The sequence below is a fragment of the Erinaceus europaeus genome, chromosome 6, assembly GCF_950295315.1.
Source record: "Erinaceus europaeus chromosome 6, mEriEur2.1, whole genome shotgun sequence".
Lineage (NCBI taxonomy): Eukaryota > Metazoa > Chordata > Mammalia > Eulipotyphla > Erinaceidae > Erinaceus > Erinaceus europaeus.
In genome coordinates, this window is record NC_080167.1 from 29,209,360 (window position 1) to 30,189,082 (window position 979,723).

Sequence of the window (979,723 nt, forward strand, 5' to 3'; positions counted from 1 at the left end):
ACCATACATGACCTCACTGTGATTTATTCCATTAATGCTATTTACAAATAACTTATCTTAGATACTGACAGGACTATTTGCCTCTGACCTACCTGATCTAAGATTATAGTTGAGTTAGTATTTAAAAAAAATGTTACTAGAAATCCTTTTACAAATTAAGTCCTGTGTTAGAATTCAGTTTACAAATCTGAAATATTAAGTGCTTAGATTAAAAGAATATATACTCAAAACTGAAATGTATGTGTTTAAAGAACTTGAGACATTCAATCTATATTCCCCTGACTATAATTATGAATAAATAAGACTATAATTATAAGACTATAATTGATGAATAAATAGTGCTTTATAATACTATAATAGTAGCATAGATTAAAACCATTCCTACCACCAAAGACCTGTGTCCCTACCTACATCCTACAGTGGAACTGAAAATCTACCCTCCCTTGTTACCCCAGCCAAAGTATTTTACTTTGGTGCGATGCTCCAAACTCATAATTTCTGCTTTGTTTTTCCCTTTCTCAACTTCTGTTTATGAGTGGGATTATCCCATACATATCTCTTTCTGGCTTATCTCACTTAACCTAATTCCTTCTAGCTATATCCATTATTCTTAATAGCTAAGTAGTATTTCATTGTATATACCACAACTTTCTCAGCCACTCATCTGTTCTTGGACACCTGGGTTGGTTCCAGGTTTTGAGTATTACAAATTGTGCTGCTATGAACATACGTGTACACATATCTTTTTGGATAAGTGTGTTTGGTTCTTTGGGACATAAACCTAGGAGAGGAATTACTGGGTCATAAGGAAGGGCCATTTCTAGCACTGTAATGGTTCTTCAGACTGCTTGGACCAAGTAACATTCCCACCAGCAGAAGAGTTCCTTTCTCCCCACAATCTCTCCAACATTTGTTGTTGCTGTCATTCTCACAGGGGTATAATGGTATCTCATTGTTGTCTTTATTTGCATTTCTTTACAGAAGCCAGTCACCCTATGTAGTCTGTCTCAGGAGTGACAGTTGGAGCTGTTGTTCTAATGTGATATCATTGCCACTGCTTTTGGAAGATGAAAGTATCTCTTATGGTCAAATTGAAGTGAGGAATAGATTAAACAGCTACACACACACACACACACACACACACACACACACACACACACACATGCAAAACCAAACTCTTCTCACAAAACAAAACACAAAACACCTACAAATACAACAAAAACAAAGATTAATCAAACAGGAGAAAAAACAGCCAACAGAAGGCACGCACATTGAGAAGCAGGAAAGGAATTAACAGACTAAAAGAAAATATATGTTCATAATGCATTGGTGATTAAGATTTGTCTGATTGCTTCAGGGGGCAGACCTACTAGCCTGACAAATTGCTTGGGACTGCCTGTAGTTCAGATCCAAATTGAAGTAGGGAATAGATGCCAGAAACAGCTATACATATAATTTTAAACTAAAAACCTGCAAATCAATAAAAGAAACAAAAACCAGCCAAACAACCCCCCCAAACAAAGCAAAAGCAAACAACTACAAAAAGCAACAAATGAACATAAACTAAAAAGACAGAAAAAAAAAAAACAGAAAAAGAAAAAGAGCAGCCAAAAGAGGGACTACATACAGAGAAACTGAGAAGGTATTGACAGGTTAATAGAATATATATATTCATTGTCGGATTGTTTCAGAGGGCAGACTGGTCAGATTGTGAGTTTGTTTGGGATTATCTGTAGCTCAGATCCAGTCAGGCAGGGTCACATGAATCCCCTCTGCATTCTGACAAAAGGTTCAGCCTTGGAATCTTGCCTGAGTAGTCTGACTTGGCTGGGGGGTGGGGGGTGGAGGGCACACTTTGTCTCTGGATACTCCCACTTCCCAAAGAGCCTACCTCTGGCTTGGGGGATGGGTTTGCTTGGTACAGTGGAAGACTCATCCCTCAGCTCTCCTTTGTCCATTTCAGCATTCTTTTGCCAATTCATAATTAAATGACAATATTTCACTGTGGTTTCTCTTTGTTCCCTCCTTTATAACTTTCTCTCCCCCTGCCTGGAAATCCTCCTCGCACTTAGAATTTCTAGGATTTGTAAGGGTTTTTTGAGGAGAGTCAACCTAAGTGCTGTCTTCATGCTGCCATCTTGACTCCACCGCTTCCCATAACTTTTTTACCCAGTCATCTGTCAAAGGACATTTTGGTTGATTCCATATTTTGGCTATTGTAAATAAAGCAGTTATGAACATGGGGGTACATATATATCTTTGAATTCGTGTTTTATCTCTTTTGGATAGATGCCTAGGAGTAGAATTGCTGGATCATAATATTTCCATTTGTATTTGTTTAAGGATTCTCCATGTTTTCCAAAGTGGTTGTGCCAGTTTGCATTCCCTCCAGCAATGTAATAGAGTTTCTCTCCACATCCTTTTCAGCACTTATCCTCTCCTGTTTTATTGATGAAGGCCATTCTCACAGGTGTGAGGTGGTATCTCAATGTGATTTTAATTTGCATACTTCTTGTGATGCATGAATTGGAGCAATTCTGTATATGTCTGTAGGCCATGTGTATCTCTTAGAGAACTGTTTATTCATATCTTCTGCTCACAAATTTATGGGTTGTTACTGTTCTTTTGTTGTTGTTGAGCTGTAATTGTTCTTTCTAGATCTTTGATATCAAACACATGTCTGAAGAATAGTGTGGAAATATACTTTCTCAGTTGTTGCTTTTCTGTTGTTCTCAGTTGTTGTTTGTCCTTCTGGAGTTTTCTTTTGATGTGCAGAAGCTTTTTAAGTTGATATAGTCCCATTTGTTCACTCTTTTTTTTTCCTTGCCCATGGGGTGAAGTCTCCAAGTATATATTTCGTGTTTGTCATAAAATATTTCACCAACATATTATTCTATGTATTTTATACTTTCAGGTCTAATATTCAGATCTTTATAATCACTTTTGAGCTAATTTTGGTGTAAGGCGTTAATTGATGATCTAATTTCATTTTTCCACATGTAGTTGTCCAATTCTCCCAAGACCACTTTTTAAAGAGACCTTTTTCCCATTGGGCAGTTTGTCCCTTTTGTCATATGTAAGGTGCCTATACTTGCGTGGTTTATGTTCTGGGTTCTCTGTCCTATTCCACTGGTCCATATGCCAATTTTTATTCCAATATCAAACGGTTTTGACTACTACTGCTTTGTAGTATAACCCGAAGTTGGGTATTCTGATGCCTGGCTTTCTTTTTTCAGCTCAGTAGTGCTTTTGTATTCATGATTTTTCCAAGTTACATATGAATTTTTGAGTAAGTTTTTCAATTTCCTTGAAATACATCATAGGGATTTTAATAGAGACTGCACTGAATCTATAGATTGATTTGAACAGCCATTTTAATGACATGAGAAATACCACAGATATGTAGGAATTGATTTTGTAACCTGCAACTTTACTTAATTTATTGATGATTTTCAGTGGGGTTTTTTTGGTAGTTTCTGGGGTCCTCTATGTATATCATCAACATATCATCTGCAAATGATGATAGTTTAACTTCATCCTTTCCAATTTGGATTCATTTGATATCTCTGTCTTGCCTGGTGCAATGGCAAGGACTTATATGACTATGTTGAATAGAAGTGGTGAGAAAGAACATCCTTGCCTAGTTCCTTATTTTAGGGAGGAAAACTTTCAATTTTTCCTCAGTGAAAATGATGATAGCTATGGGTCTGTCGTATACAGCCTTTATTATGTTGAAGAATTTTCCTGCCACTCCTAATTTCTTCAGAGCCTTTATCAGAAATTGAGGTTGGACCTTGACAAGTGCTTTTTCTGCATCAATTGATAAAATCATGTGATTTTTTTCTTTCTTTTTATTGAATTAGTGTTTTACATCCGTTCCATCCGTTCCACCCCAGTTCCATGGCTGCCAGTTCTTAGCAACATCGCCGCGCCAGATATTCGTCGGGATGCGGCATCATCTAAGTTCATTTCCGACGTCTACGCTCGACCGGACCTGCCAATATACGCGGATATCTTCGCCCACCCTGTCCAACGCTTGACGTCTCGTCACCCAATCTGGTCCCCTATGCCTACACTGAACTTCTCTGTTCCAGACTCTTGGAAACAGAGCTGGCAGTCAGCTGAGGTAAAGAACAAACACCTCATCACAGACCCCTGCAAGCGTCAACCTGGCTTTGATCTAGCACGTTATGGTTGGGCCCTCCTCAATCGCTATCGAACAGGCCATGGCTGGTGCGCTGCTATGTTCCATCGCTGGGGGGCCAGAGATGACCCGAACTGCCCCTGCGGCTACAGACAGACTATGACCCACATAGTCAACGACTGCCACCTCTCCAGATTCAAAGGAGGTCTCAAAACTTTACATCAGGCTCAACCTGACGCTGTTGACTGGCTACAGAAGAAGGGCAAATGCTAGAAGAAGAAGTGTTTTACATTGATTGACTTGTGGATGCTGAACAATCCTTGTTTCCTAAGGATGAATCCCACAGGGTCTTGGTGGATTATTCTCTTAATGTGTTGTTGGATTTGATTAGCCAAAATTTTTTAGCATCTTTGCATCAATGTTCATCAGGGACATAGGTCTGTAATTTTTTTTGGGGGGTGGAGTCATTTTCTGCTTGGGGAATCAGGGTGATGTTAGCCTCATAGAATCTCTTTGGGAGTATTCCCTCTACTTTTATTTCTGGAAGAGTTTGAGGAGGACGGATGTTCTCCTTTGAATGTTTTATAAAATTTATTAGTAGAGCCATCTGGAACCAACTTTTGTTCTTGGGAGGCTTTTGATTACTGTTTCAATTTCTTTACTAGGGATTGGCCTTTTAAGTTTATCTACTCCCTCTTGTATCAAGGTTGGCAGTTGGTATGACTAAGAATGTGTCCATGGTCTTCTAGATTGTCAAATTTACTTCCATACAGATGTCCGTAACTGCCTTACATGACCCTTCATATCTCTACCTCATCTGTTGTAATATTTTCTCTTTTATTTCTGAGCAATTTTACAATCCGTGCTCTCTCTCTTTCTCTCTCTGTGTAGCTAGTAGTTTATTTGATTTATCCTTTCAGACCACCAGCTCTTGGTCTTATTAATCTTCCTTGTGGTCCATTTTGTATTTCAATGATTTCTGCTTTGATTTTAACTATTTCCTGTTTCCTGATAAATGTTGGGTCTCTTTGTTGCTGTTTCTGGTTAGTTCAGTTAGGTCATTAGGTGGTTTACTTGTGATTTATCTTCTTTATTAATGTGGGCAAGTATTGCTATGTACCTCTCTCTGGACTGCTTGGTGCATCATAGAGTTATTTTAATAGATGGTCATTGCTATTGAGGCAATTTTAATGTATTTTTCTTGATCTCTTCAATGATCCATGTATTGTTCAGAAGCATGTTGTTTAGTTGCCAGTTTGGGGTAGTTTTTTTTTTCCTTTAGAGGTTGATTTCTAATTACATGCTATCATAATCTGTTAAGATACATTTTACAATTTCAATATTTACGTATTGTTCAGTCTGTCTTTGTGTCCCAACATATGGTTGATCCTTTTGAATGTTCTACATGTACTAGAGAAGAATGTGCATTCATTTATTTTGGGATGGAAAATTCTCTATATATCTATTAGGTTCATTTTGGCTCTGATTTAAGACCACTATTTCCATTAATAATTTTCTGTCCAGATGACCTGTCCCTTGCTGTGAGTGGAATTTTAATATCTTCTACTATTGGAGGTCTGGTGGTAGTACAGCAGGTTAAGCACACGTGGCACAAAGCACAAGGACTGGCATAAGGATCCAGGTTCGAGCCCCCAGCTCCCCACCTGCAGGGGAGTCACTTCACAGGTAGTGAAGCAGGTGTGCAGGTGTCTATCTCTCTCTCCCCTTCTCTGTCTTCCCCTCCTATCTCCATTTCTCTCTGTCCTATCCAACAACGAATGACATCAACAACAATAATAACCACAACAAGGCTACAACAACAAGGGCAACAAAAAGGGAAAATGTGGCCTCCAGGAGCAGTGGATTCATGGTGCAGGCACTGAGCCCCAGCAATAACCCTGGAGGCAGAAAAAAAAAGATCTCCTAATATTATTACGTTGCTGTCAATGTTCCCTTTAAGTTCAATAGTATTTGTTTTATATATTTGGGTGTACTTGAGTTTGGGGCATATATATTTATAATGTTCTGTCTTTTTTTATTTATTAATCCTTTGACTATTATATAGTATAGGTAAGAATTCAATGTCCCATCCCCTACATCAGAAGCTTTTCTATTATTTATCCCTCTGGGAATATGGACCAAAATCCTTTATGGTGTATAGGAATTGGAAATTCTGGTTTCTATAATTGCTTTTCCACTGGACATGGATGTTGGCAGGTCAATTCATACCCCCAGCCTATTTCTATCTTTCCCTAGTGGGGTAAGGTGCTGGAAAGGTGAGATTCTGGGATACACTGGTGAGGTTTTCAAGGAAGTCAGGATGGAATCATAGTGGCATCTGGAACTTGCTGGTTGAATATGCAGTAAAGTAGGAACCTTGGGGTATAAGGTCCTATCTAGGAAGTCTATTTTAAGAATGTCCCTGGGTGAAGCCAAGATGGCTTGGAGCTGCAGCTGCCTTGAGCTCCTAGAAGCACCAGCTTGCAAACCGGAATTCTCTGGATAGAGTAGGATACTGGGCTGTCTGTGGGAGGGTGAACACGGGCTTGTCAGAGTGACACCAAAATACAGTTCCATAACTCACTCTTGGGCTGACAAATGGAGGCCAAGGGGACAAAGGAAAATCTTTTGATTATTTCTATACTCAACCCCCACCCCAGAACCAGCCCCCAGGGACTGGGCAGTCGCTTCTAGCAGGCTTCCTGCTGAGCTATTTTCTTTACCAAGATTCCTGTCTCACCAGGGGTGTAATTCCAAGCCTCTTCCTTTTTGTTTAACTTCTCTATCTTCTTTTAAGTGGCTGGAGCTCCATTTGAGTGATAAAATACCTGACCAATCCAAGCCACATCCTTGCCTCAGAAAGACTACCAGGAGGGTTTTTTTTTTTTTTTTTTTTTTGGATACTTCTTACAATTGGCTGTCTTTGCTCAGGCTGCCTGCAGCCAATCCGGAGCAGTCTAAGCTGCAGACTGACTGTCAGAGGTTTTTTACTCTATTTTATTTTATTTTATTTTATTTTATTTTATTTTATTATTATATACACATGTCCCTTTTCCATCACCTTCAGGTTGACCAAAATTAACATTGTTTTTTCCATTTCTAGGTAACTGGGTGTCCTATCTATTGTGAGAGGAACTTGTTTCTCTCTACCTCTCCCCTCCACTCTTTTTCCCTCCTCCTAGCTAATTAGGAAAAAAAAAAGTCCCTAAGAGCCTATGTCTTTTTTTTTTTAACTTATGTCTTAATAATTTTTGCTAGAGTTTGATTACTGACATGGGGTTTGCCCAGAAATATGTCTAGGAAGATGGTGTCAGAGTTTAGAGTATAACTGGAAGCAGGATTAGGGCAGAGAGTTGCTCACAAACTTGAAGATATATAAATTAACTGTTTACATAAATGATCTAACCTGGGGCTTGTATCTACCACAAGAGCCTGTATAACCTCTAAGTCTGTCAATCTGAGCTTGCAGTTCATAGTCACAACTGGGAACATTCCAGGCTGTACTCATTTCAGATCCAGTCTTCCTCAAGTGGCAGAATAAGATGATCCAGCCTCCCTTCAGAGAGTAGGGACGTCCCTACTGCTGCTATTTCTTTTTTTTTTTTCCTCCAAGGTTATTGCTGGGCTCGGTGCCTGCACCATGAATTCACCGCACCTGGAGGCCATTTTCCCCCCTTTTTGCTGCCCTTGTTGTTGTAGCTTTGTTGTTATTATTATTATTGCCATTGTTGATGTTGTTTGTTGTTGGATAGGATGGAGAGAAATGGAGAGAGGAAGGGAAGACAGAGAGGGGGAGAGAAAGATAGACACCTGCAGACTTGCTTCACCGCCTGTGAAGCGACTCCCCTGCGCTGGTCCCTGAGCTTTGCGCCACATGCGCTTAACCCACTGCGCCACTGCCCGACCCCCTATTGCTGCTATTTCATAGTGAGGGTATGGCCTGAAGGAACTATATATATGAAGAGAGAGAGAGGGAGGGAGTGTGAGAGATATTATATTCCTTCCTTCTCTTCCTTTCTAAGTCACATTGACACCTATTACTACTTCTGAGTGTTCTTTTTTCCTGTTCTTTCTTATAAAGGAAACAGTTCCTGGACCCTCTGGTATTTTCCAGATTTTCTTTCCTTTCTATGATGGTAAATAAATGAGATTCCTGGTGACAAATTATTTGAGTTCTGGTGGAATTGAAATTTGGAGCCTTTTGACTTTTTCTCCTATTATTTACCCTTCTAGGAGTATAGACCAAAAGTTCTTTTTGGCTTGCAGAAAATGGGAGTTTTGTCTTCTAAAACTGCTTCTCTGCTGGACATAGATATTGGCAGGCTGATCCATACCCATACCCTCAGCCCAGGAAGATTTTTTTTTATTAGTGATAGTGTTACAAGATTACAAAATTACAGGGGGATAGTTCCACATCACACCTACAATCAGTCTTGTGCTCTCCCCCTCCTTCTCCCTACATACACACAGGTGACCAAGATAGCATCGTGAAGTCTTAGAAACAATTTTTGAGAATTCGGGTGTAGCACAGCGGGTTAAGTGCATGTGGTGTGAAGCACAAGGACCGGCGTAAGGATCCTGGTTCGAGCCCCCAGCTCCCCACCTGCAGGGGAGTTGCTTCACAGGAAGTGAAGCAAGTGTGCAGGTGTCTATTTTTCTCTTCCCCTCTCTGTCTTCCCCTCCTTTCTCCATTTCTCTCTGCTATATCCAACAACGACGATAACAATAATAACTACAACAATAAAACAACAAGGACAACAAAAGGGAAAATAAATGTAAAAAATAAAAAAATAAAAATTTGCAGTTTGGCCATGATGTTTTGTTCTTTGACAGAAAAATGGATAGAACTTGATGTGATTATGCTTAGTGAAGTAAGTAAAGAGGTAATAAGACAACTACCAGATGGTTTTGCTCATATGTGGGAAAAAATGTTTTATATTTCAGTACTGTCCATGGGAAAAGATATGGTTAGGTTCTAGGCAGTGATTTGCTGCTGCTTCTGCTGTTTGTCTCAGAGAGGTCCTTGCAATGTCTTCTTATGGAGAATGAAAGATGAGAAGTGAGGACACAGCCCCTCCACCAGCTGGGCCTCCAGTCAACCTTAACCCACAGCCCAAGAACTGAAAGAAGGTATCCCTAAATGCAGTAAGGTTCTAGGGATCTGCAGGAGGGGCACTTCTGTGTGTTCTTTGTTGGAGAGGATAGTTCAGTAGGTTACTCCCTTCAAAGACACCCCCGTGTATCTCTGCACACCTGCTGCATGCTGACCACTCACCTGAATGGCTCCTACTTCTCTGCCATCAGGTAGGACACACCTGTCTGCTAGATTCCCAACCTCCTCTGGCCCTGCTCCCTTCCTTACACCAGGCCTGGACCCTGGGGTGGCCAGCTCCATGCTTGATATTTCTGTTCCTGAAGTTGCCTCTTTCTTCTGTGTATGTATCCAGAGACATCCTCAGAAGTGGGACATGAGGCCCTTTGGAATCTAGATCCCTGTCATTATTACTGCAGAAGCTGAATCTGCACACCTCATGGTTCCCTGCACCTCCAAAACAGTCTGTTCTGGTGTGTTTACTGGGAAGCTTTCTAGAACTTCTGTCACTTCTGCAATAACTTCTGCAGTCATTTCTAGCCTTTGCACCAGAGCTCATCTGCAGGCCTGGCTCTACTTCTGACTTTGAGATGATCCTCAACACCACCACTCCACTTTCTGAATGCTCCTCATAGGTTCCCTCTTTGGCTCCAGTGGAAGCTTACTTCCAACTACCCAACCTTTTCAGACACCCCCTAGACCAATGACAGCATTAGTCATAATCATTACCAGCCTTCCTATGCCAAGGTCCTATTACCCACTCCAACTCCTATTAACTTTCAACTTACTTTCAACCCATATCTGGGCCACTAGAGGGCAGCATCATGGAACAACTATCAATAATGGTTCTCGCCAGAATAGAAAATTAGCAATGCCAGTCCAAGCCAGATCATTCTAGGTAAGTCAGCCTTAGGTAGCACCTCACCAATAATTTTTATAGCTCCATTACCTTTTCCAGTTCCACCTCAAGTACTCCAATATCGAGTCCACCTTTACTGTCACATTAGCTGTACTTCTCTCTATACAGTCACTGCCTCTTCCGTCAAGAGAGATGGTAAGAGATCTGAGCAGTAAGAATTGTAAAGAAATGATTCCCCAAGCATCATACTCTTCACTTCTGAAGAAGCTTGAACTCAACACCCCTGGACCCAATCAAACAGAACACCACCACAGTGACCATGGCACCCAACACCAAGAATCACTCTATATTTTCAGGCATTACTATCCTTGCTTTAAGTCTCAACCTGCTTTAAGGCCTCCCCCCTCCCAACCAGTAAGAGACTCTTCATGGTAGATTTCAGGAGTATGTCTTGACCCAGCCTTGAAACCCCAGCAGTCCCACCTCTCAGGTGGGCACAGCCTACAGTGATATGTTTTCCATATAAGTGGCCCAAGGCTCAGCTAGATACAAAAATACGAGACTGTCAACCAAGTAAATTTCCTCCAGTTTGGATCCTTTTAAAGAGTTGAAAGTCACAGAGAAACAGATTAACTGGGAACAAGCCAATGTCTACTTTGTTCCCAGGCTGGAGTGTGTATCTCCTATTTTGATGGGAAATTCTGACCTCTGTGAGCCTGGAGTAAAGATTCCCAGAACTGCATATTCCTATTCCACCACCTGTAATCTACCTCACCAAAGGTGGGTGTTTTCAGGCCATTTCTGATGCCAGGGCCCAGGCTTCAGGATGATTGGCAAGAAGGGACTATTGGCTGAGCCCCTCCAGTCTTACGAGTGGGCTACTTGAAGCTCGATTTACTTTCTGCATTTCCTCACAGAGTCTATTGGTCTTCCTCATAATATAGTAACCTCAATTATACTGGAGGTTAATATAATAAGCTTCACTTCTTTGTGAAAATCTCCTTTGTCTGTGCTTTATAGATGAACAAAGGAAAAGTACTGACCAGAGTAAATGATGACACAGAGGATCCAAACCTTGCTGTTGAAAGTTTCCCACAGCCCATCTAGATGAGTGTGGAGGTGACATGACTGAAGTTCCACAAGGGCTGATAATTGACTATTAAAAGTGTGCTCAGAGTGGAAAAGATGAAAGTCCAGGATAAAATGGGCTCAGGGAGGCATAAAGAGGGATGCATAAGTTTGTCTAAATTGTTGCTTCTCACCCTCCCCTCTGACCTGGAGGGTCCTGGATGATTCAAGTTATACCAGGAGTCCACCTTATGGTTGTTTAGTACTTACTCACACAGCACTTTCTCTTTTGGATTTATGTTGTCAAGACTGTTAGGCTAATTGCTTGAATAACCTCAGAGAGGCTAGGTTAGCCATCAAAGCTATGGTGCCAGACTGAACAGTGAACAATGAGATAAAACTATTTTTGTGGCTCCATAAGTCTCTCAGTGAACACCATCAATCAGCATGGTTTCATTCTAGATATATTTGTGAGAAATTTGTGATGTGTATCTCAGAAATTTGAGTTATTCTGCTTAAAATAGCGGAAGCTTAGGAGCCTATATGACCTTTGCTTCCCTGTAGATCCGAGCTCACATTCTGTGGTCATGAGTAGGAACATTCCAAGCTGCCCCAATTTCAGGACCCATCTTCCTCAGGTGTAGCATGGACTATGTTGTCCAGCATCCCTTCAGAGGATGGAACATTCTCTACCATTGTTGATCCAAGTTGAGGGCAAGGTCCTATGAGGACCCACAAAAGGGTCTGTTTTGTTGTTCCTAATATAGATGACCAGTAACAATGGAGAGATGAATTTATTTGAGGTCTAAGCCCATCATGTCTCATCTGCATATCAGATTTCAGGCTCAGGGGGAAAAAAAAACTAGTATAGCCACAGGCCCCTTGGAATATAACTAAAATATGCCTACTAGCTATCTACAAAATGGAGATGCCACCCCTCCAACTCTTCATCTGCACTACTCCAGCCTTTGGGTTCATGATTAGTCAACAACTTCTTTGGCTTTATATGTTAACTCTCTTTTCAGCCACCAAGTTTCAGATGTTAGCAGGATGCCAACCAGACTTCCCTGAACAGACGACCCCACCAATGTGTCCTGGAGCTCAGATTCCCTAGAACCCCATCCCACTAGGGAAAAAGAAAGGCAGGCTGGGAGTATGGATCGACCTGTCAACACCCATGTTCAGCGGGGAAGCAATTTCAGAAGCAAGACCTTCCACCTTCTGCATCCCACAATGACCTTGGGCCCATACTCCCAGAGGGTTAAAGAATAGGAAAGCTATCAGGGGAGGGGATGGTATACAGAGTTCTGGTGGTAGGAACTGTGTGGAGTTGTACCCCTCTTATCCTATGGTTTTGCCGGTGTTTCCTTTTTATAAATAAAATAAAATAAAACAGCAGAAGGATGACCAAACTATAGATTTTTTTTTTTCCAAAATAAAGGGTGGAAGAAAATATGCACAAAACTAGACTTCAACTCATTCGTCATTACAACACAAGTTATTGCAGAGATTTGAAATTTTTGGGGGGGGCAGTGAAAAAGAGAAGGGGGTATATGCAGATGGTATCAGAGAATAGGGATACTGAAGCAAACTATAGTTAAGAGTAATTGGAGAGAAAGGACCAAGGAGCATAATGAGACCACAGCTCACTGGACCAGAAGCCAGGACTGGAAACTACCTCAGGAACCTATATCTGGTAGGAAAAGTCATGTTGCAATGGAAAAACTACTGCAGGCTCCACTGAGTCCCCAAGGGCTGCAAGTTGTCTCCCATCACTCACCAGGATCTCTGAGAAAACATAAAAGCCTCCTGGTTTCTTGCAGAGAAAATGCAGGCAACCACTCTGAAATGTACACAGAGTGATCTGGTTTCCTTTTCACAAAAGTGGGAAACTTTTCCCAGGTAGCTTGATCATCTTGGATTATCTGAGATCATAAATGACTTTGGGGAAAGAAACCCTTCACATTTAGTCCTTCTCACCTTCTCCATGAGAAGCTCAACTTGGGATAAAAGGCCTCCCCCACCTACTCTGCCAAGATTTCTAATGTTTGACATGTCATGAGCTAGTTAGTCTTAGGAGGTCTGACAAAAGAAATTCCAGAAGATACTGGAGATGCTAATAAAAACATCAGGAAGCAGAAGCAGGAAGACCCAGTTTGGGGTGTGCACACAATCTCTGAAATACCCCTATGCCTTAGAGAACCCATAAGATAAACAACATTCTGGCCACACAGGTACAGGGGAACTCTTACTTCCTATAAAGTGACTCAATTCACACAGAACCCCATATCCATAACTGACTTCCATTGCTCACCCTTCCATCCCCGCACTAAGAGTGAAAGTCTGATAGTGGATATTCTGCATGAGAACGGTGGATACCTAGTGGTGGAAGCCCTTGTAACCCCTATTTACACACTAGTGAACATCAGAGGTATATGAGGTAGGGGGCAGTCTGGCTGCTGTTTATGAAGACTCTGTCTTTAAGGGGTTGTTGCTCAAGTCAAAACTATCCACTCAGGAAAATAATGCAAATCTCCATTTCATCTGCTGGGAAATTGTGCAGATGCAGTCACATCTGCCATGTTGTCCCCTCAGGCTATTGCTAGTTCCCGCAAGTGTTGGGATATTCTTGGAGCACCTGGTCAGCCATGTTGTGCCCTCAGGGCATTGTCAATTCCCCAGGATAGTTGGGAGTGCTTTAATTACTCCTCCCCCTTCCCATTCCCATGAGAGCTATTCCCATAAGAGCTATTCCACCACTTGCTCACTTGCCTGTTTTTCACATAGTTGAACGGAAGGGTGCAGTGCGTAGCAGGAGGCAGCCATTTTGGCTAGCTCCACGTGGCCGAACTGCTGCACTCTCACCCAACTCTGAGGTGCCCGCATGAATAAAGAATTGTGTTCCCTCTCCGCTCCAGATCTCCTCTCTCTCTCCTCTGAATCACAGCCCGACATTCATCCTTGAGTCTGCATACAGATTTCAATCCTTGCAAATTCTTGAGATGTTCTCCACATTGTCTTCTCAAAATGGTGGACTGTTCATTGCTGCCACTCTGGCAGCACTGTGGAAGAGTGGTCAGAAATCTGTTATCTTGTCACAGAGAGGCTTTTATCATTGAAGTTTCAGAATGAGCAATGGGAAGAACAAGAAGCCAAACCCACTTCCTTTACTATTTCAAAATTCTGTCACTTCTTCACCCACTGGAGCTCCCTCTGTACCAGACAGGATTACTACCAAATCCCACATTCTGACCCAGCAACCTGGGTCTCCCTCCCTCCTCATGTAGGGCCTCCCTGCTCCTTTCCACAAGAGAGTGAATATGTGTGTTCTTTAGTACTTGCACTGGGAGAGCAGTACTGGCCAGCTACTCCAAAGAGAAAAAATTTTACTTCTTCCCCTGAATGTCTCCATGTGGGGAGGTGAAAACCCACCCTATGGGACTATCCTAGATAACATTCTCGACTGTTTAACTTTCTATACCCAAGCCACCCACATCCAGTCTTTATATACAGTGCATTAGTATGATTTTAAGACTTAACTATATATTAAAAAGATTCAGTTTGTGTTTTGAGAAACTTTGAGACATACAATTGATTTCCCCCTCTCATATTAATTAACTACTGATTTATATGTCTACATTTTGCTAGGAGTGTACATAAACACCATTCCCACCACCAAAGGACTGTGACCCATCCCTCCCGCCCACTCCCACCCCCCACTGGCCCAGGAAGCTACATGTCTACCCCTCACCACTGGGTTTTTACTTTGGTGCCCTACTCTCTCAAAAGCCTAGACCAAGTAGATTAGAAGCATCCAATAGCACAGCTATATACAAGATACTGGGTACTGTACAGCAAACCATAACAAAGAGACTTTTCAAAGTTAACCCAATTAACAAATAATGTGATGATAATATTAACTATCGATTGTCTTTTTGAACCCTAAGACAGCAGGAACCTCACATCTTCACTATAGAGCCCCTACTTCCCCCAGTCCTGGAACCCTTGGATAGGGCCCACTTTCCCGTATGCTTCTCCCAATCCAAACCAAATAATATTGCATCCGCCGATCACAACCTAACCAAAGCAACGATTGCCACCTCAACATGCTTTACCTCAGACTGTGTCCAGAGACTTCACGTGTGGAATGACAACCCTTCAACTTCATTACTCGGGTGAGACCTTTCCTTTTATAGTACACTCTAATTTCATCTCAGGTAGTTCACTTTCTAACAAAGTCCCATAATCTAGATATAAACCAGTTTCTATGAGAGAGAGCTTATGTGCACACGTATCCATAAACTACTGCAAAATATATACCTGAAAGCAGAAGTACACTAGAGTTTGCAGTGAGTACCTCCCTAACACTTCCTCTCCACTATTCCAAGCTTGGGATCCATGATTGCTCAACAAATTGTTTGGCTTCATATGTTAACTCTCTTTTCAATCACCAGGTTCCAGATGCCATCAGGATGCTGGCTAGGCTTCCCTGGATTGAAGACCCTACCAATGTGTCCTGGAGCTCAGCTTCCCCAGAGACACACCCTACTAGGGAAAGAGAGAGGCAGACTGGGAGTATGGACCGACCAGTCAACGCCCATGTTCAGCGCGGAAGCAATTACAGAAGCCAGACCTTCTACCTTCTGCAACCCTCAACGACCCTGGGTCCATGCTCCCAGAGGGCTAGAGAATGGGAAAGGTACCATGGGAGGGGGTGGGTTATGGGGATTGGGTGGTGGGAATTGTGTAGAGTTGTACCCCTCCTACCTTATGTTTTTGTTCACTAATCCTTTCTTAAATAAAAAATTAAAAAAAAAAAGACTTAACTAGTGGTGTGGTTACTTTTATGATTTTTATTAACTTGACTTTTTTTTAGTATTTCACATTGTATTTTTAATTTCTCATTTAGACAGGTACCTCACATGTGAAGGCTAATTATTTACTCAGTAAGCAAGAGTTTTTTTAAAAAAATTCAGAGATGTAAGGTTTTTCTTAAAAATGTGGGAATGTCCTAGCATCCAGATTCCTCCACATTGGAGAAAACTAGAAGGCATGTGTAAGATAAAGGCTTACTTGCTCTAGGATAGAAAAGCATGACCTTTATGGTCCAGGAATAAATGGTGCTGTAGATGCAGCTCTTATGTAAAAAATCTAGGTGACTGATGAATCCATTAAGAGTTGGAGACTGTCTTTTTAGCCAGATGGAGCAAGTAGACAACCAGTATGGATGAAGATAAACTGATCATCATCATAAATTGGATCTGATTGTCATTTGTATAATATTGAATCCAGCAAGAGCAAGCAGAATGTACTCTTTCAAACTCACATGGAACACTCAAAAGCATATAACATGTTGTATGCTCACAAAGCAATACCTCAACAAATTAACTGCAAAAGAAACCAACGTATTTTCTCACTTGTTAAAAATTTCAAGGAACTTTGGAAACAGCAAGAGAAAACCAGCTCATCACAAAGACAGGAACTTCTATATGACTGTCAGTGCATTTACTAGAAAAGCCTTGGAACAGAAGAGTAGGAGAATATATTCAAAACATTGACCAGAAGAGGAAAAAAAACAACGAAAAACACCTGTAAGCCACAAATGTTATGCCTAGTAAAAAGACTTTTTTTTCTTTTTTTAACCTGCACTGCTCAGCTCTAATTTATGGTGGTGTAGGGGATTGTATTTGGGATTTTGGAACCTCAGGCATGAGAGTCTCTTTGCATAACCATTATGCTTTCTACCCCTCTCCCCATCCCCACCTCAGGCATTAAGAAAAAACAAAAGCAACCATGAGACCTGTCTTACACTACACATGGTATGCAAGTAAGTCGGTAAGTCCTGCACTTTTCTATATTCATGCTTCAATTTTTTTTTAACTCAACCAAAAACATCTGTGTTTTTCTCATTACTTCTCCCAGGCATTTTCTGAGTCTTAAATCGATTTCCTAGAACCCATTTCCCCCCCTCCCATTTAGTAGAATGAGACAGGCCTATTTTAATCTTGATGCTCTTCACAAAGCACAATGATGCATTCATGTGGCATTGGAACATTTAAAAAATACATATTGCAGGTGTTTACTGTGACCTCCATAACAGCATTATAAGATTCCATGCCTTTTGAAAGTGCTAGAACACTTGTGTATTACAACACCCATATATGCAAAATGCAAGTTCCTTTCCCCAGGAATCACAGCATTTGTTCTGCTTTATGACACATGGTGATTTCATAGATTCACCTGTTTAAAGTCCTCTAAAACTCACAGTGAGATCTTTCAGGGTTATTATGTCTTCCCCTAACTGTCTTTGCTCTTCAAAACAAAGTCTGCGAGAAACAACTCCTTTGTAGGTAACTATTTCACTTTTTGTATATTAAAAACAGAAATAAATGGTGCAATTTTCTTACCCAGGAGACAGAGAAGAACAGTACATACACACCCAGTAGAGTGCATGCCTTGTTCTGCGAGGTCCTGGGTTTGAGCCATGACAGTAGCAAGCACCATGACACCCAGGGAGACCTATGAATGGTATAGTGTGGTGCCATAGTATCACTCCTGTGTGGCTCTTCCTCTCCTCTGTCTTAAAAATAATAAAACAGCTAGGCTAATGAGGCTGCTCAGAGTTAAATATAAAACTATAAGTTCAAATGCAATTCTATTTGTCATGTATCACTTTTAAAAGTACCAAGGAGGAGCTTCAGTAGACAGAGCACAGAACTTGCATGAGCGAGGTTCTGGGTTTCTTAACACCGAATATATTATAACAAAGCAGTACTCTGGCCTTTCCCTTTCCCACAAATCTTCTAAACAGAAGATCTATAAAGTTTTATTCAATATAAATTCTAAGTGACAAAGAAGCAGAGCAGATAGGTAGGTAGGTGACATACATCGAGTGTACCCTATTTCTAAGAGTTCCTCAAGTCCAGTTTCTTTTTTTTTTTTTTTTGCTGGGGCTTGGTGCCCACATGATGAATCCACCATTCCCAGTTTGCATTTTCAACATTTTTTCTTTCTTTTAAAAAAATTTTTTTTTTTATTTAAGAAAGGATTAATTAACAAAACCATAGGGTAGGAGGGGTACAACTCCACACAATTCCCGCCACCCAATCTCCATAACCCACCCCCTCCCCTGATAGCTTTCCCATTCTCTATCCCTTTGGGAGCATGGACCCAGGGTCATTGAGGGTTGCAGAAGGTAGAAGGTTTGGCTTCTGTAATTGCTTCCCCGAACATTTTATCTTTCTATTTTCATTTGATAAGGCAGAGAAAAAGAGAGGAGTGGTATATAGAGAGGGAGAAAGACACCTGCAGACCTACTTTACTGTTTCTAAAGTGTACCCCCTGCAGGAGGGGAGTGGGGGCTCAAACCTAGGTCTTTTCACATGGTGATATATGTCTTTACCAGGATATACCACTGTTCAACCCCCAAGCCCAAGTAATTTCTAATTAGTACCAGCACCCCACCATTCAGGGATAAGCCTCACTATGGGAGACTAAAGACTTAAGTTTCCCATAGTGAATAGTCCCAGGTCACAGTCAGTAAGATCACAATATAAATCTGAATCTGAGTTTGGCCCCTCACAAACTACCCTTTTGCTTCTCCCTCTTGAAAACACAGAACATAGTAAGTTTATTCTCCACTGTTTTGGGAATCTTAAGAAAATAATGACTGGGGGAGAGTACATTTCCAGGAGGTGCTGGACAAGCCTTAAGCTACTTCTGGATCTTTGGAGAAACTCCTGTATTTCTCCTTTCCTAGGATGTGAGCTGGGGCAGGGGTGATGAAGTAGCTAGTAAATTTGCATCTCCACAGACAAAGAACAATTGATGTCATAGTCCCCTAGGTTGGAGCAGACACCTATGCAGACTGAGAAGGGTGTGACCTGCTGGCTGAGAACTTTTCTTTCAGTCAGGTCACATGTGTGTATTTTTTCCTTTCCTCAGAAGTACTTCCTTCTCATCTCTGCTTTTCTTTGTATTTGATACACCTTCTTTCCTACCCATTGTTCCCAATATATAGGACATGTTTCACATCTCAGGCCCAAGTGCACACACCTTTATCTCCCTTTTCTGCAAATATAAACTGGTGACTTGAGCAGGTGGTTAATCTACTCTATGCCTTCATTTCTCCATTTGCAAAACAAGGAAAACCACTGTACTTCCTTCCCACTGCTATTTTGAGGATGAAATATAGACTAATGTGTGAAGAAGTTAGCTATTTAGTAGTTGGCATAACTGATGTGTTAGTCACTGTATTTGTCATGATCATCACTACCACTAGTTACTATCACCATCAATCATTACCATAATCATAAGAGTCAGGCGTCTCTTATGTGAGTATGTATCAATCTTATGTATGTATCAACCTTATGTGAGTATGTATCAACCTGCCCATGTTCAGCCGGGAAGCAATTACAGAAGCCATACCTTCCACTTTCTGCACCCCATAATGATCCTGGGTTTATACTCCCAGAGGGATAAAGAATAGGAAAGCTCTCAGGGGAGATGGGATATGGAGCTCTGGTGGTGGGAATTGTGTGGAGTTGTACCCCTCTTAGCCTATGGTTTTGTCAGTGTTTCTTTTTTATAAATAAAAATTTTAAACAGAGAGAGATAGACAGTACCCATGAAGACACCACCCAGAAGGCCATTCAGAACCCTTCATTGCTATACCTAGAGCTGAACCAGTTTGGTTTATTAATCTTTACACCCTAGGGAAACTATAGTGCATCAGATTAATAGGCCATTGGAGTATACACGAAATGATTTAGAAGTGGGTGTGATTGGATGTTGTCAGAAAGCAGGGACAGTGTATGAGGGGAGGGCTAAGCAAAGAATAGAGTTGTAATTGCTGAGATGGCAACCACTCATCCCTTAGGTAATACAGATGTCCAACTGTTAGGGGCAAGTTAAGAGTAGGAGAAGGCCCTGGGGAAGGGACTGTGATATGATCCTATGCCAGCAATACATCTTGAAACAGCCAATTCCTGCTGGCTGAAGGCATACCATGAAGACCAATAGTACTCACTTTGGTCTGTTAACAGTTTATAAAAGAATTTGACCCTGGAAAGCTGGGTTCACTGTCTTTAATGCCCTTTACATATCTATGCATGCACCTTGCTTACATTCCTCTCTCTAAATGAAGTTTGTTTTCCTGATTCACAGTGTCTGATTCTTTGTGGTGACTACTATGATGAGCACAGTGCTTTGAGATCCATGGGGGCTTCTGTAAAAGTTGTTAACATTCCACTGGACCTGTGGATCCACTTCTTCCATAATACAAGTAAAGATGTATGGGAGAAACCATATGATTATATTTTAAGACCAGAATATCATACTTTATAACCTGTATACTAACCAGAGTAGAGTATCCAAAAGCATTGCCAATAGACAGAAAATATTAATAGCAATACAATAGAGAAAAAGCAATGAAATAGAAGATTACATTGTTCAGTTGGTAAAACTGAATCCTTCTATATCTATCAGCTTTATTAAGGTGGCCCACCCCCATTCAAAATAAAAACATTTATATTCAATAGGTTTTGGGGTCATCTGGCAATATAATAATGTTAACTGGCATGAAAAAAAATCATTATCTATTAAAGAGCTAGAGGAATAACAATTATATAAAACAAGTAAGGTTTACTTTCTGGTGGGATGGGTGCCATGAGGATGCTAGAGCACCAGATACAGGTTGGGGGACCCCAGCAGGGTAAGTGTGGTGCATCTCACAACAAATCTTTTTCCCTCAGAGTGGATAATTCATACTAGAGTCTAATGGTACAGATACATCCTCTCTAGCTTGGGTGACCTGTTTTTCTCACTGCCCACCTCCATCCCTGAACTGCCCTCATGCCTTCCTGAAGGGTCTATGAGGCACCTTGGCAACAGGTCAAACAGTTGTCTTTCTCCTGTGGTAAGTTGGCATTTAGGAGAGTTCCTTCCTTAACTCTGTCCTGCACATACTTGACCTCACTTTGTGTACCCTTTGTGGTGAATCACAACTTGAGTGATTCCTAGCTCAGTGGCATGATCTTCAAGAGGATGGAAAGCCATTTAAGGCTGTTCTTTGTCCTTTGAAGGAATTAGTAGGCAGCAGGGCCCAAGATCCTATAGACCCCTCTGGGTTTACCTCTTCCCTTCTCCTGATCTCTTATCAGAGGAAACCAGTGGCACCTGTAAGTCACTCAGATGTTTCACAGCTTAGCAGCTCTAGTGAGTCAAGTGACTGTTGAGGTTATGAGCAGAGAACCTCCCCCCTTCCACCATCCCCCATCTATGAAGGTGTACCCTAAGCTCCTTTTTCAAATAGTTTTAAGTGTCCATAAGTGCAGAAGAAGTATCCATAAAGTGTTCCCAGGGACCAAACCCTAAAAATACTGCTCAGTTCTTATTTGTGTCTTGGAAAAAATGTCAGGCTGCAAACTCAGCAATATGAGCAAATATTTATTATGCAGAAGCAGAAGGGAGAAAAGTCAAAAAGCAAGCAGGCACAGAAATAAGCTCTGTACCTTTACCCTCCCTTATCTCTTCCTTCTTGGTTCTCAGTGGTTGGTTTAAATATATATAGGCTGGGCCACTTATAATTTTTCATTTGTGTAATATTGAATAAGCATCTTTAACTATTTGCAGTAGACCAGTCTCTTGGGTGACCCTTACATCAGCTGAATGCTCTCCACATCAACTTGTCCATTCTACGATGTGGACCTCCCCTCCATCTTGGGGCTGTCTCTTTTACTATCTGTTACAACAGAGGCAGGACAATAACCCCGCCAGTTTTGCAGAGCTAAGAGAATGGTCAGGGAAGGGACTCCCAGAGAACTGAAGGTACAGAGTCTACTTTAGGTGCCTGGGGGAGTGTGTGAAATCATCTCCTCTTTCTTACCCAAGCTTGGGTCCCTACAGAGAAGCTTCCTCAGTGACAGCATAGAAGCCAGCACCAACAAAAGATGTCAGGTCTCTGGGATCTCACTCAAGATCTTGCATCAAAAGGAATGCCAACCAGTCAGCCCCTTCAGCTCCACTCAAGGTTTCCTGACTTTATAGAGGAAATAGGGACTGCCACACACTATTCCTGAATGCCATGGACGCCCACCAAGAGGGTAGTCCAGGGGCCCCAGGATTATCACCCACCATGGGCTGGCATCCAAGGTGGCCTAGTGGAAGAAACAGCCAGAAAATGATGTCGTTGACATGATAGCTGTGTCCACTAGCTTTGTCCATCATATCCATGTTCACCAAATAATAAGAACAAGAAGAACCACTCAGACCCCAGCAACACAAGATCACTCTGCTGCAATCTAGGCTGGGGGGTGGGATGGGGGTGGGAGACTCTAAGACTGCCTGCCACCATGCTGAGCTGGATTTCTAGATCACTACTAAAGACCTGGGCAGGGATAAGAGGATAACTGTTCAGAACATCAGCCATGTACTGTAGGGCAGCACTGATGTCAACCTGGGCTGCAGGCATATGGTATACCTGTTGTCCCCACCCTGCCCAGCTGACTTAGGTCCTATTTCAAGCCCAACATCAGGATGGGTTACCTTGTTTGCCTGGACCCTAAGTCCCCTTGCTCCCTTTCCACCACCAGACCTGAACTCTGTAGTGACCACCATTGTGCTTGACATTTCTGCTCTTGCAACACACACCCCTTGCTATTCATGCCCATCTGTAATCTCCCCCTGAACTGGGAGACAGGAAACACTTCCCCATTTATAGTCCCTGTAACAGCTGCAGCAAATGGTGGGTCTGACTTCCCAGGTGCCTCGTCTACCTCGGGATGGAGTCCCCCACTGCCATGTGGGTGGATGGGTCTGTTTCCCTGCAGAACCCCCCTCCTTCTTGTGTGTCCTCTCCCTTCCCTCCACACACTTTCCCATAGCTTCTATGTGAGGCCATCCCTCCAGCAGCTTACTTGCTAGCTTGGATGGCTCCCAGACCTACTTAGACTCAAGAGATTTCCCCTCCCATGGACACCATGGCCTTTAGACCCTCTCATAGGTGGTCTCTTCTGAAGTGGAAGCTCATTCCCATCTGCTTAGACCTAGCAGATACCCTTCAGTGACAGAAGATCCACAGCCACCTGCACAAGCCTGTGTTCTCTCACACTATCCCACCATTAAACCTGTCCAATGATACTGCATAGACTCCTCAGTTGCTTCTCATGGACTGCAGTTCAAGCACCCACCTCTGATGGTGTTCCTGAGGCAGAAAACTACTGACCCCTCACCTCTACACCAGGGCTGTCAGCCTTGGACAGGTCTGCACCAACAGTATGAGGTTTCTCGCCCCCAATTTCCACCTTGGACAAGCCTGCTAGTACCAACCCAACCTTTGCTGCTATCCCAGCTGTGCTCCTGTCCTCGCCTCCCTGTCCCTCTCCTTCTCCAGTGTGTTCAACAGTGAGACTAGCGCAATGCAGCCAGCACCATCCTGTGGTACTGAGTAACTGTCACCCTATACACTGATTAGGCCACTAACTCTGCCACCACCAACCCAGCAGGGGTCCCTCCCTCCACTCTAGACCCACCAGCCCTGGGCAGCACTTCATTGGCAGTCTCCTGGGGTTTCTCACCCCCAACTCCCACAGCATGGGTGCCCGTGCCAGCAGTCAGCTTCACTGTCTCTTGCCCCCATTCTGTCCTGTGGCACTGCCACTGCCTCTGGTTGAGCAGTTGCCACCTCCATGTTTAGCACAGAGTTGGCATGATCATAGTCACCAGCACATGTTTGTACTGAGGCTCTGTCCCCTAATCCCACCTGTAAGCTGGCCTAACAACCCTGTGGCCACCACCCAGCTCCTATCTGGGGTTCATCTTTGACTATAACAAGGGGCACCGAACATTGAAGATGATGTTCTGCGAAAGGGAAAACAGTCACCCTCAAAACCCAGTTAGTGTCCTGACTTCCATTCCAGGTCAGCTCACTATGGCAGTATTACAAGAGCAGTCTCCTGGGGCTTTTTGCCCCAGCTTTCATATTAGATGCCCTTGTGAGCAGCCAGTTCACATTGAGGGTCACCTCAATCCTATTCTTTTGTGACACAACAGCTACTTCTAGTTGGACAGTTGCCACCTCCATGCCTAGCACTGTTGGCCTATGCTGAGACTGGCATAGGCAACAGCTATTCAACATCAGGTCAGCAAAAGTGCAGGTAAAATAAAGAATCAGAGGGGTGGGGTAGACAGCAGTTTGGGGGCTGGTAGGGGTAGCAGCAATGTTTCCCAGTTCTCAAAGCAGAGAAAACATCCCAGATAGTAATTTCATTAGAAACATTCAGGATTCCAGAAGGGCAAGTCCCCTAGCACCTCACTCTGTTCAGTGGAAACCTGAGGCTGAAAACACATTTCTCCCCCACCTAAAACCAGATTACCCACACAGTGACTAGGGAGCCAAATACAAAAAAAAAAAAAAAAAGTTTGCAGGTAGTACTACCACTGTCTTAAGTCTCATCCCTGGTAGCACACACCACCCTCCTCAAGTCTGAAGCCCCTTCAGACCAATGACCCTTTTCCTTTCCCATTTACTCCCCATTAATCATTGTAAATTGTTAGCCTAATAAATTTGTTAAATATCTCCTGTGTCTGTGCTTTGTAAACTAATTATGAAAAAGCACTACTCAAGACTGGTGACACAGGGAAGCCAGATCTTGAAAACTTCCTACAGCCCAGCTAGTGGGGTGTGGGGGTGCAAATGACTCGATACACGCTAGGACTGACACTTGAATGATAAAAGGTGTGTTAATAAAAAAGTGCAAAAGATGAAAGCCCAGGATAAAATCGGCCTAAAGAGGCATAAAGAGGCCTAAGGAGGCATAAAGAGGAACAAAACATGTCTGTTTGACTGGGAGTATGGATCGACCAGTCAACGCCCATGTTCAGTTGGGAAGCAATTACAGAAGCCAGACCTTCCACCCTCTGCAACCCACAACGACCCTGGATCCATACTCCCAGAGAGAGAATGGGAAGGCTATCAGGGGAGGGGGTGGGATGTGGAGATTGGGTTATGGGAATTGTGCAGAATTGTACCCCTCTTATTCTATGGTTTGTAATGTCTCCTTTCTTAAATAAATAAAAAAATTTAAAAAAGAAAAAAAAGTCACCTAAAAAAAAAACTTGTCTGAATTGCTGCATCTCACTCTCCCCTCTGACCTGGAGGGTCCTGCATTATCCATGTTATACCAGGAGTTCACCCTCTGCTTGTTTAGTCTTCCCTAGTGGAGCAGTTTCTCTACGTTTTTCAAGACTCTTAGGCAATTCACCTACACACACCTCTCAGAGCATAGAGTGGTATCTAAGTTCCTGGTACAGGCTGAGCAAGTAAAGGAAATGCACTTATATTCCATATTCAAAATGAAATATATTAGGGTTTGACATAGTCTTTAGCAATTGTTTCCTTAAAAAAAAAAGTCAAAAGATGTGTCAGGTTCAGTCTTCTATTTTTTAAAAAGTATGGAAGAAAACTGTTACAGGTCATACTGAGCTCAACTCATCAGGTCTTAATTTAAAGAAAGGATTAAATGATTTCTACTGTGTGGTCCAACATGCTTGGGCCTCAAGGTCAACACTCTCAACCATTTTTAAAAATACACATCATTTCAGAACTCTCAAAATCCTTTTTTTAAAAATTTTATTTTATCCATTAGCTAATGTGGTATGGGGTGTGAGGTGAAAGGGAAAGGCTCAAGACAAACTACAGCTATAAAAATTAGAGAGAAAAGGCGAAAACAGAGGCCATAGCCCACTGGACCAGAACCCAGAAGCAGAGTCATAGCTGGAGCATGGATCTAGTAGGAAAATTCACATTGTAAGTGAGGGTGGGGTGGAGTTGGGGACCTGCTGGGCAGGTGTGTTTCCTCCAACTGACCACCAGAGTCTCAGGGGGAAGCAGAGAACAGCTTCCTGGTTCTCATACAGGAAGGACAGGCAATCCAACACACAGTATTCTGTTCTTTAAAAAAGAAGGGGGGGACTATTGTGCCAGAGCCTAGCCATCTTGGACTCTCCAAAGCAGAGCTGGCCTGGAGAAGAAAAATCCCTCGTAGATACCCCTTTCATCTTCACAAGGAGGGGTGTGGCTCCAGCAGCTCCCCATTCCCGTTTGCCCTGGGGTTGGGGGGTACAGTGAGTAGTCTGGTCACAGTCAGAGAGTCACTACAAGAGTCACTAGGACAAACATGCTTTTTCTTCCTCCACATGTCACAGATTGACCTGAAAATTGCTTAGTCCAAGAGGAATAACAGCCTGGAAGGAAGTACCCTGACTTAGAGCCACGAGAATCTGTTTTGCCAGGAAAAAAAAAAAAAACAACGAAGTTATGGAGACCCCAGCAGCTTCCTGGGGAGGATGGGAAGGGCCCCACTCATAGCCCACTTGTAATCTCTGGTCTGCCAGAGGGGTAGGATAACAAATATAGAGTGAGCCTGGAGGCTAAATGGGCACGAGGTATGACTGGTAAGCTAGGCTCTGTGGCAGTCTTTCTACCTTGCTTCTCCTCAACCCTGGGCTGCAGGAGAAGATCTGGAGACCTCCGTTTGTGGGCGTGTATCAGAAGTGGTTAGTCATTTTTGAGTGCAGAGCATATTTGCAGCTGAGGTGCCAGGAGCTCCACCCATTGGGTCCCCTGCCATCTTCCAGAGACCTTGGTTTCTCTGGAGAACATGGGGTGTCATATCCTTCACAACCACCTTGCCTGGATTCCTAGTGGCGGATATGTTAGGAAGTCAGTCCAGGAAGGTCTGAGAAGGGAAATTTCTGGACATGGGTGACATCTGGAACTACAGACAGGAAGGTCCAGTGTTGGGTGCACAGATTCCCCGAATCGCAGAAACTCTCGGGGTGGGCTAATTTCACCTGTGGGAAAGTGTCTTGGCCACTCCCTTCCTTCAGGGAGAACAATATTCCTTTTGAGAACTGACGCCTTTTTATTTTTATTTTTTTAACAGGACTATCTTCAAGTCCACATGACAGTAATTTAAACAGAAGCATATGAGTAGAAAGAGGGAGTAGGAGAGAGAACTTCCCTGCCCCAAATCCTGGGGAGATGGGAGGCAGAGGGGCCTGTGACTGTAAAGAAGCAGAGCCCACTCAGTCCACTGCCCCCACTAGGGCCTCTACCGACCTGCCACCTTACCCACAGGATGCACCCCGGAGTTCAGCCTGATTCCCACAGACCACCCTCGGGCCCTGTCAGAGTGGGAGTCCCAGCTGAAGGTCAGGTCTTCCTCTTGGGAGAGAGGGGTCCCTGTGAGCCCCCGGCTGCCAGAGTCAGAGGTCGAGAGGGCGTGGAGCTCACAGTCCCATCACATTTCATGTGTGATGCTTGTTGCTTCAGCTGCCTCCTGGGGCTTCTTGTCCGTTAATCTGTTGTCGCCCTGAAGGTCTCCTGCTAGGACCTTGGCTGAGACGGTTTTCACTCCAAGTCCAGGCCAGACCACGGGGCGATAGAGGACCCCCTCCTCCCGGCTGGGACCCTGTCCCTTGCTCCCTGGGCACAGGTGATCTGCCTTCATACCCTGTGCTTTGTGCCCCCTGAGATCAGAGATTTAGACTTCTGGTACACTATTTGTGCCGTTCAAACCGGCGTTAATCTGCGTGGTTCAGTGGTAAGGAAAGCTCACACACTACTGTTTTCATTTTTCTCATGTGATTCTTTTTCACGTGGATCTTGGCAGTACTGCAATACTACCTTGCTGCAGCTGCCCCCACCCCACCCCGACACACAGCAGACCGGCTGAGCCGTTATGGGGGATGGGACTTCCGTTATTGCCCTGCAGCCAGAGCAGCTGTGCGAGCTGCAGTTTTTGCACAGGGAATCAGAAATGCCTTGACTGATGAACAGGCAATGGCAGATTGGGGGACCGACCCCACAAGCCCCCAACGCCCTTCCTGTGACACGTGCTGTCACCATCCTGAATCTGTTACCCAAGCAGGTTTAGGACAAAGGTCCATTATTTTCCTAGATTGGTTTACTGAAACCTCTGCTCCAGCATAAGAGAGACTAATGAAGTGCGCAGCTAGTCTAAGTTCGGTTGACTGAAGCAGTGACGGTTAGGGCTCAGCCTTTAATGGGAGTTTGCTCACGGCACTACTTGAAACTGTCCAATCAGGAAGGAGCAGTTGCACACGTCCCTGTTTTGGCCCTGGACACATGCCTTCCCGGTGCTGCCCATGGGTCAGCCTGCACACAGCCCTCTTCCAAATGGTCACCCCGGTAATCAGAGCTGCCAGAGGTCGGTCCCTTACCCAGAGATACCAGGGGCTTTATCCTCAAAAATTCCAGGAGTTGCTGGAGAGTAGGCTAAGTCCAATTCATCAGCGAGATAAAAAAATATTTGCCACTCCTTCTTCCATCTGGCTGACCCTGCTGAATCAAGAGCTCAGGGGCCTCATGGAGCCCACGCACGTGCAGGAGGCTGAGTCTCCTGGGGCTGGAGCAAGAATGAGTGGGGTCCTTATGGCCCTGCACAGGGCATGGATGTGTGCTCTGTTAACACTTGCACTAGGAGATCAGTTGCTCCAAATTTGGAATGTTCACCCTTGTTCCTTCCCAGAAAAGGCACTACTTGGTGTTAGCCTTTCTTTCAGGATGAGGACTACATTAGACCCCCTCTGTAAGGTAACCTCATTGGTGTCCAATCTAACCATAATGTTCCCCTTAATTATACTTCACAGTTGCACAGAAGTATGCTTTTGAAAGCATTAGTTGAATCTTTGGCTTTATTTTTATGACTAATAATGAACTTATTTTTTATTTTTTATTTATAAAAAGGAAACACTGACAAAAACTATAGGATAACAGAGATACAACTCCACACAATTCCCACCTCTAGAACTCCGTATCCCATCAAGACCCTCTCCTGATAGCTTCTATTCTTCATCCCTCTGGGAGTATGGGCCCAGAGTCGTTATGGGGTGCAGAAGGTGAAAGCTCTGGCTTGTAATTGCTTCCCCACTGAACCTGGACATTGGCAGGTGGATCCATACTCCCAAGCTATCTCTCTTCTTCCTTAATGGGGTGGGGCTCTGGGAAAGCAGGGTTCCAGGACATATTGGTGGGGTCTTCTGCCCAGGGAAGTCCAGTTAGCATCATGTTAGCATCTGGCACCTGGTGGCTGAAAATAGTTAACATTTACTAATTTATATTTACTAATCATGAACCTAAAAGCTGGAATAGTTCATATAAAGAATTGGGAGATCTCTGTTTTGTAGACAGTTAGTAGGCCTATTTTAGTTATATTCCAACGAGCCCACGATCCAAGGCTTATAAACACTTCATCTGCACTATTCCAGCCTTTGGGCCCATAATTGGTCAACAAATTGTTTGGCTTTATATGTTAACTCTCTTTTCAGCCACTGGGCTCCAGATGCCAGCATGATCCCACCAGGCTTCCTTGGACAGATGACCCCACCAATGTGTCCTGGAGCTCCACTTCCCCAGAGACCCACCATATTAGGGAAAAAGAGAGGCAGACTGGGTGTATGGATCAACCAGTCAACGCCCATGGGGGAAGCAATTACAGAAGCCGGACCTTCCACCTTCTGCAACCCACAACGACCCTAGGTCCATACTCCCAGAGGGACAGAGAATGGGAAAGCTATCAGGGGAGGGGATTGGATATGGCGATCTGGTGGTAGGAACTGTGTGGAGCTGTAAAATCAAATAAAAAAAATTGATCTCACAACTCTCTCCCACTAAGCTCTCTAATCATAGAAGATTTACTCTTCTACACACTATCCACAAATCTGTTTTCCTCTGAGAACATGATCCCTGTGCTCTCTCCAAAGTCCTAGTCACTATTCTGTGCTAGTGATTAAATGCAGACTTTCTATTTGGGGAAATGTTTGTTTTCTTGACAGCATTATTTTTCTTTCTTTTTTGGAATATTGTTTGATTTTCATGAGAATACATTCCTCTTGGTTTTATTTTTTGTTTGTTATGTTTTATTTTTCCTTTTCTGCATACTGCTGCTCAAGAACTGAATGTGTATGCCCCTTCTATTTATTTGATTCTTAAACTGTGTTTCTCTTGTTTGTTTTGTTATTTTCATGTTTTTTATTATGGGTTTTATTATGGGGTGCAATTATTGGCACATGGGTTGTTTCTCATCTCATCATCATAGGTATCTTCAAAACAATCTCACTCTCAAAATATGCCTATCACCATGTACTAAGACCTAAAAGTCCCTGTCTCAAAACCAATGTGCATAAGGTTGAGTCCTGAATCAGTTCTTCTGGACTACAGCTTGCTTTTTAAAGTCTAATAAATTGATATAATTACCAAAGTTGGGATGAAATTTATTTCCCTCACAGATTTTGAAGTTTTTGTGGGAGGAACTTTATTTTGCATTTTAAATCTTTTACAGTACTGCAAATTATATTTCATATAAAAAATAACCAATAGACAAAAAGTTTTACGTGAATCATTCCTAAGCTAGCATATGGGGTCAAATAAGAGGAAGTCTAAGTTAACCATTTCCAGTTAGTAGCTATGTGACTTTAGACATGTTATTTTACTGTTCTGATAATTCACTGGGTTGCTGTATTTATTGTTATTTTGATTTATGATTGACACAATTCATTTCATTCGTTCTTTATTTCTTTTGTTATTTCCAAGCCATTACCACCCCAGGCAGAGTCTTTTTAAATTTATTATTATTATTACCACTAGGGTTATTCATAGCCTGCACTATGAATCAACTAATCCCGGTGACCATTTCTTCCTTTTATTCTTTTAAATTCCTTTTTATTTGATAAGACAGAAATTGAGAGGGCAGGGGGGAATAGAGCTCTGGAGAAAAAGGGACAGATATCTTTATACCTGCTTCACCACTTCACTCTTCCCCTCATCAGGTAGGCAGTGAAGGTTTAAACTCATGCCTTTGTGCATAGTAATGTGTGCCTTCAACCAGGTGTTGACCCCTTTAGGCAGACTTTTTTCAGATAGAGAAGAGAGACACCACAGCACTGAAGCACTTCCCAATGTCATAATTCCAATGTATACTGAGCGTTCAAACCTGTGTCACATGAATATCAAAGTAGGAGCCCTTCCAGGTAAGTTATCTTGCCAACCCATAAAACAATTCATAAGGTTGGTGAAGAAAACTTATAAAGTTAAGATGCCCAAAACAGTTGGTTTTTAATAACTACTAGTTTCATTTCCTAACAATTGCCTTTCCTAATATACTTCCTCTCATCAACTTATAAGTAATATCCATAAAAATTGAGAGGAGACTTGAGGGCTGTGGCAATAATAAAACCTGTTAAAGCATAGAACTGATGTACCTGAAGCCCTAGAGGTACCAAGTTTAATTTCTGGATTCACAATAAACCAGATATAAACTTGCTCTGCCGTTTATCTTATGAAAATAAATAAATACATCTTTAACAACAACAAAGAAAATTCTCAAACATGCCAAGAAACATTTCTGGGTGATACCTATCTTAGGGATGGTGTGGGTATGAATATTAAATAACATAACAAAACAAATTATCTAAGTGAGGCCTGACATGTAGCAAATGTTCTCTTAAATATAATCCCTCCAAAGAACTTAACCTAAAGGTTGAAGGAATTCATTACCATTAAACCAGCCCTAAAGATACACAAAGGGGTCTTTAGGGAAAATACTGCGTGATCTCACTCATGTGAGGTAAATAGGGAAGCAAAGTCAATGAGAACAAGTAGTAGGCCCAATGGACTTTAGTGATAAGATACTGGCATTTCAGTGTTACTTAATAGTACATTTTGAAGAGAGGTGTCATCATTTTTTTTTGGTTTTTAGAAATTTTTAAAAAATTTTTTATTTACAAAAAGCAAATATTGACTAAACCATAGGATAAGAGGGGTACAACTCCACACAATTCCCACCACCATCCCCTCCCCAGATAGCTTTCCTATTCTTTAACCCTCTGGGAGTATGGATCTAACTTCATTGTGAGATGCAGGTTGAAGGTCTGGCTTCTGTAATTGCTTCCCCACTGAACATGGTCATTGACAGGTCAACTCATACTCCCATCATGTCTCCCTCTTTCCCTAGTGGGGAAGGGCTATGGGGAAGCAAAGCTCCAGGACACATTGGTGGGGCTGTTTGTCCAGGGATGTCTGGTTGGCATCTTGCTAGCATCTGGAGCCTGGTGGTTGACAAGAGAGTTAACATACAAAGCCAAACAAATTGTTGACCAATCATGGACCTAAAGGATGAAACAGTGCAGATGAAGAGTTGGGGGTTACTCCATTTTGTAGATAGCTAGTAGGCATATTTTAGTTATATTCCAAAGGAACTGTGGCCATACTAGTTTTTTTTTTTCTTTTACTTTTTTCCCCTGAGCCTGATATCTGACATGCTGGTGGATCCAAGTTATTGTCTGGGAAGACGATGTCATGGTTTGAAAAAAGGACCAGAAAGCTGGATAAGGGAAAAGAGTAGCTCCCTAATATGGGGAAGGGGTATAAATATTGTTGACTGTAAACCCCACTGATTTAATGTGATATGAGGCCTATAATCAGCTTAGGAGGCTATGTGACCTCTGCATCCCTCTAGATCTAAGCTCACATTCTGTAGTCATGAGTAGGAACATTCAGGCTGCCCCAATATCAACCCATCTTCCTCAGGTGTGGCATAGAGTATGTTGTCCATCCTCCCTTTGGAGGATAGAACATTCTCTAACATTGTTGATCCAAGTTGAGGGCAAGGTCCTATGGGGGCCCACAAAAGGGCCTATTTTGTTGTTCCTGATAGAGATGACCAGTAACAATGGAGAGAGGGATTTATTGGAGGTGTAGGCCCATCATGTCTGTTTGGAAATCTCAGGACTCCCCGACTAGGGCCCCAGCTGATGGGGTGGCCTGATATTGACTAAAGAGTCATAGTTAAAGTATGCCAATCTCTTGTCCTTATTCAACTTTTGCAGTCCTTGCTTTGCTAAGGTCATCATTTTTTTAAGTAACCTTTAAGAAATCCCTTTCCACACCTATGGACATCTAATCTTTGATAAGGGGGCCCAAAGTATGAAATGGAAGAAGGAGGCTATCTTCAATAAATGGTGCTGGGAAAACTGGGTTATAACATGCAGAAGAATGAAATTGAACCACCTTATCTCACCAGAAACAAAAATCAACTCCAAATGGATCAAAGACCTGGAGGGCAGACCGGAAACTATCAAATATTTAGAGGAAAACATTGGTGAAACACTTTCCCACCTAAACCTCAAGGACATCTTTGATGAAACAAACCCAATTGCAAGGAAGACTAAAGCAGAAACAAACCAATGGGACTACATCAAATTAAAAAGCTTCTGCACAAAGAAACTATCACACAAACAAAGAGACCCCTCACAGAATGGGTGAAGATCTTCACATGCCAAACATCAGACATGAGACTAATCACCAAAATATACAAAGAACTCAGCAAACTTAGCACCAAAAAAAAAGCAAATGACCTCATCCAAAAATGGGAAGAGGATATGAACAAGACATTCATCTAAGAGGAGATCCAAAAGGCTAACAAAACATGAAAAACTGTTCCAGGTCGCTGATTGTCAGAGAAATGCAAATAAAGACAACATTGAGATACCACCTCACTCCTGTGAGAATGGCATACATCAAAAAGGACAACAGCAACAAGTGTTGGAGAGGCTGTGGAGACAGAGGAACCCTTCTACACTGCTGGTGGTAATGTAAACTAGTAAAGCCTCTCTGGAGAGCAGTCTGAAGAACTCTCACAAGGCTAGACATAGACCTTCCATATGACCCAGTAATTCCTCTACTGGGGATATATCCCAAAGTTCTAATGCCCAACCAAAAATATATGCGTACATCTATGTTCATAGGTGCTCAATTCATAATAGTTAAAACCTGGAAGGAACCCAGGTGCCCAATAGCAGATAAGTGGCTGAGAAAGCTGTGGTACATATACACAATGGAATAGTATGCAGCTATTAAGAACAATGAGCCCACCTTATCTGACCCATCTTGGACAGAGCTAGAAGGAATTATGTTAAGTGAGCTAAGTCAGAAAGATAAAGATGAGTATGGGATGTCCCCACTCATCAACAGAAGTTGAAAAAAAAGAACAGAAAAGGAAACTAAAAGCAGGATCTGATTAAATCAAGAGCAGGGCATCAATGTAAAAACACTGTGGTGAAGGGGAGGGTGGTCATTGGGCTTCTGGGCGCAGCGGGGGTGGGGGGTAGGGTTGGTGGGGGTGGGGGTGGATGGGACACAGTCTTTTGGTTCTGGGAGTGGTGTTTATGTACAATCCTATTAAAGTGTAAACATATAAACCACTATTTAATTAATATGAGAGGGGAAAAATTGATCATATCATAGAAATGATCATATCATTGATCATATCATAAAAATTGATCATAGAACTTCTTAAAACACAGACTGAGTCCTTTTAATACACAGGCTGAGTCTTTGATATGCAGACTCTCTCAAAAGCCTAGACCAGGGAGAACAGAAGCAACCAGTAGCACAGCTATATATAAGATGCTGGGTATTATTCCCCAAACCATAACAAAAGGACTTTCCAAAGTTAAGCCTATCACCAAATAATGTGACGATAACAATAACTATCCATTGTCTTCTTGAACCCTAAGACTACAGGAACCTCACATTTCCACTATAGAGCCTATATTTCCCCCAGTCCTGGAACCTTAGGGTGAAGCCCACTTTCCTGCATGCTACTCTCAATTCAAATCAAATAATACTGCATCCGCGGATGGCAACCTAATCAATGCAAGAGTGCCACCCCAACATGATTCATTTCAGACTGTGTCCAGAGACTTCAGGTGTGTAATGACAACCCTTCAGCTTCATCACTTGGGTGAGACCTTTCCTTTCATAGTATTCACTAATTCCATCCCAGGTGGTCCACTCCCCAATAAAGTCCCCAAACCTAGATATAGTCCAGGTCCCCTGAGATAGAGCATAGCTCCACACGTGCCCATAAACTAGGGGAAAAATACATACCTGAAAGCAGAAGTACACAAGAGCCTGCAGGGAATACCCCCCAACACTTCATCTGCACTATCCCAGTCTTTAGGTCCATGATTGTTCAACAATTTTTTTGGCTTTGTATGTTAACTCTCTTTTCAGCCACCAGGTTCCGGATGCCAGCAAGATGCCGACCAGACTTCCCTGGACAGACGACCCCATCAATGTGTACTGGAGCTCCCCTTCCTCAGAGCCCCACCCTACTAGGGAAAGAGAGAGGCAGACTGGGAATATGGATCGACCAGTCAACGCCCATGTTCAGCGGGGAAGCAATTACAGAAGCCAGACCTTCCACCTTATGCAACCCACAACGACCCTGGATCCATACTCCCAGAGAGATAGAGAATGGGAAGGCTATCAGGGGAGGGGATGGGATATGGAGATCGGGTTATGGGAATTGTGCGGAATTGTACCCCTCTTATTCTATGGTTTTGTTAATGTCTCCTTTCTTAAATAAAAAAAATAAAATAAAAGGTACTGGGGGAAGAAAAAAAGAAATCCCCTTAAAAACAAAAACTTTGCTTATTCTATTCATCAATGTTTCCCAAATACCTAGAATTACTCTGGCTGCATTAGATAAAATCAAAACATATATGATAATAAAATAAATGCTAGTTCTAGGGCTAGGTGTAGTGGTGCACTGGGCACAGTTCAACATACTACCATCATGAGGACTTAAGATCCCTTGGTCCCCATCTGCAGAGGGGCAACTTCTATGCTGCTTAGCACTGCCCAGTGCTCCAGGTTATCTCTCTTTCTTCCTTTCCCTCTCTGCTACTCTGCCATTATCAGGATAAGACAAAAAAGGTCACCAGGAGTGTTGAAATCATCATATAGGCATCAAACCCTAGTGATAATCTTGGTGACAAAAACTGTTTAATATTTTTTAATTAATATAAATGCTAGTCTCTTGCTGTCATTTCTATTATTTCACTCATTGTGGACAAAACTTTAAGAAGTGTCTGGTCCCTCATATATTTTGCTTGACTTGTTGCATATGTCAGCTCATTTTTGCCAGATACAATAAATAATACAAAATTTATATGAGTCCTGCTTAAAGTTCTGAAAAAACTGCTTAATGACAAAACATAGAAATCCATATGAGAGAAAAAGTTAGATATTGTGTGATATGTAGCTAAACTGTAAAGGGGGAAGGGATAAGAAAAAATATTGAGACTCAGCAACATTGCAAAAAATTGCTGTTGCAAAAATAGAAAGAAATGCTATATTGTCACACTGCAGATGAAGAGGTAGAGAGGAAGAGGGAGGGAAAGAAAATTAGAAACAGCAGGGACTGAGCTAGAATTGGCACCAGTACAGATAGTGAGGTGGAAGCAAGCACTGGAACAGGATTAGGCTATCTGAACACCATGTGACTATAGTCAGGACAAATGGGCAGAGTTGATTTTAACAATGAAAAGAAATAAAAGAGGACACTAGAGGAACTTGTAATGGCAGCAAGATTAAAATTAGAAAAAAAAATGTGTAGTTTAAGACCACTGGTTCATGCATTCTCTTTTTTTTTTTTAGTGATTTAATAATGATTGACAAGACTGTGGGATAAGAGGGGTACAATTCTATACAGTTCCCACAACCAGAGTTCTGTATCCCATCTCCTTCATTGGAAATTTCCCTATTCTTTATCCCTCTGGGAGTATGGACCAAAGATCTTTATGGGGAATAGAAAGTGGAAGGTCTGGTTCTGTAATTGTTTCTCCACTGCATACATGTGTTGACAGGTCAATCCATACTCTCAGCCTGTTTCTATCTTTCCCTGGTGGGGCAGGGCTCTGGGTAAGTGCCAGGTCACATCTGTGAGGTCTTCTGCCCAGGAAAGTCAGTTTGGCATTACAGTAGCAACTGCAACTTGGTGGCTGAAAAGCACATTAAGATATAAAGCAGAGAATGGAACAGTCCCTACCATTGATGATGCTCTTGTGGGGCCTCTATAGGACCTTTGCCCTCAATGTAGAATAACAGTAGTAGAAATTGGCTGGGTCAGCATGCTGCTATTTGAGGAAGACTGGTCCTGAAATAAGTGAAGCCTAGAATGTTCCTAGATGTGATCATGGAATGTGAGCTCATACAGAAAGGGATGCAGAGGCTACACAGGCTTCTGTAATAAATATGAATAGACATGGGCCCAGTGTCATATTAATGAGGTGTACAGTTAACAGTATTTACATACTTTTCCCACATTTGGGAGTTTCTCTGTCCTGATGCAGCTTTCTAGTCCCATTCTTAACCCTGATACCATCTTCCCAAACAATATTCTTAGCCTACCTGCATGTTAGCTGTAATGCCTAGGCAAAAATTAGTAGTGTCATGGGCCCCTTGGAATATATAATATAATTATATATAAAATAGACTTCCTAGCTTCTTCCATAATGAAGACACAAAATTTTATTTGTTATACTCTTACCTTTGGGTTGCTGATTACTAAACAATTTATACTGCTTTTTAGCCACTATGTTGCAGTTGTTACCATGACACCAACCTGACTTCTCTGGGCAGACAACCTCACCTATGTGTCCTGGTACCCCACCTCTCCAGAGCCGTACTCCACTAGGGAAAGATAGAAACAGGCTGGGGGTATGGATCAACCTGTCAACACCCATGTCCAGTGGAGAAACAATTACAGAAGCCTGACCTTCCACTTTCTAATCCCCATAAAGTTCTTTGGTCCATACTCCCAGAGGGATAAAGAATAGTGAAATCTGTGAGGGGCAGAGGGGATATATAATCCTAGTGATGTGAATAATTGAATTGTATGGAATTGTGTCCTTCTTATACCACAATCTTATTGACCATTATATCACTAATAATAAAAAAGCAAGGTTCTTAAAACAAATCTTATTCTGTATAGAAATGTATTTTAGTTTCTCTTTTTGAATAATGTATATTATACACAGTATAACATCATATCAACACTGTGCTATTGTGGGGTTAGCTTTGCCAGTAAGGGCTCTGGAAGCTGTTCTTTTCTACCTCATTTGCCTCTTTCATATCAGTCTCTTAGCAGTACCCAAGGACTGTCTCAGTGCACTTATTAGTAGATAGCACATAGTTCTCAACTTGGGTAGCAGGGTGCCCTTGGCCATGAACTATACACAGGTGACCTAGCAAATTTTTAGCAATGTGGAAAATCTACTTTTGCCATATGTGGTTATACTTTTACACTTTTATTAAATTTAAACTATATATGAACAGTTGGCTTTTAACTGATGAAACGTGACAAGAAAAAAATTGCCATATTTCTGGATTATGAGACCATTTTTCCTGGTTAAGTATATAAAAATGGCAGTCAGTCAAAGATTCTTCTAAGACTCTGAGTGACATAGTGGACCAAAGGGATGGAACTGGAATGGTAGATGCTTTCATAGAAGGCAGAACTCATTTAAGATTGCCCAAGATATTGTATGCAATTATTGAAAAATTTGCATTGAGATTTGATTTTTACTTGTGCCACCAAAAACTTATAATGTGAAAAATATGCCTATGTAAAACTGGGAGACTACAGAGTAGAAATGTTCTCCCTCTAACAAAAGGACTTTTCAAAGTTACCCAATTACCAAATAATGTGATGATAACATTAACTACCCATTGTCTTTTTGAACCCTAAGACAGCAGGAACCTCACATCTCCACTAGAAAGCCTATATTTCCCCCAGTCCTGGAACCTTAGGATAGGGCCCACTTTCCTGCCTCTCCCAATCCATATCAAATAATATTGCATCAGCCGATCGCAACCTAGTCAACGCAACGATTGCCACCTCAACATGCTTCAGCTCAGACTGTGTCCAGAGACTTCAGGTGTGGAATGACAACCCTTCAGCTTCATTACTCGGGTGAGACCTTTCCTTTCATAGCATTCTCTAATTCCAGCCCAGGGGGATCACTTTCTAACAAAGTCCCAAAACCTAGATAAAGACCAGATTCTGTGAGAGAGAGCAGATGTTCACACGTATCCATAAACTACTGCAAAATATATACCTGAAAGCAGAAGTACACTAGAGTTTGCAGTGAGTGCCCCCCAACACTTCCTCTCCACTATACCAACCTTTGGGTCCATGATTGCTCAACAATTTGTTTGGCTTTGTATGTTAACTCTCTTTTCAGCAACCAGGTTCCAGATGCCATCAGGATGCCGGCCAGGCTTCCCTGGAATGAAGACCCCACCAATGTGTCCTGGAGCTCCGCTTCCCCAGAGACCCACCCTACTAGGGAAAGAGAGAGGCAGACTGGGAGTATGGACCGACCAGTCAACATCATGTTCAGCGGGGAAGCAATTACAGAAGCCAGACCTTCCACCTTGTGCAACCCACAATGACCCTGGGTCCATGCTCCCAGAGGGATAGAGAATGGGAAAGCTATAAGGGGAGGGGATGGGATATGAAGATTGGGTGGTGGGAATTGTGTGGAGTTGTACTCCTCCTACCCTATGGTTTTGTTAATTTATCCTTTCTTAAATAAAAAATAAATTAAAAAAAAGAAATGTTTTCCCTTACCTTCTATATATATATATATATATATATATATATATATATATATATATATATATATTAATTTATTCCCTTTTGTTGCCATTGTTATTGTTATTGCTGCTGTCGTTTGATAGGACAGAGAGAAATGGGGAGAGGAGGGAAGACAGAGAGGAGGAGAGAAAGATAAGACACCTGCAGACCTGCTTCACTGCTTGTGAAGTGACTCCCCTGCAGGTGGGGAGCCAGGGGCTTGAACCAGGATCCTCACGCTGTTCCTTGCGCTTTGCACCGTGTGTGTTTAACCCGCTGCATTGCCACCCGACTCCTTCTCCCTTACCTTTTGTGTGTGGTTTTATTAGAGCTGTAAGCAAAGTAATATTGAAAGGGTTTCAAATGAAACAAAGAGAGGGGATTATATCTTCTTAACCCTGCTTTATTGCTAACCTGTGAAGAATCCTTAAAAACACCCTTACTTCTGATTCTCATTATAGTTTAGAAAACTGAAGCTGTCTGATAGCACCTATATTAGATAGTGAGATACTTGGAAGACTGTCTTCAGCAAACAATTTCATGTTTTGTTTCACACTCAGTTTTGATGCAATCAGATTTTAGTTAATACTTGGAAAATGCATCACTATGCAGAAAAGTTTTGATATGCTGAATTCAAATTTAGAATTTCACTGGGAATATCCAAATAAACTAAATGAAATGGTAAATACTATATTGCTTCAACTTTAGTTTTTTAATAATATTTTGTTTCTAAACTATTAAATATTGAACACAGCCAAACATGACCATGTACACACTTCTGAAGATACAGCCCAGAGCACTGCCTTCCTTAATTAGTAATATCAGTATTTCTTATAACTCCTCAGCATAAGAGGCATTGGCAAAGAACCACAAAATGCACAAGTAGTGACACACATGTAGTTCTACTCTCTAAATTTTGAATGACAGATAATTTTATGATAATCTTCCAATGCAGCATTGTGCAAATTTAAAATGATTTTTTTATTGTTGCTATTTTTTTCAAGGCTGGATTGGTGTCTGCCTGTATGATGAATCTACCACTCCAGTTGGCCATTTTTCCACCTTCTCTATCCTCCCTTCCCCTTCCTTCATCCATTGAGAGGGGAGGGGAAAAGAGAGAGAGGTAGACAGACACACCAGTAGCACTGATTCATTCATTGCTCATTAAGCCTCCCCACTGCTGGGTTAGGGTTGGGGGGAGGGGCTTAACTCCTGGTTCTTGCACATGGTAGCATGCACATCTACATGTACAGCACCACTTGTTCCCCCTAAAATAAACTCATTTCTAAAAAAGAGGTAGTTCTAGGAAGATTCTAGGATTCACCTCCTCCCAGACATATATATACAAGTATATAGTTCTATATGGAACAGTTCTCCCTATAAAAGATTTGAAAATTGACTTGTACTAGGAGGAAAAGGGATCACACCAAAATCAGTAAGAGAAGAGACTATATTTCACCAAGCAGGACAACCATCCCAATGTGATTGTCTGCAACTGTGAAAAATCTCAGAAATAAGGGTTCCTCCCAAAGGGGAGAAGGAGCTAAACCCCCTACCAATAACTCCAATTCTTTTTTTTAAATTTCTTTATCTTTATTTATTTATTAGAAGAGCCAGAAATTGAGAGGGGGGAAGGGGAGATGGAAAGAGGGAGAGACAGAGACACCTGCAGCCCTACTCCACCACTCATGAAACTTTCCCCTTGCAGGTGGGGACCAGGGGCTTGAACCCGTATCCTTGTGCACTGTAATGTGTGTGCTCAACCAGGTGCACCACTGCCTGGCCCCAGTAACTCCAATTCTTGCACCAAAATAGGTGCTCCTGTTACGATTTCCCTCAGTATTTAGCTTTGAAAACCAAAACGGCTTGAGACCCAACAAACACTGTCTTCTTGGGTCTCAAAATGTAAGGGAACACTGTATTTGCTTTTAAAGGGAAAGCACACACTCACCTGAAGGTGCAGCACAAAGGTGGCAATTTAAAAAGCACTGGTGTCATACATGTGACACTCATTAGTTAATCTCAAAGCATCTGCTAGGGGACAAGATTGTGTTGGGACTTTCTCCAAGGACAGAGGCCACTGGTGGATTCATTCTATGTTTTTCTATCATCTTATGAGAAACTGGCAAATACTATAACTGCATACCCCTTATCTTGTGAGAGTGGGAATGTCCCTCACCCTTCTGTGTTGGTTCACTGAATGAAACTGGGCAACCACAAACCCCACACTGACCCTCTGCAGCTCTGCTCAAGGCAGACTAGCAGCTTGTCCCTCCACGTACCAACCTGCTCTGCAGAACTGAAGGCAGAGGGACTCTTCATGAATGTATGCTGGGGGACATTATCTTTACCTTAACTGGTACTTCCCAGAAAGATTATGTAATTATCTAAAACGTCAATTCTTGCTTTCAACTCCATGCCCATGGACTCTCTGAAGCCATCTCCAGATTTGACCTGCTGTAATAGAATCTGCCTGCAGCTGACCCTGTAAGAGAAATTTCTGATCTCTGCTAATGCTGCAATTGTACTGGTCTCTAGAAACTCACCTTATGTTTCATAATTATCCTACCTTTTACTGCCAGTTGAATTATATACTTATTATGCTGGCTCCCCTAATAAATCACACTTTAATTTTCCGTGATTGATTTGCACCATAAATGAAACCTCGACATCTATATGAGGATTAGCACAAGATCTGAACAACTTATTACAATAGCACAGCTGTACTGTGTTACCTCCTACTTTCCCATCATGCCTACAAAAAAACCTCACTTCACTTCTATTTTTCTATTTTTTTTTCCATCTGGGTTACTACTAGGGTTTGAGGTCTACATGACTCCACTGCTCCTGGTGAAGATTTTTTATTTTTATTTTTTCCTTTTTGAGACAGAGAAATAGGGATTGGACTCCCATACAAGTGGAAACCAAGGATTTGACTCTGTTTAACTGTGTTCTCTACCAAAAGTGTAATGGCCCAGCTTCCCTACTTCAACTCTTTGGCATAACTCACTTTTCCCTCAAAATCAAGGGGAACATTAGCCCCTCAGCTAATAACAGAAGGCAAGTCCAGGAATGACACCTGCCCTTACATTTAACATGTTAGTGTACAAAGACAAAACTTATGCCACTATTTGTACCTCACCAGTTTTTTTCCTTGCATTTTATAAAATATATTGACATTCTCCTAGATACTTCAGTATTCCTTCAGTTTTTATTCTTCAGCACCTTTGTATTCTACCAAGTTTTTGTGTTCACTCTTAATTTTCTAGACCTGATCATGTCCATAATGTATGTTTCTAGTCTCTTCAGTATTTCACTGCTTAACCATCTACGTACTCTAGCTAAGAATAGTTCTCCACTGTGGAGACCTGCTCAACATGGAATACTGAGAGAAATATACTTATGCAGTAGCATAACCCGAGTTCAGAAGATAGAACAGCATGTGAAAAAATCAAACCAAATTCTGCTGATGGTTAACCACAGAAAATGGCATCAGTGCCGAGAGAATTGAGATCACTCCTTATGGTTTTGTTGTCATGAGACTAGATGATATTTTATATAGTAAAGAAAGGTCCTGATATAAGTCAGGGGTAAAGGGTTTGAAGGCTAATGCGTGAGTATACAGCTGGCAATGGTGTGCTTAGGATTACATGTAGCAGACAGTAAAGAGGTCATTTAGTAAACTCCCAAAAGTAGGGGGTTCTGATAGGTTTCCTACTGCAAGCCCCCCCCCCCTTTATTTGATAGAGGTGGAGAGGGAGAGAGAGTAAAAGATATTCGAGAACTGAAGATTCCTTCAATGAACATTCCTTCAACGTAGTGGTGGGGCTGGGCTTGACCCTGGGTCCCATCCATGGTAAAGCAGCACACTAAACAAGTGAGCTATTTCACTGGCCCTCAAGGCACTGACTTTTAACATCTGGAGAATCATTTCCTGGAGATGAGACTCAGCAGTTCCTGAGCATCTGTGATCACACAGGGTCTTTCTAAAATAAAAATACTATTATTGTGGCAAACTTCAACTCTCTAGACAACTTTTTTCAAAAGAGAGATAGAGAAAGGGAAAGATATCACAACACTGGAACTCTTCTCCTCCCTTACTCCCATCCCTACTGTGCTGAGTCTAGGTCTTGTTCATGGCAAAGCAAGTACACTATCCGGTGAGTTATTTTGCCAACTATTTAACCTTTTTTTTTTTTTGCCTCCATGGTTACTGTTGGGGCTCTGGGCATGCACTATAAATCCACTGCTACTGGAGGCCATTATTTTTCATTTTGCTGCCCTTGTTGCTATTGTTGCCATTGATATTGTTGTTAGATAGGACACAGAGAAATCAAGAGAGGAGGGGAGACAGAGAAGGGAACAGAAAGACACTTGCAGACCTGCTTCACTACTTGTGAAGCGACCCCCCCCATACCGGTGGGGAGCCAGGGGTTTGAACCAGGATCTTTACACCGGTCCTTGGTCCTTGCACCTTACGCCACATGCGCTTAACCTGCTATGCTACCACCCGACCCCCTATTTAACCTTCTTAAGTAATGTCCTATAGTACAGTGATGTACACATCACTGTCTTTACATTGTATCAAGGGATTCATACATATTAACTACACAGAGGAAAAACTTTCTTGATAATGCACAAGATTGCAACCAGCTATAATTTTTATTTAACTTACAAATTTTAAAATTCTCAGATTAATTTGACAATATGTTCCTTTGGGGGCATCTATGTTAACATTCTGTGCTTTAGTACTAGGTGGCTGCAGTTTTTAAAACAAAATCCCTCAACCATTTTCACAAATCATAATCTTCACTATCTTTTTTTTTTATCACCAGAGAAATGCTTACAAGCACTAGAGGTCTGATATCATATAATTATAAATCGTTAGAAATATTTATTCTAGGATAATGCTATAATACATTCTTAAATGTATTATTCACCATATTTTACTGCAGCAAGTCTTGATTAATTAGTATAAAGAGAAATGAAATAAAAATATCTACAATCTTAGGTTGAGGATATGCTGCACTTGGTGACCTACACTGTATATACAGGGTATAAACTTATGCATTCTATGTATATACACAGTTAATATTTTCCTCTTTGTTATAAATAGTAGGCTTAACTTAGATTCTACAAAAATAATAATTTTGAATGGACACATGCAAACCAGTACACATAAACTTATTTATAAAACCATCTCTATCCTTTTTTTAAAATATAAATGTTGTTATTTAGCCATTAGCTAAATGATTTAAATGCAAATCCCCAAGTCCCCAATCAAAAGTATAAAATTTGCTTTTACCCACTGCACCAAACTGCTTCATCTAATAGTAAAATCTAGATCATTTTTTTGCATATGAATTACAGGTACAAATCCCATTTCCTCAGATAGTAGACAGTCCTCCAAACTAAACATTTCCTTTGTTTTTCAAACATTGCAAACAATACATACTTGTTAAAATATTATATTTGCTTTTACATTCTCCTAAAAATGGACAAAATGAAAGCCTCCTTCTCATGGCCCTGACCTTGGTGGTCAAGAACAATATAGCAAAGCTTAATGGTTCACAGAGCCATCGGAGTAGTCAGACGATGGAGCGGCAACGAACGGCTCATTCTGCTTCTGATCCTCCTTAGTGCCTGTGGCTTGGTCTGTGATGGAAGAGAAGGACAGCTGGTCGTGCTCTATGATATGCACTTGATCAACATCCTTGTCTTTCTTCACATAGAACATTTTTCTGAATTTTTTTAGCTCATGGAGTTCACAGAATGTTTCCAGAACTACCAACATGGCAATAAGGCCAAGCAGCAGGTAACCTGTGGAAAAAAAAATGACAATGTCTAAGTGTACTTTATTCATAAATCAGTCAAGTAATGAACAAAAAGTCTATGAATGGATGTACTAATAGTCACACTTCCTTCTTCCCTTTCCTTTTTTTCTGCCACCAAGATTATCAGTGGGGCACTGTGCCTGCCCAATTCCATCATTGAGAGTGTTTTTTTTTCCTTTGTATTTGTTTATTGAGACAGAGAGAGAAAGAGAGAGAGAGAGACCTGTAGCACCACTCCAATGCTTGTAAAATTTCCCTCAACCCCAGATTGGAGGCAGGAGGTTGACCCTGGGTCACTGCACATGATAATGTGTGCACGGTCACTCACCCCCACCTTTTAAATTATTTGTGTCATGACAGAAATCAAAACAATGTTTGCTCATATGTAGTACTAGGGGTTGAAGCCAGGGCTTCATACATGCAAAACATGTGCTCTACAATTGAGCCAGCTCCAAAGCCACAATAATTTCTTGGAAAGTTTTGAATTTGAAGAATGACGGTGTGGAGGGTAGACAGCATAATGGTTATGTAAACAGACTCTCATGCCTGAGGCTCCAAAGTCCCAGGTTCAAGTCCTCACACCACCATAAGCCAGAGCTGAACAGTGCTCTGGTAAAAAAAAAAATAAACAATTTGTTTGGCTTTGTATGTTAACTCTCTTTTCAGTCACCAGGTTCCAGATGCCATCAGGATGCCGGCCAGGCTTCCCTAGACTGAAGACCCCACCAATGTGTCCTGGAGCTCCGCTTCCCCAGAGACCCACCCTACTAGGGAAAGAGAGAGGCAGACTGGGAGTATGGACCGACCAGTCAACATCATGTTCAGCGGGGAAGCAATTACAGAAGCCAGACCTTCTACCTTCTGCAACCCACAATGACCCTGGGTCCATGCTCCCAGAGGAATAGAGAAAGGGAAAGCTGTCAGGGGAGGGGATGGGAAATGGAAATTGGGTGGTGGGAATTGTATGGAATTATACCCCTCCTACCCTATGGTTTTGTTAATTAATCCTTTCTTAAATAAAAATAAACTATATATCTATATCTATCTATCTATATATATATATAAAAGAATTTCTTGAACATATTAAAAGAAACACCAAAAGTTTTTAACACTGTTAAATACATAGCAAGCAAGGGTAATGTTTGAGGAGGTTTCTTTTTTTAATGTCTTTTGTAAATTTTATTTATTTATTAATTGAATAGAGACAGAAGTCAAGAAGTCACGGGTTAAGCGCAGGTGGCGCAAAGCGCAAGGACCAGCGTAAGGATCCTGGTTCCAGCCCCCAGCTCCCCACCTGCAGGAGAGTAGCTTCACAAGTGGTGAAGCAGGTCTGCAGGTGTCTATCTTTTTCTTCCCCTCTCTGTGTTCCCCTCCTCTCTCCATTTCTCTCTGTCCTATCCAACAAAGACGACATCAATAATAACTACAACAATAAAACAACAAGGGCAACAAAAGGGGACAAATAAATATTTTTTAAAAAGCTGCTTTGTACAATTTCTACTGAGATTCTGCAGCAATTTTTTTTCTCTGCATTGCAAATTAAGTCTTCTATTATGTGTTTTTTTTAACAGTCATTTCACTGAATTATTCTATAGCTTCTTACTCCAAAATAACCCAATGATAAAGGTGTTATTCTTTGAAATCTATAATGGGAAGAAAGTACTTATAAGACAAGTTAATTTCAACATGTTTAAAATTCATTTCCAGAAGAGAAAAAATACCATGGTTAGGAACAGAAAAGTTAAACTCTAAGAATAACAAAATCCCAATTTCCTGTTCTAGTAGTAAAATTCTAAGGAAGATATTCAGAAAATAAATAACAAAGTTGGAGAGGCCTGCTGGTGATGCACCTTTACTGAGTGCATGTTATAATACTCAAGGACCCAGGTTACAGTCATGGGTCCCACCTGCAGGAGGAAAGCTTCGTGACTAGTGAAGCAGTGTTGTGGGTATTTCTCTGTCTCTCTCCCTCTCTCTCACCACTTTCCCTCTCGATTTATGGGTATTTCTATCAAATAAATAAATAAAGGTATAAAAAATTTAAAAGCTGGAATTTTCAGCATAATAGCAATTTTATGACTATATCAGGAATGCAAAGTGACATAGTTCTAGCATGTTATAATTTGGTTATTAGGTTCTGACTTTAATATATGACATTTTAGATATAGCAATGAAAATATTAGATTAAAAAATCCCTCCCTTTACACATTAGTTAAACTCCTGAGCACTCATAGAAATTGTCAGGAAATTTAAGGCGAAAGTATAGAATGTTATCCTATTCATAAACTAATATACCTTTGAAACATTCATTTACTTCATTTAGTCCATTCATTATGTAAATTAAACTCATGATTCATATTGTAAAGGATTGAAATATAAAGACTTTGTACTGTAAGAAAAAAGTGAGGAAGTCAAAATGTTGAGTGAATTTATGAGAAAACAATTCAGAAAGAAGTAGAGCTAGCAAATATAAATAAAAAATTAAACTTCCCTAAATCCTGAAGAAATTAACACAGTAACTTTTTACCTAATACATTAGATCAAAGTTAAGAATGTCTATTTGCTCTGTCAAATGTGCAAACAAAATCAATATATAACAGTTGGCTTACACCACTTCAAGAATGCTAAAAATGCTCAGAGAATTCTGGTGATGGTATAAACTTGTAATGTTACTTGTTGGCAACATTTCTTGATGAGCATAGGAAAAAGTATAAATATGTAAAAGTACTTTTACTGAGTACTCAACAATAGAAACATCTTAAACTGTGGACTAACCACCTGCTAAAACACTGTATAGACATTAACAATATTTATGGCAACTAGAGGGAATGTGAAACCATCCTGGTAACCATCTGTAAATATTGACTGAGCTTGTATGGTGTCCAGGTATTGTTTACAGCATTGTGTGCTCAAGAGTGAAGTCTTTGTTCATTGCTGGGACCATGGTTGAATGAAAATACAGAGTTTAACTAAATGCTTTGTCAAGACTATAAGAAAGGGCCAATAAAGAGCATTTGACTGCCTAAGTGTCTGATTTCCTAGAAAACTTGAGTATGAGCCAAGTCTTGAAAAATTCTTAGGAGCAAGAAACCAAACTTAAGTACATTATGATGTAATTCTATGCATCTCAAAAAGCAGGAAAGAGCTAAATAAAAAATAAGTAGTTTCTTAAAAAGGGATTGCTATTTTTCTGTTATACTGAAACCCTAAATAATGATTTGAAATTATAAATATCTAAATAACAACCTAGAGTTTTATGCTCTTGTCCATACAAAATTCTGGAAATGGCCAACATATTTTAACTTCTTTGAGAAAAAACAGACAAATGAAATATAAGTAGACATTTAAAATTTTTTTCTTTATAAATATATTTTATTGTTTATTTTATTTATTAATGGATAGAGACAGAGAAATTGAGAGGGGAGGGGGTGACAGAGAGGGAGAGAAACAGAGAGATACCTGTAGCACTGCTTCAACATTTGTGAAGCTTTCCCCTTGCAGGTGAGGACCAGGGGCTTGAACCTGGGTCCTTGCACACTGTAGTGTGTATACTTAACCAGTTGTGTCATGCCTGGCTCCACCCCTTTTAAATATTTGCAGGTAAATGAAAGAATATGACTGATAGTAGCAAGCTGCCTTTTAGCTCTAGTTTTCTTGAACTTAAAGTATTTAATAAAGTAGAACAATTATTTTTTCTTATGTAAAAGTTGTCAAAAATATTCTACATGGTACATCTTTACAATGCCTGTTATACTATTATTATGAAATTGATCAGTAATTATAAGGTGCTTGGAGAAAATCTCAGTAATAAGATTTTCCAAATATGTTGAAGGGATATGATGAAATCATGGTGGAATAAAAGCCATAAAACTGAAAATTTATCAGTAAGAATAAATTAAGACTTTTATGAATGATTTATCATGAGTACGTGAAGTAGAACCTGGAAAGGCAAAACAGACCAAGGAAGCAATTTATACTGGATACTCACATGTGATCCCAATCTTATAGAGCTCTCTGAATTTCTGATTATAGCCTTCTCCAGGAACGTAATCCCCTAGGCCAATTGTGCTTAGGGAAATAAAACAAAAATAAAAGGATTCTAGGAAGTTCCAGTCATCTTCTAGGACAGAGAAGACAGCCGCTGGGATGAAAAAGAAGCAGGACACGGTGACAAACCCAAGGAGAACAGCATGGACGATGGCCACCACCTGCTTGGAGAAGCCCCAGCGGAGGTGGAAGTAGAGGACAGGCCTGCGGGTGATGTGGATGGTGACACGTTGGACCACTGCCGTCAGGAACAGGAGGGTGAAGGGAATGCCGATGACCGAGTAGATGATGCAGAAAGCCTTACCCCCATCTGACAAGGGCACTGTATGGCCATATCCTGCAAGGAGATGGAACTAATGAGGTGAAGGAGAAGAGAGGAAATGTTTTTAAATAACACATTTTTGCTGTCCCTTCCCCCTCAAGTCCAGGAGCAGAGCCAGACTTTAGGTCTAAAACTGTAATACAAGGCTCTATCAGAATTCTATTTGCAGTAGGTTCACCACTGGATGCCATACATTTAAAGTCCAGCACTCTTACAAAATTTACCAGTTACTCCCAACTCAGATTTGTTATTGTGCAGAAGTAGTGCTAAAGAGCACCACACGGTTACATATATCAGGAAAATCCTATTACAAGACAATTATGTCAACAGGCTGAGCTATCTCCTATTCCACCACAACAGTTCTCATTACTACCTAAATACCAGTCTGTACTCATGTCCAAAACAAACTACTTCTTATATGGTATTTTACTGGGTATTTGATAAGTAAGAATGTGAGATTAGAGCTAGGATAATAAGGAATTATTCTGTACTCTACATTCTAGCCTATGGGTACAGAATGAAGGCAGACATCTCTATAGACTGAGTAAATATATACATCAAAAAAGGAGAAGGAAAAGGCAAACTTTAAGGACACCTAAGTTACAAGATTTAGCTTTAAAAAATTATTTGTCCAATTGTCTCATTAAATGGCATATTGAGAAAGCTTTGCTAGTTTCCTTCCTTGTTTCTTCCAACTCTATAAATTTCATAAAACATTTTTTTTTTTTTTTTTTTTTATTTATTTAAATTTTTAATTTAAGAAAGGATTAGTGAACAAAGGCATAAGGTAGGAGGGGTACAACTCCACACAATTCCCACCACCCAATCCCCATAACCCACCCTCTCCCATGATAGCCTTCCCATTCTCTAGCCCTCTGGGAGCATGGACCCAGGGTCGTTGAGGGTTGCAGAAGGTAGAAGGTCTGGCTTCTGTAATTGCTTCCCTGCTGAACATGGGTGTTGACTGGTCGGTCCATACTCCCAGTCTGCCTCTCTCTTTCCCTAGTCAGGTGTGTCTCTGGGGAAGCTGAGCTCCAGGACACATTGGTGGGGTCCTCAATCCAGGGAAGCCTAGCCAGCATCCTGGTGGCATCTGGAACCTGGTGATTGAAAAGAGAGTTAACATACAAAGCCAATCAATTTGTTGAGCAAACATGGATCCCAAGATTGGAATAGTGGAGAGGAAGTGTTGGGGAGGTACTCACTGCAAACTCTAGTGTAATGCTGCTTTCAGGTATATATTTTGCAGTAGTTTATGGATACGTGTGCACATACGCTCTCTCTCACAGAAACTGGTATATGTCTAGGTTGTGGGACTTTGTTAGAAAGTGAACTACCTGAGATGAAATTAGAGTGTACTATAAAAGGAAAGGTCTCACCCGAGTAATGAAGCTGAAGGGTTGTCACTCCACACGTGAAGTCTCTGGATACACTCTGAGGTGAAGCATGTTGAGATGGCAATCGTTGCTTTGGTTAGGTTGTGATCGGCGGATGCAATATTATTTGGTATGGAATGGGAGAAGCATACGGGAAAGTGAGCCCTATCCAAGGGTGCCAGGACTGGGGGAAGTAGGGGCTCTATAGTGAAGATGTGAGGTTCCTGCTGTCTTAGGGTTCAAAAAGACAATCAATAGTTAATATTACCCACACATTATTTGTTAATTGGGTTAACTTTGAAAAGTCCCTTTGTTATGGTTTGCTGTACAGTACCCAGTATCTTGTATATAGCTGTGCTATTGGAAGCTTCTAATCTACTTGGTCTAGGCTTTTGAGAGAGTCCGCATATCAAATACGTAGCCTATCTATTAAAAAGATTCAGTTTGTCTTTTGAGAACCTTTGAGACATACAATTGATTTCCCCCTCTCATATTAATTAACTACTGATTTATATGACTACATTTTGCTAGGAGTGTACATAAACACCATTCCCATCACCAAAGGACCGTGACCCATCCCTCCCTAAGTTACAAGATTTAGCTTTAAAAAATTATTTGTCCAATTGTCTCATTAAATGGCATATTGAGAAAGCTTTGCTAGTTTCCTTCCTTGTTTCTTCCAACTCTATAAATTTCATAAAACATTTTTAAAAATTCATTACAGTGGCTTGGGAGGTGATGTAGTGGCTTCAAACACCTTGCTCCTTCCTGTCACTTGGGAGTTTCCGTTTGTCTGTTCTTCCAGAGGTGTTTCCTGGTGGTGACATAAAATAGGATCTTGCTTTTTTTTTTTTTTTTTTTTTTGCTTCCAGCCCCTGGGGCTTGGTGATGACACTTCAAGTCTACCACTCCTGGGGGCCACTTTTCTCCTGTTTTTCCCTTCCATTTTATTTAATAAGACAGAGAGAAATTGAGAGGGAAGGTGGAAACAAATAGATGCCTGCAGACCTCCTTCACCACTCATGAAACATGCCCACTGCTGGTGGAGAGCTGGGGGTTCATATCCACATCCTTGTGTGCGTCCTTGCACATAGTACTATGTATGCTTAACCAGCTGTATCACTGCCCAGCCTTGATGAATCTTGCTTTTCTTTTCTTTTTTTTTCCTTTGAAATTGAAAGCATTTTTATTGAACCAACTGAGTTTCTAAGTAGTATATCCAGGATATTTGTAATGCCTAATAGTTCTAAATGATAGTTAAGTTTATAGTTAAGTTTATTCCAAATGAACAAATGTTTGTTCTATAATTTTTGTATAGAGTCTGGAAAGAATTTCTTAAAGTTATAAAGATCTGCTAACATCACCACAGCTCTAAAAATTTATTTCCAAATTCTTTCACTAACATTCATTCTGAGATTTAACATTTAAAACCATGTACTCCCCTACCTCTAATTCACTAGTGTGTGGATTAATCAATCAATTTGTGTAAATAGTATTTAAAATGTAAAAGGAAAGTCATATAACTATTATTTTATTTATATTATTTAAATTCTAGTTAATTAGGAATAAGCCCAAATTTACTCCCTATGATATAAATGAACACTAATTTTAACACTTTACTCTAGAGCATGATATTCCCTGTTCTATTTCTAGCCCACCTATTGGCCAGAATTTGGAAAAAATACAGAATCTGTTGGGCAGCTGTGGCTGGGACTTCTCTGGTTCTATACAGAAGAATTTGATTTTAAAGAACACGTTATTAGCATCAGGAGAAAAAGTCTCCTTACAACTTTTAAGAAACAGTGGACCTCAAAATATATTGTTATTGAAGGTACAATCAAAAGGTTATCCTTAAGTTGAATAGTATATATAGTTTGAACAACAGGGTTTTGTTTAGTTGCTTCTTTCAGGCTGCCCACTATCACCATTACTATTCAACATAGTGTTGGAAGTTCTTGCCATAGCAATCAGGCAGGAGCAAGGAGTTAAAGGCATACAGATTGGAAGAGAAGAAGTCAAACTCTCCTTATCTGCAGATGACATGATAGTATACATGGAAAAACCTAAGGAATCCAGCAAGAAGCTTTTGGAAATCATCAGGCAATACAGTAATGTGTCAGGCTATAAAATTAACATAGAATCTTGCTTTTCTAACTCAGTCAGTCACTCTGATTCTTTTAATTAGTAAATTTAGACCATTTTGATTTAGGGTAACTATTAAAATAAGTGGTTTACTTGTAGCCATTCTGATTTATGTCTGAAGTTGTTTTTTTGCTTTTGTTGATTCTTTTCCTGTTTCTTTCTACTTATTGCATTGTGTAGTTTTCTTTTTTTAAATAATTTTTTTATATTTATTTTCCCTTGTGTTGCCCTTTTTTACTGTTGTTGTAGTTATTATTGTTGCGTGGTTTTCTATGCTAATTTCACTGCATATCTACTTCCTATTCATCTCTGTACTATATTTTGTTTTGTGGTTACCATGTGTGCCGTACCTAACTTACAATATCTATATCTAAAACTATTTATTTTAGGTTGGCTTTGAGTTGCCATTTGATTGTGCTGCTTATGTTACCCTACAGGAAATCTCAGTAATCCACTGAAATTGTATTGAAATTTGTATATCAAGTGGTCTGGGAGGTGGGGCAGTGGATAAAGTATCAGATTCTCAAGCATGAGGTCCTGAGCTCAATCCCCGGCAACACACGTACCAGAGTGATGTCTGGTTCTTTCTCTTTCCTCCTATGTTTCTCATTAATAAATAAATAAATAAAATCTTTTTAAAAAAAAGAAACCTGTATATCAACACATATCCATGTGTTCTTTCTGTGGAGTGCTTAAAGCTTAAACTATCAAAAGGGTTAACTAAGCTGTTTTGAGCATCAGTTCCTTAATCCATTTGGCCTTCATATATCCAATTGATCCTGGAATGCCACAATAATTCCAGCACTGTTAAAGACAGAACTGTCCAAGATGTGGATTCTGACTGAAAAGCATGCTGAATAATGTTCATGCACTAAAAGAAAGCAGGAAAAAAATGGAATGAGAATACTTGATAAAAAACAGAGCTAGTAACAGAAGATGAGGGTCAATCAGAGCTACAGTTTAAGCTAGGTATTAGGGGAGAATGGTCTAATAGTCAGCAATAGTGTGGAAATGGAGATTGGAAATACAATTTACTTAACCACAGCAAAGCCAACAGGAAAGCAGTTCACAAATTTGGTTTTGAGCCTGTGACTAAAAGCACTGACAACAGTGCTCAACAGAAGGTAAGGAATGGATTTAACTCTGGCAGGACTTTTGTAAAAACATGTAAGATTAGCTGAATCAGTCAATGGAAAAGTCCTTTAAGTTCTTGAGTTTATTAATGTTTTGCAGAAACATAATTTTTACAGATTATCTTTATTAAAAGTATAGTACAGGGAGTCGGCCAGTAGTGCTGAGAGTTAAGCGCAGGTGGCACAGCACAAGGACTAGCATAAGGATCCTGATTTGATCCCCTAGCTCCCTACCTGCAGGGGAGTCACTTCGCAGAGGTGAAGGAAGTCCGCAGGTCTCTATGTTTCTCTCTCCCTCTCTGTCTTCCTCTCCCCTCTCCATTTCCCTCTGACCTATCTAACGACGACATCAATAACAACAACAATAATTACAATAATAAAAAAACAAGGGCATCCCCAATAAAGTCCCCAACCTAGATATAGTCCAGGTCCCCTGAGATAAAGCATAGGTTCACACGTGCCCATAAACTAGGGGAAAAATATATACCTGAAAGCAGAAGTACACAAGAGCATGCAGGGAATACCCCCAACACTTCATCTGCACTATTACAGTCTTTAGGTCCATGATTGTTCAACAATTTGTTTGGCTCTGTATGTTAACTCTCTTTTCAGCCACCAAGTTGCGGATGCTGACCAGACTTCCCTGAACAGAGGACCCCATCAATGTGTACTGGAGCGCCACTTCCTCAGAGCCCCACCCTACTAGGGAAAGAGAGAGGCAGACTGGGAGTATGTCAATGCCCATGTTCAGTGGGGAAGCAATTACAGAAGCCAGACCTTCCACCCTCTGCAAACCACAATGACCCTGGATCCATACTCCCAGAGAGATAGAGAATGGAAAGGCTATCAGGGGAGGGGGTGGGATGTGGAGATCGGGTTATGGGAATTGTGCGGAATTGTACCCCTCTTATTCTATGGTTTTGTTAATGTTTCCTTTCTTAAATGAATAAACAAGGGCAGCAAAAGGGAAAAAATAAATAAAAATAAATAAAATAAAAAGTATAGTATAGCTATTCTCATATAGTCTACCCTTTTTTGTACACCTATTCTAATAAATTACATGATTTTCATTTTAGTGGGGAGAAAAATAAATTTCTAGGCTTAAAGTGTAACTTTCGTTCTTAGATGATGATAGTTCTTCTTAATAGATTACTAACTGAATTTCTTATTTACTAAAATGTTTGCTCCAAGTAACAGAGATAATTACATGACTCTAGGAGCTCTCTTTGCAGTAATGCATTTTTATGCCAGTAATATGTTCCCACTAAGACATTAAAAATAATCAACAGGTAAATCGATCCTTACTGAAATCCAGCTTCTTCTCTTGATGTTTACATAAATGTTTTTTTGCTAAACATAAGTAAAATGCAAAACTTAGATCTCATTTGTATTCTCAGTTCTTTCAGTGTAGGCTATTTTAGGAAAGACATCCCCTGGCTTTACAAATGAATTCTACAAAATCTTCAAGAAACAGTTAATACCTCTAATTTTAAAGCTCTTGCAAAAGATTGAAGACACAGGAATATTCCCTTCCACCTTCTATGAAGCCAACATCATCCTGATACCAAAAGCAAATAGGGACACAACAAAAAAGCAAATGCTACCATGACACCAACCTGACTTCCCTGGGCAGATGACTTCACCAATGTGTCCTGGAGCTCCACCTCTCCAGAGCCCTGCCCCACTAGGGAAAGAGAGAAACAGGCTAGGAGTATGGATCAACATGCCAAGGTCCATGTTCAGCAGAGAAGCAATTACAAATGCCATACCTTCTACCTTCTGCACCCCATAATCATCCTGGGTCCATGCTTTCAGAAGGACAAAGAATAGTAAACCTTTCAAGGGATGGGATGGGATACAGAGCTCTGGTGGTGGGAACTGTGTGGAACTGTACCCCTTCTATCCTATGGTCTTGTCAATATTTCCATTTCATAAGTAATAGAAAGAAATGCACTTAAAACTATATATATATTAGAGACCAATATCTCTGATGAATCTAGATGCTAAAATATTGAACAAGGTCACAGACAATGCGATACAGCAATATATTAAAAGCTTGTTTATCATGACCAAGTGGGATTTATCCCAGGAATGCAAGGCTGGTTTAATATAGTAAGTCAATGTCATTCACCACATCAATAAAAGCAAAACCAAAAACCACATAATTATCTCAATAGATGCAAGAAAGCTTTTGACAAAATCCAACACCCATTCATGCTCAAAACACTACACAATGGGAACAGACAGAAAATTCTTTAAGATAGTGGAGTCCATACACAGCAAACCTACAGCCAACATCATATTCAATGGACAGAAGCTGAAAGCATTCCCCCTCAGATCAGGGACTAGACAGGGCTGTCCACTATCACCATTACTCTTCAACATAGTATATGAAGTTCTCACCATAGCAATCAGGTAAGAGAAAGGAATCAAAGGAATACAGATTGGAAGGGAAGAAATCAAGCTTTCAATATTTGCAGATGATACGATAGTATATGCATATACAGATACTCCAGTGAAAAACTCCTGAAAATCACTAGGAAAAATCGCAGTCAGTCTACAAAATTAATGACAAAAATCAGTAGCATTCCTTTAGGCAACACCAAGTCTGAAGAAAACAACATTCAGAAATTACTCCAATTCACTATCACAGCAAAATCAATAAAATATCTAGGAATAAATCTGTACAAAGATGTGAAAGACTTATATGCTGAAAACTATGAGTTGCTATTCAAGGAAGTAATACAAAGAAATGGAAAGATATCCTATGCTCATGGTTGAAAGGATTAGTATCATAAAAATGAATATTTTACCCAGATCCATGTACAAATTTAATGTGATTCTCATCAAAGTTCATCAAGCCTCTTTAAGAGAATAGAACAAAAATTACAGTCATTTATATGGAACCAGAAAACACCTAGAATTGCCAAAACAATCTTGAGGAAAAGAAACAGAAATGGAGACATCAAACTCCCAGATTTCAAACTATATTATAAAGCCATCATCATCAAAACAGCCTGGTACTGGAACAAAAATAGATAACACAGACCAGTAGAACAGAATTGAAAGCCCAGAACTAAACCCCCATACCTATGGACACCTAATCTTTGATAAGGGGCCCAAACTATTAAATGGAGGAAAGAGGGTCTTTTCAATAAATGGTACTGGGGAAACTGGGTTGAAACATGAAGAATGAAACTGAACCACTTTATCTTACCAGAAACAAAAGTCAACTCCAAATGGATCAAGGACCTGGATATTAGATCAGAAACTAACAAATACTTAGAGGAAAATATTGGCAGAACACTTTCTCATCTAAACCTCAAGAGCATATTTGATGACATAACTCAATTCACAGAAGACTAAAACAAAAACAAATCAATGGGACTATATCAAATTGAAAAGCTTCTGCAAAGCAAAAGAAACCATCACCTAAATGAAAAGACCCCTCACAGAATGGGAAAAGATATTTATGTCATATATCAGACAAGAGGCTACTAACCAAAATACATAAAGTGCTCACCAAACTCAGCATCAAAAAGGCAAATGACCCAATTCAAAAATGGGGAGAAGATATGAATAGAATATTTACTACAGAACAGATCTAAAAGGCTGACAAATATATGAAAAATGCTCTAGGTTGCTGATTGTCAGAGAAATGCATATAAAGACAACAATGAGAATGTCATACATAAAAAAAATGACATAGCAAAAAATGCTGGAAAGATTGTGGGGACAAAGGAACCCTCCGGCACTGCTGGTGGGAATCTAAATTGGTCCAACCCCTGTGGAGAATAGTCTGCAGAACCCTCACAAGGATAGAAATGGACATTCCATATGACCCAATAATTCCTCTCCTAGGGATATATCCTAAGGAGTCAAGCATACCCATCCCAAAAGATATGTGTACACCTATGTTCACAGCAACACAATCCATAATAGCCAAAATCTGGAAGTAACCCAGGAGCCCAACAACAGATGAATGGCTGAGAAAGTTGTGGTATATATACATAAGGAATATTACTCAGCTATTAAGAATAATGAACCCACTGTCTCTGACCCACCTTGGATGGAGCTAGAAGGAATTATATTAAGTGAGGCACCCACTCAAACAGAAGTTGAGACAGAAGAACAGACAGGGAAAATCAAAGTAGAATTTGACTGAGTTTGGCATATTTCACCAAAGTAAAAAGCTCTGGGTGGAAATTGAGGGTAGATTTTCAGATTTACAATAGGGGTTGGGGGTAGGGACACAGACCTTTGGTGGTGGGAATGGTATTAATATACACATTCATTAACTTATAATTTTATAAATCACTATTTAATCAATATAAGGGGAAAATAGAAAGTTACAGACTTTTTGATGCATAGACCCCAGTTCAGTTCTGAGTACATATTCCTTCACTCTAAGCAACTTAAGGTTTCAAATTGGTAACCTGATGGAAGTCTAACAGTGGGCTTATGTTGTTTATTTATTTCTTTTTATTGTTGATGTTGTTGTTGTTGGATAGGGCAGAGAGAAATGGAGAGAGGAGGGGAAGACAGAGAGGGGGAGAGAAAGACAAACACCTGCAGACCTGCTTCATGGCTTGTGAAGCAATTCCCCTGCAGGTGGGGAGCCAGGGGCTTGAACTGGGATCCTTACGCTGGTCCTTGCGTTTGGTGCCACCTGCGTTTAACCCGCTGTGCTACCGCCCGACTCCCATGTTGTTTATACATATCTAAAAATGAATATTTATAGGGGGTCGGGCGGTGGCGCAGTGGGTTAAGTACATGTGGCGTAAAGCGCAGGGACCGGCATAAGGATCCCGATTAGAGCCCCCGCTCCCCACCTGCGGGGGGAGTCGCTTCACAGGCAGTGAAGCAGGTCTGCAGGTGTCTATCTTTCTCTCCTCCTCTCTGTCCTATCCAACAACGAACAACATCAACAATGACAATAATAATAACCACAACAAGGGCAACAAAAAGGGGGGGAAATGGCCTCCAGGAGCGGTGGATTCATGGTGCAGGCACCGAGCCCAGCAATAACCCTGGAGGGGAAAAAAAAAAGACTATTTATTTGAAATATTAACTCACCTATAGTCTTAGACTAGGGAGACCAAAAGCAAATGGCTCTGTCACTATATAAGATACAGCTCTATGTAAATAGCATTAGATGGCAGAAATCATGGTAAGGTTTTGTATAATACAGAAAATCCTAACCATGGGATTTTCAAAGTCAATCAAATTTCCAAATAACTTGGTTATAATAATAACTATCTACTGCCTTATTAAACCCTAAGACAGCAGGAACCTTTCCCATTCTCTACAAAACCCGTATTTCCCCTAGTCCTGGAAGCTCTGGGACATGGCTTGTCTTCCTATACACTTCTCTTGACCCATCCATACAAATTGATACTACATTTGCTGAGCTCAGCCAAATCAATGCAAGCAGTACCACCTTAACATGTTTCATTCTGGACTGTGTTCACAGACAACTGGCCTGCACTGTCAACCCTTCAGCTCCAGTACTCTGGTGAAACAGTTCCTAGCTTATAAGACTCCTTAATTCCATATTGGGCCATGCACTTCCTAAAAAAGCCACAGAACCTAGATACAGACAGGGCCCATGAGATAGAATACATGTATCCATAAGTTAAGGGAAAATATATACCTTAATGTAAAAGTGCATAAGAGTTTGCAGTGATTCACTAAGTGCAGCAAGCAAATAAAAAGACCTAAAAAAGACAACATAAAGTACTTAATCAAATAGTTTCTACTTATACCTAGATACCCTCCTCACCTACTTCCTATTTCACTTCCCTCAATCAGTCCAAGGCTAACCTTGTCAGACAAGGTAAGGACTACAAAAGCTGGATAAGGGCAAGACTCTACTAATGGCTCTTTTGGCCACTATCACAGGCCACCCCATCATCCAGGGTACTGTTCAGGGAATCCTGGGATTCCCATATAGACATGAGGGGCATAGACCTCTAACAAATCCCTCTCTCCACTATCACTGGTCATCTCCATCAGGAACAAAATAGTGGACCCTCTTGTGGGCCTCTATAGGACCTTGCCCTCAATGTGGTTCAACACTGGTAGGCACTGCCCCATTCTCTGAAGGAAGGCTGGGTCAACATACTCTGCCACTTGAGGAAGACAGGTCCTGGAATGAGTGCAGCCTAGAATGTTCCCAGCTATGACTACAGAATGTGAGCTCAGACCTACAGGAATGCAGAGGTTACATGGGCTCCTGTGATGAATATGGGCCCCAGATCAAATTTATGGGGTTTATAAATATTTATAAACATTTATACAATATTTATATACAATATTTATAAACATTTCCCATATTTGGGAGATAATCTCTGCCCTAATCAAGCTTTCTAGTCCTATTTCCAACTCTGATACCATCTTCCCAGACAATACCTTTAGCCCACCTGCATGTTAGCTGTCAGGCTCAGGCAAAAATTAGTAAAGTCATGGGCCCCTTGGAATATACCTAAAATATGGGCAGGAGAAACAGCCCAGTGGCAGGGTACTCGCCCGTGAAGCCCTAGGAATATACCTAAAATAGACCTACTAGTCTTTTCCAAAACAGAGACCCCAAATCTAATCTGCTATAGTCTTACCTTTAGATTCCTGATTATTAAGCAATTTGTTCTGCTTTCTATTGGAATGAGACCATGTTGCAGATGCATGCCACCTTCTTATTCTATTGCCTTCTTAAACCCTATGACAGCAGGAACCCTCCCCATTCTCTATAAAACATGTTTCTCCCAGTCCTGGATACTGCATCTGCTGATCTCAACCTAATCAATGCAACAGTACCACCTTGACATGATTCACTTCAGATTGTGTCCAGAGATGCCAGGCTTGGGAAGTCAACCCTTCAGTTCCATTCTGCCACCAAGTTGCAGATGTTACCATGAGGCCATCCTGACTTCCATGGACAGAGGACCTCACCAACGTGTCCTCTCCAGAGCCCTGCCCAACTAGGGAAAGAGACAGGCTAGGAGTATGGATCAACCTGCCAACACCTGTGTTCAACAGAGAGGCAATTACAGAAGCCAGACTTTCTACCTTCTTTCTGCACCCCATAATAATCCTAGAAAATCTTTAAGGGGAGGGGACAGGATATGGAACTCTTATGGTGGGAATTGTGTGTAATTGTACCTCTCTTATGTTATGGTCTTGTTGATATTTTTAGTTTATAAATAATAATTTAAAAAAGAAGATTCCATGTCAAATACCTGTAACTATTAGAAATATTGACAGCAGGGGAAAAAAAAGGAAAAAAAAGAAAGCAATAGAAGAGTGAACAGGTCTACCTTCTCCTAAGGCACTAATATTTTAAACTAGGCTTTTTGAGCTATTAACCAAAGCACTATTTCTCTATCTGCCATTTCCCTCAGGTTTGCCTGAAGGTTTGACATAATTATCCAACAGCCATCACTATCATGAGGTTTAAAAGTCATTATTTTGTAAGTTTCCCAATGATGTTGCTTGTAGAACAGAGTTTTATAAATTCATGCTGTAGGCATTTTCCCCTGGGCATGGATGCTGAAGCAGATAACTCGTGATCTCGACTATTCTTTCCTTGGGAAAAGCTGGGCACCTTGAAAGACAGGCTCAAATGCTGGATGACAAGAAGATGTCACATCATTCCCTTGATGCAGATTTCCTCCCCCCCCCCACATCCACAGATAATAAATAATAGTTTTTGGAATATAGTTCTTGGCACAAAGCGTAACTCCAGACTATAGGCTATGGTATTCCTAAACTCTTATACTGAGACAAATCTGCTCTAAATCAAGCCAGACCACTCCTCCTTTTATAGAGGCTCAAAACAGTGATGCTCGAGCTTCTGGTGACCTTTGGAGGAAAACAAAGATGTCCATTTCATTGTGTTGGGAAAATATGTAGCCCTCTGGTGCCAGAAGTTCTGAGTATAAACATTTATTTTCCATTAAACTTAACTGATACTGAGGCTCTTGAAAATTGAGAACGAAGGAAATAAAAAAGTTCTTTGCATTATCATACTTGTAAACTAAAGGAACTGCTAGGGAAATAGGTCTAGTAAACTGATTTCCTAAATTTGAATCCTGTTAATGGGTTCTTTTAAAAAATTTTTGTTTTAATCTTTATTTATTTGCTGGATAGAGACAGTCAGAAATTGAGAGAGAAGGGGGTAATAGAAAGGGAGAGAGATAGACAGACACCTGCAGCACTGCTTCACCGCTTGTGAAGCTTTCCCCCTGCAGGTGGGGGCCAGGGGCTCAAACTTGGGTCCTTGCTCACTGTAACATGTGAGCTCAACCATGTAATATGTGAGCTCAACCACGCGTGCACCACCACCTGGCCCCTAGACATCTTTTGTTGTTGTTTTTTTTAAGAGAGAAATGGAGAGAGAACGGGAAGACAAAGACATCTGCAGGCCTGCTTCACCACCTGTGAAGCGACTCCCCTGTAGGTGGGGAGCCGGGACTCGAACCCAGATCCTTACACCAGTCCTTGCATTTTGCACCACATGCGCTTAACCTGCTGCACTACCGCCCGACTCCTGTTAATGGGTTCTTATTACAACTGTGAACCTCCTTGCCTAGTGGAGTTGTAAGAATTACATAAAATCATCTGTGTAAAGCAATTAGCACAAATGGTGCTACATAGAAGTACAATGCAGGTAAACTCGTTTTACTAGTGCCAGAGTTTCAGAGTTGGAGAGTTAGAGAGGGTTCCTGAGTTCCTGAGTTACAGAGTAAGAGAGAGTTCCACAGTTGGAGAGTTGAAGAGTTCCAGAGTTCTGGAGTTGGAGAGGGACAGAGTGAGAGAGAGTGCTTGCGCCGCCGCAAAGAGACAGCAGAGTTCTGTTTGGTGATTAGTTTGGTTTAGTTTATGAATCGTTGTTCCTGAATAAAGAAATACAGCTTCCCTGCCCAGCCTTATGTCTCTGGTCGTCTCTGTTGCCCGCCCGTGAAGCTATCCCAGCCAGCAAGAGCCTCCGAAAATTTTAACAACAAATGGCGCCCACGTGGACCTGACCTGCGCATCTCTCAGATAAGTAAAGACAATTTGGCAGCCCGCAGGAGGCCGACGCCAGCACACAAGAGCCCCAAGAGCCCGACGCCAGCACACAAGAGGCTGACGCCAGCACGTTAGAGCCCGATGCCAACAAGCTGGAGCCCGATGCCAGCACGCTGGAGCCCGATGCCAACACGCTGGAGCCCGATGCCAGCACGCAGGCCAGCCCACAGGAGCCGGCTCTCCACCGCGTGGCGCAGGGCACTGGACGCGGGATCCCTCCACGCTGCTCGGCCACTGCGAGCAGGGCAGCAGACATGGCAGGGCCATGGGGCAGGGCCGCGGTGGCCTATCATGGCCGCCACCCCTGGGCACCTAGGCCCACGCCTTCTACAAAACTGGCCTGCCTGCCCTCTTGCTATAAATTCTGGAACGATTCCGGACCTCCCGGACCCCCAGGCTCCCTGCCGAAACTGGGCACACGAGATCTCCAGCTGCCTGTCCAGTCTGAAGGCAGACAAGCTGGAGTACGCAGAGATTCGTGCAGAGATCGCAACCTGCAATTCCTAGAAGTGAAGCTGCGTGGGAAGCCACCTCCGGATGGTGAACCCTCCCCCCAACAACTAAGACAATATAGATTTAAATTCGTGTTTAAAATGACATGTTTTCGTAACAAAGGTTTCTCTCCTTGTGTATTAATGACCATGTTTATGTGTATGTTTAAAGTTTGGTAAACAGTAACTTTAAGGCTAAATTCTTACTAGTCAAAGTTAAATGAAAAAGGTTTTCAACGTAATTCTCATAAAGATAAAATTAACTTACATTTAAAGTCTGAGGTAAAAATTAGTTAACAATCAATATATTTTAACTAAGTTGGTCTAAACAAAAGGTTAAATAGACTTGTTGATATGTAAAACTCTCCATTACCTTCTCTATTAGAAATGGTAGATCACACAACGGCTATGCTAATTATTCTCATGCCTGAGGTTTCCTTTCCTGACTCCATCTTGAATGGGTGTAACAAAAGGTTAAAAAGACGTTGTTGCTATGTAAAAGTCTCAAATTCCTTCTCTATTAGAAATATGCTAATAACAAGTTTTGTTTCATAGTAAGTAAACTGCAGCCAGCTGCCTTTGGGACTCTAGGCCGTTCCCCACCCCCATGCAAATGTCCGTCGAGAAAGTACGCCCCCCAGAGGCAAGAAATGTTTTTTTTAAGCTGATAAAGTTTTGCACACTGGTTCTTGTTACTTGCTTACATGTTTCTCCATGTTTGTGCCAGTTTCTTTTTTAAAAATGCCTGTATGATATATGTTTCTGTTCACCCCACACCCTTGATACTATAGTCATTTAGTTAAAAAGAAAAGGGGGAATTGTCGTATGCTTTACATTGGTTTGTTCTAGCCCTCCCCCGCAAAGAGAATTGGATCAGTCCAGTTAGTTTTCATGGGCCCGCTTGGCCCCGCCCCTAGGAACCCCGCCAGAGTTTCAGGGTTCCTGAGTTAGATAGTTCGGGAGTTAGAGGGTTCCAGAGTTCGAGAGTAAGAGAGAGTGCTTGCGCCGCCGCAAAGAGACAGCAGAGTTCTGTTTGGTGATTAGTTTGGTTTAGTTTATGAATCGTTGTTCCTGAATAAAGAAATACAGATTCCCCGCCCAGCCCTTGTCTCCTCGTCTCTGTTACCCGCCCGTGAAGCCAACCCGGCCAGCTAGAGCCGCCGAAATTTTAACAACATTATAGAATTTATTGGAATAGCTATCTGGACCTGGGCTTTTATTCTTGGGAAGACTTGATTAATGTTTCAAAGTCTGTACTAGTAATTGGCCTAATCATTCTATCTACTTCCTTTTGGGTAAAGTTTGGTGGTTGGCATGACTAAGAATGTGCCCTTTTCCCTAGGTTGTCCATTTTATTTGCATATAGATGTTCATAATATTCTCATATTATCTTTAACATCTATGCACCATCAGTTGCAATTTTGCTAATTTTCTTTTTTTTTAATTTTAAAATATTCTTTTTTTAAAATTTTATTATCTTTATTTATTGGATAGAAACAGCCAGAACTCAAGAGGGTAGGGGATATAGAGAGGGAGAAAGGGAGACACCTGCAGCACTGCTTCACCACTTGCAAAGCTTTCCCCCTGTAGGTGGGAACCAGGGGCTCGAACCTGGGTGCTTGAGCACTGTAACATGTGTGCTCAAACAGGTGTGCCACCACCCGGACCCCTTTTATTTTTTCTTGGTTAGTGCTGATTGTGGTTATACTGTATTCAAAATATCTTTTACATCCTTAAACTCTGTTTGGAATTCTTTCAAGCTCCCCAACTCCTTATAAAATATTTGGTCTTTTTTTTTCCTTCATGTTTTTAACTTTTTCTTGAACTCTGACTGGGGCTCTTTTGTATTTCGTATTCCTTAGCAAAATATTCTCTCAGATCTTGAATATGATTCTCCTTGTTATGCTAAGATTCTTGGATTGACCTCATAGTGGATTTTTTATATGCTTTCTCTGATACATCCTTCAGTTCCATAAATTCCTAGAGATCCCTTGTTTCTTTTATTTTTTCTGTTCTTTTTCACTTTCTATTTATTTATTTTTTTATTTAAGGAGACATTAACAAAACCATAGGGTAGGAGGGGTACAACTCTACTCAATTCCCACCACCCGATCTCCATATCCCATCCCCTCCCCTGATAGCTTTCCCATTCTCTATCCCTCCGGGATTATGGACCCAGGGCCTTTGTTTCTTTTCTTCCTGTAAGGCCTGTAATATCTATAGCTGATTTTTTGAAATTACTCAACTGCTTCTTTATTTAGAGGGCTATCTTTAGTTGAACCAGCAGGTGGTGCTGTCGCTATGGGAGTTAGTGCGATCTACTGGCAATGACAGTTTCTTTTATGTCTAGCTTCCTCAGGCCAGATAGGCATCTTAGCTATAGTTTGACAGGTTTCTTAAATTCATTTGTTGTTGACTGTTTTGGAGAGCAACTGCATGTCTGCTTTTAATCCATGCTCATGTCTCTGAAGTCCTTCTGAACGTAAACTCTTGCTCAAAATATCAAGTGAATGATCTTGTCGATACATATTCTCTCTCTGGACCAGTGTGATAGCTTACCTAGTAGCATACCTTCTTTTTTTTTTAATTATTTATTTTCCCTTTTGTTGCCCTTGCTGTTTTTTTATTGTTGTTGTAGTTATTACTGTTGTTGTTACTGATGTTGCTGGTGTTGGATGGGAAAGAGAGAAATGGAGAGAGGAGGGGAAGACAGAGAGGGGGAGAGGAAGATAGACACCTGCAGACCTACTTCACTACTTGTGAAGAAACTCCCCTGCAGGTGGGGAGCCAAGCAGGGGGGCTCAAACCAGTAGCATACCTTCTTTGTTATGCATGCAGCCCAGGTTCAAGCCCAGCTCCCATGGTATACAGGAAGTCTCAGTACAGTAGTGTATTACTCTGTCTCTCTGTCTAAAAAAAGCTGGCCCAGGCTAATGAAGTTCATTTGCCTATAGAAAAACGACCACAGAAAAATCAAAACAAAAGGTACACATCTTTCAGAATGATCAGACTATTTCTAGATGTACTAATTAGAAGTTGCATGCTCTCCTCTGTTCTCTGCACACATTTGAATTTTATTTCCTTTTTTTTCCTTTTATATCTTTATCCTCATTGGTTCTTAAAGCAGAATCTAATAGCAATTAAAGACCTAACCAAAGAACACAAGGGACAATATGATATGCAAAGACTTTGTGGCTATATCTGAGACAACACTAATGACCCTTTACCAAAAAGTTCCAATGGCTACATCCAAGTTCTTAATCCCTTTATCATAAGGTGACCCAATGTAGGGGCTATTGATCATGGTCATATTAATGAGAATATATCACTAAATTCTAGTGATTAAAGGTAACTGAGAACCATAGGCCCTTCTCCCATATTTCTTTAAGAGGTAGTAAATTATAATGAAAATAGGTACAAAAGTATGAACAAAATCTATTATAAACTCAGAGAAATTCAAAATCTCTTCCTGATTTGTGTATATCACACATCAGCACAGGGCTAATTTCAAAAATATAAAAAGAGCCCACAAAACTCATCAATAGAAAGAAAACATTAAAAGATGGGGAAAGATCCAAATAGACTTTTCACCAAAGAGATATTCAGATGGCCAAGAGATAATATGAAAAAAAAATGCTTAAAGTCCTGGATTATCAGCCAAATGCAAATCAAGACAACAATAAGACAGCACTTCAGACCTGTGAGTGTAAAATATTAAAAAGGACTGAAACAGACAGTGCTGGCAGACTTTCAGGGCAGAGCTAATGCTGACCTAGGAAAGAAGAGTCACAAATAATTTGAGAGACTGGAGACTCTTTTTAAAAATGCAAATATCAGAGCTATAGCAGTCTTTGAAGAAGAGGAGAGGGGCAATAGACAAAGAAATCACAGCATAAAATTTTCCAAATCTGGGATATGGTCAGGATGTAGGATTTAGGAAGCAGAGAGCTCCCCCAAACTCCTAAATTTAGATACATTTATACCAAAATACATCATTGTGAAACTATCAAATGTAAAAGACAAAGAAAATAAATGCAAGCTGCCAGGGAAAAGATAAGTGACTTATCAGATTTATCTGACTTGCTTCAGGCTTCAGCAGGAAGCATGGAGGCCAGCAGAGAGAAGGATAACATATTCAAGGTGTTACAGGACAATAAAAGTTACACATATTTTGCCCTACAAGACTATCATTCAAATATGAAGAAGAGATAAAAATAAAGTAACAGGGGAGTCCAGCGGTAGTGCAGCGGATTAAGCGCACGTGGCGCAAAGCGCAAGAACCAGCGGAAGGATCCCGGTTCGAACCCCCGGCTCCCCACCGGCAGGGGAGTCACTTCACAGGCGATGAAGCAGGTCTACAGGTGTCTGTCTTTCTCTCCTCCTCTCTGTCTTCCCCTCCTCTCTCCATTTCTCTCTGTTCTATCCAACAAGGACGGCACCAATAATAACTACAACAACAATGAAAAACAACAAGGACAACAGAAAGGGAAAAGTAAATATTAAAAAAAAATTTTTTTAAATAAAAATAATAAATAATAAAGTAACAGAGACCTGTGGACATCGCTCGCTGTCTGTCCAGGTCATCACATGAGTATGAGCCCTGCTCTTCTCTATCAATCAGTCTATTTATCTATCTATCATCTATCTCTTTCTCTGTCTGTCTTTCTCTTTCTCTTGGCCTAAGGTGAATGTTCTTAATTTTCCCGAATAAAGTTTAAAATTCCTGAAAATTAAAAAAAAAAAAAACAGTAACAGAAATACAAAAATATCAGGCTCCATAATACTATACAAAACTCTTCTGTTCCTCTGCAACTCACAGACAGTGCAAATACAGTCTCACCTCCTGGCCAACAACAGAAACAAACATAGATGTATACAACTAAGGAAATGCTGGTTCTGGAAAATCAAGGTGTTGGTCAGACACTAATGCTACAGATCCACAGGAGATATCAGAGAAAGAATCTAGGAAATATATTTTCATGATATTGGAAGAAATATAAAACTCCCCAGTTAATATGGAGAAATAGATAAGAATGAAATACAAGACTTCAAAGATTCACTTAATTGAAAAATTGGAAAACATAAAAGCAGAGTTCCAAGGGGCCTGGGCCACAGTGTAACCAGTAGAGCATATATGTTACCATGTGCAAGAAGCTGGGTACAAGGCCCTGGTCATCATTATTTTCTGTCTCTATAAAAAAAAAGACAGGAAGGAGACAAAAGGGGGGAGGTAGCTGCTGGGAACTGTGAGTTTGTCCTGCAGGCACTGCATCCCAGCAATAACCCTGGTGACAATTAAAAAAAAAACAACTAAAAAATATGATAGAAAATAAAGGATATATTAAATGCACTGCACTCTCAAATAGCAATTCAAGAAGTAGGCTTATCCATGCAGAAGAAAGAATATCAGCTACAGAAAATGAAATGACTGCTCTCTTTGATTTGAAATAGAAGGAAAAGGTTTAGAAAAAATAAAGGTCTTTGAAAGATTAGTCTCCATTAGAAAAGCATGTATCAAGCTGGGAGTATGGGCTGACCTGTGAACGCCCCTGGCGCATATTTTCTAGATTCTTTCTCTGATATCTCCTGTGGATCTGTAGCATTAGTGTCTGACCAACACCTTGATTTTCCAGAACCAGCATTTCCTTAATTTATCGCCCAGAGGGATAAAGAACAGGAAAGCTATCAGGGGAGGGGATGAGTACAGAGTTCTGGTGGTGGAAATTGTACCCCTTATCCTACGGTTTTTGTCAGTGTTTCCTTTTTATAAATAAAAAATTTAAAAAGCATGTATCAGAACTATAATAGTCTCAGAAGGAGAGGAGAAAAAAAAGGAAGCAAAGACCATATTCAAAAAAATAACTGCAGAAAAAAATTTCAAAATCTGGGGTACAGTCAGAATGTAGATGTTCAAGCAGAGGGAATTCCCAATTCTTAGTCTCAGGTAGACATATACCATAAAATATCATTGTTAAACTATCAGAACTCTGGGATTAAGAAAAAAAAATTGCCATCTGCCAGGTTAAAGAAGCAATAAGGCAGTACAGTCAGACTTGCACCATATTTTTCAGCAGGAAATGTGAGTTAAAATTCATTTTGCAGCACTGTGTATTGTATTTCATTCATTCTGTAGCAACTTTTTTCTAGTTTGCTTTCTTCACATATTGGAGATCATTGCTATCTTTCTTTTCTTTTTTAAATTTTTTATTTATAAAAAGTAAACACAGACAAAACCGTAGGATAAGAGGGGTACAACTCCACACAATTCCCACTATCAGAACTCCATATCCCATCCCCTCCCCTGATAGCTTCTTTTAATACATAGTATCCTGCCTAGTCTTATGTAGTCAACATTTGTATTATTTACACTGGAATGAGAATGTTTTTCTGCCATAAACTATTCTAAGAATGATTTGAGGGGATGAGTGGGAGACAGATTACCCAGAAGAGCATTTATTTTACCATCTGTGAAAACCTGTCTTTGAACCCTAGTACTACAAGGAAATACACTAGAAGGAAGGCTCTAGAGGAACTTTATGTATGGTAAATTAGTACATGGTATCTCTATTGTCCCTGTATAGAACAGGACTTGAATTCATCCTCTAACTTCGCTGATTTTTTTCTTTTTTTTTTTTGTTTCCCCTTTTTTCCCCCTTCCTCTTCCTTCTCCTCCTCCTCCTCCTCCTCCTTTTGTTTGTTTTCCACAGGATCACTTTTCAGCTTTGGCCTTTGATGGTGCTTGAGATTGAAACTGAGAGACCCACGAGCTTCAAGCATCAATGTCTTTGCATAACAATAGTGCTACTTCCCACCTCATATGTTCACTTAAAAAATGTAAGGAAGGGGTGGATATAAAATCAAGGAGTTTTATCCTTCAGTTTGTGTATGTGTGTGTGTTTATAGTTTTCATCTGTTACCAAATGACTTGAATCTCTCTGAAAGACAAGTAACACAGAGTCGCTTATATGTGGCTTCGCAAAGATAATATAGCCCTTCATGCGATAATAAAGGAACATATATAGTCAGGTCCACTTAAGTTGAAAACCAAACATCTCACTGATTAATATTACTTTTAGACATTTAAGCACTTGGTCAGGTACACAAAGGAACATCAATTCTTAGAGGGTTTCAGATAACAACTTCCCTGGTATATATAAATTTCTAATTAGGGAACTTTAAATGTTAATTCTCTGCCTTAGAATACAAATTAATTAACAGAAATACTATCACACTATCTGCAGATTCCCTCTATTATCCAAAAGTAGATTATTCCTATTCAGTATGATTTGGTAGGTTATTGGAAGGACTGGGGAATATTAAATACCTTTTTCATATAAAGATGACAGTGTTCTAAGAAGACTACCCTCCCCCCCAAAAAAAATAATCTGTCAAGTTATATGAAATGGCCTTCTCCTTTGATTCCAGAGAATAGGAGCAGAATTACTTTTTACCAGAAGAAATACACTACACTACTTTAGTATTTTACTATTTTAAGCACTGAGAATTGGGGAACCACACACAAACAGAAACCTAGGTTAAAAAAAAAAACACCCTCCTACAACCCACCCACACCCACCAACCAATCTACCTTTGAGTAGCCCCAAGGGGGTAAAGTGGGACAGGAAAAACATGAGGAACAGCTTGTGCAGTTTAGACATGTCCACAGCAAATCCCCAGGGTAAGAGAGCAGCCCCACTCCCTGGGCATTCCCTTACTTCCTAAAGGAGGCCCCACTTCAGCAGTTAGTTATGAAATTCTTTTAGTATATCTTTCAAAATTTTTTTTCCCATCAAGGTCATCTTCTGTATGGATATACGTCATGTTGCAGAAATTTGCTAATAGAATATTCTAGGAAAAAAATAACAAGGTGGGGGAGTTGTGTGGGACAGCTAAAACAAGAATAGCAAGATTAGGAGTATTGACAGCTGGCTTGTGGGTATGTGAAGTATTTGTTATACAATTTTTCTCTAACTTTGTTTGTGTTTGAAAATAACCTGTAATAAAAGAGAAAAAAATCTGAGGCTAGAAATGTGGATATAAGAGCAAAGTGTTTCATCTATACAACCTCTAGCCCGAAGTCCTAGATTAGATGTTTTTACTTCAACTTCTATACAGTCAATACTGGAAGTACACCTTCCCATATAAAACAAAGATGAACTATAACACAGAAGTGACACTTACAAATACAAAAAAAAAAGTACAGCCAGTGTGACTTCTTAACTTAAAACCCTCCAAATCTGCAATGATCCCTTAATCTCTTCAAATATTCAAATTAGAACATACTGTTCTTTGAGGGCATAAACTCCCTAGTCAGAGGCAATCCAGAAGTACAGGGACTGATGATTAGAGTGAAGTAAATTAGGAGAGTTTATCAATCATGTTTGGGGACTTAAAACAAATCACCTGTGCTCCTGCACAGCATGGGACAGAATTTTTGAGACATGAATGCTTACTGAGGTCAGAAATGTCAAGAAGTACCTGAGAGAACAGAGATACTGCTACACCAGGCCAGAACACGTTCCCCAGTGTGTGCCTGGGGTAAGGATATTACTACACAGGAAAAGAGAATGGTAACAGGTGTGGGTGTGGCTTAGAAAGGAAGTGAAAGTGGAGCTTGCATGTTTATAAGCTAGACCTATGGGAATGCCTTGCTCTCTGCCTAGATGAGCCTGGCATGTGAGTAAGGTCTCTCAGATTCTCTCTCTTTCTCTTGGCCCACATGCTACTCCAACATGTGAGTGTTCTCAATTTTTCTGAATAAAGTTTAAAATTCCTGAAAATCATGCTTTCTCCTCAATTCTTTGTTGAGATTATGTATGATGAACCTTTAAATATGTGGGGAATGATCTTGGATCAAAGTACATTGCCCATGGATGCTACCAAAGCCAGTTTCCTGGGCTTACCAATCTGTCTCTGATGTGCAGTGTTCCACAAAAGGTGATTTTTCTACAGCTATAGGAACTGTAATCCTCTATATTTTCCCAAATAGATGCTGATTTCCTAGGATGGTTTGTTATCATCTCAGAAAACTCACAGGTGGACAAGGATTCTTTTGAGAGTTGGGAATAGGATGGAAGATTTATAGCCAAGATCCCAAAGGCAAAATAGCCTTTCAATTCATTGCAGTAATTCTTAATCAGTTCCAAGTGGAATAGAAGTGGGTAGAATAGAGGAGGGAAAAGATGGCTATGGTAGGAAAGCTGGAAAGGGAAATAATTCTTCCATCTACCATATTGACTTAAGTATCTTCTTCCCAAGGTACCTTGAAATACTTTGCTTTCCATGAGGCAGCTGCTTCATGATTAATGCAAGTATACACCAAGAGCCCCAGTTTGGGAATAATTTCCTCTTCTCTCATCATCAGTGTTAAATCTTGGCTGAGGCTTTTGTGCCCCTCCTGCTATCCTGGGTATCACATCTTCTGCTGGCTTTTCTCCTATACTGCCCATCCCACCCACCCAACTCCCAAATGAGTGCTAACTGCAAAAGATTGAACCTCAGTGAACCCTGATGCCCATTCTCTTCATGGCCTGTTCTTGCTCTTGGCTGGATCAAAAAGAACAGGATGTTCTTAAAGCAGACCTTCCCTTCACACATGCTTGATCTCGAGCATGCTTTCTCCTGTATTTTTCTGAACTATCTCCAAGCCTTCTCAGGCATGAATCTCTGATCTGTTCCCTGAACACCTGGAACAAATTTCTTTGATAGCCCTGGGAAGCAAAGAGAACCCTTTCTCTTTGCCAGTTCTTTCTTTCTTTCTTTCTTTTTTTTTTTTTTAGCAGAGGTTCACAAAGCTACACATTTAAGCCAGTAGCAGTCACTTAATACACACCTGGAGAACTGCTCGAAGCAGACTGATATGGGAAAAACATCTGTTTAAATAACCCCAATCACAAGTATCTGCAGTTGAGTGGCCATCTTGAAAAGCTAAGGGATTAGTATGAAAATGTAAATGGCAAAAAATGAAAGGACACAGGGCTGGGTGGTCAGCTAGGGACATCCATACTGAGTAGCTAGGCTAAAAGGAGGCAGATTACATAGCCACCTCCACATCAAGTTAAGAAACTATAAATTAAAAATTCTGTCTACTGCAGCTGGAAGAGCTCTTAATTAATTGATATCGGCAATTTATTTATGACCAGTATGCATTGATTTTTTTAAATTTTTTTTTTTTTACATTTCTCTAAATTGTACTTGATTGCTGGAATTCTGTCTTATTCATTTCCCTTGCTCCGGAGCACAGCATCTTGGATGTAGTCAGCTGATACTGGCTTCCCTCACTATCTGAAAATACTACTGGGTATGATTTAGGGTGGGAATGCTACTACCATTAACTTTTGTGTGTATGGGGAGGGAGCATTTCCATCCCCAAATCATACTCAGTAGTAATGCAATCATACTCAGTAGTAATACTCTCCTTTTAAATAGTAGGGTACAAGACTATGAACTCTGAGGTCACTACTGAGAATGCAATCTTGAGAGTATGTTATAGGACAACATATGCCAGATGTGATCTTTATTCTCAACAATCTTCCAGGAAAGTTCCTTTTTTGGGAACCATTACTACGATACCTGCATAAGAAATGAAAACTATGTGAACACTGTTGCCAAATTTTCATCATGGGGAAATTAGTTCATATAACAAAAACAATTTTTCATTACCAACTCACTGTTAACACTAGCTATAACAATTAATTATTTTAGAGCTGTTTCATTTCTCAATGAAGATGAAATTAGAAAAATAATGAGCCTGTCGAATTCAAGCTAATTACTAGTTCACAAGTAAAGCTAGTCTTCCTGACAGTCCCTGAGAGTTCAGTAATAAGAATTTCAATTTACTCCTTTATGACTCACCTTTATGACTCACTAGGAATAAATCAGTCTCAAAGTTAAGCCTACATCAATGCTGTAAAAAAGTTATTTTTTCCAAGTATTTCCAGTTTCAGAGCCACTTGGGTCACAAAATTTCTACATTATCAGAGCAGTCAATTTCTGATTTATTAAAATATCAGCCAAAATGCTGAACTCTTCAAACTAGCATCATGTGGTCTTCTCTCACAGTTATTTTCAAAATCTTTCTGTTAGGATAGTAGGGTACTTGAATTATCTCTCTTTAAACACACAGTCCTCTCTAAGTTCTCAATTAAGTGTCCCAGGGCAGTGGCCAGGGGCTCTAACCCGGTTATTGTATATAGTAGTGTGTGTTCTATCAGGTGAGCCATCTCCCAGACCACAACAGTGTCTAATCTTCAGTTTGTCTCTTTTCTTTCCTTTTTTAAAAATATATATCTTAATGTTTTTATTATTTTATTTATAGAACAGAGACAGCCAGACATCAAGAGAGAAGAGAGAGCTAGAAAGGGAAAGAGACAGAGACAACTACAGACCTCCTGAACCACTCATGAAGCTTTCCCCCTGCATGTGGGGACCAGGGACTCAAACCCAGGTCTTTGTGGTAATGTGTGTGCTCAGCCAGGTGTACCACTACTGACTCCCACTCTTTCTCTTCTCTACCCAGCCAAAAATCTACAATTAGCAGCTGTATAAAGAATGAGCCAGAAGCAAGCACCCCACAGAGAATCTCTGAGAGGCAAGATAATTCCACCTGCCATTCCTGTAAGAAGGAAATCTGAAAAACAGTTTTACACTAAGTTTTTCAGAAACTTAAACAAACATGCAAATAAGCAAGTCCATTAGATGACTGACTGCCATTAAGTTAAGAAAAAAAAAAAAGCAAAATAAAAAGCTTATAAAGCATGATTCTCAGGCAGGCAAAATAGCTCACTTGAATAGTGCGTTGCTTTGCAAAGTGCATGACCCAGGTTAAAGTCCAGTGTCCACCACACTGAAAGAAAAGCAGCATCACCAACACCATCACCACCCTCTACCCATCCTTACTTACCCCATCAATTCCCAAATGTTAATCAGAAAGTTTTAGAAAAAAAAATGTTTTTTTTTTTTTTTTAAGTTCAGGCACTTCAATTCTCTTTAACTCTCTTGGCCTTTCTCTTGTCTTAAGTGGAAAAAAAAAGTATTGAGGGAGTCGGGCTGTAGCGCAGCGGGTTAAGCGCAGGTGGCGCAAAGCACAAGGACCAGCATAAGGATCCCGGTTCGAACCCCGGCTCCCCACCTGCAGGGGAGTCGCTTCACAGGCGGTGAAGCAGGTCTGCAGGTGTCTATCTTTCTCTCCCCCTCTCTGTCTTCCCCTCCTCTCTCTGTTTCTCTCTGTCCTATCCAACAATGACATCAACAACAATAATAACTACAACAATAAAACAACAAGGGCAACAAAAGGGAATAAATAAATAAAAAAAAATAAAAGTATTGATTCTCTCCCCTAGACTATTAATGGGAAAAGATGATCGATTCTTTGAGTTATCAGATTGACCTACTTTAAATGTTCTCCACAGATAAATTAAAGGGAAGGTTGGTGACAGAAAGAAAGTTATCTTTAGTGAGTGATATGGATTCAACTATGCAACACAAAAGCTATTAACTGATGAAGTCATCTCCTTTACCTCATCTTGGATGAAATTTGAAGGAATCATGTTAAATGAGATATGCCAAAAAGAGAAGGATGAATACCAGATGATCTCATTCACAGGCAGAACTTAAAAAAAAAAAGGACAGAAAGGGAAAACACAGTGTAAAACTTGGACCTGGTTTGGTATACTGTACCAAAGCCAATGACTCTGGGGAAGTAGGGATGAAGGTGGGGTTTTGGAGTCCTGGTGCATAATGGCGGAAAAGGACATAAGTTGAAGGTGAGAGTGTTTTCCAGACACCTATCTAGGGGAGATGAGAAATTGTACCTTCGCCTTTGTGTCAATAACTGTACTGTAAACCATTAGCCAACCAAGAACATTATAAAAGAAATAAAAGCTGGAAAAATGATCATTCTTAGACCTCCCCCTAAAAGGAGTAATATAGTGTGTTTGTGCTATTCAGGTCTCAGTGCTCTCTGCGCTACACCTATCATGTCCTTGTATATACTTATAGATGCAACTGCTTCTTCAAAGACATAGGTAGCCAGAACCATGTTCCTCTTGTCTCATTTAGTTATGGAAACAAAGAAAATATTTCTTTTTTAATTTTATGTATTTTAATGAGAGTGAGACCGAGAGAGAGGGAGAGAAAAAGAGACCAGAGAACTGCTTAGCAATGGCTTGTGGTGGTGCTGGGGATTGAACCTGGGACCTCAGAGTCTCAGGCATGATAGTTGTTTGCATAACCATTATGCTATCTCCCCAGCCACATTTCATTTTATTAAAAGCAACAATAGCTGATGTTTATTGAGTTAACATTCATTAAGCACTTTAGTAAATTAACTCATACAATACAAAGAGCAGCCCTTGAGGTTGAAGCTATTACATTTACTTATCGATGGATGAGAAAGTTGGCATGCTCAATGTCACACAGTAAATAGACTTTGAACCTAGGTAAAAAGAGAACATTTTGAAATTGCAAAGTCTTGCATAACTTAGGGTCCAGATAAATAATCTAAAATGCACTCAGAGAGAAAGAGGCACTGGACCTATGTCTGCTTTGCCATGTATGCAAACTAGATTTGAATCTATTCCCCACCACATTGGGGGAAGTTTCAATGCTGTGTTCTTTCCTTTTCTCCTCTCTCTCTCTAGTTGACAGTCATGGACAGTGATGTCCCTGCTAGAAACAAAACAGGTGGATAGCACTTTGTCAGATCTTAGACCTGCTCTAGTATCACAAGCATGCATGGCACATATAACTTCTTTTGATGTTTCAGATAGATAATATGGGTGGCAAAGTATGGGGACAAAGCATGTAAAAACTTTGGTCAGGGGAGAACTAATTATTTTCAGCCTATGTTTTATTTTCCCAATAAGCTAGTAGTTATCTTTTGCATTGTGGGCAATTACCTCAAAGTAATAGGAAAAATTTATCTTAAACTTCTGGGGACATACTACCTCAGAGCCAAACAGAGGGAAAAACTGCCTGAGAGAATCATGTGAATTCTTCCTTTATCAATTCTTTATCAATTCTTCCTTTGTCTGGAAAATATTATTTTCTGGCATGAAATACTGCAGAGCTGATGTCCCCTTTCCACAGACCGGCATCTGCGTAAAGGGTACCAGGAAGCATTTACTCTCAAAGAGGCAAGAAGGCAGTGGTGACTAACCTCATAATCCCCACTGCAGTCTTCAGGATCTGTCAACACTTACAAAACTGCTGCAGAGCTAAATTTATTCTGCAGTAGTCTGTTTTAGAGGACATTTTCTATTACATTAGACTGCCATTTCCTGAAGTGACAGTTTCTTCTTTTTGGGATACAAAACATCAAAAAATAGAGAGAATAATTAGTTTTTCTTATTTTCCTAGCCTGCAAACACTTCTCTCAGGATCAGGAAAAACTGTCATATGCACATGTGAAACAGAGATACATGGGGGTGGGGGAGTAACAGAAAAACAATAATTTACAATTACTTTCTTTTTTTCTTGTTACTCTTTTTAAAAAAAATTTATTTATAAAAAGGAAACATTGACAAAACCTTATGATAAGAGGGGTACAACGCCACACAATTCCTACCAACAAAAATCCATATCCCATCCCATCACCTGATAGCTTTACTATTCTTTATCCCTCTGGGAGTATGGACCCAAGGTCACTGTGGGATGCAGAAGGTGGAAGGGCTGGCTTATGTAATTCCTTCTCTATTAGAAATATGCTAATAACAAGTTTCATAGTAAGTAAACTGCAGCCAGCTGCCTTTGGGACTCTAGGCCGTTCCCCACCCCCATGCAAATGTCCGTCGAGAAAGTACGCCCCCCAGAGGCAAGAAATGTTTTTTTTAAGCTGATAAAGTTTTGCACACTGGTTCTTGTTACTTGCTTACATGTTTCTCCATGTTTGTGCCAGTTTCTTTTTTAAAAATGCCTGTATGATATATGTTTCTGTTCACCCCACACCCTTGATACTATAGTCATTTAGTTAAAAAGAAAAGGGGGGAATTGTCATATGCTTTACATTGGTTTGTTCTAGCCCTCCCCCGCCAAGAGAATTAGATCAGTCCAGTTAATTTCGCGGGCCCGCTTGGCCCCGCCCCAAGGAACCCCGGGAGAGGGTTCCTGAGTTCTAGAGTGCCAGAGTTTCAGAGGGTTCCAGAGTTACAGAGTAAGAGAGAGTTCCACAGTGGAAGAGTTTCAGAGTTAGAGAGTTTCTGAGTTGCAGAGAGAGAGTGCTTGCGCCGCCGCAAAGAGACAGCAGAGTTCTGTTTGGTGATTAGTTTGTCTTAGTTTATGAATCGTGGTTCCTGAATAAAGAAATACAGATTCCCTGCCCAGCCGTTGTCTCCGCGTCTCTGTTACCCGCCCGTGAAGCTGACCCGCACGGCAAGAGCCTACGAATTTTAACAACAAGTATGTTGTCCAGCCTCGCTTCAAAGGATGGAACATTCTCTACAGTTGTTGATCCAATTAAGGGCAAGGTCCTATGGAGGCCCAAAAAGGGGTCTATTGCTTTGTTTCTAATATACATGACCGGTAAAAATACAGAGTAGGATTTATTCATGGTCTAGGCCCTTGATTTCCAAACATGTCTGTTTGGGAATCTCAGGACTCCCAGACTAGGGCTCCAGTTGATGGGGTGGCCTGATAGTGATTAAAGAGTCATCATTAAAGTATGTCAGTCTCTTGCCCTTATTCAGCTTTTGCAGTCCTTGCTTTGATAAGGATAGCTTGGGAGTGAGTGAGGGAAGTATAATAGGAAATAGGTGAGGAGGGTAGCTAAGTCTAAATAGACACTATTTCATTATGAACTTTATACTAACTCACTGCAGACTATTGTATACTTTTGCTTTCAGGTATATATTTTGCCCTAATTTATGGATACATGTGAACATATGCCCTATCTCATGGGACCTGCTCCTAGGACATTCTCATTTATAGAGAAACACAGAGGGAAAGGCAACAAAGTTTCTCCATCAGTGCCATAGCTCTGTCTATGTGGTTCTATGGCTCAAAACTGGGTCACACTGGATGGCAAGACACTCGCTCAACCCAATGAGTTATCTCTCTGGCTCACCCTCACTTTTAAACATCTCAAATCAGACATTATATGACTTTGCTTTATCATTTATGCCATTGGAACTTATAGAGATAACTACACAAAGCAGTATTTTACTTTTTAAATCCATTCTCCCTTGGAATAAACAACATGGCAAGAAAAAAAAAAATCCTTATAACAGAGGGTCCTTATCAGCCAGGAGAGGGAGAGATGATCCTGTTTTTCCTTTTCCAAAGAAACTTTGTTCATCTCTGCAGCTTGCATGATGATAAATACAAAAAATAATAGTATCAAACTACACATCATTCTCTTCCCTAACTGCCACTGGCATCTCAGCTATTAAAGGCTATAAATATTGAGTTTAAATTCACCCAATAAGTATGATAATCTAAAATATAAAATGAGTTTCTTGTTCTTTGGTTGATTGACTTGGATTCCCATTTTAGTAGAAAAGTTCCCCCACTGATATTACATCCAAACTATTTCAATAAAAAAGAAAAAAAATTTAGCTATGTAGTCGTGGCCGAGTAGTTAAGGCGATGGACTAGAAAAAAGAAAGAAATTATGATGTACATTTATAGCAATGGAAATCTCATTACACCCAGGAAAATACACCACTCAGAAAGGTCCTACTGAACTTCTGTGTAAATGCAAAGCCTAGGTTTCTGGAGGTGTTTCACCAGAATAACAGTTGTACATGTCACTCCTCTGATGAAGTAGTTAAAGCAATAAAAAATAACCTGAGCATTTGCCAGATTACAGCTAGGATTTCTTCAGAATCCCATTAAAGCATGGGTGTGTGCAGGCATGTGTGGTCAGTGGACAGAAAAGGGTTAGGGAGAAATTCTCAGGACTTAAGAAGTCATGCTTATAGTGGCAACTGGTACCATTTTGGTAGTTACGTAACACAGCACATTGTTGGAGGAATAAAGGAAGGGAATTCCTAGGTACTTAGCCTATAAATTCAAAGGCAACAGAATACTGAACAGCCCACAAGAATCACCATGGAACCAACTAGTATAGGAACAGCAACAAGACCAAAAAATCAACAGCAAGGGGGAAATAGTCAAGATCAGAGCAGAAATTAATGAAACAGAAACCAAAAACATGATCCAAACAGTTATTAAAAAAAAAGTTATTCACTGGCTAAGCCCACAAAAAGGAAAAGAGAGAAAACCTGATAAAAAAAAACAGGAGGGAGTCGGGCTGTAGCACAGCAGGTTAAGCGCAGGTGGCGCAAAGCACAAAGACCAGCATGAGGATCCTGGTTCGAGCCCTGACTCCCCACCTGCAGGGGAGTCGCTTCACAAGCGGTGAAGTAGGTCTGCAGGTGTCTATCTTTCTCTCCACCTCTCTTTCTTCCCCACCTCTCTCCATTTCTCTCTGTCCTATCCAACAACTACGCCAGTAATAATAACTACAACAATAAAACAACAAGGGCAACAAAAGGGAATAAACAAATAAAATAAATATTTAAAAAAAAAACAGGAATTAAACATGAAATTACGATCAATAATGGGGTGATGCAAAAGAATCATGTGTGATATTATTAACATCTATATGCAAATAAATTGAAGAACCAGGATAAGATAGATGCATTCCAAGAATCATGCCACCTGCCAAGCTTAACCCAAATGAGAGTAGATAGAGTGGGCCAATCACTAATGTACAAATTAAATCAATAATCAAAAATATTCCCAAGAATAAAAGCCCTAGTTCAGATGGCTTTACTTACGGAAGATCTAAGCCTGTTTATGCTCAAATTCTTCCACAAAATTAAAGAGGGGGAATCACTTCCAAACACATTTTATGAGGTTAGTATCATTCTGATCTCTAAAGCAAGAAAGGACTCGAGCAAAAAAGGGGGGGAGGGAGAGAGAGAACTATATACCAATATCCCTGATGAAACACTGATGCAAAAATGTTCAACAAGATCTTGGCAAATTGCATCCAACAACATAATAAGAGAACAATTCATCAAGATGAATTGGGATTTATCCCTAGGAAACAGGGATGGCTTAACCTCTGCAAGTCATTTAATATAGCCCACCATATCATCAAAAAGAAGCATAAAAAAATCACATGGTTATATCAATTGGTGCAGAAAGGGTATTTGACAAGATCCAACAGCTATTTATGATAAAGACCCTCTAGAAATTTGAGGTAGAAGACAATTATCTTAACATAATAAAGACCATTTATGACAAACCTTCAGATAACATCATTCTCCATGGGGAAAAGCTGAAAGCTTTCCACCTAAAACTGGGAACTAGATAGGGTGCCCATTATGACACTATTATTCAACATAGTCCTCCTCAACTCTAAAATCAAGCAAGAAAGAGATACCAAAGGTATACAGATTGGAAAAGAAGAAATCAAACTATCACTATTTGCTGAGGATATGATAATATCCTAGAAAAACCCAAAAACTCTAACCAAATATATATATATACTGGCAATACTTGAAAGATTGAAAGAATAAACATTAACTTATTCAAAAATTGTCTGGAACCATCACATACATACACACACACACACAGCCAAAGTAATTCTGAGAAAAAAAATGGAAGTATCTCACTCCCCAACTTCAGTTTATAGTATGATGTAATAGAAATTTTAAAGAGTATGGTACTTGAATAAAAATGAATACATTTAGATAAGTGGAATAGAACAGAGAGCCTGAAATGAGACACATATATACAGCCACCTAATACATGACAAGGAGCAAAAATGATTCAATGAGTGTAAAGCAGGTTTCTTCAACAAATGGTGCTGTGAAAATTAAAAGTCACACGTAGGAAAGTGAAACTAGACTATTTCTTATCACCATATACCAAACTCAAATTATAATGGATCAAAGACTTGTATATTAGACCAAAAACTCTAAAATGTATAAAAGAAAATACTGGTGAAACATTGCAGGATCTTCACCTCAAACATTTATTTGGAGACAACCTCAGGGGCATGGGAAATGAAAAGAAGTAAATAAATGAGATTATATGAAACTAAAAGTCTTCTACACATTGAATGCAAATTATACAAAGATAACGAGACAACCCAGTAAGTGGGAGAAGATATTTGCACATCACGTATCTGACAAGTAACTGGGAGGTAGGGACACAGAACTCTGGTAGTGGTTGTGGTAATGGATTATAACCTATAATCTTACAATCCTGTATCCCACTATTAACCAAAAGTTAAAATAGTAACTAATTATAATTCGCTGCAAAATGATAATTAAACTGAAAATGCTGAGAGGCTAGCATAAAATAAACTGTAAACATAGATACAAGTTTTTAAAAGCCTCTTGCTTCAAATTTTTACATCGTCAATTGAGAAGAGTCAACAGGAAAGACTTCTCAAAAGAAACTACTCTCAGACTTCTCACTATCTACCTCCTGCTTCCCATCCCTATCCTCTTCTCTCTCTTTTACTGTTATGCTTTTTCAATTTTAGTTCAAATACAGGTTCACAGCAAAACAGTAGACAAGTACAGGAAATTCTCATAAGCATTTACTCCTCAGCTGCCCAGCCTCTCCCACCACCACCATCCCCAACCAGAGTGAGACATTTATTATAACTAAAGAGTCTCCATGGATACCTTATCACCACCCTAATTTACATGATGTACTTTAATGTAGTACATTCTATGGGTTTGTGCAAATGTTGAAAATACATTGATGGTAAGCAACAGGAATTATGGACTATGTATGTAATTAGCATATGCTGACATCATGACCTATAGTAGAGGATATAAACTCACAAGGGATTGTGGATACAGGAAAGCATATTACTGAACTGGCCTTTTTCCTTTTTTCACCTCTCCCCTCTAGCCTCTTCACTCCTGGGACTGAACAAGGCCTTTTTTTCCTAAGACCCGCATACCATGGAGATGAAAGCCAGTGAACATTTAAGACTCGTGGCTCCTGCTATATATCTAGCTAGACTTTTCTCTCCTGAATATATTTTCTCAGTCATTATGTATTTAACCTGCTGTGTTCTGGTAAATCCCAAATAAAAAGCTCAGCTTTTTGTGCCTTTTTTTTTCATTTTTTTCAATAATAACATCTATGCATCATTCTAATACCATGAAGGAGAGATGCACTGCTCTATGTCTTCTGTGCTTTTTCTATTCCTCCTTCTTGCCCTCAACCCCTGAACTTTCACTTCCTCCAGTTTTACTTTTTTCCCAAAAGTCATATATAGAATCATGTAGTATGTAGTCTGTTCAGTTAGTGATGTACTTAATTTTAAAGCTTATTCATTTTTTTGCGGCTTGCTAGCTAATTTCCTTTCAACAGTGAATAATATCCCTTTAGAAACACTGCAACTCTTTTATTTATTCAGATATTGTAGGAGCCTCTCCTTTTTTAAAATATTTATTTCCTTTTGTTGCCCTTGTTGTTTTATTGTTGTAGTTATTGATGTTGTTGTTGTTGGATAGGACAAAGAGAAATGGAAAGAGGCGGGGAAGACCGAGAAGGGGCGAGAAAGATAGACACCTGCAGGCCTGCTTCACTGCTTGTGAAGTGACTCCCGTACAGGTGGGGAGCAGGGGTTCGAACCTGGATCTTTATGCTGGTCCTTGTGCTTTGTCATTTTCTTTTTAAATTCAATTTATATTATGCTTCCTCCTTACCAGCCTACTGACTTTACTGTTGCTAAATCCAATGGTCACTTTCAACCCTCTCTTATGCTGACTTTCACAAACTGTTAGTAATAAAATATTAAATTGGTCCTTGAAAAAGAAAAAATAGTATGGTATCACCTATTTCAGCTATTGTGAAAATTCCTCTTTTTTCCCTTTCCTTCCTTCCTTCCTTTCAATGTGATACTTTGAAATGAACTGAGGCCTGAATACATGCAATGATATACATGGAATAGCCTCCCAGGACCAAAGTTTTTGTCATAAATACAGCAGGGCAGAGAAGGGGGAGAGAGTGAAACATACTGAGATGGGGTAAGAAACTCCAAAGTACTGCTCCTTTGGAGTTCCTTTGGGTGCTGTCCACAGTGCTCTCGTAAGACACTGGGAAAACAAAAGTCTTATACATGGCAAGATGCAAACTAATCTATTTCTTTGTCCCAGAATCACATTTAAACAATTTAGAGCAGTGTTAGGTTTACAACAAAATTGAGAGGAAAGTACAGAGTGTTCTCATAAATGTCATGAGCCCAAAAAGCAGTTTCCCTTATTATGAATGCCCCACCAAACAGCTGATGACACTACTCTGACTCATCATTACCCAAATTCATCTTTAATATTTAGGATTCATTCTTCTGTTGTGCAATCTATGGATATGAACAAATGTATAACATACTGTCTATATTGCATTTATATGATAAATAGTATACCCACCATCATAATATCATATAAACTGTTTTCAGTGTCCCAAGAACTTCTACACTCTATTTATCCCTCTCCCTTTACTACTTCAAAAAAATTCTTTTGTAGAATTAACCTAAACAATTGGTAGCATGCACTGAAGAATTGCTTATATTTAAACCTTCTTATTTTGGATTTGGGCCAAGGGGAAGAAGACTGAATTACTAGTGAGGATTATATCAATTTAATTTTGGAAAGAAATATATTTTCTTTCAATTTAAAATGTTTCATATGGGCAGGCTGACCACTCCAGACTCAACTGCCTCAGTGGGACACAGGGCAAATCAAAACTTAATTATGCATTTGTTCCCAAAAGATTATCTTGAATTTCTTTCAACTCTTCATTAAGTGATTGACCATCAGCTTAAGTACAATGTTACTAGCAGAGAATTTTCTCAGTAACTCTTGCTGCCAAAGATGAGCCTAACCTGCTTAATAAAGCTAAAGTAACCATATGCAGGGTATTGAATGGTCATAACCATCCATCCCATGAAAACTACTTTTACTTATTACTCTAAGATCAGAGCTTACTGACTCTTTCAAGAAGCCTCCTATGCCTTTCAAATACTTGGGTTAAGTCTCCCACTCCCATTTCCTAACTGCTTCTGTGAATCCGTATTCAGTCATTCACAATCAATAGTCTTCACTGAAATGACATACTGAGCCTCTGTAAAGGTCAATGAGCTAGTAGACCTGGGAAGGCAGATTTCAAAACATTTCGAGGACTAGAGTAGAGTCTCCTCACTGTTCAACTTCAAAGGAAAACTCTGCTTAACAGATGGGAAGTTCCCCCAAACAGAGAGCTGAACTGCAAAAGAACCTCATAAAAAGAAAAGTTAAGAGGACAAAGCAGGCAAAAGTACTAATCAGGAAGGTGCACACTGAGATCTTTTTAAGAAGAGGTATAAGCCCTAGGGAAAATCAGAGTGACTAGGCCACCAAGATCAGTGCAGTCAAAGCAAAAGTACCCAATTAAATGGAGCTCAAAGAAGTCATGTGATCTGGATCTTATTTTTTAAAAAATCTCACCAGTGAATAGTAGACAACCCACTACCAGGAGAGCTAGGAGAGTATCTCTGAAAGATCTTCACAAGGACTGTTGGTAACTTAAAAGATAAAATAAAATCCAGGGTTGGTAAGGTTATGAAAACAGCAACAACAACAAGTGGACCTTTGAGTCCCTTAACTGACTTTCCCATTATATTTAATTAAAATTATTTGATAACAGCAAGTAACCTTGTTTTTTGTACACTATAAATTATTAGCTTTTATTATTTTTTTTAGTTATATTTAGGGGAAAATGTAAAGAACAGGGTAACTATGCTCATGTAAAGGCAAATTAGTACAGAACATGTGAAAGGAGTCATTAACTTAGGGAGCAGTTTTGATGGGAATGAAGAAAACATTCATTAAATTGACTGGATATGTACTGAGTATTAACCCATGCTAAGAAAGTCCTCAATCAAATGTCACATTCTCACCTAGCAGGTTTACAACATATGTTTTCCTTCTCAAAATACATAGCAACACACTTGTAAAAGGAGAATGTGAGAGAGCCCATTTTATCATTGTTTCTTGGACAGATGCTGTCTGGTTGGTGCTAATGAAGGTCAAGGCTCCTTTCCTAGGTGGAAGAAGAGCTATGATCTTCTGAAAGAGATACGCTATCCTGTAAAGACTAGGAGAGTGGTTCCCTATGTACCTCAGCACCATTCAAAGGGGTCAAATGAGAAGACCATCTTTTCTTTACCTGATGACATAGCTATTTTTACCTTGTAAATGCAAAATGGAAAATTACCTGCTGGGGAAAGGTAGAACCTAGGGATTTAATGAGCGCAAGCATAGCAGCATAATATGGAAAGATCGTGAAGATGTCTCTTTAGGAATAGAGAACTAGATTCTAGCCCAGCCTCTATTTTACAAGTAAGGAAATGAATATAGAGGTTGGAACCCTCATAAACAAATAAATTGCCTCACTGTGAACTCCAATACACGAAACCCTTTGAAACATGCAAATGAGAAGATGGGAGACTTTACTGCAGTTTTATAGAAAGAACTGTGACTTTAAAATCATTATGTATACAAAAAAGAAGAAATTCAATTCAACTCATAGTAAGCTCACCCACTGCGTACTCTTCATCAAGGTTTTAGGGCATATACTAGAGTTAATCTTGACTGCTTTTAAGCTGATAGCTGTTGGGCTTAACATCCTATACTTGAAGAAGAAAAGCATAATTAGGTGGTCATGATTAAAACCTTTGCCTTAGAACAGTAATTCTCATCCTTTAACCCAAGAGATAAACAAACATGAGAAACAAAGATTAGAAAGCACATTCTCATGGGAATACTCTGATGTTGTAGAACCCTACTATTTGGTAACAACTGGAAGACTATGATAACAAGTAACTATCAGAATTTCTAAGAGATAAATAAGTGGTGGTATTTAAGATGCACAGTGTTTTTTGTCTTTTTCTTTTTCAAGAAAAGAGAATATAAGTAAGTGTGACATTATTATGAGGAAAAACATTCATCCTCCTTTGTTTTTTAGTGTTTGACTGTTGCTATGGTTTTTCTGTAAACAGGACTTCATTCTGAATGGACTTTTTTCAGTTAGAAAGAGATAGTGAAAGAGAGAGGTAAAGATACTATAGCACTGAAGTCTCCTCCAGTATGGTAGAGGCCAGGCTCCAACCTACACTGTATATATAACAAAACAGGCACATTCCCAGGTGGCAAGTCTTCTTGAAAATGTCAAAGCATTACCTCATATGTTATCATTTTCCATAGCTATTTTACAGCTCAGAGAGTATATATGACAGGAGATCAGGAGTAGGATAGTAAATATGACACTGTGATTAATCAGAGTGAATTTTCAAAGGTCAGGTTTACCTAGTTGGAACTTGAAGATATCAAGATGGCTGATCTTAAGAAAGTTAAAAACTCTAGGGGCCAGGTGGTGGCACGCCTGGTTAAGTGCACACATTACAGTACACAAGGACCCCTGTTCAATTCTCTGGTCCCACCTGCAGGGGGCAAGCTTCACAACTGGTGAAGCTGTGCTGCAGTTGTGCCTCTTTTTCTCTATCTATTACCCCTCTCAATTTCTCTGTCTCTGTCCAATAATAAATTAATTAAAAAGTTATCTGAAATTCTGTTAAACTATGTTTCCATCCCAAACGTTTTCACATACCAGTGTATCTCTTTAAACCTGCCTATGAACTGTGGAAATTCAGTGGTTAAAAGAAAAACTATTCATATGTGGGTTCAATATGGAACTCACTTCCTAAGTTTACAACTTTCAAAAAGGGTATCAAGAAGGAAATATTGACTGTATAAGTGTGGTTGTGTGATTAAAAGAAAATCACCTAATGATCTCACTCACAGTTGGAATTTAAATAAAGGTGTTAAGGGGAACCATATTAAACTTGGAATGAGTATGTTATATTGTGCCAAATCAAAAAACTTTGGGGGAGGAGGGAAAGGAACAGGATAGAGGGAGACTGGGGTACTGGTGCATGATGGTAGAAAGGGATCTAGGTTGGAGGAGAGTGTTTTCATGGGGAAATAAGAAGTTGAATCTATGTGCCAACAATCTAAACCATTAATGCCCCCACCCCATAAAGTGGGGGAGGGGAGAAAGTCATATCAAATAAGGAAAGTAGAGTGTTTATAAATGTAAAGCATTTATGAATTTTTATGCAGCTGCCATCCCAGCTCCCTCGTAAAGTAGCACCAATCAGCAAATTGGCTGGCCTTGAGCAAAAATGAAACGTTACAAGATTAAAAAGAAACCAGGCAGTCTGAGTTTAATGAACTGATATGGAACATTTACTAAATGTAAGGAACTGAATTTCAAATAGCTGCGTTTTGAAGACAAAAATTTCACAAAGGTACAGCTCAGTCACTTATTAGACTGAGGTTGATTTTTTTTTTTAAATATGCCTAAAAGAAATTCACTCAAAGCTAATTATTAGTGCACAAACCATTTGTGGAATGGGCTAATGTATTTAGAATGTTTCAAAACTATAAATGCCCAGCTGTAACCAATAGATATAAAAATTACAAGCAACATGGACTGCCACACCCTTGAGAGCTTATTAATGTTATGACTGAATCCATGAGAATTCTGGATAGAAATCCAATTTTAGATAACCTACATGTGACAGAGGGAAGGAGCACAGAACTAGGGGTGTTTCCTTCTATATTCACTAAGACATACATATCCTACTATATATATAGCAACTACTTGTCTATTGGACCGGACCTAATGGAGGACGGAGAATAATCTTTTTCGCCCTACTATGATCTGGTTTCATTATTTCAATTCAAGGCGCCTGTGTTTGAATGACTACCAGAGCCTCAGAAGTAAGATGCCCAATTGTAGTGTTCTCTGGTTAAGTCAGCCTACATTCATATTGTCACAGTGCAGGTTCAGTCTACACTAGGTCCTTCTTGCCTATAAATGCAAACTCTGATCCCCACACTCCAATTTCTTTATGCCTCTTTTCAGTCAGCAGGTAGGTAACTGAGGCTGGTGATCTCATACTCTCTCTCCAAGACCAGACTTACTTCCTCTTCTGAGTAACTGTGCTGAGTAATATTTCTTTCCTTTAAAGTCCTCTCTGTCTTCAGCATCATCTGACCTAAACTTACTCTGCTTGCTTACTCACCTCAAGTCACCTCCTGCATGAGGCCTGTCTGAACATGTCAGCTCAAATTGAGATCCTACAACTTTTCCAAAATCCTACACACTTCAATTTTAGGAAGTTACATTCTCTACCACTGTCCAGGAGTTTTAGTTATGCAGATGGACTGAAGGTTTTTTGAGGCAAGTGATTATACCTGTTTTTTTGTTTGTTTGTTTTAGAAACTTTAAATTAATATTGATTTACAGTATCAGATTTTAGGAGCAGTGTTTCAGTGCCACTCCTTATTTCTTTATACCAATTTGTATGTGTCCTCGCATGTTGGTGCAGAGTAATACTCAGAAGATACTCCAAAGACCTGGCACCAAAGAAAACAGACTGAAAGAGGATTGCATTCAGCCCTTATATTTTTAGGTGAAACAACTAAGCACTACAGAAATTATCAATAGATTTTGTTGATGATGACTTAGCCAAGGAAAACTGAGGCCACTCAGTCCCTAGATCAATGCTTTCATATTTTTCTTTCACTGGCTATATTTTTCAGTTTGCTGAAGAACACTTCTATGGCACTTTTACTTTGTTTATGTACGGTTATTCAGTATACCTGAAAACAAAAATTCTCCCTGAAGATTCACCATTCTCATTTGTCACTAAGGCTGTACTTTTTAAATATTAACTCAGTCTCATATCACTGGCAAGTGTACTTTATTCCATTCCCTGGGCTGTTGCGGGCAGAGTCATCACTCTAGGAGGTTATGTGGAAACACTGCTCTGAGTTGGTCAGTGTGGGAGATAGAGACACTGAAGGACAGACCAAGAGAACAGCCCTGCTAACAGTGCCAGGGCAGGAGATAACGCAAATCAGCATAAAACACAGTTGAGTGAAACAAGAAAGGAAATCCCCATGCACAGGTTTAGATATCAAATAATTATTTTTAGCTTAATTCATCTGAATCTTTACAAATGACAAGTGCAAGTTGGCTTGGGTTGCATTCCATAAACTACCACCAGAAGTTTGTATTTTAGCTTTGTCCTTTCTTTCCATCTCTGTTGGTTCAAATTTTAAACATAAGTCTTGTGGAGGCAGAGGAGCAGAAGGTGGGTGCAGCAGATGACAGATTGCTTGTCCGCACAGCATCTCTCTTCCCTGCTGTTTGTGGGTGTGAAAGTATAGGGTTCCTGCTGAGCAGTGCATCTGTGCAGGCTGGCTGTGGGTGAGAGGCTGTTTTACTGTGACAACTCTGTCACAGCACTGGGTGGCAGGCAGGTTATGATGTGGGGGCTTCTTTCCATGTTCAGAACTTCTCAGTGAGGCTGACATGGAGGCAGCTTTTCCAGCTGCTTTAATTAACTTGATCCACCTAACCACTAACCACAGTCTTTAAATAATTGAAAGCTTTGGTAACCAGCGTTCAAACATTTGAAGAATTTCGCTTATAGGAAAATTTTTAACTTTTTAATTCTAGTTTCAAATATTCTGCTTTCTCTCCTCTTACTCATAAGCTGGAGAGATTAAAAATGCAATAACTGAGAAAAAGGGCATGCATACTTACAAGATCACTAAAGACAATGGGGAAGTCATATTATTTGAACAAACCATTTCAAATAGTAAATTAGGTAATTTAAAAACATAAAAATCATTGAGGTGTTCTTCAGAGGAGTCACATGATTATGTTCCTATCTGTTATAAGTTGTCGATGTTTACTTGAAACAGCTGTATTTGTAAAAAATCTCTGCAGGGAAAAAAGTCACGCTTTTCTTAATGCCTAAAAAGAGAATCATCATCAATAACAGAAAACAATGTAGCTTAATTCGTTAATGTGATGCTTAGTGTAGACATACTGAATATATGTATTTATTACTATTCTTCAGACTACATGTGATATGAATTTTACATATAAGTACATTCTGTTATATGCCATATGTATATCAATCTATAATAAATATAAATATGTACACTACAGTATATGTAAATATCATATTATATATCAGACTATTTTCTTGTTAAATTTAAGAAAATATAAATCAAATCTTCCTTCTGCTTTCCCCCACTCTATTATTTATTTCTTAGCCTAGACTATTAAGATGTTTAAACTACTATAAAATGTATTCATCAAATGGCATCTCAACTCAGATGACTTACATTCTCATTCTTTTTTTTTTAAGATTTTATTTATTAATGAGAAAGATAGGAGAAGAGAAAGAACCAGACATCACTCTGGTACATGTGCTGCTGGGGACTGAACTCAGGACCTCAAGCTTGAGAACCCAGTGCTTTATCCACTTCACCACCTCCCGGACCATACATTCTCATTCTTAAATAACTTCCCTCTTCTCTAGTTATGGGCATTCTATTTTGCCTTTAAAGTCAAATTCAGATATAACCCCTTGAAAACCTTCTTTAAACTCTATAGTTAGATAAATGATACAAGTGATGTAACTAAAATTATGGCCCAATGTACAGAAGGAAGTACTGTTACACTGTGAGCACAGACCTAGTGACAGCAGCACTATGGTAAGTATATGCCTCCTGGTCTCTCAAATTCAGCATGGCCATGACTGAGTTGTGAAGACCTTCCTCCTTACCTTTCCTGTATCCTCTCTGCTAGAGATTCAGACCAGAAATCCTCACGTCACTGTTGACTATGCTTTCTCTCACATGTCACACTCAATCTACCAGCAAATCCTGTTAGTTTTACTACTACTGATATGGACCAGAAATCTAAGTACATCTCAGCACCTGCTAACACCATTTGCTCTTAGTGCCAACAAGCCTTTATTCAGTATCCTTCTGCCTATTTTTTAATTTTATATTTATATATTTATTTTCCCTTTTGTTGCCCTTGTTTTTTCATCGCTGTTATTGATGTCATCATTGTTAGGTAGGACAGAGAGAAATGGAGAGAGGAGGGGAAGACAGAGAGTGGGAGAGTAAAACAGAAACCTGCAGACCTGCTTCACTGCCTATGAAGCGACTCCCCTGCAGGTGGGGAGCCAGGGGCTCAAATTGGGATCCTTATGCAGGTCCTTGCGCTTTGCATCATGTGCGCTTAACCCACTGCGCTACCCGACTCCCCTCCTGCCTATGTTTTAACCTTCATGACCCTATACCAGCCAGACCAGGCTTGTTAGAAAAATTGGTCAAATTATATCACCCCTTCAACTTCCGGTGCCTTCCCGCTCAGAGAAAAGCCAGATGCTGTTCAGTGGACTAGATACAACATGCTTCACCATCGGCTTCTTCCCCTTCTCCACTAACAGTGGCTCTCTAGCTGTACCTCCAATATGAGAGTTTGTTCTAAAATAGTTACCCAGAGGGGTATATCCTGCACTCCCCCCTCTAAAATGCCATCATTTCAGTAAGGCCAATTTTTATTTCCTTACTAAACACAGAAATCCAAGAACCCGCTGCATCCTAATATACATTCCCTACTTCCTTGGCTCCATTTACTATAGGATGCTTCTCCCTAGTAGTGTATCCCTTGGTAATAATGCATTGTGCATACTACTTAGTTATCCTGTTCACATGATTTACACAGAAGGACATATTCAGGAAGGAACAACCCCTAAGTGCTGAGAGCAGTGCTTGGAGAAACCAAAAGCTCAAGATTTACTTGCTGAAGATTCCATGCCTCTCTTCAGATATGTGTTTTTATATGAATAACTACAAAAGTCATTTTAAATATCTGTGTCTCTGTTTCCTAATCAAAACAATATAAATTTTATCTAAAATTCTCATGAAAATGAGAACTTTAACACTTTGCCCACTGTGAAGATGATGACAGTCTTGGAACTGTGAAGAAATATGCCTTAAACTGGACTTCTTGAGGACCTCCAGAGTAATAGAGATGCAAAAGATACATATATAAAGAAATAATTTCACAACAAGATAGTAATAATACTACAGAATGAAATATTCCAATATATGATAATATACAAGATTATGGACACTAAGAGGCTGATGTTTGAGTAAGAGAAAGAGCAGAATGATATGGGGTATAAGTTTGGGAAACAATATCCCCCAGACATGCATAGGCCTAACTCAATATGCTCCTGGGTTGCTCACTTTCCAGAGATACAAGCAAGTCTCTTTCTTCCCCACTTCATTGTTTATTTAGATTAAGATTCTGTCAGCCTATGTTATACACTAGCAATGAAACAATGTCTGGATAAACCTCAAGAAACTCCATAAAATTGAATGGAATGGTAGCTAAGCCATCAACTTTAATAAACAGTTTAACTGGGGAGCCAGAGACGACCCGAACTGCCCCTGCGGCTACAGACAGACTATGACCCACATAGTCAACGCCTGCCACCTCTCCAGATTCAAAGGAGGTCTCGAAACTTTACATCAGGCTCAACGTGACGCTGTTGACTGGCTACGGAAGAAGGGCAAACGCTAGAAGAAGAAGAACTGGGTCGCAATACTTACTACCCTAAGCATTATCAAGAGATGGCAGTATATTCAGAACTTCCAAGTTCTATTTCCAAAGTTTAATCCACTGACCACACTCTTGTGAAATGGAAGTTTGTATTCTTTTTAAATATATTTATTATATTTATTTATTTATTTATGAGAGTGGGGAGAAGAAGAAAAAGAATGAGAGAAGGAACATGAACATACTCTGGCAACTGCAGTATCAGACACTAAATTCAGGACCTTATATTTGAGTACAATACTTTTACTCACTGCACCACCTCCCAAACTACAAACCAGCTTTCATTTTATTATCTTTATTTATTTATTGGATAGAGACAGCCAGAAATTGAGAGGAAGAGGCAGAGAGAGAGAGAGAAAGAGAGCGAGACAGGCAGACAGAACTGCAGCACTGCTTCACCACTTGTGAAGCTTTCCCCTTGCAGGTGAGGACTGGGGACTTGAACCCAGGTTCTTGCACACTGTAACACATTCGCTCCATCAGGTGCTCCACTACTCAGCCCCAACAAGCCAGCTTTTAATTTTCAATCTGCTTTTATTTCTTTCTATGATCTGACCCACCAGTCATGGTTACATGGCTCTTGTCTCCTCTACCTAAAGCGCATCACCAATAAATGAATCTACAAATAATTCAGAGAGCACAACTGTACTACACAAGAAAAGTCAACCTTAGCCTGAGGAGCAAAGGCAAACTGCTAGAATCTGATCTAGGATTAGACATATAACAGATTAAAAAGTACTGTCAGTGTTTAACATAGCTTAACCCACGTCTTTCATATAGGAACTGATTCGGTTTTACAGTTCAGAGAAGGTAGGCATAAGCCAGAGATTTAACTCAATGAGAACCCAAGTTTACTCAGAAAGAGAAAGCAAGAGTAAAAACTAGAGATGTCCAGTGGATAGAGTACAGGACTTCCATGTCTGAGATCCAGAGTTTGATCCATAAAACAGCATATTCATGTATGTTCTTATCTGTTTGTTTTTCTCTCTCTCACACACACTCTCCCTCTCATAAAATAAACAAATCTCAAGAAAAATATATAAACTATAATAAGGATAGAGCTATAAGTGCAGATATTACATAAACACAGATATTAAATAACAGGTAGGCTGCCCTGATGGAGTGACTCATACAGACAGCCTCAATACTGTCCTATCAATAGTATTCACCTTATAGATCCAAGGCCTTCCTCAGCCCCACTCCTACCTCCTCCTTTGGACTTTGGGTTGGAGGCTCAACCTTGCAAAGGCAAAAATTCTAAGACAAAGAATTGACCCAGAATGAACAAAGAAAGAGCACAACCTGAATCCAGGAGATATAAGCATCACAGGAATTCAGGAGATACTCCCAAAGAGTCCTACTTTTCACAAAGTGATGGCCCTTATCTCCTGATAAGGAGCAGTAAAGGTCAACATGACTCAGTCAACAGAGCAGTTGAACACTTCAGAATTTCACAGATGTGACTACAACTGTCAAATAAACATGATTCAGTAATAAAATACAGCACAGTACAACTCTGACTATGCCAAAGAGTGTCCAACACAGATGGTATACCTGAAGCCAACTTGTAGTCAGTTGGACCACATGAGCAAAATTACCATTGCCATAGGTTTTTCAAAAGAGCCAACAACCAGCAATGTCACATACTCCACCCTTCCAGTACTCCTCTACTCTACAGATAATAGATCCTCCCCTCTACAATCCACAACAGCAACTGAAGGATCAGTGCTGTGGAACAATGGGTCCTGAAAAGCACCAGATTTCCTACCAGGTTCCTGGTACACTCAAACAATAGATGACTGTGTTCTCAATAAACTTAGTTATGTCATAAAGGCAAACATATAATTTCATTCAAGTTAGTCACTTATAATAATTATCAGGCTGTTCCAGGTACAATAAAATAGGTACAGATTCCCACACCTATGGACATCTAATCTTTGATAAGGGGGCCCAAAGTATTAAATGGAGGAAGGAGGCTCTCTTCAATAACTGGTGCTGGGAAAACTGGGCTGAAACATGCAGAAGAATGAAACTGAACCAACTTATCTCACCAGAAACAAAAATCAACTCAAATGGATCAAGGACCTGGATGTTAGACCAGAAACTATCAAATATTCAGAGGAAAACATTGGTGGAACACTTTCCCACCTAAACCTCAAGGACATCTTTGATGAAACAAACCCAATTGCAAGGAAGACTAAAGCAGAAACAAACCAATGGGACTACATCAAATTGAAAAGCTTCTGCACAAAGAAACTATGACACAAACAAAGAGACCCCTCACAGAATGGGAGAAGATCTTCACATGCCATACATCAGACATGAGACTAATCACCAAAATATACAAAGAGCTCAGCAAACTTAGCACCAAAAAAAGCAAATGACCACATCCAAAAATGGGCAAAGGATATGAACAAAAAATTCACTTCAGAGGAGATCCAAAAGGCTAACAAATATATGAAAAACTGTTCCAAGTCGCTGATTGTCAGAGAAATGCAAATAAAGACAACATTGAGATACCACCTCACTCCTGTGAGAATATCATATATCAAAAAGGACATTAGCAACAAATGCTGGAGAGGCTGTGGGGACAGAGGAACCGTTCCTTCTACACTGCTGGTGGGAATGTAAATTGGTCCAGCCTCTCTGGAGAGCAGTCTGGAGAACTCTCACAAGGCTAGACATAGACCTTCCATATGACCGAGTAATTCCTCTCCTGGGGATATACCCCAAGGACTCCATAACACCCAACCAAAAAGAGGTGTGTACTCCTATGTTCACAGCAGCACAATTCATAATAGCTAAAACCTGGAAGCAACCCAGGTGCCCAACAACAGATGAGTGGCTGAGAAAGCTGTGGTACATACAAACAATGGAATACTATGCAGCTATCAAGAACAATGAACCCACCTTCTCTGACCCATCTTGGACAGAGCTAGAAGGAATTATGTTAAGTGAGCTAAGTCAGAAAGATGAGTATGGGATGATCCCACTCATCAACAGAAGTTGAAAAAGAAGATCAGAAAGGGAAATTAAAAGCAGGATCTGACTAAATTGAGAGTAGGGCACCAAAGTAAAAACCCTGTGGTGACGGGGAAGGTAGACATTCGGCTTCCCGGGGTGGCAGAGTGGTGGGGGTAGGTGGGTGGGATGGGAAACAGTCTTTCGGTGGTGGAAATGGTGTTTATGTACACTCCTGTAAGTGTAGTCATATAAATCACTAATTAATATGAGAGGGGAAAATTGATTGTATGTCTCAAACTTTTTAAAATACAGACTGAGTCTTTTTAATACATAGGCTCAGTCTTTGATATGTTGAGTCTCTCAAAAGCCTAGACCAGGGAGAACAGAAGCAACCGGTGGCACAGCTATATACAAGATTTTGGGTATTGTACAGCAAATCCTAACAAAAGGACTGTTAACCCAATTACCAAATAATGTGATGATAACAATAACTATCTATTGTCTTCTTGAACCCTAAGACAGCAGGAACCTCACATTTCCATTATAGAGTCTATATTTCCCCCAGTCCTGGAGCCTTAGGGTGGGGTGCACTTTCCTGCATGCTTCTCTCAATTCATATCAAATAATATTGCATCCACTGATCACAACCTAATCAATGCAACGAATGCCACCCCAGCATGCTTCACCTCAGACTGTGTCCAGAGACTTCAGGTGTGGAATGACAACGCTTCAGCTTCATTACTCAGGTGAGATCTTTCCTTTCATAGTATTCTCTAATTCCATCCCGTTCACTTTCTAACAAAGTCCCAAAACCTAGATATACACCAGGTTCCATGGTATAGAGCATATGTTCACAGGTATCCATAAACTAGGGCAAAATATATACCTGAAAGCAGAAGTACACTAGAGTTTGCAGTGAGTACCCCCACCCCCAACACTTCTTCTTCACTATTCCAACCTTTGGGTCCATGACTTCAACAATTTGTTTGGCTTTTTATGTTAACTCTCTTTTCAGCCACCAGGTTCCAGGTGCCATCATGATGCCAACCAGGCTTCCCTGGACTGAAGACCCCACCAATATGTCCTGGAGCTCTACTTCCCCAGAGCCCCACCCTACTAAGGAAAGAGAGAAGCAGACTGGGACTATGGACCGACTAGTCAACACCCATGTTCAGTGATGAAGCAATTACAGAAGCCAGACCTTCCACCTTCTGCAACCCACAACTACCCTGGGTCCATACTCCCATTGGGATAGAGAATGGGAAAGCTATCAGGGGAGGGGATGGGATATGGAGATCAGGTGGTGGGAATTATGTGGAGTTGTACCCCTCCTATCCTACGGTTTTGTTAATGTCTCCTTTCTTAAATAAAAAACATTTTAAAAAAATAGGTACAGATAACAGAATTTGTTGCTTTAGGCAAAAAAAACTTCAAAATATTGGAAAGCATATGTTTTATAGACATGTATGTGTTTTTTTACACAATATAAACTTAGATAATTGGTTGCAAATATGTCCAGAATTGATTACACATATCTGTTTTCTTAAATAGAAAGATGGCACTGTCTTTCTTCTGATAATTCAGTATGTTCTGGACACACTGTGTTATAAAATGATGATGACCTATTTGAGTATGTAAAATTATTGTCTACAATTATAGACTTACAAATTCTGTCTCTTATGCTCCTATATTTGTTTTGTTCTTATACAACAACAACAAAAATATCTGAAACATTTTTATATTTGTTTGCCAGGGCTGCCACAACAAAACACCATAGACTGTGTGGCGTAACCAATAAAAATCTATTTTCTCACAGCTCTAGAGGTTAGAAGTGCAAGATCTAGGTGTCAGCACATTTGGTTTCTTCTGAGGCCTCATTCTTTTGCTTGCCGATGGCAACTTTTTCCCTGTGTCCTCATTTAACTTGATCTTTAAAAGCTGTTTTATACACACATACACACACACACTCCACCTCCACAAATATGGATATATATGAAAATATATGAATTTAAGAAAAATACAATTCAGTCCCTAAAGTTGACAACCAGACACTAGGTAAACCTGAAGTTATTAAATGAAACATATTTGGATTTAAATCAAAACCATGTTATTTCTTTTTTTAATTTTTCTATTATCTTTATTGGGTAGTGACAACCAGAAATCTAGAGGGGAAAGGGGAAATAAAGAGCAAGAGAGAAAGACACCTACAGCACTGCTTCACCATTTACAAAGCTTTTACCCTGCAGATGAGGACTGGGGGCTTGAACCTGGCCCATATGCATTGTAACATGTTTGCTCAACCAGGTGTGCCACCAGCCAGCCTCAAAAATATTTTATTTCTATTTTGTGCCCAATACAGAAAAGTGACTCAAGCTAAACATCTATCTGTGCATCTGTAAAGTGAGACTACTGACACCTTGACTTACGTTTATCTATAGTTCAGCTTTTCTTTTATCTGTTAGGATTGTAAACCTGATGATAAAATATGTATCAATCAAAGGCAATACAAATTCAAAACTAAGACCAAAAGTTCTTCTGTGAGTCAAAGAGCACAAACTGGAGTTTGTACACATGGAGTTACAGATGTCTCTTCTGGCCAGTAGTCTGCCAGCTTGTTTTTGGTGAATTTCTTTTCTCCTTATCATTCCTGATCCAGATAAAATATATTATTTATTGCATATTTTAGATAAGGCAATCTCAATATATCACCAGTTTAAAAAAAATAAATTTGAGCCCTATAATAAAACTTCAAGATAAGCAATCAATTATTTTGGAAGCAGTTGGAGATGGTAGTGGGTATAAATGTTGAATACCATGTTTAAAAAATAGCACACATAAGGGAGTCGGGCGGTAGTGCAGCGGGTTAAGCTCATGTGACACAAAGCACAGGGACTGGCAAAAGGACCCCGGTTCTGGGGGGCTCCCCACCTGCAAGGGAGTCACTTCACAAGTGGTGAAGCAGGTCTGCAGGTGTCTATCTTTCTCCTTCTCTGTCTTCCCGTCCTCTCTCCATTTCTCTCTGTCCTATCCAACAACAATGACATCAGTAACAACAACAATGATAACTACAACAATAAAACAAGGGCAACAAAAGGGAATAAATTAATCTTTTAAAAAGTAGCACAAATAAGTTTGAGAGATTATATTGTCCTACAGAATGTTTTCCAAAAGGAAGTAAAGCACTTAGAACTCTTTGGCTTAGAATTGCTTCCAAGAATTACTCTAAATCAGGGGCCAGCAAACTTTCTCTGCAAAAAAAAAAAAAAGTAAGTAATTTGGGTTTTACAGTCATATGATTTCTACCACAACTATTCAGTTTTACCACTGTAACTGGAAAGTAGCCACAAATGACATGGAAAGAAATGGGTGTGTCTGTGTACCAGTAACTTTTTATGAGCACTGAAATTATTATTTTCATAAAACTTTAATGTGTCTGGAAATATTATTTTCTTTTTAAATGTTTTCTTCAGTCATTTGAAAATATATAAACCAGTTTCACCTGAAGAGGCACAAAAACATGTTAGATGTGGACCAGCAGCTATGGTTTGGTCTAGTTTTATTCTAGTCTAAATACTAAACAGATAAGTGTTGTTGGTGTGGTCCAGGAAGTGAAGACAGTAAATAAATATTGGACTCTCATGCATGAAGTTCTGAGATCGATCTATGGCATAACATATGCCAGAGTGACACTCTGGTTCTCTGTCTCATGATTTTATTTTATCTTATTAATGTGTTGCTAGAATAGCATACTCTGAAAACTAAGGCTTCCTTATCCTTGTTCCACTTTCTCTTATCCCACTTTTCTCTTTGAGAACTACCAGTGTTGCAGTAGTTCCCTACCTGATTACTCAAGGGTCATTGTAAAAATAGCCACATTAAGTTCCTTGACAGAGCATTTCACAAAAGAATTCTAAAGCATCTCTTCTTAAAGAGGGATAAAGCAACATCCTGACAAAAGGCTCCATGCCTATAAATAACAGAAACAGAGACTGAACATGAAGAACCCATATTTTCAAAGCAGCAAGTGGTAGCAACAGCTTTATATTCATATGCATACAAAAAGTGCTGGCTTTTCAACCAAATATTCATCACAATGATATACCCTTGCTTAAAGGGATTTTTTTTTTTTAAAAGCTTATAATGAAATGGTACCCATGACAAGCTGCTATTAAGAGTAAACAAGAATGTTCAAAATTTTAAATTACTAAAGAATCTGTTGTAGAAATTGTTTCTTACTCTAAGTGTTGACTATATATTATGTCCTTAATCCTTAAAAAATGTAGAATTAACTTGTTGCTAATAATAATAATAGGCTCAAAATGAAGTAGTTTCATTGTTTCCCCAACCAAAATTTAACATCTAGAATAACTGCAATCTCAGACTCTCTCAAGGTATGACTTTAACACTATCTGTCTGGAGATTTCTGGTCAGTTCAAGTAAAATTATTGGCATAAAGTTTATTTTCCTAAGGAAAGATGACTGATTTTTTTTTCCTCTCTGCTAATTAACTTGATTATAACAACTGTAAAGAGTTTCCAATTTGTAAAAGTCCTGGCAAGGCCCTTCTATTTGCTAGATGAAAGTGCTGCCCAAGATAAACTGTTTTCTAAGGTCATAGAGATTCCCAGATTCATATGGATACATTTGGTGAGAAATCCTAGCTCTTTAATTTTTATTCATCTCTTCCCTCTAGAACCAGTAAATGTTTATTATAATCTCTTTTCCATTCTCTTGTGATTCCCATGTAGATACTGTTGTTGCTAATTTAGAGTTCTTAGAACAGAGAAGAAAATAATGCTGATTTGCCAATCCAATTTTCTTCCAAATAGACTGCAAAAAAAGTTTGTTTAATCCTTTACAAAAAACCAAAGCTTTCTGTACTTTCTGAGAAGTTCTGACATAAGAGCCTTCATGTCCATTTATAACAATGATGACAGAAAGAGCATCTTTGTGATATCCATCATTATCATTCCATAAAGGGCAGAGATGAAATGTAGTTTGACAGGGATACCTTTATTTTATCTCAGTGATTTACCATCAAAAATGCTGTTTGTTAAAAAATTAAAAAATAGCCACATATCTAACATCTACCTAAAAGAAAGGAGCCACAATTCCAATTTGCTTGAGTTGCCTTATGCTTTCTCAGTAGTATTTTTTCTAGTACTGAAGTACAATTACTCTAAAAATTGTCTTACTTTCTGCCAAACTAGTGTTTTGGTTCTATATGTCTGGCTACACAATAGGTCAGTAAGCCCCAAGAGTGTCTTTGATTTAGATTATAATTATAAAGTCTAGAATTCTATTTGAATTCATAAATTCTATTTTATCAATGACAAGCCACTGACTTGCTAATTTTACAAACTAAGAGGCACCTTTTTCCTCTAGTTTGTCCTTAAATGCCCCTTGTACTGATTTCCTAAATGAACTCTTGTTTTACATGAATACAGACTTTCTTAGGAACTACAATGCAATCTGAATACTAATAACATGACTATCCTTTTTTTTCTTTATAGGAACTGCAGTTTTTTTCAAGTTTAAAAAAGGGGAGGGGAGGGGAGAGAACCTGGGGGAAAACTGTTCAATATGTAAACGACTCTTTTTGGCATTTAACTATGGTGAAATTATACAGGGGCAGTTCAGAGATGGAAAACCCCACCCAAGCAGAACAAACATCACCTTTTCCTCAGCTTGGATTTACTCCAGCCCTAGCCTTAAATACCATCAGAGACTGTGTAAGGTAGACAGCATAATGTTTATGCTAAAGACTTTCATGGCAGAGGCACTAAATCCCAGATTCAATCACTTGAACCACCACAATCCAGAGCTCAGCAGTAAATAAATAAATGCCATTACATGGAAGTGCTAAAAGTTATGTTCACTCTTGACAACAACTGTAAACCCATTGTAATTCTTCTGTAGCCTAGTGGAAACACTCCTGCAGAAAATTAATTCTTGCAGAGAATGAATTTAGTACATACTAAAAAAGAAAGTCTGGTGACCTTTAAGATGATCTGAAGAACACAAAACGGTATAAACAATGGAAACAGTACTTGTCCAAATAACATGAAAGAGAAACGTTGGCAAAATTGAAAAGAAAATAATAAATCTGTAAATTCATATATTAGTAATTAATTAGTAATTAATCACAGACTTTTTGAAGCTTTTTTTTCTTTACAAGATCTACTTGAATTACATACTCATTGCCAAATAAATGACAAAATGAGTTTAGCCCAAGGGATTATAAACTAATCCTGAGAGGTAAAAAGGTGGTGTAGTTAAGGGAGAGTTGGAGTAAAACTAAGTTAATTCACCTGCAAAAATGTTGGAGGGAAGGAGGTAGTCAAGTTGAGTATCCCTGGAGTGAAATTACACAGCCCCATCCCAAGACCACGGAGTTGCCTAACTAGAAAGTGTATGGTCTTATGCCAGCCAAAGTAGATCATTCGAATATCTGATCTACTTGTATAAAAGACAGGACTGCACTGAAAGCCCTTTGAGAAACTTTCCAGCGTCCAGATTTATCTCCAGGCAAGGGTATTTGCCTTACTGAGTCAGGGCTGGGAAATTCATCCATCTTTACTAGCACACTGAAGGCGCCTTGGGACTTGGGTTTGACCCTTTCTACGAAGGGCGCCTCTCCATTCACTAGTGCCCTTACAGATGAACAATGCGGGGAAGAGTCGCCAAGAAGTTGATGAGCGGCCTCGTGCAACCCAAAGTTGGAAAAACTGCTGAATCAGGGTGCCCCCATTTTGCAAAATCATAGGCAACCCTATGCTCTCTCCTCGCCTTGCCTTCCCTAAAAAGAAACCCGACCGGCCTGTCCTCTCAGAGGTCACCTGCAAAGAGCAGAGTGATGTCACTCGGTAACCCCTAAAGCCGTCTCCGAGGCAGAAAACAGCCGAAATATCTGTGCATCATGAAAAGAGCAGGCACCCTCCAGAAGGTGACCCTTTTAAAGGCATGACGGAGAAGTTCTGTAACCTCGGCCCAATCGGACCCGGTTAGGAGGAAGGTGAGCGCACTCGGAGCACTGGGTAGTTTCCACCGGCCCCTAACCTCCCCGAGCAGGGGCCAGGATGGGCGGTTCGAACCGCACAGTCTGGTAGAGAACATCATTGATTAATTAATTAACATTATTAATTAACATAATTAATTAATTAATCAGTTAATTGTATGAAGACGCTACAGTCACCCACGCCAAAGGGCTAGGAACCATTTCCCACGAGTTGAGCACAGCAATGTTCTAGGCACATCTGAGGCCACCTCGCCGGCTTCCGGAGCAGCTGCGCGAGGGTCGGGTCGGGTCGGGTCGGGTCGGGCCTTGCAGGAGCTGCCGACGGCGCGGGGGGACGGGGGAGCGGCACGCGGGCCGCCGGCGGGCCTCCTACCTGTGGTAGAGAGCACGGTGCTGGCGAAGAAGAGCGCCGAGGTGAAGTCCCAATTCCAGTTGCCCGACGCGTTGCTGAGCACAGACACGCCGTAGTTGCTGGCCTCCAGCACCCGGCCCAGGAACTGCTCGAGCTGCTGCTCGGACAGACACTCGTGCTCCTCCAGGAAGCGACGCTTCAGCTTGCGCAGCTCCTGGCGCAGCAGGTCCTCGTAGGGCAGCTCCACTGACGAGAAGACCACGGCGCCGAAGACCAGATAGAGCAGGTAGCCGAGCACCAGGAAGCCGAAGCACCAGGCCGAGCGGTGCCGCTCCACCAGGCGCACGCACGAGCTGCCGGCCAGGGACTGCAGCATCTTCTCCCGCCGCCGCTGCCGCCGCCGCCCAGGCCCCACGCCGCAGACCGGCCGGAGCCCGGCAGCCGCCGCCGCCCCCTCCTGCCCAGCAGCCGCCTCCGCCGGGCGCGCACCCGCCCGTCCCGCTCCTCCGCCCGCGCGCTCTGCCCGCGATTGGCTCAGCCCAGAAAGGCTTCTTCTTTTCCTGTTTCCTCGCAATATAAAAAGCCCAGATGATGTGGCGCTGACGTGGTTGCCGGCTCAGGTAACAAGAGAGTCGACGGAAACTGCGCGGCAAAGTTGGCCTGTACATGGGCCTGGCAGCGGCCCAGGAAGACGCTCCGCCCTTCCCGCGGGCAGGAGGGTGGGCTGGGGCTTGGAGAGGCAGCTCTTGGCTTGCTGCTTGGCCAAGCCCCCCCCCCCCCCCCCAGGGGCAAGTACACCTGTTTCCCATCATTTTCTTTTTCCTTTTCCCTTAATCCAAGACTGCTAGAAAATAGCAAGCACTGGAATACTTTCCTTCCGTTTTGTTGGCTTGAGGAGTGAGCAATCTGGTGCCTTTGGTGGTGCTTCTGACAAAGAGTTGGAAGGCATCTTAGAACATGTAAGTCGCTGCTCAACTCCTTATAAAAAGAACCTGAGATTAAAGAGAGTTTTGAAAAAGCAACATTTCTGAATTTACATTCCTTAAGCCATGTGGAGAGATGTCCTAAGTGGAGAAAATGTGAAACAAACCAAAATACATCAACTTCTGGAAGACACTGAGCTTTCCCCCCAAGTGTTGCTTCTTTTTAAAGTGATACAATTGTTGAAGAGGGTCACTAAATCACCTTACTATTCCTTAGAGTAAAAATCGCTGCACCCTGCTTGGAAAATCAGTCTTACTGCCTTTCTAAAGGGAGGCTTGGTCATCCTACTCTGCCATTGGAGGAGGACTGATCCTGTGATGTGTACATATTGGAATGTTCCCAGCTATGATCATGGACTGTGAGCTCAGCCTGAGGTTATACAGGCTCCTGTATAATATATATTTTAACATATATATGTATATATATATATTTAAAAAGGAAGTCCTACAATTTATTTCAAGAACTGAAATTTGGGTACTATGATTCCATAGTGTGTCCTAAGAAATATATAGTCAAAGACTTATAGACAAGGCTATTTATCAACAATATGTATTATGAGATTGGAAACAGAGTTGGCAGTTAGCTGAGGTAAAGAACAAACACCTCATCACAGACCCCTGCAAGCGTCAACCTGGCTTTGACCTAGCACGTTATGATTGGGCCCTCCTCAATCGCTATCGAACAGGCCATGGCCGGTGCGCCACTATGTTCCATCGCTGGGGAGCCAGAGACACCCGAACTGCCCCTGCGGCTACAGACAGACTATAACCCACATAGTCAACGACTGTCACCTCTCCAGATTCAAAGGAGGTCTCGAAACTTTACATCAGGCTCAACCTGACACTGTTGATTGGCTACGGAAGAAGGGCAAACGCTAGAAGAAGAATTATAGAAGATTATATCTTACACATATATTAATGATATGTGTGAACATATGTATATGAAATTATGAAAGATTAAGATCAACCTAAATGTTAGGAATCAGAAGAATGGTTAAATAAATTATGGTTTTACAGAGGGTGGGGCTATGGCATGATAGCAGACTGGGTTAAGTGCACTTAGTGTGAAGAGCAAGGGCCCATGCCAGGATCCTGGTTTGAGCCCCCGGCTCCCCACTTGCAGGTCGGGGGGGTCATTTCACAAGCAGTGAAACAGGTCTGTAGGTGTCTTATCTTTCTCTGCCCCTCTCTATATCTCTCTCCTCCCTAAATTTCATTCTGTTTTATCCAATAAAAATAAAAATTAGAAAAAATTGCCACCGAGAGTAGTAAATCTGTAGTGCCAGCACTAAGCCCTAATGTTAACCCTGGAGTCTATATATATATATATATATATATAGAGAGAGAGAGAGAGAGAGAGAGAGAGAGATGGAAAGAGAGAGAGAATTTTAAGGGTAAATGCTGAATAAAATGAAGAATATTGAAATAAACAGCCTTATGAATGGAATATATACAATCATGAGTACAGAATTAAAAAAATATATATATATTTTAAAAATATAATATACCTGCATGTATATGGATTGCATGGAAATAAAACCATCTTCTTGTTTTGTCATTGTACATGATTGAGTTGTCTGGTTTTATATTTTTCTACAGTGAACATTTTTGCAATCAAGAAAAACATAAAAGTTAAAGTAAATTGTACAATCATTTACCACAATCCCTGGCTACCCATCATAGTTCTTTTAAAGTATGTTGTGTATATTTAGCAATCACAGAAATGTCTAACATACCAACAGTGATTTTTTTTACTTTCCGTAATGAATTCACTTCCTTCTTCTCTGAACTTCAAAGGAAATGCTTCATTTCTTTCCTTTCATCTTAGCCATGAAGAAAGCATTTCCTAATTTTATTTATTTATTTATTCTCTTTTGTTGCACTTGTTTTATTGTTGTTTTTATTATTGTTGTCCTCATTGGATAGGACAGAGAGAAATGGAGAGAGGAGGGGAAGACAGAGAGGGTGAGAAAAAGACACCTGCAGACCTGCCTCACTGCTTGTGAAGCAACTACCCTGCAGGTGGGGAGCTAGGGGCTCGAACTGGGATCCTTAACACTGGTCCTTGAGCTTTGTGCCACCTGCGCTTAACCCGCTGTGCTACTGCCCGACTCCTGCATTTCCTAATTTTTTAAGGTGAATTCTCAAATCCAGTGCTCAGTCCCTCCATCTCTGGAAGCCTCCACTCTTTAGTCAGTCCCCTAAGCTTCCAGAATGTGAAACCTTCCTTCCTTTTTCTTTAAGAGATCACTTCAAGGACCTGTGAAATAGCTGACTTGGACAAAATGCTGTTTTGTTATGTGCATCACCCAGGTTTGAGGCCAGCTCTCACTGCATAGATGGAAATTTAGGTGCTGTGGTCTGTTTTAGTTTCTCTACTTTTCTTCCTCTTCAGGTGCTGGAGGTGGGGGAGGGAAGTGGAACACATAATGTACAAAGGCCAAGGTTCAGTCCCCCTCTCCATCTCTACCTGCAGGAAGAAACTTCACAAGTGGTTAAGTACTCTCCCTATCTCCCCCTTCCATCACAGTTTTTCTCTTTCTCTATTCAATAAATGAATAAAGAAGTTAAAGTACAATCAACTTCACTGTCCTACAATGTCTTCTTTTTCCTTTTAAGATGGAAATAGAGAAGAGAGAGTGAGGGACCACAGTACGGAACTTCCTTCAATTTGGTAGGACCAGTCTTGAACTTGGGTCTCCCACATGGCAAAGCAACACACTATCCAATCCTGTACCTATACTTCTTCATCCTTGCAAGTTTGACATATTTTCTTTTATTCCTGAGGTCATTTCCTCAAGGAAATCTCATAGTTCTCTTGTGACAGCTCCTGGTACCTTTTCTCTCACTTGACTGTTATTCAACTCTTACTGCCCCATTGTCTCTGCTATCAATGCTTTGGACAGTCCCTGCTCTGTCTCCCTCTACAATGTAGTGCCTGTCCTCCAAGGCCTGGTTTAAATGACATTCTCATCCATAATACCTTTGAATCCTTGAGGGGATACAACTTCTTTCTTCTCTCAAAACATACACACACACACACACACACACATCTTTTTGAATGCCAGGCACAGTTTGAAAGGTGCATGTCATTAGCAACAAGTAAAGGTGGAACTTTACTATCATGCACTCAAATATGCATATACAGATACATTTACATCAGCTTTAAAACTAGCTGCCAATTCTTTGACTCTTATAAAAGTGTCCCTTGTCTTTGCAACTGGATGGACTTGCAACTGTTTCAATCAATAGTACATCAGAAATGACACATGGTGACTCCTAGAGTAGATTATGGAAAGGCAGCAGAATTTGACCACATTCACTGGAATACCCCTCTCATAAAACCCTAAACCACCATATAAGTTATCTTTATGATTGGGAGTGCACCATGCCAAGTGCACACATTCACAAAGACTTGGGTTTAAGCTCCTATGTCCTCATCTATGAGGGAAAGCTTCTAGAGTAGTGGAGCAGTGAGATATATATGCCTCTCTGTTTCTATCTAAAAAAAAGGGAGGGGGTTGAAGAGCACCAGGAGTGGTGGAGTCTCAAGTGCATACATGGAGCTTCAGCAATAACTTTGATGGCAAAAAATTTTAAAAGATTTCTTTCTAATTAAACTGAGGTATCAAGGTAGTTTGTCATGTTAGAAAGGTTACATGTATGTGTGTTCAGTAACAGTTTTAGCGAAGTCAGTCTTCTGGCCATTTCAATAAGGCACCAGGCATGAATCACTCAGTCTTTAGCTCTCTAGACCAAGCCATTCATCCACTGAATATCACCAAGGGACCTCTGTCAGTACTCCTGGAACAAAAGACCCTCCCAGATGAAGGAAGCCTGAATTGTGCAGTCTAAATCACCTCAGCCCCAAGTTTGGAAGGACCTTTGTATGCAGTCATAAATAACTAGAATACTGCATGTGAACTGTATTAGACTTTTAAAATTATCACCAAAGTTTTTTTCAAATGATTGTGATCTCTCCCATATTTCACTCTTCTGAGATTGTGCTTTAGTTCCTTTAATGAGTAGGAAAGAGGTACAGAGAGAAAAATATACAGAGAGAGTCAGGAAACAGAGTATTGTTCATCTATGACTTAGAGTAGTATAGGTGATTGAGCGTGAGACTTTAGAGCCTTAGTCATGAAAGAAACCACATACTTTAAAACTAGGTACATTGAGGCTATAGATAGAAACTGAAAATAGCATATATGTGGTTTGATAGGAAGCTAGATCCTCTCTTGCAGGGTAAAATCTGTTGAGTACAGCCTAGAACGGAGATTGAAGAGGCTGTGGAGGCACGAGGACTTTTGTAGTTCTGGCACTCAGAATTGATGGGAAGCACCTAAATTGAAGTTGGTTATCTTCCTTGTTCTATCTAATCCACTGCTTTGGAAAATTTCACTAGCCTTGAAAGAAAATGGTAATTTTTGCCAACTAGTTTTTCTTCTATTGAAACGTTTGTGCCACATAATTTCTATGTGTAGAAATGAATAGCAACTTCACATTTGTCCTTTTTCAAGAAACCTTATGTACTATAGCTAATATGTCTGACACCCTAATCCCTCCCCCAGCCAGTCACATATCAACCCAAGTATTTCTCGGGGGAAAAATAAATGTGAGTATGGAAGAAATTTCAGAGAAGAATGCAGAAATTCATATGTGGTTCATAAATGAAAAGGAATATGAAGAAAGTAGCAGAGGTCATAGGTTACCAGGCCAGGACGGACTGTATCCTGTATCAATACTTGGTATAATTTAAAGGCAAGTGACCAAGCTTTGTAAAAAGCAAACTTTACATTTGGCACAGGGCCTTGGAAGTTAATCTGACATACAGATAACAACATAAATGATCACTATTCTACTATGTGATAAGTAGTCATAAATGACTCAATTATCTCAATGGGTTAAAGTGATGAGAGTAATTTTTCTTCCTTTTTTCTACATGTATATTTTTAGTGGGGGGGATTAATCGTTTACAGTAAATACAGTTGTTGGTACGTATGTAAACTTTCTCAATTTTCTGTAAAACATTCACCTCATCCCTAGTTCTTCCTCCACCATTTTATACCAGGACCTGAACACCACCCCCCACCCATAGTACTTTACTTTAGTGCAATACTCCAAACCCAGTGCTGGTTCTGCTTTGTGTTTCCCTTTTTGTTCTTATTTCTCAATTTCTGTTTATGAGTGAGATCATCCCATATTCATCCTTCTCTTTCTGACTTATTTCACTTAACATGATTCCTTCAAGCTCCAGCCAAGATAATGTGAAGAAGGTGAATTCACCATTTCTAATAGCTGAGTAGTATTCCATTATGTATATATACCACAACATTTTCAGCCACTCATCTGTTGTTGGATACCTAGGTTGCTTCCAGGTTTTGTTGTTGCAAAAAAAATTGTGCTGCTATGAACATAGATATACACAGATCTTTTTGGATGGATGTTCTTAATTCCTTAATTCCCCATGGGGAATTGCAGTGTCGTAGGACATATACATTTCTAACCTTCTGAGAATTCTCCAGATTGCTTTCCACAAAGGATTGGACCATTTCCATTCCCACTAGCAATGCAAGAGAGATCCTTTTCCCCTATAACCTCTTCAGCATTTGTTGTTGATATCTTTTCTGATGTATGATATTCTCATAGAAGTAAGGTGGAATCTTATTAATGTATTCATTTGCATTTATTTTTGTCATGGTAATCCTATGGGAAAGTTCATCTGGCATATTGATCTGTAGTTTTCTGTTTGGCTAACTCTGCTTTTGGTATAAAGATGATGTTCATTGGCTTCATAGAAGGTGGGAGGGCATATGTCTTTGATAGTTTGGAAGAGCTTGTAAAGTAGAGCTGTTAGATCTTCCTTGAAGGCTTTGTAGAAATCATTTGTGAAGCTGTCCAGGCCTGCACTGTTGTTGTTGGGAAGTCTTTTGATGACTGCTTCCATTTCATTGGTTGTAGTTGGTTTATTCATATTTTCTAAGTCTCCCTGGCTCAGTCTTGGGAGGATATATGCTTCAAAGAACTTAACTACTTCTTCCAGATTCTCTAGTTTGGTGAGATACAGTTCTTAATAAAAACCTTGCATGATAAAAAAAAAAGTAATATTTATAAACAAAGTTTGGGAAACATAATCAACAAGCAGCAAGTATTTGGGTTTTTTTATTTTTATTTTATTTACTGAGTAGAGGCAGCCAGAAATTGAGAGGGAAGGGGGTGATAGAGAGGGAGAGGCAGAGAAACACCTGCAACACTGCTTCACCACTTGCAAAGAATTCCCCCTGCAGGTGGGGACTGGGTGCTCAAACCTGGGTCCTTGTGCACTGTAATATATGTGCTCAACCAGCTGTGCCAACACCCAGCCCCCCAAAATATTAGTATTTGTACATTCTTTTCTGGGTTCACACCCAAAAAAATGAAATTGGGAATTTGAAGGAGTATTTGTACTTCACAAAGTAGCATCATTTAAGTAAACAATTAGTGGAAACCACTCAAGTGTTCATCTATTAGTGACCTGAGAAACAATGTAGTATATACTTGCAGTGGAACATTCTCAACCATATGAATTGTAAGGCTGACAGGACAGCTACTTGGATAGTATGCTGCTTTGCCATATGAGTGACCTAGGTTTGAGCCTTGCCCCCATCTAATTGGAGGAAGTAGTGTGGTCTCTCTCTCTCTCTCTCTCTCTCTCTTTCTGCCTCTATTTCTCTCTAAAGCAAAACAAAAATACAAAACAAAAACTGAATTCTGATGCATGATACAATATTAATGTATTTAAAGGATATTATGCAGAATGAAATAACCCAAAAGCCAAAGGACAGGTACTATATGACTCCACTCCTATGAGATACCAGAAGTCTAATTCTTAGAGACATATGACAGAATGAATTGAGTGGACTGGGTAATAGTGCAGCCAGCAGAGTGTACATGTTATCATATGCCAGTGGCCATGTTCAAGCCCTTAATTCCTACATGCAGGGAGGGGAAGCTTTACTAACAGAGATACAGGTATCCAGGTGTCTCTTCTTGTCTGTCTCTCTCTCTCTGTGTCTCCCCCCACACACACCTTTTTTTCCCTCCAAGGTTATTGCTGGGGCTTGGTGCCTGCACTATAAATCCACAGCTCCTGAGGGCCATCTTTTTTCCATTGTTGTTGTTGTTGCTGTTATTGTTATTGTTGTATAGAACAGTGAGAAATTGAGAAAGAAAGGGAAGACAGTGGGGGGGATAGATATTTGCAGACCTGCTTCACCACTTGCAAAGTGACCCCCCTGTAGGTGGGAAGCTGGGGGCTTGAACTGGGATCATTGAGCCAGCCCTTCCCCTTTGTGCTATGTTGGCTTAACCCAGTGTACTACTGCCCAGCCTCCTTCCGTTTCCCTTTCTAGTCTCTGCTTCTCAGCATCTGTCAAAAAGAAAGAAAAGAAAGCATTTGGTAGATACAAAAATCATCTTTACAAAATGAAAAAAAAGTACTGGGAATTCATGGTGATGGTCACACTACAATATAAATGGTTAAGGTGGTAGATGTTGTATTGTGTGTATTTTATAGCATTATATTTTTTAAAGTTGTCATTTGGGTTGACAATAGGAACATAGGCAATAAGAATGAATTAGGGACATTTTGTTAGCCAAAGGCTTCCAAACTGCATGGTGGGTGTGAGCCCTTGAAAAGGTCAATCCTTAGGGCCAGGCACCTGGCTAAGTGTACACATTACAGTGCACAGGATCCAGGTTCAAACCCCCGGTCCCCACCTGCAGGAGGAATGATCCACAAGTGATGAAGCAGGGATGTAGGTGTCTCTCTGTCTCTCTCTCTCTTTGTCTTCCTCTCTCCCCTCAATTTCTCGCTATCTCTATAGAAAAAATACAATAATTAAACAGAAAGAAAAGGTAGACCCTTGACTTCCAGAGAATGTTGGGTGGTCCAGGTAGGACATAGCACAAAGGGTCTCTGGGACCTGGTACACACTCAGATGAGAAGCACTTTAATGTGACCAGTTTGGAAAGGCAACTAGGAGCAGTGAAAGAAGTTGATTAGACATTATCCCCGAAACAAGAAAATTTAGGATGATTCTGGGGCTTCATGCAGAGATTAAAAATATGTGAATTTATTTTAGTTGATATCTAAATGGTGCTGCTAAGGTTGTGACATAAGGTATAAACATTTCAAATTACAAAGCATGTGACCTGACCATCAGTGGAATGGTCAAGTCATCACCTTATGAGCTGTCTATTGACAGCTTATTAATTGTTGAATACTTATTCAAGCTGAAGGGAAACTGTCACAAATTAGGTAGAAGAGAGGGCATTCTGGCTTGTCCCATTATGTTTCATTGCAAGTTTGAGATATACAGTCAGAATGTTTATAATGTCAAAAGTATAAGGAGAAAAAAAAGTGAAACAGGAAGCTATTTTTTTTATTTCAGAAAGGATTAATTAACAAAACCATAGGGTAGGAGGGTTACAACTCCACACAATTCCCACCACCCAATCTCCATATCCCACCCCCTCCCCTGATAACTTTCCCACTCTCTATCCCTCTGGGAGCATGGACCCAGGGTCACTGGGTTGTAGAAGGTGGAAGGTCTGGCTTCTGTAATTATTTTAAGGTGCCTCTGAAAAATGCTGGATTCTGGGGGTTGCCCAAATGAAGTTCCATTTTCCAGGTGTCTGCTGAGAGAGCAGACTCATCTTTGTCAAGGGTATAGCCACCACCCTCCCCCCCACACACACACACACACAAAACCCCTGATCTTACTGAGGCAGGAAAAGTTCCTCCTTTGAGAAGTTCTGATCAGGCTAGACTTCTAGAATGGGCCTGGGGGCTGAGCATCAAATGAATGATGATTCCTATTCATGTTATCTTTCCCCTGTGAGACTGGGACAGACTGTTCACACCTGACCGGAGTGGCTTTCCTATTTTTTCTGCCTTCATCTCTCTCTTAGCCATGCCTCTCAATCCCAATTTGAGAATGACAAGCATGATGAACCCCTGCATGCCTTTTATTTAAAACATCCTTCATGGGTCTAAGAGATAAGGAAGGCATGAAAGAGAGAATCTTGTTTTGTTTTGCTTTGTTTTATTTCTGGAAGCTAGAAAGATTGGTAACAAAGATCAAATGAAAGGGGGAGAAAGGAAAGCTTAATTTAATAAAATTAACAGAGGAACTGAAAATTTATATGCTGACATCCACTGCTTTGTCAATGCATATTTGGAAGATCTTTCCCACTCCTATTGTCCATTTCTTTCCTCCACCTTCCCCAGTGCCTAAGTGTTCCAGTGCTGATATCAACTAGGAATAGAAATGCCCATGGTGGTTACCCTACTGTTCACTCAACTGCCCATCCTCTCCAAAACTAGATGTATCTCAGTACATTGTAGTGGCCTCACCAGGGCTAGTTACATCATGATTTCAAACCAACTACAAAGTGTATGTAAATAGGAGATAGAGGTAGATGGGAACAACAGTTCTAATGGTAGATGAGAGAGAGAGAGAGAAGAAAGATTGGGCACTATCTCTGCCTCATGGAATCACCTATCAGTGCTTCTGTGTTCCACTACCATTTTGATAAATAACCACTGAGTGGCAAGTTCATTGGCAACACAAGTCAATGCACTTTATGAAGTGTGTATTTGTACGTGGTACAGACTGCCATATGACATCCAGGGAACTTTCTAGCAAAGAGGATTTTTATGCTGAAGGTCAACATTTTATTATTTATTTATTTATTTTCAGATCCAAGCACTGCACTACTCCTCATCCTGCTAACCTCTAGGGCCCAGATGCCAAATCAAATGTGTAAACAGTCCACTCCAAACACTTGTAATTTTTTTATACTTGTACCTCATCTATATCCAAGAATGGTTAAGTTTCCACACTCTTAAACATTTCTGTATTCAAAGACCCATTTAATCACACTTTATGCTACATTCTTTAACTGTTGAAACACAAAACTTCCTCTCTTTCCTATGAGTCTGAGTGAGTAGAACTCTAAGAAATACCTCCACCTTCATTAATTTTATGTTATCTTGCTGAAAATTCCAGATAGACTCAGCATAAAGAGTAACTGCTAGACAGTAAGATGAATTCTGGACTGTCCTCTAGAAATTTAAAACTATCCCTAAAATGAGATCTAGTATACACAGAGCTTTGATATTGAGTTTTGCCAAATAAAGAGGGCCTTATGAATATGGTAGGCTTCCTATAAATCTGAACTAACTAAACTCAGCCTACAAAGGTTCAAGATGAATCATGAGTAATTGAACTACCTACTAAAACAAGACTTAATTATCAATGCTCCAAAATTCTCTACATGTTTTTTTAATTTTTATCATCCAATAAAAATTAAGAAATTAAACAAAGGTATAGGTAACTGTGAAGTCTGCTTATGAATAAAGCAGTCAATAAAAACTAAATTTACAATCTTTTAGACATTTGACATTAGTGTAGTAAAAGATTTTAAAATAACTATTATAAAAATGTTAAAAAGAATTAAGGGAGAATAGGATCTTACTGACCGAATAAGAATTCTCATTAGACCATTGGAAAGTATATGAAAGAAACAAGTAGAGATATTATAACTGAGAAACACAATCTCTGAAGCAAAACACTGACTGAATGTTGGTAATTTAAATGGCAGAATTGATGATAAAGTTGAGCATAGAATTTTTGTGATCTGAAGAAGAGAGAGGAAAAAACTGATGAAAAGTAATTTGTGTGAAGACTTAAACTCCTGTGAGATGATTTAAAATGATTTACGATGTATGTAATAGGAACTTAGAAGGAAAAGAAAATTTGGAAGAAAAAATGATCAGGAAAATATTGGCTAAAAACTTCACAAATCTGAAAAACAGTGTTGTATTACAAATTCAGAAATCTCTGGCAACTCACAGAAATATAAACACAAAGAGAATAAACTATGTACACATTACAATTATTTTAAAATAAAGACAAAATCTTCACTCCCCTACTGGGGCTTTTTATCAAAGAGAGAAAGAGAGCTATATATAGAGAGAGTCACCAACAATGCCTTCCCTAATGCTATGGGAACCAAAGGCTCACTTTCCAGGTGACCTACTTCTCTAACTCTAAAGATAAAACTGTGAAAGCAGCAAAGGATAAAATATATACAAGGTGTGTGGAGGTCAATAAAGGATATCAGATACAAAGGAACACTTAAAATATGATACATTTTTTGGCCAGGTGATGGTGCACCTCATCGAGTGGACAAATTACAAGTGCACAAGTACCTAAGTTCAAGCCTCCATTTCTTACCTGCAAGGGAGAAGCTTCGTAAGTGGTGTCACTTTTGGAGAACACCTAAGCTGGAACACATAAACAAGCTGGATCATTGTTTTCCCTTACCTGAAAAAGAAGAGGAAAAAGGAAAAACATCTGGAAGTTGTAATAGGTATAGTAATGGTTTAGAAAGAAAGTGAAACTGAGGCCTTAAAAATGCATAAAAATGGTCCCCAAGGAACAGGACTGTGGTGCACCCAGTTGAATGCACACACCTGCAGGGGGTACTCTTCACCATTGGTGAAGCAGGTTTGTGGGTGTCTATCTTTCTCCCTCTTTATCTCCCCCTTTCCTCTCAAATTCTGTCTGATCAAATAAAATGAAAAGGGGGTGGTGGGATGCCACCCAGAGTGGTAGGTTCGTAGCGCTGACACTGAGCCACCATGGTAGCCCTTGGTGGTCATCAAAACAAAAAATAAAAAGATAAAACTGGGTTTGAGAGTCATAATACTGCCTTTTTGCTCTGTACATGCATTCACTTTTCCAGAGTAAAAGCTTCAAATGCTTGAAATTATGCTCCTCTCTCCATTTTTTTTTAATTGAGTTCGCATGATGTACAAGACATTGTACGGATCACATTTAGGCTTCATTTCCCCTGAAACACTGATAAGACAAGACAAGAGTCACTTCCTTGGAGACTTAGGTACTAGCTTCCTGATGTGATAATAACATGACACTTTTTTTTTAAGAAAACTTTTTAAAAATATAATACTTTACTTGGAAAAAGACAAATTGAAAGAGAAGAAAATATAGAAAGAGGGAGGAAGGGGGGAGGGAGGGAGAGGTAGATAGATGAGAGAGAGAGAGAGAGAAAGAGAGAGAGAGACTTACTGCTTCATTGTTCATGAAGTGTCCCCCTACAGGTGGGAACTAGGAACTTAAACCCAGGTCTTGAAGTATGCTCTATAGCAGGTGTGCCATCACCCAGGCCCTTGATAATTACTCTTTAAAAGCTCTGAAATCATTAAGAATTGAAGAAGTGTTATAGATTAGAAAGATTCATAAAATAGGAAAAAACAAAAACAGCATAGCTTGAATTGGATCCTGGAAAAAAAGTTTTTCTGTTGGTGGAAAACCAGTGAAATCCAAATCGAATCTATAGTCTGATTGATGCTATTAATTAAACATGATGGCAATGGTAATTTATTTTAATCACAATAATAATTTATGGTCACATAAGCTATAAACTTCAGAGGAAGCAGAATTAAGAATATACAGAAATTTTCTCCATTATATTTGCACCTTTCCTGTAAGCCTAAAATTAGTTCAAAAGTAAAAATAAAAAAGACACAGGAAATATCACACATCAAGAATACAGAGTAATGGGACTATCAAAATTTTGGTGGAGATGTGAAATGTTATAATCACTTTGGCAAATATTTTGGTACTTTCTCATAAGTAAGGTGAACTATAATATGATTCAGCTATTTTGGAGTAGAGCCAAGAGAAATGAAAAGTCAACCATAGCAGATAATGTTGTATTATATAATTGAAAATTGCTGACACTATAATTTAAATGCAAGAAAAGGTAAGTATATAAGAAAATAGATTAACTAACTAGGTGAGAGGGTATCTCACATCTTATGTTTATCAATTTTAATCTATAAAGTTTATAATTTTATTTTAGTATAAGTATTGCAAAGTTAACACATGTGTTTATCAATTAAAATTGAATAAATAAACGCGAGTGCCACCTCAGCATGCTTCACTTCAGACTGTGTCCAGAGACTTCAGGTGTGGAATGACAGCCCTTCAGCTTCATTACTTGGGTGAGACCTTTCTTTTCATAGTATTCTCTAATTCCATTCCAGGTGGTTCACTTCCTAACAAAGTCCCAAAACCTAGATATAGACCAGGTCCCCTGAGATAGAGCATATGTTCACAGTTATCCATAAACTAGGGCAAAATATAACCTGAAAGCAAAAGTATGCAGTGAGTACGCCCTAACACTTCATCTACACTATTCCAGCCTTCAGGTCCATATTTTTTCAACAATTTGTTTTGCTTTGTATGTTAACTCTCTTTTCAGCCACCAAGTTCCAGATGGCAGCATGATGCTGACCAGACTTCCCCGGACTGACGACCCCACCAATATGTCCTGGAGCTCCACTTCCCCAGAGACCCACCCTACTAGGGAAAGAGAGAGGCAGAATTGGAGTATGGATTGACCAGTCAACACCTATGTTCAGCGGGGAAGCAATTACAGAAGCCAGACCTTCCACCTTCTGCAACCCACGATGACCTTGGGTCCATACTCTTAGAGGGATAAAGAGTAGGAAAGCAATCAGGGTAAGGGATGGGATATGGAGATCTGGTGGTGGAAATTGTGTGGAATTGTACCCCTCCTATCCTACGGTTTTGTTAATGTCACCTTTTTTTTTAAAATAGATAAATTTAAAAAATTGAAAAATAAATGAGAAAGAGCTATGAGGGGAAAAAAAGTCGCCTATTCACCCATAAGGTTGTTCTCAGATGTTTTAATATCTTTACTCATAATTCAATTTGTTTAAGTCATATAAATTCCCCAATAATAAAACAGAATAATGCCTTGATACACACTATATGGAGACATTGATGAATCTAAAGGCAATATACTGTGTGAAGAAACCAAATACAATGGTCCAGAAGGTGGTGCAGTGTAAAGTATGGGACTCTCAGGCATGACTGAGTTTGATCCCCAGTGGCACATGTACCAGAGTGATGTCTCCTCTCTCTCTCCTTCTCCTTCTCCCTCTCCCTCTCCCTCCCTGTCTCTCTCTTTAATAAATAAAATTTGTAAAAAAAAAAAAAAAGCCAAATACAAAATAACGTGCTGTATTATTTCAGAAATATAAAATTTTAGGAGGTAAAATTAATCCATAGTTCTAGTCTCAGCTCAGTGCTTGCGTCCGTTGGAAGAGACATTGACTGGAAAGAGGCATAAGAACTTTGAGAGGGGGCATGGTGCACACCTGGTTGAGCACATATGACCTGGGTTCAAGCCCCCAGTCCACATCTGCAGGAGGAAAGCTTCCCAAGTGGTGAAGCAGTCTTTCTCGCTCTCTGTCTGTCTCTGTCTGTCTGTCTCTCTCTCCTTTTCAATTTCTGGCTATCTGTATTCAATAAATAAATAAAGATAATAAAAATATTAAAAAACTGGGGAGACAGGAAATATTTTATATCTTGATTAGAATGGCGATACACACATTTGCAAAAAGTTATTGATACACACATTTGCAAAAGCTATGTACTGTATACTTAAAATGTACAAAGTTGCTTGGGTATCAGAACAGCTGAAACTCAGCAATGAGTAGTCCTGACTGCAGTTAACCTGACCACCATGCAATGTTTTCTGCTTCTGCTTACCTCACCTCCCCACTGCCTCCCATCTATGCCACTGTGAAAATATGGTCACTTCCTACTTGAAAAGTGTCACAGCAAACCAAATACTATTTTTGCCCTGTCTTTTTGTCTATTTCCTGACTGTAGAGTACATACTATTCAGGTTTACTCTAGAATGGTCGTTATTAAATTTCAGAGGATTTCTTCTCTGAACAACTTCACTTTTATTTAATGCTTTAAAATCTGTAGCGCATTTCCACATAGATCATTCATATGATACATTCAGTAATTTCATCAGAGTAACTTTGGAGGTAGGCAAGAAACTTTTTTCTAACATTTATAGACAAGTAAATTAAGAATTTGGGAAGTATTTTCCCAAGCACATCTTTCTTCAGTGCTCTTTTGATGTCTAAGAAAGGCCTGTTCCTTGAATTGTAAAGTCACAGAGGGTACATATATAAGGCATAAGGCTCTTCTGAAGCATGTTAAACAATGATTGCGATGTACATAGTGACATATTTAAAAATAAAAACTAAAAGTTTGGTAATATTAGCTTTCTGTCACTATTATTTTCAAGAATTTTTAAATCACTTAATATTTTTTCCACATAGATGGAAGTGACAGATAATCAATAATGAGAATGAATAATTGAAAAAAATAAGATAGAAACAATGAGCATGTCTGGACTCTATTTCAGAAATCAGTCCAGGACTGGGTGGTGGCGCACCTGGTTGAGCACACTTTACAGTGCACAAAGGCCCGGGTTTCAGTCCCTGCTCCTTCCCTGCAAGGGGAAAGCTTTGCGAGTAGTAAAGCAGGGCTACAGGTGTCTCTGTCTCTCTCCCTTCCTATCACCTCCTTCTCTCTCAATTTCCGGCTGTCTCTATCTAATAAATAAATAAAGATTTTTTAAAAAGGGGGAAAAAAGTCTTAAGAAAATAAATCAGTTCATGAAAAGTGAGAGTTGATGGACCTCTGTCAGTGATTCTAAAATCACTAAGAGACCTTAGAAGTCACCTTCTTCTCATTCTCTTAGGTCTTCTAAGGTCTCAGACTTTTTTCAATACAGAGTTTAACTGGCAGAAAACTTCTTGAATGAGATTAAAATACTATTGAAACAACTGTTAACTTCCACCACTGTGAACCCTTTAATTAAGTTACTTACACAAGTCAATCCAGGCAATAGTGATCAGTAATTTGAAAACTACTGATAAAGGGAACTCATAACATAATATATAAAATGGTTAAAACAACAAGAAGAAATATTGGAGAATCGAACCAGGACAAGAGTCCAGCTAAAAGTCCTCCAGAGGGTGAAGCACAAAATAACGAGTTCAACAACCAAACATTAGCTAAGGAAATAATAACAGGAGTGAGTAAAGAATTTGAAAAAATTGTAATCAGAAATACAGGAACAACAAATGAGACTATGGAAGAAAATACTAATTATCTCATGGTTATCAGAGAACTGAAAGCTGAAATCGCTGAGCTAAGAACACAACTAGCTGAACAAGCTAAAACAGTATCAGAACAGGGCAACAAAATAGATGAACTCCAGAAAACAGTAGAGGGCAGAGAGAATAGAATCAATGAGGCTGAAGGCAGAATTAGCAAGATCGAGGATGAATTAGAGACAACTAAAAAAGAAGTAAGAGATCTCAAAAAGAGATTAATAGATGCTGAAAACAACAACAGAGTCCTATGGGATGACTTCAAAAGAAACAATATACGCATTATTGGCATACCAGAGGAAGAAAGAGAAGGAGAGGAAGAAAGCATTTTCCAGGCCATAATAGCTGAAAACTTCCCTAGTCTAGACAACATCAAAGACATAAAGATTCAGGAAGCCCAGAAGGTCCCAAACAGAATTAACCCAGACCTAAAGACACCAGGACATATCATACTTAGAATGGAAAAGAATAGGATAAAGAAAGGATCCTGAAGGCTGCAAGAGAAAAACAGAGTCACCTACAATGGAAAACCCATAAGATTAGTAGCAGACTTCTCATTACAAACACTACAGGCCAGAAGAGAATGGCAAGATATCTATGGAGTGCTCAATGAGAAAGACTTTCAACCAAGAATACTATATCCTGCTAGACTGTCATTCAGACTAGATGGAGGCATCAAAACCTTTTCAGACAAGCAACAGTTGAAGGAATCAACTATCACCAAGCCTGCCCTGAAAGAAATTCTGAAAGGTCTCCTATAAACAATCAGACCACCACAAATAGGACATATATCAAAACACTCTAAAACTCTACAAGAATGGCATTAAAATATCTTCAATCTTTGATATCAATAAATGTCAATGGCCTGAATTCACCTATTAAAAGACACAGAGTAGGAAGATGGATCAGAAAACACAACCCAACAATATGCTGTCTATAGGAAACCCACCTAACTCAACAAGACAAACACAGACTTAAAGTGAAAGGTTGGAAAACTATCATACAAGCCAATGGCCCACAAAAAAGGGCAGGAACAGCTATTCTCATATCTGACACGTTAGACTTTAAAATAGATAAATAAAAAAGATAGGAATGGACACTACTTAATGCTCAGAGGATCAGTCAATCAAGAGGACTTAACAATTATTAACATCTATGCACCCAATGAAAAACCATCTAAATACATCAAACATCTACTGAAAGAGCTACAGCAATATATTAACAGCAACACAATCATAGTAGGGGACCTCAACACCTCACTCTCTGAACTTGACAGATCATCCAGGCAGAAAATCAATAAAGACATAAGGGAGCTAAATGAAGAGATAGATAAACTAGAACTATTGGACATTTTCAGAGTCATTCATCCCAAGAAACTGGAATACACATTTTACTCAAATCCACATGGGTCATTCTCAAGGATAGACCATATATTAGGCCACAAAGACAGCATCAGCCAATTCAAGAGCATTGAAATCATCCCAAGCATCTTCTCAGACCACAGTGGAATTAAACTAACACTTAACAATCAACAAAAGATTAGTAACAGTCCCAAAATGTGGAAGCTCAACAGTACACTTCTTAACAACTTCTGGGTCAAAGAGGAAATCAAGGAAGAAATCAAAATGTTTCGAGACTTCAATGAAAATGAAGACACAAGCTATCAAAATATTTGTGACACAGCTAAAGCAGTACTAAGAGGGAAGTTCATAGCTATACAAGCACACATTAAGAAAGAAGAAAAAGCACAAATGAACAGCCTGATTGCACATCTTAAAGACCTAGAAGAAGAACAAAGCAACCCTAAAGCAACCAGAAGGACAGAAATCACTAAAGTTAGGGCAGAAATAAATAACATTGAGAATAAGAAAACCATACAAAAGTAAATGTTGGTTCTTCGAAAGAGTAAACAAAATTGACAAACCTTTAGCCAGACTCACAAAACAAAAAAGAAGAAGACCCAAATAAATCGGATAGTAAATTAAAGAGGAGATATCACAACAGACACCACAGAAATTCAACATATCATGCGAGGCTTCTATGAACAACTATATGCCACCAAGCTAGAGAACCTGGAAGAAATGGACGATTTCCTAGATACCTACCAACTTCCAAAACTAAGTAAAGAGGAAGTGGATAACATAAACAAGCCCATCACAGCTAATGAAATTGAAACAGTTATCAAAAATCTCTCCCAAAATAAAAGTCCTGGACCAAATTGTTTTACAAATGAATTCTACAAAACCTTCAAAGAAGAACTAATACCTCTACTTTTAAAAGTCTTCCAGAAGATTGAAGACACTGGAATACTCCCTGCCAGCTTCTATGAAGCCAACATCACTCTGATACCAAAAATAGACAGGGACACAACCAAAAAAGAAAACTACAGACCAATATCTCTGATGAACATAGATGCGAAAATATTGAACAAAATTCTAGCCAACCAGATACAGCAGTATATCAAAAGGATTGTTCATCATGACCAAGTGGGGTTTATCCCAGGCATGCGAGGTTGGTTTAATATACATAAATCAATCAATGTGATCCACCACATCAACAAAAGCAAGACCAAAAACCACATGGTCATATCAATAGATGCAGAGAAAGTCTTTGACAAAATACAACATCCCTTTATGATCAAAACACTACAAAAAATGGGAATAGATGGAAAATTTCTGAAGATAGTGGAGTCTATATATAGCAAACCTACAGCCAACATCATACTCAATGGTGAAAAACTGGAAGCATTTCCACTCAGATCAGGTACTAGGCAGGGCTGCCCAGTATCACCATTACTATTCAACATAATGTTGGAAGTTCTTGCCATAGCAATCAGGCAGGAGCAAGGAATTAAAGGGATACAGATTGGAAGAGAAGAAGTCAAACTCTGCTTATTTGCAGATGAGATGATAGTATACATGAAAAAACCTAAGGAATCAAGCAAGAAGCTTTTGGAAATCATCAGGCAATACAGTAAGATGTCAGGCTATAAAATTAACATTCAAAAGTCAGTGGCATTCCTCTATGCAAACACTAAATTAGAAGAAATTGAAATCCAGAAATCAATTCCTTTTACTATAGCAACAAAACCAATAAAATATCTAAGAGTAAATCTAACCAAAGAAGTAAAAGACTTGTATACTGAAAATTATGAGTCACTACTCAAGGAAATTGAAAAAGACACAAAGAAGTCGAAAGATATTCCATGTTCATGGGTTGGAAGAATTAACATAATCAAAATGAATATATTACCCAGAGCCATCTACAAATTTAATGCTATCCCCATCAAGATCCCAAGCACATTTTTTAGGAGAATAGAACAAATGCTACAAATGTTTATCTGCAATCAGAAAAGACCTAGAATTGCCAAAACAATCTTGAGAAAAAGAAAAGAACCAGAGGCATCACACTCCCAGATTTCAAACTGTATTATAGGGCCATTGTCATCAAAACTGCTTGGTACTGGAACATGAATAGAAAGACTGACCAGTGGAATAGAATTGAGAGCCCAGAAATGAGGCCCCATACCTATGGACCTCTAATCTTTGACAAAGGTGCCCAGACTATTAAATAGGGAAAGCAGAGTCTCTTCAACAAGTGGTGTTGGAAACAATGGGTTGAAACATGCAGAAGAATGAAACTGAATCACTGTATTTCACCAAATACAAAAGTGAATTCCAAGTGGATCAAGGACTTGGATGTTAGACCACAAACTATCAAATACTTAGAGGAAAATATTGGCAGAATTCTTTTCCGCATAAATTTTAAAGACATTTTCAATGAAAGGAATCCAATTACAAAGAAGACTAAGGCAAGTATAAACCTAAGGGACTACATGAAATTAAAAAGCTTCTTCACAGCAAAAGAAACCACTACCCAAACAAAGAGACCCCTCACAGAATGGGAGAAGATCTTTACATGCCATACATCAGATAAGAGTTTAATAACCAACATATATAAAGAGCTTGCCAGACTCAACAACAAGACAACAAATAATCCCATCCAAAAATGGGGGGGAGGGCTTGGACAGAATATTCACCACAGAAGAGATCCAAAAGGCCGAGAAACACATGAAAAAATGCTCCAAGTCTCTGATTATCAGAGAAATGCAAATAAAGACAACAATGAGATATTACTTCATTCCTGTGAGAATATCATACATCAGAAAAGGTAACAGCGGCAAATGCTGTGAGAATGTCATACATCAGAAAAGGTAACAGAGGGTGTGGGGTCAAAGGAACACTCCTACACTGCTGGTGGGAATGTCAATTGGTCCAACCTCTGTGGAGAACAGTCTGGAGAACTCTCAGAAGGCTAGAATTGGACCTACCCTATGACCCTGCAATTCCTCTCCTGGGGATATATCCTAAGGAACCCAACACATCCATCCAAAAAGATCTGTGTACACATATGTTCTTGGCAGCACAATTTGTAATAGCCAAAACCTGGAAGCAACCCAGGTGTCCAACAACAGATGAGTGGCTGAGCAAGTTGTGGTATATATACACAATGGAATACTACTCAGCTGTAAAAAATGGTGACTTCACCATTTTCAGCCAATCTTGGATGGACCTTGAAAAATTCATGTTAAGTTAAATAAGTCAGAAACAGAAGGATGAATATGGGATGATCTCACTCTCAGGCAGATGTTGAAAAACAAGATCAGAAACGAAAACACAAGTAGAACCTGAAATGTAATTGGCATATCTCACCAAAGTAAAAGACAATGGGGTGGGTGGGTGGGGAGAATACAGGTCCATGAAGGATGATAAATGACATAGTGGGGGTTGTATTGTTAAATGGGAAACTGGGGAATGTTATGCATGTACAAACTATAGTATTTACTGTTGAATGTAAAACATTAATTCCCCAATAAAGAAGTAAATTAAAAAAAAGAAAACTTCTTGAATGAAAAACTCTTAAAGTTGGTACTTCAATATTTGCAAATTAGAGGACAGAATTTGCAGTCATTTTTAATTTTATCTGAGCAGTACAGAATTTAAAGTAAAAAGTACTCATGCTTTTACCAAAGCATAAATCTTAAAACTTTGACTTTTCACTCAGGTTTTTGAGTATTTTAAACTCTAAACTGTTCAATTTAATCATACAAAATCATTGGTTTTGTCTGTAAAGATGGTAGCTAAATACAACAGTATTCAGTTATATTTATCTAAGGAGAAGAATACTAGCATTCCACAATATGTACCCCTTTGTAGAGGTTTTTCTTTTTTCTTTGTAATAGGTAACTCTTTAGGAATCCACACTTAAACTTTGAGTGACACTAGTAAGCCCCCCAGAGCATACTCTTCCAGACATTCTGAGAGAAATGAGACAGGAAAAGACTTAAATACTCAAAGACCCTTTCCAACTAATTCTTTTTTGTTGTTGTTGCTGAGGCTTCACTACTGCAGGCCATCTTTTTCCAAATAGAGAGAGAGAGAAGGAAAGAAGGAAAGATCCTACACAACTACAACATCCCCCAATGAGTGTGGTAGAGGCTGGACTGGAATCATCTATATAGTAGAGCAGATATTCTTTTCAAAGTGATGGATTTTGCCAGCGCAAAAGGCCTCATATTGGGTGAAATAAGCCAGAAGAGTAAATGCTAGATGATCTCACAGAAGAAATCTAAGAAACAAAGTGAAGCGAAATATAGGGTGGACTGCAATAGGCTGGTGAAAATGGTGACGGGTGGAGGGTGAGATGTACTGATTTACAATGTGGGAAAATGTGAAAGTGAATCTTGTGACAATAAACCTATAAATGAACATTTAATCAATAAAACTAAAGTTGAGAATAAATAGATGAATAAAAACAAAAAGAAAAATAGCAACCATACATTTTTATTTTTCTACAAACTTAATAGATATCTCATATAGTTGCTTATGGATTTATTACCTCAATAAGTGTTGATAGTATTGTTAGTAGTGTTTATTTTTGTCTTTTTTTATCTCATAGTAATGTGCATTCAAGTTTTCTATCAGATTTGAAAGTTTTTGACAATGGATTAGGCGTTTTCTCTCTATGTAAATATATTCAAGAGCTTTAACTTCTTTATATGTTCAAACTGATCTTCCTCCATTTACTGACTGCTCCTGATTTATCACTATTCTCTCCTCTTCCCCCTACCCTCTTTCTTATTTATTTGTTTTTACACGGGGAATTTACACAGGCCATATTTTTTCTTTTTCTTTTTTATTGATTTAATAATGATCAAAAAGATCAATAGGATAAGAGGGTACAACTCCACACAATTCCCACATCCCATCTCCTCCACTGGAAGCTTTCCTATTCTTTATCCCTCTGGGAGCATGAACCCAGGATTATTATGGGGTAAAGAAGGTGGAAGGTCTGGCTTCTGTAATTGCTTCTCCACTGTACATGGGCATTGGCAGGTCAACCCATAATTCCAGTTGAGCTTTCTTGAATGGTCAACTTTTCCCTTTTTATCTTTGCCCAATCTTATTTGTTTGTATCTGCATCAATAGTGGTTATATACTTGAATGTGTAGAATTCTGACAAACACATAGCAGAAGCCACATTATTCTTGTGTCCAGCAGTAAACAACACTTTTTTTTTCTAATATATGGCAGACACTCATCTCTTCTGACTAGAAGCATGTGGCATTGCATAACTTTAAAGACCTGGAACAACTCAGGCAGTGAGTCTATATGGTCAGAGAGGTCCTCTAGGACCAAATGGAGCATGCAGAGTAGAAACTTGATAGGGTAAGACTAGGACCCAGAACTTTTGTGATGAGGAGCCTTTGTTTTGGACCTTTTACTGAGGGGGAAGAGAATTTAGACAATACTTGAGGTGGAAGTCAGGCCCCTTAGTTCCTTTTCCTAGAGAGAAAGAAAAGGAGGAACACTGGGAAATAGTTATACATGTAGGCATGGTTTAGAAAGAGAAGGGGATTCGTAGTGCAGCGGGTTAAGCACACGTGGTGCAAAGCGCAAGGACCAGCATAAGGATCCCAGTTGGAACCCTGGTTCCCCACCTGCAGGGGAGTCACTCCACAGGCGGTGAAGCAGGTCTGCAGGTGTCTTTCTTTCCCACTCTCTGTCTTCCCCTCCTCTCTCCATTTCTCTCTGTCCTATCCAACAATGATGACATCAGTAACAACAACAATAATAAATTCTCAAAGATTCTGAGAGAATTCATGGTACTGGGTGTATTCCCCAGGCTTTTCTTGCTATTCCTGATATTCTAGTATGAGAAAGAGAGAGAAAATAGGAGTGTATGGGAATCAGATTGAAAGCAAATTGTTACCTTTCCAGAAATCCTAGTGGACTTATTGTTTTGTCTGCATCTCACAGTTTTGTCTATATCTCACTTTTCTAAAGCTGAGCTGTTCAATATTTCAAAAAAGTAGTTAATTTCCAGGTTTAGACATCTGTGCTGAGGGTGGATGAGAGATTAACTAGCTTCTTTTTTTCCTTTAAAATTCTTACTCCTGTGCAAGGACTCAGGTTCAAGGTCTGGCTCCCCACTTGTAGGGTGGGGCAGGAGTGCATCATAAGCATTAAAGCAGGTCTGCAGGTATCTGTATTTCTTTTCCACTTTCTACCTCCAACTTCTCTCCCTCTCTCTCTCTGTCTATCTCCCCCTCTCTCTACCTGCAGACCTCTTTTACCATCTGGGAAGCCACCTGCTCCCTGCAGATGGGGAGCCGGTGGCTCAAACCTGGATCCTTGTGCAGGTCCTTGTGCTTCATACCATGTATGCTTAACCCTGTGTGCCACCAACAGGTCTCTCTCTTTCCATTCTCAATTTCTCTCTGTCCTGTCAAATAAAGTAAAAAGAAAAGAAGGAAGGGGGAGGGGAAAGGCTGCAGGAAGCAGCGGATTCATAGTTCTAGCACCGAGCCTCAGCTATGACCCTGCTGGCAATAAAAACAAATAAATAAATAATATCCATTAATAAATATTCTTGGTCTTGATTAAGAACATGAGTCAAATGTTTCTGCCTTAGAAAATACGTTCAATTTCTGAGACAGTTGCATTGTGTTTAAACAATATATATACACATATTTTTTAAAATATTTATTTATTTCCTTTTTGTTGCCCTTGTTTTTTTATTGTTGCTGTAGTTAACATTGTGGTTGTTACTGATGTTGTCGTTATTAGATAGGACAGAGAGAAAAGGAGATAGGAGGGGGAGACAGAGACAGGGAGAGAAAGATAGACACCTGCAGACCTGCATCACCACTGGTGAAGAAACTTCCCTGTAGGTGGGGAGCCAGGGGCTCAACCAGGAACCTTATGCCGGTCCTTGTGCTTTCCGCCATGTGCACTTAATCAGCTGCACTACCGCCCTACTCCCAAACAAAATATATTTAATATTTAGTCAGTCTTTTTAATCAAAATCTTTTTATGAAGATCAAAATAGTTATTTATACTATTTAAATATTCTACATTGTATTTATGTCATTTGGTAGTCTGAGAAAGGTATGAACAACTTTCCTATGGTGGCTGTGCATTTACAATTTCTCTTTCTTCATATCAGATTTTTAAAATATTTATTTATTTATTCCCTTTTGTTGCCCTTGCTTTTTATTGTTGTAGTTATTATTGATGTCATCGTTGTTGGATAGGACAGAGAGAAATGGAGACAGGAGGGGAAGACAAAGATGGGGAGAGAAAGATAGACACCTGCAGACCTGCTTCACCGTCTGTGAAGTGACTCCTCTGCAGGTGGGGAGCCAGGGGCTTGAACTGGGATCCTTAAGCTGGTCCTTGTGCTTAACTCCATGAGCACTTAACTTGCTGCACTACCACCCAACTCCCCTCATATCAGATGTTAACACAGATAGTAAGGTTGCCGTGTTCATACATGCTTATGATTCTTATTTTCTTAAGGCACAAATATCCTTCTTCATAATCAAAGTTGCTGACATATTTTGGTTCTGTGAACATAAAGATTACTCTCTGTTTCAATCATACCCCTCTTTTCCCATGATCTTCTTGGTCATTATTAAATCACAAAAAAGAAAAGAATAGAATTATTCTCTTAAGAATAATTCTTAAGAGATTAGTTTCTGTTTCTTTCTTGCTCCTACTCTTCCTGGTGTATCTTGTTTTGCCACTATAGGCCTACCTTTGTCAGCCAACAATTGAAAGACATTTTTTTCTTTATAACATCACCCATGCCATAGACATCCCTTACGACCCCCAAAGACAAATGATTTTTGAGAAGGCCCACCAAACACCTAGGCCCAATTAAGTAAAGATAAAAGGGGGATATATCCCCCCAATATTCAGTTGTCTAAGGCACCAACTACATTAAAACTCTTTTAATATGTATGTAAAATCGAACCAGATGCCCTGCTAACCACGGGAAGATTTGTTTATTTTTCTTTCACAGGAATACCCGGAGACCCATTTGGACCCTTGTCCTCTGACATCGTCCACAAGATGGCATGACTGCAGCGCACCCTCTGAATCCCATGATGTGACCTGACATGATCTGAAGAACCTGATTCACAGACTCCAAGGACAGAACTTTCTTATTGCCTTTCTCTAGCCCATTGGTGTCTGCCCTTCCTGCTTCTCCTTCACCTGTCAGATTTTGGAAGTTCCAGCTATCTATCTACAGAGAAACAAAGTTCCAGTGGCTGTCCTCCCCCATCAAGATAGACATGTGGCATTTCTTCCCCTGGTTATTGGCATTGGACTGACACTTCTATTGGACTTGCTGATACACCTTTGGATACTCCATTTACACTGCTGGACTTCTTGAGGACTGACTGTAGCAGTCCATGGACCTTGCAACCAGATGTCTCTGGACTTTGCAACACCACATCACCCCTCTCTCCCCTCGGCCTATCAGGCCTCCACTCCTCCGACAATCTGGCAGCACCCCCTTTCTGCCCATCAGGCAGTCCCTCTCTGCCTACCAGGCCTCCCTTCTGTCTCATACTGTCCCTTGCTACTCTTACTTATCACTCCCTGTCTTATTCCAGTTCTTTTAAAAATGCCTGCACAATATCATCTAGGTTTCTACCCAACAGGTTTCTGTTCACCCCTACACTACTCTTCCTCTGTCAGAGATGGAGTCTTTTACAGACATTGAACTATTTAAATATGGCTGTTGGAAAGAGGGAGATGTCAGTAAATTGTGAGGATGTTTTTGAGCTTGGCAGGGCTTGAACCTGAGGAGTGTGTCAATCCTGTTAGTCTCTCTCTCTACTGAGAGTTTGAGCAAGGAGGGACAGTAGAAAACCCAAAGGTGTGCCTCATCCTATCAGACTCCCGCCTCACAAAGCACCCACATTCCTGATACTATGCCCATTAGATAAAAAGAAAGGGGGAGATGTTGGACCTTAAAGCCAGCCCCCCTGCTCTGCTTACATAATTAGTGTTTTGCCTGAAAGATCCCAACCACCATGTTATCCCCTCAGGGTATTGCTAATTCAGTTAAAACCATTGCAACAGTTGCTAATGATGATTCCACCTTCCCAACATGCCTTTTGCCTCTCTCCACCCCCTTTCCTAGGCAATCCCGTCTTGACTTGCCACTTTGGGAATTCTCCCATAAAAGCCTCTCCTGCTTCTGCTTTCATTCTCTTTGCTCTTTTCTCTTTCATGACCTGACCCGGAGAAGGGTTGGTGGGCATAGTGGGAGGAGGCCATTTTGCTAGCTCCATGTGGCCTGCACTGCCGGAATAGCCTGAGGGTGCTTCTTCCCAAGCAAGTGCTCTCTGGGTTGGAGAGAACTCCTCTGGAGGCAACTTAGGCTGCTGCATGGGAGAGGAATCAGGAACTCGTGCTGGGCTAGCATCACAGGAGAGAGACTCTGGGACTCCAAGTATGGTTAATCAGAAGAGCACCTGTATTTATACTTGCCAAGTAGGGTGGAAACAGGATGTGATGTAGAGAGGGTGAAGCAAAAAGAGAGTGGTGGAAAACAGGGTGTGACTAGGAGAGGAGGCGGAGAAAAAAGAGAGTGTGAACCGGTGGGGATTAAACCAATGCCCTGCAGGCAGGGAGGTTCTTAGGTAACAGTGGTTATGTAAATAGACCACAGCATTAAGCAGGGGAAAGCTGGCATAATGCCCAACACTGAACACCCAATTCTGGGGCTCCCGAATGAATAAAGATTTGCATATCTGCTCTGCCACGAGTTCCTGCTCTCTTCTCTCTCTGCTGCAATGCAACCCTACACTACATCTTACCTGGCTCATACTGGGATGGCTACTATATCCCCTACTGCAGCATTGCTTTTTCATCTTCAAGAGATGCTCAGCACCCTCATGCTTCTCGGGTCCTGAAATCAGGGCATCTTGGGACGTTCCTACTCATGATCACAGAATGTGAGCTCAGATCTACAGGGATGCAGAAGTCAAATAGGCTCCTACGCTGAATATGGGCCTCAAATCACATCAAATTGATGGGATTTACAGCCAACAATATTTGTACACCTTTCCCATTTTAGAGAGCTACTCTCTTCCCTGATCCAGCTTTTCTGGTCCTTTTTCCAGCCATGACATCATCTCCCCAGACAATAATTAAGATCCACCTGCATATCAGATTCCAGGCTCAGGGGAAATAAATATCTCGTATAGCCACAGGCCCTTTGGAATATAACTAAAATATGCCTACCAGCTATATACAAAATGGAGACCCCCCCCCAACCCTTCATCTGCACTATTCCAGCCTTTAGGTTCATGATTAGTCAACAACTTCTTTTTTTTAATTATTTTTTATATTTATTTTATTTTTTTTCCCTTTTGTTGCCCTTGTTGTTTTATTTTTGTAGTTATTATTGTTGTTGTTGTTGTTGGATAGAACAGAGAGAAATGGAGAGAGGGAGGGGAAGACAGAGAGGAGGAGAGAAAGATAGACACCTGCAGACCTGCTTCATCGCCTGTGAAGCGACTCCCCTACAGGTGGGGAGCCAGGGTTTGAACCGGAATCCTTATGCCGGTCTTTGTGCTTTGCGCCACATGCACTTAGCCCGCTGTACTACAGCCCGACTCCCTTGTCAACAACTTCTTTGGCTTTATATGTTGACTCTCTTTTCAGCCACCAGGTTCCAGATGCTTCTATGATGCCAAACAGACTTCCCTGGACAGATAACCCCATCAATGTGTCCTGGATCTCCGATTTCCCAGAGCCTCACTCCCACTAGGGAAAGAGTGAGGCAGGCTGGGAGTATGGATTGACCTGTCAATACCCATGTTCAGCAGGGAAGCAAGCCAGACCTTCTACCTTCTGCATCCAATAATGACCCTGGGTCCATACTCACAGAGGGATAAATAGGAAAACTATCAGGGTAGGGGATGAGATGCAGAGTTCTGATGGTGAGAATTGTGTGGAGTTGTACCCTGTTGGTATACTTCTAATTCTGCTTCTAAGACCTTCTGTTTTGATCATCATAGGTTAGGTTTGCTTGCATTGCTTAATGCTGTGGTCTATTTACATAATCATTGTTTTGTTTGAGACCTGCACTGGTTTAATCCCCACTGGCTCGAGCTCTTTTTCCACTCTGCCCCCTCTCCTTGTCAATCCTGTTTTCCACCTTTTAATCCCCACTGGTTCGAGTGCTTTTTCCTTCTCCCCACCCCCTATCCTACATACTTCCTCTTCCTGACACTTCTGCCTCAGGAGATAAAAAGGACAGGATTTTCTAATGAATAGAGATTTGATAGATTGCACTGCATTCCTGCTCATCAATAAAGACTGAACTGTATTCCCAGCTCAGCCATGAGTCCCTGGTCATATCTCTTCCTCCTGCTAAGCTAGCATTTGGCGCCCGAACAGTGGCCAGCATATGGTGCACCAATGTGCGACCTAACCTGCCATTCCCCATATAAGTATATGCTGCTTGGCTACCTGTCTGCCATGGATTACCTTCCTGCCTGTGAAGAGGTTTCCCAAAACCTCTACTATTTTTTCATGAGACAGTTTATCTGTCTCTGGAACATTTTGCTCCGGTCCACACTTTGGTTCCTTATGACTTTGATCATAGAGCTTGGGAGATGCACAGAGATTTCCCCTGGGACTTTCTGGACTCCCTATTTCATGTTACCTGTGGATAAGGACTACTCTAACTTGAAGAGCATTCTACAGGACCCTGGCAGTCCCCAAGAATGGAGGCATGTGGCTAGTTCTACCCTCCTGTTTCGATTCTTTCTTCGATGGGAAGACGTTTTTAAAATGGGTGCCTGCAGCGATCCCACAGGAACTGTCAGAAGCACCCTAAATGGAATTTTGAGGGGCTTTTTGGACTAGGACTCCCTCCGGGGACTCATTATGTGACATAGTGAGATCTAAATAATCTGGTTCAAGGTGAAAAGAACAAAAACTACCTACTGCTTTTCTCTTGCTTAACCCTGTTGTTCTCTCTGAATTTCTTAAGTTTTCTGTCTGCTTTCAGTTGCATTTCATAAGAGAGTGATTTTAATGACTGAATTTTTGTATGACTCATTTTGCTCTGCGTATTCTGAAATTTAATTGACTTTACCAAAAAAAAAAAAAAATGCTGGACACAGCCATGATTTCTAGAGACATCCAGAAACAGTCCAAAAATTGTTTTTTTTCTCTTTTGATTTTTTTTTACATCTTAGTATAAATGTGAAACGTTTAATCCTGAAAACTGTGTGAGTATGGGTAGGGGAGATAGCACAATGGTTATGCTAATGATTCTCATGCTTGAGGCTTCTAACCATGGTTCTTTTGTTTACCTTTCCATATCTTATTGAGCTTAAACTGTATAAACAATCTTAAAATCATACTAGAAAGGACTTCCAAAATTATAAAGGCACTTAAACCAATTATAATCGAGTTATCAATTATAGTAAACTTCTAATCTGCCACAAGTTTTGTTTTACAAGTAAGTGAATTACAGCTGTCATCTTCACATGAAAAAGCATCTGCTTATATGGAATCCCTGGAAATCCATTTGGACCCCTGTCCTCTGACATTGCCCACAAGATGGCATGACTACAACGCACCCCCCAAAACCAATGATGTGACCTGGCATGACCTGAAGAAACTGATTCACAGACTCCAAAGCTCACTCTCGACAGAAAAGCAGAATTACAGTGGTTGACCTTCCCCATAGAGACAGACATGCAGCATTTTATCCCCTGGCATTTCTTCCGTGGTCATATGCTTTAGACTGATGTTTCTATCAGACGTACTGGTACACCTCTTGGACACTTTACACAACTTTACAGCAGCTTCCCTTTATGCAGCTGGGTTTCTCAAAGACTGACTGCAGCAGTCCATGGACTTTGCAGGCAGCTGCCTTGGGACTCTATAGGTCATGCCCCCTAGCCTGCAGGCCCTACCCCCAGGGGCAGGAAAGCCCCCTCCTTACTAGGTCCTGCCTCCAGAAGCAGGAAATGCCCTTTGAGGCATGAAATGCCCCCCAGAGGCAAGAGATGCCCACAGAGGCAGGAAACGCCCTTTCACCTGATAGGCCCTGCCTTTTGAGTCAGGAAATGCCCCCTCAGGCCTCCCCTTGGCATCACACTGGTTCTTGCTGCTCTCCTCCTTGTTCCTCCCTGTCTTGTGCCAATTCTTTTGAAAACACCTACACAATATAGGTTTCTGTTGACCCCACACTCCTGATACTATGGCCATTAGTTAAAAAGAAAGGGGGAAATGTTGGTATCCTTCTAATTCTGCTTCTAAGACCTTCTGTTTTGATCATCATAGGTTAGGTTTGCTTGCATTGCTTAACGCTGTGGTCTGTTTACATAATCATTGTTTTGTCTGAGACCTGCACTGGTTTAATCCCCACTGGCTCGAGCTCTTTTTCCACTCTGCCCCCTCTCCTAGTCACATCCTGTTTTCTATCATTTAATCCCCACTGGTTCAAGCGCTTTTTCCTTCTCCCCACCCCCTATCCTACATACTTCCTCTTCCTGACACTTCTGCCTCAGGAGATATAAAGGACAGGATTTTCTAATGAATGGAGATTGATTGATTGCACTGCATCTCTGCTCATCAATAAAGATTGAACAGTGAGTCCCTGGTCGTCTGTCTCCCACTAAAGAAGCTAACCCAACATTTGGTGCCCGAACAGGGACCGGCAGTACAACTCTTAGCTTAAGGTTTTGTCAATGTTTCCTTTTTATAAATAAATTTTTAAAAAGAATATATCTAGTTTGGTATTCAGTGGGAATTTTCTATTTTGAGTTTTATTTTAAGATCTGGTAAAATTTCTCCTATTTTAGTCATAATGTCCTTCTCCATTATCTTCCTGAAAACATTATCAATTAAATATAAGAGTTCCTGAAAAAATCAGCTTGGCCTCTGATCTTTCTAAATTTTTTTTTAGAAATTGAGAAGGGAGGGGGGTGAACTGAGAAGGAAGGAGACAGAGAGATACCTGCAGCCCTGCTTCAGCACTCATGAAGTTTTCCCTGCAGATAGGGACCAGGGGCTTGAACCTAGGGCCTTGCACACTATAATGTGTACACTTAATCAGGTGTGCCACATGTCCCCTTTTTAGTATAATTTAAAATGTAACAATACCTTTCAACATTGTGTAATAAAAAAATACAATTCTGCCTAGAAATTCTAAGATACGGATGGTATCTTGACAGTTGTATTATTTTACAGAATAGTTTCCAATAGATTACATATATCCTGGAATAAAAATGATCCTTGGTTTATTCTCTGGAGCAGTGAAAGAAGCAGTGTGCTTCACATTGCTGTTTTATTAATTTTTTTCTATCATGTTTTTTAGTTTATGTTTTCAAAGATTTCCTTTTCTTTTATTCTGAATATTAAACTTCAACATTAAAAATTAATGTCTTAAATATTTTACACTTTCCCACTATCCTTTTTGCATTGTTCCCTTATTGTTTAATGGTTAAAAATACCTATTTTTAAAATTCTTGCTGAGTGACAGAGTGATTGTTTTCATTTAATTACATTGTGTTTCCTGTATGCCTGATGATGTCCACTTTGTTTCCATTTCCTTCTCCATCTCGTCCTGATCTTCCTGCATCTCTCCTTTCTTCTTACTTTTTCTTACCAGAGTTTTGATCGTGGTACTGAGATTGAATCAGAGACTCAGGCATTAATGTCTTTTTGTATAAACACTATGCTAAACCCCAGCCTCTAGAGTACATTTCAAATACTTATTTTTTAAGTTTAAAAAAATATTTTATTTATTTATTCCCTTTTATTTCCCTTGTTGTCTTATTGTTGTAGTTATTATTTTTGATGATGATGTCATTGTTGTTGGATAGGACAGAGAGAAACGGGGAGAGGAGGGAAAGACAAAGAGAGGGAGAGAAAGATAGACACCTGCAGACCTGCTTCACCACTTGTGAAGTGACTCCCCTGCAGGTGGGGAGACAGGGGCTTCAACCAGGATCATTACACAGGTCCTTGAGCTTTGTGCCACGTGAGCTTAACCCCGTGTGCTACCACCCGACTCCCTCAAATACTTATTTGGCTTTTATTTTTCATACTGTGACTTCTTCATTTATGCCTGATAGACATTTATCTATTTATTAAATGACAAATTTCTGGGATGATGTGTATGAGCTGCATGAAATTCCCCAGTCTTCCCTGTGATGTAAAATGTTCATTGGGGACTGCATTTGGGTATGAGCATTGCTTGTTTAATTTCTTTTTTTTTTTTTTTTAATTTTTTATTTAAGAAAGGATTAGTGAACAAAAGCATAAGGTAGAAGGGGTACAACTCCACACAATTCTCAACACCCAATCCCCATAACCCACCCCCTCCCATGGTAGCTTTCCCATTCTCTATCCCTCTGGGAGCATGGACCCAGGGTCGTTGAGGGTTGCAGAAGGTAGAAGGTCTGGCTTCTGTAATTGCTTCCCCGCTGAACATGGGCGTTGACTGGTCGGTCCATACCCCCAGTCTGCCTCTCTCTTTCCCTAGTAGGGTGTGACTCTGGGGAAGCTGAGTTCCAGGACACATTGGTGGGGTCTTCAATCCAGGGAAGCCTAGCCAGCATCCTGGTGGCATCTGGAACCTGGTGATTGAAAAGAGAGTTAACATATGAAACCAAACAATTTGTTGAGCAATCATGGATCCCAAGCTTGGAATAGTGGAGAGGAAGTGTTAGGGAGGTACTCACTGCAAACTCTAGTGTAGTCCTGCTTTCAGGTATATATTTTGCAGTAGTTTATGGATACGTGTGCACATAAGCTCTCTCTCACAGAAACTGGTGTATATCTAGGTTATGGGACTTTGTTGGAAAGTGAACTACCTGAGATGAAATTAGAGTGTACTATTAAAGGAAAGGTCTCACCCGAGTAATGAAGCTGAAGGGTTGTCATTCCACACGTAAAGTCTCTTGATACATTCTGAGGTGAAGCATGTTGAGGTAGCAATCGTTGCTTTGGTAAGGTTGTGAGTTTAATTTCTTTTGAAGGCAAATAGACAAGGGTCATTTACATAGTTAATAGTTCTTTTTTAAAAAGCCAAAAAGTGAAGGGAAATTTTACTTTGAGAACCAAATTGATCTACATTGTAAGTTTTAGCTTTTGTTGCTTAATTTGCATAATATAAAGGTCTTATGCATGAGAACACATTGAGGTGGGATTCTTTTTACTCAGTAAGAGTGAAAGCAAATCTATTATTAGTAAGATGTCCAATAATATGATTAAACATACAGAATTTCATTCCTCTCTTTTATGATATTACAGTTCTGGTATAAAAACTAACTCAGGGACATATAGTACATTCTTGTTTTATCGACTATTCCCTAGAGCCGAGCTTGCCAAATCTTACTATGATTGGCATCACACAGACATCTTGTTAAAATGTATGCCATAGAGGGGCCTGACATGCTGCATTTCTAAAAATCAAGAGCTACAGATAGTGAAAATACTGTGAATTATAAGATATACTTTTCCGGACATTTTTTCCTTTCATTTTATTGATATGACAGAGAAAAATTGAGAGGGGAGGGCATATAGAGAGGACTAGAGAAAAGAGAGATATCTATGGCCCTGATACACTGCTTATAAAGCGTCTTCTCTGCTGGTGGGGACAAGAGCTTGAACTTGTGTCCTTATGCATGGTAATGGGTGCATTCAATTGGGTATACCACTGCCTGGCCCCTGAAAGATATTAAAAATATTTTATTTCTTGGATAGAGACAGAGAAATCAATAGGGGAAAGAAAGATAGGGAGAAAACCAGAAAGACACCTGAAGCACTGCTTTGACACTGCAGAAGTGTTTCCCCCTGCATTCAGAGACTGGGGGCTTGAACCCTGATCCTTGCATATGGTGACATGTGTGTTCAACCAGGTGCACCACAGCCCAGCCTTTGAAAGATACCATTAAACATCAAAGACCAGAATAATTTGTACTGCTAAAACTATATTAAATCATATATTCTAACACAAGAGAAAAATGATTGAATAAAAAAAAAGTAGACTCTTAACATTTTCAGGCCCAAACCTTTTTTTTTTTTTTGTGAGGAAGTTATATTTAATTATTTTTTTTTTCTGATTAAATGGTTTCAGGCACATTTCTACCAGGCCTCAACAACTTTCTACCTCAACACCAAGATTTTTTTTTCTTTTTTACTTTTTTTTATGCTAGGTGTGGCACAAACTGATTGGTTACAAACAAGATTCCATCAACGTGCTGATGATGTCAAAATGTAAGAGCAAGCTGGCTACAGTCAGAGCCCACCAAGGTTTCTACTGAAATGCGAAAGTGAGAGTTCATCACTCATAGTGGTTTTGTCTCTTTCATTCTTTTGCCTGTGTTTTTTTCATTTCAATGCCAGGGATCAAAGTCATTGGGTCCACATGCTTTAGAGTCCAACACTATTCACTGTGAAAATTTCTGAGCTACAAGATACTATATTTAATTTTTTTTATTTTTAAATTTCTTTATTGGAGGATTAATTTTTTACATTTGACAGTAAATATAATAGTTTGTACATGCATAACATTTCTCAGTTTTCCACATAACAATAAAGTCCCCACTAGGTCTTCAAAGTTTCATTAGGGTTTTATTCCATTGTAGAATAGCTCAAAATTAAAAAAAAAACACCAACATCATTCAAATCATCTAACTTAGGTGTGGATGAGGGTCTGGGTATAATTTATTGGTGAACTATGTAAGTGAAGAGATATGTTATCTACCCCCCTATACTGAACATATAGCATAGGATGAAAATTATAAACATTTTAGCTGAATTAGTGGGACAATAGATAGTGAGTAGGAATCTAGTCCATGAAAAAGCCAAATGTTATATTTTTCTGGATTTTCAAAATCTGAGAATAAACTTCACAGCACATTGTTACATGCTGTTCCATCCTTTAGACTCTTTACGCCACCTTCTAGGACCTTAGCTCCACCCTCTATATTATAAACTCAGTAATGAAATGTAGCTGTTGTTTGCATCCAGTTTGTTTCCATGTCGCTCTGTTTCCTACCAGCACAATTTTAGAACACCAATAATCTTTTATTTTATATTACCTATTTTTCTTATTATCCAGACTGAAAGAATTTCTGCAGATACATTTTTCTCAGGAATTTTATTAATCTTGCATTGATTTCATGGGGATTCACTCAGATTTCCACAAATACTTTTGAAATAAGTCCTATATTTTTGGCTTCTACTAAAATTACTGAAGTATAATCCCATAAATTCTTTAGCACTCTAGTTTGAGTAAATCTGTAAGGTGCATCCTTGATCTCTTGAAAAGAGTATATGTGATCTCTTGATCCTTTTGTTGGTTTTGTGATAGGTGTGCTGTCAGCAACACACTCAGTCTTTTCTCTGATACACTTAAATATTTCTGATGTGCAAAATCTGTCACCGTTTTAAAAAGCTGGGGATTTAAAAAAAAAAATTCTCAGCGGGAGTCGGGCTGTAGCGCAGCGGGTTAAGCGCAGGTGGCGCAAAGCACAAGGACCGGCATAAGGATCCTGGTTCAAACCCTGGCTCCCCACCTGCAGGGGAGTCGCTTCACAGGTGGTGAAGCAGGTCTGCAGGTGTCTATCTTTCTCTCCTCCTCTCTGTCTTCCCCTTCTCTCCCCATTTCTCTCTGTCCTATCCAACAACGACAACAACAATAATAACTACAACAGTAAAACAACAAGGGCAAAAAAAGGGAATAAATAAATGAAATAAATATAAAAAAATCTCTCAGCATTACTTCCTATTTGTTGAGCAAGTCTTCTCTTGATTTATGTAGTTTTTGCATTTTATTCAAGTGGAAAAATAAAGTAGACTGTTCTTTCAAAATCTTGCTTTGAAATCACTGAGTTGCATATTCAAGTTGATCACATTCTCTGCTTCTCATGTATAGAAAACAATTCTCCTAAGATGTCTGCCTTTGTAAGAATTTCCTTCTTTTTTTTTTAGTTTTTTAAATACTTATTTATTATTTATTCCCTTTTGTTGCCCTTGTCATTTTATTGTTGTAGTTATGATTGATGTTGTTGTTGGATAGGACAGAGAGAAATGGAGAGAGTAGAGGAAGATAGAGGGGACAAGAGAAAGATAGACACCTGTAGACCTGCTTCACAGCTTGTGAAGCGACTCCCCTGCAGGTGGGGAGCCGGGGCTCGAACCGGGATCCTTATGCAGATCCTTGCATTTGTGCCACCTGTGCTTAACCCACTGCACTACTGCCCAACTCCCAAGAATTTCCTACTTTTTTAGAAGACAGGTGAGAAGAAAATATGGTAGTAGGATAAAAGCCATGCAGAGGAAGTAACTGTGCTTATGGTGTATTTTTTCTATTTTAGGTTTTAGAACTTTTTTAGTAGTTTTTTCACTCTTATGTAGACAAAAACAAACAAAACAACCAGAAAGTGAAAAGCAATTCACATAAAACAATAATGAATGAAACTGACTTTATTACAAATCAGTAATATAATCACATTGAAAATGATGGGGAAGAAAAAGACTTAGCCTGTATAATTTTTGGAAACAATATCTTAGCTGGTTATTGTAAGGGTAAACAAAGGAATAACTGGGGGTCGGGCGGTGGCGCAGTGGGTTAAGCGCATGTGGCACAAAGCGCAGGAACCGGCGTAAGGATCCTGGTTCGAGCCTCCGGCTCCCCACCTGCAGGGGAGTCGCTTCACAGGCGGAGAAGCAGGTCTGCAGGTGTCTATCTTTCTCTCCCCTTCTCTGTCTTCCCCTCCTCTCTCCATTTCTCTCTGTTCTATCCAACAACGAATTGCCACAACAAGGGCAATAATAATAACCACAACGACAACGAAGCTACAACAAGGGCAACAAACGGGGGGAAAAAAATGGCCTACAGGAGCGGTGGATTCATGGTGCAGGCACCAAGCCCAGCAATAACCCTGGAGGAGGAAAAAAAAAAAAAGAAAGGAATAACTATGTATAGATATTGTACTCTAGTTAGGAAATCTTATTCTCACAGGGTTATTGTGTCCTATGTAGGTGTGGAAATGAGACATTATAGCCATAGTTTGGATTTCAAAAGAGAATGATATATTAATATAAATACATGTTAAGGGTATTAAAAAAAGTTTTAGAAAGATGGCTTGTAGAAATAGGAGGCAGCAAATACAAGGTAGTCAAACATCAAATCAGGTTACTTACAACTTCCACTGTTCCTAGCTGGGGAACCCCAGTTTGAAAACAGCTGGATGGAGTCCTGATTGAGAGTCTTGGCAGATTGTCTCCTCTCCAAAGGTGAAGCTTCCACCAGCCAAACCTAGCAGAGTAAATTTATATACTTAAGTAAATAATTTTTGTTTTTACTTTGTTACTGTGGCATGTTCTTTTTCCCAGAAAGACCTGTTTTTCTTCAAAGTTAATAATTACTAGATAATACAATAACTGTAAGTTGTTTCTTATGCAGTTCCTGTGTCAGAGGGCAAGGTATGCTAGAGTGGCTCATTTGAAAAACAGGTCTTTCTGGTACTGTTCAGTAAGATAAATTAATGTTTCTTGTACAAGTGGCTATTTCCCTGATTGGAATATCTCAAGTTATGGAATATCTTAAGACTAGTGAAGATCAGAATCAAGCAAAACTGTAAGACTTGTGAGAACTATGGGAAGTGGGAGGGTTGGGATACAGAGCTCTGGTGGTGGGTGTGGTGTGGACCTATACACTGTAATCTTACAATCACAACCTACTACTAATCACAAATTAAAAATTAAATTAAAAAAAAGAATAGTAGAATATCTGAAGCTGTCAAAAATAAATAAATAAAATAAATCATGTAAGACTTGTAAAAGCCTCAGTAGAAGCCAAAAGTAGAAGTGGAATTATCTAGAACTGTGAGGTATCCTTTTGTCAAATGGAGTGATTCTCCATGATTTACATAATAAACAGTTAAATTTTTAAGAACTTTATACCAGCAGAAACACTGCCAGCTGGATTGAAAGGGACAGAAAAAGTAAGATGGGGACAGGTGGTAGAGCATCTGATTAAGCACACACACCATAGTATACAACGACCTGGGTTCAAGCACTTGGTCCTCAGCTACAGGGGAAAGGTTCATGAGTGATGAAATAGAGCTGCAGGTATTTGTCACTCTATCTCCCCTTCCCCTATCAATTTCAGTCTCTATTAAATAATAAATAAATAAAGACAATAAGATGAAAGGAAGCCATTGAACTGTAATATTATAGACAATAGATAGGCTGAAAAACTAGTCAACCAAGGTCCAAGTTGATCTGCCATGAGATCTCTTTCTCTTGTTGAAAATAATTTCAGAGCTGAGTAAAATCTTTAAAGTTTGCTGTCATAGTTATAAGATCAGACTAAAGGAAAACAATTAGCATAGTTGTAAGAGAGTACAATTAAAGACATGCAAGAAGAGAGAGTAGGGATGAAACAGTAAGAAAGGGGAAATTAGCCAGACAAAGGTAAGGGTTGAATCATTCAGCTTAATGGCTTTCATCAATAGTAGACTCTGAGTAATAATTGTTGTTCTATTACAACACCACCAGCATTCAAGTATTATGATTCAAACACACAGTTAAAACTTCTCTCTGCCCTCTTGCCTATCCCAGGAACATAGAGCAGAGTGATAAATATTTCAGTCCCTTAGAGCAGCAATTTTCAAATTTTCCATTAGGTACTACAGTTTCCAGAAATAATAATAGTTGCAGCTAATGTTTACATAGTTCTTACCCTGTGTAAGTCCTTGCCTAAATATTTCACACATTTTATTTTAGTTACTTGTCAAAACATCCCTAAAGAACGGTGGTTTCATTGTTGTCACCACTATGTAAAAATGAAAAAATGAGAAAGAGAAATTATGGTCCAGAAGTTAGTAAACTGTAAAATTGGGGTCTCATACCAATAACCTGACTTTAATTTACTATTCTATACTGCCTTGTTAGGCTCATACTTTTTTTTTAATTGAATGTGGTTTCTGTGCTCACTCTTCAGTTCTCAAAAAGGTCAATTAACTCGAAAGGCAAGTGCTGATGCATGAAGAATTAGTTTATTTTTAGGCATCAGTGGCCTGAGAAGATGGCAGGCTAATGTCTCAAAAACAATCATACTTTCAGCCCAATGTCTGAGGGTGGTGTAGGGAAGGAATAAGAACAATGGGTCAGTGAAAGAATGGAATACAGTCACACAGCTGCCCAGCTGGCTTTCATGATTTGATCAATCACCAGGGCTGCTTTGCCAAATACATCACCAGGTAAGGGCTGTTTGTTCCCTGCAAACCTTTGAGAGATGTTGTTAAGCATCCTCTGTAGGACAGCCTCTAAAATCTCTAGGGTGGGGCTCATTGCATCATTTTCTTTTATTTATCCTTGTCCATTCAGGAGGACCATAATGCGTCTGCAAGAGCCAAGTATCAGTAACAACAGAAAGAGAACAAGAGATCATGGGAGACCAACTGGGACCTTCTACACTCTATTTATTTTCTAATGACTATACACTCATAGTTTAACATGTATTAGCAGTTGACTAGTTTTTCAGTATCTACTGTCTATAATATTTCAGAAGTTCAATGGTTGTAGGAAACTGAGAACCCACCCCACTGAGGGTTCTTGCTGTCTTAGGGTTTAAGAAGGCAATAGATAGTTATTATTATAACCAAGTTATTTGGAAATTTGGTTTACTTTGAAAATCCTATTGTTAGGATTTTCTGTATCATAGGAGACCTTACCATAATTTATGTTTTTTCATACTATTCACATATAGTCACATATATCTAATATAGTGTCACAGCCTGTTGCTTCTGGTCTCTCTAGTCTAAGATTATAGGCGACTTAATATTTCAAAGAAAATATCATTATTAAAATGTATTAACATTTTAAGCTCACTGTTAAAATTCAAGCATGTTACCAACTTGAAACTTTACGTGTTTTGTCGCTTTGTGGAGGCAGGATGCGGAAGAGAGAGGCTATCCAAGTGGAGAGGGAACACAATCCTTTATTCATGCGGACACCTCAGGGTTGGGTCAGAGCACAGTGGTTTGGGCCACGTGGAGCTAGCCAAAAATGGCAGGCCCCCGCTATGCGCACCACCCTTCCTTCACCCAGGTAAAAAACCAGGCAGGGGGAGGGGGCGGAAGTAGGAGGGCTTTTTTACAGGGCAGCAGCCAGGAGTGATCTGTCGGGACAGTATTGCTTGGGAGAGGCACTTCGAATGTCCCAGCTCTCCTGGGAATTGGCACTAGCCTGAGGGGCCAGCTTGGCAGATGTGACTGCATCTGCATAATTCCCCAGCAGTGCTTAGAGGAATATATACTCAGAACTGGGGTATATGCGTCAAAAGTTTCAGACATTCAATCTGTTTTCCCCTATCATAGTGATTAAGTAATGATTTATAAAAAAATGGAGACCCCCAAATCTCATCTGTTATTTTCTTACCTTTAGATTCCTGATTATTAAACAATTTGTTCTTCTTTATATCTTAATGCTTTTCCGGACATCAAGTTACAGATGCTGCCATGATGCCAACCTGAATTCCCTGGGCAGATGACATAACCAATGTACACTGGAACCCCACCTTTCTGGAGCTCTGCACTACTAGAGAAAGATAGAAATAGGCTGGGAGTATAGATTGACCTCTCAACACCCTTGTTCGGTGGAAAAGCAAATACAGAAGACAGATTTTCCATCTTCTGCATAATGATCCTAGGTTCATGTTCCCAGAGAGATAAGAACAGAAAGGCTTTCAAGGGAAGGAATGTGATACAGAACTCTGGTGATGGGAATTGTGTGGAATTGTACCACTCTTATCCTATGTTTTTTATTTTATAAATAAAAATTTTAATAAAGTGGCTATAGAGAAAATTGCTTTTCTTCTGAGGTTTGCAATCCCACATGAATGCATATTAAAACTTGTCATCCCATCTTATTTTCCTACAGGACACAATTCAAAAAGAATACATGTTGTATTTACTCTTTTTTTTTAGGATAGCCTGCTCTTTTATAAGAACAAACCCACCCCCCAACATACTACCATCCAAATTTGCTTTTGTTTTGTAGTTGGAGTTGTACTAGAGGAGATTTTCTTTTTACACAAATATTAAAACTTGCATGTTTTCTGGATTTCAGAATAATTCTGTGTGCATGAAGTGCAAATAAAAATAATGTTCTTAAATAAAAAAAAATAATAATGTTGGGGATGAAAAGTACCATCTTAAGATTGCACCATTGGCTTGTCTTTCAGCAATCTTCTCTTGACCCATACCAACTGATACTGCACCTGCTGATCTCAACCTAATCAATGCAACCAGTACCATCTTGACATGATTCACTTTGAATTGTTCCCACAGATAACAGGCCTGCAATGTCAACCCTTTAGCTCCAGTGCTGAGACTGTTGCTAGCTCATAGGACTCCTTAATTCCATTTCAGGAGGTGCACTTCCTAACAAAGCCAGAGCAGCTAGATATGGACCAGGGCCCAAAAGGCAGAGAACATGTGCACATGTATTCATAAATTAGGGAAAAATATATACCTTAAAACAAAAGTACACATAAATTTGTAGTGAGCAAGTAGAAAGAGCTAAAAAAGACACCATGAAGTATTTAATCAAATAGTTTCTACTTAGACTTAAATACTCTCCTCACCAATTTTCTATTTCACGTCCCTCAATCACTTCAAAACTAACCTTGTCAAAGTAAGGACTATAAAAGCTGGATAAGAGCAAGTGGCCAGCATACCTTAATGATGGTTCTGTTGGTTACTACCCAGCCACCCCATCTCCCAGGGAGTCAGTTCTGGGATTCTCACACAAACGTAATTGGCTAAGACATCTAACAGATTCCTCTCTCCACTTTCACTGGCCATCTCCATCAGAAACAACATAATGGACCCCTTTGTGGACCCTTACAGGATCTTGCCCTCAATGTGGATCAATAATGATAGGGACTACCTACTTTTCTGAAGGAAGGTTGGACCAAAATCCTCTACCACTTGAGGAAGATGGATCTGGCAATGGGTGCAGCCTAGAATGTTCCTAGCCACGACCATAGAATGTGAGCTTAGTCCCACAGGAATGCAGAAGTTACACAGGCTCTTGCTCAGAATATAGGCCCCAGATCAAATTGGTGGGGTTTACAGTTAACAATAGTTATATACTTTTCCCATATTTGGGAGCTACTCTCTGCCTGGATCCAGCTTTCTTGTCCTATTTCCAAATCTGGCACCATCTCCCAGATAATACATTTGGTCCACCTGCATATTAGCTGTTGGGCTCAGGCAAAACTTAGTAAAGTCATGGGCCCCTTGGAATGTACCTAAAATAGATCTACTAGCTTTTTCCAAAATGGAGACCCCAAATCTCATCTGTTATATTTTTGCCTTTAGGTTCCTGAATATTAAGCAATTTATTCTTTATATCTTAATGCTTTTTCAGTCACCAAGTGTCAGATGCTACCATGATGCCAACCTGACCTCCCCAGGCAGAAGACATCACCACTATACCCTGGAACCCCACCTCTCTGGAGCCCTGAACCAGATAGAAACAGGCTGAGAGTATGGATTTACCTGATAACACCCATGTTCAGTGGGAAAACAATTACAGATGCCAGACCTTCCACCTTCTATACCCCATAATGATCCTGGGTCCAAGCTCCCAGAGAGATAAAGAATAGGAAGGCTTTCAAGGAGGGGATGGAAAAACAACTCTGTTGGTGGGAAAAGTGTAGAATTCTATACCTTTTATCCTATAGTCTTATTGATATTTTTTACTTTACAAATAATTTTTTAAAAATATTACACCATAGTGACATAATTAAAAAAATTTAAATAATTTTTTTGTATTTAAATGGTAGTAAGATTTGAATAGTGACCTAAAGTTTTGTTGTTTTTCCAGGCATTGTCTTTCTTTTTGTTAATTTGTTTTTGGTTGTTTATTTTATTTATTTTATAATGAATGACAAGTTCATTGCACAAGAGTGGTACAATTTCACACAATTCCCACCACCAGACTTTTTCATCCCATCCCCTCTATTGGAAGCTTACCTATTCTTTATCTCTCTGGGAGTATGGACCCAGGATAATTATGGAGTTCAGAAGGTGAGAGACCTGGCTTCTATAATTGCTTCTCCACTGTACGTGGATGTTGACAGGTTGATCTATACTCCTAGCCTCTTTCTATCTTTCCCTAGTGAGGCAGGGCTCGGGGGAGGTGGGGTTCCAGTATAGATTGGTGAGGTCTTCTGCCCAGGAAAATCAGGTTGGCTTCATCCACAGTTTGGTGGCAGAAAAGCATTAAAATATTAAGCAGAAATATTGTTTAATAATCAGGAACCTAAAGTCAAGAATATAGCAGATAAGATTCAGGTTCTCCATTTTGGAAAAAGTTAGGAAGTCTATTTTAGGTATATTTCAAGATGCCTATGTCTTTATTAATTCTTGCACGAGCCCAACAGCTAACATGCTGGTGGGATAATGGTTTTGTGTGGGGAGATGGTGTCAGAGTTGGGAATGAGACTAAAAAGATGATACATGTCTTTCCTTACAGTGTACAGAAGTAGTTATACTCCAAGGAGAAAAACAACAACAGCAAAAACAACAAAAATGGGAAGACAGTAACAAGTTCTAATCACCATGGTTACCCAGTAGAACGCATATGGGAAAATAGAGAAGTACCATAGAGTAATTCTTTTATTTATTTATTTATTTTTTATTTAAGAAAGGATAAATTAACAAAACCATAGGGTAGAAGGGGTACAACTCCACACAATTCCCACCACCCAATCTCTATATCCCATCCCCTCCCCTGATAGCTTTCCTATTCTCTATCCCTCTGGGAGCATGGACCCAGGGTTGTGGGTTGCAGAAGGTGGAAGGTCTGGCTTCTATAATTGCTTCCCCACTGAACGTGGACATTGACTGGTCGGTCCATACTCCCAGTCTGCCTCTCTCTTTCCCTAGTAGGATGTATCTCTGGGGAAGCGGAGCTCCAGGACACATTGGTGGGGTCTTCAGTCCAGGGAAGCCTGGCTGGCATCCTGATGGCATCTGGAACCTGGTGGCTGAAAAGAGAGTTAACATACAAAACCAAACAAAACAAAGTCTAAACTCATTCAGTTAGTCAGTAGGGTTTTTTTTTTTTTAATCTCTTGGAAGTAACAGTAGTTTGAAGTATGGTGTTGAATAAAAATAAAAACAAAAAATTTTCCTCCTCATAAAAACTTGCCCTACAGTTGATGAAATTTTCAATTTATTTGCAATTTTTATTTCAATTAATTAATATAACTATGTTTTGTGTCTGCAAAATTATCTAATCTTAAAGGAGAAGATTTTGCATCATTCATCTTCTTATTTCCAATTTTTAATGTTGATTTTAATGTACGGTACATATTTAGTGAAGGCATTTTGATGAAAATTTGTATTTATCAAAAAAAAACTATGATGATTTCTGAGCAAGTATCATATTTCTCAGGCACTATAATAGTACTATGAAAAATTGAAAGTTTTCTATGGCTTTTAAAGTTGTTAATAATATATTAATAACTATTATCAAATACTAGCAAATCTTTGAATTATGGTCATTATTATTTATTGTCTAAATTTATCATTCTTTTAAGAAACTTTATCAAGCTAGAAACCACAGACTGGAAGTAACATGAGGGTACTTCCAGGAGGCATGGCCATGGAGAAACAGGGAACAAACAATCTCCCCCAAAACAACAAATATCTACAACTATTGAACTGAACAAGACTCACCATTATAGCTAAGATATCAGCATAAGCATGATAGCCTCAGTGGGGGTATAATAGATTTAGTTCTTCAAGTTCTCTGTCTAGACCATACCTTTGAGTATACATATTTTCTTTAAGTATTTAATGTTTTAATGTGTAAGATGATCAAATTATGACACTGGGCTTAAATTGTTCAAGGGGGCTCTAAAAATGTATTTGTATATATAGTATTTTAAATATTTAAGTTACCTACAACCTTAGGCCAGATAGATCAAAACCATTTGGCCCTGTCAGTATCTAAGATGCAATGATTATCAGATATCCCTAAAGGGCACAAAGCATAGTGAGGTCAAGTATATTATGGTAGATCCTAATCATTGGATTTTCATAGAAAAACAAACCCCCAACTAACTTTGTTATAATAATAAACTACTGATATTTTGAGCTCTTTCTTTTTTGTTGTTGTTGTTGAGTTTATTTATTTATTTATTTTATTTATAAAGAGGAAACATTGACAAAACCATAGAACAAGTGGGGTACAAATTCACACAATTCCCACTACTAGACTCTGCATCTCATCCCTTCCCTTGATAGCTGTCCTATTATTTTTTAAATTATTTTTATTTATGAAAATGAAACATTGACTAAACTATAGGATAAGAGGGGAACAACTCCACACATTCCCACTACCAGAACTCCATATCCCATCCCTTCCCCTGATAGCTTTCCTATTCTTTAACCCTCTGGGAGTATGGACCCAAGGTCATTGTGGGATGCAGAAGGTGGAAGGTCTGGCTTCTGTAATTGCTTCCCCACTGAACATGGGCATTAGCAGGTCTATCCATACTCCCAGCCTGCCTCTCTCTTTCCCTAGTGGGGTGGGGCTCTGGAGAATCAGAGCTCCAGGACACATTGGTGGGGGTTTTCTGTCCAGGAAAGTCTGGTTGGCATCATGTTAACATCTGGAACCTGGTTGTTGAAAAAAGAGTTAATGTATAAAGCCAAAGAGCAGGAGAGATGCTCCAGTTAATTCTCTTTTCCCCTTTTTCTTTCATTAGTTAGTTAATTAATTAAGTAAAAAAAAAAATCAGTTACTCTCGAATCATGAAGATAGATCATCTGAATAGTGTGACTGCCTTGTCATACATGTGAACTAGATTCAAGCCTGACCCTTCACCACACTGGAGGAAGTTTCAGTACCTGATATATTTCCCCTGTTTCTTTGTCTGTCTGTCTCTCTTTTTAGTTGAAAAAAAATCAACTTGGAGTGGTGAAGCGCCTTAGGAAAACAATAGTAAAACATTCACTCTCCACCTGTGATGCTGCGCTAATCCTCACCTTCACTTCACTTCATCTCACCTTACCAATGCTGGAGTACTAAAATGACTATATTGTAGAGTGTAGTCTTTGGTTTTATGTTTACTACACCTGGGGAATTAACTAGAATGATAAAAATTAGTCACATCAGTGTTTGCTGTAACATGCACATCTTCATATAGGATTTACTTTGTCAGCTCAGTAGTTTGAGTAGCATTTCTCCCTCATACAGACAAGTGGTGTGATTTTTCTCAAACAGTCAAGTTTATTTAGTAACTGATAGTCTGTAAGGAGCTGGTTGTTTCCTGAGCAAGAGACAAGATAGATAAAAGACAAAGCACCAGCATATACCAAAGCTCAGATATAATAATTTGAAGAATTTTAAATAGCTCTAGTGAACTGGAGCTAATGTTGTGTATAGGAATAGGAAGGAATGGGAGGCAGGGTTATAGAGTAGCAGAAGCTTCCTTATGCACGCCTCAGTCAACTAGGTATAGCTTAGAGGATCACCTGAGAACGTAACAAGACAAAACTGGGATTACTTTGGAAATCCCCAAGTCACGGATGAGTACAAACACGTATGGCTCATGGACAGAGAGAGGCCTAAGGTGAGATTCCTGGTGTTAACAGCCTGTATCATCTCTGGAGCTGCTGGTAACACTCCAGCAGTTTTCCAGTTGAGGTACCACCTCTGATCTGAGTTTTATTAACAAAAAGACTAGGTCCAGGAGGAAAGGATTCCCTAAGGCTCACCAAATGTAGCTCTGAGTCTCCCTTCATTGCTACTGCTCCTTAGAGGCTGAAGCAGTGTGTGTGTGTGTGTGGGGGGGGGGGGGGGGTTGTGCTGACATCAGAGGCAGAGAACTGACCAGGAGACTCAGGAGACCTACACCCCAGTGGTCTTGAAGTGAGGCTGTATAGTGGGAGCCTTTCTACATTATTCTTCTGATGAATTGTGAGACATGGTGAGTAATTGCCTCAGAAACAACAGAGTACAGATGGGACTTGATAAGAAACTCACAGGACCAAGGAGTGCTGCCAGGCTTTGCTCTGGCTGCTGGTAGAGCAGCCAAATTGGGCCTGTGGCTGTGGACCCTCAGGACATAATAGTCTCTTTGCATAACCACTGTTCTATCTATCTCCTACCCTATTTTATCTCTTGATGAAGAGTAAATAATTAAGCTAAAAATATATTTATAGTTAAAAAGTGCCATAGTCTGCAGAGAAGATAAAGAACATTAGAGGGTTTAACAGCCACTGTGCTTCACATCAGGGGTTGAGATAACATTGAAGCAACTTTTAATTTCCAAAATTGTGTACTTTTTAAGTAACTTACTTAGACACAAAGTCAATCCAGGCAAGTGTGATTAGTGAACTGAAAAGTAATAAAAGAGGGATCTCATAGCACACCATATACAAAGGTTAAACCAAGAAGAAATATTGGAGAAGTGAACCAAAACAAAAGCCCAGATAAAAGACACCCAAAATAGAAGTGCATAAGAATGAGGACAACATCCAAACACTAATTGAGACATTAGTCATAGAAGTGAGGAAAACTTTTGAAAGTAATATTATCAGAAGTGAAGGAATAGCAAATGAGACTCTGAAAGAAAACACCATCTCAATGTAATTAGAGAGCTGAAAGCTGAAATAGCTGGGCTAAGAGCACAACTAGCTGAACAAGCTAATACGGTATTGGAACAGGGTAACAAAATAGTTGAGCTACAGAAAACAACAGAAAGGAGAAAGAACAGAATAAGTGAGACAGAATGCAGGATTAGCAATATCTAGGAAGAATTAGAGAAAACTAAGAAATAAGAGATCTCAAAAAGAGATTAAGAGATAGTAAAAACAATGAAAGAGACATATGGGATGACTTCAAAAGAAGTACTATATCTATCATTGTATTACCAGAGAAAGAAAGAGAGGGAGGGGAAGAAAACATTCTACAGGACATAGTAGCTGAGAACTTCCTTAGTCTAGACAACATAAAAGACACAAAGGCTCAAGAAGCTGAGAGGGTCCCAAATAGAATTAAACCAGACTTAAAAACACCAAAAAGCACAATATTTAGAATGAAAAGGACTGAGGATAAATAAAGAATTCTGAAGTCTGCAAGAGTAAAACAAAGAGTCACTTATAGAGGAAAACCCATAAGATTAGCAGCAGATTTCTCCATCTAAACACTAATGGCAGAAGAGAATTACAAGATATATATTGAGTGCTCAGTGAGAAAGGCATTTAGCCAAGACTATTATATCCTGCTAGACAGTCATTCAGACTAGATGGAGGCATAAAACCTTTCTCTGTCTTTCCCTAGTAGGGTGTGTCTCTGGGGAAGCTGAGCTCCAGGACACGTTGGTGGGGTCTTCAATCCAGGGAAGCCTAGCCAGCATCCTGGTGGCATCTGGAACCTGGTGATTGAAAAGAGAGTTAACATATGAAGCCAAACCCCTCCTACCTTATGCTTTTGTTCACTAATCCTTTCTTAAATAAAAAATTTAAAAAAAACAAAACTTTCTCTGACAAGCAACAGTTGAAGGAATCCACTATCAACAAGCCTGCCCTGCAAGAGGTTCTGAAACATGCCATATATCAGAACACTCTAAATGTTTAGAATAGTTTCATTAAAATATCTTCAATATAATATCAATAAATGTCAATTACCTGAATTCACCTACTAAAAGGCACAGAGTAGGAAGATGAATTAGAAAATACAACCCAACCATATGTTGTCTGCCAGAATACCACCTAACTCAACAGGACAAAGATTCAAAGTGAAAGAATGGAAAACCACCACATAAGCAAATGGACCAAAAAGGGGCAGGAACAGCTATTCTTATATCAGACAAGATAGTCCTTAAAATAAATAAAGTTTTTAAAAAGATAAGGATGGACATTACTTAATAGAGGATTAGTCAATCAAGAGGACTTAACAATTATTAACATCTATACATCCAATGAAAGTCCACCTAAATACATCCAACATTTATTAAGAGTTTTCAAAGTTAACCCAATTAACAAATAATGTGATGATAACATTAACTGTCGATTGTCTTTTTGAACCCTAAGACAGCAGGAACCTCACATCTCCACTATAGAGCCCCTACTTCCCCCAGTCCTGGAACCCTTGGATAGGGCCCACTTTCCCGTATGCATCTCCCAATCCAAACCAAATAATATTGCATCCGCCGATCACAACCTAACCAACGCAACGATTGCCACCTCAACATGCTTCACCTCAGACTGTGTCCAGAGACTTCACGTGTGGAATGACAACCCTTCAGCTTCATTACTCGGGTGAGACCTTTCCTTTTATAGTACACTCTAATTTCATCTCAGGTAGTTCACTTTCTAACAAAGTCCCATAACCTAGATATACACCAGTTTCTGTGAGAGAGAGCTTATGTGCACACGTATCCATAAACTACTGCAAAATATATACCTGAAAGCAGAAGTACACTAGAGTTTGCAGTGAATACCTCCCTAACACTTCCTCTCCACTATTCCAAGCTTTGGGTCCATGATTGCTCAACAAATTGTTTGGCTTCGTATGTTAACTCTCTTTCCAATCACCAGGTTCCAGATGCCACCAGGATGCTGGCCAGGCTTCCCTGGACTGAAGACCCCACCAATGTGTCCTGGAACTCAGCTTCCCCAGAGACACACCTTACTAGGGAAAGAGAGAGGCAGACTGGGAGTATGGACCGACCAGTCAACACCCATGTTCAGCGGGGAAGCAATTACAGAAGCCAGACCTTCTACCTTCTGCAACCCTCAATGACCCTGGGTCCATGCTCCCAGAGGGCTAGAGAATGGGAAAGCTATCATGGGAGGGGGTGGGTTATGGAGATTGGGTGGTGGGAATTGTGTGGAGTAGTACCCCTCCTACCTTATGTTTTTGTTCATTAATCCTTTCTTAAATAAAAAATTAAAAAAAAGAGTTACATCAATATATTAAAAGCAACACAGTAATAGTAGTGGATTACAAGACTCAACTCTCTCAACTTGACAGATCATCTAGGTAGAAAATCAAGAAAGGAGGGAGCTAAGTGAGGAGATAGATAAAACTAGAACTATTGGACATTTTTGTAGGCATTCACCCCAAGAACTGTAATAAACATTCTATTCAAGTCCATATGGTACGTTCTCTAGAATAGAATATTAGGGCACAAAAACAGTGTCAACAAATTCAAGAGCATTGAAATCATCCCAAGCATCTTCTCAGACCACAGTAGAATTAAATTAATTCTAACAACAAAGAAAAAATAGTGAAAGTCCCAAAATATGGAAACTTAACTATACACTACTTAATAATTATTGAGTCAAAGAGGAAATTAAGGAAGAAATCAAAATGTTTTGACAAAGAATAGGATGGAGTAAGGATTGATATAAGGACAGACCAATAGTAAAATTAGGCAATGCAGAGATTATGGTCTTGGAGATAACACAGAAAGAGTTTATTCTGTGTTTTAGGGAGCCATTAGCAAGCATTAAGTAGGTGAGGGACATTTGGAATAAGGAGGCACTGATAACTTGAGGTGGTAAAGAACTATATATAGCTCCTTTGCTGCAAACAGTAATTTCAAACATTTTAAAAATATACCTTTTTCAGGTCTTTTGTCTACATTTTTATTGGATTATTGAGTTGTATGTTTTCTTTATATATGCTTGATAGCAAACCTTTTCCAGATGCATGATATAAAAATATTTTCTCTCAATTACTGAGTTACCTTCATTGTGGAATTTTCTGTGCATAGAAACATATAAATTTGCTTTAGCTTCATTTGTACATTCTTTAGTTTCCATTAAGAATTGGGTCAGATGGGGGTCGGACGGTAACACAGCAGGTTAAGCGCACGTGGTGCAAAACACAAGGACCAGCATAAGGATCCTGGTTTGACCCCCTGGCTCCCCACCTACAGGGGAGTTGCTTCACAAGTGGTGAAGCAACTGGTCTGTAGGTGTCTATCTTTCTCTCCCTTTCTCTGTCTTCCCCTCCTCTCTCCATTTCTCTCTCTCCTATCCAACAACAATAACTACAACAATAAAACAGCAAGGACAACAAAAGGGAATAAATAAAAATATAAATAGTAAAAAAGTAAAAAGAATTGGGTTAGATCTCTAAATATGTCTTTGATGTTAAGTTCCTGAAGTGTTTCACCTGTATTTTCTTCATGTTTATTTATTTCATTTTTGAGGTCTACTATACAGATAATTAAGCCATTTTAGTTCATTTTTGTTGTGTGATGTTAATTGATGATCTAGTTTCTTTTTTCACCATGTAACTGTCCAGTTTTCCCAAAGCCATTTGCTGGAGAAGTTATCTCCAGTAACACAAATAGTCACTCTCAATTTGCCATCTGTAGAAATTCAATTTTTGTGAATTTAGCTAAAGAGAATCATATTTATACCTAAGTAGTATTTTAAAAGATGTAATTCATTGTAATATTTTTCTTACAGTTGTATGAAAAAAATGTACTGAAGAAAATAATTCAAGGGCCTGGTGGTGGTGCACCTGGTTGATCACATAGGTTATAATGCACAAGGACCAGGGTTCGAGCACCCAGCCCCACCAGCAGAGGGAAAGCTTTGTGAGTGGTGCAGCAATGCTGCAGGTGTCACTCTGTCTCTCTTCCTTTCTATCTTCTCCTAGTTTCTCAATTTCTGACTGTCTTTATTCAATAAGTAAATAGATATAATAAAAAATAAATTCATCCACTGAAAAACTCTGAATAATTAATTTTTTCTTTACTCCTTGACTGTAAGAAATCTAATTCATTTCTAAGTCTAAGTCATTTCAGCACATTAAAAACATAAATAAAAAAAAACTATTAAGGGAGTTGGGTGGTAGCACAGCGGGTTAAGTACACGTGGTGTAAAATGCAAGGACTGGCATAAGGATTGATTAGAGCCCCCTGCTCCCCACCTGCAGGGCAGTAGCTTCACAGGGGGTGAAGCAGGTCTGCAGGTGTCTATCTTTCTCTCCCTCTCTCTGTCTTCCCCTCGTATCTCCATTTCTTTCTGTCCTATCCAACAACAACAACATCAATAATAACTACAACAATAAAACAACAAGGACAACAAAAGGGAATAAATAAATAAATATTTTTTAAAAACTTTAAATATATGGCCAGATAATCTTCAAGAAAGTTGTCAAGGCCACTGAAGGGTAAAAGATTATCTTTTTAGCAAAAGACCCTTGAAATACTGGATATTCACATGCAAGACTTGAACATGAAGACCTCAAATTTTATCTGCTATACTTTTACCTTTAGGATCCTGATTAGTAAACAAATTATTCTGTTTTATGTCTTAATGCTTTCCATCTTCTGCATCCCATAGAGATCTTTGGTCCATACTCCCTGAGGTATAAAGAATAGGAAAGCTTCTAGTGTAGGGGGTGGGATATAGAACTCAATGCCCATGTTCAGTGGGGAAGCAATTACAGAAGCCTTCCACCTTCTGCACCTCATAATGACCTTGGTCCATACTCCCATGGAGTTAAAAAACAGGAAAGTTTTCAGGGGGGTTATGGGATGTGGACCTCAGGTGGTAGGAACTGTACCCCTCTTATCCTATGGTTTTGTCAGTGTTTCCATTTTATAAATAAATAACTTTTCTAAAAAAGTGACTGTGTCTTATACATTTTCCACTTAATATTCCTTGTAGAATATTACTGATAGTGAATTCCTTTTTATCTCTTGTACTTAATACTCTGCTTTTTATTTTTATTTTTATTTATTGAATAGAGACATCCAGAAATCAAGAGAAGAGGGGGAGATGGACAGGAAGAAAGACAGAGAGAACAGATGTAGAATTGCTTCACCACTCATGAAAAGTTTCTTCTGGCAAATAGAGAGCAGGGGCTTGAATCTAGGTCCTTGTGCATTGCAACATGTGTGCTTAGCCAGGTGTACCACCACTTGACCCCCTAATACTCTGTCTTTATCTTTGATCTTTTCCATTTTAATTATTATGTGCCTTGGTGGTCTTGGGTTTGGCTTTTTTTTTTTTTGGAGGATATCTGAGAGTCATTTGAATCTGTGAGTCTTTTGTAATTTAGGGAAACTTTCAGCTAGTATTTCTTTTTTAATTTCTTTTTTAATTAATTCTCTTTATATACTGTGTAGCAATAGCCAGAAAGCAAGGGAGAAGGAGGTAATAGAGAGGAAGAAAGAGAGAGACCTGTAACACTGCTTTACCACTCACAAAGCTTTCCCCCTGCAGTTGGGGGCCAGGGGACTTGAATCCAGTTCCTTCCTTATTGCAATGTGCCTCAACCAGGTGCACCACCACCTGAACTCAGCCAGTATTTCTTCAAATAAGGACTCTTTCCTTTCTCTTTTTGGCACTTTTATAAAGCAAATATTGGTCCACTTTAGATTGTCCATCATTAACTGTGTTATTTTGTCTTTGTTTTAGCTGTTTTTTCTCCTGCTCTTTTTTAAAGGTTGATTCACTTCCACTGACTTATTTTCCTGTTCATTACTTTGATATTTTGTTTTTATTTTTTTAATTATCTTTGTTTATTTATTGAGTAGAGACAGCCAGACATTGAGAGGGAAGGGGGTGATAGAGACAGAGAAAGAGAGACACTTGCAGCACTGCTTTACCACTTGCAAAGTCTTCCCCCTGCAGGTGGGAGCCAGGGGCTCAATCCTGGGTCCTTGCTCATTATAACACTTGCACTCAACTAGGCACCACTATGCGGCCCCAATATTTTACTTTTGTTTTTCTGCTAGTGGACCCCTCTACTGAATTTTTTAAATTTTCATTTACTAAATTCTCTATTTCTCTTATTTCTGCTATTTCATTTATACTTTATTTGAATTTGTTGATGTTTTCTTCTATGGAGCTTTTTATTTCAATGAACATCATTCAAGATTATTTGAAATCTTTTTTTAGGACGTTCATATAGTTTTCTTGAATTTGGAACTTATCTCAAATTGCTGATAGTCCATGGTCACAGCTGAGAATTTTCTAGCTTGCATTCATTTCAGGATCAGTCTTCCACAACTGACAGAGTAGGATGACCCAGATTCCCTTTGGAGTGTGGGACAATACCTACCATTGCTGCTTTATAGTGAGGACATGGTCCTGGAAAGGATCACTAGAGGGCTTTTGATGATGTTCCTGATAGACGTGACCAGTGATGGTGGAGAGAAGAATCTATTAGAAGTCTAGGCTCCAAACCTCACCTGTAGGGGGTTGCTTCAAGGACAATGAAGCAGGTCTGCAGGAGTCTGTCTTTCAATCCCCCTTTCTGTCTCTTCTCCTTTCTCAATTTCTCTCTGTCCTATCCAACAACAACAACAACATTAATGACAACAACAATAATAAAAGGAACAAGGACAAAAAAAATGACCTCCAGGAGCAGTGGATTCATAGTGCAGGTACTGAGCCCCAGCAATAACCCTGCAGGCAAAAGAAAAAACAGAAGTCTAGGCTTGTGGAGAGTGATCCAACTTTCTCTCTACGTTTTCTTTTTTCTGGCTTTATTTGTTAAATTCCACCTATAAGTGAGATCAAATGGTATTTTGTCTCTTTTCAAGTTATCTCATTGAATGTAAGGCCTTGTATGTAATTCCATACAAGATGAAGCAAAGGAGATAACTTTATCATTTTTTAAAAGCAAAGTATATATACTACAATTTACCAACTCATCTGTCATTGGATATCCAAGTTGCTGTGCTAAGAATAGTTTTAATATGGTTTGGTTTCTCACATTAATGAATTCACATTAAATCTTTAGTCTCTAGTCCAGCATAATCTAACAGAACTGTTGAGGTGCTGGAGATATTATTTTTCTGTGATATTCAAGACATTAGCCACATATGACTATTAAGTACTTGAAATGTATAGAGTAGAAATAAGAAATTGAATTTTAATTGAAAAGAAATAAGAAAACTTAAGCAGCCACATATAACTATCACCCAATGCATTGGAAAACTTAGTTCTTCTACAAGTTTACCTACTCACTTCTAATTTTTTTCATTTCTGTCTATTATAAGACACCAAACATATTCAGATCCAAAAGAGAGTAACTTACTCTAATAATAATCTTGGGTCACAATTCAATGACACAGATCACAGAGCTGAGTTATAAATATAATTATTGATTAATTTGATTATGATGTGCATGAAATACCATGAATCACTAAAATAGAGTCAGGAGATATAATTCTGGTCTTACCACAAGCAATCTAGGTGACTTTGGGAAAGGTTATCAATTTATTGAATCATGATCATGGAATCAGAAATTATTAACTGGTCTCCAAATAATTTATATCAGATTTTATATTCTCAGAGAAAGGGTACGTTAAAGAAAGAGACATTTTTTAAATATGTATTTTTTATTTTATTTAAACCAGAGTACTGCTCAGCTCTGGTTTATGGTGGTGTGTGGAACTGAGCCTGGGACCTTGGAGCCTTAGGAAGAAAAATCTCTTTGCATAACCATTATTATATTTCCCCCACCCAAAAGAGACTTATTTTAAGGACTTATCTCACACCAAGTTGGCCCACATTATTGTGAGACTGGTACATTCAAAATCTGAAAAACTGACTAACAGAATGGAGACAAAGGGAAATGTTGATGTTAGAATTCCATTTTCTTTGGAGGAACTCAGTCCTTTAGCTGATTGAATGAGGGAGTATACGTTACTGAAAGTTTATTAACTTAAATTAAATCCTAAAAGATATATCCTCAGAAAAACATCTAACCTAAAAATACCTGGGTACCTTGGTCCATTCTAAGGTAAACCACCATATCAATAATATAGTTCAATGATCAAAAAGTCAAGTAAGTAACCCTCTGCAAGGATGCGCCTTCATTGTCAACTCAGTAAATCTAACCCAAATATAACTTTTATCATTAATTGAGAAGAGCTGCTAATCTCTCTCAGGTTTGCATTTCAAATACACTTGAATGGAAGAAAAATATATATTGAACAAGATGATAGCTTGTTTGGAATATCTTTGAGAGTACATTCTAAAGAAGGTTTCTATTATGTAAAACAAGAAATTTTCACCTTTTTTCAATTTATTTTGATATTAGTCCTAGTGGAGTCAGATCCCACCTGAAGAATTTCTTCTACATTGTTCAACATTCTGTTTACCAAATTCTGTATTCCCTAAAAGTGGATTTTCTTGAGTTGACAATGAAGGAGCATCCTTACAAAGGGCTAGCATTCTAAACCAATTATCTTTTTGGGATGGGTGAGAAGAATGTTGAATATGATGTATTGAAAGAATATAATCAGGAACAATGTGTAAAGATGCTGAATGAAAACTAGAAAAACAGAAGAAAACAGAAAATAATAGGTGGTATGATAATTAGAAATTAGAGAAGAAGACAGTAGAAAAATATGATTAGAAATAGTTGACTGACTGAGTCAGTATAATAAAATATTATTAGAGTTATGAATAGACATTATTGTTAACCTTTTTATCAAATTGCTTCCTAAATGACCTAAGTATATCCTGAGTCCACCCAATTTCTTACTTTCCATATGCCTTTACCTTGAGGTAACCCTGGGACTCTAAGTACCTCACAATTCCTTTGGTTCAAGGAAAAAAAGAAGAGGAAAGAAAGATAGAGGAGGCAGAGCCAAGATGACGACTTGGAGGCAGCTGCTAGTGTGAGCTCTGACAACAACTGCTGGAAAAGGTAGGAAACCTGGTGGACAGAGAACAGTGAATAAGGGGTGTTAGATGTAACACTAAGGAGGTGACTAGAGCTCAGCTTTGTTAGAAAATAGAGAAAAAAGAAAGGAAATTTTTTTATTATTTCTGAAGTGCACCCCTCCACCCCCCAAAATCAGACACCTGGAGGCTGGAGAGCTGCTACTAGCAGGATCCCTGCTGAGCTTTTTTCTTTACCAAGGTTCCTGGCTCACCAGGGGTGTCATTCCAACCTTTTTCCTTTATGATTCCCTTTGTTTTTTTTTATCCTTCTAAGTGGATCAAGCCCAATTGGAGTGACAAATATCTGACCAATCAGAGCCTCACCCCATTGGGAAAAGACTACCTGTAGGTTTTTTTTTTTTTTTTTTTTTAACAATTGGTTGCCCTTGCTTAGGGTGCCCAAGCTAATCAGGAGCCATCCAAGGTGCAGACTAACTGTTAGGGTTTTTTTTTTTTTCACTCTGTTCTGTTTTATTATTACTATTATATATAACTGTGTCCTTTCCCCCCCCCCTTGAGGTTGACCAAAATTAACTCTTAGTGTATTTTCCATTGCTAGGTGACTGAATGTCCTATCCATTATGAGAGGAACTTGTTTCAGCCTACCTACCTCCTCTATCCACTCTCCCCCTTCTCCCTCCTCCTAGCTAATTAAATTTTTTTTTAAAAACTCTTTCCTTTTACTGCTCTTTTTTCTTCTCTTTTTTTCTTGTCTTCCTTTCTTCCTTTCTCCTTCTTCTGCTTTCTGAATTCACTAATACTTGTTTTTGAATTATTTTAGGGAAGAAATCTGACTCAGAGTGGAATATCTTTGTGTGTGCCTCTTCTCTACTTCCCTTTCTACTCTTGCTACCCCTATAATTTACAGTGGACACTAGATTTGCATAATTGTCTATTTTTGCTATCCCTTTTTTCCTTTATTTTTCTCTTTCATTTGGATTTTGTGGCTATTTTTTCTTGGACTGGAGGCATTTTTTTTTTTTTTTTCCTCCTCCAGGGTTATTGCTGGGCTCGGTGCCTGCACCATGAATCCACCGCTCCTGGAGGCCATTTTTCCCCCTTTTTGTTGCCCTAGTTGTTGCAGCCTCGTTGCGGTTATTATTGCCGTTGTTGACGTTGCTTTTGTTGTTGGATAGGACAGAGAGAAATGGAGAGAGGAGGGGAAGACAGAGAAGGGGAGAGAAAGATAGACACCTGCAGACCTGCTTCACCGCCTGTGAAGCGACTCCCCTGCAGGTGGGGAGCCGGGGGCTGGAACCGGGATCCTTACGCCGGTCTCTGCGCTTTGCGCCACGTGCGCTTAACCCACTGCGCCACCGCCCAACTTCCGGACTGGAGGCATTTTTAGGCTAACTGGTATTGGTTAAATGCTTCAATCCTTGTTTCAGTTGCTATTGTAATTTCCAAGGTTGGTGATCGCATTTCTCATAAAGGTATTTAGTATAGTGTGGCTTGTACTCAAAACACAACAACTGAGAAACAACAGAACATAAAAATAAAAAACACGTCAATAAAAAAAATGGTTAAACCAGAGCAAATAAAACTTCTACTACAATGAATGAAGACAAGAGCCCAGAAGAAAGTACAAATCAGTCAGAAATAACCATAGATAAGAAAACTATGCAAGCAACAGTAAACTTAATAATCACAGAAATGAAGACAACTATGAAGGAAAAGGCTAGCAGAATTAGGGAAACAACAGATGACACCCTCAAGGAAAACACTAGCTACCATGAGGTAATTGGAGAACTGAGAGCTGAAATAGCTGAACTGAAGAAAGAAGCTGAAGGAAGGGACACCAGACTAGCCAAAGCAGAAAACAGAATTAGCCAAACAGAGGATGAGCTAGAGAAAACTAAGAAAGAGGTAAAAGAGCTCAAAAAGAGATTGAGAGACACTGCAAACAACAACAGAGACATAAGGGATGATCTCAAAAAAAGTAACATTTATATAATTGGCCTGCCAGAGGAAGAAAGAGAGGAAGGGGAAGTAAAAATTCTAGAGGAAATAATAGAAGAAAACTTCCCAGACCTGAACAACAGAAAGGACATTAAGATTCAAGAGGCCTAGAGAGTCCCAAACAGAAACAACCCAGACCTGATGACATCAAGAGACATCATAGTTACAAAGTAAGGATAAAGAAAGGATCCTAAATGCTACAAGAGAAAAATAAAAAGTTACCTACAGAGAAAAACACAAAAGACCATCAACAGACTTCTCCACTCAAACTATAAAATACAGAAGAGAATAGCAAGGTAGCTATCAAGCCCTGCATGAAAAAGGGTTTCAACCAAGGATAATATACCCTGCTAGACTTTCATTCAAACTGGATGGAGGAATCAAAAACTTCTTAGACAGAAAACAGTTAAAGAAGGCAACCATCACCAAGCCTTCCCTGAAAGATGTTCTAAAAGACTTCTTATAAACAAGAACATCACTATAATACTAGCAATATAGCAGAGCAAATAAAAATTGTTGAATAATGGTACTACAATACATTAAATCCATAATGTCAATAAATGTCAATGGCTTAAACTCACCCATCAAAAGGAGCAGAGTGGGAGGATGGATCAGAAAACATAACCCAAGCATATGCTGCTTGCAAGAATCCCATCTGACCCAACAAGATAAACACAAACATAAAGTGAAAGGATGGAGAAATATCATACAGGCTAATGGACCACAAAAAAAGACAGGAACAGCCATTCTCATCTCTGACACAATAGATTTTAAATTAAGTAAAGTAATAAAAGTTAGGTAAGGCCATTATATAATGATTAGAGGATCAATCAGCCAAGAAGACTTAACAATTAACATCTATGCACCCAATGAGAGACCATCTAGATACATCAAACTCCTAATGAAAGAAATACAAAAATACATCAATAGCAATACAATAATAGTGGGAGACTTTAACACCCCACTCTCACACTTAGACAGATCTATGAAGCAAAGAATCAACAAAGAAACAAGAGAATTAAATGAAGATATGGACATACTAGACCTCCTGGACATTTTCAGAGTTCTTCACCCCCAAAAACTGGAATACACATTCTTTTAAATCCACACAACACATAGTCAAAGGTAGATCACATGTTAGGCCATAAAGACAGCATCAATAAATTCAAGAGCATTGAAATGATCCCAAGTATCTTCTCAGACCATAGTGCAGTAAAGATAACATTTAACAACAAACAGAAAATTACTAAAAGACACAGAATTTGGAAACTAAACAACATACTGCTTAAGTATCACTGGGTCAGAGAGACACTCAAGCAAGAAATTCAAATGTTCCTGGAAACAAATGAAAATGAAGACACAAGCTATCAAAATATTTGGGACACAGCTAAAGCAGTATTGAGAGGGAAACTCATAGCCATACAATCACATATTAAACAACAAGAAAAAGTTCAAATAAACTACCTTACTTCACACCTTAGGGACTTAGAGAAAGAGGAACAAAGGAGCCCTAAAGCAACCAGAAGGACAGAAATCACTAAAATTAGAGCAGAAATAAACAACATCAAAAATAAGAGAACCATACAAAAGATCAATGAAGGCAAATGTTGGTTCTTTGAAAAATTAAACAAGAATGACAAACCCCTAGCCACACTCATTAAAAAAATGGAGAAGACTCAAATTAATAGAATTGTAGGTGATAGAGAAATATCACAGCTGACACCACAGAAATCCAGAAAATCATGTGAAACTTCTATGAAGAACTATACGCCACCAAGCTAGAAAATCTGGAAGAAATAGAAGAATGCCTAGAAACATATGCCATTCCAAAACTGAACCAAGAAGAACTAAAAAACCTAAAAATACCAATCATAGAGATAAAAATTGAAACCGTTATTAAGAATCTCCCCAACAACAAAAGTCCTGGACCAGATGGCTTCACAAATGAATTCTACAAAACCTTCAGGAAACATTTAATACCCATACTTCTAAAGCTTTTCCATAAGATCAATGAAACAGGAACACTACCTTCTACCTTCTCTGAAGCCAACATCACCTTGATACCAAAGGCAGATAGGGACACAGAAAAAAAAGGAAAACTGCAGACCAATATCTCTGATGAACATAGATGCCAAAATATTAAACAAGATCTTGGCCAACCAGATACAGCAGTATATCAAAAACATAGTTCATCACAACCAAGTGGGATTTATCCCAGGAATGCAAGGCTGGTTCAGCATATGTAAGTCAATCAATGTCATTCACCATATCAATAAAAGCAAAGCCAAAAATCACATGATTATCTCAATAGATGCAGAGAAATCCTTTAACAAAATCAAACACCCATTCATGCTCAAAACTCTACAAAAAATGGGAACGGATGGGAAATTCTTCAAGATAGTGGAATCCATATATAGCAAACCTACAGCCAACATCAGACTCAATGGACAGAAGCTGAAAGCATTCCCTATGAGATCGGAGACTAGATAGTGTCCATTATCACCATTGCTCTTCAATGTAGCCCTGGAAGTTCTTGCCATAGCAATCAGGCAAGAGAAAGATATCAAAGGAATACAGATTGTAAGGGAAGAAGTCAAGCTCTCACTCTTTGCAGATGATATGATAGTATACATAGAAAAACCTAAAGAATCCAGCAGAAAATTACTGGAAGTTATTAGGCAATATAGCAAGGTGTCAGGCTACAAAATCAATGTACAAAAATCAGTGGCATTTCTTTATGCAAATACTAAACCTGAAGAAGAAAACATCCAGAAATCACTCCTATTTACTGTTGCAGAAAAATCAATAAAATAAATAGGAATAAAGCTGACCAAAGAAATGAAAGACTTGCATACTGAAAATTATGAGTCACTATCCAAGGAAATAGAAACTGATACCAAGAAATGGAAAGACATCCTATGCTCATGGATTGGAAGAGTAAATATCATCAAAATGAATATTCTCCCCAGAGTCATATACAAATTTAATGCAATACCCATCAAAGTTCCACCAAGCTTCTTTAAAAGAATAGAACAAACACTACAGTCATTTATCTGGAACCAGAAAACACCTAGAATTGCCAAAACCATCTTGAGGAAAAGAAACAGAACTGTAGGCATCATACTCCCAGATCTCAAACTATATTATAAGGCCATCATCCTCAAAACAGCCTGGTACAGGAACAAAAAGAGGCACATAGACCAGTGGAATAGAATTGAAAGCCCAGAACTAAACCCCCACACCTATGGACATCTAACTTTGATAAGGGGGCCCAAAGGATTAAATGGAAGAAGGAGGCTCTCTTCAATAACTGGTGCTGGGAAAACTGGGTTGAAACATGCAGAAAAATGAAATTGAGCCACCTTATCACACCAGAAACAAAAATCAACTCCAAAAGGATCAAGGACCTGGATGTTAGAACAGAAACTATCAAATACTTAGAGGGATACATTGATGAAACACTTTCCTACCTAAACCTCAAGGACATCTTTGATGAAACAAACCCAATTGCAAGGAAGACTAAAGCAGAAACAAACCAATGGGACTACATCAAATTGAAAAGCTTCTGCACAGCCAAAGAAACTATCACACCAACAAAACGACCCCTCATAGAATGGGAGAAGATCTTCATATGCCATACATCAGATAAGAGACTAATAACCAAAATATTCAAAGGGCTCAGCAAACTTAGCACCAGAAAAGCAAATGAACCCATCCAAAAATGGGCAGAGGATATGAACAAAACATTCACCTCAGAGGAGATCCAAAAGGCTAACAAACATATGAAAAACTGCTCCAGGTTGCTGATTGTCAGAGAAATGCAAATAAAGACAAGATTGAGATACCACCTCAGTCCTGTGAGAATGGCATACATCAAAAAGGACAGCAGCAACAAAGGGTGGAAAGGTTGTGGGGACAGAGGAACCCTTCTGCACTGCTGGTGGGAATGTAAATTGGTCCAACATCTCTGGAGAGCAGTCTGGAAAACTCTCACAAGGCTAGACATGGACCTTTCATATCTCCCAGTTATTCCTCTCCTGGGATAAACCCCAAGGACACCATAACACCCAACCAAAAATATATGTGTATACCTATGTTCATAGCAGCACAATTCATAATAGCTAAAACCTGGAAGCAACCCAGGTGCTCAACACCAGATGAGTGGCTGAGAAAGCTGTGGTATATATACACAATGGAGCTATTAAGAACAATAAACCCACCTTCTCTGACCCATCTTGGATGGAGCTAGAAGCAATTATATTAAGTGAGCTAAGACAGAAAGATAAAGATGAGTATGGGATGATCCCACTCAACAGAAGTTGAGAAAGAAGAACAGAAAGGGGAACTAAAAGCAGAGTAGGGCACCAAAGTAAAAGCCTGTGTTGAGGTGGAGGGTGGACATTCGGCTTCCCGGGCCGGCTGGGGAAGGGGGTGGTGTGTGGAATGGGACACAGTCTTTTGGTGGTGGGAATGGTGTTTATGTACGCTCCTATTGAATTGTAGTCATATAAATCACTATTTAATTAATATGAGAGGGGGAAAATTGATTGTATGTCTTGAACTTTTTAAAACACAGACTGACTCTTCTTAATACATAGGCTGAGTCTTGATATGTTGACTCTCCCAAAAGCCTAGACCTGGAAGAACAGAAGAAACCGGTGGCACACCTATCTACAAGATGCTGGGTATTATGCAGCAAATCCTAACAAGGGAACGTTTCAAAGTTAACCCAATTACCAAATAATGTGATGATAACAATAACTATACATTGTCTTCTTGAACCCTAAGACAGCAGGAACCTCACATTTCCACTATAGAGCCTATATTTCCCCCAGTCCTGGAAACTTAGGGTGGGGTGCACTTTCCTGCATGGTTCTCTCAATTCATATCAAATAATATTGCATTCGCTGATCGCAACCTAATCAACGCAACGAGTGCTACTTCAGCATTCTTCACTTCAGACTGTGTCCAGAGACTTCAGGTGTGGAATGACAACCCTTCAGCTTCATTACTCAGGTGAGACCTTTCCTTCCATAGTATTCTCTAATTCCATCCCAGGTGGTTCACTTCCAAACAAAGTCCTCTGAGACAGAGCATATGTTCACAGTTATCCATAAACTAGGGCAAAATATATACCTGAAAGCAGAAGTACACAAGAGTCTGCAGTAAGTACCCCCCAACACTTCATCTGCACTATTCCAGCCTTTAGGTCCATAATTGTTCAACAATTTGTTTGGCTTTGTATGTTAACTCTCTTTTCAGCAACCAGGTTCCAGAGGCCAGCATGATGCCAACCAGACTTCCCTGACAGAAGACCCCACCAATGTGTCCTGGAGCTCCACTTTCCCATAGACCCACCCTACTAGGGAAAGAGATAGGCAGACTGAGAGTATGGATTGACCAGTGTACGCCCATGTTCAGCAGGGAAGCAACTAAAGAAGCCAGACCTTTCACCTTCTACAACCCACAATGACCTTGGATCCATACCCCCAGAGGGACAGACAATGGGAAAGCTATTAGGGTAGGAGAGGCGATATAGAGATCTGGTGGTGGGAATTGTGTGGAGTTGTATCCCTCCTATCCTACGGTTTTGTTAATGTCTCCTTTTTTAAATAAATAAATAAATTTTAAAAAAGGAAGTTAAATAATTTTAAAAAGCCCTAATATAGAAATGAATACTGACTTAATCAGTCTTCCCAGGCTCATTTATCTCTGCTGTAACATTTTAGGAGTGAGTCAGATCATCTTCAAAGTTCTCTTCATCTGTAATTTTTGTTTTGACACAAGATAATATTGGCATGTAGTGGGTGGTTCACAGAAATGCTCAAGAATGCAAAAACAAGTGAGATCACCACAGAGGGAGCTCTCATTCTTAACTTTGTAAGAAATCTCTATATTTTGCAAGACCTCTACCTGATCCTGAATATGATCCCTGGTCCTGAATATGACAGAAGCACGGTTGGAGCTTTTCTTGGTTGCCAACTAGTTCGGTTCTTATATGTTCTCATCTTTGTATAAGCACTTCCTTTTCTCACATTTCCAGGACCCCATCCTAGATCAAGTCTATCTGGTTCTGTTGCAACAAGGCCAAAGACTTGGGGCAGGACTCGAGTGGGCTTTGGAAGCCCAATGAATAATGATGGAGGAGAATTCAAATTGATGTGGGATTGGTTTATGGACACCTACATGGAAAGATGAGAAACTATACCCATGTGGCCATAATTGGCTTACTAATCATTATTTTCCTAAAAAAAATTATAAAATGTTTTTAAAAATCTGCTTCATGTTTCTTAGATTGTCTAACCTTTGAAGAATTAAGCAGAGGAAAGGATGATTTGTTTTCAATCCCACAGTAATTTTCTTCTTTTTCTCAGTATCACCATCATCATTATATTATGATTATGATTATTATTATCATTATTATTATTATGCTTCCAGGATTGTTCCTAGGGCTCAATGCTGGCATTACAAATCTACTTTTCCTTGTAGCTCCCCGCCCCCCGAATTGGATAGAACAGAGAGTAATTGAGAGGGGTGGGGGAGGTAGAGAAGGAGAATGTGTGTGGGTATGTAGGCTTCAGGTGAATTTCATAAATTACTTCTTTGAAGTGATCACTGATAGACTTGCTGTCCTCAAGAATTTAGGTGTGAAATTATTAAGTGGTCCTAACTGTCTATATGATAGATATTTCCATTCCCTGATGAAAGTTGTGTTTCTTAAGACTTGTTACAAGATATTAAAGAAAACAAACTTAAACTACCTGGAATATCCTTTGTATTTGAGAGTGTAAGGTGTAGAAGTGTGAGTGCTTGTATTTATGGCTTAGGTGGAGTGCACTGGCTAAGAGGAAGGAATGTAGTATGATTAACTTGGTTTCTAAAAAGACTAGACTTTCATTATCTTCAGGATTACCAGTGAAAATTAAATCCTAATTTAAGTTTACTTCAGTAAAATCTCAGTTAAATGTACATTTATTTAATAATTTGTGAAGGGAATACCATTTCTTTTGTGTATTTAGTGACCATTTTATTTTCTCTTTTTATGAATCATATGTTCAAATAATTTTTTTATCTTACCTTTTTCTGATTGATCTGATCAGAGAAAGTTATGTTGGTATGCAAAAGGAGTAGGGAAAAAAAAGTCCAAATACCAGTAATGTCTACTGTTGTTAAATGGAGACTTTCCCCCTCTTTTGATATCAAGAGTATTTAGTAGGCAATGATTATTATTTGTAAACTCTTCATCTTCTTTATATGCATACATATCTTTTTAAAGGCTAAATAAATCTCCTTTCAGTTTTGCAGTTCAGGAATGTCCTTAAAGCCTTCTGTTGAAAATGCAAACAACCCAGGTTTAGTACCCCACACTACAATAAACCAGAGCTGAGCTGTGCTTTGGTATAATAACATAAAAAAGAAGAAAAAATGCATACATCAAGGAAGAGAGTGCCTTTAACTTCCAGTTACTGTTGAAAGTCAATGTAAAACCTGGCCTCAAACCCTATGGCCACTTTATGATACCAAGAGTTTTAATTTTCCTTCAGACAATGGCAATTAACTAAAGCAGATACTTCTCCTAATTAGTAGGTGCATGCTGTTTTGTTTTTTTTGGGTTTCATTTATTTATGAGAAATATAGGAGGAGAGAGAAAGAACCAGACATCACTCTGGCACATGTGCTGCTGGGGATCTAACCTGGGACCTCATGCTTGATAATCAAAAGCTTTACCACTGCGCCACCTCCCGGACCACAGTAGGTACATGTTTTACACTGTGTTGTCAAATACTTTTATAAGGGGGCAGCTTATGGCAAAACCAGAAGCCTCTGTGTGATTGGTGGGTAATACATATCAAAGGTGGGAGTTGTCTCTTTATCTGTAGTCTATTTAACATATTATCTGTTATCTGTATTGTTAGGTTTATGCGGCAGTAAAGTGTTAAGAGTTACAAGGCATAAAATAAGTGAAGCGGTGTAGTCCTTTCAGCCTGGGCATCAGTATTATTCCAATTCTGGTTAAAGATGTTTGATGTAGGTGGGGGTAAGTTCCTGTGTGGGTGAGGGGTTTACTCTTCCATTTTCAGCAAGATAAACTATTCCCATAAGATTAGGGAATCAGATCTCAGCAGGCCCTTTGAAAAATAACTAAAATATACCTACTAGCTATCTACATAATGGAAGACTCCTCATCTGCACTATTCCAGCCTTCAGGTCCATAATAGTTCAATAGTTTGTTTGGCTTTGTATGTTAACTCTCTTTTCAGCCACCAGGTTCCAGAGGCCAGCAGGATGCTGACCAGACTTCCCTGGACTGACGACCCCACCAATATGTCCTGGAGCTCCACTTCCCCAGAGACCCACCCTACTAGGGAAAGAGAGAGGCAGACTGGGAGTATGGATCTACCAGTCAGCGCCCATCTTCAGTGGGGAAACAACTACAGAAGCCAGACCTTCCACCTTCTGCATCCCACAATGACCTTGGGTCCATACTCCCAGAGGGATAGAGAATGGGAAAGCTATTAGGGGAGGGGATGGGATACTGAGATCTGGTGGTTGGAACTGTGTGGAGTTGTACCTCTCTTATCCTATGGCTTTGTTAATGTCTCCTTTTTTAAATAAATAAAAAATAATTCACAAGTTGTGGGGAGGGAGAAAGATGCAAGTAGTAGTTTTATTTGTTTGTTTTTTGGGGGGAGCACTATTGTGAAGAATATGCATTCAAAACAGTATAGTTATTCACTTTATGTTAGATATTTACTAAAATCCTACTTCTTCCATTTACAAACTTTGACTAGTCTCTGGATTATTCCCATTGTTTGAGGCCAAACAATACTCACACTGCAGAATTAACATGATGTCTGACAGGACAAAGCTGATGAAGAAGCAGTCTACAAATGACCAGCCTCAACTTGTGTGTCCTCCTCAAGAAAGTATGAAAAATAAGTGAAATAATTAAACTATTACCTGTGTGATGAAAGGCCAGTTGTGGTTTGTTGTTTGGTTGTCAGACAGAAGGTTTTGTTTCCTTCTGCTAGAGTGGAATAGGAGTAAATTCCGTGAACCAGAGAAAAAACAGCAGAGCTATTCTATCAACAGATGCTGGATCAATATTTATAACTGCAATTTTAAAGTCATTTTCTTCCTACTGTAATTATCCCTATGTGTATTATTATAAAAATTACGAAGAAATGGATAGTATAATATTTAAATATTATTAACAAAGGAAAACACTATAATGTATCTTTAAGTATCAATCTCATTGTAGTTCTCTAAAGACGAATTGTGTTTGCGGCTATTCTATATTGCATATGTTCAGTAAGGGTACAGAAAGTGTAGGTTGAATATCTAAATTCTGCCACTGTCTTATTTCTTCTTGGGGATCAAACTCAATAGGCAGGCAGGAGCCATTTTGGTGGGACCCATTTTGTCAGTGAAAATGCAATCTCTTTAAAATAATCTAAGTTTAACACTTTAAGTAGAAAACAATGGTTCTTCCCAATACATGGTGCTCAATTTTCTTCTAAGTTTATTTTTCATAATATAAACCTTACTTTTCACTGTTTTCCCTGTGGGAAACTTATGGAAGATTTTACTCATCACTGCATTTTATCCTATAGTATCCTAATAGCACACAAGAGTGATTGTTAATCTTTTTGTCTTAAATATATCCAGTTCAAAAACATGTGTTGACCTGGTATTATATTCAACAGCTTGTGCCATGATGGAGTCTGTAAGGATGACTCAGACATAGTTCATACTCACTAGATCAAGCATCTTTTCTTTTCTTCTCTTTTTTCTTTCCTTTCTCTTTCTTATAAATTATCTTTATTTATTTACTGTAAAGAGACAGAAATTGAGAGTATGGGGAAGGTAGAGAGGGAGAGACAGAAACACACCTTTGCCACTCGCAAAGCTTTCCCCCTGCAGGTGGGGACTGGGGGCTCAAACCTGGATCCTTGTGCACTGTAACATGTACACCCAACCAACCAAGTGTGGCACCACCCAGCCCCCCTTTTCTTCTCTTCTCTCCTCTTCTCTTCTCTTCTCTTCTCTCCTCTTCTCTTCTCTTCTCTTCTCTTCTCTTCTCTTCTCTTCTCTTGTTTCTTTTCTTTTCTTTTCTCTTCTTTTTCTCTTCTCTCTTCTCTCCTCTCCTCTTTTCTTTTCCTTTCTTGTCTTATTTTTACTGTCACCAGGTTTACTGTAGCTCCCAAAGGGAATTTTTGCTTTTGTTTTTTCCTCTTTTCTTTTTTATGTATTAAATAAGATAGAGAGAAGTTGAGAAGGGTGTGTGAGACAGAGATGGAGAGAGAAAGAGTGACAGCTGTAGACCAGATCCACCTCTTATGAAGCATCCTTCTTACAGGTGGGGAGCAGTGGCTCAAACCCCAGTCCTTGAGCATGTGCATTCAAGTAGGTATGCCACTACTTGATCTTCTCAAATGTCCTTTTAGGAGGAAGATTGAATTAATCACAAGTAATGGGGAGAGGGAAATGTGGAAGACTTTGAGTTAAATCTAAAGGATAGATACTTAAGACAGGAAACCTGTTCTACACTGAAAGAGGAGAGTGAACAAGACCAATGAGTGAAAAGTGTTAACAATGATTCAATGTAAGCCATTTTATAAATATTGTCTATGTTTTCTTCATATTCTGTCTTTTCATTTTAGTGAATGGTACATAAAGCGATAAGGCTGGAGAAATATATTTGAGGACAAAGGCCATTTGTTATGCTTTCAAATCATAATCTATAGCACATGAAACTGGGCAGAGAACCGGTGAATAAATGGAAACCTTCAACTAGTCATACCAAACAGATAGAAAAATGCTGTAAACATCGATACAATTATATGATTCAATGCAAATGTAAATTCTTTTCATTATCATTCTTTTGTTCCCATGTAAGATTGTTCTTGAATACCTTTTTTTCCTTGTCTTCACCTTCTCTTTTTTATAAAAAGGAAACACTGACAAAACCATAAGATAAGAGGGGTACAACTCTACACAGTTCCTACCACCAGAACTCCATATCCCATCCCCTCCCTTGATAGCTTGAAGTTCTTGAAGACTTTTATAGAGATTTTTGCACTAGCCTGGCTTTGTCAACACACACACATACACACAGTATTAGGCTGTGAGACTTCTCTCCTTTTGCACAAAATAAGGTCATATGTGTAAGAGTTAGTATTTATATTAAGATGTTCTTAATATAAAAGTCTCTTCTGTCATAGGACAGGGGAGAATATGAAGAATATCTTTGTGGCTTGACTAGAGGAGCTAAGTTTTTTATTTATTTATTTATCAGATAGAGATTGAGCAGAGTGGGGAAGATAGCTAAGAACAGAGACAGAGAGACACCTGAAGCACTGCTTCACCACTTGCAAAACTTCTTCCCAGGTTTGGAATGGGAGCTTGAACCTTGATCCTTGCACATTGTAGCATGTGTGTTCAACCAGATATGCTACCACCTGGCCCCTGAAAAGTTTTTTTCAGTTGGATGAGACTGAAAAGAGGAAGTAAATAAAATCATTCTTTTAATAGAACTAAATTTCTCACTGTTCTGACAGAGAAATTTTAATTATTTCTCAATCTGTAGTTACCAAGCTCAGATGTAATATGTTATTATTACTGAAAAGTCACAAGTTATTTTCTGGTGATTCATGGTGAATCATAATTATATGAGCTAGGATAAAAAACAAAGTTACTCTAGACTTAAGAATAACAAATTAACCTATCTTTTTCTCTTACTTGTTCTATAGGAAAATATATTCCATATTTGTCTTCTTTTTATTGGTTCATATTCAGCTAGAATGATCAATGGATCGGTAAATGTCTAATTTTCTCATTTGGCTAAAATCTCAAAGTGGGTAGACTTTAGCCTTCTAGGCACAAGAATGCACACAACTTAATAATGTCACAGCCAAATATGATACAAGTATATTCCATTACAAGAAGTGAATAATGTGACATTTATCTCTTTTCAATTATTTTTATTTTAAAATATTTCATTTATTGAGATTATTTCTCAGTGAAAGAAAGATACTGGCATACGAGTGAGAGAGGGAGTGGGGGGTGGAGAGGATATGACCAGTGTACTGCACAGCTCTGCTGGTGCTGGGGATAGAACCTGGGAGCTCAGAGCCTCAGGCATGGAAGGCTTTTGATTAACCATTATGCTGTCTCCCCAGGCCTTTTCAATAATTTATAAAGAACAATCCCTTTTTAAAATCATAACCCAAAGAATGGGAAAGTAATTTAGTGTTAGGACACAGGATCTGCATGACTGAGGGCCCAGAGGGCCCAGATTTAATCCCCTGTACTGCCATGTGACAGGGCTGAGCAGTGTTTCGCTCTCTCATAAAAATAAATAAATCAGTCAGGGAAGGGATAGAAAGCATAATAGTTATGCAAAGAGATTTTCATGCCTGAGGCTTTAAGATCCCAGGTTCAATACTCAGCACCACTATAAACTAGAGCTGAGTAGTGCTCTGGTAAAAAATTTTAAAAAATTTAAAATTAAATATATATATATATATATTAAAGTTTTAAAAAAATAAATAAGTCTTGGGGTGACATAATGGTGCACTTGGTGGAACACACACAGTGCACGAGGACCTGGATTAAAGCCTCTAGTCCCCATCTGTAAAGGGAAAGCTTCACAAGCACTGAAATAGTGTAGCCAATGTCTTTCTCCTTATCTTTTTCTACCTACCCCTTTCCTCTCAATTTATCTCTGTCTCTATCCAAAATAAATAAATGAAACTTTTTAAAAATAAATAATTTTTAATTTTTTGAATAATTATTTAAGTAGATATTACTATGACAGAAATGACATAATTAAGAATAACATTCTCCCATTTTCACTCACCTTAGGCAAAGAGGATGAGAAAATTCTTGAAGATTTATTATTAAGTCGTACTCCATCCCTCTCATTTAGGAGTATCTGATAGCTGGATAGAAAGGAGTTACTCCTCAGAATGTTCCTACTGATGACCACAGAGTGCAAGTTCTGACCTACAAGGATGTAGAGGTTACATAGGCTCCTGTGCTAATATGGGCCCCAGATCAAATTGATGGGGTTTATAGACTTTTTCCATATATGGGAGCTTCTCTTTTCCCTGATCCAGCTTTCTAGCCCTTTCTCCAACCATGACATCATCTCCCCAGGAAATAACTTGGATCCATCTGCATATCAGATGTCAGGCTCAGGCAAAAACTAATGTACTCATGGGCCCCTTGGAATATACCTAAAATAGAACTACTAGCTATTTCCCAAACAAAGACCCCAAATCTTCATCTGCAATATTCTAGCCTTTAAGTTCATGATTAATCAGCAATTTGTATGGCTTTATATGTTAATCTTTTTCAGCCACCAGGTTCAAGATGCTACCATGATGCCAACCAGACTTCCCTGGGTAGACTACCTCACCAATGTGTCCTGGAGCTCCACTTCCTCAGAGCCCTGCCCCATTAGGGAAAGAGAGAGACAGGCTAGGAGTATGGATTGACCTGTGAACACCTATGTTCTGTGGGGAAGCAATTACAGAAGCCAGACCTTCCACCTTCTGCACTCCATGGTGACCCTGGGTCCATACACCCAGAGGGAAAAGATAGGAAAAAGATAGGAAAGCTATCAGGGGAGGGGATGGGATACAGAACTTTGGTGGTGGGAATCGTACCCCTCATCCTATGGTCTTGTCAGTGTTTCCATTTTATAAATAAATACATTTTTAAAAAAAGAAAGGAGTTGCTCAATGTTGCACTGAATATTTTCTAGAACTGAACTGGAGGTGGTGAGTAGATGTGCTGATATGGACTGAGAAAGAAAAAGAGAGATAAGAGATGGCAAGAAGTTTGGGCAAGAATTTTTAACATGTTGCCAGTGAAGGGGATGAGAAATAGAGTGCTAAGAGAGGTGGGCAGATATGCTCCTATTTTGAATATGTGGGGAAAGTTGATCTACTTAATGGCAGACTAAAGAAGGTGGTAGTTAAAGGTACAAAGTCCCTGGGAGCAGCACAGCAAGAAAGAAGCTGGTGAGCAGAGAATTTGGAGGATATAGGTCAGGTGGAATTTGAAGGTCAGACTCCAGCACCTCTTCCTTAGAAACAAAGAGACAAATAGCTTGCTGAGTAGACAAGAACAGAAATAAAACCGAGGACACGCAAGGTCAGTACTGAAAATAAATAATCATCAGCCAGGTCTGAATCTATGTCCCAGAAGTCAGTCTCAGGGTATTGGGAGGACATTAGGAGCTGCTGGGTGATGCCAAATGCCCAGAGACCCAGGTGCTCAGTCACAGTCTATGTAAGTATACAGAAGCTAAATCGATCTAAGAGGTAGGGTCTTGGAAGACAGAAGTTAAAACAAAGAAACAACTGCAGGAAACTGCTTCTGGGAAAGAAAAAAAAAGGTGTTTTCCTTTCATGGAACTAGAATTTGTTTTATAAGAACTGTACTTAGCGGTGCCAAGCAGTGGCACACCTCGTTAAATGCTCATATTACAGAGAGTAAGAATGCAGGTTCAAGCCCCTGGTCCCCATCTGCAGGGGGAAAACTTCGTAAGTGGTGAAGCAGTGCTGCAGGTATTTCTGTCTTTCTCTCTCTCTAGCTTCCCTTGCTCTCTCAATTTCTCTTTGTTTCTATCCAATAAGAAATAAGTAAAAGTACTAAAATAAAAGAAGAAAGCATGTTTAAAAAAAAGAAAAACAGAAAATATTAAAAGAAAAAAAAACTACAAAAAACAAACAAACCACAACTGTACTTACTGAGCATTTACTTGGCAGAACTGCCCATGAATTAAGCACTAAAATTAACTCATTTTCACCAGTCAAGAAGCTTGGGCCCAGAGGGGTTGAGTTATTTACTAAGCTCATGGTGATAGGCAGTGTTGGGGAGACCCAAGGCTGGTCTGAAATCTCAAGATTTCCCAAGCCCTACCTCCTGGTGCTGCCAAGGTGGTTAAACTAGATTTATTAAATTGAGTGGGGTTTTCAACAGAAAGACAAGAACAGGAATAAGGAAAATCATCTATAAACAATCAGCTTCCAGAAGTTAAATAAGCCCCAGCAGTGATGTATGTTACTTTGTGGGAGGTTTCTTCCTTCATATGTGTAGACAGAGTTTGTTTTAAAATTTCAGTTTTGGGCTGGGCAGTTCCACATGTTACCATGGTCAAGGACCTGGGTTCAAGCCCCTGCTCCCCACCTGCAAAGGGGGTCAGTTCATGATGGATGAAGCAGGTCTGTAGGCATCTTTGTTTCTCCCTCTCTTCCCCTCTCCTTTAAATTTCTCTCTGTCCTATAAAATAAAATAGAAGGAGGAGGGGAAAAAAAGGGTTGGGGAAATGGCTGCCTGGAGCAATGGATTCACAGTGCCAGCACCGAATCCCACCTATAACTCTGGAGGCAATAAAAATTAAACGTAAATTTTATGAATATGTATATATAGTGAGGTCAGTGTCTTAGAGCCAGATTGACAGGGACGGCAGGCAGAATTAGTTACTTACAATTACAATTAACAAGGGAAAGAGACCTGACAAACCATGGAGGGAGGCAGAAGCATAATAATAAGGAGGCAGAAGGAGGAACCGTGGCAAAAACATTTTGTTGTAGATCTTTTAAAATTTCATTTTGTTTTGTTTACTTATTTTACCAGAGTACTGCTCAGTCCTGGCTTATAGTGGGTATTGAGTTTGGAACCTTTGGTACCTCATACATGAAATTCTGCTGCATAGCTTTTTTTCAGGAAGAATCAGGAAGACACAGCAAGCCAACTCTGGACTAGCTAGTTTTAGTACTTACAGGATACTCTGGTTTTCTGATATTTGGTGCTAGAGTGATAAAAACTAACAGATGGTGATTGAGAATAAGAATCTCACTGAGGAGGTAGTTGGGGTATAGACTCTGAAATGTTTGAATTTGAAACGCATGTTAAAAAGTGGTTTACTCTCTAGAATTGGTTAACCCTGGGAAGGGCAGTCCCTTCAGGTTCAGCAAACTTCTAAATATAAAATCATAAGAACCACAGCAAAAAAAAAAAAAAAAAAAAGCATGGTTCATATTAAGTAGCCTAACACTACTGGCCTCTCACTCAGAGTAAATCAGTAACATATTAATGGGGAAATGGGCATTATTTTCATTCCTTTCTTGGATAAGGACATGATATCACTGGGAAAATATTACTATCCAACAGTAGTGTGGGAAACTTAGCCACAAGAAGTCTTGACCCAGTGTTAGTGATAGGAGTGATCCAGCACTTGCTATAACTTCTAAGTGGGGAAATACTGTCCAACTCTGCAGTTAAAGATTAGGAAGTCCTTAGCTTGCAAATCCAAGTTGTATTCATGAACACCATTTTATGCAGCATGAATTTGCTAGATTTTTTTTCATTGGTTCATAAATCTGCTGAGAAATAGATGCACAAAATTTACAATGTTCTTGGGAATTTATAAAGGTAAAAACTTCAATAGGAGAGTACATTTTTAATATGAATATCAGTCAGTAAAATGACTAGACAACTATTCTTTCCAAGTGGCAAAGAAAAGTGGGTGATTTAAAGAATGTTGCCAGCCATTAAACATTTTTGTCAGGTTTTGGCTTAGCACCTTTTCTTTATGAACATGTGTCATATTTATCTGTGAAGCATAACTTTCTAGAAGTTCCATTTTTGTGAGTGAAGCAACCTCCCTACCAGCCAGGCTGACCACATCCTGACCTGCTAGAGAGACCAAACTGCCTACTAGGCTGACCATGCTATAGGATGACCACCAGCTTCCGGACCTGCCAGAGAGACCAGACTGACCAACCTGTTTAAGAGGACATCATTGACAAGTCCTTACCCGTGCCATTATAGTTCATAGGAGAGGTACCAGGGAATTAGGATTGTATGTGTATTGAATAAAGTGTTGTTTTTATTACATGTCAAATGTAACATTTTTGTTACATGTCAATTAACCTGACGGAGTTCAATACTAGCACAAAATAGGGTGTCTCACCAAAGACTATTCACCAAAGAGTGGTTCTCAATTTTCTGGATCCTTCTTCTTCCTTTAAGTCAGTTATCTTACATCAGACAATGACAATTATAAATCCTGAAGCCTTTCTCATTATTCTCCCTAGGCAATCTACAGAGTCTTCTGAAACTGAACTCAGTTTTGCCTTATTTTTTAAAGAATTATATTTATTTATTTATTAGATATGGAGAGACAGGGAGACACCTGCAGCCCTGCTTCACCACTCTTGAAGCACCCCCCCTGCAGGTGGAGATCAAGGGCTTGAATCCGGGTCCTTACACACTGTAATGTGTGCACTCAACAAAGTTTTGCCTTTTCTTTTTTCTTTATATGTATTTATTTATTTTCCCTTTTGTTGCCCTTATTTTTTTTTATTGTTGTTGTAGTTATTGTTGTTATTAATGTTGTCTTTGTTAGATAAGTCAGAGAGAAATGGAGAGAGGAGGGGAAGACAGAGAGGGGGAGGGAAAGGTAAGACACCTGCAGACCTGCTTCACCACCTGTGAACCAACTCTCCTGCAGGTGGGGAGCTGGGGGCTGGAGCCTGAATTCTTAGATAGCTCCTTGTGCTTCTCGCCAAGTGCACTTAACCCGCTGTGCTACCACCCTGCTCCCCAGTTTTGCCTTTTCTAATTAGCCAAATGCTACTGCAAAATAATGGATTTTTCAGATTGGATCAATAAAAAAAGAGGTGGTCAAAAGAAAGTTAGCCAGTTCATACACTACATTTTAAAAATCATAAATCAATAAATTAACCTAGTTTAAGACAGATTTATTCACAATTCAATACATATTTGGTATACTTCTGGATAAATTCTGACAAATGAAACCTATATAAAATAACGCTTAGAATTTTGTCTGTCACATGCTGTAATTCCAGGATGCCCACTTATAGAAAGTTCCTCTTCAGAGTTTTTTTTAATATTTATTTATTCCCTTTGTTTTTTATTTTTTATTTATTTATTTTTTAATTTAAGAAAGGATAAATTAACAAAACCATAGGGTAGGAGGGGTATAACTCCACACAATTCCCACCACCCAATCTCCATATCCCAACCCCTCCCCAAATGGATAGATGGATAGAGATGGCTTTCCCACTCTCTATCCATCTGGGAGCATGGACCCAGGGTCATTGTGGGTTGTAGAAGGTGGAAGGTCTGGCTTCCGTAATTGCTTCCCCACTGAAGATGGGCGTTGACTGGTCTGTCCATACTCCCAGTCTGCCTCTCTCTTTCCTTAGTAGGGTGGGTCTCTGGGGAAGCGGAGCTCCAGAACACATTGGTGGGGTCTTCAGTCCCGGGAAGCCTGGCCGGCATCCCGATGACAACTGGAACCAGGTGACTGAAAAGAGAGTTAACATACAAAGCCAAACAAATTGTTGAGCAATCATGGACCCAAAGCTTGGAATAGTGGAGAGGAAGTGTTAGGGGGATACTCACTGCAAACTCTAGTGTACTGCTTTCAGGTATATATTTTGCAGTAATTTATGGATACGTGTGAACATATGCTGTCTCTCATAGAAACTGTTGTATATCTAGGTTTTGGGACTTTGTTAGAAAGTGATCCACCTGGGAGGAATTAGAGTATACTATGAAAGGAAAGGTCTCACCCGAGTAATGAAGCTGAAGGGCTGTCATTCCACACGTGAAGACTCTGGACACAGTCTAAGGTGAAGCATGTTAAGGTGGCAATAGTTGCATTGATTAGGTTGTGATCGGCAGATGCAATATTATTTGATATGGATTGGGAGAGGCATATGGGAAAGTGGGCCCTGTCCAAGGGTTCCAGGACTGGGGGAATTAGAGGCTTTATATTGGAGATGTGAGGTTCCTGCTGTCTTAGGGTTCAAAAAGACTATCGATAGTTAATGTTATCATCACATTATTTGGTAATTGGGTTAACTTTGAAAAATCCTTTTGTTAGGTTTGCTGTACAGTACCGAGTATCTTGTATATAGCTGTGCTATTCATTGCTTCTGATCTACTTGGTCTAGGCTTTTGAGAGAGTCCGCATATCAAATACACAGCCTATATATTAAAAAGACTCAGTCTGTGTTTTAAAAAACTTCGAGACATACAATTAATTTCCCCCTCTCATATTAATTAACTAGTGATTCATATGACTACATTTTACTAGGAGTGTACATAAACACCATTCCCACCACCAAAAGATTGTGACCCATCCTTCCCACCCGCCCTCACCCCCCACTGGCCCAGGAAGCTGCATGTCTACCCCTCACCAAAGGGTTTTTACTGTGGTACCCTATTTACAACTTGGTCAGGTCCTGATTTTAGTTTCCCTTTCAGATCATCTTACTCAACTTCTGTTGATGAGTGGGATCATCCCATACTCATCTTTATCTTTCTGACTTTGCTCACTTAACATAATTCCTTCTAGCTCTGTCCAAGATGGGTCAGAGAAGGTGGGTTCATTGTTCTTGATAGCTGCATAGTATTCCATTGTGTATATATACCAAAGTTTCTCAGCCACTCATCTGTTGTTCGGGACCTTGGTTGCTTCCAGGTTTTAGCTATTATGAATTGTGCTGCTATGAACATAGGAGTACACATCTCTTTTTGGTTGGGTGTTATGGAGTCCTTGGGGTATAACCCCAGGAGAGGAATTACTGGATCATATGGAGGGTCCTTGTCTAGCCTTCTGAGAATTTTCCAGACTGCTCTCCACAGAGGCTGCACCAATATACATTCCCACCTGCGCAAAAGGATTCCTCTGTCCCCACAACCTCTCCAGCATTTGTTGCTGCTGTCCTTTTTGATGTATGCCATTCTTACAGGAGTGAGGTGGTATATTAGTGTTGTCTTAATTTGCATTTCTCTGGCAATCAGTGACCTAAAGCAGTTGTTCATATGTTTGTTAGCCTTTTGGATCTCCTCTGAGGTGAATGTTTTGTTCATATCCTCTGCCCATTTTTGGATGGGGTCATTTGCTTTTTTGGTGCTAAGTTTGCTGAGCTCTTTATATATTTTGGTGATTAGTTTCTTGTCTGATATATGGCATGTGAAGATCTTCCCCCATTCTGTGAGGGGTCTCTTCGTTTGTTTAATAGTTTCTTTGTATGTGCAAAAGCTTTTCAATTTGATGTAGTCCCATTGGTTTGTTTCTGCTTTAGTCTCCCTTGCAATTGGATTTGATTCATCAAAGATGTCCTTGAGGTGTAGGTGGGAAACTGTTTTACCAATGTTTTCCTCTAAGTATTTGATTGTTTCTGGTCTGACATCCAGGTCTTTGATCCATTTGGAGTTGATTTTTGTTTCTGGTGAGATAAAGTGGTTCAGTTTCATTCTTCTGCATATTACAACCCAGTTTTCCCAGCACCATTTTTTGAAGAGAGCCTCCTTCTACAATTTAATCCTTTGGGCCCCCTTATCAAAGTTAGATGTCCATAGGTATTTTTATTTCTGGACTTTCAATTCTGTTCCACTGGTCTGTGAGCCTCTTTTTGTTCTAGTACCATGCCTTTTTGATGATGATGGCTTTATAATATAGTTTAAGGTCTGGGAGTGTGATGCCTCCATTTCTGTTTCTTTTCCTCAAGATGGTTTTGGCAATTCTAGGTGTTTTCAGGTTCCAGATAAATGATTGTAGTGTTTGTTCTATTCTCTTAAAGAAGCCTGGTGGTACTTTGATGGGTATTGCATTAAATTTGTATATGGCTCTGGGGAGAATATTCATTTTGATGATATTTATTCTTCCAATCTGTGAGCATGGGATATCTTTCCATTTCTTGGTATCAGTTTCTATTTCCTTGGGTATCAACTCATAGTTTTCAGTATACAAGTCTTTCACTTCTTTGGTCAATTTTATTCCTAGGTATTTTATTGATTTTGCTGAAACAGTAAAAGGGAATGATTTCTGGATGTCTTCTTCTTCAGATTTAGTGTTTGCATAAAGAAATGCCACTGATTTTTGTACATTGATTTTGTAGTCTGATACCTTGCTATATTGCCTAATAACTTCCAGTAATTTTCTGCTGGATTCTTTAGGTTTTTCTATGTATACTATCATATCGTCTGCAAAGAGTGAGAGCTTGACTTCTTCCCTTCCAATCTGTATTCCTTTGACTTCTTTCTCTTGCCTGATTGCTATGGCAAGAACTTCCAATACTATGTTGAAGAGTAATGGTGACAGTGGACAGTCCTGTCTAATCTCTGATCTGAGGGGGAATGCTTTCAGCTTCTGTTCATTGAGTATGATGTAGTAGGTTTGCTATATATGTACTCCACTATGTTGAGGAATTTCCCATCTATTCCCATTTTTTGTAGAGTTTTGAGCATGAATGGGTGTTGGATTTTGTCAAAGGCTTTCTCTGCATCTATTGAGATAATCATGTGGTTTTTCGCTTTGCTTTTATTAATGTGGTGAATGACATTGATTGACTTACGGATGTTGAACCAGCCTTGCATTCCTGGGATGAAGCCCACTTGGTCGTGATGAACAACCTTTTTGATATGCTGCTGTATTCGGTTGGCCAAGATCTTGTTTAATATTTTGGCATCTATGTTTATCAGAGATATTGGTCTGTAGTTTTCCTTTTTTGTTCTGTCCCTATCAGCTTTTGGTATCAGGGTGATGTTGGCTTCATAGAAGGTGGAAGGGAGTATTCCTGTTTCTTCAGTCTTATGGAAACCTTAAGAAATATAGGTACTAAGTGTTTCCTGAAAGTTTTGTAGAATTCATTTGTGCAGCCATCTGGTCCAGGACTTTTGTTGTTGGGGAGATTCTTAATAACAGCTTCAATTTCTTTGTCTGTGATTGGTGCATTTAGATTTTGTAGTTCTTCTTGGTTCAGTTTTGGAAGGGCATATGTTTCAAGGAATTGTTCCATTTCTTCCACATTCTCTAGCTTGGTGGCGTATAGTTTTTCATAGAAGTTTCGCAGGATTCTCTGGATTTCTGTGGTGTCAGTTGTGATATCTCCTCCATTGTTTACAATTCTATTAATTTGATTCTTCTCTCTTTTTTGTTTGGTGAGTCTGGCTAGGGGTTTGTCAATTTTGTTTAATGTTTCAAAGAACCAACATTTGGCTTCATTGATCTTTTGTATGGTTCTCTTATTTTCGATGTTGTTTATTTCTGCTCTAATTTTAGTGATTTCTGTCCTTCTGGTTGCTTTAGGGTCCCTTTGTTCCTCTTCCTCTAAGTCCTGGAGGTGTGCAGTAAGGTCATTCATTTGAGCTTTTTCTTGGTGTTTAATATGTGATTGTATGGCTATAAGTTTCCGTCTCAGTACTGCTTTAGCTGTGTCCCAAATATTTTGAGCTTGTGTCTTCATTTTCATTTGTTTCCAGGAACATTTGAATTTCCTCCTTGAGTGGGTCTCTAAGCCAGTGGTTCTTAAGGAGTATGTTGTTTAATTTCCAAATTCTGTGACTTTTGATAATTTTCTGTTTGTTGTTAAATGTTAGTTTTACTTCACTGTGGTCTGAGAAGATACTTGGGATGATTTTGATGTTCTTGAATTTATTTATGCTGTCTTTGTGGCCTAACATGTGGTCTGTCCTTGAGTATGTGTTATGTGGATTTGAAAAGAAGGTGTATTCCAGTTTTTAGCATGAAAGACTCTGAAAATGTCCAAGAGGTCTAGTCTGTCAATCTCTTCATTCAATTCTCTTGTATCCTTGTTGGTTCTCTGCTTTGTTGATCTGTCTAAGTGTGAGAGTGGGTATTGAAGTCTCCCACTATTATTGTATTACTATTAATGTATTTTTGAAATTCTTTCAGTAAGTGCTTGACATATTTAGATGGTCCCTCATTGGGTGCATAGATGTTAATAATTGTTAAGTCTTCTGGGCTGATTGATCCTCTGATCATTATGCAATGTCCTTGCCTATCTTTTATTACTTTATTTAATTTAAAATCTATTGTGTCTGAGATGAGAATGGCTGTTCCTGCCCTTTTTTGTGGTCTGTTATCCCGTATGATAATTTTCCATCCTTTCACTTTAAGTCTGTGTTTATCTTGTTGTGACATATGGGATTCTTGCAAGCAGCATATGGTTGGGTTGTTTTCTGATGCATCCCCCCACTCCGTGCCTTTTGATTGGTGAGTTTAAGCCACTGACATTTATTGATATTATGGATTTAATGTATTGTAGTGCCATTGTTCAAAATAAATTTTTGTTTTCTTTGATATGTTGCAAGTATTATAGTGATGTTCTTGTTTATAAGTGGTCTTTTAGAACCACTTTCAGGGCTGGTTTGGTGATGGTTACTTCCTTTAACTGTTGTTTGTCTAAGAAGGTTTTGATCCCTCCATCTAGTTTGAATGAAAGCCTAGCAGGGTATATTATCCTTGGTTGAAACCCTTTTTCATTCAGGGCTCAATAGATATCTTGACATTCTCTTCTGGCTTTTAAAGTTTGAGTGGAGAAGTCTGCAGATAATCTTATGGGTTTTCCCCTGTATGTGACTTTCTGTTTCTCTCTTGCAGCCTTTAGGATCCTTTCTTTATACTTACTCCTTCTCATTGTGACTATGATGTGTCTTGGTGTCTTCAGGTCTGGGTTGATTCTGTTTGGTACTCTCTGGACCTCTTGAATCTTCATGTCCTTTCTGTTATTCAGGCCTGAGAAGTTTTCTTCTATTATTTCCTCTAGAATGTTTGCTTCCCCTTCCTCTCTTTCTTTCTCTGGCAGGCCAATTATACGAATGTTACTTCTTTTGAGATCATCCCATATGTCTCTGTTGTTGTTTGCAGTGTCTCTCAATCTCTTTTTGAGCTCTTTCACCTCTTAGTTTTCTCTAACTTGTCCTCTGTCTGACTAATTCTGTTTTCTGCTTCTGTTAGTCTGCTTTCCCTTCCCACAGATTCTTTCTTTATTACAGTTATTTCAACTTTCATTTCTCTAATTGCCTCAATATAATCAGTATTTTCCTTGGGGGTCTCAACTTTTGTTTCCCTAATACTGCCATTCCTTTCCTCCAATGTTGTTTTCATTTCTGTGATTAATAAGTTTATTATTGCTTGCATACTTTTCTTATCTATGGTTACTTCTGGCTGATTTGTAGTTTCTTCTGGGCTCTCGTCTTCATTCATTAGAGTAGCAGTTTTATTAGTTTTTGATCTACCCATTTTTTTATTTATGTGTTTCTTATTTTTATGCTCTGTTGTTCCTCAATTCTTGTGTCTTGAGTACAAGCAACACTGTACTAAATACCTTTATGACAAATGCACTCACCAACCTCAGGAATTGCAATAACAACTGAAGCAAGTATTGAAGCAGTTTAATTACTACCAGTTAACCAAAAAATGTCTCCAGTCCGTGAAAAAATAGCAACCAAGTCCAAGTGAAGAATGGAAAATGAAGGGATAGCAAGAATAGACAGTTATGCAAATCTACTATGCACTGTATATTCGAGGGGTAACAAGAGGAGAAAGGGAAGTAGAGCAGAGATACACCCATAGAGAGTCCACTCTGAGTCAGATTTCTTCCCCAAAATAATTCACGTATTCAGAAAGGCAAAGAAGAAGGAAGAACTGTATGACAAAATTAAAAAAAGAGAGAGAGAAACAAGAGAGAGAAGAGAAAAGATAAGAAAAAGAGCTGTAATTAAAGAGCAGTGAAAGGAAAGTTTTTTTTAATTGATTACTTTATTTTTTATTATTTTTTATTTTTATTTTTTTAATTAGCTAGGAGGAGGAAGGGGAGAATCTGTAGAGGAAGTAGGAGTAACAAGACAAGTTCCCCTCACAATAGATAAGATGCCCTCTACTCTAGAAATGAAAGATACCCTAAGAGTTAATTCTGATCAACCTAAGGGATGGAAAGATATATGCCTTTATATAATATTAATAATAAAATAGAGCAGGGTAAAGCACCCTGTCCCAGAGTGCCTCAAGCCTCTTGAGCAGAGGCATCTGATTGTTAAGAAAGAAAAAAAAAATAACCCTCAGGACTAGACAAGGATAGCAGGAATAGACAGTTATGCAAATCTGCTATCCACTGTATATTCTATGGGTAGCTAAAGGAAGAAGGGAAGCTGAGCAGAGATACTCGCAGAGAGAGTCCACTCTGAGTCAGATTTCTTCCCCTAAATAATTCCCAAACGTGTGTTAGTGAATTCAGAAAGCTGTAGGATTAAAGACGAAAGGATGACAAGAATGAGAAAAAAAATTAAAAAAAGAAAGAGAGAAAAAAGAAAAATATAAGAAAAAGAACAGTAATAAAAAGCGGTAAAAGGAAAGAGTTATTTATTTATTTATTTATTTTTAATTATTTAATTAGCTAGGGGGGTTGCGGGAGGGGAGCTGCTTGTGCAGAGGCAGCTGGTTGGCTACTTAGAAAGAAAAAAGGCCAGAGGTTTCAGAAGGGAATAGACTTAGAATGAATGATACTCCCTCGTGGGACAGGAATCTTGGTAAAGAAAGAAGCTCAGCAGGGGAGCCTGCTAGGAGCTTGTCCCCAGGGACTGGTTATGGGGGGGGAGGGGGAGGAGGTGTGCTTTGGGAATAATAATTTCAAAGAAAAAAATTTTTCCCCCTTTCTTTCTACTCTATTTTTTAACCCAAATTAAGTTATAGTCACCTCCTTGGTGACTGGCCTACTAAAGGCAGAAAATCCTTCTGTTTCCAGGAGATGTGGTCAGAGCTCAGGCCACTAGCAGCTTCTCAGTCCGCCATCTTCCAGGAACCCCCTCCTCTTCAGATTTCTACTAGCTTATTTTAGCTCAGCTTTTTCTAGGATTTAATATACATAAAATCAAAAGAATATGTATGGCTGTTTTCATTAAATATTATTTTAGACTGACTCATGCTATTGTGTTAATTAATAATTTATTCCTTTTTATTTCTGAGTAATGTGTCATTGTAGGAACATACTGTACTCATTTACTCATTTTCTCCTAAAATATTATGTAAGTATGTCCTCTATTAGATGCAAGGTGCTATGAGAATTCACACACACATATCTTTTGTAGATGTGCTTACTCAGATTCCTCAGAAGAATAGTTGAATCAATCTATAATAGAGTAAATAAATGATGACATGATAAGAAACTGCCAACAAATTTGTAAAAAAATGGGTGTAGAATTTTATATTACCACCATCAACTGGAGACTTTAAGTTGTTCCTCATCTTTCCAACTTAGTTTTGTCAATCTTTTACATTTTTTTTTGTTATTTGATGTGTACAAAGTGGAGTCTCATTGAAAGTATCAGTTTATATCTTTGAAGAAAATAATATCTGTGTCATTTTATTATTTTTATACATTTATTTTGTATTGAGTATCTATGTGCATGATTTCACTATTTTTTCCTTTTGAGTTTAGGTAGAGATAGAAAGAGAAAGAGAGAGAGAGGATGATAGATAAAGCACCAATCCAGCATTCATGATTTCCCCTGGTGATTTGAACTTGGGGTCCTGGAAAATGACAGATTGTGTGTTATACCCCTTCTTTACATCTTTTATGAGAATAAATGATGTTGAGAATCTCTTCTTGTATGTATAGAGACTTACATTTTCTTTTGTGAAGTGACTTTTAAGATAAAAAAATAATCTATTTATTATTGGATAAAGACAGAGAAATTGAGAGGGATGGAGGAGATAGAGAGGGAGATAGACAGAGAGACACTTGAAACCCTGCTTCACCACTCATGATGCTTTCTCCCTGCAGGTGGGGACCAGAGGCTTGAATCTGGGTCTTTGCACACTATAGTGTGCACACTTAACCAGGTATACCACCGCCTGGCCCCAAAAGAAGAGAATCTGAAGGATACCTGAAGAAGTCAAGCCATTTGTTTTCTCTCATCTAGAGGGAAGAAAAAGAAGGACACTGGAGGAAGTAGTAATTATGGGATAGATGTCTGGATGAGAAAGAAGGAAGAAGGTGGGGCTTTACAACGTCTTACCTGGAGGTCAGGGTCAACAGATATGTCAGGTTATTTAACAGACCAATGAGAAATTTTCACTGTGAATGGAAACCATGAAAGGTTCCTTTAGGATAAACTTGGTTATAGATAGAACTTAAGAAACAAGAGCAGAAAAAGGAAAACACAAAGTAAAGCTTGGACTAGGTGTAGTATATTGCATTAAAGCAAAGGAAGGGAGGGGAAGAAGGAGGTGGAGAGGGCGTGTGGGTCCTGGTACAAGGTGGTGGAAAAGGGCCAAGCTGGAGCTGAGAGTGTTTTGTAGGTACCTAAGTGGGGAGATGAGAAATTGTACCCATGTGTCAACTATCGTACTGTAAACCATTAACCAACCCAATACAATAATAAAAAAAGTTTACTTTTTATTATGTAAGTTTAAATCTGTAATCACTTTAAAAAATTTAGTATCTTTTTCAAAATTGTATGTCTTAGCTTTGAGAGAAAGGCTTGGAGAAGGTAATCAATAGAAAATGTATCCAACATATGAATAACTCCATAATAAATCTCAAGTTGTTCTGTAGCCTAACAATTCCAGAGCTTGAACCAAACCAATCCTGAAAGTATTTTTGAACAGAACTCATTCTAAAAATGCAAGAGTCTATTTATTTTGATTGTACACCTTTGTCTATAAACCTTCCACATGAACTATGAATGGCTCCCCAGGCTCTGCTGCTAGCTTTGTAAAGAGAAAAAGAAATTGACAGTTGTCTACTCCCTGCCTTTCCTGGGTATACAGTCAACAATGCTACAGGATTCTTAGCATCAGACCTGAATTCTGAAACCATTTTCTCCTTCTATCATTGGAAAAGTCAGAAAAACAATAAAAATCAAGCATCTCACTTCTACCCCCTAGGAAATGCCTAGAGGAGGGTGATCGGATGAATGAAAGACTTTGATTACCAGTAGGACCAGTTTTAAAACAATGTGGTTAGTTAACTTTGCCCTTGGGGCTTCCTGCTCTTGTTCTTATTCCTAGTTTATATACACCTGGAACTTAATAGTGCCCCACTGTAAGTGCACAGAAGATTCTGCTTTTCTTTTTTTTTTAAAGACATTGACCATAGGTTAAATTCACTGTGCTGTTTGTGAAGAAGAAGAGTGCATTTCAGTAGTTACCTCTGCAGTGACAGAAATCTAGTCCATATAAATAACTTTGTAACCATGATCTGCTTCTATTCATTTCTGTCCCTAAATTTTAGGGCACAACAAGCTATAAATTACTCCCTGAAAAATTGATTAACTGACCTGATTTTGTGCCATGAAAGTGGAGTGCATTAATTAAAAAGAATTACGTTTTATCATTTATAACTGCTGGGAATACCAGGAAGTCATGCAGAATATAATCCACTCAAGTGTCAACTGTTTTTCTATCATGGAAGCCCATGGAAGGGAACTGGGAAGTGGCCCCAGTTAATTCCCACTGTACAACTATTTGAGATTCACACCTTCTTTTGTTTCCTATTTGTCTTGCTTCTTCAAAGCAATGAAGGAGGATGTGAGAGCAATCTGGTTATGACATTTGTTACCCCTAGTCCCCTGGGTTGACTTCACTGATCTGGCTGCCTATGCTGGTGTCCCATTTCTCCTTCACGCATCCATGTGCGTCCCTCCTGAAGCTGAAATCTTCCTCAAATAGGACAACCTTCTCCGAATAGAGACAGACCAGTCTTGAGGGTATACTAGTAGCTGCACTCCCCTGCTAGAAATTCCAGACAAACTCTCAAGGTAATGAAAGACAGTAAAAACGTATAAGTTTTGTTTTAGGAGTAGATTCACAGAACGGCCATCATGATCCAGGATCCTGGAAGATTGGCTTTAATACCTTCCTGCCAAACTTCTTCTGCTGAAACCCACCTTTTAATTTTCTTGTCTTTCTTCTACCTGAATAAATGTTCTTTGAGACTAGGGAGCAGAGAGCTTGTGTTGAACACTACTCTTGCTTCTATTTCTACTTTCAAGAAGCAATAAGTGAAACTTTCTTTCATACAAAAGCTGGAGGGATAGTTTGGCTTTCTGTAGTGAACAGTGAACACATATTCAGTTTCAGTTTCTTCTAGAAGAATACCCTAAGTACCATGAGTGGGCCAAAGTTAAAGATACTGTCATTCTCTGAGAACTTTAGTGAGGTGTCAATAATATAGAATTAAATCCTGTGATGGCTGGTGAGGGGGTTCTAAGCTAGAGCTCATCTTTTCTTTCTCATTACATATTTACTTTGATTTGTATCCAGGAAGGCAATGTAAGTTCAAGACTAAGAGCCAATCGATAGAATCAATAATTATTGCAAACTTATTTTAATTTTTAATTATTTATTTATAAAAACGAAAAATAGGCAAAACCATAGGTTAAGAGGGGATACAACTCCACACAATTCCCACCACCAGATCTCCATATCCCATACCCTCCCCTGATAGCTTTCCTATTCTTTAACCCTCTGGGAGTATGGACCCAAGGACATTATGGGATGTAGAAGGTGGAAGGTCTGGCTTCTGTAATCGCTTCCCTGCTGAACATGGGCGTTTACAGGTCAATCCATACTCCCAGCCTGCTTCTCTCTTTCCCTAGTAGGGTAGGGCTGTGGAGGAGCAGAGCTGGCTCCAGGACACATTGGTGGGTTGTCTGTCCAGGGAAGTCTGGTTGGCATCATGCTAGCATCTGGAACCTGGTGGCTGAAAAGAGAGTTAACATACAAAGCCAAAAAAATTGTTGAACAATCATGAACCTAAAGGCTGGGATAGTGCAGATGAAGAGTTGAGGGGGTCTTCCATTTTGTAGATAGCTAGTATCTACAAAAATTTTTTTTAAATATTTTAGTTATATTCTAAAGGGCCTATGGCTATATGGGGAGATGTCATGGCTGGAAAAGGAATAGAAAGCTGGATCAGGGAAGAGAGTAGCTCTCTAGTATGGGAAAACCATCTATTTGATTTGGTCTGGGGCCCATATTCAGCTTAGGAGCCTATGTGACCTCTGCATCCCTGTAGATCTGAGCTCACATTCTGTGGTCATGAGTAAGAACATGCCAAGCTGCCCCAATATCGACCTATCTTCCTCAAGTGTAGCATAGAGTATGTTGGCCAGCCTCCCTTCAGAGGTTGGAACATTATCTACCATTGTTGATCCAAGTTGAGGGCAAGGGGGCCCACAAAGGGGTCTATTTTGTTGTTCCTGATAGAGATGACCTGTAACAATGGAGAGAGGGATTTATTTGAGGTCTAGGCCCATCATGTCTGTTTGTGAATCTCAGGACTCCCTGACTAGGGCCCCAGTTGATGGAGTGGCCTGATAGTGACTAAAGAGTCATCATTAAAGTATGCCAGTCTCTTGCCCTTATTCAGCTTTTGCAGTCCTTGCTTTGATAAGGTTAGCTTTGGAGTAAGTGAGAGAACTGTAATAGGAAGTAGGTGAGGAAATACTATTTCATTATGAACTTTATACTGACTCACTGCAGACTATTGTGTACTTTTGCTTTCAGGTATATATTTTGCCCTAATTTATGGATACATGTGAACATATGCTCTATCTCACGGGACCTGGTCTATATCTAGGTTTTGGGACTTTGTTAAGTAGTGAACCATCTGTAATGGAATTAGAGAGTCCTATGAAAGGAATGGTCTCACCTGTGTAATGAGGCTGAAGTGTTGACATTCCAAGCCTGATGTCTCTGGACAGTCTGAAGTGAATCATGCCGAGGTTGTACTCCTTGCAGTGATTAGGTTGGGCTCAGCAGATGCAATATCATTTGGTATGAATTGAGAGAAGCATGCAGAGAAGTGAGCCCCACCCCAGAAGTTCCAGGACTGGGGGAAATATAGGCTCTATAGAGGAAGCAGGAGGTTCCTGCTGTCTTAGAGTTTAAGAAGGCAATAGATAGTTAGTGCTATAATCACATTATTTGACAGTTGGGTTAATTTTGAAAATCCCTTTGTTAGGATTTCCTGTAACATACACAACATCACCATAATGTATGTCCTTTGACATTATTTGTATATAGCTGTGAAAAAATTTTTAATGCCAGTGGACTTGGGTCTGATCTTTCCAAAAGATTTGAGTTTTAGTGTTCCAGGGTTTTTATAGGATTTTGGCAGAATACAAACAAAACAAGCAAACAGGAAGCAGTTTACAAAAACAAATATCAGGCAGTCAGCTCTCTCTGATTATAATTACAGTCAGGCACATTCTGATTTCTATGTAAGGCAGTTATTTATTTATTTATTTTTTACTTATCTGTTACGTACCAGATAAAGTTCCTTCTGACCTTCCTCTTCTCTCTCTTTTGTCTTCATATTCTTTCTTGATCCCTCCTACTGCCCCCTCCTCATTAGTATTTCCTTATTTCCAATAAGCTGGATGTCTAACATTACTTGTCACCAATACCACATCACAAAATGAAAAGAAACAGTAAAACAACGCAACTTCAAAGGATTTTAAGATGTGAATGTCAACAAAGAAACTGCCCTGTTGGGAGTTGGGTGGTAGCACAGTGGGTTAAGTGCAAATGGTTCAACTTGCAAGTACTGGTGTGAGGAACCTGGTTCCAGCCCCTGGCTCCCCACCTGCAGGGGAGTCGCTTCACCAGTGGTGTCTCTCTTTCTCTTCCCCTCTCTGTCTTCCCCTCCTCTCTCCATTTCTCTCTGTCATATCCAACAACGACATCAATAAAACAACAAAGGCAACAAAAGGGAATAAATATTTTTTTTAAAAAACTTAAAAAAAATAGAAAGAAACTGCCCTGTTCACCGATAGGAGATAGAAGATCACAGTATATGGGATGATGCTTTTAACACAGGGTGGGAGTTGAGTTTGTAGAAGAATTAGCACGAGCTTGGAAGCAAGGCAGCATAGCTTACAGCACCATGATAAATTTATCTTAGATATTTTTGCCATTACAATTATTTAACTAATCAGCTGCCTATTTAAATGGTAATGCTGAGGGACAAGGAGTAACTGGAGGGTTCAGTAGTACCACACAGAAAATAGGAGTGGTTACATGTGTGGCTTGGAAAAGAGGAGGTGGGGCTAGGATTTTAAAGTAAGACCCCTGGTTTTGCAAAGGCTCTGTCTGCTCTCTCTCTGCCAGGACCACCATGTAAGTCTTGACTTGGTCCTTTTTACACACACACACACACACACACACACACACACACACACACACCTCTCTTTCTTTCTTTCTCTCTTTCTTTTTCTCCCATGTCCTAACATGTATGTGAATGGTCTCAGTTTTACCAAATAAAGTTTAAAGTAGCTGAAAATCATGCTCTCTCCTCAATTCTTTGTTGAGATAATATGTGATGAGCTTTTTAAGGTTGGTACAATGAATGCTGTCCTCTCCTTTCCCCCATAACAATAACAGATGGGGGCTTTGTATATGTTCCTTTTCTCTATGTTAGAATAACTAGTTGTGACAACTTAAAGAACCTTTTTTAAAATTTATTTATTCCCTTTTGTTGTTTTTTTATTGTTGTTGTAGTCATTATTGTTGTTATTGATGTCGTTTTGTTGGATAGGACAGAGAGAAATGGAGAGAGGAGGGTAATACAGAGAGGGAGAGAGAAAGATTAAACACCTGCAGACCTGCTTCACCGTCTGTGAAGTGACTCCCCTGTAGGTAAGGAGCCAGGGGCTTGAATTGGGATCCTTGAGCCTGTCCTTGTGCTTTGCGCCATGTATGCTTAACTCTCTGTGTTACTGCCCAACCCCCCAAATTTTTTTTTAAGATGCCTCCAATTCCATCAAAGACTTGCCATTACAATTTAATCTCACCTGGCAGGACAATAGAATGTCACCATCTGCCAATCCTTATAAGAAAATCTGAAAAATTAAAAAAAATGCACTAAGATATATATATATATATATATATATATATATATATATAGAGAGAGAGAGAGAGAGAGAGAGAGAGAAATTGTAAACTAGTTTAAATAAAGGACAATTATTGTACTTAAGCCAACCCTAATTATAATTATCAAACAGGTAAATATTAAAAGCTTGACTTTGACCTGGCCTCCACTAGGAAACCCAGATATATTTCTTTCTTAACTTTGTTAATGTCTCCTTTTTAAAATACATAAATAAAACAAAATAAAAAAAGAAAGAATAACAAGAGAATACTATGATAGATATGCAGTTTATAAGTTCTTTCTTTATTGAGTTCTGAGTTAGGATTCTCATAAAAGTGAAGCTAGAATGGTAAAGCTTGGGCGACAGACTTCCCCAGTGGCCTTAGAAAGCATCCAAAAGGCCTTTTGTGCATATGTTCCCTTCTTTTATATAAACCCCCTCTTTTTTGTTTCCAGGGTTATCTCTAGGGCTCGGTGCCTTCACCATGTATCCACTGCTTCTGGCAGCCATCTTTTTCCATTTTATTGTGTAGAACAGAGAGAAATTGACAGAGGAGGAAAAGATAGAGAGGGTGAGAGAAAGACACTTGCTGATCTGCTTCACTGCTTGTGAAGTGACCTAAGCCCCCCCACACACACACACACCTCCCCAGCAGGTAGGGAGCTGAGGGTTCAAACTGGGATCCTTGTTCAGGTTCTTGAGCTTTGTACTATGTGCAAAGGTCTCCTATATACACCTTTAATTTTTTATCAAGGTCAAATAAAAATGGATTAAATACCTGGATGGTAGGCCAGAAACTCTAAAATTTATAGAAGAAAATGTTGGTGAAACTTTTCAGGACCTTCACATCAAAGATATATTTAGAGACTCAACTTCCTGGGCATGGAAAATGAAAATGAGTAAATAAATAGGTTTACATGAAAGTAAAAAGCTTCTGCACATCAAAAGCAAACTACACATGGATAACCAGGCAACCCAGTAAAGGTGAGAAGATATTTTTTACATCACACATTCTATTAGCAACTGATATCAAATATCTATACAGTCTTCGTAAAGATCTGCAAAAAGAAATAAAAATAACCCAATAAAAATATTGGCCAAAGAACAAAACAGACAATCTTCTAAATAAGAGATACACATGGCCCGCAGGCCTATGAAGAAATGTTCTACTTCACTTATCATTAGAGAAATGCAAATTAAAATTACACTGAGGTACCATCTCACACCTGAGAGAATGGATTACATCAACAAATTAGAAAATGTTGGTGAGGTTGTGGGGGAAAAGAGACTTTGCTACACTACTAGTGAAAATGCAAACTGATTCAGCCTCTTTGGAAGACTGTATACAAAATCCTCAAATAAATAAAAATGGAATTACCTTATGGTTCAGCAATAACACTCTTAGATATTTATGCAAATGACACTAAAACTAATTCAAAGGGACATATACATCCTTATATTCATAACTAAAGTTTTTTTTCTTATCAATAGTTACGTGTTTGTTGTTTTCTTTTTTATCTTTATTTTAGGATATTGTCATTTTTAGACTCTTGTTTCAAAAGCTCAGATTGTGGATGTGATGTGAACTCCTATCAGGCAAATTTCTTCTGTTTAGCTTAAAGTGTACCTCTGGCCTATCCCTGAGCAGGGAAAAGCTGCCAAGTTACCCTGCCTTTTCCTTTTCTCCAAGATGAAATGTAATATCATTTCTGGAATTAAATAGAATTCTTTTCTTTTTGCTCCATGCAATGATAGCATTTTATTTAAGTCTCAAAGTTCTCTGAGACAATTACTACTATTTTACAACTGTACTAACAACATATAAGGTTTCATATGTTCTACCTCTTTGCCAATATTTGATATTAGCAGTCTTAGTTGTTTTAGCTGTTTTGTTACTGAGTAGATTGGTGCATTCCATTTGAAATCTACTGTACCTAAGACTTGTATTGTAGTAAAAATAATATTGATAGGCACTGTTAAATATAATCACCACCTTGTGTGTGTGTTGGGGGGGTCGGTAAAGAAAAGAACTATGTTCAGAGTTGGGGATACTTTTTTTGGTAGGAGAAAAGTCAAGGCCAGGTGCTTTGTAGCTTTCCTCAACACAGGTTAGGATTATAAGCTAAACAGAATTTTGCACAACTATTCATATTCTAACTGAGGTAACAAAACACTTAGTTTTGAAGTCATTTGTTCACATCTGTATGAGAAAATATTAGTATGTCTCCTAAATAGCATATATTACATATTACTCTCAGACAGTAGACCCATTCTAGGTGAGAGGATATGGAAGAATAAATAGCAGTAAATAAGTAAAATAATAGAAATAGAAGCTTCACCTAACATCTGTTTTGAGGACTTTCAGGGCCTTTTATGTGAGTAGGGGCTGGAAGTAGAAAATAAACAAATAAATAACACCTGAGTAAAATTTTCTTATTTTATTTTTTTATATTTATTTTTCCCTTTTGTTGCCCTTTTTATTGTTGTTGTAGTTATTATTGTTGTTGTAGTTGATGTCGTTCTTAGATAGGACAAATAGAAATGGAGAGAGGAGGGGAAGACATAGAGGGGGAGAGAAAGATAGACACCTGCAGACCTGCTTCACCGCCTGTGAAGGGACTCCCCTGCAGCTGGGGAGCTGCGGTCTTGAACCGGGATCCTTATGCCAGTCCTTCAGCTTTGCTCCACGTGCACATAGCCCGATGAGCTACCGCCTGACTCCCTTGAGTGAAATTCTTTAACAAATCTTCATAGGTCAACTCAAGGCTGAATGGAAAACAGGTGACAGTTCTCCCTTTTTTACCCAACTTTCCTTGCAAATTGCTAGTCAGGAGGCTAGCAATTCTGAGAGATAGTAGACACTTGTCTCCAAAACAAAAGCCATCTCAGCATCTTAGGCAGTGATCAGATTATGTTTATTATTATTATTTTCCTTTTCGCAAAAGTCCTGCTCAGCTCTGGTTTATGGTGCTGTACACTGAAACTAAGACCTCAAAATTTCAGACACAGAAGTCTAATAGCTTGTTCAACAATTTGTTTGGTTTTGTGTGTTAACTCTCTTTTCAGCAACCAGGTTCCGGATGCCAGCAATATGCTGACCAGACTTCCTTGGACAGATGACCCCATCAATGTGTACTGGAGCTCCACTTCCTCAGAGCCCCACCCTACTAGGGAAAGAGATAGGCAGACTGGCAATATGGATCGACCAGTCACCGCCCATGTTCAGCGGGGAAGCAATTACAGAAGCCAGACCTTCCACCCTCTGCAACCCACAATGACCCTGGATCCATACTCCCAGAGAGATAGAGAATGGGAAGGCTATCAGGGGAGGGGGTGGGGTATGGAGATCAGGTTATGGGAATTGTGCAGAATTGTACCCCTCTCATTCTATGGTTTTGTTAATGTCTCCTTTCTTAAATAAAAAAAAAGAATTATATTAAAGACTCCCCTCCCCACATTGAAAATACCACAAATTTAAAAGGAAACTATTACAGCAATTGAGAATATATTTGTACATCACATATCTGACAAAGGGTTGATATTCAAAATAAGTAAAAATTGTAACAAAAAAACTGAGCAACATATAAACAAAGTGGGTCTAGTATCTGAATAGGCATTTCCAAAGAAGAGGCCCACAGACAGTTGAAAAGCTATCACTTAATAGGAGACTGCAAATTAAAAGCATAGTGAGACTGACGCAGTTTGGGTGGGACTCAGGGGTAGAGAACATAATGGTTATGCAAAGAGAATTTCATACCTGAGGCTCTGAAGTCCCATGTTCAATCCCCTGTACCATCATAAGCTAGAGCTGAGTAGTACTCTGGTAATAAACAGTTTGGGTGGGAGTTCAAAGTGTGTGACTTCCATGGACAATGAAACAAGATTCCTTAGAAAATACGGAAGTAATTTCAATTCTGCAATACCAACCCTAGGCATTCATTAGGATACAAAGACACCAATTTGAAAACACTATTTACAACAGCTGAAATAGGGCTCATTCTTTGAAATTAAGGTTAAAAATAAAGTCAGGTTAGTGAAAGAGCTCACTTAGTGTGCAGCTTTGTCATATAATCAAGTCCTGGTTCCCACTGTGTTGAGGGACACTTTGGTGTTCTGATCTCTTTCACTCTCTCCTTGCCTGTCTCTATCTAAAAAAAAAAAAAAAAGATGATCATGATAATAATAATAATAATCTTAGACATAAAAAATAACTACAGGAAATAGTTCAGAAAGATTCCTTGTGTTCTTTATCCAATTTCCTCCAAGGGAAACATTTAGCATTGGTTAGTTACACCTGCTATACTACTAGTAGTGATAGAGTCAAAATAGGAAACATTTTCATCATCATATGAATGCCATCAATTTACCTTTTCTTCTCTCTTTTTTTTTTTGCCTCCAGGGTTATTGCTGGGGCTTGGTGCCTGCACTATGAATCCACTGCTCCTGGAGGCCATTTTGTTGCTCTTGTTGTTGCCGTTTTTATTATTGTTGCCATAAATGTTGTTGGATAGGACAGAGAGAAATCGAGAGAGGAGGGGAGACAGAGTAGGGGAAAGATAAGACACCCTGCAGACATGTTTCACCGCTTGTGAAGCCACCCCCCCCCCCCCCCCGCAAGTGGTGAGCCAGGGCTCTAAACACCATCCTTATGCTGATCTTTGCACTTCCAGCCATGTGCACTTAACCTGTTGGGCTACCACCCGATCCCCTCAATTTAACTTTTCTAGGCGCATTTATTTTAATTGCACTACAATTGCCCTCCTACAACTCTCATACTGCTAGTATGATCTTTCTTTCTTTCTTTTTAAATATTGATTTAACAATAATGGACAAGACCATAGGCTAAGAGGGGTACAATTCCACACAATTCACACCACCAGAGTTCCACATCCCATCCCCTCCATTGGAAGGTGACTTACTCTTTTTCCCTCTGGGAGCATGAACCCATGATCATTATGGAGTGTAGAAGTTGGGAGGTCTGGCTTCTGTAATTGATTCTCTGCTGGACATGAGCGTTGTAAAGTGGATCCATACTCCTAGCCTGTTTCTGTCTTTTCCTAGTGGGGCAGGGCTCTGGAGAAGTGGGGCTCCAGGACACACTGGTGAGGTCATCTGCCCAGGGAAGACAGGTTGACATCATAGTAGCACCTGCAACTTGGTGACTGAAAATCATTAAGTTATAAAGAAGAACAAATTCTTAAATAATCAATAACCTAAAGGTAAGAATCTAGCAGATGAGATTTGGGGTCTCCATTTTGGAAAAAGCCAGGAAATCTAGTTTAGGTATATACTAAGGGGCCCACAACTTTAATAATTTTTTTAAATTTTTTATTTAAGAAAGGATTAATTAACAAAACCATAAGGTAGGAGGGATACAACTCCACACAATTCCCACCACCCAATCTCCATATCCCACCCCCTCCCCTAATAGCTTTTCCATTCTCTATCCCTCTGGGAGCATGGACCCAGGGTCATTGAGGGTTGCAGAAGGTAGAAGGTCTGGCTTCTGTAATTGCTTCCCCACTGAACATGGGCGTTGACTGGTCGGTCCATACTCCCAGTCTGCCTCTCTCTTTCCCTAGTAGGGTGTGTCTCTGGGGAAGCTGAGCTCCAGGACACATTGGTGGGGTCTTCAATCCAGGGAATCCTGGCCAGCATCCTAGTGGCATCTGGATCCTGGTGATTGAAAAGAGGGTTAACATACGAAGCCAAACAAATTGTTGAGCAATCATGGACCCAAAGCTTGGAATAGTGGAGAGGAAGTGTTAGGGAGGTAGTCACTGCAAACTCTAGTGTACTACTGCTTACAGGTATATATTTTGCAGTAGTTTACGGATACGTGTGAACATAAGCTCTCTCTCACAGAAACTGGTGTATATCTAGGTTATGGGACTTTGTTAGAAAGTGAACCACCTGAGATGAAATTAGAGTGTACTATAAAAGGAAAGGTCTCACCCGAGTAATGAAGCTGAAGGGTTGTCATTCCACACGTGAAGTCTCTGGACACAGTCTGAGGTAAAGCATGTTGAGGTGGCAATCGTTGCGTTGGTTAGGTTGTGATCGGCGGATGCAATATTATTTGGTATGGATTAGGAGAGGCATACAGGAAAGTGGGCCCTATCCAAGGGTTCCAGGACTGGAGGAAGTAGGGGCTCTATAGTGGAGATGTGAGGTTCCTGCTGTCTTAGGGTTCAAAAAGACAATCGATAGTTAATGTTATCATCACATTATTTGGTAATTGGGTTAACTTTGAAAAGTCCTTTTGTTAGGGTTTGCTGTACAGTATCCAGTATCTTGTATATAGCTGTGCTATTGGATGCTTCTAATCTACTTGGTCTAGGCTTTTGAGAGAGTCCGCATATCAAATACACAGCCTATATATTAAAAAGATTCAGTTTGTGTTTTGAGAAACTTTGAGACATACAATTGATTTTCCCCCTCTCATATTAATTAACTACTGATTTATATGTCTACATTTTGCTAGGAGTGTACATAAACACCATTCCCACCACCAAAAGACTGTGACCCATCCCTCCCATCCCTCCCACCCACTCCCACCCCCCCACTGGCGCAGGAAGCTGCATGTCTACCCCGCACCACAGGGTTTTTACTTTGGTGCCCTACTTACAATTTGATCAGGTCCTGCTTTTAGTTTCCCTTTCAGATCGTCTAACTCAACTTCTGTTGATGAGTGGGATCATCCCATACTCATCTTTATCTTTCTGACTTAGTTCACTTAACATAATTCCTTCTAGCTCTGTCCAAGATGGGTCAGAGAAGGTGGGTTCATTGTTCTTGATAGCTGCATAGTATTCCATTGTGTATATATACCAAAGCTTTCTCGGCCACTCATCTGTTGTTGGGCACTTGGGTTGCTTCCAGTTTTAGCTATTATGAATTGTGCCGCTATGAACATAGGAGTACACACACACCTCTTTTTGGTTGGGTGTTATGGAGTCCTTGGGGTATAACCCCAGGAGAGGAATTACTGGATCATATGGAAGGTCCATGTCTAGCCTTCTGAGAGTTTTCCAGACTGCTCTCCACAGAGGCTGTACCAATTTACATTCCCACCAGCAATGCAGAAGCGTTCCTCTGTCCCCACAACCTCTCCAGCATTTGTTGCTGCTGTCCTTTTTGATGTATGCCATTCTTACAGGAGTGATGTGGTATCTCAATGTTGTCTTTATTTGCATTTCTCTGACAATCAGTGACTTAGAGCAGTTTTTCATATGTTTGTTAGCCTTTTGGATCTCCTCTGTAGTGAATGTTTTGTTCATATCCTCTCCCCATTTTTCGATGGGGTTATTTGCTTTTTGGGTGCTAAGTTTGCTGAGCACTTTATGTATTTTGGTGATTAGTTTCTTGTCTGATGTAAGGCATGTGAAGATCTTCTCCCATTCTGTGAGGGGTCTCTCTGTTTGTTTAATAGTTTCTTTGGATGTGCAGAAGCTTTTCAATTTGATGTAGTCCCATTGGTTTGTTTCTGCTTTAGTCTCCCTTGCAATTGGGTTTGATTCATCAAAGATGTCCTTGAGGTGTAGGTGGGAAAGTGTTTTACCAATGTTTTCCTCTAAGTATTTGATTGTTTCTGGTCTGACATCCAGGTCTTTGATCCATTTGGAGTTGATTTTTGTTTCTGGTGAGATAAAGTGGTTCAATTTCATTCTTCTGCATGTTACAACCCAGTTTTCCCAGCACCATTTATTGAAGAGAGCCTCCTTTTTCCATTTAATCCTTTGGGCCCCTTTATCAAAGATTAGATGCCCATAGGTGTTGGGATAACTTTAATAATTTTTGCCTGAACCTAACAGCTAACATGCAGGTGGGCTAAAGGTATTGTTTGAGGAGATGGTATTAGAGCTGGGAGTAGTACTAGAAAGCTAGATCAGGGAAGACAGTACCTCCCAATATGGGAAAAGTATATAAATACCATTAACTGCAAACCCCATCGATCTGCCCTAAGGCCCATGTATATTCATATTTAGCACAGAAGCCTGTGTAACCTCTGCACCCTGTAGGTCTGAATTCACATTCCATGGTCATACCTAGGAACATTCTTGGCTGCACTTTTTCCAGGATCTGTCTTCTTTGAGTAGCAGAGCATGTTGACCCAGCCTCCCCTGAAAGAGTGGGGCAGTCCCTACCATTGTTGTTCCACATTGAGGACAAGGTCCTGTATGTTGTTGAGGTGGTCTGGTGTCAGGCTGCACCGCAGAGAAGAGAGCGGACGTCCAGAGCAAATGGGTACACAAATCTTTATTATAGGATGGGGGGGAGGTTTTGTTCAGACCACTTGGAGCCAGCCGGCAATGGCCGACCACGGGGAGGGGGGGGGGGAAGCAGGGAGCGAGACCTCAGAGAGGGAGAGCCGAGAGCCCAGAGAGAGAGAGAGGGGAGGGGTGAGGGGGCTTTTTATTGGGCGACAACCAGGGGTGCCGTGTAGGGCCAGGATTGGTTGAAAGGGGGCACTCTAGGATTTAGCGAGGCATAGAAAACCTGGGGGCGGAGCCAGGATTGGTTGATAGGGGGCTCTCTAGGATTTAGCGGGGCATAGAAAAACCTGGGGGCGGAGACTGCATCAGAATAAGTCCTCAGCAACACCTGTAGAGATCTATGAGAGGGCTTATGATGAAGTTCCTGATGGAAGTGACCAATGATGGTGGAGACAGGGGTCTGTTAGAGGTTTAGGCCCATCATAGCTATGTTGGAATTCAAAGATTCCCTAACTAGGACCCCAGATGATGGGGTGGCCTAGTGACTGAAAAAGCCATCATTAAAGTATGTTGATCTCTTGCCCTTATCCAGTTTTTGTAGTCCTTATTTTATCTGACAAGGTTAACCTTAGAGTGATTGAGAGGGGTGAAATAGGAAGTAGGTGAGGAGGATATAAACTATTTGATTAAGTACTTTATGTTGTCTTTTTTTTTTTTTTTTTTGGCCTGCTTGCTGCATTTATTGAGTCACTGAAACTACTGTGCACTTTTACTCTAAGGTATATATTTTCTTCTAACTTATGGATACATGTGCTGTATTTCATGTACCCTGATCTATATCTAGGTCCTGTGGTTTTTGTTAGGAAGTGCACCACCTGAAATGGAATTAAAGAATCTTATGAGCTTGGAAAGGGCTCTCTAGAGTACTAGAGCTGAAGGGTTGACATCACATACCTGGCATCTCTGGACACAATCCGAAGTGAAACATGCCAGGATGGTACTGGTTGCATTTGGTTGAGATCAGCAGATGCAGTATCAAATGGTATGAATACAGGGATGCATGAAGGAAAATGAGCCATGGCCCAAAGGATCCAGAACTGGGAGAAATATGGGTTTTACAGAAAATAGGAAGTTCCTGCTTTCTTAGAGTTTAAGAAGGCAATAGGTAGTTATTGCTACAACCAAGTTATTTAGGAATTTGATTTATTTTGAAAACCCCATGGTTAGGATTTACTCTACCATACAAGACCTTACCATGATTTATGTAACTTAATGCTATTTACAAATAACTATATTTTATATACTGACAAGACCAGTTGCTTCTGATCTCCCTGGTCTAAGATTATAGGTGTTTTAATATTTCAAAAGAGGTCATTACAAGAAATGTATTAACAATTTAAACCCACTATTAAAATTCAATCAGGTTACTAATTTGAAACCTTAAGTCCTTAGGTTGAAGGAATATAAACTTAGAACTGAGGTCTACATAAAAAAGTTCAAGATATTCAATCTATTTTTCATCTCTTATATTGATTAAATAGTGATTTATAAGACTGTAAGTTAATAGTATATATTAACACCATTCCAGCCACCAAAGGTCTGTGTCCCTAAACCCATCCCCCAAAGTGAAGCTGAAAACATACTCTCACTCTCCATGCAGATATATATATATTTTTACTTTAGTGAAATACTCCGAACACAGTCAAATTCTGTTTTGCATTATGTACCTTTCTGTTCTTTCTCAAATTTTGTTTATGAATTTTGTTTATTTCATACTTGTTTTCTTCTTTCTGACTTATCTCACTTAACATAATTCCTTCTATTCCCATCCAGGATGGATCAGAGAAGGTGGACTGATTATTCTTAATAGCTGAGTAGTATTCCATTGTGTGTATATACCACAACTTTTTCAGCCACTCCTCTGTTGTTGGGCACCTGGGTCGATTCCAGGTTTTGGCTATTATGAATTGTGCTGCTATGAACATAGGTAGGTATGCACATATCTTTTTGGACGGGTGGGCTGGACTCCTTAGTATATATCCCTAGGAGAGGAATTACTGGGTCATACAGAAGGTCCATTTCTATCCTTGTGAAGGTTCTCCAGACTGTTCTCTACAGGAGTTGGGCCAGTTTACATTCCCACCAGCAGTGCATAAAGGATCCTTTATTCCAATAGTGGCCATTTCTATAATTTTGTCATTTCAAGAACATAATACAATTGAATAATATAGTATATAGTCTTTTGAGTTTTTTCCCCTCAACATAATTACCTATAAATTTATCCAAATGTGTCAATAGATATTCCTTTTCTTTTTTATATTTTATTTATTTATTTATTTATTTATTTAGGATGGGGCAATTAGTGATAGGGGGCTTGAATCAAGGTCCCTAAACACTGTATGTACACAATCAGGTATGCTACCACATGGTTCTTGTATTCTCCTTTTTTTGTTTTTGGCTTGTATATCCTGATTCGGATGCATCAGTTTGTTATACATTCTCCCAATGATACCCACCATCAACACTATCACCACCATTACTACCTAGCTTTTGACTATTTCTAATAAAACTATGATTTAAATATGTTTGTAAGTTTTTAATGTTCCTTGACTTAATTTCTCTAATATAAATGCCAAAGATATATGGTATTTACATGATTAGTATAGTAATTTTACATTTACAATTTAGAAACAGCATTATTAAAAGAAAATGGAGGTATCACAATTACTGACTTCAATAGTAGTTAAATAGTAGTTAAAACAATGTAGTATTGGAACAAAAATGGACATATGCACCAATGGAACAAGATAGAGCCCAAAACTAAACCCACATATGTATAGGCACATTATCTATGATAGAGGGGCCAAAACTGCCCAATGGCGGAAAATGGTTTTTTTTTAGTAAATGGTGTTGGGTGAATTGGACAACCACATGTGTAAAAATGAAACTACACCACCACCTAATGCCATGCATGAAAATTAACTCAGAGTGAATCAAAGATCTGGATATTAGACCTTGGACTATAAAATACATAGAAGTGAAATATTTCAGGACCTTAACATTAAAGATATATTTGGAGGCTCCACTCTCATGGGGAAGGGAAACAAGAATGAACAAATGGGACTATATCAAACTAATAAGCTTCTACACATTAAAAGAAAATTCTGTAAGGATAAACAGGAAGCACAGAAAATGGGAAAAGGTATTTGCACACTGTATTTCAGGCAAGCAGTTGATATCAAACACCTATTAAGAACTCATACTGCTCAAAAAAGAAAAAGAAAAAGAATGGCCTAATAAAGAAGTGGGGAGAAGATATGAATAGACAGTTCTCTAAAGAAGAGATACACATGGCCCACAGACATATTCAGAAATTCTCCAACTCATTCATCGTTAGAGACATGCAAATTAAAACCAAACTGAGATTCCACCTCACATCTATAAGAATGTGCTCATTCAATAAAACAAAAGCAGATAATTGGAAGTGCAAATTGGTGCAGCCATTTTGGAGAATAATACAGAGAATGTTTAAACAAATAACAATTTCACTCCTAACCATTTACTGAAAAGATATAATAACTCTGATTCAAGGGGATATATGCACCCCCATCTTCATAGCAGCTTTATTCACAAGAGCAACAACTTGGAAAGAACCAAAATGCCCTTTGACAGATGACAGGATAAAAAAAGTTATGGGACATTTACTCAACAGAATATATTACTCAGCAATAAAAACTCATGATACTGTGTACTTTGGAATAAAGTGGATGGACCTGTAGAAAATAATGCTTCCTGAAGAAGCAAGGAGGTTAAGGACAACTAAAGAACAGTTCCACTCATATGAGAAATGTAGAAAATTGAACATATGTATGTGGAAGAACTACAGTGGTTATCTATGGGGTTGGGAATGGTGACACAGACCTTAGTAATGGGAATAGTGAAAAATAAAGACTATACTGTAAATCATTAACTCCTTAATAAGTAGAAAAAAGAAAGTGAGAAGGGGAGGGAGAGAAGGAGAGAGGGAGGAAGAAGGGAGAGAGAGAGAAAGAGAGAGAGAATAGAAAAAGAAACCACTATTTTTTTTTAGAGTGGCTGTATTCTAGAAAGATACATGCTATTCAGTCTGTCTTCATTCTAATCAGCATCTGGTGTTGTCACTGTCTAAATTTTAGTCAGTATGAAAAGTATGCCATGACAATACAGTTTTATTTTACTTTGCATGTTATTACTGACTAATGATACTGAATATCTTTACTTGATTTGCCATCTGTATATTCTCTTCAATGAAATGCCTATGTTTTTGTGGTTTCATTGGATTACTTTTATTGTTGGGTTTTTAAGAAGTAAGTGCATATTTTAGATACTAGCAGTATGATTTCTAAAATATTTTCTCCCATATTTTACCAGAATAAAATCATTTTCAGGGCAAAAGTTTTAAATTTTAAACAAGTAAATGTACCAATCTTTCCATGATTTTGGTGTTAATTATTATAATTCTTTGAGTTCAGTTCTTAATAATAGCCTTCTTTTTCTAAGAATTGTTATACTTTTTTGTATTTATACTTACATTTTATATTTACATATAAAAGTATATAATTCATTTAAAGTTTAGTTTTGAATAAGATATAAGACTTAAGGTCTTTCATTTGACTGTTTTTTGCCTGTAGATATTTAATTACTCAACCATTACATGTTGAATGAGAATCTTCCACTGAACTGCTTTTAGTTGAGTATGTCCACTGAGTTTTTGTATGTTACTGTATTTCTCAGTCCTAAAATTTTAATTTGGTAAACATCTATTATTTGTTGAGATTCTTATCTCTTCATTAGTTTTAAAGCACAATTAAAATGGCTTTTTGAATAGATTTGTTGGAACCATAGGGGACTCCAGGTGAAGTCATATGACTATAGACAGCATAGGACACAAGATCATGGGGAGAGAGTAAATCAGCAGACAGGCTCAGGGAGAATAAATTTATTATGGTTTAGTCAAATGAATGATGAGATGGACAGATTAGAGGTGGAGACCCAGACCCAAATTTTGTTGAAATCAGAGATATGTAGGAATAAACATGAAGAATTAAAAAAATATGGAAAGAAATGGAATCCAAATAGTTTAGTAGACATCCTTAAGAATGGTGGCATGGAACCCAGGTGCCCAACAGCAGATGAGTAGCTGAGAAAGCTGTGGTACATATACACAATGGAATACTATCTCTCAAAAGCCTAGACCAGGGAGAACAGAAGCAACTGGTGGCACAGCTATATACAAGATGTTGGGTATTGTACAGCAAACCCTAACAAAGGGACTTTTCAAAGTTAACCCAATTACCAAATAATGTGATGATAACAAGAAGTATTCATTGTCTTCTTGAATTCCAAGACATCAGGAACCTCACATTTCCACTATAGAGCCTATATTTCCCCCAGTCCTGGAACCTTAAGGTGGGGCCCACTTTCCTGCATGCTTCTCTCAATTCATATCAAATAATATTGCATTCGCTGATCGCAACCTAATCAACGCAATGAGTGCCACCCCAGCATGCTTCACTTCAGACTGTGTCCAGAGACTTCAGGTGTGGAATGACAACCCTTCAGCATCATCACTTGGGTGAAACCTTTCCTTTCATAGTATTCTCTAATTCCATTCCAGGTGTTCCACTCCCCAATAAATTCCCCAATCCTAGATATAGTCCAGGTCCCCTGAGATAGAGCGTATGTTCACACATGCCCATAAACCAGGGAAAAATACATACCTGAAAGCAGAAGTACACAAGAGTCTGCAGGGAGTACCCCCCCCCCAACACTTCATCTGCACTATTCCAGCCTTTAGGTTCATGATCATTCAACAATTTATTTGGCTTTGTAAGCTAACTCTCTTTTCAGCCACCAGGTTCCGGATGCTAGCATGATGCTGACCAGACTTCCCTGGACTGATGACCCCACCAATGTGTCCTGGAGCTCTGCTTCCCCACAGCCCCACCCTACTAGGGAAAGAGAGAGGCAGACTGGGAGTATGGATCAACCAGTCAATGCCCATGTTCATGGGGGAAGCAATTACAGAAGCCAGACCTACCACTTTCTGCAACCCACAACGACCCTGGGCCCATACTACCAGAGAGATAGAGAACAGGAAAGCTGTCAGGGGAGGGGATGGGATATGGAGATCCGGTTGTGGGAATTGTGTGGAGCTGTACCCCTCTTATCCTTTGGTTTTGTTAATGTCTGCTTTCTTTAATAAATAAATAAATAGAAAGAATGGTGGCATGGTTATATTAAACTGGAGTCAGGGTAAAGGCACTTGAGAAGAAGTTCATCATTTATATACCTTTGATAGAGTCTTTTAAAGTACAAATTCCATGGGAGTCGGGCTGTAGCACAGCGGGTTAAGCACAGGTGGCGCAAAGCACAAGGACTGGCATAAGGATCCCGGTTTGAACCCCGGCTCCCCACCTGCAGGGGAGTCCCTTCACAGGCGGTGAAGCAGGTCTGCAGGTGTCTATCTTTCTCTCCTCCTCTCTGTCTTCCCCTCCTCTCTCCATTTCTCTCTGTCCTATCCAACAACGACAACAACAATAATAACTACAACAATAAAACAACAAGGGCAACAAAAGGGAATAAATAAACTAAATACATTTTTTAAAAAGTACAAATTCCACTAGCTCTTAAGGATTACATTCCTTTAGAGTAACTTAAACCTTTTTCTATTTCATCTAATTCAGTTAGCAGGTATGAGGACAGAGCTTTTTCCATTTTCTTAGTCAATTCCTAGGTCTATAGGGACAGAAGTTTCCTCTCTCTCTCCCTCTCCCTCTCCCTCTCCCTCTCCCTCTCCCTCTCCCTCTCCCTCTCCCTCTCCCTCTCCCTTTCTCTCTCTCTCCCCTTTGTTGGTGGGATTAATGATTTATAGTCAACAGTAAAAAACAGTAGTTGGTACATATATAACATTTCTTAGTCTTCTAAATAACATTCTAAAAACCCACCTAGGTCCTCCACGACCATCATGTTCCAGAACCTGAAAACTACCACCTCCCTCCTCACCCCATTCCAAAGTCCTTCACTTTGGTGCAATAAGCCAAATCCAGTCTGAGTTCTGCTTTGTATTTTCCATTCTGTTCTTATTTTTCAACTTCTGTCTGTGACAGGGATCATCCCATATTCATCTTTCTCTTTTTGGATTATCTCAGTTAACATGATTCCTTCAAACGCCATATAAGATGAGGTGAAGAAGGTGAATTCACCATTTTTAATAGCTCAGTAGTATTCCAGCTACTCATCTGTTGTTGGACACCTAAGTTGCTTCCATATTTTGGCTATTACAAATTGTGCTGCTATGAACATAGGTATAAACAGATGTTTTTGAATTAGTGTGTTTTGTTCCTTAGGATATATCCCAAGAAGAGGAATTGCAGGGTCATAGGGTATGTACATTTCCAGCCTCCTGAGAATTCTCCCCACTTTTGGATGAGATCCTTTGTTTCTGTTTGTTTCTTTTTTCTATTTTGTTGCTGAATTTGGTGAGCTCTTTATGTATTTTGTTTATTAGCCTCTTGTGTAATGCGTGGCATGTAAAAAAGTCTTCCATTTTGTATGGAATCTCTCTTTTTTTCCCTTTTTTTGGATGGTGGTTTTAGTTTTCCTTCAATTTGGATTTGTATTATTGATCATGCCTATGAAATTTATATGGGAAAAAAGTTCTGCCAGTATTTTCCTCTATTTGATTCTTGTCTAACATGCAAGTCTTTAATCCATTTGGAATTTACTTTTGTGTCTGGTGGAATGTAGTGGTTCAGTTTCATTCTTCTGCATTCAACCCATTTTTTCCAACACTATTTGTTGAAGAGACTCTCCTTTCCCCATTTAATAGTCTGGGCACCTTTGTCAAAGATTATATGTCCATAGGTGTGGGGGATTACTTTTTGACTCTCAATTCTATTCTATTGGTCAGTGTGTCTATTTTTGTTTCAGTACCAGACAGTTTTAATTAAAATTCTAGGTATTTTGTCATTCCAGATAAACATTTGTAGCTTTACTCCATTCTTCTAAAAAAAAAAAAAAAAGGGTGGGACCTTGATGGGAATTGCATTAAGATTGTGTGTAACCTAGGCAGAATATTTATTGTGATTATGTTAATTCCTCCAACCCATGAACATGGAAAATCTTTCTACTTCTTTTTGTCTTTTTCTATTTCCTTGAATAGTGACTTGTATTTTTTCAGTGTACAAGTTTTTCACTTATTTTGTTAGGTTTATTCCTAGATATATTATTGTTTTTGATGCTATAGTGAAAGGGATTTCCAGATTTCTTCTTCTTCTGATATAGTGTTTGCATAGAGGAATGTCACTGACTTTTGTATGTTAATTTTGTAGCCTGACACATTACTACATTGTCTGATAATTTCCAAAAGCTTCCTGCTGGATTCTTTAGGTTTTTCTATGTATACTATCATATCACCTGAAAATAGTGAGAGTTTGACTTCTTCCCTTCTAGTCAGTATCCCTTTAATTCTTTGTTCTTGCCTGATTGCTATGGCAGGGACTTGCAACACTATGTTGAATAGTAACGATGATAGGAGGCAGACCTGTCTAGTACCTGATCTGAGGTGGATACTTTCAGTTTCTCAACAGTGAGATTGACGTTGGTTGTAGGTTTGCTGAATATGGACTCTACTATTCTGAGGAATTTTCCATACCCCCACCTTTTTTATGCAGTGTTTTGATCATGAAGGGATACTAAATTTTGTCAAAGGCTTTCTGTGCATCTATTGAGATAATCATGTGGTTTTTGTTTTTTTATTGCCACGATGTATCACATTGACAGATATATGTGTATTAAACCAACCTTGCATTCCTGGGATAAATCCCACTTGGTTGTAATGAACAAGCTTTTTAATATACTGCTGTATCCAGCTGGCTAGAATTTTGTTCAGTATTTCAGCATCTATGTTCATCAGAGATACTGTTTTGTAGGTTTCTTTTTTTGTTGTGCCTCTGTCTGTTTTGTTATCAGGGTAATGTTGGCTTCATTGGTAATGTATCTTCAATCTTTTGGAAGGGTTTCAAAAGTAGACATATTAACTCTTCCTTGAAGGTTTTATAGAATTCATTTGTGAAACCATCTGGTCCAGGACTTTTATTGTTGGGAAAGTTTTTGAGGTGTTTCAGTTTCTTTTGCTGTGTTTAGCCTGTTCTTATATTTCAGTTCTGCTTTGGTTAATTTTGGAAGTTTGTACATATCTAGGAACGTGTCCATTTCTTCCAGGTTCTCTATCATGGTGGCATATGGTGGCATGGTGGCAAGGTTCATAGAAGCCTTGCAGGATATGTTGGATTTCTGTATTTCTGTGGTGTCTGTTGTGACAAGTCCTCTTTCATTTACAATCCTATTTATTTGAGTCCTTTTTCTTTTTCTTTTTTTCCTAAGTGAAGCTGGCCAAGGGTTTGTCAATTTTTTTTATTCTTTCAATGAACCAACATTAAGTTTCATTGATCTTTTGTATGGTTCTCTTATCTTAGATGTAGTTTATTTCTGCCCTAATTTTAGTTATTTCATTTCTTTGGCTTGATTTAGGGTCCTTTTGTTCTTTTTCTTCTAAGACTGTAAAATCAGGTTTTTTACTTGAATTTTTTCTTGTTTCCTAATGTATGCTTGCATAGCTATGATTTTCCCTCTCAGTATTACCATTGTTGTGTCCCAAATATTTTTTTTATCTCATGTCTTCATTGTCATTTTATTCTCAAAACATTTTAATTTCTTCCTTAATTTTTTCTTTGATTCAGTAGTTGTTCAGTAGTGTACTATTGAATTTCCAATTTTTTTTACTTTTACTAATTTGTTGTTAAATGTTAGTTTAATTCCACTGTCATCTGAGAAAATGCGTGGGATGATTTCAATGCTTTTCAATTGTTGACACTGTCTTTGTAGCCTAACATATGGTATATCCCTGAGAATGTCCCATGTGTACTTGAATAGAATGTGAATTGCAGTTTCTTGGGAGTGAATGACACTGAAAATGTCTAATAATTCTAATTTATCTATATCTTCATTTAATCCTCTTGTTCCATTATTAATTATCTATTTAGATGATATGTCAAGCTGAGAAAGGAGTTTTGATATCTCCTACTATTACTTTTATTACTATTGCTGTTGATATGTTGGTGTAGTTCTTTTAATAGATGTTTGATATATTTAGATGGCTTCCCCTTGTATGTTAAGAATTGTTAAGTGCTCTTGATTAACTGATCCTCTGAACACTAAGTAATGGCCATCCCTATCATATTATTTTATTCATTTTAAAGTATATTGAGTCAGATATAAGAATAGCTATTACTGGGAGTCGGGTGGTAGTGCAACAGGTTAAGTGCACGTGGCACAAAGTGCAAGGACTGGAGTAAGGATCCCAGAGCCCTGGCTCCCCACCTGCAGGGGAGTCACTTCACAGGAGGTGAAGCAGGTCTGCAGGTGTCTATCTTTCTCTCTCCCTCTCTTTCTCCCACTCTTATCTCCATGTTTTTTTCTGTCCTATCCAAAAATGATGACATCAGTAATAACAACAATAATAACTACAACAATAAAAAACAACATGGGTAACAAAAGAGAAAATAAATAAGTTTTAAAATGTTTTTAAAAATAGCTATTCCTTGGGAGTCGGGCTGTAGCGCAGGGGGTTAAGCGCAGGTGGCACAAAGCACAAGGACCGGCATAAGGATCCGGGTTCGAACCCCGGCTCCCCACCTGCAGGGGAGTCGCTTCACAGGCGGTGAAGCAGGTCTGCAGGTGTCTATCTTTCTCTCCTCCTCTCTGTCTTCCCCTCCTCTCTCCATTTCTCTCTGTCCTATCCAACAATGACAACAACAACAATAATAATAATTACAACAATAAAACAACAAGGGCAACAAAAGGGAATAAATAAATAAATAAATAAAAGAAAAAAATAGCTATTCCTGCCCCCCCACTTTTTTGGGGGGGGTCTGGTTCATTATCTTGTATGACAGTTTTCCATTCTTTCACTTTTAGTTTGTCTTGTTGAGTTAGGTGAGTTTCCTGCAGACACCACATGGTTGTATTGTTTTTTTCTGATTCATCTTCCTACTCTGTGCCTTTTAATAGGTGAATTCAGGCCATTGACATTTACTGATATTATAGATTGAAGATATTCCAATGTCATTATTCTAAACTCTTTGAGTGTTATGATATATGGCATGTTTTTGGTCATGTTGTGATTGTTTATAGGAGACCTTTCAGAACTTTTTTCAGGGTAGGCTTGGTGATAGTTGATTCCTTCAACTGTTACTTGTCTGACAAGGATTTTATGCCTCCATCTAGTCTGAATGACAGTCTAGCAGGTGAAAGCCTTTCTCACCATTATCTTTTGACCTTTAGAGTTCCTGTGGAGAAATATACTGATAATCTTAGAGTTTTCCTCTGTATGTGACTCTTTGTTTTTTTCTTGCAGTCTTTAGAATCCTTTTTTAAAAAAATTGTTATTCCTTTTCATTATAAATATGATGTGTTTGTTGTCTCTAGGTCTAGGTTATTTTTGTTTGGGACTCTGGGCTTCTTGAGTCTATGTCCTTTCTATTATTTAGAGTGAAGAGGTTCTCTACTTTTATCTCCTGTAGATTGTTTTCTTCTTCTTCCTCTATTTCTTCCTCTGTCAAGCCAGTAATGCAAATCTTAATTCTTTTGAAGTTATCCCATATATTTATGTTGTTCTTTTCAGTGTTTCTTATTTTCTTTTAAAGCTCTCTTACTTTTTCTTAGTTTTCTCTAATTCATCCTCAGACTTGCTAATTCTGTTTTCTGCCTCAGTTATTCTCTTCTAGTTCCCCTCAGTGGTGTTCTGTATTACAACTACTCTTTTCCCTGCTCAGCTTATTATTATTATTATTATTATTATTGTATTACTTTGTTCAGCTAGTTATGTTCTTAACTCAGCTATTGAACTTTCAGCTCTCTAATTACCTCAAGATAGCTAATGTTTCTTTCAGTCTCATTTCTTGTTTCCCCATTTCTGATGATAATACCTTCAAAAGCTCTCCTCACTCCTGTGATTATTCCATTGATCTGTTTTTAGATGTTGTTTGCTTTTAGCTTGTTGGGATTTTTTTTTTTTTTTGGTCTTCTTTTTTGGTTCATTTCTGCAATCTTTCTTTTTCAATTTTATCATTATACTTGGTTGTCATTTGAAATTTGTGTCCTGGCTGTTGCTGTTTACTTATTATTTATGTTCAGTTGGTTACTGGATCTCTGAAACTGGTCACCTTTACTGTGTTTCAGGATTGGGTGGAGCTGTTAGTCTAATATTGACACAGCTGATTTTGGAAAATTGTAGTAGTATCTTCTGTTCAAATTGAACAGTAAAGTGGATGATTGGAACAACAAGATAGTGCCTTCTTATGCTGAGTACAACTTCTACAGGCTTAAAGTGTCCTTTCCTCACTACTTTTAAATTCACTGATCACATTTTCCTGGATTGTCTTGTGTCTAAATTACTTAATAGCTCACAGTTATGTATATATTTTTTTGGTAAGTTTTGTACTCTTTTTGTTTTACCTCAATCCCTGAGGTGAAGCAGTGGCTGTTAGTCCCTTGCTATACTGCCAGCAATTTGATTGTGATTTTTCATTTTTGCCTCCAGGGTTATCACTGGCTTGGTGCCTGCAATGGGAATCCACTGTTCCTGGGGGCACAGTGTTATTGTTATTGTTATTGTTGTTGCTGCTGCTGCTATTGTAGTATAGGACAGAGAGAAATTGAGAGAGGTGGGGAGTCAGAGGGGGAGAGAAAGATAGACACCTGCACACCTGATTCGCTGCTTATGATGAGACACCCTTGCAGGTGGGGAGCCTGGGACTCAAAACCCAGTACACTATTGCCCAGCCCCCAATTTGATGGTGATGTATCTTCTCTGTGGGCTGTGAGAGCTTGAACCAATCAGAGTGCTTTTTGACTATATTTAGATTTTTAACTTAATCACGCACTCATGATTAAGTGATAAAACAAAGATAAGGGAAGAAAGAGAAGGTAAGAATGATAAGAGAGATAACAGAGAAAATAAAATAAAATAGAAACTTAGAAATATTTTGGTCTTACAAATTGGGGTTGGACCCAAAAATTCTCTCTATATTATATAGTCACTAAATCTAGATTCTGCCTAGCACTGGATTGATAGCCAGTGATGTGGAAGAGATGAGCTCCAATGAAATACTGGAATGCTATCCTTGGTCTTCTCCCACCTCTGGCAAAGTGGCTGCTTTACTTTCAGTTCAGTGCCAGCCTTTACCAAGTATGGATTCTTGAATTACAATAATCTCTTCTTTACTCCTTTTCTAACCCCTGGCCACAGTCTCTACTCTTCTGTGGCTTATTGAGTTTCTCAAGAAGTCCTGGTTGTATTTTGTTGAGTTTCCAGGTGATTTTTCATTGTTTTTCTTAGTTTATCGGGATTGTGATGTGAAAAGGCTTCTACTCCATAGCAATGTCTTCAGGTCACAGCTGTAAATTTTTTTTAACAACTGTTTTTGTTTTACCTCGATCCCTTAGGTGAAGCTTGGTAGCTGTTAATCCTTTGTTTGGGGACAGAATGTTCTGTATCAGGACCTTGTAGTTGTTACTGCTACTATGTTGCTGCTACTGGTGGTGAAGAAATGGTGTTCTTTTAGTGCATTCTTCTGGTAATTAAGGTTCCAGTTCTGTACCTGGAGAGGTCAAAATCTCAGGCCTAAATTTTTTAAGTCAGCTAATGTTTTTTGAAATGCTTTTTTTCTTGTTCTTTTTCTTTTTTTGGTCAGCCTGGCAAAAGTCACATTTAAAAATTTGTGCCACAGCGTTTTATAATGGATACTTTACAACTTTACTCAGTTAATTTTTTAATTAATTAATTAATTAATTAATTTTCCCTTTTGTTGCCCTTGATTTGTTTTTTATTGTTGTAGTTATTGTTGTTGTTACTGATGTCATCATTGTTAGATAGGCCAGAGAGAAACGGAGATAGGAGGGGAAGACAGACAGAGGGAGAGAAAGATAGACACCTGCAGACCTGCTTCACCACCTGTGAAGTGATTCCCCTGCAGGTGGGGAGCCAGGGGCTCCCAGAATCCTTACTCAAGTCCTTGCGCTTCTTGCTATGTTTGCTTAACCTGCTGCGCTACTGCCGAACTCCCTCAGTTAATTTTAATAATTCTTTTATCTAGGAATTGGCAGCTGTTGATTGTCCTTTGAAGATCTTCAAGTCTCTTGGCATCGTGACATTTGGGGTACATATAATATAATATTGTATCTTATTTATACCTTATGTTTTATTGACTCCCTATACCACCCTGGCAAGAGGAGAGGTTAGAGGACTGCCTAATTAATTCAAGATTGGGGTGCATGTCTAGACTCCTTGTCCTTCTTTTCACTGAAACCTGAGAGAGTAGTAGTCTCTTTTATCTCACAGCATTACAGACACAAGGTGACCCTATCTGATATTATGTAATAAAGTTATTCACTATTTGCAGAAAATATGTTGGTCTAGTTCCAAGATATAGGGCAGCTATCAGAGACACATTTATTTTTGTTTTGGGTACAGAACATGGCATAATCTCAGTAATGTTCCATCACTAGTTTAGAATGCATACCCTTTGTCCCCCTTGAACTGTTATGAATACTTTTTAGATAGTAACACATTCCATGTTATAAGTTCTACCATTCTGTTAGGCCCCGTGTGTAGTACTTCACAGAAAGTACAGTCCCTCCCATAGAATATAGCATAATTTTTTTGCTTTGGTGAAGCTATCATATTTAATATTTTAATTTTTACAAAAGATTCTACATTATGTATGCAAACTACACAGACACTGTTTAGACACTAGTGGGCATACCTCATCTTTATACACCATGTGAACGTGAATGATGTTATCTACTGTGAGCACATGTAGTTTTATCCTTAGCTTGTGCTGCTTTAAATTATATATTTGTAATAATTACAGTGTCTATTTATGAAAAGTATGTTGGGAAATGTTTAGAGAAAAACCCAGAATCTGAAACTTGTCTATAACATTTTAAAATAACCACATATGTAAACTCAAAGAATGTAGAAAATATAAAATGTTAACTAATATAACTTTTATATATCTATATATGCATAAAATAAGAGGGATATGCATGCTAATAAGTCTGTAGTGATGGGTAAGAATATGGATACACAGTAGTTATTTCCCAAGTTCTTTTCCAATTTAATTCCATGTTTCTTCACTTCTTATGAATACTACTGAGAAGACAACATACATTTTGTGTTACTTATATATTTATCTGCAGACTCTTTGAGGGCTAGAACCATCTTTTATTTATACTGAAGCATTAGGGAGTCCACATAGGGTTTAGTAGATAATTCAGTTAGTGATTCGGCTAGCACTAGCTAGTCATGCTTTGCCACCTGGTGGCCATAGCCTTAAATTACAGAATCTTCTTTATTATTATTATCTTTATTTATTGGATAGAGACAGTCAGAAATTGAGCGGAAGGGAGAGACAGAGAGGGAAAGAGACAGAGAGACACCTGCAACCCGGCTTTACCACTCGCAAAGCTTTCCCCCTGCAGGTGGGAACCAGAGGCTCGAACCTGGCTCCTTGAGCAATGCAACATGTGCTCTCAACCAGGTGTGCCACTACCCGGCCCCCAGAATCTTCTTTTAAAAGTTCTGTAACTTGGGATACATTTGGAAACCTTGCCATACACTGATGACTTTGTGACAGTAGCTATGGGAAGGAAAGGTGTAGAAGACACTAGTAGTTGTATTGTCTTAAAATCTTAGTCTTTGCTCAGACACCGCCTAAAAGAAACTGAAAAGGAATATATTTTAAGACGTTAACAAAAAGGTTATCTTTTTAAAAACTTATAAAGTGCATTTTAAACATTTAAAATGTCTTATAAAGTTGTAAGTTTTAGTATGTGTTTATGCGACATAATATTTGATTAAATATATTTTAAAAATTGAGTTGTTATTTTAATTATGTCCAATAAACTATATAGACCATATAGCCATTGAATTTTCAGTAGTTATAATATTCTTTACATACATGAACATATCTGTATGTATTTTTTAAACTTGAAAATCATTTTTGAGATTTCCTTGAGATGGTTTTATGTGCTGCAAAATGAGGATTCCAATGATGAAAGCTTTTTTTATACTAGTTTAGTAGTTTTTTTTACAAAATGTGAAGATTTCCAAATTATAACTTCCCATCCACATATAGTGTATGTAAGTTACCACAAACTCCACCAAAGGTCTGTGTCTCCCCACAAAATTACCCATCATCTCCTTAGTTTTAACAAATTCTGAGACAGTTTGCTTACCACTTATTTTGTAAGTTAATTTACTTTAGTCATGTATCTTCCACATATGAGTGAAATCACTTATTAATCTTCTTTTAACTTGTAGTTCACTAGGCATAAATGACACAGCCTTGGGAGTAGCATAACGGGTTAAGCGCTCATGGTGTGAAGCTCAAGGACTGGCATGAGGATATTGGTTTGAGCTCCCAGCTCCTCACTTGCAAAAGGGTCACTTCACAAGCATTGAGGCACGGCTGCAGGTGTTTATCTGTCTCTTCCCCACTCTGTCTCCCCTTCTCTCTCGATTTCTCTCTGTCCTATCCAACAACAACAACAACATCAATAGCAACAGTAATAATAATGACAACAACAAGGGCAACAAAATGGGAAAAAGAAATAGCCTTCAGGAGCAGTGGATTTGTGGTGCAAGCACTAAGTCCCAGCAATAACTCTGGAGACAAAAAAAAAACCCAAAAACCAAACAACAGCCTCATCCTTTTCTATTGCAGCTAAGCTAAACATTTCATTGAATAAATAACCCATAACTACTGAACTACTATATCCAATCATTTTGTTCTTGTGCATTTAGGTTGTTTCCATACTTCAGCTGTTGTAAATAGTGTTTGGATAGATGCCTGGGATGCCTGGGAGTAGTATGGCTAGACTATAAAGTATTTTCATATTTATTTGCTTAGGGACTCTGAAAACTAGGTGAAAGTTTCTGACTCCCCTCAATATTAATTCTTCTCTTCATTGTTACTAATAGAATCCTAGTTTGAGAGAGAGAGAGAGAGAGAGAGAGAGAGAGAGAGTGTGTGTGTGTGTGGTGATAGTGAGCACATTTAAAATATTTATGTTGTCTTGCACTGTAACCCAAATTTTGCCAACAAAATCTAAGCTTTATGTGCTAGGGAAAGAGGACTGCCTTTAGAACACATTTTTAAAAAGTAAAATTAAACCAATTCATCTACATCTCCCTATTCCATTATGTTCTTCCCTCTTTCCTAGACATGCAAACAACCTAAGGAGTTGTAGTAGTCCCTTAAAACCAGCAGAACAGAAGTCACATGATCATGATGGAGAAGCAGATTTCTTGAAGGAACTTGGATGTTTGCTGACCACCTTGGGAGTCTTCACCAGACTCAAGCTACCTTCAGCAAGATTTTCCTCCTCCTCTTCCTTCCAGTTATTGCTGGGTCTTGGTGCAGGTACTATGAATCCACTGCTTCTGGAGATCTTCCCCCCCCCCACCACCAATTTTGTTGGATAGGAAAGAAAGAAATTGAGAGAGGAGGGGGAGTTAGAGAAGACAAGAGAAAGATAGACACCAGCAGACCTGCTTCACCATTCCTGAAGCATACACTCTGCAGTTGGGGTGTGGGGGATCGAACCCTGATTCTTGTGCTGGTCCTTGCACTTAGTACTATGTGTACTTAACCGGTGCAACACCGCCCAGCCCCCTTATTTTCTTTAATATGGAAGAATGTCCAGATGGAGATAACCTTAGCCAGTTGCCAGGGTCCTGAGATTAGACGTATCTCACGGTGAAGAGAAAGTACCACAGCTAGTCACCATACAGTTGACCAGAAGAGGTCAGGTGGGAACACACATTGATCATATTCCTAGCTAGGACAGTGTCAACTGTGTGCCCACTCCCCATGTCAAGCCTCCAAGAGTATTTATTAAGGTACAAGTAACATGTACATCACATAGACACATAGACAAACACCAGAACACATTTCTTTCTCTTTTTTACTAGTGATTTAATAATGACTGACGAGATTATGGGATAAGAGGGATACAATTCCTACCACCATAATTCCATATCCCACCTCCTCCACTGGAAGGTTCTATATTCTTCTTCTTCCCCTTCTTCTTCTTCCCCTTCTTCTTCTTCCCATTCTCCTTCTCCTTCTCCTTCTCCTTCTCCTTCTCCTCCTCCTTCTTCTTCTCCTTCTTCTTCTTCTTCTTCTTCTTCTTCTTCTTCTTCTTCTTCTTCTTCTTCTTCTTCTTCTCCTTCTCCTTCTCCTTCTTCCCCTTCCCCTTCCCCTTCCCCTTCCCCTTCCCCTTCTCCTTCTCCTCCTTCTCCTTCTTCCCCTTCCCCCTTCCCCCTTCCCCCTTCCCCCTTCCCCCTTCCCCCCTTCCCCTTCCCCTTCCCCTTCCCCTTCCCCTTCCCCTTCCCCTTCCCCTTCCCCTTCCCCTTCCCCTTCCCCTTCCCCTTCCCCTTCCCCTTCTCCTTCTCCTTCTCCTTCTCCTTCTCCTTCTCCTTCTCCTTCTCCTTCTCCTTCTTCTTCTTCTTCTTCTTCTTCTTCTTCTTCTTCTTCTTCTTCTTCTTCCTCTTCTTCTTTTGCCTCTTGGGTTATTGCTGGGGCTTGGTGCCTGTACTATATGAATCAACTGCTTTTGGAGGCCATTTTTTCCCCATTGTTGTTGCTGTTGTTGCTGTATAGGACAGAGAGAATTTGAGCAAAGAGAGGAAGACAGAGAAGGAGAGAGAAAGATAAATACATGCAGACCTGCTTCACTACTTGTGAAGCAACTCCCTTGCAGATCGGTTCCCTATTCTTTATCCCTCTGGGGTAAATTTATTGGGAGTACATACCAAAAATCTTTATGGGGAGGTCTGGCTTCTATAGCTACTTGTCCACTGGACATGGACACTGACAGGTCGATCCATACCACCAGCCTATTTCTATCTTTCCCTAGTGGAATAGGGCTCCAAGGAGGTCAGGTTGCAGGACTCAATGGTGAAGTCCTCTGCCCAGGGAAGTCAGGTTGGCATCATAGTAGCAACTGCAACTTGGTAGCTGAAAAGCAGAACAATTTGTTTAATAATCAAGAACATAAAAGTAAGAATATAGCAGATGATATTTGGGGTCTTTATGTTGGAAGGAGCTAGGAAGTTTATTTTAGATGTATTCCAAAGGGTCTTGACTACTAATTTTTGTCTGAGCGCAATAGCTAATGCACAGTTGGGCTGAAAGTATTGTCTGGAAAGATGGTGCCAGAGTTGGGAACAGGAAAAGAAAGCTGGGTAATGGCAGAGAGTAGCTCCCAAATATGGGAAAAGTTATATAAATATTGTTAACTGTTAGCCCTATCTATCTGGCCTAGGGCCCATGCAGAATACATTTCTAAGGGAGAAAATATCAGGGTAAGGGTGATTAAAATTGTCATTATCCAAATATCATGATGTCAGGTACATTTTCTTGATGCCATAAGATATCCCATGCACAATCTCCACACACTTAGGGCAGCAGCCATGCATCGAAATTAATAGTGACTGAATGTGGCAATCCAACTCTCTGCTGCCTGTGGGCAGAAATCTCTGAAATATCCAGACTTTGCCTTAGACCAGGATTTTTGTGATAATGGTACAGAGCCTGAAATACAGGCCTTGTTGTATAAATTAGTCAAAAGAATGTACTTTGTAGACAAATAACATATTTTTTCAAATAGAGATGCAAAGGTAACAGTAGACTTTCTAATAACAAGTATTAGGAAGTCTGGGATCAGAAAATTCCTTCAATATAACAAATCCTAACTGAAACAAAGAATTCTTGTCTTATCCATCTATACATTGGGGGAAATGCACAATATTTTGGCTCATATATCTTGCTAAATGCTCTAGGAGCAACTAATCTACTGTCACACAATTGTATTCACACACTAATATAGACATTAGCTTTTTTTTTCTTGTCGTTGTTATTGTTGCCATTGATGTTGTTGTTGGATAGGACAGAGAGAAATTGAGAGAGGAGGGGAGACAAAGAGGGGAAGAGAAAGCTAGACACCTGCAGACCTGCTTCACTGCTTGTGAAGGGACGCCCCTGTAGGTGGGGTGGGGAGCCAGGGGCTAGAACTCAGATCCTTATGCCAGTCCCTGCATTTCACACCATGTGCACTTAACCCACTGTGCTGCTGCCCAACCCCCCTGACATTAGCTTTTCTGATAAGATTGTTTATGAAATAAGTCTGTCAAACACTAACTAAAATATTATAAGCTGTTTGTAGGCATCACATCTTCATAATTTTTAGTTCTGGAAATAGTAGACCAAATGAAAAAGTATAAAGAGTAAAAAATCAACCCTAACATTTTTACTTAATAATAAGGAGTTATAATAAATAATGGAAAATTATTTGTGAAAAACTATAAATTCAATTCTAACTTTCATGAAGTGATTATAAATTACAGTATTAAGCACTATGGAAGTAAGACACAGTGTAGTATAATGTTTTAGTAACTAGGGAAACATTACCTGAAATGAGAATGGCGATTTGGGATTTGGGATGCAATACATTGATGAAAATGTCAGCAAACTTCATATACTGCTATCCCAGATGATAAATTGCCTGAAAAATTTGAAATGAATCACAGTTATTCACTGAGGAAATGGCTAAAAGTGTTAGCAGAAATCTCATAAAAAATGACACAAAATAACACTCCAGACATACAAGGAAAATTATTTTTCTAGTCATGTTAGGTGCAGTCTATCATATAAACCTTTTAACAGTTCAAAACATAGATGTGGATAGTATCTTTACCTCATTTAATGGACAAAGTAACTAAGATGCAGAAATTAAGCAACTTGTCTAATTAAGGGTAAGTGATAAATAATAAGCAAAGTCAAAGTATAGGTTAGAGAGATGTTCACTAGTAGGACACCTGCCTTGCCATGTGCAAGGTTTCGGTTCTAGTACCAGTACCACATGAGAGGTGATACGATACCAGGGGAAGCTCCAGGACTGTTGTTTTTCTCTCTTTCACTGTCTCTGAACAAAAAAGGGCCTCCAGAGTCTTTCATGTACAAGGTCCAGATGCTACAAAAACAAACAAAAAAATCCTAAGTAGTCAGTTTCACTGATAGTATGGTCAAGTTGCCTTTTATTACCAGAATGAGGATTACAAACACTGGACATAACTGGATATATATGCTTTGGAGAGTAAACAAAACCAGTTTTTAGAGAAAATTTAATACTTGGAGGAAGGAAAAGGCATGGCATTAATTTTCCATTTTCTATGACTTTTAGTTTAATGGCAGGCTACAGATATAAATATATAAGAAAACTGGAGCTAAGATAAACAGCCCACAGTCTTTCTGGGGTAAAAATCAGAAACATGGGGCTGGGTGGTGATGCTCCTCGTTGAGTGTATAATATCATTGTGCATAAGGACCTGAGTTCTAGCCCCCGATCCCCATCTGCAAGGGAGAAGCTTCGTGAATGGTGAAGTAGGGCTACAAGTTCCTCTCTCTCTCTCTCTCTCTCTCTCTCCCTCCCTCTCTCTCTCTCTCTTCTTCCTTGTCTTCTTCCCTCTCAACTTATTTCTGCCTCTACACAAAATAAGTAAATAAATAAACATTTTTTAAAAACAAAAACAGGGAGTCGGGTGTAGTGCAGCGAGTTAAATGCACGTGGCGGGAAGCACAAGGACCGGCGTAAGGATCCTGGTTCGAGCCCCCGGCTCCCCACCTGCAGGGAAGTAACTTCATAGGCGGTGAAGCAGGTCTGCAGGTGTCTCTCTTTCTCTCCCCCGCTCTGTCTTCCCCTCCTCTCTCCATTTCTCTCTGTTCTATCTAACAACAATGATATCAATAACAACAACAACTACCACAACAATAAAAAAACAACAAGGGCAACAAAAGGGAAATATATATATATGCAAAGAGACATAATTCAGGACACTTGGATCTACCATAAGTGAAGAGAAAATCCTAGAAAGAGCAGTGACAAAGATAGTCAAATATATACATAAAATTTTTGTAAGATTCAGAACCCTGCATATACATGCAACTGAGCAGGCATTGAGTTCTAACATTAAAGAGAAAACACCTGAACTGAAAACTGGGTTTTCAGTTACTGGTTGAGTTTCATAAAGTGAATTGCCTATTTAGACAACACAACACTCAGTGGAGGAATATAACAGAATATAGTGCTACATGACATAAAATTATAGCATTAAGGATGCAATTCAAAAGCATTTTACATGTAAAGAATTATGAAAATTTACCCAAACTTAAGAGAATTAGCCTCATTTAAAATTGGAATATGCTCCTTGATAACTATGTGACCTTGTTGTCTACTACACACAAAGCAAAGGCATAGAATAGTAAAGCAGTACAGCACTTTAAAGTTTTCCTGAGTGACTAATAGCTTTATAATCCATCACTTTCCATTGCTATTTTGTCTACTTAAATACAAGTTTAACTGCTAGGTCAACCACTTGATAAAGAACATAGGCTGCTCCTATATAATAAATTTTGATAAAGGCCAATATCATGAAACTCCCTTTGATGGACATAGTAGAAAAATTACAGACCTCTGCTCTGAAGCAGAGAAGGGGAGAATTATTGCCATGAATCTAAATTACATTATACCTAATACTGAGAAAGCAAAACATTTGTTGGTAATGTTTAATTATACAATTATAATACATGGTTGACCATCCCTCTACATTCAATACCTAGATTTCCAAAGTTCTAGTACACTTTCATGAGAAAGTTAAAGAAGCAAAGAATTTTAACTTTTTATCTGATGGTCTCATAGTTTATATAAATCAAAGGAAAAGCAACTGTGAACCTAGTCCAGGTTATTATTATTCTTGTCAATTCTTGATTTTGGGTCAGAAATAACAACAACATGGACAGAACTATAGAGGAGAGAAATCATTAGCACCTCCTATGATCTGTTGGCCAACTTAAAATGAGTTCATGGCCACCTTTCTTTGCTAATAAGGCCTTTGAGAAATAAACAATTAACACCGTGACTCTTTTCTGTTTTTCTCTACCTTCTTACCTACTTTTATGTAATAGCAGTTAAATTTACCCATTATCTTATTTTATTGTGATCAAGACAGAATCACAATAGAACTAGTGGAGGGTACAAACTGGCTTTTTAGCGTAGAAGTAGGGTTGACTGACATTCGAGTACAGCAGTTTGGTGTGCCTTTCAATTGCCTCAGCTTGAGGAGGTGATGTATTAATTTATGATTTTTGTGTAATAATTTTATGTTAGGCAGCAACATCTTTAGATATATAAGAACAAAGATGTGTGTTTGGAGAGGTAGAAGGTCAATATGTATGATTTTAAGAGAAATGTTGGAGTGATTTCCTGACTTGAAAAAAATCTTCACCTTTCTTAGAAAAAAATAAGTCATATAAGATACTAGAGAAAATTCTCTAGTACATGGCTAGTTCAGATCTAGAGGAGGGAGAATTTGACATGTTCAGGGAACAACAGCCAAAAGACTAGAGCGGATGCAGTAGAGTGAGCAAAGAGTGGTGTATTAGTTTTTTTTTGTTTTTGTTTTTTAACTAGAGCACTGCTTAGCTCTAGCTTATGGTGGTGTGGGGGATTGAACCTGGGACCTCAGAACCTCAAGATTGATAGTCTCTTTGCAAAACCATTATGCTCTTTATTCCAGCCCAAGAATGGTGTATTAAGGTATGAATTCAAACAAATTGCTGAAATCAGACCATGCCAGACCTAAGGGTTCAAGTAAAGTCTTTGTCTTTTTAAATTAAGGCAAACCATACAAGAATCAAGAACAGAAGAACAACATCATCTGACTTAAGTTTTCAGAAGATGGTTGTCTTCAGAGAAACTTCTCATCAGTCTATGTAGGTAGAGAGAACCACTCCATCTCACCCTCCAGCACAAAGATCTAAGATTTTTCATAACTTACTCATTATTTATGCCATACCAGAACAGAGTTCATCTCTAGGGACCACAATATTTGTGAATTTTCCATAAATTTTCAGATTTCTAGGAGAGGGAATCTGACACTATTCCATCAGGTTCAGGGATTCAAAGTGCCATAGGAAGGCATGGCTGCTACAGGTCCACCCACAAGTGTCAGGGTTAATTTCCAACCAGGAGGACTGCAGCAAGTCAGGAAAGATATTTCATATGAATGTTTGATGCATAGGGACTGATGTATAGGAAGAAATAACAGAGTCAGAATATGAGACAGATAAAAAAAGAATCCCTGGGGTGGGGAATGGTAGTATATTAAATGAAGATGGTATAAATTGAAATTAAGAGAAATAGTCAATCATTGATATATTCTGAAAGTAGATCTTCCAGGCTTGGTAATAGATTGACAAGTGGTAAAAGGGAAAGGAAAAAAATCAAAGATGATTTTAAAGTGTCTGACTCTCTCCTTAGCTACCCAGGGGGGAGGGAACCCAGAGGGAGCCCTCAGTCTGACTTGAATCAATGTGTGGATAATGATTCCTTTAACTAAGATGGGGAGTGTGTTAGCCAAAATTCAGATAAGAAAAAATTGTAAGTTATTTTGTAGAGTTATTTTGTAGATAATTGTAGAGTTATTTTGTACATGCAATTTATTGTTAAAAATAGTTTTAAGGAGCCAAAAAGCCAAAATGAGTACTAAGTTATCAGTCAGGTTTAGACCCGAGGAACCAGCTACTACTTCTGAGACCGGGAGAACAAAGAGAAGAGGTTGGAATTATCAGTATTTAGAAGACTGAAAAGAGGGTTCATGAAGCTGAAAGATGTGAAGGGGGTGCAGCTTAGTTGCTGCTGAGTCATCATTAAATATGCCAGTCTCTTGTCCTTATTCAGCTTTTGCAGTCCTGGCTTTGATAAACTGAGCTTTGGAGTGAATGAGGGAAGTGTAATAGAAAGTAGGTGAGGAGGGTATCTAAGTCTAAGTAGACACTATTTTATTATGAACTTTATACTGACTTAATGCAGACTATTATGTACTTTTGCTTTCAGGTATATATTTAGCCATAATTCATGGATACATTTGAACATATGCTCTATCTTACGGGACCTGTTCTATATCTAGGTTTTGGGGCTTTGTTAGGAAGTGAACCACCTGGAATGGAATTATAGAGTCCTATGAAAGGAAAGGTCTCACCCGAGTAATGAGGCTGAAAAGTTGACATTCCATGCCTGACGTCTCTGGACACAGTCTGAAGTGAAGCATGTTGAGGTAGTAGTACTCACTGCGTTGATTAGGCTGGGATTAGCAGATGCAGTATCATTTGGTATGACTTGAGAGAAGCATGCAGGAAAGTGAGCCCCACTCTAGAGGTTCCAGGACTGGGGGAAATATAGGCTCTATAGAGGAAGCAGGAGGTTCCTGCTTTCTTAGGGTTTAAGAAGGCAATAGATAGTTATTGCTATAATCACATTATTTGGCAATTGGGTTAACTTTGAAAATCCCTTTGTTAGGATTTGCTGTATCATACACAACATCATAATTTATGTCCTTTGACATTATTTGTATATAGTTGTGCCACTGGTTGCTTCTGTTCTCCCTTGTCTAAACTTTTAAGAGAGTCAACATATCAAAGACTCAGCATATGTATTAAAAAGACCCAGTTTGTGCTTTAAAAAGTTTGAGACATTCAATCAATTTTTCCCCTCTCATATTTAACCTTAACCATTTTGGCTACTATGTGATTTGGTGATCTTAATATTGGATTCATTTTCTTTAGAACTCTTTGAAATTTTATACTCATAGATATGTATGGGACTAGAAAAAGACCTTTGCCAGTTGGTTCATACCTGTGGCATTTAAAATTGTTTTAGTATAGTCCTACATTTACTCTAAGACTGAAACATCTGGAGAAAAATGGGTTGCACCGAACTTCATATTTCCAGTTGGAAAAACCCTAAAATTAATGATGTTTCTGCTAAACTAAACAATATGTTCATCTTGAGTCACATAGAGCTACTGAAATTAATTAAGGAGCTATAGCCACTGATATTGTTCATCAGGAACAGAGCCAATATCGAGAGGAAACCAGGTAATCTGACTAAAAAAAGTAATCTAAGGACAGAGTTCAGAGGACTAGAAGAAAAAATCAGTTCCCACATGTCCAGACAAATTTACTATAGCAAGGTTGTATTAGAATCCTTTTCTGTAAGATTGAATTCATATAGCACAGGAGTCTCAACCCCAAATCTGGGAAACACATTTATTCCTGTGCTATTTATGGAGGGAAAAACTGTCATGCTTGAGTAAGAAGATAGTTTTTGAGCCAGAGAGATAACTCAGTGTTAGAACATAGAGTTGGCATGACTGAGGTTCCAGAGGTCCCCAGTTTAATCCCTGGTATGAACATATTCCAGAATCCAGCTGTTCTCTCTCTCTTTCTCTCAAATATTTTTAAAAGAAGATCACTTTCTGATTTCATCTCTCTATTCCTTTATTGAAGCTACAAGTAAGTTTACTTATTTTCTTATGAAGATAAAATTATTTTAAAAAGCTGAAAGCTTTTAAAAATAAAAATTACTGTGGTCCGGGAGGTGGCGCAGTGGCTAAGGTACTAGACTCTCAAGCATGGGGTCCTGAGTTCGATCCCCAGCAGCACATGTACCAGAGTGATGGCTGATTCTTTCTCTCCTCCTATCTTTCTCATGAATAAATAAATAAATTCTTTTTAAAAAATAAAATTAAATAAATAAAAATTACTTATACTACATATATGACTATAATTAGCATAGTGTGACAATGTCATGTTGTCTGTGCTGATCTAAGCATGGGTGAACAGTAGTTCCCTAGACTTTTTTTGTCTTCTTCCTTTCTACATTTGACCTGTGCTCCTTCATTCTGTCTGATATTACACAGCTACTTCGTATGGTGGTGCTGGGGACTGAACTTGGGAACTCTGACGTCTCAATTATGCAAATCTGTGCTTTCACATATTGAGCTATCTTTTAGCTCTTAAATGTTTCTTATAACTAAAATTACAAAACATACACTCAAGTTCCAACACACACACACACACATCATTGCTGACTCTTAACTGGCCTATAATGGTCTAGAAGTAGGTAATTATCTAGTGATGAATTATTATTATTATTATTACTATTAACAAAACCTTTGCAGTATCACCAAAGATATTTTAGTGTCAACTTAACTTTTTGGAGTTGAAGAACAACTTACTGCTCAATTTATTCTTCCCCATTCTAGACTGAGCAAGTTTTTTTTATATATATTATTTATAACCTTCCCACTGTTATATACTAAATGTGTATTTGAGAGCCAGAGAATGGTTCACCTGGTTAAATGTACATTTTTTTTATATAAAAAGGAGACATTGACAAAAACCATAGGATAATAGGGGTATAACTCCACACAATTCTCACCGCCAGCTCTCCATATCCCATCTTCACTCCTGATAGCTTTCCCATTCTTTATCCTTCTGGGAGTATGGACTCAAGGTCATTGTGGGATACAGAAGGTGGAAGGTCTGGCTTCTGTAATTGCTTCCCCACTGAACCTGGGTGTTAACTGGTCGATCCATACTCCCTGCTTGCCTCTCTCTTTCCGTAGTAGGGTGGGGCTCTGGGGAAGTGGAGCTCCAGGACACATTGGTGGGGTCATCTGTCCAGGGATGTCTGGTCAGCATCATGCTAGCATCTGGAACCTGGTGGCTGAAAAGAAATTTGACATACAAAGCCAAACAAGTTGTTGAACAATCATCAACTTAAAGGCTGGAATAGTGCAGATGAAGGGTTGTGGGGTCCTCCATTTTGTAGATAGCTAATAAGCATATTTTAGTTATATTCCAAAGGGCCTGTGGCTATACTAGTTCTTTTTTTTTTTTTTTTTTTGCCTGAACCTAAAATCTGATATGCAGGTGGATCCAAGTAATTGTCTAAGGAGATTATGTCATGGCTAGAAAAAAGACAGAAATCTGGATCAGTAAAGAGAGTAGCTCCCTAATATGGGAAAGGGGTATACATATGGTTAACTGTAAACCCCACTAATTTGATTTGGTCTGGGGCCCATATTCAGCTTAGGAGCTTATGTGACCTCTGCATCCCTATACATCTGAGCTCACATTCTGTAGTCATGAGTAGGAACATTCCTAGCTGTCCCGTTACTGACCCGTTTTCCTCAGGTGTAGCATAGAGTATGTTGTCCATACTCCAAAGGGAGGATGGAGAGACTGAGCAAGTTTTTAAATAGATAGTGTGACTATAAATATAAAAGATATCATTGCTACTATTTCACACTTTATTAATTGTGACAGGGATTTATGCCATTGAAAGGAGAACTTTAGAGAATCTAGTTATTGGCAAGCATTACCTACTCTTCTATCTGCCCTGACCTACCAATGAAGATTGCAAATTCCTTTACCGGTGCATTATATAATACTTCGAGAAAATTTTTCTCTTGTTGTTACTGTATGCAGCATTGTGAGATAAAAGATGAAGATTCTGCAAAGGTTTTTTTTTTTTTTTGCCTTTTTATTGATTTAATAGTGATTAACAAGATTGTAGGATAAGAGGGGTACAATTCCCACCATTGGAAATTTCCTTGTTCTTTTTCTCTCTGGGAATATGGGCCTAGGATCATTATGGGATGCAGAAGATGGAAGGTCTGGCTTCTGTAATTGCTTCTCCACTGGACATGAGCATTGGCAAGTCAATCCATATTCCCATCCTGTTTCTATATTTCCCTAGTGGGGTAGGGTTCTGGAGAGATGGGACTCCAGGACACATTGGTGAGGTCATCTGCCCAGGAAAGTCAGGTTGGTGTCATTGTAGCATCTGCAACTTGGTGGCTGAAAAGTGTTAATATATAAAGCAGAACAAATTGTTTTATAATCTGGAACCTAGATGTAAGAGTGTAACAGCTGAGATTTGGGTTTTCCATGTTGGGAAAATTTAGGAAGTTTATTTTAGGCATATTCCAAGGGACCTATGACTACTAATTTTTTCAGGTAGGCTGAAAGTATTGTCTAGGGAGATGGTGTCGGAGCTGGAAAAAGGGAAACAGGACTAGAAAGTTGGATCAGAGTAGAGAGTATCTCCCAAATATGGGAAAAGTATATAAATATTATTAATTGTAAATTCCATCGATCTGATCTGGGCCCATGTCTATTCATATTTAGCACAGAAGCCTGAGTACCTCTGTATCCCTGTAGGTCTGAGCTCACATTCCTTGGTCATTACTAGGAACATTCTAGGCTGCACTCATTTAAGGACCTGTCTTCCTCAAGTGGCAGAGTATGTTGATCCAGAATACTGCTGGCTTCTGGTGGGACTGGGGTTTAAACATGAACCTTGGTGCCTCATATATAGCCACTACACTATATAGCCACTCTGCAAGCATGAGAATTCTGTATCTTTGCCAACATACAGTGCTGATACAGAATTTAATTTTAAAGAGTTTAGCTAATTAAATCACTAATTGATGTGAGAGAACTCTTAATGAGTAAAAAACTTTGGATCAGGGAATTCAACAGCATTTTATGATGTTTTTAATTTGAGCAGTTTACAACTACCAGCACACTCATTACAATAAAATAAATCCTGGTAGAAAGATACAGTGTGCCTATGTTTTCATGAAGAAAATAATGGTGCCTAATAGTCATTTTAGTTGTGGCAATGCTCTTTAAGTAAGTTGCTATTTTCATTTTGAAGACTTATTGATCTTAAATACAAATTAGTAATTGATAATACAATGAAGAGATTTTTATCATTAAAGAAGTTCTGGATGCAAATAAGTAAGAATTTCTTATAGGAAAAATGTCTCTAATTTGATTTTAATATGTCTGCCTGGGCAAAGGAAATAACCCATTATGTGAATTAATGCAAATGAAAAAAAACTCAAAATTGAATCTGTGACAAAAAATATAATTTGTGGCCAGGGAATATATTAGGAATTACACAGGGCAGTGAAATGTATAAATTAGTGGTTTTCACAAAAACAGCATAATGTTACGGGGGAAATGTCAGAATACAACTGTGCATACCATATGCTTTCATTCATTGAATGTTCTAGAAGAGATAGTAAGACTAGTAGTCTCTGAGTTTGTGAGTAAGGTGGATATTGGCCTAGAATTATGATTATGAAAGAACTTTTAGTGTAATACAAATATTCTATATCCTAATTCTGGTGGTTGCTGTATAAGTATATATATATATATTTGTCAGAATTCATCGAAGTGTACTCTTAAATGGAATTATTTTATCAACCTATACAACAATAAAGATTATGAAAAAAATCAATATCATGAAAAATATGAAGACTTTGGGGTATTCTGACAGACATTATTGTTGTCAATGACAGCGTGATGAGATTCACATATGGATGTCTGTCCAAAATTGACCTGGTTCAGCAAATCTTGGTTCTAAATTGAAAGTGCTCCCATTTGTACTATGTTGCTGAACATAGCTCTTCACTTGAAGCACTAGCCAAAACAGACTGCCTCACAATACAGAGACTATGTAAGTCAAACAAGAAACTTTGGAGAATCCCAGTTTTCCATGTGAAATCCAAGTTTCCATGGAATTGTTTTGTTGTAGTTTCATACTTCATCCTTTTGTTCTGGTTCCAGGACACTATGTTACTAGGGAATGAGCAATACTTTGCACTTTCTTTGTGTCTCAGTTGATGTATGAAATAGTTAAAATAACTGTTTCAAGGAGTCTTCTCCCCACTTCTGTCTCTATCTGATAGAAAATAAGAAAGTTGAATTCTATTGTTAATAAGATAGTAATGACATATTATTATGAAATGTTTCTTTTTTAATTGTTATTTATAAAAAGGAAACACTGACATAAACCATAGAATAAGAGGGGTACAACTACACACAATTCCCACCACCAGAACTCTGTATCACATTCCCTCCCTTGATAGCTTTCCTATTCTTTATCCCTTTGGGAGTATGGACCCAGAGTCATTAATGGGGTGCAGAAGGTGGAAGGTCTGGCTTCTGTAATTGCTTCCCTGATGAACATGGGCGTTGACAGGTCGATCCATACTCCCAGCGTGTTCCTCTCTTTCTCTAGTGGTGCAGGGTTCTGGGGAAGCAGGGCTCCAGGACACATTGGTGGGGTCATCTACCCAGGGAAGTCCAGTTGGCATCATGTTAGCATCTGGAACCTGGTGGTTGAAAAAAGAGTTAACATATAAAGTTAAAAAAAAAAAGTTGACTAATCATGAACCTAAAGACAGAGAAAGTATATATGAAGGGTTGGGGTGTCTCCGTTTTGTAGATAGCTAGTAGCCCCATTTTAGTTATATTCCAAAGAGCCCATGACTATAACAGTTTTTTTTTTCCTGAGCCTGACATCTGATATGCAGGGGGATCTAAGTTATTGTCAGGGGAGATGATGTCATGGTTAGATTTCTTCTAGCATTTCCTTTATATCACTTTCTTGCTCCAGAATCTCATCCAGAACACTATAGCATGTTTAGTATTTTAATTGCTTGGGATCCCCTTGACTGTGACAAGTTCTCAGACTTTTCTTGTTTTTAATGATGGTGACAGCTATAAGGACTGGCCAGATATATTGTAGGTTACTTCTCCACTAGCATTGTGATTTCAGGGAAAAGAAGACCACCGAAGCAAAGGGCTATTTTCATCGTACCTGTCTAGAGCAAGGCTTTGTGATTTCAGTGTGACTTATTACTATAAGGTTGCCATGAATATTCTGAGATTGGTGTTGTGCTTGCAGTCCTCACTATGAAGTTACCCTTTAGCCATCCCACCCCCCTTTAATACTCTCTTTGGAAGGATGTCACTATGCATACATATAACATGCCAGGTACAGAAGATAATGGTTCTTACTATGTATTGTTTTGGTTTATCTGAATACTCAACAGATCAATTTAAATATTTTGCCAAAATGTTACACATTTTTCCCAGAACTTAAAAAATAAATCTTATTTTTTGTCCAGAGTACTGATATTTCTGGCTTATGGGGATGCCAGGGGTTGAATCTTAGACCATTGGTGCTTCAAAAATAAAAGTTTGCTGTGTAAAATGACATTAAGAGTCAGGACTTATGCTACTTACATAAGATCAAATTATCTTTGGAAACAACTTGAAAATTATCATAGGAAATATGTTCATTTTTTCATCATTTGTTTTAACATAGACTGATAAGTATTTATATTTTTAGTTATAACCCATACTATTTTATTGCTTGTCCTGCTCAAATAGTTCTAGCTTTGGCCATTGTGAGATTATTCAATTGGCTTCCAACTTCTTTTGATATATTCCTACGTATATGGGTCTTTTTAAAAGAAATTTAAGCATGATATTGATAGTTTTCACTATAGTGTATAAGTTCACTCACTAGTAACAATTTGTTAAATTGTGGGACTTGTCTAGGTTTTGTTGTTGATCTGACATTGCTGAGAATGAGTAAATTGAAAAATACTATGAATAATCTACTTTTAATAATAATAACTCTCGAGCCCCCGGCTCCCCACCTGCAGGGGAGTCGCTTCACGGGCGGTGAAGCAGGTCTGCAGTTGTCTATCTTTCTCTCCCCTCTCTCTCTGTCTTCCCCTCCTCTCTCCATTTCTCTCTGTCCTATCCAACAACAAAGCAACGTCAACAATGGCAATAATAACCGCAACGAGGCTGCAACAACTAGGGCAACAAAAAGGGGGAAAATGGCCTCCAGGAGCGGTGGATTCATGGTGCAGGCACCGAGCCCAGCAATAACCCTGGAGGAAAAAAAAAAAGAATTAATAATAATAACTCCTTTTTCATATCTTAAATGATTTGAAGAAACCATATTAAGCAAGATAAATTAGGAGGACAACTACCAAATGATTTCATTTATAAATGGTACTTAAGAAGCAAAGGAGAGAGAGAGAAAGGAGGAGGAGGAAGAGGAAGAGGAGAAGGAGAAGAAAGGGGAGTAAAGTCTGGACCGGGTGGGGTATATTCCAACAAAGCAAATGACTCTGGACTAGGAGGAGCTCGAAGGGGATTGTTAGATACCCAGTTTACAATGGTAAAGAAGGACTTGGTGGTGGTTGTGTGCAGGCACTTATCACAGGGAGATAAGAAATTGTATCCTTCTGTGAACAAATGGGAAATAAAACATATTTACCACAATGGAATTATAAAATAGAAGAGATTGGGTGGTGGCACACCTATAGAGCACACACATTATCATGCACAAGAACCCAGGTTCAAGCCCCCAGGTCCCACCAGCAGGGGAAAATTACATGAGCAGTGAAGTAGTGCTGCAAGTTATTGGTTTTCTCTATCCCTCTCCATTAATTCTTCTTCTCTCTCATTTTCTGTTGATGTCTATCAAAAAAAGGGAAATAATGTGGGTACCTGGAGCAGTGGATTCACTGTGCAGGCACAAACCTCAGTAGTAATCCTTGTGGCAAAAGAAGGAAGAGGAGAATGAGGAGGGGATGGGGGAGCAGCAGAGGGAGGAGTAGGAGGAATGCAAAGAAAAGAATGATAAAAATGATTAAACAAAATTAATTTCTTTCAGAATTTCCTATATGTTATACTTATACTTTATAAAGATCTATGATAATATATGAAATAGCAAACAAATATATTTTTATACAGGGAATGAAATAATAAAGATCATATTTGAGAAAAAGGGAAATATGTTTTGAAGGGGAAAAAATTTAAATGTTCATTACTTTAAATAAGAAAGAAGATTTAATTAAAAAAGACATAGTGAAACAAGTTCTTTGGACTGGAAACTACTTCTATTTATTTTGATCCAACATTGCAATTTAATTTAAAGTCAATTTATTTTTGCCTAGAAGAGAAATCAAAGAAGCTGTACATTTACCACCCAGGAGTCTAAACAAAGACTAAGACTGCTAAATCATTGAAATGAAACAAATTTCTAGTCAGGCCAAAGTTTGAATCTGTTTGATTGCAAGAAAATTTCCCATGCTTAGTTTTCTGGCTTTCAGTGAAAAGAAAAGGAAAATTAATTGTATGTCTCAAAGTTTTTCAAAACACAGACTTAGTCTTTTTAATATATAGGCTGTGTATTTGATATGCGGACTCTTTCAAAAGCCTAGACCAAGTAGATTAGAAGTATCCAATAGCACAGCTATATACAAGATACTGGATACTGTACAGCAAACCCTAACAAAAGGACTTTTCAAAGTTAACCCAATTACCAAATAATGTGATGATAACATTAACTATCGATCATCTTTTTGAACCCTAAGACAGCAGGAACCTCACATCTCCACTATAGAGCCCCTAATTCCCCCAGTCCTGGAACCCTTGGACAGGGCCCAGTTTCCCGTATGCCTCTCCCAATCCATACCAAATAATATTGCATCCGCCGATCACAACCTAACCAATGCAACGATTGCCACCTCAACATGCTTCACCTCAGACTGTGTCCAGAGACTTCACATGTGGAATGACAACCCTTCAGCTTCATTACTCGGGTGAGACCTTTCCTTTTATAGTACACTCTAATTTCATCTCAGGTGGTTCACTTTCTAACAAAGTCCCATAACCTAGATATACACCAGTTTCTGTGAGAGAGAGCTTATGTTCACACGTATCCGTAAACTACTGCAAAATATATACCTGAAAGCAGAAGTACACTAGAGTTTGCAGTGAGTACCTCCCTAACACTTCCTCTCCACTATTCCAAGCTTTGGGCCCATGATTGCTCAACAATTTGTTTGGCCTCGTATGTTAACTCTCTTTTCAATCACCAGGTTCCAGATGCCACCAGGATGCTGGCCAGGCTCCCCTGGATTGAAGACCCCACCAATGTGTCCTGGAGCTCCGCTTCCCCAGAGACACACCCTACTAGGGAAAGAGAGAGGCAGACTGGGAGTATGGACCGACCAGTCAACATCATGTTCAGCGGGGAAGCAATTACAGAAGCCAGACCTTCTACCTTCTGCAACCCTCAATGACCCTGGGTCCATGCTCCCAGAGGGCTAGAGAATGGGAAAGCTATCAGGGGAGGGGGTGGGTTATGGAGATTGGGTGGTGGGAGTTGTGTGGAGTTGTACCCCTCTTACCTTATGGTTTTGTTAATTAATCCTTTCTTAAGTATAAAAAAAAATAAGAAGAATAGGAAAGCTGATCCAAGTTAAGGGCAAGGTCCTATAGGGGCCCACAAAAGGGTCTATTCTGTTGTAGCCCTTCCCCACTAGAGAAAGAGAGAGAGACAGGCTGGGAGTGTAACTCAACCTGTCTATGCCCATGTTCAGTGGGGAAGCAATTACAGAAGCCAGACCTTCAACCTTCTGCATCGCACAATGACCTTGGGTCCATACTCCCAGAGGGTTAAAGAATAGGAAAGCTATCAGGGGAGGGTATGGGATACAGAGTTCTGCTGGTGGGAATTGTGCCAAGCTGTATGCCTCTTATTCTATGGTTTTGTCAATGTTTCCTTTTTATTAATAAAAAAATTTAAAAAAAAGAATAGGAAAGTTATCAGGGGATGGGATGGGATATGGAGCTCTGATGGTGGGAATTGTACCCCTCTTATCCCATGGTCTTGTCAGTGTTTTCACTTTATAAATAAATAAATTTTAAAAAATACCAACAAAAAAGAAATTTTCCCATGCTGTGTTTTCTTGCCTTCAGTGAAAAGAAAAAGAAATTAAAAGTATCAGAACACTGTCAATTTGTTTTATCATTCACAAAATGTGAAAATACTTCAACTCTTCAGAGCAGTAATAAAATATAGTAAAGACAGACATCAGATAATGGTTGTTCTTACTGTTAATGATTTTTAATGTAACTGAAATTTCAATAAACTATATCTTCCCCTGAATCTTATCCATTGCCCTTCACATTAAGATCCTCAGTATGGTTCTTAATATTCTTTTTTTTAAATATTCTACTGGGGGATTAATGGTTTACAGCAAATATAATTGTTGATACACATGTAACATTTCTCAGTTTTCTGCAAAATACTCTCACTCCCAGCCCAGGTTTTCCTCTACCATCATATACTAGGACCTGAAAGTCCCTCCCTCTATAGTTCTTTGCTTTGGTGCAATAGGCATTTAATATTTAATGCAGTAGTTTGATAGCTGAGTTTTCAAAAGAAAAAGAAGCTTAAATGAAATATTTTGACATATTTATAAAGACATAATGCATAGTGTTATTCATATAAATGAGTTTTGTGACAAAGCACTACAAGATAATAAAGGAAAGTTGAGGAATAAAGATAGAACAATAATCAAAAGGATAAATATGAGACAAATTTAGAGAATCTAACATATGATTCTAGCTTTTTGAATGTGAAGAATAGATAAATTTATTTTTATTTATTTATTTTTCTTTTTTTCTTTTTGCCTCCAGAGTTATTGCTAGGGCTCTGTACCTGCACTACTAATCCACTGCTTCTGGAGGACATTTTCCCCATTTTGTTGCCCTTTTTGTCCTTCTTGTTGTTGCTGCTGGATAGGACAGAGAGAAATTGAGAGCGGAGGGGAAGACAGAGAGGGAGAGAGAAAGATGGACACCTGCAGACCAGCTTCACCTCCTGTGAAACAAACCACCTGCAGGTGGGGAGCCAGGATCTCGAACAGGTTACTGATGCAGGTCCTTGCGCTTTCCACCATGTGCGCTTAACACGCTGTGATACCACCAGGTCCAGAGAAAAGATATATTTCAAACATAATGGAGGGAATAGGGACACAGAGCTCTGGTGGTGGGAACAGTGTGGAATTATACACCTGTTATCTTATAATTATGTAAATCAATATTAAATCACTAATAATATTAAAAAATTAAAGATAGGGGGTCGGGCGGTGGCGCAGTGGGTTAAGCGCATGTGGCGCAAAGCGCAGGAACCGGAGTAAGAATCCCGGTTCGAGCCCCCGGCTCCCCAGCTGCAGGGGAATCGCTTCACAGGCGGTGAAGCAGGTCTGCAGGTGTCGATCTTTCTCTCCCTTTCTCTGTCTTCCCCTCCTCTCTCCATTTCTCTCTGTCCTATCCAACAACGAATTGTGTCAACAAGGGCAATAATAATAACCACAACGAAGCTACAACAAGGGCAACAAAAGAGGGGAAAAAAAATGGCCTCCAGGAGCGGTGGATTCATGGTGCAGGCACCGAGCCCAGCAATAACCCTGGAGGAGGGGAAAAAAAAAATTAAAGACAAACACTGATTTCTGGAAAAATTAGAATTAATAATTAAACAACTGCATTGTGATCCATTAGAAAAGCAAATTTCTCTGGACTCTAAGATGCTTCATAATGACTGTATTTGCTGTTGGGCTGAGGAAAAATAGAGCTGTATCAAGGCTACGATGCAACCTGATTTCAATAAAACATTTCACAAAAGCCATCTGTCAAATTTTGAGTGAGAATATAGAAAAATATTTATTGTTTAAATATGCCATGGGTTAAAGGGAACTTTGTCTAATGACCTTTTACCAGTAGATAAGACAATTTTGTAGACATCTTTCTTGATTCTGTACCCTTTACTATTTTTTATTTTTGACTGAATACAAAGCAAAATTGCAGCAGTGCAAAAATGACCCTTTCCCCCCACATCCTCACCAATATTTTTGTTAGTGTCTTTTGTAATATAAGATATCCTCGTAAGTATAAAATGGTTTCTCATTGTCTTTATTTGAACTTATCTAATAAACAATGATTTTGAGGACCTTCTCATGTTATCTGTTGGCCCTCTGGATCACTTCCTCAGTGACATTTTTGCCCCTGTTTTCCCACCCCGTTCCCAAGGGGATTAGTTTGGTTTTTTTTAGATGTGTCTGTGTGTATGTTAAATTTACTGAGCTCTTTTCTGTATATTGGTTATTTGTCTTTTGTCTGATGTATGTTGACTACACAAGAGTTTTTAAGTGGTCATATAATAGGTCTTACTTATACCTTTTAATTATAACAGCCATTGTGTCCTTGCAATTTCTAGAATTTTGCATTGAAATGCTCTGATGTAACTTTCTGAGTATCATTTAGTATTATCATTGTGTATCTAATACCAGTCAATAAGATTTTGGTAATTCCGAATAAAATCCACTTAAAAATTTGACTGTTAATATAGTGACATGAAAATAAGCCTCAAGAGTTAAGAGAGAGGCTGTGAAATGCTAATTTGTATTGATGGAGAAATAATCATCCTATAGTAAAATCAAGGAAACACTCAAGAATCATAATCACGATTTGGGTTTAGAGACAAGGGTAGATTCAGGGGCTGTTCCACCGGAATCAGAGCATCAAGGTCTTTTAAAGCATTAAAAGGGGAGGGAGAAGGGGATAGTGGCATATCTGGTTGAGCACACACATTACCATGCACATGGAAGCGATGTTGCAGGTGTCTCTCTGTCTCTCTCCTTCTCTATTTCCCTTCCCCTCTCAGTTTCTGTTTGTCCTATCAAATTAAGTTTTAAAAATAAAGAATCAAATGAGAGTGGCCTAAATTTTGAATCATTTGAAATTTTGAGATTAATTGACTGGAGACTTCAAATAGAAAATTTATGTTTGGAGTCTTTTGTAACAGTCAGTAGATTATTTCTTTCCTAGTTATCAATGACAAGAGAACAGGGTGTAACTATTCATTCACATTAACAAGGAGAAATCAATGAGTACGTGGTGTTCTTTCTTAGTCACTGATAGGGAGATGATTCATGCTGCTGAGTTTCCTTACCTTTTCACCTACATGTCTCATCATGTTAGTTGGACAAATAAGATGGAATTTGTTTGATTTAAAGTAATTTCCATATTTTCATCAGAAACCAAGATTAAGCATTTGTTTTACTCATCTCTGAGTTTTCTCACTACAATTTAAAAGAAGAAAATTAATAAGCTGTGTTGATGTTACTATCTTTTTTTTTCATTAAGGTTATTACTGCATGACTCCCCACCTTCCTGGATGTTATTTGTTTTCTAAGTTTATTGACACTGAAATCCAAGAGGAATGTTTTATTAATTTTATTTTTTTAATTTTTTAAATATTTATTTTCCCTTTTGTTGCCCTTGTTTTTATTGTTGTTGTGATTATTATTGCCTATTGCCGTTGCCATCACTGTCGTCTTCAGATAAGACAGAGAGAATTGGAGAGAGGAGGGGTAGATAGAGTGGGAGAGAAAGACACCTGCAGACCTGTTTCACAGCCTGTGAAGCGACAACTCCCCTGTAGGTGGGGAGCTGGGGGCTTTAACCGGAATCTTTATGCTGGTCCTGGCGCTTTGTGCCACATGCACATAACCCGCTGCACTACCTCCTGACTCCCATTAATTTTATTTTTTTAATTATAACAATATATGGACAACGTTGATATAAAATTGGCACGTAACATAGCAGTTTTAGTTGTACAACATAATCATTTGGTACATATATAATAAGAAATCACAATAATTCTATTTAGCATTTATTACCACATACAGCTACACTTTTTTGTCATGAGAATTTTTTAAGATTTGCTTTTTGAACAACTTTCAAATAAATTATATAGTATTATATAAATTATATAGATATCTGTAGTTGCCATGCCATATTTTACACCCATAGAACTTTTTTTTAAAAGCTGGAAGCCTGTACTTTTTTATCTTTTCACTAGTTAGACTTACCCTCACAGGACCACCTCTGGTAAACAATTGTTTTCTGTATCTATGAGTTTGATAAGATTTTTTTGTTTGTTTTAGAATATATATATATATATATATATATATATATATATATATATATATATATGACTTGTAAGGCATTTGTGATTCTCCTTCAGGTTTGTCCTTATTTCTCTCACTTAGCACAGTTCCATTTAAGTCCACCCACTTTGTCCAAATTGCAAGATCTCTTTTAGAATGATTTTACTTACAGAAATTAACTTGGGTTAATTTGTGCTTGAAGAAATTACTTAAATTCAGTGATATTTGATTCTGAAAAAAATGTTTTCTTTCCCACAGCTAATTTTATTAATTTTTTAATTATCATCTTTGCCTTTATTTTTATCCTTAAGAATCCACTTTAGTTACTGTACTTTTATTTGTTTGTTATTTATGTACTTATTTAGTACTCTGTGGTTTTAACACTCCAGGCTGACTTTGTCAGATAGAAAGATAGACAGGTGGAGGGAAAGACTCTGCAATACTGTGGCTTCTTCCAGTGCAGTGGGGGGTTGGGCTCAAGCCTGGATGATGTTCATGACAAAGCCAGAACACTATCCAAGTGAGCTATCATGTTGGCCTAGTTATTGTATCTTTTTGAGAAATGTATTTTAAAAGACAGAAGTACTCCATTAATGATATTATTGTGTGTGTGTGTGTGTGTGTGTAGGGAATGAGAAGCTTGTATCTAGGAAAATATACTTATTTTTGTTCCGTTATTTTTGTACATTTTAGAGTTTCAAGGTATATGGTGAGAAGTTGTTTTGATTTTCCAACAAACCCATTACTTTTGGTTAATATTCAGCTCACTGTTTTCATTTCTGCAAGGCAAGCATGTTGGCCAGATATAAGAAATTTATCTTTTTTGGTTCTATCCTAAAACCTTTATTCATCCATATTAATTTCCCTGCCTGCTTGGGAATAGCTATAAGCTCTTTTCTTCAGAAGCACCTTAACATCTGCTCAATTTCTGAGAGAGACAGAGGGAGGGAGGGAAGGAGATAGAGGGGGGGAGGGAGGGAGAGAGAGAGAGAGGGAGAGAGAGAGGGAGAGAGAGGAAGAGAGAGAGAGAGAGGGAGGGAGAGAGAGAAGGAGAGAGAGAGAGAGAGAGAGAGAAAGAGAGAGAATTGCTACCATACAACCCTGAAGGGCTAAGATATTGGCACCATACAGCGGTCAAGACAAGACCAGTTCATATGTATAGAAAGTGTCCTGTTTTGATAAAGAATTCACAGAAGCTAGACATTATCTCACTGGTAGTCAATCATCCTTAGAATAGAGGTCTTCTCAAATTCTCTCACTTGTATCTGAATCTGGCCATTTTACTCTCTGCAATGTCACCTTCTACCATCAAATGATGTTACAAGTTTATGTATAACCCTGATTTCTCAAATGACAGTGTCACTGATCTGTAAGTGATGGTTTTGGACCCAAGAAAAAGAAGAGATAAACAAGAGATTGCTTACTCATTTCATATGTGGTTCTTACCTAGAACCTGAAGTCATTTTTATTGAATCTCTGATATAGACTAGTTATGTTATCTTAAAAAGTTGTTTCCAGGTGCATCTTATTCCACCAGCTGACACAATATATCATGAAAAGCCAACCTAAGGTGGTTTAAGCACTTTTCTCACTTCACTTTCTGGAAGAACCATAGCTATGGGGGCAACAAAAAGAACCTAAGTCATTTTGAGTATAAATTACCTCTCAGGGATGTCTTCATTTAAATTTTCTCCTAATTAAGTTGCATTTTGACTACTAGTGATGTTATGTCACTGATGAAAGAATCAGCGAAGTTTTCTTTTTCCTTCTGAAATCTATAAATTACTGATATTTTTCAAAATATGACATTAGACTTGCATTGGCTCACTTAATAAGGTTGCCCACTCAAACTGTGTTCTTCAATTGAGTAGAAAAATGAAAGTTGGCACTTTTAACAATAACAAAGACTAGGATCAATACATTCATTTGTGTACCAGCCTCTAAAATCAATATTTGCTTGCTAGAGTTTCTCATTCTACTAAAAATTAAACCTATTTACTTTTGTTTGTTTCTTCTTCAACTTTTATCTACACTTTAGCAAGAATATCTAGCTTTCCTGCAATCCCCTCTATGACATCACTAAGAAGATGGACCATGCGCCTTCAGCTGAACCATGATATTATGGGCCAATCCAAAATATAATATCAGTACTTAATCTTTGATAATGCAATGTGTGCCTTACTGTGGCTACAATATCCTCGTCTTTATACTTCAGGAAAATTTCCATTAGGTAATGAAAGGGTTATCTAAGATATCAAGCATACTGACAGGCATTATAAGGGGATTACTATTAGAACATTAAGTCTTTATGTCTTTAACAACCCCTCTTCTTTCCAAGCACATAGTGACTTGAAAAGAAACGTGTGTGCTTGCACATACAGGCTCCAACAAACATATGTATATATACATGCATGCTTAGAAGACATTATGGCAGGCTGGAAGGAGGCTCAGTTCTCTAGTAGTAAACAAACAATAAAACCTTGACCTGCTAACCACTATTTCCTGTCACTTATGGCTATGCAAAAAGTTTTGTCTTTAGCTAGGAAAAGGAGAGTCTGGTGAAGGGAAATCTGGTGTGTTTAGAGTTGGGGGTTGTGGGTACAAGGCCAGTTATGAAGATGAGACTGCAACTGTTCTCACTCTTGAACTGAGTTCCAGCTACTATATTTAGAAAAAGATGAGCCAAGAGTTGAGCTAATTTTTTTATGGGCGATTTTCGGAAATTCTGGGCAAGCAGTGACAAAAGCTAATGGTGCATTACTATTTTTATTACCATTATTATTATACATAATTTATTTAAGACTCATAGGTAGAGAAGCTTTGGAGCCTATAAAGTACTGGATGGAATGGGAAGAGGAGATTTCTCCCAAGAAAGAGACTAGAATTTATAGTCCTGGGTACAATATCAAGACTTCTTCTCTTGAGAAACTGAATGGCCCCTTGTAGAATAAAAGTCTCCAACTACTGCCATTTAACATTCCCCTAGTGAAAATTTCAGCTCACTGCCCTATCATCCTACAGAAGTACATGAGCTGAGAAACCCTACCAAACACGATTTTCAACCAGAGGAAAAAAGATAAATTTATTTTATTTTTAATTTATACTTGTATAAATACAAGTAGTGATTAAAAAATAAAGTCCAGACAACAAACGTAGTAAACCTCACAACTTTCAGTGTGTGGTATTTAATTCTTTTGGATTTTTATTAAATCTAAGCTACCAGTTCTTTCTGCATCAACTGCCTCCTGTGTCCTGGAAAAGTACAGGAGCAAACGGTAGGGTCTACAAGTTGGTCTGGGCTGGTCTTTAGCTAGTGTTTTTGATTTGCAACTTGTTCTAGTTTTATGACTGCATGTCTGGGAAGATGGTGTCAAAGTTGAGACTGAGACTAGAAAACTTGATTAGGACAGAGAATAGTTCCCAAATTGGAAGAAAGTATATAAATACAAATAACAGTTTACCCCATCAATGTGACCAAGGGCCCATATATATTCATATTTGTTACAAGAGCCTGTGTAACCTCTAAGATCTTATCAATCTGAGCTTGCAGTCCATGGTCACAGCTGGGAACATCCTTAGTTGCACTCACTTCAGAAGCAGTCTTCGAGTGGCAGACTAGGATGACCCAGCCTCCCCAAACTAGTTCTAGGTTCATGCAGTCTGGCCTCAAGTTAGGGAGGAAATAGACCCAAGATTTTAGTGGGGTGTAAGTTAACCTCAAGTTTTACTGCATTTACTTGCTTGATTATTCCAATAAAGGCTGTCATAGGGACAATAATTTTCCTTTAATTGATAAACGTTTTTGCCAGTATATCTTTTGACCAATTGTATTCAGTATTTCATCAAAAGATTATCAAGGAGTAAGAGTAATGTCGATGCTGTCAGAAGAGGTTAGGAGCTATATCTTACTTTATTTTGTGTAGTTAGTTTAGTAGATAGAGTAATTCAGGATAGTGAAGTAGTGGGTAGACAAGGAGCTAGGCCAAGTAGTAAATATTTGACTAGACAAATTATGATGCCTTCTTTAGGCTTTTTGAATTGCTTGCTGAGCTTATTAGGCCTAAATTTAGTCACAGAAAACTATTAAGCACTTTTACTTTAAGGTATATAGTTTCCCCTAACTTGTGGATACATGTATACATGTAGCCACTCTCCTACACCCTAGCCTATATCCAGGGTCTGTAACTTTGTTAGAGAGTGCTTGTAATTTTAAAAATAAAAGAACTCAGCTGTGGCAAGGCTGTGAATGGGTTTAAACAATCAGTGACTTATTAGGGTGGTACAATAGTACAGGACATATATTTTATGTATGGCAAAATAAGCAGTTATTGGCACGGGTAAGAATAAGCTAGGCCCATAAGTCTATTAGTTAATTATCAATAGTTCAGTCCCATGTGTTCAATTTCTCTGGTCAGAAGCATAATGGCAGGTCTTGAGAAGATAAACCAGGATTCACGTGAGCAGGAGAAGCCTAGGCCCAAAAGGGGGTGAGAATAGATCAGACCCATGAGAAAGGTTAATTGGCAAGATTTAAACATGTGTGAACCCCAGGAGAAGAAGCCGTGGCAGGGGCAGTCATCTAAGAAAGCTGGGAGTTGGGAAAGAGCAGTCCAGAAACAGGGATCAGGCAGTGTGCAGCAACAGAAAGCCCTCTTCTGCCTGGCGTGTGCTTAAGTTCTATCCTGACATCAGTTATATGCTGATTACATCACAATGGAGTGTGTCATTAGAAATTGAACTAGGTAGTCCCAAGTGTTAGGAAAGGTCTCACCAGACTGTTGGATTTGAAAGGTTGACATCTCAGTTTTCTTATCTCTGGATACAATCTGAAGCAAAAAGGCAGTGGCAGCATAACATGGCATGGTGGGCGCTGGTTGATTTAGTTAAGGTTATGACTTCCATTTTTAGTATTTAATATGTTTTCAGAAATTCACTTTATTTTTTAGGTTATTCTAAGAACTAGAAAATTTTTCATTTTCTGAAGAAAGGTTTAAAGTCCTTTCTTTCTTGAACATAAGTAATTTTGGGATCAGAGCATACAGAATCTTATCAACACAGTGTGTGGTAACCAGGTGCACACTGGTAAAAATCATCAGGGAATGAAGTCAGTCTTCAGTGGCAAATGTGGCTTCTCAGTGTATGCAATGGTGAGAGGAGTGTGGAGAAGAACACCATATTTGGGGGATGGAATTCAAGTGTTTTTGTCTGAAGAGCAAGTATAGCAAGGCAAATTCAGGTATTTGGGTTATTTGGTTAGTAAAATGAGAAAAAAAAATTAACCAATTTTATCTTCCTAATTTGAGAATTTTTTAATGGTGGTAAATACTAAGTACAAAAGTGATTTTTTTTTAAGACTGAACAAAGGAGTCATAACAAATGACATGAGTCTAGAACTTTAAATTTCTTCTTATATCTCCTTACATTTTACAAGACCTATTATAGATAAACACTTTGTCATTGGATTATGACTTTTCTTTCCTACCAAAACCACTCTATGCCTGCTATAAGAATCCAAGAGTCTCTATTCTGTGTAGGAAGAGTCTAGAACACATTTGTGTCAGAGTCCATGATGTAGTATCAGGACTGACTCACTGTATATGTAGTTAAGTATAAATTTTCAAGGTGTTTATTCATAAGGACCCATACTTGGTGTAGTGATCTAATATCCACCATCATTTAGAAATATATTTTCACTTTTTGATATTTCTAAGTGAAGTCAATAGGACAACAGAGTAAGTGGAAAAAGGAAATAAATATTGCCTTAATTCTTTGTCCTCTGACTTATGCAGAGTATCCATGATACCCTGTGAACTCAGAATTCCTGTGTATCCAAGATGAGTGGGAGGTTGGTGAGACTGAAAGTGAATATAAAGTAACTTTGTTAGCATGTGAGTTAGTAAAGGCTGTAACAGTTCGGAGACGTCATGTTTTCTGCTGAAATAAGAACCTTTTCTGAACATAAGAAGATGACACAGGCATTCTAAAAAAATACTAATGACAAATAAACTCAATCTTCTTGTGTTGTGACTTCACTTTTTTTTTTTTGGTATCATTTTTGTTCAGTGGTTAATGGTTTCCTGGAGCTTGGTGCTGGCATTACAAATTCACTGTTCTTGGTAGCTGTAGATTATCTCTGTTTCTTCATTGAGCCTGTTGTCAGCACATTTCAGGATGTTCAGAGGCAGGAATGATTCACATTGTAACTGTTGTTTTAGTTTTGCTGAGAGAACAAAGGTCTGCCTGTGTTTTCTGTAGCCCTGTGTTCTTGGTACAAGAGCACTACACTATGTGCAGGAGAGAACTGCACCTTTACATTGTCCTTGTCTCCTTACCTATGATTCCTATGCCTCTTTTTCCCTGTCTTTGACTTTGTCTATAAAATTATTTTTTTAGTTCATGTAATTAGAATAGTTGCAGTTTTGTTGCCTCAGTTTCACAGAGAGCAATCCTGGAGATTCTAGGCAGTTTCCATCTTGGATAGTCTTCCCAAATTCCACTTTTAACTATGTATGCTGAAAATGAGAGGGATAGGACAAATTATCTTCCCTTTCATTTTTGTTCTATCTTATTTGTCAGTAAACAAAAAGAGGAGAGTGGTGAAACAATGTTGCAAGTGTCTTTCTGTCTCCCTCTCTATCATGCCTTAACTAGTTGAGTAGGACTTTTTTTTTTTTTTTGTCACCAGTTCAGTGGGCAGGGGGTGGGGAGGGGAGGCTACCTCTTTGTACAGATACAAGTGTTCCCACTGGGCATATTTTTATAGGAGAGGAGAGTTATAGTGGAAAAGATAAAGGGAGAGAGAAGGGGCTACATCTCTTCCACCCTTCTTTTCTGTAGGTAGGTGTGTGGTCTACTGAGTGCACTTGCACTCAACCCCCAGTTGAGTAAGTTTTGCACATTCCATTGTTCTGACCAAATATATAAGTATACATTAGCTATAAACTGTCATTATAAGTATAATTTTATTTTATTTTTATTTAAACCCAGCATAAAAGTTACAAAGAAAGAGAAGGATGAATATGGGACGAACTCACTCATTGACAGAAGTTGAAAATAACTACCCTGGGCAGATGTCCTTGGATGCCACCTCCCCAAAGATATACCTCACAAAGTTATATGGATCAACCTGCCAATACCCATGTCCAGCTGAGAAGGAATTACAGAAGCCAAACCTCTGACCTTTTGCACCCAAAGTGATCTTTGGTCCATACTCTCAGCGGGATAAAGAGTAGGGAAGCTTCTGATGGAGGGAACAGGATATGGTACTCTGTAGGAACTGCATGAATTGTATCCTTTTTTGTTAAATTTCTTTATTGGGGAATTAATGTTTTACATTCTACAGTAAATACAATAGTTTGTACATGCATAACATATCCCAGTTTTCCATATAACAATACAACCCCCACTGTGTCCTCTGTCATCCTTTTTAGACCTGTATTCAACCCCCCACCCAACCCAGAGTCTTTCACTTTGGTATAATATGCCAATTCCAGTTCACATTCTACTTGTGTTTTCTCTTCTGATCTTGTTTTTCAACTTCTGCTTGAGAGTGAGATCATCCCATCCTTCTGTTTCTGATTTATTTCACTTAACATGATTGCTTCAAGCTCCGTCCAAGATGAGCTGAAAATGGTGAAGTCACCATTTTTAATAGCTGGGTAGTATTCCATTGAGTATATATACCACAACTTGCTCAGTCACTGTTCTGTTGTTGGACACCTGGGTTGCTTGCAGGTTTTGGCTACTACAAATTGTGCTGCTAAGAAAATATGTGTACATAGATCTTTTTGGATGGGTGTGTTGGGTTCCTTAGGATATATTCTCAGGAGAGGAATTGTAGTATCATAGGGTAGGTCCATTTCTAGCCTTCTGAGAGTTCTCCAGAGTATTTTCCACAGAGAATGGACCAATTTACATTCCCATCAGCAGTACAAGAGGGTTCCTTTGACCCAACAACCTCTCCAGCATTTGTTGCTGTCACCTTTTCTGATATCTGACATTCTCACAGGAGTGAAGTGGTATCTCATTGTTGTCTTTATTTGCATTTCTCTGACAATCAAAGACTTGGAGCATTTTTTCATGTGTTTCTCAGCCTTTTGGATCTCTTCTGTGGTGAATGTTCTGTCCATGTCCTCTCCCCATTTTTGGATGGGGTTATTTGATTTCTTGTTGTTGAGATTTGCAAGGTATTTATATATTTTGGTTATTAGCCTCTTGTTTGATGTATGGCATGTAAAGATCTTCTCCCATTCTGTGAGGGGTCTCTTGGTTTGGGTAGTGGTTTCTTTTGCTATGCAGAAGCTTTTTAATTTGATGTAGTCCCATAGGTTTATACTTGCCTTAGTCTTCTTTGTAATTGGATTCATTTCATTGAAGATGTCTTTAAAATTTGTTCAGAAAAGAGTTCTGCCAATATTTTCCTCTATGTATCTGATAGTTTCTGGTCTAACATTCAAGTCCCTGACCTACTTGGAATTCACTTTTGTATTTGGTGAAATATAGTGGTTTAGTTTCATTCTTCTGCATGTTTAAACCCATTTTTACCAACAAGATTTGTTGAAGAGACTCTGCTTTCACCATTAAATAATATAGGAAGCTTTGTTAAAGATTAGATGTCTATGGGTGTGGGGGTTTACTTCTGGGCTCTCAATTCTATTCCACTGGTCAGTGTGCCTATTCATATTTCAGTACCAAGAAGTTCTGATGACAATGGCCCTATCATACAATTTGAGATCTGAGAGTGTGATGCCTCCAGTTCTTCTTTCTTCTCAAGGTTGTTTTGGCAATTCTAGGTCTTTTCTGGTTCCAGATAAACATTTTTATCATTTGTTTTATTCTCCTAAAAAATGTGGTAGGGATCTTGATAGGGATAGCATTAAATTTGTATATATTGATTTTAATGATATTAATTTTTCCAACCCATGAACATGAAATATCTTTTCACTTCTTTGTGTCTTTTTCAATTTCCTTGGGTAGTGACTCATAATTTTCAGTATACAAGTCTTTAACTTCTTTGGTTAGGTTTATTCCTAGGTATTTTGTTGTTTTTGTTGCTGTAGTAAAAGGAATTGATTTTATCTTCTTCGAACTTAGTGTTTGCACAGAGGAATGCCACTGACTGTTGAGTGTTAATTTTGTAGCCTGACACATTACTGTATTGCCTGATGATTTCCAAAAGATTCTTGCTGGATTCCTTAGGTTTTTCTGTGTATACTATCATGTCATCTGCAAATAGGGAGAGTTTGACTTATTCTCTTCCAATTTGTATCCCTTTGATTCCTTGATTCTGCCTGATTATTATGGCAAGAACTTCCAACACTTTGTTGAATAATAATGGTGATAGTGGGTAGCCCTGTCTAGTACCTGATCTGAGTGGAAATGCTTCCAGTTTTTCACCACTGAGTATGATGTTGGCTGTAGGTTTGCTATATGTAGACTCCACTATCATCAGGAATTTTCCATCTATTCCCATTTTTTGTAGTGTTTTGATCCTAAAGGGATGTTGTATTTTGTCAAAGGCTTTTTCTGCATCTATTGATAGGAACATGTGGTTTTTGGTCTTGCTTTTATTTATGTGGTGGATCACGTTGATTGGTTTATGTATATTAAACCAACCTTGCATCCCTGAGATAAACCCCACTTGGTCATGATGAACAATCTTTTGAATATACTGCTGTATCCGGTTGGCTAGAAATTTGTTCAATATTTTAGCATATATGTTCATCAGTGATATTGGTCTGTAGTTTTGTTTTTTCGGTTGTGTCCCAGTATGCTTTTGGTATCAGAGTGATGTTTGCTTCTTAGAAGATGGAATGCAGTATTCCAATGTCTTCAATCTTCTGGAAGTCTTTAAAAGTAGAGGTATTAGTTCTTCTTTGAAGGTTTTGTAGAATTCATTTGTAAAACCATCTTGTTTAGGACTTTTATTTTTGAGAAGTCCATAAGGCTAGCAGCAGACTTATCCACACAAACACTACAGGCCATAAGAGAACGGTAAGATATCTATCGAGTGCTCAATGAGAAAGGCTTTCAACCAAGAGTACTGTATCTTGCTAGACTATTGTTCAGACTAGATGGAGGCATAAAACCTTCTCAGACAAGCAACAGTTGAAAGAATCAATTATCACCAAGTCTGGCCTGAAAGAAGTTCTGAAAGTTCTCCTATAAACAGTCAGACCACCATAAATATGGCACATATTAGAATACTCTAGAAATGTACAAGAATGATGTTAAAATATCTTCAATCTTTGATATCAATGAATATCAATGGCCTGAATTTATCTATTAAAAGGAACAGGGTAAGATGATGGATAAGAAAACACAACCAAATAATAGGCTGTCTACAGGAAACTCACCTAACTCAACAAGACAAACACAGACTCAAAGCGAAAGGATAGAAAACTAACATACAAGCCAATGGCCCACAAAAAAGGACAGCTATTCTCATATGCTCTAAGGGAACCTGGACTATATCTAGGTTTGGGGACTTTATTGGGGAGTGGACCACCTGGGATGGAATTAGAGAATACTATGAAAGGAAAGGTCTCACCCGAGTGATGAAGCTGAAGGGTTGTCATTCCACACCTGAAGTCTCTGGTCACAGTATGAAGTGAAGCATGTTGGGGTGGCACTCGTTGCATTGATTAGGTTGTGATCCGCGGATGCAATATTATTTGATTTGAATTGAGAGCAGCAAACAGAAAAATGGGCCCCACCCTAAGGTTCCAGGACTGGGGGAAATATAGGCTCTATAGTGAAAATGTGAGGTTCCTGTTGTCTTAGGGTTCAAGAAGACAATGGATAGTTATTGTTATTGTCACATTATTTGGTGATTGGGTTAACTTTGGAAAGTCCCTTTGTTAGGGTTTGGGGTATAATACCCAGCATCTTGTATATAGCTGTGCTACTGGTTGCTTCTGTTCTCCCTGGTCTAGGCTTTTGAGAGAATCAACATATCAAAGACAGCCTATGTATTAGAAAAAAATTTTTTTAACCAGAGCATTGCTCAGCTATGACTTTGGTGGTATGGGGGATTGAACTTGGAACTTTGGAGCTTCAGGCATGAGATTCCCTTTGCATAACAATTATGCTATCTACCCCTACCTGGTTCCTACTTTTCAGCAAATTCTGTTTAGAGTTGTTATTTTATGTTCTTTAGTGCTGCATAGGTCTCTGAATTCTTGGATTTTTATCTAGATATTTAATTTTTTTGTTGTTTTCAGAATAGGTTTTCTGAAATCTACCTCTAGCATTTTTTCCAAATCTGTTCTCAGTGATAGCTGCCATCTGAATTCTTTTAGATTTATGCATTTAAACATGGTTTTTATAATTGAGCCCATGGGTGGTGCTGTGACTGTTAATAAACTACCTTACTGCACACCTTAAGGACTTAAGAGGAAGAGGAACAAAGGAACCCTAAAGCAGCCTGAAGGATGGAAATCATTAAAATTAGAGCAGAAGTAAACAACATAGAAAATAAGAGAGCCATACAAAAGATCAATGAAGCCAAATGTTTGTTCTTTCAAACATTAAACAAGATTGACAAACTCCTAGTCAGACTCACTAAAAAAAATACAGAAGACCCAAATAAATAGAATTGTAAATGATAGAGGAGATATCACAACTGACACCACAGAAATCCAGAAAATCATGTGAAACTTCTACGAAGAACTATACACCACCAAGCTACAGAAGCTGAAAGAAATAGAATTCCTAGAAACATATGCCCTTCCAAAACTGAACCAAGGAGAACTACAAAACCTAAATGCACCAATCACAGACAAAAAAAAATCAAAAAGTTATTAAGAATCTTCCCAACAACAAAAGTCCTGGACCAGATGGTTTCACAAACGAATTCTACAAAACTTTCAGAAAATAGTTAATACTTATACTTCTAAAGCTTTTCCACAAGATCGAAGAAACAGGAACACTCCCTTCCACCTTCTATGAAGCCAACATCACCCTGGTACCAAAAGCAGATAGGGACACAACAAAAAAAGGAAAACTACAGACCAGTATCTCTGATGAACATAGATGCCAAAATATTAAACAAGATCCTGGCCAACCAGATACAACAGTATATCAAAAAGATTGTTCATCGCGACCAAGTGGGATTTATCCCAGGAATGTAAGTCTGGTTCACTATATATATGTCAATTGATGTCATTCACCACATCCATAAAAGCAAAACCAAAAACCACATGATCATCTCAATAGATGCAGAGAAAGCATTTGATAAAACCCAACATGCATTCATGCTCAGAACATTAAAAAAAAAAAATCAAAGTAGATGGGAAATGCCTCAAGAGAGTGGAATCTATATATAATAAACATACAGCCAACATCATACTCAATGGACAGAAGCTGAAAGAATTCTCCCTCAGATCAGAGACTAGACAGTCCACTATCACTATTACTCTTCAACATAGTATTGGAAGTTCTTGCCATAGCAATCAGGCAAGAGAAAAGAATCAAAGTAATACAAATTGGAAGGGAAGAAGTCAAGCTCTCACTATTTGCAGATGATATGATAGTATATATAGAAAAACCTAAAGAATCCAGCAGAAAACTACTGGAAGTTATTAGGCAATATAACAAAGTGTCAGCCTACAAAATCAATGTACAAAAACTCAGTGGCATTTCTTTATACAAACACTAAATCCAAAGAAGAGAATATCCAAATATCACTCCCATTCATGGTTGCAGCAAAATCAATAAAATACCTAAGAATAAACCTGATCAAAGAAGTGAAAGACTTGTATACTGAAAACTAAGAGTCACTATTCAAATAGAGAATGATACCAAGAAATGGAAAAACATCCTATACTCATGGATTGGAAGGATTAATATCATCAAACTGAATATCTTCCACATAGCCACAAATTTAATGTGCTGCCCATCAAATTTCCACCAATATTTAAAAGAATAGAACAAGCAACAAATGTTGGAGAGGCTGTGGGGACAGAGGAACCCTTCTGCACTGCTGGTGGGAATATAAATTGTTCCAGCCTCTGTGGAGAGTAGTCTGGAGAACTCTCACAAGGCTAGATATGAACCTTCCATATGACACAGTAATTCCTCTCCTGGGTATATACCCCAAGGATTCCATAATGCCCAATCAAAAAGATGTGTGTACATCTATGTTCATAGCAGCACAATTCATAATAGCTAAAACCTGGAAGGAACCCAGGTGCCCAACAACATATGATTGGCTGAGAAAGCTGTGGTATATATACACAATGGAATACTATGCCGCTGTTAAGAACAATGAACCCACCTTCTCTGACCCATCTTGGACAGAGCTAGAAGGAATTATGTTAAGTGAACTAAGTCAGAAAGATAAAGATTAGTATGGGATGATACCACTCATCAACAAAGTTGAGAGAGAACAGGGAAACTAAAAGCAGGATCTGATTAAACGAGAATAGGACACCAAAGTAAAAACCTTGTGGCGAGGTGGAGGGTGGACATTCAGCTTCCTTGGGCGGCAGGGAGGGGTTGGGGGTGGATGGGTGGGATGGGACACAGTCTTTTGGTGGTGAATAGACTTTTGGCTCCTGAATAGACTTTGCATACTTGGGGTTCACAGCTCCTAGTAGACATATAACTCTTTTATGTCTATCCCAAGTATATTTAGCTATCACTTTCCCAGGATCTTTTTTTTCCCTTCAAATCTCGTTTATCATAAAGATAAACCTCAATCCCCACAATGGAATTGTCGGTAGGATTTCTGGTAGTGAGCACGGGCTCCAGGACCTCCAAACTTCTTGGATTCGCAGTGGCGGGAGTCAGCTACCAGCAGGATCTTTCTACTGTTCACAGTTATAAGAAATAGGATACCAAGTAACTTTTCTCTTCACTTTCCTGTCAGAACCTGCATTCAGGAAGGAAAGGTAGAGCTTTATGGTTTTCTCTGGTACACAGGCGCTGATCACCTATCATGCTCCAGATTCAAGCACTTTCCACTCATGTTTGACAAACTCTAGATAGAATATGGTTGTGTTTTAGAAAGACACATTGACCACAGTAAAATGGATCACATTTAAAATACAATCCTGCTTCCAACCAGGAGGGCACATGAAAAATGCAGGTCCACAGCTGTTGCAATTCCATAAGAGATCACTCCCTGAAGGAAACTTTACATGTAAAGTTCTCTCAAAGCTTTCAGGAGGCCAGCAAAACTTGGTCAAACCAAGAAGCTAACCTTTGCCACCCAGGTGATAGAGATAAAAGCAGAATTTTAATGGAGGGAATGAAAAAAGTGTGACATTAGTAACTGCTCTTGTTTTACTTGCTGTGCAAATTAAATACAGGACATCAAATTAGCCAAGGCACTTAGCCTTACCAGTGGATCTAACACAATCATGACAAATTAGTTCCTGCAGAAAGAAGCTTCACATAAATATAATATAATCATGCTCTGAATATATATATATGTGTATATACATATATATGTATGTATTCAGAGCACTGCTTAGCTCTGGTTTATGGCGGTGTGGGGGGTTGAATCTGGGGCCCTTGGTGTTTCAGGCATGAAAGTTATTTTGCATAATTATGCTATTTCCCCAGTCCTCTCTAGAAATTTTAATGCATACCAAATAGTTTAAAACTAAAAAATTTCAATAATTTATTCTGAATACCAGGTACTTGTTGGGACTATGTGCTAGCCTGATAGAGTTTAGGGAGAACCACCCCTGTCCTTGGATGGAGGTCTGAGAAGATAACCTCTTGGTAAGTCTCTCTCAACCGAGGTGAGCATAAGGGGGGAAACTCAGACTTGGTTCTTTCCTTCTTGACTCTCAGGCCCACAGAAACCCTAATACTTCCCTCCATTAACTGCAGGCCACATGGCTGCAGATTCACTTATTCAAAGTCACCTTCTGATCACAGAAGAACACACCTTATCACACACTTCACCACACACCTCAGACCCCAGACAAAAGAAATTCCAAACTATATGGCTCTTTGATATCCATCTTCTCTCTGTCTCACCCTACGGGTTTAACCCCTATGCTTCTCTCAAACACCTTTGGATAATGAAGTTGCTTGTGTCATGGAGAATAACTGTCTTGTATCTCATCAATTCCTGTCATACCAGCCCCCTACCTTAGGGGCATGCCGACCTTTAAGAAACCTGTAATTTCTGACATATTTCAGTAATATTCCCTTCGTTTGTTTTTCTATTTAACTCATGTCCACCTTGCTAATAAAAGAGTTCTGAGTTCTGAGTTAACACGTGAAGAGCTCCCTGGTGTCTTTTACTTCGTGTCACCCCTGTCGTGAGTGAGAAAGAACCAGTCTGTTACCTTTCCCCTGGAGACCACCCCAAACCAGAGAGAGAGAGACCCCAACAGGTACTATGATACATACTTCACATGCACTAGGATAATCTAACATGTAAAATGGACAGCCATTTTACATGTTAGAAAGTAAAAGCTTTAAGTTTTATATGCTGCCCAAAATAAGCAAGAAAGTAATAAGCTTGAATTTGAATCCAGAAAACATAGTTTTATCGTTCTGTTCCACCTCCAGGGACATCATTTCAGATACCCTGCCTTTGAAGCCACCATTCCACTGCCAGGCATTCTTGATTCTTTGAGGATTGTTTCCCTCTTAATCTCCTGGAATTAAGACTTCAGATGCCCTAAATAGTAAATAGTTCACCCTTGAACTCATGGAAGGATCTGTATACACATATGAAATTATAAAATTCAATGTATAGGGTTAGGGAGATGGCATAATGATTATACAAAAAGACTTTCATGCCTGAGACAATGAGATTCAAACTCAATACCACCATAAGCCAGAGTGAACCTGTGCTCTGGTAAGTAAACACTAAAATAAAGTTCAGTTTATATTGAACACACAGATAACACAATGAACTGTTACTTACATATATAATAAAATGTAAATGGAATACAACTTACTTTTCTAAAACAAAGTCTCACTCTGGATACCTTGGTTTTAAAATGTTATCAATGATTCCCTTCAGGTTCAGAATTTGGGAGTTTCCCCAAGGAAACTTGGCCAAGGTTCCCACATTCCAAGTGACAGCTAATATTTTCAGACACTTCTCTCACTGTGTCTGTCACTCCCAAACACTGGGGTTGGAGGTATGGCTCCCTCAATCTGCATCAGGTTTTATGTCTCTGGACTTCATAAGTCCAGAGACTTTTTCTTTCTTTCTTTCTTTCTTTCTTTCTTTCTTTCTTTCTTTCTTTCTTTCTTTCTTTCTTCCTTCCTTCCTTCCTTCCTTCCTTCCTTCCTTCCTTTCTTCCTTTCTTTCTTTCTTCTCCTCTTCTTCTTTTTCTTTCTTCTCCTTCTTCCTTTAGACTGAATTGTGTGGGCTGTGTCTGCAAAACCCCACCACCTCCTTGGCAGCTGGAGGCAATGGTGGGACGGACCAAGCGAGGTCCAGGGAGGTACCCGAGGACCAGGGATGGGCGCGCAGAGGAAGACAGGAACCTCAGGGAGTGCTTCAGAGAGACAACTCAATTTTATTGGGGTGAGAATAGGCTTATATATGGTTTAGAAAAAGAAGAAAAGGGACAAAAAAAAGGGGGGAGAGAGGACCAATAGAGGAAGATCAGTCCAAATAAGGAATATTGGGGAGAGGTCCTTTACTGGAATGCTGAACAAGGTGGTTAGTAAAGGAATTTATGGTCAGGCTGGTCCTGGTGAGTGGGGCTAATCTTATCTCTGGCCAGGGGCCTCTTTTATTGTGGGGCAGTGATCCCATAAGCCCAAGGGGGAAGTGCCTGCCGACCTCTTTGCAGAGGAAACCTGGGATTCAACACCTTCAAGGCCTGGGGTTGCTTAGGGACCATTCCTCACCGAATTGTTTTTATTTTTATGATTGAGTTGTAAGAGTTTTTAATGTATTTTGGATATAAATCTGTTTTACTGGTGATTTAATAATGATTGACAAGATTGTGGGATAAGAGTGATACAATTCCATACAATTCCCACCACCAGAGTTCTGTATCCCATCCCCTCCACTAGAAATTTTCCTATTCTTTATCCCTCTGGGAGCACAGACCTAAAATATTTATGAAGTGCAGAAGGAAGAAGATTTAGCTTCTATAATTGCTTCTCTGCTGGATATGGGCATTGGCAGATTGATCCATACCCCCAGCTGTACAGGCGTTTTCTTTTCTCTGTTTGGACCACCTTTCCCAGTTTTCTTCCAGCCCTTTTCTCTGTCTCCTGATGCCAAAATACATCTTAAATTACTTCAAAACTCATATATCCTTCAAGATCCAGCTTAAAGACTCACTTTACCATAAATCTTTTACTTTCTTATCTAGTCTGATCTATCCTTGTAGCCAAGGTTTGAGGGATTGTGTCTTAGCAAACACAACTAATGCCTGTAAAAACAAACCAAAAAATTAACTAGGATGATAACATACTTTCATACTCTGAATTTAAATTTTTTCATAACTGTCATTTTAATATGAAGTATAATTAGTCTTTAATCAAAAGTAGTTAAATAAATGTAATTCAATGCTATATGTACAGAACACCCTTGAATTTTCCACACCAGATCTTTTCTCCCTCTTTCTCCCCCCCCCCACCACGCCCACTCCACCCCCTGTTAATAGCTTAAATCTGAACCTATGTGAGCTTGAAAATTCTGAGGGCATATCAGCCACCTAGTTTTCTGCATACTGTTTCAGAATCTGAGATAAAGTTAGAAAAGAATGTAAAATGGGATCACTTCCAATAGTTTCAAATTCAGCTGAATCATGAAGTGTGATACTGTCTTCTTGACCTTGCTGCTTGGAAGTAACTCATAATACACTGTGATTGTGAAGGCCCCAACTACCTGGAAACCAATATTGCAAAGCATGTGATTTGAACAATGTCTCTCTCACAAAAAATCAAGGACTAGTATCAATTTTTTTTTTATTTATTTGTACCACTGGAGTTGGTGTATTGCACCAAAGTAAGACTCTGGGGTGGGTGGGAGTTAGGGTTCAGGTCCTGGAACTTGATGGCAGAGGACCCAGTGGGAGTTGTATTGTTATGTGGAAAACTGGTAATCTTATGCATGTACAAGCTATTGTATTTATTGCTGACTGTAAAACATTAATCATCCAGTAAATTAAAAAAACCTGTTATCAAAAAATTCATTTATGCCAAAAGAGAGAAAAAAATGAAGATACATAGGTAGAGATACAATCAAAATTACCACTTACCTAGATTTATATTCTGAGAGTAGCTACATCAGTGGCAGAATCCTGTACTTGAATAAATAAGCAAAAAGATCACATTTGTAGTATTCATGTGCATCTTGATTAAGCAAATTAAAAGCATTTTAGTTACTATGGAATTAAAACACGAGAGAGGAACTTATAACAAAGATCACTAAGAATCTTCAGATATTGAAAGAAGAACTTCAGTCAGAACTCCAGGGATCAAAAGACACTTTAACTGAAATCCACTCCCAGGTAGAAGACTTAGGAAGTAGATCCACACATTAAGAAGAAATAATCTCCAGTCTATAAGATACAGTCAGCCCATTCTTTCAATTCAAAGGTGAGGGAGAGGAATGGTTCAGAAAGATTGAAGCAATTATCTATGAAATTGTAGACTCCATAAAAGGATCAAATATAAGAGTAATAGGTATATCTGAAGAGGAAGACAAGGCCAAAGGCCTTGTCTAATACTATAACTGAGCTGAAGAAAGAAGTGGAGGGAAGGGAAAGCAGGCTAACAGAAGCAGAAAACAGAATTAGGCAGACAGAGGATGAGCTAGAGAACACTAAGAAAGAGGTAAAAGAGCTCAACAAGAGATTGAGAGACACTGAAAACAACAGAGACATATTGGATGATCTCAAAAGAAGTAACATTCATATAATTGGCCTACTAGGGGAAGAAAGGAAGGGGAAGTAAACATCTTACAGGAAATAATAGAAGAAAACATCCCAACCCTAAACAGAAAGGACTGCAATAATAAATATCATCCAAATGAATATTCTCCCCAGAGCCATATACAAATTTAATGTGATACCCATCAAAGTTCCACGAAGCTTCTTTAAGAGAATAGAACAAAAACTACAATCATTTATCTGGAACAATTAAACACCTAGAATTGTCAAAACAATTTTGAGGAAAAGAGGCCTGGCAGTGGCATATCTGATAGAGCACACATGTTCCTCTACACCAGGACCCAGATTCAACCTGGCCCTCACCTGGTCCTCCCCTGAAATTTCACCAAAATAAATAAAGTATTGTTTAAAAAAAAAACAATGACAAAAACAGTCATCCTGTCCCTATCTTTGCCTGCTGGTGCAGGGCTCTGGAGAGGTGGGGTTCCACTGTATATTGGTAAGGTCGTCTGTCTGGGCAAGTCAGGTTGATGTCATGGTAGCATCTGCAACTTGGTGTTTGGAACATGTATTCCTTTGCTTCCTCCTTTCTTGTGGGACTCAGTTCAGTAGTTCTTGAAAGATGGGGTTGATTGTGGAAATTTCCTTTAGTTCTTGAATATTTGAGAATACCTATATTTCTCCCTCATATTTAAAGGACAATTTTGGAGGATACAATATTTGTGGCTGGAATTCCCTCTCCTTTAGAGCTTTGAATATGTCATTCCACTCTATCCTTGCCTCTAGAGTTTGTGAAGAGAAATCTGATGAAAGTCTTACAGTTCTGCCTTTGTATGTAACTTCTTTCCTTTCTCTAGCAGCCAGAATTTTTTTTCCTTTTTGTTGACTTTTGATAGTTTTACAATAATGTGCCTTGGCATTGGTATTTTGTATTTATAAATTTGGGTGATGATCATTCTGCCTCTTTAATGAGACTATTCTGATGGTTTGCTCTAAAAATGGTACAACTCCACACAATTCCCAACACCCAATCCCCATAACCCACCCCCTCCCATGGTAGCTTTCCCATTCTCTATCCCTCTGGGAGCATGGACCCAGGGTCGTTGAGGGTTGCAGAAGGTAGAAGGTCTGGCTTCTGTAATTGCTTCCCCGCTGAACATGGGCGTTGACTGGTCGGTCCATACCCCCAGTCTGCCTCTCTCTTTCCCTAGTAGGGTGTGACTCTGGGGAAGCTGAGCTCCAGGACACATTGGTGGGGTCTTCAATCCAGGGAAGCCTAGCCAGCATCCTGGTGGCATCTGGAACCTGGTGATTGAAAAGAGAGTTAACATATGAAGCCAAACAATTTGTTGAGCAATCATGGATCCCAATCTTGGAATAGTGGAGAGGAAGTGTTAGGGAGGTACTCACTGCAAACTCTAGTGTAGTCCTGCTTTCAGGTATATATTTTGCAGTAGTTTATGGATACGTGTGCACATAAGCTCTCTCTCACAGAAACTGGTGTATATCTAGGTTATGGGACTTTGTTAGAAAGTGAACTACCTGAGATGAAATTAGAGTGTACTATTAAAGGAAAGGTCTCACCCGAGTAATGAAGTTGAAGGGTTGTCATTCCACACGTGAGGTCTCTGGATACATTCTGAGGTGAAGAATGTTGAGGTAGCAATCGTTGCTTTGGTTAGGTTGTGATCGGCAGATGCAATGTTATTTGGTTTGGATTGGGAGATGCATACGGGAAAGTGGGCCCTATCCAAGGGTTCCAGGACTGGGGGAAGTAGGGGCTCTATAGTGAAGATGTGAGGGTCCTGCTGTCTTAGGGTTCAAAAAGACAATCAATAGTTAATATTATCATCACATTATTTGTTAATTGGGTTAACTTTGAAAAGTCCCTTTGTTATGGTTTGCTGGACAGTACCCAGTATCTTGTATATAGCTGTGCTATTGGAAGCTTCTAATCTACTTGGTCCAGGCTTTTGAGAGAGTCCGCATATCAAATACATAGCCTATATATTAAAAAGATTCAGTTTGTCTATTGAGAAACTTTGAGACATACAATTGATTTCCCCCTCTCATATTAATTAACTACTGATTTATATGTCTACATTTTGCTAGGAGTGTACATAAACACCATTCCCACCACCAAAGGACTGTGACCCATCCCTCCCGCCCACTCCCACCCCCCCACTGGCGCAGGAAGCTACATGCCTACCCCTCACCACTGGGTTTTTACTTTGGTGCCCTACTTACAATTTGATCAGGTCCTGCTTTTAGTTTCCCTTTCAGATCTTCTTAGTCAGCTTCTGTTGATGAGTGGGATCATCCCATACTCATCTTTATCTTTCTGACTTAGTTCACTTAACATAATACCTTCTAGCTCTGTCCAAGATGGGTCAGAGAAGGTGGGTTCATTGTTCTTGATAGCTGCATAGTATTCCATTGTGTATATATACCACAGCTTTCTCAGCCACTCATCTGGTGTTGGGCACCTGGGTTGCTTCCAGGTTTTAGCTATTATGAATTGTGCTGCTATGAACATAGGAGTACACACTTCTTTTTGGTTGGGTGTTATGGAGTCCTTGGGGTATAACCCCAGGAGAGGAATTATTGGGTCATATGGAAGGTCATGTCTAGCCTTCTGAGAGTTTTCCAGACTGCTCTCCACAAAGGCTGTACCAATTTACATTCCCACCAGCAATGTAAAAGGGTTCCTCTGTCCCCACATCCTCTCCAGCATTTGTTGCTGCTGTCCTTTTTGATGTATGCCATTCTTACAGGAGTGAGGTGGTATCTTAGTGTTGTCTTGATTTGCATTTCTCTGATAATCAGTGACCTAGAGCAGTTTTTCATATATTTGTTAGCCTTTTGGATCTCCTCTGTGGTGAGTGTTTTGTTCATTTCCTCTGCCCATTTTTGGATGGGGTCATTTGCTTTTTTGGTGCTAAGTTTGCTGAGCTCTTTATATATTTTGGTGATTAGTTTCTTGTCTGATGTCTGGCATGTGAAGATCTTCTCCCATTCTGTGAGGGGTCTCTCTGTTTGTTTAATAGTTTCTTTGGCTGTGCAGAAGCTTTTCAGTTTGATGTAGTCCCATTGTTTGTTTCTGCTTTGGTCTTCCTTGCAATTGGGTTTGATTCATCAAAGATGTCCTTGAGGTGTATGTAGGAAAGTGTTTTACCAATGTTTTCCTCTAAGTATTTGATTGTTTCTGGTCTGACATCTAGGTCTTTGATCCATTTGGAGTTGATTTTTGTTTCTGTTGAGATAAAGTGGTTCAATTTCATTCTTCTGCATGTTTCAACCCAGTTTTCCCAGCACCATTTATTGAAGAGAGCCTCCTTTTTCCATTTAATCCTTTGGGCCCCCTTATCAAAGATTAGATGCCCATAGGTGTTGGGATTTACTTCTGGGCTTTCAATTCTGTTCCACTGGTCTGTATGCCTATTTTTGTTCCAGTACCATGCTGTTTTGACGATGATGGCTTTATAATATAGTTTAAGGTCTGGGAGTGTGATGCCTCCGTTTCTGTTTCTTTTCCTTAAGATGTTTTTGGCAATTCTAGGTGTTTTCAGGTTCCAGATAAATGATTGTAGTGTTTGTTCTATTCTCTTAAAGAAGCCTGGTGGAACTTTGATGGGTATTGCATTAAATTTGTATATGGCTCTGGGGAGAATATTCATTTTGATGATATTTATTCTTCCAATCCATGAGCATGGGATATCTTTCCATTTCTTGGTATCAGTTTCTATCTCCTTGAGTAGCGACTCATAGTTTTCGTATACAAGTATTTCACTTCTTTGGTCAACTTTATTCCTAGGTATTTGATTGATTTTGCTGAAACAGTAAATGGGAGTGATTTCTGGATGTCTTCTTCTTCAGATTTAGTGTTTGCATAAAGAAATGCCACTGATTTTTGTACATTGATTTTGTAACCTGATACCTTGCTATATTGCCTAACAACTTCCAGTAATTTTCTACTGTATTCTTTAGGTCTTTCTATGTATACTATCATATCATCTGCAAATAGTGAGAGCTTGACTTCTTCCCTTCCAATCTGTATCCCTTTGATTTCTTTCTCTTGCCTGATTGCTATGGCAAGAACTTCCAATACTATGTTGAAGAGTAACGGTGACAGTGGACAGCCCTGTCTAGTCCCCGATCTGAGGGGGGAATGCTTTCAGCTTCTCTCCATTGAGTATAATGTTGGCTGTAGGTTTGCTATATATAGACTCCACTATCTTGAGGAATTTCCCATCTATTCCCATTTTTTGTAGAGTTTTGAGCATGAATGGGTGTTGGATTTTGTCAAAGGCTTTCTCTGCATCTATTGAGATAATAATGTGGTTTTTGGCTTTGCTTTTATTGATGTGATAAATGACATTGATTGATTTATGGATGTTGAACCAGCCTTGCATTCCTGGGATGAATCCCACTTGGTCATGATGAACAATCTTTTTGATGTGTTGCTGTATCCGGTTGGCCAAGATCTTGTTTAATATTTTGGCATCTATGTTCATCAGAGATATTGGTCTGTAGTTTTCCTTTTTTGTTCTGTCCCTATCAGCTTTTGGTATCAGGGTGATGTTGGCTTCATAAAAGGTGGAAGGGAGTATTCCTGTTTCTTCAATCTTATGGAATAGCTTAAGAAGTATGGGTATTAACTGTTTCCTGAAAGTTTTGTAGAATTCATTTGTGAAGCCATCTGGTCCAGGAATTTTGTTGTTGGGGAGATTCTTAATAACGGTTTCAATTTCTTTGTCTGTGATTGGTGCATTTAGATTTTGTAGTTCTTCTTGGTTCAGTTTTGGAAGTGCATAGGTTTCTAGGAATTGTTCCATTTCTTCCAGATTCTCTAGCTTGGTGGCATATAGTTCTTTATAGAAGTTTCGCAGAATTCTCTGGATTTCTGTGGTGTCAGTTGTGATATCTCCTGCATCGTTTACAATTCTATTAATTTGAGTCTTCTCTCTTTTTTGTTTGGTGAGTCTGGCTAGGGGTTTGTCAATTTTGTTTAATCTTTCAAAGAACCAACATTTGGCTTCATTGATCTTTTGTATGGTTCTTTTATTTTCTATGTTGTTTATTTCTGCTCTAACTTTAGTGATTTCTGTCCTTCTGGTTGCTTTAGGATTCCTTTGTTCCTCATCCTCTAAGTCCTTGAGGTGTGTAGTAAGGTCGTTCATTTGGGCTTCTTCTTGGTGTTTAATATGTGATTGTATGGCTATAAGTTTCCCTCTCCGTACTGCTTTCACTGTGTCCCAAATATTTTGATAGGTTGTGTCTTCATTTTCATTAGTTTCCAGGAACATTTGAATTTCCTGCTTGAGTGAGTCTCTGACCCAGTGGTTCTTAAGGAGCATGTTGTTTAGTTTCCAAATTCTATGTCTTTTAATAATCTTCCGTTTGTTGTTAAAAATTAGTTTTACTCCACTGTGGTCTGAGAAGATACTTGGGATGATTTCAATGCTCTTGAATTTATTGATGCTGTCTTTGTGGCCTAACATGTGGTCTATCCTTGAGTATGTGTTGTGTGGATTTGAAAAGAAGGTGTATTCCAGTTTTTTGGGGTGGAGGAGTATGAAAATGTCCAAGAGGTCTAGTCTGTCAATCTCTTCATTCAATTCTCTTGTATCCTTGTTGGTTCTCTGCTTTGTTGATCTGTCTAAGTGTGAGAGTGGGGTATTGAAGTCTCCCACTATTATTGTATTACTATTGATGTATTTTTGAAATTCTTTCAATAGGTGTTTAATGTATTTAGATGGTCCCTCGTTGGGTGCATAGATGTTAATAATTGTTAAGTCTTCTTGGCTGATTGATCCTCTAATCATTATGTAATGTCCTTGCCTATCTTTTATTACTTTATTTAATTTAAAATCTATCGTGTCTGAGATGAGAATGGCTGTTCCTGCCCTTTTTTGTGGACCGTTAGCCTGTATGATAGTTTTCCATCCTTTCACTTTAAGTCTGTGTTTATCTTGTTGTGACAGATGGGATTCTTGCAAGCAGCATATGGTTGGGTTATGTTTTCTGATCCATCCCCCCACCCTGTGCCTTTTGATGGGTGAGTTTAAGCCATTGACATTTATTGATATTATGGATTTAATGTATTGTAGTGCCATTGTTTTAAAAAACAATTTGTTTACTCTGATATATTACAAGTATTATAGTGATGTTATTGTTTATAAGAGGTCTTTTAGTACCTCTTTCAGGGCCGGCTTGGTGATAGTTGCCTCCTTTAACTGTTGTTTGTCTAAGAAGGTTTTGATCCCTCCATCTAGCTTGAATGAAAGTCTAGCAGGATATATTATCCTTGGTTGAAACCCTTTTTCATTCAGGGCTCGATAGATATCTTGCCACTCCCTTCTGGATTTTAGAGTTTGAGTTGAGAAATCTGCAGAAAGTCTTATGGGTTTTCCCCTGTATGTGACTTTTTGTTTCTCTCTTGCAGCCTTTAGGATCCTTTCTTTATCCTTACTTCTTCTCATTGTGGCTATGATGTGTCTTGGTGTTTTCAGGTCTGGGTTGATTCTGTTTGGTACTCTCTGGGCTTCTTGCACCTTGATATCCTTTCTGTTATTCAGGTCTGGGAAATTTTCTTGTATTATTTCCTCTAGAATGTTTGCTTCCCCTTCCTCTCTTTCTTCCTCTGGCAGGCCAATTATACGAATGTTACTTCTTTTGAGATCATCCCATATGTCTCTGTTGTTGTTTTCAGTGTCTCTCAATCTCTTTTTAAGCTCTTTCACCTCTTTCTTAGTTTTCTCTAACTCATCCTCTGTCTGGCTAATTCTGTTTTCTGCTTCTGTTAGTCTGCTTTCCCTTGCCTCAGCTTCTTTCTTCATTACAGCTATTTCAGCTTTCAGTTCTCTAATTGTCTCAAGATAATCAGTATTTTCCTTGGGTGTCTCAACTGTTGTTTCCCTAATACTGCCATTCCTTTCCTCCAATGTTGTTTTCATTTCTGTGATTAATAAGTTTATTATTGCTTGCATACTTTTCTTATCTATGGTTACTTCTGACTGATTTGTGGTTTCTTCTGGGCTCTTGTCTTCATTCATTGGGGTAGCAGTTTTATTTGTTTTTAATCTACCCATTTGTTTTATTTATGTGTTTCTCTCTCTCTTTTTTTTTTAATGCTCTGTTGTTCCTCAGTTGTTGTGTTTTGAGCACAAGTAACACTGTACTAAATACCTTTATGACAATTGCACTCACCAACCTCCGGAATAACAGTAGCAACTGAAATAAGTATTGAAGGAGTTTAATCGTTACCAGTTAGCCAACAAATTTCTCCAGTCCATGAAAAAATAGTAACCAAATCCCAGTGGAGAAAGAGAAAAGAAAGAGAGGATAGCAAGAATAGACAGTTATGCAAATCTACTATCCAGTGTATATTCTAGGGGTAACAAGAGTGTAAAGGGAACTAGAGCAGAGATACACACATAGAGAGTCCACTCTGGGTCAGATTTCTTCCCCAAAGTAATTCACAAATTCAGAAAGGCAAAGAAGAAAGAAGTGTATGACAAGATAAAAAAAAAAAAAGAGATAGAGAGAGATAAGAGAGAGAAAAGGGAGAAGATAAGAAGAAGGGTTGTAATTAAAGAGCAGTGCGAGGAACTTCCCAAATGTGTATCAGTGAGTTTAAAAAAAAAAAAAAAAAACCCTGTTTGGTGGTATGGGGTATCCTGCTAGTAGCTGGTCCCAGGCACTTCTTATGGGGGGGGGCAGCGGGAAGGATGTATGCTTGAAAATTAAAAGGAAGAAAAAAGAATTTTTTTCCCCTATTCTAATTCTTAACCCAAATTAAGTTATAGACACCTCCTTGGTGTCACCGCTATGGCCCCTTATTGGCTGGCCTGCTAAAGGCAGAAAATCCTATTGTTTACACGAGATGTGTCCGGAGCTCCAAGGCTAGCCGCTTCTCAGTCCGCCATCTTCCGGGAAACCCCCCCCTCCAGACTTTTTTAAAGGATTTCTCAAAAATGAAAACTAGCTCCAAATCCTTTGATCCAATGAGAGCTATACTCAAGAAGTCTTTGGATCCGCTCTCAGGGTCGCGGTGGACCCTGGAGACTCCCAAGAGGAAGCCCCCGAGCTAAAGTGCTCTCTCCGGGTCCTCTGCCCGCCGCGCTCTGCAACCGGTGGAGGAGCCGCCTTCCTGGGCGGGCGGAGGACAATGCCCGGCGCACTCGCCTTGCCCGGCGCCCTGGGAATTCTGGAGCCCCGCAAGTCCGTGTCACCTTTACTCTAATTCTTAACCCAAATTAAATTGTACTCACTTTTTTTGGTGTCACCCCTTATTGACTGGCCTGCTAAAGGCAGAAAATCCTACCGTTGCCGACGATGCGATCAGAGCGCTCGCTGTTAGCGACTTCTCAGTCCGCCATCTTCCTCTCCCCTCCGGAAAAGTTTTGAAATGACACCCCAGGTGAGCCAGGAATCTTGGTAAAGAAAATAGCTCAGCAGGAAGCCTGCTAGGAGCAGTTGTCCAGTCCCTGGAGGCTGGTTCTGGGGTGTGGGGGAGGGGTGAGCTTCAGAAATAATCAAAAGATTTCCTTTCTTTTTCCCCTGGCCTCCGTTTTCTAACTCAAGAGTGGTGTCACCCTTAGGACCCCTTATTCACCCTCCCATTGATGGCCCAGTATCCTACCCTATCCAGAGAATCCGAGGTCACAGCTGAGGCTTGCTGGAGCTCGCGCAGCAGCCGCTTCCAAGTCATCATCTTGGCTCTGCCCCTGAGGTCCCTCTCTCTTTACTTTTCAATCCACTGATCACTCTAGCCTGGATTGACTTGTGTCTAAGTAAAGTACTTAAAGAATTTACAGTTGTGGAAATTAACAGTTGTTTCAATGTTATCTCAGTCCCTGAGATAACAGCCCAATGGCTATTAAAACCTCTTTTCTTCTTTTTTAATTTTTATTCTTTTTCTACAGGGGTAGGTTATTGTATCATGAGGGCTTTTTACCTATAAGTATAGTTGTTTGTTTTTTTTTAGCTTAATCACTCATTCTTGACTGAGGGATAAAGCAGGGTGTGGGAGAGATAGCACAGTGGTCATGCAAAGAGACTCCCCTGCCCCAAGGCCCCAAGTATCGAAATCCCAGGGTTCAATTCAGCTTCTCTGCTGTTAGCCAGAACCAAGACAGGCAGCACTACTTGGCCCTGAGAGTTCCTAAGCAAGTTCCAAATATACTGAGTGTTAATACTTTCATTTAAGTCACTGGTCATGATGAATGCACTTAAAACAAATTTCAAACATATTTATCTGCTAATTATATTGTCTCTGTAATTTATAGGTCTGTTTATATTCGTTATTTTTTCTTCTAGTGATGAGTTGTACTTTACTATTTTATAGGAGATGTATTATACTTTTTTAATTGGATGATGCCATTTTATATTTTATATTGATGAATGCCTAATTTTGTTAAATTTCTTTGAAGATACTAAAAGATTTTATGTATTTCTTTAGGGGAAGATTTTTATATCTATCATAAAATGTGTAATTTCTTTCAATATTAATATAATGATAATGAATCAGGTCTAAAGCAAACAATTTCTTTTTATTCAGTTTGGTCAATTTAATTTAAAAGTTTTCTGAGATTATAAGTTTGTTTTTGGTGAAAAAAAAACTGCAATAACTATCACATATGTGTGAATAAGGATTTTCTAAATTCAATCTGTCTAAAAATAACCACTGGAATAATTGTGTGCATAATATTGGTGGTTTAAAATAACAACAGTCATTCCTTATTCCAACTTAAAATTCTGCTAAATACTTATTTATCCATTTGTTTATTTTGCTCATATGTGGTGCCAGGGGTTTATGTAGGACTTTGTGCACAAGAATTCAATGTTCTCCATGCTCAGTCACTTCCCCAATTGCAAAATTTTATTTTTTACCATGCTCTTAGATTCTTATGGCTGGCTCACTGGACAGTTTTCAAACTATAAAGTGTTAATATAATCTTAATTTTTGCTATTACTCTGTTAATGAGGTAGAAGCAAATTATTTTCTGAGGTATCTCTGTACTGTTCTTTCAATTTAGGTGCTACTAGACTTTGAAGATAAAATAATCTGCTGCTGGGGTGTATGTGTTCATGAATATTTGCAGATGTAATGTAATGCAGTGAGTAATGATGTGTGCTATGTGAGTATAAATATGTCCTCTGTGTTCCATACAATATTGTCTGTTGTTTGTAATCATCTATGTGCTGTGCCTGTAGGTATGTTTCATTTAAGCTTGTGTGAGTGTATACAATGGTGTTGTATGCTCTAATGGTGTCTAGTAAAAGACACAGTATATGATCAGTTTATACTCAGGAAGAAATTAGGGAACATATTGCTGAATAAATACTTGTACATGCGTTGCTGAATGCAGCGGGAGAATTGTTTTCAGACAGCGTTCAATGGTGATAAAATATTTAAAAAAATTCTTTATCTTTGTTTATTGGATAGAGACAATCACAAGTTGAGAGGGAAGAGGGGAGAGAGAGAGAGAGGGAGAGGGAGAGGGAGAGGGAGAGGGAGACATACAGAGAGGGAGAGAGAGAGAGAGAGAGAGACTGCAGACCTGCTTCACCACTCATGAAGCTTTCCCCCTGTAAGTGGGGATGAGGGCTTGAACCCAGGTCACTGCACACTGTAACACTTGCTCAATGAGATGCACTACCATATGGCCCCATGAAACATGTTCTACGACAGATATTTTTGTCTCAGCACTTCTTAGGTTGAATATAGACATTTGAAGATGTGACCTAGCTTAACTATAAAACTCCTTTATTTCCTTGGATTTGCTGTATAAAAAAGTTCACTTTACAGTAGGGATTTGTACTGAAGTGCCTCTCCTCTCTGACCCTCTTTCTATTTCTCATACTCTATGGAGAGAGAGGGGGGAGATAGAGAGATGACTGCTGAAAGTGGAAGAATTATACAGGTGTGGAGCACCAGTGAGGCCCTTAGGGGAAAATAAAATAAAATACAAATAAAAGTTGAGCATGCCACATAAAAATAAGTATACTTCATAAAATTATATTGTTCCCTCTATGTAACCACCACTGTACAATAATTTTCTTTTGCTTCCTTTATCTTCCCTACAACATCCCAATCACATCCATTTCTTTTTATTTTATTTTATTCTATTCTAGAAGTGTGGATTTCACTTCAGTTTTTCAAATCAAGCTATGGTGATTTTCTTTTATCCACACACCTAGTGCCATCTAGTGTATAAAAAGCAGGAAATTGAATACAAACAATTACAAACAGGATGGTTTGAACTCGGCTGATAATAAATAGATTGGAGAAACAATTATTACTAAACTCCTACTAAAGTATTCTTTGTACTGTGGTAAAAATTCAACACACACAAAAAAATCATAAGACATAATATTTTTCTAGTTTTTACTTACAGCTTGCACATAATCGTGAATAATGTATATAATCAAGCTTAAGCTTTTTAAAAAACACCTTTCTTATAAGTTTCTTTTTCCAAATAAAGAACATCTTTTCCTACATACCTATGTAGTAAATTGGATACATATATCAGTAGAAACTATTTAACAACTAAGTTAAAATATTTTGGGGGAAAATCCATTGACATTTTCCCACCCAGAATAATAAAGCTCTTGGATCCTTGTTAGCAGTGCATTTGTACCGTCACTATGATAACCTCTAGAACTGTCTTCTGATATTAAACAAATAGAGCTGGATTAGAATAACACCAGGAGGGGGTCGGGTGGTGGCGCACCTGCTTGAGTCCATGTATTACAATGTGCAAGGACCCGGGTTCGAGCCCCCGGTCCCCACCTGCAGGGGGAAAGCTTTACAAGTGGTGAAGCAGGGCTGCAGGTGTCTCTCTGTCTCTCTCCCTCTCTATGACACCCCTCCCTCTTGATTTCTGGTTGTCTCTATCCAAAATAAATAATAATATATATTTTTTTAAATAATAACACCAGGAGTGAGATGACTTCATCAGCATACTTCCAGAGTGTGTTGGAGTGGCAACAGGAAAAAATTTTATTCAGTCTATCTGGGATGACATAATGATGAAATAAAATATTAGTTCCCTATTCAATATTTTTAGGGATGGGAAAATTCATATCTGGGTTGCCATTAAATTGTGTCTTTACACTTTAGACAAAATGGAACAGAGGGAGCATGGAAGTGTGCTTTGGTAAGATTCTTTTGGCACAGCTCTCTTGGGATTTTGTAGTATGGAAGATCTCAGTGGGGCTGCTTCTATGAATAAAGCTGATGAATATCCACTTTCACTTAAGGAAGGTAATTAGTGTTCATTGCTCCAAGGAGTAGGTTGATTCAAAGACAACATTAGCCTGAAGTTTAGTGATGGATCAGGGAAAGCACTGGAATTGCTTTTATAACACACAAATATATCTTCCTTGTAGATACCACCCCTACTGCTGCCCCGTGTCCACTCTACCCCAAAGTGTTCTCTTTACATTCCTCTTCTGAGCCATTTAGTTTCATTGATTCAGATGACTCCAGAATCTCTCAGTTGCATCCACTGTCTCATATTCCAGTTTTACCTGTCAGTCAGATTTCTGGAATTTCCCATAACTCACAAATGGAATCTTTGCTCAACTGAAAAAAAAAAATTCTCAATTTACCTAAGGACTGCTTCACCTCACATTATTTCACCACTTTCTTTTAAATAGTTTTTTTTTTAATTAAAGGATTATTGTGTACATACTGTAGGTCTGAAATCCATAGACTAACAGTATGTACATGTGAATCCCCTTTGACCTAATTAACACTTCCCACTAGTTGGCTCATCTCTTCCTTTCTGTTAATTAATACTGTTTGAGTCCAAAAGGTTGTTTTATTTCATTCATTTCATTGGTAGTATCCGTGTGTGTGTGTGTGTGTGTGTGTGTGTGTGTGTGTGTGTGTACCACTTCTTTTCTTGTTCATCAATTAATGGATAGTTCAGTTGTATCCATATTTTGGGAGTGCATATAACTTTTTAAAAAATATTTTTATTATCTTTATTTATGTATTGGGTAGAGACAGCCAGAAATAGGGAGGGTGGGAGAGGTAGAGAGGGAATGAGAAAGAGACACCTGCAGCTCTGCTTTAACACTTGTGAAGCTTGCCCCCTGCAGATGGGTACCAGGGGCTTGAACTCAGGTCCTTTCGCACTGCAATGTGTGCACTGAACCAGGTGCACCACCATCTGCCCCGCATATAACTTTTCATACAACACAAACATATACATATACACATACACATACATATACATATATCCCTAAGTGGAATAACTGGATCATGGTAATTGCTAATTTGTTGGAGAATTTTCATAGTTTTCTATAATGACTACATCAGTCTACAGTCCCCCTCTAACACTGTACAAGGGATCACTTCTCTTCATATCCTCATTACACTGTTACATTTCTTGCTTCTGGCCCCAAATCTCCCATTTCGGCCCTAGCTGATTCCTACCCATCTTTGTCCTCAGTGTTTCCCAATTTAGAAATTTTAAATCTTCCTTGTGTTATTCCTTTCTTTTTTACTCCTCATATAAAATCTAGTAAAATGCACTCAGTAAATGAGCTCTAGCCTTTATATTTTACAAACCACTTATATTAAATATTTGGAAATGTGGCCTAGAAGGCGATGTGGTAGAATTCTGGAGTTACAATTGTGAAGTTTTGGGTTTGATCCTCAGCATCACATATGCCAGAGTGCAGCTCTAGTCTCATCTCTTTCTCTCAGTCAGCCTTTCTCTTGTGAAATAAAGAATACAGATCTTTGTTAAAAAATAAAAGTATTTTGTACTATAATCCAACTTATTATGGATCAAATTGATTATCTCCAAAATGTATGCACCAAAGGTCTAACTGCCAATATCTTTGAATGTAATTATATTTGTACATATTATCTTTATAAAGAGATCAAATGAAAATGAATCATTATCATGGGTTCTAACCCAGTATGATTGATGTTGTTATTTGAAGAAGAAATTGAACAACTAACCTGTATAGAAGTAATGACCATATGATAGATCACACAGGAAACAGGTCTATAAGCTACAGAGAGAGGCCTCAGAATAAACTAAAGCTGCAAACATTTTGCTTTAGGAATTCTGCCTTAAATTTGAGTTACAACATCAGGTCTTCCCTGCATCTTCCGTCTACCAAAATACCTAAAAGAATTCAAATATGCCAGCCCTAGTAACCAGGCAAGGTAATTCTTTAAAGCAGTCTCCTGTACTTCCAGAAGCATAGCCATGGAATATTAAAAGTTGCATGGTTGCACCTTCTAGAAAAGGCAATGAAAGTCATCTGAAACCTCACCAAATTATGGTTGGGACTTCTGAAGAAACACATCTAGGCACAGGTGAGTGCAGACTCTCACAAGTAAATGGCTAGTGGGTAGAAAAAAAGAGGTGTTATTAAAGAAGCCATGCATACCAGCAATAAGCACCATCTTAGGTAACTATGCAGTGGAATACATTGCTGGCTGTAGGAGGTGGGGAACTTCTCTGATATGAGGATGTTGAATTGTTCACAAAGACTTAATGTGTCAGGGAAAAAAACTGGCTGAGAACTGGTCTGTACTTACCCCGAAGGCAGACTATATGGTAGGGTAAACAGACTCCTGCAGCTTGCTGGAAAAGCAAGTTCTTATTGGTCTCCCTAAGCTTCACTTTCTTCATCTGTGAAGCAATAGTTATCAAATAGCAGTGGATGGTTGTTGGTATGCTTCTAAATCCTGCTTATAAAACCTTCTGTTTTGGGAGTCGGGTAGTAGCTCAGTGGGTTAAGCGCACGTGGGGCAAAGCGCAAGGACCGGGGGAGTCGCCTCACAGACGGTGAAGCAGGTCTGCAGGTGTCTGTCTTTCTCTCTGTCTTCCTCTCCTCTCTCCATTTCTCTCTGTCCTGTCCAACAACAATGACGACAATAATAACTACAACAATAAAACAAAAAGGGAATAAGTAAATAAATATTAAGAAAAACTGAAAAAAAAAAACCTTGTTTTGATCATCACATTAGGTTCACTTGTATTACTTACGATGTATTCTATTTACATAACCACTGTTAACTAAGCACCCCCCTGCCTCTGGGACATTGGTTTAATCCTCACTGGTTTGCACTTTTCCCTTCTCCCCGCCCCCTATACTACGTACTTCCTTGTTCCTGACTCTTCTGCCTCAGGAGAGATACAGGACAGAATTTTGTGATTAGAAGAAATTAGATTGTTGAACCGCATCCCCGCTTGTCAATAAAGAGATACTGCTTCCCAGCTCAGCCACGAGTCCCTGGTCATCTCTCTCCCGCCCGCAAGGCTATTCTGGCAGATGATATAAATAAATTTCTATGTTGCTATTGTAGAATGAAACATCAGGGGGCATCTTTAACTTCTAGATACAGGTCTAATTTCTAAGGAGGCTGAGGGAAGAAAAAAATTAGGGTGGGCCTAAGCCAAGAATTTTATTTGGACCAATCTATGTTGGGATGCCTTGTAGATGGGATGTAAGACAAGTAAGCAAAATACAATCACACATGCAAATATGTTGGCTACAAAACACCAAATTCAACATTCTATGTGTTTTGAGAAAAAAGTGCTTTGTCACTTCAGTATGAGTTGATAGTTGGGACTCAGTATCACATATGACAACTGCTAGAACAAAAATCTCTTAAGAAGTAATAAGAAAGTTGTTAGAGTCAATGTTAGTAGAAGTGTAGAGGTTGTGACTAAGTTCAAAGACAACAGAAGAGGACAAGAAATTGCTGTATATTTAGATTAATGAAAATAAGTCATAGGTGATTGTGGGGGGGGGGAGAAGAGACCAGGAATTTGTGGCGGTTCAGGAATGCAAATCTTTAGTCACTTGGGTGCCTCAGAGTTGGGTGAGAACACAGTGGTTCGGGCCACGTGGAGCTAGCAAAATGGATTTCCTGCTATGTGCAGCAGCCCTTCTCTGGGTCAGGTTGCTGAGAAGAAAAGGGGAGCAAGAGAGAGAAAGGCGGAAGCAGGAGGGCTTTTATGGGAGAAATTCCAGAAGAGGCAAGTCAGGATGAGATTGGCTAGGAAAGGGGGTGGAGAGAACAAGGCACTCTGGGAAGGTAGAAAGCTTCCGTAGCAATTGTTGCTAGGGTTTCAGCTCTCATGGGAATGGGCGATACCCTGAGGGGGCAACGTGATGGATATCTATAAATGAAACTTGCATGGAAATATAATGTTTTGTGGGCCCTGCCAATGTTCTACCACATCTGCACAATATGCCAACAGGTGATAGTATTTCCAAGGCAAAAATTTGTGAGAAAGAAAAAAAAATGCAAGCCTGGAGCAAGTGATAAGAACACTGAAGTGTTTAGAGCCAGCCATAAATAGTTTGATAAATTTAAGAAAAGAACTGGTATTCTTAGTGTGATGAGGCATGTAGAGGCACCTGTATTAAAGCAGCTGGGAAAACCTTGTTAGTATTTAGGGAATAATAGAGGTTGAGGCAAAAGAAAGAAAGAAGGAAAGAAAGAAAGACATTCAAGTCCAACAACAAGAAAACAAAACAAAAAATAAACCAATGAGACTACATCAGCTAGAAAATATGAACAGTAGGGAGTCGGGCAGTAGCGCAGCAGGTTAAGCGCACATGGCACGAAGCGCAAAGACCAGCATAAGGATCCCGGTTCTAGCTCCGGCACCCCACCTGCAGGGGAGTTGCTTCAAAGGCAGTGAAGTAGGTCTGCAGGTGTCTTTCTTTCCCCTCTCTGTCTTCTCCTCCTCTCTCCATTTCTCTCTGTCCTATCTAACATCAATACCAACAATAACTATTAAAAAAAAAGAAAATATGCACAGTAAAAGAAAGATCACCAGAAGTTTATATGCCATGCATCAGATAAAGGGCTAATAAAAACAATAAAAAATAAAAACTAACTACACTCTTAAAAATGGGGAGAAGTTATGGGCAGAATCTTCACTAAAAAGAGATCTAGATTGCTAACAAACATGAAAAAAATGCTCAATGCCACTGACTAGAAAAATACAAATAAAGACAATAAAGATGATGAGATACCACTTCACACCTGTGAGAACATCATATATTAGAAAGGACAGAAACAAGTGTTGGTGAGAATATATGGAGAATATATATCCACATTGACAGTGGAAACGCAAATTGGTTCAACCTCGATGGAAAAGTTTGGGTATAGCTCAGAAAACTAGAGATAGACCTGTCCTGTCATCTGTCAATCTCTCTCCTGGATCTACCCAAAGGATACAGAAGCACCCATCCAAAGAGATGTACATACACCTATGTTCACAGCAGCACAATCTGTAACAGCTGAATCTTGGAAGCAACCCAGATATGTCCAATGACAGATGAGGGAATAAAGAAGCTGTGGTACACACACATACTGAAATATTATTCAGCTGTTAAAAATGAAGTCTTCTTTGTCTCATGGTTGGATTCCAATGGAATCATGTTAAGTGAGCTAAGCCAAAGGACAAAGACAAAACCCAGATCACCTCTCTTACAGATTAGATATAAGAAATAAGGAAAGAAGGGCCTGGGTAATGGCACATTTGGTAGAGTGCACTTATTACTTGTACTAAGACAAAGGTTAAATCCTTGCTCCCCATCTGCAGGGAGAAAGCTTTACAAACAGTGAAGAAGTGTTTCAGTTGTCTCTGCCTCTCTCAATTTTTCTGTCTCTATCAAATAAATTAAAAATATTGTTAAAGCCCACCTGCATGTTAGTGTCAGGTTCAGACAAAAATTAGTAAAGTCATGGGCCCCTTGGAACATACCTAAAATAAACTTCCGAATTTCTTCCAACTCAAGACCTCTATATAAAAGTAAAGTACTTCGGAGGAAAAGAGGATAGGAGTGAGAGAGGAGGGATTTAAGGAGCCTAACACTTGATGGCAGTGGGAGTGATGTGCAGATACCTATCATGGGAAGAAGAAGAATCGTCCCCATGTGTCAATAACTGTACTATAAACTATTATCCTCCCCATCTACCGAATGATTTAGAATAAAAAGATAATATTTAATCTCATGACTCAGTTAATGACCTTCAATTAAAAAATTTAGGTCATAGAGCATTAAAAATTTTTGCTAACATACTTTTCCTTTTTCAATACAAATAAACCATTACAAACCAGTCATACTTATCAGGAGTTCAAAGCCACTGACCACATAGATAAACTGTAAAAAAAAAAAGTTTATTAAAAAAATAGACAACATATGTAAACATCATCATTCACAAGGATTCTTGACACAGAATCAGACATCATCTTTAAATCTGCAGTGGGAGCACCTTACTTGATGACTAACAGTGATCAGCTTAATTTATTTCAGTGTGCTATATAAGTCTATGAAAATAAATAGATTCTGACAAGTATGTTAATACAGAAAAATCACAAATGTACAACAATTTCAGCAAAAAGATAACTACCTATAGTGACATGTAAAGTTGAATCTATTTTACAAATACTTTTAAAATAACTTTATTCATCAGAATGTGGAACTGACTAAAATGAAACTAAGTAGGATAAAGGGGCAACACAGACCTACCATTCTCTACCCTGTACAAAACACACATACATTTTGGTAGAAGCAAAACTGATAACATAGTTTTTCTACCTCTCTCATGTATTATTCTAGGCACATATTTCCGTGACTTATGCTGGAAGTTTCATGCCCAAGTGTGACTGAATACAAAGTAGCTAGTCATAATTTCCAATAAAATAAAATTTTGATAAACCTAAATTTACTTCAACAATAACCTCAAAACAAAGCCAAATCATAGAATGAGACTTTGCTGCAAGAAATCTTCCTTAGGGTAAAACATACTTATGTTAATATAATACTTTCATACTTTCTTTCTCATCTGCATTAGTATACTTGTTGGTGACTTAAAATATTTTAAAACTGCAAAATAATATCACTTCCCTTTTCTCCATGATAGACATTTTATTTCATCTGATTTAAATTACATTGCTGTTATTTGCTATTCATTGTAGCTTAGCCAAAGTAAAATCTTAAAGGAACCACTTAGTAATATGGAGTTTCGATTGTTAGAACATTTTAATATTTCTTATCTGTCATATGAATAACCACATTCTGTTGATATAAAGGGTACATGATAGATTTGACAAAGGAACCTAAGGAAAACTTCTCAAGCTCCTGAATCTGTCATTACTGTAGCTTAATAACTTTGCAGTCTATTTGTATCATGAGTACAATTCATAAGCTACTGTAAATCATTTGAAGAGACTTAAGTCTCCTACCCAGATACATTTTATAGACAATATCTGAAAATAATCATCTTATGTGTCTTTTCTATCATATCACTATATCTCAGCAGGTGTCTATTATCTATTCACAATGCAATAAAATGTGAAATATCTACATTTAAATTCTAACAGTACTGCTGTTTCTTGTCAGTATTGCTCTCTAAATATCCTAGGGATTTTCATGATAATTATTTAAATACACATTTAAATAAAGACAACACACTTAAAGGAAAACATATGGACCAATCATACATGTACCACCATTTTTTAAAGGTCTTCTAGATTAAAAAGTTTTGCATTTCTGGATACCAAAGTAAATGGCTACTAAAGAATGAAGAATCCTTTTTACATAAGAACCTTAAGAAGGATATATCTCAGATATATACAGCATGGCCTTGGAAAAATGTTAGTGACTGATACTTAAAAATTCTACTAAAGAGTTCAAATATATAAAGTTGTTATAAATTAGATTAAAAATTTTATAGGTTGCATTCAATAAAATTTCCCTAAAAAATATTGCATAATTTAGATGAGAACTGAATATACTTGTGCATTAGAGGCCTACTGTTGAATTTAGGAAGTTTAAGCAGAACTCTGTACTCATCAAAATTTTTAAATAGACAGCTTCTTGGTATTATCACATTCTTTTTTTTTTGCAGCAAAACTTTAAAAAAATGAAAAAGTAAATCTAACAAAAGGAAGAAAGAAAACAATACAAAGAAAACAGAAAGAGTCAACTGATAAGAATGTAAACAAGGAAAAAGAGAAAAATCACTAGGATTGTGCTTAAGGTAATGCCACGCAATATTTTACATAGTTGTACCTATCTTCTTTTAAAATTTTGTGTATTTCAAGTTGTAAGGTAAGAATCCAGTGAGGAAAACAACCAATCTAGTTTCCTAAAAGCAATAACGAACTCACAATTTCTTGAGAGGTCATAGACATCTATGACTGTTAAGTAACACAGCTACAGCTTTTGAAAACACAGCAGCATAAAACAAGGGAGACAGTGTTTTGATTTGTTCATCTTACAAGAAAGAAAAAAAAAATGCTTGAACAATAGAAGGCACTTAAGACAGAAACCCTTTCTCCAGGTCATATATAGATGGGCGGCTAGTCCTGCTCTTCATCCCACATAGGGGCACTGTGCTGTCCTTGTTCTGGTCTTCTATGTCAGTGTCCAGTAAGGAAAGCACATGGGATTTAGTTCTCTCATTAGCACTGAAGGAACAGTCAGGACTGAGTCTTAGACCACCAACTACAGGACCAGCCTGTAAGGTCTGAGGCTCTCTTCTCTGTGGGAAGGCCTGAGGAGAATCTACTCTTCCTCTCAGGGAGGGAGGGCAAAGTGAAGGCACAATCTTGACAACTCTTTGCTTTTCAGGCAGGACCCCAACTGGAAGGTGACTGTGAGGACCACATGACGAGTGGGGCATTTCCCAAACCTGCTCAGGTGGCAGTTCAGAGGCTCCAGATATGGCTGAAACCTTAGCTGCACCAGCTGTTGGAGAAAGCAAAGACCATGTGCAATTAGAGAAACAGTGACTGCTAAAATAATAATTGTCAAGAAAATTCACTATGTTGACAATCTACTAGGTAATCACAATACAGCAAGATTCAAAACAAAACGAAAAACAACAAAAATAAACCCTAAACATAAAACTTTTAAAACTGGGGAAGGGGAGAGGGAGAGATGGTTCTATACCAGATAGAGAGCACTTATAACTACACACAGCACAGACCCCACCTAGAGAAGGAAGACAGCATAATGATTTTGTGAAAGGCTTTCATGCCTGAGACTCTGGGGTTCAAGGTTCAATCCCTGGTATTACTACATGTCAGAGTCAAGCAGTCCTCTGGTATAAAAAACAAAAATAGCTACCATGATGCCAATCAGACTTTCCTGGGCAGACGATCCCACCAATGTGTCTTGGAGCTCCGCTTTCCCAGAGCCCTGCCCCACTAGGGAAAGAGAGAGACAGGCTGGGAGTACGGACCTCTCAATGCCCACGTCCGGCGGGGAGGCAATTACAGAAGCCAGACCTTCCACCTTCTGTACCCCATAATGAATCTGGGTCCAGTATAATTCCATAGGGATAAAGAATAAGAAAGCTATCAGGGGAGGGGGATGGGATATGGAGCTCAGGTGGTAGAAATTGTATCTCTCTTATCCTCTGGTTTTGTCAGTGCTTTCATTTTACAAATAAATTAATTAATTAAAAACAATAGCAAAATTAAAAATAGAATAAACATTAGACATGTTTCCTTTTAATAAATATGTACTGAAATAGCCAAGGTATCTTGGAGTCAGCAGTGATGTGTGTGTTGATCTCAAACAAATATTCTCCATCATTTTGTAGCTAGCATTTTGTGGGGAGAGAAGTCAGTGGAATTATCATCATAGCAAATAGATGAGTGACTGCTATTATTACCTTTAAATAGTGCCAATTTGAAAATGAATTAAACTGAAATAAAACTAGGACTTTAGTAAACTATGGTTCATATGTTTAAACTTCACTTTCACGTTATAGTTAAAGAAGCAGGCTTTTACATATTACCCACCCCCTTTCTTTTTTTCTGAGGAATTGATTTACCCCCACTCTAGAAAATAAGTATTGTTTTATAATTAAGATAAAAGTGGTATTATTGTGCTTGGGTTTCTCCTTGTATAGTTACAAATAACTAAAATACTATTGCATTACAAAAGGGCAATAAACCAATTTATCTAAAGATATAAAAATAATCTGAAAAAGTCACATCTATACATAGTACTTAGAGAGAGGCAAAGAATAAAAGTAATTTTATTCTAGGTAGCATTTTTACAATATAAACATTTTTCAAATACATGGCCTCAATACTCAAGATATACATATAAGGTAGTTGTACTTCATATACTCAGGAAATAACAGTCTATTTCTATATCTAGTCTTCCAGTTGACTTTTACACCTGGTGTACTCAATGTTAGCATAAATAGAGCAGTAAAGTAAGGGGTCGAAGACAAGCATAAGGGGGGTTCTGCCCAGTTCTTATGCTTGCCACTGGTTTCTCTAACAGTAGGGACCTGGGGCAGTTACTCTCTACTTACTCTGTTTTAATATGCTATAACATAGTTTAGCTATTGAAATTGAATGAAACTTTTCCAGAATCCAAATCATAAAATCAATCATTGTAGAGTAGGGGGCCAGGCAGAGACACACCCAGTCAAGTGCACAAGTTACAATGTGAAAGGACCAGGGTTCAAGCTCTTAGTCTCCACCTGCAGGGCTTCCTGAACAGTGAAACAGTGCTGCAGGTTATCTCTCTGCTTCTCTCACTCTCTGTCTCCCCATTCCCTCTCAATTCCTCTCTCTATTCAATAGATAAATAAAACAACAAATAGACTAGAGTCTAAATTCAGTGACTTATATGAGCAGTGGAAAAATTATAAATGTAATGATTATAAATAAGAAGTAGATATCTAATTTTTCACCCTACTTCCTACAGTAGTACTTGGTATTTTCATACAACTAGAACAACCTACCTAGGGTCTGGAAAGCATGCCCATCAGACATGGTTCGTCTGTGGCTTGCTATTCTTCTTTTAGAAGCATAAGGCACATTCCCTTCTGCTTGCACTAGGCAAGGAGGATTCAGTTCTTTCCATATATTAAGATGAGTCTCCAGTGTTACAGAGGATGGCTCCTGACTACTTCCTCCAATGTCAGTGCAAAGGTCTAAAGTAGGTAACTTGGAGTCAGAAATGATGTGTGTGTTGCTCTCAAACAAATCTTCTCCATCATTTTGTAGCAAGCACTTTGTGGAGAGAGAAGGCATGGAAAGAAGACTCGTGGCATTTGAAGGAAGCAAAGGTGAACTGCTGGACCCCTCATGTGTGGACAGTGATCTTGTGGGAAGACCAGCATTACTGCAAGACTTGGAAGTCCACTGGAAGATTCCCTCACGCTTCCTCCTTTCTTCTTTGGGTGATAGTTCTACCGTAGGCTGTGCTTTCTTGAGCTCTCTGATATCCAGTCCCAAAGCTACTGATGCCAGTAGCATGGTACAGCTATACAAAGCAGATTCTGTTTTCTTTCTCTGGGGGGATCTGCTAAGACTATTTGTAGGGGTGACCTGAGGAGTCCCAGAGGAAGGACTCACAGGGGTTCCTGTCTCCCAGCTTTCAGGTTCGCCTGGATTCTCTCTCTGACCATCTTTCCAAAGAGGTAGATCAATATAGGCTTGGCTGGACAATTTTATTTGCTTTGGTTTTCTGTGTTCTAATCCTTCAGGGGAAAGTTTTGGTTCTTCACAAGCACCTAAATGAAGATATAAGTACATTTAAGATATTATCATTCTATAGTAAAATTAATTTAAATTATATTACCCAAAAGATTAGTTTAGTAAATGGTTATTCTAAATGGAAACAGTGTCCTTTCAATTTAGCAAATATTTAGTGACTATGACCTCAAGCAAAGAGGATTCACTTCGAAATTCCTGCATTGTATCAGGCAAATAAATTGTCTGTTGTTTCCTACCTTTTAAGGTAAGGGTTCTTCATTGGTACAGAAAGTAGAAATTACTGAAAAATAAAGCTATACACACACACACACACACACACACACACACACACACACACACACACACACACACACACACACAATATGCACTAGATACATAGGAAGACTATGTTCTCATGTTCTCATCTAATCATGCCAGGTTCCAATTTCTGACCTTACCAGTTAGTGTAATAACTGCTACAATAGGGAACGAGAGTGACAGACTGGGAGTATGAATTGACCTGCCAACGCCTATGTTCAGTGAAGAAGCAATTACAGAAGCCAGACTTTCCACCTTCTGTGTCCCATAATGACCTTGGATCCATACTCCCAGAGGGATAAAGAATAGGAAAACTATCAGGGGAGGAGAGGGGATATGGAGTTCTGGTGGTGGGAAGTGTGTGGAGTTGGACCCCTCTTATCCTATGGTTTTTGTCAGTATTTCCTTTTTATAAATAAAAATTTAAAAAAAGAAAGGAGAAGTAGATTAAAAAGAAAGAACTGTTAGGCAACAATAGATCAGGTCCTTAAAGTAGGCTGTGGATCAACAGCATCTGCATCATCTCTAATCTTGGAAAACTATTAATTGTGGTTCACTCCAGACTATGTAATTCACAACTTTAGGGAGCATTGCTTACATTTGGTAGTAACCACAATGGAAGATTCTCCAATGAGGTTACAGATTTCTAAAATGTAACAAAATTCTACCAGCCAAAAAATAAAATAAAATAAACCAAGTTGCAATTATTACTATTTAGGTGCTTATTAGTGAGTGAATGATTGACATCACAGTTTCCTTAACCTGGTGTTCAAAACCATCCACAGAGAGCTTATAACCATTCTCCCAGCATTGCATCCTAGCACTGAAATGTGCTCTATAATCGCTATAAGCTGGGTGCCAGATGTACTTTCTAAAATATCATACATGCTCTTCTTCCCATCAGTGTCTTTTCTTCAGGGCATCTTCTTCATCTCTGCACCTTCCTTTCACTTTCTAACACTAGTATTATAAAGTACTAGGCTCATATGTATTTCTCATGATAACTAGGAATAAGAAAATTGGTCATGAAAAGCTGAGTATAGATAGCATGGATAACTAAATTTAACACATTTACACGCTGTCTTGCTAAAGAATCGTGAATTTGGCTATACTAGTAAATGACAATCTTAAATTGTCAAATACCATCAAGATTAAATTTCTTTTCCTTGGTAATGATAATTCTTAAAGGTTCAAGGATTTCCATATCTTTTTTTTTTAATTTTAACATCTTCATATTTACTAGAGATACTGAATATTGAAAATTGTAATAAACTTAAAGGTTTTAATACTCTCTAAGTAGTTTTCTATAGTTAACTGAAACATTTTCAAGATTTCAACCTCCAAGAGGCAGCAATATAGCCAGGAGACCACCTTTTAAACAGCAACATTTCTTGGTGCCTATATTTTCATATTTACTCTCTCCTACTAAATTAATTTGTCCTATATAATTATAAAGCTACTTTTAAAAAATAAAGCATGAGTTATGAGTTTCTAAACAATAAGTGATGTGGAGCCTCCTTGATTTCTGAGACAAAAACTTTAAATTTTGAACTAAATTAAAAGTATCAGCAGTATGACTACTTGCTAATGTTCCCAATGCTGTTTGATCAGTCACATGAGCATCTTAAAATAAAGCTTCTAGGAAGCTGAAATGCTGACTTTAACTGAACTGAATTCTATTTCCTAGCAAACATTTACCTGGATGGTCTGCAAATAATGAAGCCAACGGCATGGTTTTCTGGTGTTTTATTAAGAGAGTTGACCAAGGACTATTGCCATCTGAGAGAGGTCTTACTCTACAAAAGAAAGATATTTACTTTGATACAGAACCATTTGACATATAAGTTAGGTTTTATTGGAAACATGCCAACAATATTTCTAATGTAGGAAAGAGATCACAATTGTACTGTTTTAAAGAGCTAATAAAGTACAAACAAAACCTTAAAAATATGACAATGTAATCAGATAATTTTAAACTGATTAATCAAATAATAACTAATTTAATATAAATTCATCCTGAAAATTAATATTCAGATATTTTCATAATCTAATCACTTTTCAAAAATTACATCTGGCCCATGAAAATTTTTAAAAGGCACTGCTATTTGTCACATAATACAGTGGAATATCATTAGCTATCATACACATACCTTTCTTTGCAATCAGTTTTTTCTTTCATCTGAATTGAATTTGGTCCCCATGTACAACCTTTTTTCTTAAAATTCCTTTTCACATCTTCAAATTCTTCTTGTCGATAGACTGTGTTCCTGCCCCAAGTTTTATTGCTTTCATCTGAAGTCACTAAACAGAAGTCATTAACCATTTTTAGTATAAAGTCAAACGAATAAAATCAGTTACAAAACTACTTTATACAAGCAATAAAAACAACAAAAACTGATTTTATTCACTTCAATGATGACAAATTTCTTTCCTTAGTCATAAAAATATATTCAAATGTGAGGTAAGCTAGCAGCAAACTGATTATTTATGTACTTATCTAATAGCCCACAATATCTATTATTTCAATTTTTGGAATAACAAAGAGCCAAAGCAAACATTTCACTTTGGGGGACTGGGCAGTGGTGCACCCAGGTAAACACACCTAGTACTAAGCACAAGGACCAGTGTAAGGATCTGGGTTCAAGCCCCTGGCGAAGCAGGTCTGCAGGTATCTTTCTCTCCCCCTCTCTACCTTCCCCCCTTTCTTTCAATTTCTCTCTGTCCTATTCAATGAAATGGAAAAAATGGCTGCCAGGAGCAGAGAATTTGTAGTGCTGGCACAAAGCTCCAGCATCCTGAAAGCAAAAAACAAACAAACAAACAAACAAAAACATCTCAAACTTAGTTTCTTAATTTTTTAAAATTTTTTTATTAATCTTTATTTATTGGATAGAGACAGCCAGAAATCGAGAGGGTAGGGGAGAGAGAGAGGGAGAGAGAGAGAAAGAGAGACACCTGTAGCCCTGCTTCACCACTTGTAAAGTTTTCCCTCTGCAGGTGGGGACCGGGCACTCGAACCCAGGTCCTTGAGCACTGTAACATGTGCACTCAACCAGGTACGCCATCACCCAGTCCCAGTTTCTTAATTTTTATAGGCAAATTGTTTCAATATCTAATCACTACTATGCATCTTAATACATTTCTTTTGTACCATTATGATGTTGTATTTCACATGAAGTTTCTTCCTCAGTTGTATTAAGATACATTTGATATATATGACTATGTAGGCTTAATATATGATAACAATGGTTTGATTTAGGTAAATTTATAAATTATTACCTCCATCAGTTTATTTAGTATCCACTATCCCAAATAGATTCAATAAAAAGGAAAAGTAGATTTTTTTCTTTGTCATGAAAAGCCCTAGGGTTTTCTCAAGTTTGCTCATATTTACTTCTCTCTTTTCTTTTTTCAGAGGAAATATGCTAAACAACACCTACAATTCAAAGTGAAAATAAGTCCATTCTCTTGAATTATATAAACATAGAAATATAACTGAAGCCACTTTAGAGAGGCAAAATCTATACTATGAATATATGCTATTGCTATATGTGATAGACATTAAATAGTGAGAGACCTTAAGGACACAAAAAATTTGAGAGTAAGAATAATAAAAATGAAGATCATAACTGTAGCCAGCACTTACAGAGCTCTTAACATGTGCCAAGCATCAGTTCAAGTGCCTAGTACATTTGATCCTTTTAAACTGCTCTCAGTTGACAGGAATGGAATCTGTGTTGAGTTCAGGTCATTGCGCATGTGTGCCAATCCAGAATGTCCAACAACAAGAATTAACTCCAATGCTAATTATGAACTTTGGGTGACAATGATGTGTCAACATGCTTATCATTATACTGACCTCTGTGGTACTTGATATTGAAAGAAGGGGAGACTATGTGAAAGGGGTATGAAACTATATGGAAAACTGTACCTTTCCCTCAACTTTTCTGTGAATCTAAAAGTGCTATATAAAATTAAATATTAGTGGAGGAAAAGAAGACTATGAAGATAGCAAGGAGAGGGCAGTGAAACAGTTGTATAAAAACATAGGTATTATGATTTCTACTTCTTTTGTTCCTTCATCAGAGCTGTGAGACAAGTTTTGTTTAAATCATTTTTTGTTTATTTAATGAAGTCTCTATTTTGTTTATGAAAAATTCTTTCTCCAAAAGACAAATTAGTTTTAATAAAATTATAGTAAGCTGCTGAGAGTATATGATTTTTAGACTATTATAAAATAATTGAGATTATTTCTCTTAACTATCTCCCATATAAACAGATTGGCATACTATAAGTTAAAAAGAAAAAAATGCTCTGCTTGTTCAAAATGTTTCACTATTAATTAAACAAATAAATAGATAAACTGATGTCAAACCAAAGTAGAGAAAACATTTCAGAATTAGCTTTCTCCAAACAAGAATGGTAAGCAACAGAGAACAGAGTTTGGTGGGAAGAGAAGATGTAAATTAAATAATACTATAACTGAGGCCAATTACTACTTAGAATATGTCTATATCTTCTTTTGTTTAATTTACTATTTTTGAGGTTTACTTAAGACTCAGTTTTGAAAACAATCAATAGTTTTTATTTCATCCTACTATACTATGTGAAACTTTCACAATATAAAGGTGCAGGGCAAATTCACTGTATGTATTTTTTCTACCAAGCTGAACGTACACTGTAATAACAAACAAGCAACCAGCTCTACAAGGTATTTTGACATATTAGTTTGGCTAAACGTAAAGCTAGTTTAAGTTAAAGCAGAAGAAATATTTTTTCTTTACAAAAAAATAAAATGATTTTGTTTTTCAAAGTTTTCAGAAATAATAATGATATAGTTGCTATGCCATTTTTTTCTTTATTGGGGGAATTAAAGGTTTACAGTCCATAGTAAAATAGCATAGACTGTACATGTACAACATTTCTCAGTTTTGCGCGTAACAATTCAACCCCCTCTGCCATCATGTTCCAGGACCTGAAACCTATCTCCCCATCCCAATGTCTTTTACTTTGGTGCAATACACCAAACTCAGTCCAAGTTCTGCTTGTGTTTTCCCTCCTGTTCTTATTTTTCAACTTCTGTCTATGAGTGGAATCATTCCATATTTATCCTTCTCTTTCTGGCTTATCTTAACACGATTCCTTTAAGCTCCATCCAAGATGAGGTGAAAGTGAAATCACCATTTTAAATAGCTGAGTAGTATTCTACTGGACACCTGGGTTGCGTCCAGGTTTTGGCTATTACAAACTGTGCTGCCATGAACATGGGTGTACGCACCTCTTTTTGGAAGAGTGTGCTTGATTCCTTAGGATATATCCTCAGGAGAGAAATTGCTGGGTCATAGAATAAGTCCATTTCAGAAGGCTACTTCTGAAAATCCTCCTAACTGCTCTCCACTGCTCCGGTGGGACCAATTTACGTTCCCACCAGAGTGCAGGACAGTTCCTCTGTCCCCACAACCTACCCAGCATTTGTTTCTGCTACCTTTTCTAATATGTGACATTCTTACAGAAGTGAAGTGCGTATCTTACTAATGTCTCCATTTGCATTTCTTTGACAATCAATGACTTGGAGCATTTTATTATGTTTTCTGGCCTTTTGGATCTCTTCTTTGGTGAAGATTTTGTTCATATCCCCTCCCCATTTTTGGATGTAATCATTTTTTGTTGTTGTTGTTGTTGCCGAGTTTGGTGAGCTCTATATATTTTGGTTATTATCCCCCTGTGTAATGTATGGCATATAAAAATCTTCTCCCATTCTGTAAAGGGTCTCTTTGGGTGGTGGTTTCTTTTGCTGTGCATAAGCTTTTTAATTTGATGTAGTTCCATTGGTTTATTTTTGTCCTAGTCTTTGTAATTGGATTTGTATCACTGAAGATGCCTTTCTGGATTTCTTCTGCTACCTTAGTGCTTGCATAGAGGAATGCCACTGACTTTTGTATGTTAATTTTTTAGCCTGACACCTTCCCATATTGCCTGATAATTTGCAAAAGCTTCCTGCTGGATTATTTAGGTTTTTCTATGTATACTATCATGTCATCTGCAAATAGTAGGAGTTGGACTCCTCTTCCAATCTGTATCCCTTTAATTCTTTTCTCCTCCCTAATTGCTATGGCAAGAACTTCCAACACTATGTTGAATAGTAATGGTGACTGATAGTGGGCAGCCCTGTCTAGTACCTGATCTGATAGAGAATGCTTCAATTTTTCAGCACTAAATATAATTTTGGCTGCATTTATGCTATATATGGACTCTAGTATCTTGAGGAATTTTCCATCTACTACCCTTTTTGTAGTGTTTTGATCATAAAGCGATGTTGGATTTTGTCAATGGCTTTCTGTTTCTATTGACAAAATTATGTGGTTATTGGTTTTTCAGGAGAACCATGTGAAAAGGTTTCTACTCCATAGCCACATCTCTGGACCATGGGGAAGGTAGATTCTATCCTGAGTTACCTGAATGATTCTGTGCCCCTGATGCCATATAGGGCTTCTCTGCTGCTATTGCAGCCTCTGAGGGGCAACAACAATGGAGACTCACAGTTGTAAATTGATGAGCTTTAGTTGATTTTTTTAAAGCTTATTTATTTATTCCCTTTTTGCTGCCCTTGTTGTTTTATTGTAGTTATTATTGTTGTCTGTCTTCATTGTTGGATAGGACAGAGAGAAATGGAGAGAGGAGGGTAAGACAGAGAGAGGGAGAGAAAAAGAGACACCTGCAGACCTGCTTCACCACCTGTGAAGTGACTCCCCTGCAGGTGGGGAGCCGAGAACTTGAACAGGGATCCTTACACTGGTCCTTATGCTTTGTGCACCGTGCATTTAATCCGCTGCACAACCACCCAACTCCCAAGCTTTAGGTGATTTTCTCCTCTTCAACAAGTCCTTTTGTTGCTAAAAACTCATACCGGAAGTGGTGCTTCAGCAGGCAAACTCCCAGACTGGCACTAGATGCTCATAAGTATGGCCTTTTAGCCCCAGGAATTCCTGCCCCTCCGCCCTCCAGCCCATTTCTGTACACTAGCTAAACGTGTTCTGACTCACCCATGCCTTTGTGGATTTTTGAAGAGATCCTCGTCTTATCTTGTTGAATTCTCAGGTGATTCTAGTTGCTTTTCCTAGTCGATCAGGGAGGGCAAAATGGAGCTGTTGCTACTCCATAGCCATGCCTCCAGAATGCTATGCTAATTTTTAACCCAAGTACTTAACACAATACCTCAATATATGTTTTATTTTCTAGTTTGTGGACTAGTCACATCAGTATTGAGTCTAAAAGTCATTTATGACAAGAGTTAGAAAATGAAATTGAATACTAGAAGAACAAAGTTTGCTTTCCAAGTAGTTGTGATACCTATTAAGTGTCACATGCTTATTAATAACTAGCTATATAAACATGAATTCCAATCCACATCAATTAACGACAGAAATCAACAGAGGACAGAGCTTACACTGTATAGCTCGGAGTCGGGGAATCACTGTGGGGCTACTGGGTGGGCTGGAACCACTGCTGTTCAAACTTCTTCGTTTGTCCAAATTGGGAGAAGCCTGCACAGTTATTTTGTGCTGAAAATCTGTTGGAGATGGGAAAAAGTAAGAATTGAGAGCTTATAGTTTTATTTTCATAGTCACTTCTTAAGCACACAACAATAAAAGCAAACATTGCTGGGCCATAAGAATAAGTCTGTTTCTTATCATCTAGGGATCAAATTAATAAAAATAATTTAGTCTATGATAGTTTAGCTGGACATACACCCAAAGAAAAATTAAATATTGCTCAATGCTTCTAGAATTTACAATATTCTGGCAGTGAGGGGGGTATTTCATTTAGTTTAACACAGTTAAAAACAAAATTCAAATAGGAGGCCTCAGATTTAAATGATTCCTTTTTCTGTCACTAACAAACTAAGGAACTTCTAAGATAATCTCTATAATTGTACAGTGGGAATTACAAATATCTCGTAAGTTTGCTGAACTGATTAAAATAGAAAATGTAGGTTATGACAGGATATAGCAATACTACCTCCCTAATACATTCCTAAACTTAGCACACTGGTACATGATCATCCATTCTTATTCAAACCTTCATAAAAATACTAAGGTCAGGGAGTCGGGTGGTAGCGCAGAGGGTTAAGCGCATGTGGCGCAAAGTGCAAGGACCGGAATAATGATCCCAGTTCGAGCACCTGGCTCCCCACCTGCAGGGGAGTTGCTCCACAGGCGGTGAAGCAGGTCTGCAGGTGTCTATCTTTCTCTCCCCCTCTCTGTCTTCCCCTCCTCTCTCCATTTCTCTCTGTCCTATCTAACAACGATGGCATCAATAACAAAAAAAATAACTACAATAACAATAAGACAACAAGGGCAACAAAAAGGGAAAATAAATAAATAAAATTAAAAAAATACTAAGGTCTGTTTCTCTGGTGTTTATGCCAATTTTCTGCATCATGTAAAGCTTATATTAAATAAAAGTATATGCTTTTTCTCTTTAAAAGTAGTTTTTATTATCATTACTTATTTATTAGATAGAAACAGCCAGAAATTGAGAGGGGAGGGAGAGACAGAGAAGAAGAAAGACAGAGAGACACCCACAGCCCTGCTTCACCACTTGTGAAGCTTTGCCTGCAGGTAGGAGCCAGGGGCTTGAACCCATGTCTTTGAGCATGGTAACATGTGTACTCAACCATGTTTTTTCTCTATTGATCTAATTTTTCAATTTAATTCCCAGATCAAGTAAAGGACCCCAAGAGGGCTAAGAGAAATCATTACAAATTAAAGTGTTTTGTGGCCATGGCACTCTACAATATATGGTAGTTGTCTTGACAGAGAATAACAGAAATATAATGTAGAAGTAGCAATAATAATACTAGAAGAGGAAAATAGGCCAATTTTGTAAACAGAAGGAAATTACTGAAAGTGTAGGCATAGATAAAAGAAACTACTGGGTGTCCTTTTGGTACAATACTAAGTTTAACCTTTGATTTCTATTGACTGGACTATTTTTATAACTTGGCAAGAGCAAAGGTTAATGTGCAGAATTTCTCTGGTGATGACGTGAATAATTTCTGTCTAGCAAAAAAGACAATCCCAAAGGTTACGGTTTATTGCCATACTGGACATTAACCAGGTTTGTGTTTAACCAAGCAATCTAATCCTAACATTCCTTTATTAAACTGCTCATAAACACTTAGTACTTCAAATTCTCTTTTGAACTGATTGTAACTGGCTTTCTCCTTAAGAATGCATTAAATAAAATCTTTGGCACATGTTTACAGGAAGCTACATTTTACTTTAAAAATTGTATATTAACCTCCTCACTTACTTCCCATTCCACTTCCCTCAATCACTCCAGGCTAACCTTGTCAGCCAAGATAAGGACTACAAAAGCTGGGTAAGGGCAAGAGACTGGCATATTTTAATGATGACTCTTTTGGTTACTCCAGGCCACCCCATCATCCAGGATCCTTGTCAGGGAATCTTGGGTTTCCCACATTAACATGTTGGGCCTAGACATCTAACAAATCCCACTTTCCACTGTCACTGGTCATCTCCATCAGGTACAACATAGTGAACCCTTTTGTGGGACTCTACAGGACCTTGCCCTTAATGTGGGTCAACACTGGTAGGGACTGCCCCATTCTCCAAAGTGAGGTTGGGTCAACGTACTATGCCACTCAAGGAAGACAGGTCCTGCAATCAGTACAGCCTAGAATGTTCCTAGCTATGTGAGCTCAGACCTATAGGGAAGCAGAGGTTGAACAAGCTGTTGTGCTTAATATGGTTCTCAGATCAAATTGATGGCATTTACAGTTAATGATATTTGTATACTTTTCCCTTATTTGGGAGCTACTCTCTTCCCTGATCCAGATTTCTAGTCCTATTCCCAACTCTGACACCATCTTCCCAGACAATACCTTCAGCCCACTTGCATGTTAGCTGTCAGGCTCAGGCAAAAATTAGTAAAGTTATGGGCCCCTTGGATTATACCTAAAATAGACATACTAGCCTTTTCCAAAATGAAGACCCCAAATCTCATGTGCTATAGTCTTAACTTTAGATTACTGACTATTAAACAATTCTGCTTTTTATCTTAATGGTTTTCCAGCCACCAAGTCGTAGATGCTACCATGAGGTCAACCTGACTTCACTGGACAGATGACCTCACCAATGTACCCTGGAACCCCACCTCTCCAGACCTCAGTTGGGAAAGAGAGAGAGAGAAGCTGGGAGTACGGATCAACCAGCCAACACCCATGTCCAGTGGTGAAGCAACTATAGAAGCCAGACTTTCCATCATCTGCACCCCATAATGATCCTGGGTCCATGCTCCCAGAGGAATAAAGCCTAAAAAGAACAGGTAAGCTTCCAATGGAAGGGATGAGATAAAAAACTCTAGTGGTGGGAATGGTGCGGGGTTGTGTGCCCTCTTAATAATGATCCTGTCGATCATTATTAAATAAAACATTAAATTTTAAATAACTAATGAACATCTTACAATTAAAATGAAGAGGAGTTTAATGACATATTCATTTATTCACAATAGAAATTTTTGTTTCAGGCGTAGCACAGTGGGTTAAGCGCAGGTGGCGCAAGGCGCAAGGACTGGCATAAGGATCCTGGTTTGAGCCACTAACTCCCCACCTGCAGGGGAGTCGCTTCACAGGCGGTGAAGCAAGTCTGCAGGTGTCTTCCCCCCTGCCCCCGTCTTCTCCTCCTAGCTCCATTTTCTCTCTGTCCTATCCAACAACAAAGACAACAATAAAACAACAAGGGCAACAAAAGGGAATAAATAAATATTAAAAAAAAGAAAATTTTGTTTCCTTGATATTGTCTTCTTTCTAGTCCTTACAGTCAAACACAAAATATCTTGTAAGCTCTAAGATGTATGTTATTCTGATAGTTAAACTTGAGACATTTATACTCAGAGGTATGGAGTGGGGAAACATAAATTTGAACCCCAAATTATTACTTATCAAACACATGAATTTTGGGAAATCAACCTCCTTTCAATTCAGTACCTCTATTTACAAAAATATGAGAAAAGCATTATGCCTATCTAGAAAATATTAAGTACAAGGACATGAGAAAAACACTCCTGACCAGCGCTCAGGGCCTAATAAATACTGAATACACATTAGTAATTCTTTTTGTTCTCTTTATCTACACTGCCACTAGCATTTCAGGCTGAGAAGGCTGCAGTTCCCCAAGTAGTTCCTTTCCTGCTTTTAACATTTGGTGTGTCTTAATTTATTAGGCTTTACATTTTCTTTGCCTTATTCTTGATGTTTTAAGGAAACAACCCTAATTTTAAATACACATGATACAAAAGAAGAAATATAATGTGGTGACAGTATAAAAATACCTGTGGTCATTCCTCCTTTTTCTGAAAATTTCAAGAAATTCCAATACATAATTTAGGATCATAAAAAACAGTCCATGTGGATGGACTGCCTGCTTTACAAAACATACACTCAGATTTGAGCCTGTTCCCTAGAGCACTGGAGAAAGCTATGGTGCTGTGGTACCTTCTGTCTTTGTATCTGAAAAAGTTAGCCTAGAGTAGTGAAGCCTCAAATGATGACAAAAGAAAAAGTATAATTTGAAAAAAAAAATTTTTGTGTTCTATTATATTGTTTTATTTTTGTAATAAGCATCTATTTTCCTTATGTGGTTGTTACCCTGTGAAGGATTGTCAGCTGCAAATTTGAGTTAGAGAACATCTGAGTTACCAAAACATGTCACCAAAGCTATAAACAGCCATAAGATTGAATGTTTCCATTAGTAATTGTGAAGGGCAAAACTGTAATAATTTGAAAACTATGTTCAATGACAAATTTTTGAAAAATCTTAGGCACAAATATTAGGGGCCAGTTTGAACTAGTTTCAACTATGTTCTGAGCGATTACTGAAGATCTTTCTAAAGTTCTTCATAGCAATTCAGAATTCAGTATGTTGGTAGTATTAACAGATTCGGTAACTCGAATAGTTTTGGTTTTTTTTTTCTCTTGACTACCTGACTATCACCACTGTCACCAGGGCTTTGTTGGGGCTTCCTGGCTGTGTCATCCTAGCACTCCCAGTGACTTTTTTTCATTATTATTTTTTTTTATTTTGAATATATATATGGAGAGAGAGAGAGAGAGAGAGAGAGAGAGAGATCTGCAGCACTATTTCCATTTCATTGTGAATCTTGCTCCCTGCAAGTGGGAACTGAGGGCATAAGAAAGGGTCCTTGCTTAACCAGATGCTCTACCACCCAACCCTTTTTTCTTTTTTTCCTTTTCCCTATACAGAAATTGAGACAGAGAGGGAAAGAAAGACATTGAGAGGAGAAACATCACAGTACCAGTCCACTGCTGGCAAAGCTTGTGCATGGTGTTCTAATAGGGTGATCAGGATCTCAAATCTAGGTCCTAGAGCACAATAAACAGTTGGCACTACTGAATTAGCTATCTCCTAACCCTAAAATAATTTTAAATTGTTTTTCACTTATTTATTAATGAGAGAGAAAAATATAAAGCATTACTCTGTAACATGGGATACTGGGGAACAAACTTAGGATGTTAGGCTTTTGAGTCCAATGCTTTACTCTATTGCAACACCTCCAGGTTGTCCTCCCCCAAAAGACTGTGTGGTATATTTCACCAAAGCAAAGGACTCTGGGGAAGGAGGGAGGGAGAAGGATGAGAGGACATTTGGGATCTTGTTGTGTCTCCTAGACACCAATGAAGAGGAAATGAGAGGCTATGCCTATGTATTAAAGTCTACACTGTAAAATTAGAAAATAAAGGAATTTGATAGAAAATAATACTACTGATTTCAGATAAATTTCTGGAATTTAAGGGACAAGTAGTTACTTTCTCTTATATTAAGCATAATTCCTTAAGGAAAAAAAAAGTATTCTTTTAGTTGTCATTCTTCCCTTCAGATCTTGAACGCATGTTCTACTCAGGAGATTGTGCAAGCAAATTATGCATGTGTGCTTGTGATCATGTACTTGGATTATAACAGATTATGTTTTAACTAGACTATTTTATTAAATGCCACAAGATAAATAGACATTTAATTAAAAGATCCCTCTAGCTTCAAAAAAACAGAATAATACAAATTTAGCAAAATAGGCAAATATTTGTCTGTCTAGAATAATAAATGTAAGGGATTAACCAAGCACACTTAAAAAGAAAAAACAAAAAACAAAAATGACAAGTTTGCCCTCAGGAATCCTGAGATACTCAACTATTCTGCTACAGAAGATAAAGAATCACTGGAATGATTAACTTCCTCCTATTTATTTCCAATCAGGTTTTTATTAGTTACCTGCCTCCAAAGTTTTCCAATAGAATCAGTGAGTATTAATTATGGTAACATAGTCACAACACAGAAGAATGATGACATAACTGAGAAAGAAAACTCACATTGAGTGTTTCTGAATTCAATTATCTATACTTCAAAGCAGACCACTCATGACAAATAAAATAGGCTGTTTTAAATAATTTCTAAACAGAAGAGAATCCAGTCACAGGACCTCCAGCTTATACATCAGTTAAAGGCAGCATCAGAAGATAATTTGAAAAATAACCTATTTTTTCCTCAGAATGAGCAGGGTGAATATGGGATGATCTCACTCACAGACAGAAGTTGAGAAATAAGGAAAGGGGGAACACAAAGCAGAACTTAAACTGGTTTTGATGTATTGTGCCAAAGCAAAGGACTCTGGAAGTTAATGGGGCTGTCAGGTCCTGGTGCATGATGGTGGAGGAAGACCTAGGCTGGGGATGAAAGTGTTTTTCAGAAAATTGAGAAATTTTACACATGTATCAACAACTGTATTTAATGTAATCCCTCCAATAAAAGAAACAAAAAAAGGGCTAATAGTTCAGTCTTACATTATCAAACCAAATACTGAATAATGTACATAGCACGCACTCATGACTACCACATGCCAGAAACTGGACTTTTATGACAAACAACAGTTTGAGACAGAGCTTCCAAATATTTTGTATTGTTTTTATAAGACAATATTGTAGATTCTTATAGAAGCAGATTTTACTGTTCAAAACTATCACAGTTCACTGTTATGCTGGTTCAATGCAATCAGCTAAATGTGAACCCTAATTTCAAAAATAATAAATCAGTGTGAAAACATACTGAGTAAAACATTCAATATGCCAGGCCAGGGCGGTAGTTCATTTATATACAGTATGCCTTGACTAGCTAGAATCTGGGTTCAATAACCTGCACCAAGTTGGACCAGCAAGGCAAACTCCAAAGATGGTGGAGTGAAACTTTGCTCCTTTGTAACTTACAACATGCTTTCTCACACTAAAAATAGAGGGGAAAAAAGGGGGGATGATTCATTGATAATGTACATGCTTGAGACCCTGAGTCTATCTTCAGTATCTCCCGTAATATATTAAATATATTATATATGTTTAGTAATATATTTAATATATTATATAAATAATATATAATATAAATATAATATATAAAATATAATATTACTATCTCCAGTAATATATTAAAACAGACACATACAAACACAAAACAAATATAAATAAGTATTCAGCTTGCAGTGAATGAATACACCACTTACCCTGTTTCATATGTGAAAACTTACTAAGTCATATATTACAGTCATGAACTGAAGCAAGCAATCTAAGATGCTTATTCCTTTAATGTTTATAATTCTTATTTCCCAGCTCTGGTAAAATAATTATAGGAATGAAAGATCAAAATCTTATGAAACCTGAGAACAAAATCATACCTGAAGGTAAACTGATTCTATGTCCATCTTTGAGTTTTAAACGACTTCGCTTAAACTTCCCCTTCCTCTTCTTTACTTTTGGCTTTTCTTGGTTTAACTGGAATATCATAATATTCAGCTCACGCTCCAGCACATCAATCTCGCGTTCTGCAAGCTGCTGTTCACGACGCTTCAGCAGTTCCTCCTGAGACTTCTGCTGAAGGGCTGCTCTCGTTAACTCCTCTTCTCGTGATCGAAGTTCCTGAGGCAAACATAATCAAAACAACCAACATAAACAAACAACCAAGTTAGTCTTCCTGATATTCCACTACCTGGTCATTCAAATTCTCACAGGACAGACCTTCTTGCAGTTAAAAGAAGCTAAAATTTTAGAACATTACTGATGTAAATGAAAACCAAAGTGTTTGCACATACTTCAGTTTGTTCTTTCAGTTCTACAGTGCTAAAAATGGTTATCATAAAACTTTAAAGCTGGTTTTAATAATTCCCTCTCTCTCATTTTTATAATCATGTGACATATAAAATGTACAAAAACTTACAGCAAAACAGTGCAAATGTAAAAGGTCCATTTTAAGGTAAAAGTCTAAAGTTAAAGTTTGACTAAAGAAGGGGTAATTATTCTAGTTACAAAGGGCTACAGTTCATATTTCTTAACTTAGGGACTTCCACAGGGCATTTAGGAATTTGCTTACAGATTTAAAATACCTTGGTAGAGATTAAATGGGAAAAAATTAAGCTAGCAGTTTGCTGAAGGCCGGTCAGAAATTAAAATAGACATAGACATAGCTTGCCAGGTAGGGCACATGCCTTGACATGTATGCAGCCAAGGATCATATCCTGGCACCACATGGAAGGTCCTGCAACACCAGATGAAGCTCCAGGCCTCTGGTGTCTTTTTCTCTAGCTGAATGTAAAAGTGTTCTGGAGCAGTGAAATCATATATGCATAAAGTCACAACTCCAGAAAGAGGGGGAGGGGGAAGCTGGGAGGGGGAGGGAGCAGAGACAGAGAGAGGTGCATATGGTGCAAAGCACAAGGGCTAAGGATCTAAGGATCCTGGTTTGAGCTCCCAGCTCCCCACCTGCAGGGGAGTCACTTCACAGGCGGTGAAGCAGGTCTGCAGGTGTCTTTCTCTCCCCCTCTCTATCTTCCCCTCCTACCTCCATTTCTCTCTGTCCTATCCAACAACGACAACAAGAATAACTACAATAAAACAAAAAGGGCAACAAAAGGGAATAAATAAATAAATATTTAAAAAAACATTAAATGTTATAGGAACATACTTATTATACAAAGAATTTTTCAGGATACCACAGATTTAGGTAAAGCACCTCATGAATTAGCTAATAAACATCCATCTGACATGGTAGTGATTGAAATCTAACATCCTCTTGATTTAGAATTTTTGATCTAAGAAATAGAATGCTTTTGTTTTATTCCTTTAGAGAAAAATTATTCAACTGTAAAATTGAGAACTCTAAAGTTCTTCCTTTTTATGGATGTACCTCTGATTTCCTATAAAGCTTTAAAATCACTTTATCATTTCAATTTTTCTGTAGGACGCTGTGTTCTTTACCCAAACCGTAATTTTCCTTTTACTGCTGAACAGTTCTCTCCTAGACTACCCTACCACTAAATCAAAGTAACAACTGGAAATCATGACATTTGCAAACTTTTATTTTCATTGTTTCAAATTTAATCTTAGATTATGGTGAATGTTTGTGAAAACAAATCTCATAGCTTTGTGCACTGTACAAATAATTTATCATTTTTAAAAAAGCTAGTCATAGTTTACATAAGCCCCATGAAGAAAATTAGTAAATCTGACCCATGGAACTGAAATGTCAAATCTACTGATCTCTTGGGACTTCTTACACAGGGTTCAAAGAGTAAGTGAAGGCTATCAGTCAATTATAACTGGACATTAACAGAAATAAATGCATCCTTACACAACTAAACATGTTATTACTAGAGACAGAGTATCTATAAAACAGTATTAATTTATTTACTCAGCTCAAATTCACCCTGAATTAACAGCAATTAAAAAAAATGGACTGGCATTCACCCTTGAAGCATTCTTCAAATTTATTCTCTAACATCACTATCTGCTTTTTTGCTAAGATAGTTTGGAGTTTTAAATGACTAGTTTTAAAATACCAATTTTTCAGTGGTGTGGAGACCAATTTAATTTTAGTGACATAAAATATATGAGAGATAAGGCTTATCAAGTTCAATTAGACTAGTTCAATTGTTTACTATTTCTACAGTAACTGAGTAAGAAACCATTTTTTAATTCCAGGTCCTATGCTAAAATATGAAGTCCCCTTGCAATGAACCTAAGTAAAAAAAAATTGTCTATGATTTTATAAGAGAAAAGTAAATAAGATAAAAAAATACAGCTAAAGGATTCTTTTCTGTGTTAAACTTTAAAACATTCAAAGAGGGGGAAAAAAGGTTTGGGGTATTAGCACCCCTTCTGAATACCCTGTACTCATAAAGAACACAACAAATTCTTCTGGTAGCTGAGATTACTAAGTTATAACATTGTTTAATTGCCCAGCACAGACCATTCTACTAATGACAAATCCAGATTCCTGGCAGTAGATGTTAATCATTAATGTGGCATGCCTTCATATAGTGATTCAAAGACAGGGGTACATACCTAACACACAAAAAGACAGACACACAGAGATAAGAAGCCAGGAATTTGGTAAGGAACTAGTATCTATGGAGGTTACAGTTTACTGAATAACAAAGGACACAGCCATGTTACTGACCATTAATCCCAAACCTGATGCCTCCTATCTCAGTAACCAGTGAAGAAGAAAGTGAGATAGAGCACATACACTGCTTCTTACCCAATCAAGAAAAAGTTGCAATTAGAAATCTTTGAGTAGCACATGTATTAAAATTTCCTTACTTGTAAATCAATCTACAAATGTTGATTTTCAAGTTGCACATGAAATCCATATGTAAAAGAAATTCAAAGGCAACTACTATATTATACAGAGTGCTTTCCTGTTCCCTAAAGTCCCTGATGGCTTTACTCTTAAAGATCTACTTTTAGAACTTCTGAAACCAATTTGGGTAAATGTTTAATAAGATATTTTATCATTTTTTGATAGAGAAGCTTTCTGAGTCAACAAAATGTATTTGAGAAACACATCAATAATATTACTGGCAGTAATCCTTTCAAATAACTTCAAGATTTAAACAGTAATTCAGTCAGTCATTTTCAAGCATTACTGCTCAGAGCCAGGCTTCCCAAGAGCCTTGGCTAGGGAATAGTGGTAGTTGCCAGGACCTGCTTTCCCCTCCACCCTTCAATCAAAGTCACTGCTTCCCATTGTTCTGAGGCTAACAATTAACACTCACTTAGCACCTAACTTTAAGCCACAAGTACTGTTCTGAACATTTTCTGTATATTATTCATTCAAGCCATAACATCATCCCTGAGAAAGAGTGCATGGTTGTGATGTTTAATGGGAAAAGCAAAGAAAACACTCAGCAAATGGCAAAGTCCCAGTTCTAATCAGGCTGTCTGGCTTGCTCTTAACCACACTTTTCTAGACTGCTATGGATTTTTGGCATTCAACTAAAAATTCAATTAAAAAAGGAAGGGGGGATACCCTTTTTTTATTTTTTTACTTTTAAAAATCTGCTTCAATTTACTTGAATTCCTTGAGGGAAGGAAGTGGAACAGCAGGAGAAAACCAAAGTGTGGATTCAGAGACCAAATTTTAATCCCTGGGAAATTATTCATCATATACCGCTTCTGAACTTTGAAACAATATGAAATACATTTCCTCCCTCAACTACTTTGAAAGACCTTCCAAAATTTAAGGGAAACTCCTGCATTCACCATCCATTTCTGTTCCATTTTATTCACTGTCACCTTCTGTTTTCCTAGGCATTTTTCTTAGGAGGCTTTTAAGACCTGATGCCCCAAATCACATGTGACACTGTGGCTGTGTTCTAAACACTAAAGTATAACTCTATGTACTTACTTGCCAGTGTCAAAGTCTAAGATTACACTTGTCTGTTTTAATATATTTAGACTTACAAATTGAAAAACCTTAGGAAGATCATTGAAAACCTATAGGTTTACTACTTGAAAAAGTAACTTTAGGGGAAAAAATAACATTAGAATTAGCATTTTTTTAAACTTTTACTTTTGATTACTTAAAAAATGTTTAGAATAGACTACAATTGGAAAAAATAACAATTGCCTATCTACTTACCATTGATAATTAGAAGATGCTAATTTGTTACTCCATCTTTTTCAGATTTCTACATGGTCATACTCTAATCCTATCTTTTTTCCTCTACAGATCTGCTGTTCTATAGTTGACTTGTACTTTTTCCTGTTTATACCTTCAGTCTTTTCTGTCGATAAGAATAGTATTACTTCATGTGTTATATGAATTTACATAAATGGTATGTAATGTGTTTTTCTGCAGTTCCCCTTTTTAACCCAATAGTATGTTTAGGATTTATCCATATTGAAATATGCAGTTAAAGCTTATTCATTTTTAACTTCCATATGTTTTTCCACTATACAAATATTAATAGTTTAGGCAATTATTCATTTATAGGCAAATATTGCCAATTCCCACTATTGGAAACAATGCATAAATATACTATGTTAATCTCCTTGTACATATGTGTCAGAATTTCTCAAGAGTATATGAGATGTTAAACAAAAAAGCTGCATACCACTTGTATAGCATAAGACCCATAACAGAATTAATAACATTTATATATTTTAAAATTCCCTTTTCACTCAACATAGTAATAATAACAATGACTATAGCTGTTAATATTTCTCACCTATTAGAACACACACCAGGAGCATATTAAGAAACATTAGTGAGATAATTTAATGCATAGTACTTTGTTCCAAGTACTTTTAAAAATGCTGTGGGTGAAAGTGACTAAGAATGAAATAATATAGCTTAGGGACTTATTATCTAGCAAAATAGGCAGATGAAGAAGGATTAAAGAAGCAAATGATAAAGTCTGATCTGGTGCCAGTGGTGATAAAAAAAAAAGGGCAGGATATTATGACACAGATTGCTGGGCTAGCTTCGTGGGAGCTTATTCCTGGCTATGTGCTCTCTGGGTTGGAGAGAACTCCACCGGAGCCAACCCGGGCTACTGCTTACTCAGTGATGCAGGAGAGAGACCAGGAACTCATGGTGGAGCAGGAACGCATTGCAATGCCTTTACTCATCAAAGACAATGTATATATATATATATATATATATATATATATATATATATATATATATATATATATATATATATATATCTTTAACCAGAAGTGGCAAGTGGGAAAAGGAAATGGCTAGGAGAGGAGGTGAGAAAAGAATGCGAAGGTAGAAAGCTTCCATAGCAACTGTTGTGAAGGTTCTAACCAGTGAGATTAACCAATACCCTGCAGGCAGGGCAGGCCTCAGGCAAAACAATGATTATGTAAATAGACCACAGCATCAGAGCAGGGGGGCTGCCTGAGAACAGATTATCTGGCAGAGTAGAGTATAGAAAGGAAGAATGGAGAGTGTAGGAGGCAGCAAATGTAGGAGGGGAAAAGCTAGGAAGGGGGAGTATTCCTTACAGAGGAAAGGATTTAGACAAGGTCAAGAATATGGCATCATGGACATGAAAGGAATTCAGGATGATGGAAACAAAATGAGGCTAAGTATACTAGGAAAAATGAAGTTAATAAGGGAAATAGCCACTGGACCAAAATTACTCAAATTTGCATTTAGAGAGGCTACTGCAAGTGGTGAGGGTGTAAGTTAAAGAAGCAAGGCTAGATGCAGAGTAACCAGGTAGGATGCTACAGCAGGGACACAGCTGATAGTACAGACAACAGGAATTAGGGGGTGAATTACCTCTGATGGTCTTTGTCTCCTATCAGAAAGGAGACCATCTGAAATATCTTCAAAAACCTAAACTGGCACCTAAGAGAACAGTAATGCCATTAACAAAAAGAAAAGAAAAAAATAATAACAGAGAAAGAAAGAAAGAAAGAAGGAAAGATGAAAGAAGGAAGGAAAGAAGAAAGAAGGAAGGAGGGTACATAGAGGAGAAAAGAAGTAATGAGTAGGTGATGGTAACTGTAAATAACTGTTTTAATATTTGGTTTGAAAATGTTGCCAAGAAAGTGCAAGCTTCTTTTTAAAACTTGTCAACAATGTCCAAGTGGTGAAGCCTCAGTAATGACAAAAAAATAAATAAATAAATAAACCACTATTATATTCATTGCATGTACCACAGGATTTACTACACTAATGAACTATATACTCCAGATGTCTAGAATAAACCATGCTTTATCAAAATTTTAAAGTATTATAAAATATCTTTAAAAACTTAGTAATGTCATTATAGTACAGAACCATGCCTTGAACCTGCTAATTTGTTTATTGCCAGCCAGGAAATGACTATGCTAAATGAAATGACTTCCCAACTAGGTTGTGTTCCAATTAGAGTTGTTTTTTTTTTTTCCTTCAGCAATAACCCTCGGTTCCTGCACTATGAATCCACTGCTCCTGGAGGCCATTTTTCCCATTTTGTTGCCCTTGTTGTTACTGTTGCCATTGCTGTTAATGTTGGATAGGACAAAGAGAAATCAAGAGAGGAGGGGAAGACAGAGAGGGAGAGAGAAAGATAGACACCTGAAGACCTGTTTCACCACCAGCGAAAAGACACCACCCCCCACCCCACACCCCACCCCCACTGCAGGTGGGGAGCTGGAGGCTGGAACCAGGATTCTTATGCTGGTCCTTGCCCTTCAAGCCATGTGCATTTAACCCTCTGTGCTACCACTCAGCCCCCTGGGGGGGGGGTGAACTTCAACTTAAAATTCAACTTAAGGTTGAATTTTATTTTATTTTTTTTTTAAAGATTTACTTCTTTTTTTAAAAAAAACTTTTATTTATTGGATAGTGACAACCAGAATCAAGAGGGTAGGGAATGATAGGGAGGGAGCAGAGAGACACCTACACCTTCACTAGTCACAAAGCTTTTCCCTTGCGAGTGGGAACAGGGGGCTCGAACCTGAGTCCTTGGGCATTGTAACATGTGTGCTCAACCAGATGAGCACCACCTGGCCCCTATTTTTAATTTTCTTAAGGCTGAATTAAGTTTTTTTTTTTTAATACATAGACAAGGGAACCAGGTGGTGGCATATCTTACAGAGCAAAAATGTCACAATGTATAAGGACCCAGGTTCAAGCCCCTGGTTCCCACTGAATGGTGGAAGTTACACAAGTAGTGAAGCAGTGCTGCAGGTGTCTCACTTTCTCTCTCCCTCTGCCATCCCTATCAATTTCCCTGTGTCCGAAAAAATTATTCAGTGAACTGAGTTCAGGACAGATGCCTGAGGCTCTAAGTCCAATCCCCAGAACCATATATATACTCATAGCTATATATATATATATATATATATATTCAGTTTTATTCATTCTATTAAAAAGTTGATGGACAGGGTAATGATGTACCCGGTAAAATGTATGCAGTTATTATGCATGTGGACCTGGGCATTCAAGTACCAGGTCTCCACCTGAGGGGGTGGAGATAGAATGGTGTTCTATTTTTCTCCCTCCCCCCTTTTTTTTCTCTGTATTTCAATCAGAATAAAGGAAAGAAAAAAAATGACTGCTGGGAGCAGTGGAATCATGCAGTCACTGAACTCTAGCAATAATCCTGGTAGCAAAAAAGTTCAGAAATCAAACATTTTCCCTGTTTCTCCAGCAAAGCAGTACCTTGGAGATAAAGGGGGGGAGTATGAAAAAGGCAAGGGCACTAGCACCAAACAGGCTTTAAAAAGCATAAGTAAAAATTGTTAGACAATATCTTTGAGACAGTGATTGTTGATTATAGAATATTATATGATATATCAAGGAGTTCTGGTAATCTTTATAGGTAATAATTAATAGAAAGCTATTTCAAAAACACTCATGTTATAGATGCATTACTAAAGTAAAGTACTTAATAGTAAAACAGTCTAAGTCTAGAACTTAATATAAAATCTCCTGGTTTAGAAAATGATAATGGGGAAAGAAATGAACAAAATGACAAAAACTGACAGTAAATGAAGCTAATTAATTCATACAGTGGGATTACCAAGGAATTCCCTTTTTAAAAAACATAGAAAAATGCCCCTAGTAAAAGGTTACTTTCTCCTAATAACATGTCAAGTATCGTTCTATTTTTGTTATAATGAGAAAGCAAGAATCAATATTATCTGAAAACATTTTAGACATTAGTTCCTTTAGATCCCTAGCTCTCATTTTTGGAATGTTCTTAGCTATGACTATAGTATGCAGTTAAGAATATTTCTCTCACCTTTTCTTTAGTTCTCAGTTCATCAAACATTTGTTGAATTTCCAGTTTCCAATCATCTTGCATGGAATGAAAAGATTCTTGGGGCATTTCAGTCATAACTGCCCCTTCAATAGCCATCAGTTGTTCCAGAATTGCAGCAAATGATGGACGAATATGAGGGTCCTGTTGCCAGCATTCTAAAATAAACACAAGTCACTTTAACTCCATTTCTCAGCAAAGTTCAAATTATCCAGACCATGCTGATAGCGCCTGCTAAAGATTTTAAGAACCTTCTGATAATAATTTTGAAAGTTTTATTTTATAGACTCATGTCTGTGACATACACAGTTACTATTAGATAAAACTTGCCTTACCACATAACATTATGTGTTCATGTGTTTTCCATGAATGACCACAGACTGTGTTAAAATGCCCTGGTCAGATAAAGAAATTCTATTAACTCAAGCCAAGGAAACTAGAGTCTGAAATAATCATAAGAGAATGTATAAAAATAAGATAAGGATGAAGTAAGATAACTGGTTTCTTATTAAAAAAAATCACTATTTTTAAAAAACAAAGATCAGGGCAGAGGGTAGATAGCATAATGGTTATGCAAACAGACTCTCATGACTGAGGCCCCAAAGTCCCAGGTTCAATCCCCTGCACAGCCATAAATCAGAGCTGAACAGTGCTCTGTTAAAAAAAAAAAAAAAGTCCATAATTGTTCAACAATTTGTTTATTTTTGTGTTAACTCTCTTTTCAGCAACCAGGTTCCAGAGGCCAGCAGGATGCCGACCAGACTTCCCTGGACTGATGACCCCACCAATGTGTCCTGGAGCTCCGCTTCCCCAGAGACCCACCTTACTAGGGAAAGAGAGGCAGACTGGGAGTATGGATCTAACAGTCAACGCCCATGTTCAGCAGGGAAGCAATTACAGAAGTCAGACCTTCCACCTTCTGCAACCCACAACAACCCTGGGTCCATGCTCCCAGAGAGATACAGAATGGGAAAGCTATCAGGAGAGGGGATAGGATATGGAGATCGGGTGGTGGGAATTGTGTGGAGTAGTACCCCTCCTATCCTATGGTTTTATTAATGTCTCCTCTCTTAAATAAATAATTAAATAATAACAAAAAAGAGACGGGGCCATGTGGTGGCGCACCTGGTTGAGCGCACATGTTACAATGCTCAAGGACCCAGGTTCGAGCCCCCAGCCCCCACCTGCAGCGGGAAAGTTTCAGAAGTGGTGAAGCAGTGCTCCAGATGTCTCTCTGTCTCTCACACTCTCCCTTCTTTCCCTCTCAATTTCTGACTGTCTCTATCCAATAAACAAATAAAGATAATAAAAAAATAAAACCACTTAAAAAAAGCCTGTAAAAAATTAAAGACAAAAAACAGCACAGATAAGATCATGACAAAATCATGCTGTTTAAAACTGTTTTTAACAGTATAAGTTATTAGGCAGAATTTAAACCAGCAGATCTAGAGCCAATTTAATACTACATTTGAACTCTTAATAGTGCAGTTGATGAAAACTTGATCACTATGCAACTGAATTTTATACATCAATGCATAAGTCCATCAAATCCCTGCTTTATATCTGGGGCCAAAGACAAGATTTCTACTTCTTAATATAATGATGTCAGGTAGTGGCACAGCCAATTAAGTGCACAAGAACCTGGGTTCAAGCACCTGGTTCCCACTTGCAAGGTGGAAGCTTCACAAGAACTAAAACAGTACTGCAGGTCTGTCTGTCTGTCTGTCTGTCTCACTCTCTCTGTCTCCCTCCCTTTCTCTCTTTTTCTGTCCAATAAAATAAAATACTTTTTAAAAAGTTTACTTACTTAAAATTATTTGGAAATTAAAATGAAAGATATTGATATTTTGATTAAAATATGAATTAGCAAGTCCCTTTGTCCTCAGACACAAACAAATACAGATGTACAAATACCTTTCATGAGCTTGGCAAAAGGCTCAGGGCAAGTGGATGGAATGGGCAAAGTGAGTTTATTGACTGCTACTCCATAAGCCACAGCAAGACCATCAATACCACGATATGGAACTTCTCCTGTGAGCAGTTCCCACAGCAGCACCCCATAGCTGGAATGAAAATGTTCATGAGGTTAAATAGGTTAAAGGGTATCTTTCCAGACACAAATGGCCTACTATCCATCACCAGCACCTTCCTCCAGCTTCTAACAAAATTTTTCATCTTCCAGTACATCCCACAAATGGTCATTATTCCAAGGAAAAGGCTACACTCTTCAGTTAATATCTCTTACACACTCAAATGCACCCCTTTCCAGAAACTGTGCATTAGTAATTCACAGGAATTCAACTTACTTAATGAATACACAATCTTATGAACAGTATTAAATAGGTCATGCTTTTAAGAACAATGTGATTGTTTTAATGTTTCTTCTTCCATTTTTTTTTCTTCCACATGTAGATATAATCTCCTAAAGATTGTGAGGACAAGATTCTAGCCCTACAGGAATATCAGACTAAACACCACAGGACTGAGCTAGAATGACACTTAATAACTATTTTGAAATAGTTTTTGGAGATGTTCATCTTTCTTCCCTTTACATTTCTTATTTTATTTTACTTTATTATTGCCACCACAGTTATTGGCAGGGGTCAGTGCCTATACATACTATGTAGTATATAAGGAATCCACAGCTCCTGGCAGCCTTTTTTTCCCTTTTTTTTTTAATTGATAGAACAGAGAGAATTAAGAGGGAGAGGAGAGAGGAGAGAGGCAGAGACACTTGAAATATTTCTTTCACCACTCATGAAGCTTCCTTTCTGTAGGTAGGGAGCTGGGGCTTGAACCCAGGTTTTTGCGCCTGTAACCAGGTGCACCACCACCTGTCCCTTCTTCTCTTAGATGTATTACTGTTTCCACCACATTACTTAGTAGTAATGGAGAGAGGGGAGGAAATGTGGGATCTCTCTTACTTGCTGAAAAGCCACAACATAATTTTTTGTAGTGAAATAAGTTGAAGTGAAATGAGTGCTCAAGGAAAAAATAATAATAATAACACTGAAGCAGCCAGTCAACAGTCCTACAGTCAGTAGAAGTGATGAAAGCTCACTGCTGCTTTAGTTTTTCAAAGGCAAAAAGAATTACAAACAAAAATGAGAAAATACACATTAGAAAATTTTCTAAATAACTTTATTTTTAAATGGAAACAATTGTCAGCAACACTATATACCAAGGTTGATCAGTTTCCTAGTCATTTTGTATATCTATATCTTAAAATTTAAATATAAAAGAAAAATACTATGAAGGACTAATACAAATATTACTATATATTCATATCAGATTTTAAGGTCTTCATTCAAAGTAGTACAGATGTTTTAAGTTTTGGAAGTATCACAGATTAGTTGCCATGTCTCTGCTCAGCACCTATAACACCTGATACTAAGATACTGAACAAAATCTACCCGACTAGATACAACATTACATTAAAAAGACTGTACATCATGACAAAGTGGGATTTATTCCAGGTTCAATATGTGTAAATCAATAAGCAAAACAACCAAAGGCAAACCAAGAACCACATAATTATAAAAATAAATGCAGAAGAAACCTTTGACAATATCCAGCATCTTTCATTTCATGATCAAAACCATTACTATTCAACAGTCTGGGAAGTACTAGCCATATCAACTAGGCAAGAGAAAGGAATTAAAGGAATGTAGATTGGAAGAGAAGAGGTAAAACTGCCACTATGTTCAGGTGATACATATATCTATAGAGGATACATAGTATACACATAAAACACTAAAAATTCCAGCAGGAAACTCCTGGATATTATTAAGTCAGTATAGTAAAGTGGCAGGTTACCAAATTAATGTATAAAAAAGTCAGTGGCATTTCTCTATGAAAACATTAACTCGGAAGAAGGAATTCAGAAATCAGTTCCCTTTATGATTACAGCAAAAAGAATAAAATATTTAGGGATAAAAAAAGATGCAAAATACTTGTGTGTTGAACATTATGAGTCCCTATTCAAGGAAATGGGGAAAAAAAAAACACAAAGAAGTGGAGATATACCACATTCCTGGAATGGAAGAATTAACATTGTCAAAATGACCATATTCGCCCCAGAGTCATATATAGATTCAATGCCATCTCAAACATGTTGTCACTGAATTTCTTTAAGAGAATAGAACAAAATCTACAAAAGTTTATCTGCAATCATAAAATACCTAGGATCACCAAGACAATCTTGGGAAAAAAAGGGGAAAAAAATGGAAGCATTAGACTTCTAGATCTCAAACTATATCATAAGAGTGTTGTAATCAAGGATTCCTAGTACTGTCCCAAAATAGACATACTGAGCAGCATAATAGAATTGAAAGCCTAGAAATAAGCCCACACATCTACAAATATCTGATTGATGATAAGGGAGGTGGGGGAGGCAAAAACATTAAATAGAATAAGATGAGTCACTTCAACAAATGGTGTTGGGAAGATTGGGTTAAAAAATGAAACTGAACCAATATGCTTCACCATGAACAAAAGTAAACTTCAAATAGATAAAAGATTTGGATGTTAAAGCAGAAATCATCAAATATTTAGAGGAAAACATTGGCAGGACTCTTTGATGACTCAAATCCAGTAACAAGGAAAATAAAAATAAACCAATAGAGATTCCACTTCACACCTGCGAGAATGGACATCAACAAAACAGGAAATGATTGGTGTTGGCAAGGTTGTGGAGAAAAGGTGTTGGTATGCTTCTAATTCTGCTTTCAAAAACCCCTTCTGTTTCATTTGGTTTAATCCCCCCTGCATTCTATTTACATAACACTGTATTCTATTTACATAACCTCTGTTAACAAGCACCACCCTCCCTCCAGGGCATTGGTGGTTCAGTGGTAGAATTCTTGCCTGCTCCGCCCCCTCTCCTTGTCATACCCTGATTTTCACCAGTCACTTTTCTCTCCACCCTCTCTGCGTTGCATACTGTTCCCACCCTACTGGGCTAGTATATTTATAAGGACAAGATTGTTTGTAGTTTTTAGTTTAGCATAGCTTGGTATAGATTGCGCTGCGTTCTGCATGAATAAAGAGATACTGCGTACAACCCAGCCATGAGTCCCGGGTCGTCTGTTACCCGCCCGTGAAGCCAGCCCGGCGAAAACAACAGATAGGAATGTAACTGGTGAAGCTCTTTTAGAAAACGATATGGAAGTCTTTAAACAAAAATGAAAATAATGTATGATGCAGCAACACCACTTGAGCATTTACCCAAAGGATACATAAACACTTATCTAAAGGGACATATTCATATCAGCATTATTCATAGTGGTCAAAAAGTAGAAGCAGCCTGAGTTCCCATCAACAGATGACTGACCAAAGAAGCTATGTGACATACATCCCACCAAATATTATTCAGCAGTCAAATACACAGACACAGACACACACACACACACACCACACACTTTGTCCTTTGGGACAAAAATAGATGAAACTGGAGGTGAGTATGCTTAGTAAAATAACTAAAGAAATAAAGGATTCACACAGATAGGGAGTCTAGAGAACTGATAGACATGAGCTTGCCCCCCTCCAAAAAAAGGAGAAATGCAAACTGTTTAATAAACAGGAACCATGAAATAGGAATAGAGCAGATGAAAGTAGGGACATTACAGTGAAAGGAAGCGAGGCTATTTATAAGAATGTTCCTAGGAGCCAAGTCTTTGGTCACTCACTGCACAGACAGACTCAAGCACAATGGAAAGACAGAAGAAAGCACCTATAATGATGGACCAGGACAGTAGCTTGGAAAAAAAAAAAAAACTTGATAGGCTCCTCCCTAAAATGAAGAAAATAAAATAGTTATGGGACAACATTCACATAGTAAAGGTACAAGAATAAGAGAGAAGGGCTGGGGAAGCAGCATAGCAATTATGCCAAAAGACTCATACTTGAGGCTCTGAGGTCCCAGGTTCACTCCCCAGTACCACCATAAGTCAGTGCTCAGCTATGCTCTGGAAAAAGTAGGAACAAGAGAAAGAGAAAGAGACAGAATTCACATTGAAGAAGTTTTAGCTAAGAATTTCCCTAAAGTAAGTAATTTCCCAGATCTAGGAAAGTTGAAAAGCTCTGAATCATCTAAGCCTAACTTCCCCAAGGCATGTAATAATTACATTGGTAAAGAGAGGGTTCTAAAGGTTGCTAGAGAAAAACAAAGAGGGTCACCTATAATGAAAATCCCAAATGACTATCAATTGATTTCCCAAAAGAAACTCTAAAGGCTAAAAAATATTGTCAAGAGGGAGTCGGGCTGTAGCGCAGCAGGTTAAGCGCAGGTGGCGCAAAGCACAAGGACCAGCATAAGGATCCCGGTTCGAACCCCGGCTCCCCACCTGCAGGGGAGTCGCTTCACAGGCGGTGAAGCAGGTCTGCAGGTGTCTATCTTTCTCTCCTCCTCTCTGTCTTCGCCTCCTCTCTCCATTTCTCTCTGTCCTATCCAACAACGACAACAACAATAATAACTACAACAATAAAACAACAAGGGCAACAAAAGGGAATAAATAAAATATATATATATATATATTGTCAAGAAGTATTCAAACTTTTGAATAGAAAATGACTTCACCCAAGAATACTTTGTCCTGTTTGGTTTTAAATCAGGTTAGAAGAAAAAAAATAATAAAGTAAAATGAAAAAGAAAAATAAAGAAAGCTTTTCAGATAAGCAAAAGCTAAAGGAAAAATTCTTTACCTCTAAATAAGACCTACCTATAAACCCCACCTGGAGTGGAACAGTGCTGCAGGTGTCTCTCTTTCTCTCACCCTTTTCTTCTGAATTCTCACCCTTTCCCTCTATATTTCTGTCTCTAGCCAATAAAATAAAAATAAATAAAACACTTAAAAGGTGAAAAAAACTAAATAAAAAATTACAGAGATTTATATAACATTTAAAAATGGTGGTAATGATAAAATTGCTGTGTAAATTAAAGGTTAAGGGGCCAGGTAGTGGTGCACCTGGTTGAGCGTACGTTACAGTGCTCAAGGACCCAGGCTCGAGGCCCCAGTCCCCACCTACAGGGGGAAAGTTTCCAAGTGGTGAAGCAGTGCTTCATGTGTCTCTCTGTCTCTCTTCCTCTCTATCCCTCCATTCCCTCTTGATTTCTGACTCTCTCTATCCAATAAATAAATAAGAATTAAAAAAAAAGAAATTAAAGGTTAATATGTATATGTTACCCTACTAGTACTGTATAAGGAAGAAGGAGAGGAAGAGAGAATTATCAATATACTAGTAAATACACTTGAAATTACACTAGGAATTAGCCCATAGCACTACACACAGTAAAACAATGTTCCTTGAATAAACTTATTTTTATGAGGATATTAAAAAAAGGAGTTTCTAAAGCAAAGACATGTGCTTTCATCACCCTTACATAATCTGAGATTAGCAAATTTTTACTGATGCATTCTGGAGATATGTGAGAATATTTGGCTACTGAACATTAAAATGCCTCTAGAAGTCAAGAATTTCTAGTGTCCTTGAACTTCATGCCTTTTTTCTTCCCATCCATATTACCTTCAACTGCCAACTTTTACTACTAGTAGTATTTCTCCTCTCTCTTCTAATAAGCTGCTTTTACTCAAAGTCAGATAATCAAGCTTGCAAAATAAGAACTAGAAATAAATTAAATGGGGGGCTGAGGAGGCAGCACAGTAGTAGTGAGCAAGACTTGCATACAAGAAGCTTCAGGTTTAATTCCTGGAACAACTAATAATCAGAATTGAGCATTGCTCTGATGGGGGTGGCAAGGGAGAGAGAAGAGAGAAATAACTGGATTCATTTGAAGATCCATAGTATGGGTGGTTTTTTTAGTTTGGAGATTTTGTTTGTTTGCTAGTTTGTTTTTACTTATTTTGTGATTCTTCTCTATGCTTAATGTTAGATGAGGATGCATGAAACACAAACATACACATATAGTAAAATATTCATATTGTTTATAATCATAGGTTATAAAATAAGCACACAAAATTAAATGGCTAAAGTCTTAAGTAATATTATTTTGAGCAGGGCCATGGGAATACTCCCCAGCAGTTTCTATGATGCCATAGAACAAGGAAAGAGACAATAACAAATAAAGAACACTACAGGATGATGTCCCTGATGAACAAAGATGCTAAAATACTGAACAAAATACTAATAAACCAGATTCAACAGTACATAAATAGATTGTACACTGGGGGCCGAGAGATAGTGTACCAGGTTAAGCGTACATGGCATGAAGCACAAGGACTGGTGTAAGTATTCCAGTTCAAGCCCCGGCTCCCCACCTGCAGGGGTCTTGCTTCATAAGTGGTGAAGCAGGTCTGTAGGTGTCTTTCTCTTCTCTTCTGTCTTCCCCTCCTCTCTAGATTGCTCTCTGTCCTATCCAAGAACAACAGCAATAACAATAATGACAACAATAATACCAATAGCAACAAAATAGAAAAACAAATGGCCTCCAGGAGCAGTGGATGCATAGTCCAGGTACTGAGCACCCAGCAATAACCCTAGAGGCAGAAAGAAAAAAAAAAGATTGCACATCTTAACTAAGAGGAATTTACCCCAGGGGTGAATGTGTCATTCAAAATATGTTATTCCTGGTCCTGGAACAGGATGGCAGAGGATCTAGGTGGGGGTTGTATTGATATGTAAAAAACTGAGAAAGTCATACATGTACAAACTATTATATTTACTGTAGACTGTAAAGCACTAATCCCCTAATAAAGAAATTTTTTAAATGTGAAAAATAAAGAATAAATCATAAAAATAACTCATTCTGTACTTTTTAGAGCAGGAGAAAAAATTTTTTTTGCCATATTCACCAATTTCAACTTCAAATCTGAAGCATATTCAACACAGTTTCTGTCCACTGTCTGAGTCCTCTTTCAGGTCATGACACATTGTCGTAGCTTTCCCGATATCTCACTGTAATGTAAACTATTCACCTAGTAAGAGTCAAAGGTATCAACAGACATCATTGACCAACTCTGGTAAATGCTAGAAGAAGAAGAATTGACCAACTCTCCTGCTAAAGGATCTCACTCCTGAAGAATTAACAAAAATAAATAAATAAGTTTAATTCACCACATCAACAAAAAGAAAATTTTGAAAATCATACAATTACTTCTATAGATACAGAGAATGCTCTTGACAAGATAAAACACACATGTATGAATAAATTGTTATGAAGTGGTAGTGACAGAAAATTCCTCAAGCTAGTGAAGCCTATACACAAAAAACCCACAGCCAACATCAGACATCAGACATAATGACAAGTAGTGGAAAGCTTTCCCTCTTTGGATATATGAAGAGAAAGCTGTCTACTGTCATTGTCAAAATTCAAAACAGTCTTGGAAGTCCTAAACATGGTAACTGATATTATATATAGAAAATGTATATTTTCGGGCAGGGGTAGATAGCATAATAGTTATGCAAAGAGACTCTCCTGCCTGAGGCTCCAAAGTCCCAGGTTCAATCCCCTGCACCACCATAAACCAGAGCTGATTAGTGCTCTGGTAAAAAAAAAAAAATGTATATTTTCAAAAGACAGTTCCTGTTCATGGAAATGATTAGGTGAGATAGTACAGAGGCAGATTACAAAATTAATATTAGCAATGCAACCAGTGTACCCATGCCACATTTCACTTCAGATTATATCCAGAGACATCAAGCCTAAAATGTCAACCCTCAAATTCCGATAATCTGGTGAGACCTCTCCTAACACATGATACTAACTAGTTCCATTACAAATGGTACATTCCCTAACAGTGGCAGGCCCAATATCATACCGTCCCTTCATCCGGTGCCCTCATCAGGAAATCCTTCAATTCTCATATAGATGTGATGAGTCTAGACTTCTAATAGATCCTTCTCCCTGCCATCAATGGTCACTTCCAGCAGGAATGTCATCATAAGCCCTCTGTGGGCTTTCCCAGGACCTTGCCCTCACCATCAAGCAGCAATTGTAGGGACTGTTCCACTCTCTGAAGAGAGGTTGGGTTATCCTGCCCTGCCACTCAAAGGAGACTGGTCCTGAAATGAGTGCAGCCTACAATTTTCCCTGCTGTAGCCAAAAACTGCGAGCTCAGACCAATAGGGACTCAGAGATTACATAGGCTCTTGTGCTAAATATACAGGCTCTGGGTCAGGTGAAAAGGGTAAACAGTTAATTTTATTCATAGATATCTTTAAAAAATGGGAGCTACTCTATGCCCTAATCCAATTCCCTAGCCCTTTTCTCCAATCTGACACCATCTTCTCAGACACTATTTTTATCCAACTCCATGTTAGCTATCAAACTCAAGCAAAAACTACAATAGTTGTGGGTCCCTAGGAACATGCTTAGAATGAACATGCTAGCTTCTTTCCACCATAAGATGCCTATTTTCATCTGCTCTACTCCTATATTTTCTCTCCTGTTTATTAATCATTTTATCCTATTTTGTATCTTGCTGCCTTTCAGCCACCAAGTTGAAGATGCTACTATGAAGCCATCCTGACTTCCCTGGCCTGAAAACCTCACCAATGTATCTTGGAACCTTACTGTTCCAGAGCCCTGCCCCCCTACAGACATATAAAAACAGTCTGGGGGTGTGGATCCACCAGCCAATGCTCGTGCTCAGCTGAGAAGCAATTATAGAACCAGAACTCCCATCTTCTGCACACCAAAAATAATTTTGATCAATACTCCCAGTGGGTGAAAAATGATAGGGGGATGACCAGAGTGCTCTGAATTTCAACTCCACCAGGAACTGATGAGAGAGAAAAAGAAAAAGGGAGGGGCATTTGGATGTAGTATTAGGTGTATGTCTGATTTGGAAAGGAAGAGAAGATGGGACCTTAAAAAAAAGGGTGGGGGGAAAGACAACAATGAGATAACACTTCAATCTGTGAGATTATCATACATCAGAAAGGCAGTAGCAAAAAATGCTAGAGACGTTGTGGGCCAAAGGAACCCTCCTGCACTGCTGGTGGGAATATAAATTAGTCCAACCTCTGTGGAGAACAGTCTGGAGAACTCTCAGAAGGCTAGAAGTGAACCTACCCTATGACCCAGCAATTCCTCTCGTGGGGATATATCCCAACAAATCAAACATAACCATCCAAAAAGACTTGTGTATACCTATGTTCATAGTAGCACAATTTGTAATAGCCAAAACCTGGAAGCAATTCAGGTATTCAACAACAGATGAGTGGCTGAGTAAGTTGTGGTCTATATACACGAGTAATACTACACAGCTATTAAAAATGATGAATTCGGGAGTTGGGCTGTAGCGCAGCGGGTTAAGCACAGGTGGCGCTAAGCTCAAGGACCGGCATCAGGATCCCGGTTCGAGCCCTCGGCTCCCCACCTGCAGGCAGGTCCCTTCACAGGCGGTGAAGCAGGTCTGCAGGTGTCTGTCTTTCTCTCCCCCTCTCTGTTTTCCCCTCCTCTCTCCATTTCTCTCTGTCCTATCCAACAACGACATCAATAATAATTCCAACAATAAAACAACAAGTGCAACAAAAGGGAATAAATAAATAAAATAAAAAATAAAAAAAAATGATGAATTCACCTCCTTCACCTCATCTTGGATGGAGCTTGAAGGAATCATGTTAAGTGAGATAAGTCAGAAAGAGAAGGATGAATATGGGATGATTTCATTCATAGATGAAAAACAAGATCAGAAGGGAAAATATTAGCAGAACTTGGACTGGAGTAGGTATATTGCACCAAAGTACAAGACTCTGGGAAGTGGGGGGGGGGGGCTTTTCTGGTCCTGGAACATGACAGCAGAGGGGGACCTAGTAGGGGTGGAATTGTTATGTGGAAAACAATGAAATGTCACACATGTATAAACTATTGTATTTTACTGTTGACTGTAAACCATTAATCCTCCAATAAAGAAATTTTTAAAAGAGGGGGAGGGTAATTTATACAAATATAGACAGATAGTTATAGAAATAATAGCCCATATCTACAGCCTTGGGAAAATTGCTCTAGCTTACAATGGAAGGACTGGGGATCCAGAACTCTGGTTGTGGGGATAGTGTGGAGTTGTACCCCTGTTATCTTGTAATTTTGTAAATCACTATTAAGTCACTTATAAAAAATTAAAAAAAAAAAGAGTTACAGACCCTATATGTAGACCCGGGCCTAAGGGACAAGACACATGTGCACATGAATCCATAAATTAGGGTAAATTATATACCTCAAAGTAAAAGTGTTCAATAATCTCATTTGGGTAGACAGACTCAATAAATCCGGCAAGCAAGTAGAAAGACCTAAAGAAGATACCATAAAATAATTACCAAATATTTATTACTTGGGTCTAGACACTCTCCTCTCTTACACCCTACTTCACTTCCCTCAGTCATTTTAAGTCTAATGTCGTCAGATAAAGTAAAGACTACAAAAGCTGGATAAGGGCAAAAGAATGGGTCACTTAACTTATGGCCTTTCTGGTCAATTCCAGGCCTCCACATCATTTGGGGCTCTAGTCAGAGAATCCATGGATTCCCACATATGATGTGGGAATAGATCCCTCTTTCTACCATCATTGGCCACTTGCATCAGGATTGTCATCATAACACCAGGCCTGTGGGCATCTCCAGGACCTTTCACTCAGTGTAGAGCAGCAATGGTAGGGACTGCCCCACTCTCCAAAGGGATGCTGGGTCAACTTACTATGGCACTAGAGGAAGACTGGTGCTGAAATGAGCGCAGCCTAGCTATAACCACGGACTGTGAACTCAAACTGACAGGGATTCAGAGGTTACACAGGCTCCTAGGCTAAATATAAATAGATACGGGCCCTAGGTCAGATTGATGGGATTATCAGTCAATGGTATTTATATACTACTTTCCTCATATTTGGGAGCTACTTTCTGCCCTAATCCAGCTTTCTAATCCTATTCTCAACTCTGATACCACCTTCCTAGATAATACTTTCAGTCTATCTGCATTTAGCTGTCAGGCTTGGGCAAAAATTAGTATAGTCATGGACCCTGAGGAACCTGAGTCTAAAATAGACCCTGAGTCTAAAATAGACTCCTAGCTTCTTCCCTAATTTCATCTGCTCTATTCCTACCATTGGGCTCCTGTTTATTAAACAATTTGTCCTGTTTTATATCTGTCTTTCAGCCACCAAGTTGCAGAAGCTACTATGAAGCCATCCAGACTTCCCTAGGCAGACAACCTCACCAAAGTGTCTCGAACCTCACCTCTCCAGAGCCCTACCCCCCTAGAAAAAGATAGAAACAGACTGAGGTCATAGATTTATCTGTCAATGTCCATGTTCAGTGGAGAAGCAATTACAGAATCCAGACCTCTCACCTTCCGCACTCCATAAAGGTCTTTGGTCCATACTCCCAGAGGGATAAAGAATCGGAAAGTTTCCAAATGGAAAGGATGGGACCCGGAACTTTGGTGGTGGGAACTGTATGATATTGTACCCCTGTTATCTTACAATCTTTTTAATCATTTTTAAATCACCAACAATAAATTTAAAGATTATTATTTTTAAAATATGTGGCAATTCTTTATGTCAATAGTAAATAGAAGAAGAAATTCAGAAATAATCCCACTTACATTTACAGTAAAAAGAACTAAATATCTATAAATAAACTTAAGAAGGTAAAAGACTTGTACACAGAAAACCAAGTCACTATTAAAGGACCTAGAAAAATATATAGAATCAGAAAGATAGGCCATGCTCTTTAACTGTAAAAATTAGCATCAATAAAATGACCATCCTACCTAGTGCAACATACTGATTCAGTGTAATCACAAGAAAAGTCCCACTGAATTTCTATAAGGGAATGGAACAAAATACACATACACATGGAACCAAAAGATGCTTAGAATCACTGAGAAAACACTAAGAAAAATGAACAAGAATGACAGCATCACACTGCTGGATCTCCAACCGAAATACAGGGCTATAGGAATCTAAAAACTGTGTGGTAGGGCCAGGCAGTAGTGTGCCCAGTTGAACACACATATCACCAAGTATATGGAGCCAAATTCAAGCCCCCAGTTCCCACCTACATGGGGAAAGCTTCATGAACAGTGAAGTAAATGCTACAGGCCTCACCTCTCAGTTTCTCTCTGTTCTATAAAATGGAGGGGGGAAAAGATGACAATTAATGGTGATCATGAATGTAGAAAACAGATCTGGTTTTGTCAGATCAGATATGGACATTTCCTCTTTCAGTTCTAGTTTCCCCTTAGGGAAAGGGGAAAAAGAATCAAAGAAAGAATAAAAAAGATAAAAGTATATGTGAAATTTTAATCACAGTGAGATAGCCCATCACTATTCAAATGTTTATAATTAAAAAGTCAGATACCAGGAGTTGGGCGGTAGCACAGCAGGTTAAGCACAGGTGGAGCAAAGAGCAAGGACCTGTGTAAGGATCCCAGTTCGAGCCCCTGGCTCCCCACCTGAAAGGGAGTCGCTTCACAGGAGGTGAAGCAGGTCTGCAGGTGTCTTTCTCTCCCCCTCTCTGTCTTCCCCTCCTCTTTCCATTTCTCTTTGTCCTATCCAACAATGACGACAACAATAATAACTACAACAATAAAACAACAAGGGCAACAAAAGGGAATAAATATTTTTTTTTAAAAATCAGATACTGAGTATTGGTAAGAATGCAAATAAATTACAATCTTTATACATATTTGGTAGGAATTAAAACTAGTGCTACTTCTTTAGAAACTAGTCCAACTAGTACAATGTTCCTTAACCATTTACTTATAACATTACCATTTGATCCAGAAATTTCATTCCTAGCTACATATTCCTGACAACTGAAAATATGTCACAAAAACTGGTTCATGGATATTTTTGAGCTATTTTTCAGAATAGCACCAAAGTAGAAACAGCCCAAAGGCCTATTAACTGATAAATACAATATAGCATATATAAAGGGATAGTTAGTACCTACCAGAATATAAGAATAAAATGCTAACAACTTTAATAGCACGAAGCTTAAAAAAGCATGCCAACCTAAATAAGTCAAAAAAGGACTCCATGATTCCTTCTATATAAAATGTCAAGAATGGGGCCAGGTGGTGACGCACCTGGCAGAGTGCAAATGTTACAGTGCGCAAGGACCCAGGTTCGAGCCACCAGTCCCCACCTATAGGGGGAAAGTTTTGCAAATGGTAAAGCAGTGCTGCAGGTGTCTCTCTGTCTCTATCTCTGCCTTCCCTCTCAATTTCTGGCTGTTTCTATCCAATATGTAAAGTTAAAAAATAATAAAATAAAATAAAGTGTAAAAAAACAAGCAAATCTAAAGATAAAAAATATAGGTTAGCTATTGCCATGGACTAGAAGGAATGAATGATGGGGAATGAAGATATTCTAAAACTGGTTCTGGTGATAGATAATTCTATCAGTATACTAAAAATAATTGAAATTCTACATATTAAATGATGAATGATGTGTGATCTATGAACTGTATTTCATAGATAAAGCTGTTAAAAACAACAGAAAGAAAACCCTAGAATTTTACTATTGGCCACACAAGATTTTCTGAGAATTAAATATAATTTAGTTTAAGTTCTTGCTGTACTGTAACTATTAAAACAGTGATTTTTCTTTGTTTTTGTGACACTGACAGTGCCTTCACAGCTTGTTAAGACAAAGCTGCCTAAAAAATTCAGCTAACATAGGGATACCAGTTGAGTCTAGCTCTCTATCCTCCAGCTTTAATCATTAGATTATGCAATCTATATAAAGGAGCTAGTCTGTTTTTTCCCCTTAAATTCCTTTTTTCCATGCTAAAATTTTGTCTGTGAATCATAAGGAATCAAACTTTTGCTCAAAGCATAAACTTTTATTTACTAACGGTCTTACAAAAAGCATTGCTTTGTTCAAATTATAACAAGTTTTAACTTCTGATTAAACAAGAAAGTTCTATCAAGTGAATGCTACATGGTAACTAAAACTTTTAAGTTTACCTTTTCTGTTATGTTTACACATCTCTTGATCACAACCATAAAACCTTTTTCAAAATGGTTACATGCTACTACTCTCAATGCTCAGAATCATTGAATATTTTGGGCTGGTCAACACGAATCAAAGCAAGTAGCCTTTGCCAACACGAAAAAGAAAAAGAGCTTACCTCCAGATATCACTTCCCTTAGAAAACAAAGACGACTTAATTACTTCTGGGGCCATCCAGGCATAGGTACCTGCAGTACTCATTTTGGTGGTCCTATGCCATTCTCTAGCTAATCCAAAATCCGTAATCTTCAATGTTTTGTTGTAAATGTCATCATGTTCTATCTTCTCAAGCAGCAAAACTTAAAAGAAGAAAGCCAAAGGTTGGGTGTATTCACAGTTTTGAAAATTTCAATCACAACTTTTCTTTCACTTAAAAAACAACTCTTACCACAACTGAAAGAGTAAATGAGAATTATCTGTATTTTACAATTTTCTCTAACATCACTATATCATAACTTTTAGTGGGTCATTTGTACCTGAAGCTATAGGTTAAAAGCCAAAACAAACAAGCAAAGAAACAAAACAAAACAAAAAATCTTTAAGATTTTTTTTTCCTAGGGACAAAAAACATTTACTGAGATATCAAATGTAGGATCAGAAGTTTATCTGTTGGGAATAAGTAAATATATGTTGCTTTTTCTAATTAGTCAGGTCCTACAAATGCAGAATGATTTTCTCCTAAATAAATAAAGACTATCTCAAACAGTGACATATTGTAATAAATTATTATCAAACATTGCATATATAAAATGCATATAAATATCTTAACTCATGAAGATATTTTACATTAGCACTGTACTGAAGTTTTTGCTACAAATCATCTTTGCTACTGTTTTTCATTTAAAACCCTCTTAGTAAGTAGTGATATTCATCACACTACATAATTATAGCACATTTTATTGTCTATATTCATTATACTGTGCATTAGGTCTTATTTACTAACCACTAGAAATATCTGTCCTGTACCAGAGGCTCCAAAATCCCAGGTTCAATCCCCTGTACCACCATAAGCCAGAGCTAAGCAGTGCTCTGTTTAAAATATATATATATATCTGCCCTTAAATAGCATTAGTCCTATCCTTCATACCCTGACCCCTGGTAATTCTTTCCCTCTCATTTTACAGGTTTCATAGTTTTTGGTTCCACATAGGAAATTTACAGTACTGTCTTTCTCAGTGACCTATGAAACTTTGTGTAACATGCAAAATACTGCTTCTCACTTTTAGAATGTCTATTGTCAAAAAAATAACCAATGCCTCTGAGGATGAGGTGAATATTATACCTTACATATTGTTAGTGAGAATGTTAACTGGTTAAAAAAATGAAAAACAACATGGAGGATCTCAAAAATTCAAAGATCTAATATATATACAGTGATTTCACTTCTAGGTGTAGAAAGAAATGATTAGAAGATTTTAAAAAGATATACACAACCCCATGTTCACTGTAGTATTAATAACATCTATGATATAGAAATAACCTTACAAGAGTATCAACGGATGAATAAATAACAATAACATATTTGCCAAATAGTATTCAGCCATAAGAAAGTAGGGTTTTCTGCTATTGTGACAATATGAATGGAACCTCAATCTTACATTTATTTCAAAATGATAGATCAGGCTTAAAGTACTAGGTTAAATTATACAGTTACCAGGAAACAATGTCAAAAATCAGACCATGTTTCCAACTCTTAGCACTATCCTACATAATGAAGAAGAAGGAAGGGGGATAAAAAATCCACTTCTGTTTGAACAATATTATTCACTGAGAAGACAGCATTACTATACAAAGAAAGGACTGTCATGCCTTAGCCCTGAGGTCCCAGGCCCTAGGTTCAATTCTTGACAGTACCATAAACCAAATCTGAGCAGTGCTTTGCTCTCTCTCTCTCTCTCTCTCTCTCTGTTTACTAAACTCTCTCTACCCTTATTAAAACAAATAAATGTTAAAAATGCAATGATCTGTTATTCTATATCTGTTTTTACTATCCATCTATAATGTTCAACTTATATAGAAAAAAAATCTTCCAAGCTATTTTATAAAACAGTGATTATTTATCTTCAAAATCACTCATTATTTGTCTTAATTTTGTCAGTTACCTTTATATCTAAGTATTTATAGCCCCAAACTATGTACAGATAACATAATCTCAGGAACTGTTTCTTACGAGTTTCACCTACATCTTCCACTATCATCTAATACACATCCTATATGTAACTTATTCAGTGGCACAGTTTTTATTAATAGTAATTATTGTTGGTTCTAATCAGAGTGTTACCTACCACTTAGTGACTGCTATGTAGAAATTCTACATATCTAATATCTTATTTGATCCACACATCATTCTATATCATACCTCCAGTTTATATTACCAAATATTAGTTGTAATCATAAATATAGATTTTTTTTCCTTTTTTTTGGATATAGCAGAAAGAAACTGAGAGGGAAGGGGAAGGCAGAGAAGGAGAGAATCCTTATGCTTCCATTCTGCAGGTGGGGATCAGGAACTTGAACCCGACTTCTTGAGCACTGTAATGTGTACACTCAGTCAAGTGTGCCATCACCTGGCCCCAGTCTACAACTCTTGAGCCAGGTTTCATTCCTATCTGCAAAACTATTTCTCCAACTTTTTGTTACCAATAAAGCTATAGGGTATGAAAAAGGTTGTGGGGAAAGACTATCAAAAAGGCCATTCTGTATAGCACTTAGATTAATTTTTGAATTGTTCTTCCCTTCCCTCTAGATGAAAGTATATTAAGTTCTCCTGTTTTCTCTTGAAGATAAAGAAAAATTTCTAATCTTTAAATCCCTATATATTTAAACTACAGAAGCAAAATCTGAATCAGATAAGCCACTCCACAAGCTGTATTGTCTTTTCTCCTCATAATACTAACTTCACTTTTTAAAATTTTTTAATATTTATTTATTTATTTTCCCTTTTGTTGCCCTTATTGTCTTTTATTGTTGTAGTTATTATTGTTGTTGTTGTCATCGTTGTTGGATAGGACAGAGAGAAATGGAGAGAGGAGGGGAAGACAGAGAGGTGGAGAGAAAGATAGACACCTGCAGACCTGCTTCACTGCTTGTGAAGCCACTCCCCCGCAGATGGGGAGCAGGGGTCTTGAACTGGGATCCTTACACCGGTCCTTGCGCTTTGTACCATGTGCACTAACCCACTGCGCTACCGCCAGACTCCCCTAAATTCACTTTTAAAGAATGATTATTTTATCATCAAAAAAGACACCAAATTAATAGTCAAATGATTTAGTTTTACAAAACTTTGTTTTCCAAGGCACTTTTATGTGCCTTCATTATTATACATATCCAAATAGGTCAATTAAAGCAGGCATTCCCCTTGGTCAGCAATGGATAAAAAAAAGGTAGCTCTAAAATAAGTTAAAACTTACTAGAAGTTTTGTATTAATAGTTTTAGAACACCTCCCCCTCTCCTCAGTTGGAAAGTTTCCATAGGAGCTAAGTACCTTTGGCTTTGAACTAACAGAAAACAAGTTAAAATAACACTCTGAATGTCGAACTTTTAAGAGTACCATGAAAGGCCCATTGTTTTGGATTCTATTGCAGAGGTGTTCAGTGGAATTCCTGAAATTCCATATCTTTTGGGCAAAGTGATCGAAACCAAAAATAGCCAATATCCAAACATGTGAAAACTGGGCACCTGGCCAGGTTTCAGCCTAAGGACACAAGGCTGGTGGAACTTCCGCTTCCTGCTATTCACAGGGAAGAGGTAAGTGCGATAGCTAACCACCAGAAATTACAATGTATAATCCAGACAAATAAACTTTTTTGGCCATAGAAATAGAAAATTCTTATTAGTAACCTAGCAACAGAATTTTTGAGCCCTCTTTTGTGTGACTTCAGTGAAGATTTTTGACCCTTGTTAGCTCTATTCTTTAAAAATCAGTCTTTACAACTTTGTATTTAGTCCACTTATTCATCCATGAGGCACTTGTTTTTCTGGGCTCCTTTGAAGTTTCACATTAGTATTTAAGAATTACAATATATTGTGCATTTTTAAAGAGAAATCACAACATTTTCATTCCGTTTTCTCAACATTTATGAGTTATTTGTGTCTGAATTCCACTTGAATGAACTGGGTTAGTTTCAACAAATCCTTAACTAGGAATATATTATTTTTTAAAATGCTATGAAAAAACAAGTTTAGAAAAGAGGCCATGTGATCAGCAGGGGGAGAGCTAAGCCTGTTAGAGCACCAACTTACATACCTGAGGCCCAAAGGCAGCAGGTTCAGTCCTAGCACTGCTTTATATCAGAGCTGAGCAGTTCTCTCTCTGGTCTCTTTTCTCATCTCATAACAAATAAATATAAATTTAAGGGAGTTGGGCGGTAACACAGTGGGTTAAGCACACATGGTGCAAAGCAAGGACCCGCATAAGAATCTTGGTTTGAGCCCTGGCTCCCCACCTGCAGGGGAGTCACTTCACAAGTGGTGAAGCAGGTCTGCAGGTGTTTATCTTTCTCTCCTCCTCTCTGTCTTCCCTCCTCTCTCCATTTCTCTCTGTCCTAGCCAACAACAATGACATCAGTAACAACAACAATAATAAACACAACAATAAAGCAACATGAACAAAAGGGAATAAATTTAAAAATATATATAAATTTTAAAAAGAAAGAAGGAAGGAAGAAAGAAAGGGTAGGAGGAAGGAAGGGAGAGAGGGAAGAGAAAAGCAGCAATATTCAGTTCTTAAAATCTTCAGAATGAACCCTGTATTCTAAAAATTCAGGGAACTAAAATCTTACTTATAAAAAAGCCATGAAACTGTATCTTTTTATCTCATTGTTTCTTTGCACTTGTATTGAATGCCTTCCCCCTTCCATTGAAAAATACACTAGCTACTCCATGTTCAATTATCAAGGCTAGAACACTGGATTCTTACTGTAGCAATAAATGTGAAATCATATATAAGTTAGCTAAACTTCAAGGGAGAGAGAGAGTCTCTAATATTACAAGACTATAAATAACATCTACTCTTATCTGACACAAGTTCTGTGCATTTCTAATCCACTTAAGATATGACATTTCTGGATGTGAGGGTGATCTGGCTGCGATATCTGTCACCCCACTGACCGCCTGGGTTGATTTGGCTGATCTGGCTGGCTAGGTGGGTGTCCCCTTCCTCCCTTACGGCTCCATGTGTGTCCTTCCCGTAGCTGTGTGCTGAGTCGAAGAGGATGACCTTCCCCGAATAGAGATGGACTGGTCTTCAGAAGAGGGTGAACAAGTAGCTGCGCTCCCCTACTAGAACCTCCAAACAAGCTCTCAAGATGTGATATTTCCAATTCATTTAAATATGGTACGATCTTTATTTATTTATTTATTTTCCCTTTTGTTGCCCTTGTTTTTTTTTTACTGTTTTTGTAGTTGTTGTTGTTATTGATGTCGTCATTGTTACATAAGACAGAGAGAAATGGGGAAGAAAGAAAGGGAGAGAAAGGTAGAAACCTTTAGACCTGCTTTACTACCTGTGAAGCGACTCCCCTGCAGGTGGGGAGCGGGGGCTCAAACCAGGATCCTTATGCTGGTCCTTGTGCTTAGCGCCATGTGCACTTAGCCAGCTGTGCTACTGCCCGACTCTCTAAATATGGTACTATCATATCTGTTAGTATCTTTCTAATTTGTCAGTAACCAGGAGGGAGAATTTCTAGGCAATTAATCTGATTCTATTGCACATCAACTTGCATTTTTATAAGTTCACTACATTTCTATTAAATGAGTGAACAAGTAAATTTTGTAGGAATAGGACTGAGTATGAAAAAGATGAATCATAAGCTTTTTTATGTGAAGTCAACTGTTAATTACAGAAAATCAACTTTGTCCTGCTAAATTAGCATTAGAAAATTAAGGCACAAGGGGTCAAGGAGTAGTTCACCTGGCACGATGTGATATGCATGGGCCAAGTCCAAACACAGGGACTATACAATAGTGCAGTAACACTGATGGAAGTTCTAGGGCTATACTATTTGTCTGTCTGTATCATCTATCATTTCTATCTATAGTAGAAAAAAAGTATGAAAAAAGTCAACACATGTGAAGTCTTGTCTGATATCTACTGCAAAATAAATACATCACATTAGCTATTTGTACAGTGATACACCAGCAGCACTGGATGTGTACTAAATTGACCACTCTTTCCTAAGATCCATTTTTTACTTGCTATCTGCCAAGTTATCACACCATCTCCTGTGATAGACTCTTGAAGACACAACCTAAACATAAACTGATAGCTGTTCATTTTTTATGTATTTAGAAACAATTTGAGTACTGTTAGTCTCCTAGTTTGAGTGTGAACATACAAGTCTTCTGTAACTTTTTAAGAGAAGACTTTATTATTAGTCTTGTCTACATCATACAGTGCAATCTGTCATGTACTTATTCACATGGCTTCATCCATTCATAAAGTTCCATATACATTCATATACTCATTATTCATATATTTATTCATCATTCTTTTCATGTTTCTCTTCCTGATTCCTTTTTAAAATATGCCTACTGACTTGCTTATTAATAAGATTCTTATTATACTTATTAATAAGAAGGGGGGAGAGAGAACCAGAGCATCATTCAAGACTTTATGCTTGAGAGTCTAAGACTTTCTCCACTGTGCCACTTCCTAGAAGGCTTCCTGATTCCTCTTTTATCTTTCTCCCTGACTTCTAATTACTAAAGACCTCCAGAACTCAGTTCTTGGATTGCAGGTCTTTTCTATCTAAACTATTTGATGTAATAATTTGCAGAAAATATGAAACAAAAAAAATATTAAATTCACATAAAGCCAGTAACATCCTAGTGCACACAAGGTAGTACCACAAATGAAATGCAATGTATTTTGTTTCGTTTTTTCCAATAGCTTAAAGAACATGCTAAAAGTGAACTCTGGTAGTGAAATAGTTACAATAGCGATCTAACACTTCATGCCTTCTCCTTGACCCTCAAGTTATCAACCACAGTTACAAGCAGACCTGCCAAAGCATGCAGATGGCAACACTCCTACAGAGAACAAAGCTCACAACTGTTTCCTCATCCTGCTGACTGGCTCTAATCAAGTAAGTTAGTCAAATAAAAAAAGACCCCCACCCAATCAAGATGAATAAATATATGACACATGGCACTGTGTTATTCAGACAGACTAATAATAAAGTCTTCTGTTAAAAAGTTACAGAAGACTTGTATACTAACACACAAACTAGGAGACTTACAATACTTACATTGTTTCTAAATATATAAAAAATGAATAGTCACCAGTTTACGTTTAGATTGTATGTTAAGAGTCCATCTAGTTCACCAGTTTACGTTTAGATTGTGTGTTAGAGTCCATCTAGTACTTTAACATATACCAGGAGTCATTAAACATTTGGCCTAAGGACCAAAACTGGTCTACTGCCTATTTTATAAAGTTTTATTAGAGCACAGACATATTCATTTTTTTTTCTACATTTCATATTAGAATGCATCAAACACAGAGTTGGATGGTCACAATAGAGACCTTAGGGATTGTTAGACCAAGCATATCTATTATCTGGACCTTTACAGGAAAAGCATGTCAAGCCCAAATGGTTGTATCTCACTTCATTCTCTCATCACTCTATTCAGAAAGCCAGTCATTCTCAAGCCCACAGCTGCAGAGCAATGGAGCTAGAGCTCCGACTTCAGACACCAAAATCTCACTCTTCCCCAATGTCAAGGAGACAAATGCTTAGAGATGTTGCTTTTCTTGGTCGCAAAGTCCATAAGCAAATACATTTACTCTCCCCAGATGGCTCCTATAACCAATTACCTAGCATCATCAGTTAAATGGATTAGCTAATACTTAAGTGGATTTTGGATATGCTCTAGACATGTAAGACTCCACTATCACCTCAGAAAAATATTAAGAAGAAACATCTGGGGGCTGAGCAGTAGTGATTTGAGTTAAGCATACATAGTATGCATACATACTAATTGCAAGAATTGTTGCAAAGAACTGGTTTCCAGCCCTTACTCCCCACCTGCAGGGGGACCATTTCACAAGCGGTGAAGCAAATCTGCAGGTGTCTATATTTCTCTCTCCCTCTCTATCTGCCCTCCCCTTTATCCTATATTCCTTTTATCTCTATATCCTATCAAATAAAATGGAAAAAGAAAAAAAAAAGGAAAAGGAAAAAAAAAACTGGTCACCAGGAAGGAACAGCAGATTCCTAGTGCCAATACCTAGCACCAGTGATAGACTTGGAAGCAAAAAAAAAAAAAAAAAAAAAAAAAGAAGACAGAAGAGAGAATAAAAAATTCATAAATCCAGAGCTTTGAATATTTGAAAATGTTTTTAAAATATATTCTATTTTGGTGCCGGGAGGTAGTGCAGTGGGTTGAATGCACATGGTGTGCAAGGATCCGCATAAGGATCCCAGTTCAAGCCCCCAGCTCCCCACCTGCAGGGGGATTGCTTTGCAAGTGGTGAAGCAGGTCTGCAGGTGTCTGTCTTTCTCTTCTCCTCTCTGTCTTCTCCTCCTCTCTCGATTTCTCTCTGTCCTACCCAACAACAACAGCTATAACAACAATAACAGCCACAACAAAGACAACAAAATGGAAAAAAATAGGCTCCAGGAACAGTGGATTCATAGTGCTGGCACTGATAACCCTGGAGGCAAAAAGAAAACAAAAAGGAGGAGGAGAAGGAGGAGGACGGGAAGAAGAAAGAAGAAGAAGGAGAAGAGGAAGAGAAAGAGAAAGAGGAAGAGGAAGAGGAAGAGGAAGAGGAAGAAGAAGGAAGAGGAGAAGAAGGAAAATATACTGTTTCTTCAAAAGCTCAGATGGACAACTGATGGACAGAATTGGATTTGTATTAAAGCAAGTGAGTAAAAGTGTCAGTGACAGAATCTAGATGGTAGCATGTAAGTGTTTACCTAAAGTTTCTTTAATTCTAATTATTCCAAGATTTTTTAAAAATTAGTAAAAAAAATTCTTATTTGTTCCCACCTAGGGTCAATGAATTAGAATATTCAAAATTGATATCCAAGAGTGAGGCAGAGAATCTTATTTTTAAAATAATTTATGTATTTACTTTTTAATGAAAAAGAAGAAGAAGAAGAAGAAAAAAGCCATCACTCTGGGACATGATGCCAGGGATAGAACTTAGAATCTCACACTTGAAAGTCCAATGCCCCATGCATTATGCCACCTGCCTAGTCACAAACAGAATTATTTTTTTAAATTCATGAAGACTTTCTGATACTAGATTTTTAGGAACAACAGCTATAAAATATGATCTAGCGGGAGTCGGGCGGCAGCGCAGCAGTTAAGCGAAGGTGGCGCAAAGCACAAGGACCAGTGTAAGGATCCCGGTTCAAGTCCCCAGCTCCCCACTTGCAGGTGCATCGCTTCACAAGCGGTGAAGCAGGTCTGCAGGTGTCTGTCTTTCTCTTCTCCTCTCTGTCTTCCCCTCCTCTATCCATTTCTCTCTGTCCTACCCAACAACAAAAACATCAATAACAACAACAATAATAATTACAACAATTAAAAAAACAAAAAAGGGAAATGAATAAATAAATATAAAAAAATGGGTTCTAGCAATGGGATCACAGGAGGTCCAGGAATCCTTAGTAATCTCTAATGTGACAACTGATAAACTGCATTCAATGTCTTCTGCGCTGTTTGACATTAAAGTGAGTTTCAAAAATGCAAAGCAATACTGCTCTTTTCACTAAATTTGTTTTGGAAAATCAAGAGTTCTCTTCCACTACAAATGTTAAGTTGGGACCAGATGGCATAGAGTAAAGCATACATATTACCATGTGCAAGGCCTAGGGTTCAAGCCCCTAACCACCAGCTGTAGGAGAGAAGCTTCATAAACGGTGAAGCAGGTCTGCAGGTGTCTTTCTCTCCCCCTCTGTCTTCCCCTCCTCTCTCCATTTCTCTCTGTCCTATCCAACAACAATGACAACAATAATAACTACAACAATAAAACAACAAGGGCAACAAAAAGGGAATAAATACGTAAATAAATATTTAAAAATAAACCCTTTAAAATAGGTTAAGGTTTATTTAAAAACATAATATAAATAAATAACACAGTTGGTAAATGATAAAAATCAATATTCGAACCAGGTCAGGGCAATGTCAAGAGCAATGCTCCTTACAGTAGCTGCACTACTCTAAAAATGTTCAACTCTTAAGTGCTAGGGTGAGCAAATAGGGCTTACAAAATGACTCTCAAAAAATAGATAAAGGAGATGACCCCTCTCCTCTTCCCTTTAGTGCTTTACTCTACATCATAACCAAGACAAAAGCAATCAGATGTACAAAGTGGGTAAGAAATGTGCAGTGTTCAGAGTTAAATAACTCCACTTCCCCATTACTATAAGAAAATGACTAGTGTACTAAGATATATATATATATATATGTGTGTGTGTATGTATACATATATGTGTGTGAATATATATATACATATATATGCATTAAAATGGTGAAAGAAGATATGATGAACATTTCATTTGTGATTACTGTTCTGAAAATATAACCTTTAGCTAATTTTGGGCAAAGCTGATCAGTTTTCAGTCACCACTGGGACTTCTGGACAGAGTTCCCTAAGGTCTTTGGAAGAAGAAGGTGCTATGGCATCAAGTTACATTTCTGGAGTAAAATCTCTTGTCTAAGATAAAAAAAAAAAAGTGTTCTTTTTTTTTTTTTATCTAATAAAAACATAATAGGTTCTTTAAATTACTTTTTTTTTTTTTGGCCTCCAGGGTTATAGCTGGGGCTTAGTGCCTGCACTATGAATCACTGCTCCTACAGGCCAATTTTTCCCATTTTTGTTGCCCTTGTTATTATTATTATTGCTGTTGGATAGAACATAGAGAATCGAGAGAGGAGGGGAAGACATAGAAAGGGAAAGAAAGACAGACACCTACAAACCTGCTTCATTGCTTGGGAGGTGACCCCTCCTGCAGGTGGGGACCTGGGGGCTCGAACTGGGATTGTTACTCTGGTCCATGCACTTCATGCCATGTGTGCTTAACCCGTTGCACTACCGTCCAGCCCCTCTTTAAATTACTTTTATAAGCAACTTGCCTTTTTGGAGATAACATTCACTATCACATTCCCAAGTGTTTTTGTTATTTACATGAGAAAAACTTAAAATATTAAAATTACTAGGCCTGACTTCCATCATATTGAAGTAAGCTTTGGTCCTGTAGTCTCCCTCTCTTTACTAAAGAAAAATAGACTGCTTTTGTATTTTGCTTTAGTATGCGCTCTAAAATGAACATCATTAACAAATGCCTATTTATAGACTTTAATTTTTTAAAAGTTTTTTATATTTATTTATTTATTCCCTTTTGTTGTCCTTGTTTTATTGTTGTTATTATTGATGTCATTGTTGTTGGATAGGGCAGAGAGAAATGGAGAGGAGGGGAAGAGAAAGATAGATACCTGCAGACCTGTTTCAATGCTTGTGAAGCAACTCCCCTGCAGGTGGGGAGCCGGGGGCTCGAACCGGGATCCTTACACTTGTCCTTGCGCTTTGAGCCACCTGTGCTTAACCCGCTGCACTACTACCCCAACTCCCTATTTATAGACTTTATATGTTACTATAGGTCAAGATGTAGATAATAATTATTCCCAGAAGACTAAAAAGGTCAGGATACAACGATAACTTATCACTTAAGTAAAGAATATCAAAGTAATCAATTCTCAAAATTTGTAGTTCAGCTTCTCCTGGAGTATTTATTTCCTATTTAAGAGAAACAGAAGAAAAAAAAAAAAAAGAAAGCAGAGGAGCAAGAGAAACAGTTCACTAGGTAGCATGTTTACGCCACCATACATGTTATGTGGTACAGGTTTACGCCACCATGTTTACGCCACCATACATGTTTATGCCATGTTTACACCACCATACATGCTATGTGGTACAGGTTGAAACAGGTGCCAGAGTAGAGGCAAACTCCAGTGTTATGATGTCCCTCTTTCTGTTTGTCTCAGCTCCTCCCATTCTCCTCTCTCTCTCTGTATGTGTATATATATGTGTGTGTGTGTGTGTAAATATATGTATATGTAGTAGATGTATATATCTGAATAAAATGAGTGGTAAAATTATATATGTACAAGCCTCAGCTCCACAAAGAAAAAATACATATTTTTTAAAAGGTCTACTATAGTATGCAGTATTAATAAAAAACAAAAAACCATGGTTTAGAAGTTTAAATCTTTCAACCTGAATTATACACAATAAGCAAAATAATTAGACTGAATTCTAATAATTCAAACCCTAGTCAGCAATTCACATATGCAAACCTTCTTGAAAACTACCTCCACCTGTTATCACCACATTCAGCCAAGCCAAAGCCTTTTCTGTCTTAAGACAGTAACAACCTTCACTAAGGTCAACTGCAGTCCACTGTCCACAACTGTGAGGGCAAACTTGTAAACACAGAAATATATCAGATAGCACTGCATGTCTGCACAGAATGCTTGAAGAAGCCAGACAGAAAGCATTCAGAGTGGAGCCTCTACAAGGATCACAATCTCCACTCTATCTCTCTCAGCCTTCCAGTCTTGTTCCCTCTTTAAGTGAGGCTCATTTCAACTTCATCTTGCCTTTCCCTGAAAAACTGCTTGGATCATTCCTCCTCAGTCAATCTCTGTGTCAACCCCCCTTTGTCCTCTGCTCCATCACTCTCTAGCCCACAACACGTGGCACTTTCAAATATTTATATTAAAATATTTACTCCATGACTACCATCTATCCATCTTTCCTATTAAACTGTTGACAACTGGTTTGCCACTGAGTTTCTGCACAACTGAGCAATAAGGGTAAGAACTCAAGATATACTAAATAAATGAGTTATAGTTCAGGAGGATTTCTGTCTCTTCTCTGATTACATATAAAATGGGCAGTTTTCACAATTACCCAAATTTGTCTTTAATTGTTCTCAAGTTGCATGTGTAGTTATAGCAAAATGTCTTCTATTTACTTTGTATTCCAGGACTTAGCAAAATTTTAAGATAAATCAAAATTAAAACATGCAGAACTGGTCTAACATTCAGTCTCTAACTCACTTTTAGAAAAGGGCCAAATTTGCTTGTACCACTACAGCTTATCAGCTCTTATTCAGCATATGCACTGTCTCAAACAATTTGACAAAATGCAAAATAACCCACTGGAAAAGAGGCAAGAAAATCTGTCAAGAGCATTATCTTCTTCTGACCAACTTAGCCATTTATTGTAAACAACAATTTCCACTAACTTGGTTCCAAACAGTTGTATACTGGCTCTTTGTTACATGAGTAGACTACTGATGAAAATAAAATTCAATATTTATTTTTAAAAGCTTGTTTACATTATCATTAACTTACTACCACCATTAGCAAATAACTAATAAAGTCAAAGAAAACATACTGTAATAGGCTATCTGCTATACTCAAGAGTCTGAACAAGAATTTTATCATATAACAGCATTCCAAGGAATCTGCATTTATTAAGTAATACCAAGAGAATCAGGATAAGGTATTGTGCTAGACACTGGGATTTGCACATTTAGGGCCTATTCAAAGTGTCCACAATTCTGTAATTAGATTAGTATAATAAAGGTTATATGGTAACAAATATTTGGCTAGGCTACTGACCTAGGCAATTAAGTCTGTTTAAAAGTACAACAATTTAAAGCAAAGGCAACTTTGCCTGACAATTATAGAAGTTAAAATGCTCCAGGAAGTTTGGCAATTCATTCAGAGGCTGAAAAGTGTTTCAAAATCTAAATTAAGGCATATAATCACCTTCAACTACATAATTTCTACCATATATATACACAGGAGTCAATTTTCCACTCTACGAGTTTTTCTGGTGTCAATAAGAACTGCTTAACCGGGAGTCGGGCTGTAGCGCAGTGGGTTAAGCGCAGGTGGCGCAAAGCACAAGGACCGGCATAGGGATCCCGGTTCGAACCCGGGTCCCCACCTGCAGGGGAGTCGCTTCACAGGCGATGAAGCAGGTCTACAGGTGTCTATCTTTCTCTCCTCCTCTCTGTCTTCCCCTCCTCTCTCCATTTCTCTCTGTCCTATCCAACAACAATAATAACTACAACAATAAAACAAGGGCAACAAAAGGGAATAAATAAATAAAATAAATATTTTTTAAAAAAACTGCTTAACCATAGCTATTATTCCAGGAACATGTTATTTCTTTTTAGTATTTAACAGTATTAGTTCTTTTAATTTTTTTTTCAATTTAGGGGCCAGGCAGTGGTGCATCTGGTTAAGTGCACACATTACAGTGTACTAGGACCGGGGTTCAAGCTCCTGGTCCCCACCTTTAAGTGGAAAGCTTCACAAATGGTGATGCAGGGTTGGAGATGTCTTTGTCTTTTTCCCTCTCCATATCCCCCCTCCCCATCTCAATTTCTCTCTGTCTCTATCCAATATTAATAATAAAATATCTTTTAAAAGTTTTTCAACTTATATTTTAAAAGTTTAAATTGAACCTCAGGTTTCCATTCCTCCTATACTTTTATGAACACTAACAAACATACTCTACCTTCTAAATAGGCCACATGAAACTCTGACATACCTACAACCCAACAAATAGATGAAACACAATGCAGAACGAACAGTTATTGGCTCTTGAACTGTTTCTGGTCTAAGGACCAACCTAACAGAAACTGTTTACCTGTGTAGGTGATTTAACATCATGCAACAGAGCAATTTTTAAGAATGCCAAGTTCATATGTATCACAGAACTGCTACTACTACCATGAGACAAAGTAAGTGAAGATTCTTGAGGCTCTCAGGTACCAGGTTCAATCCCCTTGCATCACCATATGCTAGAACTGAACAGTGCTCTGGCAATAAATAAATAAATAAATAAATAACCACCCACCACTAGTGATGAAATTGGGGGCAGCACAGCAGCAAGTGTCAGAAAATCAAACCTGAAGTGAAGTATCCAATACTCATATGTTAGCTATGAACATTCAAATTATAACTTCCATAATAAAATGCCAGAATTCTCCAAAAAAAAAAAACCAAAAAACTGAAGGATTTAAGACTAGAGGAAAAAATCCATACAAGTATAAATAGATCTTTTTTGCCTCTGTCACTCTTCTTTCTGAAAACTCCTGGAAAGACTATGTTTCCTTTTGAATTAGCTCCTGTCCTAGCAGGTTTTACAAAGTTGAAAGACTTGCCGCTAGCGGGTAGGCCCATGCCAGTTGTGGGCACATCTTTCAAGCATTTCATCTCACTCTAGAATATGAAATGATCTTCACCAGTGAAGAAACAACGTTAACAATAATGAATCCTCTTAGCTCTTTCATCCTGTGAAATTTAATAGGATTTGTATATAGGTAACTTGTCAACTATTTACTGGAACCTGGAAAATACACCCAGATATATAAACAAAACAGATCTTCAGGATCTCAAGTACCTTTGCAAGGACAGGGAATATGCTTTTAACACCAAAGTGCATAATGATATAAACTGGTATTTCCTGACCTAACAATCAAGCAACTGAACCAATAAGAAAATCATATCTGATATACTGAAACATTTGAATGAAGATTTTATGGAAACGTCAAAATACAAGAAGTCATAATTAATGTAAGAGAGCAGGTATCTGATAACAGCACCTGCAAAGCAGGACAGTGAGCTTGATGAAGGCCACCAGGCGCTGGTCCCTTGTTCCTTACATCTGAAGAATAAACCATTTACTGTAGGCTCCCCACCTGCAGGGGGTTCCTTTCACAGGCGGTGAAGCAAGTCTGCAGATGTCTATCTTTCTCTTCCCCTCTCTGTCTTCCCCTCCTCTCTCGATTTCTCTCTGTCCAACAACAATGACAGCAATAATAACAACAACAATGATAAACAACAAGGGCAACAAAAAGAAAAAAAATTAAAAATTAAGTTGTTAAGAAAAACATTTACTGGAACTCGGTTGGTAGCGCCACGGGTTAAGCACATGTGGCTCAAAGTGTAAGGGCCTGCATAAGGATCCCGGTTCGAGCCCCCGACTCCCCACCTGCAGGGGAGTCATTTCACAGGCGGTGAAGCAGGTCTGCAGGTGTCTCTTTTTCTCTCCCCCTCTCTGTCTTGCCCTCCTCTCTCCATTTCTCTCTGTCCTATCCAACAACAACGACATCAATAACAATAATAATAACTACAACAAGAGCAACAAAGGGGAATAAATAAATAAAATAAATATTAAAAAAACATTTACTGTACCCAAAAAGCCAGCAGTACAGTGAGGTTTCCATCAGATACAATTATTTCACTACTGCTTAGTTTGTGCCTTATTAAAAAAAAATGTTTTTTTAAAAGAGCCAAAGTGTGTCCCCTGTCCCAAAGCAAGTCTTTGGCTGGACCTCTGAGTTCAGAAAGGCCCACACAGGCACTACTGGCACCCAGAGGAGACCCCCGCCTCCTTAAAACAAAAACTGTGCTCCTGGGGCCGGCCCACGGGTGGGCTGTTAAGACGCGGTTGCATTCTCTTCCCCAACACTCAGATAAATGCCCAGGTCACTTACTGTTGCTGGACTTGAGGTCCCGGTGCAGGATGGACACCACCGCCTCCTCGTGCAGGTACAGCATGCCCCGGGCGATCTGCACGGCCCAGTTGACCAGCACGTGTGGGGGGATGCGGCGCGTGTGGCGCGGGCCTGGCGCGCGCGGGTCCGGGGCTGAGTTGCCTGCGGCCAGCGCGCGGTTGAGCGCTCCCCCGCGGGCGAACTCCAGCACCAGGCAGAGGTGCGGCTGCTGCAGGCACACGCCGCGCAGCTCGATGATGTTGGGGTGCCGCAGCATGGCGAACAGTTGCGCCTCCCGCCGCACACTCTCGGCCGCCGCCGCCGCGTCCTGCTCCGGGTCCCGGCGCGCCGCCTTCACGGCCACCTCCTGGCCCTGCCAAGTGGCGCGGTACACTTGTCCGAAGCCGCCCGCACCGATGAGCTCCTTGAGTTCCAGCCGCTCGAAGTCGACGTGCACAGGCGAGCCGGGCCTTGGCGGCGGCCCTGAAGGCGGCAGCGCGGGGCAAGCGGCAGGGCGGCACGGCGCCACGTAGTTGGCGGGGAAGATACCGAGGCGCCGCTGCACCTGGCCGGCCCACCAGCCCTCGTCCCCGGACACGGCGGCGTCCTGGGATAGCACCTCCACCAGCTGGCCGCGCCGCAGGCTCAGCTCGTCCTCCCCGCGCGCCTCGTAGTCGTACAGGGCGGCCCACAGCCCCGCTCCTGCCGAAGCGGCCGAGCCCCCGGAGGAGGAGGACGAAGAAGACACGGAGTCCGCGGAGGCGCCCCGGGCCGGGCTCACCGGCCTGTCAGCCGCACCCCCGTCGCCCAGCCAGGCCATGGAGGGCGGCCGCGAGGGCTCGGGCGGAGCGGTGGGCTCAGCCTCCCGGGCGGCCGGGTGCGCACATCGTCCGGCTGAGTAGCAGCCCGCTCCCCTGGAAAGGAGGAGGACGAGTGGCGGCTGCGCGGCGGTGGGATGGGTGGGGTCGGGGGTCACCGCTCTGCTTCCCCGGGGCTCGGGCTTCAGTCCCCGTTCTTCCTCGGCTGCCTGCGCTGCTGCAGCTGGCCCCGCGCTCGCGGGCGTTGTGGCACCATGGTGGCGCGCAAACCTTGCGGGCTGCGGGCCGCACACTCTGCCTAGTAGCTTTCAGGACCCGCCTCCTCCCGGACCCGATCAGCCCCGCCCGCCAACCTTAGTACCCGCCCACTGCGGGGGCCAGCCCTGACCCCCCCAGCGGGGGGCCGCCCCTGCCATGGCGCTCCTGGGCTTGGGTGCGCCGCACCCACGTGGCCCGGAAGGCGGGGCCAGCGGAGGGCTGAGTTTAGTTTTAGGAAAGATTATGTTAAGTCCTGCCTAAGGTTTGGGGTTCACTGTTTTCTAGAAGTCGGTGACTGCAGGTGTAGGAAACCTAGTTCTTTAAGTCCACATGACCGTGGGCCAGAATTGTGGTGAAAGCCACAGAGCATCCACGAACAGGTCTCAGAACCTGATTCCAGATCCAAGCTGCAGCATTTGAAATCACAGTGAAACAGTGAAGTTATCAAAGCCATGCACATATGCAGGCCCAATCCCGGAAACTCACTCCTTGTGACTTGATAATCGTGTGTTTATCTTTACTCAAATGAGAGAAGTCATTAGCTACAACTAGGTGCTAGAACCCCAGCACTTGCATATTCCTCAAAAGGGCGAAGTGAGCATGGATTGTACTCAGAAAGTCTAGACTGCTACTCTGCTGATTGTTTAGTTACCTGTGTGCATTGTGGATGCCTCCATTTGCTGACTGTGGAGTGCTAGGTAACCTTTACAGCAAGAAATGAAGTTTTCCTATTTGCTGGCAACACTATTTCTAGTCTAAGGACAGAAAGGAATTGAGGGTTTTCATAAATGAACATGCTTTCTTCTCTGTTATTGTCTTTTTTATTATTATTAATGAAAAATTCCAGAGCCAGCAAAATAGCTCATCTATATGGTGTGCCCCTTTCATGTGTACCAGGTTCCATCCTGGAAAAAGCCTTGGTGTTGTGGTTCTATCTGTCTTTCTGTCTAATAATGTGAGTAGGAGAAGTGAAGTCCCGGTGACGAAAAACAAACGAATAAAAGGATCAGAAAGAAAGAAAAAAGAAAATCTTTGAAGGTGTACTGGTGAAGATGACCTTGCAAGGGAATAAAATCTTCAGTTTTTATGAAATCGGCTGCCAATATGACAGCAAAAAATGCAGCAGAAATGGCAGTAGTGCCCAGCTCAACCCAGGATCGAGGGCTTTTCCCTCTTCACTCCACTTTCTATCCACTCCCTTGGTCAGCCCCATTTAGTTTCTGCCATGATCAGGCCTGCCATGAACAGGCCTGCACAGACATGGATCTCCTCTATATTAATAGAGCTGTGGGTAGAATGCCTCCAGGTGTATGATTACATCTAATTTAACTAATATTTTCTGAGCTCTTACTCTATGTAGAACATAGTACTAAGGAATAGAAATTACAAAGCCCTTGTTCCAGACCATGATAAGAGTGAATAAAAAGCCACAACAGGAGAATAAATCAAATACCTGGTTCAAAGTGAAGGGACATTTTATTATGCCTAGGGTAACTGGGGACTGCTTTGTGGTGTGTCATTTGAGCTGAGTTTGACTAGGTTTGATGAAAAAAAAGAGAAGAAAGTCATTACAGACTGTAAGCTAAAGCATAAGATAAGTAATGTGCTGAAAGAACTGCTAGAATTTAAAAGTTTCTGGGGCTCAGTGGCAACATAGCTGGTTAAGCATACACATTGTAGCATGCAAAGACCTGAATTCAGGCCTTTAGTGCCTACCTTCTTCTTCTAGCGTTTGCCCTTCTTCCTTAGCCAGTCAACAGCATCAGGTTGAAAGCTGTCAGGAGCTGCTTGTTGCTGGCTTTGAAAGTGACTGGGATCCATGTGGATTCAGTCGGCTAGGAAGGATCGTCAGTTTCCCCAATGAATGGGTACTCACGGGATGCACCACGAGAAGGTCGATCCAATGCATCCCAAAGGTGCCTACCTTCTGGGGAAAAGCTTCACAACTGGTGAAGCAATGCTACAGATCTCTCTCTCTCTCTCTCTCTTTCTCCTCTCCCCTTTCTCTCTTGACTTCTCTATTGCTATCCAAAATAGATTAAAAAAAAATTAAATACACTTAACATTTTTAAAAAAGGAATTTAAGAAGTTTCTGTGGCAGGAGATGAGGCAAGAAAGAAATCCCAATTACAACTATTCTAGAGAAATGAGTGTCCCATAGTAAAGAATCTTCCTAAAACATGAGTTCTTTACCACTAATGAAGAGAAAGATTATTGTGGTTTTGTGAGGACAGGATACATAACATTATTTAATTATATAATACATTAACTTATCAATTTCTTTTTTAAAATTTTTTTACTATATTTATTTTCCTTTTTGTTGCCCTTGTTTTTATTGTTGCTATTGTTATTGATGTTAAATATCATAAAGACGATATTAGCAAACAGATAAATAAAAAATTTGACTATGGCAAAATGAGAAACAGGGAAGCTAGTGAGAAGCCACTGTGATAATAAATTTGAGACTTTAGAAAGACTTGAACTTTGGCATAAACACTAGGAGTTAAAGAGACAAGTGTCAAAGTAAATATACTTTGAATGAGAAGGACCCTTTTATCCAAAACTCAATGGTCCACATAAATTCTTGAATTTAGACTAATACTGATACTCCCAGTTGGACATAATCAAGTCGTTAATATTTCTGCCCTGAAATATAAAAATTTTCTCACCAAGTGGGATAAACTCCACAAATAGTTTCATGTGATTTCAAGTTTTGTTTTGCTGCCAAATGAGTTTTGGTACCATTTTAAAAGTTTTCAGAGGTCTTAAAAAGTTACAATTGTGCCTAAGAATATTGGAGAAGTGTTCAAAATAATCACTGGCTTTACTTTTTTCTCCTACTTTTTAATTTAGCCCTTTAATTTGAGAGGGCAGAGATAAATTGAGAGAGAAGAGGATAATAGAGAGGCAGAGAGAAAGAGAGACAACTGCAGCCCTGCTCCACCACTTGTGAATCTTTCCCCCCATAGATGGAGACAAGGGGTTTGAACCTGGGTCCTTGTGCATGGTAATGTGTGCATTCTACCAGGTGTACCACCCCCAGCTCCCCTCTGGGTTTTCTAACTTAAACAAGCAGGTATATGGTAATGTTAACCTAGAAAATAGCCTTAGGGAAAAGATTGTTTGGGGTCATGGTAAGTTTGTGATAATTTGAAGGTAACTAATTAGTTATGCACTCAAAATGAGGGAAAATCTGGAGCACATAAAGAACATAAGCAGAGGAAATTGACTTTTGGTTATGATTTTCTAAACTGACACCTTGCAGTGAAGAGCACTGTTCAGGGTCATGTACAACACAGAGAAACCCAGTGTTTACCTTTGAATTAGAAACTTTATCTTCAGCTGTGTGATAGTTTCATTCACCTTTGCGTACTTCTAATGCCCTTCAAGGATTCGCCTGCCCAGAATCAGTCTTTAAATCCAGAGCTATCCGTCTACAGGCCTGCTTTACTTAGCTAAACTTGAGCCCTCCTTGACTCACACACCTGATACTAAGAGGAGTATCAAATGGCTCTAACTCCCTATCCCGCCATTCAGAGACTCGTTTTGTGAACCCTCTGTGAACCCCAAAGTAGTGTGATCTCCTCGTACTTTTTCCCAAAGGATTTCTGAGCAGGAAACTGTTCCAGTAGGCAGTAGGTCTAGGCTAAATTATGTCAACCTTCATCATTTCTTACCTTGGTGTCCTTTTTCACCTACCCTCTCAAATTGTGCAGTTCAGAAAGTAACTTAGGAGTCATACATCAGTCAGAAATGTGCGTTGTGATCACTCTGCTTACTCAGTCTAGACCAGCACTTTCCACCAGGAAAATAATAACACGGGGGGGGGGGTGGCTCACCCTGTTAAACTCACATATTATTACCAAGTGCTAGGACCCCAGTTGGAGTCCATGCTTTCCACCTGAAAGCGGACTTCAAGAGCAGTGAAGCAGGTCTGCAGGTGTCTGTCTTTCCCTCCATCTCTCTAGCTCCTTGTCCTCTCTCAGTTTTTCTCTGTCCTGTCTAAGAAGGAAAAAAAGGAGTAAGAAAGAAAGGAAGGAAAGAAGGAAGGATGAACGAACTAGACAGAGTGCTTCCTTTTTTAGATTTTTAAAGATTTTTAAAATTTATTTATTGGATAGAGACAGCCAGAAATTGAGGGGAAAGGAGGAAGATAGAGAACCACCATAAACTAGTGCTGAGCAGTGCTCTGGTTAAAATAGTTGGAATATCTATATAGCTCAACAAACCAATATTTTCCAAAAACCAGTATCTTTTTTGTGTGTCACACTAGAACTTTGTACCTGCATAATTCCACTACTCCTAGCAGGCATTTCTTTTCTTTTTCTTTTTCTACTTAAGATAGAGACAGAGGGAAAAAAAGAGAGAAGGAAAGACACTACAGTACCTGCTGTGCATGGTGCTCTTCCATGTGGGGTCAGAAACTCAAATTCAGTTCCTCAGGCATGATAAGGTGTACATGTTGCAGTATGAACTATCTCTTAGCACCCCCTCCCATACCTTCTTAATATCACAGAAATTATAAATGGATACAAGACCACTCAAAGTAGTTTATAAAAATGAACATTAACAAAGGTCTAAAATTCTTATTTTTTTCTTTTCTTTGTTTCTTTCTTTTTTTTTTTAACCAGAGCACTGTTCAGCTCTGGATTATGGTGGTGCAGGGGGTTGAACCTGGGATTTTGGAGCCTCAAGCATGAGAGTCTTTTTGCATAACCATTATGCTATCTATCCTCCGTTTAGGTTACAAATTCTAAGGATGAAGAGACAGCATAGTGGCTATATAAAGGGCATGGTACCTGTGATTTGGAGAATCCAGGTTCAACCCCTGGTACTACCATAATTTAGAATTGAATGGTGCTCTGATAGAAAAGAGAAAGAAAAGAAAGAAAGAAAGAAAGAAAGAAAGAAAGAAAGAAAGAGGAAGGAAGGAAGGAAGGAAGGAAGGAAGGAAGGAAGGAAGGAAGGAAAGAAGGAAGGAAAAAAGAAACAGTTTCAAATGCTGTACTACAATTTGTTTTTAAAAAGACCACTAGGGAGTCAGGCAGTAGCTCAGCGGGTTAAGCGCACATGACTTGAAGCTCAAGGACCAGGCCAATGATCCCAGCTGGAGCCCCTAGCTCCCCACCTGCAGGGGAGTCCCTTCACAGGCAGTGAAGCCTGTCTGCAGTTGTCTTTCTCTTCCCCTTTCTGTCTTCCTGTCCTCTCTCCATTTCTCTCTGTCCTATCCAACAATGACATCAATAACAACAACAATAATAACTACAACAATAAAAAAGGGAAAATAAATAAATAAAAATTTAAAAATATATTTAAAAAACACTATTCTTGATGTTTAAAGAGTATGAAAGAATATTCATGCCTACCTGGAAAGTATATTAGAAGTATTTTTAGCTTAGAAAATATTAGTGGCTGAGTCAATTAAAGAAATGCAAATAAAGGGAGTCTGGCATAGCGCTGCGGGTTAAGCGCACATGGCGCAAAGTGCAAGGACCTGTGTAAGGATCCCGGTTCGAGCCTGGCTCCCCACCTGCAGGGGAGTTGCTTCACAAGCTGTGAAGCAGGTCTGCAGGTGTCTGTCTTTCTCTCTCCCTTTCTGTCATCCTCTCCTCTTTTCATTTCTCTCTGTCCTATCCAACAATAATAACTACAACAATAACACAATAAGGGCAACAAAAAGGAATACATAAATATTTAAAGAAAAAGAATTGCAAATAAAAATTGTAAGGAGCTATCACCACATACCTATTAAAATGGCTATCATTAAAAAAAAAAATACTGCCGATCCCAACCGAATCAACACAAGTACCACCTCGGCATGCTTCACTTCAGACTGTGTACAGAGACTTCAGGTGTGGAATGACAGCCCTTCAGTTTCATTACTCGGGTGAGTCCTTTCCTTTCATAATATTCTCTTAATTCCATTCCAGGCGGTTCACTTCCTAACGAAGTCCCAAAACCTAGATATAGAACAGGTCCCGTGAGATAGAGCATATGTTCACATGTATCCATAAACTAGGGCAAAATATATACCTGAAAGCAAAAGTACACAGGAGTCTGCAGTGAGTACCTCCCCAACACTTCATCTGTGCTATTCCAGCTTTTAGGTCCATGATTGCTCAACAATTTGTTTGGCTTTGTATTTTAACTCTCTTTTCAGCCACCAGGTTCCAGATGCTAGCATGATGCTAACCAGACTTCCCTGGACAGATGACCCCATCAATGTGTCCTGGAGCTCCACTTCCCCAGAGCCCCAACCTACTAGGGAAAGAGAGAGGCAGGCTGGGAGTATGGATCGACCAGTCAAAGCCCATGTTCAGCGGGGAAGCAATTACAGAAGCCAGACCTTCCACCTTCTGCAACCCACAATGACCTTGGGTCCATACTCCCAGAGGGATGAAGAATAGGAAAGCTATTAGGGGAGGGGATGGGATACAGAGATATGGTGGTGGGAATTGTGTGGAGTTGTACCCCTCTTATCCTACGGTTTTATTAATGTCTCCTTTTTTAAATAAATAAATTTTAAAAATACCACAAAAACAAACAAACAAAAAATAGTCACCAGACAGTGGCACAACTGGTTGAGCACACCTGGTTGAGCGCACGTGTGCAGTGCATAAGAACTTAGGTTTGAGCCCCTGGTCCCCACCTTCATGGGGAAAGTTTTGTGAGTGGTGAAGCAGGGCTCCAGGTGTCTCTCTGTTTCTAATCTTCTCTTTCTTCCTCTTCCCTCTTGGTTTCTGGCTGTCTCTATTCAATCAATCAGTAACCCTGGAAGCAAAGTAGATGAGTTTGGGGTCTCCATTTGGAAAAAGCTAGTAGGGCTTATGTTAGTTATATTCCAAGAGGCCCATGACTTTACTAATTTTTGCCCGAGTACGAGAGCTCACTTACAGGTGGACCAGAGTTATTGTCTGGAGTGATGGTGTCAGAGTTGGAAATAGGACTAGAAATCTGGATCAGGGTAGAGAATGGCTCCTAAATATGGGAAAAGTATTTAAGTATCATTTTATGGTGTCTTTTTTTTAGGTCTTTCTACTTGTTTGCTGTTTTGGGTGCACTTTTGCTTTAAGGTGTTTACCCCTATCTTATGCATACAGGTATACATGTGTTATGTTTCATGGGCCTTGATATATATCTAGATTCTCTGACTTTGTTGCGAGGTGCACCATCTGATATGGAATTGAGGATTCCTATGAGCTAGGAACAGTCTGGGGTGCAGAAGGTGAAAGGTCTGACTTCTGTGATTGCTTCTCCTCTGAACAGGGAGGGGTGTTGGAAGGTCTATCCATACTTCCAGTCTGACTCTATCTTTCCCTAGTGGGGCAGGGCTGTAGAGAGGTGGGGTTCCAGGGTACATTGGTGAGGTCCTCTGTCTGGGGAAGCTGGGTTGGCATTGTGGTAGCATCTGCAACTTGGTAGCTGAAAAACATAAATCATGGTAAGGTCTTATATGATACAACAAATCCTAACCATGAGATTTTTCAAAGTAAATCAAATTCCCTAATAACTTGGTTACAATAATAACAACTATCTATTGCCTTCTTAAACTCCAAGACAGCAGGAAACCTCTCCATTCTCTATAAAACCCATATTTCTCCCAGTCCTGGAAACTCTAGGGCATAGCTTGTCTTCCTGCATGCTTTACTCAACCCATACCATTTGATAGTGCATCTATTGAGCTCAACCAAATCAATGCACCAGTATCACCTCAACACATTTCCCTTCAGATTGTATCCAGAGACAACAGACATGGAATGTCAACCCTTCTGCTCCAGCATTCTGGTGAAAGCTTTCAAGGGAGGGGATGGGATATGGGACACTGGTGGTAGAAATTGTTTGGAATTGTACCCCTCCTATCCTGTGGTCTTGTCTATATTCTTTATTTTATAAATAAATAACAATTAAAAAAGACAAAAAGTGTTAGTGAAAGCCCAATGTATCACTTCTATAATGTAGTTGAATAAACATAGTGTAGTGTAAGTAAAAAGCACTATGAAGTTTTTTTGAATGTGTTTGGTGATAAATTAGCCTTTCTTTTTCTCATGAATGTGCTTTACTGGCTTTAGTAAGTCTATACATATGAGTTAAGTGAAAAACCAAAGTAATATGATGATAATGATTTTAAGAATGGAACTTAACATGTATTGACATATACTATTGTATGTGTTGAAACTATTAATCTTATCTGTGTACCAGGTTACACTTTATTCTGAAAGCTTCAAATAATTTTCAATATTAGAATAATCCTAATTTTTAGAACTTCTGTAACTTTACTGAATAGGACTAGAACCTTGCTACTCATAGTTAAAGTTAGATATTACAGAATTTTTTTCTATAATGGACAATGAATTACTTCATCAAATAATACAATGTAAAAGTCTGAGTAGTTTCAGAATGTCAAGGTCTTGTTTGAATCCTTGAAGTAAGCTTATGACCTTGAACCTGAGATAGAAAAGTTGCCATTTCACTTTGAATTGCCGATTTTGTACTTTCTGTACTATCAAAATTAGCTGTCTTTATTTATAATTTACTGGACTCTATTCAAGTATGAGTAATTCTTTATAACTTGCTAGAGATATTAAGTAGAGGACACAGAGGATAAAAAGATGGTTTAAAAAAAGAATGTCACCCCCCTAAAATCATAACGAATACATTCTAAAACAATGACTGTATTCTTGATATGTTTATTTTTTATTATGTAGCAACTTGCTAACTGTAAGCTAGATAATAAGTTAATGTTACTTGGAAGATTATCTTGGACTCCTAGATCATTTGTAAGTTTCCTTTCTTCTTTTTTCTTTCTTTCTTCCTTTCTTCCTTTCTCTTTGTCTTTTTTAAAAGACATATTGAGCTTTTCCTTAAAATCTAGAATTTGTAAAACACATACAAATACAAAGAATTTTAATATACTCCCTACCATGAAAAATTAATGAGATAATAAAACCATTAACTCTTTTTAAATTCTTTGAAGGAAAGGACTAAAAACATTAAGCACTTTTGTCACTGTTTTAAGCACATGCTAATTCTTCACTGATGTGTACAGTTTAGGTTTCCTTCATGAGAGAGCTCTTTTTCCCCAGACTTTTCACATAGCTGCAGATTTCCTCAGAACTTTTCATTTAATCCAGCTAATATTTCTTCCATTGATACCCAAGTGCGGGGCAATCCAGTGTTAACTATCCTGCTTCATTGCATTCCTGCTGCTGCCATTTCTCATTCTTCAAATCTCTCATTTTATTATCTGTAAAATTTCCCATGGTTGGTACAAGCCATAACATCTGCATCACAATGTAGATATCTCTGTTTTATTGGTACTATCTTGTAGGACTGTTTTTATATTTATTTATTTTCCCTTTTGTTGCCTTTTTTTTTATTGTTGTTGTAGTTATGATTGTTATTGTTATTGATGTTGTCATTGTCAGGACAGAGAGAAATGGAGAGAGGAGGGGAAGACAGAGGGGGGAGAGAAAGACACCTGCAGACCTGCTTCACCACCTGTGAAGTGACTCCTCTGCAGGTGGGGAGCTTGGGGCTCAAAGCGGGGTCCTTACTCCTTGTGCTTTGTGTCACCTGTGCTTAACCCGCTGTGCTACTGCCCCACTCCCAGTAGGACTGTTTTTAATAGCCCGCAGAAGCTAATGAACATGAATTATTTAGAAAAATACCACGTGCTATAAAAATGCAGTTAATTATGGTTGCTACTTAGTTCCAGGCTTGAAATCATTCGGTGAATTAGTCTGTTGGACTTTGACAAGAAGTACACTACCATCACTTGTACAGAGGAAAAGGTTTATATACATACTATACAATATTTTCATTTCATTTTCATTTTCATTTCATTTTCCTTAAAGGAGGCATTTTCTTCCTCTAATCACTACAACTCCGACTGCCTCAGGACTAGTTTTCCCCTTTGCCTCATGACTTGAAATCCTTGGGACTGGGAGATGGGGCTGCAGATCAGGTGATTATCTTCAGGTGAGTTAGCTCATGACTGATCTGTGATCTTCACCAAAGGGTTGTGAGTGGCCACAAATGCAGTTATCTCCAATTTCTCCCTAAAACAATTTAGCCCCTTCTTATTCTGCTACAAAATCATTTAAATTCTTGCTTTTCTTTTCTGAAGTCAGTTGTTAAAAATGAGTACTTTAAGAAGAAAAACTGATAATATGAATCACTGTCAGGAGCATTTTCTTATCTGATAATGTTCTTGGGCAATCTGGTTTTCTTTAACAGTATGAATGCCATTAAAGGGGTCAGGTGGTGGCACACCTAGTTAAGTGCATATGTTACAGTGTGTTACTGGGATTCAAGCCCCTGGTCCCCGCTTGCAGAAGGAAAGCTTCACGAATAGTGAAGCAATGCTGTGGTTCTCTCTTTCTCTCTCCCTCTCTATCTTCCTCTTCCCTCTTGACTTCTAGCTGTCTCTATCCTGTAAATAAAGATAATTAAGAAAAAAAAGAATACCATTAAAAGCCTTCAGTATAACTCTCAAATATTTGAGTTAGTATCTTGAAAAAACACTGACAGAGCCAGGTGGTTGTGCAACCAGCTGAGCACACATGTTAAAGGACCCTGGTTCAAGTCCCTAGACCCTTCCTGAGTGGTGAAGCAGAACTGCAGGAGTCTATCCTTCTTTCTTCCACCTCAGTTTCTATATCTACCTACTTACTTTATTAAGTATTAAAAAGTAAAATGTTGACAATTGCAGTATAATTCAACAGAGAACTTCTAAGTCTTAGATGTTACTTATACTCAATGTTGATTCTCCTAAATATTAACTTGATGCTAGCCCCTCTATTTGGTTTCTTTAGGGACACCAATTTTAGAAAAGGGTAAGGGAAATTTATTTTGCTTTACCGGAAAATTATTTTTAAAAGTTACTGATATAATCACCCATAGACTAAGCAAGCTCACTGACTTCACAAAATATGAATAAACTAATCAGGTGAAAGTATAATGGTCTTTCTCCCTTTCTACCTTCTTTACTCTCAGTTTATCTCTATCTATACTATAAATATGTTGTGTATATTTATTTATATATATATAACTTATTTTATAACTATATCTATCTATATATATATATGGTTACTTTGTGAGCAAGTTTTTTGAATATCAAATTCATCCTTTGTTTAAAGGCTTGCTTATGTAATACCTTTTATGCAGTGTTTTACTGTATTTCAAGCAGTGTTATGATGCCACCTAGTGATGCCAGTGAGTAAAGGCCTCTTTGCTTGTCTGCCTTTTCCCTTGTCCTTCACCCCTACTTTTTCTTCCTTCAAATAATTGATGCTTTCTACTTCAAACTTAACTGTTTGTTAAGTAAAAAGAACCAGAATATTTTATATTACATGTACATGCCTATAATGTACTTCTAAGCTTCTTTCCACCCTAAGATTCCTATTCTTATCTGTTCTACTCCTACTTTTTGCTTCCTATTCATTAATCACTTTGTCTCACTTTGTGTCTTGCCATCTTTCAGTCACCAAGTTGCAGACCCTATCATGATTCCTTCTTGACTTTGCTGAGCAGATCACCTCACCAATGTGTCTTGAAACCTCACTGCTTCAGAGCCCAGCCCTAGCAGGGAAAGGCAGAAATAGACTGGAGGGTATGGATGAACCTGCCAATGCCCATGTCCATAACAGGTTGGATTGTCTTGAATTTGATCTTTAACCTTAATTCTAATGCCAAGATATGTATAAAAACCCATTTTCTAGAACTTTCTTATCTGCCTTTGGAGTGTGCCCATAAATACATCACTATTACTACAACTTCAACAACAGGGTATTTTGTAATTGGATTTAATAAACATTGTTCCTTTGTTTTTCATGTACCATGTCACTTCTCTTATTTCACTGTGGAATAAAATGAATAAAATAAACTGACTAAAGGTCATATACAAAGTGTTATGAGCAGGGCCAGGTGATAGTGCAATGGGTTAACACACTTGGCACAAAATGCAAGGAGGTGGCACAAGAATCCTGGTTTTAAAACCCAGGCTTTCCATCTGCAGGGGTGTTGCTTCACAGGTGGTGAAGCAGGTCTGCAGGTGTCTATCTTTCTCTCCCTCCCTCTGTCTTCCCCTCCTCTCTCCATTTCTCACTGTCCTGTCCAACAACAAAAGCAATAACAACATGAGCAACAACAGCAAAAGCAATAACAACAGGAGCAACTCTGAAGTTGTTTCTGAGTCAACACACAATAATGTTGTACAAGATTGATCTTTCTTTCTTTCTTTCTTTCTTTCTTTCTTTCTTTCTTTCTTTCTTTCTTTCTTTTCTAATTCTGCCAGGATTGTCACTGGGGCTTGGTGCCTGTACAACAAATATACCACTCTTCACAGCCATTTTCCTCTTTTTCTTTTTTCAGAGACGAATTGAGAGGGATGGGCACAGAGAGGAAGAGAAAAAGAGACATCTGTAACACTGTCATCACTCATGGAGTTACCCCTCCTCAGGTAAAGCAAGGGGCTTGAACCCAGATGTTTCTGAATGGTCACATGTGCACTCTACAGGCTGTACCACCACCCAACCCATTTATGCATGTATGTATGATGGAGTTGGAGTTCAGAGCCCTCTGATCATCCTTTTTATCTCTTTGTCTAATATATTCACACTGTTTTTTATTTTTAGTAAACACTTTACTTTCTAAGCATATTTATTATAGAATAGTTTAAAGGAAAATTATAAGAGTTGCATTTGTTCATATTCTCACCAACAGTATAACAAAATTCAAGGTGCCCCTATATCTACATTCAAAGCAGTAATGTGGTGCTGGATTGCAAATATGTTATTAGTTATTGGTTAAGATGAATGACTGGATTTCTTTCATTATGACTCTGTGAAAAATGTAGAGACAGGTGACAGGAGATAGCTTACCCACCAGACTGCATATAATACCATGCATAAAGTCCTGGTTTTGAGACCTAGCAAAACACAGGTACACCATGGACAGTACCATGGATGGTGGGGTGGTTTATGATATCTCTAATCTGGATTTGTCTCTCCATCTCTCCCTTATCTCTTTCCCGCAAATTAATAAAGAATAGAACATTGTGTAGGCAAACATGGTATTAACATTACCATGCAAGCACAGGGCCTTGAGTCCTTCAAGGTCTCAAAAGTCTAAACTTGTCAGATAAAGTAAGATTTACAAAAGCTGCATAAGGGCAAGAGACTGGCACACATTAATGGTGACATTTTTGGTCACTACTAAGCCACCCCATCATCTGGGACCTCAGTCAGGGAATCCTTGGATTCCCACATAGATATGATGGGCCTAGACCTCTAACAGATCCCTCTCCCCATCACTGGTCACTTCCATTGGGAAGGACCATCTTCTTCTTCTAGCGTTTGCCAGGAAGGACTATCATTATAAACCCTCTTGTGGACCTTGCCTTCAATGTAGAATAGCAATGATGGGAGTTGCCCCATTCTCCAAAGGGAGGCTTGGTCAATTTACTATGCTACTTGAGAAAGACTAATCCTGAAATGAGTGCAGCCTAGAATGTTCCTAGCTATAGCTATGAACTTAGAACTCAGACTGACAGGATACAGAGCCTCCTGTGCTAAATATGAGTAGATATGTATGGGCCCTAGGTCAGATGGATGGGGTTTAAATTTAATGGTATTTATATGCTTTCCTCATTGTTGTTAAAATTTCCGGGGCTCTTGCCGGGCCGGCTAGCTTCACGGTGGTGAACAGAGACGCGGAGACAATGGCTGGGCAGGGAAGCTGTATTTCTTTATTCAGGAACAACGATTCACAAACTAAGACAAACTAATCACCAAATAGAACTCTGCTGTCTCTTTGCGGCGGCGCAAGCACTCTTTCTTTTACTCTGGAACTCAGGAACCCTCTCCCTTACTCTCGAACTCAGAAACTCTCGCACCCTCGCACTCTCGAACTCCGGAACTCAGGAACTCTGTCACTGGGGAACTCAGGAACTCTCGGACTCCGGAACCCTCTCCCAGGGTCCCTTGGGGCGGGGCCAAGCAGGCCCGCGAAATTAACAGGACTCATCCAATTCTCTTGGAGGGGGAGGGCTAGAACAAGCCAATGTAAAGCATACGACAATTCCCCCTTTTCTTTTTAACTAAATGACTATAGTATCAAGGGTGTGGGGTGAACAGAAACATATATAACCAAAACCAGCATGTTGCCAAGGGAAGGCCTGAGGGGGCCATATCTGAAAAAAAAAACATTTCTTGCCTCTGGGGGGCTACTTGCCTCGACGGGCATTTGCATGGGGGCGCTGAACGGCCTAGGGTCCCAAAGGCAGCTGGCTGCAACTTACTTACTATGAAACAAAACTTGTTATTAGCATATCTACTGCACGATCTAACATTTCTAATAGAGAAGGAATTTGAGACTTTTACATATCAACAACGTCTTTTAACCTTTTGTTACACCCATTCAAGATGGAGACACACCCTAGGTGTGGGCCGGAGAGGAAACCTCAGGCATGAGAATAATTAGCATAGCCATTGTGCGATCTACCATTTCTAATAGAGAAGGTAGTGTTTTACATATCAACAAGTCTATTTAACCTTTTGTTTAGACCAACTTAGTTGAAATATATTGATTGTTAACTAATTTTTACCTCAGACTTTAAATGTAAGTTAATTTTTATCTTTATGAGAATTATATTGAAAACCTTTTTTATTTAACTTTGACTAGTAAGAATTTAGCCTTAAAGCTACTGTTTACCGAACTTTAAACATACACATAAACATGGTCATTAATACACAAGGAGAGAAACCTTTGTTACGAAGACATGTCATTTTAAACACGAATTTAAATCTATATTGTCTTAGTTGTTGGGGGGGGGTTCACCATCCGGAGGTGGCTTCCCGCGCAGCTCCACTTCTAGGAATTGCAGGTTGCGATCTCTGCACAAATCTCTGCGTACTCCAGCTTGTCTGTCTTCAGACCGGACCGGCGGCTGGAGATCTCGTGTGCCCAGTTTTGGCAGGGAGCCCGGGAGTCCGGGAGGCCCGGGATGGTTCCAGAATTTATAGAAAGAGGGCAGGCAGGCCATCTTTGTAGAAGGCGTGAGCCTAGGTGCCCAGGGGTGGCGGCCATGATAGAACGCCGCGGCCCTGCCCCATGGCCCTGCCATGTCTGCTGCCCTGTTCGCAGTGGCCGAGCAGCGTGGAGGGATCACGCGTCCAGTGCCCTGCACCACGCGGTGGAGAGCCGGCTCCTGTGGGCTGGCCTCAGGCTCCAGCATGTTGGCATCGGGCTCCAGCATGTTGGCCTCAGGCTCCAGCATGTTGGCATCGGGCTCCAGCATGTTGGCATCGGGCTCTAGCGTGCTGGCATTGGGCTCTTGCATGGTGGCGTAGGCCTCCTGCGGGCTGCAGGGCTGCGGGGTTGCTGGCGCGGTGCGCGGGGTTGTCTGGGCGCAGCCGGCTGGCTGGCTGTTTAACCAGGTGGAAACAGCAGCTCCGCGCCTCGCCTCCCGCCCGCTGGCTCTTCCCGCTGGCTGTTCTGAGTTCCCTCGAGCGAGTGGAAACCACAGAGTGGTCCAGAGATAAATGTTCCAGAAACAGCAAAACAGTCTCGTGAAGAAAGAGCAGAGGCCTTTGGAGATCTCTTCACAAGCAGAAGAGAAGGCCATCGTGCATAGGTAGCCAAATTGTCTTTACTTATCTGAGAGATGCGCAGGTCAGCCCCACGTTGGGCGCCATTTGTTGTTAAAATTTCCGGGGCTCTTGCCGGGCCGGCTAGCTTCACGGTGGTGAACAGAGACGCGGAGACAACGGCTGGGCAGGGAAGCTGTATTTCTTTATTCAGGAACAACGATTCACAAACTAAGACAAACTAATCACCAAACAGAACTCTGCTGTCTCTTTGCGGCGGCGCAAGCACTCTTTCTTTTACTCTGGAACTCAGGAACCCTCTCCCTTACTCTCGAACTCAGAAACTCTCGCACCCTCGCACTCTCGAACTCCGGAACTCAGGAACTCTGTCACTGGGGAACTCAGGAACTCTCGGACTCCGGAACCCTCTCCCAGGGTCCCTTGGGGCGGGGCCAAGCAGGCCTGCGAAATTAACAGGACTCATCTAATTCTCTTGGAGGGGGAGGGCTAGAACAAGCCAATGTAAAGCATACGACACCTCATATTTCTGAGCTACTCTCTGTCCTAATTCAACTCTCTAGGCCTGTTCTCAACTCTGACACCATCTTCTCAGACTATACTTTTAGTCTACCTGCATGTTAGCTATTGGGCTCAAGTGAAAATTACTAAAATCATGGCTCCCTTGGAACATATCTAATATAGATTTCCTAGCTTCTTCCAACACAAAGCCCCCTAATTTCATCTGCTCTGTTCTTAACTTTGATTTCCTGTTTATTATACAATTTTTCCTGCTTTATATCTTACTGCCTTTCAGCCACCAATTTGCAAATGGTACCATGATGCCATCCTGACCTCCCTGGACAGATGACCTCACCAATGTATCCTGAACCTCACATCTCCAGAGCCTTGCCCCACTAGAAATGGTAGAAACAGGCAGGGGTTATGGATTGACTTGCCAACATACATGTTCAGTGTAGAAGTAATTGTAGGAGCCAGAAGTCCCATCTCATGCACCCCATAAAAAATTGTGGTCCATACTCCTAGAGGGATAAGGAATAGAGAACCTTCCAATGGAGAGGATGGGACACAGAACTTTGGTAGCAGAAACCATGTAGAATTCTACTCCTGTTATCTTACAATTTGTTAATTGTTTTAAAATCTCTAATAACAAAAGAAATAAACAATATTACATTGCTGTTACCACATACTATTGCAAATAAATACTAAGTCACCAATAAAATTTTAACAAAAAAGAAACAAACAACCCTAGAAAAACAAAGCTATGTTTTTTTTTTCTTTTTTTAAATTTATTTTTTATTTAAGAAAGGATAAATTAACAAAACCATAGGGTAGAAAGGGTACAACTCCACACAATTCCCACTACCCAATCTCCATTTCCCATCCCCTCCCCTGATAGCTTTCCCATTCTCTATCCCTCTGGGAGCATGGACCCAGGGTCCTTCTGGGTTGCACAAGGTGGAAGGTCTGGCTTCTGTAATTGCTTCCCCACTGAACATGGGCGTTGACTGGTCCATCCATACTCACAGTCTGCCTCTCTCTTTCCCTAGTAGGGTGGGTATCTGGGGAAGCAGACACAATGGTGGGGTCTTCAGTCCCGGGAAGCCTGGCTGGCATCCTGATGGCATCTGGAACCTGGTGACTGAAAAGAGAGTTAACATACAAAGCCAAACAAATTGTTGAGCAATCATGGACGCAAAGGTTGGAATAGTGGAGAGGAAGTGTTGGGGGGGGGGTACTCGCTGCAAACTTTAGTGTAATTCTGCTTTCAGGTGTATCTTTTGCACTTGTTTATGGATACATGGATATGTGTGAACATATGCTTTCTCTCAAAGAACCTGATGTATATCTAGGTTTTGGAACTTTGTTAGAAAGTGATCCACCTGGGATGGAATTAGAGAATGCTATGAAAGGAAAGGTCTCACCCGAGTAATGAAGCTGAAGGGTTGTCATTCCACACCTAAAGTCTCTGGACACAGGCTGAGCTGAAGCATGTTGAGGTGGCCATCGTTGCGTTGATTAGGTTGCGATTGACTGATGCAATATTATTTGATATGGATTGGGAGAGGCATGTGGGAAAGTGGGCCCTATCCTAAGGTTCCAGGACTGGGAAAAATAGAGACTCTATAGTGGAGATGTGAGGTTCCTACTGTCTTAGGGTTCAGACAGACATTGGATAGTTAATGTTATCATCACATTATTTGGTAATTGGGTTAACTTTGAAAAGTCCTTTTGTTAGGGTTTGCTGTATAGTTCCCAATATCTTGTAAATAGCTGTGCCACTGGTTGCCTCTGATCTGCTTGGTCTAGACTTTTGAGGGAGTCTGCATATTAAATGCACAGCCTATATATTAAGAAGACTCAGTCTGTGTTTTAAAAAACTTCGAGACATACAATTAATTTTTTCCCTCTTATATTAATTAATTAGTGATTTATATAACTACACTTTACTAGGAGTGTACATAACACCATTCCCACCACCAAAAAACTGTGTCCCATCCCACCCACCCACCCCCACCCCCCACCAGCCCAGGAAGCCACATGTCTACCCCTCACCACAGGGTTTTTACTTTGATGCCCTACTTTCAATTTAGTCAGATCCTGCTTTTAGTTTCCCTTTCAGATCTTCTTTCTCAACTTCTTTTGATGAGTGGGATCATTCCATACTCATCTTTTTCTTTCTGATGTAGCTCACTTAACATAATTCCTTCTAGCTGTGTCCAACAAGGGTCAGAAAAGGTGGGTTGATTGTTCTTGACAGCTGTATAGTATTCCATTGTGTATATATACCACAGCTTTCTCAGCCACTCATCTGTTGTTGGGCACCTGGATTGCTTCCAGGTTTTAGCTATTATGAATTGTGCTGCTATGAACATAGGAGTACACACCTCTTTTTGGTTGGGTGTTATGGAGTCCTTGGAGTATATCCCCAGGAAAGGAATTACTGCATCATATGGAAGGCCCATGTCTAGCCTTCTGAGAGTTTTCCAGACTGCTCTCCACAGAGGCTGTACCAATTTACATTCCCACCAGCAATGTAAAAGGGTTCCTCTGTCCCCACATCCTCTCCAGCGTTTGTTGCTGCTGTCCTTTTTGATGTATGCCATTCTTACAGGAGTGAGGTGGTATCTTAGTGTTGTCTTGATTTGCATTTCTCTGATAATCAGTGACCTAGAGCAGTTTTTCATATGTTTGTTAGCCTTTTGGATCTCCTCTGTGGTGAGTGTTTTGTTCATTTCCTCTGCCCATTTTTGGATGGGGTCATTTGCTTTTTTGCGGCTAAGTATGCTGAGCTCTTTATATATTTTGGTGATTAGTTTCTTGTCTGATGTCTGGCATGTGAACATCTTCTCCCATTCTGTGAGGGGTCTCTCTGTTTGTTTAATAGTTTCTTTGGATGTGCAGAAGCTTTTCAATTTGATGTAGTCCCATTGGTTTGTTTCTGCTTTAGTCTTTCTTGCAATTGGGTTTATTTCATTAAAGATATCCTTGAGGTGTAGGTTGGAAAGTGTTTTACCAATGTTTTCCTCTAGGTATTTGATTGTTTCTCATCTAACATGCAGGTCGTTGATCCATCTGGAGTTGATTTTTGTTTCTGGTGAGATAAAGTCGTTCAGTTTCATTCTTCTGCATGTTACAACCCAGTTTTCCCAGCACTATTTATTGAAGAGAGCCTCCTTCTTCCATTTAATACTTTGGGCCCCCTTATCAAAGATTAGATGTCCATAGGTGTGGGGACTTATTTCTGGGCTTTCAATTCTGTTCCACTAGTCTGTGTGCCTATTTTTGTTCCAGTACCAGGCTGTTTTGATGATGATGGCCTTATAATATAGTTTGAGATCTGGGAGTGTGATGCCTCCATTTCTGTTTCTTTTCCTCAAGATGGTTTTGGCAATTCTAGGTGTTTTCATGTTCCAGATAAATGATTATAGTGTTTGTTCTAGTCTCTTAAAGAAGCTTGGTGGAACTTTGATGGGTATTGCATTAAATTTGTATATGGCTCTGGGGAGAATATTCATTTTGATGATATTTATTCTTCCAATCCGTGAGCATGGGATGTATTTCCAGTTTCTGTGAGAGACAGCATATGTTCACACGTATCCATAAACTACTGCAAAATATATACCTGAAAGCAGAAGTACACTAGAGTTTGCAGTGAGTACCCCCCTAACACTTCCTCTCCACTATTCCAAGCTTTGGGTCCATGATTGCTCAACAATTTGTTTGACTTTGTATGTTAACTCTCTTTTCAGTCACCAGGTTCCAGATGTCATCAGGATGCCGGCCAGGCTTCCCTGGACTGAAGACCCCACCAATGTGTCCTGGAGCTCCGCTTCCCCAGAGACCCACCCTACTAGAGAAAGAGAGAGGCAGACTGGGAGTATGGACCTACCAGTTAACGCCCATGTTCAGCGGGGAAGTAATTACAGAAGCCAGACCTTCCACCTTCTACAACCTACAATGACCCTGGGTCCATGCTCCCAGAGGGATAGAGAATGGGAAAGCTATCAGGGGAGGGGTGGGAAATGGAAATTGGGTGGTGGGAATTGTGTGGAGTTGTACCCCTCCTACCCTATGGTTTTGTTAATTAATCCTTTCTTAAATAAAAAAATTTATTTAAGGAGACATTAACAAAATCATCTATCTCCTGGAACCTGGTTTTGGGACTTTGTTAGGAGGTGAACTACCTGGGATGGAATTAAAGAATACTATGAAAGGAAAGGTCTCACTTGAGTGATGAAGCTGAAGGGTTGTCTTCCCACACCAGAAGTCTCTGGACACAGTCTGAAGTGAAGCATGCTGGGGCGGCACTCTGCGTTGATTAGGTTGCCATCAGCAGATGCAATATTATTTAATAAGAATTGGGAGAAGCATACGGGAAAGTGGGCCCTACCCCAGGGTCCCAGGACTGGGGGAAGTTTAGGCTCTATAGTGGAAATGTGAGGTTCCTGCTGTCTTAGGGTTCAAGAAGACAATGGGTAATTATTGTTATCACATTATTTGGTATTTGGGTTAACTTTGAAAAGTCCCTTTGTTACAATTTTTCCCCCTCTCATATTAATTAAATAATGATTTATATGACTACAATTTAATAGGTGTCTACATAAACACCATTCCCACCACCTAAAGATTGTGTCCAATCCCACCCACCCCCCCACCCGCTCCCACCCCTCCACCGGCCCACGAAACTGCATGTCCACCCTCCCCCTCACCACAGGGTTTTTACTTTGGTGCCCTACTTTCAATTTAGTCAGATCCTGCAAAGCTATGTTTTTAATGTAGAGACTACTTGTCTATAGAGACTGTATGTCTCAAATGCAAGATTCTATAAATGAGAAGCAGGATTTCTCTGATTTCTATACTTCTTTGTACTTCATTATTAAGGATTAGTCTTCCTTCAAACTATTTATGCTATTCATTATTCACTTATAATATAAGTGTATTATATATAATACACTTATATTGTATTATTCCTACAGTATAAGACGCAATAAATTTTGCATTATCATAAATTGCTAAAGAAAAAAATGCCTTTTACTCTACTCCATATGTCACCTAATGTGTGCTTCTGTCTACTGTATAATTTAGCCTCAATTAAAAACATATTGTTTTATATTTCTGATATCTTTTTTTTTCTTCCTCTTGGGTTATTGCTGGGCTCGGTGCCTGCACCATGAATCCACCGCTCCTGGAGGCCATTTTTCCCCCTTTTTGTTGCCCTAGTTGTTTCAGCCTAGTTGCAGTTATTATTGCCATTGTTGATGTTGCTTTGTTGTTGGATAGGACAGAGAGAAATGGAGAGAGGAGGGGAAGACAGAGAGAGGGGAGAGAAAGATAGACACCTGCAGACCTGCTTCACTGCCTGTGAAGCCATTCCCCTGCAGGTGGGGGCCGGGGGCTCAAACCGGGATCCTTATGCTGGTCCCTGCCCTTTGCGCCACGTGCGCTTAACCCACTGCGCCACTGCCCGACCCCCTTCTGATATCTTTAAAAAGAATTTAAGGTCTTACAACTTTCAAGTTATAATATGGAAAATTGTAATGACACATAATCTAAAAAAACAATTCCAGAAGTGTGACTTAAAAATGATTTGTATGAGGTCTGGCCAAACAGATCACTTGGATAGATTGCTACTTTGCCATGTAATAGACCCCAGTTTAAGCCTAGCCCCCATTTCGTTGAAAAAAGCTTCAGTGCTGTTGTCTTTTTCACTCTTTCTGCCTTTGTGTATATATCTAAATTAAACTAGAATAAATATATGAATTTGTAAGCCGAAAATGTAAAGTACAAATATATTTTATATTAATTATAAACAGAGAAATATCTCAATTATAATATAAAGACTACAAAATTAATATAAATCTGTGTCTTAAACCTAGAACATAACGATAAACGAAAAATAATCCAAATAATCCAAATACTAACCCTCAAATTAGGCGGTATGACTGTATTAACATGAAACAAATTTTAATTTAAAGTAAAAAAGACAATAGAAGAATATTATTATAAAATATTTAGTTCATCAGGATGAAATATACATTTTAATGAATGTACTTCATAGTGTGATATACACACACACACACACACACACACACACATGATAGCTTGGTAGAGTGATAGCTTGGTAGAGCATAGGGGAGCTCTCCCATCCTTGGATGGAGGTCTGGATAGACACCCCACTTGTAAGTCTCTCTCGTCATAGAGGTGAGCCAAGAGGGAAAAAGTCTCCCAGAATAAGCTTGCCTTGTTAGTCTCTCAGGCCCACAGAGACCTCAGTACTTCTCTCCATTAACTGCAGGCCACATGGCCGCCTACTTTAAGATTCACTTACTCAAAGTTCACAGAGGAGAACACACCTTATCACACACTCCTTGCAGTGCCCTTTGATGTCCTTAATTTGCTTATCTTCTCTCTATCTTGCCTTAACTGGTTCAACCCCTCTCCTCCCCTCTAACGCCTTTGGGTAATTAAATGCCTGCATCAGGAGACTAATTATCTTGACCTTTATGTATCTGCATCAATTCTTGTCATACCAGCCCCCTACCATAGGGGCAAGCTGACCTTTAAGAAACCTGTAATTTCTGACATATTTGAATAATGTTCCTTGTTTGGTTTTCTATTTAAACCTTTGCCCACCTGCTAATAAATGAGACCTGAGATCTGAGCACGCTGCAGGTATCCCCGGTGTCTTTAATTCATGTTGTCCCTTGCATGAGCGAGAAAGAACCAGTCCTTTACCTTTCTCCTGGAGATCACCCTGCCAGAAATCCAACATATATATATATAGTCTGATATATGTTATTTCCCAATATGTGATTTCTCAGTTCAAGAATACATATTACAAATTGTTTTGATTATTTGAAATTTATTTAAGTTTGATTTTATGGTGAGGAATGTGGTCCATTTTGGATTTTTTTTTATAATTTTTATTTATAAAAAATAAACACTGACAAAAACCATAGGATAAGAGGGGTATAACTCCACACAATTCCACCACCAGAAATCCATATCCCATCCCTCCCCTCATAACTTTCCTATTATTTATCCTTCTGGGAGCATTGACCAAAGGACATTATGGGGCGCAGAAGGTGGAAAGTCTGGCTTCTGTAATTGCTTCCCTGCTGAACATGGGCATTGACAGGTCAATCCATACTCCCACCTGTCTCTCTCTTTCCCTGGTTATATGGGGCTTCGGGAGGCGGGGATCCAGGATATATTGGTGGGGTTATCTTCCCAAGGAAGTCTGATCGGCATCATGGTAGCATCTGGAACCTGGTGGCTGAGAGAAAAGTTAACATATAAAGCCAAAGAAATTTTTGACTAGTCATGAACCTAAAGGCTGGAATAGTGCAGATGAAGATTTGGGGTTTCCGTTTTGTAGATAGTTAGTAGGCATATTTTAGTTATATTCCAAAGGGCCCATGACAATGCTGTTTTTGCTTTTTTCCTGAGCCTGACATCTGATATGCAGGTGGACCCAAGTTATTGTCTGGGGAGATGATGTCATGGATGGAAAAAGGGCTAGAAAGCTGGAGCAGGGAAGAAAGTAGCTCCCAAATATGGGAAAGATGTATAAAAAGTGTTGACTGTAAACCTCATCGATCTGATATGATCTTGGGCCCATATTCAGCTTAGGAGCCTATGTAACCTCTGCATCCCTATAGATCTGAGCTCACATTCTGTGGTCATGAATAGGAATGTTCCAAGCTGCCCCAATTTCAGGACCCATCTTCCTCAGGTGTAGCATAGATTATGTTGTCCAGCCTCCCTTTGGAGGATAGAACATTCTCTACTGTTGATCCATGTTGAAGGCAAGGTCCTATGTGGGCCCATAGAGGGGTCTGTTGTGTTGTTCTTGATAGAGATACCCAGTAACAATGGAGAGAGGGATTTATTCAAGGACTAGGCCCATCATTTCTGTTTGGGAATCTCAGTATTCCCCAGCTGGGGCCCCAGCTGATGGGATGGCCTGGTAGTGACTAAAGAGTCATCATTAAAGTATGACAGTCTCTTGCCCTTATTCAGCTTTTGCAGTCCTTGCTTTGATAAGGTTAGCTTTGGAGTGACTGAGGGAAGTGTAATAGGAAGTAGTGAGGATGAAGGTGGATGCTTATCTTCACTGGGAAGGGGTGGGGGAGGATGGAATGGGATAGTTTTTTGGTGGTGGGAATGGTGTTTATGTACACTACTATTAACATGTAGTCATATAAATCAGTATTTAATTAACATGATAGGGGAAAAATTGATTGAATGTTTCAATGCACAGACTTTTAAATGCACAGACCATAGGCAGAGTCTTTGAAATGTTGACTCTCTTAAAAGCTTAGACCGGAGAGAAGCAACCAGTGGCATAAGACATAACTATATAGAAATAATGTCAAAGGACATAAATTTTGGTGATTTTGTGTATGATACAACAAACCCTAACAAAGGGATTTTCAAAGTTAACCCAATTGCCAAATAATTTGATTACAGCAATAACTATCTATTGCCTTCTTAAACCCTAAGATAGCAGGAACATCCCACTTCCTCGATAGAGCATAGATTTTCCCTAGTCCTAGAACCTATAGGGTGGGGCTCACTTCCCTGCATGCTTCTCTCAATTCATACCAAAATGATACTGCATCTGCTGATCTCAACCTAATCAATGCAAGGAGTACCACCTCAGCAGGCTTCACTTCAGACTGTGAGAGACATCAAGTGTGGAATGTCAACCCTTCAGCCTCATTACTTGGGTGAAACCTTTCCTTTCATAGGATTCTCTAGTTCCATTTAAGTTAGGTCACTTGCTAACAAAGTTTCAAAACCTAGATATAGACCAGGTCCCATGAGATAGGGCATATGTTCACATGCATCCATAAATTAGGGCAAAATATATTCCTGAAAACAAAAATGTGCAATAGCCTGCAGTGAGTCAGTATATTCAGCAAGCAAGTAGAAAGACCTAAAAAGATACCATAAAGTTCATAAGGAAGTATTTTTTAAGTGGTGTGTGAGGTATGTTTGTATTTGATAGAAATGCACACACTTCTATCAGTAACTAATAGAAAAGTATACAAAGGGGCTTAGGTGTTGGTACACTTGGTTGAGGACATATGTTCCCATGTGCAAAGACCCAAGTTCAAGGCCCCCATTCCCACCTGCAAAGCTTCACTAGTGGTGAAGCAGTGGTCAGGTGTCTCTCTCTCCCTCTCCTTCTTCCCTTTTCAACTCTGTCTCTAGCAAATAAATAAATATAAAATATATATTAAAAATATAATCATAGAAAGGAAAGGTAAACAAAGACATTAGTAATTGTATATAATGTAAAAACTTATCTTTCATCATTTGCTGTAGGTAAATCACACAGAAGTTAAAGTTTACCTGTATACTATACTAGTCATTCTTTATTCAGAGCTCTAGACTATTTTGATATGCCTGCTCTTTGGCATGAACATATTTATTCTCTACAGGAGAAATCTTATCTGTGTCCATTTAGAACTGCATTTAACAGGATAAAGTAGCAAATGAAGCCTTGGGAAATCAAACACATTAAAAATTTACTACTCTCTAAAGCTTTCTTACCCATCATACCCAACTCCTTAAGTTGTGGTGACTGACATAGCTGAATCACTGACTTCACTCTAGATCTTTATTTTATCCATATCAGGTACTGCTCGAAGTTAATATGGCAAGCAATTCCCACCAAATGAAGTCCACTATACCTTTGACATGAAGGCATGATGTTCTAGTTCCCATACTATTTTATTACTTCAACTCTAAACAATTCCAGTGCCATTTCTATTTTTACATTACTGCTTTCATCCCTACATGATTGTATCATAGCCCACACAAGGTGCCAATAAATAGTGTGTACAAATTCTACATGAGAAACTGTAAATTATTACTGAGTTATCTTAATAAAGTGAGAGAGAGATGTCTCTAATGAATAGAAAGATTCCTTACTGGGGACTTCTGGGAGGTGTGGTCATAGAGTAACAGGGAAAAGAACCAATTTCCTCCCAGACAACAAATGTCTACAACATTGTGTTGGGGACTGGGCCCACTGTCCGTGAAGTCCAGGCCATTGTTTTCATGAGAGTCTGAGTGGTTAGACCTCAGACCCTCCCCCCTCCAGGTTGACATATGGCAGGATTTATGACTGTTGGACCCCTGGATATGGGCACCTTTCCATACATGCCACTCCCCCCATTTTTAAACAAAGACCATAAATTACTGTGTATGGATAACTTGAAAACTTCCAGCAAGCATCCTGATTGCTCAGCTGCCTCCCTTCCCCCCCACCCTAAAGTGCCTGCAATTTACCTCCAGAGAAATACATTGTGAAGCTTGTGATCACACCCTGTATGGTAACCTATTACTTGTGATCAAATAGTCTGTAGGTCAAAATGTGACTATGCATTGTTTTGCTCTGAGTTTGGATTGGATTTTCTCAACCTTCCCCCCAAGCTATGGGTATACTTGCTTTTACTCCCACAGTAAACGAGATGACCCCTTGAGGCTCTCCCAGAGCTAACTGTTTTATTTGTTTCTCCACGCACTTTGCCCTGGCCACACAGAGCTACCCCAGAACTCCCAGGGGGCCACTCTGACCCTTTGCCAGGGGGGCAGGGGACCTGGAGTGAGCCCCCACCATTGAATTTAACAAAGCTTACCAACTATAGGTGAGACAGCCTCAGAAGCACCTCAGCCTCAGGTGGATATTTGTGTGAGTGGTTGGGGGTGAGAACGGACATGGAACTGAAGCAAAACACAAATAATTTAGAACTGATACAGAGCACAGAGCATTTTCTCTCAATACACAGCAAGTAGTCATGGCAACACACAATACTGGTGGTGAGAAAAGGGAACTTATGGCCATTTAATGCATGACATCAAGGGTGTTAGTCTACTGAATTACAGGCAAGGACTCACCAAAAAAGCAGAAAGCATTTGTGACCAAAAGAAGTCTGATCTGTCACCAAAACATAATTGTCATTTTCAGCAGCTGGTGGTGGCTACCTAGTAAGTTGAGCCCAGCTATAGCCGAATAGTGAACTCCTGAGGCTTGGTTGCTGATTGAAATCATACAGAGAAACCATATTCATGTACCACACAGAGCACAGAACAGATCAAGGAAACAACAAAAAAACCGTAATACAATCTCCCACCCCTCCACTATAAACAAAGTGAAGCCCAGAGACCACAACAATATCACCACCTGCTGGCCAGCAATAACCCGCTTAATAAATGCATAAACATAAATACTGAAGAAGCAAATGACAAAACACTCCAAATCAGACAGAAATGAAACAGAAGGATTCTAAGAAAATAAAGACATGGAGGTAATATCAGAGAGAAAGGCTACAGTAAGTTCATTATGAGGACCTATCAAATGGAGAACATATTTGCACACCATATTTTAGACAAGCAGCTGATATCAAACATCTATAAAGAACTTATACAGCTCAACAAAAACAAATGAACAACTCAATAAAAAAGTGGGTACAAGATATGAATAGATAATTCTCTAAAGAAGAGATACACATGGCCCACAGGCATGCAGAAACACTCCAGTTCACTCTTTACCAGAGAAATGAAAATTAAACCACACTGAGGTACCACCTTGCACCTGAGAGAATGACCTTCATAAGTAAAACAGAGGATAAGTGTTGAAAAGGATGTGGAGAGAGAAGTACTTTATTACACTTGTGGTGGGAATGCACTGGTACAACTACTATGGAGAATAGTATGAAGAATCCTTAAACAAATACAAATGGAAATATCTCACGATCTAGAAATTCCATTCCTAGGCATTTACCCAAAAGGGATAACAAGACTAATTCAAAAGGATATATGCATCCCCATGTTTGTAGCTGCATTACTCACAATAGCCAAAATATGGAAGAAACCAAAATACCCTTGAGCAGATGACTGGATAAAAAAAAAGCTATGGATATATACTCAATGAAGCACTACTCAGTAATAAAAAATAAGATATTGAGTCCTTTGGGATAAAATGGATGGAACTGGAGATTATGCCTAATGAAGTAAATAAGGAGTTAAAGGACAACTACATAATGGTTTCACTCATATGTGGAAGTTAGAGAATTTAACACAATAAATTGAAACAAATCAAAACTGCATTGAGATATGCACATGGCAAAGCAGCACAGTATACAAGTGAACTATTTTACTGGCCTCAAATTTACATTTAATATGAATGCATTTGGCTTTTCCACCATTTTTTTCTGATCTGTAATCACACATTCCAGTGTGGCTTCCAGGTAGATAGGTTAATAAAAGGGATAGGTAAGAAACCTGGTGAAGAGAATGCCAGATATTAATGTATGCTTTTGCCTGTCATTGCTTTTATGTGGATTCTTTTGTAGCAAGCAAAAATCTTCATGCTCTGTCTTTTTCCATATTGCCCCAGCTAAGGCTTTATCTTCTGATGCCAACACTTGGCTTCTCATTTCCAACAATAATACTTTTTCTTATTATTTCTTCAGTCCTAGGAGTGTTGCTTCTGCTACCTGACAACTCCAATCCCTGGGCTGTTCATCATCTCTTGTTTACTTCTCACAGAAATAATCTCTGTTTAAAATCCAGAGTTGATATGGTGTCCGGCTGTATTTTAGCGGGTTAAGCACACATGGTGCAGAATTCCAGGACCGGCTTAAGGATCCCGGTTCAAGCACCTGGCTCCCCACCTGCAGGACGATCACTTCACAAGTCATGAAGCAGGTCTGCAGGTGTCTATCTTTCTCTCGTCATCTCTGTCTTCCCCTCCTTTCTCCATTTCTCTCTGTCCTATCTGGCAACAACAACATCAGTAGCAACAACAATAATAATCACAACAATGATAAAAAACAACAAGGGCAACAAAAATGGAAAATAAATTTAAAAATATTTTTTAAAAATCCAGCATTGTTCTTAAAAAAAGGTCTTAATTTATATAAGGAGTTAAGGTGAAGACATAAAAACTCATTAGAAAGTCACTACAGTAGTTGAGAGAAATCCTGAGGACTTTACTTGAAGCAGTGGTAGAAGGGATAAAGAAAACATATCTAACTAGTAATCAATTAGAGATAAAATTGGATGACAAGTAGCTAGGAAAATAACTGGCATTTTGATTTTCATTCATGAGGTCTCTGGTTAGATTACCTACAGTACATATATGAGGGTGATACTCTATTTTCTCTCTCTCCATCTCTTTGCCTTGTGTGAAAATGTCTCTAAAATGTAGTAAGTTAAAACAACTCTCTAAAAACCAAACACTTAAAAATTGGCAGACTTATGAGATTCATTCAATATGGCCATCAGAGAATCAGATGATGGAGAGAAGGAATATGAGATATTTTCCAGATTTTAAATAATTTGGTGGCTTGCAGATGCAAAATCAGAAATTATAATGGGAGATATAGCATAAGGAAGAAGCCAATGAATACACGTAATTGAGTACATGTTTGATCATTTTGAGTAGCTGGGATTTCAGGACACCTAGGTAGATATAAATATGAAGTTCAGAAGAGAGGATAAGATTGTATATAAATATCTCATAATTACCAACATATGCAGAATAGTCTATTAAATAATAGTAGATTAAGAATACCCATGGAAAAACTGAACAATGGAGGGAAAAATAGCTTCATTCTCCATATCCAACCCATTCAAAAGGAACATTCTATATCTGCAATTAGATCTATTTCCACGACCTTTAAGGAAGCACTTCTTCTGGCTTGCCCTACTTCTTTATTGTACATTGATAATGTAGTTAAATGTGTACTGACTTCATTCATGAAACTGATGTGGTATAAGGTTTTCTTTTTCCCCTTTTTATGGTATATGTTTTTTCAGTCTTTCTGCTGGGCACTTAGCACTGTTAACTATGTCCTTCTTAATGTATTCTTTCCTCATATAGGTAGTTGGAGGTAACAGACTCACCTTGGTCTCCTGATGGGCTATATTCTCTTCTACTTGTGCCTTTGATAATAGTTGTCCTGTTCCTTTAGTCTGTATTATTTTCCTGGAGACTGGCATTCCATGGGACTACATGCTGATTTCTCTCAATTATGTCTCCATACCTATTTCAGACACTTTTCCTAGCTGAACTTCATAACAGTTGCCTTCCTGCTCTCATTTCCAAAGACAATAGGCAACTCAAGTCCACTGTAGTCAGTTTTCTCCAAGCTATGTAACTTGATTAGATTTGTAGTATGGTCATTACAGCCCTACATGGAAAGCCACTCTATTCTTGTACCCTTATTAAGTACACTTAATCTCCCAGGCTCATACTCTCTGCTGGTCTAGCATTTGTCACTACACTATTGTTCATAAGAGCATTTATTATTATTTAGTTGCCTAGGATGAGACCAAAACAACTTCTATGACCTAAAAAATCAACAAAATTGATGACTTGTATGCTTTTCTTTTTCTTTTTCTTTCTCTTTTTTTTTTTTTTTTTGCCTAGGAAAATAATACTTAATTTTAATTCCCAGTTCTATGGTTCTCATTGGTGTCACCCCTCCTTAATAGATTTGGATAAAAGTCTCCTCTTCATTGCCTCCACTGTTACAAATACTGCTATATATCTTTTCTCAATCTTGAAAGTTCCACAGAGTGAAATGTGAAGCTGATTTATATACATGGAGGACAAGGAGAAACCAAAGATAGAAACAGAATTGAGATTGGTTTCTGGCACTTTTAATAAGCAGAGGAACTTACCTTTCTTTGTCTTGAATAGTTATAAAACAAATAGATCTATTTATTCACCAAAATTTAGGAGTTGATATAAAGATCTTAGTCCCAATGGTGTTCATGACACAAGGGTCAATCAATGATCATGCTCTTTTGATGACCTCAATCAACAGTATGCACACACACAATCTTACAGAACAGTTTTTTCTTTTTAAATTTTTAAAATTATATTTATTTTTATTTACTGGATAAAGACAGCCAGAAATCAAGAGGGAAGGGGGTGATAGAAAAGGAGAGACAGAGAGAGAGACACCTGCAACAATGCTTCACCTCTTGCAAAGCATTCCCCCGAAGGTGGGGACCAGGGACTCGAACCTGGTTCCTTGTGCACTGTAACATGTGTGCTCAACCAGGTGCTCCATCACCTGGCCTGGAACATTTTATTATAAGTCTTTGTAGATTTTTCTCTTCTCATAGTATGTGGACCTCTTAATTATAGGAATTATATTTAATTTATATTTTTTCTGAGTTTTTAGCAAAATACTTTGCATACAGAAGGTACCAAGTAAATATTTGATGAACAAGGCAGAAATGAACTAGGACCTTCTCAGTGAAGAACAAATATGTTGTATAACCAATATTCCTCGTTTTGTTCACATGAAAGTCACTTTAGTATGAATATTTCTTGTGAAGTTTGTCTATTGATTTATTGACAGAAAGGCAGAAAGAAACACACACAGAGATAGTGAGAGAAGAGAAATAAGAGATAGGGATAGAGATAGATAGATAGTCATGTTTTGGACATGGTTATTCTAACACTTGTTCTTCACCAAAGGCCCTAACTCATACAGGATAGGTTTGTCCTACTCATTAATGATGAAGACAAGTTTTTTTTTTAATCTCTTCCTTCCCCCAAACTTATTTTCTTAAAGATACGAAGCTTATTTTCTTTATGTGACTAGTGATAAGGGGTTCCTTTATTCATTCTGAAGATTTCATTTCTTTCATATCCAAAACTTGTTTTCAGAAGAGAAACTGAAGTTCATATACTATAAATTATAATACATATAAAAGTTTAAAGGTTAGTTCAACAGTACCTCGTAATGAGTCTTCCTTTCTGAGTGGTATAGAATAAATTAAACTAATGTTCTAAATAGCTGATTGATTCCCAACTTATGTTCTGGCAAATATGTAAAAGGACAAGTATTATAACTGAAGCTCTTAAACTTCTCCAGGAATGTGATCTTTATTTTCTAAGTTAGACAAGAAAGAAGAAAAATAAAGACCACAGCTATAAAGCACTAGTAGAGCTTCATAGAACCTAGAAATTTGGAGTCATCAGTTAATCAAGGAGAATGGAGTTAGTTAGCCAATGCTCAGGGGAAGAATATATATTGACTATCATATGACCAGATCTTGAGTTAGGTAAATGTTTTGGTCCAGTTGGTAAAAAATAAAAAGGGAAATCAATACATTCTGATTTGTCTCTCCTTCTCTCTCTTGTTTTTTGATTTTTTAAATTGATTTAATAATGTTTGACAATACCATAGGATAAGAGAGGTACAATTCCACACAGTCCTCACTGTTCTGTATCCCATCCTCTCCATTGAAAGCTTTCCTATTCTTTATCCCTTTGAGAGTATGGACCCAGGGTCATTATGGGGTACAAAAGGTGGAAGGTCTGGCTTCTGTAATTGCTTCTCTCTGGACATGGGCTTTGGCAGGTTGATCTATACTCCTAGCTTGTTTCTATCTTTTCTTAGTGGGGTAGGGCTCTGTCTCTCTCTTTATACCAATTTGAAGGATCTAGGAGATATCCAGGTGTGGGGAAAATGAACCTGGTCAGACCTTCCTGCCTCAGACCATCAGGTTTCTTGCCTGGGAACACAGTTGCCTGGACAGATAAGCAGGCAGTAAACATGTTCTGTGGCCCTGGGACCAAGCCAGATAGTGTGTATGTCAGTAGTTAGCCTCCTAGCAAGAAGCCACTTGTATTTTACTTCTTCTCTCAACCCCCTACCCCTCCAATATATATATGAGGGCAAGGAGATATGAAAATCTGGTAGTGGGAATTGTATTGTAACCCTCAAGCCACCATTTTGTCAGTCATCATTAGGAGAAAGAGAGAGAGAGACAAAGAGAGAGAGAAAGAGAGAGAGAGAGAGGGAGAGATATGGAGAGAGAGAGAGGAGAGGAGAGAAAGGAAAAGCTCCTGGAAAACTGGGAGAGACATAAGAGACATAAGAGAGTTTGGGGTCTCTGAGGACTTGAGAGACCTTTAGAGAACTTTGGAGACCTTGAGAGGGGTGCTGGTGCAGCTGAGATGTCCAGATACTTACCCAAAGAGCAGTTGCTGCAAATGCCCTAAGAACTGACCAGCACTTCTGACCTAGAGAGCAGCTGCCCAGATACACAGCTGGCCCTGAAGTTGAGGCCTGAGGGTGCTGTCTGAGACAACTGCAGATCTGAATGGCACCTAGTCCCTGAAAGCTAACCCGAGGGCAGTGGGGTGGGAGTGGAGTAGAGTCCAGCAGCGGCTAGATGAGTTGCACTAAAGGGATTGAACAGAGGGGAGCTGAGCTGAGATGGCTCTCTGCCAGAATTAAGGTCTCCCTCTGCTTCGCCATCAGTGCCTCCCTATTTTCCTCCTAGCCCCCGCCATCAGCGCCACCCCTGCATCCCTGCTCGGAATTAACTAGCAGTTTTCTCCTACACGAGCACCAGGCAAAAAGGTTGGCTGCAAAGAGAGGGTTGAGGTAAAAGAAACATGTGTAGAGAGGACTCAGGAGGCTTGCAGACTGCGGGTGCTGGGCGGAGCTTGCAGAGCATCCACTGAGCTGCTGCTTCCTAGCATCATGGGAAAATCCTTCCTCTCTCGGACATGGCGTCCACCTGCCCAGCGGCTGCTGCAGCCTGCTACGGCGCCAGGGTTCTCGGGGCAAGGCAGACTAGCAATTCCAGCTTCTGCCGTGGCGTGGAAGGAGGTGGAGGGGGTGGAGGTGGCTTCAGCGGTGGCAACGCTGCCAGAAGCCTCCGGAATTAAAAGTGAGAGCGACTGGGGACCCTGCTGTGGCGGGCAGCCTTCAGGGAGCTCGCCAGCCCCGGGGAGCTGCCGCTATGGTGTCCCAGGTGCTTCAGTTGCTCCGGCAGGGAGTATGGGCTGCGCTCACCGGAGGCTGGTACCACGACCCAGAGCAGAGCAAGTTCACAAACAGTTGCCACCTCTACCTGTGGCTGTTCCTGCTACTGCTGCCCCTGGCCCTACACCTTGTGAGTGGAGAAACCAGGGGGTGGGGGTGGAGGTGGAGGTGAGGGAGCTGGGAATTGATAAAGCAATAGAAAGGCCTGCTTGTCTGCTTCATGATGGTAAGTACTTAGCATGGATTCTTAAACAGTGGGTTGGAAAAGGTCTTCAAAAAACTTGGCACAGGAAGTATTGGGAAAGGGAGAGAAGACCTCACTGGTATATAAAGAAATAGAAAAGACTAATTTAGGGACTCTGGGCCTCATTAAGAATTGATTTTGGCTGTTAGGATGAGTCAGACTCTGCTAGTCATTGAAGAATGTTGAACTTATTTTGTAGGCAAACCATCTTCATTGTTAGCTGGGGATAATGCTTGATGTAATATACTGTGCTTGGTAGCCAGATGCAAAATAAAATGTTAAAAGCAAAACTTTCAATCCATTTTCTCCCCTCCCCTTGTTCTTTGAGCAGGTAGGTTCAGCTATCAATTACTTAACTAACAATTTGCATACTATTATGTTAAAAGATCTGAAGATAACAATGGGAAAATCTTATTGTATGATAAAGTGAAACAACATTTAGTGGGGTCTCTCACTTTAGGTAGGAGTATGTATGGCAAGTGAATGGTTGCTAAATAACTACATGGATAGACTTAGGCAAATTAAATATATTCTTCTTATTCCTCTTCCTCCTCCCCTCTTCCTTCTCCACTTGCTCCTCCTCCTTCTTTTGCCTCCAGGGTTATTGCTGGGGCTCGTGCCTGCACTATGAACCCACTGCTCCTGGGGGCCATTTTTCCCAATTTGTTGCCCTTGTTGTTACCTTTGTTGTTGTCATTATTATTATTCTTGTCATTGCTGTTGTTGCTGTTGTTGGATAGGACAGAGAAATGGAGATAGGAGGGGACACAGAGATGGGGAGAGAAAGAGAGACATCTGCAGACCTGCTTCATCGCCTGTGAAGGGACCCCAGCCCCCGCAAGTGGGAAGCAGGGGTTCAAACTGGGATCCTTATGCCAGTCCTTGTGCTTGATGCCTCGTGTGTTTAACCTGCTGCACTACCACCTGGACCCCAATATATCTTTCTTTAAATATAATTTGTTCTTGGTCTCCACCTCAGAGATCTTCATTGAGTTTGCAAAGCTGATAGATTCTCAACTTGAATATTAGCAGGCTAGTAAATGGTTTGACTCTCTTTTACTCTCTTTCTGGCAATCTTGTCATAACTGACATTGAAGTCATATTGACTAGGTTAAATTTTAGATTCACCTCTTAAATGCTCTCTGCATTGGGGAAAGCTACTTATCTAGTTTTTACTTTTCTTTTTTTCTTTCTTTACATAAAAAAGGAGACATAAATAAAACCATAGGACAGGAAGGGTACAACTCCACAAAATTCCCACCACCAGAACTCCATATCCCATCCCCTCCCCTGATAGTTTTCCTATTCTTTATCCCTCTGTGAGTATGGACCCAAGGTCATTATGGATTGCAGAAGGTGGAAGGTCTGACATCTGTAATTGCTTCCCCAATGAACATGGGCATTGACTGGTAGATCCATACTCCCAGTCTGCCTCTCTCTTTCCCTAGTAGGGTGGGGCTCTGGGGAAGTGGAGCTCCAGGACACATTGGTGAGGTTGTCTATTCAGGGAAGTCTGGTCGGCATCATGCTGGCATCTGGAACCTGCTGGGTGAAGAGAGTTAACATACAAAGCCAAACAAATTGTTGAACCATTATGGACCTAAAGGCTAGAATAGTGGAGATGAAGTGTTGGGGGGTACTCACTGCAGACTCCTGTGTACTTTTGCTTTCAGGTATATATTTTGCCCTAGTTTATGGATATGTGTGAACATATGCTCTATCTCATGGGACCTGGTTTATATCTAGTTTTTGGGATTTTGTTAGGAAGTGAACCGCCTGGAATGGAATTACAGAATACTATGAAAGGAAAGGTCTCACCCGAGTGATGAAGCTGAAGGGTTGTCATTCCACACCTGAAGTCTCTGTACACAGTCTGAAGTGAAGAATGCTGAGGTGGCATTCGTTGCGTTGATTAGGTTGGGACTGGTGGGTGCAATATTATTTGGTATGAATTGAGAGAAGCATGCAGGAAAGTGTGCCCCACCCTAAGGTTCCAGGACTGGGGGAAAATATAGGCTCTATAGTGGAAATGTGAGGTTCCTGCTGTCTTAGGGTTCAAGAAGACAATAGATAGCTATTGTTATCATCACATTATTTGGTAATTGGGTTAACTTTGAAAAGTCCCTTTGTTAGGATTTGCTGTATAATACCCAACATCTTGTATATAGCTGTGCCACTGGTTGCTTCTGTTCTCCCTGGTTTAGGCTTTTGAGAGAGTCAACATATCAAAGACTCAGCCTATGTATTAAAAAGACTCAGTCTGTGCTTTAAAAAGTTCGAGACGTACAATCAATTTTTCCCATCTCATTAATTAAATAGTGATTTATATGACTACACTTTAATAGGAGTGTACATAAACACCATTCCCACCACCAAAGACTGTGTCCCATCCCACCCACCCACCCCCAGCCCCCATGCGCCCCGGGAAGCCAAATGTCCACCCTCACCCTCACCACAGGGTTTTTACTTTGGTGCTCTATAGTTTACAATTTTCTTATCTTTAATAGTAGAAAATATTTCTACTACACACACACACACACACACACACACACACACACACACACACACACAATATGGTTTACACTGTTATTTTGGAACTTAGTGAGTAAAGTTACCCATGACTTATGATTGAATTCAGGTATGGCTTAAATTTTTGTTTTGCTACTTAGCAGTTGTTTGACCTGAGGTTTTGAGCTATCTGGACTTTAGCTATCTTATCCTTAAAATAGATACAATAATGACCATTTCAAGAAAAAATAAAATTTCAATAAAAAACATTTAATGCAGGTAGTGATCCATTGAAGCTCTACAATGAATGTAAATTTCTTTCTTTTATGATGTTCAATATTTTTTCTTAGTTCAATACATTATCTTTGCATTGAATTAAAGGGACAGCATAACAGAATAATGTGGAACCCAAGTTTGCTTTAATCTTGCTTCTTCTACTTACTAGTTATGTGAGTTTGAGCAAGATTCAACTTCCTGGTTTGTGAAACATGGATAATAGTACCTCATTTTAGGGTGAGTATGAGTGAAGTACTTTTTAGTATCTGTCACACATTAAGAACTAGGCTGCCCTACTCCTCCTTTTTCTATTATTTAATTTCTATTATTTATTTTCTATTATTTAATTGTGGAAACTTCTCCATCCTTCAAAGCTCAGTAGAGTGGTCATCTCTAGTTAAACTTCACTGATTCCATTAAACTAAAATTAATTTTTATTCTCTCTTATCCTATCGTTTTGGATTTAAGGTTAGTTAATATAACACATTTATTTAATTATATATTTATTACTATTTACCACAAAGTTATTATTGGTGGTCCATACCTGCACAATGCCACTGTTCCTGATAACCATTTTTTTTCATTCTTTCTTTCTTCCTTTTTGACAAAGAGTGAGAGACAGAAAAAGATAGAGAGGAAGTGAGATACTGAGGGAAGGGGAGACATCTGCAGCATCATTCTACCACTTGTGAAGCTTCCCCCTTACAGGTGGGGGCCTGGGGCTTGAACCCAGAATCTTGAGCATGGTAACTAGAGCACTCTACCAAGTATATCATCACACAGATCTCCAACATAACATATTTTTCATTCAAACTTGTGTTTAATTTTTGGAACATATATTTTATCTCAGCACTTATATCATGAGTTTTTTGAGGACATGGATTTTGGTTTTGTTGATTCATCTTAATTTCCTTGTTATACAGTGTCCTGCTTGTTGATAATAAAATCAACCTGCATATCTCTTTGTTCTGGCCACTGTGTCTATATACATTTAACTTCTAATTCCATTAATCAGCAACAATCACATCAATATATATATATATTAATATTTATTTATTTATTCCCTTTTGCTGCCCTTGTTGTTTTATTGTTGTAGTTATTATTGATGTCATTGTTGGATCGGGCAGAGAAATAGAGCGAGGAGTGGAAGATAGAGAGGGGGAGAGAAAGGCAGATACCTACAGACCTGCTTCACCGCCTGTGAAGCGACTCCCCTGCAGGTGGGGAGCCGAGGGCTCGAACTGGGAACCTTATGGTCCTTGCGCCAAAGAGCTTAACCTTGCACCATGTGCGCTTAACCCACTGCGCTACTGCCTGACTCCCAGTCACATCAATATTTAATGTATGTTCCTACAGATATTTTCTCCGTGTGTGCTCAGTTTTTCATTTTCAGTTTACCTTTTAAGTTGAAATAGGTACACAGTCAGAATCCTTAATTCCTGCAAATTATGCTTTATTATATATCTTTATTTCTACCCTTCTATTTATAAATATTCCATAGTTAAAGTTCTCGTTAAAGCTATTTTAAAATAAATTTTGGCAAAATTTCAATCATGGAAGAAATGAAAGTTGATACCTTCACTGATTTTACTCATGGGCTAGAGAGATAGCATAATGAAGTTCCAAAGTCCCAGGCTCAATCTTCCATAACACCAAAAGCCAGAGCTAAACGGTGCTGTGTATCTTTCTCTCTGTTTCTCTCTCTCATTAGGATAAAAAATAGGGCCTGCTGGTTGAGCGCACATGTTACAATGTGCAAGGACCCAGGCTCTAGTCCCCAGTTCCCACCTGCAGGGGGAAAGCTTCACGAGTGGTGAAGCAGTGCTGCAGTTGTCTATCTGTCTCTCTTCCTCTCTATCCCTCCCCCTTCCCTCTTGATTTATGGCTGTCTCTATCCAATAAATAATTAAAGATAATAAAAAATGAAAAATAAAAAATAATTTCATGCAGAAATCTCCCAGAACCAACACTGTAATTTTATATTTAGGGGGAGATAAAAGTGGGGAGGAGAAAAAATAGAGAGAGTATATATTGGGGAGATAGTATAATGGTTATGCAGAAGACTTTCATGCCTTAGGCTCAAATTCCCAAATTTAAGCTCCAGCACCACCATAAACCTGAGCTGAGCAGTTCTCTGGTCTTTCCCTCTGTGTCTCTCTCATTAAAATAGGAGAGGGACGGGGAGGACAGATAGGATAGACACTATAGCACCAATTCATCATCCTTGAAACTTCCTCGGTTCTGTCCTTGGTATTCCCATGTAGTGTGGATCTTGAACTCGGGGCCTAGCCCTTGGTAAAGTACATATTCTAATGGGTGAGCCATCTTCTGGCTCTGTGATTAAATATTTTATCATAAGTTATTGAATGAAATTTAATTCCAAATCTTAATTTAGTTCGATCTGGTTGATTATATGGAATTTTAAATTATGCATCCTAATGCTACTTTTACTTGGTTTTGTATTGCTTTGGCTACCACTTTTTCTGTCTACTTGTATAGCATAAAATGCTATTGTGTGAATTCTGGATAGGTGCTCTCTACAAAAGCGTACCTTTTCCCTTTTTGAGTTCAGACTTTGAGACTGAGTTTTGGCTAGTATTTCAACTTGTCATTTAGAGACTTTTGGCAGGAGACCTGCCCAGGTCTACTTGATTGTTTAGTTACTTTGTTGGACTATTTGGTATATTGCTATCCCTAAAATGTTACCTCTCATTCTAGTCACTCCTAACATTTATATTCAGTTTCTTTGTGTGAAAGACTTCCTGCTAGTGATTAATATTGGTCTTTAGTTTCCTGTCCCCTTTGACCCCAAAACCTTGCTATTTAATTTTTGTATCTCTGGAGACTATGTATTTTCTTACTGAGATGCATAAATCTTTGTACTTTTTCTACAATTCCTGAAATTCTTTTCTCCTGTCCTCACCATTTTTTCTGCCCTTACCTACCTGAAACACTGTGGGGTTTGAGGATTGTATATTGGGATGTTTAAAAAAATTCTTCCAAAAAAAAAAAACAACCATTCTTCCCTGGGTGCTGGGCTCTGGGCATCCTAATGATGTTTCTGTGTTTGAGCTTGGTGCATCCATGCAGCCGTCTTTCACATCTTTTGTTCCAGATAACTGTTTGGACTGTGTGTCCAAAGGGCTTGCCTCTGAGAGGATTTTCTTCTCCTGATGGAGTTCTTTTATTAGGGCTATTTGATCTTCCTCAGGGCATTCTAAGCTAGTTGTTTTTCCAACTTATCCCATAACACTCCCCCTGCTCATTCTTAGGTATAGCCATTTAGACATGTGCCTATCTGTGGGTAGTTTTCTTTTTTCGATCTCTGGTGAAAGAACTAGCACCTGCCTTGTCCTGTTATGCTCTCTATTTGGAGCTCCGTCCAAAAATAGCACTATCTCTCCTTCCTTTTCCTTTCTGTTCTAGTATTGCAAGTTTATGACTAATTTTCTGGTGATTAAATTTATGTCTCTCAGCCCACCTCCACTTTTCTTAGAGTTTTTAATTTTGAAAATCTTTCTCTACTAGGGGAAAGAGAGAGGCAGACTGGGAGTATGGACCGACCAGTCAACGTCCATGTTCAGCGGGGAAGCAATTACAGAAGCCAGACCTTCCACCTTCTGCAACCCACAAGGACCCTGGGTCCATGCTCCCAGAGGGATAGAGAATGGGAAAACTATCAGGGGAGGGGATGGGATATGGAGATTGGGTGGTGGGAATTGTGTGGAGTTGTACCCCTCGTACCCTATGGTTTTGTTAATTTATCCTTTCTTAAATTAAAAAAAAAATCTTTCTCGACGGGTGACTATATTTGGATGTTGCTCTCTTCAGATACAATGCAGTTTTTCTTTCAATTGAAATGTCCTAAGCTGGAGTGTTAGCTCACTGGGTATGCCATGTGCCTTGTCATATGCACATCCCTGGTTTGAGCCTTAGCACCACATGAGAGGTGCTGTGCTGATGGAAGCTTTGGTGCTGTGATGTCTCTCCCATTCTCTGTCTCTATCTGAATGAGAAATTAATGTGATTTGGAGTGGTAAAATCACACAGGTTTGAGATTCTGTCTCAAACACACACACACACACACACACACACACCATTTCTTTAATATTCTTAGTTTGTTGAGACTTTCTTTACTTCACCATTTAGTTTTGGCCCTTTTGTCATCTATTTGGCAGCTGTAAATGTATGGGCTCATTTCTGGGTATTGTCTTGTAGTATGAACTGGAGTTAGAGAACATGATACCTCCATTTCCCTCTTTTTTGTTTTGACATACTATGGCTACTTTTTTTTGTGGTTCCACAAAAAATTTTGGGCAAGTTGTTCAATTTCCTTGAATAATGTCATGGAATCTTAATAGAGATTGCATTGAAATTGTAGATTGATTTTGGTAGAGTGGACATTTTAATACTGTTTAGTCTTCCAATTCAGGGACAAGGTTTCTTGGTGGTGAAACCTGGCATATACTAGCACTGCAAGACCCAGTGGCAGGTTGATACATACCCCCAGCCTGTCTCTTTTTCTAGTAGGATAAGGGTCTGGACATTCAGGAACAGTAGGAACTTGTACCCATCTCATGTGCCAATAACTGTACTGCAAACTATGATCACCTCCACCCAATAAATGACAAAAGAATTTTAGAAATTAAGTCCAGGGCTTTCTATAAAGGAAGAAGAGATTATATAATAAAAACAGCTTTTCTTAAAACAGCAGTTAAAACTTTAAGACAATTCAGTACAAAAGCAAAGTTACACAGAAAAAATTTGTAGGCTTAATGGATCACAGTACAGTTGTTGACACATGAGAAAAAAATTCTCATCTCACCATAATAGGTTTTACAAAACACTCTACCCCCCAATGAATGTCTTTTTTTTACCTTCACATACCCCCAAAACCCAAAACCCTACCCTCCTTTCCCAGAGCCTTTTGCTTTGGTACAATACAGCAGAACTAGTCAAAGTTTAATTTTGTATTTCCACTCTCTGTTCTTACTTCTGAAGTTCTACCTATGAGTGAAATCATTGCATAGTCATCTTTCCTTTTTTGGCTTCTATCACTTAACATGATTTTTTTCAAGCTTCATCCTAGATGAGATGAAGAAGATGACTTCATCATTTTTAAAATCTGAGTAGCATTTTATTGTGTATATATATACCACAACTTTCTTAGCTATTCATCGGGACTTCTAGGTTGCTTCCAAGTTTAAGCTATTATAAAGTTTGCTGCTATGAACAGAAATATGCATAGATCTCTTTAGATGGCTGTGTTTGTTCTTTTAGGATATATCCCCATGAGAGGAATTGCTGGGTCATGGGGTAGGTCTATAACTAGCATTCTGAGAGTTCTTCAGACTGCTCTTTACAGGGTTGGACCAATATATTGAGTTGTTGGAAAAGTTGTGACACATTTTATTGCATAGAAGAAGACAATAAAATACATCACGACTTTTCTTTTTAATATATATTTATTTATTCCCTTTTGTTGTCCTTATTGTTTTATTGTTGTAGTTATTATTGATTGTCATTGTTGTTGGATAGGATAGAGAGAAATGGAGAGAGGAGGGGAATACAGAGAGGGGGAGAGAAAGATAGACACCTGCAGACCTGCTTCACCACGTGTGAAGTGACTCCCCTGAAGGTGGGGATCCGGGGGCTCGAACCAGGATCCTTATGCCGGTCCTTGTGCTTTGCAACATGTGTGCTTAACCCGCTTGCTACCTCCAGACTCCCAACATCACAACTTTTCTAACGACCCAATACAGTCCCACCAGTAGTGTAGAAGGATTCCCATCACTCCCACAACCTCTCCAACATTTGCTGTTACTGCCTTTTTTGATGGATGACGTCCTCACAGAAGTGAAGTTATATTATATTATTGTCTTTTTTAAAACCAGAGCACTGCTCAGCTCTGGCTTATGGTGGTGCTGGGGACTGAACCTGGGGCCCTGGAGCATAATCATTATTTTCTCTACCTCTCCCCTCACTGTTGTCTTTATTTGCATTTCTCTGATCATCATTGACTTTGAACAAAGTTCTGATTTTTACCCATCTGATCTGATTCCTGATGTGGTGCATAGGTTGGTATAAGTCTAACAATAGACTATAAACTAGTGACACTGTGTATTCCTTTATCAAGCCAGATTCCATTAATGGAAATCATAATTTGATTATCATTTTTGTTTAAATCACCATTCCGTGGGACCAGGATGGAATTCAAATCACAGACACACCATTGAAATTCCTACAAACTTGGGGTAGGGGTCAGCCTCCCTTGACTTTAAACTTCCCTCTAAATGGAATGCTGGCACTCTGCTTCCTACAAGAAAGAACAGTCTTTACCAGCTGTCTTCCTTTTTTCACCTCTCTTTGCCTCTTGAATCCCACAGCAATCTGGCTGCTGCTTCCCAACACTTAACATAAGTGTTCTTGTCAATATCTCTAAGGACAAAAAATTAATACGATTTTCTGTTTTCAGTGGCACTTGAAACAGTGGCTCATTTTTCAAAATGTTCTCCTTTTTCTGCTTCCATGACCCATACTTCCTTGCCTTACTATCCCTCCTCCTCCTTCTCTTTCTTTTTTTCGCCTCAAGGATTATCACTGGGACTCGGTACTGTTCATGGTGGCCATTTATTTCTTACTTTATTGAATAGAACAGAAAAAATTGAGAGGAGAGGGGAAGATATAGAGGAGGAGTGAAAGATAGACACCTACAGATCTGCTTCACCATCTGTGAAGCAACTCCCCCTCCCCTTAAAGTGGGGAGCCAGAGGCTCTAACTGGGATCCTTGCATGGGTCCTTGCACTTTGCTCTATGTGGGCTTAACCCAGTGTGCCTCTGCCTGCCCCCCACCCAATCTCTTCTTCTATGTTTGATAATAGTGATTCTTGGATCTGACAGCTGAGCTCTCTTCCATCTTTCCATATAATCATCTCTCAGGGGAGTCAGGTGGTAGCACATGTGGCGCAAAGTGCAAGGACCAGCATAAGAATCCCAGTTCGAGCCCCCGGCTCCCCACTTATAGGGGAGTTGCTTCACAAGTAGTGAAGCAGGTCTGCAGGTGTCTCTCTTTCTCTCCCCCTCTGTCTTCCCCTCCTCTCTCCATTTCTCTCTGGCCTATCAATGAAGACATCATCATCAACAACAATAATAATTACAACAACAATAAAAAACAAGGGCAACAAAAGGAAAAATAAATAAATATTTAAAAAAATCATCTTACAGGCATCCCCTTAGCAGGAAATATATCTATCTTGATGATCTGGAAACTCTAGCTTAACATGTGGGTTATATCTCTATCTTAAAACTGTTTTTTTTAATTATTTTTATTTATTTATTTATTTTTGGATAGAGACAGAGAGAATTGAGAGAGAAGGAGGAGATAGATAGATAGAGAGAGAGAGAGAGAGAGGAAGAGAGAGAGAGACACCTGCAGACCTGCTTCACCACCTGTGAAGCAGCTCCCCTGCAGGTGGGAAGCCGGGAGCTCAAACTGGGATCCTAACTGGTCCCTGCGCTTTGTGCCACATGTGCTTAACCCACTGTGCTACCGCCCGACTCCCAAACTATCTTTAAACTGTTTTTAACCATTTTATATATTTATTACATAGAGGCAGAGAGAGATTGATAGGGAAGGTGGGAATGGGCTTTAAACCAGAATCTTGCACATTATAGCATATTTGCTCTGTTTGGTGAGTCATTGCTCAGTACCCTGAAATCTTATTTTTTAATATTTATTTTATTTATTTATTCCCTTTTGTTGCCCTTGTTGTTTTATTGTTGTAGTTATTATTGTTGTCGTTGTTGGATAGGACAGAGAGAAATGGAGAGAGGAGGGGAAGACAGAGAGGAGGAGAGAAAGATAGACACCTGCAGACCTGCTTCACCGCAGGTCTGAAGCGACTCCCCTGCAGGTGGGGAGCCGGGGTTCGAACCCGGATCCTTATGCCGGTCCTTGTGCTTTGCGCCACCTGCGCTTAACCTGCTGCGCTACAGCCCGACTCCCCCCTGAAATCTTTTAAACTCCTCAAACCTTTATCCAATTATGTACTCAATACTCAACACTTCCACCTTGATATGTAAAAAAAAATTCGATTTTCAATTGGAATAAATTTGGCATGTAACACTATTTAACTTTAAGTGTACAACATAATGTTATACATTGACATATTGTAATGATTGTTGTCATAATTAACATCTCCATCACTTGCATAATTATCCTTTCTTTTTAACAGGTAGAATCAAGTTCTATTTTTTAGGTTTGATGATCATAACATATTTTTGCTGCCTATCATCATTATACTGTACTTTAGATTTATAGAATGAATTTACTACTTGTTGCAAGTTTTTAATTTTAAACATCTGTCCTATTCTTCCAATGCCTATTTCCTATTAGTCACCTTTTTCTCTTTTTTTCAAATTTGGTTATTGTATATTTCACATGAAATCAGTAATATCTTATTTGTTTTTTTCTGTCAGACTTTTCTTCATTTAGCACACATGCTTAAAGCCTATACTTCTTGACACAGGATAGCCTTTTGAACTTATTTTATTGAGTATCTGGGTTGCTTCCAAGTTTGGGCTATTATAAACTATGTTGTTATGAATATGGGTGTACTCAGATCTCTTTATATAGGCTTTTTTATTTCCTTTGGATAAATCCCCAGGAAAGAAATTGCTGGGTCATAGTGCAGGTCTATTTCTGCTGTTCTCAGAAATGTCTAGACTATTTCTTACAAGGGTTGGGTCAATTCAGCAGTGTGGAAGGGTTCTTTTTTCCTTACAACTTCACCAACATTTGTCGGTACTGTTGTTTCTAACATATGGCATTCTCACAGGTGTAAAGGTTTGCATTTCTTTGTTAATAAGAGAGTTAGAACAGTTTTTTAAAAAAATGTCTGTTGGCCTGTTGGATTTTTTTCTTTGGTAAAGATTCTGCCCATGCCCTCACTTCATTTCTTAATGAAGTTTTTTCTTTCCTTTTCTTTTTTTTCTTGAGTTTAGTGAGCTCTTTATATATTTTGGTTAGTTGCCCCTCCCTTTTTTGACAATTACAAAAAACAACTTTCTTTTAATTTAGGTAAACTTCAAAGCATCGTGAATTTAGCTTATAAGAGTCCATGTGGGGATTAGCTAAATTTATCATCTTTAAGCTCAATCATATAAAACTCATATAAAGGCAACAAATATATTACTCATTAACATTTCAAATGTGTTTAAAAAGATGAAATTACTTTGTTAGTCACAGTGTTGATTGCCAGAGTTGGAGAGACACTTTCAGAAATAATATACTTCATTCTCAAAGAACCTGAATCTATGCTGTATGGAGCTGAGGCCCGTTCTATAGGTCGTGCTCTCTTCTTTAGCCGAGTAGGCAGCACATTTTCTTTTGGATTGATGTCTACTGACCAATAGGACTCCTTTTCAGGGTCATCCTTGGATCGAGGCAGTTTAAGGAAACATTTGTTCAGTGACTAATTATGTCATATGAAATTCTTCCAACCACTACCAGCCTCTCTATAATGTGGAGAATTGTCACAAATCCACTGGTAAATCTCACTTAGAGTCATTTTCTTTTTGGGTGAGCTATTAATTGCAAATGTAGTGAGACTGGTATAACTGTATGGTTGTTTCCTATCTTTGTGCTGGACGTTTTCCTGGCCCAGAGTCATTTTTGGGTCAAGAAGTGCATTCTTCTTGGAAATTCCTGTTCCATGTGCATTTTGTGTAGTATCAGAATTTTGGATGCTGCTCTAATAGTTGTGTTAACCAGTCCCTATGTTATGTCCCTCCAGTTCAGTTGTCATCCTAAATTCCTATAGAGAAAGCCAGAGCCCAGTTCTTCTAATGCCCAACCTATCATTGTCCTACCATAACTCATCTTAATACAGTTACAGATGGACAATTCTGTCTATACAAACTTATCTGGCCACAAAGAGAATCTCAGGCTGCATAGGACAGCCAGGCTGAGCCTCCGGTCACTGCATGAATCTCTGCCCACTGGGAAAGGTACCATCTTTTTGGATACCTGGGCTGTTCTAGTTGTAGAATTGGATGGACTGCCAGATCTGTGAAGTAGAAGGTTACAGAGCCAATATCTACCCAACATGATATTTAAGGGTTCTTCATGGTGAGATGAATACTCTGGCATGAAACAGAATCATACCAACATACTTTGATGGTTATATATTTATAAAAAAGTAGTGTGAATGTTATTTTTGACAAAGAATATTCTTATTTATTAGGCCATCTATTATGAAGTCTATTTTGAAAATTTAATTTTTTAAAAATGTTTTCAACATCTCTTTAAAATATTTATCTAGTTTATCTGATATGATAGAGAGAAATTAAGATGAGAGAGGGAGACTTGGAGAAAGAGAGAGAGAGAGAGAGGGAGAGAGGGAGAGAGGGAGAGAGAGAAGAGAGAGAGAGAGAGAGAGAGAGGGAATCACCTGCAGCATTATTTCACCATACATGCAACTTTTCTCCTTCAGGTGGGGCCAGAGTCTTGGACCTGGGTTCTTGAGCATGGCAAGTGTGTGCTTTATCAGCTGTACCACTGTCTAGCTTTTTTTTTTTTTTTTTAAAGTTTTATTTATTTATGAGAAAAGAGGAGAGAGAAGGAACCAGACATCACTCTGGCATATGTGCTGCTGGATATAGAACTCAGGACCTCATGCTTTAGAGTCCAAAGCTTTATCACTGCACCACCTCCTAGACCACCACTGCCTAGCTTTTAAGCTTAATGTTTTAAGTATGAAAATTCAATTAAAATTAACACATCAACAGACTAGTTTTAGATTTCTGTGCCTTCTTTTAAGTATGTCTAGAATATCATTGAATGTTTTCTTTGCACTTTAAAACACTTTAACATTTGATACTGTTGTCTTCTGAGATGGCTCAACTGTGGATGTAGCTAAAAAGGGCAAACAGGTGATTTGTTTTTATTGTTGTCACATAATTTTGTTTGCACTCTTACTTTTCCAACATACCTTTAGCTGTCATTTATGTCCCATTACATTACTTTATTTTCTCTGCTAGTCTTCATTATCCCCTTTTGATATGGGCTGGGAATACAAATTTATTAGGTTGATCATATGTCACTTAAATGAATTATGCACTGTTGTATCTTTAACTTAAAAGGGGTTTGTGGGAGCTGTGGCATGTGAAAGGATTCACAGCGGGGAGCTGGGGACAGGTTTAAACAATACAAGGTTTATTAGTGTGAAACGGGTAAAAGGCAAAATAAACAATCATCATCAGGGGTTAAGAGTACACTAGGTCCATAAAGTCTGAGTATAGTTATGAAAGGTTTAGTCCCATAAGATAAACAATTATCAGCTGAGGTATAGGTTGCTCATGGCTGTAGATGGGTCTAAAAGTTTACAGGTTAGCAGATTAGCAGAGCCACATGTGTTCAGTTCCCAGGAGAAGTAGCCATGGCGGATACTTGGAGCATCTCTGCCAAGATGCCTCTGACCAGGAGAAGATGCAGCAGCCAAAGAGAGCTACCTGCTCCAAGTCTGTGCTTTTTAAAAAAAATTTTAAATTTAATTTTTTAAAAAGGAAACACTGACAAAACCATAGGATAAGAGGGGTACAACTCCACACAATTCCCACCACCAGAACTCCATATCCCATCCCCTCCCTTGATATCCTATTCTTTATAGGAAATAAATACTCTGGGAGTATGGACCCAAGGTCATTGTGGGATGCAGAAGGTCGAAGGTCTGGCTTCTGTAATTGCTTCCCCGCTGAACATGGTCATTGAAAGGTGGATCCATAGTCCCAGCCTGCCTCTCTCTTTCCCTAGTAGGGTGGGGCTCTGGAGAATAGGAACTCCAGGACACATTGGTGGGGTTGTCTGTCCAGGGAAGTCTGGTTGGCAGTATGCTAGCATCTGGAATCTGGTGGCTGAAAAGAGAGTTAACATACAAAGCCAAACAAGTTGTTGACTAAAAAATCATGAACCTAAAGACTAGAGTAGTGAGGATGAAGAGTTGGGGGGTCTCCGTTTTGTAGATAGCTAGTAGGCATATTTTAGCTATATTCCAAAGGACCTGTGGCTATACTAGTTTTTTTTCCCCCCTGAGCCTGAAATCTGATATGCAGGTGGATCAAAGTTATTGTCTGAGGATATAATGTCATGGCTGGAAAAAGGACCAGAAAGCTGGATCAGGGAAGAGAGTAGCTCCCTAATATGGGAAAGGGGTATAAATATTGTTGACTGTAAATCCCATTGATTTGATGTGATCTGGGGTCCATATTCATCTTAGAAGCCTATGTGACCTCTGTATCCCTATAGATCTGAGTTCACATTCTGTGGCCATCAGTAGGAACGTTCCATGCTGCCCCAATGTCAGGACCCATCTTCCTCAGGTATAGCATAGAGTATGTTGTCCAGTCTGTCCGTGCTTTTTATACATTCCCTTCTCTGAAACACCTCCTCAGGCTGACATCATTTGTATGCTAATAGCCTTAAACTCCTTCCTGTTGGGGTCACAACAATGCCCAGAAATCTTCTGGTGGCCTGGATAGTAGCCAGCGGGTTAATTGCACATGGCACAAAGTTCAAGGATCAGTGTAAGGATCCCAGTTCTCCCCACCCGCAGGAGGGTCGCTTCACAAGCGGTGAAGCAGGTCTATAGGTGTCTATCTTTCGGCGTCTCCCCCTCTCTGTCTTGCCCTCGTATCTCGATTTCTTTCTGTGCTATCCAACAACAATAACATTAACAATGATAACAAAATAGAAAAAAAAAAAGACCTACAGGAGCAGTGGATTAGTAGTGCAGGCACTGAGCTTCAGTGATTTACCCTGGAGGCAAAAAAATAAAAAAATCAAAAAATTTGGAACCTGCCAACAGACAGTTGAGTCTTCTAGTTAAATACATGTCAATAAGTAGTGCCTCTTTTATGAATCACTTGATGGAGATTAAGAATCAAGCAGAACGAGTTGGGTGGTAGCTCAGCAGGTTAAGCACACATGGCACGAAGCACAAGGAGTGGCGTAAAGATCCTGGTTCAAGCCCCTGGCTCCCCACATGCAAGGCGGTCGCTTCACAGGCGGTGGAGCAGGTCTGCAGGTGTCTATCTTTCTCTCCCCCTCTGTCTTGCCCTCGTATCTCGATTTCTCTCTATTTCTCTCTATCCTATCTAACAATGACGGCATCAATAACAACAACAATAATTACAACAACAGTAAAAAAAACAAGGGCAACAAAAGGGAAAATAAAAAAAGAATCAAGCAGAGTGATAGTTGAATATCCCTTTTAGTATAATTGAAGCAGATAATTGAGACTGTGACTTATATTTGTTTGTAGGTAGATTACCTAGTTGTGGCTTGGTTAGCTTCAATGAGTTTGTTTGTTTTTTTTCCCTCCAGGGTTATTGCTGGGCTCAGTGCCTGCACCATGAATCCACTGCTCCTGGAGGCCATCTCTTCCCCCTTTCCGTTGCTCTTGTTGTTGCAGCCTCGTTATGGTCATCATTATTGCCACTGTTGATGTTGCTCGTTGTTGGATAGGACAGAGAAAAATGGAGAGAGGAGGGGAAGACAGAGAGGGGGAGAGAAAGATAGACACCCGCAGACCTGCTTCACCACCTGTGATGGGAGTCCCCTGCAGGTGGGGAGCCAGGGGCTCAAACCCGGGATTCTTACGCCGGTCCCTGTGCTTTGCACCACATGCGCTTAACCCACTGCACCACCGCCCGACCCCCAGCTTCAATGAGTTTTATTCCTCTCAGACTTGGGAATCCTACCTGTAAGTCAAATGAGATCTTAGGTGTACTTAGAACAAGAAAAAGTAACTTTTCTAAAAAAGAGAAAAGCAGTGCAATTCTTTCTCCTCAAGTATTACAACCATGAAAAATATGTAGTTAATAAAATTTAAAATCTTGCCTAATGTATGTATGCTCAATATATATAGTCCAAAAGTACCATCATATTTTATAGCATTATCCTCTGAGTAAAATATTTTTTTATTTATTTTCTCTTCTTTAGGCTTTTCCTCCAAATGCCACCACTGTATTTTTTTACTGTATTTCAGTAACTGTATTCTTCACAGTAATTAAATTGGTTAGTTACCGTTTACACCTCATGTTTGATAAAGGAGAAGTAATTCAGCAGAAGCCCTCCAAAAAGAAAGAAAAACCAAATAAAGGCAAAGAAGTCAACAGTGAATGCATAACTAATCACAAAAATACAAGGTAATGCTAATAATTAAGGTATAAGTTTATAATTGAAATGTTTTAATTTTCATTAAAATGCACAAAATGTACACTAAAATTAGTATATACATAAGCATAAGATATATATTGAAAATCACGCTTTTAAAAAAAAACATTTCATATACTTTAGTGAGAGAGATCAGAGCACTGCTCCACTTTTGGTATGTTACAGCAGTTAGGGGAACTGAACCCGAGACCTAAGACATGCAAAATTTTACTTAGCTATTTCATTGGCTCAAGATAGTTTAGTTTAGTTCTAGAATTATTGTATGGGCTTTATCTTGTCATGCATGCCCGTATAGTTTAAAAATGGACATAGTTTGTAAATGTAAAAGTAATACATTGTCTAGAATTGAAATATTAAGATTACTTATTTATTTTGTATCACTAGGTAGTGTCACTGTTTTGCAATACCTTTTTTTTTTCAGACATAGACATATATACGAACAGAAAAACAGAGATACCAAAATATCAAAACTTCCCCAAAAGCTACTATAGTGCTCCCTATGGAGGGCAATTTTTGAGAAAGCATCTTTGCCGCTATTAGTGCCCTATTTTCAGATGAAATAAGAAAGTTATTTACTTCTCTTTTCTTTTCTTTCTTTATTTTTACTTTTTTTTCATTAGTAATTTAATAATGATCAACAAGATTGTGGGATAAGAGGAATACAATTCCATACAATTCCCACTACCAGGGTTCTATATTCCATCCCCTCCATTGGAAGCTTCCCTATTCTTTATCTCTCCGGGAGTATGGACCAAAGATCTTTATGGGCTACAGAAGGTGGGAAGTTTGGCTTCAATAGTTGCTCTCCCCTGGGCATGGGCATTGACAGGTTGATCCATACCCCAGCCTGTGTCCATCCTTCCTTAGTGGGGTAAGGTCCTATAGAAGCCCATAAAAAATTTATGATGTTGTTCCTGATGGAGATGATCAGTGATGCTGTAGAGAGGGATCTGTTAGAGGTCCAAGCTCACTATATCTGTGTAGAAATCCCAGAATTCCCTGACTAGGGCTCTGGATGATGGGGTGGCCTAGTAGTGACCAAAAAAAGCCAACATAAAAGTGTGCTGTTCTCTTGCCTCTATCCAGCCTCTGTAGTCCCTACCCTGTCTGACAGGGCTAGGCTTAGAGTGATAGAGGGAAGTGAAAAAGGAAGTAGGTGAGGAGGGTTTCTACATCTAAGTAGAAAATAGCTGATTAAGGACTTTATATTGACTTATTTAGGTCTTTATAATTGCTTGCTGCACTTATTGAGTCACTGTAGACTATTGCTTTTTTATAGACTTTTACTTTAAGGCATATATTTTCCCCTACCTCATGGTATACATGTGCATGTATGCCCATTGTCGTGTGGATTAATCTATATCTAATTTCTCTGCTACCCAGAATGGAATGTAGGAGTCCTATGAGCCAGGAAAGTTCTCACCTGAGTATTGGAGCTGGAGGGTTGACATACTAGGCCTGGCTTCTCTGGACACAGTTCAAAGTGAAACATGTCAAGGAGGCACTGGTTGCATTGATTTGGTTGAGATCAGTAGGTGTAGTAAAAGAAATTATTATACAAAAAAAGAGACTCCACACAAAATGGGAGAAGATCTTTACATGCCATACATCAGACAAGCGGCTAATAAACAAAATATATAAAGAGCTCACCAAACATATCAACAAAAAAAACAAATGACCCAGTTCAAAAGTGGGGAGAGGGTATGAAAAGAATATTCACTACAAAAGAGATAAAAAAGATGAACAAACATAAGAAAAATTACTCTAAGTCACTGACTTTCATAGAAATGCAAATAACACCTCACCCCTGTGAGAATGTCATACATCAGAAATGATAGCAGAGCAACAAATGCTGGCGAGGTTGGGGGGACAAAGGAATCCTCCTGAACTGCTGATGGGAATGTAAATTAGTCCAGGCCTTGTGGAAAGCAATCTGGAGAACCCTCACAAGGCTAGAAATGGACCTTCCATAGGACCCAGTAATTACTCTACTAGGGATATATCCTAAGGACTCCATAACACCCAAGCAAAAAGATATGTGTTCACCTATGCTCATAGCAGCACAATTTGTAGTAGCCAAAACCTGGAAGCAACCCAAGTGTCCAACAACATATGAGAGCCTGAGTAAGTTTTTGTATATATACACAACATAATACTATTCAGATATTAAGAATAATGAATCTACTTTCTTTGACTCATCTTGAATGGAGCTAGAAAAAAATTATGTTAAGTGAGATAAGCCAGAAAGAGAAAGACAAGTATGGGGTGATCCCACTTATAAACAGAAGTTGAGAAAGAAGAACACAAAAGGAAACACAAAGCAGAATTTGACTGAGTTTGGAGTATTGCACCAAAGTAAAAAACTTGGGTGAGGGAATAGTGGATTTTCACTATAAGGGGCTGGGGATAGGGAACACAGACCCTGGGTGGCAAGAATAGTGTTAATATATAATCCTATTAATTTATAGTCTTATAAATCACTGGTTAGTCAATATCAGAGGGGAAAAATAGATTTTTAATGCATAGACTTCAATTCTGTGTATATATCCCTTCAATCTAAGCACCTAAAGTTTCAAATTAGTAAACTGATTAGATTTCGACACTAGGCTCAAATTGTTAATACATTTATAATAATAACTTTTTTGGAAATATTTAATTACCTGTAATCTTAGAACAGGGAGACCAGAAGCAACCGGTCTTATCAGTGTATAAGATATAGTTATTTGTAAATAGCATTAAATGACGTAAATCATGGTAAGGTCTCAGAAAGATATTTCTTATATTAAAGTTATATTTATCATTGTCTTTTAACAATAAAGTTTATACACAATTAAATTGACAGAATGGAATTTTGCTTTTGGAGTACTACCAAAAGTCAGATTCTGTTTGGTGATATTAATGTTTTTCACTTCTGTTGTACTAGCAATAATGGGAAGAGTAATAACAGCAAAAAGGAAGAGGCCAATCAAAATCTCTCTACACCTCCAGTCCAATCCAGTTCCAGAGGGCAAAGTGTACATTCTCATCGTTCTTCTGGACTACTGGTAAGTGTTTTTTGTTTGTTTTACTCATACTGTTGTAGTATCAATTCATCCTATAATTAGAATGTGTAGTGGCAGTTATAGTAGTTTATATGCATTAAAAGATAAGTACCTATATGCTAGACATCTTTGAATTAATAAAAACTACATTAATATATGTTTCCTTTTCTAAAGTATATTTTACTGTACAGTAATTAAAATTTATTAGCATGAGATATTGTGAGAGAAAAGGAAAACCAGATGATCACTCTGGCACTTTTATAGTATGTATAATCTACCCTTCTGGCCCAGAACACTCTACTCCTCTTTAGTGGGGGGTGGAGGGGAATCCTATAGGTCACCTTTATTCCAGGTTGACTTTATTAGGTTCAAGTTATTATAATCTATATACTTCATTATTCTATCTCATTTTTACTTTTTATTTATAAGGCTATATTTTAGTCATTGTATATTTGTCTTACACACCTACACACACTTTTATTCATTTATATTCTTGTTTTACTATAATCTTAACTAGGTTAGGCACTGTATTGTCTCTTTTACACACACTACCAGAAAAATAGTGTTTGCCTCTCAGTATCTGCCTGGAAATGGGCAGTGACATGAACCACATAATGATTTTTTTGTTCTTTCATTAATTTAGGAATTACCAGAACAGGAAACAGTGGAAGATCTCAAAGGTAGAGTATTCATCATCATCATTAATATTTTATTTCATTATCCTTAGTGAAGAAAAAGAGTAATTTTCTCAGAGTGCTAGAAAGTTAATTGAAAATAAAAACTACTTTTCTGATTGCATATTTATATTTTCATCTCATTTCTTTTTTATGTAGAAACATGTTTATTGACTTTACCATATGTTAACAAAATATTAAATGAGTGAAATTGCAGGTTAAAAATATATATCTCAAAAAACACCTTTAAAAAAATAGGAAGAAGTAAGAACACTTATATACACAAATGAAAGTCTGAAAGAATAGTAACTGGTTATAGCTTTGAGATTATAGACCAGACTAGCCTGCTTTTTTTTTTCATTTTGCTTATATGTATTTTTTTCATAATACTATAGTGAGAAAGAATTGTCTCTGTTACAAAATGGAATAAAAGTGTTGGCACTGCATGAAGAATAGGACTATGGATCTCATACTGTTTATTTTTAATTTTATTTTTATTAGTGATTTACAAAATCAAAAAAATAATAGGGGTATACTTCCACACCATTCCCACCACCAGAGTTATGTTTCCCCACCCCCCTTCAACAGAAACAGCACTAGTTCTCCCAGGGTCACAGAAATGGGCTGATTTTTTAATCTATATCTGTCTGTCTCTATTTTCTCTCTCTTTATCTCTCACTCCATATATATGCATACTTTTGCCCATTTTTCGATAGCCCGGCCTTCACTTTTTTTCTAGGTCACACCTATACCTACTACTACTTTCAAGTGTCCTTTCTTTTTTTCTCATCCCTCTTAGATAACAAGGCAGTGCCTTATTTCCTCTGGTGTTTACCAGTTTCTTTTCTCTTCCAGTAACAGTATAAAAACAAATATTTCTGCTGACAGATGTTTCTGGTCCCTATGGAATTGGAGTGCAAAGCCCTATGGTCATCTTCCCCTAAAATTTCTCCCCTCTGGGTGTATAGACCAAGTTCTTTTTGGGCTGCAGAACAAAGAAACTCTGACTTCTGTAATTGCTTCTTCATTGGATATGGATGTTGGCTAGTTGATCTATACCCGTAGCCTGTCTCTACTTTTGCCTAGTAGGATAGAGCTGTGTAGAGGTGAGGTTCTGGGATGCACTGGTAAGGTCATCTGCCCAGGGAGGTGAGGATAAAATCATAGTAGTATTTGCAACTTGGTAGCTTAAAGGCAGTTAGATATAAAGCAAGACAAAATGTTTAATAAACAGAAACCAAAGAGTAGAAATATAACATATAAGAGTAAAGACTCAGTGGTAGAAAAAAAACTATGCTATTATAGCTATGTTCCTAGGGGGCCATGACATTAATAATCTTTGGCTGAGCTTGATAGCTAACATGGAGATGAACTGGTAATGTTGTCAGAGTTGAGAGTAGAACTAGGAAGCAAGGTTAGGTGAGAGAGTGATTCCAAACTTGAAAATATATATATAAATACAATCAACTGTTTACTGCATTGATCTGATCTGAGGCCCATGTATATTCTTTTTTAAAAAAAATTATAGTTGGGAGTCGGGCTGTAGCGCAGCAGGTTAAGCGCAGGTGTCGCAAAGCACAAGGACCGGCATAAGGATCCCGGTTTGAACCCCGGCTCCCCACCTGCAGGGGAGTCGCTTCACAGGCGGTGAAGCAGGTCTGCAGGTGTCTATCTTTCTCTCCTCCTCTCTGTCTTCCCCTCCTCTCTCCATTTCTCTCTGTCCTATCCAACAGCGACAACAACAATAATAACTACAACAATAAAACAACAAGGGCAACAAAAGGGAATAAATAAATAAAATAAATATTTAAAAAAATTATAGTTATAAAAAGGAAACATTGACAAAAATATAGGATAAGAGGGGTACAACTCCACACAGTTCCGAGCACCAGAACTCCTCTGAACTCCTGGTAGCTTTCCTATTCTTTAACCCTCTGGGAGTATGGACCCAGGGTCATTATGGGGTGCAGAAGGTGGACAGTCTGGCTTCTGTAACTGCTTCCCCACTGAACATGGACAGTGACTGCCTGCCTCTCTCTTTCCCTGGTTGGGCGGGGCTCCTGGGGCGGGGATCCAGGACACATTGGTGGGGTCATCTGCCCAGGGAAGTCTGGTTGGCATCACAGTAGCATCTGGAACCTGGTGGCTGAAAGAAGAGTTAACATATAAAGCCAAACAAATTTTTGACTAGTCATGAACCTAAAGGCTGGAATAGTGCAGATGAAGATTTGGGGTTCTCCGTTTTGTAGATAGTTAGTAGGCATATTTTAGTTATATTCCAAAGGGCCCATGACTATGCTGTTTTTGTTTTTTTCCTGAGCCTGACATCTGGTATGCAGGTGGACCCAAGTTATTGTCTGGGGAGATCATATCATGGCTGGAAAAAGGACCAGAAAGCTGGAGCTGGAAAGAGAGTAGCTCCCAAATATGGAAAAGGTGCATAAATAGTGTTGACTGTAAACCTCATCAATTTGATGTGATCTTGGGCCCATATTCAGCTTAAGAGCCTATGTAACCTCTGCATCCCTGTAGGTCTAAGTTCACATTCTGTGGTCATGAGTAGGAACGTTCCAAGCTACCCCAATTTCAGGACCCATCTTCCTCAGGTGGTAGATAGAGTATGTTATCCAGCCTCCCTTCGGTGGATGGAGCATTCTCTACTGCTGTTGCTCCATATTGATGGCAAGGTCCTATGGGGGCCCTCATAGGGGTCTATTGTGTTGTTCCTGTTAGAGATGACCAATAATAATGGAGAGATGGATCTGTTCAAGGTCTAGGCCCATCATGTCTGTTTGGAAATCTCATGACTCCCGACTCGGGCTCCAGCTGATGAGTTGACCTGATAACTGAAAAGTCATCATTAAAGTATGCCTGTGTCTTTTGCAGTCTTTTCTTTGTTAAGGTTAGCTTTGGAGTGATTGGCATATTCATTTTTAGCAGGACCTATAAAACCTCTGAGTCCCTGTCAGCCTGAGTTCACAGTCCATTGTCATAGCTTCTAGGCTGCACTCATAACTTTTACTCAAGTAGAGAGCAACGTGACACCGCCTCCCTTCAGAAAGTTGGGCAGTCCTTACTACTGCTAATTTATTGTGATGGTAAGGTCCTAGAAAGGCCTATAAAAGAGCTTATAGTGATATTCCTGGTGGAAGTGATCAGTGATGGTAGAGAGCAGCATAATTTATCTTTGAAAACTCAATGTAAAATTTACTGTAATATACTTGACTTTATCATCCTTTATGAAATTTAAGAAAATGTATTAGACATGGATATGACCAGATTATTTCAATATCTGGCCATAGTTGTTAGTAACTTATGTATTTTAGGGGGAAAAAAAGATCTGCTTAAACAATGCAAGCCCGGCATCAGAATTCAATTAGCTTACAAATATTAAACATTATTTAGACTAAAATAAAATAAGTAAGTAAATATACTCAGAAATAAAATTTAGGTAAATAATTTGAAGTGTTAAAATCTCCCCATATACTGAATTAATAGCTATTAATAGAATTATAAGATAATAATTACTGTGCAGAATATTATTGATTGAGTGATCACCATAAGGCTAGTGGAGAGAGAAATAAAAGATTATCTGAAGATTTCAAGCTTCAGTGAGATAGGCAATGGCAAAGAGTTAGTAAACAAATATAAGAAAGTTGGCTAAAGAACAAAGCTCACATTTAGCCACCATCATAAATACAGTATTATTTATAAGTACAATTTAAAATGTCTTAGAAATATGTAAATTGCATCAGAAGTGTCAAGTTATTATTTCAGGTCAAGATGTCATTGTGGCCAAGTGATGGCTTACCTGCACATGTTAAAAATGTGCCAGGACCAAGGTTTGAGCCCCTGGCCCCCAACTGCAGGGGGAAAGCTTTAGGAGTGGTGAAGCAGTGTTGTGGATGTCTCTGTCTTTCTCCCTCTCTATCACCCCTTTCCCTCTTGATTTCTGGATGTCTCTATCCAATAAATAAAGATAATAATAATAAAAAAGAGATGTCTCTAAATACATAGACAGTCTTCAGTTGAGTATTTTCCATGTCAATCCTTACAGATTCTCATGGTAACCCTAATAGATTGGTCTTCTTGGCTCCATTTTGCAGAGGAGATGGAAGACCAGAGTATTGGGGCCTTTTTATTCCCCCTCAGTGGATATTTAACAATATCTGAAGGCACTTTTTTTTTGTCATGACTGAAGGTAGAGTTGCCATAAATATCAGCTAAGTGTTCGAAGTGAAGGATGCTGCTAAATTTACTGCAATGTACAGGGAAGGGAGCTACCACACCAAAGAAGTATCTGGTCCAAAGTGTCAGTAGAGCCAAAGTTGAAAAATCTTGGTTTAGATTAAATAATGTACTTAAGGGAATGTAAGAACAGTCAGAGACTTTTCTGATTACAAGGTCTAAATATGTTGTCTAAACCAAGATAAATCAGTAGTTGCTAAAGCCTAGACTATTTTGCTTTAATCTTTCCCTTTCCTTTTCTCTTCCCTCCCTTCCTTCCTCTCTTCTCCCCTCTCTTCCTTCCTTCCTTCCTTCCTTCCTTCCTTCCTTCCTTCCTTCCTTCCTTCCTTCCTACATATTCTCTCTCTCACACACTCTCTCTCTCTCTCTCTCTCTCTCTCTTCATTGCTAGAGAACAAATTCAAGATCTTGCCCATGTACAATATTACTGAGCAGCCTCTCTGGCCCAGTAGAGAGGGAAAAAAAACTGCACATGCACACACACAGTAGCAGTGACCTTAAAGGAATTCTCAGTTATCCATGGTGTACTTGGTGCTCTCTTGTAGGTATGCTCTTTACTGATCAGTTACCTCTCAGGTTCTGAATTATTTTACCTTTTAATTTTATTAATTTTTAAATAATTTATTGATTTTATTTTGAGAGAGATAGAGAAGCTAGAGCACTGCTCTGCTCTGGCTTATAATGGCGCTGGGGATTGAATCTGGGACTTTCAGAGCTTTTAAAACATGAAAGTCTTTTCAGGATCATTATGCTGTCTTCCCAGCCCTTAATGTTATTTGTATAAGGTAAAATTAGTTTATAAGACTGTCCATGTTTTAGGGGTCTAATTTCACTTATCATCAACAAATGTATTACCATACTACATGCCCAAAGCAAGGTGTCATATACCCCTTAATCTTCTCCTCTCTCTATTCTGCATATGAATCTCAGAGGTTGCTTCTGTTTAACTTTGTTTCTTAAAATTCCACATTTTATTGAGATCATCTGTTGTTTTTCCTTTTACTTTGGCTCAGTTTGCTTAGTATAACTTCCTCCAGATCCATTAATATCATAACAAAAAGAAAGATTTCAACCTTTCTCATATCTACATAGTATTATATTATGTGTATATACTATATCTTCATCTACTCATCTGCTATTGGCCACTTGGGTTGTTTCCACGCCTTGACTATCATGAATAATGCTGCAGTGAACTTAAATTACCATTTATCTTTTCAGATTGGGATTTCTGAGTCAAATGATAGTTTTTTTTTTTTTTTAAGTAATTTGAGAAATACCCAAACTCTTTTCCATGGAGACTGTTCCATGGGGACAATTTTCAACCCTATCCTACCCATAGTGTAAAAGTTTTTTTTCCCCATTACCTTTCCACTGTTTGCTGTTTCTGGCCTTATTTACTAGGCTGTTCTCACAGGTGTAAGGTTGTTTGTGATTTTGGTTTGCATCTATTTGATAATGAGTGCTATAGAGCTTTTTTTTAAAAAAATTATTTATTTATTCCTTTATGTTGCCCTTGTTGTTTTATTATTGTAATTAGTATTGTTGTCATCTGTTGTTTTCGACGGGTTAGGTTGTTTTCGCCGGGCTGGCTTCACGGGCGGGTAACAGACGACCAGGGACTCATAGTTGAGCTGTAGGCAGTATCTCTTTATTCATGCAGGACTCAGCACAATCTAAGCCGAGCTAAGCTAAACTCAAGGTAAAGTACTCTAAAACTCACAATGCTGTCTTTATATATACTTGCCAAGTAGGGTGGAAACAGGGTGTGACATAGAGAGGGTGGAGAGAAAAGTGACTGGTGACAATCAGAGTGTGACAAGGGGGGGGGTGGAGCAAAAACATATCATGAAACAGTGGGGATTGAACCAATGCCCTGGAGGGAGGTGCTTGTTAACAGCGGTTATATAAATAGAATGAAGTGGTTATGTAAATAGAATAGTGTTAAGCAGGGGGGATTTAAACCAAATGAAACAGAAGGGGTCTCATGCATCCCAAAAAAGGTGTGCCTCTTATCAGTCTCCCTGCCTCACAAAGTGCCCCGCACTCCTGATACTATGGCAAAAAGTTAAAAAGAAAGGGGGAGATGTTGGGTAGTTGCCATCTCCCCCTGGCTTCTGCTTAACCATATGCCTATATAGGGATTTTACTGATCCAAAGCTTTGGTCTATTTACATAAATCACTTTTACATAAAGCACTCCAGGGCATTGGTGGTTCTATGATAGGATTCTCTCCTGCTCCACCCCCTCCTTGTCACACACTGATCCCTTCTTTGTCACACTCTGATTTTCACCAGTCACTTTTCTCTCCACCCTCTCTATATCACATCCTGTTTCCACCCTACTTGGAGAGTATAAAAACAGCTGCTCTTCTGATTAAAGACACTTGGAAATTGCTTTCCGGCTCCGAGAGTTCCAGAGTGTATCTCCTGCGGAAGTTGGTGCAGCACGAGTTCCTGATCCCTCTCCCACACAGCAGCCTAGATCAGCTCCAGTTGAGTTCTCTCCAACCCAGAGAGCACTAGCTCGGGAAGAAGTACCCTCAGGCTATCCCGGCAGTCATCATTGTTGGCTAGAACAGAGAGATATATATATATATATATATATATATATATATATATATATATATAGAGAGAGAGAGAGAGAGAGAGAGAGAGAGAGAGAATGAGAGAGAGAGAGAGAGAGAGAGAGAGACCTGCTGCCCTGTTTCACCACTTGCGGAGCTTTCTCCTTCAGGTGGGGACCAGGGCCTTGAACCTGGGTTCTTGTGCTCTATAATGTGTGCACTTAACCAAGTGTGCCACTGCCTGGCCCCAGGTGTCTTTTTTATTTTAATGATATCTTTTTTGCTGTGCAGAAACCATTAAGTTTGATGTTATCCCATGTGCTTATTATTGCTTTTGTATCTCTTGCCATTAGAATAGTCTTTAAAGACATCCCTCAAGTCAGCATCAGGGAGAGTTTTGCCTATTTATTCTTCAGTGTACTTTATGACTTTGGGTATAATCTCCTCCAAGTCTTTAATCCATTTTAAATTATCTTTGGTGAATGGTATGATTATTTTGGAGGAGTAAATTCTAATATAATTAATTTCTTTTTTAAATAGATACAGAGATAAATTGAGAGGAAAGGGTGAAATACTGGGCTGTTGGAAAAGTCTTGATGTGTTTTTGAGTAGAAAAATATAAAAAATACACACTGATTTTTCAGATAACCCAACAGAGAGGGAGAAGGAGAGGGAGAGGGAGAGAGAGAGAGAAAAAGAAAGAGAGAGATCTGCAGCACTGCCTCACCTCTGAAGATGTTTTCCCCCCGTAGGTGAAGAGCAAGGGCTTGAACTTTTGGTCTTAGTGTTTGGTAGTGTATGCACTCTATCATGGTGTCAGCACCCAGCCTTATGTCTATTTTTATACTACTATACTATATTGGCTTACTTCAGTGCATGCTTTAGAATTTTTCAATGTATATGTTGTATATGTTGTCATGTCATCTGCAAATAGTGATGGTTTTATTTCCTTTCCTATTTGTGTCACTCTTGTTTCTTTTCCTGGTTTGTTGTTCCTGGTTTGTTGAGTGTTTTCCTTCCTTTTCCCTTTCATTGACTCCTTGTTTCCTTCTTTCAAAATCAACCTTTCCCTCCCTTCTTTATTTACCAGAGTCAGTGCTGGAGATTGAATGTGGGACTTCTTGCATGCTATGCTATCACCCCAATCTAAAGCTCTCAATTTTCTCGACTGAGTATGTTAGAGTACTGGATTTGTCATACATAGCCTTTATTATGTTGAGATACATAATCTTAAGAGTATATTGAAATTTGTCAAAAGCCTTTTTGCATCTATTGATATAATTATGTTATTTTAATTTTATTATTATTGTCATGTGTTACATTTATTTATCTGTGTATGTTGAGCCACTCTTGAATCACTGAGTAAATCCCACCTGACCATGAGGTTTGAAATATATGTTGTTGAATTTAGATTGTTGAGATTTTTGTCAAGAATTTTTGAATTTATATTCATTAAGCATATTGAACTGTAGTTTTATTTTTTATGATGTCCCTGTCTGCATTTGGTATTAGGGTAATATTGACCTCATAAAAAGTATTTAGCTGATCTCTCTCTTTCTCCTTTTTCGTCTCCTCTCTCTGTCTCATGTGAAACCTTCTAATGTGTAATAAAGAAAATAAATGACAAATGAATCTCTTTAAAATAAAGCTTCCAGGAAGCCAACTCAATTTGTAAAGCTTTGCATTAGCATACTAGAGGTCTCCTGTAAAAGTCCCAGCACTTTATGCACCAGAGTGGGTTCTCTCCTTCTCCCTCTCCCTCTCCTTTTTCTCCCTCTCTCCTCCCCTTCCCTCCCCTTCCCCACTCCCTTCTCCCCCTCCCATCTTATTAGAAAATAGGTTATCTTTGAAGGTTTGGTAGACCTCACTAGTAAAAATATCTGGTCCTGGGTTTTTGGTTTAGGGGACAGTATAGATTACTCTTTTAATTTCCTAGGTTGTAATCTGATCTTTGCAGGCTTTGTATTCATGTTTCAGTCTTAGAAAATTATATAAGTTTGAGAATTAGTTTGTTTCATATAGGTTCTTTAACTTTGTAATGTAAAGTTCCTTATAGTACCTTCTATAAAGATTTCAAGAATAGGTTAATAATGGAGATAATATTTTGAAAGTCAACATTCTATAATATTTGGTAGTGGTAAATTTTTTAGATCTGTCATTGTTAAATCGTATCCTAGGACATTATTCATCCCTTTCTATTGTTAACAAAATTATTGTTTATTTCAGATGTCATTCTGTCAGATGACCAGCCTGTAGCACCAGTGTCAACTACCTCACCTGGTATCAAAACAGAAAGCTTACCTGTTTCTAAAGTATGTATGCCAGAAACCATAACCACATCTACAATACCAATAAAACCATGTTTGACAGCAACTATAGTCAAAGGAAAGGAACAAGAAGGCAAAGGGAAGCCACCTTTCCGCCATAGATCAGAGGGTGGCTTAGTAGACAGAGAAGTCTTGAAGAAACTGCCATATTTGTCTTTGTCTCAGTATGACTTGCTAGAAACAGATGTTTCTCTACAGCCTTGGGGGAGTGAGAACTCAGTACTGATTCCAGAACCTGTGAATTATGCCCAGGACTCCATGAGGCAACAGTTACAAAGCAAGTCACCACTAGACAGCCTGAGCAGCAGCTGCCCTCAGTGTAACACCATTATTGCCAAACCTGTGAACGAGTTGGTGAATGCTTCCCAGCAGGTGGACACCTCCTTGAATCAAGAAGTTGACTACTCAGATAGTGAGGTAGCGGTTACTCTTATCGATACTTCTCAGCCTGGAGACCCTCTGAGTTTGCATGAACCTATTAAAATTGTTATCACAATGAGCAGTAGCCCAAACTCCATGACAGATTTGGAAAGCTCACTCCACTTTAAAGTGATTGGCACTGAGAGATCTGGTCTAAAGTCTGATACTGAGCTAACCAAATCAGGGATGACCATTCAGCAGAACAATGAGCAGATAAGAATTCCTGTCATCACCTTGGAGCTATCTGAGGATGAGAGAAGAGACATCAGCTGTCCTGAAGGCAATGGAAGTGAAAGGACTCCAGAGAGACTGAGGGTGGAGGCATCCTCCAATCAGTGTTCTGGTTATGAATCTGGGGAGGTAGGAAATGCTCCAAAGAACAACAGCCTTTTGCAAAGAGACCACAGTGAAACAACACACCCACTCACATCTACTGCAGTCTCTGAGTCTGAGGGAGGAAACGAAGGACAGACTAATCTTGATCCATCATCTTGTAAAACCAGTCATGAAAAAAGACATGCTCGTGTCCTTAGTGTAGATAGTGGAACAGATGTCTTCCTGAGCAAGAATTCCACAGAAATTAGTAATGATAAAGAAAAAATAATACCTACTTCCAAGTCTGACCTAGAAGCTAAGGAAGGACAAATACCAAATGAGTCCAACTTCTTGGAATTTGTCTCCCTATTAGAATCAATCAATACTTCCAAGGTAGTGGTACCCAACCAAAAGAATGGCTTAGTGGAACAGAACAAAGAAAATGGATCTCCCAGAGGTAAGATTCCATGTCAATTCTGCATTGGTTATACAAAGGGAACATATTCTTTTTGTTATTTACTTTCTGTGATTTGATTTTGCAAATAGTGGGACAACTGTTGAACATTTGCTGCTTAATTTTGTTAATGCTATTTGCCTAATGTACCAATATTAACTATGTGATATGCATATGTTAAAACTGGTTTATTCCATCAGGTTATTTAAAGCATATAAATATAATTTTGGTTACACTAAGATGGCAATAATATTTGCTTTCAAAGAAATAAACTGAGATGTTTACTGTAGTGACATATCTCTTTCTTGATAGAGTTGAGAAGGCTAACTACTGAGCACATTTGTATTAAGCTAATCCTTTTTTTTTTTTTTTTTTTGCTAAAGCCTATATTCTGAAAACATTTTGTTGGGGAAGTATGGTTTATAAACAGCTATTGGTACATGGGTACAACTTCTCATCTTCCTGTAGTAGGGATCTATGTACCATTCCCATCACTCATCCAAATTTCTTTTTCATTTTTTAAAATTTATTATTTTTTCCTTTGTGTTGCCCTTGTTGTTTATCATTGTTATTATTATTGTTGTTATTATTGCTGTCATTGTTGTTGGGTAAGACAGAGAGAAATGGAGAGAGGAGGGGAAGACAGAGAGGGGGAGAGAAAGATAGACACCTGCAGACCTGCTTCACATGTGAAGCGACTGCCCTGCAGATGGGGAGCCGGGGGCTCCAACCAAGATCCTTATTCTGGTCCTTGTGCTTCACACCATGTGTGTTTAAGCTGTTGCACCACTGCCCCGCTCCCACCAAATCTCTTTATCCAAGATCATGTACTGGGTACCTGACACTCTCTCTCCACCATGCTTCCCCGTCTCCCACAGAACTTACTTTGCTATAACACATCATGCTCAGTTCTAGTTTCACCTGTGTTTTCCCTTTCTTGTTTCTTCGTTTCCAACTATTATTGGGATTCTGCATTATTTGCTCTCCTTCTTCTGGCTTATCTCACTTAGCAGGATTCTTTCACTTTCCATTAAAGATGAAATGAGATAATTTCATTTTTTTATTGCCAAGTGGCATTCAATTATATATATATATAACTAGAGTAGCCATTCATCTGCTGTTGAGCACATGGTTTGTTTCCAAGTTTGACTATTACAAATTGTGCTGTTATGAACATAGATGTACATATATGTCTTTGAACTGCTGTATTTTTATTCTTTGAGTAGATCCCTAGGAAAAGGACTGCTGGATCATAGGGTAGATCTATTTCTAATATTCTGAGAAATCTTCAGACTTTTTCCATAGGGGTTGAACCAATTTACATTTGCATCAGCAGTCTGGAAATGTTCTATTTTCCCCACATCCTCACCAACAGTTGTTTTTGTTCTTTCTAATATGTAACATTTTCACAGGTATGAAGTGCTATTTCACTGTTGTCTTTATTTGCATTTCTCTGGTAATCAGTGACTGAGCATTATTTTTTTCTCATATGTCTGTTGGTCTGGATCTCTTCTTTGGTGAAGACTCTGTCCATGTCCTTGCCTCATTTTAATGGTCTAGTTTTCCTTTCTTTTTTTTTTCTTTTTTTTTTTTAAATTTTTTATTTAGTTTTCCTTTCTTTTCTTTTCTTTTCTTTTCTCTTCTTTTCTTTTTCTTTTGTTGATGCTGCTTAATATAGTGAACTCTTTATACTCTGCTTATTAGTCCTGTGTCAGTATAATGGCTAAGCATGACTTTTTTTTTCTTTTCTCTAATTTTATATTACATATCAAATATATCCCCAACCTTTACCACCCTCTCCTTTTCTCTGTACCCCCACTGTTTCATCAAGTTCCTTTGCTTTAGTCATTTGTACTTCACATATGAGCAGAACCATGTAGTAGTTGTCTTTTACCTCTTTACTTAATTCACTTAGTCATAATAACCTCCAATTCCACCCATCTTAGGTTGGAAGGAGGAGCACAGAACTTTGGTATGGGATGTGGTGACTTACGTGAAACAAGTAGGGGTATGAAAATTCTCCTGAAACTTGATAATTCTGTAAAATAATGTTAAAACACTTATAACAAACAGTAATGAATAACATTATTTTTATAACATAGGGGGAAAAGGATTCCATATGTTGGGGCTGGCATAATAACTGACTTTGTTAGTGTATTACTTTGCCATGTACATGACCCATGTTCTAGATTGGCCCTCACCAAATTGCAAGAAGCTTCAGTTCTGTAGTTTCTTTCCCTCTCTTTCTTTTTGCTTCTCTGTGTTTATATATATGAAAAAGAAAATCTGGAGTGATGATACCTAGCTTTGACCATATAAAGAAAAAATAAAAAGACTCGTAATAATGACACTTCAAATGCACCCATTTAAGAGACTAAAGTACAATAAAGATAAATAATTACATACACATAGAGTATGAATATTTAGAACTGTCAAAATGTGCCTTTATGATTCCTGTTGTTACCAGAGAAGTGCTCAGCTTTGGCTTATTGCAGTGGTCCTAGGGATTGAACCTTGGTCATGAGAGCTCAAGCATGTATATCTTCCATATTAGCACAGACTTTCTAAAAAATTTTACATGACATGATCATTGACTGAAGCTATTTGTTACATCACTTTCTATAAATATGGTTTTTTTGGAAAACTGTGAAAACTTCTCTTGACAAATTGTCAAATAAAATACATTGTAATATCAAAAAATTCTAATGGTAGCTTCACAGATGTGCTGGGAATGTTTATCTTTGGGATTCACACAGAAGTCAGTAATGTTTCTCAAATTACTTGAGGTCTAAGAAGACTTCATTATATACAGATGATATGTGGACTTTACCCCAGGGAAAGTGTATAACTTTACTCTTTTGAGTGCCTATACAGATTTTGGTGATCTTTCTAAATAACTAGTCTCAAAATAATCAATTTAACCCTTACCTTGAAAACTTAGAGAATAAATGAGGATGAAAAATTGATGATTTTAAACTAGTGATTTTAAAGGAAAATTTTTTCATCTGATGCTCTGAGAATAATTTAAGAGAGAAAAGAGTTCAGGCCATGGCTAGCTCTGCATAAGTTGGTGCTGTGCATTGAACCTTAGGTCTTTGGGGCCCTTAATCCTGTAAACTAGTGGTCTAACAGGCAGAGCTATCTCCCCAAGCCTGATCACAGATCCAAATAATCTCACTGGGTAATCTATAGCTAAACAAACCAGTGGTCACTGAGTTATTTAAAAATGTCCCCAGTTCTTTCTATAAATTAGTATTTGTAGATGTCTGAATAAAATCTCTTCAACCAAAAAATGTACTTTTGCTTTTTTTTTTTTAATTTTTTATTTAAGAAAGGATTAATGAACAAAAACATAAGGTAGGAGGGGTACAACTCCACACAATTCCCACCACCCAACTCCATAACCCCCCCCCCCCCATGATAGCTTTCCCATTCTCTAGCCCTCTGGGAGCATGGACCCAGGGTCGTTGAGGGTTGCAGAAGGTATAAGGTCTGGCTTCTGTAATTGCTTCCCCGCTGAACATGGGTGTTGACTGGTCGGTCCATACTCCCAGTCTGCCTCTCTCTTTCCCTAGTAAGGTGTGTCTCTGGGAAGCTGAGCTCCAGGACACATTGGTGGGGTCTTCAATCCAGGGAAGCCTGGCCAGCATCCTGGTGGCATCTGGAACCTGGTGATTGAAAAGAGAGTTAACATACGAAGCCAAACAATTTGTTGAGCAATCATGGATCCCAAGCTTGGAATAGTGGAGAGGAAGTGTTAGGGAGATACTCACAGCAAACTCTAGTGTACTTCTGCTTTCAGGTTAGAAGGAATTATGTTAAGTGAACTAAGTCAGAAAGATAAAGATGAGTATGGGATGATCCCACTCATCAACAGAAGTTGATTAAGAAGATCTGAAAGGGATACTTTTGCTTTTTACTTATAGTCAGGTAGGTACTTCAATAATTAGTAAAGTGATCATTTACTTAATTACATTTTGAATTCATTTTATGTATAAAACAGATTCATTTCAATTTTATTAAATTATTTCCAAGTTGCCGGCCAGGCTTCCCTGGACTGAAGACCCCACCAATGTGTCCTGGAGCTCCACTTCCCCAGAGACCCACCCTACTAGGGAAAGAGAGAGGCAGACTGGGAGTATGGACAGGGAAAGAGAGAGGCAGACTGGGAGTATGGACCGACCAGTCAATGCCCATGTTCAGCAGGGAAGCAATTACAGAAGCCAGACCTTCTACCTTCTGCAACCCACAATGACCCTGTGTCCATGCTCCCAGAGGGATAGAGAATGGGAAAGCTATCAGGGGAGGGGGTGGGATATGGAGATTGGGTGGTGGGAATTGTGTAGAATTGTACCCCTCCTACCCTATGGTTTTGTTAATTAATCCTTTCTTAAAAAAAAAAGAAAAGAATTATTTCCAAGTGTTATATTAACACATATAGCAATGTATTTTCAGATAACCATTTCCAAGAAAAAAAGGAGGAAATTCTGGAAAGTGAAAAACCCACTGGGCAAAATTGCAAGCAAAGAAAACAAGACATGCAAAGTCATGACCATACTAGTGTCAGCCCTGTACTCACTGAACCTGCCAAGATCACCACACTGTAAGGATGACTTCTTTAGTTTCTTGGCTATTCATAGCATGAGATAGCCTCATTACCAGCAACTTCTTTTAATGCATTGTTAAGGACAAGGAAGAGTTTCTAATAGTTTTTGAAACTTTTATATATGTTAAGTTTTCAGGGCAATAGACAAAGACAAATAATCTACAGGGTAACTTCTCAACAAGATAGTTCTGTCTTGCAAGTCATCAGTGGGCCTGAAACATCTGTGCAAGATGAAATATCTGTGGATGCTATGCATGTCTTCATCGATGACCATGGTGAGTATTTAGAACTCTATCTTAAAGCGGAAGAAAGGGTCAAGCTGGCACCTTTATCATGATCCACATGATCTGTTAATCTAGGACTAGACTTTGGAACAGAAAGATAGTTCTGCATTTGTTTATATATACTATTTTTAGCATCCTTGCACATAGAATGCCCCATAATGTTCTATTATATTTCAAATATCAGTTCTAAGGTTAAGTTCTTAGAAAAACTACTCCTAGGTATCCTGTTTTGACATGGTTTCTTTTCCTTTTTGATAATATTATAGTTGTGTATAGTTAATTATTTACTGATTTATCATATTTTTGCTTAATAAATTCCCCCAATCACAACAGTGAACTTTAGAAAGGGAATGCCTAGTTCCTAGTAAATAGTTATTATACTATTGCATATGGTTGAATTTGGACCTTGGTATATTTTTAATTCTTTGTTACAAATAGGCTTTAAAATACTTTAAACAGAGTGGTGATATAGTTCAGGACTTTGGTTTGTAAGGGTTCTGGTGTGAGCCCCTACCACTGATGTCACACTGTCATTTTCAGAACTAAGCAGTGCTCTAGATCCTGTCACTCATACAAATAAATAAATGGGCCAGAGAAACAATTCACTTGGGTAGTGTGCTGCATTGCTATGTGCACAACCATATTTCCAAACCCAGCACCCAACACTTTGGACTGTGGTCCTGTGGTCTCACTCTTTGCTTGACTCTCTGCTTTATCTGTCTAAAAAAAAAGAAAGGAAAAGAAAAAAGTCTTTACTGAAAATGGAGAGTCAGAAATTTAAAGTTCTCTAAATAAGATATTTGGTCCTAATTTTTCTAGAATCGATCCTGGTTTACATTACCTAATGTTTGCTATTTGGCTAAAAAAAATCTAGGCTTGGATAGCACATATGTTTACTTTCTCTATAGATGTGTTACTAGTATGTAGTTTTAGGTACTTTTGCTTTTATAGGAATTCAAAGAGACATTAACATTATGAAGCACTTAAATGAAAACCTGCAGAGAGGCTATAGCTATCTTTATTAATGCTTCTCCTGATGAGATGAACCTTCAAGTTTGGGCTCAGCTTCCCAATTTATGTCCACGTTGTTCATACTAAGTAAGGTTAATTATGTTTCTGTGCCACCTGAAGAGGGTATTCCTAAGAATTCTTCCAGGCAAGTACAGAATGAACTGTTTTTTTTTAAATGTTTTTTATTCCCCTTTTGTTGCCCCTTTTTTTTATCGCTGTAGTTATTATTGTTGTTGTTACTGATGTCGTCATTGTTGGATAGGGCAGAGAGAAATGGAGAGAGAAGGGGAAGACAGAGAGGGGAGAGAAAGATAGACACCTGAAGACCTGCTTCACCACTTGTGAAGCGACCCTCTGCAGGTAGGGAGCCAGGGGCTTGAACTGGATTTCTTAGTGCTGGTCCTTAATGCTTTGTGCTACCTGCGCTTAATCCACTGTGCTATCGCCTGACTCCCTGAACTGTTTTTTTACACCTCCATAACCTGAACCTTTTTAGCAGAGTTATTTCAGCAAGTTAATTCTATCTCTTCCTTTTCCTCATTACCAGACTGACACTCCAGTCTGTGTGCTATACTACCCTGCACATTTGTAAATTCAGAGGTGCAGATGCTACTCATATAGTCTACCAGTCAGAAACACAGGCCTAGTAAGCCTCCCCTTTTTTTGTTCATGAAACAATTATTCAAACCAAAAGATAAACTATATCCAATTACATCATAAGAATACCAAAGCATGAATAGGATATACACAAAATAAAGAGAATAAGCAATAACTGAAGAATTTAATCTTGTGTATGCATATTAACATGTCAATCTTTTGTTTTCAAAAATTAAAAAAATATTTGTTTATTTGTTTTCATTTAGAGATACAGAGAGGAAGGAGAAGAAATGGGGAGAAAGTGGAAAGAGGATGGGGGAGAGAGAATGAGAGGAAGAGTGAGAAAGGGAGAGCCAGAGAGAGAGAAAGAGAAAGCTAAGAAGAGAGAGAGAGAAGGCAAGAGAGGAATGGCAGATCATTGTCCAGCTCTGGCTTAAGTTGATACTAGGGATTGAACCTGGGGCCTAAGGTATGAAAGTCTCTTACATAACCAATATGCTGTTTCTGCAGCATTCAAGATTTTTCATGTGCTACACATTCAATACTAAATTAATGAATGGATTTACTTTGCCCAAGAGTTTTATTAAAATATTCCAAAAATCAGTTCCCTCTACCTTGATAAAAGCTGAAAATTTGAAATAATTATGCAAAAATTGTTTTGTCATATTCTTTCTTGAAATTTTATAGGGGAAATTAGATCCTGTTACTTGAAATCTGGGAATCAGAAAGAAGGCCCTTTGCAGCAACAGCCATCAAATTGTGACAGTTTGTTTAATGCTAGGTAAGTAGAGTTCTGTTTTCAAGTTTGGGAGCTGTTGCATTGCTGGAGGAGATATAATTTACTCTGACTATAAATGAAATGAGGATCCTGGTGGAAGATGAACGTGTTGATATGTCTATAGGTGTCAAAGCATATGATATGTGTAAAAGAAAATCTGACATTGTGGAGTAGAACTATTTTCATAAAATTCACTTCTAAAAATTAATATAACAAGAAAATAAAATAGAGAGGAACTTTTTGTAGATAGTAATCCTCCCTTCTGAAAAGATGGTGATATAACTCAAGAACATGCTATTAAATTTATCCCAGGGAATGAACTTGAAATGAAGGTAGTTATCTTTTGTGCTAGTGAAGGCAAAACCTTTTATCTTTAAACTTTTCTATTTACTTTCAGCATGCATTGATAATCTTAAAAGTTATGTTAACAAAATTGACATTAAAATTAGCTGAATATATGGAACATACAGAGATTAATAATGGAACTGGACATGCTATAAATCTTAATGGCACACTGAGTTCATACATCTTGGGGTCAAGATTCTGGAAATAAGTCATATGTATGTGCTTTTACTTTAGTAAATGCATAAGTAAAATGTTCATGTACATTTCTTTGGAAATATACATATATACATATATATAGTTTTTATATATACATATAGAGCATATATGTATATATGGGAAGTTTTTATGATGTAACTTGAATTATTTTGACTTCATGTCTAGAGAGTTTAAATATAGTAATAAGAACCCTAACTATAAACAAGGGCAGCAAAAGGGAAAAATAGCTTCCAGGAGCAGCCAATTCATAGTGCAGGCAACAAGTCCTAGTGATAACCCTGGAGGGAAAAAAAAAGAACCCTAACTAAAGATTCTGTGGTACCATGCTTCTTTTCAAGATCAAAATTTCCTTATCAGGTGCATATGAGAAAAGAATAGTGTGTGCATGTGTGCATATACATGCATGTGCCTGTGTGGGGCCAGTAAATCTCCTGTGTGCCTAGACTCAAACTTGTGCTAATCATTGCATTTGGTCTTTAGTTGGACTTCTCTTATGTGGCAGTCTTTTAGGGTGTTCTTATATCTGTCATTGCTCCCTCTCATGTGCTTAGGAAAGCTGGTGTCTTCTATTCTGGTAGACCTGATATATTTCATAGGTGACCAACTAGACCTCACCTGAAGCAGCCTGCATATGCTCAAAACCACTCCCATGGAGAAATCAATGCATTCTTTGCCCCCTAAAGTCTTCTACTCTTTTTCTTTTAAGTACCAGTGCACCAATTATTTAGAAAACCAAGTCTCCTCTGAATCCCTATCAGGCTGAGCTCACAATTCATGGTCACACATGAGAACATTCTAGGCTGCTCTTATTTTAGGACTAGTTTTCTTTAAGTGTTAGCATAGGATAACCCAGCCTCCCTTTGGAGAGTAGGGGTAGTCCCTACCACTGCTACATTATAGGGAGGACTTGTTCCTGGAGAGGCTCACTAGAGGTTTTATGCTGATGTTCTTGATGAAAGTGATAGTGATGGTGAAGAGAGGGATCTACTATAGGTCTAGGTCCATTTTATCTATGTGGGAATCCAAGGATTCCATAACTAGGGCCCCAAGTGATGGGGTGGTCTGGTATTGATCAAAGAGATCATTATTAAGTAAGCCATACTCTTACCTTTATCCAGTTATTTTAGTCCCATCTTTATCTGATGAGATTAGACTTTCTCCCAGTTACCAAAGCACTAACTGTCATCTGTTGTATATAACTACTATTAGGTTTATGGAATCTGTCTTCTTTAGGCCTCTCTACTAGATTTCAAAACTTCTTAGGTCTAAGTCTAATCAGTTAGAGAATTTATGATGCCTTCTTTATGCTCTTTTACTAGAATCCCAGGCTTATTAGGTGTAAGTCTAATCACAGAGGGCTATTAAGCATTTTTACTTTGAGGCATATGATTGCCTCTTGCTCATAGACATATGTACACCAATACCCAGTATACTAGGCCTGTATCTAGTATCTGTAACTTTGTTAGATAACACACCACTTGAAATGGAACTAGGTAATCCCATTTGTTAAGAAAGATCTCACCAGATTATGGGAGTTGAGAGGTTGACATTTCAGGTTTGGTATCTCTGGTGACAATCTGCAGTAACAAGTCAGTAGTAGCATATGGCAGTGCAGCACTGGCAGACTTGATTTAGTTGAGGTCAACAGAGGCAGTATGAAGGTAAAGGGTCAGAGAAAAGAGGTATCAGGAAATATGGGCAGAGTCCAAGAAGTTCCAGAACTAGGAGAAATAAAAATAATAAAGAGATTGTATCCCTCCTATCCTATGGTTTACTCCATGTTTCCTTTTTTCCCTTTTTATAAATAAAAATTAGGAAAAAAATAATAAAGAGAGTGGGAAGCATTCCTTCTAGTCTTAGAGTTTAAAATAGCAGTGGTTAATAATTGTAACCAAGTTATTTAGGATTTTTTTTTCTATGAAAATCTAGAGGTTAAGAACTATAATAATGGGAGTTGGGCGGTAGCACCACTGGTTAAGTGCACTTGGGGCAAAGCTCAAGGACCGGTGTAAGGATCGGGGTTTAGCCCCGGCTCCCCACCTACAGGGGAGTCACTTCACAAGTGTTGAAGCAGGTCTGCAGGTGTCTTTCTCTCCCCCTCTCTGTCTTCCCCTCCTCACTCAATTTCTCTCTGTTTTATCCAACAACGATGGCATCAATAACAATACTAACTACAACAATAAAACAAGGGAAACAAAAGGGAATAAATAAATATTAAAAGAACTATAATAAAAAAGGACTATAATAATATACTTGATGTCAATATGCTTTCTGCTCTTTAAAGGTATCTATTAATCACCATACCTTAGATACTGACAGGGCCAAATAGTTTTGATCTATCTGGCCTAAGGTTGTAGGTAACTTAGATACTTAAAAAATTATATATAGTAATATATATTAATGCTCCTTGAACAATTTAAGCCCAGTGTCAGTATTTGATCATCGTGCACATTTGAGACATTATATTCGTAGCCTAATGAAAATATTTATACTCAAACCTATGATCTAGGCAGTTAGCGAACTTGAAGTATTAAATCTATTGCCCCTGACATAGCATATCTAAAAAAGTACTTTTTTAAAAAAAATGATTTAATCATGATTGATAAGATCGTAGGATAAGAAAGGTACAATTCCATACTATTCCCACCAACAGAGTTCCATATCTCATCCTCTTCATTGGAAGTTTCCCTATTCTTTATCACCCTGGGAGTATGGTCCAAAGATCCTTACAGGGTACAGAAAATGGGAGGTCTGGCTTCTGTAATTGCTTCTCTACTGAACTGCATGTTGACAAGTCAGTCCATAGTCCCATGCGGTTTCTGTCTTTCCCCAGTGGGCCTGGGCTCTAGAGAGGTGGGGTTTTTTCATGTTTTTAGTTTCTAAGAGAATTTTACCTAAAGCTCATTTATGAATATTTCCTTAGTGAACTATTCTTTCAACTCTTGAATATGCTTCTCCATACTATGCTTACCGTCTTGGAGAGTTCTCATAATGATATTACTGTAGCTTGATATCAATTCTATTTCTGTATTTTCTTAAAGTCTTTCTGTTTTCATTACTATTTAATTTGGTGATTTGCTAGGTTTTTTTTTCCTGCAATATTTTGGTTTATGCATTTATTGTGCTCATTATTACTGGCCAGCAGGTGGTGTTATTGCTCTGGACTTCACTTTATATATTGCATGGTGGAGGGATACAGGTTAGTTTTAGGCTTATTTTTGTTGTTTGCTTGAGCCATTTTGTGCTCACTGTGGTAGGTGTATATTGTTTTTCTCTATGATTTCAATTTGAAACCAAACCTCAGGGGTTTGCTGCTGGGCTGCAGCTTTGTTCAGAGAAGCAGGGCTAACTTTATCTTTTAGCCACCTTCAGCTGCCGCAAATTACCTTTATTTTTTTGGCAACAGACCAGACTTTTTTTTTTTTAAAGCTTGATTTCTTATTAGTTATTTATTAATGATTAACAAGTTTGTAAGGTAACAGGCATACAATTCCACACAGTTCCCACCACCAGAGTTCCATGTCCACTCCCCATCCACTGGAATCTTCCTTATTCTTTATCCCTCTGGGAGTATGGACCAAAATTCTTTATGGGCTGCAGAAGATAGAAGGTTTGGCTTCTGTTATTGCTTCTCTGACAGACATGGATGTTGACAGGTTGATCCATACCCCCAAGCTGTTCCTATGTTTCCATAGTGGTATAGAGCTCTGGAGAGGTGAGATACCAGGACATATTGGTGAAGTCAACTGTCCTGGGAAGTCAGGATGGCATTATGGTAGTGTCTGTAACTTATTGGCTGAAGGGCTAGAAAGCTGGATTGGGGCAGAAAGTAGCTCCCAAATATGAGGAAAGTATATGAATACCATTAATTGTAAAGCTCATTGATCTGACCTAGGACCTATTCATATTTAGCACAGGAGCCTGTACAACCTCTCTCTCCATGTCAGTCTGAGCTTGCAGTCCATGGTCACTAGAAACATTCTAGGCTGCACTTATTTCAGGACCAGTCTTCCTCAGTGGCATAGTAGGCTGACCCAGCCTCCCTTCGGAGAGTGAGGTGGTCTCTACCATGGCTACTCTACAGTGAAGGCAAGGTCCTGGAGATGCCCACAATAGACCATCTTCTTTTTAAAATTTTTAAAAAATATTTTTTTATTTTATCCCTTTTGTAGCCCTTTTTTTTTATTATTGTAGTCATTATTGTTCTATTGATATCATCATTGTTAGACAGGACAAAGAGAAATAGAGAGAGGAGGGAAAGAAAGAGGGGGAGAGAAAGATAGACACCTGTAGACCTGCTTCACCACCTGTAGACCTGCTTCACCACCTGTGAAGCGGCTCTCCTGCAGGTGGGGAGCTGGGGCTTGAACTGGGATCCTTATGCAGGTCCTTTTGCTTTGTGCCACATGCACTTAACCCACTGCTCTACCACCTGACTCCTGACAATCTTCTTTTGGTCATAAATGCTCCCTGCTTTTTTAGTTTGTCCTTGCTGATAATTCAGTGGGCTAATTCCGCTGAGGTCATACATTCCCTTCTCTCACTGCAAAAACTTGTGTTGCTTTGACTACTGCTGTGCCTAGAGGGAAAACGGCTCCATGCTCTGTGGTAGGTCTAAATTCTTTGTGTTTGTCTTTAGTCCCATATTCCCTTCTCACTGTTACCACATGCAGAAGCACCTACCTGAAGCTGTGGTCTTTCTTCAGATGTCTCAGCTGTAGTTGCTGAATTTTTTAAAGATTGATATTTCTAGATATTTGCTATTTGGGGGAAGAGTCTGATCTGGTTGCTTTTACTCCATGGCCATGCTTCCTTGAATTCCCTAAATTCTTTATGCAAATGGAGACCAAAAAAGAGAAGGAAGCTTGCTATTCACACCTTTCCTTTAACCTCTAGAACATTTTGTTACAGCGGCTTGTTGAATTTAATCATCTAAGATGGCAGCCATCCCAGACAAAATAATTAATTATATGAGAACATAGAACATGTCTGTTGTGGGCCTCTCCAGTACCTTGCCTTCACTGTAGAACAGCCATGGTAGGGACTTACACTTACCTAGTCTCCAAAAGGAGGCAGGGTCAACCTACTATACTACTTGAAGAAGACTGGTTTTGAAGTGAATGCAGCCTAGAATATTCCTAGTTGTGACCATGGCCTGAAAGCTCAGACTGATAGGGACAGAGAGGTTACACAGACTCCCATGCTAAACAACGTAACATGATAAATATGTCATGTTATGCTGCAGTAGTCATATATAAGCCAAATTTAGAATGAATACTAGTTTCTCATTTTACTGCAAAACAAAGTAGTTACAAGACTATTTATTTAGTACTGTTTTTTTGTTTGTTTTCTCTGAAACTATACCACTCTAGTTTGATGTTTTCAGATAGAGAGAAAGGGAAAAGGAGAGAGAGAGAGAGAGAGAGAGAGAGAAAGATCACAGTGCCAAAGCTTCCTTCAGTGAGATAGAGACCAGGCTTAAACCTGGTTTGTATACATAGCAAAGCAGCACACTATTTGAGTGAGCTATTTTGCCAGCCCTACAAGACTTAAATTTTCCTGCATACATGTACTTCAGTTTTCCCTTCTGTATGCAATTTAACTGCATTGTTTGAATTTCAGTTAGAATAAAGCCACATATTCAGAGCCTTAAAAATTATGGAAAATAGTATGTAGAATTCTTAAATATATGAATGGAAATATCTTATGATCCACCAATTCCACTCCTAAGCATTGATCCAAAAGATGTGAAAACACTAATTTAAAGGGATATATTCACCCTCATTTTCATAGCTGCATTATTCATAATATCCAAAAAATGGAAGCAAACAAAATTTCCTCCAACAGATCATTAGATAAAAAGTTATAGGAGGTATACTTAGTAGAGTACTACTCAGAATAAAAAAGATGGTATTATGTCTGTTGGGATAAAATGGTTGGAAATGGAGGAGACTATGCTTAGTGAAGTAAGTAATGTGGTAAAGGACAACTATCCACTCATATGTGATTCCATTCATATGTAGAATGTAGAGAATTAAGTCCATGAACTTAAAAAAGCAACTAATATATAAGACTTTGGAGGCTAGCTCCATGGAATCCAAAGGAGGGGAGGGAAATGAAAACACTCAGATGAAAGTAACCTTGGAAACACCCAGGGAATGGCCAGGAATGGGATGCTGAACACATTTCTAAAGATATATATATATATATAGATATATAGATATAGATATAGATATAGATATAGATATATAGATATATAGATATATAGATATATAGATATATAGATAGATATATAGATATATAGATATAGATATCAAATCTTGGCAAACCTCCCCATGAATTTGGATCCTTCACCCAATTATATAATTATTTTCCTGTTAAATATGAGATACTCTCTCATTCTCTAATCTCTTTTACACATGACCTTAGAGATCTTATAAGTTTCAGCACATAGAACACTGAGAATTTCTTCAGAAAGCTGTTTCAGTAGCACATATACCATGACACACAGCACATGGAGATTTTGCCTCTGACAGCTGCACAGTTGTGCCACGGAGGATTTGCCTATGAGGTTTGTCGCAGAAAAGCTTTCCCACCATTTTTCTTCTTGGGTTAGTATGACCTGTCTCCTACATAAGACTGTGAAAAACTATAGTGTTTGAGGATGTGAGGTTAGGGGTTTGGTGGTGGGAACAAGGTGAAACTATACCCCTATTATCTTATAATCTTATAAATTATTATTAAATCAATAAGCCAAAGGGGAAAATATTTAATACTTCAAGTTCTTGAACTGCCTATATTTTAGTTCTGAGCATATATATATATATATATATATATATATTTCTTAATAATGTTTCAAATTTGTAAGCTGATTGAATTCTGACACTGGTCTTAAATTGTTAAAGCAGTTCTGAACATTTTTTTTAATATCTGTTACCTACAGTATCATGTTAGATCAGAATCATTTGGTTTTTTCATTTGGTCCAAGATATTCTTATAAATAGATGTTTTGAAATTACATTAATCATGGTAATTTCAAGTATATTATGATAAATTTTAACCATTAGGTTTTAAGTGAAAATAAGCTCCTTACTAACTTATCATAATAACAATTAACTATTGCCATTTTAATTCCTATATAAGAATATCCCCAGCTGTGGCCACAAAATGTGAGTTTAGACTGACAAGGACGTAGATGTTATAAGGCTCCTGCACTAAATATAAACAATATATATGGGCTTCGGGTCACATTGATGTGGTAAACAGTTAATTGTATGTATATATTTCTTTCAACTTTGGGAACCATTCTCTGTCCTGATCTGGCTTTCAAGTTCTATTCTCATTTCTTACAACATCTGCCTGACAGTATTTCTAGTCCATCTCCATGTTAGCTGTCAGGTTCAAGCAAAGATTACTAAAGTCCTGGGCTCCTAGGAACATACCTAAAATAGATAAGTTATAAGTTATAGTTTTTTTCCACCTCAGGGTATTTATTTTAATCTGCTCTATCCCTACTCTTTTGTTCCTGCTTATTAAACATTTTGTGTTGCTTTATATCTTACTGCCTTTCAACCACCAAGTTGCAGATCTCCCTAGGCAGTTGACTTCCCCAACATGTCCCAGAACCTCACCTCTCCAGAGCCCTATCCTACTAGAGAAAGATAGAGACAGACTGGGGTTATGGATCTTCTAGCCATTGTCCATGTCCAGCAGATAGGCAATTATAGAAGCCTGCATCCCAAAATAATTTTGGTTCATAATCCCAAAGGGAGAAATGTTAAGGAAAGATGCCTAGAGGGCTCTGACCTTAATTCCACAGTGACCTAAAGTGTTTGTCACCAGGAATCATTTTTATAACATCCCTGAAAAGGAAGCAAATCTGAAAAACACCAGAAGAGGTCAGACACTGTTTCTCTTATATCAGAGATAAGAGGAAAAATGAAGGATACTTGGAAGTAGTAATAGATGCAAGTATGTCCTAGAAAGGAAGCAAAGACAGGACAGTAGATATGACTATATATACACATTCAACCCATATTTGTGATCTTGGAAGGACTCTCAGGTGATGGGAATAGTGTGGAAGTATACCCCTATTTTCTTATAATTTTATAAATCATTAATAAAAATGTTAAAATATAAAATAAATAAAAAACAGAAAGGGAGATATTTCAATGAGCAGAACACACATTTTATATTACCATTTATGAATCCTCAGGTTGAACCTTGACACCACATAAGAGTGCCATGGTGACTTGAGGAAGCTATATGGATGTTGAAATAGTGCTGTTGTATCCTTCACTCTCCCTATTCTTCTACCTCTATGTATACTTAAAATAAAAACAAAATAAAAATAAAAAGCACTCTGGATTGGTGGCATTGCATATATATATGGAACTGTAACTAGAAAACAACAATAACAACAAGCAAACAAAAATCAGCACCATCACTGCAAGAAAACCCCAAACAGCTAAAATCATACAGTGTATAAAAGAGAATTAGAGGATTGCTTATAATGTTTCCAATATATCTCCCTTTTTTGGACCGTGCCTCGCAGAGAGCTAGTCTTTGTACTGAGTTTTATCCAATGTTGGTTTCCATTCCATAGTAGAATTCTGTCTGTCCTCTTTAACTTGCCCTCTATTTCTAGAGTTACCTATGTTTATGATTACTGCAATGATTGTACTTGTAGTAAAAGTATTTTTGCAAGGTTATGTTTTGGCATACTACTCCGGTGTGAGTGCTTATTCTGAACATCACAAGAAATCATATGACTTAACGAAGCATCTCAGAGTATTATTCCCTTATAATACAGTGATTTCATGCAGCTAGAATAGTTAGACTCCTTTGATTATGAGAGTAATCAAAGTCAAACAGGCTTCATGCAAATAAAAATTCTGGGGCTCTTTAATGGAGGCATGTTGGGTAGATGTACTCAAAGATATGATTTATGTTTTCTCCAATAGTCTCCTGATATATATCTGCTACATATAGGGTCTCTCCTCAGTGTTTCAGTCTGTACCCAGTCCTTTATGTGAGAACAATTTATTCTGGGTACTAGAAGAAGAAGAAAAAGAAGAAGAAGCAGGATTTACTTTCCCAGGTATCTGTCTGGACCTATTTTCTGTCCCACAAGTCCAATCTAGGGGCCTGGGCAGACCACACAGTTTGCAAATCTCAGTTAGGTTTTTCCCTGGAACACTGGTGAATTCCTTGCAAACAGTTTTGCTGCTCCTTCAGTCACAGGTTTCGCACCCAGAAATTCCCCAGCTTCCTGAAGTGGGCAGTATGCTCTATGACATTACTGTCTACCTACACACATGGTTTCTTTATTATTGGGAATCTCTCCCTCTCCCCATTTCTACCCACTAGCCACTCATGCCTGCATCTACTTGTTGCTGAATCTCTCCCTCTCCCCATTTCTACCCACTAGCCACTCATGCCTGCATCTACTTGTTGCTGAATCTCTCCCTCTCCCCATTTCTACCCACTAGCCACTCATGCCTGCATCTATATGTTGCTAAATGCATTTCCTCAGAAGTTCTAGTTATGATTTCTTGAGATTCCAGATAATTTTTCCTTGACTTTTCTAGTTCTTTGAGGGAGTGACTGTACAACCGTTGACTCCTTGACTACATTTCTGGAAGACCACTCTCTAAAACTCTCTTCTCTGTTTTTGACACAACTCTTTTTAAAATTTATTTAAAAATTATTATTCCTTAGTCATTGGATAGAGACAAAAATGGAGAGGAGATGGGAATGTAGAGAGGGAGAGAAAGAGAGGCATCTATCTACATACCAGCTTCACGACTCACTCATTTCTCATGTAGGTAGAGACTGGGAATTTGAGTCCTGGAGCTATACCACCACATAGCCCCTTGACACAACTCTCAAACACCACATGCTGATGGTCAGAAGACAGCTGTCACAGTCCCATACACTATTTAATCTCTCACTCAAGACAGTTGGGGGCAATATACTCCTTTACCACAAATCCCAATATTTCTCTTGGTTCTGATTGGGTCACCTACCCCAAACTTAATCACTAAGCATAGCTAACTACTTACACACATCAAAAATATATTGAGAAGTTATTCAGAAGGAAATTTGGAGAAAACTGAATAGATGCCAGAGAGTGAAAATCAACCATTAACCTGTAAGGTAAAATGGTAAAATGAATTACCAAGCATCCTTAGAAACAAACATGATCAAGTTCGTAAAAGCAACTTTCTCTTTATAGAAAAACATTAATGTCCTTAGTAATCTGTAGTACTTCTTGAATATTCTGATACACAAGGTCTCACATGTCTACTTCCAAGTCCTTGTACTGCCTGCTCTGTCCTCAAGAAAATTTCACAGGGCACTGGTTCAATGAGAGGGTGATACCTCTTTTCTTGTGCTTCAGAGAAAAATTACTTTTAGGATTATCATTTTATGTGTTGGCTGTTACTGAAAAGTATTCATGTTCTTTGTACTGACTACTGTCTGAAATAAGTTAATTCTCTAGAGGGAACTTTGTAATGGGGCGTTGTAGTGATGCAGTGGCCCACTAGGCATAGGGCATGTATAGTGCTTCTTTTTGATGCATGAGCACAAAATTCTAGACACTTCACTTAACAAAATTGAAACTGTTCCCTAGAAAGTTCTGGAAAAGCATTTGAGAGCTGACATCTGTTTAATACATGCTAAGGAAAATGGCTCAGTTCTTCATAGAGTCAGATGATCTGGCTTTAAATTGCTATCTGACAGGCATATGGTGGTTATTTCATCATTTCCAAACTCCTCCTCAGATTCAGAGATGTTGAAACTATACCTCCCATTTAATATAGGTTAATTTAAAAAACATTTAAAAATATATATTTAACTTTGGTGGAAGCTCAGGGTATAGTGATATCTTGGGTATCTTTGAGGATATTTTTGTTTTGAAAGAAAAATAAGATAAAAAAAAGCCTAACTTATTTTACTCCATGCATTAGAGCATGTTAGCGTTCATGCACATATTTGTGCATATCAAAGAGAGTACCATCTATAATTTTTGTGATCTTTATTTGTATATCTTCATTTTTATTTTTTAAAATTTTTATTTATAAAAAGGAAACATTGAGAAAACCATAGGATAAGAGGGGTACAGCTTTGCACAGTTCCTACCACCAGACCTCCGTATACCATCCCCTCCCCTGATAGCTTTCCTATTCTTTAAATCTCTAGGAGTATGGACCCAAGAACATTGTGGGATGCAGAAGGTTGAAGGTCTGGCTTCTATAATTGCTTCCCTGCTGAACATGGGCGTTGAAAGGTCCATCCATACTCCCAGCTTGTCTCTCTCTTTCCCTAGTGGGGAAGGGCTCTGGAGAAGTGGAGCTACAAGGCACATTGGTGGGCTTGTGTGTCCAGGGAAGTCTGGTTACATTCTGCTAGCATCTGGAACCTGGTGGCTGAAAAGAGAGTGAACATACACAGCCAAACAAATTGTTGAACAATCTTGGGCCTACAGGCTGGAATAGTGCAGATGAAGTGTTGGGGTGTCCTCCATTTTGTAGATAGCTAGTAGGCATATTTTAATTGCATTTCAAAGGGCCTGTAGCTATACTAGTTTTTTTTTTTTTTTTTTTTGCCTGAGCCTGAAATTTGATATGCAGGTGAGGGTGTGTATGATACAGCAAATCCTAACAAAGGGAATTTTCAAAGTTAAGCCATTGCCAAACAATGTGATTATTGCAATAACTATTGTCTTCTTAAAACCTATGACAACAGGAATCTCCCACTTCCTCTATAGCGCCTGTGTTTCTCCCAATCCTGGAACCTCTGGGGTGGGGCTCACTTCCCTGCATGCTTTTCTCAAGTCAGGCCAAATGATATTGCATCCACCGATTCCAACCTAATCAATGGAAGGTGTACCATCGCAGCATGCTTCACCTCAGACTGTGTACAGAGACGTCAGGCATGGATTGACAACCCTTCACCCTCATCACTCGGGTGAGACCTTTTTCTTTCATGGTATTCTCTAATTCCATTCTAGGAGGTTCACTTCCTAACTAAGTCCCCAAACCTAGATATAGGCCAGGTCCCATAAGATAGAGCATATGTTCATATGTATCCATAAATTAGGGCAAAATATATACCTGAAAGCAAAAATACACAATTGCCAGGCTAGCGTGAGGGTGTTTCTTCCCAGGCATGTGCTCTCTGGGTTGGAGAGAACTCGACCGGAGCCAACCTCGGCTTCTGCTTACTCAGCGACGTGGGAGAGAGACCAGGAACTCTTGGTGGAGTGGGAAGGCAATGCATATTTATTGATCAGAGACAATGCTTTTATATATTTTGAACCGGAAGTGGCAAGTTGGAAAAGGAAATAGCTACGAAAGGGGGTGGAGAAAAGGAAAGAGTGGGAAGGTAGAAAGCTCCTGTAGCAACGATTGCTAAGGTTTTAACTGGCAGGATTAATGTACCCTGGAGGCAGAGTGGGTCTCAAGGTAGAAAGAAGATAGATCAGGCAAAAGAATGATTATGTAAATAAACCATAGTGTCATGGAGCAGAGGGGCTTCCTGACATCTCCCCCTTTCTTTTTATCTAATGGCCATAGTATCAGGAAGGCAGGGTGCTTTGTGAGGCAGGGAGTCTGATAGGATGAGGCACACCTTTGGGGTTACTACTGTCCTTCTTTGCTCAACCTTTCGGTAGAGAGACTAACACGATAAACGCACCCCTCAGGTTCAAGCCCTGCCAAGCTCAACCACATCCTCACAATTTCCTGGTATCTCCCTCTTTCTAATGGCCATGTTTAAATGGGTGAATGTCTGTAAAAGACTCCATTTCTGTCAGAGGAATAGCAGTGTAGGGGTGAATAGCAGTATAGGGGTATAGGGATGAAACCTGTATCATGCAGGCATTTTTAAAAGAACTGAAATATGACAGGGAGCGATAAGAGTAGCAAGGGACAGCATGAGACTGAATAGAGGCCTGGTAGGTGGAGAGGGGCTGCCTAATGGGTAGAAGAGGGGGGCTGCCTGATAGGCAGAGGAGTGGGAACCTGATAGGCTGAGGGGTGATCTGGAATTGGAAAGTCCCTAGACAGCTGGCTTCAAAGTCCATGGACTGCTACAGTCATTCCTTGAGAAGACCAGTAAAGGGAGTGTCCAAAGGTGTACCAGCAAGTCTTATAGAAGCGTCAGTCCAATGCCAATGACCAGGGAAAGAAATGCCACAAGAGAGTGAGCTGGAACTGCCAAAATGTGACAGGTGAAGCAGAAGCAAGAAGGGCAGACAGTGATGGGCGAGAGAAAGGCAGTAAGAAAGTTCTGTCCTTGGAGTCTGTGAATCATGTTCTTTAGATCATGTCAGGTCACATCATTGGTTTTGGGGGGCCGCTGTAGTCATGGCATCTTATGGGTATGTCAGAGGATAGGGGTCCAAATGGATTTCCGGGGATTCGTTTATGAGAATCGTGTTGAAAACTCTTTCATTTAACTCTGCCTGGTAAGAATGTAGCTTCAAAGTTACACTTTTAACCTTAAAGTTAATGTTTATCAAACTTCAAACAGACACATAAACATGTAGTCTTTAACACACAGGAGGAGAAAAATTTTTGTTGTGAAGACATATCATGTCCCATGTCAAACACAAATTTAGATCTGTACTGTCTTATATGAACCATTTCCATCCACACAGTTTAAGACTAAACGTTCACATTTATTCCAAGACTTAAAAAATCTAAAGAGGAAAATACAGATTTTTAGAACGTTTCTGGACATCTCCAGAAACCATGGCTGCATCCAGCATTTTTATATAAAGTCAATTAAGTTTCAGAGTACTCTGAGCAAAATGGGTTGTGCAAAAATTTGGTCATTTAACTCACTCACTCACAAAACACAACTGAAAACAGAGGGGGTAGACAGCAAGCTTAAGATATTCAGAGAGAACGAGGGGGGATTACAAAATCAGAGTGACACTCTGGGGCTTCTTTTGGATGCCGGGCTGAGGGCTATCCTGTTTCCAGCAAAAGTGAAAGGTGTGTACCGTTTTTATGAAACTTAGATCAATAATCTTTCCTCCAATGAAAACCTTTCTGGCATCTAGGACAAGGCGTTCGGGGCTTCCAGGATTCTGGCTGGGGGTGGAAGTTAGCCTAGGAAAGGCACACTCACTTTACCAAAGGCCATGACCGCCACACTAAAAGCAGCCTTTTTTCTCTTTATCTAAAGTGGCAGCAAAGTCTTCTGTATGGCTAAAGCTTGATTGGCTTTAAAAGATAACTCTTGAGTCGCCACTATCCAGGTGTCTGGATGTTCGTTTTTAAGAATGAGGCATGCCTGACAGAAGTCAGGATGTATGCCATCCCAGACAATAGAATTCAGGAGGAGAAAGCGGGCGTCAGGATCAGAAATCTTTCTCTCCAAACCTGACTGGACCCTAGTAATGAATTTAGCTAGGGATTCATCAGGTTCTTGGCGAAGGGAGAGAATGGGAGCTGAGGCCGCTCCTGCGGTGGGTGTTAACCGCTCCCACGCTTGTAACGCAGAGGTGTACCTGATCAAAAAGACCAGGGAGGAAATTCCCGTCTGTTTGCTGAAGTCCTGTCTCCCAGTGTCCCACCCCAAGAAGGGCCTCAAAATCCCATTTAGGCTGCTTCTGACTGTTCCTGCAGGCATTTGTCTCAGAAAAATGCTTCCCATTGAAGGAAGAGTGGGCCTGGGAGCGTAGCATGAGTTTCGTCCCTCCAGTCTTGGGGGGGGGGTAATTAAGGTTCTAGAGAAGGCCTTGTAAAATGCATCTGGTCCATAGAACATGAACTCTGTCCTCCTTAATTGCCTGACAAATTTCTTGGAGATCTGTGGAGGAATACAGGTACCACACCTTAGGTCTCTGTCTATTGGGGGTAACGTTTAGCAGAATGTGTGGACTTGCTCTGGAGGAAAAGCTCCATCACGAAGCCAGCAAAGATATTTTGTGTCTGATAGTGGCATAGCAGCGGGGGATGGAGCCACAGAAGTGGTGGTGGTAGCTGGAGATGTGTCGCCTAAAGTGGGAGCCTCTGGGTGAAATGCAGAGGGCTTAGGGTGATTCAGTATTGGGGCAGGCTTTGCTTTCTCTAGAAAGCATGTATAGTTCTGGGTAAGCAGAATGACCATCTCCTTTAACTCTTGGATCGCAGCCTCAAGGTCCTTTAGACTGGCACCATTTCCTGAATTAGAGTTGCCCTTGGTCCTTTTGGGAGGGGGGCCTGCATATCTCCTAAAAGCTGCTACCATGGTCAAGAGGAGCCAAAGTGTGGCCCAGAGCAAAATGTCCCAGAGACAGAAAACCTGTTTAGCAAAAAAAGAGTAAAGGATTTGGGATTCATCTTGATAAGGAGGAAGGTCACCCATGACAGAAGGGTCTCAGGAAAATAAGAAGAGGGAAAAATAGAATCACAGTGCCTTCATAAAACTCAAGGCTGTAGAGAGCCAAAGCTGATACTTATCTGGGGCACCATCGTATGTCTGCTGCTTGTGTGTGAAGCCAGGGGGTAGGTTCCTGTTCAGGCACCAGATGCTGGGCTAGCCTGAGGGTATTTCTTTCTGGGCACGTGCTCTCTGGGTTGGAGAGAACTCGACCAGAGCCAACTTGGGCTGCTGCTTACTCAGCGACATAGGAGAGAGACCAGGAACTCTTGTCAGAGCAGGAACACAATGCATCCTTATTGATCAGAGACAATGCTTTTATATATTTTGAACAGGAAGTGGCAAGTTGGAAAAGGAAATGGCTAGGAAAGGGGGTGGAGAAAAGGAAAGAGCAGAAAGGTAGAAAGCTTCCATAGCAATGGTTGCTAGGGTTTTAACTTGTGGGATTAATGTACCCTGGAGGCGGGGTGGGTCTTGATGTAGAAAGAAGATAGATCAGGCAAAACAATGATTATGTAAATAGACCATAGTGTCAGCTATGGAGGATGAAGCAGGGGGGATGCCTGACACGCAATAGTCTGTAGTGAGTCAGTATCAAATTCATAATGAAATAGTGTCCACTTAGATACCCTCCTCACCTACTTGCTATTACAGTTCTCTCACTCTCTCCAAAGCTAACCTTATCAAAGCAAGGACTGCAAAAGGTGAATAAGGGCAAGAGATGACTCTTTAGTCACTATCAGGCCATTCCACCAGCTAGGGCCCTAATCCGGGAGTCCTGAGATTCCCAAACAGACTTGATGGGCGTAGAACTCAAATAAATCCCTCTCTCCATTGTTACCGGCCATTTCTATCAGGAACAACAAAATAGACCCCTTTGTGGGCCTCTATAGGACCTTGCCCTCAATTTGGATCAACAATGGTAGTGAGTGTTCCTTCCTCCAAAGCGAGGATGGACAACATACTCTATGCTACTCCTGAGGAAGATGGGTCGATACTGTGGCAACTTGGAATGTTCCTACTCATGACCACAGAATGTGAGCTCAGATCTACAGGGATGTAGAGGTCACATAGACTCCTAAGCTAATTATGGGCCCCAGATCACATCAAATTGATGGAGTGTACAGTAATATTTATACCCCTTTCCTATATTAAGGAGCTACTCTCTTTCCTGATCCAGCTTTCTGGTCCTTTTCCCAGCTATGACATCATCTCCCTAGACAATAATTAGGATCTTTTTTAAAATTTTTATTTATAAAAAGGAAACACTGACAAAAACCATAGGATAAGAGGGGTACATCTTCACACAATTCTCACCACCAGAATTCTATATCCCATCCCCTCCCCTGACAGCTTTCCTATTCTTTGTCCTTCTGGGAGTATGGACTCAGGTTCATTATGGGGTGCAGAAGATGGAAGGTCTGGCTTCTGTAATTGCTTCCCTGCTGAACATGGCCGTTGGTCGATCCATACTTCCAGCCTGTCTCTCTCCCTAGTGGGGCAGGGCTCTGGGGAAGTGGGGCTCCAGGACACATTTTGGGGTCGTCTGCCCTGAGGAGTCCAGTTGGCATCATGCTAGCATCTGGAACCTGGTGGCTGAAAATAGAGTTAACATATAAAGACAAACAAATTATTGACTAATCATGAACTTAAAGGTTGGAATAAAGAATGACATCATATCAATATATAACTCAGTAAGTGTGTAATGTTAGTAAGACAATTAATAATTTAAAAAATCTTTGTTTTTTTAAATTATCTTTATTTATTCATTGAATAGAGACAGCCATAAATTGAGAGGGCAGGGGGAGATAGAGAGGAAGAGAGAGAGAGAGGGAGAGAGAGAGAGAGAGAGAGAGAGAGAGAGAGGCTTGCATCACAGCTTTACACTTGTAAAGCTTACCCCCTGCAGGTGGGACGAGTGCCTCAAACCTAGGCACATGAAACATTGTAATATGTGCACTCAGTCAGGTATACCTAGCCCTAGGTCAGGACTTTATAGGTTGGGAATGCCAAGACACTCATATCTAGCAAAGTGCCATAAGTCTTTCTGTGTGAAAGTCTTTCTGTGTAGTATTGCGACACTTGTACTTAAAGGATATATTTACCTGTAATGGTTCTGGTATCAGTAACTACTACTTATGAAATATGTATTATGAACTGTGTTATGTATTAAATTATATAATTTGTTCTGTACAACAAAAAACAAGAAAGTTGCATATCACCATTTTGCAGAAAAGGAGACTATACATCAAGTAATGTGTGTGTGTGTGTGTGTGTATGTGTAGTTAGGTAGTTGGTGCCTCATGCATGTGAAATTTCACTGCTATATACCACTTTTTTTACTCATTTAGAGAGATAATATAATTCATTGAGGTGGGCTTAATATTGGATGGAAGAAAACATCTATGGCTCCTATAAGACTTTAGAGAGCATTTATCCTTTCTCAGTGGGTTGTTGGATTTATCTTTAGTAGACTTGTGCCAATTCAGTAAGCCTGAAATGACCAGATATTTTCTTTTTAAAAAATATTTTATCTTTAATTTTTTAATGAAAGAGATGCAGAGAAGAATACACAGAGAGTTAAGACCAGAGCACTGCTCAGCTCTGGTTTATGGTAGTTGTGGGGATTGAAACTGGGAGCTCAAAGCTTCAGGCATGAAAATGTTATTGTATAAATGCTATTCTGTCTCCCTTCCCTACTTATTTTCTGTTAGAAGGTAGATACCTATATTTATTTGTAAAAGCAATTCTACTTAAACTATTTTGTTCAATGTTGCCAATTTAATTCATACGCCACAAGTAGTATATGTGTGGTTTCTTGTAGCCTGCAGGCTACCCATTGTTTATTCCTACCCTGAGGTCTAGGGCTTCACCTTGTGCTCTGTGGTGCCTCTGTGTTTTTTTTTTTTTATTAACATGCGATATTAAGATGCACATATATGGCCTTGCTATCTGAGTAGGTATGCAGGGAGGCTACTTCAAGCTCACCCAACAACCCTGTCCCTTACCTCTTCATTCTGTAAAGGCTGTATTAGGTGATCTGCAGACTTCCTCTCTCAAGCATCTTCTTTACCAATAGTACCCTTCTGTACTCATTTCTACCTCTGGGAGAAATACTGCAGTTTTTAGTGGTGGGAATGAGCACATAGAACTCTAATGGTGGGGAGCAGTGTGGAAATTATACCCCTGTTATCTTACAATTTTTTAAATAAATCTTAAATAACTTATAATAAAAATAAATTAAAAAAGAGTAATTAGACCTATCTGTTCAGAGAAACAACCCCATGAATATGAGGTTACAAAGCAACATTAACAAACAATTTCTGCACCTTGTGATGTTTGTAAGGACAAAGAGTCAGAAACAATAGATGCTTATTTAATCAATATATTTTAATACAAACTGGAATTCTTTTTTCTAATAGAGAAAATGTGTGGGATAAAGACTGCAAAATTACTCTCTTTAAACCATCCCGGGTAGAAATCAGAGATAGACACTCAAATTAGTTTTCCAGCATTATATTTATTCAATGTCTATATGAAAGGTGGCTGTGGTGAAAAATCTGACAGAGATTTAGTATCTTGCAGTATGAAAAAGAGATCTAAGTTCCATTGATCTAAGTTCTAATTACAGTACTAACATCTACTCTTTGTTTGACACTGAGCAGTCCACTGAATCCTAAGCATTCGGTTTCTAATTTGTAAATAGATAGGCATAATGTTAGCAATTAATTCATGGGTATCTTTAAACATTAAATATAAAAATATACACAGTACTTAGGATAGTTCTGACCACAGATGATGCTGAGTAAATGCTAACTATTGTTATTAGCCCCACACAGACAGAGTAGGACAGTAGATGATATATAAGAAGAGACTGACTTTAGGCCATGTGGAAAATTTTCCTGTAGCATTTTTATGAGATTTTAAGGTGGTTAAGTGTTTTACTTTTTCTATATCAACCTCCACTTTGACCTCTGTGACAATTTTAGATACTTGAATATTAGACCCCTGACTTTTAGTTCTCCCATCACCATAATCATAAGCTTAGCTTTTGAACTTGGAAGGATTCCTGGTTGTACTGTTTCTAAGCCATGGAAGACAGGCATTTTCCTGTAAGGCAACTTGAATGGCTGGGATTGTCTCCAACTAGGCCATTAAACCACTCCTCCTTATTATTGGCAAGAAAGCTATTCCTCTTGCCATTGTTAAGCCTAGTTGCCATGTGACAGTTTTATATCCCTGACTCCCACATATGAATAGGGAATTGTTTGCAATTTAACTTACATGTTTCTTTGGGGAATCCTGAAGGATATTAGGAGAGGAAACAGTTTTCTTTTTGGCCCCACTGTTATTATAGGAACCAATATATTTCTCATTAATGGCCAAAAAATATGAGAACATTTTCCAGTTGTATAATAGCTGTCCTTAAAGCAAGTACCTTTGGTGACTTTTTTTTCCTGATATAGTTCTGATTTCCCTGAAAACTGGAATAAGAAAAATATTGTTTGAATTGCAATATTTAAAATTGCACTTAGGACAACATTTAGTGGGAAAATTCATTTAAGTATCTTTTAAAAAAAATTAGACTACAAGATTTCCCAATATTAACATGAGCTGCTCCACTTAGAAAGTTGAAGTTACTGGGCCAGAAAAATAGCTCACTTAGATAGCATGCTGCTTTGCCATGAGTTCCCCTCCCCCCCCAGGTTTGAACCTGGTCCTGACTGCATTGGAAGAAGCCTCTGTGCTGTGTTTTGTTTTCTCTTCTTTCTCTCCCTGCCTTTCTGTGTCTTTTTAAAATCTATTTGAAAAATTTACTCTGGAGCAGTGAAACCCTAGTAATGACAAAAAAAAAAAATTGGAGTTACTCTTCTGTCTAGAATACTGAGTTTGAAAAAGGCTATCTACAACAAATTTAATTGAGGGTAAAGAAGCTGCTTAGGAAGCTGAAATGTGTTTTCTGTCCAAAGAATTTATTGTGAAATGGACTTTTGCTATTTACCCTGCAGGTCTTATCATTATGGCTTGAGAGTTTTTATTTTTGTTCAACAAATATTTACATTTCTTATATCTATAAATTCTTTCAAGTAACATAGTAAAGCTTTCTTCTGTAAAATTTATATACTTTGCCCTAATTTATGGATACATGTGAACATATGCTCTATCTCAAGGGACTTGGTCTATATCTAGGTTTTGGGACTTTGTTAGGAAGTGGACCACCTGGAATGGAATTAGAGAATCCTATGAAAGGAAAAGTCTCACCTGTGTAATGAGGCTGAAGGGCTGGTATTCCATGCCTGACATCTGGTTCCAGATGCTAGCATGATGCCAAACAGATTTCCCTGGACAGACAACCCCACCAATGTGTCCTGGAGCTCCGATTCCACAGAACCCTGTCCCACTAGGGAAAGAGAGAGGCAGGCTGGGAGTATGGATAGACTTGTTAATGTCCATGTTTATTGGGGAAGCAATTACGGAAGCCAGACCTTCCACCTTCTGCATCCCACAATACCTTGGGTCCATACTCCCAGAGCATTAAAGAACAGGAAAGCTGGTGGTCGGGCAGTAGCATAGTGGGTTAAGAGCATGTGGTGCAACACGCAAGGATGGGTGTGAGAATCCCAGTTCCAGCTGGAGGCTGCCCACCTGCAGGGGAGCTGCTGCAATGAAGCAGGTCTGCAGGTGTCTTTCTCTCCCCATCTCTGTCTTCCCCACCTGTCTCCATTTCTCTCTGTCCTATCCAGCAACAGCATCAATAACAATGATAATAATAACCACAACAAAGGTAAAACAACCAGGGTAACAAAAGGGAAAAAATGGCCTCCAGGAGCAGTGGATTCATGGTGCAGGCACTGAGCCCCAGCAATAACCCTGGAGGCAAAAAAAAAAAAAAAAAAAAAAAAAAGAATAGGAAAACTATCAGGGGATGGGATGGGATCTGGAGTTCTGGTGGTGGGAATTATGTGGAGTTGTATCCCTCTTATCCAATGGTTTTGTCAGTGTTTCCTTTTTATAAGTAAAATAAATTATATACTTAAGTATTAATCTTTCCCAGTATCATAAATAATCTAATGATAATATAATTTTTTTCACTGCAATCTAGTGTAAAAGTAAAGTATTACTTGCATTTTCGAGTATCTGTTATTCAGAAAATTGACAAAGGAATCTATTGAATTGAAACTCATTCAAGAGGCTATTAGCCTACAGAATTTTTATTGGGAATTTTTGTACCTTAGCTTGTCTTTAAAAATAAAAAGAAGAAAGGAAGAAAGCAAGAGAGAGAAGACTGAGTAATAATGTACTTACCTGTATTATTTTATTTTTGGCTTTTACATACTTTATAAATCATTATAGTACTTGCTGAGACAGATATTATTTTTGAAAGCTGCCCTAAATCTTTAAGTCCAATGTGTACTATACAGTACAGTTAGACTAAAGTCCTGCATTAATCTTTATTGTCTCCTCAGATAAATCACATTTTTGTTGATATTACCAATAAACCTTTCTGCCTCTTACCCCAGTAAAACCCCATTATTGGGCTCATCTCTCAGGAAAACTCTTTAAAGACACAGTACTTGTGTACCTGACTTCTATTGAAGAGAGGGCCTAAAGGAGTGAAAAATATTCATCTCTTTCAAGAATCTTACATTATTCAGATTAAATAGTACTTCTGATTTGAAGTAGTTGAGCCATAATGTGGGGGCACTGAAGTTAAATCAATTCTGTCTTCAAAATGAGGATCCCCCAGTAGTAGATTTGCTCAGTTCTGTGTTTGTTATACATAAGTATAATTGAAAATCACATCTCTCAAATATTTCAGAGCAAGAGATAGCTGTATTTCTCTGTTAACTTGTAAAATACAATTTTGTATTTACTGATTTAAATTTTTAAACAGCGATCATATAGAAGTGGAAGTGACCTGGAAGAACCAGGGGTTTGCCTTTGAAGAATGTATTCCATATTTCTACACCCTTTCATGTTATTCAGTTGTTAACACTCTGATTTTTATACTATAAGCTCAATGGGGAAAGATTAAATTTATCCACTTTTCCACCTCTCGTGCCAGGAAAGATTAAATTTTCACACAGGTACAGTCATAAGAATGGAAGGCTTATAAGGTAGATTCTAGAAAGATTTTTCTGTGGTCCGGGAGGTGGCGCGGTGGCTACAGAACTAGACTCTCAAGCATGAGATCCTGAGTTCAGTCCCCGGCAGCACATGTACCAGAGTGAAGTCTGGCTCTTTCTCTCTTTGCTCCAATCTTTATCATTAATAAAATAAATAAAATATTAAAAAAAAAAAAAAAAGATTTTTCTGAGGCACCTCTTCTAAATTCCTAGAACTCCTGCTGCAAAGTGACATTTTCTGTGCTTTGTTTGCAGACTCCACTGCCACATGGTGGCAGTCAAATCCCATGATGAAGACCCAGTTGCTCTCAGACTTGCTTTTCCTCAAACGTACAAAAGGAATTTTTGCTGTCAAATAAAAGAAGGGTTGTTTGCACACTTTAAAACAAGACTCTCTATTAAAAATTCTAAAAAAAAAACCCAAACCCCCCAAACAGGTGATATATATTTATTGAAAGATAGTGCTGCTTTATTTAAATAGGCTACAACTTGAACATGTTGCTATGGTTTTTATATCTAGGTTTCTTCTCTGTGTGGCTTATTCCATTGTCCCTTTGGTGAGACTATGAAACAAGGAAGGACAAACAGGGGAAGAGAGATCCTCTTTTTCATGCTGGCAGGCTATGGATTTTGATTGTGAAAAATGAAGAATTTCAGGAATTTTCTCCACATCAATCAGAAATTGTGAAAATAGCACATACAGTTCAATTATGAGTTACTTTTTAGAAGCTTTGATGAGTGAAAATGAGAGTATGTTATGGTAGAATACTGTCACAATCATTTTGAGGTCCAAAACTGTCCATACAGAAGTGTATTGTTTTGACCAATAGTAGTTTCTATAAACTTTATACTTCGCTATTGTCTGATATTTTATATAGCTTTCACAGTTAACTGCTTCTCTGCTATTGCTCTGATTCAATCTAATTTACAGAGATTTTTAAAAAAATTATTATTCATGTCATAACCCTGAACTAGACCAATTTTTCAGAGATTGGCCAGAGAAGAACACAATCAAGATCATATGAATACTTCCATCACACACACACACACACACACACACACACACACACACTTCTAAATTTTAAACATAATAATCAAATAGGCACAGATTATGTTTAAGATGTAGAAAAAACTATACGTGTGTGTATGTGTATAATGTAAATACTTTAGATACTGTTGTAAATAGAATTCATATCTATATGTTTATAAACAATAGTAGGGAATTAGGAGATAGAAAGATAAAAAAACTAGTCCAAGACTATATAATGAGATATGAGATTAGAAACCAGAAGATGATTACTGTACTACCTGCATTCTCTCTCTTTGGTCTAATTAATTAATTAACTAATTAATTAACTTTTGTCACCAGGATTATCACTGGAGCTTTACACCAACATTATTCCTTCATCTCTAGGTTTGTTTTTTTTTTAAGTATATTGAGAAACAAAGAGGGGAAGAGAGATATAGTGGAAGAGGAGAAGGAAAGATACTACATTCTTACTACTCTATCACTTAATGTGGTGGCAAGAAACTCAAACCCAGGACTCAGGTGAGCCATCTTCTGGCTCCCTTTACTGGCATTCTTTTTGAAAATTATTATTTAAACTATTTTTTATATTTATTTATTTATTTTCCCTTTTTGTTGTCCTAGTTTTCTTTTATTATTGTTATTGATGTCATAGTTGTTGGATAGGACAGAGAGAAATGGAGAGAGGAGGGGAAGACAGAGAGAAGGAGAGAAAGATAGACATCTGTAGACCTGCTTCACCTCCTGTGAAGCAACTCTCCTATAGGTGGGGAGCTGGGGGCTCGAACCGGGATCCTTAGGCTGGTCCTTGCACTTCGCTCCATGTGTACTTAACCTGTTGCACTACTGCCCGACTCCCCACTGGCATTCTTGAAGCAGTTTGGACTGTAAGGATCAAAAGGCCTAAATTCAAAATGTATAAAACAATGAGAAGATGTATTATTTCAGGAAAAAAGGGATCATATGGTATAATCTATTAAATGATAGCTAATTCAGATGCTTAATTTTGTCAGGAATCTAGTTTCTTTTTCTCAACTCCACTTTTCTTAGACTTGTCCTTGATGATGACAAGGATTGCTGTTTGATTTCCAAACATCAATATCTCTTACTTACATAGTAACTGAAAATCGAGGAAAACAGTCTTTTGCTTCTGTTACCTCTAAAGATATAGAAAACACCAATGAACCCTCTTATCTCCCATCTATACCCAGCCCTATGACTTCATAGAATACTGTTATAGCTTCTTCTAGAACCAGGAACCGTCCAGGCTTAGTGGAGTTACCCTGATGAGTCTAGAATGACCAGGGTTTATCCATGGGACTCAGAAGAAACCTAAACCTAGTCTTTATTCTGAAGTACAGTCTTGGATTGTTATAAACAATTTAAATATTAAAAGGAATTCTGCTAAAAGTAAATGTAGGGCAGCAACCAAGATCATCTCTTCAAAAGTTATCAGTACCCTATTTTTTGTTTTAAAAAAATGCAGATGTAGAGTGGGTAAGACAGCTAGCTAAGTGATCATATGAAATACTTGAATAGTGTGATTGCTTTGTCATGCACATGTTTTAGATTTGAACCTTGCCCTCACTGCAAGGAAGGAAAGCTTCAGTGTTGTGGTGTCTTTTTCTCTCTGCTTTTCTACTTCTGTCTGTATTTCTGTCGGGGAAAAAAAGTCATCCTGGAGTGGTGAAGACTCAGGATGACAAACAAACAAACAAGCAGATGGAGATGTATGTTGTACATTTTGCTTTCTGGATCAAAGGGAAAATGTCAAGTTCAGTACAAAATAAAAAGTTCTGTTAAGGCTGGGTGGTGTTGCACCTGGTTGAGTTCACATGTTGCAATGTGCAAGGAGCTGGCTTTAAGCCCCTGGTCCCCACCTGCAGGGGGAAAGCTTTTGTGAGTGGTGAGTCTTTCTGTCTCTTTCCTTCATTTATCCCCCTTCCTCTTGATTTCTCACTGTCTCTGACTAATAAATAAAGATAAAAAACCAAAGATAATAAGAAAGAGTCCTATTATCTTCAGTTCTGTCAATTTATGTGTTTGTAGATAAAAGATTTAGTCATACCATTACTAATTTAGCAATGCTTCCTTCTTTAATTGTCCAAGACTTATCTTTTGCTTAATGTGTGCATTTTTTTCTTCTAATTTGGAATGGTAGGGGAGGGTGTGAGGAGGAGAAGAAAATGATAGTAGAGGGGATTCCTTCTTTGTACAAAAGAAGCATTTACTGAGCTCTAGGAGTTAAGTGATCACTGTTTCTTTCTTATTTTACTTTGGGAACAATGCAGTCCACTATTTATTATATTTACAAAACATGAGACTAAAAGCTACTGTTATGCTTCCACCTTTATTAAATATATTGACACTAAAGTTGTAATTTGTAGAACATCAGGCTTTCAGAGACCTTCCCTATGACACAATGCAACCTTTAATAACTTGAATACTTTGGCTGTATGCATGGTGGTTGCCTTTCTGCTTGAAGGTAGCTTCATAGACACAATTTGCAATAGTCAACTCTATAACTTTAGTTCAAATGCATTATCTACTATTTGTATAGCAGAGGCCTAGTGTTCTTTTGTTAATGTTTAGTTAATAGATGGTTTCCTGAATGTGTAGGCAACCAGAGTCTGTGTTTTATCCATCCTCAGAGAGAGGCAGATAAGTTCCTCCAGCACCACAACTTCTGAGAGTCAAGATCCTTCTTCTGGAGACCCTGCAGTCAGTGCCCTTCAACAACAACTGTTATTAATGGTGGCTCGAAGGACCCAGTCAGAAATCCCAGGGGTAAGTTCCAGCATCACTGTTTGTGAATGTTCAAAACATGTTTCTGGGTTGGATCATCTAACAAAATTACTGAATGAGATTTTATTAGCTGTATGTGAAAGAACGTTTCATTTAGAAAATAGGAACCTTATATATATATATAAACAGGACTGCCACTGTTTATTTTTCCAAATACACTACACAGTTATTTATTTTGATATGTGTATAAATATCACAGGAGTTTGCTTGATTAGAATGCCTATTTCCCCCAGTGGAGAATATCTGGTATCTCAGTGTTGTCTTTATTTGCATTTTTCTGATAATTAGTGATCCGGAGCAATTTTTCATATATTTGTTAGCCTTTCAGATCTCTTTTGTAGTGAATATTCTGTTCATATCCTGCGCCCATTTTTGGAAGGGATCATTGGCTTTTTTGTTGTTGTTGTTGTTGTTGCTAAGTTTAATGAGCTCTTTAGCTATTTTGGTTATTAATCTCTTGTATGATGTATGGAATGTGAAAATCTTCTCCCATTCTGTGAGGGGTCTCTCTGTTTGGGTGATGGTTTCTTTTGCTATGCAGAAGCTTTTCAATTTGATGTAGTCTCATTAATTTGTTTTTGTTTTAGTCTTCCTTGTAATTGGGTTTGTATCATCAAAGATGTCCTGGAGGTTTAGGAGAGAAAGTTGTCCACCAATGTTTATTGAAGAGAGCCTCCTTCCTCCATTTAATTCTTTAGGCCCCCTTATCAAAGATTAGATGTCCATAGGTGTGGGGGTTTAGTTCTGGGCTTTCAATTTTGTTTCACTGGACTGTGTACCTTTTTCTTTTCTTCCCAGTACCAGGCTGTTTGATTATGAGGCCTTATCATATATTTTGATGTCTGGGATTGTGATTCCTCAACTTCTGTTTCTTTTCTTTAAGGTTGTTCTTGGTGATTTCAGATGTTTTCTGGTTCTAGATGAATAGTTGTAATTTTTGTTCTATTCTCTTAAAGAAGCTTGGTGGAATTTTGATGGGTATACATTGAATTTATATATGGCTCTGGGTAGTATATTCATTTTGATGGTATTAACTCTTCCAATTCATGAGCATGGAATGTCTTTCCATTTCTTGGTATCATTTCCATTTCTTGGACTCATAGTTTTCAGTATACAAGTCTTCCACTTCTTTGGTCAGGTTTATTCCTAACTATTTTATTGATTTTGCTGTGACTGTGAGTGGGAGTGATTTCTGGATGTCCTCTTCTTCATACTTAGTGTTTGCATAAAGAAATGCCACTGATTGATCTTGTAGCATGACAACTTGCTCTATTGCTAATGATTTCCAATAGCTTTCTGCTAGATTCTTTAGTTTTCTCTATGTATACTATCATATCATCTGCAAATAGTGAGTGACTTTTCCCCTTCCAGTCTGTATTCCTTTGATTCCTTCCTCTTGCCTGATTGCTATGGAGAGAACTTTCAACACTATGTTGAAAAGTAATGATGATAATGGACAGCCTGTGTAGTCCCCGATCTGAGGGGGAATGCTTTTAGCTTCTGTCCATTGAGTATGATGTTGGCTGTAGGTTTGCTATATATGGACTCCACTATCTTGAAGAATTTCCCATCTATTCCTATTTTTTGTAGTGTTTTGAGCATGAATGTGTGTTGGGTTTTGTCAAAGGCATTTTCTGCATCTATTGAAATAATCATGTGGTTTTTGGTTGTGCTTTTATTGATGTGGTGAATGACATTGATTGATTTACGTATATTGAACCAGCCTTGCATACCTGGGATAAATCCCACTTCATCATGATGAACAATCTTTTTGATATACTGCTGTATCTGGTTGGCTAGGATTTTGTTCAATATTTTAGCATCCATGTTCATCAGAGATATTGGTCTGTAATTTTCCTTTTTTGTTGTATCCCTATCTGCTTTTGGTATCAGGGTGATGTTGGCTCCATAGAAGGTGGAGGGGAGTGTTCCTGTTTCTTCGATCTTTTGGAAGAGCTTTAAAAGTATAGGTATTGGGAGTCAAGCGGTAGTGCAGCGGGTTAAGCACAGGTGGCGCAAAGAGCAAAGACCAGCACAAGGACCCCGGTTTGAGCCCTCAGCTCCCCACCTGCAGGGGAGTCGCTTCACAGGTGGTGAAGCATGTCTGCAGGTGTCTGTCTTTCTCTCCCCCTCTCTGTCTTCCCCTCCCCTCTCCATATTCTCTGTCCTATCCAACAATGACAACATCAATAACAGTAATAATTATAACAACAAAGCAAGAAGGGCAACAAAAGGAAATGAATTAATGAATAAATAAATATTTTTAAAAATATAATAAAAGTACAGGTATTAACTTTCCTGAAGGTTATGTAGACTTCATTTGTAAAGCCATCTAATAATAGGTTTTTGTTGTTGGGAAGATTTTTAATAATTATTTTGATTTCTTTGTCTAGGACTGGTCTATCTAGGTTTTGTAGTTCTTTCTGATTCAGTTTTATAAGGGTAAATGTTTCTAGAAATTCTTCCATTTCTTTCAGATTCTCTAGCTTGGTGGTGTATAATTGTTCATAGAAGTTTCACATCAATTTTTGGATTTTTGTGGTGTCTGTTATGACATCTCCTCTATCATATGTATTTCTATTTATTTGACTCTTCTCTCTTTTTTTAAGTGAGTCTGGCTAAGGGTTTTCCAATTTTGTTTTAATTTTTCAAAGAACCAACATTTGGCTTCATTGATCTTTTGTATGGTTCTCTTATTTTCAATGTTGTTTATTTCTGCTCTAATTTTAGTGATTTCAGTTCTTATGGTTGCTGTAGAGTGCCTTTGTTCCTCTTCTTCTAAGTCCTTATTATGTGCAGTAAGGTCATTTATTTGAGCTCTTTCTTGTTCTCTAATGTGTGCTTGTATGGCTATGAGTTTCCCTCTAAGTACTACTTTAGCTGTGTCCCAAATATTTTGATAGCTTGTGTCTTCATTTTCATTTGTTTCCAGGAAAATTTGAATTTCTTGCTTGAGTGCCTCTTTGATCCAGCATTTATTAAGCAGTATGTTGTTGAGTTTCCAAATTTTGTGACTTTTAGTAATTTTCTGTCTGTTATTGATTGTTGGCTTTACTCCACTGTGGTCTATAAAGATGCATGGGATGATTTTAATGCTCTTGAATTTGTTGATACTGTCTTTGTGGCCTAATCTGTGGTTTAACCTTGAGGATGTGCTGTGTAGATTTGAAAAGAATGTGTATTCTAGTTTTTTGGCATGAAGAACTCTGAAAATATCCAGGAGGTCTAGTCTCTCCATCTCTTCATTTAATTCTCTTGTTTCTTTGTTGATTCTCTGCTTTGTTGATCTGTCTAAGTGTGAGAATGGGTTGTTGAAGTCTCCTACTATTACCGTATTATTACTGATGTATTTTTGTAGTTCTTTCAGTAGGTGTTTGATGTATTTAGATGGTCCCTCATTAGGTGCATAGATGTTAATAATTATTAAATCTTGGTTGAGTGATCCTCTGGTCATTATGTGATGACGTTGTCTATCTTTTATTACTTTATTTAATTTAAAGGCTATTGTATTGTGTCAGAGATGAGAATGACTGTCCCTGTTTTTTTTTCTTTTCTTCTTCTCTTCTCTTCTCTTCTCTTCTCTTCTCTTCTCTTCTCTTCTCTTCTCTTCTCTTCTCTTCTTTGCCCACTAGCCTGTGTGATAGTTTTCCATCCTTTCACTTTAAGTCTGTGTTTCTCTTGTTGGGTCAGGTGGGATTCTTGCAAGTAGCATATGGTTGAGTTGTGTTTTCTGATCCATCCTCCCACTTTGTGCCTTTTAATGGGTCCATTTAAGCCATTGACATTTATTGATATTATGGGTTTAAGATATTGCAGTGTCATTATTCAACAATGTTTTATTTGCTCTGATATATGGCAAGTATTTTGGTGATATTTCTTGTTTATAGGAGGTCTTTTAGAACCACTTTCAGGGCAGTCTTGGTGATGGTTGCCTCCTTTAACTGTTGCTTGTCTGAAACAGGTTTTTGTCCCTCCATTTAGTCTGAATGATAGTCTAACAGTGTATATTTTCCTTGATTGAAACCCTTTTTCACTGAGGGCTCGATAGATATCTTCCCATTCTCTTCTAGCTTTTAGAGTTTGAGTGGAGAAGTCTGTTGATAGTCTTATGGGTTTCTCCCTGTATGAAAACCTTATGGATTTTTCTCTTACAGCCTTTAGGATCCTTTCTTTATCCTTGCCTCTTTTCATTGTAACTGTCATGTGTCTTCATGTCTTCAGGTCTCAGTTGATTCTATTTGGGACTCTCTGTGCCTCTTGCCTCTTCATGTCCTTTCTGTTGTTTAGGGCTGGGAAGTTTTCTTCTGTTATTTCTTGTAGAATGTTTTCTTCCCCTTCCTCTCTTTCTTCCTCTGATAGGGCAATTATGTGAATTTTACTTCTTTTGAGATCATCCCGTATGTCTCTGTTGTTGTTTTCAGTGTCTCTCAATCTCTTTAACTCTTTTACCTCTTTATTAATTTTCTCTCACTCATCCTGTCTGACTACTTCTGTTTTCTGTTTCTGTTAATCTGCTTTGCATTTCCTCAGCTTCTTCCTTCAGTTCAGCTACTTTTTTTTTTAGCTTGCTTCCTTATAATACTAGATCAGCTATGTCAGCTTTCAGTTCTCTAATTACCTCGAGGTAGCTAGTATTTTCCTTTAGGGTGTGATCAGTTGTTTCCCTATTTCTGATAGCCTTTTCCTCAATAACTGTCTTCATTTCAGTGATGTTGTTTGGATAATTTCCTTATTTATAATTGCTTCTGAGTAATGTGGAAACTCTGGGCTCCTGTCCTGATTCATTGTGGTAGAAGTTTTATTTTCTCTCAATTTATTTTTTTTTAATTGATGGGCTTGTATATATATATTTTTTCTTTTTTTAATATTTATTTAAGAAAGGATTAATTAACAAAACCATAGGGTAGGAGGGGTACAACTCCACACAATTCCCACCACGCAATCTCCATATCCCACCCCCTCCCCCACCAGCTTTCCCATTCTCCATCCCTCTGGGAGCATGGATCAAGGGTCATTGTCGGTTGCAGAAGGTAGAAGGTCTGGCTTCTGTAATTGCTTCCCCGCTGAACATGGGCGTCGACTGGTCGGTCCATACTCCCAGTCTGCCTCTCTCTTTCCCTAGTAGGGTGTGTCTCTGGGGAAGCTGAACTCCAGGACACATTGGTGGGGTCTTCAATCCAGGGAAGCCTGGCCAGCATCCTGATGGCATCTGGAACCTGGTGACTAAAAAGAGAGTTAACATATGAAGCCAAACAAATTGTTGAGCAATCATGGACCCAAAGCTTGGAACAGTGGAGAGGAAGTGTTAGGGAGGTACTCACTGCAAACTCTAGTGTACTTCTGCTTTCAGGTATATATTTTGCAGTAGTTTACGGATACGTGTGAACATATGCTCTCTCTCACAGAAACTGGTGTATATCTAGGTTTTGGGAAATTAGAGTATACTATGAAAGGAAAGGTCTCACCCGAGTAATGAAGCTGAAGGGTTGTCATTCCACACGTGAAGTATCTGGACACAGTCTGAAGTGAAGCATGTTGAGGTGGCAATCGTTGCATTGGTTAGGTTGTGATCGGCGTATGCAATATTATTTGATATGAATTGGGAGAGGCATGTGGGAAAGTGGGCCCTATCCAAGGGTTCCAGGACTGGGGGAAGTAGAGGCTCTATAGTGTAGATGTGAGGTTCCTGCTGTCTTAGGGTTCAAAAAGACAATCGATAGTTAATGTTATCATCACATTATTTGGCAATTGGGTTAACTTTGAAAAGTCCTTTTGTTAGGGTTTGCTGTACAGTACCCAGTATCTTGTATATAGCTGTGCTATTGGTTGCTTCTGATCTACTTGGTCTAGGCTTTTGAGAGAGTCTGCACAGCCTATATATTAAAAAGATTCAGTCTGTGTTTTAAAAAACTTCGAGACATACAATTAATTTTCCCCCTCTCATATTAATTAACTAGTGATTTATATTACTACATTTTACTAGGAATGTACATAAACACCATTCCCACCACCAAAAGACTGTGCCCCATCCCTCTCACCCACTCCCACCCCCCACTGGCCCAGGAAGCTGCATGTCTACCCCTCACCACAGGGTTTTTACTTTGGTGTCCTAGGGCTTGTATATTTCTGTCCTGTTATTTTTCAGTTGTGGTGTTGTGTGAATACAAGCCATGCAAAACTAAAAACTTTTCACAAATGAAGTCACAAACCTCAGAAAGTACAATATCATCTGAAGCATAGATTGATATAGTTCATCTAAAATCATTTATCAAAGCAACACCTGCACTCCAAAAGCAAAACCAAAACAAAATGAAAAGAAAAAAGACAAAGCAAGAATAGACAATTATGCAACTAGACTATAAATTCTAGATTTAGTGGGAAGAGAAAAGAATGGAGAAAAGACATACACACTCACAGACACATGCACACACACACACACAGACACAGATAGATAGATAGATAGATAGATAGACAGACAGACAGACAGATAGACAGAAAGAAAGAGTCCACTCTGAGTCAGACTTCTTTCACAAGGTAATTCACAAAAGAGTGCCAGTGAATACAGAAAGAAAAAGAAAAGAAAAGAAAAAAACAGTGAAAGGATCCTTTTTGGATCAGCTTGGAGAAAAGAGAGAGAGAGAAAAACAAGTTCCTCCCACAATGCATAGCACATGCAGTCACTTATCAATGGAAAAAGCAACAATAGTTAATTTTGGTCAACCTGGAGAAGAGGGAAAACAGACAAACCTAAATAATAATAACAATAAAGTAAAGTAAAATAAAATAAAAAATAAAAGTTAGTCTGCAGATTAGACCTCTCCAGATTGGCTGCACACAGATTTGTCCCCTTCCTAAGCCAACCAAAAACAAGCAATTACAAGAAGCAGCTATCAAAGAAACTCAAAAGGTAGATGAAGAAAGACAACTAATTGGGGTTAGGCAGTGGCGTACTCAGTTGAGTGCACATGTTGCAATGCATAAGAACCCAGGTTCAAGCCCCTGGTTCCCACCTGCAGGGCAGAAGCTTTGCAAGTGTTGAAGCAAGGTTGCAGGTGTCTCTCTGTCTCTTTCCCTCTCTGTCTCCCCCTTCCTCTCAATTTCTGTCTCTATACAATAAATAAATAAAGATAATTTTAAAAAATTAAAAAAAAAAAAAAGACAGCTAATCTAACCCAGGCAATGCTGAGGCTCTTATTGATAAGTTTTTCACTCAGACAGAGCTTTAGCCTCCTTCAAAAAAAAAAAGGCTTTACTTGGGAACATATCCCCTCTCCTTTGGATGACACCCTTGCTGAGCCAGGAATTTGATAAAGAAATTAGCTCCACAGGAAGCCTGCCAGGAGTGGCTGGTGTGGGGGTTGGCCTTGAGGCAGCAGTAGGGTGTGGGGGAATAGTGCAAAAAGAAATAGCCAAACCAAAACCAGTGCTGAATCCCTGTTTCCTTTGTCCTTTTTGGCCTCTGTTTTCTATCCGAAGGGTGGATGGATTATAGGACTCTTTTTTGGTGCTACCCTAACCACCTCTGCTCTTCTCCTCCACCACTGGCCCTCAAATCCTACCCTCAACTGAGATTCCCAGGTTGAAAGCAGCTTCCTTGCAGAGCTCACACCAGGTGTTGTCTCCAAGTTGCCATCTGGGCTCTATTTTTTTCCCTTTTGTTGCTCTTTGTCATTGCTGCTGTGTTGTTTTATAGGACAGAGATAAATCAAGAGAGGAGGGGAAGACAGGGAAAGAAAGACAGCTACCTGAAGAACTGCTTCACTGCTTGTGAAGGGGCACCCCTGCAGTTGGGGATCCTAAGGCTCCAATCAGGATCCTTAGGCCTGTCCTTGTGCTTTGCTCCATGTGCTCTTAACCTGCTGCAGCCCCAAAAGGCAACTAATTTCATGAAGAAAAGCTAACGGTGATAATGACACTCATCTTTATTAATAATGAGAGGGTGGAAATTAAATAAAATAAAAGTTAAATATTTTTTCCTTAACAGATTAGCAAAACATTAAAACTATTTAACCTTATTAATTGTTGGTAAGAATATGGAACAATGCATCATTTATATGCATGTATTTATATATATGTATATACATGCATTTATATGTAAACTTATAGAACCAATTTTGAAATTCTTTTAAAAAGAATGTTATCGGGAGTCAGGCGGTAGCGCAGTGGGTGGGAGTCAGGCAGTAGCACAGTGGGTTAAGCGCATGTGGCGCCAAGCGCAAAGACTGGTGTAAGGATCCCGGTTCAAGCCCCCAACTCCCTACCCTTCCTCTTTCCATTTCTCTCTGTCCTATCTAACAGCGACGACATCAATAACAATAATAACTACAACAACAATGAAAAACAACAAGGGCAACAAAAGGGAAAAAAAAAATGTTATGTAGTAAAGTCAACAATCTCATAATTAATCCCATTTGTGGTAATTCTGTCCATTTCTTGGGAAATCTAAATATTTTATTTCTTAGCAAAGTAGAATATTTAGTGTATTTGAATGCTTACATTCCTAGCAACTCCAGTTGTAGGTATACATACCAGAAGGGCAACAAAAGGGAATAAGTAAATATTTTAAATAAATAAATAAATAATAATGAATAATGAATAAATAATAAATACATATTTTTTAAACATTTTAAAAAAGAATGCAAATCTTTTATGTTATAACTGAAATATCTCCCTGCTCCCCTGATGGAACTTCTATACTAATAGTGCTATATTTTCCTTATGTTTAGTGATAGTTGAATAGCTATTCAATGAATTATTTTTCTTTACACTTTCTACACATTTAAACTAAATATGCATTTGAAGTATTTAATAAATGCTGTATTTAATAAAACCATTTTCAAAAGCATAGATGTACCTAATGTTGTTGTTCATTTTCCTTTTCTTAGAGTACCTAATTCTATGAAACACGCTGGTTTATATTTCAGAATTTGAACATCTGCTTTTTGTTTTTTTAAATGACCATATATACTTGGAAAAATAATGTATCAATATATAAATCTTTTCTCTGTTGTTTCTTTTGCTATCAAAAGCATCTGAGTCAGGATCTGGAAGAATCATCATGTTCTTCAGCACAAGAAAAATTTAACCGAGAGCAGTTTTACAAATTTATCATTTTCCCTGGCAAGTGGATTAAAGTCTGGTATGATCGTCTTACCTTGTTGACATTACTTGATCGGTAAGCCACCAAGCATACAAATGTACAGATGAAAGACATAATAGAGACATAACTGTGTGCACTTGCATGCTTATAAAGAGAAAATTACTTTTATTAAATTTTATTAAATTTATAATTTAATAAAATTTATAATTTTAATAATTTAATAATTATAATATTATAATTTTATTAAATTTATAAAAATTTATTAAATATTAATTTTATTAATTAAAATAGTACATAAATGAACTGGGGCATGGGGGGGCGGAGGTAGGTGGTTGGGATGGAACACAGTCTTTTGGTGGTGGGAATGGTGTTTATGTACACTAAAAAAAAAAAGAAGAAGAACAGGGTAACATGGTTTAGATTTAAGGTCAGCTTTGGGAACAATACTGAGAATTGTTCTATTCATAGCTTGTCACATTTTTGTAAGAAAGTGAAATACTCTCAACCTGGGCTGAAGGAAACAGGAAAGGAGGGCAAATGATTGCTAGTTTTTAATACCTCTGTTTCTCACTCCTGTCTGATATGCAATAATTTTAATGCTAGTTTTTCCCTAAATATCTTCACTTTTTTTTTTCACTGTTTTTCAAGATAGTAGAGACTGGAAAGAAGATTATTTGTTGGTAAGGGAAAGAATTAGGAAGGTTAATTATTTCCATTCTTTTCTATCTGGAGATGTACAAAGTCAAGATGATCTTCACATGTATAGTTGACTAAGGTTTGCTTTGAAAATTCAAGATGCTGTTCCTAACATTGTCATCAGCAAATGCTGAGCTTCACAGTTAAATATGCCAGCCAGGAGAATGCTGCTTTGCTGTTAGTTGGTCCCCTAGTGACTACTTGTTACAGTAATGTCTTAAATGGTGTGATCACATACTAAAAAACTATAGTCATGCAAAATTACAATAGTATATTTCAGGACCCACAAGTCAGAATGGAGTTATAATGGCTTTGCTAACAACATTATATTACCCAAGAGGAACACACTTAAGATGAACATTTCATACTTAACTAAAATAATCCAAGATAATGCATTCCCTTAGATGAGGCAATAGTTTTGAAATATTATTTTTTTCTGTTAAAAAGGAATTACTGAAGCTATACATATTGCATAACCATTCATCATAAAAACAAATATTTCTTTAGATTTCTAGATTTATTCTTTTAAAATCCATTGACAAAAGTTAACTGAAAATTCAGTTGAGGTCTAAAAAAGATGACCACAATGATTAATGCATTTTTTAAGTTTATGGTTTAAATTTTTTATATTAACTTTATTGGATAGAGACAGCCAGGAATCAAAAGAGAAGGGCATGATATGGAGAGAGGCACAGAGACACCTGCAACACTGCTTTACCATTTGCAAAGCTTTCCCCTTGCAGGTGGGGACCTGAGGCTTGAACCTGGGTCATTGTACATTGTAATGTGCACTTAGCCCGGTGGTCACCACCTGGCCCCAAGTTTATGGTCTATAGCTTTAATTACTAAGGTCACAATGCGTTTTCAGTTTTTTTTTGTTTTTTTGAAGAGTGACCTAGAGACCACTTCCTTGTCTTTCAACTGTCTTGGGGAACTCTAGCTCTGGACATACCCCAGAGGGACAGGGGCAAATCTGCTTACTCACAATGTCATTTTAGAATATCTCTGAAACCATTTTGGGCCTCAGTTTTTTATTTATTAAATAGAAGGAATAAGCTATACCACTGCAAGTGTGTGAGGATTAAATCAGTCTGTTAGACAATAGTTGCGATTATTATCATTCTCTGAACCCAGAACTTAGAGAAAAGAAATAATCAAATAAACTAAAAATAAAGTAACCAAAGTAATTATTGTCAAATACAAGTCCTAAAATTTTGGCCCTTAGAAGAACTATTACCCTTCATTTGGAGCCCATATGAGCTTTCTTTCTTCCATCTGCAATCAGTTTAGAGATTTTCCAGTTTACTGTCAATTAAGAGAGAAGGAAGGTACTACAACAAAGAAACAAACTCCCAGATGACGGCAAAAATGGAAGAAGGAGAAGAAGAAGGAGGAGGAGGAGGAGAAGAGGAAGAAGGAGAAGGAGAAAAAGCATTGACCTAGAAAAATGAAGCAGCTTGAAACTTTTGCAAAGAACTCATAATTCCCAAATAGCACTGTGGGTCAGAATCTGTAAAAAAAAAAAGCTTTGTAAAAATAGTTTCTGAAGTATGAAATGTATCTGCAGTATGATGGCCTTCAGTATAATGTAGTGCTGTATTCTGGCATACTTCATCGGTACAGCTTCTTAATCAGGCAGGGTCTTTAATGGCCACAAGGAGCAGCGGATTCACTAAACAAATAAGTAATGAAATACTATATTATATATTGAAGTCATTTTAGCAAAAACTCTTAAGAATTGGAGTCCTTTTTATTGGTTAATACTTGACTGTACATTAACATTCAACCACTGAGTTCTTTATGGTTCACTCTGTAGTGCATCTTAAATCACATGCTTTTCCCAATTGCCCTCCTTGTCACATCCACAGACCTCCAATATATATGCTGGTCGGCAGCCACGGGGTTAAGCACACATGGCGAAGGCGCAAGGACCAGAGTATGGATCCTGGTTCCAGCCCCTGGTTCTGCCCCACCTGCAATGGGGCAGGGGGAAGGGGAGTGGTGTCAGGGGTGGAGGTTGGGGTGGGGGGGAGGAAGGGTTGTGGGGGGGTGTGGAGAGGGGTGGCAGCAGTGGGTAGGGGTTCCCTTCACAAGCGGTGAAGCAGGTGTCTTTCTCTCTCCTCATCTATCACTTTCTCTGTCCTATCCAACAACAACAACAATAACGACAACAATACAATAGTGACAACAATAACAACAAAATAAAAAAAAATGGCCACCAGGAGCAGTGAATTCATAGTGCAGGCACTGAGCCCCAGCAATAACCCTGGAGGCAAAAAAACAAATATCAGTGAACCAACATTGGCACATTTTAATTGAAAGTTCATAGACTTATTATTTATTTATTTTTTAACCATTCTTTAAAATTTTTTTTATCTTTATTTATTTGTTGGATAGAGACAGTTGGAAATTGAGAGGGAAGGAGTGATAGAGAGGGAGAGAGACAGACACCTGCAGCACTGCTTCACCACTTGTGAAGATTTTCCCCTGCAGGTGGGGGTCGGGGGCTCGAACCTGGGTCTTTGCTCACTGTAACATGTGCGCTCAACCAGGTGCGCCACTACGTGGACATGACTTATTATTTGTGCCATATATTCTGTGGGTTTGGCCAAATTCAAGATGATTTGTATCCATTATGATCAAACCATGTTTTTTTCTTCTCTCAAGCCTTAACTTCTGGTAAACACCTATCTTTTTAAAAAAATTTTTTAATATTTATTTATTTATTTTCCTTTTGTTGCCTTTGTTTTTTTATTGTTATAATTGATGTAGTCATTTTTAGATAGGATAGAGAGAAATGGAGAGAGGAGGGGAAAACAGAGAAAGGGAGAGAAAGATAGACACCTGCAGACCTGCTTCACGCCTGTGAAGCGACTCCCCTGCAAGTGGGGAGCCGGGGCTCTAACCTGGATCCTTATGCCAGTCCTTGCGCTTCGCGCCACTTGTGCTTAACCCACTGTCTACCGCCAGACTCCCAACACCTATCTTTTAACTGTCTACAGTAATGCTTTTCCCATTATGTTATTAAATTAGAATATGTTGCATTTACATATTGACTTCTTTTACTTAGTATTATTCAATTTAGGATCCTCCACGTAATTTCATGACTTGATAGCTCACTTCTTTTCAGTACTTCTCCAGTTTTAGCAGTTTTGAATAAAGTTTCTGTATGCATTTAATGCAGTTTTTTTTTTTTTGGTGCAATTTTTTTTTTTTTTTTTGTGGTGTTAACAATCTTCCAGTACCATTGGCTTGGTCATTTTGCAGCATCAACTAAATTATCATCCCAGTCCATGACACTCTTCCTATTCCCTCTAAATTCTGTTTACTCTCTCCTTTCTAACAGTCCTTTCTGTTTCACTTGCTTCTTATACTTAAGTTCCATGATCTAATCTTCAGTTCTTTTATATCAGTATCCTAGAACTCTCTTACCATGTCCTTTTACACAACTATTAACAACAACCCATCCTGGATGAGCCCATTTCTCCACCACACACTTATAAGGAGTCCTTCGAGATTAAACTGCCCAGGAGGACCCTGGCCATAATACCTCAAGTCCTCAACACCACACAGTCTCTCCTGGCTTCTGAAACTGAGCAATAAATGCTGGTTATGAAGATGGTATCTAGAAGTGATTCCCTGCTTCATCCTGGTGTTAGTGCATCTCCTCCCAACATTTTAAAGAAACCAGTAAAGTGTATTGCACCACTGTGCATTGTAACTAATAGTTTTCTCAGTAAATGCAGGTTAGTGACTAAGGAGACCCAATGGAATTATATTTCAATTATTTTTAAAAATATAGGTTATATATAGAGTTGATGTTAGAAGTATTCAGGAATTCTATTTTTTAAATGACAGAATTAACTTTATATTTTATTTTACTTTGTGTAGAACCGAAAATGTCAGAGAAAATGTGCTAGCGGTTTTACTCATTGTTCTGGTTTCCCTGCTTGGATTTCTGACATTGAACCGAGGCTTTTGCAAAGACATGCAAGTGCTCCTCTTCTGCCTTGTTATGGCCAGCTGCCAGTATTCCCTGTTAAAGGCAAGAACACAGTTAATTCTTATCATCACTAATATATCCCTGAAATCATGAGGTGATGACATAGACCTTTCTGATTTGTGTTCTAGAGTATTCAGCCTGACCCCGCTTCACCAATTCATGTAAGTGTCAAGTGACAAGCAAGTAACTTGTTTCGTTTCTGTGTAGAAGGGAATGACTAAAACCTATTCCAAAGGCAAAATATTCTTCAATATACATACTGTTGTATAGAAAAATTAAATAGATAATGGTCAATTTCAGGTTTGGTTTGAGAGCATGGTATCGCAACATTGGAAGAATGTAAGGATGTGGCTGAGAAATATGTGAAGGATCTTTTGTGTCCCCCTGCACTCTTATCAGAAAGAGAAAAAAAAAAGAAAAGTTGTAGCCTGGTAGGGTAAGCAACAGACTCTGTATTCAGACTGCTTGCATTTATTTCTTGGTTTCTCCGTTTGAATAAGCAAGTTATGTGTACTTCATGTGCCTTATAGAAATACATTAATCTGTATAATGTGCTTATACCTGGCACATAGAGATCGCATAACAAAAGGGAATTATCATAGTTAGTAATGTCTGTTACGTGATGATAAATCATTATTCTTTTTATATAAAGTTACTCTCTTCCTATGCTTCATTTTCAAGCATACTGCTTGTCCTCATAACTCTAGACTAGTTAGTAACCAAGACTTTGGTCTTAGCAATACCAAACTATTAATGTTCAGGCCTCAGCAACCTCTTATGTGCAGTTTCTTCTGACTGGCTACACCTTTCTCTGTGGAGTCTTTAGGGATAGATTTAGTGCTCACAGATAAATGGACCACATGCCTTTGCACTGAGACCATTTCTTATGAATATTCCAGCTTTTTAAAAAACCTTTCCTTTGTTATGTGCTCCTGTGGGTTCCTGGAAAACATTTACAGTGAAATAAATCTTGATCTTCCCTTTATTGTGCTATAAAAGACGTCATATCCAGGATTTAGGGCTGCTTTTAAACCTGTGGTAATTCATAGTAATTTTAAAAAGCTTATAATTGGATGATCACATGCCATGCATTACTATCTTGTTAAATTCCTGTTTCCCATAATTGGTTTACATATAATATAGCTTTTTTTTTTTTATCTCAGACTGTGAATGTCAAGATAAGTAGAAGAAGCATAATTAGGGTATTAAGATGTATTGTTATGATTATCATCAGAAATCTTGGTTAGTGTGAGTAGAGATGTACAGCTCAGAAATGTTTTGTTCAAGTCTATCTTGCCACATTATCATCTTCCTATTTCAGTAAGTCCTCTTTCTAGGAGCTGAACTTTAATTTCACAATTTTAATGTCATTCATTGTCACTTTTTTCGTGGTGGCTTGGGGGAGGGGTGTTATATGAATTAAATATTCATTTCCTGCATGTACTTTTCACAAGTAACACAGAGCATGCCAAGAAGGGTGGATGACAAGTGTAGATGCAGAATCTCTGCCTGAAGTGTATTTTGACATTTCTCGATTTTGGGATTGTTTTGTCTTTAGTAGTCCTGTTCCTAGAGCACTAGATGTGAGCAATAATGTATAGTTATATAGTAAGAAATTATTCCATATTGTCATAGTGAGATGTTACCAATCAAGCTATATTTTTATTGTAGTTATTGTTATTAATGTCCTACTTGTTGGATAGGACAGAGAGAAATGGAGAGAGGATGAGAAGACAGAGGGGGGAGAGAAAGACACCTGCAGCCCTGCTTCACTGCCTGTGAATCCCCTGTAGGTGGGGAGCTGGGGGCTCTAACTGGGATCCTTATGCTGGTCATTGCACTTTGTGCCACATGCGCTTAACCCACTGCGCCACTGCCTGACTCCCTCAATCAGGTTATCTCTATTGAAGTAATTAAATAACATGCCAATTTCAAGTAGATTGCTGCCTGATTTGAGTTGGTATTTCTCTACCAGTTCTAGTATGAAAAGAAACAGGGTAGCTTCAAAATACTTCCTTTTTGTATTCTGACTGAGCCATGTTGGCATTTAGAAGAAGGCTGATTTATTATTTCAAATTATAGATGAGGAAATCTCCAAAATAATATGGTCAAGAGAATGAACCAAGTCCTAGAACACAGCTGTTTCTCAAGTCTAACACTGTCGTTAGCCCAAACTATGCTTCATTTATTGGGGGTTGTCAAGTGAACCAAAGTAATGTTCAAAATGAGATTAGTTTGAACATTAGAAAGAGAAGCTATTTCTTGTTTTTAGAATGACATTTCTTCTTTTTTAATATTTATTTATTATTGGATAGAAACAAAGAGAAATTGAGAGAGGAGAAAGAGATAGAGAGGAAAAGAAACACTTGTAGCCCTGCTTCACCAGTCATGAAGCTTTCCTCCTGAAGGTAGCGGGTTGAACCTAGATCCTTATACACTGTAATGTGAGTGCTTAACTAAGCACTCCATTGCCTGGCCCTAACTTTTTTGTATGTATGTATGTATGTATGTATGTATGTATGTATGTATGTATGTGTGTATGTATTTTTCCCTTTTAAAAAATGTATTAGTGATTTAATATTGATTTACAAAATTACATGACAACAGGGGTGTAAATCCATTTCATTCCCATCACCAGGATTCTGAATCTTCAGTAGCCCCACTACAAGCCACCACATGGGCTAGTCGTCATCTCTAAAACTGTCTGTCTATATTTATATGTAATTGCCCCATTTTTCTTCCTGATCCAATCCTCTCTACCCCTCCAAGTCACTCATGATCATTACAACCTCCATATGTCCCTTTCCTTTTCCTCCTCTCTGGATGCTGATGAAGCTGGAATTCAAAGCCCTCCTAACACTATTCCCCCACTGGGAGTATGGACCAAGGTTGTTTTATGGGGTGCAGAAGGTAGGAGTTCTGGCTTCTGTAATTTCTTTTCTGCTGGACCTGGTCATTGACAGTTCGATCCATACCCCCAGCCTATTTTTGTCCTTTTCCAGTGGGCCAACCTGGCCCTGACTTTTCTTCTTTGTTTCCTTCTAGCAGCACAGATGTGGCAAGCATTGAATAAATTTTTAGGGTCAGAAAAATTTAGAAAATAGCAAAATAAAGATAACTTTTTTTCATAACAGCTTCAGATACATACTCAAATTATTATAAAAATATTTAATAGTTATGGTATCATAGATCTGAATCTTAAAAAAAATTGGGCTGTCAGAAAAGTCATCTATTTTTTTCTCTGTTTTTCTATACAAAAATATTGCATGACTTTTCTGACAGCCCAATACATTAGACTGTAAAAGAAAGCAGATTCAGGACTATTTAAACATTTGAAAGTTAGGGTGGATACTGGAAGCAATCTGAATATCAGATACTAGTGAGAGAATAATGGAAAACAGGATACCAATTAACTTACAAAGGTGAATACATAGCGCTAATAGTGACTACTAATGATGACCTAGAAAACAAAAGGTCAATGGGATATCTGAGAGGCAGGAAAAAAACCAACTAGGATCATCTATAAATAATTTATGTTATGGACAATTTCCAAATGAGCTGGTGTAGCTGGGCAGCACTAAGGAATATGCATTTTAATACCACCCTCACCCCCATTGGCAGTGAAGGGGATCTCAGATCACACATAATAAATATTGGGGTGCCTAGAAGCATTCAAGCTTCAGGATTCAAATCTACGCTCTCTGTGTGCAAACTATGGCATCTTGGGCAAATTGCTTTCTGAATCTCAAGCTTTTCATCTATAGGAAAGTAATAAAATAGAAATGGGAAAAGATTAAACAAGATAATATGCATCAGCACTGGTCAGAATGGTGAATAGTGCTGGGGTCAGTATGGTCAACATGGTCATGAGGGGAAGTGAAAGGGAACCTTACATTTACCTCATAAATATAAATAAAAGCTATTCTCATGCTTAATTAAAAAAAAAAAGGTTAAGGGTAGGAATAGATGGCATAATAGTTATACAAAGAGACTGTCATGCCTGAGGCTCCAGGTTCAATCCCCTGCACTACTATAAGCCAGAACTGAATAGTGCTCTGATGAAGAAAGAAAAAAAGAAAGAAAGAAAGAGGGAGGGAGGGAGGAAGGAAGGAAGAAGGGAAGGAAAAAGAAAATTGGATCTGGTGGCTCTACAATGATATCTTGAACTGGTTCAAGGCCAAACATTTGCAATTTCTAGAAATCATTATTTTTAACCTTTCAGTTAAGGAAGAATTAGGGCAAGTGGGGGAAAGTTATTTAGTTATACTTTCTAAACAGTGGTACTTATAGAAAATGTTTCATGTGTTTGTGCATTTACATACTAAATGGCCATCAATAACAGTCAATCTATTATTCTATACACTTGATAAGAAATGAATTAAGGTGTAACTTACGTTTTAGTTTCATTATTTTTTTCATTGCAGAGAAAGTATTCCCATACCTATTAATTTGTGACCTAGTTGAATCCAAAAGGAAATTTCATAGAAGTGCAAATATTCCTCCTAGACTGAGTCTGGACTCAGGACCAAACACAGCCAGCCCCCATGGATAGCCTGTGTTTTCTTTCCTATTAAAAGATAGTCTCAAAATAGAACTATTTCCATTATAGAAGCAATGGCAATTTAAATTGCATTTCTAAATATAACATGTTCAAGGAAATCACTTAAAATACATCCAAAACCATATCACTTTAATGTTTAGAATTTATACTCAAAATAGTTATTGAATTGCAAAGAATATTCTCTCTTAATTCATTTTGGTTATTTTTTGAAATGTAATTTGTGCAATAAATTTTTAATGACTTTTGCCCTGGAAAATTGATAATGTATCTTTTTCTAATTTTCTATCTATTCCAAGAGAAGGACAAGCAATGTTTCTATTTCTTCTGTAAGAATATTTTGTTAACTAAGATGAGACATCTTAAATTTTGGGTTCTCCTTAGAGAAATGAATATATATTATACTAATATATATATATGTTAATCTGCTACACTAAGCAATTGTATAAAATTTCTAAGGTATTATTTTATATATATATTGTCTTGCTGTCTAAGTCACAAGGAATTGAAGCCCACATATTATAATTCTATTTCTTATTAATAATGTAACTCAAAGTAGACCCTGTAGAACAAATAAATTCTTAAGTTAGTTTTTTATTTGAAATAAATGATATAAATTGAAATTTTACTGTGTGAAAGTATTGAATTAGGTCTAGAGTTTCTCCAAGGTTTATACATTTTCACATAAATTTTGCTAAGTCAGATGTGTAACAAGATTTTTTATGCTGATTTGACACCAGTTTTGTTTTTCTTTTCTTGAAATCTTTGTGCCTATGAATTACTGTAAATAAGAGGTGTTCTGTGGTTAAGTTGTATGATATGGTATAATTTACTGATCTTTGATATTTAATCTTAAAAAGTATTTAGAAAATGTGTTTATTTTTCTAGGGTCACAACCAAATCATAACATATAGCAGACCAGTCTATTTTTGTGTGCTGTGTGGCCTTATTTTGCTTCTTGATACAGGGGCCAAAGCCAGGCACCCTCCCACTTACATTGTCTATGGCCTGAAGCTCTTCTCTTCAGGGTCCCTCCAATCAGCTAGGGATCTATTAATAGGTAAGTCAATTTGGGTGCTGTGGAGAGAAAATAGAAGACTTTCAGGAAACTGGAGCCTCAAATTGTTCAACAGTGTAATGATTCTAAGGGTCTGAAGAGTTTCATGAGTAAGAATTGGTTGCACTATAATATCTGACAACCTTGAGGTATTAGTGGTAATTCTTGAAATGGGGATAGTTTTTCTTTTCTCTTTTTCTGAGATTTTTTTATTAGTGATTTATTAATGTTTGACAAAATTGTGGGATAAGAGAGGTACAATTCCATACATTCCCACCACCCTAGTTCCATATCCCATCCCCTCCATTGGAAGCTTTCCCATTCTCTATTCCTCTGGAGTATGGACCAGAGGTCTTTATGGGGTGCAGAAGGTGGTAGCTCTGGCTTCTGTAATTGCTTCTCTGCTGGACATGGCCATTGGCAGGCCAATCCATAGCCCCAGCCTATCTTTCCCTAGTGGGGTAGGACTCTGGGGAGGTAGGTTTCCAGGACACATTGGTGAGGTCTTCTGCCCAGGGAAGTAGGGTTAGCATCATGGTAGCATCTACCATATAGATATAAAGAAGAAGAAATTATTTAATAATCAGATACCTACAGGTAAGAATACAATGTGAAGTATGGGGTTTTCATGTTAGATGAAGCCAGGAAGTCTATTTTAGGTAGATTTCCAGGGGCCAGTGACTACTAATTTTTGCTTGAGCCTGGTAGCTAACATGCAGGTGGGCTAAGAGTATTGTCAAGGAAGATGATGTCAGAGTTGAGAATGGGACTAGAAAGCACTCTTTGCCTTGATTCTTTCCTTTTCTTTTTTGCCTCCAGGGTTATTGCTGGGGTTTGGTTCCAGCACTATGAATCTACTTCTTGCGGCCATTTTTTTTTTCATTTTATTGGATAGGACAGAAAGAAATTGAGAGAAGAGGGGAAATAGAGAAAGACAGACAACTGCATATCTACTTCGTCATCTCATGTGGAGTGTCCCCCCAGCAGATGGGGAGCCCAGGGCTTGAACCTGATCCTTGCATGCATCCTTGTGCTTAGTACTATGTGTGCTTAATCAGGTGCACCAGGCCCCCATGAAGATAGTTTTTCTGTGGAGAGGAAATAGCATCCCCATCTTTATGACACAGCTGCTCTGGTTAATCATAAATGGGCGTGGTTTAGTTCAGGTAGAGTTCTGCATCTGATGGTTACCTAGTCTTCCACTGGTACATTTTGATTCCTTTAATGTCTTGGCAGTTTTTGCTGTAAAATACTCTGTTTACACAGGTGACCTAGTTTTATAATATTGAGGAAAATTCAGTTGTGGGGCAAATGTGACACAAAGCTAGTAACTAACAGTTCATTCCCTCTATACCTAACCAACTACAAACTCACATCCTCAGCAGCTCCCTTCCTATCACATCATTTAAAAGGTTGAGGAGCTTAATATCAAAGGTTTAGGGATCATGATTCATAGAGTCTGTGAACTCAAATAGGAAACAGAAACCTGTTAGAAATAAAAACAACTGACCCCATGATTAGTCTCTTAGCCTTTAGGACCGTAACCATACAAAAATAGTAATGTACCTTCAAGAGTACAACTCTTGGACATAAGTGGAGCTTTTGTAATCAGCTATTCATTTTATTTTTCTTGTTGATTACTTTAGGAAGGGGAGATAGTACAGGAATTGTGGCATTTAGCTTTTCTCACTGAACTTCATCTTTCTTCATTAAAGCTCCTCTTTAATACATATTTTGGTGTTTTCATCAATGACAAAAATAGTGATAAATAGTTTAGCAAATCAAATAAATCATTTCTGGGATTTAACAAAAAAAAAAAAGGAAAATAGAACAAAAGCAGTCCATATGGAAAGTGTGTTGAACATTCTAATTTGCACTGAATAGAAAGAGATTGTAGAAAAAAAATTAGAACATTTGCTAGATAATGGTTATAGAAACAAATACGATTTCCTGATTTTTTGAACAAGACAAAGGTAAGTAAAAGTCATTTATTTATTCTTTATGGATTCTCTTTAACTTCAGAATTCTTAAAAAACTACAAAAGAGCACCTGATAGGGAGTCAGGCAGTAGTGCAGCCGGTTAAGCGCAAGGACTGGCGTAAGGATCCCAGTTCGAGCCCCTGGGTCCCAAACTGCAGGGGGTCGCTTCACAAGTGGTGAAGCAAGTCTGCATGGGTCTGTCTTTCTCTCCCCCTTTTGTCTTCTCTTCATTTCTCTCTGTCCTATCCAACAATAACAACATCAATAACTACAACAATAAAACAGCAAGGATAACAAAAGGGAATAAATAAATAGATATTAATAAAAGGGCACTTGATAACAGAACAGTGAAAGGAGGTATGTACAGTGGAAGGAGGCAAGGAATTTGGAGGCTGGAACTGACAAAAGAAAGAAGAAAGGGGAGGAAATACTTTTTCTTATACATTGGACAGTGTGTGAATTAAGAAATAGAAACACTGAGGGTAATATTATAATATTTATTTTCTTCCTATGATCCTTCATATGAATACATAATATTCTTCTCTATATTTCAATCATTATAATGCAAAAATCTTAACTTTTATGACTAGGAATAGGATAAAATTCCTCTTAGTTATCATTCCTGTCTCTGGATACAGTCATAAGTGAAACATGTCCAGGTGGTACTGGTTGCATTGATTTAGCTGAGATCAGCAAATGCTGTATCTGACCCTGGGTTGGCAATGTAGACTAGACTAGGATAGGATAGGATGGATAGGATAGGATAGGATAGGATAGGATAGGATAGGATAGGATAGGACAGGACAGGACAGGACAGGACAGGACAGGACAGGACAGGACAGGACAGGGCAATTTTCCATGCTGAGGTTTGAGTTCCAAATTAAAGAACTGCTGTTATCTTGGAATGCTAAGTTAAAACAAAAATTTCTATTTGTTTATTTCTTTTTAATTTATTTATGTTTATTTAAAGGAAAATTATAAAAAGGAATTATTAAAACTTAAAAAATTTTAATAATTTATAAAATTTATAAAAAGGAAAAATTGAAAAAAACATAGGATAAGAGGGGTACAACTCCACAAAATTCCCACCACCAGAACACCATATCCCATCCCCTTCCCTGATACCTTTCCTATTCTTTATCCCTCTGGGAGTATGGACCCAAGGTCATTGTGGGATGCAGAAAGTGGAAAGTCTGACTTCTGTAATTGCTTCCCCATTGAACATGGGCATTGACAGGTCGATCCATACTCCCAGCCTGTCTCTCTCTTTCCCTAGTGGGTAAGGGATCTGGGGAAGCGGAGCTCCAGGACACATTGGTGGGGTTGTCTGTCCAGGGAAATCTGTTTGGCATCATGCTAGCATCTGGAACCTGGTGGCTGAAAAGAGAGTTAATATACAAAGCCAAACAAATTGTTGAACAATCATGAACCTAAAGGCTAGAATAGTGCAGATGAAGAGTTGGGGTAGGTGGGTCCTCCATTTTGTAGATAGTTAGGAGGCATATTTTAGCTATATTTGAAAGGGCCTGTGGCTATACTAGTGTTTTTTGTTTTGTTTTTTTTTCTTCTCCTGAGCCTGAAATCTGATATGCAGGTGGACCCTAGTAATGGCTGGAAAAGGACCAGAGAGCTGGATCAGGGAAGACAGTAGCTCTCTAATATGGGAAAGGGGTATAAATATTGTTTACTGTAATCCCCATCTATTTGATTTGGTGTGGGGTCCATATTGAGCTTAGGAGCCTATGAGACCTCTGCATCCCTGTAGATCTTGAGCTCACATTCTGTGGTCATGAGTAGGATCATTCCAAGTTGCCCCAATATCGACCCATCTTCCTCAGGTGTAGTAGAGAGTATGTTGTTCAACTTTTGTTCAGAGGATGGAACATTCTCTATCATTGTTGATCCAAGTTGAGGGCAAGGTCCTATGGGGCCCACAAATGGGGTCTATTTTGTTGTTCCTGATAGAGATGACTGGTAATAATGGAGAGAAGGATTTATTTGAGGTCTAGGCCAGTCAGTCTGTTTGGGAATCTCAGGACTTCCCGAATAGGGCCCCAGCTGATGGAGTGGCCTGATAATGACTAAAGAGTCATCATTAAAGTATGCCAGCCTCTTGCCCTTATGCAGCATTTGCAGTCCTTGCTTTGCTAAGGTTAGCTTTGGAGTGAGTGAGAGAACAGTAATAGGAAGTAGGTGAGGAGGGTATTTAAGTCTAGTTAGATACTATTTCATTAGGAACTTTATACTGACTCACTGCAGACTATTGTGTACTTTTGCTTTCAGGTATATATTTTGTTCTAATTTATGGATACGTGAGAACATATGCTCTATCTCAGGGGACCTGGTCTATATCTAGGTTTTGGGACTTTGTTAGGAAGTGAACCACCTGGAATGGAATGGAACCACCATGAATGGAAAGGTCTCACCTGAGTAATGAGGGTGAAGGGTTGACATTTCATGCCAGATGTCTCTGGACACAGTCTGAACTGAAGCATGCTGAGGTGATACTCATTACGTTGATTAGGTTGGGATTGGTGGATGAAATATCATCTGGTATGAATTGAGAGAAGCATGCAGGGAAGTGAGCCCCCCCCCTACAGGTTCCAGCACTGGGGGAAATATAGGCTCCATAGAGAACATGGGAGGTCCCTGCTGTCTTAGGGTTAAGAAGACAATAGATAGTTATTGCTATAATCACATTATTTGGCAATTGCATTAACTTTGACATATCCCTTTGTTAGGATTTGCTTTATAATAAACAACATCTCCATAATTTATGTCCTTTGAGATTATTTGTATATAGCTGTGCCACCGGTTGCTTCTGTTCTCCCTGGTCTAGGCTTTTAAGAGAGTCAACATATCAAAGACTCAGCCTATGTATTATAAAGACTCAATCTGTCTTTAAGAAGTTTGAGACATACATTCAATTTTTCCCATCTCATATTAATTAAATAGTGATTTATATGACTACAAATTAATATGAGTGTACATAAACACCATTCTCACCTCCAAAAGATTGTGTTCCACCCATCCCTGGTCCCCCCCTACCCCTCGCCGCCCTGGGAAGCTGAACATCCACCCTCAACTTCAACCCAGGGTTTTTACTTTGGTGCCCTACTCCAGATTCAGTCAAATCCTGCTTTTAGTTTCCCTTTCTATTCTTCTTTCTCAACTTCTGTTTATGAGTGGGATCATTCCATACTCATGTTTATCTTTCTGACTTAGCTCACCTAACATAGTTCCTTCTAGCTCCATCCAAGATGGGTCAGATGTGTTATTTTAAAAAATATTTTATTAATTTTTGAAGAGAGAGATAGAGAGAAGATACAGAGACAGAGAGACCAGAGCACAGATCCTCTGTGGCTTATGCTTGCTCTAGACATTCAATCTAGGACTTCGTAGCCTCAAGCATCAAGGCCTCCCAAACACTATCTATTTATTTATTTATTTATTTTCTTCCCTACACATCATCCTTCTTCCTGCTTGGGTTATCAGTGGGGTTTGTTATCTCCACTGTTCTTGGTAGCCATATTTTTTTCTTTTTTATGATAGAGAGTGAGCATAGTATTTAACTATTTCTTAGTTAAATACTATGCTCTCTTGCTCTTCTGTGATTTTGACATTCTGCTTGACTCTTCACTTGACATTAAGATTATAGTAGAATCTCAGCAACTCAAGTGACTGAGGTAACAGAAGTCCAAAGTGAGGTGCTTTCTTGGCTCCATCTCTTGTCCCTTTTCCCTGTAGGAAGAAATCCTCCTAACTGCTGTTCTTAGATTTTTGCATGTTCTTGTAGTTTCCTGATCTTATTTTCCTATCCCCATCTTTTCCATATTTCTGTCTGCTCTCTAAAACATCATCCTAGAGATTTCTTCTCAATCCTGGGCCACCTGCATTCAATTTCTTGAACCTCTTTTTCTGAAGAAGCTCCTTTTTTCTTCCCCAAGAACAGTTTCAACTCACCTTACAGAATCTCCTTATGGGTGACAGGAATTCAGTACTGTCTGTAGGATTCCAAGGTGGGCTTCACAGGCTGGAAGGGAGGGAAACAGGCTTGTGCCAGAAAACTTGGTGACAGTAACTGTACACTCACTATCTATTCTGTCTGTTCACTTTTAGCGTTTTTATATTGTTTCCCTGCAATTTCCCTCCTTGGACTCTTCCCACAGATCAACACTTTCTGCATCTATCTTTTAGAACAAATTGATATGCTGTTTTTTGGAGGTTCTGGTAAGTAATTTACTTCTTATTTGTTTTCTAGAGTTCCAATAAGGGCTAAGTAGTCCTAGTCATGGAATGAAAGCTGGACCTGTTAGGTTTACCTTGTCCCAAACATTTAAACGACTTGGAATTTAAAATCAGTCAGGTTGTTATTCAACCAAATTGAAGGTGGTCTATCTGGCCTTTGAGAGTAAAGACATAAAGCAGTAAAATAAACAAACAACAATAAATAGAAAGAGCTCTCTGAGCTGTCAAATAAGTTTTAAAATTTATCCTTTGGGAAGACGGTTTCTATGTAGAAATGTGTGAATTGCTATATGGATATGGTTGTAAATCTGTGACATTGCACGTGTTATGTCCATGTACATGGACCTGATTTCAAACTTCCCAGTACCCACCAGCAGGGGGAATGCTTCAAGAGTGTTTATGTGAAGCAGTGTTGCAAGTTTCTTTCTCCCTTTCTACCTCATCTTCCCCTTTCAATTTGTCTCTGTCCTATCAAAAATAAAAGAAGAAAATATTTTTAAAACTTTAAAAAATAAATACTTAAAAATTAATTTAATACTTGGAGAGTTTCTTATATATATATTAATTACTTCATTACAAGTATTATTAGTGATTTGGCATTGATCTGCAGAGTTATAAGATTTTGGAGGAATAATTTCATGCTGATTTCACCACCAATATTACTGTGCCCACGATCCTTTAGGAACCACCATAATTTTCACAAAGTCTAAAAAATGTCTGGGTACTAATCTTATAAAATTTTGTTTGCATTGGTTATATGCCCATGTATGAGTGAAACAGTCCAATAGTTGTTTATACTTTGCCTCTTTATTTACTTCACTTAGCATAATCAATTCTAGTTTTGGCAGAGTAATATTCCACTGTATGTGCACTCTAACTTTTTTAAAAAAGGATTTGTACTTATTTTTAATATTTCATTTTTTTATTCATTTATTGGATAAGACAGAGAAACTGGATGGAAGGGGAAGATACAGAGAAACCTATACAACTGCTTTACTGTTAGTGAGTCTTTCCTTTATCCAATTACCTGTCAATGGACAATTAGGGTGATTCCATATTTGGGCTACTGTGAATATTACACTTAATGAACATATGGGTGCATATATCCTTTTTATATCAGTGTTTTCATATCATTTGGATTTATGCCTTTGGATGTTATTGCTGGATCATAATATGTCTCTATTTTCATTTGAGGTCTTCCCATACTGTTTTCCATAGGAACTGTACCAGTTTGCATTCTCACAAACAATGTAACAGAATTTCTTTTTTTCCCACATCCTTTCCAATACTTCTTAGTTCTAATCTTTTTTATTATTATTATTATTTTATTATTATTTTTATTTTTATTTAAGAAAGGATTAATTAACAAAACCATAGGGTAGGAGGGGTACAACTCCACACAATTCCCACCGCCCAATCTCCATATCCCACCCCCTCCCCAGTAGCTTTCCCATTCTCTATCCCACTGGGAGCATGGACCCAGGGTCATTGAGGGTTGCAGAAGGTAGAAGGTCTGGCTTCTGTAATTGCTTCCCTGCTGAACATGGGCGTTGACTGGTCGGTCCATACTCCCAGTCTGCCTCTCTCTTTCCCTAGTAGGGTGGGTCTCTGGGGAAGCTGAGCTCCAGGACATATTGGTGGGGTCTTCAATCCAGGGAAGCCTGGCCGGCATCCTGATGACACTTGGAACCTGGTGGCTGAAAAGAGAGTTAACATACAAAGCCAAACAAATTGTTGAGCAATCATGGACCCAAAGCTTGTAATAGTGGAGAGGAAGTGTTAGGGAGGGTACTCACTGAAAACTCTAGTGTACTTCTGCTTTCTTACTTTGGTGCCATACTCCAAACTCAGTCAATTTCTGCTTTGCGTTTCTACTTCTTTTTTTTTTTTTACATGCATAACATTCCCCAGATTCCCATTTAACAATACAACCCCCACTATTTCATTCATCATTTTTCATGGACCTGTATTCTCCCCACCCACCTACCCACCCCAGAGTCTTTTTGATGTCTGTCACCCCCTCTGGTGTGGTGTGTATACCACTGTGACCTTAACTTGCATTTCTCTGACAATAGTTGATATGGAGCATTTCTCATAAGTTGTCTTCTTTGGAGAAATATCTACTATATATTTTCCTCACTTTGTATTGAGTTTCTTACTTTAGGTTGCTGAGCTAAGTATTTGCTTTTGATATCAGTCCTTTGTCAAATACGACATATTACTGCTTAATTTTAAATCTTATTTCCACCAAGTGGAAATAAATTCTCCAATCTTATAGGATTGCTATAAGGATTAAATGTAGTCATATGCATAGATGTGTTAGAGGTTAGTATGTGATTATTGTCATCACTTCTCTCTCTGTCACACATTCACAAGTGTGTGTGTTTGTGTGTGTGTGTGTGTACCTTCATGCTCACCTGAAAGTTGCTGACCCTACTCCTGTATATTTTGATCTATCATATATTTATATAGCTCTGTCCTTCTCTGTTTCTATCTCCAACTGTATATCTCTGCCTCAGTCTCCCCCCTTTTTTTTTGAAAATATAGTGACAGTGTGAAAATTACTACCCATTATCTTTTCAGAAAAGTGACTTTTATTTGTTTACTTTATAGTTGTCATCAAAGTTATCTCTGGCCTTACAATATGCCTGTACAATGAATTTGCCACTTTCAGCTTCCATTGTTTCTTTTTTCCTTCCTTCTTTTCTCACTTTTTTTTCAATTTTTTTATTTTCCCTTTTGTTGCCCTTGTTTTTTTTTTATTGTTGTAGTTATTATTGTTGTTATTGATGTCATAGTTGTTAGGACAGAGAGAAATGGAGAAAAGAGGGGAATACAGAAAGGGAAAGAAAGATAGACACCTGCAGACCTGCTTCACCACCTGTGAAGCAACCTCCCTACAGGTGGGGGAGCCGGGGGCTTGAACTGGGATCCTTTCACTGGTCCTTTGGAGAATGGAGAGGAAGATAAAGATAGAGAGAGACACTTGCAGCACTGCTTCACTGCTTCACTGCTTCACTGCTTGTGAAGCTTCCTGCCTGCAGTTGGGGACCAGAGGCTTTAACATGGGTCATTGTGGGTTATAATATGTTGAAACTTAACTTAAAGGGTGGCTTAGACTGTGTTGTAACTTTAATTTAAAAAGGTACATTAGGGCTGCAGCACTCTTAAGGGATTCATAGCGGGGAGCTGAGAACAGGTTTAAACAATAGAGACTTTATTTGGGTGAAACAGGTAAAAGACAAATATTTATCTAGGTGCTGCAAATAAGTGGCTCCATTTATGGTAAAGCAAAAGAGAGGTTTATTAAGGTAGTATGAAAGCATAGGACATAAATTTTAGATACACAAAAATAAGCAATTATCATCAGGGGTTGAGTACAGTACGCTAGGCCCATAAAGTCTGTGTTTAGTTATCAAAAGTTCATTCCCATAAGATAAATAATTATCAGCTGAGGTATAGATTGCTCATGGCTGTGGAGGGTCTTAAAGAGTTTACCTGCTAGCTCCCAGGAGAAGTAGTCATGGCGGATACCTGGAGCACTTCTGTTGAGATGCTTCTGACAAGAAGCACCAGCCACAGAGACCAAGCTGCTCCAAGTCAGTACTTTTATACATTCCCTTGTGTGTCCCTGCCTCAGGCTGACTTCATTTGTATGATAATTGTCCCAGACTACCTTTGGGGTCACAACAATAACACATGCACTCTACTAAATATGCCACTGCCTGGCTCAATCAGTGTTTTAGGGGTAATCAAAGAAGTATTTCTACTTCCATGCTGACATGTCCAAATAGTTTAAGAATGATGCAAAGGCTCTTCTAAAGTGGCTTTCTCCTGAATTCTCAGTTAACTGGTTATTCTTTATCTGTGCTATATATTACTGATCATGATGACTTATTTTTTACTCTTTTGATAAACATTTTATATAAAACAATCCCTCATTCTTAGCCTTTAGAGCATTTGTTGATTTTTAAAAATGACCACTTTAGATATACTGTTACATTTATGTTCCAGCTGTTTCTGGGATGACATCAGCCATTTACAGTGTAGCCCGGAGTATGATGACTGCTGCCCTGCTCCATGTATTCTGCTTCACTGCAGTGAAGGTAAGTTCTCTCACAGTCATTCAGTATGAATGTTTTTATCAAGTACATGTTTTCTTAAATTCCATAATAGATCGGAAAATCAGGAGTAGTAGGACCTGGTGGTGAAGTATCAGTGATATTAGAAGATTTACTTACATCCCAGCCCTCCCTCTGCAGGGGTCTCTGAGGCATAACTAGTGAATGAAAATTAGAGACTTCTGCTTCTGCTTCAGGTTTTGGGTATCAGAAGTCATTTGTTTCCTTTTTTTTTTTCTTTCTTTTCCTTTTTTTTTAAACCAGAGCACTGTTCAGTTCTGGCTGATGGTGGTGCTGAACCTGGGGACTGACCCTGGGAATTTGGAACCTCAGGCATGAGTCACTTTACATAACCATTATACTATCTGCCCCCATACCATTCAAAAGTCAGAAGAGGAATAACACAACATAAAGTTGTATGGACAAAGAACAGGAGAAACAGAGCAATAAAAGCTTAGAATTCTGAAAATAGATGGACTTTACTTACCCAAATGAAGTAAACTGAAACCTAGTCTAGTAGCAAGGGAATATGATAATGAAAAAAATGATTAACACAAAAGGATAAACATTAATTTAGAAAAAATAAAAAGGATAAATAACAGTTTTAACTATAATGGATATAATGGATGACTAAGGGTGGTAACCCTATTACTACATCTAAATGTCCCTCCCTGTTTTCTCCTCTCTCTGTGGGGCCTGATGGAGCTGGAGTTCAGAGCCCTCTTACCCTCTCCCTTCTATCACTTCTCCCCCACTGGGCGTATGGATCAAGATTCTTTTTGGGGTGCAGAAGGTAGGAGTTCTGGCTTCTGTAATTGCTTCTCCACTGGACTTGGATGATGACAGGCTGGGGCAAACACTCCCAGCCGGTCTCTATCTTTCCCTAGTGGGGTAGAGCTTAGCGAGGTGAGGTTTGAGGACACATTTGTGACGTCATCTACCCAGAGAAGTTAGGATGGGATCATGGTGTCTGAAAGGTGGTGTCTGGAAGGTGGCAGGAAATAAAGTGAGACAAAATAGTTAACAGGAGCTAAAAAGTAGGAACAGAGCAAATTAGATTAGGGGTTTTAGGGTGCACTGGAGAGGTCTTAATCCTCTCTTCCAAATTAAAAAAAATCAGTAAATAATATCTAAAATTGTAGAAAAAAACATCATAATGGCATAGTAAACACATTAGTCTGAAAATAAAGAAGTTACTAGATGATGAAAAAGATGAGTGCTATTCCCTTCAAGAAGCAGGAATTGGACAAGGAAATGGTATCCTGGGAGATTGCTGCTGTTCATTTCTAATGCTTCATAATAACAGTATCTGTAAATTTCTAAAAGAAGTAATATAAATCATGTTGACAGGGACATCTTCAATCAGTAAAAAAAATTATTATGCATTATATGTGCTTGGGAATGAATCCAGAATGCCCTACCACTAAACCAGCTTCTTGTCCTAATTTTACTATGTATTATTTCATAGAGAAAATAGGAGGCACAGAGAGATGAGAGAGAGAGAGAGAAATATGCCAAGACATGGCTTCATTATATATGGAGTTTCCTAGGTGCTATTCATGGTGCTGCCTTGTGTTGTGTTGTTGGTTATAAATAAGGTCCTCATAGTATTTTTTTTATTGAAAGTAGGGTTATTGCTGGGGTTTAGGGCCAGCATTACAAATCCATGACTTCTGGTGGCCATTTTTAGATTTTTTTCCTTTCATATTTGATAAGACAGACATAAATAGAAGGAAGAGGCAGAGACTGAGAAGGAGAAAAATACATAAACACCTGCAGAGCTGCTTCACCATTTGCGAATTTCCCGTGCCATTGGGGAGTGGGGGCTTTAACCCTGGTCCCTGCTCTTACTAATATCTTTACTCAACTAGGTGCACAACCACCCAGCCCCCAGGAAAAAGAAGCTTTATTTTTTATTTATAAAATAAAAGATAAATAGTACCAACAAAACCATAGGATAAGAGGGGTAAATTCCACACATTTCCCATACCAGAGTTCTGTATCCCATCCCCTCCACTGGAAGCTTTCCTATTTTTTATCTCTCTAGGACTATGGACAGAAAGTGGAAGGTCTGGGAAACAGAAGCTTTAACTGGGGGTTTTGTAATACTGAGTGATATTACTTACATGTGATATAAGCGATATATAATATGTGCTATATTACTTATATGTGATTTAAATATATATATGTGTGTGTGTGTGCATGCGTGTGTGTGTGTTTTAAGTGAACATATCCTAGAAAACATCCCTAAGTGGCTCCTTAGAGATATATTTTCTTATAAAAGTATGCCTTTTGTCTTCTACTTTAATATTCATTGTTTTCATTAATATATATATTTGCATATGTATATATGCAAACAGACAAAGTAAAATGAAAATAAACCTTTAAATGCTGACTACTGACCTGAGATTACAAAAGCGGGAGAGGATAGTGGATTGAAGGTGGTGAGGGTGTTAAGTGGACTGTATTTGTGGGATATTGGCACATTGGTGGCAGACATAGTGTTGTAACACATATGTCAAAGAGGTATGAAATCTTTTTTTTTGTACTTTTTAAAAAAATAATTTATTTTTTAAAATATTTTATTTATTTATTCCATTTTTTTGCCCTTGTTGTTTTATTGTTGTAGTTATTATTGTTGTTGTTGTTGTTGGATAGGACAGAGAGAAATGGAGAGAGGAGGGGAAGATAGAGAGGAGGAGAGAAAGATAGACACCTGCAGACCTGCTTCAACAGGAGCCGGGGTTCAAACCGGGATCCTTATGCCGGTCCTTGTGCTTTGCGCCACCTGCGCTTAACCTGCTGTGCTACAGCCCGACTCCCGAGGTATGAAATCTTAAAGTATATACAATCTTGTAAACCAATGTTACCTCAATAAAACAATTCCATACTGAAAGATAAATAGACTTTCAGACAAATAATGGAGGGCCCATAGGATTTAAATGTGTGTATGTATGTGTGTGTTTTAAGTGAATATGTCCTAGAAAACATCCCTAAGTGGTTCCTTAGAGAAATATTTCATTTTAAAAGTATGCCTTTTGTCTACTTCTTTAATATTCATAGTTTTCATTAATAATCCAGAGCATCCAATTGACTGTCAGTTCACAATCTTGTTTTTGTTTTGACCTCAATAGTATTTAAAGTACATTTAGATCAAACATTTAAAAATAGGTCATTGTATGTAAAACATAGTTCTTTTACTTCTTTAAGTAATTCAAAGCTCTGGCTGCACATAGTTCACATTTCCACGTAGTAACAACCTGATGAAGCTGATAGGGAGTAACAGCTACCCCAGATTCACAGATCTCATCGTCCACACATCTGCTATATCTGACCCATATTATGTGTTTATGTCTTCTCCCTTCCTAGGTGGACATTACATTTTCTGATCCTAGTCTTTTAGTTAAGTTGGAATTAAACTAGATGCAGTCAGAAATTTTTAAGGCTTTTGGCATAATTTCCCCTGAAGTACCTCAGGTCTAAATACAGGGAGAGGAAAAAACAAAATAATGGAAAATAGATTTGCACTTAACTAGGTGCACTACTGCCCACCCCTAGATGTATTTCTAAAGAAGTTGCATGCACTGAAACACCTAACACAAGTGTTGAAGGCTTCATGTACCAATTCAAATAGTATTAGAAGTAATGTACAGTTTTGAGAGTGCTGAATATTTTTTCTTGCAAAGTACTTAAAAGCTTTGGTAACAAATGAAGAATCTGATACTGAAAAAGACAACATAAGGAATGGAGAGCCAAATGAGCACTGGAGCACAGGATTTGACTTTGTGAGTCCCTAGAGGTCCTAGATTTAATCCCCATATTGTCATTTGCTATAGAGGAGACAGGAGCTCTGGTTTCTGTCTCATAAGAATAGACTATCCACTTTCTTCATCTCATCTTGGGTAAATCTTGAAGGAATCATGTTAAGTGAGAGAAGTCAAAAAGAGAAGGATGAATATGGGATGATCTCACTCATAGACAGAAGTTGAAAACTATTACTATGAAGCCAACCTGGGCAGAAGACCTCACCAGTGTGTCCTAGAATACTATATCTCCAGTGTCCTTCCCCAGTAAGGAACGGTAGAAACAGGCTGAGGGTATGGATCAACTTGTCAGTGCCCATGCCCAACAGAGAAATAATTACAGAAGTTAGACCTCCCATCTTCTGTACTCCATAGAGATCTTTGGTCCATATACCCAGAGGGATAAAGAATAGGGAAGCTTTCAATGGAGGGAAGTGGGATATGGAACTCTGCTGGATATTAACTCTGTAAAATTCAGTGTCTATTATATCTTGTAAACTTACTATATGTGCTTGGCAAATTGGTGAAGGGGTCCTTAGGAAAAAAGAAAATCTTATCCATCTTCGGTTATCAGACCTTGAGCTATTATACCGCTTATTGTTGAATGATGTTTTTGTTTATGCCTTTTATTCTTTATTCCTTTATATTTCTGGAATTGTTTTTTTTTCTTTTATTTTCTGCATTATGACAGATTGATGAGCCCTTGTGAACATTTTCAGTGAGTCAGCTGCCTTGTGAGATACAAATTTTTTGTGCAGATGATATGCATTTATGTCCTTGATTTTCATTATTCTCACTAGAGAGTAGATTGAAGGAGGTATGAAAGCATTTCTCTTCTGTAATGATAATTAGGGAAACATTTTATTTTCTTATTTCATGTTCTCTTTGACTCATCCAATATGGTAACAAATAGCATATATATGAACCCCTTTCTTGACTTAAATACTTGACAGTGATATATAGTAACAACTAGAAAATTTGCTCCCCAGAGAAATTACTCAGTGGTTAATTAGCTAGGTTCTTTACATGTCTGGATAAACCACAATTTCTATTTTTTTATTATCCCTTACAAAGAGCTTCTATTTTATTTATGGCAAGGGGATTCAGGCGTTGAGGCACATTATAATAATTTAATGTTTCACAAGCATCAAGAGCTGCTTGTGAGAGAGTCTTCCCCCATGTTCATCTAAGTACTAATCAGTTGCTGTTGAAACAATGACATTTTCCATGCATTTAGGATTTAAAATTTAACTGAGGTATAAAACAAGCTCAGTCCTAGAATAGTTAGTACTAAAATAAACCTTACATGTCTACTAGCCTCACTTACTCATTTTATTGCTTAAAATGAAGAAATGAAGCTAAAGAAATTGGCATGTTCAATGTCACACATAAAAGATTCCAGATATTGCGTATTTTTACTCTAATTTCTGTGTCACCCTCCCTTGGAATTATGAAATATATTTTTCTAGTAAATATGATAATTCACAGACATAAAGTAACTTGCAGATCTGTGACACTTTCATTTTTCAGAACATTTTCAAGTGTTTTTTATTTGTCCTTTGTTATAACATAGGGAATATAATAGTATTTGTGTATTCTAATAGCTAATTTGAAGCATAGAGTGCTTAACTTGTTTGCCTGAGGGCTCATGGATAAATTGCATTGTGTTTTTTCATATTGTAAAATGAATTTTAGTAATACCTGCATTATATAAATGTTGTCATAAGCAAATTAAAATAAATTTATAATGTATGTAGTATTTAGCTCAAGGCATCTCATAAAATGATATGGTGAACAAAATTCTAGAATTTCCCAAGGCTCCTGTCCTATTGCATGCCTCTTTAGATTTTCAACCCCCAAGTGTAGACATAACCTGTGAGTATTCTGGGATGCCACTCCTATGACTAGACTACATTATCTGGCAAAAGGGAAGGGTTTGTGCAGATTTAACTGAGGTGTCTGAATCAGTTAACTTTAAGTTAACCAAAGAAGAGATTATCAGTATGTGCCAGATGTATGCCACAAACCCTTTAAAGAGGGTTTTAAGACCAAAAACAGAGAAAGTAGCAGAAACTACCTTTGGCTTTGAAGAAGTAAAGAGTTATGTTGTGAAATTGTCTGTGGGAAAGGCAAGAACCTGGGGGTTACCTCTCAGAGCTAGAGTGGGTTACAATAAATAGGCAGAAAGAAAATGAGTTCAGTTCGATTGGTTAAAGAACTGCATTTGGCTCAACACTAGTGAATTTGGAAAAGGACTCTCAAGTCTATGGTAAAACTACAGTACTGGTCAACACTTTTTTTTGCCTGATCAAATGCTGAGCAGAAGATCCAGCCACACCATGCTCAGATTCTTGACCCATGAACATTGTGAAGTCATGTAGTTATAATGCCTAAGCTACTAAGTTTCTATTTTTTATTTTATTTTTTAAATGTTTTTTTCATTTGTTTTTTAAAAGGAAACATTGACAAAACCGTAGGATAAGAGGGGTAGAACTACACACATTTCCCATCACCAGAACTCCATATCCTATCTGCTCTGCTGATAGCTTTCCTATTCTTTATCCCTCGGGAGTTTGGACCCAAGGTCATTGTGGGATGCAGAAGGTGGATGGTCTGGCTTCTGTAATTGCTTCCCCACTGAACATGGGTGTTGACAGGTCGATCCATACTCCCAGCCTGCTTCTCTCTTTCCCTAGCAGGGGGAAGGGGGCACTGGGGAAGAGGAGCTTCAGGACACACTGGTGGGATATCTGGTTAGCATCCTGCTAGCATCTGGAACCTGGTGGCTAAAAAGAGAGTTAACATACAAAGCCAAACAAATTGATGATCAGTCATGAACTTAAAGGCTAGAATAGTGCAGATGAAGAGTTGGGGGGTACTCCATTTTATAGATAGCTAGTAGGCCTATTTGAGTTATATTCCAAAGGGCCTGTGGCTAAACTAGTTTTTTTTTTTTTTCCCTGAGCCTGAAATCTGATATACAGGTGGATCTAAGTTATTTTCTGGGGAGATGATATCAAGGCTGGAAAAGGACCAGAAAGCTGGATCAGGGAAAAGAGTAGCTCTTTAATATGGGAAAGGGTTATAAATATTGTTGTCTGTAAGCCCCATCTATTTGATTTGGTGTGGGGTCCATATTGAGCTTAGGAGCCTATGAGACCTCTGCATCCCTGTAGATCTTGAGCTCACATTCTGTGGTCATGAGTAGGAACATTCCAAGTTGCCCCACTATCGACCCATCTTCCTCAGGTGTAGCACAGAGTATGTTGTTCAACTTTTGTTCAGAGGATGGAACATTCTCTATCATTGTTGATCCAAGTTGAGGGCAAGGTCCTATGGGGCCCACAAATGGGGTCTATTTTGTTGTTCCTGATAGAGATGACTGGTAATAATGGAGAGAAGGATTTATTTGAGGTCTAGGCCCATCATGTCTGTTCAGGAATCTCAGGACTCTCCGAATAGGGCCCCAACTGATGGAGTGGCCTGATAATGACTAAAGAGTCATCATTAAAGTATGCCAGCCTCTTGCCCTTATGCAGCTTTTGCAGTCCTTGCTTTGCTAAGGTTAGCTTTGGAGTGAGTGAGAGTACAGTAATAGGAAGTAGGTGAGGAGGGAATCTAAGTCTAATTAGATACTATTTCATTAGGAACTTTATACTGACTCACTGCAGACTATTGTGTACTTTTGCTTTCAGGTATATATTTTGCTCTAATTTATGGATATGTGAGAACATATGCTCTATCTCAGGGGACCTGGTCTATATCTAGGTTTTGGGACTTTGTTAGGAAGTGAATCACCTGGAATGGAATTAGAGAATCCTGTGAAAGGAAAGGTCTCACCCAAGGAATGAGGGTGAAACATCGACATTCCATGCCTGATGTCTCTGGACACAATCTGAAGTGAAGCATGCTGAGGTGGTACTTGTTGCATTCATTAGGTTGAGATCAGCAGATTTTTAAAAAAATTTTTTTATTTAAGAAAGGATTAATTAACAAAACCATAGGGTAGGAGGGGTACAACTCCACACAGTGACCACCACCCAATCTCCATATCCCACCCCCTCCCCTGATAGCTTTCCCATTCTCTATCCCTCTGGGAGCATGGACCCAGGGTCATTGAGGGTTGCAGAAGGTAGAAGGTCTGGCTTCTGTAATTGCTTCCCCGCTGAACATGGGCGTTGACTGGTCGGTCCATACTCCCAGTCCAGCAGATTTTTTTTATATTTATAATTTTATTTTTTTAATTGTTCCCCTTTTGTTGCCCTTGTTGTTTATCACTGTTGTTGTTATTGTTATTATTGCTGTATAGGACAGAGAGAAATGGAGAGAGGAGGGGGAAGACAGAGAGGGTGAGAGAAAGATAAACACCTGCAGACCTGCTTCACTGCCTGTGAAGTGACCTCCGTGCAGGTAGGGAGCCTGGGCGCTCAAACTGGGATCCTTATGTCAGTCCTTGCACTTCATGCCATGTGTGCTTAACTTGCTGTGCCACCGCCCAGCTCCCCCACTGAGTTTTTATTATTATTATTTTTGACAAAAATTAGTAACTGCCCACATGATTACCATTTCCTCCATTTCCACATCAAGAATTACACATAATCAGGTCTCTATTAAAAAATATAAAATATTCCATAATAAATAAAATAAAAGCTTCTGTTTAATCATGTTTGAGATGAGCAATACTTACTGTTAAGGTGTGATGTTCTGTAAATGTGAAGATACATAAAGTGACTAGTCAAATCATTTCTAAGTACACAGCAACTATTATTATTATTTTCTTTATTTTATATTTTATCTTTTATTGGGGGGATAATAGTTTACACTACAGTTGTCTATACATGGACAATTTCACAGTTTTGTGTTACAGGTATCTGGAAAATAATCTTAGCCCCATCTTCAGCATTCACCCTTCCATGTCTCTCTCTTCTTTGCTTTTTCCAGAGTCCCTTGCTTTGGCGCAGTATACCATCCCCTGACCAAAGTTCACACTGTGTTCTTTCTTTTTAATCCTGTTTCCTTAATTCTATGTATATATACAGTATTCACCCATCTCTTTCTAACTCATCCTACCAACATTTTTCCTTCAGGTTCCATTGAATGTGAGGCTAAGATTGGAATTAGAGTTTCTAGTCTTAATATTTATGTCTTTGTTCACCAGCATTGGTCATATAACTGTCTATTCTGACTTCAGCTTTCCTATTTGTTTTTTCTTTTATTGTTATTGCTTGTTTTTCCAGTTCTGTCTGAACACTGATCACCTCACTTAGAGCTGGAGTTCCTTTTCTGCTTTTCATGTAGGATTCCTTTTAGTAATTTATGCAAGGCAAGATTGGTGCTGGTGAATTCCTTTAGTTTCTGTTTAAAAAATTCAACTTTTAAATTGATAAACTTTTAATTTCTCCATCATACTTGAGGATAATTTGGTATGATAGTGTTAATCGCTGCCAAGTCATCGTTAAATACTGTGAATATGTCATTCTCCTCTCATCTTGCTTCTAGGGTTTATAATGAGAAAACTGATTAGAGTCTATTAGCTCTACTTCTGTATGTCAGATTCTTCCTTCCCCTACCAGTCTTCAATATTTTTTCCATGTCCTTGATTTTGGATAGTTTTACCATGACTTGTGGTGTGGGCCATTATGGTTTCAGAAGTTTGAGTGTTCAGCTTCTCAGATGTCTCTATTTTGAAAAATGCCCAAGTGTGGAAAAATGTTCTATGATTTATTTACATATGTTGTTTGCCCCTTTCCCCTCTTCATCTTCAGATATCCCAATAATGCTCACATTCTTTTTTTTTCTTTTTCTTATGGGGTCTGCTGTTTCACAGAAAATTTCTTCATTTTTTCCCATGAACTCTTCTCTAACAGCTTTATACTCAGAGATTGTACTGGTTTCATCTTTTAGTTCTAATATTATTTTTTATTTATTTATAAAATAGAAATATTGACAAGACTATAGCATAAGAGGGGTACATTTCCACACAGTTCCCACCCCCAGAGCTCCATATCCAGCTCCCTTGATAGCTTTATTATTCTTTATCCCTCTGGGAGTATGGACCCAGGATCATTGTGGGGTGCAGAACGTGGGAAGTCTCACTTCTGTAATTGCTTCTCTGCTGAACATGGGCATTAGCAGGTTGATCCATACTCCCAGCCTATATCTCTCTTTCCTTAGTGGGGCCAGGCTCTGAGGAGGTAGGTTCCAAGACACATGATGAGGTCCCATGCCCAAGGAAGTTAGGTCGGCATCATGGTATCATCTGGAAGCTGGTGGCTGAATAAAAGAGTTAAGGTATAATGCTGAATCTGATATTCTATACTCAAGCTGATTTATTCAACTTATTAGGCCTTAACTTACATAAGCCTTAACTCTATCCAGAATGTCTTTCATATCCTGTATCTCTGTTCTTTGTGTATTTTGTGTCTCTTGGTGAAATGAACTCCTGGGCCCTGTATTTATGTCTGTCTTTTATGGTGGGAGCCATGAATTGTCTTCATAATAAGCTTTCTGAATTCAAACTCAAACATCTTTTTCACCAAATCTTTGTGAATTATAACAGTTGTATTTTCTTCCATGTTTTGGTTAAGCACGGTTTCTGCCATTCAGCCAGCAGGTAGTTCTGTGGCCATGTTGTTTATATATTGTGGTGGAGGCAGAGGGGTGAGTCCTTAGTATTACCTTGGGTAGTTTTTGATAGCATAAGTTCTTATTATCTTACTATTGTGTTGCAGGTTGTATTCTGTCTGGCTTATGGCAGCTCCTTCCCATAGTCTAGGCAGGCTGCACAGTTTTAGTTTCCAACTAGATTTTCAGATCCTAGATGCATGCCTATGGAATGGTGTAACCTGCTCACTGCTAACTGATAGCTCCTGGTTCAAGCTGTTTTTGTCTTGAAAATTCCTACTGTGCCCCTTACCATACATACCTGCACCTTACCTGTTGCTCAGTGAATTTTTCCAAAAGTTCCAGTGGAAATGTTAGATTCTGAGTGGTTTTTTAAAATTGTTTTATTTAGTTGTTCCCAGGAGTGATCTATTGATCTATTGCTACTTAATGACCACACTCCCCAGAAGTCCTCAGCTGTTTGTGCATACTTTTTCTCACTCCCCTTTAACCGGAACTCCTAAAACCGTTGTATTGATCATTGTATCTTGTAAAAATCTCTAGTGTTTGTTATCTTATAAAAGGTCTTATAAGGACTTTGGTATTGAATAAATACAGGTAATTGAGAAATCTATGAGAAAGAATGTGGATGTTAGTGCTTTTTAAAAAGTACACATTTGTGAGTGAGTGTGTTTTTGTTGTTACCTATGCAGATAGGTTTGAATGCTGAGGTTGTCTGCCCAGGGAAGTCAGGTTGATATTATGGTAGCAACTGCCTATATGTTTTTCTTGTTAATAGTTTCATCTCTCCCATTCTTATTTGTGAAAGTAAAATATTATCTTGATTAATTATCTATGTATTTTCCCAAATACAAAAGAATATGCCATCCGGAAAATCTGCTTTTGGTAAACAGTGAAGTCTGGTTGTCATATGTATTAATATGACCATTCATTTGTTTACTGAACAGAATTTGACTACCTATGATGAATTAGACTCAGAGCTAGGCATTGAGGTTACTATTTAAACAAGGATTTAAATACAGAATGACGACTGCTACAGGTACATACCCACAAGTGTTGCTTACATGATAACTTATAGGTATGTGGGAAATGAGGACAGAATACACAGTACAACGACTGGGCGACAGAGTTGATCTAATTAAATGTCTCGAACATTAGTGGCACAGAATTCCTTTTTACTTAAAGACAGGGTTTTATCAAAACAGATCCAGAAATATATCAGGACATATCAGAATCAAAGTGATATGATCTAGTTCTTATTTTAGATATGTGAAAACCAAAATCTCAAAAATACCCATATATTTAATTGGAATGAGAAAAAAATGTCTTAGTGTTTCATTAAAATGTAAGTTTCTGTCTGATGTCAATGATATAACAAAGTGAAAAATTTGGTCTGTTTACATTTTCTTTGTAACTAAACCCTCAGCTAGTCTGTCATGTACATTCTATCAGAGAGATGTCAAAAATCTCAAAAAAAAAAAATGCTGAAACTAAGATTTTTTTCAGAGACTACTTTATTTTATTTTAAAAGGTATTTTATTTATTTTAATGAAAGAGATACAGAGAGAGATCAGAACACTGCTTATCGCTGGCTGATCATGACACTAGATTTAACTTGCTAACTCAGAGAATAAGGCATAAATGTCTTTTGCATAATCATTATGCTGTCTCTCCAGTCCTAGAGAGTGCTTTATTTTTTTCTTTATAAAAAGGAAACATTGACAAAACCATAGGATAACAAGGATACAACTCCACACAGTTCCCACCACCAGAACTCCTTATCCCATCCCCTCCCTTGATAGCTTTCCTATTCTTTTTTTTTTTAATTTTTTATTTAAGAAAGGATTAATGAACAAAAACATAAGGTAGGAGGGGTACAACTCCACACAATTCCCACCACCCAATCCCCATAACCCGCTCCCTCCCATGATAGCTTTCCCATTCTCTAGCCCTCTGGGAGCATGGACCCAGGGTCGTTGAGGGTTGCAGAAGGTAGAAGGTCTGGCTTCTGTAATTGCTTCCCCGCTGAACATGGGCGTTGACTGGTCAGTCCATACTCCCAGTCTGCCTCTCTCTTTCCCTAGTAAGGTGTGTCTCTGGGAAAGCTGAGCTCCAGGACACATTGGTGGGGTCTTCAATCCAGGGAAGCCTGGCCAGCATCCTGGTGGCATCTGAAACCTGGTGATTAAAAAGAGAGTTAACAAATTAAGCCAATTTGTTGAGCAATCATGGATCCCAAGCTTGGAATAGTGGAGAGGAAGTGTTAGGGAGGTACTCACTGCAAACTCTAGTGTACTTCTGCTTTCAGGTATATATTTTGCAGTAGTTTATGGATACGTGTGCACATAAGCTCTCTCTCACAGAAACTGGTATATATCTAGGTTATGGGACTTTGTTAGAAAGTGAACTGCCTGAGATGAAATTAGAGTGTACTATAAAAGGAAAGGTCTCACCCGAGTAATGAAGCTGAAGGGTTGTCATTCCACACGTGAAGTCTCTGGATACAGTCTGAGGTGAAGCATGTTGAGGTGGCAATCATTGCTTTGGTTAGGTTGTGATCGGTGGATGCAATATTATTTGGTTTGGATTGGGAGATGCATATGGGAAAGTGGGCCCTATCCAAGGGTTCCAGGACTGGGGGAAGTAGGGGCTCTATAGTGGAGATGTGAGGTTCCTGCTGTCTTAGGGTTCAAAAAGACAATCGATAGTTAATATTATCATCACATTATTTGTTAATTGGGTTAACTTTGAAAAGTCCCTTTGTTATGGTTTGCTGTACAGTATCCAGTATCTTGTATATAGCTGTGCTATTGGATGCTTCTAATCTACTTGGTCTAGGCTTTTGAGAGAGTCCACATATCAAATACATAGCCTATATATTAAAAAGATTCAGTTAGTCTTTTGAGAAACTTTGAGACATACAATTTATTTCCCCCCTCTCATATTAATTAACTACTGATTTATATGTCTACATTTTGCTAGGAGTGTACATAAACATATTCCCACCACCAAATGACTGTGACCCATCCCTCCTGCTCCCTCCCACCCCCCAATGGCCCAAGAAGCTGCATGTGTACCCCTCACCACTGGGTTTTTACTTTGGTGCCCTACTTACAATTTGATCAGGTCCTGCTTTTAGTTTCCCTTTCAGATCTTCTTACTCAACTTCTGTTGATGAGTGGGATCATCCCATACTCATCTTTATCTTTCTGACTTAGTTCACTTAACATAATTCCTTCTAGCTCTATCCAAGATGGGTCAGAGAAGGTGGGTTCAATGTTTTTGATAGCTGCATAGTATTCCATTGTGTATATATACCACAGCTTTCTCAGCCACTCATCTGTTCTTGGGCACCTGGGTTGCTTCGAGGTTTTAGCTATTATGAATTGTGCTGCTATGAACATAGGAGTACACACCTCTTTTTGGTTGGGTGTTATGGAGTCCTTGGAGAAACAGTTAATACCCATACTTTTGAAGCTATTCCATAAGATTGAAGAAACAGGAATACTCCCTTCCACCTTTTTATGAAGCCAACATCACCCTGATACCAAAAGCTGATAGGGACAGAACAAAAAAGGAAAACTACAGACCAATATCTCTGATGAACATAGATGCCAAAATATTAAACAAGATCTTGGCCAACCAGATACAGCAACACATCAAAAAGATTGTTCATCATGACCAAGTGGGATTCATCCCAGGAATGCAAGGCTGGTTCAACATCCATAAGTCAATCAATGTCATTCACCACATCAATAAAAGCAAAAAACCACATGATTATCTCAATAGATGCAGAGAAAGCCTTTGACAAAATCCAACACCCATTCATGCTCAAAACCCTACAAAAAAAGGTAATATATGGGAAATTCCTCAAGATAGTAGAATCAATATATAGCAAACCAACAGCCAACATCATACTCAAAGGACAGAAGCTGAAAGCATTCCCCCTCAGATCGGGGACTAGACAGGGCTGTCCACTGTCACCATTACTCTTCAACATAGTATTGGAAGTTCTTGCCATAGCAATCAGGCAAGAGAAAGAAATCAAAGGGATAAAGGGAAGAAGTCAAGCTCTCACTATTTGCAGATGATATGATAGTATACATAGAAAGACCTAAAGAATCCAGTAGAAAATTATTGGAAGTTATTAGGCAATATAGCAAGGTATCAGGGTACAAAATCAATGTACAAAAATCAGTGGCATTTCTTTATGCAAACACTAAATCTGAAGAAGAAGACATCCAGAATTCACTCCCATTTACTGTTTCAGCAAAATCAATCAAATACCTAGGAATAAAGTTGACCAAAGAAGTGTAAGGCTTTCCTATTCTTTAACTCTCTGAGAGTATGGACCCAAGGTCATTCTGGGATGCAGAAGGTTAGAGGGTCTTGCTTCTGTAATTGCTTCTCCAATGAACATGACCATTGACAAGTTGATCCATACTCCCAACCTGCCTCTTTCTTTCCCTAGTGGGATGGGGCTCTGGGGAAGTGGAGCTCCAGGACACATTGGTAGAGTTGTCTGTCCAGGGAAGTCTGGTTGGCATCATGGTAGCATCTGGAACCTGGTGGCTGAAAAGAGAGTTAGCATACAAAGCCAAACAAACTGATGATCAATCATGAACCTAAAGGCTAGAATAGTGCAGATGAAGGGTTGTGGGGCAGGATCTCCATTTTGTAGATAGCTAGTAGGAATATTTTAGTTATATTCCAAAGGGCCTGTGTGGATTCAAGCTATTATCTGGGAAGATGATGTCATGGCTGGAAAAAGGACTGGAAAGCTGGATCAGGGAAGAGAGTAGCTTCCTAATCTGGGAAAAGGGTATAAATATTGTTGACTGTAAACCCCAGCTATTAGATGTGATCTGGGGCCCATATTCAGCTTAGGAGCCTATGTGACCACTGCATCCCTGTAGATCTGAGCTCACATTCTGTGGTCATGAGTAGGAACATTCCAAGTTTCCCTGATATCTACCCATCTTCCTCAGGTGTAGCATAGAGTGTGTTGTCCAGCCTCCCTTTGGAGGATGGAACATTCTCTACAGTTGTTGAACCAAGTTGAGGGCAAGGTCCTATGGGGGGCCCATAAATGGGGTATATTTTGTTGTTCCTGATAGAGATGACTGGTAACAATGGAGAGAGGGATTAATTTGAGGTCTAGGCCTATCATGTCTGTTTGGGAATCTCAGGAATCTCCTAATAGGGCCCCTGCTGATAGTGACTAAAGAGTCATCTTTAAAGTATGCCAGTCTCTTGCTTTTTATACAAAGCTATAGTTCTCTATACATTTCCATCAAGGAAATTTACATATGCAAATGAAATTTACAACAATTTGGAGAATTTTATTTTTTTTATTTTTATTTTTTTGCTATTTTTTATTTTTATTTAAGAAAGGATTAATTAACAAAACCATAAGGTAGGAGGGGTACAACTCCACACAATTCCCACCACCCAATCTCCATAACCCACTCCCTCCCATGATAGCTTTCCCATTCTCTATCCCTCTGGGAGCATGGACCCATGGTCATTGAGGGTTGCAGAAGATAGAAGGTCTGGCTTCTTTAATTGCTTCCCCGCTGAACATGGGCGTCGACTGGTCGGTACATACTCCCAGTCTACCTCTCTCTTTCCCTAGTAGGGTGTGTCTCTGGGGAAGCTGAGCTCCAGGACACATTGGTGGGGTCTTCAATCCAGGGAAGCCTGGCCAGCATCCTGGTGGCATCTGGAACCTGGTGATTGAAAAGAGAGTTAACATACGAGGCCAAACAAATTGTTGAGCAATCATGGGCCCAAAGCTTGGAATAGTGGAGAGGAAGTGTTAGGGAGGTACTCACTGCAAACTCTAGTGTACTTCTGCTTTCAGGTATATATTTTGTAGTAGTTTATGGATACGTGTGAACATATGCTCTCTCTCACAGAAACTGGTGTATATCTAGGTTATGGGACTTTGTTAGAAAGTGAACCACCTGAGATGAAATTAGAGTGTACTATAAAAGGAAAGGTCTCACCCGAGTAATGAAGCTGAAGGGTTGTCATTCCACATGTGAAGTTTTTTTTTTTTTTGTCTTTCAAACTATTTTTTCTTTTTGTCTTTCAAACTATTTCAAAACCTGTGGGAGTTTTATGAAGTCAGTACTCATTAATACATATCATTCTCATTTAGGAGCCCATGAAATATGTATCAAAGAAATCAGAGGAAGTAAGTTTTGAAGCAAGATGTCACATTATTTCAAAAATTTTTGAGAAATGAATCCATGAGAACTGAACTTAGTTTTCTAGATAAAATGCACAGTGCATTGATCATTTCTTTCAAAATTCTCTTTAACTTTGTTGTTCCTGCTTTCCTCAAACATCAATATTTTGTTCCTTATCCTTAAATAAAAATTTAAATTAAAACACCCTCAAATAAAAAAAAATTCCCCTTAATTACAGTTCTGACTTGACAATATCATTTCTTCCTCAAATTTTGCTCCTTTGTGTCCCTAATGCTGGAATTGCCTCTTCAGTCACTACTGAGGAGAAAGGAATACAAAAAATGGGGCAAAGACAGTTTGTTTTGTTAGAACAACTGATCTAAATACTATTAAAATTCTCAATGGTTGTAATATATATGTTTTATTGTATGTGTTTTATATGTTTATAGTATGTGTCAATTGTAGAGCTGTTAAAACCATATTTCTTGAAATATTATAAGTGACCTTAAGGATGGCCTTTCTCTAAGAGAAGTTATTTCTATAGATTTCTTTCATCATTCTTCTATACCACATACATATAGTACCTTACAGGAACCATTATGCAAATGTGATTCTGACATTATCATGTTGTGATATTATTATTTCAAGTGTACAAACCGAACTGAGAAATATCATTGGTAGTTTTCAGTTAGTATTTGAAGCTGATGGTCATCCCCACTAATTTGTGCCCTATATTAGTAAAAACAAAATGTTTATATTCATACATATGATTTATTTTAAGCATAACCAACAGCTTCAGGATAAATTGTGAGCCAGGAAGAAATGCAGTGTAGCCTCAAGGAGAGGAATGAATATTTCCTCCAATAATGTGAAAGTTAATTGATACCAGAACGGCATAGTCAGTCTTGCAAGGAGAAGATGAAGGAGGGCAAAGAGACCATATTTTATGCCTTATGTTTTGCATGTTTTCTTTTACTTTTTAAAAATTTATTTATAAAATGGATATATTGACAAGACCATAGGATAAGAGAGGTATAATTCCATATAATTGCCACCACTAGAGTTCCGCATCCCATCCCTTCCTTTGAAAGCTTTCCTATTTTTTATACCTCTGGAAGCATGGACCTAGGATCATTAATTGGTGCAGAAGGTTGGGCATTGGCAGATTGATCCATACTCCCAGCCTGTCTCTTTCACTAGTGGGACAGGGCTCTGGAGAGATTGGGTTCCAGGAAACTTTGCTGATGTCATCTGCCCAGGGAAGTCAGGTTGATATTATCGTAGCATCGGCAACTTGGTGGCTGGAAAAGGACTGAGATATAAAGCAGAACAAATTGTTAAATAATCAGGAACCTATGGCAAGAATATAACAGCTGAGATTTGAGGTCTCCATATTGGAAAAAAGCTAGTGGGTCTATTTTAGGTATCTTCCAAAGGGCTTATGACTTTACTAGTTTTTGCTTGAGCCCAATAGTAAACATGCAGAGGGACCCAAGGTATTGTCTGGGGAGATGGTGTCAGAGTTGGGAATAGGATTAGAAAGCTAGATCGGCTTTTGGAAGAGAACATATCAAAAGAAAGCTAGATCGGGGCCGGGTGGTGGTGCACCTGGTTGAGTGCACATGTTACAGTGAGCAAGGTCCCAGGTTTGAGCCTTGAGTACCCACCTGCAAGGGGAAAGCTTTGCAAGTGGTGAAGCAGGGTTGCAGGTCTCTCTCCCTTCCTACCACCCCCTTCCCTCTCGATTTCTGGCAGTCTCTATCCAACAAATAAGTAAATATTTTAAAAAATATATATAAAAAAAAGAAAGCTGGATCAGGGAAGAGAGTATCTCTCAAATATGGGGAAAGTATATAAATATTATTAACTATAAACCCTATTTGATCTGGAGCCCTTTTTTTGTTGCAGGAGCCTATATAACCTCTGCATCCCAATAGGTCTGAGCTCTCATTCTGTGGTCATGACTAGGAACATTCTAGGCAGCACTAATTTCAGGACCCATCTTCCTCGAGTGGTAGAGTATGTTGTCCCAACCTCCTTTTGGAGAATGGGGCTTTCCTAATCATTGTTGATCCTCATAGAGGGCAAGGTACTATAAGGGCCCACCGAGGTTATCCTGTGGTTTTGTTAATGTCTCCTTTTTAAAATAAATTTAAAAAAATTAAAAACAACAACAACAACAAAAATCCCTATAGTACCTTGCCCTCTATGAGGATCAACAATGGTTAGGACAGCCCCATTCTCTGAAAGGATGTTGGGACAACATACTCTACAACTATGTTGTTACTTATGGAAATGACCAGTGACAGTGGAGACAGATCTGTTAGAGGTCTAGGCCCATCATGTCTGTGTGGGAATCCCAGGATTCTCTGACTAGAGCACTGGATGGTCGGGTGACCTGGTAGTAAACAAAGGAGCCATCATTAAAGTATGCTGGTCTCTTGCCCTCATCCAGCTTTTGTAGTCCTTACTTTGTCTGACAAAGTTAGCTTTGGGGTGATTGAGGGACATGTAATAGGAGGCAGATGAGGAGGGTATCTAGGTCTAAGTAGAACCTATTTCATTAGGTACTTTACGGTATCTTTTTGAGTCTTTCTGCTTGCTTGCTTCATTTATTGATTCATTGCAAACTGTTGTGCACTTTTGCTTTCAGGTATATATTTTCTCCCAACTTGTGGATATATGTCCTACTTCATGGGCCCTGGTCTATATTTAGGTTTTGAGGTTTTGTTAAGAAGTGTACCACCCGAATTGGAATTAAACAGTAATGCAGCTGAAGGGTTGATGTTCTATGCCTGCTGTCTCTGGATACAGTCTGAAGTGAATCATGCCAAATGTGGTACTGGTTGCATTGATTAGGATTGAATCAGCAGATGCAGTATCAATTGGTATGAATTGGGAGAAGCATGCAGGACACTGAGCCCCCTAGAGGTTCCAGGACTGGGAGAAATATGAGCTCTCTAGAGAAAGGGGATGGTTTCTGCTGTCTTAGGGCTTAAGAAGGCAGTAGATAGTTATTGTTCTAACCAAAATATTTAGCAATTAGGTTAACTTTGAAAATCCCATTGTTAGGATTTGCTGTATCATACAAGAACTCACCATGCTATTTACATATACCTGTATCTTATAAAGTGATGCCACCAGTTGCTTCTGTTCATCTTGTCTAAGATTATAGGTGATCTAATATTTCAAAGAAAAAGTCATTATTAGAAAATTATCATCTTAATCCCACTATTACAATTCAATCTGATTGCCAATTTTAAGTCTTAAGTGCTTAGACTGAAGGAATATATACTCAGAACTGGGGTCTATGCATCAAAAAGTTTGAGACATTCAATCCATTTCCCCCCTCTCATATTGATTAAATAGTGATTTGTAAAACTATAAGTTAATAGGAGTGTATATGAACACCATTCCTGCTGCCAAGAAGTCTATGTCCTTCTCCTATTCTCCCTATAGTGAAGCTGAAAGTCTACCCTCACACTCTACCCAGAGACTTTATTTTTCGTTTTTTGTTTGTTTTTAATATTTTTAATTTGTTTGAAAAAGGAGACATTAACAAAACCATAGAATAAGAGGGGTACAACTCCACACAATTCCCACCACCAAAACTCTGTATTCTATCCCCTCCCCTGATAGCTTTCCTATTCTTTAACCCCCTGGGAGTATGGACCCAAGGTCATTGTGGGATGCAGAAGGTAGAGGGTCTGTCTGGCTTCTGTAATTGCTTTCCCGCTGAACATGGGCATTAACAAGTTGATCCATACTCCCAGCCTGCCTCTCTCTTTCTCTAGTAGGGTGGGTGTCTGGGAATGTGGGGCTCCAGGACACATTGATGGAGTTGTCTGTCCAGGGAAGTCTGGTTGGCATCATGGTAGCATCTGGAACCTGGTGGCTGAAAAGAGAGTTAACATATAAAGCCAAACAAGTTGTTGACTAATCATGAATCTAAAACCTGGAGTAGTAGAGATGAAGAGTTGGGGTGGGGGATCTCTATTTTGTAAATAGATAGTAGGCATATTTTAGTTATATTCCAAAGGGCCTGTGTCTACCTTTTTTCTTTTTTTGTCCCTGCACCTGAAATCTGATATGCAGGTGGATCCAAGTTATTGTCTGGGGAGATGATGTCATGGCTGGAAAAAGGACTGGAAAGCTGGATCAGGAAAGAGAGTACCTCCCAAATATGGGAAAGGTTTATAAATATTGTTGACTGTAAACCCCTTCAATCTGATGTGATATGGGGCCCATATTCAGCTTAGGAGCCTATGTGACCTCTGCATCCCTGTAGATCTGAGCTCACATTCTGTGGTCATTAGTAGGAACGTTCCAAGCTGCCCCAATATCAGGACCCATCTTCCTCAGGTGTAGCATGGAGTATGTTGTCCAGCCTCCCTTCGGAGGATGGAACATTCTCTACTGTTGTTGATCCAAGTTGAGGGCAAGGTCCTATGGGGGGCCCACAAAGGGGTCTATTTTGTTGCTCCTGATAGAGATAACTGGTAACAATGGAGAGAGGGATTTATTTGATGTCTAGGCCCATCATGTCTGTTTGGGAATCTCAGGACTCCCTAAATAAGTCCCCAGCTGATGGGGTGGCCTTATAGTGACTAAAGAGTCATCATTAAAGTATGCCAGTTCTCTTGCCTTTATTCAGCTTTTGTAGTCCTTGCTCTGATAAGAATAGCTTGGGAGTGAATGAGGGAAGTATAATAGGAAATTGGTGAGGAGGTTATCCAAGTCTAAGTAGACACTATTTCATTATGAACTTCATACTAACTCACTGCAGACTATTATGTACTTCTGCTTTCAGGTATATATTTTGCCTTAATTTATGCATACATGTGAACGTATGCCCTATCATGGGTCCTGTTCCATATCTAGGTATTGATTTTTCTGAACTTGGACAGATTCTATAAAATGCAGATTACCAGTAATGTTGTTGGCTGTCTACTAAAAATAGCCTCAACTCCAAATTCTTAACTTTATTCATTTTGTTAGTGCACACACATACACAGATATAGATACATGTAGATATATTGAAATATAAATAGACATAAAATGTTTTTATCTTGCTATCTATAGAAAAATAATATATAAAATAGATTTATTAAGGAGGTAAAACTATACAGTGTGTCAAAATTTGCAAATCCATGTAATTCTGAAGAGAGTTTATTTTAAATTTGGAAGAATTTCATAGTTGATATGCTTTCACCCTTTCAAATTGTTGATAAGGTAAATAGATAGGAAGATTAGAAAAGATTAACTGAAGGTGGCAAGACAGGAACAAAACATGTATTTTCATGCTCTGTATACTCCACTGTTCCAAATGCACATACTGTCAACTGAGTGAAGTATATAGACATATTACTACTTTTCTTAAAATGTTTTGGTTTGTTTTGATTAATAGCTATAAATTAGAAGCATTTTATAGCAAGTAATTTTGACTTTCTGCAAAATTTGTCTTTTCCTTAGGAACCATGGAGCACACAGCACATCCCAGCACTGTTTTCTGCCTTTTGTGGTCTCTTGGTTGCACTTTCCTATCACCTGAGCAGGCAGAGCAGTGATCCCTCGGTGCTTCTGTGAGTAATATGTACACACAATGGCTAAGCACAAACAGCTTTCTTATGGAACTATTATACTGGTATGACACTTATAGCTGTAGTACATGTAAATACAGTGATGATAAACATACTACTAGAAAAACACAATAATAGCACACAGTAGTAATATTGGGAGTTACAACACACAGCTGTTACACACACAACTGGAAAACACATGACTCCTACGGAAGCATCAGTGTGCAGGACCCTCTTCAGTGATTATGTTTTAGACATTTTTGTTTTGAGTCTTTCTTCATTTTCAAGAGAAAGAGAAAGTGTGAGAGTGAGTGAGTGAGTGTGTGTAGGGGGTGGGGAAAAGGTGGAGGGAGATGCCAAAGTACTGTTTAGCTCTGTAACATATGGTGGTATCAGAGATCACATACAGGGCTTCAAGCATACAAGACTTGTGCCCTGATGCTGAGATATCCCTCTGACCCGATGTGGACTCTCTTGCTATTAATTTTACTGGTTAACAGATGAGGTTGATAAAAAGGTAGAACTTACTAGAAAGAAGTGAAATCCAGCAGTCCATTTCCAGTGAGCATTTAGTCTTTGCTTTGGTGCTTTTGAAATTAAAGGTCAATACCAGGAACAGATGGTTGTTAGTGTCCAAGCACCATTTTCAGCTATCTCTTGAATAATGAAGCTCCCTTTATCTTATGTGAAAAACTATAACAAGTATCCTCTCTGGGTCCATAAATTGATATCAATGCCTTTATTCTTCACTAGTTATCCTGGGGAGACTAGATTGCTGACGACTTTTAAAGGAATTTTTTTTTATTTGCTATTTTTCCCAGATAGAACTTATAACATTCTGGATTTAAAGTGAAATTCATGCCAAAGTTCTAAAAGTATTTAATATTTATAGTCACTTGAAAGAAATGCATCTTCCAATTTCCCCTCTAATAGTGTATTTTAAATCTTTGATAATATATACTTTGGAACTGAAATTTCATCATGTAATGCCAAAACTTCATATATCAGTTAATCAATCACAACCAGGTATCAATTATCACATTTAATTTATTTCAACTAATTGAATATTACCCCAGGATAACCATAACTGTTAGGAGTCAGAGAAACTATAATTTTGTACTGTCAGTTACAAAAAAAAAACTTAAAGCATGCAAAAAATGGGGAGAAGTTAAGCATAGTTATCACAACTTTTTTTTTTGCCTCCATGGTTATCCCTGGAGCTGGGTTCTGGCACTACAAATCCACTGCTCCTGGTGGCCATTTTTCATTTTTATTGGATAGGACAGAGATAAATTAAGAGGAGTGGGAAAGATAGAGAGTTGGAGAGAATGATAGATACCAACAGACCTGCTTCACTGCTTATGAAGTGAACTCCATCCAGGTGGGGACTCAGAGGGCTCGAACCAGCATCCTTGTGTGCTCCCTGTACTTTGTACTATGTATGCTTAACCCAGTACGCTACCACCTGGCCTCCATCACAACTTTTTGTGTCAAGTATTTTATTGGAATGTTAAGTTTTGTGGGTCTCTTTTTTTTTTTTTTTTTGTGAAGGTAAGGCACTGAAGGGCTAGCAGTAATAGTGAGTCTCTATGAGTTTAGTTTATTATTAACAGGTAGGATAATGACAACCTCTTAAACTGTTGACAGCTTTAAGTAGGATGGATTTTGAAAATCTAAACTCTACCTTTATGGTTACCTTTTTTATGAAAGAGTGCATATACTTGTCATATGTGAATATGGACTCCCAGGTAAAGCTGTTACTTCAGAAACTGTAATGATCATATTTTTTTAAAGATGTATTTATTATGAGAATGAGAAAGAAGGGGGGTTGAGACAGAGGACCAGAGCACTGCTTGGTTCTAGCTTAAGGTGATGCTAGGGATAGAACCTACAGCCTCTTAAACCTCAACTGTGAAAGTTGGTGCTTTAACATGGCCCTAGCTTTTAAATACATATTTTATGTAAGATCTCTGTGTTTTTCCTCTTTCAGATCTTTCATTCAGTGCAGTTTGTTTCCTAAAGTTTTGCATAAAGATCTGGAAGAGCTGGCTGCAGACCCTCTCCCAAAGAAGATGAAAGATTCAGTGGTGAGTGTTTTATGTTGTATGATGGGTATTTGACATGACTTGGAAATTGTCATCAAAGTCTTGGTTCTCAGTGCCACTGTAACTAGAAGGAGATGAGAACAGTTAGTGTAGGAGGAGATGTCTGCCCCATGCTGACTTAAATGTTGCATAGAAGGACCAAGGAGCTGCTTACAAAGGGAAGATCCATTAGAGTTTTTCAAAATGCAAAGACTATACAAATATTTTATGATGCCATTTCATTATTTCCCAGGAAAAAAAAATGGCACAGGATGATTTCAAATTTGTGTTGACTGGATATAAATTTCTTGGTGTTAGTTTTTTTTTTAATCGAGGGGATTAATGCTTTACAGGTCATTCATTGGTGTATGAGTACAATTTCACTATGCACCAGGACTCTACAATTCTCTTCTACCCCTCCATCCCCCTCTTTCCTCAAAGTCCTTTTCTTTGATGCAATACACCATGCCCAGTCCTTGTTTCATTTGTATTCTCCCTTCCTTTCCCTATTTATTATGTCCCGCTTATAAGTGGAATCATATGGCATGCATTTTTTTCTCTTTTTGGATTTCCTCACTTAACATAATATCTTCTAGTTTCATTTAAGATGACACACGGGAGACAACTTAATCATTTTTAACAGCTGAGTAGTATTCAATTGTATGTATATATATATCAGAATTTTTCTTAGCCATTCTCCTGTTGTTGGACATTTGGGTTGGTTTCAGATTTTAGCAATTACAGATTGTGCTGCTATGAACATAGGTATATGTAGATCTCTTCTGATAGGTACTTTTATTTCCCTTGGATAAATCTCTAGGAGAGAACTTGCTGGGCTATAGGTTTTGTCTATTTCTAGTGTTCTAAGAAATCTCTAGACTGTTTTCCACAAAGGCTGGACCAAAGTACACTCCCAGCAGAAGTGTCCCTTTCTTCCCATATTCTCTCCAACATTTGTTGTTAATTTTCCTGGTGTAAAGTGGTATTTTAAAAAAATATGTATTTATTTTCCCTTTTGTTGCCTTTGTTTTATTGTTGTAGATATTGTTGTTGTTATTGATGTTATTGGATAGGACAGAGAGAAATGAAGAGAGGAGGGGAAGAGAGGGGGGGGAGAGAAAGAGAGAAAGGGAGACCTGTTTCACTGCCTGTGAAGTGGCTCCCCTGCAGGTGGGGAGCTGGGGGCTCGAACCAGGATCTTTAGCCGGTCCTTGTGCTTTGCACCACATGTGCTTAACCCGCTGCACTACTGCCCTTATGGCATTACTTTGTAAGATACAACTATATATAAATAGCATAAAATGACATAAATTATGGTGAGGTCTTGTATGATACAGCAAATTCTAACAATGGGATTTTCAAAGTTAACCCAATTGCCAAATGATTTGGTTATAGCTATAACTTCTTAAACTCTTAAGACAGCAGGAATCTTCCCCTTTCTCTATAGAACCCATTTTTCTCCCAGTCCTGAAACTTCTAGGGTGAGGCTCACTTCCTCCATGCTTCTTCCAATTCATACCTACTGATACTACAACTGCTGACCCCAACCTAATCAATGCAGCGGGTACCATGCTCAGCATGCTTCACTTTGGACTGTGTCCAGAGAATCCGGTGTAGAATGTCAACTCTTCAGCTTCATTACACTGATGAGACCATTCCTAGCTTGTAGGACTCCTTAACTCCATTTCGAATGACACACTTCTTAACAAAACCTCAAAACCTAGATATAGTTTCCTAGCTTTTCTATAGGGTCAGAGCATTTAGTGCTACATAAAATTCTAACATGGATTTAAAATGTTCAATGTACTATGAGGTCACATATGTAAGTTAAACATAAATAAATTCAGAAATAGAATAAGGAACAAATAATATTACCAGTATTAATATAATTACTTATGAATTATTAACATTATTGAATTGTTAAATTTAGAAGTTCTTATTACTAAATATTTTGAAACATAAAATGATAGTGTTACACACAATATCTAAGATAACAAAAATGACCTTAGAAATAGAGTGAAAATATGATCCAGCATAATAGCAACAAGATATATGAACTGCAGTATGAATAATTTTAACAAGTTTTGTTAACAAGAAAATGAATTAAGTATATTAAAATGTAAATGAAGTTGTGGCACGTTAGTGATAAGCATTCATAACCTGATTTCAGATAGAAAGATTGATATTTCTAAACTACTGATTTTTCTCATAAATTTATAAAACATTTTTCTAATTTTGTTTATAATAAAATTCTAGAAACTTTTTAGTAAATCTTTTCTAATAAATTTACTGTAAATAATGTTTTCTACTAAATTTGTAGGCTTAATATAGTTAGAACAGTTTCAAAAGAACTTATATTTACAAATTGGTAGAATAATTTTGAAGTTGAAAGAATAACAATGAGTAAAAGTTTTAAAGAAATAAGAAAAGGAGAAACTTAGTCCTTTGAGATTTAAGAGCACATTATAAAGATTGAATAATAAAGATGCACATTAGAAAATAGGTCAGTAACACAGGAAGGAAGGAAATTATTTATAGGAATGTATTACATGAAAATTGACTATCACAGTCAACAATTGATTGTTCATTGTCTAGTACTGAGTTAACTATTTAACAGTGGGAGAAAAAATAGAATTTTATGTACTGACCCTTCATTGAACATCAATATAGAGAGGGAGAGAAAATGATAAGTGACAGAAAATGAAATTTCTCCACATCCGATATTATGGCAGGTTAAATACTATTATAAACTCTAGTGACTAAAACGGAAGATTCTGAATAAAGTACAAAAAGTTTTAAATATAACAAAATATAAAAAAATTATATAAAAATAATAAATTTAGTGTACAGAGGAACCTGGACGCTACAGAGCAAGGTTCCCTAGGTCACAGGGTTTTTTTTTTTAATGTTTTTATATTTATTTATTTTCCCTTTTGTTGCCCTTATTGCTTTTTATTATTGTTGTAGTTATTGTTGTTTTTATTGATGTTGTCGTTGCTAGATAGGACAGGGAGAAATGGAGAGAGGAGGGGAAGACACTGCAGACCTACTTCACCGAGAGAAAGTTGCTTGTGAAGCAACTCCCCTGCAGGTGGGGAGCTGGGAGCTCGAACTGGTATCCTTAAGTCGGTCCTTGAGCTTCTTCTCCCCATCCCTTCTTTTCTTTTTCTCTTCTCTTTATATTATCGAAGGGGATGGGATGCTCAACTTTGGTTGTGGAAATTGTGTGGAATTATGCCCCTCTTATACAATGAACTTGTCATTCATAATTAAATCCATAAAAAAATAACTTTTGAAAAAAAGAAATAATAGTCAACCCATATCTGTGACCTTGTGAGAACTACTACAGTTTTTATTGTTGGGAATGGAGACACACAACTCTGGTAGTGGGAACGGCATGGAATTGTATCTCTATTATTTTGTAAATCACTAATAAAAATGAAATTATAAAAATTAAAAAATAAATAAAATATTGTTTCAAATACAAAAATAAAAAGACAAGGAGTGGGAGTCGGGCAGCGGGTTAAGTGCACGTGGCACAGAGCGCAAGGACCAGCGTAAGGATCCCGGCTCCCACCTGCAGGGGAGTCACTTCACAGGCGGTGAAGTAGGTCTGCAGGTGTCTGTCTTTCTCTCCTCCTCTCTGTCTTCCCCTCCTCTCTCCATTTCTCTCTGTCCTATCCAACAACGACGACATCAGTAACAACAACAGTAACTACAACAATAAAACAACAAGGGGAATAAATAAAATAAATAAGTATTTAAAAAAAAAAGACAAGGAGTAAGAGAGGAGGGTAAGAGAGAAAAATACACCTACAATACTTCTCTATGGCTCCTGAAGTTTCCTCTCCAGTTAGGGACTGGATGCTTGAACCAAGATCCTCACACATGATAATGTGTGCCCTTTACCCTTTATGCTATACCTGGCCTAGGTCTCAGTTTTCATCCCTTAAGCTTTTGCAAATAAAAATTAAAGCCATTTCTGCAAGGACCAACTGCTTATCCAGCTGGGACACTAAAGACCCAGTCTCTAGGTGAGAATAACCATCTTCCTTCTTGCCAGGAAGTTGCAAACAGACTCACCTTAGTGTTAAGCATGAAAGCAAGCATAAAAGCTACCTTGACATGTTATAAATTTCTATAAATTTTCATTCCATGTTCTAAAATATGGGTGGCACAGAATCCCTCAATTTATAAATAGCTTAATGGACCCCAAAATATAAGCACATTATAGCAAACACAAGTATGAATCCTCTCTTAAAATAATATTTCTTCCTAGACCTGCCAGTGTTTCCCAACTAATTTTCTATGGAGAAATGAACAACTTTCAATTAAAAAGAACAAAAGCCCTCAAAATTACACAAGGAAACAGAAAATCACTAGGAAAAAAAAAACTTCAAATGCTACAGATACTGGAACTATAAGAAACATTTTAAAATTTTGCTTTCCATTTTTAAAAAGTAAAATACTTAGGAATATATAAACAATAGAAAATATTTTAAATTACCCATTTCAAATAGGAAGTGACCTCAAATAGAAAGTCCAGTTTGCAAGAAAAAAATATAGGAAGTGGCAGATACAATGGTAAACTATAACTGTAAATATGAGTGTATTATCATATGGTTGACTTAAAGAACACAAAGTGGAATACATGACTACAGTAATATACAGTTTAAGTGGGATAAAAATGGAGCTCCAGACTTGAAATTCCTTAGTAATGTCCAGGAAGAGTGAATGTTCTGATTTTAATTTTAGATTGTGTTCAGCATACATGGTAGAACATTTTGTTTAGCAGACTGGAAGATAGTAGATAAAGCACTGAACTCTCAAAGGTAAGGTTACAAGTTCAGTTTCTTGCATTACATGTATGAGAAAGATACTCTGTTTCTCTTTCTCTCCTCTTATCTTTCCCATTAATAAATAAATAAATCGCTTTTTCCTTTATTGGGGGATTAATGTTTTACATTTGACAGTAAATACAATAGTTTTTCAAATACAATAATTTTTGTGTATTTGGTGACAGTAAATACAATAGTTTTTCAAATACAATAATTTTTGTGTATTTGGTGAACTTTTTGTATGTTTTGGTTATTAGCCTTTGCCTCATGAATGTCATATCTTGTCCCATTTTGCAGGGCATCTCTTTTTGGGGTGGTGATTTCTTTTGCTTTGAAGAAGCTTTTCAATTGAATTTAGTGTAATTTCTTTATTTTTGTTTTTGTCTGCCTTGTGTCACTGAAGATGTCTATAAAATTTAGATGAGGAAGAACTCTGCCAATGTTTTCATTTAAGGATTTTATAGTTTCTGATTGAACATCCAAGTTATTGATCCATTTGCAGTTTACTTTTATGTGTGATAAAATGTAGTGGTTCAGTTCCATTCTTCTGATTATTTCAACCTGATTTTTCCCAACACCGTGTATTGAACAGATTCCCCTTTTTTTATTTAATAGTTTGGGCACTAATCAAAAATGAGATGCCCATAGATGTGGGGGGTTTATTTTGGTATTTCAGTTCAATTCCACAAGTGTGTCTGTTTTTGCTCCAGTATCAGAATTTTTATTACAATGACCTTATAATATAGTTTGAGATCTGTAGGAATGATGCCTCAGCTCTGTTCTTCTTTCTCAAGATTGCTTTGATAAGTCTGGGTCTTTATTTTCTGGGTCCATATACACATTTACAGCTTTTTTCCTATTCTCTTGAAAAAAACTGGTGGGACCTTGATGGGGATTACATTAAATTTAGATATGAAAAAAGTTCCAAGACATTAATTGTCAGAGAAATGCAAATAACGAGGAGATACCACTTCACCCCGTGAGAATGCATCAGAAACAACAAATACTGGAGAGGTTGTAGGGACAAAGGAACACTCCTGCACCACTAATGGGAATATAAATTGGTCCAGAGCCTATAGAGAGCTATTTGGAGAACTCTCACAAAACTAGAAATGAACCTGTCCTGTGACCTTTCAGTTTCTCTCCTCGTGATATCTTACTCTTATCTTTAGGATAAGAATCAATCACACTCATCCAAAAAGATATGTGTATACCTGTGTTCATAGCAGCACCATTTGTTATAGCCTAAACCTGGAAGCAACCTAAGTCTCTAAAAATAGATGAGTGACTAAAAACGTGTGGTTATATACATAATGAAACACCACTTAGCTATTAAGAATGTTGAATTCACCTCCTTTACCTCATCTTGGATGTAGCTTAAGGGAATCATGTTATGTGAGATAAACCAGAATGAATATGGGATGATCTCGCTCATGGACAGAAACTGAGAAATAAGAATAGAAAGAGGAAACACAAAATAGAATTTGACTGGGCTCAGTGTATTGCAGTAAAGTAAAGGACTCTGAGAGTGGGAGACTTTCAGGTCCTGCTGCATGGTGGTGGAGGAGGACCTAGGATGGGAGTGAGAGTTTTTTGCAGAAAACAGAAATTTTACATATGTACCATCAACTGTATGTATTGTAAACCATTAATTCTCATAATGAAAAATAAATTAATTAATTAAAATATATTTTAAAAGGAGAAAAATTTGTGCAATTATGATAGGAAATAGAGAATGTAACTTCTGATTCTTTTAAAAAGGGAAATGATATGTTAAAAAATAGAAGTAACAAATTTTAATAACACTCTCACAATAAAAAGTCCATCCCAACTGGATTATAAATCTGAATGTAAGATGACAAAAGTTGGAGATGCTTATAGTTATAATAAAGAAAATTATTTTATGATACTAGATAGAAATGATTCTTATTATATGAGATAGAATTTTCACATTAAAATTTTTATTGCACGGTTAATTATTCACAGCATAGTTCCAGTTCCACATGATGAGTGTCTACAAAATATTCTTATTCCCCTTCCCAACCTAGAGCCCCAATCCTCTCATCACCTAATATTATTTAAATATGAAAATGCTGATCTATATAAAATAGCATCAAGATACATTAAAATGTTACAATGGGAAACAAATTTAAACTATGTACCTGGAAAATCACAAGTGTTAAAAGGAATATAAAATTTCTTTAGATCATTAAAAAACATCAAGATGAATCAGTAAGAAACCAGAAATCTCTTGAGTGCACATGATACAATGTGCAAGGGCCCAGGTTCAAGACAGTTGGTCTCTACCCACAAGGGGAAAGCTTTGCCAGAGGTGAAGCACTTTTTCATGTGTCTATCTGTGTTTCTCCCTCTCTTACCCCCTTCCCGCTCCATTTCTGGCTGTCTCTATACAATAAATAAATTTAAAAAACATTTTTACTTAAAAAAAACAGAAATCTCTATTTAAAATGGGATAACACATATACTTTAGAGAAATGAAATAAGTTACCCAAAATTAAATACACATGCAATCTAATTAATAATCAGGAACTCCAAACTAAAAGCATATTAATTTACCATTTGGCATCTTCCATACAGACAAAACATTAAAAGTTCAATAATACTAAGTTTTGATAGAAATTGTAATCAAGTGATCTATAGTATTATAAATCTTGGAAGCATCTTGGAATCATAAATTTGAAAATACATGTATGTAGTGCAATCAGTAATTTTACTCTTAGATACTGACCTGGAATATTTGTGCTAGAATACGCATATGATGACATGATACCATTCATTCATAAATGTCTCAAATATGAAGCCAGTCAAACATGAGAAGTCCAGCAATAGTAAAATAGGTAATGTATAGCAAAAAAATAAATAAATAAACGTACATGAGCTACATGTGGCATGGCATGGGTGAATTAACAAGGTAACATGATATAAAGGAAGCAAGATATAAATTGATTCCACCTACAGTAAATTTCTATCTATTAGATTAAAAAAATTGCCATCTGGACTTCCTTGGACAGACAACCCCACCAATGTGTCCTGGAGCCCTGCTTCCCAGGAGCCGCCCCATTAGGGAAGAGACAGGCTGGGAGTATGGATCGATCTGTCAATGCCTATGTTTAGCAGGGAAGTAATTACAGAAGCGAGACCTCCCACCTTCTGTACCCCATAATGACCCTGGCCCATACTCCCAGAGGAAAGCTATCAGGGGAAGGGAAGGGATACAGAGTTCAATTGGTGGGAATTGTGTGGAGTTGTACCTCTCTTATCCTATGGTTTTTGTCAGTGTTTCCTTTTTAAATTTTTTATATTTATTTTAATTTATTCTCTCTTGTTGCCCTTGTTGTTTTATTGTTGCAGTTATTATTGTTGTCATTGTTGTTGGATAGGACAGAGTGAAATGGAGAGAGGAGGGGAAGACAGAGAGGGGGAGAGAAAGATAGACACCTGCAGACCTGTTTCACCGCTTGTGAAGTGACACACCTGCAGGTGGGGAGCCAGGACTTGAACCAGGATCCTTATGCTGGTCCTTGTGCTTAGCGCCACCTGCGCTTAACCCACTGCGCTACAGCCCGACTCCCCAGTGTTTCCTTTTATAAATAAAAATAAAAAAAAAAATAAGTACATACTGGTGAAGTCATGATTCATCCAGATAAGCACATGTTATCATGCACAAGAACCTAGCATCAAGCCCCAGATCCCTACCTGCTGGGGAAGCTTCATGAGAAGTGGAGTAGTGCTGCAAGTATCTTTCCTACCTGTCTCTCTCCCCTCTGCATTTCTCATTCTCTGTCTCTCGCTCTTTCTGAAAAATAATGGCTACTAGGAATAGTGGAGTTTTTCAAACACCACATAAGAGCAATAACCCTGGTGGCAAGGTAAATAGTGAAATAAACAAGCTATTAATAAACTATTGATAAATTATTAATATGAATAAACTATTAAACTACTTAGAATGGCATGCACAAATAGCAAGATCATTTTTATAAAGCAAGAAAAAAGTAACATGTAGTGTTTGAACTGTGTTTAACATCTTCTAAGTAAATAAATACAAATTAATATATTTTTTGTGTGGTTGAGTTGTGGTGAACTTAGTAGAGCACACGTATTACTATGCACAAGGACCGAGGTTGAAGCCCCTGGGGGGAGGAAGCTTCACAAGTGGTGAAGCAATGCTACGAGTGCCTCTCACTGTATCTCTTCCTTTCTCTCATTTTAAAAATTTATTTATTTATTTATTTATTTATTTATTTATTTATTTATGATAAGATTCGGGAGGAGGGATAGAGAAAACTGGACTGGGACATGTTCTGCTGAAGATTGAACTCCAGACCTCATGCTTGAGAATACAAAGCTTTCTCTACTGCACCACCTCCTGGAACACATTATTTTGTTTTTGTTTCTATCAACAAATAATGGGTGGAAAAAATGGTCTCCAGGAATGGTATATTTGTCATGCAGGCCCCATTCTCTATTGACAGCTCTGTTGGATATATATTTAAAAAGGAAAAAATATTTTTCTTTGTTCACAGCACAGAGAAACTGATGGCATTATTTATTATGATGACATGATGTCTTAGACGTCATTTATATCTGTATAAATTATTGCAATCATCTGGAAAAGCATAATTTGTCAAAAATCATAAAATATTTACAACTTATGATGTAGTAAATCTACTTGTCAGTTTTCTGGAGAATTAATTCAAAATATGAAAAAATAGGCTCATGAAGATAATCAGTATCTTGATTTATAATGGTGAAAATGAAAGACAACAGTGTCTTATAGTCAGAGATTTTTGTCCTAACTGCACCTCATTTGCTTTCATGTACTAAATTAATGTGTTGAGTGTTCAGTGTGACATTGTATGTGCATTTGTGTGTGTGTATGTATCTCACAAGATAGGAAATTATTTAGTCATTAAGTGACTATTCATCTGTACAACAGCATACAGTGTAAGAATGCTTAAAACAAAAGGAAGTTCTATTGAAAAATAGAAAGTTATACGAACAGTAAAATTTTGACTTTTATAAAATATGCATAGGAAAACAGTATACATCATGGTTATAGTTAGAAGCATGGTTAAATATTCTCACACAGAAATACTGGTTTCAGAATACATAGTAATGTTAATGATGTTATCTTTTCCATTATGATATGAAGTGCTGCAGTGTTATGTAACATTATGCTACAATGTAATCATGTAATAGAACATTGATTTTTAAAATTGTAGAGACCTCTTAAATTTGTATTTTGCTTAGAATGTTGATACTTTATTAATAAGATTTAAGACTGCATAATTCAGTTTTAAGACTTAGAACAATTATTAAGTGAAATGGAGATTCTAAAACTATACTTATTTGTCAAGTAGAGCACTGCTCACTTTTGGCTACTGATTTTGTCAGGGATCAAACCTTGTGAACTTACACTGTGATTCTCATTGATATAAAAATTCTAATTTAATAAGCAAATCACCAGGTCATAGACATTTTCTAGTTGTTATGTAGGAAGAGGACTGTACCAATAAGTCCCCCTTTATCTAATTTAATAAGCAAATCAGCAGGTCGTAGACATTTTCTAGTTGTTATGAAGGAAGAGGACTGTACCAATAAGTCCCCCTTTGTCTAACAAAATTAAAAGAAAACATAAACTCATTTATATCTTTATTTTAAAAATGTAAAATAATACATATTTAAGTGAACAATTAAATTATTTAAACAAAAAAAACAATCAAAATTACATATTGTTTTCACAGAACACAATAATTATCTCTGAAATGCAGGTTAGAGGTCTTTCAAGCTTCCTTTTATAATATGTTATAAAAATGAAATCTATAAATGAAAGAATAACTGCTTTGTGGTATTGAAAAAAGAGAGTGCTGTTTCCTTTTTTATAAGGTGCAAATTAAACTTTTACATTTCAGTTTCATCTTTTAGTGTCCTACTTTAAGGAAGCTTTGCCAAACCCAAGGTCATTAAAATCTCATATGTTTTCTTTGAGAAAAATTATTGTTTCATGATTCAAGTTGTATTTCTTTTTGTATGTGATGTGAAACGTGTTTTTTTCCCCTTGTAGTTAGCTATCTAGTTGTTCCAGTGTTTTTGTTGAAAAGATTATCCTTTCCTTCATTTAGTGTAAAGACCTTCATTAAATTACTTAACCCTACTTCTATTAGTCTATTTATGAACATTTTCCTTTTTTTTTTTGCTGCAAGCTTTATTATTGGGGTTTGGTGCCTGCTGCACAATGAGCCCGTTGCTTCTGGCAGCCTTTTGATAATTGTAATGATTTGGAAATATATTTGAGAGGAAATTTAATACATTTTAACATATAATTAATGAATTTATTTTCAGAATTGATCTGTTTACCATGTTATTAATTATTCTAAACAAGCCACAGCTGCTAGCTCAAGTTATTGTTAACTCTATTTAAGCTGTTTTCTTTCTATTGCTTAGGATGTCAAGTTAAGCCAGCAGCATGACTTGCACATTTAGTTTTTCAAAACTAGAAAAAAAAGATGTAATGAAAGGGAATGTAGATAAATGTTCTGTACCATTTTCTGGTAGAGGACATTCATAAGTCTATTTAGGAAACATAGTTCCTTTTCTTTTTCAGATACTGATATAGTTGTATTAGATTCAGTTTTCATAGAAGAGTGTTATACTTTACATGTTCAATAGTTGTGTCCAGTAATTAGCTGATCTCTGCACAAAGAAGGAAAACCAGTGTTTTCTCATTTCCTTTTATAATTTAGTTCTAAGTTACTATTGTGCTCTATTTGTGCTAATAGGTCATTTCCTTAATCTGTAGTATTTAATCTGTAATATTAATGTCATTCTTTCATTTAATTTGTCTTTTTTTCCCCTAGCCTTTGCTCACATCCCAATTTAACAAGATGGAACATTATTAGGTTGCTGATAGTTTTCTGCATATGAAAATTATTAAGTTGCTGATAGTTTTCTGCATATGTGTATATAATCCATATGCATATTTAAAATGATTTTAAATAGGTCTTTACACAATACACTGGTAAACTTAAATTTAAAGTCTGCTATGGTTAAAAAAAAATAACAAAATGTGTAAGAAACTTTTGTCTGGCATACAAAGCTGTTTACATGTTACAAGCAAAGTCAAGTAGAGATTTTTAGCATTGTATCCTCCATTATGAGACCTGGGTGGGCACCTTGTAAGTCATCTGTATTCTTGTCTTTGAAGAGAAGAGTAGTATGCTTCTTGTTGGTAGAAAGTCCTGTGAGGTAGAAAATGCTTTCTTTTCTTCTTTGGCAGATGTGAGCTAAGTATGTTGGGTACATTTCCTTTTTCTTTTCTCCTCCATTTGTTTTAGTCTTCCTGATATCCCTCAAACAGGAAGCACTCCATTCAAAATGTCCTTTCGGAATATAATATATAATATATATTATAATATATATTATAATATAATATATAATATAATGGTGGGATGAAAGAATAGTTTGTACAAGGTTAATATATTTAAAAATTTTTATGTATAAAATGGAAATATTGACAAGCCTATAGGACAAGAGGGGTATATTTCCATACAATCCCCACCCACAGAACTCCACATCCCATCCTCTCCCCAATAGCTTTCCTATTTTTTACCCCTCTGGGAGCATGGGCCCAGGATCATTGTGGGATACAGAAGGTGGAAGGTCTGGCTTCTGTAATTGCTTCCCCTCTGAACATGGGCGTTGGCAGGTCGAGCCATACTCCCAGCCTGTCTCTCTCTTTCCCTAGTGGGGCAGGGCTCTGGGGAGGTGGAGCTCCAGGACACATGGTGGGGTTGTCTGCCCAGGGAAGTCAGATTGACATCATGGTATCATCTGGAACCTGGTGGCTGAAAAAGAGTTAATATATAAACAGAAAAAAATGTTGACTAATCATGAACCTAAAGGGAAGATGAAATAGTGCAGATGGAAATTTAGGGTCTCCATTTTGGAAAAAGCTAGTAGGTCTGTTTTATCATTGACTTTCCTGGTGACACAGAGATGCCAAGAGAAATTAAGATGAGCAACTTCATGGATGGTTTTGTCTTTACAGAAGGATGTCTTAAAATCGGATCTCATCATCTGCTCAGTGGCTGCTGTTTTGTCATTTGCAATCAGTGCCAGCACTGTATTCCTGTCCTTGCGAGTATGTATCTACTGGACTTTATACTCTTCCCACATTCTAATTCCTTAATAACAGAGTCCTTCTGAACGTCCATGTTATTGCCAAGACTGTAGCCAGAGGAGGAAAACAAAATGCTAGTAGGAAAATTCAAGGATATGAACTTTGAGTGCTATGTCTAGGGTAATAGTTGGACTGTATCATAGATTTGGTTCACTTATTATTTTCCACATATTTCCCCATCTGGAGAGTTGTTTTGATTGCAAGAGAAATAGTATGTCTTAGGGAATCCACCATAAGGACAGTCAGTAATTATAAGACAGGCTAATAGCACTTACTGTGAGCAGGAAAAGAGGCACCAACATTATTATGAATGAGATAGGGAGCAAAGAGACAAAAGTTATAATATAATTTTCAATTAGAAAAACCAAAGGGGGCAGGCAGTGGCATACCTTATTAAGTGCACACATCATAGGGCACAAAGACCCAGTTTCAAGTCCCTGGCCACAACCTGCAGGGGAAAAGCTTTGTAAGTGTTTAAAGCAAGTCTAGAGGTATCTCTCTGGTTCATTCTCCCCCTCTGTCTTCCCCTTCCCTTATCAACTTCTCTATGCCTCTATAATAAGTAAATAATAAATAAAATGTTTTTAATATTAGGGAGTTTTAAAAGAAAGAAAAACAAAGATCTCCAGATGGGATTTCTGGCTCAAGTTCTTATAAATAATTGCTGTTGCTCTATAATATTTTTAGTCATTTATCAGCTTTCCTTTTAACAGGGAAACTCTGTTATTTAAATGTGTTGTTCCACATTCTTTTAAGGAGGAAAATGTACTCCATGGGCAGAATTCTATCAGCCTCTGGATTTCCACAGACTAATTGAGCACCCCATTTTAGTACTCATCAGATCTTATCACAGAGATTGGTTTCATATTCTATACAAACAATTTTCAGACACTTGAAATAAGAGCTAAATTTGGCCATCTTTAAGAGGGAAAAGGAGAAGGACCACAGCGTTATGTATTATTCATGGATTCCCTCCTTCTATGCTTGTAAACTAAATAATGAGATTTTGCTCTCTTTTATCACAGCCATTTCTCAGTATCGTGCTGTTCACCCTGGCTGGCACTGTGGGATTCATAACCCATTACATGCTCCCTCAGCTCAGAAAGCACCACCCTTGGATGTGGATTTCACACCCTGTTCTTAAAAACAAAGAGTACCAACAACGAGAAGTGACAGGTTAGTAATATGGCCCTCAAAAGGGAAAATGTAGTAGTATGCACACTTTAAACTGGAGAATTCTCACAATACTGTGATTGTCCGTAATGTCACAGAACTGCACATTTTAAAAAGTTGTAATGTTGGAATATATATATTCTTTTTTTTTACAAGGTAAAAGATATTACCTGACTTCCCTTTTATCCTCTATAAAATGGCTGAGGAGAGTGTAACAGAGACTAACCCTAACAAATTAAGAAAAAGAGAAATATGAAAGACTAGACTTGGGCTTCCCTTATGGAGGCCAATAGAGGGTATAATTCAACATAGAAAGGGTAAAGCTGGGGTTAGGTGACAGTAGTGCACTGGGCTAAGTGCACATAGTACTAACCCAAGGACCATGCAAGGATACTGATTTGAGCCTCTGCTCCCCACCCACAGGAGGGTCACTTCACAAGCAGTGGAGCAGGTCTGCAGGTGCTTATTTCCTCTGTCCTCTCTTAATTTCTCTCTATGCTGATAAAAAAAAGGAAATAATGCTTGCCAGGAACCGTGGATTCATAGTGGAGGCAGCAGTGATAACCCTTGTGGCAAAAAAGAGAGAAAGAAAGATTAGAGCAGAAAGCTTAAATCTTGAAAAAAATTTAAATGTGTCATGCTGTTGAATAATTTTGCTCTGTTGTGTCCATAACAGATATATTTATGTTGTTAATGTTTCGGGGGGCTCCAGCAGGCCGGGCTATCTTCGAGGTGGTGAACAGAGACAGACTCAGGGATACACGGCTGGGCTGGGAAGCTGTATATCTTTATTCACGAGCGGGCAAACATGTGCTCTCCTGTCTTTCTCCTCTGGCGGCAGAGAGAGACCCTTAAACTAACCACCACACAGAACTCTCCTGCATCCTTCTCCTCACACACAGCACCAAGAACTCTGGAACTCTGTAGGGGTTCCCTTGGGGCGGGTACAAGCGGCCGCGAAACTAGCAGGGGCCAAACCAATTTTTCTGGCGGGGGGAGAGCTAGACCTAACCAATGTAAAGCATACAACAATTCCCCCTTTCCTTTTTAACTAAATGACTACAGTATCAGGGGTGTGGGGTGAACAGAAACCTATATCATACAGGCATTTTCAAAAAAGAAACTGGCACAAACATGGAGAAACATGTAAGCGAGTAACAAGAACCAGTGTGCTGCCAAGGGAAGGCCTGAGGGGGCCGTTTTTTGCCTCTGGGCAAAACTTTATCAGCTTAGAAAAAACATTTCCTGCCTCTGGGGGCTGTACTTGTCTCGACGGGCATTTTCTAGCATGGGGGGAGGGGGAGGCCTAGAGTCCTAAGGCATGGCTGCAGTCAGTCTTTGAGAAACCCAGCAGCATAAGGGAAGCTGCTAGTTTTGTGCAAAGTATCCGAGGTGTACCAGTGAGTCCGATAGAAGTCCAAAGCAGATGTCCACCGAAGAATTGCCAGGGGGTGAATTGTTGTACATCTGTCTTGATGGGGTGACCATCTGGAGGTGGCTTCCCGAGCAGCTCCACTTCTAGGAATTATAGGTTGCAATCTCTGGATGAATCTCTGCGTGTTCTAGCTTGTCTGCCTTCAGACCCAAGCTGGAGATCTCGACCAGGGGGCCCAGTTTCAGCAGGGAGCCCGCGGTCTCCAGGTGGTCTGGGATCTGTCCAGACTTCATAGCATGAGGGCGGATGGGCCAGCCGTGCAGAAGGCGCGGGCCGAGGTGCCCCGGGATGGCAGCCATGATAGGCCGCCACGGCCCTGCCCCATGCCCCTGCCATGTCTGCTGCACTGTTCCCAGCGGCCGAGCAGCGTGGAGGGAGCCCATGCCCAATGCCCCGTGCCACGCGGCAGAAAGCCGGCTCATATGGGCTGGCGTTGGGCTCCTGCGAGCTGGCGTTGGGCAGAAACCACAGAGTGGTCCAGAGATAAATGTTAAAAATATGGATCGATTCATGAATTTGCGGAAGAAGAAACATGGGGAAGCACATGGTGTGGTGATTTGCCTGTTCGTGAATAAAGATATACAGCTTCTCAGTCCAGCCGTGTGTCCTCAAGTCTCTGTTCACCACCGTGAAGCTAGCCTGGCCTGCTGGAGCCCCCGAAACATTAACAACATATTTACTAAACTGTTTTTATTTATTTCTGTTCTACTTATTTTTAGTGTTTTTTAATTAGAGATTTAGTAGTGAGTTACAATATTAGAAAATAGTAAGGGTACAGTTCCACCACTCCTACCATATGTGTCCCTACATGTCCAAGAATAGTTTTCCCAAGGAATTAGAGATAGGTTACTTTTTTCTAAAGGAAAGATTTTGGGGTCTGAGTGGTAGCACACTTGGTTGAGTGCACATGTTATAGTGTACAAGGACCCAGGCTCAGCCCTTGTCCCCACTCACAGGGGGAAAGCCCTGCGAGTGGTAAAGCAGTGCCACAGATATCTCTCCGTTTCTCTCCCTCTCTGTCTACTCCTACCCTCTCAATCTCTGGCTGTCTCTATCCAATAAATATAATTTTAAAAAACTTTTTAAAAAAACAATTTTTATATTTATTCATTCTCTTGTGTTGCCCTTGTTTTTTATTGTTGTAGTTATTATTGTTGTTATTGATGTCATCGTTGTTAGATAGGGCAGAGAAAAATGGAGAGAGGAGGGGAAGACAGGGAGGAAGAAAGACACCTGCAGACCTGCTTCACCCCCTGTGAAGCGACTCGCCTGCAAGTAGAGAGCAGGGGGCTTGAACCGGGATGCTTATGCCGGTCCTTACGCTTTGTGCCACGTGCGCTTAACCCGCCGCGGTACCACCCAACTCCCTTAAAAAAACTTGATAAAAACATTTTTTAACTTTATTCAATTTGATAGGACAGAGGAACAGAAAGAGACTGAGATAGACGGGGACAGACAGATAAAGACAGAAATGTCTGCAACACTGCTCTACCACCTGTGAAGTCCTTCTTTCTCAGGTAGGAAGCTGAGGCTTGAACCCAGGTCCATTCACATGGTAACATACAAGTTAACCAAGTACACTACTGCCCAGCTCCTGCTTTTGTTTGTTTGTTTGTTTTTGGCATTTTTATGTGTTTCAATACTTAAGTATATACAGTCATGTATTTGTTAGAATTATTTTTTAACTCAATGTGTATGCATTCTTGCATTTATTTTCTATTCTGCATAGCTCTTCTATATAATTTTGCTTGACATGTAAAACTGCTAAGAGAATTCATTGTAAAATTAATTACAAGTTAAGTTTGATATAAAACTTAGACTATGACAAAAATGAAATGATTAAAGCTTTCAAGTTCAAAACTGTCAGTTATTTCCTGTCAGCATGAAGACATTGAGAGTCATTTATTTATTAATCTTTTGCTTCTTTTCAAATGCTACTAACCTTTTAGAAAACTACCAGAATAGCTTGTCAAGTAATTAAGTTCAAAATTATTAAATCAACAAGAGGGAAAAAAAACACCTTGATTTAAGTGTCTTCAATGAAGGTCAGAGATAAATAAAATAGTATTTTTAGGGTTAAAAAAAAGAAAATAGGGGTTCCCGGAAGATGGCGGACTGAGAAGCCGCTAGCGGCGTGAGCTCTGATCACATCTTCTGGAAACAGTTCCAGATGCCACCAGGATGCTGGCCAGGCTTCCCTGGACTGAAGACCCTACCAATGTGTCCTGGAGCTCTGCTTCTCCAGAGACACACCTTACTAGGGAAAGAGAGAGGTACTGGGAGTATGGACCGACCAGTCAATGCCCATGTTCAGCGGGGAAGCAATTACAGAAGCCAGACCTTCTACCTTCTGCAACCCTCAACAACCCTGGGTCCATGCACCCAGAGGGTTAGAGAATGGGAAAGCTATCATGGGAGGCGGTGGGTTATGGAGATTGGGTGGTGGGAATTGTGTGGAGTTGTACCCCTCCTACCTTATGTTTTTGTTCATTAATCCTTTCTTAAATAAAAAATTTAATAATAATAATAATAATATAAGGTAATAATAGGAAAAATAAAAAGATAAAGTGACTGGGAAAAAAAAAGAAAATAGAATTTTTTTTTTAAAATTTTTTATTTAAGAAAGGATTAGTGAAAAAAAGCATAAGGTAGGAGGAGTACAACTCCACACAATTCCCAACACCCAATCCCCATAACCCACCCCCTCCCATGGTAGCTTTCCCATTCTCTAGCCCTCTGGGAGCTTGGACCCAGGGTCGTTGAGGGTTGCAGAAGGTAGAAGGTCTGGCTTCTGTATTTGCTTCCCCGCTGAACATGGGCATTGACTGGTTGGTCCATACCCCCAGTCTGCCTCTCTCTTTCCCTAGTAGGGTGTGACTCCAGGGAAGCTGAGCTCCAGGACACATTGGTGGGGTCTTCAATCCAGGGAAGCCTAGCCAGCATCCTGGTGGCATCTGGAACCTGGTGATTGAAAAGAGAGTTAACATATGAAGCCAAACAATTTGTTGAGCAATCATGGATCCCAAGCTTGGAATAGTGGAGAGGAAGTGTTAGGGAGGTACTCACTGCAAACTCTAGTGTAGTCCTGCTTTCAGGTATATATTTTGCAGTAGTTTATGGATACGTGTGCACATAAGCTCTCTCTCACAGAAACTGGTGTATATCTAGGTTATGGGACTTTGTTAGAAAGTGAACTACCTGAGATGAAATTAGAGTGTACTATTAAAGGAAAGGTCTCACCTGAGTAATGAAGCTGAAGGGTTGTCATTCCACACGTGAAGTCTCTGGATACATTCTGAGGTGAAGCATGTTGAGGTAGCAATCGTTGCTTTGGTTAGGTTGTGATCGGCAGATGCAATGTTATTTGGTTTGGATTGGGAGATGCATACGGGAAAGTGGGCCCTATCCAAGGCTTCCAGGACTGGGGGAATTAGGGGCTCTATAGTGGAGATGTGAGGTTCCTGCTGTCTTAGGGTTCAAAAAGACAATCAATAGTTAATATTATCATCACATTATTTGTTAATTGGGTTAACTTTGAAAAGTCGCTTTGTTATGGTTTGCTGGACAGTACCCAGTATCTTGTATATAGCTGTGCTATTGGAAGCTTCTAATCTACTTGGTCTAGGCTTTTGAGAGAGTCCACATATCAAATACATAGCCTATATATTAAAAAGATTCAGTTTGTCTTTTGAGAAACTTTGAGACATACAATTGATTTCCCCCTCTCATATTAATTAGCTACTGATTTATATGTCTACATTTTGCTACGAGTGTACATAAACACCATTCCCACCACCAAAGGACTGTGACCCATCCCTCCTGCCCACTCCCACCCCCCACTGGCCCAGGAAGCTACATGCCTACCCCTCACCACTGGGTTTTTACTTTGGTGCCCTACTTACAATTTGATCAGGTCCTGCTTTTAGTTTCCCTTTCAGATCTTCTTAGTCAGCTTCTGTTGATGAGTGGGATCATCCCATACTCATCTTTATCTTTCTGACTTAGTTCACTTAACATAATTCCTTCTAGCTCTGTCCAAGATGGGTCAGAGAAGGTAGGTTCATTGTTCTTGATAGCTGCATAGTATTCCATTGTGTATATATACCACAGCTTTCTCAGCCACTCATCTGGTGTTGGGCACCTGGGTTGCTTCCAGGTTTTAGCTATTATGAATTGTGCTGCTATGAACATAGGAGTACACACCTCTTTTTGGTAGGGTGTTATGGAATCCTTGGGGTATAACCCCAGGAGAGGAATTATTGGGTCATATGGAAGGTCCATTTCTAGCCTTCTGAGAGTTTTCCAGACTGCTCTCCACAGAGGCTGTACCAATTTACATTCCCACCAGCAATGTAAAAGGGTTCCTCTGTCCCCACATCCTCTCCAGCGTTTGTTGCTGCTGTCCTTTTTGATGTATGCCATTCTTACAGGAGTGAGGTGGTATCTTAGTGTTGTCTTGATTTGCATTTCTCTGATAATCAGTGACCTAGAGCAGTTTTTCATATGTTTGTTAGCCTTTTGGATCTCCTCTGTGGTGAGTGTTTTGTTCATTTCCTCTGCCCATTTTTGGATGGGGTCATTTGCTTTTTTGCGGCTAAGTATGCTGAGCTCTTTATATATTTTGGTGATTAGTTTCTTGTCTGATGTCTGGCATGTGAACATCTTCTCCCATTCTGTGAGGGGTCTCTCTGTTTGTTTAATAGTTTCTTTGGATGTGCAGAAGCTTTTCAATTTGATGTAGTCCCATTGGTTTGTTTCTTCTTTGGTCTTCCTTGCAATTGGGTTTGATTCATCAAAGATGTCCTTGAGGTGTATGTGGGAAAGTGTTTTACTAATGTTTTCCTCTAAGTATTTGATTGTTTCTGGTCTGACATCTAGGTCTTTGATCCATTTGGAGTTGATTTTTGTTTCTGGTGAGATAAAGTGGTTCAATTTCATTCTTCTGCATGTTTCAACCAGTTTTCCCAGCACCATTTATTGAAGAGAGCCTCCTTTTTCCATTTAATCCTTTGGGCCCCCTTATCAAAGATTAGATGCCCATAGGTGTTGGGATTTACTTCTGGGCTTTCAATTCTGTTCCACTGGTCTGTATGCCTATTTTTCTTCCAGTACCATGCTGTTTTGATGATGATGGCTTTATAATATAGTTTAAGGTCTGGGAGTGTGATGCCTCCATTTCTGTTTCTTTTCCTTAAGATGGTTTTGGCAATTCTAGGTGTTTTCAGGTTCCAGATAAATGATTGTAGTGTTTGTTCTATTCTCTTAAAGAAGCCTGGTGGAACTTTGATGGGTATTGCATTAAATTTGTATATGGCTCTGGGGAGAATATTCATTTTGATGATATTTATTCTTCCAATCCATGAGCATGGGATAGCTTTCCATTTCTTGGTATCAGTTTCTATTTCCTTGAGTAGCGACTCATAGTTTTCAGTATACAAGTCTTTCACTTCTTTGGTCAACTTTATTCCTAGGTATTTGATTGATTTTGCTGAAACAGTAAATGGGAGTGATTTCTGGATGTCTTCTTCTTCAGATTTAGTGTTTGCATAAAGAAATGCCACTGATTTTTGTACATTGATTTTGTAGCCTGATACCTTGCTATATTGCCTAACAACTTCCAGTAATTTTCTATTGGATTCTTTAGGTCTTTCTATGTATACTATCATATCATCTGCAAATAGTGAGAGCTTGACTTCTTCCCTTCCAATCTGTATCCCTTTGATTTCTTTCTCTTGCCTGATTGCTATGGCAAGAACTTCCAATACTATGTTGAAGAGTAACGGTGACAGTGGACAGCCCTGTCTAGTCCCCGATCTGAGGGGGAATGCTTTCAGCTTCTCTCCATTGAGTATGATGTTGGCTGTAGGTTTGCTATATATAGACTCCACTATCTTGAGGAATTTCCCATCTATTCCCATTTTCTGTAGAGTTTTGAGCATGAATGGGTGTTGGATTTTGTCAAAGGCTTTCTCTGCATCTATTGAGATAATCATGTGGTTTTTGGCTTTGCTTTTATTGATGTGATGAATGACATTGATTGATTTACGGATGTTGAACCATCCTTGCATTCCTGGGATGAATCCCACTTGGTCATGATGAACAATCTTTTTGATGTGTTGCTGTATCCAGTTGGCCAAGATCTTGTTTAATATTTTGGCATCTATGTTCATCAGAGATATTGGTCTGTAGTTTTCCTTTTTTGTTCTGTCCCTATCAGCTTTTGGTATCAGGGTGATGTTGGCTTCATAAAAGGTGGAAGGGAGTATTCCTGTTTCTTCAATCTTATGGAATAGCTTAAGAAGTATGGGTATTAACTGTTTCCTGAAAGTTGTGTAGAATTCATTTGTGAAGCCCTCTGGTCCAGGACTTTTGTTGTTGGGGAGATTCTTAATAACGGTTTCAATTTCTTTGTCTGTGATTGGTGCATTTAGATTTTGTAGTTCTTCTTTGTTCAGTTTTGGAAGTGCATAGGTTTCTAGGAATTGTTCCATTTCTTCCAGATTCTCTAGCTTGGTGGCATATAGTTCTTTATAGAAGTTTCGCAGAATTCTCTGGATTTCTGTGGTGTCAGTTGTGATATCTCCTGCATCGTTTACAATTCTATTAATTTGAGTCTTCTCTCTTGTTTGTTTGGTGAGTCTGGCTAGGGGTTTGTCAATTTTGTTTAATCTTTCCAAGAACCAACATTTGGCTTCATTGATCTTTTGTATGGTTCTTTTATTTTCGATGTTGTTTATTTCTGCTCTAACTTTAGTGATTTCTGTCCTTCTGGTTGCTTTAGGGTTCCTTTGTTCCTCTTCCTCTAAGTCCTTGAAGTGTGTAGTAAGGTCGTTCATTTGGGCTTCTTCTTGGTGTTTAATATGTGATTGTATGGCTATAAGTTTCCCTCTCAGTACTGCTTTCGCTGTGTCCCAAATATTTTGATAGGTTGTGTCTTCATTTTCATTACTTTCCAGGAACATTTGAATTTCCTGCTTGAGTGAGTCTCTGACCCAGTGGTTCTTAAGGAGCATGTTGTTTAGTTTCCAAATTCTATGTCTTTTAATAATTTTCCGTTTGTTGTTAAAAGTTAGTTTTACTCCACTGTGGTCTGAGAAGATACTTGGGATGATTTCAATGCTCTTGAATTTATTGATGCTGTCTTTGTGGCCTAACATGTGGTCTATCCTTGAGTATGTGTTGTGTGGATTTGAAAAGAAGGTGTATTCCAGTTTTTTGGGGTGGAGGAGTCTGAAAATGTCCAAGAGGTCTAGTCTGTCAATCTCTTCATTCAATTCTCTTGTATCCTTGTTGGTTCTCTGCTTTGTTGATCTGTCTAAGTGTGAGAGTGGGGTATTGAAGTCTCCCAATATATTACTATTGATGTATTTTTGAAATTCTTTCAATAGGTGTTTAATGTATTTAGATGGTCCCACGTTGGGTGCATAGATGTTAATAATTGTTAAGTCTTCTTGGCTGATTGATCCTCTAATCATTATGTAATGTCCTTGCCTATCTTTTATTACTTTATTTAATTTAAAATCTATCGTGTCTGAGATGAGAATGGCTGTTCCTGCCCTTTTTTGTGGACCATTAGCCTGTATGATAGTTTTCCATCCTTTCACTTTAAGTCTGTGTTTATCTTGTTGTGACAGATGGGATTCTTGCAAGCAGCATATGGTTGGGTTATGTTTTCTGATCCATCCCCCCACCCTGTGCCTTTTGATGGGTGAGTTTAAGCCATTGACATTTATTGATATTATGGATTTAATGTATTGTAGTGCCATTGTTCTAAAAAACAATTTGTTTACTCTGATATATTACAAGTATTATAGTGATGTTCTTGTTTATAAGAGGTCTTTTAGTAGCTCTTTCAGGGCCGGCTTGGTGATAGTTGCCTCCTTTAACTGTTGTTTGTCTAAGAAGGTTTTGATCCCTCCATCTAGCTTGAATGAAAGTCTAGCAGGATATATTATCCTTGGTTGAAACCCTTTTTCATTCAGGGCTCGATAGATATCTTGCCACTCCCTTCTGGCTTTTAGAGTTTGAGTTGAGAAATCTGCAGAAAGTCTTATGGGTTTTCCCCTGTATGTGACTTTTTGTTTCTCTCTTGCAGCCTTTAGGATCCTTTCTTTATCCTTACTTCTTCTCATTGTGACTATGATGTGTCTTGGTGTTTTCAGGTCTGGGTTGATTCTGTTTGGTACTCTCTGGGCCTCTTGCACCTTGATATCCTTTCTGTTATTCAGGTCTGGGAAATTTTCTTGTATTATTTCCTCTAGAATGTTTGCTTCCCCTTCCTCTCTTTCTTCCTCTGGCAGGCCAATTATACGAATGTTACTTCTTTTGAGATCATCCCATATGTCTCTGTTGTTGTTTTCAGTGTCTCTCAATCTCTTTTTAAGCTCTTTCACCTCTTTCTTAGTTTTCTCTAACTCATCCTCTGTCTGACTAATTCTGTTTTCTGCTTCTGTTAGTCTGCTTTCCCTTGCCTCAGCTTCTTTCTTCATTACAGCTATTTCAGCTTTCAGTTCTCTAATTGTCTCAAGATAATCAGTATTTTCCTTGGGTTTCTCAACTGTTGTTTCCCTAATACTGCCATTCCTTTCCTCCAATGTTGTTTTCATTTCTGTGATTAATAAGTTTATTATTGCTTGCATACTTTTCTTATCTAGGGTTACTTCTGACTGATTTGTGGTTTCTTCTGGGCTCTTGTCTTCATTCATTGGGGTAGCAGTTTTATTTGTTTTTAATCTACCCATTTTTTTTTTATTTATGTGTTTCTCTCTCTCTTTTTTTTTAATCCTCTGTTGTTCCTCAGTTGTTGTGTTTTGAGCACAAGTAACACTGTACTAAATACCTTTATGACAATTGCACTCACCAACCTCCGGAATAACAGTAGCAACTGAAGTAAGTATTGAAGGAGTTTAATCGTTACCAGTTAGCCAAAAAATTTCTCCAGTCCATGAAAAAATAGTAACCAAATCCCAGTGGAGAAAGAGAAAAGAAAGAGAGGATAGCAAGAATAGACAGTTATGCAAATCTACTATCCAGTGTATATTCTAGGGGTAACAAGAGTGTAAAGGGAACTAGAGCAGAGATACACACATAGAGAGTCCACTCTGGGTCAGATTTCTTCCCCAAAGTAATTCACAAATTCAGAAAGGCAAAGAAGAAAGAAGTGTATGACAAGATAAAAAAAAAAAAGAGATAGAGAGAGATAAGAGAGAGAAAAGGGAGAAGATAAGAAGAAGGGTTGTAATTAAAGAGCAGTGCGAGGAACTTCCCAAATGTGTATCAGTGAGTTTAAAAAAAAAAAAAAAAAACCCTGTTTGGTGGTATGGGGTATCCTGCTAGTAGCTGGTCCCAGGCACTTCTTATGGGGGGGGGGGCGGCGGGAAGGATGTATGCTTGAAAATTAAAAGGAAGAAAAAAGAATTTTTTTCCCCTATTCTAATTCTTAACCCAAATTAAGTTATAGACACCTCCTTGGTGTCACCGCTATGGCCCCTTATTGGCTGGCCTGCTAAAGGCAGAAAATCCTATTGTTTACACGAGATGTGTCCGGAGCTCCAAGGCTAGCCGCTTCTCAGTCCTCCATCTTCTGGGAAACCCCCCCCTCCAGACTTTTTTAAAGGATTTCTCAAAAATGAAAACTAGCTCCAAATCCTTTGATCCAATGAGAGCTATACTCAAGAAGTCTTTGGATCCGCTCTCAGGGTCGCGGTGGACCCTGGAGACTCCCAAGAGGAAGCCCCCGAGCTAAAGTGCTCTCTCCGGGTCCTCTGCCCGCCACGCTCTGCAACCGGCGGAGGAGCCGCCTTCCTGGGCAGGCGGAGGACAATGCCCGGCGCACTCGCCTTGCCCGGCGCCCTGGGAATTCTGGAACCCCGCTAGTCCGTGTCACCTTTACTCTAATTCTTAACCCAAATTAATTGTACTGACTTTTTGGTGTCACCCCTTATTAACTGGCCTGCTAAAGGCAGAAAATCCTACCGTTGCCGACAATGCGATCAGAGCGCTCGCTGTTAGCGACTTCTCAATCCGCCATCTTCCTCTCCCTCCAGAAAATAGAATTTTTATGGAAGGCCCGGCGAACCAGGTTAAGTGCACATAGTACAAAAATACAGTTTTTAGCCAATTATTTCTTTACTTTTTAAAGATTTTTCTTTTCAAAAAATTATTATTTACTATTTTCTGATTAGAGACAGATAGAAACTCAGAGAGCAGGGAGGAAGAGAATGAAAGAGAACGAGAGTCTTCTGCCGCACTGTTTCACCACTTGAAGCTTCCCCTTGCAGTGGGGACCAGGAGCTGTAACCTGGGTTCTTGTGTATTGCAAATAATGAACTCAGCCAAGTGTACCACAACCTGGCCCCGCTATTCCTTTACTTTTAATACTCATTTAAGTACATCTTAACCCATCCTAATGTCAACAGAACTTCATCAGTATTTTAACTAAAAAATAATAATAATAATAATAAAACCTATCACATATTCTACAGTTCAACAGTTAAATGAGTCATGGTGATTATGTAGGCATAATTGGTACGTTAGTGGGTACTTATGAACTTTTCTTTCTCCTATCAATCTAGTTAACTCACACTGAAAATAATAGTCAGATGCACTACAAATAACACCAAAACAGTAGAAACAGTTAAGACTAAATGTTCAAAGAACAGTGCAATCTTAGAAGAAAAACAAACATATCCTGAATTTTGATTATGCTAGAAAAAGTATTGACATTTGTAATAATAGAGTAAAAAGATATCTGTAAAATTTATTGTTTACATTTTTGTTATTATTTTATTACTGAGTTAACAGAAAACTATTCTTATTTCATATGTGACAGAAAATTTAAAGAGAAAGAGAAAGTCCGAGAATCATGAGCCTCAAGACTATGGGCCCTGCACTTTACTAAATGAGCAATCTCCCCACCCAAATTTTTTTCTAAGAAATCTTTAAATTGTATTTTATATAAAGACTTTTCAGGGGCTAAGTAGTGGCACAATTGGTTAAGTACGTGTATTACCACGCACAATATCCTATGTTCAAGTCTCCTGTCCCCACTTACAGAGGGAAAGCTTCAGAGTGGTGAAGCATTACTGCAGTGTCTCTCTTTATCCCTATCTCCTCCTCTCAATTTCTATCTGATCTATCAAATAAAATAAAGTTTAAAAAATAAACTCATTTAAAAAATATTTTTTAAATTATATAATCTTTGAAAGGAAATAATTGAGTTGGATATATTTCACATGGCTTTAAAAGGATAAATTTGCATAATATCATTGTTGACTCTTAAGGATTGAAGATAAGTTGAAGTCATCTGATTTGATTACCATAATCTTACCAGGAAATTGAATCTTAATGAAATTAAAAGAAATTGAGAAAAATAAGTACAATTTTGGCATTCTTTTGTTTACTTATTTTGTCATACACTGATGCTTATAAATATGCTATTAAGTAAAAAAAAAAAAAAACAACTATTGAGTTTTCTCATAATGCCAAGACTGTGCATTTGTGAGATGGGATGATTACACATGGAAAGTTTTTGTCCTAGTAAACAAACCTGCAGTTCTATCCAGAATAGAAAACACGCACACACACACACACACACACACACACACACACACACACACACACACACACCCACATACACACACACACACACAGCAAACCTCTGTTCAACCATACAGGAACTACAAAGTAGAAGGCCTATAATTTAACTTAGGATCTAGTGATGAATTATGTCAGAATAAACTAAAGGTAAAAAGAGGAATACTGGATGATCTCACTTATTGGTGGAATTTAAGAAATAAGAAACAAAAGACAAAACAAGGTTAAACTTAGATTAGGAAGGAGAAAGGGACAGAGGAGGGTGGTTGAGTGGGCATTGGGAAGTGGAGTTAGATTTAAATTTGTGGATATATTTGACATGGAGAGATGATTAATTGTATCCATGTGATGGCAACTACCTTGTCAAACATTATTTCCCTAGTACAACAACAAGAAATTATGTTTAATTTAGTTTTTCTAACTGGTTCTATAGACATACAAGATGAAACAAAAACATGGATCATTTGATTTACTATTGAATTAATGTCATCATAAAAGATATTCATTATTGTTTGAATAAGCAAATGATTAATGCTATATGAAGACACTGAGGGAAAAGTTACTTGTCAGTTGACATGAACTGAAATAACTTTTTGAGATGAAGCCTAGTTTGAAAGATTCAAATATGCATGGGTGTAGTCAGATTACTGAAATGTGACTCATACCTCTATACAAAAAGTTTGTTGAAAATATCAGCTATAATTTTAGATGCATTAAGGTAAATGATTAAAGGACTATAGAAATTATAAGAGGTTTTGATTGAAAATATCATTTAAATTGTGACTTAAAATTCACTATTAGCATAATGATTATTTAATACTACAATAGCTTATTAGGATGTAAACATTTTCCTAAGGCAGTGTTCCATTGTGTTTAAACTTCAGTTGTTAGTTTTTGTTATTTTCTTGTCACTACCTTGATATGTGGTACATATAACATACCTTTATGTGTGACAGATTTTTTTTTTCTTGAAGGAAGTAGGAAATATAGTGCCTTGGCCTAGAGGATGGCTTCTGGATCAAGGCTGGGTTTTCTCAAATCATGCTTCTGTCATGTGTTACAATTGCTTAATCCTAGTAATTCAATTTTGTTATTTATCCTTAGAGGACTGTACAGCAAAGCTTTGCTGGAGGATGAAGTTATTCAAGATAATAATGTAGAGCACATAGTAGCTATAACATATACAATAAGTGTATCCCCCCACAACTTCTTCCAGTATTCTGAACATCAATCATTTTACTACTTATATTGTGTCTTTTTTATGTATTGTGTGAGTTGTTGGCATTGTTTTACAATTTGAATGTACAAATACAAGCAGTTTTGAAATTCATGGCAACAGAAAGGCAAGAATTAATGGAAGTACATTTAATTACCAGCTTCATAGGCTATATAAAAAAGCTCTATTTATTTTTCAGTTTTTTCTGCTACCCCAAGGATAAAAAAAAACAAAAAACTGATAGGAGTAGAACAGGGGCCAGGCTGTAGCGCAATGGGTTAAGCTCACATGGCGAGAAACTCAAATCCAGCATAAGGATCCCAATGGAGGTGGGGTCGCTTCACAAGCTGTGAAGCAGGTGTCTTTCTCTCTCCCTCTCTGTCTTCCCCTCCTCTCTTGATTTATTTATGTCTTATCCAACAACAAAAAGAATATCAATAACAACAATATCAACAATAAGGGCAACAAAAATGGAAAAAATGGCCTCCAGGAGCAGTGGATTTGTAGTACAGGCACTGAGCCCCAGCAATAACCCATCTCTTACAGGGAATGGTAGACAAATATCTTCTGTCCAGAGTTATAGGAAACTGAAGGTTGTTTTCCATATTGTTTTTCTCTTCAAGTCAGCCTATATTAGTAAAATGTACAGATAGATTGAAAATAGAACCCCCTATCTTTTCTCCTATAGAGAAAGCCCACTTACTTTGCCTGTCTCCCTTTTTTTTTTTTTATTTAGGGGGATTAATTGTTTACAGTCAACATTAAATTTAGTTTCTGGTACATGTGTAAAATTTCTCAGCTACTTGCAAAACATCTAACCCTCTGCCTTGGTCACCTCCACCATTATGTACCAGGACCTGAAAGCCACCTCTCCCTACCCCCACCAAGTACTTCATTTGGTGCAATACACAAAAATCCAGTCCAAATTCTGCTTTGTGCTTCCTATCTTTTCTTATTACTAAACTTACTCTATGAGTGAGATCACCCCATATTTATTTTTTCTGGTGTATCTTATCTAACATGGTTCCTTCAAACTTTATCCAAGATGAGGTGAAGAAAATGAATTTATTATTCTTAATAGCTAAGACATATTCCATTGTGTATATATACCACTACTTTCTCAGCCACTCATCTTTTTTTTTATTTCCATATCTTTTTTTTCCTTTTCTTTTAATTTATTTATAGAAAGGAAACACTCAAAAATACCATAGGATAAAAGGGGTACAACTCCACACATTTTCCACCACCAGAACTCCACATCCCCTCCCCTCCCCCATAGCTTTCCAATTCTTTAACCCTCTGGGAGTATGGACCCAAGGTCATTGTGGGATGCAGAAGGTTGAAGGTCTGACTTCTGTAATTGCTTCCCCACTGAACATGGGCGTTGACAGGTCAATACATAATCCCAGCCTGCTTCTCCCTTTCCCTAGTGGGTTGGAGTTCTGGTGAATCGGAGCTCCAGAACATATTGTTAGGGTTGTCTGTCCAAGGAAATCTCCTCGTCATCATGCTAGCATCTGGAACCTAGTGGCTGAAAAAAGAATTGACATATAAATACAAACAAGTTGATGATCAATCATGAACCTAACGGTTGGAATAGTGCAGATGAAGAGTTGAGGGGGTCTCCATTTTTGTTATTGTTTAATACCTAGTTTGCTTCCAGGTTTGGGCTATTATAAATTGTGCTGCATACGTAGGTATACACACATCTTTTTTTTTTTTATTTAAGAAAGGAGACATTAACAAAACCATAGTATAGGAAGGGTACAAGTCCACACAATTACCACCACCCAATCTCCATATCCCATCCCATCCCCAATAGTTTTCCCATTCTCTATCCCTCTAGGAGCATGGACCCAGGGTCATTGTGGTTTACAGAAGGTGGAAGGTCTGGCTTCTGTAATTGCTTCCCTGCTGATCATGGACGTTGACTGGTCGGTCCATACTCCCAGTCTGCCTCTTTCTTTCCCTATTAGGGTGGATCTCTGGGGAAGCAGAGCTCCAGGACACATTGGTGGGGTCTTCAGTCCAGGGAAGCCTGGCCGGCATCCTGATGGCATCTGGAACCTCGTGGCTGAAAAGAGAGTTAACATACAAAGCCAAACAAATTGTAGAGCAATCATGGACCTAAAGGTTGAAATAGTGGAGAGGAAGTGTTGGGGGGGGGGGGTACTCACTGCAAACTCTAGTATACTTCTGCTTTCAGGTATATATTTTGAACTAGTTTATGGATACATGTGAATATATGCTCTATCTCACGGAACCTGAGTCTATATCTAGGTTTAGTGACTTTATTGGGGAATAGAACAACTAGGATGGAATTAGAGAATACTATGAAAGGAAAGGTCTCACACAAGTAATGAAGCTGAAAGGTTGTCGTTCCACACCTGAAGTCTCTGGACACAGTCTGAGCTGAAGCATGTTGAGGTGGCAGTCACTGCATTGATTAGGTTGCGATCAGCAGATGCTATATTATTTGATATGGATTGGGAGAGGCATGCTGGAAAGTGGACCCCACCCTAAGGTTCCAGGACTGGGGGAAAATATAGGCTCTATAGTGGAAATGTGAGGTTCCTGCTGTCGTAGGGTTCAAGAAGACAATGGATAGTTACTGTTATCATCACATTATTTGGTAATTGGGTTAACTTTGAAAAGTTCCTTTGTTAGGGTTTGCTGTATAACACCCAGTATCTTGTATATAGCTGTGCCACCGGTGGCTTCTGATCTTCCTGGTCTAGGCTTTTGAGAGAGTCCACATATCAAAGTCTCAGCCTATGTATTAAAAAGACTCAGTCTGTGTGTTAAAAAGTTCTAGACATACAATCAGTTTTTCCCCCTCATATTAATTAACTAGTGATTTATGACTACACTTTAATAGGAGTGTACATAAACACCATTCCCATCCCACACACCTACCTCCACTTCCCTGCCACCCCGGGAAGCTGAATGTCCACCTCACCACAGAGTTTTCACTTTGGTGTCCTACTTTCAATTTAGTCAGATCCTGCTTTTAATTTCCCTTTCTGATCTTCTTTCTCAACTTCTGTTGATGAGTGGGATCATTCCATACTCATCTTTATCTTTCTGACTTAGGTCACTTCCTTCTAGCTCTGTCCAAGATGGGTCAGAGAAGGTAGGTTCATTGTTCTTAATAGCTGTATAGTATTCCATTGTGTATATATACCACAGCTTTCTCAGCCACTCATCCGTTGTTGGGCACCAGGGTTGCTTCCAGGTTTTAGCTATTATGAATTGTGCTGCTATGAACATAGGAGTACACACCTCTTTTTTGGTTGGGTGTTATGGAGTCCTTGGGGTATAACCCCAGGAGAGGAATTACTGGATCATATGGAAGATCCATGTCTAGCCTTGTGAGAGTTCTCCAGACTACTGTCCACAGAGGCTGGACCAATTTACATTCCCACCAGCAATGCAGAAGCGTTCCTCTGTCCCCACAGCCTCTCCAGCATTTGTTGCTGCTGTCCTTTTTGATGTGTGCCATTCTCACAGGAATGAGGTGGTATCTCAATGTTGTCTTAATTTGCATTTCTCTGACAATCAGCGACCTGGAACAGTTTTTCGTATGTTTGTTAGCCTTTTGGATCTCCTCTGAAGTGAATGTCTTGTTCATATCTTCTGCCCATTTTTGGATGGAGTCGTTTGCTTTTTTGTTGCTAAGTCTGCTGAGCTCTTTGTATATTTTGATGATTAGTTTCTTGTTTGATGTATGGAATGTGAAGATCTTTTCCCATTCTGTGAGGGGTCTCCTTGTTTGTGTGATAGTTTCTTTTGCTGTGTAGAAGCTTTTCTTTTTTATATATATATTTTATTTTTATTTTATTTGTTTATTTCCTTTTGTTGCCCTTGTTGTTTTATTGTTGTAGTTATTATTGATGTCATTGTTGTTGGATAGGACAGAGAGAAATGGAGAGAGGAGGGGAAGACAGAGAGGGGGAAAGAAAGACAGACACCTGCAGACCTGCTTCACCGCCTGTGAAGTGACTCCCCTGCAGGTGGGGACCCGGGGGCTCGAACTGGGATCCTGATGCCGGTCCTTCAGCTTAGCGCCACCTGCGCTTAACCCGTTGTGCTACAGCCTGACTCCCTAGAAGCTTTTCAATATGATGTAGTCCCATTGGTTTATTTCTGCTTTAGTCTTCCTTGCAATTGGTTTTGTTTCATCAAAGATGCCCTTGAGGTATAGGTTGGAAAGTGTTCCACCAATGTTTTCCTCCAGGTATTTGATAGTTTCCAGTCTAACATCCAGGTCTTTAATCCATTTGGAGTTGATTTTTGTTTCTGGTGAGATAAGGTGGTTCAATTTCATTCTTCTGCATGTTTTAACCCAATTTTCCCAGCACCATTTATTGAAAAGAGCTTCCTTCTTTCATTTAATACTTTGGCTCCCCTTATCAAAGATTAGATGTCCATAGGTGCTGGGGTTTAGTTCTGGGCTTTCAATTCTGTTCCACTAGTCTGTGTGCCTATTTTTGTTCCAGTACCATGCTGTTTTGATTATGATGGCCTTATAATATAGTTTGAGATCTGGGAGTGTGGTGCCTCCATTTCTGTTTCTTTTCCTCAAGATGGTTTCGGCAATTCTAGGTGTTTTCTGATTCCAGATAAATGATTGTAGTTTTTGTTCTATTCTCTTAAAGAAGCTTGCTGGAGCTTTTATGGGTATCTCATTAAATTTGTATATTGCTCTGGGGAGAATATTCATTTTGATAATATTTTCTTCCTATCCATGAGCATGGGATGTCTTTCCATTTCGTGTTATCAGTTTCTATTTCCTTGAATAGTGACTCATAGTTTTCAGTATACAAGTCTTCCACTTTTTGGTCAGCTTTACTCCTAGGTATTTTATTGATTTTGCTGCAACAAGTGAATGGGAGTGATTTCTGGATGTCTTCGTCTTCAGATTTAGTGTTTGCATAAAGAAATGCCACTGATTTTTGTACATTGATTTTGTAGCCTGACACCTTGCTATATTGCCTAATAACTTCCAGTAATTTTCTGCTTAATTCTTTAGGTTTTCCTAAGTATACTATCATATCATCTACAAATAGTGAGAGCATTACATCTTCCCTTCCGATATATATTCCTTTGATTTCTTTCTCTTGCCTGATTGCTATGGCAAGAACTTCCAATACTATGTTGAAGAGTAATGGTGATAGTGGACAGCCTTGTCTAGTCCCTGATCTGAGGGAGAATGCTTTCAGCTTCTGTATATTGAGTATGATGTTTGCTATATATGGATTTCACTATCTTGAGGAATTTCCCATCTATTCCCATTTTTTGTAAATTTTTGAATATGAATGGGTGTTGGATTTTGTCAAAGGCTTTCTCTGCATCTATTGAGATAATCATGTGATTTTTGGCTTTGCTTTGATTGATGTGGTGAATGACGTAGATTGACTTATGTATGTTGAACCAGCCTTGTATTCCTGGGATAAATCCCACTTGGTCATGATGAATAATCTTTTTGATATACTGCTGTGTCTGGTTGGCTAGGATATTGTTCAACATTTTAGCATCCATGTTCATCAGATATATTTGTCTTTAGCTTTACTTTTTTTGTGTGTCTCTATCTGCTTTTAGTATCACGGTAATGTTGGCTTCATAGAAGGTGGAAGGGAATGTTCCCGTGTCTTTGATCTTGTGGAAAAGCTTTAGATATATGGGTATTAACTGTTTCCTGAAGGTTTTGTAGAATTCATTTGTGAAGCCATCTCTTTCCATGACTTTTGTTGTTGGGAGATTCTTAATAACGATTTCGATTTCTTTGTGATTGGTATATTTGGTTTTTTAGTTTTTCTTGGTTCAGTTTTGGAATGGCATATGATTCTAGGAATTCTTCCATTTTCCATATTCTTTAGCTTGGTGGCGTATAGTTCCTCATAGAAGTTTTGCATGATTTTCTGGATTTCTGTGTTGTCATTTGTGACATCCCCTCTATTGTTTACAATTCTATGAATTTGAGTCATCTCCCTTTTTTGTTTAGTGAGTCTGGCTAAGGGTTTGTCAGTCTTGTTTATTTTTTCAAAGAACCAACATTTGGTTTCATTGATCTTTTGTATGGGTCTCTTATTTATGATGTTGTTTATTTCTGCTCTAATTTTAGTGATTTCTGTCCTTCTGGTTGCTTTAGCATTCCTTTGTTCCTCTTCCTCTAAGTCCTTAAGGTGTGCAGTAAGGTCATTTATTTCAGCTTTTTCCTTTTCTTTAATATGTGATTGTATGGCTATGAGTTTCCCTCTCAATACTGCTTTAGCTGTGTCCCAAATATTTTTATAGGTGTGTCTTCATTTTCATTTGTTTCCAGGAACATTTGAATTTCTTGTTTGATTGTCTCTCTGACCCAGTGGTTCTTACGCAGTATGTTGTTTAGTTTCCAAATTCTGTGTCTTTTAATAATTTTCTGTTTGTTGTTAAATGTTAGTTTTACTCCACTGTGGTCTGAGAAGATACTTAGGACGATTTCAGTGCACTTTAGTTTGTTGATGCTGTCTTTGTGGCCTAACACGTGGTCTATCCTTGAGTCTGTGTTGTGTGGATTTGAAAAGAATGTGTATTCCAGTTTTTTGAGGTGAAAAAATCTGAAAATATCCAGGAGGTCTAGTCTGTCCATCTCTTTATTTAATTCTTTTATTTCTTTGTTGATTCTCTACTTTGTTGATCAGTCTAAGTGTGAAAGTGGGGTGTTAAAGTCTCCCATTATCATTCTATTACTATTGATGTACTTTTGAAGTTCTTTCAGTAGGTTCTTGATGTATTTAGATGGTCCCTCATTGGGTGCATAGATGTTAATAATTGTTTAGTCTTCTTGGATGTTTGTCCTCTAATTATTATGTAATACCCTTGCCTATCTTTTATTACTTTATTTAATTTAAAATCTATTTTGTCAGTGATGAGAATGGCTGTTCCTGCCTTTTTTTGTGGTCTATTAGCCTGTGTGATAGTTTTCCATCCTTTCACTTTAAGTCTGTGTTTATCTTGTTGTGTCAGATGGTATTCTTGCAAGCAGCATATGGTTGGGTTATGTTTTCTGATCCAGCCTCCCACTCTGTGCCTTTTGATGGGTGATTTCAAGCCATTGACATTTAATGATATTATGTATTTAATGTATTGCAGTGTCATTATTCAACAATTTTTTATTTGCTCTGATATATTGCAAGTATTATAGTGATGTTCTTGTTTATAAAAGGTCTTTTAGAACCTCTTTCAAGGCAGTCTTGGGGATGGTTGCCTCCTTGTCTGTCTATGAAGGTTTTAATCCCTCCATCTAGTTTGAATGAAAGTCTAGCAGGATATATTATCGTTGGTTGAGACCCTTTTTCATTCAGGGCTCGATAGAGATCTTGCCATTCTCTTCTGGCTTTTGGAGTTTGAGTGGAGAAGTCTGCTGATACTCTTATGGGTTTTCCCCTGTATGAGACTTTCTCTTTTTCTCTTACAGCCTTTAGGATCCTTTCTTTATCATTACTTATTTTCATTGTAACTATTATGTCTTTGTGACTTCAGGTCTGGATTGATTCTGTTTGGGACTCTGGGCCTCTTGAATCTTAATGTCTTTTCTGTTGTTTTGTTCAGGGAAGTTTTCTTCTATATTTTTCTCTACTTCCCGTTTTCTTCTATAATTTCCTGTACTTCCCCTTGCTCTATTTCTTCCTCTGGCAGGCCAATTATACGAATGTTACTTCTTGTGAGATCATCCATATGTCTCTGTTGTCATTTTCAGTGTCTCTCAATCTCTTTTTGAGCTCTTTTACCTCTTTCTTAGTTTTCTCTAGCTCATCCTCTGTCTGGCTAATCTGTTTTCTGCTTCTGTTAGTCTGATTTCCCTTCCCTCAGTTTCTTCAGTGCAGCTATTTCAGCTTTCAGTTCTCTAATTACCTCGAGGTAGCTATTATTTTCCTTAAGGGTCTCATCTGTTGTTTCCCTAATTCTGCTAGCCCTTTCCTCCAAAGCTGTTTTTGTTTCTGTGATTAATAAGTTTATTATTGATTGCATACTGTTTTATATGTTTACTTCTGACTGATTTGTAGTTTCTTCTGGGCTCTTGTCTTCATTCATTGTAGTAGCAGATTGTTTGCTTTTGCTTTAACCATTTTTTTTAATTGATGTGTTTTTTATTTTTATGTTCTGTTGCTCCTCAGTTGTTGTGTTTTGAGTACACACCATGCTATACTAAATACCTTTGTGACAAATGCAATCACCAACCTCAGAAATTACAATAGTAATTAAAACAAGGATTGAAGCAGTTTAACCAATACCAATTAGCCAAACAATGTCTCAAGTCCAAGAAAAAAAATAGCAGCCAAATCCAGATGAAAAAGAAAGGAAAAAAGGAATAGCAAGAATAAACAATTATACAAATCTACTATCCACTGTAAATTCTAGGTGTAGCAAGAAGAGAAAGGGAAGTAGAGCAGAGACACATACAAAGAGAGTCCACTCTGAGTCAGATTTCTTCCCCAAAATAATTCACAAACGAGTATCAGTGAATTTAGAAAGCAGAAGGAGGAAGTTAGAAATGAAGACAAGAATGAGAAAAAAGAGAAAAGAAAAAAGAAAAGTAAAAAACCAGTAAAAAAAGAGCAGTGAAAGGAACGAGTTTTTTATTTTTATTTATTTATTAATTTTTTTAATTAGCTAGGAGGGAGAAGGGGGAGAGTGGATAGAGGAGGTGGGAAGTGTGAAACAAGTTTCTCTCACAATGGATTTGACAGCCAGTCACCTAGCAATGGAAAATACACTGAGTTAATTTTGGTCAACCTGAAGGAGTGGGGGAAAGGGACACACTATATATAATAGTAATAATAAAATAGAACAGAGTAAAAAAAACTCTAACAGTCGGTCTGCAGCTTGGAAGGCTCATGCACCCTGAGCAGAGGCAGGGATTGAGAAAACAAAAACAAAAAACCTCCAGTCAGTCTTTCCCAGGAGGGGCGAGGCTCTGCTTGGTCAGATATTTGTAGCTCCAATTGGGCCTAAGCCACTTATACAGAAAAAAAAAAAAAAAGAGCAAAGGGATTCAGAAAGGAACAGGGTTGGAATGACACCCCTGGTGAGCCAGGAATCTTGGTATGAAAAAAGCTCAGCAGGGAGCCTGCTAGTAGCAGGTCTCCAGCCCCCAGGTCTCTCCCCAGGGGGTCGGGGGAGAGAGTAGTGCACTTCAGAAATAATAAAAAATAAAATAATAAAAAAAATTCCTTTTGTTTTTCTCTATTTTCTAACCCAAAGTGAACCATAGTCACCTCCTTGGTGTCACGCTTAGCATCCCATCCTGCTGAAGGTCAGGTGTCCTACCGTTTCCAGCAATTGTTGTTGGAGCTCACACCAGCAGCTGCTTCCAAGTCGTCATCTTGGCTCCACCCCCATTCATGTATTTATTAAGGCTATTTGTGTGTCCCAACACATGGTCAATCCTTGAGAATGTTCCATGTGATTTGAAAAGAATGTATATTCTTTTTTTGGGGGGGGAGGGGTGGAAGATTCTAAATATATCTGTTTCGTTCATCTCATCTATGACTGAATTTAAAGTCTCTATGTCCTTGTTGACTTTGTGTCCTGATGATCTATCTCTTGCTGTGGGTTGATGTCTCCAAATGTGCTGTGTCAATGTTCCCCTTAAGGTCAGTAAATATATATATATATATTTTAGTGCACACATATTGGGAGCACATATATTGATGATGGTTACATCTTCCTGTTGGACTGATGGAGCCCCTGTTTGCCTTTCTTTTGGATGTGTGTTTTCTGGAGATACAAACTAGATGGATCTTGCTTTTTAATCCATACTGTCACTCTGGATCTTTTGACTGCTGAATTTAAGCCATACACATATAGACTGATTATTGTTAAATGTTGTTTGCCTATAGCTATTCTGAATTTTGTTTCAAGATTGCTTTATGTTCTTATTGACTCTTCTCCTGTTTCTGTTTGTTATCTTATAGGAATGGTTAACTATAGTGGTCTTGCGTACTGTATATGTGTTTCCTATTTGTCTTACAATATTTGCAAGAGTCTTTTTCAAGTTGGCCTTGTTTTTACCAACAATGGACTATATCACTCTATTTTGCTCTCTCCTTTCCTGTGTCTGGTCTTCCTTGTTGTTGTGTTCCAGCTTCTATTCTAATACTGATCATTACAATAAAAGTTGGGATTCCTTTGCCTCTTCTATTCATTTTGGACTCCTCTCAGAATTTCTTGCTAGGCAGGGTTGGTAGTGGCAAATTCCTTCAGTTTCTGAATGCTTGAAAAGATCTTTATTTCTTTTTCATATCTGAAGGATAATTTAGGAGGATGCAGAATTTGTAGCTGGAAATTCTTATATTTTATTACTTTGAATATCCCATACCTCTCCCTCCTGGCTTCCTGGAATATTTTTTTCTTGTCCCTGATTTTGGATAGTTTTACAATAATGTATTTTGGTGTGTGTCATTTTGGATTCACAAATTTAGGTGTGCATTCACATTTTTTTACTTCTATATTTTGAGCATTACTCAGGTTTGGACAATTCTCTTTTAAAATTTCTTTGAATGGGCCCCTTGGAATATACCTAAAATATATTTCCTAGATAATTCCAATATTAAGACCCCAAATATCATCTGCTATACTCTGACCTTTAGGTTCCTGATTATTAAACACATTTTTCTGCTTTATATCTTAATGCTTTTCAACCACTATGTTGCAGATGCTACTATAAAGTATTAACACCTTCCCCAATAAAGTGGTAAAAATATATAACACCAAAGTTCTTCACCCCCCACATGTGTGACGGGGACTGGTTTAGAACATGCATGGCAAAGCAGATAGCCTCCCAGGTGAGATATCTTTTGATCCTATCCTTTAAGTAACTATAGAGCTCTTAGCTTCAGGGTGATCTTATTTGTTTCTAATATTTTTAAATTTTTTATTTTGAAGGGAAACAGTGCGTAATTGAGATGGAAGGGGGAATCAGAATGGGGAAGAAGCAGAGAGAGACACCTGCAGCACAGTTTCATTACTCATGAAACTTTCCTCCCTCCCACAAGTGGGGACCCTGGGTCCTTGTACACTATAATGTTTTCACTCAGCCAGGTACATCACTGCCTAGCTCAGTGATTTGTTTTACATTTAAATATGATTACTTTTCTTCAATTCTTTATACTTATTTTAGAACTGAAGCCTATTTCTAGAGAAAAAAAAATGTAACACTACATATTGGTGCTAAGGATTTTACAGTCTGAGACTTGTCCCAGAAAGAAAGATGAGAATGAGAAATGCAGATGGAAAAAATCAATTATGTATAAAAGGGAATGTTTACAACCTAGGTGTGGTAATTCCACCCCATGAATTCTCCTTACCTTAGACCCTGAGGGCAATCATTTTAAAGATACTGTACTCCTACTGAAATGCTTAGAAGAATGCCTTGTCACTCTAAAGCAGGAAGTCTTACTGTCTTGAAGTTTAAATCATTATTTATTATTTGAATTGGTAGATAGTGTTGCCTTCCTAGAAAAGATAAAGAAAAAACACCTTGATTAACTTTTAATTATTAAGAGAGACTTATTTTAATAATGTATGCAATCTAAATAAAACACAACCTGAAAAGCCTTTGAGATTATTTAAAGCATTCAGCTGTAGAAGTCATATATAAGCTTGGAAATGGCATAGTTAGTTTGCATTATTTTTCTCCAGGGCCTAATATTCCAGAGAAAAGAAAGACAATAATGCTAAAATATTACCTTGTTCTGGTCTCTTTGCATATATGAGATGCTATATAAAATCTACTATAAAATGTCATTACAAAGATCTCTTTTTTAATTTGTCTTCATATGAATATTAACACTGCATATTTTAGTAACATATTTAACCTATTCTTATTACATTCATTTTTTACTTTTTGTTACCTTTTCATTGGCATTTTATAAGAAAGAATGTAAATTTAAACTTTTTAAGCTTCAGTTTATTATATTTATACTTTTATTTTAACTCCTACATTTTGAATATTTTTCCTACTCTTTTCCTAGTATAAACATGTTCTGTTTACATGTATGACTTCTGTTTACATGTTAAATGTTGTATAAAATCTAGAATTATAGTATCTTATTGAAATAGATTACTTATCTCAGTACATATTCTAGAGATATGTAAATTTTAGATATGTAAACTTAACAGAACTTCAAGTCAAATTTTACAATCAGAAACTCTGTAATATTCTATTGTATCACTCTTAAGTATTTGTTTGCCTGTTTAATTTTTCATATGTCTATTGGCCATTTGGATCTCTTTGAAGAAGATTCATTATCACCTCCCATTTTTCAATGGGCTTATTTGTCTGTTTATTTTTGAGTTTGGTGAGTCCATTGTATGTTTTGCTTATCAGTCCTGTGTTAGATGTTTATAACACATAAATATTTTATCCCACTCTGTGGGGCGTCTTTTTGTTATAATGGTAATTTCTTTGTTGTGCAGAAGCATTTCAGTTTGATGCAGTCCTATTTTTGCTTTTGTTTTCCTTGCAATTGGGATTTGAACCAGTGAGCTTATATGGAAGAATGTTCCACCTATTTTCATCTAAGCATTTGGTAGTTTCTAGCCTAACTTCTAAATCTTTGACCTATTTGTATATAATGAAATGTGGTGATCTATTCTCATACTACTGCATGCTTCAACCCATTTTTCTCAACACTATTTGTTGCTCACCTTTCTCTGTTTGATGTATTAAGTTCCATTGTAAAAAACTAGTTGACAATAGACATGGGTGCTGATTTCTGGGCTCTAGTTCTATTCCACTAGTCTACATGTTTATTTTGATTCCAGTACAAGACTGTTTTGATTAGGGTATTTCTATAGTATGTTTTCAGGTCAGGAAATATAATTCCACCATTTTTGTTCTTTTCTCTCAGAATTGCTTTGGTTATCCTGGGTACTTTCTGTCTCTGCATAATCTTTTGTATTTTTGTTCTGCTATCATGAAATTTGGTGGGACCTTCATGGTATTGCATTAAATCTGGATAGGGCTCTGTGTGAATAGTCATTTTGACAATGTTAATTCTTTCAGTCCATGAGCATGGAATGTCTTTCTATTTTTAATAGAAATATTTTAATCCATCTGTTCCCTTGAGAAGTATCTCATAGTTTCTTGTATAAACTTCTTTCACTTTCTTTGTTAGGTTTATCCCTAGATATTTTATTGATTTTTCTGCTGTGGTAAGTGGACTTGATCTTTGGATTTCTTCTTCTTTTGGTTTACCGTTTCTATAGAGTAGTGCCACTGATTTTTGTATGTTGGTTTTGTAGCCTGCCACCTCAGTATATTGCTTGATAATTTTTCAGGAGTTTCCTACTACATTCTTTTGAATTTTCCATGAATTTCTCTCTTCCAATCTGTGTTCCTTTAAATTTCTTTCTCTTGTCTGATTGTTATGGCTAAAACTTCCAAGATTATGTTGAATAGTAGTGGAAACAGTAAGCAGCCCTGTCTTGTACCTGACCATAGAGGGAAAGGTTTCAGTTTCTCTCCCCTGAGTATGATGTTGGCTATTGGATTCCTGTATATTGATTCGACTAGTTTGAGGAATTTTCCATCTATCCCCACTATTATTAATATTTTGATTGTGAAGGGATTTGGATCTTGTCCAAAACTTTCTCTGCATATGTTGAGATAATCATGTGAGTTTTTAATTTTCTTTGGTTGATGTGAATATTATATACTGAATTACATATATTTACCTAGCTTTGTATCCTGGGATCAATCCCACTAATGTAAGGTAATGGTAATGGTGCATAACTTTTTTGTACTTCTGTAGTCAGGTTGCTAGGATTGTGTTCAGGATCTTAGCATCTGTATTCATCAGGGATATTAGTCTGCCATTTTCTTTTTCAGTTAAATCTCTACTTTTTTTTTTATCAGGGTAATGTTGGCTTCATAGAAGGTATAAGGAAGAGTTCCTTTGTAAAGTCATCCAGGCCTGGGCAATTGTTGGGAAAGCTTTTGATGAGTGCTTCAATGTCTTTGCTTATAACTGTTTTCTAAATCTTCTTGGTTCAGTCTTAGGAGGTTGTTTGCTTCAAGGAATTTGTCTTTTTTAAAAATTTTTTTTCTTCAGGTTCTCTAGTTGGGTGGCATTTAGTTGTCTGTAAAATACTTTATGTGATGTCCTGGATTTTTGTGTTATCTGTTGTGATCTCTCCCCTTTCATTTCATTTGTTATTCAATTAGTAAGAATCTTCCCCCTATCCCCCCAGCCACCTCCCTACTTTTTTTGCTAGTCTGGTAAAGGCTTTATTTATTTCAAATAATCAATGATTATATTCATTAATCTTGTATATTATTTTTCTTTGTTTATTTGTTTTCAGTATCATTTATCTCTGCTCTGATTTTTATTGCTTCAGTCCTTCTGTTGACTTTGAGTTTCTGTTACTCTTGTATTTCTAATTCCTTTTTAAAAAATTGTTTTTTATTTATTATTGGATAGAGACAAAGAGGGAAGAAAGAGATAGAGAGGCAGAAAGAGACAGAGACACACCTACAGACTTGCTTCACCACTCATAAAGTCCCCCCCCCAGGTGAGGACCAAGGACTTGAACCTGCATCCTTGTGCACTATAACATGTGTACTTAACTAGGTATACCACTACCTGGCCACTCTTTGTAATAGTTTAATACATTCAGTTAGATTATTTATTTGAGCTTTTTCCTGTTTCCTAATATGTGCATGTATAGCTATAAATTTCCCTCTTAGTACTGTTTTAGCTGTGTCCAAAATATTCTGGTAGTCTTTAACCCAGTAGATATTATGCAGAGCATCATTAAGTGTCCACATTTTAGGACTTCTCTAGTTTTCTGTTTAGCATTGTATGTTAGTTTGACGCTGCTGTGGTCAAAGAGGATACTTGGAATTATGTCAACATTTTTAAGTTTATTAATGTTTTCTTTATAGCCTGATATGTGTGTAATGTGTGAGCATATTCCATGTGGACTTGAGAAGGATATGTATTCAATTCAACAAAAAGAAAAGTAGAAGTACAGGTCCTGGAAAAGGATGACAGAGGACCTAGTTGGGCTTGTGTTGTTATGTGGAAAACTGAGTAAATACAAACTATTGTAGTTATTGCCAACTTTAAAGCATTAATCCCCCAAAAATATTTTTTTAAAAAAGAAAGAGTAGGTGGAGTACATATGACAGTTTTCCATCATTTCCCTTAAAGCCTACTTCTGTCATGATGAGTCAAATGGGTTTCTTGCAGACAGGATATGGTTGGGTTGTGTTTTCTGGTCTATGCTTCTACTCTACGTTCATTCATAGGTTAATCTGACATAGTCGTTAAATGAAATTGTAGATATGAAATAGTTCAAAGCTATGTTTTAGGTCTAATTGTTGATTTTTTTTATAGCTATGAGAGTCCCATTAGAATTTTTTGTAGTGTAAGCTTGGTAATGATAGTTTCTTTCAGCTATTTCTTATCTGAAAAAAAAATCTCTATGATTCTATCCATTTCTGCATGAGAGTGTGGCAGGATAAAGAAATCTAGATTGAAAGCTGTTGGGCTGTGCTGCTTAGAAGAGAGAGAGGAGATCTGGAGTGAAGAGGGAACACAAAACTTTATTCACATGGGCACCTCAGAGTTGGGTGAGAGTGCAGTGGTTCAGGCCACGAGGAGGTAGCAAAAATGGCCGCCTCCCGGACCACCCTCCCTTGCGTCTAATCACCAGTGTGAAAAACGGGCCAGAGAGATGAGGGGCAGAAGAAGAAAGGCTTTATAAGGCAACAACCAGGAGTGATGTGTTGGGACAGGATTGGTTGAAAAAGGCACTGTGAGAATATCGTGGGAAGTGGCAAAGCCTGAGAGGACAGCTTGGCAGATGTGACTGCATCTGCATAATTCCCCAGCATCTCCCCCTTTTCCTTTATATCTAATGGACACAGTATAGGAAATATAGAGTGGAGCAGGCTTAAATGTTTTTAAGGAATGCCGTGCTCAGGTGGGAAGATGTAGGACATTTTTGTGGGGGAGGGAAGACTTATATGGCTGCCAACCATGTGAAATTTATGTGTCCCCCCCCCCGTGCTCAACCCCTCTTTAGAGAGAGAGACTTATCTGGAGGGACTCATCTCATAGATTAAGCTCTGCCAGGCTCTACCATCCCCTCACATTTTTTTTACATCTTTTTCTATCTTTTTATCTAGTGGTTGCATTAAGATGGCTCAATGTCTGTGAAAGACTCTATCTGTGACAGAGGAATAGTAGTGTAGGGGTGAGCAGAAACCTTTTGGGCATAAACCTGAATGCTATAACAAAGCAGGAAGGAACAAGTAGGGGAGCAGTAAGAGCCAGTGTGATGCCAAGGGGAGGCTTCGTGCACAAAGGGGCATTTCCTGTCTCTGGGGGTGTCCCCTGCCGCTGGGGAAGGGCTTAGTAATAAGGTGGGGTGTTCTGCCTCTGGGGGCATCTCCTGCCCCTGGGGGAGTAAGGCTTCATAATGAGGGGGTGTTTCCTGCCTCAAAGGGCAGGACCTGTAGGCAGGAGGGCATGGCCTGCCAAGTGGAGGGGCTATTTGGCATTGTATAGCTCTCAAGACAACAGGTTGCAAAGTTCATGAACTTCTGTGGGTCAGTCTTTGAAAAATCAGCAGTGTGAAGGGAAGGAAGCTGCTGTAAAATTGTGTAAAGTGTCCAAAGGGTGTACCAGCAAGTACGATAGAAGTCTCAGTCCAATGCAGATGACCAGGAGAAATGCCACGGGATGAAACGCTGCATGTCTGTCTCCATGGGGAAGGTCAGCCACCGGAATTTTGCATTACTGTAGAGAGTGGGCTGGAGCTGCCAGAACGTGACAGACAAAGCAGAAGCAGGAAGGGCAGACAGGCAGTAAGAAAGTTCTGTGCTTGGAATCTGTGAATCAGGTTCTTCAGATTGCATTAGGTGACATCTTGGGTTTTGGGGGGTGTGCCACTGTAATCGTGCCATTTAGTGGGCAATGTCAGAGTATGCAGGGATCCAGATGGTTTTTCCCGGGATTCCTGTGAAAGAAACACAAACAATCTGCTTCCTGTGGCTAGCAGGGCATCTGATTTGAATTTTTTATAGAAAAAGAGGTTTGGTGTCTTAGCCAACTGAATATTGGGGGATGTATCTTTCTTTACTTAATTGGGCCTAGGTGTTTGGTGGGCCTTCTCAACAACCATTTGTCTTTGGGAGTATTAAGGGATGTCTATGGCATGGGTGACGTTATAAAGGGAACCATCTTTAAGTTGTTGGCTGACAAAGGCAGGCCTATAGTGGCAAGACGAGATACACCAGTTAAATGTAGAAGAATATGTGAATGTTGTTAATTCACATAGATTGTGTATCTGTCATCCTTAACTGCCTGTCTGAGCTCCCTAAGTTCTTTGGAGGAGTATGGATGCCACACCTGAGGGTTTTGTCTATGGGGGGCCACATTTACTGAGAAGGTGTGGACTTGCTTTGATAACAAGGTAGCAACGGGGGGGAGGAGTCACTGAAGTGGAAGCCACTTGAGGCATGGCAGCGAAACCGAACGCATGTCTGCCAAAACAGAACTCTTGGGGCAAATTGCAGAGGGCTTAGGGTGGGTAAGTGCCAAGACATATCCCTTAACTCTTCTATCTCAGCCTCAAGGTCTCTTAACTTTTTTGGCAGGGTGCCTTATATATACCCCGAAAGCTGCAAACATAGCCAAGAGGATCCATGGTGTGGCCCCATGTAAAATGTCTCCGAGACAGAAAGCCTGTCCCATGAGAAAAGAGTAGAGGGTTTGGGAAGCCTCTTCGTAAAATGGAAGGAATCCCATGGCAGAGAGGAACACGGGGCAGCAGAGAGTCAAGCGGCTGTATAATTACCTGCGTCTGGGTGGGTCGAGCCCCACCCTGGGCGCCAGGTGTTGTGCTGCACCGTGGAGAAGAGAGAGAGGATATCCGGAGTGAAGAGGGAACACAAATCTTTATTCGCACGGGCACCTCAGAGTTGGGTGAGAGCGCAGTGGTTCAGGCCACGAGGAGGTAGCAAAAATGGCCGCCTCCCGGACCACCCTCCCTTGCGTCTAATCACCAGTGTGAAAAGTGGGCAAGAGAGACGAGGGGCAGAAGAAGAAGGGCTTTATAGGGCAACAACCAGGAGTGATGTGTTGGGACAGGATTGGTTGAAAAAGGCACTGTGAGAATATCGCGGGAAGTGGCAAAGCCTGATGGGACAGCTTGGCAGATGTGACTACATCTGCATAATTCCCCAGCAGAAAGCCTTTCTCATTTAGAGCTCTATAAATGTCTTGTAATTTCCTTTTGGATTTTGTACTTAATGTCAAGAAGTCTGCAGACAGACTTATATGAAATTTTGTTTTTCCCTTGCTGCTTTCAGGCTCCTTTTTTTCTAATTATCTTCTTTCTTTTTTATATTTTTATATTACAGAATTACATGTTGATGGGGGTTTAAATCCACACCATTCCCACCACCACAGTTCTGAATCTTCACTCTCCCCAGTGAAATTCACTACTTTTCCCCTGATCCTTTCTTTTATCTTTTTCTTTTTTTTCCTTTATAGGGGAATTAATGTTTTACTATCTAGTAAATATAATAGCTTATGAATACATAACATTTCTCAGTTTTCCACATAACAGTACAATCCTGGATCCTATCTTTGTCTTTGGTCTTAATCATAATTACGATATGTGTTGGTGTGCATAAGTCTAAATCAATTCTATTTGAGATTCTCTTTGTTTTGGAGTGTATATATGCTTTTTGATTTGGTTATGGAACAAATTAAAGGAACTCACTGAATTATTCTGGGGGTTATAAATCAGTATAATAGCTATGGAAAATCTTTTAATGGTAGCTTCTAAAGCTTCATATGTTCACACTTAATAATCTAACAATCACACACCTAGACTACTCCACAGAGTTGTATATGCATTGCCTAACAGACATGTCAAGAATCTCTATAGCAGCATCACTCCCTTTTTTAGATTTATTTATTTATACATTTATTTATGAAGGAATCAGAGCATCACTCTGGTACATGTGATGCCTGATATTGAACTCTGGACTTCCACTGTGCCACCTCTTGGACAATAATCAGCAATATTCATAATATATTTAAACAAGAAATTCACCAAATACCTATGAACATTTCTTTGGAAAAATAAATTGTATATTTAAATAGTATACAGAAGTGAGAATCATTAAAGTACAATTACATACAAAAAGTGATTAATTTCACAATCATTTCTGAGCAAATGATACAAAAGAATAGGCAAAACTTGAGAATAGTTATCAGTATTGTGTTGATGATTACTTTGTGGTACAGTGTTTCTAAGAAAGCCTGAGAGGCCTTTCAAAATGTCTTTTTCCTTCTTTCTTTCTTCCTTTATTACTCTGTTTCTTTCTTTCTTTCTTTCTCTCTTTCCTTTTTATCATTAGGATTTCACTCTGGGCTGACTTTTTCAGATAGGAAGAAAAATACAAAGGCAGAAGGAAAGCCAATACTGTACCAAAGCTTCTTCCAGTGTTTTGTGGGCTGGCTTGAACCTGAGTTTTGAACATGACAAAATAAGTACACTATACATATGAGCTATTTTCATCAGTCCTGAGAACATTTCTTAATCAAGGTGTTAGAAGAACACCTCTGTCTGTATGACTTGTGCAATATTTTTTGTGTATAAACAGGTTAAATGAAATGATATTCTAAAATTCAGCATTAATTTTTGTAGATATAATATAAATAGGAATCTGGTGAAAGATGATTCCAGTGAATTATAAAACAGAGATCATAGATAATGTGGATGCTATGTTAAGGTATTTAGATGTATGGACACACAGAGGTAAATGTTGAAGGTTATGAGCAATGGAAACTACATATTCATTAGAAACAGACTTTCATTGGCAACATGACATATAGCATAATTAAATCTTTACCTTCAAGTAGTTTAAAAATAGTGATAATGGTTGGAAAAGAAGTCATTTCTGTCCTCCTAAGTCTTGGTATGGAATTTAGATTTTGATTATCTATATGTTAGTGGGTACAGCTAGGCTTAATAGCATATACTTACAAATATTAGTGGCTTTACAAAATAAAGGCATATTTTTTCTTATATAATTGATGAATTTTTTTATTTCTATTTTAGGGGATTAATGTTTTAGAGTATACAGTAAATACAATAGTTTGTAAATGCATATTATATCTCAATTTTCCGCACAACAATAAAACCCTCACTAGGTACTCTGCCATCCTATTCCAGGACCTGAACTCTCCCCACCCCACCTACCGCAGAGTCTTTTTACTTTGCTGCAATACACAAACTCCAGTCCGAGTTCTGCTTAGTATTTTCTCTTCTGATCTTGTTTTTCAAAATTCTGCCTGTAAGTAACATCATTCCATATTCATATTTCTGTTTCTAACTTATTTCACTTAATATGATTTCTTCAAACTCTGTCCAAGCTGGGCTGAAAATGGTGAAATCACCATTTTTAATACTGGAGTAGTATTCCATTGTGTATATATAACACAACTGGGCCAGCCACTCTATCTGTTGTTGGACACATAGGCTGCTTCCAGATTTTGGCTATTACAAATCATGTTGCTATGACCATAGATATACACAAATCTTTTTGGATGGGTGTGTTTGGTTCCTTAGGATAAGTCCCCAGGAAAGGAATTTCAAGATCATAGGGTAGTTCCATTTCTAGCCCTTCTGAGGGTTCTCCAGACTGCTCTCTACAAGGGTTGGACCAATTTACATTCCCACCAGGGTGCAGGAGGGTTTTTTTTTTTTAATCCCCACAACCTCTCCAGAATTTGTTGATGCTATCTTTTCTGGGGTATGACATCCTCACAGGAGTGAAGTGGTATCTCATTGTTGTCTTTATTTGCATTTCTCTGACAGTCAGTGACTTGGAGCATTTTTTTTTTCATATGTTTCTTGGCCTTTCAGATCTCTTCTGTGGTGAATATTCTTTCCATGCCCTTTGCCTGTTTTTGGATGGGGTCATTTGTTTTCTTGTTGTTGAGTTGGGCAAGCTCTTTATATATTTTGGTTAGTAGCATTTTTTCTGATATATGGCATGTAAAGTATCTGATAGTTTCTGGTGTAATATCCAAATCCTTGATCCACTTGGAATTTACTTTTGTTTTTGGTGAAATATAGTGGTTCAGTTTCATTCTTCTGCATGTTTCAACCCAATCTTTCCAACACCATTTGTTGTAGAGACTCTCCATTCCCATTAATAGTCTAGGCACATTTGTCCATAGTTGTGGGGTCTTGTGTTGTTAAAATTCGCTGGCTCCAGCTGGCCGGGCTAGCTTCACGGGCGGGTAACAGAGACGACCAGAGACATACGGCTGGGCAGGGAAGCTATATTTCTTTATTCAGGAACAATGATTCATAAACTAAACCAAACTAATCACCAAACAGAACTCTGCTGCCTCTTTCCCCCGCAACGGCGCCAAGCACTCTTGAACTCTGGAACTCTGGAACTCTGGAACCCTCTCGGGGTTCCTAGGGGCGGGGCCAAGCGGGCCCGCAAAACTAGCAGGACTGATCCAATTTTCTTGGCGGGGGAGAGCTAGAACAACCCAATATAAAGCATACAACAGTCTTGCTTCTGGACTCTCAATTTTATTCCACTGGTCAATGTATTTATTCTTGTTCTAGTACCAAACAGTTTTGATTACAATGGCCAGATAACACAGTTTGAGATCTGAGAATGTGATGCCTCCAGTTCTCTTCTTCTCAAGATTGTTTTGGCAATTCTAGATCTTTTATGGTTCCAGATAAACATTTGTAGCATTTGTTCTACAAAAAATGTGTTTAGGATCTTGACGGGGATTGCATTAAATCTCTATATGGCTCTGAGTTGTATATTCATTTTAATGATGTTAATTCTTCCAACCTATGAACATGGAATATCTTTCCACTTCTTTGTATCTTTTTTTTATTATTATTTCCTTGAAGAGTGACTCATAATTTTCAGTATACAAGTCTTTCACTTCTTTGGTTAGGTCTAGTCCTAGATATTTTATTGGTTTTTTTTTGTTTTTTTTTTTTTTTTACTATAGTAAAAGGAATTGATTTCTGGATTTCAACTTCTTCTAACTTAGTGTTTGCATAGAGGAATACCACTGACTTTTTGAATGTTAATTTTGTAGCCTGACACCTTACTGTATTGCCTGATGGTTTCCAAATGCTTCTTGCTGGATTCCTTAGGTTTTTCTATGTATACTATCATGTCATCTGCAAATAGGGAGAGTTTGATTTCTTCTCTTCCAATCTGTATGCCTTTAATTCCTTGCTCCTGCCTGATTGATATGGCAAGAATTTCCAACACTATGTTGAATATTAATGGTGATAGTGGGCAGCCCTGTCTAGTACCTGATCTGAGGGGAAATGCTTCCAGTTTTTCACCATTGAGTATGATATTGGCTGCAGGTTTGCTTTATATGAACTCCACTATCTTGAGGGATTTTCCATCTATTACCATTTGTAGTGTTTTGATCATAAAGGATGTTGTATTTTGTCAAAGGCTTTCTCTGCATCTATTGATATAACTATTTGCTTTTTGCTGTTGCTTTTATTGATGTGGTGAATCACGTTGCTTGATTTACATATACTAAACCAATCTTGCATTCTTCAGACAAACCCTACTTGGTCATGATGAACAGTCTTTTTAATATACTGCTATATCTGGTTGGCTAGGATCTTTTTCAATATTTTAGCATCTATGTTCATCAGAGATATTGGTCTGTAGTTTTATTTTTTTGTTGTTGTATTCCTGGCTGCTTTTGGTATCAGAGTGATGTTGGCTTCATAGAAGCTGGAAAGCAATATTCCTGTGCCTCAATATTTTGGAGGAATTTTTTTTAAGTAGAGGTATTAATGCTGTAACTTGAAACTTAAACAGGTCTTTAGCTGCAGCATGTAAAAGATTGACTGAAGAGCACTGGGAACGGTTTTAAACAAATAGAAGTTTATTAGGGTAGTAAAAAAGTATGGGACATATATTTTAGGTACTGCAAAATAAGCAATTATCATCAGGGATTAAGAATATGCTAGGTTCATAAAGTCTATGAATAGTTGTCAAATGTTTAGTCCTATGAGATAAGTAATTACCTGCTGAGATATAGGTTGCTCATGGCTATAGAGAAGTCTTAGAGTTTACTGGCTAGCTAAGTCACATGTTCAGTTCCCAGAAGAAGTACCCATGGTGGATACCTGGAACAACCTCTTCCAAGATGTGTCTGACCAGGAGAAGAAGCATCATCCAAAGTGAGCGGACTTCTAGCTAGCTGTACTTTTACATCTATTCAATCCACTCACAATGCTTTATATACCAGCACAGACTGTATCCATCCACAATCCATCATGTTCAGATCACTGCATGACCTTTCACCAAGGCTGACATAAGCACTGTGCCTGGACTTCCCTAGTCACCGTTATGCTGTATCACCACAGATTAACTCTTCCTTGAAGGTTTTGTATAATTCATTTGTAAAACCATCTGGTCCAGGACTTTAATTCTTGGGAAAGTTTTTGATAACTGTTTTTCTTTGGCTGTGATTGGCCTGTTTATATTTCCTAGTTCCTCTTTGTTTAAGTTTGGAAGTTTGTAGGTGTCTAGGAACTCATCCATTTCTTCCAGATTCTCTAACTTGTTGGAATACAGGTGTTCATAGAAGCCTGGCATGGTCCTTGAATTTCTGTGGTGTCTGTTGTGATATCTCCTCTTTCATTTACAATCAATTTATTTGTTTTGTGAGTCTGACTAAAGGTTTTTCAATTTTATTTACTCTTTTGAAGAGCCAACATTTAGCTTCATTCATCTTTTATATGGATTTATTGTTTTTTATGTTATTTATTACTGTTCTACTTTTATTTATTTTAGTCCTTATGATTGCTTTAGTGATCCTTTGTTCTTATTCTTCTAAGTCTTTAAGGTTTATTTAAGGTTTTTCTTTTTTCTCAATGTGTGCTTATATGGCTATGAACTTCCCTCTCAGTATTGCATTAGCTATATCTCAAATATTTTAACAGCTCTTGTTTTCATTTTCATTGGACTCTTAAATTTTGATTTCTCCTTAATTTTCACTTTGACTTAGTAGTTGTTAAGTAGTGTACTGTTGAGCTTCCACATTTTGGGACTATAACTAATCTTTTGTTTATTGTTAAATGTTAGTTTAATTCCACTGTGGTCTGAAAAGAATTTTGGGATGATTTCAGTGCTCTTGAATTTGCTGACACTGTCTCTGAGGTCTAACATATGATCTATCCTTGAGAATGACCAATGTGGACTTGAATAGAGTGTATATTTCAGGTTCTTATGGTGTATGGCTCTGAAAATGTAAAATAGTTCAAATATTTCTATCTCTTCATCTAGCTCCCTTGTTTCCTTATTGATTTTCTGCCTGGATAATCTGTTAAATTGAGAGAATGGGGTGTTGAATTCCCCTACTATTACTGTGTTGCTGTTAATATATTGTAGATCTTTTAGTAGACATTTGATGTATTTAGATGGCCTCTCATAGGGTGCATAGATGTTGATAATCGTTAAGTCCTTTTTATTGACTGATCCTCTGAGCACTAAGTAATGTCCATCCTCTTTTTTATTTTATTTATTTTAAAGTCTATTGTATTAGGTATGAGAATAGCTGTATCTGATTTTTTTTTTTTATGAGTCATTGACTTGAATGATAGTTTTCCATCCTTTCAATTTGAGTCTGTGTTTGTCTTGTTGAGTTATGTGGGATTCCTGTAGACAACATATGGTTGGGTTGTGCTTTCTGATCCATCCTACTCTGTGCCTTTTAGTAGGTGAATTCAGGCCATTGACATTTACTGATATCATAGATTGAAGATATTTTAATGCCAGTGTTGTAAATTTTAGAGTGTTCTGATATATGGCATGTTTATGGTGATCTGACTGTTTATAGGAGACCTTTCAGAACTTCTTTCAGGGTAGACTTGGTGATAGTTGATTTCCTTCAACTGTTGCCTATCTGAGGTTTTTATGCCTCCATTTAGTCTGAATGACAGTCTAGCAGGATACAGTAGTCTTGATCAAAAGTCTTTCTTACTGAGAGATCAAAATATATCTTGCCATATATATTCTCTTCTGGCCATTAGTGTTTTTTTTTTTTTTTTTGGATAAGTCTGCCACTAATCTTATGGTTTTCTTCTGCAGGTAACTCTTTGTTTTTCTCTTGCAGCCTTCCTAATCTTTTCTTTATCTTTATTGCTTTTCATTCTAAATATATTATGTCTTGGTGTCTTTAAGTCTGGGTTCTGTTTCAGACCCTCTGGGCTTCTTGAAGCTTTATGTCTTTTATGTTGTCTAGACTAGGGAAGTTCTCATCTTTTATGTATAATACTGTTTCTCCTTCCTCTCTTTCTGCCTCTGATAGGCATATAATGCATATATTAATCCTTTTGAAGTCATACCATATGTATCTATTGTTGTTTTCAGTATTTCTTAATCTCTTTTTTGAGATCTCTATTCTCTCTCTCTTCTGTTGTTTTCTGTAGCTCGGTTATGTTGTTACCCTGTACTGATATTATACTAGCTTGTTCAGCTAGTTGTGTTCTTAGCTCAGCTATTTCAGCTTTCCACTGTCTAATTGCCTGGAGATAGTGTTTTCTTTTAGAGTCTCACTTGTTATGTGCCCATTTCTGATGACATTTCTCTCAAACTTTTTCCTCACTCCTGTGACTATTCTCTCAATTAGTGATTGGATGTTGTCCTCATTCTTATGTGCTTCTACCTTTGGGGGGGCTTTTAACTGGACTTTTTTCCTAGCTCATTTCTCCAATGTTTCTTCTTGGTTTAACCATTGTATATAGTATGTTATGAGGTTCCTATCTCTGTACTTTTCCATCCACTGATAATTCTAGCCTGGATTGACTTGTGTCTAAGTAAGGTACTTAAGGAGTTCACAGTTGTGGAAATTAACAGTTGTTTAAATGTTATATTAATCCCTGAGTTTAAGCACAGTGGCTATTAAAATCTCTTTAGTTCTTTTTTTTTTTTTTCCTGTAGGCTATGGTAGTCTGAGGGCTTTTTACATATAAGTAAGTATTTATTTATTTTTTAGCTGAATAACTCACTACTGACCAAGAGATAAAGTAAGGTGGGGGAGAGAAAGCACAGTAGTTATGCAAATAGTCTCCCAACCCAAGAATTCAAAGCCTCCTGGGCTCAATTCAGTTTCTCTGATGGCAGCCAGAGTCAATCCGGACAGCACTACTTGGTCCTGTGCTCTTCTAAATGAGTCTTGCACCTACTTTGTGGGTTCTGAGACAATTATTCACTGTGTTCTCATCAGGAGAACAATGGTAGAGGCTCCCACTATACAGCCCCACCTCCAAACCACTGGGGTATAGATCTTCTTTTGAGTTTCCCAGTCAGTTCTCTGCCCCAGATATCAGCACTGGGCCTCCTCACTGCTGTTCCAACCTCTGAGGGGCTGTAGCAATGAAGACTCAAGTTGCATTTGGTGAGTCTTAGGGGAGTCCTCTCATCCCTCCATGTCTTTTTGTTGGCAAAACAGACTGAAGATGGCTCCTCAACTGGCAAACTGCCACACTGTACCAGCCGCTGGGGTGTAGATTCAGTCTTTAGTCCCAGTAATCTCTCCTTAGTACCCTCTCATTCCATGAGCCACACTTATTTTCACTCACCAGTGACTTGGTGAGTTACTAAAGCAGTTCTAGTCTCATCTTATTGCAGTCTTTAGTGATTTTTGATATTCCTAGTTGACCAGGGAGAGGACCAGAGAGAAACGGAGTTGCTGCTACTCTGTAGCCCCACCTCTGGAAGTCTCTCAACTGATTAATTTTTTAAAATATTTTATTTATTTATTTATTTATTTATTTAGTGACTTAACAGTGATTGACAAGATTGTGGGATAAGTGGGATGCAATTCCATATAATTCCTACCACCAGAGTTCTACATCCCATCCCCTCCACTGGATGTTTCCCCATTCTCTATCCCTCTGGGAGTAGGAACCAAAGATCTTTATGGGGTGCAGAAGGTGGAAGGCCTGCCTTCCATGATTGTTTCTTTTCCAGACACAGGCATTGACAGGTTGAGTCATACTCCCAGCCTGTTTTTCTCTTTCCCTGGTTGGTTAGGGCTCTTGAGATGTGGGGCTCCAGGACACATTGGTGAGGTTGTCTGCCTAGGGAAATCAAATTGGCATGACTGAACAGCATTAAGATATAAAGAAAAACAATTTATTTAATAATCGGGAACCTAAAGGTTAAGAATATAGCAGATGAAATTTGAGGTCTTCATGTTGGAACATAGGAAGTCTATTTTAGTCATATTCCAAGGGACCAATGATTATACTAATTTTTGCCTGAGCCTGACAGCTAACGTGCAGGTAAACTTAAAGTATTGTTTGAGAAGAGGGTGTCAGAGTTGAGAACAGGACTAAAAGGCTAGATCAGGAAAGAGAGTATCTCCCAAACCTAGGAAAAGTATATAAATAACATTAATTGTAAACTACATCAGTCTGACTTAGGACCATGTCTACTCATATTTAGCACAGGAGCCTGTATAACCTTTGCATCTGTGTTGGCGTATCTAAGAACATTCTGGGCTGTGCTTATTTCAGAACCAGTCCTTCTCAGGTAGCAGAGTATGTTGACCCAGCCACCCTTCAAATAGTGGGGGCAGTTTCTACCTTTATTTTTCACATTGAGTAAAGGCATATTTTTGTTAATAAAAAGATCATTGGTGATTTGGCTAAGTTTTTCCTAGTCACTGTCTTGAACAATGGAGGGTCATGGTCACATGAAAACCTTGCTTTTTCCTTCATGTCAATTTATGATATTGTTATTTTAAAGTCACTCTTGAATGCCAACATTCTTGAGTCAGGAAATGGAAGAGCAAAGCATGGAGCATCATGTCCTTGGTATTTAACAATTTTTACTAGAAACTATACACATAATTTCTGCTCTCATGAACTTGGCAATAATGAGTTATCTAGAATATGTGAAAAGAATATCCAGTAAGTATAATCCCTAATTGGGCAACCACTTGCCAATATCAGCTCTATATAAAAAAGAGTGATGATCTCTGGAAATCTGTTAATAAAATTCATTTGTCACAAGTTTTATAATTAGGATGGAAATTCATTGAATACCCTGACATGTAGAAAAAATGAACCACAACACTATGCACCAAAAATTAGCTCAGGATGAATCAAAGACCTGGGTATGAGACCTGAAACTAAAATACATAAAAGAAAACATTAGTGAAATACATTAGAACATTACAATCGGGAGTCGGGCTGTAGCGCAGAGGGTTAAGCGCAGGTGACGCAAAGCACAAGGGCCAGCATAAGGATCCTGGTTCGAACCCCGGCTCCCCACCTGCAGGGGAGTCGCTTCACAGGCAGTGAAGCAGGTCTGCAGGTGTCTATCTTTCTCTTCTCCTCTCTGTCTTCCCCTCCTCTCTCCATTTCTCTCTGTCCTATCCAACAATGACAACAACAATAATAACTACAACAATAAAACAACAAGGGCAACAAAAGGGAATAAATAAATAAAATAAATATTTTTTAAAAAGAACATTACAATCAAAGGTATATATGTAAACTCAAACACCTAGGCAAATGAAACTAAAGAAAGATTAAATAAATGAACTACATCAAATCTAATAAGCTGCAATACATCAAAAGCAAACAGCATAAGCATAAACAGGTAGCCCAGTTATTGAGAGAAGATATTTATACATCACCCATCTGATAAGAAATTTACATATATCAAATGTCTATAAAGAAATGTGAATGTGGGGAGAGGTTGGTGGCACTCCTGGTAGAGTGCACACATTACCTTAAGCTACTACCCAGACTCAATTCCAGGTACCATGTGGGAGCACTGTAGGGATCATGGTAGGAGGTCTATGAGTGGTAGAGTTTATCATCATTCAGTAGTGTCTCAGTGGTTTCCCTCACCTCTCTGTGTGTCTCTCCCACCTCTCTCTCCTCTTTCTAAAATAAATAATGAAAAATGAAAGAAAATGAGAGGGTCTGGATGGCAAAGTAGAGTGCACACTTTAATTGTGTTATAACTCAGTCTGAGCCCCTGCACCCATGTGGATATGCCTTCAGTGGGGAAGCTTCCCTAGTGTTGAAACAGTGCTATCAATATCTCTCTTTATCTCTGTATCTCACCCTCTATCAAAAAGAAAAGTGTGTGTGTGGTGGAAAGGGGAGGGGATAGAATGTGGCCACTGGTATCAGTGGAGTTGTGAAGCTATTGAGCCCCAGTGATAGTACTGGTAGCAGAAAAAAGGAGGAAGGAAGGGAGGGAGAAAGGGAAAACATAGAGACCCATTAGAAATCAACTGACCGGGAGTCGGGCGTAGCTCAGTGGGTTAAGCGCAGGTGGCGCAAAGCACAAAGATCGGCATAAGGATCCAGGTTAGAGTCCCCGGCTCCCCACCTGCAGGGGAGTCACTTCACAGGTGGTGAAGCAGGTCTGCAGGTGTCTGTCTTTCTCTCCCCCTCTCTGTCTTCCCCTCCTCTCTCCATTTCTCTCTGTCCTATCCAACAACTATGACAGCAATAACAACAATGATAAACAACAAGGGCAACAAAAGGGAAAATAAATAAATAAATAAATGTAAAAAAAAAAAAAAGAAATCAACTGACCAATTGTAGAGGAAGAGGAACCAGCAAAGGAAATGGAGAGAGTTGTGTGGGTTATTTGAACTTAAGCAGGAGTTATCAAACTGAAGAATCTAAGGATAAGAGTTTTTAAAAAGAAGAAACAATGAAATTTTATGTTTTGAGTTCAGTAGAGTGAGAAGTTTCAGTTCCTTTTCATTTGGGAAATCACAAGTGGCCTTTGCATGCACGTGTCTGGGTAAAAATTGCTGAAAATCCTCAGGAGAAAGTTGGAGACAAAGACCTGGATCTATCAGGCATTGATAATCTTTACAATAAACTTGGCTTTAAGTTTAAGCTCATTCTCCACTCCACTAATGAACTTTTGTGTATGCTATCATTCACTCTGTCTTTATCTTTTATACGTTATCCTGGAGCAGTGAAGGTCCAGTGCCCAAAAAACAAACACAGTACTAAGAGAAGTTTTCAATTTGTCAAAAACCGAAAGTTTTCCTCTTATTGGAAGAGAGCTATTAGTCTGTCAGGGAGTGACTACTGAACCAAGGAGTCAGGAAGAATGAGAGTATTTTAGGGTGTTAAGGCTCTGGAAAAGCAAGTTGAATGTGAATATAGGGAAGTTTTTAGTTGAAAGGATAGGAAGGATAGGAGTGCCTACTACTCTCAATTTTCTCTAGAAAATCTGGATTGAAAGTGTTTGTAGGCAATGGGAAACAATCACGAAGTCTGTTTTTTCTTAATTTTTGTATACTTTCACAAAAGTGAGAAACCCTTCTAATCTGTATATAATATATAATATACCTAGGTTACCCTGTTCAGACATGCAAAACTTCATTCTTTAGGAAGTAACCCACTTAAAGCCTATTTAAATTGAGACTCTTTATGAAGATAATCTGGCTTCTGACACATCTGGCTTGTCTGTCCAGGTATGTGAGGGCAAATTAAGAACTACTTGAGCCTCACAATTACTAGATGTGTAGGGGTGTGTGCCTGGGAATCAGATGGGCCTGTGGTGCTGATCCTGATGCTGATGTGTTCTCTTCATAGATACTAGAAACAGAGGAGAGTACTGGCTGTTGTTTTGTACCCTTGAGGCAGAGAAGTAACATTTTCCCACCCCTTCTGGTGGCCTAAGGGAGTTTGTGCTCTGGTCAAACTGGTAAAATATAAAAAAAGAAGCTCTACAAGTATGCATTCTATGTTGTTCCAGTATAGGAAGGAGAGCATGAGGAAAGAGAGATAATCTGCTTTCCAGTAATAGAGTCAAATGGAGGGGTAGCTGGAGCACATAAACTGAGCCTCAGAAGGCTGTAGACAGTAGTTCATAATCAGTACAAGAAGCCGGTAGAGTCTGAATATACATCTAGATTTTTCTGACTTAACTGTTCAGCCCAAATGGAAATCAAGCTCACTCTGGTGTTTCCCTTGTTGTGAAGACTCACAAGAATGAATACATTCATAATGATAAGATGGTGGTTGCTTTTCTTTTACTTGTATGTATTGCACAGATATTTTTTATTTAAAGTACTATAAAGAAAGAAAGGGGCCTGGGGAGACAGCATAATGGTTATGCAAAAAGACTTTCATGCCTAAGACACCAAAAGTCCCATGTTGAACCCTCAGCACCACCATAAACCAGAGCTTAGCAGTGCTCTAGTCTCTCTCTATATAGCTTTCTCTCTGTTACCTCTCTAATTAAAAAGTAAATGAAAATGTTAAAAATTATAAGTAAAAATGTAAAAAATGAGGCATCAGCCTCCAATCTGGAGCCTAAGGGATTTTCTTCATCCTTCACTGTCTACTCTAACATACTCTAAGATGTCTGGATGTGACATGACCCTTCATTTTGTTAGTAACAGTAATAATTGTATAAGAAAAAAAAATGACTTGACAAAATTGGGGCATTTAGCTATCTTAGTAAATGCTATTATTTATGAAATCTGTAAAACAAACCTAAAAGTTTATGCTCATAAAGAAAATGTCCAGTCTCTGGAGTTCTGAAGCAGTAGCATTTAAATTAAAGGGGAAATATTATTATTACTACTATTACATGCACTTAAAAATAGTTTGAACAGTGGCTATTCTAAGTGGTTTCTGTGTTTCTTGCAGGTGTTGCCCATTTAATGTGGTTTGAAAGACTCTATGTTTGGCTTCAGTGCTTTGAAAAATATATCTTGTACCCAGCAATAATTTTGAATGCCCTTACTATTGATGCATTCTCAATAAGCAATTACCGGAGACTTGGTACCCAGTAAGTATAAAATGGTTTACTCCCATAATTATTTGGTTGATGATGTTTTAAAATTCTAATGAATTTTCTCTACACACAGTTCAGCGAAAGATAATTTCCATCTACTAATTATTGGCCATATAGAAGAAAGCTGTAATGTTCTTTTACTCAAATGCTCTAAAGCTCAATAGTTATTGTAGAGTGTCTGGGGTGCCAGTGAAGTTAGACCTGCTGGGAGTGATGTTGGGAATAAATGTCACTAGATTTAAAAATCATCTTGCAAAGGCTTAGTCAGTGAGGCTTAATAAGATGACAGAGCACAGTGTGGTTCCAGAGGGCCTGGAGTTTGTATCATCAATGCTTACAATTTTATGAACTGCCTCATGCCATTTCATTTAGCAAATACTCTATCATTTTGTGCTTGAGCATGGGGGAATTAATCACTATCATTGCTGTCTTTAAATTTATCAGGAGAAGCCTCATAATTTAAAAGAAATAAAGCAAAGAGACTCCATACAGTCAAGATGCTTGTGTTTTCACAAAAGCAATAACAGTGTGTGCAGTTGAGTTTATTATTTTCATAAATTAAAATTAACTCTAAACTTAAAAATGAAACTCTACTTCATAATCTACGGGTTTGTTGTACCTTGTACTGACAAAAGTTTGAGGTTTCTTATCAGATAAGTTGTTAAGAGTAGGAGGTCGTAAAGGAGATTCTTCCCCATATCTGCTATTTAGCTACTTTGCTTAAACTGTTTGTACCCAGATCAACCCTAGCATAATCCCAAGCATAATAATTCCAACTTGTTTCTCCTAGCAAGATGTGATGAGCACATATTAATTAATATTTACCGAAGACTGAGCTAGCATAGATAAAAGGCATTTGAATATTTGGGTAGATCTGAGTAGATTTATAGTCATGTAAAATAAAAGACTAAATGAAATGACCTTGTAACTTTCTTGCCTATATCAGACTTTGCCTTTTTTTTTTCTAGTGTCAGGACAGAGAAAGAAATCCTCAAACTATTTTTAAAATATATACTTTTATTAGACACTTTTATTAGACACTGATTTTTATAAGATTATACAATAGTAGGGGGGAAATTCCATACCACTCCCATCACCAAAGTTCTGTGTTCCCACCCCACTTTGACAGTAATGACTACATACTACTTCTGTAGATTGGGTACAAACCCTAAAGATGATATGGTATATTAGGGTATTGAATGCTTCTCTTATTGGCAGATGCTTACAGTGTGATACAGTCCTGGCTGACTCATTGATGACTTTCTGAAACAAGAGAATTCTCAGTGTTCTAGAATAAGGTTGTGCAGCTAGAACCAAAGAAGGTACTCGTGCTGCACTAGGATGCTGATCAAAAGGACCTAGTTCTTCCAACCCAACATCAGGACTGGGGCCTTGAACTAAGCCTGTAGGTAGTGTGAAAAGCAATTCTGACTATTATCAGATGTCACATTTAAGAACCAGAAATCATGCAGAGTCAAATAAGTAGTCTGGAGAAAATAATATGATTCCTTATTCTCTATAATTTTTCTTCCAGATACTAAAGTAATATTTATTCTATCTGATATTCTATTTGGATACTATAGATGTTGGAGAGAGACTCTGATATCTGTCATAAAATAAATCATGAGTATGGGAGGAAAAAATAATAGCACCATTTTCTGTGCACCCTCGATTATTTTCAACTCCTAATGATACAAAAATAATTATTTTTACAAGTCCAAAGCTGATTGTTCCTTTATACTAAAAAATTCATCTCCTTGTATCTATCTTTATGATCTCTCTCTCTCTTTCTCTAAAATAGAAGGATAAGAAAAGTGATCTCAGGAGAAAACTAAGTCTAATACTCCTTATTCATTGCACTTCAAAGGAGAAAAAAAACAATTTTGCGGCTTATAAGTGAAAAGACTTTGAGATGCTTTTTAAATGTCCTCATCTTGGACATTTAAAATATTATATATTAGGGAGTCGGGCTGTAGTACAGCAGGCTAAGCGCTGGTGGCGCAAAGCACAAAGACCGGCAAAAGGATCCCGGTTCGAACCCCAGCTCCCCACCTGCAGGGGAGTCGCTTCACAGGCGGTGAAGCAGGTCTGCAGGTGTCTTTTTCTCCTCCTCTCTGTCTTCCCCTCCCTCTCTCCATTTCTCTCTGTCCTATCCAACAACAACAATAATAACTACAACAATAAAACAACAAGGGCAACAAAAGGGAAAAAATAAATAAAATAAATATTAAAAAAATTTTAATTATATATTAAAATAAATTGGAACACTAGTAATACTGATAAAAGTCTAGAAGCCAGGATCTCTCTAGGCTTAGGAATATTGAGGTATAATCCCAGAATTATATACTTGGCCAGAAAAAGAAAACCTCTCTTTCAAATGCAACCATTCTTTGTAAATTACATCCATTTTTGTCTTCCTTTTGAATTATCAAAAATGATATTATAATTGGTGCAAAATCTGTTTGGAATGTTCAAAGTGTTTCTTCAGAAAGAAGTCATCTCAGGGAAAAGATGGTTTGCTCTGTCAGGCTGCTCAACTTCTTAATCTCAAGGTTGGGATATTGATTATTGTTGACCTCATCATATGATGGAATTGTACACATAACCTGAGTGCTTAGACAAGAACATTCAGGAGTTCATCCCTTCAAGCAAAGCCATGATTTCACCTTGTATTGCAGTAGTTGATGTCCTTAGCTAAAAAGTCTATGTAGGGGGTCATGATAAAATGTTCAGTATAAAAAAAAAGGAGACTAGGAGACATTGGGGATGAGAAATATTCTGGGAAAAAAATGGAAAATCTCTATGTAAAAATGAAATGACTTCATTAAGATACTGGGTTTTCCCCCTTTTCAGAATTTAATTACTATAATTACATTATATCTTCAGTAATATTCTTTTATAATAAAAAGTACATTAAGCTGATACTAGCAGGGATAGCACTCTGTCTTATTTACCATCAAACTTTTTAAAAAAATTAACTTAATTTTATTTGACATAACAAAGAGAAATTGAGAATGGGGAGACAGAGAGGGGTAGAGAAACAAAGACAGCTGCAGAACTACTTCACCACTTGTAAAGCTTTCCCCCTGTAGGTATGGACCAAGGACTTGAACATGGGTCCTTGTGTATAGTAACACATGCACTTAACCAGGTGAGCCACCACCCACACCCCGCCATCAAATTCTATGTGGAAACTGTCACTGTAGCAATTCCTCAAATAAGTCTCCAGGGAACTCTGGGGACTAAATCTCAATTCTGTCTCTACCCCATGAAACTGTAGACAAGTTATTCAAACTGTGATACTCAGTTTACCTCTGTGAAATGAGAAGAACAGAAGCCAGCATTTTGTCTTTTTTTTTTTTTGTCTGTACAGTGCATAATGCAGTCATTTGTTCAAGAAAGTCTAGCTTTTGCAGCCATCTATTATTTTGTCTGCCATTATTGATTATTTCTTTTCTTTCCTTTTCCACAGCTGGGATATATTTCTGATGATCATTGCTGGCATGAAGCTGTTGAGAACCTCTTTCTGTAACCCTACTCAGCAGTTTATTCACCTGACCTTCACTGTAATGTTTTTTCACTTTGACTTCAAAGATATTTCAGAGAGTTTCTTACTGGATTTCTTCGTGGTATCCATTTTATTTAGTAAGGCAAGTTAATTAGCCATTTTCTTCATTTTAGAATTATAAAGTTCATTCTTCCTAAAGATTTACAAAAGCTTTTTAGTTTTATTTATTTATTTATTTTAATGAAAGTAGGACTTTGTACTTGATGCCACTGAGTGACATTTCTGAGCCCACTATTTTTAACATTAGGGAGAAAGTGAAAGAGTAGAAAGAATGAGAGTGATATAAAGAGAGGAGAGACAAGTCAGCATTGCTTCACCATCCATGGTGCTCCTAAATGGCACTGAGGCTTAAATCCAGGTCCTCAACAACAAGAAGTGGCCTCTGCTTAGTGAGGCCACACCGTGAACATTTTCTTTATTGCTGAAGTACAGCATGAATTTAAACTGATTTATACATTATACTCTTGTTGCCAATCTAGGCACACTCCCATAGAACATAAAAGATAACATTTGTTTTCCAAAAATAATAAGTTGAAAATGAAATAGTTATTGATATAGTTTATGATCTTAAGATCTTAGCTCTCTTAACAACCATATAGTTGGGTTTCCTGAGATCTCAAAATGATTAGTGACTAGACTAAGTTTTGTTTTGAATCTAGCATATTGCCTTTGAGGTAAAATTTTAGTGTGTGATCAGAGAGCCAAGTTCCTAGGGATATATTTTCCCCTTATTTTGTCTAAAGTCAAGATTTTTTGTTGTTGTAAACTTATACACGAGTAATGAAAAACCACAATCACAGTTCAGGCAAATGTTGAAGATAATATCTAATGTTTAAAAATAAAAGAGGCAAAAATCCTCTAGAATATATCCAGAGCTTGGTAAAAAGATTTAAGTTTGTAAATAGAATTGCAAAGACATTTGAGACAAGTATTGGTAAATAAACACAGTAATCCCAGAAATTCATTCATATCAAACTTCTTCCTGTTCTAAGATTAATGCAGTTGTCCTGAGGTTGACTTAACCAACAGCTTCCCTTTTGGGGTTAATAGATTTAAATTTTTTAAATTTAAATTTTTTTTCTCTGAACGTTACTTTTATTTAAAAATTTTTTATTTAAGAAAGGATTAATGAACAAAAACATAAGGTAGGAGGGGTACAACTCCACACAATTCCCACCACCCAATCTCCATAACATACCCCCTCCCATGATAGCTTTCCCATTCTCTAGCCCTCTGGGAGCATGGACCCAGGGTCGTTGAGGGTTGCAGAAGGTAGAAGGTCTGGCTTCTGTAATTGCTTCCCCACTGAACATGGGTGTTGACTGGTCGGTCCATACTCCCAGTCTGCCTCTCTCTTTCCCTAGTAAGGTGTGTCTCTGGGGAAGCTGAGCTCCAGGACACATTGGTGGGGTCTTCAATCCAGGGAAGCCTGGCCAGCATCCTGGTGGCATCTGGAACCTGGTGATTGAAAAGAGAGTTAACATACAAAGCCAAACAATTTGTTGAGCAATCATGGATCCCAAGCTTGGAATAGTGGAGAGGAAGTGTTAGGGAGGTACTCACTGCAAACTCTAGTGTACTTCTGCTTTCAGGTATATATTTTGCAGTAGTTTATGGATACGTGTGAACATAAGCTCTCTCTCACAGAAACTGGTGTATATCTAGGTTATGGGACTTTGTTAGAAAGTGAACCACCTGAGATGAAATTAGAGTGTACTATAAAAGGAAAGGTCTCACCCGAGTAATGAAGCTGAAGGGTTATCACAACCTAACTGAACGTTACTTTTTAAACCTCTTTAGAAAATAATAAGATAAACCTCTTTTTTAATAGATTTGTTAATTTTTCTTTTTCTCCTTCTACTAACTTTGCTTGTTTTAGGTTAAAAAACTCAAAACTATCATTTTATTTTGAAGAAGCCCATAAGCAAACTTTATCATCCCATCACTGAGCATATATTTCCATTTTTGTCATTCTTAGTTGTATTCTTGGATTTACTCAGATCTTCCATATCTAAAATGTTCTGTTTTGCTATAATTATTCTGATTTTAAACTTTTTTGGAATTTTAATTTTGATGGAAATTGCATTTCTTCAAATTCCATTTATTTGCTTTTAATATTATGTTATTATTTTATTATTGTTCTTTTTATGCCATTTGTTTATCTAGATTTTTTTATTCCTGTACTACTTTAAATCTGGAGAAACTATGATTTGCATATGATTTTTTACCATCTGTTCATTTCCTAGTGTAGGTTGCAATTTTGATCATGGATGAATCTTCAGTGGGAAGTTGTTTCAACTCTGAGAGACTTTATAAATTTTATTTATTTATTTATTTTTTGCCACTAGGGTTCTGTGCTGGCACTTCAAATTCACTGCTCCTGTTGGCCATTTTTATAGGAAAGAAAGAGAGGTAGAGATAGAGATAAGGAAAGAGAGATACAGATTTGCCTTGTTGCAAACTCAAACCCAGATAGTAGCCTTTCTGCAGTGCTTATCCCTAAATCTATAAATATTTTTGTATTTTCCCCATAAGGTTCTCAATACATATTCTTTATATAACTAGAATCTGTCTTCTGAACTTCTGTAATTCAGTTTTGTATTAAGTTATAATCATTGTCTGAATGTTTATTTAGATTTTAAAATTCTAAATTATATTGTGAATTCACATTTGAGAATACTTGTATTTTATTATTTTAATTGTTAATTTTTTAGTAGTGGTTTAACACTAATAAACTTAAAATTATAAGCCAGTGGTGGTATAGATCCACACCACTCCCACCACCAAAGTTCTGTGCTCTCACCACCCAGCAATAACCATTATCTTCTAAGGTCTTCAGTTGGGTTGACTATTTTTTTTTCACATTCATGGGTTTCAATTTTTTATATTCTACATATGAAGGAAATAATTTCATAGTTGTTCTTCACTTCTTTATTACTTCACTAAGCAAAATCACCTCTGATTCCATCCATTTTGAACCAAAGGACACAATATTATCTTTTAACTACTCCACTGAATATATATTCCATAACATTTTAAATTTTTTAAAAAATTTTATTTATAAAAAGGAAACACTGACAAAACCATAGGATAAGAGGCGTACAACTACACACAGTTCTTAGGACCAGAACTCTGTATCCCATCCCCTCCCCTGATAGATTTCCTATTCTTTAACCCTCTAGGAGTATGGACCCAAGGTAATTATGGGGTGCAGAAAGTATAAGGTCTGACTTCTGAAATTGCTTCCCCACTGAACATGGGCATTGACAGGTCGATCTATACTCCCAGCCTGTCTCCCTAGTGGGGTGGAGCTCTGGAGAATCGGGGCTCCAGGACACATCAGTGGTACTGTCTGTCCAGGGAAGTCTGGTTGGCATCATGCATCTGGAACCTGGTGGCTGAAAAGAGAGTTAACATATAAAGCCAAACAAGTTGTTGACTAATCATGAACCTAAATGCTGGAGTAGTGCAGATGAAGAATTGGGGGGGTCTCTGTTTTGTATATAGCTAGTATGTCTATTTTAGTTATATTCCAAAGGGCTTGTGACTTATACTAGTTTTTGTTTGGTTGGTTGGTTTTTTGTTTGTTTTTGGTTTTTTCCCCTGAGCCTGAAACCTTATATGTAGGTGGATCCAAGTTATTGTCTGGGGAGATGATGTCATGGCTGGAAAAAGACCAAAAAGCTGAATCAGGGAATAGAGTATCTCCCAAATATAGGAAAGGTGTATAAATATTGTTGACTGTAAACCTCATCTATTTGATGTGATCTGGGGCTAGGAACCTATGTGACCTCTTCATCCCTGTAGATCTGAGCTCACATTATGTGGTCATGAGTAGGAACATTCCAAGCTGCCCCAAATTTAGTACTTATCTTCCTCTGGTGGAGCATAGAGTATGTTGTCCATCCTGCCTTTGGAGGATGGAACATTCTCTACTGTTGTTGATCCACATTGAGGGCAAGGTTCTATGTGGGCCCACCAAGGGGCCTATTGTGTTAATTCTGACAGAGATAACTGGTAACATTGGGAAGAGGGATTTAGACTAGGTCTAGGCCCATCATGTCTGTTTGGGAATTTCAGGACTCCCCCAACTAAGGCCCCAGCTAATGGGGTGGCCTGATAGTGACTAAAGAATCATCATTAAAGTATGCCAGTCTCTTGCCCTTATTCAGCTTTTGCAGTCTTTACTTTGATAAGATTAGCTTTGGAGTGAATGAGGGCAGTATAATAGGAAGTAGGTGAGGAGGGCATTTAAGTAGACACTATTTCATTATGAACTTTATACTTACTGAAGACTGTTGTGTACTTTTGCTTGCAGGTATATATTTTGCCCTTTATTATGGATACATGTGAACATATGCCCTATCTCATGGGACCTGGTCTATATCTAGGTTTTATGACTTTGTTAGGAAGTGAACCACCTAAAATGGAATTAGAGAATCCTATGAAAGGAAAGGTCTCACCTGAGTAATGAGGCTGAGGGGTTGAAATTCCATTTCTGTTTGTTGTTGAATGTTACCTTTACTCCACTGTGGTCTGAGAAGATGCTTTGGATGATCTCAATGCTCTTGGATTTGTTGATACTGTCTTTTTAGCCTAACATGTGTTCTCTTTTCAATATTTATGTATTTATTCTCTTTTGTTGCCCTTGTTTTATTGTTGTCATCATTGTTGGATAGGGCAGAGATAAATGGAGAGAGGAGGGGAAGACAGAGAGTGGGAGAGAAAGATAGACAACTGCAGACCTGCTTCACTGCTTGTGAAGCGACTCCCCTGCAGGTGGGGAGCTGGAGGCCTAAACCAGGATCTTTAGGCAGATTCTTGAGCTTTGTGCCACCTGCGCTTAACCTGCCACACAAACACCAGACTACCCTAATGTGTTCTGTCCTTGAGAATGTGTTGTGCGGATTTGAAAAGACCGTGTATTCCAGTTTCTTAGGGTAAAGAATGCTGAAAATATCCAGGAGGTCTAGTCTATCCTTCTCTTAGATTAAGTCTCTTGTTTCTTTGTTGATTCTCTGCTTCATTGATCTAAGTGTGAGAGTGAGGTGTTGAAGTCTTCTACTATTACTGTATTATTATTGATGTACTTTTGTAGTTCTTTCAGTAAGTGTTTGATGTATTTAGATGGGCCGTCATTGAATGCATTGATCTTAATAATTGTTAAATCTTGATCATTATGCAATAACCTTCCCCATCTTTTATTACTTTATTTATCTTAATGTCTATTGTGTCAGAAATGAGAATGGCTGTTCTTTTTTTTTTCTTTTCTTTCTTTTTTGTGTGATCCATTAGCCTGTATGAGTTTTCTATCCTTTCATTTCTTCTGGCTTTTAGGGTTTGAGTAGAGAAGTCTGCTGATAGTCTTATGAGTTTTCCCCTGTATGTGACTTTTTGTTTCTCTCTTGCAGCCTTTAGGATCCTTTCTTTATCCTTACTTCTTTCCATTGTAACTATGATGTGTCTTGGTGTCTTCAGGTCTTGGTTGATTCTGTTTGGGACTCTGGGCCTTTTGAATCTTGATGTCCTTTGTATTATTTAGGGCTGAGATGTTTTCCTCCATTATTTCCTCTAGGATGTTTACTTCCCCTTCCTCTCTTTCTTCCTCTGATAGGAATTATGGGAATGTTACTTCTTTTGAGATCATCCCATATGTCTCTGTTGTTGTTTTCAGTGTTTCTCAATATCTGTTTTAGCTCTTTTACTTCCTTCTTAGTTTTCTGTAGCTTATCTTCTGTCTGACTAATTCTGTTTTCTGCTTCTGTTAATATGCTTTCCATTCTATCAGCTTCCTTCTTCAGTTCAGTTAATTTTTAAGCTTTTTATGCTAGTTGCCCTTTTATCTCAACTATATCAGATTTCAATTCTATAATTACCTTGAGGTAGATATTATTTTCCTTGTGGGTCTCATGTGTTGTTTCCCCATTTCTGATAATCTTTTTCTCAATGACTGTCTTCATTTCTGTGATTAATAGGTTAATTATTGTTTGGTTATCTTCCTTATTTATAGTTACTTCTGCCTTAAATGGAATTTTTTTAGGCTTCTGTCCTGATTCATTGCCATAGTTGATTTAGTTGCTTTTGATTTGACCATATACTTTATTGGTGCGTTTTGTATTTTTGTGCCTTGGCCATTTATGTTCAGTTGCTGTGTTGAGTGAGGAAAAGCCCCAGTAAACCAATGGCCTCTTACAGCTGAGGCTGCCAACCTCAACAAATACAACAATAAGACCAAAAGCAATGATTGATGCAGTTCACCAAATTCTGTTACCTACAGAAACTCTCCTCAAAAAAAAAAAAATAGTAAACCAGTGGCAAAAACGAAACAGCACTAATAGCTGAAAAAATATATATAAAGCAAGAACTGAGAATTAAAAAACCACTACTGAGCATAAATTCAAGAAATTGTGGGGAGAGAAAGAAAATAAAGGAAGGGATACATAGTTAAAGACAGAAAAGCCTTTCTATGTCAGACTTCTTACATAATATAGGTCACAGAAAAGCACAAGTGAATACACCAAATACAGGAGCAAAATCTAAGATTTTTCAAAACAGAGATAAGGAAAGAAAGAGGAAAAACAAAGAAACAAACAAATGCAAAAGAAAATATACAAACAAACAAAACAAATCAAACATTAAAATAAAAAAACCTTACTACTACCACAAAAGAGAGGACAACCAATCACTAGTAAATCCAATGCACCACCAACAAAGGCTAGTTTTGGTCAAACTAATAAGAAGGAGAAATAAACTAAGAGCAGTGCCAAAGCAAACAAACTTGCAAAAAAAAAAAAAACAAAAAAAACCCCTAAAGACCCAGTCTGCTGTTTATGCTATTCCAGCACCTGTCCCCTTTCCTAAACAATTATAACAACTGAAAAGGAAACTTGCAGAGGTGTGGTTATGGAGCAGCAGCAGCTGTGTTTCTCTCCTCTCCTCTCCTGGGTCAACTAGGAATACCAAAGGAGACCACCTGAGACTGCAACAAGGCATGACTTTAGGAACCCACCAAACCGAGGAGCCTAAGGAGAGATTTTGCAGCTGGCAAAGTCTGGCAGTTTACCAGCTGAGGCACTGCTTCTAGTCTGTTTTACTGACAAAAATACTGCTTAAGGGAGGAGAGGACTCCTCTAAGACTCACCAAGTACAACTGTGAGTCTCCATTGCTACTGCCCTCAGAGGCTGGAGCAGCAGGGGGAAGCCCTGTGCTGACATCTGGGAACAGAGAACTGACCAGGTAACTCAGGAGAAGAGTTACACCTAGCAATGGGGCTGTATAGTGGGAGCCTTTCCACATTGTTCTCCAGATGAGAACATGGTGAATAATTGCCTCAGAACCTCCAGACTATAAAAGGGACTTGTTTGTAAACTCATAGGGCCCAGCAGCACTGTCCAGCTTGGCAGAGAAGCAAAATTGAACCTGGAGCTTTGGATCCTTGGGGTGTGAGAGTCTCTTTGAATAACTTCTGTGCTATCTCTCCCCCACCCTGTTTTATCTCTTGGTCAGGAGTGAGTGATTAGGCTAAGAAGTCACAGGAGTGAGTAAAGAGTTTGAAAGAATTGTCACCAGAAATGCAGAAACAACAAATGAGACCCTGGAAGTAAACACTAATTATGTCAAGATTATTAGAGAGCTGTAAGCTGAAATAGCTAAGCTAAGAATACAACTCACTGGGAGTCGGGCAGTAGCGCAGCAGGTTAAGGGCACATGGTGCAAAGTGCAAGGACCAGCATAAGAATCCCAGTGAGCCCCCGGCTCCCCACCTGCAGGGGAGTCGCTTCACAGGTGGTGAAGCAGGGCTGCAGGTGTCTGTCTCTCCCTTTCTCTGTCTTCCCCCTCCCCTCTCCTTTGCTCTCTGTCCTATCTAACAACAACAACATCAATAACTGCAACAAGGGCAACAAAGGGAAAATAAATAAAAATTTTTAAAAATCTTTAAAGAACACAACTCACTGAACAAGCTAAAACAGTATCAGAACAAGGTAACAAAATAGATGAACTCCAGAAAACAGTACAGAGGAGAGAGAAAATAGAATAAATGAGGCTGAAGACTGAATTACCAAGATCAAGGAAGAATTAGAGACAACTAAAAAAGAAGTAATAGATCTGAATAAGAGATACTGAAAACAACAACAGAGACCTATGGGATGACTTCAAAAGAAAAAATATACACATGATTGGCTTACCAGAGGAAGAAAGAGAGGGAGGGAAATAAAACATTTTTCAAGACATAAGAGCTGAGAACTTCTCTAGTCTAGACAACATCAAAGACATAAAAGTTTAAGAAGCCCACAGGGTCCCAGACAGAATTAACCCAGATTTAAAGACACCAAGACACATCATATTTAGAATGGAAAGGAAGAAGGATAAAGAAAAGATCCTGAAGGCTGCAAGAGAAAAACAAAGTGTCACCTACAGAAGAAAACCGATAACATTAGCAGTAGACTTCTCCACACAAACACTACAGGCCAGAAGCAAATCACAAGATAATAATGGAGTACTCAATAAGAAAGGCTTTCAGCCAAAACTACTGTATTCTGCTAGACTGTTATTCAGATTAGATGGAGGCATAAAAACCTCAGACAAGCAACAGTTGAAAGAATCAACTGGGTGGGTGGGGCGGTAGCACAGTGGGTTAAGCGCATGTGGCCCAAAGCACAAGAACCGCATAAGGATCCCTGTTTGAGCCCCTGGTTCCCCACCTACAGGGGAGTCACTTCACAGGCAGTGAAGCAGGTCTGTAGGTGTCTTTCTCTCCCCCTCTCTGTCTTCCCCTCCTCTCTCCATTTCTCTTTGTCCTATCCAACAACAAGTGACATCAACAGCAACAATAATAACCACAACAAGGCTACAACAACAAGGACAACAAAAGGGGGGAAAAAGACAAAAAAAAAAAAAAAAGGGTCTACTATCACCAAGCCTGCCCTGAAAGAAGTTCTGAAATGTCTGTAAACAGTCAGACCAGCATAAATATGCCATATATCAGAACACTCTAAAAATCTACAAGAATGACTTTAAAATATCTTCAATCTATGATATCAATAAATGTCGATGGCCTGAATTCACAGAGTAGGAAGATGGATGAGAAAACACAGCCCAAAAATATGCTGTCTACAGGAAACCCACCTAACTCAACAAGACAAACACAGACTCACAGTGAAAGGATGGAAACCTATCATACAAGCCAATGGCCCACAAAAAAAGGGCATGAACAGCTATTCTCATATCTGACATGGTAGTCTTTAAAATCAATAAAATTAAAAAAGATAGGGATGGACACTACTTAATGCTCAGAGGATCAGTCAGTCAAGAGAACTTAACAATTATTAACATCTATGCACCCAGTGAGAAGTCATATAAATACATCAAACATCTACTGAAAGAGCTACAGCCAATATATTAACAGCAACACAGTCATAGTAGGGGACTTCAACACCCCACTCTCTCAACTTGACAGATCATCCAGGGAGAAAATCAATAAAGACATGAGGGAGCTAAATGAGGAGATAGATAAACCAGAACTATTGCACATTTTCAGAGTCGTTCATCTCAAGAAACTGGAATATACATTTTACTCAAGTCCACATGGGTCATTCTGAAGGATAGACCATGTGTTAGGCCACACAGCACCTGCAAATTCAAGAGCATTGAAATCCTCCCAAGCATCTTCTCAGACCACAGTGGAATTAAACTAACACTTAACAATCAACAAAATATTAATAATAGTCCCAAAATGGGGAAGCTCAACAGTACACTACTTAACAACTACTGGATCAAAGAGGAAATCAAGGAAGAAATCAAAATGTTTCAAGTGTTCAATGAAAATGAAGACACAAGCTATCAAAATATTTGGGACACAGCTAAGGGAGTCCTGAGAGGGAAGTTCATAGCCATACAAGCACACATTAGGAAACAAGAAAAAGCACAAATAAACAGCCTGATTGCACATCTTAAAAACCTAGAAGAAGAACAAAGGAACCTTAAAGCAACCAGAAGGGCAGAAATCACTAAACTTAGGGCAGAAATCAATAACATTGAAAATAAGGAAACCATACAAAAGATCAACAAAAGTAAATGTTTGTTCTTCAAAAGAGTGAACAAAATTTATAAACCTTTAGCCAGACTCACAAAACAAAAAAGGGAAAAGACCCAAATAAATTAGATCATAAATGAAAGAGGAGATATCACAACAGACACCGCTGAAATTCAACATATTATACGAGACTTCTATGAAGAACTGTATGCCACCAAGCTAGAGAACCTGGAAGTTATAAGCTCTCACAAGTGAAAGCTTTTGTTACATTGTTCAAAGTGTTCATAAGAAAAACAATTTACAGAAAAAAGTGAAGATTCCTGAGGCCTTGACAGCAATTAGAGCATGTGAATACTTGGGTCTGATTACTAGTTTTGCTAATATGTAAATACAGGTTGCTGTGCTAAGCAAAAAATAATTGTAATAGATTCATTTAATCATAATGCAGCAAAGTTGAACTTGTTAAAGTTTTAAACTTGCAGATGAGGCTTTCCCTGGGGCTGCTTGTCTGATTGTAGTTGTTCTGCCTGACCTACTTATCAGCTTTTTCAGAAGGTGGCTTAAAAGCCTCTTAGGATATAGTCATGTGCAGAAAACCCAGTAAAAGCAACTTTCAGTAACCCATGATTCATTTTTAAGACATTTGGTAATTTTCAAGGCAATTTGTTGATGCTTGCAACTTTCACCTAGACATGAGTCACAAGGTTAATTTTTTAAAAATAGACTAGGATTTTTTTTGTTTCTTTTTAAAATAATTTTTACTGTGTGTGGGGGTGGGGTTAATGGTTTACAGTGCATGCAGTCATTGACACATGGGTACACTTTGTCATCTCCCTGTGAAAGTTATGCATAACACCTTCACCCACAACCTAGGTCATTTATATCATCATGTCCCAGGACCCCAAAGTTTCAGCTCCTTCCTTCCCCACGGCCCTTTGATGCAATACACCATGCGCTGTCCAAGTTTTCCTTTGTGTTCTCCCTCCCTGTCCTTATTTATTAAGTCTTTCCTTTATATGAGATCATTCTGTATTTGTCTTCTCTTCTTGACTTATCTTACTTAATACGACCTCTTTAAGTTCCATTCAAGATAATGCAAAGGAATAACTAGTGGATTTCAAATTGAGAAATATTCTTATCTGAGGGTTTGGTGATACGTAAATGAGCAAGTCAGTGTTAGACTGCCCACCATCTCTTCTCAGTATTTTTGCTTTTGATGTGACATAGTCATGTGTTTGAATTTCTTCTATTTGTAATTAAAATGTTCCTCCTTAGGGGCCTGGTGGTGGCACACCAGGTTAAGCGAACATAGTATGAAGCGCAAGGACCTGTGCAGGGATCCTAGTTTGAGCCTCAGCTTTTCACCTGCGGGGGAGGGGGGGGTGTCACTTCACAAGTGGTGAATCAGGTCTGCAGGTGTCTTTCTTTCTCCTTCTCTGTCTTCCCCTCCTCTCTTAATTTCTCTCTGTTCTATCCAATAAGATGAAAAAAATGACCATAGGAGCAGTGGTTTCATAGTGCAGGCACTGAGCCCCAACAATAATCCTAGAGGAAAAAAAATCCTCCTTTGACTTAATGATGGAGTTGGAAGGAAATGGAATATTGCGATAAAAGTGAGTCAGATATTTGAATTTGTATTAGAACCATTAACATCCAGTTCTTATAAGGCACCTATTGACTGGTTAAAATACTGTCATGGGGATACAACTTTTCTGTGAACCTAAGAATCTAAAAGACATGATCTCTAATTGACATAGAAGGATAAAATAACTCTCTCTCTCTCTCTCTCTCTCTCTCTCTCTCACTGACAGTCTGGCTTCAGGTGGTACTGGGTTTAAACCTGAAATATTTGGTGCCACAGATATGAAGGTCTTTCTGTATAACCACTATAATAACTCCCCAGTCTTGGTGTATTCTCTATTTAATTAGAATCTCAAAGACACTAGGAGCTATAAAACCCATTTTTAATGGATTCAGGAAGCATAAATTAAACTCATGATTGAAACTAAAGTGCACTGGGGAGATAGCATACTGTTTATGGAAAAAAGTAAATGAGCATAAAAAAGTGAATATAAATTTAGTGAAAAACAAATAGTTGTTTTTTAGAATTTATATTCCTTTGCAATCAATATTTTTTCTTTTCTATTTCTCTCTTTGTTTTTCCAACTTTCTGTACTTTTTAAATACCTCTCTCATTTTCTCTGTCTCTATTTCCCTTTCACTCTCTCACATCATTCCCTTCCCTCATTCTTCATCCCTACATCTAACCGTAGAGTCACTAGTGGACACATATTTCAATTCATGCAATAAATACATAATTGGGTGCCATTAAATTCATAAGACTGAGAATCTGGTCACACAAAAATAGTAAGAGAGATTTGAAGAGGGATTTAATTATCCTCATCTTTCCTCATTATACTTTTCTGCAACTATTCAAAGCACTGTCATCTTTTGGTTCCAAAGTCATATAAGATTTCTTTCACTAAAAAGTTGAATTAGCCTGGTTCCTTAACTGTCCTTAATGGCTGTATGTTCCAGTCTTTTCATGGTGAGTGTTTCATGTAATTCCTTTAGAGCCTAATTAATTCCCTTTCGTCTTTTCAATTTATTCATGGACTTTGCAAATGCATTTTGTTGTTTCATATGTTAGCAAGTCTAGGAGCAAATGGCCATCTCCTTTATGCATAAACATATATGGAGTTTTGGAAAACATCTTAGTAGGATATATTTACTGACTACATGTGGAAGTGAGAGCAGTACAATGCCACATTTGTGATTCATCAATAGTCGTTTACTGAAAAGCTAATGTCTATAGCTAGGACCATTCTTCTCCAGACTTCTTGGTTGATTTATATTCAGAATCTCCAGTAGAAACCACTGAGTGTGTTGTCCTTTTGTGTTTCATTTTGAGTCCACAAAAGGTCTCTCATTTCCATTCTATACTTTTCCTTAGAACTTGGTCCCCCCCCACCCCCCGTACTAACTTGTCTAGCTAATGTAACATCATCTGTATCTTATTTTGGTTTTGCAAAGTATTTATGTTGTAATTCAGTGGTACAGAACTGTTTTCACAAGAAGATAAACAGAAGAATGTAAAATGAATTAAACGCAAGAAAACCTTGAATAGTGACTGTGATGATAGATGGAAAACTAAGCACCAGTGTCCCTCTAAGAAAGGTAGTAGAATAAAGCGTACTTATAAGTAGGTTAACCTGGAGAGATTAACATAGAAGGCTTTTCCAATTACCTTATTGCTATTTAAAAATATTCTTAAATGGCTGCCTTGCTTATTATAAAGGAGGGTAAGCTAGAAACAATCATTTTACTACTCCTTTCTAACTATAACACATGTATTTTGAATGCCCTTGACACAGCTACCATTATGTTTGTCTTCTCTGATGAACCTTTTTCTACTTTTGTTTTCAGATCGGGGACCTGCTTCACAAGTTACAGTTCGTCATGACATATGTGGCTCCTTGGCAGATGGCTTGGGGTTCTTCTTTTCACGTGTTTGCTCAGCTTTTTGCAATCCCTCGTATCCTTTCTGCTTCTATTTTTGCCCAAGAGCTGAGATCCACATTTTACAGAGGCAAGCTTTTCATTGAACCCTAGCAATAAAAAGATTTTAAAGTCGTTAAGATTACATTTTAATGGAGACACGGAGAAGCACTTTGGAATCCCTTTAGGGCACTTAACCTTAAAAGATGTTTCTTAATTTTGAGCTCTTCCTGCTTCTTAATGCATATTCGGGAGTTAGTTTATGTTTTTTTTTCCAATCCTTTCATTTCTCATGCTCATATCTACATTGAGTTACCCTGTTAGGTAATAGAAAGGTGCTACTTAAATGATTCAATTAACTTGTACAAAGTAGTGCAAATTATTTTGCTGTTATTAAACACTATGGACAAGACTGATGCTTTTAATAATGTGTGTATTCATATTATATTGGGATGTAATTATATACTTAGGTGATATTTAGAAAACCAGAATCAAACACAAACAATATCACTCTAAATATTTTTAAAAACTGAAAAAAAAAATAGTCTACAGTTTCATTTTATGGTTTCTGTTGGCTAAGGAACCTAGTGTTATCATTTATAATCTCATTTGGTCTGTTATGTATGTTTTAATTATTTTTTTCATAATTATAATTTACTTAGAAACAAATCTGCATGGATCCTTTTAAATATCACTTTGACATGGACTGCTTATTTGTGTTTGTATGTGTGGAACAGGAAAGAGATTAATAAAAGTAATTCTTTTAAACAAAGGTTAAACAAAAATATTCTTGACTCAGGCCTAAATTTTGCTTCAGAGGCTTTCCTTCCCACTGAATTTCCTTTCCCAGTTTCTAAAGTTATTCCTCCAAAAAGTGTTGCAGGGACTACCTACATCAGAATCCCTGGAAGAACTTGTTAAATACTTGAATTCCTAAGTCCAAAACATACTTTTAGGGTTACATTTCAAGGGCCAGATCCTAAATTCTACATCTTCACAAGGATTTCTAGTGATTCTTACACCGTTGAGGAGTGTGAACCACAACTCTGGAATCTGACATTACATTGAACCCAATGTCAGCTGGTTTTAGTGACAACAGAGAACTGCAGAGAATCCATAAGGAATCTCTGGGCCCTGAGTTTTCTGTACAGGGATGAAATCACACTTGAGGTAATGATGAACTGGTAATACATTACACATTTTTAAAGTGCTTGGTCTCTGGGTTCACTATTTTAAGCATATGAAAAGCCAGTCTCATAGCGTGCATTATTTTGTGTTCCTATTCTTAGTCCTGCATTGGTAATTCTAAAATGTTTCAGGGTTATTTGGCAGAGAAGACTAAAGGGAAATGTATGAAAGTGAGCTTATATACTACTTTCCCCCTTTAACTAAAGTCATTTCCCACAAAACCAGTAATTTTAATTTTTCTAAAACAGAGTTATTTAAAATAAAGATGATGAGTATCATATTTAGAATTTGATGCCTGGTTATTAAATGAAAGTTCTTTGATACAAATTTGTATTAAGGAATTGGACTAAACATTTAGAACTTAAACTTATGACTCTCAATTTTATCCTAAATATGGTCTCCCATAAATTTGTGGCTATTTATATCTTGTTGTGTGAGCATAATAGGGATCATAATTATTCCTTGTATGTCACATCTGAATTAAGACTATTTTGGGAACTGTAACATCCAGTTGTCTTACCTGTATGTAGGTTGAGGATCCATGTATAAGAGCATCATAATAGTAGACATCGAAATGGCACCAAAGTAAAGGGCTCCATAAGAGGGGAGTAAGGGCTCTCAGGTCCTGAGGCATGATGGTGGAGGAGGGTCTAGGCTGGAGGTGTGTGTTTTACAGATTAACAATAGTATTTACTGTAAATCATTAATCCCCTCAGTTAAAAAAAAGTAAAAGTAAAAAAGTAAAATAAGAAATATCTGTCTCGGATTGTACAGAGTGTGTGTTAAATTTAAGTACCTTCATAATGGGTGGACTTACTTGCTTAAGAAATTGCAACATATTTAAGTTATAAATTAAGGGCCAAGCGGTATTACCTGGTTGAGCACAGGTTACTATATACCCCCCCCCCCCATTTCCTACCTGTAAGGGAAAAGTTTCGTGAGTGGTGAAGCAGTGCTGTAAGTGTCTCTGTGTTACCCTTTCTCTCTGATTTCTCTCTGTCCAATAAAATAAAAATAAAAAATTTAAAATGTTTCTCTGAAAAGAAAAAGATGTAAATTTATGGAGCATTTTATGTACTGTTTTAGTGTTTTATTTATTTTATTTTAATGAAAGCAAGATACAGAAAGATGATAGAAAATAAATAGATAAAGAGGCACCAGAACGTTGTTCATAAGTGACTTACAGTGGTGCTGGGGATTGAACCTAGGGCTTTGGGGCCTCAGGCATGAAAGTCTTTTGCATAACCATTGTATTACCTCCCCAGCCATGGTAATATTGCTTTAGAAAACTCAACAGACTCCCATGTTTAGGAACATTGACTTCTTTCTATGTCACTATGGAGCTGATAACTCCATCATGGCAGCACAAGAACACAAGGACACTTCCCATCTTTGATCAACTGTAAAAGTAAATACTGAGTCTAGAATCAGACTATTCCAAGTATAATAAAACAAATAGTTTAAAAAGTGGATATGTGTACCATCAAGACAAAGCTCTCATTTTTTTAATGCCAATCCTGACTCTTGCCTAATTTTGAAATGTTAATTATTTTATCACTCTATTAAGAAACTATGTGTCCCATTCTGGATAGAGAAGGGACTAATTTGTTCCACTTTAGAATTGAATTAGCTTTTAGGCCAGCAGGGCACTGCTTAGTAAATTGCTTTTTCCAGTGTTGGCATGTTTTCTCCCTTGATGGCCTTAGTTAGTTTTTAAGCTCATAACCTCCAGGGAGAGATGAGAATGCTCACCCTTTTAATTTGTGTAGAGACCATGCAAAACCATTGTCTTCTAATAATTAGATAAACTTAGCCAGATTATCTCTGTTAAATGTATATATTATGAAGACTGCTTTCTACTTGAGTTCCTTTTAGACTTCTACTGATTTTTTTTAAATTTTAAATATTGACATTGATCATATCATTTTAAGTACACTGAAAATATACAAAGCTTTTAAATGTGTCACTTTCTATCTCTTGGATTACACTTTTGGCTCATTTGGAAAGATATAAAGATAGTTATAAGTGCCTACTCTATTGGGAGTGTTCTTTGTATTTCATTAGCAATAATAACCTAAGTTCTATATATATACCCCACATGCTGTATTGATTTTTACTAAATAAAACAACTTCTGAGGCCTCTGTTCACTCTAGCCCAACCTCTAACCTGTTAAATTTCGCATTTCCCTATCACACTGAACTTTAGTGACTAACACTATTTTCTTTACTGCTCGACTTCTAGGAAATTGTAGCATGTAAATAATGGATAGCATTTATCTTTGGGGATAAATGTTTAGAACTGAAAAGAAGGGGAGTGTCAACCCCACTAACGTCCTGTCCAGTTCTGGCTTCATTTTACTTTGTTCTGTTCTTTGCTTACTCTAGAGGGTCCTCTATCACCTAATAATATCAACAATCTCCTCTAAACACCTTTAAGAAAATCCCATGATCCTACTCTATATTCTTACATTTTATTCCCTTATTTTTATTCAATATCTCTCATGTAGTCCTCTCTTCTTCCAGAGACAAGGGGAATTGTTAATTTAGTGTATTTTTGTGACAGGTGCATTCAGATGTTTCCAGATTTTAGACCAAGAAGAAAGCGATGAATGATAATAGATATCACAGTATTTCAGCCTTTATAGTTTGAACCTAGGTCAAGATTAAAGAAATTAAATTTAAATCGTGGCAAAATGAAAATAATTTTAATATCCAAATAAACAAATGCCAGAATGTATTGTTATTATTATTGTTAGAGAATGTATCATTTTATTGTTGAACATCTTTGAAAGTAAATAGCAAGTTGAAAATAGAGTAAGTCACTCCAAATTGAAAACTGTGAGCTTATTAAATTTATAAAAAGTCCTTGTAAATGCCTCTGGGCAATGCCAGACTCTGTATTTCCATGTACATGAAACTTCTGGAATTCTCACTTTCCTTTATCACCTATTATATACCTAAAACCATGCTCAGATAATATGTGAAAGTAGTTAGAAGCCCAAGTTCTCTATTCTGATGGCAATGAGACATTAGACTCTTACCATCAGTGCCAGACATTTCTGTTTTACTTTCTGCCAGATCAGTTGAGCATGGGTTAGAGAAATAAGAATTCCATTTATGTAGCAGTGAGAAGAGGCATATGCCCCTTCCAAATAGGAAAATATGATAATGGTACAAGGCATAGAACTCAAAAGTGCCTCCCCTAGTGTGGATAGATTATATTCATGGCATAAGCCAAGTATGTATAGCCTTAATATCAACTTGTTAGGGATAAATCTCCATTGCATCATAAACATACATTTCAATATGCTGTACAGGGAGAAGAGCTACAAATTACTTAGTAAAGATTGAGAGGTCCCTGAATGAGTACTGATTTAGATCTGGGGAGTTCCAGGTAGCAGTCAGTTCTAGAAAAGAAAGCCACTTTTCAGGATGGAAACATCTGTTGGCTGCACCAAAACCTGTGGAAATTTTCAGTATCTTGGGCTAGTGTTGAGAATTTTTCAAATCAGCTTAATTTAGGAAATATATTTGTATTGTATTTCTGAGGTATACTATCAAGGCACCTGTTAATTTTTATTTAGGTTGGGTCATTAGGCATGGTCAAATTTTATCTGTCCTTGCCTTTCACATGTCTATTAATCATTGTTTTTGCAAACAAATGACAACTTTTTAAATTTATGGTACTCTATATTAGTTTTACTTACCTTAATCAGACAAATTTACTATGATCACAAACATTTAACAAAGGTTTAGGTATCAGACCAGACCTTTAGTAGAACTCCCCAACTCCTCCACTCTAAGCAATAAAAAACATAATGCACATGTAATACCTGGATGGTCTGATTGTTCACTGGCCTCTGTGATCCTCATGGAATTTTACCATCACTTTTCTGTTTTTCTTTTAATTTCCATCGCCCTTGTGCAACACAACATTGGTGATTGTCAGCAGGTAGTTCTCAAATGATGGAGTAAGACTGAAGAGTACTAGGATGGTTTAAGACAATTACTCTGACACCTCTCCTTGATATCCAGAGATCAGTAAGACTTGAGTGGAAAGTTACAATGATATTGATTATAGCTTTGGGGAATGACTTTTCTGAATAATCGAGGTGCAAATGACTGAAGTACATCAGTGAGAGAAAAAAATACAGAGTAGTAGAGATGTGTCTTGGTCACAAGCTGCCATGAATTCACATGTATGTTTTTAACTTATAAACCACACATGACGTGAGCTACCAATACTTAATGAATGATAAAAATATATATATATATATATTTAATAAAAAGACAAGGTTTTTTGGTAAAAAAAAGATTCTACCTTTCCAGTTAATATTATTTATGGATTTAAATGTTCTTTTCTAGGTTAAAAAATGTCTTTAGTGCTGCTTTTTAAAAAGTAATTTGAATAATTCTAATTCGCTTCATTCAGTGATTCAAGAATGAGGCAGCATCACATGCAGCAAATAGAAAACTATGGAAAACACTGTATAAATGTAAAGATTTTATAATTACTACAAGAGGGGCACAAGGTAATTAGCCAAAGAAAATAAAATACTTCAAGCAACATCACTTTACTTAAGATAACTTAGGTAGATTATCTCACAAAGAATGAATGGGAAATTCCAACTAGATTTTCTTAAATATCAATTTTGGGAAGAGGCTATAACAATAAGACCAGGTATTAAGTTTGTATTGGACTTGACAAGAAAGTCTCCATTTTGGGATTTATTTATTTATTTTTTCTTTGACAACATCAGTAGTCAAAGTATGAAATAATACTCAAGAGAATAGTAACAAAATATTTGTTTTCCTTAACTCAAAATTCTCAGATTCTGCCATGCTTTTCTTTCAGACGATTGCCACATCAATCTTTTCTACCCCATTGAGCCCTTTTCTTGGGAGTGTCATTTTCATCACATCATATGTCAGGCCAGTGAAATTCTGGGAGAAAAATTACAAGTAAGATCCTAAAGTTGATAATAACTTGCTTCACTTAGATTTGTACTTCACAAGCTCCCTGGCCATGTTGTATATAAGCATGCAGGTGTACTGACTTTCTATGATGTGGAGGGATCAGAATGTGTTCCCCTTCAATAATGGACTCAACCTAGGGACACCTGGCTTTGGACAAAAGCATGCCCTATCTCAGATTTGCAATCAGGTTTCACCAATTATGAAGTAAAGAGGAGTTATCACTGTCACATATTAACTGTTGCTGAGTAGGAAAGGCTGTTTAAAAAGTTATCATTTGATATACCAGAATTACTCTTGAGTGGCATCTGCATTCTAAATACATGTCTTATACAAGTGTATGTATATGCATCATGTCTCAACACAAAAGAGAACAGCCATTTCTTTGAGCACTATCAACCTTGTAGAAGATAATTTATGTGAATTTTTGATGATATGGATGATGGATCAGCCATAAATTTCTTCAAACAATGATGCAGTGGGAACAGTTATTTTTAAAGGGGAGACTATAAGTGAAAAGTGATGGTTCACTAAATAATTTTCATGAACTCTTAGTGATTTTTGAGGGAGAGGTGAAAAAAATTCTTAGAACAGCTGGAAGAAGAAAGAAACTATGAGTCTGCTTGTCTCCAGTGTGATCAGGATGTGAGGGCGATCTGGCTGCTACATCTGTCACCCCATTGATCACCAGGTTTGAGTCATCTGATCTGGCTGGCTAGGTGGGCGTCCCTTTCCTCCCTCATCACTCCATGTATGTCCCTCCCAAAGCTGCATGCTTGGTCAAAGAGGACAGCCTTCCCCGAATAGAGACAGACCAGTCTTAGGTCGAGGGTATAAGAGTAGCTTTGCTCCACTGCTAGAACCTCCAAATAAGCTCCAATGGGATCAGAGGAATATTCTGTGCTAACAGCAGAACTTCTACTTCAGATCTCTTTTGCTTAATTTACTCCTTACACCTTTTTGGGAAATTGTAAGGGTGTGGTAGAGCCTAGCAGACTTTGACCTGAGGAGCGCATCTATCCTGTCAGTCTCTCTCTCTACTGAGAGGTTGAGCAAGGAGGGACAGGAGGAACCCCAAAGGTGTGCCCTGTCTTATCAGACTACCTGCCTCACAAAGCACCCTGCGATCCTGATACAATGGCCATTAGATAAAAAGAAAGGGTGAGATGTTGGGAAATTGTGAGGAGCCTCACAAAGCACCCTGCATTTTTCTGCCTCCAGGAGCCTGGCATTCCTTAAAACATTAAACCAGCTGCTCCTGCTACACCCTGCATTCCTGATATGATGGCCTATCTACATAATCATTGTTTTGCCTGAAAGATCCCCACACATTCCATTCCTTTGATCTATCTTCTTTCTACTCTCAAGGCCCTCCCTGCCTGCATGGTATTATTAATCCTACCAGTTAAAACCCTCACAACAGTTGCTAAGGAAGTTCCTACCTTTCCAGCCCCTTTTGCCTTTCTCTGCCCCTTTCCTAGCCATTTCTATTTTCAACTTGCCACTTCTGGGTCTGCCCTTTAAAAGCCTTGGCTCTCTGATCAATAAATATATTGCATTGCCTCACTGCCTTACTGCCGCCATGAGCTTGGTTCATGAGTCATCTCCCTCATGTTGCTGAGTGAGTAGCAGCCCAGGCTGACTCTAGTCGCATTCTCTCTAACCCAGAGAGTACTCGCCCAGAAAGAGGCACCCCCATGCTAGCCCAGCAACACCTGTGCTGTCCCATATAAACTCTAAACCACCTCCTATAAAGTATTTAAATTTTGCACAATTTTTGTACTTTACATTCTATCCTTTATGTCTCACAGAGTCCAGAATTAAGTTAGGAAATCCGTGTTTTTTGTTTGTTTTCCTATAAGGGAGATTATGTGAACATAAAATTAGCATTTCTCTGGGGCAGAAACAATGAGCAAAACACAGCCTGGATCACTAACTGCATGGAGTTTCATCTCCCTTCACCTAAAACAATGACACTGGCATCTTCTCTTCTGAAAAATGTGGACAAAATGATAAGATCAACTTCACTGACTTGTTATGATATATGCAAAATAGCTAGAGCAGGTTCTGACACAAGACTTGTGCCATGCGAACCTGCACTAATGAAGTTCTTCTGACTGAATTGCTAAGAAGTCCCTGTTCCCACTTGACTCAGGTGTTTACTTCAATGGAGTATATTACATCTTAACAAGCTTACATTTAGGGATGCCCTGGAGAAAACCAGCCAAACCGTGGGTGACAACACAGTGAATCCAGTGTTAGGAGACCACAGAGATATAGAGGAGACCCCTCAAGTTTTTGGCAGATTCTCATAGTGTAAGATAGGTGAACTTTCTGCCAATGCAAGTAAAGTTATCTCAAATTTTACACATGTGTAAGAGTCCTCCTGCGTATTTATGTAAAGTGCTATCATTTACAGAGTTATAGAAAAAAAAACTGGTGGTTTTTAAACTTTTTGAGGAAAAAAAACAGTTTTAGGTATCTTTTCAAAGTTCTGTGATCCTATTCAGGAAAGTATAAATGCTTGCTAAGAAAGGAAGTGACTATCTCCTATGTAGTAGGGAAAAACTACCTAATATTTTAAATTTTATCTTAATACAAAAGATTTCTTTCTTTGTCTTATACTACTGGGTGAGTTAGAAACCAGTCCTCCTGTTATATGAGAGTTTGATATAAGAACAAAACTTTGTTGAGCTGAAAGCATTTTAAAAGCATTCACCAGTGGAAAGGTGACTGGAAAAATCTTTGTGGGGTGATTGTATTGCAAGGAAGTATTCTAACACCTGTGTTATGTGATTTATCTAGCCACTTCTCAAAGTCTGTCTCCGTCCATTCTGAATTTTTGGCTTATTTGGCTGACTTAAAATTGTAAGTCTCTATTGTTAGATTTAAGTATCCTGTTGTAGATAGTTCTCATCCTCAGTTTGGTACTGTTATATAAGAGATGTGTCTGCCTTGATCACTTGTCCTTGAATGGAAAGAGGAGTGTTTAAGGACATCCAGCCCTTACTAGGTCTCTCTGAAAGAGTAAAGTTATAAAAAACATTCCATTCCACAGGATTTGATATAACTTTCTGATGCAAAGTCCAGTCAGTGGAATTTTCTTGTTACCTGCTTTAAAGGATAAGAATACAGAGTCCCTTGGCATTTCTGCTTAAAAGATCAATGATATAATTCAGGACTGTAAGGGTGGTGGGCACCAGGCTAGGACAATTCTCACTTGAATCTCTGCAAATGTTCTGGAAAGCTCATTCTATTTATGCTAAACTGTGGGTTTTCAAACATACTTATTTTATAGTGTTTTAAAGCAGTTCCCATCACCTTCTAAGTCTGATACAAAGACAAAGAAGCACTTTACTCATTATAATTGACTCAATTTCATTGTTTATTAGCTCTCATTCCCTAGAAATGTTCTGCTAAAACCAGTTTCTGGAACCTAAATTAGTACATTCACCACCCCCAATCTAGGACTATGGTAAAGGGTATTCAAAGACCCCTTCCCCTGGACGTCTTCTTTCTAACCCATGTTCCCTGGCTTTCCAGTCCTCTTGTCTCTCTTTCAGGATCTCTGCAATCAACTTTTTTTGCAGGTCTCCAGAGACCCCTATTTTGTAATAAAATAATTTTAATACTCTGAAGAACTAATAAGTGCATCACAAATTATCTAGTCTCTATGTTTAATCTGTCTTCTCCAGAATGGTCTGTGTATAAATCTGCAGACTTCCTATGCCCTCATGCTACTCCTCCTTAGGCCCAAATGACAAGTGAGCCTTCTATTTACCCTCTCTCCAGCTTTCCCTACATATAAAACTTGGATATGTCCTATACCAAATGTTTGTGATGATTCTTTTTTTTTAATTTCTCTACTGGGGGACTAATACTTTACAGTCAACAGTAAAATACAATAGTTTGTACATGCATAACATTTCCATATAACAATAAAACCCCCACTAGGTCCTCCCCTGCCATCATGTTTCAGGATGAATGCCCCCCCCAACCCTAGGGTCTTTTACTTTGGTGCGGTACACCAACTCCAGTCCAAGTTATGCCCAGAGTTTTCCCTTTTGATCATCCTACATCCATCTTTCTTTTTCTGACCTATACCACTTAACATTACATCCTTGAGCTCCATCCAAGATGGGGTAGAGAAGATGAATTCACCATGAACCTGAGACTTAGGAGCCTCAGGAATAAGAGTCTCTTTGCATAAGTTGTTCCTGGTGGAAATGACCAGTAATAATAGAGAGAAGGATCTATTCAAGGTCTAGGCTTATCATGTTTGTGTGGGAATCCCAGGACTCCCTGACTAGGGCCTCAGTGATGCAGTGGCTTGATAGTGACTAACGAGTCATCATTAAAGTATGCCAGTCTCTTGCCTTTATTCAGCTTTTGTAGTCCTTATTTGATAAGGTTAGCTTTGGCATGACTGAGGAAAGTATAATAGTAAGTAGGTGAGGAGAGTATCTAGATCTAAGTAGAAACTATTTCATTAGGAATTATATGGTGTCTTTTTAGGTCTTTCTATGAGTGAAATTAAAATACTCATATGACTAAAAGTTACTGACTTGGAAAACACAAATGGGGGTCCTCCTTCATCTCACTTCTTAGTCTATCTCTCACAATACCTCTCAATATATCACACAACATAAATATTTCACTAAAATGCTTTTCCTTGGGCTATACTCTTTACATAGGATAATTTGCCCTCTTTTCATCACTCCATCTCTCTTCCACACCCACTAGATCCAAAAAGTAGAATTATATCCCATCTAGTGATAATGTCATCATGTTAAAATAATAATAATAATAATAAAAGTAATAATAATAATATTGTCATCATGTTAAAAAAAAGTGCTTATAGGTAGTAATACACCACAATGATAGTACATACTACTTGGTATGTAGGAGGCTTCGGATTTTTATTACCAGCACCACCAATATCCAGAATTTGTGCTCTGGTCTAAAATAAAACAAAATAAGAACAACAAAAATAATTTATAAGAGGAAATATTTTGTAGTAGTTATCTTTAGAAAATGCCTCTGTGATCTACAGTAAATTATATCTACTCTTGATATAAATCATTTATCTTTAAATGTGTTTATTTTTCATTTTTATGACCCTATGGAGCCATACTCAATGTAAATTTGTGCTTAAATTAATGAAGTTCAATAATCCTATTGAAAAAGAAAGGGATGTCTCAATTGGAGTTTTATGTGCAAGTATTTAAAGGTCTCTGCTAAACTGATGTGATCATGACTAGCAAGATCTTTAAAAGCTATCTTGGTGAACTCTGGTGTCTTTGTTTAAATTACAGACAGTGATAGAAAAATGTACCATAATAGTAATAGTGCCTTGTGATTAAAAATACACTTATTATGTCATAATGGTTTTAAAAGGCTTTAGAAGAAATACATTCTGATATTGTGATTTATTACCCTTCTCTTTATATATACACAATCACTAAATAAGCAAACTTTGTGATTAATATGAAGCCGATGTTTGGGCTAAAAGACTTAATTCAGGCCCCTGGTTTTCTCAGAGTCGAATATCTTCATCCCAGAAAGGATGAAAAGTCCCATTAACAATGATGTTGTTATCTTCCACCTCATATAAAATATATAATGTATATATAGCTACCTGAAAAGCTAATATAGCTTTTATAGCTATTCCATTTCTACCACATTATTCAGATATTTTATGAAAACTTATTCTGTGATTTATCTTTATTCACAAATTCACGTGAGGATTTATGTGAAAAAATCATGCTAGACTCTGAGTGGTAAGAATCACTGGCCAGCGATTTCTTGAGAGGGTGCCTGCCTTGTCATGAACACAGCCCAGATTCAAAGCTCCAGATAGCATATAACAGTACTATAGGAGAAGCTTCAGTGCTGTGGGGTTTCTTCCTCTGCGTCTGGAAAAAAAATTATCCCAGGGTATTAAATCATACGTATGCAAGCTTTTGACACACTAAAAAATTTTTTAAATGTAATAAGAATAACCTTATATGCCTACTCTGAAAAACAAAATTAATACTGATTTTTCTGTCCTTGTTCCTACTTCAAACAAGAAAAAACTCACTGCTACTTCATTCTCAGCTCATCTTGATGTAGTGATGGTAGACAAAATAGTAAAAACTATGTGGTCATTCAGACCTCAGTTGAAATACCAATTCTTGTGTTTGTTCAGATATTTGACTTTAGTAAAAGTATTCAACCTCTGAGCCTCAGGTCATATCTGTAAAATAGGTTAGCTGTCTCTATGTGCCTCCAGAATTTGTAAACACCTAGTAGAACATCACTTACTGTGGCCAACATGCAGTTCATTTCTATGTTTGGCACTTTTGTCCTTATTCTGACCCTTCATTTTGTTCTCCACTCCTTAATATGTCTCTTACTCAGCTTGTAATTCATTAATGTCTAGATACATTTGATCTTTGCAGTCTACCTGAAAACCTTTTTGATATGGCAGAAGTTGACCATATCAACCAGTGAAAAGCACATATACAGACATGGCAGCATCACATTCAAAGTAAAAAAAAAAAACATGCTGTGAGATGACCCATAAATTTTAGTCCTTGTTCCAGGTTTATTTTTATGCTCCAACCAGTTACAGAGCCTGTGTTACGTTCTTTGAACATTACAGCTGCCTTAGTAGAATTCAAAAAAGAAAAAAATCTCTAAATTGCCACTGTACTATGATTTATCAAATAGTGATGGTTATGAAGCCATAACTGATCTTTAACTGATCTCAACAGTACCACATAAATATTACAGCAGTTTTTCAAGTCCCTTCTTCTGTTTGTAATATAAAAGTGAGGATAACATGAACTATGGGATTATAAAACTCCTTCAGCACTACCCATGGAATTACTGAGTTCCTTCTAAACTATCCATGGAAATAAAAACTCCCCTTGCACTATCTTTAGACTGAAGTCCTCTGGGCAGTTTCTGTTCCAGGTGAAGCATATCATATGTCTCACTAGTTATCTTTTAGGGGTTTTACCTACCACAGTTCAGTTGTGGGCTCTTCAATGTACTACATCTTGTCACTGAGGTCTTGCTTACTTCAATGCCATAGTCACATAGAATACCTGCTGCTGGAGTAGCCAGCATTCTTAGACCTCTTACACATTCTTATACCTCTTACACATTCACAGATTGAGTCAGGAGAAGGGAGGCAGAGGCAAAGAGTGAGAAAGGGGGAATTACAAAGCAAGAACACTATCCAAGTAAGCTATCTTGCTGGCTCTCTACCAGTTCTTAAGTTATTATCTTTAAATTAACTCAACATTCTTATTTATAGAGGCCTATTTCCATCCTTCCAGCCTATTAACCTGTGCTATATTCGGATTGGATTACCTGTCACTATTTAGGCCTTTTTAAGAAATAATTTTTAAATGGATTTTTATGAGTGAGATAGTGTGACAGTCCAAAACACTGCTTCAGTGACATTCACAATCTGTTAGTGATTAAGTGTAGAGCCAGGGATGCCTGATTTGGTGAAGTAGCCCAGGAGAAAACTTCTCAGTGTCACACTTTATTTTATACCCATTTTTCTAATCAGAGAGCACTTGCCAAATGTTCTTTTCCCACTGAACTGTTCCAAACATGTGTAAGATATTCATGCAAGCATTTAGCTTCTCAAAGACGATTGTTTTAAGTAAAAAGCAGGAAGCTTATGTAGCTTATGGGTTAATTATAAACTGCTTAATGATAGAATTTTCAATTTTCTAGGGGAGGAATTTTATATTTTAATTTGCTATTAAACTACCTCATAATTTATTTGAGTTTACTTAAAAAGTGCCTGGGTTTGTTTATTTGCGATTGAAATTAAAATGATCAGATGTTGTGGGGCTATTGAAATTAAAATGATCAGGTGTTGTGGGGCTATATGTTCTCAGACATATACCTGGTTATATCTGGACCTGAGATAGCCCAGATATGTTATTACTATTGGTAATAATAAATATAGTAGGGACAAAACAGAAGTGGTAGTAGTACAAGTATAATGCTCATCTTTTAATAATTTGAATACCTGTTCACCTTCTTAAAGATATTAGTTTAGCCCACTGAACAGATTTAAATTCCTTTCTTTTTTCATTTCACAGACAAGAATAATGGAAACATAAAATAGTTACAGTACTTGCCCAAAATCACAGAACAACTCAGATCAAGTCTTATTCTAAACCCTGAACACTTTCTATTGTTTCCTTCTCAAATACTTTCCACATTGAAAAATAGTGAAATAATTTGATGGTTACTAAAAAGTGAGATGCCTGGATAAGAGTCCTATTCACTAGTGGAGACTTTTCAGTAGAGCAAGTCTGTTTTGAAGAGCAGGATTCCCAAAGTCACTCTCTAAGTTTGTCCTATTGTAGGAAAGATTTCCAAAAGCCCTTGAGAGAAGCATTTATAGCCTCCTCCCGGCAGCAGTAAAGCACCAGATGCTGCTGAGGCAGACCTTGTTCCTTGTCACCTTTAAATTGCTCCCAAAAAGCAGACTGGCTATAATACCTTACCTCTTTTGCCAGGTCAGAACTAAAGTGAGTCATGTGACTCTCAACCTCAGCCAGACCCTTAAAATCACTAGACTAAACATCTACACTGTGATGCTGGATCACATAAGGCTTGAAACTAGAAACCATGGCATCGCCTCTACAGTCCCCTTACCCCCCAACCCCCACCACCTATTCAGGTTGTAAGAAAGTGTATGGGACCACTTACTAGGTTTGGTCAAGGTCCAAACCTTCTACAAACTAATCTTTCCCTATGTCATCAAGCAAGGACTCCAGAGGATCATGGGAGCCTCGTGATCACATGTGTGCACCCTGGCCTGGTTCTTACAACTCCAGATCCTGAGCAGGGAGAGACATAATGACATACCTAATTCATGGCTGCTGTTTCCAGCACTACCAAAGTCTGTGATCACCAATAATATGAGATACATGTATCCTAGAACTTCCCCAATCTGTGGTCATCAGAGCAGGAATGAAGATTCTGTAACTTTCATGGGCAATGAGTGGCAACATGAAGTCTTGAATAAAATCTCAGGTCCAGAAAGGAAGTCAAACTAATTAATTCAGAGAATATTTTTCTTTTTGTGTAAGTGATTTGAGAAATTCTCACTTTAGTGTTCACTTGCCTTTGGTTTTCTGTGTTGTTAAATAGCTGCATACATTTGTGAAAGAGATCAGAAAATATTCTCATGTCTAGCAAAACAGCTCACCTGCAAAGTGAGCTTGCTTTATGATGTACATCACCCGAGTTTGAGCCAGGCCCCCACCATATTGGAAGAAATTTTGTTGATGTGGTGTCTTTTCCTCTCTGTATCTGTCTTTCTGAAAAAGCCCAGAGTGATGTGAAGCCCTTGCAAGTGAAATAAATAAAAAGAAAAAATAAACCTTTCATTTTCTAGGAAGTATTAGCAAATCTTTGAGAATCCTCCCTCCATTCCCAGAAGAAACTCAGAATTATCTGGATGAACATACATATGAGTTTTGAGAAAATTTAAGACTAGGAAGTTACTTTGAGATTGCATATATGTGTCTATCTGCTAGTGAAAGAGATGTGCTTAGGGATCAACATAACTCTGTCGCTTCATATTTGGAAGTCTGTGTGTCCTGGTACTTACTAGTTTACCTGCAGTAATCTGGACCAAGTCTAGGATGTTTAAAAAGAAACTTAAGTAGTGAGATACCAGCAGGAAGCATTCTTAGTTATATATGATGAAATGGAAGTGTCAAGACAGACTAAGGAGTCAAATTCAAGACTTTAGCATCAGAAAACTTGAACCAGGTGGCTGGAGATGTGGGTTGGTTCCGTGGAATTAGAGCTGTCTGGTGCCTGCCTCATGTTTTATTTCACTCCAGTAACATTTTGCTCTCCATAAAATGCTTCTCCCAGATATTGGGCCACAAATTTGGAAAAGAGAGGCACATGAGAATGCAACTCAAGCACCAAAGGTAATAGAAACATGACGTATGAAACCCAGAGACCAAATTTGATTGTTTCTGCCTAGCCTGAGAATGTATTGGAATTTGGGGGGTATGCAGGGAAGGCGATCCTTTCTTTATTTCCAGACTTGGTGATGTGGAGTGGAAGCCTGTTACTGCTGGTAGCTTTCTTATATGTCACAATGCAGGAACCAACCTGAGAATGCATCAAACACAGAGGAAGGCAGGGCCAAGGGATGGTTCCCTATGATTATACTCTAGTCCTTGAGTCCAGCCCAACCCAATCAAGCTTTTACCAATGTGAGTTGATATATTCCATATTTTGCACAAGCCATGTCCATTTGGGTTTTCTGTCACTTGACCTATTGCAGGTCTAAAGAATTTAGGTTCAGAAAAGGTGCTTGATATCCCTCCTGCACCTCTTCCACCCCCAGCATATCCAGGGGTGAGTTGAGCTCTCCTGGCTCTTGCCCTGGTGCTCAGATCAGTCCTTCTGTGTCTTTTTATGCCTTACATTTTCTCAACTGGAACCCCAGTTCTGTTTCTGAATGCTGTTATGACTGAGTAACTAAGTAATGAATTTGTCCTTATCCTGCTGTTTTGTTGATGAATGAGAAAGTGCTGACATACATACCCAGGGGTAAGATTTGACACTTCAGGTGCAGTGATGAGTTATTATGCAAATATATTCTGGAAAGATGATGCTTTTGAGGAACTACAGCATACTGAATTTCTCAAGCAGCTGTTTTGAGCTTACTATGCATTATGCTGTAATGTAGTTTTATTCAGGGCACTGTTCTATTCTGCTGAGCAATTAAATAATTTCAATAATGCAGAGTTGTGAAGCTGACCATGTGCCTACAGGAAGAAGTCCAACCTGCCAGCTGCTACTGGAATGTCTGGTGCTGCTGACTCTATACTTCAAAGTCAAGGAACAGTGAGCCTTTATGACTGAGATAGGTTGCTAGGTGATTGCATGAAGTGTAACTCTATACAGCATGATGACTTAAGAAACTGTCTTAGTACTCGCAGCAACTAAAAGGACATGGGTCTAAAGTAATTCCAACTTTTAGGGAAGTATTGAAGATGACATTAATTTGTTCTAAGCAACAGAAAGCAAAAATGAAACAAACAAAATCACAGGGTTTAAATCTGCATTGTCTCTAATCATTTTACTACAAAACTGGGATGCATATAGTGCAGGAGACATATTAGGGCAGACCTGTGGTAGATGAGCAGTGAGAGTTCACAGCTAGACACCAATGTGGGCATTGCATTTTAAAGGATCTTTCTTCTTATTGGTCAACATTCAAAGTGCATGTCACCAGCAACACTGAATGTATCCTTTTCCCTTTTCTCAACCTTTTCTCAAAGGAGGTTCACTTTATCCTGGGGAACTTCTGTATTTGAGGATCTATCCACTCCTTGGTGTTCTAGTGATCAGAAGATGCATCTTTAATCATATTATCCTAAACATATTCTCAAGACTGACATAAATACTACTTTCCTACTTAAAGATCTTGCCCAAATTTACATATGACTGCTACGTCTTTGTTGGTATGCACTAGTACAGACAGGTTATTGGCATATTCTTTTTATTTGGTCATATTGGGACCATCCATTCATCATCAACACTCCAAGGCTTTATAATGTTCTTTATTTTTTCTCAAATTACTTTGATGAAAGGCTAATGGCTTACAGTTGTTGACACACAGGTATAGCTATTCAATCTCCCCATGGTAGATGTCTTATGGTTTTCTTTTATCTACAGATTGTTGTGTTTGCCTCTTATTAAGTTCGGTTAAGTTTATTTATTTTGTGATTCTGGTAGCAAAGAGTAAGGAAAATAATTTATATTTAAGAAACATAAAATATTTTGGGGACCAGGCAGTAGCACACTCAATTGAGTGCACATGAGCAAGGACCCAAGTTCAAGCTATGTGCAAGGATGGAAGTTCAAGCCCTTGCTCCCAACCTGCAGGGAGGATGCTTCACTAGTCGTGAAGTATGTCTACAGGTGTCTGTTTCTCTGTCTATCACCCTTAGCTCTCAGTTTCTCTCTGTACCACCCAAAATAAAGAAGGAAAGAGAAAAAAGAAAGAAAGGAAGGTAAACAGGAAGGAAGAAAGAAAAGAAGGAAAGAAGGAAGGAAGGGAGGGAGGGAGGAAGGAAGGAAGGAAGGATGGAAGGAAGGAAGGAAGAAGGAAAAGGCTGAGGGGAGCAGTGGATTTTTTGGCAGGTGCTTAGCCCCAGTGATAATCCTGGTAGCAATACAAATTAAAAAAAAAGGAAATAGAAAGTACATATTACCTGACAAAAACTAACGTATTATATTCCTTTTTTCATTTCTGTGCTGTCTTGCTATGTTACATCATATATACATGATATAATACTGCTCGTGTGTTAAGAATGATGAAGTCTGGGAGTTTGGTGGTAGTGCAGCGGGTTAAGCGCATGGTGGGGCAAAGGGCAAGGACTGGGGTAAGGATCACGGTTTGAGCCCCCAGCTCCCAACCTGCAGGGGAGTCTCTTCACAAGCAGTGAAGCAGATCTGCAGATGTCTGTCCTTCTCTCCCCCTCTCTGTCTTTCCTTCCTCTCTCCGTTTCTCTCTGTCCTATCAAACAACAATGAAATCAATAACAACAACAAGAAAAAACAAGGGCAACAAAAAGGGAATAAATAAATATTAATTAAAAAATGATGAAGTCTTTCCTTTGCATCATCTTGGATGGAGCCAGATGACATCATGTTAAGTGAGATAAGGTAAAAGGAGAAGGACAAAAACAGAGTGACCTCAATTATAAGCAGGGCCTAATAAATAGGGACAGGGAGGGAGACAACAAAGTGAAACTCTGAACTGGGCATGATGTATCAAAGTAAGGAACTCTGGGGAAGGAGTGGGGGAGGAAGGAGTGGAAGAGAAATTTGGTGGCTTAATGCATAATGAAATTATATTCATGTGACAATGATTGCACTGTAAAGTATTAATGCCTCAATAAAAAAATAAAAATAAATAATTTCTTTACAGGTTGTTCAGTTGAGGTTATTTTAGAGTCAGGAAAAACTTTGGAAGGAGATATGTTTTGAGGTTTGGGAAGAAGGAAAGAGGGAATTTTTAGTTGATTTAAAAAATATATTTATAAAAAGGAAACATTGACAAAACCACAAGATAAGAAGGGCACAGCCTCGCACAGTTCCCACCACCAGACCTCCACATACCATCCCCTCCCATGATAGCTTTCCTATTCTTTACCCCTCTGGGAGTATGGACCCAAGATCAGTGTGGGATGCAGAAGGCTGAAGGTCTGGCCTTTGCAACCGCATCCTCGCTGAATATGAGTGTGGACAGATGGATCCATACTCCCAGCACGTCTCTCTCTTTCCCCAGAGGGGAAGGGACCCAGGGAGGCAGAGCTCCAAGGCACACTGGTGGGGTTGTCTGTCCAGGGAAGTCTGGTCGGCAACATGCTAGCATCTGGAACCTGGTGGTTGACAAGAGACTTAACATACAAAAGCCAAACAAATTGTTGAATAACCATCAACCTAAAGGCTGGAATAGTGCAGATAAAGTGTTGGGGGGTCCTCCATTTTGTAGACAGCTAGTAGGCATATTTTAGTTATATTTCAAAGGGTCTGTAGCTATACTAGTGTTTTTTTGTTTGTTTGTTTTTTTGCCTGAGCCTGAAATCTGATATGCAAGTGGATCCTAATTATTTTCTGGGGAGATGATATCATGGCTGGGAAAACGACCAGAACGCTGAATCAGGGAAGAGAGCAGCTCCCTAATATGGGGAAGGGGTATAAATATTGTTGACTGAAAACCCCATTGATTTGATGTGATCCAGGGCCCATAATTAGCTTAAGACCCTGTGTGACCTCTGCATCCCTCTAGATCTGAGCTCACATTCTGTGGTCATGAGTAGGAACATTCCATGCTGCCCCAGTATCGACCCATCTTCCTCAGGTGTAACATAGAGTATGTTGATTTTAAAGAAAATTTTACAGAAAAAAAACGAAGTTTTTAAAAAGTGTGTCTTTAGGAGCAATTCAGTCTGATAGAATACTATCACAAAAGAAACAACTAATTTCCTAATTTCCTTTTCTTTCCTCACCTCCTTTTTTTTTTCCCTCAGACCACTGCTCAGCTCTGGCTTTTGGTGGTGGTGCTAGGAATTAAACCTGGAAGATTGGAATCTTAGAAAAGAAAGACTTTTGCACAAACATTATGGTGTCATCCCAATATAGAATATTAGTGTTTTGTTTCAATTTATCATAGAGAAAAGAGAGCCACTAGAAAGCCTTCTAAGGAGATTTTTGCATCATCACTGAAGAAAGTGTTTCAAGAAAATTGGGTGGGGGTCAGGTGGTGGTACACCTGATTAAGCACGCACATTACAGTGTGCGAAGACTGAGGTTCAAGCACCTGATCCCCAGCTGCAAGGGAAAATCTTCGTGAGTGGTGAAGCAGGGCTGCAGGTGTCTCTCTCTTTCCCTTTCTACCTCACGCTCCCCTCTCAATTTCTTTCTTCCTCTATCCAATACTAAATAAATAAATAAATATTTAAAAAAAGAAAATTGGAACCAGAAGAAGGACAAATAGATCAATGTATTGATTTTTCTGATAACTGCTGTCCCTCTTCTTCCAGAGGAAAAAAATTGATATTACCTATATTAATAATTGACAAATTAAATTTTCTAAGCTTTGTCTAGATAAAAATATTATTTCTTACATATAGCACTGCTGTCAACATTGCTATCTGTTTACTCACTTCACTAATTTCCGCTTTGGGTACAAGACTAGAGTGATTCTTTGCTTAGTTTTGAACTACATAGTCATAACAGGGCTCTATATTCTAATTTCCCACTAAAAGAGCTATGTGTAGTTAACATTTTATGCTTTCAAAAGAATGAATTGTCTATTTTATACTCATAATAATCTAATATAGCATAAATTTATTTAGGAATAGAAGTGAGTTTATTGATTTAGAATTTCTGTCTTATTCTTGAGTGTCCCCCTGTTGTATCACTACTGTAATGTTTCCAGGATAGGTCATTTTGCATAGAGCATACCATCATAAAAATAATAATAATTTCAAGCATGAAGTATCAAATTAGCATGTAGTAAACATATTTATAATCTGATGATGTTATTAGGAGCATTACTTAAACTCAAGTAGATTGTGTAGTATATTTTAAGATTGAATAGGAACAAACAACCATATTATCTTTGGGAAAAGGGTACAGTTGCAAAGCAAAAATGAAATCCACCACAGTGGGAAATTTTGCTGATCTGATTTTATTGAACCCATCCTTCAACAATAAAATAGCACCATGAATTAATGAGCTTTGTATCTGATAATGTGTCTTCTCAAGTTGATGCTACTCCCGAGACAAATAGCCAATAAAACTAAAAGACCTGAATTAACTCATCACAGTTATGTTGTCACTATACAGATAGTTTCAGTTCCATTGCCAAGGGTTACCTTTTGTCTTTTTTACTGTGAGGGCTTACTCATCTTAAACCCATTCAAATGTATATCACTGGTAATGAATTAAAAAAATTGAAACTAGGAGATAACCCACCAGATTACAATTTACTATGAATTTGGAGCTTGGGCTCAAGCTCTAACACCAATTGGAAACACTATGAATGGAACTGGGAAACAAGAAATTGCACTTATCTGGCAACTGTCTTGCAAAGCATTATTTCCCTAATAACAAAGAAATCAAAGACAAAGGAAAACTTACAAATAATTAAAATATAGCAGTAACAGTGAAGCAATTATTGCAGTCATATAATTTAACAATAACAATAGAATAAGAACTTAATAACAAGGTCATTTACAAAATTGTCAAGGGTTTATAAAATAAACAATCATTGGATTAAGAAAGATTTGCCAAGAAAGAGAAAATAAAATTATTTTGTGGTGAATAAAAATAAGAGTATAAAGTAGTAAAACTTTGGGGATGTAGTAAAACATCACTCAGAGAGAAATTAACTGCTGTTACTACTATATTTAAAGTGGTCCAAGAGGTGGCACAGTGGATAAAGCACTGGGCTCTCAAATGTGAGGTCCTGAGTTCAGTCTCTGGCAGCACATGTACCAGAGTGATGTCTGATTCTTTCTCTTTCCTATATTTGTTAGGAATAAATAAATACATTCTTTTAAAACAAAATACTATAACTAAAAAGTAAATTTTTCCTCAATAGTCTAATTTTCTGCCTTAATTAAACTAGAAAAAAGGAGTAAGCTAAACCCAAAGCATAGAGACAAAAGTAAATAACAGGTATTAAATGAAATAGAGATAGAATCAGTAATACACACACATACACACACACACACACACGTAATACACACACATACACACACACACACACACACATTTTTAAAAGGGGAGGTTGGGTAGAGCAAGTATGAGGCTGAGTCCTCAGCCCATACTCCTCAGTCACAGGAGGGGAAGTTGACTCTCTTTTCTTCTTTCCCCATCTCTCTGTTTCATACCCTCTTTCAAAGAAAGAAGAAAGAAAAAAAGAAAAAAAGGCCACAAGTAGTGGCTAGTACTAGCCTTACATAGTTTTTAAAAAGTGTTACAGAATTCTATGAACCATTCTGTATACCAATGTCAACAAATTAGAGAACATAGATAAAGTGGAGAAAAGTATAGAAACACACATATAAGCCAAAAAAAATGATTTCAAAAATAGAAAATCTGGACACACCTGTGGCCAGTTAAAGAGAATGAATAAATACAAAGATAATCGTAGGGTCTATTTATTAAACTGGTAAATTGTAAAATGCTTGAAGAAGAACTAATAACAGTTCTTCCATGGAGTAGTTTGGAGGGTCATAAATCAATCTGTGCAACTGGCCTTTTTTTATTCTTATCACTAACATCAGACAAAGATATCTAAAAAAAAGTAATCTTTAGAGCAATATATCTTTTGGTGCAAGATCTTGAAAAAAATTAGATCAAATTCAACAACCTACTATAAATATTATATACTGTAATAAAGTGGTAGTTATCCCAGAAATGCAAGAGTGGTTCAATGTATAAGCATGATATATTTATATAATGAAAAAAATATGCAGATATCAGTTTATGCAGAAAAAATTGACAAAATAAAGAACATTTTCATGGTAAGGACACTTAAACTAGCAATAAAAGGAATGTTTTCAATCTCATAAAGAATATCTGGGACTGGGGAGATAGCATAATGGTTATGCAAACAAACTCTCATGCCTGGGACTCTTCTAAGTCCGAGATTCAATCCCCTGCACCACCATAAGCCAGAGATGAGCAGTGCTCTGGTGTTTCTCTCTGTGTGTCTCTCTCTGCCTCTCTCTCAACACTAAATAAAACATTAAAAAAGATAATTAAAAAAAGAATATCTGTGACAGCAGCAGATAGCATATTGGTTATGCAGAAAAGTCTCATTACTGAGACTCCAAGGTCACAGGTTCAGTCTCTGTGCCACCATTAGCAAGAGCTGAGCAATTATCTGGTATAAAAATAAAATAAAATAAAATAAAATAAAAACGAATTCCTATATAACTGGCTGAATTTTTGTGGCCCAGTGGTAGCACACTTGCTTAAGTGCACATGTTGCAATGTGCAAACCCAAGCCTTCATCTTCAGTAGGGAAATCGTCACAAGCAGTAAAACAGTGCTACAGGTATCTTTCTGTCTGAACCATTAGATAGTCTGAACATAGTGCCACTCCTGAATATGTTGAGCAATTTTTACACAGGATTATACTAAATCATAAATGATTTGAAGAAATTAAAAAGATTTCTTCAAAATCAGTTATCATAGAATCTTTCTACAAAAGTGGCATATAAGTAAAGCTTAGTAAGATCTATATGCATAAAATGAAGAAAGTAGAATCAAATTAATTTTGATTAATAAATTTGTTACTTAAAATTGAAGTATCTTTCTCTCCCTATTATAATCTGGTTTAGAAATTTTGGGTTTATAGGTATAAGAGATTAGAGTTTAAAATTTTACTTCTGCTACAAATACCAAGGAATGATAAATTGTAAAATTTCTCCTCAGTGAATATTTGAACACAACATGAAATCAGAAAATTCCAAGAACTTGAAATAACAAGGGAACAGAAGAGATCAAAACCACCACCACTGTGGAATTGTGAGAGTAGAGGTTGAGACAGGTCAGGTATAGTCACAGTAATCTAGAGGTCAAGATTAAAAAATCAATGGCAGAATATGTCTTATAGAAACAAAGAGTTTAAACTGAGACATTTATATAAAGCTGAAACTCTTTTTAAATTTTATTAGTGATTTATTATTAATTTGCAAAATTTTGTGACTCCATTCCCTCCATTGGAAACTACAGCAGTTCTCCCAAAGTTACAGATATAGGTTGACTATTATTTCTATAGCTATCTATCTCTAGTTATATGTATTTGGCAATTTTTCTATGGTCCTGCCTCTATTCCTTTTTTTTTAAATTTTTTATTTAAGAAAGGATTAGTGAACAAAAGCATAAGGTAGGAGGGGTACAACTCCACACAATTCCCATCACCCAATCCCCATAACCCACCCCCTCCCATGGTAGCTTTCCCATTCTCTATCCCTCTGGGAGCATGGACCCAGGGTCGTTGAGGGTTGCAGAAGGTAGAAGGTCTGGCTTCTGTAATTGCTTCCCCGCTAAACATGGGCGTTAACTGGTCTGTCCGTACCCCCAGTCTGCCTCTCTCTTTCCCTAGTAGGGTGTGTCTCTGGGGAAGCTGAGCTCCAGGACACATTGGTGGGGTCTTCAATCCAGGGAAGCCTAGCCAGCATCCTGGTGGCATCTGGAACCTGGTGATTGAAAAGAGAGTTAACATATGAAGCCAAACAATTTGTTGAGCAATCATGGATCCCAAGCTTGGAATAGTGTATGACAAGAATAAAAAAAAAAAGAGAGATAGAGAGAGATAAGAGAGAGAAAAGGGAGAAGATAAGAAGAAGAGTTGTAATTAAAGAGCAGTGTGAGGAACTTCCCAAATGTGTATCAGTGAATTAAAAAAAAAAAAAAAAAACCCTGTTTGGTGGTATGGGGTATCCTGCTAGTAGCTGGTCCCAGGCACTGCTTATGGGGGGGAGGGGGCGGGAAGGATGTATGCTTGAAAATTAAAAGGAAGAAAAAAGAATTTTTTTCCCCTACTCTAATTCTTAACCCAAATTAAGTTATAGACACCTCCTTGTTGTCAGCGCTATGGCTCCTTATTTGCTGGCCTGCTAAAGGCACAAAATCCTATTGTTTACAAGAGATGTATCCGGAGCTCCAAGGCTAGCCACTTCTCAGTCTGCCATCTTCCGGGAAACCCCCCCCTCCAGACTTTTTTAAAGGATTTCTCAAAAATGAAAACTAGCTCCAAGTCCTTTGATCCAATGAGAGTTATACTCAAGAAGTCTTTGGATCCGCCCTCAGGGTCGTGGTGGACCCTGGAGACTCCCAAGAGGCAGCCCCCGAGCTAAAGTGCTCTCTCTGGGTCCTCTGCCCGCCACGCTCTGCAACCGGCGGAGGAGCCGCCTTCCCAGGCGGGCGGAGGACAATGCCCGGCGCACTCGCCTTGCCCGGTGCCGCCTGGGAATTCTGGCGCCCCGCTAGTCCGTGTCACCTTTACTCTAATTCTTAACCCAAATTAAATTGTAATCACTTCTTTGGTGTCTCCCCTTATTGACTGGCTTGCTAAAGGCAGAAAATCCTACCGTTGCCGGTAGGATTTGCGATCAGAGCACTGCGATCAGAGCACTCTGCGATCAGAGCACTCGCTGTTAGCGACTTCTCAGGCCGCCATCTTCCTTGTTCCTTCCTTTTTTTTCCTTTTTTAAAATTTAATGTATTTATAAAATAAAAAATAAAAACTATAGACAAAACCATATAATAAGAGGGGTGAAATTCCACACATGTCCCACCACCAGAGTTCCACATCCCATCCCCTCCACTGGAAGCTTTCCTATTCTTTATTTCTCTAGGAGCATGGACCAAGGGTCATTATGGGGTACAGAAGATGGGAGGTCTGGTTTCTGTAATCGCTTCTCCAATGGACATGGGCAATGACATGTTGATCCATACTCCCAGCCTGTCCCAGTCTTTCCTTACTGGCTCAGGGCTCTGAAGAAATGTGGTTCTAGGGTACATTGGTGAGGTTGTCTGTCTGGGTTAGTCAGGTTGATGTCATTGTAGCATCTGCAACTTGATTTTTGGAACATGTATTTATTTGCTTCCTCCTTACTTGTGGGACTTCAGTTAGTAGTTCTTGTAAGGTGGGGTCGATTGTGACAAATTCTTTTTGTTCTTGAATATTTGAGAAAACCTTTATTTCTCCCTCATATTTGAAGGATGATTTTGGAGGATACAATATTTATGGCTGGAATTCTCTCTTCTTTAGAACTTTGAATATGTCATTCCATTCTCTCCTTGACTCTAGAGATTGTGAAGATAAATCTGATGAAAGTCTTACAGCTCTGCCTCTGTATGTAACTTCTTTCCTTTCCCTAGCAGGCAGAAAAAAAATTCCATGTCATTGACTTTTGATAGTATTAGAATAATGTGCCTTAGTATTGGTATTTTTGTATTTATAAATCTGGGTGATCATTCTGCCTCTTGAATGAGAATATTCTGCTGGTTTCCTAAGTGAGAGAAGTTCTCAGCTAAAATTAATTTGAAAATAGTCTCTGAACCTTTGGCCTTGTCCTCCTCTTCATATATACCTATCACTCTTATATTTGAACTTTTGATGGAGTCTTCAATTTCACAGAGAGTTGCTTCAGTCTTTCTGAACCATTCCTCCTCCTCATCTTTGAACTGAAAGAGTGGGCTAGCCATATCTTCTAGATTGAAGATTACTTCTTGAATGTGTGGATCTACTTTCTTAGCCTTCTACCTGGGCATGGATTGCATTTAGAGTGTCTGTTATTCCCTGTATTTCAGACTGAAGTTCTTCTTTCAAGATCTGAATAGTTAGCTCTGTTATAAATTCCTCTTGTGTGTTTTAATTCCATAGTAACATGCTCTTTTAACTCTTGCTTAAATTCTTGGATAGTCTTCATAATGAGCTCTCTGTAGTCTGTCTCTGAGAGTCTCTCTAAATATGTAATTCCATGGATTTCCTCTGTTTCATTTCTGTCTGGCTGATATGGCATATGGCTGTTTAGTTCTGTTTCTCTGCTTGTACATTTTTTGTCCTGGTTATTGATGGCCAGCACGTGATCTTTTAGGTGATCTTTAGGTTTCTCTTGTTTGTATGATCTATGACGGGTGGGATGGGGTAGAGGGGTGGTTGATTTGGGCTGTCTTGTGGTCACAAATACCCTGTTTTATGTTGCTTTTTGCCTTAAGTTCAGAAGACTAACCCCCCCCACCCTGAGTTGAAGACTGAGAGGTTTTAAGCCCCTGTGTCTTTTCTCCCAGCACTAGGAACAATGTTGCTTGCTTCACTTAAAGTGAAATCACCAAAATGGTTCATCTCAGCACCCGCACCACCCAGAGCTCTGATTTGACTTTGTTGTTCTTCAACCAATGCCCGCAACCACACCTCTTTTCACTCCAACCACCTGCGAACACTCACCTGAGGCTGCAGAACTTTCAGCTGTAGATTATGACTTCAGTTGGATCTCTTGTATTTATTTGTTGTTTTGGTAGGAAAGGTGATTTGGTCTCAGTTATTCCATGCCCACGCTTCCTGGACGTCCTAAAGGTGAAATTCTTGAAGTGTTTTCTACCTCAGTAAAAGAATAGAACACTGGGCAGAGAATTTAAAAGGAAACACAATTATATCAGCTACTGATCAAAATAGAACATATAAATTGTGAACTGATAAGCTTGTGTCATATACCTGTGGATTTGAAGGTCAAGTTACACTGCATGTGTGTAGAAATTCTTAGGTTGCTAAAATAAAGTAGTACTTGCTTGGGATACTCTTAGAATAACAGATAGGACAAATGGAAAATTACCTTCCAGGGATATAGCTTACAACAGTTTGAACGTCCGCTATAAGTAAGTTCTCAGTATACTACAATGCAGGAGAAAAATATATTGTGTGACATGGGCCAATGAATAAAATAAGTAACAAATTTCTACTCTCTAAAACTATAGATATTTAAATAAATAAATTGTACTTTGACTTATAATAAAAATCCTAATAGTTGACCTAAAATCTTAAGTCCAAAATGCTTCAAAAATAACAAATGAGAAAGAAGAGAAAGTAATATAGATTCTTCCTAACTAAAATATGAATCTTTATATTTATAAATCATAACGAATTATGACCACAGTAAATATTCCTCCTATACTTATACCCCTAGTAGTGAATTTATAAAGCACTAACAAAATAAGATTTTTTAAATTTCATTTATTTATTTATTCCTTTTGTTGCCCTTTTTTATTGTTGTTGTTATTGATGTCATTGTTGTTGGATAGGACAGAGAGAAATGGAGAGAGGAGGGAAAGATAGAGAGAGGGAGAGATAATCACCTGCAGACCTGTTTCACCGCTTGTGAAGCAACTCCCCTGCAGATGGGGAATCAGGGGGCTCAAACTGGGATTATTATTTTTTAACTTATTTTTTATTTATTTAAGAAAGGAGACATTAACAAACCTGTAAGATAGGAGGGGTACAACTCCACACAGTTCCCACCACCTGATTTCCATATCCCACCCCATCCCCTGATAGCTTTCCCATTATCTATCTCTCTGGGAGTATGGACCCAGGGTCGTTGTGGGTTGCAGAAGGTGGAAGGTCTGGCTTTTGTAATTGCTTCCCCACTGAATATGGGCACTGACTGGTCGATCCATACTCCCAGTCTGCCTCTCTCTTTCCCTAGTAGGGTGGGGCTCTGGGGAAGCGGAGCTCCAGGACACACTGGTGGGGTCATCTGCCCAGGGAAGTCTGGTCAGCATCCTGCTGGCCTCTGGAACCTGGTGGCTGAAAAGAGAGTTAACATACAAAGCCAAACAAATTGTTGAACAATCATGGACCTAAAGGCTGGAATAGTGCAGATGAAGTATTGGGGGGCACTCACTGCAGACTCTTGTGTACTTCTGCTTTAGGTATATATTTTTCCTGGTTTATGGACACGTGTGAACATATGCTCTATCTCAGGGGACCTGGTCTATATCTAGGTGTGGGGACATTGTTGGGGAGTGGACCACCTGGAATGGAATTCGAGAATACTATAAAAGGTCTCACCTGAGTGATGAAGCTGAAGGGTTATCATTTCACACCTGAAGTCTCTGAACATAGTCTGAACTGAAGCATGCTGGAGTGGCACTCTTTGCCTTGATTAGGTTGCGATCGGCGGATGCAATATTATTTGATATGATGAGAGAAGCATGCAGGAAAGTGGGACCCACCCTAAAGTTCCAGGACTGGGGGAAATATAGGCTTTATAGTGGAAATCTGAGGTTCCTCCTGTGTTAGGGTTCAAGAAGACAATGGATAGTTATTGTTATCATCACATTATTTGGTAATTGGGTTAACTAGGGTTTGCTGTATAATACCCAGCATCTTGTATATAGAGGTGCCACTGGTTACTTCTGTTCTTCCTGGTCTAGGCTTTTGAGAGAGTCAACATATCAAAGACCCAGCCTATGTATTAAAAAGTGTCTGTGTTTAAAAAATTTCTATACATATGATCAATTTTCCCCTCTCATATTAATTGAATAATGGTTTATATGACTACACTTTAATAGAAGTGTGCATAAACACCATTCCCACCACCAAAAGAGTGTGTCTTATCCCACCCACCCACCCCCATCCCTCCATCCCACTGCCCCGGGAATTCGAATGTCCACCCTCCCCCTCACCACAGGGTTTTTACTTTGGTGCCCTACTCTCAATTTAATTAGATCCTGCTTTTAGTTTCTCTTTCTGTTTTTCTTTCTCAACTTCTGTTGATGAATGGGATAATACCATACTCCTGTTTGTCTTTCTGACTTAGCTCACTTACCATAATTCCTTCTAGCTCCTTCCAAGATGGGTCAGCTAAGGTGGGTTCATTGTTCTTAACAGCTGCATAGTATTCCATTGTGTATATATACCACAGTTTTCTCAGCCACTCATCTGTTGTTGGGCATTATGGAATCCTTGGGGTATATCCCCAGGAGAGGAATTACTGGGTCATATGGAAGGTCCATGTCTAGCCTTGTGAGAGTTCTCCAGTCTGCTCTCCACAGAGGCTGGACCAATTTACATTCCCACCAGCAGTGCAGAAGGGTTCCTCTGTCCCCACAGCCTCACCAACATTTGTTGCTGCTGTCCTTTTTGATGTATGCCATTCTTAAAGGAGTGAGGTGGTATCTCAATGTTGTCTTTATTTGCATTTCTCTGACAATCAGAGACCTGGAGCAGTTTTTCATATGTTTGTTAGCCTTTTGTATCTCCTCTGAAGTGAATGTCTTGTTCATATCCTCTGCCCATTTTTGGATGGGGTCATTGGCTTTTTTGGCGCTAAGTTTGATGAGCTCTTTGTATATTTTGATGATTAGCCTCTTGTCTGATGTATGGCATGTGAAGATCTTCTCCCATTGTGTGAGGGGTCTGTTTGTTTGTGTGATAGTTTCTTGACTGTGCAGAAGCTTTTCAATTTGATGTAGTCCCATTGGTTTGTTTCTTCTTTAGTCTTCCTTGAAACTGGGTTGGTTTCATCAAAGATGCCCTTGAGGTTTAGGTGGGAAAGTGTTTTGCCAATGTTTTATTCTAATTATTTGATAGTTTCTGGTCTACCATCCAAGCCCTTGATCCATTTGGAGTTGATTTTTTTTTCTGCTGAGATAAGGTGGTTCAATTTCATTCTTCTGCATGCTTTAACCCAATTTTCCCAGCACCATTTATTGAAGAGAGCCTCCTTCCTCCATTTAATACTTTGGGGACCCTTATCAAAGACTAGATGTCCATGGGTGTGGGGGTTTAGTTTTGGGCTTTCAATTCTGTTTCACTGGTCTCTGTGTCTCTTTTTTTCCAGTACCAGGCTGTTTTGATGATGATGGCCTTATAATATACTTAGAGATCTGGGAGTGTGGTGCCTCATTTCTATTTTTTTTTTCCCCTCAAGATTGTTTTGGCAATTCTAGGTGTTTTCTGGTTCCAGATAAATGATTGTAGTTTTTGTTCTATCTCTTAAAGAAGCTTGGTGGAGCTTTGATGGGTATCACATTTAAATTTGTATATGCCTCTGGGGAGAATATTCATTTTGATGATATTTATTCTTCCAATCCATGAGCATGGGATGTATTTCCACTTCTTGGTATCAGTTTCTATTTCCTTGTATAGTGACTTATAGTTTTCAGTATACAAGTCTTCCACTTTTTGGTCAGCTTTACTCCTTGGTATTTTATTGATTTTGCTGCAACAGAGAATGGGAGTGATTTCTGGATGTCTTCTTCTTCAGTTTTAGTGTTTGCATAAAGAAATGCCACTGATTTTTGTACATTGAATGTGTAGCCTGACACGGTGCTATATTGCCTAATAACTTCCAGTAGTTTTATGCTGGATTCTTAGGTTTTTCTATGAATACTATCATATCACCTGCAGATAATGAGAGCTTGATGTCTCCCTTTCTGATCTGTATTCCTTTGATTTCTTTCTCTTGCCTGATTACTATGGCAAGAACTTCCAATACTATGTTGAAGAGTAATGGTGACAGTGGACAGACTTGTCTAGTTCCCGATCTGAGGGGAAATACTACTGTCCATTGAGTATGATGTTGGCTGTAGGTTTGCTATATATAGATTTCACTGTCTTGAGGAATTTCCTATCTATTACAATTTTTTGTAGACTTTTGAGCATGAATGGTTGTTGGATTTTGTCAAAGGTTTTCTCTGCATCTATTGAGATAATCATGTGGTTTTTGGCTTTGCTTTTATTGATGTGGTGAATGACATTGATTGACTTACATATGTTGAACCAGCCTTGCATTCCTGGGATAAATTCCACTTGGTCGTGATGAACAATCTTTTTGATATACTGTTGTATCAGATTGGCCAAGATAGTGTTTAATATTTTGGCATCTATATTCATCAGAGATATTGGTCTGTAGTTTTCCTTTTTTGTTGTGTCTCTCTCTGCTTTTGGTATCAGGATGATGTTGTCTTTATAGAAGGTGGAAGGGAGTGTTCCTGTTTCTTCAATCTTATGGAAAAGCCTAGAAGTATAGGTATTAACTGTTTCCTGAAAGTTTTGTAGAATTCTTTTGTGAATCCATCTGGTCCAGGAATTTTGTTGGTTTTTTTAGTTTTTCTTGGTTCAGTTTTGGAAGAGCATATGTTTCTAAGAATCCTTCCAAATTTTCTATCTTGGTGGTGTATAGTTCTTCATAGAAGTTTTGCATGATTTTCTGGATTTGTGTGGTGTCAGTTGTGATATCTCCTCTATTGTTTACAATTCTATTAATTTGAGTTCTCTCCCTTTTTTGTTTAGTGAGTCTGGCTAGGGGTTTGTCAATCTTGTTTAATTTTTTCAAAGAACCAACATTTGGCTTCATTGATCTTTTATATGGTTCTTTTATTTTTGATGTTGTTTATTTCTGCTCTAATTTTAGTGATTTCTGTCCTTCTGGTTGCTTTAGGGTTCCTTTGTTCCTCTTCCTCTAAGTCCTTATGTTGAGCATTAAGGTTGTTTATTTGAGCTTTTTCTTGTTGTTTGATATGTGATTGTATGGCTATGAGTTTCCCTCTCAGTACTGCTTTAGCTGTGTCCCAGATATTTTGGTAGCTTGTGTCTTTATTTTCATTTTTTTCTAGGAACATTTGAATTTCTTGCTTGAGTGTTGCTCTGACCCAGTGGTTCTTAAGGAGCATATTCTTTAGTTTCCAAATTCTGTGTCTTTTAATAATTTTCTGTTTGTTGTTAAATGTTAGCTTTACTCCACTGTGGTCTGAGAAGATACTTGGGATGATTTCAATGCTCTTGAATTTGTTGATGCTGTCTCTGTGGCCTAACATGTGGTCTATCCTTGAGTATGTGTTGTGTGGATTTGAAAAGAATGTGTATTCCAGTTTTGGGGGTGAAGAACTCTGAAAATGTCCAAGAGGTCTAATCTGTCCATCTCTTCATTTGATTCTCTTGTTTCTTTGTTGATTCTCTGCTTTGTTGATCTGTCTAGGTGTGAGTGTGGGGTGTTAAAAGTCTCCCACTATTATTGTATTACTATTGATGTATTTTTGAAGTTCTTTGAGAAGGTCCTTGATGTATTTAGATGGTCCCTCATTGGGTGCATAGATGTTAATAATTGTTTTTTTTTTAATTTTTATTTTATTTTATTTTTTAAAATTTTTATTTAAGAAAGGATTAATGAACAAAAACATAAGGTAGGTGGGGTACAACTCCACACAATTCCCACCACCCAATCCCCATAACACACCCCCTCCCATGGTAGCTTTCCCATTCTCTAGCCCTCTGGGAGCATGGACCCAGGGTCGTTGAGGGTTGCAGAAGGTAGAAGGTCTGGCTTCTGTAATTGCTTCCCCGCTGAACATGGGCGTTGACTGGTCAGTCCATACTCCCAGTCTGCCTCTCTCTTTCCCTAGTAAGGTGTGTCTCTGGGGAAGCTGAGCTCCAGGACACATTGGTGGGGTCTTCAATCCAGGGAAGCCTGGCCAGCATCCTGGTGGCATCTGGAACCTGGTGATTGAAAAGAGAGTTGACATATGAAGCCAAACAATTTGTTGAGCAATCATGGATCCCAAGCTTGGAATAGTGGAGAGGAAGTGTTAGGGAGGTACTCACTGCAAACTCGAGTGTACTTCTGCTTTCAGGCATATATTTTTTAGTAGTTTATGGATACGTGTGCACATAAGCTCTCTCTCACAGTAACTGGTGTATATCTAGATTATGGGACTTTGTTAGAAAGTGAACTACCTGAGATGAAATTAGAGTGTACTATTAAAGGAAAGGTCTCACCCGAGTAATCAAGTTGAAGGGGTGTCATTCCACACGTGAAGTCTCTGGACACAGTCTGAGGTGAAGCATGTTGAGGTGGCAATCGTTGCTTTGGTTAGGTTGTGATCGGTGGATGCAATATTATTTGGTTTGGATTGGGAGATGCATACGGGAAAGTGGGCCCTATCCAAGGGTTCCAGGACTGAGGGAAGTAGGGGCTCTATAGTAAAGATGTGAGGTTCCTGCTGTCTTAGGGTTCAAAAAGACAATCGATAGTTAATATTATCATCACATTATTTGTTAATTGGGTTAACTTTGAAAAGTCCCTTTGTTATGGTTTGCTGTACAGTACCCAGTATCTTGTATATAGCTGTGCTATTGGATGCTTCTAATCTACTTGGTCTAGGCTTTTGAGAGAGTCCGCATATCAAATACATAGCCTATATATTAAAAAGATTCAGTTTGTCTTTTGAGAAACTTTGAGACATACAATTGATTTCCCCCTCTCATATTAATTAACTAATGATTTATATGTCTACATTTTGCTAGGAGTGTACATAAACACCATTCCCACCACCAAAGGACTGTGTTAATTCTTCTTCGCTGATTGATCCTCTAATCATTATGTAATGACTTTACCTATCTTTTACTTAATTTAAAATCTATTGTGTCCGAGATGAGAATGGCTGTTCCTGCCCTTTTTTGTGGTCCATTAGCCTGTATGATAGTTTTCCATCCTTTCACTTTACGTTGTGTCAATCTTTTTGAGCCAGATTGGATTCTTGCAAGCAGCATATGATTGGGTTATATTTTCTGATCCATCCTCCCACTCTGTGCCTTTTGATGGGTTAGGTTAAACCATTGACATTTACTGATATTATAAATTTAATGTATTGCATTGCCATTATTCAACCTCTTTCTTAGTTTTCTCTAGCTCATCCTCTGTCTGGCTAATTCTGTTTTCTGCTTCTATTAGTCTGCTTTCCCTTCCCTCAGCTTCTTTCTTCAGTTCAGCTATTTCAGCTTTCTGTTCTCTAATTGCCTCAAGGTAGTTAGTATTTTCCTTGAGGGTCTCATCTATTATTTCCCTAATACTGCTTCCTTTCTTCCAAAGTTGTTTTCATTTCTGTTATTAATAAGTTTATTATTGCTTGCATACTTTTCTTATCTATGGTTACTTCTGGCAGATTTGTAGTTTCTTCTGGACTCTTGTCTTCATTCATTGGAGTAGCAGTTTTATTTGCTCTTGATCTACCCATTTTTTATTAATATGTTTTTTATTTTTATGTTCTTTTGTTCCTCAGTTGTTGTGTTTTGAGTACAAGCCATGCTATACCAAATACCTTTATGACAAATGCAATCACCACCCTCAGAAATTACTATAGTAACTGAAGCAAGAATTGAAGCAGCTTAACCAATACAACCCCACAATGTCTCCAGTTCAAGAAAAAATAGCAACCAAATCCAAATGAAAAAGAAAGAGAAAGAAAAAAGGGAATACAGGAATAGACAATTATGCAAATCTACTGTCCACTGTAAATTCTAAGGGCAGCAAGAGGAGAAAGGGAAGTAGAGCAGAGACACACACACAAAGAGAGTCCACTCTGAGTCAGATTTCTTCCCTGAAATAATTCACAAATGAGTATCAGTGACTCAGGAAGCAGAGGAAGAAGGAAAGAAGAAAGGAAGACAGGGTATAAAGAGAAAAGAAAAATAAACAGTAAAAAAAAGAGTAGTGAAAGAAGAGTTGTGTGTGTGTGTGTGTGTGTGTGTGTTTAATTAGCTAGGAGGACAGAGTAGGGGGAGAGTGAATAGAGGAGGTATGAAGAGTGAGACAAGTTCCTCTCATAATGGATAAGACACTCAGTCACCTATCAATGGAAAATATACTAAGAATTAATTTTGGTTTGATTGAAAAAGAAAGAAACAAACAAACAAACTTCCAGGCAGTCCTTCCCAGGCAGGGTGAGGCTTTGCCACTCCAATTGGGCCTAAATCCCTTACTCAATGAAAAAATAAATAGCCAAGGTATTCTGAAAGGAACAGGATTGGAATGGCACCCCTGATGAGCCAGGAATCTTGGTAAACAAAAAAGGTCAGTGGGGAGCCTGCTAGCAGCAGCTCCCTACCCCCAGGGTCTAGTTATGGGGGTGAGGGGGATAGAAATAGTCAAAAAATTTCCTTTCTTTTTGCTCTATTTTCTAACCCAAATTGAGCTATAGTCACCTTCTTGGTGTCATGCTTAGAATGTCTTGTTCGTTGTCCTACTGAAGGCCAGGATCCAATGCTTTCCAGCAGTTGTCAGAGCTTAAGCCAGCAGCTGCTTCAGAGTCCTCATTTTGGCTCTGCCCCCCAAACTGGGATTTTTAGTGCTGCACCTTGAGCTTTACACCACCTGTGCTTAACCTGCTGCACTACCGCCCAACTCCCACAAAATAGAATTTTAAAATGGCTCAAACAAGAAAGAATATCTAATTAATTATAACAATACAACTGACAGAATATTTTTTAATTTTTATTTGGTGAGTTAACGAATTATAGTACATTTTCTACCATGTGTATGGTTTCCAAGTTCTGCATAATTGCTGTCTAATACATACTCTTACCCCTCTCCATCATGGACCCCAGATCCCTCTACTTTCAGACTTTCTATTTCCATTCCCTCTCCAGAGTCACCCAGTCCATATTTCATCCAGTTTTCTCCTTTATGTCTCTAAAGTTCCACCTACATGTGGAGTCATCCAGTATTCATCCCTCTCTGTCTGATCTACCCCAATCAACACTTTTCTTGTTTCCAGTGAAGGTGAGGCAAGGATTGAGATTTTTAGACTTTCTTTTCTGTTCTCTAGGTCTTTGATAGTTGACTTTGGTTCAGCAACATTGGTAATTTATATTCTACCTCATATTACCTCATTTGGAGTTACAGTTCCTTTACTTCTTTTCCTGTAGAACTCCCTTCAGTAATTCTTGCCAATGTTAGTGATGGTGAATTCCTTTAGTTGCTATGTCTGGGTAGCTTTTGAACTCTCCTTAATACTTGAAGTATAGTTTGGCAGGATAGAGTACTCATGACTGATAAATCTTTTTTTAAAAGATTTTTTAATATTTATTTATTCCATTTTGTTGCCCTTGTTGTTTTATTATTGTAATTATTATTGTTGTTGATACTGATGTCATTGTTGTTGAATAAGACAGAGAGAAATGGAGAGAGGAGGGGAAGACAGAGAGGAGGAGAGAATGGCAGTTTAATACACAATACCATCTTTTGCTAGAACTGAGCAAGCATCTGGTCCAGTCTCTTTTTAGCTTCCATCTCTGTCATTCTTTCTCTATGTTGTAGAAAATAATTCCGTTTTAAAAACAAAAAAATTAATAAAGCGAAACAATGGTACATATCATGTAAAAAGAAAATTTTATATTACCTAAAACCTATAGTAAAGATATAAACTACAGCTATGAATACATTAAATCACAGCAATATGCATAAAGAAAAGCAAAAGGATATTTAGTACGAAATGCAAACATTGTAGTGGTAGGAAATGTAATTCATTTTTCTTTAGTTCATGACTAGTCAGGTGATCAAAAATTATGCAACAGGGTGAATGACTTAACAATATTGACCTGACTTGTATTATAGAACACAATATACATAAATGTACAAAGAAAATTCATATTTAAATACTCACACAATATTGAGGAAAATGGTTACATGTATATAGGACAATTAAGTATACTCCCCCTTCCATCCCCTTCCATATAATCTCACCAAACTATAATAGCAGTCAGTTTTTAGTAATGGTGTGCTGGGTAATCAAAACCACCTTCCATACTGGGGTAACTAAAAAAAAATAAATGAATGAAGCATAAAGAAAAAATCCAATAGCTTTCTTGAAACTTTTAAGACACTTAGACATTCAGGTCAAAATTTTGGAGAAGAAAAATACTTAGTACTCGTATTCATTTTTATCTCAAGAATAACTGCTGACCTGAAAGAAAGAAATCTAAACTGAGCAGAAGTTGTGGTCCTAAAAGTTAAGTAGGAAGAAATTCAAAATTCTGGCTGTCCTAGTGACTTTGTTGACCACAACTACCTAGCATTAATTTGGGGTACCAAGTGTTGTGCACTAATAACCTTAGACCCAAAACTTAACCAGCTGTCCATTGTGCAAGAAATTTTTCTCACTTCAAATCATTCTGAGGCACATAGTGATACAGCACTCAGAAGAATGCCAGTGGCTTAGAAAGAACCAGTATAGTCACTAGAGGCAGCAGAAGATGTAAAACAAACCCAATGAACCTATGTATATATCCATCAGAAAAGATGAGAATGTCCTTTTATTTAAGCTCTAGCTGCCTTCTTTGTATTCAGATTTCTCTGAGGTTTTCCATGAATAGAAACATAGTACATCCATAACTCTATCTTGGGTTTGCCTTATTAATAGATGCCCATTAAATTTTTCATTCCAATCATACTTTGCTATTAGAAAATGGTAATACTTATACCATGGTCTGTGTGTATTGATAAGTAAAAATCTCAACAATATAAAGAAAGTCATTAAATTATTTAAGTTCCTCAGAATAAATCATATAAGGGAAAAATGATTTGACTTAGGGAGACGTATCATAATGGGAGAAGACAAAGTTTCAAGTGAGAAAACCAGCTTTATGCCAACTTATCCAGAAAGACCAATTACTAGGCTTTTAAATGTGACCCTCAGAGTAACATTGCCCAACAATAAAGTGTGACAGACTGTTGCTTGAAGAGTATGAATGTACCAGTACACTTCACACATACCAGTATTCTGTAGTCCCTCTGAGACCGGAAAGTGAGATATGCCCGTTTTCTCGTTGAATAATAAAATTGATATTTATGCAGTAGTACCGGTTAAGGCAGAAATCTAATTACTGAACTAATTAATACATTTGAGTGGTACACACCAAATATACAGGAGGAAAACAGTGGAGAGTTGCTCAATTGCCCTTTGTGAATGACATTTCACCTCCTTTGAAACCTGGTGAGTTCTAGGGACCCTAGGGTATACAAGCAGCTTTGTTTTGGTTACTGATGATTAGGATTTAGCAGCCTGAATTCTTTTTTAATTTTTTTTTAGTTTAAAAAGGAAACATTGACAAAACCATAGGATAAGAGGGGTATAGCTTCACACAATTCCCACCACCAGAACTCTGTATCCCATCTCCTCCCCTGATAGCTTTCCTATTCTTTATCCCTCTGGGAGTATGGATCCAAGGTCATTGTGGGAGGCAGAAGGTGGAAGGTCTGACTTCTGTAATTGCTTCCCCGTTGAACATGGGCATTGACAGGTCGATCCATACTCCCAGCCTGTCTCTCTCTTTCCCTAGTGGGTAAGGGATCTGGGGAAGTGGAGCTCCAGGTCACATTGGTGGGGTTGTCTGTCTAGGGAAGTCTGGTCGGCATCATGCTAGCATCTGGAGCCTGGTGGTTGACAAGAGCCTTAACATACAAAGCCAAACAAATTGTTGAAAATCATGGACCTATGGGCTGGAATAGTGCAGTTGAAGAGTTGAGGGGAGAAATCGTCCATTTTGTAGATAGCTAGTGGGCATATTTTAGTTATATTCCAAAGGGCCTGTGGCTATACTAGGTTTTTTTTTTTCCTTTTTCTTTTTGCCCCTGAGCCTGAAATCTGATATGCCAGTGAATCCAAGTTATTGTCTGGGAAGATGATGTCATGACTGGGAAAAGGACCAGAAAGCTTGATCAGGGAAGAGAGTAGCCTCTAATATAGGAAAGAGGTATAAATATTGTTGACTGTAAACCTCATCGATTTGATGTGATCAGCCTGCATTCTATATATCTTAAAAATATAGCTTTCTCAGAGAGCCAGGCTGGGAGTATGGCTCAACCTGTCAACGTCTATGTTCATCGGGGAAGCAATTACGGAAGCAGGACCTTCCACCTTCTGCATCCCACAATGACCTTGGGTCCATACTCCCAGAGGGTTAAAAAATAGGAAAGCTTTCAAAGGAGGGGATGGGATACAGAGTTATGGTGGTGGGAATTGTGTGGAGTTGTACCCCTCTTATCCTATGGTTTTGTCAGTGTTTCCTTTTTTTTTTTTTTAGATTTGTCTTTTTATCCACTTTTTTAATTGGGGAATTAATGTTTTATATTCATCAGTAAGTACAATAGTTTGTTCATGCATAACATTCCACAGTTTCCCATATAACAATACAACCCCCACTAGGTCCTCTGATTCCTTCTTGGACCTGTATTCTCCCCACCCACCCTGCCAGAGTCTTTTACTTTGGTGCGATACACCAATTCCGTTTCAGGTTCTACTTGTGTTTTCTTTTCTGATCTTGTTTTTCAACTTCTGCCTGAGAGTGAGATCATCCCATATTCATCCTTCTGTTTCTGACTTATTTCACTCAACATGATTTTGTCAAGGTCCATCCAAAATTGGCTGAAAATGGTGAAGTCACCATTTTTTACAGCTGAGTAGTATTCCATTGTGTATATATACCACAACTTGCTCAGCCACTCATCTGTTGTTGGACACCTGGGTTGCTTCCAGGTTTTGGCTATTACAAATTGTGCTGCCAAGAACATATGTGTACACAGATCTTTTTGGATGGATATGTTGGGTTCCTTAGGATATATCCCCAGGAGAGGAATTGTAGGATCATAGGGTAAGTCCATTTCTAGCCTTCTGAGAGTTCTCCAGACTGTTCTCCACAGAGGCTGGACCAATTGACATTCCCACCAGCAGTGTAGGAGGGTTCCTTTGACCCCACACCCTCTCCAGCATTTTCTGCTGTTACCTTTTCTGATGTATGACATTCTCACAGGAGTGAACTGGTATCTCATTGTTGTCTTTATTTGCATTTCTCTAACAATCAGAGACTTGGAGCATTTTTTCATGTGTTTCTCGGCCTTTTTGATCCCTTCTGTGGTGAATATTCATTCCATGTCCTCCCCCCATTTTTGGATGGTGTTATTTGTTTTCTTGTTGTTGAGTTTGGCAAGCTCTTTATATATGTTGGTTATTAAACTCTTGTCTGATGTATGGCATGTAAAGATATTCTCCCATTCTGTGAGGGGTCTCTTGGTTTGGGTAGTGGTTTCTTTTGCTGTACAGAAGCTTTTTAATATGATGTAGTCCCATAGGTTTATACTTGCCTTAGTCTTCTTTGTAATTGGATTCCTTTCATTGAAGATGTCTTTAAAATTTATGTGGAAAAGAGTTATGCCAATATTTTCTTCTAAGTATCTGATAGTTTGTGGTCTAACATCCAAGTCCTTGATCCACTTGGAATTTACTTTTGTATTTGTTGAAACACAGTGGTTCAGTTTCATTCTTCTGCATGTTTCAACCCATTGTTTCCAACACCATTTGTTGAAGAGACTCTGGTTTCCCCATTTAATAGTCTGAGCCCCTTTGTCAAAGATTAGATGTCCATAGGTGTGGGGGCTCACTTCTGGGCCCTCAATTCTATTCCACTGGTCAGTGTGTCTATTCGTGTTCCGGTACCAAGCAGTTTTGATGACAATGGCCCTATAATACAATTTGAGATCTGGGAGTGTGATGCCTCCGGTTCTGTTCTTTTTTCTCAAGATTGTTTTGGCAATTCTAGGTCTTTTCTGGTTCCAGATAAACATTTTGTAGCATTTGTTCTATTCTCCTAAAAAATATACTTGGGATCTTGATGGGGATAGCATTAAATTTGTATATGGCTCTGGGTAGTATATTCATTTTGATGATGTTAAGTCTTCCAACCCATGAACATGGAATATCTTCCCACTTCTTTGTGTCTTTTTCAATTTCCTTGAGTAGTGACTCATAATTTTCAGTATACAAGTCTTTCACTTCTTTGATTAGGTTTACTCCTAGATATTTTATTGTTTTTGTTGCTATAGTAAAAGGAATTGATTTCTGGATTTCAATTTCTTCTAGCTTAGTGTTTGCATAGAGGAATGCCACTGACTTTTGAATGTTAATTTTGTAGTCTGACACCTTACTGTATTTCCAGATGATTTCCAAAAGCTTCTTGCTGGATTCCTTAGGTTTTTCTGTGTATACTATCATGTCATCTGCAAATAAGGAGAGTTTGACTTCTTCTCTTCCCATCTGTATCCCTTTAATTCCTTGCTCCTGCCTGATTGCTATGGCAAGAACTTCCAACATTATGTTGAATAGTAATGGTGATAGTGGGCAGCCCTGTCTAGTACCTGATCTGAGTGGAAATGCTTCCAGTTTTTCACCATTGAGTATGATGTTGGCTGTAGGTTTGCTATATAGAGACTCCACTATCTTCAGAAATTTTCCATTTTTCCCATTTTTTGTAGTGTTTTGATCATAAAGGGATGTATTTTGTCAAAGGCTTTCTCTGCATCTATTGATATGACCATGTGGTTTTTGGTCTTGCTTTTGTTGATGTGGTGGATCACATTGACTGATTTACATATATTAAACCAACCTTGCATGCCTGGGATAAACCCCACTTGGTCATGATGAACAATCTTTTTAATATACTTCTGTATCCAGTTGGGTAGAATTTTGTTCAGTATTGTAGCATCTATGTTCATCAGAGATATTGGTCTGTAGTTTTCTTTTTTGGTTGTGTCCCTGTCTGCTTTTAGTATCAGAGTGATGTTAGCTTCATAAAAGCTGGCAGGGAGTATTCTAGTGTCTTCAATCTTCTGGAAGACTTTTAAAAGCAGAGGTATTAGTTCTTTTTTGAAGGTTTTGTGGAATTCATTTGTAAAACCATCTGGTCCAGGACGTTTATTTTTGGGGAGATTTTTGATAACTGTTTCAATTTCATTGGCTGTGATGGGCCTGTTCATGTTATCTACTTCCTCTTTACTTAGTTTTGGAAGTTGGTAGGTATCTAGGAAATCATCCATTTCTTCCAGGTTCTCTAGCTTGGTGGCATATAGTTGTTCATAGAAGCCTCACATGATATGTTGAATTTCTGCGGTGTCTGTTGTTATATCTCCTCTTTCATTTACTATCCGATTTATTTGGGTCTTCTCCCTTTTTTGTTTTGTGAGTCTGGCTAAAGGTTTGTCGATTTTTTTCACTCTTTCGAAGAACCAACATTTACTTTCATTGATCTTTTGTATGGTTTTCTTATTCTCAATGTTATTTATTTCTTCCCTAACTTTAGTGATTTCTGTCCTTCTGGTTGCTTTAGGGTTCCTTTGTTCTTCTTCTAGGTCTTTAAGATATGCAATTAGACTGTTTATTTGTACTTTTTCTTGTTTCCTAATGTGTGCTTATATAGCTATGAACTTCCCTCTCAGTACTGCCTTAGCTGTGTCCCAAATATTTTGATAACTTGTGTCTTCATTTTCATTGAACACTTGAAACATTTTGATTTCTTCCTTGATTTCCTCTTTGACCCAGAAGTTGTTAAGAAGTATACTATTGAGCTTCCACATTTTGGGACTCAGTGTTTCCTTTTTATATAAAAAAAAAAAGATAGCTTTCTAGTTAACACAGTTTTAGAAGGTGTTTTAATTCCACATGGAGCTTAGTAACTGACTTTCTCTTGGTTCAGACCCACTTTAAAGACTTTATTTTGATTCTGAAATTCCATTTCCCCTTGGTCTTAAGGGTAAATTAACATTCCATTTAGGAAATAACTTTACTGGTGTAGGATTTCAGTCTTGGCTAGAAAGACTTTATTGTTTGCTTTATTTTCTACCAAGCTGGCCTCATTTATTTTTTTAATCTGAGGGCATTTGGTAGGAAAATTAAAAAAATAACATAAAACTTTGCTGGGGTTAATCACTTTTTAAAGATATAACAATATATCCCTACTCTGTAGAATGAATCTGTAGAGACTATTCTGCAAAGATCAAACCTAGGTGGTTGTTAAATAGCTAAAACATGCAAGTAGAATATGTTTTTCTATAAGTAGACCTTTTATTTCATTTGAATGATACTTTCACCTAAGTAACTTTCTATTTGTTTTATTTCTTCTGATTCCAAATAATAAAGTACAAAAGACAGTTAGAATTCAGATATTTCTTCTTATGTGTTATAAAATTGGGTGTGAGAGACTGATATCATTAGATAGCTTCACAAAGAAGTGTATGGCATCATCTAATGTAGAGGCACCAGAAATAGCCTGAGTTCAGAATCTGCTACTTATTATACATTTGGTGTTGTGAAAAGAGAATCAACACAGGGCTCTGGTTCATCCTTTATGAGAATAGGTATAACTATACTACCTGCTTTAGAAAATACTAATAATTGTGATAATATAATGAATTACTGTATGCAAAGTACTCAATATTGATAAATGTCAAATAAATGTTAGTTGGAATCATTATCTACTAGTGATTAATAATAGTTATATTAATCATGACATGCTGCAAATGAGAAGATGTGTGAAAGGCAACTGGAGTGAGCATCATGGAAGGAAAGTAGAGTTAATGAAAATATGGCAATGAGAAGGAGTACTACAAGTGAATAATTCAAGAATTGCAAAGGATGTAGGTGATGGAAAGGTTGCAGTATAGGACAAGGGGAAAGGCTGAAGAAAATCTATCACCACTCAGCCCTTCAATTCAACTTCTTTCATTCACTTTGTGAATATAGTGATAAAAACTGATAAGGCACAAGGTCATTTTTCCAAATCATAAGACTTAGTCATTTCTTGCCTTCACTTGTACCTTTTCTTTCTTATTTATCATGAAATTCCTCTCTCTTTCTGCATAATTGTCAAACTGGAGCAGCCATTCTAATATTTTATTTCTATATCTCCTTGCATTTACCACTCACACAGCTGATTGTATTTTTAAAAATTGTCTTATCTGTAGAGCTCTAACCATGAACTTTCACCTTTCTATGACTCTTTCTAGTACAAGGCGTGTGGATAATTCCAACACCAGGCTGGTGGTCCAAATTGAAAAAGATCCAGGTAAGAAAATATCTTTTCTCCTTTTAAACATTTATTTTATTTTTCGCCACCATGGTTATTAATGGGGCTGAGTGTTTGCACAACTCCACTGTTCTCAGTGGACCTCTTTTTAAAAACAGAAGGTGAGAGACATAGAATGATAGAACCATAGTAATACTTTACTGCTCCTGCAGATACTTCTATGTGGTGACTTGGGACTTGAAACTGGGTCCTAGTGTGTGCTCTATCAGGTAAGTCACCTGCTGCCCCCCAACTTTCTATTTTATTATGTAGACATATAGGTGGATTACATCAATCTATAAAGGAGAATTTAGTACTCATTCTTTCTTATCACCATTGATTGTAAAATTCAACTAAAAATAAACAGATCAAGTCTGATTTCATTTGGAAACGTGTTCCTACATTATCTAGTATTGATACCCTGTTCAGTACTGAATAAAAGCACTTTGGTTTGTATATGTAAATGTCAGTTCAAGACAATAAAGCTTACTCAGTATGGATCTCTTTTTGAAGTCATTTACTAGTTGGGAATAGTTGTTTATAGTATAGTTGTTGCCACATGGGTATAATTATCTCCTTTCTATGTTGAATGTCTGCAAAGCACTCCTACATCAAACTTAGGTACTTTTTTTTTTAACAGTATTGGTCTTTAAGCAAAAGATTGTTTGGAAAAAATATTAGCAGTATGAAGTACTAAAATGCAAACCATACTAGGATCAGGGGTCCAGAACCACAAGTTTTCAGAAACTTACATTAACATTAGACTATAGAGGGATTTACCTACTAGACCATTATTTTAAGTTTTACTTACATAAACTGTCTCATTTAAAAACATTCTACTGGGGGTCGGGTGCACTGGGTTAAGTGCACATAATATGAAGCACAAGGACCTGCGCAAGGATCCAGATTCAAGCCCTGGCTTCCCACCTGCTGGAGGGTTCCTTCACAAATTGTGAAGCAGGTCTGCAGGTGTCTCTCTGCTTCTTTTCCTCTCTATATCCCCCTCCCCTCTCAATTTATATCTGTCATATCCAATAAAAAATGAAAAGTGGCTGCCAGGAGCAAAGGATTCATAGTGCCCTTACCAAGCCCCAGCAGTAACCCTGGAGGCAAAAAAACAAAAACATTCTACCTCGGGACTGGGTGGTAGTGCATCTGGTTGAGCACACACATTACAGTGCACAAGGACCCTGGTTCAAGCTCCTGGCCCCTGTCTGCAGGAGGCAGCTTCTCTAGTGCTGAAGCAGGTCTGCAAGTGTCTGTCTTTATCTCCCTTTCCCTCTCAGTTTCTCTCCATCTTTAGCAAAAATAAATAAAAACATTCCACCTAGTTTTTAATATAAGAAAGTAAAATTTACCTAATTTCTATTTACTTTTATTTTTCTTTGCTTTGATTTGCTTTGCTTTCTTTCTTTTTCTTTTTTTTTTTTAGTTGCCCCCAGGGTTATTGTTGAGGCTTGGTAGCTGCATCATGAATTCACTGATCCTAGTGTTCCTTTTATTCCTTTTTCTTTTCTTTTTGTTTGATATGACAGAGAGAAATTGACAGGGGAAGGGGGGATAGGGAGAGAGAAAAAAGACAGCTTTAGTACTGCTTCACCATTTGTGAAGATTCCCTGCTGCAGGTGTGGCTAGGGACTCAAACCTGGGTTCTTGCACATAGTATGTGCACTCAGTTGAGTGTCCACAGCTCAGCTCTTGCTTTATATTTTTACTCAACCTTCTGTCTTCCTATTACAAATTTTTCTCTGAAAAAAAATTGTTTTGTGTTCATTACTTATATTTAAATTGCATATACATTATTAACTTGAAATTTGAAAAAAGCCTGAAAATCAGGTTTGTATAGTTGTTAACTTTATGTCAGTACAATAAGTATCTGGACAAAATTGTTTTATCTTCATCTAATTATACTGACAAATAGTGTATTCTAAAATCTCCATTCTTTTTAATCAGCTCCAGATAAATCTAATATATATATATATATATATGCTTTATTAACACAGAGAATTATAACTTTTCACTATAAACGTGGATACAGTTTCATTTACATATTATAGTTCAACTCCAGTTATCATAACATTTTATTTTGAATTGTTGAGGAAGTGTTTAGTCTTTAATACCTGATTATATTGTAACTCCTTTAAGAGTATGTGTATCGTGGTTTGGGAGGTGGCGCAGTGGATAAAGCACTGGATTCTCAAGCATGAGGTCCCGAGTTCTGTCCCTGGCAGCACATGTATTGGAGTGGTATCTAGTTCTTTCTCTCTCTCCTCTTACCTTTCTCATTAATAATAAATAAAATCTTTTTTAAAAAGTATATGTATCATTTTGAGCAAGGTGAGGAAAATAAGTGAAAATGTAAAAAAATTAATATTGTTTACATTTTCTTGATTATATTGGAGTTATTTGTATTCCATGTGCAGACAAATTGGACATCCTAAATCACTTATTTTCAAATAATATTTTTACTTATTTAAATTTACTCTTACTTTGTTTTTACTATTATTATTACTGGGGGATTAACAATTTATAGTAAATACAGTTGGTACATGTGTAAAATTTCTCAGTTTTCTACAAAATGTTCTCACCCCCAGCCTAGGTCTTCCTCCACCGTCTTTCACTAACACCTGAAAAAACCCACCTCTCCCTATGGTCCTTTACTTTGGTGCATTACACCAAATCCAGTCTAAGTTCTGCTTGTGTTTCCCTTTCTGTTCTTATTTCTCAACTTCTATCTGTGAGTAATACCATTTCATATTCATCCTTCTCTTTTTGGCCTATCTCCTTTAACATGATTCCTTCAAGCTCCATCCAAGAAAAGGTGAAAAAGATGAACTCCTCATTTTTAATAGCTGAGCAGTATTCCATTGTGACCACAGCCTTTTTGGCTACTCATCTGTTGTTGGACACCTAGGTTGCTTCCAGGTTTTGGCTATTACAAATTGTGCTACTGTAGGTATACTCAGATCTTTTGGGATGGGTGTGTTTGGCTCTAGGAGAGGAATTGCCGGTCCTTTCCTAGTCTTCTGAGAGTTTTCCAAACTGTATTCCACAGGGGTTGAACCAATTTACATTCCCACCAGCAATGCAGGACGGTTCATTTGCCCCCACTACTTCTCCAGCATTAGTAGTTACTATATTTTCTGATGTATGACATTCTCACAGGGGTGAAGTGGTTTCTCATTATCTTTATTTGCATTTCTCTGACAATCAATGACTTGGGGCAATATTTTTTTTTCATGTCTGTTGGCCTTTTGGATCTCTTCTTTGGAGAATATTCTGTTTATATCCTCTTCCCACTTTTGAATAGAGTCATTTGGCTTTTTTGCTGCTCTTTTTTTAATTTGGTTAATAGCCTTTTGTATGATGTATAAAGGTCTCCAGTTCTGTAAGGGGTTTTCATTTTATGTTTTGCGGGGTGGGGTTCTTTGGCTATGCAGAAGCTTTGCAACTTGATTTACACTCATTGGTTTATTTTTATTTTTTTATTTATTGCAATAAAATTTTTTTTGTTTTAAATTTTTATTTATAAAAAGGAAACACTGACAAAACCATAGGATAAAAGGGGTACAACTCCACACAGTTCCCACCACCAGAACACCACATCTCATTCCCTCCCCTGATAGTTTTCCTATTTCATTTTTTTTTCTTTTTTATTTAAGAAAGGATTAATTAACAAAACCATAGGGTAGGAGGGGTACAACTCCATACAATTCCCACCACCCAATCTCCATATCCCACCCCCTTCCCTGATAGCTTTCCCATTCTCTATGCCTCCGGGAGCATGGACCCAGGGTCATTGTGGGTTGCAGAAGGTAGAAGGTCTGGCTTCTGTAATTGCTTCCCCGCTGAACATGGGCGTTGACTGGTCGGTCCATACTCCCAGTCTGCCTCTCTCTTTCCCTAGTAGGGTGGGTCTCTGGGGAAGCGGAGCTCCAGGACACACTGGTGGGGTCTTCAGTCTAGGGAAGCATGGCCGGCATCCTGATGACATCGGGAACCTGCTGACTGAAAAGAGTTAACATACGAAGCCAAACAAGTTGTTGAGCAATCATGGACCCAAAGCTTGAAATAGTGGAGAGGAAGTGTTAGGGGGGTACTCACTGCAAACTCTAGTGTACTTCTGCTTTCAGGTATATATTTTGCAGTAGTTTACGGATACGTGTGAACATATGCTCTCTCTCACAGAAACTGGTGTATATCTAGGTTTTGGGACTTTGTTAGAAAGTGAACCACCTGAGATGGAATTAGAGTATACTATGAAAGGTAAGGTCTCACCCGAGTAATAAAGCTGAAGGGTTGTCATTCCACACGTGAAGTCTCTGGACACAGTCTGAGGTGAAGCATGTTGAGGTGGCAATCGTTGTGTTGGTTAGGTTGTGATCGGCAGATGCAATATTATTTGATATGTGTTGGGAGAGGCATACGGGAAAAGTGGGTCCTATCCAATGGTTCCAGGACTGGGGGAAGTAGAGGCTCTAGAGTGGAGATGTGAGGTTCCTGCTGTAATTTGGTCAGGCCCTGCTTTTAGTTTCCCTTTCAGATCTTCTTACTCAACTTCTGTTGATGAGTGGGATCATCCCATACTCATCTTTATCTTTCTGACTTAGCTCACTTAACATAATTCCTTCTAGCTCTGTCCAAGATGGGTCAGAGAAGGTGGGTTCATTATTCTTGATAGCTGCATAGTATTCCATTGTGTATATCTACCACAGATTTCTCAGCCACTCATCTGTTGTTGGGCACCTGGGTTGCTTCCAGGTTTTAGCTATTATGAATTGTGCTGCTATGAACATAGGAGTACACACCTCTTTTTAGTTGGGTGTTATGGATTCCTTGGGGTATAACCCCAGGAGAGGAATTACTGGATCATATGGAAGGTCCATGTCTAGTCTTCTGAGAGTTTTCTAGACTGCTCTCCACAGAGGCTGGACCAATTTACATTCCCACCAGCAATGTAAAAGGGTTCCTCTGTCCCCACAACCTCTCCAGCATTTGTTGCTGCTGTCCTTTTTGATGTATGCCATTCTTACAGGAGTGAGGTGATATCTTAGTGTTGTCTTAATTTGCATTTCTTTGACAATCAGTGACCTAGAGCAGTTTTTCATATGTTTGTTAGCTTTTTGGGTCTCCTCTGTAGTGAATATTTTGTTCATATCCTCTGCCCATTTTGGGATGTGGTCATTTGCTTTTTTGTTGCTAAGTTTGCTGAGCTCTTTATATATTTTGGTGATTAGTTTCTTGTCTGATGTATGGCATGTGAAGATCTTCTCCCATTCTGTGAGGGGTCTCTTTCTTTGCTTAATGGTTTCTTTGGATGTGCAGAAGCTTTTCAATTTGATGTAGTCCCATTGGTTTGTTTCTGCTTTAGTCTTCCTTGCAATTGGGTTTGATTGGTTAACTTTGAAAAGTCCTTTTGTTAGGGTTTGCTGTATAGTACCCAGTATCTTGTATATAACTCAAAGGAGATCCAAAAGGATCCTGGGGTTATACCCCAAGGACTCCATAACACCCAACCAAAAAGAGGTGTGTACTCCTATGTTCATAGCAGCACAATTCATAATAGTTTTCCTATTTCTTAACCCTCTGGGAGTTTAGATTTCTATAAGCTCTCCACTTTTTAATGGTCTTTATTATTTTGTTTCATTTAAAGATCAGTTTGAACAACTAAGCAGAAGATAATACTCTCAGTCCTATAAGAGTGCCAGAGACAGCTATTATCTCATTAATGTCAGGATTTATCTGCGATTTATTTATAAATGTATCAGAAAATTAGTATAATGGTAGGTCATACAGGCTTAACGTACATAGAATGCTTTTTGTACATAGCATGTTAAGCGCACTGATCCTTCATTTAACTACATGGCATGACTCAGCCCACAGAATAGTTTGTTTTTACCTGTTAATCACAATCAGGTTAAAAATGCACCAATTTCAATTCAGTTTTTAGCTGTCACTAATGCTAAGCAAGGATATTTATAACTTAATAGTGTTATCTTATAGATTTCATAGAGATAAATCCATGTGGGTATATTTGGAGGCAGTCTTCATTGTCATGTACCCAAACCCATGATCTGTCTCCATGAGTACAGAGTACATGAATTCTATTCAGATCTTAAGTCTGGGTCTCCCTAAATCACTGTTTCTACTATTGTAGTTACTTTCAAGGGTAGCCTTGAGGCTTGCATTAGATTTTACTTTTTTAATTTTTTGAGTAAATTTATACTTCTTCGGCCAGGCAGAAGTACACCTGGTTGAGGGCACACATTACAGTGTACAAGGACCAGGGTTCAGGCCCCTGGTCTCCATCTACAGGGGAAAAGTTTCATGATTGGTGAAGCAGGGCTGCAGGTGTCTCTCTGTCTCTTTTCCTATGTATCTCCCTCTCCCCTCTCAACTTTTCTCTGACTCTATCCAATAAATGAATACATAAATAGAATATTTTCTCTCTCTCTTTTATTTATTTATTTATTTTAAAAAGGAGACATTAACAAAACCATAGGATAGGAGGGGTACAACTCCACACAACTCCCACCACCAGATCTCTATATACCATCCCCTCCCCTGATAGCTTTCCTATTCTTTATCCCTCTGGAAGTATGGACCCAAGGTCATTGTGGGTTGCAGAAGGTGGAAGGTCTGGCTTCTGTAATTGCTTCCCCGCTGAACATGGGCATTGACTGGTAGATCCATACTCCCAGTCTGCCTCTCTCTTTCCCTAGTAGGGTGGGGCTCTGGACAAGTGGAGCTCCAGGACACACTGTTGGGGTCGTCTGTCCAGGGAAGTCTGGTCTGCATCATGCTGGCATCCGGGACCTGGTGGCTGAAAAGAGAGTTAACATACAAAGCCCAACAAATTGTTGAACAATCATGGACCTAAAGGCTGGAATAGTGCAGATGAAGTGTTGGGGGGTACTCACTGCAGACTATTCTGTACTTTTGCTTTCAGGTATATATTTTGCCCTAGTTTGTGGATGCGTGTGAACATATGCTCTATCTCAGGGGACCTGGTCTATATCAGGGACCTGGTTTTGAGACTTTGTTAGGAAGTGAACCACCTAGAATGGAATTAGAGAATACTATGAAAGGAAAGTTCTCACCCAAGTGATGAAGCTGAAGGTTTTTCATTCCACACCTGAAGTCTCTGGACACAGTCTGAAGTGAAGCATGCTGAGGTGGCACTCCTTGCGTTGATTAGGTTGTGATCGGCGGATGCAATATTATTTGATATGAACTGAGAGAAGCATGCAGGAAAGTGTGCCCCACCCTAAAGTTTCAGGACTGGGGGAAAAATAGAATATTTAAAAAAAATATTATACTTCTCTGATCTGTCAAAGCCATAATTTTTCCATAATAGAGACATTCCCAGAATGAACACAATGGAAAAATTTTCTCCCAAATTTTCTTAACATATTCTCTACCAGTTGGACCCAGACAAAGAGGACTTCCCAGTTCATCTAAATTGTCCCTTATATGTTTTCATCCTTCATCATGAAAGATTCATAAATGGGTATCTACTGAATTGGATTGGCTAAAATCATACCAGAAAATAAAAGTTGACAATACCAAGTTCTGGGAAAGATGTACTAGAGCTCTTAAACACCACTAAGGAAATGCAAAATGATACAGTCACTTTGGAAAACAATAACCCACTCTTAGGTATTTGCTTAAGAACGATGACAACTTACATTCTCATAAATGTTTGCTCACAAATACTTCTTTTTTAAAAGTTTTATTTTATTTATTCATGAAAAATAATAAGAGAGAGAAAAAGAACCAGACATCACTCTGGTACATGTGCTGCCGGGGACTGAACTTGGGACCTCATGCTTGAGAGCCCAAAGCCTTATCCACTGCGCCACCTCCCGGACCACTCTCATAATTTTTTTCCCTTTTGTTGTCCTTGTTGTTTATTGTTGTTGTTATTGTTGTTGTTGTTTATGTCATCATTGTTGGATAAGACAGAGAAAAATGGAGAGAGGAGGGGAAGACAGAGAGGGGGAGAGAAAGGTAGACACCTGCAGACCTGCTTCACTGCCTGTGATGGGAGTCCCTTGCAGGTGGGGAGCCAGGGGCTGGAACCGGGATCTTTAAGCCGGTCCTTGTGCTTCATGCCAAGTGCTCCCATAAATATTTCTAATAGATGTATTCATAATCACAAGATCAGAAAAAAAAATCCCAAATGGCCTTCAACTGATGAATGAAAACAAACTACTGTGGTTACATATGAAAGAATACTACTGAATTATGAACCAGAATAAACCATTACTATGTACAAGAATGGATAGATATCAAGTGTGCTAAGTGGTGGTTACATGGATATATACATTTTTAATAGAATTATACACCAAAAGTGGTAAATTTCACTGTACATAAATTACATATAAATGTAAATTAAAAGCAATAAATGAAACCTTTATGTAAGGGTTTTTTTAAGTGGTCTTTGCACTGAAATTTCAAGAAAAGTAGTGTTATTATGCCAGAAAGGGAAGAGTGAACAAAGCAGGAAGATCAATGCCTAAAACTTTCATGTGAAACAAGGCATAGAAGCCACTTAGCTGAAAGAAAGTCAGTGCCACTGAGTATAAGAATTGAGTACAGATGAACAAGAAAATAGCTCAATTTGTAGAGCATTGGACTTGCATGCCTAAAGTTCCTGTTTCAGTCCTTATATCTGCAGTTTCTAGAATGGTGCTATGGTTTGCTCTCTCTGTCTCTGCTCTTCTGTATCCCAAGTGAAGCTCTATCTCTCTAATATGCCATAAATATATAAATGTAAAGAAAAATAGTGAGATGAGAGTTAATGCAATATGATGATAAAGACTGAAGTTGGGAGAAATTATATAATGCCTATCACGTGACCTTATATACTTAGTATATGACTTTTCTCAGAACCTAACAGTTTATACATGTGAATAATAACTTATCTGAGCTCCTTACATGTTTAGAATCCTTCCCTATGTTTTTTTTTCCTCTTTCTTTCCTATGTTTTGAAAGCACTGAGAAACTGATAAGTCATTGAAGTGGGACCTTAAAGGGATTAGCACATCCACCATATCTCAGGATCTTTGAGAAACATTCAGAGAAGAGATGGCTTTTGCTTAGGGAGAGAAAGCTAGGCAGTGTACAAGCTGAGAAACGAGAGGCTACCAAGTAGTTGTAAGACCTTGAGAAAGTCATTTAATGTTTCTGGGCCTCAGGCTTTTTTACCTGTAAAATAAAAGGACGGGAAAAAAGAAGAGCTGAGACCAGATGATCTCTAAGTTTCCTTCTTTGTCAGATTCCTTGAAATTCATTTTAGCTTTATAAAATTGTTTTATCACTTCCCCATTCTTGCCCCCCCCCCCCCCGTTTTATCACTGGGGCTTGGTGTCTGCACTTGAATCCACTGCTCCTGGTAGCTATCTTTTCTATTTTTACTAGTTAAGACAAAGAGAAATTGACAGCGGAGGGGGAGATAAGAGGGAGAAAGACACTTGCAGACCTGTTTCACTGCTTATGAAGCGAAGCCCCCTGCAGGTGGGGATCCCGGATCTTGAACCTGAATCCTTGCGCAGGTCCTTGTGCTTCCTATATGTGCGATTAACCCTGTGCAACACCGCCCACCCCCATCCCGTTCCATGTTTCTTTTAAAAATTTATTGTGATTAATGATTCACAAAGTTATAAGATAATAGAGGTAAAATTCCATACCAAACCCACCACCAGAGTTCTGAGTCCCCCAACCCTCTTCTGTGGAAACTGCTGTAATTCTCCCAAGGTCATAGATTGAGTTTTCCATTTTTTATTTTATGGCTCTGCATTCACTTTCTTTCTTTTTTTTTCTTTCTCTTTTTAATTTTTATTTATAAAAAGGAGACACTGACAAACATCATAGGATAAGAGGAGTACAACTCCACACAATTCCACTACCAGAACTCCATATCCCATCCCCTCCTCCCCGATAGTTTTCTTATTCTTTAACCCTCTGTGAGTATGGGCCCAAGGTCATTATGGGGTTCAGAAGGTGGGAGGTCTGGCTTCTGTAATTGCTTCTCTGGGGAAGCAGAGCTCTAGGACACATTGGTGGGATCATCTGCCCAAAGAAGTCGTTTGGCATCATGGTAGCATCTGGAACCTGGTGGCTGAAAAACAGTTAACATATAAAGCCATACAAATTGTTGATTAATCATTAACCTAAAGGCTGGAATATTGCAGATGAAGATTTGCGGTCTCCATTTTGGAAATAGTGGGTCTATTTTAGGTATATTCCAAAGGGCCCATGACTTTATTAGTTTTTGCCTGAGCCTGACATCTGATATGGACCCAAGTTGTTGTCTGGGGAGATGATGTCATGGCTGGAAAAAGAGCTAGAAAGCTAGAGCAGGGAAGAGAGTAGCTCCCAAATATGGAAAAGGTGTATACATATTGTTGACTGTAAACCCCATCAATTTTATCTGGGGCTCCTATTCAGCATAGGAGCCTATGTAACCTCTACATACCTGTAGGTCCGAACTTGTGGTCATCAGTAGGAACATTCTGAGTTGCACCAATTTCAGGACCTACCTTCTTCAGGTGGTAGGTAGAGTATATTATCCAACCCCTCTTTGGAGGATGGAACATTCTTTACTATTGTTGATCCAGACTGAGGGCAAGGTCCTATGGGAGCCCCCAAAGGGGTCCTTTATGTTGTTCCTGATGGAGATGACCAGTGATAATGGAGAGAGGGATCTATTCAAGGTCTAGGCTCATTCTGTCTGTGTGGGAATACCAGGACGCCCTGACTAGGACCCCAGTGATGGGGTGGCCTGATAGTGACTAAAGAGTCATCATTAAAGTATGGCAGTTTCTTGCCCTTATTCAGCTTTTGTAGTCCCTACTTTGATATGGTTAGCTTTGGTGTGACTGAGGGAAGTGTAATAGGAAGTTGGTGAGGGGGGTATCTAGGTCAAAGTAGAAACTATTTCATTAGATACTTTAAGGTGTCTTTTTAGGTCTTTATACTTGCTTGCTTCATTTATTGACTCACTGCAAACTAATGTGCACTCTTGCCTTAATGGATATATTTTGCCCTAATTTATGGATACATGTGTACATCTGCTCTATCTCACGAGACCTGGTCTATATCTAGGTTTTGAGGCTTTGTTAGGAAGTGGACCACCTGACATGTAATTAAGGAAAGGTCTCACCTGAGTGATGAGGCTAAAAGGTTGACACTCCATTCTCTGGATGTCTTTTCTTGCTAAGAGAGAGAGAGATAAAGAGAAAAAAATAAAGAGAAAAAAAAAGGAAGAGGGAAACTGATGAAAGTTTTAAATAGTGGCACTGAATGTTAATGTTGGTGAGACATTCATCTTTTCAGTTTGAAATTTTCATCCTGTTTTCCATGAAAGGTGGCATTTGGAACAAAATGATATCCACAGAGAAACCACCAAAGTCCTAATACCTTCCTAGTTTTTTTAATGATTTGGCACTGTTCAGAGACCTCAAAAATTTGTTGCGTCAGAGAGGGAACTGAGTCCATGCAGGGCATTATCAGAAAATGTTTCAAGCAGAATAATGACTGATCAGAGAGTAGGTAGGAATTTATTGCAATGGAAGTAGGTAAGAGATAATTGGGGATTTGAAATGGCAACAATGGATGCTAGGTATATTTAGGAAGTGGACTTAATGAGTCTTCACAATTTATCAGACTTCTGCCAGCTTGATGAGATGTGGACACTTGTAGGAAGACTAGGATAGTGGGGGAATCTCCAGTTACATAGTCACACTAAAAAGAAAAGTGCTGGTATGAAAATTGGATCTCCTTTGCTCTCTGTCAAGTGCTATGGAAATCTATGTGACACTGGAGAAGTCACTTTACATTAAAATGTGGCGGTTGGCCTAGATTGCTTGCACTTGATCATCCAAAGTAAAGCCTCATGGTTTTAGAACAGGAATTTTAAATGGGTGGCTGGGGGTGGGAGAACTAGATTTGGGTGACAGGTGTGCCTTATTTGCCCCACAAGGTTTCATCATTGGTAAATCCTCAACACATAATCCAGTTTACTGGAGGGAAGGGAGGAAAGAAGGAAGGGAGGAAGGCAAAAAGGAAGGAAGGAAGGAAGGAAGGAAGGAAGGAAGGAAGGAAGGAAGGAAGGAAGGAAGGGAAGAAGGAAGGAAGGAAGGGAGGAAGAAAAGGAGGGAGGGAAATATGTCTAAGAAAGGAAGGAAGGAAAGGAGGGAGGGAAATATGTCTAAATAGCTTAGATGATATGGCAACTCTCCCATGCAGGGCCACTTCCTGGCCCTGTTGAGAGAATCACATTTTTTTCTATGTATTGATAAAAGGGATACTCAAATCATCAGTTATTTCCCAAGCTTATTCAACCTAAAATTATTTGCTAATAATTCCTTTTGTGAACAACAACAACAAAAACAGTTAAAAATGGAAAAAATAACACTATAAAAGCTTCCTCTGATTCCATTACCCGGAAAAATTACCATTAAGTTTGTATGTGCTTCTATTGAAAATGCAGATAATGATATTAAAAAAAAACAAAGAAAAGACATTTTCATCCTGGCTGTGATGTAGTTAGTGAGTAATTTACATAGCATGTTCCAAGGACAATGCATAGGTGAGTTGTATGACAGCCCTCACCTAATTGAAAAACATTGTAGCCTGGAATAGGGCAAAGATAATGAAATTGGAACAAAATGTGGAAAGGTACAAAATTATTTGAAGTGAGTAAAATTGACAGTTTTGGGTATGAAGGAATGAGAACAAAGATAGCTAAGTTATGACAAACTTGCTGGTGGTGCTATAGCAGATCTGATTTGAACTTATTGAAAAAAACTGCAGCTAATATTCAAAATTTCTTGGTCATTTACATTTAAACAAAAATCCAATCAATTAATGTATGTGAGTATTAAGTACAAAGAATATAGAGGAAAAAGATTTACCCTCCCTATAGGTAAAATATCTGGAAAGTCTTATTTGTCCTTAATCAAATGAAACTCACTGTTTCATAAATCAGAACATGGAAAATAAGCATTCATATTTCTTGCTCTCTCTTTAGGAAATGATGACAACAATCTCAATTCCATCTTTTATGAACACCTGACAAGGGCCCTACAAGAGTCTCTTTGTGGAGATTTGATTCTTGGTCGATGGGGTAACTACAGCTCTGGCGATTGCTTTATTTTGGCTTCAGATTACCTCAATGCTTTTGTTCATCTAATTGAAATTGGCAATGGCCTTGTCACATTTCAACTTCGAGGATTAGAATTTCGAGGTAATAATTCTTTTATTGTATAAGCTGTTGGGATTTTTAAACTTATTTATTAAAATTTTAATAAGACATTATTAAAAAGAAATTCTTCTATATCTATCGTATAGAATGAGAATTAGAGAACTTGCTGGCAGCACACCTGGTTAAGTGTACATGTTACAATGCCCCAGTTTCCACCTGTAGGAAGAAAGCTTCATGAGTGGTAAAGCATTGTTGCAGGTGTCTCTCTGTCTCTCTCCCTCTCTATCACCCCTACCCTCTCAATTTCTGGCTGTCTCTATCAAATAAACAAAGATAATACCAAAAAGAAAAAGAATAGAAACATAAACAAATTTTAAAAAGTGAACTTGCTATATATGAATGCCTTTATTCATATATAAATTAACCTCAGTTATCAAAGTGAAATGAAGTGAAATAATTATAATAATGGTGGAAAGTATTGTAATACCAGGTCTAAACTAAACTTTCAGGGAAAAGCCTAATCAGCAGGTGGCTGTGGAAAATGTGTGGGCTCCATGTGAAATTGGCCAGATCTAAAACACAGCCTGGTACTGCCAGTCTAGGTGCTGTAATCTATGGACAATCAGTATCTCTGAGTTTTTTCTTTTTAATATATATGTATTTGTTTACCTATTTATAGGCCACCAGGGTTATCACTAAAACTTAGTGCTTATACAACTAATGGAAGCCAGCATTGCTTCACCACTCATGAAGCTTCCCCCCTGCAGTTGGGGAGCAGCACGTTGAACCTTGCACATGATGGCATGTGTGCTCAACAAGTGTGCTATCATTTGGCCCCTCTGATGTTTTCCTTTTATTTATAAAGTGATAAGAATGGATGCCTTGTAAAACTGTGCTCATGAATTTGAAGGTACTACATGAATGCTCACTAATTTATCGTAAATAAGTGGGCCTGAATCTTGAAGTTGTGATCTTGTTCTTTCATAGATCAGAAAGAGATTCGCACAATGGATGTACTCACCTTCCATTCATTTGTATTGTCATTTTGTCCCTTCACTAATTATGTTTGTTCTAATAATTCCTCCATATGTGGCAGAGTTTTGATACTACAGATGCAGTGAACATGTAATCACAACAAGTCTTATATTAATGGTTGCCTTCAGTGGGAGCTGCAGAAAATAAGCAAATAAACTAAATACAGGTTGGGAAAATCACTGTAAAGGAAGTAAATCAAGTTATATACCTAATTACTACAGAGGGTATGGAGGTGTGACATTTGGTGTCATTATCAGAGAAAGCTTTTAGAGGAGGAGAAAAAGAAAAATGTTCTAGTCCAGGACTGGTAAAGTCTAAATGTCTGGGATATAAACAACTCTGGAGAATTTATTTCAGTATCCTGAAATACTAATAAGACTAAAGTTAACTCTGCCAGACCATATGTGAGGTGGGGGTCACATGGGGTGAAGGGGTTGGCTTCTATTCTGAGCATAATGGGAAACCAAATGTGGATTTTGAATAAAGGAATAACTGACCTAATTTATACTTTGAGAGATTGTTCTACTATCTATGTGGAGAATGTCCTAGAAGTGAACAAAAGCAGAAACAGACCATCTAAAAATGCCTTGTAGCCTCTAAGCATGAGACAATGATGCAGGAGACCTGAATACTGGGGCATGTAAAGAGCACCTGTGAGTGTTAGGAGTCAACAAAGGAGGATGTTCTACATGAACCAGGCTTTCTAAGTTGAAGGCCCCAAGTACACAGAGGTGCATTTACTAAAACTGGGAAGTCTAAATAAAAAGAAAATACAATTGAGAGTTTCATTTTGGGTAAACTTAAATGCCCTTTTAAGTTTAAAATTTCAATTTAAAATGTCCTTGTTTCATTCAATTAATATATGCAGTAGCTAATAGGGCATATTAGTCATAATATTTAGTGTGTGGGAGGGGCTTTATTCAGTACTAGTTACATGTCAAGTTTTTGACTCACTGCTAGGAGTACAGAAATGAAGGTATTTACTTTAAGAAGAACCTCATTGAGCAGACAAGCCACAAGGAGCAATGACTACCCAGCAATATTGCACATCAGGTGCCATGTGGCCCCAGAGTAAGAGCACTGGAATTATATCATAGTCTGCATCAGCTTTGGCAGACGGGAGGTCACAGATAGAAATGACAAGGGCTGGGGTCGGGCGGTGGCACAGTGGGTTAAGCACATGTGGTGCAGAGCGCAAGGACCGGCCTAAGGATCCCGGTTGGAGCCCCTGGCTCCCCACCTGCACAGGAGTCGCTTCACAGGCGGTGAAGCAGGTTTGCAGGTGTCTATCTTTCTCTCCCCCTCTCTGTCTTCCCCTCCTCTCTCCATTTCTCTCTGTCCTATCCAACAACGAACAACATCAACAATGGCAATAATAATAACCACAACGAGGCTACAACAACAAGGACAACAAAAAGGGGGGGGGGTGGCCTCCAGGAGCGGTGGATTCATGGTGCAGGCACGGAGTCCAGCAATAACCCTGGAGGAAAAAAAAGAAAGAAATGACAAGGGCACAGCTCTTGTGATAATAAGCAAGCAAAAATTAACCAGATGTGACTTTTAGGTAGATTGGGAGGAAGGGATCACTGTCCGTGCCAAAAAGGTCTGTGGGAGCTAGACTCCCTGTGGTTTTATTCTTTTGATGTTTTCTTCTATATGTTTTCTATATATTTTAAGTTATTTTTTGGTGTCTGTGTTAAGTAGTGTTTATTTTATTTATTTATTTATTTTACATTCAACTGTCCAGCTCATATAAAACTGTGGTGACAAAAGGATACTGTTGAATCAAGAGCAAAATTTCATTATTTCACACTTATTATCATTGTAATCTTAATTTGCATTTCTCTAATGCAAATTAATGATAAGTGAAGTGGGACTTTTTTCATATTATCTGTAGGACATAAGCATATTTTCTTTAGAAAACAGTCTATTTAGATCTTTTGTCTGTCTAAGGTGTTACTTTCATTGTTGTTAATATGATTTACTTATAGATGTTTGATATTAATCCTTTGTCAAGTATGTGATGTGTAAATATCGTCTCCCAGTTGCTGCCTGTTTATCTTTGTGGAATTTTTTTTCAGTGTGTAGTAGGTTTTTAATTTGATGTAGTTCCATATATCTAATTGTGTTTTGCTTTCACAAAACCCATGAGATTGAATCTCCAAATACATCTTTGATATTCAGGCCCCAAAATGGGTTTTATTCTTTTTTTTGTAGTGTTTTTTATTCTTTCTTTTTTAAAACTTTATTTATTTTTTATATTTATTTATTCCCTTTTGTTACCCTTGTTTTTTTCTGTTTGTTTGTTTGTGTTTTTTTTTTAGTTACTATTGTTATCATCATTGTTGGATAGGACAGAGAGAAATGGAGAGAGTTATTTTTAACTTAAAATTTATTAAAAATAACTTAAAAGTTATTTTTTGGTGTCTGTGTTAAGTAGTGTTTTATTTATTTATTTATTTTACATTCAACTGTTCAGTTTCCACCACCATGTATTGAAGAGGCCTTCTGGGCCTTCTTTTCCCCATTAATGGCTCTGGTAACTTTATCATATATTGGGTATCAATATGTGTAAGGGATTACTTCTGGGTTCTCTATCCTGTTCAGTTGGTCTGAGTGTCAATTTTTGTTCCAGTATCACACTGCTTTAAATAATATTGCTTTGTAACATAAGCTAAAGTTGAGAAGTTTGATATTTCCATTCTCCCTCTTTCTCTTAAGAATGTTGAGCTATTTTTGGGGGATTTTGTGGTTCCACATACATTTTTTTGTTAAGCTGTTCAATTTCTTTAAAATATTACTCATATTTTGATAAATATTAATTTGAATTCATAGACTGCTTTTGATAAGATGATCAATTTAGTGGCCAGGCATTCAAACCCTCCTCCCCAAAAAGGGAAGCTTCACAAATGATGAAGCAGTTCTGCAGGTGTCTATCTTTCTCTCTCCCTCCTCTCAATCTCCCTCCCCCTCTCAATTTCATTCTATCCTGTAGAATTATAAAAACATAAAAGAAAAATAGAAGGTCACAGGGAGCTGTGGATTCATAGTGCAGGCACCAAGCCCCAGTAATAACCCTAGTGACAAAAAAGATCAATTTAATAATATTTATTCTTCCAATCTATGAGAAAGTTGTATTATTTCATTTCTTTGTGTCTTCTATTTCCTTTATCACTGTCTTTTAGTTTTCATTGTGAAGGCTGTTCACCTCTTTTCTCAGGCTCGCTATTTAAATAATAATGGTAAAACTGGGTATACTTGTCTAATTCGTATTTTTTACAGGGAAATCTTTTAGTGTTTCCCTGTTAATGGTGATGATAATTGTGGAAATGCCATGTAGGGTCTGTATGATGGTTATCATGATAGTATAAAGCTAGAAATCCACTACAAAAAAAAGACAAAAAGAAATATCCCTAAAAGTTGGATACTAAATAACACACTTCTGATAGCACCTGGGTTATTGAAGAAGTAAAAAGAGACATTAAAAATGATCTATAGAAAAATGAAAATGAGACTAGCTACCAGACCCTAGAGATGCAGCGAAAGCAGCTCACATTAATGAAAAGGAAAGACCTAAATTAAACTATGTAACACTACACCTGAAGCAACTAGAAAAAGAACAATGAAATGACCCAAATATCAACATATGAGATGTAATCAAAATAAGAATAGAAGTTGATGGATAAAAAGCAAAGGAATGATTTAAAAGATCAGTGAAACCAAGAACTAGTTCTTTGAATGGATAAATAAGTCCAGAGAGCAGGGTGGGGAGGGGGAGGGGAGAGAGAGAGGAGAGAAAAACCTATGACAAGAGAGGTGAAATTTCAACTAATGATACAGAGTTACGAAGGATTATGTGAAAATATTATGAACTTTTCTATGCAAACAAACTAGACAGTATAGATGAAATGGATGTTTTCTTGGAGTTGTACCACTTGCTAAACCCTGACCCAAAAGGAAATAGAACAGGCCAATTATTAGTCCAGAAGAATAAAACAGTAATCAAAGGTTTTCCCCAGGAAAATAATTCCAAGCCCAGACAGCTGAATTCTATAGGATATTCAATGGAGAACTAATATTCATCCTGCTCAAACTCTTCACAATTCATTTCACAAGGGTAATATCATCATGATCCCTAAGGCAGGAAAAAACTATACTAATAAAGAGAACAATAGACCTATACCCTTGATTAATACTGACGCAAAGATAATCAACAAATTTTTGGCAAATTTTAATACAACAACATGTAAAGAGAGAATGCTGTTTTTATACATTTTCATTGTTCTGCTTGGAAAAGCAGGAATTATTCTTTCATTGCAATAAGTAACCAGCTGACCTAAAATGAATGTTCTGTCTTATATTTCTGTGTAGTATCTCCAGGGAATATCCTTCCTTGGATATTTTTCTAAACAATGTCTTTCACATTAACCCTCCCCCATTCCTTATTTCCCCACATATCAGAATTTATTTTGGTCAAATTTAATAAAATTTAGCACAGCCCGGGGCCATAAATATTGGTATGATGGTTTTCCCTGCTGAAGCTTACAGAAATCATCACTGGAAACACAGTTGTTTCCAACATATACTGAATCTTTCTCAAGAAATATATATTCTAGAAAAAGGCAAATTCCTCCAAGCCAGATAATAAGAATATCTATATATCTCTTTCTCTCTAGCTGAAAGCAATGCATTTGTTAATAGAAAGTCTTAGTTACAAGCAATAGAAATCAGCCAACTAACTTAACTGAGAGATGGGTTTACTGGAAGATAAAATCACACAGGGTACAAACTTTCTGAGGAGACTGAAGAAGCCATATTTCGAGTCTATAAGGCAAGTACCTTGTCTAAAATTACAGTGGCCATATCTCAGTTGAAAGACGATAGCATTGTCCTCATATCCCTGATACGTGGGCCCATATGTTGTACCCACTGGCACCTTCAGAAACTGCATAACAACTAACCTGCACCACCTCCTTCAAAAATGCATTCCACATAAATTCTGTTTCTTTGGGTCACCAGCTCATTAATCAATAGCTGGTGTGGATGGATTTGATGAGTAAAGCTGAGACCATATATGTGTGCTGTAGTTGCAAAGTGGAGTAGAATAGAAAGCATTTTTCTTTTCAGTTTCTATAGTGAGAGATGATCCCCACCTTTCTTCAATATTCATAAATCAGATACTCAAATTACAGTCATGCCAGTTGACATAGTATTTTAATTCCAGGTATTAGTAACTGACAGTTGATGTTTATTTTGTACACAAGTAGACCCAATTGGTTCTTGGATAATGGAAGATCACTCTATTCCCTAGTACTTGCATCTGCCTAAACTAATGTTTTGCTTAGTTTCTTGCATCTCCCTAAGCTGATGGGTTGCTTAGTTTCTAACATGAGAAATATGAATGAAGAGTCATAGTACCAACAGTAAATGAATAGAAGCAACTTGAAAATATTGCTTGAGGTCTGGGAGGTCATGCACTTGATTAAGTGCATAAGTTGCTATGTGCAAGGATCAGGATTCAATCCCCTGGTCCATATCTGCATGTGAAAGACTTCATGAGCAGTTAAACAGTGCTACAGGTGTCTTCTTTTTAAAATTATTATTATTATCTTCATCTACTGGATAGAGACAGCCAGAAATTAAGAGGGGAAGGGGGAGTAGAGAGGAAGAAATACAGAGAGACACCTGCGGTACTGCGTCACCACTTGTGAAGCTTTCCCCCTGCAGATGGGGACCAGAGACTCTGACCTGGGTCCTTGCGCTTTGTAACGTGTGTGCTCAACCAGGTGTGCCACCACCCGGCCCCTCAGGTGTTTTTCTTCTTATCTCCCCCTGATCTCTATCCTATCAAATAAAAGAAAGCTAAAATAATTTAAATTTAAAAATAAAATATTGTTTGAAAATATCAAAAGATACATATGAGTTCTGAGCTAGGAAGAGAGGGTAGAGGGTGATATCTATGCTTAGGATAGACACAATCAAATTGTCTCTCCACATTTAGTAATGGAGGAAGAGTTCACTCATGTAAATGAGTACTTTTCCTAAGGCTTGTGATTAATGAGTGCCCAAGCAAAGAAAGCTGACAAGATTGTCACTTAACCAGAAAATCCTTTCCCACCTGATCTATTTCATTCCTTCTTTTGGGACATAGTGTGAACTTTGTTCCATAATATTTGTTTAGCTTATTAAAATGCAGTAACTGGAATATAATGCCCTTGAGTACTTCAGAATTTTTTTAAAGTTCCATATCATTTTTTATTTCTGAAAAATAAATTTAAAAAACCACTTTTTTGTCAGGATAGTTAGCAGAAAGACACAGGTGACTTGGTCTATCAGAGCTTCTATTTCTTTTGCAAAGTATCCATGATATTTCTAAGTTTCCTTCCAGCTCTGACAGTGTATCAGTTCAGGAGATCTTATCTACTTCTACCATATGATTTACTTTGAGGAAGGCTGCATTTCTTTCTGCTGAAATTTGAATATAATTTCTTCCCAAGGAGTACATATATCCCATGTTTGCTATTGGGTTTCAAAATCAAGCTTGTATGAAGTAAATTATTGTATGGAAGGTTTATATGTATGTCAAGCCAGTGTCAAGGTGGTACTTTGAGCAACTGCTAGACTCCTGCCAATACATTGCCACTATGTGGAAGATTGACATGCTTAAGCATTTGACTGTCATTTGGTTATAGGATTGTATGTCAGAAGCACTATCACAATAAAAAACAAAAAGTATGTGAGTGTGGAGCTTATAGACAAAGGAAAAAAAATAATTAGCTCTGATAGCAACTGATGGAATCCGAAAAGCTGGTAGGATGGAATTTGTGGTAATTCATAGGAAATAATAAGAGACAAAGGAGAGCTTATTGCAGATTCTGGTAGTAGATGGGTTTGAGAATGAATAAATGAATGAAGTGGGGAAATATACTTGGGCAACATGAAGAGCTGAGCAATCACACTTGTATAGGAAGGTCTACTATATTTCTCATGTTTTCTCTAAATCACACTCTGTTTCATGGATGAAAGGGAAGACCTGCATCTAATCAGAGGTGGAATTGAGCCAAATGAGTATGATGAAGACAAGGACAAAAGAATAGACAATGTTTGCAATGGTGGGATAATTATTATAATGTTAGGTTATGAAATTTAGGGTGAGGCAGGAAGCAAGTAAAACTGAAAGAAATGGAAAACGGGGGTAGAACTTCCTGGATATTGAAAGGGTATGACTTTTGATTAGAAATATTGAAGAAAAATGAGTTAGAAAGGAAGAAGATGGTTAGCAAAGGTTATGGTATTGGAAAGTGAAATTTATAGCAAGAAAACAGGTTTTTCAGATAAGAATTTAGAGTTGTGGTCATGAAAATGAGCTTTTGAGGTTAAGTGGAGGATGAACTCGTCTGGGTTGGGGTGAAAGTTTAGAAAGAAACACTCCTCTGGATGCTGAATTCCAAGATGAAATGGTGGGAAGTATGTTATTTTTTTTTCTTTTTATTTAAGAAAGAATTAATTAACAAAACCATAGGGTAGGAGGGGTACAACTCCATACAATTCCCACCACCCAATCTCCATATCCCACCCCCTCCCCTGATAGCTTTCCATTCTCTATCCCTCTGGGAGCATGGACCCAGGGTCGTTGTGGGTTGAAGAAGGTAGAAAGTCTGACTTCTGTAATTGCTTCCCCGCTGAACATGGTCGTTGACTGGTCAGTCCATACTCCCAGTCTGCCTCTCTCTTTCCCTAGTAGGGTGGATCTCTGGGGAAGCTGAGCTCTAGGACACATTGGTGGGGTCTTCAGTCCAGGGAAGCATGGCTGGCATCCTGATGACATCTGGAACCTGGTGACTAAAAAGAGAGTTAACATACGAAGCCAAACAAATTGTTGAGCAATCATGGACCCAAAGCTTATAATAGTGGAGAGGAAGTGTTAGGGGGGTACTCACTGCAAACTCTAGTGTACTTCTGCTTTCAGGTATATATTTGCAGTAGTTAACGGATACGTGTGAACATATGCTCTCTCTCACAGAAACGGGTGTATATCTAGGTTTTGGGACTTTGTTAGAAAGTGAACCACCTGAGATGGAATTAGAGTATACTATGAAAGGAAAGGTCACATCTGAGTAATGAAGCTGAAGGGTTGTCATTCCACATGTGAAGTCTCTGGACACAGTCTGAAGTGAAGCATGCTGAGGTGGCCATTGTTGCGTTGGTTAGGTTCTGATCGGCAGATGCAATATTATTTGATATGGATTGGGAGAGGCATACGGGAAAGTGGGTCCTATCCAAGGGTTCCAGGACTGGAGTAAGTAGAGGCTCTATAGTGGAGATGTGAGGTTCCTGCTGTCTTAGGGTTCAAAAAGACAATCGATAGTTAATGTTATCATCACATTATTTGGTAATTGGGTTAACTTTGAAAAGTCCTTTTGTTAGGGTTTGCTGTACAGTACCCAGTATCTTGCTTCTGATCTACTTGGTCTAGGCTTTTGAGAGAGTCTGCATATCAATTACACAGCCTATATATTAAAAATATTCAGTTTGTGTTTTGAAAAATTTTGAGACATACAATTAATTTTCCCCCCTCTCATATTAATTAACTAGTGATTTATATGACTACATTTTACTAGGAGTATACATAAACACCATTCCCACCACCAAAAGACTGTGACCCCTCCCTCCCACCCACTCCCACCCCCTATTGACCCAGGAAGCTGCATGTCTACGACTCACCACAGGGTTTTTACTTTGGTGCCCTACTTACAATTTGGTCAGGTCCTGCTTTTAGTTTCCCTTTCAGATCTTCTTCCTCAACTTAAGTTGATGAGTGGGATCATCCCATACTCATCTTTATCTTTCTGACTTAACTCACTTAACATAATTCCTTCTAGCTCTGTCCAAGATGGGTCAGAGAAGGTGGGTTCATTGTTCTTGATAGCTGCATAGTATTCCATTGTGTATATATACCACAGCTTTCTCAGCCACTCATCTGTTGTTGGGCACCTGGGTTGCTTCCAGGTTTTAGCTATTATGAATTGTGCTGCTATGAACATAGGAGTACACACCTCTTTTTGGTTGGGTGTTATGGATTCCTTGGGGTATAACCACAGGAGAGGAATTACTGGATCATATGGAAGGTCCATGTCTAGCCTTCTGAGAGTTTCCCAGACTGCTCTCCACAGAGGCTGTACCAATTTACATTCCCACCAGCAATGTAAAAGGGTTCCTCTGTCCCCACAACCTCTCCAGCATTTGTCGCTGCTGTCCTTTTTGATGTATGCCATTCTTACAGGAGTGAGGTGGTATCTTAGTGTTGTCTTAATTTGCATTTCTCTGACAATCAGTGACCTAGAGCAGTTTTTCATATGTTTGTTAGCCTTTTGGATCTCCTCTGTAGTGAATATTTTGTTCATGTCCTCTGCCCATTTTTGGATGGGGTCATTTGCTTTTTTGGTGCTATGTTTGCTAAGCTCTTTATATATATTTGGTGATTAGTTTCTTGTCTGATGTCTGGCATGTGAAGATCTTCTCCCATTCTGTGAGGGGTCTCTTTGTTTGTTTAATAGTTTCTTTGGCTGTGCAGAAGCTTTTCAATTTGATATAGTCCCATTGGTTTCCTTCTGCTTTAGTCTTCCTTGCAATTGGGTTTGATTCATCAAAGATGTCCTTGAGGTGTAGGTGGGAAACTGTTTTACCAATGTTTTCCTCTAGGTGTTTGATTGTTTCTGGTCTGACATCTAGGTCTTTGATCCATTTGGAGTTGATTTTTGTTTCTGGTGAGATAAAGTGGTTCAATTTCTTTCTTCTGCATGTTTCAACCCAGTTTTCCCAGCACCATTTATTAAAGAGAGCCTCCTTTTTCCATTTAATCCTTTGGGCCCCCTTATCAAAGATTAGATGTCCATAGGTGTGGGGATTTATTTCTGGGCTTTCAGTTCTGTTCCACTGGTCTGTGTGCCTATTTTTGTTCCACTACCATGCTGTTTTGATGATGATGGCTTTATAATATAGTTTAAGGTCTGTGAGTGTGATGCCTCCATTTCTGTTTCTTTTACTTAAGATGGTTTTGGCAATTCTAGGTGTTTTCAGGTTCCAGATAAATATTTGTAGTTTTTGTTCTATTCTCTTAAAGAAGCTTGGTGGAACTTTGATGGGTATTGCATTAAATTTGTATTGGCTCTGGGGAGAATATTCATTTTGATGATATTTATTCTTCCAATCCATGAGCATGGGATATCTTTCCATTTCTTGGTATCAGTTTCTATTTCCTTGAGTAGGGACTCATAGTTTTCGGTATACAAGTCTTTCACTTCTTTGGTCAACTTTATTCCTAGGTATTTGATCGATTTTGCTGAAACAGAAACGGTGAGTGATTTCTGGATGTCTTCTTCTTCAGATTTAGTGTTTGCATAAAGCAATGCCACTGATTTTTGTACATTGATTTTGTTGCCTGACACCTTACTATATTGCCTAATAACTTCCTGTAGTTTTCTGCTGGATTCTTTAGGTTTTTCTATGTATACTATCATATCATCTGCAAATAGTGAGAGCTTGACTTCTTCCCTTCCAATCAGTATTCCTTTGATTTCTTTCTCTTGCCTGATTGCTATGGCAAGAACTTCCAATACTATGTTGAAGAGTAACAGTGACAATGGACAGCCCTGTCTAGTCCCCGATCTGAGGGGGAATGCTTTTAGCTTCTGTCCATTGAGTATGATGTTGGCTGTAGGTTTGCTATATATAGACTCCAATATCTTGAGGAATTTCCCATCTATTCCCATTTTTTGTAGAGTTTTGAGCATGAATGGGTGTTGCATTTTGTCAAAGGCTTTCTCTGCATCTATTGAGATAATCATGTGGTTTTTGGCTTTGCTTTTGTTGATGTGGGGAATGACATTGATTGACTTATAGATGTTGAACCAGCCTTGCATTCCTGGGATGAAACCCATTTGGTCATGATGAACAATCTTTTTGATATGTTGCTGTATCCGGTTGGCCAAGATCTTGTTTAATATTTTGGCATCTATGTTCATCAGAGATACTGGTCTGTAGTTTTCCTTTTTTGTTCTGTCCCTATCAGCTTTTGGTATCAGGGTGATGTTGGCTTCATAAAAGGTGGAAGGGAGTATTCCTGTTTCTTCAATCTTATGGAATAGCTTAAAAAGTATGGGTATTAACTGTTTCCTGAAAGTTTTGTAGAATTCGTTTGTGAAGCCATCTGGTCCAGGACTTTCGTTGTTGGGGAGATTCTTAATAACGGTTTCAATTTCTTTGTCTGTGATTGGTGCCTTTAGATGTTGTAGTTCTTTTTGGTTCAGTTTTGGAAGGGCATATGCTTCTAGGAATTGTTCCATTTCTTCCAGATTCTCTAGCTTGGTGGCATATAGTTCTTCATAGAATTTTCACAGGATTCTCTGGATTTCTGTGGTGTCAGTTGTGATATCTCCTGCATCGTTTACAATTCTATTAATTTGAGTCTTCTCTCTTGTTTGTTTGGTGAGTCTGGCTAGGGGTGTCCATTTTGTTTAATTTTTCAAAGAACCAAGATTTGGCTTCATTGATCTTTTGTATGGTTCTTTTATTTTCGATGTTGTTTATTTCTGCTCTAACTTTAGTGATTTCTGTCCTTCTGGTTGCTTTAGGGTTCCTTTGTTCCTCTTCCTCTAAGTCCTTGAGGTGTGTAGTAAGGTCGTTCATTTGGGCTTCTTCTTGGTGTTTAATATGTGATTGTATGGCTATAAGTTTCCCTCTCAGTACTGCTTTAGCTGTGTCCCAAATATTTTGATAGGTTGTGTCTTCATTTTCATTTGTTTCCAGGAACATTTGAATTTCCTGCTTGAGTGAATCTCTGACCCAGCAGTTCTTAAGGAGTATGTTGTTTAGTTTCCAAATTCTGTGACTTTTAATAATTTTCTGTTTGTTGTTAAATGTTAGTTTTACTCCACTGTGGTCTGAGAGGATACTTGGGATGATTTCGATGTTCTTGAATTTATTGATGCTGTCTTTGTGGCCTAACACGTGGTCTATCCTTGAGTATGTGTTATGTGGATTTGAAAAGAAGGTGTATTCCACTTTTTTGAGGTGAAGGACTCTGAAAATGTCCAAGAGGTCTAGTCTGTCAAGCTCTTCATTCAATTCTCTTGTATCTTTGTTGGTTCTCTGCTTTGTTGACCTGTCTAAGTGTGAGAGTGGGGTATTGAAGTCTCCCACTATTATTGTATTACTATTGATGTATTTTTGAAATTCTTTCAGTAAGTGCTTTATGTATTTAGTTGCTCCCTCATTGGGTGCATAGATGTTAATAATTTTCACGTCTTCTTGGCTGATTGATCCTCTAATCATTATGTAATGTCCTTGCCTATCTTTTCTTACTTTATTTAATTAAAAATCTATCATGTCTGAGATGAGAATGTTGTTGGGGAGATTCCGTTCCTGGCTTTTTTGTGGTCCATTAGCCTGTATGATAGTTTTCCATCCTTTCACTTTAAGTCTGTGTTTATCTTGTTGTGACAGATGGGATTCTTGCAAGCAGCATATGGTTGGGTTATGTTTTCTGATCCATCCCCCAACTCTGTGCCTTTTGGTGGGTGAGTTTAAGCCATTGAAATTTATTGATATTATGGATTTAATGTATTGTAGTGCCATTGTTCAAAATTTTTTTTTGTTTGCTCTGATATATTGTAAGTATTATAGTGATGTTCTTGTTTATTAGAGGTCTTTTAGAACCTCTTTCAGGGCCGGTTTGGTGATGGTCGCCTCCTTTAACTGTTGTTTGTCTAAAAAGGTTTTGATCCCTCCATCTAGTTTGAATGAAAGTCTAGCAGGATATATTATCCATGGTTGAAACCCTTTTTCATTAAGGGCTCAATAGATATCTTGCCATTCTCTTCTGTCTTTTAGAGTTTGAGTAGAGAAGTCTGCAGATAATCTTATGGGTTTTTCTTTGTATGTGACTTTTTGTTTCTCTCTTGTAGCCTTTAGGATCCTTTCTTTATCCTTACTTCTTCTCATTGTGACTATGATGTGTCTTGGTGTCTTCAGGTCTGGGTTGATTCTGTTTGGAACTCTGGGCCTCTTGAATCTTGATGTCCTTTCTGTTATTCAGGTCTGGGAAGTTTTCTTCTATTATTTCCTCTAGAATGTTGCTTCCCCTTCCTCTCTTTCTTCCTCTGGCAGGCCACTTATACGAATGTTACTTCTTTTGAGATCATCCCATATGTCTCTGTTGTTATTTTCAGTGTCTCTCAATCTCTTTTTAAGCTCTTTCACCTCTTTATTAGTCTTCTCTAACTCATCCTCTGTCTGACTCATTCTGTTTTCTGCTTCTGTTAGTCTGCTTTCCCTTGCCTCAGCTTCTTTCTTCATTACAGCTATTTCAGCTCTCAGTTCTCTAATTGCCTCAAGATAATCAGTATTTTCCTTGGGGGTCTCAACTGTTGTTTCCCTAACACTGCCATTCCTTTCCTCCAATGTTGTTTTCATTTGTGTGATTAATAAGTTTATTATTGCTTGCATACTTTTCTTATCTATGGTTACTTCTGGCTGATTTGTAGTTTCTTCTGGGCTCTTGTCTTCATTCATTGGAGTAGCAGTTTTATTTGTTTTTGATCTACCCATTTTTTTTATTTATGTGTTTCTTTTTTTATGCTCTGTTGTTCCTCAGTTGTTGTGTCTTGAGTACAAGCAACATTGTACTAAATACCTTTATGACAATTGCACTCACCAACCTCAGGAATTACAGTAGCAACTGAAGCAAGTATTGAAGCAGTTTGATCACTACCAGTTAGCCAAACAATTTCTCCAGTCCGTGAAAAAATAGTAACCAAATCCCAGTGAAGAAGAAAGAGAAAAGAAAGAAGGGATGGCAAGAATAGACAGTTATGCAAATCTACTATCCACTGTATATTATAGGGGTAACAAGAGGCGAAAGGGAAGTAGAGCAGAGATACACACATAGAGAGTCCACTCTGAGTCAGATTTCTTCCCCAAAATAATTCACAAATTCAGAAAGGCAAAGAAGAAGGAAGAAGTGTATGACAAGATAAAAAAAAAAAAGAAAAAAGAGACAAGAGAGAGAAAAGAGAAAAGACAAGAAAAAGAGGTGTAATTAAAGAGCAGTGAAAGGAAAGTTTTTTTTTTGATTACTTTATTTTTAATTTAATTTAACTTAATTTTTTAACTAGCTAGGAGGAGGAGGGAGGGGAGAGTCTGTAGAGGAGGTAGGAGTAACAAGACAAGTTCCTCCCACAATAGATAAGATGCCCACTACCCTAGCAATGAAAGATACCCTAAGAGTTAATTCTGATCAACCTAAAGGGGGGGGGGAATATATGCCTTTATATAATATTAATAATAAAATAGAGCAGGGTAAAAAAAAACCCTGTCCCAGATTACCTCAAACCTCGTGATCAGAGGCAGCTGATTGTTAAGAAAGAGAAAAACAACCTCAGGACTAGACAAGGATAGCTGAAATAGACAGTTATGCAAATCTACTATCCACTGTATATTCTAGGGGTAGCCAAAGGAGGAAGGGAAGTTGAGCAGAGATACTCGCAGTGAGAGTCCACTCTGAGTCAGAATTCTTCCCCAAAATAATTCCCAAATGTGTATCAGTGAATTCAAAAAAGCACACTGTTTGGTGGTGTGGGGGATGGGGCCTGTGGCTTTGGAAGCTGTAGGATTAAGGAAGAAAGGATGACAAGAATGAGAAAAAGAGAAAAAAATAAAGAGAGAGAGTTAAAAGAAAAAGAACAATCATAAAAGAGCGGTGAAAGGAAAGAGTTTATTTATTTTTAATTATTTAATTAGCTATGTGGGGTGAGGTGGGGGGGTTGGCTACTTAGAAAGAAAAAAAGGCCAGAGGTTTCAGAAGGTATAGACTTAGAATGAATGATACTCTCTGGTGGGACAGGAATCATGGTAAAGAAAGAAGCTCAGTAGGGGAGCCTGCTAGGAGCTGGTCCCCAGGGACTGGTTATGGTGGGGGAAGGGGAAGGAGGTGTGCTTAATAATTTAAAAGAAAAAAATTTTTTCCCTTTTTTTCTACTCTATTTTTTAACCCAAATTAAGTTATAGTCACCTCCTTGGTGTCACCACTAGGAACCCTTATTGACTGGCCTACTAAAGGCAGAAAATCCTACCGTTTCCAGAAGATGTGGTCAGAGCTCAAGCCACTAGCAGCTTCTCAGTCTGCCATCTTCCGGGAACCCCCAGAAGTATGTTATAAATGAGAGTGAGTTAGAACCAAAAATCTTCATGTCAACTGTGTGAGTGAGCCAGAGGATCTATAGAACATGTTAGCAAGAGAAGATGGTGTAGGTTATAGTTAAAGAAAGATATGAAAACATCAATGAGAGAATTGTGTGAAAATAATTAGTTCCATCTGAGAGAACCTCTGAGGGAACAGGGAGTTTTCCAATATAACATCAATGAGAAGAGAACATTCAAAGAGTGAGGAAAACATCAGAGTTCCAGAAGTGCAATAAAAGAATTTCAAGTGTTCTTGACCTGGGTGGTGGTTAAAATGGAGTGAGAAAGTGTGATTTATGGAACAGCATGGAAATTAGATTGCGGGAAGTCTGAGTTTCCTGCACATGACTTAAAATTCATTCAAGCAATATTCTCTCGTGGGATAACAAAGAAGACCTGACCATCTACGACTAAATCATATGAATAGAATTTTTTGAAGTTGCTGCTCTAAAATGTTCTTATAGATGCAGCTATGTATGCATCTTTCATTCTCCACATTAAGGTAGGATTATTGTTTTTTTATCACAGAAATATCTATTTTCCAGAAATATTCCTAAGAAATAAAAGTAATTTGAGAGGCCAGGTGGTGGCACACCTGGTTAAGTACACATGTTATAATGCACGAGGACCCAGACTCAACCCACCCCCCCACTACTAAAAGCTTCACAAGAGGTGAAGTAGGTTTTATCTGTAGGTGTCTCTCTGACTCCCTTTTTATCTCCCCTTCCATCTCAGTATTTGGCTGTCTCTATCAAATAAATAAAGATAATAATTTTAAAATAAGTAATTTGATATAGTGAGTTTTTAGAAAGTTTAAGAAAAACTATCCCAGAGGGTTAAAGAATAGGAAAACTATCAGGGTAGGGCATGGGATACGGAGGTCTGGTGGTGGGAACTGTGTGGAGTTGTACCCCTCTTATCCTAAGGTTTTATCAATGTTTCCTTTTTATAAATAAAAAACTTTAAAAATAGAAAATAAAATAGGCAATTAAGAGCAATTTTTTAAAAAGAGAAACTATCACAGAAATGTGGTCATTTACCTTTTCATTTGTTTATGTAATAGCATTTTGCTGTTAACATTAATTTCTCAATGTTTCTCTGCAATTAATAATAGTGCTTTTGTGTGCATTTTTTATATTCCTCCATGACTAAATATTTATAGTTTTCATTCTTATAGTAATGCAAACAAAAACACAAATGACTAGATCCTTTTCCTTTTATTTGAAGTGAAGTTCTAATGAAAAGCATTTGATTTTCAGGTATTAGTATATGTAGTAGATGAGTCCTTGAGATTAGGACTTTATTGGATACCACATATGGTGGGGATCTATAAATGGTTCTTAACAGCCAAGTAATAAATCATAATGTTCATAATAAAAGCCCAATTATTTTCAGTCTTCTTGAAAAGTTTATATACATATTATTTATCTTACTTTATTTTTTAGTGAGAGAAAGAGAGAGAGAGAGACTAGAGCACTGTTAATCACTGTTTATGCTGGTGCTGGGGATTGAACTTGAGACCTTAGAGTCTCAAGCATGAAAGTCTTTTTGCTTAGTTGCTATACTATCTTCTCTCCTCTGCAATATTTATGTATTCAGTTATTTATTTATATGTTTTACTTATTTATTAATGAGAAAGATAGGAAGAGAAAGAGCCAGACATTAATCTGGTACATGTGCTGCTGGGGATTGAACTCAGAAACTCATGCTTGAAAGTCCAGTGTTTTCTCCACTGCACTACCTCCTGGACCATTATTTAGTTATTTTCTTATTCTTCCAGATTATGAAAAAGTCAGCTAAATTAGGTTTGACTTTTGAAAACTTTATCTTATTCATGTCTCTTTTGTAGCATATTGACTAGTTCATGGTAGGTTCTCCATGGTAGGCTGGCTGAGAAAGTAGGGATACTCTCAATTCAATATAATTAATAATATACAAAGTATCATGCAAAACACTTATGATAACAGAATATTCCTTACAGTGATCTTATAAAACATGTAAGCCGTACACTTCCTATTTCAGAGAAGACTGGGTAAATGATGTTCAGTAAGTTGCTCAGAACCTCACAGTCACCAGTGGTGGAAGAGGGGTAAACACCTAGATGTGACTGACTCCAAAGTCCTTTACCTTTGCTATAGACCCACTTGGGGTAGAGTGAGGGGTATGAAGGAAAAGTAAGACAGAGAGGAAAAGGGAGGGGGAGGAAAAAGAAATAAATAAAGAACATGTAACCACTTTTTAAATTTTTTCTTTGGCTATTTATAGGCATTTCAACTTTTAGCAACCACATTTCTTGAATAACTGGTTACTTTAAAAACCATGGAAATTGCATGATCTTTACAAAATGATTTAAACCCCCCCACAAAAAAAGACATAATTATCAGGAAACAGCTACACATCACCCTAGGGTCTTGAAAATAATGAGAAATGGGATTTATGTTCCTGTTTATGTGAAATATTATCAAATATCTAAAAGTGTGATTTTTAACATCAAATAATCACTGGTTTTTGAGGCATATTGAAATATTTTTGCAACATAAACTTATCTAAAGCTAGACCAGTCCAAACTTTTATTCTTGCTGGTTAATTTGTCTAAAGAAACAGATCTCGATAATCTTGGAACTATAGAGAATTCTCCTTGTTCTATAGATTATGTGATTAACAGTTGCTTTTTTCTTCTGTTTTCATTGCTTGGGTAATCTGCTAAATTACTTGCCTCCAAAATTTATTCAATAAAGTAATAAGTTCTCCATGCATAATTTCTAATTATTTTTCTTCATTTTAAGTTGTATAACAAGTTAGTGTTAGATACAAAGTCATATTTGTTTTGATAGCAAGTCTGGGAAGAAAAGGGATATTCTTATAGTACATTAATAGAATCTGCGTATTTTAGCATTCAATACTCAAAAATAAGTTTGTGGGTAAAATGATAACAAAACTTTGAATTAAATAATAATTTCAAAAGCTAGAAAGTAGTGGGCCTGATAGCACACATACTTATCATGCATGAAGATCTGGGTTCAAGTCCCTGCTACCCCCTTGCAAGAGAGAAGCTCTGTGAGTTGTAGAGAAATGCTGCAGGTGTCTCACCCCCACAGGCTATCTCCCATTCCCCATCTTCTCTCCTTATCTATTTCTCTCTATCTCTGCCAGAAAAGATATTTGAAAAAAAAGTGGCCAGAGAACAGTAGAGTCATTATGCGGGTACTGAGTCCCAACAATAACTCTGGTGGGAAATATATCGAAGTTCTCAGTTATTCTAAAAACAATGTAGTATATCCATAAATAGATAAGACTCATCATTTATAAAGATAATTATTATGCATTTCACTGTTTCTGGTATATTTTTTCAAATTCACCAAATATAATTTATCATGCCAAGCAAGTGATTTGATCCATTTCATCTTCCTCTGCCTTCAGGAAAGTACATCCAGGGATTTTTTAAAATATAATTTATCAACCCTCAATATACAATGCATAGTAAGTGGAAAATACTGAATTTAAATTCAAAAGAACCAGTATGTCTAGTGAACTATTTGCTTTCAAGACTCAATCACTTTACTATTTATAAAAGGGGAAACTATACCTGCATAAGTAGATTGTTGTATATGACAAAGCAGATACTATCTGAGAAATCTCTTTTTACATTGATAAATAATATATAAATTGATAATACTTTGAATTTAAAAAATTCAGGCAGATTCCAGCAGAGAATCCATTTCAGAATCCAGAACTCCCACCTTTTACTCCCCCAAAATAAATTTGGTTCATACTCCCAAAGGGGGAGAAATGATAGGAGAAGATGACCAGAGAGTTCTGAACTCTAACTCCATTAGGACCCAGAGAGAGAAGAAGAAAGGAAGGACATTTGGGAATAGTAATAGGTGTAGGTGTGACTTAGAAAGGAAAAAAAGACTAGGCCATATGGGGGAAATGGGTAAATATATATAAATATAGACAGTTATAGAAATAATAGTTATTCCATATCTGTGACATTGAGAAAATGGCTGTAGCTTCCAATGGAGGGAATGGAAATACAGAACTCTGGTGGTGGAAACAGTGCAGGATTATACCCCCCTTATATTATAATTTTGTAAATCAATATTAAGTTACTAATAAAATTTAAAAATTAAATAAAAATATTCAGGCAGAAAAACAGCATTTGAAAGTATTAGATCTCATTGAAAATCTAGCTTATTAAACAGTTCATAGGAAATAGTTTATCTTTATGGACAGATCTTTATGGAAAATTGAGTCTCCCAGGAATGTTTAATTCTTTTTTATTTTAAATTTATTTTTTATTTAAGAAAGGATAAATTAACAAAACCATAGGATAGGAGGGGTACAACTCCACACAATTCCCACCACCCAATCTCCATATCCCATGCCCTCCCCTGATAGCTTTCCCATTCTCTATCACTCTGGGAGCATGGAGCCAGGGTTGTTGTGGGTTGCAGAAGGTGGAAGGTCTGGCTTCTGTAATTGCTTCCCCGCTGAACATGGACGTTGACTGGTCAGTCAATACTCCCAGTCTGCCTCTCTCTTTCTTATGTTTAAAAAGTATATGTGGGGTCCAGACAATAATGCTGGCTTAAGCACACGTTACCATGTATAAGCACCTTGTTCATGCCCCTGCTTCCCACCTGCGTGGGGGATGCTTAATGAGTAGTGAAGTAAGTCTGCAGGTGTCTCTCTTTCTTTCTCCCTGTCTAGCTCCCTCTTAGCTCTCAATTTCTCTCTGTCCTAGCCAATAAAATGATTAAAAGGGGGGAAAGTGGGAAACAGTGGCCTTGGGGAGCAGTGGATTCATAGTACCAGCTCCTAGCTCAAGTGATAACCCTAGTAACAGAAAAAAAATGTGTGTGGAAGTATTCTAGATTCCTTCTCCTTCTCCTTCTCCTTCTCTTTCTCCTTCTACTTCTTCTCCTCCTCCTCCTCCTCTTCTTCCTGCTCCTCCTCTTCTTCCTCCTCCTTTTTTATTTTGACAATACACTCCTACATTTTTAGTGTGGTGTTTAAAATATTTACAAGTCAAATGCTACTGAAACATCAGAAGTAGTGGATAAGTTACTCAATGAAATAATAAAGAATTAAACTTACTCAGTGTCTCAACAGGACAGCTTTATCACTTGTTTTAATTCTTCTTTATAATTGAGGCAGTCTAGTTGTCATCACTAAAACTAGAGTAATTTAAAGCAGGTGTTTATCAAATGGTTGTCTAGTACCAGGAAACAGAAAGTGTAAATAGCTTAACAACAGTTATAATAGTGATTTTATTACTAAAATAATATCTACTGATGTCTAGCAGATAGACTTCCTCTCAGGATAGGCATTACTCTAAGCTCATCTTCTGGGATTCTACTCCAGAGCATTAGAGTTGTGGGCTGGAGACTGTGAGAGTCTCTCAGGAGATACTGAGAAAAGATCTTCATACAAATGCAGTTGTAAGAGCAGTCTACAGGGAAAATTCCCACTGTGATCTTCCTAAAAATAACAATATTTTTTTCAAAGTCTTCTTTGACATTATTTCACTTAGTCACAAAATGAGTCATGATATTAGCAGTTGACAAGAGGAAATAGATTTCTAGGCTTAAGAAAAATGTGTTTTAATACATTAGTATCTCTGCCATTATGTATGTAATGATACATTGTTAATAGGGATGATAAGAATGTTGTCTAACCACTAAGAGCTCACTGTGGCTGAACACTGTTTCATAATTCCTTCATTTCCTGCCTGTACACATGAACTCCTGGCTATATGAGGATCAAATGTGCATAGAAGTGAACCATTCTGAGCTCAACAGTAACCATGTATGATGGTTTCCTCCTGAGCTCTTTGGGAACAATCTTAACTGTGACTCCAGAACGAAATACATTTTAATATAATAATCCAATACATACATTCTAAAGTGTATTCACATATAACTTGAAAGGCACTGGTTAACCATATCCATGCCCAGTTATAGTCCACTCTGTGAGCAGAGACTGACTGTTTCTTAAGGGTAATTCAACCTCTGTCAATCTTCCTAGTAATCTTATTGTTCTACATACCAAAAATACCAATCAAGTGTGTACTATGCTGAATTGAAGGCAGTGATCATTTGAAAACTTAGCTTGAATAAATGTCAAATAAGATTTCAAATAAATTTGAAACACGGTTAGCAAGTAACGGATAATGGATAATCAAGCACTATGAGCTTGATGATGTTTCTGCTTTTCTGTGGAATCCCTGTAGTCAGATTCTTTGGGACAACTGAGTTGTTTCTCAAAGCACATATATCAAGTAAGGGAAAAAAGTTAGAGGGTCCAGTTTTTTAAATTTCTTATGCATTTAGCATTTAGTGGGTGTGTTCTTGATATAACACTGTAACATTTTCTTTTAATACTGACTTTCTGTTATGAGGATTATTTTTAATATATACATTTGAAGTCCTTGTTACATAATGGCAAAGTATCTCCATCATTTCCTCTGACTTTCTTATTAAAAGTTTATGCTGGGTGTTGTGTTGAGATGCACCCCTCTTATCCTATAGTCTTGTCAATATTTCCATTTTATAAATGAAAAAAAAATTTAAAGTCTATATTCTAGTTCCATTTCCCACCACTGTTCCCCATAAAGTATAGCTTGAGATTTTTCTCAAATATTATTTCCTCAGAATTTAAGAATTCCCTACTACCTTGTCTTCTTGTTACCTACAGAGTTAAATGCAAATATAGAGACTGTTGCTGTATGGTTTACCATTCAATAGAAATCCTAGGATTTATGTTTATTGATACTGATGGCTGATAAAGCTGATAAAATTTTGGTTTACCTTTGTGGGGTGGGACAACTCATTTCTTCTTTATTTTCTTCCTGATTTTTTTAAAGCATTTTCAATTCATCACTCTCAGAGATTGGAACAATTTTAAGAAGTTTTCCATAATGCTTACACCTGCAGAGTGATGGATGGTACAGATATTACAGAGTAAAGACTGCAATCCAAATGTGAAGAAACGTTTAAAAAATGGTCAGTGAGGGGGCCAGGTGGTGGCATACCGAGTTAAGTGCACATATTGCTGTGTGCAAGGACCCATGTTTGAGCCTCCACTCCCTACCTGCAGAGGGAACACTTCCTGAGCAATGAAGCAGATCTGTAGATGTCTCCCTTTCTATCTCCTTTTCCTTCTCTCAATTTCTCTCCCTTCTATTCAATAAAATATATAGAAAAAATACAAAAAGAAAGAAGTCGCCACTGGGAGCAGTGGATTCATAATGCATGCACCACGCCCCAGAATTAACTGGGTAGCAATAAAAAATAAATGGTCATTGAAATAGCTCACTTGGATAATGTTCTTCTTCTTTTTTTATTTAAGAAAGGATTAATTAACAAAACCATAAAGTAGGAGGGGTACAACTCCACACAATTCCCACCACCCAACCTCCATAACCCACCCCCTCCCCTGATAGCTTTCCCATTCTCTATCCCTCTGGGAGCATGGACCCAGGGTCATTGAGGGTTGCAGAAGGTAGAAGGTCTGGCTTCTGTAATTGCTTCCCCACTGAACATGGGCGTTGACTGGTGGGTCCATACTGCCAGTCTGCCTCTCTCTTTCCCTAGTAGGGTGTGTCTCTGGGAAAGCTGAGCTCCAGGACACATTGGTGGGGTCTTCAATCCAGGGAAGCCTGGCCAGCATCCTGGTGGCATCTGGAACCTGGTGATTGAAAAGAGAGTTAACATACGAAGCCAAACAAATTGTTGAGCAATCATGGGCCCAAAGCTTGGAATAGTGGAGAGGAAGTGTTAGGGAGGTACTCACTGCAAACTCTAGTGTACTTCTGCTTTCAGGTATATATTTTGCAGTAGTTTATGGATACGTGTGAACATAAGCTCTCTCTCACAGAAACCGGTGTTTGCCATATGAGTGACTCAGGTTTGAGTCCAGTCTCTCTCTCTCTCTCTCTCTCTCTCTCTCTCTCTCTCAATAGTAATAGCACCAATGGCAACAAAATTGGGGGAAATGGCTGCCAGGAGCAGTGGATTCATAGTGCAGGTACCTGAGCCCCAGTGATAACCCTGGAGGCAAAAAGGAAGGAAGAAAGGAAGGAAGGAAGGAAGGAAAGAAGGAAGGAAGGAAGGAAGGAAGGAAGGAAGGAAGGAAGGAAGGAAGGAAAGAAGGAAGGAAAGAAGGAAGGAAGGAAAAAAGGAAGGAAAGAAGGAAGGAAGATGAAGTGAAATCTGTGGCTTATTTTTATGTAATCATAAAATGCAGTTAGAGCCTTTAATATTATTACACATTATTCTATTTTCATACATATTAATGTCTTCATTTGCATCTAAATATTATTATTTTCTTTGGTATCATATGCGCTTTTGAGTTTTATTATTTTTAGAATTATGTATAAGTACATAAACCACATAGAGGTTGGGAGTGGTGTGGAGGTGGGGCATTGCTTGTTCTTTGTAGACAAGAAAAAGGAAGAAGGGTGCTAAGAAATACAAGCAGAGCTAGTGGTGAGTTCTTTCTCTGCCTGTACCTGGGCCATCCCCCAGGTAGGAGGTGGCATTCAGGCAGCCAGAGTTTAGGAGCCCCCCCAACCTTACCCTAGCCCATGGAACTGAATTCATGAAGCAAGATTTCAATACTGAGCTTTTTGTCAGAGCTCTGAGGGAAGCCACCAGGGCTCACTGTGTTTGGGTTTGGGGTGGGTAGAGTCTTTGGTTTGGTTTGAACAGCAATCTGCTTGGTGTTGAGTTTTGTTTTGTCTATTTGTTTATTTGTTTTTGTTTCTTTTTTTCCAATTCTCTCAGTTTGGCTTATGTTCTTGTTATTGTGTTGGCTAGGAATTTTTTGTGATTTCTTCTGTAGGAAGAGTATGCCGTCCTGTGACCTTGCTAGATACAGTCATAAATATCAGTTTAAGTTGGCTAGGGTAGGGCCTCTTTGGGCTGGCCTGACTTACAAACTGCTTGAACTTACATTTTGTTCCTAAATCATATGCCCTTCTGAAACTGAGCCAGGAAAAACTATAAAACCTGAATGGATCAATAAGATGAAAACAAAATAGTTATTAAGAACTTCTCCAGCAATAAAAGTCCAAGACTAGATGACTTTACAAATTAACTCTACAAAACCTTCAGGGGACAGTTGATACCACTATTTTTAAAGCTCTTCCAATAGATCAAATACACATAAATTCTCCCTTCCATCTTCTATGAAGCCAACATCATCCTGATACCAAAAGCAGATATGGAGGGACACAACAAAAAAGGGAAAACTATAGACCAATAGCCCTGATGAACATAGATGCTAAAATACTGGAACAAATCCTAGCAAACTGGATACAGCAGTATATTAAAAATTGTTCATCATGACCAAGTAGGATTTATCCCAGGAATGCAAGGCTGTTTCAATATACATAAGTTAATGAATGCCATTCACCACATCAATAAAAGAAAAACCAAAAACTGCATGATTATCTCAATAGATGCAGAGAAAAACTTTCATAAAATCCAATATTCATTCATGATCAGAACACTACAAAAGATGGGAATAGATGGAAAATTTCTTAAAATAGAGGAGTCCATATACAGCAGTCCTACAGTCAGCATCATACTCAATCACAGAAGCTGAAAGCTTTCCCCCCTCAGATCAGGGACTACACCAGGCTGTCCATTATCACCATTATTCTTCAACATAGTATTGGAAGTACTCACCATAGCAATGAGGCAACAGAAAGGAATAAAAGGAATACAGATTGGGAAGGAAGAAGTCAAATTCTAACTGTTTGCAGATGATATGATTGTATACATAGAGAAACATAAAGAATCCAGCAGAAAGCTTCTGGAAATTATTAACCAAGGTGTCAGGCTACAAAACTAATGTACAAAAAATCAGTGGCTTTCCTTTAGGCAAACACTAAGTAAGAAGAAGATATCCAGAAATTACTCTCATTTACCATAGCTACAAAATCAATAAAATATCCAGGGATAAACCTAACTAAAGAAAAGAAAGACCCGTATACAGAAAACTATGAGTCTCTATTCAAGGAAATAGAAAATGATGCAAAGGGGGGCGAAGCCAAGATGGTTATTTGGAAGCAGTGGCTGGCATTAGCTCCAACAAGCAGCAGCTTGTGACTGGGATTCTCTGGATAGGGTAGGACACTGGGCCATTAGCAGGAGGGTGAATAAGGGGTCCAAAGGGTGAAACCACTCTTAGGTTAGAAAAGGGAGGCCAGGGGGGAAAAGGAAGGAAATCTTTTGATTATTTCTGAAGCTCACCCCTCCCCTCCACTTCAGAGGGGCTGGACAGCTGCTCCTAGCAAGCTTCCTGCTGAGCTATTTTCTTTACCAAGATTCCTGGCTCACCAAGGGTGTCACTCCAAGACTTTTCCTTTTTGTTTTATTCCTCTCTCTCTTTTTTTTTTTTTAAGTGGCTGGAGATCTATTTGAGTGACAAAATACCTGACCAATCAGAGCCTCACCCCTGCCTGGGAGACTAGCTGGAGGTTTTTTATTTTACTTTATTTTATTTTTTGTTTTGTTTTTTGGATACTTCTTATAGTTGGCCATCTTTGCTCAGGATGCCTGCAGCCAATCCAGAGTGTTCCAAGCTGAAGACTGACTGTTAGGGTTTTTTTCTCTATTCTATTTTATTATTACTATTGTTAGATACATGTGTCCCTTTTTCTCCCTCTTTCTTCAGGTTGAACAAAATTAACTGTTGTTTTTTCCATTGCTATGTGACTAGGCATCCTATCCAGCATGAGAGAAACTTGTTTCTGTCTACCTCTTCCCCCCACTCTCCTTTTTCCATCTTACGGCTAATTCAAAAATAAATTCTTTCATTTCAATGTTTTTTTTTTCTTGTTCTTGTCTTATCTTCTTCCTTCCTCCTTCTTTTGCTTTTGAATTCACTGATACTCGTATGTAAATTATTTTGGGGAAGAAAGCTGACTCAGTGTGTGTGTCATCTCTACTTCCCTTTCTTCTCTTACTAAGAATTTTCAGTGGACAGTAGATTTGCATAATTGTATATTCTTGCTTTACCTTTTTTTCTGTCTGTTTTTCTTTTGGATTTGTTTGCTACTTTTTCTTGGACTGGAGGTATTGTTTGGCTAACTGGTATTGGCTGAATTGTACCAATCCTTGCTTCAGTTACTATTATTCTAATTTCTTAGGTTGTTGACTACATTTGTCATAAAGGTATCTAATATAGTGTGGCTTATACTCAAAACACAACAACTGAAGAACAACAGAACAGAAAAAATTTTAAAAATTAATTTAAAAAATGGTTAAATCGAGGGCAAATAAAACTGCTACCATAATGAATCAAGACAGGAGCCCAGAAGAAACTCCAAATCAGTCAGAAGTAACCATAGATAAGAAAAGTATGCAATCAATAATAAACCTATAATCACAGAAATGAAGAAAACTATGGCAGAAAAAGCTACCAGAATTAGGGTAACAACAGATGAGACCCCCAAGAAAAAAACACAAGCTACGTCAAGGTAATTAGAGAACTGAAAGATGAAATAGCTGAACTGTTGGGTTGCATCGTGGGAGAGAGAAGAGACCAGGAATTCATGGCAGCATGGTAATACAATTCTTTATTGATGTGGGAGCCACAGAGTTGGGTATGAACACAGTGGGTTTAGGCCACATGGAGCTAGCAAAAGAGCCACCTCCCGCTATGCATGCCAGCCCTTCTCCAGATCTTCTCCCAGTCAGGGACACACAGAAGAGAAAGAGAGAGCGGCAACAGGAGTCACTTTTATGGGAGAATTCTGGAAGTGGCAAGTCGGGAACAGGATTGGCTAGAAAAGGTGGTGGAGAAAACAAGGCACTCTGGGAAGGTAGAAAGCTTCCATAGCAATTTTTGCTAGGGTTTTAGCTCACACAGGAATGGGTGACACCCTGAGGGGGTAATGTGGTGGTGGAGGAATCATTTTTAAAACAAGGCAGAAGATTGATATATAAATAATAATATTTGCATGGAAATATAGTGGTTTGTGGATCCTGTCAATGTTCAACCACATGCACAACTTCTGAACATGAACTAAAAGGTCAAATAGAAGAACACGCTAATACTATAATTGAACTGAAGAAAGAAGCTGAAGGAAGGGAAAGCAGGCAAACAGAATTAGCCAGACAGAGGATAAGCTAGAGAAAACAAAAAAAAGAGGTAAAAGAGCTGAAAAAGAGATTGAGAGACACTGCAAACAACAACAGAGACATATGGGATGATGATCTCAAAAGAAGTAACATTCATATAATTGGCCTACCAGAGGAAGAAAGAGAGGAAAGAGAAGTAAAAAATTGCAGAGGAAATTATAGAAGAAAACTTCCCAGACCTAAACAACAGAAAAGACATTAAGATTCAAGAGGCCCAGAGAGTCCCTAACAGAATCAACCTAGACCTGAAGACAGCAAGACATATCATAGTTACAATGAAAGGAAGTAAGGATAAAGAAAGAATCCTAAAGGCTGCAGGAGAAAAATAAAAAGTCACATACAGGGGAAAACCCATAAGATTATCAGCAGACTTCTCCACTCAGATTCTAAAAGCCAGAAGAGAATGGCAAGATATCTACTGAACCCTGAATGAAAAAGGGTTTCAACCAAGGATAATATGTCCTGCTAGACTTTCATTCAAACTAGATGGAGGGATCAAAATCTTCTCAGACAAACAACAGTTAAAGGAGGCAACCATCACCAAGCCTGCCATGAAAGAGGTTCTAAAATACCTCTTATAAACAAGAACAGCACCATAATACTTGTCATATATCAGAACAAATTAAAAAATTGTTGAATAGTGGCACTGCAATACATTAAATCCATAATATCAATAAATGTCAATGGCTTAAACTCACCCATTAAAAGGTACAGAGTGGGAGGATGGATCAGAAAACACAACCCAACCATATGCTGCTTGCAAGAATCCCACTTGACCCAACAAGATAAACACAGACTTAAAGTGAAAGGATGGAAAACTATCATACAGGCTAATGGACCACAAAAAAAAGGCAGGAACAGCCATTCTCATCTCTGAAAAAATAGACTTTAAGTTAAATAAAGTAATAAAAGATAGCCAAGGACATTACATAATGATTAGAGGATCAATCAGCCAAGAAGACTTAACAATTATTAACATCTATGCACTCAATGAGGGACCATCTAAATACACCAAGGACCTACTGAAAAAACTTAAAAAATACATCAATAGTAATACAATAATAGTGGGAGATTTTAACACCCCACTCTCACACTTAGACAGATCAGCAAAGCAGAGAATCCACAAAGAAAGAAGAGAACTAAATGAAGAGATGGACAGACTAGACCTCCTGGACATTTTCAGAGTTCTTCACCCAAAAAAATTGGAATACACATTCTTTTCAAATCCACACAGTGCATCCTCAAAGACAGACCACATGTTAGGCTACAAGACAGTATCAACAAATTCAAGAGCATTGAAATCATCCCACGTATCTTCACAGACCAAAGTGGAGTAAAGCTAACATTTAACAACAAACAGAAAATTAATTAGCCACAGAATTGGGTAACTCAACAACATATTGCTTAAGAACTGCTGGGTCTGAGAGACACTCAAGCAAGAACTCAAATGTTCCTGGAAACAAATGAAAATGAAGACACAAGCTATCAAAATATTTGGGACACAGCTAAAGGAGTACTGAGAGGGAAACTCGTAGCCATACAATCACATATTAGAGAACAAGAAAAAGCTCAAGTAAATAATCTTACTGCATGCCTTAAGGGCTTAGATGAGGAGGAACAAAGGAACCCTAAAGCAACCAGAAGGACAGAAATCACTAAAATTAGAGCAGAAATAAACAACATCAAAAGTAAGAGAACCATACAATAGATCAGTGCAGCCAAATGTTGGGTCTTTGAAAAATTAAATAAGATTGACAAGCCCCTAGCCAAACTCACTGAAAAAAAAAAAAGACTCAAATAAATATAATTGTAAACTATAGAGGAGATATCACAACTGACACCACAGAAATACAGAGAATCCTGTGAAACTTCTATGAAGAACTATATGCCACCAAGCTAGAGAATATGGAAGAAATGGAAGGATTCTTAGAAACATATGCCCTTCCAAAACTGAACCAAGAAGAACCACAAAACCTAAATGCACCAACCACAGACAAAAAATCAAAACAGTTATTTTCCCAACAATAAAAGTCCTGGACCAGATGGCTTCACAAACGAATTATACAAAACCTTCAGGAAACAGTTAACACCCATACTTTTAAATCTTTTCCACAAGATCGAAGAAACAGGAATACTCCCTTCCACCTTCTATGAAGCCAACATCACCCTGATTCCAAAAGCAGATAGGGACACAACAAAAAAGGAAAACTACAGACCAATATCTCTGATGAACATAGATGCCAAAATATTGAACAAGATCCTGGCCAACCAGATACAGCAGTATATCAAGAAGATTGTTCATCATGAACATGTGGGTTTTATCCCAGGAATGCAAGGCTGGTTCAACATACATAAGTCAATCACTGTCATTCACCACATCAATAAAAGCAAAAGCAAAACCAAAAACCACATGATTATCTCAATAGATGCAGAGAAAGCCTTTGACAAAATCCAATACCTATTCATGCTCAAAATAGATGGGGAATTCCTCAAGATAGTGGAGTTCATGTTAGCAAACCTACAGCCAACATCATACTTAATGGACAGAAGCTGAAAGCATTCCCCCTCAGATCAGGGACTAGACAGGGCTGTCCACTATCACCTTTATTCTTCAACATAGTATTGGAAGTTCTTGCCATAGTAATCAGGCAAGAGAAAGAAATCAAAGGAATACAGATTGGAAGGGAAGAAGTCAAGCTCTCACTATTTGCAGATGATATGATAGTATACATAGAAAAACCTAAAGAATCCAGCAGAAAACTACAGGAAGTTATTAGGCAATATAGTAAGGTGTCAGGCTACAAAATCAATGTACAAAAATCAGTGGCATTTCTTTATGCAAACACCATATTACAATCTTTGATAGTTATAATGTAAGTCCAATAGCTCTTTAATCAAACTGCTTACTCAAATGTCTTTTTACCAATAGATTTGCATATTACTTGGCTTCTTGTTACATTTTTTTGGTATGCAGGAACATGTATATTACTGTGCTTTATGATATGTTATATGTAAGATATTATTACATTGGGGGTTGTCTGACTTAATCTTTGTGAGTTTCCAGAGTAGACTACTCTAATATCTCTACTTCTGAAGTATCAACTCAATTATTTTGGGTTGTAACTTGTTTTTTCTGAGGCCTCAGTTGAATTTTGGGATATTCAACAAGTTATCTCCACTGGCTGGTTGTAATGTGCCCATTTCACAAGAGAGTATGCAAATATTTTTTCTGTGTTTTTTTTTTCCTTTTTGATAGAGACAGAAAGAATTTGGGAAAGAAGTAAATAGATAGAGAAAGAAAAATACATGCGTCATTGCTTCATAGCTCATGAAGTTCCTAGTATCTACAGGTGAGGACCAGGGACTTGAACCAAGGTCCTCAAGCATGGCAATGTGTGTACTATATTGAGTGCATAACTCCTCTCCTTGCCAAAAAGTGATTTATAACTATGAAAATAAATAATAAATTTAAAGATATCAAAAACGTTAGAATTAATAGACAAAAAGTTTCAAATAGATATTAATGTGTTTAGGAATTCAAAAGAAAAATGAGCATAAAGAATGAACTGATGGAGGCTATCAATAATGAAGAAAAGAATACCAAAGAGTTGAAAGCATTGAAACAGTATCTGAAATTAAAAACTTACAGGATAGGGTTAGCATAAGAAGTGATTAATGAATTAGGAGGCCAGGCGTTGGGCACACTGGGTTAAGTGCACATAGTATAAAGCAGAAAGACAAGCTCAAGGATGCCGGTTTGGGCCCCCAGCTCCCCACCTGCATCAGGGGAGAGAGTCGCCTCACAAGTAGTGAAGCAGGTCTGCAGGTGTCATCCCCCCTCAATTTCTCTCTGTCCTATCCACAAAATTTTTTTTAAAAAAAATGGCCACAGTAGTAGTGGATTCATAGTGCAGGCACTGAGCCCCAGTGATAATCCTGGAGGCAAAAAAAAAGATTAATGAATTAAAGAATATAGAGAATTATTAGTATCTAGTCTTCTAACATATTTAATCAAAGTCTCAAAGGAATAATTGAGACTGGAGCAATGGATTACCAGAAAGGGCTCTTTACCACAGTGCCAGTCCAGATCTGAGCCCCTGATCTGAGTCCAGATCTGAGTATACCCTGCAAATTAGAGAGAGAAAGAAAAAAATACTACTACAAAATTAAATTTGCTGAAAAGCAACAATCTATATATTCCATAAGTGCTATATGTTCCAAAATGAATAAAAAAAATCAAATCAAATCTAAGAATATTAAATATCAGAGCCTGGTGGTAGGAATTGTATGGAATGGGCCCTTTTTATCCCACATTCTTGTCAGTCATCATTAAATCATTAAAAGAAAGAAAAAGAAAGAAACAAAGAAAGAAAGAGCGAAAAAAAGAAAGAAAGTGAATTTATTGCAAAATGCTCCTTTCCAATTTGACATCTAAAGAACAAAAGCTGAAAGAAAAACTATGTTTTTAATTTGATTCTTAAGAAACTATAAAACAAAATTTAAAATGATCACAAAGAAAACCATATGACGCACTGAATTCTCCTAAACATTTTTATTAGTGATTTAACATTGATCTGAAAGATTATGGGATCACAGGAGTATAATTCCACAACATTCTCACCACCAGAGTTCTGTGTTCCCATTCCCTCCATTGGAAACTGCGGTAGTTGTCCCAAGGTCACACATGTAGGCCAACTATTATTTCTATGATTCTCTGCCTATATTTATATATACTTGCCCATTTTCCAATTTTTCTTGAACTCTTGGAAAACAGAAAATACTTCCTACCTCAAATTATGACATCAACATAAACTGAACATATAAGAAAGGATAGACATCACATGCAAATAAATCTACAGACCAATATACTTTCTGAATATAAGCACAAACATTTGTAAAAATATATTGAACAATCAAATTTAGCAATATATAAATCAGTTTCTTCCAGTATTGAAAATGTATTATTTATTTATGTGTTTATCCATTTATTTTGTATTTACTTAAGATTTATTTATGAGAAACAGGCAGATCATCACTGTGACATATGTTCTTCTTCTTCTAGTGTTTGCCCTTCTTCCATAGCCAGTCAACAGCATCAGGTTGAGCCTGATGTAAAGTTTCAAGACCTCCTTTGAATCTGGAGAGGTGGCAGTCGTTGACTATGTGGGTCATAGTCTGTCTGTAGCCACAGGGGCAGTTCGGGTCGTCTCTGGCTCCCCAGCGATGGAACATAGCGGCGCACTGGCCATGGCCTGTTCGATAGCAATTGAGGAGGGCCCAATCATAACGTGCTAGGTCAAAGCCGGGTTGACGCTTGCAGGGGTCTGTGATGAGGTGTTTGTTCTTTACCTCAGCTGACTGCCAACTCTGTTTCCAGGAGACTGGAACAGAGAAGTTCAGTGTAGGCGTAGGGGACCAGATTGGGTGACGAGACGTCAAGCGTTGAACAGGGTGGGCGAAGATATCCGCGTATATCGGCAGGTCCGGTCGAGCGTAGACGTGGGAAATGAACTTAGATGATGCCGCATCCCGACGAATATCTGGCGGGGCGATGTTGCTAAGAACTGGCAGCCATGGAACCGGGGTGGAACGGATGGTTCCAGAAATTATCCTCATGGAGGAATATAATTTGGAATTGACCAAGTGGACATGGGGGCTACGGAACCATACTGGGGCACAGTATTCTGCAGTGGAATAGCATAATGCCAGAGATGATGATCGTAGTGTGGAAGCGCTCGCGCCCCATGAGGAGCTGGCCAGTCTTGCAATGATGTTATTCCTCGCGCCCACCTTTGCTGCAGTTTTTATGAGATGTTCGTGAAATGACAGAGTGCGATCGAGAGTAACGCCAAGATAGACTGGCTGGGCTTCATGCCGGATTCTCGTATCGCCAAGCTGCACATTAAGCTCACGTGAGGCCGAGGCATGGTGTAGATGGAAAACAGATGATACCGTTTTTGCAGTGCTAGGGATTAGTCGCCATTTTTTACAGTAATCAGATATCAGAGACATGTCTTTCGTGAGTGTTTCCTCGAAGATGTCGAACTTGGATGCCTGAGTTGCACAGCAGATGTCATCGGCGTAGATGAACTTCCTTGAAGAAGTTTCTGGGAGGTCATTGATGTAAATATTAAATAGCGTAGGAGCCAAAACAGAGCCCTGGGGGAGGCCACTTGAGACAAGCCTCCATCTGCTAGACTTGTCACCCAGATGCACCCGGAATCTTCTGTTTTGGAGAAGAAACGATATAGTGTTGGCCACCTATGGAGGCAGGCATCTTGAGATCTTGACCAGGAGACCACGGTGCCAGACCATGTCATAGGCTGCTGTGAGATCAACAAAGACAGCACCGTCTTTAAATTCTTCTGGAATCCATTTTCAATGTAAGTTGAGAGGGCCAGGGCTTGTTCGCAGGTAGATCTTCCTGGGCGGAAACCAGCCTGGGCGGGTGATAGGAATTTCTCTGTAAGATGAGAAATAAGAGACAGAAGCAGCCTCTCAAGGAGTTTGTAACACAGGGAGAGGAGAGAAATTGGTCTATAGCTGGCGGCCAGTGTTGGGTCTTTCTTTGGTTTCAAAACCGCTATAATCTTCGCAAGACGCCAAACTTTGGGCATAGACTCAGATTCCAAGATGTGGGACAGGAATGAAGTGAGCCACTTCTTTGCCACGGGACCCAGGTTAAGAATGAGTTCTGGGTGATGTTATCATAGCCAGCAGCTATTCCCGGTTTAACCCTCTTCAAAGTGTCTTCCATTTCAGACAGTGTAAAGGGAGAGAGTTTTGGAGATGGACAAGATAACCGGAAGTGGGATGACCACTCATGGGAAATTTCTCTTTTCCAGACTGGGTCGATCTTAGCACGTCCAACTTGAGTTAGGTGACTGGCCACTGAGTTTGGAGATAGGGGAGGATGGGAGACGGGAGGGGGTTGGCTACCAGCACCCAGTCTGTGAAGAAGCTTCCAGGCCTTCCTACTTGAGTGGGTGAAGTTCAGACTTTCCGTGAGTTGTTGCCAGCGGGCTTGGCGTGCTGCATCCAGGGAGGCAATGAGATGGTCAGCCACATCTGGGTCGCCCGACTCATCATATTGCTTTAGTAGTTGCTCGCATTCAGCATCAAGACAAGGCGTATAGTTAGCACGTCTCCCACGAGGAATGGCTTGGGAAGCTGCTTTGAAGATGGCTTGGTGGAAGCGCCTATAGGAATCTTCAGAGGGGATAGAGTTAATTGGAATTGCAGGAATAGATTTGTTGGTAAGATCACTGAACAGATGCCAGTTTGCTTTCCGAAAGTTCCATCTTAGTTTCTCCGAGCACAGAATCAATGGGAGCTGGAGACCAATGTGGATGATAGCTGGGTGGTGATGACTGTGCGGGAAGATCTTGAGAACTTGTCTCGTAGCGGGAAAGGCTTGGCCGTTGACTGTGCTAATCCAGCACAGGTCGGGTGATGAGTCTTTATTCCATCTAGCACTGTGAAAAGAGCCTGGCTTTTTGGGATCGTATAATAGGGAGGGGTCATTCGCTGAAGCCCAGTCAGCTAAGATAGAGCCATCAGCACGAGTGGAGGAATATCCCCAGTCTTGGTGATGACTATTAAAGTCTCCAACGTAAACAGCTGGGTGATTCAGGCTAGGCAGGACCTCGTTATCCCATGAGGCACTGGGAGGCTTATATACGTTGACGAGCTGAATAGTTCCAATAGTAATGGAGTCGTAGAAGGTCCAAGAGGCCGTATGGTAAACGTCCGCAAGACACGATTTGGCGTAGATGGCTCGGCCATGTTTAGGATGGAGATTATAGCATATTAAATCGAATCCACTGATGGTGAATCGAGCAGTTTCATCGACTGCTATATGTGTTTCTTGTAGGCAGATAACATCTGCCTGATGCTGAATCGCCAATTGACCAATAAGAACGCATTTGGCAAAGGACAGCCCCTCAACATTAAGTTGGAGGACTCGAAGAGCAGGACCAACAGCTTGAAAGCTGGCAGGAGCTGCTTGTTGCTGGCTTTGAAAGTGACTGGGATCCATGTGGATTCAGTCGGCTAGGAGGATCGTCAGTTTCCCCAATGAATGGGTACTCACGAGATGCACCATGGGAAGGTCGATCCTATGCATCCCTGTGACATATGTGATCCAGGGGATTACAAGTCTGGCGCTCTACTAGTTGTGTAACCTCCCAAGACACTGAAAGAATGATTTGATATATCAAAATTAGTCATTTATAGTATATAGTTAACTATGTTAGTATGACTAGGGGAGGAAAAAAATTGTCTCAACAATTGTAGTAAACATATTTATTAAAATTTAGTGACATTTTCTGATTTTAGTTACAAGTTCTTAGACAAGGAATAGAAGAGAAATGATTTAAAAACAAACAAACAAACAAACAAACAAAAAAACCCTACCATCAGTCTGAGTCCTTTCCCCCTAACTCAGGAATAAATAAACTCCCATCACTTTTTTTCAGTATTTTACAGAAGGTCCCAGTCTATGTAATGAAATATCAAAAGGAAAAAATAGTGATATAAAATTTAACTCCCAAAAGTGTTGTCTATATTACAGTCTCTGCTTTTTCTCCTTCAATTCTGGTTTCACTCCAATAGGTTTCCCATTCCCTATCAATCATTCTATGCAACTTCTCTTGCAAAGACTGCAATTCACTTGGATACTGCATAATCCAGTAAATTCCTCATGTGTTTTTGACTCATATTAGTTTTCATCTTCCACTCTATAAGATAAAATTGAGACACAACTCTGCATCCAAAATGGTACTGATTATCACATGTCATTAGCACACTACTATCTTCAAATGATTGATAAAGTTGTTGAAAAGATAGGATGTCTCATTTTCAAAGATTATTGACTCCCATTATATCATGTTTTTGAAATTAACTCATTTGGAAATGTAGTCAACTCATCCTACCCTGCTGTCAGTTGTGTGAGGAGAAGTGTGCCCTTGCAATTTGGCAACAGAGTTCTTCCAGGACACCCTGCTGGTAACACTTCACCATGTACCTAGATGCTTTCAGATGCCTCTGCCTGCCACCTGCCTTTAGCAAGCTATCTGTGCAGTCATGCTCTGCAGGTTTCTGGAAAAGGCATTGAGGAATCTAATTATCCTCCATTTCAAACATTAGTGTCTATGGCCTCCATGAAAATATACCTTCTAAAATATTATATATAGGAAGGATTAAGAATCAGAATTAAGATGAATGAATAAAGCTAAGAATTATAACATTCAGAGGGCACTGTTTGAACTAATAACTAAATTATATAACTAAATAAACCAAATTCTTGGGCTCCTTTCTGCATCTTCCCCTCTAGTGAAGGCACAGGGAAACTACATCCTAAACAATAGTTATCCTTTGACTTCTTATATAACTTCCCTTGTATTTGTACTCTTTCAGGAACCTATTGCCAGCAGAGAGAGGTGGAAGCCATTATGGAAGGTGATGAGGATGACAGGGGCTGCTGCTGCTGTAAACCAGGTCACTTGCCCCACCTGCTGTCCTGCAATGCAGCATTTAACCTCCGCTGGCTTACATGGGAGATCACACGGACACAGTACATTCTGGAGGGCTACAGCATCATAGACAACAATGCAGCTACTATGCTGCAGATTTTTGATCTCCGAAGAATTCTCATCCGATATTATATCAAGGTATTGCATGGATCCCAGACATTTGTCTGAGTGATGATGTTAAAATGACTCAAGAGACTCCTGAAAGCTTTGTAAAAAGCTAAATTTTGAAACTTTCTTTAGTTTATGAGTCAGAGATCTAGCTTGATTAGGAAAATACTCAAGAGTGATGCATATTCAAGTAAAGATGTATTCTAAGGAGAAAGGACAATCATGGCTTAAGCACTTCTTCCTTTTCTGATAAAGACAGAGAGAAATCAAGAGGGGGAGGATAGAGAAAAAAAAAGAGAGCAGCACTAGATCACCACACATGAAGCTTCATGCATGCAGGTGAAACTGGGGGCTTGAACCAATGTCCCTGCACATGGTAACATTTGCATTCTACTGGGTTAGTCATTGCCTAGACCCTACAGTTATAATTCTTAGTAAACTGAAAATTGGAAGATTAAATAACTTGTAAGTATCATATACTTAATATGAAACATATAATCATTAATTCTTTTAATTATTATCCCAAAGAGACTTCAATAAGAAATGTTTGTGAAACCCTTTCCCATGGCATAATTTTTAGAACATATTTAGAAGTGTACAGTCACCATTTTTGTGTATGCTATGGTAATTCAAAGCTTTGTATCCAAACCTCACACAACACTACAGCTGTTTTGTCCAACCATATGTAAACTAGGGAAGATTTGGGAAGCAAAATAGGGAGTTTTAACCTCTTCCCTTGTAATTATCTCCATGGTCTGATCCCATAATCATTATAAATGAAACTATATATCCATTGTTCTTAGAGTTGTTATTGGGTCATGAAGTAACAGCAGCACTTATATGTGAGAAATATATTTTTTCTCAAATGGAAATGAAGGCTAATATAGTAGTTTTGCTCCACAGAGTTTTCACATACTCAGATCCCTTTTGACCACAAGCTTCCCCATTCTAAATGTCTCCCTCTCAAGATCAGTTCTCTAGGTTTAAATGGATAAGAGAAAGGACATAGAAAATGAACACTGTTGGCATGCACTGACTGTCCCTTAAAATGTTTCCTGAAAATTGCAACACTCTGCTTCCTCCGTATCCCAGAAAGTTGTCATATGCTAACTCCTCATGGGTCTGACTTTCTCTATACACAGACCCACACAGGTGCTGTCTGGCTCTTCAGAATAGGCCAGAGTTCCTTTTGTTGAGGTTAGGTAAAGGAAATTACAGAATAAGGAATAACTATCAGAACATAAGAAAAAAATACTTAGGAGTAAAAACAAATATTTGCTTCTTGGCTATTTAAAATGTAGTTTCATTTTTTTATAACATTTTATTGAACAGACAAGTGAAAAGAAAAAAACTTAGAATAATATCTTTAAACAAAAGGATTTTTTTTTAAATCTCCCAATAAACTGGGTCAGTTTCTCCACTCTTTATGAATATATTTTAAATTATTTCCTTCCTGACAACTTGAGGTTTTCCCTGGCACCTCCTTCATCTCTTCTCTACTTATTAGTGTTTAAAACCCCCCACAGCAGTCAATAAATCAGCTTCCTGCAAGGGTTTCCCTGCAGCCATTGTTTCTGTCCAACTCTTTGAAAGATTTGCTTATCACTTGCTTTGCAGAATTAGGAGTGAAAAACCCAGACATGTTGGTCTGACTGCCAGAGTCCCCTTCCTAGAATGAGTTGTCAGATACGATATGCTGATGTACAATTAAAATGAGAAACCAAGAGGCTGCCTCCTGGAGGAGTCAGATATGGTGAATTAATTCAGAGAAGGTCCAGCTTACAACACAGATCAGGCTCTACAAAATCAGTTCAGTGTCATTGTCCTAACTGATAAGTTTTACTTTGTATTGTATCCGTGTCATCCTGACAGATTCTGAAGGGTTTCACACTGCTCATTGACAGTATCTCCCTGACAAAATTTTTGCTGTAACAGTGGAAATCAGGTTTGGTTTGAAACTAGTTGGGGGCAGTTCTGTTTTCTCTTCTTTCTTTTCTTTTTTGCCTCCAGGGTTATTGCTGGGGCTAAGTGCCAGCACTGTGAATCATGGCAGCCATGTGCTCATGGCAGCCAATTTTTTTTCCATTTTATTGGATATGACAGAGAGGAAATTGAGAGGAGAGGGAGCGATAGAGAGGGAGAGAGAAGAATAGACACTTATACCCCTACTTTGCCTCTTGCAAAGCATCGCCTCTGTAGGTGGGGAGCCAGGGGCTTGAATCCAGATCCTTCCATGGGTCATTGAACTTAGTACATTGTGCACTTAACTCGGTGCACCACTACTGCCCCCCCCCCCCAGGTAGTTCTGTTTTCTCTGATGCAAGGAGTTGGTTCCAATTTTCAAATTTTTAAAATTATTTTTACTTATATATTGGATAGAGACAGACAGAAATCAAGAAGGGAGGGGGGAGAAGAGAGACAGAGAGAAAGAGACATGCAGCCCTGCCTCACCAGTTGCAAAGCTTTTCCCCTACAGGTGGGGAGTGGAGGCTCAAACCCAGTCTTTGTGCACTGTAAAAATGTGCGCTCAACCAGGTATGCCCCGGTTCAGATTTTCATATGGGGGAAAACTAAGTATCAAACTGGAAACTTGCTCAGATGTCAATACTGCAAGCATCTGTGAAATATACAGAGCGAAGTTATTAGCCTCTGCTTTTCTGAGTCCTTGTTAACTATTCTGACATCATCTGTTAAGATGGGATTTTCATTCATTTTCTAGAAACAAATGAAAAAAGTAAGACAAGTGAAAAGAAATACATGAAAAAGTAAACTTTCATCTTTTGAAATGTGGTACAAGTGATTAGGACTTATTTTGGGAAATTATATCATATATGTGCTGAGCCAGCTATTTAGAGACCAACTTTTTTTTTCTTTTTGTTAACTATCTTGAGAACTAATACATTAGGCCAGAGCCATCTATCCTCTTTTATTTGTAACATTGGACCAACTTCTTTAACAGTCTACCTCACAGAAGTTTTAAATTGTTCTGCCAGTAAATAGCAATCATTTACACACATAATTTTTTTTCCTTTTTTTTTTTTTTTACCAGAGCACTGCTCAGCTCTGGCTTATGGTAGTGCAGGGGATTGAACCTGGGACTTTAGAGCCTCAGGCATGAGAGTCTCTTTGCATAACCATTATGCTATCTACCCCTACCCAAAAGTTTTTTTTATTTTTTTTCCTTTTTTTTTTATAATTTATATTTTTTAAAAGAGTAGATGTGTATGCTATTAGCCATCACAGGCTCAACTGTTCCATCCCCTAATACCACTCCATCCTCTCACTCACCCAGGGCTTCAACTCTTCCTTAAATTGCTGATGCTACTATTTACCAGCCTTAACTTCAAGTGAGCTGGATAAAGTTATAAATGCCAAAGATACATTGTATGCCACACTGTGTGCTGAGTGTTTCGAGTGCATTATCTCATTTCAAACCTTAAAGAAGATAGGTATCATTGCCTCTTCTGTTTTTTCCACCTCCTTTTGATTTTTTTGGTCTCTTCTTCCTCTTTCCCTCCTTTGCTTTCCCTCCACCTTTAGTTTGAAGGATTTTTTAAGGTCAACATTATCCTTCAGATAATGAATACCACAGAAACTAGGAAATCATAAAGTTGAACTACTTACTGTATTCTATTTATTGTTTTTGGACTTCCATTTCCATGTTCCTTATTTTGGGATCAGGTGCACTGTGCAACCTAATAGAGAATATATCTTAAATAAGAAAGGTTATGAGACACTGATTAGCCCTTACAACAGAGAAGAGGCTGGGTAGCTGTTCTCATTTAGCCTAACGTCAAAGATCATTTGTATTTGTCCTCTTGCCTGCTAAAACTACTGAAATAACTAAAGTCATATGCCTTCATGCTTGAAAAGAATGTGCTTTCCACCAGAGAAAGTCATCATTAAAATATCTGATTTTTTTGGGAGCATGGATCACTGCTTCTTGCCTCTGACACCACTCTGCCACTCCTCCACCCTCTACCCCAGCCCAACCCTACTTCCCAGATGAGATGTGAATTGTGTTCCTAGGAACACCTTGGTCTCAGTGGCACTGAGTTCTAGTCCCATTTTCTGCTATTATAAAAAGTAGTGAATGTTGGAGTCAATACCTAAGTAGTAGACCGAGATCCATTGCTGATCTAGCCATATCAGATAAGTTGTTTCATTTTCTTTGCCCTGTTATTTTTATTTCTTCAAGCTGAGTATCAATCTGTTTGAAGGGTCAGTTCATTAAAAAAAAATCACTATTAAGCACACGTAGCACAAAGTGCAAGGACCCGCGTAAGGATCCTGGTTCGAGCCCCTGGCTCCCCACCTGCAGGGGAGTCGCTTCATAAGCGGTGAAGCAGGTCTGCAGGTGTCTATCTTTCTCTCCCTGTCTCTGTCATCCCCTCCTCTTTCCATTTCTCTCTGTCTTATTCTACAACAACAACAACAATAACTACAACAATAAAAACAAGGGCAACAAAAGGGAATACATAAATAAAAAAATAAAAAAGATAAAATAAGAATACAAAAACATTCAACACTCAAAAAAGGTAAAATTTGCAATGTCTGTCATGCAAACAAAAATTGTCAGGCATGCAAAAAAGTAAGAAAACACAGCCCATAGTAACAAAAAACACCAATCAACAGAAGCTAACTCCTAAATAACACAGATGATAAAATTAGTAGACCAGGGTGTTAAGATGGTCATTATAGCTATATTGTATGGATTTAAAAAACTGGGCTACTGCCTGACTCCCTTTTTTAAATGTTTTTACCTGTTCATTTCTTTATCATAAATGAAAGAGAAAAGGATGCCAGGGATTGAACTTGGGACCTCATGCTTGAGAGTCCAGTGCCATCCTCACTGCACCACCGCCTGTACCACTGAAATATTCTTGAGCATTCTTCTAGTACCTCTTTAAGGTCCTCAAAAACAATCTTACTATTTTCAGGCCTTGTTTTTTGTTTTTAAACTTTGGCTACTATGGCCAGAGCAATGTTAAATCAAGGGCTAACTTTTTCCCTGCTCCTGAGAGGAAACCCTCCTACATGTTCTCATATGATATTCCCTGAAATGAGGTTTTTCAGCCCAGGCTGATGGTAACAGGCATGGTTCCTAGCATTATGAGCTTCAGGGAATTGTTCTTTCTCCTGTCAGGCATTTCTTTTCCTGCCCGTGCATGCTTGTAATGATCAGTGCTTAGCTGTTTACTCAAGGGGAACTGGTGTTTATCTCCTGTTCTCTCTGAGTCTCTCTTATATATTTTCTTGCAAATTCTGACGGTCTTGAACTCTCTAGAACCTAAGTCCCTCTTCTCAGCTTTTATTTTTGGGGTCTAGTAGAGTTTCCCTTTCCTACACTGGAGAAAGAGGTCACCTTTATGTTTGGTTTTTGTTTGTTTGTTTTAGTTATATTGAACAGTATAATAAATCATCAATCTCTGTCAAGCCACCCTGGCAGATTAGAAAAAAAAATCACTATTTCAATAATTTTGTGTCTGTGAGTAGTAAAGACTGAAGGTAATGTTTCCAACAATTGTGACTAGTAAGTAGAGTGTCTGATGAAGGAAACAGATTATTTCTAAGCACATTCCATATATCCACTGCCTAAACACACGGAACTAGATATGTTATCAGAACTAGAGTGTTATAATAACTATAAGTATTTCTATACTCTTTGACTGGAACAAGAAGGTCTTCCCTAGTTCCAATATGCTGAACCAGCAAATCTAGCATTCATAGAAGTCTGCAGTAAGCTAAGAATTTACTATCTCAGAAAGCACAGAGCTGACTGTCACTCTTTCTTACCATGAAAATTCTGTTCTGGTACATCCTATCAGCATTATATTCTCTTCACTTTTATTTTTCCCTAAAATGAGGGAAATATGAAAATGTCTCAAAATTTATGCATTAAATCTAACAGCTAAAATAAATGATTACATGTAGGGATTTCAAATCCCTTTCCATGACAGCAATTTCATTTATGAGATATAGTAATAACTTTTTTTATTTTATTAAAACAAAGCCTGTAAAGTCTCAAACATTTTACTTTCTCTTTGCAGAGTATGATATACTATATGGTAGCATCCCCCAAACTCTACTCCTGGGTCAAAAATGAATCACTTCTGAAGTCCTTGCAGCCCTTTGCCAAGTGGCATTACATTGAACGTGACCTTACAATATTCAATATTAACATCGATGATGACTACGTTCCATGTCTTCAAGGAATAACACGAGCGAGTTACTGCAACGTTTATCTAGAATGGATTCAATACTGTGCACAGAAAAGACAAGAGGTGGGGAAGGGAGATGGGGAGAGTCACTGAAACTAAGTTGGAAAGACAAGAAACATTATTAACTCCATCTTTCTTTTACTTTATGGTAGATTGTAATAAAATAGATAAACATGTTAATATTTAGATAAATATTTACCTAACAAGTTAGTTGGGTTAATTGGAATTATTTACATGTTATGTCTATAGTAAAGGAGTATCTTAGTAGCTTTTCCTTTATTTTGTGCTCAGGATCAATGCAGTGTTAATAACTATCAAAGGTTTAAAAACTGTAAAAACTTCTTTTCTTGAAGTTTTTTTTTTTAAATTTCCACTCAAAGTATATCTATACTGAAATCCAGAGTGTTTACTGAATATAATGAATCATGGACATGCAAAGCCTGGTTAGCACTTGGATAGGCAAAGTTACTTCTGTTCTTATTTGTCTTGTGCCATTATTTGTATTTGAAGACCCTTCTGATGATGAATACATATGAAAATAAGGCTGATGGTAGTTTAGAAAATGAAGAGTCGGGGAAGGCAAGAAGGAGAAAGATAAGGAAAAGGCAAAAGAGGGAAATAAGTGGAAATAGTTGGTTTACTTTGATTCTCAGAATTTGAAAAACTAAATCAAGATGGTGTTAATGAAGATCATAGATTTAAGCTGAAACACCCTCTTTAGCTGCTAGTTTAGTATGTCAGGTGACCTATAGAGACTAAGCCAAGTTATGACATTGGCCCAGGTCCTGACTGTTTCATGAGTAATTAAAAACAGATGGTAGAGGGAGTAGATAGTTGAGTCTGCTTTTTCCAGATGCAGCAACCTAAAACTCTGCTGATTGCATTGGTTACTCCCAAGTTAGCCTTCTGTTTCCTGAGTTGGTTCATAAAACTATTTCATTTTTCTTGAAAAATATTTTTTCATTTTGGCTTTATTCTGCATCTCTCCATGACCACTGCTCCCACTTTTAAAGTTGACTTATTATTATTATTTTTTATTGCCAGCAGAGTTATCACTGGTGCTTGGTGCCTGCACTGTGATGCGCCGCTCTCAGTTGCCATTTTTTTTTTCTTTTTCTTTTTTGGATTAAACAGAGATTGGGAGAGAAAGAAGAGATAAAGAGGGAGAGAGAAAGAGATACCTGAAGCAGTGCTTCACTACTCACAAAGCTTTCCTCCTGCAGGTATGGACTGAGTGTTCAAACCTGGGTCCTTGCACATTGTAACATGTGTACTCAACCAGGTGCTCCACCACCCAGCCCCTATCCCATAACTTCTTTACTCAGCCATCTTTTAATGGGCATTTAGGCTACTTCCACAATTTGGCTATTGTGAATAATGCATATACCTGGGGTGCATATGTCCCTTCAAGTTAGTGTTCTCAGTGTCCTCTGGATAAATGCCTAAGAGTGGTACTGCTGGATCACAAGGTAATTCCATTTTTATTTGTTGAAGGACTCACCATATACATATATATATATATTTTTAAAAATTTGTATTTGTTTATTCCCTTTTGTTGTCCTCATTGTTTTATTATTGTAGTTATTATTTATGTCGTTGTTGTTGGATAGGACAGAGAGAAACGGAGAGAGGAGGGGAAGACAAAGAGGGGTAGAGAAAGATAGACACTTGCAGAACTGCTTCACCACCTGTGAAGCGACTCCACTGCAGGTGGGTAGCAGGGGGCTCCAACCAGGATCCTTATGCTGTCCTTGCGCTTAACCCCCTGCACTACTGCCTGACTCCCTTATCTTTTTTTTTTTTTTGCTTCCAGGGTTATCACTGGGGCTCGGTGACTGTACAATGAATTATCTGCAGACCTGCTTCATTGCTTGTGAAGCGACCCCCTTGCAGGTTGATAGGACAGAGAGATCAAGAGAGGAGGGGAAGACAGAGAAGGGGAGAGAGAGACAGATACCTGCAGACCTGCTTCACTGCTTGTGAAAAGAACCCCCCTACATGTGGGGAGCTGGGGGCTCAAACCTGGTTCCTTAATCAGGTCTTTGCTTGGTGCCATGTGCACTTAACCTGCTGCACCACTGACTGCACCCTCACTATATATTCTTTCAACAGCAGTGTAGCAGAGTTCCTTCTCTTCCCAAACCTCTCTAATATCAGTCATTTCCTGGATTGTTGATGTAATCCATTCTCTCAGGTGTGAGATGTTATCTTAATGTAATTTTAATTTTCATTTCTCTAATGATAAGTAAAGTGGAGCATTTCTTCATGTGTCGGTAGGGCTATGTGTATCTCTTCTTTAGAAAACTGGTTCTTTAGCACACTTTTTTAGTAGGTTATTTTTGCTTCTTCTGTAAGTCTGTACTAATTCTGTATATATGTTTGATATTAGTCACTTGTCAGTGTGTGATTTGCAAATACAGGACAGACATTTGATTGTAATCTTTGACTATATTCATGACCTGAAGTACCATATTTAAAATATCAGGGCATTAAATCAGCAAGACACATGTTAGCTCTATTTTATATCATAAAGTGGTTTCCCTGCTTTAATCTTTTTTCGATAGCCAATCTCAAGAGACCGTGCTTTACAGGAAAGACATTCCCATCCTGGGATTATTTTAGCGGAAAGTACACAAGCAAAAAAACTAAGTTTTAAAGCTCCTGTAACTCTACATACATTTATGATTCAGCATTGGTACATGTTGAAATTGTTATGTAAGTTGAATTAGAATTCTTACTCTTTCAGCCTGCAAAGAACCTGGACAGTGATGAGGACTCTATTTTGGTGACTTTGTCCTTTGCTCTGTGCATTCTGGGGAGGAGAGCGCTGGGAACTGCAGCTCACAATATGGCCATCAGGTATCTGGAGAAACAGTGGGTATAGGTACCAGTACTTCATAGTTTTTACTGAGTTTTGCTAATATTTTTATAGTTATACTGCTTATAACCCTTTCATATAGTTGTTTCTAAAATAAATCACATAGATCCAGCAGTTAAAATGGAGCAGGAAGGCTGTAGCTCAATTGTAGAATACTTGCAGATTTTTGAACTGATTCTAATATGAAACAGTCACAATCTTGGGATTCTGGGTTTAGGTATTTTACAAGGGTCCTTGCAGATTTTTTTGGGAGGGGAGATTAACTGAAGCCATACATATGAAGTGGTTAGGTAAGCTGGTATCTATCACACTAAATACTTTTTCTGTTTTTAGTTACAAATAAAAGTCATTTTGTCAGGTCCATGAAATACTTGGACAGTATACTCTGTTGCTGTGTACATACCCCAAGTTGAAGCCTGACCCCCACTGCACTGAAAAAGGGCTCCAATGCTATGGTTTCTTTTACTCTTTCTTGCCCCCTACTTCTCTGTTCCTGTCTCTATGTAAAGAATAAAATAAGTAAATAAATAAATAATCATTATGTTTTCACTTAACCTAGACCCCACTCTGACTTGTATTGGGAAGATTGATTGATTGGATGTTTCCTTTTCCTTTTTTTTTTTTACTCTTTCTGCTAGCTCTCCCCCATTTGATGTAAAACAACATAATTCCTGCTCTTCTTAAGAGATAAACACAAAATTAAACCTTTTCCTGACCTCTCAGCCTCTTTCATCCTCCTGACATTCATGTTTTATTATTTTTTTTTGCATTCATCAACAAGCTCTTCAACTTTCATTCACAAATGAAATGGTGCCTATGGTACCCAATGGGCCGATCTGCCAGTTTGCCAGTCTGCCAGTCTGCCTTCTGCTCCTGGCAGACACTCCAGTAAAAATGTTTATAGGAATTTCACCTTTTCATATCACCCAGATTCACAGCCATATCCTTTGGAAGGCAACTGTGTTCACCATTATACCATCAACTGACTCATATTCTTCTCCTTTGAATTTTAGCCCCAAAGAACAGAAGTTCTTAACTCTGCCTGCTTATTGGAGTTACCTAGATTTATAGACATTAAAATCTCCATAGGAGCTTTTTCACATCCTGGTGGCCAGGCTTTAACTCAGTCCAGATCAATGACATAAGAATAGTAGGTGAGCCATACTTCAGACTTGCATTTATGCTTCCTCCCCCTGCAGGTGAGGACCAGAGGCTTGAACCCAAGTTCTTGAGCACTGTAATATGTGTGTTCTACCAGATGGGCCACATCAGGCTTTCTAACAGCTCTCCAAAGGATTTCATTATGTGGCCAAAACTGAATCTCACAGAGAACTCAGAACAATGGGGGAGTCTATAAAAGAATGCCTCCATTTAACTTTCATTCACTGGTTTCTTATCTGCTTGATCTTTTTTCAATACTTTATTGGATTGTTGAGAGGCACTCTGCAAAAGGAATCCTGCTGATAACCAATTATCAATTGGTTTGAGTTGAGTTTTATACTATTAAGTTGGATCACAAATTACTCAAGGGCAAGGCCTACTTGTGAGATACATGCATATATGGGAGGAATAATTATTTACAGTAAATATAGTTGTTGGTACGTGTATAAAATTTCTTCATTTTCTTCAAAACACTCTCACCCTCCAGGTGAGGTCCTCCTCCACCATCATACAACAGGACCTGAAACCCCTCTCAACACCTCTTCTCTCCCACTCCCCCCAAAGTGCTTTATTTTGCTACTTGTGTGTTTTTTTCTGACAATCCTCACAACCAGTGTCCATTTTGTAGACTAGCCTAGGGAGACCTATGAACTGTGTTTTCACATGCCTTCCTATAGGGAACAGCAGAGAACCATTTCTGTTAGCAAGCTAGGCAAGTGAAACTTGTGAGTTGGTACAGAGTGAGGTATGGTGGTTGGCAGTCTCTTCATGTCTCTCTGCAGTAGCCTTGATCCACTAAGAGGACAACAAGATAATTAGAATTTGTGACTTAAGCTACTCTAGCTTACTCATCTCAGAATTGTATGATTTTCTTCATAGGTGAGAAATGCTGAGTTATAGGCTGTGTTAATATGCATTACCTGAATATACTCAGGAAAGAAACTGACTTTTTCCTCCTGCCTGATTCAGTCTTATACTAGATCTAAACAGTTCATTTGTGATCCTCTGGGGGCTAATTTGTGATAGTTTGAAGATCTAACAGAAGGCTCTTTCCTAGGATTTGTAAAATCTATATGATGTGGATACTGTATGGGGCAGGAGAGGGATCCTTATTAAATTGTAAATAGTGTTATTTCAGAAGGGCTTCTAAACACCTCAGACTCAAAATCACAAAATCAAAGATAACACTATCAATATAATAGACTTTCATGCACAAAATGCTGAATTTGAGCAGTGGTGCGCTATATATATATGTATATATGCACTGTGCACCTGTTTTGTCATGTGCAGGACCAATGATTGAGCATGGCCCTTATGCTTTAGAGGAAGCTTTGGAGCTTTGGTGTTGTGGTATCTTTCCTCTCTTCCTTTGCCTTTCCATCTATCCTTTGTTTCTGTCTTTATCTTTCTATATGAAAAATTTGTCGCAGAGAATTGTGTCCAGTGAGGGGAAAAAAAAAAAGAAAAAAAAGAAAATCACAGGAACCTGGCCCTCTCTTCACTGAAAGAATATTCAGCAGTGTTATGGTTTCTTTCTCTCTCTCTCTCTCTCTCTTACTCTCATTCTTGTTCTCACTCTCTCTCTCATTCAATCAAGAATGGTAAAGTTGCATTCTCTCCCCACCTCCCCCCAAAAAATCACAAAATTACTTTTCAGATAACTTGAAGTGTACAGACAGATGGTCTTTTGTTTGTTCAGTTTAAAAGTTTTTAAAACAAATTTCAAGTTTTATTGTAAATTACAGATAAAGTACTTCAAAGATTTTACTCTTTCATTTCCTAAGATCTTTCCAAAGATCTCTTCGATCTTATTCTTTGTGTAAATTGATAAAATATTCCAGACCCAGGTGTTTCTAGCTTGGTCTGCTTTATTTGTTTTTTCCTTGATTAAGCACCATGCTTACCAGCTGCTTTTTTAAACCTTGTTTTGATGGGATTTTCTTTGTTTCAAACAGTTTTTCATACTCAATGTCAGTTCTGCTTGTTCAAAACATAGTGATGAGATAAATCTAGGAATAATACTCTTGCTATTCTAGGGAAAGATCTGATTATCTGGGACTGGTTCACTTTACTTAGAGGTCTCACACTATAGTAAAATCATACAATATGCTTTCCTTTCAGTCTTCGGCTTACAAAAGGTAATTTATTTTACACGCTGCCTTAGGCCAGTGGTTCAGGGCCTGAAATCCATGAGGTTCTGATTTAATAGAATATTTTGTGGAGGAGCAAGGATATTGGAACCTGTTAGGGTTTCAACCTCTTCAACCAAACAGCTGCACTATAGATTTTCTATGCTATAATTTTAATAAATGATTATGTTAAAAATAACTTTTACAGTTCAAAAGAAAATTGAACTTTTTCCCCATTTTATTGGAGGGTTAATGGTTTACAGTATAGCTGTTGATACGTGGGCACAATATCTCATCTCCCCATGATAAGTGTCTACAGGACATCTTATGCCCAACTTGGGTCCTTTTCCACCATCATGTATCAAGGCCCCAATGCCCTCTTCACCCTTTCTCTTCCATTCCTTCCCTAGAGTCCTTTTCGTTGGTGCAGTAAACCACCCCCAGTCCGCATTTCACTTTGCTAAGCATAGTTTTACTGGCACAGTTTTGTCATACTTTCACTAATGCTAGATATTCAGTCTAATTTTTTCTAGTTTCATAGATGAAATATTTTATCTTGTTCCACTTTGTATTTGCATTATTCTAATGAGAGTTAATTTGCACTTTTTAAAAAATATTTCTTCCCCTGGGAATTGCCTGCCCATTATATACTTTACTCATTTTTGCCAAGAACTTACTAAACTTGAGGAGCTATTTTCATATTAGGATATCAGTATATGTTCAGCTATTTCTATCAAGACATATTTATTTTTTGTGCATGACACTTTAACTGTTTTTCCCTCTGTGTTACTGAGGGGGTAAATGATTTACAATAAACTTGTTGACACATAGGTACAATTTCTTACCTCCTTATGATAGTTTTCTGCAAGACATGCTCTCTCTTAACCTAGGTCCTTTTCCATCATCATGCACCAAGACCCCAAAACCCCTCCATTCCTCAACAGACTTATGAAAAAATCCTTTAAAATCACTGATAATCAGAGAAATGCAAATAAAAACAATAGTGATATGTCACTTTAACCTGTGAGGATGCCATAAATTAGAAAAGACAGAAGCATCATCTGTTGTAGTGGCTACAGGAAGAAAAAAGGAACTCTTCTACGTTGCTAGTGGGAATATAAATTGGTTTAACAGTGTAAAGACTCATTAAAATGCTAGAAATGGACGTACACTATGAAACAATGATTCATCTCCTGGTGATATATCCAAAGGAAACAAAGATATAAACAAGACCTATGCACACCTATGTTCACAGCAGCACAATTTATAATGGCGTAAAGTATGGAAGTATGGGTCGATCTACCAATGCCCATATTCAGTGGGGAAGCAATTACAGAATCCAAACCTTCCACCTTCTGCATCCCATAATGATTCAGGGTCCATACTCCTAGAAGGATAAAGAATAGGAAAGCTTTCAAGGGTGAGGGGATGGCATATGGAATTCTGGTAGTGGGAACTGTGTGGAATTGTATCCCTCTTATCCTGTGGTCTTGTCAATATTTCCATTTTATAAATAATTTTTAAAAATTTTCAATCCATTAAAAATATTAACATATGGGTTAAAAAAAAACAAACTCAGAAGCAACCCAGACGCCCAGTGATAGATGAGTGACTAAGAAAGCTGTACTACTGGATTATTATGCAGCTGTTAAAAGTGATGAAGTCATCTCCTTGGCCACATATTTATGACCTTTAAAAACTAATTTTCAATTTCTATATTTTGAGTTTTTAATTTTTAATTTATCTTTATTTATATATTGGATAGAGACAGCCAGAAATTGAGAGGGAAGAGAGTGATAGAGAGGAAGAGAGACAGAGAAACACATGCTGCTCTTTTTTTTTTTTGCTCCACTTGCAAAGCTTTCCCCCTCATGGGACCAGGAGCTTGAGTCTGGGTCCTTGTATATTGTTAACATATGTACTCAGCCATCTGTGCCACCACTCAGCCTCCGAATTTCTACATTTTGTGTATTTCTCTTTTTTAATATTTTATTCATTTGATAGAGACAGAAACATTAAAAGGTAGAGATAGAATGGGAGAGAGAAAGAGAGGCATTTGTATCACAACATCACCACTTGAGAAACTTGTCTTTTTGCAGGTAGTGGGGCAGAGGCTTGAACCTGGATCCTTGTGTATTATAATGTGTGCTCAAATGGGTGAGCCACCTCTAACCCTCATTTTGTGTCCTTCTTAGAAATATTTTTCAGCTCCAGGACATCAAAATAGTAGCCTTTATATTCTTCTGACACAGTTTTGTCTATATTTCTTATTTATTTACCTTACATAAGCATATGCATTTATTAATTTTTAAATTTACTTATCTGTACTTATGTCTTCCCATTAAATATTTTAATCTTGTTTTATCTGAATTTTTTTTTAGTTTAGTTCTCTTTTTACTGTTTCATGGATTCTGGAAGAGGACACAAATTTGGGTCAAAGACAAAGGACTTTATCTCTCACAGTACAACAGCATTATAAGCTGGATTGTGTGCCAGGCAAGGTACATACAATATCTGCTGATATCCAGCCTCTAGAATATACTATCATATACAATATGGTACATAAGGACCCAATTTTTTCCCAAAACACATAGCAGATAGTTTAATACCATAATGCATTGGTTAGTTAATTAGTTAAAACCACTACTAACTTGAAATAATACTTTTGCCACAGACTACATTCCCATACATAAATGGTATGCTTCTGGATATGTTTTTCTGTTAAAGTGATCATTTTCTCTCTTCTTATAACAAAAACATATCGTTTTGTTTACTAGAGAGATATACTGTTTTGTTTATACTGGGTAATTTAGCTTATCAGATATCAAGATAGTCAACATAGTCAACATAGTCAACGACTGCCACCTCTCCAGATTCAAAGGAGGTCTCGAAACTTTACATCAGGCTCAACCTGACGCTGTTGACTGGCTACGGAAGAAGGGCAAACGCTAGAAGAAGAAAAGTGTTAATGTCATTAAATGTTTCACCGATATATTCTTCTGTCTATTTTATACTTTAAGTTCTGATGTCCAGATCTTTGATCCATTTGGAGTTAATTTTGGTGTATGGTGTTAATTGGTGGTCTAGTTTCAGTTTTCTACATGTAACTGTCCAATTCTGCCAACACTATTTCTTACAGAGACTTTCTTTTCCCTATGGGCAGATTTGGCTCCTTTGTCATACATGAGGTGTCTGTACATGTATGGATTGTGTTCTGGGCTCTCTATCCTATTCCATTGGTCCATATGACCATTTTTTTCAGTAGGTTATACTACTGCTTTGTAGTATAACCTGAAGTTGGATATTGTGATGCCTCCATTTTTCTTCTTTTTCCTTAGGAGTGGTTTTGCTATTCCTGCTATTTTTAGAGTTCCACACAAATTTTTGAATAATCTTTTCAATTTCCTTGAAATATATCATTGGGATTTTAATAGAGATTGCATTGAATCTAGAGATTGCTTTTGCCAAAATTGCCATTCTAATGATATTTATTCTCTCAATCCATGAATAGGGGATGCTCTTCCATTTCTTTGTGTCATCCTCTATTTCTTTTAACAGTGTTTTATAGGTTTCCTTGAAAAGATCCTTTACATCCTTTGTTAGATTTATTCCTAGAGATTTAATCTTTTTGGGTTCAATTGTAAATGATATTGCTTCCTCCAGTTTCATTTATTCTGACCTATCTTTTGCATAAATGAATGTTATGGATTTATGGGTATTGATTTTGTAGCCTGCTACTTTACTGATTTTATTGATGATTTCCCGTAGTTTCTTGGCAGAGTTTCTAGGTTCTTCTAGGTATACCAACATATCATCTGCGAATAATGAGAATTTAACTTCATCCCTTCCAATTTGGATTCCTTTGATATCTTTTTTTTTTTTTTGTCTGATTGCTATGGCAAGGACTTCTAGGACTATGTTGAATAAAAATGGTGAGAGTGTAGCTAGTGGCTTATTTATTTTATTTAATCAAAAAAACAGATCTTGAAAAAAAAAACAGATCTTGGTTTCATTAATCTGCTAATGGTCTTCTTGTTTTTCATTGATTTCTGCTGTGATTTTGACTATTTCCTGTCTCCTACTGACTGTTGGTTCTTTTTTATTGCTTCAATACCTAGTTGATTAAGGTGGCTTGTTAGATGGTTTACTAGTGATTTCTCCTGTTTATTAATGTGGGCCTGTATTGCTCTGAAATTCCCTCTCGGCACTGCTTTTGCTGCATCCCATAGGGTCTGGTAGCTGGTTTCTTCATTTACATTGGTATTGAGATAATGCTTAATTTCTTTTTTGATCTCTCCAATGACCCACTTATTGTTCAGCAGTATATTGTTTAGTCTTCAGGATCTAGGGAAATTTATTTTCCTTTTTTGTGGTCTGAGAAGATTCATTTTATAATTTTATAATTTTAATGTCTACATATATGTTTAGACTGTCTTTGTGGCCCAGAATATGGTCAATCCTTGTAAATATTTCATGTGTACTTGAGAATAATGTGTATCCATTACTTTTGGGATGGAAAGTTCTGTATATATCTATTAGGGCCATTTAATTTATGGTTTCATTTAAGTTTGCTATTTCTCTATTGATCTTTTTGTCCAGATGTTCTGTCTCTTGCTGTGAGTGATGTGTTGAAATCTCCTACTATTATTGTGTTGCTATAAGTGTCTCCCCTGAATTCAGTAAGTGTTTGTTTTATGTATTTGGGTGCTCCTAAGTTGGGGGAATTTATATTAATGATGGTTATATCTTCTTGTTGGATTGATCCTTTAGCCATTATGTAATGTCCTCCTCTCTCTTTGATTACTTTCTTTGCCTGAAAGTCTATTTTATCAGAAAATAGAATAGCTGTCCCTGCCCCTTTTTGTGAGTTATTAGCTTGGAACATCTTGCTCCAACCTTTTATATTCAGTTTCTGTGTGTCTTTTCTTTGGATGTGTGTTTCCTGAAGACAAATAATGGATGGATCCTGTTCTTTAATCCATTTAGCTACTCTGAGTCTTTTGATAGGTGAATTTAGGCCATTCACATTTAAGGTGATTACTGATATATGTGGTTTACTTATGCCCATTCTGATTTTTACTTTGAGTTTATTTTAAATTGTTGAGTCTTTGCCCATTTGTTTCTATTTAATCTATTGTGTGGGTCAATTTCTGTAGTGAATTTCTCACTGATTTTTCTTGTGTTTTCTGTAAATCTCTGTTCCCTGTTTTGTTTTGTGGTTACCAGGTGTGTAACAACTAGCATTGGGTATCTAGAAAAGTCTTTTTTTAAGTTGCTCTTGTTAACAAACATTAGATAGGGCTTCTGTGTCTTTTAATTCCCTCCTCTATTTGCTTGTTGTTCTTTCCTATTTATTGTGTTCTTGTTTCTAGACTACTGCTGTTCACCTCACTGAGAATGTGTGTTCCTTTGCTTCCTCCTTTCCTGTAAGACTCCATTCAGTATTTCTTGTAAGGTGGGGTTGATTGTGGCACATTCCTTTAGCTTTTGAATATTTGGGAATACCTTTCTTTCACCTTTATACTTGAAGGATAATTTTGCAGGATACAAAATTTGTGGCTGAAATCCCCTCTCCTTTAGTGCCTTGAATATGCCATTCCACTCTCTCCCTGCCTCTATGGTTTGTGAAGAAAAATCTGATGAAAGTCTGATATTTCTCCCTTTGTATGTAACTTTTTTCCTTTCCCTAGTAGCCTGTAAAATTTTCTCCTTGCTGTTGAGTTTTGATAATTTTATAATAATATGCCTTGGTATTGGTCATTTTGGATTTGTGGTCAGTCTGCCTCCAAAATAGGTATGTTCTGAGGATTGCCTAGGTGAGGGAATTTTTCATCTAAAATTTCTCTGAAAATTACCTCTGGACCTTTGACCCAGTCTACTTCCTCAGGTATCCCTATAACTCCTATGTTAGACCTTTTTATGGAGTCTGCAATTTCACAGAGACTAGCTTCATTATTTCTAAACATTTCCTCTCCCTCATCTTTGAATTGAAAGAGTGGGCTAATTGTATCTTCTAGATTGGAAATTCTTTCTTTTGCATGTGTGAGTCTATTTCGTAAGCTTTCTGCCCAAGATTGAACTGCACTAATGATGTCTTTCAGTCCTTGCTGTTCTGTTTGAAATTTTTCCTCCATGCTGTTTAACTCTACTTTAAGTTCTTCTTTCATGTATTGCAGCTTCTTATCAAATTCCAAAGTAAAATTCTCTTTCAACTCTTGCTCATATTCTTCTAACATTCTCATAAGCTTTCTATAGTCTGTCTCTGATAGACTCTTTGCATCTACTTCTCTCTGTGTGAAGTGACATGCTCTTTAATTGTCTACTTTTTTTTTAATTGGGCTTTTACATGTTTTATTTATTTGAATTCTAGTGATACAGAGAAAAAGAAAGCTAGATGAGGGGGTTGGGTGCTGTTGTACGTGATTGAGTGCACATGTTATAATGTACATGGACCAAAGTTTAAGACCCTGGTCCCTACCTGCAGGAGGAAAGCTTTTTATTTATTTATTTATTTATTTTATTTAAGAAAGGATTAATTAACAAATCCATAGGGTAAGAGGGGTACAACTCCACATCCCACCCCCTCCCCTGATAGCTTTCCCATTCTCTATCCCTCTGGGAGCATGGACCCAGGGTCGTTGTGGGCTGCAGAAGGTGAAAGGTCTGGATTCTGTAATTGCTTCCCCGCTGAACATGGCTACTTCTTTGCTTTCATATGTGTGGTGTTGGTTATTGCTGGCCAGCAGGTGATGCTGTTGTGACCTTTGCTTTCCACTTGAATCAGAGGCTTTAGGTGGGGGGGAGGGGTGTTTTGGGCAAACCTTTGAGTCAGCATTCACATCCTCCTGGATGTACTTGATCCTAAGAATGAGAACAGAAAAAAGATAGATGGTAATAAGATAATAAGAGACTTGTCCAAGCAACAATCAGTATCAGAGGCAAAATTTAAACCAGGTTGGATCTTCTGGCTAACATCCCTTCAACTCTGTTGGACTTCATACACTGCTTCTCTGTCTAGTGCCTGAATACTAAAACCAAGTGAAGTACATTGGAATTACTCACAGGACACCACAGCCTTGCTTTCCAACTTCTCTTTACTAAGTAGGAAATATGTGCTATCAAAACAAAGATTTGGTTTGATTTTAGAGTCAGAGAAATTTCCTTGATGAAATAATTATCCAACTACGACACCATCCCCCCAGACAATAACTTAGGTCACCTGCATATTAGATGTCAGGCACAAGTAAAAACTAGTAAAGTCATGGGCCCCTAGGAATATATCTAAAATACACCTACTAGCTTTTTCCAAAATGGAGACCACAAATCATCATCTGCAATATTCCAGCTGGATCAGGGAAGAGAGTATCTCACAAATATGGGAAAAGCATATTTTTTAAAAAAGTATATTGTGTCCAGGACACAATCAGGTCAGGATTTCTGCTGAATATAGTCATTAGTGTATTTAAGTTATCACTAGGGCTTCCCAACTTAAGGTTGAATTTTTCAAATAGAAAGAAACAAAAAGATTAAGGGGGAGAGAGAAAGGTGCCACAACAGAAAAGGTGTCCCCAGTGCACTAGGGACCAGGTGTGAAACTCGGTTTCATGTATGACAAAGCTGGCACCCTCTCAGGTGAGCTATCTCACCAGCTTATATAACCATCAGTTTAAAATTAGGAAATTGGTAGTGAATGACCTCGCAAGGGTAAAGTAGAGGCAGACTCAAGAAGTAGGTTTTGGTTCTGTTTTTATTTTTTATTTATTTATTTTTTTATTTAAGAAAGGATAAATGGACAAAACCAATTGTGTGGAGGGGTACAACTCCACACAATTCCCACCACAAAATCTCCATAACCCACGCCCTCCCCTGATAGCTTTCCCACTCTCTATCCCTCTGGGAGCATGGACCCAGGGTCATTGTGGGTTGTAGAAGGTGGAAGGTCTGGCTTCTGTAATTGCTTCCCCGCTGAACATGGACGTTGACTGGTCAGTCCATACTCCCAGTCTGCCTCTCTCTTTCCCTAGTACGGTGGGTCTCTGGGGAAGCGGAGCTCCAGGACACATTGGTGGGGTCTTCAGTCTAGGGAAGAGTGGCCGGCATCCTGATGACATCTGGAACCTTGGTGACTGAAAAGAGAGTTAACATACGAAGCCAAACAAATTGTTGAGAAATCATGGACCCAAAGCTTATAATAGTGGAGAGGAAGTGTTAGGGGGGTACTCACTGCAAACTCTAGTGTACTTCTGCTTTCAGGTATATATTTTGCAGTAGTTTGCGGATACATGTGAACATAAGCTCTCTCTCACAGAACCTGGTGTATATCTAGGTTTTGGGACTTTGTTAGAAAGTGAACCACCTGAGATGGAATTAGAGTATACTATGAAAGGAAAGGTCACACCTGAGTAATGAAGCTGAAGGGTTGTCATTCCACACGTGAAGTCTCTGGACACAGTCTGAAGTGAAGCATGTTGAGGTGGCCATCATTGCGTTGGTTAGGTTCTGATTGGCAGATGCAATATTATTTGGTATGGATTGGGAGAGGCATATGGGGAAGTGGGCCCTATCCAAGGGTTCCAGGACTGGGGGAAGTAGAGGCTCTATAGTGGAGATAGTGAGGTTCCTGCTGTCTTAGGGTTCAAAAAGACAATCGATAGTTAATGTTATTATCACATTATTTGGTAATTGGGTTAACTTTGAAAAGTCCTTTTATTAGGGTTTGCTGTACAGTACCCAGTATCTTGTATATAGCTCAGAGGACATCCAAAAGGCTAACAAACATATGAAAAACTGCTCTAGGTCACTTATTGTCAGAGAAATGCAAATTAAGACAACACTAAGATACCACCTCACTCCTTTAAGAATGGCATACATCAAAAAGGGCAGCAGCAACAAATGCTGGAGAGGTTGTGGGGACAGAGGAACCCTTTTACATTGCTGGTGGGAATGTAAATTGGTCCAGCCTCTGTGGAGAGCAGTCTGGAAAACTCTCAGAAGGCTAGACATGGACCTTCCATATGATCCAGTAATTCCTCTCCTGGGGTTATACCCCAAGGACTCCATAACACCCAACCAAAAAGAGGTGTGTACTCCTATGTTCATAGCAGCACAATTCATAATAGCTAAAACCTGGAAGCAACCCAGGTACCCAACAATAGATGAGTGGCTGAGAAAGCTGTGGTATATATACGCAATGGAATAGTATGCAGCTATCAAGAATAATGAACCCACCTTCTCTGACCCATCTTGGACAGAGCTAGAAGGAATTATGTTAAGTGAGCTAAGTCAGAAAGATAAAGTTGAGTATGGGATGATCCCACTCATCAACAGAAGTTGAGTAAGAAGATCTGAAAGGGAAACTAAAAGCAGGACCTGACCAAATTACAGCAGGAGCCTCACATCTCCACTATAGAGCTTCTACTTCCCCCAGTCCTGGAACCCTTGGATAGGGCCCACTTTCCCGTATGCCTCTCCCAATCCATATCAAATAATATTGCATCTGCCGATCAGAACCTAACCAACACAACGATGGCCACCTCAACATGCTTCACTTCAGACTGTGTCCAGAGACTTCACGTGTGGAATGACAACCCTTCAGCTTCATTACTCAGGTGTGACCTTTCCTTTCATAGTATACTCTAATTCCATCTCAGGTGGTTCACTTTCTAACAAAGTCCCAAAACCTAGATATACACCAGGTTCTGTGAGAGAGAGCATATGTTCACACGTATCCGTAAACTACTGCAAAATATATACCTGAAAGCAGAAGTACACTAGTTTGCAGTGAGTACCCCCCTAACACTTCCTCTCCACTATTCCAAGCTTTGGGTCCGTAATTGCTCAACAATTTGTTTGGCTTCGTATGTTAACTCTCTTTTCAGTCACCAAGGTTCCAGATGTCATCAGGATGCCGGCCACTCTTCCCTGGACTGAAGACCCCACCAATGTGTCCTGGAGCTCCGCTTCCCCAGAGACCCACCCTACTAGGGAAAGAGAGAGGCAGACTGGGAGTATGGACCGACCAGTCAACGCACCTTTTCAGCAGGGAAGCAATTACAGAAGCCAGACCTTCCACCTTCTACAACCCACAACCCACAATACCCTTGGTCCATGCTCCCAGAGGGATAGAGAGTGGGAAAGCTATCAGGGGAGGGGTTGGGATATGGAGATTGGGTGGTGGGAATTGTATGGAGTTGTACCCCTCCTACCCTATGGTTTTGTTAATTAATCCTTTCTTAAATAAAAAAGAAAAAAAACAGACTGAATCTTTTTAATATATAGGCTGTGTATTTGATATGCGGACTCTCTCAAAAGTCTAGACCAAGTAGATCAGAAGCAACCAATAGCACAGCTATATACAAGATACTGGGTTCTGTTTTTATTTTTATATTTTATTATTTTATTTTTATTAGTGATTTGATTGATGATAGTTTGATTATAAGATTTCATGTTAAGTGAGATTAGACAGAAAGAGAAGTATGTATATGGAGTGATATCAATCTCAAACAGAAGTTTAAAAATAAGAACAGAAAGGAAAACACAAAGCAGAACTTGGACTGGGTTTGGTGTATTGTGCCAAGGTAAAGGACTCTGGGGGAAGAGGGTGTTTTCAGGTCATGGTGCTAGATGGTGGAGGAGGACCTCGGCTGGGGGTAAGGGTGTTTTGTAGTAAACAGAAATTTTACACATGCACCAACAAGTGTATTTACTGTAAGCTATTAATCCCCCCACCAATTAAAAATATATAAGATATCAGGAATATGGTTTCACATGACAATTATCACCAAAGTTCTGTGTCTCTGCCCCCAGTAACCAACATAGTTCTCAAAAAGTCTAAAAGACAGTTTGGTTCCCTTTTTCTTTCTCTTTTAATCTCTCATTTTCATAATCATAATATCTCTCATTATCTTCTTCCTTTCCTTTCTTCCTGCCATTCTTTTTCTGCAAGTTCATACACTTTATCTGTATCCTACATGGAAGCAAAATTATCTTGTAGTTCTCTTTCACCTCTGTACTTATTACACTTAGTATATTCATGAAAAGATTAGTTCAACCTCAGATCTTTTTTTTCTATTTCTTTTTTTAAATTGATTTAATAGTAATCGACAAGACCCTAGGATAAGAAGGGTACAGTTGGGGATTCGGTGGTAGCGCAGCGGGTTAAGTGCACATGGCAGCAAAGTGCAAGGACTGGCTAAGAATCCCAGTTCTAGCGCTGGCTCCTCACTTGTGGGGGGGGTTGCTTCATGGGCGGTGAAGCAAGTCTGCAGGTGTCTGTGTTACTCTCCCCTTCTGCCTCCCCTCCTCTCTTGATATCTCTCTTCCCTATCCAAGAACAACAGCAATGATAACAATAGTAATAATGACAACAACAAGGGCAACAAAAATGGGAAAAATGACCTCCATCAGTGGATTTCTAGTGCAAGTACCGAGCCCCAGCTGGAGGAGAGAGAGAGAGAGAGAAAGAGAGAGGAGAGAGAATGGGTAATATTACATACTATTCCCAAAACCAGAGTTCTATATCCCATGCCCTCCATTAGAAGCTTTCCTATTCTTTATCCCTCTGGGAGTATGGACTCAGGGTCTTTATGGGGTGCAAGAGGTGGAAGGTCTGGCTTCTGTAATTGCTTCTCCACTGGATAAGGGTACTGGCAGGTCAATCCATACTCCCAGCCTGTTTCTTTTTTTTTAATTTATAAAATGGAAATATTGATAAGACCATAGGGTAAGAGGGGCACTACTCTACACAGTTCCCACCACTAGAACTCTGTATCCAATCTTCTCCCTTGATAGCTTTCCCATTCTTTGTTGCTCTGGGAGTATGGACCCAGGATCATTGTGGAGTGCAGAAGATGGAAGGTCTGGCTTCTACAATTGCTTCCCCACTGAACATGGGCGTTGGCAGGTCAATCCATATGCCCAGCCTGTCTCTCTCTTTCCCTAGTGGGGTAGGGAACTGGGAAGGTGGGGTTCCAGGACAAATTTGTGGGGTCATCTGCCCAGGGAAGCCACATTGGCATCATGGTATCATCTGGAACCTGAGGGTTGAAAAAGAGTTAAGATATAAAGCAGAACAAGTTGTTGACTAATCATGAGCCTAAAGGCTGTAATATTGCAGATGATGATTTGGGGTCTCCGTTTTGGAAAAAGCTAGTAGGTCTATTTTAGGTATATTCCAAGGGGCCCATGACTTTACTAATTTTTGCCTGTGCCTGACATCTAATATGCAGATGACCTAAGTTATTGTCTGGGGGATGGTGTCATAGTTGTAAAAAGAACCAGAAAGCTGGATCAGGGAAGAAAGTATCTCACAAATATGGGGAAAGTATATAAATATTGTTAACTGTAAACCCCATCAATTTGATCTGGGGCCCATAGTCAGCACAGGAGCCTATGTAACCTCTGCATCCCTGTAGGTCTGAGTTCATATTCCATGGTCATGGCTAGGAACGTTCCAGGCTATGCCAATTTCAGGACCATCATCCTCGGATGATAGACAGACTATGCTATCCAACCTCCCTTTGGAGAATGGAACACTCCCGATGCTTGTTGATCCTCATTGGGGGTCAAGTCCTATAGAGGCCCACAGAGGGGTCCATTATGTAGTTCCTGCTGGAGATGACCAGTGACAGCGGTGAGTGGAATCTGTTAGAGGTCTAAGCCCACCATGTCTATGTCAGAATCCCAGGTCTCCCTGACTAGGGTCCCAAGTGATGGGGTGACCTGGTAGTGATTAAAGAATCATCATTAAAGTATGCCAGTTTCTTGCCCTTATTGAGCTTTTGTAATCCTTACTTTGTCTAACAAGGTTAGCTTTGGAGTAATTGGAGGGACATGCAATAGGAGGAAGGTGAGGAAGGTATCTAGGTCTAAATAGAGACTATTTGATTAGGTATTTTATAGTGTCTTTTTAGGTCTTTCTGCTTGCTTGCTACATTTATTGACTCACTGAAAACTACTTTGCACTTTTCTTTTAAGGTCTATGTTCCCCCCCAGCTTATGGATACATGTACATATGCCCTATCTCATGGACCCTGGTCAATATCTAGGTTTTGAGGTTTATTAAGAGGTGCACCACCTGAAGTGAAATTAAGGAGTCCTGTGAGCTAGGAACAGTCTCACAAGAATAATGAAGCTGGTGGGTTGACATTCCACACCTGATGTATCTGGATGCAGTCTGAAGTGGAACAAGCCAAGGTGGTACTGGTTGCACTGAACGGGTTGGGATCAGCAGGTGCTATATCAATTGGTATGAATTGGGAGAAGCATGCAGGAAAGTAAACCTCACCTTAGAGGTTTCAGGACTGGGAGAAATATGGTTTTATAGAAAAGGGGGAAGGTTCCTGCTGTCTTAGGGTTTAAGAAAGCAGTAGATAGTTACAACTATAACCAAATCATTTGGCAATTGGGTTAACTTTGAAAGTCCCATTGTTTGGATTTGCTGACGTATATAAGACCTCACCAAATTTATATATTTCTATCTTTGCCTAGTGGGGTTCTGGAGAGATGGGGTTTCAGAACACACGGGTGAGGTCGTCTATCCAGGGAAGTCAGGTTGGCATCATAGTAGCATCTGCAAATTGGTCACTGAAAAACATTAAGATATAAAGCAGCTTGCTGCACTTATTTGCACTGCAAACTATTGTGTATTTTTACTTTAAGGCATATATTTTTCTCTAACTTATAGATACATGTGCACATGTGTTCTATCTCATGGGCTCTGGTCTTATCTAGGTTCTATGGCTTTGTTAGGAAGTGTACCACCCAAAGTGGAATTAAAGAGTTCTATGAATTAGGTGAGGTCTCACCAGAGCACTAGAGCTGAAGGGTTGACATCCTATGCCTGTCATCTCTGGACAAAATTTGAAGTGAGACATTTCAGGGTGGTACTGGTTGCACTGATTTGGTTGAGATCAGCAGATGCAATTCAAATTGTAGGGATCTAGAAAAGTATGAGGGAAAACAAACGACACCCCAGATGTTCCAGGATGGGGAGAAATATGTGTCTTTTTTATTTTTTTTAAAGAATGGGGAAATTTCCTGCTGTCTTAGAGTTTAAGAAAGCAATATATAGTTATTGTTATAACCAAATTATTTGGGAATTTGTTTTACTTTGAAAATCCCATAGTTAGGAGTTGCTGAATCATACAAGGTTTCACCATGATTTATGTTATTTAATGCTATTTACAAATAACTGTATCTTATATACAGACAAGACCTGTTGCTTCTGGTCTCCCTGGTCTAAGATTATAGGTGATTTAATATTTCAAAGATAAGGTCATTATAAGAGATGTATTAACAATTTAAGCCCACTGTTAAAATTCAATCAGGTTACGAATTTGAAACCTCAATTGCTTAGATTGAAGGAATATATACTCAGAACTGGGGTCTATGCATCAGGAAGTTATAGCTGTTCAGTCTCTTTTTCCCTTCTCATATTGACTAAATAGTGGTTTATAAGACTATATGTTAATAATAGTATATATTAACACCATTCCTACTACCAGAGGTCTATGTCCCTATCTCCTATCCCCTATAGTGAAGCTGAAAATCTACCCATCACCATCCCCCAGAGTTTTCTACCTTGAGACAGTACTCCAAACTCAGTCAAATTCTGCTTTCTGTTCTTCTTTTTCAACTTTGCTTAAGAGTGGGATCATAAACTTTGTTTATGAGTGGGATCATCCTCTCTTCCTGGCTTATCTCACTTAACATAATTACTTCTAGCTCTATCCAAGATGAATTGAAGAAGGTGAGTTCATTGTTCTTAATAGCTGAGTAGTATTCCATTGTGTAGCCTGTTAAAATTTTAAATGCAGTACTGGAAAGTAATAACTCATTCAATAGGGAGAATGTCCTGCCATGTTTATGACCCAGGCTTTAGCCCCAGCACACAATATGGGAAGTGGTACCACAGCACTAGGGGGAAGTTCTGGTGCTACAATATCTCTCCCTCTCTATATGTCTGCGTATCTCTCTCTCTTTATATATGGATTTTAAAATGTTAATCAACAGAGTCTCACATGTGTGAATTCTAGCTGCCACTCACTCTAAAATTTATTTTTAAAAAAGCAACTTCATTTTCTAGAGAGGCAGTAGCCGGCATAGTCATGTATTGGCTTCTGTGTTTCTTCAGTATGGCTTGACATCTGTTCCCACTGATACATCTTCTTTCTAAACTTCTGGCCTGCTTTCTCTTATAGGAAAGCATTATAATAATGTATTATCTATTGGTATACACAAGAATGAAATGAGCTGATGGAAAAGGAAGCACTTAGTAATGCATGAACCACCAGAAAATACAAGATATTGTCTTTCTTTCTGCCTCACTTCTAATTGCTCAGAGGTGGTATTTGTTTGGAAAACTTAAGCAGAAAAATGTGGTCAGCAGTAGTGGAATGACCATGAAACCAGTGGATAGTTGCCGGAATCACAGATGTAAGAGAAGCATGCTGCCATACTGAAGTGGAGATGCTTTGAATCTGAAATACTGACTTAGGTAAACAAGCACATACTCTGTAAACATCTCCGTTACTAATCAGCCAGGATGGGGAAACCCAGGCTGCAAATCACACTTAATTGTTTGCATATGCTCTTTAAGCTCTCCATTTGTGGCAACATGCTGCAACAGAAGGTGCTTTGCAATGCTGTCTGTAAACACATATTACATGAACCTGTTTGGAAATTAACTAAAATGAACAAATCATCCATTGTTCTGGAGAGCCCATTGTTGAGTGCTATAGAAACCATCCCAGCATTCAAACTGTTTTCTTTGAAATCCTAAGATTCATTAAGATTGGATTTAATATAATGACCCCAATTGTCCAAAACTTGAAATTGGTGGCCTCCAACAGTATCCTCCTCCTCCCCCTCCCCCTTCCCCTCCCCCTCCTCCTCCTCCTCCTTTTTCTTTCCTAAAAGAGTAGGGTTTCTCAGCAACAACACTGTTGACATTTGGGATCATATATTTGTGGTCTAGGGACGACCATGGATACTATAGTAGTAGTACTCCTACTCACAAGAAGCCAATACACACTCTCCAGTTGTAAGATCCAGAAATAACAGCAACAACAACAAATGACATCCACAAAAGACAATGACAAGTGTCTCCTAGTAAGCAAGATGCTACCAACTGAGAACCAGCAAGAAAAGACTCCTGTGATAACTGCCCTGAGTTAGTGATTCTGAACAGAGGTAGACCTTATAGAGGTATATGCAGCCTCTGGCTAGGATGAGACAATTAGGAGTTCTCTGTGAGTAAATCTGAAACAGAGAGTGAAAACAATTTTTGTTTCAGCTGGTCATCCTCAAGTTGTCATTGCCATAAAAAGTAATGAGTGAGAAAGCTGGTATTGGCTTGGCCTGTGAAAGCATAAGCTTTAGTCAAGACATGAATGTAAGCAAGTATATCTGCAAGAATTGGCTCTGTAAACAATTCACAGAGGCTTAAACCAGAAAACATCTACTTTCAGTAAGGTTGTCATCCACCATGAGTAAGTGCTGATGGCCTCAATGTCTCACCTATATTCCTCACTATAGGTCATATTATCTCATGAAACAGAATCAGGATCCAGGGAGACAAGAGGAGAGCAGGAGTTAATTATAATCAGGGAGTCATTAAGACTCAGATTTATGGTTGTTGGTGTCTACTGGATGTGCAGAGTCACTCTAAGGCAATCTGGTATCTCCTTTCTTGCACACATATGTATGCAATATACCCATCCACACAGGTGCATATGCACAAATGTACTGGAACTACTGGGCAAGATCCTTATTCTGGTTCTAACTCTGGAACAAGGATTGAGCCCTGAAAAAAAAAGAGTGCTAATAATGAAGCTATGCACATGTGACCCGCTCTAATGTATTTAAGTAGAGATGCAGTATGATAGATTGCTCCTGAACTGAGCAGTGCAGTGCTGGACCCTCAGCAATGCAGACCAGCCTTTTCTGGTAAAAACAAAATGGTGGCCTGGAAAGTATTACAGCAGTGATGCACAAAACTTGCAGGTATGAGGTACTGTGTTTGGTCCCTCTGCACTGTATATGTCAGAATGATGTTCTGGTGTTCTCTCTTACTCACTCACTTGCTCACTCTCTCATTAGTAAATATCTTTAAAAGAAAATGTACTCAAATACCAATTACGTAGCATCATATTAAGGAGGAATATATTTGTAGTTATGATTTTATCAAAATCTTAGCATGCATGTGGTACCCTATAAGCTTTTATTAAACTGTATGCTACAGTCTTTTGTTCTGTCTGTGTGCAAATTCTTCTCAGACACATGGTTACATGTGTCAGGTTTCTTTTGAGGCCTGACTGGCTCTAATCCCACACACCTGCATATAGTTGTTATTGCTCTGCTGATTACAAAGACAACTGTGTGCTAGGGTGGTATGAGGCTTCACCTTATCCTCAGGTAGGGTGGGGAGGCAGACGATGTGAACATGGAGGATACTTTAATTTCAAAGAAGGCCAACCTTGATTGACTAAGATGTAATACTATATCCCCACCCCAGCTGATGGCCCTAGGAGTAGGAGCCTGTCATCTCTCAGTAAACTCTTTTCTTTCTCTTGACCTTTAAATTTAATAATTTCTTCTAATTCCTCAACTAGTCAACTTACTTCTTTTATTGCAATATTGATGTAAACAATTGCATACATAGAAGTTGAAGAAATCATTTAAAGTTGCACATCTGATCATACCATTCTTTTCTTCAAAATTCTCATCTCTCTCAGATTAAGGAAGAATTCTTTCAGTGTTCTCAATAGAACTAAAATATTAAACTGCTACGTTATGTCTCTACAACTGTCCCTCAGTAAAACCACTGATATGACACTGGCCCCTTGCTCTCAGTTAATCAAAAATTAATCCAGCAGCTTTGGAGTTTCTTTCCTGTACTGCTAATCTTGGTTTAATATGCCATTTTATACTAGTCTCTGGTTACATATCATCTCATTAGAGAGGAGTAATCATCTCACCCATCTCTCAGTAGACTTTAAAAAAATCCTATATAGCTCCAAGTCAGAAATGTGCTACAGGTATCCTAGAGACCTCTGCTTTTTATCCCCAATATCCTCCCCAGCCTGTCACATCTCTCTTCCTTTCTCCTATTGACTCTTTTGAGTATAAAAAGCAGATAATGAAACACCTTGCTTTTAGTAACCCTTTACTTTTAAGGTGTGAGATTTAAATCCCCTAATCTGGTGAATTCTAATATAGACTTTGTCTTCAATATTGAGAACCATTTTTAGTAGAACAGCTTTAAACACTACTATCTGTTATTTCCCATGAAAATAGAAAGGACAACTAAAGCATCTATTCTGGGGTCATTGGTTGGAAGAATACTATGGAACTGGCATTTTTTCCCTCCCAGTAAGTAAAATTTCACTGGGTCACTCCACATGCTGCTGCTGGCTGAGCAACCAATGGGCAGATCCCCTGAATTTCTTGTTCTCTTTTGTCTGCAGGTGTTGCTTTAAGTTCTGGGTAAGTTTTCCAGTCTTCCTTTGCAGTGTTTCCTCTGAACCCATGTATAAATAGTCTGGGATTCTTAAATCTTTTTCATTAGAAAATTCACCAGTTTTTTGTTTGTGTGTGTGTGTTTGTGTGTGTGTTTCTGTTTTGCTTTTACAACTTAGCTCTCCCTTTTTCAGCCCATAGCTCCTATCTGATGGCAAGAAAACATTTTCAAATATTTTCCCTGAAGTGTGGGTTCATTATGTCTTTTAAAATTTGTACTCTCTATATATGCCCTACTTCTGCAGCATGGCTCTGTCCCTAACTCTCTGCTTGTTGCTAAAACTCTCAGTCCCTGGAAGCCTTTGTTCTTTAGCAGAGAGCCTTTCCAGGAAGACTGCCTCTTGGAACTCTTCCTGGAAGGTTCCATTCCTCTAGCCCACAGCAACCAGAGCCCTGCCTGACTAGGGACTGGCTACTTCCACTTCCCACAGTCTGCTCTGACTCGCAGCCTCAGCATCCCTCTCAAGAGAGTTATAGAAGGAAATTAATGACAGTGGTACATTTCACAACGAAATGCTAAAATAGCAATCAGTGAAACTATTTCCCTGATGTGCAGGTCTAATGCGCTGTGTTGAATCAAAAGTCTTGCTCAGTGAGCCAACTCATTAAATCCTTATGAGCAACCATCCTCAGTTCTCTTTCACACACATTTTCTTGCTCATTCTGCCCCAGTTCAACCCTATCAGGGATGCTGTTCTTTGTACTTGCCTTGTAAAGTATCTCTTAGGGATGTTAGAGGCCAGGGTCATTAAAGGCAGTCACAATAGTCTATATTAATGGAAATAAAGGGAAAGTAGATAGTAAAAACAATTCTCCTCTCTTCACAGTACAGAATGAGTCATTTCCCCAAACCTCGTCCCTGTGTTCATACAAAATGTAAGGACTCAGACCTTGAAAGATTTCCATTGAGTACCTTTCATATTCTCAATCCAAGCAATGATTAGTTATATTCAGGGGATAAAAGAAAAGTAGGAAAAGTCTTGTATCACAAAACCTTGGACAATGCTGAAAAGGTTTTGGTCATTTTCATATTCTCTATTGTGTTCTCTCTCTCTTTCTCTCTGCATATATATACATATATATTAAAAGGAAGGATCAGGAAATGAATGTTCACTAAAAATCTAATTGACCAATTTGAAATTCCACCTAGTTTATTGTTTTCTCTCTCCATATTGTGGTAGAATCCAATTATTATGAGTAACATAAGCCCCAAAATGACATGAAACAGAAATAAATACAAAGAAGGAAAGTAAAATTACCCGAGCTATTCTACATTTAGTCCCACACCTTACTGAGAAATGGGGTTATTGGTTTAGATTGTATTATCTTGGCATTCTAACCTTGAGAGTACACTTTTTAGGCCATTTGTGACCTGCATGTCCACGTCACATTTAGAAATGAAGTGTGTCAATGACTTTTAAAATCATGGATGATTGCATTTTTATCAAACTTCTTGGAGTGTTTGAATACAGACTCCAGGATTAGAAACTTAGTGATATTCCTGTTAAAAAAATATTAAGATCAGGGCCATGTGGTGGCATATTTGCTTAAGCATGCATAGACAAGAACCTGCAGCAGGGATCTGGGTTTGAGCCCTGGGCTCCGCACCTACAGAGGGAATGTTTCACAAGCTTGATACAGGTCTGCAGATGTCCGTCTTTCTCACTCACCCTCTCTGTCTCCCCCTTCCTTCTCAATTTCTCTCTGTTCTATCCAATAAAAATTGGGTTGGTAAATGGCTGACAGGAGCAGTGGATTCATAGTACTGACACAAAACCCCAGCAATAACCCTGGGAGCAGGAAAAAATTATATATATATATATATATATATATATATATATATATATATATATATATATAATCATTCCTGATATGACAAGATAGAGACTCAGATCTTGCTCAGATCAGTGACATAATTCTGAACATTGCCTATTATATGTAAATAAACAATAATTCAGACTTTGATTTACAGCCTGGATTCTTTTCTGTATGGCCTTCATGCCCTCTTCAAAGGCGATTTTAGAATAACAGCACGAGATGAGTGGGTCTTTGCTGATATGGACTTACTGCATAAGGTTGTTGTTCCAGCTATCAGGATGTCCCTAAAGCTTCACCAGGTAAAAGTCCATGTTTGAAAAATGTCTAAATCTGAATCATTAAGAAAAAAATTAATGTTTAAAGATAATTGGCCTATTACTTAAGTAACTGAACATTAAGACTGTTTGGATAGTTTTGATATTGGCCAGTGCTAATTTGTCCTCAAGAACTACTAGAAGGTGACAATATTCTTCTAGGGTGCAAGAGGGGAACTAATCAGAGAAGACAGCAGATAAAAAAATTCCCAAGATGAATCTTATAGTCACATAAACCTAAGCCATGGCACTGTTTCCATAGATGAATCCCAGCAGTTAGGGCAATGAGGTAAGAAGGTGCCCTCCTGGAAGCTCAGGATTCAGAGCAGTAACAGGGAAGAGAGTGAGACATGAAGCAGAATAAACTTTGTAGGTCATTGGCTAAGTCACCATCTACATACTTAGCCAAGTACTACTATCCATCTTTCTCTAGCCATTGCTGAACCTATAATGAACTTCTTTTCCCCAGGACCAGTTCACTTGCCCTGATGAGTATGAAGACCCAGTAGTTCTCTATGAGGCCATCCAGTCCTTTGAAAAGAAAGTGGTCATCTGCCATGAGGGTGACCCAGCCTGGAGGGGAGCAGTACTCTCCAACAAGGAGGAGTTGCTCACTCTGCGGCATGTGGTGGATGAAGGCACAGACGAGTACAAGGTCATCATGCTCCACAGAAGTTTCTTAAGCTTCAAGGTGATCAAGGTACAGTGTCTGTACTTCAGCATTGGCCCACATTTCACATTTAGGGGAATGTGAGAAGGAAGAAAATTGCAATTGGCACCAACACTCAAATCCCATGCCAGCATATCTGTTCAGAGATGTAGTCTCAGAGGAGCACTGATGAGCAAGGAAAGGTGGGCCAAGGAGCCAGCAGGGGAGAGCTGCCTGCCCTTTCTAGCACCATTTCTTGCTTCAGAGAATCAATGTGTATAGAAGGGTTTTGGCAAAAATTCCTGGTAGGTACACAATTTGATAAAGGTCAGGTGTTACCTTACTTTTAAATATTTTCTAGTTCTCTAAAATTTTAGACCCTTCTCTGTACCTATCTCTGAACCTAAGAACTCCCTTCCCAATGATTCTTCTTTTTCTAAAGCTTCAAAGTGCTGAGACAGTATAAAAATGTTTCTTTTTATTTTCTCTCTTCCCCCATGGAAATAGTATCATATCCATCTTAGAAGACTGCTGTTGGACTTGACTGTAAAAAGAGCCCCAGTCACTTACTATAGGTTAGGAGTAGAGTCTGGAGGACACAAATCATATTCTTTTCTCTAATACCCCTTCCTCTTCACAGGTTAACAAAGAATGTGTCCGAGGACTCTGGGCTGGACAACAGCAAGAGCTCATATTCCTTCGTAACCGCAACCCAGAGCGTGGTAGCATCCAGAACAACAAGCAAGTCCTACGAAACTTGATTAATTCCTCCTGTGATCAGCCCCTGGGATACCCCATGTATGTCTCCCCCCTAACAACATCCTATCTAGGGACTCACAGGCAGCTGAAGAACGTCTGGTGTGGACCTGTCACTTTTGATCGCATTAGGATATGGTTTAGAATGAAGTGGTTAAGGTAGGTCTTTATACAACAAAGGCCTATGTTGAGATGCTGGGGAGAGGTGTGGGCATGCATCTTAATTAAGATTAGAATTTTAATTTTTTCTTATGGTTAAAACTCAGGTGGCATCTAACAGATCATATTGTATCAATGGGAAACCTCATATAGATAAAACTGTTTCCTTCATTCCATAGGCTCGAGATCAACTTGAGTTTTTGCAGAGCTATTGCCATCAGTGTTGTTGCTAGAACCAGCACTACTGATCCACAACTCCTACTGACCATTTTTTTTCCATTTTTAATTTTTTTTTCTATTACTTATTTATTTGCCTCCAAGGTTACTGCTGGGACTCATTTCCTGCACTAAAAATCCACTACTCCTGGAGGCCATGTTTGTTGCCCTTGTTGTTGTTATTATTGTCATTACTGTTGTTGGATAGGACAGAGAGAAATTGAAAGAGGAGGGAAAAATGGGGGGAGGGAGGGAGAGAAAAACACCTGCAGACACACTTTACCTCTTATGAAGCGACCCCCTGAAGTTGGGGAGCCGAGGGCTCGAACTGGGATCCTAGCATGTGTCCTTGCACTTCAGCTATGTGTGTTTAACCTGCTGTGCTGTCTGTCACCCAGACCCCTTTTCTTCCTATTCTATTTGATAGGACAGAAAGAAATTAAGAGTGGGAAGGGGGCAGATAGAGGGAGAGAGACAGACACCTGAAGACCTGCTTTACCACTCTTAAAGTCCCCCTGCCTCCCACCTCTTGGCAGGTGGGGAACAGAGGCTTGAACCTGGATCTTTGATCATGTTAAAGTGTGCACTCAACCAGGTATATCACCATCTGACCCAAGAGATAACTTTTTTTTGGAGGGACTGTTGCATATCTATACAGAGAATCAGTTCTGGGTTCCCCAATACTTGTCCCTGCTCTACTCTTCTATTTGCAATAATGCTTCTGATTAGATGGAATGAATTCTAAGAAGTTTTGCTGAATATGGCAGAGCTTCTCATAAGATTTAAAGGCAAAGGTATCTTGTGGAAATCGAAAACATCAGCTTTCCCACTCTGATACAGTTTATTCATTTGCTAGACATTAAACAAGCAAGGGAAGCCCCATCTCTATGAAACCCGGGTGTACTGTTCACTTGTTGAGTGTGGTCTTCAATCCTGGTTTAGACATGATGTGATGAGACATTTCAGAATGTTTTGGTGAGGTTTTGAAGCATTTCTCCTTCTCACAGAATGCGCAAGGACTGTGATGCAGGCCAGCATAGTGCTGGCAACATTGAAGACATAGATGAAGGGGGCACTCTGCCCATGGGAAGCAATAATGGCCCCAGAGGTGAGAGCCAGGAAAGTAGCACTGAACAGCCCAGAAAAGATGGGACCTACCACTATGAAGGAACACAAAGGACAGGTGGGTATAACATGGAACTAACAGTTACAAAGGAAGTTTTCATTTTTATGTGAGCTTTCAGGGTGGTATGGCCATAGATAAGCTTTCATTTTTAGTATCTCAATGACCATTTGACTGAGTACCTTCTATACCTGGCTGAGGTATATAGCAAATGGTCCCCAATGGCACTTTTGTCTTTCTATCAATCTGAGTCTTTTTTGTGTATGTGTGCAGACAGGCATCCTGCCCTCCTTATCTGCTTCTTTTTAAGTTTCATCCTTCTCCACTTCTACCTGGCACTTCTGAGGATAAGAAAAAGGGAAGCTGGAAAGATACTGAAGCAATAAGGCTTGCATAACTAACATCCAGAACTCTCAGGTTCAATCCCTAGTACTAACATATGCAAAAGCTAAGGAGTACCTTGACCTCTTCTTTCTGTCTACTTTTCTCTCATATATATATTGCCTGCAGGGTTATCACTGGGGCTCAGTGCTTGTACCACAAATCCATTACTCCCAGTGGCCATTTTTGTTTTTATTTTATAGGAAAGAAATTGAGAGGGGAGGTGGGACTAAAGGGGAGAAGAGACAAAGACACCTGTACACCTGTAGTATCTTCTTCACCACTTGTGAAGCATCCCCCTTGTAAGTGGGGAGTGGGGGGCTTGAACCCAGGTCTTTGCACATGTTAATGTGTATGCTTAATTCTGGGCATCACTGCCCAGCCCCCAGAAAATATTAATTTTAATAAAAACCTTGATTAAAATTAAAAAGGAAAGATGGGAGAGAAAAACAAAATGAAGGGCTTAATTTCACATAAAATCATAGAAACATTGCTTGGTTCATGAGTTATATACATACATGCATATAGGTAATAAACTACATTTTTTTATATTTTTTAATTTTTTTTTAATTTTTTTATTTAAGAAAGGATTAACTAAAAAAAACATAAGGTAGGAGGGGTACAACTCCACACAATTCCCACCACCCAATCTCCTTAACCCACCCCCTCCCATGATAGCTTTCCCATTCTCTAGCCCTCTGGGAGCATGGACCCAGGGTCGTTGAGGGTTGCAGAAGGTAGAAGGTCTGGCTTCTGTAATTGCTTCCCCGCTGAACATGGGCGTTGACTGGTCGGTCCATACTCCCAGTCTGCCTCTCTCTTTCCCTAGTAAGGTGTGTCTCTGGGGAAGCTGAGCTCCAGGACACATTGGTGGGGTCTTCAATCCAGGGAAGCCTGGCCAGCATCCTGGTGGCATCTGGAACCTGGTGATTGAAAAGAGAGTTAACATATGAAGCCAAACAAATTGAGCAATCATGGATTCCAAGCTTGGAATAGTGGAGAGGAAGTGTTAAGGAGGTACTCACTGCAAACTCTAGTGTACTTCTGCTTTCAGGTATATATTTTGCAGTAGTTTATGGATACGTGTGAACATAAGCTCTCTCTCACAGAAACTGATGTATATCTAGGTTATGGGACTTTGTTAGAAGGTGAACCACCTGAGATGAAATCAGAGTGTACTATAAAAGGAAAGGTCTCATCCAAGTAATGAAGCTGAAGGGTTGTCATTCCACACGTGAAGTCTCTGGACACAGTCTGAGGTGAAGCATGTTGAGGTGGCAATCGTTGCGTTGGTTAGGTTGTGATCGGTGGATGCAATATTATTTGGTATGGATTGGGAGAGGCATATGGGAAAGTGGGCCCTATCCAAGGGTTCCAGGACTGGGGGAAGTAGGGGCTCTATAGTGAAGATGTGCGGTTCCTGCTGTCTTAGGGTTCAAAAAGACAATCGATAGTTAGTGTTATCATCACATTATTTGGTAATTGGGTTAACTTTGAAAAGTCCTTTTGTTATGATTTCCTGTACAGTATCCAGTATCTTGTATATAGCTGTGCTATTGGATGCTTCTAATCTACTTGATCTAGGCTTGTAAGAGAGTCCGCATATCAAATACACAGCATATATATTTAAAAGATTCAGTTAGTGTTTTGAGAAACTTTGAGACGTACGACTGATTTTCCCCCTCTCATATTGATTAACTACTGATTTATATGTCTACATTTTGCTAGGAGTGTACATAAACACCATTCCCACCACCAAAAGACTGTGACCCATCCCTCCCACCCACTCCCACCCCCCACTGGCCCAGGAAGCTGCCACTCACCACAGGGTTTTTACTTTGGTGCCCTACTTACAATTTGATCAGGTCCTGCTTTTAGTTTCCCTTTCAGATCTTCTTACTCAACTTCTCTTGATGAGTGGGATCATCCCATACTCATCTTTATCTTTCTGACTTAGTTCACTTAACATAATTCCTTCTAGCTCTGTCCAAGATGGGTCAGAGAAGGTGGGTTCATTGTTCTTGATAGCTGCATACTATTCCATTGTGTATATCTACCACAGCTTTCTCAGCCACTCATGTGTTGTTGGGAATATGGGTTGCTTCCAGGTTTTAGCTATTATGAATTGTGCTGCTATGAACATAGGATTACATACCTCTTTTTGGTTGGGTGTTATGGAGTCCTTGGGGTATAACCCCAAGAGAGGAATTACTGGATCATATGGAAGGTCCATGTCTAGCCTTCTGAGAGTGTTCCAGACTGCTCTCCACAGAGGCTGTACCAATTTACATTCCCACCAGCAATGTAAAAGGGTTCCTCTGTCCCCACAACCTCTCCAGCATTTGTTGCTGCTGTCCTTTTTGATGTATGCCATTCTTACAGGAGTGAGGTAGTATCTTAGTGTTGTCTTAATTTGCATTTCTCTGACAATCAGTGACCTAGAGCAGTTTTTCATATGTTTGTTAGCCTTTTGGATCTCCTCTGAGGTGAATGTTTTGTTCATATCCTCTGCCGATTTTTGGATGGGGTCATTTGCTTTTTTGTTGCTAAGTTTGCTGAGCTCTTTATATATTTTGGTGATTAGTTTTTTGTTTGATGTATTGCATGTGAAGACCTTCTCCCATTCTGTGAGGGGTCTCCTTGTTTGTGTGATAGCAAGAATAGACAGTTATGCAAATCTACTATCCACTGTATATTCTAAGGGTAACAAGAGGGGAAAGTGAACTAGAGCAGAGATACACACATAGAGATTCCACTCTGAGTCAGATTTCTTCTCCAAAATAATTCAAAAATTCAGAAAGGCAAAGAAGAAGGAAGAAGTGTATGACAAGATTAAAAAAAGAGAGAGAGAGACAAGAGAGAGAAACGGTAGAAGATAAGAAAAAGAGTTGTAATTAAAGAGCAGTGAAAGGAACTTCCCAAATATGTATTAGTGAATTCAAAAAAGCACCCTGTTTGGTGGTGTGGGGGATCCTGCTAGGAGCTGGTCCCCGGGGACTGCTTGGGGGAGCGGGGGAAGGAGGTATGCTTGAAAGTTAAAAGGAAGAAAAAAAAGTTTTTTTTCCTCCTTTTTTCCCTACTCTAATTCTTAACCCAAATTAAGTTATAGTCACCTCCTGGTGTCACCGCTAGGACCCCTTATTGGCTGTCCTGCTAAAGGCAGAAAATCCTACCGTTTCCAGGAGATGTGGCTGGAGCTCAGCTGCTAGCAGCTTTTCAGTCCGCCATCTTCCGGGAACCCCCCCCCCCTCCAGACTTTTTTAAAGGATTTCTCGAAAATGAAAACTAGCTCCAAGTCCTTTGATCCAATGAGAGCTATACTCAAGAAGTAATGGATCCGCCCTAAGGGTCGCGGTGGTCTCCAGAGACTCCCAAGAGAAAGCCCCCGAGCTACAGTGCTCCCTCCCGGTCCTCTGCCGGCCGCCCAGCAGCGCTCTGCAACGGGTGGAGGAGCCGCCTTCCCGGGCGGAGGACAATGCCTGGCGCACCCGCCTTGCCCGGCACCGCCTGGGAAGTCTGTAGCAGCCGCTCGCTAGTCCATGCCACCTTTACTCTGATTCTTAACCCAAATTAAGTTATAGTCACCTCCTTGGTGTTACCGCTAGGACACCTTATTGGCTGGCCTGCTAAAGGCAGAAAATCCTACCGTTTTCAGGAGATGTGGTTGGAGCTCAGCCGCTAGCGGCTTCTCAGTCCGCCATCTTCCTGCCGCCGACCTAAACTACATTTTTAAGCTCTGATCTCATATGCAAATGTTCAATAAAAAATTAAGGAAAGAGAGTAGGGTTGTGATAGAAAAGAAGCAAGATGTGCAGGGAGAGGGAAAAAAGGGAGAGAATGACAGTAGAGAGAGAAGTTAACAGTGCCAGGCAGTGATGCACCTGCTTAAGTGCTCACATTACAGTGCACAGGGACCCACTTTTAAGCCCCTGGTGCCCACCTGCTGGGGGAAAGCTTCATGAGTGGTGAAGCAGGGCTGCAGGTATCTCTCTATCTCTCTCCCTCTCTATCTCCTCCTCCCCCCTTAATTTCACTCTGTCTCTATCCAATAATAATTAATACATAAATAAGCAAATTTAAGCAGGTGGATAGGTAGATGGTTATGATAATTGATAACAGTTTTTCAGAAGAGAGAAGGCTTCTCTCTCCCAGAACTCTGCCCCAAATCCTGAGCAGAGCCCTTGCCCCTACCTGAGATCCTCTGTGTGTGTCTAGTTCTCAGGCAAAGAGATTTTCAGTGTTTAATTAACAGTTTTTATCACATGAGAAATTTAACTTTCAAAATTACCTATGTGATTTTACAGGTGGAGAAATGCAAGGCAAGTTCCAAGTGTAGAAATATCAAAATATTTGACATTGGCTATTTGACATTGGGGACATATGTTCTAAAGGGCTTCTGACACCATGAAACTGGTTTGGGTTAGAAAGGGGTAGCATTCCTTTCTGCACCAAAATCTGAATGCTATAGGTAATGAATGTCCTCCCATTTATAGCTAAAGCCTGCAGCTGGAAACAATCAGACTTTTATGCCAGACATCAGAACAAGGTCTTCTGGGGCCCAAACCAGCTGTTAACTTTTCATTATTGCTTCTTAAAATTATTCCTACCAAGGTCACTCCTGGCTTTCCAGGATTTACAAGGTAATAGAAATGAATGACTAAAGATATGTCCCAGCCCTCGGGATCTGGCATCTACCTACAGCCCAAGGCTCTGAAACCAACTGTCCAGCTATGGGGGCTTTCTGGTGCTTTGATGTAAGCGTGTACTGCTGCCCCTGTTCTTTGTGTCCATTTTTATTCCTTTTCATAATGACCACCTGGAATGCCAATAGCAACCTTTTATGTGCCAGACCACATCCTATTTATGCTGACAGGCACTTTCCCTGTTAACTTGCAGCTGAAGAAACTGGGCATAGAGAAGTGAAGTCACTACCCAGAATCATCTAACTAGGAAAGTGGTAGCTGACTTGGGGTTCAGACCCAGACAAAATAGATCCAGGACCTATGGTTCCATCCACTATGGTTCCATTACCATGGCCCTAGGATGCTGCTTCACCTCATTAAATGTTGCCCTTGTGCTGAAGCCAGGGAACAAGCCAATGATGCCTCCTCACCATGCTCACTCTCAGCATGCCATCTGTGTTGCTGGCAGTGTCCCTCCCCTTCCTGACTTTGTTCTGGCTCCTGACTGGCAAAGGGTCCTCTGACAACTGATCTTCCTTCTGGCCCATAAGTCTGTAAAGATAATGCCCACATCTTCCAGAATCAGCCAGCTAGGGATCATTTTAGGTTGCCACATAGGCAGGAGGTAGTGGAAAAGGGCCCTTCTGTTCAACAGCTGGCATGCATGTGGAAAGAGGTTCTGTGTTATGGGGGTTATTCTGAAATGACTACCCCCTCAGAGAGTCAATATCTGGGATATGTGTGAAATGGACCAAGTCTGATATTCCCCACACCCTTTTTAAACAAAGGAAGAACTTCTCTTTTGCTCTCATTGACTGTTCCCACTGTTATAACAACTCACAAAATACTCCACATAGCTGCCACTTTCACTTACATCAACAATTCAAGTCATTCTTCTGCTGATTAACAGCTTCTCATATCTAAAAAAATGTGTTACTTTGTTAGGACAAGTGTAAAACTGAAAGAGTTGAACGACATAAATTAATCCCCATCTGGAGGGGGGAAGCTTTATGAACAATGGTGCAATGCTGTGGGTGTCTCTCTTTCTTCTTATCTTCACCTTCCCTCTCAATTTCTTTCTGTTTTATTAAATAAAAATAAAAATAAATAAACATGGAAAGGGGAAAAAGGGAAATAGTTTCTGGAGATGTGGATTCCCTGTGCAATTAAAGGGAAAAAACAAACAAACAAAAATTGATGTTCTCACAGTTCCAAGAAGTGTTCACAGTTGTTCCAGGCCTCAATCCCAGTTTCTGTTGTTTTTTGTTTTTCCTGGCAGTACTTAACCTTTTCAGTCTGTAGAAGCATCATCCCAATCCTTGCTTCCCAACATCACATGTGGCCTTGTCAATGTCTATATTTCCTTTCTTAAAATGAAGAAATGAAGATACTAGACAACCATACTGGGTAAGGGGGATCCAGCATGACCTACCCTTCATTAATTGCAACTGTAACATGCCTATCTCCAAATAAAGCCACCGTCTGAGCAGTGGGGGTGATAACTTTAGCTATGAATTCAGAGAGAGGATAATTCAGTCCTTACATGGAGTGCAAGGTTCTGCAGAAACTTGCTCTCCCTCAGTTGCCTCCTTCACTCCATCCTGGTGACTCATCTTGTTGGCCATGCATGTACCACTTCAGGACCTCTGAGGCTGCTACTTTCTCTTGCAAAAACATACTTCTGCCAGTTTTGGCACAGTTCTGGAGGGCTGGGACATCAGGTCCTTAGATCACAATTCCCAAGATGGACATCAACTATAGCCAAATTCTCTTCATCAAAGCTAAAAAGCACTAATGTTAAGAATTACTGATGCCAGGAGCTTGCCCCTGGTGCCCCAAACCCCCTGCCAGAATGTCACCAGGCCCTCTAGGAGATCTTGATGGAAAGCTGGATCCAATGGCCCATTCTTCTTATACCCCACCCTGCTCTGCCTCATCTCAGGAGGGACCTTGAGACCAAAATACTCTCTTGCTGATACCATGTGATAGGGTTTTGGGCACACCAAGCTGATGCAGTTCTGAGAAAATCCCCAGAGGACAGCTGACTGCCTTTCCTTCCCAAGAGGAGGGCCAAAATAAGATCTCCTGTAAATCACCATCTACCCCTAGAATTATCCACTCTCTAGATGCTACAGAATTTCCAACTGACCCACTAAAGAGCTACTGCAGAGCTACCACAATTTTAGGTTTTTAGGATTAGAAGGGAGCCAGTGAAATAAGGGAAGCTAAGGTGGTTGTGAGTCCCAGAGTCCTGCCCCACCTCATCCCACCCCCCAATCTGCCCAAACTTCAGGATGATGCAGAGACTTCCTATCATCTGCACACAGGCTTTGCGTATTAGCAGCTGCTGAAGGCTCTGCTATAAGGGCTCTTAGAGTCTTCTCTAAATCTCACTAGGAGTCTCCACAGCCTACCTGAGGCATTAGCAAAACATCTAGGGGTGCAGTGGGGAACTGTGCATCTAGAGACATTCTGAACATAGTGGCTCCCCTGAGAAAAACCTAGGAAGGCCCAATGTAGGTAAAGGGGCAACTTGTCTACCACACACTCAGGCCCTAGCACCTCTTCCATGCCGCCTGCAAAATTAAATATCACCTATTTACATCCATTGTAACTAAAGTGAGGATGGGTTACTGGCCACTTTCTACTATTGTTTTCTGTACTTGTTCACTCCCTATGGACTCCCATGGATAGATAGGGCTGTGTCTCTTTTCTCCTTGACCTTTAGCAGTTTAAAAACAGCCCCTGCCTTTTTTTAAATTGATTTAATTATGATCAACAAGTCTGTTAGGTAAGAGGGGTACAATTCTACACAGTTCCCACCACTAGAGTTCTGCGTCCCATCTCTTCCATTAGAAGCTTTCCTATTCTTTATCCCTCTGGGAGTATATGGATCCAGGTCATTACGGGGTGCAGAAGGTGGAAGGCCTGGCTTCCATAATTGCTTTTCCACTGGACAGGGGCATTGTCAGGTCAATCCATACTCCCAGACTGTTTCTATCTTTTCCTAGTGGGGCAGGGCTTTGGAGAGGCAGAGTTCCAGGACACACTGGTGAGATCATCTACCCAGGGAAGTCAGGTTGGCATTATGGTAGTATCTGCAACTTGGTGGCTAGAAGGTATTAAGATATAAAGCAGAACAAACTGTTTAATAATTAGGAACCTAAAGGTAATAATAAGACAGATGAGATTTGGGGTCTCCATTTTGGAAAAAGCTAGGAAGTCTGTTTTAGGTATATTCCAAGGGGCCCATGACTTTACTAATTTTTGCCTGAGCCTGACAGATAACATCAGGTGGGCTAAAGGTATTATGGTGTCTGTATTGGAAACAGGACCAAAAAGCTGGATTAGGGCAGAGAGAAGTTCCCAAATATGGGAAAAGTATATAAATACCACTAACTAGCCTCTCATACTGACCAACCCCTTTACTGATGTAGATAGTGAGAATATTTTAGGAGGGTTTCCAGTTCTAACTGTGATTGGGACACAAAGTTTCCCATTACTGAGACCCTATGTACAGTACTCACAGGGTCTCATGGACAGCAGATTCCAGTTAAGAGCCACTGTGTGGAGAGAAGCAGCCATGAGGCAGGGCATTTGTGCTCCTGAGAACCCATACTTGCCACCCAGAACTTTCTCTAAAAATGATACAGTTAGTGCTAAGAATCCTGAGGGCATATGGAAGAGAGAGAAGACTATGCAGCCCTCCATTCCTGGCAGTCTATAATTTCCTTAAAATCTGCTGGTACTGCAAGAGGCTGGGTTCAATTTCAGTCATGGCCTCCTTCTTGCCATTCTCTCTGAAGCTGAGATGCACAGCTCCCATAAAGGAAACCATGATTCTGTCAGTCAGCCTTGGAAAGTTAGAAGCTATTCTCTAGCTATGGGCAGCTATTCTTGATCCTGGAACATTGCTGGCTTGCTCTCCTTCTCTCCTCTTTTTTTCTGATGCAGAGTCATGGCAGGAACCCAGTATCTCACACATCTGTGTTACTTTTCTATTGCCTTTTAAAAATTTCTTTATTGGGGGATTAATGGTTTACAGTCAACAGTAAAATACAATAATTTGCACTTGCATAACATTTCCGAGTTTTCCACATAACAATTCAACCCCCACTAGGTCTTCCTCTGCCATCCTGTTCCAGGACCTGAACCCTCCCCCTTACCCAAGTGTTTTACTTTGGTGCAATATACCAACATTTTCTACTGTCTTCTATCCCAAGTTTTTTTTTTAATATTTATTTATTTATTCCATTTTTGTTTCTCTTGTTGTTTTATTGTTGTAGTTATTACTGATGTTGTTATTGATGACATCGTTGTTGGATAGGACAGAGAGAAATGTAGAGAGGAGGGGGAGACAGAGAGGAGGAGAGAAAGACACCTGCAGACCTGCTTCACCGCTTCTGAAGTGACTCCCCTGCAGGAGGGGAGCCAGGGGCTTGAACCAGGATCCTTATGCCAGTCCTTGTGCTTTGCGCCACATGCACTTAACCCATTGTGCTACCACCCAATTCCCCTAACCCAAGTTTTTATTATGCTTTTTTTTTTCTCCCTACAGGGTTATCATTGGGGCTTGGTGCCAGCACTAGGAATACACTGTTCCTGGAAGCCTTTTTTTTTTTTTTTCCATTTTATTGGATATGACAGAGAGAAATTGAGAGAGGAAGGGGAGAAAAAGAGGGAGAGAGAAAGATAGAGACCTGTAGAACTGCTTTATTGCTTATGAAGTGTCCCTCCTGCAGGTGTGGATCAGGGGTTCAAACCCAGATCTTTGCATGGGTCCTTGTGCTTAGTACTATTTGCGCTTAACTGGGTGTGCCACCACCTGCCCCCCCCCCAAGTTTTTATTTTGAATATTTGAGAAAAGAATAAATACTAAAAACAACCACTACAGCATCCATGGAGTTCTGCTGGTACTATCATGTGGTACAGGAATTTACTGGGAGCCTGATGCATGCACTCTGCCCTCCAAACTTTCCCTCCCCACCAATCCTGGATCTTTGTATTTGACTCTGAAACAATGGTGACCTTCCAAAATCTCTGCTCCATAGCTCACCCTCCAGTTTTCAAAAGCACAGAAGGAGTCTAAGCTTCTAAGGCAAAGCATTTTAAGTTTTCCAGTGGTTCTAGTGGTCAGGTTAAGAAGTCTACCTGCTCAAAACTTTTCAAAGATTTGCAGATCTCTAGGTTGCAGTGAAAGGTCAGTTTTGTAGTTGGCCATGTGTCCCTCATTTGCTAATGTGGTAGTTATGTACTGAGCAGCCTCTGCTGAGACCTTCTTGATGGCACAGAAACTGTGTGTTCCACTTGAACGAGACTTACCTCTGATGGAGGCTGCTGACCTACTTGCTAAGAGCAGTCAGTGAGGGATTTATATAACTAGCTGGATAGGAAGATTGGCCTTCTGTTGATATTTGGAGGATTGTTTCTATGGCCTTTCAGATAATAATCAAAGATGAAAAAATAGCTCCAGGGTTATAAGTCCAGGAAGGTGACTGAAATAGAATTTCACCTCATCTTGTTAGGAGGTTTCCTCTAGAAAAATTTATAATGTGATAATGAAGTAACTGATGAGTAAGTTCAGTTGTAAAATACTGAAGCTGAGTAGTGTGAATGCATTTAACATGGCACATTTACTTGTCCAATGTGCAAGATTAATTTTAAACATCAAGAATGGCATAAGATAACTAATAAGACAAGCAATGAAATGCACTGGGAGGTGGAGATGGATTGTTCTCATCTTGTATAAAACGTAGACCTTTTGCCTCTGACAAACAGATGTGTCTTTGTCCCTTTGTTTCTGAAATTAGCTGAGAAGTTCTTCCACTATGGGTGGTCTTCTACCCAGCAACAAAATCACTGACTTGTGGATGAATGTGGAGTATTTTTGGACAGCAGTCAGCATAACAGTATAAATCACAAACAGATGTTTGGCCTTGCCAGACTCTGAATAGAATAACAAATCCCCATCTCTGCTGTAATTCTGATTCATCAGGGCCCCTTCCCCCTCTTGTTTTCTTCTCTGTAAAAGTAACTTATTCAACTTTTCACTGGGGAATGGTCAGATGGTCACCAGCACTGCATGAGGGTTCCAGGCCAGTAGTTGCTCACACTCATACTAGAGAGTATCAATACAGGAAAGGTAGGGAGGAAAGTACCTTGTTCTCCCAGAAGAAAGGTAAGAGAGAACTGGTTGGGGACAGTCTACAGAAATGGACACTTTACCTTGTGTGTCTATGGTGTACTGCAGTTAAAGGTGAAGCTGAAGAACCCTTTTAGCCTGCAAAGCACTGTGTGGAGAAAAGAACTGGAGGGACCAGAATCTGCATATTCATATTTGTTTCTTCAAGTGTTAGCTCTCAAAAGAAAGTTTTTCCTATAGCTTCTTCTAGAATGTTTGAATTAGGGGATGCATGATTAATAATTTGGGATGTGGTAGAATGTAAATTAGCTGAGGCAGACAGTGAGGGCATTCAAGAAGGGGTTCCAGCTCCAACAGGAATCAGAACACAGAGCTTTCCATTCCCAAGAACATGTGCACAGTAATCCTTGTATGCCATGAACAACAGACCCTTATGATTAAGGAGAAAAATGCATAGGGCAGTCCTTTGGGGTTTCCACCCTCACAAAACCTATCTACACTCATTGAATGCCTAACTTTTCAAATGACATGCCAATATAGCAGTTGGTAGAAATGTGGTGTCATAACTATTCCCTTCAAAAATAATATTTAAAAATTAGACTCAGTAATTACTGATGCTTAGATTTGGAAATTCAGCATCCTATTTAGCAGTTTTCTTCCTAAGTGTAAGTCTATAAAGCTGCATAGACATGCTATTTAAATTGTACTTACTCCAATCCCTTTCTTCAAAAATAACCTTATGGAAGCAGAGAGATATGTCAACAGGTAAAGCATGTACCTCATACCAACGTTGAGACTTTTCTCAAGTTTGATTTGTGACACCACATGGACAGTACTGGGAAGGAGTTCCATGGATGAAGTGGGGCCAATTCTACGGTGTTTCTCGACTCTCAGTGCTTTCTTACCCTCTGTCTCTGAATGAAAAAAAAAAGTGATCTTGCCTTGACAAGTATCAACAACAGCTGGGTTCCTCTCAAGAAAGGAATAGCTGCATAGAGGGTCATGTACACATACCAGCAGAAAGACATGTAAACAGAGGCCTGGGCTTGGCCATTAACCCATGGGACATGCTTGTGGGGCAAATGAGGGTGACCTTTTAAACATCCTTAATCTTGAAAAAACACATTTGCAGAAAAAAGAGGCTGATCATGTGGCTCAACCTTTTCTTCCCTCTTTTGTAATGTAATTGAAAATGATAAAACCCTATATATTTCTTTCTCTTTATCACAGTTCATCAGATAGCCATGTTGGTGGGCTTAGGAAATAACTCACCAGTATAACCATGCTTACCTAACGAATGTGTGAATAAATGCATATATACCCTAACTAAAAAAAAAAAAGTTATTTAGATAGTGCACTGTTTTGTCATGTGTATAACCCAGGTTCTAACCTGGCACCCACCTCACTGAAGAAAACTTCAGTGCTATGATCTCTTTCACTATCTCTCTGGTTAATGTCTATTAAAAAAAAAAAAAAGGTCTGGAAGCAAGAACACATCAGATTTGCTTGTAAATGACCAAGATAAGCATCTGGTATCATGTGTGTTCCTACAGAACTAGAACTTTTAAGAATGAAAGATTTTCAATGCTAAACCCAGGAAATCCCTGGGCAAACCAGAAGGGTTAGTCTCTTGCTTGAGCTCCATTCCTAGGTTGTTGGGTCTATTAATTTTCAGGCATTGATTGAAGCCTGTGGTGACTTGCAGCTCTCAGGTCCATTCCTAAAGGCAGTGAACCAATCTAGATTGAATAGGTCACCTCATTGAAAGAACAATGACAATTGATACCTAACAGTTGACAACCATCTGAATGGCAACCTATTCTGGTTTCTTTGTTTTTAAAGGCAGGAAGAAAGGCAGGAGTCAGTCTGTTCAAGCACATGGACCATTATGCCAAAGACCTCCCATCTTGAGCTCATCTGGTCCAATCTTGGAAAGCCACCAGGCCTTTCTCCAGACATCCACGTCGGTCCATGAGTTAGCCCAGAGGCTTTCAGGCAGCCGGCTCTCCTTGCACACCTCAGATGCATCCCTTCACTCTCAACCCCCACCTGTTACTACCACAGGTCATCTGAGCGTCCGTGAGCAGGCAGAGGCCTTGATTAGGTCCAGCCTGGGCTCATCCACCAGCTCTACCCTAAGCTTTCTTTTTGGCAAGAGGAGTTTCTCAAGTGCTCTCGTCATTTCTGGACTTTCTGCTGCAGAGGGGGGCAACACCAGTGACACCCAGTCATCCAGTAGTGTCAACATCGTGATGGGTCCCTCGGCCAGGGCCGCTAGCCAGGCCACACGGGTAAGAGGTCTGACAGTGTGGGCCAGGGCAGTGGTGTGGGATCCTGGCCTGATAAGCTCTACTTTACCTGCCTGCAGAGTCCCTTCACAATCTCAATAAGGTTTTCAGAATGGCAGATAACAGGTGATTAGCCTGGGCATGGTTTAACTATGTTCTGAAGCAGACAAGTGTACAGCACAAGTTCCATGACAAATAAGACCCAGGTGCTACTGGCATTATTGGAGGATACTAGATGCAAGAGTTCAGAACAGTTGCACTTGATGTGGGGAAATGCTCTTCACTCATTCTGATAGCTGGAACATGTATCTTTACTTAACCATGCAGATCTGAGAGGAATAGAGTACGTATCCACACTGGAGTTAGATGATCACTGATTTCTGTCTACCAGATTTCCTTTTAAGGCTGCCAGGATGGCATTCTTCTTATAGACCTTATGTGTATTTAAACATTAGAAAAGCAATTTTGGGGCCAGGCAGTGGCGCACCTGGTTAAGCGCAAACATTACAGTGCACAAGGTCCCAGGTTCAAGACCCTGGTCCCCGCCTGTAGGGGCAAAGCTTCACAAGTGGTGAAGTAGGGCTGCAGGTGTCTCTGTCTTCCTCTCCCTCTCCCCCACTCCTCTCAATTTCTATCCAATACTAAATAAATAAAAAAAAATTAAAAAAAGAAAAGCATTTTTGAAGACTTCACCTAAATACAACTTTTATCCAGAGTTTATAGTTAGCTGATATCAGTTAAATACTATTTTATATGGTCTCACAAATTAATAAGGTAATCAACACCTAGTAGTTGTCTTATTTGCTATGATATAGAGGGAAGAATTGGAGACAATAGGGCAAAAAACAGTGTCAGAATGGAGATTTCCCATGCTCCATTTGGATATCCACACACATTCTCTTGCCCATGAATCAATCATTAGAAAGCATGAAAGTCACAGTCTGTTGGGCTCCAGTTCTGGACATAGCTGTTTCGAGTTGAGTAGTGGCTTCTCCCTTGATGAGAAACTCCACATTATCCTTCTCACCCAACTCAGTGTCCTACTCAGAACAATAGAGTGACTGTACTCGGCCCCTCAAACCCAGCTGGCACAACCATTCAGAGTGGTGTGGGGTTCTGGCAATGGTTTACTATCTTTTAGGGCTGGTTTTACTGGCTTCCAGGAGCCCTCCAGGCCAACTGCAAAGAAACTGGTTATTTCAGAAGTTTTAACTACATTTACTCTTAGATAAATGAACAGAAACATGTTTTCCACTTTTTCTCATTTCCTCAATATAAATGTGCAAAATATTGCACTTTCCTCCCATCCCCACTCTGTGGTCAAGGCATCTGTGGATATATTTCTGGATTCTGGCAAGTCTTCACACCATGTATCCAACAAGGGTAGATGAAATCTTAGGCCATATGCACATATCAATTAAAAAAGTCAAACATAAAAGCCATAGCTGACATTCAGTCACACAGAAAGCCTTTTATTCAAGACCATCTTTTTCTAGCTTACAAGAATACCTACAAGAAAAATTCTCCTTATTCAACCTCTTCCACATTAGACCTGTGGCTACATTTGCATGTCCTTTCTTCCAAGGTCTCCCCTGTGGTCCTCTTGACATTTTTTTTTAAATTTCTTCATTGGGGAATTAATGTTTTTACATTCAACAGTAAATACAATAGTTTATACATGTATAACATTTCCCAGTTTTCCATAAAACAATACAACCCCCACTAGTCCTCTTAACATCTGACCCAAGCTCTGACTCTGATCTTTGGTTCCTGCAGTTCTGGCATTAGAACCTAGGATATGAGGGGTAGAGGTGTGATTAGAGGAGGCAACAGGTATTTGCTGAGTGTTGCTTCTCTTTTCTCTTTGGAAGCATTTCTCTGAGCCCTGTGAACCTACTGAAGCCACCATCGAGCAGGAACACCTGCGTGACCACCGACTGACTGAAGCTATGCCAGGGAATGTGGGGGTGATCTGCAGAAGAGCAAGCCAGGAGGACATGGGTCTGGATGACACAGCTTCCCAGCAAAGCGCCTCTGATGAGCAGTGAGGGGGTTCATAGCTGGGAAGGAGCATCACACAGCCAGGGGAGAAAAGGGAACTTCCAGGCTCTGTCTATCTTTTTCCTTGTGTTTGCTCCCCCCAAACTGAAAGATCCATGTGAGGACCTTCTTGTGGAAAAAAAAAAAAAAAAAAAAAGGAAAGAGAGAGAGAGAAATGTAGAAAAACAGAACAACTTTATCTCAGATTCTTGAAATACAATCTCAATTGGTGAAACAATAAATGGACAACACACTCCCTCCATCCCCCTCATGGGCCCTAGCTCTCTGCTCCTGAGTAGACCACAAGATATGTTGGCACTGAAAATTCAAACAAAAGCCATGTTATATCTTAAAACAACTAAGCATAAGTAGAGCACACAGGTAACTCTTGCCCAGATGAAAACAAGACAACTGCATGTTAAATAATTGGCATTTTATACATTACATCTGCCATAAAATAAAAAAAGAACATAAGCTGGTCAATGCACTAAGGCTAAATCTAAGTATAAAGAAAATCTTACTCTTTATAATATTTATGCAGATATTAAGTAAAAAAAAAGTGAAAGCTTCACTGCAAGATACATGGTACTGCATGCAGCCATGTCTGAAACATTCTGTGGTCATAATTAACTGTGTATTTAGAAATATAGTCCAGGTGAGTGTGGGAAGCCAGGTTGGAATCACTTTACATGGTGGATGTGTACTGACAGCCAAAGCAACTGAACATCTACAAGTTGGTCCCCCACCTCGCTATGCTTGTTTTCCAAGCCATGAAGTCCTTACTGTATCACTTGCACACAGTTTTGTTTTTGGAATTAAACATGTTTATAGTTATTGTTGTTTCTAGTCATTTGTTCTGTTGAAACTGTTATTTCTTAGAAAGAAAAAAAAATTCACAATGACACATGGGAAAAGTCTGATACAGTTCCCCCTCACCCTGCACCCACCACTACCATCTTAAGGTTTCTGTTGGAAACAGCAGAATACTGTCTTCTTACTAACATGTGGAAGGAGAATCTTAGAACACAGTCCATAAATAATATCATATTGACTTGCAGAATCATCATTTTCAGAAAGACAATACTTAGAAATGCTTAATAGGAAAAGTCACACAAACTTGTTCAGGTATCTGGGATTAGAAAATGTGTGTGTGTGGAAGGGGTGGTTTCTGCAGACATTTTACCCCTTGGAAATAGATGGTATCTTCTTCTAGCAGTTATTTCTTTGTTTATTTAGGATAGACACAGAGAAACTGAGCATAGGTTTAATGCATAATAATTATACAAAAAGACTTTGGTGCCTGAGGCTCTAAACTGTAAGGTTCAGTTGTCTGAGAGGTGGATAAAGCATTAAATTCTCAACCATGAGGTCCCGAGTTCAATCCCTGGCAGCACATGTACCAGAGTGACGTCTGGTTCTTTTTCTCTCTCCTCCTGTCTTTCTCATGAATGAATAAATTCTCTAAAAAAATAAAATGTTAGGTTCAATCCTTAATATCAACAAAAACCAGAGCAGTGTAGTGCTCTGGTAAAAGGGTGGGGGGGGAGAAAGAGAAAACAGAGAAATTGAGATGAAAGTGGGGAGAGGCATCCGCAGCACTGCTTCCCCACTTTTGAAACTGCCTCTGTGTCAGGGTGTTGTGGGAGAGAAGAGAGCAGGAACTCGTGGCGGAGCAGGATCCCAAATCTTTACTCACGAGGACGTCCCAGAGTTGGGTGTGAGCACAGCAGGTTTAGGCCTCATAGAGCTAGCAAAATGGCCATCTCCCCCTATGCCCACCAGCCCTTCTCTAGGTCAAGATGCAGAAGAGAAAAAAGGGTGAAAGCGGAACAGCAGTGGGCTTTATAGGGCAAAAACCAGAAGTGGCAAGTTGGGATGGGATTGGCTAGGAATTGGGGTGGAGAAAGGCAAAAGGCATGCTGGGAAGGTGGAAGCAACTGTTACAATGGTTTTAACTGAATTACCAATACCCTGAGGGGATAACGTGGTAGGGATCTGTAAATAATACTTGCATGGAAATATAGTCATTTGTGGGCCCTGCCAATGTTCAACCACATCTGCACAATTTCCCAACACCTCTGCAGGTGGAGATCAGGGGCTTGAATCCAGGTCTTTGCAAATGGTAATGTTTGTGTTAACTCAGGTAGACTACCACCAAGCCCCTTTGTTGTAAAATAATAGTGATTCATAACAATAGGTGGGCTCTATAATTAGGAATCTTAGAGCACTAATCCCTGGAAATACAAACTTGGTTATTTATTATTTATATCCAGGTGTTAGTTTAATAAGCTTACATTACCTTACTGTGTAGCTCTCTAGGTTTGCCAAGTCAAACTTGGCTGGCAGTTCTGAAAATCTTCTTGGGTAGCTTCATAACCAAGCCTTAAGACCCTGAGCTATGAGTGTGGCTTCCCTATGCTGCGAGCTGTCTCCTTGTATTCAGTTAAAATACACAACAATTGCTCAGCAGCAGTCAGCCTGATGTAGAGATGACCATTCCCTTGGTATCCACAGAAAGCCACTATGTCCCACCAAAAGTGAAATCTGTAAGAGCTGAACCACTTACCTGTAGTGTCAAATATGGTCAAGAAGCAGAAATAAAGATTTGATGCAATTCCTGTATATTACAAAAATTAAATTCTAAAGCATATTGATAAGATCTGAATGTTTCTCTGCCAAATTTGTTTATTTTTTATTATTTATTTCCTTTTTGTTGCTCTTATTTTTGTTGTAGTTATTGATGTCATTGGTGTTGGATAAGACAGAGAGAATTGGAGAAAAGAGGGGAAGACAGAGAGGGGGATAGAAAGATAAGACACTGGCAGACCTGCTTCACCACCTGTGAAGCAACTCCTGTGTAGGTGGGGAGCCAGGGGCTCGAACCAGGATCCTCATGCCTGTTCTTGTGCTTTATGCCACGTGTGCTTAACCCGCTGCGCTACCACCCAACTCCCTGTCAAATTTATACACTGAAATTTACCCTCCCCACCCCCCAGTGGTATGTTTATGTAAGATAAGAAAAATCCACCAACAGCTAAGACAAGAAAAATCCATCAACATGCAAAGCCTACAGAAACAGTGAGGGGGTGGTCAAGAGCTGAGAGTAGCCCAGAAAAAGAGAAATGAGAATTGTTTCTTCTTTCTCCTTCCACTCCTCTCTATTCATGCAAGATTGTGTCTGGGAAGACAGTGTATGCGCGTATATGTTGATGGCACATGCTGATTCTTTGAAGCATGATGATTTGGGGTGGGGAGGAAAGGTAGAGACTTGAGAGGAAAGGGCTAAGCAGTCAGACATTGCACTTTTTATGGTCAAAACTGAGTTGGAACTTTGAATGATTTTCAGAAAACTACTTCCCAGACACAGATGGTTTCAACACACAGTGGAAATTTAGAATCAATAATGCCAGATTAGCCACATGCTTTATTTAAATCCAAGCAATACATTTTGTATATTATTTTTAGTGAGGAAAATTGTGATCAATGCCCCCAAAAAGCAGAGCGTAACTAGCTATTTTGTATGCTGGCAGAAATCTGAAATACTTTCAGCAAGAAGTATCGCCTTAAAGATATCTTCTTTCAATACAAAACTTTGCAAAAAAGAAAAAAAGTATTTACTGAGTAACAGCTTACTATTTAACCCGATGAATAGGCTTGTGAATAGTAAATATAAAAGCTGCTTACCACAATCTGAAAAAGTGTGACTGAATCATTGACAGTGGGCAAATAGCCAGTCTTGAGGTAAATACAAGTTCTTCCTTTTGTTCCCACCATGGTACAGATACATGTATGTGCATCTCCGCATTCTCAAGATTTATTCCTCTAGGTTCTGCAGGGAGTCTTTTACATGTGAGAAAACTGATGTTACTATTGTTGAGAAACTTTAAATTTCTCTATTCTGTTGTCTGCTGGAAAGGCTGCACCAAGAACTATGTGAATAGTACATTAAACAGTAAGGGGAGTAACTCAGAAATCTTAGTGGGAGGGTCACTTGGGAAGCTTCCCCCCTGTATGTGGGGACAGGGGTTGGAACCCAGGTCCTTGTGCATGGTATAATGTGTATGATCAACTAGGTATGCCACTACTAGGACCCTCTTTATATTCTTTGAATAAATTTCATTGGTTTTTCCATAAGATATGTATCACCCTATTCTTCTTCACCCTATTAAGCAATCAAGACTGATAACATTGAGCTCAAAAGGACAAGCAGAAAAACATGCAGATGAATGTCAACCCTTGTAGACACAGAGTGCCTTTCTGTGTTTGTCAAAGAATGTACCATCTTGATAGGGTCCAATTTTAGTCCCAATAAGGTCTATCTTCAGGGAACATACAGACATTTCCCCAACATGTCTTTCCCTTTCTCAGTTTCTCTGAGAGTTAAATGGCATTCAAATGAGAGGTGATTTGCGTCAAGGGTCATGTATGGGGACCTTTGTGAGAAGCTTCTACTTCCAGAGGCAGTGGCCATTCCCCTGTACTTAAGCTTGCAGGCTACATCCATGCCTAGTGTTCCTCCTGTACTGACAAATGCGACTGCAGACACATTAACCCTTTCAGACATCATGAGCTGGGTTTCCCTCCAGAACAGAATGAAGCAGGGACAGTGGGACAGAGACACCCTCTTCCTCATACTGAATAATACTCCCCCCCATAAAGGAGTTAGCTCAGAATCTAGTAATCCTTTTCTGTTGTGCTCCTTAAAAATTTATCAAGTGCAGACCATGCTGTTGAAAGGTACCTTTGGAAAAAGAACCAGGAAGAGATATTGGCATGAAAGTCTTTCAAAGGATGCAAACTCTGTTTCAGTTCACAAGTGCTCCCTGTTTCTGTGCTTTGTGCCTCGTCCTCAGCTCACAGGAACCTCCACTTACACGTCCCTGGACTGGCCCATTATTACAGACAGAGTCACCACTGGCATAAACGCCAGCTGGCTTTATAACTTAGGCTACTTGCTAAGAAAATCCAGGAAACTCACAAAACTTAATAAAAAGTGACCTAAAAGTACTGAATGTAACAATTCCAGAACCAACAACCATTTGGAGGACAGGTTTTATCTTCTGTGAGTTCTGGAGTTTCAGCAGTATTTCTAGAGTCCCTGTGAGATGAGCTTATCCTGAGAGCTGAGTTTATCATCTACAACAGTGCTCCTCATAGCAGCAGTCTAATATGCAATAGAGCTGATGACGGTGTGGTATCTGTTTCAGTTAACTTTTAGACAGAGATAGAGAAAACAGAGTGGCAGAGAGAGAAAGAGACCAAGCACAGAGCAAAGTTTCCTTCAGTGCAGCCAGGTTCAAACCTCAGATGTGCATATGACAAAGTAGCACACTATCCAAGTGGACATCTGTGCTATATCTGCCACCCTCCATATCACCTTTTATCACATTCATTTCCCCCCTGTTCTGGAAGGTAAATGAGGCATATAAAGATTTAAAAACATCCCTAAATTAACATGACGAAAGTGGACTGTTGTCACGGGGGCTTCACCACTCCAGGCTGACTTTCAGACAGACAGACAGACAGACAGATGCATAGCGCTGAAGCTTCCTCCAATGCAGTAAAGCTCAGGCTTGAACCTGGGTCACATGCATGAGAAAACAAGCAGGTGAACTCTTTTGTCAACCTGTTATTTGCATTTCTAAAGAGTGTTTTATCCTTCCCACACAAAGATTCCTGTTTGTAACCATCACATTTAGTTTTATTTTATTAAGTAATAAGCAAAAGGAAAGAAAGAAAAAAAACATTAAATAAATTGGTGGAGAAGGACCTAAGTAGCTTGCTTTTGAAATAAAGAAAAATCAAATAACTATTATCATTGCAAGTTGCATGACTGTTCAGCTGCACTCAAAAGTAAGATTTAATTTTTCATGACATGCAAAATTGATTATTTAGTGAACTCTTTTCTTCCCCTTCTCTTGAACTTCAATGGGGGAAATTCTATCTAATATTCTGAAAACCATTTCTCATTTCATAATTTACCCAAATCATACGCATAACTGCAAGAGGAAATAAACAGTAATCTCATAGCATAAATAAACCACAATAGATTGTTAATCTTGTAGAGTCAATCCAACATTAAGGCTAATTTGATTTTTTTTTTTTTAACATTTTATTATTAACAGCTGTCAGGCTTTCTTTGGAAAAGCCCACAAAGTTTCATAAACCCAAAGGCATAAAACCTTGACTGGCAGGGCATGTCATGTGAACTAACACATGTCTTCATGTGCAGAAAAGCAGTAACACAAACCAAGTTTACTTGCTGCTACTCTGCACACATGTCACGATATCTTGCAAAAGGTGGTTTCTATTTTCCCTGGTGACCTGTGGGAAGAAGTAAGATATGGGACTTCAATGTTCCTTTTATTTTTTTCTTCCTTTTAAATTTTTTCCTAATATTTCTTTTTTATTATCTTTATTCACTAGATAGAGACAGCCAGAAATTCAGGGGAAGGAGGAGATAGGGAGACACAGAGAGACACCTGCAGACAAAGCTTTGCCCCTGCATGTGGGGATCAGGAGCCATTGTAACGTATGTGCTCAACCAGGTGTACCTCCACCCACCCCCCACCCACCTTCTTTTCTTTTGTCATCAGGCAGGCAATATTATGAAAGCAAGACAGTGAAAGCCAGCAGAAGACAAGGTGTATTCGTGACCAAGAGAAGCAACCTAGTTCTTACAAGAACCCTATGAAAACAGGGTAAGACTGGAAGAATGTCACATTAGCCCCTGATGGCTCAACATGTGACAGTGGGTTTTTAACAAAGGGTAGAGTTTAATAATTAAAGGGGCTATGAACCGAGCCATTTGTGGGGCACTCTGGATGGAGAAATGAAATGCAAGATGAAGCACAGCACCAGAGTAGACCTGAAGGAAATAGAAAAAAAGAAGCTTTGAAATTTGGAAGGTCAGTTGCTGGGGAAAGGAGTTGGGGGAGGGGGGTCACTGATGACACCATCATACTGGTCCTGAGTTACACACAGAATTCTGGATATCCATGAAGGTCAGTTATCTTTCCTTGAACCTACAATATTTGAGTATTTCAAGGGGTGTTTGACATCAATCAATCCCTTGTTCGAAAGATGGGGAAGCTGAGGTTCAGAGAACTACAGGCATTTCACTGATATCTATGAGGTAGACAGTGAAAACTAAAACTCAGTTATCCTGACCTCCATGTGCTCGTTTCCTCCATAATTAATACCATTACAGTAACAAATGGAAGTAACAAAAAGTTCATTCATACTTTACTTAAAGATCTGTCTTTCCTTCCACTCAATATTATGTCTTTATAAGAGAGCAGATTGGGGGCTACAGAGCAGCAGAATCTATGTTTCTCTCCTCTCCTTTCTCGGGTCAACTAGGAATACCAAAGGAGACCACCTGGGACCACAACAAGACAACTAGAATGACTTCAAGAACACACCAAATCACCGGAATACCAAAGGAGACCACCTGGGACCTCAACAAGAAAGGACTAGAACAACTTCAGGAACCCACCAAATCACTGGTGAATGCAAACACGTCTGGCTCGTGGACAGAGAGGACACTTAGGGAGAGATTAAGTGGTTGGTAACAGTCTGGCAGTTTACCAGTTGAGACACCACCTCCAGTCTGTTTCACCAACAAAGGGACAGCTGAAGAGAGGAGAGGATTCCTCTAAGACTCACAAATAAAATTGTGAGTCTCCATTTTTACTGCCCATAGAATTTGGAGTGGGGGGAGGCCCTGTGCTGACACCAGGGGACAGAGAACTAACAAGGAAACTCAGGAGAAAATCTATACCGTGGTGGCCTAGCTCTTTGCATAATCATTGGATTATCTCTGCCCCACCCTGCTGTATCTCTTGGTCAGGAGTGAAGGATTAATCTAAGAAGCCTACTTATAGTTTAAAAGCCATCAGGCTCCCATAGCCTACAGGGAAGAAAAAGAATCCTTTAATTACCTTACTAGGACACAACTCAATCCAGGCAAGAATGATCAGTAATTTGAAAAGTACTTAGAGAGGGACCTCATAACATACTATATAAAATGATTAAACCAACAGGAATAAATATTGGACAAACGATCCAGGACAAGAGTCCAGCTAAAAGTCCCTTAAAGGTTGAAGCACAAAATAATGAGGTCAATATCCAAACATTAGGTAAGGAAATAATCACAGGAGTGAGTAAAGAGTTTGAAAGAATTGTCATCAGAAATGCAGAAACAACAAATGAGACACTGGAAGAAAACACTAACTATCTCAAAGTTATTAGACAGCTGAAAGCTGAAATAGCTGAGCTAAGAAGACAGCTAGATGAACAAGCTAAAACAGTATCAGAACAGGGTAACAAAACAGATGAACTTCAGAAAACAGTACAGGGGAGAGAAAATAGAATAAATGAGGCTGAAGACAGAACTAGCAAGACCAATTAGAGACAACTATAAAAGAAGTAAGAGATTTCAAAAAGAGATTAAGAGATATTGAAAACTACAGAGACCACAGAAACGGAAGGAACAGCTATCCTCATATCTGACATGATAGACTGTAAAATCAATAAAATTTAAAAAGATAGGGGAAGGACACTACTTAATGCTCAGAGGATCAGTCAATCAAGAGGATTTAATAATTATTAACATCTATGCCCCTAATGAGGAGCCATCTAAATACATCAAACATCTACTCAAAGAGCTACAGCAATATATTAACATCAACACAGTAATAGTAGGGGACTTCAATACCCCACTCTCTCAACTTGACAGATCATCCAGGGAGAAAATCATTAAAGACATGAGGGAGCTAAATGAGGAGATAGATAAATTAGAACTATTGCACATTTTCAGAGTCATTCATCTCAAGAAACTGGAATACACATTTTACTCAAGTCCACACGGGTCATTCTAAAGGATAGGCCATATGTTAGAACACAAAGACAGCATCAGCAAATTCAAGAGCATTGAAATCATCCCAAGCATCTTCTCAGACCACAGTGGAATTAAACTAACACTTAACAATCAACAAAAGATTAGTAAGAGTTCCAAAATGTGGAAGTTCAACAGTACACTATTTAACAACTACTGGGTTAAAGAGGAAATCAAGGAAGAAATCAAAATGTTTTGAGAGTTCAATGAAAATGAAGACACAATCTATCAAAATATTTGGGACACAGCTACGAGATTCCTGAGAGGGAAGTTCATAGCCATACAAGCACACATTAGGAAACAAGAAAAAGCACAAATAAACAGCCTGATTGCACATCTTAAAGACCTAGAAGAAGAAGAACAAAGGATCCCTAAAGCAACCAGAAGGACAGAAATAACTAAAGTTAGGACAGAAATCAATAACATTGAAAATAAGAAAACCATACAAAAGATTAACGAAAGTAAATGTTGGTTCTTCGAAAGTGTGAACAAAATCAACAAAGACTCTGGGGTTGGTGGGTGGGACAATACAGGTCCAAAAAGGATGACAGAGGACCCATTGGGGGTTGCATTGTTATATGGAAAACTGGGAAATGTTATGCATGTACAAACTATTGTATTTACTGTTAAGTGTAAAACATTAATTCCCCAATAAAGAAATAAAAAAGAACTTCCCCAGAGCCCTACCCCACTTTAGAAAGGTAGAGATAGAGTGGGGATATGGACTGACTTGTCAATGCCTATGTCTAGCAGAGAAGCAATTACAAAAGTCAGACCTCCAACTTTCTATGCCCCGTAGATATTTTTGGTCCATACTCCCAGAGGGATAAAGAACAGGAAAACTTTAAATGGAGGGGATGGGATATGACATGTTGGTAGTGAGAATTGTATGAATTATACCCCTCTTATCCTACAGTCCTGTTGATCATTATTATTCAAAAATTATATAAGTTGAAAAATAAAACATAAAGCAGAACTTGGGTTGGGTTTGGTGTATTACACCAAAATAAAAGATTATGTATGGGGTACGGGGTAGGGTTCAGGTCCTAGAACATGAGGGCAGGAAGACCTAGAGGGGGGTGAATTGTTATGTGGAAAGTGGAGAAATGTTACACATGTACAAACTACTGTATTTTACTGTTGACTGTAAACCATTAATATTCCCAATAAAGAAAAAAAATAAAAAAGAAGAAGAAAGAAAGAAACACAAAGTAGAAATTAGACTGAGTTTGGTGTACTGCATCAAAGTAAAAGATTCTGTAGCAGGAGGGGGTTTCTGGTCTTGGTGCATGATGATAAAAGAGGACCTAGTCTGAGGGTGAGTGTTTTGCAGAGAAATTTTACACATATATCAATAACTATACGTATGTAAACTATAATCCCAATGAAAATAATAATAATAATAATAATAATAATAATAATAATAATAATAATAAATTAGAACTGATGATACAGAGATACAAAAATTTTTATGGGAATACTGTGGGCTGCTCTATGCAAAACAAACTGGATAACCTAGAAAAAATGAATGCATTATGAGAATCTTTCCACCAAGCTTGACCAAAAAGGAAATAGAGAATTTAAACAGACTAATCACTTGTGTGGAAATTGAAGTAGTGAACAAAGGCCTTCCTATGCACAGGCCCAGATGGTTTGAGCAATGAATCTAGTAAAAAAAAAAAAAAAAAAATTCAGAAAGAACAAACAAATCCTCCTCAAAGTCTTATAAAAAACTGAAGTGGAGAATCACTCCCAAACAAATCCCATGAAGATAATATCACTTTGATTTCACAAGCAAGAAAAGACTCTATCAAAAACAAAAGAACCAAAAAAAAAAAAAAAAACCTATATACCTGCATCCCTAATGAATACTGATGAAGAGATCCTCAACAAAATCTAGGTAAATCAAATCCAACAACATGTAAAGAAAATAATTCTCCAAGACCAAGTTAGACTGATCCATTGGAAGAAAGGATAGATCAACATTTGCAAACCAATCAATGTAATATACCATATTAACAAAAAGAAAGATTTAAAAAAATCACATGGCTATATCAATTGATGCTGAGCATCTGATAAGATCCAACACCCATTTATGGCAAAGACCCTTGAGAATTGAAGGAAAGTTCCTTGACATGATAAATGCCATGTATGACAAACCTTGGACTAACATTCTCAACAGGGAAAACTATTGCTCTTTGTGATGACATGTTAATATCTAGGGAATCCTAAAGATTCCACCCCAAATCTGCTAAAAAAAAAAAAAAAATCAATAAATTCTGTAAAGTAGCAGGATGCAAAATCAATGCACATAAACCTGTTGTGCTCCTATACACAAATGATGAGACTGAGGAAGGGAAAATGAAAGAAGCTAAATAGACACTGCACCAAAGCAAGAAATAAATATTGTCATTTATATAAGGAAAATACAAATCAAGACAACAATGTATTACTACTTATACTGTGAGAATGGCCTACAATTCAAAGAGAAGAAACAATAAATGTTGATGAGGATTCGAAGAAGAGGGAACCCTTTTCTGCTCAACTGGGAGAGTAAACTGGTCCAACCACTAAGGAAAACAGTATAAAGATTTCTTCAAGCTGGAAGGTATTTCACCAGGTAGGGTGTATACCTTGCTGTGACTTGGATTCTAGCCTTGGCATCACATGGAAGTGACAGGATATTGAAGAGAAACTCTAGTGTGGTGGTATTTCTCTGTGTCTGTGTTTTTCTGATTTTTCTGAGATAAAAAGAATGAAAAGGTCAGCCTGTCACAGTGAAATTGTGTACAAGTGAGGCCATGGTATCACAGGAATGAATATATACACATATATATATAATATTTTAAAAGAAATACAAGCAGATCTACCATTTGATCTAGCAATTTCTTTCTTTAAGTATCTATCCAAAGAACATGAAAATACTAATTTGAAAAGGTAAGAACATCTATGTTCATTGCAACACTATTTATAATAGCCAAGCACCCAATAATAAGTGGGCAAGGAAACCAGTATATATACACTATGGAATACTATTTAGTTTAAAGAAAACACAAAAATTTGCCTTCTTCTACAATGTGGATGGAACAAGTATGGCTGGTAAAAAAGTCAGGAGAAATATCAGATGACCTCACCCATATACATAGGGTTGGGGGGTGGGGGTGGGGGGAAGCAGGAAACAAGTTGAAACATGTTTTTTAAAAAAACAAAATCCTAGCCTATGTCTTCAGACCTTAGTGTCAGTAAGGGAGAGTTAGGAAAGTTGCTATATCTGTGTGTGTGTTTGGGGGTAGGAGTGAGAGGGAACAGAAGTCTCAATGCCATGAGCTAGAAAGAAAGGGTGCTTTGGTGGCAAACAAGCCCTTATTTTAGAGAGATACATAGCTATACCCTTGAGACAACAGTCTTGTAAATTAGTATTTTCTCAATAAAGTTCAATTTAAAGAATGAAAATTCAAAGCCAAAGGCATATACTATTTTAGTTTGTCTGCTCCATTTTCATAGATATAGAAAACTGGCTGTACTCACATTGAACACCCTGATGTCGTTTCTGCTTCTTATTTCTTCCACAAGGGCCAGTGGTTTTCCTTTAGGTATTGGGATTGTTCCAAGGACTACAATCCCTGGGGTGGATAGTGTCTGACGAATAGCCTGGATAAAAGGCTGACTGAATAGTTCCATTTTTCCAATCTCATCAATGACACATACTTGGTGTCCTGAGTCACTGCTTGAACCTACCTGAAGAGGACAAAATACATTAGTTGGGCCACTGAGTCACATCACACAAAGGATCTCTGTCCTCAGTCACTCACCATTATTAGTCACACCAGAGTCAGTCAATCATGCTTTGCAAGTTGGACAATTGCACAGTCCTCATGGAACTATTAGTTGGAAAAGTAATCTAGAAGGACTCCCTTGGAGAGTATAACACCCAGAAAATTCAATTCCCTGAGCCACTCAGCTTTCCTGGCAGTTTTTTACTCCTGTAGAAATTGTTCCAATTATAATCATGATTTAAATTCTTAGACACCCAGAACATAAGCAGGATCTGAGTTCATTAAGTTTAAAGAACGGCACAGCAAGCTTGGGAGGTCTTTAGTATTAAAACCTGCCTCTTTTAAAATTTTATCACATATCTTGTTGGCTGGATGGAGACTGCAGGCAAATGTCTGCACTATGAGGACTGCTAGAAATAAGTAAAAAAGAAAAGGAGTTCTGATGCAAAACAAGTAAGCAGAGTTTTGCCACTTAAATCTCAGGTTCCTTCTCTAATGACTTTATATCAGCTTATGTACAGTACTTCTTCAAAGACCCCATAAAGAGTAAGTGTAGAACTGACCTTCAAAAATCCCAATGATTTACAGTTCTTGAGTCCACACCCATATGGAAACTCCATCAGTAACAGAAGGGTTGGTCTTTATGACACATTAAGTGTTTATTTTTTATTGACTTTTAATAATTATCGACGACCATAATAAGAGGAGTATAATTCCACACAATTCCCACCATCAGAGTTCTGTATCCCATCTCCTCCATTGATAGCTTCCCTATTCTTTCTCCTTCTGGGAGCATGGACCCAGGATCATTATGGGGTGCAGAAGGTGAAAGGTCTTGTTTCTGTAATTGCTTCTCTGTGGACATGGGTGTTGGCAGGTTGATGAAATTTCTGAGATGAAGTTAAAAAGGACTAGTTCCTTAAAGTTTTTCAGACAAATGAAAACAAGAAATTTCACATGATCCAGTTACCCCACTTCTGGGTATTTATGCAAAGAATATGAAAGCACTAATTTGATGAAATACATGCAAGCCCTATATTTACTTCAGCAAGTCAAAACAGTCAAGAGTTAGAATACCTTAAATGGACACTGGCAAAACAAAACCAGAGTGGTGAAAGCATACAGGTGTGAAACCCTGACTTAGGAAAAAGTTTTCCATAGCAGGGACATGCAAAATACAAGAAATAATGAGTGTGTCAGGGTGGCCAAGTGGTCCAAGGCACCAGACACAATAAATGATGAGTAACAAATACATTTTATATATGAATAAGACCATATAATAAGCCCATGAATAAGACCTTGAAGCTTGATTAGCACATGGCTGAACATAATTAGCATACAGCTACTGTCAGGCTGATATCAGGACTGAATTAAGCGTGTGCCAGGCAGATGTCAGTCTCTTTATCTGCACTGTGCTCTCTTCTCTGGGCTCCCTGTTTTCCTACATGCTCACGGCCCCTCCATGGTCGCTCCTCCGGGGAATTGTAGTAGTGAAGCTGAACTATGGTAATTGACTTATCTCATGGGTCTGGCCTATTCTTACCCATGCTTATTTTGCTGTACCTAAAATATAGTATCCCACCATGTAATAAACCTTAATTATCTGAACCCATGCCAAGCTGCACTACTCTAGTTTTAATTTTTTAATTACAGTAACATGTCTCCACATAAGTGATGAAAGAATATGTGTGAGAATCTGTGTATATGCATTTGAATGAATTAATGTGGGGCAGTCAAATGTATAGACATGTATATAAAAGAGTAAGTAAAAATAGAAAGCACAAGACTCTACACCTTCCCTGCAATTCTCTACAACATTCATCAATGAGAGTACACTTATAACACTAAAATTTCTGCACAGATATTTAAATACATATGTATAGATTACCATCTACAAAAGTAAAATTTAACTTTAAAGCTGAAACTTACTGGTTTTTGCTGTTTTGTTTTTCATTCAGTATAGAACTAGGGACTTCTATTGTTCAGTAAGTATAGGAGGAATCTCAAAAATAAGTCTAAGATTTTTAATGAAAAATAAAATTATTCTTATCCAACTGAGGGATAGCTATCTATGCTAAGTCATAAAGAAGTCTACTAATACTCAACTTGTTCTCCTAAATAACATGTAGTAATAGATTTAGAGAATAAAGAACATTCAAGCATATTTATTTATTTGTTGCTGGGGTTTACCATACCAAGCAGCTTTTCTTCCTTTCTTAATTTTTTTAACCAGAACACTGCTCAGCTCTGGCTTAAGGTTGTGCGGGGGGATTGAACCTGAGACTTTGGAAGCTCAGACATGAGAGTCTCTTTGCATAACCATTATGCTATCTACCCCTACCCCTAAGCAGCTTTTCTTAGAAAAAGATAGAAAAATAAAGAAGGAAAACATCACAGCACAGACGATCTCCCCAGTGTGATGGAGGTTGGACTTGAACCTGGGTCACATGCAAAGCAAAGCAGGAGACCTCCCAAGTGAGCTATCTCACAGGCCCTCAAGGAGATTTAGAGGAAAACAAAAATTTAGCACATCACTCTACTTACATTGTTCTAGATTATCTCCTGAACTGTCAGCACAGTCTTATAGTTCTGAGTCCAGGTTTGAAAACTATCAGGAATCTGCTCTAGTTTCTGGATGTGGGGGGGAATAGTAATGTGCTCATGGAATAAATAGAAAGGCAACAGAGACAAGGAGGATATATGAAAACAAAAAGTGAAGACCAATGAAGATTCAGAGTGGCACTGAACACATGGTTAAAACTACTGTACACACTATCTGGATGTGGCCTTTCTCCTAAGAGGATGATCATGTGACATCACTGCTGAGTGCCATAATGCAGCTCTCTGTGGCACTCAAAGTCTACTCTTAGGCACAGGTTTCAGGGAAGTATATGCTTTTACTGTTACAAAAGAGAAAAGTTCCTTGGTGCAAAACCTCTTTTGATTCCTGTTTGTTTTGACAAAGAAGATATGTCTGTGGAATAGAGTCCTAAGTGGGTTTTTTGCCAGGAGTAAGAAAAGCTATGAATAATAATATAGTTTTAGATGCACTCAACTAGTTTGCTTTCCAGAAAGATTAAACTGATTTAAAGCAACAAAACATAGCTTTATGCCAGCAACATAAAAATAATCTTTCCTTGATACTTTATTTTTATATGCACTTTAAAAAATACAAAGAAATGGGCAATTTCACTTAATCAAAATATTGAACCTAGGGGCCAGGTGGTGGTACACCTGAATTAGCACACATGTTACAGTGCAAAAGGAAATGGGTTCAAGCCCCTGTTACCTGCCTGCAAGGGGGAAGCTTCACAAGCAGTGAAGCAGAACTGCAGGTATCTCTCTCCTTTCTTCTCCATCTCCCCCCTCCCTCTGTTTCTCATTGTCTTTATCAAATAAATAAATCAATTAAATATTTGTTTAAATGGAGCTTTTAAATATATATTTATGTGTGATATACATATATCTTTAGATATTAACATATATGTATGTATATATTGAACCTAAAGATCGCTGATTAAAGTGATTTTTAACTTATTCTAAGAAACTCAAAATATTTTAATGCATAGTACAATTTTTTATGCATGGGTGGTTTTTAAGAGATATTTCTTTTCTTCTTATTTTTTCTTGCCACCAGGGTTATGGCTGGGGCTCTGTGCTCCAGAAGGAATTCACTGGCCCCTATGGTGAGATTTTCCTCCCCTCCCCTCCTCACTTTTGTTTGGTAGATACAGAAAGAAATCAAGAGGGAAGGGGGAAGATTGAGAGGAAAAGAGAAAGAGATACCTACTACAGTAATGCTTCACTAGTCATAAAGCCTCCCCCCTGCAGGTGGGTACTGAGGGCTTGAACCTGGGTCCTTGTACATGATAACACATGGTGCTATGCTCAACTAGTTATACCGCTTCCTGGCTCCTTAATGGGTACTTCTTAACTTACTGTCAGAGTCTGTGTTGTTAGTCCTTCTTGATACTGTAAAATAACCTGATGTCTATTTGCTAAATGCAGTTTCTAAAGCTTGTAGTTTATTTTAGCTATTAGCAATTGCCAGTAACAAAAGATAGCTTTATATTCCCCTATTTTTCACCTAGCTATCTTAATAATTTTCTTTCTTTCTTAAGCAAGAAAGCAAGACACTATTTGTTTTGCTTTCTTCAGTCCAATGAAACATATAAATATGGGAAAGAAGGGCAGGGGTAGATAGCATAATGGCTATGCAAAGAGACTTTCATGTCTGAGGGTCCAATGTCCAGGTTCAAACACCTGCAAAGCCATAAGCTAGAGCTGATCAGTGCTGATGAAGGAGTGGGGGGAACTATAACCTTGACTGTGTAACAATCCACAGTCCAGTGAGTTCTCATACCTAGAATATCAATGTCTTGGTTTGGCAAAAAACAGTATAACAAATTGAGAAAGAACTTTGGTTTTCTTTTTTTGTAAGTCAATAGAGGTAAAGAAATAGAAAATTTTATTTTAGTCAACATAGTGTTTCTTCTATAACCTTACAGAGAGACATCAATCAAGTATGTGCACATTGCTCTCCAAGGATTCAGTCTGTACTAAGGCAAGAGTTAAAATCAATTCTTTGTATAGATTCAGTGCTCAAAGCTGGAGTCTTCACCTGGAATGTCGTCTGAGGTATTCGCTGGCCTTTTGAATATTTAAATATAGAAAGCTTTGTAATATATTTGCTAAAAAAATAGAAAAAGAAAGAAAAGTAAAAGCTAGAAAGAAAAACATCATGTTCTTTGACTATTTCATGTAAATAATAATAATAATATGCAAGGGATATGGGAAGCGTTCCAAGGAGAAAGGAATTAGGAAAGGAGGAGGTGGGAGAAGCAGAAAAGTGAGAAGTGGCAAAGGAGATAGTAGACTCTGAGAAGCAGATTTCAACTATTGAAATAAGAGTATGAAGTAGAAAGATAACACCCTATAAATTAAAAAACTGCCTTTGAATGCTACAGTTAAATTATCAATAGCTTTGGACAACCACCAAAGGTTTGGGCACCATATATTTTGCAGTGAAATATATACAAAGGCTTTGGGCACTGTATATTGTATGTGCCAATCAAAAGGTGTGTGTGTGTGTGTAGGGGGTGGTGGTGGATTAAAGTCAAAAGTTCAAAGCTGGCAAGGTCTTGGCTTATGTGGGAAACACTTTTAAGTTAGTATAGCTGAAAACTGGTGAGATGAAGTCAGAGGTTAGTAAGGTCAGATAGCATAGCCCACCCCACAGGCCATTGGAAAGAACTTAAGACTATAATTGCTACAATAAAAAATAAAAATTAAAAAAAAACCTCTGAAAGGCTTATAGTTGTCTCTAGAGCTATAGCTGTACCATTTAATTTTTAGAAAAGTAAGCCAAAGTAATAAATCTATAATAAATCTAACAAAACACATATTCTTTAATAGGATATGGTCTACAAAATTCTTGTATCATACATATATAGTGTCAACCTTACCTTTTTTATATATTTTTTAATTTATTTATTAATGAAAGAGAGATATAGAGAGGCCAGAATACTGCTCATTTCTAGTTTATAGAAGAGCTGAGGATGGAACCTGGGACCTCAGAGCCTCAGGCATGAAAGTCTTTTACATTACCATTATGCTGTCTCCCTGTCTCTCACTAGCTTTACTTTCTTATCTCCTTTTGATGCAGGGCTCTGGGACGGAAATGTTTATTTCTTCCTCGCAGTTTCCCAAGAATCTGATCCCCTACATATAAACATTCAAAAACTCAACGACATAGAACTTTTCTTTTTTTTTTTTTAAGAATTTTTAATATTTATTTTTTATTTCCTTTTGTTGCCCTTGTTGTTTTATTGTTGTAGCTATTATTGTTGTTGTTACTGATGTCGTTGAATAGGACAGAGAGAAATGGAAAGAGGAGGGAAAGACAGAGAGGGGGAGAGAAAGACAGACACCTACAGACCTGCTTCACTGCTTATGAAGCAACTCCCCTGCAGGTGGGGAGCCAGGGGCTGGAACCCGGATCCTTACACGGGTCCTTGAGCTTTGCACCACCTCTGTTTAACCTGCTGCACTACCGCCTGATTCCCATAGAACTTTTTTAATGTTTGCATTTCAGCAGAAATGCCACCTGCTCAAACCTCCTTCCTGTCACCTGACCTAAACTTGTTTTCTTCTACTTTGCTGTAGTATCTTCAGTTTTTTCATTCACAGCATTTATGGCAAATATACATTTATTCATGTAATTTTTACATGTCCCACTAGACTTATAGTCTAGTACAGATTTTCCACATCTATATTGTACATGACTGCATACCCAGGACCTAATAAATATTTGATGAGTGAAATAAAAAACACAATATATCATCAACAAGGTTTAAAGTCGGTTCTTTAAAATGATTAACGAAATTGATGAAATCTTTACTAGACTGGTAAGAAAAAAGAGAAGAAAATTAAATAATTTAAATAAGAAATGAAAAAAAGGAAAAATAACTCAGAAATTAAAATATATAAACAATCTATCAACAAATTAAGTAACAGATTAAATGGATAAATTACCAAAGACATATTGCTACAAACAACTAAACAAGAAATAACAAAAATAGCAAAGCTTGAACAAGTAAAGAAATTAATATAGGGGTCAGTGGTGGCAAACCTGGTTAAGTGCCCATGTCAGTGTGCAAAGGCCTGGGTTCGAGCCCCCAGTCCCCACCTGCAGGGGGGAAGCTTTGCGAGTGGTAAAGCAGGGCTGCAGGTGTCTCTCTGTCTCTCTCACTATCACCCCTTTCCCTCTCGATTTCTGGCTGTCTCTATCCAATAAATAGATATAAAAAATTAAAAATAATAATTAAAGAAATTATTATTTAATTTAAAAGTTTCTCATAAAAAAGGCCCATTTACACATTTTGCCAAATATTCAAAGGGAAGTTAATACAATACTTTAAAATTCCTCCAAACAATAGAAGAGGAAGAAACACTGCAAAAAAAATAACCAATAAGCACATGAAAAGATGTTTGATATTCCCAGACATTAGGGAAATACAAATCAAAACCACAATGTTGCTTCACTGACACTACTTGTATTTATTTGCACTAGAATGGATGAAGTTTAAGAAGACAGACATTTTGGCAAGTGTTGAAACCTTCATCCATTGTTGGTCAGTATAAGTTGGCCTGGAAAAGGGTCAAGTGATTTCTCAAAAAATTATATGTAAAATCACCATGTAACATCTCTATTCTAGTGAAAAAACATTTAAAATAGAGGTCTTCACAAAAACTTGCTATGTTGGTCTATCTTAATATTTTGTTAAATCTCTCAGGAACTGGACCAATTTACATTCTTTTTTTATAATTTTTTTATATTTATTTATTTTTCTTTTGTTGCCCTTGGTTTTTATTGTTGTTGTAGTTATTATTGTTGTTATTGATGTCGTTGTTGTTAGATAGGACAGAGAGAAATGGAGAGAGGAGGGGAAGACAGAGAGGGGGAGTGAAAGACACCTACAGACCTGCTTCACCATCTGTGAAGTGATGCCCCTGCAGGTGGGGAGCCGGGGCTTGAACCGGGATCCTTCAGCCGGTCCTTGCACTTGCACCATGTGTGCTTAACCCACTGCACTACAGCCCGACTGCCTCAGTTTACATTCTTATCAACAGTGTAATTGGTTTCCTTCCTCACCACATTCTTGTCAATTTGTACCTCTCACTTCTCTCACATTACTTCATTAAGTGTATTTTTATTATGATAAGCAAACATGATGAGAAATTGGGTTTGCCCTGCTCCCCACCTGCAGGGAGAAAGTTTTAGTAACTGTGAAGCAAATCTGGAAATACCTATCTTTCTCTTTCCCTGTCTATCCCCCACTCCATTTCAGTTTCTATCTTTACTATCAAATAATATAAAATAGATAAAAGGCTGCTGGGAGTGGTAAATTCACTTTATAGGCACTGTGCCTTAGTGGCAATAAAAGAATAAAATAAATGAATAAAAAAAAAACTTGCACATGAATGTTCAGAGCAGCATTCATAATAGCCAAAAAGTAGAAACTTTAGTAAATGTCAACTGATGAACAGATTTTTAAAAATGTGAAGTGTCTTATAATGGAATATTAGTGAGTCATAAAAGATACTGATGCATTTTATAATATGGGCAAACAATGTAAATAAATATTATGTTAACTGAAATAAGGTAGTCATAAAAGATCATATACAGTGTGATTGCTTTTTTCTTCTTTTAATAAAAAGTTAAACCTTCAGACAAAAAGTAGGTTAGTGGTTACTAAGGGCTGGCGAAACAAAGAAATGGAGAATGACTATTTTTTTCATACAGGATTTCTTTTAGGTATGACAAAATTAGACTGTGGCCATTGTACAATTCTAGTAATATATGAGGAAAATTTTACATTTTAAATATGTGAATTTTGCAATAGGTGAGCTATAAATAAATAAAAGTATCTACAAAAATAACATATATATTGTGACATAATCATTAGGTACTTACCATTATCTTCATATACTTACCTCTTCCCTTTCTAAATGTTTGTTTATTGTGCTTTGTAAAGAGGGCAAATATATAAACAAGAAAAGAACTGAGGAAAAACTTATCTAGGGAATCCTAGATAGCAGGGCAATGGAACTTTTCCAGTATAAATGTTTTAAATATGTAAATTTATGTGACAAAAAATTACTTAACAGAGTGATAGCAAACTATTTGCATAGCCTTACTAAAACTCAATCACTTGAAGACTTTTTAAAATGCAAAATACAAAACCGACTCTCTTTAAAACCAAGAGCTACTCTGCTCCTCAGGTCAGTAATGCCCACAACTCATTCAGAACAGATGGTGTCAAGAAGCAGACTGAGAGGTACATAGTTCACCTAGATAGTGTATCTACTTTTCCATGCACGAGAAGACCCAGGTTCAAGTCAGGCCCCCACCACACTGGAGAAAGCTTTGTTGCTATGGTGTCTCTCTCTCTCTATCTCTCTCTCTCTCTCTCTCTCTCTCTCTCTCTCTCTCCCTTCCCCTCTTTCTTTGTATGAAAACACTGGCCTAGAGCAGTGGACCCCCATGATGCCCTCTGCCCTGCAGGAAAACAAAAATAAATACTCACATTCCTCAGGACAGGAAGTGCCAACTGCTCGAAGGACATCAAATCCACCACATACTGCCCAACTCGGCATTCACGTTTTCCAGGCAGAGGCACTGACCTATATGAAAACAGTTGTTTTGAATATTCTCTTCTGAGAGCAGGGGTACTACACCTGTATACACCAATAATGGGCAGGGAAATTACGTTGGTGGGAAGCTCCAGGAAGCTAGTGCACCACATGCCTTTGACAAGTAGTTTGAGAAAAGGGCTACAGATTACACAGTGACATCTTACTGGGGCTTCCTATCTGCTTCCTATCTGGAGGTCAGTTTTTTTTTTTTCTTTTTCTAAGGTAAACAGTGAAAGGCAGTGAAGAGGAGGGAGGGACAAAGAGAGGGAAAGAGGGCAAAGAGACAGAGGGAGGGAGGGAGAGAAAGGGAGAGAGAAAGAAGAGGAGGAATAGGAACACCAGAGCACTGTTTCATGGACAGTGAAGCTCCTTCTATGCATGGTGCTCCCATTTGGTGACTGGTGGCATTAACACAGATCCTTGCACAGAGTAAATTGTTAGTTAGCTCTCATGGGTAAATTATCCCCTGGTACCTCCACACTTTAATGAAATTTTTAATTTTTATTTTACTTATTTGAGAAACTTGTAAAGACCCAAGAAGGAGAATAGAACACCATAGAAAGGAAGTATCAGTACCCAACTCTAGATAAAGGTCCCCTCATGCCAGATAAGGTGACAATATCGAATCCTATTCTTCTTCCTCCTTGTCTGACTTCTTCTGTATAAAATCCATCAACTGGAGCACCAGAAGACTTTAAAGCCTCACTAGCTTTCTGGATCAATGTTGTTTTTCCAACTCCTAAGAAAAAAAGAAAACACCTATTAAGGAATCACTGAACCATCCCCATGCTACCTGCATGCATGGGCAATTATGGTAGGGGAGAAAGGGGCTGCAAATGATTTTATGAATATTTACTTCACTTTAATTTTTATTGTGCCCAGTGTTAGGACTTCTTTAAGCAAGGATAAAAATATTTATGGTTGGAGCTCGGTGAGGGAGCACTTGGCACCACATACCACCACATTTCTTCTTTCTATCTCCAGAGTTATTGCTGGGACTGGGTGCAGACACTATGAATCGACTGCTCCTGGAGGCCATCTCTCTCTCTCCCTCTCCCTCTCTTTCTCTTCCAGTTTATTCGATAGGACAGAGAGAAATTGAGAGGGGAAGGGGGAGAAAAAGATAGGCACCTATATACCTGCTTCACCGCTTGTGAAGCATCCCTGCCACAGGCAGGAGCTGGGGCTTGAACCCAGGTCCTTGTGCAGGCCCCAGCAAATAGTACTATGTGAGCTTAACCTGGTGCACCACCACCCAGCCTCACCACCACACTTCTTACTATATACAAGGACCTGGGTTCAAGTCTCTAGTGGCCACCTGTAGGGAGGGGGTGCTATAAATGTTCATCTCTCTGCCTCTCTGCTTTCTGTCTCTCATTCTCTATCAAAGAAAAAGGGGAAATGTTGTAACTAAGAAAAAAGGACTTTTGCTGCTGTGTGGCACATAAGGAACTGACTGCGGGGCAGCTGAGAATGTGTTTAAACACATTCTAGGCTTTATTAGAGTGATACAAGGGTAAAGTACAAATATCTAGGTACTGCAAAATAAGCAGTTATCAGCTGGGATTGAGAACATGCTATGCCAGAAAATACGTGAGTCAGTTACCAGGAGCTCAGCCCCAGTTTTCACTGTTTTAGTCAGCTGTGGTCTTGCAGGTCCTAGGAAGCCTAGCTGGGGTCACCGTGTCCTTGAGAAGGTGTCGGGAAATCAGGAGTAAGAGTTGGCCAGATCATGAGAAAGGTAACTAGCAAGGTTAAAATTTAAGTGTGTCCAAATACCAGGAAAAGAGCCATCCTCCATGCCATCTTTCCATGGGGAATCTCTCGAATCCTGTGCCAGTAGCTCCTCGGCACCACTTACGCCCCCAGCATCCAGTCACAGCACAAACTCAGGCACAGAAGGCCCAACTTCTGGCCACTTGCAAGTTCTATCAGGCTAATACCATCTCCCGCCAATTAGTTACACAACAGGAAAAATGGGAGAGGTACAGACATTGTGCTAGTATTGCCCCACCAATAACCCTGGTGGTGGTGCTGGTGGTGGTGGTGGTGGTGTGTTTATGGATGAGAATATATATGTACATATTAATGGCTTATTAAAGTTTAAAAATTCTGAAGCACTATTACTTTTGTCACAAACACAATCCTAGAGCCAACTGTTTGGTTTTCACTCAACAGTCTCAAGTGAAATTTGCATTCTGTAAGACAAGCTTCTATTTTTCCTAGGTTCACTGTCGTTGTTGGGTGGTTAACTTTATCACCTAGAAAGTAAAACTTGTTATGCATATGTTAAAGTAGCAGTTTAAACTAAAATTTCAACTATCAAGATACATGGATTATTATTTTTTCTTTCTTATGAACCTTGTTCCCATCTAGATTTTAAGCTAGAGGTATCATCATTACTCAAAAAGTGAAAAAACATTCATCAGTATATTATTTTTAAGGTTGCTCCCATAGTCATCATGGTTCTCTAAGAACCTCCCTCCCCTGCCCCTTTTTTTCTTTCAGATAAAGATAGACATATACAGAGAGAAGGAAGAAAACTACAACACCAAAGCTTCTTCAATACATTGAGAGTCTGACCCAAACCTGGGTCACACACATTGTGAAGTAGAGCACTATCTGAGGGAGCTCAAGATTCTTAACATATCTCTCCTCTCAACTTCATACTGATGAACAGTGGCATATGGCCTCTATAAACACGAACAGCAACTTAAGAGGGCTAGAGCCACATGCTCACTATGGCTACAAAGCAAGTTACATTGGGTTCTATTCTCAGCTCTACTTTAAAAGAGTCACTGAAGAATTTGTTTGATGAAGACAAGTGGCATCAGCAGATATGTAAGAGAGTATTTTTCTGAGTCTTTTTTCTTCAGCATACAACATTTCTATGGCTAGCATTACATACTCAATTTAAAAAAAGAATGAAAGAAAACTGGCAACAACACAGAAGCAAATAAAATTTTGGGTTATCAGAAAAGTCATGACGCATTTTTGCACAGAAAAAGAGAAAATATGTTGTCATGACTATTCCCACAACACACTAAGATGTTCACATTAGCATGTTTTGCAATCTTAAAGATAATTTAGATTCACACCAGAAAGGGACTATTAGATTATGGCATATAATGACACATGTATCACAGGAATACCAAACATCCTTCAAAGAGAATACTGTTTACTTACTTATATTTATTAACATGGAAAACAAACCACAGTATGTGAAAATAATAAGGGAAGGAAAGTATTTTAAGAAACAACAAACATGCACAATATTATTCATTAAGTTTTCAGTGAAGTATGTAAGCTACTATAGAAAAAAGTGTCAAAAGGACCTCAGCAAGGAAATAGTGACTCTAAGTAAAATAAAAGATGACATGAACTTAACAGACAAAAAACAAACAACTAGAGGGGGCAGGCGGTGGCACACCTGGTTGAGCACACATGTTACAGTGTGCAAGGACCCGGATTCAAGCCCCCTGTCCCCACCTGCATGGGGGAAGCTTCACAAGTGGTGAAGCAGTGCTGCAGGTGTCTCTCTGTTTCTCTCCCTCTCTATCTCTCCTTTCTCTCTCAATTTCTGGCTGTCTCTATCCAATAAATAAAGATAATAAGAAAAAAAATTAACAACTAATACATTGATCCTGGCTACCTTTTTTAATTTCTTTATTGGGGAATTAATGATTTACAATCGACAGGGAAATACAATAGTTTCTATATGCATAACATTTCCACATAACAATATAACTTCCACTAGGTCCTCCTCTGCCATCATGATCCAGGAACTGAACTCCCCCTGCCCCCCACCCCACACACACCCCAGAGTCTTCTACTCTGGTGCAGTACATCTACAGTTCTGCTTATTGTTTTCCCTTTTTGTTGTTGTTTTTAAATTATGATAGAGACAAGAAAAAGAAATAATAGTTTGTAGGCAAATGTAGAGAAAAGAGAGAAAGAGAGAGATTTGGAGCTTGCTCCACCATTTGCAGGGACTGAACCTCAGTGATAACACTGTGACAAAATAAAAAAGTGACAAAATAAAAAAAGGGGTGGGGGCTTGGTGGTGTCATGTGTGCAGTGAGTTAAGCGCACATGGCACAAAGCGCAAGGACCAGCTTAAGGATCCCGGTATGAGCACCCAGCAACCCACCAGCAGGAGGGTTGCTTTTCAAGTGGTGAAGCAGGTCTGCAGGTGTCTATCTTCTCTCTCCCTCTCTGTCTTCCCCTCCTCTCTCAATTTCTCTCTGTCCTATCCAACAACAACAACAGCCATAACAACTACAACATGTTGGGACTATGTGTAAGCCTGATAGAGCTTAGGGAGAATCACCCCCGTCCTTGGATGGAGGTCTGAGAAGATAACCTCTTGGTAAGTCTCTCTCAACCGAGGCGAGCATAAGGGGGGAAAATTCAGACTTAGTTCTTTCCTTCTTGACTCTCAGGCCCATAGAAACCCCAGTACTTCCCTCCATTAACTGCAGGTCACATGGCTGCAGATTCACTTATTCAAAGTCACCTTCTGATCACAGAACAACACACCTTATCACACATTTCATCGCACACCTCAGACCTCAGACAAGAGAAATTCCAAATTATATGGCTTTTTGATATCCATCTTCTCTCTGTCTCACCCTACAGGTTTAACCCCTATGCTTCTCTCAAATACCTTTGGATAATTAAGTTGCTTGCATCAGGGAGAATAACTGTCTTGTATCTCAACAATTCCTGTCATACCAGCCCCCTACCTTAGGGGCATGCCGACCGATAAGAAACCTGTAATTTCTGACATATTTCAGTAATATTCCCTTCATTTGTTTTTCTATTTAACTCATGTCCACCTTGCTAATAAACGAGTTCCGAGTTCTGAGTTCTGAGTTAACACACTGAGGAGCTCCCTGGTGTCTTTTACTTCGTGTCACCCCTGTTGTGAGCGAGAAAGAACCAGTCCGTTGCCTTTCCCCTGGAGATCACCCCGCCAGAGAGAGACCCCGAAAACAAAAAAGGCAACAAAATGGGAAAAATGGCCTCCAGAAGCAGTGGATTTATAGTACAGGCACCGAACCCCAGTGATAACTCTGGAGGAAAAATAAATAAATAAGTAAATAAATAAATAACATTGGTAAGATACTCTGGGACAAGAACATCAAAGACATATTTGGTGGCTCAACCCCATAAACAAGTGAAACAAAAGCAAGATTAATAAATGGGACTATGTCAAATTGAAAGGTTTCTACAAATGGAAAGAAAATCCCATAAGGACAACAGTCAGTTGAGCATTGGGAGAAGAAATTTGCATATCACACATCTGACAAGCTGAGTGATAGATATCAACTATCTACAAATACCTATAAAGTACTCATGGGCTGGGGAAATGGCTATGTAAGATTCTCAAGCCTGAGGCTTCAAAATCCTACGTCCAAGCCTCAGTATCACCATAAACCAAAGTTGAGCAGTACTTTGGTGTCTCTATCCCTCGCATTAAAATAAAATATATGGGGAGTTAGGCGGTAACGCTGTGGGTTAAGGGCACGTGGCATGAAGCGCAAGGACCGGAGTAAGGATCCCCTGGCTCCTCACCTGCAGGGGAGTCGCTTCACAAATGATTACGCAGGTCTGCTGGTGTCTATCTTTCTCTCTCACTCTCTGTCTTCCCCTCCTCTCTCCATTTCTCTCTGTCCTATTGATATCCTATGATATCAATAACAACAACGATAAAACAAGGGCAACAAAAGGGAAAATAAAAAAGAAAACATATATATTTTAAAAATATAAACAATTCATGTAACCCTAACCCCAGTCCTGGAACCTCTAGGGTGGGGCTTACTATCCTACATGCGTCTCCCAATTCAAACCAAATGATATTGCATCTGCTGATCTCAACCTAATGAACACAACAAATACTGTGTCCAGAAAAACCAGGCATGGAATGTCAACCCTTCAAGCCTCATTACTCTTGTGAGACCTCTCCTTGCACAGGATTCTCTAATTCCATTTCAGATGGTTCACTTCCTAACAAAGTCCCAAAACCTAGATATAGACCAGGTCCCATTATATAGAGCATATGTTCACATGTATCCATAAATTAGGGCAAAATGTATACCTAAAAGCAAAAGTGCACAATACTCTGCAGTGAGTCAGCATATGCAGCAAGCAAGTAGAAAGACCTAAAAAGACACCATAAAGTTCCTAATGAAATAGTGTCTACTTAGACTTACATACCCTCACCTACTTTCTATTAAGACATCCCTCAGTCACTCCAAAGCTAACTTTTTCAAAGTAAGAACTACAAAAGCTGAGTAAGGATAATAGACTGGCATACTTTAATGATGACTCTTTAGTCACTATCAGGCCACCCCATCAGCTAGGGCCCTAGTCAGGGAGTCCTGAGATTTCCAAACAGACAAGATGGGCCAAGACCTCGAATAAATTCCTCTCTCCATTGTTATTGGTCATCTCTATAAGGAACAACACAATAGACCCCTCTGTGGGCCCCCATAGGACCTTGCCCTCAACATGAATCAACAATGGTAGAGAATATTCCATCCTCTGAAGGGAGGCTGGACTGGACAACATACTCTACCTTCCACCTGAGGAAGATGGGTCCTGAAATTGGTGCAATTCGGAATGTTCCTACTCCTGACCACAGAATGTGAGCTCAGACCTACAAGGATGCAGAGGTCACATACGCTTCTAAGCTGAATTTGGGCCCCAGATAAGATCAAATAGACGGGGTTTACAGTCAACAATATTTATATACCTTTCCCATATTAGGAAGCTACTCTCTTCCCTGATCCAGCTTTCTGGTCCTTTTTCCAGCCATGACATCATCTGCCAGACAATAACTTGGGTCCACCTGCATATCAGATGTCAGGCTCAAGAAAAAAAAAAAAAAAAAAACATTAGTATAGTCATGGGCCCTTTAAAATATAACTAAAAACTATCTACAAAACAGACACCCCCAAATCTTCAACTGCACTATTCCAGCCTTTAGGCTCATGATTGTCAACAATTTTTTTGGCTTTATATGTTAACTCTTCTTTCAGCCACCAGGTTCCAGATGCTACTGTGATGCCAACTGGACTTCTCTGGGCAGAGGACCCCACCAATATGTCCTGGAGCCCCGCTTCCCCAGAGCCCCGCCCACCAGGGAGAGAGAGAGAGACAGGCTGGGAGTATGGATTGACCAGTCAATGCCCATAGGTTGGTAACATAGTGGTTATGTAAAGAGACTCACATGCCTGAGGGTCAGAGGTCCCAGATTCAACATCCCCTCACCACTATAAACCAGAGCTGAGCAGTGTTCTGGTTTAAAAAAAAAAAAAAAAGTATATATAAATCACTACATAGATCTTCTAATTAGATTTTACTTGCTCATAATGCTGTAAAAACTGACTACTAGAAGGAACAAGATGGGGATAACCAAGCAGCTCCAGGACTGTGCTTTGTCAAACTGAGGCAACAAAAATTGCAACTATAGGGTTTGCAGGAACTAACAAATACGGCAATAATCCTTTAGGCACAAAAAGTCCAAAGGCAAGGAAAAGAATGACTAAGACCTCAAGACAGGAGACAAGAAATATTTGAAGATATGGATCCCTCCCTCACAGGCTCAGGGTGGCTTTACACAAAGAACAAAGGGCTATAGCAAGCACAGGCAAATGCTTTGACTCTTCGCAAATTCAAACCAATCAAGCTTCACCAGGAGTTTTAATTGTTATCAGGAACCTCCAAGCCCTCTGGGCTGCACTGCTCTAGCCCTGTGGCTCTCCAGCCTTGAAAATATTGCCCAGAATACCTACGTGTGTGTGTGTGTGTGTGTGTGTGTGTGTGTGTGTGTGTGTGTGTGTGTGTGTGTGTGTGTCCCTTCCCCCGGCCCATAGCACACTCACTGATTCTCTGGCCCTGCCAGGAATCAACACCTTTAAGTTCAAACCTGGACTGTTGTATGCTTTACATTGGGTTGTTCTAGCTCTCCCCCTGCCAAGAAAATTGGATCAGTCCTGCTAGTTTTCGTGGGCCCGCTTGGCCCCGCCCCAAGGAACCCCGAGAGGGTTCCAGAGTTCCAGAGTTCCAGAGTGTGCTTGGCGCCGTCGCGGGGCAAAGAGGCAGCAGAGTTCTGTTTGGTGATTAGTTTGGGTTAGTTTATGAATCGTTGTTCTTGAATAAAGAAATACAGCTTCCCTGCCCAGCCGTGTGTCTGGTCGTCTCTGTTACCCGCCCGTGAAGCTAGCCCAGCCAGCTAGAACCACCGAATTTTAACAACAAATGGCGCCCATGTGGACCTGACCTGTGCATCTCTCAGATAAGTGAAGACAATTTGGCTACCTATGTACTATGGCCTTCCCTTCTGCTTGTGAAGAGATCTCCAAAGGCCTCTGCTCTTTCTTCACGAGACTGTTTTGCTGTTTCTGGAACATTTATCTCTGGACCACTCTGTGGTTTCCACGCGCTCGGGCGCACTCAAAAAGCCAGATGAGTCGGGAAGAGCCAGCGGGCAAGAGGCGAGGTGCGGAGCTGCCTTTTCCACCTGGTGGAACAGCCAGCCAGCCGGCTGTGCCCAGACAACCCCACGCACTGCACCCGCAGCCCCGCAGCCCGCAGGAGGCAGATGCCACCACACATGAGCCCGATGCCAACACGCTAGAGCCCGATGCCAACACGCTGGAGCCCGATGCCAACACGCAGGAGCCCGATGCCACCACACAGGAGCCCAATGCCAGCACGCAGGCCAGCCCACAGGAACCGGCTCTCCACCGCGTGGTGCAGGGCACTGGACACGTGATCCCTCCACGCTGCTCGGCCACTGCGAACAGGGAAGCAGACATGGCAGGGCCATGGGGCAGGGCCGCGGTGGCCTATCATGGCCGCCACCCCTGGGCACCTCAGCCCGTGCCTTCTACAAGGCTGGCCCGCCCGCCCTCGTGCTATGAATTCTGGAACGATCCTGGACCTCCCGGACCCCTGGGCTCCCTGCTGAAACTGGGCACACGAGATCTCCAGCTGCCGGTCCGGTCTGAAGGCAGACAAGCTGGAGTACGCAGAGATTTGTACAGAGATCGCAACCTGCAATTCCTAGAAGTGACGCTGCCCAAGAGACCACCACTGGACAACGCACCCCCCTAACAACTAAGACAGTACATATCTAAATTCGTGTTTGAAATGACATGTCTTCGTAACAAAGGTTTCTCTCCTTGTGCATTAATGACCATGTTTATGTGTATGTTTAAAGTTTGGTAAACAGTAACTTTAAGGCTAAATTCTTACTAGTGAAAGTTAAATGGAAAAGGTTTTCAACGTAATTCTCATAAAGATAAAATTAACTTACATTTAAAGTCTGAGGTAAAAATTAGTTAACAATCAATATATTTTAACTAAGTTGGTCTAAACAAAAGGTTAAATAGACTTGTTGATATGTAAAACTCTCCATTACCTTCTCTATTAGAAATGGTAGATTACACAATGGCTATGCTAATTATTCTCATGCCTGAGGTTTCCTTTCCTGCACACACCTAGGGTGTGTCTCCATCTTGAATGGGTGTAACGAAAGGTTAAAAAGATGTTGTTGATATGTAAAAGTCTCAAATTCCTTCTCTATTAGAAAAGTTAGATTGTGCTGTGGTTATTCTAATAACAAGTTTTGTTTCATAGTAAGTAAATTGCAGCCAGCTGCCTTTGGGACTCTAGGCCGTTCCCCACCCCCATGCAAATGCCTGTCGAGGCAAGTACGCCCCCAGAGGTAAGAAATGTTTTTTTTTAAGCTGATAAAGTTCTGCCCACAGAGGCAAGAAATGGCCCCCTCAGGCCTTCCCTTGGCAGCACACTGGTTCTTGTTACTTGCTTACATGTTTCTCCATGTTTGTGCCAGTTTCTTTTTTTAAAAATGCCTGTACAATATAGGTTTCTGTTCACCCCACACCCTTGATACTGTAGTCATTTAGTTAAAAAGAAAAGGGGGAATTGTTGTATGCTTTACATTGGGTTGTTCTAGCTCTCCCCCTGCCAAGAAAATTGGATCAGTCCTGCTAGTTTTCACGGGCCCGCTTGGCCCTGTCCCAAGGAACCCCGAGAGGGTTCCAGAGTTCCAGAGTTCCAGAGTGTGCTTGGCGCCGTCGCGGGGCAAAGAGGCAGCAGAGTTCTGTTTGGTGATTAGTTTGGGTTAGTTTATGAATCATTGTTCTTGAATAAAGAAATACAGCTTCCCTGCCCAGCCGTGTGTCTGGTCGTCTCTGTTACCCGCCCGTGAAGCTAGCCCGGCCAGCTAGAGCATCCAAATTTTAACAACACTGGACTACCAGCCAACCAAGGGGAGAAGCCTGGTTTCCTGGTTTCAGGACTTTCATTCCTACTCTAGCACAGAAGCCCCAGTCAGGGCTTACTTCCAGGTGGTAGACTTGTACCTCACCCCCAACCTCTGCGCACCATAATCAGGGACAAACCTGGCACCTGTCAAACATTCCATTACTCTGCAGTAGCCTTGTACCCCACTCCCAGCCACTGTGCACCCTAAGCAGGGTCCCCATCAAGGGTTCCATTGTTGTGCAGTAGCCCTGCACCCAGCCCCCAGCCCATGTGCAATAACCAGGGACAATCCTGTGTCCACCAAGGATGCCATTGCTGTGCTGTAGCCTCATGCCCTGCCCTCAGCCCCTGTGTGCCAGAAGCAGAGTGAAGCCAGTGCTGGTCAAATAAGCCATTGCTGCTGTGTGGCAGCCTCAGGTCCCGCCCTAGCAACCCCTCCCCCCTTGCAATTTGGGGCAAATCTGACTTTGTAAAGCTAAGCCAGGGCTTCCATTGTTTTGATATCCTCCTGTCCCTGGCCTCCAACCCCTGTACCATTCATCAAGAGGAGCTTATGGAGAATCCAGGTCATCTAAAGCTTTCCACAGGATTTACAGTGTGGTACTGTCAGCTTGATCCCTGGCCCCAGCATACAGTTGTTTCTCTGAGAGAAATTGAGACCTATAAACAACACAAAAGCTTCCACTGTGGTGACACCTTTTTGCACTCAGCCACCAGTCCCTGAGCTCTGCCCAGTTAGCTCATGCTCTACTTTTTTACCCTTTAACCCCCATTAAATCAGCTGCCCCACCCTCCAGCAACCACAGCAACTCAAATTCTCTGTTTGGAAACAAGGGGGCCACTCTTGATCCATGTTGTCCCCATACCACTGACCACTTGAGGGTCTACTCTGAATCCCCCCAGACTCAGTGCTGCTCCACATGCCCAGCTGAACACTTCTGGAAATGTGTAGCTGCTTCAGGCCAATATATTTATGTACACAGCACCTCTGCTACACATGGTCACTCACTCACCTCTGGAAGTCTGTGTAACCAGGTAGGTGTTGACACCAAACATGATAAAGAGACAGAAGAAACCCATTCCAGCAAATCAGGATAAAAACCCAGGGAAAAAAAATCAATAAACCTAAGATAACCAAATGTCTGAAGTAGACCCTGAAAAACTAGTACAAATCATTGGTATGTCAGACGGAGAAAACAAATGGGGAAAGAACACATTCTGGAGGAAATAGTAAGAGAACTTCCCCCAACTGAATAACTGGAAGTATATAAAGATATAAGCATCTCAGAAGATACCAAACAGAATCAATCCAGAGGTGTAAAAGCCAAGATATAATTAAAATGGCAAAAGATCAAAGATAAAGAAAAATTACGTAGTGAGAGAAAAACGAGTAACATACAGAGGTAAACCCATAAGGTTACCCACAAATTTCATAACAAATACCCTAAAAGCAAGGAGGGAATAGAAAGATATCTACAGAATGCTAAATGAGAAAAGAATACTCTATCCTGCCAGACTTTCATTCAAATTGGATGAAGGAATTAAGACATCCTCAGAAAAAGAACGGAACAAATCAATTACAACTAAACCATGTCTGCTAGAAGTTATAAAGGAGCTCATATAAAAGCAGACACACACACACACACACACACACACAGCCAAGAACAGCTCAAACCAATAGCACTGAAATATCTCAAAACTGTAATTTCACTGAACGTTAATGGGATGAATTCACCCATCAAAAGGAACAGAGTTGGAATGTCAATCAAGAAACATAACACTGCCTGCACGAGACCCACTTAACCCATCAACACAAAAATAGGTTCAAAGTGAAGGATAGAAAACTATCATACAAGTAGATTTCAAAAAAAGCTGGGACAGCCATATATCTGATGCAATGGATAATGAAAATAATTAAAATAGTAAAAGGAAGAAACAGACACAATAATTAACATCTATGCTCCAAATGAAGAGGTAGTAAATTATGTAAAACAACTATTTAATTATGTAGAACACTTTAAGTAGTACATCAACAGCAATACAATAACATTTGGAGATTGGAATTCTTCACTCTCTTAAGATCAAACAGGCAAAAAAAAAAATCAATAATGATACAAAAGAATTAAATGAAGAAATAAAGATTAGGCCTGCAAGAGCTCTTCATCTCCAAAAAAGTGGAATATACATTTTATTCTCTTTTCTCAAACCCACATGGGGCATTCTCATAAACAGATCACAAACATCAATAAATTCAGAAGCATCAAAAGCATATCTCAGACCAAAATTGAGTTGAATTATCACTCAACAGCAACAATATTAGAGAAAAGCCCAAAATGTGGAAATTCAATAGTACACTAATCAGTAATTATTGGGTGAAAAAAGGAAATTAAAGAAGAAATTAAAATGTTCTTAGAAACAAATGAAAATAAAGATACATGCTATAAGAAATGAGACAAAGCTAAAACACTACTAAGAGGGAAATTCATAGCCATACAGGCACACATCAAGAAACAAGAAAACCCTCAAAGAAGCAACCTGACTTCTCAATTGAAACAGTTAGAAAAATAGCACAGTGGTTTAAGCGCACATGCACAAAGTGCAAGGACCCGTGTAAGGATCCCGGTTGAGTCTCTGGCTCCCCACCTGCAGGGGAGTCCCTTCACAAGTGGTGAAGCAGGTCTGCAGATGTCTATCTTTCTCTCCCCCTCTGTCTTCCCCTTCTTTCTCCATTTCTCTCTGCAACAACAATGACATCAATAACAATGATAATAACTACAACAATAAAACAAGGGCAACAAAAGGGAATAAATAATTTTTTTAAATAAAGAACAAAAGAAATCTACAGCATGCAGAAAGAATGAAATAACAAAGATTAGGGCAGAAATTAACAGCACTGAAAACAAAAGAACTATGCAAAGGATCAATGAAGCTAAGAGCTGGTTCTTTGAAAGGGTAAACAAAATTGACTAACCCTTGACCAGACTCATTAAAAAACAAAAGGAAAAGACCCAAAGAAGTCACATTATGAATGAAAGAGGATCAATCACTACAAACACAACAGAAATTCAAAACATCATACAAAACTTCTATGAACAACTATATGCCATGAAACTAAAAAATATGGAAGAGATGGATACATTTTTAGAAAAGTATACCCTTTCAAGACTAAACCAAGAAGAAATGCAGAACATGAACAGACCAATTACAGCAAAAGAAACTGAAAGAGTAATCAAAAACCTCCCCAACAATAAGAGTCCAGGCCCAGATGGTTTCACAAATGAATTCTACAAAACCCTTAAAAAAGAACTACTGGGGAGTCTAACTGGAGCACCAGGTTAAGCGCATGTGGTGCAAAGCGCAAGGACCCACGTAAGGATCCTGGTTCAACCCCCACGGCTCCCTACCTTCAGGGGAGTCGCTTCACAAGCGGTGAAGCAGGTCTGCTGGTGTCTTTCTCTTCCCCTCTGTCTTCCCCCTCCTCTCTCCATTTCTCTCTGTCCTATCCAACTACAATGACATCAATAACAATAATAATAACAACAATAAAACAAGGGCAACAAAAGGGAAAATAAATATTTTTTAAAAAGAACTACTACCTTTACTCCTCAAGCTCTTCCAAAATATCAAAGGCATAGAAACCCTTTCTAACACCTTTTACAAAGCCAATATCACACTAATACCAAAAGCAGACAGACATGCAACAAAAAAAAGCAAGAAAAAGAAAAAAGAAAGAAAAGAAAACTACAGACCAATATCCCTGATGAACATATTTAATAAACAATTTAGCAAAATTCTGGCTAATCGCATATAGCAATACATTAAGATTGTGCACCATGATCAAGTAGGTTTCATCCCAGGAATATAAGGCTGGTTCAATATATATAAATCAATAAATGTGATCCACCACATCAACAAATGTAAAACCAAAAAATCACATGTTCATTCTAATAAATGCAGAGAAAGGCTCTGAGAAGTTCCAACACTCTTTCATAATAAAAACCTTTTTTTTAAATGAAGATAGATGGGAAATTCCACAAATTAGTTGAATCAATATACAACAAACCAACAGCCAACATCATACTAAATGGTGAAAAATTGAAAGATTTTCCTCTTCCATCAGATATAAGACAGGGCTGCTCATTATCACCATTACTATTCAGCATTGCCTTTGAAGTCCTAGTCATAGCAATCAGACAAGAGAAAGTAATCAAAGGGACTCAGACTGGGAGAGAAAAAGTTAAACTGTCCCTATTTACAGCTGATATGATTGTATATATACAAAACCCTAAAAAGCCCAGTAGAAAACTCCTGGATATATTGAACAATACAGTATTGAAAGGCTAAAAAATCAATACTAGAAGGAATATGACTGGAGGCATTGCATTACCTGACCTCAAGCTATATTACAGAGCTACTGCAATCAAAATCGCCTGGTACTGGAACCAAAATAGACACACAGACCAGTGAAATAAAACTGAGGATCCAGGGTCGCGTGGTGGTGCACCTGGTTGAGCACACATGCTACAGTGCACAAGGACTCAGGTTCAAGCCCCGAGAGCCCACCTGTACGGGAAAAGCTTTGAAAGTGTTGAAGCAGGTCTGCAGGTGTCTCTCTGCCCTTCTATCTCCCCCATCCTCTTGGTTTCTGTCTCTAGACAATAAAGACAATAAAAAATAATTTAAAAAATAAGTAAGAACTTTAAAAATAAAATAAAATTCAGGACCCAGAAATAGGCCCCACTTCCATAGCCAACTAATTTTTTACAAAGAAACCCAAACCACTAAGTGACAAAAGGAGAGTTTCTTCAACAAATGGCGTGGGGGAAAAATTGGATTAAAACATGCAGAAAGTTGTTACTGAACCATCACCTATCACCAAGCACAAAAGTCAAATCTAAGCGGATCAAAGACATGGATATTAGGCCAGAAACTATCAGATATTTAGAAGAAAACATTGGCTGGCCACATCACAACCTATGCTTCAAAAACACCTTCAAGGATTCAAACCCAAGAGCAAAGAAAACAAAAGCAAATATATACCAGAGGGACTACATGAAACTGAAAAGCTTCTACACAGCAAAGTTTATCACCACCAAAACAGAAAGACACCCTACAGCAGAAGAGAAGATCTTTACACAAAATACCTCAAAAGACTAACAACCAAAACACATAAAGAGCTCAGCAAGCTTAGCTCCAAAAAAACAACCAACCCCATTAGAAAATGGGGCTAGTTATTCTCTGAAGGCAGGCTGGGTCAACCTATTATGCCACTTGAGGAAGACTGGTGGTCCTGAAATGAGTGCAGCCTAGAATGGTCCTGTGACCATAGACTTTGAGTACATACTGACATGGGCCCTGTGCTAATATGAATAGACATGGGGCCTAGATCAGGTGGATAGGGTTTACAGTTAATGGTATTTATATACTTTCTTCGTATTTAGGAGTTACTCTCTGCCCTAATCCAGCTTTCTATTCCTATTCTCTAACCTGACACCATCTTCCCAAACAATACTTTTAGTCCACCTGAATGCTAGCTATCAGGCTCAGGTAAAAATTAAATCAGACCTATTTTAGGAACAGACCTAAAATAGACTTCCTAGCTTCTTCCAACATGAAGACCCCTAGTTTAATGGGCTCTATTCTTACCTATGGGTTCCTGTTTATTAAACAAATTGTTCTGCTTTATTTCTTACCACCTTTCAGCCACCAAGTTGAAGACACTACCATGACACTACCCTGACTTCCTTGGGCAGACAACCTCACCTCTAAAGAGCCCTACCCCACTAAGGGAAAGATAGAAACAGGCTGGTGGTATGGATTGACATCCATGTCCACTGGATAAGCCAACATCCATGTCCAGTGGAGAAGAAACTACAGAAGCTAGATCTTCCACCTTCTGCATTCCATAAAGAATTTTGGTCTATACTCCCAGAGAGGGATATAAAATAGGAAACCTTCCAAAAGAAGGAATGGAACATGAACTCTGGTGGTGGGAACTACATGGAATTGTACCCCTATTGTCTTACAATCTTATTAATCATTATTAAATCACTAATAAAAAATTATAGAGAAAATAAAAGGAAAGAAAATGGGGCTAAGACATGGACAAAAATTTCACCAAGGAAGAGTTATCCAGGGAGATAACAGATATATGAGAAAGTGCTCAAAGTAACTTATCACAGAGAAATGCAAATAAAGATGAGATACCATGTCACATCTGTGAGAATGTCATAAGTCAAAAAGGACAGAAAGAACAAATGATGGAGAGGATGTGAGTACACTTCTGCACTGCTAGTGGGAGTCTAAAATGGTACAACCATTGTGGAAAACAGTGTGAAGATTTCTCAGTACACTAGACATGGTCCTATCCTATAACCCAGAAATTCCTCTCCTGGGGATATAGCCAAAGGAAATAAAAGCACCTATCAGAAGAGATTTATGTATACCTATTTTCACAGCAGCACAATTTGTAACTGCCAGAACCTGGAAGCAACCCAGATGTCTAATATCAGATGAGTGGCTAAAAAAATTGTGGTATATATACACTCAGTTGTCAAAAATGATGACGTCATTTCCTTTGGATGAAACTTGAAGATAACATGTTTATCAAGATAAACCAAAAGGAGAATGACAAATACTGAATGATCTCACTTATAAGCAGGACTTAATATATGAGGAAAGGAACAAAGTGGAACATGGACAGTACAACGTGTACTGCATCAAAACAAGAGTCAAGCGGTATAGCAGCGGGTTAAGCGCAGGTGGTGTAAAGCACAAGGACTTGCATAAGGATCCCAGTTGGAGCCCCGGCTCCCCACTTGCGGGGGGGGGGGGGTCACTTCACAGGTGGTGAAGCAGGTCTGCAGGTGTCTATCTTTCTCTCCCCCTCTCTTTATTCCCCTCTCTCCATTTCTTTCAGTCCTATCCAACAACAATAACTACAACAATAATAACTACAACAATAAAACAACAAGGTCAACAAAAGGGAATTAAAAAAAAAAGCAAAAGGCTCTGGGGAAGTGGAGGAGGGATGAGTTCTTCATTGTAAACTAAGGGGGAAAAAAAAGGAAAAATCAGTATCTTATACTAATGTAACATCCCTATGTTGTTTTAGCAAGTCACCTACTATCAATTCTTGTTGTATTACAATACTGCATTTAAAAATTGAAATAAAAAAAAAAAAAAGCTGACTATTGAGCCCGTCACCATTACAATATAACTGCATTAGGAAGACAGGAAAAAGAGAAAGTTGGTGGTTCTGAGGACATGTTTAAGAAAACTAAACTGCAGAATTATTTAAATCTTGTCAACTGTGTATACATTAAAACTGTCATAATAAAGCTGGAGGAAGTGTCAGTGCTGGCCTGGGTGGTCTTTTCCCACCCACCTCTAGCACTCAGGCAAATACAATCACAAGAAAAAGCTACTTCTATTATCAAACACTTAGATGTCCAGGGGTCAACTTGCTTAGTAATCTGCATTTCAGCTTCATATAAAGGGCAGCCATATCAGCTTTCTGAAGACACCATCCTCTTGCAATATTAGAAAATAACTTTTTATATTAAACTGGTTCCAAACCATCCTCCTCTTCATCGATTTCCCACTGTCAGGTAAAAAATAAAGTTCATAAAATCCCAAAGTCTGCAGTATTAAAATGAACAAGAGAGTTACAACCATGAATATTTGAACTCAGAGCTAACTTTGAGAATTAGTAGGCTAGAGAAACAGCACAATGGTTACCACAAAAGACTGTCATACCTGAAGCTCTGAAGTACCAGGTTCAATCTCCAGCACCACCAAAAGCCAGAGAGCTGAGCAGTGTTCTAGTATCTGTCTGTCTGTCTACCTATCTGTTGCTCTTTATCTCTCCTTCATTTCAAAATAAAATATTTTTTGAAAAAAGATTAGCTACATTTGCAAAGCAGCTGAAGAAATACATTGCTTTCTCCATTCTGATGTTTCCTGTCTCTTCTTTTAATCATACCTGACACATGGGAAGCACCTTAGATTGAAAAGCACTTTCTTGGGGCCAAGCACACCTGCTAGAGGGTTCACATTACAGTGTGCAAGAAACCAGGTTCAATCCCCTGGGCCCCACCTGCACAAGTGAGGCAGAGTTTCAGGACTCTCTCTCTCTCTTTCTTCCTACCTACCCTCTCCCTCTCAACTTCTCTGTCTCTATCCAATAATAAATAAATAAATATTAAAATAGAAAAGCATTTTCTTCCGTTAGTGCTATTTAAGCAAACACTACCCCATTCCACACACAGCCCAGGGAATTGAGGGATTTACCCAGCACTAGACATTAGAGGAGACAGGCACACACATTGAGTCTGAGAGGGTTATCAAGAGGGTATCAAGTCAGGATTCCCAACCCACAGCTTCATTCAAGGAGGTTTTTCAGGTAATTAATGAATAACCCCTGGGGGGGGGGCGGTGGAATGCATGTGGGATTACGACTGCATTTTTATTTTCACTAAATTCCAAATGAAACTCTGCACTGCCTTTCATTATAAATGTAGACTATGAGTCACAGTACTAGCATCAAGTCAGTAGAAAACTGACACTTTTATTTTAACCACGGTTATTCTCCAAAAACAGCGCTTTCCCATTTTACAACTAAAAAACAATAGTGCCACAGGTGCCCTGCTACTTAATCCCGCAATAAATAAGTCCAGAAAGCACCACATCACACGTTTTCTTGCCACAGGCGGCTTCGTTTCCAACTTTGTCTAGCCTGTGCCCTTAAGACTGTGTTTTTTTAAGAGCAGTGACTCCCGCTTCTGCATGCCACACCTGGAACTTCTGAGATTAGTAACCAGAGCTCAGGAGCCAGCTGCTCCGCAAAGATGAGGCCTCCCCACCCGGTCACCTAACCCTTCAGCCTCGGGAAGGCGGGTTACCTGGGGGCCCGGTCAGGAACACATGCCGAGCCATTAAGGAGGCTCTGGGGCCCGAGCCCCTGTCCAGGACCGCAGCAATCCCGGAAGGGGTCGCGGTGCAGGTCCCGCCCCCCCCCGTCCCCACCCCCGAGAGCCGCCAGCACGGCCTCCATGGCCGGAAGCACCGCCCACCGGTCGCGCATGCGCCTCAGCACTCAGCTGCGGTCTGAGCAGGCTGGGAGCTGGGTTTGACCTTTCTCTGCAGATCCGAGTGCTTCCAGCCCCTTCCAGGGAGTGCGCGCAAGGGGACTTGTATGCAGACGCCTGCTATGCCAAAGAGAACCAAGTTTCTGGCCCTAGGAACCCAACCTGAGAACTGAAAATTTCCCCCGGGCGGCAGGACTGCTGTTAAGAAGGAAGTTGGGTTCTGAAAGTTCTATTTAACTAGTTATAACTGCAGAGCATAATTGCCTGAGTTGTTAACTGGGCTCTTTCTCCACAAACTTGGAGAGGTTAGTAGGGGTTAGTGTGGACTAGCTGCATCACTTTCTGTATTTTAAATGTCCCAGTAATTTCTAAAATATACTGGGCTTGAGAATTTCTCCGCTAGGCACACTTTATAACTTTGACCTTACATATCAAATTCCTCTTCCTACCTCCACCCCCACTGTGTGTGCAAACAAACACAAGACCCAGCTAAAAGATCTCTCCAAGCAAACTATTAAGTGGCTTTACCCTCTTAACTGCTTAAAGTGTTTCAGAGAAATGAAGCATCAATGGCCTTGGGCCAGATTTACCTGTAAACTCATTCTCAACTAGTGTACAGCTTGACTTGTGATCAATCATTCTCCATCCTAGCTGAGAAAGCAATTTCAGCTAGTGCTCAACTTAATTGATTTGTACCCTCGAAGGACGTACAGGCCTTCCCTTAGCCAATAAACATACACACACACACACACACACACACACACACACACACACACACAGGCTCACCAAATGGTCTGTTTCTCCCTGTTTCCAGATGCCACCAGGATGCTGGCTAGGCTTCCCTGGATTGAAGACCCCACCAATGTGTCCTGGAGCTCAGCTTCCCCAGAGACACACCTTACTAGGGAAAGAGAGAGGCAGACTGGGAGTATGGACCAGTCAACGCCCATGTTCAGCAGGGAAGCAATTACAGAAGCCAGACCTTCTACCTTCTGCAACCCTCAACGACCCTGGGTCCATGCTCCCAGAGGGCTAGAGAATGGGAAAGCTACCATGGGAGGGGGTGGGTTATGGGGATTGGGTGGTGGGAATTGTGTGGAGTTGTACCCCTCCTACCTTATGTTTTTGTTCACTAATCCTTTCTTAAATAAAAAATTGAAAAAAAAAAAAAAAAGGAATTTGAAGGGTTATGGGGTGGGAAAGAAGTCACATATGCACAGAGTGGCTATAACCACTATTTCTGCAACATTGATGATGCATTTTCTGATAGTGCAGGGATTTGATTTATCTTTCACCTCTATGCGAATCAGAATCAAGAACAATTGATGTAGTCAAGGAACCCATAGCAGTCATTTCTGAAAGAAAATAATATAATCATACATCATCATGTGCATGTTCTTGCTTTTATGGAAAACATAAGTTTTTTTTAAAGTATGTAGTAGTATTTTTTCTATCACTGAAAAGCAGTATATTTGCATATTTTACCAGAAACTGATTTGATTTTGACAGTAACTGAAATTCTGGTTGCTACTAGCAGCCATCAAATTAGGTAGCTCAAAGAACATGGAATCCAGGTGTACAGAAGTGATATTTCAGAGAATAAAAAGAAAATTAGTTGTAAATTTCATTTTTCATTAAAGACTTTATTTGGTTAGCAATTGCATGAGTGTCTTCACTTTATAATAATTCATTGGTCTAAGTCTTGCTTTGTTTAACTTCCTCTGTGTATCAAGCAAAAGGCTTTATCAAGGTAAAAGTTACTGAATATTAGCACTCAGCCAAAACTCACAAATTGAAAACTTAATGCCCAAGATAAAGTGTAAGAAAGCAGAAGTTGATTAGGTCATGAATGCAGAAACCCTGCAAATGGAATTAGGGTCAACTAAAAAAGACACCACACAAAGATTTTCTGGTTTCTTCAAGCGTATGATTGAGAAATCTTCCACCCAGGAGAGGACCCTTACTGGATCATGTCAGCATCCTGATCTCTGGCTCCCAATTTTTGAACTTTGAAGGGTATAAGTTTCTGTTGTCTGTATCTAGTATGAAGATCTGGAGCCTTTAAAGTGGTCAAATCATATATAAAGAAAGTTTTGATCAGAGAGAGAGAGAAGTAGCTTTTTCCTGAAAAGATAAGCATCTAAATTAAAACACCTATTATAAAAAAATAACATTTATGGGTGCTTTTGCTGTGAGATTTAACAGTTTTATTTAGGTACATGAAAACCACGATGGAGAAATAGGAGAAAAAGGCTAAGTAGACATTTTACAGGGAGCCATGAATCCTTAGTTCACCAGAATAGCTACAACACATGCAGGTCCAGGGGAAATGGCATCATTTTGGTCCAGGTAGATGATCCTTCAGGAATGATAGCAGTTGAAAGGTGAACAGGAGGGAGTGAAAAGGAGAAAAGTCAAAAGGGTGAAATGCCATCAGAAGCTTACTTAGTAGTCTCTCCTATCCATAATTCCTTCTGAGTTTACATGTGTCTCTTGTCAGCCTTTGATGTTAGTCTGACATCAGTCATATGCTTATTACATTTATGTCCCATAATCCATTTTGCTCACTGTAAGTAAGACAGTATTCAAGACACACATAACTCCAAGAGTTATGTGTTTTTAAGTTCAAAATGCAAATATCATTGTTTGAGTTCCAGGGGGAAGAAATAGCTTTTCCAAACTTTAGATGACCTACAAACATTTTAATACTTGGAACTATTTAATACTGATGATAGTTAACATTAATCTAGTGTTTGCTATGTACCAAACCTAGTCTTGGAGTATTATAAATCATGAGATTTATAATACAAAAGCTTTTCTGTATACATGAAGAAACTAAGGAGCAGAAATACTCAGGGATACTCAGAAATACTCAGAAATACTCAGAAATACTCAGAAATACCCAAGGCCATCACACATATACATAAGTATATACATACATATTTGCATGTGTTAATGTTTTTGTGTACATGTGTATATGTATGAGTACATGTATGTCTATATGATTCATATTTAGCTATTTGGTCACTGAAATCTGATGTAGGCTTTTGCTGTTATACTAAAAATAGATTGTGAGAATATCTCAAGGCAAGAAAATTCATATGAGAACAAGAGAAATGGCTCATTGGTCATTTTTTCCTCTTCTATTATTACTAGTAGTAATAGTAGTTGTAGTAGTATTTTAGATGAGAGAGACAGTAAAAGAGAACAAAGCACCAAAGTTTTCTTCACTGTAGTGGAAGTCTAGCTTGAGCTATGGCAAAACAGCACGCTATCTCACCAACCTTATTTATTCCCCTTTAAGGAAAACAAGAATCGTATTAAAATGTGATAACAGTTCTAAAGTAGCTATTACAGTAGAACACAGAGATAATGGAAGGACTCTGTCTGCCTGACTCTAATCTCAAACTCATTCTTCTCCAAGGCTTTATCAACAATAATTACTATCACACATGTCTTCATGAACTAGCTAATATGGAGAGCCTTTCATTAGTCAGTAATCAGATGGAGTGAGCAGACTCACTGTCTTAACCTCAAGTCACTTTAGGTGGAAAAGTGGACATGGCCACTGTACTTCTGCTGAAATTGAGCCAGATATACTCATTGATCTCTCAGCCAGCCCAGCTATATCATGAAGTGATGTAAATCTTTGCCTTTTACTTCCTCCAGTTACAGGAGAGGGAAAAAAAAAGTGAATCCACTACATACAAGGTGAAGACAGCTGCCTCAGTCCACCCTCTTCAGATGGAAGCTTTCTAGACTCTCTGCCTCACCTCCCCCCTGCAACCTCCTAGGCTTCCCTCCCCAAGACACCAAGTCACAAACTAAGCAGACCCATCCTCTTAGATCGCCCTGAAGCCCGACTCCCTAGCCCACCTCTCCATGAGACCTCTACCACTTGCCTTCCTGATGGCTCAGGCTGCCCAGAAGGCTGCCTTCTGCTCCAGTGTGGCCTTCAAGCTCTTGTCTAAGTCTCTCTTCTGATTTAGGTTTAAGATCATCTTCATTCATGTTTCGTTTCTTTCCCTATAGATCGTCTGTAGGGGAACCTGTTTTAATTTGGACAAAATATGTTATTCCCAGAATTGTTTACACAATGTGGCTCAGGCAAAGTGGGCTGCTGCTTTTAATTAGCTGTATTCAGCACTCCTCACAGCTTCACACACCCTCTTGTACATTATAGTTAAGGGTGGGGTTATAGATTCAGCTCCATTCACCCCAAAATGTGATGAAGATTCTTCTGACTGAAAACTAAAAGGAACTTTAGGAATATTTTGTTTCCCCCTTTTCAAAATACATTTTTACTAGTGATTTAATGATGGTTTACATGATCATAAGATTACAGGAGTATAGTTTACACAGCATCCACCACCACAGCTCTGTGCACTCCCTCTTCCCACTGCACTCAATGATACCATTATAGTTTTCAAAAAGTCTCAGTGAGAATTTGATATTTTGAAAAAAACAAGCCCAGGCCTTTCAGTTTATTGCAGTTTATATTTATGTTTCATTTCTTTATATTACACACATGAGCAAAACCATACAGTAGCTATCAGAGAAATGCAGATAATTTAGTAACATACATAAACTATAGCAACAAGAGTCCTTGAGCACATACACCAAAATAAAAACCTCAAGATATAATAGGAAGGATAAGAAAAACAAAAAAAGTAAGAAATATTAAAAAATACTAGAGAGAGAAAAATGACATCATTTAACAAGAAACAGAGGGCTGTATACATGCAAATGTATTATACATAAAGTGTAATTCATATAATTTATATATAAATACATTTAAGAAAGTCTTTTTTTAATATTTTTAAATTAACAGCATGGCATGTCGACAGGGGTTTGACTCTACACCATTCCCACCACCAGAGTTATGAATCTTCACTCTCCCCACTGCAATACACCACAGTTCCCCTAAGGTTGTAGACATGGGCCAACCATCTTCTCTACAACTATCTGTCCACATTTATACAAGGTTACCCCTTCTTTTCCCAATTCAATCCTCTCTTTCCCTCTAAACCACTCATGACATCAAAGCTACCTCCATATGTCCCGCTCTTTTTCTTTCTCTCTCTCTCCCTGGGTGCTGATGGAGCTGGAGTGCAGAGTCCCTTTATCTTCATCCTATCACTTCTCCCCAGCTAGGAGTATGGATCAAGGTTGTTTGTGAGGAGCAGAAAGTAGGAGTTCTGGCTTCTGTAGCTGTTTCTCCACTGAGCATGGGCCTTGATAGGTCAGTCTATATTCCCAGCCTATTTCTACCTTTCCCTAGTGGACCAGAGCACTGGAGATGTGAGGGTCCAGGACACATTGGTGAGATCATCTGCCCAGAGAAGTTGGGGTGGAGTCAAGCTACCATCTGCAGTCTGGTATCTGGAAGGTGGTATGACTCAAGTTGAGACAAGATGGTTAATGAACAGGAACCAGAAAGTACGATCAGAGCAGATGAGCTTAGGGATTTTAGGGTAGAGGAAAGCTAGGGAAACCATTGTAGGCATGTTCCTGGGGGGCATACAACAATAGTAGTTTTGCTTGAGTTTGGTAACTAACCTGAGGTTGGATGAGAATGTTGTCTGAGAGAATGGTGTCAGAGTGGAGCACCAGATTTGAAGATTTGTGAGGCTGACTTCTCAGGCTGGTATCTCAGGTTACAGTCCACAGTAGGATTTCAATAGCATCATAATGTGAGGTGGCAGCACCAGTAGTGATTTGGTTAAAGTTGACAGGGTTAGTATGGCGGTAAGGAATCATGGAAAAGGAATTTCAAGAAGTATGGGCATATCCTAGAGGTACCAGGACTAGGAGAAATGCAGGTCTTAAAGAGGATGCAAGGGGTTTCTTGTAGTCTTAGAGAAAGTTAAAATATCAATAATTAATTATTATAGCCAGGTTAGTTAGGGGACTATGTTAGTATACTTGAGTTCACTATGATCTGAACACATCTAGTGGTCCGAATCTCCTTGTATTTTAAATACTTACAAGGTCAAAAGGTCTTGACCTATCTAGTCTAAAGCTGTAATTGACTTAGATGTTTGCAGAGCTTTATTATCCGATACATTTTTAGAGATCCATAAACAACAATCAAAGTTTTATCATTTTGCAAATCTAAGATATATATTAGCAAGTGCTAGTATTTGTGCTTAGGGCTACAGTCTCGACCATTGGGGAACTTGAGATATTAAATATATCCACCCCTCCCACATGTCATATTGCTATTGGTAGGACTAAATAGTCATAAGACTAGAGTTTCACATCTTCCCTGCTACTGAAAGTCTGTACCCTTCCCCCTCCCCCCTAGGTAACCACAATAGTTTTCCCATTTTAAATATGGGTTCTGTTGTGTTTCATTGTTTATTTTATGTATGTGTGTTCAGTTCTATAAATTCCACATATGAGTGAGACCATGCTATAGATTTCCTTTACCTTCTTGCTTATTTCACTAAGCATAATGTTCTCAAGTTTCATCCATTTTATCTCAAAGGATGTAAAATCATCTTTTTTATTGCTGAGTAATATACCATTGAGTATATGCCGGACTAGCTTCACAGGCAGGAGACAGATGACCAGGGACTCATGGCTGAGCTGGGAAGCAGTATCTCTTTATTCATGTGGAATGCAGCACAATCTAAGCTATCTCTAATCACAATCCTGTCCTTATATATACTCGCCAAGTAGGGTGGAAACAGGATGTAACATAGAGAGGGTGGAGTGAAAAAAGACTGGTAGAAATCAGGGTGTACTAGGAGAGGGGGCAGAGCAAAAAGACATCATGAACCAGTGGGGATTAAACCAGTGCCCTGCAGGCAGGGCGGTGCTTAATTAACAGTGGTTATGTAAATAGAATACAGTGTTAAGTAGGGGGGATTAAACCAATGAAACAGAAGGGGTTTTAGAAGCAGAATTAGAAGCATACCAACATTTCCCCCTTTTTAACTAATGGCCATAGTATCAGGAGTGTGGGGTGAACAGAAACCTATATCATTTTCAAAAGAACTGGCACAAGACATGGAGGAACAAAATAGGAGAGCAGCAAGAACCAGTGTGATGCCAAAGGGAGGACTGAGGGGGGCATTTCCTACCTCAAAGGGCAGTGCCTAGCAGGCAAAAGGGCATTTCTTGCCTCTGGGGGTATCTATTGCCTCAAAGGGCATTTCCTGTCTCTGGGGGCATCTCTTGCCTCTGGGGGCATTTTATGCCTCAAAGTGTGTTTCCTGCCTCTGTGGGCATGACCTAAAAGGAGGGGGAATTTCCTGGATCTGGGGGCAGGGTCTACAGGTGAGGGGGCATGCCCTATAGAGTCCCAAGGCAGATGGCTGCAAAGTCTATGGACTGCTGCTGTCAGTCTTTGAGAAACCCAGCAGCATAAAAGGAAAATGCTGTAAAGTTGTGTAAAGTGTCCAAGAGGTGTACCAGTAAGTCTGATGGAAGTGTCAGTCCAAAGCAGATGACCACGGAAGAAATGCCAGGGGATGAAACACTGCACGTCTGTCTCGAAGGGGAATGTCAGCCACCGGAATTCCTCTTTTCTGTAGAGAGTGAGCTTTGGAATCTGTGAATCTGTTTCTTCAGGTCATGCCAGGTCACATCATTGGTTTTCGGGGATGCGTTGTAGTCATGCCATCTTGTGGGCGATGTCAGAGAACAGGGGTCCAAATGGAGCAGATGCTTTTTCATGTGAAGACATAACAGCTGTAATTCACTTACTTGTCAAACAAAACTTATAGCAGATTAGAAGTTTACTATAATTGATAACTCCATTATAATTGGAAGTCCTTTCTAGTATGATTTTAAGGTTGTTTAAACAGTTTAAACTCAATAAAAGAATCGTGGTTAGAAGCCTCAAGCATGAGAATCATTAACGGTTGTTTTATTGCTTTATCTACCCCACCCATAACTCATACAGTTTTCAGGATTAAACGTTTCAGATTTATGCCAAGACATTAAAAAAAAAATCAAAGGAGGAAAAAACAATTTTTTGGATTGTTTCTGGATGTCTCTAGAAATCATGGCTGCGTCCAGCTTTTTTTTTAATATTTATTTTATTTATTTATTCCCTTTTGTTGCCATTGTTGTTTTATTGTTGTAGTTATTATTGTTGTTGTCGTTGGATAGGACAGAGAGAAATGGAGAGAGGAGGGGAATACAGAGAGGAGGAGAGGAAGATAGACACCTGCAGACCTGCTTCACTGCCTATGAAGTGACTTCCCTACAGGTGGGGAGCCGGGGTTCGAACTGGGATCCTTATGCCGGTCCTTGTGCTTTGCGCCACCTGTGCTTAACCCGCTGCGCTACAGCCCAACTCCCCCAGCTTTTTTTTTTAAGTCAATGTCATACAAAAATTCAGTCATTCAAATCACTCTCTTATGAAATGCAACTGAAAGCAGACAACAAACTTAAGATATCCGGAGAGAACAATGAGAGGGAAATCAAGAGAAAAGCCGTAGGCAGCTTTTGCTTCTTTCACCTTGAACCATATTATCCAGATCTCAACATGAGTCCCTGGAGGGCATCCTAGTCCAAAAATCTCCTCGAAATTCCATTTAGGGTGCTTCTGACAGTTCTTGCAGGATTGCTGCAGGCACCCATTTTTAAAAACATCTTCCCATCGAAGAAAGAATCGAATCAGGAGAGTAGAACTAACCACGTGTCTCCATTCTTGGGGACTGCCAAGGTACTGTATAATGCTTTTCAAGTTAGAGTAGTCCTTCTCGGAGGGAAACGTGCAAGAAAAGTCCAGAAAGTCCCAGGGGAAGTCTCTGTGCATCTTCCAAGCTCTATGATCACAGTCATAAGAAACCAAAGTGTGGCCCGGAGCAAAATGCAGTCCTCTTTGGGAAACAATGGGAGAGGGAGTCCAGAAAGTTCCAGGGGATATCTCCATGCATTTTCCAAGCTCTATGGTCACAAAGTTCCCAGTCAGGGAACAAAAGTGTGGCCTGAAGCAAAATGTTCCAGAGACAGAGAAACTGTCTCATGATGAAACAGTAGAGGCTTTGGGAAACCTCTTCATAAGTAGAAAGGCAGGCCATGGAGGCTTTCCTTATCTGGTCTTCTTTAGTCTGCTGCACGTGTGTTGATCCGAGATTCCTGACCCTGTTTCAGGGCGCCATTATGCTGGTCTAGCTTCACGGGCAGGAGATAGGGACGACCAGAGACTCATGGCTGAGTGGTACGCAGTTCAGTCTTTATTCATGTGGAATGCAGCACAATCTAAGCTATCTCTAATCACAATCCTGTCCTTATATATGCTCGCCACGTAGGGTGGAAACAGGATGTGACATAGAGAGGGTGGAGCGAAAAAAGACTGGTGGAAATCAGGGTGTACTAGGAGAGGGGGCAGAGCAACCATTGTGACCAGTGGGGATTAAACCAGTGCCCTGCAGGCAGGGCGGTGCTTAGTTAACAGTGATTACGTAAATAGAATACAGTGTTAAGTAGGGGGAGGATTAAACCAATGAAACAGAAGGGGTTTTAGAAGCAGAATTAGAAGCATACCAACATATATATATATGTATCCCATAATGTTTTTAACCAGTCATCTATTGAGGGACATTTTGGTTGTTTCTAAATTTTTGCTATTGTAAGTAATGCAGCTATGAACATGGGGGTACATATATCCCTTCAAATTAGTGATATTATCTCTTTTGGATAAATTCCTAGGAGTGGGATTGCTGGGTCATAAGGTATTTCCATCTGTATTTGCTTAAGGATTGTCCATACTGTTCTCCATAATGGTTGTACCATTCTGCATTCCCACCAGCAGTGTATTAGAGTTTCTTTCTATCCACATCCTTTCCAACATTTATCTTCTCCTGTTGTGTTGATGAAGACCATTCTTACAGGTGTGACATGGTATCTCAGTGTGGTTTTAATTTGCATTTCTCTGGTGTTGAGTGAGTTAGAGCATTTCTGCATATATCTGTGAGCCATGTGTATCTCTTCTTTGGAGAACTGTCTAGGCATGTCCTCTGCCCACATTTTTATTGAGTTACTTTTCTTTTTGTTGAGCTGAATGAGTTCTTTATAGATGTTTGAAATCAAGTGTCTGAAGTATGATGTGCAAATATGTCCTCCCATTTGCTGGGTTTCCTGTTTATCTTCATGGAGTTTTCTTTTGATGTATGAAAGCTTTTTAATTTGATATAGTCCCACTTGTTCAATCTTGCTTTTGTTTCCCTTGTCCATGAGGTGAAGTTTCCAAATATGTCTTTAGTGTTAATGTCATGAAATGTTTCACCGATATATTCTTCTATGTATTTTATAACTTTCAGGTCTCATATCCAGATCCTTGATCCATTTTGAATTAATTTTAGGGTATGATGTTAAGTGGTGGTCATTTTTCTACATGTGGCTGTCCAATTCTACCAACACCATTTGTTAAAGAGACTTTCTTTTCCCCAATGGGCAGACCTGGCCCCTTTGTCATATATAAGGTATCTGTATATATATGGATGAGTTCTGGGCTCTCTATCCTATTCCATTGGTCCATCTGACCATTTTTGTTCCAATACCACACTGTTTTAATTACTACTGCTTTGTAGTATAACCTGAAGTTAGTTATTGTGATTTCTCCAGTTTTCTTCTTTTTCCTTTAGGAGTTTTTTTTTTTTTTTTTTTTTTGCTATTCATGGTTTTTTAGAGTTCCATACAAATTTTTGAATAATATGTTGAATTTCCTTGAAATATATCATTGGGATTTTAATAGGGATTGCATTGATACTATATATTGTTTTTGGCAAAATTGCCATTTTCTTTTTAAAAATTTTTTTATTATCTTTATTTACTTATTGGATAGAGACAGCCAGAAATAGAGAAGGAAGGGGGGATAGAGAGGAAGAGAGACAGAGAGACACTTGAAACACTGCTTCACCACTTGTGAACTTTTCCCCGACTTGAACCTGGATCCCTGTGCATTGTAACATGTGCACTCAACCAGGTGCGCCACCACCCAACTCCAAAATTGCCATTTTAATAATATTTATTCTCCCAATCCATGAACAGGGGATATACTTCCATTTCATTGTGTCATCCACTATTTCTCTTAACAGTGTCTTATAGTTTTCCTTGAAAAGATCCTGCACATCCTTTGTTAGATTAACTCCTAGATATTTGATCTTCTTGGGCTCAATTGTGAATGGTATTGCTTCCTTTAGTTTAATTTATTCTGACCTATCTTTTGCATAAAGAAATGCCATGGATTTATGAGTACTGATTTTATAGCCTGCTACTTTACTGAACTTATTGATGATTTCCAGTAGTTTCTTGGCAGAGTTTCTGGGGTCTTCTAGGTGTACCAACATATCATCTGCAAATAATGAGAGTTCAACTTCATCCTTTCCAATTTGGATTCCTTTGATATCTTTTTATTGTTTTATTGCTATGGCAAAGACTTCTAGGACTATGTTGAATAAAAATGGTGAGAGTGGGCACCCTTGTCTTGTTCCTGATTTTAGGAGAAAAGCTTTCGATTTTTCCCCATTGACTATGGCATTAGCCGTGGGTTTATTGTATATAGCCTTTATTATGTTGAGGAATTTTCCTTCCACTCTCAGTTTCTTGACGGCTTTTTACATAAATGGGTGTTGTACCTTGTCTAATGCTTTTTCTGTATCGATTGATAGAATCATGCGATTTTTATCTTTCCTTTTGCTGATATAGTGGATTATGTTTATTAACTTACCAATATTAAACCACCCTCGTTTTCCAAGGATGAATCCCACTTGATCTTGGTGTATTATTCTTTTAATATGTTGTTGTGGAAGTTGGGCAGTAGCGCAGTGGTTTAAGCGCAGGTGGCGCAAAGTGCAAGGACCGGAGTTAGGATCCCAGTTTGAGACTCCAGCTCCCCACCTGCCAGAGGGGTCGCTTCACAAGCGGTGAAGCTGGTCTGCAGGTGTCTATCTTTCTCTTCCCCACTCTAACTTCCCCTCTTCTCTCCATTTCCCTCTGTCCTAACAACGCTGACATCAATAACAACAATAATAACTACAATAATAAAACAACAAGGGCAACAAAAGGGGATAAATAAATAAATAAATATTAAAAAAGAAAGTTTAAAAAAATACGTTCTTGGAGGGTAGATAGCATAATGATTATGCAAACAGACTCTCATGCCTGAGACTCCAAAGTCCCAGTTTCAATCCCCCGCACCACTATAAGCCAGAGCTGAACACTGCTCTGGTTAAAAAAAAAAAAAAAAAAAAAATAGTTGTTGTATTCAATTAGCCAAGATTTTGTTGAGGATCTTTGCATCAATATTCATCAGGGATATAAGTCTATAGTTTTCTTTTTTTGTGGGGTCCTTTCCTGCTTTTGGGATCAGGGTGATGTTACCCTCATAGAATGTGTTTGGGAGTGTTCCCTCTGCTATTTTCTGGAAGAAGTAGAGTAGGATTGGGTATTAGTCCTTCTTTGAATGTTTTGTAAAATTCATTAGTACAGCCATCAGGACCTGGCTTTGTTTTTGGGTAGGCTTTTAATTACTTTTCCATTTCTTTACTAGTGAATGGCCTGTTAAGTTTATCTACTTCCTCTTGTGTCAAGATTGGTAGTGGGTTTGACTCTAAGAATATGTCCATTTCTTCTAAATTGTCAAATTTGGCTCCATACAGGTGTCCATAATATTCTTGCATAATCGTTTGAATCTCTGCCTCATCTGTTGTAATATCTCCTCTTTCGTTTTTGACTGATTTTATCATAGCATTCTCTCTTTTTCTCTCGGTAAGTGTACCTAGTGGCTTATCTATTTTATTTATTCTTTCAAAGAACCAACTCTTGGTTTCAATGGTCTTCTTGTTTTCCATTTTGTTGATTTCTTTTTTTTTAATATTTTATTTTATTTATTTATTCCTTTTTGTTGCCCTTGTTGTTTTATTGTTGTAGTTATTATTGTTGTTGTCATCGTTGTTGGATAGGACAAAGAGAAATGGAGAGAGGAGGGGAAGACAGAGAGGGGGAGAGAAAGATAGACACCTGCAGACCTGCTTCACCGCCTGTGAAGCGACTCCCCTGCAGGTGGGGAGCCGGGGTTCGAACCGGGATCCTTAAGCCGGTCCTTGTGCTTTGCGCCACCTGCACTTAACCCGCTGCACTACAGCCCGACTCCCGATTTTGTTGATTTCTACTCTGATTTTAACTATTCCCTGTCTCCTGCTGACTGTTGGTTCATTTTGTTGCTCCAATACTAGTTTATTAAGGTGGCTTGTGTGTTGTTGTTGAGAATGTAAAACGGTTTTCTCTCCTTTTCTCCACTATCATGTTGTTGGATTGACTTGTTCTGGCCATGTCTTCCCAAAAGACTTTCAGAATCAAGAGCCTCCTGGCTAAGAAGCAAAAGTAGGATTATCCCATTACTCAGTGAATTTGGATGGAAACTGGTAATAAAATCAGGTACAACTCCAAGAGGAGACACTGGAGAAGAACAAAGCTGGGTCTATAAGATGCACACATTTTTATGCTGGGATAGACCACTAAGTATCCTAAGCGAAGCACCATTGTCTTGCACACATGATCAGAAACCCACTCAGCCTTGTATCTCTTCTTTTTCCTAACTCAGTAATAAATATGTGATCTGTTTGAAGTTTTTTTTTTTAATGTATAATGGTATAGCTGCTATAGAAAACAATATAGTGTTTCTTTCAAAAATTAGAATTGCTGTATAATCCAACTATTACACTTCTGTGTGGAGGTAATTAGCCACACAAAAAGGGTAAGACTTATGATCACACTTCTGTGAAGTACTTAGAATAGTCAAATTCATAGAGACAGAAAATAGAATCAGCTGCCAGGGACCAAGGGAGACAGTGAAATGGTGGCTGATGTTTAATGGGAACTAAACTTCCACTTTAAAGGACAGATAATAGTGATGATTACACAACATGGTGAATATACCAAGTATCACTGAGATGTACATGTAAAAAATACTTAGGGTAGTCCAGGAGGTGGCGCAGTGAATAAAGCCCAGGACTCTCAAGTATGAGGTCCGAGTTCAATCCCCAGCAGCATATGTACCAGAATGATAATTGGTTCTTTCTCTCTCTCATTATCTCTCTCATTATCTCTCTCTCTCTCTCATCTTCTTCATCAATCAGTAAATAAAATATTTTAAAAATAGGATTGCACATTTTCTATTAGATGTATTCTATTACAATTGAATTTTAAAAATCAATATGTGCAGACTAGGTTCAAACCCTTACACCACATGGGAGATGCTATGACACTGGAGGAAGCTCCAATATTATGATCTCTTCTCTCTTGGTGCTTTCTCTCCCCTCTCCCCTCTCCTTTCCTCCCTCCCTCCCTCCCTTTCTCTTTATCTCATTCTCTCTCTCCTACATATTTGAATTTAAAAAAAAGAGGCTCTGGTTCTGCAGAACAAAACAAATAAATGTAATAGGAGAAAATTGTTCAGAGAAGGGTTTTTGGAGAAGATGCACTTGAGCTTGGCTGTAAATGATGTATCATGTGAATGGGTGAGGATGAGAAAAGGAGGAAAGTCAAGGAAAAGGCTTTCCTTGTTGCAGAATGTCCCCTGAGACCCAAAAGTGAAACTTTTAGTTAGCAAGCAATTTCACTGGAGCTGAACGTACAGCAAACTAGCTACCACAATTAGAAGTCAGTAAGTTTCCTTGAGGAGAATGGTTCTGAGGTGAGACATTATGAGTAATTGGTCTGAGAGGCTTGGTCTTTGCCTTAGGAAGTAGCCCTTACTAGAGATACCCAACAAAAATTTGGAAGATTTAGTATTGCCTTTACTTCTGATCTGCTCCTGTCTTGCAGCTGCTTCAAGTTGTGAATCTGTCTAAATGTCTGACAAATAAATGGTCTTGGAGACCCACACTCCTAAGTATGCACACTGAATTGGCAAGGGAGCAAGAGAGCAAGGGTGGGAGGGCAAAATGGGAAACAACAGTTCTAAGCTCATTGGTGAATGAAAATGAGGTTGTGCACATGTCAGGTTAGTTTCATATCCTTGTGCACTATCACTTAGCCCTCCACCTCAGTCTAGATACCCATTCCTTCCTATCTTTCTCTGTGTGTGTGTGTGTGTGTGTGTGTGTGTGTGTGTGTGTATGTGTGTGTGTGTTTTGTTTTTTTGCTTCCAGTCTTGTCACTGGGACTCGACGCCTGCACTACAAACCCACTGTTCCTGGAGGCCATTTTTTTTCTTTTTTTTTTTTCCTTTTCCCTGTTTTGTATTGGATAGGCTGTTTTACCGTTCATGAAGCTTCCTCATGCAGGTGGGGAGCCAGGGACTCATACCCAGATCCTTGAGCAGGTCTTTGTGCTTAGTACTCTGTCTATTTAACCAGGTGTGCCACCCTGCAGCACCTCCCTCCTACCTTCTTAAAGCCTAATAGTGGAGACATTGTACCAAACAGAGCACAGCATGACAACTCTGTATAAACAAAACCAGAACTTTTCAGCCTGACTTCCCACCCTGCCAGAGGAGCACAAGTGACACTGGAACTCTTGATAGAAATAAACACTAGAAAACATAAAAGGAGTCTTGAATTGGGAATTGAAGTGGCTGAATTGAGAACCAATGTTATTCACCCTAGGCAAGTCATTCAAAATCTTTGAGTCTCAATGTTCCTGACTAAATACTTAAGTAAAATTCCTTCCCTGCAGAACACTCAATTACATTATAACAATGAAGGTTATTATGGAGAAGTTTTTTCAAAAGTATAAAGTTAGTCAACCAGTACTACCGCTCTGGAATCAAGAGTCCTCGTGTGACCGGACAGTGGAGTATGCCAAATGAGTCAATTGTTACCTCTCTTGGGTCTTGCATTCCTCTTAGGATCATTCCTTAGATTTGTTTTTATATTACAGAGGTTTTGTTTCCCAGATTTCTATTATGTAAAAAAATAAGCATGCAAAATACATAGGGAGTAGGGTAATCTGTTCATTAGCCTAGACCCAGTCTCAATAATTATGAGCTCATGGCTGATTTGGTTTCATCCTCACTCTTCTCTACCCCTTCTTAAGCCCATATTGTATTTGTCAAGCAAAATACACATTACATTTCATTGATAAATATTTTAATACAGATTTATTAATTATATATATAATTTTATAAACAACTACAATACTAATGCTACACATAAAATTTGCTTCTGGATATCAGAAAATGATAAGTCCATGTTTAGATTTTTATTGTTAGTTTATTTTTCTTTTTAAAGATGTATCTGAACATCTATGTAAAGCTCACACATTTTAGTTTTTGCAGCATCTCATATCCTTTCTTAGTAAGTTGATTTATTGGGGAAGCATTGAAATATACAATATTTGTTGTCACAGATGCACAATTTCAAATCTCCTCATAATGGATGTTAGCCTATCACACATTCCACTAACTCTTCTTCCTCCACTATAGGATGCACAATCCCCTTTTCCCTTACTCAGCCCCTTCTTTCCTCCTGCCAAACAGATTCCTTGAATCTGTTTTAATAGATGGTAAATAATTAAGTTTCATTCTATATTTGTTCTTTCTTTGGATTTTTAAGTCCTTCCTATGAACAAGATCACCCAGTATTCATCTTTCTCCTTTAGGCTTCTTTCATTTAACATAATTCCTTTAAGGTACATCCAAGTCAGGTAATAGTTGATAAAAAAAAATAAGATATTGTCTACGTGGGGATTCCAGGATTTCCTGACTAGGGCCCCGAATGATGGTGTGGGCTGGTAGTGACCAAAGGAGCCATCATTAAAGTGAGTCAGTCTCTTGCCCTTATCCAGCTTTTGTAGTTCTTACTTTATCTGACAGGGTTAACTTTAGAGTGATTGAGGGAAGTAAAACAGGAAGTAGATGAGGAGGGCATCTAGGTCTAAGTAGAAACTATTTGATTAAGTACTTTACAGTGTCTTTTTTCAGTCTACTTGCTTGCTGCACTTATTGAGTCACTGTAGACTACTGCACACTTTTACTTTAAAGTATATATTTTCCCTTAACTATGGATACATGTGTACATGTGTCCTATCTCATGGGCCCTGGTCTACATATAGGTTATATAACTTAATTAGGAGGTGTGCCACACAAAATGGATCTAAGGAGTCCTATGAGCTAGGATAGGTCTCATCAGAGTATCAGAGCAGGAGGATTGACCCACCAGCCCTGTCATCTCTGGTATAGAACTCTTAATAGATCCCTCACTCCACCATCTCTGGCCATCTCTATCAGGAACAACATCATAAACCCTCTTGTGGGCCTCAACAGGACCTTGCCTACAATGTAGACCAGCAATAGTGGAAACTACCCCACTCTCCAAAGGGAAGCTGGGTCAACATACTCTGCCACTTGAGGAAGACTGATCTTGAAATGAGTGCAGTCTCAAATGTTCCTAGCTAAGACCATGGAATGTGAGCTCAGACTGACAGGGATGCAGAGGTTGCAGAGGCTTCTGATCTAAATATAGGCCCTGGATCAGATCAATGGGGTTTACAGTTAATGGTATTCACATACTTTTCCCATATTTGGCAGCTACTCTCTGCCCTGATCTAGCTTTCTAATCCTATTCCCAACTCTGACACCACCTTTCCAAGAAATACTCTTGTTTTGTTTTGGTTCTTTTTGGCCTCCAGGGTTATTGCTGGAGCTCAGTGCCTCCACTATGAATCCACTGCTCCTGGTGGCTATTTTTTCCCTTTTGTTGTCCTTGTTGTTTATCATCATTGATGCTATTATTGTTGTTACTGCTGTCATTGTTGTTGGGTAGGACAAAGAGATATTGAAAGGGAAGCAAAGACAGAGAGGGTAAAAGAAAGATATACACCTGCAGACCTGCTTCACCGCTTGTGAGGTGACACCCCTGCAGGTGAGGAGCCCAAGGGGGCGGAGGGGACTCAAACTGGGATCCTTATGCTGGTCCTTGTGCTTCATGCCATGTACACTTAACTTGCTTCACGACTGTCCGACCCCCACCAAAAAATACTCTTAGACCACCTACATGTTAGCTGTGGGACTAAGGCAAAAATTATTAAAGTCATGGGCCCTTGTAATATACCTAAAATAGACTTCCTAGCTTCTTCCAATATGAGGACCCTAAATCTCATCTGTTATACTCTTACCATTAGGTCCCTGATTATTAAACAATTTACTCCGCTTTATATCTTTTTTTTAATTTATTTTTTATTTAAGAAAGGATTGACAAAACCATAGGGTAGGAGGGGTACAATTCCACACAATTCCCACCACCCAATCTCCATATCCCACCCCCTCCCCTGATAGCTTTCCCATTCTCTATCCCTCTGGGAGCATGGACCCAGGGTCATTGTGGGTTGCAGAAGGTAGAAGGTCTGGCTTCTGTAATTGCTTCCCCGCTGAACATGTGTGTTGACTGGTCAGTCCATACTCCCAGTCTGCCTCTCTCTTTCCCTAGTAGGGTGGGTCTCTGGGGAAGCGGAGCTCCAGGACACATTAGTGGGGTCTTTAGTCTAGGGAAGCCATCGCTTTATATCTTAATGCTTCTCAGCCACCAAGTTGCAGAGGCTACCATGATGACAACCTGACTTCCCTGGGCAGATGATCTCACCAATGTGTCCAGGAACCCTACCTCCCCAGAGCAGTACCCAACTACGGAAAGATATAAATAGGCTGGGGGTATGGATCAACCTATCAATGGCCATGTCCAGTGAGGAAACAATTACAGAAGCCAGACTTACTGCTTTCTGCATCCCCTAAAGATCTTTGGTCCATAATCCCAGAGGGATAAAAAATAGGGAAACTTCTAATGGAAAGGATGGGATATGGAACTCTGGTGGTGGGAATTGTGTAGAATTGTATCCCTCTTATACCACAATCTTGTCAATCATTATTAAATCACTAATAAAAAATAAAAATAAAAATATTGTGTTATTATGAATTTTTTAACAAAGCAATATGGAGATAATAAAAAAAGAGTTGGGTACTTTATATTCAACAGCACCAAATTCAAAACATCTTATATCCCTCAATATAAAGGAACTCTTGGGCAAGATCTCTCTCTCTCTCTCTCTTCTCTCCTCTCTTCTCTCTCTTTTTCATGTGTGCTTTGTGCATAGGTGGTTTGTATATAGCTTTTCATTACCTGGGTTTTATGGGTATATCCCAATAGTATTATTGAACCTGCTTCTCTGGGTTCTAGGTTTCTTCTAGGTAAAAATTCCATCAAAAGACTTATCTCACTACCTGCCCCTGAGATGCCATTGCTTGTTCTTAACATATTCATTTGTAAGTCAGCTTTGTAGAATTTTATCTTCAAATGTAAACTGAAAATGTTAATGTTTATTGAGTTCATTTCTTATATTCCACACATTGTGTTAAGCTCATATAGACATTATCTCATATTGTCACAAGGCAGTTTTATGAAACAGCAGTTAAAATATGACATCCATTATAGCTGTCTAGATTTAAATCCTTTCTCTGTTTGGGGAATTGCCTTATAAGTCTTTGTAGGAGGTAGAGTTCCCTTTCCATGCCAGATTCTGTATGTCCAGCCACCTTTGCAGCCAAGGACAAATCAAACCACAGAGATCAGACATATCTAGCCATCCTAACACAGACATATCTTCCCATTATTAACACAAACACACAGAGACTTGGTGGACACAGGGTTGATGAACATGGAGGTCACAGACATAGTCTTAGCAGAGCGCTGCAGGTTCATTACTTATCTCTTACTCTATGACAACTCTGAAAAGCTGCACCAGATCTGGGCTCCTACGGGTTCCTTTTGTGTTTTCCCCTGGATCAGCTCAACCCATCTTCTCTTAAGTTCTTTCAAAAACACTGTGAGTCCCAGAAGAAGCTGGATACAGAAGAGTAAGAAACCCTTTCCCTGGTAAAGAAATGATGTCCTCTATAAGTATCTTTTTTTTTTTCTGTATCACTAATTATATATAACACTTCTAGCGTTTGCCCTTCTTCCGTAGCCAGTCAACAGTGTCAGGTTGAGCCTGATGTAAAGTTTCGAGACCTCCTTTGAATCTGGAGAGGTGGCAGTCGTTGACTATGTGGGTCATAGTCTGTCTGTAGCCGCAGGGGCAGTTCGGGTCGTCTCTGGCTCCCCAGCGATGGAACATAGCGGCGCACCGATGAAAAACAATTCTAGCCATCTTTATTCAAGGACATACTCTTATCACATAACATATTGCTCAAAGTAGCAATTTCTCAGTACTCATCCACCACACTAAATAAGGGCTTAATCTAATAATTAAAGCCTCAAAAGCACTTTTCTCTGAGCCAATCCTGCCTCAGGATATATGTAATTATAAATAGTCCAGTTTTTAACTCATTTACAATTAGAGACGTTTAAAATTATAGTGTGGAAAGCTAGCTATCAAATAAAGTAAATAAGCACCATAGAATGCTACTACAATTGTGTAAAATTAAATTAAAACTAACTGCATAACAATGATTAGAAAGGTGAATGCAAAATGTGAACAGTGACAGAAATGAGTTAATTTTTACCTGTATACTTTTTTATATTTGATGGTTTTTAAATTATAAGTAATATTTCTGAAAATATACACATATGGTACCTCCCTCCACACATGCAATCTCACACAATGTCACAGAATTTAGACACTACAAAAAATAAAGGCATGAATTCCCATAAGCACAAAGCATCAGGTGAAGGAAGGACATCATCTGGCTCATTCTAATGCTTAACTCAATGATTTAATTTGACTTCACTATTTGACTATTGAGTGCTTTGCTGAAATACAAATTTCTTGTAGTGTGTTTAGATCCAGGGTTCACCGTGGCCCTGTAATTGCTCTGAAAAATAGCCATTATGAAAGAATTGGTTGGCATAGCCATAACTCTTTAAATGAACTTTGTGCAGTGACCCAGAAAAACATTTGTAAGCCTGCATAGGACTTGAGAGATGAGAAGCACTTGAGAGATGAGAAGCACTTGAGAGATGAGAAGTCTGCGCATATACATGCATGCACAGACTTCACCTAATTGAAAAGTCTGCTCAAGAAGCTACTATTCCTGAGAACAATTCCTCTGGGTACAGACTTAGGGGAAGCATGCAGGCTAGGGAAGCCATCGTTGCTCTCACCCAGAGGGCCTTCTCTGCAATGCTTTCCATACTATCTTCACCCCTGTGCACAGCACTATTCTGCTCCTTATGAAAAACTCAATTACAGATTCCACAGATAACTAAGGATAGGAAGCCACTAACACATCTGCCTTACTAGTCCTAGGGAAACACAGAAATTAGGTGTCTTTTCCCCTCCAGCACTATGATAAAACCAACGCTTTCTATAGTCCTTATGGGAATTTCAAAAACAGAGGTCCAGCACTGGAAGTGGTGGCCAGAGAAGAGAATATTTATATACTTAGATGTAGTGCTGGATACTGCACCTTGGTTGCATTGCCCAAGGTGGTAAGAGGCCTGGCTTTGCATGCTTTTGGGAAAAGTAGAAAAGTACAGAGAGTATCTATAGTTTCTTTTTACCATTTATTACTTAGGGCATGTTTAGACTAAAATATTATTTTTGATTTATCTAGGATTCATATAGAAGAAATATAGTTGTAAATGACAGCAAATTTAGCCATTATTTGTACAATAGCAAACTGACCAGAGTGATTACATTTTTTCTCTTTTCAGGTAGTAGTCTGAGTATTTGTAAATCTGTTTAAAGGCAAGGTTGGTATCAAAATATTAAACTGGTGTCTCATCAGGTGTTATGAATAAATATATTTGCTTTATTGTCATTATTTATGGTAAAATGAAAATAAATATCCTAAAAGCAAGATCATGAGTAAATATGACTCAATAATACTATATTTCGTTTTTATGTGGTCAGGAAAAGTTCTGCTTAGAAAAATTTTAATAAGCATAGGAAAATATGTTAATATATTTTTAAAAATTTATTTATTTTCCCTTTTGTTGCCCTTGTTATTTTTTATTATTGTAGTAGTTACTGTTGTTGTTGTTATTGAAGTCATTGTTGTTAGATAGGACAGAGAGAAATGGAGAGAGGAGGGGAAGACAGAGAGGGGGAGAGAAAGATAGACACCTGCAGACCAGCTTCACCGCCTACAGGTGGGGAGCCGGGGGCTTGAACCGGTATCCTTATGCGGGTCCTTGCGGTTCCACATGCGCTTAACCCGCTGGCTACCACCCGACTCCCATTAATATTTTTAAAAGGGAATAAAAACTATATATAAATGTATTTAAAAGCAAGATGTACATATTACGTATGCAGTGAACTAAATATAAAAGGTAAATAATTGAAATATTGAAACTGATTAGACTGTAGATTATTTTCTTTCTTGTGTTTTTCTGTACTTTCATATTTCCAAAAATATAACAAACATGCATCACTTATATAATGTTAGCATCACAGATAGAAAACTCCTTCACAAGACACAAAATATGTATCACTGTATAAATCAATTGCTAAATTATTTAGAATCCTCAAATTCTAAAGTAACTGTGAAATACAATTGAGAACTGAAAATGCAATTATTTAGCTATAAAACTTATTTTCTGACAAATTATTTTATTTTGGCTATCACAAAATGTCAGTCATTCACCCTGTCATTTCTCACCTCCAGAAATGAAGTCTACTGTAAGCAGTTGGCCTACTGTTTGTCTAGTAAGTCTTTGCTGGCACTCAGGAGCTAATTGAGGACAAGGTTATCATTTTAGCAATGTGGAGGGCAAGGAAAACTCTGTAGATACATTTAAACAAAGTGAGGGAAGAATGAGTCATGCAGTTTTATTAGAAAAAAGTATTTCCAGTAGAAGGAAAACAAATGTAGTATCTTTGAGGCAAATTTGAGAAATGAAAAGAAAGCTAGTACACTGGAAAAGAATAAGCCAGAGTGAGAATAGCAGAAGATTATTAAAAAGTATTATGTCATTCAAAATGATGTTAATATTTAATAAATAAAAATTAAAACAAATGTAATGTAGCATAATCATAATTTCACAATATAATTATAAGAATTATTTAAAAATTATTTATAATTCATTATGTGAGTGTATTAGTCAATATTTTTTCAGAGTTATCGGTGCAAGTACATTATGTTCAGATAGTGATTTATTTTTTGAGAGTTTGGATCACATGCCTGCAAGAGACTGGCAAGTCAAACATTTGCTAGAGATTTCTGGAAGAAATGATGTTGCAGTTAAAGTTCAAAGTTCATCCAGCTAGGCAATTTCATCATTACTAGGGGATCTTAATCTTTGTTCTATTGAAGTCTTCAAATCGTTAGAAAATGCTCATACATTTCCCACTTTACTGGAAGTCTAGTGATATAAATGTAAATCTCATCCCAAAGCTACCTTCAAAAATATCCAGTAATGTTTGGCCAAATAACTGAACACTGTGGCCCAGTCAAGTTAACAAAATTAACCATGTCAATGGGTAACGTGATCTGGCAGGGTTTATTTTATTTTATTTTATTTTATTTATTTATTATTTTCCTCCAGGGTTATTGTTGGGTTTCAGTGCATGCACTATAAATCCACTGCTCCTGGAGGCCATTTTTCCCATTGTGTTGCCTTTGTTGTAGTTGTTATGGCTGTTGTTGTTGGATAGGACAGAGAGAAATAAAGAGAGGAGGGGAAGACAGAGGGAGAGAGTAGGATACCTGCAGACCTGCTTCATCGCCAGTGAAATGACCTCCCCCCCTGCAGGTGGGGAGCTGGGGGCTTGAACCAGGACCTTTAAGCTGTCCTTACACTTTGTGCCAGGTGCACTTAACTCCCTGTGCTACTGCCCAAACCCCAGTCTGGCAGTTTTTAAAATTCATTGCTCTTACTTAAAATTGTATTTTATCTGTTTTCATCTTCAGGATCTATAAGTGCATCACTGTGACTGTCCATTAGGAGATGGTCTAAGGTGGTCTTTCTGTGTCCCTTCATGAAGGGCCCTTTCGTCACTCAGAAGCATTATAATATTATAACGAGCATGCATTCTCAGTAGTCAGTCTGAGCAGTGGAGCTTCAAGTGTTTTTCTCAAATTTATCTTTCAAATGTGACACCTCTTTAAAATGTGCCAATGCATCATACCGTGTCACCAGTTATCCTCTAAATTACTATTTCCCCAATAAAATGATTAAAAAGCAGGGAGGATAATCTCTTTCTTAGTGACAAGATAGATTAACATTCTAATATTAATTCCAGTGTATATGTTTGTATAGATGGATAATTTCTATACTAACACCAATTCTCGATGACTGTCATAACCCAAACAATTCAGCTCAATTCAGACATTTTCTACTTGTGCAGTTGTATCAGATCCCACAAATTAAGGGATAAACCATTAAACCTGCCCTCATTCAACGTAGATACCAGTGGCAAGTATACCAATTGTCACCTGGATTACCAGTAAAATAACTATAAATTGGAGGTTCCAATAATCCTCTCCTTGGATTAAGTTAATTTGCTAATGTGGTTCACAACCTAGAGAAATATTTTTAACTTACTAGATCATTGGCTCTTATAAAGGTTACAACTGAGGAAGAGCCAGATGGGGGAAGGTGCATAGCATGTCCATTGCTCTCTCTTTTATTTTTCTTTCCCAGCACCAACTTGTGTTCACCAATCTATAACTTTTCTAGGTCCTCTCCTTTTGGGCTTTTATAGTGGTATCATTATATAACAATGATTGGTTAAGTCATTGACCATTGATAACTAGATTTAATTTTCAACATTTCTCTTTTCCCCTAAAGTTTGTGTGAGGGTGTTGGAGGGCAGTTAAGGAAAGTAGCACCCCTCCCCCAGCACCCTGCAGGAAGCCAGAAGAGCCAGAGGCAGAACCCAGAAGCACCAGTGTTTCTGTATCCTGCACCAGCACTCCCTCCCTACCTGACTACTAGGGCCATAAAATGCAGATGGAGCACTTGATGACAAAGGCAGAAGCACATTCCCTGAGGGTCCCGCCTTTCCTCTGAAGGGATTATAGAGCTGGGAAGCCTGGGGCCTTCTCTCTCAGGGGTCTACATACCTATGTGGCTTGTACTTTTTTCTCCCTTTCTGTCCTTACTTTCTCCTAATAAATGCTCTTCTCCCTAAAAGATGACTGGCTTTCATGTAGGTGTTGATCTAGAGCCCCCGTGGGAGGGAACTAAGGAATGTCCCCAGTTGGCTGCACCTTCCTTCTCTTACAAGGGGACTCTATCATAGGGTTGATTCCCTTTTGGCAACCAGTATTTCTTACTATAGCAATCCTTACTCCAAAGGTCAAGGAGCCAAACCAAGGATTTTTTTTTCTTTATGTTGAATTTGTGCATTCTAATTAGGAAATAATAATTTTTTAAAAAATCACCAAATGGATTTGGCACTCATTGGTCCATCATATAATGTATTTATTTGAAAACTTAATTGGTCAGCTAACCCTCACAAACCCAGTTCTAACTAGTAGACTATAAATGTTTTTGCAAAAATTAGTTTCAGCTTAGCATAATTTTCAATAAATTTGATTTATCTTTGCTCAACACAAAGACATACTCCACAGGTATTTGGGAAGGAAGATATGCATTATGAATGTTTGCTGTATAGGAAGGTCTTACCTGTAAAGGCCTTCCCTTTATTTTTCATTTCCTTGAATGAAAATTCAAGGGCCTCTGTTAGCTAGAAATACAATGAGACAAGATAGAGACTTCTGCACACATTGTAAAGAGGTAATTTCCCCCAGGGTCCTGCATGTGTTGATCTTGAATTTGCATGATCCTAAGAGTAAACACCCCCATGCATTTCTACTCTAGGGATTCTTCTTACCTCATTCTACTCTAGGCCTTGACTCCAGGCTAGATACAAGCTGACTCAAGTTTGAAAACAAGTTGAGAGAATATAACAGCCTATTGTGGTAACTTAGTTTATGCATCTGCTCACCAGATGTGGAACATTTCCACTTGTATAAATTAAAATTTTAAGAAGCTGCCCATCTTTTCAGTTCTAGGAACTCCATGACTAACACAAAAGACATTGCAGGTCAGACTATTCTGTTTACTGTATAGCATGATGACTGAATAACTTAAGCCCTGCCTGTCCATGTTTGTATCTGAGACTCTGCTTCTGCCAACACCTCAAGATACCCACTTTCTTAGAGAATGCAAGGAATCTAGTCCAATTGCAGTAGTTTCTGCTGTCATTCGTGGCCTAAAAATAGTTACTACCACATCTTTTTTTAATGATGAAGCTTACAGAAATTGTGGCTGGATAAGCTTATTATGGGAGAAATTCACAAGGTACAAAGGTATCATCAACCACAAACAATAGCATTTTGTGTATGTGGATTAGTGATTCTGCTTTCTTAGTCTACATTAGTAAAAGTTGCCAAGTTTTCAGCTCTATAGTAAGTATCACTATCTTGACACTTCACTTTATTGCTGGCTAGTACTGGTCTTTCAGCATTGTGGGTATCTACCCCTTCTATTGTAGGTCATGATTGAATGGTCAGGGAACTTCAAAAACTTTTCATGAAACTATAGAGGTGGTGGTGTCCCCAGCACCCTTTATCTGGGCTCTAATTAACAAGATAATAAAATACCAAGCCTTGGTTGATTAAAAGCCAGAAGTGGTCTTGGGAATATCTTGTGTGTTTTTATATAAAACCCAAGCAGAAAAAAAAAAAAAGAGGAATAGGAAGAAGTAGCACATTCTGACATAGCTCAGATTTCAGAAATAAATAACCATAAATTTATTTCAAAGAGCTTTTCAAAATCACATTGATGCTCATTAATATGGCAAAAACTACATTTCTGCTCTACATCTTTGAATTATTTTCTGGACAAAAGAGCCGTGTTGAGATTCCCTTTTTCCATATTTGTAAAGGCTAACTCAGTTCTGCTCTGTTGTCAGGTTTGAATCATTCCAGTGGTTGCTGGATTTCAGAGCATATAAGCATCTGTGTAGGTTTTCATGAATATAAATAGCTTTTGAGTTACCCATGAACTGGAATCCTTTCAGAAAACTAGAAGACTTTGCTAAACTACCTCATGGTCTCCTCCTACAATTACAAAAACAAATAAACTTATAATTGTAACTTTTCCTCCTTTATTTAAAACATATTTTGTTAGATTACAAATTTTAAGTGTGCACATTTTGTCTGTATGCTAGGTCTTAAAGTACATAGTAGATCAATTATACAAAGAAACTATTTTAAGTTAGAGATAAAATTAATCTTTCCTTTCTTCTTTTCCTTAACTTCTTTAAGGAAGTTATTTTCCTTCTCTTCCATCCCCTTACTTCTTCTCCCTTGAAGCTTTTAGATTTATGTTCTCAAGTCTTAGGGGTTTGAGGAGAAATTTTAAACTGATAGATAACTTTAATAATACATGTTTTTCCTTGCCTTATTATTGTTTTTCATTTTGAAGGCAGAAACATCCAATGTCATTCCAAAAATTGAACTTATTAGGTGTTGGGCTCTATCCTTGGTGTATCAAAGTATAAAGTTTTCCATTTAATCTATGTAACAATACTAGTGAAGATATATTTACAGTCATCTAACTGGAAATTCTCCGAGGACCCAAGAGACTAATACAACAAGCATCAGAGGCTATAAAAAGTTTATTAAAATAAGCAAGTTGGGGAGAGGTGGTGGCATGCCACTCATATTAAAATAAGCAAGTTAAGGAACCAAGAGAAGAGAGAGGCAGACAGTTAAAAGGAACCATCTGTCTTCAACGTGAACAAAGTGGAGCAAGTCACAAAGAGAAAACCAATTGTCCACTCTTAGGCAAGAGTTTATTGCTTATATATCTTTCTTGGGATATTTTGGGTAAGCAGAGATAGAAGTTTGTCTCCTTCATGATGGCATCAGGTCTTAATCAGTTACCAGGTGTGGAAATAAACACAAACAACTGTTGATAAGAAAAAGAAAAAAGAAAACTATTTAAACTATTTTAAAAAGAAAAAAACAAACAAAGAGGAAAACCATTGGCCAAAATCTGCCTGGAGGTTACTTACTGAAATCAACTCTCAAATCTAAAAAATCCCAGTTTCAGTGTTTTCTTGTTTTTGTTTGTTTGTTTTTGTTAATTTTTATTTTTATTTATAAAAAGGAAACACTGACAAAAAACATAGAATAAGAGGAGTACAACTTCACACAGTTCCCACCATGAGAACTCCGTATCCCATCCCCTCCCCGATAGCTTTTCTATTCTTGATTTTCAGGCAGTCTCATCTCCTCTCATGTGTTAGACTCTGGACCTTCACAGTCATATGTTAAAAAGTGCATTTGCAAATTTTAGGCATTCCTTTTTTGCAGAGTAAGATATATAAAAAGGATTAAACTAGAGTTCTTTTTTAAATTTTATCATTTTATTAGAGAAATAGTGGTTAACAAGATAGTTATCACATAAGTACAATTTCTTATCTCTCTGTGACAGATGTCTGCAAGACACTCCCCAGACCATCGTAAGTTCTCCTGTACACTCTACACTGGTTGCTCACCCCCCTATTAAACCCTCCCAACCCCCCAACAGAACACACCCAAGTTTCAGTTTTTTCCTTTCCTTGTTTCTTCTTTTCTTTTTAGAGACAGGCCTCAAGGCAGAGAAAAAAAGAGACCATAGCACTTTCTTCAATACACTGAGGGTCAGGCTTCAACCAGGTTAAAACACATGGCAAAGTAGCAAAGTATCCAACTAAGCTATTTTGACAGCTATTTTGACAGCTATTCCTTGTCTCAAGTTCAAACAGTAAGTGATTACCATTGGATATTTCTCCTTTTCATTCTGGTGTATCTCACTTAACAAGTTCCATTCAGGTGTGACAAAGGAGATTTTATCACTTCTCACAATGAGCACTATCTCAATGTGCATATGTGCTACAACTCTCTTAACCACTCAGCAGTTGTTAGGCATCAGGGTTGCTTCCAAGTGTGGGCTATTATAACTAGTGATGCTATGAACATAAGTATAGACAGATCTCTTCAGATAGGTATTTTTTATTTCTTTATATAAATCCCTAGGTGACAAATTGCTGGATTGTAGAATAGATTCATTTTTTAAAATTTATTTATTTTCCTTTTTGTTACCCTTGTTTTTAATTATTGTTGTAGTTATTGTTGTTGTTTAGAGTTCTTTTTTTAAATCAAAGTTCTTTTTTTTTTTTAAAGGAAAAGTTCCAAACCAATAATGGCTTTCATTGCATCTTTTAAGAGATCACAAGTAGGTCTGATGTGTCATCCCATTATTTTGCTGCTTTTGTGGCTGGGCAACTTAGAGATTATTCATCAGCCTGCTGAACTGCTCCTTTTTCAGAAACATAAATACCATCCAAAAATTTCTGGATAATCTTTGTTTTTGACCATTGTAGCTTGCTGAATCAATGCAGCTGAATTTGATACAAGTTTGATGCCATTTCCTTCAAGAATTAATTTATCTTTCTGGGCTTGAGATACCGAGCATGCAACACCTGACCTCATTCGAACCCTGTATATCTATTTTTCGCCCAAGAAATTTCTGATTTCAACAAGAGACCCATTTTCCTGAATAATCTTGATTGGAAAGTGATCACACACAGAACTCATTTTGTAGCAGAAACCCAGTGTAAGACCCTTGATCATGTTCTGTACATGGTTGCAGATAGTGCCAACAGTATCCAATCCTTTTTCTAATTCCCCACCATTTGTCAACTCAGAGCCACTTCTTTTTCTTTCCTAGGAGACTGAGCTCTACATTGATGTGGTTGAAGTCCCTCCTCAGGGTGCCTCTGGGACCCTGCGAAGCCCTTCAGAGAGATGTGAAAGGTCTGGTTGCTGAGAAAGGTCTTCATTTTCACAGTAGATGTGTAAAGAAGGCTAAAGTTCTTTTTTTAAAGACAATTATTTTAAAGGTTAACTATTATTTTCTTCCAGATAATCGACCATTCTTTTCTCTACTGTAAGCTAGAACTCCAGTCCTAATAGACATTCAGATTACAGGTGCTTTTTTTTTGTTTTAACAATAATGCTATTTAGCTTAGAGTTCCTTTTTCTCTACCTCTAATAGGTGCAACCCAAAATCTCTTAACACTAGTAAGCAATAATATAACAATAATAGGTGTTAACTAGAATTTCCTAACAATTACATTTTATTTCTACATGTTTGGTTACAGGTTCTTCTCCCCTTAATCCTCTGAGTCCTCTTTAGGATGGCCAATCAATCCAGGTAACATTAGACAATTTAGTAAGAAAAACAGAAATTTAATCACATAAGCATAGAGAGAGATTTCATAGGAATTTGGTTTTTTTTTTTTTCATAGAGACAGAGAAATTGAGAGGGAAGGAGTATAGAGAGGGAGAGAAAAAAAAGAGACTGCTTCACTGCTCATAAAGCTCCTGTCTGCAGAGGGGTCCAGGGACTTGAACCACGTCTTTGCGCATGGTAACATGTGCACTCTACCAAGTGTGCCAAGTCTTTGGCCCCATGAGTTTTGATGCTAAAGTCAGTGGATGAATGTTAGTTTATATACTGAAATAATGTAATAAGGGTATAATGACAGAGAAGATAACTCACATAAGGGAAGAACTCATGGTCCAGATCAGATGCTCTGTAATTAAATGTTTGCCTTGCCATATTGTTGCAGGGAAAACTGGTTAGAATTTTGGAAAGTCCCACAGCCACTAGTTTACTCCTGAGAGGATTAAGACATGCTCCCTGCCTTCTTGAAAGAATTACAAGGGATTCCAAGGTCAGGTGTGCAAAATTCAAACTTATTACAAAGATGTGAAGTAGAGGTTGTGTAAAGGTGGTCTTAAGGCACTAAGTAGACTCATGGGGGAAAGATTCATGTATGAGGACCAAAATAATTTGGCCTGGTTATGTATTTTACTTTTATTTAAATCATCCAGTCTATATCACATCTGGGCTACCTTCTAATTGGTTTGCTGAGAACACCATGTCTTTTATTAAAACTCCTCCCACAACGATAAAGGTATTTTCAAAAACTAGCCCACTACCATTTCCCTGTGCACTTTCCCACTGGTATGGATGGGACACATGAAACAAACTGACCATGGTCTGGCTACTTTGGGTTTCTTAGCACTGTCCTTAACAATATGATAGGTCTCTCCAAATCATACCTTTTTCTAGTAAGAACCTTAATTGTGAGTAGTGCCTCAATTTTCACCCATCTAGATAACTTATAGGAGTGGTAAAATTTTCTAGTGAATCCACAACAAATCCACATGCCAAATTTACACAATTTGGAAAATCCTATTCTGAATGTTTTTGAAGTCTATCTGAATATCTGGAGAAACTCATTCTTTAGAACAATATATTGTTGGTTTGACATTAGTCTGCAATATTACAAAATATCAAAAATCTATTCTTCATAGTATATAATTCTGTACATGCTTTCCATAACTCACTTATAATAGCCATGTTGATTGTCCCACAAGCTACACCCCGACTGTATTTATCCGTAGTAACTCAGCTACAAAGCAAGATAAAACAGAAGGAGGAAGAATGGTATAGGATTTTTTTATATAAACTTCAGAAATAAATCTATGGATCTACTTAAGTTTTTTTTTATTATTATTTATTCATTTCCTCTTTATTGCTACTTTTTTTTTAAAGGACTGTGAAGAATTTGTTTATCTGTTAGTTATTTTCAACTTGAGGTTGCTGCAAAAAAATCTTTTATAGACATGTATGGACTTATCTTTGTGTAAATATATATTTCCACTGTTCTTGGGTAAAAACATAGGAGTGTAATGGCTGAATCAGTGGTAGATGGTTTATAAAAAACTGTCTACCACTTGGGAGCCTGTGGGGGAAAAATGAAAAACTGTTCTCTTCATGAACCTAAAGACTGGAATAGTGCAGATGAAGAGTTTGGAGGGTCCTCCATTTTGTAGATAGCTAGTAGGCATATATTAGTTATATTCCAAAGGGCCTATGGCTATACTAGTTTATCTGAAATATGTAAAAGTTCCAATTGTTCCATATACTGGATAATACTTGGCAGCACTATCAGGGTATTTTATAATTATTAAATGATATATTATCCTTCAAATTCGCATTCCCTGCCTAACCTGTGTGGAGCTCAGGTTCAAACTCCAATATTACACAAGAAGTGTGACAGCACTGGGAAAATCTCCAGTGTCATAATATATATATTGGGGCTTGAATCTTTAACCCTATTTATCTCTCTCTGAATAAAAATAATTGGTTTGGAACCAATAAAATCTCACATATATGAGGTCTCATTCTACACATACAGAATTAACATTTTCTTATAACAAATGTTTAGAATTTTTCTATGTTAGGTGACAAAATGTGTATCATTTTTTTAGAAGTGTCCATTCCACTTTTCCCCATTTTAATGAATTGCCTTTTTGTTACTGAGTAGTAATAATGATAAATTCTGGAAACAAATCCCTTGTCAGATAAATCAGGAATGTTAATTCTGGCATTTATTAGTTATGTGAGAATTCAAGTAAAGTACTAAGTAGCTATATTGGAAACTTGCTGGATTTTTTTTTTTATCAATTAAACATTTACATATTACAATTACACATTCTAAGTGGGGGAGTATAAGACAAAAATCTTACTTGCCGATTCAGAATGTTTTTGTGATTTCAGTAGAAAACCATGCAGAATCAGTTCCTGATGAAATGAAAGGTATGGTCTCCTGCCAAAACCGAATAAAAATTATCAGTACTACTATGCATATACATACTGGCTAAATTTGTATCAAGGGGAATAACTTACATTTGGGAGGTTAAAGAAGTTAGTTACAAAGGAAAATATAAAGTTGAAAGAGAGCAAGTTATTTCTATCTGCAGCAAACAGAAACTAAGCAACAACAGACCATAAAAAACAAAAAAGAAAAAAGGAAAAAGAAAAGTGCTGTGACATAGCATTATGCATTTATAAACACTGGGAAGTCAATGTGGCTTGCATTCATAGAAAGTATAGGGTTATAATAAAATAAAGTAATATTAAAGGCAATGGAGGAGCTGGGTGGTGGCACACCTGGTTGAGCATGCATGTTACAGTGCGCAAGGACCCAGGTTTGAGTCCCCGGTCCCCACTTGCAGGGGGAAAGCTTCACAAGTGGTGAAGCAGTGCTGCAGGTGTCTCTCTGTCTCTTTCCCTATCTATCACCCCTTTCCCTCTCAATTTCTGGCTGTGACTATCCAATAAATAAATAAATATTTAAAAAAAAAATTTAAAAAGGCAATGGAGAAATAATTGTAAAGGTGTGCACACTACCCATTCATTCTTCTACTGAAGGAGCCACTCATAAATGTAGGTGTGGAGAGAAAATTTTCCCTGACATCTCTGAATTTTTGTTGGACTGATTCAGGAATCAAATTAACAACAGACACATTAATAGGAGATAAGAAAATAATTACATATTTATAGGTAATCCACATATATATAAACTCTAAAGCCAATAGGACAAAATAAAGTTATGTATCCTCAGATAAGGTATGGGATATAGACCTGGGGATTTAATGAGAGAGGAAGAGCACTCGCCTGATATGAGTGGGGCAAATTACATGATAAAGATCAGTCCTCTGTTCTTCTTCTAGCGTTTGCCCTTCTTCCATAGCCAGTCAACAGTGTCAGGTTGAGCCTGATGTAAAGTTTCGAGACCTCCTTTGAATCTGGAGAGGTGGCAGTCGTTGACTACGTGGGTCATAGTCTGTCTGTAGCCGCAGGGGCAGTTCAGGTCGTCTCTGGCTCCCCAGCGATGGAACATAGCAGCGCACCGGCCATGGCCTGTTCGATAGCGATTGAGGAGAGCCCAATCATAACGTGCTAGGTCAAAGCCGGGTTGACACTTGCAGGGGTCTGTGATGAGGTGTTTGTTCTTTACCTCAGCTGACTGCCAACTCTGCTTCCAAGAGACTGGAACAGAGAAGTTCAGTGTAGGCATAGGGGACCAGATTGGGTGACCAGACGTCAAGCGTTGGACAGGGTGGGCGAAGATATCCGCGTATATTGGCAGGTCAGGTCGAGCGTAGACGTGGGAAATGAACTTAGATGATGCCGCATCCCGACGAATATCTGGCGGGGCGATGTTGCTAAGAACTGGCAGCCATGGAACCGGGGTGGAACGGATGGTTCCAGAAATTATCCTCATGGAGGAATATAATTTGGAATTGACCAAGTGGACTTGGGGGCTACGGAACCATACTGGGGCACAGTATTCTGCAGTGGAATAGCATAATGCCAGAGATGATGATCGTAGTTTGGAAGCGCTCGCGCCCCATGAGGAGCTGGCCAGTCTTGCAATGATGTTATTCCTCGCGCCCACCTTTGCTGCAGTTTTTATGAGATGTTCGTGAAATGACAGAGTGCGATCGAGAGTAACGCCAAGATAGACTGGCTGGGCTTCATGCCGGATTCTCGTATCTCCAAGCTGCACATTAAGCTCACGTGAGGCCGAGGCATGGTGTAGATGGAAAACAGATGATACCGTTTTTGCAGTGCTAGGGATTAGTCGCCATTTTTTACAGTAATCAGATATCAGAGACATGTCTTTCGTGAGTGTTTCCTCGAGGATGTCGAACTTGGATGCCTGAGTTGCACAGCAGATATCATCAGCGTAGATGAACTTCCTTGAAGAAGTTTCTGGGAAGTCATTGATGTAAATATTAAATAGCGTAGGAGCCAGAACAGAGCCCTGGGGGAGGCCACTTGAGACAGGTCTCCATCTGCTAGACTTGTCACCCAGATGCACCCGGAATCTTCTGTTTTGGAGGAGAAACGATATAGTGTTGGCCACCCATGGAGGCAGACATCTTGAGATCTTGACTAGGAGACCACAGTGCCAGACCGTGTCATAGGCTGCTGTGAGATCAACAAAGACAGCACCGTCTTTAAATTCTTCTGGAATCCATTTTCAATGTAAGTTGAGAGGGCCAGAGCTTGTTCGCAGGTAGATCTTCCTGGGTGGACACCAGCTTGGGCGGGTGATAGGAATTTCTCTGTAAGATGAGAAATATGCGACAGAAGCAGCCTCTCAAGGAGTTTGTAACACACGGAGAGGAGAGAAATTGGTCTACAGCTGGCAGCCAGTGTTGGGTCTTTCTTTGGTTTCAAAACCGCTATAATCTTCGCACGACGCCAAACTTTGGGCATAGACTCAGATTCCAAGATGTGGGACAGGAATGAAGCGAGCCACTTCTTTGCCGTGGGACCCAGGTTAAGAATGAGTTCTGGGGTGATGTTATCATAGCCAGCAGCTGTTCCTGGTTTAACCCTCTTCGAAGCGTCTTTCAGTTCAGACAATGTAAAGGGAGAGAGTTTTGGAGATGGACAAGATAACCGGAAGTGGGATGACCACTCATGGGAAATTTCTCTTTTCCAGACTGGGTCGATCTTAGCACATCCAACTTGAGTTAGGTGACTGGCCACTGAGTTTGGAGATATGGGAGGATGGGAGATGGGAGGGGGTTGTCTACAGGCACCCAGTCTGTGAAGAAGCTTCCAGGCCTTCCTACTTGAGTGGGTGAAGTTCAGACTTTCCGTGAGTTGTTGCCAGCGGGATTGGCGTGCTGTATCCAGGGAGGCAATGAGATGGTCAGCCACATCTGGGTCGCCCGACTCATCATGCTGCTTTAGTAGTTGCTCGCATTTAGCATCAAGACAAGGCGTATAGTTAGCACGTCTCCCATGAGGAATGGCTTGGGAAGCTGCTTTGAAGATGGCTTGGCGGAAGCGCCTGTAGGAATCTTCAGAGGGGATACAGTTAATTGGAATTGCAGGAATAGATTTGTTGGTAAGATCACTGAACAGACGCCAGTTTGCTTTCCGAAAGTTCCGTCTTAGTTTCTCCGAGCATAGAATCAGTGGGAGCTGGAGACCAATGTGGATGATAGCTGGGCGGTGATGACTGTGCGGGAAGATCTTGAGAACTTGTCTTGTAGCGGGAAAGGCTTGGCCTTTGACTGTGCTAGTCCTCTGTGATTGTCCTGCAATACAGATAGATCTCTATGATATAAAAGTTATTTCTCAATGTTTGAGCATAAAACTTGCTTGCTTAAGGTCCCAGATTAATTCCCAGCGCCAGCATATGCTAGATCTGAGTGGTGCTCTGCTGTATCTGTCTGTTTGCTAATCTCTTATTCTCTTTCTCCCTCTCATAAAAATAAAATCTTCTCAAAAGGAAAAGTAATAACATCAAATATTAAGTTTCAGAAAACCGTTCCTCTAGTTAATTAAGGTAAAATTTTTTGTGAGCCTATAATACTTAATTTGCCTTAGCTGGAAATAATGCACATACTAAAGTGACATGGCTTGGATAGGCCTGCACTAGACGTCTTGTAGAGACCTACCCTACACACACAAAAAAAAAAAAAAGAAAAGAAAAAAGAAAAAAAAAAGACTTGTTGAATATAGATAGTTCTGGAGAGGGAGAGGGGGTAAAAAAAAAAGAGGAGAGGGAGAGGGAGAGAGAGGAAATGTGATTTTAAAGGTAAAAAACTTTTATGAAATATTGGAGACCCCCAGACTTTCAAAATTATAATCGCTGTTAATTTTTCTGCTTAACTATTTTTCTTAATTACTAACAGCAATGCATTAAATAAAATATTTCAGAAATTCTTTGTTATTTCTATAGTTCTGTCCTCTGCCTCCAGGGTAAACACACATAATGGTCAACAACGCTTCAGGCCTTTCTTATCTGATATTCTTGAATTATTCCTACATCCTTGGTGTAAGGCCAGGATTTGCAGAGTAAACAGAATATGATATAATTACTAGAATTGGAGATAACAAGTATGACATAGAATGATCTACATGCTAGGAAAGAGATAATTCAATTATGCATACCCTTAAGATGTTTTGTGTGTATCTATAAGATGTTTATACTTAACATTGCTGTATAGACAGTTATCCAATATATAAAGGAACAGAGAGCCCACATGAGAGAGGAAATAGACTCTTGTTGAAGATTAGACAAACACATATAGATGGGGCAAATACATGCGGAGGATTAAGAGACACACATGTGGGAGATATTTTGGGAGAACCTTGAGACATAAAACTCTGCTCCCCAGCATCCAAAGAACTATATTATGCTTGATAAATTTTCTTCACTGGTCACTGAATCTGTGGAAATGGAGGCTCATTAGAGGAGAGTGCACATGTATCTGTTAAGCTGATTAATTATTTAAAAGGTGAAGTTTTTTCCTTTTGTTGTCTCCAGAGTTTCTCTGCTCTGGACTGATTTTTTTCCAGTATTAAGATTGAGACAGAGAGAGAAAGAAGGAGAGAGAAACCACAGCACCGTAGTTTCCTTCAAGTCCATGGAGGCCATTTATTTATATATTTAAAATTTTATTTATGCATTTACTTATGCATTTAAAAATAATTAGTGATTTAATAATGGCTTTCAGTAGCCGTAGAACAACAGCAGCTGAAAGATCACACTTGGAAACAAACAGAAAAAGCAACAACAACAACAATAGCAAAACAAAACAGAACAAAAAAACAGAAAAAAAAAAAAGAAAGAAAGAAAACCTACTCAGAATCTCACAATATTGCAATTGCAATGTCAATTCCCTGAGCCACAGGTGAATGCAGTTGTGTGGTACATGGAGAGGGGAGAAACTTTCAAGACAAAAACAGCCTGTTTGTCTCTTGTGGATGTGCACATGTTCTGTTTGTTCATTCATTCTGTGTATGTGTTCTTATTTAGTTTGTCTGTTTTTCCCTTATATTTTGTAGATGTTTTGTTTGTCTGGAGGTGTTTTTCTTTTTCTCCTGTACTATCTTCCTTTCCCTCTCAATTTCTATTTGTCCTATCAACTAGAAATAAAGAATAGTTTAAAAAGATTAATTATATTTGCTACCAGGGTTATCACTGAGTCTTGATGTTGCACAGCTCCACCACTCCTGGTGGCCACTTTTTTTTTCCTTTTTCTTTCTAGCTTAATAAATAGAAATGGAGAGAGATAGAGAAAGAGACAGAGATAGAGATAGATAGAGCACTGTTTGTGAAATTTCCTCTTTGCAGGTGGGGACTAGGAGGTTGAATATGCATGTTAACTTGTGTGCTCTACCAGGTGTGTCATCACCCAGACCTGCAGGGGCTCTTTCTTTTCACTCTCTGGCTGATGACATAATTTTTGGCTTCATTATATTTTAGGAAACAGACTATTCTTGACCTTCAATGTTCCCAACTTTCATGATCTATTCCTGGTTAAGTAGCAAAATCATTTTAAGAATTTATACTTTACATTAGCTTAGTTCCACTTGGATAGTTTATTCATTTATCACATTTACCTTTCACATTTACCTTTCACATTTATCACATTTACCTTATCACATTTACCTTTCCTCCCAAGAATTCTGAAAGTTGTTCAACTGCTACTTTTGGCTCTTATGGTCCTTGGCAAACCCTGTCATTTCCATGTATCTCAAATTTGGAATTTGGAATGACAACCCTTCAGCTTCATTACTCGGGTGAGACCTTTCCTTTCATAGTATACTCTAATTCCATCTCAGGTGGTTCACTTTCTAACAAAGTCCCATAACCTAGATATACACCAGGTTCTGTGAGAGAGAGCATATGTTCACACGTATCCGTAAACTACTGCAAAATATATACCTGAAAGCAGAAGTACACTAGAGTTTTCAGTGAGTACCTCCCTAACACTTCCTCTCCACTATTCCAAGCTTTGGATCCATGATTGCTCAACAATTTGTTTGGCTTTGTATGTTAACTCTCTTTTCAGTCACCAGGTTCCAGATGTCATCAGGATGCCAGCCAGGCTTCCCTAGACTGAAGACCCCACCAATATGTCCTGGAGCTCCGCTTCCCCAGTGACCCACCCTACTAGGGAAAGAGAGAGGCAGACTGGGAGTATGGACCGATCAGTCAATGCCCATGTTCAGCGGGGAAGCAATTACAGAAGCCAGACCTTCTACCTTCTGCAACCCTCAATGACCCTGGGTCCATGCTCCCAGAGGGCTAGAGAATGGGAAAGCTATCAGGGGAGGGGGTAGGAAATGGAGATTGCGTGGTGGGAATTGTGTGGAATTATACCCCTCCTACCCTATGGTTTTGTTAATTAATCCTTTCTTAAATAAAAAATAAAAAAAATAAAAAAAGAAATATATACTAGCAAAAAAAAAAAAAAAAGAAGAAGAAGAAGAAGTTAACTCTTACTATTTTTACCAAGTGAGAGGATGAGTCCCTAAAGTCTGTTTATTGAATTCCAGAGGTGTGGTTGTGGAGTAGCAGCAGACACAGAGTTGCTCCCCAAAACAATGAGAAAAGTCAATGAAAGAACACTCCAAACCTTATCAAACCATAGCTGGGACCACTGAAGAAGCATACTTACCCACAGTTGAGTGTACACATGTGTAATCAGTGGGCAGAAAAGGGAAAATAGGCACAGTACTGAGGAACAAAAAAGGAACAAAACCTTTCAGCTGATGCCACCTTGAATGTAGTGATGTGCAGTACCAGCTGTGGGAGAGTAAAACATTTATGATTCTCAACCCATAGCCTCAGGAACATCAGTGCACTGATATGCTTGTAAGGACTTTCCAAGGTGACAGGGAAATAACCATAACGAGAAGGAGAACCATGTTTTCTCTCCCTGCCCCAAGGAAGATTCACAGATAATGAAGCAGATCCAGGTAAGTGTTGGCTGGAAAAGTCAGACTTGTTTCTTTGAACACTATAAAGAAAACAATATTCACACAGCTAGTCCTAAGAGATCTGAATACAGGAAATGAGTGAACAGGAAGTGAACCACTACAGGAAGGTAGTATACTTTGAAAACATTCAACAGTCTCATTAAAGGCTGCAGATTCCTCCTTCCTCTACCCCATACAATATATAAACAAAAGGAAATTCAAAACTGTGTGCATAGTGGCACCTGATGGCTAGAAAACAGAAATCACATTTTAATGCACAAGAGAAATCATACATAATGTACAGTATTTCCAACCCAGCTGAATGAATGGCAGAGCTCACAGAAAAAAGGTCACCAAAAAAGATTCCAGAACTCTAGAATCACTGCAGAGTTGGAGGACTTATAAGTCAAAATTTAGAAAATTCATTGTGAGGGCAATGCAAGATTTTAAACTTAATATGCAGAAACATATTCAAGAATTGATGCTGGGCTAGCATCGCTGGACAGAGAAGAGACCAGAAACTCATGGCAGAGTGGGAGCGCAAATCTTTATTCATGCGGACATCCCAGAGTCCACAGTGGGTTTAGGCCATGTGGAGCTAGCAAAATGGCCACCTCCTGCTATGCATGCCGGCCCTTCTCTAGGTCAGGATGCAGAATTAAAAGAGAGTGAAACCAGAACAGCAGCGGGCTTTATAGGGTAAAAGCGGAAGTGGCAAGTTTGGAACAGGATTGGCTAGGAAAGGGGGTGGAGAAAACAAGGCACTCTGGGAAGGTAGAAAGCTTCCATAGCAGCTGTTGTGAAGGTTCTAACCAGTGGGATTAACCAATATCCTGCAGGCAGGGTGGGTCTCAGGCAAAACAATGATTATGTAAATAGACCACAGCCTCAGTGATAAATAGAGCATGGAGCAGAGCAGGGGGTGGGGGTGTGGCTTTAAGACCCGACAAACTGAAAGACTATTTCACAAAGAAGTTAGAAAACATTAAAGACAAGTTTCAATCAGGATTTGCTAGGGAATTAGAAAACCTGAATTTAAAACTTCAAATAGAGTTCACTAAGAAACTAAAGACCATGAAAAAAACAAATAAACAAACAACAACAACAACAAACTCCAAACAGAGTTACAGGGTATGATGGGCACTTTATATTCAGGTTAGGCTCAGGTAGCAGGCCTAGAAAGTAGACTTAGTCATGGAAAAGAGAGAATATCATGGTTAGAACAAACAGTGAACACACACTGTGAATTCAAAGATGGTGGGGAATAAAATTTAAGAAAAATAGTAACTCTGTGAAATAACAGGCTTCTTCAGAAATGCAGATGTGAGAGTTGTCAGAATTCCAAAAGGAGTTGAGAAAGAGAAGCAAGCAGAGACTATATTCAAATAAATCATAGCAAAATTTTTTTTCATATATACACAACGTTCAGAACATAGATATCCAATGAGTTGAATAAGCACCTTAATTAATGAACCCAAAATAGCCTACATCTAGACATATCATTTTAAACTATAAAATAACAGAAGTAAAAATATTGCAGGTCTTAGGAAAAGGAAGAAAGTGATATACAGACTTTCATAAGATCTCTCATCACAAATTCCAGGCAAAAGGAAAAAGGGTATGTCAGATTAAAGTTCTAAAAGATAAAATTTGACAGCCATGAGGAACTGAGTAGTGGTATATTTGGTACAGCACATGTATTACCATGTGCAAGGATACAGGTTAAAGCCCCTGGTTTATACTTGCTGGGGAGAAGATTTATAAGAGTTAAAACAGCATTGTAGGTGTCTCTATTCCTTTCTCCTTACCCCTCTCTATTTTTATTTCTATTGAAAAAGAAAATAAGAAAGGAAAAGATAAAGAATGAAACAGAGAAAGAAAAAAAGGAGTTTTGGAATCATCATGCAGACACAGTGATAAGTCTGCTGGCAAAGAAAAAAAAAGAAAAAAAAGAAAAAAGCCATAAATAGTCATAAATAAATAAATGCTCTACTTAGCAAAATAATTCTTCAAACATGAGGGAGAAATAAAGATAACAGTTCCTCATACATAAAAAGCTAAAAGAATTTTCTACCAGTCCTGCCTTGCAAGAATTACTGAAAATAGTCCTACAAAAAAAGAAGAAGCAAAGAAATACATATCCTAAGTGAAATGATCAACAGAATAAAAGAACCAAGAACAAAAAATCAACAGGAAAGAACAAGATAGTATCTGAGTAAAATCATTATAGAAAACTATCCATATCAAGTTACAAATAGAAACAAATAGGAAAATAACAAAATTAAAAAACCCTTAAAACAAAATCAAACGATTATCACCCTAAATATGAAAAGCTAAAATTTACCAATCAAATTTATCAGAGTGGTTGAATGGATAAAAAAGTAAGATACATCTACTTTATGGCAAAGACAAATAGAGACTCACTATGGAAGCTGGAGCAAAGTATACAAGTTAATAATGAACTGGAAAATGTAAGAACAGCTATTTTGCCATCCAATAAGATAGAATCCCAAGAATAGAAGGTAAAAGACAGAGATGAACAACGCATAATAGTCAAAGGATCATTCTAACAAGAAGATATAACCACCATCAGTATATGTTCCTAATATAGGGTATACTCAAATATATAAAACAAGCACTAGTTGACCTCAAGTAGACATAGACAGTGAAACAGAAATAGTGGGTAGGAAAAAATTTACACAGAAGTACAAAACAGTGACAGTGAATCAAGACAAAATGAAGAAAACTATTTTTATTATGGATTTAATAATGATTAACAAGATTGTGAGGTAATAAGGGTACAATTCCACACAGTTCTCACTACCAGAGTTCCATGTCCCATCCACTTCATTGGAAGGCTCTTTGTTATTTATCCCTCTCTGGGAGTATGGACCAAAATTCTTTATGGGATGCAGAAGGTGGAAGGTTTGACTTTTGTAATTGCTTCTCTTCTGGACATGGGCATTGAGAGGTTGATTTCGGGGCACATGGAGCTAGCAAAATGGCCGCCTCCCGCTATGTGCAGCAACCCTTCTCTGTGTCCGGTCACCGAGGTGAAAAGGGCCAAAGAGAACTAAGCCAGAACAGCGTTGGGCTTTATAGGATAAAAGCTGGAAGTGGCAAGTTGGGACGGGATTGGCTAGGAAACAAGGCACTCCGGGAATAGGGTTTCAGCTCTTGTGGGAATGGGAAGGAGGAGTGGAGAAAACAAAACACTTGGGGAATAGGGTTTCACCCTGAGGGTATCTGCACAATTACCCAACATTGTTCAATAAACAGGAACTCAAAGTTAGGAATAGCACAAATGAAACTATGGGGTCTTCACATGGGAAGAAGCTAAGAAGTCTATTTTAATTATGTTCCACATGACCCATGACTTTAGTAATTTTTACTTGAGCCTGATAGCTAACATGCAGGTGGCCTAAAAGCATTGCCTGGGAAGATGTTGTCAGAATTGAAAAGAGGACTAGAAAGCTGGATTAGGGCAGAAAGCTGTTCTCAAATATGAGGCAAGTATATAAATACCATTAACTGCTCCCACCTGTGAGGAGAATGTTTTGCAAGCGATGAAGCAGTGTTGCAGGTGTCTCTCTGTCTCTCCCTATCACCCCCTTCCCTCTAGATTTCTGGATGTTTTTATCCAATAAAGAAAATTTTTAAAAAATTTAAAAAATAAATAATATAAAAAATACCACTAACTGTTATCCCCATTGATCTGGCCTAGGGCCCACATTTATTCATATTTAGCACAGGAGCCTATATAACCTCTGAGTCCCCGTCAATCTGAGCTCTCAGTCAATGGTCAGAGTTTAGAACATCCTAGGCTACAGTCATTTCAGGACCAGTTTTTCTTGAGTGGCAGAGTAGGCTGACCTAGCCTCCCTTCAGAGAATGGGGTAGTCAACATTCATTATGGAAGTTACCAGTGATGGTGGAGAGATGAGTCTATTAAAAGTATAGGCCCACTGTATCTATGGGGGAACCCAGGGACTCCCAGGAATGTAATTCTAAGCCCTCCATGGGCTTCTTCCAGACTGCACACTCACTATGATCTAGCAATCATAAGGACAGCCCTACTCTCCAAAGGGAGGCTGTGTCAGCCTACTCTGCCAGTCGAGGAAAGCTGGTCCTAAAATAAGTGCAATCTAGAAAATTCCCATCTATAACCATGGACTAGCTTCCTACCACCCTAAAAATTTCTATTCTCACCTGCTCTATTCCTACTTTCTGATTCCTATTTATTATGTGCCCTGGATCTTCACTTCTCCAGAGCTCTACTCCAGCAGGGAAAGATAAAAAGAGGCTTGGGGTATGTATCGACCTGCCAATGTTCATGTCCAGTGGAGAAGCAATTACAGAAGCTAGAATTCTTAACTTTTTTATCCCAGAAAGAATTTTAGTGCCAAAGGGGGAGAAATAGTAGGGTAAGGTGACCAGAGGACTCTTAAACCTAATTCTATCAGGTCTCAGAAAGAGAAGAGGAAAAAAGAAAAGACATTTGGAACTAGTAAAAGGTGTGTGACTTAAAAAGGAAGAGAAGGCACGACCATAGAAAAAGTGGGCAAATATACAGACTGATAGATGATAGAGAAAGATAGATGATAGACAGACATACAGACAGACAAACAGAAATAGAAATAATAGTCAATCCATATCTATGACCTTGGGATATTCACTGCAGTTTCCAGTGGAGGGAATGGAGACATAGAACTCTGGTGGTGATACATTATAGAATTATGCCCCTGTTATTATGTAATTTTGTAAATCACTAATAAGAAAAATAGAAAAAAAGTATCTTTAGTAAAAAGAGGATATAAGGTTAGAAATCAATCACAGGGATGCTGGGTTAAGTGCACATGGTGCAAAGCGCAAGGGCCATCGTAAGGATCTGGGTTTGAGACCCCAGCTCCCCACAGGCAGGGGGGTCGCTTCACAAGTGGTGAAGCAGGTCTGCAGGTGTCTATCTTTCTCTCCTTTTCTCTGTTTTCTCCTTTCTCAATTTCACTGTGTCCTAACCAACAACATCTATAACAACTACAAGGGCAACAAAATGGGAAAAATGGCCTCCAGGAGCAGTGGATTCATAGTGCAGGCACCGAACCCCAGAGATAACCCTGGAGGCAAAAAAAACCCAACCAAAAAAAAAAAAAAAAAAAACAACCAGCATTTTTGGAAGTCAATCACAAAAATAATAAAAAGAGAGGCCTAGGAGTGGTCTACCTACAGGTCTACCTACAGGTAGACCACTTACATTACCATGTGAAAAGACTTGATTCAACCCCCGCACCTCATCCCACCTGAGGGTTGAAGCTTTATGAGTGGTGAAGCAGAGCTACAAATGTATCTTTTTATACTTCTCTCACCCCTCCTCTCTTTCTCTTCCTCTCTACAAGCTATGAAAATGGTTTATATTCACAAAATAAACAATGACCTGTCTTTGTGATTGTGTGAAGAAAATAGAAATCTGGTACTATTTTCGTGGGAATGTAAAGTGGTGAGCACTTAAAGAAAATACCATGGAGTCCTCCGGGAGATGGCACAGTGGTAAAGCTTTGGACTCTCAAACATGAGGTCCTGGTCCCGGCAGCACATGTGCTAGAGTGATGTCTGGTTCTTTCTCTCTCCTCCTATCTTTCTCATAAGTAAATAAAATCTTTTTAAAAAAGAAGAAAATCCTATGGAATGTCTATAAGCAAATAAAAAAGACAAATGTCTTAAGTTCAGCAATGTCAATCCTAGGCACATATCCACAGTGCATGAGAGCATTCATTCAAAAGGATATGTGTGGCTGAGCAGTGGAGAACCCAGTTAACTGCGCATACTATAACATGCAAGAATTCCAGTTCCCACCTGCAGGTAAAAGCTTTGTAAGTGGTGAAACAATGCAGAAGCTGTCTCTTTTTCTCTCTACTTCTCTATGTTCCTATTCTCTCTCAATTTCTCTGTCTCTATCCAATAAACAAACAAGTAAAGGTATATGCCCCTAAATTCATGGCTGCACTATTTATAGTCAACAAAGTATTGATTCATACTAAATGCTTCAGAACAAATGACTAGGTAAAGAAATTATTGGATATACATTCAGTTAAATACTTCTGTAACACAAAATTAAAAATGACGAGAATTTGTATCCTCTTGAACAGAAAGAATGGAAATAAATGTGATTATGCCAAGTGAATTTAGTAAAGAAATGATGGACAACTACTGAATGAAATAAGTAAAATGAACTTGTAAAAAAAATGGTAACCAAATGATCTCTCAGCCTTTATGAGAACTATGGTGTTTACCAGGACTTTAGTGATAGTTTGACAGTCTATGACTTATACATAAAATACTTGGCTGTGAAGTTATAAATTTGAGTCCTTATATTTTTTCAAAATATTGTTAGATATGAGACAAAGCCATTATGAGTAAAAAAAAAAAAAAGAAGAAGAGATTTAGTCCTGCCACTGGTAATTACCAGATACTATAGACTGTATTAGTGAGTGCTTATGATTTGAGGAATCATAAGGGAAACAAAGTCCCTGGCTACCTGAAAAATAAGAATTGTTACATTTATTTAGAATGACTTTGGTAAACTAGTATATTTAGGTTTTATAATTTGATATAAAAACAACTTGTACAAAAAGTACTCCTAAAAGTCTTTTTAAAAAAAGATTCATGTGAGTGAAAGGAGGTGAAGAACAGTACTTGGGAAACAATAAGCTCTTGGCAGTATTTGATTTTGATGAAATGAAACCTAGCTGAAACTAATTCCTATTTGATCACAATGGTTACCTAGACAACATAACCTAGAAGTCTCAAGTCTCATTCTGCTTGAAGAGTTGTGAGAGACACTTAGGTGGATGTCAACAGTTTGACAGTGAAGGAAAACATTATCTATTGTTGTAGTTTATTTATTCATAAGAGAGATAAATTTCCATTTTCTTTTCAACCATGGACCATTTTTCATTATCAATGCCTATGAAGCACTGTTAGAACAAATCCTTCATAGGCATTATCCGTGAAATGCTAGAAAAGATCTCTATGGTCACAGGCTTCCTGAAATCACTGTGAGAAGAAAATATTGGGTTGTAAAAGTCATGATATATTAGTCTATGATTTCAATACAAAAATGTGTCATGATTTTCTTCACAACACAACAGAATCTTGTCCTCTGTGATGAAGCAGAATGGAGCCTTGGGTGGCTTCCTTCGGCAACATCTTGATAGAAGCCTTTCTCATGTACTGCACTACCTTTCACTGGGACTTACATTTGGTGCATGGCTCATCCCTGACATCTAAATTTTATTAGTGATTTACAAGACTGTAAGATAATAGGGGTACAATTCACATGAGATATATCCTAGGGAGTCAAATACATCCATCCCAAAAGGTATGTGTACACTTATGCTCATAGCAGCACAATTAACAACAATGAATCCACCTTCTTCAACCCATCTTGAATGGAGCTAGAAGAAATTGATAAGTGAGATAAGGCAGAAAGAGAAACAGGAGTTTGGGATGATCATGCTCATAAACAGAAGTTGAGAAAGAAGAACAGAAAGGGCAATGCAAAGCAGAATTTGACTACAGTTTGGAGTATTAAACCAAAGTAAAAAAAAAAAACTCTGGGGGTGGGGGAAGGGGCAGAAGGGTAGATTTTCAGCTCTACTGTAGTGGGGTGGGGGTAGGGATACAGACCTTGGGTAGTGGGAATGGTGTTAATACATATTCCTTTTAACTTATAATCTTATAAATCACTATATGAGAGGGGAAGAATAGACTGAATGTCTCAAAATTTTTAATGCATAGACTTCAGTTCTAAGTATATATTCCTTCAATCTAAGCACTTAAGATTTCAAATGAGTAAACTGATTGAATCTTAACAATGGGCTTAAATTGTTGATGCATTTCTAATAATTACTTTTTTAGTATTAAATCACCAATAATCTTAGACCAGGGAGACCATAAACAACCAGTCTTATCAGGATATAAGATATAGTTATTTGTAAACAGCATTAAATGACATAAATCATAAATCAGGTAAGGTCTTGTAAACCAAGTTCCCAAATAACTTGGTTATAATAATAATGATTATATGTTGCCTTTTAAAACTCTAAAACAGCAAGGAACCTTCTTCATTCTTTATAAAACCCCTATTTCTAGGACTTTACTCATTTTCCTTCATGCTTCTCTTGATCAGTACCATTTGATATTGCATCTACTGATGTCATCTAAATCAATTCAACCAGTGCCACCTCAAGATGGTTCATTCCAGACTGTCTCTAGAGATGCCAGACCTGCTGCTCTAATACTCTGGTGAGACCTTTCCTAGCTCATAGGACTCCTTAGTTCCATTTCAGGTGACAAACTTCCTACCAAAGTTTTAGAACCTAGATATAGACCAGGGCCCTTAGGGCACAAGTGCATATGTATCCATAAGTTGGGGGAAAACATACACCCTAAAGTAAAAATGTGCAATAGTGTACAATAACTCAATAGGGGCGACAATCAGGAAGAAAGACCTAAAAAGTCACCATAAAGTACTCAATCAAATATTTTCTACTTAGACCTAGAAGCCCTCCTCACCTACTTCCTATTTCATTTCACTTCTGCCAATCACTAGAAGTCTAACCCTGTCAGGTAAAGTAAGAATTACAAAAGTTGGTTAAGGGCAAGAGACCAGCACACTTTAATGATGGTCCTTTTGGTCACTACCAGGTCATCATCTGGGTCTAGACCTCTAACATTATGGGCCTAGACCTCTAAAACATCCCTCTATACACCATCACTGGTCATCTCCATTAGGATCAGTATCATAAACCTTCTTGTGGGCCTCTATATGACCTTGCCCTCAATGTAGAACAACAATGGTAGAAATTGCCCCACTCTCCAAAGGGAGACTGGGTCAATGTACTATGCCACTCGAGGAAGAATGGTCCTGAAATAAGTGCAGCCTAGAATGTTCTTAGCTGTGACCATGGAATATGAGCTCAGAACAACAAGGATGCAGAGATTACACAGGCTCCTGTGCTAAATATGAATATACCTAGGTCAGATCAATGGGGTTTACAGTTAATGGTATTCACATACATTTCCCTTATTAGGGAGCTACTCTACCCTGATCCAGCTTTCTAGTCCTATTTCACACTCTGACACCATCTTTCCAAACAATACTCTTAGATAACCTGCAAACATGCTGTGGGGCTCAGGCAAAATTAGTTAAGTTATACCTAAAATAGACTTCCTAGTTTCTTCCAACATGAGGACCCCAAATCCTATCTGTTATATTCTTACCTTTAGGTTCCTGTTTATTAAATAATTTATTCTGCTTTATATCTTAATGCTTTTCAGCCACCAAGTTGCAGATGCTACCATGATGCCAACCTGACTCCCTAGGCAGACGACCTCACCAATGTGTCCTAGAACCCCACTTCTCCAGAGCCCCACCCAACTGGGAAATATACAAATGGGCTGGGACTATGGATCGAGCTGTCAGTGCCCATGTCCATGAGATAAGCAACTATAGAAACCAGACCTCCTATCTTCTGCACCCCCTAAAGATATTTGGTCCATACTCCCAGAGGGATAAAGAACAGGGAAAGTTCTAATGGAGGGGATATGGAATTCTTGTGGTAGGGATTGAATTATAAGGAATTATACCTCTCTTATCCCACAATCTTGTCAATCATTATTAAATCACTAATAAAAAAGAAATAAAAGCCTAAAAATAGCAATAGTTAATTATTAATATAACCAAGCTGCAAGTTTTTATTTTTCTTTGAAAATCCAATAGTTAGAATTTACTGTAGTATATTTTACCTTACCCATCATAAATTCTTTTAAAATTTAGGTTGCTTCCTTAGTTTGTCTATTGTGAATAGTTTATTTGTGAGCATGGAGGTGCATAATCTCTTTGAATTGGTTTTTTCTTAAATTTGTCTTTCTTATTGCCTAGCCCAGAACATGGTAAATGGCAGAAAGCTGCTATCCCTCAAGCTTCATGCTGTACTTAAGAGCATATCCTAGGTCCTTGCTACCTTTGTACATGGAATTGTGGCAAGTACATAACTCTGGGAAATTTTTCATTAGTTTAAAAGAGGTTCTGTTGTGTACAAGAGAATTTATTGTTAAAGTCTGAATCCCTGCCAAATGTGTGTCTTCCTATCTAGTGATGCTCTGTAAGCTCTAATATTAGGAAGCCCACCTATTCTTCTTTCTTCCTTTCTTTTTTTGAAACTTATGGTAACTGAAAACTAGGAGAAGTATATTTCTTTCCAAATTGTTTCAACTGTAGCATGCATGACATGTGCCATTTTCTAATGATCCTTCAACTCCAGTGACCACTCCATGTAAATATAATCCTTCTGTGATCTAACCCCTAGCCAAGCTACCCTATAAGATGGTTTGTGGCAGAAATTGGCTACCTTCAGATGGTCTCTTTCATCTTCCATTGTTTGTTAACACATGTTAGATGATTTCCTTCATCCTATAGTCTTTCAGTCTAACGCTCTCCCAACTGAGCTATTTCGGCACACCATCCTATAGTCCTAGAGAGGACTCTGTCAATCCACAAATGGATTCATAATAACAATTATTAATAAACTACTTAAAAGTTGAAGTGGATTTTTTCATGTGTAAATCTTACTTTCCAGTGACAAGAAATTGCACAATGCTTATCATGCATTCTCTCATTCTGAAATATGAGTATGATAAAAAAATTTTTTTCATTAGACTAGTTTTCATATTTTGGCATTCTGAGACTTTGAGCATATCTGCAACTTTTTTGTCAAACTCATACAAAAAAATGAAATAATACTTCAAAATTTAAAAAGATGATATTGGGGGCTGAGCAGTGGCACACCTGATAGAGCATACACATTACAGTGTTCAAGCCCCTGGTCTCCACCTGCAGGAGAGAAGCTCTATGTGTAGTGAACCCATGCTGCGGCTGTCTCTCTTACTCCCTATTTCCCCTTCCCTCTCAATTTCTTTCTCTATCCAAAAACAAATAAAGAAAATATTAAAAATAAAAAGTAGGGGGTCAGGCGGTAGTGCAGCAGGTTAAGTGCATGTGGTGCAAAGCGCAAGGACTGGCTTAAGGATCCCCATCTGCAGGGGAGTTGCTTCACAGGCAGTGAAGCAGGTCTGCATGTGTCTATCTCTTCCCCTCTCTGTCTTCCCCTCCTCTCTCCATTTCTATCTGTCCTATCCAACAATGAATGACATCATCAACAATAATAACCACAACGAGGCTACAACAACAAGGGCAACAAAAAGGGGGGGGGTAAAAAGAGGGTATACCTAAGGAACCCAACACACCCATCCAAAAAGATCTGTGTATACCTATATTCTTAGCAGCACAATTTGTAATAGCCAAAACCTGGAAACAACCTAGGTGTCCAACAACAGATGAATGGCAGAGCAAGTTGTGGTATACATACACAACGGAATATTACTCAGGTATTAAAGACGGTGACTTCACCATTTTCAGCCCATCTTGGATGGACCTTGAAAAAACCATGTTAAGTGACATAAATCAGAAACAGAAGGATGAATATGGGATGATCTCACTCTCAAGCAGAATTTGAAAAACAAGACCAGAAGAGAAAACACAAGTAGAACCTGAACTGGAGTTGGTGTATTGCACCAAAGTAAAAGACTCTGTGGTGTGTGTGTGTGTGTGTGTGTGTGTGTGTGTGTGTGAGGGGTGTGTACAGGTCCAAAAAGGATGACAGAGGACCTAGTGGGGGTTGTTTTGTTATGTGGAAAACTGATAAATGTTATGCATGCATGCACAAACTATTGTATTTACTGTCGACTGTAAAATATTAATCCCCTAATAAAATTTTTAAAAAAGTAAAAAGAGGATATTGTGTCCTAGAGACAAAATGGATAGAACTTGCTTAGTGAAGTAAGGTGGTGAACGACAACTACTAGATGGTTTTACTCATATGTATCATAGATAGATAGTTGAAGCCCAGGAACTTGCAAAAAAAAAAAAAGCCAAATGAATATGAAATCACTAATATTTTTTAAATTTGTGATTATGATATGATTTAAATAAGTTCTAATTTTTTGTAAGCCTGGAAAATTATGTTTGGCAAAGAGAAGGGTCAGGGCATGAGTTAGAAAACCCTGAATCACAATGTAGATAGACACTGAACCTATGAACCACATGGTTGATTGTTGTAATTTAAATAAAAAGACTTCACTGTGTTGTTAAAAGACTCAACTGTAGTGTGGCTAGGTGTGGGTTCAAACAATCAAAGCTTTATTATGGAGGTGCAGTAGTGTGGGATATAATATATTAGGTACCACAGAGTAAGAAATTATGGGCAAAGGTAAATAAGCCAGTCTTATAAGCCCATGAATTAGTTACCAAAACTTCAGCCTCACAAGATAAACAATTACCTGCAGATGTATAGGCTACTCACATGGTTGTAGGAGTCTTAAGAGTTTATGAACTAGCTGAGTCACACATGTTCAGTTCCCAGGAGAGGAAGCCATGGCTGGCACCTTGAGCACCACCAGCTGGGATCTGTCTTAGCAGAAGAAGCAAGACCCAAAATGGCCAGACTTCCAGCTGTCTTCTTAAATCCATTTGACCCACCCACAATCTCTGTGCGTTTGCACAGATTGTTGTATACTCTGTTGCCAGGCTGATGTCAGCCATATGCTATGTCCAACTTCCTATTATCAGCCAGTATACTGCATTACAACAGTTGATAGCTCTGATTTGGCCAAAGGCAGGATATGCTGAGTTCTGTTAGCCCTGCTTTGTTGGGTGAAGAAAGATTACTAGTTGGGAAACTTACGCATTCAAAGACAGAACTATGCAAACTATGTTCTTCGGTCTCCCTACTATCAACCTAGGAACAAGATCACCCTGATATTAAAATTTTACTCTTTTCCCTCTGCTGAATTCTATCATAAAATGATTACTGTCTGTGACAGAGATGTGACCCATAACTCCTTCACAAGACTAATAAAGTTCATAAGGGTCTAAGAATCTATTCGTCAATGCTACTTGGAAACTGATGTCATCTAATAAAATCCAAGTCTAACTGTCTCTACCCCCTCAATCCATGCTAATTCAGATTGTTCATTTAATTTGTCTTGTACCTGGATTTTATTCTTCTTGAATTTTATTTCTACTTTCATTGTTTAATTACTAATATGCTGATGTTTTCATTGCCATCTAGATCTTGAGAAGTGGGACAAATTTACAATCATCTCTTAAGAGCAAATATTGCATAACTTTTTGCTTTGTTCACATAGGAAGCACTTGGTAAATATTTATCTGCTTCTTAGTCTCAGTATGCATGAGCACTAATGAAACTATTTTTCACACCACTATTTCACTTCTTAATAGCCCTTTCTTAAAACTAATTCTTTTATTTTATGAAGTAGGGAAACATGGACAGTCACAAATAATTTGCTTTTTCCTACCCTCTTCGTAGGTTTTGGCCATAAACGCTAGGCAACTGGTATTCTTTCATTATGTTTTACCAATTTACTATAAATCAACGGCTAACCTTTTGAACAAAAGTCACAATCACAATAGGCCTATCTAGATGGCACTACAACATAGAGAAACATCTAAGAATGAGACACTGATTCTCCCCCAGCAACTTACCCCAGTTAACCACAGCTCAGCACTTCTAGGACCTTTAGAGAGCTTAAAGGAGCCCCAAGACCCATTCTTTTTTTTTTCTTTTTATAATTTTTATTTATAAAAAGAAAACACTGACAAAAACCATAGGATAAGAGAGGCAGTTTGAACACTCCCTCTTTATTAGTTCCTGTTTTTCTTTTTTATTTTATTTTATTTTTTTTTTTAAGAAGGATTAATTAACAAAACCATAGGGTAGGAGGGGTACAATTCCACACAATTCCCACCACCCAATCTCCATTTCCTACCCCCTCCCCTGATAGCTTTCCCATTCTCTATCCCTCTGGGAGCATGGACCCAGGATCATTGTGGGTTGCAGAAGGTAGAAGGTCTGGCTTCTGTAATTGCTTCCCCGCTGAACATGGGCGTTGACTGGTCAGTCCATACTCCCAGTCTGCCTCTCTCTTTCCCTAGTAGGGTGGGTCTCTGGGGAAGCGGAGCTCCAGGACACATTGGTGGGGTCTTCAGTCTAGGGAAGCCTGGCTGGCATCCTGATGACATCTGGAACCTGGTGACTGAAAAGAGAGTTAACATACGAAGCCAAACAAATTGTTGAGCAATCATGGACCCAAAGCTTGGAATAGAGGAGAGGAAGTGTTACTCCACTATGGAGCCTCTACTTCCCCCAGTCCTGGAACCATTGGATAGGGCTCACTTTCCCAATCCATACCAAATAATATTGCATCTGCCGATCACAACCTAACCAACGCAGTGATTGCCACCTCAACATGCTTCACCTCAGACTGTGTCCAGAGACTTCACGTGTGGAATGACAACCCTTCAGCTTCATTACTCGGGTGAGACCTTTCCTTTTATCGTACACTCTAATTTCATCTCAGGTGGTTCACTTTCTAACAAAGTCCCAAAACCTAGATATACACCAGTTACTGTGAGAGAGAGCATATGTTCACACGTATCCATAAACTACTGCAAAATATATATGCCTGAAAGAAGACCCATTCTTAGAGCTTTGATGTGCCAGTGTAACTAATGAACAGCAGGGTACTGTACCCTGGTTTGAATTTAAGCAGTCTTGTTGAATTTGAGTAAGCCTCTCTTTGTATTAGAATTAAACAATAACCACATCACAGGGAAGTTTTCAAGTAGCAACAAACATATGCTGCAAGTATAGTGACAAGCACATGGCCTTAATGATCCACATCCTCTACTGCAGTACAGATGTCTATGTAACAGAAGAATTTTGCTTGTAAAATGCCTTCGGTTTAGATTGTTCTTTGGCTCTTGTTAAATGAAGAATTTACTAGTCTATTAATGGAAGACATTTATTCTTTACCCTATAGGGCCAAATTGTTTCCTTTTCATTCTGACTTGCTGTATTGAATATTGAGGGACAGATTCTAATATAGTGCTTGGGTGGGGATAGATAGCATAATGGCTATGCAGAGAGACTCTCATGCCTTAGGCTCCAAAAATCTTAGGTTCAATCCCCAGTACCACAATAAACCAGAGCTGATCAGTTGCTCTGGTTAAAAAAGAAAAAAAGAAAAGAAAGGAATAAACCACATAATATAGTGTTTGAATTTTACTATAAGAAGCATAGCATTTGTAAGTAAGGGTTTTATTGTTTTATTTGTATGTCTGTATGTATTTTTCATCAGAATATTGCTCAGCTTAGGTATATGGGTATACTGAGCATCAAGCATAGGACTTTAGAGCCTAAAGTGTAGTAAGAGCAGATAACTTTATCACCATTCAAATTTTGCTAATATATAATTCTATTCTTCACTAGTTGCTTGTGTATCTCTGATAAGTAGTACTAGTTCTTGGTCTAATTGGCACCTTCACTGGAAATATTGTACATTTTTTTCAAAAGATGAATAACTTTAATAATAGAGCAAAAGCATTGTGGAAATATACTTCTTTTTCTCATGGTAGGCAATGCTTTAGGAAATGTGAACATAAGTCATCATATTATGTTTTATAATAATTATTTCCTCTTTTTGTCTCCAGTGGATCAACACTTCTTATGGTCTCAACCATTCATAAAAATAAGATGTAACTAGGTCAACTCCTGACATAAATTATAGGAGCAATTGCAGTAAACAACAGCCAAGCTTTCATTAAAATTTATGCTAACATAATGTTGAAGAGCTACATGTAGCCATGACCAGTTGCTTAGGATATTATTTACAGAAAGCTATAATATCCTCAGCTCCAAAAATTAACACAGTCAAGGCTTTGACTTTCAAAATAAAACTCATTTAGTTCTTAAAGTGGCAAACAGTTTTGCATATTGCAAAAATAGGCACCTATAATAACAATTCCTCTTCCATGTCCAAGGAAGACATTAGGATATGTTTTTCCCCCTCTAAACATAATATTTTTTTAGTGTTCTTCCTGCACATAAGTGTTCTAGGCAGTCACAGTTTATCTGAATTGGCTTAAGATCTTAAGTCTCTTTATCATCTCTTCCCTCTATGTATAAATACAACTCTAGTAAAAGAATAGAGTATATATTATAGCTCAATTATTAAAAGAAAGATTAAATGCATAGAAACAATGGTATTATTTTCACTTATAAAGATTAGACTCTAAAATACAAAAAAAAACCTAATTTTACTTGCACACCATTTAGTAGATTACGAAGAACATTGTTAATATTTTATAAAAAAACTATTTACAGAATAAATGAATGCATTATAATATTATCTATCAGAGATAATAATTATAATAACCAATTACTGGTCTAGTCAGAGAAACAGAATCAACAATATGTATGTACTGTATGTACATACATATCTATATCATCTATCATCTATATATCATCTATCATATTTCTATCTACTTATGAGGACAGTTTCTCTCATAGTTTCGAATCATTTGAAGTTCTTTGACTGATAGAAGTATCACTTCAATTCCTGCCTTCATGTTCACATCACTCCCCATGTGTATTTGTCTTTATGTCTATCTTCTTATATAGGCACTAAATAGATAAATAGATGATGACAAATATATTTATTTTGATTTTAATAAATTGTTTCACATGGCTGTAGCAGCCAGAAAGTCTGAAACTGACCAAGGGAAAAGTTGATTCTACAACTTGAGATTGAAGGGCTGCAGAATTTCTTCTTCCTTGGGGACTTCCATCTTTTCTCTTAAAGCTTTCCACTAGTTGATTGAAGCCCACCCACATTAATCACATTCACTCAGTGTTGACTGAAGTACCTACATAGCAGCATGTAATGTCCTATCTGATCAAACACCTAGACACCATAGCCTAGCTAAGTTGACATCTAGAAGTAATCAGCACAATGTGCTTAGAGTTATAAAAAGCAGAATACCTGAGTGAGTGAGAAATATTTCTCCACCAATAATAAAATCTCTACTTTTAGAACATTGATTCTCAAACTTTAATATATACCAGAATCACCAGAAGAGCATCAAAAAAGTGTATATTCCTGGACCCTGCTCTAGGAGAATCTTCCTCATTATCTTACAGATGAGATTGCAGCATTTAAGCATCCAGGAAGCTCTCAGAAAGATACTTCTGAAATATACATGCAAATATACATATGTATATTTGTGTGTATCATAGATCCTCACACATGGTAAAGTGTGTGCTCAGGCCAGTGAAATAGCTCACTGGAATAGTGTGCTGCTTTGTTTTGCATACACATCAGTTTCAAGCCCAGACCCTACTGTATTGAAAGAAACTTCGGCGATGTGATTTCTTTCCCTTTCCGTCTCTCTATTTCTCTGTCTCTATCTAAAATACAAGTGTGGCGAGTCAGGTGGTAGTGCAGCGGGTTAAGCGCAGGTTACGCAAAGTGCAAAGACCTGCGTAAGGTTACTGGTTCGAGCCCCCGGCTACTCACAAGAGGTGAAACAGGTCTACAGGTGTCTTTCTCTCCCCCTTTCTGTCTTTTCTTCCTCTCTCCATTTCTCTCTGTCCTGTCCAACAACAACGGCATCAATAACACTACAACAATAAAAACAAGGGCAACAAAAGGGAATAAATAAATAAATAAATAAAAGGTTAAAATACAAGTATGTTCCTTAAAGGGTGAGCCATTTTCTGTTCTCTAGTTCTTTTTTTCCCCCACTCTTTTGTTTGTTTGTTTTTTTTTCCCCTCTAATGTATCCTTGAGCTAACAACTACTTTGATCTTTGATTTTGTCTTTCTGCTCATGTTTGTTTCCCTTCTGCTATTCTTTAGCTTTATAAGTTCTGTGAGAAATTTCTTGTACTTTCTCATACTTTCTTTGACTCTGTTGAAGTTGTCTTCCATTGAATTTTTCATTTCAGTGAACATCCTTAGAATTGTTGCTTTGAAATCCTTAGGGTTTTGCAGTTTATCATCTTGATCTATTACTGTGGATAACTTCTCCTGTCTTCTCATTATATTTGGCTCTCTGTGAGAATTTGGCCTGAAAGTATCCTCTTAAGTACATCTAGACAATTATCAGGGGTCTTATAATCAAATGGACCTGGTAAAAGCTACAGCACTGAGGTTTAATCAGCCTAGGTGGTGACCAGGAGTTCAAGGAATACATAGCAGTCACTATGCTGCCATGGACAGATTCAGACTCAGAAGGATGTTGAGGCCTCTGTCCCAAAAGCTGACAAAATGTTTTTACAGTACATTGGAGTACAATGGAAGAGAATTTAACAGTCTGTGAACTAGCAAGGGAACAGAAGACTCCTTTGCTAGCTATCTGTTTGTTTTTAGAAGCTGGCACAGAATTGTTGACTATAAAGATATAATTTGTTTGCTAGTAATCTTGTATGGGTTGGAGAGGGCCAAGACTGTTTAATCTACAAAGCTAGCACAGTTGATAAATATTTTCCAGTCCCTAACTAAATCTGATGAATGATGCTCTCTTTGAATCTGACTCTAGGGTCTATTATTTATGGAGTCTGAATAACATGACATCTACTAGTACTGGTCACAAAAAAAAAAAAAAAAACTGCAGAAATCATCAACACCACAACTTATACCTAGTTTAAAGCAAGTAATTTCTTACTGCCTATTGTAATATTTTAAGTATATGGTCACAATAAGATTGAGGTTCCACACATTCTTACCTATAGACTAAATTTATATGCCCTCAAGCTCTCCTCCTATTGCAGTTGTGAAGTGGGGTTTCTTTCTTGTGACAGAGTGTCTGTATATCCTCATAACCTGTATGTTGACCTTTTGTCCTTTGCAGTAGAATCTTGTACATCTGTGTTTTTTAGGTTTACTTCTATGTATTTTTTTTTCAAGTACTGGTGTAGATGTGCTATTATTGTGGGAGCAGGCAAATACAGACCTCCCTATTTCTCACTTAGACCCTCGTATGCCTTAAAATGGGAAAAATGATTTAAAATTAGAAAATGCTAACAAATGAAAGAATTACAGTTGAGATTCACATCTAAATACCGAAATTTATGGGAAAATTTGAGAAAAAAGTGTAACTTAAAAGTTAGTAATATTACTTAAAATATTACTTAAAAGTTAATAAAATTCCTTAGAACAAAAATCCAATGTAGCCTTCTAATATCCTATTAAATAGCTGAGAAACATAACTACACCAGTGTATATCATAGACAAATTTCAGAATATTGATGTTTTAACAATTTGATGCCTATTATAATTGAAACACAGTATTGATTCTTAGATATACCTGTTTTATTTAATTAAATAAAGAGAGAGAGAGAGAGAGAGAAAAGAGAAACCAGAGCCCTTCTAAACTTGGGCATAAGGTAGTACACAGAAATTAAACTCGTAACTTCTGGGACCTCAAGCATGCAAGTAATGTGCTCTGATAGGCTGAGAACACCAAAAAGATCTCCCTCGGATGTTTTTTGTTCATCCCTCAAAGGACTCTCTTTCATGAGAAATTCCTAAACAATATAGCAAGGCTAATTAATAAAGCAGTTGTTCATCCTGTCAGCCAACAACACTGATAACAAAAAAGAGAGCCAAATTCTGGTAGACTCTAAAGGTAAGACTATGGTTCTAGTTTCTGGTTCTGTCTTAATAAGCAGAATTGTCAATTACTTACCGTCTCAGTTTATCATTCCTCTTCCTTGATATGTTTGGAATTTCTCTAGAAATATGCATTTCATTATTCATCTTTATTATTCCTTTAATCTTTACTAAACTGTTGACAATATAACAAGTGACCAGAAATGTTCCTTTTCTCTTTAATGTCATGAACAATGAACTGAGGATCTAGCTTACACATTACATGCACAATATATATACACATTACATGCACAATACAAAAACAGTCATTTAAAAAAATTCTATATATTTAGGAAGAGAGTATAATAAAAGAGATGTACAAATAAAGAAAGAAATAGAAATATACTGTAGTACTACTTCTCCATCCATGATACTTCCTTGTGGTGCTAGGGATCAAACACAGGGATCAATGTGTGGTAAGGTATGTGCCTGGCCTGCTGAGCTATCTCCCATATCTATGTATTCCTTTTAAATTAAAGAATTAAGCAAAACATATTTCCTTTGGCAAAATGCTGACTATTCATTCCCAGTTCCAAAAGACAATATCTTATCTTAAAAGATAAGAGGACTCTTATCTTTTATATTTTATCTTATCTTTTATTGTGTTCTCTGTTGATTTATGTTCCTGTGTTTGCATCCCACTAAGACTCTGAGAATAGGCTTAAAGCTGTGTTTCTCAGATCATCATAATGATTTCCATTATGTAAAAGGATATTATAAGAGTCTAATTTTTTAGAAAAATTTTAGTTTAAATTACAACCCATTAAATTTTAATAGAGTGTATTTAATTTGGTGGAGGTAGTTAGAAAGGGAGTCCAGGATTCAAATACACAATATGGTGGTGCAGCTTACAGAAGTAGGGAAATATCTGCCCACAGGGGACCAGAAACAAACCATGTATTGTTTTTTAAAAAAATTGATTTAATAATGATCAATGAGACCACAGGGTAAAAGGGGTAAAATTCCACAGAATTCCCCATTTTCTACCAGAGTTCTATATCCCATCCCCTCCATTAGAAGCTTTCTTGTTCTTTATCCCTCTGGGTGCGTGGACTGAGGATCATTATTGGGGTGCATAAAGTGGAAGATCCAGCTTCTGTAATTGTTTCCCCATTGGACATGGGCAATCAATACTCCCAGCCTATTTCTATCTTTCCTTAGTGGGGCAGGGCCCCAGAAAGGTGGGGTTCCAGGGTATATTTGTGAGGTCATCTGTCTAGGGAAGTCAGGTTGCCATCATCTGCAACTTGGTGGCTGAAAAAGCATTAGGATATAAAGCAGAACAAATTGTTTAATAATCAGGAATCTAAGGGTAAGACGATAGCAGATGAGATTTGGAAAAGGCTAGTAGGTCTATTTTAGGTATATTCCAAGGGACCCATGACTTTACTAGTCTTTGCCTGAGCCTTCAGCTAACATGCAGGTGGGCTAAAGGTATTGTCTGGGGAGATCAAGCCATGTATTATTAACACTGAGTACAATCAGTGTGGCAGACCCAAGAAGAAGTAGATCTTGTTAAAGTGCCTCACATACTTTTGTATTTATGGGGTGTTGGAATCATGATGATTATAATCACAAAGTGGTCTCCTAATTTAGGATGTCATTTTAATATTACTCATTAAGGTTACATAAATCCAGTTATTCTGAAGTTAATATTAACTTCCTGGACAATGATTGATTTTTGTTCTGTGTTTATAGCCACACATCTAAAAACAGTTACATAAACCTCTAGCCTATATTTCTGCATTTTTGTGAAACATTAAACTCTTGATTAAGGCACAGGAGAGGTTGGCACACAGTTAGATATGTAGATCACACCTTATTTTTCTATCTTAGTTTAAGCTTACAGAAGAGTAGTTTATGCATCTTATCCCCTTTTTACACTCATTAATTTTAATAATTAAGCCTGGTGAAGGTATCATGTATATCACAACCTTATCCTTATTAGTTAACAGAAAAATAATTGAGCTGGAACACTGGAGAAGAAGCCAAGAACTGAAAGGAGCAGAGGCTACTTCAATGTAAATGATAAAAATTTAACTCACCCATGCTATGATACCTTTGCAGATAACTGACCAGGAAACTCAGAAGATCTACACCTTGGTGGCCTAGCAGTGTGGCTGTATGGTGCAAGCCTTTACACACTGTTCTCCTGATGAGAACATGGTGAATAATTGCCTTATAACCTACAGACTATAAATGGGACTTGTTTAGAAACTCACCTGGTCCAGCAGTGCTGTCCAGCTTGGCAGAGAATCTGGATTGAGCCCAGAGTTTTGGATCCTTGGCATGTGAGAGTCTCTTTGCATAACTACAGTGCTATCTCTCCCCCACCCAGCTTCATCTCTTGATCAGGTGTGAGTGATTAAGCTAAGAAGTTTACTTATAGTTTAAAAGTCCTCAGGCTCCCACAGCCTACAAGGAAGAAAAAGAACAAAATAGGTTTTAACAGCCACTGTGCTCCAACTCAGGGATTAGAATAATATTGAAACACTCTTAATTTCCACAACTGTGAAATCTTTAAATACCTTATTTAGACACAAGTTAATCCAGGTAAGAGTGATCAGTAATTTGAAAAGTACTTAGAGAGGGACCTCATAACATACTATATAGAATGGTTAAGACAACAAGAAGAAATTTTGGAGAGATGAACCAGAACAAGAATCCAGCTTAAATACCCACAAAGGTTGAAGCACAAAATAATGAGGTCAACATCCAAACACTAGTTAAGGAAATAATAAGAGGAGTGAGTAAAGGGTTTGAAAGAATTGTCATCAGAAATTTAGAAACAATAAATGAGACTCTAGAAGAAAACACTAATTTTCTCAAGGTCATTAGAGAGCTGAAAGATGAAATAGCTGAGCTAAGGACACAACTAGCTGATAAGCTAAAACAGTATCAGAACAGGGTAACAAAGTAGATTAATTACAGAAAACAGTACAGGGGAGAGAAAATAGAATAAATGAGGCTGAAGACAGAATTAGCAAGATTGAGGATGAATTAGAGACAACTGAAAGAAAGTAAAAGATCTCAAAGAGATATTAAGAGATACTAAAAACAGCAACAAAGACCTATGGGATGACTTCAAAAGAAATAATATATGCATTATTGGCTTAACAGAGGAAGAAAGAGAAGGAGGGGAATAAAGCATTCTTCTGGACATAATAGCTGAGAACTTCTCTATTCTAGACAATGTAAAAGAAATAAAGGTTCAAGAATCCCAGAGGGTCCCAAACAGAATTAACCCAGACTTAAAAGACACCAAGACACATCATATTTATAATGGAATGGAATAAGGATAAAGAAAAGATCCTGAAGGCTGCAAGAGAAAAGCAAAGAGTCACCTACAGAGGAAAAACCTTAAGGTTGGCGGCAGACTTCTCCACACAAACACTATAGGCCAGAAGAGAATGGCAATATATCTATCAAGTGGTCAATGAGAAATGCTGTCAACCAAGACTACTATATCCTGCTAGACTGTCCTTCAGACTAGATGGAGGCATAAAAACCTACTCAGACAAGCAACACTTGAAAGAATCAACTATCACCAAGCCTGCCCTGAAAGAAGTTCTGAAAGGTCTCCTTAAACAGTTATATATAAATAGGTCATATCATAAATAGGTCATATATCAGAATAAATATCATAAATAGGTCAATAAATAAATATCATATAAATAGGTCAGAATAAATATAATATAAATATCATATAAATAGGTCAGAATAAATATATAAATAGGTCAATCATAAATAGGTCATATATCAGAACACTGTAAAAATATATAAGAATGGCATTAAAATATCTTCAATCTGAGATATCAGTAAATGTCAATGGACTGAATTTACCTATTAAAAGTCACAGAGTAGGAAGATGGATCAGAAAACACAACCCAACAATATGCTGTCTACAGGAAACTCACCTAACTCAACAAGACAAACAACAACAAAGTGAAAGGATAGAAAACTATCATACAAGTCAGTGGCTCGCAGAAAAGGTCAGGAACAGCTATTCTTATATCTGACATGATAGACTTTAACGTAAATAAAATTTAAAAAGATAGAGATGGACATTACTTAATGCTTAAAGGATCAGTCAATCAAGAGGACTTAGCAATTATTAACATCTATGCACCCAAAGAGAAGCCATCTAAATACATCAAACGTCTGCTGAAGAGCTACAGCAATATATTAACAGCAACACAGTAATAGTAGGGGACTTTGGGAGTTGGCAGGTAGCACAACAGGTTAAGTGCATATGGCACAAAGCACAAAGACTGGTATAAGGATCTTGGCTCAAGCCCCCAACTCCCCAACTGCAGGGGAATCACTTCCCAAGAACTAAAGCAGGTCTACAGGTGTCTATCTTTCTCTCCCCTCTCTGTCATCCCCTTCTCTCTCCATTTCTCTATCCTGCCTAAAAATGATGACATCAATAACAACAACAATAATAACTACAACAACAATAAAACTAACAACAACAAGGGCAATAAAAGGGAAAATAAATAAGTAAATATTTTAAAAAAACAATAGTAGGGACCTCAACACCCCACTTTCTCAAATTGACAAATCATCCAGGAAGAAAATCAATATAGAAATGAAGGAGCTAAATGAGGAGATAGATAAACTAGAACTATTGGACATTTTCAGAATTATTCACCCCAGGAAACTGGAATACACATTCTATTCAAGTCCACATGGGTCATTCTCAAGGATAGACCATATGTTAGGCCACAAAGACAGCATCAGCAAATTTAAAAGCATTGAAATCATCCCAAGCATCTTCTCAGACCACAGTGGAATAAAAATAACACTTAACAATCAACATAAGATTAGTAAGAGTCCCAAAATGTGGAAGTTCAACAGTACACTACTTAACAACTACTGGATCAAAGAGAAAATCAAGGAAGAAATCAAAATGTTTCAAGAGTTCAATGAAAATGAAGACACAAGCTATCAAAAGATTTGGGACACAACTAAGAGAGGGAAATTCATAGCTTTACAAGCACACATTAGGAAACAAGAAAGGGCATAAATAAACAACCTGATTGAATACTTTAGAGACCTAGAAGAAGAACAAAGGAACCCTAAAACAACCAGAAGGATAGAAACAACTAAAGTAAGGGCAGAAATAATTAACATTGAAAATAAGAAAACCATGCAAAAGATCAATGAAAGTAAATGTTGGTTCTTCGAAAGAATGAAGAAAATCGAGAAACTCACAAAACAAAAAAGGGAGAAGACTCAAATAAATCAGATTGTAAATGAAAGAGGAGATATCACAACAGATACGGCAGAAATTCAACATATCATGTGAGGCTTTTATGAACAACTATATGCCAGCAAGCTAGAGAACCTGGAAGAAACTGATGATTTCCTAGATACCTACGAACTTCCAAAATTAAAGAAAAAGGAACTAGATAATATGAACAGGCCCATCACAGCTAACAAAATTGAAAGTTATTAAAAACCTCCCCAAGAATAAAAGTCCTGGACCAGATGGTTTTACAACTGAATTCTACAAAACTTTCAAGGAAGAATTAATACCTCTACTTTTAAAAGTCTTCCAGAAGACTGAAACACAAGAATACTCCCTTACAGTTTCAATGAAGCCAATATCATTCTGCTACTAAAAGCAGACAGGGATATAACCAAAAAAGAAAATTACAGACCAATTTCTCTGATGAACATAGATGCTAAAATATTGAACAAAATTCTAGCCAACTAGATGCAGCAGTATACTAAAAAGCTTGTTCCTCATGACCAGGTGTGGTTTATCCCAGGGATGCAAGGTTGGTTTAATATATGTCAATCAATCAACGTTTTCTTCTTCTAGCGTTTGCCCTTCTTCCGTAGCCAGACAACAACATCAGGTTGAGCCTGATGTAAAGTTTCAAGACCTCCTTTGAATCTGGAGAGGTGGCAGTCGTTGACTATGTGGGTCATAGTCTGTCTGTAGCCGCAGGGGCAGTTCAGGTCGTCTCTGGCTCCCCAGCGATGGAACATAGTGGCGCACCGGCCATGACCTGTTCGATAGCGATTGAGGAGGGCCCAATCATAACGTGCTAGGTCAAAGCCGGGTTGACGCTTGCAGGGGTCTGTGATGAGGTGTTTGTTCTTTACCTCAGCTGACTGCCAACTCTGTTTCCAAGAGTCTGGAACAGAGAAGTTCAGTGTAGGTGTAGGGGACCAGATTGGGTGACGAGACGTCAAGCGTTGGACAGGGTGGGCGAAGATATTCGCATATATTGGCAGGTCTGGTCGAGCGTAGACGTGGGAAATGAACTTAGATGATGCCACATCCCGACGAATATCTGGCGGGGCGATGTTGCTAAGACTTGGCAGCCATGGAACTGGGGTGGAACGGATGGTTCCAGAAATTATCCTCATGGAGGAATATAATTTGGAATCGACCAAGTGGACATGGGGGCTACGGAACCATACTGGGGCAGAGTATTCCCAGAAACTTCTTCAAGGAAGTTCATCTACACCGATGACATCTGCTGTGCAACTCAGGCATCAAAGTTCAACATCCTTGAGAAAACACTCACGAAAGACATGTCTCTGATATCTGATTACTGTAAAAAATGGCGACTAATCCCTAGCACTGCAAAAACGGTATCATCTGTTTTCCATCTACACCATGCCTCGGCCTCGCGTGAGCTTAATGTGCAGCTTGGCGATACAAGAATCCGGCATGAAGCCCAGCCAGTCTATCTTGGCGTTACTCTCGATCGCACTCTGTCATTTCACAAACATCTCATAAAAACTGCAGCAAAGGTGGGCGCAAGGAATAACATCATTGCAAGACTGGCCAGCTCCTCATGGGGCGCGAGCGCTTCCACACTACGATCATCATCTCTGGCATTATGCTATTCCACTGCAGAATACTGTGCCCCAGTATGGTTCCATAGCATCAATCAACGTGATCCACCATATCAATAAAAGCAAGACCAAATACCACATGATCATATCAATCAATGCAGAGAAGACCTTTGAAAAAATCTAACATCCATTTATGATCAAAACACAAAAAAAATTGGAATGGGTGGAAAATTCCTGAAGATAGTTGTTGTTTTCGCTGGGCTGGCTTCACGGGCGGGTAACAGACGACCCAGGACTCGTGGCTGGGTTGTACGCAGTATCTCTTTATTCATGCAGGATGCAGCACAATCTATACCAAGCTAAGCTAAACTAAAAACTACAAACAATCTTGTCCTTATAAATATACTAGCCCAGTAGGGTGGGAACAAGATGCAAAGCAGAGAGGGTGGAGAGAAAAGTGACTGGTGAAAATCATGGTATGACAAGGAGAGGGGGCGGAGCAGGCAAGAATTCTACCACTGAACCACCAATGCCCTGGAGGGAGGGTGGTGCTTGTAAATAGAATACAGTGTTATGTAAATAGAATGCAGGGGGGATTAAACCAAATGAAACAGAAGGGGTTTTTAAAAGCAGAATTAGAAGTAAACCAACAATTCCCCCTTTCTTTTTAACTAATGGCCATAGTATCAGGATTGTGGGGTGAACAGAAACCTATATCGTACAGGCGTTTTCAAAAGAACTGGCATAAGACATGGAAAACAAAATAGGCAAGCAGCAATAACCATTGTGATGCCAAGGGGAACGTTTCTTACCTCAAAGGGCAAGGCCTAGCAGGCAAAAGGGCATTTCTTGCCTCTGGGAATGCTTCATGCCTCTGGGGGCATCTCTTGCCTCAAAGGGCATTTCCTGCCTCTGTGGGCATAACCTAATAAGGAGCAGGAGTTTTCTACCTCTGGGGACAGAGCCTGCAGGCAAGGGGACATGGTCTATAAAGTCTCAAGGCAATTGGCTGAAGTTAGTCTTTGAGAAACACAGCAGTAAGTCCGATGGAGGTGTCAGTCCAAAGTAGCTGACCACAGAAGACAATGCCAAGGGATGAAACGCTGCACGTCTGTCTTGATGGGGAATGTCGGCCACCAGAATTCTGCTTTTCTGTAGAGAGTGATCTTTGGAGTCTGTGAATCTGTTTCTTCAGGTCATTCCAGGTCACATCATTGGTTTCCGGGGGTGTGTTGTAGTCATTCCATCTTGTGGGCGATGTCAGAGAACAGGATCCAAATGGATTTCCAGGAATTCCATTTGAGTAGATGCTTTTTCATGTGAAGACTTGACAGCTGAAATTCACTTACTTGTCAAACAAAACATGTAGTATCATGAGTCCCCGGAGGGCGTCTGAGTCCAAAAAGCTCTTCACAATTCCATTTAGGGTGCTTCTGACTGTTCCTGCTGTATTGCTTCAGGCATTTACTTTTAAAAGTGTCTTCCTGTCGAAGAAAGAATCCAATCAGGAGAGTAGAACTAACCACATGTCTCCATTCTTGGGGACTGCCAGGGTACTGGAGAACACTCCTCAAATTAGAGTAGTCCTTCTCCATGGGAAACATGCAAGAAGAAGTCCAGAAAGTCCCAAGGGAAATCTCCGTACATATCCCAAGGTCTACGATCATGGTCATAAAGAACCAAATTGTGGCCCAGAGCAAAATGTAGTCTTTTTCCTCAGGAAACATGGGCGAGGGAATCTATAAAGTCCAAGGAGAAATCTCCATGCATCTCCCAAGCTCTATGATTAGGGTCACAAGAAACCAAAGTTCCCGGTCAGGAAAACAAAGTGTGGCCCAGAGTAAAATGTTCCAGAGACAGAGTAACTGTCTCATGATGAAACAGTAGACACTTTGGCAAACCTCTTCATAAGTAGAAGAGAAGACCATAGTGCATAGGTAGGCAAAGTCTTCACTTATCTGGGACTTGCTCAGGTCCCACCCCACGTAGTAGGCACCATATGTCGGGCTGGCTTTGCGAGAGGAGACAGATGACCAGGGACTCATGGTTGAGCTGTATGCAGTATCTCTTTATTCATGCAGGACACAGCGCAATCTATACCAAGCTAAGCTAAGCTAAACTAAAAACTACAAACAATCTTGTCCTTATAAATATACTAGCCCAGTAGGGTGGGAACAGGATGTGATGCAGAGAGAGTGGAGAGAAAAGTGACTGGTGAAAATCAGGGTATGACAAGGAGAGGGGGCGGAGCAGGCAAGAATTCTACCACTGAACCACCAATGCCCTGGAGGGAGGGTGGTGCTTGTTAACAGAGTTCATGTAAATAGAATACAGTGTTATGTAAATAGAATGCAGGGGGGCATTAAACCAAATGAAACAGAAGGGGTTTTTAAACACAGAATTAGAAGCATACCAACAGATAATAGAGTCCATATATAGCAAACATACAGCCAACAACATAGTCAATGGTGGAAAACTGGAAGCATTTCCCCTTAGGTCAGGGCATAGACAGAGCTGCCCACTGTCACCATTATTATACAACATAGTGTTGGAAGTTCTTGTCATAACAATCCAGCAGGGGTAAGGAATTAAAGGGATACAGATTGGAAGAGAAAAAGTCAAACTCTCCCTATTTGCAGATGATATAATAGTATACATAGAAAAACCTAAGGAATCCTGCAGAAAGCTTTTGGTAATCATCAGGCAATACAGGAAGGTGTCAGGCTACAATAATTAACATTCAAAAGTCAGGTGCATTCCTCTCTGAAAAAAACCAAGGTAGATGAAGAAATCAATTCTTTTTACTGTAGCAACAAAAACAATAAATATTCTAGTAATAAGCCTAACCAAAGAAGTGAAAGACCTGTATACTGAAAATCATGTGTCACTACTCAAAGAAATTGAAAAAGACACAGAGAAGTGGAAAGATATTCCATGTTCATGGGCTGGAAGAATTAACATCATCAAAATGAATATACTACACAGAGACATATACAAATTTAATGCTATACCTGTCAAAATCCTAACCACATTTTTTTAGAATAAACAAATGCTACAAATGTTTATCTGGAATGAGAAAAGACCTAGAATTGCCAATACAATCTTGAGAAGAAAGAACAGAACTGGAGGCATCACACTCCCAGATCTCATATTGTATTATTGGGCCACTGTAATAAAAACTTCTTGGTACTGGAACATGAATAGACACACTGACTAGTGGAATCAAATTGAGAGCCTAGAAGTAAGCCCCCACACTTATGGACATCTAATTTTTGACAAAGGTGCCCAGACTATGAAATGGGGAAAAATGAGTCTCTTCAACAAATGGTGTTCGAAAAGATGGGTTGAAACATGCAGAACAATGAAACTGAACCACAATATTCCGCCAGATACAAAAGTAAATTCCAGTGGATCAAGGACTTGGATGTTCGATAAGAAATTATTAGATATGTAGAGAAAAATATTGGCAGAACTCTTTTCCGCATAAATTTTAAAGATATCTTCAATGAAATGAATCCAATTACAAAGAAGACTAAGGCAAGCATAAACCTTTGGAACTACATCAAATAAAAAATCTTCTGAACAGAAAAGAAACCACTATCCAAACCAAGAGACCCCTCACAGAATGGGAAAAGACAACAAGAAAAACAAATAACCCCATCCAAAAATGGTGAGAGGACGTGGACAGAATATTCACCACAGAAGGGATCCAAAAGGCTGAAGAAACACAGGGAAAAAAATGCTCCAAGTCTTTGATTGTCTGAGAAATGCAAATAAAGACAACAATGAGATACCACTTCACTCCTGTGAGAATGTCATACATCAGAAAAGGTAACAGGAGCAAATGCTAGAGAGGGTGTGAGGTCAAAGGAACCCTCTTGCACTGCTGGTGAGAATGTAAATTGGTCCAGTCTCTGTGGAGAGTAGTGTGGAGAATTCTCAGAAGGCTAGAAATGGACCAACCCTATGATTCTGCAATTCATCTCCTGGGGATATAGCCTAAGGAACCCAACACACCCATCTAAAAAGATCTGTGTACACATATATTCTTAGCAGCACAATTTGTAATAGCCCAAACCTGGAAGCAACCCAGGTTTCCAACAACAGGTGAGTGGCTGAGCAATTTGTGGTATATATACACAATGGAATACTACTCTTAAATATCGTGACTTCACCATAATACTGCTATAAAAATGGTGACTTCACTGTTTTCAGCCCATCTTGGATGGACCTTAAAAATATCATGTTAAGTGAAATAAGTCAGAAATAGAAGGATGAATATAGGATGATCTCACTCTCAGGCAGAAGTTGAAAAACAAGATCAGAAGAGAAAACAAGTAGAACATGAACTGGAGATGGTATATTCTACCTAAGTAAAAGATTCTGGGGTTGGGGGGGGGAGGAGGAGAGAGATTACAGGTCCAAAAAGGATCACAGAGGACCTAGTCAGGGTTGTATTGTTATGTGCAAAACTGAGAAATGTTATGCATGTACAAACTATTGTATTTACTATTGAATACAAAACATTAATCCCCCAATAAAGACATTAAAACAATTCTTCTTCCTTGTTTAGGAAATTTCTACTACTAACAACAAAAAAGTGCATCAGAAACTACTTTATCCAATTAAAGACTTCCAGAATAAAATGAAGTTGTCTGTTTCTCACTGAAAAAAAAAAATTGAGGTTTATTCCCTTCTAAACCTGTTTAATAGAACCATCTTCCCCATTGCATACTTATCAATGAGAACACTGCAGTCATTACTATAAATTCCCACCATGTAGGCAGAGTTGGAACATGAATAATCCTTTCCTGAACCTATCCACCAGGACCTAGTCCTTATATTTCACTCTGTATCTTCTCAATATAATTAAGAAATAGAGTGGACAAGATTTGGTGACAGCTCTCAAGTTATATATGAATGTAATATATTCAGTCAAAGTTATTAAAATTTAAATTGATTTTGTAACATTTCTTTCAGTGAATATTTTCACATTTACATTATATTATACTAACTCTCTGCTTAATACAATTCTCTTTATTTTAAGAACTTTTGGTATTTCTTTTTTAAAGCTTTATTTATATAATGAGAGAAAAATAGACAAAGAGAACGTATGTGGCATATGTGGTGCTGGGGAATAAACTTGGAACCTCATGCATATTCTACTCACTATACCACCTTCCTTTATAGTTTATTTTAATTCATTGATCAATCAAGTAATATGTTGAAAGAGATAATTTTTTGATAATATGTAATATTTTTTGTGAATTGTTTCAGTTTGAGATGTCTTCTTTCTAAGTTCATACTTAAATTACAGCTTCACTGGGTCTGTTGTCCTGGAATGGAATGCTAGAGAGATTTGCTCATCCCTTTTCTTTTTTTTAATATTTTATTTTGGATAAAGACAGAGAGAAGTTGAGAGGGGAAAGGGGATAGAGATACAAAGTGAGAGATATGATAGATATAGATAGATACCTTCAGCACTGATTCACTGATGCTGAACCTTTTCATCTGCACATAGGGATAGAAGACATGAACCCCGGTCTTTCTGCATTGTAATGTTTGTGCTCAGCCAGGTGCGCCACTACCCCACTCTGGAAATTATATTAGCTTTTACTATGTCTGATGAGTTTTCTGTTTAGTCACCCTGAGAAAGAGATCCATATTTATGTTAATCCTCAGCCTATACTTGTATAGCTCCATTAAAAGAAAATTAGGCCCAAGTAAAGGAAGGTGGGATGAAAGGGTATACTTTTCCTGTAATTTTACTTTATTAGGTCAAAGACCAGAGAGAGAGAGAGAGAGAACTGGAGTTGATTGGAGTTGAGTCATTTATTATAGAAACTTCACAATTGGCTTTTCTGTCAATCTGGAAGTCATGAATTACTGCAATAAACTCCATTCAAATATATCATCCTCATTAATTCCTCTATAAGGTATCTTAACTCTATTCAATATTGACTAAGAGCAAGTATTACTCTCAGGTAGTAGTTTCAAGAATAGAATTGGAGAGAGAAAAAGTTAGAAATCTATTGCAATAATCCAGGGCAGAGATGAGGACACAGATAATGAAAGTGATTCAATTCTGAACATAATCAGAAGTACAGTGGACAGGATTTTCTGACAGTTGTCAAGTTAAATATGAAAGACAGAGGCTAGAGTTGTTTGAGCAACTTGAATAAATTTGCATTTACTGGTATATTGGTATATTGGGAGAACATACTGATGGACAAAAATAAAGAACTTGTCTTTGAGCATGTCAAATCTGAGAGACTTACAGACCCTCAGGGTGGATATCAAGTATGTAAATAAAAAACTCAGAAGATAGGTCTCAGTGGGAGATATAAATATTAAAGCCTTTAAATCTGTGGGACAAATAATGTGCATAGAAAGAAGAAAAACTTTTTCTTTGAAAGGATTCCAGCAAACAGTGGATTCCTGGAAAGTCAATGCTTAGAAGTTGGGTCAGGAAAATAAAACAACACACAAGACTGAGAAAGCATGAATAACAAAATAAAGGATATCTTAAAAGCCCTGGGAAGAAAGTCTTGATAACTCAGGAGTCATCAAAGACTGAGACCTTGGTGATTCAGGTCACAAATATTCAAATACCTGGGTGAGAGCAGAGTTCAATGAATGGGTAGAATGAAGACCACCATTCTGTCAGACAATATTCTTATGTAATTTCAAGCTAGCTACCAAACTCAGGCAAAACTATCATAGTTGTGTGCCCCTAGGAACATGCCTAAAATGAATTTTCTAGCTTTCTTCTACCCTAAAATCCTTAATCTCATCTGCTCTAATCCTAATTTTTGGTTCCTGTTCACTAGCCATTTTTTCTCAACTTAGGTCATGGTACCTTTCAGACACCAAGTTACAGATGCTACCATGACTTCATCCTGACTTCTCTGGGCAGATGACCTCACCACTGTGTCATGGACCCTTACATCTCCAGAGCTCTGGCCCACTAGGGAAAGTTAGAAATGGACTGGGCATATGGGTCAACTAGTTAATTCCCATGTTCAGCAGAGAAGCAATTACAGAAGCCAGAACTTCTGCTCCCCAAAAGCAACCTTAATCCATACTTCCAGCGGGGGAGAAGTGATAGGAGGAAAAAGATAAGAGGGCTCTGAAATCCAGCTCCATCAACACCCAGAGAGAGAGAAAGAAAAGGAGAGGGACATATGGAGGTCATTACGTTGTTATGAGTGGTTTGGAGGGGAAGAGAGGATTGAATCAGAAGAAAAGGGAGGTCAATTATGTATAAATGTGGACAGATAGTTGTAGAGATGATGGTTGGCCCATGTCTACAACTTTAGGGAAACTGTGGTGGATTGCAGTGGGGAGACTGAAGATTCCGAACTCTGGTGGTGGGAATGGTGTGGAGTCAAACCCCTGTTGACATGTAATTTTTGTAATATAAAAATAAATTTTAAAAAAGAGAAAAAGAAAAAAAAAGACCATGCCAGTTCAGGTTTATGAGATAATGGGAAAAGAGAAGTAGCACTGGTAGGTGTCATACCTGTTCAGCTGTACTCACTGGGAGCACAAAAGGAAAGGGGAGTGAAGGAAAGATGGAACAGTGAGAAAAGGATATGAAACCAAAAGAGGTTTCCAGTAATCTCTGTGCTGTGATCACTTCAGAGGGCAGTTTTTACAAGATGTTGATATTATAGGGGAAGAAATAAGCAACCCAAAATAGGGATCTTTGAAATGAAGGGCTCAGAATTTTCACCCAGCATGTACAGATTGGGAACAAAGACAAGTATCCTGAGGGCTTTCATCATAAAATTTGTGGAAGTCTTCTTCTGATACTGCCATTTTCTCTGTGAAATAATGAGTCAGGACAAGAAGAGACTGATTCTCCCACCAGGTGGTCCAGTGGTTTCTTTAAAACTCATTGCTTCTACCTTTTGGGGAAATAAAGTCCTTGTGAACTGAGTCTTTACAATTGATTTTCAGAAAGTTCTCTACTCACTAATGCAGTCTGCAAAATGCATAGGGTTTGTCAGATATCTAGTTCTCTTAGCTCAGTGCTAATATGATAAAATTGGTATTTTCATTTAAAGGAAAAAAATTGATCCAACTCAATAATCCAATTCAACTATAATTGACTGAATACTGTCCACCCACAGCCATGTCCATAGGACAATTCTTGCACATGGCACTATCATTTGTCTTAATGCAACACAATTAAATTATTCCTGATAGCTGTGCCATGCTTCCCTACTTAACCAATATCTATTCAGTTCACTTACCTACAGCAATAGTTAAAAAGGTTGCCCATTGTGCTTAGCATTTCATTTACTTCTGAGGAAAAGAGAGAAAGGAAGAAAATAAGTTTATGTAACTTCTCATTTTGATCCAGGTTGCTTCCTTTGAAGGGAAGTTTTTTTTTAATTTCTTTATTGGGGAATTAATGTTTTACATTCAACAGCAAATACAATAGTTTGTATATGCATAACATTCCCCAGTTTCCTATATAACAATACAACCCCCACCAGGTCCTCTGTCATCCTTCTTGGACCTGTATTCTCCCCACCCACCCACCCCAGAGTCTTTTACTTTCGTGCGATACGCCAATTCCATTTCAGGTTCTACTTGTGTTTTCTTTTCTGATCTTGTTTTTCAACTTCTGCCTGAGAGTGAGATCATCCCATATTCACCCTTCTGTTTCTGACTTATTTCACTCAACATGATTTTTTCAAGGTCCATCCAAGATCAGCTGAAAACGGTGAAGTCACCATTTTTTACAGCTGAGAGGTATTCCATTTTATATATATATATACCACAAAATGCTCAGCCACTCATCTGTTGTTGGACACCTGGGTTGCTTCCTGGTTTTGGTTATTACAAATTGTTCTGCCAAGAACATATGTGTACACAGATCTTTTTGGATGGATGTGTTGGGTTCCTTAGGATATAATCCCCAGGAGAGGAATTGCAGGATCATAGGGTAGGTCCATTTCTAGCCTTCTGAGAGTTCTCCAGACTGTTCTCCACAGAGGTTGGACCAATTTACATTCCCACCAGCAGTGTAGGAGGGTTCCTTTAACCTCACACCCTCTCCAGCATTTGCTGCTGTTACCTTTTCTGATGTATGACATTCTCACAGGAGTGAACTGGTATTGTTGTCTTTATTTGAAATTCTCTGACAATCAGAGACTTGGAGCATTTTTTCATGTGTTTCTCTGCCTTTTGGATCCCTTCTGTGGTGAATATTCTGTCCATGTCCTCCCCCCATTATTGGATGGGTTATTTGTTCTCTTGTTGAGTTTGGCAAGCTCTTTAGTCTGATGTATGGCATGTAAAGATCTTCTCCCAATCTGTGATGGGTCTCTTGGTTTGGGTAGTGGTTTCTTTTGCTGTGAAGAAGCTTTTTAATTTGATGTAGTCTCATAGGTTTATACTTGCCTTAGTCTTTTTTGTAATTGGATTTGTTTCATTGAAGATGTCTTTAAAATTTATGCGGAAAAGAGTTCTCCCAATATTTTCCTTTAAGTATCTGATAGTTTGTGGTCTAATATCCAAGTCCTTGATCCACTTGGATGTATCCACTTTTGTATTTGGTGAAATACAGTGGTTCAGTTTCATTCTTCTGCATGTTTCAACCCATTGTTTCCAACACCATTTGTTGCAGAGACTCTGGTTTCCCCATTTAATAGTCTGGGCCCCTTTGTCAAAGATTAGATGTCCATAGGTGTGGGGGCTCAGGAAAATTATTTTAAGGAGAAATAAAGTGCCAACTTCTCCCTATTCATTTTTCCTCCCCTTGACTAAAGGCTCAATGACAAATGTTGCCTAAGACTTTATAAAGTATACTATGACTACACGGCTCTGAAGAACAATGAACCCATCTTCTCTGACCCATCTTGGATGGAGCTAGAAGGAATTATGTTAAGTGAGCTAAGTCAGAAAGATAAAGACTAGTATGGGATGATCCCACACAAACAGAAGTTGAGAAAGAAGAACAGAAAGGGGAAAGCAAAGCAGGTTTTGACTGAATTTGGAGTAGGGCACCAAAGTAAAAATCTCTGGGTTGGGGTCTAGGGTGGAAGTTCGCCTTCACTGGGGGGTGGGGTGGGATGGGACACAGTCTTTTGGTAGTGGGAATGGTGTTTATGTTGTTGGAAGATGGAGGTCCAAGCCAACATTACATTGTTCTCAGCATGGGCAATTTATGGGAATAAGAAAGAAACCAGGTGGAACAGTTTTGGAGAAATGAGGCGGAGGAATGTAGTTTGGAAAACAGGTAGTTACCAAAACTTATTTGGAAAACAGGTAGTTACCGAAATTTACATGAAACTGATGGGAATATTTGGAAAACAGGTAGTTACCGAAATTTACATGAAACTGATGGGAATATTTGGAAAACAGGTAGTTACCAAAACTTACATGAAACTGATGGGAAGTTAGAAAAATTTTAGAAACCCCCTGCCCTGACAGAAACTGTATAATGTTTGCTCAATAATTACTGCTTGCTCAATGTGCTTAGAAATTCCTATAAATGAAGCTCAGTAGTTGGGGTCTGGGTTGTCAGCACCTGAAACAGCTGAGTCTGTGTCTGTGACGGGCCCGACCCTAGCCTGGGCTAGAAATAAAACTCCTTTGCATTTGCATACCCAATCTTGTCTCTTGGTGGTCTGTTGGGAAGCCCACCTGGCACAACATTGTACACTCCTATTAATTTCTAATCATATAAATCACTATTTAATCAATATGAGAGGGGAAAAATTGATTGAATGTCTCAAACTTCTTAATGCACAGACCATAGGCTGAGTCTTTGATATGTTGATTCTCTTAAAAGCTTAGACCAAGGGGGTCCAGTGGTAGTGCATTGAGTTAAGCACATGTGGTGCAAAGTGCAAGATCAGAGTAAGGATCCTGGTTTGAGCCCCGGCTCCCCACGTGCAGAGGAGTCGCTTCACAGGTGGTGAAGCAGGTCTGCAGGTGTCTATCTTTCTCTCCCTCTCTCTGTCTTCCCCTCCTCTCTCCATTTCTCTCTGTCTTGGGCAACAATAACAATAATAACTACACAACAATAAAACAACAAGGGCAACAAAAGGGAAAATTAAAAAAAAAAAAAAAAGCTTAGACCAGGGAGAGCAGAAGCAACAAATGGCACAGCTATATACAAATAATGTCAAAGGACATAAATTATGGTGCTGTTGTGTATGATACAGAAATCCCAACAAAGGGATTTTTCAAAGTTAACCCAATTGCCAAATAATGTGATTACAGCAACAGCCATCTATTGTCTTAAGCCCTAAGACAGCAGGAACCTCCTGCTTCCTCCATAGAGCCTATATTTCCCCCAGTCCTGGAAACCCTAGGGTGGGGCTCACTTTCCTGCATGCTTCTCTCAATTCATACCAAATGATATTGTATCTTCCTATCCTAACCTAATCAATACAACAAATACCATCTTGGCATGCTTCACTTCAGACTGTCCAGAGACGTCGGGCATGGAATGTCAATCTTTCACCTCACCTCATTATTCAGGTGAGACCTTTTCTTTCAGAGGATTCTCTAATTCCATTCCAGGTGGTTCATTTCCTAGGAAAGTCCCAAAACCTAGATATAGACCAGGTCCCATGAGATAGAGCATAGGTTCATATGTATCCATAAATTAGGGCAAAATATATACCTGGAAGCAAAAATACACAATAGTCTGCAATGATTTAGTATAAAGTTCCTAATGAAATAGTATTTAATTAGACTTAGATACCCTCCTCACCTACTTCCTATTACACTTCTCTCACTCACTCCAAAGCTATCCTTATCAAAGCAAGGAATGCAAAAGCTAAATAAGAGCAAGAGACTGGCACACTCTTTAGTCACTATCAGTCCACTCCATCAGCTGGGGCACTATTCAGGGAGTCCTGAGATTCACAAACATCTCTAGGCCTGGGCCTAGACCTCAAATAGATCCTTCTCTCCATTGTTACCGGTCATCTCTATCAGGAACAACAAAATAGACCCCTTTGTGGGCCCCCATAGGACCTTGCCCTTAATATGGACCAAAAATAGTAGAGCATGTTCCATCCTCTGAAGGGAGGCTGGACAACAGACTCTATGCTACACCTGAGGAAGATGGGTCAATATTGGGCAGCTTGGAATGTTCCTACTCATGACCACAGAATGTGAGCTCAGATCTAAAGGGATGCAGAGGTCACATAGGCTTCTAAACTGAATATGGGCCCCAGATCAGATCAAATCAATGAGGTTTACAGTCAACAATATTTATACCTCTTTCCCATATTTGGGAACTACTCTCTTCCCTGATCCAGCTTTCTGATCCTTTTTCTAGCCATGCCACCATCTCCCCAGACAATAACTTGGATCAACCTGCATATTAGATTTCAGGCTCAGAGGAAAACAAACAAACAAACAAAAAACTAGTAAAGTCATAGGCCCTTTGGAATAGAACTAAAGTAGTCCTACTAGCTATCTACAAAATGCCCCTCCCCCAATTCTTCATCTGCACTATTCCAGCCTTTAGGTTCATGATTAGTCAACAACTTGTTTGACTTTATATGTTAACTATCTTTTCAGCCACCAGGTTCCAGATTCTAGAATGATGCCAACCAGACTTCCCTTGACAGATAACCCCACCAATGTGTCCTGGAGCTCCACTTCCCCAGAGCCCCGTCCCACTAGGGAAAGAGAGACATGCTGGGAGTATAGATTGACCTGCCAATGCCCATGTTCAGTGGGGAAGCAATTCCAAAAGCCAGACATTCTACCTTCTGCATCCCATAATGACCCTGGGTCCATACTCCAAGAGGGATAAAGAAAACTAGTATAGCCAAAGGCCCTTTGGACTATAACTAAAATATGCCTACTAGGTATTTACAAAATGGATGACCCCACAACTCTTCATCTCATTATTCCAGCCCTTAGGTCCATGACTGGTCAACAATTTGTTTGGCTTTGTATGTTAACTTTCTTTTCAGCCACCAGGTTCCAGATGCTAGCAGGATGCCAACCAGACTTCCCTGGACAGACAGTCCCACCAATGTGTCCTGGAACTCTGATTCCCTAGAGCCCCAACCTACTAGGGAAAGAAACAGGAAGGCTGGTAGTATGGATGGACCAGTCAATGCCCATTTCAGTGGGGAAGCATTTACAGAAGCCAGACCTTCCACCTTCTGCATCCCACAATGACCTTGGGCCCATACTCCCAGAGGGTTCAAGAATAGCAAATCTATCAGGGGAGGAAAGGGGATATGATCTTCTTGTGGTGGGAATTGTGTGGAGTTGTACTCCTCTTATCCTATGTTTTTTTTTTTCAATGTTTCCTTTTTATATAAAAAAAAGTATACTATGGAGATATGTATGATTCATAGGGCTTTGTACCCACTTTCCACTGCTGACTGCTATCTGAAAACACAAAACATTTTTTAAATCACTGTTTTTTTGTTTTAAGATTATACTTTATAACATGCCCTTCTATTTAGTGGTGAGATATGTTGGTTAAGGTATTTGAAAATGTTTATTTTGAATAATGGAAATAAAAAGGAGATATATTTAATTTGGGGCAAAAACATTTTAGAAAAGTTGCAAAGGAGAAATATTAAGCCAGTAAAATTGCCATTTATGTATATACTTGTTGGCATGCATGAGACCCCTTCTGTTTCATTTGGTTTAAATCCCCCCTGCTTAACACTATTCTATTTACATAACCACTTCATTCTATTTACATAACCACTGTTAACAAGTTCCACCCTCCCTCCAGGTCATTTGTGGTTCAGTGATAGGATTCTCGCCTAATCTGCCCCCTCTTTGTCACACTCTGATTTTCACCAGTCACTTTTCTCTCCACCCTCTCTATGTCACATCCTGTTTCCACCTTACTTGGCAAGTATATATAAAGACAGCATTTTGAGTTTTATAGTACTGTACTTTGAGTTTAACTTAGCTCGTCTTAGATTGTGCTGCATCCTGCATGAATAAAGAGATACTGCCTACAGCTCAACCATGAGTCCCTGGTCGTCTGTTACCCGCCCGTGAAGCCAGCCCGGCGAAAACAACATAACCCGTCGAAAACAACATGTACTTATTTGGAACTGCAATATATAATTTAATTTACCAATGAGATAGCAGCACTGTATTGTTGTCATGACCTATACTATTAAGGGAAAAGGAAATATTTTTAGATTGCATGCATTATTAGTACTATTAAAAAAAACACATAGAGGGTGGAGCCAATATGGCTACTCAGAGACAACACTTGGCCTGATCTCTGCAAGGAGGCTGCTTCAAAACTGAGAAGTTTGTGTGAGGGTAGTAATTCTCAGTCAGTAGTGGGATAGTGGTGCACTGGGTGGACAGACAAGAACTAAAGAAGAGTCCTATAATTCATATTTGGGCTGGCAAACAGAGGCAGAAAAGGGAAAAAAGAATCAGGGAGACTGGCTGGTAGTTTTCTTTTTTATATTTATTTATTTATTTATTCCCTTTTATTGCTCTTGTTGTTTTATTGTTGTAGTTATTATTGTTGTTGTTATTTATATCATCGTTGTTGGATAGGACAGAGAGAAATGGAGAGAGAAGGGGAATGCAGAGAGGGTGAGAGAAAAACAGACACCTGCAGACCTGCTTTCGGGGTCTCCAACTGGGATGCTCCAACCTAGATCCTTAGACTGGTCCTTGTGCTTTGTGCCACTTGCACTTAACTTGCTGTGCTACCACCAACTCCCTGGCTGGAGTTTTTTATTTTGCTTGTTCCCAACTCCCACGCTAGCTACTCCTGATGGGACTCCTGTGGAGGGAATTTCTTTAGCAAGATTGCTGGATCAGCAGGGATGTCTTTCAATGTGTGTCATTCAAGAGACATCTAAGGAAGCAGGAACTCTATCTGAGTGACAGAATACCTGACCAGTCACGGCCTCTGTCTTGCTTGGTGTGTCACTCCAGGGTGTTTTTCAAAAGACAATGAAGGTAGCAGGAACTCTATCTATGTGACAGAATACCTGACCAATCAGGGCCTCAGTCTTGTATGGGGTAAGGCACCTGTGTTTTTCTACCATTGCTTGAGTTTGCCTGATAGTTACCTCTTACAATTGTTTATTTTTAGCTTGGTTTAGGAAAAGGATGAAGCTGTGTGGAGTCTATCTGTACTGGCTCAATCTGCAGAATGACTGTCAGGGAATTGTATTCGATTTTATTTTATTATCATTATTACTTGTGCTTGTGTCTTTTCCCTCCTCTGCAACTTAAGCATAAGTAGCCATTGCTGCTTCTTCCATTGATAGGTGATTGGGTGTGCTACATATTCTGGGAGGGACTGGCCCCCCTTCTCTATTTCTCTTTTTCTTTAATTAAAGCTGATCTTAAAAAAACCTCTTTCCTTTCACAGTTTCTTTCTTTCTTTTTTTATTTACTGGCACTCATTCATGAATTATCTTGTGCAAGAAGTCTGACTGAGAGTAGATTCTTTCTTCTTCACCTCCCTCTTCTCCTCCTTCTTCTTCTTCATCATCATCTTCTTCTCTCCCTCTGTGTCTCCTCTTTCATTCTTTCTCTCTTCCCACTATCTCTAGAATTTACAGCTGACAGCTTATTTTCATACTTGTCTATTCTTACTTCTCGTTAGTTTTTTTCTTTCTTTTTTCTCTTTTCCTTTTTATTTCCCTTTGTAATGTTGTTTTTTGTTTTTAGAGTGGGGGGTTTGCTTGACTACCTGGTTTTGGTTGAACTGCATTTATCTTTGCTTTGGCTACTATTGTACTTTATGAGGTTTGTTACTTCCTCCAAGAAAAGACTCTAGCATGGCCTATACTCACACAGCACAACTGAAGAGTGACAGGACAGAAAAATACAAACCACATCAAGTTAAAAAAAAAAAGGTTAAATCAAGAGCAAATAAAATGATGGATGAGGACAGAACCACAGAAGAAACTCCAAATAAGTCAGAAGCCATTATAGATGAGAGAACTATCCAAACAGTAATGGAATATTAGTTAAAGAAATGAGGGAAACTATTGAGTAAAGGACTATAAAATATAGGGCAACAACAGATGAGATCCTCAAGGAAAATACCAGCTACCACAAGGTAATTAGAGAACTGAAAGCTGAAATAGCTGAGCTAAAAGGACAACTAGCAGATCAAGCTAATACTGTAACTAAACTGAAGAAAGAAGTTGAGGGAAGGGAAAGCAGGTTAACAGAAGCAGAAAACAGAATAAGCCAGACAGAGGATTAGCTAGAGAAAACTAAGAAGGAGGTAAAAGAACTAAATAAGAGATTGAGAGACATGGAAAACAACAATAGAGACATATGGGATGATCTCAAAAGAAGTAACATTTGTATCATTGGCCTACCAGAGAAGAAAGAGAAAAAGGGGAAGTAAATATCCTAGAGGAAATAATAGAAGAAAATTTACCAGCCCTAAACAACAGAAAGGACTTTAAGATTCAAGAGGGCCAGAGAGTCCCAAACAGAATCAAGCCAGACCTGAAGACACCAAGACACATCATAATTACAATGAAAAGAGGCAAGGATAAAGAAAGGATCCTAAAGGCTGCAAGAGAAAAACAAAAAGTCACATACAGGGGAAAACCCATAAGGCTATCAGCAGACTTCTCCACTCAAACTCTAAAAGCCAGAAGAGAATGGCACACTATTTATCGAGCATTCAATGAAAAAAGATTTCAGTCAAGGATACTATATCCAGCTAGACATTCATTCAGACTAGACGGAGGGAACAAAACCTTCTCAGACAGGCAAACCAAGGAGGCAACCATCAGCCCTGAAAGAGGTTCTAAAAGACCTCCTATAAACAAGAAAAAAGCACAGAAAGAATAAATTAAAGTGCCTGAAAAAAAATATATATATATAGAGAGAATCCAGTTTGTCTAAATTTTCCATAGACTGATTAGATTCTTCTGCTCCTCGACCAAAGTATGCTGCTTCCATCCAGGTTTATTCCAAATTAAGTTGTGATATTCTTCCATTTAAATGCAGATTCAAAAATGGAAATAACTCAATATAAACATTTAACAAGGAATCCTGATTCCAAATATCAAGTGAAATTGTCTTCTCCACAAGTACAAAGCATTTTATATATAATAACACAAATCTATCTTCCTTTACCAAAAAATGATAGTGCATTGGGTGGAACTTACCATGGCAAAAAAAAAGCCTGTCACAGCATAGGCAGGAATTTTAGTCCTCATCCCACCTCAGTCTCAGATTGTCATTGATTCTATACTCCTGTCCTGAGGGGAAGTTTGAAGCCAGGCCTGGAGTGGATCCTACATCCCAGTTTCTCAGACTCAGAGTTTAGGTGGAGAGATTGACAATGTGTCAATGACTGCAAACCAGTAATAATACAAACTTTAAGGGTAATAAGGCTAGTGTGAGACAGATTCCTGTGGTAGTCCTTATGAAGGAGATATGATTTGTATAGGTGGAAAGTATAAAAAGATTCTTCTTCATTTATTTAATTCTCACTCTGGTGTTATGCTTCTGACATAATTAATCCAGGACCAGGGATGAGACACACCCAGAGTCAGCTGAAATTATTCAAACTGGCCTGCTTAAACTTCATTGTCCATTCTTTCTCATAAACATCACAGTAAAGGTTCATTAAAAATATTTTTGGCTCTGTTGCACAATGGATAGCTTATTGGACTTCTAGTGATAAAAAATATTTTCGACAGAGAGAGAGAGGTGTTACATCACAGAAGTTTCTTTTTTTCCGGTGGAATCAGGCACATACCTGAGTCTTGCACATGCCAAAGCAGCGTACTATCCAAGTGAACTATTTTGCTGGCCTCACAACAAAGTTTTCTTTCACATTTTTTTCCTTTATTGGGGGATTAATGTTTACAGTTGTCAGTAAACACAATAGATTGTACATACATAACATTTCTCAGTTATTCAAATAACAATACAAGCCCCATTAGGTCCTTTGTCATTATATTCCAGGACTTTTACTCCCCCACCCACCCACCCCAGATTGTTTTACTTTGGTGCAATGCACCAACTCCAGTCCAGGTTCTGCTTAGTGTTTTCTCTTCTGATCTTATTATTCAATTTCTGCCTGTGAATGAGATCATCCAATATATCCTTCTCTTTCTGATTTATTTCACTTAACATGATTTCTTCAAGTTCCATCCAAGATGGGCTGAAAATGGTGCAATTACCATTTTTAATACCTGAGTGGTATTCCACTGTGTATATATACCACAACTTTCTCAGCCATTCATCTCACAACAAAGATTCTTAACCTTCTCCATCTGCCTCTTACTGATCCCAGTATTTTGCTATATGTATGTATGTGGTATGTCCCCTCCTATTGGGGCTGTTAGTAACAAACTCTCTTTCCAGCAGCATTTACCTCCTAATTTGTCGATCTTGCTACATCTGAACAAAACCAAAACATTTCAAAACATCTACCTTAGAATATTCACAAACAAGAGATAAATATAATGGAGACTGCTTTCCTGTGTCTTGATACAAGTCATTATGTCATTGGTTGTAAACAGGTTCTGATAAAAAAAACACAACAAAACAAAACAAATCAGTAATTACCATTAGGAGCCTCTATCTGATTTTAGACAGCTGCAACTTACTTCCAGTCATTTATATCTTTCAGAGGCTATACAACAGTATCCCACATAAAATCATTCAAAAGTGGATACATTTTATGAAGAATAAATTTTCATTTTATCTTCTTCTTCTAGCGTTTGCCATTCATTTTATCTAATAGTCAAAGAAATATCCTATATGTTAAGATGCTACTGGCAAAGCTAACCTTAATTCAGTCAACCTATATGGATTGATTTCTTTATTTACCAGGAAATTCAGAGGGCTTAGTATATGAGAGAAGGCTTGGAAGGAGCCTAGAGTCTGTTTGATTTTGTAGCTCAGTTATATTCCTCTTTCCTCTCTGTGGTCCTAGACTAATTGGTCACATGACTGCAAGTGGATATGCAGCATATCCAGTCCAATAACACCTGGTAAAAAGGCACTATACCTTTAGTTTTTAAAGTTTTTAAGGTAAGTTTTGGAATGAGTATCATACTGCAATGAAACAAAGACTCTGGGGAAGGAAGGAAAAAGATAAGATGAAGGAACACTGGCATCCTGTTGTGTTCCCTAAACACCAGTCAAGGGGAGATAAGAGGCTGTGCCTATGTATTTAAAGACTATACTATGTAGTAAATCATTAATCACCACCAAACCATGAAAAATTAAGGAGAGAAAGAAGAAAGGAAGAAAGAAAAAAAAGGAAGGAATAAAGGAAGGAAGAAAGAAAGGAGGAAAGAGAGAAAGAAAGAAGGGAGGGATGGAAAGGAGGAATGGAGGAAGAAAGAAAGAAAAATAAAAGGAAAAGAAGGGAAGAGAAGGGAAGGGAAGGAAAAGGAAGAGAAGGAAAATGAAGGGAAGGGGAAAAAAGGGAAGGAAAAGGAAAAGAAGGGAAGGGAAAGGAAAGGAAGGGAAAAGAAGGGAAAGGAAGGATGAAACTCAGATATAGCAGGGAATTGTAGTGGAGCAGAGTTTAGACTTGCAGGTGGGTAATAGAGGTTTTCCTTGTTCCTCAACTACTATAGGGGGTAAGTCTATTCCTCCAAATACTTCCTTCAGAAAAGGCAGAGTGCCAACTTCCTCTAAGCTCCCAGAAGAAAGCTGTAGGAAGACCATTTTCCTCCCAAGAGTAATTGTGATCACCACACTGTGCTCTTAGGGCTGCCTTTAGGAGGCTCCACAGTAAAGTGGGGGAGTCCAAAGGTCTGAATCCCAATTCTGGCAAATACCTAAGAAAATAAATTTTTTCAATTTCCATGGTGCTTACTGGTTGAAGAAAAAAATGTCTAGTCCTTTCCTTAAAGCCTAGGTCACATCAAGAGATTTAAAGACTCAGTAAAGAGTGCAAGGATTATATTGCTGCATTTCTATATAGAAATACTTCATGGAAAGATCAGAAAGGGAAATGCAAAGCAATTTGAGTATTGCATCAAAGTAAAAAAAAACTCTGGCACAGAGATAGGTTTTCAGCTCCATGGTAGGGAAACAGACCTTAGCTGGTGGAAATGGTGTTAATATATACTCTTATTAATTTATAGTCTTATTAATCAATATGAGGGGGGAATAGATTGAATGTCTCAAGCTCTTAATGCATAGACTTCAGTTCTAAGTATATATTCCTTTAATCTAAGCATTTAAGATTTTAAATTAGTAAACTGACTGAATTTTAACATTGATTTTAAGTTGTTAATGTATTTTTTAAATTTTATTTATAAAAAGGAAACACTGACAAAAACCAATTCCCACCACCAGAACTCCATATTCCATCTCCTCCCTTGATAACTTTCCTATTCTGTAACCATCTGGGAGTATAGAACCAAGGTCATTGTGGGATGCAGAAGGTAGAAGTTCTGGCTTCTGTAATTGCTTCCCCACTGAATTTGGGCATTGACAGGTCAATCTATATTCCCAGCCTGCCTCTCTCTTTCCCTAGTGGGGTGGGGTTCTGGGCAATCAGAGCTCCAGGACATGTTAGCGGGGTTGTCTGTCCAAGGAAGTCTGGTTTGAAGAATGCTTCACTTTAGACTATATCCAGAGATGCCAGGCTTGGGATGTCAATCCACCAGCTCCAATACTCTGGTGAGATCTTTCCTAGCTCATAGGACTCCTTAGTTCCATTTCAGGTGGCAGACTTTCTAGCAAGTTTACAGGGCCCAAGAGGTAGGGCATATGTACACATGTATCCGTAAGTTCATATAAAATATATACATTAAAGTAAAAATGCACAATACTTTGCAATGACTCAGTAAATGCAGCAAGCAAGTAGAAATTCTGGGAAGCATGGGGGTGCCTCTTTCTGGGCATGTACTCTCTGGGTTGGAGAGAACTCAACTGGAGCCAGCCTGGGCTGCTACTCACTCAGCGACACAGGAGAGAGAGTCTTGAACTCATGGCACAAGGTAAAGCAATGTCTTTATTGATCAGAGACATGCACCTAACTTCTTACCCACACAATAGATAAAGAATTTCAGAGTGCCTGTACTTCCAACAGATTATAAAGAAATGTACAAGAAAAGGACAGTGTGTTCTTGAGAAATAGAGAGCAGGTAGGAAACATCTCTACTGAGGTCATGAGCCTCTGGATTTATAAAGGTTTATAAAGGTTTTTCTATTCTCCTCCTTTCCATGAACAGCCATAGGTCAAGCCCACAGTTGTCATGAGCAAGCATGTTTGACCATTGTAACTGACTTGACCCACCTACACAGTCATACTGTGTGCTGAAGAGTGTCAGTTGCCAAGCAAAAAGAGGCCTGTGGAAGTTTCCAACAGTAAATGATTTCTAAGAAATCTTCCACTTACAAAAAATGGGATTTTTACAGTTTTCTTTAGTTTGGCCAGTTTGGTGTTAACTGGAGCCTCATTAGGCAGCTTTTTAAAATGTTTTGTAATTAAAACTTTCAGGTTTTGTGTGTGTGTGTGTGTGTGTGTGTGTGTGTGCTCTTTGTCTTTATTCTTTATTATATATGTTTAACTAACTTTTTCACCACTCCCACTACCAATGGTCTGTGTCCCCATACCTACCCCAGTAGATAACCACTATAGTTCTCCCACATTATTAAAAATAGGTTAACTTTTTTTTCACATATGTATATTCAACTTTTGTGAATACTTTTGAGTTTTCCAGGTTGTTGTTTCAGGGATCAACAAAGGCTTATAAAAACAGAAAGAAAAAAAGAAGTCTGGGAATATTGCTCTCATTGCTCTTGAAGAGAAGTATCAGATGTGACATGTAAGTAATCAGTTCACATTTCCTATTGTAAGTCAATAACAACATTTCATATGTCACATATGAGTGAAACCATTCTGTAGTTGTCCTCGTTACTTGCTTCACTGAGCATAATCTTTTCCAATTCCATTCACTTTTATCCCAAAGGACACAATATCATCACTTTTTATTGCTTCATAGTATTCTGTTGAGTATATGTGCCATAGAATTTTTTATCCAGGCAAAACACTTACACAAAACGTAGTGTAACTTCATCCATTTTCAGTTTAGCCTTTATATGCATTTCTCAGCTTTTAATATCTACTCTAATGTAAGATTGTGTACTTTCCAAGTCCCAGGAAGGGGCTAAATACTCTAAAGACAATGTCATGACAGAAATGTTACTGACTTACAATAGGAAATGTGAACTGATTAACTACATGTCACATCTGATCCTTCTCTTCAAGATTAATGACAGCAATCTTCCCAGACTTTTTTTTTTCTTTCTGTTTTTATAAGCCTTTGTTGATCCCTGAAACAACAACCTGGAAACCTCAAAAGTATTCACAAAAGTAGAAAACTTTGACTATTTTGTTTAGAAATAATTTTCAAGTACTTCGGTGAAATTACAAATAGAATATTATATATTACTTTGTGTATGGCTCTCTGAGAACTACAAATGCAAATATCTGACCTCATATCAATAAAACAAAACATCCAACATATTTGAGATCCCACTATATTTCTTTATGCCAAATATTTGGAGACATTTGACAATTTTTTTAAAAAAATGTATTGGCTATTTAGTAATTACTGACAAGATTGTGGTATAAGAGGGGTACAATTCCATACAATTCCCACAACCAGAATTGCATATCCCCTCCCCTCCATTAGCAGTTTTCCTATTCTTTATCCCTCTAGGAGTATGGACCTCTTCCCAAACTTCTTTGTAGTTAGGGATTTTCATATGATATAGTCTGATCCACATTATATAAACTGAAATTATTTCCTAGGGAAAATTAGGAAGCTTTACAATAGTTTATATCTTCTTTCTTCCTAGATTATAAATAAAAATCCTAGAAGGATAACATGATAATTAATGCTATATATCAAAAGTAGAGGAAAAGGAAGTTAGAAAAAGCCCAACTCACAAATCCTTGTTATGTGAGATGAAAAATACCATTTATGTTCAAACCTTGATGAAGTGATATTTTTGATGGCTACAGCAAAATAGTAGACAATAAATAAATTCTTTTCACAAAGTTCCGTTGTCCCTTGATCCTTCCTTATGAAGGCTAATGTGGATCAACTGGCCAGTGCCCATCCATGAAAGCCAAACATATTTACACCAGCTTTTTTTTTTTATAAACAAAAGGTTATTTATCACTATTGGAATGTAATGTTGAATGTCCTTGCTTCGGAAATTATTTATACAGATAGAAAGAAATAACTAAAGAACCAATAGCTGTGTCCAGGCAAACAGGAGGAGGACTTGAAACCATCAGACTAGCTGACCCCAGGCTCATGACATGGTTTTCATGCAATTCCTCTTAAGATAAGTTTACAACAGGTCTAAAGTGTTGCCTTTTTGCCCTAAAGAGAAAGAACAATTAGGAACTATGTAGAAAGAAGGTGCTAGTTTCTGCTTTCTGTCCTTTCTTTGAAGAATCAGTTTTAATATTCTAATCATTCCATGCAAAATAACTCTTATGAACAGAGCAGCTAAGATTATCTTTACTCAATTTTGGGAGCTACTTGCAGCCTTAATCCAATTTTCTAGCCCTTTTCTCAACTCTGACACCATCTTTCTATTTTTGTCCCTTTCCATGTTAGCTATAAAAGGCAAGCAAACTTACAAAAGTCATGACCTACTAGGGATATCCTAAAATAGACTTCCTAGCCTCTTTACACCCTAAAATCCTTATTCTCGTCTGTTCTATTGCTATTTTTTTGTTCCTTTATTAATCATTTGGTCCTGCTTTATATCTTTTTTAAAAAAAAATATTTATAAAATGGAAACACTGATAAGACCATAGGATAAGAGGGGTACAACTCCATGCAATTCCCACTACCAGAACTCTATATCCCATGCCCTCTCCTGATAGCTTTCCTATTCTTTAACCCTCTGGGAGCATGGACCCATGGTCATTATTGGGTGCAGAAGGTGGAAGGTCTGGCTTCTGTAATTGCTAAACATGGGCATTGACAGGTCGATCCATACTCCCAGCCTGTCTATCTCTTTCTTCTTTCCAGGGCAGGAATCTGGGGAAATAGGGCTCCAGGACACATTGGTGGGGTCATCTGCCCTGGGAAGTCCAGTTGGCATCATGGTAGCATATAAAACCTGGTGGCAAAGTTATGAAGCTGGGGGTTGACAGTCCATGCCTGACATTTCTGGATGCAGTCTGAAGTGAAACAAGCCTAGGTGATACTGGCTGCATTGATTGGGTTGGAATCAGCAGGTGCAGTTGGTATAAGTTGGGAGAAGCATGCAGGAAAGTGAACCTCACCCTACAGGTTTCAGGACTGGGAGAAATATGGGCTTCATAGAGAAAGGGGTCTTAGGGTTTAAAAAAGCAATAGATAGTTATAGCTATAACCAAATCATTTTACAATTGGGTTAACTTTGAAAATCCCATTGTCAGAATTTGCTGTAGCTTACAAGACCTCACCATAATTTATGCCCTTTTGTGCTATTTATATTTATATTTAAGCTATATCTTATAAAAGAACATCACCAGTCGCTTCTGTTCTCCCTGATCTAAGCTTTTAGGAGATTTAATATTTCAAAGAACAAGTCATTATTAGAAATGTATTAACAATTTGAGCCCAATGTTAAAATTCAATCTGATTACTAATTTGAAGTCTTAATTGCTTAGTTTGAGAAGACCTCACCAGTGTATCCAAGAATGTCACATCTCCAGAGCCATATCCCACTAGGGAAGTATAGAAATAGGCTGGGAGTATGGATTGACCTGCCAATACCCATGTCCAGTTAAGAAGCAATTACAGAAACCAGAACTACCACCTTTGCTCCCCCAAAAGAATTTTGGTCCATATTCCCAGTAAGGGGGAAATGATAGGGGAAGATACTCAGAGGGCTCTGATTTTCAACTCTATCAGGAACTGGAGATAGAAAAGGGGGGAAAGGAAGGACATTCAGAAGTAGTAATAGTAGTAGGTGTGACTTAGGAAGAGAAGGCAGTACTACAGAAAAAGGGCGAATATATATAAATATAGACAAATAGTTGTAGAGTAATACTCAACCCATATCTGAAACCCTGGTATAACTACTGTAGCTTCTAATGGAGGGAATGGGGATACAGACACTGGTGGTGGGCATGGTGCAGAATTATACTACTGATATCTTATAATTTTGTAAGTGAAAGGATTGACTTATCTTTTTTTTTCATGGGTACACTAATTCCCTATTAAATGTTTTATTTTATCAGAGGATTATATTGTCAAGTTTTTTAAAAATTTATTTATTGGATAAAGACAGAGAAACAGAGAGGGTTTGGAGTTGGGCACCAAAGTAAAAACCCTGGGTTGAGGGTGAGGGTGAATGTTCTGCTACACAAGGTGGGAGTGGGGGAAGATGGGATGGGACACAGTCTTTTGGTGGTGGGAATGGTATTTATGTACACTCCAATTAATTTGTAGTCATATAAATCACTATTTAATTAAGATGAAAGAGGAAAAATTGATTGAATCTCTCAAACTTTTTAAGGCATAAACTGAGTCTTTTTAATGCATAGGCTGAGTCTTTGATATGTTGACTCTCTTAAAAGCTTAGACCAGGGAGAATAGAAGCAAGTGGTGACACAGCTATATACAGATAATGTCAAAGGACATAAATTATGGTGATGTTGTATATGAAACAGCAAATCCTAACTAAGGGATTTTTCAAAGTTAATGCAATTGCAAAATAATGTGATTATAGCAATAACTAACTATTTATTGCTTTCTTAAACCCCAAGACAGCAGGAACCTCCCGCTTCCTTTATAGAGCCTATAGTTCTCCAGTCCTGGAACCTGTAGGGTGGGGCTCACTTTCCTGCATGCTTTTCTCAATTCATACCAAATGATATTGCATCTGCCGATCTGAACCTAATCAATACAATGAGTACCACCTCAGCATGCTTCACTTCAGACTGTAGCCGGAGACGTCAGGCATGGAATGTCAACCCTTCAGCCTCATTACTCGGGTGAGACCTTTCCTTTCATAGGATTCTCTAATTCCATTCCAGGAGGTTCACTTCCTAACAAAGTCCCCAAATCTGGATATAGACCAGGTCCCATGAGATAGAGTATTGGTTCACATGTATCCATAAATTAGGGCAAAATATATATCTGAAAGCAAAAGTACACAGCAGTCTGCAATGATTTAGTTCCTAATAAAGTTCCTAATAAAATAGTATTTAATTAGACTTAGATACCCTCCTCACCTACTTCCTATTACAGTACTCTCACTCACTCCAAAGATAACTTATCAAAGCAAGGACTGCAAAAGCTGAATAAAGGTAAGAGACTGGCATACTTTAACAATGACTCTTTAGTCAGTATCAGGCCACCCCATCAGCTGAGGCCCTATTCAGGGAGTCCTGAGATTCCCAAACAGACAAGATGGGCTTAGACCTCAAATCCCTCTCTCCATTTTTACCAGTCATCTCTATCAAGAACAGCACAATAGCCCCCTTTGTGGGCCCCCATAAGACCTTGCCCTCTACTTGGATCAACAATGGTAGAGAATGTTCCATCCTCGAAGGGAAGATGGACAACATACTCTGTGCTACACCTGAAGAAGATGGGTCCTTGTGGGGTGCCACGTGTGCCCTCAAGGTTGCTATTGGCATGGCCACAGAGTCTTTGTTCACAGAAGGCCTTGTTTAAAAGATAAGTTCCTACTTCTCTACTCCTTAGAGTCTTTGTTCACAGATGGCCTTGCCTAAAAGATAGGTTCCTGTCTCCCAACTCTATTTTCCCGTGAGTCACCCAGGACCTTCCAGATAATGGCTGATCACCATGGCAACACACCACTTCAATCAACAGTCCCCAGCTGCTAACTCCCCCCTTGTCCTGGCCTTAAAAACAGCACCTTTGGTGCTATTAAACAGACTTGATCAGAATCTTGACTTGTCTCATTTCTCTCCCCTCTCCCTTCTTTCCTTGTCCTCACTCCCTCTCCTAGGTTTACCCACATTGAAGGTCCCGCAGGATGGGACAGGTCCTGATATTGGGGCAGCTTGGAATGTTCCTACTTATGGCCACAGAATATGAGCTCAGATCTACAGGGATGCAGAGGTCACATAGGCCCCTAAGCTGAATATGGGCCCCAGATCACATAAAATCGATGGGATTTACAGTCAACAATATCTATATACCTTTCCCATATTTGGGAGCTACTCTCTTTCCTGATCCAGCTTTCTGGTCCTTTTTCCAGCGATGACATCATCTCCCCAGACAATAACTTGGATACACCTGCATATCAGATTTCAGGCTCAGGGAAAAAAAAAAAAAAAACAACTAGTATAGCCAGAGGCCCTTTGGAATGTAACTAAAATAGGCCTACTAGCCATCTACAAAACAGAACACACACCCCCCTTCATCTTCACTATTCCAGCCTTTAGGTTCATGATTAGTAAACAATTTGTTTGGCTTTATATGTTAACTCCCTTTTCAGCCACCAGGTTCCAGATGCTAGCATGATGCCAAGCAGACTTCCCTGGACAGACAACCCCACCAGTGTGCTCTGGAGGTCTGATTCCCCAGAACCTCACGCCACTAGGGAAAGAGAAAGGAAGGTTGGGAGTATGGATCGACCTGTCAATGCCCATTTTCAGCTGGGTAGCAATTCCAGTAGCCAGACCTTCAACCTTCTGCATCCTACAATGACCCTATGTCCATACTCCCTGAGGGTTAAAGAATAGAAAAAGCTATCCAGGGAGGGGATGTGATATGGAGTTCTGCTGGTGGTGGGAATTGTGTGGAGTTGTACCCCTCTTATCCTATGGTTTTGTCAATGTTTCAATTTTATAAATAAAAATTTTAAAAGAAATTGAGAGGGGATGGGAGAGAGAGGCCTGCAGCCCTATTTCACCACTTGTGAAGCTTTCCCTTGCAGGTAGGGACTAGGGACTTGAACCCAGGTCCTTGTACATTATAATGTGTGCGCTTAACCAGGTACTCCACTGTACAGGCCCCTAATTTTGTAAATCAGTATTATCCTTAATAAAATTTAAAAATAAAAGAAAAAATTTTATGATATACATATATTTCTGAAGTTCACTTAACATTCTTTTTTGTCTGTAGGATAGAGAAGTATATAAATTATATTTCACTCACTCCAGGACTTCACTTAGCACTCTATGCTAAAATGTTCTCTTGTTTCTCCATTGCCAACTTTCCTTTAAACTAAAGAACTCCCTAGGCCCCCTCCAAAAGTCCATCTCTCACAGAATCAACCCAGCATCATCTGAGCATCCTGGATTTAGGAAATGAATCCTGATAACTGTCAATAAGAAAGATGGACAAAAGGCTTCTCAAGTGCAATTAAGTGTTTTGACAGGCAATTATTTTTCTCATCCAACCTAACATATATTTAGAGCTTGTCAGTCAGTTTTCAGGTAAGCACTTTTTCTCTTATCAGTAGAGTGCTTCTCTAACACTGGGAAGCACCAGCTACTGGGACTAAAAGATTAGAGATGGAGTCAAGGAGTCTTGCCAAACAGGATGGAGCCCAGGAGAAGCAGACATAGCCTCTAACGTTGCCAAGTAGCCCTGCCATTGAAGTGAGTTTTCAAAATACATGGTTGAAACACAGGGAATTTCTAATAATATGTTTTTCTAATTTTTCTTTGTTCCATGCCTGTGGTTTTGTTTCCTTGAAAGCTCAACAGTTAAATGGGGTGAGTCTGGAAATATTTTTTTCTCTTTTGATAGGTTTTTCTGGATGTTGCTGTCAATTGCTGTTGTCTGTCTCTATTTCAAGAACTAGCCTGAAGTTTAACTTAAGTTCTCAGATGTACCCTTAAGCCAGTAGCTTTGCTGGACATGCATGGTCACTTTTTAATTTTCCTCATGGAAGAGCTACAATTGAATGTCTTGGTTTTTAATGTCTGCCTTCTGAAAGAAGTAAAAAGAAAAATGGAATGAAGGGAAAGACAGTTGAAGGGGAAGAGATTTGAACACTGGGTGAAGAAGGTACAAAAATGAATGTCCCCTTCTTTATGTTCTGTGATCAGAAGCAGAGATCACAGCGCAGATCCCTGATATTTGGAGGTTGCAGTTCCTTTTTTTCCCCACTTTGGCACCTGCAACCTGTATGTAAGCTGCTATAAGAACACATATATAGCTGCCAGCCACAAGGAAAAAGTAGGTGGGAAATGAATAACTGCTACTGTGCAAAAAGCTGAAACTGACCAGAATTAACAACAATTTATCACCTAGTGATTCCCCTAGAAATTTCAAACCTTCAGTATAATCCAGAGTTCCTAGTTCCTCCTGGTGTGTCAGCATCCAGAGTATAGTGCTCTCATTTCAGTGAAGACAGTTCCCCTGAAGAATGATGAAACAACAGTATAGGAGGGGCCCAGGACCCTGGAGTACCTCTTAGAACAGATGCAACTACCTTTAAGGCCACCTCTCACTTTTCATATTTGCATGAGAGGAATAAACTTCTACCTTATTTAGTTACTGTTGCTTTCATCTGTCAATCAAATCATTAAGTAATAACAGAGTTCTAATAATTAGCATCTCTTTTAAGACTATGTAAGGAAACTACATGTATTAGTTTTCAGTTGCTTCTGTGACAAACTACCACAACTTAGGAACTCAAAACAACACAAATACATTATTATTATTACTTTAGTTCTGAAAGGCAGATATCTTAAAATGAAAGTTTTAGGATTCCTTCTAGAGGGAATAAAGCAGTGTTTGTTTTCTTTTATTACCAGTTTCTGAAGGGTGCTCACTCCTCTTGCCTCATGGTCCTTCCTCCATCCTCAAAGTTAGCAAAGGTGAGTTAATGTCTCACATCATTTCACTTTCACTTTGCTTCTAGCATCACCTCTCTTTCTGGCCCTCTTTTTAGGTTTCCATCCATCTCCTATTTATGATCCGTGTGAGTACATTGTGCTCATCCAATCATTCAGAGTCATTTCATAATCTCAATTCCATTTGATTATTTAGCTCTATCTGTAACTTTCATCCCCCATTTTTCATGTAATCTGGCATATTCATTTTTTAATGTTTTATTACCTTTAGTGGATAGAGACAGCCAGAAATCAAGTGGGAAGGGGTAATAGGAAGAGAGACAGAGCAACATGCACAGCACTGCTTCACCACTTGCAAAGCTTTTCCCTTACAGATGGAGACTGGAGGCTTGAACCTATGTCCTGGCACATTGTTACCTATGCACTCAACCCGGTGTGCCACTGCCTGGCTCCTAATCTGGCATAGTCACAAATTCTAGAACACAGATATTCTTGAAGAGCACTATTCTACTTGCCACACCTGACAAATAATGCTGTTATTTTTAAAAAAACTCCCTTCCTAAAATGAAAACAAGAGTAAATAAATGGAATTACATGAAATTAGAGAGCTTCTAAACATTGAAAGCTAACCGCATAAGCATAATAAGGCAACTCATTAAATGGGAGAAGATATTTGCACATGATGCGTTTGATAAGTGATTTATATTTAACATCTATATGGAATTGGTACAAATCTATGAAAGAATTAAAAAGTAACCCAATAAAAAATTAAGCAAACTAGGGTGGTGGAGCACCTGGTTAAAAACACATATTACCATGCATAAGGACCCCGGTTCGAGCTCTTGCACCCCACCTTCAGTGGGGGGAAGCTTCACAAGCAGTGAAGCAGTTCCTCAGGTGTCTTTCTCGCTCCTTCTCTATCTCTCCTTCCCTCTCAGTTTCTCTATGTCCTGTCAAAAAAAAAATGGTCCAACCTAATCTAAAGATAGAAATATGGTATGGATCAACCTGCCAACATCTATGTCCAGCAGAATAGCAATTATAAAAGCCAGAACTCTCATCATTTGTACCCCAGAAAGAATTTTGGTTCAGGGGCCAGGTGGTGGTGCACCTGGTTGAGTGCATGCATTGCAGTGCACAAGGACCCAGGTTCAAGTGCCTGGTCCCCACCTGCAGGGGGAAAGCTTTGCAAGTGGTGAAGTTGTGTTGTAGGTGTCTCTCTGCCTCTCTCCTCTATCACCCCCTTCTCTCTTGATTTCTGGCTGTTTCTATCAAACAAAATAAAGATAATAAAAAGAAAAAAGGTTTAAAAAAAATTTTGGTTCATATTCCCAGAGGGGCAAATGATAGGGGAAGTAATCTAGGGGACTCTGTTCCTCCATTTCACCAGGACCCTAAGTGTTTGTCTCCATGTATGCTGCTTTTATACCATCAATGAAAGGGAAGCAAATCTGGAAAACACCAGAGGAAGCCAGGTATGGTTTTACTTATCTGAGAGAGAAGAGGGTAAAAGGAGAGACACTTGGAAATAGTAATAGGTTTAGGGGTGAACTAGAAAGGAAGTGAAGGCACAATTGAAAATATGGGGAAAATAATACATATGCATATGCAAACATACAGATATATAGTTATAGAATCAGCCCATACTGGTGACCTTGGGAGATTTACTGCAGTTTTCCAGTGGAGGGGATGGGTCACAGAACTCTGGTGGTGGTAACTACATGGAATTATACCTCTATTATCTCATAATTTTGTAAATAAATATTAAATCACTAATAAAATGAAAAAGTTAAATGGGCCAAAGAACTAAACAGCTTTCTGAAGAACAGATACACATGGTTCACAAACACATAAAGAAATACTCCACTTACCATTAGAGAAATGCAAATTAAAAATAAATTGAGATACCATCTCAAACCTATTGCCCAGCACAAAGATCTCTAGAAGCAACCCTTAAACAATGATATTATCTTTTTTAAAATTTCTTTATTGGGGAATTAATGTTTTACATTCGACAGTAAATACTATAGTTTGTACATGCATAACATTTCCCAGTTTTCTGTATAACAAATACAACCCCCACTAGGCCCTCTGTCATCCTTTTTGGACCTGTATTCTCCCTGCCACCCACCCCAGAGTCTTTTACTTTGGTGCAATACACCAATTCCAGTTCAGGTTCTACTTGTGTTTTCTCTTCTGATCTTGTTTTTCCACTTCTGCCTGAGATTGAGATCATCCCATAACAATGATATTATCTTATTTCCTCTTCTTCTCCTTCTTCTAACAAATTGGCAAATCAAATCAAACACACAGAAACCACTGGTACCAGAAAGACTATCTCACTTCTGAACCTCTTCAACCTCACCAACATACTACCCTTTTCCCAAGCACTCCCTCCTCCTCTATCTCTGTAAAATCCTGGTCTGATAGCAAGATGGTTTTAGGAGGTATGAGTATGCCATCTTCTTTTGATACTAGCACCCCATTTCCTCTCACCATCTCTTGTCCTTTGAATACTGGCTTTTGGGTGGCAAACACTTGAACCTTGGCATTTGATAACACTATGATAACACTATGATGTGGCCTTTGAACATTTGCTTAAGCACTCTCGATTTCAGTTTCATTATTTCCAAATTGAGAATAAACATATATTCATTTTGAAAAGGATTAAATTATGTAATAAACCGCTTCTCATTTCATGTTTAATAAATAGTAGCTATCATTATTATTTAATCTCCATGTAGCTGTATATGCCCAGTAGATCATGACCATTTTCCTGCTGTAATCTGGAATTGTAAGAAGTATAAAACAGGGTCCAGGTAGTGGTACAACTGGTTGAGTGCACATGTTACAGTGTTTGAGCTCCCAGCCCTCACCTGTAGAGGGAAAGCTTCACTAGTGTTAAAACAGTACTTCAGGTGTCTCTCTCTTTATCTCTGTCTCTCTATCTCCACCCACTCTCTCTATTTCTGGATGTCCCTGTCCAATAAAGAAAGATAATAAAAAACTTTAATTAAAAAAATAAGTATAAAACACAGTTCTTTCCATGGGAAACAGTCGGTGTATAATAAAGTCTCTGAATGATAACAAACAAGAGGGAAGCATATGGTCTTGACCAGTTTGCTTTTCCAGAACTTAGTTTCTTCATCTGAAAAAAAAAAAAAAGAACTATATTAGATCAACTTTAAATGTTTTTCCAGTGCTGATATTTTATGGTTTTAAGAAGTATTTTGGCTGTTCGTAATATAACTAACCCATGAATATTTTTTCCAATTGAATATTCACAGTGTGTGAATCCTCAATAGTGTGTGCAGAGAATGAATGGTTACCAGGTCCAGTATTAATTTCAAAACCTTGAAAACAATGCAGCTGTCATTCAACCACATAATATTGATGTCTCATTTGCACTCACTATGCATATTTGGGCAAAAAGACATTGAGAATGAGAACAAAATAGCAGGCAGCTAATTTGAAGAGAAATCCCACACAAAACAAAGGAGACGATGATTTTGGCCAGAAGGAAGCACTTAATACAATTGACTAAGCATGAGGCTAATTCACTGGAATCCCAGCAGTACCTAGCTCGCTATCTAGTGCTAATGAATATCTTCCATTTGTCCTCAATATTTTCTAATACGGTGGCTTTTTTGTTATTCTCTATGAGAATTAAGAGGAGGATTTCAGCTTGTATTCTAGGATATCTTTAAATGTACAATTGCCTAGTGGATCACAGCAAGAAAAAATTATACATCAATAAATGGTTTCATAACAGAGCTAGTATCTACTTAAACAAAGAGATAAAAGGTGGCAATGTTCCATTTCACAGAAACATCCCCTCATGCAGAGTGATGGACTAAAGTACAAAGCTTAGGCAGATCAAGCCCGAAACAATGGAAAGAGGCAAACTGTGAATTAGAGCCTGCCCACAGAGACTGCCCCTTGAAAGAAAGAGAAGACTGGAAAGAAAAGGTGTCTGATGCTTGTGTTAAGTCAGCTGAGCCAAACTCCACGGAAGATAAGAAGAGTTCATGTCTAATATCATAAATAGGTTGTCGTAAATGAGAGACTTAAATAAAGAATTTTGGAATTTAGAGCTCTTGTAATTGGAAAAGATGTACCATAAATAATCCTGATACTTAAATATTAGTGAATCAATCCTGTTGGTTTGTCTCTGGATCTCTCACCTGGAGAATAGCAATATTACCAGATATCAGGAATGACTTGGACAAAGATTTTGAAAAATAGAAAAAATACAGTATATCGTATTATCTTCCTTCTACATACCACTGCAATTTTCTTATGCTTAACAATGTTAGGAAGTTAACTCAAAATTACTCCTAAAGGTAATATCAGCATTCAAATTAATTAGAGATGCAACCTATATTTCCTTTTCAACTCATGTTGTCTCTTCTCATTTTTATTAATTTCTAAAGTATTTCTAAAGTGATTTAGAACCTCTTATCACATTTAAGGTTTTTTACTTGTAAAAGACTGTATTTTCTCTTTTCTGGTTTGGTAATGCTATTGGATTATTACACTAACAAGAAGCTTATAGCTTGCTCAAGGTTAGTATGAATCAGCAAAACTGTTCTCATTACTTCTGGTCCTTTTTCCCCAGGTATCATAGGATGTATAGTTCATTTATATGATTCTCTCTCTTTTTTTAATAACCAACACTTTTTAAAAATTATTGTAGTTATTATTGTTGTTGACGTTGTTGTTGCCAGATAGAACAGAGAAAAATGGAGAGAGGAGGGGAAGACAGAGAGGTGGAGAGAAAGATAGATACCTGCAGACATGCTTCACCGCCTGTGAAGCGACTCCCCTGCAGGTGGGGAGCCAGGGGCTCCAACCGAGATTCTTACGTGGTCCTTGTGCTTTGCGCCACTTGCACTTAACTCGCCGCTGCACTACCACCTGACTCTAACCAACACTTTGTGTAGGAGCAAAATATGAATATTTTGAAGGTTTTCTTTATACAGTTGATCACCAGTCATTTTAATCAATTAAACATTTATTCAAAAAGAAAAAGGGAAGGAAAAGAGGAGAGAAAACAAAACAAAAACCAAGAGGGAAAAAGGGTAAGAAAAAAAGAGGTAGAAAAGGGGAATGGAAGGAGTGGGGAGTAGCTAGGAACTTGGAGAACTTCTGTCTAAATGCAAAGTTTTCTGATGACCATTTAAGCTTTGTTGTTTTGTTTTGTTTTTAGTAGACCATTGCTCAGCTCTGGCTTCTGGAAATGCAAAGGCTTGAACCTTGGACTTCAGAACCTCAGGCATGTAAGTCTGTTGCATACCATTATGCTACTTCCTCCACTTATCTAATGTTATCCCTGTATTATTTTAAGAAATTAACTTTCCAGTCTAGGTGGTAGTTCACATGATAGAGTGCATAGTTACCATGTCTACATAGTTACACAGGCTCAAGACCCTGGTCCTCAGGCAGGAGGTGTACCCCTCAGACTGTCTCACCATTTCTCTGCCTCTGTCAGGTTATCTCAAAAATTATTATTATAGGTTTGTGGTGAGGGAAATCTTAGTAGGGTTGCCAGATAAAATATGTGACACTTGGGTTGACTTTGAAAATTCCTTTGTTAGGATTTGCTGTATCATATACAACCTCACCATTATTTGTCCTTTGATTATATATATATAAATAAATATATATGTATATGTATGTATTTATATGTGTATGTATATGTATGTATTTTATAAAATAATGCTACTGGTTGCTTCTGCTCTCCTGGTCTAAGCTTATAGGAGAGTCAACATTTCAAAGATTCAGCCTAAGGTCTGCATTAAAAAGTTTGATACATTCAATCATTTTATCTCTTTCATATTAATTGAATAGTTATTTATATGACTATAAGTTAATAGGAGAGTACATAAACACTATTCACACCATACCATCCTCCCCCCCTCCCCAGTGAAGCTGAGCATCCACCCTCAACCTCCACCCAGAGATTTTTACTTTGGTGCCCTACTCATAATTCAGTCAGATCTGGCTTTGAGTTCCCATTTCTGTTCTTCTTTCTCAACTTCTGTTTATGAGTGGGATCATCCCATACTCATCTTTATCTTTCTGACTTAGCTCACTTAATATAATTCCTTCTAGCTCCATCCAAGGTGGGTCAGAGAAGGTGGTTTCATTCTTCTTTTTTTTTTTTTTTTTTGATTTTTTTCTCTTCTTTTTTTTTTTAAATTTTTTATTTAAGAAAGGATTAATGAACAAAAACATAAGGTAGGAGGGGTACAACTCCACACAATTCCCATCACCCATTCTCCATAACCCACCCCCTCCCATGATAGCTTTCCCATATTCTATCTCTCTGGGAGCATGGACCCAGGGTCGTTGAGGGTTGCAGAAGGTAGAAGGTCTGGCTTCTGTAATTGCTTCCCCGCTGAACATGGGGAATGACTGGTCGGTCCATACTCCCAGTCTGCCTCTCTCTTTCCCTAGTAAGGTGTGTCTCTGGGGAAGCTGAGCTCCAGGACACATTGGTGGGGTCTTCAATCCAGGGAAGCCTGGCCAGCATCCTGGTGGCATCTGGAACCTGGTGATTGAAAAGAGAGTTAACATACGAAGCCAAACAAGTTTTGAGCAGTCATGGATCCCAAGCTTGGAATAGTGCAGAGGAAGTGTTAGGGAGGTACCACTGCAAACTCTAGTGTACTTCTGCTTTCAGGTATATATTTTGCAGTAGTTTATGGATACGTGTGAACATAAGCTCTCTCTCACAGAAACTGGTGTATATCTAGGTTATGGGACTTTGTTAGAAAGTGAACTACCTGAGATGAAATTAAAGTGTACTATAAAAGGAAAGGTCTCACCCGAGTAATGAAGCTGAAGGGTTGTCATTCCACACGTGAAGTCTCTGGACACAGTCTGAGGTGAAGCATGTTGAGGTGGCAATCGTTGCATTGGTTAGGTTGTGATCGGCGGATGCAATATTATTTGGTTTAGATTGGGAGATGCATACGGGAAAGTGGGCCCTATCCAAGGGTTCCAGGACTGGGAGAAGTAGGGGCTATATAGTGGAGATGTGAGGTTCCTGTTGTCTTAGGGTTCAAAAAGACAATCTATAGTTACTGTTATCATCACATTATTTGGTAACTGGGTTAACTTTGAAAAGTCCTTTTGTTATGGTTTGCTGTATAGTATCCAGTATCTTGTATATAGCTGTGCTATTGGATGCTTCTAATCTACTTGGTCTAGGCTTTTGAGAGAGTCCACATATCAAATACACAGCCTATATATTAAAAAGATTCAGTTTGTCTTTTGAGAAACTTTGAGACATACAATTGATTTTCCCCCTCTCATATTAATTAACTACTGATTTATATGTCTACATTTTGCTAGGAGTGTACATAAACACCATTCCCACCACCAGAAGACTGTGACCCATCCCTCCCACCCACTCCCATCCCCCACTGGCCCAGGAAGCTGCATGTCTACCCCTCACCACTGGGTTTTTACTTTGGTGCCCTACTTACAATTTGGTCAGGTCCTGCTTTTAGTTTCCCTTTCAGATCTTCTTACTCAACTTCTGTTGATGAGTGGGATCATCCCATACTCATCTTTATCTTTCTGACTTAGTTCACTTAACATAATTCCTTCTAGCTCTGTCCAAGATTGGTCAGAGAAGGTGGTTTCATTATTCTTGATAGCTGCATAGTATTCCATTGTGTATATATACCACAGCTTTCTCAGCCATTCATCTGTTGTTGGGCACCTGGGTTGCTTCCAGGTTTTAGCTATTATGAATTGTGCTGCTATGAACATAGGAGTATATACCTCTTTTTGGTTGGGTGTTATGGAGTCCTTTGGGTATAACCCCAGGAGAGGAATTACTGGATCATATGGAAGGTCCATGTCTAGTCTTCTGAGAGTTTTCCAGACTGCTCTCCATAGAGGCTGTACCAATTTACACTCCCACCAGCAATGTAAAAGGGTTCCTCTGTCCCTACATCCTCTCCAGCATTTGTTGCTGCTGTCCTTTTTGATGTATGCCATTCTTAACAGGAGTGAGGTGGTATCTTAGTGTTGTCTTAATTTGCATTTCTCTGTCAATCAGCGACCTAGAGCAGTTTTTCATGTGTTTGTTAGCCTTTTGGATCTCCTCTGAGGTGAATGTTTTGTTCATATCCTCTGCCCATTTTTGGATGGGGTCATTTGCTTTTTTGTTGCTAAGTTTGCTGAGCTCTTTATATATTTTGGTGATTAGTTTCTTGTCTGATGTCTGGCATGTGAAGATCTCCCATTCTGTGAGGGGTCTCTCTGTTTGTTTAATAGTTTCTTTGGATGTGCAGAAGCTTTTCTATTTGATGTAGTCCCATTGGTTTGTTTCTGCTTTAGTCTTCCTTGCAATTGGGTTTGATTCATCAAAATGTCCTTGAGGTGTAGGTGGGAAAGTGTTTTACCCATGTTTTCCTCTAAGTATTTGGTTGTTTCTGGTCTGACATCTAGGTCTTTGATCCATTTGGAGTGAATTTTTGTTACTGGTGAGATAAAATGGTTCAATTTCATTCTTCTGCATGTTTCATCCCAGTTTTCCCAGCACCATTTATTGAAGAGAGCCTCCTTTTTCCATTTAATACTTTGGGCCCCCTTATCAAAGATTAGATGCCCATAGGTGTTGGGATTTACTTCTGGGCTTTCAATTCTGTTCCACTGGTCTGTGTGCCTATTTTTGTTCCAGTACCATGCTGTTTTGATGGTGATGGCTATATAATATAGTTTAAGGTCTGGGAGTGTGATGCCTCCATTTCTGTTTCTTTTTCTTAAGATGGTTTTGGCAATTCTAGGTGTTTTCAGGTTCCAGATAAATGATTGTAGTGTTTGTTCTATTCTCTTAAAGAAGCTTGGTGGAACTTTGATGGGTATTGCATTAAATTTGTATATGGCTCTGGGGAGAATATTCATTTTGACGATATTTATTCTTCCAATTCATGAGCATGGGATATCTTTCCATTTCTTGGTATCAGTTTCTATTTCCTTGAGTAGTGACTCATAGTTTTCAGCATACAAGTCTTTCACTTCTTTGGTCAACTTTATTCATAGGTATTTGATTGATTTTGCTGAAACAGTGAATGGGAGTGATTTCTGGATGTCTTCTTCTTCAGATTTAGTGTTTGCATAAAGAAATGCCACTGATTTTTGTACATTGATTTTGTAGCCTGATACCTTGCTATATTGCCTAATAAGTTCCAGTAATTTTCTACTGGATTCTTTAGGTCTTTCTATGTATACTATCATATCATCTGCAAATAGTGAGAGCTTGACTTCTTCCCTTCCAATCTGTATTCCTTTGATTTCTTTCTCTTGCCTGATTGCTACGGCAAGAACTTCCAACTATGTTGAAGAGTAACAGTGATAATGGACAGCCCAATCTAGTCCCCGATCTGAGGGGGAATGCTTTCAGCTTCTGTCCATTGAGTATGATGTTGGCTGTAGTTTTTCTATATATGGACTCCACTATCTTGAGGAATTTCCCATCTATTCCCATTTTTTGTAGAGTTTTGAGCATGAATGAGTGTTGGATTTTGTCAAAGGCTTTCTCTGCATCTGTTGAGATAATCATGTGGTTTTTGGCTTTGCTTTTATTGATGTGGTGAATGACATTGATTGACTTACGGATGTTGAACCAGCCTTGCATTCCTGGGATGAATCCCACTTTGTCATGATGAACAATCTTTTTGATGTGTTGCTGTATCCGGTTGGCCAAGATCTTGTTAAATATTTTGGCATCTATGTTCATCAGAGATATTGGTCTGTAGTTTTCCTTTTTTGTTCTGTCCCTATCAGCTTTTGGTATCAGGGTGATGTTGGCTTCATAAAAGGTGGAAGGGAGTATTCCTGTTTCTTCAATCTTATGGAATAGCTTAAGAAGTATGGGTATTAACTGTTTCCTGAAAGTTTTGTAGAATTCGTTTGTGAAGCCATCTGGTCCAGGACTTTCATGGTTGGGGAGATTCTTAATAACGGTTTCAATTTCTTTGTCTGTGATTGGTGCATTTAGATTTTGTAGTTTTTCTTGGTTCAGTTTTGGAAGTGCATAGGTTTCTAGGAATTGTTCCATTTCTTCCAGATTCTCTAGCTTGGTGGCATATAGTTCTTTATAGAAGTTTTGCAGGATTCTCTGGATTTCTGTGGTGTCAGTTGTGATATCTCCTGCATCGTTTACAATTCTATTAATTTGAGTCTTCTCTCTTTTTTTTTTTTTTTTTTTTTTTGGTGAGTCTGGCTAGGGGTTTGTCAATTTTGTTTAATCTTTCCAAGAACCAACATTTGGCTTCATTAATCTTTTGTATGGTTCTTTTATTTTCGATGTTGTTTACTTCTGCTCGAACTTTAGTGATTTCTGTCCTTCTGGTTGCTTTAGGGTTCCTTTGTTCCTCTTCTTCTATGTCCTTGAGGTGTGCAGTAAGGTCGTTCATTTGAGCTTCTTCTTGATGTTTAATATGTGATTGTAGGGTTATAAGTTTCCTTCTCAGTACTGCTTTAGCTTTCCCAAATATTTTGATAGGTTGTGTCTTCATTTTCATTAGTTTCCAGGAACATTTGAATTTCCTGCTTGAGTGAGTCTCTGACCCAGTGGTTCTTAAGGAGCATGTTGTTTAGTTTCCAAATTCTGTGTCTTTTAATAATTTTACATTTGTGGTTAAATGTTAGTTTTACTCCACTGTGGTCTGAGAAGCTACTTGGGATGATTTCAATGCTCTTGAATTTATTGATGCTGTCTTTGTGGCCTAACATGTGGTCTATCCTTGAGTATGTGTTATGTAGATTTGAAAAGAAGGTGTATTCCAGTTTTTTGGGGTGGAGGAGTTTGAAAATGTCCAAGAGGTCTAGTCTGTCAATCTCTTCATTCAATTCTCTTGTATCTTTATTGGTTCTCTGCTTTGTTGATCTGTCTAAGTGTGAGAGTGGGGTATTGAAGTCTCACACTGTTATTGTATTACTATTGATGTATTTTTGAAATTCTTTCAGTAGATGCTTAATGTATTTAGATGGTCCCTCATTGGGTGCATAGATGTTAATAATTGTTAAGTCTTCTTGGCTGATTGATCCTCTAATCATTATGTAATGTCCTTGCCTATCTTTTATTACTTTATTTAATTTAAAATCTATCGTGTCTGAGATGAGAATGGCTGTTCCTGCCCTTTTTTGTGGACCGTTAGCCTGTATGATTGTTTTCCATCCTTTCACTTTAAGTCTGTGTTTATCTTGTTGTGACAGATGGGATTCTTGCAAGAAGCATATGGTTGGGTTATGTTTTCTGATCCATCCCCCCACCCTGTGCCTTTTCATGGGTGAGTTTAAGCCATTGACATTTATTGATATTATGGATTTAATGTATTGTAGTGCCATTGTTCTAAAAAAAAATTTGTTTGCTCTGATATATTGGAAGTATTATTATAGTGATGTTCTTGTTTATAAGAGGTATTTTAGTACCTCTTTCAGGGCCGGCTTGGTGATGGTTGCCTCCTTTAACTGTTGTTTATCTAAGAAGGTTTTGATCCCTCCATCTAGCTTGAATGAATGTCTAGCAGGATATATTATCCTTGGTTGAAACCCTTTTTCATTCAGGGTTCGATAGATATCTTGCCACTCCCTTCTCGCTTTTAGAGTTTGAGTGGAGAAGTCTGCAGATAATCTTATGGGTTTTCCCTTGTATGTGACTTTTTGTTTCTCTCTTGAAGCCTTTAGGATCCTTTCCTTATCCTTACTTCTTCTCATTGTGACTGTGATGTGTCTTGGTGTCTTCAGATCTGGGTTGATTCTGTTTGGGACTCTCTGGGCCTCTTGAATCTTGATATCCTGTCTGTTATTCAGGTTCGGGAAGTTTTCTTCTATTATTTCCTCTAGAATATTTGCTTCCCCTTCCTCTCTTTCTTCCTCTGGCAGGCCAATTATACGAATGTTACTTCTTTTGAGATCATCCCATATGTCTCTATTGTTGTTTTCAGTGTCTCTCAATCTCTTTTTAAGCTCTTTCACCTCTTTCTTTGTTTTCTCTAACTCATCCTCTGTCTGACTAATTCTGTTTTCTGCTTCTGTTAGTCTGCTTTCCCTTGCCTCAGCTTCTTTCTTCATTACAGCTATTTAGCTTTCAGTTCTCTAATTGCCTCTAGATAATTAGTATTTTCCTTGGGGGTCTCAACCGTTGTTTCCCTAATACTGCCATTCCTTTCCTCCAATGTTGTTTTCATTTCTGTGATTAATAAGTTTATTATTGCTTGCATACTTTTCTTATCTATGGTTACTTCTGGCTGATTTGTAGTTTCTTCTGGGCTCTTGTCTTCATTCATTGGAGTAACAGTTTTATTTGTTTTTTGTTCTACCCATTTTTTTTGATTTATGTGTTTCTCTTTTTTTATGCGCTGTTATTCCTCAGTTGTTGTGTCTTTAGTACAAGTAACACTGTACTAAATACCTTTATGACAGTTGCAATCACCAACCTCCCGAATTACAGTAGCAAGTATAGTAAGTATTGAAGTAGTTTAATCGTTACCAGTTAGCTAAACAATTTCTTCAGTCCATGAAAAAATAGTAACCAAATCCCAGTGAAGAAAGAGAAAAGAAAGAGAGGGTAGCAAGTTTAGACAGTTATGCAAATCTACTATCCACGGTATATTCTAGGGGTAACAAGAGCGGAAAGAGAACTAGAGTAGAGATAGACACATAGAGAGTCCACTCTGAGTCAGATTTCTTCCCCACAATAATTCACAAATTCAGAAAGGCAAAGAAGAAGGAAGAAGTGTATGACAAGATTAAAAAAAAAAGAGAGAGAGAGAGGGACAAGAGAGAGAAAAGGGCGAAGATAAGAAAAAGAGTTGTAATTAAAGTGCAGTGCAAGGAAATTCCCAAATGTGTATCAGTGAATTCAAAAAAGCACCCTGTTTGGTGGTGTGGGGTATCCTGCTAGGAGCTGGTCCCCAGGGACTGCTTATGGGTGGCAGGGGGAAGGAGGTATGCTTGAAAATTAAAAGGAAGAAAAAATATTTTTTTTCCCCTACTCTAATTCTTAACCCAAATTAAGTTATAGTAACCTCCTTGGTGTCACCACTAGGACCCCTTATTGGCTCTCCTGCTAAAGGCAGAAAATCCTACCGTTTCCAGGAGATGTGGCTGTAGCGCAGCTGCTAGCAGCTTTTCAGTCCACCATCTTCCGGGGAAACCCCCCCCCTCCAGACTTTTTTAAAGGATTTCTTGAAAATGAAAACTAGCTCCAAGTCCTTTGATCCAATGAGAGTTATACTCAAGAAGTCTTCGGATCCGCCCTCAGGGTCACGGTGGTCCCTGGAGACTCCCAAGAGAAAGCCCCCGAGCTATAGTGCTCCCTCCCGGTCCTCTGACGGCTGCCCAGCAGCGCTCGGCAACCTGCAGAGGAGCCGCCTTCCCGGGTGGAGGACTGTGCCTGGCACACCCGCCTTGCCCGCCATTGCTTGGGAAGTCTGGAGCAGCCCGCCCGCTAGTCCATGCCACCTTTCCTCTAATTCTTAACCCAAATTAAATTATAGTCACTACCTTGGTGTCATCACTAGGACCCCTTATTGACTGGCCTGATAAAGGCAGAAAATCCTACCGTTTCCAGAAGATGTGATCAGAGCTTACGCTGCTAGCAGCTTTTCAGTCTGCCATCTTCCTGGAACCATCTCTCCGGTTTCATTATTCTTAATAGCTGCATAGTGCCAGGCTACCCCGAGGGTGCTTCTTCCCAGGCACATGCTCTCTGGATTGGAGAGAACTCGACAAGAGCCATCCTAGGCTGCTGCACTAGAAAGGGATCAGGAACTAGTGTTGCAAGCGAGAGACTCTGGGACTTGCGGAGTGGGAACACACAATACCCTGCTTCGTTTATTGATCTGCCTTTAAATATCTTCTGAGACAGAAGTGGTAGGGTGGAAAAAGGAAGTACATAGGATAAGGGGGTGGAGTGGAAAAAGGCCGTGAACCAGTGGGGATTAAAAGATGGATAACAGGATGAGACTAGGAGAGGGGGCGGAGTGGAAAAAGAGAGTGAATCAGTGGGGATTAAACCAATTTGGGTCTCAAATAAAGCAATGATTATTTAAATAGACCACAAGATCAAGGAATGAAGCAGACCTGGCATAATAAACAACATCTCTCCCTTTCTTTTCATCTAATGGCCATAGTATCAGTAATGCGGGGCACCTGTAAGGCAGGGAGACTGATAGGTGGCACACCTTTGGGGTACTACTGTGCTTCCTTGCTCAACCTCTCGGTAGAGAGAGAGAGTAACAGAATTGACACACTCCTCAGTTTCAAGCCCTGCCAAGCTCAACCACATCCTCACAATTTCTCAACATCTCCCTCTTACTTAATGGCCATATATAAATGGGTCAATGTCTGTTCTTCTTCTTCTAGCGTTTGCCCTTCTTCTGTAGCCAGTCAACAGCGTCAGGTAGAGCATGATGTAAAGTTTCGAGACCTCCTTTGAATCTGGAGAGGTGGCAGTCGTTGACTATGTGGGTCGCCAATTGACCAATAAGAACGCGTTTGGCAAAGGACAGCCCCTCAACATATCTGTCAGGGGAATAGCAGTGTAGGTGTGAACAGAAACCTATATCATGCAGGCGTTTTCAAAAGAACTGGCACAAGACATGAAGGGACAAGTAGGAGAGCATCAAGAACCAGTGTGATGCCAAGGGGAGGTCTGAAGGGGCTTTTCCTGCCACAATGGGCAGGGACTAGTAAGGGAAAGTGTTTTTCCTGTCTCTGGGGGGCATCTCTTGCCTCTGGGGCCATCTCTTGCCTTTGGGGGTGTTTCATGCCTCAAAGGCCATTTCCTGACTCTGGGGGCATCTCTTGCCTCTGGGGGAGTTTCATACCTCAAAGGGTGTTTCCTGACTCTGGGGACAGGGCCTGCAGGTGAGGGGACATGGCCTATGGAGTCCAAAGGCAACTGGCTGCAAAGTCCATGGACTACTGTGGTCAGTCTTTGAGAAACCCAGCAGCATAAAGGGAATCTGTTGTAAAGTTGTGTAAAGTGTCCAAGAGGTGTACCAGTAAGTCCAATAGAAGTGTCAGTTCAATGTCTACAATCAAGAGAAGAAATGCCAGGGCATGAAATGCTGCACGTCTATCTAGATGGGGAAGATCAGCAACCGGAATTCTGCTTTAGAGTCTGTGAATGAGTTTCTTCAGGTCGTGCCAGGTCACATCATTGCTTTCGGGGGTGCATTGTAGTCATGCAGTCTTGTGGGTGATGTCAGTGGACAGGGGTCCAAATGGATTTCCAGAGATTCTATATGAGCAGATGCTTTTTTATGTGAAGACTTGACAGCTGTGATTCACTTACTTGTGAAACAAAACTTGTAACAAGTATACTATAATTAATAACTCAATTATTATAATTGGTTTAAGTACCTTTATAATTTTGGAAGTCCTTTCTAGTATGATTTTAAGGTTGTTTAAACAGTTTAAGCTCAATAATATATGGAAAGGTAAACAGAAGAACCATGGTTAGAAGCCTCAACCATGAGAATCATTAGCATAACCTTTCTTTTTTTTTTTTTTCTTTTTTATTTAAGAAAGGATTAATTAACAAAACCATAGGGTAGGAGGGGTACAACCCCACACAATTCCCACCGCCCAATCTCCATATCCCACCCCCTCCCCCGATAGATTTCCCATTCTCTATCCCTCTGGGAGCATGGACCCAGGGTCATTGTGGGTTGCAGAAGGTAGAAGGTCTGGCTTCTGTAATTGCTTCCCCGCTGAACATGGGCATTGACTGGTCGGTCCATACTCCCAGTCTGCCTCTCTCTTTCCCTAGTAGGGTGGGTCTCTGGGGAAGCTGAGCTCCAGGACACATTGGTGGTGTCTTCAATCCAGGGAAGTCTGGCCGGCATCCTGATGACACCTGGAACCTGGTGACTGAAAAGAGAGTTAACATACAAAGCCAAACAAATTGTTGAGCAATCATGGACCCAAAGCTTGGAAAAGTGGAGAGTAAGTATTAGGGAGGTACTCACTGCAAACTCTAGTGTACTTCTGCTTTCTTACTTTGGTGCCATACTCCAAACTCAGTCAATTTCTGCTTTGCGTTTCTACTTCTTCTTTTTTTTTTTTTTACATGCATAACATTCCCCAGATTCCCATTTAACAATACAACCCCCACTATTTCATTCATCATTTTTCATGGACCTGTATTCTCCCCACCCACCCACCCACCCCAGAGTCTTTTACTTTGGTGTAATACTCCAATTCCATTTCAGGTTCGACTTGTGTTTTCTTTTCTAATCTTGTTTTTCAACTTCAGCCTGAGAGTGAGATCATCCCGTATTCATCCTTCTGTTTCTGACTTATTTCACTCAACATGATTTTTTCAAGGTCCATCCAAGATCGGCTGAAAACGGTGAAGTCACCATTTTTTACAGCTGAGTAGTATTCCATTGTGTATATATACCACAACTTGCTCAGCCACTCATCTGTTGTTGGACACCTGGGTTGCTTCCAGGTTTTGGCTATTACAAATTGTGCTGCCAAGAACATATGTGTACACAGATCTTTTTGGATGGCTGTTTTGGGTTCCTTAGGATATATCCCCAGGAGGGGAATTGCAGGGTCGTAGGGTAGGTCCATTTCTAGCCTTCTGAGAGTTCTCCAAACTGTTCTCCACAGAGGTTGGACCAATTGACATTCCCACCAGCAGTGCAGGAGGGTTCCTTTGACCCCACACCCTCTCCAGCATTTGCTGCTGTTACCTTTTCTGATGTGTGACATTCTCACAGGAGTGAAGTGATATCTCATTGTTGTCTTGATTTGCATTTCTCTGACAATCAGAGACTTGGAGCATTTTTTCATGTGTTTCTTGGCCTTTTGGATCTCTTCTGTGGTGAATATTCTGTCCAAGTCCTTCCCCCATTTTTGGATGGGGTTATTTGTTGTCTTGTTGTTGAGTCTGGCAAGCTCTTTATATATGTTGGTTATTAAACTCTTATCTGATGTATGGCATGTAAAGATCTTCTCCCATTCTGTGAGGGGTCTCTTGATTTGGGTAGTGGTTTCTTTTGCTGTGAAGAAGCTTTTTAATTTGATGTAGTCCCATAGGTTTATACTTGCCTTAGTCTTCCTTGTAATTGGATTCGTTTCATTGAAAATGTCTTTAAAATTTATGCGGAAAAAAGTTCTGCCAATATTTTCCTCTAAGTATCTGATAGTTTCTGGTCTAACATCCAAGTCCTTGATCCACTTGGAATTTGCTTTTGTATTTGGTGAAATACAGTGATTCAGTTTCATTCTTCTGCATGTTTCAACCCATTGTTTCCAACACCATTTGTTGAAGAGACTCTGCTTCCCCCATATAATAGTCTGGGCCCCTTTGTCAAAGATTAGATGTCCATAGGTGTGGGGCCTCATTTCTGGGCTCTCAATTCTATTCCACTGGTCAGTGTGTCTATTCATGTTCCAGTACCAAGCAGTTTTGATGACAATGGCCCTATAATACAGTTTGAGATCTGGCAGTGTGATGCCTCCGGTTCTGTTCTTTTTTCTCAAGATCGTTTTGGCAATTCTAGGTCTTTTCTGGTTCCAGATAAACATTTGTAGCATTTTTTCTATTCTCCTAAAAAATGTGCTTGGGATCTTGATGGGGATAGCATTAAATTTGTAGATGGCTCTGGGTAATATATTCATTTTGATGATGTTAATTCTTCCAACCCATGAACATGGAATATCTTTCCACTTCTTTGTGTCTTTTTCAATTTCTTTGAGTAGTGACTCATAATTTTCAGTATACAAGTCTTTCACTTCTTTGGTTAGGTTTACTCCTAGATATTTTATAGTTTTTGTTGCTATAGAAAAAGGAACTGATTTCTGGATTTCAATTTCTTCTAACTTAGTGTTTGCATAGAGGAATGCCACTGACTTTTGAATGTTAATTTTATAGCCTGACACATTACTGTATTGCCTGATGATTTCCAAAAGCTTCTTGCTGGATTCCTTAGGTTTTTCCATGTATACTATCATGTCATCTGCAAATAAGGAGAGTTTGACTTCTTCTCTTCCAATCTGTATGCCTTTAATTCCTTGCTCCTGCCTGATTGCTATGGCAAGAACTTCCAACACTATGTTGAATAGTAATGGTGATAGTGGGCAGCCCTGTCTAGTACCTGATCTGAGGGGAAATGCTTCCAGTTTTTCACCATTGAGTATGATGTAGGCTGTAGGTTTGCTATATATAGACTCCACTATCTTCAGGAATTTTCCATCTATTCCTATTTTTTGTAGTGTTTTGATCATAAAGGGATGTTGTATTTTGTCAAAGGCTTTCTCTGCATCTATTGATATGGCCATGTGGTTTTTGGTCTTACTTTTGTTGATGTGGTGGATCACATTGATTGACTTACGTATATTAAACCAACCTTGCATGCCTGGGATAAACCCCACTTGGTCATGATGAACAATTTTTTTGATATACTGCTGTATCCGGTTGGCTAGAATTTTGTTCAATATTTTTGCATCTATGTTCATCAGAGATATTGGTCTGTAGTTTTCTTTTTTGGTTGTGTCCCTGTATGCTTTTGGTATCAGGGTGATGTTGGCTTCATAGAAGCTGGCAGGGAGTATTCCAGTGTCTTCAATCTTCTGGAAGACTTTTAAAAGTAGAGGTATTAGTTCTTCTTTGAAAGTTTTGTAGAATTCATTTGTAAAACCATCTGGTCCAGGACTTTTATTTTTGGGAAGATTTTTGATAACTGTTTCAATTTCATTAGCTGTGATGGGCCTGTTCATGTTATCCACTTCCTCTTTACTTAGTTTTGGAAGTTGGTAGGTATCTAGGAAATCTTCCATTTCTTCCAGGTTCTCTAGCTTGGTGGCATATAGTTATTCATAGAAGCCTCGCATGATATGTTGAATTTCTGCAGTGTCTGTTGTGATTTCTCCTCTTTCATTTACTATCCGATTTATTTGGGTCTTCTCCCTTTTTTGTTTTGTGAGTCTGGCTAAAGGTTTGTCGATTTTGTTTACTCTTTCGAAGAACCAACATTTACTTTCATTGATCTTTTGTATGGTTTTCCTATTCTCAATGTTATTTATTTCTGCCCTAACTTTAGTAATTTCTGTCCTTCTGGTTGCTTTAGGATTCCTTTGTTGTTCTTCTTCTAGGTCTTTGAGATGTGCAATCAGGCTGTTTATTTGTGCCTTTTCTTGTTTCCTAATGTGTGCTTGTATAGCTATGAACTTCCCTCTTAGGACTGCTTTAGCTGTGTCCCAAATATTTTGATAGCTTGTGTCTTCATTTTCATTGAACTCTTGAAACATTTTGATTTCTTCCTTGATTTCCTCTTTGACCCAGAAGTTGTTAAGAAGTGTACTGTTGAGCTTCCACATTTTGGCTCTGTTACTAATCTTTTGTTGATTGTTAAATGTTAGTTTAATTCCACTGTGGTCTGAGAAGATGCTTGGGATGATTTCAGTGCTCTTGAATAGGTTGATGCTGTCTTTGTGGCCTAACGTATGGTCTATCCTTGAGAAAGATCCATGTGGATTTGAGTAAAATGTGTATTCCAGTTTCTTGGGATGAATGACTCTGAAAATGTCCAATAGTTCTAGTTTATCTATCTCTTCATTTAGCTCCCTTATGTCTTTACTGATTTTCTGCCTGGATGATCTGTCAAGTTGAGATAGTGGGGTGTTGAAGTCCCCTACTATGATTGTGTTACTGTTAATATATTGTTGTAGCTCTTTCAGTAGAAGTTTGATGTATTTAGATGGCTTCTCATTGGGTGCATAGATATTAATAATTGTTAAGTCCTCTTGATTGACTGATCCTCTGAGCATTAAGTAGTGTCCATTCCTATCTTTTTTAATCTTATCTATTTTAAAGTCTATCATGTCAGATATGAGAATAGCTGTTCCTGCCCTTTTTTGTGGGCCATTGGCTTGAATGATAGTTTTCCATCCTTTCACTTTAAGTCTGTGTTTGTCTTGTTGAGTTAGGTGAGTTTCCTGTAGACAACATATTGTTGGGTTGTGTTTTCTGATCCATCTTCCTACTCTGTGTCTTTTAATAGGTGAATTCAGGCCATTGACATTTATTGATATCGAAGATTGAAGATATTTTAACGCCATTCTTGTAGAGTTTTAGAGTGTTTTGATATATGTCTTATTTGTGGTGGTCTGACTGTTTATAGGAGACCTTTCAGAACTTCTTTCAGGGCAGGCTTGGTAATGGTTGCTTCCTTCAACTGTTGCTTGTCTGAGAAGGTTTTGATGCTTCCATCTAGTCTGAATGACAATCTAGCAGGATATAGTATTCTTGGCTGAAAGCCTTTCTCATTGAGCACTCGATAGATATCTTGCCATTCTCTTCTGGCCTGTAGTGTTTGTATGGAGAAGTCTGCTGCTAATCTTAGGGGTTTTCCTTTGTAGGTGACTCTTTGTTTTTCTCTTGCAGCCTTGAGGATCCTTTCTTTATCCTTATTCCTTTCCAATCTAAGTATGACATGTCTTGGTGTCTTTAGGTCTGGGTTAATTCTGTTTGGGACCCTCTGGGCTTCTTGAATCTTTATGTCTTTGGTGTTGTCTAGACTAGAGAAATTTTCAGCTATTATGGCCTGGAGAACGCTTTCTTCCTCCCCTTCTCTTTCTTCCTCTGGTAAGCCAATAATGCGTATATTGTTTCTTTTGAAGTCATCCCATAGGACTCTGTTGTTGTTTTCAGCATCTCTTAATCTCTTTTTGAGATCTCTTACTTCTTTTTTAGTTGTCTCTAATTCATCCTCAATCTTGCTAATTCTGTCTTCAGCCTCATAGATTCTATTCTCTCTGCCCTCTACTGCTTTCTGGAGTTCATCTATTTTGTTGCCCTGCTGTGATACTGTTTTAGCTTGTTCAGCTAGTTGCCTTCTTAGCTTAGCGATTTCAGCTTTCAGCTCTCTAATAACCATGAGATAATTAGAATTTTCTTCCATATTCTTATTTGTTGTTCCTGCATTTCTGATTACAATTTTTTCAAATTCTTTACTCACTCCTGTTATTATTTCCTTAGCTAATGTTTGGATGTTGAACTCGTTGTTTTGTGCTTCACCCTCTGGAGGACTTTTAGCTGGACTCTTGTCCTGGTTCGAGTCTCCAATATTTTTTCTTGTTGTTTTAACCATTTTAAATAAGTTAACAGTTTTTTCAATCCCTGAGTTGGAGTTCAGTGGTGTAAAAGCCTTTTTTTTTTCCCCTGTAGGCTATGGGAGCCTGAGGGCTTTTAAACTATCAATAGGCTTCTTAGCTTAATCACTGATTCCTGACCAAGAGATAAAGCAAGGTGTGGTTATGCAAAGAGACTTTCACAGCCCCTCAGCTATGCCACCGAGGTATAGGTCTTCTGAGTTTCCCGGTTAGATCTCTGTACCCTGGTGTCCCTCCCTGTTGCTGCTCCAGATTCTGAGGGTAGTAGCAATGGAGACTCAGAGTTGCACTTGGTGAGTCTCTGGGGAGTCCTTTCCTCCCTTCAGCTGTCCCCTTGTTGGTGGATCAGACTGAAGGTGGTGTCTCCACTGACAAACTGTCGAACTGTTAGCAGTCACTTAATCTCTCCTTAGGCCCCTCTCTCCTCTCTGTCACCAGCCACGCATGTTTGTACTCACGGGTGATTTACTGGGTTTCTGTGGTCATTCTAGTCCTGTCTTGTTTCGGTCCGGGTGGTCTCCTTTGGTATTCCTAGTTGATCCGGGAAAGGAGAGGACAGCATAACCTTTGTGCTATGCAGCCTGCCCATATTCATACTGTTTTCAAGATTAAACGTTTCACATTTATACCAAGATGTAAAAAAAAATCAAAAGAGAAAAAAAACCAGATTTTTCTGGACTGTTTCTGGACATGTCCAGAAATCATGGCTGCATCCAGCAGTTTTTTTCTTTTATAAAGTCAATTAAGTTTCCGAATACTCAGAGCAACAATTTGTTTGGCTTTGTATGTTGACTCTTTTCAGCCACCAGGTTCCAGATGCTAGCAGGATGCCGACCAGTCTTCCCTGGACAGACAACCCCACTAATGTGTTCTGTAGCTCCAATTCCCCAGAAACTCACTCCACTAGGAAAAGAGAGAGGCAGGCTGGGAGTATGGATCAACCATTCAACACCCATGTTTAGCAGGGAAGCAATTACAGAATCCAGACCTTCTACTTTCTGCATCCCACAATAACCTTGGGTCCATACTCGCAGTGGGTTAAAGAATATCAGGGCAGGGGATGGAAAAAGGATTTCCTGTGGTGGGAATTGTGTGCAGTTGTACCCCTCTTATCCTATGGTTTTGCCAATGTTTCCTTTTTATTAAAAAAAAAGGCAAATAAAAAATAATAATGAAATAATAATAGTGTAGAATTAGATTTCCTTACGTGAGATAAAACTTCAAGCCAGAGTCTTCTTTAAACTGACATCTTCTCTTTTACTTTAATTTTTTTTTTTTTTTAGATTTTATTTATTTGTTTTTATGAGACAGAAAGGGAGATGTCAATGGTTGAATGTGACCTTTGGGGTTTTGGCCATGAAAGTTTGCTGTGCTTTCTCAGCATTATCTCCACAACCTCAAGCCAAGATCTTAACAGCAAAATGATGAGGTATTTAAGGACAGTTCTTAGAGATCTAAGTGAGAATGATAAGAGAGTTGAGACACAGCTATGACCCAGACTTTCAAATCCTTCAAGTTTCAAGCTCCTTTTTATAATTACTTTTTTAAAAGATTGCCACCAAGATTATAACTAAGACCAAGTGCCAGCACTACAAATCCACTAGTGCTCCCAATAGCTATTTTTCCTCTTTTTTTTTTATTTGACAGGAAAGAGAGAAATTGAGAGGAGTGGGGTGACAAAGGGGAAGAGAGAAAGATAGACACCTGCAGGCCTGCTTCACCACTTGTGAAGTAGGAAGCAGTGGCTCAAACCTCAGTTTTCAAGTTTGGAAATATATATGCTCAACCAGGTGTGGCACCACCCAGCACAATTTTGCACATTGCTTTTGAGATGATTAAGCTGCCACTAAGCAAAAATCCAGGCATCCATGGAAGGAGCTCAGGGAAAAACAGAAAAATACAGATTGGCTTCTTTATATTTATTTAAGAAAGGAAACATTAACAAAATCATAGGAATGGGGGTACAACACCACACAATTCCCACCACCCAATCTCTGTATCCCATCCCCTCTCCAATAGCTTTCCCATTCTCTATCCGTCTGGAAGCGTGGACCCAGGGTCGTTGTGGGTTGCAGAAGGTGGGAAGTCTGGCTTCTGTAATTGCTTCCCCACTGAACACGGGCATTAACTGGTCGATCCATACTCCCAGCCTGCCTCTCTTTTTCCATATTAGGATGAGTCTCTGGGGAAGCAGAGATCCAGGATGCATTGGTGGGGTCTTCAGTCTAGGGAAGCCTGGCCAGCATCCTGATGGCATCTGGAACCTGGTGACTGAAAAGAGAGTTAACATACAAAGCCAAACAAATTGTTGAAGAATCATGGACCCAAAGGTTGGAATAGTGGAGATGAAGTGTTGGGGGGTACTCACTGCAAACTCTAGTGTACTACTGCTTTCAGGTATATATTTGCCCCAGTCTATGGACACCTGTGAACATATGCTCTATCTCCCGGAACCTGGTTTTTATCTAGGTTCCGGGACTTTGTTAGGAAGTGAACTACCTGGGATGGATCTAGAGATTACTATGAAAGGAAAGGTCTCACCTGAGTAATGAAGCTGAAGGGTTATCGTTCCACACTTGAAGTCTCTGGAACAGTCTAAAATGACGCATGCTGGGGTGGCACTCGTTGCGCTGATAAGGTTGCAACAGCAGATGTAATATTATTTGATAAGAATTGGGAGAAGCATATAGGAAAGTGGGGCCTTACCCTAGGGGTCCCAGGACTGGGGGAAGTTTAGACTCTGTAGTGGAAATGTGAGGTCCCTGCTGTCTTAGGGTTCAAGAAAACAATGGATAGTTACTGTTATCATCACATTATTTGGCAATTGGTTTAACTTTGAAAAGTCCCTTTGTTGGACATACAATCAATTTTCCCTTTCTCATATTAATTAAATAGTGACTTATATGACTACAATTTAATAGGTGTGTACATAAACTCCATTCCCATCACCAAAAGATTGTGTCCCATCTCACCCACCCACCCCCACCCCCCACCGGCCCAGGAGGCCGCATGTCTACCCTCCCCCTCACCACAGGATTTTTACTTTAGTGCCCTACTTTTAATTTAGTCAGATCCTGCTTTGAGTTTCCATTTCTGATATTCTTTCTCAACTTCTGTTGATGAGGGGGATCATCCCATACTCATCTTTATCTTTCTGACTTAACATAATTCTTTCTAGCTCTGACCAAGATGGGTCAGAGAAGTTGAGATCATTGTTCTTAGTAGCTGCATAGTTTCCATTGTGTATATATACCACAGCTTTCTCAGCCACTCATCTGTTGTTGGGCACCTGGGTTGCTTCCAGGTTTTAGCTATTATGAATTGCACTGCTATGAACATAGGAGTACACACATCTTTTTGGTTGGATGTTATGGAGTCCTTGGGGTATATCCCTAGGAGAGGAATTACTGGGTCATATGGAAGGTCCATGTCTAGCCTTGTGAGAGTTCTCTAGACAGCTCTCCACAGAGGCTGGACCAACTTACATTCCCACCAGATGTGCAAAAAGGTTCCTCTGTCCCCACAGCCTCTCCAGCATTTGTTGCTGCTGTCCTTTTTGATGTATGCCATTCTTACAGGAGTGAGATGATATCTCAATGTTGTCTTGATTTGCATTTCTCTGACAATCAGAGACCTGGAGCAGTTTTCAATACGTTTGTTAGCCTTTTGGATCTCCTCTGGAGTGAATGTTCTGTTCATATCCTCTCCCCATTTTTTGGATGGGGTCATTTGCTTTTTTGGTGCTAAGTCTGCTGAGCTCTTTATATATTTTGGTGATTAGTCTCTTGTCTGATGTATCGCATGTGAAGATCTTCTCCCATTCTGTGAGGGGTCTTTTTGTTTGTGTGATAGTTTCTTTGGCTGTGCAGAAGCTTTTCAATTTGATATAGTCCCATTTGTTTGTTTCTGCTTTAGTCTTCCTTGCAATTGGGTTTGTTTCATCAAACATGTCCTTGAGGTTTAGGTGGGAAAGTGTTTTGCCAATGTTTTCCTCTAAGTATTTGATTGTTTCTGGTCTAATATCCAGGTCTTTGATCCATTTGGAGTTGATTTTTGTTTCTGGTGAGATAAAGTGATTCAGTTTCATTCTTCTGCATGTTACAATCTAGTTTTCCCAGCGTCATTTATTGAAGAGAGCCTTCTTCTTCCATTTAATACTTTGGGCCCTCTTATCAAAGATTACATGTCCATAGGTGGGGGGGGGGTTAGTTCTGGTCTTTCAATTCTGTTCCACTAATCTGTGTGCCTATTTTTATTCCAGTCCATGCTGTTTTGATTATATTGGCTTTATAATAAAGTTTGAAGTCTGGGAGTGTGATGCCTCTATTTCTGTTTATTTTCCTCAAGATGGTTTTGGCAATTCTAGGTGTTTTCAGGTTCCAGATAAATGATTGTAGTTTTTGTTCTATTCCTTAAAGGAGTTTGGTGGGACTTTGATGGGTATCACATTAAATTTGTATATTGCTCTGGGGAGAATATTCATTTTGATGATATTTATTCTTCCGGTCCATGAGCATGGGATGTCTTTCCATTTCTTGGTATCAGTTTCTATTTCCTTGAAGAGTGACTCATAGTTTTCAGTATACAATTCTTTCACTTCTTTGGTCAGCTTTACTCCTAGGTATTGTATTGATTTTGCTGCAACAGTGAATGGGAGTGATTTCTGCATGTCTTCCTCTTCAGATTTAGTGTTTGCATAAAGAAATGCCACTGATTTTTGTACTTTGATTTTGTAGCCTGACACCTTGCTATATTGCCTAATAACTTCTAGTAGTTTTCTGCTGGATTCTTTAGGTTTTTCTATGTATGCTATCATATCATCTGCAAATAGTGAGAGCTTGACTTCTTCCCTTCCAATCTGTATTCCTTTGATTTCTTTCTCTTGCCTGATTGCTATGGCAAGAACTTCCAATACTATGTTGAAGAGTAATGGTGACAGTGGACAGCCCTGTCTAGTCCCTGATCTGAGGGGGAATGCTTTCAGTTTCTGTCCATTGAGTGTGATGTTGGCTGTAGGTTTGCTATATATGGATTCCACTATCTTGAGGAATTTCCCATCTATTACCTTTTTTTGTAGGGTTTAGAGCATTAATGGGTGTTGGATTTTGTCAAAGGCTTTCTCTGCATCTATTGAGATAATCATGTGGTTTTTGGCTTTGCTTTTATTGATGTGGTGAATGACATTGATTGACTTACATATGTTGAACCACCCTTGCATTCCTGGGATAAATCCCACTTGGTCGTGATGAACAATCTTTTTGATATGCTGCTGTATCCGGTTGGCCAAGGTCTTGTTTAATATTTTGCCATCTATGTTCATCAGAGATATTGGTCTGTAGTTTTTCTTTCTTGTTGTATTCCTACCTGCTTTTGGTATCAGGGTAATGTTGGCTTCATAGAAGGTTGAAGGGAGTGTTCCTGTTTCTTTGATCTTATGCAAGAGCTTTAGAAGTATGGGTACTGTTTCCTGAAGGTTTTGTAGAATTCGTTTATGAAGCCATCTGGTCCAGGACTTTTGTTGTTGGGGAGATTCTTAATAACGGTTTCAATTTCATTGTCTGTGATTGGTGCAGTTAGGTTTTGTAGTTCTTCTTGGTTCAGTTTTGGAAGGGCATATGATTATAGGAATTCTTCCATTTTTTCCAGATTTTCTAGCTTGGTGGCGTATAGTTCTTCACAGAAGTTTCGCATGATTTTCTGCATTTCTGTAGTGTTAGTTGTAATATCTTCTCTATCATTTACAATTCTATGAATTTGAGTCCTCTCCCTTTTTTTTTTTTTTTTTTTTTTTTTTTTTTTAGTGAGTCTGGCTAGGGGTTTGTCAATTTTGTTTGATCTTTCAAAGAACCAACATTTGGCTTCATTTATCTTCTGTATGGTTCTCTTATTTTTGATGTTGTTTATTTCTGCTCTAATTTTAGTTATTTCTGTCCTTCTGGTTGCTTTTTGGTTCCTTTGTTCCTCTAAGTCCTTGAGGTATGAAGTAAGGTCATTTATTTGAGCATTTTCTTGTTCTTTAATATGTGATTGTATAGCTATGAGTTTTTCTCAATACTGCTTTAGCTGTGTCCCAAAGATGTTGATAGTTTGTATCTTTATTTTAATTTGTTTCCAGGACCATTTGAATTTCTTGCCTGAGTGACACTCTGACCCAGTGGTTGTTAAGGAGTATCTTGTTTAGTTTCCAAATTCTGTGTCTTTTAATAATTTTCTGTTTGTTGTTAAATGTTAGTTTTACTCCACTGTGGTCTGAGAAGATATTTGGGATGATTTCAATGCTCTTGAATTTATTGATTGAATGTGTATTCCAGTTTTTTGGGGTGAAGAGCTCTGAAGTTGTTCAGGAGGTCTAGTCTGACCATCTCTTCATTTAATTCTTTTGTTTCTTTGTTGATTCTCTGCTTTGCTGATCTAAGTGTACGAGTGGGGTGTTAAAATCTCCCACTATTATTGTATTCTTATTGATGTATTTTTGAAGTTATTTCAGTAGGTGATTGATGTATTTAGGTGGTCCCTCATTGGGTGCATAGATGTTAATAATTGTTAAGTCTTCTTGGCTGACTGATGTTCTAATCATTATGTAATGGTCTTGTCTATCTTTTATTACTTTATTTAATTTAAAATCTATTGTGTCAGAGATTAGAATGGCTGTTCCAGCTTTTTTTTGTGGTCCATTAGCCTGTATGATAGTTTTCCATCCTTTCACTTTAAGTCTGTGTTTATCTTGTTGTGTCAGATGGGATTCTTGCAAGCAGCATATGGTTAGGTTATGTTTTCTGATCCATCCTCCCACTCTGTGCCTTTTCATGGGTGAGTTTAACCAATTGCCATTTATTGATATTATGGAATTAATGTATTGTAGTGCCATTGTTCAATGAATTTTTATTTGCTCTGATATATGGCAGTATTATAGTGAAGTTCTTGTTTATAAGAGATCTTTTAGAACCTCTTTCATGTCCGGTTTGGTGATGGTTGTCTCCTTTAAGTGTTATTGTCTAAGAAGGTTTTGATCCCTCCATCTAGTTTGAATGAAAATCTAGCAGGATATATTATCCTTGGTTGAAACCCTTTTTCATTCAGGGCTCAATAGATATCTTGTCATTCTCTTCTGGCTTTTATTTTAGAGTTTGAGTAGAAAAGTCTGCTGATAGTCTTATGGGCTTTCCCTTGTATGTGACTTTTTGTTTTTCTCTTGCAGCCTTTAGGATCCTTTCTTTATCCTTACTTCTTCTCATTGTGACTATGATGTGTCTTGGTGTCTTCAGGTCTGGGTTGATTCTGTTAGGGACTCTCTGGGCCTCTTGATTCTTGATATCCTTTCCGTTGTTCAGGTCTGGGAAGTTTTCTTCTATTATTTCCTCTAGAATGTTTCCTTCCCCTTCCTTTCTTTCTTCCTCTGGCAGGCCAATTTTGTGAATATTACTTCTTTTGAGATCATCCCATATGTCTCTGTTGTTGTTTTCAGTGTCTCTCAATCTTATTTTGAGCTCTTTCACCTCTTTCTTCATTTTCTCTAACTCATCCTCTGTCTGACTAATTCTGTTTTCTGCTTCTGTTAGTCTGCTTTCCCTTGCCTCAGCTTCTTTCTTCATTACAGCTATTTCAGCTTTCAGTTCTCTAATTGCCTCAAGATAATCAGTATTTTCCTTGGGGGTCTCAACTGTTGTTTCCCTAATACTGCCATTCCTTTCCTCCAATGTTGTTTTCATTTCTGTGATTAATAAGTTTATTATTGCTTGCATACTTTTCTTATCTATGGTTACTTCTGGCTGATTTGTAGTTTCTTCTGGGCTCTTGTCTTCATTCATTGAAGTAGCAGTTTTATTTGTTCTTTATTTACCCATTTTTTTTACTAATGTGTCTTATTTTTATGTTCTATTATTCCTCTGTTGTGTTTTGAGTACAAGGAACACTCTACTAAATATCTTTATGACAAATGTGATCACCAGCCTCAAAAAATACAATAGCAATTGATGCAAGGATTGAAGCAGTTTAACCACTACCAGTTAGCCAATGTCTCGTCAGTGGAAAAATAGCAACCAAGTCCAAGTGAAGAAGAAAGAGAAAGGAAAAAAGGGATAGTAAGAATAGACAATTATGCAAATTTACTATCCACTGTATATTCTAGGTGTAGCAAGAGGCGAAAGGGAAGTAGAGCACAGATACACACATTGAGAGTCCATTCTGAGTCATATTTCTTCCCCCAAATAATTCACAAATGAATATTAGTGAATTCAGAAAGCCATAGAAGGAGGAAGGAAGAAAGACAAGGGAAAAAAAGGAAGAAAAACAAGAGAGAGAAAAGAAAAAAAAAGATAAGAAAAAGAACTGTAATAAAGGAGCAATGAAAGGGAAGTTTTTTAATTAATTAATTATGTTTTTTTTAATTAGCTAGGAGGAGGAAGGAGGGGAGAGTGAAGAGAGGAAACAAGTAGTGAAACAATGGATAGATGCCCAGTCCCCTAGCAATTGAGAATACACTAAGAGTTAATTCTGCTCAACCTAAAGGGGGGAGGGGAAGAGATATCCCTTTATATAATATTAATAATAAAACAGAGCAGGGTAAAAAAAACCTGTCCCAGATTGCATCAAGCTGCCTGAGCAGAGGCAGCTGATTGTTAAGAAAGTAAAACAAACTAACAAAAACCAAAACAACAACAACAACAACAAAAACACCTCAGGGTAGTCTTTCCCTTTTGTAGATCTAATTGGCCACTTAGAAAGAAAGAGGGTCAAGGGTTTCAGAAAGGAATATACTTGGAATGGAACCCCTATTGGTCTAGGAATCTTGGTAAAGAAAGAAGCTCAGCAGGGAAGCCTGCTAGGAGTAGTTCTCTAGCACCCAGTGTCTCGTTTTGGGGGGGGTGGGTGGCAGAGGTGTGCTTCGGAAATAAAAAAAATTCCTTTTTTTCCTCTATATTCTAATCCAAACTGGGCTATATTCACCCCCTTGGTGTCACAGCTAGGACCCCGAATTCACTGTCAAAAAATCCTACCGTTTCCAGTAATTGTTGTCGGAACTCAGACCAGAAGCTACTTCTCAATCCTCCAGATTGGCTTCTTAAAAGTGAAGAAATTTAAGGGTGAATAGCACCAATCACCAAGCTTCATGAAAATATTAGTAATGCCATTTTGAGAGCTGTTAAAGGTATCCAATGTGGGGATTACCTAGAAAGTGAGGTATTGGGAAATTGTGCAGATGTGGTCGATCTTGACAGGGTCTACAAACCACCCTATTTCCATGCTAGTCTTATTATCTACATGCCAATCTTCTGCTTTGTCTTACATATGCCTAAAGGTCTCCTTCCTAAAGTCCCCACAGGGTATTGTTAATTCCTGCCAACTGAATCCTTGGCAACAGTTGCTAGGGAAGCCCCTACCATTTCCAGCCCCGCTTACTTATGGTATTATAAAAGCCACTTCCATTTCTGGTTTCTTTCTCTTCCAAGTCCCTATGTAGAGGAGGTCAGGCTGGAAGACCAGGACTCAGACATTGGCCATTGCCCTATGTCCATTGCTTTTTGGCTCCACGTGGCTTAACCCGCTGAACTCACGAGACTCTGGGGCTTCTGCATGAATAAAGATTTGTATTACTATGCCTTGAGCTTGGTTCCTGGATCATCTCTCCCGCAGGCAATGCTAGCTAGTGAGGAGAGAGAAAGAGAAAGACTGTCTAGTATTTCCTGGTCAGAACGATGAGAAGGAACCTACGATGGTACCACAGAAGTAGCAGCCATTGAAGAAAGGGGAGAACAATGAAAAGAAAGTGGTTAATGCTTCGGAAGAGATTAACCACTGGTGCCTTGAGAACGATGGGAGCTGGGGCCAGGTTGTTGCACACCTGGTTAAGTGTACACATTACCATGAACAAGGAACCAGGTTCAAGCCCCTGCCCCCCAACTGTAGGGAGAAAGCTTCAGGAGTGGTGAAACAGTACTGCAGGCATCTCTCTGTCTCTCTCTCTCTCCCTTTCTCCCCCTCCCTCTCAATTTCTCTCTGTTCTATCAAATAAAATAGTCTTTAAAAGAAACAAAAAGAAAAGTGTTAGGAAGAAAGTCTGACAGCATGAAAGCCATTTACAAGCTAAATGGCTGAAATAATGGTAGGAACATTTGCCTGGAGTAGCTTCAGAAGAGATAAATTTCTCAAATAAGTATAGAAATGAACCAAGAACTGGAAGACAGGCGTAGTTTCATTGAAGATGGAAGATATGCCCACAGATTTGTGTCCAATGCTGCTAATTAATGAAGATAACAGTGATGGAGAAACAGCCCAGAAGCATCTTTCCTGAGTAGGTGAGAATACATAGACTGAAGGAACAAATGAGGAGTCATCTTTTACTTACACACAGTTTACCCAGGCAGCTTAGCCTCCTGTACCTTAGTCTCTTCATCTGTGAAATACACGTGATAGTTGAATCTGTCACACAGAATTGTGAGGAGGATTAAATGACCTGTAATGCATGTGTGTGTGTGTGTTGGGGGCGGAATCTGTCAGTGTGAGTGGTGAAGTTGTCAAGAAGCAGACAAGAATCAGGGAAGTGGTCCAAAAGATATTTCACATGGTTAGTGTTCTTTGTTTGTCATGGACATGAACAAGGTTTGAGCCCAGCCCCCATCACACTGAGGGAAGCTTTGATATCTTTCTCTCTGTCTCTCTATCTGAAGAAAAAAAGAAGTCAGTCTGGAGTGTTGAAGCCTCAGTGATAAAAAAAAAAAATGTGAGGGAAGAGTAGGACAGTGGGTCAGAATTAAAATGGTCACAACTGAGGGTGTGTGACTCCAAATTGATGAATAGCTGAATTTTTGTCTAATTTTGATTTTGAGACAGAGAAGTAATGTTTTAGAATCTATAATGACAAGCAAAAGGAAATTTATTTAATTTATTTTTTTGGCACCAGGTTTATCACTGGGGCTCAGTATCTACACTATGAATGTGGTGGTCATTTTTTCCATTTTATTGGATAGGACAGAGAGAAATTGAGAGGGACAGGGTAGGTAGAAAGGAAGAGAGAAAGATCATCACCTGCAAATCTGCTTCACTGCCTGCGAAGTGTCCCCTTGCAGCTGAGGGTCTTGAACCCAGATCCTTGCTCAGGTCCTTGGATTTAGTACTATGTGTTCTTACCAGGGTGTGCCACTGTCCCCCCACCCTTTTATTTTTTATCAGGAGTATTACTGGGGCTTAGTGCCTGCATGACTGCACCACTCTCAGTGGTCATTCCATTCTTTCCTTTAAAAAGACAGGGAAAGGCAAAGAGTGATAGAGAGAGACAGAGAGAGACACTGAGAGACAGAGGAGAGACAAATACAGCACTGCTCCACTGCTTGTGGTGCTTCCCTGCTGCATGTGGCAGCTTGAGCCTCTGTCCTCAAACATGGTAACATGTATGTCAACATAAGGTCCCAAAGGATAACTTCTGAGTTATTCTGGGAAAATGGGAGAAATTAACTAAAGAAGACAGAGCACTTAACAAAGATGCAGGGAATTAGTGTGTCCTCTGAGAGCTGCCTATTTCTGTTGGAGCAAGAAAAAAGAAGAAAAAAGAGGAGGAGGATGGGAAGCAGGGGGAGGAAATTTTGACTGAATCAATACATAGGCCTTAACTGATACCAGACCAGGAGTATACCCTAAGGCTCAGTGCTGAGGTTTAGGAGGTTGGAGAGGGCTACACAAAACCATGCAGGGATAAAAGTCCAGGTGCTGGTGGAAGACAAAAGGGGCTTGGATCTTGAGTGCTGAGTTAAAGAGGTCTGTAAGGCCCTAGGGAACCAGTTCCAGATGGTTTCTTAGGGAGAAAACATTAGGAAGCAGCTTGCTATTTCCAGCCCAAAGCATCTAACAAAGGTATCCTGCAAATTTACCTAAGCAGCTTCGAGGTGAAACATGCAGATGATGGCTGCAATTACCAGGTAATGTGACCAAGGGGAATCAATAGCAAGTGGTATCAAAACTAACTAGAGATAGAGAGTTTCAAGTGAAGTGAGCAGTGGTGCAATTTAAAGTCAAGTTGCTATGCAAGTAAACTGTGCAACATTGTGATACTCAACCTCACTAATACATACTTGTCAGGTAACCAGACCTGTGCACAAAAGAACTTACAGAAGTCATTTTGAAGTCCAGGATATAGAGAAATCTTCTAATGAAGAGGATTTCCATCTTGACTGTGGTTAAAGCCCTTTATAGTCGTTAATTAAACAAATACTTGGCCAAGGTAGTCTTTGACCTTAAGATTGCATAATGGTTACAACTTTAATTCATTTTTTACAATTATTTCCCAAGATGAGAAGGATAGAGTTGTTCAACAGTAGTTTCTTTAGTAATTAGAGTATTAAAAAAAAAGTTGTCACTTTTCTAGTCAGCAGAAATAAAGTGTTAAGTCAAATATCCTCAGTAGTCACTTTCTAATTAGGTCTGACACAGCCAGCTACTGAGCAGTGGGGAGAGGTGCTGTTGGAGCTGTAGCCATGTGGGCTCTGTTCAGTCTCAGCTGTTGTCTGCTCTTTGACTGCTTCTCTTTAGAGCAACTCCACCCAAGATTGGGGTCATTCACAGTAGTGTATGGAAGAGAATGCTGATTGTTTTGAGTCTGCATCAAAAGGCCTGTTTGGAAACTAGATATCTCTAACATGTTATTTAATGGTTCTTGTCAGGATCCAGACAGTGAGGAAGGTGACTATTTTCAGGTGCCCCAATACTGGCTTTCCTTTCCTGCTTCAGAATCTGGGTGTAAGTGATTTTCTAGGTGGCAAGTATCATTTAAGATTTTGCTGCAGGTAAATGTTAAGAGATGAAGCCCCATCTAGAGGGAGAAAAAGTGTTTTGCAAAGGAACAACAGGATGGAGTCTGGTTATGTAGTCCACAAAGAAAGAAAAGTTTGGGTATGACTCAAAAGCTTGGACTGCAAGTGTGGCATCTCTACATATAATTATGACAACCTCAGGTTTTCTTCGTGATATGAAAAGGATCTAGGCTGGGACAGAAAGAGACAGTATAGAGCCAGGTGGTAATTTAGGTGGTAGAATGTACACATTACTAGTGTGAGGTTCTGCCTTCAAGCCTCCAATTCTTACCTTGAGGGGTGGGGAGCTTCATGAGCAGTGATGCAAGTCTCTCTCTCTCTCTCTCTGAAAATGGCTACCTGGAATGGCAGAGTTGTACAAGCACCCATCAATCATTCTATCGGTAAAACAAAAAAATAAAAAGATGTGACAGAAAAGGAAAAAAGAAAGAGAAAGTAGTATGTTCCATTTCAGCTTGCAAAATTATTTTTCAAGTCTATGGAACATATCACATATTAACAGATCTCATAATTTCTTCGGGATTGAATTAAGTCTCTCCTAGTACCGGTAGTGGCACTCACCCATTCTGAAACAAGAGTCTATTCTTCTCAACCCTTCAAGGGTTACAAATAAGAATAAATTTTTGGCTACTTCCAGAGTCAGGATTAAGTCTAAACCTTAACATGTACTCAGTAGAGGCTAAATGGGGAAAGCAATGGTGGTGGTGGTAGGAAATATAGAAGAAATTAAAGGAACAAGGAGGTGATACTGGGGACTTACAAATTATTTTTAGCATCAGATTTCCTCCATCTCTACCCCTAACAAACACACACACACACACACACACACACACACGTAATCTCACAAAGAAAACCTATACAAAAAGAGAGGCTCTGCCTTTTCATCTCTTCTCTACCCTAATACCCAACACCAACTTCACCTCCAAGTGGTCCCAGTCAGTCTTCTGAAGAAGTGGCAATTAGTTATCATCTATCTTTTCCTCTTGGTGAAGGAAATTTTAAAATTTTAAGCTTTAAAATTACATTTTTTGTTCAGACTTAAACAGAAAATAAAGTGTGATACTTTCTATAATATGGGTAAGCTTGAAGATATTGCACAAAATGCAACTGGCCAGTCACAGTAAGACAAATACTATTTGATTCTACATAATATGCTTAGGCGTCAACATAGAAACGGAATTTTGAACAGGGATTGCCAGGGGCTGAAGAGAGGAGGGAAGTTATTGTTTAATGGATTGAAAGCTTCAGTTTGGAAATGTGAAAGTTCTGGACGAATGGTGGTGGTGGTTTAGTACACCAGTGCGAGTGTACTAAATATTGCTGACATGCACACTTAAAAGTGGTTAAGATAAAAAAAAAAAGTAGTTAAGAAGGTAAATGTTATACTATGTGTTTTATCACAATAAACAAAATTTATGATAATGAAGACAATAGGGGAGTTATAGCTACAACATCGCTTGAGATTTTTCCCTAGGATGACATTCTCAGAATTGAAAGATGCCCAGCCTCCTGGTAAGCTCCCCAAATGCCTGGCTGAGGTGGCAGTGTGGGTGTTACAGCTGCTAACCGATGCCACGCTTTCCTCCCTTCTCTCCTGGACAGGAGGGGTTGAAGACATGTAAGAAGAGAGATCTTCTAAAGAGATGACTGCCATCTGGCATCTGAGCCACAGAAAGAACCTTGCTGGGGAAAAAATCACCTCATAACTCCAGTTTATTAATTTTCTCAAATCTAATGCTGATTTTGGAGGAGGCACAATAGAATTTACTGTAAGTTTCTACCGACAAATGAGCTCTCTGACTCTTAAGACTGGGTATAGTTTCCTCTCACCATCTTCACCACAATTCTTACTCTAACTCAAATGCTGGTACTTAAATCACAGAACCAGAACTCAGATTTTTAGAGGTTATTAATTGTTAGAAATAAGGAATTTTCCTTTTTTTTTTCCCATGAAAGTCCCTTAAACCTGATTACTTCAAATTCTGTCAAAAGCACTTTTTTTAAAAAAATGAGGCTCAATGTCAAGTTTGTTAGCTGCCATGTTTATGTGGACAGGTTTCACTTTATGATTTGTCAACTGGATAATATTGCAACATGATTTTATAGGCAGTAGGAGGTGTTCACATTATAGTAATACAACCATACGATTCAATAATCAGGAAAGAATTGAGGAAAGGGTATCAAGTTCTATGATAGAGTGTCTGGAGGCAGGTGGTTACTGGGGCCCATGCTTCCCACAGGTCTTCATTCTATAGGAAGGAAGGGTCACTTTACCAGTGAGCAATCCCTGGGAGTTCTCCCTGAAAAACACTCTTGGGCATCTGGTAGAATCCAAAAGATGTTTCAAATTTATACTATATTTCAAAGGTGTGTTATTAGGGCCTCCCATTATTATTATTATTTTTTGAGGTGGGAATTAAACATTTCTTTTTTTTTAATTTTTTAATTTTTTAAATTTTTTTTATTTAAGAAATGATTAATTAACAAAACCATAGGGTAGGAGGGGTACAACTCCACACAATTCCCACCACCCAATCTCCATAACCCACCCCCTCCCATGATAGCTTTCCCATTCTCTATCTCTCTGGGAGCATGGACCCAGGGTCATTGAGGGTTGCAGAAGGTGGAAGGTCTGGCTTCTGTAATTGCTTCCCCGCTGAACATGGGCGTTGACTGGTTGGTCCATACTCCCAGTCTGCCTCTCTCTTTCCCTAGTAAGGTGTGTCTCTGGGGAAGCTGAGCTCCAGGACACATTGGTGGGGTCTTCAATCCAGGGAAGCCTGGCCAGCATCCTGGTGGCATCTGGAACCTGGTGATTGAAAAGAGAGTTAACATACGAAGACAAACAAATTGTTGAGCAATCATGGACCCAAAGCTTGGAATAGTGGAGAGGAAGTGTTAGGGAGGTACTCACTGCAAACTCTAGTGTACTTCTGCTTTCAGGTATATATTTTGCAGTAGTTTATGGATACATGTGAACATAAGCTCTCACAGAAACTGGTGTATATCTAGGTTTTGGGACTTTGTTAGAAAGTGAACCACCTGAGATGAAATTAGAGTGTACTATAAAAGGAAAGGTCTCACCCGAGTAATGAAGCTGAAGGGTTGTCATTCCACACGTGAAGTCTCTGGACACAGTCTGAGGTGAAGCATGTTGAGGTGGCAATTGTTGCATTGGTTAGGTTGTGATTGGTGGATGCAATATTATTTGGTATGGATTGGGAGACGCATACGGGAAAGTGGGCCCTATGCAAGGGTTCCAGGACTGGGGGTAGTAGGGGCTCTATAGTGGAGATGTGAGGTTCCTGCTGTCTTAGGGTTCAAAAAGACAATCGATAGTTACTGTTATCATCACATTATTTGGTAACTGGGTTAACTTTGAAAAGTCCTTTTGTTATGGTTTGCTGTATAGTATCCAGTATCTTGTATATAGCTGTGCTATTGGATGCTTCTAATCTACTTGGTCTAGGCTTTTGAGAGAGTCCACATATCAAATACATAGCCTATATATTAAAAAGATTCAGTTCGTGTTTTGAAAAACTTTGAGACATACAATTGATTTTCCCCCTCTCATATTAATTAACTACTGATTTATATGTCTACATTTTGCTAGGAGTGTACATAAACACCATTCCCACCACCAAAAGACTGTGACCCATCCCTCCCACCCACTCCCACTCCCCACTGGCCTAGGAAGCTGCATGTCTACCCCTCACCACTGGGTTTTTACTTTGGTGCCCTACTTACAATTTGGTCAGGTCCTGCTTTTAGTTTCCCTTTCAGGTCTTCTTAGTCAACTTCTGTTGATGAGTGGGATCATCCCATACTCATCTTTATCTTTCTGACTTAGCTCACTTAACATAATTCCTTCTAGCTCTGTCCAAGATGGGTCAGAGAAGGTGGGTTCATTGTTCTTGATAGCTGCATAGTATTCCATTGTGTATATATACCACAGCTTTCTCAGCCACTCATGTGTTGTTGGGCATCTGGGTTGCTTCCAGGTTTTAGCTATTATGAATTGTGCTGCTATGAACATAGGAGTACACACCTCTTTTTGGTTGGGTGTTATGGAGTCCTTTGGGTATAACCCCAGGAGAGGAATTACTGGATCATATGTCTAGCCTTCTGAGAGTTTTCCAGACTGCTCTCCACAGAGGCTGTACCAATTTACATTCCCACCAGCAATGTAAAAGGGTTCCTCTGTCCCCACATCCTCTCCAGTATTTGTTGCTGCCTCCCATTAATTTTTAACTGGGGCCTCATACAGTCTGGTTCCTGAATTTTTTTTAACAACGTTCTCATAAGCAAGTAGTTGTTTTCAATTAAGGCACTTGTTTTCTTACCCCACCTTTGCATCAGTGGGTGCCAAGAGCTCAAAACTTCGTAATGTTCAAGTTCTTACAAGGAAAAGCACATGAATCATGCACAACATGTTAGGAAGCAAAATCTTTGTGTTCCATTTACTCAGCATCAATGGATAAGTAGTATCATTTCATAACAAGAGGGGAAAAAATCCCCCCAAAAGCAGTTTTTGGAAGAAAACTTCTGATGCCATACCCAATCCCTGTCTTTCTACCCAGGCTTTTGATTTCGCTTCCTTAACTAAAAGCCATATCCTGACTCTACCTTATTCCTACTTACTAGCTCATGAACTCTATCTACAAGTTTTCACCTTCTTTTGGATCCAAAGCACTTTATGACAAGCTAGGTAGAAACTGAAAGATCAGGGCAGGGGTAGATAGCATAATGGTTATGCAAACAGACTGTCATGCCTGAGGCTTCAAAGTCCCTGGTTCAATCCCCTGCACCACTGTAAACCAGAGGTTTCCTTCCAGAGAAAGGAAGAAAGAAAGAAAGAAAGAAAGAAAGAAAGAAAGAAAGAAAGAAAGAAAGAAGCTGAAAGATCCAGGAATAAGGCAGATTTATGATGTCTTAGACAATATTCTTCAGAAAACTGCTTGAGGACAAAAGCACTATTCAATGGTTTCATTAGGTGAAATGTATTCAGGAAAGCACCAAAGGGACAAGTGAGATGGGGCAGAGAGGATAGAGAATTGTGTCAGAATGCATTACTCTCTAGCTTTTATGACGATCTCATGGGACAATACAAATAAATGTGTCTTGGGGTAATTGAAACAGATGGGAAGTAGGGGGATGAAATTGTCTTTTGGTTCTTGTGACCCATTCACTATGATTTTACACTTAGATTGAGCAGCTTACAGCATCACCTGAAAAGGAGATTCTGGGAATGGGCACTGATGGGGCACTGGTTCCATTGGGATGTGTGCATGAATGGTCAAATGGACAAAGCCCAGGAGTAAGGTGAGGACAGGTAAAAAGTGACACAGAAACGGCAATTCCAAGAGAAGTTACAGGTATAAAACTGCCACGAGAGTTAGAAGAGGGGGAGTTGGCTACTACATCTGTCTGAAATGAGAACGATAGTCTCAAAAAGCTAAAGAAGAGGATTATATGTACTTTACACCAGACAATATGTTTCCCAAGAGACTCAAATTGTCCCAAAGCAGGGACAGTATTTTGGCAGATTGTCCTCTTTATTAAACTAAACATTTAAATAATTTTATTGTCAGTATTCATTTGTTTTGTGAAAACCTTTCTTTATAATAAAATTCACCTCAGCTAGGAGGAAATAATCAAGAATTTCAAATGAGGAAATGTGCACATAGTATTGGGTCATCAGGATGCAGGTGACCCAGGGGCTGAAGGTCATGACCAGAGTGAGGTAGAGCTGGAGAACAAAAGAAAACTCAGAGAGGCAAGTACTATGCTGAGTTGACAAGGAGAGGAAAGAGCTAGCAGGAGAAAGATTCAGGGACAGACAATCAAAGGAGAAAAAAGGACTCTGAAAAGAGACAATGCTACAAATCCTCTTCTGGCAAAGATACTGAAACATTTTCTTCAAAGATGACTTTAGGGAATATTCAAGTAGAGTGATTGTTCTATCCAGATAAATGACTTTCTTTTGCCTTGTAGCTGTTCTCTTCAGATCCCAAGATGCCCATAAAAAGGTTCCTGGTTCCTTTTGTTCTCCACCCCAGACAGAGACTGCAGTGAGGATGTGAGCTGCAAGTAAACTCAATGGACAGGCGATTTGGGTGCTTCTCTAAGGAACCCCAGGCCTCAATCTATAGCCAAGTTTGTTCCAGGAGCAGAGAAAAGGAAGCCCATCCTTATCAGTTGTGTGCACTACTCAGTGGTGATTGAGACCACAGGGTTCTTGGGAGCCAGACACTTCTAAGTTCAGGACAGTGAAAGACACAAATACCTAGAGATGTGCCTGTGCACAGTTGTTAAAAGGTGGAACTTGTTATTCTGATCCATATACTACCTTTGTAGATTCTCCTTAGTTAACAAGAACCTTCCTGGTTTTAGCATCAAACATTTCACATCCTGGGAAATCCCTAGAATCTGAGAAATCCCTACAGTTGTTTATCCCATTTCCTCTCTGTTACATAAGCTTTCTTAACAGAGAGGCAGAGTCAAAGTGAACATGACCACAGAACTGAAACTTCTTCAGTGCTGTCAAACCAGGGATTGGACCTGGGTCACGCACATAGCAAAGTAGTCACATTATCAAGGTGAGCTCTCTTGCCAGCCCAGATGGTCTTTTTCTAAAAATTTCAGAAAATTTTCCTTTCCTAAACAACTTCTCAAGTCCAAGGAGATAACATGAGGAGAGTTGTCTAATTTATTTCATGAAAGCTCCCTAAATTATATTCTTTTTGTATTCTTTTCATAGTATATAGGTATGATAACTTGTCACTTCTGCAAAGTGATTTCACTCTGATTTTGAGGGTGTGACCAGCAATGACGTATATGTGACTATGTAGTAGAGACAGACTGTGAAATCCCTTCAACTCTAGGATTTTGCCCTTCTAGGGAAATCAAAGTCCACAGAATAAGGCATCTGTATGTCAGGCATTACAGACTTTTGCTTGTAGGAATGGGCAGGGTGGCCAACTTTTTTCTGATTATTCAAGGTAAGTAGATATTTGCAAATATTACATGAAATCTCCTTGAAATAGAATGAACAACTGATAATTAATAATATTTCATTATTAATTTTTGTATGAGGAAACTAGTATACCCTTCTGTCTTTTGTATGATATTCAATTTGCTTCTCTCCTTGTTTCTATATAGTGTTGGAAATGAATCCAGGACTTCACACATTGAAGTCTTCCCTCTGTCACTGACCCACCACAATGTAGCCCTACTGTGTGGGGAGAAAAGCAAAATATATTTATTGGTCACATATAACCCACATGATTTACATTTTCATCTCCTGTATTAAACTTCATGAGCAGTAATTATTTATTTTCCCTCCCCAGCACCTAAACTGTGCCACTGACAACTTACATTTAAAAATCCTGTCCACAAATATCACGGTTCTTAAAAAATGGTCACCATGGGTCTGAGGAGACAGCACAATGGTTATGCAAAAGATATTCATGCCTGAGGCTCTGAGGTCCCAGGTTTAATCCCCAGCACCACAACAAACGACATCTGAGTAGTGCTCTAGTCTCTCTCTCGCTCATGTCTCTCATTAAAAGACTAAATAAATAAAACATTAAAAAAATTAAATAAAAAGGAAATGGTCACCATGGTGGCCCTGGGAAATAAGGCTGCAGATCTCTATATGCTTTGAGTTCCTCCCTGTGTTATCTTTCCCCAGAGTGACCTTGAACACATCTGTAGCCTCAGAGAACAGCTGGTCTTTCATCTTTTTTTTTTTTTTCCAATTGCTATCAAAGTCTGAGCAAATGAATACAGTTATACTAGGTTGGTCGTAACATTACCAGTCATTTTCCATATACATGCACACAAATACACACACAGAGACACATACACAGGCATGCTGTAGAGCTGAGGAAGTTCACCTGCTGAGGATAAAGCCACCCTCTTCCGACATATAAAATAGGGTTATACTTCCAGGGTAAGAAGCCAGAGAGATATTTCAAAGGCATGCATAAACTCCCCCTAGTTTATAGAGAAATTATTTGAAGATGTAGTTATTAATGCAGTATGTAAGAGGCACTATTACTAGGGCATTTAATAATTCTAGCTTAAGAGGAACAAGGAACAAAGGGAAAACTTTACACTTAAATATAAACACAGGAATTTCTGTTGAAATGGTCTCTAGTTTGTAATGATGTTATTTTATTTATTTATTTATTTATTTTTTAGTGAAGATGTTATTTCCTCTATCAAAATTATCATCAACACCATCCCAGTTTGGGATTGCTCACTTAGTAGATTAATGTGATAACCTATACATCTGTAGGTGCTTTGTAAAAATAATAATTAAAAACCCATTTCAGAGATCACATTATAATAGAAAACTAGTCCATTATGCTGTATTATCTGGGATTTGTGTCACATGACAGTTATAGCTTAAATTTAATGAGTTAGTCAAATTAGATCTGAAAAGCAGAGATTATTAGTTCATTGTGCTTGTTAACCCATGCCAATATCTGCACATCTTTGTCCATAAAAAGTTAAAACCTTCTACAAATAATATCTTCTTGGTCTAAAAAAATGATGCTTTATGTGGCTAGCTGTTATCAGAGAGAGTCCTTCTTTCTATATCTAGGGAATGAGATACAGAGATTTTCCTCCAGTGACAAAACCCAGCAAGTACATATAGCACATATAACCTCAGAATCAGCTGGAACTGCATTGTCCACTTGGCCCAGAAGTGATGTCCAAAGGAAAGAGTATCTCTATCCAAGGAAGGTCTAGGGCTTCTTCTTCTTCTTTTTTTTTTTTAACTTTATATGTATATTTATTTACTTTCCTTTTTGTTGTCCTTGTTGTTTTGTTGTTGTAGTTATTATTGTTATTGATGTTGTCATTGTTAGGACAGAGAGAAATGGAAAGAGTAGGGGAAGATAGAGGAAGAGATAGATACCTGCCTACCAGCTTCACCACCTGTGAAGTGACCCCCTTGCAGGTGGGGAGGCAAGACTCGACAGGATCCTTATGCTGGTCCTTGCGCTTTGCACCATGCCTGTGCTTAACCCTCTGTGCTACCACCCGACTCCTGGTCTAGGTCTTCTTTTAAGGTCTTTCAATTAATTAAATAAGTTCCACCTGGGGTAATTTTCCAATCTTACCATCAATTAATTAAGTAGCTAGTTACATCTGTTAATGTAGTTAACAGAGGAACCAACATCAGTGTTTGGTTGAAGATCTTTGAAAGGTAATACATATGCTACAAGATGCCTGTTGCTTCACTTCTCTAATTATGAGGCATTATTTCTTATAGTCTTAACATTTTCACATACAAGAAAGTGAATTATGTTGAGTGAAACTTTTGCCTTGTCAAGTTGACACAGTTCAAAATTACTGTAGCAGTGCAGTTAGAAAATATGAACACCCAAAATAAAAGAGGACATAGAGTAAAACAATGGGTCTTCAAATGAATAGAGTTTGGAATAAATTGTGTGTGTGTGTGTGTGTGTGTGTGTGTGTGTGTGTGTGTGTGTATACATAGACACATGACCTAGTTCCCTCTAGTTACTAAAAAATGGGGGTTACAGTTGCTGTATTGCATCAAAGTAAAAGATTCTGAGGTGGGGGGTGGGTTCAGGTCCTGGAACACTATTGCATAGAACCTAGTGGGGGGTGTATTGTTATGTGGAAGTGTTATGAATGTAAAAACTACTGTATTTTACTGTTGACTTAAACCACTAATCCACCAATAGAGAAATTAAAAAAAAAGAAGTGGGGATAACTTCCATCTTCATTTGAAGTGAAGAATGGAACTACCATTATATTGGTTATTCTCAGAAGACAATGATAGTCATGGAAATCCTGACTGGAATTCTTGCCTGTGGAATGCAGATGGATGTCATCTTACATAACAATAACCATAAGACACATGACAAAACATATTGAAAATGTCAACAATGGTTCTACTAGGTCTGATCTGACCTATCAAGCATGACTTTTTCTCAGAAAACTGCATCTCTTTCTAGCTGAAGGACATTTGTCTTGATCTTTTTTTCTGTTGGGCAAGAGAAGGAATGTATTTCTTCTACTATAGTCCCCTGCTGTTGCTATGATTGTCATTGAAACTCATCCAACACTGGGACACTGGTATTCAAATTCAAATAACACTGAATTTCAAGTGCTTTATAGCACACCTGCTCATCTTACATGGTTAAAAGGAAATTACATCACTGCACTTCTTATGATTATTCAACCTATTAGGTCATAGAAGTCAACAAAATAAAAGAGGAGAGACATTGAGGAACAAACCATAGTTCTCCTGACTTCAACTAATTGTTTTTGGGCACACATTGAGTATTCTTGGTGAGAAAGCTTGCTGGGCATTATTGTTCTGCCTGAATTCAAGGATTTGGAGCCCACCTTACTGTAGTTGGCACTTTATCTAGATGAGGCAATATTTCAAGAAGTCACATGAAGGCCTAACCACTTATTGAATGCTGCTATGTGCAGCCTCACCAGAACAATGATGAGTTTAGTCATATCCAATCATTTTTAAAAATATGTCTTTAAAGAAGCTGGAAATTCTGTGCAAGATACACAGACAATACTCAAAGCCTGGAGACAGTGGCACAGATTCAATAGAGACTGCAAGTCTTAAAATATTATCTTTTGTAATCTTCTAATGGAAAAGACAGATCAGCAGATGTAGGATCAATAGTATGGATCAAAAGAAGCATAAAGGAAAACAAGCAAAGCCCCAGAGGTTCCATACAAGACCTTACCATGATTTATGTTATTTAATGCTATTTATAAATAATTGTTTATTTACAAATAAAAATGTATTTACAAATTTATTTACAAATAAAAATCTTATATATTAGTAAGTCCAGTTGCTTCTGGTCTCCCTGGTCTAAGATTGTAGGTGATTTAATATTTCTAAAAAATTTATTAGAGATGTATTAATAACTTAAGCCCAGTGTTGAAACAATTAATTTACTAATTTGAAAACTTAAGTGCTTAAAAGAACATGTACTTAGAACTGAAGTCTATGCACTAAAAAGCTCAAGACACTAAATCTATTTTCCCCTCTCATACTGATTAAATAGTGATTTATAAGACTACAGTTAATAGGAATATATATTAACACCATTCCCACCACCAAAGGCCTGTGTCCCTACCCCTATCCCCTACAGTGGTCGCTCCCCCTCCCACCCCCACCCAAGAGTTTTTTACTTTGGTGAAATACTCCAAACTAAGTCAAATTCTACTTTGGAAAAGACAAGATATACAGCTATCAATTTTGTGTAAGAAAAAAGTCAAAATACTTTTCCAAGAAAATGCTAATATCTCTTGTGATAAGTCCTACAATCTTTGGATTATAGAAGTAGAATTTCCTTACTGGAAGTCAATTCATAGAACATGTGACAATAGGCTACAGACTCTGTTCCAATAGGACCTAACAAAATCCACGTAGAGACCCTGGAATTTTTCACTGGCACTTAAAAACAGAACTAAAGAGTGGAGCTTGATTCGTGGAACTGGAATACCACAACATTGGGTCAAACTTACAAGGACAACTATAACCTTATATATCTATGACCTAGTTTATCTATATGTCTATCTATATGTCTATCTATATGTCTACCTATAATCTATCAGTGTATGTGTCTATCATCTATGCATCTACCATTTATTTATTTAATCTATCTCCTTAGAATGTCTCTTTAGAACTGATATAAAGCTTTCTGCCTTGGTTCTAACTTCATTCTGAGGTCAAAAAACATTGCTGAGCGTTGGTAAAGAACATCATTAATAACATGATTTAGCTCCAATAATAGAGATGGAAATAGTTGAAAATACTGGAGATGAAGGCCTGCATCCTAAGCTGGCAGTATATCTATAGGTTTTATAGATGTCTTCACAAAACAGTTTGGAGAAAATGTCACGATTCTTATTTGGCAGCTTGTACAGTGGCAAGGATAATGTTTTTGTTTCCCCAGATATACCCTAAAATTAAAAAAACAAAACAAAACCAGAAACAGAAATATGTATGAAATCTCTGACTGCTAAGTCTTATTCTAATGGTGATTGGCAAACATTTGATCCTAGTAGATGCCTGTGCAAAATGGTAAACGATTAATTTCACTCAGAGAAATCAGATAATATTCTAGAATGCCCAGTAAGGAAATGTTCTATTTATGCATGCTGTTCTTCTTATTATGGAAAAAAATATCCACAGAACAGCTCAGAGTGTTACAACTATGAATGTTACAGCTCTTGAGTATTAACAGCTCTTGAGTGTTACAGCTCCAAGTGTTTCAGCAGATCTAAAGGACAAGTATGAGGCCTTTACCACGTGGAGGGCCAGGAGATACTCTTATTACACTGGCATGTCCAGAGGACTCCTGACATGCTAGACCCCCTGCCTGATTTGGAAAACCACTCATATACCCTTTAAGCTGGGAGCAGGAGTGGAGTGCATTTCATTGGTTACAAGGTGGTACATTAGATTGGTTACAAGGTGGTACATTTGATTGGTTACAAGGGGCACCAATCAGGTGTGTTCAAGGGTAGTGTGAGAACAGATTCGTCACATTGTGAGTCATCATATAAGACACAGCATGAGGTGGATTGATTACTTCTACACCCAATCTGGGCTGTCAAGATGCAAGTGAATACAAAATGATGCATTCAATTTGGTTGGATACATTGTGCGAAACCAAATGATTTAATCCGATTATTTACATTTTTAGTACAGTAGGTTTGTTGAATTGCAGGAACAGCAGACACACTTGTCTGTTTATTGTGCAATTGGGGAACATTTTATTTCATTCTTAGTCTTATTTGACTTGAAATTGTTTAATGGCTATTATTTCTAGTAGCCTAAGGATTATGTATTTTCCACATTGAATGTGGGTTCTTATCACAGGCCAAACTTGTAGAAGTATTATTGCTTTGGTTCTCAGAAATAATTGAGAGTAGATTGTTTTTTATTTTTGTTTTAATTTCTTGGGGCACTAATGGTTTATAGTTGACAATACAATACAACAACATTTCCCAGTTTTCCACATAGCAATATAATCCCCATTAGGTCCTCTGCCATCATGTTCCAGGATCTGAACCCTCCCTTGAACCCACCAGAGTCTTTTAGTTTGGTGCAAAACATCAACTCAAGTCCAAGTTCTGCTTAGTGTTTTCCCTTCTGATTTTGTTTTTCAACTTCTACCTAGAAGTGGGCTCATTCCACATTCATCCTTCTGTTTCTGATTTATTTCACTTAACATAATTCCTTCAAGTTCCATCCAAGATAGGTTGAAAATGGTGAAATCACCATTTTTAATAGATGAGTAGTATTCCATTGTGTATATAGACCACAACTTGCTCAGCCACTCATCTGTTGTTGGACATCTGGGTTGCTTCCAGGTTTTGGCTATTACTAATTGTGCTATTAACAGAGGTATACACAAATCTTTTTGGACGGGTATATTTGCTTCCTTAGGATATATCCTCTTTGAAAGGAATTGCAAGGTTATAGGGTAGTTCCATTTCTAGCCTTCTGAGAGTTCTCCAGACTGCTCTCCACAGGAGTTGGACCAATTACATTCCCACCATCAGTGTTGAAGGGTTCCTTTATCCCCACAACCTCTCCAGCATTTGTTGTTGCTATTGTTGTCCTTATTTGCATTTCCCTGAAAATCAATGACTTGGAGCATTTTTTCATATGTTTGTTGGATTTCCTTTTTGGATTTCTGATATGATGACTATTCTGTTCATATCCTCTCCCCATTTTTGGATGGAGTCATTTGTTTTCTTGTTGCTGAGTTCGGTGAGGAGACTGGATTCTAATAACAGTATACAAATTTTCAAACTTCTAATTGCAAATATTTAAGCCTAAAATATTATTTCTTGGCTCTCTGTAAATAGGATGTAACTTAAGTTCCATGATTTGAGAAGGTCTATAAAAATAAAGTCATGGTCAGTTATGAATTATTCCTGTAAAGTCATGGGCACCTTAGAATATATCTAAAATAGACTTTCTAGCTTCTTCCAATATGAAGACCCCAAATCTCATCTGCTGTATTCTTACCTTTAGGTTCCTGATTATTAAACAATTTTTCCTGCTTTATATGCTAATGTATTCAGCCACCAAGTTGTAAATGCTACCATGATGCCTACCTGACTTCCCTGGGAAGATGACCTTACCAATGTATCCTGGAACCCCAAGACCCAAGAGCAGTACCCCATTAGGGAAAAATGGGAACAGGCTAGGGCTATGGATCAACCAATCAATGCACATGTCCGGTAGAGAAGCAATTATAGAATACAGACTTCCCACTTTCTGCACTCCATAAAAATCTTTGGTCTATCCATATTCCCACCCTGTCTCTCTTTTTCTCTAGTGGGGCAAGGATCTGGGGATGTGGGGTTGCAAGACACATGCTGGGGTCCTCTGCCCAAGGAAGTTGGGTTGGCATCATGATATCATCTGGGTGGCTGAAAAGAGTTAAGATGAAATGCAGAGGGGGTCAGGCGGTAGCACAGCAGGTTAAGCGCATGTGGCACAAAGTGCAAGGACCGGATAAGGATCCCGGTTCTAGCCCCCTGCTCCCCATCTGCAGGGGAGTTGCTTCACAGGTGGTGAAGCAGGTCTGTAGGTATCTATCTTTCTCTCCCCCTCTTTATTTTCCCCTCCTCTCTCCATTTCTCTCTGTCCTATACAACAATGATGACAATAATAATAACTACAACAATAAAACAACTAGGGCAACAAAAGGGAATAAATAAATAAATAAATATTTTTTAAAAAGATGTAATGCAGAGCAAATTGTTGACTAATCATGAACCTAAAATCATGAAGATTTCGGGTCTCCATTTTGGAAAAAGCTAGTAGGTATATTTTAGGTATATTCCAGAGGGCCCACGGCTTTACTAGTTTTTAGCTTTGCCTGCCTATATTCAGCAGAGAAACAATTACAGAAGCCAGACCTTCAACATTCTGCACCCCACAATGATCCTGGGTCCTATTCTTTACCCAGAGGTAAAGAATAGGGAAGCTATCAAGGGAGAGGGTTGGATATAGAGCTCTGGGGGAGAGGGGTGGGCATTGTGTGGAAAAGTACCCTCTTATCCTATAGTATTGTTAATACTTCATTTTATAAATAAAAATAAATAAAAAATAAATCTTGGGTCCATACTCACAGAGTGATTCCATTGCAGGGGAGAGTATACGGAACTCTGGTGGTGAGATTTACATGGAATTGTACCCCTCTTATTCTGCAATCTTGATCATTATTAAATCACTAATAAAAAAATAGAAAAATCTCTTGTTTACATAACAGTTTTTTAGTTGGACCTGCATCTTCTAAAAACTTCTTACTGTGGTGGTTTCCTTTGGGAGATAGGAGGGTGGAGATACAGAACTTTGATGGTATGTGTGGTATAAAACTATACATTGTAATCTTAAAATCTTGTAACATACTATTAACACCAAATATATTTTTAAAATCCGCCCCCCTCCAGTTACCACTGGGGCTTGTTGCCTGCCTGCACTATGACTCCACTACTCCTGGCAGCCATTTTTCCTTCCTTTTTAAAATGAAATAAATAAAGGGAATTTGAGAGGGAGAGATAAAGAGACACCTATAGCATTGTTTCAACACTCATGAAGCTGCCTCTCTGAAGGTGAGGACCCAGGACTTGAACTCAGATCGAAGCACATAGCAATATGTGTACTCTACAAGGTGCACCAACACTTGGCCCCAATACTTCATCTCTATATAAATATCAAGTTCCTAAATGAAGCTTTCTACCCTATGAACTGTCCTGAAAGAAGCATTTGGTTTCCATCTACGTTGATTTTTATAGTGAAATAAACTAGTGTCAACCATGCTAAACCTCATGAACAACATTACATATCTCTGTCTTCTAGCAATAACTAGGTAGTGTAGTATATGACATCTGAGTGTGGTGGTGAACAGATGAATTCTGTTGAAGTAATCACTGAGCTAAAGTCAGCCCTACACAGTGGAGTACTACTCAGCTATTGAGAATGATGAATTTACCTTCTTCACCTCATTTTGGATGGAGCTTAAAGGTATCATGTTAAGTGAGACAGAACAGAAAGAAAGGGATTAATATGGGATGATATCACTCATAGACAAATTAGAACAGAAGGGGAAACACAAATCAGAACTTGGACTGGATTTGGTGTATTGCACCAAAGTAAAGGACTCTGGGTGGGAGTGGTGGTGAAGAGAGATGGGGCTTTCAGGTCCTGGTGCATGATGATAGAAGAAGACCTAAGTTGAGGGTGAGAGTGTTTTGCAGAAAACTGAGAAATTTTATACATGTATCAACAACTTTATTTATTGCAAACTATTAATTACCCCAATAAAGAAAAGGGGAAAAAAAGTATATGAGATCCATTTGAGTCATGCTATAGAGACAATAGTTTCATTCTGCAAATTCCTATCTCTAACAAAAGTATAGTTCTACTCTATTATAATTAAAAATAGAAAACCTATTAACTGGGGCCAAGCAGTAGAGCACCTGGCTGAGCACACATGTTACAGTGTGTAAGGATCCAGATTCAAGCTCCTGGTCTCCACCTGCAGGGGGAAAGTTTTACCACTGGTGAAGCATTGCTGCAGGTGTCTCTCTCACTATCTCTATCCCTCTTTATCTCCTTGACACTCTTAATTTCTCTCTGTTCCTATATCATTAAAAGTGAAATAAAATATTTTTTAAAGTTATTGACTGAATTCTTTTTTTATTTTAATTTTTATTTATAAAAAAGAAACACTGACAGAAACCATAGGATAAGAGGGGTACAACTCCACACAATTCCTAGCATCAGAACTCCATAGCCTATCCCCTCCACTGATAGCTTTCCTATTCTTTATCCCTCTGGGAGTATGGACCCAGGGTCATTATGGGATATAGAAGGTGGAAGGTCTGGCTTCTGTAATTGCTTCTCCGCTGAACATGGGCATTGACAGGTCGATCCATACTCCCAGCCTGTCTCTCTCCCTAGTAAGGCAGGGCTCTGGGGCAGTGGGGCTCCAGGGCACATTGGTGGAGTCATCTGCCCAGGGAAGTCTGATTGGCATCATGTTAGCATCTGGAACCTGGTGGCTGAAAAAAGAGCTAACATGTAAATCCAAACAATTTGTTGACTAATCATAAACCTAACGGCTAGAATAATGCATCTGAAGAGTTGGGGGGGGTCTCCATTTTGTAGATAGTTAGTAGGCCTATTTTAGTTATATTCCAAAGGGCCCGTGAATATATTAGTTTTCTGAAGTTGTATGTAGAATATAACATACTTCCTTCAGTAAAAGCTAACAGAAAGTGTTGGCAGCATAAAGCAAATAAAAGGATGGCTTGTAATATGGATAAATATGACTTTAGAATTGAGAGAGATTGTATTCTTTCCCTTACCTTTATAATATATACAAAAATCAGGTCTAAAGATTACTTGTACAATTTTCCTTTATTATTACTGTTGTTGTTATTATTATTATTATTTTGCTTCCAGGGTTATTGCAGCATTAAAAATCCACTATTCCCAGGGGATTTTTTTAAATTATTCAATTGGACAGGGAGACATTGAGAGAGGAGGAGGATATAGAGAGGAAGACAGAGAGAGAAAGATAGACACTTGCAGACCTGCTTCACCACTCATGAAGCTTCCCCCCTGTAGTTGGAGAGCAGAGGTTCAAACCTGGGTCTTAGCAGGGTTCCTTCCACAGAGCACTACATAAGATTAACTGAGTGCACCACCATCCAGCCCCATATTTTATGATTAAAGTTTATAGAAATCAAATTCTGGCAACATGAGACATTGCTCAGTTAATTTATTGTAAGTATCTATCATTATATAAACTAATATTATAAAAGGTACTATAGTTGCCAAATTGTGGGGTTTTTTTGTTTTATTTTGTTTTTGCCAAACTGTTTAATCTCCAGATTTTCTCAGCATTTTTCCCATCTGCTCACACGATAGCCAGAAAATCTTTGCTTTCTTGGATATAGAATAATCATTTAAAACTGCCTAAAGGAATCTACTCACTGAAGCTGCTTTAGTAAATTAAGTAAATATGGGGGCTTGGCAGTCACCATATAAGCTTACATAGTACTATGCTCAAGGACCCAGGTTCAACCACCTGTTCCCCATCTGCAGTGGGTGAAACAGGTCTGCAAATTTCTATCTTCTCTCTCTCTCTCTCTCTCTCTTCCCCTTCCTCTCTATCTCCCTCTCCCCTCTCAATTTCTTTCTATACTATCAAATAAAATGGGGGAAAAATGGATGCTGGAAGCAGTGAATTTGTAGTGCTGACACCGAGTCCCAGCAATAACCCTGATAATAACCTATTTCCAACTCTGACACCATCTTCCTAGACAATACTTTCAGCCCACCTACATGTTAGCTATCAGGCTCAGGCAAAAATTAGTGAAGTCATGGGTCCTTGAAATATACCTAAAATAAACTTCCTAGCTTCTTCCAACACGAAGACCCCAAATCTCATCTGCTATATTCTTACTTTTAGGTGTATGATTACTAAACAATTTGTTCTGCTTTATATCTTAATGCTTTTCAGCCAACAAGTTGCAGATGATACCTTCCTGACTTCCCTGGGCAGATGACTTCACCAGTAATATGTCCTGGAACCTTACCTCCCCAGAGCAGTACCCCACTAGGGAAAGATAGAAATAGGTTGGGGCTATGAATCAACCTGTGCTAATGTGATCAACCTGTGATCAATCAATGTTAATGTCCAGTAGAGAAGCAATTATAAAAGCCAGATGTCCTGCCTTCTGCACCTAATAAAAATCTTTGGTCCATACTCCCAGAGGAATATATAGAATAGGGAAGCTTCCAATGGATGGAATGGGATGTGCACCTCTGGTGGTGGGAATTGTGTGGAAATGTACCCCCCTTGTCCCACAATCTTGTTGATCATTGTTAAATCACTAATAAAAATAAAATAATAAAAAATAAAAGTAGTTAAGTAAAATATTCATTTCAGAGGACATATGCCCATATGCTATAACACTGTTAGGCATAAAAGTGAACACTGAATTATTCTAGTTCCTAAAGTCCAAATTTATGGCTAAGAATAAAAGATTTGGGGCCACGTGGTGGCATACCTGGTTAAGTGCACACATTATAATGCACAAAGGTCTGGGTTTAAGCCCCTGGTCCCCACCTGCAGGGGGAAAGCTTCATGAGTGGTGAAGTAGGGTTGCAGTTGTCTCTATCTCTCTCCCTCTCTCTCTTCCCCTTTCCTCTCAATATCTGGCTGTCTCTATCTGATAAATAAAGATAATTTAAAAAAAGAATAAAATATTCAGTCAAATTGACTTCTTATTCATTGATGGCAGCATTATTATTGTTGTTTACCTAATTACAGGGCTTTGTCCATTTTGTCATATTTATCTTATTCATCTACCCAACTTGCAAATAGTTATTCCTTGCTAACCACCTCAACATATGCCCTCAGTATTTTACATAATACCCTTAACCATTTCCTTTTAGGTTTAATATGTCCTTAAACATTCCTACTGAGCATTGAAATGCTGATTCCTCTGGTTTTTGTTTGTTTGTTTGATAACAGAATTATTGCTGGGGCTTAGGGCTTGCATCATGAATCCGCCAGTTTCAGTAAATTTTTTTTTCTGTTTTCTTACATAGGTTGAGCAGAAATTGAGAAGGAAGGATGAAATACAGAGGGAAATAGAAAAAGAGAGATCTGGGGCACCTGGTTGAGCATACATGTTATAGTGCACAAGGACCGGGGTTCGAGTCCCTGGACCCTACCTGCACAGGGAAGCTTTGCGAGTGGTGAAGCAGGGCTCTAGGTGTGTCTCTGTCTTTCTCCCTTTCTATCTCCCCTTCTTCTCTCAATTTCTTACTATCTCTATCCAATAACTAAATAAAGATATTTTTTTTAAGTTTAAAAAACAGAGGAAAGAAAGTAGGGTGCTAGGTGGTAGCGCAGAAGGTTAAGTGCACATGGTGCAAAGCACATGGACCAGCATCAGAATCCAGGTTCGAGCCCCAGGCTCCCCACCTGCAGGGGAGTTGTTTCACAAGCGATGAGACAGGTCTGTAGGTGTCTATCTTTCTCTCCCCCTCTCTGTCTTCCCCTCCTCTTTCGATTTCTCTCTGTCCTATCTAATAACAACGTCAATAACAACAATAATAACAACAACAACAATAAAACAAGGGCAACAAAAGGGGGAAAATGGGGAAAAAAGAAACAAACATCTGACAACAGATGAGTGACTGAGAAAGTTGTGATGTATATATACTACTCAGCTATTAAAAATGGTGATTTCACTTTTTTCACCTCATCTTGGATGGAGTTTGAAGGAGTCATGTTAAGTGAGATAAGTCAAAAAGAGAAGGAAGAATATGGGATGATCTCACTCATAAACAGAAGTTGAAAAATACTACCATGATGCCAACCTGTCTTCCCTCAACAAACACCAGTGTGTCTTGAAACCCCACCTTCTCAGAGCTCTGCCCCACTAGGAAAATATAGAAACAGGCTGGGGGTATGAGGCTGGGTGGTGGCACACCCGACTGAACACACATGCTACAATTCACAAGGATTAAAGTTTGAGCCCCCGGTCTCCACCTGCAGGGGGGGAAGATTTGCAAGTGGTGAAGCAGGGCTGCAGGTGTTTGTCTTCCTCTCTATCTCTCCTCCCTCTTGATTTCTGTTTTATCCAGTAAATAAATAAATAAAGATAATTTTTAAAAATGTAAAGAGAACTTTAAAAAATTGAAAAGGAAGGGAGAGAGGGAGGCAGGAAAGAAAGAAGGAACAAAGAAAGGAAGGAAGGAAGAAAGGAAGGGGCTAGGGATATAAATCAACCTGTCAATGCCCATGTCTAGCAGAGAAGCAATTACAGAAATCAGACCTCGCACCTTCTGCACCCCATAAAGATCTTTGGTCCATACTCCCAAAGGGAAGAACAGGGAAACGTCCAGTGGAAGGGATGGGATACAGAAATCTGATGATATAGAATAGTACCCCTCTTATCCCACACTCTTGTCAATAATTATTAAATCGTTAATAATAAAAAATAAGTTGAAAAATAAAAAAAACACAAGGCAGAAGTTGGTCTGGGTTTAGTGTATTGCGCCAAAGTGAAAGACTCTGGGATGGGGAGAGGGTTCAGTTCCTGGAACATGATGGCAGAGGAGGACCTGGAGCGGTTTGAATTGTTATGTGGAAAACTGGGAAATGTTATGCATGTACAAACTACTGTATTTTACTATTGACTGTAAACCATTAATTTCCCCAATAAAGAAAAAAAGTGAAGACTGATTCATTAAAAAGGAAAAAAAAGAAAAAAGAAAAAGAGACACCTGCAGCCCTACTTCACTGCCCATGAAGCTTCCCCTCTACAGGTGAGGCACAGGTGCTTGAATTCAAGTCCTTCAGCATAGTAATGTGTGCCCTCAACCGGGTATGCCACCATGCAACCCCTGCTGTTCTTTCTTTAGGAAGAGTGAGGAAGAAAGTTGTTGCTTAAATGACTACAATTAAACAACTCAAAACTATTGATTGAAAACCTACTTTCTACTCTTTATAGACTCTAACTTCTAAGTCTGCTACTGCTTAATAAGTAATTAAAACACACACAGGGCCAAGCAGTGGCACATCCAGTTGAGTGTACATGATGCTCTCATGTACATGGACCTGTGTTCAAGCGAGGGGAAGCTTCATGAGTGGTAAAGCAGTGTTTCAGATGTCTCCCTTTCTCTCTTCCTCTCCATCTCCCCATTTCATCTCAGTATCTGTCTGTTTCTATCCAAAAAATAAATAATACACACACATATTATGGTAGAGGAGAGGGAGATCCACTGGACTACCCAAAGGTCAAAAAATAATTTTTCATGTCTTATCTTCCTATTGAAGGTCAGATTTGGAACTTAATGGGTAGAGAATAGGTGCTTTTATTATTAAGATGACATTTTCCCACTTGGCCAGAGAAGAGTCTCAATGGTAGAGAACAGGACTTGCATATAAACTCAAGACTTGTAAGGTTTTGAATTTGATATCTTTGGTACCACATATACAGTGATATTCTGGTTCCCCTTCTTTCATCAATACATAACTAAATCTAGAAAAAAAAAGAGGTTATCTTTACCCAGGGGCAAAATTGCTTGTATTTACTTTTTTTTTAAAGTATTTTTATTGATATTAAATTCAATAGCTACACAGGTATTTCTAAATTTCTACTGCAGCTATTACTACATACCTATTTAAATCCATGTCTTTATGTTTCCATTCACATATAAATATATATCAAAGGATATAAACTTTAACTTTAATAGTAGTTCTTCTTAGGTGGTAAAATATGGCTGAGTTTTATTTCCCCCTATTTACTTTTTTTTGGAAGTTTAAAAAATTTTAGCCAAAATATCCTTTAATTGCATAATAATAAACCAATGTTTTAATGATCCTTTTAAAACTTTAAGCAGAATCAAGGTTGTGCATGAATGGTAGATATACTTCAATTACAAAAACCATGGGAATCTAAAATAGTCTTATGTATGTCTCTTCCAGAGTGTGTACAGCAGTAATGCACAGATGTGTTCATTTTTCACTGGATCACTGACTGCTCTCATCGAGTCATGCCAAACACTAAGGAAGGCGTATGACTGGGGTCACTTGGAGCATTTACAATCTTCTACTTTCATTTTCCTGAGAAAATGGTTATGGACAGGAATGTACTGTAAAAATTAAAGTAAAAATAAACTGCTAATAAATGCCTTTCTTATGACCTTGGTATTTGATATGTGTGCTTTCTCATTTTTTCTTCATAATCTATTATCCTTCCTACTTTGCAAATAATGAATCAGACATTGAGATGCGACTCACTAATTTATGGCAGAGCCAGAACTTGATCGTAAAATACGTAGCTCTTGCCACTCCAGCCCATTACATTGTGTATCCCAATATCTAGAGAAAAATTGTTAGACTCATGTTACACAGTCTATTTCTCTCCTGTTTTCATATCATGATTTGCCTTTACACTGTAATGCCCTCCAAAAAATCTTTTTAAATTATCCATTAGTTTCAAAACATAGCCCTCTTAATGAGAAACTCTGTTTCGACCTTTGATTAAAAAACAACTTTATGGGGGTCGGGCTGTAGCACAGTGGGTTAAGCGCACGTGGTGCAAAGCAAGGACCAGTGTAAGGACCCTGGTTTGAGCCCCCTTACCCACCTGCAGGGGCGTCCCTTCACAGGTAGTGAAGCAGGTCTGCAGGTGTCTATCTTTCTCTCCCCCTCTCTGTCTTCCCCTCTTCTCTCCATTTCTCTCTGTCCTATCCAACAACGAATGACGTCAACGACAACAATAATAAACACAACAAAGCTACAACAACAAGGGCAACAAAAGGGGGAAAAATGGCCTCCAGGAGCAGTAGATTCACCGTGCAGGCACTGAGTCCCAGAAATAACCCTGGAGGCAAAAAAAAAATAAAGAAAAAAAAACTTTATGCATATATATTCAGGTTTCAGTGTATGCCACAGTACAGTATATGTTAAATAGTTTAATATATGTTTATTTATTTAATGTGTGTTTAACTAGTCTGAGTAAAAATAAGCATTGAGGCCAAGAAAAAAAAAGAAGAAAGAAACAAAGAAACTCTTAATATGAAGCTAATAATGAATGGATCTGCAATTGTCTTTCCTGTTACTGACTAACTGAGAGCACATATACAGGATGAAGCTTTGACTCAGTTTCCAGTCACAACTTATTTTGGTCTAATATATATTCTTGATGTGAAGATTGACATGATTGGCTCCCTGAAAATCTGACAGGTCCAACTTCCTATACAATAGCCCTTGATAGGCAGCGCCTATGGGAGCCCAATTTGTGACAGAGATGGAAGCATGTTATAGGTACTTATCATAGGGTAAGAGGGTCCTGGTACATGATGATAAAAATGGACCTAAATTGGGGTTGACAGTATTTTGCATACAAAATACTATCATGGGGAGATTAGAAATTGTACTGTAAACTATTAATACCCCAATAAAGTGATAAGAGAAAAACACACAAAAATATAAGTCATTTTATCAACCTTTCCCCATTAATAGTTTGAGCACCTTTGTCAAAATTAGATGTCCATAGGTGTGGGGGCTTAATTCTGGACTCTCACTTCTATTCCACTCGTTATTATGTCTATTCATATTTCAGTACCAAGCAGGTTTTTTTTTATTTTTATTTAAGAAAGGAGACATTAACAAAACCATAGAATAAGAGAGGTACAATTCTGCACAATTCCCATAACCCGATCTCCATATTCCATCCACTCCAGTTTTGATGACAGCGGCCCTATACAATTTGAGATCTGAGAGTGTGATGCCTCCAGTTCTGTTATTTCTTCTTAAGATTGTTTTGGCAATTGTAGGTCTTTTCTAGTTCCAGATAAACATTTGTAGCATTTGTTCTATTGTCTTAAAAAACGTGGTTGGGATCTTGATAAGGATAGCATTAAACTTGTATATGTCTCTGTGTAGTATATTCATTTTGATGATGTTAATTCTATCAACCCATGAACATGGGATACCTTTCCACTTCTTTGTTTCTTTTTCAATTTCCTTGAATAGTGACTCATAATTTTCAGTATACAAATCTTTCACTTCTTTGGTTAGGTTTATTCCTAGATATTTTACTGTTTTTGTTGCTATGGTAAAAGGAATTGATTTCTGGATTTCATCTTCTTCTAACATAGTGTTTGTATAGAGGAATGCCACTGACTTTTGAATGCTAATTTTGTAGGCTGACACCTTACTATATTGCCTGGTGATTTCCAAAAGCTTTTTGCTAGATTCCTTAGGTTTTTCTATGTATCCTGTCATGTCATCTACAAATAGGGAGAGTTTGACTTTTTCTCTTCCAATCTGTATCCCTTTAATTCCTTGCTCCTGCCTGATTGCTATGGCAAGAACTTCCAACACTATGTTGAATAATAATGGTGATAGTGGGCAGTCCTGTCTAGTACCTGGTCAGAGGTGAAATACTTCCAGTTTTTCACCACTGAGTATGATGTTGGCTATAGGTTTGCTATATATAGACTCCATTATCTTGAAGAATTTTCCATCTATTCCCATTTTTTGTAGTGTTTTGATCATAAAGGGATGTTGTAATTTGTCAAAGGCATTCTCTGCATCTATTTAATCTTTAATTTTTATTTTATCCTGGAAGAAACAGAGAGAAAAAGAGAGTCCTGCAGTACTGCTTTACCTCTCATGAAGATTCCCTGCTGCAGGTGGGGACTGGGGCCCCAAATCCAAGGCACATGGTAACTTGTACACTTTATTGGTAGTGGCAATGACCTCTTACATTCTTCTTTTTTACATTCTTATTGAGTAAATGTTTTATAAGCTTCTTGTTTCAGGAGTATGGTTTTGGATATCCCCCCAAATATGAGTTAGCACACCTCTTGCACCACAAAGTGTCCTCTCCTCTTTCTAATCTTCCTTCCCCTTTTCCCACCTTTTTTGCCTCTCCTATTTATCTTTCTTCTTAACCATTTCATGACCTCAGGTATGCAGTTTTCACATTCTTTTTTTAAATGATTTTTTAAAAATTTTTTAAATTAATTAATTAATTTATTCCTTTTGTTGCCCTTGTTGTTTTATTGTTGTAGTTATTATTGATGTCATTGTTGTTGGATAGGACAGAGAGAAATGGAGAGAGGAGGGGAAGACAGAGAGGGGGAGAGAAAGACAGACACCTGCAGACCTGCTTCACCGCCTGTGAAGTGACTCCCCTGCAGGTGGGGAGCCGGGGGCTCGAACCGGGATCCTTCTGCTGGTCCTTGTGCTTAGCGCCACCTGCGCTTAACCTGCTGTGCTACCGCCCGACTCCCAGTTTTCACATTCTTAACGCTCTATTCTTTATTAATTTTATTTTCATTAGTGATTAATATTGAATACATTATAAGATAATAGGGGTATAATGCCACACCACTTCCACCACCAAATTTCTGTGTCCCCCATGGTAACCATCATAATTCTCCCAAGATCGTAGTTATGCACTGACTAATATATATACACATGTTCTTTTTTCAAGTTCATGTGTTTCATTTCTCTGTATTCCACTTATGAGTGAAATCATCCTATAGTTGTCCTTCCTTTTTCACTTTTCCTCTTCCCTCTCAGATATATGAAACAGTGCCTGACTTCCTCAGGTATTCTCCAGGATTTCTCCCTCTAAGTGACTATGCAAAAAAACAAAGGTTCCTTGTCACAAACGCCCTGACCTCCAGTGCTACTGGGATCACAGCCGTCTAGTCATCTTACCTTAACATTTTAGTTTTGTCTATTCTCTTTGTTTTGTTTCTTTTTCCATCCATTGTTTTCTATACAGTTCTCATGAATGATTTCCACTGCTAAGTCACTTCCTCAGCAAAAATTTTCCTTCCTAGTATTTCATGAGTGAGACTCAAAGAGAAAATGAATGTATGAGAGTATGCAAAGCAGTTCTCTGTCATCCAGAAAAAATCTAGAGTCCCACAAATGCAAGTCAGACACTCTATCTGCTAAACCAGCTCTCTCTTTTTGTACAGTACTTTTTTTTTTATTTAAGAAAGGATTAATTAACAAAACCATAGGGTAGGAGGGGTACAATTCCACACAATTCCCACCACCCAATCTCCATATCCCACCCCCTCCCCTGATAGCTTTCCCATTCTCTATCCCTCTGGGAGCATGGACCCAGGGTCATTGTGGGTTGCAGAAGGTAGAAGGTCTGGCTTCTGTAATTGCTTCCCCGCTGAACATGGGCGTTGACTGGTCGGTCCATACTCCCAGTCTGCCTCTCTCTTTCCCTAGTAAGGTGTGTCTCTGGGGAAGCAGAGCTCCAGGACATATTGGTGGGGTTTTCAGTCTAGGGAAGCCTGGCCGGCTTCTTGATGACATCTGGAACCTGGTGACAGCACTTTTAACTGACTCATCACAGTGTCTTCATGAGCCTAGCTCCAGCATTTTCTGCTTTGCTGGTTGATATTTTGGGGAAATGCTGTAAGAAAGTCACTAAGGTGCCCCCCCTCTCATTTCCTCCCACCCTCTCCGTCTTCTTTTCCCCTCTTAATTTCTCTCCATACTATCTAACAATTGAAATGGAAAGATGTCACTGAAGGTTTGAGTCCAGCCCACAACTCACTGGAGGAAGCTTTGGCATTACATGTTTTCTCCTCTTACTCTTCTATCTAAAAAATGGTGATACCCCAGTAAAGAGGAAGAGAGAGAGAGAGGAAGAAATAAAGGAAGAAGAAAGAATGATCAAGGAAGAAAGAGAAAAACAAATGAAAGAAAGATAGAAAGAAAATTAAAAAATACTGGGACTATAAGTTGACATATTTCCACATTTCTCCCACTCCTGAAATCTCTGGGGCTTTGCTTCATTTCCATAAGCTCTATTCCTTCATGCTTCTCTTGATCCATACTATTTGATACTGCATCTGCTGATCTCTACCAAATAAAACATGCCACCTTGCCATGTTTCGCTTCAGACTGTATCCAGAGATGCCATGCCCGGGATCTTAACCCTTTAGATCCAATACTCTGGTGAGATCTTTCCTAAGATATAAGATTCCCTAGTTCCATTTCAAATGGCATATTGCATAACCAGGGCCCAAAGGATAGTATACAGGTGCACATAAGTTAGGGGAAGATATATACCTAAAAGTAAAAGAAGTGCAATAATCTGCAGTGAGTAGACTTAGTAAGTGCAGCAAGCAAGTAGAAAGATCTAAAAATGACACCATAAAGTTCTTAATCAAATATTTTCTACTTAGGCCTAGATATCCTCCTCTCCTTCCCACTACTTCACTTCCCTCAACCACTTTAAGTCTAACCTTGTCAGATAAAGTAAGGACTACAAAAGCTGGATAAGGGGAAGAGACTGGCACACTTTAATGATGGCCTTTTTGGTCACTACAAGGCCACTCTGTCATCTGGGGCTCTAGTCATCTGGAAATCTTTGGATTCCTACATAGATATGATGAGCCTAGACATTGAACAGATCCTTCTCTCCATCATCACTGGTCATCTCCAACAGGAACAACATCAAACCTACAAACCTTGCCCTCAATATAAAATAACAATGGTAGAAATTTCCCCACTCTCTGAAGGGCAAGAGAGGCTAGGTCAACCTACTCTGCCACTCAAGGAAAACTGGTCCTGAAATGAGTGCAGCCTAGAATGTTCCTAGCTGTGACCATGGAATGCAAGTTCAGACTGACAGTGACTCAGAGGTTATACAGGCTCCTTTGCTAAATAAGAATAGACATGGGCCCTAAGTCAGATGATGGGGTAAACAGTTAGTAGTATTTACATACTTTCCTCACATCTGGGAGCTACTGTCTATGCTAATCCAGTTTTCTAGTCCTAGTCTCGACTCTGACACCATCTTCCCAGGCAACATTTTTAGGCCATCTGCATGTTAGCTATCAGGTTGAGGAAAAAATTATTAAAGTCATGGACCTCTTGGACCATACCTAAAATAGACTTCCTAGCTTCTTCTCACATAAAGACCTTCAATTCCATCTTCTCTATTCTTAGCTTTAGGTTTCTGATTATTAAACAATTTGTCATGCTTTATGTCTTACTGCATTTCAGCTACCATGGTGCAAATGCCACCACGATACCATCCTGACTTCCCTGGGCAGACGACCTAACCAGAGTCTTGAAACTTCACCTCCCAAAAGCCCTATCCCAATAGGGAAAAATAGAGATAGGCTGGGGGTATGGATTGACCTGCCAATGTTCATGTTCTGTGGAGAAGCAATCACATAAACTAGACCTTCTGCACCCCACAAAGAAGGTCCACACCTCAGAAGGATAAAGAATAGGAAAGCTTCCAATGGAGGGAATAGGATTCATAACTGGTGGTGGGAATTGATTGGAATTGTGCCTCTCTTATCCTACAATCTTATTAATAATTATTAAATCACTAATAAATATATATGAAAAAGACATAGTTAAACTGAATTTCAGACTGCTTATTTTTATGGTATGTGCTATAAAATTCTTAAAAATTCTTCATTATTTAAGTAAAATTTAAATTTAGCTGACTATCCTGTTTTATCTAGCAACATGAATTTGAATGTCATGATGAATTCATAAATGCTTTGTGAAAATTGCAACATTTGAAGTCAACTCTATTGTTAAAGACCTTACTTGCAAAATTCAACAACTCCATCCTGCTCATTGCTTCTTACAAGAAGAACATAGTCTGGTTGCCCCATGTAGATATCTGGGTTCAAAACTGATCTTTCTTTGAATTTACTAGAGTTCTTTAGAGTTAAGAACTTTGTCTGAAGGAGAATTTTTACTGTAGTTTAAAGTTTCCTAGAGAGGCACTTCTACTCAAGGAATTACAATAGTAACCCAGCTGTATGCTGTCTCTGAGATTCAGAGTGTTGGGAGAAGTGATGCAATAGCACTCATTCCCATTTACATGAACAAATACCATTTTTTGGCTGCTCAGATACCTACCACACCCTTCTTTCTTGTTTTATTTATTTATTTATTTATTTTATATATTCCCTATCCTCATTAGTCTTATGGCTTTACCATGGTCACAATTAGTTCTACAAGTTCTTCCCACATGCAATAGTTCTCAACTTTTTCTGAATAATTCACTTACGTAGAGAGTTTTGAGAAGATAGTTGTGCCTGGTTCCCACCACCAAAGATATAGTTTAATTGGTGAAGAGTGGGCCATAGGCGTTGACAATTGTAAAAGCTCCCCAGGTGATTCAAATAAGCAGTGGCATTTGGAAACCTTGCCCTAAGGCAGTCTTCCATAATGATAACTCCAGGGGCAGTTGCAGTCCTAGTGCTGGGTTAGCCTGCTGATCAAGCACATTACGATGGCCATATTGCGTTAGAGTGTAATCACTCTTTCCCAATATCATTACAAGTAATTTCCACTTATACTGGCCAAGTTTCTCAAATTCATCCCAATAAAATAAAAGCAAAAATTTATGGATTTACAATCTCAAAATTCCATTACAATCTCAGTACAATTGTTCAAGTTTTGGGTATGAGCTAACTAATCAATGTTTAAAAAGAATAAAATACTCATAACTGAATTCACAATCCTCTGTTGTACTGGATTATTTTTACTTTGTTTCACTTTCTTCCATTTCAAAACACTTCTCTTCAAAAAGGCTTGCCCAAATTAATCTGTAATACCCCAGGTTCACTGCTGTTTATCCTCATCCATAAGTTATCCGACTTCACCCAGCCATTTTTTTTTTCAAGTTTTCCTGCTAACCATACTTAGAGGTCACAGTCTTACTTTCTATTTACTGTTCCTCAGCCAATAAGGACACAGTCACCTTCACAGCACATGTCACCAATCCTTTTTGTCTTAGAAGGTGAAGGACCTGAACAGCTATTTCCTGCATTTTCTGCTTTTCTTTATTAAATATTGAGTAAATATTTGGGGGAAGGAGACAATAGTGAGAGAAAGAGGGTAGAAAAATCTTTGCTTAGTAAAATCTGGAAATATTCATCAAAATAAATATAGTTTTAATAACTTTATATATTCTACTGATCCTATAATTTTAATGTACTTAGAACACTAGAGATGAGATACAACATTAGACTGAGATATAAAGTAGTATTAATGTCCATAGCTAATATACTCCATAAATTCCACTGAGATAGTAATAGGTCTTCAGATTAACCAAAGTTAAAATTCTAAGACATAATCTTTGCCAAGCCAGTGTGAATTCAAATCAAATGGTTGTCACTATATAATCAAAATATATCAGGTCAATGCATGACATGTAATAGATTTAAAAAAATCTAATTCTATTTTACCAAAACTATTTCTTCTAATGTACTCTCTTGATATTTGAAGTCTTCACTCAAAGTATTTCCAATTTTTAATTTAGAATTTCAGATGAGTTTTTGGATTTCCCCATGTATTGTTCCTTTCCTTTCTGATTTTCCTTTAATGAATACATCTGATCAAGTGTTTTTGTTCAGTTCTGTCCAAAGCATGGGGTGTGACCTAGCCTGGGAAGCCACTCTGTTCTCTTGGGTATTTAGGTTTGGACAGGAGTCAAGTTTTTGCTTTCCTGTCCATCCCAAACTTCCCAACAAGTCTGAAGTAAATTTCATTTCATACTATCCTTGGTTCGCTAGCCAGCTCATAGTCTAGATTGTTGCAATTAATTAAAGACTTTTTGTTTTCTTTTAACATCACCCTTAGGTATGAACTTTACCACAGTTTCCAAAGACTCTACTACTCTTTTATAGTACTTTGGAGTTATCTATGTATTGATTGCTTCATAGACAGAACTCCTAAGCCACTATTTTATATGCTGGCCGAGCTGGCTTTCTTGGCTTTCCCCTCCTAGTTTGTATTGTCTAAGCTAGGAGGATACAAATAGGACTCCAGCATTTTCAGTTTGCCCAGCCTACTGAAGAGCCTTCATTCTTTGTTATTGAGTAGGGGAGGCAAACCCTCAGCATATTATACTCAAGAGGAATCTACCTCTTCAATTTAAAGTTAGGGTTATGAGACATACTAACAGCCTAGTCCTCCCTTGAAATGGAGCCCTGGCTTTTTTTCCAGTCAATTTAGAGTGAGGATTCAGTCAAAGTGAGCTGGAGCAGAAAGTGAAAAGTGAGTCATTGTCCATAAATGGCAGACTTATAGTGCTCTTACTGAACATCAGTAGTTTTTCTGGAATAATCTTTTCATCTGTTACATGTCCATAGGGGGGAAAAAAAATCATACTCTTCCAGTATCTGGGTATTTAAATATAATTCTCACCAAATTTTATGCTTTATTGGAGAGTAGGTCTACAGAGCTCTTTATATGGCCATCCAGAAATAAAACTCCATGCAAATCAAATTGAATTTATCAAGTTATGTTGCTTAGAGATCAGAGGTTTGGGAATCTAAGTCATCTGGGTTCTTTCCTTTCACTTATGCAATGTGTGATTAGAAAACTGATAACATTCTCCGAGTACTAATTTCACCACCTATACTCTGTGTTTATAAAAATTTCTATTTAAGGTTGTCAGAGTTATGGTTATAACAACAGAATAAAGTACCTGACACAGTGTCTAGCATAACAATAACCTTTTCTAAATTCCAGCTGTTATTTATTTTAATTTTAACAGGAAATGAAGAGCCACTGGAGGAGTTTAACCAGGACAGTATTAGGAGTACATGTACATTTTAGAAAGACCAGGAAACTATTGCTATAATACAAATGAGAAATAATGAAGGACCAGAATAAAGCATAAAATCTGGCAAGGGATGGCTAGAAACTAAGGAAGGTGGGGTTATAAAGGGAGCAGAGCTAAGAATTTTCCTATAACATAGTAACCCCACCTCAAGAGAAATGAAATATATATAAGACATTATTCAATAAGGCTTTTTTAAAAACTTTATTCATAATAGCTGCAAACTAGAAATAGATCAAAAGTCCTATTTTACCAGAAAAATAGTATATTATACAACAGAAATAAAATAGATAGTATATTATACAGCAGAATAAATAATATCAATGGATGACTGACAGGTGCTATATGAAATATTAATCTTTAAAACCACTTTCACAAGAGATTAGTCTTTTTTTTTTAATTTCTTTATTGGGGAATTAATGTTTTACATTCAACAGTAAATACAATAGTTTGTATATGCATAACATTTCCCAGGTTTCCATATAACAATACAACCCCCACTAGGTCCTCTGTCATCCTTCTTGAATCTGTATTCTCCCCACCCACCCACCCGAGACTCTTTTACTTTGGTACAATACACCAATTGCAGTTCAGGTTCTACTTGTGTTTCCTTTTCTGATCTTGTTTTTCAACTTCTGCCTGAGAGTGAGATCATCCCATATTCATCCTTCTGTTCCTGACTTATTTCACTCAACATGAATTTTTCAAGGTCCATCCAAGATCGGCTGAAAACGGTGAAGTCACCATTTTTTGTAACTGAGTAGTATTCCATTGTGTATATATACCACAACTTGCTCAGCCACTCATCTGTTGTTGGACACCTGGGTTGCTTCCAGGTTTTGGCTATTAAAAATTGTGCTGCCAAGAACATATGTGCACACAGATCTTTTTGGATGGATGTGTTGGGTTCCTTAGAATATATCCCCAGGAGAGGAATTGTAGGATCATAGTGTAGGTCCATTTCTAGCCTTCTAAGAGTTCTCCAAACTGTTCTCCACAGAGGTTGGACCAATTTACATTCCCACCAGCAGTGTAGGACGGTTCCTTTGACCCCACAACCTCTCCAACATTTGTTGCTGTTACTTTTTCTGATATATGACATTCTCACAGGAGTGAAGTGGTATCTCATTGTTGCCTTTATCTGCATTTCTCTGACAATCAGAGACTTGGAGCATTTCTTTCATGTGTTTCTCGGCCTTTTGGATCTCTTCTGTGATGAATATTCTGTCCATGTCCTCCCCCCATATTTGGATGGGGTTATTTGTTGTCTTGAGATGAGTGTTTTTCAAAGAAGGATTATACAAAAATATATACAAGATTTATACAAAAAATAAATTCTGTTAATATGAAAGTCTACAATAAGAAAAATTAACCTGTGGTGATAAAAGTCAGACCAATTGTTCCCTGGGAAGGAAGATTAAAGTGACTGACTAGGAAAGGATATAAGAAAATTCCTGTTATGTTGAAAATGTCCTATATTTTGATTAAGGTATGAATTACATGGCTGTATCATTTGTCAAAAATGAATTATAGACATTAGACATATAACTTTCACTATTCACAATATGTATTTCCACAAAAATATTCTTAAAAATTAAATCATGCGTCTGGGAGATATAACCATTGGTAGTACAACAGACTGAGGCTCTGAAGGTCCCAGGTTCAATCCCCAGCACCACCATAAGCCAGAGCTGAACAGTGTTCTCATAAAAATAAATAAATAAATAAAGAATATACCATTGTGTATATATACCATAACTTTCTCAGACATTCAACTGTTGTTGGGCATTTGGGTTACTTCCAGGTTTTGCCTACTATGAATTGTACTGCTATGAACGTAGGTGTATATATATATTTTTGGATGGGTGTAATTGAGTCCTGAGGATATATCCCTAGGAGAGGTAGTACTGGGTCATATGGAAGGTCCATTTCTAGCCATGTAAGGGCTCTTCAGACTGCTCTCTACATGGGGTTTGACAAATTTACATTCCCACCAGCAGTGCAGAAGGGTTCTTTTGTCCCCACAACCTCTCCAGCACTTGTTGCCACTGTCATTTTTGATGTAAGACATTCTCACTGAGGTTAGGTGATATCTCATTGTTGTCTTTATTTACATTTCTCTAATAATCAGTGAGAATATCTTACATCAAAAATGACACCATTGTATCTCTTCTATAGTGAATATTCTGTTCATATCCTCTGCACATTTTTGAATGGGATCATTTGCTTTGTTGTTGCTGACTTTGGTGAGCTACCTCTTCCCTGATCCAGCTTTCTAGTTCTCTTTCCAGCTCTGATATCATCTTCCCAGACAATACATTTGCTTCACCTGCATGTTAGCTGTCAGGCTCAAACAAGAACTAGTAAATCCATAAGCCCCTTGGAATATAGACCTACTAGCATTTTCCAAAATGGAGACCCCAAATCTCATCTGCTATATTCTTGCCTTTAGGTTCCAGATTATTAAACAATTTGTTCTGCTTTATATCTTAATGCATTTCAACCACCAGGTTCCAGAAGTTACTATGAAACCAACCTGACTTCTTTGGGCAGATGACTTCACCATTGTATCCTGGAACCCCACCTCTCCAGAGCCTTTCCCACTTGGGAAAGATAGAAACAGGCTGGGAGTATGGATCAACCTGTCAATGCCCATGTCCAGCAGAGAAGCAATTACAGAAGCCAGACCTTCCACCTTCTGCACCCCATAATTATCCTGGGTCCATACTCCCAGAGGGATAAAGAATAGGAAAGCTTTCAAGGGAGAGGGTGGTGAAAATTATGTGCTATGGTCTTATTGATATTCTTATTTTATAAACAAATAATAAATAAAAGCAATAGATGCAATACTTAAAAACAAAATTAAGATGCGCCTGCAATCCTGACAGCCATCTGCTATTCTAGTGTGTCCTGATGCTAGTTATGACCTTAGTGCCAGTTCATTCTATACTATTTCAACCCTGCCTCCACAGAAATTTTATCCTCAAGTCAAATAGTTATTACTTTCTTTTCTTTTGCCATTTGTTATTTTTCTTTTTTTTCTTCAAGGTAATACAAATGTTGTTAAAATTCTGAAGGCTCTTGCCGGGCTGGCTTGCTTCACTGTGGGTAACAGAGACGCGGAGACAACGGCTGGGCAGGGAGGCTGTATTTCTTTATTCAGGAACAACGATTCACAAACTAAGACAAACTAATCACCAAACAGAACTCTGCTGTCTCTTTGCGGCAGCACAAGCACTCCCTCTTACTCTCCAACTCTGCAACTCTCCAACTCAGGAACTCTTCAACTGTAGAACTCTCTCTTACTCTGTAACTCTGAAAACTCTCGAACTCCGGAACTCAGGAACTCTCGGACTCAGGAACCCTCTCTCGGGGTTTCTTGGGGCGGGGCCAAGCAGGCCCGCGAAATTAACAGGACTCATCCAATTCTCTTGGCGGGGGAGGGCTAGAACAAACCAATGTAAAGCATACGACAATTCCCCCTTTTCTTTTTAACTAAATGACTATAGTATCAAGGGTGTGGGGTGAACAGAAACATATATAACAAAAACCAGCATGTTGCCAAGGGAAGGCCTGAGGGGGCCATATCTGAAAAAAAAAACATTTCTTGCCTCTGGGGGGCTACTTGCCTCGACGGGCATTTGCATGGGGGCGGGGAACAGCCTAGAGTCCCACAGGCAGCTGGCTGTAACTTACTTACTATGAAACAAAACTTGTTATTAGCATATCTACTGCACGATCCAACGTTTCTAATAGAGAAGGAATTTGAGACTTTTACATATCAACAAAGTCTTTTAACCTTTTGTTACACCCATTCAAGATGGAGACACACCCTAGGTGTGGGCCGGAGAGGAAACCTCAGGCATGAGAATAATTAGCATAGCCATTGTGCGATCTACCATTTCTAATAGAGAAGGTAGTGTTTTACATATCAACAAGTCTATTTAACCTTTTGTTTAGACCAACTTAGTTAAAATATATTGATTGTTAACTAATTTTTACCTCAGACTTTAAATGTAAGTTAATTTTATCTTTATGAGAATTACATTGAAAACCTTTTTCATTTAACTTTGACTAGTAAGAATTTAGCCTTAAAGCTACTGTTTACCAAACTTTAAACATACACATAAACATGGTCATTAATACACAAGGAGAGAAACCTTTGTTACGAAGACATGTCATTTTAAACACGAATTTAAATCTGTACTGTCTTAGTTGTTGGGGGGGGGGTCACCATTTGGAGGTGGCTTCCCGCGCAGCTCCATTCCCGAGCAGCTCCACTTCTAGGAATTGCAGGTTGCGATCTCTGCACAAGTCTCTGCGTACTCCAGCTTGTCTGCCTTCAGACCGGACCGGCGGCTGGAGATCTCGTGTGCCCAGTTTCGGCAGGGAGCCCGGAGGTCCGGGAGGCCTGGGATGGTTCCAGAATTCATAGAAAGAGGGCAGGCAGGCCAGCTTTGCAGAAGGCGTGGGCCTAGATTCCCAGGGGTGGCGGCCATGATGGGCCGCTGCGGCCCTGCCCCATGGCCCTGCCATGTCTGCTGCCCTGTTCGCAGTGGCCGAGCAGTGTGGAGGGATCACGCGTCCAGTGCCCTGCGCCACGTGGTGGAGAGCCGGCTCCTGTGGGCTGGCCTCGGGCTCTTGTGTGTTGGCCTCGGGCTCTTGTGTGTTGGCATAGGGCTCCAGCATGCTGGCATTGGGCTCCAGGGGCTCTTGTGTGTTGGCAACAGCCTCCTGCGGGCTGCGGGGCTGCGGGGCTGCAGACGCAGTGCGCGGGGTTGTCTGGGCGCAGCCGGCTGGCTGGCTGTTTAACCAGGTGGAAACGGCAGCTCCGTGCCTCACCTCCTGCCCGCTGGCTCTTCCCGCTGGCTGTTCTAAGTTTGCCCGAGCGAGTGGAAACCACAGAGTGGTCCAGAGATAAATGTTCCAGAAACAGCAAAACAGTCTCGTGAAGAAAGAGCAGAGGCCTTTGGAGATCTCTTCACAAGCAGAAGAGAAGGCCATAGTGCATAGGTAGCCAAATTGTCTTTACTTATCTGAGAGATGCGCAGGTCAGGTCCACGTGGGCGCATTTGTTGTTAAAATTCTGAAGGCTCTTGCCGGGCTGGCTTGCTTCACTGTGGGTAACAGAGACGCGGAGACAACGGCTGGGCAGGGAGGCTGTATTTCTTTATTCAGGAACAACGATTCACAAACTAAGACAAACTAATCACCAAACAGAACTCTGCTGTCTCTTTGTGGCAGCACAAGCACTCCCTCTTACTCTCCAACTCTGCAACTCTCCAACTCAGGAACTCTTCAACTGTAGAACTCTCTCTTACTCTGTAACTCTGAAAACTCTCGAACTCCGGAACTCAGGAACTCTCGGACTCAGGAACCCTCTCTCGGGGTTTCTTGGGGCGGGGCCAAGCAGGCCCGCGAAATTAACAGGACTCATCCAATTCTCTTGGCGGGGGAGGGCTAGAACAAACCAATGTAAAGCATACGACATACAAAGAAGAAATAAACACTCTCCTTTAAAAGCTGTGAGAGCTGACTTAACAGTAAAAGTCACTGAAAAAAATTGCTTTCTGGAATATGATACCCATTCAGTAGTCTTGAAATGTGGAGGGTTCCAGGGCTAGAGGGAACAGGTCACCCAGTCCACAAATGCCTCTGGCAAATCCTGTCCAGTGCTGAATGTTGGTTAGTGAATTCTAAGAAAATATCCTGGAAGAGTTTGAATGACTTTCTAAGAGCCTACAGCTGTGGAATATGCCTTCTGTGATGAATTAGAGCTCTACTCAATTGCATATTTTTTGGAAGTATACTGAAGAAAAATAGTTTGAGATTATTTTAAACTTATTTTATGGGAATAAAAATCAAAGGCCTTTTTGACAACTCTCTAAGATATTATTTGAATAAAGTAGAATTTTGGTATGATTATTTTTCTAGACTACCTACTGAAATAATAGTTATTAATAACAGTAATGTATTAGAAAGTGACTTTGTTGATGAGCTATGTTACACATTTTACTGCTAACAACTAACTATAAACTGATTTGGTCTCTCACTAATAATCCAGATCCTTATCCTGAGAATTTCCAGTAAAGTTAGACATTCCCTCTTCTGAGACAATTTAAACCCTCAGACCAGGGATGAATCATGGTAGTAGTTCCTTGTGGTTTTGGATTGGTCTTTAAGCCATGGATATATGACTATTAGAGAATTAAAATTTGTTAAATACTTTGAAAACTTTCATTTCTTCTCTTTCGTATCTTATTATCTCATGCATGCTATGATTTCAGTCTTTCCAGTTAAAGTGGTTATTCAACATTAACTGGACAATCTTGGACTGTCACAAAACAATTCTAATTTACCTTCCATATGGGCATCATATTCAAAATAGCCATCCTGCTTACCAGTGGTGTTCAGTTCCAAGAACTCGTGAACAGACACATTATTTACAAAGTATGTAATCAGGGAACCTGATCCAACTCATTAACTGTATTAGATCCCACTCTTTATTTAGACAGTTTACTGGCTATGGACTTTCATATGGGATCTGTCATTTTCACTTCCTGATAATAAAACTTAATTGAAATTTCATTCCTGTACAAGCAAGATGCCAGTTTAACAGATGGTCTGTAATTGTTATGTCCACATATTTTATATTGGATGACTTTACACATAATTTTATACAACTGCTATCCACTTAAAAACAGGATTCTTTTAAGGCATTTCTTTCAGATTAAAAACCTTATTATTTAGTATGATTTTTAAATCTATCATTAAAATTACTACTTTCTTTGCTTTTGTCATTTATCTATTTTTTTTTCTTCAAGATAATACAAAGAAGAAAGATCTTTCTTTTTAAAAGCTATGAGAGCTGACTTAACAGTAAAAGGCATTGAAAAAATTCCTTTCTGGAATATAATACCCATTCAGTAATAACCTTGAAATGTAGAGGGTTCCAGGCCCAGAGGGAACAGGTCACCCAGTCTACAGATGCCTTTGGAAAATCCTGTCCAGTACTGAATGTTGATTAATGAATCATAAAGAGATTACTAAGGAAAAAAATATCCTGGAAGAGTTTGAATGACTTTTAAGAGCCCACAGTTATGGAGTATGCTTTTTGTTAAAATATTCTGAATATAAAATATTTTATATTCAGTTAAAATATAAAAAATGATTAAAACAGTTCTACCTAAACTAAAGAACAACTAATATTTAAAACTTGAGCTGTTGGGGGGGGGGGAATCTAGTATAGCCACAGGCCCTTTGGGCTATAACTAAAATATGCCTACTAGCTATCTACAAAATGGAGGACCCCACAACTCTTAATCTGCATTATTCCAGCCTTTAGGTGCATGATTGTTCAACAATTTGGCTTTGTATGTTAAATCTCTTTTCAGCCACCAAGTTCCAGATGCTAGCATGTTGCCAACCAGACTTCCCTGGACAGACAACCCCACCAATGTGTCCTGGAGCTCCACTTCCTCAGAGCCCCACACTACCAGGGAAACAAAGAGGCAGACTGGGAATATGGATCGACCAGTCAATGCCCATGTTCAGCAGGGAAGCAGTTACAGAAGCCAGACCTTCCACCTTCTGCATCCCACAATGACCTTGGGTCCATACTCCCAGAGGGTTAAAGAATAGGAAAGCTATCAGGGGAGGGGATAGGATATGGAGTTGTACCCCTCTTATCCTATGGTTTTGTCAATGTTTCCTTTTATAAATAAAAAAAAAAAAAAGAAGAAGAAGAAATAAAACCTGAGCTGTGTTCTTGAGAAGAATGAGAATATTTGTATAGAGACATCTAGGTAAGGGGTAGAGAACATAATGGTTATGCAAAGAAACTCCAAGGTCTAAGGCTCCATGGTCTCAGATTCAGTTCCCTATACCACCATAAACCAGAGCTAAACAATGCTCTAGTAAAGAAAAAGAAAGAAAGAAAGAAAAAAAGGAAGGAAGGAAGAAAGAGTAAAAGAGAGGAAAAGGAACATCTAGGTAAGTGCATGAAGCTAGAATGATCATAGCAGAAAAGCACTCTATAAACCCAGTGTACAATATTTTAGCACATAATCTGTCTCTAAATTCTAATACTTCTTTGATCATTTAAAAAATCTCTTTTGTTTTCTACTTTTTTTCTTTTTTAAATGTGTCGTGGCTGGAGTTCCACTGCTCCTAACAGACATGTTTTACATAGAAACAGAAAAGGCAGAGAAACAGAGGTAAAGATAGATACTACAGCACTGAAGTTTCCTCTAGTGTGGTGGAGACTAGGCCTGTACTTGGGTCATATACACATGACAAATTCTGTTTGTTTATTTATTTTTAACAGAGCACTGCTCAACTCTACCTTACAGTGGTGCTAGGGATGGAACCAGGGTGGTCAGAACATGAAGCATGAAACTTGCTTGCATAACTGCTATACTATCTACCCAGTACTGTGGTTATTTTTAATTTTAAACTTGAGTCCACTGACCACAGTAATCTCTACACATAATGCCAAAAACAATTCTTGCCCTTAATATCAGGATATAACACAAGTGTCATTTTCCCCCAAATGTTATATTCAGAAGATGGCTACATGAAGACAACACCTAGGCTGACTCTCCATAAGAAATCTCTTCAGATCCTGGCATCTCTAACTCCAGGCCAGTAGGAGAGAAACTACAGAGAAGGAGACTAGAAAAACCACAATGAAAAATTACAACCCATCTATGAATTGAAAATAGGGTACTATAAAGGACAAAGGCAAACTGAGTGGTGAGTTTTCCATTGCCTCCCCACCCTACCCCCAAGCCCAGAAGCTGATTACTGGGGAAACAAGAGGAGCCAGTGAGACAAAGACCCCCTACAGAAAGAAACTCACCTGGGCAGATTCCAGGACTGAATTTCCCACAGAGTACATTTTTTGTCACTTATCCTTCTTCTTCTAGCGTTTGCCCTTCTTTCATAGCCAGTCAACAGCGTCAGGTTGAGCCTGATGTAAAGTTTCGAGACCTCCTTTGAATCTGGAGAGGTGGCAGTCGTTGACTATGTGGGTCATAGTCTGTCTGTAGCCGCAGGGTCAGTTCGGGTCATCTCTGGCTCCCCAGCGATGGAACATAGTGGCGCACTGGCCATGGCCTGTTCGATAGCGGTTGAGGAGGGCCCAATCATAACGTGCTAGGTCAGAGCCGGGTTGACGCTTGCAGGGGTCTGTGATGAGGTGTTTGTTCTTTACCTCAGCTGACTGCCAACTCTGTTTCCAAGAGTCTGGAACAGAGAAGTTCAGTGTAGGCATAGGGGACCAGATTGGGTGATGAGACGTCAAGTGTTGGACAGGGTGGGCAAATATATCCGCGTATATTGGCAGGTCCGGTCGAGCGTAGACGTGGGAAATGAACTTAGATGATGCCGCATCCCGACGAATATCTGACGGGGCGATGTTGCTAAGAACTGGCAGTCATGAAACCAGGGTGGAACGGATGGTTCCAGAAATTATCCTCATGGAGGAATATAATTTGGAATTGACCAAGTGGACATGGGGGCTACGGAACCATACTGGGGCACAGTATTCTGCAGTGGAATAGCATAATGCCAGAGATGATGATCGTAGTGTGGAAGTGCTCGCGCCCCATGAGGAGCTGGCCAGTCTTGCAATGATGTTATTCCTCGCGCCCACCTTTGCTGCAGTTTTTATGAGATGTTCGTGAAATGACAGAGTGTGATGGAGAGTAACGCCAAGATAGACTGGCTGGGCTTCATGCCGGATTCTCGTATCGCCAAGCTGCACATTAAGCTCACGCGAGGCCGAGGCATGGTGTAGATGGAAAACAGATGATACCGTTTTTGCAGTGCTAGGGATTAGTCGCCATTTTTTACAGTAATCAGATATCAGAGACATGTCTTTCGTGAGTGTTTCCTCGAGGATGTCGAGCTTTGATGCCTACAAGAAACACATATAGCAGTCGATGAAGCTGCTCGATTCACCATCAGTGGATTCGATTTAATATGCTATAATTTCCATCCTAAACACGGCCATCTACGCCAAATCGTGTCTTGCGGACGTTTACCATACGGCCTCTTCGACCTTCTACGACTCCATTACTATTGGAACTATTCAGCTCGTCAACGTATATAAGCCTCCCAGTGCCTCATGGGACAATGAGGTCCTGCCTAGCCCGAATCACCCAGCCGTTTACGTTGGAGACTTTAATAGTCATCACCAAGTCTGGGGATATTCCTCCACTCGTGCTGACGGCTCTATCTTAGCCGACTGGGCTTCAGTGAATGACCTCTCCCTATTATACGATCCCAAACAGCCAGGCTCTTTTCACAGTGCTAGAATGGAATAAAGACTCGTCACCCGACCTGTGCTCGGAGAAACTAAGATGGAACTTTTGGAAAGCAAACTGGCGTCTGTTCAGTGATCTTACCAACAAATCTATTCCTGCAATTCCAATTAACTGAAGATTCCTACAGGCGCTTCCGCCAAGCCATCTTCAAAGCAGCTTCCCAAGCCATTCCTTGTGGGAAACGTGCTAACTATATGCCTTGTCTTGATGCTGAATGCGAGCAACTACTAAAGCAGTATGATGAGTCAGGCGACCCAGATGTGGTTGACCATCTCATTGCCTCCCTGGATGCAGCACGCCAATCCCACTGGCAACAACTCATGGAAAGTCTGAACTTCACCCACTCAAGTAGGAAGGCCTGGAAGCTTCTTCACAGACTGGGTGCCGGTAGCCAACCCCCTCCCATCTCCCATCCTCCCGTATCTTCAAACTCAGTGGCCAGTCACCTAATTCAAGTTGGATGTGCTAAGATCGACCCAGTCTGGAAAAGAGAAATTTCCCATGAGTGGTCATCCCACTTCCGGTTATCTTGTCCATCTCCAAAACTCTCTCCCTTTACACTGTCTGAAATGGAAGACACTTTGAAGAGGGTTAAACCGGGAATAGCTGCTGGCTATGATAACATCACCCCAGAACTCATTCTTAACCTGGGTCCCACGGCAAAGAAGTGGCTCACTTCATTCCTGTCCCACATCTTGGAATCTGAGTCTATGCCCAAAGTTTGGCGTCGTGCGAAGATTATAGCGGTTTTGAAACCAAAGAAAGACCCAACACTGGCTGCCAGCTATAGACCAATTTCTCTCCTCTCCATGTGTTACAAACTCCTTGAGAGGCTGCTTCTGTCACGTATTTCTCATCTTACAGAGAAATTCCTATCACCCGCCCAAGCTGGTTTCCACCCAGGAAGATCTACCTGCGAACAAGCCCTGGCACTCTCAACTTACATTGAAAATGGATTCCAGAAGAATTTAAAGACAGGTGCTGTCTTTGTTGATCTCACAGCAGCCTATGACATGGTCTGGCACCGTGGTCTCCTAGTCAAGATCTCAAGATGCCTGCCTCCATGGGTGGCCAACACTATATCATTTCTTCTCCAAAACAGAAGATTCCGGGTGCATCTGGGTGACAAGTCTAGCAGATGGAGACTTGTCTCAAGTGGCCTCCCCCAGGGCTCTGTTTGGGCTCCTACACTATTTAATATTTACATCAATGACCTCCCAGAAACGTCTTCAAGGAAGTTCATCTATGCCAATGACATCTGCTGTGCAACTCAGGCATCAAAGTTCGTCACCTATCCTAATCCTGCCTAACAGATTCAGAGTAGGAACTCTCACAGGTCAACCCACCTGTAAGCAACTCTGTTAGATTAGGACAGATTACAGTGTGGATGCCCAGGATAATTTTTGACTACAACTAAACTGCAGATAGCCCTGAAGCAGCTTGGCAGGTAGCAGAATCCTGCAAAAGTAGGTACTTTGGAAATTTTAATCTGACCAACATAATTCTCAATTATGAGCATATACATGCTCTGAAAGCATCTAAATTCCTTCTCTGGCTCATTGTGTATATTCCTTCCATATGCTGCAGTTGGCCATTTTTTTTGTTCATATTACTTCTATTTTGTTTTTTTTTCTTTTTTTGCTTTGTTTGTTTCTTCTTTCCTTTTTTTCTTTTTTAAAATTTTATTACTGATTTCATATTGATTTACAAAATTATAAAATAACAGAGGTTTATTTCCATACTAGTCCCACCACTAGAGTTCTTTGTTCCCTTTCCCTCTGTTGGGAATTGTTATGGGGAAATGGGGTGTGAAGGGGGGCAGCATCTGTCCCCCATCCTGAAGGTCCATCACATATGAACTCAATAAAGAATTGAAGGAAAAGCATAATATCCACGTAAATTAAACTTTTTATTTAAAAACGTATACATGTTAGGGCATGAGAGGAAGAGAGAAATAGAGAGAAAAAGACTGACTCACATTGTGATTGTGGTCCAGGCCAAAGAGCAGGGGCTCTCCCAGACTCTCAGTTTTAAACCCAAAGCCCTGCCTACACCTTTCTAAACCACACTTGTAAGCATTCCTATTTCTGGGTGGTAACTTCTCCTTCAACAGAACTACAGTAATTCTCTCAATGTCGCTGATATGGGTTAACTGATTATATATATATATATATATATATATATATATATATATATATATATAGTTTTTTCTATTATCCTGCCTTCTCCTTTCTTTTTAAAAAATTTTAATTTAATTTTATTCATTTATTTATTTATTTATTCCTCCACGGTTCTTGCTGGGGCTTGGTGCCTGCACCACTAGTCCACTGCTCCTGGAGGCTATTTTTCCCCTTTTGTTGCCCTTGTTGTTTTATTGTTGTTGTGCTTATTATTGTTGTTGTTATTGATGTCCTTATTGGATAGGACAGAGAGAAATCGAGAGGGGAAGAGAAAACAGAGAGGGAGAGAGAAAGACACCAGCAGACCTGCTTCACTGCCTGTGAAATGACTCCCCTGTAGGTGGGGACCCAGGGGCTCAAACTGGGATCCTTAAGCCGGTCCTTGCACTTTGCATCATGTGCGCTTAATTGGCTGTGCTACTGCCCAACCCCCCTTTTCCTTTCTAAGTTATCTGCTACATCTGAATTTCCTTCCTTTTTTCCTCTTCTTTTTCTGGGTCTTAATGGAATTGGAATTCAGAGACATCTGGTCATCTCCTTCTCTGAGAATATGGACTAAAATTCTTTATGGAGTGCAGAGGTGGGAGTTCTGGCTTCTGTAATTGCTTCTCCACTGGACATGGGTGTTGGGAGGTCAATCCACACTCCCAGCCTGTCCTGTCTTTTGCTACTGGGGTAGGGTGCTGGAGAGGTGAGTTTCTAGATGGAATCCATGGTAGGATCTGGAACTTGGTGGTTGAAAGGCAATCATATACAAAAAAGCAGGATAAAATGTTTAATAAAAAGGAACCACAAAATAGGAGTAGAACAGATGAGAACAGGGATCTTAGGGTGAGAAGAAGTGAGGAAATCTATTCTAGGTATGTTCCTAGGGGCCCATGTCTTTAGTAATCTTTGCTTGAACTTGATAGTTTGCATGCAGGTGAACTAAAAATATTGTCTGGGAAGATGGTGTCAGAGGTGAGTATAGAAATATATTCAATTATGAGGGATAGAAAGCTAGATTGGGTCAGAGAGTAGTTCTCAAACTTGAAGAAAGTATATAAATACAATTAACTATTAATACCATCTAGATGACTAAGGAACCAAATTTATTCACAATTAGCTCAGGAGCTTGTGTAAGCTCCAAGTTCCTGTCAGTCTGAGTTCACAGTCCATGGTCACAGCTGGGAACATTCTGAGCTGAACTCATTTCAGGACCAGTCTTCCTTGAGTAGCAGAGAAAGCTATCTACTAACAACTATATCTTAAATACTGATAGTATCAGATGATTCTGATCTACATGGTCTAAGATTATAGGTATATGGGGGGGAACTATTCTCATATCTGACACAATAGACTTTAAAATAAATAAGTAACAAAATATAGGGATGGACATTACATAATGCTCAGAGAATAAGTCAACCAAGAGGAGTTAACAATTATTAACATTTATGCACCAGTGAGAGGCCATCTAAATGCATCAAACATCTACTGAACTACCAAAACACTTCAGTTGCAACAGTGATAGTAGCAGATTTCAACACCTCATTCTCACAAATTGAAAGAGTATCTAGGCAGAAAGTTAACTGAGGAACAATAGAATTGAAATGTTGCAGAGATTATGCCCAAACACGCAGCTTAAACTGAAATTATGGTGAAAAGAAAGGAGTTTTATTACACTAGTGAGCAGGAGAACTGAATCTCTTCCAAAAGTTTCTTTGCCTCGAAAAAAGGAACAGTACAGGTTTAAATAGTATTTTTCTTTTTTTCTTAAGTTGTTTTTTTTTTTTTTTTTTAATGAGAAAGAAGGAGAAAGAACCAGACATCACTCTGGCACATGTGCTGCTGGGGATCAAACTTGGGACCTCATGCTTGAGAGTCCAAAGCTTTATCACTGCACCACCTCCCGGACCACTAAATAGCATTTTTCAACATGGTTACATCATGATTACCTTTTCATTTCAAAGGAGCAGGACAAGATGAAAGAACTTTCACAGGGATGTGTCAAAAATCTATGTTACTTAGACACAAAGCAACTAGACAAAGGAGCATGGAATTTATCTCAGGCAGGAACTGCCCCTCCCCCAGGTGCTGGCCTTCTTAACAGCTCTTATCTCAAAGGATGCCCCCTGGTGCTGTTCTGTTCAAGTGGAGGTGGGGGACAGCTGCAGTTGCTCTATTTGTCATCAGACAACAGGGAAATAGGAATGCAGGTTATATTAAGGAATGATGCATCTATTTTCTGCTTCAAAATGAAGAGATAGATAGACTTGGTCTATTACACATTTTCAGTCCTTCACTTCATGAAACTTTAATACACATTTTTTTCAAGTCCACATGGGACATTCTCAAGGACAAACCATATTTTAGGCCACAGTATCAGCAAACTAAAGAGCACTGAAATCATTCCAAGCATCTTCTCAGACCACAGTGAAATTAAACTAATACCTAACAACAAACAAAATTAATCAAAGTCTTAAAATAGGTAAACTCAACAGTACACTATTTATCAACTACTGGATCAAAGAGGAAATTAAAGTAGGAGTTAAAATATTACTACAGAATATAATCCTTAGACCTCTGTGAGTTTCTTCAGGACCTTACCCTCGCTGTGAACTACTTACTAATGGTAAGGACTGTCCCATTCTCTAAAAGGAGGGTGGGGCATCCTATTCTACCACATAAGAAAAACTGGTCCTGAAATAAGTGCAGGCTAGAATGTTCCTAGCTGTGACCGTAGACTGAGTGTGAGCTCAGACTTACAGGGACTCAGAGGTTATATAGGCTTTTGCGCTAAATATGAATAAATATGGGCCCCACGTCAGGTGTAATTATTAGTTAGCTATATATTTTCTTAAAATTTTGGAACTACGTTTTGCCCTGATTCAACTTTTTAGTCGTATTCTCACCATGTTCCCATGCAATATTTCTAGTCCACTTGCAGGTTAGCTCACAAGCTCCAGCAAAAATAACCTTAGTCATGGGCCCATAGGAACAAACACCTAAAATAGACTTCTTAGCTTCTTTCCACCCTGAAATCCCTATTCCCATATGCTCTATTTCTACTTTATGGTTCCTGTTCATTAAACATTTTGTTCTGCTTTATATATTACTACATTTTAGCTACCAAATTGCAGATGCTACTACAATTTCATCCTGCACTTTTTGGGCAGATGACCTCATGAATATGTCCCAGAAACTCCAGAGCCCTATCCCACCAGAGCAAGATAGAACAGGCTATGGCTATGAATCCACCTTCCAACACCCATGTCCAGTGGAGAAGCAATTACAGAAGCCAGACCTTCCAAGTTCTGCACCTCATAAAGAATTTTGGTCCATACTCCTAGAGGGTAAATGTTAGGGAAAGATGACCAAAAGGTTCTTATATTTCCATCCAGAAAGAGAAATGGGATTGGAGTGAGGAGAGATTCTACCTGTGAAAGCAATAAATTAGAAACCATTATCTTGACATTAATAAAAGTAGATTTATCTACAAATTTTAAAAAAATGTCAGAGGTAAAATTTTGGGAATCCTTTTTGCTTATTTTAGCAAGGTTTCTTTCCACAAAAAAACTGAAGTATTCTGGAGCCTGGGGGCTAGTAATTTTTTCATTAAAAAATATTTTTGACTGATGAGTTTTGAATTTTTTTTTTTTTTGCCTCCAAGGTTATTGCTGGGGCTCAGTGCCTGCACCATGAATCCTCTACTCCTGGAGGCCATTTCCCCCATTTTTGTTGCCCTTGTTGTTGTTTTTATTGTTATTGTTGTTATAACTGTTGTTTGTTGGATAGGACAGAGAGAAACAGAGAGAGGAGGGGAAGACAGAAAGGAGAGACAGATACCTGCATACCTGTCTCACTGCTTGTGAAGTGACCCCCCTGCACGTGGGGAATCAGGGGCTCTAACCCGGATCCTTGTGGCAATCCTTGGACTTCGTGCCATGTGTGCCTAACCCGCTGCTCTACTGCTGGGCCCCATTGAAATACTTTTTTACAAAAAAAATTGAAATGCAGTTATTTTATTTTTTTAAATATGTCTAGACCCTAATTGTCGCGTCCACCCTTGCCTGCAAGGATCACGCAACGCTGAGTTCTTCTTCAAGCAGTTTATTCGGGAACCTTGAACAGCAAAAGCCCCGCTATAACCTAACCTCCAACTTATATACTCATGGGTCAGCCAATCCCAAGGGCACACGTGGCAGCTGCTCATAGGCACACGATCGTGGAAGCAAGCGCGCTCTCAGTCTCAGACCATTTATGGAGTTGTTTACTTCTCCCTGTGGTCTGGAGGGTAGAGGAGGCTGGCGCCATCTTGGGGCGCGGCACATGGCTCTCCACACCTAATGATGGAAAATATCATATTTTGTTTAATGATCAAATGGGTAACAGAAAAATAACTTTACATAGCATAAAGAATCTTAGGTTGTAATACAGGCTCTCCACGAATTCTAATTACTAGTTTAATAACTCTAGGTTTATAAACATGATTTATAAAATTGTAAATGTGATTGTTGTTTTAAACTTTTATCCTCTCATTAACCCTTATTATCTTCATATTAAAAACAAAGAATAAATTCCATACTGCATTAATAAAAACAGATTTTAAATGTTTAATACTTCTTTTTAAAAATGCAGTGTAGACAAAAAAAGTGTTACTAGAATCAAATGAAAATGAAGACACAAGATATCAAATATATAGGACACAGCTAAGGCAGTACTAAAAAATAAATTCAAATGCATACAGGACACATTTGGAAACAAGAAAAATCTCAAATCAAGAACCTGATTACACACTTTTAAGGACTTAGCAGAAGAACAAAGGAACCATAAAGCATTCAGAAGGTCTGAGATAATTAAAAGTAGGGCAGAAATACATAACATCTAAAATAAGAGAACTATATAAATAAATATAGTTGGAAAATAAAAGAGGAAATATCACAACAGACAGCATAAAAATCCAAAGTATCATGCAAGACTTCTAAGAACAACCATATGTTACCAACCTGAGAACCTGATAGAAATGGAAAAATTCCTTGAAACATATAACCTTCCAAAACTGAACCAAGAAGAACTAGAAAACATGAAGAGAGCATTCACAGCCAAAGAAATTGAAACAATAAGCAAGAACCTTCCCAGTAAGAAAGTCTAGGACCAGATTGTTTTACCAATGAATTCTACAAAACCTTTAAGGAAGAGTTAATACTCATACTTTTTAAGTTATTCCAAAATATTAAAGACACAGTAATATTTCCTTCTACCTTCTATTAATGCAATATTTCCCAATACCAAAAGCAGACAGGAACACAATAAAAAATAATAAATATACAGACCAGTGTCTCTGATGAATATCAATGCTAAAATATTGACAATTGTACCCAATGGATATAGCAGTATATAAAAAAAATTGTACATCACAACCAAGTGGGATTTATCCCAGCAATAAAAGGTTGATTCAATATACATAAATCAAAAACCACATGATTATTTCAACAGATAAAGAGAAAGCCTTTGACAAAGTCCAACATCACTTCATGACCAAAACACTACGAAAAATGGGAATAGAGTTGCTTTTTTATGGTTTCTAGCTTTTCAGCATATTCCCTTTGGAGTTCTTCTTTTATGTTTTGTAGTTCTTCAGTAAAGTGGTCTCTGAATTCTTGGATTTGTGTTTAGTTTAATTTGGATTTTTTTTTTTTTAACTGAAATACTCATCAGCTGTGGGTTATAGAGGTGTGGGGGATTGAACCTGGGAGGGACTTCATAGCCTCAGGCATCAAAGTCTTTTTGCATAATAATTATGCTATCTATACCTGAGAGTTTGGATTCAGAACAAGTTTTCTGAAATCTGCAACTGGCTTTTTTTTTTTTTTTTTGAAATTTATGTTCTCTTTCATAGCTGCCACTTTAATATGTCTAGAATTATGCATTTAAGTGTGGTTTCTATGGTTAAGCCTGCAAGTGGTGCTGTGGCTGCATTACTATAATTTTTTGATTGTACATATACTTGTGCTGGAGGTAGAGTAGGAAGAGGATATTCTATGGTATATTACTGGGGCAGTATAAACTTGTGAGGGCAGATTACAGATTCAGTGTTGAGAGTAGCTGTTTTCTTTCTCTTTCTTTCTGTCCTTTCTTTTTCCTTTTTTGCTTAAGAAAATAACATCTGCTGGGGTCTAGACTGACCCTATGGTTTTAGTTCTTAGTACATTTTTCTCCTTATTTACTTACCAGATGCTTACTAGCAGTTTAATGTCCTAATGCCCCTGAAGTGACAGATTAGACACACAGAAATTCCCTGCCTTTTTTTAGACAAAGATGTGCTCTATTAAGTACCTTCTGAGGTAGTGTTGACTACACATATGAACTGCTTCTCTCCTAAGAGTGGCTCCTCCCCTTCCCTCCCTAAAAAAAACTTACCTGTTTTTCCACGCATTATGAAAAACACTATTATAATCTGTAAACAAATATAAATAGAAATACCTTATGATTCAACATGTTCTACTCCTAGGCATTTATCTAAAACATATGGGAACACTAGTTTGAAGGAATATAGATGCACCCTGATTTCATAACTGTATTATTCACACTAGTCAAAATATGGAAGCAACTTGAATGTCCTATGAAAAATTATTGGCTAAAGAAGCTATGAAACAGACTCAGTGGAATACTACTCAGTAATAATAATAATAACAATAATAATGACAATATTCTGTTTGGGGGGTAAAATGGATGGAACTTGTGAAAATTATGCTTAGTAAAGTAAGGAAGGAAGTGAAAAAAAACTACTGGTTGGGTGCTTTTTTAATTTTAGTTTATTATTTATTTATTTAACCAGAGCATTAATTAGCTCTGACTTATAAGTGATGCAAGGGATTGAACCTGGGATTTCAGAGCCTCAGGCATGAGAGTCTCTTTGTATTAGCAGTGAGCTCTCTATAGTCATCTAAAGGGAAAGAGGAAAAATGTGCCAAGAAGAGAATTTAAACTCCCCTGGCTGTTTTTCATGCATCTGGAAATTTAAAAAAAAAATAATTTATTTATTATTGGATAGAGACAGAGAGAAATTAAGGGGGGTATAGAGAGGGAGATAGATAGAGAGACACCTGCAGCTTTGCTTCATCACTCATGAAGCTTTCCTTCACCACTCATGAAGCTTTCCTTTGGCAGTTGGAGACCAGGGACTTGAACTTGAATCCTTACATTGTAAAGTGACTACTTAGCCAGGTGCACCACGACCTACCCTCTTTGTCCCCTGGGTATTTTTACTCATGCGAGGAGAAAAGAGAACTAAACACCTGAATTGAAAAAATAACAATCAGCCTATATGTAGGACTGTGGGAGAACTATGATGGTTATCCTTGGGCAGTGGGCCATGGGGACACAGGTAATACAGCAGTTGTAGAGGATTCCCTAAACTTATAACCTTATACATCACCATGTCCAGGTGAAAAAAAAATTAATACTTCAAGTTCTTAAATGGTCTAGATTTTAGTACTGACTATAATTTTTTAGTCTCAATAATTAATATTTCAGATTTATAAACTGACTGAATTCAGACACTGGGCTTAAACTGTTTAAACAGTTCTAAATTTTTTTTAATACCTAAATTACTTAAAACCACAGGCCTGATAGAACAAAATAATTTGATCCTGTCAGTGAGTAAGACATTGTTATTAATTGATACCCTAAAACTGTATAGCATGGTAAGGTCAAGTATGTTATGGTTAATTCTAAACACAGGGTTATAAATTCTAATCACTGGGTTAGAAAAGAAAAATTAGCTCATAACTTACTTAGTTATAATAAAAGTTAACTTGTTATTTTAAGCTCCTTATAAGACAACAAGGAATCTTCTTGCCATTTATTTATTTATTTACTTATTTTTAACCAGAGCACTGCTCAGCTCTGGATTATGGTGGTGCAGGGGATTAAACCTGTGACCTTGGAGCTTTAGGCATGAGAGTCTGATGTCATAATCATTATACTATTTCTCACACCCTCCATTCTCTTTTAAATTTATATTTTTCCTTGTCCTGGAACCTCTGGGTCTTTGCTTGTATACCTTGATGTCTCTTCTTCCTTGATGACCCTTCACATCATTATACTGCCTCTGTTGGTCTCAACTAAATCAACTCTACCTGTGCTACCACATCAAGTCATGTCTCCAGAGTTGCCAATCCTGAGAAGCCAACCTCCCAACTTCTTTTGCTTGGTGATATCTTTTCCTAATACAAGGGACTACCCAATTCCATTTTTGGCTTGTACGTTTTTCAACAAAGTTAAAGATCCTAGACATAAACTAAAGCTTATGGTACTGTGTACATGTATTCACATCTCCATCTAATCTATGACAATTTTATACTTTCAGTAAAAATATTTAGTAGTCTTCTGTGATTAGATTTAGACCTAGTAAGCTTGGCACCAAGTAGAATGGCTTAGAGAAGGCAGCATAAATCCTTCAATCAGTATTTATTACTTTGCTCTAGACATTTTCCTCTTCTAGTTCACTTCCCCAAATCACTAGCTAATCAACTAACTATACAAGGGACAGTAAATAAGATTTACTTTTTCATCTTTTAATTAAGACTTGGAGTGCCTGCCCAAAGTTACAAAGTAAGTAAGCAAGAGACCCAATATTAGAACCCAAGTGTCTACCTCCAGACTCACATTCTTTCAGCTCTACCACACAGAAGTCCAACACTTCACTATTTGCTTCCTAAAGAAGGGTGGGAAAGGGTGGTGACACACTGGGTTAAGTGGACCTGGTGCGAAACACAGGAACAGTGCAAGGATTGCAAAAACCCTGGAGGCAAAAAAAAAAAAAAAAAAAAAAAACAACTATAATGACTCTAGTGAGTATGGAAATTGAGCCAACATGATTTCTCACAACCTATCACCATTATTTTCTTTTGTCTTTTGTGAAATACAAACACGGTGGATTATGTGTGTCTTCTTCATAATCTATTAATTGAAGCGGCACTACATTCCCATTCACATGTCTATAATAAAGCTGAAGAATTTTCAGACACACATAATTAAGACCCAGAGGGGAAGTCTAGATTGAAAAAGAACTTTCAGAGGATGAAATGACTGCCAGCCAGACTCCACAAGGGAATGCCCTATGATAAATGAGGTGTGAACATAGGTGATTTACAAAAAAAGAAGAAGAAAGAAACCTATAAGGAAGAAGAAGACTTAAAGACTTCCTGTGAGTATAAATAATGTCAATTAAAGACAAGAAAGGAAAAAGAAGACATTAATGTCAGCTAGAGGGATAACGGGAACTAAGATGCCCTTTTACTATTGAGTCAGGAAAGAAATGAATACCAGAGTGGGTGATTCAAAACCTATTAAGAAATGAAGGAATATCAACAGACCTATTAGAAAGTTAAGACAGCAAAATGGCTTTGCCAGTGAGCAGAATCACAGAAATGTAGAACATTTATAATACATATTTATTCAAGACATTTGGACAACAAGGAATTATAAAATTTTAAGAAGATACTGAGGAAAAAATATTGAATATAAAAGGCTTGATGAAATTAATATTTAACTCTCAAATTCAATGCAATTGTCTCCTTAATTAGAAATCTCACATATTTTCTGCCAACAAATAATAATAACATTTGTTTTGACATGTCTACAAGTAGTGTAGCATTATTCTGAGTTATCAAAATAGTCCACTTGATATTTTCACTGATTCCTGTACCAAAAATATCTACTAATTAAAAAATGTTCTGAATTCAGTGTTTTAAAGGATATATGAGTTAAACAAACAAAGGCCCTGCTGTATTTCATCAAGGTAAAGGGAGGGGGAAGGAGTGTTCAGGTCCTGAAACATAATCATAGAAGAGGGTCTAGGAGAGGGGTTAGATTAGAGTGTTATGTTGAAAATTGAGAAATGTTACACATGTACCATCTACTGCATTTTACTGTCAACTGTAAACCATTAAGCCCCCAATAAAGAAAAAAAAGGCCCTTGTAAAATCAAATGGACAATCTTGAAAATGTGTCTGCAGTGACACTACTTTATATAACTACATTACTGTTAGTTGCTGGGAATTTTCTACTTTAAGAATCGTGCTTCACAGTTCTTTTGGATGATGCTTATTGAGCATCACTTGATTACAGTTTGTTGTCTCCAAATTATTTTTTGTAAAAATGTAGGCTGTGGGGAGTCGGGCAGTAGCACAGTGGGTTAAGTGCATGTGGTGCAAAGTGCAAGGACCAGCATAAGGATCCCGGTTTGAGCCCCAGGCTCCTCACCTGCAGGGAGTCACTTCACAAGTGGTGAAGCAGGTCTGCAGGTGTCTATCATTCTCTCCCCTTCTCTGTCTTCCTCTCCTCTCTCCATTTCTATCTGTCCTATCCAGCAATGACAAAAACAATAATGAAACAACAAGGGCAACAAAAGAGAATAAATAAATAAATAAATAAATAAATGTAGGCTGTGACCCATGAGCATTAGTAGTTCATTAAATGTATGTCAAAAATAAAATATAAAAATAATTTCAAACCCCATCATATCTAATATTCTTTTGTATAGTTTGTGATGAGCATTTTTATTTGAATATATTTTGTGATGAGCATTTGTATTTGAATATATGCTCAAATTGGATCACAAGATAACACATTTCTTTTTGGACTAAATGTTTAGAAATCAGAAGCATGTTCTAAGAAGTTTCTTAGTGGTTGCCTCACTAATGCTCTTCTCATTTGTCCAAGGCTTCACTCATTTTCTTTGTTCCATCCTAAAGTAAAGCTATCCTTCAGTCAGCTGCAATTACATAACTCTTATTCATTTATACTATCTTTTAGTCAAGAAATATCCAATAAACATTAATTTACTGCCATAAATTAATAAACATTAATTTAATGTGGAGGGCTCAGAAAGATCTTGTCCCCATCCCAAATTCTGTAAGGAAAGAAATTGTAACTGCAAGCATCCTATTTGCAAGACTAATTCCCAGCTCAACAATCTACACTTGCTTCCTTTTACTTATTATATCAAGCTTAAAATTTTCTAATCTGTCAAGTTTCATTTTAACCTAGAAGTTTATTTTCCACTCTCAGTGTTTAGCTGACCTTTCACACTAATCAGAAGATAGATTTCTGTGTACTATTTTAATTTTAACCCTTTTAATTGTGTTCCTCCTCCCATTATTCACACCATTTTTTGCTTTTCTTTCACTAAGTGAATTTTTTTCAAGACTCCTAGGCCCAGCCCACTCTCATCCCTTCAGAGTACACAGCCTTTCAATGGGCTACATCTGGCCAACATCCTATTTTCCTGCCTCCATTTTGCTCCAGCTATCAATGCAAAATTCTCTACAAAGTACTTTCTAGTCCATTGTCCTTATATTTAGAATGTCTCAAGGGATTGTATTTGCATCAATTAATTTGAGAGTCTATTTCACAGTCTAGTAGTTCTCACTATCTAGAGAATTTTTTTCTTTCTTTTTTTTACCAGAGCACTGATCAGCTCTGGCATTTGGTGGTGCAGGGTATTGAACCTGGGACTTTGGAGCTTCAGGCATGAGAATCTCTTTGCATAACCATTATGCTATCTACCCCTGCCCTATCTAGAGAATTTTTGGCTTTCTCTGAAAAATGTTCTTTTCTTAATTTTAATCCATCATTACTAGCTCTACCACTGATAATACCATAAATAACACTAAATTTAGGTTTTCTATCATCAGTTAACTTAGGACTGTGTGTTTGAACTAATGCTTAGTCATCACTTAACTACATTGTCACTATTCATCATTGAATTCCACCTGTTAACCATCAAACATATTACCGAAAACAGGGAAAATCTAATAAAAAGCAGTTGCAGCCTAATATAAGAAATGTGATCTTTCTCATGTCAGAAAATCCCAGGACATGAGTAGGAACATTCCAAGCTGCACTAATTTCAGGACCCATCTTCCTCAGGTGGTAGACAGAGTCTGTTATCCAACCCCTCTCCGGAGGATGGAACATTCTCTACCATTGTTGATCCACACTGAGGGAAAGGTCCTATGGGGGCCCCCAAAGGGGTCCATTATGTTTTTTCTGATGGAGATGACCAGTGATAATGGAGAGAGGGATCTATTTGAAGTCTAGGCCCATCATGTCTGTGTGGGAATCCCAGGACTCCTTAGCTAAGGCCCCAGATGATGTGATGGCCTGATAGTGACTAAAAAGAAATCAGTAAAGTATGCCAGTCTCTTGCCTTTATTCAGCTTTTGTAGTCCTTACTTTGATAAGGTTAACTGACTGAGGGAAGTGTAATAGGAAGTACGTGAGGAGGATATCTATGTCTAAGTAGAAACTATTTCATTAGGTACTTGACGGTGTCTTTTTAAGTCTTTCTACTTGTTTGCTCCATTCACTCACTGCAAACTATTGGGCACTTTTGCTTTGAGATATATATTTTTTGCCCTAACTTATGGAAACATGCATACATCTGCCCTATCACATGGGACCTGGTTTATATCTAGGTTTGAGGCTTTGTTAGGAAGAGAACCAGCCAAAATGGAATTAAGGAGTCCTATGAGAAAGGAAAGATCTCACACTCTACTCATGAGCACAGAATGACAGTTCGGACTTACAGGGATGCAGGGGTTACATAGGCTCCTACTCTGAATATGGATCCCAGATCAAATAGATGGGGTTTACAGTCAACAATATTTATATACTTTTCTCATATTTGGGAGCTACTGTCTTCCCTGATCCAGTTTTCTAGCCCTTTTTCCAGCCATGACATCATCCCCCCAGACAATAACTTGGGTCCAGCTGTATATCAAATATCAGGCTCAGGCAAAAACTAATAAAGTCATGGGCCCTTTGGAATATACTGGAAATAAACCTACTAGATATTTCCAAAATGGAGACCCCAAATCCTCATCTGCAATATTCTAACCTTTAGGTTAGTCAAAAAATTGTTTGGCTTTATATGTTAACTCTTTTTTCAGCCACCAGATTTCAAATGCTACCATGATACCAACTGGACATTCCTGGGTAGATGACCCCAGAGGTGTCCTGGAGCCCTTCTTCTTCTTCTAGCGTTTTTCCTTCTTCTGTAGCTAGTCAACAGCGTCAGGTTGAGCCTGATGTAAAGTTTCGAGACCTCCTTTGAATCTGGAGAGGTGGCAGTCATTGACTATGTGGGTCATAGTCTGTCTGTAGCCGCAGGGGCAGTTCGGGTCATCTCTGGCTCCCCAGCGATGGAACATAGTGGCGCACCGGCCATGGCCTGTTCGATAGCGATTGAGGAGGGCCCAATCATAACGTGCTAGGTCAAAGCCGGGTTGACGCTTGCAGGGGTCTGTGATGAGGTGTTTGTTCTTTACCTCAGCTGGCTGCCAACTCTGTTTCCAAGAGTCTGGAACAGAGAAGTTCTGTGTAGGCGTAGGAGACCAGATTGGATGACGAGACGTCAAGCGTTGAACAGGGTGGGTGAAGATATCCGCATATATTGGCAGGTCCTGTCAAGCGTAGACGTGGGAAATGAACTTAGATGATGCCGCATCCTGACGAATATCTGATGGGGTGATGTTGCTAAGAACTGGCAGCCATGAAACCGGGGTGGAATGGATGGTTCCAGAAATTATCCTCATGGAGGAATATAATTTGGAATCGACCAAGTGGACATGGGGGCTACGGAACCATACTGGGGCACAGCTCTGCCCCACTAGGGAAACAGAAAGACAGGCTGGGAGTATGGATTGACCTGTAAATGCCCACTTCAACAGGGAGGCAATTACAGAAGCCAGACCTTTCACCTTCTGCACCCTATAATGACCCTGGGTTCATACTCCTAGAAGGTTAAAGAATAGGAAATTTATCAGATGAGGTGACAGAATATGGAGTTCTGGTATTGTGAATTATACCCCTCTTATCCTATGGTCTTGTCTGTATTGCCATTTTATAAATAAATATTTTAAAAAAGAATAATAATAAAGAGTGGGGAAAAAAAGAAAAAGAAAAAAGAAAACCCCAGGACTTGAATATGGGATATCTAATCTTTGATGACCTGATCTTAATTGATTTCGTGTGATTTTATTTTAAAGGAAACAAAAGTATTTAAAGTTCTTGTTATGACATACTGCCTCTTTAATGCCATTGTTTAACTGCTTCATCTGCCTATTTGGCAATATTTATTGATTTCTGTTTAGTCCAAGATTCTTCACTAAGTGCTGTGATCCGAGGTGGGTAAGACCACTCAATCTTCTCACTGCCTGTTTAGGGAAACATATTTAACTTACCTACAAATCATTACAGGGCAGTGTTATAAAATATTAAGTAGGATAAGACGAGTATTTGCTGCATCAATTCTGTTTGGAAAAATGGAGATGATTTGTCAAAGTTCAGGGCACCAGTATGCCGGGCTAGCTTCGCGATGGGAAAAAGACGACCAGGGACACATGACTAAGCGGAGTAACAGTATTTCTTTATTCACGAATGAACGGTTCAAAAAACTAATCTAATCTAATCTAATCACCACACAATTCTGTCCTGCCTCTCTCTCCTCCAGTGGCAGCGTCAGGAACCAAGGAAGTATGTAGGAAAGGGGCAAGGAGAAGAGGGAAGCTCGAAAAGGCAAGGACTAAACCAAAATCTCCCGGAGGCAGGGGGAGTGAGACCAAACCATTGTAACAGAATGACCATGTAACTAGACCACAACATCAAGCAATGTAACAGAAGGGATCCCAGAAGCAGAACTAGGAGCAAACCAATAATTCCTCCTTTTCTTTTTAACTAATTGACCATAGTATCAGGAGTGTGGGGTGAACAGAAACCTATATTGTGCAGGCATTTTCAAAAAATAAACTGGCACAAACATGGAGGAACAATTAAGCGAGCAACAAGAACCAGTGTGATGCCAAGTGAAGGTCTGAGGGGGGTGTTCCTTGCCTCTGTGAGCTTCTCTTGCCTCTAAGGCATTTCTTGCCTCGATGGGTGTTTCCTGCCTCTGTGGGTATTACCTAGCAAGGAGGGAGGTATGGCCTATAGAGTCCCAAGGCAGCTGGCTGCAGTCAGTCTTTGAGAAAACCAGCAGCATAATGGGAAGCTACGGTAGAGTTGTGTACCAGTAAGTCCGATAGAAGTGCTAGTTCAAAGCAGATGTCCATGGAAGAATTGCCAGGGGGGTGAAACGTTGCATGAGGAAGGTCAGCCACTGGAATTCCACTCTTTTGTAGAGAACTTGACAGCTGCAATTCACTTACTTGTGAAAGAAAAATAAAACTTGCAACAAGTTAGAAGTTTACTATAATTGATAACTCAATGATTATAATTGGTTTAAGTATCTATAAATTTGGAAGGTCTTTCTCATTTTATTTTAAGGCTCTTTAACCAATTTAAGCACAATAAAATGTGGTAAGGCAAAGAACCACTGTTAGAGCCTCAGGCATGATAATCATTAGCATAACCACTGTGCAATCTATCGTTCTTAATTAAGAAGATATTTGAGAGCTTTACTTATCAATAATGTCTTATTTAACATTTTGTTATACCTGTATAAGATGGAGACACACCGTAGGTGTGCACAGGTTTTTTAGACCAAGTTAGTTAAAATATATTGATTTTTAACTAATTTTTACCTCATACTTTAAATGTAAGTTAATTTTACCTTTATGAGAATTATGTTGAAAAGCTTTTTCATTTAACTTTTCCTGGTAAGAATGTAGCCTTAAAGTAACATTTTTAACCTTAAAGTTAATGTTTACCAAACTTCAAACACACACAAAAACATGGTCTTCAATACACAAGGAGAAAAACTTTTGTTACGAAGACATGTCATTTTAAACATGAATTTAGATCTGTACTGTCTTAATTGTTCAGGGGTGCGTTTTCCGGCGGTGGCCTCTTGCCCAACTTCACCTCCAGGAATTGCAGGGTGTGATCACTGCATGGATGTCTACATATTCTAGCTCCTCTGCCTTCAGAGCCGAGCTGGGGATCTCAGCCAGGGGACCCAGTCCCGGCAGTGAGCCCACGGTCTCTGGGTGGTCTGGGATCTTCCCAGACTTCATAGCAGGAGGGCAGGTGGGCCGGCCTTGCAGAAGACGTGGGCCGAGGTGCCCCAGGGTGGGGGCCAGGATGGGCTGCAGCTCTGCCCACCATGCCCGCCTCCCTGCTCCTGGTGGCCGAGCAGCGAGGAGAGATTCTACACCCAGCTCCCCATGTCACGTGGCAGCGGGCGGAAACCAGAGTGTGAAGAACAAAGTGTTCCAGAAACAGAGAAACTGTCTCATGAAGAAAGGGCAGAGGCCTTTGGAAACCTCTTCATAAGTAGAAAAGCAGCCCATAGTGGATAGGTAGCCAAACATCTTCACTTATCTGGGGGATGGACAGGTTAGGTCCCAAGTTGTGGCGCCATATGTCAGTCAAAGTTCAGTGCTCCAGTAGGCTGGGCTTCACAGCGAGAGACAGATGACCAGGGACACATGGCTGAGCGGAATAACAGTATTTCTTTATTCACGAGTGAACAGTTCAAAAAACTAATCTAATCTAATCTCAACCCCATTCTGTCCTGCATCCTTCTGGAAGCAACCAAGGAAGTATGTAGGATAGGGGGTGGGGAGAAGAGAGAAGCTGCAAAAGGCAAGGACTAAACCAAAATCTCCCGGAGGCAGGGGGAGTGAGACCAAACCATTGTAACAGAATGATCATGTAAACAGACCACAACATCAAGCAATGTAACAGACGGGATCCCAGAAGCAGAACTAGAAGCATACCAACAATTATTTCCTAAAAAAATTAAAATTCTCATTTTCATTATTTTACATAAAAAAGGAAGATAAAACAGATAAAAGAGCGGTGCATATGCAAATGTGCAGAAGCTTGAAAGATGCTCCATGTCCCAGGAATAAAAAAAAGGCAAAAATACTAGAACCTACTGTACATATCTAGAAATATTTGGAAATGACCTTGGGTAACCAAAGGATTTTATGCATGCTGATGAGTTTAGAACATCCTGAATTCAACTGAAGCAGCTGATTTTTCTTTTCTTAAATAAGAGCTTGAAGCCTGGGAAGATAGCATAATGGTCATGCAAGAGACTTTTCTGTGTAAAGTACAAGGTTCAATTCCCTGTACCATCATAAGCTTGAGTTGAGCAGTATTCTAGTTAAAAAATAAATATGTAGATGATAATGTTGATAATGATGGTAGGTAGATAGAGATGATAGAGAATATAGTAGGTGCTGTTCCAATTTCTTTCTTGCAAACCCATTGTGAAAGCAGTATAGAGAGCAGACTAGAGAGGTAATTATGCAAATACAATCTATTTGAAGAATGTTGCAATACTTCAGGTTAGATATTTAATAAAGGATGAGTATAAGCATCTCTTCAGAAAAAAATGAGCTATTACTTTTTTATTATTGAATGCCTAGTGATGGTTCGATCACCCAGTAGAATAGACATTTGATCATCCTCCAGTTACCACATAGGACCACCCACATGGGGGAGGCTTCAGGAGCTGTAGAGTAGTGCTGTGGTGTCTCTTCTCTGCCTTTTATGTATCTCTCCCCCTCATTATTAAAATAAGAAGAGTTCTGTCTACTGAGAGTGATAAATTGTACAACTGTGGAGCCCCAGAAAATCATTAACCCTGACAGCAATATATATACATATATGTGATTATTAATAATTATTTTAATCAAAAAATTACTCAAGGCATTCACTGTACAAAGAGTTACTTTCCCATGATCCTCTTCCAAATTTTTTTAAAAAATTTTAATAGTGATTTAATAATGATTAACAAGACTGTAAGACAGCAGATATACAACTCCATACAGGTGTCACCATGAGAGTTCCATATCCCATTCCTTCCATTGAAAGCTTCCCAATTCTCTTTTTATTATTATTATTTTATTTGTTTATTTATTTGTTTATTTATTTATTTTTAAAACCAGAGCACTGTTCAGCTCTGGCTTATGGTGGTATGGGGATTGAACCTGGGACTCTGGAGCCTTAGGCATGAGAGTCTGTTTGCATAACCATTATGCTCCGCCCTTAGCTTCCCTGTTCTCTATCCCTCTGGGTGTATGGACCAAAGACCTTTATGGGACGCAGAAGGTCTGGGTTCTATAATTGCTTCTACACTGAACATGGGTGTTTTCAGGTCAGTCCATACCGCCAGAATGTTTCTATCTTTCCATAGTTGGGTATTGCTCTGGAAAGGTGAGACTACGGAACACATTGGTGAAGTCCTCTGCCCAGGGAGGTCAGGATGGCATCACAGTAGTAGCATCTGCAACTTGGCTGAAAAGCGTACAGTTTTTTTTTAAAGAAATAAGTTAAATAAATATTTTTAATTATATCAAAAGATACCATGTAAGTGAATATTCTGAAATGTGTTTATTACTGTGCAATTTTATGATTGCCAAAAATGTGTCACCTACAACTACTTCCTAAATAAAGCATGTTCTAACATATTTAAGGATTTTCTGTTTTAATGGATTTTAAATGTATTTTTCAATTTTTTTCTTATTATCTTTATTTATTTGTTGGATGGAGACAGAAATTAGAGGAATGGGAGAGATAAAGAGAAAGAGAGACCAGGCAGGGGTAGATAGCATAACAGTTATACAAAAAGACTCTCATATCTGAAGCTCCAAAGTCCCTGATTCATTCCCCAGCACAATAATAAACCAAAGCTGATTACTGCTCTGGGGGGAAAAAGAAGAAGAAGAAGAAGAAGGAGGAGGAGGAGGAGGAGGAGGAGGAGGAGGAGGAGAAGAAGAAGGAGGAGAAGGAGAAGAAGGAGGAGGAGGAGGTGGTGGAGGAGGAGGAGAAGAAGATGGAGGAGGAGGGGGAGGAGGGGGAGGGGGAGGAAGAGGGGGAAGGGGAAGGAGGAGGAGGGGAGGAGGAGGAGGAGGGGGAGGGGAGGAGGGGAAGGGGAGGGGGAGGAGGAGGGGAAGGGGAGGGGAAGGAGGAGGGGAATGGGAGGGGAAGGAGGAGGGAGAGGAGGAAAAGGAGAAGGAGGAGAAGAAGAAGAAGGAGGAGGAGGAGAAAGGGAGAAGGAGAAGGAGAAGGAGAAGGAGAAGGAGAAGGAGAAGGAGAAGAAGAAGAAGAAGAAGAAGAAGAAGAAGAAGAAGAAGAAGAAGAAGAAGAAGAAGAAGAAGAAGAAGAAGAAGGAGACAAACCTACAGCATTGCTTCACCACTTGAAAACTTCCCCTTTCATGTGGGGACCAGGGGCTCAAACCAGGGTCCTCGTGTATTGTAACATGTGCACTCAACCAGGTGTAATACTGTTGTGATGCAATATACCAGCCAACTAAAGGAAGTTAGACACAGTGCTCCACTAATGCCGTACTGGCAACAGCATACAGTGATCTCTGCCAAAGCACAGGGATTGTAGGTGGACCAAACAGGCTTAAAAGCACAGCTAGCCAATAGGACTCTTTGGCTCCTGCTTCTTCTCCTGCTCTTCAGATGCATCTTGGTAGAGGGTGCTTGAGTTTCCCACCATGGCTGCCACTCCTGGTAACAAACAGTTGTGACGCAGCTAGCCGGTAAACTCTACAACCATGAGTAATCTGTACCTCAGCTGATAATTACTTATCTCATGGGACTCAACTTTTGATGATAACTACTCATGGACTTTATGGACCTAGTGTAATCTTAACTCCTGCTGATAATTACTTATTTTGTAGTACTTAAAATATATGTCCCATACCTCTGTACTGCCCCAATAAAACCTTGCTTTATTTAAATCCACTTCCAGCCACCCCTCACCCAAATCCATTACATACTGCTGCAGAAGCCAAAGTCTCTTCTATTTTATTTACAACACAACACCACCTGGCCTTTCAATGCATTTTTTGTTGAGGTGTATATGTGTGTTTGGTCAAGAAGATTTCTGCTTAATTAAGATGTAGAAAGTTGTCATGTACATTTGGCTCTCCAGAAAAACTACAACACTTGTTAAACAGTAGTAATATTTCTGCCACACCTAAAGAATATGAATATGTTAATCATTTATACTCTTAACTGCACAATAGTCAGAAGTTCTAGGATATACATCCATACTATACTATTCAGCCATTAAAAAGGATGGCAATATTTCCTGTTGTTCAGTTTGGTAAGCTCTTTATAAATTCTGGTTGTTATCCTTTTGTCTGATGTGTGGCATATAAAAACAAAACAAAACAAAAAAAGATCTTATACAAAAATGGGGATAGGACATGAACAGAATATTCACCAAAGAGATCTAAAAAGGCCAACAGAAACATGGAAAAACGCTTCTAGTCATTATTTGTCAGACAAATGTAAATAAAGACAACAAAGAGATACCAATTTCTCCTGTGAGAATGTCATACATCAGAAATAATAACAACAATAAATACTGGAGAGGTTGTGGAGACAAAGGAACCCTCCTGCTCTGCCTGTGGGAATATAAATTAGTTCAGCCTGTGTGGAGAGCAGTCTGAAGAACTCTCTGAAGGCTAGAAATGGACCTTCCTTATGACCCTGCAATTCTTCTCCTGGGGATATATCCTAAGAAACCAAACACACCCATCCAAAAAAGATATGTGTACACCTATGTTCATAGCAACATAATTTGTAATAACCAAAACTTGGAAGTAACTCAGGCGTCCAACAATAGATAAGTGGCTGAGAGAGTTGTGCTCTATATACACAATGGAATATACTACTCAGCTATTAAAAATGGTGATTCCACTTTCTTCACCTTATCTTGGATGGAGCTTGAAGGAATTATGTTGCATGAGATAAGCCAGAAATAAAAGGATGAATATGGGATGATCTTTCATAGACAGAAGTTGATAAACAAGAGCAGAAATATAAAGCAGAACATGGGACAGCACCTATGAGCCCCACCCACTCCAGAGCCTGACTAGATAATCAGCCTGATTCATGATAACTTTGGACCTGGAGCCTGGTTGGGTAATTTTTCTGAATGACCTTTACTGAAAACTCTAAAAATACATGCAATCTGTCTGCCTTGTCAAATAAAACAAAATAAATAAAATAAAATGCAAAGCAGAACTTGGACTGGGTTTGATCTATTATGCTAAAGTAAAGAACTCAGTGGACTCTGGTGGGTAGGAGGGAGCTTTCAGGTTCTGGTACATGATGGTGGAGGAAGACCTAGCTGGGGGGAGGTTAAAGTTGTTTTTTTTTATTTAAGAAAGGAAACATTAACAAAATCATAGGAGGGGGGGTACAACTCCACACAATTCCCGCCACCCAATCTCCATATCCCATCCCATCCCCAATAGCTTTCCCATTCTCTGTCCCTCTGGGAGCATGGACCCAGGGTTGTTGTGGGTTGCAGAAGGTGGGAGGTCTGGCTTCTGTAATTGCTTCCCCGCTGAACATGGGCTTTGACTGGTCAATCCATACTCCTAGTCTGCATCTCTCTTTCCCTAGTAGGGTGTGTCTCTGGGGAAGCAGAGCTCCAGGACACATTGGTGGGGTCTTCAGTCCAGGGAAGCCTGGCCGGCATCCTGATGGCATCTGGAACCTGGTGGCTGAAAAGAGAGTCAACATACAAAGCCAAACAAATTGTTGAACAATCATGGACCCAAAGACTGGAATAGTGCAGATGAAGTGTTGGGGGGTATTCCCTGCAAACTCTAGTGTACTTCTGCTTTCAGGTATATATTTTTCCCCTAGTTTATGGGCACGGGGGAACCTATGCTCTATCTCAGGGGACCTGAACTATATCTAGGTTTGGGGACTTTACTGGGGCTCGGAACACCTGGAATGGAGTTAGAGAATACTATGAAAGGAAAGTTCTCACCCGAGTGATGAAGCTGAAGTGTTGTCGTTCCACACCTGAAGTCTCTGGACACATTCTGAAGTGAAGCATGCTGGGGTGGCACTCATTGCGTTGATTAGGTTACAATCAGCAGATGCAATATTATTTATTAAGAATTGGGAGAAACATACGGGAAAGTGGGCCCTACCCTAGGGTACCAGGACTGGGGGAAGTTTAGGCTCTATAGTGGAAATGTGAGGTTCCTGCTGTTTTAGGGTTCAAGAAAACAATGGATAGTTACTGTTATCATCACATTATTTGGTAATTGGGTTAACTTTGAAAAGTCCCTTTGTTAGACATACAATCAATTTCCCCTCTCATATTAATTAAATTGTGATTTATATGACTACAATTTAATAGGTGTATACATAAACACCATTCCCATCACCAAAAGATTGTGTCCCATTCCACCCACCCATCCCCACCCCCCCGCCAGCCCAGGAAGCCGAATGTCCACCCTCCCCCTCACCACAGGGTTTTTACTTTGGTGCCCTATAGAGTATTTTTTTTAAAATTGAGAAATTCACAACAAGATAAACACAGACTTAAAGTGAAAGGATGGAAAACTATCATACAGGCTAACGGACCACAAAAAAGGGCAGGAACAGCCATTCTCATCTCAGATATGATAGATTTTAAATTAAATAAAGTAATAAAAGATAGGCAAGGACAGTACATAATGATTAGAGGATCAATCAGCCAAGAAGACTTAACAATTATTAACATCTACACACCCAACGAGGGGCCATCTAAATACATTAAATATCTACTGAAAGAATTTCAAAAATACATCAATAGTAATACAATAATAGTAGGAGACTTCAATACCCCACTCTCACACTTAGACAGATCAACAAAGCAGAGAACCAATAAAGACACAAGAGAATTGAATGAAGAGATCGACAGACTAGACCTCTTGGACATTTTCGGACTCCTCCACCCCCAAAAACTGGAATACACCTTCTTTTCAAATCCACATAACACATACTCAAGGATAGACCACATGTTAGGCCACAAAGACAGCATCAATAAATTCAAGAGCATTGAAATTATCCCAAGTATCTTCTCAGACCACAGTGGAGTAAAACTAACATTTAACCACAAATGTAAAATTATTAAAAGACACAGAATTTGGAAACTAAACAACATGCTCCTTAAGAACCACTGGGTCAGAGACTCACTCAAGCAGGAAATTCAAATGTTCCTGGAAACTAATGAAAATGAAGACACAACCTATCAAAATATTTGGGACACAGCTAAAGCAGTACTGAGAGGGAAACTTATAGCCATACAATCACATATTAAACACCAAGAAGAAGCTCAAATAAACAACCTTATTGCACACCTCAAGGACATAGAGGAAGAGGAACAAAGGAACCCTAAAGCAACCAGAAGGACAGAAATCACTAAAGTTCGAGCAGAAGTAAACAACATCGAAAATAAAAGAACCATACAAAAGATTAATGAAGCCAAATGTTGGTTCTTGGAAAGATTAAACAAAATTGACAAACCCCTAACCAGACTCACCAAAAAAAAAAAAAAAAGAGAGAAGACTCAAATTAATAGAATTGTAAACGATGCAGGAGATATCACAACTGACACCACAGAAATCCAGAGAATCCTGCAAAACTTCTATAAAGAACTATATGCCACCAAGCTAGAGAATCTGGAAGAAATGGAACAATTCCTAGAAACCTATGCACTTCCAAAACTGAACCAAGAAGAACTACAAAATCTAAATGCATCAATCACAGAAAAAGAAATTGAAACCGTTATTAAGAATCTCCCCAACAACAAAAGTCCTGGACCAGATGGCTTCACAAATGAATTCTACAAAACTTTGAGGAAACAGTTAATACCCATACTTCTTAAGCTATTCCATAAGATTGAAGAAACAGGAATACTCCCTTCCACCTTTTATGAAGCCAACATCACCCTGATACCAAAAGCTGATAGGGACAGAACAAAAAAGGAAAACTACAGAACAATATCTCTGATGAACATAGATGCCAAAATATTTAACAAGATCTTGGCCAACCGGATACAGCAACACATCAAAAAGATTGTTCATCATGACAAAGTGGGATTCATCCCAGGAATGTAAGGCTGGTTCAACAACCGTAAGTCAATCAAAGTCATTCACCACATCAATAAAAGCAAAGCCAAAAACCACATGATTATCTCAATAGATGCAGAGAAAGCCTTTGACAAAATCCAACACTCATTCATGCTCAAAACTCTACAAAAATGGGAATAGATGGGAAATTCCTCAAGATAGTGGAGTCCATATATAGCAAACCTACAGCCAACATCATACTCAATGGACAGAAGCTGAAAGCATTCCCGCTCAGATCGGAGACTAGATAGGGCTGTCCACTGTCACCGTTACTCTTCAACATAGTATTGGAAGTTCTTGCCATAGCAATCAGGCAAGAGAAAGAAATCAAAGGAATACAGATTGGAAGGAAAGAAGTCAAGCTCTCACTATTTGCAGATGATATGATAGTATACATAGAAAGACCTAAAGAATCCAGTAGAAAATTACTGGAACTTATTAGGCAATATAGCAAGGTATCAGGCTACAAAATCAATGTACAAAAGTCAGTGGCATTTCTTTATGCAAACACTAAATCTGAAGAAGAAGACATCCAGAAATCACTCCCATTTACTGTTTCAGCAAAATCAATAAAATACCTAGGAATAAAGTTGTCCAAAGAAATGAAAGACTTGTATGCTGAAAACTATGAGTCGCTACTCAAGGATATAGAAACTGATACCAAGAAATGGAAATATATTCCATGCTCATGGATTGGAAGAATAAATATCATCAAAATGAATATTCTCCCCAGAGCCATATACAAATTTAATGCAATTCCCATCAAAGTTCCACCAAGCTTCTTTAAGAGAATAGAACAAACACTACAATCATTTATCTGGAACATGAAAACACCTAGAATTGCCAAAACCATCTTGAGGAAAAGAAACAGAAATGGAGGCATCACACTCCCAGACCTTAAACTATATTATAAAGCCATCATCATCAAAACAGCATGGTACTGGAACATAAATAGGCACACAGACCAGTGGAACAGAATTGAAAGCCCAGAAGTAAATCCCAACACCTATGGGCATCTAATCTTTGATAAGGGGGCCCAAAGGATTAAATAGAAAAAGGAGGCTCTCTTCAATAAATGGTGCTGGGAAAACTGGGTTGAAACATGCAGAAGAATGAAATTGAATCACTTTATCTCACCAGAAACAAAAATCAACTCCAAATGGATCAAAGACCTGGATGTCAGACCAGAAACAATCAAATACTTAGAGGAAAACATTGGTAAAACACTTTCCCACCTACACCTCAAGGACATCTTTGATGAATCAAACCCAATTGCAAGGAAGACTAAAGCAGAAACAAACCAATGGGACTACATCAAATTGAAAACCTTCTGTACATCCAAATAAACTATTAAACAAACAGAGAGACCCCTCACAGAATGGGAGAAGATCTTCACATGCCAGACATCAGACAAGAAACTAATCACCAAAATATATAAAGAGCTCAGCAAACTTAGCAACAAAAAAGCAAATGACCCCACCCAAAAATGGGCAGAGGACATGAACAAAACATTCACCTCAGAGGAGATACAAAAGGCTAACAAACATATGAAAAACTGCTCTGGGTCACTGATTGTCAGAGAAATGCAAATTAAGACAACACTAAGATACCACCTCACTCCTGTAAGAATGGCATACATCAAAAAGGACAGCAGCAACAAATGCTGGAGAGGATGTGGGGACAGAGGAACCCTTTTACATTGCTGGTGGGAATGTAAATTGGTACAGCCTCTGTGGAGAGCAGTCTGGAAAACTCTCAGAAAGCTAGACATGGACCTTCCATATGATCCAGTAATTCCTCTCCTGGGGATATACCCCAAGGACTCCATAACACCCAACCAAAAAGAGGTGTGTACTCCTATGTTCATAGCAGCACAATTCATAATAGCTAAAACCTGGAAGCAACCCAGGTGCCCAACAACAGATGAGTGGCTGAGAAAGCTGTGGTATATATACACAACGGAATACTACGCAGCTATCAAAAACAATGAACCCACCTTCTCTGACCCATCTTGGACAGAGCTAGAAGGAATTATGTTAAGTGAACTAAGTCAGAAAGATAAAGATGAGTATGGGATGATCCCACTCATCAACAGAAGCTGACTAAGAAGATCTGAAAGGGAAACTAAAAGCAGGACCTGATCAAATTGTAACTAGGGCACCAAAGTAAAAACCCAGTGGTGAGGGGTAGACATGCAGCTTCCTGGGCTAGTGGGGGGGTGGGAGTGGGCGGGAGGGATGGGTCACAGTCCTTTGGTGGTGGGAATGGTGTTTATGTACACTCCTAGCAAAATGTAGACATATAAATCAGTAGTTAATTAATATGAGAGGGGGAAAATCAATTGTATGTCTCAAAGTTTCTCAAAAGACAAACTGAATCTTTTTAATATATAGGCTGTGTATTTGATATGTGGACTCTCTCAAAAGCCTAGACCAAGTAGATTAGAAGCATCCAATAGCACAGCTATATACAAGATACTGGATACTATACAGCAAACCATAACAAAAGGACTTTTCAAAGTTAACCCAGTTACCAAATAATGTGATGATAACAGTAACTATTGATTGTCTTTTTGAACCCTAAGACAGCAGGAACCTCACATCTCCACTATAGAGCCCCTACTACCCCCAGTCCTGGAACCCTTGCATAGGGCCCACTTTCCCGTATGCGTCTCCCAATCCAAACCAAATAATATTGCATCCACTGATCACAACCTAACCAATGCAACGATTGCCACCTCAACATGCTTCACCTCAGACTGTGTCCAGAGACTTCACGTGTGGAATGACAACCCTTCAGCTTCATTACTCGGGTGAGACCTTTCCTTTTTTTTTTTTAAATTTATTATTTATTTATTTATTCCCTTTTGTTGCCCTTGTTGTTTGTTGTAGTTATTATTGTTGTTGTTGGATAGGACAGAGCGAAATGGAGAGAGGAGGGGGAAGACAGAGAGAGGGAGAGAAAGATAGACACCTGCAGACCTGCTTCACCGCCTGTGAAGCGACTCCCCTGCAGGTGGGGAGTCGGGGTTTGAACCGGGATCCTTACTCCGGTCCTTGTGCTTTGCGCCACCTGCGCTTAACCCGCTGCGCTACAGCCCAACTCCCGAGACCTTTCCTTTTATAGTACACTCTAATTTCATCTCAGGTAGTTCACTTTCTAACAAAGTCCCATAACCTATAGAGCAGTCTGGAAAACTCTCAGAAGACTAGACATGGACCTTCCATATGATCCAGTAATTCCTCTCCTGGGGTTATACTGCTCTATTCCTATTTTCTGGTTCCTATTTATTAAACATTTTGTCTTGCCTCATAACTATCTTTCAGACATCAAGTTGCTGATGTTACTATGATTCCATTCTGAACTCCACAGGTGGATGACTTCACCAATGTTCCACAGAATCTTACCTCTCCAGAGCCCTACCCCAGTAGGAAAGACAGAAATAGACTGGGAGTATAGATCACCCTGTCAGTACCCATGTCCAGCAGAGAAGAAATCACAGAAGCCAGAACTCCTACCTTCTAAACCCCAAAAAGTATTTTGGTCCATACTGCCAGAGGGGAAGATGACTAGAGAGCTCTGAAATTCAATTCCATTAGGACCCAGAGAGAGAAGAGGAAAAAAGGGAAAGACATTCTGAAGCACTTATATATATATATAGCTATGACTTAAAATGGAAGAGAAGATAGGACCATAGAAAAAAATACATAGAGACAGATAGATATATAGTTATAGCAATAATAGTTAACCCATATCTGTGACCCTGGGAGAATCACTGAGGTCTCCAATGGAAGAAATGGGGACAAAAAACTCTGGTAGTGGAACCAGTGTGGAATTGTGCCCTTGTTATTTTGTAATTGTGTAAATAACTAGTAAAAAAGAGGTTTGAATAATCCTATATATAACCACTAAAATATTAATTACTAATTAAATATTTTTCAACAAAGTAAAACCTAGTACTTGCTGATTTTAGTGAATTTTACCATACATTAAATTAAAAAGAAGAACAAATATCTATCATTCTCATATTTTTCTCAGATATGTGAAGAGGAGAAAGCTTGCTTGTTTCTTCTTTGTGCCTTCTGCCCTTCACACTAAATATACTACAAGGAACTTGTAGACAGGATGTTTGTATGTTTTTTTCTCCACACATATATTATAGAACATTACTGCTTAAAGGTAAGAGGGACTTGGAGACTCAAAATTGTCAGGTTTAATGGCCAGTGGGTGACTCAGCAGGTAGAACTCAGAATTTCCAAGCAAAAGGAGATCAGTGCTTTGGTCTCTTCTATCCATTCTCCTTCTCCTCCTCCTCTGCCTTCTCTTCCTCTTCTTCCCCCCCCTTCTTCTCTTCTTCTTCTACTTCTTCTTTGTCTTCTTCTTTTTCTTCTTCTACTTCTTTGTCATCTTCTTTTCTTCTCTTTGTCTTCTTCTCCTTCTATTACTCCTCCTCCTTCTTCTTCTCATTCTTCTCTTCTTCTGCTTCTTTGTTTCCTTCTTCTTCTTCTTCTTCTTCTTCTTCTTCTTCTTCTTCTTCTTCTTCTTCTTCTTCTTCTTCTTCTTCTTCTTCTTCTCCTCCTCCTCCTCCTCCTCCTCCTCCTCCTCCTCCTCCTCCCCCTCCTCCTCCTCCTCCTCCTCTTCCTCCTCCTCCTCTTCATTCTCCTCCTCCTCCTCCTCCTTCTTCATCTTCTTCCTCCTCCTCCTTCTCCTTCTCCTTCTCTTTACTCATAAAATATATAAGTAATCTTTTGGGAGTTGGGCTGTAGCTCAGCTGGTTAAGCGCAGGTGGCTCAAAGTGCAATGACTGGTGTGAGGATCCCGGTTCGAGCCCTGGCTTCCCAGCTACAGGGGAGTAGCTTCACAAGCAGTGAAGCAGGTCTGCAAGTGTCTACATTTCTCTCCCCCTCTCTTTCTTCCCCTCCTCTCTCCATTTATCTCTGTCCTATCCAACAATGATGACAACAATAACTACAACAATAAAACAAGGGCAACGAAAGGGAATAAATAAAATAAATATTTAAATATATATAAGTAATCATTTAAAAAATCATATTAAAGGAACAGGGAAAAATGTTATATTAAATATTGGCACCTCCCCCCTTGGGCTTGAAAACAAAAGATAAGTAAAAGAAACCGTATTTCCTAGTAAAACAAAAAAGAAACATCAACTACTTTTTTTAAATTGGTGTTTGGGTAATATTTAAATGTGCTCCAGAATGTGAAAAGTACTTGAACTTTGAGAAGAACATGACAGTCTCTGATTAAAATGAAGCCAGTGAGCAACTGTCCATGATGAGTATTTCTTCATTCCTGAATGTATCAGTTCTTAAAATCACTGACTCCCAAAATAAAACATGGTACCATATAAAGAGTGTCACAGGAGGTCAAGTGTAGCCTTTCTCATGCTCCAAGATTCAACAGGACCTAAAATTCAGACAAAAACAGACAAAAAACAGACAAAAACCTTAAATTCCCTGCATTCACAAGTAAATCCCTAGAAGTAGGACTTTGGGCATTTATGTTAGATGCTTATTGCTTGCTATCCTGGTCAAATCAGCTCCCCTCACTGAAAGTTCATCCTGTCCTGTTTCTCCAGTCACTATAAACAGAAACTTTAGAGCAGGATTGAGGGAGAGGGCCTTGGCAGGAGAGAAAAGAAAAGCATCTGGTTCTAAGTTCACTATTTATTTATTTATTTATTTATTTAAGAAAGGAGACATTAACAAAACCATAGAATGAGAGGGGTACAATTCTGCACAATTCCCATAACCCGATCTCCACATCCCACCCCCTCCACTGATAGCCTTCCCATTCTCTATCACTCTGGGAGTATGGATCCAGGGTCGTTGTCGGTTGCAGAGGGTGGAAGGTCTGGCTTCTGTAATTGCTACCCCGCTGAACATAGGCGTTGACTGCTAGATCCATACTCCCAGTCTGTCTCTCTCTTTCCCTAGTAGGGTGGGGCTCTGAGGAAGTGGCGCTCCAGTACACATTGATGGGGTCATCTGTCCAGGGAAGTCTGGTCAGTTTCCGGAACCTGGTGGCTGAAAAAAGAGTTAACATACAAAGCCAAACAAATTGTTGAACAATCATGGATCTAAAGACTAGAATAGTGCAGATGAAGTTTTGGGGGTATTCCCTGCATGCTCTTGTGTACTTCTGCTTTCAGGTATATATTTTTCCCCTAGTTTATGGGCATGGGTGAACCTATGCTCTATCTCAGGGGACCTGGACTATATCTAGGTTTGGGGACTTTATTCGGAAGTGGACCACCTGGGATGGAATTAGAGAATACTATGAAAGGAAAGGTCTCACCCGAGTGATGAAGCTGAAGGGTTGTCATTCCACACCTGAAGTCTCTGGTCACAGTCTGAAGTGCAGCATGCTGGGGTGGCACTCGTTGTGTTGATTAGGTTGAGATCCGCGGATACAATATTATTTGATTTGAATTGAGAGCAGCATGCAGAAAAGTGGGCCCCACCCTAAGGTCCCAGGACTGGGGAAAATATAGGCTCTATAGTGGAAATGTGAGGTTCCTGTTGTCTTAAGGCTCAAGAAGACAATGGATAGTTATTGTTATCATCACATTATTTGGTGATAGGGTTAACTTTGGAAAGTCCCTTTGATAGGGTTTGGGGTATAGTACCCAGCATCTTGTATATAGCTGTTAGTTGCTTCTATTCTCCCTGGTCTAGGCTTTTGGGAGAGAATATATCAAAGACAGCTTATGTATTAAAAAGGCTCAGTCTGTGTTTTAAGAAGTTCTAGACATATCATCAGTTTTTCGCCTCTCATATTAATTAAATAGTGGTTTATATAATGTTTACACCTTAATAGGATTGTACATAAACACCACTCCCACCACCAAAAGACTGTGTCCCATCCCCACCACCCACCCCTGCTCCCCAACCCTCCACCTTGCCAGTAAGCCCAATGGCCACCCTCTCCTTCACCACAGTGTTTTTACATTGGTGCCCTGCTCTCGATTTAATCAGATCCTGCTTTTAGTTTCCCTTTCTGTTATTCTTTCTCAACTTCTGTTGATGAGTGGGGACATCCCATACTCATCTTTATCTTTCTGACTTAGCTGACTTAACATAATTCCTTCTAGCTCTTCTCCAAGATGGGTCAGATAAGGTGGGCTCATTGTTCTTAATAGCAGCATAGTATTCCATTGTGTATATGTACCACAGCTTTCTCAGCCACTCATCTGTTGTTGGGCACCTGGGTTCCTTCCAGGTTTTAGCTATTATGAATTGTGCTGCTATGAACATAGATGTACACACATATTTTTGGTTGGGCATTATGGAATCCTTGGGGTATATCCCCAGGAGAGGAATTACTGGGTCATATGGAAGGTCCATGTTTAGCCTTGTAAGAGTTCTCCAGACTGCTATCCAGAGAGGCTGGAGCAATTTACATTCCCACCAGCAGTGCAGAAGTGTTTCTCTGTCCCCACAGCCTCTCCAACATTTGTTGCTGCTGTCCTTTTTGATGTATGCCATTCTCACAGGAGTGAGGTGGTATGCAATGTTGTCTTTATTTGCATCTCTCTGACAATCAGCGACCTGGAACAGTTTTTCATATGTTTGTTAGCCTTTTGGATCTCCTCTGAAGTGAATGTCTTATTCATATCCTCTGCCCATTTTTGGATGGGGTCATTTGCTTTTTTGGTGCTATGTTTGCTGAGTTCTCTGTATATTTTGGTGATTAGTCTCTTGTCTGATGTTTGGCATGTGAAGATCTTCTCCCATTCTGTGAGGGGTCTCTTTGTTTGTGTGATAGTTTCTTTGGCTGTGCAGAAGCTTTTCAATTTGATGTAGTCCCATTGGTTTGTTTCTGCTATAGTCTTCCTTGCAATTGGGTTTGTTTCATCAAAGATGTCCTTGAGGTTTAGGTGGGAAAGTGTTTCACCAATGTTTTCCTCTAAGTATTTGATAGTTTCTGGTCTGACATACAGGTCTTTGATCCATTTGGAGTTGATTTTTGTTTCTGGTGAGATAAGGTGGTTCAATTTCATTCTTCTGCATGTTATAACCCAGTTTTCCCAGCAGCATTTATTGAAGAGAGCCTCCTTCTTCCTTTGGGCCCCCTTATCAAAGATTAGATGTCCATAGGTGTGGGGGTTTAGATCTGGGCTTTCAATTCTGTTCAACTTGTCTGTGTACCTGTTTTTGTTCCAGTACCAGGCTTTTTTGATGATGATGGCCTTATAATATAGTTTGAGATCTGGGAGTGTGATGCCTCCATTTCTGTTTCTTTTCCTCAAGATGGTTTTGGCAATTATAGGTGTTTTCTGGTTCCAGATAAATGAATGTAGTTTTTGTTCTATTTTCTTAAAGAAGCTTGGTGGAACTCTGATTGTTATCACATTAAATTTGTATATTGCTCTGGGAAGAATATTCATTTTGATGATATTTATTCTTCCGGTCCATGAGCATGGGATGTCTTTCCATTTCTTGGTATCAGTTTCTATTTCCTTGAAGAGTGACTCATAGTTTACAGTCTCAAGTCTTTCAATTCTTTGGTCAGCTTTACTCCTAGGTATTTGATTGATTTTGTTGCAACAGTGAATGGGAGTGATTTCTGGATGTCTTCTTCAGTTTTAGTGTTTGCATAGAGAAATGCCACTGATTTTTGTACATTGATTTTGTAGCCTGACACCTTGCTATATTGCTTAATAACTTCCAGTAGTTCTCTACTGGATTCTTTATGTATTTTTTATGTATACTATTATGTCATCTGCAAATAGTGAGAGGTTGACTTCTTCCCTTCCAATCTGTATTCCTTTGATTTCTTTCTCTTGCCTGATTGTTATGGCAAGAACTTCCAATACTATGTTGAAGAGTAATGGTGATAGTGGGCAGCCCTGTCTAGTCCCTGATCTGAGGGGAAATGCTTTCAACTTCTGTCCATTGAGTATGATGTTGGGTGTTGGTGTGCTATATATGGATTCCACTATCTTGAGGAACTTCCCATCTATTACCTTTTTTTGTAGGGTTTTGAGCATGAATGAGTGTTGGATTTTGTCAAAGGCTTTCTCTGCATCTATTGAGATAATCATGTGGTTTTTGGCTTTGCTTTTATTGATGTGGTGAATGACGTTGATTGACTTGTGGATTTTGAACCAGCCTTGCATTCCTGTGATGAATCCCACTTGGTCGTGATGAGCAATCTTTTTGATGTGTTGCTGTATCCGGTTGGCCAAGATCTTGTTTAATATTTTGGCATCTATGTTCATCAGAGATATTGGTCTGTAGTTTTCCTTTTTTGTTGTGTCTCTATCTGCTTTGGGTATCAGAGTGATGTTGGCTTCATAGAACGTGGAAGGGAGTGTCCCTGTTTCTTTGATCTTATGGAAAAGCTTTAGGAGTATGGGTTTTAACTGTTTCCTGAAGGTTTTGTAGAATTCGTTTGTGAAGCCATCTGGTCCAGGACTTTTATTGTTGGGGAGATTCTTAATAACAGTTTTGATTTCTTTGTGTGTGATTGGTGCATTTAGATTTTGTAGTTCTTCTTGGTTCAGTTTTGGAAGGGCATATGCTTCCAGGAATTCTTCCATTTCTTCCAGATTTTCTAGCTTGGTGGCATATAGCTCTTCATAGAAGTCTCGCATGATTTTCTGGATTTCTGTGGTGTCAGTTGTGATATCTCCTCTATCGTTTACAACTCTATGAATTTGAGTCTTCTCACTTTTTTGTTTAGTGAGTCTGGCTAGGGGTTTCTCATTCTTCTTTAATTTTTCAAAGAACCAACATTTGCCTTCATTGATCTTCTGTACGGTTCTCTTATTTTCGATGTTGTTTATTTCTGCTCTAACTTTAGTGATTTCTGTCCTTCTGGTTGCTTTAGGGTTCCTTTGTTCCTCTAAGTCCTTAAGGTGTGCAGTAAGGTTGTTTATTTGGTTTTTTCTTGTTGTTCAATATGTGATTGTATGGCTATGAGTTTCCCTCTCAGTACTGCTTTAGCTGTGTCCCAAATATTTTGATAGGTTGTGTCTTCATTTTCATTTGTTTCCAGGAACATTTGTATTTCTTGCTTGAGTGTCTCTCTGACCCAGTGGTTCTTAAGCAGTATGTTGTTTATTTTCCAGATTCTGTGACTTTTAATAATTTTCTGTTTGTTGTTAAATGTTAGTTTTACTCCACTGTGGTCTGAGAAGATACTAGGGATGATTTCAATGCTCTTGAATTTATTGATGCTGTCTTTGTGGCCTAACATGTGGTCTATCCTTGAGTATGTGTTGTGTGGATTTGAAAAGAATTTATATTCCAATTTTTTGGGGGTGAAGAACTCTGAAAATGTCCAAGAAGTCTAGTCTGTCTATCTCTTCATTTAATTCTCTTGTTTCTTTGTTGATTCTGTGTTTTGTTGGTCTAAGTGTGAGATTGGGGTGTTAAAGTCTCCCCCTATGATTGTATTACTATTGATGTATTTTTGAAGTTCTTTGAGAAGGTGTTTGATGTATTTAGATGGTCCCTCATTGGTTGCATAGATGTTAATAATTGTTATATCTTCTTGGCTGATTGATCCTTTAATTATTATGTAATGACCTTGCCTATCCTTTATTACTTTATTTAATTTAAAATCTATTGTGTCAAAGATGAGAATGGCTGTTCCTGCCTTTTTTTGTGGTCCATTAGCCTGTAGGATAGTTTTTCATCCTTTCACTTTAAGTCTATGTTTATCTTGTTGGGTCAAGTGGGATTCTTTCAAGCAGCATATGGTTGGGTTATGTTTTCTGATCCATCCTCCCACTCTGTGCCTTTTGATGGGTGAGTTTAAGCCATTGACATTTGCTGATATTATGGATTTAATGTGTTGTAGTGCCATTGTGCAACAAGTTTTTATTTGATATGTTGCAAATATAGTGATGTTCCTGTTTATAGGAGGTCTTTTAGAACCTCTTTCAGGGCCGGTTTGATGATAGTTGCTTCCTTTAACTGTTGTTTGTCTGAGAAGGTTTTGATGACTACATCTAGTTTGAATGAAAGTCTAGTGGGATATATTATCCTTGGTTGAAACCCTTTTTCATTCAGGTCTCGATAGATATCTTGTCATTCTCTTCTGGCCTTTAGTGTTTGGGTAGAGAAGTCTGCTGATAGTCTTATAGGTTTTCCCCTGTATGTGATTTTTTGTTTTTCTCTTGCAGCCTTTAGGATCCTTTCTTTATCCTTACTTCTTTTCATTGTGACTATGATGTGTCTTGGTGTCTTCAGGTCTGGGTTGATTCTGTTTGGGACTCTCTGAGCCTCTTGGATCTTAATATCCTTTCTGTTGTTCAGGTGTGAGAAGTTTTCTTCTATAATTTCTTCTAGTATGCTTGTTTCCCTTTCCTCTCTTTCTTCCTCTGGCAGGCCAATTATATGAATGTTACTTCTTTTGAGATCATCCCATATGTCTCTGTTGTTGTTTTCAGTGTCTCTCAATCTCTTTTTGAACTCTTTCACCTCATTCTTAGTTTTCTCTAGCTCATCCTCTGTCTGACTAATTCTGTTTTCTGATTCTGCTAGTCTGCTTTCCCTTCCCTCAGAGTCTTTCTTCAGTTCAGCTATTTCAGCTTTCAGTTCTCTAATTGCCTCAAGGTAGTTAACATTTTCCTTGAGGGTCTCATCTGTTGTTTCCCTGATACTGCTATTCCTTTCCTCCAAAGTTGTTTTCATTTCTGTGATTAATAAATTTATTATTGCTTGCATGCTTTTCTTATTTATGGTTACTTCTGGCTGATTTGTACTTTCTTCTAGGCTCTTGTCTTCATTCATTGTATTAGCAGTTTTATTTGCTCTTGATCTACCCATTTTTAATGTGCTTTTTATTTTTATATTCTGTTGTTCCTCAGTTGCTTTGTTTTATGTATCAGTGACACTATACTAAGTACCTTTATGACAAATGCAATCACCACCCTCAGAAATTACAACAGTAACTGAAGCAATGACTGAAGCAGTTTTACCAATACCAGTTAGTCCCACAATGTCACCAGTTCAAGAAAAAATAACAACCAAATCTAAATGAAAAAGAAAGAGAAAGGAAAAAAGCGATAGCAGGAATAGACAATTATGCAAATCTACTTCCACTGTAAATTCTATGTGTAACAAGAGGGGAAGGGGAAGTAGAGCAGAGACACACACAAAAAGAGTTCGCTCTGAGTCAGACTTCTTCCCTGAAACAGTTCACAAATAAGTATCAGTGAATTCAGAAGGCAGAGGCAGGAGGAAGGGAGAAAGGAAGACAGGGGGAAAAAATAGAGAAAGGAAAAAAGAAGGAAACAGAAAAAAAAAGCAGTGAAAGGAGAATTTTATATATATATATTTTTTTTAATTGGCTTGGAGGTGGGAGAAGGGCGATAGTGTATAGAGGAGGTATGAAAAGTGAGACAAGTTTCTCTCATAGTGGGTGACAATTCTTGTCATCTATCAATGGAAAGTATACTAAGAGTTAATTTTGGTCACCTGAGGGGGGGAAGGGATATGCGTGTATATATAATAGTATTTGTAAAATAGAACAGAGTAAAAAGCCCAAACAGTGGGTCTACAGCTTGGACAGCTCCCTGTTAGCCTATGTACATTTAGTCTAGACAACTGATTGAGAAAGAAAACACAATACAAAACAAACATGAAAAAAAGGAAAAAAAAAACCAACTTTCAAGCAGGCTGGTGAGGCTTGCTTGATTGCTAATTGTCACTTGAATAGGTCTAAGTCCCTTACTCAAAGGAACAACAGAAATAGCCTAGAAATTTGGAAGCAGGGTTTAATGGCACCCTGGTGGGCCAGGAATCTAGGTAAAGAAAGGAGCTCCATGGGGAGCCTGCTAGCAGCAGCTCCCTACTCCCAGGGTCTGGTTATGGGGAGAGGGGTGATGAGAGAAATAATCAAGAAATTTCCTTTCTTTTTGCTCTAATTTTTAACCCAAATTGAATTATAATCACCTCCCTGGTCTACCTTTAGGATGCCTCCTTGCTTGTCCCGCTGAAGACCAGGATTTCAAGGCTTTCTATCAGCTGGTGTCAGAGCCCAAGGGTGCTGCTACATTCCAGTCGCCATCTTGGTTCCGCCCCCTAAGTTCACTATTTTTTAAAGAGGCTTGGACTTGTTCTCTGTCCTCTCCAAACCAAAAACCCTGTGTCAAATAAAAGAAGGGTACCTTGGGACAAGGGTCACAGAACAATACTCAGGCCAAATGCAACCTACTACCTACTTCCCCTCCTCCATCTACTTGTATAAATAAAGTTTTAATAGAACACACCCAAATTTATACATTTAAACCTTATTCCTATGGTGTCTTTTCCACTACAATGACAAATTTGACTAGTCAAAACAAATGCTTAAAAATGCTTATTATCTAGTCATTACAAGAAAAAGCTTGCTGACTCCTGCTGTAGGAGAATTTTTTATAAAGATTACGTGTTCTGCCCAAAAGGGGAGACTGGTTTCCATCCTGGGTTGGGTGGATATCTTCCAATGCACTTGGCATCAATGCTTGTCTAAATATAGGAAAGGAGGAGTAGGGGAAAATGGCTGATCAAGAATATATGTACAATCAAGGAAACACCTGTATTACCACTTCCTGTCATAAAAAGGATGCAATAATTTCCCATGAATCAGGTAGAATAATGAAAAACTGGGGTCGGATGGGGTGCACCAAATTGAGCACATATGTTACAATGCACAAGGATCCAGGTTCGAGCCCTCAATCCCCACCTGCAGGGGGAAAGATTCATGAGTGGTAAAGCAGGACTGCAGGTGTTTCTGCCTCTCTTCCTCTCTACCTCCCCAACCCTCCAGATTTCTGACTGTCTCTATCCAATAAATAAATATAATATTTTTAAAATGAATAATGAAAAACTAGAGAACTTGAAATCATTCTAGTCTATGTCAGGGGATCTATCATTTTTTAAACATCAGTATGGATGTAAACATCATTAGTGAACAATCTGTATTTTAGGGGATAACTGGAAAAGGATGAACTGATATTAGTAACTTGTATATTGGTCTTTTTTACCCAACAAGGTCTCTCAAAAAATTCACACATGCCCATATGAAGAACTTACACCTGCTCATATTATGGCCATCTGGCTTAAGCCAAGGAACCAGGTAGCCAATGTAGAATTATGGGCTATAATGACACCAGTTCTATGCCCTTCCTTTCTATAGTTCTTACAAAGTCTTAGAGAGAGTTGGCTATTCCTTTCTTTCCAAACTGATATGTTTCAATTATCTTTATTCTAAAAATGAAACTACAAAGTAGTTGTCTTTCACTTCCTTCCTTATCTCACTAAGCATAATCACCTCCAGTCCCATTCATTTTGTCCCAAATGATATCCTCTTTTTTTTTTATTGTAAAGTAGTAGTCTATTTGATTTATATCCCTTAAATTCTTTATCCAGTCATCTTTGGGTAGACATTTTAGGTTGTATCAATTCTTTCTGTAAACTAAACTAGTAATGACTAGAGTCTTATTTAATAACATCTATTTTTATTCACATACATTATTTTTCTTCTCGATTCAATATCAAAATAATTTACTTTTATTATAAACTGAAATAATCTTTCTCTGCATGACCATCTGAAGCATATGTGACTGTTTGATCTCTGATACCTGATGCTTGATAGTTTATGTTGCTGGAAAGGAAAAGACAAAGCAATACTATTAGCTTTGGTTTTTAAATCTAAAATGTTTTAAGAAGTAAAGTAAAAAAGAACAATACCTGTAATACCTCTAAGTAACAGCTGACAACTAAATCAGAGATTTATTATATTTATTTAATATAGTAAATGTGTTTATATATTTATATTATATAATATGTATTATATTTGTTAACAAATGCTGTACAGAACATTAGAAGACCTGGCTTCCACCCAAGAGTTATAGATTAAACACACTATGTGGGTGCTGCGAAGTAGACTGACTACCTTATAGAGCACACTTATTACCATGCATAAGGACATAGGTTCAAATTCCTGGTGCCCGCTGCAGGTGGTAAATTTCAAGAGCAGTGAAGCAATACCGCAGGTGTTTCTCTCCCTTTCCTTCCTCTATTTCTATCTGTCTCTATCAAATAAAAAATAAAGAAAAAATAGTCACTAGGAGCAGTGCACTTGCATGCAGGCACTGAGCCCCAGCAATAATCCTAGAGGGAAAAAAATGAAAAATATACTATGTATTAGATTTTTTTTTTAGCATGAACAACATGCCTTTCTTTTCTTTCCCTTGCTATTTTATTTTATAAATGTGCATCCAGGGGATTTGTTTATATATAGTCACACTGCCACTGAATGGCTTCTTTAGCTTAATTTCTCTCTTAGCCATGAAAGTCTTTGTGTGATCACTATGATATCTCCCCAGCCCCATTTTTTTATTATAGGGAGATGAAAATACATAGATTAAAAAGGGAGAGGGAAAGATGGAGGGAAGGAAAGAAAGTAATATACCACAGCAGCATTTCACTATCTATGGAGCTCTTCCACATGGTGCCAGGGCTCAAACCCAGGCTCTAAGGGTCCACAAGGTAAGCTATCTCCCAGCTCCAAGTAGTTTTATTTTCTACTAAAGAAAGTTGCTGGAGATTTTATAAGGCAATATTCAGAAAAATGTACTGTCTTCTTAGAACATAAATATTTAAAATCTCAAAAAAATATTTAAGACTTCTATTACAAAACAATCTCTTTGAGGAAGGTGATTTGGGGATTAGTGTCTCAAAATAGAAGGTTATGTTAACCTATTATTTCAGATTCTTCACTTTGTTCTGGACAGGGCTTTGTAAGACTAAAATCCTATACTCCTCTGAATGATCTACGTTTGAGTCAGATCCCTACCACAAAGGGGGAAGCTTTGGTGTTATGGTATCTTTCTTTCTCTCCCTTTGTCTTTCTACTTGAAAAAAAAATTGACCAAGAGCAATAAAATCTGGTAATATTTAATTAATCAATCACATACTTCTAAAACAGAAACAGTTCACAGTACTTGTAAATTGGGTGATTCCTAAAGACTAAAGGATAACCAAAGTCCAGAGAAACATTAAGTCAACAACAAAAATGAGTGAGATTATAGTTACCCTACATTTTCCTAAAGCTAAGCAATATTTGTATAATTTTCTTCTAACTTGGTATATTTTCTCGTAGTTTCTAATTTATAATAGTATTTGGAATTAGATATGAAATTCAGTAAGTGTGTGAAATTGACTCAGCAGGATAAGAATGGCTAGACACCAAGTGTAAAACACACATTCACTAAGCCCTGTCTGGGATATTAAGCTAAAATTGACTGCAGTCTTCAGCTTTATGGCATTTTGAGAGCTTTCACTCATTATGTACCATGCTCCATCTTACTCGTCAGCCCTACTCTATGAATAATCCACTTTCCTTTTCTGCTTCTCTCTATTCACCTTACACATTTGCATGTATTTTTCAATCAGTGGTTCAACTCAGATCAGACATGAATCTCAACCTCTTCATAATCTAAAAAAAAAAAAAAAATCGCCTATGAGCTTGGAGTCCTCCACCATCTCCTAGGCTCTACTCTCTTTTTATAAAGATATATTTGTCTATTTATTAACAGAGAGGGA

The 979,723-nt window shown here is 38.7% G+C and overlaps 4 protein-coding genes and 1 long non-coding RNA gene across 7 annotated transcripts; 1 reads left to right on the forward strand and 4 right to left on the reverse strand.

Annotated features, from left to right (window-relative positions):
* Positions 1-42,828: 42,828 nt before the first annotated feature.
* On the reverse strand, positions 42,829-105,450 carry KCNK1 (potassium two pore domain channel subfamily K member 1). Its single transcript, XM_007522916.3, has 3 exons — positions 104,951-105,450; positions 49,494-49,889; positions 42,829-45,491 (listed from the first exon to the last, which is right to left on the reverse strand). Exons 1-3 carry the CDS (start codon positions 105,303-105,305, stop codon positions 45,232-45,234), a joined length of 1,011 nt encoding a protein of 336 aa, XP_007522978.2. The 5' UTR covers positions 105,306-105,450; the 3' UTR covers positions 42,829-45,231.
* A 179,311-nt stretch (positions 105,451-284,761) lies between these two features.
* Positions 284,762-345,120, reverse strand: MAP3K21 (mitogen-activated protein kinase kinase kinase 21). The gene is made up of 10 exons (XM_016188066.2): positions 343,962-345,120; positions 327,550-327,730; positions 313,372-313,520; positions 311,440-311,615; positions 303,088-303,328; positions 295,778-295,900; positions 290,481-290,631; positions 290,029-290,126; positions 287,277-288,050; positions 284,762-285,256 (listed from the first exon to the last, which is right to left on the reverse strand). The coding sequence occupies exons 1-10, from the start codon at positions 344,779-344,781 to the stop codon at positions 284,826-284,828; spliced, it is 3,144 nt and encodes a 1,047-aa protein (XP_016043552.1). The 5' UTR covers positions 344,782-345,120; the 3' UTR covers positions 284,762-284,825.
* Positions 345,121-378,712: 33,592 nt separating this feature from the next.
* PCNX2 (pecanex 2) lies at positions 378,713-724,440 on the forward strand. The gene is made up of 34 exons (XM_007522914.3): positions 378,713-379,092; positions 395,991-396,196; positions 399,148-399,268; positions 399,909-399,945; positions 408,977-410,269; positions 414,722-414,869; positions 415,002-415,147; positions 417,452-417,545; positions 444,287-444,422; positions 453,470-453,615; positions 458,128-458,281; positions 458,368-458,400; positions 463,686-463,857; positions 469,954-470,064; positions 474,097-474,188; positions 496,297-496,406; positions 498,394-498,490; positions 511,394-511,486; positions 512,551-512,701; positions 558,682-558,823; positions 562,302-562,479; positions 575,858-575,966; positions 581,950-582,079; positions 620,791-620,849; positions 633,886-634,101; positions 671,907-672,160; positions 678,181-678,414; positions 681,098-681,210; positions 705,011-705,155; positions 705,640-705,870; positions 706,460-706,734; positions 707,958-708,133; positions 721,121-721,569; positions 723,438-724,440. The coding sequence occupies exons 1-34, from the start codon at positions 378,940-378,942 to the stop codon at positions 723,612-723,614; spliced, it is 6,381 nt and encodes a 2,126-aa protein (XP_007522976.2). The 5' UTR covers positions 378,713-378,939; the 3' UTR covers positions 723,615-724,440.
* LOC132538904 (uncharacterized) lies at positions 723,015-966,280 on the reverse strand. The gene is made up of 2 exons (XR_009550209.1): positions 965,981-966,280; positions 723,015-723,168 (listed from the first exon to the last, which is right to left on the reverse strand). It is a non-coding gene; the product is annotated as an uncharacterized LOC132538904 (long non-coding RNA).
* Positions 729,681-764,834, reverse strand: NTPCR (nucleoside-triphosphatase, cancer-related). Of its 3 annotated transcripts, XM_016188058.2 has the most exons (5): positions 764,682-764,834; positions 746,056-746,218; positions 745,371-745,467; positions 736,034-736,243; positions 729,686-729,930 (listed from the first exon to the last, which is right to left on the reverse strand). In XM_016188058.2, the coding sequence occupies exons 1-5, from the start codon at positions 764,713-764,715 to the stop codon at positions 729,862-729,864; spliced, it is 573 nt and encodes a 190-aa protein (XP_016043544.1). In that variant the 5' UTR covers positions 764,716-764,834; the 3' UTR covers positions 729,686-729,861. The 3 variants fall into 3 exon arrangements, with proteins under 3 accessions (XP_060047964.1, XP_060047963.1, XP_016043544.1); XM_060191981.1 differs by lacking the exon at positions 736,034-736,243 and having other exon boundaries at positions 729,681-729,930; XM_060191980.1 differs by lacking the exon at positions 746,056-746,218 and having other exon boundaries at positions 729,684-729,930.
* Positions 966,281-979,723: the final 13,443 nt, after the last annotated feature.

Coding starts and splice junctions, on each gene's coding strand:
- KCNK1 (XM_007522916.3), bottom strand. CDS start 105,305: ATGCTGCAGTCCCTGGCCGGCAGCTCGTGCGTGCGCCTGGTGGAGCGG. Junction 49,890..104,950: donor CACCGTGCTCTCTACCACAG/GTAGGAGGCCCG, acceptor ATCTCCTTGCAG/GATATGGCCATACAGTGCCC. Junction 45,492..49,493: donor CTATAAGATTGGGATCACAT/GTGAGTATCCAG, acceptor TTTTTTCCACAG/GTTACCTGCTGCTTGGCCTT.
- MAP3K21 (XM_016188066.2), bottom strand. CDS start 344,781: ATGGCCTGGCTGGGCGACGGGGGTGCGGCTGACAGGCCGGTGAGCCCG. Junction 313,521..327,549: donor AAGGGAAGTGATATCTGGAG/GTAAGCTCTTTT, acceptor TTTTCATTCCAG/CTATGGGGTGCTGCTGTGGG. Junction 295,901..303,087: donor TAGAATCAGTTTACCTTCAG/GTATGATTTTGT, acceptor CATCTCCAACAG/ATTTTCAGCACAAAATAACT.
- PCNX2 (XM_007522914.3), top strand. CDS start 378,940: ATGGTGTCCCAGGTGCTTCAGTTGCTCCGGCAGGGAGTATGGGCTGCG. Junction 575,967..581,949: donor TCAGCTTTTTGCAATCCCTC/GTATCCTTTCTG, acceptor CAAAATTCTCAG/ATTCTGCCATGCTTTTCTTT. Junction 672,161..678,180: donor TCATCCGATATTATATCAAG/GTATTGCATGGA, acceptor TTCTCTTTGCAG/AGTATGATATACTATATGGT.
- NTPCR (XM_016188058.2), bottom strand. CDS start 764,715: ATGGCTCGGCATGTGTTCCTGACCGGGCCCCCAG. Junction 736,244..745,370: donor CACTTCCTGTCCTGAGGAAT/GTGAGTATTTAT, acceptor TGTCCTCTTCAG/GTAGGTTCAAGCAGTGACTC. Junction 729,931..736,033: donor ACGACATCAGGGTGTTCAAT/GTGAGTACAGCC, acceptor TTCTTCCCACAG/GTCACCAGGGAAAATAGAAA.